This window comes from Panthera leo, chromosome C1, assembly GCF_018350215.1.
Source record: "Panthera leo isolate Ple1 chromosome C1, P.leo_Ple1_pat1.1, whole genome shotgun sequence".
NCBI lineage: Eukaryota > Metazoa > Chordata > Mammalia > Carnivora > Felidae > Panthera > Panthera leo.
Window position 1 is genome coordinate 185,408,043 of NC_056686.1, and position 1,034,957 is coordinate 186,442,999.

Here is a 1,034,957-nt window from a genome sequence, read left to right on the forward strand (position 1 = left end):
GGAATTGCTGTAGGAGTATAAAATCTCACAGAACTTACTCATAACATCGACAATGTGGTTTGAATGGAGGCCTTATTAAAGGAACGGTTTACACAGTGTTTAAGAGCTTGGCACCCGGCAGTCTTTGTTCTCTTTCATGTACTCCTATTACTTGAAGACTTTGGACCTCCTAGAGTTAGTCTCCAGTCTTCTATTTTTGTTCCTATTGTTTCTTTCTATTTTTTCTCCCTTCTATGAGACTTTTATTGCTGGTGGAATTTGGTCACAGTAAGAAACAATTCTCCTACTTCCAGATTATAAAGACATGTACCCACGGTTTCATTTTGATTTTACAGTCAAATTTCTGATCCATGTGGATTTTTTCCTGTTATATGAGATATGAATGCAGTTTCCACCTTTTTCCAAATGACTCCCCCATTAATTAGAAGGTCCATGTTTTCAGGGCACCTGGGTGGCTCGGTCGGTTCGGCATCCGACTTCGGCTCAGGTTGTGATCTCGCTGCTCGTGGGTTCGAGCCCCGCGTCGGGTTCTGTGCTGACAGCTCGGAGCCTGAAGCCTGCTTGGGATTCTGTGTCTCCCCCTCTCTCTGCCCCTCCCATGCTTGTGCTCTGTCTCTGTCTCTCAATAATAATAAATGTTAAAAAAAAAAAATTAGAAAGTCCATGTTTTCCACTACTGGTTTGAAATGCCATTCTTTTTTATGTTGTATTTTCATGTGCACTTAAATTTATTTCTCAATTTTCTGTTCTTATAGTCTGTTCTTTTGTGTCTGTTTATTCCCTGCTACCGTGGTCTGTAGACTTTAGGGGGAGTTTTGAGATTTCCCTCCTAGAGCTTTTACATATTTCTTAATAAATTTCTGTCTAGTTATTTTGTCTTTCTTTTGGTAATATAAATGGGACCTTCCCTTTGATTCTCTCTCTTCTAATTATTATTTGCATATACCTTGATTATTGATTTCTGCATGTTAATTACTAAACTCTCACTGTTTATAGTATTTTCCAGACTGAAAACTAAGCGCTTTACCTCTTTTTTTTCTCCTTCCAAATCTTATGCCTTTCCTTGGTTTAATTGCATGGCTGCTACCTTAAGTAAAATGTTAAATGGTAGTGAGAATAATTATCCTTGTCTTCTTCCTGATTTTTATGGGAATGCCTCTGATATTACCCTATTAAGTAAGATGCTGGGTTTTGAGCTTGTTATATATAATTTATAATCACATTAAAGTATTTATCAATTATTTTGTTGAGTTCTTTCTTTAAAAATCACAAATGAGTGTTGAGTCTTTTGTCAAGTGACTTTTGGAATTGATAGAAATTGTGAGTTTAGGTCCAGCCAAGAGATAGAAACCACAATCATTTTATAAATTGTTAGCCCTATACTAGAGAACTAAACAAGAACTGAAAAGGCAAAAGGGACCACTGAAGTGTCAGAGGAAGTAACTAGGGGGGAGGTACCTTTTGGGGCTGGGGGAACAAAGAGAAAAGGATAGAATTATTGAAACTTAAAGGCTTAAAGGAAGAGTTTCAGGACTCTAGGGAAGGTATGCAACAAGTTGGTGCTGTTTCCCTGAATGACTATGACAACACTGGTCTGATAGTGTGGAAAAGTTGCAGACTGAGGCCATCTGTTGCTTCTGAAGTCAATTGTTCCCCAGCCATTTCTGTGATGATGCTGATGGGAACAAGAAGCAAACAGGAAGCAGCAAACTTTTTCCTCCTCCATACTTAACAGTTTGCTTCTATCTCCTATTGCCAGAGGCTGAAAGGGAGCCTGGCAAAGGAAAAATGTGGTTTGCAAAGACCTGACCTTAACAAACTAGAGTGAGATGTGGATTTAAAGCTAAAACATAGTAGGTTAATAATTAGCACAAAAATGGGTATATGATTATTCTTCTTAGGTATATTAATATGACAAACTATATTCACTAATTTGTTGATCCTGAAACATTCTTGTTTTCATGGAATAAAACTCAATTTTTAGTATGTTCCAGCTGTCGTCTCTTACCTCCAAGCCCACCTCCTTATAACTTGCTAAGTGATGCTGGAACTGTACAAATTACGTTTTTTCTTTGCTAGCTGACTTATTTTAGCTTCTGTCAAAAAGGGGTGATAGAAACAAAATCAGAAAGAAGGAAAAAGGACTTGTTTCTTCCTCCTTATTTGCTTGTTTTTCCTCTCAGCATTACCTCAGCAATGGTGATTCATTCAGGGGCAGCAGTTTGTTTGACACCAGTTGGTTTAGCATACCAACCTCACTATACCACCTTGGAGGTACCGACACTACTTGGGCTGTGACTCTTCACAGGCCTCAGGCCTAGCTCCTCAGGGAGACTCCCTCAGGCTCGAGGTGTTCTAGCCACCTGTGCCATGAGCCATCTTTGAGATCTGAGTTCCTACTCCTAGAAGACCTTTCCTAGCTCCTGAGGTATTAAACAGTGGCTGAGCAGTACCCTCTCAGTCTCCTAGGTTCTAGATTCTAATAATTCCAGCCTCTTCCTTTTATTATTCAGCTAGTTCCTGTGGTACATTGAGGGAGGGAATGCAAAATGACACGAACTTTATAGAAAAGATTTTGACAATATCCAGCAAAATTATGTAGTTATATACAATTATACAACCAAGTAGTCTCATTTTTAGGAAACTATAGTAAAATTCTCTTGAAAAAATACAAAAATTTCACTATGGTATGGTTTGTAACAACAAAAATGGAAAAAAGAAACAACCTAAGTAACATCACTCAAAAACCAACTGAAATGAATGAAAATAACTAAAAGGTTGGTGACAGAGATACCCAATCTTACAAAAGGCATTTTGAATTTGTATCTTTATTCAGGGTACACTCTAAGAATAAAAAGAACTATAATGAAATCAAACTTTCATTTACTAGTCTCACTGCTGCTAAAATATCAATGTGGCTATTATGAAATAGATCTAAGGACAGATTAAAACAATTAGATTTCAGAATCTTTCAGAAGTTTAGAATCTTTGGTTCCAGAATCAAACTCTGCAATCTTAAATTTTAAAATTTTAAAAATTATATATTTTCTAGCTCTGTCCACTAAAAACATCTAGAAACTGATAACTGACTAACAATGAGTACTTCTAGCATCTAGATTGTGGTTTCTAAATACTATTTCCCATCAGAGAAACTAGGGGTCTTTGGAGAAATGGCTGATTCCAAGTCTGGGACAGAATATAAACAAGGTGAGCCTGGGATGTCTTGTTCCAAAAAACAAGGACATTATTAAAAATGAATGTGACCATATCAAAATGACACGAGTTCGAATTTGAAGGTGTTTCCATTGCCCTAAGATGGGACAAACTGAACATTAGTAAAAGACTATTACTGATTAAAACACATTCTACAAAAAGTCACAAATTCATAATGATAACTCAAAAAAAAAAAAAAACCATTGGATGCTCTGAAAATTTGTAAGAGAAAGTAATAAAGGTATATTTTGTGTGTGCATAGTCAATAGCCATAGTGGAGAGTGATAGTTCTTCTCTTCAAAAGAATTGCAGCTGAAGAATGTGGAAGAATGTTAGAATTAGGATGATTACTATTTTGCAACCTCCTAATAAAATAACTGCTTCAGACAGTGATCAGCAATGGATGGTGAAACCATGAGGTGAGATGTTGATGGAGAAATTCACAAAGAGAGAACACACTGAACCCACTGATCAATTTTAGCATCATTAAGAATGAGACAACCAAACATCCTAAGCCTCCTGATATGTTGCAATGTAAAGTGGATGGCACCACCTATGAAGTATTCTTATTCCCCCTCACCACCACCCCATAACTGAACTAGAATTTAATCAAGGTTCTAGATCCATAGGCACAGTATAGGTAATAAGTAGGATGGAAGAACAAATAACACCAAAAGAAGCAATCAGCCATTATAAAGTGTGGTTCATTCTATAGGACAATTGACTGGATGGACATGTTAATAACATTAAAAAGGGGGAGTGGGGCAGGGCACCTGGGTGGCTCAGTAGGTTAAGCTTCTGACATCCGCTCAGGTCATGATCTTGCAGTTAGTTTGAGCCCTGCATCAGGCTCTGCACTGACAGTGTGGAGCCTACTTTGGATTCTCTGTCTCCCTCTCTCTCTGCCCCTCCCCTGTGTTCTGTCTCTCTCTCTCTCTCTCTCTCTTTCTCAAATAAATTAACATTTTAAAAGTGGGGGAGTGGGTGAGGAGTCTGTTCTAGATTAAAACAAACTGAAGAGACAACAAATACACTGAATGGCCCTTGTTTGATTCAGAGAAAGCAAGTGTAAGAAGACACTGGGAAATTTGAGGATATTAAGGAAATAATTTGTTAGGTATAAAAATGGCAATTGGAGTAAGAAAATGTCTTTTTAAAAAATGTATACTAAAGCACATAGGGATAAAATAATGGCTTTAAAATACTCCACAAAAAGTGAATATTGCAAAATGTTGAACCCTTCTTCTATTGTTAGAGCTCAGTGAGTTATATGGGGATGCTAGTTGTACTCTTCACTTTTATGTACAAACTTTGGAAGTGTTCAGAAAATTTTGTGTTCACATAAATAAAATGACATGGGAAAGTGTTCCAGGTATATGAAATGAAAACAAGTCTGGAAAATACCTAGTTTGGTTCTGAGTTTTTAAAAGGAGTTATAGGCAGATTTCAAAACTGTAAAAATTATACTGGTAAATTCTAAATTATAGGCTTACAGGTGATTTTATGTTGACGCTTTTAGGTATTTTCCAAGTTGCATTTTTAAAAAAAGCTCCCAAGATGTTCATATTTACCAGATACACTTTGTGGTTATTTACTAGATAAACTATGAAGAGTGATAGAGCTTAAAAAAAAAAAAAAAAGCCTACCCCCAAATCAAGGGAGCTCTTAATTTTAAAAATAAACTTGAATAATTATTTCCGAAACTGAGATAAAGTTACAAAACCTTCGTTTTGTCCTTAAGTTCCTTTCCTGCAAAGCTGCATTGATATTGTTTTTTTAGAACTGCACCAGGGGCGCTGGGAGCGTGGCGGGAGCAGTGGCACAAGAAAACCGACTGTTGCGGACTTCACTTCCGGCTGGAACGCCACTTAAAATGTGTTAACAGCGAAGGACTAGCAAAGAGACGCCGCAGGAGCTGCAGCACCTGCTGAGAAGCGGAGGGCGGGCGTGGTCGCGCAGCGCCCGGGCGTGGAGGGGAGGGGCCCGCCACCGATTTCGCCCCGGGCGGAGCGCTCGCGTGGCGTCCTGGTATCCGGGCTAGTTTTCCTCGCGAGGCGCACGGAACTTTCGGTCTTCCCCGGGTCTTTCTCCCTTGGGTTCGACTGCCCCGTGGGCTCCGGCAGCCGGGCCGGCGGCCCCTCCGCGGGCCCCACCAGGCCAAATCCCGCCAGCATGGACCCCGCGGCGGAGCTGGTCGGCTACGTGAACGGCCGCGAGGTGAGCGCGCCGGACGCCGGCTTCTGGCCTGGAAGCGGCTTTGCCCGCCTCCGCCGCCACGCGCGGCAGGCCCGCGGCGTGCTTTCCAGACTGCCCTGGAGCTTCGGGCCCCACTTCCTCGTGTTCCTTTTCTCCCTCCTTGCAAGACGCCCGGGCTGACGACCGACCCCACCCCGTAAACGATAACGGAACGCCTTACGTAGACTAGGAGCGGTGTGTAGATGGCTGAGCCTCGGCTCCCCCGGGTGCGTTTGGATGGGTGAAGAGCAGGGCGGACAGATGTGGAATTGTGATATGCTCAAGTCACAGCTAGTTCCTGGCAGAGCTGAACCAAAGCCGGGCTCTGGGAACTCGAAGGTCTTCACTGCGTCCGCTGCTGGCGCGGTGTGTGTCCTCTCAGAAAGCGGACTGGCCCTCTGAGTCTCTGGGAGAGATCCAGGCTGTGCCTGACGTTTGAGGTCAGCAAAGCCCCTAGGCATCCTTTAAAACACCCCCCACCCAGACGTGGCCATGGACTCTATTCACCTTTAATGTTGTCCCAGCGTATTGACACCACTTTCTAAGGGAGAAACTGAGGCAGGAAACCAACCCAGGGTGGTGCTGCCTGCCTTTCCACAGTGCCAGCACCCTTCAACCACCTGTGATCCCTGCTTCGGGGTCCGGGATAACCCCAACGCTTTTACCTGTGCACGAGGGACACACCCAGAAGCTAGGGTCAAACATCAGGGCCTCTTGCTGGTGAGGCCTGTCTTAAGGCCCTGAGCTTATTTTTTTGCATCTGTGGTCTTGTATTATTTTTCTTAAATAGGACCCCTCCCCAAATTGTAATTTCTAGGTTCCAGAAAACCTTCCTCTGAGTTCCACACTGGATAACACGAGCTTGTTATTCCTGATATGTAATGGGAGCTGTTAGGCTCTCAGAGGACTACTATGAGAGTAAAAACTGCCAGTCGGGTTTGTTAGCATTATGCCATTTTTTTCTTTGCATAACTTAATGGCATAGCAAACAAAACTCTGGCGTGATTATTTAAACAAACAAGGATTCAGTTTCATCTCTCTTACTGAGATGCCCTGAACTCTTAGAGCCCCAGTTCCTCTGTTAAAAGGGGATAATACTACTTAGGTCACAGAGTGATAATGAGTATTTAATTTGCTTATTTGTTAAGGTCTACTCACTGAGTTCCAGTGTTCTCAGGGGATGCAGCAGAGCACAGAAATGACAAAGTCCCTGCTTGCATAGAGTTTACGTTGTGATAGGGTGGCACACAGTAAGCATATGAGTAAATGGAAATGTATAATGTCAGGCAGTGGTAAGTGCTAGGATAGAACATAAAACAAAGTGAAGGGACAGGAGCTGATATTTTAAGTGAGATGGATGTTTAGGTCTCTCTGAAAGGATGACATTTATTTGAGCAGTGACAAGTATGAAGTTAGGAGCAAACATCTGGGGGAAGAGTATCCCAGATGGAAGGAATAGGGGTGCAAAGATCCTCAGATATGGGGATTTCTGCATGCCAAGGGATAGCAAGGAGGGTGGTGGGGCTGGAGATGTGGCCAGGGGCCAGATTGCTAGGGCTTTGTAGGTGATGGTAAGTAAGAGTTTTGGTTAAATGAGGAAATAGGTTTTTGAGTCTAGCTTCTTCCCCATCCTCTCTCCCCTGCCCCTAAACAAACTAGTGGGATTTTTAACATAATGGCTAACAACAGTTTGTGTGCTATTAATTTTTAAAAATAGATAAGCTGGTTCTTATATATGGGCTCATTTTTATCTATCAAAACTCCTGTGATCATTTGGAAAGTACACTCTAAAGATGTCGATTCAATTTTTAAAAGATACCCTTTTAAAAGAAATTATGCCATTCTTTCCCTTTCTTTCTCCTCCCTTCCAAATTCTGTTAAGTGTATGTGTGTCAGTCCTGGCAGGCAAGCCTGATTGCCACGTAGATAGAAGAAAGTTTCTGGTTCAGAGGATGAGAGGCTGTTGAGAAAAGTGAGAGAAACCACTGAGGAAGAGGAGTCTTAAAGTCAAACATGACCTCTGGGATTAAAAACTTGCCTCTGAGGTCCTGTGCCTATCTTTCTTTATTTTTATTTTTTGAGAGAGAGAGAAAGAGAGGGTGGGGGAGAGGGGCAGAGGGGGAGAGAGAGAATCTTAAGCAGGCTCCACACTCAGCATGGAGTATGATGTGGGGCTTGATCCCACAATCCTGGGATCATGACTTGAGCTGAAATCAAGAGTCCGATACTGAACCAACTGAGCCACCCATGCATCCCACCGGCCCCCTTTTTTTAGTTGAATTTTTTGGGTTCTTTTGATGTTGAGTTGTATTAACTTCTTTATATATTTTGGATATCAACCCCTTATCAGATGTATCATTTGCAGATGTCTTCTCTCATTTACTCAGCTGCCTTTTTGTTTTGCTGATGGTTTCCTTTGCTGTGCAAAAGCTTTTTTTATTATGTTATAGTCTCAATAGTGTGTTTTTGCTTTTGTTTTCCTTACCTAAGGACATTCTAGAATAATGCTGCTGAGACAGATGTCCAAAAAATCACAGCCTATGTTTTCTTCTCGGAGTTTTATAGTTTCAGGTTTTGCATTTAGGTCTTTACTCCATTTTGAGTTTATTTTTGTGTATGTTATAAGAAAGTGGTCCAGTTTCATTCTTTTGCATGTAGCTGTCCAGTTTTCCCAACACCATTTGTTGAAGAGACTGTCTTTTCCCCATTGTATATTCCTGTCCACTTTCTCCTAGTTTCATTGACCATATAAGCATGAGTTTATTTCCGGGCTCTCTATCCTGTTCTGTTGATTTATGTGTCTGTTTAGTGCCAGTACCTTCCTGTTTTGATTGCTATACCTTTGTGGTATATCTTGAAATCTTGGATTATTATGCGTCCAGCTTTGTTCTTTTTTCTCAAGATTGCTTTGGTTATTTTGAAATAAGTCAGAGAAAGACAAATGCCATGTGGCATTTTTAAAAAAAAGCAAACAGGGGCGCCTGGGTGGCTCAGTCAGTTGAGCGTCCGACTTCGGCTCAGGTCACGATCTCGCGGTCCGTGAGTTCGAGCCCCGCGTCGGGCTCTGTGCTGAGTGCTCCGAGCCTGGAGCCTGTTTCACATTCTGTGTCTCCCTCTCTCTCTGACCCTCCCCCGTTCATGCTCTGTCTCTCTCTGTCTCAAAAATAAATAAACGTTAAAAAAAAAAAATTTAAAAAAAAAATTAAAAAAGCAAACAAATGGAATTGTAAATATAGAGGAGAAACTGGTGGTTGCCAGAGAGGAAGGGGTTGAAGGGATGGGCAAAATAGGTGAAGGGGATTAAGTACAGACTTCTAGTTAAAAAAATAAGTAAGTTACAGGGATGAATAAGCACAGCATAGGCAATATAGTCAATAACATTTTAATAATGTTACATAGTGACAGATGGTGACCACACTTACCTTGGTGAACATTGAGTAATGTATAGAATTGTATGGAAGCCAGTTAGGAGACTCTAGATAATGTGATTGGCCTCCAATCTGTGCTTTTTGCAAAACCCCCTCAGGTCATCAAAAGATGTCAGGCAGGGTCTAAGGCCATCCAGAGGGAAGACCAGTGCATATTGGTCAGACATCTAGTGGCAGAGAGATTTCTTAAATCTTACTCAGGGGCCCCCAGAACAGGTGACCCCCTTAACATAGAGTTTGAGGGAGGAAGAAACCATGAATAAATTATACCCCAGACACAATTCTCTAACACAGGTCAGGAACTGAAGCATGTTATTCTGTGAGGCAGTGAGACATAGGATCAAAAGTGTGGGCTTTTGGAGCAAGTCATGGTTGAGTCCTGTACTCTCTGCTCTGCTGCTTGGTAGCTCTGTGACCTCAGGTGAGTTGCTTTATATCCCTGAGCTTCAGCTTTCCCCTCTGCAAAATGGGGCTAATAACAGTAACTTCTCCCATGGAATTGAGGTGAAGATTAAATTCCACGGAGAGTGGTTAACAAGGTGATTGGCACACAGTAAATGCCCAATATGTAAAAACGATTGTTAATATCCACACCAGAAAATAACCTGCTTCACGTGCAGAGCCAGACCTGCCTGGAAATGCCAAGGGGGCTGAAAAGTAGTCATTGAGCATTACTTGCTCAACATAATGTTGAATCTTGATATTCATATGGGAATCTGGAAAGAGCTGTCCATTAGCTAGTCTTTCTTTGGGTTCTTGGTCTGCAGAGCTGAGAGAGAAACTTTCTGGGGTGGCTGTAATGATTCAGAGAAAAGTGAAGGGGTGAAGGTGACTTAGGGAGAACCAACAATTGCAATGAATTTTAAAACCACCAGAAGCTCAGGCAAAAGTGTCTGCACTACCTGTCCCTTTGGCCTCCTTCTCTGTTGTAAGGAGGTTGCTGGGGGTTATTGTTCTTCTCAACTGTGTCCAACGGCATACATCTCTTTCTTCCCTCTCCTTGTACCTCTCTTTCCCTTTCTTAGTTTCCATTCCTTCACTACTTTCTTGCCCCTCCTCATCTTTCTCTTTCTTCTTTCTGCCTCTGTCTTGGATGTGGCCAAGACCCCTCAGGCACTAGTCACTGGCCCTGCACAGAGGAACGTAATTTCTCAGTCTTTGCAATATGAACTTTAAATCTCACAAAGGGCTGCTGGAGCTACAGAAGGGCAGACTCTGCCCTTGTAATGCTCAAGGCGGTACTAAGCTGGGAACACAGAATAACCCTGATCCAAGAACTGGTATTATCTCCCCAAACCAGAGTCGGTGAGAGTAACTCTGTTGCTTGTTCCCTCTCCACCCCCTAGCCACCGGCTTGGTCCTGACCTCACTGTTTCACTCCAAGGCCTTCCATGCCATATCTCTGCTCCTATTTCCCTCCTCCAAATAGATCATCCACCAAATCAAGAAAAATAAACACATTTCAAGCCAATGGCACTTTGAGCCAGACTCCAATCTCTTGAGACATCTCTTAGAACATGTACCCAAACAAGCAAGGCCTGATTCTTCCATTGATTCCTTCCAAAAATCTACAAATATCCCTCAAGCCTAGTCTACTAAGCCACCCAGATCCTGTTTCTCCATTAAAATTGGGCTTCTGTAAAATTTATCATCATATCTATTATTTAGGATTAGTTGAAAATGGCACAAACTCAAAACTAACAGTGGTTCAAACAAGATACATGTCATTTTTACTTTACATAAAGGGATGTCTTGGGGCTGGTCCAGAAGCTTCATTATGTCATCTGAGACCCAAGCGTCTTCTCTCTTTTTCCTCTGTGGCCATTAATATGTTGCCTATGGTCTAAGGTAGCTACTGGAGTTCTAGCCATTTCATCCCTTTTCTACGCAGCAGGAAGGAAGAAAGGAAAATGCATGCTGGAATACACAACAGTTTCTACCACCATTTTTGGCACTTCTCTGTTTTTCTTTCTTTTCTTCTGTTCAGATGCCTCAAGACTGTGAGAAATCCTTCCTCTTTCCTGAGCGTTCTCATAGCAAATTGTATACATCGTGATCATTTATTAAAGTTAATTAACATTTATTACATCCCTATGATATATCCCCAACACCTAGCCCAGTGTTTGACACAAAGAAGATTAACAGAAAGTGGTGTCTCTTAGGGTCAAGAGAGGCTTATGTGTTCACAAATGATTATGATGCAGGGTACATTTCTGTCACTCAGTTCCAATGTGTGGGTAGTTGTCCCCCACACCACCAAGTAATTCCTTGACTCAGGGAATATAATATAAACTCCCTGAGTTTATAATTTGACTCAGTTCTTACACTGTCCACCCAGAGATAACATCAGGTTCCATTAAGGGCTTAGCCCCACAAGAATGCACATCCCTGTACCTCCAATGCTAATTACAAGTCCAGATTGTTACCTATACATCTGACTGACTGGGTGTAAATCAGATTTCCACAGCCCCCTCCTTGGGTTTGATCAATTTGCTAGAGTGGCTTATAGAACTCAGGTAACCAGTTTACTAGATTACTGGTTTATTACAAAGGTATTAAAGGATATGAATCAACAGCCAGATGAAGACATAGGATGAGGTCCAAAACAAAGGAGTTTCTGACCCCATGGTGGTGTAGCCTGGCACAGGTGGCATATGGATGTGTTCTGGTTCACCAACCTGGAGGCTTCCTGGAAGCTCTCTAAGCCCAGTCCTTTTGGGCTTTTAGGGAGGCTTCATTATACTGGCATGACTAATTAAATCATTGGCCATTGGAAATTGATTTAACTTGCAGCCCCTCTCCCCTTTCTGGGAGTTAGGGTACAGGACTGAAAGTTCCAACCCTTTTGATCACATGGTTGGTGTATCTGGCAACCAGCCCCCATTAAGTTCATCCCCAAGGTTACAGTATTAACAAGGACACCCTGATCTTGCTCAAGACCTAGGAAATTCCTGGGATTTTAGAGGAGTTATGTGCCAGGAACAGTGGGTGAAGACAATATGTATTCCTAATTATAAGTCACAATGTCACATGGGGTACAAAGTTCTATTACAAATATGTGGACATTGGCCGTGATAGCACAGAGGAAGCTGGTTACTTGGAGAAGAGAATGGAAAGGTATATGAGATGGCAGCACCCCATTTGAGCAGGGCTTTGAATGACATGCAAAATTCTGCCAAGTAAAGAAGACAGGACTTTTCAGGAGTCCTATATGCAAATGTAGTGTAAGGTGAAAGTCCTGATGGTGTAGCCAATTCTTGCATGTGACCAGAGTTCAAGATACATGGGTTGAATGGCAGGAGAAGATGGGCAGTTTATCAAAAAGTCTTGTAGGCTATGCCAAGGAGTTTGGATTTCTTCTTGTATTCCAGGAACTCTGATTATAAATTTCCCTAAGACCCATTCAGTGTGCTTATTTATGAAGCACATTTTCTTGTACTTTCTCCCGGAAATTCTGATTCCATAAGGATTTCATTTTAATAGGCACCCTGAGTGATTCAGAAATCCTCAGCATGGTAGTTTGGTGGCCACAAGCCAGTGTTGAATTAAAGCAGATACAGATGATGATCAGACTTGAATTAAAGCAGATAATAGATGATTATCAGACTTGGATTTTAGTGATAGAAAGGGTGGCATTGTGGATGTCAAGAATGGAAGCAGGAGACATGTTAGGCAGCTCTGATAATTGTTCAGGTAAGACTTAGTAAGTGTTGATTCTGAGGAGTGACAGTAGAAGTGAAGGGAGTTTAGAGAATCAGTTTGGAAGTGTGAGTGACAGGACCTGGTGACATTGATTGTGGTAGATTGAAAAATAAAAAGTTGAAAATAGCTCAGGTTTTTAAGCTTGAATGACTTAGCAGGTGTTGGGGCTATTAAACAAGTTAGTGAAAAGAAGGGAAAGAATAAGTTTGGGAAATAAAAAGTTTCATTTGAGGGCTTATTAAGTTGGGGATACCTGGAGGGGGTGCTTCATTTTTCTTTGTATTACAGTATGGGTATGTGTACCCAAGCCAACACACAGACAATCACACCTCTTGTTATATTGCACATTCCTCTGGGGCACAGATATGACCTTGGTATTTGGCATATGCTTCACTTTCCCTGGCATATAGCCACTTAGAATTGAAGGTGAGGAGGCATTCATTAGAATAAGCATATGTCCCCTCCTCACCTACTTTCCCAAATGGTAGCATGGTGAAAGATGATCTCTACTTCCGAGATGTGAGGGAAATCATGATGCTCTTTGTTCTGTGAATCTAAAAGAAATCCAAAGTTTTAATCAAAAAAGAGAAAACATGAACACTTTGGGAAACAATCAGTTATGACATTTCAATCATGCCATCCCTTGGGTGCTGCTGTTCTCTTGCTGAGCTGCTAGGCTACCCACACAAACTTGCTTCTTAAGTGTGTCCTTGTTTGCACATCTTTGTATTAGTTGGCATACATATTTTCTCTTGTTTCTTTGATTTGGGGTCATGGTTGATCATGTTCTCTTTCTGAAAACAGAAAGAAATCTTATTTCCCTAGAAATCAAAGTGCAGCGGTCTCTTGGTCAGTTACCCTCCATGTTGAAGGAGGTCTGTGAAACACATTCTCATGGCTGTCATGAAAAATCTTTGAACACGATAAACAAGCTTTTTTTTTTTTATAATTATATAAGATCTCAGAGGCTATTCTATTCCAGAAGCCACCCCCTGCCTCTTTTTTCCCTATTCTGTTCTACTAATATCTTTTCCCTGACCTGCCTCAGACTTTCCAGGAGAAGCTGGACAGGAGTCACTAGAGTTCCTGTTGGCAGAAACAACTACTGCCTTAGAAAACAGTGATAAGTCAGGACCAAGGACAGTGGCGAAGTGGTGGTGGGTTCCAGATTTAGGCTCCATGCTTATAAGAGATGATTTGTATATCACAGGTGTTCCATAAGCATTAAATCAAATTGAAAATATGAGTAGAAGGATTAATGTGCATTTCCATTAAATTAGCATGAGCTAGCCAATGTGAATATCATACTAGCTCTCTCAGCTTTATGTACAAAACTCTTACTTTCCTTCTGGTACAAGTGATAGAAAAAAAAACACTGATCCTGAAACAATGCTGTTACCATATCTGAGGAGGAATCACATCCTTTTCTTTGCTTTGAGTGTGTGCATGTGTGTGTATAGTGCTGATATCCTCATCAGGTGATATTTCAAATATCTTCTTAGAACCACACAGAGTCATATTTCCTACTAGTATGGTTTTATGTTCTTTAAGAAAGTCCTACATTTTAGTTTTGTAGGCAATGCACAATTGTGGCTGTCAGAAGAACCAAATTCTTTCTAATCTCTGTTTTGGCACTAAACACATTATATAAAATGAAGGAACTAGCAATGGGAATGAAAGCAAATCTTAAAAGGTCTTAACTTAGCATCCTTTAGAATTAAGAGTCACAATATTGACATTCTGTCTTCAAGAACTAATCATCATGCCCATTAGGAAAAAAGAGCACATAAATCTCCTAAAATGAAAGTAAAAGAGCCATGGAGAAATTAAACCCCAAAAATGTTACCTTAGAAAAACTTACTAAATAAAAGTCATGTAAGGAATGGATTCTTAGCCTGCTATCCATGAAGTCCAGTGGGCTTCCAGATGTCTGTAGACCCCAGTAAACTATATGCAGAATTATGTGACAATGGATATTTGTACATTTTCATTCCCCTTAGAGTGAAATTTCCCAAAGAGTACAAAACTCAAAAGGCATCAGTAACTATCTTCTAGAAATCATTCTAGATCTTTGGACGTAAAAACAGTGAACACTGATTTCCTGGTTATCCGTGGTACTAATGTGTAATATTTAAGATTTTGTTCACTTGTGGGTGACAGAAAATCTCAAATAGCAGTAAATAAGATAGAAGATAGAAGTTTATTACTTTCTCATTGTGTTAGTTTCAGTTCTCTTGGAAGGAGACACCAGAAATGGGATTAAATGTACAAGGATTTTATTAGGAGAAATACCTGAATGAAAAATAATGAGGGAGCTAGAGAAGCTCAGGGAGACAGACTGTAATGCAAGTGCCGCCTGTGAAGAGGAGAGGGCAAGGAGGCTGACTGGGAGGGTCTAAGGCTGCTGTGCAGTCTCAAGCACATTCATCAAAGCCATTGGGGGTGGTTGACAGGGACTCCCATGTCTCTCCAAAACCACTAGTGGGGAGCAACCCATGAGAGTCATGGCCTCAATGGAAACCTAGGTGATAGAAATCAAAGTGCAGCGGTCTCTTGGTCAGTTACCCTCCATGTTGAAGGAGGTCTGTGAAACACATTCTCATGGCTGTCATGCTTGTATAACAGAATCCCAAAGGTAAGTGGATCAGAGCTAGTAAAGCAGTGTCTCAACCCTATTAGGCAGCCAAGCTCCTTGTGTGTTGCTGCCTCACCCTCCCCAGCATGCAGCTTTCTCCTCATGGGCAGAGATGACTAATAGAAGTGTAGCCATTATATCTGAATTCCAGAAAATGAAGTAAGGGATGAAGAAGGGGGCACCCCCCTACTTTTGAGGACATTTCTATCCTGAAAGCCATACATAGCACTATGCTTATATCCCATTGGCCAACATTGTCATTAACCCCACCCAGCTACAGAAAAGACTGGGAAAATGTATTTTTCATTTCAGGCAACCATGTGTGGGGCTAAAAATTGGGGTTTCTTTTACCAAAAAAAAAAGAATGAGAGAACAGATATGAGGGAACAAATAGCAGTTTCTGCCACTGAGAAGCAGAGAAATACAGTCAACATGGATAATAACACACAAATATTCCAAGAAGTATTTACAATTGGGCATTTTACTTTGTATGTCATCAAAGATGCAGATAAGGGTGAAAGCAAATGTGCAATGTACTCATACTTTCAAATTTTCAGGCCTTTATATGTACAGACTCTTTTTTAGTTTGGCCTTGTTTTTGGCAATCTGATGTCCAGTTGTTTTGAAAGACTAGATATCTGTATGATTATATAAGATTTGATAGAGTGGCCCACAGCACTCGAGTAACCAGTTTACTCACTAGATTACTGGTTTATTACAAATAATAAAGGTATTAAAGGATATGCATCAATAGCCAGATGAAGACATAGGATGAGGTCCAGAACAAAAGAGTTCCAGACCCCATGGAGGTGGGGCCTGGCATGGGTGGCAATCAAGAATCTGTAAGATTCTAAATAATAGCAGCTAAGACCTCATTTGAACTTAACTCTATATTCAAGAGTCTTTGAATGGTGATGTCCTCTAAGGTCAGAGCTATACTGGAAAGAGCATTTTGGGAAACATATTATCTTTAATTATGCTTTTTCCAGGTCTACTCACAGGAACTAAGTATGGCTGTAGAGTGGGAGGCTGTGGCACCTGCACAGTGATGATATCATGCTATAACCCCTTTATCAAGAAGATAAGGTACCTTGCAGCAAAGTCCAGATATGGTTGTATTTTTAGAGTCTTAAACTTTGTTTTATTCCTTCACTTGATAATATGTATTGAGCACCTGCTGTGTGACAAGAACTGTGCTAGGCACTGGGGGTACAATGATGGACAAGATAGACATGTTCCCATGAATCTGAATCGGTTAGAAAAAAATGTACCATCAATGAGGATAACATATGGTCAAAGAATCCCCTGTTGAAAGTTGAAAGGCTGTCTGATTCCCTGTGCTGTCTGGGGAGGAAAGAAGGGTGAACTGGCAGTGAAGGATAATGCCATCATCACACTTTTATATTACTATTACAGCCTACTAACTGATATCCTTGCTCCCACCCTTGACCCTCCCCCACCCCCACCACTTGGTAAATCCCATACATCAGTCAGAGAGATCACTTTCAAGTATAAATCAGATCACCATACTTTTTCCTACATTGGTTTTCCATTACATTTAACATCTCTTTATGTTTGATATTTATCCTTCTTCATGTTTGCCAAGTTTCTTGGATCTGTGGCTTGATGTCTTCTATCAGCTTTGGAAATTTCTCAAGCCATCATCTCTTCAAATATTTATTCTTTCTCCTCTCTCCCCCCCTCCTCTCTCTCATCTCCTCTCTCTCCCCTTTCTCTCTCTCTCCTCTCTCCCCCCTCTTCTCTCTTCTTTCTCCCCTCTCTCCCACCTCCTCTCTCTCTTCTCTTCCCCCTCCTTTCTCTTGGACTCTGATTATGCCTATCTTAGATCATTTTGCATCATTATACAGATCTCAGATGAAAGCTAAGTATCTGAGCACTGCTAAGATTTCAGAGATCTGCCTGGATTTCACAGCCAAGTCACCTGCTTCCTGAACTCTGGATTATCCCTCCCTTTACAGCCTAGCAGCCCACTTTTGAGTTCACCAGGGTGTTCTCTTTGCTCTCCCATCTCACATCTATGCTTTGGGAGATCTCTTGCAGCCATGCCTCCCTGCCTTTAGCCTCCGGAGGGTGGCAGTTGCCCTGTACTCTGTGAAGCCTGAGTGACTTCAGTTTTCTCTCAATTCTCCTCCTTCCCCCCCCCCCCCCCACCTCCTGCTCCATCTTTCTCCTCTAAGAGTCCATGTGCATGAAGAGTTTTTTTCAGCTCTCTTTCCCTACCCCTAGTTTTAGGGTATTACCCTATTTTTAGGGTATTACTCTCAGCACTCAGTGAAGTTTGATGGGGAAGAGTTTGAGGAAAGTGCAGTCCAGCTTTGTATTTTAATTTGTGACATCAGCCCATATTAAATGTTTGGTGAAAGTTGGTCTTGTTTCTCCTTACTCCATCTCCGTTCATTTCAGTTAGAGATGAGAACAGCTGTTACCACGTCTCTCTTATAAAGGACTTCTACTTAATGGAGTTTAGTTCACTTAAGTTTCTTTACATACTCAGCATCTGATGAATTTTAAAAAACTATAATTATATAGCTTATATGGCCTGCTTTGGATTTTAGAATGAGAGTGAAGGTCTCTTAGAACTTTCTAGATGAAGCCTTAAAGTTACCTACCTTGCTCCTCCCTGTCTCCCAGCCTGGAATCCTACCATTCCTCCTGTGTTCATTGTGCTCCAACTTCCCTGACCTTTCTGTCCCTCTTTCTGTCCCTGAACATCCCAAGCTCATTTCTGCCACCTGTGCATGTGTTGTCCTCTGCGTGGGATGTTTATTCCCTTAACCTTTCATGTCTGACTCCTTCAAATCATTCAGGTTCCAGCAAAAATGTTATATTATCAGTCCTCTCTGATCACTTTAAAATAGCAATGCCCAAATCGCCTCTGCAACTCCTTATTCCCTTAGCCTGTATTATTTTTTTCATAGCACTTCTCACTATCTCAGTTTATGTATGCATGTATGTGTGTGTGTGTGTGTGTGTGTGTGTGTGTGTGTGTATAGTCTATGTATATTTGTATTGTCTGTCTTCCCTCAACTAAAATATATATTGTAAAAGGGGAGGAATTTTATCTGTCTTGTTCAGCAATGAATCATAGTGCCTGGAACTCTGTCTGGCACATAATAAACACTCAATAAATATATACATGTAGTTATAAATGAATAATATTCTCATAATCTTCCTTTTGTGTTTATGGGTGCAATACTGCTTAAAAACCTATACATTTTGCTTCTAAAAAATGGGCATGAGCTGAAGACAGAATGTATTTGCAAAGCCTGAAGAATTGTGTAAAACTCACCATAGTGGAGGTGCTGGGTGAATGCTCAGTTCCCTTTCCCACTGGATACAATATAATTTTTACTTTTGCATTCTGAAGATAATATGCAGCCGAGGCCTGTCAGATCCCCATATGCTCTCTGTAAGGTGCTGCTATCACCACAATAGAAAGCACAGGAAGCACCAAGACCAGGATTCATCCTGTTCAGATGAGGGTATGCTTCTTCCTCATAGGGTTTCTGTGTTTCAAAAACCATGGCTAGCCCCATAGGTTAAAGTAAGAGAACAGTATGAGCCCCACTGCTTGGTCACTGCCCATACATGAAACTGAGCTGGAAACCAGGAGTGAAGCCTGGGTTGTGTGGCTATTTTGTAACTGATTTCTCAGAAATCAGCTGAAAGAGCAGAAGACTTTTTCTTTTGGAAGAAAACTCTGACGTTGCCGAGTTTGTTTTTTTGTTCTAATTAGATGGGACCTATCCTTCTTACATCTTCCAAACTCAAAGAAACAAGAGCCATGTGCATTGAGGGTTATAATTTTGTAGTTTTTTTACAAAGTGGAAAATAATCTGATTTTAAAGCTGAATGAAAATCTCAGCTCCCAAAAAGATTTGTTAAATGTAGGATTTATTCAGAAGACATATAATAGGAGTTTTAGTAAATTTGGAGACGTTTCTCATAAGGCAGCACCTTGTTAGGACTTTACCTCAAATGAAAGGGCACCTCAGACTCCTGACTTTAAATTATTTATATGTTGCCCATAAAAATGCTGTTGTTACTTGTTTTTCTCTAGGTTAAAGAGGTTCACTTATGAGGAGAGGATACAAGAGGGAAAAGATAGGGGTGACATAGAGAGTAACCAAACATCACATTCTCTGGGCTTGAAGGAATTTCAGGTCCTGTTTATGTCCTATGAAACCTCATTACTTGGAGGGAGCGAATTCTGCCTGGATGCTCTTTTGAGACCTGGCTGTTCACAGCCATGAGATATTCTTTCTTTTAGTAGACACTGCTGAGATCCTGGTGTTGCAGTGTAGCCAGAAGACAGCTTCCAAAATGGGGTTTCACCTTTGAAGTTAGACTCCAAAGAGAAAATGCTAAGAAGGAAAAAGTTTGGTAGAGAAATAGGCAGTGTTTCCTTCTTGATTGTCTTCTGGCTTAATGGTTGCACTTTGTAAACAAATTTCTATGTGCTAAAGTGATAGGGCAGTGGTGGGCAGTCAGAAGGCACTCAGGAGGTTTTGTATTGTTTTGTTTTCTCAACTTGAGTGCAATTTGCTTCACTTCTCTGAAGGACTTAAAGGGGGTAACCTTTATTTTAGTGATTCCCATTCCAGACTACACACTGAAACCACTGGGAATCTAAAAAATATATATCTATACTCTTGGTCTGAGGTGCTTCTTGGGCCTTGGAAATTTTAAACTTCCTCTGGTGATTCCATAGGCTGAGAACCTGTAATGAAAGGTGAGGACCAGTAATCACAGCCACCCAGTCTGAGAAAAGGAGACACCTAGGATGAGAAGGATTTTCCAGGGCCTCTCCTCCAATTTTAATGTGCAAGCAAGTTGCCTGGGGATCTTGTTAGAGTGCAGGTTCTTATTCAGTGCATCTGGGGTGGGGCCCAAGATTCTGCACTTCTAACCTTTCTGTGCTTCCAGGAGAGGATTGCCAAGTGTCAGGGCACCCAGTGTGGATTCAGCACTCCTGGGATGGTAATGTCCATCTATCTACACATTGCTGAGGAACCATCCAGGGCCCTCTCTGGATCAGTTAACTGATGCCCTTGGTGGTAGGTTATATAATATATAATATTTATATATATACTTAAATATTTATTTATATTTAAATATATATTTATTTATATTTATGTATATAATATTAATTTATATATTTATATTTCTATAATGTATATAATATATATTTATATATATATTTAAATTTATATTTATATATAATTTATATATATAACTTACATAGATGTAATATGTGTGTGTGTATATATTTATTTATTTTGACATTTTAAAAAATGTTTATTTTTGAGAGAGAGAGAGTGAGCACAAGCAGGGGAGGGGCTCGAGTGCACAAACTGTCAGATCAGGACCTGAGTCAAAGCCAGAAGCCCAACCGACTGAGCCACCCAGGCACCCGTGTGTTTTTATTTTTAAATAATGGTGATGGTGAGAGCTGATATTAGACACTATGTGCCACATGCTATATTAATACTATATAAAGATTATCTCATTTAATTTTTATGATACTTTTGTAAGATAGGCATTATTACCATCCCATGTCGTAGATGGAGAAACTGAGGTTTAGAGAGTTTAATTTATTTAAAGTTATACCACCAATAAGTGGAAGAGTTACTTTGTTCAAGTCAAGATTCAAACAAGATCCACACGTTGCACTTTGCTCATATAGTTCTTGTCTTTCTTAATTTAAAAGTCTCCTCCCTTTTTTATTGTTTGCTTATTTTTACAAACAAAGCCAGTTTATTCATTTGCTCTTGGAAAGGGTCCAGTTTTCTCTACATGCCACTGTCTACCACCACTCTCTCCTTGGAGTGGGTGCTCTCAAGATCATATTAGATATCAGAGGGCTGTTGATGAATACTACATGAGATCAAAGAGATTGAGATATTCTGGTGATACTTATTTCAAATAACTTTATCCAGTCTAGAGTGATTTGATCAAGTTTAACAGCTCAGTTGTGTGTGGGGGTGGAGGAGGTCTTCATTAATAATATTCTAAACAATTTTTAAAATTAAAAATTTTTTTTTAATGTTTATTTACTTTTGAGGGAGAGAGACAGAGCACAAGCAGGGGAAGGGCAGAGAGAGAGGGGGACACAGAATCTGAAGCAGGCTCCAGGCTCTGAGCTGTGAGCAGAGTCTGACACAGGGCTCGAACTCACGAACTATGAGATCATGACCTGAGCCAAAGTCAGATGCTTAACCAAGTGAGCCACCAGGTGCCCCCCCCCCCTTTTTTAATTAAAAAAAATTTTTTTAACTAAACAATTTTTTAAAACAATAGCCTCCCAGATTCTATTTCTGGTGAAACTCTTCATGGCTCTGTCTTTTCCTCCTGACTCCTGAGGACCCTGTTTCCCTGCCAGAGAACACGAGGTTAAAGCTCATATTTCTAGTTCGTTTGCACACACGGAAGACCAGAGCAAATGGAAGTAACAAGGAGAGATACAGCACATAAACTGTCTCCTTCTTGATTTCCTTTAGATTCTATTATGCATTAGATCTCATGGATGTTTATAATGTGAACAAGTGATGAGGGAGTTTTCAAATTTTAGTGTGCTTATGACTTCCATGGGGAATGTGAAGAGTAAAAATGAAATCCTGGGATTAAACCCCAGAGAACTTGCTCCAATGGCTTTGTTTTTTCAGTGACATCATAGATTGGGGGGGTGGGGGAGAATGTGGCCTATGGACCATTTGAGAGAAACACTGGCCTAATGATTTATTGTAAATAAATTGTGTGCTCAGTTGCTTCAAAAGTTTAATAATTGCCTTTGCTGCTATGTAATGACTTTGATCGGTCAACTGAAGCTTAGTTTTTTAATGTGCCTGTAGACCAAGTTTCTAGCTTGAAATCATTGTGTTCTTTGAGCACCTAGCACAAGCAGAAGATACAAAACTGTTTACAGAGAGAAAACACAAATAGCTGAACTGTTGAACTCTACCTCAGGACTCTCAACCCAATACCCCAAGTTGCTGACAAAAAATATCTGACTTTGTAGATTATGTAGACTGAAATGTCAAATAGGGCTTTCTTCTTGGATGGGGCCCTTACTTCCATCATGATTTGGCAGACTGTGTCTCTTTCTAGGTTACTTGAGTAACACAGTTGAGTTTTTCTCCTTCAGGTAACCTATGCCATACCTCTGGATACAGGCCCATAACTGATGCATGCAAGACTTTCTATAAAGTAGAAAGGAACACATTATTGAATGTGTTTTGTTCTAATTAAACAAAATATTTATCAGATATGTTAGGGGAATAGCCATTGTTACTCATACAAGGTCCCTTCTTATCCCAAGGTCTGTAATTGCTGTTTGTTATTTGATTTTGGGTAGCTGCTTACTCTCATTTACTGAACTTGCCCTGGTAGTCACATAATGAGTACCTGAGCACTTTGATATTAGCTGTAGGTCATTGTTTCAAGGGGTCTTTCCTGATCTGTTTGTCTGTATCAGGTGCCCTGCCCCTGGTTGCTCCTGCAGCCCTCTGTGCACACCCACATCACAGCATTGGTCACACTGTAGTGTAATTCCCATTTGCTCTCCTATCTGTCCACCAGGCAGCACGCTGCTTGACAGTGGAGACTGTGTATCTCCAGGACTGGTCACCATGCACCGATTGAGTGGCCACTCTATCAGTATTTGCTACATGAATAAATGAACAAACAACCTTGATATAAGGGACATATGACTGCCCTTTGGATGTTAAACTATGAAATCAGTATGTCATAAATAAGAACGGATAAATAATCATAATAATTGTTAATATATAATTAATTATTAAATATTATTAATAGTCAACTATTATTAATATTTACTGCTGAGTGCCAGACCTTGTTATAAGATTTTTACATATTTTAAATTCTTTTTAATGTTTATTTTTCACACACACACACACACACACAGAGTGTGAGTGGAGAAGGGGCAGAGAGAGAGGGAGACACAGAATCCAAAGCAGACTCCAGGCTCTGAGCCGTTAGCACAGAGCCTGATGTGGGGCTCAAACCCATGAACCGTGAGATCATGACCTGAGCCGAAGTCGGACAGGTCAGCTAATTTTCTCATTAACTTAGATTTTTTTTTCTTTCTATAATTTATTTTTTTATAATTTACATCCAAGTTAGCACGTGGTACAACGATTTCAGGAGTAGTTTCCTTAAGCCGCTTACCCATTTAGCCCATCCCCCCTCTCACAACCACTCCAGTAACCCTCTGCTAGTTCTCCATATTTAAGAGTCTGTAATGTTTTGTTCTCCTCCCTGTTTTTATATTATTTTTGCTTCCCTTCCCTTATGTTCATCTGTTTTGTATCTTAAAGTAGCTTAGATTTTTTTATTAGAAGTTAGTATGGATATGTTTACACACACATGGTTCTTTCCAATAACATTTAGCAGTATTGATTATGTATTATGTTTCAACTAGTAGTCACACTTTTATTTAGTAGTTAGTAGAGGGGACTTTGCTTCCCGCCTGGGATTACATTTCATCTCCAGCTTCAGTAACTCACCCCAGAAGACCAACCCCTTCTGAGGCTGGACCAGCTGCTTTTCCACCTAGGTGAGGACCAAGTACCCGACTAGAATCAAGATTTAGTGCATAGAGGAGTGACATCAGTAAGATGGTGAAATGGGAGTTTTCTCCTGTCTTCTCCCCCAGAGAACACCAATTTTAACAATTATCCATGGGTAAGAGTGACTTATGGGAATCCAAGAGTCCAGTGGAGAAATCCCACCACACCATTAGAACAAAAACAACAACAAATCCAGGACTGTATGCATTGAAGAGAGTGAGAGGAACAGTTTCACTTTATCACCATCATCCTTCCCCCAAGATGGCACAGCTTAGTGCCAAGACAGACCTTCTTGACTCATGATTTATCCCATGGGGGAAGGTGAGAGTATATGAGTGGGTACTTGGCTTCCCCAGCTGTGTAGACGCTGCCATAGAGGCCTACTTCGTTCTCACCCCATACAGAATACTGAAGAATGTTGCACAATCTGGGGGCAGGGAAGGGCTGGGAGAAGCAGCCAGGGCTCTGAGGGGGCATCAGTAGGACATGGATCCTACCAACCATGAGCTACAAGAAAACACGGGATTCAACAAGATCAGGAAAACAATACTTGAACTAAATGAGAGATTTACAGAGAGATAGAGATAATAATAATTTAAAAAAGAGGCAAACAGAAATTCTGGAGCTGAAGAATATAATGAATGGAATCAGGAACAAGACAGGGATGCCCACTGTCATCACTGCTATTCAACATAGTACTAGAAGTCCTAGCCAAACAGTTAGGCAAGAAAAAGAAACAAAAGGCATCCAAACTGGAAAGAAAGAAGTAAAATTGTCCATGCATATGACATGGTCTTATGTGTAGAAAACCCTGAAGACTCTACCAAAACATTTTTAGAACTAATCAATGAATTCAGTAAAGTTGCAGGATATAAAATCAATGTACAAAAATCAGTTGTGTTGCTATATACTAACAAGCTATCAGAAAGAGAGATTAAGAAACAATCCATTTATAATAGCATTGAAAACAATAAAAAACTAAGGAATAAATTTAACCAAAGAAGCGAAGATCTAAACACTGGGGGAAAAAAAAGATATTGTTGAAAAATTGAGGAAGGCAGAAATAAATGGAAAGTTATCCCACATTCATGGATTGGAAGAATTAGTGTTGTTAAAATGTTCATGCTACCAGAGCAATCTGCAAATTCAATGCAATCCCTAACAAAATTCCATTGGCAATTTTCACAGAAATAGAAAAAAAATCTTAAAATTTGCACAAAACCAAAAAAAGACCCTGAATAGGCAATGCAATTTTGAGAAAAAACAAAGCTGGAGGTGTCACACTTCCTGATTTCAAAGTATTTACAAAGCTATAGCAATCAAAACAATATGACAGTGGCATGAAAACAGACCCACAGACCAACGGAACAGAATTGAAAGCCCAGATATAACTCATGCATATATGGTCAACTAATATTTGACGGAGTGCCAAGAGCACACAATGGAGAAAGGATAGTGTCTTCGATAAATGCTTTAGGGAAACCTGAATGAAATTTTACCTTTACACCACTCACAAAAATGAACTCAAAATGTATTAAAGACTTAAACGTAAAACTTGAATCCATAAAGCCAGAATAAAAGGGAGAAAACTCCTTGACATTGGTCTTGGCAATGATTTTTTTGGGTATGAAACAAAAAGCACAGGCAACAAAAGGAAGAATAAACAGGTGGTATTCAAACTAAGCTTCTTCACAGTGAAGGAAACAGTCAACAAAGTGAAAAGTCAAACTACAGAATGGGAGAAAATATTTGCAAACCATGCATCTAATAGGGAGTTAATATACAATTATATCAGGAATTCATGCACCTCAATAGCAAAAATAAATAAAACTCCAGTAATTTGATTAACTAATGGGCAAAGGGTCTGAATAGACATATTTTTATAAAACCTACAGATAGTCAACAGGTACTTGAAAAGGTACCCAACATCACTAGTCATCAGGGAAATGGGAATCAAAACCACAGTGAGATACCTCACACCTGTTAGGATAGCTGTTATCAAAAAGTCAAAAGTGTTGGCAAGGATATGAAGAAAAGGGTACCCTTGTACACTGTTCATGGGAATATAAATTGGTGTAGCCACTGTGGAAAACTGTAATTTCCTCAAAAAATTAAACATAGCGCCACCATAGGATCCAACAATCCTACTTCTGGGTATATATCTGAAGGTGATGAAATTAGTCCCTTGAAGAGATATCCTAACTCTCATATTCATTGCAGCATTATTCACTATAGACAGGATATGGAAATAATCTAAGTGTCCATCAACAGATGAATGTAAACACACACACACAGACAAACACACACACACAGGAATACTATTCAGCCATGAAAAAGTAGGAAATCCTGCCATTTGCAACAACACACTTGAATCTAGAAGGCATTTTGCTTAGCCAGATAAAGACAAATATTGTATGATCCTACTTATATGTAGAATGTACAAAAGAAAAAAAATTGCACTCCTAGAAACAGAGAACATAATAATGATTACCAGGGGTTGGAGGCTGGTAGAATGGGAAATGCTGGTTAAAGGGTACAGACCTTCAGTTATAAGATGAATAAGCTCTGAGGATCTAATTTACAGCATGGTGACTATAGTTAGCATTACTGAGTTGTGTAGTTGAAATTTGCTAAAAGACTAGACCTCAAGTGTTCTCACAACACACACACAGAAGCGTGGTAACTATGTGAGATGATGAATGTGTTAATTAACCTGATTGTGGTACTCATTTAACAAAACATACCTATGTAAAACAATCACATTGTACACCTTAAATATATAATTTTATTTTTCAGTTATACTTCAATAAAGCTGAAAAATAGTAAGATCAGTAATAAATTCTTGATTATTTGTTTTTTCACCCACTGGACTTCTGGCTTTTTCAAAGTAAAGAAAATGGGGTTTACTGTTAGTCGAATGAATAAGTGAATTACCAGAATTTCAGGAAGTAAATAAGGTTAGTGAAATGTAAATTTTTTATAAGGTTTTCTCAGGACATGAGCAGACACTAAAAATTCTTCTTTTTAGGAAGAATTAATGGCTGCCCAAATTAACTCATTTGAGGTATTCCAACATGTATCCTCTCCATTCTCCACCTCTAATAAAAAAAAAAAAAAACTATCCTAATAACTTTATTCTTCATTCCAGATATTGCTGTGGTTCAAGTATAGCTATCTATAGGAGAGAAAACACATTGACCCCTTAATGTCTCTTAGATGTTTGTTTTTTTTTAATTTCTGGTTGTTGTTGTTGTTATTTTAGTTTATTTATTTTTAGAGAGAGTGTGTGTGCATGCAAGTGGGGGAGGGGCAGAGAGAGAAGGAGTGAGAGAATCCCAGGCAGGCTCCATGCTGTCAGCACAGAGCCCAACTCGGGACTCTATCTCACGAATTATGAGATGACCTGAGCTGAGATCAAGAGTCAGATGCTTAACCAACTGACTCACCCAGGTTCTCCAATGTCTCTTAATTTTAAAAAAGGCTATTCAAGTCTTTTTTCAAGGGCTAGAAGCAAAGTGAAGATGTTAGGGAAATGGAAGAACAGACAATGGCAATTTAGGGAAACATTCTTATGCTCGGCTGGTGTCTGGTGCTGTTGCCTCCTCTGCTTTCCCAAACTGCAAAGAGAACGTGCAGGAAGTTGAGCTTTGGAGGCCCATTGGCATCTGCACTATGTTGCTGGTGACTAGGTCTGTGTTAGAGCCCTTGACTTAGAACCCAGAGATTATGGCTGGCCAGCTGGCTTTTTGTCTGTCTACTGTGTGTCTTTCTTCTGACCTCATTCCACAAATGATTTAAAGTAGTTAGAGTTGCCGGATGACAATAATTCCTTTTATTTTCTCTTTTTAAAGATAAGTCCAAAACTCTTCTCAGAAGATGAGTCTCTGCCGTTGGATTCAACTCAAGAACCGATATTTCCTCCAGAGCTAATGGTAAGGCAAAGTTGAGCTTGTTTTAGAGCAATTCCTTGTGAGATGTTTCGGAAGGGTATTTGCTTATGGGTCTTATCAAAAGCTGATTGACAAGTAGGTAATATCCATCTGTCATTGTTAGCCCAAAGTCTGAGTATGAGACTAAGGCAGAGATGTGTGAATGAGGGTGGAGCCATCAGGAGGGGACAGTTGACTATAAAAAGCAACAGATAGTATGTTAAGAAAATGTCATGAAATGACATCACAACATTTATAAATATAGACATGTTTTCTACTTCCAGCTTTGTTGAAGTTTAGTCTTCCATAGAATTATTTGACAAAATTAAGCATATTAAAATATTTCTTTTTTTTTATTTTAGAGAGAGAGAGAGAGAGAGAATGAGAATCCCAACCAGGCTCCACATGGAGCCTGATGCAGGGCTCATTCACACAACCCTGGGATCATAACCCAAGCTGAAAACAAGAGTTGGACACTCAACCAACTGAGCCACCCAGGTGCCCCACATGTTAAAATATTTCTAAACATTGAAGAAGAGGGAGAGAATATTCAAACCAGGAAAAAGTGAGAACCAAAGCACACCATTGCAAATGAGCATGAAACTCTGTGTTGCACCACCTGGCCAATGGGGAGGAAGGAAAATTCAGAAGGCTGCATACCCTCCACAAGCCCACAGGAGGAAGCATCCTGGGACCCTGGGAGGAACACTTATTAGAACTGAGAGAAATGGATCAGTTGGGTCTTTATATAACACTTTAAACATTACACCTAATGGTTATTTTTTTATAATTTAAAATTTTTAATGTAAAATTAAAGGCAACAAAGTGTATTTTTTTAATCTAGGAATATTGACTAGAGAAAGCTGAATGGAAGGCATAAGACTACAAAGTAGAAGCTTTAAGTGATGTCACTTGATTCACCCAAGAAATTGTATTAGTTTGCTGTTAATTGGAGGAGTCTACACTTGGCTTTATTTTTTCCTCTTTTGACTGCCTGGTGACAGTATGTCATACATGATGTTAATCTTCTATTCTCAGAAGCTGGATATAACCCCTCTGGTTCTTCGTTGACTCCATCTATTATGAGAAAACACCCTCATAAGCAATATTGAGAGAAAATTACTCTTCAGAAGCAATATTAAGAAAATTTTGTGACTCTTATTAAAGTGATCATACTAATTTCTATATCACATGAAGAATATACTTGGCTTCTAGTCTAGTGTGGTCAGCTGGTTGTAGCATGGGATTAATGAGGCCAGTATGCTTCAGGTGCCCTTCAGGTATAGAAAATTTATTCAGAGAAATCCTTTTAGTTGTATGCTCTCTAGCCAATAATCTTGTAACTGTTTGTCACAAGGGAAATCAAGAAAAAGAATGCCTGGGTGATTACCTACAATCACTAAGACGACTACAAGGCAGTCTTCCCCACGTTCCTCCAACCCACTGAGCCCTTTTCCTGTGATGACCTGTTTCACAATAATCTTGTGGAGTGGCTGCCATCATCATGTTATAGGTGAGAGAAATGAAGCTGAATCCAGAGAACAAAGTCAACTACATGAAGGTGACCCTCAACAAGTGGAAGAAATGCTCTACTGAGAGAAAATATGTTCACCTCATTATGAGCTTTCGGCACACCACCTAGTCAAACAACAGACAGAAACAAAATAACTGAGTGGTGTTAAAATCTTCTACAGCTCTGTGCTCTACTTACAATTCTTCTCCAAGCTCACAAGCCATTAACAGTCAGCCTGGGGGATGCCCAGCTAGCCTATGTGTTTTTAATTTGGGTTGTCTCCTTCTGTTCTATGGCTTTTAGGCACAGGGTTGTTGCCTCCACTCTGGCCCTTCTAAGACCCTCTGGCCTATTTTAAATATCTACAATGGTTCTACTTTTCAGGACCCTGTTCAGTGTCGTAGCCTTGGAGACAAGTATGAGAGTGCTATAGAAGATCTTCATTCTAGACATCCCTGCAGCACACTAAACTATGAGGTTAGTGGCTTTTTTTTTTTTTTTTTTAATTCAAAAGCCAGTGGCTCCTTTTCCTGGACACTCCACTTATCTCTCAGTGATTCTCAAGCTTTAGAAGCTCAAGCTTCCCTTTTGGTGAACTTAATCTTTCTTTAATAAGTTAATTAAAATTTCAAACTCAATGAAGAATCAGAACTAAAAATAAAACTAGCAATGGCAGTTTTTTAAAAATTTCTTTTTGTGTTTTGCTCTGTGTCCTTGTACCATGGACATGAATGAGCTGGCTAGCTTGCCACATGCTCTCTGCCCTTGGCATTGTGGAAGCTAGACACAACCAGAGTCACATTCCATGTCAAGGCCATGGGGCTGTTTTGATTTCATTTATAGAGGAGCAGAAAACCCAGCCCTTGGAAGCTGGTGAAAATGCAGTAACAGTTTTCTAAAAGAGCTATTGATTTGCTCTTTTTTTTTTAATAAACAGAAATGTTTGCTCCCCCAGTCTCATTTTCCAGGTGTCATTTAGAGTTGAATCAAAGTAAGTTCTAAGAGTTATTCAAGCTCTCCTAATGAAAGCTAACTATTAGAACAGAATTCCTCATGACTTTCAAATGGAATTTTCTACCACAACATCATAAAGCCAGCCTGTTAGTAAACTGGATAAGATTTGATGTGTTTTTCCTTGAAATTATTATTGAAAAACTTTTATTATCGACAAAGTTTTATTAAGTCAAGAACATGACAAGGCTTTTTAAAGCATCAGTTCATTGAATCTGTTGGGTTTAGTTGTAAAAGCTTACAGTATGTCATAACGAACATTGCAGTTGGTATATATATCTTGAGATTTTAGGTTCAATATGTTCAAAAATTCAAGGACACCAAACTCCATTGAAAGTGATGATATTGAAAGTTTAAAAAAGCTGCTATCTTTCCTGGTGTTCTGCAAAATATGGCAGTTGCAACCGTTGGCTTATAAATACCCTAACATTGCTTTGACAATGCAATAAACCTCAGAAAGGAGCAACAACAAATTAATGAGCATCCAGATCACCCAAAGAAAAGCGATAATCTTTACACAGCTGCTAATCATAAAAGGGAGCTTGTTATTATAGATTGCAAGGCCGAGTTTGGGAAGCAGTTTATCTTCCACACAGATGTGTTTTCTTCTTGTTTGCCTGTGTTTTTTCATACACTATCACACATATCTACATTGCTAGAGCAACTTCAGCACTCATAACAAGCATTTTTTCCCCCAAATCAGTTCATTTGCTTTGAAAGCATTTCGACACAGCTTTGGGAGATCACCAATTTAAAGAGACAAATCCTTTCCCCCATGGTACCTTCAGCCACATAACAAGCAGAAGCAAGGAGTCAAGTACAGCCTCTTTCACCAGTAGATTCATCCCAACTGACTGACCGCCCCCCAACCAAAAAAAGGGTTGTATCTTCAGCTAATATAATCAATTGTGTATTTGTTATAGAATAGGAGAAAAATATATTTTGTGGGATTTTTTCTTCACTCTTTCCTCAGGCCTCACACAGCAGGGTTTCAGAAGGCTTTTTTTGAATACTATGAAGTATTTCATTATTGAGAATAAAAACTATTATGTCATAGAAAACTCTCAGAACCTTTACAGATATGTAAGAATGTCTTTCCTTAATGTTGAAGCTTATAAAGTACCTGGAATTTTGCTCTTCAGGATGGAAAAAATCTCATAGGATTTAAAAAAATAATTTATTGTCATGTTACAGTGTAGTCTTGGCTTCGGGAGTAGATTCCTGTGATTCATCACTTACATACAACACCCAGTGCTCATCCCAGCAAGTGTTCTCCGGCGGGCATCTCATAGGATTTTTTTTTTTTTTAAGATGTGGGTTGGAGCACCTGTGTGACTAGGTTAGTTAAGCATCTTGACTCTTGATCTCAACTCATGTCTTGATCCCACAGTCATGATCAAGTCCCACAGTGGGCTCCACACTAGGTGTGAAGCCTACTTAAAATAAAAAAATAAAATAACATAACGTAATAAAAAAGTGTGGGTGATTTTCACTCAAGTTGAAAGCCCAGCACAGAATCACAGCATAGTACTTTGGGAGTATTTTACAGAAGGAGTTAATCCCTACCACATGGAACATGGAAAACCATATTTGATGGAGTCCCCATACATTTTTTTTTTCTCTTGATCACCTTCTCAGCTCCTCAAAGGAGAAAGACAAAAGGCCTGCTGGGAGCACTTGTTCCTAAGGACAGAGTGATGAGCTGTGTCAGTGGGGCTGGTGTGTGTTGGGGCTGCATCAGATCCCTGTTCATGCCTGAACCACCCCCCCAGTTCCTCTCAGCTTCCCTCTTTCCCTACATTTATGGCCTGACGTCAGTCTTTATTTAATGGTGTCAAGACCAAGTTCTAAATTATTTTTCTTCATAATCTTCTGCTTTCTAGTTTATAAATTCAGGATGAATGCAACCTCCCCCCAAATTAGCCAATATACCTTTTTCATGCATTGTATTATAGTAACTACAAAATTGAAGTTTACATTTAAATGAAACAATTATGGACACTAGAATAAAAAATGCGTATCAGTAAATGTATATTTTGTAGAACAGTAAATTAAAATTTTTAAAAAATTTACATCCAAGTTAATTAGCATATAGTATAATAATGATTTCAGGAGTAGAATCCAGTGATTCATTCCCTAAATATAACACCCAGTGCTCATGCCAACAGTAATGCCCCTTGCCCATTTAGTCCATCCCCCCTCCCACAATCCCTCCAGCAACCCTCAGTTTGTTCTCTATATTTAAGAGTCTCTTATGTTTTGTCTCCCTCCCTGTTTTTATATTATTTTTGCTTCCCTTACTTTATGTTCATCTGTTTTATGTCTTAAATTCCACATATGAGTGAACTCATATGATATTTGTCTTTCTCTGACTGATTTTGCATAGCATTAACATACTCTAGTTCCATCCACGTTGTTGCAAATCACAAGATTTCATTCTTTTTGATTACCAAGTAATACTCTACTGTATATGTACCACATCTTCTTTATCCATACATCTGTCGATGGACATTTTTTGGCTATTGTCAATAGCATTGCTATAAACATTGGGGTGCATATGTCCCTTTGAAACAGCATACTGTATCCTTTGGATAAATACTTAGTAGTGCAATTGCTGGGTCGTAGGGTAGTTCAATTTTTAATTTTTTGAGGAGCCTCCATATGTTTTCCAGAGTGGCTGCACCAGTTTGCATTCCCACCAGCAGTGCAAAAGGGTTCCCCTTTCTCCGCATCCTCGCCAACATCTGTTGTTGCCTGAGTTGTTCATGTTAGGCATTCTGACTGGTATGAGGTGATATCTTATTGTGGTTTTGATTTGTATTGCCCTGATGATGAGTGGTGTTGAACATTTTTTCATGTGTCTGTTAGCCATCTGGATGTCTTCTTTGGAAAAGGGTCTGTTCATGTCTTTTCTTCACTTGATTATTTGTCTTTTGGGTGTTGAGTTTGATAAGTTCTTTATAGATTTTGAATACTAACCCTTCATCTGATATGTCGTTTGCAAATATCTTCTCCCATTCCATCAATTGCCTTTTAGTTTTGCTGATTGTTTCCTTCGCTATGCAGGAGCTTTTTATTTTGATGAGGTCCCAATAGTTCATTTTTGCTTTTGTTTCCCTTGTCTCCAGAGACATGTTGAGTAAGAGTTGCTGTGGCCAAGGTCAAAGAGGTTTTTGCCTGCTTTTTCCTCTAGGATTTTGATGGCTTCCTGTCTTACGTTTAGGTCTTCATTCATTTTGAATTTTTTTTTGTATATGGTGTTAAGAATGTAGAACAGTAAATTTTGTATGAAATAAGAATAAGTTCATAGCATCCCACACATGTATCTTGTGCCAAGTTAATTTTAGGAATCTCTCTACTTCCCGCATATAATTGTCAGTCAACATTTGGCTGATATTTTACTTTTTATCAGTTATATTATAAAGACAGTAGGTTTTAATTTTTTACAAATAACCAGTAAAAATGCTGAACATGTTTTCAAATTATACTTGCCACTTTCCATTTCTCTCTTGATGTTCCAGGCCTGCCCCTGCCTGGACAGCCTCTGATCTATCTCAAGCCAAAGGTTTATTTTTTGAGTCCCTCAAATAGATTGACAGTGATCCAAGACCACTCTTCTGTAGTCCCGTGAGCATCAGAGGCTATGGGAGAAGTGTGTTTCTCAGTTATCTTTATGTGAGTTTCCTCATTGCTTCTTGAGTGACAATTTTCCTGGAATTTCCACTGCCCACACTGCTGTCACCGGTCCCCTTAGCAGCCATAGCCTTCATACTGTTCTCTGGGCTTGGCCTCTGTTCTTTCCTTTATAAACCCCTCCTTTTTCATACATCCAGTTCTTCTTCTCCCAATAACCAACCAACTGGGAAAGCTAACAACTCTCTCATATTTGAAATACTGGGGGAAATATTATGTTTCTTAATCGCCACTTTGGTTAATGATGCATATTTAAGGTATTTATAGAACCAGTATAGCAAGACAGTTTATTCCATAGGTCTCTAAGAAAGAGTAATATTAGTAAATCATTTATCAAAATGCAGGTCCCTTTGTCTTCATTCTTTTTTTTTTAATGTTTATTTATTTTTGAGAGAGAGAGACCGACCAAGCACGAGTGGGGAAGAGGTAGAGAGAGAGGAACACACAGAATCTGAAGCAGGCTCCAGGCTCTGAGCTGTCAGCACAGAGTCCAATGTGGGACTCGAACCCACAGACTACGAGATCATGACCTGAGCCAAAGTCGGATTTTAACTGACTGAGCCACCCAGGTGCCTCATTTCCTTTTAATTTTTGTTTATTTCTGAAAGAGAGAGAGAAAGAGAGAAACCGAGCACAAGCGGGAGAACAGCAGAGAGAGAGGATCCTTGTTTTCATTCTTTATCAGGACTGTCCAAGTTATGAGTTTTACCAATTATTTCTTCGCTTCCTTACTTGGCATAGGAAAAGAAGGGCCCTTTTGTTGACAGCATGCCCTCAGTATTTTATAAAACATAGTCATGATACCATCATGCTCTTCTGAAAAATATTATATATTTCATTGCTTAGATATAACAGTAAAATAATTTTGATAATAAAATTTAAAGAAGTAATGAGCATTAAAAGGATATAATTTTACATTTTCGGGAAGAAGTCTTTATATTCACTTACATAAATGGAATTTGCATTAGAGATATTTGTGTTCTGTATTCAGAAAACGTGGGCAAAAAATAACAGCATCATGACTATACATGCCAGTTTGCCTGCTGTATTTTTGAAATGGGCTTATTGTCCTGGTGTTATTATTAAGAGTGACTCTTTTCAGTTTCAAAAGTGTTCTGGTTTTGGTGTTAATTATATAGCTGCTCTCTTATGGGAGATGTGCATCATATTATAAATTATAAAAGTGATTATAAAAATGATATGTTGGGGGGGGGCACCTGGGTGGCCCAGTCAGTTAAGTGTCCAGCTCTTGATTTTGGCTCAGGTCATGATCTCACAGTTTGTGGGTTTGAGCCCTGTGTCAGGGTCTGTGCTGACAAGCATGGAGGCTGCTTGGGATTTTCTCTCTCCCTCCCTCTCTGCCCCTCCCTGCTCGTGCTGTATCTCAAAAATAAATAAACATTTAAAAAAAAATAAATAAAATGATATGTTGGTTATTGATTAAACAGAGTGTAGACTCAAAGCAGCTTCCTCAAGACCCAGTTGAGCATCGCATCATGCATCTGTCTGGTATTAAGCATGCCACAGGTTAAGCCATTTACTATGATGACATGCCTACAGTGGACCAGGAACTTTTCTTGATTTTGTAACAAGTTTAAGAGCTCATGCTAAGATTGTGTAAGTGCTAAAATTCCTAATAGGCATTAATGATTGCCTTTTTGTCTAAGTCATATTAGTGGTAAGTAATGGTACAAAGAGGATTGGCTGTTTGTTGGCGATATCCAATGCAGATTAGAGGGGAACTTAGATCAAAATGTAGGATTTACTACAATTTGTCCTTCCATATACAGTTGACCCTTGAACCACACAGGTTTGAACTGAGCAGGTCCACTTACATGCGGATTTTTTTTGTACCAGGACTATAAAAACGTTTTCTTTTCTTTATCTTACTTTATTGTAAAAATATAGTATATAATACATATTACATACAAATATGTGTTAATCCACTGTTGATGTTATCAGTCAGGCTTCTGGTCAACAGTAGGCCCTTAGTAGTTAAATTTTAGAAGAGTTGAAAGTTATATGCAAATTTTCAGTGGTGTAGGGGGTCAGTTCTCCTAACTCCTTCATTGCTCAAGGGTCAACTTCATTCAAGTTCAAGTAATAGCTTCATTATCCCAGGAATTTTTTTCCCAGTTGTCTAGTAGAGAACTATTGGAGCAGCCCCTAGATGTATCTTACCACTCGAATATCTTATTCTCCAATTAAACATGTTCTCCATGGACTTCATGCTAGGGGGCTTCTCTGAGGACCTGCTTTGTGTGTTCTCATGTAGGTCTGTTGATCTGTCAGAAGCTCACAGCCTTCCAGGCATGGTAGACATTGTGACTGAGGAACATGGTGGTGTAAACACTTTCTGCCTTTTAATTCAACATGAGAAACTTCTGATGACAGAAGAGGTACTGCATTTTGCTTTCTCTTTCAAAAATAATTTCCTCAGTTAATGGCATTGCACATTTTCTTAAAGATGGCATCAAATTTGGTACATTATAAAAGATGCCAATAATTCCTCAAAACACTGTATTCTAATGGTGAATGAATTCAAATATATTCATTTTCCATATAAGTCAAGAAGTTGACTAGTTGTATAAAAGATACTTATTGTTTTCTGTTTTCTAGTAGTAAAATAGTGTGCTAACAAATATGAAAGGGTAAATGAGGAGAGAATAACTTTTATTTGCTAATCTCTCCCTTAAAAATTCCCCACCATTGCCCTAATCTCAATGCATCCAAAATTCAAGCTCAAGTGATATGTCCACCATGAAGCCTTTTTCTTATCCTTTAATACAGTTCTGTCTCCCTCTCAGAACTCAGTGTGACTCATTCATTTATACTGACATGAATTCAACAGACATTTTTTTTCTCATTCTTTTTATTTTTTTTTATTATTTTTTTATTAATATATGAAATTTATTGTCAAACTGGTTTCCATACAACACCCAGTGCTCATCCCAAAAGGTGCCCTCCTCAATACCCATCCCCCACCCTCCCCTCCCTCCCACCCCCCATCAACCCTCAATTTGTTCTCAGTTTTTAACAGTCTCTTATGCTTTGGCTCTCTCCCACTCTAACCTCTTTTTTTTTTTTTCCTTCCCCTCCCCCATGGGTTTCTGTTAAGTTTCTCAGGATCCACATAAGAGTGAAACCATATGGTATCTGTCTTTCTCTGTATGGCTTATTTCACTTAGCATCACACTCTCCAGTTCCATCCACGTTGCTACAAAAGGCCATATTTCATTTTTTCTCATTGCCACGTAGTATTCCATTGTGTATATAAACCACAATTTCTTTATCCATTCATCAGTTGATGGACATTTCGGCTCTTTCCATAATTTGGCTATTGTTGAGAGTGCTGCTATAAACATTGGGGTACAAGTGCCCCTATGCATCAGTAGTCCTGTATCCCTTGGATAAATTCCTAGCAGTGCTATTGCTGGGTCATAGGGTAGGTCTATTTTTAATTTTCTGAGGAACCTCCACACTGCTTTCCAGAGTGGCTGCACCAATTTGCATTCCCACCAACAGTGCAAGAGGGTTCCCGTTTCTCCACATCCTCTCCAGCATCTATAGTCTCCTGATTTGTTCATTTTGGCCACTCTGACTGGCGTGAGGTGATATCTGAGTGTGGTTTTGATTTGTATTTCCCTGATAAGGAGCGACGTTGAACATCTTTTCATGTGCCTTCAACAGACATTTTTAAATGAGCACCTAATATGGCTGGCCACCATAGCTGAGCAAGACCCATATGGTCTGTAAGCTTATAGAGCTTAAAGACAAGAGGAAAAGGCAAAGTGGACCTTTAATGTGCTTCCTACTTTGTATTAAGTTTATTTATTTATTTCTTTGTCTTATGTGTTTCCCCTACCTAGTAAAAGTCCTTGAGTGAGACCCCATGTCTGATTCATCTGTATATTCCACACATTGCTTCCCATGTAGCAAGGTGGAGGGACAATGATAGCACTGTTGCCATTTGAAAGTTTCAGATGATTCAAAACGATTTGGCTGTTATATCTTAGGTTTTCAGAAAATGCAGCAAGGGCAGTGTTCAGTAGGTTTTCTGCCGAACTCAGATTTCTCAGTTTAATGTTTACCCAAAAGAGCTTCATCATTTGACATAGTCCCTACCTCTGTCTCTTGCTGGCTGATTTAGTTGATAAAAATGAAAGTTTGATGACTGTGAAGTCAAGGTTGAAATTCTCCCAAAGCAGGGCTATGTGGGACTGGCAGAAGACAATGGGAATTATGGCCTTTGCAAAATGTTAATTAAACAAGCAAAACCATTCTGAGATGCACCATAGGACTTCGTCTGTGTGGTGTGGGTATGTTGATTATGAGCATCACAAAGACATGTCTGTGTGCCAGGTCACAGAGGCAAAGCTAGGCATCTGTGCAGAGTGGAGAACATTGTGAATGCCTTTGTAAGTTTATTTTTTTTTAATTTTTTAAATGTTTACTTATTTTGAGAGAGAAAGAGACAGAGCATGAGCAGGAGAGGGGCAGAGAGAGAGAGAGAGGGAGACATAGAATCTGAAGCAGGCTCCAGGCACCGAGCTGTCAGCACAGAGCCCGACCAACCATGAGATCATGACCTGAGCCAAAGTTGGATGCTTAACCGACTGAGCCACCCAGGCGCCCCACCTTTGTTAGTTTAATTTTTTTTTAACTTTTTAAAAATGTTTATTTTTGAGAGAGAGACAGAATGCGAGTGGGTTAGGGGCAGAGAGAGAGGGAGGCACAGAAGCAGAAGCAGGCTCCAGGCTCTGAGCTGTCAGCACAGAGTCCGATGCAGGGCTCGAACCCACGAGCTGTGAGATCATGACCTGAGCCAAAGTCGGATGTGCAACCGACTGAGCCACCCAGGTGCCCCAGTTTAATTCTTTTTTTAATTATGCCTTTAAAAAAATCTTTTCATTATAGAATTTTAAACATATATAAAAATAGACAGTAGTACAATGAGTCCCCATAGACCTATCATCCAGCCTCAACAATTGTCAATATTTTGCCATTCTTGCTTCATGTATCTCCCTACTGTCCCTGCCCACCCACATCCAGCAAACACACACGTGTGTGTGTGTGTAAATGCACATGCACACTAGATTTCACTTTTTTAACTATAATTTTTTCTAAAGACAAAACTACTGTGTGCTCATTGTAGAAAAGATTTAATAGTTTAAAGTTAATTTTAAAATGAATGATTAAATTTGAATTGTGGTCATGGTATGAGGTGAGAGAGAACTGAACAGTCGTGGTGAATTCTTCTGGTTCTATTGCGCCTTTCTGGAGCCTTATTTTTTTCCCATCAACTTTCTGCCCTGATCTCTGTTTGAACCCCCCACCTGCAGGTACAATAATGAAGGGGATGCTCTGTGCTTGATTATGTCTTGACTCCTACAGGCTCAGTCTCTTCCTGACAAGCCTGTGCTACACCAAGGTTTGGGGCAGAGATTTGCTCACCAAGAGTGTTGTACTTTCATTCTCTCCCTCCCTTGTCTCTGATGAGATGGGCCGTGACCTTCTGGTCCTCCCTGTTCATGAAGGGTGGCCCTGATCATGGTGGCAGCCATAGGTCAAGGTGTGTGACTGGCTCTCCTAGGCCAGCTGGCCCTCAGCAGCCCCACACGTTGGCTTAGAGCCTGAGTCTGCTGTATGACAGCCATTGATGCCCCTCGTCAGCCCCTTCTGCCAGTGATGCAGCCCAAAAACCTGAATATGACTGGTGCCTGGGTGTTGGTTCCCAGATGGTCCCCATACAGGGCAGAAAAGAAACCAGTGGAAGAGGCAGGCCACTCCAGATTGATAGGTAGTGGTTTTAATAAGCAAGGGAACTTAATGGGCTTGTCTTGGGCAGCCACAAGTCTGGTAGATGTCTGCACCCACCTGCCATAGTCTTAAAAGTTTGTAGGTATTGATGCCTTAACTGGGTTCAGTCACATGTGCCATCCAGATGGTCTATACCACACCTCACTCTCCTAAGGCTCCATCCTTGAAACAATTCCTAGTGTGGAAACTACTTTCCAAGGACAGGGAAAGAGTGAGGAGCCTCCATTTTCCTGGGTCAAGTGCAAGGATCAACTGGTGGTCACATCCTGTCAGTGACATCCTCCAACACTGGGGTCAGCAGGCCAACTCTGACAAATGCATTTTCTTGCTGAAGCCTTTGTTAACTGCTGCACTGCACATGTGAAGGGTTATTTGTTGTGTGTCTGGCTCTGTGCTAGGCAGGAGGAGGAAAATGAACGAAAGGAGAGGACCTGGTGCCTGTGCTCCCTGTTGTAGGTGTTCTGTGTCGGTCAGCTTGTCTGTGCCGTGGTCGCAGATTCAGAAGTTCAGGCAAAGTGAGCGGCCAAGTGAGTGAAGATTGTCTACCAATATTTGGAATCACTGATCCTGACAATCGAGGTAATGAGTTCAGGGGTAGTGCCAGAAGAGCACATTTCAGTGGGGTTGGCTACAGTAACAGGAAAGAAAATCCGACTCATAGTGGTGTCCAAAACACAGGGGCTTTATTGGCTCCGGACTGAATCAGTGTCAGCAAAGAACCTGATTTTGTGCCTTTCCTCTCTGCTGCCCACAGTCCAGGCCTTATCCCTGTGGTCACAGGATGGCAGCCAGGTGCTTCCCGTCCATGTCCAGGGAGCAAGAGAGAGCACCATTGTCCCAGTGTTCCATGTACAAGTCCTGAGATCCAGCCTTATCAGGCCACTTAGGTCACATGTCCATCTCTGAATGAATGATTGGCCAGAGGAATGGAGGACCTGTTGGGTACTGCTGGGGGTTAGATTTACTTGAAGTGCAAGGGCTGCAGGGGGAGCGATGAAGATGGAAACAGAAATCTGATCCCTGAAGGGGGCAGCTGAGAGGAATGCTGCCTGGGAAGCCAGCATTCAAGACAGTGGACATGCCTTGTGGCCCTGAGTTCACCTTCACCCCAACTCTCTCAGGTGTGTGCAGGAATCAGCAAGATGCTCTGCAAAGCAAATAGTGGAGACACTATTTTTAAATTCTTTAGTGCATATCTTAAATGAGTATTGAGGAATAATAGATCCTATGATGCCTGCAGGTATTTTGGCAACTTAAACAAATTGGAGTATTGCATTTTCTATCCTGTTTTTTAGAAAGGAGTTAGAAATTTACAAAGATTGTAAGACTCACCTCCATGAAATGATAAGGTGTTCTTCTGCATCCATTTCATTGGTTCTTATAATTTACTAAATAATGAAAGCATGCAAGTAGGGAAGGCAGCATGAATAGATTAGATTCAGCTCAGACAGATGCATGGATGTGGAAATACATTATCTTTACAACAGAATGAATCAGTTATTCTCTAGGTGACTAGGATGCCCTGTGGCAGAGAAAGAGAAACTGATGTGGCTGAGATTAGTGTTTCCAGAAGAACTTGGCTTTGTGTGTGTGTTTCCTGTCATGCTGCTTTACTCCTAGGAACATACAGTCTGTTTCGGGACAATGTGTTCAGTGTTTTAAAATTAAAATAAGGGGCACTTAAGTGGCTCAGTCGGTTAAGCATCTGACTCTTGATTTCCGCTCAGGCGATGACCTCACGGTTCATGAGTTCGAGCCCCATGTTGGTGTGCTGTCAGCTCAGAGCCTGCTTGAGATATTCTCTCTCTCTCTCTCTCTCTCTGTCTCTCTCTGTCTCTCTCTCTCTCTCTGTCTGTCTCTCTCTCTCTCTCTCTCTGTCTCTCTCTCTCTCTCTCTCTCTGCCCCTCCCCCACTTTCTCTCTCTCTGCCCCCCCACTTGCTCTCTCTCTCTGCCCCTCCCCTGTGCGCTCTCACGTGCGCTCTCTCTCTCTCTCAAAATAAATAAGTAAATAAACTTAAAAAATTTTTTTTAAATAAAATCATGTCAAGAAGACAGACATACAGAAGTTAAGTTGCAGTCAAGGAGTGATAAGGCCTCCCAGATTTTCCTGGCAGTTTCAAATTGAAACATTCTCTTCCCTTCTTAGTCTGGTGTTGACTGCTGTGCTTGCCTCCTTTATATATATATATATATATATATATATATATATATATATATATATATATATATGTACGTATATACGTACGTATATATGTATATACGTATATACATATATACGTATGTATATACATATATGTGTATACACACACACACACACACAGACACACACACACACTTATTCCCCAGCACTTGGTTTAGAGTCACTTCTGAATAAGAAATTATTTCTTGGGGTGCCTGGGTGGCTCAGTTAGTTAAGTGTCCAACTTCAGCTCAGGTCATGATTTCATGGTTGGTGGGTTGGAGCCCCACGTCAGGCTCTGTGCTGACAGCTCAGAGCCTGGAGCCTCCTTCAGATTCTGTGTCTCCCTCTCTCTCTGCCCCTCCCCCACTTGCACTCTGTCTCTCTCTCTCAAAAATAAGAAAAATTAAAAAAATTTTTTAAAGAAATTACTTCTTAATTACTTCTTAATAAGAGATTATTTACATGATGTTTCATCAAAATTTTGTTGATAATCCTTTGCCCAGTTACCAGTAGCTAAATATCTTCCCTTCCCTGTCCCCACCTTCCAGCCAAATAAAGTTCCAAACAAGAAGATACCTCTCTCCCTGCCCTCCCTCACTCCAACTGGCAGATCCCCAGTTGTTTGCCAGAGAATACCAGCATCAAACACCAAACTCTGACACTGTGAAGAAGAGCTGCCTCATGTTTTTATCAGAGGTCAAGCTCTCCGAGGTCAATTAACTGGATCAGAGTGGATTTAATCAAAATATTTAGTGGGAAATATTCCCAGCTCCCTATATATCATACTTCCTTTTTATCATTTTTTTTTTGACAAGAACAATTTCTGAAATTGTCTCAAAGTTGCTCAAAGAGTAAGCAGCAAGCAAAGTGGAAAAAAATTAAACTTAAAAAAAATAGGATTTATAAAACTTCTGTTTTCAACCTGGAATATCTGAATCTTAGATAAATAAGAAAATCATATAAATTCATTATAGAAGGAAGTGTGGTATCAATCTAAATTAGATAAAAGTAAATATATCTCTGTCTCTAACACTGAGGTTTGACCAAGCTTATGCTTTTTAGAGGGTTTAATAGTTTTAATGGGAAAACTCCATCAAAACTCTTGGCTTAAGGGGTCAGGCTGATGACCATGGTGAAAAAAAATATGCTCCCACCCAGAATCTCCTATCAATCATCATGATCAACAACATGACCATAGCTAACACTTCTACAGAGTTCACTATGGGTTATACAGGTCAAAGCAGGTTTTATACATTAACTCACTAAATGCTCACCACAGTCCTATGAGGAAAAACTATTATCCTCATTCTGATGAGGAAATGAGAAGACAGGTCATACAGATGGTCACGTAGCCAGACAGTACTAGAAGCAATCAACAAACCCTCTATGGAAGAACCCGGGTCCCATGGTGGTAAAAACAAATGAACCCACTTTTGAATGGAGGAAATGACAGGATCACAGTACAGCAGCCCTCCAGGGTATGTTGCTAGGTCTAAACATCTGCTAGTGGCCAGGGAGAAACAGAGTTAGGATAATTCCCAACTGCTAGCAGGCTGGAATTTCATGGATGGACAATAATCCATGCTAGATAATGTTGGCAGGAGCTGGCATGTCACATTTGCCAGTGGACACAGGGATTACAGCAAAGTAAACTCCTGGAAAAGTAAGAAAACAAGTCTAGATTATTATAGCTACATTCCTGATTATGTGTACCCACCACCGTTCCCCTTCACTGGGCACCTAGTGGAAGCCAATGGGAGTCCATGTATAAGTGGATCGGCGGTACTTAGTCTGAGCTTGTAATGGAATCTCACTTCCAGGGCTGGAGATCCCAGGTGCTCTACTGCCCTGTGCAAATGCTGTGTTATCCCCCCAAAACAGGAGTGTGGGGCTGGCAGGCAGATCCGCCATGATCCTTATCACTGGATGTCTTCAGCTAGCACTTATTGAGCACTTATTATATGCCACGTAAGCTCTTTACATGCTTCATTTCATTTTATCCACACCACAACTGTTGGAGCTGTGTGCCCAAGTATATCTCCATTTTACAGATGAGGCTCAGAGAGAAGAAATAATAGGCCCACAGTCAAATAGGTAGTAAATGGAAGGGCCCCTGGGTGGCTCAGTTAGTTAAGTATCCAACTTCGCCTCAGGTCATGGTCTTGGCAGTTCATGAGTTTGAGCCTCATGTTGGGCTCTGTGCTGACAGCTCAGAGCCTGGAGCCTGCTAAGGATTCTGTGTCTCCCTCTCTCTCTGCGCCTCCCCTGCTCACACTCTGTCTCTCTCTCTCTCTCTTTCTCTCATTCACTCAAAAATAAACATTAAAAAATTTTTCGAAAACAGGTAGTAAATGGAGAAAATGGACGTAATTCTGACTGGGTCCAAAGTCCACTCTCTAAACCCATGTGCTGTGTGGCCCTGGATGCATAAAATGGGTTGCAGAATGAATGGTACAGTCTTTCTGGAAAATATTATTTCCATTTTGGGACCACCTTTTGTGCTGGGGTTTTTTTCTGAACATGCTCTGTTTCTTTTGTCTCGATGGGCACACTTGTATTTATTCTGTGAGCAGTCACTCTGAAGGCTGGCTCTTAACTCAGGTCACTAGGATCATACTGAGTGAAAATGCATGGGATTCCAGAGCAGGAGAAATGCTGCCCCAACTCAGGCGATGCCCCACCAGGGGTGGCTGCTGCCACAGGGCTGGATCTCTTGCCCAGGGAGCCTCACTTTTCTGCTCTTTCCAGGAACTCCAGAAAGGAAACTGGAAAAGTTGATGAAGCATTTAGAGTGGTTGATAAAATTCTAGAAGCTAAAGCTATCTGAAAAAAGTGATGAGACGGGAAGCAGCCCTGGAAGCTTTCTAAACATGGCTAGTTTCTTGCTACTTTTACCTTTTAGAAACCATATAGAAATCAGCATAGGTGGATGTTGCTCCTCAGGAACAGGCATTTCATTCACATGCGCATTTCCCTCTGTCTCGTGTGTGTGTGTGTGTGTGTGTGTGTGTGTGTGTGTGTGCGTGTGTGTGTGTGTGTGTGTGTGTGTGTAGAGCACAGCAGGGAGGCAAAGTGGGAGGCACGACCCCCTATACTGTGCACTGACTGCCTGCCTTGTCATGGCTCCAGTTGTTCCAGGATGTTGTCTCTTTTTCTGTTCACGACCACCCTGCAGATTGGAAAACTGAGGCTCAGAGTGCTTATGGAGCATGAACACAGCCATACAGCAGCTGCTAAGTGACAAAGCTGGTCATCAAATTGATGCTTTTCTTAGGATTTCCAAAGCCTGTGTTTCTTTCTCTTCCATCCTTTCTCTCTCTGACTTCTCTCCATTCCTTCCAGAATTCCTTCCTTCCTTTAGGTATATATGTAATTCAAATGAAATTTCCCTCTTACAAAATAGTTGATTTGAATTTTCCAGTAATCTATTTTGAAATAATTTAAAATTTACAGAAAGGTTGCAGAAACATTAAGAAACCCCCAGTTATTCTTTATCCAGATTTACCAGTTATTAACACTTTACTACACTTTTCTTTATCATTCTCTCTCTTTCTGTACACACACACATTTTTTCCAAGTCATTTGAGAGTAAGTTACGTGCTTGTTTATACCTAAATACCTAAAGCATGTATTTCCTAAGAGTAAGAATATATCTTACATAAACAGTTATCAAAATCAGAACATTAACATCAACACAATACTATTAGTTAATCAACAGACCTTATTCAAATTTTGCCACTTGTCTCAGTCATGTCCTTTATAGCAAAAAAATAAATGTACCATCGGTCTTAAATAACACATATTTTCCCCACTATGCTCTGCTGTCATCCATGCTAGAAAGCATCCTTAACGCCTGCCATGCAGGATTTGACTTACAGAGATGTGTTGCTGGGTAGGTATGGGCTTTCTGTGCCACATCTCAGGGCAGAGAAGAACTCATTTAGCATTGTCTGTCTTTAAGTGAATTCCCAGGATATAGGCCTCTAGTGCGTGTTTGGAACTACTATCTCATAATTTTTCTCTCCAGCCCTGATCCCAAGTTCACGAGGAGTCCTAAGACTAACCATCCCTGAGTGTATAGCCAGAGCTCTGTCAGCTGTAATCAGTCCAACCACTTGAGGTCAAAGCCCATCATGTTTCTTAATTCCATAGCTGTATTAAACCTGAACATGGTCACAGGCTGCCTGGATAATGTCACCTGGAAGCTATAGAAAAGACCCCTTGCACCATCACCCAGCCTTATTAGCTGTGTGACTCGGCAAAGCCCATCTCCTTGCTTTAAAATTATATATAAATAAAATAATACTGATCTCAAAGATCCATTGTGAAGATTCTAAGACATAACACAAGCATGCTTGGCATAGAGCTTGGCACGTAATATGAGATCCATAACTGTAAGGGGTAATTACTACTAGGTTTAGATGTTTTTATCATTCCCCAGACAGTGTTGTCTGCTACAGAACTAACACACTGGCAGGCACCCCCAGTGTTTCCCAGTATGAGACATTTATGGGACCTGCCTGGAGATTTCTGTGCCCCCTTTGTGGAATTCTGGAGTTGGAGGGTTCAGGGTAGCACAGGAATGTCTTTTGACAAGTTTTCATAGTGCTCCAGGTGATGCTTAGGGTCAGTAAAATGTGGCAAACACTTGAAGGATAGGTCTGCTTTTTGGGAGAAGAGGAGAAAGCATCTTTAGCATAAAGTGATGATGGTGTGAGCATCTTGGAAGTATCTGTGTTTAAGAGGGTTCCTCCCTTTGTGCCATTGTATGTTCTTGCCTCCATTCCTGCCATATGTGTTTTTGGGTGAATTCAATTATTGTTCTTTCCCTTGACATCTTTAACTATTTTATTCAGTTAAGTAATGTATTCAGTCCGTCTTTTACTTGAATTTTAATTTGTATCCTACCCCTTACCCTATTTATAAATATAAAAGTGATACAGGATGCTTTAAAAGGAATATTTATACTACTTTTAAGTATTCGTCTTCTTAACTCAGTAGTTAGAGGTATTTTTTTTCTTACTATGCAGTTGTCATTTGGATTAAGAATTTTTGGCCACTAGGGGCGCCTGGGTGGCTCAGTCGGGTAAGCGTGGGACTTCAGCTCAGGTCATGATCTCATGGTCTGTGGGTTTGAGTTCAAGTCCCGCATCAGGCTTTGTGCTGACAGTTCAGAGCCTGGAGCCTGCTTCAGATTCTGTGTCTCCCTCTCTCTGCCTCTCCCCCACTCATGGTCTGTCTCTCTCCATCTCTTAAAAATGAATAAAGGCTAAAAAAAAGTTAAAGAATTTTTGGCCATGTATTTCAATGAGTGGTAACTGGAGGTAATAGTTGTAACAGCACTTTTTTTTGCTCTCAAACAAATATTTAAAAGATAAAATATGTGGAACACTATATCAGGTCTTTGTTCTTGAAGGGAGTGATATTATTGTTTTTTTTCCACTGTTAAAAAATATGTCGACCCTTCCTAACCCTGATGTCACAGCACTTGAGGGGCATTAAAAACCCCCATTCATAAAGAGACAGCTGAGGCTGGGAGGCAGGTGACTGAGCAGGTATCAAACTGATCTAATTTCCCAGCTCTGAAGTTAACATCCCTCTCTACAGGATGCCACTTCTTATTTCCCTCTAAAATTCCATTAGCTGAGATGGGCTTTCCACTGGAGAGCACAGAAGACAATCTGTACAATAGGATTTGCAAGAGATCTAGGAGCTCTGAAACCTAGATTATCTTCCCCACATCCTGTCCTACTGGGCATAATACAGATAGACTCCTTCATATCCAAATGGCTTTTCAGTCTTTAAGGGCCTCTTATTAAAATGGAAATATTCCTGGAGGAATCCCTCCTAAACCCATAGTGGGATAACATTTTATGTTGGGGATTAGTTGATCAAATTAGTTGAGAAAAACACCTAGGGAGGCAGAGAGGGAGGGCACCATGGGAGGAGGGCTGCAGGGTGAGTGGTGAATGTAACAGTATTCTAAAACTTTTCTGCTTTACAGGTGTAGCAGAAACAGCTCTGTCCAATACTTTTTAGTTTTTATTTTTTTAACGTTTATTTTATTTTTGAGAGAGCGAAATGGAGAGCGCGCACATGAGAGAGAGAGTGTATGAGCACGAGTGTACAAGCGGGAGGGAGAGAGAGAGAAAGAAACAGAGGATCTGAAGCAGGCTCCATGCTGACAGCAGAGCGCGATGAGGGGCTTGAACTCTCAAACTGCAAGATCATGACCTGGGCCAAAGTCAGATGCTTAACCAAATGAACCACCCAGGCACCCCTAGCTTTTTATTTTTCAAGTGAAGTAGGTATTCAACAAAACAAATTCTGAGTGGATAGGTCAGGACTCTAATATTGCAAGAATTTGAGCCCACTGACTGGATTTTTCAATGTACAGTCTTTGATAAAATCTTTAATAAAATTGAGATTTGAGTTTTTGACATTTTAATCTTTATGTTTTATAAATAAAACATAATCTCATTTTTCTGTATTTTTTCTTTACTTAGATTTGGGGTAAAATAGGAAATCCAGACTCCAATACAAAAGATTTCCTTGGGAATCTCCCTTAAACAATTTGCAAATCACTGTTATTAGATAAATTTTTAATTTGTTAAAGTTCTGCCTTCTACCTAACATAACGGCTAGTCATTAATATATTCTGGTTTTTTCTCTGTTTAATTTTTTTCTCCCATCTTCCAATTTGATATATCTGATCTTTTTGTCTAGTTTTCTTGGTGGTAGTTCTAGGTGTAAATTTTACGTACACATATGTATATATGAAACATTATATCTGGCAGCAACATTTTATCAGTTTACATCTAAAAATCTTAACATTTCATAACATCATTTTACTCTCATTTATAATAGTCTTAAGAAATTTCCTCTTTATCCATTGAGTACCACATAAAGCAAGGTTATAATTTTGCTTCAAATGCAATTTATAAAATTCAAGAGGGGAAGAAAGCTAATTGTGTTTACCTGTATTTGTTGTCTTTCCATTGTTCTCCCTCCTTCCTGATGTTCCAAGATTCCTTAAAAAAAAAAATCACTTCTTGGGGCACCTGGGTGGCTCAGTCAGTTAAGTGTCCAACTTCAGCTCAGGTCTTATCTCACCATTTGTGAGTTCGAGCCCTACATTGGGCTCCGTGCTGACAGCTCAGAACCTGGAGCCTGCTTCAGATTCTGTGTCTCCCTCTCTCTCTGTCCCTCCCCCACTCTCACTCTGTGTGTCTCTCTCTCAAAAATAAATAAACATTAACAAATTTTTTTAAATCATTTTTGTCTGCTTCAAAAACTGTTCTTAGCCGTTATTAGGACATGTCTGTTTAAGACAAATTAATTTTCCTTCATCTAAGAATGTCTTGATTTCTTTTTCATTCTTGAACAATATTTTCACTAGGTATAGATTTCTGAGTTTACAGGTCTTTTAGCAGTTGAAGAAAGATGTACCATTTCCACTGGCCTCCATGGTCTCTAATGAGAAATCTGCCTTTTGAAGTATTTTCTCCTATAGATAAGATACTGTTTTTCTCTGTCTGCTTTCAAGATATTTTCTTGTTTTTACTTTTCAGAAGTTTGACTCTGATGTATCTCAGCATGGATTTCTTTGGATTTATCATATTTTAAAATATTCGCTCAGCTTCTTGAATCTATAGGTTTGTGCCTTTTGCCAAGTTTAGGACATTTTCAACTATTATTTCTTCAAATATTTGACGTCAGTGACCCAAATGTTCAATCTTTTATTATAGTTATATAGGTTCCTGAAGCTCTGCTCATTATAGTTTCAGTCTGTTTTCTTTCTGATGTTCAGGGTAGGCAGTTTCTTTTATTCTATATTCTTGGTCACCGATTATTTGCTCTGTTGTCTCTATTCTGTTGTTGAGCTTTTCCATTGAGCCTCTTAAATTTGGGTTGTTGTATTTCTTAGCTCTAAAATTTCCATTTGGCCCTTTTTATATCTTCTCTTTGCTGAAATTTTCCATTTTCCCATTTGTTTTAAGTGTTTATGTAAATGCTCACTGAAGCATTTTCATTACGACTGCTTTAAAATCCTTGTCAGATTATTCTAACATCTGTGTCATCTCAGTGTTGGCATCACTTGATTGTCTTTTCTCGTTCAAGTTGAGTTCTTGGTATAATAAATGATTTTCAATTGTATTCTGGACACTTGAGTATTATGTTGTAAGACTCTGGATCTTATGTGAATCTTCTGTTTTACAGAACACCTCTGACCCTGTGTTGGTAGGAAAAAGGGGGTTGCCCTGTTATTGCTGGGTGAAGGGTGGAAGTCCTGATTCCTCATATGGTCTCCACCAACACCACCACAACACAGGGTTTGGGGCATCCCATTACAGCCTGACAAGGGTGGATGTCTAGATTTTGCATTCAACTTTTTCAGATAGGGATGGGGCCACGGTTTTTTTTTTTTTTTTCTGTAGTGTTTTGCTAGAGTAGAATGGTTATTATATAAAAGTTTTCTTGCTAGGTTTCCCATCTCTTGGTCCTTTGGCTGGAGAAAGTAGGCTTTTCTTGGGGCTTTTCTTTCTGTCTTTTCATATTGAAATTTTGGGATTGCTGGCTTCTCTGGCACCAACTCTGTGATATATGAAGCAAACAACAACAACAATGAACATGAACTCACTGAACTCACCATGTGTCTTTCCTTGGGTCCCAGAGTTCCTAAGGGTCTGCCTTCTTCTCTCTACATTTTAGAGTCTTCTTCTCTATTTCTTTTATATATAAATAAAGAAGGCTGTTAGCTGTACTTAGGACAAAGAACCAAGAGAAGTGCATCTAGTCCATCTCATCTTGGACCAGAAATCTCCTTGCCATCACATTTTGACTGACTCTAGAATGTCACACACCTTTTTCTAGGGCTCTGTGACCTGCCGTATTGGCAGACCTAACAGATACCCTTATAGAACCGTACTTAAAATCTGCAGATATAATGAAGCTAAGTGTTGTTTATGACCCTTAACTGTGTAGCCTGCTGTTTCTCCATAATGGAATAACAACTGGGGAATGCTACCTGTTCTAGCTGAAAGCCTTCTTGACTGGGGTGTACTTTCCTATAACAGGTGAAATACGTATGGGACGTCAAGGACACTTTTATATGGAATCCCAAAGCATGCTTGTTGTTCCCAAAAGAGAGGATCAAGAAATTGATGTCTGTGTTTCTACAGTTTCTGAAATACATACAGGTAATAATGGGGCCGTTGTGGAAGGGATGTGGTTAAAGGTTTCTGCTGGCTAAATACACCTGAGCAATTAGAGACCCCAAAAAAGTCTTAAGGAACTGAAAGAATTTGGAATACTAACAGCCCTGTCCATTTGGGTATCAATAGCTGCATCATTTCAAAGCTTTTAAGAGAGTATTATGAAAGTCTGGGCTTTTTGTTTATGGAACTGTAACTCCAGAACCAGTTATGGAGGCAGTAGGTCTCTTGCTATACTCTTGGCATTGGTAAGAATACAAAAGAGAAAAGAGGAAGGCCTGCCCTCTAAAGCTTATAAGTACCTAACTCACATGAAGCAGTTAGGAAATGGTATTGGACAGAATGCAACTGAGTACTAAATCATCTAAGTCAGAGTTTACACAGAAGGAAGAATTAAAAGAATAGAGTGTTTGCTGAGAGCTAGAATCATCCAGAAAGTCCATGAAGATGAAGTCTTAAGTTTGGATCTGCAGTGAGAATGAGGTTTGTCTAGATGGTGAAAAAAGAGGCCAATTCTAGGCAATTCTACACCAAAATAAAATGCCACTCACTCACTCATTCCTTCTGTAAACATGTATTGCCTGTGTCTTATATATCAGGCAGCATGCATGTAAGAAAGGAGGAATGGCATAAAGACTGCCCAAGCTGGAATAAAGAATGCATTTAGGAGTGGCTGGTTTAAGTATCAGGGTAAAAGCAAGGGGAACAAAGCAAAAGGATTGACTTAGTAGGTCATACGCACCAGTGTTATTACCAGAGCAGGTGGGCATGTGGGAATGTGGGGAAAGAGGCCTTTTAGAAGCTAGAACATTAAGAAGGGTCAAGTGAGCCCCACTCCAGTCCTGTCTGCTCCTCACTCCCTGTGTGATATTGGGCCCATCACTTCATCCTTCTTGGCTCCTCATATACAAACATGAGTTGTTACTATTAAAAGACCTCCAAACGTTAGGATGGCAAGGTAGAGCAAGACCTGCATCCAGGGAAGACCCACTGGCCAACTTTAGCAATAATACAAATGGGAGTTGAGAAATGTGTCCAGTGGAGAAAGCAGAATGTGGGGAAAAGAACCAGGCTGAGAGAGGTTTGCAAGGGCATGAAATCTTGCTGCTTCAGGAAACCTATCCCATGCGTTTAGTAGGTAAAGGATACTTTGGGTATGGTTCATGGGGAAAATTTTCAAAAATTTATTGACACAATCAACAAAAGAAAGCCGGAGTAGCCATACTTATATCAGACAATCTAGACTTTAAAATAAATACTGTATCAAGAGATGTAGAAGGGCATTATGTCATAATCAAGGGGTCTAACCACCAAGAAGACCTAACAATTGTAAACATTTATGCGCCAAATGTGGCAGCACCCAAATATGTAAATCAATTAATCACAAACATAAAGAAACTCATCGATAGTAACACCATAATAGTAGGAGACTTCAATACCCCACTCACAGCAATGGACAGATCATCTAATCAAAAAATCAACAAGGAAACAATGGCTTTGAATGACACACTGGACCAGATGGACTTAACGGATATATTCAGAACATTTTATCCTAAAGCAGCAGAATATACATTCTTCTCCAGTGCACATGGAACCTTCTCCAGAATAGACCATTTACTGGGACACAAATCAGCCCTAAGTAAGTACAAAAAGATAGAGATCATACCGTGCATATTTTCAGACCACAACGCTGTGAAACTCAAAATCAACCACAAGAAAAAATTTAGAAAGGTAACAAATACTTGGAGACTGAAGAACATCCTACTAAAGAATGAATGGGCTAACCAAGAAGTTAAAGAAGAAATTAAAAAGTATATGGAAGTCAATGAAAATGATAACACCACAACCCAAAACCTCTGGGACACAGAAAAGGCAGTCATCAGAGGAAAGTATATAGCAATCCAGGCCTTCCTAAAGAAGGAAGAAAGATCTCAGATACACAACCTAACCTTACAACTTAAGGAGCTGGAAGAAGAACAGCAAATAAAACCCAAAACCAGCAGAGGACAGGAAATAACAAAGATTAGAGCAGAAATTAATGCTATCTAAACAAACAAACAAAAAAAAACCCCAAAAAACAGTAGAACAGATCAGAAGCTGGTTCTTTGAAAGAATTAACAAAATTGAGAAACCACTAGCCAGTTTGATCAAGAAGAAAAAAGAAAGGACCCAAATAAATAAAATCAAGAATGAAAGAGGAGAGATCACAACCAACACAGCAGAAATAAAAACAACAATAAGAGAATATTGAACAATTCTATGCCAATAAAATGGGTAATCTGGAAGAAATGGACAAATTCCTAGAAACATATACACTACCAAAACTGAAACATGAAGAAATAGAAAATTTGAACAGACCCATAACCAGTAAGGAAATCGAGTTAGTAATCAAAAATCTGCCAAAAAACAGGAGTCCAGGGCCAGATGGCTTTCCAGGGGAATTCGACCAAACATTTAAGGAAGAGTGAACACCTATTCTCTTGAAGGTGTTCCAAAAAATAGAAATGGAAGGAAAACTTCCAAACTCTTTCTATGAAGCCAGCATTACCTTGATTCTAAAACCAGACAGAGACCCCACTAAAAAGAACTATAGACCAATTTCCCTGATGAAAATGGATGCAAAAATCCTCAACAAGATATTAGCCAACCAGCTCCAACAATACATTAAAAAAATTATTCACCACGACCAAGTGGGATTTATACCTGGGATGCAGGGCTGGTTCAATATCCACAAAGCAATTAACGTGATTCATCACATCAATAAAAGAAAGGACAATAACCATATGATCCTCCCAATAGATGCAGAGAAAGCATTTGACAAAATACAGCATCCTTTCTTGATAAAAACCCTCAAGAAAGTAGGGATAGAAGGAGCATACCTTGAGATTATAAAAGCCATATATGAATGACCCAATGCTAATCTCATCCTCCATGGGGAAAAACTGAGAGCTTTCCCCCTAAGGTCAGGAACAAGACAGGGATGTCCACTCTCACCACTGTTATTCAACATAGTATTGGAAGTCTTAGCCTCTGCAATCAGACAACACAGAAAAATAAAAGGCATCCAAATCAGCCAGGAGGAGATCAAACTTTCACTCTTCGCATGATGACATGATACTCTATATGGAAAACCCAAAAAATTCCACCAAAAACTGCTAGAATTGATTCATGAATTCAGCTAAGTTGCAGGATTATAAAATCAATGCACAGAAATCGGTTGCATTCCTATACACCAACAATGAAGCGACAGAAAGAGAAATCAAGGAATCGATCCCATTTATAATTGCACCAAAACCCATAAAATACCTAGGAATAAATCTAACCAAAGAGGTGAAAAATCTATACACTGAAAACTATAGAAAGCTTATGAAAGAAATTGAAGACGACACAAAAAAATGGAAAAAGATTTCATGCTCCTGGATAGGAAGAACAAATATTGTTAAAATGTCAATACTCCCCAAAGCAATCCACATATTCAATGCAATCCCTATCAAAATAACACCAGCATTCTTCACAGAGCCAGAACAAATAATCCTAAAATTTGTATGGAACCAGAAAAGACCCCAAATAGCCAAAGCAATCTTGAAAAAAAACCAAAGCAGGAGGCATCACAATCCCGGATTTCAAGCTATACTACAAAACTGTAATCATCAAGACAGTATGGTACTGGCACAAAAAGAGACACTCAGATTGATGGAACAGAATAGAGAACCCAGAAATGGACCCACAAATGTATGGCCAACTAATCTTTGACAAAGCAGGAAAGAATATCCAATGAAATAAAGACAGCCTCTTCAGCAAGTGGTGCTGGGAGTACTGGACAACGACATGCAGAAGAATGAACCTGGACCACTTTCTTACACCATACACAAAAATAAACTCAAAATGGATGAAAGACCTAACTGTAAGACAGGAAGCCATTAAAATCCTTGAGGAGAAGGCAGGCAAAAGCCTCTTTGATCTTGGCCGCAGCAACTTCTTACTCAACACGTCTCTGGAGGCAAGGGAAACAAAAGCAAAAATGAACTCACCAAAATAAAAAGCTTCTGCCCAGAGAAGGAAACAATCAGCAAAACTAAAAGGCAACTGATGGAATGGGAGAAGATATTTGCAAACGACATGTCAGATAAAGGGTTAGTATCCAAAATCTATAAAGAACTTATCAAACTCAACACCCAGAAAACAATCCAGTGAAGAAATAGGCAAAAGACACGAATAGACCCTTCTCCAAAGAAGACATCCAGATGGCCAACCAACACATGAAAAATGCTCAACATCACTCATCATCAGGGCAATACAAATCAAAACCACAGTAATATACCACTTCACACCAGTCAGAATGGCCAACATTAACAAGTCAGGCAACAACAGATGTTGGTGAGGATGCGGAGAAAGGGGAACCCTTTCGCACTGCTGGTAGGAATGCAAGCTGGTGCAGCCACTCTTGAAAACAGTATGGAGGTTCCTCAAAAAATTAAAAATAGAACTACCTTATGACCCAGCAATTGCACTACTAGGCATTTATCCACGGGATAGAGGTGTGCTGTTTTGAAAGGACACGTGCACCTCCATGTTTATAGCGGCACTATCAACAATAGCCAAAGTATGGAAAGAGCCCAAATGTCCATGGATGGATGAATGGATAAAGAAGATGTGGGATATATATACAATGGAGTATTACTCGGCAATCAAAAAGAATGAAATCTTGCCATTTGCAGCTACGTGGATGGAACTGGAGGGTATTATGCTAAGTGAAATTAGTCAGAGAAGGACAAAAATCATATGACTTCACTCATATGAGGACTTTAAGAGACAAAACAGATGAACATAAGGGAAGGGAAACAAAAATAATATAAAAACAGGGAGGGGGACAAAACAGAAGAGACTCATAAATATGGAGAACAAACTGAGGGTTACAGGAGGGGTCGTGGGAGGGGGGATGGGCTAAATGGGTAAGGGGCACTAAGGAATCAACTCCTGAAATCATCGTTGCACTATATGCTAACTAATTTGGATGTAAATTTTTAAAAATTAAAAATAAAATGAAAAAAATTTATTGACACAAAAATATCACATTTCTATTGAAGGGACTGCTTAATATTAATGATAGATAAATACTACTGAGATCAGTTGTGGATGTATGCTTAGGTTATTGGAAATTATCCCGTTATTTAGTGTAACCACACAGTTTCTGTAGTGTGTACAACATTTTGGAATCAAAACATGTTAAGGCTGCCTGTCTCCCTTGCTGCAGGTGCATCAGATTAATGGGAACTGTTATCATTCACAGGACATAGTTGCTGTGACCTTGAAGCTCCCAGCTAACAAGGTCGTGTGTCATGCAAAGCGTGGTGGTGGGATGTTTGAGGGGAAGACCAATAAAACCGGCATCATGGCAGCCATCACCACATTTGCTGCCAACAAGTAAGTGGAAAAAATCTGCCAAATAGACAAAAAATAAAAGGAAGTCATGCTGTACATTCTCAATGTTGGGGTTAAGGAGGAAGAATTTGGGTCAAGATTATTTAAAATCACAAATAATACACAAATACATACGGCTGCCAGCTTATTACAACTTTTTAATCTTATATTGTCATACCAGATACTAAGAACTGAAATGAGAATCAGTTACTGAAAAGAATGAAAGCCAGAGTAAAAATACCTGAGGAATAGACAAAAACAAGTCCTAAATGGATGGTGGTTACTTGTCCTTAGCACCTGTATGTATATATAGATCAATTTAACCTTTTGAAAAAAGTTCAATCTTTTATATATGTAATATATATGCATATATATATATACATATTTATGATCTTTTACATGTATTTCTCTATAATAGTTTGTATGTTATATATGATATATATTAAATATATAAATATATGTACTTATACATATATTTTCTTGATTTAAATGAAGACTTTGCTTTTGTTATGCTTACCTTTATTTATATTACCATTTTCCTTTAAAGATCTGAAAACATTACCATAGGAAATAGTCTTTGGAGCAGGCACGTGTAGAAGTCTTAATTTCTTTGCTGAATAATAATATGAGTCAGTTCTTGTATCCCATGAAGCAAAAGGACCTTGATTCCCAACCTGTCCTTTCAGAGAGCACTTGGTAATCAGACATCACCCTAGTTCCTCCATTTGTTACCAGCCTATAATGTGGCTTGGGACCACTTGCCTATAGCAGATTTCCATTGTGATAACCACGGGAAGTACTCCCAAGCAAAACCCTAAAGTCTCTGGCACCCAAGACCCTCCCCCACATAAGTAATGAACGCCAGGCATTGTGCCCTGACCTAAGAGGAGGGGAGGCCACAGTGCATGCCTGAGATCAGGACAGCCTGGGTTCAGTAGTTCTATTGTTCTGTAATGTGTGTGGATGTCACTCCAGCTCTCACTGAGAGTTATATAATCCCCAGATGGTACCTGCTTGGTAAAAAGTTTACCACTCTTTCTTTTTTTCTGCTTTAGACATGGTCATGCCGTCGATTGCATTGTGGAGCGAGAAGACATGTTAATAACTGGAGGCCACCACCCTTACCTTGGAAAGTACAAAGTGAGTAGAAGAAAAGCGGGGATGGAAAATATTTATGTTATAAAGGTAACATGGCATAATTGCAAAGGGTAGCACTTGGCAAAGGGTAGCACTTGGTTAGTCTCAAAGGGGACTAACAATGAGCAAATCAACAAACCGTGCTTCTATTTAACTTCCCATTCCTTGTGCTGAATGATTACTAGCTGGTTCACATCTGCTTTGCTCAAAGATGTGCTTTGAGCTACATACTTTTCAGTATGTAAAAAAATACTAACTGGTATTGGCTGGTACAGAAGAGTAACTGGAAAATACGTAAGTATATATACATCTATGAAAGTAGATCTGATAACTGTACTACTTCCACATACTTTAAAATAGGATAATTCCCAATAGGGTTCTGTGAAATTGCAATTATTTGCCAACAGGTTCCTCATTTTTCAGGATATCAAGGGTATTTTTGTAAAATTGTCTCAGAAATTCTTAGAAAAATTTCTATCGCAGAAAATAATTATTCTTTTGCTTTCTAAGAAATAATTTAACTTGTTAGAGTGGGTTAACTGCCATAACAAACAACAAAAAATTTCTGGGGCTTAACCCTGTATTGTGTGATTTCTTCGTCAAGTAACAGCCCCGTATAATCAGTAGGGGTTACAGGGAAGAGAAGAGGAGAGGACTCTGCTCCGAAAAATCATTCAGGGACTTAAACGTAGCACCACCATCATCCCCTCAGACTGAATTGTCAAATATGGAGGTCACAGGGCTCATATGGCTATTTAAGTGTAAATTTAAATTAACTAAATTAAATAAAACAAAAAATTCAGTTCCACAGTGGCATTAGCTATATTTCAAGTGCTCAATAACTACATGTGGCCAGTGACTGCCGTATTGAACATGTAGATATAGAACATTGCTATCATCACAGAAAGTTCTATTTCATAGCACTCAGAGAGGATTCTAAGTCCTCCACTGGGTCTTCTGAAGAGGGCAGAACACAAGGGGAGAGGGAGAACTTGGACTGTTATGTGGGAGGTGTTTTAGGCACCTGGTGTGTAAGTGTGGACCTTGCTTCTATTCATGTTATTAGCCAGAACTTTGCCACCTAACTACAAGGGTAGCTGGGCAGTGTAGTCAGATTCTGTGTGCCCAGGATAAAAGACAATAGCATTTGTTGAACACAGCATCATCTCCACCACAACTGGTGTACCTACGTACATATTTTTAGGAGATAATGGATGTATTTATTTCAACTCACACTCACTCTCTATTTTGAATTTGGTGTAGTTTAACAACAATTTATTAGAGTGAACTTTGTTCTGACAGAGATTACATTTTGGAGGTTGAGGGGGAAATAAAACTTACATATATGAAGTCATTATGAAAACATACTAATCTCAGGTTAAAAGATGAGATACACATAGTAAAACTATGAGGAGAGATGAACATGAGTTACAGTATGTACAGGAGGCATCTTAGATAAGGTGAAACATAAATGGCCTTCAAGAATAGATGGGCAGAAGGGGTGCCTGGGTGGCTCAGTCAGTTAAGCATCCACCTTGGCTCATATCATGATGTTATGGTTTGTGAGTCTGAGCCCTACCCTGGGCTCTGTGCTGACAACATGGAGCCTGCTTGGGATTTTCTCTCTCTCCTCTCTCTGCCCCTTCCATGCTCACTCTCTCTCAAAATAAATAAATACACTTAAAAAATCTATTAAAAAATAATTAAAAAAGAATAGATGGGCAGAAATAAGGCATAAGGGTGATGGGAATAGCAAAAGCAAAAATGCAGAGGTGGGATAAACATAGCGTGATTGATACGGGTGGCCATGAGGAGAGAGGGGGAATTAGAACACACGATGATTACTGAAAAGTAGTGGAAAATAAGATTGGTTAGGTTAAGTGATGCCAGACAGAGAGGAGCCTAGAGTTTCAAGTTGAAACTTGATCTTACAAGAAGGAGTAAGACGGTGTAGATCTTTGATCAGTCGTGTCATAACCAAACATAGGTGCATTGGGGAGGGTAATAGGATAGCACTGGGCAGGATGGCCTGGGGAGGAGAGAGGATGGAGGCAGACTGACCATCAGAAGGCAGCTGATGCGTGCAGACATGAAGTAGTTGGGGTCTGAGCTGTGATAGTAAGATGTAGAAGAAGTGAGTCCAAGAGCCACTGTAGTATAAAATAAAATGGAGTTGGTGACAAACTTGGCAAAATACAGGGGAGAATAAAACCACAAACGTGACTCGGAAGTTTCTAGCAGAAAAAGCGAGGTTGGAAGGAGGAACCAATCTGGAGGAACAATGATGAGCTTGTTCATATAAATACAGAACATTTAAGTACAAATGTCTTGCACCAATATGGAACTTTATTAAATGGGCTGGTTATAGTTATAGAGGCCAAAAGCATAGTGGTGATGATAATTATGAGAAAATAATGTTTTCTAATATAGAGTGAGGACAGGAGATGATATCAATAACACCTATAATAGTAATATTAATAATTTGTATTTAGAACATTTGCTGTGTTTCAGTCACTCACCTATAATTTTTCCATGCATTACCTTATTTATTGCCATTTCACAGACAGATTCTATAGGTAGCCTAGCTAGCATCACAGGGCGAGTTAAGTGGCAGAGCCGGGACCCAAAATTAAACTGCTGGAATTCATAGACTTTGCCCTTGACTACTACTTCGGTTTGAATTTGGTTCTTTTCAACAGAAATCACAAAGTGAACTCTAATAAGTTCAGAGATATTGAAGCAGAATTCAGATAGAAAGCAGGGATATTGGACATGTAGTTTTTTTTTTTTTAATGTTTATTTATTTTTAAGAGAGAGAAAGAGAGAGCACATGGACAGGGGAGGGGCACAGAGACAGGGAGAGAGACAATCCCAAGCTGAAGGAGTGGAGCCTGACACAGGGCTCAAACTCACAAACCACGAGATCATGACCTGAACAGAAATCAAAAGTCGGACTCCCAGGCACACCTGGGTACATATTAATAGCAAAGATTTTTATGTAAAAGACCTCCAGCAGCACTAAATGCTGCTGAGAGTTTTTGTCGAATTGGGCCTTCTGAGAAACATGTGCTGAATCCATTATGAGCAGGTCACCAGATTTGGAGATTAGGTTAGGTGGCTTCAGGGGAGAAGGTTCAGGTAGAAATGTGGAGCCAGAATTCAAGGAGTTGGGGCAGGAATAGGAGGTTAAGAAGTATGCAGTTGATTCGCATTAGGAGGAAAGAAAAGGACTGGTTGAACAGTAGTCATGAATTGCATAGGAGGAGTCTTTGTTTTGCTTTTATATCTTTCTCTACCCTTCTTTTTTTCCTTTATTATTATTTTTAGTTGTAGCAAAATACATACAACATACAATTTGCTATCTTAGCCATGTTTAAGTGTACAGGTCAGTGTCATTAAGTACATTCACTTTGTTGTGCAACCATCACCGCCAGCCATCTCTGGAATTCTTTTCATCTTGTAAAACTGAAACTCCGCACCCACTAAGCAAGATGTCCCCATTTCTTCCTCCCCCAGTGGCCCCATAGAAACCACCATCCTACTTGCTAGGAATTTGACTACACTAGGTACCTGAAAGAAATGGAATCAAACAGTATTTATCCTTTTGTGACTGGCTTGTTTCACTTAACATAATGTCCTCAAAGTTCATCCATATTATAGCATGTGTTAGAATTTCCTGCCTTTTTAAGGCTGAATAATATTCTATTGTATGTGTCACATTTTATTTATCCATTCATCCATTGATGGACACTTGGATTGCTTCCACACCTTGGCTATTGTGTGTGAATAATGTTGCTATGAACATAGATGTACAAATAGCTCTTCAAGACCGGGCTTTCAAGGCACCTGGGTGGCTCAGTTAGTTAAGGGTCTGACTTCAGACCATGATCTCATGGTCCGTGAGTTCGAGCCCTGTGTTGGGCTCTGTGCTGACAGCTCAGAGCCTGCTTCGGATTATGATGCCTCCCTCTCTCTCTTCCCTTCCCCTGCTTGCGCTCTGTCTCTGTCTCTCGAAAATGAATAAACGTTAAAAATAAAAATAAAAAAATATAAAAGACTGTGCTTTCTATGCTTTTGATTAAATACCCAAAAATGGGATTGCTGCATCATATTATATTTCTATGTTTAATTATTTGAGAACTGCCATACTGTTTTCTACAGCAGCTTCACTCCTTCACATTGCCACCAGTAGTGCACAATGGTTCCAATTTCACCATATACTCAGCTACACTTACTACTTTCTGTTACTGGTTGGTTGGTTGTTGTTGGTTTTTTTTTATAGTAGCCATTCTACTGGATGTGAGGTGGTATCTTATGATTTTGATTTGCATTTCCCTAAAGACTAGTGATGTTGAGCATCATTTCATGTGCTTATTGGATATTTGAATATTTGGAGAAATGTTTCTTCAAATCCTTTATCCACTTTTTAATCAAGTTTTTTATTGTTGTTGAGTTGTAGGAATTCATATACATGCTGGATATTAATGCTTTATTAGATATATGATTTGAAAATTTTTCTCCCATTCTCTGGTCTGCCTTTTCACTCTATTGATTGTGTCCTTTGATATATGGAAGTTTTAAATTTTGATGTAGTCTAATTTATCTATTTTTTTTCTTTTGTTGCCTGTGCTTTTGGTGTCATATCCAAGAAATCATTGCCAAACCCAGTGTCATGAAATTTTTTATCTATGTAAGGATTCACAAGTGACAAAATAAAATATAGAGAAACATGGTCCCCAGCACTAGTATTAAAGGTCAGTTCTCTCTTATGGGGAGCCTGGGTGGCTCAGTCGGTTGAGCGTCCGACTTCAGCTTAGGTCATGATCTCACACTCCATGAGTTTGAGCCCTGCGTCGGGCTCTGTGCTGACAACTCAGAGCCTGGAGCCTGCTTCAGATTCTGTGTCTCCCTCTCTCTGCCCCTCCCCTGCTCGTGTTCTGTCTCTCTCTGTTTCAAAAATAAATAAAAACATTAAAGCAATTTTTTAAAAAAGTCAGTTCTCTTTTCCTAGGCTGGCTTCATGAATGTTGGCAGAATGTTGGCCCTGGATATGGAGTATTATAGCAATGGAGGTGCCTCCCTGGATGAATTATTATTTGTAAGTGCGTTAAGAAGCAAGTTTACATTCTGGAAAGTCTTAGATAAAATTATATAATTCAGAAAATGTTTAATAGTTAAGGAATATTTTAATAAATAAATAAAGACCCACATTCCAGGGATAGCCATATATTACTTACTGGCACCCCCAGAATAAGTCCAGAGTTGCTAAATCTGTGTCTGTGTATTATCTCCATCTTTCCCATACTTAGATTTCTTTTCCCAAATGCAAGCATTAGACCTCAACAACAGCTCTATTGATATTCTGGACGGGATAATTCTTTGTTGTGGGGCTGTCCTGTGCATTGTGGTATGTTAAGCAGTATTCTTGACCTCTACCCACTAGATGTCAGTGGCACAGCTACCCTCTGGTGTTAACAACCAAAAGTATCTCTAGAGGTTACCAGGGAAGAGAGAGGACAAAATTGCCTCTGGTTGAGAACCAATGCACTAGGCCAAATACCAAAACACTTTTTTCATGTTTTCCAGGATATTTTATTCATTACATTCTGTAGACCCAGTATTTAAAGCCTGTGAATGCTTCAGTGTCTTTGGCAAATGTCTGAAATCTAAAAAAAAAAAAAAAAAAAATGCATTAGCTCTAAAGCATAACCAGCCTTCCATCCAACACACTTCTGCGTGGCTTTGGCTTTCCTCAGGCACGGCTGATCAGTGAGTCCTGGATCACTGAAGTTGCAGCCAGCTGTGGTTTGGCTCCTGAGAAGGTAATGCTACCTAGTCTCTCTTCCACAAGACCTCAAGCTCCAGAGCAAGGAGAACAATTGGGTGTCATTCAGGTTGAGGAGTTTGAGATTCAGAGGGGCTAAGTGATTTGCCGGAAGTAACACAGCTAACTACTTAAGACAGAGCCAGGACTCCAAAGTTCAGTGATCCTTGTCTTTTTCAGGCTCTTTCCTAAAAATCCTGGAGACAGAGGATATTGAGGAGGGAGCTTTGGATTCCAGGTCATTCAGTGAGCAGTCTCCTTTGGTTAAGGACATTACTCCTGCCAACAAGTCCTGTCAAACCCTTCTTTTTCCTACTTCCTTTAACATCCCAGGCAGGTGTCATGAAGTTTTAGTCATTCAATTACTATTCCTTTCCGTTTTTAAAGTCTGGGTCCCAGTTTCTGTTCCCTTCCCTCTGCCTCTTCCACTCAGAATCCTGGAGCAGAGTTAGACTGGGGAGATACAGTGTGCTTTCTTTTACCCCTTCCCTGTTCTGTGCCTTCTGCTGTGCTGTTGGGGCAGAGAGGGAAGGGAGGACCAGAGGAGACAGCCTCTTCCCAGCAAGCTCTCGTCCTTTCCTTGCTTAGATGTAGCCACTTTTCAAGTATGTTTCTGAGGGTTCCATTTCTGCTAGCTCTCTCAGAAATCAATAGTTCCCTGTGAGAGTTCGTTAAATCTCCAACTGACCCTCAGCTGGCACCTTATGTGGCATTTCCTGATGCCTCTTTGCCCCATGCTGCCACAAACCTTGGAAAGCCCCATCCCCAAGTTCATCTGACTTTCTATTCAATATTAGAATCTGTGGCCATAGACAGGAGCCAGTTTTTTTATGTTTCTTGAATTTGTGGGGGTCCCTGCCCTTCCCTTCTGGCCATCTCATCACAGCCTCCCTCCCAGATGTTCTGTTGCACTGGTGGCATAGGCAGAATTAGATAATGATCTCCCTCCATCCTTGGGGAAGTTGGAGGAGAGAACAGCCACCCTTAAAAACACTGCCTTCCCCAAAATGGTACAGCTTACTAATTTCTAACATTTCTCTTATAATGATCTGGGAACTTCTTTAGGGGTGTCGGGAGAGTGTATGTCTGTAATGGCACCTGTCAGCTTGGGAGGTCACTGGCAAGAACAGCTGAGAGTTTTCTCAACTGAGAGTATGATGTACTTGGCATTTTTTGTTCTCTGCTAGGGGCATTAGTCACTGATTCTGAGAATGTAGAAAGAATTCTACTCATGGCTCAGACATCCTGAGATAGAATCTTAATTTGTTCTTCATCTTAGTTATTGGTTATGTATAAACAAGCTTTCTTACTTTCCTTTTTGGAAATGAGTGGTCTTATCTTGTGACAGCATCTGAATAATTCAAGTTGTGTAGATCATATCCTGGAAGTTAAAATCAGGATTACCTTTCAATAGATATTCACAAGTGCAACTAGAATTAGGAGTCTCCTGTGTACTTGGACTGTACTGAGTTATATAAGGAAAGGATACCTTCCTTTGAACTCACACCAGAGCAGCATAGAAGGTATGTAAGTGCTAACATATTTGAGAAAATCTCCAAGTAGAGGAGAAATTATGTGTGGGGAAGGGCTTCAGAAAGGAGTAAGAGGAACTCAGTTTGAGCCTGATGGGATGAGCAGAGCTTGACTAGGATGACAGTGAATGGAAGAGACTATGTCTGTTGCCCTATTTTAATCTCCTTTTCTTTTATAGGTCCGAATGATGAACATGTACAGGAAATTGATCAAACAAGAGATTAATGCCAAGGCCCTGATTCAGTGTTGGAAAGAATGTATGTCCGTGTCTTCCTTCTCTCTGAGGAAAGGAGCCATGGAAAAATTCAATTCAGAGACTTATTGGAAGAAAAAAGGGCTGGCTGTGGTCCCCCTGAAGTTTCCTGTCAGCTTTGGCTCAGTCGCTGCTGGTCAGGTCAGTTCTCCAAACAGACAAATCAAAAGGTGTTGGGGAAGCTTTCTATTAAGTTGGATTAGCCATGTGGTTGCAATGCCTGTTTGTTAACCTTCACCAAAGTTGTGCTTAGTCAAGCCAGCTTTTCTCCAGAGAAGATAAAGCCTCCTTTGCAGGATTCCCCAGGATTAGTAACAAGCATTCTTGTTGGGAAGTCAGGAGACCTAGTGCCTTCTTTTGGCTGTGGCATTAAGCAACTGAGTCAACTCGCTCTGAGCCCAGATCACTCTAGTATAAAGTAAGACAGTGGGTCAGATGAATGCCAAGACTCCACTACTCTATGTTTCTGTGTTTCTGGACCATGAAATAGAAACTGCAAGCCGCAAGGCATTTGGGTGCACCTTGCCTTTTAGTGGGTGGGGTAAACTAAAGTCAGAAAAGTAAATCATTTAAATAATTTTTTCAAAACACAATTTTAGAAGTTTGTTCACTTCTGGGGTGCCTGGTGGCTCAGTGAATGTCCAACTTTTGATTTCAGCTCAAGTGATGATTTCATAGTTTGTGGTATGAAGCATGGAGCCTGCTTGGGATTCCCTCTCTCTCATTCTCTCTCTCTCTCTCTCTCTCTCTCACTCTTTCTGCCCCTCCCCTGCTCACACGCACATTCTCTCTCTCTCAAAATAAACATTAAAAAAAAGTTCGTTCATTTCTTAGCTGCTAAGAGTTATGTGAAGGGGAGGATTGGATATCTGCTCTTGTAGTTTCAATTGATTAAATAAATTCCCTGTTTGTTTGCTAAATCCCTGCTTCTACCCACTCATTCTTGAATGCAACTTACCTGAATAGCTGGTGGTCTGCTCTGTTCTCGCTCACTATACAGCAGTGATTTGGGACCCCTGTTATCTGCATTCTTATATATGCATATATATGTGTGGAGAAGATGGCAGAGCCCTCAAAACTGTTGTCACTCCCCTTTGCAGAATTCACACCTTTGGCTGAGCTATGAAAACGAAATGGCAGGTGCTTTGAGTGATGACAGATTAGAGATAAGGGGGGTGGGGCTGTGAGGAACACTAGTACGTATGCTGTGTGTTAAGAGAGCAGAGGAGGTCAGAAAAAAATGGGCAAGAAAGTTCTTCCCTCATTCCTATACCCATCCTTTCACCTAACCATCCTGGCTCAGCTTTGGTATAATATTAGAATGTTTTCATGCAATTTGGTTATAGACAGGTGGTAGCTCAGGGAGAATCATAACAATACAAGCAGTGATCTTTTTGCAGCCTTCGCATTCCATGCCTTTTTATGATAGCGAAAACAACACAGAGCCATTTAGTCATCTGCACACAGTTTACCCAGTTGAGGGAGACCATCAAGAGACTGTGGTTGAGGAATAAAGGCAAAACCAAGATTATTCAGCAGGAGGGGAGAGGGGGAAACTACCATTAGAAAAGGGTTAGTGAGCAGTGGATGTTGGTTCAAGGTTTGGGAGTAAACTGATAAGCCAGCAGTTAAACAGAGGGATCAGTCTGGTCCATCTGTCCCTGAGTGGACTGGCCAGGATCACTGGGGAAACAGTCCCTATTGTTTACAGATCTTCCAGCAATCCCAGGGCAGGAAGCTGTGGTAGAAATGGCAGCCTGTTTCTACTTAACTGTTGCCATTACTTAATATCTCATATCTGCAGTAGACCAGACCTGTTCCATTTCCCTTATCGGAAATTTCTTTAAAAGTAGATAAAAAATAAAGATAGGTACTGAGCTATCATATCATAGTTACCTACTATGCTATAAGTTCTTTGAGATTTTATCTAATAACTTGCCTGAAGTCCCACATCTGGAGACACATGGGACCAGGGCTGGAAACTCAGATCTGAGAGGCTCCAGAAGCAGTGTCCTCTCAGATGTCTCTCCATGGCACCTTTTGGTGGGAACTGAGGTGGGATTCAGCTCAGCAGGGAGGAAACTAGACAACATCCAGCAAGCAGTACAAAGTCTCATTCTCGAAGTCTCCTGAGGAGCTTCCCCCAGTGCTCACACCAGTCCTACCCATCTTTTCCTAGAAACCAGTTTCCATGCTGAAAACATTTGTTTAGGGCCTAATTGAGGAGTTTGAGATCGGGCAAGCTGCTTCCTGGAAGCCATATGCTGAAAGACTGTTCTGAGAAGGGAACTAGAAATGGTATTTGAGCACCTTCTACCTATAAGGCCCAAGGCAGGGGAATTTGTATTGCCCATTTCATTTAACCCATATCTCATCTTTGTTGAGTAGGTATGATTCTATTTTATAGAAGAAGAAACTAAAGCCCATAGAAGTTCAGTCTCTTGCCCAAGGACATTTAGCTATTGAGAATAAGGATTTGACTTGAAGACTGTCTTGTCATGTGTCTTTATCATTCCATGTGTCTTCCTGAGCAGAGGCAGCCCCTGTGCTCCCAACAGCTGAGGGTGTCAAACATACCTCCCCTGTGGTATATTTAATTACTAGCCTGTGAACACGGAAGAACAGACAATATCTAATTAACCTCCACATCCCCAGTACCCCAACACAGAGTAGAAACTCAAGTGCTTGAATGACTGAGACATTTTGGGAATCTGGAACCAAAGCAAACTTCTCACCAATACCAGCAGTCATTGCTTGATGATTTAAATTTCACAGACTCAGCCCCCAATTTATATTGGAGAACCATCTGTTCTAATGCTCCAGTTGTGCCGATTTCATAGATGAAGCTTTGCAGAATTTTCCTTTGTGGCGATAACAATGAACCATCCGGTGGTGCCACTTAACTGAACCAAATTTGACATTTTAAATGACCCAAGGGGATTGCAGCAGCACATGGAACAAATTACTCAGCAGTCTCTGAAAGAAATGCTTCCCTGGACACGCAGGCAGGGTACTGTTGCCAGTAGGGTCACACAATGGAGGAAATGCACAATCCACTGTAATTGTAGCTCAATCACATGTGCCAACTACAAATTGCCATAAGCAACTTCTGAATTGCTTGCAGAGCCAAGGAGGCCAAATACAGACTTTAAAAGCTTCAGAAACAGATCAAATCACTATGCTGTTGTAAATTCATTTATCAAACTTTTATTGGGCACTTACAATGTGTGAGATACTATGTTACATCCCAAGGGATGCCTTAGGACACGGTCCTTCCTTTCAGGGGGCTCATGTTCTAGCAGACGACACTGAAGTGTCATAGAGTTCAGCCCAGGAGCAGCCCTTGCAGCTGCCATCACCTGGCATCTGATGAGCAACCAGGGCAGCCAGGACTAGGCTCTCTGCAGAGGATGCCACTCCTTAGCTTTATTATTTTGAGAACAAATGGCCAGAATGACAAGATGGTATTTCCAGGAGTGATGTGTGAACAAACAGTAAAACACGCTCTGATGTATTTTCCCAAGGCTCTTGGGCATGATTATCATGGCAACAATGCTTTCCTCAAGGTTCTGATTCTCCCTTGGGCGGAGAAAGGGTATCCCTATGTCCCTATTTGACCAAAACATTCCCAGTTTACACCTGCTGATCCAAGTAAGTAGAGCCCATTTTCACTGTCAGTATCTTACTTAGAATGATAGAACCTTCTGTTAGTCATTCACTGGAATAAATCTTTGGATATCAATAAAGAGGCAGTACTCCAAGTGTGGCTCATGGCCCACCAGTGGCAGTGAAGGTCTTTCTGGTGGTCAGAGCATCCATCTGTAGTTCATTCCTTGAGTTTATCTGGTGATTGACATGTGATTCCATTGACTTTCACTTATGACCAGGGTTGTTTATAAGTAATCTGAGTAGTGAAGGTTTATTAAAATTTTATCTTCATTCTATACAAATTAACTTGTTACCAGAATTTCCTGAAGATCCTGCCTTTATAAATCCTAGATTATTATGCCACTCTGCCTAGAAGCTTAGATATTAAGAAACCTAGCTGACAGAGCTTTAAGGCACCCCTTGCTGGCCCAGACCACGCCTGTGAGGCTGGCATCTCCCAGTTGAGCAGCTACAAAGATGTCTGGCAGGGCTTCTTAAACTACAGTGGAACCACTGGAAGCATTTCCTCTAGGACTGTGTGTGTTAATACTGCTCTTATACTAGAAACTCAAAGTAAAAAGACCAGCCTTGTTTTCTGCAACCTCGTGGGATATCTTTATACCCCTTATTTTAGCATGAACAAAATTGTAAGAAGGCACATTCTTGTTGGTTATAAAACATGTTTAGCTGGAGTCTGGATGTTTCTGATTACAGCAGCCTTTAATTCTGTGTTAGCAGTTTGGTTCTTTCTGGATCCCTGTGGGAAACTGTACAGTTAGATAAGATTACTTCCAAATTCTCTTCCAACTAAAGCTCTATAATTCTGAGCCAGAATAATTTGGAGTGGGCTTAGCTCATTTTGTGGCAAACTATGTCTGTCTATCCTATCTTATTTGGATTTTGGGTTTTGCTTCTCTATATCATACCTACAACTATGGGAACATATGTTCATATAAACAGTTCTCCCCTGCCTCAACCTATCTACACAGAACTTGGCATTTTAAAACTACCTCCCTCCCCACAAAAACCCCCAAACCTAGATTGTTGTTCCACTCTGAATTAGGGAGATCCTTAAAGGTACCAATATGCTCAAATGTCCTCATGAAGAAATAGTAGCTTAAGGAATACAGTCCTCCCCCGGCCTCAAAGCCATCCCGTGACAGTCTGCCCTCTTGTGGAGTGATCATGAGAGAGCACTTGCCACAGCATTGCCCTGGTTCTACTTAGTGCTCTCAGGGCAGGGGGAAAGTGTGCATATTTTGGCAGGATATGGAAAGGAGGGGATCATTTCCAGGGAAAATGTTTTGTTTTATTTACATATTTATTTTCATTTGGTACATTTTAATACCTTCTAGAATAGACTGACAGTGAAGCACACACTTGGTTTTTGAGGACAATTTCTATGCTAGTATTTGGTTATCATTTAACATTAAACTATTAAACTAAAGGTTGGCAAACTACAGAGTGGGTCAAATTCTGCCCATGGCCTGTTCTGTATGTCTTCGGGCTTCGAACAGTTTATTACATCTTTTTAATTTTAATTCCAGTATAGTTAACATACAGTGTTTTATTAGTTGTAGTAGTACAGTATAGTGATTCAACAATTCAATACATTATCCAGGGAAAATGTTTTAATTGACAGGAAATATGACAACGTCACTCAAAAACAACATGGAAACCATTTTCATCTCTTTTTTAGGCTGCTGCCCTGGTTCCTATTTACCTGGATGGGTCTGTGCTGATGACTCATAGTGGAATCAAAATGGGTCGGGGGTCCACACTAAAATGATTCAGGTGAGTATGCAACTAGTTGGATTAAGTTGGATGTATGAAAATATTTTGAGCCCTTCCAAACCCCAAAAAATAACTTCTGTTAGTATTTTCTAATTTGCTGGCAGATGCACAAAATATATGGAGATAAAGCACAGAGGCTGGACCAGTACAGTTCAAAGCTCTGACAGTTTGACGCTGTGATGCTGACTGTAGTTCTGGGGAAGGAGCTTGGGGCGCCACTGTCACTGCTTGGGGTACATGCTGCCTCTACCACGGCTTGCTGCAAAACAAACACTGAGCGCTATTTTTACTCTTTACCTTTTTTCGCAAAAGTGAAAATCCTCTTCAGATTTATTTCAGTTAGTGAAAACAGGTACAAATTGTAGGTGTTTCATAAAAGCCAAGTGGCATTATGCAAACTTTTACAAAGTGGGGGATACCAGTATTAACAAGTGAGTTGTCTTTCTTCAACTTTTGCTGGGCAATAAAAAGATGTGTAAATTCTCATATATTGCATTATTTCTTGCCTTTTTTATAGTAAGGACTTCGAATTTTTTTAAATATTTATTTAGTTTTGAGAGAGACATAATGCAAGCAGGGGAGGGCAGAGAGAGAGGGAGACACAGAATCTGAAGCAGGCTTTAGGCTCTGAGCTGTCAGTACAGAGCCTGACATAGGGCTCGAACTCATGATCTGTGAGATCATGACCTGAGCTGAAGTCGGATGCTTAACTGACTGAGCTACCCAGATCCCTTATAGTGAGGACTTTGAACAATTGATAATATAAATCACATCTGATATTTCTAATCAGATTTTACCCATTTTCTTTTGGCTCATTTACTTTAGATTAATTTTTAGCTATTGTTTCTATTTTGCAAACAATAGTAATGGCAAAGGTTATAAAACATTTGGAAGAGGCAAAAAAAATTTTTTAAAGACTGAACAATTTCACCATATAGCAATAAGCACTGTTTTGAGGTTTTTCCATCTTTTCTTTTTTCTTTTTCAAAAATTTCTAACATGCTGTTTGTATAATTTTTTATCCTGGTTTTTAGGTGGGTTTTTTGTTTTATGTTTTTTGTTTTATTTTTATTTAAATTCCAGTTAGTTAACATGCAGTGTTCTGTTAGTTTCAGGAGTACAATATCATGATTCTGCACTTCCATAAAGCACTCTGTGCTCATCAGAAGTGCACTCCGTAATCCCCATCATCTACTTCACCCATCCCCCCACCTACCTCCCCTCTGGTAACCATTAATTTTGCTTTCTATAGTTAAGAGCCTATTTCTTGATTTGCTTCTCTCTCTTTTTTCCCTATGCTCATTACTGGGTTTTTTTTTCACCTATCTTATATAGAATGAGCACTTCTTCCTGTGGTTAAGAATTCTTTGAAATCCTGATTTTTAATGTCTGCATGTGGATATATGTATAATTTATTTAACCATCCCCATTGTTGAATACTATAATGAATTATTTTTGTACATAAGCCTGTGGTCAAATCAATGATTATTTTCTTAAAATAGATTTCCAGAAATGGAATTACTGGGTCACAGAGTGTATCTTAAATCACTGATACTCATTACTAAATTGTTTTCTAGAAAGTATCCATTTCATTATACCACTAACCAACTTTATGTCTTATGGATTTTTTAAAAACCTTAAGTAATTTAATAGGTGAATGATAGTATCTCATTATTGCCTTAATTTGCATTTTTCTGATTATAGAGCTTTTGCTAGAATTTTGCAGAGTGAGGTGGTAGGAAAGGCTGCAGAGGTATTGAATTCATGATTATGAAGATACGAAGCATTTTCCTCCCGTGTTGGCTTTGGGCTTTGCCTCCTCTTCCTGATGCTACTGCACAGAAGAAAGCCGAAGAAAAAAAGAATGTGTGCTCAGACTTTAGAGTCCAGACTAGCTCTACAGGGATTTTAGAAAAGAACTTTTTGTGGCTGGCAGAATTCATCGTTCTGCCCGCCTGTCGCTGTTGCACGTGTGGGGCTTCACACGCAGGCTGCCGTGTGGGTGTGTGCACAGGTTTATGACCAAAGTATTTGAAAAGAAACAGGTGGCTAGTTATAAATTAAGGATGCCAGTGTCTAACAACCACCTGCATGGACCAAGCACAGAAACTGTCCCTAATACAAATGTCTCTGGGGTTCTGTGGTGGCCCGTCTCAGCGGGTTGGCAGTAAAGGTAAAAATCATTGCAGTGGTGTCCGAATCATTAACCCCACCAGGCCACATACATGGGTGGAGCTCCAGAGTTGTTGAGAATTAATCCAATCTTTATCTCCTTCTCACAGCATCCTGGTAAAAACTGTGCTTTCGCCAGTGTCAGGCTCAGTACATGGTACAATACTCAGCTGCCCTCCTGGCCTGAAAATCCATCTCCTTTTCTCCCTCACTCCTGACATCCCACTGGTCAGTGGGATTCCGTTTTACTCAAAAATATCTCTGTCTTTCAGCCTCCATGTTCTGGGAATATCACTGCTCCGATTCAGACTTGCACCTCTTGCCAGGGCCACTGCAAGGCTCTGTCCCTCCACCTGAGTTTCAGTGCCTTTCACTCTGGCTTCATGTTGACAGAGCTTTCCCACAAGATAAATCTGGCCATGCCATATTTAAAAACAATGTTTAGAGTTTGCCAACAGTTTTTCTGTTAATCCCTGACCTCTTAGCATGAATTATAAGGCCTCCACCCTAGATGGTCTGTCTTTAAGACCAGCTCACACTTCACCCCCACCCCTGGGAAACCTTTCGCATCACCTCTTACAGGGCTGGTCTCTGCCTTCTCTGGCAGAGGTCCCATGGGCCTCTTAAGCCTCTGGCACATATTTTTGGTTTTGAAATCAGTGTTTGCTGGAAATTATGATAACTTAATAAAAAATAATCCCTAGCATGCTTGTCAGACTCTTCTAAAATGCCTTGAACCAGTCATCAGCAAGAACCATCAAGGCACTCAGAAGGATTAGGTGAGAATCACTGTTACTTTGTGTTTTATGATAGAAAAAAAAAGGAGGGAGGAGGAATGAGTGAATTGAATATCAGTAGAAATGGCACTATCAAAGCTACTGCAGTTACACAGTGATAAATGGAGGCCTTTTGGCTCTCTGCATGTGGAAATTTTTATCATCATATGGTAGAGGAGCTCTTGCATCTGGGAAAATTCTCCATTAGAGAAAAAGGTGGTTTTTCTGCCCAAAACTCTTCTTTTTAAGCCAGAACTAATTAATGTTTCTTCCTATGGAATGTAGGTATCTTCCAGATAATACCTGTAAATCTATTTGTTCTCCTTCTTTGGGTTCCACTGTTCCTAAATGGGAAGACAACACTACAGTCCTTTTATAAAAGTGAAAATCATATAAGCACTCATAGGAAAATAGGAAACCAACCTGCTGGCTATGTCTTCAACCAATAGTAGGCACTAAATGCAGTGGAAATTTCAGCTGCTTCCTTCGATGTACTTACAACCTAGTTGGAAGAGAAAACACACATTCTAAAGTCAACTAGCAAACTTTCAAAGTAATAGGTTATAAAGTACCAGATGGTGTGGAATGGATGTCAATAAAAGCTGAGTATGTGTCATGCTGACTGTTCTAGAATGTCACATTAAAAACATTGGTCTCGGGGAAATAATGTTTGAGGAATCCTCCTTAGAAATGGTTCCTGGGGCGCCTGGGTGGCTCAGTCAGTTGAGCTTCTGACTTTGGCTCAGGTCATTGTCTCACAGTCTATGAATTCGAGCCCCTCATCAAGCTCTGTGCTGACAGCTCGGAGCCTGGAGCCTGCTTCACATTCTGTGTCTCCCTCTCTCTCTGACCCTCCCCCATTCATGCTCTGTCTCTGTCTCAAAAATAAATAAACATTAAAAAAAATGGTTCCTGCTATTCTACAAAACTAGGACTCCTTCTATAATTCATATTTATGAGAGCTCTCAATCCTTTTGGGGCATATTTATTTCTCCCCTCTGCCCTGTGCTTCCTGAGCCAAAGAAAGGCTGAGAGAGCCTGACTGAAGAGAGAGGTACAGTGCCAGGCAGTCAACCTTCCACCCTCATGAATTGCTGCCATTCAGCATACTTTCTTCTGTAATGGTTGCACCTCTCACCTTTTTCTTTCTTAGACTTGGGGACTTGGCCCTAACCCTCATTTTTCTGTAAGTCAGCAATGTGCACTGCAGAGTCAGGAGAACTTTTGATGTAAATGGTATAATTTACCAAAATTACGCCACTCTCCCAAGACTGATAGATACCTGATACTAAAATTAAACAACCCACCACCCATTGTCTCCTGAAATACTCGCTGTTGATAGGCTGTCTTTCCAGAAGACTGAATGAAGTTCTTCAGCAGCAGAACGTACATTGCCCGTTATAGCGCAGACCACAGGTGTAACTAAGTTGGCAGTCACGGGAGACGGTCACAGGCACTGAACAAATGCTGTTAGTACAAGATGACCACAAGTGCTTGGGAAGTTGGAGACTGTGGGAAGGATTACATTAATCTTAGCTCTTCCTGGTTATTACTACTGATAGCTTTCTTTATCATCTAGTGAAATCAGAATTAAAGTCTCAAATGATTCTTTCTTTAAACATCACTATCACATCATGTTTGCTCTTTTTCACAGGCACGAGTTGCTTTTGATGAAAGCGGTAGTCTTGCAGTTGCTGAATACTTCAGGTAAATAGTCCTTTCAATCCCATGCCATGAAAAATAGCAGTTGTAGCTTGAGGAAGAGTTTCACTTCTGTTTGAAATTTTGGAAAAAATTGACTTTGTACCTTCTATTAACCCACTGTTATAAACAACATTAGCTTCTAGTTAATCCAAGTGTCCAGAAAGTCTTCTGTTGGGAAAAATAGGAACACAAATAAAATATGGCTGAACTGATGATTTGAGTCATTCTGAGTAGTACTAGAGGGTTCTATGAGGTTGGTGCTTGGAACCCACAGCAGTGGTTGATTTTTCTGTTGAAAACTTAGTGTATCCTTAAGAAACAAAGGTAGGGAGATTGAAGAAGAAACCCATAATAAGACGAACATCATTTCACACCTTCTAGATTGGCAAGAAATAAGAAATGTGACAATAACCATGTGTTGTCAACCTGGGGAAAAATTGTTTCTCACATACTTTAGAAAATAATTATCAAATTATTTTGACGGAAAATGAAAGCCATAAGAGAACAGAGTGATGTAGAGTCTTATGTGATTTTGTCATTTTGTTAGTTCTCGTGAGAGTCCTGGGGCACTGGCTGGCTATCAGGAATAAGTGTTAGAAGCGTTTTTAATGGCCACCTCCAGACCAGGGCAAACAGAGAAGAGCAGGGTAGAAATTCCTGGCAAGCTGCTCGCCTGTGCTTCTCCTTTACCATGACTTTGGTGTCTTAAGGAAGAGTCAGGAACAGAGCAGGCCATGGGGACCAGAGAAGTAGCATAGAATGAGAGCCAAGGGCCTGGTGTTGCGAACAGAAGGCTGAATCCTGGAGCCAAAAAGGCAGACAGACAGACAAACGTGCACCTTTGAAATAGCGTTTGGTCTAAAATGCAGCTGTAATTCCCCAAATCTGATGACAGTGGGATGACATGATTCAAGATTAACTAAAAGCAATAGGCTGGATAATCGTATAGTCAGCACCTAACTTCCAGGCATAAGGAGTCATTCATTGATGAGGAGCAATTGGATGTTTTATCAGCCAAAGCAAGTGTAATAAGAAGTATATATTTATTCAATAGATTTATTGCATGTGTTACATGCTGGCACATCATTGTACAAGTGTATTCCTTTAGTTTGCTGTACATGCCAATTGAACACAGCTTCTTACTGGTCTGTTTAAATCATCGGGCCATGCAATTAGAGGACCTAATCACTTAACAGCTCTCCTCAAGAATTCTGTTTCCTCCAGGGGTTGAGTCAAACATGAACTGGGAGACAGGCGAAAGCCATCCTTTCAAATATTTTGTTTATGGAGCTGCCTGTTCCGAGGTTGAAATAGACTGCCTGACAGGTGTTCATAGGGTCAATACCAATTGGGAAAGTCTTCAGGTTGTACTTTTGATAGATCTAAATTCCATATATTCCATCTGAGCACTGTGGAAGCACCATGTATTTGGCTAAGGATAATTTCTCTGAATTACCAGAAAAAAATAGAAGCTCAGCAGTTGCCTTGGTGCTGTGGTTGCTTCCATGGAAAACAGCTGGCAACTTCTCTTATTTTTCTGGTCTTTTTAAATGGAATTGGGAAAGAAACCACTTCAAGGAAGAAACACAGCTTGAAGAGAGCTTTCATGTAGACTGTTGGTATAACGAGCAATCCTGACCTCCTATGTGAAATGCCATCATATGACATTTTTGAAGGATTTCATAAGCATCCATAATCTAACAAGCACCAAGGGCCAGCCCAGGGAAGTTAGTGGCCAGCTTTTGATATCTTTTATCTAGCTAGGTCCTGCTTTTTAGATAGTTTAAGGGCATCTTATGATTTTAAGGGATGCTGTGAAGAGATTCCCACACAGGCGCGTGCGTGCTCGCTCGCTCTCTCTCTCTCTCTCTCTCACACACACACACACACACACACACACACACACACACTCTTCTGTTTCAAGGAGAGTTTCTCCTCTTGTAGCTGGGCCCCTGTGGGTAAATGAAGCTACTTACTCGCCACTGTCAGTAATAATAAATGATTATTAATACATTAAATGGGGCTGTGATACCCTCACAACTGTCTTGTGATAATCTGTCCCAAAACCTACCCAGAAGGAGACTCTAGGTCTTGATATTTCCAAACATACTTTGTCACTATATCTTAGATTATGATCAGATTTAAGTTTTCATTTAACAGGTCTCCAGCATGTATGTTTTTTAAACTATAGTCAGCCTAATCTTTGAAATTGTATATACCTTTGAACCTGCCGAGTAAAGTATCTGGTTTGTGTGGATTTTAACTCAGACCAGCTCACTTTTGGGGAACCTTGGACTAGGAAAAAACAGTGATCATACTAAGCATGGTTTTCATGCTAGAGTAGCTGTCCTGTTTTAGTTCCATAGAAAGTTATCTCATACTAACTGATTTCTACATCCCTTCTCCCTCAAAGAAAAATTTAGGGAAAACTTAAATCACTTGGGTTTTCTTTACCTTGTATATGCCTTGGCCTTGCTAAGGTCTAAGAAAGGTAATAATTAGCCTTGGTGTGAAATTTTGAGGTGTGTTCTTATAACTTATTTGAATAATCTTAAGAGGTGTACTAAATAGTCTTTTTATCAGATGCATTCAAAGAAGCTAGGTCTGTAACTCAGGTTAGGTACACCCCTGGCAAAGGGCTGTAATGTAACATCCCACTAGGGGCCCTCCCTGGAGGCCTGTTTCTCAGTCATTCTTATGTTGTTAGAATTGTTCTTATTCTATAAAATTTCCCTCACTTTAAACCTACATTTATATATTAGTTATCTATTACTATGTAACAAATTACTCTCAAATTTGGCAGCTGAAAATAACAAATATTTATTAACTGACAGAATTTATGAGGGCCAGAAACCTGGGAGTGGCTTATCTGGATGATTCAGGCTCGGGATTTTTCACAAGGTTGCCATCAAGCTGTCAGGTAAATCTGCATTTATCCCAAAGCTGCAGTGGTGGCTGGAAATCTGATTCCAAGCTCCATCACATGCTTGTTGGCAGGAGGCCTCCGTTTCTCACTGGCTGTTGCCCAGAAGTTTCCATTCCTTACTACATGGACCTCTCTATAGGACATCTCAGTGTCCATAGGACATGCATGCTGCCTCCCGCCCCCAGAGGGACTGGTGCAAAGGAAAAAAGAGAGTATGAGCAAGTGAGAGAACATCCACAACAAAAGCCACCGTCTTTTATAACCTAACACCGGGGTGATGTACTGGCACTTCTGCAAGACAAATTAACCCTGGTGTAGAGTGCGGGAGGGGAATACATAAGGATTTGAATGCAGCACGTGGGGATCATTGCAGGCCATCTTGAAGGCTGGCTACCACAATCTAGAATCACTCTCCTTCTGCCCTAACAAAAGACAATGACAAACACTAAGTCCATGGCTTTGAAAACAGAACCCTTGCCAGCACTGCAGACTTAAGAGCATCTGCTCTCACCAATAATTGAGGCCACCAGTCTGCTGGAAGGCCAGCCTTGCTAAATGGTGTCGTTAAATAAGGGAAGTGTTTTATTATACCAAATAACTTTATATTTGTAAAGTAAATAACTTTATATTTGTAAATAACTTTACATTTCATGGTATCCTTAAATAACAGAAGTATTTTATTATAGTAAAATTTTCTGGATCCCTCTCTACTTTTCTTAAGAAAAATGTTAGATGAAAGTCCCAAATCAAACAAGAAAACTCTTGGATTGGGGCACCTGGGTGGCTCAGTCGGTGAAGCGGCCAACTCTAGATTTCGCCTCAGGTCATGATCTCACTGGGAGTTCGCTCCCTGTGTGGGGCTCTGCTCTGACAGTACGAAGCCTGCTTGGGATTCTCTCTCTCTTTCTCTCTCTCTGCCCCTCCCCTGCTTGCACTGTAAATCTCTCTCTCTTTCTCTCTCTCTCTCTCAAAATAAATAAATAAACGTTTTTTTAAAAAAAGAAAAACTCTTGGGATTTCCTTTGTTCCATTAATAATTATAAGTAGAATCTGTTTGTCATGGCAGAAGCCAGTATGTCACTGAAAGAAGGTCCAGACTTGCTGGAGAGCAAAGGTGTTACCAGTAACCTAGCTAGGCCTGCTGTATTCCTTATTTGTAACTTATCAGGAACTCTTGGTGACCAAGTTGTAGTGTTAGATTTATCTTTCCTCTGGTCTAAAATTGAAAACTCCACAATAGCAGATAATAATTGAAGACTTTTTGGCTGATGCTCCCTGAGTTCTGTGCTTCAGTAGATGTTACCCAGCCAGCTGGACTCCGGATGTTGGGTTGTATGGTAGCCACAGAGTTTTTCAACAAGGATCATGAGGGCCATAAACATTTTCTGTGTCATGGATTAATGTCTGTTGTAGTGGATTAAACTCCATAAGTTACATCACTCAGCCCGAAGAAAGTCAAATATTTTTCTCTCCTATTGTTTCTTTTCTTTAAAGATTTTTTTAAATGTTTATTTATTTGAGAGAGAGAGAGAGAGCGAGAGAGAGCGCACTCACATGTGCAAGCCTGATGTGAGGCTCGAACTCACAAACTGTGAGATCATGACCTGAGCCGAAGTCAGACACTTAACTCACTGAGCCACCCAGACGCCCCATCTCCTGTTGCTTCTGAGGGAAAAAAAATCAGTGCTTAAGCCGGTCGAGTATGTGTATAACTTTGAAATTTATACATAATAAACTGTTACACAATAAAATCTTTGTTGATTCTTTCTCCTGAAATATGTGGCCCAAAGAAAGGTTCTGTACCAGTGGTGTCCTGGCATGAAGTGTTCTCAGCCTGTCTCCTTAAGTTGTATTCATTAAGATAAACATTTTTTCTCTTTTTTATTACTAGAACATCCAAACAGACATTGGCATGGATGTTGGCTTCAGTATAAATCCACCCCTTGACATAGGCCAGGTATGTGTACCTGCTTTGCCTCAATCCCTTTTGTAAAAGCCATAACTGCTCTGGATGTCTGTAGAGAAAACATTCCATCCAGCTTATTCATCATCTTATTTTTCTGCCCCTGAAGTCAGAATCTGTCTATTCAGGCCAGCCACAGAACTCAAATCTCTTATTGTTTAAAAAAAGAGAAGGAAAAAAGGATGTTTTGAATTAGTGTTTGAAGAGACATACGGTCTGTGATTGAGGATCTTGAGTGAGGCAGGAGCGAGCCTAGAGGTGACAAAATGGGCCCGATGCCAGTGAGATCAGAAGTAGACTGTATGCTAAGTGTGAAGTCTTGGGCATATGATGGGCTGTAGCTTTGAGGAGTTTAAAGTTGGATTGGGAGCACATCAAATCATCAAATAGTTGCAGCAGTTGTTATTAATAGGTAGCCTGTTTTGCCCACAGACATTTTTTATTCAAATTTGAAATAATTGACAAGATTAAAAATTCACCAGCATCCTTACATAATTATTCAAATGTCTAGCATCTCTTGGAAACAGAAAATTTGCCAGGACTGGAGCTGCATGTGCCTAAGGAAAAGCAGTTGGCTGCCTTTTTAGAGAATCATGCACTCTGTGATTCTAGGACTCAGGACTCAACTGGAAGCTTCACTCACTTTCTTTACCAGTGGGCAATTCAGCTTATTACTACCTCCAGTTCAGAACATAATTTGAGGTACTCTCCAATCATGACATGTGTCATTGGAGAATGGGAAGAATATATGGGTTGGAGAAGTCAAAGCGGGCTTCTGGGAGGCAGTGCCTGTGGATGAAGTAGTCAAGGAATGAACAAGAGGAGAATGGAAGACATCTCCCTAAAGAAAGACATGAAATTCAGCATAGTTTGTGTTCATGGCTGGCTGGTGGCAGGGCAGGGAAGGGGGTGTGCTGATGACAGTGGAGAGTACCTGTGTCAGAGGAGTGGAATGTGAGGCCCCAAAGACAGGCACCTGCCTTCATAGGTGGAGGTGATGTGGCCTGGGGTATGGTCTAGAGTTTTAGGAAGATTCATCTAACATCATGTTAGAGAAGAATCTCCCTGCAGATAGATACATGTGAGGGTAGAGAGTGGGATAGAGAAAATATGGCCACAGCAAGGAGGTAAACAAAGAGGAGACCCAGAAATCAGAAAGATGTGTGGAAAGCAATTTTTCCCACAGGCTGACATCTAAGAATTGGAGCATTTTAAAGCTGTGTAGGAAGCTTAGCACACAACAGAGTTCATGTTACAGGCCAGGAAACAAGAGTGCAGAAATGTGAAGCCAAGCCCAATATGAGCAAGGATGGTGAGATGAGATGCAATGAGGGAATTCTCAGACCCTGAGAGCACTTTCAGTGTGCTGGAGTCTGTGGATAGGTCAGAGGGTTCCTTCTGGCTCACGGACAGAAAAAAGGAGGGCTTTTGGGCCATAGGCTCTTTGACGCCTCTTCTAAAGCTATACTTTTACTGCCAAATTGAGATTTACACTCAAGTTTTTGACTTTGAATTTAGCGCTGATTAAGATGTTGTAGAAATGCTTTGAGGCAAACTTTTAAGTAAACTCTCAGAGACATCGTCCATGACATGCTGAAAACCCTCTTATACTGTATTTTAACAATTCAAATAAACAGCATGAAGTTGAAATGCTACTGTTGATTGTATTTTCTCATATATGGAAATTCTTCCTCCCTCCCCAGATTGAAGGTGCATTTATTCAAGGCATGGGACTTTATACAATAGAGGAGCTGAATTATTCTCCTTAGGGTGTCCTATACACTCACGGTCCAAACCAATATAAAATCCCTGCCATCTGTGGCATCCCCACAGAGTTGCACGTTTCTTTATTGCTTCCATCTCAAAGCTCAAATACCCTGTAGTTGTTGAAGGTAAGCTGTGCTTGATAAATACATGCATGTTTATGTGATTTGTAGTAACTGTGCAGGGAACTAGCAGAGGTTCCTTCATTTCTTGGTTGTTTGGGGTTTCTACCAGGCTTATAGAAGAAAAAGTTCTATTAAACATTTTAATTATAAATTAATTTAACAATTTTATAGTTTTTTTAAAAACTTCAAATCTTGGAGCTTAACATGAACTATTACCATCAGGTTATATCTGATTTTTCATTTTACAGTAATCATCTTATACCTATATCTGCTTTCTCCATTTGGGATAATTTCCTTAGGATGGAATCCTAAGAATGAGAATACTAGACTAAAATGTTAAATTACTTTTTTAAAGGAAAATGTTACATATATTTTAATATTTTATATGTGCATCTATATACATATTTGCCTATAGATGCACATATATGTATATATACATATAGATGCAGAGAGAGAGAGCCCTACTCTAGTTGACTTGTTTCCTTTCAAAGGTCTAGGAGAGTCTGGGATATTCCTGGAATGATCAGTATTTTTTGCCATTCATGACACAATGCAGCGGGACAAGAGAGGGGCCTGTTTGGACCATTGAAGCTCAGTAGTCCACTGACCCCAGAGAAGATTAGAATAGTCGGTGAAGATAAATTCACAAAAATGGTATGTTATGTTCTGTTCATAAAATTATGAATTTTTGCCCCCTGTCCTTATGGTCAAGTTTTATTACCCCACCATGGCGGTTTTCCATGGGAGAAAAGGTGACAGGAATCCTGAGGGCATTTGAGCATAGGAAGAGCAGACTCGCCCTTAGATTGCAATTTTTCATCAGTCTGGTCTTACCCAGCTCACAGCAGGGCTTAGTTCTATAATGAAAATGAAGGTTCATTGATCGTTCATCAACTACATGTTCCTCCTTGGTTTTATTTCCTTCCCAGGACATGTTGGTCAGGAATGGGAGTTCAGGAACTGTGCCCTGAACCTAAGACACCCAGGCCAAGAATATGGGCCACCCCAACAGTCAGTCTCACTCTACCCAATCAGGCACTTGATTGTATGTGTATTTCCTGGTTTGAACTGTGAAGTGGGAAGGGCCCTTTCTGGCCCAACCCCAAGAGCAGAATCCCACATGCATCAACACCCCCACAGAGTAAACATCTCAGTTCTCCTTGGTCACTTTCAGTGATGAGATTTAATTATAGGGGAAAGTCATGCCATTCACAGTGACCCTTCTGACTATACACAAGGTGTTCCTTATATTGAGGGGAGAGCCCCCTCCTTCACCTCCTCTCAATACTTGCTCTGCGTGGCACCCCTTATAGCTTTTCCTAAGCCCCGTGAATCACTTCTTCACTATAGAGGAACACAGAGACTAATTGTACTGTTCATTTGCCCTTCTTCAAGTGTGAGGTGATGATTCTTGTAGCTGCCCTGCCCTGATTCTTAGTCCTGTCCTAGATTCTTCCACATTTTTCATGCTGTCATTCTGAGACCTCTCATTGTCCTGATCACCCTCTGGGTGGTTTTTATCTTGTTTTACATTATGCTATTTCTCACCTGGCACAAACATTTTCCAAGTTACAAATGTCCACATTTGTTCTTTTATTCCAGACTCCAAAAGACAAACCTGGATCCTGTGTTCCTTGGAATGTACTCATGAATCAAATACAAATTTCTGGGGAAATGGGGTGACTGTTCCAACATAGCGGTCTATCCAGTGTTTATGCTTTGAGATGCTAGGTCTGAAAGATAAATGTTCATAGTTTAGAAATCATTTCACAGAGGATTGCTTTTATATGATGCTGATTTTAAATGTTCCATTTGGATTTTGATAGATATGCTTAAGCAATTTAGAAATCATATTTTACATAGCACAAATACTAACTGGTTTCCTCTAGAATGATATTCTCTATTACTCTGTTTCTTAAATCCATCCAGCTGAATGGAATAGAAGATGATGATTTGTGTATGATTCATATTTGGCTTGTATCCACCAACAGAAATTACACTGTCTAGTGAAAGGCAATTTTCTAAATAATTTTATTAGTAGTGTGAACTGTAAAGTTGTCATTTTCTCATATGTCCCCATCTGCTATCAGCCTCCTTTTATTGTCAGAATGGATCCAGGCACTGTATACAAGAGTCTATGGGACTAAAGAAAAAAAAATGGATAAATTAGACTTCATCAAAACTGAAAACTTCTGTGCTTCAAAAGATACTATAGGAAATTGAAAGACAAACCACAGAATGGGAGAAAATATTTGTAAGTCATATATCTAATAAAGATGTTTATGTAGGATATATTTTAAAAACTCTTAAAACTCAGCAATAAAAAGATACATAATGCAAGTTAAAAATGGGCAAAGGAATTGAACAGACATTTATCCAAAGAAAATACATAAATGGCCAATAAGCACATAAAAAGATGCTCAAAGTCATTAGTCATTAAGGAAATGCAAATGAAAATCACAATGAGAAACCATTTCATTCCCAGGAGGATGGCTATAATCAAAATGATGGATAATAGTGTTGACAAGGATGTGGAGAAATTGGAACCTTTAACCATTGCTGGGAAGAATGAAGATGGTGCAGCCACTGGAAGAAAAATTGGCAGTTCTTCAAAAAGTTAAACATGGAATTACCAAAGGACTACTCTTAGGTATATACCCAAAAGAACTGAGAACATATGTACACACAAAAATATACACACATGTTCATGGCATTATTTATAATAACCAAAAGTAGAAACAGCCCAACTGTATCAACTGATAACAAAATATTATTTAAAAAATGTGGTATATCCATACAAGGGAATATTATTCAGCCATACAAAATAATGAAATACTGATATATATACTACAACATGGATGAACCTTGCAAACATTCTTTAAGTGAAAGTAGCCAGACACAAGAGGCTGCATGTTATATGATTCCTTCTATATGAAACATCCAGAATAAGCCAATTCCTGGGGACAGAAAGTCCATTAGTGGTTGCCAAAGGCTGAGGGGAGAGGGGAACGGGGAGTTGATTACTAATGGATATAGAGTTTCTTTGGGGGTGATGAAAATGTTATGGAATTAGATAGTAGTGATAATTGTACACCTGTGAATATACTAAAAACTGAACTGCACACTTTAAAAGTGAGTTTTATGGTATGTGTATTATATCTCAATTTTTATTTTATATTTTTGAGAGAGAGAGAGAGCAGGGGAGGGGAAGAGGGAGAGGAAGAGAGAATCTTAAGCAGGCTCCATGCTGGGGCCTGATCCCACAACCATGGGATTATGATCTGAGCTGAAATCAAGAGTCAGACGCTTAGCTGGCTGAGCCACCCAGGTGCCCCAACATCTCAATTCAAACAAACAAACAAACAAACAAACAAACAGAAAAGCATATGTGAAGAGAAACATAAAATGTGGGAAGACTGAGAAGTTGTGACAATCATAAGAAGTCTATCTCAGTGGTCTTCAGGGACAAGACCTCAAAGGAGGCTAAACAGCAAGACCTTATCACTAAAAATGTTTTATTTGCATTAATGACAGAAAAAAGCATCTACACTGATGTATAAAATACTAGAGACTAATGGATGGCACCTTCTCCCTGTCACATTCTCAACTCAAGGACTCTTGTACCAAGGCCAAGACCCTTGGTTCTTGAAGTGTGGCTTTTGTTGCCACACGGATGTGTCTCAAAGACACCTCCGTCCCAAAACAGATCTCCTTGTCAGTACAGCCATCTCTGAGATATTGAGCCAGAAATGAGGGATTGATCCAAGATGCTTCATTCTCTCAGTCCATGTATGTGTTCAGGCATGAAGTCCTGTCAATCCCACCTCAGAGAAATTGCCTACATCTGCCTCTCCCTCTATTTATTCCCATGGCTACTGTGTTGTTCCAAGCCACCATTATTTCCAACCTGACTATGTGGTTGTCTCCTCAGTATTGTCCTGCATTCATTTTCCTTCCCTTCCAAGCCATTCATCAGATTTAAGCCAGAGTTATATACAAATTTGTGGATACACACACACACACACATGCACACACACAGACATGATATGATCATGTTACACCCTTCTTTAAAACCCTTCAATGGCTTCCTATTCATTCAACCAGAGTACTGTCCCAAATCTGTAAGGTGGCATATGTGCCCTCTGTGATCTGGCCCCTGGCTATCTCTCCAGTGTTGTCTCAACACCCCCTTTTTTTACCATCAGAATTTCTCGTTCTGTTTCTTGCTCTGGAGCTTTGGTCCTCTGCCTAAAAGGTGCTGTCACTTCCATCCTTCCTTCCTTCTGTCTGTCTGACACTAGGTAGTGCTTCTTAAATTTTAAAATGAACACAAATAACTTCAGGATCTTGCTAAAATGCAATCAAGCAAGCCCAGAAGCAAGAAGGTATAATAGAAGTGGTCCATCTAGAATCAAGCACAAGTCAGATTGGAAGCTAACCCAGACCCCAGTTATCCACTGCTCTTGTATCAGCATCTCTCCTGCAGTTCATACCTATGGTTCCCTGGTGGAGAGTGAGAGTTCCTCATGACAAACTGAGGCAGAAAGAAAAAGTCTGAGCTTGGTTCACAAATCAGTATGTGCATACAAGCCAGATATGGTCAGTATCTGCACTCCCCACTCAGAGGTGGTAAGGGAAAATTCTCCCAATGGGCAGAATCTTAGGTAATGCACCTGGTTTTTCACTTTGTGTAGAAAACAGAGTGGCCCAAGGTTAGGGTATATACATGGACTCAAATGGTTTGGCCACCTGGGCAGAACCTGGAAGGGGAAAGATTGGAAGACTGGGGACAAGAGACTTCTGAGTGGGTATATGGGAATAGGTACAATGTGTCAAAATTTTCATATTGCACATTAGAAATGTGAACTGTTCAGGGTGACTGGCTCAGTCAGTTTGGCTCAGGTCATGATCTCACAGCTCATGAGTTTGAGCCCCGCGTCAGGCTCTGTGCTGACAGCTCAGAGCCTGGAGCCTGCTTTGGATTCTGTGTCTCCCTCCCTCTCTGCTCCTCCCCTGCTCACACTCTGTCTCTCTCTCCTTCAAAAATAAACATTAAAAAACAAAAAGAAAAAAAACGTGAACTGTTCTCTATATAAATTTAGAAAAAACTATATGGAAAACTACCTTTCTTCCATTCACAAAACAAATTCACCTGGCTCCTTAAAATGGGATATCATGCAAAATTAATTGGCTGAATGTTGTGAAGTTGCATCAAAAGCACTTGCTGCTATGTCCACCTGAGACCATGTTGGTGAAGGTGGCAGGGAAACAGACTCTCCAGCTCATGTTTTGTTGTACTAGCGCACACATTTTGGAAAGTGAGTTATTTGGGCCTAGCAGCATGCATACCCTTCAACCCAGAAATAGCAGTTCCAGTTGAAATCTCCCACCATGAAAGAGGCACTAAACAACCAAGTATGTACACAAAATGGCATTTGACATTAGTCATCTCTGCCATTGGTCACCCCACTGATGACACAGTGGGTGTGGGAAGAGTCATGACAGCGGGATGGGCACTTTGCCTCCATGCGGCTACTGCTACTGCTGAATGTCCAACCCACCGCAACACAGAACTGGCCCCCAAGTTAGTACCATCCTTCCAGGAGACCATCTGGCCACTGGAGGACAAACGGACAACTCCACCCTGGAAGGAGCAGTGATTTATTTTAACAGAAGTTGTTATGCATTCTGGGTAAAAGTTTGCCTTGCCTGGGGGAGCCTGGGTGGCTCAGTGGGTTGAGCATCAGACTTCAGCTCTGATCATGATCTCAGGGCTCATGAGTTCAAGCCTTATGTCGGGCTCTGTGCTGACAGCTCAGAACCTGGAACCTACTTCAGATTCTGTGTCTCCCACTGCTCCTCTCCCACTCACTCTCTGTCTCTCTTTATCAAAAATAAACAAACATTAAAAAAATTTAAAGAAAAAAAAAGGTTTGCCTTGCCTGCCTATAGGCGTTAGCCATCACCACTCCCTAAGGGCTTACACAGTATTAAGTGCACTCTCGTAATTTACAGCAAAGTAAATGCATCTGCTCTACAGCAGTGGGCTGAGTGCGTGACATGCGATCCACTGGTCATATTATGTCTGTACCACTCAGAAATGGCTAATCTGATAGAACAATGGAATGGCCTAGAGAAATGACAGCCAGGAGGCTGGTGAGGATGGAGCTCCTCCAGGATGCAGGATACTCAAAATCGAATGGACAGTTAACAAGCTGGCAGAAGATATCCAGACATTTATAGCAGATTATAGTTAATACCCATTGTATATAATTAAATTACTTAAATTGATAAGTAAAAAACCTGATAGGAGGAAATAAAGTACAGAAGAATAAATACAAATATTCACTAAATATATTATAAAAGGGAAAACCTCACGATAACAAGAAGTGCCAGTTATGACTGTCATTTCCCTCACATATTTGAAAAATGGCAGGAATGGATAATATGCAGTGTTGGTGAAGGCTGTGGGGAAACACTCTCATACATGATTTTCTGTACAAGTGCACACATTTTGGAAGGTGAGTGAGTTGGACCTAGCAGCATGCTTACCCTTCAACCTAGAAATTCCAGTTCTCAGAATCTGAATACTTGTTCAAATGTGCCAAGTTAAAGCCCAAGGATTTTTCATTGCAGCAGTATTTGTAGTAGTGACAAAAGGAAAACAACTTCATGTAAACTAATAGAGGACAATTTGTGGGAAAAAGAAGAAGTTAATATTTTTTGAGAACTTACTAGGTACCAGTCAGTGTTCCAAATACTTTACATGTATTAGCTGATTTAATCCTCACAACAGCCCTTCTTTGTCCATTTCATAGGTGAGGCAATTGAGGCAGAGAGCCTAAGTAACTTGGAAAAAAAAAAACGGATTTGAAATAGTATGAGTAGTTTGATTTTACTTTTAGAAACCAACAAGAACAATTCATGTATGTGTGCATGCACATGCGCACACGCATTTGCATGGGAAAATTGTGGATACGGAGGAATCTGATAATAGTTAGCTCTGGAAAGTGAAAATTGGGAAGGAGGATTTTCTCTTTCTACTTATATACTTTTGTATTACTGATATTTTTAAAGTAAGCGTTAGTTTTAGAATTTAAAAACAAATAACATTAACACCTAAAAATTCACCTGAATGCATTATGTTTACATGATTTTGTTCCATTTCACTGACTGAAGGGTTTGCTGTGGTTGTAGGAAGAAGTATTATTCCAGGGCAGGATGAAGTGTGCATTGTGTAAGAACTACATTGAGACTGAGGTTCTAGCTTGGCTTAAGGGAGGAAAAGAGTGGGGGTGGCAGAGGAAGGTGGGGAAATCAGAGGTTGGGAGCATAGACAGGATTTTATCAGAGGAAAACAGAGAGCAGACCCAAAACACCCTCAGGGCTGAAAGAGACCCCATAAGAAGTCTAAAAGCCTGCTCTCCACCCTCCTAATAGCCCTCCTAAAGGCAGACGGCCACATTCAGGGTCATAGTCAAGTTCCCTTATTCTCTCCTTGAGAGGTACAGTGAATTTTACATGCATTCAGCAGCCTGACCATTTGGGAAAATGCCTAATTATCCTTATTATTCCTCCAACCAGTATTTATTAAGCTTCCCTTATCCCAGGCACTGGGAACCAGTTACCTGCCATCAGGGAGCTTATACTCTGATACAGTTATTGAATGACCCACCTTCAAGGTGATCTTCTTTGACTGTTCCTCGTATTCTCTTTATAAGCTCACACATAATCTAGAGTTTGCTTGAAGGGTAATGAGTTAATGATTTGACGAACCATAACAATCAACAGACTGAAGAGGGCATAGGAGTAAGTCAAGATCATTTCAACATCCGAAATGCGTTTTTAAGAAGATAGTTTGGAGGAGGTAATGGCTTTCTTAATTCCAAGTAATAAAATATTTATTTTTTAGATAGCCATACTCAAACCCAAAATCATTTATGTGATGGCTAAACTTTAATATGTGCTCAACTAGTTATGTTCATGTCAAAGTAATTACTGTTATAATCATCTAAATACATTTTTTTTTCTTTTTTTGGAAACTGCCTCTGTAGTGACAACAGGTCTTTTCAGCTTCATCATCCAAACTCTGAAGGCCTTCTCCATCACCACCTGCCTGGTGCCTCATCTGCTGGTCTCTCTTTTGGGGCCACAGTTACCACCAAAGAAGGCATAGGAAGTACCCAAAACAGGATTCACCTAGTTCAAGTAAGAGTATATGTTAACAAGTTCAGGATAAATATGGATTTAGATGGCTTCTTAGTTGTCTGAGCCATGGGTTAGGGTTTTAGGCAGCTGAAGGTTTTTGTCCCTTTTATAGGAAGAAGTTACTCTTTTCTTAATTTTCTTATCCTTCTATGGATTTCCTTATTATTACTATTTGAAGTTTATTATACTCCCATAAAAATGTGAGGGCAGGTGGTACAGAGGCCGTAACACCCCATCTGTGTCACCGTGAACCATCTCATTGTCTCAGGAAGGAATCCTCCCTCCAGGAAGGCTCTGGGTCTTGTGCACACAGAAAGGGGACAATTCACACTTTAAAGTTCCTATAATAAATGAGAAAAACAAGGATGCATATTCTATGTTTGGTCTGTGTAAATAGCCATGCTGCAACCTCTACCAGAAAAAAATACTTTTGTGATTTGGATATTTGAATTGGGCATGTCGTGTAATAGTCTTTAATCAAAACTACATATGTTAAATTGCCCCCAAACTAAGTTATAAAGCTCTTGGGAGCAAGGATTATGTCTTGTTCTAAAAATACCTTTCTAGACTATAAAGAATTGATGTGTCCTAAAGGTTGCTGTTAGACCACTGTTCCAGAGGCCAGAGGGAAGAAATATCACTGGTCTGTCCTTTTGCCTTCAAGAAACTCCTCAGATCATCAGAGGTACAGAGCTGGGCACATTAATCTCAAGGCCCAGTTGTATGGGATTTTTTAACTCATGTACTTAAGATGCATTAGTAAAAATGTCCCATAGTGAATGAACATCAAATAGCCCTCCAACATCAGAACAAGAAATGAATAGTAGAAAAGCTGGAGCTCTCTTTATGAGCAGAAGACTTTACAATAAATCCCTCCAATTCAGGTGCTGTTTTTTCCCCCAAGCAGTAGCAAAATGAGGGAGAGAACAAAATAGAAGCAGATACTCTCAGTGTCTGTGGTCTTCAGATAAATCCAAACTGTGCTCTTGAAGTCATGCCCTGGGTTGACTTTGAGGGCTTCCTCTCCCAGCTACCTCCATAGAGTCTGTACCCAGAAAGCTTCTGTTGGCATCTTAAATGTGAACAATCACAGCACTTCCAGTTGATACCTGACAGGTCTGTGCCTACCTCTACCTGTACCAATCAGGAGCTTCCTACCCTTCACTTTCAGGGTGGATCCTCTGTGTTCCTTGCTTTTAGGAAAAGATTACTAAAGGCCATCCACCCAGCATGGATTCCACACCACAGGCATGATGATGAGTGTCTGTATTTGCTAAGGAACTACCTGGAGCCCTCCACAGAGCAGTCCATGGGAAGCTTGGGGTGAGTCACAAACCACTACACAATAGAATGAACATTGTCTTTACAAGAGGAGCAGAGATGCTTGAACATTTTTCTCTGAGGAAATAGGTCAAAGGGCTTGGCCTTTGATCTGTATGATCCATGCCTCTCAAGCAATGTTAGCGAGTATTATCTATCCCTATTTACCAGAAAAGGAAACTGAGGCAGCCAGCCAGAGAATAAAGTGAATTTTCCATATGACTGTTACCTTCTTGGCACTATATCAGTTGTTCCTGATCATTTTAGAGTAATGTATGTTTCACTAGCATATGCTCGTTGAATCAGTCCGCATGGGTAACTGATGCAATTGCAATGTTATTGGAATGGTGTTTGGAAATATTACGGCTTTAAAAATCTTTTAATTATGTATTTACGGCTAGCCAAAAAAAAAAAAAAAAAAAAAAAAAAGCAATGACCTTTGGGTTGTTTTTATTTCATTGTGGCTGTTACTGCTACAATTGTGATTTTAGGATTAATGCTTAGGAAATCATAGACTCTTAGGAATTAGGAAAAAATCATTTATGACTCATAAACTTACGTTCAGTTGAAATGCCTTAAGACTTTTAAGGTAGTATTTCCCCCTTTTGCCTTTTGGAAACTAAAATTCTCATTAAATTTCATATATGCATTCTGTTCTTTTAAGATATTTTTAAACTTCTATTATTTGAAAATCTGATGAATGTTGCTTTCTATGTGATATGTCCTTAATTAAAATATTGAACACAATAAGCCAAGCAAAAAAACCAGAAGAAAATTAACCAACATTGTTAACATTGAGCTGTTGTTCAGTCAAGTACAAACCCTTCTGTGGTATTGTGCATTTAGATTTCTCTATCCCCTCCAAAGACTGAGCACAGACTCTGTCAGATGCCTTGTGAAATCCCTGTGCACTGTGTCTACAGCACTGATGAGTTTCTCATTCTAGAAATCTCATCTCAAAAAGGGAATGAGGCTAGTTTTCTTGAGTACCCAGTCTCCTCTTTGGGACCACTGCTCTAGGCCCTCTCATCAATAATCCATTCCAGAAGAGCTCCAGAAAGTTGCCTGGGAGCAAAGTCAACTTCAGCGAAATCCATCTTTTTGGAAACCAGGAACAATAGTTGCCTATCTCCGGTGTTCTAGCACTGCTCTGTTTTCTGTGATGTCTCAAAAAGATTACTCACCATGGTTTCACAATCTAATTAACAAACTATGGTAAGGTCAGAGGACATAATTCACCTTGATTGATCTGACCACTTGAACAAATTTAAAGGCCAAGTGCTTTCTTAGCATCTCCACATATCCTGGGCTTCAAGTCTTTTTTTTTTTTAACTGTGCTTGTCTGATCCTTTCAGTTTACAAAGCATTCCTTTGGTGAGAAATATGGAAGAAAAAATAGGAATAAGACAGTTCTGCCTTCTGACTTCTGTAAATATTACTCTATCTTCATTGAGCAGTATATTTGGTCTCTGTTTGATACATTTTATGGTTGATAGTGTTTTCTGCAAAATATATCTCTTAGACAACTTGACACTGCTCTGCATCACACTTTAGCCTCTGTTGTCAGTTTGCCCCATTACTTCCATCATTTGTTCATGTCCTTTCTTTATCTTTGCTAGTCAGAGTGCAGTCTGGTTACAGTGCCTTCCTAATTCCTTAGTTCTTCCTCATTTACAATTACATCTTCCAAATTTCATTTCTGAGAGCTTCCTGTGTATTTTGTGCTATATTTTCTTGTTATAGTTTCTGGTAAATGGGAGAAAGTCCATCATTGTGCTGTACTTTCTGAAACTGGCTTTTTATAATATAAGCCTCCAGCCCTGAATAACAACATTTATGTTCTTCTCTTTCTCATGTTATAAACCCAAGCATGTCCTTCCCAAACATTTTGTTACAGGCTTTATGGTTAGTTTGACAGCCACCCCCCTCATTTATTCCCCTCATTTTTGAGCCAGAAGAGAACCTTTTCTATCCCCTCTTCTTTAGAAATGGTAGAATTTTTCAAACCTGGGTAATTCCCAGCTGTATCCTTCCTCTGTTCCAGTTTTTTAATTTGCTTTAGGGAAGCCCCATCCATTCTTTGGTTGGAACGAGTGGCCTGTGTTGTCCACCCTGCTGAGAACCAGATGTTGGTTCAACTGGTAAGATGGGGTCAGAGGTGTGAAGAGATCCCGTATTGGGGCTGCAGAGGATGCTTCAGACAAAGGAAGCTGGGTTCAATAAGGCAGGAGTAGAATTCTCAACATTTAGCCAAAAACTGAGGACCTGGAGACAGATCTAAAAATCCAATAAAGGCCAATAAAGGGGAGTCAGGTTAAAAAAGACACTAAGAAAAGAAGAAGTAGTGAATCTAGACAGTTACCTTCAGCAAGCACTGTGTGTAAGGCACATTTCTGTTCATTTCTCTTTAAGCTCTCACCCAAAAAGTTTCTATCCTCTTCTTTCCTTTGAGGTTCCTGGATTTCCACTCATGTTTATATTTCATGAGTATATCGTCTCTGCCTTCTTTGTTAGTTGTTTTGTTTTGTTTTTTTGTCAGATACTATTAGTGGGTCTCATCGCTCTAGGTTTTTGGTGATGTCTGTTAGACAACAGCGTCATTTTTTTAATTATTATTATTTTAATGTGTATTTATTTTTGAGAGCGGGTAAGAGGGCATGAGCAGAGAAGGGGCAGAGAGAAAGGGAGACAGAATCCAAAGCAGGCTCCAAGCTCTGAGCTGTCATCACAGAGCCCGATTCAGGGCTTAAACCCACAAGCTGTGAGATCATGACCTGAGCCGAAGTCGGACACTTAATTGACTGAGCCACCCAGGTGCACCAACAACAGTAGCATCATTGCCCCCAAATTGCAAGTCCTCTTTTCTTTATCACCCATAGTCTGTGCTTTCATATCTAGACACCACCATAAAAGCTAACTTTTACTGAGTACTTTCTGTATACCAGCCATATACTATGGCAGTTACTATGTGCCAATTGTGCCGATGACAAAACTGAAGTACAGAGTGCTTAACCTATTGCCCAAGATCACATCACTAGCAAGTGGAATAGTCAGGATTGGAACCCAGGCAATCTGGTTGTAGAATCTGTGTTCTTTTTTTGGGGGGGGGGGGAGGGAGCTGCATTTTGCTTCCTTTTTTTTTCATAAAATTTATTGTCAAATTGGTTTCCATACAACACCCAGTGCTCATCCCAACAGGTGCCTTCCTCAATGCCCATGACCCACTTTCCCCTCCCCCCCACCCCCCATCAACTGTCAGTTTGTTCTCAGTATTTAAGAGTCTCTTATGGTTTGCCTCCTTCTCTCTCTGTAACTTTCCCCACCCCTTCCCCTCCCACCTGGTCTTCGGTTGAGTTTCTCAGGATCCACATATGAGTGAAAACATTTGGTATCTGTCTTTCTCTGCCTAATTTATTTCACTTAGCGTAACACTCTCCAGTTCCATCCACATTGGTACAAATGGCCAGATTTCATTCTTTCTCATTGCCAAGTAGTCTTCCATTGTATATATAAACCACATCTTCATTATCCATTCGTCAGTTGATGGACATTTAGGCTTTTTCCATAATTTGGCTAAGTTGAAAGTGCTGCTATAAACATTGGGGTACAAGTGCCCCTATGCATCAGCACTCCTGTATCCCTTGGGTAAATTCCTAGCAGTGCTATTGCTGGGTCATAGGGTAGATCTATTTTAAATTTTTTGAGGAACCTCCACACTGTTTTCCAGAGCGGCTGCACCAGTTTGCATTCCCACCAACAGTGCAAGAGGGTTCTGTTTCTCCACATCCTCGCCAGCATCTATAGTCTCCTGATTTGTTCATTTGGCGTGAGGTGGAATCTCAGCGTGGTTTTGATTTGTACTATCCTGATGAGGAGTGACGTTGAACATCTTTTCACGTGCCTGTTGGCCATCTGGATGTCTTCTTTAGAAAAGTGTCTATTCATGTCTTCTGCCCATTTCTTCACTGGATTATTTGTTTTTCATGTGTGGCGTTTGGTGAGTTCTTTATAGATTTTGGATACTAGCCCTTTGTCCGATATGTCATTTGCAAATATCTTTTCCCATTCCGTTGGTTGCCTTTTAGTATTGTTGATTGTTTCCTTTCTGTGCAGAAGCTTTTTATCTTTATGAGGTCCCAGTAGTTCCTTTTTGCTTTTAATTGCCTTGCCTTTGGGGATGTGTCAAGTAAGAAATTGCTGCAGCTGAGGTCAGAGAGGTTTTTTCCTGCTTTCTCCTCTAGGATTTTGATGGTTTTCTGTCTCACATTCAGGTCCTTTATCCATTTTAGTTTATTTTTGTGAATGGTGCAAGAAAGTGGTCTAGTTTCATTCTTCTGCATGTTGCTGTCCAGTTCTCCCAGCACCATTTGTTAAAGAGACTGTCTTTTTTCCATTGGATATTCTTTCCTGCTTTGTCAAAGATTAGTTGGCCATACTTTTGTGGGTCCAATTCTGGAGTCTCTATTCCCTTCCATTGGTCTATGTGTCTGTTTTTGTGCCAGTACTATGGTGTCTTGATGATTACAACTTTGTAGTAGAGGCTAAAGTCTGGGATTGTGATGCCTCCCGCTTTGGTCTTCTTCTTCAATATTACTTAGGCTATTCGGGGTCTTTTGTGGTTCCATACAAATTTTAGGAGTGCTTGTTCTAGCTTCGAGAAGAATGCTAGTGCAATTTTGATTGGGATTGCATTGAATGTGTAGATTGCTTTAGGTAGTATTGACATTTTAACAATATTTATTCTTCCAATCCATGAGCATGGAATGTTTTTCCATTTCTTTGTATCTTCTTCAATTTCCTTCATAAGCTTTCTATAGTTTTCAGCATACAGGTCTTTTACATCTTTGGTTAGGTTTATTCCTAGGTATTTTATGATTCTTGGTGCAATTGTGAATGGGATCAGTTTCTTTATTTGTCTTTCTGTTGCTTCATTATTAGTGTATAAGAATGCAACTGATTTCTGTACATTAATTTTGTATCCTGCAACTTTGCTGAATTCATGTATCAGTTCTAGCAGACTTTTGATGGAGTCTCTTGGGTTTTCCATGTATAGTATCATGTCATCTGCAAAAAGTGAAAGCTTGACTTCATCTTTGCCAATTTTGATGGCTTTGATTTCCTTTTGTTGTCTGATTGCTGATGCTAGCACTTCCAACACTGTGTTAAATAACAGTGGTGAGAGTGGACATCCCTGTCGTATTCCTGATCTCAGGGGGAAAGCTCTCAGTTTTTCCCCGCTGAGGATGATATTAGCTGTGGGCTTTTTATAAATGGGTTTTATGATGTTTAAGTGTGTTCCTTCTATCCCAACTTTCTTGAGGGTTTTTATTTAGAAAGGATGCTGAATTTTGTCAAATGCTTTTTCTGCATCGATTGACAGAATCATCTGCTTCTTTTCTTTTATTAATGTGATGTTTCACATTGATTGATTTGCGAATATTGAACCAGCCCTGTATCCCAGGAATGAATCCCACTTGATCATGGTGAATAATTCTTTTTATATACTGTTGAATTCGATTTGCTAGTATCTTGTTAAGAATTTTTACATCCATAGTCATCAGGGATATTGGCCTGTAGTTCTCTTTTTTGCTGGGTCTCTGTCTGGTTTAGGAATCAAAGTAATGCTGGCTTCATAGAGTTTGGAAGTTTTCCTTCCTTTTCTATTTTTTTGGAACAGCTTGAGAAGGATAGGTATTATCTCCGCTTTAAATGTCTGGTAGAATTCCCCAGGGAAGCCTTCTGGTCCTGGACTCTTATTTGTTGGGAGATTTTTGATAACTTATTCAATTTCTTCACTGGTTATGGGTATGTTCAAATTTTTTATTTCTTCCTATTTGAGTTTTGGAAGTGTGTGGGTGCTTAGGAATTTGTCCATTTCTTCCAGGTTATCCAGTTTGTTGGCATATAATTTTTCATAGTATTCTCTGATAATTGCTTGTATTTCTGAGGGATTGGTTTTAATGATACCATTTTCATTCATGACTTTATCTATTTGGGTCCTCTCCCTTTTCTTTTTGAGAAGCCTGGCTAGAGGATTATCAATGTTTTTTATTTTTCTGAAAAACCAAGTCTTGGTTTCATTGATCTGCTCTACTGTTTTTTAGATTCTGTATTGTGTATTTCTGCTCTGATTTTTATTATTTCTCTTCTTCTGCTGGGTTTGGGGTGTCTTTGCTGTTCTGCTTCCTATTTCCTTTAGGTGTGCTGTTAGATTTTGTATTTGGGATTTTTCTTGTTCCTTGAGATAGGCCTGGATTGCAACATATTTTCCTCTCAGGACTGCCTTCACTGCATCCCAAAGCATTTGGATTGTTGTTTTTTCATTTTCATTTGTTTCCATATATTTTTTAATTTCTTCTCTAATTGCCTGGTTGACCCATTCATTCTTTAGTAGGATGTTCTTTAACCTCCATGCTTTTGGAGGTTTTCCAGACTTTTTCCTGTGGTTGATTTCAGGTTTCATAGTATTGTGGTCTGAAAGTGTGCATGGTATGATCTCAATTCTTTTATACTTATGAAGGGCTGTTTTGTGACCCAGAATGTGATCTATCTTGGAGAATGTTCCATGTGCACTCGAGAAGAAAGTATATTCTGTTGCTTTGGGATGCAGAGTTCTAAATATATCTGTCAAGTCCATCTGATCCAATATATCATTCAGGGCCCTTGTTTCTTTATTTATTCTCTGTCTAGATCTTCTATCCGTTTTTGTACATGGAGTATTAAAGTCTCCTCAAATTACCACATTCTTACCAATAAGGTTGCTTATGTTCGTGATTAATTGTTTTATATATTTGGGGGCTTTCGAATTCGGTGCATAGACATTTATAATTGTTAGCTCTTCCTGATGGATAGACCCTGTAATTATTATATAATGCCCTTCTTCATCTCTTATTACAGCCTTTAATTTAAAGTCTAGTTTGTCTAATGTAAGTATGGCTACTCCAGCTTTCTTTTGACTTCCAGTAGCATGATAGATAGTTCTCCATCCCCTCACTTTCAATCTGAAGGTGTCCTCAGGTCTAAAATGAGTCTCTTGTAGACAGAAAATAGGTGGGTCTGATTTTTTTATCCATTCTGATACCCTATGTCTTTTGGTTGGGGCATTTAGTCCATTTACATTCAGTGTTATAATTGAAAGATAGGGGTTTAGAGTCATTGTGCTATCTGTAGGTTTCATGCTTGTAGCGATGTCTCTGGTACTTTGTGGTCCTTGCAACATTTCACTCAGAGTCCCTCTTAGGATCTCTTGTAGGGCTGGTTTGGTGGTGATGAATTCCTTCAGTTTTTGTTTGCTTGGGAAAACCTTTACCTCTCCTTCTATTCTGAATGACGGACTTGCTGGGTAAAGGATTCTTGGCTGCATATTTTTTTCTGTTCATCACATTGAAGATTTCCTGCCACTCCTTTCTGGCCTGCCAAGTTTCAGTAGATAGGTCTGCTACTTCCCTTATGTGTCTACGTTTGTATGTTAAGGCCCGTTTATCCCTAGCTGCTTTCAGAATTCTCTTTATCCTTGTATTTTGCCAGTTTCACCTATGATATGTCATGCGGAAGATTGATTCAAATTATGTCTGAAGGGAGTTCTCTGTGCCTCTTGGATTTCAATGCCTTTTTCCTTCCCCAGATCAGGGAAGTTCTCAGCTATGATTTGTTCAAGTACACCTTCAGCCCCTTTCTCTCTCTTCTTCTTCTGGAATTCCTATGATATGGATATTGTTGTGTTTGATTGCATCACTTAGTTGTCTAATTCTCCCCTCATACTCCTCGATTTTTTTATCTCTCTTTTTCTCAGCTTCCTCTTTTTCCATAATTTTATCTTCTAATTTACCTATTCTCCCCTCTGCCTCTTCAATCTGCACTGTAACCACCTCCATTTTATTTTTCATCTCATTTATAGCATTTTTAAATTCATCATGACCATTTTTTAGTCCCTTAATCTCTGTAGCAATAGATTCTCTGCTGTCCTCTATGGTTTTTTCAAGACCAGTGATTAATTTTATGACTATTATTCTAAATTCTTGTTCCATTATATTGCTTAAATCGGTTTTGATTAATTCGGTAGCTGTTGCTACTTCCTGGGATTTCTTTTGAGGAGAATTCTTCTGTTTCATCATTTTGGCTAGTATTCTGTCCCCTATTCATTTTAAAAGCTTGTTGTATGCTCTGCACCTGCGAGCACTGCTATATTAAAGGAGGGTAATACACTGTACAGGGCCTGGCCCTTCAGGAGGTATTTTTTCAGGGATTGTTACTTGCTCTGTGTTGTAACTTTGGTTATTTTATTATCCTGCTTGTAGTAATATTTTGGACCCTCCACCAGATGTGCTTTGATTTGCTCCTGGAGTAGCCCTGTAAAGGAAAACAGATAGACAAACAGAACACAAAAACATGCAAACACACAAACAAATAATACAAATAAACAAAAACAAAAACCTAAAGACTAAAAACAAAAAACCCAAAAACACTGACTACAAGTAAAGAAGAGGGTGGAGGCTGTGCTGATGGTAGAGCACATACAAAGAGAGAAATGACAGGAGCGAGGGTGGGAGGGGGAGAGGAGAAAAAATAAACATTGATTAGGCAGAGAGACTAAAAGGCTTAATCCAGAGAGAGAAAGGAAAATAAAGAAGGAGGTGGGGAAAATGAAATGAAGATAAAGTTACTCATACAGAGAAACTATATGGCTTGATTATTTCAGTGAGAAAGGAGTGTAAAGAAGAAGGTGTAGAACATGTATCAAGACAATGGATTAAATATGTCTGTTTAGACAGACCAATAATCAGAGTAACCAGCCTAGTGGAGGGAAGAGATAAGGAGGAGAATTGGGGGGAGGGGGTCGTGGAATATATCTATATATCCAGAATTGACCTAGAGTTAATCCAGGCAACGCTGCATCGCTTGTAGGTAGTAGCTGTCTGAAGGGTCTGTGCTGCTCCGGTTCATGTGCTGCAAAGGGGCGTGGTTTGGCATTATCTGGACCCACCTCTACTATGGGTCCAGGAAGTGATCCCTGAGGCCCCGCCTTGGTGGGGGGGGGGGGGCGGAAATAGTGATTTCCCCCTCCCCCCCCCCCCCCCCCCCCAGTCTCTTCTCCATGGAGCCAGACCCGGTGGACTCAGTTTGAGTCATCTTCACTGTGCTGCGGGCGCAGATGGGTGGTCCTTCTCGCTCCACCAACTTCCCTGACCCTGCGCTTGGCTACGATTCAAAGTCCCACTCATGTGCTCTGGCCCTGGGGAAATGCCTCTCCCAGTGGTGATATGTGGTCCCGGCTGGCTTTGTCTGTGCCACAGCACTTCAGGGAGGACCGCCTTCTGCTGTGCACTGAGCTGCCGCCCTCGCCGCAAGCCCCTGGGGTGGCAGGCGCAGGCAACCTTTGTCTTTTCCCACGGCACTGCAGGGAAACCGTGCGGCCTTTTCCTCCTGCAGACGATGCCCTTGGCCCAGCCGCTGCGCCCAGGCGTGGCAGACACAGGCAGGTTACGTACTATTGCACAGCCCTCCAGGGAGGGAACCACTTTCTCCAGCTGTGGACTGAGCCTCTAACCTACCACTGCACCCAGGCCTGGCTCCCCTCCTCCCCAGGTGCGCGAACAGGGAGCCGGCACCAGTCCAAAGAAAGCCCCGCAGTTAGAGATTGGATCCCTGTCAGTCTCAGTCCAAGGTCTTTCTCCTCTCCAGATACAGTCTCGCACTTCCCTAGCCGCTCTTTCTCTTCCCTTTGTCTTTCCGCAGAAGATAGAATCTGTGTTCCTAACCCCCTTCTCTGAATCTATTTGTTTTCCTGGTACCATTTTCTTTGTTATTTTTCCTGGAGAATCACCAGGACCCCCTTTATTATTATTACTTCCCTTTACCCAATGTAACTAGTATCCTCTTTAGTTTCATATTTTGGAATATCACGTAGGTAAGTTTGTGTTTGCTTTTGTTTGTTTGTTTGTTTTTAAGTAGGCTTCACACCCAGCACAAAGCACAACTTGGGGCCTGAACTCACGACCTGAGATCAAGATCTGAGCTAGGATCAAGAGTCAGATGCTTAAGCAACTGAGCCACCCAGGCACCCATCATCTAGGTAAGTTTTTAGTCTACTAATTTACTTATTTCTTTCTCAGATTTATTCATGTGCCCTTCTATAAGCATTAGTTGAGTTCCTTCTGTGTTGTGAGCTGTGTGACCATGGTTCTTACCCCTAGGGAGAATCAGTCCCTGATTGGGACTGATTAATGACTGATTAATGACTGATTAATCAGGGACTGATTCAGGGACAATTAATATCTTTAAGCAGTTGATGAATACAGAAAATTTTGTGCAAAATGTGTATATATTCACATGTGACTTTGAGGACATATTCACATAACTGTTACCAGATTCTCAGGAGTCTGTGACCCCCTCCCATAAAGATGAGAATCACTCGTCTAAAGAGACACAGAAATCGTTATAATACCATGACACCCTGATTAGATCTAGGAGCTATAGTCCCAAACATGTTTTCCCAACCTTATGAGAGGTACTTCCTCTTTGATTGGGTCAGTCCTTCCAATGTTATATGATTTTTTAATATCATCTGATGACTGACAGGAACTTTAAAGGGTCTGGGATTTTACTTAAAAACTAACAAGTTAGGCTGATACAGTTTGATGATGCTAGCAGAAAACACAAGACTCCTGAGTTAGAGGCAAAAGACTATGTTCTTCACAGCAATAGCATCGCTAGAGTATTAGCATTTCCAATTAGCTTTCCAGGCCCCAATTCCCACAAAGCAATGTGGTGAGGGCCAGTTGACACCTGGAGGTGCCATGGGCTGCATATAGTAGAGGAACCCTGAGATTAAGGAACTCAAATCTTTTATAATGGGTGGTAAGCCTCCCAGAAGGTGATGTTATCTTATTATACTGAACAGTAAGCATTGCTGCTAATTCCTTCACAGGGGGACAGTTTTCCACACTGCTCACTATACCCACATCCTTGAGAAGGTAGTTTGAAACCAAAGCATGTGCCTCTGCTCATGCAATGTACTCATCTTCAGCATGTGACTTACTCCCCTCTAGGGGTTTCCTCAATCCCTTCCCTTCCTCCTCACTGATTTCCTGCTCTGCATCCTTCCACAGAGTGCACTCCAGAACTGTATCCTGAATGTCTTCTGAGGACACTAGTTCAATCTAGAAAAACTACCAGGATTTTGTATATGGTTTTTTGGAGGGAGAGGGGCTCCTAGTTATGAACAAGGGAGACACACCAAGGGCAGAGATGTGGCCTTTGGGTTGAAATATTGTGTGTTTCCTTCTACCTGGGCAATTACTGCTGCTGACCTGAACACAGACCCATTGTGGAAAGTGGGGAAGGTTTTAGTCCTGGGAGTATGAACAACTGATAGCTGCTGGGCTAGTACTTCTATGTTAAATAGCAAAGCATCACACCCATTACATGAAATTGGTCTTCAAGGAAGTACAGTATTGTGCATTAGACTCAGAGGTTTACCAGTTTGCCCATCGCAGTGAGGGTAACTAGATGTTTTTCTCAGAAATAGAGACAAGTACCACCTTAATGGCTTCTTTGAAAGTGAAGGTTATAAAATAACATATTCTAACTGAAAACGGATTAGACCATCTTCCTAATATCTAGCTTGGTGATGAGGAGAAGCAGAGAAGAGTCTATTTCTCACACTGCCATTTCAGCAGAACATTTTATGGAATCATAGCCAAAGTAAAACATTTTTGTGAAATAAATACCTGTCTTCTCTGAATCCAATTCCATCTTTGATTAGTACTAATGGCCTATGAGGAAGAGAGGACAAACCGTTTTCATCTTTCATGTTGTGTGGAATCAGTAGCCACTAAGCATACGTAACATCCATAGAGCATTAGCATCATACCCTCCTCTGCCCACTCCCTACACGCACACCCCAAAAAACCTATGGTAAGGAGCTAGTAAAGACTATATGGAATTATTAATTTAAAAAATATATTTTTCCTTCAAAAATATACCTCATAAGCTGCAGAAGTTATATAGCCAGAGATGTTTGGATTCCAAAATTGTTGAAAAAAAAAATAAAAGGATGTGGAAAAGTGAGAACAAGTTAAGATGATGCCCAAGGGTCCATGCAAGGAAATATCTAAAGAAAAGACCGAGGAATGGAGACTAGAGAACTATGTAAACAAAATTGACATGAATAATCCATGTAAAACATTCGCTACAGTACACGGCAGCTATAAATATTAGTATTACTATTTACCTGAGCTGGGGAAGCAAGACAGATTGCAGTAATATGTGTTTATTTATTTGTTCATTCATTTTTCAAGTCATTTATTCATTCATTATTTGTTTAAAATTATGTGTCCTAGAATTTAGGTACCTTCCATTGTCGCCTGCATTTCAGTTTCACTTTCTTCATGAATTTAAAGATTACTTGAATCAACTTACTTAGCTAGAACTCTGTAGTCAGATAAGCAAAGAGGAAAGACCTGTGCCAGATTCCAAGGCAGAAATAGATTCAACAGAAGGAAGAACCCCTCAGGGTAACAAGCCCCTGGGGTCAGTGGCAGCCTGGAGGGCTACTGTTCTAACTCAGGAGGCTCCAGGGCCTTTCAGTCTTCTCTTGGGAACCCTGCTCCCCATGTCTGTCTCTGAAGGGGTTGTTTTGAGCATTGCATGCCTTAATGAATGGGAAGCACTGTACTGTGGTAGACAACCAGGAAATTATAGTTGTTATTAACAATTACAGGTAATACAAAGTTAGGTTTTATTAGCATGAACTTCATTATCAGAATGCACTGCTTCAAATTCTGTTCTTTAGCTATATAATTTGATAAATTATTTGACCTTCCTAAGCCTCTGTTTCCTTATCTGTAAAAGATTATGATCATGAGGATTAAATTATATCATGTCTGTAAAGTGCAATACATGAGACTAGCACATACTGAGTGCTAAATATAACGTCTACTACAATTAATACAGCTACTATTACCACTGCTACTACTATCATCATCATTATTATTATCATTATTAACACCTCTTTTGGGGGGCACCTGGGGGGCTCAGTCAGTTGAGCATCTGACTTTGGTTTTGGTTCAGGTCGTGGTCTCCTGGTCGTGGGATCGAGTCCCATGTTGGGTTCTGCCCTGAATGTGGAGCCTGCTTAGCATCCTCTCTCTCCCTTTTACCCTCTCTCTCCCTTTCCCTGCCTTCTCAAAATAAATAAATAAACTTTTTTTTTAATACTTCTTTTGGTATTTAACAACTCTAGGATTCCTGCTTTGCCATCCTTGTTTTCTTCAATAGAGTTATATTGCTGTCAAATGAATGGGGGAGGGAAATGTTTGGGTCAAGAAGAAAAGAAACCCGAGAACAAAGTTAGTGTGTCTTTCCTTCTGTCTCCTTTAATCTGCAGCTTCCCATATTTGGTCTATCAGGATGAACCTGACCAACAGGGCTTGGGATGCTGGTGGGACCTCGTGAAAAGCACATGTTCTTCTCCCAGTCCTTCTACCCCTTCCCTTCCATTGGCCCTCAACCACCACAAACCCATCTTCCCGGGAGGAAGGAATCCTGGTGTCCCCAACTTTGAGAAGACAGGACCTCACTCAAGTCCCAGCCCTGAAACTTTCTAATTTGGATTTAACTTCCTCCATGGTATAATTGGGATAACACTTTGAGGAAGCTGTTGGGAAGACTAGATGATACACATAAATGATGTACATAAAGTCCCAAACACAGTGGCAAGCACATAACAGTTGCATAATAAATGCCAGTTTTTTCCTAATAGCTGATGTTCAGAATTGTTCTTAGAACCAATCTTGGAAGAGGTTTATTATATACTAGAGTATTTGTCACAATGTTATTTATAATAGCAAAAATTAGAAATAACTTAAATGTTCAACAGTAGGGGATAATTTCATTTTTTTAATGTTTATTTACTTCTTTATTTTTTTAATGCTTATTTATTTTCATGAATTTTAATTTATTTTTTAATTTATATCCAAGTTAGTTAGCATATAGTGCAACAAGGATTTCAGGAGTCGATTCCTTAATGCCCCTTACCCATTTAGCCCATCCCCCCTCCCCCACCCCCTCCTGTAACCCTCTGTTTATTCTCCATATTTATGAGTCTCTTCTGTTTTGTCCCCCTCCCTGTTTCTATATTATTTTTGCTTCCCTTCCCTTATGTTCATCTGTTTTGTATCTTAAATTCCACCTATGGGTGAAGTCATATGATATTTGTCTTTCTGTGACTAATTTCACTTAGCATAATACCCTCTAGTTCCATCCACATAGTCGCAAATGGCAAGATTTCATTCTTTTTGATTGCCGAGGGATACTCCATTGTGTGTGTGTGTGTGTGTGTGTGTGTGTGTGTGTGTGTATGCATTGTGTGTGTGTGTGTGTGTATATATATATATATATATATATATATATATATATATATATATATATATATATGCACACCACATCTTCTTTATCTATTCATCCACCGATGGACATTTGGGCTTTCCATACTTTGGCTGTTGTTGATAGTGCTGCTATAAACATGGGGGTGCATGTGCCCCTTCAGAACAGCACACCTATATCCCTTGGATAAATACCCAGTAGTGCAATTGCTGGGTCGTAGCTGGTTGTTCTATTTTTAATTTCTTGAGGAAACTCCATACTGTTTCCAGAGTGGCTGCACCTGTTTGCCTTCCCACCAGCAGTGTAAAAGAGATCCTCTTTCTCTGCATCCTCGCCAACGTCTGTTGTTGCCTGACTTGTTAATGTTGGCCATTCTGACAGGTGTGAGGTGGTATATTATTGTGGTTTTGATTTGTATAGCCCTGATGATGAGTGATGTTGAGCATTTTTTCATGTGTCAGTTGGCCATCTGGACGTCTTCTTTGGAGAAGGGTCTATTCATGTCTTTTGCCCATTTCTTCACTGGATTATTTATTTTTTGGGTGTTGAGTTTGAGCTCTTTATAGATTTTGGATACTCACGCTTTATCTGATATGTCATTTGCAAATATCTTCCCCCATTCCATCAGTTGCCTTTTAGTTTTGCCGATTGTTTCCTTCACTGTGCAGAAGCTTTTTATTTTGATGAGGTCCCAATAGTTCATTTACTTATTTATTTTTATTTAAATGTTTTTATTTATTTTTGAGAGAGAGAGAGAGAGAGAGCATGAGCGAAGGAGGGGCAGAGAGAGAGGGCAATACAATCTGAAGCAGGCCCCAGGCTCTGAGCTGTCAACACAAAGCCTGATGCAGGACTCGAACTCACAAGCCATGAGATCATGACCTGTGCTGAAGTCAGACACTTAACTCACTGAGGCACCCCAGCAATAGGGGATCGCATTTAAATTTAAATAAAACATTTAAATAAATGTTTAAATAAATTTTTATTTAAATAAATAAATTTAAATTTAAATAAAACATCGCATACCCACATGATTGGAACTTAAGCTATCTTAAAAAATCTTTTTTGTGTAATATTGAATTTGAAAATAAGAATGATATAAGTACAAAAAATTTTAATTGAGCACTCTGACACCAAATTTGTAAGGAGAAAATTGTTTATATATACAATATATACACAGTGAGAATAAAAATGGAAGGAAATATGTATAACATTAATAGTTCTCTTTGTATGGCTGCATTTTGAAGTTATTTTCTAGATTTTACAGCAACTGTACATGATTTTTTACATGAATGTGCATTAATTTTATAACTGCACATACAAAAAAAAAGTTTAAACAAAACCAAATTCCTATGGACTAGAAACACATTCCCTCTAAAAACCAAGTTCCTTAGTTTCTAGCATAGATTGGAAAAGGGAGAGGAAAAATTTAAAGATTGGCATGACTGCTTACCTGGTGACCACCAAATATCACTGCCGGGCTGTCAGGAAAGAGCAGACCTGCCCCTAGCATTTGCAAGACCTAAAGCAAGAGTTCCAACAGGAGGTGTCCAGTTCTCTTCTCTTCCTGCCCAGCTCTGTCCTGCACTGATGCCATCACAGACTGGATACCCAGCTCACATCTCCAAGTCCCATCCACCCCCCAAACAGACACCTCTTGGCCACCACATTGGCTTAGGGGTAAGTTCCTAGTTGCACATCTACCCTGTCTGGGAGGAGGGACCAGACCAGAGGCCAACATGGGCTCTGGAGGTGGGTTTGGGGCCTTTGAGGTAGTGTGTCCCCACAGCTTGTGGCTAGAAGATGAGTACTGGCTGAGAGTAGAATGTCCCTTTGATCCCGAGGACTCCTAGTCCCTTGAGGAAGGGGTGTGGCAAAAGAGGGACAGAGTTGGAACCCAAAGCAGAATTCCAGTGACCTGAGGCCTAAGGACAAAGTTGGGAATGGACTCCTGGAAGCCACATTTGATGTTTCTGACATGAATAGAAATATAAATAAGAATGAACTCCAGATAGCAGTTTGTATGCCTAAAAGATAACGTTACAGAAAATCTAATAAAGTGCTTAATTTAACCATTACTCATTCTTCAGCTGTAATTTTCCCTCCATCACCTTCCCGCATAGTGTCAACTAATCATGTTTAGTTCCTGTTAGAACGTAAACTTCTCAGTAGTGAACTTCCCTGGAGCTCCACCGGCCTGCAGACGGAGCTGTGTTCCACGATTCCCCGGGCCAGCTCTGTTTTAGAAAGCCATTTCCCTATTCCAACTGAGCTCTGCTTTCCTGTTATTTCCATATACAGGATGATATTGGGCAAATCTGTGTCCTCTGTGTTTCTCCCAGACGCAGCCAGCTCTCTTCCCCACTTCCCTTCCGTACTCATCCCCCTGCCTCTTGTCTCCCTTCCAGCTAAATTCTTCTCATGTACTTTCTTCACTTAATGTCTCATCCATTCCTGAGATTCCAGGGAACATCTCCATAAATGATTCCCAAATCCTTTTCTACCTCTGCTCTCTCCACCGTTACCTCACATCCCTAATCCTGAGCTCATAGTAACCAGTTTCTCCCCTTACTCCTATACCTACATGAATGGTACCACCCTTTTTTGTTTTTTCTCCCCCATAACCAAGGTGTCAGATTTTTGCAGGCACTGGTCCTCAAGCTCACCGTTTGCTTTTCCTCTGTACTTGCACTGCCTTGGTCCAGACCGTCTTCATCTGCACTGAGATTATTACAAATTCTATACTTGGTCACCTTCCTCCCAGCACTTCCCCATACAACCCATCTCATGTCAGGGTTCCCAAACTTCCCAGGATTCCTTAGGAAGCTTTTAAAAAATGTGATTGCCTGTTATGTTTTACTGGATTGGAACCTTGTGTGGTATGGGCCCATCAGTAGCTCCAAATTTTTATGAGGCTTCCCTGGTGACAGATACAAAGTCTGCAGGTCTCCTGTTGGGAACCACTGCATATCATGGTCAAATTAATCTTCCAGAAATATTGTCTTAGAAATGCTGAGTGGCTCCCACTGGCCCCCAATACTATCGCAAATCTGAATCCTGCCTTTTAAAACTTTCTGTAGCCTGCTCTGACCTGCCTCATACACCATCTCCTTCTAATCCCTCGCCTGTAGTCAAGGCCATCTACTTGATTTCTTCCTAACACCTTGTGAATAGCCTCCCAGCCTCTGGTCTGAATTCCCTCCTTGCCCCTCTTCCAGGAAGCCTCTACTTGTCTTCACTTGCTCCCTGAGTACCCGGGGAGTGTGCTCTTTGTACCACCCTTCTGACACTTGGCTTCTGCTGCCCCTAATTGCAGTTCATCTTTGTCCAGCTGGGCCCAGAGCTGGGCAGGAGCAGGTATTTAGCAGCTTCCAGTTTCCTCCCTCCCCGCCCCCTACCACTGCCCATCTAAGCCAGAGTAAAATTGAGGAGCTAATCTTTCTCACATAACCTTGTGCTCCTATCACCCAGTCCAGGGCCTTTCAAACAGGGCAAGTGCATAAAGTCAACTTTTGACTTTGTTTTTTACCAAGAGACTAAAACATTAATTGTTTTTTCTTAAGGCTTATACCAAATTGTATAAAAAAGGATTTCAGCTCTCGCACCCAATCCAGAAATGTATATTTCCACCTCAGCTAACAGTATGTTCTTTTTCTCCTGATTTATTTCTCTTTTTATGCTTACAGTGAGGGAATAAACAGTCCCATCGGCTCATCCCCAGTTGATACTTTCCAGCATCTTTTACTCCGATATCTTAACCTGAATGTCAAAACGAAAATGCGAAACACCTCCCAGGCAAAACACACTCATCCTTATAACCTGTTTCTTTAGTGTTCACCCGTTGAAAATAAAGCCAGGGCAAAAAAGAATTTAAAATCTGTCATAGCAGATCTTACTTACTTGAAATGTTAATTGACTTAATATTATTTTGTCTCCATGGTCACCTTTGCACTACTGACACTCTCAGGGACCTGTGAAAGGCATTTTTTTTTCTCCCAGGACCCACCCCTGGGTGAACCCACCTTGTCCCTGACCTCTCATCTGGTAGAACTTTCCCTCTGTGACCAAAGCAGGAAAGTCACAGAGTCTGTTCTGGTACACCAAACACCTTTATTAAAAATCCAAGGAAAATTCAGGGCACAAACCATAGGCAGGTGAGGGTAGTTACCACCTCCATATCTCACCTGAGAACTTGGCAGAGTTTTGAAGCATCTAGCTGCCTCCTTTTATTTTATTTTATTTTATTTTATTTTATTTTATTTTATTTTATTTTATTTTTACTTGTTCCTCCAGGCGTCCTTGGACCTACTTGTAATTGTTTCACAAACTTCTTTTGAGAGCCTCCCAAATGTCAGCACTAAGCTAGACACTTGGGAACAGAAATGACACACTGCCTGTCCCTCGGGAGCTCACAGTCAAATGGAGGAGTCAGACAGGTGTGCCAGTAACCATTAACAAGAGAGCATGAAGAAGGTTCATATGACCTAAGAACCAGGTTCTGGGAGTAGAGCAGAGAGCAAGAGGTGGGATAGGGAGAGAAGAGAGAGACTTCTCCAAAGAGCCAAACTTGAGCTCAAACTTGAATTGTAAATAGAAGTTATCTGGAGGTGAGAAGGGGGAATGAATGGGACACAAACAGGGAATTCTAGGTAAAATAAAAATCACACACATTGTCTTGTGGCTTTGCAGAGCTCGGAAACTTCAGGAAAAACAAGCAATTCCAAATGACTAGGGCATGGCATGTTGGAGAGTCCACTGTAACCCCATCCCTACCCTATAAGGTGAGTCTGGGAAGGGAAGAGGAGGCCAGATCCTGATAGGCTTATAATATTGACCTAAAAATATGATGTGTTTGTACATGTAATGAAGAGCCATTACAGGATATTTACAGTTTTGAAAGATCACCCTGGCTGTTGTATGGAGAAGATTGGATTATAAATGTGAATGCAGGGTGACAGGTGGGTATTGCTGCAGCTCAGGAGAGGGACAGTGGTATCTTGGATTAGGGTACTGGCGGTGGAGATGGAGAGAGGGGACAAATGGGAGAGATAATTAAGAGGCAAAATCAAAAGGGATATTGGTGGTGGATTGGATGTAAGTGGGTGAGAGAGGAGGGGGGAGGGTCAGGAGTGACTCCTAGGCTTTCAGTCTACACAACAAGTTGCTAAGTTAGGGCCACCAGAGTAGAAGCACCTTTGAGAGGACAGACCAGGAATTTGGATTTTCACCTCCTTTTACTAAATCCAAAGAGAAGTAATGAGTAGGTAGTTGGGAGCTCAGAGGAGAGGTCAGGATGGAGTGTTTACATTTGCAAGTCATTTGGGCTCAAAGCCCATATGATGAGCTGAGAGCTGGAAAGAGGCCCTGGATCTAAGTTCTCAGGGGATTCCAACAGCTAATGAATAGATGGAAAGGTGAGTGGACTCTAGAGTAAGAACAGGAGGCCAGAGGGGGCATACAAATCAGAAGACAGAAATTCCAGAAGCATTGGAAGGGTCCATTTTGAGAAGGAGAGAGTGGTCAGATGCAACAAGTATTGTTGAGAGATCAAGTAGGATAAGAACAGAAGACAGGCAAAGACAACGCTGTTCACCTTCACGAAAGCAGGAAGGAGCATGTCACAGGAAGGGTGGGAAGGAAAGAACTGGAGCCAGGGAGGCAAGAGTGCTTTACAAAACTGGCTGAGGGAGAGACAATAGCGCAGTAGCTAGAAGGGAACTGGGATGGAAGAGTTTGAGTTTTGCCTTTTTTTATTACGGAAGAAGATGTTGATGGGAAGAGTGTAGGTAAAAGGGAGACACTGAATACTTCAGAGATGGAAGGGGTCAGTCCAAAGCATTGAATGAGAAGTGCCTTTTCTATTCCTTCCAGAAAACTTTCACTGAAACATTCCTGCCAAGTTTGGGGAAGAGGCCTCCAGTGCCCCCTAGAATTTTGCTTTTTCCCGTAGGGTATTTTTTGCCCAATGCGGATTGCCTATCTACTCAGTAGACTGAACTCGAGTCAGGTCTGGGAGGGATGTGTGGTGTTCACCATGTGTCACCAGCCTGGCACAGTGACTCTCAAGTGTTTGGTCTCAGGGCTGCTTATACCCTTAAAAATTATTGAGGACCCAAAAGAGCTTTTGTTTATGTGAGTTATATCTATTGACATTTGGAGTATTTGAAATTAAAGCTGGGAAATATTTTAAACATTTATTTACTTATTTATCTTATTTATTTATTTATAAATAAATAACACAATTAAGCCCATTGTACATTAGCATAATAACATATTCATGAAAAATAACTATATTTTTCCAAAGAAAAACCATTGAGAAGAATGGCATTATTTCACAACTTTGACATATCTCTATAATGCTGGCTCAAAAGAAGCCAGCTGGATTCACATATCTGTGTTATATTCTGCTAGTCATGATACTGTACAAGGTCCAGGCTTTGGAAAGCTCCACTGTACATTTATGAGAGAATGAGAAAGAAGAAGGCACATAACATTTTTCGTTATGAAATGGTTTTGACCTTGAGACCCCTGAAAGGGTTTCAGGGACTCTCAGGGATCCTTGGACTATACTCTGAGAACCAATGATCTGACCTGTTGAGAGGACCATATGAATTATTTCATTAACCAGAGCTTTGAATACATTCCCAGGGATTTCCATCTCTCTATCATGCTTTCCAACAAAATACATAGCTCAGGGCAACAATTATAGAATCCTTATGATAAAGAACTTCTCATTTAGCCAATCTGCCTTTAATTATTGTTCCCATTTCCATCCCTTTAGTCAGTTAACAGCTTCTACCATGATTTTTGTTCAATATTGAAATTATTTGGTTGAAATGATTTATAAAAACATAGAAATTTCACCAAAAGATCTGTCCTTTTGATGGTTCCCACAATGAACAAAATAGTTTTATATAAAATATTTTTATGAGTATATTATCAAATTTAATTTCAAAAAAATTCAACTCCCTTGAGAAATGGTTCCCTTGTTTATTATTAATCAGCAGAAATTGTTTGGACCATACTTCTTCCAGGTGCATGGAACCATTTCAGTTTCAGAGGACTGGGCAGGGAGCCTGATGTTTTTAGGTTCATGGTCCTATTCACATTAACCTTCTGTGTCACCTTGACCAGGTCACTTCCCCTTTGGGCCTCATTGTTACTTTCTTCTGTAAAACTAGACCAGTGGTTCTAATACTCATGTGAAGGAGCAATCAGAAGTCAAGGGCTTTTCCTCGAATACCATATTCTTTGCTGAACACCATAAAATAGTGGCAAATTTAGTTAGACTGAGTGGAACAGGAACAGTTTTAGACTTAAAAAATATGTATTATATGATCCCTTACTGGATCAAACCAGGGGGCACAGAAGTCCATTAAAAAGAAAAGAAGAGAGGGGTACCTGGGTGGTTCAGTCAGTTGAGTGTCTGACTTCGGCTCAGGTCATGATTCTCACAGTTGGTGAGTTTGAGCCCCACATTGGGCTCGCTGCTGTCATGCAGAGTCCACTTCAGATCCTCTGTCCCCCTCTCTCTGTCCCTCCCCTACTTGTGCTCTCTCAAAAATAAATAAAACATTTGTAAAAAAAAAAAAAGAAAAGAAAAGAAGGGGAAAGAAAAGAAAAAAGTCATGCAATTAATCATGGTCAACTATTTGCAAATTATCCTCATAAATATTTATTTTCCATTTGTTTATTCCAACTTACTGTCAACCTTCATTTGCAATGCTGTGGCTTTTAGAGTAATAGATGGGAAGAAAACTTTAAAGAAATTCTGTCCATCAACTACCTATGCTAATTGAATAAAGTCCAATTTTAAACTATAGCTTTGAAACCCCTCAATTTTGCATGGGAAACAACAAACCTTCCTCATGAAAGGAAGGTTCCTATTGACTTTAAAAAGCCTAACATCCTATGCTTTTACTATAATTCTGCTGTTCAACAAACAGACTATGAGAACCAAAAGAGCTTCTAGTCAAATTCCTACTTACAGATAAAGCAAAGCCAGACCTAGAGAGATTCTGGGGTTTTCCTAAATTCAGCTAGCTAATAGGCAGCCAGGTGGACTTCCATCCCAGGTTTCTTGCTTACTGGTGTACTCAGTATTTTTCCACTCTACAAGTTTGCCTGATAATAAATAGCACATACACTCCAGTGCACATATAGTTTGTTGTCTCTTGGTATTCTATCATCATTTGTAACTTAGCCAACAATTATTTCTTCGGTTGAGAAGTTGACATTAGAAATCTCATCTCTGGCACATAAGATTCTTATTTGTTTATAAGTTAAGATTTAATTAAAATTCACTAAGTTCTTTTTAAGCTAGAAGAGATGGAAAAATATGCAAAGCAGTGAATTTAATTATGAATTGATTAGTCCACTGTTCTATAAGTGTCTGTCTTCTTTTTGTTATCCATTGTACGTGCCATTCATTCTTGTTTGGTTTGTGAGCTATAATGAAGTCTATGTGTTTGTCGTTGAGATCAGCAGTTAAGTCTGCATTTATCTATTGTAGTGGATGACAGAAGATCTCAAAAAGAAATTTCTGATTGTCCATGGGGAGAAGACTGCTCACATCACTGTTGGAACCCTAAATGACCTTCTGAGAATGAAGTACCCCAAAGCTCCTCGTGTGATGGGGAACACCTCCCTTAGTGGGCAGCAAAGAGGCCTAAGTTCCCACTTCTTATATTGAAAATCAAAGTTAGTTAGAAATCAAAGTTAGAAATCAAAGATTTCTTCCATAGGAACTCATAGAATTATGTTAAGAAGATGTGAGTTGTAGCAATTCTGTAAAGAAGATGTGAGTTGTAGCATCTAGTCACAAACAAAAATACCTACCTGGTGAGTCAAACCTACCATTTTGCCCAATGTATAGCCAACTTGTTATATACTAATGTCTCTGGCTCCTCAAAAGCAATTTGGCCTCTCATTCCTACTCTGGCATGCAGTCGGATTTTTCTGAGGTTAAAATTTCCATTTTTGAAAGCATCAATAAATAAATAGTTCTCTCAGGATCTAGAGTGAAGAAATCTGCAGATGGATTTACTGCTTAGGTCAGACTCCACTCAAATATGGAGGAGATTGCTGAGGAGAAAAGGCTTCAATTGTCACAGTTTTGTTTCACTTTGCTTATTAGGTCTAGGCACTCCTAGGTCATAGTGTTGTTTGCAACACAAAATGTAGCTGGCTTCTTTTCCACTCATGATAATTCCACTCATGATAATTCTTCTACCTTTTTAAGGCCTGATATGAAGTTTAAAGAAGTTTTCCATCCAATTATTGTCTCTCTTGCCAGGATTTTGGGATAGTTTGCAGTGACTAACACAAAAGAAGGTATGTTCCGTTTATTAGAACAAAGTCCTTATGTTGCAGATGTTTCTGCTACAGAAAGCTAAGGCTATTTGACATTAACCAAATCACAGGATCGTGCCAGTGGAGGAAATCATATTTTGTCCTGTAATGCTGAGCCACATCTGATCTTTTAAAAAGAGTATCTCCTAGATTCAGGAAATCCTGGTAGAGAGTGTACATCCTCTCTTGAGACTCCCATTTTCTGATCATAGCTGGGGCTCCACAAATGTTTGTTGATTCATCCAGAAACTCAGTCAGCTGTCTCTAACCACCTCCATTATTCAGGGAGTCCTTCCCCTGCTGGTTCCCTCCAGCAGCAGATGAGAGCAGCTACCACGTCCTCTGTTGAATTGCCTGCAGCATTTTCACCAGGTGTTTCTTGTTTTCCCTCCTCCCACTCAGCAGAACCAATTTCAGTGACTGTCCCAAAGGTATCCAACAAGGAGAGGCATGTATTTTTTTGATATTCACAATTTAGGGCTCAATTCTCTAGATCAGTATTCTTCTGTGAAAAGTACAGGTGGAATAAAATCATGTTGAAACACTCATTTGTTTATTAATGTCATAGTTATTAAGCATTTACCCTGTGCGAGGAACTGGGTTATATGCTGGTAAATCAAGCCTACTGAAAAAGACATGGTTTCTTCCATAGGAACTCATAAAATGATGTTAAGATAGACATTTTAAAACATAATTGTAGAGCGAAATAATAAGTGTGATATTTGACCTTTATATTTTCCTTTATGATTAATGGAATCTTCCCCCACAATCTAACGGATGCTTTCCAAATTGTACTGTTCGGGATTAACCCGGTTATAGCAATTTTTAGTTTTAATTATGGAGAATTTGGAGATTTTTAAGGAAGAAAAAGACAAAAATACCCATTTCAAATGCTGTATACATTAATTTTAAAGCTAGATATAAAGTTATAAGCACTAAGTAAAATAAATAACTTGTGTACTTATCCCCTTCTTGACACTTTCTCCTGTATTTTCTATTAACAAGTTGGTTTGACTTTATGAGGAAAAATAGGGTTTTTTTAAATGTTGCTTTCTATCTTATAGAAATGTACGGATTAGATATGTACAATAAGAGCATGGGTGATACTAGTGAAACTTCTATATGCCATTTTATGCCATTTTCTAATATGCCATTTTCTGTCACTGTTACAGCCTTTGGATAACTGGAAAATTGTAGTTCACATACACACACAACCCCATCTGTTAGTGTTACTGATTGACCTATGATTTCAATACTGCAGAGTCACTTCATGGTTCTCTGGCTTTTAATCTAAGAGATTTATTTTCTCAATTTTTATTTACTTTGCCTTTTAAGTTGGATCATGTATAGTAAACATCCTTCAAAGCCTAAATAAATACCTGTTTTATAATCTCAAAGAGCAGAGAGACTTCTATATGCAAGCATTCAAGTCAAATCATAGTCATGTTAAAACAAGTCACATTTATGTCCTGAGTTTACAGCACAATATAAAAAGCCATAGAAACCAGGACATGTGGATAGTTAATCATCTTTCTAGATGAATCTTGAGCTAGGATACTTGTTCTCAGTTAGCTGGTTTGGTAAGCAAAACAGAACCATTTTGAAAAACTTCTGCCCCCAAATGAATTCATCAGTCACATCTATTTATGCATATGAAAATTAAATTATCTTTAATCAAATGGTCTTTGCTCCCAGAAATACTAAAAGGAGACCTTATTTAAAATGAGAGCTGCAAAGTTTAGTTCAGGTTCTTTTTACAAGAGCTTTTGCTTTCTGTCCAACTTCCCAAAATTAAAGCATGAGCTCCCTCTGCTGAGTGAATTAACACATGTCAGTGAAACATTTGTAACATTTATAACATCTCTAACATTTGTGCATTGCCTATTATGACATTATGATCTTAGAGATGAAAACAATTATGGATTATAAAAAAATTTTCTTCTTTCAAAACTGATGACTCTGGGGACGCCTGGGTGACTCAGTCAGTTAAGCATCAGACTCTTGGTTTCGGCTGGGGTCATGATCTTGTGGTATGTGGGTTCAAGCCCAGCATTGGGCTCTGCGCTGGCTGTGCAGGGCCTGCTTGGGATTCTCTCTGTCCCTCTCTCTCTCTGCCCCTCCACTGCTCGCGTGCTCGCTCTCTCTCTCTCTCTCTCTCAAAATAAATAAATAAACTTAAAAAAAAAAAACAACCTCATGACTCTGATATGGGGTAGAATGGAAAGGTAGAGAAAAGTAATTTATGAAGTAGAGATTCATTAACTTAGATTTTTCCCCAAATGCTGACCCATGCAGGGCATGGCAACGCTTTGTAACCACCATTAATCTAGTTACCAGGAAGTGTATGCAAGACCCTGTTCTCACACCTATTAACATGGCTTTGGTTCTTCATAGCACTTGTGATATCTGAAATTACATTACTTATTTATTCATTGATCTGATTATGTCTGTCTTCCCCTACTAGAAAGTTAACTTCCTGATAGAAGAGACTATCGCTCTCAGCCCCTAGAACAGTGCCTCACACACAGTTGGTCTACAGAAATACTTGTTTAATGAATGGAAGAAAGAATGAAAGCAAACAGGCAGGTCTGTAATTACTTATTGTCACTTAGGGTTATGATTCAATTACAGAACAATGCAGTGCTAATCATATGGAAATGGACACAAATTTAGTAGGAAATGAAAGAAGGGAGAAAATTAAAGAAGGTGTGGTAAAAGAGGTATGGAATTCAAACCCAACCTTAAAGATGGGGAGGGTTCAATCAAGTTAGACAAGAAAACAAGCATTTTGCTAGGTACTGGGGATATAATAGTTTATTAAAAAAAAAAAAAAAAAAAAAAAAGACCTGGACCTTGCCCTCATGAAGCCTACAGTCTGACAGTGAAGATGGATGGCAAACAAATAATCGCTCAAATAAATGGTGGGGGGGGGGGGGTCAGTTAGGGGAGACTTTTCCTAGTGGTGATCAAAGGATAAATGGGAGCAACCAGGTAAAGAGGGTGGGTGTAGCATGTGTCAAGGGCCAGAGACAGAAAAGAGTACTGTTGCTGGAGAGTGCGAGGAGAAGGAGACCAAACTCCCAGCCTGGGAAGGGGGCACTGTCTTCGTCCCAGAAGCAAGAAGTGGTTCTAATGGTTTCCTTAATTTTTCAGGGATTCTAAGTTATTTTTACTCTTTTTACTATTTTCTGTATTTATGAGATGGTCTGTTACAAGTATGTGTTACTTGAATAATTAGAAATAATGCAATATTTATGAAAAAGAAAGGGAGTACTGTATGCCCACCATAGCATTCTTTTCCTGCTTGCCTTATGTTTTTCCAGGCTTACAGAATTAATGAAGGTAATCTCACTTTCAGGCTGACCCCAGGTGCTGGCCTGAGCCTGACCAGATGCAGGGCATCCTGGGACATGCCACCCTAATGTTCCCAGTCACAGAGACACAAACATAAATCATCTGAGGACCCTAGCTCAGGAACACAGCAGTATGTTCTCTTCACCCACCACCTGGGTGTGGGCACTTCAGTGAGAATATCTTATCATTTAATATTTGTACTGTTTCCTGCCATATCCATCTGTGTTTTTCACATGGCTGAATCAGATAGATTCCTTAATTTCAGACCTTTATTGTGTAAGCCACATAAATGACCAGGTTTTGGCTGAGGTAGGAGGTACTGCCTCCCTGGTCCCCCTACCCATGACCCACATTTGTCTGCTAAGGATCTCTCCTGTCCAGAAAGGTCTGTATTTAACAGTGCCCAAAGGGGTTCTTCATCTTGTTGTCTTATAAAGACAACTAATGGTTTCATTGACAGCAACTGACCTGGTAACAGAGGCAAAGGAGTACAACACAATTCATTCAGCATTTTAGGGTAATTTTATAACAACTCTGATGTATGACAATAACTATGAAATAGCAACTATAACATAACATACTGCACATAACTTTAAGCTATAACACATGACAGAGTTATCCTTGTTAACTACAGATCTCTCTGTATGAAAGAACTGTTGTGGCGGATGGGGGGCAGGGAATGCCTGGGTGGCTCAGTGGGTTAAGCATCCGACCTTGGCTCAGGTCATGATCTCGAGGTTCGTGAGTTCAAGCCCTGTGTTGGGCTCTGTTCTGACAGCTCAGAGCCTGGAGATTCTGTGTCTCCCTCTCTCTCTGCTCCTCCCCCACTCATGTTCTGTCTCTCAAAAATAAGCAAACATTTTTAAAAAATTAAATGGTGAAAGAAAGAAAGAAAAAGAAAGAAAGAATTAAGAATTGTTGGGTTGTGTCTGCAGCCCAGTCTAAATCCTCTTCTGGGAGAACTGTGGCCTCGTATTTCTGCTGGCATCCCCTGAATCAGGTGATGTTCACGTTCTAGCTGCCTGAGTTACAGCGCCTGCATCTCTCTGCAAAAGCCTTTAATTGGGGAGGGTAATCTCAGTCCTTGTATCTGCAATCCATTGTTCAAAGTGGATTCCTTAGAGATGGAACCCCTCATCAGCAGTCTTCCCGGGGGACAGAGATGGGAGGGCTATGACTGTGTACCCCACAGGCCATCTCTCCTCCATCCCCACTCGCATCTCACTCTCTTACCTGTCAGCTCTGAACTACCTGCATCTGTACTGCAGCCATGGGAGGGATTTTACAGTGCCTGGCTGGGAAGGTAGAAATTCTTCTTGTCCTGCATATGTCATTGCCTCAGGGATGCTGCCTGGTCCCCAGTTTCAGTCATGCACTGATTCAGCTCCTGCATTACCCCACACCTCACCATTTCCCCATGTCTCCATCCCAACCCTATCTTAATAAGTTCAGGCTGTTAGAACACCACAGACTGGAGCTTATAAACAACAGAAATGTATTTCTCACAGTTCTGGTGGCTGGAAGTCCAAGATCATGGTGCTGGCATGTCACAGTCTGGTGAAGGCCCTCTTCCTGGTTCATGGCTGATGCCTTCTCACTGTGTCATCAGATGATGGAAGGGACTAGAGCTCTCTCTGGATTAGTATCTCTTTTATAAACTGCTAATCTTATTTATGAGGGTTCCATCCTTGTGGCCTAATCACCTCCCAGAGGCTCCACTTCCTAATACCATCATCTTTGGGGGTTAGTATTTCAACATATTAATGGGAGGGGGGCAAACATTTTAGTCTCTAGCAGCTCCCCACCCCACTACCTACCCACCCTACTCTCCCTACATACCTGCTGCCAACTACAAATACCTTACTCTGCTTAATCATTTATTGTCTGTTTATGCAAGTTACACATGCATCATTTCAGAATGAATTCTTCATATATAAATCATAATCTGAGTCCCTCCAACTCAGAAATTAGAAGTGGGTGGTGTTAAAGTGATTTTCACTATTTGTCTTCATAGTTTCTGTCGTGTAAATAAGTTTTCATGATTCCTGTAAAACATTTTTAGGATTTGCAGGGAAATCTCTCATGCTGGCATTTTTTATTCTAATTACCCACAGTGAAAAGAAATGTTATTCTCTGTTTAATTCAGCATGCACAGTAAAAGCCCCAAGGTTGTTGATTAATCTTTCTTTTGGTCCTTAGGAAGCCCCTATTATGAGCAGACGTTTAACTTATAATGCCAACCCATTTTGGGTATAGGTAACTGCATCCTCAGTGTGGTTTCAAAAGGCCAGCTGCCAAACCCCCTTATAAGTGCTGATGGCAGTTTTATAAATATATTAAACACAAAACTGTGGGATAATATGAAGCCTCATTTATGTCCCTAGATACAGAACTAGCTTTTCTTTTGCTGTGGATAGAACTGAAAGCCCATATATCATGTGGATAGTGAACAGAAATGAGACACTTTAGGTAATCAGGAAGTACCAGTGAAGCATCTCAACTTGTCTTTCTTCTTATCTATTCATTATCAAGAGAGAAAACATTTACAATTGAAATAAGTTTGTGATTAGTGTTATATAGCAAGGCTATGATATGATGGAGCATAGTTTAATTTTAGCGGCAGATTGATTTTAATCTTTTTGACTTTCTGTCCTGGATTTCTATGTTTAGGTTCCTAAGAGCGCATTTACCTTTTTTTAAAGTTTATAGGTTGGAAAATTTTATGCAAAAATTTTTAATTATAGTGGAATCCCCAGAAGAAGATTCATGAGGATTACAAGACATCTTTCATGGTATCAAGAGCCAATTGGATATGAAATATCTAATTTTATACTACTGAGCTTGTCAGATAAATTAATTGGAAAGGAAAGTTCCAACAGGACCAGCCTGGGAAAGTGGCCCCTATGAGGTGAAACTGAAGACAAAACAGAACACTTTTTGGTTTACAGACTACAGAAGAAAAATCTGTCTCTTTCTCACTTGACTTTTGACCAAAAAGTATATTAGCCAGTCTGACGACTGCCTCATCCATTAGGCTGGCTCCTGAATGTCTTTTACCTCTAACCACTCAAACTCACCTTCAAAGGATAAAGATTTGTCACCATAGGGACCACAAGTGCTGCAAGCACATCTCCCAATAGAGTTCCCAAAATGTCCAAGAAGGCCAGCACTATCGAGATAAATGTGTAATCTCTCCTATGGAGACTGCTTCAAAGGAAATAACATTTATTTGCATGTCTGTGTTCCCAGATTTGGGTTGTAAATACTCACATGACTTTGTGGCCATCTTTCATGTACTAATGTCACTATTGTCATTTGTGTTTCATTTGTTGATGTCGCTGTTCTCATGAGTAATATACCCGTGTTTCCTGGTGTCCCTCCTGAGATATTTCCTCTCTTTAAGCTTCTACTCTTGCTCTTCACACAACATACCCATCTGTCTTTATTGTAATATTTACCCACTGATTCAGGCTGTTCTAGCCTATACATCACTGTATAGAACTGGAGAAGTTGTGCTCTGTTAGCCCAGGCAGAAGACTGTTTTCCCAAAGCAGGATTCCAGGGATTCTGGATGTAAACATATCATGAGAGGGTCATGATATTATGTGTGGCTATTTTTCAATTTGAAAAATACTTTAAAATTTTAGAAAGCATTTTTATAACAATACCACTAGATCTAATAAATTATAAAGTCATTTCAGTAGTATATGGTATCTTGAAATGAAATGTTTTTTTCTTCCATGAAGAGAAGGTATGCCAGCGGATTCCTTTAAATTATCATTTTCTTGATGGAGAAACAACTGAAGCCTTAAGCCAGACAAGTCCTAGTTTCTGTTTCCATTCCTGTCTCTAAAAAGGTACAAGATTATCAAGTTTATGATGTCTGTCTACTTTTATCTATTTTAATTGCTTTATTTTTATCTTGAATTAAATTTAATATAACAAAAATGGAATTTTCTGCAAATATTTTATATATGCCTCGGTGCAAACAATAATAATAGATTAAATATTAATCTGCTTCATTAGAGAGCTTTAAGACATTACATTTTCTTTTCTTCAAACACTCTGCTAATCTAGGATCACTGAAATCACAAATCATGTCGTTGTAAGAGACTAGCTAATTGTATAGGTGAGGCATTGAGGTGCAAAGAAATTTAATTATTTCAGTGAAGTTTCACAGTGAGAGGGAGGCAGAACCAAAACTCTTGTATAATAAAAATACTGCAACTTAATAGCATAATCTTTTTTTCATTATTTTTTTTAGTGCTTATTCATTTTTAAGAGACACAGAGAAGGAGGGAGAGAGAGCGTGCAAGCAAGCTTAAATGGGGGAGGGGCAGAGAGAGAGGGAGAGAGAATCTGAAGCAGGCTCCAGGCTCCAAGCTGTCAGCACAGAGCCCAATGAGGGGTTCGAACTCATGAACTGTGAGATCACGACCTGAGCAGAAGTTGGACACTCAACCGACTGAGCCACCCAGGCACCTCTGAATAGCATATTCTTAAATTTTTTAAATAAAATGTTTAGGGTTAGCAGGAGCACACCAACAGGGGGCAGCAGAGACCTCCTCTGCCTGCCTGTATTTTATTCCCAGTTTAGGAATGTAGCTTTTTCTGACAAGGTTTCAAACGTGACAAAGCCTACCAAGGAGGCAGATTTGTTATGATTTCTTGTTGTCTACTAGTGGTGGATGGCAAAGTGGTATCTCTGGGGCCTTCTCTTCATATTTTATTGTAATTAAATATGTGCATCCTATGTTGCTGGAATCTTGCTGTCCCACCCATCAGAGCCCAATGGATGACAGGGCCTCTGTTCCTAGGTTATTACTGAGTTGTGCAGCTGTCTTTTCAGGAAGCTGGCATTTAAATCACCAGCACTCACATCTGGATTTTCCACTGAGAATCCTTTCTAATAGTCAATAAATTAGGCAAAGTAGAGCAATGAAAGTAGGAAACTGCCAGGAATTCTCATTTGCATTTCCAAGCAAACACTAGCAACCATAGTCAGGTTGGCTCCATGGCTTCAAGGTTGGAAATGGGGAGCAGTTGGGAGGGGAAGATGAAAGACAAAATCTGAGTGCAAGTACAAAAGACTAGGCTGAACCAGTTTCCTTCCCTTCCTATAAGGTGCACTGGGGTCAGTGCAGGCTCCCTCTTCAGGCTCTTTCCCATGCTTCTGCCCCTTTCCTCTTATAGTCCTCTCTGCCCTCCCCTGGGTCTCTCATTTGAGACCTTCCTGTACTTCCCAGAAAAAACTTTGTTTCCACAAATAAAGGGCCAGTGCCTATTCAGGCACTTGTCTTCAGCTCCCACTAAAGAAGTCAGTCCTACACCCAGTTCAGCTATGGAAATAGGTTTCATCAACGTTAACCTGCACTTATCCAGCAACACAGATTAGTTTTCAAAGACATCTTTTCCTCTATGTCCCCTGGAGTCTGAATTCAACCTGCCAGCTTCAAAGTCACTTTTTAAAAGTCTTGGGGAGGTAGGCCCTTCATTGGGTATAGGGGCAGGGAAAGCACGGGCTGAGAAATTAATATAGAATGTGCATGTACACATATACACATACATATTTGCACTTTCTTAATATAAAAGTAAAATGTGTCCTTTAATAGATTGACATACATAAAAACAATATACAGGAGAAAATTTAAATCTGAAACTTAACCACCCATATACAGCCATTGTCAAACTATCTTTAAAATACTAAAAATTTGATTCTCATACAAATCTAAAGTAAGCACATGTCAAAGACTTCTCTAACTCATTAATGAGGGAAGCAGCAGGGTGATAAACTGAATGGAAGTGAATTTGAGAGGTTGAGGGTACAGACACTGAAAGAACAGTGACAGAAAATTGCTGGTTTAGATGAAGAACTGGTTGATATCTTACAAAGAATACAACTGTAAGCTTTGAGAGCAAAACTGATTTGATTTGCTGCTGGAAAAAATCCTATTATCATGTTACCTCACAGAGTCTAGGTTTTGCTATTTCAATAGTAAATAATAACTTAAAGGAATGTCCTAAAAGGGAATCAGATAATCAATGGGTGTGTCTGCTAGACTGTTACCATATGACATGGAAAAGATATACAGTCTTTTTTTTTTTTTTTTTTTTGCCTTTTTTCCAAGTTTTGGACAGTTTTTCTTAATACGCAATTGTTATTTTAATAAATTTCCTTTCATTCTTAAGATTTTTCGAGTGCATATAAAAAAATAAAACACATATTTATACAAAGTGAAGGTTAGCTTGTATATATAATCATATATATTTCTTCTTTCACTTAATAATGTATCAAACATTTTTCATGTCACTAAATATTTTTCAAAAACAAAATTTTGTAATGATTTTTTTCTCTGCTTAAATTTATGTGCCATCATTTCTTTAATACCCCATTGTTGAGAACATATAATATTTTAGTTAATATTTTAGTACATAAATCTTTATATACATTTCCAATTGATTCATGGAGTTTCTTTCTCAGTACTTGAGAAATAGCCTTTAGAAAGATTGTTTAATTTACACTCTCAGCAACTGGATATGATTACACTCATTCCATCACACCCTTACCAGCATTGGGTATTATGTACTTCTAAACTTTGACAGTTTAGAGAAAATGATATCTTATTTTGATTAGCATTACTTTATTAGTGCAGTTATACCTTTTTTTAGATGTTTATTGGCTCTCTGTAGCTCTATTTTTATGCCAATGAAATAAAAATGATCACTAAAGATAGGCTTAAAGAACAAGAATACAACAAAGGGAAGCTGGAAGCCTGAGGGCAATGTAGGGGAAAGGATATTGCAGCTGACCCCTGTGGCTGGAAGCAGGACTTATGGCTGTATGTGTGCATATGACATATGGTCACTTGCACGTGACCCTCAGAAGCCCAGGCTAAACCACACTGTATACCCACTACCAGGGAAGGGAAGATAGAGCATTGGTCAGATTTGTTTCCCAGATCAAAGAGCCTGGGTCTCCCACTGGCATCAGCTAATCTGCTGTAGCTGGGCTGGCTGGTTGTAGGTCCATGTAGGTTTACCGGATGGCTGAAAAGAACCTGTTATTTGGAGAACTGCCTGGTGCTCATCCCCAGGATCACTGAAAGACATTGGCAAGGAGTATTCACTGTGTAACTCTAGTTACACAGAATCACAAAATTTAAGAACTGACATTTCTGTAAGATCTTTTTTTTTAATGTTTATTATTTCTTTTTTGAGAGAGAGAGAGAGAGACAGAGTTACAGCTGCCAAAGAGCAGAGAGGGAGGGAGACACAGAATCTAAAGCAGGCTCCAGGCTCCAACTTGTCAGCACAGAACCCGATGTGGGGCTCGAACCCACAAACTGTGAGATCATGCAGGAATCAAACCCACAAACCATGAGATCATGACCTGAGCCGAAGTCGGACGCTTAACCAACTGAGCCACCCAGGTGCCTTCTTTAAGATCTTCTGTTCCATTATTACAGGTTGTCCCATTTGCCTGAATGGGACTTTATCCTCACTTGCAAATTCAGAGTCCCAGGTCAATAGAAAATTTTCTTCTCTTAGTTTATAAGTTCAAAATAGACTTTTTTTTTTTTTTTTTTTTTTTTTTTTTTAGCTGAAAAGCATGGATCTAAGCTTACACCTTTGTTCTATAGAATGAGCTTAAAACAAACAAAAACCCCAGCCCAAAATTACCTATAGCAGAGCTGGGACTAGAATTCATGTCTCCCAGTTTCCCATCTGACCCTCATTTGATCAGCACTGCCTCCCTGCCTGAGGTAGACATTACCCAGTCTGGCTACACATTTCCCAAAGTTTTAAGATAATAGTAACCAGAGCACATGGACTCCAACCAGCCAATCTTGGAAAATTTTAAAAGTGGTCTCTCACTAACATTGGTTTTATAAAACATACATGTTTTCTCAGAAAACAGTTTCCTGTATGCTAGCTATCACAGAATCAGTCTTCATTCATGGTCCAGCCCCTTTCCTGCCTCCTCTTCTTTACACCTACCCTCCTTAGCTTTACATATATTGACAATGAGGAAGAAGAAAAATCCAGTTCAAGCTAAATAGACTCACTTGGAAAGTCCTGCATCACATAGGGAAAGATCTACACTTTTCTTACCAGATGTTTCTATCTCATAAACCAGTTGGGGTCAAGTTGCTTTATTTTTTAAACATAGTGTGTAGATGCCCAGTGACATCCCCAAGACCCAGTTGGACATTTCATGATGCATCAGTCATGTGTTAAACATGGCATGGGAAAGGCTGTATTTTGTAATGACATGCCTGCCTTGACGAGAGAACTTTTCCTGGCCGTGGTAACCAGCACCAGACCACATGCTGAAATCATGTTAATAAATTAAGGGCAGTGTTGGAAAGCCATTAATACCTAGCAGGCACTTAAAGGCCTAGTTATCTATTAACAATCTTCTCAACTTAATACACTGAAGTATTTCACAAAAAAAGCAACCCCAACATTTAGCTTAGTAAAAGAAAATTAAAAAAAAAATTTTTTACATTTATTCATTTTTGAGAGACAGAGACAGAGCACAAGTGGGGGAGGGGCAGAGAGTGAGGGAGACACAGAATCCAAAGCAGGCTCCAGGCTCCGAGCTGTCAGCACAGAACCTGACTCGGGGCTCAAATCCACAAACTGCGAGATCATGACCTGAGCCGAAGTTGGACACTTAACCGACTGAGCCACCCAGGTGCCCCAGTAAAAGAAAATTTAAAAAGAAGAAATAAAACTGGGTTTGGGAATGGATAAAAATGCAATCCCCTTCCAGGATAGAAAGCTGATATCTGAAGCACCAGCTGTTTTTATCTCAGAACATAAAGGGTGAAAACAACTTCCTCAGCTCATGAGATCCCAAAGAGCTATAATTCTCTCTCCTGTTTTTCTGAATGTCCAGCTTCCAAAGAGCCTGAGTTCCTAAAAGTGCCACTGATTGAGTATCGGTTTAGGAAACCTCAGGGATACGCCTCCAGTAGAGGGTGAGAATAACAAATGCTGTCCTGACGATGCTTTTTCTTGTCATCCCTTGTATCCATCAAAGCCAATGGTTTCCACTTCCCTTTATGGACTTGCCTGGTGGTGCTTCTGTGAGTTAGGGTCGGTTCTTGGGATTCCACATAGAAGGGGGCCACATCATGCCGTGTAACACTTGGCACCTTTAGAATTTTTTTCCTTCTCAGTCCCATTGATGCCCCTGAGGCCCTGGCATTGCCTGGTCCATGTGAAAACTGCTCAGGATGTTCCCCGTGACAGTGGCGGCAAAGAAGAAAGACTATACAGTCCTTCGGCACAGGACGAGGTAGGATGATGATAGTGTCTGAGATTCTCACAGCATTGTAATAATACTGGCAGCTGCTGTTCCCTAGTACTATTTTCCAGGGGCCTTTATACACATGACCACATGTAGTCCTCCTAACAACCTTAGATTATTTATTTGTACTAAGCAGCTAATTTCAGAAAAAATTTAAGGCAGCTAAGAACCCTCTTAAGTTGATACAGATGTCTCCATTTTAAGATGAAGACACTGAGACTTAGAGAGTTCTAGTAAATTGCCAGAGGCCATATAGTTAGTTGTGACAGAGCCAATATTCAAACCCAGCCCCAGGGTCTCTCCCACAAGTAACCCCACACACATCATCCGGGGGCATGTTGTCCCTGGCCCAGGAGACCTTGCTGGTGTACATTTTTGTTACTTTCTGGCATGTTACTTGGCCTATTTTTTTTCTGCAGGTGATTTGTGCGGAGTCAGAATGTCTGTATTGTGGCTGCTGATTCATATGCTTATGCCAGACAGGTCACAAACAAAGGGAAGATTGTGTACCAAGATGTGGACCCTGTGATTATGGGCATTCAGCCAGAATTCAATCAGTCTTTGGTCATTTAACTGTGATTCTTTCCAGAAAGTTCCAAAGCATATTGTTACCGCAGCACTTGTGAAACCTCTTTATCTTGTGTGGCATTTCCCAGCTGCTGCAGAGATATAACACAGACCAGAAAGCATATTTTCTCCTAAAAATTTCATTCTGCCTTTCTTTCTCTTACTGCTACCTGGAAATGTGTCCTCTCAGCCCACAACAGATCCATAACTGTGCCTGCTGCCCGTAAGTATTCCTGGAATGTTTCTGATTTTCCTAAAGGGAAACCACTAAGGAATGCCCCAGAATCCAAATTTGACATTCAAACCTTGGAAAGTTCAAATCCTTGTCCTTTAACATTTTTAAATTTGAACTTTATTTCTCTCAGCTCCTGTCCCATATTCCACCTACCCTAGTCTCTGCCTCTGTTAAGTTTTCTCTCACTCCATATAGAGAACCAGCTTACTCACCACTGAATGTGAGAACTGTCCCCTTTTTTTCTGGGCTCTTCTGTACTTTTCGCCAGGTTCCAAGGTGAAGCTGCAATCATTCCTTTTGTGCATTCCTGATAGAGCCTCTAAAGAGGGAAATAGTCATAGGCCAATGTTTGTATTACATTGGCCAGGGTAGGAACCCTGCTAGACATCCTTGGCCCCTTTACCTAAGAACAGAAACTGAAGATTTGTTTACAAATGAATACCACAGAATCACATCTCACTTGGTGTCAGCTTTCAAGTGAAAATCAAAAATGATCAAAATTAACCATAACATCGTAACATACTGCACCACTACGCCAAGATAAACCAAGATAAAAAGGATTAAATTTTAAATATCAGAGACAAAATCCAAAGAGTAAAAGAGGAAATCATGGGAGAATTCCTTGACAGTATTTCTAACTATGATGCATACTCTAAATTCCATAAAAGAAAAGATTAATAAATTCAATTGCATACAATAACACACTTCTGCATAAAGAAAAATATAAACAAAGTTCAAAGACAAGCACCAATTGGAAAAATATTTTCAAACCACAACACAGACAAGATAATTTCCTAGATATTAATGTTTTCCCAGAAATCATGAAGAAAAAGCCAATACAGGGCTGCCTGTGTGGCTCAGTCAGTTAAGCGTCAAATTTTGGCTCAGGTCATGATCTCACAAGTTTGAGATCAAGAGTCCAAGCCCTGAGTTGGCCTCTGTGCTGACAGCTTAGAGCCTGGAGCCTGCTTCAGATTCTGTGTCTCCCTCTCTCTCTGTCCCTCCCCTGCTCATGCTCCATCTCTCTCTCTCTCTTTCAAAAATAAATAAACATTAAAAAAATTTTAAAAAGAAAAAGAGCCAATACAAAAGTGGACAAAGGATGCAAGCAGACAGATCACAGGAAGAAAATATAAATGGCCCTTTTATATATGAAGAGATGCTAGGTTTTACTACAAACAGAAGAAATTCAAATTAAAAGCTACAATGAAATGAATACCATTTTAACCTATCAGATTGGCAAAAATAGTTTGATAACATATCCAGTTGCAAGCTACGGGAAAAAAACAGGTAGTCTCTTACTTTGCTGATGGAAATGTAGACTGGAACAATCTAAGGAAGGAAATTTAGCAATATTTATTAAAATTCCAAATGCTTATGCCCCTTGACCCAGCAGCCCCATTGTGGGAATTTATCCTGCAGCATAGCTTGAACACATTCAAAATAATATACTTTCAAGGCTGTTAATTGCAGCATTGTTTGTAATAGCATATAATATTAGAAATAATTCATGTCCATCCATCTATAGAGTGAAATTTTGTGTAGTTGTATATATTTAAAAAAAAGGAATGAAGACATTCTCTATATGTAGATATAGAAAGATCTCCAACTTGTACTGGTAAGTGAAAGGAAAATGCAGAAAAATGTTTGTACAAAGGAGGGTCACAGAAATATTCATATTTGATTATATTTGCATATAAAAACTCTGGAAGAACACACAACCTAACAATGGCAGTCACCTTTGATAGTGGTAGGTAGAAACTAGATGGAGGGACAGAGATAGAAGCAAGATTCTTTATCAAATACATTTTTTTGTTTCCTTTTTAAATCATTTGAATGTGTTTTCTACTTTTTAAAAATAAAAATTTTTGAAAACATTGAAAAATACCTTAAATTGTCCATAAAGTACAGAACACAAAGTTTCATACATATGATCCTATTCCATAATGTTTATGCAGACTAAGGTTTGAGAACAACTTGACTAAAATAAGGAACAAAGTTTAAGTTGCTATGGAGGTGTTAAGTATTGAAATAATTCTCCTTTAACATGCCTGCCAAACTCCTGGCTGGGAGTGGGTGAGAATTCTAAAAAGCACCTGCTTGCCTGGAGGGATTAGACTAATCTAATACTAAGCCTCCAGAACAAACCTGTTTGTTGTGAGAATTAAAGGAAATGAAGGAGTTCCCATTTCAATGCAGGTTGAAGTTTATGGGTAAGTTAAATATGCAGATGATGGGACTCCATGATATGGTGGTGATATTTTCTAAACTGTGCCAGGCCAGGGTACATGATCTGAAAAGTGTAGCCGTACCCATTGAGACACTAGGAGGTCCTATCTAACATCTGTTCTGTCCTAGGGAATTCTAGGAGTGATGGTTAACATCATGTATGGTTTTCAGAGTGAGGGATGTGAAGGTGACCAAAGTCAGAAATCTTGAATTACACTACATTGGTAATGCCTTTTATTTATCTCCCAAGATGCAGTACAACACAAATAACTCATTGGGCCTACAAAAAAAGAAAAAAAAAAAAACTGAGAAGAAAGAAACATTGAGAATGCATTCCAATCCACTGATCAAATCATTGAAGGTGAATTAAGTACTTTTTCATCATGAGAGTTTTTAATATACTGATATAATTTTAATCAATAATGCTGATTCTATAGAACTTGGGTGCATTCAACTCATCTTAACTCTTCTCGTGGAAATTAGTAAAGGGATGGACCATCCAGAACCTCAGACTCTGAGAGGAGGGGGAGGTTTTATGAAGGACCTTGATTCCTTGGCAAAAATGGTTCCATAGACTATGGAACACATTTGAGATTTTGAATGGGAGGATGATGGGATCAAAACATCCCTTTCCTGAATCTGACAATGCATTTGGAGCCAAGAGGGAAGAGAGTATCCATGGTAAACAAGTTGAAGTTCATTATAGTATGCCAAGTGAGAGATAATGGCTGGTGCACTGGAGTGAAGAGAAGAATATAGGGACAAACCACTGATTAGGTGCGAAGAACAAAGGAGGATCAAAGAAAATCTTGAAATCAGAGATTGGTTGACTGGGGCAAAGGTGGTATCATTAATGGTGTGGGAGACATCATGATCTGTTTGGAAGTAAGTGGAAGATGAGAGTTCAAAGGGCTGGCAGGGCATTCAAGGGGCATTGTCCACAGGCAGCTAGAAGGGAATTCTCGTGCTTTGAGAGATGCTGAAGCTGGAGTTGTGGGTTTGGGAGAAGCCATGGTAGTGAATTAAGTCACCAAAGAAGAGAATACTATCTGAAAATCTAGTTTTAAAGTACTTTTAAATAAGAAGACAAGTACTTTAAGATGAAAATCTGAAGTAAAGGAAGTAGGGAGAAAAGGAATTGGTACTATGATTGAGTAATGAAAATTATAGCCACCAAACACATGACAGAAGCAGGAGGGAGAATAGAAAGAGTCAGGAGAGATGGCCTGAAGATAGAATCTTTAGCAGCACCTTCAGTTGGAGTTATTATTAATTCCCAAACTTCTGTCACCTAGAGAACTAAAACTTATGAACCTAGTAATTTCAGGATGCCAATCCTGGACATTCAGGGGTGTGAATTCAAGAGCTGCCCATATATATTTTTTGATACCAGGTAGATTTAAATTTTATATTGATGGCAGGGGTGGGGGAGCCGAATCACTAAATGCATCACCAAGTCTTTGCAATTGCCCTGATACTTTTCTGCACCATCTCCAGCTTCTGGAACACAAACTTTATTTTCTAATACCTATGATTAATTATATATTTCTGAAGTTTTTACTTCCTACTTGGGTGAAATTTATTTTTTTTTATATAATTTTTATCCTCCACTCCTTCTCCCTTCCCCCCAACTTCCCCTCACATACAACCGTATATTCTTCATAGCTGAGGTCCCTATGGGTTTTAGGGATGCCTCTTTCAGTGGGTGCTGAATTGAGGTTGGGGGTTTAATCTTTTTAGTAACTAAGTGAACAGTGTGCAACTGGCTGGGTGTCAGTGCTGAAATACAGGTCTCATTGTGCTGTGTGATGTCATCTCTGCCCCCAGGCAGTTTCACTGTGGGAGACTTTCTAATTACCCGTAACTCCTCAAGTTCTTGTGTATAATAATAGCTGCCTGCGAAAACTTTGCCAAATTATAATGAGACTTTGAAATCAAGAAGGGAAACCCAATGTTATCCCCATGAACTGGAATATTTATGTTTAGTAAAATGCGCTAGCATTCTGTTTAGAATATATTTAAATTAAGGATCTCTAAAAACAAGAGCCTCATTTGCTTGCTGTGTTTAACAGGGAAAGTGCACTTTGGAGGACAGGAACATTTTTACATGGAAACTCAAAGTGAAAGTGAAGTGGCAAAGGCAGAGGATTGAAACATGGACCTATATGTGTCATGCCAGGATGCAGCATTTACACAGGTGGGTTTCCTTTCCAGTCATGATTTTGGGGTCATAGTTGATACATTTCTAAATGCGGTGTTGTCATTTTCTTGATTTATAGCTGTAGAACCCAGGTATAAGAGATAACGCGTAATGGACGTTGAAAATCAGGATAGAGGCAAAGCCCAGCCCCAAATTGTACCAGTCTCCTCTAGTCCCCCGAACAGTACTCCTCCCCTTCTTCTCAGATGATGGCTGCCTCCTTCATCTCCATCATCATCATCACCATCATCACCATCATCATCACCATCATCACCATCATCGAGGCCCATTTCCCTTCCTCACCCCCACCACATGCACAGTCTCAGGGAGTAAGGGATCCTCCCGCTTTTGGGGGGCCAACCCTTACACCAGCACCTTTGGTTCCACTCACTGTCCACAATTACCGCTTCTATATTCTTTAACTTGCATCCCTACTGCCTTGTTCTGGTCAGTCCATAAACTCAAGTCTGTCCTATCCTTACAGGTGACCTTCTCTTGATCCTGCTTCCTCTTTTAGCTATTGCTTCTGTCTCCTTCCTTTCTGAGACAAACTTTTATACCAATTGCCTACCTTTTCTACTTCCTTGCTTCCCATTTATGCCTCAACATACTGCTTCTGCCAAGGCCACCAGTGGCTTAATAGTTCTCCAATCAAAGAGACACTTTTCTGTCCTTTCTACCTTCTGCACTAATGCCATCTACATTGCAGGCCATTTGATCCTTGCAAATGGATATCTCTCCGATATCTCCTTATGTCTCTTTGCTCTTTCTTTGATTCCTCTCTGGGCTCCTCCATTTCTACCTGGTCCTATTATTCTTTTGGGATCCCAGATCTCTTTGAGAGTTTAGAAGTATGGACCTTTCTCCCAGAGAAATAGGACATAAGCAGCACTACCAGCTACAACAAACAACCCCCAAATCTTCACGGATTAGCACAATCGTGGTTGATTTCTTGATTGGACAAAGTCTGATGTGGATGTTCTCCTAGGCACGTCTCCTCCAAGTGTGACTCAGGGATCCACCTCCTTTTATGTGACTCCACCATCTTGGCTTCTTCAGCTTCCAGCTGCACAGATGGGGAGGTCAGGGCAAATGAAAGATACATATGATCCTTCCCCCATTCCATTGGTCAGAACTTGGTAACACAATGTCACTTAGAAGCAGGAGAAGCTAAGAAATGTGGTTAGCTACATGCTGAGAAAGGAACAGAATTGGATATTGGTGAATACTGGGGGTCTCCCAGACTCCTTGAACCCTAAATTAAGAATCTGATAAGATGCTGATAGAAATGTATGAAAACTCATACTACAGCAGGAAAAAAAGCTACAGAGGAGTTTGACAAGCAGAGTTCTTGGAAGAAGAAAGGAATGGCCATTATCCCTATGAAATGCTCAGTTAGATATCCAAAGACATTTTATTATCAGGTAATTTTCAGAAATGCTTCTAAGTCTGAAAACAATTTGTTAAGGCCTTATAATAAAAGATCTTTTGGTACTAATTTTTAGAAAACTATTGATCAATTCCCAAGGTTTTGGTACTGGTTTGTCAGATTTGTTTCTATTTGCTATAGTGGCTACAGTGCTATTGGTTAATGAACAATTACTAACAACAAGAGAGATCTGCAAGGAAAACTGATACTAAAACCACCAAAATTCTAATGTACAGATAATTTTGAAGACTACCTTAAGTCACAGTCCCACTTAATATCTGTTGTCATGGCTCTTTGTAACCCTTAAGTATTACTTCTGGAAGGCTTATATAACCTACAATACCTGCTTTGCACCACCTGCTCTTGGTTTTTACCTGGTTGCAGTCACACAATGGTAAAACTGTTGCTTTCCCTTTAGGGCTCCTCATTACAAGCTATAGGCTAACTCATCTCTCTGCATAGCACAAGGCATAAATGTCTGGATGGATGGATGGATGGATGGATGGATGGACGGATGAACAGATGGATAGATGATGGATGGGTGAATAGATTATTACATAAATGAGAAGGTGAAACAACTTTTGTGGGTATTAGGTCTTCCTTTCTAATGTCTTTGAAATTGTTTTACTAGTTCTAGAAAAATAAGATCCATGTTACGGTCTTTCCTATAAAGGCATAGTGGAATCATTGGAAAATTACAGAGAAGATACCAACATTCCTGCTAGAGATTTGTGCCATTGAAATCAAGCAGGGGTGCCTGGAAAGCACAATCAAGTTAAGTGTCTGGCTCTTGATTTCCTCAGGTCATCATCTCACAGTTTGTGAGTTTGAGCCCCAAGAGCTTGCTTGGGATTCTCTCTCTCTCTCATTCTCTATCTCTAAAAATAAATAGATAGATAGATAGATAGATAGATAGATAGATAGATAGATACGAAATCAGTCAAGAAATCAAGCAAACACAGATTCCTGAAAGACAATGTTAATGAGTGGAATTTTAGAACAACTTTTAACTGAGTTTTGTGGGATTGCACTAGTTATTGGGGAAGAAAGTTGAAAATATATAAACACTGCTACATGGAATATTCACAGACTCCTTGCCAAAGAGATGAGACTCCACAAGATACCTCTCTTGCTTCTAGCAACCACTTTCCCACAGATGACCCTGGGAAAGGAAACAACTCCAGTATTTTAAATTGCCCTAAACTGGGTCATGTGTATACTTCAGCAATTTCATTTACTACTAGATGATTTGGAAACATAATCCATACTTTGTAAACATAGATTTCTTTGAAAAGTTTAATTAACCACACCCAAAATTGTGATTGTAACCATTAAGTTTAGGAAAGACCATGGCTAGCTTAGTTTTTTTCCCCCATATTTATTTACATGTCCAGTGTTGCCTGTCATCTTCCCTCTAGTTACACCTGTCTCTCAGTACTTTTGTATCTGCCCCTCACAAAATTTACCTGACTAGGATCTACTTGCTCAAGACATTCTCCCTTCTGCACTTGAGAGATACTAACCTGAAATTATAAACTAATGAATTGCACCCATCTGGTAAAATCTGTATTTTAATGAGAGATTTCTAGAATGGTGCCTAAATCTCCATGTTTCCCCAGATTAGGAAACTGTGACAACACTCAGAGCCCCCATCTAACACATGCTTGGACAACGGGATGCCAAGCATCCAAGCATCCTTTATATATACTGACCACATAGACTACATAGAAAGAAAGATACCTTCTTTCAAAGAAAAGTTGTTAAAATGTGTATTTTAGTGGCCAATGTTTTTTTCTTTTTTTTTTAAGTTTATTTATTTTGAAAGAGAGAAAAAAAAGTGTGAGCCGGGGAGGGGCAGAGGGAGAAAAAGAGAGAGAGACAGAGAATCCTAAAGAGGCTCTGTGCTCTCAGCGCAGAGCATGACGTGGGGCTCAATCCCACAAACTGTGAGATCATGACCTGAGCCAAAGTCAAGAGTCAGAAGTTCAGTGCTCAACCAACTGAGCCCCCCAGGAACCCTGGCCAGTGTTTTTTTCTGAATGAAAATAGCTTCATTGCTTTTCTTGTATAAGTAATATGCTTATTGTTATTGTAAAAATGTTCAATGATATATTAATATCCTTTTCTACACTTCTTAATATATATGTATATGTCTGTATAACTTTACATATTAGAGTTCATTTTGCACATGCTGTATGTAGTCATAGGCACATTTTAAAAAGTTTTGTCCTTTTTTGTTTTGCTTTGTTTTGGTAGTATAAGGGAATATTGCCTCTCCCCATACACACACACCTGCAGGTAACCAGTGTTAATAGTCTGGCATACATCCTTCCATTTCTCTCTCCGTGTTTGTATAATCACAAGTAAACATTCATCTACATAAATGGAGTTATGGCATACGTTATCTTAATGTCTTTATATGAGAATAATCCCTCATCCACTAGTTCCTACCATTCTTCCTCACCCAGTGATTAAGTAAATTGAAACAAACTTAGTATCAAACTGAGTGGAAAAGTAGTTGGAAGGGAACTGTAATGGGTGGGGGTAGGGCTGCTGTGGTAAGGCCTCTCTGCCTCCCTTGGAATCCATGTAATACATTCCCTCTCAAGTCACCTCTGTTACCTGCTCTTGTTATCTGCTCTCCATCAAAAAAGATGAAACCTAGAGCCAGTCCACTCTGCACACCTTTACCTGACACCTGCAGTGAGACTGATGATGTGATGGAGGCAATGGGCTGCAGCAGGGGGTTTGCTATGGGAGGTCTGAGTTTGCGCCCTGGTTCTGTGTGTTTAATGGCTGTGTGACCCTGACAGGTCTCCAGTTCTTATCTCAGTTTCCTCATCTGCAAAATGAGAATACTATAGTAAATCTCACAGGATTGTCAGGAGGATTAAATGAGATAAAACATGTGAAAGCATTACTAAGTGTGTTAGATAGTGTGGGAAATAGAAAGGAAGTGTAAATATTACCCATGTTGATGAGATTAACACAAAGGGAATTGTTTCAGTCCTGGAGCAGCTGACTGCTGAAGGGTAGGACCATATATCCTCATGACCAAGGTCAGTAACTCCCCTGGATAAGAAATGTGTGCCCACGCACACACTGCATCAGCTTTGTCCCATTGGTGGGGTGCCACCCTCCCATCCATGAAAAACTGGATCTCATGGGAGCAGTGCAGATTCAAAATACTACCTGTCAGAAGTGAGGTCCCTTTTATGGTTACCTTTCAGGAAAGCCCTTTCCAGGCCCCTATACTCAAGGGCATTCCTATAGGCAAACAATGACTACCATGACTTAAAGGCTCAAGCAAAAAAGCAGAGTAGTTCTGGTGAGGATACGGCTGAATGTGTACCATTCTAATTACAAAAAGAACTATAAACATTCTACTATATGTATCCTTGGACCTATTGCTTTCACTGCTGAGTTAATAGCTTCATTGAGATATAATTCACATACCATAAAATTCACCCTTTTATTTTTTTTAATGTTTATTTATTTATTTATTTATTTTGAGAGAGGGGGAGAGCATGTGTGTGGGCCAGGGAGGGGCAGATAGAGAGGGAGAGAGAGAACCCCAAACAGGCTCTGCACTGTCAGTGCAGAGCCCAACACAGGGATCCATCCCACAAACCATGGGATGATGACCTGAGCTGAAATCAAGCGTCAGACACTTAACTGACTGAGCCACCCAGGTGCCCCAAAATTCACCCATTTAATAAAGCCTACAATTCAGTAGTTTATAGTATATTCATAGAGTGTGCAACCATCACCACAGTCTAATTTTAAAACACTTTTATCACCCCAAAAAGAAACCCTGAGTCGACTGTCACTGTTAGGAATATAGGACATATTCACATATTTGCAAAAAATTTTTGCCAAGATGTATATGCAAAGATGTTCATTGCAGGGAGATATTCATACAAGAGTTCAAGAAAAAAAAAAACCAACAACAAAGTAAGCCTTATTTGGGACTTCTTAAATTATGGTGCATCTATATATAATGAACTACTAATCAGATAATAAAACAAATGACATAGACCTATGTATGTTTGATGAGGGAGCTTAAGGCAGGCTGACACCCCTCAAACCACCGCCCCCCCTCAGGTGGGATATGTGTGACATTTCTCAGGCACTCCTGGCTGCCCAAGAACAAAGGAAAGGGAAAAACAAATGGTTAACTGATAGAAATCACAGTCCTGAAGGACAGGAGTCTCCATCAGTTTATAAATGTCTTAGTAAATTACAAGAAAAAGGCAATCTTATCAACAGCCTTATCTCAGTTTCCTGGAGCCCCAACATTACCCTTCCCACCATAGTGATGTGGGGAACAAAGGCAAGAAGGAAATGGTAGGTAAAATTGAATTTCCTTATAACCTGCAGCCCATTGACAAATACTTGCTATAGGCAGAGTAAAACCTTCCTCCAGGAACTCCTTATTGTCTAAATGTTAATGCCTTACTAGAAGGAAAAACAACCTTAGCTTGACAATAGCTAGGCCTTCAGTATCTGGTGAGTCTTCTTTAGCATATGAAAGTCCTTTTGGAAACTCCCTTTAGCCTTTACCTCCCCCAACTCCCAGGTGTATAATCAGTCACTCCTCACAACCCTAGTGAAGTTCTTTCTGCCCATGGGTCTTGTCCCCTTGCTTTGGTAAAATCACCTTTTTGCACCAAAGATGCCTCAAGAATTCTTTCTTGTCCATTGGCTCTGGACCCCAACCACCACTCAAAAACCACATCATGTTGATATGGAAAATTATCCAAGACTTGTATTTATAATGTTGTACCTTTTAAAACATTATTTCCAAATATTTATAACATATTCATGAAAGTAAATTCTAGAAGAAATTACAAGGAACTGATGTTAGTGGTTACCTTTAGGAGGAGGAGCAGGACTGATGAGTAGGCAGGAAAGCTTTCACTCTTCATATTATGCCTTGTTTGATTCTTCTATGTACACGTACATGTTCATAATCCCTTCTATGGAACCTTGAGGCCAGATGTAGTTTGGAATTCTACGTTTTTCTGATTTAAAAAAAAATTTTAAGTTTTACTTATTAGAGAGAGAGAGCACGCACAAGCAGGGAGGGGCAGAGAGGAGAGACAGAATCCTAAGCAGGCTCCACACCATTCGCATAGAGCCCCATGTGGGGGGCTTGAACTCACGTGAGATCATGACCTGAGCCAAGAGCAAGAGTCGGACACTTAACTGTGCCACCCAGGCACCCCTTCTGATCTTAAAATATCATATCTGTATTACACATACTACATAAAATGTTCAGTGGAGTCTAAGGCAACATACCCAATTTAAGCATGTTAACATTTCCTCAGTGAAGTGTATGATTATTCACACTAAGTGGAATTTTTAAACGACTATGACTCTCATCATTGCATTATATTGAGGCAGATTTGTCACCAAATTGGTTTTCAGGGTTTTTTGGCATTCAGACTTGCAGTTAAGGGACTGTGGACTTATATTAACAGGATTTGATGTTTCTTATAATAACAGGGTGTGTGTGAGTGATGAGATGATGGACCACTTTTGTCTTTACATGTTGCTGTATTTTATTCCTTACTTCTCTTCATGATTTTTACTCCCCAGAAGCAGTTGAGAGTAGTGTGCTCAGAGGAATATGGAGAACGAACTCACTAGGACTGAATGTCAATCCCTAAATGACAACTAAAGGCAGAGAGTCTGTAATCCAACAAAGGACAATAAGGTCTAAATTCTACTGGTTGTTAACAGTTTGGGTCAATTTGTTATTGTTTCACAGAGTAAGTGAAGCAAGGTGAAGAGCTCTCCTTGAAATCAATGGCATGCTAGAAGAGACTCAGAAAGGAGAACAATGCCCAGCAGGCATTCAAACTAGTCAGCTGCTATGGAAAATGGCAAGAGGACTGTGAGATATCTCATGACTGAATTCTAACTATAAGGTATACATTTAGGCTTTTACTTTTCAGTTTTCATAGAATGGCACCTTTGCTGTTCACAGGCAGCACACATCTTTGAATGAAACCGTTGGTCCTGTACCTAATAGCATGAAATTGTAGCTTTATTTCAGGGTCTTTGAGTAACTGTATTTGTTAGTGCCTCACTGTCCAAGAATCCTGTACAGATGGCAGGAGGAACAGATTTCTCATTTTTATTTCTAGGTTGCTGTGTGGTTCACATCTACACAGATGGGTCTGTATTTGTTGCTCGTGGTAGAGTTGAATTGGGACAAGGTGTTAACACCAAAATGATAGAGGTGAGAGAGGTAGTTTCACTTTTGCCATTGGCCAAAATTAGACTTTATAAAATATTACTAGATGCTGTAATACCAGTTCCAGTATTTTACTGCATTTGGGCTTTGTGATCCAGTGACCAGAATTGCCCACAAGTATCACTAGGAGCTCATTCTAAATTACCGGGAAATGAGCCAGCTGGGACTTGGGAAGGGGGCTTCACCTGCCTTCTCTCTCACCAAAACTCCACTTCCCCAGGAACCAGTGGCTTCTTTCCCTCTGGCAGAAGGTCTGTGACTTCTCATGGACTCCTAAGTCCAAATGCTGGGCTGCCGATATGCTCAGACCACTCCTGTACCTAGATAGCACCCCAAATTCAGACCTCCTGGTGCTAGCCAACCTGTTCATTTCTCCAACTACAAGTCTACTTCTTTATGATCACCCTCCAAAAGGAGACACATGGTAGAGTGAGGGTCCTTCCTCTAGATTGTGGACTCATGTTGCATATCCAGCAGGCCTCTCCATGGGTCATGAAGGGATGGGAAATCTGAGTTTTCTCTCTGTAAGATTCCCCTTTCCACAAGAAAGCCTATTTTAAACCCACGCCATGTGGCATTCTGCAATTTGTCCTGACCCATGGCACTCGAGAGGTTTGGGATATAGAGAAACACTTCTCATTTTAAAACTTTAAAACTCTTGGGGTGCCTGGGTGGCTCAGTCAGTTAAGTGTCTGACTTCGGCTCAAGTCATGATCTCATAGTTTGTGGGTTTGAGCCCCGTGTCAGGCTCTGTGCTGACAGTTCAGAGCCTGGAGCCTGCCTCAGATTCTGTGTCTCCCTCACTCTCTGCCCCTCCCTCACTTGCACTCTGTGTCTCTCTGTCTCTCAGAAATGAATAAATGCTAAAAAATTTTTTTTTAACTTTCAAACTTTATAAAAAATTTTGGTTTCAAAATGTCTATTTGAACCATAGATTATAAATCTCCTTATTACTTTTTAAAAGAGGGAAAAAAGCTTTTCTAATAGGTTTAAATTATTGTCCCAGTTTTACTTTGGACTAGCACATTCTGTCTTGTTTTCCTGTGCAGGTGGCCAGCCATGAATTAAAGATACCAGTATCTTCCATATACCTTGGAAAGATGAATACCATGACAGTGCCCAGCACAATTCCCATGGCAGCCTCTACTAGTGCAGATGCCAATGGAAAAGCTGTGCAGGTGAGGATTTTACTGATTCCCAGCCTCAAGTGTCAAACCCTTTTCCAGAGGAGCCTTATGCTCCATTCTAGAAAATTTCTCCTGATGCTTTTCCCCATGAGCACTAGGGTCACGGATGACAACCCTGAGGCATGGAGAGTGTAAGTCATTTGGATGCTGAGAAGAAGCAGAGCTGTTCAGTCCCAGAGGTATCTGACTCCAGAACCCACGTCTCTTCACACCACACTGCCTTGCTCTGTACCTGACTTGGGGGTAGTTCTTGTGCTTGCTGCTCTGGTTTTCATGACCTTGTTAAGTATTCAGCAAATTTTAAAAGAAACCTTAACATAAGGCAAATAAAAGCATAACTGTTGAACAGGACAAATAGGGCTCACATTCTGTCTGGCTTACCTCGGCCCTCTCCCTCACCCCCTGGGTGGCCCCTTAAACCCCACCTCGGTCCCTCTTCTACAGGGAATCCCAGTCTAGTCTTACATTCTTCCTTCCTTCCTTCCCTCAACTCTCAGTTATTCTGCATCATCACTTCTTGTTTCTTCTTCCCTCCTCCCTTGTTGCAGAACCCCTTCTTCCTTCTAACACAGACCCTTCAACAGTCTTACAACACTGCCCCCTCTTGTCCCCCTCTGAGAGTTTTTTTTCATCAATCATCCTTATCTTTGAATCTTTCTTCTTGTTCATTACTTCTTCATACAAATGAAGAAGTATGAAGAACTTGCCCTGATCTATTAAAAACAAACAACTGGCTTCTGCCCTCAAAGCCCCAGTCATTGATGAACAAATAAGCTCATTTTCCCCTGGGAGCTTCAGCTGCAAGCCCTGATGTACATAATGTTGGGAGTTACATGGGAATACATTCAGAAATTCCTTTGCATAAAGTGGAGGTAAGAAGGAGAGTTTTTCCATAAAATACAGCTTAGCACCTACCAAGGGGATTCCAGAGTTTGGACAGCTCCTCTGTGGACAGTGCCCCAAGCTTTTTCTCATTAACCTGAAGAAGGAAGAGTCAGAGGTCAAGAGGAAGGAGAGAGAATGCATACTTAGCAGCCTCCTCCCTGGAGAGGAGACCCAGTGCTGCCTCTCACCTCTCCAGCCTCCCTTCGAGAACAGCACCAACCTTCTCACTCCTCTACCCCATGGACAGAAAAGCACCCCACATGGGGGCAAGAGAGCATCCTAGGTTGAACTTGCCCCTAGGAAAGGCCTTCTCATTGAAATGTCCTTACAATGAAAGCAGTAAACCAATAAAATATCTTTAGCCCTTGGCCTATTTTTGGTAGCAACACTCCTGTCTTTTAGAGGGAAATGGGGACAGGGAGAATTCTGGTTTTCCCTTAGCCTGTAGAACATTCATCCCCTCTTTGAACCTTTAGCCATCTTTACTGCAGTTTTCTTGGGCCGGCTTCCCCCCCAAGTAATTACATAATGCCTCCATGAGGATCTTGGAGCCTGAAAGATCCCACCCACTCTTGGACCACATGATGTGGTAGCCAACCTGCACTGCTAAAATCTCAAAACAAGACTCCAAGAACTTGTTTCATAGTCAGCTTGTCTGAATTATATCCTGAGCTGTTTTTAGGATTGTGGAATGTCTTCATAGCAAAACAACAGTAGAGGCCGTTCACCTTCTCTGAAAGGACAGATGAACTAGCAGATGATGGTCAATGGATTCCTTTAACCTTGTTAAGCACCTAGACCAGCAGCAAGTAGAAGGAATGTCTTCCACCCCCTCCAATATGAGAGAGACTGTATCTTATAATACCTACACACACAGTTAGGGAAGAATTTTCTATATCATCATCTCTACAATCCCTCAACCAAGAAGCAAGCTAAGTTCACAATAATATAACTTTTACTGAGGACCTTCCTTCCTGAAGCTACCCTCACCAGTGAGGGGGCAACCCCAACCTTCCAAAAGTGAAATCTATACCTGAAGGAAGCAAAGCCAGGGCACCCCTGCTAGCCAGGTTCAGGATGCTAAAGCAGAAAGCCGTACTGTATTCTTATCACCCCTGCTTCTAATTTTTCCCCAACCCCATATGATGCACAGAGGGATCCCCTGCACTTCCTCAGCCCATCCAGTGTGCAGCCACAGATCTCCTACCTTGAGCCAAACTCAGAGACATCATTGTATGTGGAGCTTAGCCCATTCTACAATAGTAATATAACCCTTTCTGTGGGTGGATAATTTGATGTGTCACCTCATCCAATTTTCTAGGGCCCCCACTCCACTCCTTCCTGTCAGGCCAGTTATACTCCCAATTTCTCAGGAAATTTTATTCATTTTTTCCTATTAAAGGCAGTTGAAAATTGTATGCAGTCATCTAAATGTCACATAAGGGGATTGAGACCTGGGATCCCATTTTAATATAAGGGGCTTCCAGTCCCTGGAGAATCTGATCTTCCATTTGATTTTTCCATAGTTTTAAAGACTGACATTCCATTTGATAAGTGGATTTATTTTCTGTCTCTGATCAAATCAAATCTATGACTGACCCCCAGATCCACTTCATCACCCCATTTTTACTGACAAAAAGTGTAGAGTTCACTACACTCTACTTCCTAGACAAAGATAGAGATTGTTTCTTTCCTTTGCCCTCTCCTTTCCCTTGGGTAAAATTTCTCAGGTAAGCTTCTGAGTAGTGTGCCTATTAGAGGATTATAAAGTTAATAGACTAGTAACAACCACCATTTTTTTTTTTTGAGAGAGAGAGAGAGGGAGAGAATTCCAAGCAGGCTCTACACTCAGCTCAGAGCCTGATGTGGGGCTCCATCTCACAAACTGTGAGATCATGACCTGAACAGAAATCAAGAGTCAGACACTCAACCAACTGAGCCACCCAGGTATAAAAAAAAATATCAAAATGCTATACAAATAGTAAGGGAAGTGATTTGTTTCTTATATATCTGTGTGTGCACATATTGCATAAGTGAGTGTACTGGTAAAAAGCAAAATGTGTATCTTACATTGAATTAGGGCCAAAAAAGTGTGAGGAAACACTGCCATGCAGTGTCCACATCCTGTATCCAGGTCAAGTGCAATCCCAATACGTTTATCTCACATAGAACGTAGTGTGATACATATCCTTCTTCTTCAGCCCTAACAAGCATCATGAACTTAAATCCATTCCAGAACAAGTTTCAGAAGGAGTAATCATTTCATGTGCATGGTTTCATAAAAGGACAGGCTACTCAGAAATTTGGGTTTGTGTTGCCACTTAAGTTTTTTCTTCTTTTAAACAGACTTTCTTAAAATAAAAATTTTAATGTCTTGATATATTTTGCCAAAACATATTTTCATATCATCAAAATAATCTGTTTCAGAAAATGCATAGTTCTATGTGGACTGGATCACAGGGGTTCTAGATAAAATTCTATGAAATTCTGTAAACATGTGACAAGGTAGGACTCCCGCTGGAACTATTCAGGCCTGTGAAGGTGACCCATGGTTCTTGCACTCTACTTCCTCCAGGGAACTTACAAGAGGAACAACTAGGTACCTATTCCAGATCCTAGAAATAGAGTGTTTTTAAGTTTTAAAGACTGACATTCCATTTGATAGGAACCTCCTTTCCAATCATTGTGACCTTTTGACATATACACAGGGAAAATGTCATAATGATGGATCACAATTTCTTTCAGTTGTTTCCTTTGTTTGTTTGTTTTTTGTTTTTTGAGGTGTGCATTTTTCAACCAAAACATGTATAGGTTACAAGAAACCTCCTAATCCAGTACAGTATACACCACTGTCTCCTACTTTCCTCTTCCCCCTATGCACCCAACCCCATACCCATCCAGGCCATAGGACAGAGGAGAATGAGGAGGACCTCACTGGACAGCTGAGATTATCAACCTGTCATCTATCCTTTCCTTCCCTTTTGCCATGGGAGGTATCTGTATCTTTTTCCTGAGCATCCTTCACCCCCTGGGACTCTTCATTCTTATGTGCAGATGGACTGGGCTTCACAACCTGTCTTAGATGTTGGACTTCTCACCTGGTGCAGTACTAAATTATATAGTTGCTACATGCCAACCAGGAGAAAGGGGGAAGCCCTTGAAATAAATAAAGAAGCTCTGTGTAATAGAGACAGGTGGATACCTGTAATATCGCTCAGAGCAGAGTGGCCAAAAAATGAGACTAGAGAAATCCCCATGTAGCCTAGAGAAATCCCCATGTAGGAGAAGCCAGGCACATCAGCATATATGACCACTCTTCAGAGGAAATAGTATTTACATATGTAAAGAAAAGTAGGTCTATGGAAGGAGTGAGTCATGACCAGCTATACCAAATGGGTCTCAGAGAGGAAAGACTAGGTAGTGTAAATGCAGCTTTGTTCAAGGAGAGCAGTGCTAAATCACATAGTACATGTGGCTTAAGGTTCGGGAATGCAACTGTTTTGGGTCCAGTCGCAGCTCCACTGCTTTCTAGCCTTGGGTAGCCAGTTACCTAACTGCTCTGAGTCCCAGTTTCCTTATCTGAAATGAGGATAATGGCAGTTTCTGCCCCACAGAATCACAAGGACGGAAGGATGCAACCCATGTAAAAGGCTTGGCGGTGCCTGCACATGGTCAACCAATAGTAGTGTTATCTGCTAATGCTACTTATGTTCTTGTTATCACTAATAAGCAAGCTCTTCCTAGACAGGTGCTTACTCATTCATTTATTCATTCAATAAAAATTTACATCAAGCACCTGTTATATGGTATTTGGGCCATAAACCTGATCCACACGGCCCACCAAACTTCTCTATGGCTAGAGTGAAATATCACTGCTATACTTCTGACTAATTCTAAGCCCACCAAGGACACTTTTGATCACAGTTTGACTTCTCCTGTAAATTTGCCTGCAGGAAAAATTCACTGGCCCAACAGTCTGGTTTCCCCTTGTAAATTAATGTAGTAGCATTATAAAGCAGTTTGTGAGGGAATGTAAGCAGTCTTCTGGGGGCCCAATCAACTCTAGAGGTCTGATCCAGTGAGGGGTCTGGTGGGTTAAAGAACAAACCTCAGGCTACAATGAATGCCCCCTCCAGGGCCCTGTTCTACCCCATGTCTCCTCACCTTGTGAAGCATCCCAGCCCTGGAAACTGCCCAGTGGGCTAGTATCTGCTTGCTCTCATATGCAGATAGTTGAGGCATGGGGCTGCAAGGCTTGAGCCTGAACCCTGAGGACTTCCACCACATGTAGCCATCTGACTATATGCAGGACACTTGGGAATGCAGGGACCTCATTTACCAGGGTGGTTGACAGAATTCAACAGAATATATATGGAGAGGGACTGGTGGCATCATGCAAAAGGCAGGTGTTAAGAATTACAATAGGATCCCTCCCACCTACCTGCAACACTCTGGCTTGCCCTGTGTGCGCGTGGGTTGCAGGAGGTGGTGGTGAGCCTGTGTACCTGCAGCTGCATAGAAGACTTGACTGCTGTTGAGGACAGGCCTGCCCCATGGTCACTGGGGACCTGATTGAGCCAGTGTAGGTAGAGTAATAAGCCACCTGTTAATGTCATTTGAAAGCCCTTGGAGGCTTTCCTGACCCAAAATAAATTCCCCACCTGCCTGCTAATTCCCAACATTAGTCACTAACTGCTCAAAGGATGTCTTAGGTGTATTATGTGAGTTAAGGCATGATTGATCCCTTAGGCAACAGATTAGCTACAGAGCACCTGAGTGAGGAGAAGGTTATGTAATTCACAGTAAAAATCCTTTGATGAGTTCCCTTGCACTGATAATAAAACACATAATTCTTAACATGGTTTGCATGTTCTGTCCTGCCAATCTTTCCCAAGGCTTCTTGTGCCATGATTACCACACTCAGGCCACACAGCCTTCTTCAGACCCATCCTCTCCTTCCCTCAAGGGCTTTGCACCTGCCACCTGCATAAGTCAGGATTCTCCGGAAAACCAGAATCAGCAGGGTACATATATGGATGTATATGTATATATATATGTATGTGAAAATATATAATATATATTATGTAATATATATTGCATATATATTATATAATCATTTATAATATATGTTCACACATATATATAATTCACACATAATATACATACATCCATGTACAAACATACATATATACACACACATGCACATATACATACATATACTTATATACACACACATAAAGATATTTATTTTAAAGAATTGGCTCACATAATTGTGGGGGCTGACAAGTCCAAAATCGGTAGGGCAGGCCAGCAGCCTAGAAAGTCAGGTAGGATTTCTATGGTACAGTTTTGCAGCAGAATAGTTCCTTCTTCTCTGGGAAACCTCAGTTTTTTCTCTTAAGGCTCTCAACTGATTTTGAGGCTCATCCACATTATCAGAGGTAATCTCCTTTACTTACAGTCAACTGATTGTAGATGTTAATCACATCTGCAAAATACCTTCACAGACTATGTTTGACCAAACTACTGTGTACCATAACCTAGGCAAGCTGATGCACAAATATAACCATTATACTGCCTCTCTGCTGGGATTTTCCCTCCCACCCCCTCCCCTCTTCCCTGACTGATGCCTTCTCACCTCTTAGATGTCAATGTAAATATCGCTTCCTCAGGAAGGCAGCTCTGTCCCCTCACCTTATGTAGGTATCATGGTTGTTCTTTCCTTCTTCCTTGTTGCCCTGCCCCAATTCTAAGCACACTTTGTGTCTGCTTATTTCCTCACTGTATCTCTCTATCCTAGATCTAAGCTCTGTCAGGGCAGGACCATGGAAGGTCTGGCCACCACAGCAGGGCTGCTATAGCCCATAGATCATCTTTGGGTACATTAGTAAAAGGCTCCCTTCCTCTAGGTGGATATGTTCCTCACAGGTCAGGGTCTGGGGAGCTGGATTTCACCCCACTGCCTGGAAGCCCTTGTTCAGGAGTCAACCTGTACAGCCAGGCAGAATGGGGAGACAGTGCTCTCAATAGAGAACAGGACAAATGAGTGTCCCTGATACAGGGACAGGGTCCTGGTTATGGGATACTTAGATAGATTTCATCTTGAGAAGAAGATTTGTAAAGAGGTAAGGAATTTGGGGATGAGGAAGCAGGATGGGGGGTAGGGCCCCGGGCAGTGGGAATGCCTTAGTCACCATGGTAGGGGGTGGACAGAGAGGAAAAGCCTACAGGGTGAGAGAGAGATGTCAAAGAAAAACACCCCTTACCAGGAAAAGGACAGGGTGGGGGCATCAGCAGTAATTGGCAATCGGAAAGGAGCTAGAAACATATATCAGAGTTAGAATAGGCCCCAGGGGACATCTAATGCAGAGACTTTCAATGGCAGGCCCCACATACCAATGGGATACATCAAATCTCCAGGAAGGAGCTTGTATATTTTGAAAAAGCATTGACTCATTATTATAGTACTCTAAGTTTATACTTTGGGAAAAGCTTTTTAAAATCTTTTATTTTCTAAATTTGAAGTACAGAAGATAAAACTCTGGCATGGGCCAGACTAGAAGTATAATCAAAAAGCAAGATATTCCTAAACCCTCCTTATCTTTTAACAGTTCAGATCCTGCTGTGGATAATCCCTAAAACTTTGGCCAGCTTTGCCAACCCCACCCACACTGTCTCCTGGGGCATTTGCACTCCAGGCCTGACAGTCTCTTGCCATTTGATGAGCTGGGCCAGCTTCTGAATTACTGCCTGGGCCTACCCTCCTCCAGAACAGAGCTCCTTCAGGGCCCAGAGAATTCTTACAAGTAGAAACCAAGCTCTGCAGCAGAACTCAAAGCTGCCTTGGAACTGGTCATGAGGGACAGTTGAAAACACCATCATCTTAAAAAAAAAGAATGAGCCCAGGCAGGCAGTGATTCAGAAGAGGCCAGAGACTGTCAGCCAGGACTTACACGTGTTGAATTAATGGTATATTTATTCAACAAACAGTCGCTAAGCTCCTGCATGGATTAGTCACGGGGCCAGGCAAGAGCAGTGAACAAGAGTTCCCACTCAGTGCCTTCCCAGTGGTCTGTCAAGGGAGAGGGACCCCTTCAGATGCTTTTCTAAATCAGGTCAGTGCCCACCCCCCATGGGCTGGGTGTGTTTATTAAAAATTCTCTCCTTAAATTTTGTCTTCTCTGCACTCAGGGCCTAGGGGAGTTAGAAGTGTTTCTGGGGTTTTCTGTGTTCTTCACCAAAACAGACACTATGACTGCAAGCTCACAGGGAGAGGGGCTTGGCCCCAACTTTAACAATAGTCTAGCCACACCAGTGCCAATTCAAATGGCCTGTGTGGATCCGTTTGCAGAGCTGGTATAGGGTCCCTCCTTGTCTTGTTAATTCTCTGCAATTCCTTCAGAGCTGCCTAATGTACATAAGGGCAGGAAACATCTATGTCAGTTTAAAAGTAAATTCACAAGTTCAATAGAACGCCTTCATTCAGAAAAACGAAAGTTATCCATGTGAATGTTCAAATAGGAAGAAAAAAAGCTTTCTGTATTTATCAAAAGGAAGTATGGATTTTATTTATTTTTTTAATGTTTATTTTTGAGAAAGAGAGTACACAAGCGTGAGCTGGGGAGGGACAGAGAGGGGGAGACAGAGGATTCAAAGCAGGGTCCCTGCTGAGAGCTGTAAGGGGGTGGTGCTCAACCCATGAACAGGAACAAGACCTGAGCTGAAGTCTAAGTAGGAGGCTTAACTGAGCCACCCAGGCGCCCCAGGAAATGTGCATTTTAAAGGTCTGAGAAATGGTGCTTCCCACCCAGGCCTTGATCTTTTGAGCTGTTCACAACCTTCAGCCACAGTCCTCCACTTACCCCAATATTGTGCTGCACAATATTATTACTTCCTAAGAGTGGCAAAACCTGAGAAAGGTTGGGAAACCCCACCTATGGCTCAGGACGAGCACTCTTCAATACCATAGATAGATATGAGCTACAGGTCACTACTGAGCCCTTGAAATGAGGCTAGTCATTAATATAAAAAGGGAGGGGGACAAAACATAACAGACTCTTAAATACAGAGAACAGAGGGTTACTAGAGGGATTGTGGAAGTGGGGATGGGCTAAACAGTAAGGGGCATTAAGGAATCTACTCCTGAAATCATTGTTGCACTATATGCTAACTAACTTGGATGTAAATTTTAAAAAATAATAAATTAAAAATACAAAAATAAATACATAAAAGAGGCTAGTCCAAACTTAAATGTGCTATTAAGTGCAGAATACACATTGCAGTTTGAAGATATGTTACCAAAAAAAAGTGTAAAATACTTCATTTATAATTTTATATTGATCAGATGTTGAAATGATAATATTGACTATATTGAGTTAAGTAAAATATTATTAAAATTAATTTCACCTGTTTCAGTTTTCTTAGTGTTGCTACTAGAACATTTTTAATTACATATGTGCCCTCCATCTGTGGCTTACATTACAGTTCTATTGGACAGCCCTGCTCTGGACAATCCTACTGCATCTTGACCTGAGAAAAAAAGATAAGAGTCAGCCTCGCTGGCAGTTAGTTAGTGGCTGTAGGAGGCCAGGAAAGGAGATCCACACTTTGGTTGCTTAAAAAAAGAGAAGAGAAGAGGGGAGAAGGGAGAGGAAGGGAGAAAAAATAGCAAAGGAAGCAGTGTCTCCATTGGTTTGGGCTGCTATAACCAAGTACCAGAGGAGACTGGGTAAGCTTAAACAACAGACATTTATTTCGCACAGTTCTAGAGGGCTGAAAACCCCAAGGTCAAGGTGCCAGCAGATCTTCTGTCAGGTGAAGGCTGCCTCCTGGTTCATGGAGAGCTGTCTTCATGCTGTCTTCACATGATGGAAGGGGTGAGGGAGCACTCTGGGTTCTCTTTTATAAAAAAGCACAAATCCCATTTATGTGGGCTCCACCCTCATGGACTATTGAGGGCCCCACCTTCCAATACTATTACCTTAAGATTTAGGATCTCAACATATAAATTTGGGGGAGACACATTCAGTCTATAACAGTCTCTAAACCTCATTCATCCCTCAATCCCTCAAGTTGCCCCCCCTCCCTGAATCCTCCTAATGACTCAGCCAGACTGACTGGCCCACATCTGCCTCCCTGTTATATTTGTGTTCTGAACAACACCATTTAATAGTTTGGTTCAGCTCCACAAACATAGTCTATGTGCCCAATCCATGTGAAGTGCTGTGCTGGGGCAAGAGAGAACCATCCAAAGGACGTAAGTCCTGGCCCCAAGGAGGCCACTGTCTGGTGGAAAAACAGAAGCAGGCAATGGCCATACAACCTTCCCAGTACCAGGGACTACATACTGAGGGAGCACCAAGGACTGAGAGATGTTTGCTCACTCAGAGTGTTTCTAATTCTGTCTTGTCCCCAGCTAGGTTACAAGCTTTAGAACCAGCAGCATATCTTATTTCTTCTTCCTCCATCACCGAGCTTCAATACTCAGAAAATGCTGACTGAATGGAAAAGGTTTGAGTGACATGGTAGCTTTAAAATCAGATGACTGGATTCAAATCCCAGCTCTGCCAGTTAAACCAGCTGTTAAGTTGGGCAAGTTTTTGACCTATCTATGCCTTAGATTCCGCATTTATCAGACAGAGAAAGTAGGGTACCTACCTAGTAGAGCCCCTATATTAAGTGAGCTTAACTGTAAAAGTGTTTAACACAGGGCAGGGGCACATGTTGACAACAAAATGAATGTTAGCAATGGTTATTATCATGACCATGATGATTACTGGCCAGCCAGTCCTTATGTCTTCTGATTCTTCTAGTCTACACCACCATCATGGAGAAGTGAGCAGGGGAAGATGTTTGAATGAGTCACAGTGGCAGAAAAAGCTGCCTGAAGTTTGGCAGGATGTTATGAACACTAACCAACCCATTATTCCAATTTAGTGTCAGCAGAAACTTCCTTTAGCTACTAGGCGTGCTCAAACCTGACCTGATTCAACAATGATCCATCTTAAGAAGCATGTGAAAAAACTTCATACAGTTCTTGATGCATAAAGGTATGTGGCAATCAATCAGTAATTGTATTGCAGTAGTTTTTGTGATTTAAACTGCTAAACTCATTCTTCAAGATCTAAGGCAAAAGAGGGGAGCAGAAAGCAGGCTGAGATGTATAAAGCATTCATGTATTTATTGAACAAAATTTTAGGGAGCAACTAAAAGTTGTGGCCAGGCATTTAAGAAATGGTGAAATTAAGTCCCAGATCCCACCTTGTGAAGCTTATAATTGAATTGAATTATATATGGTCTTATGAAAGCAACACAAGTTAAAAAGATGCAGCCCAGATGTAGTCCTGTAGAAGGTGAGGAGAAGATGACATCCCAGTTAATGGTAAGATCTAAACAAAGGGGCACAAAAGAAAAGCAATTCCAGGTGGATGAAAATGCAGAAGCTAAGGATGGAGGTCAGAAGAGATCCAGATATTTATCAGAACATAGATAATTTTGTTTGGCTGGAGGTAGACGATGGGAGAAATCTGGATAGAAAACTGGAAAACTAGCCTGGATCAGATCATAGATACTCTTAAATATGTTAACAAGTTCAAGTTTTATTCTGTCCACAGTGAAGACTTCTGATGGTTTTTATCAAGGAAATTACATAATCAGGGAGATTTACTCTGGTGGAAGGTATAGTATGAATTAACATGAGAGATAACAGTTGGAAAGCTACTGATGGGGTCCAGAGCAGGCTGCCCCAAAATGTGCCACTCTGACCCTTCTCTGTACACCTCAAAGCAGGAAATAAATTTTTCTTATGAAGGGTGCACTTTCTACACCTGGAGAGTAGAAGGCATCTTTATCACCAGAGAGAGAGAATTCAGGACTGAGAAAACTGTATAAACAAACCTTGTTACTTCTTCATTAATTTGCTACCCCAAGTCCAAACTTTTGTCTTGTTAACTCTTCATAAATTTCTTCTAAAAGGTAAAAAAAGCTGCCGACTTTGGTCACTTCTTTGAATCCAATATTTCTATGAGCTCCCATACATGCAAAATTAAAATCTTTTTCTCCTGTTAATCTGTCTTGTTTAATTATTTGACCAGCCAAAGAACCTAGCTGGAAAAAAAGGAAAGTTTTCCTCCCCTACACTGCTGTAATAGTCCAGAGGTGACAAAGGCTTGAGCACCCACAGTGCTGGCAGGAATAGAAAGAGATTCAAGCAACAGCCCCTGCCCTCTGACAGGACGGGGTAGACACGGCAGAAGTCAAAGGTAAGTCTAAGTTTGTACTCAGGTGACTGGGGGAAAGTGGTAACCTTACCAGAAACAGCAACACAGGAGGAGGAGCCTGCTTTCAAAGGAAAGGTGAATTTGATTTTAGATTTATAGCCTGGTTGTCAGCCAAGGGATTTACCCAACAGACAGTTAATTCAGGATTGGCAAGAGGTCTGGGCTGCAGACAGATTTAGGAGTCATGCGTGTAATTAGTAATCAGAGCCATGAGACTGTATAAAACTCACCAGAGTGTGAAACTGCAGAGAGGGAATTAAAAGGAAAATGTAGAAGGGGAGGAGACAGATGGAAAGAGAAGAAAATAAGAAGGAAGGAGAAAGGAAGGAATGAGTCAAGGACAGCTCAGGGAAGGAGTAGGGGCTGAGGGTAGGAGTAGGGGCAGGAAGCACTAACCACCTTGAAACTAAGGGTGGAGTGATGCGGCTCTGTGCACATAGTCATAGCAGGAGCACCCCCTCAGACACAGCCCAGCTTGCCAGAGGGAAGCGGTTACCATTAGCAAGATTCTAAAGGCCCTGAGAAGTCCCTTACTTTATGCCCCCCGACCCCACTCCCATACACACCTACTTTAAAACCCTTTCCTCTATTGGCCTGAAACCACACAACATATTAACCCTGGCTTGGATGAAGACACTCCAAACTGTACAAAGCCTCTTGTTAATGTGCCCCCAAATCTAGGGGTGCTCAGTGGCCGGATGGAGCCTGGAGCCCTCTTGGCTCTCGCTGTCCCTTGCTCTTACCACATCCGTAAGGCTACCACAATGGCAACTGGCCATTCTGACCCAGGTTCTCCTGGTGCCCAAACACCCCACCTCACCCATCGGTCGGAGCCCGCCAAGGTGGGGCGCCTAGTGCCCAGGCGGGATCAATGCGTGCCCAGAAACATTTCTGCTCAGTTCAACTGACACTTGCCGCTGCCACGAGGATCCACGAACAGTCTGCTCTTTCGGAGAAAGTCCAAGGGAATGCAGTCCGTCCCTCCCACCACACCAGCTTGGGGAGGAGGATCCTTGAGGCTAGGACACCGACCCCATGTGGGGAGGGGAGGCAACCAGGCATGTGGAGGCCCATGTGCACCCACGTGCACAGGTGCCCTACGCAGAAACCATGGCTGTTGGGCACACATGGCCGGCGCCATTGACCTGACCGGGTGGCGCCGCCTCCCCTACTTACTATGCCAGCTCTGGGCCAAGCAGTGGCCCGCTCTCAGGGACCAGACTGGGTGGCGGTGAGGCCCAGTGGCGGCTACTCCTCGGAGCTGCCCCCAGGACATCCTTGTGAAGAGCACCCCTGACCTGTCTTTGAGGTCTGTCACCGCAAGGAGAAAAGGGTGGCATTTATCCTTGTGCAAAGAGAGTTTAAGTTAAATATGTTCAGGCCATTCGGACTGTTTTCTGCAGTAGATTCAGTATCTCTTGGGAAGCATCTTGGTAGGAAACAGAAACTGAAAATTGTACATGACAGGAGCCAAAGGAATACATTGCATAAAGAAAAGTGCCTCAAATAGCTTCAGATGTTTCTTGAACCCCTTTGTGAACTTTCAGAAACTCAGAGTAAATATTATGCAATTCATTTGTGTTTTAATGATGCAAATGCCAACGAATATATATTCTGCTTTCAGGAAATGGATTTTTCTTCATCTAGTGCCTGCTCAATGCAGGTAAAAGGAGTTTAATTGAAACAGATACCCGGTTTCCCAAGTATAGGAAAGGTGTATCTCCTTCCTTGAGACTGAGCAAGGAGAAAACCTTGGCAGTGTTCATTTGAGGATCTTCTCACCAGCAGCCTGGCCTCCCTGAGAATACTGGACAAAGTATTTCACTATTGCAGAAGGGCTGTCCTAGTTTCCGGTGTATTCATTTGGTATGCTCTGTACAGAACAAGGTGGTGGGCTGGACCTAGGAAATCAATAAAGAAGAACCTGGAAGGAATAGCCTGAAGAGCTGGAGCTGCCCAGGAAGGTGAGTACAGCTGGTGTGTGCTGGTTGAGCTAATTTGTCACTTAAATGGTGAGTTTTGTTGTTGCTCAGGACTTTGAATGAACCACGTGACAGATCTGTATGCTTTCCCACCTTCAAGGGCCAGTTTCCAGATTACATCCACCCTCTTCCCATACCAACAGGTATTGAACTTAGATAACAAAATTCTGATCTTTGTATACAAAGATCACCAGAAAAGAAACCTCAAATGATTGCCACCTACAAAATGTGAAATGCAGAGAGTATCATCAGCCGGAAGTTTGCAAATTTGTTACGCCTGTTTTGTTTACATATAATGACCCCACTGAACTAAGCTAAGGTGAATAACAGTGAAAAAGGCCGTCTCTGATTGGCTTTTCTTATCACGCCCCTTTGTATGTATAAAGGTATAAAGGGAAGATTTAAAACCCAGAAAATGTCTATTAAAACTGTACTATGGAGACATCATCTTATGCTTTTGGTTTCTAATGAGCAGACAAGTACTGAAAAATTTCAGAAAATTCTATTCTGTGCAATAAATACAAATTTACTTTTTAGATAAATTTTGACCCTACCAAATATTAGTGAATTCCAATTGTCCATCTTGTAAATCTTCCCTTATTTAGATAAAAGATTGGTAAAGGAAGAATTTGATAGTCCAAATACAAATTGTTTTACTTGTGTGTTTAGCTTTTTGCTCCTAATTTCATACTGAATCCTTCAGTTTCCATATCCCTCCAGTGACTACTTGCTTTTTAAGACTACGTACGTTTTTGGTTCTTTGGAAACTAAAAAGATGAGCTTTTTTTAAACTTAAAATAACATTATGCTAATTTGACTTTGCTTTTACTCTATTTTACTTCTTAAGGGAAAAAAACTAACTGAAATTTTAAATTTGCAAACAAGCTCATATGAGAAAAGAAAAAAAATCACAAGATTTTATGAGGCCTTTCCTTTGTTTTATATACTATTTTTTAAATAGGCTCTACACATTTTTTAATAATCATCATGGGTAAATAGGATGTGCCTACAGAGTATTCTCTGCCCTTGGTAATTTTTTCCTTTGTTTCAATTTTGATAAAAGTCTACTCTTACTTAAACTCAATAATTTTTGTTTCTGAAGTGGTTGCAGTTTGCTCATGCTAATAAGAACCTCATATAACTTGATACTAATGTCAAAAGATATAAAATAGAAGATCAGGGTTGCCTGGGTGGCTCAGCTGGTTGAGCATCTGATGTGGTTCCAGCTCAGATTATGATCCCAGAGTTTGGGGTTGGCCTCCAAGCTGAGCATGGAGCCTGCTTAAATTACTCTCTCTCTCTCTGTCCCTCTGCCCCTCTCCCTCCCGCTCATGCTCTATCTAAAATAAAAAACTAAAGGGCACCTGAGTGGCTCAGTCAGTTAAGCATCTGCTTTTGACTCAGGTCATGATCTCACAGTTCATGGGTTTGAGCCCCCCATCGGGCTCTGTGGTGACAGCTCAGAGCCTGGAGCCTGCTTCAGATTCTCTCTCTCTGCCCCTTCCGCACTTGTGCTCTGTCTCTCTCTGTCTCTCAAAAATAAATAAATATTGAAAAAAAATTTTTAATAAAAAATTAAATAGAAGATAAAACATAGAAGAGAATTTTTAAATAAGTACATTTGTCATTATTTGAACATATTGATTCCCTAAGTTTACTGCTATATAATTTCTTTTTAGCTAGAGTAGGTATTGTGTACATTTAATCTCTGCTTTATAGTATGTCAAAGAATTAGGAATCCTTTTAATTTTTCCACAAAAATGATGAATCTGTTTTTAAAGAGAGAAAATAAGCTTATAGAAGTTAAATAATTTTTTAGAAATAGATGAAATGTTTAAAAGAAGAAATTTTACTGCTGATTAATTACAGTGAGTTGTTTTAAAAGTTTTTACTGCTTTTAAATCATATTCCTTGTCTTCTGAATGTTTTGCATAAATTTGGGGCTCAAGAACAAAAGTTGATTTTCTGAATGACTTAAACACTAGGCAGGTCATTAGTGTAAACATCTCTACCTCAAATGTATAAAAAATTGGGGCAACTCTTAAATATTCATATTTCATATTTGCAAAATTTTTCATATTTACGCATTTTTAAAATATCATGCAATCTCTAGTTAAATGTATTAGCAGTTATGTTCCAACAAAAAACATGGTATTTAATTCAATAAAGTCACTATAGAATTTTTTCAATTGTAGGTGGTACTTCCATGATGATTTTATAAAGAAAATGAAAGCCTACATCATAACATTTCTATTCTTAGGAAAAATGGAAGAAGGGAAAGAGTTTGTTATTTGCTTGCTATTTGTAGAGTTTCTTACTTAAGATGCTATGGCTAAAATAATTTTATTGAGCGCTTAACAATTAGTCTGTCTTAAATACTGGAGTAATCAATGATAATCCATTGTGACTAAAAAGCAAATACTTGTTTATTTTAATGTACAAGTTGACAGTTTGATGGACTTTCTAAGGCTATAAGTTATCAAAGAATCATGAATTCAGTCAGTAAAATGTTAGATAAAGCAGTCACCTCCTAAGTTGATTTTTGGAGATGAATGTGAAGAAACTATGGAAATAATTACATAAAACCTGTGGAAATGTTTGCCATCATTAGCTTCAACACACTAATGTTTAGCCTCATTCTGTTCATTGAATTTTTTTCCCTACGTGTGTGCCAATGAAGATTGGTTTGTATTTACTACTAAAATAGATACACTATGTTAAGGTGAGAATGGCCAAATAATTGGAGCCCGTATACTTATAGGTTAAGTTCAAAAGGCATTAATACATAATGTTTTTAGTATCCAAAGCATATTCAAAAACTGTCTAGTATGGAGTATTCTAACATAAATGTCCAAATACCAAACTATAAAATATAAAACTTCTTTTTATCCAATTTTTATATATACAAATAAGCTGATTTTACAAATGGTGTTGCCTTGTACCCATTCAACTCAATAAGTCCTTTTTAAATTCCCCCTCGTTCCCTTTCACCTTTGTCTTTTGGGGTGCTCTTTCTTCTACATCCATCATTTTCAACAATGGGGTAGGTCTTATGGGTTATAGGAAGGGTGAAAAGGGTGACAGGCTAAGCAAGAGTTTGAAATTAGGGAGACAGTTTACATACTATGCAGGTTGTCAGGAGTTTTTGTTGCAAGTATAATAAGGAAAACAACAACAAATATAATAATTACCAATATTTGCATGTCACTTCCTGTTTACAGAGCATTTTCATATGCTCTACTTACCTGAAGCCTCAGAGCAACCTTACAAGTTTGCTTTGAGGTACTTAATAAGATCTTGCTTTGTTGTTTTTACTGAATCATTATATGCAACTGTCAGTTTCTTGAGGGCACGAACTGTGTCTTGTATGTTTTGAACGTACACACACATTTAAACCCCTCAGAAATAAACATTCTTAAACTGACTACTGAGTTGTTAACAAGTTTCAAGTGGAAGATTTGCTGGATTTGATGATAAAAGGGCTATTAAGACTGTAAGGAGACCAAGGACACCATCAAAGAGGACAGTAAGGAAGGCAGTGGCCAAGGGTCCAAAGTAAGCAGTTGAACAGGGAAAGAAGACTCTAGGAATTCCCCTTGTCAGGGTTAATCCTGGGCCAGAGCACTTCACATCCTGTATATAGAAATCCTTTTTTTTTTTTTTTTTTTTTTAATTTGAGAGAAAGAGAGAGAGTGCAGGGGAGGGGCAGAGAGGGAGAGATACAGAGATTGAATCTTAAGCAGCCTCTACACTCAGCCCAAAGCCTGACATGGGGCTTGATCCCACAACCCTAAGATCATTACCTGAGCTGAAATCAAGAGTCCAACACTCAACCACTGAGCCAACCAGGTGTCCCAAATTCTTCATTATTTTTAATGGCTAAATTGTTCTCCGTGGTATCTAGATATCATAGACAGCTTTTTTTTTCCATTGAAGTGCCTTTGTCCTAAATTTTTAGTAGTACAAGCAATGCAAATTTATAAGCATAAAGTTGAACATAATGGTTATATCCAGGTTTTTTTTTAACTTTTTATTTTTAAGAGAGAGCATGAGAGGGGGAGGAGGGCAGAAGGAGAGAGAATCTCAAGTAGGCTCCATGGTCAGCACAGAGCCCAGCATGGGGCTCAATCCCATGACCCCGGGATCATGACCTGAGCTGAAATCAAGAGTTGGACACTCAACTGACTGAGCGACCCAGGCACCCCATATAATAGCTATATCCTAGTTCTTATTCCTAATTTTGTTTATTTGAATTTTCTCTTTTTTTAAAACAGACTTATTAGCTAGTGAAATTGTTAGATTTTCAAAAAAAAGTTTTAGTTTTATCTACTCTCTCTTTTTCTAAATTTTTTTCTGCTTTTGTTATTTTTATATACCTATGTTTACTTTCTCTTGACTTATTTTTCTTTTTCTATTTTCTTGAGTTGAAAATTTAGTTCTTTTATTTTTATTCACTCTAGGTTAAAAATAAAAACATTTGATGTTATGAAATTTCCCCCTTAATGTAGTCTTAGTTGCATCTCATAGATCTACAACCTTTTCATTGCCATTTGTTATTATAAGTCTATATTTTCTGTTTTTATTCCTTCTTTGAACCTAAATGTTTAGAATTTAAAATTTATCTGTGGCTAGATGTCTTTTATCTTTTATCATTAATTTCCATTTTGATAGCATTGTAATTAAAAAATGGTGGTTTAAAGGGAAAATAAGTAGAAAAGAAATTAGGAACAAACTTGGGGTGGGGGGAAGATAAGCATGAGACATAGCATTAATGAGCAGAGGAGAATAAAACAAAGCATAAATAAGAAGAGGAAGTATAAAAGGGCCCAAGACAAAGCAGAGGACTGAGTGTGACAGTTACTGGCATGGCAGTAGGTTTGGATTGTTGAATAGGGTACATGATGCAAGATAGTGTTAGGAGACCAGGAAGATATCGGGAGGGAGTATATGGGAAGAGATGCCCAGGAAAGACAGTCCTCCAAGAAAATCCAACTGCTCCTTGGTTGTGATAGTGCATGGAAGCCCAGCGAGAAATATCTTACCTGTTGCATTCTGATGGTTTAAGTGTTAGGATAATAACCATTTTCCAGCATCATCCCTTGATCTTTGAGCTTCTTGTGTGAATTTAATTATTTCTGTATCTGCTGTTAAAATGGAGGAATGGACTTCAACACAGAAAATGAGCCAGGAACCCAAACTGAGGATCCCATCCTGCTTGTGTTATTTTCTTCATTTGAGTCATTTTTGAGTTCCTATTATGACCACTACTGTGCCATATGATAAACACAAAAGTTCATCAGCTTCTAAACATCTGCCTTGTTTTTAGCCCATGTGTGTATACCACTTCTTTTTGCTGAACAGAAAGCAGCTGTTCCCGTTTGAGAGTGACTGACCGAGGTAGCAATTACTTCCAAGCCAGAAGAAAATTCCATATTCTCACTATCTACCTACAGTACCACAGTCACCAGGGGAGCAGGAGAGGAAATGGGTTCCCTGAGCCACTCCCTAATTATTTCTTTTGTTGAGGGGTTTCATTAATGAAGCTACCCAGAAATGTCATAGCCTTCACAAGTCCCTAGGGAGGCCCGATATTTAGTAGTGATCTGTAAATGAGGATTATAATAGTTCTTGCCTCATTAATTTGGTCTGAGGATTAAATGTGCTAATACTTAGAACAGTGCCTAACACATATTCAGCACTCAATAAAAACTCTTATTGTTATTCCAGAATGCAGGTGCCCTCACCACTGCAGTCATGGAGTGCGGTCCTGCAGAGAGAATGAAGCTACCAAAGAGAACACAGATACAAGATGCTCAAATTAAACAAAACCACAGCATCACGAAATCTTTTTCATTAGAAAGTTAAAGAGACATCCAGAAAGCTGCAAAGCAAATTGGAGAGATGCCAAGACTTCAGTAGAAATCACTGATAGAGATTTCATACTTAATGACTTTTCTTTGAGCAAGTGCAAAAGCAAAAAGCAAAAGAACTGTGATGAACACTGTGAGTTATAGTAGGACATATGGTAGGACTCATAGCAGGACAAAAACAACATAGGTCATACAGAAGAGGGTCTGGAAAAAATACAGATTATTCTCAGCCACACTGCATAGGCTTATCATTAGAAGGAAGAAAAAGAAATCAATAGCAGACCCACTCTAAAATCTTAACTATAAAGATCTCATTATAGTATGGATTTAGTCATTCATTAAAAAAAAATCTTTATAATGTCATAACTGAACAAGGCGTGGTGCTAGACATTGGAGACATATAGTTAACAAGACAAATATAGACCCTGCCCACATGGAGTTTATGATCCAATGGAAGAGTTGACATTAAGTAAACACACAAATGTCATCTCAATCTTTGATAAGTGCTCCAAAGAAATACAAAGTGGTCAGTGAAGATATTGAGGGCTTTTAGATTTGAGGGTCAGACAGCTTTCTGAGAGAGCAACAATAATGACATTCCTTAAAGGATAAGGAGGCATTACTGGGGAAAGAACAGCAGCTGATGGTGCTGGGGAATAGCACACTTGAAGGCTCTGGGGTGGAAAATGAGGGGTGTGGTCCAAGAGCTGGGATGTCTGTGCAAGGAGCATCGTCAGTGGGATGGAGAGTCTACATGGGGCAAGGCCAGACCCCCAGACTGTGTGGGCTATATTAGCATCTTGTTTTTTTCCCCCAAATACAGGGCAAGTCACTGAAGGGCTTTAGGCACACACAATTGACATTGATGTATTTATGTTTATGTTTTAATGGGTCAATCCAGTTGCATTGTGGAACACAAGTTTGAGGGACTTGAATGGAAAAGGGAAGTCCATTTGGGAAGTGTTTGACCTGGTCATTAGAGTAAAGGCTGTGGTGGGCACAACCAAATATAAAGAGTCCTGTATCAGGCCCTAGAAGTCTCATATCTCTCTAGGTGCTCTGTATGCTACAAAGTGGCCCCCAAATCATAGGAATCCATATGAAGTAGAAATCCTCAAGCAGTAAAACTTTTATTTGGATTAAATTTAGGCAAATGAAAAGATGTCAAGAATAACAAGTTTGTGAAAAGAATGGGTTTGTGAAAAGAATGGGTTTGACCCACTGAAATAAGCAGCTGGGAATGTGAGCTGTGAAATGATTGTGTTAATGTGCTGGCATTTGAAGAGTTTGCCTGGATGCAAGACAATTGAGCAATAGAGGAGTTAGATGAAGATCAAATTACTGTACAGATTTTATTAAAAGCAAAGTTGGAGATTTGGCTTAGGCCTATTGGCAAGCAGAGTTGCAAATGTTTCAGCCCTGAATTTAACCATTCCCAATAGATTGTAGTAGGCTGTGTGATTGCAGGAGGCAATACAGGATGGAGCCTGTTTTGAGGGTTTTTGCTTTTATTGGTTTCTTCCTCTGTAAATATTGGAAATTGTATTTTACAATGGTACTGGAACAAACATACGACCCAGCCTCATTAATATTCATTTTTTTCTTCTGATTTTAAAAGAAAAACATTTTCATGGACCCCTAAACTGGGAGGGATATGTCAGCAGCCCACCAGAGGTCAGAATTCAGGAATTGCAGGTAGATGGGTCCTGAGATAGAGGAGGGGGACTTAAGCTGGGAAGTGCCAATAACAGATAGTGTTACTCTCACAGGGTCCACCCAATGGAACCTGACTGTTTGTCCCTCCAACAAAGTATACTAGGATCCAAATAAATGTTCTGCTTCTGGGTGACTGGATTTGCATACTGACAGATTTCCTGATCCCATGGATCTGAGTACCAAGCAGCACTAAGAAATGCAGTCTGGTAACCAAAAGTAATGTTAATATGTCTCCCAAACTTTGTGTCTCTTGAAGAATGTTAATTGAAATCTGTGACTTGGGGAGTGGCTTCTGGGAAGATGGCGGCCTAGGAGGATGCTGAGCTCACCGCGTCCTGCGGATCACTTAGGTTCCACCCATACCTGCCTAAATAACCCAGAAAACCGCCAGAAGCCTAGGAGAACGGATTCTCCAGAGCCAAGTGGAGACAAGAGGCCCACGGAAGAGGGTAGGAAGGGCAGATAGGCCGTGCGCGCTACACGGACTGGCGGGAGGGAGCCGGGGCAGAGGGGCAGCCCACTGGCAAAGCAGAGGCTCTGAGTCTGGCTTGCAAAAGCGGAGGGGCCAGACGGAGTGTGTTCGGACAGCAAGCGGAACTTAACACCTGGAAGGTTATAAGTTAACAGCTCTGCTCAGAGAGCGGGAGGGCTGGAGGACAATGGGAGGGAGAGTTGTTGAGCCCCAGATGACAGAGCGCAGCTTGGCAGCGAACAAAGGTGCTCGCCAGCGCCATCTCCCTCGCCCATCCCCCAGCCAAAATCCCAAAGGGAACTGGTTCCTGCCAGGGAACTGGCTTGCACCGCACAAACACCGAACGCTGTACTTCTGGTGGGTCTGACTCCCTCCCGATGCCACAGGGCCCCTCCTGAAGCGGATTACCGAAGGATAAGCAAGCTGAGCTGCCCCTCCCACCCCTGTGCATCTTGCTTATCCACCCAGCTAATACGCCAGATCCCCAGCACCACAAGCCTGGCAATGTGCAAGTAGCCCAGACAGGCCACACCACCCCACAGTGAATCCCACCCCTAGGAGAGGGGAAGAGAAAGTACATACCAGTCTGACTGTGGCCCCAGCGGTGGGCTGGGGGCAGACATCAGGTCTGACTGTGGCCCCGCCCACCAACGCAAGTTATTCAAGACCGCACAGGGGAAGTGCCCCACAGTCTCGCACCACTCCAGGGACTATCCAAAATGACCAAACGGAAGAATTCCCCTCAAAAAAACCTTCAGGAAATAACGACAGCTAATGAGCTGATCAGAAACGATTTAAACAATATAAGAGAAAGCAAATTTAGAATAATAGTCATAAAATTAATTGCTGGGCTTGAAAACAGTATAGAGAACAGCAGAGAATCTATTGCTACAGAGATCAAGGGACTAAGAAACAGCCAGGAGGAGCTAAAAAATGCTATTAACGAGCTGCAAAATAAAATGGAGACGACCACAGCTCGGATTGAAGAGGCAGAGGAGAGAATAGGTGAACTAGAAGATAAAGTTATGGAAAAAGAAGAAGCTGAGAAAAACAGAGATTAAAAAATCCAGGAGTATGAGGCGAAAATTAGAGAACTAAGTGATGCACTAAAGAGAAATAATCTACGCATAATTGGTATTCCAGAGGAGGAAGAGAGAGGGAAAGATGCTGAAGGTGTACTTGAAGAAATTATAGCTGAGAACTTCCCTGATCTGGGGAAGGGAAAAGGCATTGAAATCCAAGAGGCACAGAGAACTCCCTTCAGACGTAACTTGAACCGATCTTCTGCATGACATATCATAGTGAAACTGGCAAAATACAAGGATAAAGAGAAAATTCTGAAAGCAGCTAGGGATAAACGTGCTCTAACATATAAAGGGAGACCGATAAGACTCGTGACAGATCTCTACTGAAACTTGGCAGGCCAGAAAGGAATGGCAGGAAATCTTCAATGTGATGAACAGAAAAAATATGCAGCCAAGAATCCTTTATCCAGCAAGTCTGTCATTTAGAATAGAAGGAGAGATAAAGGTCTTCCCAAACAAACAAAAACTGAAGGAATTCGTCACCACTAAACCAGCCCTACAAGAGATCCTAAGGGGGATCCTGTGAGACAAAGTACCAGAGACATCGCTACAAGCATGAAACCTACAGATATCACAATGACTCTAAACCCATATCTTTCTATAATAACACTGACCATAAATGGACTAAATGCGCCAACCAGAAGACATAGGGTATCAGAATGGATAAAAAAACAAGACCCATCTATTTTCTGTCTACAAGAGACTCATTTTAGACCTGAGGACACCTTCAGATTGAGAGTGAGGGGATGGAGAACTATTTATCATGCTACTGGAGGTCAAAAGAAAGCTGGAGTAGCCATACTTATGTCAGACAAACTAGACTTTAAATTGAAGGCTGTAACAAGATTTGAAGAAGGGCATTATATAATAATTACAGGGTCTATCCATCAAGAAGAGCTAACAATTATAAATGTCTATGTGCCGAATACGGGAGCCCCCAAATATATGAAATCTGTGACTTATCACAACACTTCTAGAAAGCCTATTTCCTCCTAATTCTCGCAAGGCCTGCAACTGGTCTCACTCCAAAACCCACCAAATTCTTGCCCTAGTTGGGCTTGTCTATTTTCCCCCAACTCTGCCTTCCTTTTGTTTCCTTTCCACCACTACCCAGCTTGTCCTTAACAAAGGAAAGCACAGAGATCAGTGGGGAGGATGAATGCCCCTCCCTAGGAGAGGTAGAGAGAGAGAAGGAAGGAGTGCTGAAGACGACACCTACTTCATCAGTCTTTGCCCTGTCACAACTGCAAAAGCTAAAAGCCTTAAAAAAGACCCATTCTGTTACAACAACAGTATGGAATGTACCAACAGAAATGCCCTTTGAGGAGACCAGCTGTCTGCAGACATGCAGGAGAGGTGGTGAGGATCGAGGTAGGTGAGGTACCAGGAGAGAGAAGCCTGATCTATTTTTCAGGTCTGACACCCCACGGAGAATTGCTGCAAGAACCTTTTTTTTTTTTTTTTTTTTTTTACTGGAAGAAGAGAAGGGCAATGTTATCCAGCCCTCCATATGAAAGTTTGTTTCATCCCCTGGAGTAGGTAACTACATGGCAGAAGAATGCTATGGAATTCTGGGCTAGCCACTTGGTGGCAGAACTGAGGGCTCCATTTTATAGATGAACCAGAATTCAAAAACAAAATCAAGAGCATATTGTAAATTCTAGACAAAAGTTCTAGGAATGTTGAAAGAAAGCAGTACCTTTTAGACAATTCTGTCCCAAGGAGCCTTTTTTTCTGTCTGGGTGTTTGATTTGTTACTGGTGCTTTCTGACTAGAAAGGGTGATTTTATGATGAGCTCTCCACACCTTCCAGGCAGCTGAGCTCTGAACATGGCCTTCATTTCTGGGGAGGATGAGACTTCCCACCCAGACAATGAGATGTCCATAGTTTTACGTCTTTGAGCAAATAAGTCCAAGCCTACTGATAATGCAAGAGCTCAAGAACTATTACTCCCAGGTATAATTGTCCGTTTTCACTTGGTAGGAGTGCCTGCATCACTGGATTGTTACTAGCTTATGTTCCTGTGGCTCTGGAACAATCTGTGTGATGTTAAATCTCTAACATCTGGTGTTCTATATATACATATTTCTACTCAGCAGAGAGAGATTGCAGCTCCATCTGCTTGAAAAAGTCAAAATAGCCTTGACCTGGAATTGCCAGCACACCTCAGGAGAGTCATACTAGATCTTCCTACCAAGCATGTCCCATGAGTGATAAAACTAAGCCAAACCAGCTGATGGATGGCTAAGAGGCACCCAGAGTCAGGCCTTACAGTTTTTGAAAACTTGATGGATAAAAGCTAGGGGAAATTGCACTGACATGTAAAAGCTGCAGTTGACTCTATTTCGTGTTCAGTGGAAACTTTATTACTCTGTTAGGGTAAAATATTCTAGCATTCCAGGGAAACAGGATTATTCTCTATCTCACCGGGGGTTGAGGAAACAAGGTAGGAACTTGATAGGGCACAGACTCAGATGTACAAAACATGTGACTGTATCTTTCTCCAGGTGTTTCAGATCCCTCATTTGTAAAATGGAAATTTTATTCCCACCTTAAAGATTATCATGAAGATTAAAAGTGCTAATACAAGGAAGCATTTTCCTTGACATATTCATGACTACCCAGTAAGGTTGGCTACTACACAAATGTAAAATATATATATAGATATATAGAAGAAATCTTTTGCATTTATATACACAAATAATGAAGCAGCAGAAAGAAAAACAAGGAATCAGTCCCATTTACAATTGCACCAAAAACCATAAGATACCTAGGAATAAACCTAACCAAAGAGGTAAAAAATTTGTACTCTGAAAACTATAGAACACTTACGAAAGAAATCAAAGAAGACCCAAAGAAATGGGAAAAACATTCCATGCTCATGGACTGGAAAAGCAAATGTTGTTAACACGTCTATACTAAAAGCAATTACACATTTAATGCAATCCCCATCAAAATACCACTAGCATTTTTCACAGAGCTAGAACAATTCTAAAATTTGTATGGAACCACAAAAGACCCGAATAGCCGAAGTAATGTTGAAAAAGAAAAGCAAAGCAGGAGGCATCACAATTCCAGACTGCAAGATGTGTTATAAAGCTATAATCATCAAGACAGTATGGTACTGGCACAAAAACAGACACATAGATTAATGGAACAGAATGGAAAACCCAGAAATAGACCCACAATATGGTTAACTAATCTTTGATGAAGCAGGAAACAATATCCAGTGGGGGAAAAAAACCAGTCTCTTCAACAAATGGTGTTGGGAAAACTGTACCACTTTCTTACACCATACACAAAAATAAATTCAAAATAGATGAGAGACCTAAGTGTGAGACATGAAACCATCAAAATCCTAGAAGTAAAACAGGCAACAAGCTCTTTTACTTTGGCTGTAGCAACTTCTAACTAGACATGTTGGCAGAGGCAAGGGAAACAAAAGCAAAAATGAACTATTGGGACATCAAGATATAACCCTGCACAGCAAAGATAACAAACTAAAAGGCAACCTATGGAATGGGAGAGGATATTTTCAAATGACATATCTGATAAAGGGTTAGTATCCAAAATCTATAAAGAACTTATCAAACTCAACACCCAAAAAAACAATCCAGTGAAGAAATGGGCAGAAGACATGACCAGATATGTCTCCAAAGAAGACATACAAATGGCTAACAGACACATGAAAAAATGTTCAACATCACTCATCATCAGGGAAATACAATCAAAACCAGTGAGATACCACCTCACACCTGTCAGAATGGCCAAAATTAACAACTTAGGAAACAACAGATATTGGTGAGGATGTAGAGAAAGGGGAACAATTTTGCACTGCTGGTGGGAATGCAAACTGGTGCAGCCACTCTGGAAAACAGTGTGGAGGTTTCTCAAAAAATTAAAAATAAAACTACTCTATGACCAGCAGTTGCACTACTAGATATTTATCCAAAGGATATATGAATGCTGATTCGAAGGGGCACATATACTCCAATGTTTATAGCAGCACTATCAATAGTAGTCAATTTATGGAAAGAGACCAAATGTCCATTGAATGGGTAAAGAATATGTGGGGTGTGTGTGTGTGTGTGTGTGTGTGTGTGTGTGTGTGTGTGTGTGTAATGGAATATCACTCAGCCATCAAAGAGAATGAAATCTTGCCATTTGCAATGACATGGATGGAACTAGAGCATATTATGCTAAGTGAAATCAGAGAAAGACAAATGCTGTATGATTTCACTCATGTGGAATTTAAGAAACAAAACAGATGAACATAGGAGAAAGGAAGGAAAAATAAAACAAGATAAAAACAGAGAGGGAGGCAAACCATAAGAGACTCTTAAATACAGAGAACAAACTGAGGGTTACTGGAGGAGAAGTGGGGGGTGGGCTAAATGGGTGATGGGTATTAAGGAGGGCACTTGTTGTGATGAGCACTGGGTGTTATATGTAAGTGATGAACTACTAAATTCTACTCCTGAAGCCAATACTACACTGTATATTAACTAACTTGAATTTAATTAAAAACTTGGAAGAAAAAAGATGTAAAGATACAGATACAGACTTAAATTCTATCTCAAGCTCCATTCCACCTGGTAGCAGAAACTCAGCCCCACTCAATTATAAGAACCCGATAGTACAAACTTCCTGTAGTAGATTCTGGACATGGGGAGAGGACACTTGCCTTTGGCATCCCTGTCCATAGCATCACCTGTCTTTGTTCCTGATGTCTCTGCCAAGAGTTTCAAGTGCCTGTTTTGAGCCCAGACTGGATTCTTTTTGCATTCTTGCCATAAGGACCCACTCTGAAGGCCAGCAGTGTGGAACACCCTAACTTACACCTGAAGAATAGGGAGAGGAATGGCCAGGGGGAAGCACATTAGCCAATATTTCCAAATATTATCTTGCCACAAGAGGTGACTTTTTTTCTGGTACTTTACAGTTCCGCAGAGATTGTGCTTGCATCATCTATGAGCTGATGACTTTTAAACTGGCTTGTTCATTCTGGACTTTATCCTCTGGATTCCTGTATCCAACTGACATGTGCACTTGGAAGTTAAATTTAAGCAACCCAAGAGAGAACTCTTGACTCCTTTGCCCCTATCCCCCATTTTACATTCCCAGTCTTCCTGTATCAGCAGAAACCCAGGACTTCTGCTGAGTCCTCTCTTCCCCTGCTTCCTATCACCCCCATCTAACCTATCAACTGATCCAGTTGGTTCTACCTCCAAAATTCATACCAATCTGTCCCCTTCTCTCCATCTCTGATGCTACCACCCTACACCCTATTTGAAGTTCCCATCAACATCGAATGGGGAGCAGAGAAATGGCTTCAGAATTGGTCTCCATGCTACCATATTACCAGCAATAACTCATTCTCTATACAGTGAAATAATACAAATCACATCATATTACATCTTTGCTTAAAACTGTCTTGTGGCATCCCTTCCCACCTAGAAACCTACAAACCCCTTGGCCTGGCCCTTGCCATCTCTCTGACCTTCATGTATTCCATCTTCCTCCTGCAGTCCACACTCAGCTACACTGGCCTTCTTTTAACATTCCAACCTCAGTTCTTTTGGGGGCCACTTGAGACTCTTCTCCCCTGCTGTCTCTTAGTGGGCTTGCATTTAGGACTCAGGTCAAATGCGCTCCGGCACTGACTACCCAAAACTAAACTATTCTCTTAAGTCACTTTGTGTTGCCTTGCCCTGTTTATAACATTGCTCACCATTTCCTGAGATTACTTTGTTTCTCTAGTTTATTATACAACACATTAGAAATACATGTCATTTTATCTAATACTTCAAGATCCCCAGAGAACTCTATCTGTCTCTCTCTGTCTCTGTCTCTCTCTCGTGTGTGCGTGCACACACACACACACACACACACACACACACACACACACCTAAACTCCATGAGAAGAGTGATCTTGTCAGGCACACAAATATTTTTGGATGAATGATCTTATTTGATAGTCATATTCCTGTCACTCATTCCCATGCAATAAGAAGAAAACTACTTGTAAATCTCTGAAACATAATATGCAATTTCAAACTTCCTTGACTTTACACAAATGATGGTTCCCTCTGCTAAACATGTCCTTTCTTTGTTCTTCTGGTAAACTCCTATTGGTCCTTCAAACTGCTATTTGGATAAGGAGCACTCAGAGAAGATGAGAATGTCCACTGTGGAGGCAGCAAGGCAGGGGAATGCATAGCCATACTGCTCAGTTGGTAAGGTCAGACTTGGAGCTTAAAGGAAAGCTGGATTGGAGTCCCTGAGGTGAAATTCTGCCCCAGAAATGGAGTCCTCCTTCTCCTCAAGATAAAAAGCATAGAAGGCAATTTTGAATATCCAACAACCTACTCACCATCTCCATTTTTATGTTCTTTAGGCTTTCCAAACTTAACATGTCCAAATAGAACTTAAGATGGAAAAAATAGTCCCATCCACCTGCTGAACCCAAGAGCTGCAGAGACATCCTTGACTCAGCCCCTCCCAACATGTCACATCCAATCCTTCAGTAAATCTGACCCCTTTTTATCCATCTTCCCACTGTCACCCTCCTCCAGGCCTCATCATCTCTTTAGTGCCACTAACTTCCAGTTATCTCTCTTCTCCCACACGTGCTCCCACCTTTCATTCTCTGCAAAGCAGACAAAGCAATCTTTTAAAAATTTAAATAAGATCCTGTCACCCCCTTCTCAAAACCCTCCAATGGCTTCCCATCATATTTAGAAGACCCAGCATAACTCTAACTATACCTATAATGCCTCCGTACATTCTCTGGAGTGCCTACTCCTCCAGCCTCTTTTCCTACCATGTTTGTATCTGGACCACAGGAAGGACGTTAGAGACACAGTCTCTGGAGCAACTCTGCCACCTATTTGCTTGCATGATACTGGGAAAGTGGCTTAATATCTCTGTTGCTTCAGTTCCTTTGTCTCTAAAGCAAAGATGATAATATTTACCAAGCTGTTGAAGTATTAAAGGAGCCTGAGAACAGATTCTGGTGCATGGCAAGCCTGTGTACATGCTTATGGTTTTAGGTAGTTTGATGTCATGAATGCTTAAATTTGAAGAAACAAGTTGATTACAAAAAAAGATTAAGGAAAGAGAATATATTTGCAGATTGTTATAAATGAGTTTTAAAGACAGGGTTTTTTAATGTTTATTTATTTTTGAGAGAGAGACAGAGACAGACCGCGAGCAGGGGAAGGTCAGAGAGAGAGGGAGACACAGAATTGGAAGCAGGCTCCAGGCTCTGAGCTGTCAGCACAGAGCCAGACGTAGGGCTTGAACTCACAAGCCTTCGAGCTGTGAGATCATGACCTGAGCGGAAGTCAGCCGCTTAACTGACTGAGCCACCTAGGGGCCCCAAGACACATTTCTATGAAGTTACATGCATGGGGAAATCTTCCCTTTGCTCTTTAACATAGGAAAAACCTAAGAAAAATTAAAGTCTTAGGAGGGCTTTTTAATGTTTATTTATTTTGAGAGATACCTGGGTGGCTCAGTCAGTTGGGCATCTGACTTTGGCTTGGGTCATGATCTCTTGGTTGGTGGGTTCGAGCCCCACATCGGCCTCTGTGCTGACTGCTCACAGCCTGGGACCTGCTTCAGATTCTGCGTCTCCCTCTCTCTCTGCCCCTACCCCACTCTCACTCTGTCTCTCTCTGTCTCTCTCTCTCTCTCTCAAAAATAAATAAACGTTTAAAACAAATTTTTTTAATGTTTACTTATTTTGAGAAAGAGCATGTTCACAAGCAGGGGAGGGGCAGATAGAGAGGGAGAGAGAGAATCCCAAGCAGTCTCTGTGCTATCAGTGCAGAGTCCAGCATGGGGCTCATTCCCATGAACTGTGAGATCATGACCTGAGCCAAAATCAAGACTTGGATGCTTAACCAACTGAGCCACCCAGGCACCTCAAGTCTTATGAGTTTTAATAGCCTTGTATTGATCAATGGTTAGATACTATTGGTTAGATAACAGCCTGTTTAAAACTCACTTTTTATCTGTCAGTCCCTGGCTTTAAACAAATTCCCCTAGAGAAAGCAGTGAGACTCCAAAAGGGACAGGCAAAGACACTGACTTGACTCTTAAAGGAGGAGACAGGGTGCTGCCAAGAGCCATTCACAGTCCCTGTGGGCAGGCTGGCAGAGAGCCCTGGTTGGTGCTCCTGGTCTGGCAGTGTGGCTATAAATCACTCCATGTCAGCCTATGCTGCAGGGTGGGCTTTCCCAAGACTGATAGGCACTCAGATTTTTGCTCTAACATATCTGCTCTTTGTAGGGGTGGGGGAGACCTCTATTCTGGTGGAGGCATTTTTCCCCCCCTGGTACTATGGCTTCTGTTCCCAATTCTGATGAGCTGATTTTGTGTATGTGTGTGTGAATGGAAGAAAGGTAAGTTTATGAGATGATTAATATGAATTTTTGTATACCAGGGACAAAAGCTAAACTAATCTTTTTCACTACAATGCCATTTGTTATGTCTTTATCCTCTCTCTTCTATCTTTTTCAAGTCATGTTTGGTAGTATGAGCTTGAACATTGATCATTAGTTCAAGGTTTGGTGCAAAGTATTAAAGCATGAGGGGCTTTGCTTTCTTCTGCAATCAGTAAGGAACTCTCATTTTATTTGTTATAATAAAACAGAAGTCAAATCTGACACAGATATGAAAAATTAAGGTCATTCCCCCTTTATTCAGATATTAGCTCTACTTGAGTTCACCAATGCTATTTTAGTAGAAGGCATATATGACATGGGGGTTGATAATAGCAAAGAATGATTTTGTTTTGTCTTAATCTCCTCAGACTAATCAGTTAACGTAGAGGCTCAAGCATCTCTGCCCCAAAAATGGAGTAAATAGACTACCTTCTCCACTTTGGAAGAGATGTGGCAACTCTGGTACTTAGCTTGTGCTAGTTGTTCGAATGAGCAAAATGAATAAATGAAAGGTTCGAGGTGCTTTGGGACAATTAGAGGAAAAAAAAAAACTAGTAAAATATTAAAATAGAAAATTATTTTGGACAATAACTTGGTGTTAATGTTTTTGCTTCTCAAGCCTCAGTTGTGTTAGATTACTGATGTTCTTCCCTAAAGAAAGAAACACAACTTTAATCAAGACAAAAGTTTTTGGGATTTTTGCCTGTCAAATAGCAGAGAAACATCATTTTTATGAAACCTATGAACTAAACAACAAAAAGTGAAAGAGAAAGAAAAGAAAAAACCTGGGTTTAGCAATAATGCTTACAAGTAGATCAGGATCTTGAATGACCTGAAGCCAACTGGAACATCAGAAAAACAATTTCTGAGTGACAGTTTGTAGTAAATCAAAAGCTAAAAATTTTTCTGAGTGTGAGGAAAATGGGCTTTTCTGCTTTTCCTTTGTTGGCAAATAAAACCATTTCTTCCTTAATATCACATTAGAATGATTATTCCCTCTCCAGGTCTCCAATCTTTTGAAATCACAGCCAATATTTTGCTGTTTTTACCCTTTTCTGTCTTACAAACTTCTAAGACAAGTTACAGATGGCCAAGGAGGAGGAAATCATAAACTTATTTGAAGAAACTGGTTATTTTTTGTGGTTATCTTTCCTTCCTTTAGACCCAGGGGCATAGAGTTGAGCAAAGTACACTCGTCTGTCCATGGCACACCATAATCACGGTCTGGACAAGGCTTCTCTTTTGTTTTATATTATTTCATTTTTTTTTTCTTCTTATGTCCTATCTTCTCTTTATTTCCTTCCCCCATAAACATCCACTTTTGTGCATTTTAAATATATATCCTTCCCATCTACTTTCCACGTGAATATTTAGAAATATAAATGTATGTTTGAAATATATAGTGTTTGACCTGTGCATTGAAGGGGCGGACCTACGCCAGCCAACCACGCCTCCTCCCCTTGAGTAACAGGACTCTGACCCTTCCCCAGCCAATTGGCCAAGGCCACGACCCTTCCCCAGCCAATTGGCTGAGGCCACAGCCATTCCCTTCCAACTGCCCCTAGACCCCAATAAAACCTTTGTGCTTTTGAAACTCGCTCTCTCTCTCCGGTATCTCACCGCTGTGTCGGTGCAGGTAGGGGATTGAGCTCGAGCTAGCTCGAATAAAGGCTCTTTTGCTTTTGCATCAGACTCGGCTCCCTGGTGGTCTTTGGGGATCACGAATTCTGGGCATAACATGCATGAGTGTGTGTGTGTATTCTTAACCTACACCAATGGTATTGTGACCTATAAATACCTTTTTATGACTCACCACTGTTCTTAAGATTTATCCATGTTGCTCTTTGAAGACCTGGCTTGTTACTTCTGCATGCTAGTTCTCCCAGGTGTGCACCTCCTTCATTCTGCTTATCCAGTGCCCTAGTGGTAGACACGTAGGATGCTTCCAGTTCCCCACTACCCCCAAGAAATGCTTCAGTGAACATCCTACGATGTGTCTCCTCACCAATACTGGCAAAAGAATCTCTAAGTGAGATTGTACCATGGTGATTTCATAGGCCCTGCCAGGTGGCTTTCCAGAATCCTGCACAAGTTACATTTCCCCACAGTTCATTGCATGACAGGTGCTGTCTCCTTGCCAATAGATGATTTGCCAATCTTTAATGTGCCAAAACTTATTATAATCAGACCTTCTAGGATTTGCTAATCTAATGGGCATGGTGTCTTGGGGGAGCTTTCTTGTATCTCTCCAGTTACTGGTTAGGTTTCTCCCCTTTTCATATACTTACTAAAAAGGAATTTATTTCCTGAGTGTTTATAAATTACTGGAGGAAACAGGATGTACCCATACAATTTTATGAGTGCAGCTAGCTATTGGTATGACCAGTATTTCTCATATGATTACTGAAATATTTATTTTAAATGTCTGGAGGTACTGTATATTTCAAATATGTCAAAATTGCAGTTGGCAGGCTTTAATTAATTTCCCAGAGTCTAATCTTGCCTTCCTTTTTCTTCATTTGGAACCTGAAGCCATGTCATGATTGAAGGAGACAGCATTAAATCAAGTGTTGTACTCATCAGGCAACTAAAGTACTTGGGGAAAGTTGTCTCAGGTATATGGATGTCTATTTACCTAGAATGTTGTCTCAGGTATATGGATGTCTTTATAGCACAGAATAGTGCCATTCGGCTGTGTCCTCTCCTTATAGTGGAGACAGGAGGAAGTTATAGTAGTTCTGGCTTGCACACCATCACTCCCTCCTCCTTTCTTGTTCCCACCTTTGGAAATAATGCTTTGTTTCTGAGATGCCACCATACTTAGCCCCCTCCTCATGCTAAGATTCTGAGTGAAGGGGTGATGAGCTCATCTCTGACTGGGTAAATCTTCTGAGGACTCAGAAAGGGTTTTGGAAATAGCAGGCAGTGTATGAAGAATAATGTGATTTGTTGCCTTTTTCTGGGGTGAGAAAAGTAAAAAACACTTTTAGTGGAATGCTGTCTTCTGTTTCTGGGTTTCTACACTTCCTGGTAAGTTTCTCTCCCCTTCTTTCTAATCTTGCCTGACTGTACCCAGCAGAATAACTGCCTTGGCCAGGGAGAGCAGACAGTTTTCCTCTCATGTGCCAGCTTTGATCTATTGGCAGTAGCAGCCAGGAGTGTGACATGAGAGGCAGAACCAGATTCATGCTCCCTTCTGCTCTTCCTTCAGATAGTGGCACCTCCACTCCACTAGGGAGCTGGAAGCAAAGTGTGGAGCAGGAGGGGCTCCCTTTATAACACACTCCTCCATGACTCTGTTAAGAAATCTCTGGCTAACTTTTTCCAGGACTTCCTATGACCACGAGTTACCTGAGTCAATTTTGGAACCTTACAGTTGTAAGAAAAAACAATCCAGAACTTATAATTGTCATATATATTGGAAAATTCACAGACATTGAAATAATGCTCCATAATTTCTTTAAAATTGGATCCAACTGTTAGAAAAGTTTCCTTTGTTATTTTCTTCCCTTGTGAAACCACCATCTGTCAAAAAAAAAACATGTCCCCAAAACAATGGATAGAATTGCCATAACATTTCTTTTCTCATTTCATAATGTAGGTCACAGAGAAGAATGCTGGTCCTGAAGTAAATCTATTCTACCCAAGGAAAGTCCATATCCTTATATTTGACTGTAATCAATCTGGATTGGGTCGCAAAAAGTGAACATGCTAATACTTCTGAAGAAAGTCACCCTGTATTTGCTCAAGGTAAATACCCTTCTGTTCGATTTGTAGAATCTAGTTGGAGCTGACAGAATACATCCAAAAAGAGAGATTTATGCTTTATTTGTTGTTGTTGTTGTTGTTGTTGTTGTTGTTCACCTGAGCAAAACCAAAAGAATCATCCAGTGAAACATGAGTATGCTAACTTTAGAAATAACTTTATGACTTTTTGAGTCCCCTGGTTAGCTGATGACAGTTTTACATTCAGGAGCATTAAAATAAAAACATCCAGTCAGTTCCTAGGGGTGCATGTCACTGACAGGAGTTTCCCATGAGGACTTCATTGATTTGTCACCTACACCTTTTCATAATTCTTATTGGGGAAAACAAGGTTCTATAAACATATTTCAAAAGTCCAACATAGAGCTAATGCACTCTCAGCTCTCTACCTCTGATCTGGACCTGTTTTCACTCCCTACTCCACTAAGACCTTCAATAGACCCGCAATAAATATTCAGAAAGAATTTCTTGGTTTTGGGGACAGCCATACAGAGGAAGAACAAGGGAATGATTGTGACAGTGATTACACAGATCTAGCTATGAGATAAAATTTCATAGAACTGTACATATATGGTGTGCACGCATGTTTAAGTGGTAAAATCTGAATAAGCTTTCTAGTCTCGTTATCAGTGTAGTACCCATATCAGCTTCCTGGATTTGATGTTGTACTATAGCTATGTGGATATCATCTTTGGGTGAAGCTAGGTGACGGGTATTGTCACTGTACCATTTTTGCAACTTCCTAGGAAACTATAAGTATCTCAAAGTAATAAGTTAAAATACATATACTTATTGAACACCTACTAAGAGCCAGGCACTGTGTTAGGCTCTGGGCCTTCAATGGTGTATAAGATGATGTTGTTGCCTCCCTCCAGGATCATCACTTCTTTCCCCACTTCTGTCTTTTTGCCTCCCAACATACACATCTAAAAACATTACTTTGTTTCTCCCTGTTAATTCCTTGCCAAACTTATCTAAGAAATTATGTGTACCTGATGCTGCATTTTTCTCTCCAGACTCGGTCTCTCACTATTTAACCCCTTGCAGTCTGGTTTCCTAACCTATCATTTTACTACTCTAGCCAGTAATATCCCCTAATGTCCTATTCCACTCACTATTCCAGCACCTGGACTTATCACTAAAAAACAAAACAAAACAAAATCAAAACAGGCTAAGTCCTCCCTCACTGGGAATGCCATCTCCCATCTACCAGCTTCTAAAATCTCAGTGTTAGTCAGCACTCCCTTTCACTTCCCTTTTATATCACTTCTAAATCCATCATGCTTTCTCTGGACATCCTAAAATGAAGAAATTCATCTATATAAGGAGCAAGCTGAAAATTCATGCACTCCCAAGTAAGCATGGCCAGAACCAGCCCTACGCATAATCACCCCCAGCCTCCCATTGGCCCATCTCCCCAGTGACCCCTCTGTCCATTCCTTTCTGGTGCTTAATATCATAAATAAGTCATTCTGAGTAAATAAGACTCACCTGATATTTCCAGGCTCCAACCTCTGATTACAGAGGCAGCATTTCTGGGATGCAGTCAGGGATTTTATTTTTAACTTGTTCCTCAAGTAGGTAATTTTCATAAATATTTGTGAATGAACAGATTTTCCACCAGAACCAGCACCCCACATGTACACATCAGCACCAGCCTATTTCACTTTTCACAGGATTTCCATGGCCCTTTCCAAAGCCTTGTGCCCAGTTTATATTCATAATCGCGTGCTTTTCCTTAAGATGGGTCTCCAATAATATAAAAACTTTATATTCCCACAAGATCCCAGTTTGCTGCTGACTTGGAGCCTGGCTTAGGTATCATTCCCAAGATGGAACACAGTGACACAAAGAACAAAATTTGTTTGTAGGCATCCCTATCTCCCTTCCATATTCTACCCCTAGTGTGCCTGTCCATCAGACACCTGCTCTTGCAAGAATGTTGATTAAAGCCTCATTTCACTGTGCTCCAAGTCTCCACCTCCGTCCTTTGATTGGGTCAGTGGGCTTATTTCTCACAGGGAGGGAAGGAAGAAATGAGGGTTGAGTAGGAGTTTGCTGAGCAAACAGAAGGCTGGAGGGGGGGGGAGGGGGGTGAAGCTATTCCAGTCAGCAGTATGAGTTAAGGTCAGATGGGTCAGAATGTAGTGCTTTTGAGGAACTAAAAGAAATTTATTCTGGTGGAAATAAAGAGCTGTGAGGGAGTGGGAGAGTGTGGTAAGAGACAGAGGACAAGTGAGGTCCTTGAGGCAAAGAACCAAGTTTGACCCCAATGGCACATTCCTTTCCTGGCATAGGATGATGCAGTTTGGGGCTGGTAGGGTGGTGGGGTTCAGAGACTACAGCCAGGAAATAATTCTTGAAGATGTCTTTGGTGCAAAACCATGATTTTATTAAAGCACAGGGACAGGACGTGTGGGCATAAAGAGCTGCACTGGGGTTGTGAAGAGTGACTGCTTATATATTGTGGAGTTTGGGGGAAGGTAAAGTCAAGAGGAAGTTTCTTAAAGGGATTTCCATATGCTAAAGAAGATTTACAGATTACTGGAGGCCTAGCTATTATCAAGCTAAGGTTGTTTTTCCCTCTAGCGAAGCATTATCGTTAAAATAGTAGGGAGTTCCTGGAGATTAGGCTACTGACAAGATTGCCCTTTTCTTGTAATATTACTAAGACATTTGTAAACATATGGAGACTCTGTCAGTTTAACCATTTGTTTTCTGTCCTTTTCTTTGCTCTTGGGCAGCCAGGAGTGCCTGAGGAATGTCACACTTATCCCAGGGGCATGTTGCGAGGTAGCAGCTTGCCTTATGCTCCCTCACCATGGGAAACAATTACTCACTAATGAAAGACTGGCTCCCGTTGGAAATTCCAGAGTCAACTGTACACTTTGGCTGCTAGTATCTAGTGTCAGGGTAGCTTCTTCTGGATATGCTTCAGGGCTGTTTATCTTGAGGACACTTTGGGCTCTTCTGCTTAAAAGGCCCTCAAAATAAACTTCTGATATATTATTGTTTGTATTTGACCTAAGTTGGGTTGCTAGCTTTAGCATATAGAAATATAGTATACCCAGTTAAATTTGAATACATGAAGCATACTTATACTAAAATATCACTTGTTACTTATCTGAGGTTCAGATTTAACTGGGCATCCTACATTTTATCTGGCAACCCCACCTAATGATGAGATTCAGAATGAGTCAGCAGAATTGTAAGTAACTGAGTCTGGTACATCTGGTGGGGGTGGAGGAAGGAGGATTCAAACTAGCTATTTGGTGACCAAAGGAGAAAACAGCTGGTTGAATCCATCTTTCACTTTTCACTCAAGGCAATGTTAAAATGTACATCACAGAGCTATCTTAAGGTCTGACAAAGTGAAAACTCAAAAGTAGCCTCTGTCTTTGAGCCAGACAACAACTAGATTCCTTTACTTGGAAACTTCAGGACACCAGAGTCACAGAGAAAGGGTTTCTTGCCTTTTCTGCCCTGTTCGATGCCCTGTTCAATGGCACTTGACTTTGAGCCCCAGCCTAAAGGTGGAAAGCTTGACCCACTTGTGCAGAAATGACTGGCTCAGACTGGGGACAAAAGAACAGAGGAGGGGGGGCTCCTCCAGACCTCTGCAGACAATCTCTGAGCTCTTTACTCCAGGGGTGTCCTGACCAGCTATTATCTCTTCATGGGCAGCAATTTCCAAGATGAAATTAGCTTAACCTCTGCCCAAGCCAATTATGACCTCCACCCGCAAAATCCTTTTTAAACCTCACTTGAAAAAGGTCCAAAGCAAATTCTAATAGATTTTTATAGAACCTAAAGCAGGAGGTTTACATATACTATTTGTCCCTTTTTATGAAAAAATGCAAACATCTTGTAGGGAAGATGTACACAGTGGTTGCTGATGTTACCAGTTCAGGAACCATGGTTATTAAATTAATATTCCCTATCCAATAAGGAGGTAAAAGCATACATTGCTGAGCAGGGAAAGTTAAGCCTCACAGAAGGATTTTCTAAGTTTTTCTGATGCACCATTTCCCACCACTTCCACAGTGACCCATTGTCCACAACTCTGAATTCAAAAGCTTTTTTTATACCTCATTTGAATATAAACCCTGATGTCTCATGAGGCTGTTGGTAGTCTTCATGTATCCCACTTAGTGTGAATATCCCTACGGTTCATTGCAGAAATATTAATGTGTTTGATTACAAGGTGCTGCCTTGTAGACCCACTGGGAATGCTACCTTATTACCTTTGTAAAATATGGAAAATTTTGCATCAGAAATGAATCTGGCCTGGAGGATTGCAGATAAGGCAGTGTGAGTCAGTGAGGATTTATTCTCATCTATAATCAGTGAACTCATTTATATGCCAAAAAAAAAAAAAGGAACAGCTCTCTAAACAAGAAAGACTCAAGAAAACATGTTACTTGTTATCAGTATCTGAGGAAGAAGAGCATGAAAAGCAGTGGCCTGGGCCCCTCTATTCCTTGACTCCTCCCTTTCCAGTCTGCCTCATAGGCACCAAGTACAACTGTGGGGGAGAAGGCTGTGGCACCTGCACTGTCATGGTGTCAAGATACAAGTCCAAGTCCAGGAAGGTCCAGTATCCTTTGTGTTGGGCCAAGCCCTGCCCTGGGCACATCTAGGAAGGACACAGAGCCTCCTACTTTTCCTGTCCACAGGCATTCCCCCTCTCTTCCACCTCCATGCCTGCTCACCCTGCAACTTCCTAAGCTCCAAATCTTTCCCATTACCTTGTTCCCATCAGAGTATATCTGTCCTGTGTGTCAGTCTCTCAGGGCCATGCTATCTATTTCTATACAAATACTTCTTTGGTTTTAAGCAAGAGATTTCAGAGTGGGGGTCAGGTAAGAATGGCTTAAACACAAAGAAGTGATACATTGTCCTGGTAGAAGATTTAGGTCTTTGACATATACTAAGAGGAGTTATTTGCCTGGAAGGGCTGAATGAAGTCTCAGATTACCTTGGCCTAAAATGTAAATTTGCTCACTATAATTGAAAGTGGTTCTGAAGCAGGAGTTGTCTGGTGTGATTCCAAGTTTTTGTCTTAAGTCACTGGGTGGTACTGTTCACAAATTAGGGAACACGGGAGAGGGGGAGCAGAGGAAGGGAAAGTAGTAAGTTTAGCTTTGAACACATCATATTGGGGTAATTACAGGATACCCAAGAGGGATTGTCCACAGGCATTTAGATAAAGAGTTCTGTCATTCAGAGAAGAGGTCTCATCTGGAGCTATAACTTACTGGAAGCTGTCAATATAAATATTAAAAATGATAATAAAAATAGCTATCATTTTTCTAATGCTTACTGTATGCCAGGCACCGTTCAAAGTAGGTTACATATATTATCATATTTAGTCTGAAGAACATCTTTGAGATAGGCATTACTATCACTCACACTGAAAAAAAAAATCAAGGCAAAGAAAGTTGAATAACTGGCTCAAGATCATATGGGCCAGCTGGTGGTGAAGGCAGGTTTTCAGACCCAGGCCATCTGGAACATAGCATACTATGAGAGCTTATACTATGCTTATAGGTACAGGACACTGTAGAACCACAGACTGGGATATGCACAAAGAAAGACACCCCCACAAAGAAGACCAAGAGGGAGTAATTAGAGTTGAAGGAGGAACATCAAGTGGAGAAAGTTCCAAGAAGACAGAAGCGATCAATAGTATGAGATACCAGGGAGTGGCCCAGTGCCATTAGATTGCTCCCGGACCAAGGGCAGCAGAGAGATGGGGCTGGAAGATGAGATAGAGATGGCACAGGAATGGCTGGAAAGCCAGGAAGTTGTGGACAATTCCTGAAGAAACTTGACTAAGGAGGGAAAGAAAGATGGACCAGTAGCTGGAGAGAGATATTGGGTTTTGTTTTGTTTGTTTTGTTTTGTGTAGCAGAGCAAACACTTGAATTTACTTTTAAATCCAAGGGAATTTAGGGAAATGAGACTCTAGAAAGGAAGAGGTTAAGAGAACTGTTGGTGATGAACCAGGTCCATGGAGAGAGAAGAATAGATGGGAGCCAGAGCACAGGGGAAGAGGAGGAAGGACTCTTGCCCTCCTGGCCAAGAACACAGGGCAATGACTGAAACTCTGGGTAAGAAGCAGTGGGCTGGGAGTGGAGGGGGCTCATGCTTCTATTTTCCAGATGAGGCATGAGGATAAAGCTGAGGAGAGCAATGAACACTGGAAGAGCAGTTGAGAGAGAAGGGAGAGGGGGATAAGATTAAGAGGAAGTAAACTTAATGGGGGAGGGGGACTTGGAGGACATAAAAAAAACAAAAATTTATCTGCTGCACACTCTTGCCCTGTACATCATGCACTCTCCCAGGGTCCCCAACCAGCCAGCTGGCTGGTTTCCAAACACCTTTGATCATTCAAAAGGCTGGTGGAGCCAAGAACAGCACTCTGTCTTTTCTTCCAGAAGAACTGCATGCTTACTGTCTTCCTGGGTGGGAGAATAGAGGAAGCATTCCATGGGAGAGAGACAATTTCCCATGACTTAAAGACAATTTCCCATTCCCACTTAGTCTGAGTGGGAATAAAAAGCTAAATTGGACTGAGGTCTGGACCCCATTTCCAAACAGTGAGATGAGAATCTTGTGCTAACCACATCCACTTTGTCATTAATACAGACTCTACTGTAGGAGAGGTGGTCAAGATAAGGGCATAAACTTGTGGCTTCCACATATGGCCGTATGTTGAAATTAGCTGACGAGCCTTAAAAAGCGATGAAGTGATCCCACCCACAGATTCTGATTTAATTGGACTAACATGCAACCAAAGTATCTGTATATTTAAAAGCTTTGCATAGTTGAAAACCAAATGGATTAAACTACCCCATTGTGGTTTATTTATAATCCACAACATATAATCCACAATATATAATCTTAAAAGTAAAAGATTTCTTCTCCCTAGAATGGGGTGGGGGGAGAGATTTCTTGGAGGTCTTATACAAAACTCTTCATTTTTCTTTCTCCATTTTTCTCTACCATTTGATGCCAGCCATATGTAAGTTCTTTCCTGGACACTTATAGGAACTTACACTTTGTTTTGTTTTGTTTTGTTATCTAGTGTTCTCTGTATTCTCAGAGAAATATAGTCCCATGACTTTCCTAGACTCCCTGAATTATGTTAGTCACTCCCTATGATTCCAATGTGTTTTCTTTACAAAATGCTATCACAGCCACTATCCAGTTACAGCGTACCTGGTGCCCATCTGCTCTCTGTATGGGGCTGCTGTTACCACAGTAGAAGGCGTAGGAAACACCAAAACCAGGTTTCATCCCATACAGGTAAGAGCGTAATGTGACTGGGTACAGATGTTAGTATAAGCATCCCATGTAGTCTACTGTACTCCAAGTCAGATTTTTTTAAATTAATTAATTAATTTTATTATTATTTTTTAAGTTTACATCCTAGTTAGTATATAGTGCAACAATGATTTCAGGAGTAGATTCCTTAATGCCCCTTATCCATTTAGCCCATTCCCCCTTCCCACAACCCATCCAACAACCTTCTGTTTGGGTTTGAGACTCTATATTTAAGAGTCTCTTATGTTTTTCCCCCTCCCTGTTTTTATATTATTTTTGCTTCCCTTCCCTTATGTTCACCTGTTTCATATCTTAAAGTCCTCATATGAGTGAAGTCATATGATATTTGACTTTCTCTGACTAATTTCACTTCGCATAATATCCTCTACTTCCATCCACATAGCTGCAAATGGCAAGATTTCATTCTTTTTTATTGCTGAGTAATACTCCATTGTATGTATATACCACATCTTCTTTATCCATTCATCCATCGATGGATATTTGAACTCCTTCCATATTTTGGCTATTGTCAATAGCACTGCTATAAACATTGGGATGCATGTGGTGCTTCGAAACAGCACACCTGTATCCCTTGGATAGATATCTAATAGTGCAATTGCTGGGTCATAGCTGGTAGTTCTATTTTTAATTTTTTGAGGAACCTCCATACTATTTTCCAGAGTAGCTGCACCAGTTTGCATTCCCACCAGCAGTGCAAAAGAGATCTTCTTTTTCCGGATCCTTGCCAACATCTCTTGTTGCCTGAGTTGTTAATGTTAGCCATTCTGACTGGTGTGAGGTGGTATCTCATTGTAGTTTTGATTTGTATTTCCCTGATGATGAGTGATGTTGAGCATTTTTTCATGTGTCGGTTGGCCATCTGGATGTCTTCTTTGGAGAAGTGTCTATTCATGTCTTTTGCCCATTTCTTCACTGGATTATTTGTTTTTTGGGTCTTGAGTTTGATAAGTTCTGTATAGATTTTGGATACTAACCCTTTATTTGATATGTCATTTGCAAATATCTTCTCCCATTCTGTCAGTTGCCTTTTAGTTTTGCTGATTGTTTTCTTTGCTGTACAGAAGGTTTTTATTTTGATGAGGTCCCAATAGTTCATTTTTGCTTTTTTCTCCCTTGCCTCTGAAGACAGGTTGAGTAAGAAGTTGCTGCAGCCGAGGTCAAAGAGGTTTTTGCCTGCTTCCTTCTCTAGGATTTTGATGTCTTCCTGTCTTATATTTAGGCCTTTCATCCATTTTGAGTTTATTTTTGTGTGTGGTGTAAGAAAGTGGTCCAGGTTCATTTTTCTGCATGTCACTATCCAGTTTTCTCAGCACCATTTGTTGAAGAAACTGTCTTTATTCCATTCCATTGGATATTCTTTCCTGCTTTGTCAAAGATTAATTGGCCATACATTTGTGGATCCATTTCTCTATTCTGTTACATTGATCTGAGTGTCTCTTCTTGTGCCAGTCCCATTCTGTCTTGATGATTACAGCTTTCTAATACAGCTTAACATCTGGGATTGTGATGTCCCCAGCTTCAGTTTTCTTTTTCAAGTTTTCTTTGGCTATTTGGGGTCTTTTCTGGTTCCATAGAGATTTTAGGATTGTTTGTTCTAGCCCTGTGAAGAATGCTGGTGTAATTTTGATAGGGATTTCTCTGAATATGTAGATTTCTTTGGGTAGTATCGACATTTTAACAATATTTGTTCTTCCAATCTAGGAGCATGGAATATTTTTCCATTTTTTGTGTCTTCAATTTCTTTCATAAGCTTTCTATAGTTTTCAGTGTATCAATTTTTCACCTCTTTGGTTAGGATTATTCCTAGGTATTTTATGGTTTTTGGTACAATTATAAATGGGATTGATTCCTTTATTTCTCTTTCTGTTGCTTCATTATTGGTGGATAGGAATACAACTGATTTCTGTGCATTGATTTTATATCCTGCCACTTTGCTGAATTCATGGATCAGTTCTAGCAGTTTTTTTGGTGAAATCTCTTATGTTTTCAATATAGAGTATCATGTCATCTTCAAAGAGTGAAAGTTGGTCTTCCTCCTGGCCAGTTTGGATGCTTTTTATTCCTTTGTGTTTTCTGATTGCTGAGGCTAAGACTTCCAATACTATGTTAAATAACAGTGGTGAGAGTGGACATCCCTGTCGTGTTCCTGACCTTAGGGAGAAAGCTCTCAGTTTTTCCCCATTGAGGATGATATTAGCATTGGGTCACTTGTATATGGCTTTTATGATCTTGAGGTATGCTCGTTCTATCCCCACTTTCTTGAGGGTTTTTATCAAGAAGGGATGCTGTATTTTGTCAAATTCTTTCTCTACATCTATTGAGAGGATCATGTGGTTCTCATCCTGTCTTTTATTGATGTGATGTGTCACATTGATTTTTTTTTACAGATATTGAACCCGCCCTGCATCCCAGGATTTAAATCCCACTTGGTTGTGGTGAATAATTTCCCTGATGAACATGGATGAAAAAATCTTCAACAAGATACTAGCCAATGGGATCCAACAATACGTAGTCTACTGTACTCCAATTAGGTCACCAACTTTGAAATCTTTTGTGCTTCTAAACTTTCATTTTGTCAGATTCAGTGCTTCATAGCAAAGGGTCTTTTTAGAGATTGGTATATCAACCAAGATTCCTTCATTGATTTTAATATATCTTAACTTCTCAACCCCATCCTTGCCCTAAATTAAAACAAGAACAGTCCAGTCTGACAAGAAAAGAAAGTGAAATAAGAAAGCAGAAGTTTATAACAGAAATTAGTTGTCCACCACATTTTGAAATTAGTGAACCCTGAGTAAGAGGCAAATTATGTGTATAAATACTTCCCAAATGTTTCTTAAGTAACTGACACCATATTACAATAAAACACAACAAAAATAACAAAGCATTCACTAGAGTTTAGAGGACTTTTTAAAGAAACAAAATGTTATTTCTATATACTGAATAAGAACTTCTACAGAGGTTAAGCTTTGAAAGCAGTGTGTGGAAAGAAAATTATGAATAGCCATAGTTTCCCTTGAAATTCCTTCTGTTAGAAGATTGTGTTTGGAACATGAAGGCTAAGACAATGTGTTACCGGACAACGTGTTACCATTGATGGGCATTGGTGATAGTGTATGTCTTTCAGCCATAAACTTTTTGGTCTTATTCAGATCTTACCCCACACTTGGATCATCACCTTAACAGTTATGGAACTAATGCTGCAGCTTATCAGATTTCTTCCTCTCAAACGTTGATAGTACAGATGCTAGATTTGTTCAGTAGTGCCCTGGACAGGTCTGTATTGGCTTGTGAGAACCAAATATTCAATTTTGAGGGATTTTGTGAGCCAGTCTTTAAACACAGCCATTATTAAAAATTAAACAGACTTTACATAAATAATATTCTTTTAAAAAGCTAATAAGTATCAACATTCATATTTTTCTAATGATTTTACTATTATCTATGCTCTTGAGGCTATGTATGTTTATTTATCTACATGGTAGAAATACCACATAGTGGTATGCTATGTGCATCTCTTCCCAGATCCACATTCAGTGACATCACATTGGAAGCATATCAGCCATGGTAAAAGTATTTTTACTCCTAAAATTAATAGAAGCTATAAGTTAGAGCTTTTTCCCCAGAGATTCAATTGCTCAACTTTTACCATCACATTTACGGCCAGGTTATATGCCACAACTGAAACAACTTGCCATCTAGCAATAAATCCAACACAGCCATATTTCCCTCTAAAACAGAACAATAGCTGCCCTTTCAGTTGGGCTACTGGTGAAGTATTTGACTTTCATCTAGGGGTTATGCTATTTGAAAAATGTTTATTTAAAAACATTTGAAGCAATTCTGTCTCCCAAAATGAAATAACTATCGTATTTATGAACAAACACAATTTTCTACACGCACACAAAAAGAACATGTTAACAAATGTAGTTTTCTATAACAAACTTATCACTTCCAAGATAACTGATCCAGTTCTTAGAAGAAAGCTGTGAAAGCAAACCTCTAAATATTGTAAGAAAGCTCTTTTCCCTTTCAGTAAACAGACCTAGACAGAAATTCAGTTTTATGATGAAAGATGTAGACTAAAACAAAGTAAAAATGCAACTTAAATGTTATGGTAACTGGTATATAAAAATTCTCTAATATTTTCCCTTGTTTCTCAACAACTTCTTCACTCAAAAATTTTTAGTTTCTTATGAAGTACTATTAAAACTCTGGCTTATGGTTGCAGTTATGTTAACCCAACCTGAATGGATAATCTTTGTCCAATGAAATAATCCACACTAGTGAGGAATTGAGAGCTTTTAAAAGCAGAGATCTTGTGATTTGTCTTTTTTTTTTTTTTATGCACAGACAGTCTTAGAGAGATGGATTATTTGTTCTCAGATTCTGTGTCTGCAATTCACATAACAACCATCAGGAGGTGGCATTGTAAAATTTGGCCAAATTGATGAAGTAGATAACCTTATGCTGAGTGTGGATAATTTGCAGATTATATTTTGGTTCACAATCCATTTGTTTGAGCTCTTTCTAGAATTATAAATGCTAGCCACACTGATAACCTTCATGTTTATATTTTAAGGAAAACAATAACATAAAATTCAAAGAAATGCAGTTAGGTATCACATATACCTTCTAAAATGGTCAACTGATATAAATCACCACTTCATTTAATTTTGTCTTTCTCTTCAAGACCGAGGAAAAACATTTTTTTGTAATTTCCATCCTTTTTCCTCTTAGAATCAGAAGAATTTCTGCAGTGGGTACTATTAGCATTCCTGTGGTGGGCCTTTCCTAGTGCTTGTAGACTTGTCACTGATTATGTGGCCAAGAACAAAAACAAAACAAAAAGTCTCATACTAGTTCTCTCTAGCCTTTAATGTTTGCTTATAGTTTATCAGAGAGAAGTTGTCCTTTGCCTCTTAAATACTTGTATTTCATGCCATGTAGTTATGTTTTAGACATTTCAGCTCCTTTCCTCTACTCCAAAGAGAGATTCTTAATTTAAATACTTCTACATTCTTCTTAGCAAACGGAAAGATAGATTATGGAGTCTGAATCCATTCTTAGTTTCTTCCTAAACTATTCTTGTTCTTAAAAAAAAAAAAAAAAAAGTATACCTGTTAACCAAGTTTCCCCATGACCCACTGGCAGCAAGCTTTTACCCTTCTGGATGTTTAAACTTATCCAATCCACACATTTATATTGCTTCTGAAATTTTTAAACTGTATTTGAACATGATAATTTTCAATTTATTTTTAGTACAAAACTAGCATGTTCTTATTATGAAAAATGCAAAACAAAATTAAAAGACAGGGAAATAAAATTCATTCATATTTCTGTCCCTAAGAAACAACCACAATCAGATACTTCTGTTCCCTTTCAGTCTTTTCTATGCATAGTTTTTGTTTTCTTATTTTAGCCAATACTGTGGCTACTGTATATATGATTTTATATTCTATATACAATTTTAACACTATAACATAAGAATTTTTTCATGTTATTAAAACCACTACATAAATATCATTTATACTAGCTGCAAATTTTGAATATACTTCATAAAAATATAATGATTTCCTTACCTTGTCCATCATACTTTAGAAGTGTTGACTGATCAACAATCAATACTTATTGAACACTGTGCTGTACTGGAAGGGTTGGTGAACATCTAAAACACTCCTTGCCTTCTTCAGGAACTTAAGATCTAATGAGGGAGGTGAAGCATATACCTAAATGACCCTACTCTAGCATAGTTGGTGATAGGCCTGCAGAAGGATCCAGACAGTGAGTGGTACAGTTCTGGCTGGGGTGTTAGAGCAGACCCCATGGAAAAGGGGGCAGGGGCCCTGACAAATGGACATATTTTCCCTAAGAAAACATGTGAGAGAGAAAAGACTATGTAAGAAAAGCTTAACAAAGGGTCACATATGAGATGTTATGGGGTTGCAGTTTACATGAATTTGGGCATGGGTGGGATATAAGGTAGGAAGAGTTGGTTGTAAAAATTATGGAGAGCTTTGTGATACTTCAGGAAGAATATGTAATCACAAGAGTTTTTTGTGATGAATATCTGTGTTCCGAAGAGCCATTTGACTGATTTGGGAAACAAGAATCCAATTACTCATAAAGCTATCTCATTGAAAAAAAATGAAGCACAAATAAGTAATATTTTTTTTTATCATTCCTTAAAATTGATCTCTTCTTTATCAGGTCACTTGTGCCACTGTACTAGATACCACCCAATTGTAGAAAGTAGAAAAACTTTCTGTGTGGTAAGTTAAATTTTAAAAATTTATTTCAGTTGATTTAGTACATGGATGAATGCTTGCATAAAATCATCTATTGCATTCAATTATTTCTAAAATACCCTTATCTTGACCTTTCTAACCAGTGAAAGTTGTTGAATGCCACTGTTGGTATTTTTTAAATAAACCTTTAACATCTATCCTGTTTATAGCCCTAAATTGGCACTTTCCTAAGAAGTAAAGTACATGGTCCATGACTTCAAGAAACGCAAACTCTATTAAAGAAAGAAAATAAAATATAGACTAAGAAATAATAAAAGAATAATTGAAAAGCAAAATATTAAAAGTTCAATATATCCCCTATACCATGTATATCAGTTTTGAAGGAACATGGACTAAAGAAAATTAATGAGTAGGAAGGGGAGACACAAAGGAAACATTGGAGAAGGGGAGTTTTGAGCTAGGTCTTAAAAGAAATGATAGGAATGAATGGGTGAAGAGGGACCAGTAGAAAATTCCATGTAAGAAAATGCATGGAAGTAGGAAAAAGAAAAATGTCCAAGATTCAGCTAATGAATTGTTGTGGCTGAAGCGTTAGAGAATAAAAATATATCATTCTTGGCTGATGAATTTACAACTAAAGCTGATAACCAATATATAGTCATTGTCTAGGAGTAATACGGGAATAGTATTTCAAAGGGAAAATTCTTGGCACCTGCCAGTAAGAAGGATAAGCCTGGAAAGACATGGTGGGGATGAGGGCATGGACTAGTGCAATCTCCCATATGTGAAGGAATGAGGACCTAGACCAGTTGGGAAGATATGGACCCAGAAAGATGACTTTCAGGAATGGGATTGCCAGAATCATAACCTCCAGACAATAAAGTATATAGTTAGGAAGAAATCCAAGTCACCCTCAAAATTAAGAGATTAAGAAACAAGATAAGATGAAGGGAATTGGAAAAGGTGATTTAGTGTGTGGTATGGGTGGGGGAGGGTATAGTTTTGAGATATATTAAGTTTTCAGAATGTTAAATATCAACAAGGTTTCCATTAAGGTGTTTTCCCATTTTTTATGGCAAAATTAATTTTATATAATTTTGGTTGACCAAAAATAATTCAAAGAACACAAATTAATTCCACATACCAAAAAGTCTTTGGGAAAAAATCTGCTTTTAGGCCAGTAATGAAGATCTGAAAAGCTTTAGAAACTACAGCCATTTGGAATCCTGGGCAAGATACTATTATGTTGAACCATATGCATGACCAGTATTGCACCATTTTGGCCCACAAAAATAGCAACTTCATATCATTTAACCTAATACTACATGATTGTTTTCCTGGAGACAAAGCCTACCTATACAAAAATAGATATTATTATCTCACTCACTTGGATCCCCACATTTAGCCATTTGTCATCTGTTCCTTTATCATGCACAGCATTGTCAGAAAATCCAAATCCCTCCTTAAGTCTGTAGAAAATTACCTTATAGGTAAAAATATCAGCCACCACCTCTGTAGCACTTCCTGTGTGTCAGATACTGTGCATACCTTTTGCATGTTTAAATCAAACAAACCTGTTTGATTTAAATGTGAGATGGGTTTTATTTTCCTAATTTAACAAACTCAACCTAGTTAGTACCTGTTAAAGCAGGAACTAGAACCGAAGTCTCCTTGACTCCATAGATGAAGTCAAACCATAGGTCTCCAAACCACCCAGACCCTTCGGTTGTGCCTACACAAGAATAGGACAAACAGGAATGAAAAGATTAAGTCACAATTGAAGTAAGTGACCGGTGAATTCAGGCCAAAAACACTACTTTTGTTCTGCATGAAGTGTCCTGAAAATTAAGATAAAATGGTTTGGGACTTGAATCATGCCAATAATTCAGAATATCTTCAACAATACCCAAATAAACTCAGATTTTCAGTTTATTTTTATTTGTGTATAGAAAGTCTTAAATGCAGTTTGCCTTCTCAGGACTTCATTAAAGATACATGCTGTATCACTCTTTATAATAGCCATCTTGTTTTTGTTTTTGTTTTTGTTTTTAATTTTTTTTTCAACGTTTTTTATTTATTTTTGGGACAGAGAGAGACAGAGCATGAACGGGGGAGGGGCAGAGAGAGGGAGACACAGAATCGGAAACAGGCTCCAGGCTCCGAGCCATCAGCCCAGAGCCTGACACGGGGCTCGAACTCACGGACCGCGAGATCGTGACCTGGCTGAAGTCGGACGCTTAACCGACTGCGCCACCCAGGCGCCCCTTGTTTTTTTTTTTAATTATCACTTTGTTAACTACTCCATTTACCTCACTCCGAGTGGAAGCCTTAGCTGGCTGACCCCACCCTCCTCTGACCTCCTTCATGATCCCCTGGGATTTGGATGACACATTAACAAGACCCTATTTATAGCATGGTTGCACATTCCCTGTAATTTTCTCTAATTGTTCAGTGATGGAATACCTTGTTCTCTGCTCCATCCCATTACAGAGCCCTTGAAGGCAAGGACCTGCTCTGTTACTTCTTCCATAGCTCCTTCCATAGTCCCCCTGCCCTTGGGGACTGTGAGTACTAGTACTAGGTTGGTGTTTTATGAATTGACCAATGAATTTGTTTTAAATTCTTGCATTACTTCCTAAGGAATCAACTGTTTGTGGAATGAAAGGATCAGGAAAGTGTTGCGTGGCTCAAGAAGAGAGATCTTTTTGAAGGGTTAGTATCCAAAATCTATAAAGAACTTATCAAACTCAACACCCAAAAACCACAAATAATACAGTGAAGAAATGGGCAAAAGACATAAACAAGCATTTTTCCAAAGAAGACATCCACATTGCTAACAGACACATGAAAAGATGCTCAACATCACTTAACATCAGAGAAATATAAATCAAAACCACAATGAGATACCATATCACACCTGTCAGGATGGCTAAAATTAACAACTCAGGAAACAGTAGATGTTGGCAAAGATGTGGAACCCTTTTGCACAGCTGGTGGGAATGTAAACTGGTGCGGCCACTCTGGAAAACAGTATAGAGGTTCCTCAAAAAATTAAAAAATAGAACTACCCTATGACCCAGCAATTCCACTATAAGGTATTTATCCAAAGGATACAAAAATGCTGATTTGAAGGGGTACATGCACCCCCGTGTTTATAGCAGCTCTATCAACAGTAGCCAAATTATGGAAAAAGCCCAATGTCCATCAACTGATGAATGAATAAAGAAGATGTGGTGTATGTATGTGTGTGTGTGTGTGTGTGTTATATATATATATATATATATATATATATATATATATATATGCAATGAAATACTACTCAGCGATCAAAATGAATGAAACCTTGCCATTTGCAACAATATGGATGGAACTAGAGTATATTATGCTAAGTGAAATAAGTCAGTCAGAGAAAGATAACATACGATTTCACTTATTGTGGAATTTAAGAAAAAACAGCAGCTGAACATAGGGGAAGGGAAGGAAGAATAAGATAAAAACAGAAAGGGAGGCAAACCATAAGAGACTTAAATACGAGAACACACTGAGGGTTGCTGTAGGGATATTGGATACAGGGCTGGGCTAAATGGGTGATGGGCATTAAGGAGGGCACTCATTGGGAAGAGCACTGGATGTTATATTAAGTGATGAATCACTGGGTTCTACTCTTGAAGCCAATAATATATATATGTTAACTAACTTGAATTTAAATAAATAAATGAAGGGGCGCCTGGGTGGCTCAGTCGGTTAAGCATCAGACTTCAGCTCAGGTCATGATCTCACAGTCCGTGAGTTTGGGCCCTGCATCAGGCTCTGTGCTGACAGCCAGAGCCTGGAGCCTGCTTCAGATTCTGTGTCTCCCTTTCTCTCTCTGCCCCTCCCCTGCTCATGCTCTGTCTCTATCTCAAAAATAAATAAAAATATTTTTAAAAATTTTAATAAATAAATGAAAAGAAGACAGATCTTTTGTGAATAGACAAGAAAAAGTAAGTATCTGGTGTTCCACTTCAGTTGGGATTGACTGAAAAATAGCCACATAAATCCAAATGCATTCATTTTCTGTTCTGTAATGTGAAAGAGTGAATTCAAGGAGTAAAGAGTCTTAAAAAGCTTCAAAAGTTAGCAGGCCCACAATTTTCATGAGGCTAATCACCACAGAAGCATTTTCCTTCAGAAGCATTACAACTTTTTGTGCCTCGATCTGGCTTTACCATCACCCCCCCACACACACACAACAAGTACTACAAGAGGTGTAAACAGTGGTGCATCTTCATGCTCATGGCAAATAAATATCTGTTAATAATACCTGAGACCCAGCGTAGAAGCTTAAAACCTAGTTCCTGATGCCAAAAGAGGGATCCCAGAGGCAGTAAACCTACCCACGAAACCATTACAGCCCTCTGAGGGAGGGAAGAATTCTAGTCAGGGCCACCCTAGGGCTCTGGCACCTCCATTTTGTGTCAGAGGTATGGCCCTGACTCTGAAATCTCCTACTTAGAAATTCATGTTCATCTTTCAGTAACTCTGAAGTTCAATTTGTATCTGGTTTTGTTTTGTTGAGGTGTGTACCAAACTGTATAATGAAGATGAATTCCATCCCTTGGCTCTATTCCAGGATCCTAGATCCCCTCCTGAACTAATAGTAAGATGCTTTACTTTTTTGTCCCATAACATGACATGGTATAAGCCTTTTTGCATTACGCTATGGAATGACTGAGTTTCAGACATTAAAGTTGGAAGTGTGTCCAATGTGATAACCCATTGTTACAAATTTGTTCAGCTCCACCATAAATAGTTTTAAGCGTGGTGCTGCCAGGACCTCCAAGATGCTTTGGTTCACCCCTTAATTTGAAGATCCTGAGCTCAGCGAGTCTAGTAACTTACTCAAGGTCACACAGCTACACCGTGAGATATGTTAAAGATATTTTGTAAAATTATACTTACAATGGAATTACATTATTCTTACTATTAGCCTCTGAGATTTCAACTCAGTGGGGAGAAATAGAGAGAAAGAATAATATAAATAGCGTGGTTAACTAATCACTCCATTCCATGACTATACTCAGAAGAGAGCATGAGGTAAGGGATATGATTCTACTAGCTTCCTAAAGTGTCACAGTCCCCACTTCCCCCTCAGAGTGTGAGAATTTGGACTCACTATTTAAAGAGTATACACACACACAATGTAAATATGTATGTATATATGAGAGACAGAGTTGTAAAAAAAAATTTATACTATAACTAGTGAATGACTTAAGAGATTCTTTCAAGGATAATTTTGCCTATAAGCAATTTTTGTCATACCAAAATGCCTAATCCCCAAAGATGAGGCCCCTTTGACTTACTGTTAGGGCAGAACTAGAACAAGAAGCCTGACCCTTTAATCAGACTATGACATTTTGCCTCCTCTTCAGAAACTCATTTCACAATATAGGTAGAGTTTGTTCCACTCTATAGTTGTTGATGATAGATACCTATTATGATGTTTTGTTCGTTTGCTTTAAAGTTTATTTATTTATTTTGAGAGAGAGAGAGAGAGCATGTGCAAGCATGTGCACCAGCAGGGGAGAGACAGAGAGAGGGAGAGAGAGAATCCCAAGTAGGCTCTGTGCTGTCAGTGCAGAGCCTGACATGAGGCTTGAACTCATGAACCGTGAGATCATGACTTGAGCTGAAATCAAGAGTCAGATGCTGGATGCTTAACCCACTGAGCCACCCAGGTACTCCTAATGATGTTTATTCAATGGTGCCCACATGGATATTAGCAATCTAGGTAGTTTCACACAAGGACACCCTTTCCTGATCACTACAAGTTAGGTCAACCCAGAAAGCTAAAATGACCATCAGGCCCTTTGGGCAACCAGGGCAGTAGATATACTCATGGCATGTAGTTCAGCAGCCTTACTTGAAAACCTGTTGGCTTTGTTTCTCTGCAGAGAATGGCAGAAGATCCAAATAAGACAAGACTGACATTCCAAGGGGAGAGGACTACCTGGATCATTCCTGTGAACCTCAGTGGGCTTCTAGAGCTGAAAGCCAATATCCCTGATGTACTCTTTATCATGGGGAACACTGCATTGGGTGGGTGGTTTTTAAGCAAGTTCCTTAGTCTAGATTAGGTAATCCAGACTTCTGTCTCTCTTTTTAAACTCTTCATAAATGCAATGCAGTTCACTTTAATTAATACATACCTCTGTCCTTTAGAATCCTTCATTGTTTTCTTTTGCAAATGTGTCATTTGTGTCACAATTTTCACTCTGGATTATCATAAACAATATCTGTTAGCCCCCATTGACTTCCTTTTCTAATTGCTTTACATGCTTTTCTCCTTAGGGACCCAGCATTAAATTTAGAGATGAATATCATCCAGTTTTCATATCTCTACTTAGGCTTCCAGAACTGTTTTATGCACAGCACAGATGATGGTATGTACCGTCTTTTTCATTGGCTGTTGGTAGGCTATTAATAATTATATGCACTGGGCTAATTTGAGCATTTAATAGAATATATGACCTCCTATATATGCCCTACTATGTGTCCTCTATGAGCTTTTTCAAACTGAATTATTCAGCTATGTCACTGAATACTGCATTGTCATAGGAGCCATACAGTGGGAAGATGTAGGTTGTTCCACATATAGAGAGAGACTGACTGAATAAGGACACTTAAGAGAGTGGCTGGCCTGTAGGAAAAGTTCTTGCCAGAGTCATAAATTTGCTTAAGGCTCATCCTATACCGACACACATTCACACACACACAAAAATTCTGGGACACAAAATTTGAAAATTTAACTGTAACAACCTTATTTCTCTTCATACTCTTTTCACAGTTTACCAAATGCTTTCACATCTTGTTTCTTTTGATCCTCATGACAGTCCTGGAAGGTAGACATAGCAGGTGGTAGCCTTGGGATCTCCGTTCTCAATTAAAGGACTGAAGTAACTTCCCCAACTTTGCACAGCTAACACACAATCAAGTCAGGACTAGATTCCATGGTTTCTTACTTTTAGTCAAGTTCTCCTTCCCACAATGCACCAAATAAGGCTATCTGAGAAACATATCCAAACTCAGCATTTGAATAGATAACAAGTAATGGGAGGTAAAAATTCTACTTTAAAGTAAAGTATTCCTTGGGGCACCTGGGTGGCTCAGTCGGTTAAGCTTCTGACTTCAGCTCAGGTCATGATCTCACTGCTCATGAGTTCGAGCCCCATGTTGGGCTCTGTGCTAACAGCTCTGAGCCTGGAGCCTGCTTCAGATTCTGTCTCCATCTCTCGGCCCCTCCGCTGCTCACTCTCTGTCTCTGTCTCTCTCTCTCTTTCCCAAATATAAAATAAAACATTAAAAAATTTTAAAAAATAAGGTTTTCCTCATTGAGTAAACAGAAAATGAGAAATTGTCTGCTTTCCCCTCTGATCTGCTAATATTAAGTCAGTCTGCCCATTCATTTTCTTTTTTATCTGTTGGAATGTCCATATCAGTTGACTCATAGGGAGAAATGGAGCAAGGGGAGGCTGGGCTGGTACAGAAGAATGTTGGAAGTAAGGTATGGATGCACTTGGTTGGGTGGGGTGGGAGTGAAGGGACTGGGGAGGAGGTAGAGCCCATAACACTATGTCAATGTTTCTCAATCTTTTCATTATTGCCTCACTAAGGAGCAAGAGGCATTTTCCCCCAATCATCCCTCCATGAATTTTTAACACCGTAGGTAGGCCATATATCTGTTTATGTACAGTATATGTATATCAGGGCTTTATCCATCAAAAGAGCAAGATTTTTTTTTTCACCCTTTTGGGGCTGGTATTACCCTCCTGGAGAATGCATGAACTGGATGACATCCCTGCTCAAAGCATTCCCTGAAAGCACACTTGCAAAAAACCTGACCCAAGGTACAGACAGGTGTCTATTCTTATTGCTTTGTTAAGGAAACAGTATGAAAAGATGGCTGTATAAGAAGAGCAAATGGGCAACACAAATGTGTAGGTCACTTTCCACTTAGACTTAATGATCTTTTAAAAGTTTTATAGAATCTGAACTGAAATTTCTATATTTGATCAATTTATTCAGGAAAACACTAATTGCACATTAACAAAGTAATGAATTTCTGATATCTGTCGCTGGTATATCCTAAAATGTATGGCATATATGACTGAGAAAAAGAATTTGGTACTTAATATTTGGGAATAAAGCATATTGCCAAAAATATCTTTATCTTTGGTTTCTCTAAGTTAATATAAAAAGAGAAGATATATTTGAAAGATTGTTTCTGTGCAGCCCATACATCTTGTTATAGTTCAACTTCAGTTTATATTCTCCTATCTTATTTTCAGGGGTGCAGAATGTGGCCTGGCTCTGTTGAATGATGGCTTACATCTTATTGTTTGGGGGCAGCAAAAGAAGACTAAGACCTACTGTGCTCTCCTGAAGCATCTGAGGATGCTTGCCAGAGCTCAGATTAAGAATATGGCAGAATGCTCTCTAGTGTGATATGAAATAAGCCACAGTTATAGACAGTCATATAGTTCTGTTCTGCTTAGAAAACATTACTCTGAAGGGGAACCCCAAGTCAATGTTGAACAAGTCTATACAATATGAGTATGAGTGGGTATATGTACTCAAAATGAGAGTCATCACGCTGCATTTATGTGTGTGTCCAAAGTGAGAAGCGGCAGGGTGCCTGGGTGGCCCAGTCAGTTGAGCATCTGACTCTTGATTTCAACTCAGGTCATGATCCCAGGATTGTGGGATCAAGCCCTCTGTCAGGCTCCACACTCAGATTCTTCCTTTCCAGGGCACCTGGGTACCTCAGTCGGTTAAGTGTCCAACTCTTTATATTTGGCTCAGGTCATGATCTCATGGTTTGTGAGATGGAGCCCCATGTCAGGATCTGCACAGTGCAGAACCTGCTTGGGATTCTCTCTCTCTCTCTCTCTCTCTCTCTGCCCCTTCCCCCCTCTCAAATAAATAAAACTTTTTAAAAAATCTCTTTCTCCCTCTGCCCCTCTCTCCTGCTCACATGCTCTCTCTTGGGGGAAAAAAAAAGTTAAAGTTCAACCAAGGGGACTGTCCAGCTCTAACAGGCTATGAAATGTTTTAGCCAAGGTATAGTAAACAAGAGCCTACATTTCCAAAATACTCTTTTATGTCTGTTCCTCCTCTTAGACCTTTGCCCCAAGGTCAGTTTCTAAGCATGTGCATCCCATATGTCTATTCTTGGATGTCCCCCAGTTGTCTAGCTTATTGAGGTTTCCTTATTATTTGAGATTTAAGAGTAATTGGTTTGAACCACTGCCCATTCCACACATGATAGGTAGTTCAGTGAGACTTTGGTGCAGGGCATTTCTCCTAATTGTCTCTGGCCCTGTTTCTGTTGATTCTCAAAATTCACTACATATTTTCACCTTCTGCATCTTCTGTCCCTTTTTCTAGACCACACTGTTCCTCTCAACATCACCTTGCCCCCTTAACTCCCTTCAAAGGTTCTCATTCAAGGCTATGTCTGAAGGAACTTTATCCACAGTTTGGAGTAACAGAGAAGAATTCTACTACACAGCACTACAGTAAGCATTTTGAATGGGAATGCTACATAGCCCAGTTCTTTAGTGTTTATTTACTCAGACTCTAGTCCTTACTTTCCCCGATGTTATTGGACACTCATGCTAGAGTCAGCTCTCAAAGAAATTTTCTTCTTCACTGCACATGGAAAAGGAACATTTTCTTCAGCAATAAGTTTGAACTGGGGTTAGGGATGGGAATCTTGCACATGTTGTCTGACTCTATTTAGCTGCCCTAAAATCATACCAGATCTTTCTTTGAAGCAAAGAAGGGAATTAAAAACTTGCACAAGATCCTTGTACACATAATTCCTTGTTTGTCAAATAACTGGCTTTAAAAATGTTATCTTTTTTATTTAGACTTTAGAAGGACATGTGGTGAACAGACCTAATTTTTCTGACCTAAATACCATTTTAGCAGCAGGAAATCCTCCCATCAATCTGATATCTAAAGGCAAGAGACAAGTTTTAGGCATTCTATTATATAATTACCACTGTCAGTTAGGTAGCTCCTTTCATAAAGCATGAACCAGGAACCCAAGTGTATCTAACTTAGATTCACCAAATATATAGGCTATATCTGTATTACCTCAAGTGTAAGGATGCAACAGAGGTCAATTATCCTGTTTTCAGATGTTCTATATCTTGCAGATCAGATAAGTTACTGCACTGGACAATTTTTCTTAACTATTTGGCCACATTTATGCACAGTCCAAATTGTAGTATCAAAGCATTTTTTTAAAAAAATGAGATGTCTGTCTGTGGTTTTAAAGCTTTATGGCACATTTAATTTCAGAGTATTATAAAGTTGGAAATTTTCCTCATAGGGACTTAACTTTCTAAAGAAAATCAAGATTGTGGGGCATGTTACTCATTACTTCTCTCTTTATTCAAAGACAGCTTGAGCTTTGCCAAGAGAGAATTATTTAAACTCAATTAAATAACAATAAATGCATATTATTCATAGAGCTATTGATGTAAGATACCCTCTTTTTTATTACAATCACATTTTTGAAAATACAGTGGCTCAAGTAAGAGAATATTGTCAATTGTCTAAGAAAAAAAAGCTGTGTAGCAGGCATTCCACTTGTACGCCTGTTCCACCATTGTCCCAGCTGTAGAACTTTGAACAAATCATTTAACCCCTCTGGACCTCTGGACCTGTTTTCCCATTTATGAACCTATGTTGTACTCAGTTGTTTCCAAATAGCTTTAAAGTTCTTCAAGGCCAAAATTTGTGAGTGTTGTGTAATGGGAGCTGAGAACCAGAAAAGACTTTTCAGATTATCTGGTCCAGTCCTGTCATTCTGCAGATGAGGAACTGGAAGCCCCTACGGTTCTGTGACTTGCCTAAGGTGACCCAGCATGGAAGCTGCAACTAGAAACCAGATCTTCTGGCTTACAGTTCACACTCTCTCTTTCCCCAGATTCATCACAACTATCCCTTGCTTCATATTCTCCAGTTCGATAAATTCATTCTGATCAAGGTCATTTTCTCTAATAGAAGGAGAACAGCAGATTCCTTTATACAGCCATTTCCTTGAGAGATCACCTAAAACCAGCCTTAAATCAGAAGAGATTATGTTATCTGTTTCTATTCCCCACTCTACTCAGGTAAAGGCTCCCTGACTCACTGCCCACCCCGAGGGAGCCCAGCTTACCCTGGGAGACTTCTGGGGCTGCTCAGAGGAAGAGGCAAATTCTCAGAGGACCATTTGATTTGCTTTCATATCAGGGCCACATTGTGACTTCTGTAGAAGCTGGCCACACAGATGCCGTCCTGCTTTGTGACTCTAATGTTTCACGCTAATAATGAGATTTAACCTAGAATGAGAGATTTAAACCTGGAAAGCACTTGGAAGACCATTTGATCCAGTGGTTTTGAAGCTTTTTTTTTTTAAGAGTAAAATTACTTGTTTGCATGAAATTTACGTAGAACACCAAACTAAACCAGTTAAAAGTGGAGGTATGGTAGTTCATCCTGAGAGGCAGCACACCTCCTGATTTTTCCCTTACCCCTCTCAGCAGCCCCGGAGGCACACAACCTTCTCATTTTAAAGAAAGTTAAGACCCAAACAGTTTAAGTCACATGCCTGAGGCCACATGTAGTGACTCAAATTTTGAAAATAGATAAACATAGACTCTGAAGCCAAACTGCTTAGATTTCAACCCCAATTCTTCCATTTCCTGTATGACCTTGTACAAGTTATGTAACCTCAGTTTCCTCATTAGTAAATTAGAAATGAGTAGAGTTGTTATGAGGATAATATATTAATACCTATAAAGCACATGGACCAGTACTCACATATACTCAATACTATAGTCAGCAACATCATTCACAGGATCATTTTCATTATAATTAATCATCAGAGTTGTTGCTATACAGCACACAATGGAGATGAACACTATTCTGAGTGTTTTTTTTTTATTTCCAGTGGCACTTTGTGCCGGGATTCTAGCTGGCCCAACATTAGGAGAATGCCTTTGCCATTGTCAATGCTGGGATAAGTGTGAAGTTTGAAGATGGCATAGGCATGATTAAGGACCTTTAAATGTTCTACGGAAATGTTGGCCCCACCATTGTCTCTGCAAGCCAAATGTGCAAGCAGCTCATTGGGAAGTATGTCACAACACATTTGGAAATGAAATTCAGGCCTTTGTATTTTAATATTTTATGAAAATGGCACTTGGAGAATTTTTTTCTGATTATATATATATTACATAATCATATAAGAAATTTAAGCACTGTGGAAGAATATAAAGAAAATAAAATCCACCCAAAAGCCAACCTTCTTCAAGATACAATTCTTTCATTGCAGTTTCTGTAATAAGATGAACACACAAATTAATCTAAGTAGATAATATATTCAAGTCTTCTTTCTTTCTCCTTCCTTCCTTCCTTCCTTCCTTCCTTCCTTCCTTCCTTCTTCCCTCTCTCCCCTTCTTTTCTTTTCTTTTTTCTTTTCTTTTCTCTTTTCTTTTCTTTTCTTTTCTTTTCTTTTCTTTTCTTTTCTTTTATTTTCTTTTCTTTCAAGTAGCCTCCATGCCCATCATGGGGCTTAAACTCATAACACTGAGATCAAAAGTCACATGGTCTACTGACTGAGCCAGCCAGGCACCCTTCACATTTTCATTTTTAATTAACCTGCAGAATAAGTAAATGTTTCCAATACTGTATCCTAAGACGTCTTAAAATGTCCCTACACTACATAAAGATGAAATATTCAAAAAGTTTAAAAGGCCTTCTTCATGTCACTCTCATTGTTTCTAGCATTTGGAAAGTAGTTTTTAAAAACTCTTCCAACAAAATTAACTAAAATTTAAAATGAAAAAAGTAATAAAATTAAAAAAACTTTCTTCTAACTAGTGCTTTTACAGTAATTTTTATCTACCCATTGTATTCATTGTCAACAATGCAATGGAACTTAATGCAATTTTTTCTCAAATACTAAAGTAAGTCAATGCTTTAGAAGCATTTATGTAGAAACTTTCATTTGTAAAAAATTTACACCTGTCATCAATAATTTAGTCGTTTACCAGTCATTACCTATGTAGTGTGTGTGCCAGGCATGGCCTATTTGCTGGAGATACCTCAGTAAGATGAGTTTCCGGATCTTGGGAAGCTCTGATTTGAGTACTTTTTTATCCAAGCTATTTGAGGTAAATCAACATTCACAGGCCATGAAGTTAAAAATAGTAATAAAGGAGGACTTGGTAAGGAAAATTTCAGAACCACTGCAGCAGATTCTAAAGAAAGCTTGTGAAATATGTGAGGGTATTTTGTTTAGACTTTAAAGATGAATACATATTTTTCTCCATCTTACCTTGCTCTGTCAGTTTACTCTGTCTTTGCCTCTTCTGTGACATGTTTACATTCTTTCCTACCATGCAATAGGATGACCAAATGCTGAATGATACTTGCTGACTGGTCCTGGACGAGATTTACATGCCACCAGTAGCTGAGGGTGGCATGATAGAATACAGGTGAACCCTCAGCATCAGCTCACTTTTCAAATTCTACATCAAAGTGAGGTGAGCAGTGAGGAAAATGATAAATGACTTCTCTGGGTCTCTGAGTGCCTTGACATTATGAGTGTGAGTCTGCATATGAAGGGCTTCCCTGCCCAGTTTCTCTACTGCACCAAGGTTAGCAGATTATCAAGGGTAAAGAGGGTGGAACTCTCAAGTGTGGTGCTTCCCAGCCTCCTTTTCCTTTCCTTCCCTCTCCCTTCTCTCCTGGGCTAAAAAGGGGACAACCTTGCTCTTCCTATAGTTTGTGTGACCATATAGTACACAATATCAAGTTGATCTACAGTAGTGAAAAGCTTTCAGTAATTAAATTATAATCTCTTCCTATTTTAAAGAAAATTTTCTTATTAAAACAATACCTTCTTTAATATTTAGAAAATGTGGATTAGCCAAAAAGGAAGAGAAAATCTTTTGTCTATCATTTGTCTATCCATCACCCATAGATAACCATTATTAATATTTTGGTATGCGTCCTTCTAAACCCTTCTTTATGAATGTGGGTATGTATATGTCACACATATATATCTGTAGAACTGTTTAGTATAACTTGTTTATTTCACTTAGTAACAAACACCTTTCCGTGTTATTGAATATTCTTCATGACATAATGACATAATGGTTGCATGATGTGTCTATGGATAGGTGTGCCATTATTTGATATGTACTTTATTTTTGGACATTTAGATTGTTTCTTGTTTTTTAACTTTTTTTTTCTTACCTACCCTAGTTTAAAATGACCTTCACAGCAGTGTTTCTCAGAATATGGCCCATGACTGTGAGTGTCCCCTTGATAAGTCATGAGCTGACCCAAAAATGGCAGATAAATGATTATGCATTTCTTTTATGGCTAAGTCTGTTAATTCAGCTAGTCTTTTTAAATAATTTTTATTAATTAGCATTTATATTTATAGCATTTACATTTATAATAATTAGCATTGTTATAATATTCTATTATTCTGTATTACATAATATATTTACAACATACATATGTCATCAATATGTATCTATTATCACTTATAATTTGTTAAATACATGTCTTTTGTTTTACATCTTTATTATCATATGTTCTCTTGCATATTACACATTATATATTCTATCATTGTAGAAAATTCAAACACAGAGAAGCAAAAATTTTAAAAATCAACTGTAAGCCAGTAGTCCTACCATAAAGACTGTTAACATTTGGAATACATACATATATATATTTTTCTTCTTTTTACAAGAAAAAGGGGTAATACTATACATAAATATTTGTAATCCATATTTTCACTTAATTGTAATGCATGAGCATTTTTTCAATCAAAATATTGTTTTTTAGGCATAGAATTTAGTGATTCATCACTTACATATAACACCCAGTTCATGAGCATTTTTCAATGTGCATAAATACAAACACACTTCTACAAAACCATTTTTAATGACTAGGAACTATTATATCTTACAATGCACATAATTTGTTTAGTCAGTTCCCTCTTATTGGATATTTAGGTTAATTCTAATATCTTTACTATGACAACTAATCTGAAACTGAACGTCCTTGCAAGTTAATCTTTTCTCCCTCAATTGCTTCTTTGAGATTCATGCCCAGAACTTTGACCTGGACTTGAAAGCACGGCCTCCATTTGGAAAAACAAATTCTTCCTGCCATTTGAGAGGAGAGCTTGTCATAAAGGAAGTCTCCACTTCCTGGAAATAGCATTCACTTTCCTGTGTGTGTAAGTAGATATAGTCATTCTTGAAACAACTGCTGCTAGCCCAGGGAGCTCGAAACTCAGGGTTCTTTCCCAGCACAACTGGTGACCAGTATCTGAGAGAATAAATAAGATAACCTATTTCTACATGTGATTTTCTAAGCAAGTGATTCAGATTGTAAAGTTAAATGGGAAATTATCTTCTTTTCAGTATCTCCAGAATTTTCTGATATCCCAGAAGAGTTCATGAGTGCTCTAGAAGATTTCCTTGTAATAACACCCCAAGGAATTCGGATGTTCCAGGTCAGCGGGTAGAGTTTTGTTTTTTGTTTTTTAAATCTGTCTATGCATTCAATGAATGCATTATACATGTATCTCCCACTTTTCAATAGCTATTTTTTTTTATTACTTGTAAGGGTAAAGTCTACTAAAGCCAGCCAACATTACCAATTTTAACTCACACACGACTTGCTTGGTTTAGCTTCTATGCTTTTACTCAAGGCTTCACAAGGAGTTAGATTCTAAATGTCTCTTCTCCACTATATCAGTTTTGTTGCTTAAAATGTTCTCCTTTTCTTAGTGAATGCCTGTCCTTTCTTCAAAACCCAACTCAACATTCACTGCTTCTAGGACCCTACTTGACACAGCCATCCTAAATCTCCCAGGAACTTGTGTATTTTCTTTGCACCATATTGTGTAAATGTGTATATTTTGTTATGTATAAACTGTTCTTTATTGCTATATTAAGTTAACCATGTTATTTTAATATGTATTTGTCTGTATTCTGATACCCTTGCAAGCTTGTAGAATCTTTAAGGAGAAGAACATCTTCCTTTTGGGGAGGTGAGGGGGTAGATTGTAACCAGAATATATCTCTTACCACACTGCCCAATGGACATTTATTAACTCTGACTCACAGATATAGATACCCAATTGCCTATAATTTTTCTTCACTTGTGAGTAAGCCAGATATATCAGACCCAATTTTCAGTGCCTGAGAATGTCTGGAAGTAAAATAACTTGCTTTATTCATTGACAGTGTGTGGATCCCTACCGACCGTCACAAGACCCCATCAACCACCCAGTCATGCACCAGTCAGCCATTAAATATGCCAGGGAAGCTGTGTTTAGTGATGGCATGTCTCCTGTTGCCCAAGAACTCTTCTTGGCTTTAGTCACAAGCTGCAGATCTCACACAAACATCATGTAAGAGAGTGAAAAATATTCCTATGTATTACTGGAATGCATTCACAATTTCACATCACAAATGAGAGGTTATTTAAGTCAACTAAGAATTCATTTCCTCAGGGCATCTGGGTGACTCAATCCATTAAGTGTCCAACTTCGGCTCAGGTCATAATTTCACAGTTTGTGAGTTCAAGCCCCACAGTTCGTGAGTTTGAGCCCCACATTGGCTCTGTGCTGACAGCTCAGAGCCTGCAGCCTGCTTCAGATTCTGTGTCTCCCTCTCTCTCTGCCCTTCCCCCGCTCATGCTCGCTCGCTCTCTCTCTCTCTTTCACAAAAATAAATAAATGTTTTAAAAAATCTTGAAAAAAATATATATTCCCTCTTCTGAATGGAAATCAGTCATTTTTTTAGCATATTTTTGAAAGAATCTAATGCCAAGAGTCCAAACATCTGCCAAATATTGACACTTTTAAACACAGAATACTGTCCCTTATTTAGTTATGAGGTCCATTGTAGTTTTTCCCTGTGTTTGAGGAATCATTTATATTGTACCATGAACTTACCCCTGTAAACTCTATGTGTACTTTCAAATTTTCCCTCCTAGATCAATTGATATTTCAGAAGCCCTGGCACTTCCAGGTATTGTCAATGTGATAACAGCAGGTATTGTCAATGTGATAACAGCAGAGGATGTTCCAGGAAATAATAAGCATCAGGGAGAAGTTCTCTATGCACCCAATGAGGTGTGAGATTTGTGTGGGGCGTATTATTCAAATGATTCACTGAAAACACCAAAATGATTATTGGTTATGACTCTACATCCATGGATTCATGTTCACATCACAAAAACTGCAGGGAACCAATGATTCCACATCAGTGATTCTCAAATTCTCTCTTGAAATGTGAACATAAGATTCTGATCATAAGCTATAAGCCCTCTCAAAGAAGGCTTCTAAAAAAGTTGTGAAAACCATAGAAGCAATATAGAACACAGGACATTAAAAGAACCGACAGAATTTCAGGATGACTGGATTAATATGTGTGATATGGGAATGATGGGGAATACAACTGAAGACAGAAGCCAGATAATCAATTTCTGCACCCAGTTTTTGAACCCCCTAAATCCCACTCATGCCACTGTTTTAAATTTATTCTCATAGGTGGAAAATAATCTTTCCTTTGGTCATAGGAACCCAGTGGGTAAATGTAAGAATGTGGGAACAGTAATTCCTTTTTAATGATTCTGTGTCTTAGCTAATGGTAACACGTGGCTTTTCTGCAGGTGATTTGCATGAGTCGGATTATCTGCACTGTGGCTGCTGATACCTATGCTCATGCAAGAGAGGCAGCTAAAAAAGTGAAGATGACTTGTGAAGACATAGAACCAAAGATTATCACAAAAGAGGTAGTCGAGCCACTTCATGCCTTCTAGAATGACTAGGTCAGTATACTTTTGGCAGAATTCAACTGGTGGAGTCACAAAATAGTATAAATTGGGCTCCATCTATACTTCATTCAGAGTTATTTATGTTTCAAAGCAAAGGCTCAAGAAATCGACACCTCGAAACATAATACTGAGAATTTCCCTGCCTGCATTTCTACTTCCTTCTTGTGACCACTTCTCCCATTCTCTTGACAAGACATGTTCTCATAATATAGATAGGTAACACCAGAGGAATGTCCTTATGACCTCTATGTAAAACTAGTCGGTGGGAAAATCCAGAGCACTGTGAAACTGAGAACAGTCATAACATTTACTGTCCTGTGTCTCCTGCCCCCTTCCTACAAGCTCTGGAGATAGAAAACTCAGATTGGTATTCTAACTCCATCTTTTAGTAGCTCTTTCTTTCTTTCTTTCTTTCTTTCTTTTTTTTTTAGTGGCCTCTTAATAGCAATGAAAGCTTTGGCATGTCACGTAAATTCCTCATACCTCAGCTTTCTCAACTATAAAATGGGAGCCATAAAGCACCTACATGAAAGTCATTAGAAGGTTTAGATGAGAAAATCCAGGTAAAATGCTTAGAACAGCACCTGAGAGATACGGAATGCATGTAGTAAATGTTTGCTATTATTTTTGTTTTAGTTGTTGTTATTAATGAGGGCAAGAACATGTTGCATAGTGCTTTATAGCCCCAGCATTTAGCAAAGCATTAACCCAAGGTCAGTCTTAATAAATGAGTGTGATGGAGGGAGAAGTGAATAGATGGGTACATGAACAACATGAAACCCAGCCATGTAGGATACTTTTTCAGTATCCTCTGATTCTCCTCTGTTCTTCCCAAGAGTCGCCAAATTCAGGTCTTTCCCAGTTATCTTTTCAATGCCTTTAAGTCTGCCCCTTTCTTTCCACTCTCAATTTCACCCCTATCCCACCCTTCAGCACATACCTTACCACTGTCAGATTTACTACAATAACCACTTAAGGAGCCTCTTGTACTCCATTTTAAACCTGTCTACCCACCACATTAACTTTTCTATGCCTCAATGTTCATTGGGTCACTTTTCTTATACAATAATGTCCCCTTGTATAAGGGTCTTAGCATAGAGCTCAAGGTCTTTCATAGTCCAACCTCAATTCACCTTTGAAGCTCATCCACATGCTCTTGACAGAAAACTTGCTCTCCAGCCAGCCTGGCCTTATTCTCTTTTTGGCCCCTCAGCTTATTTTCAACCTCAAGCTATTGCTTTCTGAGGTGGCCTTGACTTCAAATGATTTCCCCCTCTCTTCTCTAACTGTCCTAATTCCATGCAATTCAGCCTCTAATTTAGGTCACCTACACAAGGCCATTTCTGAGCATTTCCAGTTCCACCAGCCTCCTCCTTGGCCTCTCTCTACTCTTCTTATCTGCACCCCACCATAAAGTTGACACCTTAATACCCACTGCCTCAGGTCATCACTCAGCAGTCTAGAGGGTGGGACCTTCTAGATATGCTTATCTCCCCCTCAGCGCTTCCTCCAAGCCCTGAACAAAACTGAGTCACCAATACCTGTAGTCTATTGTAACACAATTTCTGCTGACTCTCTACACTCCTTAGATTGTCTGTCATGGTGTATGAATATCTGAAAGAACAGGAGCATAGCAGTTTGATGGCATATGAACGGTTTATTAAGATATGAGAAAACAAAACTTTTTATTATTTTGCCCTAGAACACAATTCATTTTTCCATTGGAAAAAAAAAATAGAGCAAGGAAATTTAGAGCAAGCCTTTAAATATGTTGATCAAATCATTGATGGTAAGTTGTCTTGGGCCAAAAAAGTGATTCCTCTAAAGTTGAAGACTATAAGTTAATTATCTGGTTTGAGAAATACTGAAACTCCAAGGCAGAGCTCTCAACCCTAGTGTGATTTTTAAATCAAAATTTTAAATGCACAAATAATAAGTTTACAATTTGATGAAATTTTATGTATAGGTATAAATCTATGTAAACACTACCCACATCAAGATCTAGAACACTTCTGGGGAGCCTGGTTGGCTCAGTTGGAAGAGCATGCAACTCTTGATCTAGAGGTCATCAGTTTGAGCCCCATGTTGGGTGCAGAGATTACTTAAAAATAAAATCTTTAAAAACATATAGAGAGAGCCCAAGGAAAGCAACAGCGGCAGATGGGGAGGAAGCAGCAGGCTTGGAAGACCCATCTGCCTTCAGTAGGTTTCCGCTCTTTGCTAGGGACAACAATTAAGTGAGGTCCCCAAGTGAAACCCAAGTTCAAACCTGGACTGTTTGGAGGAGAAGAGACCAACATGGTGGAGAAGTAGGGGGATCTGAAGTTCCCTCCTCTCTCAAACAAAGCAGTATTGAAGCTAAAGGACTTTCAACTCTAAGAGTCCAGGTGGCAAAGCGACAGAGATACTTGCAAAGACCCACCAGGACAACATGACAGGCCATAGGTGCATGATTGTGAACTGAGAGAAATAAAACAAACAAAGGGGAGGGATCCCCTTCTGTAGAGAGACAAAGGGAAGAGAAAGAAGCTGGGGAAGCATAGGACTATATCTGGGTAAAAGAAAAACCACGGACCAGGATGGTGAAAGATTCAATGTCTAACTGCAGGGCTTTCTCCAGACTAGGGCTGGCTGCCCTTTTCACACACCTGGGGAGGTGGGGAGCCAGCCCCAGGCTTGGTAACTAGTTCAGAGGTGCAGTCCGCAGTGGGAGAAAACAATCCCCTCCCTGGAGTGCTATGGGAAGAAAGTATACATCCACTCAAAGGAGTGGCACGTCACCAAAACCAAGGTGGACAGTGTGGGAACATTGAACACATGGGGGTTTAAATCCCAGCGAAGTGCCAGGAAAGCACAGGAGTTGGCAGAGTGGGACAAGCCGCCTTGTTTGCGGCCATAGCACAGTGAGGACAGCTTGAACAGAGTGATTTGGGACATCTGGTCTGTGGAGGTGAGACTGGGGGGTTGCCATTTTTCTCCCCATCACCAACAAGGTGGGGCTTCAGGGAATGGACTGTGGGTCCACAATGGAGGCAGGACCTACCTACACCAAACCAGGGCCCCTCCACGCCTGGTAACTGTGTATATACTGGAGCGGGATTAACATGATGAACCAGACAGCCCCTCCTCCAGACCAGCACTGTTGCTTTGCCTGGTTTAATTCTCGGACAATTCTTATTATATAGATATATTCTTCCTTCCTTTTCTCCTTCTTATCTCTTCCCTCCTGTAGTCTGGTTACTCTGGTTGTTGGTTTGTTTAAGCAGATTTAATCTATTCTCTTGATAGATGCTCTACACCTCATATATATATATATATATATATATATATATATATATATATATTTAATTTACATCCAAGTTAGTTAGCATATAGTGCAACAATGATTTCAGGAGTAGATCCCTTAGTGCCCCTTACCCATTTAGCCCATCCCCCCTCCCACAACCACTCCAGTAACCCTCTGTTTGTTCTCCATATTTAAGAGTCTCTTATGTTTTGTCCTCTCTCCCTGTTTTTATATTATTTTTGCTTCCCTTCCCTTGTGTTCATCTGTTCTATGTCTTAAAGTACTCATATGAGTGAAGTCGTATGATATTTGTCTTTCTCTGACTACACCTCCTTCTTTATTTTCCTTTCTCTCTCTCTGGCTTAAGCCATATAGTTTCTCTGTCCAGTCAATTTTTATTTTTTTTCTTTTTTCCTGCTCCTGTCATTTCTTCCTTTTCATGGAATAAGGCCTCGTCCATCAGCACCACCTCTACCCTGTTGTTTACTTGTAGTTGGTGTTTCTGATTTTTGTTTTTGGTGTGTGTGTGTGTGTGTGTGTGTGTGTGTTGTTTTTGTTTTCTGTTTGTTTTTTGTTTGTTTGTTTTCCTTTCCAGGGCTACTTCAGTGGAACAAATCAAAGCACACCTGGTGGAGGGTCCAAAACATGACTAGGAGTAGGGATAAAGTAACAACGGTCACAACAACAGAGAGCAAGTAACACTCCAAAAAACACCTCATGAAGGGCCAAGCCCTGGGCAGTGTATGACCCCCTCTTTAATATAGTAGTGATTGCAGGTACAGGACACATAACAAGCTTTTAAAACATGTAGGGGACAGAAAACTAGCCAAAATGATGAAATGGAGGAATTCTCCTCAAAAGAAATTCCAGGAAGAAATGACAGCTGAAGAATTGATCAAAACAGATATAAACAATATAACTGAATAACAATTTAGAATAATAGTCATAAGATTAATGGCTTGGCTTGAAAAAAAAAGCATAGAAGACAGCAGAGAATCTATTGCTACAGAGATCAAGGAACTAAATAAAAAATAGTCACAATGAATTTAAAAATGCTATAAATGAGGTGCAAAATAAACTAGAGGTGGTGACAGCAAGGACTGAAGAGGCAGAAGGGAGATTAAGTGAAATAGAAGATAAAATTATGGGAAAAGGTGAAGCTGAGAAAAAGATAAAAAATTCTGAACCACAAGGGGAGAATTAGAGAAATAAGTGAGTCAATGAAATAGAACAATATCCATGTCATAGGAGTTCCAGAAGAAGAGAGAAAGAAAGAGGCTGAAGGTATACTTGAAAAAATCATAGCTGAGAACTTCCCCAATCTGGGGAAGGAAACAAACATTGAAATCCAGGAGGCACAGAGAACTCCCTTCAGATATAACTTGAATCAATCTTCTGCATGACATATCATAGTGAAACTGGCAAAATACAAAGATAAAGAGAGAATTCTGAAAGAAGCTAGGGATAAACGGGCCTTAACCTAAAAGTGTAGACACATAAGGGTAGTAGCAGACATATCTACTGAAACTTGGCAGGCCAGAAAGGAGTGGCAGGAAATTTTCAATGTGATGAATAGAAAAAATATGCAGCCAAGAATCCTTTATCCAGCAAGCCTGTCATTCAGAATAGAAGAAGATAAAGGTTTTCCCAGACAAACAAAAACTGAAGAAATTCATCACCACTAAACCAGCCCTATAAGAGATCCTAAGGGGGACTCTGGGGAATGTTGCAAAGACCACAAAGTATCAGAGACATCACTACAAGCATGAAAACTACAGATAACACAATGACTCTAAATCCATATCTTTCACTAATAACACTGAATGTAAATGGACTGAATGCTCCAATCAAAAGACATAGAGTATCAGAATGGATTAAAACAACAACAACAACAACAACAACAACAACAAAACAAAAACAAAACAAGACCCATCTATTTGCTGTCTACAAGAGACCCATTTTAGACCTGAGGACACCTTCACATTGAAAGTGAGGGGTTGGAGGGGTGCCTGGGTGGCTCAGTCGGTTAAGCGTCCGACTTCAGCTCAGGTCACGATCTTGCAGTCCGCGAGTTCGAGCCCCGCGTCGGGCTCTGGGCTGATGGCTCAGAGCCTGGAGCTTGCTTCCGATTCTGTGTCTCCCTCTCTCTCTGCCCCTCCCCCGTTCATGCTGTGTCTCTCTCTGTCTCAAAAATAAATAAACGTTAAAAAAAAAATTTTTAAAAAAAATAAAAAAAGAAAGTGAGGGGTTGGAGAACCATCATGCTACTGGAAGTCAAAAGAAAGCTGGAGTATCCATACTTAGACAAACTAGATTTTAATTTTTTTAATGTTTATTTATTATTGAGAGACAGACACAGAGTGTGGGCAGGGGAGGGGTAGAGAGAGGGGGGAAACACAGAATCTGAAGTAGGCTCCAGGCTCTGAGCTGTCAGCACAGAGCCTGACGCACGGCTCGAACTCACAAACTGCAAGATCATGACCTGAGCAGAAGTCGGTCGCCCAACTGACTGAGCCACCCAGGCACCCCCAGACAAACTAGATTTTAAGCTAAAGGCTGTAACAAGAGATGAAGAAGGGCATTATATCATAATTATGGGGTCTATCCATCAAGGAGAGCTAACAATTATAAATGTTTATGCACTGAATTCGGAAGCACCCAAATATATAAATCACAAACATAAGCAATCTTATTGGTAAGAATGTGGTAATTGCAGGAGACTTTAATATTCCACTTAAAGGAATGGACAGATCATCTAGACAGAAAATCAATAAAGAAACAATGGCCCTGAATGATACACTGGACCAGATGGACTTGACAGATATATTTAGAACTTTTCATCCTAAAGCAGCAGAATACACATTCTTCTCAAGTGCACATGGAACATTCTCCAAGATAGATCACATACCGGGTCACAAAACAGCCCACAATAAATATAAAAGAATTGATATCATACCATGCACACTTTTGGATCACAATGCTATGAACCTTGAAATCAACCACAGGAAAAAGTTTGGAAAACCTTCAAACACATGGAGGTTAAAGAACATCCTACTAAAGAATGGATGAATCAATCAGGCAATTAAAGAAGAAATTTAAAAATATATGGAAACAAATGAAAATGAAAAAACAACAATCCAAACCCTTTGGGATGCAGCAAAGGCAGCCCTAAGAGGTAAATACATTGCAATCCAGACCTACCTCAAGAAACAAGAAAAATCCCAAATACAAAATCTAAAAGCACACCTAAAGGAACTAGAAGCAGAACAACAAAGAAACCCCAAAGCCAGCAGAAGAAGAGAAATAATAAATATCAGAGCAGAAATAAACAATATAGAATCCAAAAAAACCAGTAGAACAGATTAATGAAACTACGAGTTGGTTTTTTGAAAAAATAAACAAAATTGATAAACCCCTAGCCAGACTTCTCAAAAAGAAAAGAGAGAGGACCCAAATATATAAAATCATGAATGAAAATGGATTTATCACAACCAATCTCCCAGAAATACAAGCAATTATCAGAGAATACTATGAAAAATTATATGCCAGCAAACTGGACAACCTGGAAAAAATGGACAAATTCTTAGACACCCACACACTACCAAAACTCAAATGGGAAGAAATAGAAAATTTGAACACACCCATAATTAGTGAAGAAATTCAATCAGTTATCAAAAATCTCCCAACAAGGGGCGCCTGGGTGGTGCAGTCGGTTAAGCGTCTGACTTCAGCCAGGTCATGATCTCGCAGTCCGTGAGTTCGAGCCCCGCGTCAGGCTCTGGGCTGATGGCTCGGAGCCTGGAGCCTGTTTCCGATTCTGTGTCTCCCTCTCTCTCTGCCCCTCCCCCGTTCATGCTCTGTCTCTCTCTGTCCCAAAAATAAATAAAAAACGTTGAAAAAAAAAAAAATCTCCCAACAAATAAGAGTACTGGGCCAGATGGCTTCCCTGGGGAATTCTACCAGACATTTAAAGTGGAATTAATACATATCCTTCTCAAGGTATTCCAAAAAATAGAAACAGAAGGAAAACTTCCATACTCATTCTATGAAACCAGCATTACCTTGATTCCCAAACCAGATGTAGACCCCACAAAAAAGGAGAATTACAGGCCAATATCCCTGATGAACATGGATGTAGAAATTCTTAACAAGATACTAGCAAATCGAATTCAACAGCCTATAAAAAGAATCATTCACCATGATCAAGTGGGATTCATTCCTGGGCTGCAGGACTGGTTCAATATTTGCAAATCAATCAATGTGATACACCACATTAATAAAAGAAAGGATAAGAACCATATGCTCCTGCCAATAGATGCAGAAAAAGCATTTGACAAAATTCAGCATCCTTTCTTAATAAAAACATATTTAGAACACTTCCAGCACCCCCAGAAAGCTTCCTCTTGCTCCTTCTCAGTCAGTAACCCTTCCAAAGTTTTACCTCTTCTGAACCTCATATTAATGAAATCTTATAATATAACTTTCTTTGTGCCTACTTCTTTTATTCAACATTGAGTGTGGAAAATTCATCCATGTTGTTGCATAGATCGATAGTAGTTCTTCATTGTACAGGAGTATTCCATTATATAAATCTTCCACAATTTATTTATCCATTCTACTACCGATGCATTACTGAGCTATTTTCAACTTGAGTATGTTATTAATAAAATTTCTATAATTTATACATATCTTTTTGTGAACATAAGCACTCATTTCCAATGAAATATACCCAGGAGTAGAAATGCCAAATAATAGTGTTTTTATATGTTTACCTTTAGTAGTTAATGCCAAATATTGAAAAAAAATATATTCCAGTTATACTCTTATTAGCAATCATGAGAATTGCATTGTTCTGTTGTTATCAGTCTTTTTAGTTTTATCTAATCTGATGAAGTAGTATCTCATTGTGGATTCAATTAAATTTCTTTCATGACTGTTGATACTGAACCCTTCTCATATGTGTATTGACAATTTTTATATTCTCTTTTATGAGATATTTGTTCAAGCCTTTTGCCTGTTTTTTTAATTAACTAAAAGTGATCATTAAATTAATATTATAATTATATTGCTGTAAGTATATATAATTATTTTTAATGTAATTACTAATATAATAAGTAATTGATTTACTTACAAATTAATAGAAAGTTTCCATGTTTTTGGTGTAAGTTCTTTGTTGATTAGAAGTATCATACATATCTTCTCCCAACCTGTGGATTGCATGTTCACTGTCTTCACAATTCTTTTTCATCAACAAAAGTTCTTGATTTTAATGAAGTACAATTTATCAGTCTTTTCTTAATGGTTAATGCTGTTGTGCCCATGAAGAAATTCTTGCCTATCCAAAGGTTATGAAGATATTTTTCTGTTTTGTCCTAGAAGCTTGATAAAATGCTTTAGCCTTGATGTTTAGGTCTCTGATCCATCTCAAATTAATTTTTCTATATGGCATGATGCAGGGGTAAAGTTTCAGTTTTGTTCAAGTGTATATCCAATTGACCTAACACCATCTATTAAAACTATTTTTTCCTTTATTGAATTGCAGTGCAGCTTTTATTATTTTCCATGTGTCTACATATGTGTTGTTCTATTTCTGAACTGATATTCCATTCATCTGTTTATCTGTATTTGTAATAGACCTCACTGTCTTACTTGCTATAACTCTATAGTAAGTCTTGAAATCTGAGAGTATAATGTCATTTTCCTACTTCTTTCTCAATATGACCTTAGCTGTTTTAGATTCTTTGCATTTCCATATACATTTATCAGTTCATCAATTTTTACTAAAAAATAACTTGCTGGGATTTTGACTTGTATTGCATTGAAACAATATCAACTTGAGAGACTCAAAATCTTAACAGTATTACATTTAAATCCATGAATATGATAGATACCACCTTTTACTCAGATTTACTTTAATTTCTCTCAGTAACTTTGCAGTTTTTATATAGAGATCTTGCACATCCTTTCTAATATTTATACCTAGTATTTGGTGTTTTATAATGCTGTTTTAAATGATATTTTTATTTAATTTTCTACTTGCTTGTGTCTAATACATAAAAACACAATTAGCTTTTATACACTGACCTTATATCTAAGAACTTTACTAAATGCACTTACTGTTTTAATAGTCTTATAGATTCTCTTCAATTTTCTGTACACACAAACATATCATGACAGTTTTATTTACCTTTTCCAATCTTGATACTATAATTTATTTCTTTGTTTGTCTGCTTTGACTTACTACACTGGCAAAGACCTAGTTAGTATATATATTTTTTAAATACCAATACCAAAATCCCATCTCAGACCAATGAAATCAGAACTGGAGTACAGGATGAGAGCATCAGTATTTATCTAAACATTCCCCAGATGACTCTAATGTGTAACCAGGGTTGAGAAGCACAGTTATTTCCTAAGAGAATTACTATCGGTCTTAGGTAAAAGAAAATAGTAATTTTCACAGAACTTAGTACCCTCTTCTAAATAACTAGAATGGAGAGTTCTATAAGCTTTTAGTCTTTTGCTAAAATCTGGAAGAGTGCTTTTTTTTTTAACCATTTTGCATGACTCACATTTTGTTGCCCCAAGAAATAATTTCAAGAAATCCTTCGACTCCTGGCAAAAATAACTCTTCACTTATTTTAACAGCACAGGAATCTTTTGGCTAATTTTTGTTGTTGCTATTCTTAATTGAATTATAGTTGACATACACTGGCTAGTTTTAAAGTGAAAATACTGAAGTATTTAGTACTTTATTTCATTTTAAAGTAAAAATGCCTTCCAAGTATTTAAACTAGGGCCAAATGCCTCTTCTGGTATAACCTACAAAATGGTAAGGATAAGGATGTACTGGGCAAGCCAAAGTATCAGCTAAACCAGCAAGAGCTGGCTGGTTTTAGGGAAAGAAACAACCTCAACTTTGCCTTTTCTTTTTTAAGTTTATTTATTTATCTTGAGAGAGACAGCGAGAGGCAGGAAGGGACAGAGAGAGAGGGAGAAAGAAAGAGAGTCCCAACTGGGCTCTGCACTGTCAGCACTGAGCCTGACTCAGGCCTCAAACCCATGAACTGCAAGACCATGACCTGAGCCTGAAACCCATGACTCAGGCTTCAAACCCATGACCTGCAAGACTGACTGAGCCACCCAGGCGCCCCCTCAGCTTTGCCATTTTAAATCTTTGTGTCCTTTTACAAGCTACTTATCTTCTTTAATTCAATAATTCTAATATCACCTAACTGAGGTACATATTATTATTAACCCACCTCCACCCTGATTTTACAGAAGAGGAAATGACAGTTTAATACCTTGGCCAAAGTCACCGAACAAAGAGATGACAGTGCCTGGATATGTGGCCAGGTTTGTCTGTATGCTCAAGTCCAGCACATCATGGATCTCACCATCCCACTTGACAGATGAGGAAACTGAGGCCAAGAGAGAGGAAGGGAATGACCCAGGGTCATACAGCTGTTTGTGCACAATGAAGATTAATTAGAAAAAAGTAGTTTAAGGGCACCGGGGTGGCTCAGCTGCTTAAGCATCTGACTCTTGATATCTGCTCAGGTCATAATCTCATGGTCATGAGATTGAGCCCCGGGTCAGGCTTGGCCATGCTGAGCATGGAACCTGCTTGGGATTCTCTCTCTCTTCCTTTCTCTCTCTGCCTCTCCCTCTCTCCAAAAATAAATAAATAAACATTTTAAAAAAATAAAGAAAAAAGTGGTTTAACCAAATGATAAAAGTCCAGCTCTCCACAAACTAAAGCAACTTGCTCCCCGTAAACCAAATATCACTGAGAGCCCCCAGTCTGGGACTTTCAACTGAACATTGTCCTGTGTTTATGCCTTACAGGTAAGGTCCACATAGAAGGGCAGGAAAATTTTTACATGGAAATGCAAACTATCTTGGCTATCCCAAAAGAAGAAGATAAAGAAATGGCGTTACAGCTTGGAACCCAGTTTTCAAGCCATGTGCAAGTAACTGGATATTTTTGGAAAATGAGACTCCAGATGACGGTAGGCTGTGAGGCCCTGACAACCAGGCACTCTGCTCTAGAGGACTTTCGATTCCTTCCACTTCTATGCCTCTGAGTATGCTCTGTGTATTTCATATTAGCTACAGTCCAGAATGAAGAAAAATGGGGCAATATTTCCCTGAAAGGGAAAATATTTTGCTACCTTCCAAAATTTAGGGCAAGATTTATATTACCCTTATAACAATTGATGGTGAAAAACCTAATCTCAGGGAGGTCAAAGCCTTAGTATTATATTTAAATCTCCCTTTGTAGTTCATTTGTGTTGCTTCTTTGTCTGAATATTTTCATGTATTAGTGATGCACCAGTAAAGCTATTGCATTTCCTGTGCAGTAGCAGATGATTTCCAATCCTAGTCCAGTGGTTGAGATATAAGGCATGGCTGCACCTAGGCAAGTAAAGGATTCTCTGAAATTCCCCTCTTCTGAAATGTGGAGTTGTTGGGCCTAGAATTGTGCCTGGCACAGGAGGATATTTAAATATTTATACTGGGAGGAGGAGTAATGAAGAGCATCACTGAGGGGGAAAGCTGATGGCTTCCTGGTGGAGCAGAGTGAGTTGGTGCTGTGGGGTCCTAAAGGGATGGATAGACTCAATGTGAGGAGGAAGCTGCTATTCAAGGCAAAATGAAAGTCTGAGAGGACTGATGTTGAGCTGGGATGTGACTGGGGCCTCTGTGGTTACAAGTTTTAAAGTGGAACAGCATAGGAGTGAGGAGTTATGGTTTTGCCCCTAAAAAGCCATGTGATCTCCCACAAGCTGCCAAGCACCAATATCTTTTTCTATAAATTGAAGGAGATGATAAAGATCACCTCTGAAGTCTCTTTTGACAGAGAGTATGTAGCTCTGGGCTCCAAATGGATAACATGTATGTCCTCCCAAGTCACCATTGCTGCCTACCAACAATACCTTCTAAGGTATGATTAGTCAACTTCGTGAGGCATTTCCCAGGGGTAACTGGGGCACAGGACAGTCACAGCTCACAGCCCAGAACCTGGGTCAGTATCAAAAGCAGTCCCAATAAAGGATTTGTATAAACAGAGAAGGTCTAAGAATGACTAACAAGCACATGAAAAGATGCTCACAGCCTTAGTCACCAGAGAAATGCAAATCAAAACTATAGTGAGATACAACTTCACATGCACTAGAATGAGTATAAATCATAAGACAGTAATAACTATTGATAAAGATGTGGAGAAATTGAAATCTTCATACATTGCTGGTGGGCATGAAAAATGGCACAGCCATTTTTGGAAAATACCATGGCAGTTTCTAAGGATGTTAAAGATGGTGACTACATAACCCAACAATTCCATAACTAGGTATCTACCCAAGAGAATTAAAGGCATGTGTCCACACAAAAATTTATACACGAATAGCCAAAAGTAGAAACAACCCAAATGTCCATCAATTGATGAATGGGTAAGCAAAATATGGTATATCTCTACTTTGGAATATTATGCAGCCATAAAAAAGAATGGAGTACTATTCCATGCTACAACATGAATGAACCTTGACAACATTATGCCAAGTTAAAGAAGCCAGACCACAAAAGACCACATATTGTAAGATTACATTTATATGAAATGTTCCAAACAGGCAAATCTATGGAGACAAAAAGTAGATTAGTAGTTGTCTAGTACTAGGGGACTGGAGGAAGATAAGGAGTCACTGCTTGGTAGATCCAGGTTTCTTTGAGGATGCTTAAAATGTTCTAAAATTAGATTATGGTGATGGTTGCACAAATTTGTAAATATTCTAAGTGCTAAATAACTGAGTTTCTTTGACTAGGCAGAGGGCTAGATAATGGTACATGGGTGAGGAAATAAACTATTAAATTGCACTTATGTGGCTTTGGGGACTCAACCTCTTGCAGGAATTTGTGGCTGCAGCATTAAATGTTCCAAGGAGTAGAATCACCTGCCACATGGAAAGAACTGGAGGAGTGTTTGGAGTAACCAAGCCTGCTCTGCTAGTGATGAGGGAGCATAAGGCAAGGGTTATGTGTGACATTCCTCAGGCACTCCTGGCTGCCTAAGAACAAAGGAAAGGAGAAAACAAATAGTTAACTGATAGAGATCACAATCATGCAGGACATGAGTCTCCATCAGTTTACAAATGTCTTCGTAGATTACAAGAAAAAGGCTATCTTATCAATAGCCTAATCTCCAGAAACCTATAGACTCAGTTTCCTGGAGCCCCAACATTACCCTCCCCTCTATAGTGGTGTGGGAAACAAAGATAAGAAGGAAATGGGGGCACTTAGGTGGCTGAGTCAGTTAAGCATCCAACTTCATTTCAGGTCATGATCTCATGATCTGTGGGTTCAAGCCCAGCATCAGGCTCTGTGCTGACAGCTCAAAGCCTGGAGCCTGTTCGGATTCTGTGTCTCCCTTTCTCTTTGCCCCTCCCACACTTGTGCTCTGTCTCTCTCTCACTCTCTCAAAAGTAAATAAACATTAAAAATTTAAAAAAAATTTTTTTTAATGTTTTATTTACTTTTGAGAGAGACAGAGACAGAATGCGAGTGGGTTAGGGGCAGAAAGAGAGAGAGATACAGAATCTAAAGTAGGCTCCACGCTGTCAGCACATAGCCCGACGCGGGGCTCAAACTCACGAGCTGTGAGATCATGACCTGAGCTGAAGTTGATCACTCAACCGACTGAGCCACCCAGGCGCCCCTAAAAAAACTTTTTTTAAGTTAAGAAGGAAATGGTAGATAAAATTAAATTTTCTTATAACCTGCAGCCCATTTGTAAATACTTTAGGCAAATACAGAGCAGAACATTTCTCCAGAACTCCCTACTGTCTTAATGTTAATGCCTTACCAGAGGGAAAATAACTTTAGCTTGACAATAGCAAGGCCTCTGGTATCTTCTGAGTCCTCTTTAGCATATGAAAGTCCTTCTGGAGGCCTCTCTTTTGCCTTTACCTCCCATAACTCCATAGTATATAACCAATCATTCTTCACAACCCCAGTCCTGTCCCCATGCTTTAATAAAATCATTGCATCAAAGACGTCTAAAAAATCATTTCTTGGCCATCAGCTCCAGACCCCACCACTCCAAAACCCCATCACTAGGAGCTGTCAGTGCCTTGGTCCACCAACAAGTAAGAGTCACCATAACAGCTGTGACTGTCAGCAGTCCTGGCTGTGCCAATGCCATCATGTCCTTCTAATCCTGTACCATGGCTTGCTTTTGTCCCACTGGTCATAGACTCTCATCTCCAAAGGGTATGTTTAGCATGTGGTGAAGAACGCTGGACCTGAGCCAGAAGATCTGTGTTCAAGCCCTGCTCTTGAACTGCCACTCACTCACAAGGTCACCTTGACAAGCCCCCTCAGTTTCCTCACCCACAAATTGGTGAAAGTAATCTACCTGTCTTACAAGATTTTTGTGTAAAATAGATGTAATCACTATAAGTTTTGACTCAGATGTAACATGTATTGCTTTTTCATTGACTTTAATTCTTTAAAATGTTTATGTTTTATTTATTTATGTTTTTTAACGTTTTATTTATTTTTGAGACAGAGAGAGACAGAGCATGAACGGGGGAGGGTCAGAGAGAGGGAGACACAGAATCTGAAACAGGCTCCAGGCTCTGAGCTGTCAGCACAAAGCCCAATGCAGGGCTCGAACTCAAGGACCATGAGATCATGACCTGAGCCGAAGTCGGCCGCTTAACCGACTGAGCCACCCAGGCGCCCCAAAATGTTTATGTTTTAAATCATTAAAATAAATCAAGCTGAAATTATCTGAGTAGAGGGAGGATCAAAACCTTAACCTTACAGGGAACATGTTTTGTCATGAAATACACTAGCGTCTTCTGCTCCTGGGAATGTTCACTTAGCCTCTGCATCATGCAGAGGGAATAAACAGACACAGGAATAGCCATGACTTTTGTGAACCTTGTAACTACCAAACTTCACTAAATATTCAAGACAAACTTAACTTGTCCCAGGCTACCACTACAGAAAGAAAAACTGTGAACACCTTAGTTCATTGGCACTTTGCAACAATAGAAAAGATTGCCTTATAATTATAAGTTTGCAGGCACTGGGGGTATCCCCTCAGAAGCCAGAGGTGCCCTCAATGGGCATTCTATGAACAAGGAGCCTGAATGCAAAGGAGGCTGAGTTCAACAAATCATTGGTTCTCAACCTTTCCAGCCTCACATCCTCCTAAGGTGTTTTAATGCCCCTTTTAATATCCCAAAGTAAAGTTCATAATAATATAACCTGCTTATACACATAACTGCAAAATAATCACACAATGCCTTAATGCTGTGTAAAAAATTAAAGGAAAGTAACTTATAAAGAAATAATGTATAATTTGGATATATAAATTCTTAGATATGACTAAACCAGAATAATAATAGTAGGCATGGGGTGTTTTAGTTGTTGTTGTGAATTTTAATGTCCCCACAAACTTTTAAATTGTTGTTTAAAGCATGTGACTACCCCCATTGAAACCACTAAGCCTGATTATCTCAAGCCCCCTTCCCCCATCTCTTTGCTTCTACAATTTATGAAGCATCCAGCATATTAACAGAGTCATTTCCCCTACGGCTGGCCACCCAATTGGTATTTCCTAGAGTGTGATGATGACATGCTGATAACTGGTGGCCACCACCCATTCCTCGGAAAATACAAAGTGAGTGAGATAAAAACTTTTAGGAAACGCCTAAAACATTGTTCAGTGATAACCAACCAACAGTAAAGACAATTACTAAATTCCACACCACTTGCAAGGAGTATTTGGATGCTGCCTAAAACTGATCAAGACTTTCTGCTGGAATCCTAGTCAAATGGGGCATCAGCTTCCATGTCCCTCCAAGTAACTGTCACGTCAAATCATGTTCATAAGTTAGGTAGACTGACAACTGTGATCAGATGTGTTTGTTTAGAAGCATGGTTGTATTGAGAAGGTGATTTTACTGATATCACTTTGCAGATTGGATTCATCAACAACGGTGTGATCAAAGCTGCTGATGTGAGTATTAATAGCAGATGCACTCCTTATTAATCTGAGTCAGTAAGAAATATGCCTTTTCCATAGGTTACCAGTTGAGCTGTATGTGCCATACTTTATTCATATGAATATTTATCATATAAAGTAGATAAATTCTGTGAAGAATTCTAGTTAGAGATAAAATTTGGTTTAGTGGTTTTGAATATTTGATAGATGAGAAGTTTTGTTTTGTTTTGCTTTAATTCAGGTAACAAAGTTCATTGTGATGAAATCTGAAAATTCATATTATATTCATAATTTTCGGTGCCAGGGTAGGCCTTGCAAAACAAATTTGCCATCCAACACTGCCTTCGAGGATTTGGCTTCCCCAAGGCTCAGTGATAGTGGTAGCTTACATAACTGCTGTGGCTTCTCAGCATAACTTACCACCTGAAGAGGTAGTAAGTCAGAACCCCCTAACAAAACTTTGACATCACTGGTTCAAATATATCTTGAGTATTGACATATAGCATTATATTGGCTTCTAAACAGATTCAAAGAAATAAAGTACACTGCGTATCAGCTTTTGATATTAACAAGTCAACCACAAAATGTAATGGACTTAAAACAACAGAAAGCATTTCCTCTGGTTCTGAAGGTCAGCTGGGTAGCTCTTCTGGGCCAGCTCCACTGCAGCTTTATGGTCTAAGACAGCTTTACCTACATGTCTGGTGATCACTGGGCTGATTAGTCTAGGAGAGATCTCAGCTGGGAAGGATCATGTCAACTTCAGATTTCATCCTCCAGTAGACTAACCCAGAATAGTTCTTATGGTAGTAGTTACAGAGTTCCCAAGAGTGACAAGAATGTGGCCAGCCCTAATGCACAATCCCTTTTCAAGTGTCTGCCTGTGTTAATACGTATTGTCCCTTTGGCCCAAGCAAGTCATATGGCCAATCCCAGAGTCAGGGTGAAACCACCTAAAGGCATGAATACAGAGAATGGAATGATTGCCATTTATGCAAACATTCTACCACAGTTCAAGATTTTGTGGAGCTAATTTGAACTTGAAATGTTGTGTGTGAGTAGAATAATTTTGAGTCAAAATTTTGTCTCACCACTAACAAAACTTGTGACAGGGCTCATAATAGTTGGTACCTGCTATTTCTCAGAATTATGGTGAAGTTAACTGAGATATGGAACATATGAAGTATTCACCAGTAGTTTCTACTGTTAGTATAATTATTGTTATAATTGTATGTTTATACGTGTATACTTGCACTTGCATGTTTACAGCCATTTTTTAGAAAAACTTTCTTCATATCGGGTGTATAACAAAAATGTATGCTTTGTAATAGAATAAGCATATACCCTTAAAATCCATGTTATTGTCTCTCAGGTTAAAGAAATGAACATGTATAAAAGGATTAGCAAAACAACTTATAAGCAGACATTTAATCCAGAGCCCTTGTGAAGATGTTGGAAAGAATGTCTGGAGAAATCTTCATCCTATGGTAGGGAACTCACTGTGAAGGAATTTAACAAAAAGAACTACTGGAAGAAGAGGAGGCTTGCCATGGTCCCCAGAAAATTTACCACTGGGTCCCTGTGGCCGACTACAGTCAGGTGAGGTTGAGAGAGGTGTCTTCTTCTCACCAGAAACAGTTTTCCACATGACTGACTGTCTGAAAATGGCAACTGTATGCAACTGGGGATGGTCCCCTGTGGGGAGAAAGAAGAAACTGGGGAGGTTTCCTAAAGCAGGAAACAAAGTGGATTTAGGCAAGCATTGGGGACCACAGGTATCAGGGCAGATCTGGTGCAACACACTACCAGGGACTCGAAAATGATGAGCAGATAAAGTCCAGCTCAAGGGGTCTGACCTAGAGCAGAGCCCTAGACACGAGTATTGGGGTTTGAGGTCTAATTTCAAATCCATGAGAGAACTGGGGGAAATAAGAGGATCTCTTTCTGTCCTCCTTAAATTCTTAGCGGCAGCAGTGGGGTCATTTGAAGAAACAAAGAGAACAGACAGACCTGCCCCATTCACACAGGAATTTGAAGTTACTATATTAAAGCTCAGTGACTGCTGTGCCTTCTCTTTCGTTTCATCTTTAACAGTTTTTCATAGAGTTCTGTTTCTGATTCTTCTATTTTTTTTGCTTCCATCCCCATTGATCTCTGAAATGTCCCCTTAACCAACCCATGCCAAGGAAGGAAGATGGGAGGCCTCCTTCATGGTGTGAATGAGGTGTGGCCGAGCTGTCTCTTACCCAGTTATCTTCTGTACACAGTCTCCCCTGGGGTCCACTAACAAGGCAAAAAGCAAAATGAGAGGGAGAGAGGAGAAGGCCAGGAGGCGAAGGCTGCCCTTCTGGGAGTAGGTGCTGTTTCCCCCAGGTAGCGTTTCTCAAGTCAGAATAATATGCAGACCCCCTTTAAAGGAAAAAATTTTTGTAGATTCTCAATGACCACTTAAATTATTTACTTTAATATTATTTATCTGTGTATAAACTCAAAGCAAGGAATAAACTTCTTATAGCTCTTAGGCCCTTATGAAATACAAACAACGTTGGAAATTACCTAAAAATAGTATCATAAGTGCCAGTAAGAAAATAGTAATGTTAACTTAATGTAGTAGATGATGTTGCTTCTTTAAAACTACATCCTCACTCATAAAATGATGGTAGTTCTGGCTGCTGCTGCACAAGGCATTTTGAAGTCTTTATCCCAAATGCCTCTGTATGGTGTGATGACTCACTGTCCCACCTCTTATCATCTCTAATATACCCCATTATTAAAGTAGTCCTACTTGGTGCTTATACAGTCATCACCATAAAATCTAACATGGGCTCTGAAAGCATGTGGCAATACTCACTGGTATCTGGTTATCCATTACTCTTGTTAAATTACCATAAGGTGAAAATACAAAGTTTAAAAGTTCTTGGAGAGAACTTGACAGTTCTGAGAATACAGTTGCAGACTCAGGAAACTAGCATAGGTAAATTAGTTGATATTTTCTATGCTTCGTAGCAGGGACACAGGCATCAACACAGGGGGTAGAGGCCCCAAGGAAGCCCATGCAGGATGTTGGGCCATGTGCACCAGCATATGAAAGGGATTTCTGTAAAGGAAAATTACAGTGACTTGCAGAACCACCCAATACAGCAACATAGCCCAGCCTCCTCCCTCCTATGGCCTGGTCCCTAGACTATGGATTCTTCCACTAGAGCAGCCAGCCCCAGAGAAAGACAACAGCTGCTAGTTTGAAGGAGCCAGCCTGGCATAGGTGTGGAGGACACTGGACTCAAGCTAAGAGTTATGGGTTCCAGTCTTGACTCTATTACAAATTAGGCATGTGAGTCTGGCCATTCTCCTCCTCCCTAGGCTTCTATTGCCCCATGTGCAAAGTGAAGAATTTGGACTAAATCAATGGATCCCAAATCTGACCAAGCACCAAAGTCACCTGGGAGCTTAAAAAATGGATACTTAGGCCCTTCCTCCAATCTTCTACTGGGTTGGAATTTCCAGAATGGGACCCATACTTTTTCCCTACCCTGATCCTGAGGGTCAGCAGCATTTGGAAACCATTAAAACATCTCAATATCTTCCAACTCCTCTAGTATCCAAGACAATTTGTGCCTGGAAATTATTTATACAAGTTCTATTTGCTCTAAAATTAATTTTCATGTCCTACAAGGGAAGAATAATAGACTATTGTGCAAGTTGGGGTTTTGCAGAGGCCTAATTCAATTACACAAGGCCTCCAGTATGCAGGAGACTGGTTGGAGGGGAGATGAGCCACTATTCATACATCAACATCTATGGTTTTTAAGTGTGGGAGTTATTGAAAGGGGTTGTCTGTTGCCACCTACAATGGCTTTCTTTTCCAGTATGAACAGTGATACATTGGGTCAATAAAGCAAAACTGTTCATCTGGCAACCTCAGCTAAACTCTCAGCAACATTTGGCCATATCAGTTTCCAAACTGGTGCAGTTATTTCCCCCAGGCTGCCGCTCTAATCCACATCTGTTTTGATGACTCTGTCCTGGTGACTCATGGTGGCTGTGAAATGGGACAAGGCCATCACACCAAAATGATTCAGGTAAGATTAGTGCCCATCCTCTCCACTATAGAAAAGTGTAGCACCTTACCATCAGCCTAGCAACTGTGTTCTTTGTTGAGCAGGAGAAATACCATCATTTTAAGTGCACAGATCAATTATAAGACTCATCTTGATTTCAGCAATGCGGAACTGCAAAGCGAAGGACTGGGTGTTAGAATTGAGGAAATATGTGATATATTCTTCCTGCATACAAAAGGTCTTCTGAAAAATGTGATACCAGTTTTCAAAGAAAGAATACTTTCCAGCTTTATGGCACCTGCTCAAAGGAATGCTATGTTAATTCAGATCTTCAGTTCAAAATGTATGTGTTTAATAGGATGAGAGATTATGTTTGTAGAATTCACATTCTACTTAAGAATTCCACATGACTGGCCTCCATGTACTAATTCAAAGAAATATTTCAAATACTGTTTAAAGAGTAAGAGATTATTTGCAGTAGGAAATTTCCCCTTCTTTTTTTCTTTTAAATAAGAATGTGTTGAATATGACACTTGTATCAAAAATGTGGGAGCCATTGGTGGGGTGGCAGGGAGTGGAGAGACAAAGCTTGTCTCCCAAATGAGAAATAGGAAGAAAATACTTTCTTTAAAAAAAATATTATTTAATAGTGTGCTCAGAATTGGGAAATTACAAAAATCCACAGGGCCTTCTTTGAACATATACTGCTTCTTTACAACAAAATCCTTATGCCTGCAAAATGTCCCACAAAAGAAACATAGTCTGCTAAATTGTCTGTAAGTCACAAGAAGATGAAAGTGAAACAGTAAGATCAGGACCTCAACCTTGCCTGCATGTGTCATACTAAGCAAGATGTCCCAGAGTGACCGTAGTGCTACATGGTTCCTATGAAAGTGGTATAAAAGTACAAAAAGATTCTTTGGTTGGCCACATGTCCCTGAAAAGCAGCATATCTTTTACAGTGCCATTTAAAATCTTCAAACTCATAACCTGCATATAAAACCCAAGATGCTGTCTTAAATGCTTGTCCCAATAGGATACTCAGGTTTTATGTTCATTTCAAAAAGGAATTAAAGGTTTTTAATGGGGGGGGGGGGGGAGACTTAAAACCAATGAAATAAACAATATTTTTCTTCTACCTCTGGCAGGTGGCTGGTCAAGAACTAGACATCCCCCAGTCATAGATACATCTGTCTGAAGCAAGCACCAGCATGGTGCCCAATCCTATCTTCACAGTGACGTCCATGGGAATAGACATCAATGGGAAGGCTGTACAGGTGACTTCTCTTTCATTTATCAGTCCCTTGGTGACAGTGCTGGAAGAGACCTTGTCCCCACCCTTCTTTTATGGGAGATGAAACTGAGTCCAAGAGAAGTCATGTGGCTGGTTCCAGATCACTTAGCTAATTACCCACAGAGCCAAGACTCCAAGTCCAGTTTTCTTAGGCTCCCATTTGGTGCTTTGTCCTGGGCTGTTTTTCATAATTAACGTTCTGCTGTACCTTCAGCAACCTCCTTTTGTCTTAGGTGAGAGTGTCCCTCCCTGCTCTCACCCCAGCACACCAGAGAAGTACAGAGTAATCCCATCACTAATAGGACATCCTAATTCCAGGTAGGGCTTGGCCTGTCTTTTAACCTCTCTAAGGATCAGTTTCCTCTCTGCAAAACTTCACCCAAATACCACCCATCTCATAGAATCATTGGGTGGCTTACAAAGATCATGCAACAAAGCCGCCACCACCACCTCTCTCCTCCCCACCCTCCAATGTCCAGAAAACCACTGCTTAACCATTAGTCACCCACAAAGACAAACACCTAGATGAAAAGAGAAAATGTCAGCCTGTTGAATATGCCCATATATCATGTGAACCATGGATTCCCAAAGTATGTTCCTTGGAACAGTGATCCCATGACGTTCTCAGTGGGGGAAAAAAAAGGATTCTATAGCCAAGAAGTTTGGAAAATATTACATACTACATCCCACTCGTAGAGGCTTATGATGCATATTGGCATAATAAAGGCTCTGACAAGCCAAGCTTACTTAACCATGAAAACATTTTAATTAATAAAACCCCTCTTAATATACTATAGAATTAGCACCCAAGAGAAACACTCTGGGAAGTTCTAATTTGGTCAAAACACGTAGGTGACTGAGTCTATCTTTCATCTTTTATCCAGATTCTAGTTACCTTGCAGGCCCAGGTGCCAGAGAGACACCCAACACATGATGAGGCATAATCTCAAGCACTGATAAAGCAGGGACACACACACACACACACACACACACACACACACACACACACACACACACACAAAGAGGAAACAACATATTTTTAGAAATATTCTGATATTTTATAATGAAGAATCATCATAAGAAAAGTCGTAAATTTGTGTGACCTCTTTTATTGATCCCACAGTGACTTACATGTACTGAGGACCTGTCATATGCTAGGTCCTGCTACAAACACTTAGAGAATAGCAGTGAGTGAAACACAGAGAGCTTGACCTCATAGCAGACAATGAATAAGTGCTTGAGCCTGGCCCTGAATGCAGCAAGGAAAGAAGCCATGCAGGTATTTGTAGGCAGAAAGATCTTACTGTGCTCGAGAAGCCACAACAGGTCAGGGGAACTGGAGCAGAGAGAGCAGAAGGGAGCAAAGTAGAAGAGGTAAGAAATATAGCAGAGGGGTGAGGTTGGGGTATAAATGTTTATTGTTGAAGCTGGATAAGGGGAGCTAGTACACTATTCTCTGTACTTTTATGTATTTTGAAATGTTCTATAATGCAAAAAAAAAAAAAAAAAAAAGCTGGAAAAATTTGTATCTGGCATTTAGAGCTTTAATAGAGGAAGGTGACCCTACCAAGGAATATAAGGTGAGAGAATTCTCCATACAAAGAAAGGAGTTCAGGAGGTCACAAAAAAATGAAACTGTTCTCTGCAATATCTCACTCTCTTAAATAGGGGACACTTATCTTAGGAGACTATCAGACTGCTGACTGTAAAGTTATGCGTAGGAGTGTGAGGTCAGGACACAATAAGGAGACAAATACCTGATATTTGAGCAAGCAGAAACCCTGTAACTTCGGTTTGCCTTGGATGTGGCCCTCTTTTGGAAGGCACCCATTTGTAACAAAGTCAGTGATTGAAAGATGAATGAACCAGAAAGATAGATTTATGAAAACAAGGATCTCCCTAACACATGAGAAGTCAGAAACCATTTCCCAAAGAGTGGATAATAGAAAAGAAGGAACAGAAACTAAGAGGGAACATGAGAGGTGTTCTGAGGCTAAGATGAATAAGTAAGGGCAGACATGAACAGATTTGTATTTGAAGTAAGGGTAGAAGCCAACTTGGGGCCCACTGATATCAAGGGTCAGCAGGTATAATCTCAAGGGCCCAAGATTTCACCTCAATCCTCTTTATTTTCATTTCACTAGTAATGTTTAAAAATTTTAAAAAGAACATTTTACATCATCAGAATGACCACTTTATAAGTGGGGTATTGCCATGAGATCTCTTTGCCCACATTTGGGACCAAGAACTATCTTTTGTGTCAAGGCAACAAGAAAAGGGCAGAGGGGCACCTGGATGGCTCAGTTAGGCATCTGACTTTGGCTTGGGTCATGATCTCGCGGTTCATGGGTTCCAGCCCCGCGCCGGGGTCTGTGCTGATGGCTCAGAGACTGGAGCCTAGTTCAGATTCTGTGTTTCCCTCTCTCTCTGCCTCTTCCCTGCTCACGTTCTGTCTGTCTCTCTCTCTCCCAAAAATAAAAAAAAACATTAAAAAATTAAAAAAAAAAAAAAAGAGCAGAGATGGGCTTCATAGGTAATTGGTGTTTTTTTCTTGCCCAGTGAAGAGCAGATGATGGCAAGGTATAAAGTGTAGATGAAAATTTAGTGGCATTTTAAAGAAGAAGGATGGACAGGAAATTGATCTGTTGACTGGCACACAGTAGGCACTTAGCTTCAACATATGTGTGCTAGAACAATAAAGGCTTTTTCCACATTCCAAGCAGCATTTAGCTTCAGAGAAACAACATCATCAACCAACTAAATTAATGTTGTTATTTGAATTTTATTGGTATAAAGATTGGTTTGTCTGCTTCATCATTTTATTTTTGCTTTGGAGGTATAAAAGAGCTATAACTCTAAGGAGACGCTACCTAGCTTTATGTTAGCATATATTAAAACAACATTATAATAAAAATAATTGACATCAACACTGTGAGATCCACAGGCATATTTGTTTCCTCAAAGGGGTTCCATACATTACTCAATTTTAAGAAACCCTGCCTAGAGGATTGGGAAGCAGGTTCACAAAACTGAGAGACTACATTAGAATTGATTTAAATATTTAACATTTTCCTGTTTCCTGTGCCTTCTTCTTCTGATGTCATTTCAAATATTTACTTTTAGAATGACTGCCAAATTCTTATGGCCCGTCTTTAGCCAATCATCAGGAAAAACCCTGCAGGAAGATGGGAGGAGTGAGTGAATGTTCTCTTTATTATCCTTGCCAGGAAAAGACAGATACATGCAGATGGGTGATGGCCCTCAGTGCATGGGCTGATCAGTGGTGCCCATTCAAGAAACAAAGCATTTATTAACATTTACTTCTGCCTTTCCAAAGAGCAAAACCAATGTCTGTATTCACGGAAACTTGAGTTTATTTCAGAACATGATAACAGCAGGGGCTGTAAAGTAAAACACAACTTAGGGTTGCTGTCCCTGATCTGTCACTACTAGCTTTAGTAGACAAGTTTCCCCCACAGTCCCTCAGGACCTTGGTTTCCTCCCCAGAGCAGCAGAGATAATAGCAGTCCTACTATGAAAGGATTACTCTATTTTGGGAGCACCTAGGTGGCTCAGTTAGTTAAGCATCCAGCTTCAGCTCAGGTCATGATCTTATGGTTCATGGGTTTGAGTCCGTGTTGGGCTGTGTGCTGACAGCTCAGAGCCTGGAGCCTGCTTCAGATTCTGTGTCTCCGTCTCTCTCTGTCCCTCCCCTGCTCATTCTCTCTCTCTCTCCAAAAATAAATAAAAATATTTTTTTAAAGGATTACTCTACTTTTAATAATAATTATTATTATTTTTACAGTTAGTATTATTATTTCCAGCCCTACTCAGGTTACTCCAGTAGGAAAGCTGACACAATATACTGAGACACCCAGCCAAATAATTTGGGGGAGAAAAAGCAGAGTAAAAGTACATACATCTATATGCACACACACATATACATATAAACATGTGTGTGTATATATACTTATCTGTGTAGATACTTATGTAAAAAGTACATGAATGTGGTCTAGCCCCCTCCTTAATTTAAAAAGCTAAAAAGAGTTTTAAAATAACAAACTTTATACTGTGCAACCTAAAAAAATAGAGGGCCTCAGAGCACAGCTAGCAGCTGCCCTTAAGCATCTCTCTTGAAAAGCATGACCTATGGCTTATAAAAGGCATAAGTGAATGTGGGTAGGAAGCTTGTTCTAAACAAGAGGAGGCAAGCCCAGCATTCAAGGTATTTTTCATTATTTTCCCTAATTGTATTTCTTCATAACTAATCATGTCTTCCAGATTGCAAAAGCCTTAGAAGAATCCATCAATCTCTTGACTACTGGATATTTCAAGTAAAAGACATTTTTACTTTGGTTTAGATTACACCTGGGCAGAGATGGTGCTCACTCATAAACCTGAACAGATGCCCAGAGAGCACAGGAGCTCTGCTATGCCCACTGTTAACCTTAGTCATGGGTCATGGCAGGGAGGCCCGGGGACTCCTTGGGGCCACAGCTGTTTGCTGACCAGGAGGGACACCATAGCTATCTACACACACTCTGACCAGTTCCAGTAACCATGTGCTGGAGGGGAGGGGTCATACACCAATGGACCTTCACCCTGTGTCTGCGGTGCTACTCTTAGAACTCTGGTCACACGTCCCCCTTGCCAAAGAAGGGGAGGGAGGCCTTCAACCATGGGGTAGGTGCTCTGTCCATCTCCAGGCCCCACAGTCCAGGGGGCAATGAGACCACTCATGGGGAAAGGGCCTTTTCTTTTCACTGCTGATTTCTCTTCTCAGAGGCTACCACACAGATATGGACTGGGAGAAGGAGGAAGGTGATGTCTATCCACATTCTGTTTATGGAGCATCCTGTTCTGAAGTTGAAGCCGACTGTCTGACTGGGACTCATAAGGTAAAGAGCAACTTTTGTGTTCACCATCTGGATAGTGTAAACACAAACGTTGACATGTTTTCTATGTGTACATAATAATCAACTTGATCCTCCCAGTGAAAGAACCAGGAACACATATAAAATTTTAGTAAAGATCTATTTTAAATAAATAATATTTTTCCATTATATATTGTCTCTTGGAATAGCTCCTCAGGACTCACATTGACATGGATGCTGCTTTCAGCATAAACCCAGCCCTTGGCATTGGACAGGTGTGCGTTACCAAGACCACCCCATGACCATAGGAACTTCTGATCAGTTCCATTCAGAATATTATTTCCAAGAATCCTCCAAATATTGTTTATACCAGGTGCAAGTATTCTACAATGTAGATTATATTACATACACACACAAATAGATAAAATATTGGAAGAAAATTCAAAAAAAAAGTTAACAATCATTGTCTTTGTATGGCAGGAGTATGTGTGACTTCTCCTCCTTTATAACTCTCTGTGCCTTCTAATTTTTCTTCATGAATATTAATATGTTCATACTTAGGAAACACTATATAAGTACATATTAATAAAGTTACATTAGTATTCATATTAATATTAAATTTATACAGACTGTGCAATTTAGGGAAATATAAAAGAAAAAGAAATGCTTAAGCACAATTTTTTTGCTTCCTGTTGAATTTAACTCTGATTTTGATCTCATAAATAATAAAATTAATGCACCCAAAGTCTTTTTTTTTTTTTTAATTTTTTTTAACGTTTATTTATTTTTGAGACAGAGAGAGACAGAGCATGAACCGGGGAGGGTCAGAGAGAGGGAGACACAGAATCGGAAACAGGATCCAGGCTCCGAGCCGTCAGCACAGAGCCGTCAGCACAGAGCCCGACGCGGGGCTGGAACTCACGGACCGCGAGATCATGACCTGAGCCGAAGTCGGCCGCCCAACCGACTGAGCCACCCAGGCGCCCCCAAAGTCTTTTCTTTAATATTTGTTTACTTTTGAGACAGAGAGACAGAGCATGAGCTGGGGAGGGGCAAAGAGAGAGATGGAGACACAGAATCCGAAGCAGGCTCCAGGCTCCAAGCTGTCAACACAGAGCCTGACGTGGGGCTCAAGATCATGGACCATGAGATCATGACCCGAGCCAAAGCCAGGTGCTTAACAGACTAAGCCACCCAGGCTCCCCACTGCACCCAAGTCTTTTTAAACTTTGAGTTAAAACCTTTCCAGCTACTAATGGAGCTTTGTTTTTTTCTAGCCTTGCTACTGAAAGTGGGGCCAGTGGACCAGCCACATCAGCCCACCCTAGACCTGCCAACTGCCCCAAGGTGAGGCAAGGCAGCCAGCCCACAGTGTACACCCGAGCAGCATGCTGGAGAGGTTGAGCAGCTTGGTGTCGCACTTGACAGACACATGGTGATTTCATCTGCCAACAGCTTCCCAGCATCCTAAGTCCTGAGAGACTTGTTTACCTGGATTGGCCACTGGGCTTTATAAGGTCTAATAGTTTTATTGATCCCTTTGTGCTTCTCAAAATGTGGTCCTCAGACCCTGCAGTAGAAGTACTTATAAGTGTTTATGGGAAACATTCCTGTGCAGGAATTAAGCCCAGGCTTATACTTGTTCCATCCTAACTGGCTGAGACAGAATCTGCACATTTAACCTACACCTGAAATTCATCTGAAGTCTTTAAAGTTTGAGACCCTCGCATGGCTCATCCAGTCGTCGCCTCCCCTTCCCTTTCTTCTACCTCCTCCCAGCTCATTCTTGCCTCTTTATTGTTTAAGCAAAGGCAGAAAGGGAGATGTCATGACAGAAAAACCCTACATTTGTCCCGCTGGAAAAGGAAAGAAAACTAGAAGTGTATTAGACTGCATCTCCTGGACTTTGATATTTTCCTTTAGGGACAAACATTTGGAAATATCCAAATACAGTTTTTAAATTTGTGTGCCTTATTCCTTAATTTTACATTTCAATAAAATGCAAACAGTAACTCTCCTTCAATTTTTTAGCCTCCAGGCAGACACCCCTTAGAGCATAACAGTTTGTAAATAGAACTCAAAATGGCTTTTAATAAAAAATATTTAATTTGATAAAAGTTTTTTTCATCACGTCTTGTTTAACATTTATCTACTCTTCATAGTATTTTATAAAGAGAAGAATCCATATATTATAACTTAATAGTGTTCCATTTTTCTAGTTCATGTTCCTTTAATGTTAGCTAATTCTCATCTAATTCAACAGATATTTATTAAGATAAATATGTACCAGGCCACATGTTAATAACAGAATACAAGAAGGTCAAGGCCTCAGAATGTCTATAAATGTGAGAGAGAGCAAGAGGAGAGAGGCAAACAAGGAAAATGCCCTCTGAGAGCCACCATGATGGGGGAATGTGTTCAAGACTCAGTGAGCCTCAAGGAAGTGCTTCCTAAATCCAACCAGGAAGTGGTAGGAGGATCCACACGCTCCAAATAGGCAGGAACTTGGAGGATGAAAAGCAGTTCTCCAGGAAGACAAGCTGAGGTAAGGAGCAGTGAAGAGCATCAGGAAAAACTGCATTTACAAAGACTTGGAGCTCTGGAGGCACCTGGGTGGCCCAGTCAGTTAAGCATCTGACTTCAGCTCAAGTCATAATCTCACAGTTTGTGAACCCAAGGTCCATGTTGGACTCTGTGCTGACAGCTCAGAGCCTGGAGCCTGCTTTGGATTCTGTGTCTCTCTGCCCCTCCCCTGCTCATGCTCTGTCTCTCACTCTCTCTCTCAAAAATAAATAAACATTAAAAACAAAAACAAAAAACAAAACAAAGACTTGGCGATCTGAGTGAAATCTAGTGGGCTTGATAATTACCTGGAACTTGACAAGTGTCGGGTACCTGGAGTGTGGGGCACCTGGGCAAGAACTAGGGATGAGGCCAGGCAGGATGGCAAACACCAGACCCTGAAGAACCCTTCATAAAATCCACGCTAGGCTGTCAAGAATGACTCACTATGGTTTGGAGCTCCATTTTCAGTCACATTGAAATATATATTCAATCAGTATCATATACTTATAAACTGTGAAATTTTTGCCTATAGATTGAAAGAGAATTTATCCAAGCCATGCGATTATATACCATAGAAGAACTGAAATATTTCCAGAAGGTGTGCTTTATTCTCAGAGTCCAGATGACTACAAAATCCCTACTGTCACTGATATACCAGAAGAGCTCTGTGTCACTTTGGTGCACTTCCAAAATCCCACCGTCATTTAACCAACCAAGGTAAGAAATCAAGACCTCTATGTGAGTTTGTAGAGCTACCATAACAAACTACCACACACTGGGTGACTTTAGCAACAGAGATATATTTTCTCAGTTCTGGAGACTAGAAGTCTGAGATCAAGGTTTGATTTCTTCTCTGGCCTCTCTTTGGCTTGCAGACAGCCAGCTCACTGTGCCCTCCCATGGTCATCCCCTCTGTGTGCATATGTCTGATGTCTCTCTCTGTGTGTCCTAATTTCCTTTTCTTATAAAGACACTAGTGATATTGGATTTGGGCACACCTTAAAGACCCCTATTTAAAGACCTTATCTCCAAATATGGTCACATTCATAGGTACTAGGGGTTAGGACTTGAGGATATGAATTTTGAGAGAGCACAGTTCAGTCTATAACAACCTACTCTTTCAAGAAATAATGAAACAGCTCCCTGAATTTGCTTATTCCTTTGAATTGAAAAGAAGGGAAAAGAAAAGCCAATTCATGGCAGAGTGGTGCTCAGTCTTGAGATCATGAAACAAATGTAATCAAACAAGAAAGGTCAAGGAAGAACCAAGCATCATGGGTCATTAGGCTAAGGGCCACCACAAGATAAAACTGAAATTGTCGGCAAATTTCACCCACCCAGAACTTTCTTTTCTTCACCCTTCTCACATGTCCTCCGGACTCAATTTTTTCTTGTTTATCTGCCTCTTTCCACACTCTCCCCAAATCAGAATAGGCTTTCAAACAAGTTTCTCACTATTTGCTCTGAGCTATTAATAGCTGCTAATACAAGAGGTATTGACTCTACATTCCCTGGGCCATATGGGCTTCAACTGACCCATAAAGACTTATGGTGAGAGCTCTTGAACACAAGTGCACAAAAAACACAACTTCCCCAACTGAAGTTCTGTTTTGAGCCCACATCTGGCCAGAAAGATGGCAGATGAACGTTAGGTTTTCTAGGAAATTGCCTCTCTTTTTTGAATGTAGGTCAAGATTGGGAGGAAGGCAAGAGTTCCTGTCTGAAGGGCCTCTATCTATTCTTCTGTACTGGGAGAATCTCTAAAGACCATCCTAACATAGGGTGCAATTCTGCCTTTTAGAGTGTAGCCACCTCCCTGCCAGTTTGCTCCAAATAGGACACAAGACCTTTCTGCTCTCACCCCCTCCTCCTTACTTCTACCAGCAATCCCTTTCCCTCCACATTTGCTTCAGAGTAAAAACCAAAGCCTGAGATAGGCTTTATCTGCTTGGAACCCTTTGTCTCATCTCTCACTAAGGGCCTGGACACAAACCACAGACCACACTACTTTGAAGAAAGAAAGAAAGAAAAATAAGTACAAAGAAGCGTTGGTGAATCATTCAAAATATAATGTTACCACATGGTTAATTCAGAAACATCTAACACACACCAAGGAAGTTAGCACACATGTGGACTTCAACAGTTCACGCTTGAGGCAAGCACTTCAGTCTTTCAGGCTTAGCCATAAAGATTGTGGTTGCTTTACTTGGGTTTTGAGTTAAACATAAATGGTCTGGAGCCCAAGTTGGAATATTCTAGAGGGCACCAAGGGCTTTGGTCTTTAGGACATTACCTGGGCAGACGAACAGAGGTTTTAGCTGTCCCACTATCCTGATGTCCTGGGATATTTTCATGAGCTACTTTGAGGAGGACCCCATACACAAATCAGCGTGAGGGGAATTCAGTTCTGGCAACTCAGACATACTCTACTCTGAGGATTATAAAGCCAGAAGAGGTGAATTGAGAGATGGAGAAAGAGAGAGAGAGTGTGTGTGTGTGTGGGGGGGGGGGGGGGGTGGTGTACACAAATTAGTCCTAGGAGAACCAGACATTTCTGATAGCCTTTTGCCCTCCTTTCAGGGTTTGGGTGAGGCTGGAATGTTTTGGAACCCTCCGTGTTGTTGACCATATATGAATGCAGTCACTGCTGCCCATAAAGAAAGGGGGCTGACCAAGACCTTCACCCTGAGTGGCCCAGCAACTCCTGAGTTGGTTAGGGTAACTTGTGTGGATCAATTTACTGACATGGTAAGGGTGGTGAGGAGAGGTCCCTGTTGTAATCACCACTTTCATGGACTTCCAGGTTCTTAGTATGGATTTGGTAAACATGACAAAAGCACAGGGCAGGTTCATGTTTTCCAATAAAAATTCTCACTCTGCCTTCACCTGCTACTACCTATATGCTCCAAAGCAACTGCAGAGTGAGTGAACCTCTTCAAATGATGGCTTGTTTTAGACCTCAAAGAAAATCAGACTCAAATGAGCCAGTGCTAGTAGCAAATGGACATGGTAGCTTATTTCTTGAAACATTTTATCAAAAAGAAGTTGATAAAGGGGCGCCTGGGTGGCGCAGTCGGTTAAGCGTCCGACTTCAGCCAGGTCACGATCTCGCGGTCTGTGAGTTCGAGCCCCGCGTCAGGCTCTGGGCTGATGGCTCGGAGCCTGGAGCCTGTTTCCGATTCTGTGTCTCCCTCTCTCTCTGCCCCTCCCCTGTTCATGCTCTGTCTCTCTCTGTCCCAAAAATAAATAAAAAACGTTGAAAAAAAAAAAAAAAAAAAAAAAAAAAAAAAAAAAAAGAAGTTGATATGGTATTTTAATTACCTTAATAACCAAATTAGGTTAAATGAATATCTGATCTGGTCAGTTATTCAGAAAGTATTTGTTAAGCAAACTAATAAAAATAATTTAACTTAAAATATCAAGTCACTTGGCACTCTTCGATATGCCTTGTAATGACACACTAATGACACAGTTTCATTTTCCATCTGTTGAAATATGTCTAGAACTATCCTCAGGGACTATTCCTATATGGAAATGCTTACTGCAACCCTAAATGAGGCTCTAGTATAAAATTAGATTGCAATTACAGGGCTTCTGAATAAGACATATCTTATCCCAAACATAAGAAGTTTATAAGGATAAAAAGATTTATGTCTCAAGGATTGAAAGAAACAAAAAAACTATATAATTTTGATAATAAAATGGACATCAACTTGTTCTTTTTTTAAAAGTTTATTTATCTTGAAAGAGAGAGAGAGAGAGAAAGCAGGAGAGGGAAAGAGAGAGAAAAAGAAAATGCCAATCAGGCTCCACGCCCAGTGCAGAGCCTGGCATGGGGCTTGATCTCACAATCATAAGATCATGACCTGAGCAGAAATCAAGAGTCAGATACTCAACTGACTGAGCCACCCAGGTGCCCCTGACTTGTTCTTAAAAAAAAAAAAAAAAAACAATTCTTCTTCTTCTGTGGTGCCTGGATGGCTCAGTCAGTTGAGCATGTGACTTTGGCTCAGGTCGTGATCTCATGGTTCATGAGTTTGAGCCCTGCATTGGGCTCTCTGCTGCCAGTGCAGACCTCTGTCCCCCCTCTTCCTCTGCCCCTCTCCCAATTGTGCATATGCTCTCTCTCTCTGTCTCAAAAATAAATTAAAAAAAGAAACCTTAAATTTTTTTTCTTCTGAATTACAAGTTTTTTATATAACAGAATTTTATTATCTTCCTTCTTTTGATCTTTTTTAGATTCCTAAAGATGATCCTTCAACATTTATACCTTAGTCTATCCATGTGTCTTAATCCTATGTTGTTCTTAGAAAATGAAAGAATACATGATTGACCTTAAAATTTTCAAACCAGAGCAAAATGTAGATTGGCACCCAATTGTCAAAGATAATTTTAGTATCTTTCGGTTATTCTCTGTGGTTTAGGTCACTGCATTATTATGTTTTAGGATGCAAATTTACACCAAAAATATAAGGAAGCTTAGAATCAAAAATTCTTCTTTTCATTTGGATTATACTGAAGATCTACAGCATCATGATTTTAAAACATGGTAGGGTTTTCATTACCATGGAACAACTGAAGAAAATGCTCATGCTTTGTTCTTCAGAAATCTGCTGACTCCTAAAATCATCCACCCCAAAACTCTCAGGATTGGATCCCCAAAGCCAAAGGTTTGGTTGTAATAACCAGCTTGCCTGAAAAATGCATGGTTTATAACGTTTGCCAATCTCCATGGTGTAAGTACGCCCACCTTGGCCAACTCCAAGCCACCAACGATGAGGTCTCTGAACATGGGATTGGAAGAGATGTCTGTAATTGGCTCTTGTGATCTCCAGCACTGCAAGCCTTACCACCATCTTCGGGTTCCTGCCACTCCCATATGGCCTGTTTAGATGAGGCTTACGGATGTAAACCATCCAAAGCCTCCAGGTGGTCCTCATCTGCCATGAGCCATGCTAGTGGTATAGTGTCTTCTTCTGGAAAACCATACGGAGTAAAACGGTGATCTCAAATCACCTTGATTTGGTTTGGTGTCTAATAGATGAAATCAGCACCACATTCCTTTTGCCATTTCAGAGGAACACAAAAATACTGGGGTTTTTTTCAGTTATTTCTTCGCTACTTTACATTGCATTTTCCAAAGGAAATTCAGGGTTATGCCAGAGAAGGTGTTCAGTCCCTATGAGGTTTGAAACACAAATAAACAAACTAAATCACTTGTGATCTGTGTGCTAGATGGTAAACTCTGTGTTTATTAATAGTAATTTTGTGCTGGAAGAAGTAGCGTGCATGACTGTTTATGTGTGTTGAGACCAGATTGGAAGAAGAGAAGGCTGGCAGTGGAAAGGAAAAGCCTCTTTCCAAAGAAAAGTCTCTCAGTCAGTGTCTCTTATTCTAAGAGAAGTCTGTGTGTGTACATATATTTTTAAATGTCTGAATTTACCCAATAATCTAGTTTTCCTAGAACCCAACCCACACAGACTCATTGTGCCAGACATAACAGCAAAAATAGGGTTACTGGTATATTTTTCCATCAGTAAAGTAGGAGGACACATTTGTCACAGATGCAAATTAATTTTAAAAGTATTACATTTCATAGATTGTGTGGGCAAAGCCTCTGAAAACACTTGGGTAAGCCTCTGACTCTTGATTTCGACTCAGGTCGTGATCGCATGGTCTGTGAGATGGAGTCCCGTGTCAAGCTCTGTGCTGACAGCGTGGAGCCTGCTTGGGATTCTCTCTCTGCTCTTCCCCTTCTTGCGTGCATGTGCATTCTCTCTCTCACACTCAAAATAAAATAAACTTTAAAAAAAAAGAAATTGAATTTTTATAAAATAAGTCTGATCATTTAAGTAGTACTTAATTAACTTGAAGAATTGGGGTTGGGGAGAAAGTATTTACAAAAATAGCACATTTTATAGGATAGCAGTTTTCAAACATAGGATTAATATTGTAATGTCCTTAAAATTTGACAGTTTTTAGTATCTATCATAAAACTTAATCCATGTTATTAATTTACATAAATATCTTAAAATTTAATTATTGACTATCTAATTTTAAAGTGTTATCACAGTGAGAGTTACACAGAACTGTAAAGTATGATCTTTTTAACCAGTGGTCCATAAATGGTGAAGTGCCCTTTCAGTGATAAAAGCACATAATAATTGTTATCTTTGGGCAAAACTGCAATTTCTTGTTACTTAAAAACCTACCGGGGCTATTGCTTAATTGTGGGTTCAATAAAAGTTTGTCAGAAGAGAAATACCGTGTGGCCGGTCTACACTCCCTGTGCTCCACCTTGCTCCTTTTGACCCATGGGGCCAAGGATGTCTTACTTCTTCTGGACCAAAAGCTTATGACAGAACAGTCTTGTGCCAGATTACAAAAACACTGGGCAAATGGAGCTGAGTGAATAGTAGTGGGGAGGGACTTGATTCCTGTTCAGTGTCTTGAACCTGAAGACAATCACATATGCTCAAGTGTTAGAAATGGGAGAGGTCAAAAAGAGGGCTGGGACAGGAGGGCTGGGATATCTATGTTGTTTCTTTTTCTTTTTTTAAGTTTTATTTATTTATTTTGAAAGAGAGAGCATGAGCAGGGGAGGGGCAGAGAGAGAGAGGAGAGCGAGAATCCCAAGCAGGCTCTATGCTGACAGAGCGAAATCCTAAGTGGACTCATGAACTGTGAGATCATGACCTGAACCAAAATCAAGAGTTGAATGATTACCTGACTGAGCCAGCTACATGCCATGTTGTTTCTTTTAAGAAAAAGTCTTTAAATCCTCTGCACAATGGTGTAAAATGGCCAAATTCCTCACATTATCAGAACACATGGAACCACAGGATGAGTTTTCTGGAAGCAGATGCTGAGACAGAGTATGGGGAGCAGGATGTTTTCAGGGATCGACACCTGGCATAGGAAGGCTGAAGAAGCAGAATTGGGCAGAAGGAGAAGTCGAGCAAGACCCCCAAGGCATCAGGAACCCAGCAGGAGCCTTGGAGCAAGCACTATCTCCACAAACTGGTCCCACTTAGGCTGTAAGAGACAGGCCTGTGTACCCCCACTGTACCCCATGGCACTCAGTCACTGCAGGGCTGCCTCCATCCCCCCACCCCCCTGCAAGACCTTGAGGAAAGAGGCTCTCTGCCCCTGAGGCAGACCCTGAGGGAGCTCCCTTCCTTTGCTAGATAGGATGCTGCCCCATTCATAGAGTGTTGCATAAAGCCAATTAGATCTTTACATTTACTGGGTTGAATTTTTATTTTTTAACAGTATCATGTGTCATATACATAATATAAAGTATCTTAAACATAAGCATAATATAAAGTATACTTTAAGTGTCTTAAACTTCCTTTTCATTATTTTTGCTGGTTTGTTCAGGGACAACCAGCTGGTTCTTTTTTTTAATGTTTATTTATTTATTTTTGAGAAAGAGAGACAGAGCGACCAGGGGAAGGGCAGAGAGAGAGGGAGACACAGAAACCTAAGCAGGCTTTGAGATGTCAGCACAGAGCCCCAGGCAGGGCTCAAACACACAGACTGTGAGATCATGACCTGAGCAGAAGTCGGACGTTTAACCTAATGAACCACCCAAACACCCCTCCATTTCTTCTCTTAATTTTGAAGTTCTACTTTACCATGAGTTTACTTTTCCATTTACTCACTTTAATAAACAGACACATATTTCTCTACCACTATTTGAAAACAAGATACCAAATATTTCCCCATGAAAAATTACTCTCCTGGTCTCCTGCTCCAACTGTCCCCATATTTCCACCCTTTGCCCTAGTGAAATGACTTCAGTGGCTTCTACTTTCCCCTCTCCCCAGCAACCCCCCAACCCTTAAGCTGTTGAGGCTGTTGTGTATTTTAGTTTACACCATTAATTGAATTTCTTTCACTATATGACTCTTTCTAGCATTTATATTACACTTCCCTAAAAGCCTGCCCTAAGCTCTTAGATTTCCTCTCCTCTTTACCCTTCTTATCTGAGCTACTTTACTGTTTGATCCTTTTCCTCAGATAGGGTGGTCTTTATCCAGGCAGGAAGAGGGTATTTTGCTCCACTTACATGGTCCCCATTGCCCTTCTTCCCTCTCAGAAACCTGAAGCTGTGAGTCTCCTGTCTTCTCTGTGGCAGCCAGAAGTTTGATGCCAGGAAGCAGGTGCTCACCAGAAACAGAATTTTCAGGTGCCTTGATCTAGAGATGGGAGCTGGGAGAGTGGGGGAAAGGACTTCGTAGTCAAAACAGTTGAGAATAGAGGGTCTGGAATATAGATGTTTAATGACCAAGTCAGGAGTCCTGAAAGTGCCCCATTATCAGTCTGCTTGACTGTGTTCTACCTTTGGGTTTTAAAGAGCTCACCACAGAAGGCAGTGCCCTAGGGATACTGAAGCCATGGCCAGTACTTTTCCATTTACATCTGTGACCAGGATTTGTTGCATTTTTTTTCCCCCAGAAATAGGTTTGTTTGGATTGTTGGGGAGGGTGGTGTCACTTAGAATATTAATTCTTCCATTGGGTAACAGGGATTTTTTGATGTAACTCTTAAGTGTATTTTTATAACAAACCTCAAGCACATGAGTCAGTATATGTCAGGTTTCTTTCACTTACCAGAATAATCCATTTAAACGTGAAGACATTTAGCCTTCCCTTTTCATTAAAGGAAAACAAGAAGGAAAAAAACTGTGGTGGCTTTTTTCCCTTTGTCTTGAATAAGATCTAAGGGTCAGAAAACCTTGGCAAAGACTTCATGCTACCTTCATACTGTGGGCAACCTTTTGTTCACTCTGCAGTGAGTCATTTTCTGATGAGCTCCCCAGAGCCCTTGGGCTTTCTGAGACAGAGAAAACCAGAGGACTTCAGGCCTCACCCCCAGCCCTCTGGGCTAAGCAGTAACCTTTTTGTTTAATTTGTTTATGCTTTATAAGATTTCATTCAAACAAAAGTTTCCCTGGCTGAAACAAGTTTGAAAAATACCTCTCTGAAGCCATTCAAGGTCAGATTTCAGTTTCCCAGCAATTAATGTATTTGGTTCTATAATCCAAATTACTTTTATATCTTCTGAATCTAATACCATAATCACACTTTAGTACTCTAAAACTGTTCCTCTATGTTAAACACTTGTATTTTATGTTGATTCCGAAGGATTTATTCCTCTAAGTATTTTGAAACCCCATGATCCTTGCTTTTCATTGACAGAGTCCGTGCTCCTGTAAATGGGAATTGCGAATTCTCGGTGTTCACTAATTTCCCTCTTTTAGGGGCAGAGTGAGGTGGTGAATGGACTGTGGATCCTGAAAAACAATCCCTTCCCTTAAACGGAAAGGCCTCAGTCTCTACTTTTTCTCTCCCCAGGCTGCCTCTCCTCCGTTCCCAGCTCTCACAGAATCAGCTCCTCCTCATCTGTCAGGACTAGATGTCCCCTCCTCAGGCCTTCCTTTATCCCCCTCCCCAAATCAAAGCTAATTCCCATGTTTCTTGCTTCTTACAATGATAAATATTTAGTGATATGTCAGTACCTACTGGGTGAATGAATGAATGGATTACTAATGCCTCCCTCCTTCACTAAAAAGTGTCTTAGGTCATCAATCAAGCATACATTAGCCCCTGCAATAAACAAGTTGTCATTCATGCTGAGCACTGTGGGGGATACAACCAGCTATTCTAACTAAGAGCTTACTACCTAATTGGGAAAGTGAGATATAAACATTGAATAGACAACCATTAGTGGCAGTTAAGAGATTAGTTTCCTGGTACCTGGTGTATTAAGTGAAAGGCAAAGAAGCAGTTGGTTGGATCTGAGTTGCTTTTGGAATTAACAGAAAGAAGAGAAAGGATTTCAAATCTATTTTTTGATGGTAGATAAAGATGGAGGGAGGGAGGGCAATCTCAACAAGATAGGAATAGGGTTGCTATGATTGCAGACATGGAAGAGCCTTCTTCAGCCACTTAACAAATACTTACTGGGCATTTACTCTATGGCAATTTACTCATTCTAGGCCTGAGGATACAGTGGTGCATTGAAAGTAATATTTGTAACCTCATGGAGATGAAGTTCTAGTGGGGAAAGCAAATAGAAAGGTGAACAAGTATCCATATCGGGTAGTAACAAGTGCAATGGAGAGAATGAATCAGCGGGGTAGAAAAGAGAGTGCCAGAAGTGCTGCTGCAGACTGAGTGATCAGGGAAGAGCTCAAACCCAAATAACAAGAAGGCATCAGATATGCCAATGTCTAAGAGAAGAGAGGTTGAGGCTGAATGAATAACACGCTCCAAGGTCTTAGGACAGGAAAGACTTCCACACACTCAAGAAGCAGGGAAAGGCCAATGCACCAGGGATTACAAACAAGGGAAAAAGGGGATGAAGATGCACTTGGAGAGGTGAGCAGGTCCGGTCCTGTCCCATGGGGCCTCCGTGGAAAGCATATGGGGTTTTGCTAAGTGCTGTGGGAGGCCATAACCACCTTTGGAAGGTTTTGAGTAGAGCAATGCCACGTTTAAGCAGAAGAAGGATGATGAGAGGAGTAGTTTGGCTGGAGCATGAGACTTTTTTGAAGAGTAAGAGTCTCAAATCAGAAACAAAGACAGACAATGAAGGGCTTTGCACCGTGGGCTAAGGAGTTAGGACCTTATGTTTCAGGTCTCAGACAGCTACTGAGGGTATTTTTAGCAGGAGTGACATGATCAAAAAGACTGATCTGAAGGTCATACCTAATTCACAGCATGATCCCCAACATCTCTTCTCATGACCCTGTTGTGGGTTTATTCAACAGCTTTTTAACACATGTGAAACACCTGCATACGCACCCAAACACGTGTGGAGACACTCATCTCCACAGGTGTAGGAAGACAGATATGCCTGGAACCTTGGCATTAGAATTGTAAAGAGGGGCAACTGGGTGGCTCAGTCAGTTAAGCATCCAACTCCAACTCGGGTCATGATCTCATGGTTCATGGGTTTGAGCCCCACATCGGGCTCTGTGCTGACAGCTGAGAGCCTGGAGTCTGCTTTGGATTCTGTGTCTCCCTCTCTCTCTGCCTCTCTCCCACTTGTACTTGCTCTCTCTCTCTCTCTCTCTCTCTCTCTCTCTCTCTCTGACTCTGTCTCAAAAATAAATAAATAAGCTTAAAAAAAAAGAAGAATTGTAAACAAAATTGGAAACTTCCAACTCCATTTGATTAGGAGTGTTTCTGGACTAACTCTGTGGTGGACAGGATCATGAAGCCACATGTGAACCGAGTGGGAAAGAGGATCTTCCTCAGTTAACCAAGTCAAGAGGATGCTAGGTCTTTGCCATCTCTGGCCTGAGCCCTGTCACAAGGTAAGGTCATCTTAACACAAAGAGTTGACTCTAACAATGGTGTGCCAAGCCTCCATGCACTTGTGAAGGAAGCTTTGGGGAGCAGAGAGGTCTTGCCTCCTCTCTTGAAACCAGTCCACTTGAGCAGCTACCTGCTTTACCCATATGTGAGGCCAAGTCTGGGCATTACATTACCTGAAAGAACAAGAACTGCTTGATTTTATCCCCTAATATCTAACTGGAGATGTTCAGAAAGATCAAAAATGATATTTTTCTTTTTATTAAAGAATCTATCTATACACTTAAGGTTACTTAAGCCAGGAGATCCTGGTTTTGGTTTGTGCTTTGCCACTTGAGTTTCTATGTGACCCTGAGCTACTGATCTCACATATCTGGGTCTCATTTTATTCACCTGCAAAGTGATTGCCTTGACTATGTCACCCTTTTCCAGTGAAGCAATCCTGTGGGTGGGGAGGAAGTAAGGAGAGTATAGAGGAGCTGGGTGGTTGTGGCACCTCACACCTCCACTTTAGGACACAGAATAGATTTATCCATATGATTTCCTATGAGGACACTTCTGAGCTCAAATAAGAAAAAAGTTGGAAAAGTGCAAGCTCTCAGAAAGCCCACTTCTAGCTCTCTTTGAGAAGAAGGAAATCTGTCCAGAATATATTCCCGGGGCTGAGACAGTGTGCAGAGTAGGTTTAAGTTTAGATGGTTGCTTATGGTTCTTCACACTACAGCCCTCCAACTTATAAGAAAGCAAGAAGAGGGGTGGGTTGTGCATGGAGTGAGCTTCGAAGCCAGGATTGGTGGGAAGCAGAATAAGAGAGGCTGGGCCACACAGGTGCCCTAGACTTAAAAGGCCACAAAGCAAGGGAGTCTCCACCCCCTGCCCTGCTCTCTGGGGCTCTGAGCTGCCTGCTCTTGCACGGAGAGGGATTTCTGTTGCTTAGTGCTATATTTTCATTTCTCTGGCGCCAAAGAACATCTGCATCTAGAGTTATAAGGTGAAACTTATTTACAGGTGCAATGTCTTGCCCACCGAAATCAGATGACTTGGTTTTCTTTGTGAATGGGAGGAAGGTAAGTGTTGGGTGATACTACTGTGGCTTGCAGAGACTACTAGCTTGAGGGGAATTCTTGTCCAGTCAGGGACAAGAAGCCAGGGGTGAAGAACCCATACTAATTTGGCCTCTTCCCCACTCAGCCAAGACTCAGCTTCTGAGAATATGGGGAGGTGGTAAAGCGTTAGGGTTAATCACATATGCCTTGGCATCAAGCAGTCTTGTTCCAATCCAGCTCTTGCATTTACTGTATGTCTTTATGCAAGTTACTTCACCTCCCTGAGCCTCAGACTACCTAGCTCTAGAATCTACTTCCTAAAAAGATTAAAAGAGAAATGCTCCTTTTATTGACTAGGAACCCCCTTTTCCCTTATAAAGCACTTAGCACTGGGCTTGATATACTGGAAGCACTGTATCTAGTAACATATCTTGATCCTCAAACTCAGGATGACCAGAAGTAGAGCTTCCTTTGTTTTTATCAACTTAATTTTTCTGTTGAGACTCCATTAATCAGAATTAGTCGAAATGTAATTGCAGTCAATTTTCAATCCCTCCCCTTTCCCAGGTTGTGACTAAGTTCTAGGGGGAACATATGTGACAAGAAGAGGGGCTCTTCCAGTGTCACTTTCTCCTAGCATCCCCTCTTTGGTTCTCACCACTAGTCCACACAGGCCACTGGCTGACCCTCAGTGCCCTCTGCCAGGCCCACTCTGCTCATGAGCCTCAGTCTCTCCCTCAAAGGAACCATTATGTAGTTCCCAAGGCATATGGCTTCTTTGGCCTCTTTCCACCTCCTGTAAGGCCCCTTGGCTACCCGATCCCACAAACCTAACTGGGATTTTTCCATGTCCACCCTCCCATCCCAAGAAAGGAAATAGAACAGAGAGCATCTAAGTTCTCATCATGTCCCTTGTAACTCTGTCTCCTGTCTCCAGTCTCCACAGCCAGCAGCCACCATACATTCTTCCAAACCTGCTTTCCAGAGCTGAGTCCTAACTCATTTGTTCCACTGGCCTAGACTTTGGAGGCTTCTACCTCTATTTTCTGTTCCAAGCCCCTTCTGAGTCACGAGCCCAGAGTTATTCTTTGGGATCTACAGAAATTCATATTTTTCTTCTGGGGAGAAAGGAAGAACCTAATATGAATAGCTCACTGTTCTTCCTTTCCTCTGGTGCAACAGAATGGCTAAGGTGTTTGCAGGAAACTCAAAGGTAAAGTCAAAGGAAATATTACAAAATGAGCAAATGGGAAAGAAGCACCAGAGATGATCCCTCCAGGCTTCTGAGTGATAATCCCCCACTTGTCAAGGAAAGGGAGGTAGGAATTCTAGTGTTCCACCAGAGGCACCCTGGGTCCTAAGCTTGGACAACAAGTCTCACCATCAGCCTCTCTGCCTGAAGGGACTAGCACACTCAGAGATCCCTTGAGGATGACAGCAACTCTCCCCACCTCCCTTTTCTGCTACCAACTCTTGAGATCCCTCATGTTATCAAATGTAGTCCCTGCTGGAGGTGTTTCAGAGGTGCCAGATGAGAAACCCTTCCTATCCAGACTTCTTCCTTCTAGGACCCTTCATTGTAAACACACACACACACCATCCAAGTCTCTCCCCAATTTAAAATATTCCAAGAGTAAAAAAGACTGAGTTGGAAATTCCACAAAAACAAATGGTGGAGCAAAACATGAAGAATACAGCTCCCAGGGGTGGCTTACCCAGGGGTGGCTCCCCACTCTAATCACATATAAAAACATTGTTGTGCCACTTTCTTGGTGAGTCTCCAGCTCTGTAATGTATGTGAAATTCATTTGCCTTTACAAAAAAAAACAAAAACAAAAACAAAAAAAAAGGCAATGAAAGTATTATGCCCTGGTCCCTAAATCATTAGCAGGCCATTGCAGACATTCCACTGGGTCACCAATTTGATCCCCATAATAATCTCTTTTCTGTTTCCAATGCAGGTGATAGAGAGGAATGTGGACCCAGAAGTCACTCTGCTGAACTTTCTACGAAAGAACTGGACCCTTTTGATCAAAGTATGGGCAGTGTCTATGTTTGCCTTAAAACTCTAGGCCTGCTGTGATTGTGAAAACTAATCTACCCTCTCCATCCCCAGTCAGCCCCACTGGCCCTTCTCTCTTTGCTTTTGGCAATGGTTTTAAGGATATTAAGTTAATTGGGCTATTTGGAGAGGATGAAGTTTCCCCAGAGCTTCTTATATCTCGATTTAATAGCAATGAAATGGAAGCTAAGCTCTTTACTTCAGCACTAATTATTCTTTTAAGGGCTTTCCAAATTCCCAGGAGGGTGGTTATATAATAGAGGTTTGTGTTGCATGTACCATGCCCTGGAGGGAAACCACATTCTCCAGATTCAGGAAGAGCATGTGTCATAGGAAAGGATTGCCTTTCCCTATATCCATTTTCTTATGGCAGATGTTCCCTACCATTTTATATTCTGAAATTTAGATCTTCATAATGACAACCATTTTCATTGGTAGGTCTAATATATCTCTCAGAAAAACCAAAAAGTAACTAAAGAAATGGAAGAAATTATAAATTGGTGGAGTCAACCCATGGACAAGTTTTGTTTAAAAGCCTACATGGTTTTTAATTAGTTGTCGATGTTTGAAAATGAGGAAATCTCATATTTTAGAAAATCAACATTTCTCAGTTTCTCATGAAAAATGAGCAAATAGTCATTCGTGTGTGGGTAGCAGTCTAGCCAACTGGAATAGGGACTGTCTAGAAAGGGGCACAAGCTCTCCAGTTACACTCCAGCTTATTCCACTTATTGACATGTCCTCTCTGATAAACATCTGAGGTTATGACTTAATTTAGGTGAACAAGCCCTATGGCTTAAAAAAAAAAAAAAAAAGTCAGTGATTCTGAAATCTTTGTAGCCAGTCTAGTGAATTATATCCAATCTCATAAACTGGGTGGAAATGGACCACAGTTAGGGAGAAGGATGACTAAATAGAGAGGCGCAGAGACTGAGCCTGGATTTGAGCTTGGACTCAGAACAAGGGAGAGCAGAGGGACACTCCAGGTGGGATCTGAAGGTAAGGATGGGAGTTTTCTCCAAAGGCTCACTCATTTGTTTTCAAATGCAATACAAATGGACAAAACTAGCAATTCATTGAACTGCTAAAAATAAGATCTTCTCTTCCAGTTACATGATTGGAACCCAGAATACCTATAATGAAATAGGACTTTTCAAAGGAATTTTACAGCCATCATCCTACAAGATGTATATGATAAGCCTATGAATATAAAGTAACTATTACTTTTCTCTCTTTGCAAGTGAGAAAATGGGCAGGGAAAGGTTAATATGTTCAGTATCACACAGCTAATAAGATCTAGAGTGGCCTGAGAGCTGGAGGCAGGCAAATGACTTCTCAGACCTGTCCTTCACCCCCCAAAGACCTTCCTCACTAGCAACACCTGAGGGAGGCGGCTATAATGGGGGTAACATATCCATGTGGCATCTTTTCCTTGACCACCCCCTTCTAGTACGCCTCACAGGAACCAAGTATGCCTGTGGAAGAGGAGGCTGCGGTGCCTGTACTGTGATGGTGTCCAAGCATGACCCAGTGTCTGCGAAGATAAGGTATCCTACCCAGAAGCTCAGAGGCCAGAAGTGGCCTTTGTTTCTTTGCCAGGCTTGTATTCTCATTCCAGAGCAGAAGATCCCTAAGATCTTGTGATTCTAACCCTTTCTAGATCTTCAACCCCTCTGAAAATCTGGTAAAAGCTCTGAGCCCCCTACTCAGAAGGTACATAAACTAATTATATTTTGCACACACTTTCAGGAATATTACAGACATCCTAAAGCCCATCTATGCATCCCAGTTTAAGAAACCCCAATTTAGGCAAATCATTCATTTTACAGATGAAGAAACTGAAGCTTAAAGAGATGAAGTGACTTGTTCAAAGTCATACAAGATTGTAGATCAAGGACTTGAACCCACATTTTCTGGCTCTGAAGATAATGCCTCTTCTGCTGGGCTGGACCAACCCTGCAGAGCAGAGACCTGGCTCATGGTTGCATCCTTTAATTAAGAGCTGGATTCCAGGATTTGGGCTGCTCCCAGATCCACTAGCCCCAAAAAATCAAGAAATGGTCTCAGAACACACTCCATTCCACTGTTGAATGACCTTATCCAAAGAGTTTTAAATTAACAAGCAAAAGAAAAAAAATCTCAAATGTAGACATAAAAGACATAAGTATGCCTTTAATTTCTTATGGGGTCAATAGCCTAATGAATACTAGTTGAGGTCCAATTATACTCCTGGTAACTTGAATCCTCTCCCATTGTGTCCAGGGCCAAGTAAGTCTGTTCTGGACTTAGAAAGTTTTTCTGAGGGGCACCTGGGTGGCTTAGTCAGTTGAGTGTCTGACTCTTGATTTTGGCTCAGGTTATGATTTCATGGTTATGGGATTGAGCCCCAAGTCAGGCTCCTAGATGAGCATGGAACCTGCTTGGGATTCTCTCTCCCTCTTTCTCTCTCTGCTTTTCCCTATCTCTCTCTCTCTCTCTCTCTCTCTCTCTCTCTCTCTCTCTCTATCCTTCCCTCTCTCCCTCTCTCTCTTTCAAAATAAATAAATGTTAAAAAGTTTTTTTAAGTTTTTCTGAAGTTCAGAATGCCCAAGTTCCCTCTAAGAATCCCCAATTCTTACAGATAGTACAGGGTCAGCAGAGAGGATTCTAAACTCATCCTCCCTGTCTCCCCTTCAGTTCCCCATCCCTGAGGCTGAATGACAGGCTTGGTTTTTTGTTTTATTTTCTTTTGATTTTTTTGATGTCCTTCTTGCTTCCCAAAAGGGAAGAACTGTGTTACACTCCTTGATTTTCCTTTTATTCCTCATATGAAGACACTTCTCCATTACTGCATGTCTGGTGCCCATCTGCTCTCTGTATGGGGCTGCTGTCACCACTGTAGAAGGTATTGGAAGTGTCAACACCAGGCTTCACCCTGTGCAGGTAAGAGCACGTTGTAATTTTCTCATTCTTAACTTTTTCTTTTTAACCAACACAGTGTTGACTGTGCTGCCTGGAGCTTCTAGGTTGTGATCAGGTAAGTAGAAGCTTTGGATGCATATTGATCAAGATAATAACATCTAAGTGATTTAAAGAAAGCTGGAAATCCATCCACATTTTATTAGATGATCATCTTTTTTCTTACTTTTTCCACTTGAATGATAAGCAGGATTATCAAAACATTGATTAATAACTATGTAACTATAGGCTGGAATAAATATTGTACAAAAGATATTATTCATAGGCTAAAATGTCAGAGGCAAACAAGATAAAACTCAGGATTATTCCCTGTGGCATAGGAGGTCTTAAGAGTAAAATTAGAACCAAGGCTGACTATACCAGACCACAAACACAATCATTTTTTTAAGTTTGTTTATTTATTTTGAGAGAGAGTAAGAGCACATAGGGGAGGGGCAGAAAGAGAGGGAGAGAGAGAATCCCAAGCAGACTTGTGTCCCAATCCTGACAGGGGCTTGATCCAAATGAACCATGAGATCATGACCTGAGCTGAAATCAAGAGTTGAACACTTAACCAACTGAGACACCCAGGTGCCCCTCTCCAAATTTTACTTGAAGCTGGGACACAGAGGCTGGTTTTAAGAGAACTGTCACATGCATTGGCAGAAAACACACTGACTCCTCTGTCATTGTCACAAAGAATGGAGACAAAGAATTGGAAAATCATAGGTCCAGATCCACCAATACTACAAGTCCTTCCAGGCAGGAGGAACCCAGAGGGTCTCTGGGTTTCAAAACATGAGAATCAATTCCAGGAAAGGTCAACAAAGGCAAAGGACCCAGCAGAATTTACTAGACTATCTAGGGAGATCAGAGAGGATTACACTCTGAAATCTAGAGCAGGGCTTCCCAAATTTTAATGTGTAAAGAATCATCTGGAAACTTGTTAAAAATACAGATTCTGAGTCAGGAAGTTTGGAGCAGAGGCCTGAGGTTTTGTACTTCCTGCAAGCTCCCAGGTGGAACAAACACCACTGGTCCATAGGCTACACTTTAAATAGCAAGCATCTAGGACACAGACCAAAACCTTGGATCTTTGAAAGTAGAACTCCTTTTGAGCCAACACAAAAGAATTTAAAGAAGTAAAGTGAGGTCAACAGTAAATAGTCTCCAAATTAATCAAAAAGAGGCAGCTCCATGGTCAGAATTAAGCTGGGCAAAACGTAGAGGTGTTCAAGAAACTTGTTTTTGAAACTTAAACATACTTTCCTTGTAATTACTGATTTCTGGAGAATTCTCACTCTAGGAATAAAAGCCGCACACTGCTAATTCCCAGTTAGAAGTATCTGAGCATCTGAGCTTGAGAGATGATTGTGACGATAGAATATGGCTTCCGAGTCACTTCCACCAGAGCAGCATAGGAAAGGGGACGCTGGCCATCTCTGGGCAAGAGGAGGAGTGCACTGCTTAGGGACTGGGTTTGACCATGATAAGAGAGGTACCAGGTGTGGACCTCGGTGAGGGGTGCTGACAGCAGAAACCTGTGACCATGCATGTGTCCTTCTAGGAGAGGATCGCCAGGAGCCACGGTACCCAGTGCGGATTCTGCACCCCTGGGATGGTGATGTCCATGTACACACTGCTTAGGAACCACCTACAGCCTTCAGAGGAGCAGCTCATGGAAGCCCTGGGGGGTAGGTCTGACATGGAAAAAACCCACCACCTGCCTGAGGCCAGGTGGGAAACATGCCCCAGGCTCTTCCAGCCCTCTCACAAGTCATCCCAGCCCTGCTCAGGGAACCCCCTGGTTGTTTCTAAAGTAGCTACAACTCACCCAGGAGCAGGGAAGAATGGCAGAGCACTTGTTGGAGAGGCCTGCATGGAACATACTGTGTGTGGATCACACACCCGTATTGACACCTCAGTTCTCTTTCCAGTGACTTATTTGTCTGCCTTCATTAGGGCTGTCAAAACAAAGTACCACCAACTAGGTGCATTAAAACAACAGGAATTTATTCTTTCAAAGTTCTAGAGGCTACAAGTCTGAAAACAAGGTGTCAGCAGGATTGTGCTCCCTCTGAAAGCTCTAGGGGAAGGTTCTTCCTTGCCTCTTCTTTGCTTCTGGTGTTTGACAGCTATCCTGGTATTCCTTGACTTACAGATGCATCACAGTCTAGTCCCTGCCTCTGTCTTCTCATGGCCTTCTCCCCTGTGTGTCTGTGTCCAAATTTTCTTTTATAATGACCCCTGTCACTAGATTAGGACCCATCCTTTTTTTTTATATATATATGAAATTTATTGTCAGATTGGTTTCCATACAACACCCAGTGCTTATCCCAACAGGTGCCCTCCTCAATGCCCATCACCCACTTTCCCCTCCCTCCCACCCCCCATCAACCCTCATTTTATTCTCAGTTTTTAAGAGTCTCATGGTTTGCCTCCTTCCCTCTCTGTAACTTTTTCCCTCTCCGCCTCCCCCATGGTCTTCTGTTAAGTTTCTCAGGATCCACTAAGAGCGAAAACATATGGTATCTGTCTTTCTCTGTATGACTTATTTCACTTAGCATAACACTCTCCAGTTCCATCCATGTTGCTACAAATGGCCAGATTTCATTCTTTCTCATTGCCAAGCAGTATTCCATTGTATATATAAACCACAATTTCTTTATCCATTCATCAGTTGATGGACATTTAGGCTCTTTCCATAAATTGGCTCTATGCATCAGCACTCCTGTATCACTTGGGTAAATTCCTAGCAGTGCTATTGCTAAGTCATAGGGTAGATCTATTTTAAATTTTTTGAGGAACCTCCACACTGTTTTCCAGAGCGGCTGCACCAGTTTGCATTCCCACCAACAGTGCAAGAGGGTTCCCGTTTCTCCACATCCTTTCCAGCATCTATAGTCTCCTGATTTGTTCATTTTAGCCACTCTGACTGGCATGAGGTGGTATCTGAGTGTGGTTTTGATTTGTATTTCCCTGATGAGGAGTGACGTTGAACATCTTTTCATGTGCCTGTTGGCCATCTGGATGTCTTCTTTAGAGAAGTGTCTATTCATGTTTTGTGCCCAATTCTTCACTGGATTATTTGTTTTTGGGGTGTGGAGTTTGGTGAGTTCTTTATAGATTTTGGATACTAGCCCTTTGTCCGATATGTCATTTGCAAATATCTTTTCCCATTCCGTTGGTTGCCTTTTAGTTTTGTTGATTGTTTCCTTTGCAATGCAGAAGTTTTTTATCTTGATGCCATCCCAATAGTTCATTTTTGCTTTTAAATCCCTTGCCTTTGGAGATGTGTCAAGTAAGAAATTTCTGCAGCTGAGGTCAGAGAGGTTTTTTCCTGCTTTTTCCTCTAGGGTTTTGATGTTTTCCTGTCTCACATTCAGATCCTTCATCCATTTTGAGTTTATTTTTGTGAATGGTGCAAGAAAGTGGTCTAGTTTCATTCTTCTGCATGTTGCTGTCTAGTTCTCCCAGCACTATTTGTTGAAGAGACTGTCTTTTTTCCATTGAATATTCTTTCCTGCTTTGTCAAAGATTAGTTAGCCATACTTTTGTGGGTCCAATTCTGGAGTCTCTATTCCATTCCATTGGTCTATATGTCTGTTTTTGTGCCAATACCATGCTGTCTTGATGATTACAGCTTTGTAGTAGAGGCTAAAGTCTGGGATTGTGATGCCTCATGCTTTGGTCTTCTTCAATATTACTTTGGCTATTCGGAGTCTTTTGTGGTTCCATACAAATTTTAGGAGTGCTTGTTCTAGCTTCAAGAAGAATGTTGGTGCAATTTTGATTGGGATTGCAATGAATGTGTAGATTGCTTTGGGTAGTATTGACATTTTAACAATATTTATTCTTCCAATCCATGAGTACAGAATATTTTTCTGTTTCTTTGTATCTTCTTCAATTTCCTTCATAAGCTTGCTATAGTTTTCAGCATACAGGTCTTTTACATCTTTGGTTAGGTTTATTCCTAGGTATATTTTATGATTCTTGGTGCAATTGTGAATGGGATCAGTTTCTTTATTTGTCTTTCTGTTGCTTTGTTATTAGTGTATAAGAATGCAACTGATTTCTGTACATTAATTTTGTATCCTGTGACTTTGCTGAATTCATGTATCAGTTCTAGCAGACTTTTGGTGGAGTCTATTGGGTTTTCCATGTGTAATGTAATGTCATCTGCAAAAAGTGAAAGCTTGACTTCATCTTTACCAATTTTGATGGGCTAGAGCGCATCCTAATCCAGTATGACCTCAATTTAACTTGAGTATATCTGCAGAGGTCCTATTTCCAAATAAGGTCACATTCACATGTTCCAGATGTTAGAACTTCAACATATCTTTTTGGGGGAACACATTTCAACCCATAATAGAGCCCTTCACATATTGAAAGGATGCTTTAGAATTTGCAATGCATTTAAGTTACTAAAGAAAAGTACATATTGATCAAGAAGCATCATTTTCAGGTGTCAACAATTCCCTAAACAAGTCATCTGTTAAATGTATAGATTCTTAGATTGATACCTGAAGGGGGAGCACAGACATACTCCCTAATCTGCCATTTGCTGGCAGTTGCTTCCTTTACTCTTCCTTTACTCTTTTTGTCCCATTATAGAAAATCATATAGTACATTAGAAATGGCCTATATTTTCTTGTTTTAGGATCCCCTGTATCTTACACAGATACATGTTGAATGAATGAATAAACTAATAGATGGATGCAAGTGAGCTCACCAGACAGACGATCATCTTTAGGGCAGAGAATAAAACTAGAATTGAAGTAGTGGGAAGGTTCATATTCTAAGAAGAGAAAAAGGATTGAATAGTCTGGCAGATATTTAAACACTCTAAAAAAAAAACAACCCTAAGTCAGTTTTAACTTTCAAATGAAACTAGTTAAAATAAAGCCTACTGATAAGCATGCTTCTTCTCTGATTAGGTAATCTATGCCGCTGTACTGGGTATCGGCCAATTCTCGCAAGTGGAAGGACCTTCTGTGTGGTGAGTAGGTGACATCCTACAGAGCAAGAATGACAGGGAGAGCTGGTCAAGCCTGGGAATACAGGGGTTGAGTTGTTTAGATCATCTAAACAGACTATAAGGGAGACTAAGTGAGTTTGTCCCAACTGACTCACAAGAATTTTAGCTATTTGTTAAGGACAGGGTGAAAGTTATACCACATTTGATGTTCCACAACCCACCACCGAGGGAGGTCAGGTGATCTAGCCAGGCATCCAGATATCTTCCACGAATAGTTAAACAAGGCATCAGGCAGGACATGTAGGAGGGCTCCAGCAAACCCAAAGAGACAAGCAAAGGTATGAAATTTGCTTTGGGGAGACAAGGTTAGTTCCAAGAGTCCAGACTGGCTAGGAAAGTGTGAGCAAGTAAAGAAGCCGAATATGTAGAGTAGAATCCAAAATTCACCTCAAGTACAAGAGCACAGGAAGTTTCCTTTACAAAAGATACTTCACTGAGTATCAAGATCAAATAAGAAATCATGGGCAAAGCATGTAGCAAAGTCATAGGGGACACTTAATTGCTACTGTTATTGAGGATGCTGTTGAGGCAGGATGGAATTGGGCAGTTCTGCCCTTATACCCAAGCAAGAGGGATTCCACATTTGGGAGGGCCCCTTGCTGGTCCTCCTCCAGCCATTCTCAGGAAGCAATGGAGCTAAGGTGACTTGTTCAGTTGGACCCTTCACCCTTTTCTAGACCATGCTCCAGATACGGTCTCAACCCCATTCCTCGGCCTGACACCAGTCTCTTCCTGAACCCATCTTCCTAGAGCAGATCATAACAGCCAGCACATACACCCCTAGGTCAAAGGGTAGCCAACAACTGGTTGTTTCTGGAGGGTGTGGACAGAGCTGGGGCATTCAGGCCAGGATGCTCACACAGGTGTTTGAGTCCCCTCAGTACAGAAGGGTGGGAAGAGGAGGGCAGTAGGCCAAGGCCAGAGTGTCCATTTATACTCTTGCACTAGATCCACAAATAGTAGGGGTGGGCCTAGAAGTGGACCAGCAGGCTTGTCCCTCTTCCCAGAGCCAGGCAGGTCCATATGTGCATGTCCCAGACTTTTTTATTTCTTTAATTTAATTTATTTTTTTAATTTACATCCAAGTTAGTAAACATGTCCCAGACTTATAATGCCACATGGGGGAGCCAAAGCTGAAGAGCTGAGAAATAAATGAATGCTTATAAACCCATCAAACTGCTGGTGTAAGTGAAACACTTGTGAAATATGAATAAAGGAAGTTAAAGGAAACTGCTCTCCCTCTGGAGTATGGATGTTATTCGCTTTCCCAGGCATAGACTCTGGGGATAAAGGCAAAAATGTGGTTGGACACCCACCCTGTAGCCAAGTGGCTACAGGGTGTTTAATGGGTGAAAGAAACTGGGCCCCAGTGGGAATACCCAAGACTCCTCTCTACCAGGCCAAGAGAAGACTGACTATTTCTGTTGTCATTGATTCATAGCCCATCGTGGACACTCTCAGAGCTCTAACTAAGAGAGGAAGCTCTGGTCACTGGGCCCAGCTGGTTTTGCTTCTTAGACAGAGTTAGGAAGATGGTGGCAGCCTGAGGCATTTGGGGGAGAGAACTGGGATATCTGGAAGAAAGTATTTTCCTAGATACTGAGGAAAAATTATTTAAGGTAGAAGACACAAGAGGTAAGTTTGGAGGAAATGGGAAATGAAGGAACCAGTAAATGGAAACCTGCTTTAAAGTAAAGTTAGCAATTGTCCATTCATTCCCAGTCAGTCCCATGCAGATCCCAAAGGTATGGAAGACCTAATTCCAAAATAGTTTTTTTTTCATATTTTTTTCTTTTCTTTTTCTTTTGTTTTAAAGGTCCTTATATAAATGATAACACTCAGTATTGTTGAATCGTATATATACTAGAGAATGGATAAATCATCATTGCCCTAAAAGGCATCATATCAATTAATTCTACTACTAGGAATTCACCTATAAAAAAAATTCAGAGATGTATACATAGCTGTCCATGTAATGAACAGAAATGTTCATTATGTTATTTACAGTTATACAATGTAGGAAAAAATCTAAGTGTATAACACTTTGCTGTATAATGATACAGCAAAAGATTCACAACATAAATGAATAAATAAACATATAAATGGGGGCGCCTGGGTGGCTTAGTCAGTTGAGCATCTGATTCTTGATTTCAGCTCAGGTCATGATCCCAGGGTTGTGGCATCAAGCCCCAAGTTAGGCTCCGCACTGAACATAGCGCCTGCTTAAGATCCTCTCTCTCCCTCCCTCTGCCCCTCCCCCTGCCTCAAATTAAAAAAAAAAAAAATAATAATAATAATAATAATAATAAAAAGTTTTTCATCTCAAGGCATTTCACTGTCCTAGGAGTCAGCTGGCTGTCAAAAGAAAAGAACAGGAAAATGCTGCTTGGATCTGGGAGGAAATGATTCTTCCTCACTCAGCAGGGAAAGTGACGTGAGTCTCTGTTTGTTGTGTCCTCTCTGGGAGTATTGCTAAATATTGGCCTAGTGTTACTGTGCTTGTGAGTTTTGATGATCATTCTCTGCATCACTTTCAAATCTCCAAAGCACATGCACTAATCAATCACTTTTCATTTGGGAACCCAGTAATGAGGTGATTGAAAATCAGGCTCTGATTTTGCCCTTCAGTCTCTGAAAGAATCAAACAATAAAACATAAACCTACTCAGACAAGAGCAAACAGACCTGCCCCAACTATGATGAGTCCCATCCTTGGGTGGAAAAGGGTTTTTGTGACTGACCCGACTCAGGCAGAGCTGTCCTCTATCACTATGTCCCCCTTTGTAGAGAGAGGGCACTGCAACCTCAGCAGGAGAGCCTGTCCCAAGTCACATGGTGAGTTCATGATTAGCACAGCTGGGAAGTCCAGCCTGAAACACTGCAGTCTCTGGCTTTGCTCTCTGAGAGATACTAGTTTTCAGAAGACCCTGCTAAGTTCTTACAGGAATTACTTACAGAAGTTAGAATAAGGATAAAATAGAGTCTGCTCCCTGTAGACAAGGAAATATGAGAGAACAGAGTTATCCTTAGATGAAACTGAGCCCATCATCCCCCTGCTGTACCTATTTCTATCCTGCACACCTACCTAGTTCCCATTCTTGACCTCCCACTGCCACCTCATTTTGGTCTGAAGAAGGTGTGCAATGGAATAGAGGGTTTTTGCCAAAGAAGGCCGGCTGTACCCCCCACAACCACTTCACAGAGGACCAGTGCACCTCAGAGGGATCAATACATTTTAAAGTCTGATTCTCGATTTTGTGGCCCAGGAAGTCAATCTGGGCAATGATTGGGCTCTGGGGACCACCTGATTTACTTTAACCAAACTCGAAGAACATGATATTTAAACTGGAGTGTGCCCTAATATACATTTACAGAAACGCAATCCTAAAATGGATCTTATGGTCACTGAGCTGCATGTTTTTTCCTTTTGGGAAAACACACACAGAAAGCACATTATAATGAGGTTGCTTGGTGAGCATGGATGCAGAGCAATTGGATAATCTTAAGGGTAATATCACAGAATACCCCTCTCTTCCACCAGGGTAGACCAGCTGGATGGCAGATGTCTGTCCCATGACTCTCCCTTCTCTTAAATCTATGTTAATATCTTCCATTACTAAGTCCTGGCCTAACACCTGGTTAGAGAAACTTTAATTCCTCAGATCTGATTCATTATGTTTGTTTTACATTTTCATTCTCACACACTATCTTATTTCTAGGTTTTAGAGATGTATCACATTATTGCCCCCTCTTCAGGAATGTTTTCTAGGAATAAGTGTTTCCAAAGCTAAAGCAGATCTCTTCCAGACAACATTAGAGTTTGGGTAACTTTTCACTGTGCTTTAGGTATCCTTATTGGTAAAAATGGAAATGATAGTTTACTTTATTTCTAAAATTGTTGCAAGGACTAAACAAATTATTAAAATACATAAAAGCACTTGGAATGTAACACCCTGTAAATGTTACCTATTATTATTAAAATTAGTGGAGGCAGTGTTTATGCCTAGGCATGTATGTCTAGAGTCATTTTTATTTAAACTTCAGGACTTCTCAGAACCTTTAGCATTTTGAATCCTGACTTGACAGGTGACAGAACAATGTCTGGGGCACAGTGGAGATGAGGTCCCAAACTTATTAACCTCTGATAGTTTCTTACAGATTGCCTTGGTGTTTCACAGGGTACTCTTTAAACTACTTCAGAGAATATTCTTTGCCTTAGTATCATATCAGTGGTAGAGTATTTCTCTTACAACAAGATTTTATTTAAAACATTTATTTGGTTTGGGGCACCTGGCCGGCTCAGTTGGTATAGCATGCAACTCTTGATCTCAGGGTTGTGAGTTCAAACTCCACGTTGAGTGTAGAGATTTAAAAATAAAAATCTTTTTTTTAAATGTTTATTTTTGAGAGAGAGAGAGACAGAACATGAGCAGGGGAGGGGCAGAGAGAGAGATGGAGACACAGAATCCGAAGCAGGCTCCAGGCTCCAAGCTCTCAACAGAGTCCAATGCAGGGCTTGAACCCACAAACCACGAGATCATGACCTGAGCTGAAGTCCGATGCTCAACCAACTGAGCCACCCAGGTGCCCCTAAAAATAAAAATCTTTTTAAAAAAACCACTTTTATTTGGTTTGAACTATTTCCCATTACTCCTGCATTAGGAGAGTAGGAAAGTTATTACTATGTTCATTTTGCCTAATTATTGTAAAGAATTACAACACTGTTTCCAGTTTAGCTGTGCTGACAAGGCCATCTTCTGCCCTTTATACAGATTTGCACAGACTTATTTGTGGAAGAGGAGTTCCAGCCCTTGGACCCTACCCAGGAGCTCATATTTCCCCCAGAACTGTTGGTAAGATGAGTTGAGTGCTTTGTGCGTTTGTATAAATGTCACTGGTTATAAACTCAGTTTTATAAAACCACCCTTTCCTTCCTATGAAGTTGTCAAACTGTGGAAATATTTGATCACATCAAGAAGCCTGACCTCACCCAGCTCACCAACCCTCCCTAGCTAATGCCCTTGACACGCTCACTGAAGCCTCAGCAAAGGCTCTTTTTTTTTTTTTTTTTAATGATTCCATCATTATTGTCATCGTTGTCATCTGCAATGTCCTTGTTGACTCTTCCAAGCCATCCAGCTTTGCTCAGCTTCTAACTTGGTCTTCCAGCCACTCCAGTACATTGAATCCAAGGAGCACTTCCAGCCCTCCCTATGCCTTACCTTTCCTTCTATCAGCATCTCTCTTTCCTCTCTGGCATCCAGTGGTCCCATTCTATAAAATACTTATTTCTGAAGGGACTCTGAAAGAGGTGTCCATTCATTCATTCATTCATTCATTCAACAAACTTCAATCATCCAGCAACATGCCAGGTACTGTTGTAGGTACTGAATCGACAGACAGCAAGGAATAAAACTAACACAAAAAGCTACCTTCAAGCAGTTGTAATCTGGTAGGAGAGGCAGATAATAAGCAAGATAATAGAAAGAGATACAGTGTGTTAGCCAGTGAGAAGGGTTAAGAAGGAAAAAGATAAAGCAGAAAAGGGGGATAGGATACGGTCCAGAGAAGATTTCTCTGAAAAAGTTTCAAAACTTTGAAAAAAGTTCTAACGGAAGTGAGGGAGCAGCCTTAGTGACATGTGGGGGAAAAGCAGTCTGGGCAGTGCAGACACTAAGTGAAAGGTGCCAAGTTTAGGAGAACGCCTGCTACAATCAAGGGAGAGAGCAGGGTCCAGCCTGGCTGAAGCACAGTGAATGAGATCAGAAAGGCACTGGGAAGCAGATCATGAGGACTTAGGCTACTTGGCTTTTACCCTATGAGAAATGAGAAATGATTAGGGAGGTTGGACAGGGGAGGGGCAAGTTCCTATTAATGTAATGGGATCTGGGATCGTTCTGGCTGCTGGGATGGGAATAGCCTGCTGAGAAGCACAGGAAGTAGCAGTAAGTGGGGGAGGGATGGAGGGAGAAAAAGAGAATCCCAAGCCAACTCCACGCTCAGCACAGAGCCCAATGGAGGGCCCCATCCCACAACTGTGAGATCACAACCTGAGCCAACATCAAAGTGCCCCTCAGAAAAACAAAATAAAAAAGGACAAGATAAATGATAACAAAAAACAAAAAACAAAAAACCTCAGGGCCTGTGGGCAGTTCAGTCAGTTAAGCATCAGACTCTTGATTTAGGCTCAGGTCATGGTCCCAGGGTCATGAGATATCAAGCCCCGTGCCAGGCTCTGGGCTGACAACTCGAGCTTAGTCAAAGTGCTAATGCTATCCTGAGAGATGGAGGCCTGCATGTAGGTGGTGAGAAGAGAGTCAGTTCTGGATATAGCTTGAAGGAGAGCCAATGAGATTTGCTGCTGACTGTGATATGGTGTGTGGGAGAGAGACAGACTGTCTCTGGGGAGAAACTGACTCTGACACTTTGGGCAGCTGGAAAGGTGAGTGGCCATTTACAGAGAAGGGGAACAGCTCAGGAAGAATAGGACATTTTTTTTGGTGGGGTTCCTTTTTGGGAGCTTCAAAAAGAAGGGAATATGAGGAGCTCATTTTGGGATATGTTAAATCTGAGATGCCTATTAGACATCTGAGAGGAGACATCAAGTTCTCATTCAGATATATGAGTTTGGATTTCAGAGTAAGAGTCCGGGCTGAAAATACTAATTTAGGAGCATTAGTATAATTATGATTTTTAAGGCCATGATACTAAATTATGTTCAATTAATCTATACTGAATTGTCATTGACAGGTGCCAGCTTATATTGTCACCTGCCTACAAAGAGCTATATATCAAAAGTCTCGGGGCGCCTGGGTGGCTCGGTCGGTTAAGCGTCCGACTTCGGCTCAGGTCATGATCTCGCGGTCCGTGAGTTCGAGCCCCGCATCGGGCTCTGTGCTGACAGCTCAGAGCCTGGAGCCTGTTCCAGATTCTGTGTCTCCCTCTCTCTGACCCTTCCCCGTTCATGCTCTGTCTCTCTCTGTCTCAAAAATAAATAAACGTTAAAAAAAAAAAAAGTCTCAAGTTAAAGGAGTAAATATCTATTTATGGAAGTTCAGGCATTAGTCAGTGGGTGTAGTGAGTATCTTCTTAGTCAAGTGGACTTCAGGACTCTTGAAATCTCTCTGGAGGAATATACCTCCACTTGGATCTCACATAAGCCAGGATGGCAGGTGTGTGCATGTACATCCACATTTTCATTTGTACCTAGAGAATGGCAAAGAACCCAGAAAAACAAACCCTGACCTTCCATGGAGAGAGGGTTACCTGGATCTCCCCTGGCACCCTCAAGGATCTCCTGGAGCTGAAAGCAAAACATCCTGAGGCCCCTCTCATCTTGGGCAACACTTCACTGGGTGAGTGATTACAGCATTTCTCCTCCCACCGCCAAGCTGGTCCTCCTGTCCCCTACTTTGCTCTCAGTCTATAAAAACTACTTTTTAAGGATAAAAGCCTCAACCTTTATAATAAAAATAATATAATAGTATATTATAAAACATATATAATATACCATTGTATATCATATGATATGATTATCTAATTATATAATTTTGTACCCTGGGAGTATGCAGCATGACCCCCTGAGGTATGGGGAAAAAATATTAGAGGGTATTTTGGGTTTTTTGTTTTTGTTTTTGTTTTGGGAGAGAGAGAGAGAGAGAGAGAGAGAGAGAGAGAGAGAGTGCATGAGCCAGGGAGAGGGGCAGAGGAAGAGAGGGAGAATCTTAAGCAGGCTCCATGCTTAGTGTGGAGCCCAATGTGGGGCTCCATCCCATGACCCTGGGATCATGACCCCAGGTGAAATCAAGAGTCAGACACAATTGACTGAGCCACCCAGGCACCCTGAGGGTTTTTTTATTTTTTATCATTTAATTTATCTTGTCCTTTTTTATTTTGTTTTTGTTAAATAGTGAGTAGATATAATGGAAGTCTGTAAAATATGCATGGGTACATTAACAGTGCACACCCAGTTACCAGCTACACCCAGTTTAAGAATGAGCACTTTACCAAGAACTTTGAAGACCCGGGAGCCCTCCCAAACCACATCCCCTTCCCTTCCCTTCCTCTCAGAAGCACTCATTAGTCTGAATGTGGTAGTGGTCAGTCACTTTCTTGTATTTACAATTTTACCACATATATTTGAGCCTTTAAGCAATATGTCATTTACCTTAGCATATTTTTGAACTTCACATAGAGTGACATAGTGTTATTCTTCAATATGCTTTGTTTGTTCAACATTCCTGACCTGAGATACACTCATAGTGTTGCAGGTAACTGTTAGACTCCATTGTGTAACTACATACAATTTGCTCCTCCATTCCACTATTGAAGGACATGGAGCAATTTCCAAGTTTTGCCTATTATTAATATTCTTTTTTTATTATTGTTTTTTATTTTAATTCTAGTATGGTCAATATACAGTGTTATATTAGTTTCAGGTGTGCAATATAGTGATTCAGCAATTCTATACATTATTCAGTGCTCATCATGAGAAGTGTACTCTTTAATCCCTTTCACTTATTTCACCTCCCCCCACCCCCTCAGCCACCTCCCCTCTGGTAACCATCAGTTTGTTCTCTATAGTTAAGAGTCTGTTTCTTGGTTTGTCTCTCTTTTTCCTTTGCTCATTTGTTGTTTTTTTTCTTAAATTCCACATATGAATGAAATCTTATGGTATTTGTCTTTCTCTGACAAACTTATTTTGCTTAGTATAATGCTGTCTAGCTACCTCCATGTCATTGAAAATGGCAAGATTTCATTCTTTTTGATAGCTGAGTAATATTCCAGAGAGAGAGAGAGAGAGAGAGAGAGAGAGAGAGAGAGTGTGTGTGTGTGTGTGCACGTGTGTGCATCTCTGTGTGTGTGTCTGTGTGTCACGTCTTCTTTATCCATTCATCAATCGGTGGACACTTGGGCCGTTTCTGTAATTTGGCTATTGTAGATAATGCTGCAATAAACATAGGGGTGCATGTATCCCTTTGAATTAGTGTATTTGGGAGGTAAATTTCCAGTGGTGTGATTCCTGGATCATAGGAAAATTCTATTTTTAACTTTTTGAGGATGCTGCATACTGTTTTCTACAGTGGCTGCACCAGTTTTCATTCCCATCAGCAGTGCACAAGGGTTCCTTTTTCTACACATCCTCACCAATACTTGATATTTCTTGTGTTGTTAATTTTAGCCATGCTGACAGGTGTGAGGTGGTATCTTGCTGTAGTTTTAATTTACATTTCCTTGATGATGAATTATGCTGAACATCTTTTTGTGTGTCTGTTGGCCATCTATGTGTCTTATTTGGAGAAATGTCTGTTCATGTCTTCTGCCCACTTTTAATTGGATCATTTGGTTTTTGGCTATACAGTTGCATAAGTTCTTTATTTTGGATACTAACAATTTATTGGATATGTCATTTGCAAATATCTTCTCCCATTCAGTAGGTTGCCTTTTAGTTTTCTTGATTGTTTCTTTTGCTGTGAAGAAGGCTTTATTTTGATGTAGTCCCAATAGCTTATTTTGGCTTTTATTTCCCTTGCCTCATGAGACATCTAGAAAAATGTTGCTACAGTCAATGTCAGAGACATTACTGCTTGTGCCCTCTTCAAGGATTTTATGGTTTCAGGTCTCACATTTAGGTCTTTAATCCATATTGAGTTTGGTTTTGTGTATGGTATAAGAAAGTGGTCCAATTTCATTCTTTTGCATGTAGCTGTCCAGTTTTTCCAACACCGTTTGCTGAAGAAACTGTCTTTTTCCCATTGGATATTCTTTCCTCCTTTGTTGAAGATTAATTGACTAAACACTTGTGGGTTTATTTCTGGTTTTCTATTCTGTTCCATTGACCTATATGTCTATTTTTATGCCGGTACCATATTGTTTTGATTATTACAGTTTTGTAATATAACTTGGAGTCTAGAATTGTGATACCTCCAGATTTGTTTTTCTTCATGAAAATTGTTTTGGCTATTTTTGGGTCTTTGGTGGTTCCATACAAATTTTAGGATTGTTTGTTCCAGTTCTGTGAAAAATGGTGTTGGTATTTTGGTTTTTGGCTATTGAGTTGTATAAGTTCTTTATTTTAGATACTAACACTTTTGATAGAGATTGCATTCAATCTGTAGATTGCTTTGGGTAATGTAGAGATTTTAGCAATATTTGTTCTTCCAACCCATGAACATGGAATATCTTTCCATTTTTCTATGTTATCTTGAATTTCTTTCATTAAAATTTTATAGTTTTCAAAGTACAGGTCTTTCATCTCTTTGGTTAAGTTTATTCCTAGATATTTTATTGTTTTCGATGCAATTGTAAATGGGATTGTTTTCTTAATTTCACTTTCTGCTGCTTCATTATTAGTACATAGGAATGCAACAGATTTCTGTACATTGATTTTATATACTACTTTACTGAATTCATTTATCCATTCTATGATTTGGGGGTGGGGATTAGTTTTTAGGATTTCCTGTATATAGTATAACATCATCTGCAAATAATGAAAGCTTTACTCCTTCCTTACTAATTTGGATGCCTTTTATTTCTTTTTGTTGTCTAATTGCTATGGTTATGACTTCCAGTACTATGTTAAATAAAAGAGGTAAAAGTGGACATCCCTGTCTTATTCCTGACCTTAGGGAAAAGTTTTCAGTTTTTCTCCATTGAGTATGATATTAGCTGTGGGTTTTTCATATAAAGCCTTTATTATATTGTGGTATGTTCCCTCCAACCCTACTTTGTCAAGAATTTTTATTATGAATGGATGTTGTACTTTGTCAAATGTTTTTTCTGCATCTATTGAAATGATCCTATGGTTTTTATTTTTTCTCTTATTGATGTGATGTATCAGGTTAATTGATTTGCAAATATTGAATCACCTTGCATCCCAGGAATAAATCCCACTTGATTGTGGTGAATTATTTTTTTAATGTACTATTGGATTCAGTTTGCTAGTATGTTGTTGAGGATTATTGCGTCTATGTTCATCAGCGATATTGGCCTGTAGTTCTTTTTCTCAGTAGTGTCTTTATCTGGTTTGCTATCAGGGTGATACTGGCCTCACAGAACGAATTTGGAAGTTTTCCTTCTTCTTCTATTTTTTAGAATAGTTTGAGAAGAATAGGTATTAAATGTTTGGTAGGGATGCCTGGGTGGTTCAGTCAGTTGAGCATCTGACTCTTGATTTCAGCTCAAGTCATGATCCCAGAATGATAGGATCAAGCCCTGCATCAGGCTCTGTGCTGAGCACGAAACCTGCTTAAAATTCTCTCCCTCTGTCCCTCTCCCCTGCTCATGGATTCTCTCTCTCTCTCTCTCTCTCTCTCTTTCTTTAAAAAGAAAAAAAAACTAACTTAAAAATTTTTTTGGTAGAATTCACCCATAAGGCCATCTGGCCCTAGACTTTTGTTTATTGGGAGTTTTTTTTATCACTGATTCAATTTCATTGCTGATAATCAGTGTGTTCAAATTTTCAATTTCTTCCTGCTTCAGTTTTAGTAGATTATATGTTTCTTATGGTGAATATTCATATATGTTATATGTTTCTTATGATGAATATTCTTATATATGTCTCCTGGTGTCAATGTGCAAAAGCTTTCTAAGAACCTCCCATCCATTTTATTTTCTGGTTTTATAAACATATAATGAATGTATAAATAAGTAAATACATGTACTGGGAGAACATCCCTATAAATTTACTTTGCAGGAAATATGGCCATTGCTTTCATATTTATACACATTTATTACCAATTAAAAAATGGTATCTGAATATTTTTATGAGAAACTTTCAGTACCAAAAAAAAAAAAGGCATATTCTCTTTCCTAAATCTGTCTAATACATATATATTTATTTATTTACTTTTCAGGACCTGCAATGAAATCTCAAGGACGTGTTCACCCAATTCTCCTCTCTCCTGCTAGGATTTCTGAGCTCAGTATGGTATTTAAAACAAGTGATGGTGAGTTCCTGATGTTCTTAGTAAAGCATTAGTGAACCAATCCCTGCACTAAACTTACACTTACCAAGTAGTCTGAAACCTCCTCATACATTTGTCTTGTCTGGCCTATTTCTAGCTCTTCATCATTTTTCTGATGTGATATAATATCCCTTCCATAAAACCTTGCCATCGAAAGCTTTGCACAGAATATGAGGTATTCAGATGATATTATTCAAGACCTTCTAGTCACATGCAGGATTCTTGCCTATAAAATGTTATGTGACCAAAAGACAATAAATTTGCAGTGTAATTTTGATGGGAAGACAGTGAGAGAACTAGTGTCATCCATCGGTTGAACAGTCAGTTCCTAGGAGGGAGGATGTTTGCAGGAGAAAGTGGGAGAAATATCATCAGGCACTCAAATGCTACTTGTTTCATATGGACAATGGCAAGAGGTAAAATGAGACAAAGACCTGCCCAGGTAAACACCTCTAGTCACTTACAACATCCTTCAGGGCCCACTACCTGCCAATACTACTACATCAGGCAAGGTGGTACTCACAAAGTAGTAAGAAAGCATGCAGGACTTTGCCTTCTTTTACAAGGAACCTTATTTCACTCCTCTCCTCATCCCCCAGACCTCCTAGCATGTAAGTACATGCATATAAGTGCTCAATTCAATGACTGACAAATGAAGAGTGGGAAAAAAATGAATGAATGGGTGGGCCAGGAACTTGAGTTTGGGATGCAGTGGTAGTAATGACTTTCTTAACTTAGACAACAAGGAGTTAGAACTGAAAGTTTGAGTCAAGACTTACTGGCCATTGTGTGCTTGTGGGCATCACTGGTAAGCCGGACAGGGGACCTACCTTGGGTGTATCACTGCCATCCAGGAGTCCCGCCTTCCTGGCTTCTAACCATCATCAGCCAAACTTAGACTGTGCTGCAGACCAGCAAGCATGCCCTTCCCTGACCTCACCCCACCCGTTTGCAAGGGGAGGGACCCTTCCTGGTTTTGCCTAGCACTGCAGCCTCACAGCTTCAGGTTTGGGACAGTTCAGGTAGCACACCTAAATGTCACTCAGAAAATGAGGGGAATGTGCTTAGACTCACTCAAAATCTTGGTGAAGGCAGAAGGGAAAGAAGAGGGAGAGCAGCATGGGTGGGTTGGGAGCACAGGTGACCAGTACAAACAGATGGTTAAGACAGGAAAACCCTTCCCTGACCTTCACCCCAGGCATCATTTAACCCACCACTTTCAAACTTCTCTGTCCACAACCCTGTCCTCAAAAAAATCTGAAATAGAGTAAGTAAATGAAAATAAGATGCTCTGTTTGAAGGAAAGGGGAGACTTCTCACCATCCCTCTGTCTCTGGACCCCTGTGTCTATGCCTGAGAGAACCCTTCAGAGCACAATTCATATCCCTCAGTGTAACCGGAGTCCCTCATCTCAGGAATTCCTCATGAGGAAGCCAAGATGCAAAAGGAAAGTAAACTCGCCCAAGGTCCCTGAACTGGCTGGTGGCCAGGTCACCAAGCCACATATCTCCCATTTCCAATTCAGAACGCTTTCCATTAGCACCCTTCCTCATCCTCCAGGCCCACCCCAGGGCCTGTCCAATTGGTTGTTCAAATGGACTGCTCAGTTTGGATCTGCAAACAAAGTAGAACCAGATTCTGAAATCTGAGGAAACAGTATGCCTTCCTCAAGCCCTCTTAAAATTAAAGTGTGAGTACCCTCTAGTGGCAGAATGTTCCTTCAGGAATATTTCTCTGGATTCTTGAACTTTTCCTAAGGCCCAGAAGAATGCAGGACACTGGTGAGGGAGGGGTACATTGGAACCAGGTGTGTGTGTGTGTGTTCCCCCCTCCCAGAACCCCCTCCCACAGGAGTTAAATCTCTGTGACAGCTTATGTTTGTTTAAATTTTGCATGCTAATCCATATCACATACATGTTTGACTTAGTGTACATTTTTTTCCCTCAAAATCTTTAGTATATTAAATGCTCTAGAAAATCCCTGCATCTTTATCCCATAGGCCCATGAACTCTGAAAAGCATGAAGTTAAAACAAAACCCACATTCTCAGAATCAAAGTTAAAGCTCTTTCCAACTACTGGAATATAAGCTAGGTGTTATGACCAAAGATATAGTAAAATACTAATAGTACAGTAAATACAATTTTCTCAGTGCAGCTATGCCATGGCTCGCCCAAAGCCAGGGGGTAATGTGAGCAGTGGAATCAGAGCAGAGCAGACAGCTAGACTTTTACTCTCCCCTGGGGCTGAACTGCCCTATTTTACCTACATCCAATAAAAGATGGTTGTGCTGGTCTGTATGATGCTTCTGACCTTTAAATAAATAAATAAATAAATAAATAAATAAATAAATAATGTCTTTTTGTTTTTGACTTCTTCCCTACTAATAAGGCTCTAGGTCTATTAGGTAGGAGGAATTGTATGACAAGAATCAAGCTTGGTCTTCTCAGTGCTCCTGTGAGCAAAAGTATGGCCAGGATTTTTGCAGAAGTTAAAGACCAACCTCCAGTGGACCCTGTGGTGAGAGGAAGCAGCAGACCATCGCTGATGGGTCTGGGATGGGCTCCTATGTTGCAGAGTGCCTTTTATGAAACACTGGGCCGCAATAGGGTAAGGACTCTAGGTTGAGACATTCCAGGAAGGAGTAGCAGTTTAGTTACCTTCAGGCAAGATTTGCTTAGTCTAAGGATAATAAAGAACAGAGAGTAGTTTCCCTAATCTATTAGGTTGGCTGTGATTATTGAAGTCACAGGTATGTTATGTGTTATGTGGGTATGTTAGCAAAGGAGGGGGAAGTATTGTGCCAAGTACATTTTTAATATTGATAAAAGATAAAGCTATATGGGAGGGTAAAATATTCTCAAAGATTAATCTACAAGAGAAAACTCAAAGCATAGCCTGTGACATTATGAAAACAGACTAACTGCAATTAGAACCCAGCCCTGTGGGGCGCCTGGGTGGCGCAGTCGGTTAAGCGTCCGACTTCAGCCAGGTCACGATCTCGCGGTCCGTGAGTTCGAGCCCCGCGTCAGGCTCTGGGCTGAGGGCTCGGAGCCTGGAGCCTGTTCCCGATTCTGTGTCTCCCTCTCTCTCTGCCCCTCCCCCGTTCATGCTCTGTCTCTCTCTGTCCCAAAAATAAATAAAAAACGTTGAAAAAAAATTTAAAAAAAAAAAAAAAAAAGAAAAAAAAAAAGAACCCAGCCCTGGAAGTGATGTCCAATCAGACTCTATGTGAGAGCAACTCATTCTACAAACCTGAGGAAGTAAAGGATTAATTTCAGAAGGCCAACTAAGTGATCTCCTGATGACTTGGGTGATTGCTTCACTTCAAAGATTGGTCTGAACTTTTTTCATACCTATTGTGGGGAAACCCCAAAGCTGGTGCTAGTATCCTGTCTATAATCACAAGTATGCCTGCAACACCTGTTAATTTTTAATTACTTCCTTTTTCAGGTGGCACATAGCATTGCCCCAATGATTCTGGATGCTTTCCCATCGCTCCTGCTTTTCTGGCCCCTCCCTGGGGACTCCCAATGTCCTGAGATCCAATAATACCCAAAATAATACTTGGGGAAGCTCTTCCCAGAGGCTATGTTCATTCTGATTACCTGGTACCCCTCCTGTAAAAGATTTTGAGTCTCAAGGCTACCTGTAGAGGTGGAAATCAGCAGTCAAAGCATTATTAATTATAGACAATGATCTGGGCAATTGAAAGACCTTTGCAATTATTTTAATGCCGTCAGATTTATTCCCCTTAATCACAAAACAGCTTTGCATAGCTTCACTGTGGTTAGTTAGGAGGGGGGTCAAGGAAAGCTCTAGTAGAGTCTGCCACCTGCTACTTGTCACTGTCATTCCTTCTCTCTAGCCTCTCTTTCCTTGCATTTGTCCAAAGGAGAGTATAGACCAGCCCAGGACTCCTAATCCTGGCTGCACAGAATTACTGGGGAGACTTTGAAAGAGCCCCATCCAGAGATTCTGATTTAATTGATCTGGGAGTAGAGTATCGGTGCTGTTTTAAGTTCCCAGTGATTCTCTGTACAGCCAGTGTGGAGAGCCAATGTACCAACTGTACACTAAGGCCCAGCACCAGGATTGTAATTCAGTTGCTTCTCCAATGTCACCTAAAAAAACTTTTCTTTTCTAGGACTGACAATAGGTGCTGGCTGCAGTCTGGCCCAAGTGAAGGACATTTTGGCTGAGCAAGTTTCCGAGCTCCCAGAGGAGAAAACTCAGACATACCGAGCCCTCCTAAAGCACCTGAAGAGTCTGGCAGGACAGCAGATCCGGAATATGGCAGTATGTCCTCTGGGCCAATCATTAGGCACACTGCACGTATTTCTTTTCTTTTTTTTTTTTTAAGTTTATTTATTTTGAGAGAGAGAGAGAGGAAGGGCAGAGAGGAGAGAGATAATCCCAAGCAGGCTCTGTGCTCTCAGCGCAGAGCCCGATGTGGGGCTTGAACTCACAAACCACGAGATCATGGCCTGAGCCGAGAACAAGAGTTGGACGTTTAACCAACTGAGCCACCCAGGTGTCCCTACACCTATTTCTTAATCTCACTGAAATGTTGAAATAAGCACTGGCAGAATCATTATGCAAAAAGGTCCCAGCAGATTGAAACAACAGGCACAATAAATAAATGTTTAATATTTAACAAACATTATTAAAAATATATTTAAAAGACGACTCTAAATCAAGTTCAGTAGAATAGCCAAGTGACAATGTAGGTGGGAGAAAAGGAGATCACAGTTTTGCTCATTTCATAATAAGAATGGCAAAGAAACTAATTTAGTTTTAGGCTGTATTAACAGAAGTATAATACCTAAAATAAAGAGGGTAGCTTTCTCTACTCCATACTGTTCTGACCACAGCTAGAGAATAATGTACAGATTTGGGAGGCACACTTTGAAGTCTGGCTGGTTTTGACCTCAGAAGAAAGCAAAAGAGACATAGGTTTTCAAAATATGCATGCTCCCTCTGCTACATACCCCAAATGGTGTGTTAGAGATCCTTGGCATATGAGGAATCAGGGGAAGAGACAGTTCCTTGAAAAAGCTCTTCAAATGATTCCAAAATGTTCTCTCCTCCTGTTAAGAACTCTGACACCTTGCAGCCTGGCAAGGAGATCATGGCAGGAGAGTAAGGGCTTGGAAACCACATCAGAAAGAGGAATGGTGAGGATTGGGACAGTCAGAGAGACCATGAGAGCTGCCTTCAAATATTTTTTTAAGTTTATTCAAAGGCAGAGAGAGAGGGAGAGAGAGAATCCCAAGTAGGCTCCTCTCTGTCAGTATGGAGCCTAATGAAGGGCTCAAACTCAAAAAACCATGAGATCGTGACCTGAGCTGAAATCAAGAGTCTGATGCTTAACTGACTAAGCCACCCAGACCCCCTGCCTTCAAATACTTATAGACTCATGAAGACAGATGTGATTTATTTGATATAACCACAAAGGGTAGAGGTAGAAGTATGACTGATAGGGGAAAGTCCAGGGAGACAGAATTCAGCTCAGTGGAAACAAGAACTTTAAAATCAAGCTGTTGATAGAGAATCAGGGATTCCCTGTCTTCACCCATGTTCCAGCCCAGCCCTCAGCAACCAAGGTGGTCACTGTAGATTCCATCACTATGTGGGGAAGAGAGTATTAGGTTGAATGGCCATTTTCCTCCCAAGTTCTGAGATGTTATAGGCTCAACCAGATCTAAGAAGGGGCAACTGTCTCTCAGATGCCCAGAACCCCAACACACCTGTATGAAGTCTGGCCATTTCAGGGGCAGAGTTAGATGTGGCTGAGGTCCTGTGTACCCAAGGCAGGACGGCATCTTTGTAGCTGATACCACAGCCATCTGTGCTGTGGCCAAGGCTGAGTAGGGGGTGGTTCAGAATGGGCCATGGAGACCCACTGTTTAGGTTGGAATCCCAGTCCTGCCCCTTCCTAGCTGGGACACCGTGGTCAAATTTCATCATTTCTCTGTGCTGAGTATCTTCAGCTGAAAAATGGACACAATGGCATCAGTCTCACTGGGTTAAAAAAAAGTAAGTAAATGTGTGTAAAGAAGTAGAACATACCAAATGCTGTGTGAGTGTTGGTTACTATCAGTTCCTGTCCCATCCAAAGTAGTGGGTGAGAGGTTCCTTCCAGACCGTCTGAATGGAGTCTCTCTACCAAGAGGACCAAGATCCCTTGTGACACTTTCCACTACAAGAGGACCTTAAGCAGGTGCCTGTGGGGCCTAGGATCTGAGGAATAGAATGACCAAGGCAATAACTCTTTCTTTTTAGTCCTTAGGGGGACATGTTATAAGCCGACATTGCTATTCGGATCTGAATCCAATTTTGGTTGTGGGCAATGCTACCCTCAATCTGATATCAGAAGGTAAGCTACCCCAGAACATTCTAGATTGCACCTAAGATTTTTTGTCTTTCTTTTTAAGGAATTGGTATAAGTCAGAGTGCTGATTTCTGGCTCTTAATCCACCATGGGAAGCTCAGGCTCCTAGAGGAAGGCACACTGATACAAGGGAGTGGCTAGTGCTTCCTTCTGGCACCACTGCCCACGTACACACAACATTCACCCCACCATAGCCGTGTGACAGCCAGGGGTGGTGTGCAGAGGCTGAGGTGAAGGCTGTCTGCTGTCTGAGGACTGTTGTCTACTCTCCTTCATTCCTACTTCCCTCAGTTGCTGTGTGAGAAGCCACAAGTCTGGGGAAGACACACAACAAACACCATGGGCCCTCTAGGGACAGAAGGAAGACAATGATGAATTTTACATGCTGGCTGAAAGGATCATTCCCTGGGGCTGCTCCATGCAACACTACCCTTGTCTCCCTGGAAACACTCAGCTCTCTCCCTGCCTCCACTGCTCCAAGAATGCTGACGTACCCCTTTACTGGGCACTAACTATATGCCAGGCTGTATTGGACATCTTATACACAGCATGACTAGTCCAACCAACCACCCAGCTGTCACTTGTAGAGACAGGCACAGGATGGGAACCATCATCTGTATCAGGCTGCCTCTCCAGGGCCTCTGGCTCTACCTCCCATCACTTCTCCTGGTCCTTCACCCACAACCCATCAAATATACACTCCTTCTGTCCCTCCCACTTGGCCAGCCAGTCATTTACCCCTCCTATGGGTGGACCGGACCCAGGCACTAGGGTGCAGGGAAGCAATCACAATCTGCTCCCCACATGAACTTCAAGGGTGTATCCAACCAGGAATTATATCACAGGCAATGTAACCCTCCCAAGGGGTTTATTGGCCATAATACGATCTCATCCCTAACTGGTGGGAAGTGCTGGGAGAGCCTTTGTGCAGAGGAAAAGCTCACACACCCTTACTCAGCTTTGCATGGGGCCCGCCCAGGAGGGAGGAGAGGAAAGGCCTCACCCTGGCCTGGCCTGGCCTGGTCAGCCATTTTCCTGAGTCTTCCCCGCCTGTGGTTGAATGTGACCCCAACCTGACCCCCAAACACCAGAAAAGAAGAAGCCAAGAATCTGGGGCATCTGGATAGCAAGGATAGCCTGGCCTGCATGCAGGGCCTTCTACTACATTAGCAGTAGTGTTCTTCTACTGGGGGTTGGTGGTTACCTTTGGCTTAAGGTCTGTGCTTTTCCAGCTCTGCCAAAGCCACCTCCACCCTGAGTGCAGTGTTTCTCTGGTGCTGGTAGATGAGCTCACTGACCTAGCAGCAGGGCAGGCCAGCAAAGGTCAGCAGGGGCTCCTTCTGGGGTTCTCCTGCTTCCTTCTCAACTACCCCTATGTTCCAATCAGCATCTTGCCTCTTTTGCCACGAACAGAATCCATCTCAGATTCACTGGGCTGTAGTTTGATCTCCTCATGGCACCTGCTGCGGAGCCGCAAACCACTGTTTAAAACCGGAGGGCCCTGCTCTGACCACTAAATTATAACACTGGGCCAAACAGAGGGTTTGTGAATTGCTCACTTTGTTTGAAAGATGTAGGTCTCCAGTTTAGATGCCAACAGCAGCAGCAAGAACAAAAAGAAATGCAATGACTTGAGCTCTGTTAATAGTGGAAATAAACTCTGTCTCCACTTGCCCTTACCTTGATCACAGTAGTGAATGAGTTAGATTTAGTTAACCAGCTTCTGCCTGAAGATGAAATGGTGCAGGCATGACAGGCCTTGGAGGTGGCAGGAGACCCTGTTCACATAGCACGTATGCAGAGACGAGAAAATGTCATACTGGCCCTGCCAGTCCTGTCTGTGCAGGGGAGTGGGGGAGCCCTGGACTGCATCACTCTGTGCAGAGGGAGGTGACCTTTTCCTCCTTGCTGCTGACATTTAAGAGTACAGAATAATCCGGCATTCCTCACTGCAACTGTGCAGAAATGTCATTTTCTTCGACAGAAGGTACACGGCAGATCCCTCTAAATGACCATTTTCTTGCCGGGTTGGCAAGTGCAGACCTTAAGCCAGAGGAAATTTTGGAATCTGTGTACATCCCGCACTCTCAAAAGGTAAGAATTCTGCTGGTTGCTTTTAAGAGTTTGTTTTTCCCTTTTCATGACAGAGAGCAGTCATCTTCAGAAATCTGAAAACAGATGGAAGGAAAATGACTGTCCTGAAAATCTGTTTCCTGTCCACTGTGGACTGGCCTAGCACCAAGGCCCTCAGACACCCTCGGGCAAGCAGCTCTGGGCTGTGATTTGGGGTTGTTGTTTCAGCTGTGGGGTGGGGCCTGCTGAGGGCATGTGGTTGTGCTTCCACACCCCTTTATGTCTACAGATCGACTCTGGGAGGCGGAAATTAAAGCTCTCTGGCTGTGGATGAGCTTCTCTGCCTGACCCACAAAGAGGTGGAAGCTGGAACAGGGTCTCCCCTCTTCCCACTCTAGCTAACCCCAACAGCTCACAGGAACAAGAGGACCTCCAGATGTTTGCTAACACAGGATGTCTGGGATTGATGTGGCCACCCAGCTGGCTTTTGAGTGGGGCCTCTGTCTTCACTCAATGCTCCGTGTCTCTCCCCAAAACCATACCCGAATCCAAGAGGATGGTCTCCCCAGAGAGAGGCAATTCAACACACACACACACACACACACACACACACACACACAATGGTGAAAAGCCAGGAGTTAGCTTAGTTATGTGGGAGGTCTCATGTTAAGTCATGTTTCAGCGTGTATGATCTTCATTTATTTTTCCTTTGGAATGGAAACTTTGAAATGTGTTCTAATCCAAAGTGCATCGGGGAAGGCCCAAGACGGAAAAGCAGGCAGGCACAAACACAGCACCCTTGGTGGACGCACAGATGGAAACACACTTGAGGCACAGGCCTTCGCCATTAACCTCATGTTGCAACATCAGCAGGTCACGGTGCCAAAGACCCCAGTGGGGCAGCCATTACCCTCCCGACTCTCATTCCTGATACAAGATTCCCTAGTGCACTGTCAAAGTTCTATTCAACTCTTTTATGACCTTTGCAAAGTGGAAAAGCAGTCATTTCTACAAACCAAAAATGTAGTGGGTCTCTTTTGCACATCAAGCAAATCACATTTAAAAGCACCTGTGTTGGGGTGCCTGGGTGGCTCAGTTAAAGCTTCCAACTTCAGCTCAGGTCAAGATCTCACAGTTTGTGAGTTCGAGCCCTGCATCAGGCTCTGTGCTGACAGCTCAGAGCCTGGAGCCTGCTTCAGATTCTGTCTCCTTCTCTCTCTGCCCCTCCCCAACCTGTGCTCTGTCTCTCTCTGTCTCTCAAAAATAAATGAATGTTAAAAATGCCTGTGCTGGGAAGGTTCCTGCATCCTCATGAGGACAGAGGCATCTGAAGACTAGAGGCAAGAGCACCTAGAAATAAGAGCACCTGGAAATGATCCAGGTATCCTGGCCTCAGGAAAAGTGCACAGTGATCCCTGTTCCTTAAGGGCATTGGACATTGGGGATGGATTCCATTCTCACTATGAATGAGAAGCCAGCCAACTTGTCCTCTAATTGTGCCAAGTGTCTTTTGTGCCCCGTTAGATGGAGTCTAAGTGATTAATTAGTGGCACCAAGAAGCAGGAACCATGCTCTCACTTTTGACATGTCAAGTAACCCCAAGTGGTTCTTGTGTCCACAGTGGGAATTTGTGTCAGCCTTCCGACAGGCTCAGTGCCAGCAAAATGCCTTGGCTGATGTGAGTGCTGGCATGCGAGTCATTCTCGAAGAAGCCACAGACACCATCAAGGAGCTGAGCCTCTCCTATGGAGGGGTTGGGGAAGCCACAATTGGTGCACATAAATCCTGCCAGCAGCTCATAGGGAGGTAAGCAATGAACCCTGCACCCCAAAGGTGAAACTTGACATCAAAAACAAAGAACAAGTAGAAGTTTGGCTCTGGCAAGGGTTGTTAATGCCCTGGGAAGATGTGAACTCCTATATATAGAATCACTGCTTGTTCTTTCTGCAATTTTGCTAATAAAGCAAACCTCACTTGACTTTGACTAATTAGGGGCTGCTCCTTGGGGGAAGGCCACGACAACAATGACCCATGACTGTGCTCTGCCCCAGTTCTCATGTGCACATCAGCACTACTGCAGACCCACACCAGGCAGGGTCCAAGTGTACCTAGTGCCGCTGCTGTGCAGGGACCTTTTGTTTCTTCCTCAGTAGAGGCCAGTCCGGTTCATAATGGAATTGGCCCTCATGATCTGTTTGTGTAATATCTGGTTCCAGCATGTTCTGGCCCTTGAACATGCTTGGTTCATGTTGCAATGAAACAGGGCCCATCCTCACCCTGCCATGACCCTCAGGCCACTTGGTGCAGCTTCCCAGGCCTCGATTTTCCTAAAGGGCTTGGTTAGATGATTTCTGAGTTCCCTTCCAACTCATAAAAGGAGACTCCAGGTTCTCTAAATTGTTATTATCCAGTAGCTGGCACATGCCGTGTGATCGAGACTGCCCTTTGACTTGTCCCTTTCCCACCTCCAACCCCACCAGGCCCTGGAATGAGCCAATGCTGGAGGAAGCTTGCAGGCTGCTTCTGGAAGAGGTCTCCCTCCCAGGCTGGGCTCCAGGGGGAAGAGTGGAATTCAAGAGGACTTTGGTGGTCAGCTTCTTCTTCAAATTCTACCTAGAAGTTCTGCAGGAACTGAAGAAGCTTGTAAAAGTGTCTGTAAGTGTTCTGGCTTTTATGTGCCCCTTGCAGCCATAGCTCCCAGCTTTTCCACTACTTTTGCAAACTGTCTTGTGGGCAGCCTGTGCATGACCTGTCACCTGTTCTGAGTCAGGCCTTGTCAGTTCCTAGCCCTCCTTCCTTCAGGGATTCAGCCCTGAAGGGCTACCACATGAGGCTCAGGATACCACACTGTCTTCAGTTCACAGATGTTCACTACATGCCCTGAGCAATGAAACGTTACAGTGCCCCTGCCTCCAGTGTGCGATTTCTTTTTCTTTTAAAATCCGCTTTACTGGGGGCACCTGGGTGACTCAGTGGGTTAAGCGTCTGACTCTTGATTTTGGCTCAGGCCATGATCTCACAGTTTGTGAGATCAAGTCCCATATTGGGCTCTGTGCTGAAGGTGCGGAGCTTGCTTGGGATTCTCTGTCTCCCCCTTCTCTGCCCCTTCCCCTGCTTGTACTCTCTCTCTTTCTCTCTCTCTCAATCCCTCTCAAAATAAATAATTTAAAAAATAATAAAATCAACTTTACTGAAATATAATTACATATAATAAAATGCACCTATTTATACTCAATGAGTTTTAACAAATGTGTAAACCCATGTAGCCACCACCTCAAACAAGGTATAAGGCATTTTCATCACCCCAAAAAGTACCTTTTGGCCTCCCACCCCTGCCCCCAGGCAACCATTCATCTGCTTCATGGCAGATTAGGTTTGCCTATTCTAAAATTTAATATTCAACATAAAATGTAAAATAAAATTTTATTTTTCAAAACATACTAAAATTTTATTTGTATGCAAATATTTAAGTGGCTTCTTTCTAGATTGTTTTGTTTGTATACTTCTGGAATAAGTTAGGCAAGGCAAAACATTCTCTTTCTCTCACTCTCTATTTCCTTCCCAGACCAGGATTATAACCCTCACCCTACCTCGTACCCCCTGTTTCAAACCACACCCTACCCCAACACTCCTCAAGTCACCTCAAGTGTTCAATTTTCATTACGTGGACATAGACCCTCACCAACCACATTCACCAGGGTAATAATCACTGCCATTTAATTTCATAATCAAGACACTTGGTATGTTTCAGACACCCAGAGAGCCTTCTCAATTTTACTGATGAACTGCTGAGTTGCTGAGAAAAACAAGCAGGATGTGGGCTCTTTTGTGTACAGTGAACTCCAGCTCATTCTGGGATGGCGTCTCTGTCCCCCAGTGTTCCAGCTTGTCCTGCCTTTACCCAGCTCACTGACAGGCCTCTCCCTCCTCTGGGTGGCTAGGGGATCAGATTCAAACCAGTCCATCCAGTTCCTCAGTATGTGGAAAGGGAGGGAGGGCAAGACACCTTCATAAAAAAGGAGACCCTGGGGAGATGATGTAGATTTTGGTCTTCCAGGATACCCTGGCCTTGCAGTTTCTTGAATACCTCAACCAAGTCATTTTCACACAAGCCAAAGCCCAGTTTAATCATAGACTAATTGGTTTATCTTTATTGTTTTGAATGGTCTTTCAGGACAGTCATCATTATCCTGAAATTTCAGACCGATTCCTAAGTGCTCTAGAAGATTTCCCCGTCACAGGACCCCGGGGAGTCCAAAGGTACCAGGTCAGTGAGTATAATTTAACAGGAACCTAGAAACTAAGAGATAAGCTATAGTTATGTGAACAAAGCAAGCACTTCAGAGTTGTGATTCATAGTTCTGACTTTCTAGTTTGGGCTGGCACATTGCCCTTTGTTTAGGCCAAGTCAGGGAGACGCTGGATCTAAGATCGGGCCTGAGCTACCATGACACACACTCAAGGCTGAACCAGCCTGGAATGGTTTGACCATCTGACTAATCATTGATAGTATCCTGGAATGCATGTTCTTTGGGCATTTGTTTGAAGAGCACCCAAGCCAGGTGTGGGGGAAGGACTGCATAAGAGGGTAGCAAGTTTCAGCCTCCAGCCCTGGTTGCAAATCTCATCTCCAGTCAGCAAAACAAGGACCTTGCCAGTACCTGAACCCACCCTTCTTGAAGGACAATTTAGAAAGTATCTATTATTATCTGTTAGCACAAAGCCCCTCTCCCACCCCATCTCCACACATAACACACACACACACACACACACACACACACACACACACACACCCCAGAGCTTCCCTGAAAAGAATTCCAAAATAAACACTTTCTCCAACTTCTTATCCTCCCAGTGATGTTTTTGAGCCACTTACAGGGGCAACCAAGGCACTGTGGTCTAGATCTGGGTGGACTCCATTGACATTTGCTCCCCTCCCCTCTCCCCTGCCCCAGGCACTACTCAAGTTGACACTCAAGCTTTTAGCTTAGATTTTGGTCCCCCACCCTCTGGAATTATATCACTTTAGACTTCATCATCTTGATCACTTTCTATGTAAACAGTTTGGTCATGGAAAAGGTAAGAAAGCTGGACAAGGAGAACCTCTGAATTCCAGAAGAAAGCAGTACAGGGGCACAACTTGGGAAAAGAAAATGCCAAAAGGAGAGGCTAGGATGCCCTTTCACCTACTTCACAGTTCTGCCAAAAAGTTGGCATTGCTACATAACTGACAGGACAATTCCCCAGTCTAGTGACATCATTGAATTTTTGCACTTATCATCTGACCCACTCCAGTGTTTGTGGTCTGAGGGTGACTGATTTCTCAATCCTGAATCAAGAGTGTTGGTAATCAGCCAGGCCACTTGTGAAGATTTTAATTGTCCAGGGCAACTCTTGTCTCCCTCTGCAGAGTGTGGATTCTCACCAGTCCCTCCAAGATCCAGTTGGACGCCCCATCATGCACCTGTCAGGTCTTAAACATGCTACAGGTGAAGCCATATTTTGTGATGACATCCCTATGGTGGATAGAGAACTTTTCATGGTTTTAGTGACCAGTACAAAAGCCCATGCAAAAATCATGTAAGTAAATGGAAAGCTTTCAAAAAAAACTTTTAAAAGCACACCCGTGGATTCCCTCTGAGGAATGTACCTGTTATGCCATGTCCTAAACCCAAAGAACCTAAAATTGAAAGAAGAAAGAAAAGGGCACCATCCCCAGCAGGAGGAAGAGAGGGTATCTGGAAATGACCATTATGAAAGAGAGAACAAAAATAGCAGTTATGGGCTCCTTGCTTCTCTTCTAACCTCTACACCTCATCTCCCTGCTGTAGCCTCAGTCATGGCTCAAAGGAGTAATTCTGAGTAGGGCTGATACTCAGCTGTTGGTAAAACCCTGAAATACTGCATTTCTGAAGGTCTAATGCCTACTGTCCTAAGCTTCCTAAGAATGTCCCTTGCCACAGCCACACAGCCCCTCCCCCAGGTCCTCTCCTATAGTTAAAGTGTTACCCCTGACCCAACAGGCAGCCTTCTGGACCATATGGCAGGTTAGCTTTTATTGGTCGGGACCTATGCCGGACAGTTGTTATATATTTTTTATTTTCAACCATGTTCTATCCTTTCCTCAGGTCTGGGGCCCTCAAAGCTTGCTGATTTCTACTTCTTAAATATTTCTCTTTTTTCAGATCAATTGATTTGTCTGAGGCCCTTGAACTACCTGGAGTGGTTGATGTGATAACAGCTGAGGACATTCCAGGCACCAATGGTGCCGAGGATGACAAATTGTTGGCTGTAGATGAGGTACAGAGCATGCTTTCTCAGATGACTTTGTGCAGATAATCACAAAGGTACCACCTCCAGCTGGTTTTCAATCCCGCCCCCCACATTGCGGGACAGAAGTGCCGATTCTTCCAGCTTCTCTCTACACCTAACATCTTTATTCAGACAGACTTAAATCTTCTGGAGTCAGGAAATTACACAGTAAAAGGGAAATAATAAACATACAGAAAAACAAGTTCTAGTTTTCCCACTGTGTGCTCTTGAGTCAATTTACCCTCGTCTAAAGAATAAATGTAGGAACTGACCTGTATCAGGATAGAATATGCTAGAAAGACCTAAAAAGGAGAGTGCAAAAAATACAGCCACTCCCTGTTTTCTGTATTGAACTCTCTCCTTTCCTAAACCAACCCCATGCAGACACACCCCCACCCCACCCCTCACTTACTTTTACACATTCCATTTGTAATAAAGTTGCTTTTCCCACCTTTGACATTTTAATTCAATTCTACAAACATTCACTGAATACTTGCTTTTGGAGCCAGGCTAATTTGGTTCATGTTCCATCTCTACCACTCACTAGCCATGTGCCTTTGGGTATCATTACCTGGAAAATGGGAACAACCACTGCACCAATCCCATGGTGTTGTGGGATCTAAAAGAGTTAATGCACGTAAAATGCTTACAACGGTGTTTGGCACATGAAGGCTTTCAGTAGGTGTTAGCTATTATTGTCACTTCTCAATGAGTCACACAGACTGTTTCTCCTCCAGCCATGAAATGGCTCACTGTTCTTTTGGTTGAACTCCAGATGAAGAGGTCAGTTGTTATTTAAGAGCTATATCATCTGCTCAGGCTGCCATCACAAAATACCACAACCTGGGCCACTTTTGAAAAAGCAGAAATTCATTTTCTCACAATTCTGGTGGCCTATCACCCAAGATCAAGGTTTTGGTTTCTCCTGAGGCCTCTCTTCCTGGTTTGCAGGTGGCTGTCTCCTCACTGTGTCCTCTCATGACTTTTGTCTGAGGATGAGCCTCCCTGGTATCTCTTCCTCTTTTTATAAGGACACAGTCATATTGGATTAGAGCTCCACCCTTATGACCTCATTTAATCCTAATTACCCCACTGAAGGCCCTATCTCCAAATACAGTCACACTGGACATTAAGGCTTCAACATTTGAATTTGGGAAGAAGGAGGGGACACAGTGCAGCTCATAACAGGGATGATATTGTACAAGAAACAATTTCCTTATCTTTAAATTTTAAAATGATAAATGATACCATAAATATGATACATGTGACCCAAGCTTGACAGAGGACACAGCACATTCAGGTCACAACCAATCTCACATCCACTCTGGAGCTTACATTCATTGAGTAAAATGGTCAACGGAATCATCTGTATTCTTTAAATTATTTTTTTAATTAAAACATTTTAAGCCAAGCACATGTTGTTGAATGTGACCTCCAATGTGGCCTTATTGACAAACAATAATAACAAAGATACCAGCCACTGATAAGGGTGAAGTAAGACTATTCCTACTGATATTTTTCTACCTGCTTCATGCATGTACTTTCCGCAGGTGCTTTGCGTGGGCCAGATCATCTGTGCTGTGGTTGCAGAGACAGATGTACAGGCAAAGAGAGCAATTGAAAAGATAAAGATCACCTACAAAGATCTGGAGCCCATAATCTTCACCATCAATGTAAGCAGTGCTGGCTGGTTTCTTTCCTGTAAAGTTGTAGAATCAAAAGCACCCTTGTAAATTTCTTAATGCAAGACTAATTCTAATTTTTTCTTGCCACTGGCTTGCCCTGGAAAGATCAGCTTCCTCTGGAAGATATTATTTGTATGAATTGAAATTAGCTTTGGCTCTAAGAAATGACAGGGGTGGGGTGGGGTGGGGTGGAGAAACAAATGAAGAATTGTAGTTTCTTTCTCTTTCACATTCACAAAGTCTAGAAAAGATCAGTCCAGGGCTTATGTAGGGTTCTATGTGTCAGGGATCTTGGATCCTTCTATCTAGTCACTGCTTCAAGCATGGTTTCTACCCTCTAGGTCACACTTTGCTCCACAATGGCTGCTGAAGCTTTGGCTATTAAGTTCACATTCCAGACAGCAAAGAGAATGAGGTGATGGAGAAGGGCATATTCCATCCCTTTAAGGACACTTCCCATAATCTCACTGGTTAGCACCTAGTCAGATACCACACCTCAAGGGGAGCTGGGAAATGTAGACTTTATCCCAAGTGACTACATGACCACTAAAAATTGGGGAAGATGATGAGAATGGATATTGAGAACAATCATGTTTTCAAGGTGGGCCTCCAAAACAGTGGGACTTTCATGATGGAATTCCACAGAAATTTCAACTCTTACTTTTGGGTCTAGCTGAAGGAATGCAAATGCTATTACCAAAGCAGAAAGAATGAAGTTAGAATAGAAAATTCAGATGTGGAGTGGGATTTTCAGGTTCTAACTCAATGAAAGGCAAGTTCAGAGTAACTGAGTTGCAAAAAGCTTTCTTATTTGTGCACTTGTAATAGAAAATAAATTTTTTTCAAAGGCCCCAGTGAACCATTTGACATTTTTTAAATGTACCTAAAAGGCACAACTTGCTCAATAGTCAAAGTGTTAAAAAGGTCATGTTTCTTGATCTTTCTAAACCAAATCAATTCTGTTCCAAATTCCCATTTTGCCAAGTTTGCAAGAAGTCCAGACCATTTTTCTTGGCTCAGTATCCCTCCTGGGGTTGTACTAGGATCCTAACATCAGTTTTTGATATTTCAATCCTAATCCCATTTCCTCAAGGGGGAAATAGTACCCAGAAGAAAAACCAGGAAATATCCTGGGATTCAGAATGGTTAGAGATCTGCAGTTCTCTCAGAATAGGACTGTCCAGAGTCAGCTAAAAATTTCTTTTGTGAATAGAGTATATAACAAAATAGTTATGCATACCAATATTTGTTTACCCATCCATTCATTCATTTATTTAAATGACTGTAGGTATGAGAGGCAGTAAGGGTAGTGGCTAAAAGTACAGTTTCTAGAACCAAACTGCTAGGTTTGAATCCTGGCTGCATCACTTAGGTAAATTCATTAACCTCTTTAAACCATGGTTTCTTCATCTGTAAAATGGGGATAATACTAATAATCGCCTGTTCCCTGGAAATCCACACTGAAAATGAGAAATGAGTATTTATCATCATGGGCCATCATAGCATCCCCAGATCTCAATTCTTAACATTTCTCTACTCCTTGTTGGTTTTCCCTGCACTTTAGAAGACATCCTTCAGACACCCATCTTGTCTCTGCCATGAGCCCACTACTCCAGTACTCCCTTGCTTGATGACTCCCTTCATGTGTCCCAGTAGATGGCTATTTTGGGGAGTTTACTGGCCTTTGACTAAGAAACAAAATGTCAATGGAAGAAAAAAAACTTTAATTGGGTTATTCCTATCATTTAGGATGCCATAAAGCACAACTCATTCCTATGCCCTGAAAAAAAACTTGAACAAGGAAACATTGAGGAGGCATTTGAAAAAGTCGATCAAATTGTTGAAGGTAAGCAATTCAGGATATTTAATAGAATCTTTGCATGATTCTGTTCCAAAGCAGACACTGAGAGCATGTGATTTCCTAAGAAAGGGCATCCTCTAAAGACTCAGCACTTTGCCAAATTTCTCTTATATCTCCTCCTCTCAAATTGTGAGTGTGGGTGTGGGGGTATTATGTGTGTTGCCTTTAGAGGTGGGGGGCAGGGAGCAACAGAATAAATAGAAGAAAAATCCTTAGCACTTTGATTAGTTAAGGACAGAGGAATGGAGCCAGACCCTTCCAACTTGTTATACAAAACTATGGTATCTGAAACAGATTGCCTTTAGTTGCCACAGAACAAATGCCTGATCCATCAATTCCTTGTTCAGGACAAATCCAGACTGGTCAGTCCACATCTTACTTGCTTTGGAATTCCTCAACATGGTAGTTTCCAATCAACACACACTCTCAGGAATTTCCCTTTGCTTGCACTTAACAGGAGAGGTCCATGTTGGAGGCCAGGAACACTTCTACATGGAAACACAAAGAGTGATTGTTATTCCAAAGGCAGAGGACAAAGAACTGGACATTTATGTATCAACACAGGATCCAGCCCACGTGCAGGTGAGGTCCAGGATTGCCCTTACCTTCCCAACTTCCTAATTTCGTCATGGCCCTCTATCCCCATAGGCTCACAGTTGGTAGCCATTTTTCCTGTAGAAACTTGATGTCCAAATATTGGACATCAGTGGAACAGCTAAGATACCAGAATTCTTTATTTTTTTTCTGGTCTTGTCAAGTAAGTATAAGAACAGCTGAGGTGAAGGGGATTCAGAGCACACTTATCCTGGTGACCACTGAGTAATGTATAGAATTGTTGAAACACTATATTCTACGCCCGAAACTAACGTAACACTGTGTTAACTATATTGGAATGAAAATTAAATAAAATTAATAAAATTAAACTTAAAAAAGAAAAAGAACAACCACAGTCACTTCAGATTTAAAGAATACATTCATTTGCAGCATGCTTAAATGAGCTCTGTGATTGGATAACACTAAATTATATCTGCACTTGCTTTTTCTCTAAATAATCATTACAGATAGCCTTTGGAGTAAACACATCACTTTACAGTACATTTTCATTATCCGAGTCTCAAAGTGCTCTAGGTTTTAGCTGCAAACATCTTCTTTACTAACTTGTCAGGAGTTTGCTGATTTTCACTTTGTTGGAACATATGTCTAGGCATTTGGCTAGGATTCCAGCTCTGACAGGAATCTAGGACTCTGACAGTTTCCTTTCTGGAAAATACTATTTTTCTGCTAGAAAGGCTGTCCTGTAAGATTGATGATGTTTATGAACTCAACAGAGCTCTCTGCAACACAGATTTACATTATCTTAGTTTGGGTTTTGTTTTTGTTTTTGTGTTCTGACAGTAGGTGTGGATGAATATTGCTGTGATGTTTCAGGCAACAAAAGGCTTCTTTGTCATTTCTTGTAAAACTTTTTCATTATCTTTCACAGAAAACAGTGTCCTCTACTTTAAATATCCCCATCAACAGGATCACCTGTCATGTCAAGCGGGTGGGTGGAGGTTTTGGCGGAAAAGTAGGAAGACCAGCTGTATTTGGGGCTATTGCTGCTGTGGGTGCTATCAAGTAAGTGCACTTGGGGATACAAGAGGGTGTAAAACGTACAGAGCTAAGGGCAAATCTGTGGACTGAGAGTGACTTGACTGCTGTCATAACTACCTGAGTGTCGTTGGGCAACTCAGGCTCCTGTCTCTTTTTCTTTATAATTATAGATATAATCTCACCTTCCTAGATTGATTGGAAAAGTCAAATGCACCTAGGACTTGAAACAGGCTATAAAAAAGAAAAGTGATATTATTAGTTAAACACCTCCAAGGCTGAGGCTGCCCTGTCCCTGAGCTTCAGGAAAGGTGACCTATTTAGGGGCGGGGCAAGGGGGAGGCTCCTCCCCCACTTTCCCTTCCTACTCTAGCTGCAGTCAGGGTGGCATGAGGAAAGAAAGGCTCCCACCCTCTGCCTCTCTGCACCTGAAGTGCTGGCTAGTCAGCGTTTGCTTAATGATAGATGATATCCTCAAAGAGAGTTCCCAGGCTAACTCAACCAGAAGGCTTGCTCCTTTGCTGTTCATGTTGTTCAAGTTGCTGGCTTTTCTGTTTCTTGTTCATTTTCTATGGCTGTTTCTTGGTAGTTACAAAGTATTGTCAGAGCCCCAATCAGCCTGCAAAGTTCAAAGGTCCTGCTTCCTTTGACAAATTCTGTGTAGTTCAAAGCTAGGTCCTAAAGCACTCAGATGTGTGTCTCATTCTGCAATGAGAGACAGGAAATCACAAGATCTGAATCCCATCTCCACTTCTTTCCATAATGAACGTCTCTATTCACACCTACCAAGTACCCAGAAGGGTTAATCGGTTCATCATACTCCCAACAGGCTTTGTGCCTTTAAGACTTCTCAAGCATTACTGCACAGAAGAATCATCTGGTGAGCATTTAAGTCCCAGTGCCTAGGCTGTCCCATCCAATTCGGGCATCAGTATAGTTTAAAACTAACCCACTAGTTCCACTGTGCAGCCAAATGTGGCAACCAGTGCCTTAAGCTACAACCCCACCTTAGCACACATCTAGCATGCATTAAGTAGTCCCCAGAGTAGTGTTCCCAGACTGGTGATAATAAGAGTCTCCTAGGGATGCCTGAGTGGCTCAGTCAGTTGAACGTCCTGGGCTCATGATCTCATGGTTTGTGAGTTCAAGTCCAGCCTGCAGCTTGCTGCTGTCAGAACAGAGCTTACTTCGGATCCTCTGTCCCCCTCTCTCTCTGCCTCTCTCTCTGCCTCTCTCTCTCTCTCTCTCTCTCTCAAATAATAATAATAATAATAAATGCCTCCTATGCTTGTAGAAATTCCTGCCTCCCCACCCCAGACCCACTGAATCAGAAGCACCAGAGAGTAGACACAGAAACTTTACATTTAACTGATGCTCCAGGTATTCGTCACCATTTAAAAAAAAAAAAAAAAAAAAAAAAAAAAAAAAAAAAAAACAGGAAACCTTGTGCCAGAATTGTAGTTTTCAACATGTACCTGAAAGTACCTCATAAGAATCACTGAGAAAAATGCCAATTCTGGGGCCCCTCCCTACATGTACTGAATGAGAGTCCTAGTGCTAAGGCTCAGGAATCTGCATTTTTGTCAGCATGCCAGACTATTCTTCTACACTCCAAAGTATGGGAACTACTGCCCTGGAGATACAGAAAGGCTGAAGCTCCTAGCTACCCAAGGGCCCAACTTGTCCAGCATAAAAGCATTCCTGGGTGAAAATGAAAATGCTAACCCAGCATCCTAAAGACAAGTACTTGGCCTTGTTTTTACAGTTGTGTTAAGTGTGCATTTATCTATTCACATTCTTTCAACTTTGTAACTCATGGTGGGGATATGCAAAGTGGCTGGATCTGAGTGAGCATGAAATCTGAAGCCTTAAGAACACAAGTTAACTGGCATGTGACATTAATCACTTTAGCTAGATCTCCAACTATTGAGTTATAGGCTACAGAAACAGTAGTAGTTTAGTCATATATTAATTCAGACCAGTGCCTAGCTTATTGTATGCACTCAGGGAATATATATGGGATGGATGGATGGTTAAATGAATGGCTGGATAAATGGGTGGGAGAATGCATGCAGGGTGGATGGGCAGAAAGGTAGATAGATGGATGGTTGGGTAGATAATTAAGTGAGGGGTTGAATAAATAGGTGGGTGGGTGCTAGATGGGTAGATGGATGAATAGGGGAATGGATGAATGGGTGAGTGGAATGGGTAGAGAATCTAAGATTTGTTTTCTTTAGAACTGGTCGTCCCATTCGTCTTGTTCTTGATCGTGAAGATGATATGTTAATAACTGGGGGAAGACACCCATTATTTGGAAAATATAAAGTGAGTATTAAACTTGAAACTATTAAAATACCTCATTTTAAGAGACTCTTAAATACAGAGAACAAACTGAGGGTTGCTGGAGGGGTTTTGGGTAAGGGGATGGGCTAAATGGACAAGGGACATTAAGGAGGACACTTGTTGGGATGAACACTGATTGTTATATGTAAGTGATGAATCACTAAATTCTATTCCTGAAATCATTATTATAATATATGTTAACTAACTTTGATGTAAATTATAAATAAAATAATAAGAAGAAAAATATTTTTAAAATACCTCATTTTATTTTGGTGGTTTTTATCATTTTCTATTATTTTGATTTTGCTAAATTCTAAAAACAAACAATAATCTTATCTAAAATATTAAATGAAAAAAATAATAAAAATAAATAAAATAAAATATTAAATGAGTGGGACACCTGGGTGGCTCAGTAGGTTAAGCATCTGACTCTAGGTTTCAACTCAGGTCATGATCTCATGGTTCATGAGATAGAGTCCCACATCAGGCTCTGCTACTTGGGATTCTCTCTCTCCCTTTCTCCCTCTCTTTCTACCCCTCTCCTGCTCACACCCTCTCTCTCACTCTCTCTCAAACATTTGCATTCTCACAAATTTTATGAGGAACTTTTAATACATCTAGTATAGACTGGATGATAACAATACAATTTCAAATGATAAAAACATTAATGAAGGAATAAGATTTTTGTTAGTGGTTCCCCAAAGACAAAAAATGAAAGAAGCTACAAACATTTGTTGTACCAAAACTTCTTGACTATTAAAATATTTTGCATTTGAAATGTTTGGAAACAATTTTACCATTTTAACTACATAATCATTTTTACAAGTGTTTCGGCCAAATTGTTATGAAAGTGTTACAAAAGTTCCTTGCAAATGGGAAAAAAAGTATCCATTAACAATGAAATAATTTTAAATTGTTTCAAACCACACTCATTGCATTTTATACAACTATGGCATAAATACCATTAAAAACACTGCTGACATTTGAGGTGCCTGGGTGGCTCAGGTGGTTGAGCATTGGACTCTTGATTTTGGCTCAGGTCATGATCCCAGGGTTGCTAGATCAAGCCCCATGTAGGGCTCCACACTGAGCATGGAGCCTGCTTAAGATTCTCTCTCTGTGTCCCTCTGCCCCTTTCTTGCTCTCTCTCTCTCTCAAGAAATAAAAATAATAAAATAATAAAAAAAATTCTGTTAACATCTAGTTGACAACAATAGTACTTTCCAAATCTGTGACTGAGTTTTTAGGATAGTTCTAATGTAATGTTTCTATTCAAATGTGTTCTATCTGGGAATCATTTATAGTGTATGTATAGCTAGATTTTCTACCTGAGGTTGTCATTGCCTTAGATTACTAAATTATTATATTTCCTGGATTACAAATCCATACCACAGCACCATTTAATTTCTTCCATTGGCATTAGTAATTTTTATAATTAGAGAGAAAAGGAACACAGTTGGCCATTAAAATTTTTATTTGCCTTCAAATGCAAAGAAATGAATATTCACAACTGTTGTTATCTTCTAGTACCAAGAACAATGTCACATTCTGGGACTGAGGCAGTTTGTGTTGTTATGGTGGTTGTTGAGTTCTTTGGTTTTGGCCCATTATAAATCAGGCTTTATTTATGTTACAGTTGTGAGACTGTTTTAGTGCTAGTACTTATTTAGAAGGTTCTAGATGTTGAATATTTTGGTAATTATGGTAATATAAAACATGACTAAAATGAGGAAAATATACTTTGGAAAATCCAAGTTTTATTTTATTTTTAGACAAATATAATTTTACTTTCAATGTAGTAATATATGTGTGTGTGATGTGTGTGTATGTAGATGGATGGAAGGATGGATGGATGGATGGATGGATGGATAGATAGAGATCCTCATTCAAACCTAGCTAACACAGTTTTGCTCAGTTTTTCAGAGCTATTTATAAATTAGCATAATAGATGTTTGTGTGTGAATAAGTTCTTCCAAAATTCTTAAAAATTTTAAACAGTTTAATAGTCTAAGAGCTATTCTGCTTAGCAATTGTTTCTTCATGAAAAGTAAAAGGTAAACTTCAGCCTAGCATTTGTCAAAATTACCGTGAATTCTGAATTTGTGGATTTTCCTGCATGTGCTCAGGTTCGTTATCCAGTATTTCCATAGGTGATAGTAACCAAAAAGCTGTGCCCATTTTCAGAAAGGCAAAGGGACCAGGGCCAATCCTTTTCTGGTAGAACTACAACAGTCTTTTCAGTCTGTGCTGTGCAGACCAACTGGTCTAGGTGGGTGGGAAGAGAATGACAACTTCAGAAAAATACAGAGTGCTTCTGTGAGTCCCAAAAAGAACAGCATAACTAGTTCACATTTGTTACATCCTTAACCAATCACAAAGCACTTCCTCAGCTCCCTAAAATGGGAGCAGCCATTCTCCTATCCATTCCCCAGCATCTGCTTCTGAGATGCACTGTGATTCATTCCCACACACTCTGGAATTACAGAGACTTTTCCACAAGGGGGAGAAACCGCAGACTAAATTCGAAGGAAAACTAGTAAAAAGTGAAGGAGAATCTGCCAGAAATAAGGAAGAAGAGGGTAGCAATTATATACCAGGAGGCAAGCAAGGACTTTGGAATTCCACACTGACTGCAAAGCCGGGAAATCACATGTTGAAAGGAAAGGCTCAGCAAAATCCAGATCAGAGGAGGTCTTTATCAGCCAAGCACTGAAAATCAAGGGGATAGCCAGGTGTGGCACACCACCAAGCAAACAGGAGCAGAGTCTGTCTTCAATCCCACCCAGTAGTGGAGCTGGGCTGTGACTTGAACTTGGCATGTTAATTTTAAACAGATCATAAAATGTCCATCATCTGGTGACAGGTGGGATTCATGAACAACGGGCGAATCAAAGCTCTAGACATTGAGTGTTTCATTAATGGAGGATGCACACTGGATGACTCTGAGCAGGTATGTGCATCAGAAACTAGCACCATCCCTAATCATGAATAGAATGCAGAATTTCTAGGTGAGTCTTTATGGAGCATGTTTCTTAAGTACTTATCAAGTTCCACAAGCAGTTAGACTGTACTTGACTTTTACAAAAAAAAAAAAAAAAAAGCAATGCCTGATATATATTAATATCTCCTTTTACTTTAGGTAACAGAATTTCTTATATTAAAGCTGGAAAATGCATATAAAATCCGCAACCTTAGATTCCGGGGCCGGGCATGCATGACAAATTTACCATCCAATACGGCCTTTCGTGGATTTGGCTTCCCACAAGGAACCCTGATAACAGAATCTTGCATCACAGCTGTGGCAGCCAAATGTGGCCTTCTGCCAGAAGAGGTAAGGTTGTAATCAAGGTCGTAATCAAGGTTAGTGAAGAATCAGACGAGGTAGGGAACCATAGAAAGAAAAACCATAGAAGAACCACTCAAATTAGTCCTGGTTCAGAATTCAATATAAATTAAGTGCTACCTGAAGGAAATGACTCCACTATCTTCCTACCTCCTTATGCAAAAAGCTTTCTGGTTCTTTCTTTTTTCTAATTTGTACAAAAATAATTACTTTTTGTTTTTAAAGTTTATTTTATTTATTTTGAGGGAGAGGGAGAGAGAGAATCCCAAGCAGACTCTGCACTGTCAGCATGAGCCCAACCCGGGGTCCAAAAAGTGGGGGCACCTAGGGGTGCCTGGGTGGCTCAGTCGTTAAACATCTGACTTAAGCACAGGTCATGATCTCGTGGTTTGTGGGTCCAAGCCCCACGTCGGGCTCTGTGCTGACAGCTCAGAGCCTGGAGCCTGCTTCGGATTCTGTGTCTCCCTCTCTCTCTCACCCATCCACCACTCGTGCTCTGTCTCTCTCTCTCTCAAAAATAAATAAACATTAAAAAGATTTTTTTTTTAAATGGGGCACCTGGGTGGCACAGTTGTTGAGCATCTGACTCTTGATCTCGGCTCAGGTCATGATCTCATGGTTCGTGAATTCTAGTCCTACATTAGGCTCTGTGCTGATGGTGCCGAGCCTGCTTGGGATTCTGTCTCTCCCTCTCCCTCTCTCCCTGCCCCTCCCCTGCTTATGTTCTCTCTCTCTCAAAATAAGTAAATAAAATTTAAAAACTAAAGAAAAAAAACTTTTAAAAAAGAATAAAGTAAATAAGTAAAGTAAAAAGTGAATGTCCCCTTCTTCATTCCATCATCCCTATTAGTCAAGGACAACCATTGTTAATGGTTCTATGTTTATTTTTCCAGCCCTCTGTATTCATACACACATACATAAACAAACATAAATATTTATATATAATATATATGTACATAGACAGTTATCTACCAAAATGAGACTATGATAAACATATTATTCTGCACCTTACTTTTTCTGCTTGACAGTAGGCCATGACCATCTTCCTGTGTCAGCAGAATGACCCACTTCATTCTTTTTCATAACTGAATAGTATTATGTAACATGGACTTACCGTGATTTATTTAGGCACCCCACTATTGATATACATTTATGTTGTCACCCATTTTTGGCTATTGAAATGATGTTGCAAGAAACATCTTGGTACACATGTACCAAAATATAGATGTATTTTTGCTCCATTGTATATATCTTTAGGATAAATTTATTGAAAACTTTTAAGAGATACACTGCCAAAAGAATGTCCTCTAAAAATATTATTTTGTACAGTATCCTAGAAGGTGCACAGTATATACAGGATGCTAAGCCAGAGAGAGGCAGCCACTGGCAATTGAGATAATTATTACTAACACTTTTTTGCCCCTCACACATTTCAAGTAGACCCCAGCCTACATTTTATGCTTCTTTTTCATTTCCCCAATATAGTCCATCTGCTCCAGAAAGCACTCTCTATATAATGCTTTTTGAACCCCTTTGCCACTAAGTTCAACGGAGAGGACGACTGGGTTTGTGATTATCAGGGTACTTCTACACACAAGAGAACACCTACATATTGTACAAGGAAGACAATAGTTATCCTCAGAGAAGTCACATAAAGTGTTCTATGGGTACAAAGGAGGAAGACATCACTTTGGCTTGAGGGTAGGAGAGTCAGGAAGAACTTTCCAGAGAAGATGACATTTCAGATAGGCCTTAAAGAATAATAGGCACAGATAATGGGAAGGTAATCCAGGCAAATGCAACAACTTGAACAAGGAAAGGCAACCTCTTTGTGGTTCAGTTTCCTTATCTATACAATGAGGACAGTATGACTCACTACATAGATTTCTGCAAGAATCAAATGAGTTAGCACTTCGTTTTCATAAACTGGATAGTATTTGTTTTCATAAACTGAATAGTATTTGTTTTCATAAACTGGATAGTATTATTCTAATGTTACCGTTGATAATAATAATTCTTTTATTGTTACTAGAGTGAAATGCGGATAATGAAAATTTCCGGAGCACATCTCAGTAGGCTTCCTTCCTTGTCAAGTCTTGCAGGCTTCTAGGACATAGAACACACCCATATTCAAATACATTTTTAAAAAGATTTGACCACACCTTCCAAAGTCAATCAGAAGGCTTAGAAAAGACCTGCTATTTGTTATTAGCTACAATGCAATTCCTCTCTTTCAGAACAAATCTTCAGTTATGACAATAAATCCTTGCTTTTATATACAATCTACCAACTCTTCTTCATCCTCTGAACATTGTAGGAAAAAAAGGAATATCTGCTTTTTTTCAGCCCCTCCTTCCTACTGCCCTTCAGGGGCCAATTACTACCCCTAACCTCAGGTAGGGAGAAGCCCTGACTGGTACATTGAAGAAGAGATGATAAATAACCCCCATTAGTTTTGCAAAACCACATGCTGTTCAAAGAAAGAAGATACACCCTGTCTTCCCCCCACCAAAGTTTGTTCTTTTTAATGGGGAAGCTTTTCAAGTATCTATTTTGCAGTCAGTTTCTATCTTACCATAACTATTGACTCAGCTTCTCACCCATTTCAGATTAGGGAGAAAAACATGTACAAAACAGTTGATAAAACCATCTACAAACAAGCATTCAGCCCTGAGACCCTGATAAGATGTTGGAATGAGTGTCTGGACAAGTCTTCCTTTCATAGCAGAAGAATGCAAGTGGAAGAGTTTAACAAGAAGAATTATTGGAAGAAGAAAGGCATTGCAATTATCCCCATGAAGTTTTCAGTCGGCTTTGCTGCAACAAGCTATCATCAGGTAAAGCTTTTATATGTGGAAAATAACCCTCATGTCAGATGCACTGCTACCCCAATCAGCTCTTGCTGATTTTGGGAGAGTGTCATATGTCCCAGGCACTGAGCCCCTCCCTCCCTCAGCACCTGGGAGAAATGTACAGAACTCTCCTGAGCAGCCCCCTCTCTGCAAGCACACTCAACACAGTGCAGTAGAAAAATGTCTCAGTGGCAGAAAATGGCATCAGCAAGCCTGAGAACTGCCCCAGCATAACTGCCAAGACCATGACCATCACCTCACCCAACCCTGAATCATCCCTATTCTAAAGGGAACAAGAGCCCACAAGGCCCATTGTGTTGAGTGCTCTGAGCCCAGGGTTATGGCTTAGGCAGGAAGGAGGCCTCTCCTGGTCTGTGCCCCCAGATATCTCAGTTCTCCTCAATGCCCCCAAGTCTAGGCAGAGAAGTCACTGCATGTTGCCCTGACCAGCTGGCTGTTTTGAGCCACTTCTCCCAGGAATATGTTTCATTTCTGATGGGGAAATAGGGAAGTGTGGTCCAAAAATCCTTCCAGGTAGGTTTGCAAAAGGAAGAGGCAGGTCATTCAGAGGCCCTCTCCAGAAGGTGAGGAGGAAAGGTGGCAAATAGATGAGACCATTAAATAACACAAGACTGGTACAGACAAGTCTTCCCAGCAATCCCAATGGGTCAAATATGGGAAACTGTCTAGAAAACTGGGAAATGTTGCCTCCCATTATTTTCCACCAGAAGCAGAGACTCTGCAACTGAAGAGATCTTATATGCATTAGATCTAAATCTAAATCTAAAAATGCACTAGATCTCCCTTGTGTGTATACCATTGAAAGCATATTTCCATTTACATCCAACTACTAGCAGCCAATAGACACACACACATGCACACACCACAAAAGCTGCCCTGTCCAAGGAAATCCTTCTTAGGGAATAAAGAAGTTGCCCCCAAACCCTAATTAACTGGAGTCAGGTGGACCTGAGAAATCCTTGCCCTGCCACTTACTAGCTGAGTGATATCAAGCAAATTATTTAACCTCTTTGAGCCTCAGCTTCCTTAACTATATAATGAGAATAATAATCCTTTCTCTTAGGATTGATAAGGATTCAAAAAGCTAATAAATATAAAGCACTTGGCAGGGTTCCTGAAACACTGTGTAGTTATTCTAGGCAGCCCATGCCTCTCCCTCAGGAGATCTCAGGCACACCTCTCAGGACTGGGGCTCCTCCAGCAGGTAGGATGAGACTCCCTGGCCTCCTGAGTCACAGTCCTGTTCAGGTCCAGCATGCCCATTCTCTACAGAGGTGCAGGAAGGTTAACTGTCACACTTACGAGCTGGTACTGACTTAACAGCTGGAGCGTAAGAGATTCTAGATATCTGCCTGTGTGATTTTTTTCTCTGACACCAAATGTTGTGTTTTTTCTGCATCAATTCTCCAACACCAATCGAGCATGCAACAATTCAATTCGATTCTTACACTAACTACCCAGAGTTAGCACAGACCCCACAGATCAAGGGCTAAGTCCCATAAGACTGCCTCCACTTAAGACACCAGTGAAAGTGGGGTGCCCAAGCTACTCACACTTCTGCCCAGGCAACTACAAAATCAGGGGCTTTCCACTCCCCACCTCCCATAGGTGTGATAATTTGCTAGAACAACTACAAAACTCAGGAAAGCATTTTACTTACAATTATTACCAATTTGTTACAAAAGATACCATCCAAGGGGCGCCTGGGTGGCGCAGTCGGTTAAGCGTCCGACTTCAGCCAGGTCACGATCTCGCGGTCCGTGAGTTCGAGCCCCGCGTCAGGCTCTGGGCTGATGGCTCGGAGCCTGGAGCCTGTTTCCCATTCTGTGTCTCCCTCTCTCTGCCCCTCCCCCGTTCATGCTCTGTCTCTCTCTGTCCCAAAAATAAATTAAAAAAAAAAAAAAAAAAAAAAAAACGTTGAAAAAAAAAAAAAGATACCATCCAAGAACAGCCACATGGAAGAGATGCATAAAGCAAGGTGTGGGAGAAGAGGTGTGGGGCTTTTATGCCCTCTCACTCCAGCTTGTGGATGTGTTCACCAACCCAGAAGCTCCCCAAACCCCATTGTTTGTGAATTTTATGAAGATTTCATTACATAGGCATAACTGATTAAATCATTGGCCACTGTGATTGAACTCAATCTCTAGTCTCTCCCCCCTCCCTGAAGGTAGGGGTGGGGCTGAAGGCTGGAACCCTCTAACCACATGTTTGGTTTTTCTGGCAACAATTCTCACCGCCCCCCCCCCCCCACAAGCTGTCTAGGTTTCCCCAGAGAATCATCTGAACAGCAAACAAAAAATAATAAATTCCCAGGGTTTTAGGACCTCTGTGCCAAAAATCAGAGACAAAGACCACATGTTTATTTTTTATTATAAAACACCTCCCCACACCTCTATGGCTGCCCCTCATCTATACCACAGTCTACTCTCCACCATCAGTCATGGGAGCCAACTTCTCATCTTGCCACACACACAACAAATCCTTAAACCAAGCAATGATTTTAAAGCTCTGTTTGAAAGGTCTCCAGTTTCTTCAGAGTTCGAAATTGATGCACCAAGAATCACCAGGCTAGGTGTTGAAATGTATTATTTCAGGGCAGCTGATGACTCACAAAGTTGGAACACCTACTCTCCAAACTAGGCATTGGGAGCATTATCAAGAGGGAGTCAAAAGGCCCACGGTGATAAATACTATTATTAGCATCTATAAGCCTGGGTGCCCCAAAGCTCCTCCAAGCTATTCTGGGCCTCCAGGCATCTCCAGACAGAACAAAGTCCTAATTCCTCCCCCTTTTCCTCCTCCTCCTCCTGAAATGAAACATTTCCATTTGTCCAATTCAACAAACATTTATTTAGTGCCTCTGTGATTCAGACTTGCTCTAAGTTCTCTATGGGACACACACTTGAATGAGACCAGGTGCCCTTCCACCATGAGACTCGCACAGAAGAGCTTGTCACCCCCCTGTATTCATTTCCTGTGGCTGCCTTAAGAAAGTACCACAAACTGTGTGGCTTACAACAACAATTTTATGCTCTCACAGTTCTGGAGGCTTGGAGTTCAAAATCAAGGTGTCAGGAGGGCAATGCTCCTTCAGAAATCTCCAGAGGAAAACTCTTCTTTGCCTCCTCCAGCTTCTGGTGGCTCCTGGTGTTTCTCGGCTTGTGGCCACATCACTCTAATCTCTGTCTCCATCTTCATGAGGCCTTCTTTGCTGTGTGTCTTCACACAGCCTTATATAAGGACACTAGTCATTGAATTTAGAGCCCACCCTAATCCACTATAACCTCATCTTAACTGATTATATCTGCAAAACTATATTTTCAAATAAGGTTACATTCTGAAGTTCCAGGTGGACAGGAATTTGCAGGAGACATTAATCAACCCAGTTCACCCCATAAGAGGAAGTGCAGAGAAGCAGGTAACTGATCCTTCCAAGATGGGAATGAGAAGCATGTGGGGGAAACTTTAACAGAACCGAGACTATAGGTGTGGATCTGAAGGCTGGGGAGTGGGCCAGGAAGTGAGAAACGCATAAGCATGAGCACAGGTCAGGAAGGAGCAGCGGTAAGCCAAAGCAGGAAAAGACGACAATGGAATTGGGAAAGTACAAGAGACCAAATCCTAAAAGGCCTCATATTGTAATAAAGAGGTAGGCTTTCCCTTACAGACAATGGGGAATTTTTGCCCAACTTGCCCAGTGATGAACCTTTCTTCCCTTCATGATTCCATTCAGTTGTCTCTTTGGGGAAATCCTTCCCCAAGCTTTTCAAAAGCAGTTGGATCTGTCCTCCCAGGTCCCCAGAGCCCCTTATGCCATGCCCATTATCTCACAAATCATTCTGCATTATAATGACCTGCTTTCCAACCTGTCCCCCCATTACAGTGTGAGCTACTACACTGTTGAGGAAGAACCACATCTTTTCCATCTGTGTACATCCAGAGCTGAGCACAGGTTAGCACATAACATGTGTCAGGTACCTAACAAATGTTTAATTAGTTAGCTGAGTGGTCAGCCAGAGATTTTAATCAGGGAAGTGACTTTCAAATAGTTGGAACCTATACTCATAACTCCTGGGTATCCAAAGGGGCTTCTATTAAAACAAGTTTCCTAAATAGGAACATTCTTTACAGGTGACTTTTGCACAAAACAGAACTAAGCTTCAGAATCCCACCAGGAAAGCCTGCCTCTATGACCCTCCTCACTCTGTGAGACTGATATTTCACCACTCGTTTTTTAAATTGAACCTCACTAAACTTGCACTGAGCTGTGCCTTCTGGGTTGTTTTACTAGGCAGCTGCACTTGTTCATATCTACACAGATGGGTCTGTATTGGTCACACATGGAGGCAATGAACTGGGACAAGGTATTCACACCAAAATGCTGCAGGTAAGGTCAATAAAATTAAGTCCTTAATCTCTCTCTTTTTAAAATTGTTTTTATACTTACTACTTTGTTTTCACATTTTTATTTAAATTGCAGTTAGAGGGGTGCCTGGGTGGCTCAGTTAGTTAAGTGTCTGACTTCAGCTCAGGTCATGATCTCACCGTTTGTGAGTTCTAGCCCCACGGTGGGCTCTGTGCTGACAGCTCAGAGCCTGGAGCCTGCTTCAGATTCTGTCTCTCTCTCTCTCTCTCTCTCTCTCTCTCTCTCTCTCTGCCCCTCCCCTGCTCTCACTCTATCTCTCTGTCTCAAAAATAAATATTAAAAAAAATTTAATTGTAGTTAACATATAGTGTAGTATTGTTTTCAGAAGTAGAATTTAGTGATTCATCACTCACGTATAACACCCATGCTCAACATGACAGGTCTGTAATTCCCCCCCCTTAATATCCATCACCCATTTAGCCCACCCCCACTCTCCCCACTCCATTGACCCTCAGTTTCTTCTCTATCATAAAGAGTTCTTATAGTTTGTTTCCTTTTCTCCCTCTTTTTTTCCCATTCCCATACGATCATCTGTTTTGTTTCTTAAATTCCAAATATGAGTGAAATCATATAGTATTTGCCTTTCTCTGGCAGACTTATTTTACTTAGCATAATACATTATATATATATATATATATATATATATATATATATATACACACACACACACACACACACACACACCACATCTCATTTACCCATTCATCATCAGTCAATGGACATTTGGGCTCTTTCCATAGTTTAGCTATTGTTGATAATACTGCTATAAACATTGGGGTGCATGTACCCCTTCAAATCTGTATTTTCATATCCTTTGGATAAATACCTAGTAGTGTAATTGCTGGATCACAAGGTAGTTCTATTTTTAACTGTTTAGGAATCTCCATACTGTTTTCCAGAGTGGCTGCACCAGATTGCATTCCCACCAACAGTGCAAGAGGGATCTTCATTTTCACCAACACTTGTTGTTTCTTGTGTTGTTAATTTTAGCCATCTGCCAGGTGTGAGGTGTTATCTCATCATGGTTTTGATTTGTGTTTCCCTGATGATGACTGATGTTGAGTATCTTTTCAAGTGTCTGTTAGCCATCTGGATGTCTTCTTTGGTAAATGTCTATTCATGTCTTCATAGGATTATTTGGTTTTTTGGGGTGTTGAGTTTGGTAAGTTTTTATAAATTTTGGATACTAACCCTTTATCAGATATGTATCTGCAAATATCTTGCAAATATCTTCTCACATTCTGTAGGCTTTTAGTTTCGTGATTGTTTCCTTTGCTGTGCAGAAGCTTTTAATCTTGATGAAGTCCCAATAGTTCATTTTTGCTTTTGTTTCCCTTGCCTCTGGAGACGTGTCTAGTAAGAAGTTGCTATGGCCGAGGTCAGAGAGGTTGCTGCCTATGTTCTCCTCTAGGATTTTGATGGTTTCCTGTGTCACATTTAGGTCTTTCATCCACTTTGAATTTATTTTTGTGCATGGTATAAGAAAGTGGTCCATTTTCATTCTTCTTCATGTTGCTGTCCGGTTTCCCAACACCATTTGTTGAATAGACTATCTTTTTTTCCATTGGGTACTCTTTCCTGCTATGGCAAAGATTAGTTGAACATACAGCTGTGGGTCCATTTCTGGGTTTTCTTTTCTGTTCCATTGATCTATGTGTCTGTCTTTGTCTCAGTACCATACTGCCTTGATGACTACAGCTTTGTAATACAGTTTAAAGTCTGGAATTGTGATTGCTCCAGCTTTGCTTTTCTCTTTCAGGATTGCTTTAGTTATTTGGGGCCTTTTGTGGTTTCATACACATTTTAAGATTGTTTTTTCTAGCTCTCTGAAAATTTCTGGTGGTCTTTTGATAGGAATTGCCTTAAATGTGTAGATTGCTTTGGGTAGTTTAGACGTTTTAACAATGTTCTTCCAGTCCATGAGCATGGAATGTTCTTCCATTTCTTTGTGTCTTCCTCACTTTCTTTCATAAGTATTCTATAGTTTCCAGAGTACAGATCTTTTACCTTTGGTTAGGTTTATTCTTAGGTATCTTATTGGTTTTGGTGCGGTTGTAAACAGGATTGATTCCTTGATTTCTTTTTCTACTGCTTTATTATTGGTGTTTAGAAATGCAACAGATTTCTGTACATTAGTTTTATATCCTGTGACTTTGCTGAATTCATGTATTAGTTCTAGCAGTTTTTTGGAGGAGCCTTTTGGGTTTTCTACATAGAGTATCGTGTTGTCTACAAATAGTGAAAGTCAGTTGTTAATCTCTCTATACATTGTTGACATGAATGACATGTGGCACTAATTTTAGGATATATGATGGCTCTGTATTCAAGCCCTAAGATCTTGACTATTTGGTTGAAAAACTTTGTACATATCAAATAGAATGTCTGAGGTGGCAGAAATTCCATGCATGTGCAAATAGACCTGGAGCTTGGCCAGGTTTTGTGGGTGGGGATGGTTGTTAGTGAAAACATCACTAATGGGCCCCTGGAACACTGTGGTAGTTGTGCCATGCAGGCTTACTAGAGTAGGAATTTCTATTTTGAGGCCAGTATGTATGATTTTTAAAGTTTGGACGACAATATTAGGTTGCTAATACACTACTGGACAAGTAAGGACCAGTATTTCACCAACTGCCATCATGCAGTTGAGAAAAAAAAGAGAAATCAAGAGAAAAAAAGAATAATTCTTTAAATTAAATAAATAAATTGACAAACTTGTTAGATTATTATGTACACATCCACAGCTTTTGACTATCCAGCCCCTTAGCTCCTTTGGAATACAGGACCTACATTCCATATATTCCTAAAGGCCTCCTCAATTCTGGTACCTTTTAGCCCCATCTCCCTCTTTTCCCCAACTGCACAGATATGGGTACACGTGCCAGGTCTGGCTAGTCATGGTGCCTGAATCCACTGGCTGCAAAGATGGGTCCAGGAGGAAGGCATAATACCGAGATCCTTTCCTGGGACTGATGTGTAGGTCCTGGTAGAAAAGAACTATCATTCTCTTGTGGTTGTTTAGTTCCTATGTTAAGCCAGGGGTTGTCAGAGGCAATTTTCCTGTGCCATAGAGGAAGCATGTCTCTCTTGGAAATAACATAGCCATCATAGAAAGAAAAACAAATGTGTAAGGCAGCAAGAGAACCCTGATGAAACCATAAAGACTTAGATACAGATATACATGACACTGGCTCTGTCCTTCCCACTTATAGGATGCAATAAATTCATCACCAACAAACAATAAAATTGTCCTTTTCTTTTTTATCATATTGCCTCTTTCTGGGGAAACTCACTTTTACAACAGCATTAATCTGTAGATTGGCACTTGAGGACAAGTACATGACTGCAGACATCTGGAGAAAGTGGTTTTGTAAAAGTTAAAAGAGCACAAAAAACAAAACAATGCTTTTTCTCTTTTTCATTTATTGTGATTAAATGCCTTTCTTTCCACATGTGTCTGCTAGAGGAACTGAAAGAAAAAGAACAGAAAACAGTGAACAGCAAATACTAGAGGAGTATAGGCAGGAGGGAGCAAATAGAAGACAAGGGGGGAATCCAAAGCTAAAGTGGGGATGAGGGCTAGAGAGAAGACAGGCCCTCAGGGGCATTTCAAATTCATCTGATGCTGATATCAACAGATTTAAGACCAACATTTGAACCAGTCAATCCAATCTCTCTCTTCCTGTCACTGCAGCCATGTAAAACTAAAAAAAAAAAAAAAAATAAAGTAAAATAAAAATAATATCTAAGTGTAAGTATAAAGATGTTAATGAAATACTTAACATCTAAACACTAATTTTGGATGGAAGAACCACTACATAATATTGCCAAGAAAACATTTTAAAAATCAGCATGAGGCAGGGCACCTGGGTGGCCCAGTCAGTGGAGCATCTGACTCTTGATTTCAGCTCAGGTCATGATCCCAGGGTTATGGGATGAAGCCCTGTGTCAGGCTCCAGGCTGAGCAGAGCCTGCTTAAGATTCTCTCTCTCTCCCTCTGACCCTATCCCCCACTCACTCTCTCTCTAAAATTAAATAAATAAATAACAAGCATAAGGCTCTACTAAAAAGTGGTTTTAACTTTTATTTTAGGTTTTCAAGTATATCATGGATGTAATAAAAATGGTAGTATTTATTCATTTAAAACATGACTAAAATCTTCATAAAAGACTTTGCTGGACATGAAAATATTTCTTTTGCTCATAGGTGGCCAGCCGTGAATTAAAACTACCCATGTCTTACATGCACGTCTGTGAAACAAGTACGGCCACGGTGCCGAATACAATTGCTACAGCAGCTTCCATTGGTTCGGACGTCAATGGCAAAGCCGTGCAGGTGCTTCCTGCTGTCTGTCTTTCCCTTCAGCACTTTTTCCATATTGCTGGTTTTCTTAGCTGGATACAGACATGAGCAGTTGGCTTCAGAGAAGTCATCTGTGTCACTAAACATAGGCTTAGGATAGCCAAAATATCAGGAGAGGGTGCCAGTTAGAGTAGGCTAAACTGAGGTGACAAATAGACACATAATACAGTGATTCAAACACAACAAAAGTCAATTTTTTTACATACCTACCAGTCCAGAGAGAGAGCTTGGTCATTAGAGTACTCTGAGGTTAATGGCTGTTCTTCCACCTTCAACATGTGGCTTTCAAGGTTGCCCTGAGCATCATCATCAGGGAAAAAGCATGGAGATCAGACCTGGAAGTGATGCAAGTCACTTCCACTGATCATCCACTAGCAGAACCAGGCTCAGGCCACATCTAACTGCAGGGGAGGTTGGGGAAATGTGGAGTAGTGAATCACCACATGCCCAGCTACTATGGAAGAAGGGGAGAATAGATGTTGGTGAACAAGCAGTCTCTGTCCCTGGTAGACACAGAAAGAAGAAATCTGGGTATACCATGCGACTCAGCACTGGGCACGTTTCCTCTGACACAAACAAGTTCTTGCAGGCAGGTAAGCAGGCAGAACCCCAGCCAAGTAGATATGGTTCAATTAAAGTGTCTACATGAGTGGAATTCTACCACAGCACTCATGCTTATCCTTTGTATTTGTTTTCTAACTGATTGGGTTTTTTTTCACTACTTCAGAATAGATTATGACTTCACTATTCCTTAATTAAGATATCTGATTGCATGTACTTTTGAAGTAATATCTATTTGTCATGTTTCTGTTATAAACGTTCCACTTTTTCCATTGGGATATTGTGGGGAGGCATATTTTCAGAACACTGCACTTATGCTACCAAGAGGCATCACTTTCAAATCCATCTTATCTTTGTGGGGATACTTGTTAGGGGCTAAAATCCAGAGGCTCTTTCCCTCAGAACAAATGTGTGGGAAACTTCAAATTCATGAGACCCAATTTTGGATAGGATCAAACACAAGATAAGAATCACTCAGCGTGTATGGGAGTTGTCAACCCAAACTAAGATTAATCCATCTTCTAGAGTTTTAGGTTTAGTTAAGGATCAGAAACTTTGCAGATCTAGATTATTATAAAGACAAATTTAGTTATTTTCTCACTTCACACCCAAAGCCAAGGCCTTCACTGCAGTAGTTTGATGGTGGATGGATGAACATATGGAAAGATGGACAGAGAGTTGAATAATATTTCAGAGGGATATTGGCATGTTATTGGTGCAGATAGGAAAGCACAGAGTAGAATGAAAATAAGATGTTTTGTTCCTTTCATTTTAATGGCTGGAAAATACAAAAGAAAATGTAAGTCAAAAATGTAGAAAAAGAGAAGGAATTAAGAACACAAAAGAAATATTCTTAGAAAGAGGACCTGAAAGTAGAAATTCAGCTGAGCCCATATTTTCACAGGAAGTGAACCAGGGAAGTTTTTTAAAAACCTGCAATAACTGATACCTTCCTCAAGGTCAGAGACTGTTATTGTCTCTGTGTTCCCAATGTATCAGTATCGAGCACTCCATAAACATTCACTGACCTAATCAATTATCGATTACTGTTCTTCCACACAAATCCTAACCATTGGGCTCTTCTCTAATGAGAATTCACTTCTTTACCCTTTCAAGAATGCATGTCAGATCCTTCTGAAACGCCTCGAGCCCATCATTAAGAAAAATCCAGGAGGTACATGGGAGGACTGGGTAAGTGTTCCACTCTGTCTGTTACTACAAATGAGAAAGCAGTCCTAACCAGTGCTGAGAGCATCGTGGCAGTGTACAGCTGCACCACACAGAGTTTTTCTGGGTGTGGATTTCTGCAAAAGGGCAGGATCGCAAAAGGGTGAGACAGCTGCTCCATGCTGTATACCAGGTATGTGTGAGAGAGCACACAGGGAACAGCATCACTGAGGGGAGGAATGGAAATACATGAAGAATACCCAGCAGGCCTTACCCACTCTGCTTAAATAAGAAAAGGAAAAGACCAAGCCTTCCTAAGCCACCAAAAAAAGAAAAAGGTGTCTTAAATGGGAAGGAAGAAAACTAAAAGGCCTAATTGCTATTAAACATGTCTCAAAGGAAATGACTCACCTAATCCAACTTTACAACATCTTTTCTCTTATCTCATCGGAACACTTATCCCACACTTACACGCACACTTAACTAAAGTTCTAACATTTAGAACTTTATCCCAAAATACTTTGGGAACTAAGCCCCTACATCATGGATGTGTGGCAGGATTCTGCCTTATTTAGTTCAGACATTTCAACTCAATCAGAAGGAAATTGTTAATGTACCAGCTGAGGGGAAAAAAAAATATTACAATGTGTTCCTTTACTGGTAACAAAACACCAGCAACAATTACCAGATGTCAATTCTGATATAGGGAATACCTTCATTTTCACCTATCAGATGGTGTATTTATTTTATTCTGACTAAATATGCCCATTCTTCAGATAGAAGCTGCTTTTGAACAAAGAATCAGTCTTTCAGCCACTGGATACTTCAGGTAAAAATTACAATAATGTCTGGACTTAGCTGAGAAAATATAAGGTAACTCAATTGTTCTGAGCCTTAGTTCCCTTACTTGTAAAGTAAGTTTTTATTATGTGATCATTGAGGTCCCTTCTCAGTCTAAAATTGATATTATGTAAGCCTTTGAACTATATCCAAAGAAATATTAAATAATAAAAAATACCCTTATTGGGTAAAAAACATTTTTTAGGGGCACCTGGGTGGCTCAGTTGGTTGAGTGTCTGACTTTGGCTCAGGTCATGATCTCGCGGTCTATGAGTTCAAACCCTGCATCAGGCTCTGTGCTGACAGCTGCTAGCCTGGACCCTACTTCGGATTCTGTCTCCCTCTCTCTCTACCCCTCCCCCACTTGCGCTCTTGCGTGTGTGTGCTCTCTCTCTTCCTCTCAAAAATAAACATCTAAAATTTTTTTTAAATTTTTTAACATGACTTAGAACATCTAATCATTATTTACTATTCACTGTTGGATAGTAAAAAAATATCATTGGAAATAACTTCCAACTCAGTTTTACAAACTGTCCCTCCTTTACCATAAAAGCTTTCTGTTTGAAGCTCCTCTCTTTGTACAGTGTCTGTCAGTGGGAGGCCCTCAGTCAATTCATGTTAATTGAGTGAAACACAAAGAGCAGAACTGATGGTCAAATTCAGGAAGTGTATGACAGCAGTTTTACAATGTAGTGAAACAAACCACCAAACTAAACACACACATGCACAGAGACAGAGAACAGTCAAGAAATTTCTCATGAAAAAGGAAGGAAGGAGGCAGGTAATAGCCGAGCCCAGTGCCCTGCACGTGAGTTCTAAATTTCTGAGTTCTGTTACCCAAGAAGAGAGCAAATCAGCCATCTAGCTGGGTACATCTTCCATTGTACATTAATGCATTGAATCACATGCCCTTTTTTACCAGCTCTGAATTACCATCAATTCCCCAGTGAGTTTGGTTACCACAGTCTAGAGGGTTCCTTTGGGAATGCTGATAAAATCAGTTGAGGTTCTCAATCCACAGAGCTAAAAGCTCAAACTCAACACTGTGAATACAGACACACTGGGAGGTCGGACCAAAACAGCCTGTTGGATTCTTTCTTTTTGGCTTCCTAACTGAAACACAAAGAGTATCCTTTTTAAATGGAGACACATGACAGTGCTGCTATAATTAGCTAGGTTGCAAATACAAGTAGCAGTTTAAATGAGTTTAAAAAGCAGTTGAGTGGTACCTGGGTGGTTCAGCCGGTTAAGTGTCCAACTCTTGATTTTGGCTCAGATCGTGATCTCACAGTTTCTGGGATCAAGCCCTGTGTTGGGCTCTGCACTGACAGCACAGAACCTGCTTGGAATTCTCTCTCTGCCCCTTCCCTGCTTGTGCTCTCTCTCTTTCTCTCAAAATAAATAAATAAACTTAAAAAAAAAAAAAAACCCTTAAAAAGCAGTTGAAGTATCAGTAAGATGAAATGCTATCATAAAACTTTAATAACTTTTTTGTTTTGGTTTGGTTTTTTGTTTTGTTTTGTTTTCATTTGGAAAGTACTTCAAATTCGTAGAAGAGTTGCAAATATAGTAGAAGGAATACTATATATCCTTTCTATCCAGAAGTACCTACTGTAATTTGTCACATTTGCTTTATCATTTCCCCCCTCCCTCTCTCTCTTTGTATATTGTTATTTCTGATCCATTTGAGAGCAAGTTGCATACACTGTGACCCTTTGCCTCTAAATACTTGAGTGTAGACTCTGCACATTCTTTCTCCACTGCTGTGGCCCCTCTGGTTCCTTCTCGTCAGACATGCAGTCATTGAGTTGGACACTTTAAAGCTTAAATAACTTTTAAAATGAGTCAACATTGTTTGCAACCTCACTGCTATCACCGCCCCAAGCTGATGGGCTTTATTTCTTCCATCAGGGGATACAAGGCCTACATGGACTGGGAGAAGGGAGAAGGAGACCCTTTTCCATACTATGTCTATGGAGCAGCCTGTTCTGAGGTTGAAATTGACTGCCTGACAGGTGCTCACAAGGTAAACCAAATATAACTTTCCTCTTGGCAAATTAAACCAACAACAACAACGACAAAATTATGTTGCACATTAAATAGCCCAATTTCATTATGTACTACTTGTACAATAAGAACAGTACTTTTTTTTTAATTCCTTGGGAATATATAGAGATCCAGGCTTATTCTGAATTTTCACTTAAAAAGAAGTAGTCAAAAGGAATTGCTCCTAACAGTGGTTGGTAGTTGCCAGAGGTGGGGGGTGGGGGGAGGATGAAGAGAGAAAAGGGGGTCAAAAGGTACAAACTTCCAGTTATAAAAGAATTAAGTCATGGGGAATAAGTACAAAATGGTGACTATAGTTAATAATACTGTATTGCATATTTGAAAGTTGCTTAGAGACTAGATCTTCAAAGTCCTCATCACAAGAAAATAAAATTTAACTATGTATGGTGGTAGAAGTTAACTAGACTTATTGTGATGGTCATTTTGATATATATACAAATATCAAATCATATTGTATACCTGAAACTAATATAATGTTGTATGTCAATTATACCTCAATAAAAAATTAATTTAATTAAAAAAAAATTTAAAGCAGTAGTCAAAAAAAGAATTGTTCATGACAGCCTAAAGTGCATTGTTTTTTATCCCACTTCATACAACAAAGTTGCTTTTCAAAGTTTTTCCAAAAAAACTGGAGGTAAGATTCTGTTCCTAAAGTAAGGTCAATTTATCTAATCTGAAGGAATAGGTAATTTAATAAATTGTCTTCAGTAAATATTTGAAAGCAGATAGCACTGTGATGTTTCTCTAAAGTCAGTTATCCCAAAGGTACTACTGTCCCTAACAAAAAAGATTGGGGAGGGCTGGGGAGAGGAGGTCTGAAAATAATTGTTGTGCTTGCTACTTAATTGAGCGTCCTTCTGGAATCAGGGAGTCACATGTAATCAAAAGTTAACAACTTCCACCATAAAAGGTAAACCTATGAATATACCCCAGGTATCATTCTCGGAATAGAGAGATTACAGAAACCTTAAAGAGAATATAGTATATCCAAAGTATGGAAATTGTTAGGAAATCTACAGAATGGACCAATGACACATCTAAATTCCATACACAGATTATTCCAACATCATCTTGAACCATTTTACCTGAAACTAGAAATGGTCAGTTTATGTAAAATAAGAAGGAAATTGGAAATATTGTCTTGCAAATCTTATCAAAATGTATTTTATTGCCCCATTGCTGGTAAATTTGTCCATCACTTAGATTTTATATAAATCATACAGAAAAGATGGTAAATGAAGGGATGTCTGGAGAGCACTTGCCCTCACATTCCACTCAGGTTCCTCCTTAGGATACATTATGTCCCCATTTTCATTCTAGATCATTGTGAGGAAGTAAACTCATGAAATTAGGATCATAGATTGCTTATATAATTATTTTAAAAGTATATTTCCTAATGTCTTTCACATAATGGTACACATAGATAATGACAATATTTTCCCAGCACACTTTTGCAAACAAGGAAACCATGGTGGCAGGTGACCAACCTGAAAATCCTGGCCCAGACCCCTGCAAAAGTCCAAGTGTCAGTGTCTTGACATACCTGTAACCCATTCAAGACTCCATACTCAGTGAAAGCTGTTTTTAGAAATCAACTAGTTTTCTGATTCTCTACCCTGAAAGTGTTGTTGCCAGATTTGTTGCTAGCAAATAAAAATATAGGATGCCTGATTAAATTTGAATTTCAGATAAAAACAACAAATAAATTTCTGGTACAAATATGTTCAATGCAGAGTTGGGGACATACCTATTTTATCTGGCAATTCTATCAGAGGGCTTTGGTATAAATCCCTAAAGAAAGAAATCTCATGGGGGTCTTCCAGAATTTATGGAACCAGAACAGTGAAAATTTGGTTGTCCCTATGGCTTCCTTATTACTGGTTAAGGTCCAGTCATTTTGGTATTACTTCAGTCCCTTAAAATAGCTTATTCCTTGAAGAGGCAAAATTTCTTTTAATTAAAGGGAAATCAGAGAAATTAAATGACAGGCCTACTGCTGCCAGTTATTTGTGGTTGCTGAATCCAAACACCCGCCAATCACAGGCCCATCCTGAGGTGTGTCCAACGTCCTGCCCTAGCTGTTGAGAACGAACATAGGAAGTTGTCTGAGAGGTCAACATTTGAGTCAAAAGCGAGCTGCTGATCCAAAAAGCTAGATAGAAGGTAGCCCAGCTAGTGTGCCTCAACAGAGAATGATGATACTGTCAGAACAAGCATGGGATGTGAGAGCAGAAAGAAAGCCCAAAGATATTCCTGGATAGACCACAGGCACCTAGGGGTTTTCTGTGGCTCCTTAACAACCTGTCTACACATGCTTGTTCCAAAACATAAAGGCCAAATCATTGTGATGTTTCTCATCCAATTCTCATCCGTTCTTATCCAACGAAGTAGATAAGCGAAGTCAAAGATATTCTCAACATTTTCCCATAATACGGTCCAATATCTTTCAAATCTCTAATTTCAAACATGCCACTATGGCTACATGATTTCTTCAGTAAAATGGCAATCATCTACATCAGGGCACCTGGGTGGCTCAATCAGTTAAGCATCTGACTCTTGATTTCAGCTCAGGTCATCATCTCACTGTGAGTTCAAGCCCTGCGTTGGGCTCTGCACTGATCACATGGAGTCTTCTTGGGATTCTGTCTCCCCCTCTCTCTCTGTCTCTCAAAAATAAATAAACTTTAAAAAAAAACTATCTACATCAAATCATCATGAGGACTAGATGAGCTCATGAATTGTGTAAGGACAACAAATCCAGGGGCGCCTGGGTGGCTCAGTCGGTTGAGCGTCCGACTTCGGCTCAGATTATGATCTTGCGGTCTGTGAGTTCGAGCCCCGTGTCAGGCTCTGTGCTGACAGCTCAGAGCCTGGAGCCTATTTCAGATTCTGTGTATCCCTCTCTCTCTGCCCCTCCCCCACTCATGCTCTGTCTCTCTCTCTGTCAAAAATAAATAAACATTAAAAAAAAAAAAACAACAACAAATCCAGGTTTAGAATCAGAAGAACAACCAGGCTCAATTATTTACTAAGTGACACTCAAAGGCACTAACATACCATGGACTTTGGAGTCACTTAAGAGAAGTCAAAATCAGGGGCACCTGGGTGGCTCAGTCGGTTAAGCGTCCAACTTCAGCTCAGGTCATGATCTCACAGTCCGTGAGTTTGAGCCCTTCGTCGGGCTCTGTGCTGACCACTCAGAGCCTGGAGCCTGCTTGGGATTCTGTGTCTCCCTCTCTCTCTGCCCCTCCCCTGCTCATGCTCTGTCTCTCTCGGTCTCAAAAATAAATAAAAACATTTAAAAAAATTAAAGAAAGAAGTTTGACATAAAAAAAAGAGAAGTCAAAGTAGAAAGATCTTCTGGGGTCATTGCCAGTCATAGCACTAAAATTGAAGAATTTGGCAGATTTCTTACCACCTCTAATATTAATGAGGTTCAGTGCAGTGTTAATTAACCAATAGGAGTTCTGGATACCATTTAAATAAACCTTCATATAATATTTTTAAGTTGTTATGATGAGGTAATTTTAATTTTTGGCAGAAAATCCGAACGGACATCATCATGGATGCATGTTGCAGCCTAAATCCCGCCATTGATATTGGGCAGGTAGGTACTGGCCCACTTAGATAGCTGCCACTTCCTGAAAGCCATTGTGGGATAGGTAAAGGCCTTCTAAGAAACATAAAGTATCACAGAGCTTGACATTTTCCCCTTTCAGGTTGAAGGTTCCTTTATTCAGGGAATGGGTCTTTATACCACTGAAGAGCTAAAATATTCCCCAGAAGGTGTTCTGTACTCTCGAGGCCCAGATGAATATAAAATTCCAACCATCACTGACGTCCCAGAGGAGTTCAATGTCTCCTTGTTGCCATCATCACAAACCCCATTAACCATCTATTCATCCAAGGTAAGCACCCAAACCTACTACTATGCAATGCAAGTGGCATGGTAAATGAAGCAGGTGGAAAAAATAAAAAATACATGCCAACCTGTATCAGAACCAAATCATAATAGACTGTTAGAATTTGGAGGTGAATCATCTAGAGAAAAGTGAGATTCAGAGAGGATAAATGATCTCTGTCCAATGGCCATCCTCGGCTAGAGATTTTATTTATTAATATCCTCTTTCACTGGAAACTCTAAATTTCCAGGTGAAAAGCTCTGATTTGATGGAATAATATTTTCACTTAGGAAACTTAAGACTACTCAAGCAACAACAGATGTTGGTGAGGATACAGAGAAAGAGGATCTCTTTTGCATTGTTGGTGGGAATGTAAGGTGGTACAGCCAGTCTGGAAAACAGTATGAAGGTTCCTCAAAAAACTAAAAAGAGAACTAACCTATGACCGAGCAATTGCACTAGTAGGCACTTATCCAATGGATACAGGTGTGCTATTTTGAAGGGACACATGCACCCCCATGTTTATAGCAGCAGTATCAACAATAGCCAAAGTATGGAAAGAGCCCAAATGTCCATTGTTGGATGAATGGATAAAGAAAATGTGGTATATATATACAGTGGAGTATTACTCGGCAATCAAAAAGAATGAAATCTTGCCATTTGCAACTACATGATTGGAAATGGAGGTATTATGCTAAGTGAAATTAGAGAAAGACAAAAATCATATGACTTCACTCATATGAGGACTTTAAGAGACAAAACAGATGAGCATAAGGGAAGGGAAACAAAAATAATATAAAAACAGGGAGGAGGACAAAACAGAAGAGACTCAAAAATATGGAGAACAAACTGAGGGTTACGGGAGGGGTTGTGGGAGGGGGGATGGGCTAAATGGGTAAGGGGCACTAAGGAATCTACTCCTGAAATCATTGTTGCACTATATGCTAACTAATTTGGATGTAAATTTAAAAAAAATAAAAAATAAAACAACTTAAAATTAAAAAGAAAAGCAACCTCAACTGAAAAAAAAAAAAAAAAAGAAAAGAAAAGAAACTTAACTAAAATCTTAGGAAGCATGGCAGCATGGGAAGAATCCTGGACTGAGGTCTCAGTGGAGCTGGGTTTTCACCCCAGCCTCACCAGCTCCCTAGGATCGTAGACGAATCACTCCCCTCTTGGGTCCTCATCCATACCCAGAAATGGATATAGGACAGTGGTTTCAAATGGTCCCCAGGATACATTTGGCAATGTCTGGAGATGGACCAGCATCTGGAGGGAGAAGATGTCACTGCTCTGGGTAGAGAGGCCAGAGATGCTGCTAAACAGCCTTCAATGTACAAGACAGCCCCCACAACAAAGAATTATCTGGCCCCAAATGTCAATAGTGCCAGGAACCAAAGACACAAACCCTTAGTAACTGCTAAAGTCGTGGAACTGCAAATCAAAATAAAGGTCAGCATTTATTTGCACTGCTGTATGCAGATTACATGAAAATCAACTCAGAGTAGAAATTTCCTTCAGGTTTGAGATGTATTGACAAAATTTTCTGTCAAAATTTGCCTGGGTGGCTCAGTCTATTGAGCTACTGACTTCGGCTCAGGTCATGATCTAACAGTTCAGTTTGTGGGTTCGAGCCCTCCACTGGGCTCTATGTTAACAGCTCAGAGCCTGGAGCCTGGTTTGGATTCTGTGTCTCCCTCTCTCTGACCCTCCCCAACTCACACTCTGTCTCTCTCTCTCTCTCTCTCTCTCTCTCAAAAATAAATAAACATTAAAAAAAATTTTTTTTGAATTTTCTTTCAAGTCTTTTAGGAAACTTCTTACTAGGGGTGACAAATTGATATAAGAGAAAACGAGTCCACATATATCTGCTGGAATTTTATCATTTCCAAACTGGAGCCCATTTTCATCCCAGGAACTTCCTCTAGTGTGTGGTGATGACACTTGGTGGGGGGGGGGGGGTGCATGTTTGAAAGGAAGGGCAATCAGCAACACCTTTGGATTCTCATCAGGCTGGAAATCACTCAAAGAGGAAAAGGCAAAAGGAAGCTCAGAGCTCACAGAAAGCAGCTTTCAGGTCCTAAGAGCAATAGGACAGGCAGGACCCTTGAGTCCTGTGGTTGTGGCCAGCCACTCATACACAGACCCTCAGGAAAATCAGGGGTTTACAGGGGCCCCATGGAAGGTGCTGTGTAATAATAACAGGGACCTACCAAGTACCGCTGGGTGCTTTTGCACTTGCTGAACTTCACAGCACCCTGTAAGGTAGATACCATTGCCTGAATTTCACCAATAAAGAAACAGAGGCTGGAGAGAGAATCTCACCCAGAAAAATGGAGGGAGTAAGGGCCAGGATTCAAACTTAATATCTAGGGCTGCAGACTGGAGGGCCACTGGCTGAATCTAGGCTGCAGATGTGTTTTCTGTGACCTACAGTGCTTTTAAGTATCAGGGAATTGTACATTAAAATAAGAACATCTAAATTCTCTTGAAAAATTGGATGATCTGGTAATTTTGGCTACATTCTAAGAAGGCATAAATTAGCTAGAACTGAAAAACAGCTGCCCCTTGAGACAGGACCTGGGGGTATCTCTACTTCACCATGATTCCTGCTTTTCCTTACTGTCCTTCAACTACCCACAGTACCCCCTTTATATTACCTGACTATTCCTTGTGGATGATAGGCTTTCAACCCATTGTCTGGTACCAAAGTCTATACTCATTCTTCTAGAGTACCCTACCCTCCCTGATTCTGCAGACATAATGAGGCATTTTTTCTCTCTGCTCATGACATTGGCTATTTATTGTGCTTCCCTAAATAGGGTAACCTCCCCTTTCCTGTAGACACATTCCTTTCCTATAGAACAAATATTCAACCTAGACAGTATTACAGATATGGGAAGCTCAGGTGATACTGGGATTTTTAAGAGTATTCAAGTTTCATTCAGTCAGTAAATCAGTGAACAAACATTTATTGAGAATTATTGTGAGTGAGACACTTGCTCAGAGTTGGGGACACAATGGAGAATAAAGATCTGGGCCCTGAAATATAGTTTGTAATCTACTATAGAAGGTTCTAAAACAAATGTGCTTTCTTGCAGGGCCTGGGGGAGTCCGGGATGTTCTTGGGGTCATCTGTGTTCTTTGCCATCACTGATGCTGTGGCCGCAGCATGCAAAGAAAGAGACATAGTCGAGGACTTCATAGTGAAGAGTCCAGCAACCCCGGAACAAGTTCGAATGGCCTGTGCAGATCGGTTCACAGAGATGGTAAGGAATTATTGTTTACTTTCCTAAAAGGTGATTTTTCTATCTCTTGCTTCTTAGACCAGTAAGGTAAAAATTCATAACCTAATCTGATCAAATTATAAGGTCAAATTATAAAATATAAGATGATGGGGCACCTCGGGTGGCTCAGTAGGTCGGGCATCCCACTTCGTCTCAGGTCATGATCTCACTGCTCATGAGTTCGAGCCCCGTGTTGGGCTCTGTGCTGACACCTCAGAGCCTGAAGCCTGCTTCAGATTCTGTCTCTGTCTCTCTGCCCTACCCCTATTCGTGCTCTGTCTCTCTCTCTCTCTCTCTGTCTCTCTCTCTCTCTGTCTCTCTCTCTCTCTCTCAAATATAAATAAAAAACATTTAAAATTTTTTTAATAAAATATAAGATGATAAAAAGAAATCACACAAATACCTTTTGTGTATGTAGCAATTTAAAAATTTTAAAAAGCATTTCCCTATCTGTTATTTAATTTGATTTTCTCAGCAATCCTGAAGTAGAGTAATTTATCATGCTTTAGAAACTAATAGCTGGGTACCAGATGGCTCAGTTGGTTAAGCATCAGACTCTTGATTTTGGCTTAGGTCATAATCTCATGCTTCATGGGATCGAGCCCCACATCAGGCTCCACACTGACAGCATGAAGCCTTCTTGGGATTCTCTCTCCCTCTCTCTCTGCTTCTTCCCTGCTGTCTCTCTGTCTCAAAAATAAAATAAACATAAGAAAAGAATTATTAGAAAAAGAAAACAAAACAAAAACTAATAGCTAAGTATTAAACAACTAATGATTTCATCAAGCTGTTATATTTCCTCCCTCTATCCTATCTAATCTATCCTACTCTTCAAGAAAACTAAACATAAAAATAAGCCGTGTGTCATGTAGCTATATTTGATAACACACTCTCCATGCTCCCTATACAAACACAGGGTACACAGTCTAGCTTTCATTTAGAAATAACATGATCTTGGAGCATCTGAGTGCCAGCTGAGTGGCTCAGTTGGTTAAGCATCCAACTCTTGATTTCAGCTCAGGTTATGATCTCACAGTTTGTGAGATCAAGTCCCACATCCATGCTGGCAGCACAGAGCCTGCTTGAGATTCTCTCTCTCTCTCTCTCTCTCTCAATAAATAAATACATAAACATTAAAAGAAAATGAAAAGAAATAACAGCGGCTGCTTTTCCACTTCATTCCATTTTATAACAATGCCCCCCAGCCCAGGAGAGGGAAGACTGGGGAGCTACCTGCTAGATGCAGCCTGCTGCAAGGCCAGCCTGCTGAATGTTGCAGCTACGCAACCCCAGTGAGGTCACTGAGTCCACCTTGCCCATCTCCTCATAGCATCCTAATATAAATAGTAACAGTAGTTGGCATTGATTGGGCACCATACTAAATATTTCACATTAGTGAAATATCTCATTAGTCAAACTCTATCAGGTAACTAGTATTATTTTTTTCATTTTACTATTGAGGAAACTGAGGTATGGTCATTTGCCCAAGGTCAAGATTCAAACACAGACTGTCTGGCTCCAGCATAGTATATTGCTTCTTAGAGAGAAAAGAACTGATTCTCTACCTCTTAAAAGAAATTTGTATTTTTTCATATCTATATTAAAGGAAGCCCAAGGGCACCTGGGTGGCTCAGTCAGTTGGGCGTCGGACTTTGCCTCAGGTCATGATCTCGAGGTTCGTGAGTTTGAGCCCCACATCGGGCTCTGTGCTGACAGCTTAGGGCTTAGAGCCTGCTTCCAACTCTGTGTCTCCACCTCTCTCTGCCTCTCCCCCCCCCCCCCCCACTCTCTCTCTCTCTCTCTTTCAAAAATAAATAAAAACATTAAAAGATATATTTTTTTAAAAAAAGAAGCTCAAATACTTAACTGACCTCTTCAAAATATCCAGCCATAGAGTGAAAGAATAATATGACCCAGGACTTAGGAATATTGCTTAAAAATAAGTGTCATAGGCATGTTTGGCTGGCTCAGTCAGAAGAGCATGCAACTCTTGATCTTGGGGTCATGAGTTCAAGCCCCATATTGGGTGTAGAGATTAAACAATACAATTTAAAAGAAAAATACAAGTGTCATAATTACTCATTTCCTTCCCCTAAATGATCTATTCCTCTTCCGATCCCCAAGGCTGACTCAACATTTCTCCTATTCCAATAATACCCACCACACTGTATTTCCCTCCAAGTATCTCAGCAAGAGCTCTGCCCCTCAGGCTGCCCCTCACCTGACTGCACTGTCCACAGAAGGGTTGTAGTCACCCACCTCTGGCCAGTCCTGCTCAGAGGGTCAGGGCCAGGAAACCAGCACTCCTTCACTGCTAGGAACACCTTCTCTGGGTGGATTTGGAACTGGAGGGTCAAGTCCGCCCCTCCGGACAACAGCAGTGGTCACGTGGTAACTGCAGAATCACGTGATCTCGACACCAATCGTTCCGCTTTCAACCTTTCAAAAAAATGTTCTCAATTGTATTTTACAGTAATAAATATCCTTTCCCAAAATGAGCCATTTTAGTGAAACTAAAAACTCGGAGCAGCAATTCTACTCTTCCTTTCTTGCCCACGTTTAACATTTTTCGGTCTTCAAAATGGCCTGGCTCCCAGAAAATGAATTCCTTCATTTCCAAGGCTTTAGGCCATTTTTAATAGTTGGGTTATCTGGCAAAGTCACTCTGTCATATGCAATGATAAAGAAGTGAATGACTCTGATTTCATTCACCATTTGGGACCCCACCTGCCAGCTACCTTGTTCATGGCATGAGTCCAGATTTTTCTCCCAAGTCTGATTTTTTTGGTAACAGTAATTTAATATATATATTCGTGGATATAAATCATCGAATAATTTGTATACCCATCAATCAAATGCTCAGGGTCAATGTGAGAGTAACCTCACATTTTCTAAAATACATCTAAATAGCACCACATGTTATAATCTATGTTTGATATTATAAACCTCATTTTTAAACATGTATTATTTTTTATCTTCACAAAAGTAACACATGTCCATTATGGAAAAATAAGAAAATGTTGAAAGTGTAAGATGAAAGTTAAAATCAGCCATATAACCCCACTAATCAGAAATAACCATAAAAATTTTGGTATTTGTATATACATACACACATACTTATAACCATCTTTTAATTTGTAATTATTTGTATGTACAATTTACCTTGTTTACATACTTATTTTCCAAAATTGAGATATCCCTGACATTAATATTTGAAAAGGTTTGAACCGTATAATTGGGAGTGACTTCATAATGAGTGACTTCAAATTCTTTTTTTTTTTTAATTTTTTTTTTTCAACGTTTTTTTTTATTTATTTTTGGGACAGAGAGAGACAGAGCATGAACCGGGGAGGGGCAGAGAGAGAGGGAGACACAGAATCGGAAACAGGCTCCAGGCTCCGAGCCATCAGCCCAGAGCATGACGCGGGGCTCGAACTCACAGACCGCGAGATCGTGACCTGGCTGAAGTCGGACGCTTAACCGACTGCGCCACCCAGGCGCCCCTAAAATTCTTGACAAGACTTCAGGGATTCAAGAGTTTCTCTGTTCAGGGCACCTGGGTGGCTCAGTCAGTTAAGCGTCCAACTCTTGATTTCGGCTCAGATCATGATCTCGTAGGTTCTGAGCTCCAGCTGATAGCTCAATCGTGGGATTGAGCCCTGGGACAAGGTCTGTGCTGGCAACACGGAGCCTGCTTGGTATTCTCTCTCTCCCTCTCTCTGCCCCTCCCCCGCTCACACTGTCTCTGTCTCCCTCAAAATAAATAAATAAATAAATAAAACAAAAAAAAACCCTTTCTCCATTCTCACCTCCAGACCCCCTCCCTTCAGCACCACCAACAGAAAACCCCACCAACAGAAAAGGAATAACCAAAAGCCAGCCTTGAGTGGGGCCTCCCAAGGGAAGCAGAGAGGAGGAAGTCCTGACTCTTGGTGTAACAAAGAGGACCAGAAACACATAAAATATAGATTCATCTGCTACTTCCTGTCACAGGAAATGGCAATACTCCTCTATCTGTATTGTACCACAAAGCAGGTACCAGACATTGTTCTGGGTGCTGGGAATTCAGAAGTGAATGAAACAGAGGCAGTCTCTACATTTGTGGAGCTTACTTTCTAGAGACCCTAAGTCCACCTCACATCTCTCCAGCCTAGGTCAAAGCAGCTTCATTGCTGACTTCACAGTACCCAGTGCAGCCAAAAATTTGTGTTGTGACAAATATGATCATGTCACTCTAGCGTATACACAGGTAAAAAGGTTCCCATTGCTCTTAGGATAAAGATATAACTTTTTAACTTGCCCTGCCAAGCCTACAAACCTGCAAATTCCCCTATGGCTGGCCTCACCCACTTCTCCAGCTATGCATGGCACCCTACCCTGCCTTCTTTCTCCACACTTGCCATCTTCTGTCTGTTCCTCATATCAAGGACAGAGGCTTCCACCAAGCTCTCTCCTCTGCTTGAAACCATCTTCTTCCTTTTCCTCACCTGGCTAATCCCTACTTACCTTTCATATTTTAATCAAATTCAAGAAATTAATTCAATACTTTCCTTTTTGCATATGTTGAGGTACCAGGAGTATACTGGTGAATGAGATTCACTGGTATCTGCTCTCAAGTTGTTTATGGTGTAGCAGGGGAGGAAGACAAACAACTACTGTGAATTATAAGTACTTAGCTGACTCTGGATGATGCCTGTTCATCAATAGAACAAAACTTTACTAATTTAGCCTTAACCTTTTCTTAAAGTCAAAGAGGTCATAGATTTGGCCCCAGCTCTGATCATTCATCATGCAATCATTCATTCATTTTTCCATGCACCAGACACTGCTGGGGAACTAAAGAAACAGTGAGCCAGTCAATCTCTGCCCACATGGAGCTCACATTCACACAATACAATCTCAGGTGGTGATAAATACTCTGAAGCAAAATAGAAAAATAGGGGGCTATAATGTGATGGAGAGATTATTTTAGATTATTTTTGATGGTCTATTAGAGAAATTTTCTCTAGGACATTGACCTTTGAGCTGAGGAAGGAGCAAGCATAAAGCTGGTAATGGTATGTTCCAGACAGAGAATAGCTAGTGCAAAGGCCCTGTGGCAGTTTCATTAGATTCAAAGTAAAATGGGACCAAGTAGCCCTCAAAAATGGCCTTACCTTGGGGGCGCCTGGGTGGCTCAGTCAGTTAAGTGTACAACTCTTGATTTTGGCTCAGGTCATGATTTCACGGTTCCTGAGAAGGAGCCCTGCATCAGGCTCTGTGCTGACAGTGTGGAGATTGCTTGGGATTTTCTCTCCTGTTCTCTCTTCCCCACCCCCACTTGCGCTTGTGTTCTTTCCCTCTCTCTCTCAAAATAAATAAACATAAAAAATTTTTTTTAATCACCTTACCTTGTAAGTCTCTGATATTGGTAGAAAAAACTTGTAACTGACAGGCTGTTTGTTGTTCTTTCTGGCATAGAGATAACAAATAAAAACTTGTGGCCATACCACTTATCTTCACATCAGGAGGGTGAAACCTGAATGATCTTTGTTCCAGCTTCCCTGGCATCTAGCTTCTATCACAATCCAAGTCTCCATCTTCAGTTCTTTAGAAATTATGATTTATTCACACAATAAGCCTCCTAAAGTTCTCATAGCCTGGCTCCTCACACAGACCAGTCTCTTTAAAGCATCTTGAAACAAATCTGAGCCTGTATCAGATTTACCTTGAAACAAACTACAACATGCTATTTTAACTGAAATACAGTCAATCCTTGAACCACATAGGTTTGAACTGTGCAGATTCACTTATACCCAGATTTATTACAGTACAGCATGGTAAATGTATTTTCTCTTCCTTAAGATATTTTTTTTTTTTTAAAGTAGGCTTCCATGCCCAGTGTGGAGCCCATTGCGGGGCTCAAACTCACGACCCTAGATCAAGACCTGAGCTGAGATCAAGAGTCCAACACTTAACCAACTGAGCCACACAGGTGTCCCCTTAAGATTTTCTTATAACATTTTCTCTTCTTTATCTTACTTTATAATAAGAATACAGTATATGATACATATGTGCTAATCAGGTATGTTACAATAACATAGTTCATTTCAGTAAACAGTAGGCTAGTAGTACTTAAGTTTTTGGGAGTCAAAATTATAAGTGGATTTTCAATTTCACGGAGGGTTGCCACCCCTACCCCCATTTTGTTCAAGGATCAACTGCATAGGGGCGCCTGGGTGGTTCAGTCAGTTAAGCATTCCACTTCTGCTCAGGTCATGATCTCACAGTCCACTGAGTTTGAGCCCCACATCGGGCTCTGTGCTGACAGCTCAGAGCATGGAGCCTGCTTCGGATTCTGTGTTTCCCTCTCTTCTCTCCCCTACTCATGCTTTCTCTCTCTCTCTCTCTCTCTCGCTCTCTCTCTCTCTCTCTCTTAAAAATAAACATTAAAAAAATTTTTTAAAGGGTGAGCTGTATATAATGATTCACACTGGCATATAACACTGTAATATGCAAAAAAACAAAAACAAACATTTTTTGAAAAACAGATATTAACACCCTTAGTATTTGGCCTTTGAATACTGTTGTCAAAACACAATTTCCTCTGACAAGTCGGAAGGTGAGAGGTTCAGAATTTCTGTGTACTAGAACATGCACTGGAGAGTCTAAAACCTCCTCTTTTAATAACCTCCTTATAACTATAAGGTAAATAACAGCCTGCCTATAACTATTTCTTAAACAGAAATGATGGTCAAACCCTCAGTACTTTTCCTTTGGAATTAAATAAAATAACGCATGTAAAAATATTATGTAAATATAAGTCACTCTGTAAATATTAAAGTGAAGTTTCCACCAAATACCCGTAACTATTAATCACTTTCTTCAAAATATGCCTCTCCCAAAGGGCTTAAAAAGATTTCCACATTAAATCGAGTTGACCTGCTAAGGACAGCAAAAAACAACTCTTAAGACTACAGCCTCAGGGTGCCTGGGTGGCTCAGTCAGTTGAGTGTCCAATTCATGGTTTCAGCTCAGGTCATGATCTCATGGTTCATGGGATTGAGCCCCAAGTCTGGTTCTGCGCTGGTGGTGGGGAGCCAGCTTGGGATTCTCTCTCTCCCTCTCTCTCTCTGCCCCTTCCAGCTTTTGTGAGTGCACTCTTTGTCTCAAAATAAATAAATAAACTTAAAAAAAAAAAAAGACTAGCAGCCTCATTTTTGCAGATCATTAGTTTCAAGCTGCAACAAAAAGCAGGCAAAAAAATTCTATTTGAACAATCGTTTACTATATCAAAGGTTGTTTACATCTGTGTCTTTGGTTACTTTGATCAGAGCTGTTGATTGTGGTTTTTACCCATGTGCCCTTTCTTAGGTGGTTAACACTTGGTTAGAACGGTGTTGCTGGTGGTAGTTTCTGCTCTGAGCCCAGCAGAGCAGCCTGGCTTGGCCATACATGCCCAAAAATGTCATCTCTATGTATCTCCTTCTTGGTGATGGAAGAAAGAAAAATGTATTTCTTGGAAATGTGTTTTATACAGTCATTTAAAATTCCACAAGGGAAAAAAAAGGAAACTTCTTTTAAAGATACACAGAAAATACCTAACATTTTCAAATTAGAACTTTTCCTTAGAAACAGTGATTTCACCTAAAAAAAAAAAAAAATCTTTAGGATTCAGAGACATGAAGAGTTCCACAGTCTTAAAAATTAGAAAAATACTGCCTTGGTGGGGCACCTGGGTGGCTCAGTTGATTAAGCATCCAACTTCGGCCCAGGTCATGATCTCACAGTTCGTGAGTTTGCCCATTAGGCTCTATGCTGATAGCTTGGAGCCTGGAGTCTGCTTTGGATTCTGTGTCTCCCTCTCTTTCTGCCCTCTCCCGTTTGCTCTCTCTCTCTCTCTCTCTCTCTCTCTCTCAAAACTAAATAAACATTTAAAAAAAGAAAGAAAGAAAGAAAAATACTTCCTTGGAGAATTTGACAGTAGGGCAAATGCAAACACCTTGTTATCACTCACAGCAAAAAGTATTTATTAAAGTAACTACAAGGGGTACCTGGGTGGCTCAGTCAGTTAAGGGTCTGACTTCAGCTCAGGTCATGATCTCACGGTTTGTGGGTTTGAGCCCCACATCAGGCTGTGCACTAACAGCTCAGAACCTGGAGCCTGCTTCAGATTCTGTGTCTCCCTCTCTGTCTCTCTCTGCCACTCCCCTGCTTGTGCTCACTGTCTCTCTCTCAAAAATAAACATATATATATATATATATATATATATATATATATATATATATATAAAGTAACTACAAAAACATGGTGTGTGGGGGCTGACCTAGCAGGAGGCCACATAAAGCAAATAAGCAGATTCAGTTTCCATCTCCTGGAAGCTAAAATCAGACCTTCAGCTTAGAAACAAGTTTGCAAACAGGTTTCAGTTCACCCGGCATTTGGAAGGGGCAGCTTCATAATGCTGACTCACAAGGAACACTTGCAGCCACCACAAGTGGTTGTGTCATGTGCTGGGCTGAGGCCTGGCTCTAGAGTATCTCCTTGAGAAGCGGTCCTTTCATTCTAGACCAGCGCCCAATTCCAGTGGCGACAGGTGTCCAGTTTCTGAAGGCCTTTACCTTCCCTGCCGCGCAGACCCTAATGCAGCCTCCTCCCACCTACTCTCTTCCCTCCGCATTGCCACCGCCTTGCCACCCCCATGTTCCATTTTGCCTTCCTGCTTTGTTCACAGTTCTGGATGCCCAGACTCAGAGTTGGCAGCATTTTAATGGCACTTTTAAGTGCCACCTGTTCAGTAAAGGGAGCTGTCCCTGCCAGATGAAGGAGAGACACGTGAACGTTTCCTGTGCCGTGAAGCGGCCAGGTTTACCTACACTAGTGTGGGTTGGTTGGCCCCCAAACACTAGTCCTCAACCCCACACCCTGTGCACTGCTTTGCATTTCTCTGAGCAGAGGGAGAGGTACTGGCAGTCCTACAAGATTGCATTCTGTTTCTTTATAGTTTTGGAACCTACCCCAATAACACGTAGAAACATGCATTCTGCACCCAGTTCTGCTGGAAGCTAAGCCACAGATCCTTGGCAAGGCCTTAAAAGCCACACACACACACACACACACACACACACACACACACACACCTCAGTCCCACGGATTCTGAGATGGAGCACAGACACAAACTGCACGACTCAGGAGGTGACTCAGAGTGAAGTCTCCCATGGTGCCTTTGTCAGAATGCTGTCTATCATTCTGTCCCTGTGAGACACACAAACACACACACATACATACATGTACATGCACACACACACTCAGACTGGCACATGCTCTTTCATTCTTCATCACATTCTTCACCTCCCTGCCTCTCACGCTGTCTTGGAAGAGGTTTCACCAGCACTTAATAGGCTGTGAAACTGGTTCCATGTTGAGCATGCTTGCCCCAGGGTGCAGGGACTGAATCTGTTCCCTGCAACGTTTGGTGATACTTCACAGAGTGGCCTTTCTTACTATGAAGGGGGATTACCTGACACGGCTACTGAATGTATGTTTTTGCACCTAAAAACCCTCCTACCTGGTCTCTGGAAGGTTACTCCTTTAGTTGAGAGAAGCAGGGGAAGGGAAGAGGTAGGGACAGCACCTAAAAAGGAACAGGGCAAAGCTGTTGAAAAGAGGGAATAAGCAACGCAGAATGTAAAACAGGAAAAAAGGCAGCCACTTAACTAACAACGGAAAGGAGTCACGATGTACCCTTTTAGCTTAGTGGTTAAGACATAGGTCCTGGAGTCAGAAGGATGTGGGTTAGAAGGCCAGCTCTACTTTTGATGATTTATTTAACTTCTCTGATCACTTGGTTTCCTTATCTATAAAATTGGGGGACAGGTATGTGAAGAGAATAATTTGAATTACTTTCCAGGTTGTTGCAAGGAATGATTAAGATAACACATGAGGGGGTGCAAGGGTGGCTGAGTTGGTTACGTGTCTGACTCTTGATTTCAGGTCAGGTCATGATCTTCCAGTTGTGAGATGGAGCCCCAAGTTGGGGTCTGCTCTGGGTGTGGAGGCTGCTTAAGATTCTCTCTCTCCCTCCTCCCTCTTTCTGTCCCCCCCTTCACTCATGTGCTCTCTGTCTCTATCTCTCAAAAAAAATAAAAGATAACACATGAAAAGCATTTTGCAGTTGTCACACATAGTAAGTGGTCAATGCACACATTGATGGTGAGGATGATGATGGTGATGATAATGAAGAAGACTGAGTTAAAAGTCCACAAGACCACATTCAGATTCAATGGTTCACTAGATGCACTCACAGAATTCAGGAAAGCTGGTATACTCATGGTTATGGTTTATTATGGTGAAAAGATAGAGGTTAACATCAGCAAAGGAAAAAGGAACATAGGGCAGAGTCCAGGAGAGACGAGGCACAAGCTTCCAGTTATCTTCTCCCAGCGGAGTCACATAGACAACACCTAATTCTCCAGCAATGATGTATGAGAAGATACACAAGGTTTTTCCAACCAAAGAAGCTTACCTGAGCCTTGGTGTCAAGGGTTTTTATTAGAGATCAGTCGTGTAGGCGTAAGTTATCTGCATACTGATCTTAGTTACTCAGTGTCCAGCTCTTCCAGAGGTCAAATGATACCACATGACACAAGGCCCTGAAAGGGCGGGCCTACGCCGGCCGACTCCATCTTGTTCTGTGTTCTCCACCTTGAGTGACTATGTCCCCGACATGACCCCTTTTCCGGGAAAATCACAGAAACCTCAGACTGTGCCTCCTCCCCTTGAGTAACCTCCTGCTCACCCGTTCAAACTTCCTGATCAAAACACGCGCAGCGACCTGCTTAACAGGACTCTGACCCTTCCCCAGCCAATTGGCCGAGGCCACGACCCTTCCCCAGCCAATCGGCTGAGGCCACAGCCATTACCTCACCAACTGCCCCTAAACCCCTATAAAACTTTTGTGCTTTTGAAACTCTCTCTCTCTCCCTGGTATCTCACCGCTGCATCGGTGCAGGTAGGGGATTGAGCTCGAGCTAGCTCGAATAAAGGCTCTTTTGCTTTTGCATCGGACTCGGCTCCCTAGTGGTCTTTGGGGATCACGAATTCTGGGCAGAACAGGCCCCAGGTAAACAAAGACATCTTATCAGGTGGGATTGCTAGGGCTTTGGTGTTACCTCCCAGGAGCTGGTCAGGAGCTAAAACTTTCTTTGGAATATGCAGGGTTTGGACTACCCAGGCCTGCTGACTTAATCCTTTACTGCACAATGATGATGACGAATTCCTGAACTGATGGCAACTATCTATTGTTACTAGACCTTGGACCAAAGAGATTGGGTCAGATAGATCTCAGAAATAGAGACTTAATGAAAAGCAGAATCAGTCTTGATACTCATAGTGAAAATTGCCTTAATTATAGCTATAGAGAACCAACAGGGAGAAATAGAATAGAGAAGGAAAGGGATGAGGGCACCAAGCAAAAGAGAAGATAAAGGGAAGATCACCAAAAGCCAGGGAAGAGCAGCTTAAGTCCCATACCTGGGACCTTTGAAATAAAAGAAGAAGAAGAAGAAGAAGAAGAAGAAGAAGAAGAAGGAGGAGGAGGAGGAGGAGGAGGAGGAGAAGGAAGGAAGGAAGGAAGGAAGGAAGGAAGGAAGGAAGGAAGGAGGTTAAGTCCTCACTCCAGGACCTAGGGAGTTGGTGAGACACAAGAAGGCTGGGAATAACTACTGATCTGTGTTCCAAAGCAGAAGGGCACCCCAGAAGCCCAGGTCTGGTGAAAAGAATTGGAAGCAGGTTTTGGAAGAGACTACAAATTCCATTCCCTTTAGCAGAGGAGCTGACCTGAAATCACCTCAGACCAGACTGAGGCACTTTGTCCGATGTCTTGCCCTGCCCAGGTGCAACAGGCTGATTCTAAACAAGATAGCCAAGCAACTCCCTGAGCCCCAGTTAAGTAAAGAATGCAGGGAGGCCCTTTGAGAACAGCAAACCTAGCCCCCCATTTACATTTCAATACAGATTAAGAACAAACAGAACAGAATTTGTAAGGATAACAGGTTACAGAGTTGAGGTTTTTTGTTCATTTTTGTTCTTTGTCTTCTTTTTGTATTTTTGTGAAAGAAATATTAGAAGAAAAGCTTTTTGGAATCTTCATAACTCTTCATCATTTATGGGAAGTTTGTTTTTTCTTTTAACACCTTTGTAATAAAAGTCAACTCTTCAAACAAAAACAGGACAACAGCAGAGGGAAGGAATATCTGCTTTCTGCCAGACCTAAGGGAGTGAATTCCCAGCAGAGGAGACAGGAACTGAGGACCACAAGGAGGAAGATAAACAGGTCAAACTCTTGGGGGCTTGTAGCCAAGGATAGTAGAATGAGCCTGGGAGTTAATTAGCAAGGGCACTGAACCACACAAATCATTTGGCTAAAGGTGTAGACAGGGCTGTTCTCAAATCACTGCAGAGGAGACCAAGTCTGTAGGCTCCAGTGCAAGTAACTCAGCCTACCCACTGTTCCCTTCCCACTGTCTTCCCCCAAACATTTTCACAAGATTTGGAATTCTCTTTGGGATTCACATCTGGGAAGCAAAGAAAATAGGTAACATCGAAGTGCCCTCTTAAACAACATTTAAGTGTAGCAGAGATCACAACACCAAATCCCTGTCTCTTCAGAGTTATCACTTGAAGGGAATGGTACCGTCCCATTCCTCAGGAAAATCCTGACTCCTTCTGTCAGAAAATTTTTCAAAACCTAAGGATTTTCAAAACTTTGTTTTTCTCATGAAATATTGCAATGGCATTATGAACATTAAGTATCTAATTTGGTTTCTTTCTTAGATCCCAAGAGATGACCCTAAGACATTTAAACCTTGGTCTATCCCTATAGCGTAACACTGCTGTCATTTCCTAAAAGGTAAGATCATTAAGCTGAAATATAACTACTCAAAAAGAAAAGGAAAAAAAAAAAAAAAAAAAAAGATGAGCCAGTCCAGTAGCTTTTCCAACTGTGTTCTATGGAAATTTAGGATTGCACAAATGTATAAATCTAGTTTCATTTTTAAGCTTTATTCAACATTTTAATTTTTTAACACTAAACAATACATGGCTTTGGATGCTGACAAGGAAATTCAGGGTATTTTACCCAAGAAAAACATAGTACCAGCTTTTGTTTTCATTTTATTTATCTTTTTAAAGATTTTATTTTTAAGTAATCTCTATACACAGCATGGGGTTGAACTCACAACCCCAAGAACAAGAGTCGCATGCTCCACTGACTGAGCCAGGCACCTGCACCAGTTTTTCTTTTCATTTTAAAATAAAATTTAAAACAAGAGCGTTGTGGATTAAGATATTTTAAAGATCCTACTCCCTAATTCTTTTGAGAATCATATCTTGAGTACAAAGCACTACATTAAAATCTATTGCTTCCTGCATTTATAATTAACTAGTGCTATTTAAAAGAAGTATCTGGGGGCACCTGGGTGGCTCAGTCGGTTAAGGGTCTGACTCTTGATTTCAGCTCAGGTCATGATTTCATCATTCATGAGATTGAGCCCTGTGTCAGGCTCTGTGCTGGCAGTGTGGAGCCTGCTTGGGATTCTCTCTCTTCATTTCTCTCTGCCCCTCCCCTGCTCACTCTCTCTCTCTCTCAAAATAAATAAATAAACATTTTAAAAAGTAAAAGTAAAATAAAATAAAAGAGGTATCTAGCTGCATTTGTTGTGTTTAACTGCTACAGTTTTGTACTGCAGCTTAACACAAAACTCAGAGCACTGGAGACTTTGGAGGGTGGCCACCAAAAGTGCCTGGGAAATATCTGCTAACAAAAAGAAATTTTCATTGTTGGAAAACTAAACTGCTTTTCTGCACACTTACTGGGCAACATTAGAAAAAATGAAAGCAGAAGAGAACTACGTCATAGATTCAGAGAAAAAACATTTCATCAAACTCTAATTTTCCAATTAAATGTCTAAAACAACCCATGCGTATTAACAGATATATGTTTAATTCCATTGTTACTTGTCACATAAGAACTTGCATGGATAGGGGCGCCTGGGTGGCGCAGTCGGTTAAGCGTCCGACTTCAGCCAGGTCACGATCTCGCGGTCCGTGAGTTCGAGCCCCGCGTCAGGCTCTGGGCTGATGGGTCGGAGCCTGGAGCCTGTTTCCGATTCTGTGTCTCCCTCTCTCTCTGCCCCTCCCCCGTTCATGCTCTGTCTCTCTCTCTGTCCCAAAAATAAATAAAAAACGTTGAAAAAAAAAATTAAAAAAAAAAAAAAAAAAGAACTTGCATGGATAGTTTTGCTAAATCAGACTAAATAATTGATGATATTTTTGTTTCTCCTTTCACAATAACAAAAATCAAAACAGCTAATGTTTTAAACTATATTTTAAATTATTATAAAATAGTAATGAAAGCACATATACCCATGTATAGAAGGCAGAATGTCTATCTAGTTCTTTATTCTCTCTCTCTCTACCTCTCTCTTTTCAAGTGTTAAAATTCAATGTGGACATGATGGCAAATTCACTCTAATCCCTATATAAAACAAGGTTTATAAAGTACTCAGCATCATGCCTGACACCGTACTCACTAAAGGAAAGCTACACATACACACTCAGATGTACTAAATGCCAAATTTTATGGTTTTTTTTAAAAAAATTTTAACGTTTATTTATTTTTTGAGAGAGAGAGAGAGACAGAGCAGGGGAGTGGCAGAGAGAGAGGGAGATGCGGAATCCGAAGCAGGCTCCAGGCTCTGAGCTGTCAGCACAGAGCCCAACGTGGGGCTCGAACTCACAGACTGTGAGATCATGACCTGAGCTGAAGTCAGACGTCCAACCGACTTAGCCACCCGGGCGCCCCAGCTAAATGCCAAATTTTAACAAATTGGAGACCGCCAATGAATGAACTGGATTGTCAAGTTTTTGTACAAATTTCAAAATAAAGACCATTCTCACAGTTCTAGAAAAATTTAAAAAACAAAAATCAAAACCAAACCATAAAAATCTCTTTTGCTACTTTACCACTTACAACTATTTGTGTGTCAGAATTATCTCCATGCTATGCAATTAAAATAAAATGTAGGGGCACCTGGGTGATTCTAGGTTAAGTGTCTGACTCTTGGTTTTGGCCCAGTCATGATCTCATGGGTTCGTGGGTTCGGGACCCCCGTGGGGCTCTGCACTGACAGCATGGAGCCTGCTTGGGATTCTCTCTCTGTGTCTCTCTGCCCCTCCCCTGCTCACGTGCTCGCACACACTCTCTCTCACACTCTCTCAAAATAAATAAACTTAAAAAATAATAAAATGCAGATATAAATTGCATTCTGAGTCTTTAACTGTCAGTCTTTACCTGCCATTTCAGGTTTTTGCATTCTTTAAAGTAGCATTATCGTTTTCACATATTTGCTATATAAGCAAGTGTTAAACATTGACATTAAATTTATACCACACTAAAATCATATATGTGTGAGTGTTTTCCCATAACATTTTCAACCTTCGCTAAAAATGTGTGAAAACCTTTGAGCTCATCCAGCTTCTTATAAATGAAGACAAGGAAGAATAAGTAACTACCTAAACATACTTATTCATATCCGTAAAGCTTACCAATCCAAGTTTTCAACTACTTATTGTTTTCCTTGCATGCAAAAGCTGGGGAATTTGCACACTTTTATAATTACTCTCCTTTCTTTTTTTTTTTTCCAGGTGTTTCAGTTTTTCACAAGTGAAAAGATGGTTTGTTAATCCAAACTGATACACTGTTGTGGAAGAAAAGACAAATTTTAGAAACATTATTCAAGCCTGATTAGGCTAACAAGATAAATCATTATTTGCTTAGACATTTTAGCCTAGAGGTCACCAGATAAGCATTGCAATATCCACAGTAGCCAAGTTTAAGTTTGATTTGTTTGTGAAGACATCACGTAAATATTGCTCTAAAAGCAAATTTTTTTCTTTGTGTATCCCTCCAATCTAACTGGACTGACTAGTAATACAGGTTGTGATCCTAGAGTGGAAGACACTTCTCAGTAAATAAACATGTGATTACTTTCCTCAAGGATGTGTTTGATTGGGTGGCCACAGGTAAGGACACCAAAAGAGATCTACAATTTTGTTTTGTTCTTACTGTGGATTAGCTATGCGTCCATGTCTGGGCATTGGACAACAAAGGAGTTGTATTTTCCTCGTGTAGATCAGCTATTCAACTGGTTAACATTCTTTTGGAATTTGGAGATAAAGGGCAATGTAAAAACATTTTCAATGTATCATAAAACCCTTTCATTTTTTTGTTTATAAAAACCACCCAATCTAGTATCAGTTTCAGAAATACTTCACTGCTCAACTTCCCATATTCTGAAGTAGGTAAACACGGAGCGCAAGTTTAATTGTAATCACCCCGATGTTGTACTTTAGAATGCAGGATCCACCAAATTCCATTAATCTGAGTTTTGGAGGCCTTCAGAGGAGGAGAAACCGGAATATGAACTGGGCCTTATTTGACCAGAAAGTCTCTGTCAGCCAGAACTCATGTGATAAAGCTCTCCAAGCCATTGTCTACAGTGACTCCTGAAGTGACTGAGGTGAGGCTGACTGAGAGTGCTGGGTGGCTTGGGAGTGAAGGCCAAGATCAGGATTGTCGTACAGCCTGCAGGAGGATGTAGGTCACTGGAGGCAGTGAGTAAATCTGCTTGCAGGGACTGAGACACAACACGGCTGTCCACAGGCCTGTCCACAGGCCTCTATGCTGACTTTGGAGACTCCACTAGGCCACAGGAGCCTAAGGGAGGAAGTGGGACTGGAGCACAAAGAGAAAGGAGACAAGAACAGAAGGGTCATGGGCAGGAAAAAAAATTATGCAAGATTTTTGTGAGCAGAAGAGCTGGGGAACTTAGTGGGAGTAGCCAGGGCAAAGTGATTCAAAAGTTATTGAAAATAATAAGAAATGAGGGGCACCTTGGTGGCTAAGTCGGTTAAGAATCTGACTTCAGCTCAGGTCATGATCTCATGGCTTGTGAGTTCAAGCCCCGCATCAGGCTCTGTGCTGACAGCTCAGAGCCTGGAGCCTGCTTCAGATTCTGTGTCTCCCTCTCTCTCTGCCCCTCCCTCACTCACATGCTATCTCTTGCTCTCTCTCAAAAATAAATAAACATTTTAAAAAAATTTTTTTAAAGAAGAAAGTAATAAGAAATGAGAAATTTGTTTTATCATCTCTATCATTTTAAACAATGGTAAATATAATTCATATTTTATAAAATTTGGTCTGTCAGGACTACGGATGGTTACTAGGTATTTATTTTCTATTTGCCACAGTTGAGAACTATGAAGGAATAAACATAAAGGGGTCTGCAGAAGTTATTTATGTGAGTTGATGCACTAAAATCTTAATTGCATGGATATCAATCAAATACTTTTTCAAAAAGGCATAGTTGAAACCACATACTTGAAATCAGTTCTTTGGGCTCAGTAAGTGTTGTTAAAAGATACTAAAGGTTTTAAATTAGTAATACGTTCAAAAATATAAAAAGGTATACAGTACAAGGACTAACTCTCATACCATCCCCATCCAGCCAATTCTCACACAAGCACAAAATGTAACCACTTTTATTAGCTACTATTTTTTCCTTCAGGAATAGAAGGTCCCAGAATGCCCAGCCACTCTTGTCAAGATTAAAGTTACTCTCAGCTGGCTCCACACAGGGATGAGACATAATGACCAAACGTCAGGATGGTAGGGGAAGTCTAAGGTGTCAGGACAAGCACCTGGTTTCTACCTGGATTACACTGCTGGACCCACTGAGTAAGGTGCTAGTCCCCCATCTCTCTGTCTACCCCCTTCCCCATGTCAGCAGCACCCTAGTGTCTGTAACAGTGAGGAATATAACCCTTTACACCCACCATTGCTCCGTGGATCCTCCTGTTTCTCTCCCATGGGTCTGGGGCACAGGAAGCATTTGTACTCTGGCCTTTTTAACCTCAGTTCTCTGAGCAGGTGTTCGTTCTCTCGTGTAAAGGAAAAGCAACCTGCTCCCAGCTCTACCTCTGGAACAGTGAAAATTAATATTTGATCTGTCTCATATAATTAGGTAGACAAATAGAAGAAAGATATGATTTCTGATTCATAAGATGCAAAAAAGGAGTTTGAAAATCAGGCAGAAATAGTTGGAGACAGAAAATAAACACATTTTCTCAGTCTCCCTACACAACCTTGAATGAGCTGATACCAAGATATCATGGAGTACAAAACAAGAATGTTCTTTTCCTTGGCATAGCCACCATAGTAGGACAGATGTCTCCACACTCCTTATCTTCATATTTAGATGATGTTACCAGCTGTCTACCTGGTCTTGCTCCAAACCCTTCTGCACATAGCTTCCTGGATAATCTCTCTCAACATCTGTAACCACCTACCCTCATTGAGTAAAAGAGTACCATTCAACAGGACAGTTTCTTCTTCCAAAAAGAACTGTACTATAATTTGTGTAGCAGTCAACACTTGTTTTTATCTGCCTGGAGTCTTTTCCTTTGGGAAGTCTCTTATCTTCTACTCCATGTGTTCCAAGAAGGCTACTGGGAAAGGCATAGGATAAAGCTGGGTCTGAGTGTCTCCTGAGAGTTAGACTCTTGAGGAAGGTACACAAGGTTAAAAGGCCACTGGAACAGATTGCCTGGATGGCCAGCTATGGGGAACAAGTCCACAAGCTTGCTGCTAGGTCCTCAGAGGCACCCCTGTCCCTGTGCATCTCAAGGCCTGCTTCTTCAGTTCTGCCCTCAATTTCATCGGCTAGCCAGTATCTTGCCAGGTTTATTAGTTTCCTAGGGCTGCCATAACAAATTCCCACAAACTAGATGGCCTAAATATTTATTCTTTCACAGTTCTGGAGGCTAGAAGTCCAAAATCAAGGTATTAGCTGGGCCACGGATTTTAGGGAAGAACCCTTTCTTGCCTCTTCTGGTGATTCCTGGAGTTTCGTGGCATTTCTTGGCTTGCCGTTACATCACCCCAAACTCTGCCCCATTGTCACATGGCCTTCTTCCCTGTGTATCTGGGTCCATCTCCCTTTCTCTTTTCTCTCAGGGGAACACCAGCCATTGAATTTAGGGCCCACCCAAATCCAGTATGACGTCCTCTTAACTAATTATGTCTGTAAAGACTCTATTTTCAAACAAAGTCATATTCTGAGGTTCCAGGTAGACGTGAACTTCAGGAGAACACTATTCAGCCCACTATGCCAACAAACTTTCTTGCTAAGGCTAACAGACACAGTTTTGGGTGGAAGTGATCCTTTCTCCATCCCACCCATATTGTAACTGGTTCGTCTATCACACCATCTATCTGTCTACATGTGTATCCTCCCTTTCTAGCCTGATGGCAGGAACTATGTTTTACTCATCCTTTACCACAGGTTCTATCTCAAAGTGATACTTGCACATCTTTGACTAAGGAAAAGCAGACAGAAATGCTCTATTCAAAGTATTTATGAAACCTATACTGTGTAACCCAGAAACCCAGGAGCCAGAACTAAGAAAAGTAAAAGGAAGGAAGCTATAGTTCTTTGACAAAGAAATCACATTGTTATTGAAATTGGATTTTATTGTTATTGTTATTATTATTGGATTTTAGTCTGTTAGAGTCACTATTTATTTTACCTACATATGTTAAGAAAAACTTTCCAACACCTGGAAATGAGGGGGAAAAAATACTGTGTGACCTTTCAATGTCATACTTCAGTACTATTTAATAAGCCCATTCTAGAGTACTCTGATGCTCTAGGGATACTCTGTCTAATATGGTGGCCACTAGCCACATGTGGCTATTTAAATTTAAATTTTGATTAATTAAATAAAAAATTCATTTCCTTATTTGTCCTAGCCACCTTTCAAGTACTCACTAGCTACGTGTGGCCAGTGGGTACCATATTGAACAACACAGAAGAGACTATATCCATCATCTCAGAAAGTTATATTGGACAATATTACTCTAGGGAACTTTATATACTTACTGTTTATTAGGGTTCGAACTCCTGAAAAGCCAGGTCTTGCGGTAGGCAATCTCTAGAAGCTGGAAAAGGCAATAAAATAGGTTCTCCTCTAGAATCTCCAGAAGGAACACAGCCCTGCTCATATCTTGATTTTAATACAGTGTGACTCTTTTTGGATATCTGACCTCTAGAACTGTAAGATAAATCTGTATTGTTTTAAGCTCTCTAGTTACAGTAATTTTTTTATAGCAGCAGTAGGAAACTAATATAGGTGTTAACTTGCAGAACATTGATAAATTGCAAATGATGTCTGGTATAGTTGAAAAGATAATTCCAAAGGTTATAGTTTTTTCACTCTATAAGATATTAACCAGTTTTGTTTTAGTTTTTGGCTTTTGATTTTTGGGTTTTTGTTTGCTTGTTTTGGGTTTTGTTTTGTTTTGTTTTGTTTTTTTAGGCTGTGTAACCTTATTCTTTTTTTTTTTAATTTTTAACATTTATGTATTTTTGAGACAGAGAGAGATAGAGCATGAACAGGGGAGGGTCAGAGAGAGGGAGACACAGAATCTGAAACAGGGTCCAGGCTCTGAGCTGTCAGCACAGAGCCCAATGCGGGGCTTGAACTCAGGGACCGCGAGATCATGACCTGAGCCGAAGTCGGCCGCTTAACCGACTGAGCCACCCAGGTGCCCCTGTGCAACCTTATTCTGACATTCTTTTTTTCCATAACAGTTTCTTATTTCTTCCTCGGAACTTGCTTTATTATCCTGGCTACCTCATTGACTGTATCCTTGATACTTGCTTACCATATATTATAACAGCCATGGTTTAATAGTTTCAAAGTTAGATGCTGATACGCATCAAGAAAAAACAGACATAGAACTTTGAGATTTTTTCCAAATGTCAGAAAAGCCTACACAATTTATATAGTGGTGAATCTGATTAATATAGTTAGTTTACAATTTAAGTGAATATATTTGATATTCTACAACAAATATAATTTTTTGACTAAATGTAACCAGCAGACAATTACATTCCAGGGAGAAGATATAAAGAACTTTGTCTTGGGCGCCTCGCTGGCTCAGTCAGTAGAGCATGTGACTCTTGATCTTGGGGTCATGAGTTCAGGCCCCACATTGGGTGTAGAGTTTAGTTTAAAAAAACAACAACAACAAACTCTGTGTACTATTTTTCAAAGAGAGCAAATAAATCTTTCATGGTGAGTGGCATTTAAAACAAAACAAAACAAGACTTTGGGGCACCTGCTTGGGTCCATAAGTAGAGCATGTGACTCTTGATCTCCGAGTCATAAGTTCAAGTCCCACATTGGGTATGTAGATTACTTAAAAATAAAATCTTAAAAAAAAAAAATTTGCCTTAACTTTGAACAAACAACCCAACATAATTAACACTAAATATGTAACTAAGAACAAATATAACTAAGAACAAACTTCTTCCCTCTTTTTGCAAATATAACAAAAACAGAGCCTGTACCAATTTCAACAAGACCTTTTCTCACCTGTCTGGTCTCTTTGTTCCTTGTGCTCAAGGAATTGCTGCAATATCAATGTTCTCCAAGGCTTATAGAGACCAGTACACTGAAATAGCAAAGTACTTGACTTTTTCCTCCCCTAAGCCTTTCAAACACCATTGTGACCAATGGTTATTTATATTTTTAACCAAAAACTAGATGAATCAAAGTTTGGTAGCTTATTATTTCAAATTCCACAACCTCTTAAGTTGCTCACAATCCATAAACATTGAAGACATATTTTTGTGTACACACAAAAATAACCCCCCAACATACACACAAAAAAAAACACTAAAAACTAAAAACAAACAAACAAACAAACAAACCCTCTGTCCTCTCTCCTTAGCCCTGACATTCTTCTCCCATGCCATTAAATCCTCCCTCTGGAAGAAGCAGACATAGACATATCAGAATCAGCTAAGGAGCTTTTTTCAAAATTCCCACACCCAGCTGCCCACAACTACTCTATCCTGATACACTACCCCAAAGGGGTATTGCCAGAATCTGCATAGTTTAAAAATCTATAGGAGGAAGAGGAAGAGAAGCAAGTATACAAAACACAGGTTGTAGGTGGGTATATTAAGTTAGATAAAACAGAATCCAAAAGGTCTCACTTTCTAGCCCACTACAGCTTCCTTTAACCCAGAGTGACCTTTCTAAAATGCTGATGGTCCACTGGTGTCATACTATAATAATCTCTAGTAGTTTCCACTGCTGATCAGATTATCACAAACTGACCTGAGGCAATTAGGCAATTGACTAGCTCTTGGGTTTTGGGTTTGTTTTTTTGTTTTGCTTTTGTTTTTGGTGTGTGTGTGTGTGTGTGTGTGTGTGTGTGTGTGTTAGTTTTTTAATTTATTTTGAGAGAGACAGCATGTGCCAGCACACTACTGGGGGAGGGGCAGAGACAGAAGGAGAGAGAGAATCCCAAACAGGCTCCGTGCTGTCAGCACAGAGCCCCAACATGGGGCTCGAGCTCACAAACCATGAGATCATGACCTGAGCTGAAACCAAGAGCTGGACACTTATCTGACTGAACCACCCAGGCACCCCCTGACTGGCTCTTTAATAAATATCTATAGCCACCATGAGATAGGTCAAACGTCTTGCATGGTAGGTTCATACTGGGTGGATACAACACTCTGGTGGCACAATCTTCTAACCTTCTAGCTGAGAAAATGATAGCATCCCCTGGGAAGAAGGCACTCAGGACCAGTAGCACTCCAGACCTACAGCCTGTCCCAGCACTGCCTACTAGATTCTTCCACCTTCTTCAGATAAGGTTCACAGGATGAATATAACCTTTCTAGCCAACCATTTACCTTATTTCTAACATCCAATTATCCAAATACCAGTTAACAAAACCTTATGATGAAGTTTTAGAAAATTATTTGAAATGCTTATGGAACTAATTTTGAAGTTCAGATTCATGATTTGGATTCTTCAAATGTAAAGTTGGGGCACCTGGGTGGCTCAGTCATTTAAGTGTCTGACTTTGACTCAAGTCATGATCTTGCAGTCCATGGCTTTGAGCTGAATTGGGCTCTGTGCTGACAGCTCAGAACCTGGAGCCTGCTTCAGATTCTGTGTCTCCCTCTTTCTCTGCCCTCCCCTGCTCACACTGTCTCTCTCTCTTTCAAAAATAAATAAACATTTAAAAAAGGGTGCAAACTGACTACATCTAGGACATAGATAATAGTTAAATATGCTTAAATATATCATATCGTTTTTACTAAATATCTAAAGTATTGTAAAGTAAATCACTACACAGAAAACAACATAGATTAAGACCAAACACCCCCTTCATCTCTGCCATCCCTTCCCCAACACACACATGCATATACACACACACTCTTATGCAACACACACCAAGCTGCTCCCTGCTCTTAGAATTTGGCAGCCATCATCACTTTTCTGGCCTTTCCACATGCTGCTTCTTGCCCCTACTTCTCCATCTGACCAACCTCTTCTCTTCCTTCAAGACCCACTTTGGAGATCTCCTATTCAGAATCCTTTGGAAACCCCTTCCTTCCCAGCCCTGTGGATTTGCCCACTGCCTCATCCACCTCCTAATGGCCTCTAGTGCAAACCTCTCCATTTATACCTTCACAACTGTACTGTACTTGTCATTATCATCTGTGTCCATCATTGGACAGGGCACATGATAAGAACCGTAATTCATTGTCTTCTGACCGCCATTGACACCAGGCACATAGTAGGTATTTAGTAGATACATGTTGTAGAAAATAAAAGTGAAGGTCCTAGAGCATTTCACTTTTTTACCTCTTTTCTGCCAAAGAAGAGCAGAGAACTTCCTAACTGTTCTCAGCAAATGCCATTTCTGAGAGACAAATCTGTTGCATATATGTTGTTCTTTCTAGGAAAGTGATTCTCAAAATGTCATAAAACACCAAAGTTCTTAATGTTATTTCATAACACTTTTTACCTAGGTTCTAAAAACTCTTCATGGAATCTGTGTATATTAAAATGTGACTTACATTCAAAGTAACAGGTGTAGAGAATTGATGCAGAATTTCGTTTTAGCACTTCCTATAATGATTCACCAAAAGCTGAAAACCTCTGTTGTGGGCAAGCCTAATTGTATAAAGCCTTCTAAGGCTACCACCACCTGTACTAGTTAGGTTCTGAAAAATAAACCTATGTTTTAAAAGAAAATGATTTTTGTCCCAGAAAGACCTAGGAAATCCTCCAAGACAGTTTTAATACAACATTTTAAGAGTAGAATTGGAAATGCATGATGAGTAAAAGGGTTGTACTTTTCTCATCAGATAAATTGGCATTAGATTTCCTAAATAAGTAGTCCATGGCCTTCTTTTGGAAGAATGATCACCATCAAATATATTTAGCTTACTTTGAAAGTAAAACAGCCCTACTTACCCACAAAGTTTCTATGAAGAATTCTGAAATCCATGTGAAAATATTTTGTAAACAATAACATCCTCTCTAAATGAAGGCCTATAAAGACCATTCTATTACTACTAATTATCAGCAGTAGTTATTACTACAACTGCTGCTGCTACCACTACTAACAACAATAATAATAAAGCAGCAGCTAAGTTCTATTTAGTTTAGTTGCTTTCTCATTTTAGGCTAATAACTTTATATCACACACTGACCCTAAAATGTGAAATTTGGGTTTATAAAGAGAGCAAAGAAAGATGGCCATCTAAATATGCCAGGCAATAGTTCAACATACATTCGAGATAATTTTCTAACACAGACACATTTAGATCTGGGTCATCAGTAAGATTTCTTGTTCTTTAAATGAATTTTAATACATTAAGAGATAAGACTTGATAAGCAATAAACAGCCTTTCCTAAATAATCCTGTAACTAATGGTTATACCATATGCCATCATAGTTAACCTTGTTTGCTTTTCTTTAAATAAATGCCTTGAATGTTACATAACTTAAAATGCAGCAATTATGCTCATCCAAAATATTACTTACTTGGCAAGTTACCTCAAACTATTTTCTGAATAAGCACTTTACAGGAGCAAAGAGTTTTCACCTTAACCTACCATCATTCCTATGTGGAGAGAAAGAGAATGAATGCCAGGTTTCTTGAATGCCTAAGCCTCAAAAATCTAAATAAGAGATGTCTGTTTCAAGGGAAGAAATAAGTGTCTTAAAAGAATAACTTACTTACTGGGGTGCTTTGGTGGCTCAGTTGGTTAAGCATCTGACTTTGGCTCAGGTCATGATCTTACAGTCCATGGGTTCAAACCCTGTGTCAGGCTCTGCACAGATAGCAGAGCCTGCTTTGGACCGTCTGCCTCCCTCTCTCTTTGCCCCTCCCCCATTTGTGTGCACTGTCTCTCAAAAATAAATAAACATTTAAAAAAGAAAAGAGTAGCTTATTTACCAAATTTTATTAAAATAGGTAATTACTAATGCTTATTTTTTTATTTTTCATAATCTTGATCATAACAAATATTATTAATAGTAAATAATAGTAAATACTATTAATAGTCAAATAACTAATGAAATCATTCTATGCGGCAAATGAAAGAAATGGCATAAAAGAGGGATACCTGACTGGCTCAATCGGTAGAGCATACAACTCTTGATCTTGAGGTTGTGAGTTCAAGCCCCACATTGGGCTTGTAGAGATTACTTTTAAAAAAAAGATGTTTTGGCACAAAAACAGACACAGAGACCAATGGAATAGAATAGAAACCCCAGAACTAGACCCACAAACGTATGGCCAACTAATCTTTGACAAAGCAGGAAAGAACATCCAATGGAAAAAAGAGAGTCTCTTTAACAAATGGTGCTGGGAGAACTGGACAGCAACATGCAGAAAGTTGAAACTAGACCACTTTCTCACACCATTCACAAAAATAAACTCAAAATGGATAAAGGACCTGAATGTGAGACAGGAAACCATCAAAACCTTAGAGGAGAAAGCAGGAAAAGACCTCTCTGACCTCAGTCGTAGCAATCTCTTACTTGACACATCCCCAAAGGCAAGGGAATTAAAAGCAAAAATGAATTACTGAGACCTTATGAAGATAAAAAGCTTCTGCACAGCAAAGGAAACAACCAACAAAACTAAAAGGCAACCAACGGAATGGGAAAAGATATTTGCAAATGACATATCGGACAAAGGGCTAGTATCCAAAATCTATAAAGAGCTCACCAAACTCCACACCCGAAAAACAAATAACCCAGTGAAGAAATGGGCAGAAAACATGAATAGACACTTCTCTAAAGAAGACATCCAGATGGCCAACAGTCACATGAAAAGATGCTCAACGTCACTCCTCATCAGGGAAATACGAATCAAAACCACACTCAGATATCACCTCACGCCAGTCAGAGTGGCCAAAATGAACAAATCAGGAGACTATAGATGCTGGAGAGGATGTGGAGAAATGGGAACCCTCTTGCACTGTTGGTGGGAATGCAAATTGGTGCAGCCACTCTGGAAAGCAGTGTGGAGGTTCCTCAGAAAATTAAAAATAGACCTACCCTATGACTTAGCAACAGCACTGCTAGGAATTTATCCAAGGGATACAGGAGTACTGATGCATAGGGGCACTTGTACCCCAATGTTTATAGCAGCACTCTCAACAATAGCCAAATTTTGGAAAGAGCCTAAATGTCCATCAACTGAAGAATGGATAAAGAAATTGTGGTTTATATACACAATGGAGTACTACAGGGCAATGAGAAAGAACAAAATATGGCCCTTTGTAGCAACGTGGATGGAACTGGAGAGTGTGATGTTAAATGAAATAAGCCATACAGAGAAAGACAGATACCATATGTTTTCACTCTTATGTGGATCCTGAGAAACTTAACAGAAACCCATGGGGGAGGGGAAGGAAAAAAAAAAAAAAAAAGAGGTTAGAGTGGGAGAGAGCCAAACATAAGAGACTCTTAAAAACTGAGAACAAACTGAGGGTTGACGGGGGGTGGGAGGGAGGGGAGGGTGGGTGATAGGTATTGAGGAGGGCACCTTTTGGGATGAGCACTGGCTGTTGTATGGAAACCAATTTGACAATAAATTTCATATATTGAAAAAAATAAAGTAGGGAACCCAGGGGGGTGCCTGGGTAGCTGGTTAAGTGTCCAACTTTGGCTCAGGTCATGATCTTCGGTTCATGAGTTCAAGCCCCATGTCGGGCTCAGAGCCTGGAGCCTGCTTCAGATTCTGTGTCTCCCTCTCTCTCTGCCCTCCCCCTGCTTACGCTCTGTCTCCCTCTCTCTCTCCCTCTCTCAAAAATAAATAAACATTAAAAATAATAATATAAATTAAAAAAATTATAAAGTAGGGAACCCAAGGATGCCGGGCTGGTTCAGTCAGTAGGGCGTGTGACTCTTGGTCCTGAGTTTGAGCCCCATGTTGGGCATGGAGCTGAAAGAAACGAAGGAAGGAAGAGAGGAAGGGACAGAGAGAGAGGAAGGAAGGAAGGAAGGAAGGAAGGAAGGAAGGAAGGAAGGAAAGAAGGAAGGAAGGAAGGAAGGAAGGAAGGAAGGAAATGGAATAAAGAAAGAAGGAAGGAAGGAAGGAAGGAAGGAAGGAAGGAAGGAAAGAAGGAAGGAAAGGAGAAAGGGGTAAGTAGGGAACCGAATTTGGCCTAATAATGATGAAAAAAAGTTCCAAAATACTTCTATCGTAAGACATTGTCCTGAATGTTGCTGACATTTTACCCAAAACTTTGTTATTGACATGCTGGAGTTTGCAAGGTTAGCCATTACAGGATTCGTAACTGAGCACAGAAAGTCTGAATAACAAAGTCCTGCACAGCACTAACAAAACAAAAGGCAATTTAAGGCAGACTTGGGCCTTGTCTTATGAGGCATTTCCTCAAAGATCTGATTTATCCCTCCTCTCCTTGAGCTCATTAACCTTAAGCTCCTTAAACTTAACACTTTAAGCTCCTTAAATTTTTACACTAGTACAGCATTTATCAAGTAGGCATGCAGTACATTGTTAGGAACTACATTCAGTTTAAGGACAAATAACAAATCTACTAAATGATATGGAACTCCAGTTATGAGCATTCGAAGGGTCTTTATCATGTAAAGCATCAGTACTCACATTTTACAGAGAGGTTAAGTGACTCATGTGAAGCCTCAAAAACACCCAGGGACTAGATTCTCCTTTAAATATCTATACTCCAGGGCACTTGGGTGGCTCAGTCGGTTGAGTTGAGGGTCCAATTTTGGCTCAGGTCATAATCTCACAGTTCGTGGGTTCAAGCCCCACATCAGGCTTTCTGCTCTCAGCACAGGGCCCACTTCAGATCATCTGTCCCCGTCTCTCCCTGTCCCTCCCCCACTTGCACACACACACACACACACACACACACTCTCTCTCTCTCTCTCTCTCTCTCTCAAAAATAAATAAACATTTTAAAAAATAAAAATAAATGTCTGTATTTCAGCATCCCTAAAAGAAAACCAGCTTGAAATTCCTTCTCACCCTTCTTTCTCCTCCATGATCAGGTCTCCTCCATGAGAAATACTAGCTATATCAAACCCATCCCATACTTACTAAAGCATGATGCTTGCTATACAGTGAGGCACTACTAAAATGAGTAAGAAATTGCCATTGCCATAAAGAATTTCAGTATAGAATAAAAGACAACTGCAAATACAAAAGTAGATTGAATATCAGAAAGCACAAAGTGCAAAGTTCAGAAAAGGAATATGTTTACATCAGCTGCAGTGATTAAGAAAGGCTTAAGGGAAGGGTAGTATTTGAGATAAGCCTTGAAATAATAAATGGGATTTTGACAGTAAAGAATGAGGAAAGGACATCTCAGTCTGATTAAAGCATAGAGTTCAGGTGTTTGGAAACTTTTCTGCTCGAGATACAGGTTATAAACATTTCCCAAGGGCATAGGTAAATTAGGCTGCCTGCCATATACAATTCCAAATGACCCCCTCCCTCTCTCACTTCCAGGAACATATATCAGCATGCAAATGAGTGAGAATGATCTTATAATAGATAATCTTCCATCTGCTTTACTTTTTAAAGGAAATCACTTGCTAAATTTAATATAGTTTTTAGTCAAAAATGCTTGCTACACCCCATGATGGATGGCAATTACAGGTTAAGAACCACCAGTGTGATGGGAAGTAAAGGTGAGAAACATTGGTCAGAACTATTCCTGGGTGATCTGGAGTACAAACCACAGCATGTAAACAGTGAAGAGATATGATTCAGGCGGCATCTGGGAAGATTATTCTAGAAGGGTGGAGAAAGGGATAGCACAGTTAGGAAGTTATTGCAAAAGTCCCAGTTACTTAGAGGTAATAGAGGCCTAAATGAAGATATTACTGGAAAAAGATGATTGAGTTGAGAAATGTGACAAATATAGAAGACAAGCTTTGTGAGGTCAGAGGTCTAACTTGTTACCTCTGTGTCTCTAGTGGTCTTTAGTTCAGCAACTATTTGTTGAATGGATAAATAAGATCTTGGTGGCAAGACAGTAATGCTATAGCAGTGCAGCCAGAATGTCTGGGTTCAAATTAAGCTCTTCCATTTACTAGTTATATGACCTTGGGTAAGTTACTTGACCTCTCTATGCCTCAGTCTTCCCATCTATTAAATGGGGCTAATGATGGAGTCTAGATCATAGGGTAGGTTTTTTTTTTTTTTTTAATGTTTATTTATTTTTCTGAAAGAGAGACAGAGCATGAGCAGGGGAGGGGCAGAGAGAGAAGGAGACACAGAATCTAAAGTAGGCTCCAGGCTCTGAGCTGTCAGCACAGAGCCTGATGCAGGGCTCAAACTCATGAACCAAGAGATCATGACCTGAGCCGAAGTCAGATGCTTAATTGACTGAGCCACCCAGGTGCCCCAATCATAGGGTAGTTTTGAGGATTAAATAAGGTGGAGTGCTTAGAAGAATACATGACACATATATCTGCCACATAACAGTAGCTATTCTTATTAGTAAAACAGTGTGCCTTTAACAGAACTTCAGAAGTGAGAAAAACAGTTTAGGGGTAAGGGTACAAAGAGTGTTTAGTTTGGCATTTAGTGGAGCTACCAGATAGGCCTTGGGGAAAAGGCTTACACTGAGGAATCTGACTCTTGCCACTTCTCTGCGCTCCCCGTAGTCCTCCCATCTCCCACCAAGATCCAGTCACACTAGCCCCTTTCAGTTCCTCCAACAGGTCAGGTTTTTCCTACCTCAGGACCTTCCCACTGTCATTCCCTCAGCCTAGAAGGATAGAGAGCCTTGACAAATATGTAATGATTCAATAGCATTTGGCACTCTTTTAAAAGTTAACTCCGGGGCACCTGGGTGGCTCAGTTGGTTAAGCGTCTGACTTCGGTTCAAGTCATGAACTCACAGTTCGTGGGTTCGAGCCCCGCGTCAGGCTCTGCGCTGACAGCTCACAGCCTGGAGCCTGTTTCAGATTCTGTGTCTCCCTCTCTCTGCCCCTCCCCTGTTCATGCTCTGTCTCTGTCTCCAAAATAAACATTAAAAAAAAATTTTTTTTAAGTTAAATCCAGGGGCACCTGGGTAGCTTAGTCAGTTAAGTGTCTGACCAGCTCAGGTCATGATCTCACTGTTGGTAGGTTCTAGCCCCGTGTTGGGCTCTGTGCAGACAGCTAGGAGCCTGTAGCCTGCTTTGGATTCTGTCTCCCTCTCTCTCTGCCCCTCCCCTGCTCATGCATGCTCTCTCTCAAAAACAAACTTTTTTTTTTTAATTTAAAAAATAAAAAAATCAAAGTTAAATCCCTAGGAATGTATAAGGTAAGAAAGCAAAGTGGAATAAGATAAAAGGAATGAGCACAGAAAAGAGGAACAGCAATTGCAACGGACTATCCAGGGGGGTAACCAGGATACTTGGAACGAAGTTTTTAAGGAGATGGGTAATGTTCTAAATGCTCAGAGGAGGAAAGGAAAATGAGGATCACTGGATTTGGCAATAATTCTGAGGAAGAACTCTGAGAAAGTAATTGTCCACGATGTTGAGAGGGGAAGGCAGCAGAGGTCAGACAGTTAAATAAATCAACTAATATAAACTGATTTACCAAAAATGTTTGATAAGGGAGAGAAGCAGAGTGCAGGGAAGATGACTGTAGCAACAGACCCTGTTTTTAGGGTTTGGGTGGGATTTTTTGGTAGGAGGATAATAACAATGGAGAGGAAAACAAACTAAGATACAAACGGAATAAAAACATGAGGCTAGATCTTGGAGACATTGTGCATCTCTGCAGTTTTAATGCCCACAGTGCTTTTCACACGCGTTACCTTGTCCCTCAGCTCTCTGATGATACATCCTCTAATTCAGTGGTTCTCAAAAGTGTAGTCCCTAGACCAGCATCATCAGCATCAGAGGGAACTTGTTAGAAAAGCACATTTTTGAGTCCTACAACAGATCTACATAATTGTGCGGGTTAGACCCAGCAATCTGTGTTTTTAAAAGTCCTCCAAGGAATTCTGAGGCTCTCCAGGTCCCCGCAAGGACCACACTCAGGAGAAAACGACAAAAGACCGCTGCAAGGAGTAGCGGCCACAGTTGGAGGGCAGAATTTTCTTCTGAACCTTCCACCTGGATCTCCCAACCTCCTAAGAGAGGCAGTGCACAACCCCAGCCAGCCAGCGGCACCTCAAAGCAAAGTCGCCCCGCTTCGGACTAGCCTGAGCGAGTTCTACCAACCCCAACGGGAGCGGAGGTCAGCTAAGGACCCTTGGCCAAGCTCAGCCACCGCCCTAGAAAGGGCCCGAGTGCACCAAGTCCTCAGGCTTCGACTTCCGGCGGGGGGGGGGGGGGGGTCTGCAGGGAGGGACTCCGGGCTGCCGTATCCAAATTCTTCAGGATTGGCGGGGATGGGGGGCGGGGTATTTGTTCTTCTAACCCCTCCGTGTGCTACGAGGCCGCAAGGGGCAGAGAGGGAAGAAAGACAGGCTAGGATAGGATAAGTTTCCGCAAAACCTTGAACCCAATAAAGGAACAAAGAAGACTTAAAAACCCTTCTCCCTGTCCTTTCCTACTTTCCCACCCCGAATCCCAAGGAATGGAAAAGGCGGAGGCTCAAGGCCTCGTCTAAGGGAGACGCGGGGAGGACGCTTGAGGAAGAAATCTCGCGATAGGAGGCCGGCCGGGGCGGGGGTGACACCTCTTCCCTCCTCCTCGCGTTAGTTCCGGTCGCAGAGGAGACACCGCCGCAGTTGCCGCCACATCGGGGATTTCTGGCTCTTTTCTCTTCGCCTTAAAGTCGGTGAGGCGCGACGCTCGCCTGTCCCGGGACGAGGTTGTGGCCCTCAGTCGCCAGACAGGGCAGGGGGGTGGGGGCCGGCAGGTCTGGTGTGGCCCGGCTTGAATGGGTCTGAGCCGCCGCCTGAGGCCAGGCGGGATCCGGGGCCTGGATTGGAGGTCCACTGCCGCCACCTCAGCAGGGAGGTCGAGGGTCTGCGGCCCGGACCGGGACGTGGGGGCCCGGGGGTGCGCTGCGGCGCCAGAGACCGAGGGCCCCCCCCCCCCCCCGCAGCGGCCTTGCCTGGCCTGGGTAACAAAGCCGCTGCGGCCTCTGTTGGGTGATGTACGCGTGGGGGGTTCTGGCGGGAGGGGCGGGGGAGCAGCCACCACCTCTGCGGCCGCCTCCACCACCGCTGCTTTCGCTGGAGGGCGGGCGGATGTACGGGGCGGCGGGGCCCCCGGCGCGAAGCGCCTCGGCGCCTGTGGTCCGCTCGTTGCGGCGGCCGCCACCACCGGCGACGGGGTCAGTGGAGAAGGGGCTGCGGGCCGAGAGCTCGCCCCTGCGGCGCCCCGCAGGGGCCGAGGGGTTCTGGGTGGGGGGTGGGTTATCTCGTTCGAGCGGCAGACACAGGAAGGGTGTGGATAGGGAGACACGTGCTCGGGGAGGAGACTTGGATTGCAGGGTACGGGGCAAAGGAGGCTAGGCCGGCTCTCAGTTCATTTTGCAGGCTGGAGTGGTGCAAGCGGCCGCTGCAGTCACGGGCACAACTTCATAGGGTGGTGCTGCTCATAGGCCCATGGTAGAAAGGATTCACCCTTTGACGGTGTCTGAAAATTGACGTACACGGTTTGGATACCTCGCGGCAATGATGGCAATCTCGCTTAGACTTATGTGGTGCTTAGAAGTGCTGGAATATGCAGGCGAATTCAAAGAGGAACGAGGAGGAAACCAAACAATTATGTTTATGATGGGTGATTTGCCCCTAGTCACTATGGTGCTGCTATAAAGTCTTTTAAAAGTGTACTTCACCGTACATCTTCAGAGTTTCTTGTAGGGAGAAATGCAGGATTTGAAGTTACATTAATTCTTGGTGTCTGCCCCAGGTACTGCCAGGCTGAAAGTGTTCTATTTGATTTATATTGTGACTACTCCAAGGTTTGATGCTTTGTTTTTAGAACAAAATGTTATGGCACTGATATTTTTAAGGCTTTATTTTCCTTTTCTTAGGGTGTCTTTTATGAATAATCAAAAGCAGCAAAAGCCAACGCTATCAGGCCAGCGTTTTAAAACCAGAAAAAGAGGTAAATATGTTTTAAAGTCTCTCTCCAAACTTCCAGAATAACTTTGATATCTTGGTTTTTCTGCCAGGCAATTGCTTAATAGTAAATCTTTTGAGAGAAAATATCAGAAAGGAACTTGAATTTCTAGTTGACTGCCATTTCAGATATACCCTTAATATTTTTACTGCTTTTCTAAGCCTTTAGTTTTTAGTATCAACATATATATCTCTAAGGTTAGTGACTGGTCTTTTTATTGTGAGGATAAAGTACCTTTTTTTTTTTAAGTATGGAGTGCATTTTCACTAGCTAAATTTTATTTAAGCAGACTTGCTTGAGGGGAAAAGTTAATTTATGAAAGGGAGCTCCTAATGCAATTGCTGATTTTTCCCAAACTTTGTGAAGATTTCTAGAGAAAAACCAGACTTTACACATGGAAGCTAATTATGGAACAGAGTTCACACTGTCATGTCTTTTGAAATTAAATACTTCTCACAGACAAGTACTAGAATTCTGTTAACTGCTTCTATTAGTGGGTAGTTAGGTGAATATTCTATAGCAAAGCACTTATTAGTGATACAAAGTTAAGTGGGGTGTGGTCTCAGATATATTTTGTATTGGGCTTAATACTTTCACCAGGATTTTTCAGTGTTATTGTTCAAAAGCCATATTGACCTTATTTTACAGGAGATTTTGAGGAAATAGAACTGGGTCAGCTACTGGTTATAAATTGTTTTTTTCTACCCTGGGTAACAGACACTTTGCGATATATATTACATAATCTTTTGTAATCCCTGATCATAGACTGTCCTCTTGTAGTGGGGAGACTAAACAGTGATTTGATTCTAGTCTTTTCAGATTTCTTTAGATTTCACCTGCTAAATAAATTTTCTCAAGAGGAGGAAGGGGAGTTGGAAACTGAGCAATTCAGCAGTAATAGGGAAAAGTCTGTATCCCCTTGAGGATGTGGTGATACCAAGTCATTTTATTGTTATTAGCATCAGGAAGAGGTGTCACTTCCCCAGTTCCACATTGAGATAACTCATGCCCTCCTAGTTCCTCATGGTGGGGTCCTGGGTAGCATGAACAATCATCCCAGTTTGCCTGGGACTGAAGACAGGACCTAGGCTTTTCAGTGCTAACACAAAGTCTTGGGCAGACAGGGAGGAGTTGGTCACTCCAGGGCTGTGTGAAAATTACGGTAGCATCTAACCTAGATAGGGAAGTCAGCAAAGGCTGGGTATGTCCCTAAGGCACTGTTAAGTACCAAATGAATGATTTAAAACAAACATACAAACAAAGTGTTATGGGCATTTAAAGAAAAGAATCAAGAGCTCCAGCATTTAGACAGAATTTCACTCAAGAATAAAATTTACCTAAAGTTTAGAGGATGTCCTAAATTTCAGAAGAGCCCAGAGGCAATAGGAGAGCATTTGGAGTAGAAATTGCCTCCTGGCAGTAGGAACACACTAGCTCATTTAACTCCTCATTTATGAGACTTGTGTGAAAAAAATAGTAGGAGACAAGCCACACAATTCTTGTGACTAGGCAGTCATGCCTTGCATTTGCAGAGGATATGTGTAGTCTTATTGTGTCTGCTTGCATTGCAGGTCTTGGGTAAGCTTTGTGTTTTGTTTTTTTCAGGTGTTGAAATAAATGAGATTGTGATACATGTGGTTAACTTATTCAGTAGTTACACTTTCATAAGGTGGTGGTTTCATGGCATTTTGGTAAGCCTTTTAAAACTAAATGTTGTGGGGTTTTCCCCCCAGATGAAAAAGAGAGGTTTGACCCTACTCAGTTTCAAGACTGTATTATTCAAGGCTTAACTGAAACTGGTACTGATTTGGAAGCAGTAGCAAAGTTTCTTGATGCTTCTGGAGCAAAACTTGATTACCGCCGATATGCAGAAACACTCTTTGACATTCTGGTGGCTGGCGGAATGCTGGGTAAGTGTCTGGGTTTTGTGGGAAATGTGATGTATAGAGATGATGTGGAATCCAGAACATGGACTGTTTGACAAACCTGTCAAATTAGGGTGGCTTTGTTTTGGCTTTTTTACTTTCTTAGGATTTTTCCATTCCCCCCGCCCCCAGGTCATAGTAGTTTAGCAAATTATCTTGCTCTGTCTAGCTTTATAGTTGAAATCTGTTAGAAAATCATAACATTTGGAGATGACTTTTCTGATATGTACATCCCTACTACATCCCCAATCAGTAATTTTTCCAAACTGTGTTTGAAAACTCTCCATTAATGGAGAAATCTTAGCCTCTTATGTAGTCTTATGAAATACTACTTCTGTGTGCCTGAGGACTAATCCTACATTCTTCAGTACATTAGCCACAATCACTTAGAGTTTGGCTAATATAAATTGAGATGTCCTATAAGTGTCAAATATACGTTGAATTTTAAAGACTTGATATAAAAAAGAATGTAAGACATGTCAATAATATTTTGAATACTGAAATGTTAGAATCAATATTTTTGATATGTTGGATTAGAGTATATTAAAATTGCACCCTTTTTGGCGGGGGGGGGGGAGAGAGAAAGAGCCTGAGCCAGGGAGAGGGGCAGAGAAACTCATTTTTTTATAAGGAACAACTAAGACAGTTTACAGGTTTTCTTAATGTTTATTTATCTTAGGGGGGGGGGGGCCACAGAGTGAGAGATTCCCAAGCAGGCTCTGCACAGAACCCAGTGTGGGGCTCAAACTCATGAAGTGTGAGATCATGACCTGAGCCAAAATCAAGAGTTGGACGCTTAACTGACTGAGCCACCCTAGGCACCCTCGGAGGGACTCTTAAGTAGGCTCCACACCCAGCGAAGAGCCCTGACACACATGGGGTTCTTAAAACTGCAAGATCATGACCTGAGCCGGAATCAAAAGTTGGGCACTTAACTGAGCCACCCAGGTGCCCCTGTTTTTAATATTTTTAATGAAGTTACTAGAAGATATAAAATTACATCATGTGGCTCACATTATGTTTCTGTTGCACAGCACTGCTCTAACTTCCACCTCCACCCTCACCAGCTCAGGATGTCTTAAAAGAATGTGCCATTTAGTTAAATATCTTCAAATGATGGTGATAATTTCATTTCCATAGCTCTTTAAGACATTTCAAAATGTTTTCACAGTGATATGATATTGATCCTCAAGGCCAAGCTGATAGAATCAGAACTCTATTTGTAAGCCTGCAGAATGGAGGCTTAAAAGGCTTCAGTAACTTACATGCAGTCAAATAATTACTCAGTGGTGGAACCAAGGAACTTAACATTCATATGTTCTAATATATTCCATTATATTAGCAGTTTGTAGTAAGAAATACCTATTTTCTATTTACAATACTAACCCTAAATCTGCTTTTAAAATCCTTTTTCAAACCTTTACTAAGGAAATTTTCAAATATATCCTAAAGAGAATAGTAAAATGAACTTCTTGGCTGTTACCCTACTTAATTGTTAACAGTCTTAGTCTGGCTGTGTTCCCCCTGACTTCATCCCCCTACCCCATATTTCAAAGTGTATATCAGACTCACTTTATCCATAAATACTTACAAATGTATATGAAAGGTAAAGACTAACTTGTAAGTTTTTATGGCCCAGCCTCTTAGGAAGCTTGAAGGGTTGTTTTCTGTATGGAAAGTTATGTTATCAAAAACAACTTAAAACATCTCCACTTGAGTGACAGATTTGGTACTGTTGAATGGTTAATGCAGTGAGTTTAACTGGGTTGCTGAAGGGGGTTATTCTCTCAAGTTGTTTCACTTTGTTCACCAACCAACCATGTTGCTTTTGAGATAGTGACTTTGCTCTCAGATCATCTTTTAGAATTTGTATCATTTTATTTTATAATGAGAATCCTTCTAGAAAGTAAGATTGAAATAATTACTAATTTTAAATGAAGGTCACTGCAAATTTTTTGTAAAATATACCTTAGCCCCAGGTGGTACACTGGCAGATGACATGATGCGTACAGATGTCTGTGTGTTCGCAGCACAAGAAGACCTAGAAACCATGCAAGCATTTGCTCAGGTAAATGAAACTATATATTTATTTCAGTTAGCTATTCTCCGTCTGAATAGGAGTAGTCTGCTTTTAAGAGGTTGCAAATAGAAAGTTGAAGGAATCTGAACTGAAGATTTAGAGATACTTTTTGGTGTAATATTAACGAACTAGAAATTTCAAATGTGTTGAGGAAAACAAAGTAGAAAAGATTGAATTATTTTCCTGTTTGTCCCTTTGGAATTAATCCATTTTTAAGGAAAACCCTCAAACTGAAAAGGAAAATCATTTCCTTGTCATTTCATTCAATTAATGTTTATTTTTTTTTTGAGACAGAGAGAGACAGAGCATGAGCAGGGGAGGGGCAGAGAGAGAGGGAGACACAGAATCTGAACCAGGCTCCAGGCTCTGAGCTGTCAGCACAGAGCCCGACGTGGGGCTCGAACCCACGAACTGTGAGATCATGACCTCACAGTTAAGTCGGACGCTTAACCGACTGAGCCACCCAGGCGCCCTGCCTGTAACTTTTTAAAGATGAATGAGTTAATAGGCAGATTAGCTTACCAATCAAAATTTCATTCAAAGGTTTCATACATAGTTTGTGTTATTGTAAGCAAAGAATTCAAGTGCTCCTAACCTAGAAATTTGTTACCTGTCTTTGGGAAAGTAGAACTATATTCTCTGATCTTATTCTGTTAATAATCCTACAGATGGGTAAATGACTTGTATTTAAGCAATAAATAGTCCTTGCTTTAATATCTGGCAATAAAAATCTATCGTGGGTGGCTATTAAAGTGTTATATTGTAAGTTTTGAGAGTTGACAGATTCTTCCCAAGCGGGCTTTTTAAATAGCTTGTAAATTCTTATATCCAGTGGAAGTTTCCCTTCTTTGATGCTCTAAAGATACTGTGAGATACTCAGATCTTTTAGGAATCTGGCATCTGTAGATATCAAGTTATTAAATTCCGTTACTGTTCTTCATAGGTTTTTAACAAGTTAATCAGGCGCTACAAATACCTGGAGAAAGGTTTTGAAGATGAGGTAAAAAAGGTATGAACAACAGTATGCTTTGTGGATACAGAAGGTTGGGGTCAAAGAGGGGAACATTAAATCTTAATTTTGCCACAGATTTGAGAGGATTTTAGGTATTTAGGTAGACTGTCATTGAAATGTGATTTGGGGGTGTATCATTTAGTTTAATTTGCTACGGGGGTATATCATTTAGTTTAATTTGCTACACAGTGTTTCCTAGCTTTGTGTCCAAACAAGTGGCAAAAAAACTAAAGACCAAAATGGGGTTTGTTCAAAAGATACAGTAAGATCAGAGTTAAGCAGATTGAGAAAGAAATTTAGCATACTTGATATTGAAGTCTTAGTCTATATATAGGTAAATGAAAAAAATGTAGTAATGTTAATAGTAACATCAGGTTTCAACCTGTTCTAATTATTAACTCGTGTAATACAGAAACCCTGTGAGGCAAGTTTTATTATCCACATACATATATATGAGGAAACTGAGGCACAGAGGATAAGTAACTTGCTCAGGATCACTCAGCTAGTGTTACTGTAACTAAGACTAAAACTTGGATGGTTAGACCCCAGAGCCCACACTTTTAATCAGTACAGGTTGCTTTACTATGTCTCTTTATATAATACAGTTGCTCTTTTAACCTTTAACTATTTACTTTTATAGCTGCTGCTGTTCTTAAAGGGTTTTTCAGAGTCGGAGAGGAACAAGCTGGCTATGTTGACTGGTGTTCTTCTGGCTAATGGAACACTTAATGCATCCATTCTTAATAGCCTTTATAATGAGAATTTGGTTAAAGAAGGTAATCAGCCTTTAGTAAAGAATTGTCTTTAGTTGTGTGAAGGTGAGGATACCAAAGAGCATGAAAGATGTACTGATATAAAAACTAGGATATAACTTACATAGATTTGATTTGTGTAATAGTCTTAGTTTTTTAACTATCTTTAAATTTCATAAAATAAAACTCATTAGATATTTAATATATACCTTTGGCTGTCTTTAGGTATATAGCAGATGTGGTTATAACTTAAAAAGAGAAATGCCAGGGAAACCCAGAAAGATTAATTCCAATTGGGAGACTTGGGAAAGTCAGAGAAAGTGACTTTAGGGAGAATGTCAAGCCAAAAAGAAAATAAGTTGCCTGATGTAATTTTCATAGTTAAATAATTCTGTTAAAATAAAAACAAAACTTTTTAAAAACTAGACTACTGAGTGTTTAATGTGCCCTATTTCCCACAACAGCCCTGTCAAGTGTAAGAACTGTTACACTCATTTTACACATTAGAAAGCAGTTTAATAACTAAAAGTACCTAACTAGCAAATGAGACAATAGAGAAATTGGAGTGAAATGGTAAGCAGCTTAGTGGCAGAGGGAAGTTTGGGGATAAAGGGAGTAAGTCTGTGGTTGAAATGGGGAGATAGAATGGTTGAAATCCACTTGTTTCTGCTAAGTAAGCTCTTTTGTTCTACAGGGGTTTCAGCAGCTTTTGCTGTAAAGCTCTTTAAATCATGGATAAATGAAAAAGACATCAATGCAGTAGCTGCAAGTCTTCGGAAAGTCAGCATGGATAACAGACTGATGGTTTGTAACTTTTTTCATTCTTCCCATTCTTGCCAACACTTAAAGTGTGACAAGGGAACTTTCTCATTTCTAATCTGTGAAAAGAAGTGGTTTTTTACTGATACTATTTAAAGACCACTTGACCAGATTAAATTCTCCTTTCAGGAACTTTTTCCTGCCAATAAACAAAGTGTTGAACACTTCACGAAGTATTTTACTGAGGCAGGCTTGAAAGAACTTTCAGAATATGTTCGGAATCAACAAACCATAGGAGCTCGAAAGGAACTCCAGAAAGAACTTCAAGAACAGATGTCCCGTGGTGATCCATTTAAGGATGTAAGATATTTTTGTTTAAACCATCTTTACGAACTAACTAGAACTTAAATAAAATTTTAGAAAAAATAAGCCATCTCTATGATTTTTTATTCACTTGAGAAGCTTTAAGGTATTTCACCAGAGTGAGTTTTAATTAGTGGCTGTTGAATTATGTGCTGGGGCTTTTCATTAGCCTTCTTCACATTTAATGCTTTACTAGTGCCCAGAAATTATAGGGCTTGGGGATTTTGTAGGGTTCAAGCCAGTGAATAGATTTTATGTTTCCATCTCCATCCTTTTCCAACTGGTTTGCCTGTGTGTAAATTAAGGCTTGGACTAGAGGTCCATCCCTTCCAGTTCTAAAAGTTCTCTGATTATATGTGGTACACGTGTGGTTCCGTTGCCAGTTGTGTTTTTATGTTTTTGTAAAAGGTCTAAGATTGATGTGTAGAGTATACATATCAAAACTGATTTACTAAATTGGGATTCTTTTTGCAGATAATTTTGTATGTCAAGGAGGAGATGAAAAAAAACAACATCCCAGAACCCGTTGTCATTGGAATAGTCTGGTCCAGCGTAATGAGCACTGTGGAATGGAACAAAAAGGAGGAGCTTGTAGCGGAGCAAGCCATCAAGCACTTGAAGGTAAGTCTGACTTCACCTTTCTTTGGCTCACGGTTTAAAAACAAATACATGTTTAAAAATAGCATTGGCCTGAAATTTGTTGTTTGCTTTTGAGGGAGTATTGGAAAATATGAGCATTCCTTATTTATTCTCTAAAATACTAACATTGTATTGACAGTTGTCTGGAATCCCTGGTGCAGACAGTATTGCTTGGTTGGCTTAGTTGCTTAGAGAGCCTTCTGCTTAATTTAAGTTTCCATTACATAGAATATAATTTACAGTGATTTTGAAAGATCTGTTATGTTCTGTATTTTAGGAATTTTGAAATGGCTGGTCATTATAAGAAGTGACTACGTTTTTTTCTCTTTTCCCTTTAAAAGCAATACAGCCCTCTACTTGCTGCCTTTACTACTCAAGGTCAGTCTGAGCTGACTCTGTTACTGAAGATTCAGGAGTATTGCTATGACAACATTCATTTCATGAAAGCCTTCCAGAAAATAGTGGTGCTTTTTTATAAAGGTAATTTAAATTTTGGATTTTGTGAATACATTTAATAAAAATCCTAAACTACTCCTCTAATAATTTCAGTGAGTCTGAACATTAGCTCCATAAAATATTTTACTCTAATCATAGGACTGAATTGTCTCTAATTGAATTGGGTGCTTTTTAGTGTATTAATATCCAAACATCTTTAAACCTTATTAATAAGTTAAAATCTAAAACCTTCTTGGTGTGGCCTCAAACTTTGTCTCCTGTTCTCTACCAGTTCTCTTCCCCAGACACACTCTTCACATCTCTGTAGTCTTTGGCCCATGACAAGTTGACTTCCCTTCTTCACTCTACCCCATTAGCCATCTTGTCCTTCAAGATCAGTTCAAAATGCTCTGGTAAAACCTTCTATTTCAGTTATTATTCCCTTTTCTGTGATCCCTATTTCAGAAAACTGATCTAAAGTGGTTAATAAAGATAAGGACTTTGTTGGGAGAGAGCCCATTGCAATATATGTAGATTACTATCGTTGTTAATAATGTTTGGGTTTTTTAAACATCTGTTTTTGAGAGCATGCTCGTGAGTGGGCGAGAGGCAGAGATAGAGGAACAGAGGATCTGAAGTGGATTCTGTGCTGAAAGCAGTGAGCCAAATGCACAGCTTGAACTCAGAAACTGAAGTCATGACCTGAGCCAAAGTTGGACACTCAACAGACTGAGCCACCCAGGCACCCCTGTTTTTTTGTTTTTTGGGTTTTGGTGTTTTTTGTTTTTCTTTTTTTTTTGAAGGGAGAGAGAGAGAGTGTGCTCATGCAAGCTGGGAGGATCCCAAGCAGGCTCCACGCTATCAGCTTAAGCTCAGAACCTATGAGATCATGACCTGAGCCGAAACCAAGAGTCAGATGCTTAACCTGCTGAGTTTAATGAATTATTGATCAAGTATCACTGATTACTTAATCATAAGGTTTCTCAACCTTGGTATTCCAGATATTTTGCGCCATTTAACTCTTGTTCGTAACAATCCTGTGCCTTATAGAGTATTAAGTAGCATTTCTCCTTAGTGTAACAATCAAGAATGTCTCTAAACATTGTCAGATGTCCCAGCACGGGGGTGGGGTGTGTCAAGTTACCTTCAGTTGAGAAAGTCACTGGTTTAGTGAGTGTTTTTCCTAGCTGTAGGTTCCTATGTTGGCAAGAAGTTGACAAAACATTTCTTTATGTAGGTTTCTCATTTTATCTTTTCTATTTTTCTTTAAAAATTGAAGAAACCAGTTGAGTGTTCTGAATACAATTGTTGTTTTTACTTGACTTCAGTAGGCTATTTTTTACCATGCACACATCTGTACCTTACGTGGCATCTGACTCTGCCTGAAAAACTCCCAGATGTAATGATGACTCTCTTTCTAGCTGAAGTCCTGAGTGAAGAGCCCATTCTGAAGTGGTATAAAGATGCTCATGTTGCAAAGGGGAAAAGTGTCTTCCTTGAGCAAATGAAAAAGTTTGTAGAGTGGCTCAAAAATGCCGAAGAAGGTAAGTCTTTTACTTGGTGCAATTTGTTTGGTAAGCTGGAGAACTAATTTTAATGTGGCCATTGTATATGCCACCTTTTTTTATTCATATACCATTCTGTACCTTGAATACAGACTTTCATTCATTTCTGACAGATCTGCAAATACTCATTTACTTTAAGGCAGGGAGAGCTTGGCTTTAAATATTGAAGTATTTTGATGGCTTGGCCATTAGACATTCTGAGGAGGAAAATTGAAAAGATTGAGACTTTAATATTCATGAATTTTGAGATGTATAAATGAAGGCTTGTGAATATCCTCATAAGTGGGGGATTATTAATAATATATCTTAATTATATTAAAAAATCTTCAAAGTTATAAATGGGGACTTTTGTTTTCTTTTATTGTATAATGCTTGACTGCATCTTTTCCCCTTTTCTAGAATCTGAGTCTGAAGCTGAAGAAGGTGACTGAATTTTGAAACTACACCCTCAGTAAAGCAAACAGGAGTTGTAGATAAAATGTCATGTCTCATGTGTCCTGGTTCTTACATCTTCCTACCTCCCTATATCAAGCATGATATAAGGGCTTTCATGGCAAATTTTATTTTAAATGTTTCTATGGTTACTGGAAATGTTGGGTTTAGTTTCTAAAACCATGTTTTAAGTAGCTACAGGAGCTATAGATTTGAATCTAATGTTGCATTAGTCTTTTCAGTTATCTTCTACCTCCTGTATTTTCTACTGTAATAATGTAATTTAAGGCCTTCCACAATGAACAGTTCACTTTATTCCCTGGGTTTTCTATATAAACAGTTTTCAAGATATGATTTGGTTAAAAATAATTTGTTATAAAAATTCTGTTTGCAAATTAAACTGTAAAAGTATCCAAAGTCTCAAAAGGCAATGATTTGTGTGATAATTTAGTATGCCCAAAGCCCTGCTCATCAATGAAAATCTCATATACAGTAATTGAATTCATTAACATGAATCTTGAGTATTTGGACCGTTGCTTGCATGTTGGTATTTTCTTGCATTTTTAACCCTGGATGTCCTTGAGCTCAATTGTTTGCTCTATGGTTTTTATTCTTTAGTAAAGCCATGGAGAACAAGCTTGAAAGTGAGTTGTTTGGGAAATTGTGTATGACAGAGGTGGTGGGAAGAAGAAAGTTGAGCTTGTTCTCATTAAAAACTTTTGCATTCAGTTTGTATCTTTCCAGGCAAAACCAATGGATATTCTTTTCATACAGCCATTTTCAAATGTACCTTAGAAAAATCTTGTCATTTAAAGTATTTTACGCTTGTCATGCACTTAGATTGAAAGGAAAGGGACTCATAAAATAGTGTGCGTGCCTGCCTGGCTCAGTTAGAAGAGAGCATGTGAATCTTAATCTCACCATGGATTCGAGCCTCACATTGGGTGCAGAGATTACTTTTTTAAAAAAATAAAAATAGTATGAGTAAAGGAAGTGACTATCAAATCCCAGGAAGTTGTTAAATATTAAGTGGTCAGCATGTTCTGAGACTCTAAATGTAACTCATTTCCTCTTGCCTTAGAGTATTTGTTGTAAAGAATGAAGTGCAATGATGATACATTCCCACTTGATCATGTTGGATCAACTTCATTCTCTTGACATCCTTTTAAATAACTCAAGCATCTGGCTATTAACAATACCCTAGTTTCCATCTTTTTAAATTGCCATGAGCCAAATATCTCTTATATATAATTGATCCATTTATTTCAATGGCTGCCTTTTAATTTCCATCTTTCTTTTCTTGCTGCTACCCGTATATATATTATATATATGTGTTATATATATATATATATATATATATATATATATATATATATGTAGTCATTAGAAAACAAAAAATGACCACCACTTTGGTGGAGAGACTTCATATTAATAAAGTGAACATTTTGAAAAGGTTTTTTTTTGTTGTTGGGAAAAGAAACCAACTTAGAATGATGCCACCACACTGAATGGAAATTGCCCCTTTCAAAGGTGCCGTTCTTAGGAGCCAAGAATTCGGTGTTTAAAAGTTCATCTTGAGGGAATATGTGTAATATAATTTGAAGTAAAGGTGTAGTGACCTTATGAAGAACATAACTGATACCATTATGAATGGGGTGAAATTGTTAAAGGAATAACTTTGATAGTTTTAATGCACAGGCAAAATGTATTCACTAGGTTTCTACATAGTGATCTGCTTTTACTTTGTAATTTGTAGTCCTCAAAAGACTTTTTTTCAAAAATAATAAAGTCCATCCTTACGCCTAGGTTATAGGTCAGTCTTCTTTAGTTTTTTGTTGGTTTTTTTTTTTTGGTGTATTCCATGTTTATACCTAGGAATAGCTGTACGTTATGCGTTCAGACAACGTCTCTACTGTGCAAGCATTTAATAATCGTCCTTTTCATCCTATGATTCCCTAACTATAACACCCACACAGAATTCCAGTGTAGCGGAAACTACATTAATATTTCTATAGCCAAACCATTGCATGTTACTGTCGTACAAAGTGTACCCTATTTTATTATATACTGTGTATAGTGAAAGAGTGTGTAGTCTTCCAGAACTACATTATGATCTTTGTCTGATCATAGTTTTTTTCTTCATAATGACAAAGTAGTATTTACTTACTACAATGTTACAGTAAATGGATAAGTCACCTGTGATACTATAAAGAAAGGGAATGCTTCCTAAAGACTACAGATTTTCATTTTGAATTATAAGTGGAATTTTGGAACTTGGCTGCCAACGCCCACCTATGGCCTCAAATATTTACTGCTTAATCTAGATGTTAAAATTGTACTTGTAATTATAATTGGATAATGTTAGCTGATTTTCCTAACTTGGTGTCAGTTTCCAAGGATAAGTCGTCTTTTAAGTGCCATAATTAAATATGTTTAGAGCTGATCCTAAGTTTCTTAATTATTCTGGGAGTATTGTCCTAGAGATATTTGTTTGTTCTTACGAAAACTCCAAATACAAAAATGCCACAGGAAATTTTGACATAGCATAGTGATGGTGGGGAGAGGAAATGTGTGTGACTAAGAGATGTATCTGCGTTGTACATGAAAAAGAATAAGGGTGATTGGGGGGGAGCCCTTCTCGGGTGGTATCACCCCTATTGTGACCTAATGTATCTTTTTAAAGGGGAGGGGACCTAAAGATAAACATTTTCATTGGCAGATATATCTTTATGTATATCCATATCCTGAGGCAGTATTTTAATCATTTCCCATTGGTTTTGAAGATTTTAACAGATTGTTGATTGTAACTGTATCATAAGTAGAATCATTTGGAATTCTAATCTATAAAAATCAATTAAAACCCTGTGTAGCAGTTTATAATTAAAGTTGCTAGGCATAACGCTTAGATAATGGTATTGAAATTTTACTGATGAAACTACAGGAGATTCAGGAAATGACAGAACTGTTGGTTGGCTTTAAGTGTAACAGATGCCAAAATTTTAGTGTGCAGTATTACTTGGACTACTGAATGACCTTTGTAAAAATTTTCCTCAGATGCTATTTACAGGTGCCATGTAAAATAGGTAAAGCATTTGTGAGAGTTCTGGTAAATTGCCTTGCTATGATTTCTTTATGTAAAGTAGTAAGTAGTCCTTTAGTATTGATATAAAGTGTTTCTGTTTACCAGCTTACTGAGGCCTAAAGGTTTAAAATATAATTAAATAATAGGTTGTTCAGTGGGCTTTATTTAGGTGGACTCTAGTAGATGTGATAAGTACTTTTAAAAACGAATTGCAGTGGATATGAGCTAAACCCAATCTTTTTTTTTGTAATGTTTTATTTTTATTTATTTTGAGAGAGGGAGAGGATCTCAAGCAGGCTCCACATTGTCCACGCATTGAGCCTGACGTGGGGTTCAATCTCACAAACCGTGAGATCATGACCTGACCCGAAAAATGAAGAGTCAGCCTCTTGACCAACTGGGCCACCCAGGCACCCCTGACCTAAACCCAGTCTTACCCATACAGTTATACATAATTTCGAAACTTGGTGTGGATCAGAAAGGTTTCCCAACCCCCTTTCCTTCCCTACTTTCCCTCCCCTGTTTTAACTGGGCAATTAGCAGCCATATCAAATCCAACCTTTTTTGATTTCCATGCATTTATATTTTTTTCTTTAGAATTATAGTTTCCTCTCTCCCAATAATTGAAAAAAGGATGAGGATACTTTACAGATGCACTCAGTCACTGTCAATTTAGTAACTTTTAAAAACCTTATATAAATTAAAAGTTCAACTGTTTGTAGTGCCCTAGAGGAAACACTAGTAAAAAATCTGCCAAGTCCTTTGTTTTGTAGACTGTCTAGAGGGACCAAGACCTTGTTCAAACTATGATCAGAATGTTTATGGTTGTATTAGTGCAGGCTTGAGAACTATGCATTAAGTGTATACAGTGAATTTGGGGTGTTACAAAGTTATCAGATACAGTTGAGCTGTTCCATTTCAGGAGTTCCCGGTCTGTGTGACCATTTTACAATACTGAAGGGAAAAAAGTTTAAACCTTTTTTTTTTTTTCCTTTTTTAGTTAAAATTTCGAAGGCTGTGCTTAAACACTTGACTTAGAGGTAAACCTATTGTGTGACCCATTACAGACTGCAGCCTCTATTACTTCAAAAATCTGTTTTGTGTTCTCTGGCATCTTAAGAATATTTTCTCTGTAAATACACCTCATTTCCATTCTAGTTAGGAGTAACGGACCCCGGCATGGCAAACAGTTGAAGAGCGGAGAAAACTGGATAGCTGATACTACAGATAGTTGTTGGACCACCTCCAGTCCAGCCATCCAAACCAGTAATTCCATTGCTGCATTATTTGTGTTAACTGTGAAATTGGCTTCTTGTCTGTACCCTTGAAGTTGAATAAAATTTCATGAGATTCTTTGTTAACTTAGAGAAGCAATGACTATTGTTGCATTGGTTGTTGTATGCTAATAACCTATAAGCACTGGAGTTGCTTCTGGCTCCAGTCCTTGTCCTAGTCCTTCCAGTTTTCCCCCTGGCGTTTTGAATACCATTGAAAGGCCTATTCCTCTTTTTTTTGTCTGGACCACTTTGGCTGTTGTTTGGCTCACATGTACTTCAAACTTCTCCAAATGCTCAAAAACTGCAATCATTTCTCTTCATGAAATACTAGTGCCATCTACCCTCCCTGGAAAGTTTCAGCTCCCCTCCCTTCAGCCCTCACATCTGATGGGTCAAGTTCTGTCCATTTCAACTCCAACTCTAATTCATCCCACCAGTGTCTATTAACAGCCGGAGTAGTCTTTAATTCAAGTAAAACTACTTAAGAACTTTCTGCTGGAGGGACCTGTGTGATTGATTTTGTAGCTAAATCTTCCTTTTTCACTTATTCACCCCCCCCCCCCCCTCAGTGCCCAGCATCCGATAGTACTTGTCAAGTAGTAAGCATTAAATACTACGTAAGTGAAGAAATGAGAACAGGATGACTGTGCTTCTTGGATCTAGTCAGAATACTGAAGTTGAGGATGTGAAAAACTAGAATGGATGTTTGCATGTACAATGAAAGTTGTTCTGTGATTTTGGAATATTTATTTAGAAGCAACTTTGGTAAGGTGGAATCCAAGATACTTCTGTACTATGGCAAGGATTGCTGTGACTGATGTGACCTGGCTGGACTAAGAACCTGTCAACAATTCGTAAATGTGTGTTGTCAGGTGCTCTGCTGAGCTTTAGCACTGTGGTAACAAACAGGACTAGATGCCAAAATTCAGGCCTACAGGAGGGAGCTAATCACAAGTGAGGTGAGAGCAAAACCAAAGGCATGGTAGGTACTGGCAGGTTGGAGCGTCTGGTTTCAGGGCTTACATAGTCTGTAAACCCTTAAAACAACCATGAGAGACAAATCACACTCAAAACATGGTTTGCAAGTCCCTAACATTGAACAAATAGACCATGCATGTGAAACAGTTGGAGAAAAATACCCCTCTATTAGCTGTGTGGCTGGGCAAATAATTCAACCCTGAGCCTTGTTTTCTACATCTGTAAATAAGAATTATGACTGATGCCTATCTTGTGGAGTGATTGAGAAGTTTACAATAATCTACTTAAACGAAGGTACTTAAACAGTACTCATCAGAAGAATCTCTCCATGAACTGTGGCTGTTGTCAAGGATGTGTTCGTGGGGGAACTAAATGCCACTGACACTGCTAAAGCCCTGAATACAGGTTTCCTGTTTGATTTGAACCAGTAGAAGGTAATGAAAGTCCCAAAAACCATTGACATGATATTTTTACTTTAGCAACTGTAGAAAGAGACACAAGATTAACTGAAATCGTCATGACCTGGTAGTAACAATGGAAGTCATGTTTTGTGTGCATGTGGTCAAGTGTCTTTCCCAAACTCCATTCTAAAAATATAAAAGTTATAAGTCCACAAAGGTTAATGGCATATGATAAGTATCTTTTGTTGAGAGAAGGAAAGCAGATAGGTGACCAATTGGCGGGGTTTTAGCTTTGTCTGTTCTGCTAAGCCCCTGCGGTGCAGCAGAGAGCTAACCATAACTTAATTCAATACCGCAGGTCTAAGGGAAGACTCAGAAGTTGGGGCACTGGTTTCTTTTAAGGGTGGGAGTGAGGAGCAGGGTGGAAAGCATGAGTTTATTGGAGTCTTTAAAAGGAGTAGCCACCTTTGTCCACTCCCCTTACCTTACACTGCCACGTGACTGGACTTAAATTCAGCAGAAAACAGAAGGTTTACCATCTGCAGAAAGAAGTTGGGGCTATGGACTGGCGGATACCAGACACAGGTAATAATACTATATTTAAATGCAAAAAACAAAATGGGCAGATCCATAGCATTATACATCTGTGTGGCAGAGATTAACAATTGTCCCTGATACTATTCTCTGACTTTTTCTTAGAATCCCCACCATTTAGCTGGACATATGACTGCTCAAAAAACATCTCAAAAAAGAAGACGAAGAAGAAGAAAATACATCTCCCAGCCCAGCCTCCCTTGTAAGTGTGGCCACATGATTAAGTTCTAGATGGCGGGATGAGCTATTTCCAGTGCCTTTGAAGAGGCCATGTCTTCTTCCTTCCCTTTCTCCTTCTTATAGCTGGAAATGGGCATGATGACTAGAGATCAAACAGGGCTCTTGGACCATAAAGATGAGGGATGATTTGCTGAGCATTACAAAGCTACAAAATAGAGCCTGAGTTCTTGACACAAACTTTTTCAGTGTTCCATCTCTGACAACCTACGTCTGGACTTCTTTCAGATGATAAAGAAAATATCTTGTTTAAGTTATTTTTATTTTAGGTCTCCTGTTACATGCAGCTGAATGTAATCCTAAATAGTTGTTTAGAAATATAAAGAGAAATAGCAAAAGGGACAGACTCAAAATAGGCTCAAGATGAAAAGCTGAATAGATCAATCCTCATAGGGGAAAAAACAAGTGGTAGGTGTGCCATTTTTTAAGTTATTATCTTGTTTCAAACACTCTTGTCCTATGTGATGATGAGGCTGGAGCTCTGCAGACTACATTTCTTACATGGGATTAGAAGTAGGGAAAGGTATGGAGAAGAGTGTTCCTCAAAGAGGAAAGAGCATGTGCAAAAGGCTGGAAAAAAAAGGAATTTGGTTTATTCAGGTAAAAAATACATTAGGTCTAAAAAAAATTAAGTGTACAATGCATTGCTTTTTAATTCCTTCACAAAATTGTGCAGCCATCACCACTACTGAATTCCAGAACATTTTCATCATCCCAAAAAGAAACCCCCACAACCATTAACAGTCACTCCCCATTTCCCCTTCTCATCTCATCAGCTGTACCAACCACTAACCTACTTTCTATCTCTATGGCTTTACCTATTCTGGACATTATTTCACATAAATAGAATCATACAATATGTGGCTTTTTATACCTAGTTTCTTTCACTTAGCATAATGGCTTTAAGCTTCGTCTAGGTTGTGCCATGCATCAGTATTTCATTGCTTTTTCTAAAAGGCCAAATATTCAATTGTATGGATATATCACATTTTATTTATCCATTCTTCAGTTGATCAACATTTGGGATGGTTCTACCTTTGGACTATTATGAATAATGATGCTATGAGTATTTGTGTACAACATTTTGTGTGGATGTATGTTTTCATTTCTCTTGGGTATATACTTAGGATGGAATTGTTTGGCCACATGGCAACTCTATGCTTAACTTTTTGAAGAAGGACACAAATGTTTTTTAGAATGGATGCACAAGTTTTACATTCCCACTAGCAAATTTCTCTACATCCTCATCAACACTTATTGTTGGCTTCTTTGATTATAGCCATCCTAGTGAGTATGAAGCATTATCTCGTTTTGGTTTTTATTTGCATTTCCCTGATGAGTAATAATGTTGCAAATCTTATTGGCTGTTTGCATATATTCCTTGGAGATATGTCTATTCAAATATTTTGCCTATTTTTGAACTGTGTGACCTTTTATTATTGAGTCATAACACTTCTTTACATATTCTGCATACAGGGCATAATTCCCTTATCAGATATATGGTTTGTAAATATTTTATGTCTGTAGTTTGTCTTTTCATATTTTTAATGCTGTCTTTTGGTGTGTGTGTGTGTGTGTGTGTGTGTGTGTGTGTGTGTGTGTGTGTTTAAGTAGGCTTCAAGCCCAGTACAGAGCCCAATGTGGGGCTTGAACTCACAACCCTGAAATCAAGATCTGAGCTGAGATCAAGAGTCAAAAGCTTAACTGACTAAGCCACTCTGGCACCCCTTGATGCTGTCCTTTGATGCAAAACCAGTTTTTGAAATTGTACGAAGTCCCATTTATCTACTTTTGTCTTTTATCCCCTGTGCTTTTGTTATCATATCAAAGTAACCACCTAATCAAAGTTCATAAATATTTACTCCTGGGGCACATGGGTGGCTCAATCCATTAAGCAACCAATTTTGGTTCAGGTCATGATGTCACTGTTTGTTGGTTCAAGCCCTGCACTGGTTTGTTAGTTTGAGCCCTGCCTTGGTTTGTTAGTTCAAGCCCCACATCGGGTCATCTGCTGTCAGCACAGAGCCTGCTTCAGATCCTCTGTTTTCCTCTCTCTGCCCCTCCCCAGCTCATGCTTGTGCACTCTCACTCTCAAAAATAAACATTAAAAAAAAAGAAAATATTTACTCCTATGCTTTCTTCCAAAAGTATTACAGTTTTAGTTCTGACATTTAGGTATATGATCCATTTTGAGTTAATTTTTATATGTGGTGTGAAGTAGGGATTCAACCCCATTCTTTTGCATGTGGAAAACCAGTTGTCTTAGCAACATTTCCTGAAAATATTATTCTTCCCCTTTGAATTGTTTTGGCACCTTTTTTCAAAAATCAATTGCCCACTTTCTGGATTCTCATTTCAACTCCAGTGATCTGTCTATCCTTATGACAGTATCATACAGCCTTGATTGTCACTGTAGCTTTGTGGTAAGTTTTGAAATTGAGAAGTGTGAGTCCTCCAATTTTGTTCTCTTCTAAAATTGTCTTGGCTATTTTGGGTTCCTTAGCATTTCCATTTCTGCAGAAAAGGAAGCTGAGATTTTTGTAAGAATTATTATATCTTAGATCAGTTTATGACTATTGCCATCTTACAACCCATGAATATGAAATGTCTTTCCACTTTTTTAGGTCTTCTTTAATTTCTTTCAATGGTATTTTAGTAGTTTTCAGTGTGCAAGCTTCACACTTCTTTGGTTAACTTTATCCATAAATATTTCATTCTTCTTAGTGCTATTGTAGATGAAATTTTCTTAATTTCATTTTCAAATTATTCACTATTAGCGCATAGAGATACAATTGTTTTTTATATATTGATCTTGTATCCTACAACCTTCCTGAACTCATTTATTAGTTCTAATACTTTTTTCAGTAGATTCCTTAGGATTTTTCTTGACACATACCATGTTCATATCATTTACAGATAGAGAATTTTACTTCTTCCTTTCTGAGGAAGACTTGCCTATTTGCCTTGGATAGAATCTCCAGTGCATTATTGAATAGAAATGCCAAGATTGGACATTCTTTTCTTGTTTGTGATCTTACAGGGAAATTTTTAGTCTTTTTATCAGTAAGTACAATGTTAACTGTGGGTTTTCATAGATGCCCTTTATCAGATTGAGGAATTTTCCTTTTTTTTCAGCTTTATTGAGGTATAGTTGACCAAAAAAAAAATTGTATGTGTTTAGGGTGTACAAAGTAATTAATATATGTATACATTGTGGGCGCCTGGGTGGCTCAGTCAGTTAAGCTTCCAACTTCAGCTCAGGTCACGATCTCATGATTTGTGAGTTCAAGCCCCATGTCAGGCTCTGTGTTGACAGCTCAGAGCCTGGAGCCTGCTTCGGATTCTGTGTCTCCTTCTCTCTCTGTCCCTCCCCTGCTTGTGCTCTGTCTCTCTCTGTCTCTCAATGATAAATAAACGTTAAAAAACTTAAAAAATGTATATGTATATGTTGAGAAATGATTACCACAATCAAGTTAATTAATACATCCATCACATCGCATAATTAGCGTGTGTGTGTGTGTGTGTGTGTGTGTGTGTGTGTGTGTGTCTAGTGAGAATACTTAATATCTACTCTCTTGGCAAATTTCAAGTATTTGAAATAGTAATATTAACTATAGTCATCAAGATGCATAGCAGATCCCCAGAATTTATTCATCTTATGCCTGAAAGTTTGTATCTTTTGACCAACATCTCCTGCATCCACTATCCCTCATTCCCTGGCAACTACGATTTCTACTCTGTGGTTCTAGGAGTTCAACTTTTTTAGATTCCCCATATAAGTCAGAACATATAATATGTGTCTTTCTGTGTCTGGCTTATTTCACTTAGTGTAATGTCCTCCAAGTTCATCCATGTTGCTGCAAATAGCAGGATTTTCTTCTTTTATATGACTGAATAATATTCCAGGAATTTCCTTCTATCCCAAGTTTATTGAGTGTTTCTCTCATGAAAGGGTGTTGGATTTTATCAAATGCCTTTCCCGCATCTATTGAGATTATCAAGTATTTTTTGTCTTTTATTGTATTAATTTGGTGTATTACATTGATTTTTCATATGTTGAACCATATTTTTTGTATTCCTGGGATAAATCTCATTTGGTCACAGTGTACAATCCTTTCATATGCTGCTGTATTTGGTTTTCTAGTATTTTTTTGAGAGTTTTGCATCTGTATTCATAAAGTATATTGGTCTGTAGTCTTCTTCACCTGTGAGGTCATTGTCTGGTTTTGGTATTTGGCTAACACTGGCCTCACAGAATAAGTTGGGAAGTGGCCCTCTTCTGTGTTTGCTAAGAGTTTGCAAAGGATTGATGGTAATTTTGTAAACACTGGTAGAAGTTACCAGTGAAGCCATCTGTGCCTGAGTTTTTCTTTGTGCAAAGTGTTGTTGTTGTTGTTGTTGCTTTTAAGTTTTATTTATTTAAGTAATTTCTGTCCCCATGGGGGTTTGAACTCATGACCCAGAGATTGAGTCTCATGCCTTTCCAACTGAGACAACCAGGCACCCCTCTTTGTGCTAGGTTTTCAATTACTAATTCAATCTCTTGCTATAAATTTATTCAGTTATTTCTTCTTCTATCCTATTTTTTTAAATATTTTGTTTTAAAAAGAATTTTTTTTAATTTTATTTTTAAATAATCTCTACACCCACCATGGAGGTTGAACCCACAACCCTGAGATCAAGAGTCACATGCTCTACCAAATGGGCCAGCCAGGTACTCCTATTCTGTTTCTTCTTGAGTCAGTTATTTGTGAAAGGAAATTTGGCATTATAATAAAATTTTTAAATAAGCATATCTTTTGATTTAGCTGTTCCAATCCCAGGAATTTATTTCCATTATATATTGCTATATAATAAATCACCCCAAAATTTAGTGACATGAAATAACAACTTTTATTATGTTCACAGATTCTGTGGTTCAGGAATTAGGGCACAGTAGAGACCAATTGCCTCTATCTCATGTCTAGGATTCCTAATCCAGGAAAATTCAAACAGTTGGGAGAGGGAAGTAACTCAAATGACAGAGGTCTGGAAACATTTGGAAGATGGTCTCAGATGACTTGGATACTGGGGCTGTTGACTGGAGCACCTACATGTGTCTGGCCCTTCTCAGTGACTTTGTCTTCTCATAGCATGGTAGCTGGATTCCAAAAGGTAGTCTCTCAAGAGGGAGCTGCTGAGAGCAAGTGTTTGATGAAAACAAGATGGAAGCTGCATGACCTTTTATTGACCTCGTGTGACTTCTGCTGTTGTCTATTATTTGAAGCAGTTATCAGTTCCAAAGAACATGTGGAGTTGGAGATACTGTGGAAGACATTTTTAGAAAAAATCTGCCACACCTATCTTATAGAAAACTTGTATTTGATAAGTAAAAAAAAGCAACAGGCACAATCTTATTTGTAAAGTTTTAAAATGTGTACATATATACAGAAACAAATGCATACAGAGAGAACTGGAAGGAAATGGGATATCTATACCAGTTATCTCAGGGATGGGGGTGAGGAAGATATGTAAAGCTGGGCTTTCATATATTTTGATCTACATTATTTTATATTGCTTGAATCTTTTACAATGAGAATTATTAATCTATTATTTGCATAATAAATAAAATATCTATGTTGAAAATATCAGTTTTTAATAAATGGTGTAATACAGGGTCACCTGGATGGCTCAGTCGGTTAAGTGTCCAACTTTGGCTCAGATCATGATCTCGCAGTCCATGAGTTTGAGTCCGGCCTCGGGCTCTGTGCTGATAGCTCAGAGCCTGGAGCCTACTTCGGATTCTGTGTCTCCCTCTCTGCTCCTCTCCCACTCATACTCTTTCTCTCTCTCTTAAAAAAAATAAATGGGGAAATAAATAAATAAATAAATGGGAATGCAAGCAGGTGAAGCCACTCTGGAAAACAGTATGAAGGTTCCTCAAAAAACTAAAAATAGAACTACCCTACGACCCAGCAGTTGAACTACTAGGCATTTATCCACAGGATATAGGTGTGCTGTTTTGAAGGGACACATGCACCCCCATGTTTATAGCAGCACTATCGACAATAGCCAAAGTATGAAAAGAGCCCAAATGTCCATCGATGGATGAATGGATAAAGAAGATGTGGGATATAGATACAATGGAGTATTACTCAGCAATCAAAAAGAATGAAATTTGCCATTTGCAGCTACATGGATGGAACTGGAGGGTATTACGCTAAGTGAAATTAGAGAAAGACAAAAATCATATGACTTCACTCATATGAGGACTTTAAGAGACAAAACAGATTAACATAAGGGAAGGGAACCAAAAATAATATAAAAACAGGGAGGGGGACAAAACAGAAGAGACTCGTAAATATGGAGAACAAACTGAGGGTTACTGGAGGGGTTGTGGGAGGCAGGGTAAGGGGCACTAAGTTATCTACTCCTGAAATCATTGTTACAGTATATGCTAACTAATTTGGATGTAAATGTTAAAAAATAAAACAAGTTTAAAAAAAATATTAAATAAATTAATATATGGATGCCTTCGATTTATCAGACAAAAGAGTAATTTAAGGCAACATGTATATTGTGAAGGCTGCTTTTAACTTTATCAAGTCAAAAGGGCCCACAGTGACCACCTGGCTAAATAAAGACAGGCCCATCAGGCGACCCACCTCAAAATATCCATAGGCCCTAACTAACCAATGAGCTACTTAGAACCTGGCACACTTACCAAAAAAAAGGAAAATTCCAGATGTTCCATACCTCCTCACCTTCCCTCTTTAAAAACAGCCCCCACCTCTTGGCTGACAGTCTCCGCTTTGCTGTTCTGCCATCCTCCTGGCCACTCCTTTGCTGTGTATTCAATAAACTTCTATCGCCTTTGTTCTGCCTCAGGTGAATTCTTTTACTGCCCACACCACCGGCTCCCACCTGATCATTGCCCCACATCTGGTGGCCCCCATCTGATCAAGAGAGGCACACATATATGACATTAAATAATGCCATTGATTTGGACTCGGATTAAAAACGGGTTTTCAGAGGCATATGAGAAATATGAAAGGGAACTTTCTAGAACCTACAATTCAAAGCTCTGTAAAGGCAGAGCATTGGGAGTTATTCCATGCTTGGCACTTACCACATTTGCAAATCTAGCAGTAGAATAAATTTCACATGATGGAAGAAAACTAAGAATTTACAGTGGGCGATATAGACTTACAAATGTTTAGTTGCTTATCTATATACAAAATGAAAACCCTAAGTTTTGCTGTTTAGAAGAAAGTACCAAAGTTTCTGTTGGTTTAAACAAAGTCTGAGGATCTTCCCATGCTCATTTTTCTCTCCAATATTTTGTGGCTGTGATTTTTGCTTCTGGCAAAGGCAGGAAAACTTATTCCAAACAAACTCTCTTTCTAATAATAACTAGAAAACCTGAATAAATTGTAAAAGATGTAAGTTTGCAAACACTGGAGAGTTATCAAGGCTGTGATGATTTGAGGGGCCAACATCCTTGAGAAAAGAAGAGGGAGGGCCAAAGAAGTGACCCTTCAAATTATTAGGGAATTTACCACTAGTGGCTGAAAGATTGAGCAGAATTTTAGGTAGCTGCATGGGCTGAGAGGGAAATGGGTGGTGAAAGTCTGCCAAGGAGGACCCCAGGTCTTTCACTTGGGATCCTATAGCAGATACCATTGGTGCCCTGCCCGTTTCCTTCAGGCCTTCCCATTACAGTGAATGGAGGTTAACTTCCAACTACCAGTATCTCATTTGCATTTCTTTGTCTGAAGGCTATCAGAGCCCACTCTAGGTCTGGCAGGCTGAATGCCAAGAATTTATTCTCTCCACCCTAGCAGTCCTCAGCATTGCCCCTTTGGTAGAATAATTAGAGGCTCTTCTTCGGGAGCTCCCAGAAGTCCACAGAGGCATTAAGTTCCAGGTACTCACAATAGGAACTTCCTTGATAATGCATTCTGGTTTTGGATGCCATCCCTTTCCTGCTCACTTTACTCTCTTACTGGTGCTTTCTCGAATCACCTCCCAAATAAACTACTTGTGTTTGAAATCATGTTTCAGAGCTTCTGCTTCTGGAAAAAAACCCAAACTAAAGCATTTGGGCCAAGAAATGGTCCTACACAATGGGGTTTCCAAGAAAGGACTCTTGATTGGATCACTGACCAGATGATTAACAAGGACCATATGTAGGGTGCTGACAATCCCCGGAATGCTGTGGCACCACCACTAAGACTCTCTCACCTGTGAACTGGGATAGAATTCAGGTGTTAGGGCGGATGTGCTGGCTTATACAACATCACTGGCATTTGAGAGGTGGCAATGATAATTATAAAAACTGAGGCTTATTTTGTTGTTAAGTGCCATAGATGGCCCCGCTGCAATTTTGGGGAGCCAGGCAGGAGCTATGCTTTCCATGTGTCCAGCCCACTAGGGATTCCCTGGAGGGAGCAGTTGGCCTCAGCTGCGTACCAGGGCTCACTCATTTGCTTCTCAGGCTAGTGGCTGTGAGAGGTCAGAGTCAGCTACTCCTTGCTAGTTGACCCTGGATGGGGAGGACAGAAAGAAGTCCTTGGCAGCTGCTGAAACCTGTTGTGTTTGGAGGACTTGCTTGCTTGCCCTGAGCCGGCATTGACTGCTTTAGCAGCATTTGGTGAAGCAGAAAAACAAATTAGAATTGGCGGGCCTTAGAAATCTGACTCCTGGTAAGTTCCCCGATAATTGCACATTGGACCCCATCGGTGCTTGGTTTCCTGCTGTTGAGTTCTTTTGAACCATTTGTTCTGGGTTTTCATAATCCGTTTGTTCAGGCTAGCATAGCTTGAGTTGTGGCAGGAGCCCTTGTAATTTGTAAAGGTACCATTGGAAAGAGGAAGGAGGTGAACGAGAAGCCAGGGTCCCTTTGGGGAGATCTCTGTTGGAATTGTGTTTGTGTGCGTATGTATACACGAAATAGGGAATGCTAGTTCTATCCCCTCCCAAAGCCCCCGAGAGAGAATATCAACTGACTGGTCTACTTTTAGTTATAAACTTATGACCAAGAGGAAAATGATTTTTATTGGAACACCAGCTGGTCTATATATGTGTTAAGCTCAGAGGAAAGAATGGCCATGAATGGCTCTCTTGGATTTCTTCCTTCTATTCGCTTGCCTCCAAACAGGGGGTTTGGGTTTGGCTCTCTTAGCTTGTCTAGGAAGCTGTTTGGTTCAGTTGATAAAGGCTTCCCGACTTTTGGGGGAGAACAAATGCTAACAGCGGAAACTCTGGGCTTAGTTATAGATTTGTTTCTTTGTTCTTAACTTTTGACAAGGAAGATGGGGAATACTCCTGTCCCCAACTAAAGTCCATTAGGACATATTTTGAATAAATGGTGCAGAGGGCTGAAAAACAACCAGAGAAAAAGCCTGTTTTGCAGGAGGGAAAGATAGTAGATGGAGGTAAAGGAATGTTAGTCCAAATTTTAAATCTACCTTGGGCTCTGCTCCTGAAACCCCTGCCACCTCTGCCCCCTACTCCCGCCACTTCCTGCTCCACCCCCAGCATGCCTGGCTCTGCCCCCTCCTATACAGTCCTCAGTGTCCCCCATGCCATTAGCTCCTGCTCCTTGCCCTCACTATCAAAAAGCAAAATGCACTCCAAGCCATTGGGCCACCTCCTTATGAGGTTAAACTGTAGTTCCTCTCAAGTCAACATGAAGGGGCCCAAGAGTTCCCCAGCTTTAAACCACCCACTTGAGACTTCCCCACAGGAGTCCCAAATGAAATTGATGGTGGGGAATAATTGATTTTTAGTGGACACAGGTGCAACATATTCGGTATTAAAGGTAATTTAAGTTTGTTGGTTTACTTAAAATAGACATGTCTTTAGAGTTATCAGCATTAAAATAAAACTTTTATTCTATCAAGTTTACTAAAGGTCAAATAAACTTGTGTTACTTGTGTTGCAATTTGTCAGCAAAAAGATGACTTCAAATGATAGTTTTGTCTATCTCATAAAGTTTTCATGGACAATTGTTAAGAACAAGGAGGTTGAGTAATAAGTTTTATTTAAAGCTTTCAAAATTTGAAATTTTGGAGTTTTGCTAAGCTAAATGATGAATTGGGTTGAATTCATTGGCTAAGTCTTTCTCAAATATGATAGAATATTAAAGCATTGATTACTGAACATAGGTTTGTCTGCTTTTGGCTTCTTATTGCACAGACACTGAGGATGCTTGGGTCTGTTGGTAAACCTGCTTTGTGATTTACTGAAAGTTGTGCTATGAAAAAAAATTATAAAATGTATTCATAAATTTCTGATCTAAAGAATTGTGGTGTAACAGACAGTTTGCAATTGTTTACCACTTGGTTTTCACTTGAGGCTAAGGTTTCTTTTATTTATTTATTTAATTCCAGTATAATTAACACACACGCAGTGTTATATTAGTTTCAGGTGTACAATATAGTGATTCAACACTTCCGTACGTTACTCAGTGTTCACCATAAGTTCTTCTCTGGTAACCAGCAGTTCTCTGTAGTTGAATCTGGTTTTTTATTGTTGTTGCTTGTCTCTTTTTTTCTTTGTTTTGTTTTGTTTCTCAAATTCCACATATGAGTAAAATCATACGGTATTTGTCTTTCTCTGACTGATATTTCACTTAGCTTTATACCCTCTAGATCCATCCATGTTGTTGCAAGTGGCAAGATTTCATTATTGTTTTATGGTTGAATAATATTCCATTGTGTGTATATACCATATCTTCTTTATTCATCTATCAATGGTTACTTGGGTTGCTTTCATATTTGGCTATTGTAAATAATGTTGCAGCAAAAATAAGGGTGCATGTATCTTTTTGAATTAGCGTTTTTGTTTCCTTTGGGTAAATACCCAGTAGTGTAATTACTGGATTATATGGTAATTGTATTTTTAATTTTTTGAGGGAACTTCATATTGTTTTCCACAGTGGCTGCACCAGTTTGCATTTCTACCAATAGTGCAAAAGGATTCCTTTTTCTCTACATCCTCACTAACATTTGTTTCATGTGTTTTTGATTTTAGCCATTCTGACAGGTGTGACACAGTATCTCTGTGTGGTTTTGATTTGCATTTCCCTGATGATGAGTGATGGGCATCTTTTCATGCATTTGTTGGCGATCTGGGTGTCCTTGGAGAAATGTCGGTTCATGTCTTCTGCCCATTTTTAATTGGGTTATTTGTTTTTTTGGTGTTGAGTTATATAAGTTTTTTTTTAAATATATTTTGGATATCAACCCCTTATCAGATATAACATTTGCAAATATCTTCTCCCATTCAGTGGGTTGGTTCCCTTTGTGTTTTGTTGGTGGTTTCTTTCACTATGCAAAAGCCTTTTATTTTGGTATAGTCCTAAAAGTTTAATTTTGTTTTTGTTTCCCTTGCCAAAGGAGATAGATCTAGAAAAATATTTCTTTGGCTGATGTCAGAGATTACTGCCTATGTTTTCTTCTAGGAATTTTATGATTTCAGGTCTCACATTTAGGCCTTTAATCCATTTTTAGTTTATTTTTGTGTATGGTGTAAGAAAGTGGTCCAGTTTCATTCTTTTGCATGTAGCTGTCCACTTTTCCCATTACCATTTTTTTGAAGAAACAGTCTTTCTCCCATTGTATATTCTTGCCTCCTTTGTTGAAGATTAATTGACCATATAAATGTGGGCTTATTTCTGGGCTCTCTATTATGTTCTATTGATCTATGTGTCTATTTTTATGCCAGTACCATACTGTTTTGATTACTACACCAACGTAGTATATCTTGAAATCTGGGATTGTGATAACTCCAGTTTTGTTCTTCTGTTACAAGATTGCTTTGGCTATTTGGGGTCTTTTGTGGTTTCATATAAATTGGAGTGTGATTTGTTCTAGTTCCATGAAAAATTCTGTTGGTATTTTGAGGGAGATTGCATTAAATTTATAGATTAGTTTGGGTATATGCACATTTTATCAGTATTCTTCCAATCAATGAGCATGGAATATCTTTCCATTTGTGTCATCTTCAATTTATTTCGTCAATGTTTTATAGTTTCCAAGGTACAGGTATTTCACCTCCTTGTGTAAGTTTATTCCGAGGTATTTTATTATTTTTGGTGCAATTGTAAATGAGATTTTTAAAAAAGATTTTAAGTAATCTCTACATTGAACATGGGGCTAAAACTTATTGCCCCCAGATCAAGAGTTGGATGGCTCCGCTGGTGTCAGCCAGTGCCCCCAAAATTATTTTCTTAATTTCTGTTTCTGCTACTTCATTATTAGTGTATAGAAATGCAACAATATTCTGTATATTGATTTTTTATCCTGTGGTTTCACTGAATTCATTTATCAGTTCTAGTAGGTGTTTTTGTTGTTGTTGTTGTTGTTGTTTTTGGCGGAATCTTTAGGATTATCTTCATGTATTATCATACCATCTACAAATAGTGACAGTTTCATGTCTTCCTTACCAATTTGGATGCATTTTATTTTTTTCTTCTCTGACTGCTGACGCTATGACTTCCAGTAATATGTTGAATAAAAGTGGTGAGAGTGGACAACCTTATCTTATTCCTGATCTTAGAGGAAAATATATCTCAAATTAAGACTTCAATAGATAAAATTAACAGCAGACTGGACAAACTAAAGAGGATTAGTAAACTGGAAAACAGACCAGAAGAAAATCCCCAAATTTGAAACATGGAGATCAGAAATGTAAAGAGTATGAGAGACATTTCCAGAAAGACAGATTGAAGTACTTTGCTCCTTCCACTAAGTACAACTAAAAACCCTAAGCATTATATATAAAACAAAAGTAAGAAGACCTTATCTGGATCTTAGGAATGACATAGTTGTGAGTTTTCCCTGGCTTTTCTTTATCCTAGACTTGATGCTGGAGAAGTTGGCAACCTGGAAACATCAATAAGCACAGACAAAAATCCTCAATAAAGTCTGCTCTCTCTAGCCAAAGGGCCAGGAAAAGAGCAGCCAAGAAAAGAAAAAAAGAGAAACAAAAACAACAAATTTGAGATGGTGGAAGAACAGAGGGAGAGAGAGAAAGAAAGGAAGAGCATCTCAAGCAGGCTCCACAGTGCAGAGCCTGATGCAGGGCTTGATTGCACAACCCTGGGATCATGACCTGAGCCCAAATCAAGAGTTGTACACTCAACCTGAGCCACCCAGGTGCCCCTTGACAGAAAACTTTTTTTTTTAGTAATTGCTACAACTTATTGAGTACCAGATACTTCGCTTAAATTTTTTTAAGTTTATTTATTTATTTTCGAGAGAGAGCAAGTGGGGGAGGGACAGAGACAGAGAGGAAGACAGAGAGAATCCCAAGCAGGTTCTACACTGTCAGCACAGAGCCTAACACAGGGCTCAATCTCACAAAGTGTGAGATCATGACCTGAGTCGAAACCAAGAGTCAGAGGCTTAACCAAATGAGCCACCCAGGTGCCCCAATACTTTATTTTAGGGGGGGGGGGGGCTCAAGTGAGTGAGGGGCAGAGAGAATAGGAGACAGACAGAATCCCATGAGGGGCAGAAAGAGCGAGGGAGCTCACCCAGAGTGGTGCATGAGCTCACCCAAAGCAGCGCTTGTGCTCATCTGAAGCGGGACTTTAGCTCACTGGATGCAGTGCTTGAACTCACCAACTGTGAGATCATGACCTGAGTCGGATGCTTAACTGACTGAGCCACCCAGGCGCCCCCTTAATAGAAAACTTTTAAAAATACAATTGATTGCTCTACTCCAGCCAAACACCACAGAAAAAAACATGGTTCTACTTCCACTTTAGCTAGCAAAATTCAAGTGGGGATCTGAGATTTCCACCCTACCAAGGTTCTGACAAAATTACTCAACCTCTGACTAGGTGGTACCAGAGAAGGCTGAGTAGGGAGCTGGGGCTTTCATCTCTGCTGGGTGATAATACTCCTCCCTGTTGTATCCATCTGGAGATTTTCATCCTCATTTGTAGTAATGAGATACCCCTCCCTCTTCCTGCTAGTGTGGCATTTTGAGGCCATGTGGAGAGTCAGAACTTTCATGCTGTCCACAGACAACATGGACTGAGGCCACTCCACTCAAGGTCAGTCAGGCCATCTGAGGTAATAGGTAATGAAGCAATCCTGCCCCTCCCATGCAGGGCTGGAGGCCTGCCCCTCCCATGCAGTGCGGAGTCAGAATTGCCAACTCTGCCCAGAGGTGAGGTGGAACTCCTCTCTGACCTGGGTGTTAACATAAGCTGAGTGGAGATCCTGGACTCCTCATTCCCCTGCCTTTCCCACCAGGGTAGTATCAGAGGAGTCCTAGTGAAATAGAATATTTAAGTAAGACCCAGAGTCTTATAAATGCCCCAAATACTCAGGTTTCAATCATAATAAAAAAATTACTTGTCAGACCAAGGATCAAGAAAATATAATTTAAAAATGTCAACAGATGCCAAGATAACAGATCTTGGAATTACCCGATGATGACTTGATTTAATTTGAATTTTTTAGAGAAAAAGCGAGCTTGGGGGAGAGGGGTAGAAGGAGAGAAACTTAAGCAGGCTCCACACTGAGCGTGGGCTCAATACCATGACCCTGGGATCATGACCTGAGCCGAAATCAAGAGTTGGTCACTCAACTGACTGAACCACCCAGGTGCCCCCCTACGATGATTTTAAAGCAGTCATCAGAAAAATGCTGTAATGAGCAATTACAAAAACACTTGAAAAAAAAAAAAAGGAAAAATAGAAAGTCTCAGCAAATAAATATGAGACACGAGGAACCAGATCGAAATGTTGTAGCTGAGAAACACGACAGTTGGGGGGAAAACCCCCCACGGGATGGGCTAAACAGTAGAAAGGAAGGAATTGAGGGAAAAAATCGGTATTCTTGAATAATAGGAATTATCCAATCTAAATAACAGAAAATAGATGGGAAAAGAATGACCAGAGGATCAAGGACCTTTTGAACTATAACAAAAGATCTAGTATTCATGTCAAGAGTCCCAGAAAGAAAAAAGTGGGCAAGGCTGAAAAAGTATTCAAAGACATATGGTTGAAAACTCCCAAATTAGGCAAATGATCTAAACCTTCAGATTTGAGAAGCTGAATGCATCTCTAAAAAAGATAAACCCAAAGAATATATACATAGTCAAACACATAGTCAAAGACTATACAAAGACACATAGTCAAACATCTTTTGAAAATCCAGCCACCCACTACTTTTTGTAAAGTTTTACTAGAATGCAGTGACACCCATTCATTTACATGTTACCTACTTTCTCACTACGATAGCAAACATATACGCTTAAAACATATAGAAGAAAAAATACAGTGAACCTTCATTGATTCATCACCTAATTTCAACTATTATTATCTCACAGCCAATCTTATTTGGTCTATACTCCCTCTCTCCTCCCTTCTGCTTCTCCCAACCCCTCTGGGATTATTCTAAGGCAAAACCAAGGCATGGTAACTTTTCCAGGAATCCTTTCCTGTAACTGTTGAAAGGGAGGCAATATTCTTTCTTCCACTAGTAGAGTATAAGCCAGGACTGCAAGCAACCACTTTTGCAACCATTCAGAACGTTCTGGTGACTTCCTATCTCATCCAGAACAAAATAATCTACAAAGCAGGGGTGTCTGTCTGGCTCAGTCAGTAGAGTATGTGACTTTTGATCTTGGGGTTGAAGTTTGAGCCCCACATTGGGTGTGATTACTTAGAAATAAAATCTTAACACCCCCCCGCCCCCCCCCCCCCCCCCCCCCCCCCCATGATCTACAAAGCCCTACATAATCTAGCCCCTGGATCTCTCTCTAACCTCATTTCCTAACACTCTAACACCCATTCAGCTTCAACTATACTGGTCTTGCTGTACGATGAGCATACTAAGGATGCTTCTGCTTCTGTGGCAATTACTATCTCCTCTGCTTGCATAATCTTCCCTGGGTTATTATCTACATGGGCCTCTCCCTAATTTCCTAAGAATTTTACTCAAAAAAAAAAAAAAAAAAAAAAAAAAAAAAAGGTTACCTATTTATTCAATATTTACTGAGCATCTTCAATCTTCCTGGCACTGTTATAGGTTCTTGGGATATGCAGTGAACAAATTAAAACATCTCTGGGATCACGGAGCTTACCTCTCAAAGGTGTAAAAGTAAACTCCTAGAGAGAAACAGCAGAGAAGGGAAATATGGATGGTGTTAAGGGAGGTTGTGGCAATTTTAAGTAGTCAGGGAAGGACTCACTGAAATAAACATCTGAAGGAGAGTGAAATGTGTATACCCAGAAGAGGAAGGACTATACTTGGTATGTTTGAGGATAAGGAGGCCAGTGAGGCCACAGAACTACAGAAGAGAAAGTAGCTGGCATTGTTGTCAGAAAGATGTAGTGGCATAGAAGATATTATCTATTTAAGGTTTATTTTTTTTATTTTGGAAGGGAGATAGAGAGCAAGCAAGGGAGGGACCAAGAGGGAGACAGAATCCCAAGCAGGCTGTGTGTGGTGTGTGGAGCCTGATGCAGGGCTCAATCTCCCGAACCACGAGATCACATCCTGAGCCAAAGTCAAGAGTCAGACGCTTAACCTATTAAGCCACCCGGGCATCCCAGACAGTAGATATTGTAAAGGTGATTATAACGACTTTGGTAGACTGATATGGAAGCCTTTGGCTTTTGAGATGGGTAACTTGACATTGAGTTTTAACAGGCTCACTCTGACTTCTGTTTGTAGACTGGGAACAGTTAAGATGGATGATTGATTCCACTGATGGTCCAAATTCTCTACCACTGCTTTTGTCCCCACCTTTTGCCATGTAATCTTGTAATATCCTCCGATGCAGATGCTAGCACCCAGCCACATGCCTTTCTTTGACCAACAGGATATTAGCAAATTGGCCCTAGGACACCATTCCCGAGGGGCAGGATAAGCCTCAAAGCTTGAACTTCCTTGCTTTTAAAGGTATCTAAACCCATGTTTTTTTCTTTTAGGTTTATTTATTTTGAGAGACTGCGAGTGGGGGAGGGGCAGAGAGAGACAAAGACACAGAATCCCAAGCCGGCTATGTACTAACAGCGCAGAGCCCGATTCAGGCCTCAAACTCACGAAACCGTGAGACCATGACCTGAGCCGAAATCAAGAGTTGGACACTTAACCAAGTCACTCAGGCACCCCAAAGATCTATAGGCCCTTAAAGGTTTAGGTCATTCAATCTAATGCATCTCACTTTCAAACATGTAACCAATCCACTTTTCTTACATCTTAAAGGCTGTTAATTAGTACAACTGAATATGCAGGTCACCATCTGCAATGGCAAAATTTATGTAACTCAAAAACTAGGACTACAGTATGTAATTTGAGATTATCTAAGGTCAATTTATTTAAAATGTACTATCATTTAGAGTGTACTCTTAAGAAAAAAATTCAGAGAAATCCTCTGCACAGGCCACCTTAATGTAATTTTTGAGTGCAAATTAACCCTAAGATTATTGTATTGCAGGGGACCAAAGGAACATGCAAAATACCAGTTAATATGTGACTCCTTCCAGAGCTAATAGCTTTTGTATAATCCAGGCCACTATTCCACTTTGCTTTTCGTCTATTAAACATACCTGTAACTCTGAGATAAATACTGTAATATTCCTTAGTTTTACAAATAATATAGTCAAGAACAGACTTAGTGACATTCCAAAGTCATGCAGCTTATAGTAAGGGCTAGTTTTCAATCTAAATAGTATGGACCCGGAGTTGAGATCCTTATTCTGGCAACAAAAATTTATACTATGCCCTAAAAATCTGCTTAAAATCTCAGCGTTAATTTTATTTTTAAATTTCTAAAAAACCCCAAAACTCTTTTCAAAAAACAATGCAAGAACTGGACATCCACATGCAAAGATTAATCCTTCACAAAAATTAACTCAAATGGATTAGATTTAAATGCAAAACACAAAACTTTAAAACTCCTAGGGAGAAAAGCTAGATGATCTTGAGTATGGCGACTTTTTAGAGACAGTAATGCCATAACCCATGAAAAAAACCTGACAATCTAGACTCTCTAAACATTAACTGCTGCTCTGTGAAAGGTCAAGAGAACAAGTCAAGCCAGACTGGAAGAAAATATTTGCAAAAGACAGGTCTAATAAAGGACTTTATCCCAAATCTACAGGTAACTTTTTTTTTTATTTTTGAGAGACCACACACATATGCACACACAGGGGAGGGACAGAGAGAAAAATCCCAAGCAGGGTCCACACTGTCAGTGCAGAACTGGATGTGGGGCTCGAATGCAGTCTGACATCATGACCTGAATGGAAACCAAGAGTCAACTTGGTTGACTCAACTGACTGAGCCACCCAGGTGCCTTACAAAGAACTCTTAATGTATCTTTATCATTTAATCTAGCAATCACTTGTTTTCTACCCAAAAGAATTGCAAACTTAGGTCCAAAAAAACAAAAAAAACCCACACCCGTCCATGGGCATTTTTAGCAGCTTTATTCAAAATTGTCAAACTAGGAAGTAAGATGTTCTTTAGTAGGTGAGTGGATAACCTATACTACACCCAGACAATAGAATACTAATTCAGAACTAAAAAATGAACTATAAAGCTATGAAAAGATGGGAGGAACCTTAAATGCACATTACTTAGGTGAAAGCCGCCAATCTGAAAGGCCAAATACTGATTCCAATTATAGGACATTCTAGAAAAGGCAAAACTACAGAGTGAAAAGATTGGTGGTTGCCAGAGTATGGAAGGGGAAGAAGAGACAATAGGCAGAGCTCAGATTTTTAGAGCAATGAAAATACTCCATATTCTACAACGATGGATGGATTACACATTTGTCCAAACCCAAGAACGTATTACACAAAAGTGAACTAGAGCAATCTATGGACTTTGGGTGATTATGTCAACATAGATTCAATTAGAATACATACCCACTGGTGAGGGATGTTAACAGAGGATGCTATGTACTTGCGGGGGCAGAGGGTACATCCATCTCTGTACCTTCCTCCCAATTTTGCTGTGAACCTACTACAACTCTTAGAAGTCTCTAAAAATTTTTTTGAGAGAGCACATGTGCACAAGCAGGGGAAGGGCACAGGGAGAATCTCAAGCAGTCTCCATGCCCAGGGCAGAGCCAAACACAGGGCTTGATCTCACTCATGACCTGGGCCAAAATCAAAAGTCAGATGCTTAGGGCACCTGGGTGGCTCAGTTGTTAAGCATCTGACCTTGACTCAGGTCATGACCTTACAGTTGGTGAGTGAGTCTGACATCAAGTAAAAACATGAGCCCCAGGCGAGTCCTGCTTCTCTCGCTCTCTGCCCCTTTATCTTTTGTGCCCTCTCTTGCTCTTAAAACAAAAGTCAAATGCTTGACTGAATCACCCAGACATCCCAAAGTCTTAAAACAATAATAAAAGATAAAAACCCTGATGCAGAGTCCTAAATGGATCAAATATAAATGAAACCATCGGCAAAAGCCTGACTTTTGTCAAGTCACCTGATAACTTAAACTTGGCTGCCAAGTATTCTGGAAGTTATTTATTAAGTTTTTTTACGATTTTATATTTTTTAAGTAATATCTACACCTAACGTTGGACTCCAATTCAATACCCCAAGTTCAAGAGTTGCATGTTCTTCCAACTGAGCCAGCCAGGTACCTCTCTGGAAGCTTTTGTCATTCATTATCAGTCTTGAGCATAGGACATGAGGCCATTTGTAGTATCCTACTGGGGGGGGCGGGGGGGTGGGGGGAAGGTTAGAATAAAGAGAGGAAGAAAACTGGGGACTAATTTCTACTTCTTTGTGTCCTGTAATGTGGGCTCATTAACATTTGGTTTTAAGAAGGAAGGAAGAAGCTCCAATGCTAGCAATCCCTAAAATGCAAACAGCTAACTATTTCTGAAGACTTAAGGAAACCTCCAAGAATGGAAATCTATGCACGAAGAAAAATGGTGCTAAAACCAAGTTATAGATTCCTTTAAATTTCATAAGCGCAAAAAGTTTATTCTGAATAAATCATTTTATACAGTAATTACTGGAAAAAATGTTCATTACTTTAGCTATTTACTTAACAATTCAAATTATCCAAGCAAAATAAACATGGCAATAAAAAAAATGTAAGAAATTTACAAAAGCTATACAAAATAACTTATTTAAAAATTAAGACTGATACAGTCTATAAAATCTCTTCAAGATTTTATCAACAGCTATACTGTTACAGATCTATGTATCTTTTCTCAGGGGATGAAAGAAAGGATGCTTTAAGGCTTCTCTGAGAGTAATCCTTTTAGCTGGATCATACTGTAACATTTTCTCAATGAGGTCAAAGAGAAGTTCATGTTCAGCATCCTGAGAGAGCATAAATTCCTGAAAGGAAAAGAAATACAGTCAACAATCTTTTCTACTACCATTTATTACCATTTTATTTTCTACCATAAAAAGAAGGGAAATTCAAGGTTTTGATAATTTAAGCCCAGGCTTAAATGGGCCAGGCTCACCTTCAGAGGTTTACAGCGCCTTGAAACATATCTGCCAGCAGAACTGTGTTCATCCCAGTCTAATCGATCATGATGGAAATATTTACGTTTCCTAAAAGTAAATATCCATTCATTTATAATGCTGACAATGAAAACTTAAAAACATCTAGCAAAAGTGATTGGTTTCATCACTTATGATGATTTTATTGATCAAAGATTAACACTTTTCTAGAGACTTGGAAAATTACTTAAGTGAAGATGCATTTGTCAAACTTCACCATTTCATAAAATTCTAACCAGAATATAAAACCAAGTGGTACGAAAGATGTACCTACTCTTAAACATACCTCGTTTTCTGTATCATATGTTTTGGTAAAGGTCCAAGAATTCTTTCCATCATTGCCAAATGCTCCTTACTATCATGTGTCTAAAATAACAAACAGAACTTGTTAAGCCCATTGTGCACTTTGATCTCATTTAACACAGCTGCTACACTTCTAGTCCAGAAAGAGGTCACAAGGAAGGTGATTACTAAAAAAGGGCAAACTTTTAGCAAGTTACAGCTGATAACAAATATCAAGGCACACAGAACAAGGTCACCAATGACTTCTCTAAATCAACAGCATAATTGTTTATAAATGCTTAAAAATGTTTTTAAATAAAATAATAAATTACGAAGGGAAATACAAATACCCAATAGCATCAGAGTCACAGGACTTTCATTTCTTTATACTCATCTACAGTTAAGTCTACAAGGAGAAAAAAAGCTACCTAAATGTGCATACTTTGCATTAAAGTGCTCATTCACATAAGACTAAATAAATAAATAAATAAATAAATAAATAAATAAAGGGCTCATCCACACAAACAAGCACTTTTCTTGAGCAAAGCCATCGAAACAGATCACGGTCACTTACTGGAAATACTGTAAACCCAAGGTAGTATTCAATAAGAATACATCCTATACTCCAGACATCACACGGCTGGGACCATCCCAGGGCTGCAAAGCAAAGCAAACTGTCAGAAAAAGACTTCAATATTCCTTGAAGACCTAAAAAATGCCATAAAGATTAAGACTAGAATTCTAAATTTTAAAGTGAGCTTCAATAAAGATATATATAGAAGTTCCCAAACCATAATTAAGAAGTAACTTACCTAAAATAACTTCAGGTGCCCTATAATGCCTTGTAGATACCAATGTACTGTGATGTTCATCATCATATGTTGCACTTCCAAAGTCTACAACTTTAATATCTGGATTTATTAAGGTACGTTCATCACGTTTCTGAAAATCGTAATTCATGGGTTAAGGAGGCATAATACCTTGAGGCATAAAATATTCACTTCTAACTATGAAAATACTAATACACTGAAGACTTACCATTTTGGGATTATATGCCTCTGTGTAGTCAGACTGCACAAATAAGATGTTTTCAGGCTTTAAGTCTGTGTGAGTCAACTTATTACTGTGCAGAACTGAGAATGAAACAAACAACTACTGTAATTGGAAAATCAAAAACCTAACCAAACTCAAAGCCCTACAACAAAAAACCTCTCTGATGCCTTTTCCACAGGTCCAAAGTTGTCAACATCCAACAGCTGGCTAGAAAACCACCCACTACCTTCAGTTAGTCCACTGCCAGCTAACAGCTAACTACTCAAAAAGTAAAGAAAGAAGTATCTTTCTCTTACAAAGCCAAGATTTATCATTCTTTAACCCAGTGGTTCCGGGTTAGTATTTTTAAGAATCAAGCTAAATTACAGTCTTCTCTATGACAATGTACTATTGTACGATAGACAATATACTACTTACTGAATAAAACGCAATGAACTGACCAGCAGCTGGTTATCAACATCTTCTTCATACCTACTCTTAGGCCAGGTTTTTAAGACCTATAGGTTAGATCCCATTTTTTATTTAAAAATCCCAATCAGTCTGGCACTAGATCAGTCTCAACAAACTCAAGATTCTCATTCTCAAAGATATGCCAAGTACTCACAATTCACGGACTTGCATATCTGATATGCCATCTTCCTGATATGATCCAGACGAAATGGTAGAAAACCATTTTCCTTAATGAAGTCATAAGTACTAAGTCCTAGTAGTTCAAATACAATGCAAATATGACCATGATGCTCAAACCACTCCAACATCTGGACACAGCGGCTATAAACATATGAAAAATAACTGAGTACAGCTTCTTACAATTCAAATCTACGTGACAGAATTTTCTGAATTGTTTTTATACTTACAATGTACTGCTGGGGTCTGTTGTATTCAAGTGTTCCAGAACTTGTATTTCTGAGCGAGCAGCTTCACAGTATCTATCCACATTTTTAACTATTTTTACTGCTACATGTCTACCTCCTCTGTTAGAAAAAGTCCAAGTCAAAAAAAAAAATGTTAAAGATGATGTCCTACTCCATTTTCCTATCACTCTTTTCAAACTGTGCGACTTCTACTTTGACCCACTGTATTTATCTTCTTAAATCTGTGGTCTAACATTTGGTTTTATCAGATGTACTATATGGAAGTACTCTCTTATAACTGCAACTCAATGTAAATAATGAGAATGATGCATATTTTTTTCATCAAACCACCACTCACATGAATGTTTTGGTCCTTCTACTAAAATGTATGTTAATAGTTGTAATTTAATAAGAACATTGGGGATATCACCACTTCAGTTTGTACTCCAATTAAGACTCAAAACATGTACATACAACAGTTTCTCCTTATAGTACCTGGCAAATATTTTATCAAATTCTTCCTTTGTCTACGTTACCAGAAAACTTTAGAGATAGTAGGAGCATAGTATGGAGCTCCAGCTCTCAAAACCTTACTAACCAATAGTAGGAAGCCTTCTCTAGTCATTTGTTTAGAAAAACTCTGCCATTCAAAAGGGTGGAAAAATTCAAATAGAAGACAAAAAAGGTAAAAGGAGAGTTCTTACATTATCTCAAGAAATTTTAATTTGAAGAACATGAATAAAGCAACATGTAATACCATTTTACAAGAGTATTCAACCCTAATGGTGTAATCACAATGATAGCATCTAAAAATACAGATTCCTAGGTTAACTACTCTGATAATTGTTTCAACATGCCTTAGGTAAGCAAAATTCCAAATACCCCTAACATAAAACCAAGGCTTTGAAAAGTTCTGATTTAGATCACTGATCTGGGGCAGGGGGGGATCACAATTTCCCAGTGGGATAACAAAAGAATACTTTCTAAAACAATAAAACCTGCTCTCAGCTTAAAATTAAAGGCTACGTACACTACTAATAGCTAATACTTAAAAAATGCAAAGTGCTAGTACCTTTTACTGGGAATTTCCCACATTACAGTAAAAAAACCAAATGAAAGGATATAATAATATATCTCATTCAGACCAGTCTAAAGCTAAAAAAATTTTCTAATGCTGATGACCTCCCCAAATGCAATTACAGTAGGAAACTTACGCTTTATGATCAATGCACTCCACGACTTTTCCAAAAGCTCCTTCTCCTAAAGTATCAACAATTTCATCTAAAAGAGAGAAATAAAGCTCAGTCATACCAAGAAGTGGAAATAATTTACTTATCATAATAAATGTTATCAATGCACATTATTCTAGTTGATGCTACAAATTTCCTTATCACTAGACATTTTACTGGTCAACACTGTCAAAAAACATTTATAACTATTTTTAGGTCTAATTTCATTTTATTAACTTGATTTACTGTTTTGGAAGTTCTGCTTAACAAATATTAAATTTCTAAAGAAAGAAAAAACACAATCCCCACCCACCAAAAGAAATGGAAAACAAACAAACAAAAAACAGAGAAAGAAAAAAAGATTTCCAAATCCCTGAAATGTTTATATATAGATTATGTTATCTGAAAAGTTAATAAGTGTTGAAAAATATTCTATACATCTTGCACTTAGTACGTCTCCACTCTGACAGATCAGGTGACCCTCCTCATCATCCTCTACACTCCTGGTTCTTTTCCTTCGGTGACTCTTCTGGAAACGTCAAGTGGGCGGCACCAAGATCATCCAGCCAATCAATATACCCGAGTGAATTCAGGGCAGAATACGAAATTCATTCAGCGGGGAGATATTCAGGCATTCAGATACACGCCAGGCCACAAACGGTTGGCAGGAGCAATTTCAAATTCAGTCCCCAGAAATTCACAGGGCACATAGTTTATGTTAACAGGAGAAAAACATGGCAAGGAACAGATTTTCAGATAAGATACTCAAAGTGGCAAGGCAACAAAACATAATACAATTGTTTTTCTTAAAAAAAAAAAAATGCTTAGTTGTAGCATTCACTGAAACATAATTTTAAGTTTCTAGTGTTCTAATTTAATGTTGCAAAATTGTAGGATGTAATAGTTACTTGGTCAAAGTAGACTGTGGCCAAATTAAGACTTCCTAGCTAATCTAACAAATATTGAAGCAGTAAATAAAATTAAAGTCCTAATTTTGGGGAGAAAAAAAAAAGATTTGGCATACAAGAATAACACTATGTCATTTAAAATGTCATCTGAACTATCTTCAAATTAACCCATAACCCATAATGTTCCAATCTGTTAAGTGGTTTGCTTAATGAAAAAAGAATTAGAAAGCATGCTTTGCTAGAAAAAGGCATGCCTAAACCTTTAATCTTACAAAAATAAAATGCCTATTCTACTTTTGTGATAAACTTCAATTTATCAAAACAAATCAGATTTCTTGAAGTACCACAAAACTAAGTTAATCACCTCCACTGTTTCACTGGAATGACAATTAATTGCTAACTAGTAATAAAAAGTTACTCTATTACTTAATATGTATTGTATTCAGGAGTTTCCTATGCAATGCACAAACACAGAAAGAATCCTGCAAGTTAAATTGAGATGACTTCTTTTTAAACACAACTTTCTCAAATAATCAAATTCAAGTTTTCCTGTCCCAAGGGGGAAATAAACTTTACAGAATGTTTTAAAAGAGCTCATACCCCATGTGAACGATGGTGTGAAGTACTATGGTGAATCCTATGTTTGCTTTTATAACTACTTCTTCCACTTCTACCAGAAGACTTGCTACTATGGTTCTGGTATCTGCTTTCATGGTCTCTATGGCGATGTCCAGGTTCACATCCTTGACTGTAGTCATTTCTGTATTCATCAATGTAGCGTCGACTATGATAATCTTTCTCATTTATGGACCTGTTTTCCACATAATGGCTAAAAACAAAAAATATTGTTAATTATTTATGCTAATACTAGATATCCTCAAACCGACAGTACTCTTAATACCTTTTGCTTTCCCCACCAAAAAAAAAAAAATCCCATGCAATTTTAGAAACGTCATAAGCCATCATTGGAAACAGAAACAAATGCTATTCATGGCTACTTATTTAAGTGATGCTGTAATTTTAATCATGAAAATATACCCCCTCCACCGTTTTACTGAGGTATCACTGACATACAACATTTTGATGCAATATATGTTCCTATATATTATCATTCTTACCTATCAGATGTTTTAGAGTGATTATATTTGCAGTGCTTATTCTCCCGGGCACTGCTATGTGATCTCTTCTTTCTTTTATGACTGCTGCTGCTTCTCCATTTTCCACAGTCCCAATCTTTTTCCTCCCAATCAGGGCAATAAGTTCTCTTCAAGTGTCTCATCTACATAAAAGAGAAGTTTTAAGTAGTATCCTACCTGTCAGCACTGAACACTTCAATTAATAAAACTCTTCTTTGCTAATTCATTCTAGCTGTGATTTTTAAACTGTTCTTTTATTTTTGTTTCTTTAAATATTTATTTTTAAGTAATATCTCAACACCCAACACGGGATGGAACTCACAATGTAGAGATCAAGCGTTGCGTGTTCCACCGACTGACCCAGCCAGGTGTCCCTAAATCGTTCTTTTATTTGTATATTTATTTTTTAATGTTTGTTTGTTTTTGAAAGAGAGAGAGGGAGAGTGTGAGCTGGGAAGGGGGGGGGGGGAGGGAGTGGCTGCAGAGGATGTGAAGCAGGCTCTGTGCTGATAGCAGAGAGTCCGATGTGAGTTCGAACTCAAAAACCATGAGATTCTGACCCAGACGGAAGTCAGACGCTTAACCGACTGAGCCACCCAGGTGCCCCTAAATTGTTCTTTTAAATCAAAGTTCAAAATTCATTGTCAGCCAATCTAAAATCACCGATAAATCCGATGAGAGCATTGCGCCAAAATGTGGAGTCCAAACTATTAACAATATTCTGCATTATCTATGTTATGCTAAGATTTATTTATTTTATTTTATTTTAATTTTTTTTTTTAACGTTTATTTATTTTTGAGACAGAGAGAGACAGAGCATGAACAGGGGAGGGGCAGAGAGAGAGGGAGACACAGAATCGGAAGCAGGCTCCAGGCTCTGAGCCATCAACCCAGAGCCCGACGCGGGGCTCGAACTCACGGACCATGAGATCGTGACCTGAGCTGAAGTCGGACGCTTAACCGACTGAGCCACCCAGGCGCCCCTATGCTAAGATTTATTGAAAGTGTGTAGGAAAAGAAAAAAACGGGGAGAGGGCTGGAAAGTCCAATTCATCAACTTGGTAAAAACCTTACCCCTTTCCTGTCAGTAGCATAATTTACTATAGGTCCACATATGTAACTCTCCCCATTTAAACGTGTATCGGAAACTAGCCTCCCAACTCAAATGCAATCCGAAACGTTCTTTGCGACAGAACACTCATTATTGTGTATTTCTGTAAAGGAGATATATCCCCAAGGCCTTTTACTATACACAAATCAATGGTGGCATTAGAAAACCACAAAATACCATCTTCGATGACCATTCCCCCGGCATGTATATATATAACAAAACCTAGCTTATCTTAAAAGCAATCTTACATAATCAATTTAGAGGAGGGCAGCACCTTCCTTCCAGAAATGTTTCAAGAAGAATCCCTAACAACTTGGAAAAAAAAAAACACGCACACACAGAAATGACTTTTCATTGTCCACTATCGTTTTTACCAGTACTAACTGCTGGGGCTCCACCACGTCTCTGCACACAACTCCGAGTCAAAATATTCTGAAGGTTGCTCTCAACATGTTGGGGGATCGAGGGCGCAAAAACTCCAACGCATAAGATGTCTGATAGCCTGACTGCTCTCACACGCTCCTTCAAATATATCCTATTATTTCTCCTTTTTCTAAACCCTATTTTTGTTAACGCCACCGAGGGCAAAGACACTCGTGATTTTCACTTTATTAAATCTTTTAAGACTCGAGTAGACCTTAGGTGATGTCGCCTCGTATCAGCTCAATGCGTTTTTCTCTCTGTTTGCTAGGAACACAGTTCCTCACAGGAGGCTGACATGCACATTCCAAGAGACAAGTAAACACCACCCACAGCAAGGAAGCTTCGCCTCCTCCGCCCCGCCGCCATCTTACAGTTCCGCCGAGGTGGCCAGGGCCGCCGACGACAAAATGGCGCCTACGGGCGTCCGGCCAAACCCTCCCAGCTCAGCCAAGTCACTACGCCTCGCCAATGTCCGGGGAGTCGCGGTTCAAGGAGAAACTCGCGGCAACAGTCTCGGCAGAGAAGACAAGCGAGCCGCCTCCGTGCGACCCAAGAGGGTGAAAGAGGAAGGGAGGGGGAAGGGTCGTCGTACTAGAGGTTGTATGCCCCACAGGGCGCTCTCCGGGCACAGAAAAAGGGTCTTGACACCTAGCCCGCTTCCTCCTGAGTCTTACCTTCCTGGCCAGAGCGTCCAAGCCGAAGAAGACAAAAGATTGCAACGCGACGACAGAGTAAGCCCAGCTGGCTACCACGAGCTCCAACAACAAAATGGAGCTGACAGCCGCAGCGTCTGGACTCTCCTCGAAAATATTGGTGACGCTGCGAGCGCGTCCCCGCCGCGGGGCGGGGCGGGGCGGCACGGGCGCGTCACTGGAGCGCAGGGATGGAAGACTAACGTAGGAGCGGTGTGCGCAGGCGCCGGGTGGGGAGCTCAGCGACAGAAGGTGGAGGTGGGGAAGTTGCGGACGGTGGCTCTGTCGGCCATGTTGTCCACTGTCTAGGTCTTAGGAAATAACGTAAGTACTGTGGAAAAGTCTCGTCCATGCTCTTTAAAAATATTTGGGAACGCTGGATACAAGAAGAAGTGAGGCAAGCATGATACAAAATATCCTGCGCCCTGAATGCAACCACTAAACAATCTTTTAAATAAAAAAAAAAAAAAATAAATAAATAAATAAATAAATAAATAAAAGCACCACTTCTATCATGTAGCCCTAAATTACTAATTGTCTGGATTTCAGCATTTGCTAAGGTTCTGAGACCTATTTTAAACTAGTTAAGGCTTTAGTGGCTGGGACTCACACCCTGAAATTGGATTGGAAGAATTTTCAAGATTTTGAAAGTTTAAACGAGTGAACATTTTGGAGACAGGAAGTGGATACCCTACACAGTTAAACATTTTGGCATTAAGCCGGTCCTTTTCAGTGTTAAGGCCAGATGAACTGTAAAAAAAGGAAATGGAAGGTCGTGAGGGAAAAGCGCCAGGAAACAACCTCTGAACAACAAAATCTTCAAACTACACTTCAATGGACCAAAATGATTGCCAATCCTGACCTCGCACCCTTCCTCCCATTTTGTTTCTTGAACAAAATGATTGCTTATTCATTCCAAACAGTTGAAAATGTATAAAATCAAACATTAACGATTAAGCATAATTTTACTGCTCACACTTGCACAGGAGAGCAACGTATATTGCCCAGGCCTATGCAGATGCACAATTATGGGTAAAAAGTGATGAGGAATACATATTTCCAAAGTATCTGTGGTAGTTTGCATTTCTTAAGCCCCTTTTCTTAATGGATTTGAAGATGCTTTAAAACCATTAATACTTAAATCTTTACATTGGGGCCAAGATCACCAAATACAAGGTAAATATTTCAGAGGGAGAAATCACAATAAATTGTGAAATTTGTAGCTGTTCAGGATACAGTTAGCACACTTAAATGTTAAACAAACCTAGGGAATCCTGGTCTTTGGAGGATGATAGCTAATCATAGTGGGCTAATTATTGTGCCAAGCGCTGTACATACATTTTCACTTAATCCTAACAACCTGCAAGATAGGCATCAACTATATTCTTCTATTACAGATAAAAGTTGCAGTGCATGTGCAGAGAGCAATTTAGAATCCCTACAGTAAGATAAGGGTGAAAGAAAATGAACATTGAAAAAATCTTATATATACTACCAAAATTCGTTTCTAAAATGTGTTTTTTTCAAAATGGTTTTAAATTTAGCAAACCCTCTCACACCTAGCCAGTTACTAATGTGAGATTTACCCAAAGTTACATTTATGAAATGAACTATTTTGTGTGTTAGTGCTTATGATTGTTTGGGGCATGCTATGTCCCCCCCCCCTCCCCCCCCAATAATCTCTACTACCTCAGATTGTGACTGTATTTGTAGATAGGGCCTTTACCCAAGTACTTAAGGTTAAAATGAGGTCATTAGGATGGGCCCTAATCCAATATGACTGACGTCTTTATAAAGAGATTATGACATAATTACCCACTGAGGAGGATCTTGTGAAGATAGAAGATGGTCATCCACAAGCCAAAGTGAGAGACCTTTGTGTAAATAACCCTGCCCATGCCTTGACCTCCTAACTGCTAGTCTCTATAACAGAATTTTTTTTTTTAAATTTTTTTTTTTTTAATGTTTATTTATTTTTGAGACAGGGAGAGACAGAGCATGAACGGGGAAGGGTCAGAGAGAGGGAGACACAGAATCTGAAACAGGCTCCAGGTTCTGAGCTGTCAGCACAGAGCCGGACGCGGGGCTCGAACTCACGGACCGCGAGATCATGACCTGAGCCGAAGTCGGCCGCTCAACCGACTGAGCCACCCAGGCGCCCCTCTATAACAGAATTTTAAGCTACCCAGTTTCTGGTACTTTGTTATGGCAACCCTAACAAATTAATACAGTGCAAAGATTTTAAAATGGTATTTTGGTGAGGGGCACCTGGGTGGCGCAGTCAGTTGAGCATCTGACTCCTGATTTCAGCTCAGGTCATAGGATCAAGCCCCAAGCTGGGCTCTGAGCTGAACTTGGAGCTTGTTTGAGATTCTCTCTCTCCCTTGGCCCCTCTCTCCCACTCAGTCTCTGTCTCATAAAAAAATAAATGGTATTTTGGTGGAAACTTGTAACTTTATTCCCTAATTAGTGAAGTTGAACATTTTCTCTTTTCTCTTGTGACTTGCCCATTCATACCTCATTGCTTTTTTGAATGTACAGTTCTATCTTTTAAGCTTTTTAATTGCAATGAAGTTTTTGATTTTCATATAAACCTGTTTCATCTTTACCTTTGTCATGTTTGTGAACTGAGAAATTCCTCTTTGGAGGTGTTTCTCCCCACCCCCGCCACCCCGGAAACTTATCCATCTGGAATTTTGGTACATCATGTGAGGCAAAATTCTTTTGCTATTTTTCTGCATATAATTTACTGGTTATCCTAACACAATTTATGGAGTAACTCTTTAATGATTTTGGATATTGCTTTAATTATATATTAAACTCCTGTGTATACACTACTCTACACTCTTATACTCTACTAAAATACTACACTCTTTTAGTATTCTAGCTATATTCCCCACACCATTTTATTTATTATTACTATTCTAATGTTTATTTTTGAGGGAGAACAAGTGGGGGAGGGGCAGAGAGGGAGACAGAGGATCTGAAGTGGGCTCCGTGCTGACAGCAGAGACTGATGGTGCTTTAACTCAGGAACTGAATGATCTGACCTGAAATGAATTCGGACAATTGACTGACCCACCCAGGCGCCCCTCCCCCACACCATTTTGATGTTTGCAGCTAATAACATTTTCATTGTAATTTGTTTTTTAAAATTTCCATTATCAATTATTCTGGATGTGCTTTACAGTTATTATGTTGAGTTCCCATCTCTACCTCTACCACAATTGGTACAAACTGAATTGAAAAGAACCATCAGTTTTCTTTTAAATTCAATAGTGAAATGGTAACTAATCAACTTTTCTAAACTGATGAAAAGTTGAATCCTATGTATTAAAATTTAACTATTCGGCCGCCTGGGTGGCTAAGTTAGTTAAGCATCCAAATCTTCATTTTGGCTCAGGTCATAATCTTATAGTTTGTGAGATCAAGGCGGGCGTTGGGCTCCAAGCTAACAGTGTGGAGCCCACTTAGGATTCTCGCTCTCCTCTCTCTCTCTGCCCCTCCCCTCACTTGTGGGGTGAAGCATTCTCTCTCTCAAAATAAACATTTAAAAAATTAAAAAATAATAAAGACATTGTAAGAATGAGATCTGGGGCGCCTGGGTGGCTCAGTCGGTTAAGCATCCGACTTCACCTCAGGTCATGATCTCGCGGTCCGTGAGTTCGAGCCCCACGTCAGGCTCTGTGCTGACAGCTCAGAGCCTGGAGCCTGCTTCGGATTCTGTGTCTCCCTCTCTACCCCTCCTCTGCTCTTACTCTGCTTCTCTCTCTCTCAAAAATAAATTAAAAAAAAAAAAATGAGATCTAAGAACCAAATACTCACCATATTGGTACTTTAAAAAAAAAAAAAAAAAAAAGGACAGTTTAGAATAAAAATTGAGGGAATACCAGTCAATACAAAAACATTTTGACAGTAAAAGCCTCTTAAGAGTGAGGACAAAAAAATTCAATGACATTCAGTTGGAGAAGAAAAATATCAGGTATAAGAAATGTCAAACCAAATTCTGGCCCAAAAGAGGCTTTAATATTAATTCTTGAAACCTAAATGATTAAAATAAAAGGGTGACTCAAAATGTGAGGGCATTAGGGGTACCTGGCTGGCTCACAGCTACAGCATGTGACTCTTAAAATTTTTTTTAATGTTTATTTTTGAGAGAGAGAGAGAGAGAGAGCATGAACAGGGAAGGGGGAGAGAGAGAGGGAGACACAGAATCTGAAGCAAGCTCCATGCTTTGAGCTGTCAGCACAGAGACCTATGCGGGGCTCAAACTTAGGAACCATGAGATCATGACTTGAGCTGAAGTCGGACACTTAACTGACTGAGCCACCCAGGTGCTCCTACAGTGTGTGACTCTTGATTGCAGGGTCAGCCCATGTTGGGTGTAGAGCTTACTTTAAAAAGTGAGGGTTATTAGTATAATTGGCACATCAGTTTAGTAGAAGGTATAAATGGTAATAAGAGGGTATTGCAAGCTAACTTCTAAACTGTAGTTAAGAAAGAAAATATGGGGGCACCTGGGTGGCTCAGTCGGTTAAGCAGCCGACTTTGGCTCAGGTCATGATCTCGCGGTCCTTGAGTTGAGCCCCGCGTCGGGCTCTGTGCTGACAGCTCAGAACCTGGAGCCTGTTTCAGATTCTGTGTCTCCCTCTCTCTGACCCTCCCCTGTTCATGCTCTGTCTCCCCCTGTCTCAAAAATAAATAAAACGTTACAAAAAAAATTAAAAAAAAGAAAGAAAGAAAATATTATTTAGATCAACTATTTGCAGAAATGATACAAACAAATAAATACCTGGCATCAGTTTTAGAATACCCAAAACCTAATCAAGGTGTGGAATATGGTTCTTGATGAAACCAATGGGATAGCCTGATAAATGATAAGGCCTGATTCAGTGAAAGCCCTATGGTCGAGATAAATGTTAGGAGAGAAGCTTCCATTTACTCTACAGAACACTTACCGCATGCCAGAAGTTTTATACACATTATCTCATTTAATCCTTGCAATAGTTTTATGAGGGAATATTATTTAGGGATGAGAAAACTTGGAGATGTTAACCTGCCTAAAGTTACTAGTAGGGGGCACAGCTGTGATTCAAACAGTCCAGGACTCCACAACTGGTGCTTATAACCAACTAATCGCATTTTCAAAATGATCACCTGTAGAATTCTGTCCTACAGTACTGTAAATGATAGGCCTTAAAAAAAATGTTCCATGGGCAAATTGGGAAATTGAGTGTTTGCTGTACTATAGGACTTCTCTGTGCCTTTACTGTAATTCTAAAGACCAGAAAATAGCAAATGGATTGGCTGGTTTTTCTAGACCATCTCTGTATCTTGTCCTTTCTAACTATGCAAAGTGAATAATTAATGGACAAGGATACTTCCAGGATATGGACTAGATATGGCAGGAATATGTAACTAGGGTGCTCAAAAATACTTGAATTTAAGGCTCAGAATTTGTTTGTTTTTTGCTCAGTGTCTTTTTAAATTATTTTTAAATGTTTCTTTATGAGAGAGTGTGTGAGTGGGGGAGGGGCAGAGAGAAAGGGACAGAGGTTCCAAGTGGGTTCCGACCTGACAGCAGTAAACCTGATGTGGGGCTCAGACTCACAACCACGAGATCATGACCTAAGCATAAGTGGGACGCTCAACTGAGCCACTCAGGTGCCCCGAGGCTCAGCATTTAAGAATGAATGTTTATATGTAATAATTAAACAAAAGGGCTTAAAAAAAATTAAACTTAAATACATTAGATGCTAGTTTTAGTAAGGAATATGCTCTAATAACGGGATTAAAAGCTGTGTAGGGCCCTTTGATACCACCAACTCATAGAAAATCTTATTTGTAAACAAGCAGAAGGATGATGCAGTCTCTTGACATAATTTAAAACTGGGTAAACCACAATAGGTGTGTTCCTCTGAATAGTCTGCCAAATATTCTTCCAGATCTATTATAGCTACTGTGCAAATGGATTGGCATGAATAGTTATGTCCTTAATGTGTACATCATTAAGAGGTCGGTATGTCTTCTCATTTACTGGTAACTTCTCCAATTCATCTAGAGTCTCTAGACCATCTATTACCCTGAAAGAGAAACCATATAAATGTATGAAACATACTATCGAAATACCTATAGCATTAGTTTCCTTAAAAGAAAAGGATAATATCTCAAAGTTCTTTGAATTTCCTAGTTGAGTGTACAATAAAATATTGATTTGATTTTCTACCACAGATATGAGCCAAAATTCAAGAATTCATTTTTATGCCTTTAGATAATAGCAATGAATAGGAATATTACCACTAAAATATTCCCACAGCATAGCTACAAATGGGTCTAATATAACCATTCACAGATTTTCTTTACTATGGGAAATACCCAGAGAAACTATGTAAGGGTGACACTGTTGTTAATCAGTACTGCCCTATACTGAAGGTGCTGAAGTGGGTGGCCACTTTGCACTTTATTGTGTAAATATGGTATTTTTATACTTTTTTACATCTGGGCAACAACAAAAAACAGTAGTAATAAAATAAGAGGAGGGGAGATGGGACACTTAAACCCATTTACAGCAAACCCACTTCATGTTTTCACCAAGAAAAAAAAATATTGACAGCTATCCTTCTGGCAAGTTAGTCTAAAACATTTGCTAAGAAAAGGTGGCTTTAGATTATACCTCCTAGTTCAACTCAAATCAATTCTGGACACTTGTAGTATTACTCAAAAAAAAAAAAGATAACATTGGGGCGCCTGGGTGGCTCAGGTGGTTAAGCATCCGACTTCAGCTTAGGTCATGATCTCCCGATTCCTGGGTTTGAGCCCTGCGTAGGGCTGTGTGCTGACAGCTCAGAGCCTGGAGCCTGTTTTGGATTCTGTGTCTTCCTTTCTCTCTCTGCCTCTCCCCTGTTCACACTCTTGTTTCTCTCTCTCTCAAGAATAAACATTTAAAAAAATGTTTAAAAAAAAGATAACACATTTACATTTTATTTTGCATTTCTTCTTTAAAATTTTTTTATTTACTTATTTTGAGAGAGAGAGAGAGAGAAAATCCCAAGCAGACTACACACTGACAGCACAGAGTCCAATGTGGGGCTTGAGCCCACAAACCCTGAGATCATGACCTGAGCAGAAACCAAGAGTCAGATGCTTAACCAACTGAGCCACCCAGGTGCCCCCTATTTTGCCTTTTTTTTTAAATGTTTGTTTATTTTTGAGAGAGAAATAATGTGAGTGGAGGAGGGGCAGAGAGAGACGGAGACACAGAATGTGAAGCAGGCTCCAGGCTCTGTCTGGGCTGTCAGCACAGAGCCTAATGTGGGGCTGGAATTCAAGACCCCCCGCACGAGATCAAGACCTGAGCACAAGTCAGGCGCTTAACCGACTGAGCCACCCAGGCACCCCTACATTTCTAATAACCTTTTGAATTTACTTCCAAATGTAGAACCATTAAAGTCTTTAAATTTTAAGTTTCAAAAGCTGTCTCTCCTCCTGGGTCAATAAGAGAAACAGAGGATATGGGAAACAGATCTCAGGCAAAAAAGGGCATGTACAATTGAGGCCAGTAGGTCAAGTATTTTGGGACACGGGCCCCTTTGAGAATCAAAGGAAAGCTATGTACCGTATTCCCAGAAATAAATGTGTTGTATATATATAAAACACAGTTGCAAGGAATTAAGGGACCTAAGGTTAAGAATTTTTTTTTTAACTTTTTTTCAATGTTTTTACTTGTTTTTGAGAGAGAGAGAGAGAGAGAGCGCGCGAGAGGGAGCATGAGCTGGGGAGGGGCAGAGAGAGAGGAAGACACAGAAGCTGAAGCAGGCTCTAGGCTCTGAGCTGTCAGCACAGAGCTCAGCTCTGGGCTCGAAATCACGAACTGTGAGATCATGACCTGAGCGGAAGTCAGGCGCTTAACCAACTGAGCCACCCAGGTGCCCCTTTTTAAACTTTTTTTTTTAAGTTTATTTATTTATTTTTAAAGAGAGAGAGGGAGACAGTGGGGAGTGGAGGGGCAGATAGGGAAAGAGAGAGGATTCCAAGCAGGCTCCAAACTGTCAGTGCAGAACCCAATGCAGGGCTGAAACTTACACACTGAGATTATGACTTGAGCTGAAACCATAAGTCAGATGCTTAACCAACTGAGCCACCCAGGGGCCCCAAGAAGCTTTGTTTTTAACTCTAGTTTTATCACAAATCTAGTAACATAAACCCTAGTAATTAATGATTAATAATTCTGAATGGTGACTTAAAGGAGAAAATAAAAGGAAGAGAACCTGAATTATTTACGTCCAGGCAAATACTACTAAAGGATGTAATATTTCATTAATTTCACTGGTTATTAATCTATAAATTAGACATATGTATATGGAATGAAATATAAGAGTTGCTGAGTCTTCTATTTTTCATTAACCTAACTTGGAATTCAAACTGTTAAATAAAAGAAACTATAACTGTACCTTGGTTTATTGAGCATGTAAATATTTGTTGAATAAACAGACAAGTTGACTTCTTGCTGATTTATGAAAGCAATTCCCAGGCATAGTGCTTATAGTGAATATTCTGGCAGAGCCTGCTAAATGCCTCCCTAGGAGTCAGGCACCCTCTCTTCTTGCAGAAACCTCATTTTACTAAGAATGGCAATGTGTCTAGCCAAAAAACATTTCCTACCCTCCCTTGTAGGTAAGAGGAGGCCTCATTGCTAAGTTCTGGGTCTTCTAGGGAAGGTCTTTAAAAAGGGGCTTACTTGGGGTGCCTGGGTGGCTCAGGTGGTTAAGCATCCGACATTGGTTCAGGTCATGATCTCACAGTTTGTGAGTTCAAGTCCTGTGTCGGGCTCTGTGCTGACAGTTCAGAACCTGGAGCCTGCTTTAGAATCTGTGACTCCGTCTCTCTCTGCCCCTCCCCCACTCACGCTCTGTCTCTCAAAAAATAAATAAATGTTAAATAAATAAATAAAAATAAAAAGGGGTTTACTCAGCTGACAAGCAACTAGTAAACTTTTGCTCTTCCTCCTTCCTTCTGCCTGGAACTCACGTTGTGACTGGAGCTGTGCTGCTTACATTATGACCATGAGCTGAGCTTGGGGATGGACAATAAAGATGGTTGAGGAAGAAGAGGCACCACTTAGAATATTGGTGACAAAAATGAACCATCTTTCTTCATAAGAAGAAATCCATTATATAACTGATACTTTGCATAATGATCCTGAAAAAAGTATTGGCTCCTATTTTGCAAAATAAAGGAATTAAGGCTTGAAGAGGTTATAAATTCCCAAGGTCACAGGGCTGGTAAGTGGAGGGCTTACCAGGTATATTTAGCTTTCTTTTTTTTTTTAAGCGTTATTTTAAAAAATAAATTCCAAAAGGAATTTCCAAAGGAAACCATAACCAGAATACTCACTTTCCAAATACTGTGTATTTCATATCCAAATGTGGCTGCTTGCCATAGGTGATGAAGAACTGAGATCCATTGGTGTTTGGGCCATTATTAGCCATAGATACAACACCTCTAACATTGTGCTGTAAAAGACAGGCCAAAATATTGATTTAACTGTGTTTTTATATAAATGTTCCAAATAATAGGACTGAAACAAGACCTGAACTCTTTCAGGGACCAAGAAAACACTTAATCAGTTTCTATTAGGGCTAATCTAAATGATCAGTTTCTGGATTATCTATATTTCTGAAACCTTGTATGTAAATTATTTATATCAAATCATGTGCCCCAATTAATTTCATTTTCACTTTAGAGAAGTACAGTCACAAACACTTAGCAATACCAATATATGATAGGAATCCTTACATTTACATTAAGGAACAGTGTGCTGGCATGAAACAATCAGGCAGACAATAAAACCAAAATCCCCATAACCTCTTCACATATACACTGGACTCTGGCTAGTTTCTTTATCTGTAAAACAAGGGAGGGAGGTTGGACTAGTTTAGGGGTTTATTCAGAATTGAAATGCTCACAAGGGTAAGCAAATAATAAATTAACTGAACAGAATGTAAACATTACAGAGGCTGGCAAAAGGAATGGTGTTATCTCTTGCCTAATGGCCCTAATTTTTTTTTTTTAAACCAATGGCCATAGATAATACATCTGTGGATCTTCCACCCAAGGGCAGTCAGTTCACAACCCAGGACTAGATGATCTAAGGAAGGTCTCCTATAGCTTTAATATTTATGATACTATTTGTTATAAAAGGGACTTGTGTAAAAGAATTAAAAAGACTTTACTGATAAGATTGAAGACATGACAGAACTGTGTTACAAGGAGGTGCAATATAAAAGATCATAAATAACTCTAATGATTATTCTCTCTTTAGCTATTCATCAGGGGACACTAATGACACAAGCAATGGAGATACAACTGCATCAAGATATTAATGCTTTATTGACTTCCTAAAGGTGACTACCAGTCAAATGTTATATTTGATACATGCACCAGAATGTATGTACCACTTATAACTTAATAAAATACTTAATAACCTATTTCTAAGATTTAAGAATTCAAATTTGCCAAACTGTTGCATATGCCTACTACTCCTCTCATCTATTACCCCAGCCTCTCCAAAAGTGAACCATTATCCTACTATCTTTATATATGCCTAAACAATATATTGTTTCCTTTTTCTTGTTTCTGAGCTCTCTAAAGTAGTATCTTACTATTTGTAGTCTTCTGGGAAGTGCTTTTTACACTATCATTTTCTTTCTAAGATTTACACACATACGTGTGTAGTTCTGATTTTTACTGCTTTATATTATTCCACAACTGAATATACTACAGTGTACATTTTATGATCAATGGACATTTGGGTTGTTTTTAGATTTTTGCTGTTAAAAAAACACTCTAGGAATACTCTTGTACTGTTTCCTGATGCATTTGTACAAGAGTTTTCTAGGGTAAACATTTGGGAATGGAATTGCTGGATCAGGGTATGTGAATATTCAATACACACCCTCAACTCTGCATATCAAGATAATGGTTCTTTTCAAAAAAATTTTTTTTGTAACATTTATTCATTTTTGAGACAAGAGACAGAGCACAAACAGGTGATGGGCAGGGAAAGGGAGACACAGGATCTGAAGCAGTCTCCAGGCTCTGAGCTGTCAGCACAGAGCCTGATACCGGGCTGGAATTCATGAAGTGTGAGATCATGACCTGAGCTGAAGTTGGACGCTTGACCGACTGAGCCACCCAGGTGCCCCTAAAGGTAATGATTCTTAATCTTGACTGTAGGTATCACCAGGAAACCTGAAAATATAATCTAGGTCCTAATCAGTCCTCCTATTTTTCTCTACATTTAGGGGGTTGTAAGACCTTAATATTTTATATTTTTACAACTACACGTGAGTCTGTAATACCCAGTGTTGAAAATCACTGGTATAGGATGGTGGATTAGTGTTGAGGAGGCAGTTAGTTATTAATTAATGCCTAAAAAGTTCTTGTTTGTAATTCATGAAAAGAATGACTTATAATTTATCACCTCCCAACCCCAACTCCTATAACCAAAGTAATGTTTCCTTATGATAGAAAAACAAAATGAAGAAAAAAAAATTACTCCTAGTACCACCATCCAGACATAAACACTGCAATGAATTTTTTTCAGAGTTTTCTTGGGCATATTTTAATGTAACTGAAATACAATACTAAGTTATATATTCTTTAAAAAAATTTTTTTTTATGTTTATTTATTTTTGAGAGAGAGAGAGAGAGAGAGAGAGACAGAGTGTGAGCAAGAGAAGGGCAGAGAGAGAGAGACACACACAGAATCTGAAGCAGGCTCCAGGCTCTGAGCTGTCAGCACAGAGCCTGATGCGGAGCTCAAACTCACAAGCCATGAGATCATGACCTGAGCCAAAGCTGGACGATTGACTGACTGAGCCACCCAGGCACCCCCTAAGTTACATATTCTTACTGAGCAGAATTTATCTTTTTCTAATTTCTAAAGTTATCATTCTATGCAGATACAAAGCTTAAAAGACCATATGATAAACTGTTAGCAGATGTCACCTCTGGGAAATGACACTTATTTATTTTAATTTTTTAAATTTAATTTAAAATAAGATTTTTAAAAAATAGGCATGCATTAGTTTTTTAGTAAAAAAAAAAAAAAAAAAGTTCTTGGGGTGCCTGGCTGGCTAAGTTGGTAAAGCATGCCCTCTTAATTTTCGGGTTGTAAGTTTGAGCTCCATGTTGGATACACAGATTACTTAAAAATAAAATCTTAAAAAAAAAAAGGAAATAAAAGTTTGAAAAACACAGAAAAATATGACAAAGGAAATAAAAACCTCTAATTTTACCATGCTATGCATTTCTCTTTAACGTAGTTGGGATCTACCACAGGTATTAAGTTAATACAGGAATATTCAAAGATCTAACAGAAAATGTTGAAAGTTGGACATTGATAATGGGCAGTATTGCAACCAGGAAGTCTTTCCTCCCTACTACCAAAAAAAGCCCAATGATTCAGGTCATTCAACATAAATTTTATAGTGAGACATTAGGCCCTTTTGGTACATTACTGATTAAAACATTTCAGGTTGGGCATACAGATAAGCTCACTTAATATCAAGATTCATGGGATTGTGAGATTCTAGAATATATTTTAGGCAACAACTGCCATTTATAATTTCTCCCTGGCATTTATCAAGTGTACTACTAGAAAAAAAGTATGTTTGTATACTAATAACATTAACTTGTGTTACTACAACATATGTATTAAAGGTTTCAAGTGTAAACAAGGCATTAGAAACCAGATGTTGATACATTGGAGATATACCTTAAGATATTCACTATATTCATCCTCAAATTTCTTGCCCCAGATACTGTTACCTCCTCTTCCGGTACCTATATTACAAGACAAGCAAATCAAAAGAAGTATCTAATTAAAGTTGAGAAAGGGTTCAATTTCTAAAACAAAAGGGCTATTTTATAACTTGTTAAATACAAATAAAATTTGACATGTCCTCTCCTCAAAATTTCACTTTACAGACTGGAAAAATAAAGTATCTCTACAAAAAACCCAATCCCCTCCCTATCAATATTGTTCATATTTTACTTTAAATCTAAGTGCTGGTAGCTTCGACTAAAAATTTCTTGCTAGGGTAAGGGGCCTGGTTATAAAAACTCTATGTAGGGGCTCCTGAGTGGCTCAGTTGGTTAAGCGTTTGACTCTTGATGTCAGCACAGGTCATGATCCCAGGGTCAAGGGATCAAGTTCTGCGTCCATGCTCAGCATGGAGCCTGCTTAAGATTCTCTCTCATTCTCTCTCTCTCTCTCTCTCTCTCTCTCTCTCTCCCTCCCTCCCTCCCTCTCTCTCTCTCTCTCTCCCTCCCTCCCTCCTCCCTCCGCCCCTCTCCCCCCACTTTCACTCTCTCTCAAAAAAACAAAAAAAAACCCCAACACAACAATCCACATGCTTATATTTTATCTATTTTATAAAAATTAAATAAATTTTATTTAAAAAATATTTTGAGTATAGTTGACACACAATATTACATTATATATTTTTCTATTCTTTGTCTACCCTCTTTTTCACACTATATACCCAATTCTCTAGATATTAATAGAATAACTTACCTGTTGGATCTCCTGTTTGAACCATAAAACCCTTGATATTTCTATGAAATATACATCCATTGTAGTAATTACTGGCACAAAGAGCCAAGAAATTCTGAAAAGAGTAAAAATAATAACTGGGAAATGATATAGCAGAAACATTTAAAGAACAAACTGTATTTACTGAAAACACTATAACAATGTATTTATGTCTTTTAGGCGTTACATTGGATAATGTCACTTCTCTGCCTAAAACACTTTGCTTCCTTCTGTTTTTGGAATAAAACACACAATCTTCAGTAGGGCCTAATAGGCCCTTCATGACCTGGCCTACCTCTGCATCTCATGTGATAATAACTTCTTTCTGTTACTTACTGTGTTAACCCCATCATCCTTCTGAAAATTCATCCACAAGAGGTAAGCATTCCTACCTTGAGGCCTTTGTACTGCTATCTCTATACCTGGCATATTCTTTTTATGTGTCTTTCTATGGAGATGCCTTCATTATTTTTCTGCATGTGATTTAAGTATCACTTTCTTGGTTAGGCCTGCCCTCACCTTCTTTTAAATAATTATTTTCTGTTAGTCCCTACATCAACACTTTATTTCTTTCAAGACATTATCACGTTCTAGAATCACTTTTTTTTTCTAGAATGAATCCCTCCCTGTCCCCACTCCCTCCTCCAATGCTTATCTTCTCAGCTAGAATATCAGTTTCACGAAGGCAAGGAATGTCTCTTGGTCATTACAGTACTCCCAGACCCTGGCAAGATAGCCTTTCATAAATAATTGTAGATTTTTTTTAAGTTTGAGAGAGAGAGAGTGCACGCGTGAACGAATGCCCATGTGCATGAGGGGCAGAGAGAGAATCCCAAGCAGACTCTGCACTGACAGCAGCAGAGCCTGACTTGGGGTTTGATCCTACAAACCATAAGATCATGACCTGAGCCAAAATTACAAGTCGGTGCCTAACCAACTGAGCCACCAGGTGTCCCCATAAATAAATGTTGAATGAATATATAGAGAGCCAGTTCTTTCCTTCTTTGTCATTTAAATATGTAAAATAACATAAGAAACAGTTATCTTACCTAACATGGTAATGATTACTTATATTTCCAGAGGAAAATAAGTCAAAAGAAAAAGATACCAGCCACTCTATGGTTAGAGAAAAATTATCTACTCTTTCTTTGATCCTCAAAGGTGAAGTGGAAACCAGGCCAATAATTCTAATGGATAGTTTTTCCTGACAATGGTTTTGTATTTTTAAATTTTATGTTTATTTATTTTTGAGAGAGATCATGTATGCATGTGTGTGCAGGGGAGGGGCAAAGTGAGGGAGGGGTAGAGGGCTGCCATGCTGGCAGCAGAGAGCCTGTTGTAGGGCTGGAACTCAAGAATCTGAACCATGAGATCAGGACCTGAGCTGAAGTCAGACACTTAACCAAATAAGCCACCTAGCCGCCCCATGACAATGGTTTTATACACAAGTTTTTTTTTAATTTTTATATTTTTAGGTTAGATAATTTGATTTCAAAATGGTTATCCTGTTGCATTAACTCATTTTTAATATGTACATAATGGTACTTACCTCACATGTTTTGGGTGTCCTTTCACAGAAGACTTCTATTTTAATATCACCTACATCTGTATGCAGTGTCACTGACTAAAAAGGAGAGAGAATGTGAGAACAATTAAGATTTCTTCGGATGACTTTATGCATTGTATTATTTCCCAAACTAGATTAAAGATGACAATCTGAATGAAAACACAGAAAGAAATACCATTTCAGAGATGACCTATCCACATAGCTGAAAAGCTGTACTTCTTCAAAATTTATTTCAGCAGTAGAAAAAAAACTCCAGATGATAAATATATGTTAATGTAAAATAGTATCCACCCTAAAAACTTGACAGTAAATACTGTGATGGAAATACTTAAAGTTTGAATTTTTCATCAATAAAAATGAAAACAATGGTTAGTTAGTATTACTGATTTAAATAGCAACTCCCCAACATCATTAATATATATTGAAAAATAGTAAGAAAATGACTTTTCAAAACATAGTCTGCACCATTTCCCTTAATGTAATTAAATTGAGAGACAGTGTTAAAAACAATTCCTTTCTTCACTAAAGACAACAATTCTCAGTTTTTCTAGATTCTAAATGTGCAGAGATAACCATATTACTCTTGCTTGCTTGTTTTTTGTTTATCTGATGTTGAGTAACATTCCTTTTGTTACCCATTGTGGGGTGGGATTCTGAGAGGTTATTATTTTTTTAATGTTTATTTTTGAGGGGGGAGGGGCAGAGAGAGAGAAGGAGACAGAATTTGAAGCAGGCTCCAGGCTCTGAGCTGTCAGCACAGAGCCTGACACCGGGCTCAAACTCAGGAACCTCAAGATCATGACCTGAGTGAAGTCAGAAGCTTAACCAACTGAGTCACCCAGGCGCCCCTGGCGGGGTTATTCTGAGGCTTCCTTTTTCATTTCTCTTCTTCCAGTAGTATCCAGCAGTCAGAGAGTATGTTCAGGTTGATAGAGGGCAGGAGTGTGTGTGAGGTGGGGTTGGGGGGTGGGGGGGAGACAGCATGATTCTCATTGCTTTTCTTCTGCTTCAAGCTCTAGTTGCCCACCTTAGAACAAACAAAAGGATCCAATTAAAATGATCACACCTGGCTATACGCTTCAACTCCCTCTTTCCATCTATATGTTGTAATCAGTCTTTTTCTGTAAAAAGTAAATTCTATGCATTTTAAGTGAAAACACTGAAGAATTTAAAAGTAGTTTTGTTTCTGGCTTTGTTTAGAGGCATCATACATTTTATGCTTCTACAGTTTATCATTTCTGTCTTGCCATTGAAAGTTCATGCAATTTTATTTCCCTTCAATGAATTTCTAAAAATTATTTATAATGAAACGCATTCATAAGAATTGTGTAAAACTTACCATTTTTCTTCCTGATGGTTTCGGGAAGTATTATTGCTTAATTTCTCAGTCTCCCCGAGAGAAGTTAGAAAACGAATCTTTATTCCCAAAAGAGAAAAGAATTAAGTTCATTTTCCTCTCTTAATTCACACGTGCTCATTTTTAATGCATATTTAAAATGCCTACAATAGCACCCTCTAAGTAATAAAAATTTGGTTATGGAAATGATGAGATCCTATCCGACTCAAGCCCCTCAATCTCTTACTTCCCCTGCTCACTCTTCTTCAAAAGCCTCCTCGCAAACTCCGCAACTAGCCAGGTACATTTCCGCCTTGGGATCTAGGCACTGGGTGTTCCCTTTGTCTGGAACACTTATACTTAGACATCTGGACAGCTATTTTCCTCACGTCCAAGTCTCTGCTCAAAAGTCAGGTCTCACTGGCCTGATAACTCTATTTAAAACTGCCTTGACTCTAGTGCCTGCCCAATTTCCTTTTTTCATAGCACTTATCGCTAATACAGTACATATTTTTCTAATTAAATCTGTTCCAACACCACCCTCCCCGCCCAGAATGCTGACGCAAGCCCAAGAACTAAAACACGGAGCTTGACAAGTGTCTCAATAAGTGAATGAAAAAGTGTGTGATATTACTTACCACTTCAGTTAGCACAGCTCTAATTGAAACGACAGATGCCCTTCCTTGCAGATGCCCATGTTTCGAAACAAGTGTCTTAGGGCTACCGGAAGTCGAGCGCGGGACCCATTAGCGAGAACGCCCCTCTCCTGCTCGCCTCCTTTTCCCTTCCAGCCTCATTGCTATCTCAAACCAAAATGACTAGAACTAGGAAGACAGTGTCATTTATCTTCACCTGGTACGCTTTTGACAGTGAACGGGAGCTCTTTTAATAATAATACAAAGACACAAAACGTAAACCGGAACTATTCTGGGCAACCTCCAGAAGTGCCTTGGGTTCAGACGTAAAATGGGAAGGACCACTTCCGCCCAGCTCCTTTCCCCCGCCCCATCTTGCAATGCCAAGAGTCCCTGCGCAGGACCGGAAGTGGTGCTAGAGGAGAATTGGTGAGTCCTGGGCTATTTATTCCCGCTTGGCCAGGCCCAGGTTAGCGTAAATTGTAGGAGTTGTGAGATTGCGTCTGTGAAAGGAGGCAGAGGAGGAGACAGGGGCAGGAAACTGCCTTGTGGCATAAGAGCATAGGGCGCCAGGGGAGCAGGGGTCCTAACTCAGGAGTTTCTGCCAGTGTCTGGTCTCGTCACTGTCCTGGAAAAGGTCTGAAGTGGGACTGAAATGTCAGGTAGATAAAGTAACGTAAGAGGGTGCAGTTCGCAGGCTGTAAAGTGGTCCCTACTAATGTATTTTAAAAACAGTGCTTACTCTAGGCCAGGCATTGTTCCCAGCTGTACGGTTAAATCTTGTGACAACACTATAAGCAGGGCACTTTTATTCTCATTCTAAAGAAGGTGAGACAGCAGAGGTTGAGACATTTGTTACACAGCTGTGGTTCTGGGAGTTCGTTGCGTTTCAGAATGGGTCCTCCAACCCACAATGCTATGCCGTCTCCCATTGTTAATTGTTGCGTCAAGCTTCTCGGTTTTCTAAAAATGGAGGGTGTTCTATGTTATTTACAAGGGTTCTTTCAAATTTAGCAGTAAATAACTCAAAAGTGGTATGGTGGCCCACTAGGGCTTCACTTTCAAGGCCTGCCAGATTTAGAAGAGTCTGGAAAGTGGGGCAGTATCAGAACTTGGAAATTCGAGAGTGGAAGTGGTATAAGGACCTTTAGAAGGTCTTCCGAGACCTTAGGCTCCAGTGGATTTTGTAGGCTCTGCATCATTTCTTTGTTTTTGTTTTTAAGAAAAAGCGTGCGGGGCGAGGGGCAGAGGGAGAGAGAGAATTCCATGCAGGCGCCGTGGGGCCTGACACGGGGCTTAATCGCAGGACCCTGGGATCATGACCTGAGTCAAAATCAAGAAGAATTGGGTACTCAACCAACTGAGCCCCCCCCCCCCCCCCCCCCGCCCCGGGCGCCCCATTCAAATCAGATACTGAACAAGTACTCACATCTCTTAGTAAACATTTCTGCTGAAAAAAATAGTTTTTTTCAACAAATTTGTTAAACATTTTTGTTGAAAGAATTTGTTTTTGAAATTACTGGGTTATGACTAATTTGGTAAAATTTACAATTGGCCATGCTTTTCTTGTTAATTATTGTGCATACAATGAATGCTTTTCTTCAAAAACAGAAATGTTCCTAGAATCTTAATGGAATTAACAGTGTTTTGTATAGGGGCTAGACACTGAAGATGTTTATTAAGAAAAACTTTATTTGAGGCACCTGGGTGGCTCAATTGGTTAAGTGTCCAACTTCAGCTCAGGTCATGATCTCACAGTTCCTGAGTTCAAGCCCTGCATCAGGCTCTCTGCTGTGAGCACAGATCTGGCTTCAGATTCTTCCTCTCTGTCTCTGCCCCTCCCCTGCTCACACTGTCTCTCTCAAAAATAAATGTTAAAAAAAAGAAAAAAAGCTTTATTTAAGAAGTTAAAGGATGGGGCACCTGGGTGACTCAGCTGGTTAGTGTCTGACTCGATTTCAGCTCAGGTCATGATCTCCCAGTTTGTGAGAGCCCCGAGTTGGGCTCTGTGCTGACAGCATGGGATATTCTCTCTCTCTCCCCCACCATTCCTCTCCCCACCCCTCCCCCACTTGCACTCTCTCTGACTCTCTCAAAATAAATAAAAAGTTGAAGGAAACTTGTAAGGAAAGATAGTATTTAGAGTAATGGAAAAGGGATGAGGGTGGTTGAAGCAAGGATGGGGAGAAAAAGAACTTTGTGTTGGGGGCTGAGGAAGTGGGGATGAATGCGTACTATGTACCAGGCTTGTGCTAGGTGATTTACACATCTTAATTGATTTGCTTCTATGGATGGCCTTTGATTTTGGTTATAGTAGCTCCCATTTGGTAAATGAGAAAACAGCCTCAGAGAAGCTAAGTGACTTACCTAAGGTATCATGTGCTGGTAAGTGGCAGAATCAGTATTTGAACCCAGGGATATGTGACTATAGTCACATAGTTCTTTTGCTCATATGCTTTGCTACCTCAAAGGTCCAGGCTTAAAGTGTACATGTGTACCATTTCCTGTGTATTGACTTCAGATACTCAATTTTACCTGATTTCTTCTCTCCCTTTTGTTTTGTTTTGTTTTGTTTTGTTTTGTTTTGTTTTGTTGTTGTTAGTGTGCAAGCAGGAGAGAGGGGCAGAGAGAGAGACTCTTAAGCAGGCTTCATGCTCAGTGGGGAGCTCAGTGCAGAACTCGATCCCACAACTTTGGGATCGTGACCTGAGCTGAAATCAAGAGTCAGACGCTCAACCGACTGAGCCACCCAAGCATCCCAGTTTTACCTGATTTCTGTATGTTATCTCGTGTACTCCTCACTCCCACAACAATCCGGCTTGTTCATTCCCTGATCTGCAGTTCTTCCCGTTCCTTCATGGATTTGAAGGTTCTCCTTTCCTCCTTGAATGACTTTGCATCCCTCTCACTTGCTGAGAGTTGGGACAATGTTGGATTACTGGTGGAACCAAGCCCACCACACACTGTAAACACACTCTTCCTTACCAATGACTTGACCGAGGAAGTGATGGAGGAGGCGCTGCAAAAGAAGTCGGATCTTATTCTCTCCTACCATCCGCCTATTTTCCGACCTTTGACGCACATAACCTGGAAAACCTGGAAGGAGCGCCTGGTGATTCAGGCTCTGGAAAACAGAGTTGGTATTTACTCTCCTCACACAGCCTATGATGCTGCACCCCAGGGAGTCAATAGCTGGTTGGCTAAAGGGCTTGGTGAGAAGCCTCTTCTTTCATGTTTAATATTTTCCCTACGAATGCTTTGAAATTTTAGAATGTCTTTCTAGTAGAATTTTAACTGCTTTAGATGTGGGTACCATTCTATTTTTATATATTTAAAAATAATGTTGTGAAATCTGGCCATTAAATTGCATTTGAGAAATTAAATTTTCATCCTTAATAAGGAAAGCATAGGAAATCTTTATTGCTGGACTGAGCTTTGTGAGTCCTCACTCACGTGACACAGTGCCTAGCACCCAGAAATTCAAGAAGTGCTTGTTAAATTGAGCTCTGAAATCTCAGATCTCTCCAGGATATTCTTTGTATGTCAGTTAGATAGAAATCAGATTTTCACTGAATGCTTACTCATGCCCAGCACAATGACAGAATTCAGCCTATGTGTTTTAGCTTTATTTTTAGTTAGTTATTTTCATTTACTCATTTGGGGTTGAAACTTTTATGATGACATAATCTGAATTAATGTGGTCAAGTAGGTTATGAGCATTTGCAACCTGAATGATGATTTACCTGAATAAATTTAGTAAGCAGTCACAATTCTATGTATCATCTAAAACTTCATGAGTCCAGTTTTTGTGGTATTTAACAGTCTTCTGGAAAATAATTCTGAAAATAAATTTGATTTTATGTCAATACTAAATCACTAGATTATGGGGACTTTTGGATGTATATGTAAGGGATATATATATGTGTGCATATTATATAAACATCAGTTTCTAAAAGCTTATTTCTTAAAATTTTGTCCATAATAGTTTATCTTTTTAATTAAAAAAAAAAAAACACAATTTTATTCCTAGGAGTTTGCACCTCCAGGCCCATACATCCTTCCAAAGCTGCCAACTACCCAACGGGGGGAACCCACAGAGTAGAATTCAGTGTTAACTCCACCCAACACCTGGACAAAGTCATTTCTGCAGTGAAAGAAATTGCAAATATTTCTATCACTTCTTTTTCTACTAGGTATGATATATTTTTCTTCTTTTTTGTGTGTACTTATCTGCAAGGATCTTCTTTATAAATTCTATAACTCTAGTATTGTGAACTGAAACAAATTGTTTCCCCCCAGGGTGGGTTTACGAGGCAGTATACTTCTCATTTGCATGTAGGTGCTCCAGAAGAACCATGGGTTTTTTTTTTCCTGAAACAATAAAAATGACAAGTAACACTATTTTCTAGGTGGGAGGGACTATACTATGCCTTTTATTTACAACGTTTCTAATTCCCCTGATAATGTTGAAAGGTGGTTTTTACTTTATAGTATATAGATAAACCCTACTGACTCACTGATTACATAGGTTTACTCTTACCAGTTTCAAGCAAATCAGTGATTCTCAAACACTTTAACGGAAGAAGACATTCAGGTGCCTCTTAAAAGGCCAATCATTTATTTAGGGCAGAGATATCAAAATGGTGCCTTTAGTGGATTTTCTTTGAAGCTAATTTATCCGAACATCTTTTGAAGCAAGTTAGGAGACAAGTTACACAAAGCTGGAACTTAATAATTGTTTAAAAAAACAAAGATGAATATAATAACTTTAAGAAGATGGAGATCTGTTCCAGGCTACAACAAAAAGGGACTCTTGTGAGTGGTTTTTAGGTGTAGATACCTTGTAATAAAATTATTGCAAATGCTTTCTAATAGTGTTGAGGGATTTAAAAAACCTCAAGAAAAATTGTTTCCAGGACTTTGTATAGATTCCAGTTATGGATGTCTTTTACCATATTGAAATACTGTGTAAGTACTGAAATTAAAAAGATACACATGAAAATTTCAAACAATGTAAAAGTCCTCCTTGTTCCCTCTACTCAATTCCAGTATCTTCAATTCATGTTACCTTTTCCTTTGTTTTCAGAGAAGTGGGTATCTTTCTAAACACATACAGGAACATGGAGAAATGCAGATTTTTGTGGGTTTTTTTTTTTTTTTATTGTTAATTAAATGGCATGCTGCATTTGCCCCTTTTACTGAACAAGAGGTCTTAGAGATCTTTCTATGTAGGTATAGAAGATCTCTTTAACTGCTATGTAGTGTTTCTTATGGATCTACTGGACTTTCTTTAAGCATTTCTCTTCCTAACTAATGAACTTTTTCCTTTTTTAAAAAGTTTATTTATTTTGAGAGAAACAGAGACAGTGTGAGCTGGGGAGGGGCAAAGAGAAAGGGAGAGAGAGAATCCCAAGGAGGCAGTGCAGAGCCCAATGTGGGGCTCCTAATTCATTAAACCAAGAGATCATGACCTGAGCCGAAATCAAGAGTCAGACACTCGACCGAGTCACCTAGGTGCCTTCCTCCCTTTTTTAAAACTGATGCACATTTAGTTTGGTTTTAGTTTTTCCTTATTACGGGTGATACCTGGGTTTTGTGATTAGATTGGGGTCCAGGCACTTTTTCCTTTTTTCTTGTCAAAGCTCTACAGATGATTCCAGTGTTGACAACTACTCTTCCAGATTCTTTTAAGGTGTCTTTTAGCTCTAGAATTCTATGATTATATTTTTAGAGTTTATGGTTAAATACAAAACTTTTCTGATGCCAATGTTTTTGGAGACACTTCAGGGCATTGCTTCTCAGGGTCATTCAAGACCCCCTACAGAACGTTGGCTTCATCCTAAAGCTATGTAATTAGAATGGGGTTTGCCTGAAAAATCTGTCCAGGAGATTCTTGTTTCAGTGGTTTGAAAAATTAACTTCTTTGGGCCTTAAAAAATTCAGTTTGAGGGCACCTGGGTGGCTCGGTTGAGTGTCCAACTTTGGCTCAGGTCATGATCTCATGGATTGTGACTTTGAGCCCCACATCGGTCTTACTGCTGTCAGCTTGGAGTCTGCTTTGGATCCTCTATCTCCCTTTCTCTCTGCCCTTGCCCTGAGCGCGTGCGTGCGTGTGTGTGTGCGCGCGCGTGTTTTCTCTCTGTCTCAAAAATAAAAAGCCCTTCATTTGGGAAAAAAATTCGATTTGCTTTGGCAAATCATAGAAGTTCATAGAAGTTCTATTTCACTGGATCTGTAGAAGGGTCCAGTAGCTATCATTTTAAGAAGGTAGCAGATTTCTGATGCATACCTGGGATTAGGAACAATTCTAGAATAGTAGTTTCAAAGTGAGGTCCCTGAACCAGCAATATCAGCATCACCTGGAACTTGTTAGGTAAATTCTAAGACCCCACCTAGATCTACTGAATCTGAAACTGGGGAGGTGGGGTGGAGCTCAACATTCTATTTTAATAAGTCTACAAGGAGATTTGGATGCATGCTGAAGTTTGAAAAATATTTTTATTTATTTATTTAATTTTATTTTTTTAAGTTTACTTATTTTGAGAGAGCGAGAAAGAACACGAGAAGGGGAAGGGCACAGAGAGAGAATCCCAAGCAGGCTCCGCACTGTCAGCACAGAGCCTGACAGGGGTCTGGAACTCACAAACTGAAAGATCATGTCCTGAGCAGAAGTCAAGAATCTTGACACTTAACCGACTGAGCCACCCAGGTGTCCCTTGAGAAATACTATTCTTGGGGCACCTGGGTGGCTCAGTCGGTTGAGCGACTAACTTCGGCTCAGGTCATGATCTCGCAGTTTGTGAGTTTGAGCCCCACGTCGGGCCCTGTGCTGACAGATCAGAGCCTGAAGCCTGCTTCAGATTTTGTGTCTCCCTCTCTCTCTGCCCCTCCCCTGCTCATGCTTTGTCTCTCTCTGTCTCAGAAATAAATAAACATAAAAAAATTAAAAAAAAAAGTATTCTTGAAAATGGTTTGGTTTGGGATTGCAACCTAAATTTCATGTAAATTTTTTTTTAAGTTTATTTTGAGAGAGAGTGAGTGCAAGTGGGGGAGGGGCAGAGAGAGAGGGAGAGAGAGAATCCCAAACAGACTCTGACTGTCAGCAAGGATCCTGATGCAGGGCTTGAACCCACAAACTGAGATCATGACCTGAGCTGAAACCAAGTGTCAGAGGCTTAACTGACTGGGTCACCCAGGCGTCCCCTAAATTTCATGTAAATCTAATCTTAATTATAGGAGGTTGTAAAGTGTGGATTGTTTATAATATGTTTTACTTACATTCATCCTAGAACAGCAAGTGATTTTTTTTTTTTTTTTAATAGGACTGATGATGAAGAACAAACACGGATTAGTCTGAATTGTAGTCAGGAGGCTTTGTTACAGGTGATGGCTTTTCTTTCCCAGAACAGACAATTCTATCAGAAGACTGAAATTCTGTTACTGGAGAAGGTAATAAAAATATATACTGTGCATTTTTGTTTGGCAAATTCATTTGTAAGTTGTTATATCAACACGCTGTTAACTGTTACCTAAAGAAGCACAAGGTAGTGTTGAGGACATAAAATACCCTGGAAAATATACTGTACTGAGAAAGGGAGACATTCCAGGAATGGAAAAGTGTTGGTAGAGGTTTTAGTTCATTCAGGCTGCTATAACAAAATACCCTGGACTGGATAGCTTATGAGCAACAGAAATTTATGTCTCACAATTCTGGAGCCTGGGAATTCCCAAGATCATGGTGCTGACAGATTTGGAGTGGTATCTGGAGAGGGTCCACTTCCTGATTCATCATCGGTACCTTCCCTCTGTGTCCTCACGTAATGGGAAGCACTAAGGATCTCTCTTGGAATCTGTTTTATAAACTAATTCCAGTCACGTGGGCTCCCCTCTCATGACTTAAGTACCCCCTAAGGGCTCCACCTGCTAATACCATCATCTTTGGGGGTTAGGATTTCAACATAGGAATTTGTGCAGGGGCAGACACATTCAGGTTATAGAAGTGTAGTATTGTGTGTTTTTTTTGTGTGTATTTTTTTAAATGTTTATTTTTTTTTAGAGAGTGACAGAGTGTGAGTGGGAGAGGGGCAGAGACAGAGGGAGACACAGAATCCAAAGCAGGTTCCAGGCACTGAGCTGTCAGCACAGAGCCTGATGTGGGGCTCGAACCCCCCCATGAGATCATGACCTGAGCGGAAGTTGGACGTTTAACCAGCTGAGCCACTCAGGTGCCCCAGTGTGGTAGTTTTTTTTTTTTTTAATGTTTTTTTATTGAAGTATGGTTGAAACCCAGTATCATATAGTACTTTTTAGGGTTAGAGACTCGGTTACAGGTTCTATCACTTTTATACCCTCTGCCTGGACCATTCTATTTGCTCCTTTAACTTGACAGCTATTCATATGGTGATTTCTGCATCTTTACTTTCTGGCTCAGAATGCTTTCTTAAGGTAAAAACTTAAAAAAATGACCCATATTTCCTGGAACTCTCTGTTCCACTTAATGGATCCCACATATAATTTAGTATATACAAATATTGACCTTATTCCCACATCTCCCCTTTGAATATTACTTTTTTCTATTTCATTGGTGGCATCATCTTCTGCCTGATTTTCTAAGTTTACAGAGCTCTCCCTTGCCTCTCATAAATCCATGCCTGCTGATTCTGTCCCCAAATCTATAGAATGTTTCTCTTCTCTATGTCACCACAGTAGTTGAAAAGTTGTGCTTTGTCACCACAGTAGTTGAAACTCTCCTATCCCAGGTGACAAAAGAAGAGTAGTCTCCCTAGTGGGCACCGGAAGGGCGACAGTCCATGCTTTTTCTCATAGTGTACTGGCCATGGCCTCTGTCTCCATCCCTTGCTCTGCACATCAGCTGTAGCGTCTGCTCTTGGAACCGCTCTGAGCTCGTACCTTTCCACATCTCACCCTATCCCTTTCCTACCACACTATACTTGACATCACCCCCTTTATTATTATTATACATTTTTTTTTACTTTTTTCTGGTCTGGGAGGCCTACGTTTTTGCAAAACCTTTGGTTCCACTTCCTCCAAGTATCCCCACCCCAAGTCCCAGCTCATTTATTTTGTCATTTCTTTGTGCTCCCATAAAATGGTTCCTGTCTTGTATTTAAACACTTTTATTGTGATTAGTTATCTAAACATTTGCCTCTCAGGAGACTGAGCTCCTAGAAGTCAGAGAATGTTTTTGTCAGGCTTGCATCCTTGAACTTCAACCGGGACCTGGCTGTAGTAAGCTCACAGTGTGCATGTTTTATTGATCTCAGTATTTGCTGTATGTTTTCTAGGACTGAGATGGACAGTTTTTCTAACTTGTGTTTCTCTTCAGCCTCCACTTCCACAAACTGGGATGGGACGGTTGTGCACACTGGATGAGCCTGCTTCCTTGGCAACCATGATTGAGCGAATCAAAAGGCACCTTAAACTAGCTCATGTTCGTCTTGCTCTTGGGGTAGGAAGGACCTTAGGTAAATATGATCCATTTATTTGTCCCGTGTACCTACTAATAATGTAGTATTACATAGTATTTGGGCAAAAGTTGATGGTTTGGGTTGTAGTAATGTGACAGGAAACATGTTAGTTCACGGGGGGCTGACTGATTTATTTTATCAATCCAGGTGGGCTAGGTTATGCTGTGGTGTACATCTTATTTGGCTCAAGCAAGATTTGTCTCATTCCTACTCCATGTTCATTTCAAGTCAGCAGAAGAAGTCTACTCATCGTACACTGATTGCTGTTGCAGAGGGGGAGTTTTGGATGGTCTTGGACCATCAGTTAAACATTAACCCAGAAATGATACATTTTCTGTTCAAATCATTGTCTAGAATGAATCACATTTTGAGCACAAGTCAGGGCATGAAGCACAGTCCTACCATGGGCCAGGAAGGGCGCCGGAAGTTTTTATTATTCCAATTACAATGCAAGTATTCTATTTTATAATACTGATGGCATTTTACAGCAAGATGCCAAGTGATCCACTGCAGTTTCCGAGTCTTGTAGTCTTGGTTTTTGGCTTTTAAATACTGCAGTAAACATAGGGGTGCATATATCTTTTCAAGTTAGTGTTTTTATTTTCTGTGTGTAAATATCCAGTAGTGGAATTACTGGGTCATATGTATTCCTATTTTTAATTTTTTGAGGAACCTCCATACTGTTTTCCACGGTGGTTGCACTTAGTAATGTTCCCACTAGCAGTGCATGAGGGTTCCTTTTTCTCCACATCCTTGCCAACACTTGGTATTTCTTGTCTTTTTGTTTTCAGCCAGTCTGAGAAGTGTGGGTGATCTCTCATTGTGGTTTTGGTATGCATTTCCCTGATGATTAGCGATGTTGAGCATCTCTTCATGTGTCTTTTGGCCATCTGTATGTCTTTGGAAAAATGTCTTTTCAGGTCTTCTGCCCATTTTTAAATTGGATTATTTGCTTTTTTATAGTGTTGAGTTGTAGAAGTTCTTTATATATTTTGGATGTAAGCCTGTCATTGGATATATCATTGCAAATATCTTTTCCCGTTGAGCAAATTGCCTTCTCATTTTGTTGATGGTTTCCTTTGCTGTTCAAAAGCTTTTTATTGTGGTGTAGTCCCAATAGTTTATTTTTGCTTTTGTGTACCTTCCCTGAGGAGACCTATCTAGAAAAGTATTTCTAAGCCGGTGTCAGAGAAATTACTGCTTATGTGTTCTTGTAGGAGTTTTATGGTTTCAGGGCTCACATTTAGGTTTTTAAACTGTCTTGGGTTTATTTTTGTGTATGGTATAAGAAAGCTGTCCATTTTCATTTTTTTGAATGTAGCTGTCCACTTTACCCAACACCATTTGTTTTTTTGTTTGTTTTTTCTATTGATAACCAACTTTATTGTTTTTCTTTAATTAATTTATTTATTTTTAAAATATAATTTATTGTCAAGTTAGCTAACATACAGTGTATACAGTGTGCTCTTGGCTTCGGGAGTAGATTCCCATGATTCATTCCTTACATACAACACCAGTGCTCATCCCAATAAGTGCCCTCCTCAATGCCCATCACCCATTTTCCCCTCTCCCCATCAACCCTCAGTATGTTCTCTATTTAAGTGTCTCTTATGGTTTGCCTCCCTCTCTGTTTGAAACTATTTTTCCCCCTGCCCTTCCCCCATGGTCTTCTGTTAAGTTTCTCAAATTCCACATATGAGGGAAAACATATGTATCTGTCTTTCTCTGACTGACTTATTGCACTTAGCATAATACCCTCCAGTTCCGTCCATGTTGTTGCAAATGACAAGATTTCATTCTTTCTCATTGCCAAGTAGTCATTCCATTGTGTATATAAAACACATCTTCTTTATCTTTTCATCACTTGATGGACATTTGGGCTCTTTCCATAATTTGGCTATTGTTGATAGCGCTGCTGTAAACGTTGGGGTACATATGCCCCTGTGATTCAGCAGTCCTATATCCTTTGGATAAATTCCTAGTGGTGCTATTGCTGGGTTGTAGGGTAATTCTATTTTTAATTTTTTGAGGAACCTCTGCACTGTTTTCCAGAGTGTGGCTGTACCAGTTTACATTCCCACCAACAGCGTGAGAGGGTTCCCGTTTCTCCATATCCTTGCCAACATCTGTTGTTTCCTGCGTTAATTTTAGCCACTCTGACTGGTGTGAGGTGGTATCTCAGTGTGGTTTTGATTTGTATTTCCCTGATGATGAATGATGTTGAACATCTTTTCATGTGTCTGTTGGCCATCTGGATATCTTCTTTGGAAAAGTGTCTGTTCATGTCTTCTGCCCGTTTCTTCGCTGGATTATTTGTTTTTTGGGTTGGGAGTTTGGCAAGTTCTTTATAGATTTTGGATACTGACCCTTTATTTGATATGTTATTTTCAAATATCTTCTCTCATTCTGTTGGTTGCCTTTTAGTTTTGTTGATTGTTTCCTTCACTGTGTAGAAGCTTTTTATCTTGATGAGGTCCTAATTGTTCATTTTTGCTTTTATTTCCCTTGCCTTCGGAGACATACCAAGTAAGAAGTTACTGGGACTGAAGTCAAAGAGGTTGTTGCCTGTTTTCTTCTCTAGGGTTTTGATGGTATCCTGTCTCATATTTAGGTCTTTTGTCCATTTGAGTTTATTTTTGTGTATCATGTAAGAAAGTGGTCCAGTTTCATTCTTCTGCATGTTGCTGTCCAGTTCTCCCATCACCATTTTCTAAAGAGACTGTCTTTTCCACAGGATACTCTTTCCTGCTTTGTCAAAGATTAGTTGGCCATATGTGGGTCCAATTCTGGGTTCTCTATTCTATTCCATTGGTCTGTGTGTCTGTTTTTGTGCCAATACCAGACTGTCTTGATCATTACAGCTTTGTACTAGAGGCTAAAGTCTGTGATGGTGATGCCTCCTGCTTTGGTTTTCTTCTTCAGCATTACTTTGGCTATTCGGGTCTTTTGTGGTTCCATACAAATTTTAGGATTGTTCCAACACCATATGTTGAAGAGACTTTTTCCCATTGGATATTCTTGCCTCCTTTGTTGAAGATTAACTGACCATATATAAATGGGGGTATATTTCTCAGCTGTTTCATTGATCTATGTGTCTATTTTTATGCCAGCACAATACTTTTTTGATTATTAAACCTTTGTAGTATGTCTTATTTTTAACGTATGTTTATTTTGAGAGAGAGAGACAGAGAATGAGCAGGGGAGAGGGGCAGAGGGAGAAAGAGAATCCCAAGCAGGCTCTGTGCTTTTGGCACAGAGTTTGATGTGAGGCTCAATCCCATGAACTGTGTAATCATGACCTGAGCCGAAATCAAGAGTTGGACCCTTAACCGACTGAGCCACCCGGGTGTCCCTGTAGTGTATCTTGAAATTGGGTAGTATGATGATGCCTCCTGCTTTGTTCTTTCTCAAGATTGCTTTCAATGTCTTTTGTGCTGCCATACAAATTTTAGTATTATTTGTTCCAGTTCTGTGAAAACTACTGTTAGTATTTTGATAGGGATTGCACTGAATCTGTAGATTGCTTCAGTAGTATGGACATTTTCACAATATTCATCACATCCATGATAGAGGAATATCTTTGCATTTCTTTATGTTACCTTCAATTTCTTCCATCAGTGTTTTATAGTTTTCAGAGTAGAGGACATTGACCTCATTGGTTAAGTTTATTCCTATTTTATTCTTTTTGGTGCAGTTATAAATGGAGTTGTTTTCTTAATTTCTCTTTCTGCTATTTCATTATTAGTGTATAGAAATGCAACAGATTCCTGTGTATTAATTTGTATTTTGCAACATTATTGAATTCATTTATTATTACTTTTGGTGGAGTCTTGGGGTTTTCTGGTGTATACTATTATGTTGTCTGCAAATAGTGAGAGTTTCACTTCTTCCTTAACAATTTGGATGCCTTTTATTCTTGTCTGATTGCTATGACTAGGACTTCCAGTGGCAAGAGTGGGCATCCTTGTCTTGTTCCTGATCTTAGAAGATAATCTCTGTTTTTCACCACTGAGTATGATGTTAGCTCTGGGCTTTTCATATATACCCTTTATATATTGAGGTATGTTTCCTTTAAACCCACTTTGAGGTTTTTATCATGAACAGATGTTGAATTTTATCCTGTTCTGCCCCTATTGAGATGGTCATATGATTTTTATCCTTTGCTTTGTTAATGTGTTTTACATTGATATTCTGAATATTGAAGCATCATCCTTGCGTCCTTGGAATTAATTCAGTTTGGTTGTGGTGGATGTATTGGTGAATGTGGTTTGCTAGTATTTTGTTGAGGATTTTTGCATCTATATTCACCAGGGATATTGGCCTGTAGGTTGGGAGTGTCTTTGTCTCGTTTTGGTATCAGGGTAATGTTGACCTTGTAGAATGTATTTGAAGCTTTCCTTCCTCTTCTATTTTTTGGAATAGTTGAAGGAGAATACCTATCAAATCTTCCTTGTTTGGTAAATTCATCTATATATCTAGACTTGTATTTGTTGCGAGTTTTTTGATTACCCATTAAATCTCATTGAATTGGTCTGTTCAGATTTTATTTGTTTTTACTTTAGAGAGAGAGTGTGTGCATCAGTGGGGAGAGGGGCAGAGGAAGGGAGAGAATCTTAAGCAGGTTCCACTCTCAGTCCATCATGGGACTTGATCCTACATCCCTGGGATCATGACCTGAGCTGAAATCAAGAAGCGGACACTCAACCAACTGAGCCACAGTGTGTTTAGATTTTCTATTAATCCCTGATTCAATTTTGGAAGTGTGTTTAGATTTTCTATTAATCCCTGATTCAATTTTGGAAGATTGTGTTTTTCCAAGAGTTTATCTATTTCTTCTAGGTTGTTCAGTTTGTTGGCATATAATTTTTCATAGTAGTCTCTTTGGATTTCTGTTTTGTCAGTTGTTACTTCATTCATTTCTGATTTTTTTAAATTTGGGTCCTCTATTTTTCTTGATAAGTCTGGCTAAAGGTTTATCAATTTTTGTTTATCTATTCAAAGAAACAGCTCTTGGTTTCCTTGATCTTTTCTATTGTTTTTTTATTTTAGTCTGTATTTCATTTATTTCTGTCCTGATCTTTTATTTCCTTCCACTAACCTTGGGTTTTGTTGTTCTCATTCTGTTAGATATAAGGTTAGATTGTTCAGATATTTCTTGTTTCTTGAGGTAGGCCTGTATCACTGTAAATTTTCCTTTCACTGCTTTTGCTGTGTCCCAAAGATTTTGGACCATCGTGTTTTCATTTTCATTTGTCTCTGTATTTTTTGATTTCTTTGTTGACACATTGGTTGTTTAGCTCCCACATGTTTGTGTTTTTTTTCCAGTTTTTTTCTTGTGATTGATTTCTAGTTTCCTACCATTGTGGTTGGAAAAGATGCATGATATGATTTTAGTCTTCATAAATTTATTGAGACTTATTTTTTTTTAATTCTTTTTAAATGTTTTATTTATTTTTGAGAGAGACAGAGACAGAATGCAAGTGGGTTAGGGGCAGAGAGAGAGACACACACACAGAATCCACAGCAGGCTCCAGGCTCCAAGCTGTCAGCCCGATGCGGGGCTTGAACTCACACGCCGTGAGATCATGACCCGAGCCGAAGTTGGACGCTCAACAGACTGAGCCACCCCGGCGCCCCAATTGAGACTTCTTTTTTGGCCTAACATGTTTTATCCTGGAGAATCTTCCATGTACGTTTGAAAAGAAGGTATATTCTGTTGTTTTGGGATGGAATGTTCTGTATATATCTGCTAACACTAATGTGTTGTCCAAAGACACTGTTTCTTTATGGATTTTCTGCCTGGATGATTTATCCATCAATATAAGTAGGTTGTTAAAGTCTCCTACTGTTACGATAGTATGGTCAAACTTTCTCTTTATATCTGTTAATAGTTGTTTTATGTATTTAGGTGCTCCAATGTTGGGTGCAGAGATATTTATAATTGTTATATCCTTTTTTGCATTGATTCCTTTACCATTATGTAATGCCTTCTTTCTCTCTTGTTACATCTTTGTTTTAAAGTCTATTTTGTATTGCTACCTTTGTTTTGTTTTGTTTTGTTTTGCTTCCATTTGCATGGAATCTTCTTCCATCCCTTTTCCTTCAGTTTGTATGTATCTTTAGGTCTGAAGTGATAAAATACAGACCCTTCTATATGCTGCCTACAGGAGACTCACTTCACCCTATATTTTTTGATTGTTGCATTTACACCATTTACATTTAAAGTAATTACTGATAGGTATGTGCTTATTTTTATTTTGTTAATTGTTTTCTGGTTATTTATGTAGTTCTTTTCTGTTCCTTTTTTCTTCTCTTGTTCCCTTTCGTTGTCACTGGTAATTTTCTTTAGTGTTATGCTTGGCTTGCTTTCTTTTCAGTTTTTGTGGATCTGTTACAGATTTTTGTGTTTGTGGTTACCAGAAAGTTTCTCTATAGGACCCTAAATATATAGCCATCTATAATTGATGGTTACTTAAGTTCGAACACCTTTTTTTTTTTTTAATGTTTGTTTATTTTTGAGAGAGAGAGCGCGCACATGCAGTGGAGGGGCCAAGAGAGAGGGAGACAGTGCATCTGAAGCGGGCTCTGTGCTGACAGCAGAGACCCTGATGTGGGGCTTGAACTCACAAACCATGAGACCATGACCTGGGCTGAAGTCAGATGCTCAACTGACTGAGCTGCCCAGGCACCCCAAGTTGGAACACCTTTTAAAAGGACTTGTTTTTTATTCCTGCATGTTGTGTGTGGCATCATATTTGACATCTTTTTCTTCATAACTATTTCCTAATTATGGCTTTTTCTTTTCTCCTTAAAAGAAGTTCTTTAACATTTGTTGTAAGTCTGGTGTAGTGGTGATGAACTCCTTTAACTTTTGCTTGTCTGGGAAACTCATTTTATCTCTCCTTCAAATCTGAATGATAATCTGGCTAGGTAGATTATTCTTTTTTTTTTTTTTTTTTTTTTTGAGAGAGACAGAGCACATGAGCAGGGGAGGGGCAGAGAGAGGGAGACAGAATCTCAATCAGGCTCCGCAGTGTCAGCATGGAGCCTAATGTGGGGCTTGAACCCATGAAACCATGAGATCATGACTTGAGCTGAAGTCAAGAGCTGGACGCTTAGCCAACTGAGCCACCCAGGTACCCCCTGGGTAGATTATTCTTGATGGTGGGTTTTTTTCCTTTTAGCATTTTGAATATATCATGATACATTCCCTTTTGGCCTGCAAACTTTCTGCTGAAAATCAGCTGATAGCCTTCCAGAGTTTTCCATATAAATAACTTTTTGCTTCTCAGTTACTTCTTTTAAAATTCTCTTTATCTTTAGTCTTGGACATTTCAGTTATTATGTGTCATGGTGTGGATCTCCTTGGGTGTGTCTTGTTTGGACTCTCTGTGTTTCCTTCTCCAGGTCAGGGAAGTTTTCAGCTATTCTTTCTTTTTTTCTTAAATTTATTTTTATTTTTTATTAAAATTTTTTTTAATGTTTATTTTTGAGAGAGAGCAAGCATGAGTGGGAGAGAGGCAGAGAGAGGGAGGGAGGGAGGGAGGGAGGGAGGGAGACAGGATCTAAAGTTGACTCCGTGCTGTCAGTGCAAAGCCAACATGGGGCTCGAACTCACAAACTGTGAGATCATGATCTGGGCTGACATTGGACGCTCAACTGACTGAGCCACCCAGGCTTCCCAACTGTTATTTCTTCAAATAAATTGTCTGCCTTTTTCTTTATTCTCCTTCTGAGACCGATACATGCTATGATTGTTCACTTGATGTTGAAGAGATCCCTTAACCTATCCTCATTAAATTTTTTTTTTTTTCCTGTTCAGGTTGGCTGTGTTCCATTATCAGTTTTTCAGATCACTGATCTGTTCTTCTGCATTTGTTAATTCCCTCTAATGTATTTTTCATTGCAGTTATATTCTCCATTTCTGGTAGGGTTTTTTTTAATGTTTTGTTTATTTTTGAGAGAGCACAAGTGGGGGATGGGCAGAGAGAGAGGGACACAGAGGATCTGAAGCAGGCTCTGCACTGAGAGCAGTGAGCCCATTGTGGGGCTTGAACTCACAAACCGCGAGATCATGACCTGAACCAAAGTTGATGCTCAGCCAACTGAGCTACCCAGGTGCCCTGATAGGTTTTTTTTAAAAAAATATTTTCTGTCTCTATGTTGAAGTTCTCACTGAGTTCTTCCACTCTTCTCTCCAGTCTGGTGAGCATCTTTATGACCATTACCTTAAACTCTTTACCTGGAGTATTACTTCTCCCTGTTTCATTTAGTTCTTTCTCTGAAGTTTCATTTTATTCTTTCATGTGGAACATATTCCTCTGTCTTCTCATTTTGCTTGACTTTCTGTGTTCACTTCCATGAATTATGCGGAACAGCTGCTTCTCCCCAACTTGAAGGAATGGTCTTATGTATGGTCATCCCTGAGTAGACTGTGTGCCTGCTGACTTTGGTTGGCTGGAATGGTGTTGGGCATGGGCAGACTCCCAGGGCACTCAGTGCTGGAGCTGCCCTGGTGGGATGGTTGGAGCTAAAGTGGGCATGGACTGGGGTGGTCCTAAGGCTCTCAGAGAATGCCTTGGCAGGATAACTGAAGCTGAAGTGGATGTAAGCCAAGTGTTCCAGGGTGCTCTGTGAGCTCTGTGGAGCTGAGGTGAGGCTTGGACTGGTGGGGGGGAACCTGAGTGCTTTGCACAGGGGGCACCCTGGCAGCACAGCTGTACCTGAAATAGGTATAGGCCAGAGGGTCCCAGAGCTCTCCATGCAGAGGGCACCCTCAGCCTCTCTCTTAAAATACCACTGATGGAATGACCAGTAATGAAGTGTCCATTCTAGAAGCCTTAAGTGCTAAATACTTGTTGGATTTGGGCTTCAAAGTTTCTGTTATTTTACTCTACAGCAACTCCTCAGAGGTTGTTCTTTTGACTAAATATGATATTTAAAAATACATGTCAAATGAGTTTGTAGCATTCCTATAACTAGCCCTTTTAGTCCCTCACCTGAGAAGGAGCTGGTACCTGCCTATCTCTCACTGTTGCCTGGAAAACCAGGATGGTCACTTTACCAGCCTTATGTGGGCTTGTGCACAGCTATGTCTGTTTTAAGGAATTAATAGCCCTGCATTGGGTTATTTTTGCAATACCAAAGAATCATCTGTCTATATGAAGATGTGTTTTATTATTTTTTTAAATTCAGTAAGCAAAGTTCATTTACTGGTAATGAGACCAGGAGTAAAGTCTGCATTATGTGAAAGATTATTAATACAAATTATAATATTAAAATGAAGGGGAATTATAATGTGTTGGTCTCTTGTTTCCTTTATTTTGAAGAGTCTCCAGTCAGAGTCGTGGCCCTGTGTGCTGGTTCTGGGAGCACCGTGCTGCAGGGGGTAGAGGCCGACCTTTACCTCACAGGTATGATAGCCTCTGGGTCTCCTTTTCTTTTTTGTGTGTATCATTCCCAGCTTTATTTTTTATAAGAAAAAAAAAACACAACAGGTTTTTAAGCCAGCACCTGGCATATAGATGGATCTAATACCTGTTGTTAGAACCTGAACTAAATAGGAACTGCACTGAAATTGGAGATAGACCATATTCTTTAATTTTTTTTATTATTTTTTTTTTACTAGTAAATTTAGACCATATTCTTTTAGAGGGAAAAAAAAATCATTAAACAATTTACTGTTAGATTATCTTAACTTGTGTTCAGTATTTATTTAACCTGTGTTCTTCCTAAACATTCTCATAGATTTCATGTCTGTTAACGGGACACTGTCTACCTTTCCACCTTAGCTAAAGCCACTAAAGCCAATCATTAGTTCCTATCAGTTCTAGCTCCAGAATCTTTTTTTTAAGGTTTATTTATTTTTGAACCCATGAACCATGAGATAATGACCTGAGCCGAAATCAAGAGTTGGATGCTCAACCAATTAGGCCACACAGGCACCCCATCCAGAATCTTTATAGAGCCTTTCCTCTTATCTCTATTCAGGCATCATCTTCTACGTGAAATACTTAAATCTAATCTTAAGTCTTCCACATACAACCCTCAAGTTAACTTTTTTTTCAAAAGTACAAATTTGATGGTATATAATATTATCCTAGCTAAAAAGTCTTTAGTGGTTTCCTTCACGTGTCCTGGTCAGGCCTGAACATTCATCCTCTTTCATGCAGCCTTCTGCTGTTTTCTCTGGCTAGAATGCCTTCCTTGCCCATTTCTTTATACTTGTAGTGATAAGCTCAAGATACTTCCTCTGAGAAGCTTTTTCTGGAACTGTCTGGCTCCTGCCCTGATGGTCATGCCTTCCTCTCCAATTACTATTGCTTTATCCTTTTTTTTTTTTTTTTAATTCTTCATTTTTTAATTTTAGAGCGAGAATGAGCAGGGGAGAGGGGCAGAGGGGCAAAGGGGGAGAGAGAGAGAGAATATCTTAAGCAGGCTTCACAGTCAGCACAGAGCCTGACGTGGGGCTCATTTCCAAGACCCTGGGATCCTGATCTGAGCTGGAATCAAGAGTCGGACACTCAGCTGCCTGAGCCACCCAGGTGCCCCTCCTGTTGCTTTCTCCTTAACCTCCAGTATGCATTTCTATCAGATGGTAATTGTTCAGCTTTATACTCTGTCCTTGAGGGTAACATCTAATAGGTACAAGGCCCATCATTCAGAAGATTTGGAGGCACTTTGTACACTAATGGTTGTATTTTGCTACATTTGCATATTCTGTGTTACATACATATTCTGTGTGTGTATGTGTATAAATATATATCTATGGGTGTGCATATAAATATATTTCTATTTATGTGTTTCCCTCGAAACCATTTTGTAATAAATTTCATACATGACCTTTTATCCCAGAAGCATCAGCATATATCTCCTAAGAACTAAGGACATTTTCTTTTATTTTTTTTTTATTTTATTATTATTATTTTTTTAACGTTTATTTATTTTTGAGACAGAGAGGGACAGAGCATGAACGGGGGAGGGTCAGAGAGAGGGAGACACAGAATCCGAAACAGGCTCCAGGCTCTGAGCTGTCAGCACAGAGCCCGACGCGGGGCTCGAACTCACGGACCGCTAGATCGTGACCTGAACTGAAGTCGGACGCTTAACCCACTGAGCCACCCAGGCGCCCCCCCCTTTTTTTTTTTTTTTTTTAACGTTAGGACATTTTCTTTTATGACCAATGATCAAATACAGGAATTTAGGATTGTTAAGACACTTACTTAATATGTAGTCTATATTTAAATTTTGCCAAATGATTAGAATTGCATTTCTTTTTCTGATTGATACCTAATCTGTGAGCACACATTGCATCTAGAAGAGTTTCTCGGCTCTGTCCAGAGCATTGACATTTTTGAAGAGTATAGGCCATTTGTTTTGTGGTATATCTCTAAATTTGGGGGATGTGATTATTTCCTTATAAATAATGACTTTCTTAAAACTAGTTCTTTTTTTTTTAAACGGCTTGAAAGAGACTTTTAAAATGTTTTTGTTTTTATTCTTTGTTTTTAGAGAGTGCACAAGTGGGAGAGAGGGGCAGAGGAAGAGAAAGAGAATCTTAAGCAGGCTCTATACTTTGCATGTAGCCTGATGTGGGACTCCATCCCATGACCCTGGGATCATGACCTGAGCCAAAATCAAGAGACACTCAACTCACTGAGCCACCCAGGCACCCCTAGTTTTCTTTGTTTACACTTCTAAGCAATATGTGCATAAGATAAATTCATGCAGTTCAAAATTGTTAAAATAGCCTTCCTATCTGTTTACTTGGGGAAATAGAAAGTATCTTCTTATCTGGCTGACCTTAGATGTCTATGATCTGTGAGGTGTCGCTTTGAGTATAACTTTAGGGATGAAAAGCACCAGGTCAAAGGCGCATATAGGCCCTCTCCTGATGTTCATCACCCTTACTCTGAGTGTAACATGGTAGTATCAGGGTGTTAAGGGTAGTATCCTAGAAAGACCAGCAGATTCGCTCCTTGTAAATATAAATTCTCATTTGCTTCTTTCCCACAGCTACCCTCCTAAGCTAGGCTTTTCTTCCCTTTGTCTTCAGCTAGTACAGAGTCTTTGCAGATCCCCCTGTCCGCGCCTTGCCTTTCATGCCTTCTCCTCACAGCATTTATAATTGTCCAGGTCACCAGACTTGTCTCTCCTGAAGCATGGCTTCTAACTGGGCCCCTTAGTGTCTTTCTTCTTTTTACTTTCCTATTTACCTTTACTATTACCTTTACTATTTACTATTACCTTTACTATTACAGATTAAGATATTTTAAAAGATTATTGAATAAAAAAATATCCCATATATGAAATTGACATGTATTGGGGAGCAGGAAAGTGTGGAGGATTAAACCTTTCCCTAAGAACCTTTTTCCCTTATTTTTTGATGTTTTCAGGGCTCTAAACATATTTCAAAATTAGACTTGTTATGAACAAGCTAAATTGTGTATTTTTGCTGTAAAATCAGAAGTCCTCAAATTCACAAATAGTGTTTTTAAAAAATTCAAGACACTTGAGGGGGCACCTGGGTGGCTCAGTGAGTTGAACATCTGGCTCTTGATTTTGCCTCAGTCATGATCCCAGGGTCATGGGATCAAGCCCTGTTGGACTCTGCAATGAGCATGGAGCCTGCTTGGGATCCCCTATCCTGCCCCTCCCTTGCGTACACACACACACACTCTCTAAAATAGGAAAAAGCAACTATTGGGGCACCTGGGTGGCTCAGTCAGTTAAACATCTTGGCTATTAATTTCGGCTCAGGTCAAGATCTCATGAACAGCGAGATTGTACTGTGGGGCTCTGCGCTGACAGCACAGAGCCTGCTTGAGATTCTCTCTGCACCACCCATGCATGTGCTTGTGCTCCTTCTCTAAATAAACATTACAAAAAATACAGGACACTGGAGTTTTTTTAAACCTTTTTACAAAAGAGGAGCTCCTCTTCTACCAGTAACTTCAGAATTTCTAGGAATTTTGCCTAAGTTAAAAGAAAATAAATACCCTGTATGTATGTATGTATGTATTTATTTACCTTGTCTTTAATTTAGAAGTAACCTTAAGCTGGTTTTATCCTTATTAGAGTAGAGCCGATACTGAAGATTTTGGTGTTCACAAAGCAAAGAAGTGTTTGGGAACTATACCTAGGATTTTCTGGAGATATTTTGTTATTTGATATTGATATAGATGAGAAATTTTCTGAAAGCCCCAGTTGACTTAGCAGTACTCGTTTATCTTCTTATGGAAACATTTTGAATGGGTGTTCTTGTAGATCTGGTTCTGGTGGTATTAGATGCTATTGCATACGGGAGTTTAGATTCTTGTCTCGAGTCTGCCAAGGAGAAAGAATTTGGAATTCTCATTGGGATGATCTGTCTCTTTCTAAATGGGAAGACACCTAATAAACCTGTACATTGCTTTCTAGATTTATGTGTAAAGTTCTGCTTTTTACACGATGAAGACTTGGGTGTTTCTGCAGTTATGGTTCAGCATTCCACAGACTCTGTGTCTAATATTTAAGTATTTGCTCTTTCCTTTGTTGGCAGGTGAGATGTCCCATCATGATGTTCTGGATGCTGCATCCCAAGGAATAAATGTCATCCTCTGTGAACACAGCAACACTGAACGAGGTTTTCTTTCTGATCTTCAAGATATGCTGGGTGCTCACTTGGAAAATAAGATTAATATTATCCTGTCAGAAAGAGACAGGGACCCTCTTCATGTGATTTAAAGCATACAGGGACAACAAGATGACAGAGTCTACAAATTGATTTGCTCCCAACTTGAATGCGTAACAGGAATCAGCAGACTTAGTATCCATCTGGAAGAATGTCATAGAATGTACACTATTTCTGGTTTGTAAATCTGCTTCACCAAATAGTCTGTAGCTTGTATGGTAAAAACCATAATGTATTAAACACTTAACAATTAAACGTATTAAACAAACTACTATTAACAAATATTTATTATAAGATGAATTAAGATTATGATACAATGTGAAGTACATATTTATCAACTCCAGGAAGATTACTTAACATTCTTGGTAAGTACCTTCTTCTTAGCTTAATTATAGATGAGATCTGTCATTTGAGATCTCTCTGCTCTTGGTTAGTTTAAAAAACTTGAGATTAGAATACTGATTTCTAGGTAGCAGCCTCTAGGGGGTGAGAAGGTATGTCTGTATGTTCCTGTTCATAGATCACTAATGTCTCACATAAATTTCAGAATCAGGATGAGGTTTTGTTTTTGTGTTTTTTTTCTTAATATACATGACCATTATTCATAACTATTGTTTTATTGCTTTTGGGTAACTTACCTGTAATTTTATTAGTAATACATAAAAGATGGTTAGCTTTCAAAATACCAGTTATCATACAGTATTAATTTTGTGCTAGGCCCTCTCAAGTATGTTATAAACAGTTTCAATCCCTATAAATAAGAATACAGGTATTATTATTATTTCCATTTTATAGATGAGTGAACTGAAACAGAGGTTAAGGAGTTTGTCCAAAGCCACGTAGATAGGGAGTGAAGGAGTTAGGACACAAAATGTGGTAGCCTTGCTTCACAGTCTGTGTTCTTTACTTCTTAACACTGACGGTAAAACTGATATAGGAGTTATATAAGGAATTCTGAAGGAAAAGAAATCCATTTTCACTGGGATTTTCTCTGGCTGGTATGGGAGGTTTTTCGTTTGAATACTTATATTTGCAGTTTCTCTGCTGAGCTTTTTACTTTGGTAATAATAAAAGCAAATCTTGTAAAATGCTGAGAAAGGATTTTACATTTCTTTTGTAGGACCCTTTTCCTACCAATCATCGCCCAGAGGATTTGGGATCCTGACTCACAAATTATTCTTGGTGGTTTGCTGTAATATTGATTCACTGCAGAAGTAACCCGATAGGACTGAGCCTTAAGAAATGTCCCCAGTTAGAGTCAGAGGAGGAGCCAAGAGAGGAGGTGGGAGGAGAATCAGAAAAGATTCAGAAGCCCAAGTAGAAAGCTTGGATGAGGGATGGTGACACCAAAGTAGAGAGAATGAGATAGCAGACAGCTTTGAGAGACCATCTTACTGGCATTTGCCTCAGTCATTGTGTTCTATGTGCTGGGCCCATAGAGAAGTGGGGAGAATAGGACAGAAATTTGGATGATATTTTAGAGTATATTGTAATTAACTATGCTAAGGATATGCAGAGGGCTTACAGGGAAAGTTATCTGAGGAATGGGGGATAGATTTCAGTCAAGAGGTACAGCGTGAACAAACACCAAGTAAAGAGGAACCACACAATGCATTGAAAAAGCCCAAGTAATTAATTCACTTGTCAGGGCAGAAAGCAGGAGGCATGAAAGGTATGGTCAGAGATGGTACTTAAGAAATTGCTTGGGGCCAGTAATTTCTCAAACTGTTTTTTTCTCTTTATGGCACACTTAACAGTTACTCATGCTGAAGGTTGTGGATTAATTCCTTTGGATAGAGTTCCAGAGGGGATTTAATGGATCGAAGAATTCATTCATGATTGGACATACTTATTGCTAGTTTTTTTTTTTTTTTTTTTTTTTTTTTTCAAAGAATGACATTATTGGGGTGCCCAGGTGGCCCAGTTGGTTAAGTGTCCGACTCTTGATTTTGCTGGGGTCAAGATGACCTAGCCGTTTAGGAGTCTGAGCCCCGCATCAGGTCTGTGCTGATAGTGTGGAGCCTGCTTGGCAATCTCCCCGCTCCCCACCCCCACCCTCTCAACTTGTCATGTCTCTTTGTCTCAAAATAAGCTTTAAAAATTGTAGTAGTAATGTCACTTTTTTTTTAAGTTTCTTTACTGGCATGCTAACATTTTTAAGTAACTAAAAGTACTCCCAAATATATCCTCTGTAGTTTTTAAAACATAAAGTACTACTGAAGATGAATTCTTTATTTTCGCTTGTCAAATTTTCTGAACTGTTAACTTTAAGGTGTTATCATTGCTTTTCAAACTTGAATGTGCACAAGAACATCTGGAGATGTAGTTTAAAAATGCATTACAGGGGCGCCTGGGTGGCTCAGTCGGTTGGGCGGCTGACTCCGGCTCAGGTCATGATCTCACGGTCCGTGAGTTCGAGCCCCGCGTCGGGCTCTGTGCTGACAGCTCAGAGCCTGGAGCCTGCTTCGGATTCTGTGTCTCCCTCTCTCTCTGACCCTCCCCCGTTCATGCTCTGTCTCTCTCTGTCTCAAAAATAAATAAACGTAAAAATGCATTACAAAAGGGGCGCCTGGGTGGCTCAGTCGGTTAAGCGTCTGTCTTCGGCTCAGGTCATGATCTCATGGTTTATGAGTTCGAGCCCTGCGTCAGGCTCTGTGCTGACAGTTTGGAGCCTGCTTTGGATTCAGTGTCTGTCTCTCTCTGCCCCTCCCCAACTTGTGCTCTGTCTCTCAAAAATGAATAAATGTAAAAAAAAAAAATGCATTACAAAAAATGCAGATTGATTTGTAATGCAAAAGATGCATTACAAAAGATGCAGATGCTTGAGTAGGGCCCAGGCATTTGAGTTCCCAAGAGATACTGCTGCTGCCATCTTGAGGACTACACTTGAGGTAGCAAAAGTAACAATGGTGACATGAATACTTGGGAGGGCTTGAGGCGAAAGTGTGCTACATGCCAAAATTATGAAAATTTTGTAGTTTTCTTTTATTATACTCACATTTATTTATTTTTTTTATTTATTTATTTTTTTAAAACTTAGTGCTTCGCTGTTTTTTTTTTGTTTTTTTTTTTCCAACGTTTTTTATTTATTTTTGGGACAGAGAGAGACAGAGCATGAACGGGGGAGGGGCAGAGAGAGAGGGAGACACAGAATCGGAAACAGGCTCCAGGCTCTGAGCCATCAGCCCAGAGCCTGACGCGGGGCTCGAACTCAGGGACCGCAAGATCGTGACCCGGCTGAAGTCGGACGCTTAACCGACTGCGCCACCCAGGCGCCCCTATTATACTCACATTTAATGTCACATTGTCTACAGCATCAGTTATTTCAAGTTTATTTTATTCAGCATAGTAAGGATACTATTAATGCTATTAAAACCTCATAATAGATATTTTGTACTTGACCTTCATGTCCTTAAAACTCCTGTCTAGCATAGAGCCTTCTGTGTAATGAGCGTTCAACAAACATGGATTAAAAATGTTTTAGCAGCAATTTGAAAAAATGTAGGACACTCTCCTAAGGGAGAAGTAATTGTAGAAAGCCTAGAACAAAGTCATTTGCGTAACACTTTTTTTATCCCTTAGTTTTAGAGGCCATACAGCCTGTGATAAGGCAGACCCTCATGACTTTGTCATCTGTTGGCTACTCAGGACTAGGCTGGAAGAGTCTTCTCACCTAGAATGTAGGAAAATACATTCTGAACAATGTTACTGGCTCCACATTTGAATCAGGGGGACAACAAAGACTTCTAAAGTAAGTAACTTTTTTAAAAGATAAAAAAATCTATTAGCTGTCTCCTAAACTGATTTTATATGAATGAAATGTTCATGTATTAAAATGACAAACATGCTAAGAAGGTCAGTTTTTAGAGCATCACAAGAGCTGATTTAGTGCACTCTGCATCAGGGATTCAGTGTTGTATCAACTTTTGTGGAGTGTAAGAATGCCTGTTCCACATCCCTTGTGCCTTTTTTGGGCCTGTATTATTTGGCCATTTTATTAAGACCAGCCAGAAAAAATCAAGTTTTTCAGGTCTGTTATTTCTTGTCAGAAGCAAGTAACAACAGAAGTTGGAGCCTTAGCAGTCAAGCTCTTCACTGACAGTATAAGGAACATCGATACTGAAACAAGTAAATGAAGAGTGTAGAATAATTCTGCTAAGATCTTCATCAGATCTGTAAGATGCACTTATAAAATATTTGAAGGACTTCTAATTATTTTTAGTAAAAAATCAGTACTAAAAAAAATGATTCTATCCAAATTGGCTTTTTATTTATTAATAGACTATTGACACATAACTGCTTGCAAGTAGTATGGACACAAAAACTATAAAAATAAACCAGTAGATATTTAAGGGCAAATGCAAAACTTGCATATTAGGTCATTAAAGATTTTATATACTTTATAATACTATAAGTTATAAACTAGACATTAAGCAAAAACAAGGTGCAAACCAGTACGAATCATATGCTACCATTTGTGTTTTTAAAAGGAGATATAGACATATTCTTCCATGTGCATAGAATACCTCTGGAGGAATAAACTCCTATCACTGGTTGGCATAGGGACTGGAAGGAAAACTCACTTTTCATTGAATATCCTTCGGTGACAAAAATTTTTAGAATCAAATTCATGTACAGATTTGTTTAAATATTTTGATTATATTTAAGACTAAACTCATATGTGGATTTAACAAAATTAATTATATGGCACAAATAAATGACTTCCAACTCTGAGCATTTAGGGAAATATTTTCATGAAAGGGGTTTACAAGTTAAAGTATGTACTGCATCAGCATTTTTCACTCCTATCTTATTACAGTGGTATTTCAATGAAGAATTTTTTTCCAAGTATGAAATAATTTTAAGGGAGTATGTGAAGACTACAAGCCGACCAGTGGCCAAGGTTAGCCTTTTTCTCTTTCCTAAGGAAAAAGACTTGTGTAAATATTTCGAAGGCTTGAAATTATTACTTTAAGAAAAAAACTGAAACGTCTTACAGTGAGTTTTAGGTCTACTTGATAGAGAAATCAAGATTAAAGCAGCCATTTATATGCTACTCACTTGCATGTTACTGAAGAAAAAATGTCAATAGAAGAATAACTGAATTTTTATTTTCTGTTTTCTTGAAAACAATGACTAAAATGTAATTCAGGATTGTGTTTCTGTAGCCTGGCTTCTCACTCGTGTCATGAGGATGATGGCACAGATATTAATTTTTCCAAGTACCATAATTATTGTTCATGTGCTTTCTAAGGTGGGTACACATCTTATATACTCATTATGCTTTTCCCACTGTCCCAAAGAAATAGTGTCATGCCCTCTTCCTCCCTACCCCCACCAGCATGTAATCTAAATCCAAAAGGAGAAAGCTACATCACCTACTCTTCCCCAGTCTTACACACCTTTTGTTAAGCCTTTCAAGAGCAGGAAGATGATCTGCCTTCTCCTTTATACTCATCAGCTCTGACAGAACAGCAAATAAAGTAGATTTATGTGATGCCAATGTTTTTGTACTTCCATACTCTAGATGTACTTCCATACTCTAGAATAAACACATTTGCAAACAGCTCTGGGGGGTGTTTAAAAGGCCCTCAAAAAATTAGGAATAGTATCATCTCTAGTATAAAAGAATTCAAAAACAACCAGCTCCAAATAGTCCCTGAGCACACTGTTCATTCCAGCATGAAGTCTCCAGAGAGGTAATGAATGAAAGGCACGTTTTCTCCTACTTGAGGACCACTGCATAGTACTAGAGATGGTACACCAGCCAGGCTAATCAAGGTTCTAATCGATGACATTCCCCCTCCTAACTTTAAGTCTTATACACTGGAAAAAAGAGTCTAATGTTAGATGTAAACACAACACTTTAGAGGAGTGGCAGCTGGGGTCCAACAACCCTTCTACAGAAGAAGAGTAAAGGGCAGCTTCAAGACTCTTCTTCTTCCTTTTCCAGGAAATCAGTCAATGTTCCATTGTCCACAGGAATTAACAAATATTCTACTCCATCAGTTCCCTAAAAGATGTGAGAATACCCTGGATGTTAGTCATTTGTAAAGATATATGTGAATCTTGTTGTAGGTTAAACAGAAAAATAGATTTAATATTTTACATAAATATGGAAATGTAAAGATTAAGGCAAAAGGGCAGGCATATATATTTAAATACACTGAATTCATAGTTAAACCACTTCATCGTGGAAAAGACTGGAGAGTAAGTAGATTTCTTTACCCTCCTGGTCTTTCTAGAATTTTACATACTGATTTCTTGGTTCTTTTATCCAGGTATCTCCCCTAATCCCCTTTTTAAAAAAGTAATCTCTACACCCAACGTGGAGCTTGAACTCATGACTCTGAGATCAAGAGTTCCATGCTCTACTGACTGTGCCAGCCAGGTGTCCCCCAGGTATCTCACCTTTTTAAAATAACCCTCACTAGACTCTCATTTCTATCACCCAACCTCTGTACCTTTCCAGAAGAGTCATCAATATTTGGTGGTCTCCACTTCTTCACCTTTCACTCAACCCAGTCCAACCTAGCTACTACCACCATTATATGTCATCAAAAGAACTTTTGCTTGGACCACCAAGGAATTCCTTATTCCTAAGTCCAATACAGATTGTCGGTTTTCATCTTTTTGGCCTGTCTGCAGAACCTGGCACTGCTGACTGTTCTTTCTTAAAACATGCCTCTCTTGGCTTCTGTGACATCATATCCTGTTTTTCTTCCTGGCTGTCTGGCTATTATTCCCACCTCTACAAGCTTATCTTCTACTTAGCCATTAAATGTCGCACTTCTGGGCTTAGTTCCTGGCCTCCTAATCTCACTGTATGTCCTCTTTCATGATAGTCCTACCAATGGCTGGTTTCCATTACAACCTAAATATGCAAGGATCAGTCTTCTATCTCTAGCCCAATCTTTGCTCTGGTTTCTTGTCCCAGGATATCCAGTTGCCTAGCTGACATCTCCATTTGCAAATCTCGAAAGAATCTCAAAGAGTAAGTTCAGATGTTCTGCAATCACAAACTTATGATCTGTCTACCCAAAAATGTTTCTCATCCAGTGATCTTACCATCTCTCTGGTTATGCACGCCAGGTACCAGAAATCATTCTTTACACTTTACCTTGGCTCTCACATCCAACCTATTATCAATTCTTGTCAGTTCTACCTCCTAAGTATATCTGGATTCCAACCCCTTTTCTCTCTTCATCCTAGTCAAGTTACCATCATCTCACCCAGACTACTAACAGTTTCCTAACTGGTCTCTGGGAATTGACTTTTAGCAATTCCCACCTCACCCTGCCCCATTCCACTTTGCATAACCAGAGTCAGAACAATTTTTTTTAATGACTTCCCTTAATCTTCAAATGAAGATTAGAATCTTTTCCGTGGCCTAAAAGCAGTATACCATTGTCTTTTCAGCCTCTCATTCTGTGCCATGCTGGCCTTGTTTTTCTCTGACCAGTTATCTCCCAATATTCCTTGAGATCTCAGCTCAGTGGTCTGATAACCATAATTAGGTCGGATTCACATATTACGCTCTTTCAGAACCATGTACCCTTCTGATCATAGGACTTAACCACAATTAAAAATTGACATGTGTGTGATTATTTGACAAATGCCCATCTCCTCCATTAGACTTTAAGCTCCATCAGAAAAGAAATTCGGTTTTTGCTTACTATTGTATCCTAATACTTAGCGCAATATCTGATATGTAGTTAGTGCTCCATGTAGACTCAATTGGTGATGTGGTAGAAGAAAAAGAGGGAAAAGGGAATACAATTATTTGACTTATATTTCTAATGGTCTGTTACCCTGGCTAAGTTTTCTGCTCTGAAGCTGAGTACTTCTTTCTATAGAACTTAATCTATAGAACTTAAATGGTACATGGCCTAAATGGATCCTTGGGACCCGTCATGGAACCTCTACTTGTTTCCTAAAGTCGACTCAAAGGCATACTTGTCCTTAACTAAACAAGAGATAAGGTATTCCTGGCATATAATCTGTAACAGCAGTCTCACCTTCTTTGTTCTTATAAGCTTGTGGTCCCTAAATTCAGTTAGCTGGGCCCGAAGTGTCAGATCACTATTGACCAGGAATGCCTCTCGACACTGTTGGTAAAAATCTTGAAAAGAAAGTCCTAGAGAGTTCAAAAGGAGATGTGAACATAAGTTAGCATTTAAGACATCACCCCATATATGGTTACCCATTCCAAAGAACACAGAAAAAAAGTGCTATTGCCACAGTATACCAAAGTAGTCAGTTTTAAGTACCTCTGGAAGAAACAAACTAGAGAAAACTTAATTATTATACACCATGACTTAGATATATCTATTTTAAAAAAAAATTTTTTTTTTAATGTTTTATTTTTTGAGAGAGAGAGACAGAGTGTGAGTGGGGGAGGGGCAGAGAGAGAGAGAGGGAGACACAGAATCCGAAGCAGGCTCCAGGCTCTGAGCTGTCAGCACAGAGCCCGACGCGGGGCTCGAACCCACAAGCTGTGAGATCATGACCTGAGCCGAAGTCAGACGCTTAACTGACTGAGCCACCGAGGCACCCCTAGATATATCTATTTTTAAAGGGAACTGATTGGTTGAAAGTAGTCAACTGACCAAGTAAAACCTAACTCTGTGGGCAGCTTTAAACAGCATGAATAACGCTGACTTTTAAAGAAGGAACTAGTAAGTCAGGAGAGCTGAACGGTTATTAAAATATTTATCTAAGTTAATGGTTTTACCCAAGGGGAAGAAAATCTGCTAAGATGCCCAGCATATGAAATATGTTATCTGTAGACACATGTCCACAGTTACTACCATAGGAAATTTAAAAATAGGCCGGAAATGGGGCACCTGGGTGGCTCAGTTGGTTAAGTGCCCAAATTTGGCTCAGGTCACGATCTCAGAGTTTGTGAGTTTGAGGCTCGTGGGCTCTGCACTGACGGGGAGTATGAAGCTCGCTTGGGATTCTCTGTCTTCCTCTCTCTGCCCCTCCCCTGCTCTCTCTCTCTTTCAAAAATAAATAAAACATTAAAAAGAAAAAAAAAAAGGCGGCCAGATGGGGTCTTTCAATGTGCATTGGCAAACAGTGCGTTAAGCAGTGTTATCTGTGGGGCTTCTTGAAAATGTGCTATGTGGCAGACAAACTGATCACAGACCAAACCATTTATTTGCTCCTTTGAAACACTGCAGTGCTATTATTAGATTCCAGAAAAAGGAATTTATGGGGTGAAACAAACTCAAACAATTTAATATTATAATTATTGGATACCAATGTAAGAAGGGTTATCCTGGTTATCCAGTTGATACTTTATTAGTAGCCTGAAGATCCCCCTAAGGAAAAAAAAAAAAAATCAAATCCAGAACGTTAACATCAAAAGGTAACAGTAAAATACACAAAGATAATTTGAAATACTTGGCTTATACATACTCTCTTCTGTTCTTTTCTCCAAGGAACCTGGCCTACTTAAAAAAGAGAAGCTTTTTTATAGACTTTTAAGGAAAATCTAGGAGTTTTCTTTAAGGCTACAGGTTGGTTCAGGTTAGAAAATTTTGAATATATAATAAAATGTAAAGAGAATATTAATCCCATAACCCTAAAATAACAACCACAAACATTTGATGTGGAAATCATATTTATGTATGCTGCCTTCTCAAATCTTTGTGGAATAAAGCAGGGTGGAAACACAAATTCATGCATTTATATATAGTATATACCATTTTATATCTCACCTTTTCACTTAACTGATTTTCCCATATCATTAAAAAGTCTTCCTAAATTTTTAATGGCTTCTCAGCTGTCATATCGTGTACCACACAGTTACCATTGCCCTACCTGTTTTGGATGTTTACTTCCAATTTTATTAAAAATAACTCCACATTAAGTTGTACATATTCTTTCATCTCAATTTCTATAGGAGACTGCACAAAGTCGAATTATGGGGCTGGAAGCATGTTACACACCCTGAGATTTTCAGGAGTCCTTGGGTGTGGCAAAAATTTTAAATCTTTACATTTTAATTTTTAAGATGATCTAGAAAATAATCACATAAGTGTTTCTGGATCATCTGACCATGTTAGAACTAGATACTGCCACTGACTACACAGCTAAATGTTGATTAAGATTTTTTTATCACATTCACACCAAGTAAACACTAAATGATATAGGAGTTTGCAGAATGAAACAAAATTTCATAGTTACAAAAAAAAAGCATCGGGGACACCTGGGTGGCTCAGTCGGTTAAGCGTCCGACTTTGGCTCAGGTCATGATCTCACGGCTCATGGGTTTGAGCCCCATATTGGACTCTGTGCTGACAGCTTGGAGCCTGGAGCCTGCTTCGGATTCTGTGTCTCCCTCCCTCTCTCTCTGTTCCTCCCCCACTCGCACTCTCTCTCTCTCAAAAAAAAAAAAAAAAGCGTTGGAGGCTAATACATAGACATTTAAGTATGCCAAACTAAAAACTGCTTGCATTAGAGCAGAGTCCTATTTAACGTTGTACTTATATTGTATGGATTCCCACCTTCATACACAGCAACTTGCAATAGTCCATTAACAGTAAACATAAGAAGATTGAAACCTTTTTCTATTGCAATTTAATAGAAATTTTGATTAGATACCGATTTAATGCATATTTCAATACTAATACAATACTAATCTTCAGGTCTACAAAGCAGCTTTACAGAGTAACAAAATTAATTAAAATCAGTAATTGAGGGCTAACATGAGGGAGTCTTGTGGTACCAATACAGCTGAGTATCTTGACTGTGGTGGTTATAGGGATGTAAGGCTCCGCATGTGACTAAACTGCAAGGGCTATGAGCATACACTTGCACACACACAAATGAGTGCACATGTCCACGGTGAAATCTGAATAAGCTCTATGGATTGTACCAATGTCTGGTTTTGGTTTAATACTGCACTGTGATGGGAGGTATTTGGGAAAGGGGTACTCAGGACTTTCCTGGACATTTCTTTATAGCCTTCTGTGAATACTCCAAAAGTTTTTAAAAAAGCAAACACATAAAAGAAAAATAAATGGGAAAAATTTTTCTAGAATGAAAAGATTTGAAAGTTTTTGCCTATCCCATCCCCTAGTTATTCCCCTCCCTTCTTTTATACAGTGTGTACTATCCTGAATTAGGTATTTTTCATTTCTGTGCACATTTTGAAATTTAACCATAATGACATATGCATAGAGTATTACAATACTACATAATACATAAAGTATTACAGTGCTATAAAGTATTGTTTTACATGCTTTTTTTCATATCTACCATCCTGTCTGGTTTAGCATTTGTCCTCAACAGAAATGTCTGGGTTTGGACAGTATGTGGTATTGTCCTACTACTGTTACCCCACATAAGTCAGACTCCCAACTGCCTTTGCTGCTCTTACATCCAGAACACAGCTGGGCTGTGGCTTCCATTCTCTCACTGCTCTATGATTGCTTCATTGAGATGTTCATATTTTCAGTCAGGCTATAATCTTTTTGTTTTTCCTTTGGTCCTTTTATATTTTATCTATTAATGCTATGTGTTTGGAACAAAAGGGGATGAATTAAAAGTGTGAAAACTATTGTACCATCCTGACTAGATGTGTCCATTGCTCTTGGGAGAAAAAAAAGACCTTGCTAGTCTCATCTGCTTTAAGAAACTTTGCATTTTTGTGTCAAATTTAAAACACAAGAAAAATCGATGTTTGGATTAATTTATAGGTCCAATACATTCTCACTTGCTACCTCTATAATGTTCAGTCCACTCATCCAAGAACACACTATTTTTCATCTTTTCAAATCTTAATTATTTTTAACAGGGTTTATTGTTTTCAAACACTTCATCTTGTTAAAAATTGCTCTAGAATTCTATTCTTTTGGGGGGGGGGGGGACCTGGTACTAAAAGCCTTTTTCAGTAAGTTATCATGCCCTTTATGTTTTGCCAGTTTATGCCATATCCAGCTTTTCTTAGCATTTCTTAATTCAGATACACCTCTTGGTGGGGCTGCTGAAAGGGCTCCACTAGAGACATTATACAAAGATCTTTAAGGGCAAGAGCTTTGGAGCCCAGCAGATGTGGATCAAAATCTCTGCCCATTGCTATCTACCTTAGAGTAGCTGTGAGGATCAAATGAGTTATTTCATGTGAAGGGCCCCATGTTTGAATCAGAATGTTCAGTATATAATTAAAAATAACCCTCAGATTTAAGTAAAATCAAAATTCTTTTTCCTCCAGTGACCACTATCTTGAGATATAATAATTAATGGGGTGCCTGGGTGGCTCAGGTCATGATCTCACGGTTCATGAGTTCTAGCCACACTTTGGGTGAGCCCTGCTTCTCTATCCCCCTCTCTCTCACTTTCTCTCTGCCCCTCGCTGACTTGTGCCCTCTCTGTCTCTCAAAAAAAAATTTAGAAATTTAAAAATTCAGAAAAAGAAATATTGACACTACTGTTTGAGGAGTCCGCCTATTGCATAACCCAGTACTGCCAACTAGTTTTTACTATTTCTCTTAATCCTTCAAACTAAGTAGAGACTTTATTATTACCATTAAAACCTACTACTGCATGTCTTAAAACGTATGGAGTTTTTAAAAAGAAACTGCAGGGGCGCCTGAGTGGCTCAGTTGGTTAGGCATCTGACTTTGGCTCAGGTTATGATCTCGTGGTTTGTGAGTTCAAGCCCCACATCAGGCTCTGTGCTGACAGCTCAGAGCCTGGAGCCTACTTCAGACTCTATGTCTCTCTCTCTCTGCCCCTCCCCTGCTCACGCTCTTTCAATAATAAATAAATAAAAAAAAAAAAAGAAAGAAACTGTAGTTTTCATTCTTACCTTGCATTAGGGGTAAGGCTTCGTAAGACATGAGTTAGAGAACTCAGTGGTAATGATCCAGATTGTTTAACCAGAAGAGAATTCTCATAGGAAGTTTCTTCAGTATAAGGACTATATGTAGTAGTTTCATACCAGAGCCAGTTATAAAGACTCTGCTTTGCATGATCCCACACTACGGCATATAATTAAAGAAAACAAGAGTTATTAATTATTGTCATACTGTCATGTTACTAGATTCCACTCTAGGAAGTGGAAAGAATGAGAAAGCATTGAAATAAATGAATCCTAAAAATTTTCATTTTTGCCATTTTTCCATCCAAATCAGTACCTCACAATCTAATTTCATTGTCAGTCAACATCTATATCTGAATCTTTATTTGTATGCTGAATACAAGTAAAATATATTAGTGCTACACCAAGGCATTCTTTTGAAAAAATTTAATAACACTGTTCTTTTTGTGTTTTAAACATTTTTTTTTCTATAGGATCATCACAAAGTCTCTGAATTAAATGCATAAAATCAATGTTGCAATACTTACAAAGAGTAGAAAAAGACCAATATAATAGTTGGGCCTCTCCCCCTTCATGAAATGAATACCCCCTTTAGAATCTGAATTTTATCTCCAAGAATTATGCTTTAAATCAGATTGAGGACACTTTTATTTTTAGCAACCCATGTCTTTAAGCATGCAACAAAAAAAGTGTACTAAAAAAACAATAAAAATGTTGACTTACAATAGTAAAAAATTTTTTAAGACTGGTATCTCAAGAAAGAGAAGGGAAGACTTACTGAGAGGAGCATTGAGGTGATCAATAGATGCTATAAGGTATATATTATGTAAAGATGACAACTGTCCAATAATTTGCTGGCTTTTGTCTCCTCTCAACATTTGGCTATCCAAATTGTGGATGAGAAGGAAGAGTTCTAAAGAAGAATCTAAAAGGAAAGACAACTCAATTATTATTTACAAGGAGTATTTGTAAAGTCCTTACAACACAAAATGCCTGTGAATTAAAAAGTATCAAAGTAGTATAGGACAAGGGTAACTACTGCATAGCAGTATGTAATATATTTGAGAAGACAGCAGTCTCTCAAAAATAGGCAACATATTATTAAAGTTTTAAGGAAATTGGTTGAAAATCAGTGGGGACTGGGTGGTTAGACACTTAACTGGAAGGGTTAGTGCTCAAATCACATCATAAAGAAAGGAGTTTTAATAAGGTACAGGAAATAGTGCAAGATGCATATTGGGTTGGAGGTAAATCTGTGCATGTTGCATTGCAAGGTAGAAGTAGAGCTGGCGCGCGCGCGCGCGCACACACACACACACACACACACACACACACACACACACACACACACACACACAGTTCTTACCAGGCATTAAGAGGCAAGATAGAAAACCCTGATTATCGTAAAAGGCAAAGAAGACAAAAAAAGGGGAGGGAGTGAAATTTAGGATATTGCTCAAGGCATCAGGAAAGTCAGAGAAGTAAATAGTATCATAAAGGTTAATGAAGGAAGAATTTGGAGGATGGAGCTGTCAACACCATTAATTACTGCAGAGATCAAGATAAAGAATGAGCCAAGGTCAACTCTGTTTAGTAAGAAAATTACACAGGTAATCAAGCATATAGTTCATGTAGCACAGAAGCAAGAAATTGAGGAAATAGGTAAAAAGGCATGACATGTCTTCAAAAACTCTGAAATCTCTGAAACAAGAAAATAAAACAGTGTGGAAGGGCAGCAGAATCAGGTAAACCTTTTCTTATGATGGAAGAAGTCCTATATATGTTTAAAAGCCACTGGTAAGTCTCTCAGGAGTTGGTAAGAAATGAGACATTTAGCATTTATAATGGACAATAAGCCTACTAGAGTAAGTAAATTTCTCCCACTGGGGCTAGAGGGACAAGAGAGACTATAGCAACAAAGATTCTGAGAACATTTTGAAAGTCCAAGGTTCCTTAAATTCTAGAAGCCACCATAATCAATAGTGTTTAAATTCTATATAGACATAGAATTCTATTTTATAACTATATAAAATTATACTTATATGTTTACATCATATGCATTACACTATATGAACTATGTAATTATTTATTTATGAACTATGTAATTAGTTACATATATTCAAATTATATACCCATATGTGAAAACTTTTTTTTAATTATAGTTTATATAATTACAAATATATTTTATATAAATAACCAAATATGCATTACATAAATGAATATATACATGTAAAATGACTCAGGCACTTATTTTAAACAATTTATAACCATACCAAAATTCTCTATCAGATTAAGTTACTCCTTTTTATTAAGTAGTAACTAAGTGACAATTGTTGGACCCTAAATAATTTTTTTTTTTAGTTTTCTGAAATGCTCACATAGCCAAAACACTCACACCAAAAGAATAACAAAAAAATGCTTTTAGGGGTGCATTGGTAGCTCAGTCAGTTAAGTGTCCGGCTCTTGATCTCAGCTCAGGTCTTGGTTTCACTGTCGTGAGTACAAGCCCCACACTGAGCTCTGTGTTGGCCATGTAGCCTATTTAAAAAAAAAAAAAATGCTTTTTTTCCATTCTGCAGATTTTAGTATATGAAATTATTCAAATGCAGTAATATTTACTGAGAATAAAGAAGAGAAGTGTTTTCTAAAAATATTAAACAATATAAAAATACCAAAGATGCACGTATCAACTGGGGGCACTTCACACAGGCCAAGTAAAACCTGAAAACTATTCTGAAATAATAGGCTTTTGGTTATACAAATTCAAGGTGTTTGGGGTAATTCTTTCCTGTTAGGTAAATGAAGTTCACAAAAAAGTTGATGGAAAAAGAAAGGGCAAATTACTTCTGAGAAATCTAAATCATCATTGAGAGAAGTGTTATTGAAATAATCCCCTGTACAGAATAATACAGAGCTTCCTCAGTCTCAGATGGGCATACATCCCGATAAACCCATCCTAAATTGAAGTAAGTCAAAAATACTTTTAATACACTCAACTGAACATCATAGCTTAGCCTAGCCCACCTTTTTAGTTTTTTTAATTTAAATTTTAGTTAACATACAGTACAGTGTTGGTTTCAGGAGAATTCAGTGATTCATCATCACTTACATACAACACCTAGTGCTCATCACAAGTGCCCTCCTTAATATCCATCACCCATCTAGACCGTTCCCCACCCACCTCCCTCCATCAACCCTCAGTTTGTTCTCTGTTGTTAAGAGTCTCTTGTGGTTTGTTTTCCTCTCTTCTCTTCCCCCCACCACCTTCCCATATGTTCATCTGTTTTGTTTCTTAAATTCCACATAGGAAGGAAATCGTATGGTATTTGTCTTTCTCTGATTGACTTATTTTGCTTAGCAAAATATTTTGCTTAGCTGGCTCCATCCATGTCAATGAAAATGGTAAGATTTCATTCTTGTTGATTAGCCTAGCCCACCTTAAATGTGCTCAGAACAGCCTATAGTTGGGTAAAATCATCTAACACAAAGTCTATTTTATAATAAAGTGTTGAATATCCTATGTAATTTATTGAATACTGTACCGAAAGTGAAAAACAATGGTTGTACGGGTACAGAATGGTTATATCAGTTATTTACTTTCATGGCCATGTGGCTGACGGGGAGCTGTGGCTTGCTGCCACTGCCCAGCATCACAACGGAGTGTAGCACCACATACCCCTAGCCCAGGAAAAGATTAAAAATGCAAACTTTCAAGTATGGTTTTCTACTGAATGTGTATTGGTTTTGCACCATCATAACATCAAAAGTGGTAAGTCAATCCATTTTAAATTGGGGACCTCCTATCTGTACGTGAATAAGTATAAGTGTATGCTTAGCTTTACCCTAAAACTAGAGCATCTACTTCATGTTACCTTCTTTAAATTTGTTTACTATCCAGTCTAGCTGATCCAGTACACTGCGGAAAGTACCCATATGATCGAGGACTTCTTCTGTTATAGAATTCAGGATCTATATCATAAAAGTGCAAGAGGTACATCAATTACTACTTATTCTATCATATAGGATAAATACAACTAGCAAATCAATCTTTTCTTATAAGTTAAAAATGAATTTAGATTTCCTATCAAGTCTAAAAAAACCACTTAAAAAATCCTTCTGGTTCTTAAGTATATCAAATTCATTTTTGGCATTAAGTTATGGCAAAAATGAAACATGGAAAAATACCAAAGACATAAAGATAAGAGGGTAGCAAAAATAACCCCCCTCCAACAAAACGGGAAACATTAGAAAACTATATATTTATCAAAGGAAATGGGATACACACATTAAAGACACTTTTCAGAAGGAATACTGCATTATTAATATCTAGCACCAAAAGGTTTTTGTTTTCAAACGATGAGAGGACACAAGCATTTGCACTAAAACTGACCTATGATACATTATAAAACTACAAACTATTACTTATTAGAGTACCAAAGTGACATAAAAGCAATAATAAAATCAAAGTCTTCCATAATCCTGTCCTTCACAAAAGTACTGTTGTTGGTATTTGGTAAACAAAACCAACATTTCTCTAAGATTTACTATATTTATCAGTTACAAAGTAGGAAATTCAGAGATGAGGTTTCAAAGCTAGAACCCTGAGTCCCAACACATGATCTTAAGCATTATGCAATCCTACTAGTGTCAAGGCTAAAAAAATTTGAATGTTCCAGAATGTAAATGGTATGGGTATCAAATGGCAGGGAATATAATGTTGCTCCTTTTAACATTTTTGAAACTTACTGATTTCACACTTATTCCAGGAAAGAAGCCATTGATGACAACATGAATGGAATCTTGCAGCACAGTGGTTCGAAACCTTTCTAGTAAATCTCTTTTAGAACCCAAACCAAAAAGCACAATGTTGAACCCCAGGCTGTTAGGAAAGATAGCATTCATGAAATTAAAGTTCAGTACCTCTTACTTAATTTTTTAGAATTAACTAGTTTAAGTTTATAAAAAATACAGAAAGAACTAGGATGACTAAAGAACTATATTGATTCTCAACTTATACAAGGTAATAAAAGCGCAATTTTATTATTATCTGTACACCAAACTTACAGGTCCAGCATCAGTCACTTTCTCTCCAGCTCTTAATACCTTTCAGGTGATGGATGGCTGGAGGCAAGGGAGAACAACAGGAGGCACAAGGCACTTAACAGTTGTACAAGCTGAAGCTGAGTTTTAATAGATTAAATAGGAAAAGTAAGCAGAGGCCAAATCACAAAGGTCTTGTTAAGTCAACTAAGACATTAGATTTTATTTAAAGGACAATGACCATTTAACAGTAACTAGTCAGGTGTTAACTGAAAAGTTTTAAGTAGGAAAGTAGCATGATATTTTCACCCTGGCTGAATAGGGCGGATGGACAGAAGAAGGGGAAAACTGCCAAAGATGATGAGCTTGAATTAGGTGTTATGGAGAAAAATAGAAGTTATCAAGAGCTTTACATGTCAAATCAATAGGATTTGAAGAGTGATTAGATGTGGAAGGTGAGAGAAAGGGAATATTTCAAAATAACTTGGTTTTTTTTGGCCTAGGCAACTATGTGGATGAAGTGACTTTCACTGTGCCAGGCTGCAGGGGCAGGTGGCAATGAGGGGTCTAAGAGGAGTTAAATTTTATATATATTGAATTATTTACAGGACATCAACATGGAAACCCTCCAGTATACACTGATGTACCTGTATATGCTGCTGAGGAGTGAGATCTGGGCTGGCCTGGAGAAATCATGGGAGTTATTCACATGCAAAAAGCAACCAAAGCCCAGAGAGTGAATGAGAAGATTAGAACACCAAGCACCTAGGGGTCAAGCTAAAACTCAACTCCATGATTGTTTATAGAAGTCTATCAGAAACAGTATTTATGTGATGCTTTGTAGCAATGCAGGGGAGCCTAGGAATAGAAGAAAGGCAATAACCCCCAAAGTAGAGATAGATGGTGCAACGTAGCAGCACCAGAAAAAAAAGTAAGGAAATTCAGAGAGTCGACAATTCTGTTAAGTAGCTGAATGAGGTATAGGCTGGGAAGCAAAGTCAAACAAGTTATCAGAGTTGACATACTGGAAGGAGGAACTGGTGGATGCTGTGGGATGGGATCAGAGTGAAGAGCTACTTTACAAATTTATAATGAACAGATCTACAAAAAGTTATTAGGAGAAACTGAGGTCCTAGCAATGAAGATAGGCATAACCCTTTGATGTATTACTGGCAAAAGAAAGCCAGGATCAATTGAGGAAAATTGTGTCAATTTCTAGTTTTACTGCTTGGTGGACCTGACTTCTTATTTATCCCTGTGACTATGTAACTGTGAGTATACATGTACAATACCATACATTTTAAGCACTTCCTTATACTAAGATCCTTTTTAATAAAAGTGTAAAAGTAATTATAGTAAAAAAAAAAAGTTTTCATTTTAACCATTGTTCTAATTGTTTTAATGGGAATTTGAAATTTAACCTGAGGTATCTGAAAAATGGTAAAATTCAAAAAATATTCAAAGAAATAATTTTTAAATGGTAAAATGGTATTTATAGGACAGATAAAAACCTGAAGATCTATAGCACATGAATACAGAATAAGATTAAAATATATATATATTCTTTTTAGAAACTTTGCTGTGGAAAACTGGATTATAATCTAACTGAGGGGCACCTGCGTGGCTCAGGTGGTTAAGTGTCTGAATCTTGATTTCAGTTCAGGTCATGATCCCAGGGATATGGGACTGAGCCCCACATGGGGGCTTCACATGGAACGTGGAGCCTGCTTAAGATTCTCTCTTTCTCTCTGTAACCCTCCCCTGCGCTCTCTCTTAAAAACAAAGAAAAAAATCTAATTGATGTATCTTATCAGTCTTGACAGATTAGATTTTTCAATATTTTTACAAGTAATAACAATTCTAATAAAGGCTATTTTACCAATGGCTTTCATATATGATAAACTTAGACACATTTCTTGAAAACTAGATTTTCTGAGATGAGTCATACAATATGACATTTCTACATCTGAGTCATCAAATTAGGAAAACACCTATTTTTTTCACAATTTTATATGTAAAAATGTATCAAGTTGATTGCAAAAAGAAAATTAAATGTTAGATTGCTTTGATTTTAACACACAGACATGTAAATAATAGTACTTACCGTAACTGCAACATCCATTTATGAAATAATTGTTCATACTGTTGATTTAGTTGTTTAAGTTCAGCAGAAAAGGAAGGAGAAACCTTGCTCAGTAAGTTACGCAAAGTTTGCTTTAAAAAAAAAAAGGGAAGAAGATCACTTTCAAACCACATACATCAAAATCAACAGAAACTAAAAATACTTCCTTAGAGGTAGACATTAGAAGAGGCCATTAGTGGAAATATTACTTTAACCAGGCTTGGTAATGAGTGCATCAAATGAATACACATACTATTTATGGTTTAAGTATTTGTTTTCTTAAAACTTTTTGTCTAGAACTGTATCTATGATTATAAATTCCAAATATAAGGCTTTAATTTCTAAAAAGATCATTACCATAAGGAGATGATTAAACCTGCCTCCCAGCTTTGACAACAAATCCAGACAGACTTTTTAAAACCTATGAATTTGAAGAAATGTGAAAGCTTAAGGTAACAATATGAATTCTCAGAAAACATTAAAGTTTCTTTATAATTTACCATTATCACTAATAAAATAAACTTGTATCACTGCTCCTCTAAGAATCAAAGCTACTTCTAACAAATCCATCTTTGATAAGTATGGCAAAGTTCTTTTTTGTTTTTTTTTTTTTAAGATTTTATTTTTGGGGCGCCTGGGTGGCTCAGTCGGTTAAGCGTCCGACTTCGGCTCAGGTCATGATCTCGCGGTCCGTGAGTTCGAGCCCCACGTCAGGCTCTGTGCTGACAGCTCAGAGCCTGGAGCCTGCTTCGGATTCTGTGTCTCCCTCTCTCTCTGCCCCTCCCCCATTCATGCTCTGTCTCTCTCTGTCTCAAAAATAAATAAAAACTTAAAAAAAAAAGATTTTATTTATTATTTACAAAAAAAATTTTTTTTTAATGTTTGTTTATTTTTGAGACAGAGAGAGAGCATGAACAGGGGAGGGGCAGAGAGAGAGGGAGACACAGAATCTGAAGCAGGCTCCAGGCTCTGAGCTGTCAGCACAGAGCCCCACGCAGGGCTCGAACTCTCAAGCTGTGAGATCACAACCTGAGCCAAAGTCAGATGCTTAGCTGACTGAGTCATCCAGGTGTCCCTAAAATATCCTTTTAATACTAAAGGCTAGAATTGCAGTTAACATCCCAGGCACTCAGGTCTATTTAGGTCTTAACTTATCCACACACTTAAAGAGAAACAGGACAAGTTCTAAGTAACTGGTAAGTGGGTAGTTTTAAAAATTTTCTCTCATTCCTTCTGAAGTTTAGAGCTCTGAAAAAGCAGATGAAGCATTTCCAGAGGTCAATTATAGCAAATTATCAGAGCATACTCACACTTGAATGTGAACTCCGGAAAGTTATCTATAAACTTTAATTTCAAACTTTAGTGTCTGCGGAGAATCACGCTATTGGCCCCAATACTTCCCATTTCCCTATATATCCACACCCTCTGCCATGTGACTTTGCCTCCCACTAAAGAGGTGGAGCCTAGTTCCCTGCTCTTTGACTTTTTTTGCAGCCACATGATTTGCTGTGACCACTAGGACAAGGCAGAAGTGACACTGGGTCAGTTTTGAGCCCAGGCTATAACAGGTCTTGTGTTTTTCCACTTCTTACATCTCTGGCATCATCATGAGAAGAACATGGCTCAGGTGGCCTGCTGGTCCAATGAGGAAGAGAGACATATGGAGCAAATCCTTGATCGGCCAACCCCCACCTGACCCACAGACATGAGAAAGAAAACATAAATGCTGAATGATACATGCTGAGACTATATTGGTTAGCTATGTCCACAATCACTGAAAGACCTTCCCCTCCCTCATTATTGGTAACAGGTGTTTAATAGAGGTCTTTCTGCCTCTCAGTCCTATGAAGTCCTGTTCTGACTCTAGACCCATTTATCCTTCTCCCATGTTGCTTATACAGAAATCTATGCACTAAGTAGATGTCAGTGCCATCTCCTCCCTAGGACAACTTGGCTTCTTGACATGTTTTCATCAGTCTCTGATCTGAGGCCCAATACCAATACACCAGGTGACAAAGACAAAAACAACCACATAGTATCATGTCTTCCAGGTCATGGCAGCTTACTCTATATTCTCCTCTTTTCTGTATCTTGCAAACTCTTGTGAAAAGCCCTGTATACCTTCAAAAATTGCAAAAAGTCTCAATATTCTTTTTTTTTTTTTTAAGATAGCATTTTTTATTATTTTTTAAAATGTTTTTATTTATTTTCGAGACAGAGAGAGACACAGCATGAGCAGGGGAGGGGCAGAGAGAGAGGGAGACACAGAATCTGAAGCAGGCTCCAGGCTCTGAGCTGTCAGCACAGAGCCCCACACGGGGCTCAAACTCTCAGACCGTGAGATCATGATCTGAGCTTAAGTCGGATGCCCAACCGACTGAGCCACCCAGGCGCCCCAGAAGTCTCAATATTCTTTGAGCCAATGACAATCATCTCTTCTTGATTCAGATTATCAACCCCACTTTCTACTCAAAGACTTTCTCAGATGGGTTCTGTCTTCTCTGTTAGGGACATACCAGTCAAAACCCTCAGTCAAAATACCTCAAAAACTGGTATTTTTTATTAAATGAGATACCAGAACCATAGTATATAGTAACTTTATCTTACTGTACCGAACAGGTTTTCTGTAATATCAAGAAGCAGCTTCCCTCTGTTCTTTGTAACTAAAGGTCTGTAACTAAAAGAGTCCGGTCAAGGTCTTTATTTTGTGACCAGTGTGAAGTTCAATGAATATGAGTTAAAGAATAACAGAGATTAATGCTAATGGATAACAAAAAAACTATGGCCCTGATGATTATCATAAATCCTGAAGAAATGATAAAGTAGAGAAAAAAATGTAATTATAGTATATCAAACAGAATTCAAATCTATTGAACCATTTACATATAATGAAACATATAATAGTTATGTTACATTAATTTGTGTTTCATTTTATCAGGATAATAATTCTGCTTGTGTAAACTCACTCTTCACATTTGCTGCTTATGCAGTATATTTTTTAGCTCACAATAAAAAAAAAAAAAATGTAGAAGTAACGTTTCTTGCAACATACCTGATCCAGTTTAGCTCGCTTTAGTTTCTGTAGTGTTCTGTCAGAGGTTAAAACTTTTGAACTGCTATGAGCTTCAAAATATTCTTCTACTAAATCACTCTGAAAGTGGATAGAGCAAAATCAATTCTTAGTTTCAGATATTTATTTTATATCAAAACTAGACAGTAATATCAGAATAAGATATGTGAAATATTTGGCAGCATTTTCTTTTTGCAGCGATAATACAGATTAAGGACCAAGCAAATTTAATTCTATTTAATTCTAGTAGTAAAACTGAGTAACTCTTAGGATCATAAAAGTTAAAAGAAATGACTACATTGAAGTAGTCTTCAAAAAAATGATTCCTAAGTTCCAACATAAAATTTCTACTTAGACTTAAAAAGGGGGGGGGGGAGGTGGCTAATGATCAGGACCTTCATTTTGCCTCACACAGTCCTAGCAAATCTGTTAATATTAGTACAGCTAAGGAACTGAAAATGAGGAAGAAATCAACAGCAGAGTAAAAAAAAAAAAAAAAAAAAAAAAAAAAGAGCTGCCTACCATTCCAGTAAAATGGCTTACTACTTCTTCATGAACTTGGGGCTAGACTAACCTCCATGGTGGTAAGAAGGGATGGAAAACTTTTCAGGCAGTAGGCTTCCTACATTGCTCTGATTCTTTACACCAAACACCAGATAATTAGCCTTTTCTCAGGTCATGGTGCTTACAGTGTTCCTCCAAATAACTCAACATGGACCCACAACCACTTCACTTACTACTTAAACTGACTTGACCATATCAACAATGTTACAAAAACAAAACTATATAAAAAGGTATACACTGAGAAGTCTTGCTTCCAGTTATCCAATCAAAATGTATTTAAAAGCTCATTTTTTATACAACTAAATTGAGATGTCAGCTTTAGCACATGGCATTGATACATGAATGTGGATGCAGACAGGCCAGAACAGAAAGTTCAGAAATAGACACAAATATATACGGGCACTTATGTGAAAGACTGAGAAAATATAGAAAAGTAAAGGAAAAAAATATATTAATCCCCCATTTGGATCTCTTTTCTTAGGGTAGCTTATCTTTAAGATACTGCACAATTTTTCTTTAAGATTAAAGTCTCCACTTACTGTTTTATCTCTTTTCATTTTCTTAGAAGGTGTTCCTTTACAAACAGGAGCTGAAACTACTCTATTCTGAGATGGAATCTTTTGGCTCAATATGACTTCGTTAGTGTCCTCTTCATATTCTTGTGCAACTCCTTCATCATCTTCTGAGTTGGAAGCAGAATATTCACTTTCACTGTCAGAATGAGACCTTGGAACTGTGGGGCAAAAAAGCAATCAGGAAAATTTGACAGTCTGACAAGAGAGGCATTGAAGGGTAATGGAAAGAGCATGGACTTTGAAATAAGAGAATTTTACTTCTGGTTTTGTCCTTATTTGCTGACGATTTCACCAGAGCTAGTTATATAAAGTTTTCTGAGCACTAGTTCCCTCATTTATCAAATGAGGCTCAAAGTGCCTAATTTAATGAACCACTGTGAAGACTACATTGAAATGTATATAAAGCAACTAACAATGCCTGACACCCAGGAACTGTGGCAGAAAATGCCAATCATACCTAGTATTATTCTCTTTCCTTCTTCCTTGCTAACAGAACAGTTTTGTAATATGTGGCAATGTGTCTCACCCTAAGGGATAAATAATCATGGTAATTATCTTTTCCTTTGCCAGATACTTGTTTTCCCACCTCTTTTGCATCTAGGATTGGCTATGTAACCCTCTGACCAATGAAACTTGAGGGAAAATTTGCTAGAAGCTTCTGGGAAAGATTTCCCTCACTTATGGAAGCCATTTATTTATACCAATAGCTTAAAGCTATAGAAGCCATTGTGCAATATGAAGCATTCAAACCAAAAGGTGAAAAATGCTGGTAGCAAAGCAAGAAGACAGGCAGAACCTGGGTCTTTTACGACACTGTTGAGTTAACTCAACCATGGAACTGTGTATCCCTAGGCTTCTCATGATGTGAGATAATTAAATGTCTATGGCTTAAGCCATTATTGTAGAATTTTCTGTTGCTGCCTATACTGGAAACGCCATCCTGACTCAATAAATGGTAGCTACTATAAAAACTATCAATACATAGGCACATTCCATCCCAGAGTTGATACAGTAATTTTGCTTTTTCTTAAGTTTATTTATTCTGAGAGAGAGAGAGAGAGAGAGAGAGAAAGGGAGGGAGGGAGGGAGGGAGGGAGGGAGGGAGGGAGACAGGGAGGGAGGGAGAGAGAATTCCCAGCAAGCTCTCCACTGTCTGCGCAGAGCCCAATGAAGGGCTCAATCCCACGAACTGTGAGATCATGACCTGAACCGAAATCAAGAGTTGGACGCTTACTTGACTGAGCCACCTAAGCACCCTTAAAATAACTTTTAATTTCCTAGAAGGCAGGACCATGTCTATTTACTTGGCTTCGTACAGCATTCAGTACAACTATGAATATTTAAACTGGTTTCATTATAAAATTTCTAAGTACATCAATAAAACCACTTACAAAACTGTCTCAAAAAAACCCTAAAAGGCGTGTAATTTTACTGGAGAGACATTTTAACTAACCTTAATATCTACTGACTATAATGTAAAAGACATAAGTGTTAAGTGTTGGAGTTAAAAATATAAGAGAGAGTTCTTGGCCTGAAGGAATCTACAGTTTAATTGAAGAAATGAACATATCTTTTCATGAAAAGAAGTTAAGTAGTGACAATAACAGATACTAATAGGAGGGTGCCTGGCTGGCTCAGTTAGTAGAGCATGCGACTCTTGATCTTGGGGTGTTCAAGTCCCATGTTGGGTGCAGAGCTTACTTAAAAAAAAAAAAAAGACAGTAATAGCTAACACCTGTTAAGCACATATTAAAGTCAAGCACTATACTAAGTACTTTTGACATCTTTTATTCCCATTACTCTCAGAACTATGGGGCTGGTACCATTATTGTCCTTGTTTTGCAAATGAAAAAAACAAGCATAGAGAGGTCTCTAAGTGGCAGACTGAAGATAAAAAGCAAGCAGTCTAAGACTAGAACCTATATACTTAACTATTACTGCTCCTTGTTTAGGTGCTTCTTTTTATAAAAACTCAGTTTTGTTTTGTTTTTTTTAAGTTTATTTGAGAGACTGTGTCCACACAAGCAAGTGGGGGAGGGAGAGAGAAAGAGGGGGAGGGGAGGAGAGAGAAAGAGGGGGAGAGAGAGAGACAGAGAGAGAGGGAGGGAGAAAATGAGAATCCCAAGCAGGCTCTGCACTAATAGCTCAAATTTGAGATTGTGAAATATTTAACTTTAGTGCAGAGACCAATACGGGGCTTGAACTCACAAACCGTGAGATCATGACCTGAGCCAAAATCAAGAGCTGGATGTTTAGCTGACTGAGCTAGCCAGGTGCCCCAAAAAACTCTTGTTTAAAAAGAAATACATACCTATTAATCTTTTCCTTATACCACTAGGTGCTGTTGATAGAAATTCACTTTTATCGTTGTTCTGTTTAAAAATAAAGCAACATAGTTTCAATTATCAAATAATAATGACATAGAAATTAATGATGGATGAGTGGAAGAGGCTAGAAAAGAAGAAAAATATTTTCTTTTCATTAGACTCCCTTTGAATTAGATGAGCCTAGTTCCTAGAAGTAGAAAACAATGACAAATTAATCTGTCAGGAAAAAACGGTACGGCAACAAAACAATACAACAAATTCCAAAGGATTCTTTAAAGTGATTCTACAAGTTGAATTCCAGACATCTATAAAGTATGTAAAGAAAAAATGTATATGAGCCTTTTGAACCATTTTCACCCATCAGATGAGCAGAATATTTTTTTTTAAGTGGATAATATCCAGTGATAATGAGTAAGCAGGAAATAGGCACACCTATGCATATGGACCTTTTAATGTGTTAGCAATTTACTGGTGGTAAAGTATTACCTTCTTTGAGGAGGAGAGAAACAGAGATCTATACATTTTATGCCATTATTTTAAAAGTTTTAAATTCTTCACAGAAGTATAAAGTCTATTTTTCTTTTCCTCACAGAATATAATACTTAAAAACCAGTAAACTGCTAGCACATTAAAATGCCCACTGTTGTATATAAGTTAATTTTTAACAATACTGATAAAAAGATAAAGTACCCCGTGTTATTTTGGCAATATGAAATTGGGACAAAAAACTTAAGTCTGTTGTCTTGTGATAGGTTCTTGGTGCTAGTTTCAAATGTTAATGAATTCTGATTTGGGAATACGAAGAACAGTATTATAATAAATGAACTGAGCCCAATGAGTATATAACATAAACTTTTTTGATCCAGATCCTTAAAAAATATTTTTACATTTTGCCATCTTGATCCAGTACACATGTGCACAGTCATATAACTGAAATAAATTATAATGAAGTAATACTTACAAAATAGAAATTTTCAATTTTACAGTCTCTTACTTTTTAAACTGTAGGTCATGTCCTACTAAGCTCATCTCAAGACCGTGAGTTGAGACAGCCTGCCTCCATATAGCTTAATTATCAGGTCTGAGAACACCAATGTCAAAATAACCGTTTCAGAAAATTCTTGCTCAAAAAGGTAAGGCTATAACTTACTTCAGTGTTTGCTACAGAAATTTCTGCAAACTGATTTACCTAGACAATTTGGGTAAACTGTTCTCCAATCAAGATAATAGATTACTCAGCAGGGCAAACAGCTTATCACAAAATAGTTCATTCATCAAGATGCAGTTCAAGACCCTCTTCTTACTGTGTCCACCAATCCTCAAATACATGTAATGAATTTTGTCTAATACAGATCAATTCCCCATCTTGATAGTCATGCCTTAAACCTTTTAAGCCCAGATCCTCAAGCCCTATACATACTCTCTCCTGAACTCTCCCTTCTAAGACAGTGCATTAAATCTGTTACAGAGGTTGTCTCTCATTGTGGTAGGTTTTGTGATGGTTTCTTAGGGAAGTGACAAGATCCACTAATGTGATGTGATCCACACCTTGAAAAAGAATGCATTAATATATCTAAATTCTTTTTTTTTTCTTAATTTTTTTTAACGTTTATTTATTATCAAGAGAGAGAGAGACAGAGCATGAGCGTGGGAGGGGCAGAGAGAGGGGGAGATGCAGAATCCAAAGCAGGCTCCAGGCTCCGAGCTGTCAGCACAAAGCCTGATGCAGGGCTCGAACTCAAACTGTGAGACCATGGCCTGAGCCGAAGTCGGACGCTTAACCGACTGAGCCACCCAGATGCCCTAATATATCTGAATTCTTGACTGGATTAGGGGAATAGGTTTTATTCTTTTATAGTGATACAGTATACAAGATATAATACAGGAAAAAAGCATTGTTAAAGACAAAGGAGGCTCTGACATGTCTAATCTCACATCTAGACTTGCCTAAACAAGACATTCACATGTCACAGGCCATAACCATGGCCCTGAATGTCTACACTCACATTCTTACAAGGGGTTCCCCAAACTTAGCCTATACATAAGTCCAGGCATGTCTAAATTTATAGGCACCCAGGCCTGGACACACTCCACACTCACATACTCACTGCCCTGGATTCATTCATGCCCATCTGGGTTTGCTCATATCCAGGCAGGCCACTTGACAAGGCATAATGAAAAAACAAAATCACACAAACACAAAAGAGAGAGGATAAAAATTGTCATTTCATTTCAAACCCTGGAGAGAGTTTACCAAAACCAACTTTGTTTTCAAATGTAAATTATGGGGGCTTCTGGGTGGCTCAGTTGGTTAAGTGTCCGATTTCAGCTCAGGTCATGATCTCACAGTCCATGAGTTCGAGCCCCATGTCAGGCTCTGTGTCTCCCTCTCTCTCTGCCCCTCCCCTGCTCATGCTCTGTCTCTCTCTGTCTCAAAAAAAAAAAAATAAATAAATAAATAAATTATGAAAGGATAAATAATCCACCTTATGAAAGGTGGATTTAATGGATCTTGCTATTAGTCCCTCAAGAAACAAGAGAACATTATGTATATAAGCAGAACAAAACAAAACCCATAAAATTTCCAGGCCAGCTCCACTAACTTGACATAGGGATAGTTCTGACATAGAAATAGCACAACAGTTGTGTCTAGAAGACCTGGCTTCATTTTCCAGCTTTCCTCCTTCCCAGTTAGACGAACTTAGACCAGTCACTTCACCTCTCTGAACCTCAGATTCTTCATCTAATGTAAGGTGTGTAATTGGCAAATACTGTGTATTATAAAGTGCTATATAATTTAAGAGATGAAGTGGATATTCTTCATGTCTTTGAAACACAAAGGTTTTTGCTTGTTTCAGTCAAATGCTTACCTTCACCTGAACTTTGTCTGAAGCAGAATGTCCTAAAAAATAAAACAAAAAGACATTACTTACCATGATACTTCACTTTTCATCATAGTCTAGTTTCATTCAACTGCCCCACAACTGTCCACAAACTGTAAGACTTCCAAATCCCTAAAGCCTTATTTCAAATAGAATGTGGCAAAGCAAATCTTCCATGAACATTTGGGTAACTCAAGCAAATGATAATAGGATTTTAACGGTGTTTCTAATTGGCCCTATCAATCAACTTCAATCAGCAGATATTTCCCCCTTTTACCGATAGCTAAATATGGGTATGTGAAGGCACAAATTGGGGGTATTAACTGCATTTGGTTGAATAAATTTTCAGAACAGAAAAGAAGAAAATATATACAAACACACTTAGACAAGTAAAAAATATATAACTTGAAGCAACTATGAAAACTATCAAAGAACCAAGGTAAAATCTTACCCTTGCTACATTGAGGAATGTTTATCATAATTTCAGGATCATTCTTCAAATTAACTGAAACATTTTTTCTTGGTGTTTTTGCTAGTTCTGAAGCTGTAAGCAGACAAAAGAAATGTAGAAAGCAATCTTTAACAGATGATTAAGGGGTGGATTAAGATTAAGCAGATGAAGGGGGGAAATCGCTTTATTTCACTTATATAAATTCTTAGGGGGGGGAAACCCTGCCTGCTACTATTACCAGGAATATAAATAAACCTATCTATATTAAGAGTACTGCCTCTTTTACCTTAAATCTTCTTTCAAATATCTACAAATTGTCTAAATAAATAAATAAATAAATAAATAAGGCTTTGACCTTACTGCTTTCTAAACTGTCATTCTCTCTCCCTGTCCTTTCCATCAATAATTTTACACTCCTTCAATTTCTTTATCATATATACTTGAGGCATATCTTTGTCAGAGGGTAAGAAAGAATGGCCAGAAAATGGGATTTAAATCAAGTGGAAGCTGTGTATATTTAAAACTGTACTTTAAAAACTCTTAATTGGGGCGCCTGGGTGGCGCAGTCGGTTAAGCGTCCGACTTCAGCCAGGTCACGATCTCGCGGTCCGTGAGTTCGAGCCCCGCGTCAGGCTCTGGGCTGATGGCTCGGAGCCTGGAGCCTGTTTCCCATTCTGTGTCTCCCTCTCTCTCTGCCCCTCCCCCGTTCATGCTCTGTCTCTCTCTGTCCCAAAAATAAATAAAAAATGTTGAAAAAAAAAAAAATTAAAAAAAAAAAAAACTCTTAAATCTCCCATAACATGTGGTATATTTTGTGTCTAAAACTATAATACATGTGAATAATGTATAAAATATAGCATTGAGCGGATAGCTGTTTCTGTAATGGAGCATCAGATTAAAAAGTTGGCTTCTAAACACAAAAGGCCATTTTATATGAAAAATATAATCTTTACCTTTAAAAATACTTTCTCGAGGCATCTGGGTGGCTCAGTCGGGTAAGCATCTGATTCTTGATTTCGGCTCAGGTCATGATCTCATGATTTGTGAATTCGAGCCCCATGTTGGGCTCTATGCTGACAGCACAGAGCCTGCTTGGGATTCTCTTCCTCTGTCTCTGCCCCTCCCCTGCTCTCTCTCTCTCTCTCTCTCAAAATAAATAAACATATTAAAAAAGGTAGTACATTTGTGGGGACTGTCATATTTTGGATCAATATCAAGTCTGGAGGATAAATTGTGTGAAACAGGTTAGAAAGAGCTTGAGTCAGTAAAGTGGCTTTAACTTACATGAATTCAACTATACTTTTTATTAAAAAAGAGGGATATAATTTGAATAGCATATATATTCAAAAATATACCTTTTTTCTCAGTGAACAATGTTCCAGTGTGTGTTAAGCTGGGAAATGTAAATCTATTCCTTAGTTAGGCTCCATTCCACGTGCCTCTCACACTACTGAGAAAGTAACTACAGTACAATATATTTTTTTTATTTTTTTAAAAAGGTTTTTAAAATTCATTTTGAGAGAGAATGAGTGAGGGAGGGGCAGAGAGAGAGGGAGACAGAGAATCCAAACAGGCTCCGTGCTGTCAGCGCAGAACCTGATGTGGAGCTTGATCCCATGAACTGTGACATCATGACCTGAGCCAAAATCAAGAGTCAGAGGCTTAACCAACTGAGCCACCCAGGTGCCCCCATATTGGAAATTTTAAAACAAAATTTTAAAATCCTCTTTGCCTAATGATAGCTTCTCATTAGGCTATTATTTGATCCTATCAACCAATCTATTTTCAATTTCCCTAAAGTCATCTTTCTCCAAGCTGCTGAACTCCTTACTGTCCTCTCTACTTGGTATTTCTACCTTTGCTCTTTTGTTTGCATTTATTAACTCATCACAGATATGCATTTTACAAAGATTCCCAATCTAACTCCTAGTGTATTTCTAGTCCTGTATCTTGGTTAGACCAATTTTTTGAATCATTTATACATAACAACATGTGATTTTCTGGCAGGTTATAATTATTTTAAAAATACTAAGGCCTTCTACTTCATTGATACAATTAGATGTAAACACAATTAACAACAATAAATAAGTCAAAGAAACTTTTTTTTTTTTTTAATTTTAGGAACGTACAAGCAGGGGAGAGGCAGGAGGTGGGGGGGAAGAGAGAGAGAGAGAGAGAGAGAGAGAGAGACAGAGAGAGAAAGAATCTTAAGCAGGCTCCACGTTCAATACAGAGCCCAGTGTAGGGCTTGATCCCATGACCCTGGGATCATGACCTGAGCCGAAATCAAGAGTTGGATGCTCAACCGAATCACCCAGGTGCCCAAAGATACACTTTAAAGAAAATCACAACTAAACACAAGTCCAAACTAAATACAGATTTTGGAAAGTACCATCAGTCTCAAATTATCCAGAAAGCCATCTTTTTGACTGTGAATTTCTTTCATTTGTGATGACAGAAATGCCTAATATAAGAGTACTGAAGTTTCTTGCAGCCCATACAATATAAGACATATATTATGGTTATTATGTGCATGTGGATTATCTACTTGAAGAACTTCTACTTGATTACTCCTCTGGGGCTCCTCTCTTCACTATTAGTTCTCTTTCTCCAATGTTCTTTGTCCTGTTTCATTGTTTTGGGGTTTCAGGTTAGTCTTGGTGTCTATCTGATCCTTTCTCTAATAATTACTTTAGCATTTCTTCTCTGGTTTCTCAAAGATCCTATAAAGAATGCAGTCATTTTTACAGACTGAAAAACTGTTAATTTCTTAATGTGCATTATGAACATTAAGAAACAGATCAATTCATGTAAATTATTGTATGTACCATGTTAGGTTCAGAATTAATAATGAATTTCATATTATACTTTTCAGAAAAGCTGAATACTGCAAATGATTAAATATTATAATGTTTAATATTCAGTAACACAGATGTTATAATTCTTATATATCCCTCATCAATGTAAACACTTAAGTTTTTCACTTGATCTTGAATGTTTACCTGGTTACTGGCCAGGATGACTGCATATATCGGTGTTCTGTAATTATAGATTATAAGCCCTATTATACAACTTGACATTTTACTGGATAGTTAATTATTGTTCCCTTGCTCTTGACTTCTTGCCGTTCCCAGACCTTCATATACTTATGGATCTAATTTTCAAACTACTTTCATATGTTATTTCCTTTCCTCAAAGCTTTCAAAAATGACCCCTCATACCACAGGACCCAAATAAAGTGCAATCTGAATTTTTTAAAAGAATTGAATTGATAGTTTAATTTTAATGTTGTATGTAATTTATTTTAGTCTAGTTTTCTGAAAATTAGTAATCCATGTAAAATTAGTATAAGTGGTAACTTGAGTAAGAAAAAATATCACAACAGCCCATTTGTAACAATTTTATACAGTTTTCTACAATACATTTTTCTATATATAGTATAAAATTCTTAGTCATTAAATTCAGATTATCTGTGACTTAAGACGCTCATTTACTTAAAACTTTGTTCAGGACCTATGGCTAGATGTGGGAAGAAAAGAAACACAGGATTCCTCCTGTGAGAAGCTTAAAATCTAGCTGAGAACAGAAGACATCTGAGCAGGAGCATCTGGGTGGCTCAGTGGGTTAAGCATCCAACTTCGGCTCAGGTCATGATCTCCAGTATGTGAGTTCGAGCTCCACGTCAGGCTCTGTGCTGACAGCTTCAAGCCTGGAGCCTGCTTCAGATTCTGTCTCTGTCTCTCTTTCTCTGCCCCTTCCCCACTTGCACTCTGTCTCTCTCTCTCAAAAGTAAACAAACATTACAAAGAAAAAACATCTGAGTATGAAAAATAATTGGTTTTACATATGCTTGAAAATATGATACAAAACGATATCCCTCATTCTTTTAGGGAATGCATTAGGATGATAACTGTGGGGAATGTAGTTAAATACACCTTCTTAGAAAAACAACATACCTAATTTAGCCATCTTTTCAGAGTGTTTTCTATTCTGAAAAGAATAAACTTTATTCCCACCATCTGCAGCAGAGCCATTTTTCAAAGATTCTGAAAGAGAAAAAGCAATATGCATTTTGGGAAAATAGGCAAAATTAACAGAAAAAATAAAATTTTAACTAAAAATTTAAGATCTGTACCGTCTTGCATGAAGGTTTAACAATACATATTTATACATAAAATATTTAAAAATAGATGACAGACTATGTTTATATAAATCTGAAACACAGAAAACACATTATTCTTCACAAGTACACAAAAATAAACATATAAACACACACACACACACACACGCACGCACGACCCCCCCTCCTCCCCAAACCCTCCAGACTAGAGGTATATGCATTCAATTCATGATACTGCTGCCCCTGAGGGAAAACAGAAGGGGCTCTATTAGTTGTTTTCTTCTTGAAGTAAACACTGCCAAGTACAATTCAGTTAATTGACACTGAGACAGGTAACAGCTGCTACATGGTGGAAGCTCTCTTACTATCAAGACTATGACCTAATTTTCATTCTTCAATCATCCCTTTTAATAACAACAGCTACCTACAACATACCGGATACTCATCGCTAGTAGCCTACTCTCTGGCATAGTAATTCTCAAAGTGTGATGGGGGACTGGGGGCCAAAACTATTTCATAACAACACTAAGATATTATTCGATTTTTTCGCAATCAAGAGTAGATCATAGGTATTCCAGAGACTACGTGATGTGTGATGACAACACCATCCTGTGGGCTAATGGAATGTGTGAAGCAGATATGAAAATTCAGCTGTCTTCTATTAAGCCAGACATTAAAGAGATTTGCAAAAATGTAAAACAAGGACTTCTTCACTAATTTTCTTTTTGGAAATAGTTGTTTTTCAAATCTATGTAATTCAGGTTAACATCTAATGTATTTTATTATTGTTATTATAAAACAGTGCCAGACTGTTCTGAAGTTGATGTTTACTATCCTTACTATTTAAGAGTCCCCACTGTCTATGCCCTAATACTTGGCATTATCTTAACTCCTTAATCTTTGCCAATTGAGTGGGTATAAAATGAATCATATGGGGACAGTTGTTTTAATTTCCCTTTCCCTAATTGCTAATGAGGTTGAACGTCTTTTCACATGTTTCTTATTTCTAAAGAGGAAATATCTTTTTCTCTATCCTATGACTTGCATATATGCATATATGACACTTCTTTAGGGTGTCATTTGATGAAGAGAAGTACTGAATACTTTTTCAAATAGACTTTATGTTTTAGAGCAGTTTTAGGTCTAGAGCCAACCTGAATACAAGGTACAGAGATTTCCTATATACCTCCTGTCCTCACAAACGCACAGCCTCCCCCACTATCAACATCTCACCCAGAGTGGTAGATTTGTTACAATCTTGAACCTACACTGACACTTCATTATCACCTCAAGTCCACAGCTTATATTAAGGTTCATTCTTGATGTGGTACATTCTATAGACTTTGATAAAAGTATGATGACATGTATCCACCACTGTAATATAATATACAGAATAGTTTCAATGCCCTAAAAATCCTCTGTACTCAACCAATTCAGATCTCCCATCCTCTAACCACTGGCAAGCAGTGATCTCTTCACTGTCTCCACAGTTTTGCCTTTCCCATAATGTCACACAGTTGGAATCATAGCTATTGGCTTCTTTTCAGATTGGCTTCTTTCACTCAGTAATATGCATTTAAGGTTCCTCCACATCTTTTCATGCCTTGATATGTTTTTTTTTAAATGCTGAATAATATTCCACTGTATGGATATATCAATTTATTCTTGGTTAATTTTTTGGTTGTTTCCAAGCCACGGCAGTTATGAACAAAGCTTCTGTAAACATCTGTGTGCAGAGAGTGTGTGTGTGTGCATGCATGCGCGTAGGTTTCTGAATGGATATAAGTTTTCAACTCATATGAGTAAATACAAAGAAGGAAAATTGCTAGATCATATTGTAAGAATATGTTTAATTTGTAAGAAACTGCCAAACTGTCATTCAAAGAGCAGTACCATTGTGTAATAAATGAGAACTCCTCTTGTTCCACAGCTTTGCTAGCATTTGGTGCTGTCAGTGTTTTGAATTTTGGCCATTCTAATAGGTGTGTAAGTGGCAATCTCATCGTTGTTTAAAGCTGCAATTTTTAAATGACATATAATGTTGAGGGGGCGCCTGGGTGGCGCAGTCGGTTAAGCATCCGACTTCAGCCAGGTCACGATCTCGCGGTCCGTGAGTTCGAGCCCCGCGTCAGGCTCTGGGCTGATGGCTCGGAGCCTGGAGCCTGTTTCCGATTCTGTGTCTCCCTCTCTCTCTGCCCCTCCCCCGTTCATGCTCTGTCTCTCTCTGTCCCAAAAATAAATAAAAAACGTTGAAAAAAAAATTTTTTAAATGACATATAATGTTGAGTATATTTTGAGTTGAGTAAATACAAATCACTAGTTGCCATCTGTGTATCTTCTTAGGTGAGACGTCCTGTTCAGAGCCTCTGCTCATTTTTAAATCAGGCTATCCATTTTCTCACTGTTGAGTTTTAAGAGCTCTTTGTGTATTCTGGGTAACACTTCTTCAACAGATGTCTTTTGCAAATATTTTCTCCTAATCTGTAGTTTGTCTTCCTGAGAAGTGCTGAATTTTAATAAGGTGAATGTGTCAACCTTTTTTAATTACATTAAAAGAAATTCATCTATAATCAAGTCAAAACCATATTCTTATATTTTCTTGTAAAAGCATTTACAATTTGCTTTTCATACGTAAATCTTAAATTAAGGTAATTAACTTGTTTAAGATGGGAGGTAGAGATCAAATTCTTTTTTTCATTATGATACCCCATTGTCCCAACACTGTTTACTGACCAGTTCATCCTTAGCAGAGTGATCTGCAATGCTGCCTCTCTCTTATATCTACTTTTCACATACATTTAAGTCTGTTTATGGCAAACCTGTACTTATGTACCTTAAGTGTCTGGCGCAGAGACAAAATATGAATTTAAAGATACTGAGTAGTTTCTATGTAAACTAAATTAAATGCTTTAGAAATATTTGATTAAAGTTATTAGTAAACGCAGTTAGTTTCAAATCAGATATAGGTGAGAAATCATAAAAGATTTAAGAAAAAATTTGAAAAAACACAAAAGCACACTACACTGATACTGCATCAAAAGTGTCTTTAAATGTACAATCTAATGGAGGGAAATGAAACCTGAAATCCCAAATGGTGCATTATGGATATGCTGTCTAAAAAAACCCAACACCAAAATCAAAAGGTGATGATGTTCTTCAACCAGCTGACTCCTAGCAAACTTCTATTGAAAGAAAAGACTCTGGTGGGTATGTGTTTGTGTATGTGTGTGTATATGTGTGTATATATATGCTTATATATAAAACAAAATGTTTAAAGTATTTTTATGATTTTCTGGTTCTGATATTTTGATTGACTAACAATGATTCTAATCATATTGTCCAAAAAGGTTTTTACTACATATAGAATTTTTCTTTTTTTAAAGGACACTATTTTCTTAATGTTTATTTATTTTTGAGAGACAGAGAGAGAGAGAGAGAGAGAGAGAGCGTGCTTATGTGAAAAGAGTGTGAGTGGGGGAGGTGCAGAGAGAGGGGGACAGAAGATCTGAGCAGGCTCGGCGCTGACAACAGCAAGCCTGACACAGGGCTTGAAACCATGAACCACAAGAGTGCGACCTGAGCTCAAGCCGGACACTCAACTGACTGAATCACCCAAGTCTCCCACATATAAAACTTTTTAATAAGTTTTAAATGACTCAAAATGCACAAAACTGAAAAAACTATGAATATACAAATCACAAAAGAAATTAAAGTGGGTAATAAATGTAACAAAAAATATTTAATTCTGATGAGGGATCCTAATACTAGTTGATACAATCCTTCTAAAAAGCAATTTGGCAACATGTATGCTTTATAAAGTTCATACACTTTCACCAGTAATTCTACTTCTAGGACTCTCTTATGAAGAAATAAGAGATCTAAACAAAGATTTATGTCCCAGGGTAATCACTACTGTATTAGTTAAAATAAAAAGTCAGACAATCCAAAAGTCTAATAAAGGCCAACTATGTTGTTTATATATCAGAATGCAATGTTATTTCTGTAATACACCATTTCACACCCATTAGGATGGCTATTAAAAAAGAAAAACAGGGGCGCCTGGGTGGCTTAGTCAATTAAGTGTCCGACTTTGGCTCAGGTCATGATCTTGTAGTTCGTGGATTTGAGCCCTGCATTGGGCTCTGTGCTGATAGCTCGGAGCCTGGAGCCTGCTTTGGATTCTGTGTCTCCCTCTCTCTCTGCTTCTCCCCTGCTCACGCTCTCTTTCTCTCTCTCAAAAATAAATAAACATTAAAAAACAATTTAAAAAGAAAAACAAGTGTTGGTATGCATACAGAGAAACTAGAACACTTGTGTTGTGTCCTGTTAGTAGAAAAGTAAATTGGTGTAGCTGCTGTGGAAAATAGTATGGAGATTCTTCAAAAAATTAAAAATAGAATTACCATATGATCCAGCAATTCCACTTCTGGGAATATATCCAAAAGAATTCAAATCAGGGCCTCAAAAAGATATTTGTACACCCATGTTCATAGCAGCATTATTCACAGTAGCCAAAAGGTCGAAGCCACCCAAAAGTCCACTGACAGACGAATGGAAAAATAAAATATGGTATATGCATACAATGCAATATTATTCAGCCTCAAAAAGGATGAAAATTCTGACACTACAACATGGATGAACCTTGAGAACATTATGCTAAGTGAAATAAGCCAGTTACACACGCAAAAATACTGTATGATTCCACTTAACGTGAGGTACCTGGAGTAGTCAAATTCATAGAAAGTATAATGGTGTTTGTCAGGGGCTATAAGGAGAAGGGACTGGGGAATTGTTTAATGGGTAGAATTTCAGTTTTGTAAAATGCAAAGAGTTCTGGAGATTGACTGCAAAACAATGTGAATGTACTTAATACTAAACTATACACTTTAAGATCATAAATTTTATATTACATGTATTTTACCACAATTTTTATTTTTTTCTCACATTTCTAAAAAGAGGTTTTCCAAGAATTTTCTAGTAGTCAACTAACAAAGAATCAATTATAGAGTTACACTGTTCCTAAGACTAAAAAACAAACCAATTGTTCAGGAGAAGCATCAATAAGACAAATTGCTCTTGAGGACACCTAATTGCTTTGAGAGATCTTTGGGAAAAATCTTCTATTTAAGGCTGAGATCACCTAGCACCTCTATGCAGTGACTATTCTACAGACTAGATGTGATTAACAGAATAAGAATGATGCCAGGTATGTCAAGATGTGTGCTTTTTATAAGAAGCAGTTTACACTTTGATAGTAAGTAAAGGGATTAATAAAATATTTAGAGGTCATTGTTGAAAGGTTGTTTTCTTTTAACTATTCCTAAGGATTCTTTGCCAAATGTCCTTCTATGTTTTAAAAATAATGCATATGGGGGCACCTGGGTGACACAGTCAGTCAAGCATTGGACTTTTTTTGTTTTTAATGTTTATTTTTGAGAGAGAGAGAGAGACAAAGACAGAATCTGAAGCAGGCTCCAGGCTCTGAGCTGTCAGCACAGAGCCTGATGAGGGGCTTGAACTCATGAACCAGGAGATCATGATCTGAGCTGAAGTCGGATGCTTAACCAACTGAGCCACCCAGGCACCCCAAGCATTAGACTCTTGATCTAGGCTCAGGTCATGATCTCATGGTTGGTGGGTTCAAGTCCCGCATCGGGCTCTGCACTGATGGTGTGGAGCCTACTTGGGATTGTCTCTCCTCTCTGCCCCTCCACTGCTTGTGCTCTCTCTCTCTCTCAAAATAAATAAACTAACTTAAAAAAAAATGCACATTTGTTTTCTATTATAATAAAAGATTAGAAAGAAGCTTATTGTTCATTATCTCAAAGGAGGCTAAAGAAGACTGTAAGAGATGTCACCATTTCCACTCTGAAGAAAACATTAAAAAACTCTCCTTCCTAGGGGCGCCTGGGTGGCTCAGTTGGTTAAGCGTCTGACTTTGGCTCAGGTCATGATCTCGTGGCCTGTGAGTTTGAGCCCCGCATCGGGCTCTGTGCTGACAGCTCAGAGCCTGGAGCCTGTTTCAGATTCTGTGTCTCCCACCCTCTCTGACCCTCCCCCGTTCATGTTCTGTGTCTCTCTGTCTCAAAAATAAATAACTGTTAAAAAAAAAATTAAAAAAAACAAAACAAAACCAAAAAACTCTCCTTCCTATACCATAACTGGAACACTATTCTCCCCAATACACATTTTGGCAAACAAGAAAAAAATCAAAACAGAAAGAGTCACGTCTGTGAGACTTAATCGTTAAGTTATAGACTTGTCTATTGTACATACCCACAGCCTAATGAAAAGCTCCATTTCCTGGACACAGAGACCGTCAACACAAGCTTATGTGTGTGCATGCACATACAGACAGAAAATACACAGCCAACTATTAACAGTTCTATGTTCTCTAAAGCATGCATTCTCAACAGGAATATATTGCTCCAGATGGATTAAAAATTGGCTCTCGGTGGGAGGAAGAATGTGAAAATGTGAAAAACATCTTAGATATTACAATGGTCTGTGGTCCTCCAAAGAGCCACAGATATGCAAACAGATATATAAACAGATATATATCATAGATATAGTATCAAAAATTCATGGGTGGGGGCAATTAGGAGAAAATGTCTAAAAGAAGGCTCTTTTGGGGATGATAGTAAAAAATAGGCTGAGAAACACTGCTCTAAGGCAAAGATTCCCATTAAGTGTGCAAAATTAAAGGCATAGGTTATAGGTAGGCTGAGTAATGATCCTCTCAGGCCTCTGTGGATGCCAGTCAGGGCTTGCAGAAAGAGCAGGAATAAGGGTTAGAAGCCCGAGAGCATTTGTCCTGGTCTGGGGCATTCTCCTCCATTTATTCCAGTGTGCTTCCAAATATCATTTGCTGTGAGCGCTATTAAGTGAAAAAGCTTGGAAGCACTGAGTTTCTACTACAAATATGTATTTTTTTTTAAGATTTTATTTATTTTTTTAATGTAATTTCTGCACTCAACGTAGGGCTCAAACTTACAACCCCAAGATCAAGAGTCACAGCCAGGTGCCCCACAAATATGTATTACTTTTACAACAAGAAATAAAACAAAAACACTTTCAATCTCTTCTTAGGTCTAGCGTAATAGGAGTCAAGAATTCAAAGTTCTATTCAGAACATGCCCTAAAAATGTCAACTATCCCATTGGGGAAACTTTTAAAAGAATCCACTCTGTCCACTTAGTCTATTGAGGAACAACGGTCATTTTTTGTATCATGCCATTTAACAGTGGGAACTAAACCAGAGGCGTTATTACTCAAGAAGTGACAAAAAGGTCAGGAGTAGTGATGATGACCATTTATAAGCCAAGTATGAGAGAGTAAAAAACACATACATGAGAGAGACAGGTGGCATACAAAGAGAACAGATGCACAGAGATGACATGAGAGAGACTGGGAGATCCATGAAAGCAAAGTCCCTAGGTTTTTAATGTTGTCTCAGTTCCAATGCCCCTAGTGCCCAACAATACTGATTTTGTTCCTTAGTCTTTATTTACTAAGCCAACTTAAGTAGATCTGTGTTCCTTGAGCCCTAACTATAAGATAATAAGCCTAGAATTTTTTAAATATAATCTGGCAGGAATCTGGTTTAGATGTAAAAAACAAAAAACAAAAAGCAAAAAAAACTCAGAACATCAGCATGCCTACATTCAAACATTACTTCTTGGAATGTCCCCTCTATTTCTATAAAGAAGGCCAAATTGGGCACTTGGGTGGTTCAGTCAGTTAAGTGTCCCACTTCAGCTCAGGTCATGATCTCATGGTCTGTGAGTCTGAGCCCCACATCAGGCTCTGTGCTGAGAGCTTGGAGCCTGGAGCCTGTTTTGGATTCTGTGTCTCCTTCTCTCTCTGCCCTCCCCCACTTGTGCTCTGTCTCTCTCTCTCAAAAATAAATAAACATAAAAAAAAAAAAAAAGACCAAAGTAATAATGAAGTGACTTGCTTTATGAAATTATTTCAAATTAATTAAAAATATATAGGTATCTTAAAAAATAACTTTAGATTGGCCTGTAGAATTTTTCTAAAAATAATTAAATGAAGGACTGGTTGCTTGTGGGGGAAAAAAACTAAAGAAAAAAATGTAATGGAAACTCAGTGCTTCCAACTTTTCCAACTGTACATAAAAAACTGAAGCAAGTGCTTTTCTGATGAGAAATAAATATAGCATGCGTGACGAAAAAGTTCTGGAGATGGATGGTGGTGATAGTAGCACAACGTTATGAATGTATTTAATACAACTGTGCTATACACTTAAAAATGTTACAGATGGTAAAGTTTTTATTATATGTAGTTTACAATTAGAAAATAATAATATGGTACACCACTGCCTAACCTACCAGACTATTTTTATGTATCCTGCAAAGCAATTTTAGCTACTAGCAGAAATTTGAGTGTACATTCCCTTTCCCCAGTCCCCAAAATACCTTGAATATCTTGTCCTAAAACTTCCACATAGTTCTGATCTTTTAAGACTTCCTGGTCATCTTCTTCCAAATCATATTCTGGCTTCTTTATTATTTTTTTTGTGTTGACCAAAAGCTGAGCTCGCTCCTTTTTTAATTTAGCTCCTACAAGAACATCCAAAGAATTAGAACATTACAGGTATAAATTCTTTCTAAATATTACATTTAAATAAGTAAACTGTACTACTTATATTGTCATTATTTAAAATCTGGAAGAAAATTCACTGTTTTCTCTTTGATGAAAGTATATACCACTCTTCACTACAGTTTATATAATTTTTAAAAAAACCCTGAAAGTGTATTATTTTGGGGGGGGTCAAAATAACTACACATTTTAATTACAATGGGTAGTTATCATTTATCCCTATTATTAAGCATTTCATATCAGATAAAGCTTTATTATTTTTAATTGTCAAAATTTTGGAGTAAACTAAAAAAGTGGTTTTTATTTAGTCTTACTAGATCAAATACTTTGTGCTATATATTCAAAATAGAAGGTTAAAATATTTTAAAAAGTGAAATAATCCATAACCATCACATAAGCATCTCTTCAATTGTATAATCACTCTGTACCTCCTTCTCTATCAAGAATGTGATTAAGAACATCATCATCTCCCACAAATTGAACCTCCAGCATCTTGTCTTCTTTTAATTCCAGTTTACTCATCATTGCCAACCTAAACAAAAGCAATAAAGCACTAAAAAGTGATGAAAAATTCATTATCAACAGCCAAATAAACATTCGCATAACAAACACACGTATTTGTACAAAACACTTAAAGTCTTAAGTATGAAAAATATATTATACATTGTTGTATTAATACTGTTTTTTTGATAATAGGTAACTCAGTTCTTTACCTGAAAATGGAAAAGACAGGAAGAGGCAATTGACAGTTGGAAAAAAAACAAATTCAATCCAAACAAGGCAACTAAAGTATAATAACAGGGAACCAATTCTTCCTGTAAAGAAAGCTCTAACCAATCTACAGAATGATAACATTATCAGAAAGGGGGTGGTTAATACATGACAGTTTAGAAAAGGGACAGCCAGGCAAAGAATAATGGTTTGGTAGATTTTAGTATCTATTCATTGGAGATAAATAGTCCACTGGCGAAAGTCTATGTACTTCACTGGTATACCAAACCTGGATCAAACAATCCTCAAGCACCTCCCTGTACTATTATTGCATGCTTACCAAACTTTACAATTATGAACGTGGCTTTCTGGGTATCATGGCAACTAAACAGTAAACATGAATCTTTCTCTTTTTTTAAAAAAAAATTTTTTTTTTTTTTAACGTTTACTTTTTTTTGAGACAGAGAGAGACAGAGCACGAACGGGGGAGGGTCAGAGAGAGGGAGACACAGAATCTGAAACAGGCTCCAGGCTCTGAGCTGTCAGCACAGAGCCCGACGCGGGGCTCGAACTCACAGACCGTGAGATCATCATGACCTGAGCCGAAGTCGGCCGCTTAACCGACTGAGCCACCCAGGCGCCCCTAAACATGAATCTTTCTAATACTTTATAGTCACTTCTTCACTGATCAAACTTCAGAGTTTGGCAAGCAAAACCTTGATCAACTCTGCCTACTTTGAAAAAACTTAATTTCAGAACTTATAATACTAATGGCCTGAAACCAACTGTGATTCTAACTAGCTGCTAGCTCACTGGTTTACCCAAAAAGTGAATTTTTTTCTCTCCTCCTTCTTCTATAAATCCTATTTTTGTCTTTTCTCCTAATAAGAGGCTGACTACATCACTCATGAGTCAGTTACTTGCGTGCAGATAACTTACTAAATGCTGCAAAATTTTCTTCTGCACACTTAAATGACTTGTCTCTATTTTCTTTTTTTTGACTTGTCTCTATTTTCATTTACCTTTAAAGGTATTACACATTCTGCAGCTGGAAAATTCAGGTAGAGTCCCCTGCAATTGGAAAAAAAAGAACTTGGTCAAGGTCAGCTAATAGGAAATAAAAGAAACAAACAAGTTCATGAGTTTTAACAAACAAGATGAATACATAAATACAGTTCTTACAAAGTCAAACGTTATTATGAAGGCATAGGAAAGGGCAAAACAGCCATCAGTATTTTGGCCAGGAAGTACTAGATGAGAAGATCTGGACCATGGGGGCAGGTGGCTGGAGAGAGGAGGCCAAAATTTGAGCACTTACTATATGCTGGACACAGTTTTGAATATTCTATACATATTCTCATTTAACCCTCACCAACTCTATTAGGTTTTTGTGTATAAAGATAATACTTCATCTATAATTTACATGACCACTGCCAGCAGACCATATCGTTTTGGGCCATTTTTCTAGTCATGATACTGCTTTCTACCATGGGGAATTTGGACATATTACAGAAAAAGTTTAATGCATCTACATGACATATTAAAAAAAAAAATTTTTTTAAGGTTTATTCATTTTTCAGAGACAGAGACAAAGCGTGAGTGGGGGACGGGGAGAGAGAGAGACATAGAATCTGAAGCAGGCTCCAGGCTCTGAGCTGTCAGCACAGAGCCCGACTCAGGGCTTGAACTCACAGACCACAAGATCATGACCTGAGCCGAAGCTGGATGCTTAACCGACTGAGCCACCCAGGTACCCCCATCTACATGACATTTGTATATAATAAACTTATGATTTCTTTATATATGTATAAAATAAAGTTTTTCTGAGGGGCTGTTTGTCAGGCACTCTATTAGGTACTTTCATGTATAGTAGACCATTAAATCCTCTTACTCATCCAAATTCATGCAACTAGAAAGTGTCATAAGGGCTAAAACCCAAGTTTGATTCCAAAGTCCTTGATCATGCTACTACACACTCTTCCTGCCATTAAATACAAATCTGTTATCCTGAATGCTTGTTCTGACCTCTGGAAACTATTCATCATATATCTAATCATTTTCCCATCTGGCAGTTCAAACATCCAAAGATTTCTACGTTCCTCCAGGTTTCCAGTTCATTAAGTTAAACACCCCTAGTTCTATCGAGCATACATGTTTTTAATCACTTTTTTAAAATGTTTGTTTAATTTTAAGAGAGAACGGGAGTGGGTGCACAAGCGTAGAGAAGGGGCAGAGAGACAGAGGATCCATAGCAGGCTCTGTGCTGTCAGCACAGAACCTGACATGGAGCTTGAACTCATGAACCGTGAGAACCATGAGACCATGACCTGAGCCGAAGTCAGATGCTTAACCGAATGAGCCACCCGGACGCCCCTATCAAGCATATTTTTAGGAGCATGGCCAGATTCAGTCTAATGTATATTGTTTTAAAATATAAACAGCTATGTTTAAACATAATATAAACAGCTGTTTAAAATATAAACAGCTATGTTCTACAAAGGATTTGAAGTACTGACAATAAGCAAATGCAATAAAACAAACGACAAACTGTAATAGTAATAGGAGTCTGGATCCAGGAAAAAACAAAGAAAGCAGAAAATACATCATACAAAGAACAGTGGCTCGGAGCTAACTGGCAGCCAAAGTGAAAAAGGAATAAAGGTCAGTTGCATAATTCTCATTCACAAAAGTTTAGTAGTTCCTTTGGGGAAAGATTTTCAAGGAAAATTTAAAAACAAAAATTTTAGACAACTGAATATCGTCTTTTGCAATTTCCCTATGTTATTTTACATAAGAATTGCCTGGACAGAGGCGTCCTAACTTAATATTGTTTGTGGCTGAAAGCATTTCCTTTTCTAGATTTTAAGCCATCTTATTACACAGTACTGAATCACCAAACTGAAGAAACTTCTATAAAGACTTTGAAAGAAATCTTTCCTTCTTTCTCCAAAGATTTCTGAAAACAACAAAACAACAAACAAACAAAATCCACTACTTGACAACCACACAATAAAATGCAAATTTTTAGTGACCATTTACTCTTCAAGGCACTGTCTTTGGGTGCTGAATTTTAAGTGGACTCCTTATAAGGAGTTAACCAGTCAGGTAATACAGCAGCACCAATGGCGTATTAATGGCAAAACACTCCCCTCTAAGAGCAAATAAAGGATTTGCTACAATTTTTAAAAACATAATCCTTAAAAAAAAGGTGGCATAGATTAGCACTAATTTTGATATCAGATAAGCCTAGGTTCTTTTTTTTTTTTTTTTTTTTCAACGTTTTTTATTTATTTTTGGGACAGAGAGAGACAGAGCATGAACGGGGGAGGGGCAGAGAGAGAGGGAGACACAGAATCGGAAACAGGCTCCGAGCCATCAGCCCAGAGCCCGACGCGGGGCTCGAACTCACGGACCGCGAGATCGTGACCTGGCTGAAGTCGGACGCTTAACCGACTGCGCCACCCAGGCGCCCCAGATAAGCCTAGGTTCTGATCTTAACTCCACACTCACAACTGTGGACAAAACGATTAAATGAGCTCATGTGCGTGGCATATGAAAATACTAATTGAATGTTCCTTATCACTGTTTTTTTTTTAACTTCAACTTAACCATGTAGATTTCTTGACATCCCTACTTCTCGTCTAATAGAAAAGGTGCTCAGTAAATGACAAATAAATGATACCTATTTAACGTGCAGTGCCAATACCCAACGGTGTAGTAGAGCCATGCTATTTTTCCTTCAGACTGCCATTTAACTAGGGTGTAGGTATGATGGTTTTGTTAGGATTTCAGTTGTAAGACGAAAACCAATGCATCAACATCCTTTTAATGTAAAAAGCTCTACCAGAAGAGCCTGGTTCATCAACATTTTACAACCAGGCATGGTGCCAGGGTGACCGACCAGGCAGCAGGATTCATTTGGGGGCATCCGGGCTGGGATGCCATCAAAGGTTCTCACTCCTGTGGCAGTTCTGGGACGAAATCTGTTCCTCGTTGTGCCTGCTCCTCTCTGGTCACTTTACACTTTTGTTACTGATTTTCACAGTTCTCTCTTTACGAGTACAAGGCTCTTTAAGCCGAGAAACTGATACGTTGACAATGCGCCCCTTGCACAGAAGGCCTATCACTGCTGGAGAGACCGACCAACGGTACTTCCAGAAAGAGGCTGTCACCCCAACAAGTATTTATGGACTTTGGCCCGGGCCTCGAGCCACTTACCAGCTGGCCGCGCCGGGGGTCCTCGGGGGCTTCGGGCTGCGTGGGGAGGGCAACGACCCAGCCCGGAGAGCCGAGGGGGAGCCCTCTTCGAGACGAGTACCGCAGCTCGACTGCGGAGCTGGACGCCACCGGACTCACCTCACAAACCCCGAGTTAAGCGGGAGAGGGAAGCGGGCTGCCCAGTCGTCCCACCACTCACCGCTAGGTCTCCGCCAGGCGCCGCTCGGGCCGCCCAGCACCTGCCGGCGGTACCCCGCTGACTGGGCACTCTAGGGGAGGTGGCTACGGGCCCAGCAGGAAAAGCCAGATGCCTGTTAAGCACAGCCGGAGCAGGGTCGCAGGGTCTCAGACTCGCAGAGACGAGGAGGGAAGCCGGGAGGCCGACTGGGGGATGGGGGTCCTGCCTGGGCACACCGAATCTCCCGCCCTGTCCATTGGGCGGAGTCCAGGAAAGCCAATAGAAAGCGTAGTCAGCCGAGAGCGACGTCTCTGCCCGCCAGTCGGTTTCAGCCTGCCGGCCCCGCCCAGCAAGAAACCTGAGGAAAACGAATCCCTAAACTCGGGTTCTGGGCCTTTCCTAGTCTCTTTCCGTTTCCGGGGAAAGGAGAAGGAAGTGTCGCTTACACCTGGAGGAATTTGTAGAGGTGTAGCAGGTTGAGCGGTCTGCCCTGAGGCAATCTTAAAAGTCTTCATTGGTTTCTCTAGACACCTTCTTTTGAGCAAAAAGATAATGGGAATGAGTTTGCGGTTTTTTTTTTAAATATTTTTTCTTAACGTTTATTTATTTTTGAGATAGAGAGAGACAGAGCATGAACTGGGGAGGGTCAGAGAAAGAGGGAGACACAGAATCCGAAACAGGCTCCAGGCTCTGAGCTGTCAGCACAGAGCCCGAAGCGGGGCTCGAACTCAGGGACCATGAGATGATGACCTGAGCCGAAGTCGGAGCTCAACCGACTGAGCCACCCAGGCGTCCCTATGTCGTTTTTAAACATGTATTTCGTTTGGGGTGAAAGGTAGGATTGCGTACATCTTAAGGTTTTGGGGTAGGGAAGAGGGAGACAGCCTTCTCTGTAAACAAGAGAATTAGGGCCGGGGCACTGAATATGGAGATGATCCGGATCGGACTCCTAATGGGATAGAGATACTGGTAAAATAGAATGAGTATATACAAAGAGATACTGAAGAAGAAAAGGATTGGACCTACTAAGTAAGATACGGTATTACCCACTAACAGAATATATTTCGTTTAGATGCATTTATTCAAAACAAAAACACTACAGAATACCCTGCATACTAGATAACGATATACTATTGAGACAAACACGATCTCTGCTGTCACAGTAAATACTATAGGAGAAGATAATGAAGGGACAATGAGAAAAATGCTACCATATGAGAAGTTAAATGTTTATTGAATCACGTGGCGGAAGTATCTAAAGGACAGAAGTCCGGAACAATTTCCTTGGAGGAAGAGATGTTTAGACTGAGGGTTAAGTAGTTTTAGGCCAGGGAAAGAGGAGGGGCAAAATTTTCCAGCTAGAAAGCCCAAGTCAATATAGCAGGTACCTAAAGGGTAAGAGGCAAGCACCAAAGTTGGGTTTGTTGTTTTGCGCGCTAGTTTGGCTCTTGGTACACTAGTCAGAGTTGTACTGAAAGATCACTGGATAAGGAGTAAGAGTGGGAGCAGAAAGAAGGGATGGAGTCATACCTTTTGGAAGCTGTTTAAGAAATCCATGTGAGAAAGAAATGATGGTAGCCTGGATACCTTAATATTCCATTTTGGTCGGCAAAGTTTAAGAAAACAAAGGATAAAGGCAATTTTCTCTATATTGGAAATTATATGGGGAAGGGTGAGTAGGGAGAAGAGAAAAGAACATAGCTGACAATTAATGAAATGATTGAAAAATTCATAAAAATATGAGGAATACTAAGTAGACATTCAATGTTCTAATATGTTCTTTATGTTTCTATGATGTAAACTCTCTTCCATCTCTTCTTCAAATCTACACTAAAGTCTAGACTCAGAGGCCTTGGTTTGAGTGGTGGGTTTTGATTGTTTTTGTGGTGTATTTGTGGAAAAGAGGGAAGGAGCTGAGTGTCCTTCATTTCTCTCAGTCTTTTTCTTTGAATAGTTCAGTTTGTTCAGTTAACTTTGAGCACCTACCTATACCAGGGACACAGTGCCCAGATATGTCCCTTACCATTAAGGAACTTAAGATTCTTATTGGGTAGAAAGAATCAGGTAATTTCAATGCAATAATGTGTAAGTGCAAGGATAGAATTTGCTGAGAACTACCAGGACAACTACCACTTAGCTTAGGTAAACAGAGGAAAAGTAGCAGAGGAAAGGCCTATCCAACTACAGATGATAGAGAATCAGGATGGAAAAGGGATTTCAGGAGGAGCGTATGCTATTAAAAAATGGGTGTGGTAGGGGCGTTTAGGTAGTGCAGTCGGTTAAGCGTCTGACTCTTGGTTTCAACTCAGGTCATGATCTCACAGTTTGTGAGTTCGAGCCCCACACTGGGGTCTGCACTGACAGCACAAAGCCTGCTTGGGATTCTCTCTCCCTCTCTCTCTGCCCTTCCCCCACTCGCACTGTCTCTCTCTCAAAAATAAATAAACTTAAAAAATGGGTGTCGTAGTACAAAGCAGTTTGGTGTTAAACCTTAAGTAAAAGTATGAATGATAGGAGATGGAGTGGGAGAAATCTCAGGCTAAAGAACAGAATTTATCCTCTATGATGGAACCATTGAATAACTGTAACCAGGGGACTGATAGGTGTTTTTTATTAATCACTAATGAAGTTAAATTTGAGAGAGGCAGGGGACTAGTTAAGAGGTTATCAAAGCAGTCTAGATATGAAGATGAACACAGAAGTTTGAACTGTAGTAGTAAAACTGGAAAGGAAAGAATGAATTTGAAAAAAAAAAAAAAGGCAAAGTCAGCAGGATTTGGAAACTGGATATAGAAGTGAGGGAGAAGGAAGACATAATTCTCAGGTTTCTGGCATTGTTGCCTGGGTATTAGTTCCCAGTGTGCTGTGCAAGATTACAGGTAAGAGGGAAAGAGTTTAGCTTGAGGCATCTTGACTGTGAAACTACTTTGAAAGACGGATATCCAATTATCCTGCAAACAGGGGATATAAGAGTTTGAAAATCGGTCAAGAGATCAAGAGAGAGATCTAGGGGTCATCAGTGTATAGATTAGAGCCAAAGGGAGAAAAAAAGAATTGCCTTAGGATGCTGAGTAAAATAAATGAAGTGAGATACCTCATCTGAGACAGGCAGCATGGAGATGAGGATAGCTGTAGATAGAATTGTTCTTTGAAGTGGTGGCCTCCATTTGAAGAAGAGTTGAGGCTCCTGAGAAAGTGGTACTTCAAAGTGATGAAGCTTTGGAACATAAATTGAAGGGCATGAAAAAGTGGGCAGGCCCAAGAAGTACAAGAACCTCAAAGTGTCAGGGGCTTAAGGTTAGGGCCAATGAAATTGTATTCATGCCTATAGCGTCCAGTGGTCTGAGTAAAGGAAGAGGAAAGGCAGAGTGTCGCATTGATGAGTCTACACACACACACACACAGTGGATTAATCTCTTAAATTGGCATTTACTGTTTTATATATTTCTCTAGGAAAAAAAAATCTTGAGTCAGTGGTTCTGGGTGAAAGAAGGAAAGCTTAGCTATGAATGCCAAAGATTGTTATAGGATTAAAGAGAGTTTTCAATGTTAATTGCACATGAGAATTACCTGGGAAGCTGTTAAAATTACTAATGCTAGATCCCAATCCCAGAGAGTCTGAATGTGGCCTGGTAATCAAAATTTAAGAAAAATTTTCCCCAGATGATTTTAACATGCAGCTGGTGTTGAGAACCACGGAGTTAGGGAGTATGAAAATTTTTATCATATGAAATGATCTAGATGCTATGCATTAAACACACACTTTCTAAGGGTATAATAGGACTAGAGTGTCAGTGACAGATGCCTCAGCACATAATTTCTACCCAGTTTTTAAATTATTTTTAACGTTTATTTTTGACAGACAGAGACAGAGCGTGAGTGGGGTGGGACAGAGAGAGAGGTAGACACGGAATCTGAAGCAGGCTCCAGGCTCTGAGCTGTCAGCACAGAGCCTGATGCAGGGCTCAAACCCACAAACCATGAGATCATGACCTCAGCTGAAGTTGGACGCTTAACTGACTGAGCCACTTACTCAACTTTAAAAAAAATTTTTTTAAACGTTTATTTATTATTGAGAGACAGAGAGAGGCAGAGCGTGAGCATGGGACGGACAGAGAGGAGGAGACACAGAATCTGAAGCAGGCTCCAGGCTCCGAGCGGTCAGCACAGAGCCCGATGCGGGGCTCAAACTCACAAACTGAGAGATCATGACATGAGCCAAGTCGGATGCTCAACTGACTGAGCCACCCAGGCGCCTCTCAAGACTTTTTTTTTTTTTTTTTAAGATATCAGTTTGATTTCAGTCCTGCTCAGGAGAAAGTCATTACTTCTATCTGAACATCTAGGAATAAAAAAATTCTCACTAGGAATACAGTAGTGAGATCCTATTTTGTCTCCAGGATTTTTTTTTTAATTTTTAAAAATTAAAAAAAAATTTTTTTTAATGTTTATTTTTGAGAGAGAGAGAGCATGAGGAGGGAAGGGGCGGGGCAGAGAGAGAGGGAGACCCAGAATCTGAAGCAGGCTCCAGGCTCTGAGTTGGCAACACAAAGCCCAACCTGGGGCTTGAACCCACAAACCATGAAATCATGACCTGGGCCCAAGTGGGATGCTCAACCAACTGAGCCACCCAAGCACCCCTATCTCCAAGATTTTTTTACACCAGGGATGATAAAACCCTCATAAAGCACAAATTAGTAATGAAAGATTTGGCAGATTAATCCTTAAAAAATATGCACATAATTATTCAGACTCTGGGAAATGAGTTTTAGAAGTTTTACAGTGTACATAACATAGAGTTTTATAATGTGCATAAAGCCATTATTTATAAGTTTTTTATAAGTATCTATAGAATTTAAAATTCTGATTATTTTCTTTGAGGAAATGGGGATATTTCCCACTGAGTGTTGATTGGAGAGAATAAAAAATATTTTTGAAAAAAAAAAAATTTTTGAATTGTGTTTAAATTATACAATGACTCAGATTTTAAGTTTGTATTGGTCAGCATGACCTGGCCAGAAAAAAATGTTTTCATTCCTATGCATTAAACATTGTTCCCTAAGTGCCAAAAGTGACTGGTCCTTCAAATGAGTTTTAGAAGCAGTCAGTCCCACCCGTTTCTGATATAACATCTTGAGGAAAACCAGAGTTGTTATTACGGATTATATTGATCCTATTTGGATGAGGACCCAGGGGCCAGATTTAGAGCTTTAGAAACTCTAAACATAAAACTTTATTTGTACCCTTTCTGATGGTGTTTAAAACATTAAATCCTAAAATAATTGTAAGTCAGCCCAAAAAAGTTCTAATTTCTTCCTAAGCTACCTGGCAGGTTTTTTTGTTGTTGTTGTTTTGTTTTGTTTTTTTTTGCAGGGGAGGGATGAGGATAAAAACAGATAAAATATTTCTAAGTTTTTTGAGAGCTTCCTCTGCTTCCTTATACTCTAAGTCAGCTTTTCTCAACTTAGGCCCCTCACACAAACCACACAAAGACTATTTTCTCCTCTCTAGAATGGTACACAATTATGGATGGTACATAATTGGAACCACACATAGGAGAGAATTTATAATTATGTATGCCTAGGGTTTTAGGGCTTGATTCTTTCCTGGACTTAGTTTGCCTATTAGTAATCTAGCTCTACTAAGATCCAATCTCCCCCTCGCCTCCCCCCCCCCCCCCCCCCCCCCCCCCCCCCGCTTAGGGGTCTTGACTTTGTGGGGGATAGGACAAGTATACTAATAACTGAGAATAATCAATACTGTATGAAGCAGCATCTTATGTTAAGTGCTCAAGTCCATGAGCCTGAGTGTCTAGTTCAATTCCAGCTGTACCACTTACTAGCTCTGTGACCTTGGACAGATGAACGTTCCTTTTCTTACAAAAGGAGAATAACAGTACTTATCAGACACTGTTGTATTATTGAATTTTTAAAGTTGTTAAAGTCGTTAGAATGGTGCTTGGGATGTCCTAGAGCCCAATGAATGTTGTTATTGTTTAATTCACGTGGGAAGGATCTCTGGAATGTAAATTATTGTGATGTGGACCACAGTTGTATATGTATTAGGGCAGTGTTGCTGCTATCTTGTTAATATTCACTATTTTATTACAGTAACTTAGTTTTTCCCTTTGTATTTTCTCTGTATTTTCTAAAGTTTTCAACATGAGCAAATATGACATTTTTAATAAAAGGAAAAAATTGAAACTGTCAAACTGGTGAATCTCACCCACCCTAACTACTGCAGATGCAGAATCAAGGCAAAAACAACAAACCAGACTTTGTGAGTTGCCTTAAACCATTCTCTTCTGAAACTGATCATCTATATCAGCAAATTTGAATTAAGGCATAATAAAGTATTTTTAAAAAGTATTTTATATTGCTTGGATCTGAAGTAAAAGAATAAAGCCTTGGTCCATAAGCAAGGAACAGTAGCTATGAGGAAAGAGGGGGTTGGAAAAAAAGGTCCGAGACTTTTCTAGAAAATGCATATATAAAAAAAGGAAAAGAGGGCCTGGAGCTCAGCTCTTCATTCAACCCATGTTCCAAGAGAAGGCTAAAGTGTATCTTTAGAAAACACAATGTGGGAAAGACCAAAAAGTTGAGTGACTAGAAAACTAATTACTGGTAAGTGTACAGGGAAACAGGCACTTTCATACCTTGCTGAAGAGAATGTAAATGACTGTAGTAATGCTGGATCTTCTTTATAAGGACCTTAGGAGAAAATTTTCAGTTTTTTCATCTCAGTTCTAGAAACAATTGTGCTTTACCTAAGAAACTGATTTGTCTTATCTTAAGGATCTCTAAAATTCATATAATTAATCTCTCTTTACATTGGCTGTTTTAAAGTTCAGATAGATAAATTTGTATCTCAACAATAACATAAATATACGGCATGTATTTTATGTATTAAGTTCATTCCTGCCTTCATGTTATTTATTTTATGGTGCTGTATGTAACTTTATTTATTGCTTTAGTTTTATAAACTGCCTTAATAGTGTGTCATATAAATAAAAAGTTCAGACATACATGAATAAAATGGCATGCTTTGAAAAAAATACAATGAAGGACCATTTTAGGGTATAAAATTTAGGTAAGATATAAAATTAACTCAGGGGAATCCAGTCAAAAGCCAAATAAAGCTGTATTTTTATACTGTACAAAAGAAAATTTACAGTCTTAATGTAACTAGATACATCTAGGGGAAAATTACACATCTCTCAAGAAACACAATATTTAACATCTTAGATATGTTTCTGCATTGCAGACTGATAATGAATTTTATACATCTTTATTTACAATAACTTAAAATATTTTTTCATCTCTGGCAGATATTTACAAGGTCAACAGTGACTATGTTTCACATTTCAACAATCAACAGCATTAACCAATTCAGTAAGACAGTTAAGATAATGGCTTACATGCACCAATAAATGATTTTAAATGTGCGTTTTTTTTCTTCAGCTCTAAAAAATGAAAGTTTTCACTAGTCCTAGGTTGAAAGGACATCAGTCAATAGAAATCATATTTTCTTCATGCCTATCCTATTTAAATTTTCACCGGCACGAGTCTCTGAATACTTGGGAAATTTATACCAAGCTGTAGGTTGATGCTGGTTTAAAAAAAAACAAGAAGAGCTGATCTATACATTCCATATCATTTTATGAAGCAAACATGTGGGATATCTCCTGTTTACTTGTCCATTGTGACAGAGACCAGACTATATATTACTAGAATAAAACTCTTGAGAAATTGTAGCTCAGGAGAGCTCAGGAGACAAAATAGTGCGAAAATAATTTTTGCACCATAAAAACGGTTTATCTTAACCAGTTAAAATGAATGTAAAGTCAGCATAATTTTTAGAATGAGAATCAAAAAGATTCACTGGAAAGCAGTTAAGCTTATTACAAATATTTATTTATCCATTTTTTTCATAGACTTTAATAACCTGTATACCCAACGTGGGGCTTGAACTTACAACCTTGAGATCAAGAGTCACATGCTCGACTGAGCCAACCAGGCACCCCACAAATATTTTAAAACAATACATGGAGCATTGAACTTATCTCTCAATTCATTGTGGATGATAAAGCTTAAAAAAAAAAATCCAAAACCTACATTAGGAATTATTGGAAAGCCAATCTTCTGTTTCCAAGATAGCCTACCAATACGTTACTTTTAAACTACCACCTGATATGAAAAAAAAACACATATATAGGATCTGTTTGCAACATTAGTTAATATATAATTACATTTTGTGTCCCGCCCCCCCGAAAATCATTACTTAATAGTTTAAATCCATTAGTTCTTATTGGTCCATGCATTTAAAAAATGAGTATTTTAGCTTTTATTAATGATGTTTTCTGCAAAGAAAAAAAAAAAAACACCCAGAGTGATCATGTACATAAATTATGTAAAAACATACCATTTTGGCCAGTATCATACTTACTGGAAATAACTGCCATTACCCATTTTAAAAGATGCATTTCCATAACTCCCCCCTCAATTTTATTTTTAAAAAGCCATCATATCATACAATATACCAATTTTAGGAATTTCAATACTGATGAGCAGAATCCTTAATTTAAGGAGACATGAAAATGTGCCATAATGAATAATATTTGGACTTCTTAACTGGTACTTTTGCTGGAAGTGTAAAACGTTGACATAAGAAAGCCTGAAATGGAATCTTGTAGGTACTGTATACCTATGTTGCAGATCAAAGAATCATTTAGTATTTATTTCCCCCAGGGCTAGAGAGTAATCCTTTATGTTAAAGGGGCCTCATTCCTTAACAGTTAGGTACTTTAAAAAAATTATATTTGGTTGATACATTTTCTTTGGTAAATTTTGTAATCAATGAAGAATTTCCTCTGATACAATTAACACTGAGCTGTTGACACATAAATACAGCAAACCAGTTTGATACCAATTCTGCAGTTGGGGATGGATGGTCCAATTAAGTTCCTTTCTCTTTGAAAATAAAAGAATTTCCTTATTGAGCCTACCTCCAAATACACAAAGACTCATATATACTGTAAGCTATACTTAATTCTGATTTTTGTAAAATCTATATTGAGCCTAGTATCATAAAATCAGTCATCTGAAAGTGCCTTAATTTGTAAACATTTTCTCAAAATCCAAAGTAAAACATAGAACCTACATTTCTGTACTGTGCTGCCAGTTATTTCACATCAATTCCAGCTTTCGGCTAACTTCTATTCTGAACTGTTTGCTCTCGTGTATATTACTCATGTGACTAATAGTTAAGAGTACAAAAATACTGAAGCAATTGAAGTTACCAAAAGTTTATGATTGTGTGGTCAGGTTTAGAAGGAATGTGTCTATGGAATAGGGAAAGGCTGGGTGATGAGGACTCCTCTAATTCTAATGGCAGGATCACCATACAAATTTCTGGCAATGCCAAAAACCTAATATAATTTAAGTGCACATTGGTTGACTTTATGAATATTATTTCCTATGTATATTCAGTGCCAATATGATATACCCATTAGGTACACAATGCAGGTAATACTAAAATTTATGCCTTATATTATCAACATGACCACCCTGGAAATGGAAAATTGTACCAATCTGGTGACTCATGATTTTATTAGCACTGTTTACAATTTCACACTGCATTCTATCTTATAATCTGGCAAATATTCTAATTTTTGAGAATTTAAGTTTTCAATCATTTCTAGTTGGTTTTCAAATAACTTGTTTCTAGAAAGCACTTTAAAAAAATTAAAGTATTACAAATAAGTGTCTCAACCGACTTAGTGGTTTGAAACATGACAATAATCATTCAACTTGAAAGGTAAAAAGTCTTATATTCAGACTGTTTAACATAGCCATAGTATAGAAAAGTTGCTCTAAAATTCTTACAGATTTTTTGACCACTGGCATGACCTATTAAACATTTTTAACCTGAAAAACAAATACATAACTGAAATACTGATTTAAAAAAAAACCAAAAACTTAGTTTGTAATCCAAGATTAGAAATGGAGAGCTCTTCCTTGCCAGTGTTTATATAAATAGCATACTACCCCCTAAAGACAGATACTAGTTTTTTAAATTTATAAATGAACATGCAGAGAATTAAATGAGACAACTGATTGTTATTAACTAAAGTATTCAAAAATGGACCCATACAAACCTCACAAAGTGAGGTAGCAGAAACACCCCACTTCATTAAAATATTCACAAAAATAGTGCAAACAAAAAAATCTGAAAAGTTATTCTCAGTATTCCAGTGTCTAATAAATAGTTTAATTTAAAGCTACTAAGTGGAATTTGAGAATATACATTGGAAATATTGAGCTTATATAGCTGAGACTACTGCATTTAAGACATTTTATATGGTATATACATTTTAAATGACATTATGGTCACCATTCCATTATGGAATCATAAACTTCACACTATAAACCTTTTTCAATTACATAAGGAAATATTGCTTGTATCTATTCTAAAGCACATGTAAGGTTCTATTTTCTCAACATTAGAAATTAATGGAATGAAATTTATTTAATCTTTTCTTTGCAATACTCCATTGTGCAATACAATTAATTTGCCACGTAGGTGACTGTGAAAGCTGGCTGGCTGATTCAAAAGTTATTTTAAAATAGCTAGAAACACTGATCAAAGCCATTTCTTTGGGTTTATTTTTGCATTTAAATAAATCCCCAGAAATATAATCAACTATAAAATGGCAGCATACAACTGGCATGGGGCAGAAAATAGTAAGGCATAAATTAGAATTAAAAAAATGTATCTATCCTTACATCTGTGGTATAGATACCTACATTTCCAACACTTCCCATCTAGGTTTATTACTCTGCATATTTTCTGGATTTCATACTTTTCTTAATGTGCTACATTCACTAACTACTAGACCAGAAATATAAAGAAACTGCAAAAATGGAGACAGTTACATACCACGTTTACCATAGTAGGAGTACAGGGAGGCAGTGGGTGTTAATATGCATTTGATGGGAGACAGGAGTTATATTCTGGCTCTGCTTCTTAGTTATGTGAACTTAATCATGTCACAACCGTTTTGAGTCTCAGTTTCCTGAGGATGATATTTGGGGAGCTGGGCTACTAGCTAGATATTTCTAGGGTCTCGTCTAGCACAAAAATTCTGACTATAATAAACAGGCACAGAAGAGTAACTGGGAGCATAAGAGTGGTGGTAGGGGTCAGTACTTCAAACTATAACCATTTTCCCCCTTCCAGCTTCTCTAACCTGACACAGATGGCATCAATCAGATTGTTTTATTATAGAAAACAAGTATTTTCTCTGTAATGAGCTTTTCCATAGAGAGAAGGACTTTTTCTTATGAAAGGTAAGAAGTATAAAACAACAGGCTGTTAAATAATAAAGTATGCATATTGCTGGTATATATTTGTAACAGCTGTTGTATATCTGAAAACTATTTTGAATTAAATGCCAATAAATAATGCAAATGAATATAAAAAATCTCTTAGAAAATTTGACTTATGGTTTATTAAAACTCATTCCATTTTAATTATATCTTGCACAGGAAATCTGTTCTAAGACCCTGAATGCACAGTTTGAACTAAATGAAATGTTTCTTCATTAAAGCCAAATCACATAACTTAAAAGAATGGAAAAAATGTTACAGGGTCATGAAACATTAATGGGTATATATACATACAAAATACGCATGTATATACATACAGATAAATGAATTCTTAGAAGTTGAAAGTTTTTCAAAACCAACTTTTCAAGTATAAGATTTTTAACAAAATAAAAGCGAGATTTATATGTATTACAGCTTTTGCTGTAATTTGGTATTGTTTTGTGTGTGTGTGTGTGTGTGTGTGTGTGTGTGTGTGTGTGTGCGCGCGCGCGCGCACATGCGCTTTAACCAAACCATGCTAGATTTAGATGCCAACATCTGTACAACTTGTTGAAATCAAAACAACCCATCAGCCTCCTAAATCAACCGCTGATGGCCAAGATCTTACCCCTTGGTAAGAACAATGCTCTTTTCCTTTCATACCTGAAACTTTGCTTTCCTCAGTATGTTACAGATCTTTACACCTCATTTTTTTTGGCTGCTTTCAAACTCACTTATCTGACATCCCTTAAATTAAAAAAGAGGGACATCTAAAATATGTCTTTGTGATACACACACACACACACACACACTCACTCACACACACATCAATACATTTCTATTTATAAACTTTTAACTTTATCCCAGACTTTGGCAATGTTGTAGTAGTAGTATTGGTTGTGTTAGTTCAGTTCAGGTTCTAGGTTTCCATTTTCATATGAGCTGAAAAATGTTACAGACCACCAAATTCAAACAAGCATCTCATCGTTCTTATAAAGATTCTAACAAAGTCCCCTATAAAACAAAACAAACCCTCTTAAAATAAGAAGAGGAGAGGGGAGATTTTCAGATGTGGAAAAAAACAAGAGGCATTTTTCCGATTATTTTATCAAAATCTACTGTAATTTTAATTGGTAGAGATAAAAATTTAAACTTTGTTAATTAAATACTTGCTTTCTATAAATTCAGTATATTTTTCTTTCACAATAAAATAAAAATGTCTAAATGTATAAAGCACTAATAGCTCTGATGTATTTTGTGGAAGGATAATGTATATCAGTTCAAGTCACAATACACTGATTTTTAAAAAGCCAATATATTCTCTTCTTTTTCAATCAAGCATTAGAGCCTGAGACCGAAAAGAACTTATACTGAAATCTTACCCAACCAAATCAGAACTAAAAAAAAATTTTTTTCACTAATAATGTTTTTTGTAGCCTCTTAGCACAATTACCAAAATGATACTTACATACATTCAACATCTAGCTTACTGGCATGATTTCCAAGTTTTATAAAAATGAGAAACTTTTGCAGATATATGATCAGAAGGTACACAAATTGCATTACACTAAACACAAAGGCAGTGTGGTCCTTGTCGGAGAAATCAAGTCAGTACCCCCTGGTAGAAATGTTCTATAAAAATGTGTCACGTTGAAGCATCAGTGTTTTCAGCCAATTATCTGTCCCTGATGTATTTCCTTAAAGTATATGATCTATCAGGACTTCAGGTTTCTTAATCCAAAATATCTGACTGAATTTAGGTACATCTAGAAAGCAGCTGAAAGGGCTTCTCCAATAGTCTGACATCACAGAAAGCAAGTTGAGAAATCCCTCTCTTTACCTGAAGACGTACTTGTTCTACTTCAGTCATCATCAGCTCACAAAGGAAAAGAAAAAAACCTATCAAAACTTCCCCTCGCACACACAGTCCCACACGAGCTAAACAAAAACCACCCCCTCCCCCTCCCCCAACAAACCCCAGCACCAAAGTGTCAATCATTCCTGGGAAATAGAACATGCCCCTTGGATTCTCTGATTTCTTAGTTGTTCAAACTTTAAGGACAGAAATGACCTATGTCCTTGTGGGGAGGAGGGAAGACATGTTAATAATGACTATAGAGCCATTGAGAAAGTGCATTATCAATTAAACAAACAATTTTGAGCCCTGCCCTCCAAAGGAGGGGGCCCTAACTTGATTTAAATGCCTCAGTAACTGAACATTGTGTCCTGGAGATAAAGGAGATGGGGGGAAAAAGAGCCACCCACATTTTAATGAAAAAGTGCAGCAGTCTACCACCTTTCCCCATGCTTCTCAAGAAAATGATTGCACAGACTCAGAGAAGTCCAAAGTCATAGCAGAATCTCTGAGGCACTCCTGGTTAAAAGAGAAAAAAATATGATCCAGTAATCTCCACAGTTCTATAAATTATGAGAACAAACCCGTTTTGTTTTTTTAAACAAAAGCCAAAGAATCAATTCATAGGGATCATATACACCATTTCCTCTAACGTATCCTCAGTCTCACAGTGCTGAAATGGGACCGATCAGCCTACGATGGATTGCACATCACCCACAGAGAAAGGAAGGTATGGAAGATGCATACATTTTATACTGCTTCACAAACACATTTACAAGGAATAAGGTGAAGAGAAGATATAGGAAGGAGGAAAAAAGAAAACCTTATTGCTGTTTCCATACAAAATACAGTATGAAGATACCTAAACTAAATCAAATCTGATTACGATGACCAATTTTTTCACAATGTGGGATGAAGTGTCTTCATGTACAATGAAATGTTCAGTTTAAAAGGTAAGCAAAAAGATGAGAGAGGATGTCAGAACTACACCTGGGATATTAGCTGCATATTGAAACTTGGGGATCGAGACTGCTTGGTTAAGGGAGCTCCTGGGCTAAGGAGCTCTTTACCTTCTCCAGCTTGACCTAGCCGGTCTTCCTGTAGACTGATAGTTGAGTATCGATTAACATTGTTAGCTGCTAGATTAGTAACTCCCTCAGTGCCAACCCCAATGCTGGTACTTGCTTGACTGCCATTTACATAGTCAAATGATTTACTTGAGGAAGCACTGGCTGTCCGGATTAGACTTAAACTATTGGCTTTTGGCACCACCTGGCCAGCAGGCAGGCTCAGGTGTTTCTTCATCGGTGTCAGCTCGATTGAATCTACACTAAGATCAGTTGGTTGCTGTACATACTGCCTGCGAATGACTGAATCTCGAGGGCTCTCACTGGATTTGATGACAGAAGCTGTTTCTTTATCCTTAGCTGAACGCCCAGCTGCTACTTTCCTTAAGCTTCCCCTCTGAGAAGAGGAGGATGGTTTGGTCCCAAATGGCTGACTGCTGAGGGAGGCCCCTGATGAAAAGCCTTCATCTGCATCATTTAGGTTTACCGACTCTTCTCCTCCATTTACACCCTCAGCACCTAAAAAACAAATCAGACAGACTCAGCAATAGCTAAGTTAAAAAAGAAGGAATTGTGAATAAAAACTCAACTGACCTTATCTCTTGGGTAATGTTTGCTATAGGTTGGCAATGACCCTGTTATCAAATCAACACTTACCCTAAATAATTTAGGGGAAGAAATCTTAATCTGCACAGAATTCTAATATGCTATCCATTGTGTTTATTCAGTTTGAATTAGTCCAGCTTTTGTAAGACTATCCACAAACAAACTTAGTATCTCAGTATTTAGGCATATAAAACAACTTCAGGTGAAATACATTTTGTTACTAATCTTTATAATACACCCTTGTCAATTTGAGGTGATGATATCTATCTGGTTTAAAAAAATCAAAAGGTTTTCCTCATATCTTCCTTAACCCACCATAAAACAGACCATTCAAGAGTCACCCTTCTAATTTCAGTCACCCAGAATAATGTCAAACTCATTATTCCTACAGGCAAACCCTTTTTAAAAAGGGCAGTAAGATTTTACATTTACTCAACAGCTAAGTGCTTCTACATGGCTTTAAAGCTTTTAACATGGAACTAGTAGATTTTCTAACTCTAAAAAACTGTATATTGTTTCCAGTAACATCGTAATTATATTTTGTCTTATGGGCATATCTACTCACTGGTTTCCATATTTTCTTGACAAATTAATGTGAAGGAAATATTTGATTATCAGTAACTAGCAGAGATAGCTATAAGGATTTTTACTTTCTATAGTATGTACATCTGTAATAATTTAGATTTTTAGTCTTGAGATGTATTATTGTTATAATCATAAGATAATGTATGTCCCATTATGTTTCGTGCAGAAACTGCAGTTAACAAAAGAATCCTTACCTTGGGATTTTGTTAGAAGGGAAGAAGCGTATCTAATGTATTTAATTTGGGTTTTCCAGAAAGCCCAATTCTCTTACTGAAAGTATGATCAACAATCTCTTAACGGATAGCAGTTTGCTACATCATTACATATGTTTGCCAGACTGCAAGAAAGGTTTAATCTGAATCCACATATAGATATAAATATTACAGTTAAGGTATTAGGAAAAAATTCTAAACAAATATTACTTTGAGATATAGGTTATCTAAGTAAAATACACATAAAATATTTAAACACAATCTTTATTTAACATAGTACCTGGAAAAATAAAAAATAGTTTCTTAAATATATTTTCTTATATGGATTAGTTATTTCCTTCCTTCAAAAGAAGAACAAAATAGACTATCCTTAAAGCAGAAGGCATGTTGTTATTATATCCAGCAGTTTAATAATTAACCATCATGCAAAGCCATATGAAAATGCAGCTGACACCACTTCTCTCAACCCCTTCTTCAAAAGAGTATATAACGTACCTCAAAGTGAAACTTTATATTATATTCACATGGTATCATCTTAACAATTTACTTACAGTTAGTATAAAGAAATCCAAAATACCCAAGAAAAGGTATTTACTGGTTCACAATTGATATCAGTAACATAAAACTGTAGTGAACAAAAATGTATCATCAGATATATATCTATTTATACTGAGGAAAGGAGACTGAGAGACTTAGTGGTAGCATCTAAATTTTGCCTCATGCAGATCTGATGCCCAAGCAATATGGCCATAAAAGAGATGATGATAACATAAAAGCCAGCATGCAAGAGAATCTACAGATATTGCATATACCAAGAAATGCTGTTCCAATACAATTGAATACTAATATACTTTAATTATAGGCATTGTCCTCAGTTTAGTAAGAATTTTAAATCCAACTTTAATTTTTTATTAATGTTTACTTGTTTTTGAGAGAGATAGAGCACAAGCAGGGCAGGGGCAGAGAGAGGGGGACAGAGGATCCAAAGTGGGCTGTGCGCTGACAGCAGAGAGCTCAATGTGGGAATGGAACTCACAAACTGTGAGATCATGACCTAAGCCAAAGTTGGATGCTGAACCGACTAAGCCACCCAGGCGCCCCTAAATCCAACTTTAAAAGTCACAAATAAAATGTTACTTGACAATCAGGGTAAGGGAAGGCGATGGGTTTATAGTCTCCCTTCAATTTCAATACATAACAAATATAATTTTAATTGTAAAATGATTTAAAACCATCATACTAGAAAATTCTTTTAAAAGGCCAAATATTGATGTTAATACAAAAGCTCCAGCAGACTTCAGAATTACCAACACTTTACATAGGTTTTAGTAATTTCCTTCCTTCTATTTAAAAAACCTCAAGGAATAAAAAGGCAGTTATGTCTCACAACTTTTTTTCCTTTCTATTTTTTTCCCTGGATGATGATATAACTCTACTCATGATCTGCAGGGAAGATAACCAAAAAGGATCTTTAATGAAATTTTCCATTCATGTCTGCCTTTTCTTATAAATTTAGCTCCTTCCGAAATTGATGTAAAGATATAATTAATCTAGATTAAAAGGCAAAATAATTTTTGAGAAATTTCAAACACATTGAAGGAACTTATTCCTCTTTCCTTGTGGCAATACCCCACTCTCACAAACTGAAATTTTACCAGTGATAGTAAATATTAAAAGAGGCCATTTTAAAAGAACTACTATTTCGGTTCCTTTTTCAAAGTATATGACTTTTCATGAACTGGAAGAAATGTTCCAACCTAATCCCACACTCTCTAGAATTTCATCAAGCATTAATTAACATAGTACTACATTTAGCACAAATAATCAACATTCTAAGAATGGTAGTATATATATCAAGTGGCTCATTTAGTCATCAGGAATGTTGAGAAACAGGCTGTTGTTCAATTTAGGCCTACTATGGGTTCAACATCAATTCATATACTTATTTTTATGCCTTTTTGACTATCTCAGGGATAACAAAGAGATACAGAGAAACTGAAAAGGGAAGGCTGCATCTTTCACAGGATCTCTGTGAAACAGCACCAACTTTTTGGGGTCCTTAGATCATGCACATGCAACACTGTTAAATGAAGTCAGGTCAATGTGGGCAAATGGGCAAGGGAACAGAGGACAGATTTAAATTCTTACTGAGCATGCTCAAACGCTAATGCACCAAAGAGCAAGAGACTTCCCTAAGGTGGAAGGTAACTGCTCCATATATGTTTGGTCTTAAGTAAAAATATATAACTTATTTTAAAACTATTTGCTATATTTTATTAATTAGTGTTAAGGTTCCAGAGTAGCAACACATTAAATAATGAAAAACTTAGGCTACAGTTCCCTCTTTCACAAAGCCAACTCCTATGAGCATCACATGACGGCAAATAAATAGTTTCCTATTGGAGAAAAGTGTTCTTTTACAGATGGTGGTGGTGGTGGTGGTGGTGGTGGTGGTGGTGGTGGGTGGTGGTGGGTGGTGGTGATGGTGGTGGTGGTGGTGGTGGTGGTGGTGGTGGTGGTGGCGGTGATTTGGGGGTAAAAATAAATTCTCATTTTGAGATACCGACATTGTGGAAACAAGATCTACCAGGACACCTGAACTCTAAATAACACATTTCAATTCTGTTTGGAAGCTATGTAAGACAACCGTCAATATTTACAATAAATGATAAAATGCAGTGTCCACCAGGATAGCACATTTATAGAGGAAAGAGGCCAGTAGTTTACTAGTTAGACCCAGGTGACTTGACCCACAGACTGTAAAAAGTGATCAATACTGGTTTACTCTATCAAAGAGATAAGAAATTCTTGTTAACTGACCAACCTGGACTTAGAGATAAATAGGCCAGCTCCACTTTAGTCCAATTTCCCAAAGATAATGTATGAATGTTTTAAAACTCTCTTCATATATTAAGGAATAAATTATTATATATAAGAAATCAATTCATATTGTCATGTCCATTGGGTGCATTTTTCCTTTCCCAATGTTAGAATAAACATGCTCAGTAATAAAAAAATCCCAAGCATTTTGGAGATAGGCCTCTGCCTTGTTAGTAGCCATGCCAAGCTGTTCTTTGATTACACAGAATGCAGATTCCAGGCCAGCACAAATGGTAACTAAAGATTGTACCTGACCTGGTGCTAGGCATATGGGGAGGTGTGCTTTGCAAGGAGGAGCTAATACACCCTGGGATAGTGGAAACACACACTAGAATGGAAAGATGTTCTGCTTGGGGATAGAGAGCCAGGATCCTTCTCCAGCAACTGCCTCACTGACTTCTGCCTCCTCATCTCTGTCCTACCCTCTGTTGTGGCTGCTGCTGAGTTGGGCTCCGGTGAGCCGTGCTCAGGGGTCCTGCGCACCAGCACCTCCCCCTCTTGCACACGTTTGATCCCTAGGTCAGTGGAGCCGTGTTGGACCGGGGAGCCAGGAATACTCGAGTCAGCCTCGTTTGAGAAGTCAAAGCCATCTGGGATTCAACATATAAAATTTTAGTGCTTTTGTGCTGTTCTATTCTTTTCTGAGCATTTTGCCCCAGGCAGATAAGAGAATGTATATATGGATATGATAAAAACACAAACGCTATTTATATAGTTACATGTGTGTGCACAGCATGCACACACATAAGGAGGAAGATGAACAATATGAGGTTTGCAAATGAATAGGACAGGAAAATAGGGATCATTAAAATGGCAATTAATATCTCTTAGGCAAGACAGCTGGACCATTTAAGTACCATATGCCTATGAAATATTGCTGGATTCAGCACTTACAAAACAAGGAAAAGCAAAGATAAAAATCTAAAATACAATAACCAACTCTCTATAGATAGCTTGTATTTCACCATTGGTTTGGTCAGTTACACAATTTTCTCCCACAATGCTCATACATGCACCTTTTTTCCCATTATAACAGGTTTAAAGAAACTTCTTTCCAATTGTTATTACTAGTTCAAAAATAAGACAAAAATTAACTTGATCTTATTTTCTGTTTTAATGTTCATAGAGCAGTCTAATAACATCTTTCTACATTATAAAAAATATATATCTATATCAAAATAAATTCAGGCACTTAAACTGCGTTTCCAGCGCTATACTAAAAAATAAAACAATTTTACTTTAATTATATACAGTACTATAATATCATGTGTTAACCTAGTCTATAAAAACAGTGATAAATTTGCTAGAATCCATGAATGGGCTACAGGAATTTTGTACTCACCTTCTCTTCTCCATCTATGACGACGGATTGAAGCTGTTGTAATCGCAGTCCGAGAAATCCTCGGCACTGTTGGAGTGACTTCCACTTTAAGTACTTTCTGGCCTTCTTGTGAAGAATCAGGAGCATCAAATGGTAATGAGTTTTTCATGGCATTGGCAACCTAAAATGATAATATAAAGCCTATGTATATTTACACTCAATATATAATTTATGATTATTTTTTACTTCATGTTTCCATAATTTTATTATGTTTCCATAATTTTTTAAAATTTATTTTATTTAGGGGTGCCTAGGTGGCTCAGTCGGTTGAGTGTCCAACTTTGACTCAGGTCATGATCTCGCAGTTCGTGAGTTCGAGCCCCACATCGGACTCTGTGCTGACAGCTCAGAGCCTGGAGCCTGCTTCAGATTCTGTGTCCTCTTCTCTCTCCGCCCCACCCCTGCTTGTGCTCTGTCTCTCTCTGTCTTTCAAAAATTAATAAAATTTATTTTATTTAAAAAATGTTTTTAAGTAGGCTCCATGCCCAGCGTGGAGCTCAATGCAGGGCTTGAACTCAATAACCCTGAGATTAAGACATTAGCTGAGATCTAGAGTTGGAAACTTAACCAACTGAGCCACACAGGCACCCCTCTATAATTTTTTGAGTATGTATTTTAAACTGGTACTATAAAATATAAAAGTACAATATGTCAAAAGAGTTTGTACCTCCATTGTTCTGTATTGTTTTAGGGAAGCTTTTAAAATGAGAATTTATTTTTAAAAATGTGAGTCATACACTCCACAGACTCCTTAAAGTTGTTCACTTGCAAAGAGAAAAGGCATTCCAAAGAAAGAAAATTGTTTAACATTTGAACCCTGATAAAGAAAATTTAGAGTAGGTTTTTGATTATTCAGATGATAAATAACATGAAAAATTTAATCTCTGATAAAAAAAATTAGCCTTTTCTCCACTCTGTTTCCATAAGGAGAAATTTTGCCTAAACATGGCTGGCATTTTGTTTCACCACTGTGTGTGTGTGTGTGTGTGTGTGTGTGTGAGAGAGAGAGAGAGAGAGAGAGAGAGAGAGAGAGAGAGAGACAGAGAGACAGAGAGAGACAGAGAGGGAGAGGGACAAAGGAGCGAAAGCAAGTGCAAGCAAGAGGAGGGGCAGAGAGAGAGGAGACAGAGAATGACAGCGCGGAGCCTGACACACGTGGCTTGAACCCACGAACCACTGTAACATCATGCCCTGAGCCAAAATCAAGAGTCAGGTGATTAACCAAATGAGCCCCCAGGCTGCCCCAACTGGTGCATGTTTCTTAACTGGGAAGTACTAATTTAGCAAAGATCTTGAGCTAGAAAATTGTTTTTCTCCCTTCCTCTATACTTGGAAAGGACAAGTAAAATGCAGTCTCCTGGACAAGTGTGCCAGTTCTGCCAATTCAAACTTCTCCAGGAGGCTATTCCAACATCCAGACTGAGGGGTGGGGAGTTAAGTCTTTAAATTTAGCTTTTATCAGGAATAAAGATGAGGCTTGTTTCTCTGCCAACTATTTTACCTATCATCTGGCTCTAAATTTTAATAGAGAAAAGGAGTGCTGTTTGTTGGGTCCCTCAAAGGTCCCCCACAACAAAGGATTGCTCTAAGATTAGAGATTACTAATCTCTTTACTTATATTGCCTTGGAAATGCCACCTCTACTTAATTTATAAGACTGCTACAAGGAGAAAAGTATGAATTTAAAGAGTATCACAAATGCAGGGTATTATTATTATGAAGTAATTATTTTATCTTCTTATCCATTTATTTTAATGTGACCCTTAGGATAAAATTAGGCATGTTGACCTGAGAGAAAAAAAAGAAATTCAAATAGTAAATAATTATTATAAATGCTACCTCAATAAATTTATATTTGTATTAAGATATTAAAAAATGGTACAAAGAAAACAGCTTTAGAAATTGTGCTCTTGGGGCACCTGGGTGGCTCAGTCGGTTAAGCGTCCGACTTTGGTTTAGGTCATGATCTGTGAGTCAATCCCCGCGTCAGGCTCTGTGCTGACAGCTCAGAGCCTGGAGCCAGTTTCAGATTCTGTGTCTCCCTCTCTCTCTGACCCTACCCCGCTCGTGCTCTGTCTCTCTTGCTCTCAAAAATAAATAAAACATAAAAAAAAATTTTTAATTGTGCTCTTAAAGTGTTACAAGTAAAAAACCACAAATAATACTTTTTAAAAAAATTTTTTTAACATTTATTTTATTTTTGAGAGACAGAGAGAGAGCATGAGCATGGGAGAAGCAGAGAGAGAGGAAGATACAGAATCCCAAGCAGGCTTCAGGCCCTGAGCTGTCAGCACAGACGCAGGGCTCAAACTCATGAACCACAAGACGATGACCTGAGCCAAAGTCGGACGCTTAACTGACTGAGCCACCAAGGCGCCTCCACAAGTAATATTCTTAAAATACCATCATAATACTACAAAAAGCCCAGAAAACACAGAAATTTGCAAAGAAAAACCATCCACAGTTGAATCACCTGATGACCATTAGATCTGTATGTTGCCTCTGTCCTGTCTAGATTTAAAAAATAGTTGTACACTGCTTGACTGACCACTTACACAAGCTAGCATTTTCTTTAGCATAAATCTTTGAATATAAAATTTTTTTTTCAGTGTTTATTTTTGAGAGAGGGGAAACAGCACGAGCAGGGGAGGGGCAGAGAGAGAGGGAGACAGAAAATCCCAAGCAGGCTCTGTGCTATCAGTGCAAAGCCCGATGCTGGGCTCGAACCTATGAAATGTGAGATCAAGACCTGAGCCAAAGTCGGATGCTCAACCGACTGAGCCACCCAGGTGCCCCTTGCATATATAAAAACTTAATCATACTCTGCTGTGAAACATCTTTTTTAATTAAGAATTTTTTAAGTTTATTTAATTTGAAAGAGAGAGCAAGCATGCACACACATGTACATGTACAAGCAGGGAGTGGCAGAGAGACAGAGAACCCCAAGCAGCCTCCGCATTTTCAGCACAGAGTCCAAAGCAGGGCTCGATCTCACAACCATGAGATCATGACCTGAGCCGAAATCAAGAATCAGACGCTTATTAACCGACTGAGCCACCCAGGTGTCCCAAAACATTTATTGTTTTGATTCCTCTGAGATTAAAAATAACACTAATGTTTGGATATTATACATTTTATAATACATTAAAAAAATTCAAAGTAGTTCTGGGATGTTTTGCTAGATATGAGGTAGTGGGTTAAAGAAAACACACATGACTGAACTACTTCTATAAAGGGAGGTTCGGAATTGCGTTATACTGCTACTGGTAAAGGAAAGAATGCCTTCCTTACTCCACTACTACATGTTCGCATTTGCTTTTTGATCGACCATTTACCTTTTGGAAATATATTTATTTTGTGGGAGAGTATGAAATCTTTTTATAGAGAACAAAATACTAATTGGCTTTCTTGTCATGCTTGTTGAGAATCTTTTTCTCAGTTTGTACAATACATATTAACTTTGTTTTTAAAAAACTGGTGGTTTAGAATTTAGATGCTTATGTGGTCAAAAACTAAAACAAAACCCAACCTATTTTGTGACTTGTCCCATCTCTTAAGCTTAGAAAATCCTTCCAATTCTAGAAATTTTAGTATTTCTAACCTTTTCCTCTTTCTTTTCTTAAAGGATTTCAAAACATTTGATTCTTAATTTATCTGAACTTTATTTTGATATGTGGTAGAAGAGGATCCAAATAAATTTTGTTTTCTCTCCAAAAGTTAACCAAATGTTACAGAATAAACCTTTTCCCCTCTATGATTTAGATTGCCTCATATCTTATATAGTGAATATCTTTATTCACTAGTGCCCCTTTCAGGCATAGGTATGTTTAATAAAAAGTAAATATAATAACTTACCAATAGTGGTTGAGAAAAAAGTTCTAGCTGAGCTCTATAAATGATGTCATCAAGGACTTCTTGGCCAAGGTCCCACTGCCCATTATACCTGTGGAGAAGCAGATTGTTTACTATCTTTAGCAAATATCTCTAATCTTCAACAACATTTTTATTGTTCCAAGTCCTACTATTGTGGTTCTAAAACAAGTTTTCACATTAACATTTGTATCATCTCATTTCCAAACTGTCTTACTTTTGGTTACAAGTACAAAATGAAGATTTTTGAAATCCAATGTTTATCTACTAATGTTTAAAATAGTTTACAGATGTCTTTTCACATAATTGGCTTTTATCATGTGTTGATATTTAGGGTAATCTACTGAAATGCATTTATGAAAACTTAGGTTATGAACTATGTAGATAGACATAGTTTTCCAGAAAGAAAGCCTGACCTACTTCCAGACTCTAATTTAATGACTAGTTATATTTTGGCTATTTAAAAAGTAATAAAAGGACTACTATGAACAATTATACACCAACAAACTGGACAACCTAGAAGAAGGATAAATTCCTAAAAACACACAGACTACAAGGACTGAATCATGAAGAAACAGAAAATTTGAACAGACCAATTACTGGTAAGGAAATCGAAGCACTAATCAAAACCCTGCTAACAAACAGAAGTCCAGGACCAGGTGGCTTCACAGGTGAATTCTACCAAACATTTAAAGAAACATTAATACCAATTCTTCTCAAACTCTTCTGAACAACAGGAGAGAATACTTCCATATTCATTTTAGAAGGCCAGCATTACTCTGATACCAAAACCAGACAAGAACACTACCAGAAAAGAAAATTACAGGCCAATATCCCTGATGAACATAGATGAACAAAAAAATTCTCAACAAAATATTAGCAAACCAAATTCAACAATATATTAAAAGGATCATATATCATGATCAAGTGGGATTCATCCCTTGGTGCAAATATGGCTCAAAATCTGCAATTCAATCAATATGATATACCATATTAACAAAATGAAGGATAAAAATCATATGATCATTTCAATAGGTGCAAAAAAAACCCATTTGACAAAATTCAACATCCATTCATGATAAAAACTCAACAACGTGAGTGTACAGGGGACACACCTTGACAATAACAAAAGGCATATATGACAAGCCTACAGCTAACATCATACTCAATGGTGAAAAACTCAAAGCTTTTTCTCTAAGATCAGGAACAAGACAAGGATCCTACTCTTGCCACTTTTATTCAACATAGTACTAGAAATTCTAGCCATAGCAATTGGGCAAGAAAAAGAAATTAAAGGATCCAAAATCAGAAAAGAGTAAAACTGTCTCTATTTGCAGATAACATGGTATTTATAGAAAACTCTAACAATGTCACTAAAAACATTATTAGAATAAGTAAATTCAATAAAGTTGTAGGATACAAAAATCAGTATTTAAAATCTGTTGCACTTATATTCACTAATAATGGACTATCAGAACGTGAAATTGAGAAAAAATTCCATTTATAATTGCATTAAAATAGTACCTAGGAATAAATTTAACAAGAAAATTAAAGACCTATATACTGTACACTTAAATTTTTATATAAGACACAGATGAAATAGAAACACACAAATGGAAAGATATTGTATGCTCATGGATTAGAAGAATATTGTTAAAATGTCCATACAATCCAAAGCAATCTACAGATTCAGGGTAATCCCCATCAAAACTTCAATGATATTTTTCACAGAAATAGAAATAATCCTAAAATTTGTATGGAAACACAAAAGACCCCGAATAGCCAAAACAATCTTGAAAAAAAAAAAGACCACAGCTGGAGGCATCACACTTCCTGATTTCTTTTTTTTTTTTTCTGTTTATCTTTTTTATTTTTATTTTTTTCCCAATATATGAAATTTATTGTCAAATTGGTTTTCATACAATACCCAGTGCTCATCCCAAAAGGTGCCCTCAATACCCATCCCCCACCCTCCCCTCCCTCCCACCCCCCATCAACCCTCAGTTTTTAACAGTCTCTTATGCTTTGGCTCTCTCCCACTCTAACCTCTTTTTTTTTTTTTTTTCCTTCCCCTCCCCCATGGGTTTCTGTTAAGTTTCTCAGGATCCACATAAGAGTGAAACCATATGGTATCTGTCTTTCTCTGTATGGCTTATTTCACTTAGCATCACACTCTCCAGTTCCATCCACGTTGCTACAAAAGGCCATATTTCATTCTTTCTCATTGCCACGTAGTATTCCATTGTGTATATAAACCACAATTTCTTTACCCATTCATCAGTTGATGGACATTTAGGCTCTTTCCATAATTTGGCTATTGTTGAGAGTGCTGCTATAAACATTGGGGTACAAGTGCCCCTATGCATCAGTACTCCTGTATCCCTTGGGTAAATTCCTAGCAGTGCTATTGCTGGGTCATAGGGTAGGTCTATTTTTAATTTTCTGAGGAACCTCCACACTGTTTTCCAGAGTGGCTGCACCAGTTTGCATTCCCACCAACAGTGCAAGAGGGTTCCCGTTTCTCCACATCCTCTCCAGCATCTATAGTCTCCTGATTTGTTCATTTTGGCCACTCTGACTGGCGTGAGGTGATATCTGAGTGTGGTTTTGATTTGTATTTCCCTGATGAGGAGCGACGTTGAGCATCTTTTCATGTGCCTGTTGGCCATCCGGATGTCTTCTTTAGAGAAATGTCTATTCATGTTTTCTGCCCATTTCTTCACTGGGTTATTTGTTTTTCGGGTGTGGAGTTTGGTGAGCTCTTTATAGATTTTGGATACTAGCCCTTTGTCCGATATGTCATTTGCAAATATCTTTTCCCATTCCGTTGGTTGCCTTTTAGTTTTGTTGGTTGTTTCCTTTGCTACACACTTCCTGATTTCTAACTAGACTGCAAAACTACAGTAATTAAAACAGTGTGGGTACTGGCATATATAACATACATAGATCAATGGAAACAGAAGAGAGCCACGAAATAAACTCGGGCATGTGTTGTCAATTAATTTATAACAAAGAGCCAAGATTATACAACAGGGAAAGGAAAGTCTCTTCAATAAATGGTGTTGGCAAAACTGGGCAATGACATGCAAAACAATGAAACTGGACCCCCATCTTACATCAACACAAAAATCAAATCAAAATGGATTAAAACCTAAATGTGAGACCTGAAACCATAAAAACTCCTAGAAGAAAACATAGGCAGCAATTTCTTTGACATCTGCCTTGGCAACATTTTTTTTTTTAATTTATATATGTCCTCATAGGCAAGGGAGACAAAAGCAAAAATAAACTATTGAAACTACACCAAAATAAAAAGCTTTTGCAAAGGAAACCACCAAGAAAATGAAAAGGCAATCTACTAAATGGGAAAAGGTATTTGCAATGATATATCCAATAATGGGTTAATATCCAAAATATATAAAGAACTTAACAATTCACCATTAAAAAAAACAAATAATCTGGTTAAAAAATGGGCAGAGGAAGCAGTCAGTTAAGCATCTGACTTCAGCTCCGGTCATGATCTTGCAGTCTGTGAGTTCGAGCCCCATGTCGGGCTCTGTGCTGACAGCTAAGTGCCTGGAACCTGCCTGCTTTGGATTCTTTGTCTCCCTCTCTCTCCACCCACCCCCCATTCATGCTTTGTCCCTCCCTCTATGAAAAATGAATAAACCTTAAAAAAAAAAATTTTTTTTTAAATGGGCAGAGGACCTGAATAGATATTTTTCCAAAGAACACATACAGATGGCCAACAGGTACATGAAAAGTACTTAACATCACCAATCATCAGGGAAATGCAAACCAAAACCATTAGATATCACCTTGTACCTGCAAGAATGGCTATTACCAAAAAGACAATATTGAAGTAAGTGTTGCCAAGGATGTGGAGAGAGGAAATCCTGTGCATTATTGATGAAAATGTAAACTGGTGCAGCAACAGTATGGCAATCAGTATGGAGGTTCATCAAAAAATTAAAAATAAAACTACCATATGATCTAGCAATTCCACTTCTGGTACATATCTAAAGGAAACAAAATCACTGAACTCGAAAAGACATCTCCACTCCCATTCACTGCAGCATTATTTACAAAAGCAAGACATGGAAACAATCTAGTGTTCACTGACAGATGAGTGGGTAAAGAAAATAGAAAATATGGTGTACACACACTCACACATGGGGTGGGGGCAACAAATATTATTCAACCATAAAAAAGCAAAAAAATCCTGCTATTTGCAACAACATGGACAGATCTTGAGGGCAAATCTGTAACTAGGTGTAGTGACGGATGTTAACTAAACTTACTGAGGTAATCATTTCACAATATAAAATATATTGAATCATTGGGTTGTGCATCTAAAATTAATAAAATCTTATATTTAAATTGCATCTCAATTAAAAATTGTCTTTGATCATTATTATTAATCATTGTTATTTAAATAACAAGTGTACAATTCATTTTTAAAAAGTACTATAAGGAATTCATATTAGAAAGAGAAGATAATGGGTCCTTCATGGAATAAGAGTCAGTGTTGTGCAACTGATAAGGACAAAAGAGAAATATTAAGCTTCCAAACATTAGGAACAATTCACTGAGTTTTATAGTCTATCTACTTACATGGCATAATAAACCCCTGTGAGGAGTTGCACCATGAATTCGGGATCCAATACTATTCGACCACAGAGTTCTTTCCAGTGTTTTTCATGTTGCCGTGGAAACCCACTCACACAAACCCTAGGAAAAGATGGAATTTGCCATGTATGATTGATTTCCTGATTCATTAAACATTTTTCCTTCCATAAATTCACTTATTCAATTATTCATCCCTCTTATATTTACTGAGTACCTGCTATGTGCCAGTCACTGTCCTGGGCCTAGGCATACAGTTATGAATAGACAAAAAGATAAAAATAAAATCTTTACCCTCATGAAGCATACATTCTAGAGAACCTTCTCAATAAAAGCAACAAGTTTTCTCAAATAGCTAACTATCTCTGTCGTCCTTCTCCTTCTTTACAAAACAAATGTATAATTCTTACATGTCCCAAATTGTATCAGGATGAATTAGTGGGAGATACAGAAATTTCAAAACAAATTAAGGGACATTTCAAAATACTGATGTTTGTGAGGGCTTTTTATTTTCTTTTATTTTTACGTAGTCTCTACACCCAACATGGGGCTAGAACTCACAACCCTGAGATCAAGAGTCACACACTGTACCCACTAAGTCAGCCAGGTGCTCTATGAGGCCATTTTTTAATTAAAGTGCCATAAATAAGCTTCTGTCTTCATCTCATTAAGAAATGCTTCCAGAAAAGTTATGCTGAATAATTATCAAAGTTGTAATGTACTTGTATTATTTTAATCAATTAGTTTGTTAGAATAATTGTAATGGTGAGTCCAGAAGAAATTTTTCAGTATTTAGTGCATTATAGTCTCGGGAAATTTTTTTTAAATCTCAATTTACACATATATTTTTGTAGCAGAGATATACAATTAAGAGATCAATTAAAGACTTGTAAGCATAGGGATGCCTGGCTGGCTCAGCTGGTGGAGCATGTGACTCTTGATCTTAAGTGTTCTGAGTTCAAACCCCATGCTGGGTGTGGAGCCTGCTTGAAAAAAAAAAAGTACAAAACAAAACCTACAATGGTTAAATTAAAAACAAAAAGACTTGTAAACATAGTATGGCATTATATTAGTATAAAATTATGTGGGCAAAGTAGTAGGGAAGATCAATTTCAAGGAGGAAAAGAAATAATATTAGATTATTAAAAGCTTGTTCATCTATTCCTCAAATGGATTATGGTGGGTATTTACATTATAAACATTTAAAATACTGACCTAACAATTATTTGGTTTATTTTGTCAATATGTACATGCCAGAAATCATACCATTTGCAACTATTTAAGATAAAATGAAAAATTTTAATGTTAACTTAAGACGTGTGACAGCTACACAGGGTGTCAAAATTTTTTAGGGGATATATGAACAAAAGTGTGAGGACCACTAAATTCTGCCATCATTTTTGCTCTTAAGAAACTCTGTTAATAAAGTGCCACAAAAATTACAGATTTGGCAGAATTGTTTTCATGAATCAATGACAGTCGCTTATAAATATTTTAAAAAATGTTTTTTTAATGTTTATTTATTTTTGAGAGAGAGAGACAGAGAGACAGAGCATGAGTGGGGGAGAGGAAGACAGAGAGGGAGACACAGGATCCAAAGCAGGCTCCAGGCTCTGAGCTGTCAGCACAGAGCCCGACGTGAGGCTCCAGCCCACAAACCACAAAATCATGACCAGAGCCAAAGTCAGATGCTTAACCAACTGAGCCACATAGGCACCCCTATAAATAAATTTATCTGTAGATAGGCAATAAGTACTTAAACAGTATACTCTCTTGATAACAGTATCTAGGTTAGAGACAAGAATTTTGTTAGTCATTAATCATATTACAGGCAAGTGAAAATAATACAGCTATTTTAAGAGAATCTATAAAATCAAACTTGTAGCTAATTAGATTGACTTTTCCCCAATTAGCAAAACAATTTTGTTGTAAATAGGACCACACTCTCTTCCCACTAACACAACAGTATGAACTTGAGCAAAACATTTGGGAGTGGACAGTCTCTTGTAGGGCCATGAATCCCTGTATGATCCCTCCCTTCCTGGTATTCACACCCTATATATCACCTACTATTGAGTGTGGGTGGGATCTGTGATTTGCTTCCAACCAATAGGATATGGCAAAGGTGATGGGATTTCTGTGACTACATGTATGTGATTATTTTATATAACAAGGCTGCAGTGCAGGTCTCGCTGGAGTCTCTCTCCGCTTTGAAGAAGCAAGCTACCGTTTTGTAGGCTGCCTATGTAGAGAAGACTACGTGGCAAAGAACTAGGCTGGCCTTTAGCAGTCAGCCAACAAGAAGCTGAAGCCCTCAGTCCTACAACTATAAGAACAGAATTCTGCCAATAAAAGTGTACAATACCTCAGTTGAGCCTCAGATAAAACTGTAACTTCCAGTGACATATTAAACACAGCTTCCTAAGACCCTAAGCAGAGGACCCAGCTAATGCATGCCTAGACTCCTGACTTACAGAAACTGTGAAATAATAAATGTGTGCTATTTTAGCTGTTACGTTCATAGTACATGGCAATTTGTTACGAGGCAATAGAAAACTAATAGAGTAAAACCTTGGATTGCGAGTAACATGTTCTGCAAGTGTTCCACAAGACAAGCAAACATTTCTAATAAAATCTTAACTTGATAAATGAGTGATGTCTTGCAATACGAGTAGTATGTGATACCAGATGTCACATGATCACAACTGAGCCAAGGGTTCTTCTCTCTCTCTTGCTGTGGAATCGTGGGCAGGTGACTGTCTTGATGCTCAGATGCTTGGTCTCAGGCTGCAGTGTTTGGCAGAAATTAGTGATTTTTCAGAACGCTGGAAGGTGCCCACAACTGGCACTAGTGTGTTTTTTGTCACTTCAAAACACCTGTGGACAGTCCTTTGCTTTTCCACACAAGAGTAAGCTTACGAATGCTTTGCTTCCTTCTAGGTCAGGCCGTCTACAGATATAGACCCTCTCCTCTGCTGCCCTATTGCCAGTTACATTAAATACAGTATATGACAAGAGTTTATTAATACTGTACTATAGTCAACATGTATACAACACAACATGTATACAATGGGCCCCATGCAGAAAAAGATTCCACTGAGTCAATAGACAGCAGCGATTCCATTAGTGATAGTGAAAGTCATCCTCTCCTCTCTCGTCTCACTCACACCAGCCACAAAGGTTTTCAAAGGTAAGTGCAGGTTAATTTACTTTTCTTTATATTTTGTATTTTCTTTATTATTTTGTATTATATTACAGTACTGTAATCACTTTTATCTGAATATTTTTGGGTTGTGGAATGAATCATCTGAGTTTTCATTATTTCTCATGGGGAAATTTGCTTTGATATGCAAGTGCTTTGGATTATAAGCATGTTTCTGGAATGAATTATGCTCCCAAACCAAGGTTTTACTGTACAGCATTTAACCTTTTTCAGGGGACTCAGTTTCCTCAAGTAAAAATCAGTTGGACAGAGACATACCTGGGTGGCTCAGTTGGCTGAGTGTCTGACTTCAGCTCAGGTCATGATCTCACGGTTTGTGGGTTCAGGCCCCACATGAGGCTCTGTGCTGACAGCTCAGAGCCTGGAGGCTACCTTGGATTCTGCGTCTCCCTCCCCTATTCTCTGCCCTACCCTATTCTCTGCCCCTCCCCTATTCACGTTCTCTCAAAAATAAATAAACATTTTTTAAAAATTTAAAAAATCAGTTGGATAGAATGAACTCAGGGTTCTTTTTATAACTGAAATTCTGTGACTCAAAAGGTACTCTGACTCCAAACTAACTTATATTAAATTTTTTTTCTATACTGGACATTTAAATTTCAGCTCAGCTGAACTCAAATTATTAGAAATTCTGAATTAGTGAAGACTGGAACACACAAATACAAATGAGACATATAAATGATTAATGCTATTGCTAATTTTATTCAAAGCACAGTTATTGTGAAATATATAAATGAAAAACTTCACATTCCTTCAGACTTTCTCCACATATAGGACTATTTATTCAAAGCTCTCAAAGGGATTTATAAAACTGGGCATCCAGGCAGTGATTAGGTGTATTACTAAGCCAAACTAAATTTAAGACATCTTGGCTTGACTTGATGTTCAGCTAGAAACTACTTCTTTAATGCTAAAATACTTTTAAGAAGTCATGATACGTGAGGGATGATAAGAATTCCTACAGGAATGTAAGCTCCTTGAGTTTTGTTTACTGCTATATTACCAAAAATTAGAACAGCACCTATTACAGAAAATGCGCTCAATAAATATTTGTCAAATAAATGAATATGAAGGCTAATGATAATTATTCTTCTCACCTGGAGCCCATCCGACAAAGAGACTGGTAAGATGAAGCAGGCATATACACAATAGCAGAATTATAACACAACATGAGAAAACTCAGGACTTCAAACCTAGAAAAAATAAACAAAGGAAAAGGATTACAAACAATTATTTCTACCAGAGACTACAGTAAGTCATTTCTTTGGTGGGTGTATATAACAAGAATGTGTTAATATTGACCGTCATGATTTTTCAATCAGATTGCTGTGATATCCTCTTCAATGATTTCCCTGTTTTCATCTTCCTTATTAATTGCTACCATCTATATTTTCCTCCTCCAAAAATAAGCCATCATGCTTAAACAGATGACTCCCCTATTACATTAACCCACTGTTCCTATTGACTGCATGATAAAATCCAAACCAATCATGACATAAAAGGCCTTTAAAATCCACCCTTAAAACCTCTCTCTCCAACCTTACTTCCCTCCACTGCTTACCTCATATACCACACTACATCAATGTTCTTACCACTCCATGAATACATCATAACTTTTTGTAACTCCTTGCTTTTATAGAGGCTACTCTTTCCTACTAGAACATACTTTTTCACTTGGGTAATTACTGCTTAAGTTTCAAATGTTGGTTCATATTTTTACCTTAGATATAAAGCCATTCTTAATTCTCCCAGCTAAAGGAAACAGTTCCCTTTGTTTTGTAGCTCTAATACAGCACAGTGAATCTTAATTGCTGGTGTTTACCTACGTCGTACCTATTTACTAATAAGCAACTTTAGTTTACTCATTTAGTTTATCATTCCTAGGTCTAGCATCCAACATCGTCTAATATGTTATAATTGCTCAAAAACGTTTATTTTAAATTTATAAAAAATTTTATTGAATGAATAAATATTTCTTAATTTTTAAAGTCTCTAAGAAAGTGGCTCCTTAATCTGGATGCACACTACTGTTATTTAAGGACATTCTGGAATGATATATTCTGGTGCCTCAACCCAGACTGACCCAATTAGAATCTATGAGGGCATGATCCAAGAAAGTTGTACTTCTAAAAAGCTTCTTATAGGTGGTAAAGAGTATGTAAAAACTCTTTGTACTATTTTTGAGACATTTTCTGTAAAAAAAAAAAAAAAAAAAAGTGAAATTATTTCAAAAGAAAAAGTTAAAAACTGAGTTGAAAGTCTGACTTGGAAGCAGTCTTATCTTCAGATTCCTTCTCCATCTCAATACTGTTAGGTTTATTGAAGACTTACTTTTTTAAAGGATTACAGAAAATTCTATGTGGGCGCCACATGGGTGGTTCAGTGGGTTAAGCATCTCACTCTTGATTTCAGCTCAAGTCATGACCTCACGGATGGGATTGAGCCCTGCATCGGGCTCTATGCTGACAGTGCAGAGCCTGCTTGGGATTCTCTTTCTCCCTCTCTCTCTCAAAATAAATAAATAAACTTAAAAAAAAAAAAGAAAAGAAAAGAAAAAAAGAAGAGAAGGAAGGAAAAGAAAGAAAGAAAGAAAGAAAGAAAGGAAGAAAAAGAAATTTCTACCTGGGAACCACCAAGCAATTAATAATTGTGGTTTGGAGTGGGCATTGGAGTGGGGCAGATACCATACTGAAAAAAGGAAAATAAAATATTTCATACTGGATACTGAAACCTCAAGTTCTCCTTCCCTCCTTGGTCACTAGAATGCTAGCAACCAGCCCTCTAGTGAAGAGACTGAAAGAGTTTCTCTAGGGAATTAGACCATTCTAAGAGGAAAGACATAGAGGTATATAGACTTGGGAAGTTATCCAACTAAATGGCTCAGTGAAGTTCACAGTCAACTAGCCCTATTCACAAAGTCAGAGCTGCTCATTTTTTATTTCCTTTCCTTAGTCTTCCATAGTATAAGGAGTGGGGAGGATTACCAGACATCTGAAGAACTCCACTAACATGAAATGAAATCAAAATAAAGAAATACAAAAAGGATAGGGGCATAATTTGGAGGAAACATAGAATATACAAGGAGAAAAAAAAAAAAACTTTGAATAAATACATTATCATTAATATTCCCCCAAATTAAGAGAAGATGTTGTTTCTAGGAAAAATTAAGGATCTCTTTAAAAAGACTACTTAGAAAACTAACTGCAGAAATTAAGAACTCAAGAAAAAGACTGGTGGATGAAGTTGAGGAAATATCACAGAAAGTAAAGCTAAAGGAAAAAGATATGGCAGATGGCAGGGAAAAGAGGACCATTCCAATAGTTCCAACATCCAAATAATAAAACCACCATTAGAAAGTAAAAGACCAAATAAATAAAAGAAAAACAATAAAAGGCCAGAAAAAATGGAGAAGCCAAACTAATTAACAAAAATAATTCAAGAAAATTTTCCAGTCTAAATAAAGGACATAAGTTTCCAAATCAAAAAGGTCCACCCAGTGCTCAGCACAATGGAGGGAATAAACCTACACCAAGAAATATCATAGTGGAATTTCAGAATACTAGGAAAAAAGAATGAGGATATAGGTACAGTAAACAGATCCACAAAGGAAAAAGACAAAGGGAATTCCCAGAATTAGGGTGAAGGGAGGAAAAAAGACAGTCTCTTCCAACAAATGGTGTTGGGAAAACTGGACAAACATGCAAAAGAATGAACCTGAACCACTTTCTTACATCATACACAAAAATAAACTCAAAATGGATGAAAGACCTAAATGGGCATAGGAAACCATCAAAATCCTAGAGGAGAACACAGGCAGCAACCTCTTTGACCTCGGCCACAGCAACTTCTTACTAGATACGTCGCCAAAGGCAACGGAAACAAAAGCAAACATACACTATTGAGAATTCAACAAGATAAAAAGTTTCTGCCCAGCAGAGGAAACAATCAATAAAACTAAAAGGCAACCTTCGCAATGGAAAAGATATTTTCAAATGACATATCTGATAAAGGGTTAGTATGTAAAATCAATAAAGAACTTATCAAATTCAACACCCAAAAAACAAATAATCCACTGAAGAAATGAATAGACAGAGTTTATGAATAGACACTTTTCCAAAGACATCCATCCAGATGGCTAACAGATACGTGAAAAGATGCTCAATATCACTCATCATCAAGGGAAATAGAAATCAAAATCACAACAAGGTATCAACTCACACCTGTCAGAAGGGCTAAAATTAACAACACAAGAAACAACAGGTGTTGGTGAGGATGCAGAGTAAGGGAACCCTCTTGCACTGTTGGTGGGAATGCAAACTTGCGCAGCCACTCAGGAGAACAGTATAAGGGTTCCTCAAAAAACTAAAAACAGAACTACCCTGTGATCCAGCAATTGCACTATTAGGTATTTACCCAAACGATACAAAAATGCAGATTCAAAGGGGTACATGCACCCTCATGTTTATAGCAACATTATCAACAATAGTCCAACTATGGAGAAAGCCTAAATGTCCACTGACTAATGAATGGCTAAGAAGATGTGGTATACATATATATAATTGAATATTAACTCAGCCATCAAAAAGAATGGAATTTTGCCATTTGCAACCATGTGGATGGAGCTAAGCAAAATAAGTAAATCAGAGAAAGAAAAATACCATATGATTTCACTCCTATACGGAATCTAAGAAATAAAACAGATAAACACATGGGAAGGGGAGGGGGAGAGAGAAGAGAGGAAAACAAACCACAAGAGACTCTTTTTTTTTTTTTAATATTTATTTTTGAGAGAGACAGAGACAGGATGCAAGTGGGTTAGGGGCAGAGAGAGAGGGAGACACAGAATCTGAAGCAGGCTCCAGGCTCCGAGCTGTCAGCACAGAACCTGACGCGGGGCTCCAACTCATGAGCTGTGAGATCATGACCTGAGCCGAAGTTGGATGCTCAACCAACTGAGCCACCCAGACGCCCCCACAAGAGATTCTTGGTGACAAAGAACAAACTGAGGGTTGATGGAGGGAGGTGGGTGGGAGATGGGCTAGATGGGTGATGGGTATTAAAAAGGGAACTTGTGATGAGCAGTGTTATATGTAAGTGATGAATCACTGAATTCTACTCCAGAAATCAATATTGTACTGTATGTTAACTAAAATTAAAAAAAAAAAAAAAAAAAAAGAGTGAAGGGAGATCCCAAGATAATAAATGTATACCAGGCAGAGAGGGCAACACAGCCCAGATTAAAGTAAGTGAAAGGCTCCAGGAACCCCTTTCGTAGGAAAATGAAATTGGGAGAATAATTGATATGAATGAAAATTTAAAAGGAGATTTAGACAACTGATAGAGAATTTATAGGAGCTGAATTATAAAGCAGATAATAAAGAAAAAAAGGACAATTATGAACTCCAAGTAAAACAAAAAGGTACACAGGAAAGGAAAAGTAATTAATTACAAACCTCAGTCATACAAAGCAAGGAAGCTTAAAATGAACCGTGGTCACTGATAATAATAAATTTGAAAAATGAGTTCCCCACAGTTAAACAGAACTATATCAAGAGGACAGGAGGAAGAGAGAGAAAATGAGCTAAATCTTTATCTTTCATAGAGATAGTTGTTAGATAATATCCCAAACTCAAAAACTAAGAAGCAGCAAGTTACTTAAAGAGTAAATATTAAGAAAGTCAGTTAAAAGCAAGATTTCTCAAGCTTTGCACCACTGGCATTTTGGGCTAGATAAGCGTTTGTTGTGGGAGGCTGGCCCAAGCATCACAGGATAGTTGAGCAGCAACATCTACACATCAGATGCCTACAGCAGCCCTCCCTCCTACCTAGCTGTGACAATCAAACAAATATCCAGGTATTACCGTATGTTTGCTGGGAGGCAGAAATGCTCTGGTTGAGAACCACTGGTTAAAAGTTGTTATAATACCTCGGAAAGGAGAAGTGGAAGAGGGGGTAGGGAGGAACTGGAGACTGTAGTTTTTCTTCATAAACTGTATAGAGTGAATGCATGTTTAAATATGAAAAAAATACGTATCTGCATGTGTATATGTGAGTATTCTTGATATAGTAGACTGTACAAAAACTAAATAACAAAAAACTAAAACTACAGCAAAAAACAAAGAAACAGTAGCACAAGTGAGATAACAGATTTCATAACCACTTCAATGGCTACACTTCAAGAGATGGATGCTTGCTTGTGGGAATGTAAAATGGTACACTTACTCTAGAAAACATCATGAGAGTTTCTTAAAAAGTTAAGCATTAAATTATCATATGACCTAACCATCTGCTCTTAGGTATATACCCAAAAGAAATGAAAATGTATGTTCATATAAAAACTTATAAACAAATGTTCATAGCAGTATTATTCAGAAATAGCCCCAAAGTGGAAATAACCCAAATGTCCATCAACTGATGAATGGATAAATAAAATGTATATCTAAATGATGGAAAATTATGCAGTTACACAAAGGAAGGTAGTACTAAATACACAATACCACATAAATGAATCTTAAAAACATGCTACAAAGTCAGACACAAAAGGCCACATATTGCATAATTCCATTTACACTAAATGTCTAGAACAGACAGAAATCTACAGATAGAAAAGTAAGTTTTGTGGTGGCCAGGGAATGGAGGGAAGGAAAGAGGAATTTCTTTTTGGTGTGATAAAAATGTCCTGGAATTATTAATTTATTTCTTTTTAAATATTTTATTATTTATTTTTGAGAGAGAGACAAAGCATGAGCAGGGGAGGGGCAGAGAGAGAGGGAGACACAGAATCCAAAGCAGGCTCCAGGCTCTGAGGTATCAGCACAGAGCCTGACGTGGGGCTCGAACTCACAAACTGTGAGATAATGACCTAAGCCGAAGTCGGATGCCCAACAGACTGAGCCACCCAGGTGCCCCAAAATGTCCTGGAATTAAACAGTGTTAGCAGTTGCACAATCTTGTAAATGTACTAAAAATCAATGAATTGTACACTTTAAAGGGGGTGAATTTAATGTATATGAAGTATACCTCAATTAAAAATAATGTAAAAATTAATAATTAACTGAAAATGTGCAAGGTGTAAAACAGTGCAGTTTTCTCAATATTTAAAAAACTCTTTCAAATCACTAGGGGAAAAAATATCCAGTTCAATATGAAAAATGGAGACAGGACATGAATAGGCATTTCATAAGTCAGGAAAAATAATTGATGAATATATTAAAAGTGTTTACGCCCAGTCATAATTAAGGGAATGACAAATAAAACAATGTAACATCAATTTTTAATGATCAATTGGCAAAGATTAAAAATTTTTTAAATGCCTACTATTGGGGGTCAGTATGAGGAAATAGGCCTTCTCAAACTACTGGTAGGATATTGCTGGTGTAGTTGTTCAGGGGGAGGGTAATTTGGAAATACCTACTCAAAGTGAAAAAGGAGACAATCTTTAGCTTAGCAATTTCACCACTAGGAATTTATCTTACAGATAACTTTGGTGCTCCTATGCACCAAATATATATATATATATACAAAAACAAAACAAAACTAGGTTCCCTGCAATATTGTTTACAGTAGCAAAAAAGTAAAACAACCTAAATTTTAGTCAATGTAAGACTGGCTAAAAAACTGACAGGGTATGTACATATGTGTGTATGTATGTATGTGTGTGTGTGTGTGTGTGTATGTATATATGTATGTGTATATATATATGTGTGTGTATATATATATATGAATGTATATACATATATATATATATATAATGAAATACTAAGTAGTCATTAAAAAAGAATATGGAGATCTCTATATGCTGTTATAGAAGTCTAAGATTTATTCCCCCCTGCCCCCAACCTTTTTTTAAAGTAGGCTCCATGCACAGCACGGAGCCCAATTCAGGGCTTGAACTCACGACCCTGAGATCAAGACCTGAGCTGAGATCAAGAGTTGAACACTTAACCGACTTAGCTACCCAGGCACCCCTAAGATTTATTCTTATGGAAAAAAGTTGCAGAACAATATGTATAATGGAGCCCAGTGTGTATGGGCCTGCATGTGTTTAAAGTTGAATATATGCTTTTGCATGCATTAAAATATTCTGAAAGGACACACAACAAAATGACTAACATTTTAACTACTGAGGGTAGAAATGGAGGTAAGAGGGAAGAGGACACATACTATTCTCTTTGTATTCCCATTTATTCTCATCTATTTATATTCTCTTCTATTTAAAATTTACCACAAGTATATAATGTTATACTTTTAAAAATTAGAGTTAGAAAACAAAAAAGGAACCAGGTAACCAGATGATTTTAATGCAAATCAATCTGCAGACTACACTATGAACCACTCTTTTAATGTAAATTTAATATTGTGAAATTATTTAAGTAAACCAATATAACTAGAAAAAAAAAATTAAGCTGTTACTTTAAGTTGGGATAAAGCCTTCCCCAAGTGTTATACAGCACTCTGCTGGCTAATAAAGGATGATCACTAAAGCTGAATTCCAAAACAATGTGTTAGGATGCAAGGAAAGCCAACGCATTTTCTATCATATATGTAATATCGGAAAGACCCAAAGGAAGAACCAGAATTCCAGACTGAAGCACCAATCAGAGGTAAATGACTGTGGAAATTTGTCTAATTTTACATTCCTTCCATAACTCAAATGTTATAACCAACAAGAGTACTATTTTACTAGAAACATAAAATATTATACAACAAATGACAGTATGACTAACATTCACTATGTGCCAGGCACATGTGGTAAGCATGACAGGCACTATGCCAAGCATCAGCTCACTTATTCCTCACAACAATCATGTATGTTAATATGAGGTTAAGGATGTGGAAAGCAGTGGGTAGGATAATGTTGGTAAGACTACATACTTCTTCAGAACATGGTGGTATAACTATACTTCTTTCTTCCCCACATCACTTCAACTTTTCTTTTTCTACCTAAAGCATTGGTCTAGGAGCAGGGCTGCAAGTGCAGGTGCCAGAAGCAGAGGATTTCTAAGCAAGAAACTATAACTGTATCTTCAAAATTCCCAAGAGCCTGATGGGGTGGGTTGTGCCATCATCTCATCTGGCAAAACTGGGCTGACACTGAGTACAGATGTATCACCTAGTGTCAAGAGCCCACTAGGTCTGTACCTAGGTAAATCTACCTATAGGGATGGGAGTGGACTGAGGGGAGGCACACGCTAGGCTAATATTGCTGCCAGCAATCTGGACCAGCACAGTGGCCAAACTTAACATCCTTTCTAAAGTAGAAAAGTTTGGGTACAAATGGAGACAGGTCAGAGTGTTTAGTTGAGATAAAGGAATTAATAAATGGATTATGCAATGAGAGAAATTCAATATTACACTGCCACCATGAGAGGTTAAAAGCAAGAGACGACACTGTCTCTTGGTACATCAGATTCTTGAAACGGTGAAACCATATGTTGGTGAGACCACTCCTGATTTTAGAACCTGATAAAGTCAAACAGAAGCCTGCAAATCTAAGTGGCATTGTTCTGGGAGACATCTTGGTAATATATGAGGATGAACTGCAGTAATAGTTAACTAAGACTCTAGTAATATGCCAGTATCTCTGCCTCTTACTTTTCAGGTCACACCTACTGTCATTCTGTGATATGGTGTAACACTGGCATGGTTGGTAAGGTTATAATACTAATATTGATGTATTGGTAAATTGAGTTAAAGCCTCTTTAGGATGAATGTAAAAAATGACTGGCCTGAGGGAAAAACTGGACTTAGCTAATCATCAACTAATTTCTATGATCAATATTTCTGCTCAAGTTTATCATAAGGTACAAATAGCAGCAGATAGAGTAGAGCAGGATAGAAAATATTCAAACTGGTACAAAAATATGAGTATGTATGTAGTGGCTTTACAGAATAAATCAGTTGTTTCTTCAAATCTATCCCTAATTTATACTGGCTTCTCAAATGTTGGGCTTATTCATAATGATCGCATTGCTATGTGTCTGTCCTATAAATGTGTCTGTCATATTTATGCCCAGATAAACATGATTGTTTTTGTTTAAAAGACTTGGCCGATGGCCAAGGCATAGTCTGTATAGTAAAGAATTTGGCCTTGCCCAAAGAAGTCTAGCCTCCCCGCTAGGAAGCAACCTATGTCATACCTGACAGGAGTGTTTTTGTTTAAAGTGGGGACTGGCCACACTAGAAACAACCACCACCATGTGATTTAGGGTGGGGCTTTGGGTCACACAGCCTCAACCAACCTTGAGGCGGAGATCAACCATGTGAGCAAATAAATCTAATGAGTCATATCTACAATAATGGAGCCCAGTGAAAAGTCTGGACATTGAACTTGACTCTATCCTGTCACACATTGATGCTGGGAGAGGAGGAATGCATCCTTTTTTTTTTTTCTTTTTAGAAGGAAGCATCTTGACTCCATGGATGAGGACAATAGAAACTTTGCATTTGGAACCCTCCTGATTCTATTTTATGCATCTTTCCCTTTGGCTGATTTTCATCTGTTTCCTTTTCTTGTAATAAACCTTAACTGTGAATAAAACAGCTTTCATTCAGTGAGCTCTGAGTCCTTCTAGTGAGTTATCAAACCTAAGAGAGGTTATGGGAACCCTCCCAAACTTGCAGTTAGTGTCAGAAGTAAGGGAAGTCTTGGGGACTATGCATTCAGTTTGCCTAACTTCAGGAAGGTAGGTACTCTATTAACCCATTCTGCATTGAAGAAAGCAAGGTATAGAGAATAAATAGACTGCGTGAGAGGGAGACCTTTTAACATATAGTGCTAGAACACAAACCTTGGTTTGGCTGACTTTATGCCCACACTTTTAGTTTTTATTTTGCTTTACACAAGATGACTACACACAGTACCATGCATTAGATGGATAGGTATTTCACTACTATAATGTATTTCACTAGTATGACATTTTAAACCTTTTGCTTCTTCTCTCATCAAACTTGAACCAAAGTAATTAGAGTTAACTATTAAGCATAAATTAATAATTATTACTATCTACAGTTTTGACCATTACCGGTTTTGTGCAGTGAATGTTTCCCTCTGAGGATGAAGATCACTATAAACAACCCTGATGAGATCATGCTGACACAATGCCCCTTCTGTCAAAGCCATGGATCCAATTGTTGAGGGCTACAAAAATAAGGTAAAGTATGAGACTGTGTCTTTAAAATGAAGTAAAAATCTGTATCATATAAGGACATTTAGCTTTGTTTTAGCAGAAGGCAGTTTAAGACCATTTCTCTTATTTAAAACCTTTTGCATCTTTCAATTGCATACATTCTACAGCTCTTTTTGGAAATTATATATAATACATAAAACTAAAAATATACTGCTTTGTTTTTGGAAGATTATGGAATGAATCTACATTTAGAACACAGAATAAGAAAAGTTGCCAGAGGGGTGCCTGGAGCTCAGTCAGTTAAGTGCCTGACTCTGCTCATGCTCGCCCTCTCGCTCTCTCTCTCTCTCCCAAAAGAAAAAAAAAAGTTGCTGGAAAGACTAAAGGTTATAAAAACATCAATTTTATTTTTAAAATTAAAAAATTTTTTTTTCAGATTCATCAATTTTAATTTATTTGTATTCCAGAACACAAAGCAGGCTTGAGACTTCACTGTACATTTAAATTCTGCAGTTTGTCTAATTTCAGGTAGGTAGATACTTTCACTAATCCCATTCTACAATGAAGAAAACAAGGTGCATGGGTTAAATAGGTGATGAGGATCAAGGAGTACACTTGTCATGATGAGCACTAGATGAAGTAATGGAATTGTTGAAATCACTATAGTGTATACCTGAAACTAATATAACACTATATGTTAACTGTAATTAAAATAAAAACTTAAAGGTACAGAGAGTTATAAACAATATTTAAGACTATAATCAAATGTCTCTTTACTAGTGACACGATTGATTAGATGTTCCTAAAGTTAGAAGCATCCATTCATAAATGTTTCACTATCCTCTATTTTATTTTGTAACATGATACACAGAACTTAATTAAAATCTAATTAAGATTATATTCTCAGAAATATTTTATGCTAAAACAAGTCTTGGCTAAATAAGAGGCATTCTATTTCCAATACACAATGAAGTCCCACGGGAATTAATTAAGAAAATAAATAGCAGCATGGAGTTGTGAAACAAGAGGATACTGTTTACTGATAAGAAAATGGAAAATAATTTTTGGACTACTGGTAAAGTTTCTTTAAGTGCTTTCCTTATAACTTTATACACCAAAGGCCACTATAGACCTGAAGCTTGATTCATAGAATATATCCTTAAATAAAGCAGGCAGAAGGATTTCAGCTTAACAGCAGCCTTCTACCTATTATGATTATCAGGGTTCTCACATTGTTCAAATAAATATAAGCAAAACTCAAAAGTGTGCTGTTAATGAATAGACACAGTGCATCAGTTATAGACTCCTTTAAATGGAAATAATTGGTATTAATATCCTTTTAAGTAGACAGTTTCCTAAAAAATAATAAAAAAATCAATCTAACACAGATTTCTAATGAATATGGAAGACTTCAAAAAATTAAAGAATATTTTTAAAAATTCATAAAAGACTAATAAAAAAGTGAAAATGATAGTGGTATAAGAATGAAAAAGAAATAAATAAGAACTAGAGGAAATTTTCCATTAATTACTTTCTGCCTCTCTTGATAACAGCATAGCTTTACACCACTAACAGGCACCTACTGTTAAGAAGTAAATCAATAAAGATGTGTTAGTGTTTATCTCTGGTGAAAAATTGACTTTGATCTCTTATTCAATATAATTTTTTATAAAAATTTTTTTCATGTTTATTTTGAGAGGAAGAGAAAGAGAAAGTGTGAGCGGGAGAGGGGCAGAGAGGAGAGAGAGAATCCCCAGCAGGCTCTGTGCAGTGCAGAGCCTGACGAGGGGCTCTATCTCAAGACCATGAGATCATGATCTGAGCAAAAATCAAGAGTTGGACACTTAACTGACTGAGCCATCCAGGCACCCCATCTTACTCAGAGTAATTTTAAATAATTCTACCTTTCCAATCTTACTTACCTCATGGTATATTGAAGGCTTGGATAAGGAAGGGATAGTAAAAGACAGAACTTTATTGTTTCCATCTTTATCAGCAATTTCCTATAGTTAAAAAATACATACAAAGATAAATAATCACAGGGCTATAAGAAAAAAATTCTTAATTTACCAATATATCATTGACAACTGAGGAAGAGTTTTAGAAATAGCAATATACAAAAAATATTACTATCCTAGTGTATCTTTTCTAACCTATTAGCAAATTACACAGTTTAGTAGTTGAGTTACCCTCTGAGAGATATGCAGCACAATACTGCAACTAAATCAAATGCAATGTGACAGCAAAGACATAAAGCAGGCACACAAATCATCTTTCATGTTAAATTTACAGATAGGACAGGGAGATTATAAGCAATTAGAGCTGAGTCAAACAGATTATATGTTTTAGCCAAGAAATACTTATTAAATAAGAAAAAACACATTATTCTAACACAGAATGAATCCTGACTAAAAAAACCTGTTACAATTATTCAGCAAAAGACTAATGACCCAATTTAAGCTACATATTAACATAATGAATATTAGTCCAAGTGATTAAAAATAGATTCATATTTAAGTAATTTTTACTGAATTGCAAGAAAATTGTTTTCTTTTAAAAGCACTTTATCTTTCAATGAAAAGGACAATGGTGTCCTTCATTTCTAGTCTCTGGTACCTCTGGTGGTCTACAGGTATCAATAAAAATCTGCCTATAGACACTAGCATATAGAGGGGTGAAATGCTCCTCCATTACCACTCCTTTCCTCTACTGCCTCATTTGGTCTATGTTTCTTTTACATATCAATTAATTTTAATTAATTAATTTTACATATTAATCCACATTAATATATTCATAATTAGCATAAAATCCAGAGAGAGAAGGCTGCCCCCTTAGTAGACCTAGAAGAAAGGTCGGAGACAGACTGAGAGTTACACAGCACAAATGGAAGAAACAACAACAATAACTATCATCAACAAAACAAAAACCCAAAAGAACTTCTCTGTAGGGCTCATTTCTGAGTTTAATATGTCACAGGAGAGTACCAATTATATGTGAACATTGGCCTTACCTCTAATTTTGGCAGGAAAATGGGTTTAAAAATTCCTTGGAGAGACCATTTAACTATTTTGTAGTCAAACTAGTTATTACCACATTCAGGCCAGTATGCCTCAGAGAAAGTCTACGGTAAGACGGATGGACCTAATTTAAGTTAGGCAATACGAGTTTAATTTTTATTCCTAAATTTCAAATTAAGCCAAATAACTTTTATTTATATTTGTGTGTTCTTGAAGAAGGATGTTCTACAGTTTGTTTAAGCTGAGGGCAATATAAAACTCCCTCTGAGGCTATGTGAAACAAGAGAGAAGTTCTCGAGAGGGAAAGTGAAAAAAAGAAAATAAATATATAAAAGAAACCCTAGGTGGTAAGAAAAATTGAGAGCCACAGAGAAGAAAGAACACAGACAGTAAATGAATTAGAAGAAGACAGAAGCATGGGTTACATTCTGATATATAACTGACCATTTACTTTGTAAGTACACTATTTTTAAGATGCTAAAAGATAATTAAACCATAGCACCAATAAGCACTGTTAAGAACTTGTCAGCATCCTGCTTAAAAATACTTTGCTTCATTTGTCCCACTACTGAATTTTATTACGTTAAAAAAATGAGTAAAAAGATAGCTTAATTTTCAACATAATTGAAAATACCAAATTCAATTATTTTTTTTTAATTTTTTTTTAACGTTTATTTATTTTTGAGACAGAGAGAGACAAAGCATGAACGGGGGAGGGGCAGAGAGAGAGGGAGACACAGAATCGGAAGCAGGCTCCAGGCTCTGAGCCATCAGCCCTGAGCCCGACGCGGGGCTCGAACTCACGGACCACGAGATCGTGACCTGAGCTGAAGTCGGATGCTCAACCGACTGAGCCACCCAGGCGCCCCACCAAATTCAATTATTAAATCAACATACATCTACTAAGTGCCTGTGCTAAGTACTAGAGGAGAGAGTAATATATGAAACAAATTTCCTGCTTTAAAAGAAAAAACAATCAGGCAAGTTGGCAAATTAGAGAATTTTATACCTAGACCAGCTTTTCATATAAAAAAACCTCTCCCTTAATACTACTTGATACTGCTACTACTATTAATGACATTTATTAAACACCTCAGGTAGTATGTGGATTCTCCTAATTGTTTTTTTGTTTTTAAGATTTTATTTTTAAGCAATCTCTAAACCCAATGTGGGGCTCAAACTCACAACCCCAAGATCAAGAGTTGTATGCTCTACCAACTGAAACAGCCAGGCACGCCTCTCCTAATTGTTTTTAACCCTGTTAACAATGTTTTATTTTTGTTTTACAGATGAAGCAACTGAAGTCAAGATATTAAGTAACCTGACCAAATTTAAAACAGCAAACAAATGGCAGGGCCTAGTTTTAAATAAAATACAAATGATTCCAAAGGCCATACTCCTTTCTTCAGATATATGTTCCAGGGATAGAAATGTTTTCTAATGATCTTTTAAGGGATAATACTTTGAGGGTTGAACATTGGTATAGAAAAATATTTATTTACAGTGAAACTCAATGTTTTGTGAGGTACTTTACCCTTGTTGGGATGACCACTGGGTGTTATATGTAAGTGATGAATCACTAAAGCCTACTCCTGATATCATTATTACACTATATATTAACTAACTTGGATTTAAATTTGAAAAATTAATATGGAAAAAAAAATTTATTATGTGGAGTGCTTGTTTACAATGAATACTAAATACAAAGGATATCTTCAAAGAGCAGGAATTTCAATACCAAAGTCCTAACTGGACACTGTGGGGAAAAAAACCCCAGAATAATGTTTAAGATACTTAAGAATTTCTTAGAAGAATTTCTAACAATACAGTGTCAAGTATATATTTTATCAAATGATTATTCAAAATAAATTTCAAAAATTTTAAATGGAGCACATTCATAAACATTGGTCAAATAAAGTAATTTAAAGATAAGTCACAAAATATTAACAATGCTATCAATTATAATATTTTCACCTATTTTATAAAATGCATTATTGGCAATTACTTATTAAGCCTCTCATAAATTCAAATAAATTACTCAGTAGACCTTTCAATTTATTTTTTTAATAAATATTCTTTAAGTATTACTTCAGAAAATTTTTACAAAATACTTAAAGTTTCCCAAACTATCTTTTTCAACTTACCAAATTGTAAATTCCTAACAGAAGTGCTTCAATGCAACCATTACTCTGTCTGTCTCGGCTAACTGTAAGCCGTAAATAAACCCACATTAATTCCGGCAAGAACTGCAGTGTGAACCTCTTAAGTCGAACTTCAGAGCTACGATAGAGCTCAAACAGCTGGTGGCAGACAGGCTCCAGAAGCTAAAAGGAAAATAAAGTACATTAGCTATTTCTATTCATTTGCTGTAACTGTGTTTTTTTTAAAGCACATATACTTGTGTAATATTTAAAAAATAAATTTTCAGTATTAATTTTTGCATATTTTGAATCAATGTGTCCCAAACCTTAATCTCTACTTATGCACAGAGACTATATATTAAACTGACCAATTTACTAACTATAAGTATTTTGTGCCCATATAATATCAACTTATTTTTCAATACACTGATCCGTTAAATTTGTTAGATAATTATTTAACCAATGTACTACATTTATATTAAGTTTCCTTTTCTATTATTATCAGCCCTTACTATCCTCCACTTTAAAAAGTTTCTATTGAAAGAAAATAACTTCAAATGCTCTTGTTGGAAATAAACTTTAAATCTCAACTTAGATTATGATTTAAATAAAATTATATACTACTCAGTAGACAAAGGGATTTTGCAATATATAATAATTGGATATCCAAAATGTTAGCTAATATTTTACATACATACAAGTAAAACAAATGAATTACTTTTATGTTTTAAGACTGACCTAAATTCTACTAATTATATTTAAAGATTTTGAAAATATAGGAATAGCTTTTTTAGTGTTAAATTTTTCATATGATATCACACAATAGGACTTATGAAGATCTTTTTCACCTTGAAAACTAAAGGAAATGAGCAGGTTAAATAAATCTCTCCCTTTTTCCTAATCATGTACTGCCAATCTAAAACGGTTTTGTTCAAATAACTATAGACTACACAAAACTGGGTATGATTTTAAAATGCAAATAACACATTGACAAGAAACTATAAAAAATGTCTAAATTAAAATTTAATACTAGCTTTAAAATGAATCATTCAGTATTTATATGCTACCTTCTTTTCTGAATGATTAAATAATGCATATACATTTGGAAATCTGTTTGAATGAAGTTATATAGGTCTGTAATAACCTAACCGTCTAGAATAAGTCACTACTTTCAAGATTGCAAATCAAAAATCAACAAACCCAATGTTAACTGTACAGTTAATATATTTAGATGAGCTAAGCTTAGCTCTTAGGGAATGACTTTAAAGCTAAAAAAGTTCACACACATGTACACCCTCGTGTCTAGTAACTACTAGGCCCATTATGTGAAATCACTGTCATAATATTTACAATCTTCAAAAAATTTCAATTCTCCCCTTAAACAGAAGTCTAGACTAGTCAGACAATTTGCTCAAAGTCACAGAAGTTAGTGGTGGAGGAAGACACTTAAAATTCAGGTCTTCGAACACCAAGTTGATGCTTCCACTATCCCACATTTCTTATACTAGAATGAAGGTTGAGAGTAGGAGGTGAGGATTATTTAACTACAAATAGTATATTCCGTGTAGTGTCAATAATGAAGTAATAAATTTCTGAAAATAGTCAACTGCTGGTATCTTTTTAAAGTACTGACAAAAAAGCTCTTTTGGGGAATTAAAGATTGCTGCTCTCATAAGTGTATTTATTAAAAATATATATCTATGTTTTAAATCTATTTTTCTCTTTAGTCAAAGACTCCAGAATTGCTGTCTCTCAATTTTATTTGCCATGGTACAATTATGATTCGTTTCTGTTATAAAGACCTTAACTTCCCTTCCTCAGTAGCAAGAACCACAAAGGCATGTAAAAGACTACATTTTAACTAAGCATAGCAAAGAAATACAGAGTTGTCAAAATTTTTACTCTGCTTTTTTTAAAAATGGGGAGGAGGAGGAGTTTGGTCAGAAATCAATGATGAAGGAATGAGGAGGGATAACTGCAGGAGCAATCTTTGAGGTGGCCAGAGAAGATGTGATCCAGGCCTAAGTACAAGAGACACTTTGATACCACCTGAGACACTTCATCCACTGAACAGCAGAAAAGGCAAAAGAATGTAGGTGGAAAAGCTGGTAGAGTGGTAGATAGGAAGGGGAAAATATGAGAGTTCCCAATTATCTTCTTCTTTTTTAAGGACACAGAAAGCAAGCTGGAGATGAGGAAAAGGAGGGTAAGAGTATGAGGAAAGAGAAGGTGTAAAATGCAGTGGGACAGTGTACCAAGAAAGTAAAGCAAGAATGCAAGGCAGTATTATGTGACCTTGAGCCTTTTAGTCCTGCATTTAAAGTGGAGAAAGTCAACAAAACTGTGTTCTGCAAGTATGTTCTGCTGCTCAGGTACAGGCCTGAAGAAGATGGATGGCTGGATTTTTTCCAGTGTTGAGATTTTCCCCCAAAGAAAAAGAACTAATGAATGGAATGAGAAGCAAAGGAGCTAAGAATGTTTGCAAGGAAATGACCTATGAAAATTTAGCTGGGTAAAGAGAGAAGTGAGCCATGTGAAGGAAGAAGGAAAGGGAATCAAATCATGAAAAAGTGATAGGGTTAACATAACGATTAGATGGAGGTCTTCCTGAAGGGGAAGAACTGCAAGAGTGACTAGAGGATCTGGAACAAAGGCAATGAGGAAAATTAAGCAATATGTTTGGTGTGGAAACCTCTAGAACAAAGGAAATGAGGAAAATTAAGCAATAAGTTTGGTGTAGAGATTAAAATTTCAGCTGCAGTACAGGTTGGCCATGATATGTAATACTAAACTAGGAAATACACTTTCTTAAGAACTTTTAAGGTCTTTAAAGCAAAACTGTAAGATCACCATAAGCTTCAATTAATATTATATGTGGCATGTGACGATTTTCTGAAATAATTTCCTGTTAACTAAGTAAAACAGTTACGTTTCAGAATACAATAAAATCAGGACTAAAAGGGGCCTCCTTCTATAACTGAAATCCAGAATTAGTTTGAGATTCTATAGAGCTCTACATTCTGCTTTTCTGAAATATGACCACATGGTTAGAACCTTATAACCTGACAGGAGAAAAGATGGAAAGACAGCTCTCCTCTGGCAACTGGTTGATTATAATGACTACTGTTGAGCTTTTATCTCTCAAGCTGTAATTTTCCAATTCTACCCATGATAAGGTCTCATACATTATTATGAAGTATTACAATATAAAGTAATGTGAATAACTTTTTTTAATGTCAGAGCTTCTAAAGTATAAAAAAGGAAACCAATCCTTTTTATATACTTGTGAGTGTTAATGAAAATGATAGCATTTTAGAATCTCATTTTGTTTCACTATTCTTCTAATCAATATTTACTAAGTGTTCATTATGTACATGATAATATAGTAGATTCTAGGGAAGTAACAAATACAGACTATATGACCACTGCTCATGAAGAGCTTACAATGTAAAGAGAAAGCATAAAACAAATTTTAATAAGCAAAGCTTAAATGTTAAGACAGTGCAAAACAAGGGGTAGGAAATAACACACATTCATTATTCAAACAGAATTTTGAAAACTCCTAACCAAAAAGGATATGAATATATATACATTACTACACCTAAAGTTATAAAACATAAATACACAGCAAGAGAAAAAGAAGCAAATGAATCCTGCAATTGCTGCTATAAACAGCAACAGATGCAAGCCTAACTGAGAGCCAATCCAAGTTTAGGAGATAGTAAAGAAAGAGGTCAATAAAGCAAGCTTTTAGTGGTAGGACAAAAATTAAGATGCACTTTAAATTAAGCTGCTGGTTAGGAGATGATTACCTGAACTTCTTCAAACTCACTCCAGTACACAGCAGAGGCACTCTTGGAGGCTGTATCTGGGAAGATAAGAAGCTACTTTCCTGTGTGTTCCTTTCATTTTCATTTTAAAGCATACATGAATCCAGTGGTGATAAAACTATATGTCATACTATTGTGTTAATGGAAAGATAATGTGTGTATTTTGCATAAATTAACATATAGATTCAACAGCTGAATTTTTTTTTCCTTCTTCTATCACAAAGCTGAATAACAGGAAACTCTTACTCTAAGTTTATTGATCTTAACTATTTAGGCTAAATAGTGCTTTCTCCAATCATTTTCAAGCTAAATTTACTAGCAGCATCATTTCATGTTACCAGTTTGAGTTCACTGATCAGAGTAATATATACACTTCCACACTGTCAATAAAATAACAGCAAACATACTTAAAATTAAAAAAAGCTGAATCAGTGTAAGGCTAACATTTGGATTCTAGAAAAGGAAACATCCCAAACAGAAACAGAGAAAAGTTTCAAATAAATAAGTAATCTATTGAGATGATGGTCACTCAGATCAAGACTCAAAACATACAGTCCTCAACAGGAACAAATCTGTCAAAACATTTAAAAATATAAAGAGGGAAGGGAAAGGGAAAGGGAAAGCCAAAGCAACTATCAGAATGAAAAACAGTAGAAAGTTTTCCAGTTCCATAAGAAGGATTTTAAAAAAGAGGAGGGAAAACTACAAAACTTACATATGTGTTTCAGTACACATATTTCACTTTACTATGTTGAAATTATTTTTCTTATAAGCTTTCCTACCTCATTATTCGAATCTTGAATAACTTTATAGAGGGCTGGGACCAGTGTTTTTTTCCGGTGTAAAGTTGCTGCATAATTGGTGATCTGAGTGTCAGGTAACGCCTAAAAGAAACATCAAAGGAAATCAAAAGCAAACTTAATATTTGGGAAGTCAGGAAATATATTTTACCTCAGTTTCTCTTGAAAAGATTTATGATAGAGTCAATTAAGAAAAGTAAAGATAATTAATACAAGAAATATCATTAGAGTTAATAAGACAAATTGTTAGGATGTTATAGTGTACAGTTCTTCTAACTAGTCAACCATGAAAAATTATTAGAAATCACACGTACCAAGATTTGCTGAAAAGGGTCACTTTAAACTAACCTACTCTAGGGGTGCTTGGGTGGCTCAGTCAGTTAAGCATCCGACTTCAGCTCAGATCATGATCTCACAGTCTGGGAGTTCGAGCCCCACGTCGGGCTCTGTGCTGACAGCTCAGAGACTGAAGCCTGCTTTGGATTCTGTGTCTCCCTCTCTCTCTGCCCCTCCCCTACTCATGCTCTGTCTCTCTCTGTCTCAAAAATAAATAAAAACACTAAAACAACAACAACAACAACAAAAAAACTAACCTAGTCTAAAAAAAAAATAAGTATAGAATACACACACACACACACACACATAATAAGTTTTATTTATTTTGGGGGAGGGAAAGAGGGCAGGGAGAGGGGGAGAGAGAATCCCGAGCAGGCTCTGCGCCCTCAGTGCAGAGCCTGATGTGGGGCTCAAACTCACAAACTGTGAGATCATGACCTGAGCTGAAATAAAGAGTTGGATGCTTAACCGACTGAACCACACAGGCGCCCCTAGAATATATTTTTATTCTTGCGTTTTATACTTATGAAACATTTATTTCTATTAGTGTTCAGAAGTTATATAGTTTTAAATAAAATCAATGAATGATTTTTAATTACAGGAAATAAAAATATAAGACACAAATCCTATGTCTGTGCCTTATTAAAGCTTGGAAGCTTCCCCTTTTTTATTAAATATATTTAAAAATGGATATATCCCCTCATCAATCCTAACAACTATTTTTATTTTTCCATATTACCTTCTAGCCATTATTCACCTTAGTGCCTTTTTAAAGAGTTACAATTACAGAAACACATTATTTCATATTTTGCCATTTCCACTTCATATCATAACATTTGTTTCGGTTTCTCCAGAGCACATATTCACTGTTTGAATTATGGACATATAGAATCATATGATACATTCCTATCACCAATCCAATTTACCTTGAATTCTGATAACCATTCTTCCACAACACCACGTTCAGATCCCAGCATCTTCTTCTAACTTCTAGTCCTTTTTTTTATCTCTGAAAGAAAAAAAGCACCAAACTTGAAGATGGCATCATGTACTTAAAGAAACTACCAAAGGTAAAGGATGTGCACCTTTCACTAACAGAAAAACTAACCTTGTATATATTTTAGATAAGAAGGCTTACTTCTAGACTAGAGCTCAATTAAAACAAAACTTATTTTTAAGAAATAAATTCTATTTTCAGGGATATATTTGAAACTTCTTTTCCTAATACTTTTATATTTTCCCCAAGAAATATATTTCAAAGTGGCAAAAACAAGTTTATACTTCCTCACAAGAACATGCCCCTTGTGAAGGACCTCCTCCACCTGTCCTGGAAGAGAAGAGGAAGTACAAGAAGAAACACCTGGTGCAGAGCCCCAACTCCTACTTCATGGACGTGAAGTGCCCAGGATGCTACAAAATCAACACCATCTTTAGCCATGCACAAATGGTTGTTTTGTGTGTTGGCTGTTCCACTGTCCTCTGCCAGCCTACAGGAGGAAAAGCAAGGCTTATAGAAGGATGCTCCTTCAGACGGAAGCCCTTAAAGCACCCAGACTCAAGATGAGTAAGAAACTATTCCAATAAACAGATTTGGGATAAAACAAAACCAAAACCAAAAAACAAGTTTACTGAGTAAAATCAAACTGCACATTACCCAAGACAAATGAATAGTCTATGCTTAGAGCTTCTGCCAAATATACAATTGGAATTAAGTTACATTTCATACAACAAACCATGTGACAGATTATAAATGACAAATATAGAAAAGCTAGAAATCAAGGGTCATATATTCAGCACACTGATTATAAATGTTTATACAAATAAGGGCTTTAAAGAAGGTAGATTTATATTTTTTCTATAATGGAAAAATATCCAAGTAGAAAAAGCAAGTTGTACAATTATGTGAACTATAATTCCATTAAAAAACTAAATAAAATGTGAAAAAAGCCTGGACGAATATATCCACTAAACTTTTAAGTGTTTACCTCTGAGGTAAGGAATACTGAGGATATTCTAATTATGTGTAACTCTTGAGTTACAGAAAAAAATTAAAACAGCCTATATTATTTTTAAAGTGAGAAAGACAATGAAAAGGTCTTGGATTTTAATTTAATTTAAAGGCTCAAAAAGTAAGAGCTAGGGGCACCTCGGTGGCTTAGTAGGTTAAGCGTCCAACTTCGGGAGAGGTCATGATCTCACAGTTTGTTAGTTCAAGCCCTGCATAGGGCTCTTTGCTGTCTGCCCAGAGCCTGCTTTGGATCTTCTGTCTCTGCCTCTCTGCCCCTTCCCTGCTCACACTCTGTCTCTCTTTCAAAAATAAATAAGCACTGAAAAAAAGAAAAAAGTTAAGAACTGGAAAAAATAAAGAACTTCTCTGAGGGGAGAATAATGTCTTCAAAGCAACTGAAATAAGTTTCTTTTTTTTTTTTTTAACGTTTATTTATTTTTGAGACAGAGAGAGACAAAGCATGAACGGGAGAGGGTCAGAGAGAGGGAGACACAGAATCTGAAACAGGCTCCAGGCTCTGAGCTGTCAGCACAGAGCCCGACGCGGGGCTCGAACTCACGGACCGCGAGATCATGACCTGAGCCGAAGTTGGCCGCTTAACCGACTGAGCCACCCAGGCGCCCCTGAAATAAGTTTCTTTATTAAAAGATAGTATTTCCTAAAAGTGTGTCAAATTTCACACTAAATTTGTCCCTGTAAAAAGGAATCAGATTTTCTAATTCTCCCCCTTCAATTCCAAAAGGACTTTTTAATGTCTCTCTATATTGCACTATATCAAGTACGATGTAAGGAAGGAGTATGAAGAGGAGTAAGACATTCCCCTTATTTTCAAATAGCAAATGCTGTTAGGAGTAAGACATTTCCTTTATTTTCAAATAGCAAATGCTGTTAAGATAGACTGATGAATTTAGTCAAATAAATTTCTAGAGAAAAAAGATAGTAGGAAAACCTAACAGATTAAAAAAATCAATAACCAACATATGAATCTTTCTTGGACTCCGATTCAAACAATTAAAAAGTGTATGATACAACTGGAGAAAGCAGAACACGACTGGTTATTTGATGATATAAAATTAAGGAATTATCATAGGTTATTTTTATATTTGATAACTATTATAGTTAGGTTGGGTTTTTTTTGTTTTTTGTTTTAATACTGCTTGTTTCTTAAAGTTACATACTGAAATATTTACTGGTGAAATGTGTCAGAGACTTGCTTTAAAATAATCAGGGCAGGGGCACCTGGGTGGCTCAGTCAGTTGAGTGCCCAACTCTTGATTTCAGCTCAGTCATGGTCCCAGGGTCGTGGGATTGAGCGCCACATCAGGCTCGGTGCTGAGTATGGAGTCCACTTGGGATCTTTCTCTCTCCCTCTGCCCCTCTCCCCCTGCTTGCGCTAGCACTCTCTCTCTCTCTCTCTCAAAAATAAAAATAAATAAATAAATAGTCAATCAATCAATCAATCAGGACAGGAGCAGGAGCAGTCAAAGAAGGAAAACTAATTAGGTATAGATGAAATATGACTGGCTATGAATTAATAACCATTCAAGCTGAATAACTGGTATATATGTTTTATTACACTAATGTCATTACTTTATTATAAGTTTGAAATGTTCCATAATAAAATTTCAGAAAAAAAGGATTAATAAACACTACATAAAAAGATAAACACAATACCCATACATACACAATTCTGCAAATAATTTCTGGGAGTTCAGATCAACTAAAGCTCATTAATAGACATGGACACTCAAGTTACAAACTCTTGCTGAAGAAATAAGACTCTTAAAACATAACTTCACAGGGGAGCCTGGGTGGCTCAGTCGGCTAAGCATCCGACTCTTGGTTTCAGCTCAGGTCATGATCGCCAGTCTGTGAGCTTGAGCCTCACAGTGGGATCTGTGCTGCTTGGAATTCTTGGTCTCTCGCTCTCTGTCCGTCCCCCATTTTTGCTGCCCCCCCTCCTCGCTTGCTCTTTCTCAAAATAAATAAAAATTACACTATCAACAATAGCCAAAGTATGGAAAGAGCCCAAATGTCCATCGATGGATGAATGGATAAAGAAGATGTGGTGTATATATATAATGGAGTATTACTCGACAATCAAAAAGAATGAAATCTTGCCATTTGCAACTACATGGATGGAACTGGAGGGTATTTTGCTAAGTGAAATTAGTCAGAGAAAGACAAAAATCATACGACTTCACTCATATGAGGACTTTAAGAGACAAAACAGATGAACATAAGGGAAGGGGAACAAAATAATATAAAAACAGGGAGGGGGACAAAACCGAAGAGACTCATAAATATGGAAAACAAAATGAGGGTTACTGGAGGGGTTGTAGGAGAGGGATGGGCTAAATGGGTAAGGGGCACTAAGGAATCTACTCCTGAAATCATCATTGCACTATAAGCTAATTTGGATGTAAATTAAAAAAAATAAAAAACTAAAATAAATGAGGTCTAAAATAATTAATTTAAAAAAAAACCTTCATAAAATATAGCACAGCCATACATCCAAATGACAATGGCCTTCAAAGAAGTAATTTTGTGAGGTTCCCACATTTATTATGATGATTGTTCAAATCAATGTCAGAATTCCCTTCTTTCCTTTTAAACAACAGTTAAATGGTACTACCTTTTGAAACCTCGTTCTTCACCTAAAAATGGATTCCATGACAGGGCTATGATTAATGTACCTCTGACTCTACATAAATTATACCTCAATAAAAAATGTTTATGAACAATTGTCTAAATACCCTAAGGTAGTTGCCTCTGAAAGCTGCTCAGAACTCCAGGAGACGACTTTAAAGCAAAGGCAGGATTTAGTCAGAAATTCATTGATCCATTCCATAAGTATTTCTTAAACACAAATGACAGCCATTATGCTAGGAGCTGGTAAGACAATGATAAAACCAGATGGAAAGTCACTATAATGAAGCATTTATCTAGTACAGAAAACTAAATGCATTTTTGCAAAGAGATGAAGAATAAGAAGTCATGACACACAAAAGCATAATAAAAGGAACCTAACATTGATGAGGGAATCAAAGAAGACTTCTCTAAGGCAACAGTTAAGGTGAGATAACAAAGATCAGTAGAATTAAAGAATTAGGAAAAGAGCATTCTCGAAAGAGGGAACAGCTTATATAATGGCCCTGTGGCAAGAAGAAAACACAGGAAATCTGAAAGAAGATCCAAGTGACCAAAAAGCAAGGGACAAACGTTGAGGGTGTAGAAAGGTAGGCATGGCCCAGATGGTATAAATAGGAATTTACAGTCTGCCTTAAGTGTAGAAAGTGACTAAGGATTTTAGGCAGATGTATTATAAGATTCAAGGTTTGAAAAGCTCACCTGGCTACAATGCAGAGAGAGGACTGTATCCTTTTCACATCTAGCTACAAATTTCCCAATAGTATGAAGACTAAAGAAATTTCAGTCTTACCACAGCATTTGCTCTGAGAATTCCTACCAAGTCTCTGGAAACTAAAATACCTGAACAGCTACTGAGAATAAAAATGTTTTGGGGGAGCCTGGGTGGCTCAGTCAGTTGAGTGACCAACTTCAGCTCAGGCCATGATCTCATGGTTTGTGAGTTCGAGCCCCACGTCGGGCTCTGTGCTGACAGGTCAGAGCCTGGAGCCTGCTTCTGATTCTGTGTCTCCCTCTCTCTCTGCCCCTCCCCCACTCATGCTCTGTCTCTCTCTGTCTCAGAAATAAATAAACATTAAAAAAAAATTTTAAAGAAATGTTTTTGACTTACAAAGTACCTGAAAAATAAGTAAGCTAGGTTACATTTTTTTTTTTTTTTTTTAAATAGGCTTCACGCCCAGCCTGGAGCCCAACACAGGGCTTGAGCTCACAATCCTGAAATCAAGACCTGAACTGAGATTAAGTCAGACGCTTAACCAACTGAGCCACCCAGGTGGCCCAGGTTACATTTTTATTAAGCTTCAAATAAAGTATATTAAAACAAAACCTACATTAGTTTCTTAGGAAATAATTTAAGTATAAATTCTAACATCTTCATCTCCCTTTAGTATTTCCTTTCCTCAAGTCTCTTATGAAGATATAAACAAAAGGGGCTGCTTTGTTAATATAATTTATAGCATCTTCTTCCTACCACTTTATCATTTCTAATGAGCTCAATGGAGCACAAGATTAAGAAGAAAAACAGAATTTTACATCCTCTTTGAAGAGTACTCCAGAAAAGAAGGTAAATACTTCTGATATATTTATTACCACGTAAGGAAGAAAAGCATAATTTCATTGTAGTGGTGACACCAAGGACTGATTTCCAATAAACAAATTGTAACTTAAAAAAACTCCTGTATCTCTATTGCCGGATTCCAACTGATTTTAATTTTTTATTTCCTGGAAAATTAAAAAGCGATTTCTGCCCTGCATATCAACTGCTATCTTTATAATTTTACAAACATATTTAGCTACAAATATGAATTAATGGTTGATAGTCAATTATTAAATAATGTTCAAATATTATAAATAGTATATGTATGTAAAAAAAAAAAAAAAAAAGGAAATCCCAACTATCCCACCCATGAAGATTAAACAGAGTCAACCATCTGGTATTTATTTTTCTTTCAAATATATATTTATGTATATGCATGTTTATATATAAGTGCATGTATATAGTTTATAGTCACATGTTCATCAGATGTAGTTTTCTACAATATGCTTTTTTCAGTTGCTAAAAATACAGAAGACCTATAGATCTCATTCTTTTTAACAGCCATAGAGCAATTAAGCCCAAAACTTACCATTTAATAGTTTACTGATAAACACATAGGTTGTTTTCAATTTTCCTATATTACAAAAAAAAAAAAAAATGCTGCAATGAACATCTTCATACTTATTTATGTATTTTCTGTTCTTTTCTGTAGTATCACTTGTAAAAACTGGATTTGAAATTTTAAGGTCACAGGATATAAATATTATTGATAGTATATCCAAATATAAACTCTCAAAACCATACTCCATCTTTTTTTTTTAATGTTTATTTTTGAGAAAGAGAGAGAAAGAGACAGGGCTCAAGGAGGAGAAGGGCAGAGAGAGGGAGATACAGAATCCAAAGCAGGTTCCAGGCTCTGAGCTGTCAGAGCAGAGCCCAATGCAGGGCTCGAACTCACATATTGTGAGATCATGACCTGAGCCAAAGTCAGACGTTTAACCAACTGAACCACCCAGGTGCCCCCAATCATGTATTTTTAAAGCACATGACTGTCACATGTACAGAATAATTTCTCCCTACTCTACTTATAAAGCTAATACCTCAGCATGAAAATATCTAAATAAATCTAAATATAAAGGCTTTAACTGTCCTGCATTTATTAATATGATATACATGACTTTTAAAACTAAGATAATAAAAATTAGTATCAACATTCATACCTATTGCCAAAACATTAAAGATTTTATACACAAAATGCTGTGATGTATAAGATACCACGATATATGTTATTATATTTTAAAAATTGCTCTGCTTGTTTAGTTAAGTGTGAATCTTCTAAAATTAGAAATGACATTTATAGTTTAAACAATCTGGAAGTTACTTTAGAATGTGATATGAGATTAAGATCTAACAAATGTTTTTCTCCTGACATCTCTAAATTGTTCTAATATATTTTATGTCCAGTTTTTCCTCAGTTACTTGAAATGCTATTTTTGTCACATACAAAAAGTCTTACATACATTTGGAACTATTTCTGAGCTACTTTCCCATTAATTTTGCACCAGGACTATAATGTTTTAATTACTGTAGCTTAGTAAAAAATATTCCAAGTCCCTTCTTGTATAGAGATTCTTTTTCCTAAAAATGTGTTTATTATTGCCTGCTTCCTTCTTCCAGAGGAATATTAGAATTATATTGATAAGTTTCTTTCCTACACTCCATTCTCATAGGAGTTTACAAATTAATTCCAAATCACATCTCCACAACATTGAGTTAACCCATACAGAAGCATGGCATTGCTCTTTATTAAAAATCCTCTTCTATACATCTTAATATAAATTTTATTTTTTCTCCATGTAGGTCAACACATTTCCAATTAAGTTGATTCCTGTATGGTTTATATTATCTTGTGACGCTGGTTCTTTTTCATTATTATTTTTTTAAGTTTATTTATTTAGAGAGAGCTAGGGATGGGCAGAGAGAGAGAGAGAGAGAGAGAGAGAGAGAGAATCCCAAGCAGTCTCCGCAATGTCAGCGCAGAACCCAATGCAGGGCTCAATCCTAAAAACCATGAGATTGCGATCTGCACCGAAATCAAGACTTGGATCCTTGACTGACTGAGTCACCCAGCAGCCCCTTCACTGTGTTTTCTAACTAGCTATTGTTACACAAAAATAAACTTTAAAAAGTCAAAATGAGCAACTTAAAAAAATTTTTTTTAATGTTTATTCATTTTTGAGAGGCAGAGAGAGACACGGCATGAGCCGGGAAGGGGCAGAGAGAGAGGGAGACACAGAATCTGAAGCAGCCTCCAGGCTCTGAGTTGTCAACACAGATCCTGATATGGGGCTCAAAACCACGAACCTTGAGATCATAACCTGAGCTGAAGTCAGACACTCAACCGACTGACCACTCAGGTGCCCCAAAAATGAAGAAGTTTTTAACATAAATATTTAAAATATAAAAATGGTTTAAATCCAGGTTTTATGTTTTAGGAAAAATTTATAAACTAGTAAGTTATGTTTTTGCTAACTACAAGGGATTAGAAGATTTTTTAAATGTATGCTACTGCTTTATAGAAAAGGGCAAGGACAAGCAACTAAAATTAATATTTTTTTCCAATTCTCTACAAAGAACATCAACTGCTTTTAAAATAAAAAAGAAACCCAAATATTATTTTCAAAAAAATCCCACAAATCTTTTTATCTGTATATATTGCATCAGAATCCCTATTTGATATAGAGCCTGGAATACTTATTTTAAAAAGCTCCCCAAGTAATCCTTCAGAAAAAAAAAGAGAAAGTCTCACATTCAGGTTAAATTCATTATTTTAAATTCCTATCTAATCTCTTCTATAACAACAAATTTGTTTATCAAATCACTTTAGTTTCTACCAATACTATTTTTTTTTCTACCAATACTATTTTTAAAATGACTGCAAGGTAATACTTTTTTTCTTTAACATTTTTTTTTCTTAGTGTTTATTTATTTTTGAGACAGAGAGAGACAGAGCATGAATGGGGGAGGGGCAGAGAGAGAGGGAGACATAGAATAAGAAGCAGGCTCCAGGCTCTGAGCTGTCAGCACAGAACCCGACATGGGGCTTGAACTCACGAACCCGCAAAATCATGACCTGAGCCAAAGTCGGACGCCTAACCCATTGAGCCACCCAAGAGTCCACGTAATACTTTTAAATACAGAAATACAGTGGTGTTAATAATTAAAACCAAATACCACCACATTTCTTCAACTCTACAATACTACTAATTTTAAGACTGTAATTTGTTCAGTAACAAATTTAAGTAGAAAATAAGAAACAAACCTTTATTAAAATGAAAAAATGTTTAACTAAAGGACAAAAACATAAGCTTATCCATATAATCACATATGACTTTTTAAATTATCCTTTATGCTGGGGTGCCTGGGTGGCTCAGTCAGTTGAGCATCTGACTTCGGCTCAGGTCATGATCTCTTAGTTGATGAGTTCGAGCCCTGCATCAGGCTCTGTGCTGACAGCTCAGAGTCTGGACCCGGCTTCAGATTCTATGTCTCCCTCTCTCTCTGCCCCTCCCCTGCTCATTCTCTGTCTCAAAAATAAATAAACATTAAAAAAAAATTTTAATTATGCTTTATGCTTCTGGACATCTTTGTTCTACTAGCCATAAGGCACACTCTCCCAGCCCTCTCTTTATGTCTGGATTAGACTCAGTTCAAATGTCACTTCCTCAGAGAAGCTCCCTCTACTTAAATTGGCTCCCCAAGTTCCTCTTCCTTCCATCCCCTATCATTCTGTCCGTTTCCTTCATAGCAGTTAGCAAAATCATAATTATCTTATTTGTTTACTTATTATTGTCTGTCTTTCCCACTAGAATCCGTACTTCACAGAGACGTGTGAGGCACATAACAGGTACTCAAACATCTATTGATTTAGTTACTTATCTCATGAACTCAATTATTTAGCACCTGCAGTAATGACAGTTTTATTTTTGGCCATAATAAAACCTGAGATTTCTGCCTGCTTTTTCCATGTGATTAAGCTTAATAATTTTATTTTTCCAAATTAAATATGGTTGGAAGTTGATAGCTTCTTTAAAAAGCACCCAGAAACGTTTGACAGGTAGATATTCTCTCAAATGCATCAAACAGGAATATCAACCTTGTCCAGGTTTGAAATTAGAGACCGAGGGATCTGGCAAATTTTCTCTGAATTAATTGGCACATGTCAGGCAATCTTCGGCTGAGACCATTATTCATTGCAAAGCTATATTATACTGTGATATTTTATAGACATTTTAAGCAACAATTTACAGATGGAAACTCAATTAAAAACGTAACACAAAAATAACAAACATTAAAAAAATTTTTAATAAAAAAATTTAACTCAATATGGTGCTACTAGTATTAATTGAAATGATAAATGAATAAATGAATTCACAAAGCCAAATTCTCAAAATACCAAATAAGGATGACTGTTGCTATTTCACAATTTACTTGCCTGGTAGCTGAAGTTTATTCAGTCAAGACACATCCTGATTTCAAAAATGTTAAAATGTAAAGAAAATTATCTTAAAAGTAAGGAAAAAGTAGGGGCGCCTGGGTGGCTCAGTCAAATGTCTGACTTCGGCTCAGGTCATGATCTCGCGGTTCATGGGTTCAAGCCCCGCTTTGGGCTCTGTGCTGACAGCATAGAGCCTGGGGCCTGCTTTAGATTCTGTGTCTCCCTCTCTCTCTCTGCCCCTTCCCCGCTCATGCTCTTTCTCTCTCTTTCTCAAAAATAAGTAAACATTAAAACAAATTTAAAAAAAAAAAAGAAAAAGTAAATTACTAGTGAGCCTATCAAGTATGAACATTGTATCAGTTGTTTTCTATAATTTATCTGATTAATAAAGCAGTAGAATCTAGTGGGTTAGAGCAGCAAATCAACTTTTTGCCTCAGAACCCCCTTTCACTCCTACATTTAAAAAGTTTATTAACTCATTTAAAAAAATAAGCCCATTACATGTTAACACAGTGGGGTTTTTTTGACATGTTTTAAAGTGAAATTTTATTTTTCCCGAACAAAAGCAAATTTGGTGAGAAGAGTAGTATTTGTTGTTTTACTTTTTTTTTTTTTTTTTTGCAAATCTCATAATTACTTCTGCATTCAATCTGTTGCTGAAAAACTTCACTGTGTATTCATCAGAGAATGACAATGAAGGCAGCAAATACTGTCTTAGTATTAATATAAAAAACAATTTTGACCTCACAAACCCACTTAAGGGATTACCAGGACCCACTCTGAGCATGGACTCTGGAGCCAGATTGTCTAAGTTTAAGGGTACTCACTTGCTACAGTTACCCCCTTACTAGCTATACTTAAACCCTCTGTGCCTCATTTCTCTGGTTTCAAAAAGAAGGATAACAGCAGCACAGTACTTATTTCATATAATTATTGTGTACTTAGAATAGTTCTTATCAGGGCACCTGGTGGCTTGATCTCATGGTTCATGAGTTTGAGCTCCACTTTGGGCTCTGCACTAACAGTGTGGAGCCTGCTTGGGATTTCCTCTCTCTCCCCTCTCTCATCCCCTCCTTCACTTGCTCTCTATCTCTCTCTCAGAATAAATAAAGATAAACTTAAAAAAAAAAAGAATAATTCTTATCACAAGTAAACACTATAAATGTTTGCTACAAGTATTATATACTTAATTTTCCTGACACTATATATGGTACTATAAAATAATCTGTTATTCCCAATAGATAAGAAAATTAATGTGTAAATTAGGTCAAATGACCCACACAAGGTAACACAGTTGAACTGGTAAAACTAGGATTTTAACTTAATGCCTATTCCAAAACCTACGGTTGAAAAATGTACCTTGTCCCCTTTCTTGTAGCTCATACTACTCCCCACAGCTTTCTATGTCCTGGCCATACTCTTAAGTTTTTCTATAACTTCATGCACCCCTTCACCCCAGGGATTCTTTCCAGACTAGAATGCTGTCTTACTACTGCTATACAAATAGCTGCCTTCTTCCAATCCTGTTAGTCTCAGCAAGCCTTTCTTGACCACTTCATCTAAATAGCATCCCTTTCTCCCTACTCTACTACTTTCCATTCCAACAAATATGGTTCATTTCCTTCCTAGAGCTTTGGATTTTATACCTGGCTTCTTAGATCTTATTATCGATCTTCCCTATAAGATTATTAAGTTATATGAAAACGGTCCCTTTCTGTTTTGGTCACATTTGGGTATTCACTATATACTCAAAGCTAACAAACATACTATGGTATCTGGACTTAATGGTAGGTACTTATGTGTATTTGTTGAATCAATGAACCACACTGCTTATATGACCTTGGACAAATCAATTAAATCTTTTGGGCTTTAGTTTTACTTACTATATCTAAAATCCTAAAAATATTCAAGTACCTTCATTTGAAAAACAGAATAGTGCTGGTTACAGAGAAATTGTGTAATATGGATTTCCTAACTATTCTCAGTACCTTAGTATCTGGAGGTAGCTGTGAACGTAGTTATAAATGTACTAAAAGTTTCCCTTTTATTTAACCAGACAATGTATAATTCTGTAGATTTTTTCCACTGTATATTATACCCATTCCATTATCTGGTATATAGAAAGCATATTTAAAAGCAAAAATCAAGGGATGCCTGCCTGGCTCAGTAGGTAGAGCAGGAGACTCTTGATCTCGAGACCATGAGTTCAAGCCCCACGTGGGGTCTAGAGATTACTTAAAAAAAATTAAAGTCTTAAAAGCAAAAATCAAGCTGATATTCCAGCATGCAGCTCAATTTGGGCCCATACTGCCTTACTTTCAGACTATCTAACAAAGTAAAAAGACATCACAGGAAACAATTATCTTTTTGATGGCCATGGTAATGGCAACCTTTATTAGCAAGCCCTGAATACAACATAATGAACAAAATAAGAAACTGCTGGAACATGATCTGAAGGTCAATAACTACTTGCCAGGAAGCAAACTCACTATACTGATCCAAGTACAATAAGCTTTCCATGGCCTACACAGGCAGAAATTGTGTCTTAGCTGACAGCATGTATCTTTTTTGGAAATTGTCAATTTATAAAGAATCAGATTATAAGAGGCAGTACAGCCTAATGGTTAGAGTATGGGGGTCTGGTTCTAGACTGCCTGAGTTCAAATTCCAGTTCCATGACCTACCAGCTATGCATCTGTGGAAAAATTACTCCAAATTAATTTATGGCCTCAAATTCCTCATTTATAAATGGGAGATAATATAAGTACCTATGTCAAAGTTTTTTTTGTTTTTTTAAGATTAAATAAGTTAACACATCAGTGAGAAAAACTAATTATGGTAACTGCTCTCTGGGGTTTACTGGATAAACAAAGCTATACAATTATCAGGGAAACATATGAAATCATAAAAAATGGTTTTTGCTACTGCAAATTTTCAAACTAGGCCAACAACTATAACAATATTTCAAGGTATAAATCTGAAATTTGAGTACTCAAGATGTGCATTTATTGTAAATATCAACTTCTCTAAAAAAAACCCTAAAGCTGCACCATTCAATATAGTAGCCACTAGCTACATATAGCTATTTAAAATAAAATAAAATAAAATAAAATAAAATAAAATAAAATAAAATAAAATAAAATAAAATAAAACAAAATAAAATTTAAAGACTCAATTCCTTAGTTGCACTAGCTACATTTCAAGTGCTCAGTAGCTACATGCAGCCATACTGGAGAACACAGATAAAGAACACAGACATCATCACAGAAATTCTATTGGACAGCACTGATCTCAATGTAGTTACATAATACAATTATGATGAGTAAATTCAATTATTCAGTAACTGTAAAGATTTAGGCAACAAGAAGGTTAAAAGACACAACTACTAAAAATTATTAAAAAGTATTTCAAAAGTAAAACTCAAAGGCAGTAATTAAGATGTGATTATTTCAAGTCTCTTAGGTAAAATTGCTAAATAAATAGAAGCTACCCACCAAAGATGACCAAAAATTCCAACATGTCTAATTGTATGGAAAAATTCTTTAACTTTTAAGAACTTAAATTTCATAATTTTACCTCTGTTCTAAGATCAGTTTTCTAAAGGAGGAGGTGGCATAGGAATGCGGCAGAATTCAAGTGTGGAATTCATTTGTTGAGACTTCAATATTTTCCAGCTCTATAAAAATAAAAATTAAAAAACTGAAATATTAAGATAATATTCTCATGAAATAAAAAACAATTTTGATAAAACATTTATAATACAATTTATCTATTTTTAAAAATAATTAGGGATTAAAAAGCTTTCTATAATGACCAGCATACACTTGTATACCATCATTAAACCAAATTTAAAAAATAGCAGGGGCGCCTGAGTGTCTCAGTCGGTTAAGCACCCGACTTCGGCTCAGGTCATGATCTCGCGGTCCGTGAGTTCGAGCCCCGTGTCGGGCTCTGTGCTGACAGCTCAGAGCCTGGAGCCTGTTTTGGATTCTGTGTCTCCCTCTCTCTGACCCTCCCCCATTCATGCTCTGTCTCTCTCTGTCTCCAAAATAAATAAACGTTAAAAAAAAAATTTTTTTTTTTAAATAGCAGATTTAGAGAAATGAAGTTTGAATTTTAGTTTCAAATTTCCCATTAATTACCTGTAAGACCTTGAGGAGCTGACTTAAATATTAGGGAGTTTCACTTGAATAATCTACAAAATTCAGTCCTTTTCAGTCAAAAATTCCATTAATCCAACTTTTGGAACACATTACAGTGATATCTCTCTCTCTCTCTCTCTCTCTCTCTCTCTCACACACACACACACACACACACACACACACACACACACACAATCATTAAAATTTCAATATGCAGTGTAACATCAACCTTAAATAATAAGTATCAATGGCTATATCATCATTTTGGATGAGTTTCACAGAACTGAAAATTTTATCATTTTTAAAAAGAACACAGGAAATGCTATTACTTGAAGTTTTGGTACAAAAACATATTAAAAATTATTTTGATCAGTGAGAAAACTTTTCAAATTGCTAAAAGTATACTTTCCTCTGAAAGCAGAAGCTATTTTTAAGTAGCTGCTGACCACATTATACTCTACCACTTTGATTCAAAATCGTATCACAACTTTAAAATCTAAAACACCAAAAAAACTTAACATTTTAAAATATGTTCATTAACAAAATATGATTTAAAAAATACAAATAAGAGCACAATAAAATTCTCTTGGAGTAAAGTTATATGATCATTGCAAAGTCTCTGATGTTTCTCAAACTAAAGATGTGTCAGAGCCTCCCAATCCAACCATAGCAGCTGACTTTTTATCTCTTATGTATTGACTATCATGTAAGATTTTCATTTCATGAGTTCTGCAGTGGGTGAAAAACCTTGAAGAGGACTAAGAGAAAACCTCTGGAAAGATACGCAAGAAATGGTCATACTTTGGGAAGGGTCATTTGATGTCAAGGAAACTCTTTGTACCTTGGGAATTTTGAGCCACCAAGACAATTGCCAGATTTTGAAGCAGTATAAGCAGGCTGACTTGAGAGCTATACTGGGAATCTCTGTAGAGATGACTCTCCAACAATCTTTCAGGGTTAAGGATACAGGTACTCACTAGGTTCTCAATTTAAGGGGCAAAAACAAACAAACAAACAAACAAACAAACAAACAAACCAACAAGGCGACGGATAGGAAACCTGAGGTTTATTAAACTTTAGCACAGCTTTAGAACAATTCAACTCCTGGGTGCCTGGGTGGCTTGGTCGGTTGAGTGTCTGACTTCGGCTCGTCGGCTCTGTGCTGACAGCTCAGAGCCTGGAGCCTGTTTCAGATTCTGTGTCTCCCTCTCTCTCTGCCCCTCCCCTGTTGATGCTCTGTCTCTCTCTGTCTCAAAAATAAATAAACGTTAAAAAAAAAAATTTAGAACAATTCAACTCTGATAGATAAATTGAAGTAATAAGCCCTTCAGCCACTTGAGCAACAGAAAAAAAAAAAAAGGGTGGGGGACCCTGTCAGGGAGGTAACACTGTTTGAAGCCTCTATGGTTCTTTCATATACAAGGTCTAGCACACAATCAAAAATTACTAAATATACTAAGTGACAAAAACATGACCAATAATTAAGAGAAAACTAGATCCACAGATGATCCAACAATAAAGTTCACACACAAGGACAACTATTTAAAATAATTGTGGGGGTGCCTGGGTGGCTTAGTCAGTTGAGCATCTGGCTCTTGGTTTTGGCTCAGGTCATGATCTCCTGGTTCATGGATTCAGGCTCATGTTGGGCTCCATGATGACAGTACAGAGTCTGCTTGGGATTCTCTCTCTCTCTCTGCCCCTTCCCCTCTCGCGCGTGCTCTCTCTCTCTCTCAAAATAAATAAACTTAAAAAAGGTAGTGTTATAGCAAAATACTATTAAAGAATAAAATAATTCTGAATAAGGTACTAGAGCAAAAAATCGACAAAACTGATGAGGTGGAAAATTTCACCAATGAATTAGGATATAAAAAAAATGTAAATTCTAAAACTGAAAAATACAATATATATGAAATTAATAACTCAATATATTAGTTTTATAGTAAACTGGACACAGCAGACCATAGGATTAGAAGGTAAGTCAGTAAAAAATACCAAACTATAACATGAGAAAGAAAGTAGGAAAGAAGAAAGAAGACTAGAAGAGAGGGGAAAAGTTGGAGGAAAGGCTTAAGATAAATGGAAGATATGCTCAAAATGTCAATATACATACAATCAAGGTTCCAGACAAGAGCAGAAACAGATATAAGCAATATTCAAAGAATAACAGTTTTACAAAACTGATGAAAGAAATCAATTCAGGGATTCAAGACACTTTGCCAACTCCAAGCAGAATATACTCAAAGAACACCATACCCAGGAAATCATCATCAAACTATAAAAGGAATGAGTGAAAAAAGAAAAAATTCATATAAAAAGCATAGAAAAAAATTCAGCTAACCTTCAAAGAAACAGTAAGATTGACAGCAAATTTCTCAACAGAAACAAAAGAAACCAGTATATAACAGAATGATAGTTAAAAGGACAAAAGAAAATAACTGCCAATCTAGAATATAGTAAATATCCTTTACATAACCAGCAAAAATATCCTTTAAAAATTAAGGTAGAGGCACCTAGGTGGCTCAGTCAGTTAAAGCATCCGACTTTGGCTCAGGTCATGATCTCGCAGTTTCATGAGTTCAAGCCCCCTGACTGGCCTCTGTGCTGACAGTATGGAACTTGCCTGGGATTCTCTGTCTTCCTCTCTCTCTGCTCCTCCCCCACTCATGCTGTCTCTGTCTCTCTCAAAATAAATATATAAACTTAAAAAAAAAATCAAGCATGATGCTTGTTTTAAAAACTAAGGTGGAGGAGGAACACCTGGGTGGTCAGTTGGGTTAAGCATTCGAGTCTTGGTTTCAGCTCAGATCATGAGCTCTCGGTTCATGTGTTCGATGGAGCCCCATGTTGGGTTCTGGGCTGACAATCCAGAGCCTGCTTGGGGTTTTTTTTGTCCCTTTCCCTCTCTCTCTGCCTGCCCCTCCCCGGTACACACGCACATGCACATGGACTCTCTCTCAAAATAAACAAACATTAAAAAAAAAAAAAAAAAAACTTTAAAGTATTAAGGTGGAGGAGAGGACTCTGGGAAGATGACAGAGTTAAGAGCACCAGGAGTCTATCAGCATCTAGACAACAATCATACCTGCAGAATCTGCTTTGGAACTCTGAAGTCTACTGAATGCTTAAAACTTCCATGGAAAGACCTGTGGTTTTTATTTTAATTGTGATTAATTTTGGTCAATTTCAGCTCTCAGCACAGCAATAGCTACCCATCCCCCACCCTGAGCCACATAGCAAGGAGCAAAGCACATGTTTCTATAGCAGCTTGCAGGAGCCAGGATGGGAAAATAGGACTCTGTCCAACAAATATCAAATATTTGTGCTCTGATTGCTGACTGCTGCTTCTGATCATGGAGGTACAGAAAAAGAGCTGGGCAACCATTGTTGTCCCATCTCCCTTCATTGTTGTAAGCCTCACTCCTCCCACTAAAGTGACTTCCAGGGGACTTAATTGCCTGTTCCCATATTCCAACCCCACCTCCATTTTTCTCTTTTTCCCCTTTTGGGAGCCAGACATTGGAGACCAAGACAAAAACAACTGCATATGAAGGGAAAAATAGAAAGTGATCATGCATGCCCAGAATGTGCACAGAAAAGACATTAAGTTTACATCTTAGGCTGACCCTTGGCACGGAGATAGCTTATAACAAACAACAAAATAAAAACAAAAACAAGGTGGGAGGGACAAAAAAGGATGGAAAACCCTAAGGAAGGACAAAAATCTGATTTCCAGAGTTTCACATTGTTATATTAAGATGTCTAGCATTCAACAACAACAACAAAAACCACATAAGGTATGTGAAGAAACAGGGAAGAGTAGCCCATTCAAAGAAAAACTGTTCCTGAAGAAGACCTGATGGCAGATATATTAGACAAAGGCTTTAAAACAACTGTCTTAAAGGTATTTAAGGAACTAAGGAATATGTGGAGAAAGTTAAGAAAATGAAATATGAATAAAATGGAAATATAAAGAGACAGAAAAACTAAAACAAAACCAAAAAAAATTCTGCAGCTGAAAAATACAATAACTGAAACGAAAATTTCACTTCTGGGATACACAGGCACATGTGAGTAGGCAGAAGAAAGAAAGTAAACCTCAAGATAGGACAATGAAAATTATCCTGTCTGAAAAACACAAAAAGACTGAAGAAAATAAACAGAGGTCAAAGGGACCTATCTACCAACAAGTAGATCAAGATATGCATTGTGTAAGTCCTATAAGGAGAAGAGAGGGAAAGAGGTAGAGAAAATATTTATGTATGTATGTATGTATGTATGTATGTATTCATTCATTCATTGTTTAAAAAAACTTTTAATTTGAGAGAGAGAGAACAGGAACAAGGGAGAGGGGAGAGGAGGGAGAGAGAGATGGAGGGGGAGAGGGGGGCAGGGAGAGAATCTTAAGCAGGACCAATGTGGGGCTCAATCCCATGACCCTGGGATTGTGACCTGAGCCAAAATCAAGAGTTAGATGCTCAACTGACTGAGCCACCCAGGCACCCCAGTAAAGAAAATATTTAAAGAAATAATGGCTGAAAACATCCCAAATTTGATGAAAGACATGAATATAAACATCCAGGAAGTCCAGTGAACTCCAAGTAAGAGGAACTCAAAGAGACCCACACTGAGACACATTATAATCAAGCTGTTGAAAGACAAAGAGGATCTTGAAAACAGTAAGACAGAAGTGAGCTCAGATACAAAGGAACCCTCAATAAGACTATAAGCAGATTTCTCATAAGAAATTTTAAAGCCCAGAAGCAGTGGGCTGATATATTCTAACTGCTAAAAGAAAAAAAACTGGCAACCAAGAATCCTACATCTGACAAAACTATTCTTCAAAAGTGAGACAAGAAATAAGACATTCCCAGATTAAAAAAAAAAAAAAAAAAAAAAAAAAAAAGCTAAGGGAGAGTTCACTACCACTAGACATGTCTTACAAGAGATGCTCAAGGGAATCCTACAAAATGAAATAAAAAGACACTAGACAATAAACTCAAAGCTGTGTGAAGGAATAAAAATCTCAGCAAAGGCAAATACATGGGCCATTGTAAGTTAATATTATTGTAACAATGATTTATAACCATTTTCTAAAAATGTTTATTTACTTATTTTTGAGAGAGACAGAGACAGAGACAGAGATAGAGGGAGACACAGAATCCAAAACAGGCTCCAGGCTCTGAGCTGTCAGTACAGAGCCCGATGTGGGGCTCGAACTCACAAACTGTGAGATCATGACCTGAGCTGAAGTTGGATGTTTAACCAACTGAGACATGCAGGTGTCCCTATAACCATTTTTTTATACGATTTAGGAGACTAATACATTAAAAAGAACCAACTATTGGTCTAAAAGCTAGTATTATTGTAACCGGCATATAGTCCACATTTTGTTTTCTACATAACTTAAACTAATACATTTATTTATTTGCAAACACTTCTTAATTTGTAAAAGATGTTTAGGAGGAAAGCTGCATCTGCTCAAGGTACGGGTTTTACATGACTATTTTGTTTAGGTCCCATGCACTTAAGAGGCACTGAGGTTAATTTAATTATGACTGTCCCATGCTGAGTATCATAAAAAGACTGTCACGACTGCACAGTGAGGTAATGTATAGTTACCAACCTTGACATTTATTTTGCTGTCAACTGGATCAAGACAAATGCTTTTAAAAGAATTATTTATGTTTTGGAGCATACAATGTACAAAGATGCAATCAACAACTGAAAGGGGTGGGAAGGGATCTGTAAAGAAGTAGAGATTTATTATGTTATTGAAGTTAAATTAGTGCAAATTCAAATTACAGTGTTATAACTTTAGGATATTAAATTCAATCTCCACAGTAACCACATATACACACAAAAACAGCTATAGAATATACACAAAAGGAAATGAGAAATAAATTTAAACATTTCACTAAAACAATCAACTAAATGCAAAAGCAATGCAGAAATATGGAACAAAAAAAGATAAAATATGTAGAAAACAAATAGCAAAACTACAGAATTGTTTATCAGTAATTACTATAAATGTGAATGGATTAAACTCTTCAAAAGAGTTTGGCAAAACAGATAAAAAGACATGATCCAAATATATGCTATCTATAAGAGACTCACTTGAAATCCAAAGACACAGAGACTAAAAGAATGGAAAAAGATAGTCCATGCAAATGGTAACTTAAAAGAGATTAAAGATGGCTATACTAATATCTGAAAAATAAACTTTAATTCAAAAAAGAGACAAAGGACATTATATGTAATAAAAGGTTCAATACAGCAAGAAGACGTAACAATTATAAACATTTATGCACCTAATGACAGACCATCAAAATATCTGAAGCAAAACTGACAGAACTGAAGGGAGAAACAGTTTTATAACATTTGGAGACTTCAATACCCCATCACAATAATGGATAGAACAAGCAGACAAAAGGAAATTAGAGAAACAGAGGATGTAAACAGCACAATAATCCAACCAGATCTAACACACATATACAGAACACTCTACCCAACAAAAGCTGATATAGTCTTCAAGTACAACTGGGCCACTTTCCAACATAGATCATATGTTAGGACACAAATTAAATATCAACAGATTTAAGAAAAACAGATATCACACATAGTGTCTTCTGGGATCATAACAGGAGTAAGTCAGAAGTGAACAGAAGAAAAATGGGAATATCCATAAAATTGTAAAAATTAAACAAAAGATTTTAAAATAACCAAAAGGCCAAAGAAGAAATCACAAAATAAATTACAAAATACTTAAGAGACAAAGGAAAGTAAACACACAATATACCAAAACTTATGAGATGTAGCAATAGTGATGCTAAGGAGGAAATTTAGAATTATAAATGCTTATATTAAAAAACAAAAAAAGCTCTCAAATCAAAACAACCTAACTTTACAACTTAAAGAACTAGAAAAGGGGGCGCCTGAGTGGCTCAGTAGGTTGAGCATCAGACATAAGATTGAGCCCGTTGAGCTTATACCACGGAGCCTTGCTTAGGACTTTCCCCCTCTCTCTCTGCTCCTCCCCCACACGTGCATGCGTGCAAGTTCGGGCTCCCTCTGTCTCCAATAAATAAGAAAACTTAAAAAAAGAAAGAAAGAAACTAGAAAAAGGAGGAAAAAATAAGCCCAAAGCTAGCAGAAGGATGAAAATAACAAAAACTGGGGTGCATGGGTGGCTCAGTTGGTTAAGCGTCTGACTTCAGGTCAGGTCAGGATTTCACAGTTTGTGGATTCGAGCCCTGTGTCAGGCTCTGTGCTGACAGCTTAGACCCTGGAGCCTGCTTTGGATTCTCTCTCTCTCTCTCTCTCTCTCTCTCTTTTACTCTCTCTCTCTCTCTCTCTCTCTCTCTCAAAAATGAATAAACATTTTAAAAAATTAACATCTTAAATAAATAAATAAAAATCCATTGATGATAGAAGTCTGAGTTTACTTAAAAAAAAGAAAATAAAGATTAACAGAGATAAATGAAATAAAGAACAGAAAAACAATAGAGAAAAGCAATAAAACCAAAAGTTGGTCCTTTGAAAAGATTGAGAAAATTGACAAGGTTTAGTGAGATGGACTAAGAAAAAAAGAGAGAACACAAAATACTAAAATTGGAAATGAAAAGGGGAAGATTACTACTGATTCTATAGAAATAAAAAGAGTTATAGGAGAATTCTATGAAATATTGTACACCAACAAATTGGAGAACCAAATTTCTGGGAATAAAAAAACTACCAGGTCTAAATCATGAGAAACAGAAAATATGAATAGATCTATAACTAGTAAAGTGATTTAATCAGCAGTTAAATATCTTCTGATAAAGAAAAGCCCTGGACCTGATGGCTTCACTGATGAATTCCACCAAACATTTAAAGAACTAATACCAATCCTCCCAAACTTCTGAAAAAACAGAAGTGGGAATACTTCATAATTCATTCTATGAGGCCAATATTACCCTGATACCAAAGCCAGACAAAGACACAACAAAACAAGAGATCCGTAGATCTTTTATAAACATCAATGCAAAAATCCTCAACAAAATACTTGCAAACAGAATTCAGCAGCATATTAAAAGGATTATATACTATAACCAAGTAGAACTTTTTTTCTGGAATGCAAGGATGAGTCAAACATAAAAAAATGTAATATGCCCAATTACTAGAATGAAGGGAAAATGCCACATGATAATCTCAATTCATGCAAGAAAATCATGTAACAAAATTCAACACCTTTTTCAATAAAAAATGTAAAAAAAAAAAAAATAGAAACTATCCTAACAAAATCAAGGCCGTACATGAAAATCCCAGAAAACATCATACACAAGGTTGAAAGACTGAAAGTTTTTTCTCTAAGATCAGGAACAAGGCAAAGATGTCTGTTTTCACCACTTTTATTCAACATAGTACTGGAAGTTCTAGCCAGGGTAAATATACAAGAAAAAGAAATAAGAGGCGTCCAAATTGGAAAGGAAAAAGCAAAAACCATGTTTGTATATATAATGTATAAAACCCTAAAGACTCCACCAAAAGAACTATAAACATATCCAAAAGTAGCAGAATCAAAGTTAACTCACAAATATCAGTTGCATTTCTGTACACTAAGAATGGACAATCTGAAAAGGAAAAATTCTATTTACTAAAAAATTCTATTACAATAGTATCCAGAGGAATAAAATACTTATAAATTAACTTAACCAATGAGGCTAAAGACTTGTACAATGAAAGCTACAAGACATTGGTTAAAGAAACTAAAAACATAAATAAAGGAAAACTCATCCCATGGTCATGGAAGGCTTAATATTGTTAAGACGTCAATACCGTTGACTCCTGAGCTACATGGATTTGAAATGCACAGGTCTACTTCCATACAGATTTTGTGGATAAATACTGTAAAATGTATTTTCTATTCCTTGTTTTCTCAAAATTTTCTTTTCTCTAGCTTACTTTACTATAATACAGTATATAATACCTATAATGTACAAAATCTATGTTAATCAACTATATTATTGGTTAGGCTCCTGGTCAACAGGAGACTATTAGTAAAGTTTTGGGGAATTCACAAGTTATACACAAATTTTTGAATGTGCAGGGTGTCAGTGCCCCTAACCCCAAATTGTCAATTATATATCTATGTCTGTCTGTATCTATATCTATATCATATCTATATCTATATCCATATCCATATGTGTATCTATACCTATCTATCTATCTACCTCATGTTCTTTATCCATGCATCCATTGACAAGTAGGTTGTTTCCATATCTTGGTATTATAAATAAAGTTGTAATGAACATGGGGGTGCAGGTATCTTTTTAGGTTCTTGTTGTGTTTTCTTTGGATAAGTACCCAGAAGTAGAATTGTTGGATCATATGGTAGTTCAATTTTTTTATTTTTTGAGGAAACTCCATACCTGTTTCCATAGTGGTTGTGCCAATTTACATTCCCACCAACAGTGCAGAGAGTTCCCTTTTCTCCAAATCCTTGCCAACACTTGTTACTTCTTATCTTTCTGATAACAGCCAAACAGGTGTGAGAATACCTCACTGTAGTTTTGATTTGCATTGCCCTGATAACTAGTGAAGGTGGGCATCTTTGCATGTACCCACTGGCTGTCTGTAAGTAAGTCTTCTTTGGGAAAATGTCTATTCAGATCCTCTGCCCCAAAAGACAGTCTTTTAAATAAAAGATGCTAGGTCAACTGGATATCACATCACTATGGAAAATAATGTACCATGATCTCTAAACTTACACAATTCACAAAATTACGTCCCAAGTAGAACACAGATCTAAATGTATACGAAGTATACGAAACAAAACAAACAAACAAAAAACCATAGCAAACCATCTTTGTGTCTTTGAAGCAGCCAAACTAGCAATTAAAAAAGGCACTATAACAACAATGAAAAATACATTAATTGTACTGTATTAAATCTGTCATGAAAAGACAGAATGAGTGACAAGTCAAGCCAAAGGCTAGAAAAAGATATCAGCAATACATATGCCCAATACCTAGGGACAGGTCTATGACTGTTTGGGGGTAAGGGTTGGGGCAAGAAAACTGTGAGTTCCTAAACAAAAGGCAAGCCTAAGACTGAGGTTAGACTAGGATGAGAGACAATATACTTACCCTCAGTCATGATCCTCGTAATGAGGGAAAAAAGAAAAGTGAAGAGAGAAAGGCTATTTCTAGAGAAGACAGTGATAGGAACTTAATTTACTCTCTTGCCTGACATAATCAAAAGGTGGGGAGGATTATAAACATCATTTTTCAAGGCACTGGGCACACATAATGAAGAACAATGAAGTTGTCCATTTTCCTTCCTTGGAAGAGTTTCCAGGCTGCATTGTAAGGAAGGAAAAAGCCAGGTGGAACCTGGCTGACTTCCTGAGTTAAGGAAGTAGAGCTGAGAGTCCAGGCTGATCAAGGTATTAGAGTTTGTAGGATAGAGTAAGGAAAGAGCAGCACAGAGAAAGAACTCTAGCTATCTGTAGAAGGTTCTCTTCTCGTAGTCAGATGAGAATTGATCGGCACATAAGTGTGTGAGCCAGGAAAAGGGAAGAAGTCAGGGAAAGAAACGCCTAAAGAATTAGAAGTAGCAATGCCCAGAATTCATGCAGAGCCAGCAATAGAACCTACTCTCACCAACCAGGTTGAAAATCAGGTAAAGTACATGAGAGTCCTTTGTAAATAATGGAGAATAATTAGCTTTTTACTGAACAAAGCTCTAGTAGTGCTTAATAAATCTTATTATCAAAACCTGGAAGAATCACTGTTTGCCAATACTTATAGCAATACAAAAATATCCAGAACACCCCAAGGTAAAACTCACAGTCTCAAACATCCAATAAAAAAAAACTACCAAGAATGCAAAGAATCAGAAAAACGAGATCCAAAATGAAGAGAAAAACTGATCAAAACTCACCCAAAATTAAGTAATGTTACAATAAGCAAAAACTTTAAAACAATAAATATTCAAACCATTAAGTAGAGTCATAGATTTTTTTTAAAAGGCCTAACTCAAAGTTCTAAAAATAAAAGCCATAACAAGGTAAAAATTACACTGAATAGGGAAAAATGGCACAGTAGACATTGCAGAAAAAAAAAAATTAGTGAACTTGAAGACACAGCAACAGAAACTAGTCAAAATGAAACAGAGAGAAAAGAGAATTAAAGCACTAGTGAGCTGTGGGACAATTTTCAAGCAGCCTACAATACTTGTAACTGGATTCCCCAAAGGAGAAAAGAGAGAAGAAAAGGGATTAAAAAAACTTATTTTTGAAAGGAGCAATGATGAAAAAATTTTCTAAATTTTTCTAAATTGGATAAAAACTATTAACCTACAGTTCCAAGAAGTTCAATGAAACCCAAGACAAGACATATGAAGAAAACCACACCAAAGCACATTATAATTAAATTGCTCAAAACTAGTGATAAAGAGAACATCTTAAAACAACTGAAGGGGGGAAAGAGACACATGCACAGAGACTCAAAGATAAGCATGACAGAAAAGATGCAAGACAGAAGACAATGAAGCATTATCTTTAAAATACCAAAAGAAAAAAAAAATCTGTCAACCAAGAATTCTATAAACCAAAAATATCTCTCAAAAACAAAGGCAAAAAAAAAATACTTTTTCAGTCTTATAAAAGCACTATGCCCTTTGCACTAAGAAATGCACTATGAAAAGCACTATGCCTAAGCACTAAGAAATGCCCTTTGAAGAGAAGGAAAGAAAACCAGATAGAAATAGGGATTTATACAAAGGATTGAAGAATATCATAAATGGCAATTACAAAGATAAATACGTGATTGTTTTCTCATTAATTTCTTATTGTTATTTTCTACAGATATTAAGAAAAAATAAAAGAATCCTTATAAACTTTATGCCAATACACTGAACAACTTAGTTGACATGGACAAATTTCTTGCAAGAAACATATCACCAAAACTCACTGAAGAAAGAGATAATATGAATACTCCTGTATCCATTTTAAAAATAGAATTTGCAGTTAAAAAAATCTCCCTATCACCCAAATGTGAAAGACCAGCCCCCTCTGTGTTACAGGTGGATGGGCATGGCTGAAAGTTGAGGGGGAAGTATGAATACTGAAGAAAACCCTCTAAGAACTAAGTCCACACCTTAACACAAACCAATACCAACATACCATCAGAAAACTTTGAAGCACTGAAGGTAATGACGGTAGCAACAGACCCAAACCCAGCTCAACTCCTGAGCAGGTTGACTAAACCTACCCACACACACTAATGACCATATAGAAAAGTGCTCATTTTGGGGCCATAAATACAAGTTAACTGTCTCTACTATTCTACACAAAGTATCTGGAATTCAAGAAAAAATTTCAAGACACAAAAACAACCACTTATATTCAAGATAGAAAGCAATCAACAGGACCAGGCTAAGAAATAACCCACAGTTTAGAACTACCAGACAGGCACTCCAGCATGACTAGAATATATTAAGAGGTCTATTAAAAAGTTGGACAATAAGCATGAGTAGATAGGTAATTACAATAGAGTAATGGGAACTATAAGAAAAAATCAAATGGAAATGGTAGGGGGAGAAAAAACCAACAACAATGATTCAAAGATAAAGAATTCCTTTTCCAGGCTTATCAGGAGATTCCAATACAGTTTAGGAAGGAATTAATAAACTTAAAAATAAGTCCAAAAAATTATTAAACATGAAACACAAAAAGAAATAACAGTAAAGAAAAATTTACAGGTCATCCAAGAACTGTGGGACAGTATCAAATTGCCTAACATAGTTTTATTTGAAGTCCCAGAAAGAGAAAAGAGAGAATAAGATAAAAGAAACATGAGGGAATATGGCTGGGAATTTTCTAAAATACAATGAAAAACATCAAACCACAGATCCAAGAAGCTCAGAGAATCCTAAGCAGGATGAATATCCTCCCATCAAAACAAATGGTTTTGATATTCACCACCTAGATACATTATAATAAAACTTCTAAAAACTAAAGATGAGGGGTTGTGAGAGAATCAATGTGGTGTTTGCAAGGGAGAGGATTTCAATCCATTTCCACACATCTTAATCCTTAAGCCAAAATACGAAAGTTTTTAGAAGTTCCTGGAGAACTATACTGGAGAGTACTTTTTGGAAAGGTTACTGAAATGCCATGTGTCTCATCCTTCCCCAAGGAGTAGATACCAATAGTATTACCTCTTGAACCCATGTCCAAAAAGAAGGAACTTCAGGGCTATTACTCAGAGATCCTGACGTATATGACCAGCAGCTTGAAGAATACGTTAGACTGGTGTGATTCACATTTAAGAAACCTAAAGGGCAAGAGATGGGCTGGCTAATGACTCCAGGATGTCAGAGTGAAAAAGGCTTATTGATATGTTGGAATGAGCACTTCGATACTGTGTCAGTGAAGATCATGCAAATGCTCACTATGGATCAGAGATGCATCACATGGAAGAGAGAGAGAACACTGTCAGAGACACTGACCACAGAAAGAAGCTGGAGGTTCCTTTGAATACACAGGAGCCAAGAAAAGAGTAAGCAAGCATCAACTGAAGAAGAGATATATTTGCTTCCCACAAGGAAGCTACAGGACAGAGAACTCTAGCAATCAGGAAGAATTTCTGAATTATCAACAAAATTACTTATATAAGAAGTGTGGATCCTGCTTGGGATTCTCTCTCCCTCTCTCTCTGCCTCGCCCCCCTCTCAAAATAAACAAACATTTAAAAAAAATGGAAAAGCCATGTGGAAAAAAAGCAGTAAATAGAACTATCCTTGAGGAAGCTCAAATGTTAGACTTACTAAACAAAAACTTTAAATCACTTCTTTCAAATACGTTCAAAGACAAAAGAACCACATGTAAAGAACTAAATGAGAATAAGAGAATGATATCTCTCAAATTAGAGAATATAGAGATAAGTTTTTGAAGTACCAGAAATTTGGAGTTGAAAAGTATAATAGCTGAAATAAATAACCCTCGAGAGAGGCACATCATATTTGAGCTTGCAGAAGGAAGAATCAGTAAACTTGAAGATAAATCAATTGGGATTACCTAGTTTGAGGAACATAATGAAAAAAGAATGGAGAAAAACGAACAGAGTCTTAGACTTGTGGGATAGCATTAAACATATCAACATGAGCACAAGGGGACCCAAATGGAGGAGAAAGAAAGGCGAAAATAGTATTTAAAGAATTAATGGCCTACGATTTCCCAAATTTAATGAAGAGCATTATCTACACATCCAAGAATCTCAACAAACTCCAGCTTGGATGAACTCAAGAATATTCATACCTAGACACACAATAAATGGCTGAAAACCATTTAAGTATGTGATGTGTAACTTGAATGCATCGTTGAAGATCTTAAAAAAAATTTTTTTTTAATCTTTATTTTTGAGAGACAGAGACAGAGTGCAAGCGGGGGAGTAACAGAGAGAGGAGACACAGGATCTGAAGCAGGCTCCAGGCTCTGAGCCGTCAGCACAGAGCCTGACGCAGGGCTGGAACTCATGATCCGTGAGTTCACGACCTGAGCCAAAGTCGGACGCTCAACTGACTGAGCCACCCAGGTGCCCCACCCCCATTTTTAAAAATGTTTATTTATTTTTGAGAGAGAGATAGAGCACAAGCAGGGGCAGAGAGAGAGGGAGACACAGAATCTGAAGCAGGCTTTAGGCTCTGAGCTGTCAGCACAGAGCCCGACGCATGGCTCAAACCCACAAACTGAGATCATGACCTGAGTCGAAGTCGGATGCTTAACTGACTGAGCCACCCAGGTGCCCCAATGATTTTTTAGATTATATCTTACTGAATGGCTCCAGGAAACAACTTCAAATTTCATGAAAAGAGATGTTTTTCTTGAGATTAATTAAATGAGATCTGGTCTCAAAAATGAGAGGCAAAAGTGCACAGAATATAGCAGAGAAAGAATATGAAAACTGAAATTGATAACTATATTCTGGGGGTTATTTGGGCAAAGCATTATCAAGATAACGTACAGGTAACTACTCTATTCACCTCAAACCTCTTTCCCAGGCTCATTACTTTTCCACTCCCAGAAAACGGCAAGTAACTTATTCCAAAGGAGAATGAACAAATCATTAAATCCTTCAGAAAAATACAGTTTGATGTAATTTCATCACCTAGGAATTTTCCCTGTTTTTCTATTGACTTCTCAACTATAGCAGCTTGGGAATATGTCCCTTTTTAATTAATAGAGAAAATTTTAAACATATGCATAAGTAGGGAAATTAGCATAATGAACCCCCAGGTAGCCATTATTGAGCTTCAATAATTATGAAGTCATGGCCAATCTTTTTTCATTACACTCCCCCAGTGTCTCCTCCACTTATTTTGAAGCAAATTCAGGCTATCATTTTAACTGTAAATATTTTAGTATATATTGCTAAAAGAAAAGAGCTTTTTAAAACACATAACCACAATATCATAACATCTAAGAAATTTTAAATTCCTAAATGTAATCAAATATCCGGTTGGTATTCAAATTTACAATTATGTCAATTTTTTGAAACACTGAATCAGTATCCAAATGAAGTTTACATACCAGGATTGGATAATGTGTCTCTTAAATCTCTTTTAAGCTATAGGGGTGTGTGTATCTTGTAATTTATCTGTTGAAGAAACAGTTATTTATCATTTTCCACATGCCTGGATTTTGCTGATTGTACCCTAATAATATAATATATTCCTCTATCTTCTGTAGTTCTTATAAAATTGTGGTTGGATATAGCAGTTTGACCAGAGTAGATTCATTTTTGCTGGGGGAAGACTGTTGATGCTGTGTTCTCTTGCCTAAAGGTTCATAATGTCTGATTGTCATGTTCTGTGATGTTAGCAGCTGTTGGTGATTAACGCTTAGGGATCTTTAGGGGTTACCCAATGGTTATAATTACCTAATCCTATTATTCTTTCTTCATTTAATTAGAATATTTCTATAAAGAGAAACTTCTCTTTATCTAGTATTTGGTTACTTTGTAGTAGCATTTTTCTAAGATAAGATAAATGCTTAACTTTTTTCCCTTTAGTTACCAGTTTCCAAAATGAGTTGGTTAACTAGCATCATCTACTGGTAGCTAATTAGTTTTGCTTTAAATATCATTATAAACTCATGGGCTCAATATACTGGATATGTTTCAACCCACAATAGTTATTATTCTAATACTCAAATTGTTCCATCTTTGCCCTGTGGAAGCTTTTTCATGCTTGGCTCCTGTGAACACATCAGTTAACTCAGCAAGCCTGGGTTGGTCAAACACTGCACATTCTCAAGAAGGGCCGGTTTTTGTGGCCACTGGCTAGATTATTACTTTCCTAGGGCTGCCATAACAAATTACCACAAACTACATGGCTTAAAACAGTAGAAATTTATTGTCTCCCAATCCTGATGGAGGCCAGAAATGTAAAACCAAGATGTGGCAGGGCCATACTTCCTCTGAAATGGGGAGAATCTTTTCTTGCCTTTTCAGGTTCTGGAGTTGCCAGCAATCCTTGGTTTTTCTTGGCTTGTAGATATAGCACTCCAACCACTGCCTCTGTTGTCACATGGCTATCTTCTTACTGTGTCTGTGTCTCTTATAAGGACACCAGTCATACTAGATTAAAGGTCAACCCTCCTTCAGTATTACTTCATCTTAACTGATTACATTTGCAATGACCCTATTTCCAAATAAGGTCAAATACTGAAGTAATGGGGGTTAGGACTTCAACATAACTTTTTGATCGATAGGACTCAACCTGTAACAGCTGGCTCCTGGAAAATGAACTCTTGAAATGCACTGATTAAAAAAATAAAAAGTTCTGGGGTGCCTGGGTGGCTCAGTCGGTTGAGTGTCTGACTTTGGCTCAGGCCATGATCTCATGGTTTGTGAGTTCAAGCCCCACGTCGGGCTCTGTGCTGACAGCATAGAGCCTGGAGCCTGCTTTGAATTCTGTGTCTCCCTCTCTCACTGCTCCTCCCCCGCTCATGCTCTCTCTCTCTCTCTCCTTCAAAAATAAAAAAAAAAATTAAAAAAAGTTCTGATAAAAGTGTTTTGCATGCTTGGAGTTTTGAATCCAACTGTACTGGTTTGTCTAGGTAGTTTGTACAAACAAACGTGATTATGGTAAAATCAACTTTCCTTTAGGAGATCTGAAACTTCAGTAACTATAGCCTGTATGATTGACCCCCCAATAAAAACCCTGAACATCTAGGCTCAAGATATCTTCCCTAGTAGATAACATGCTGCACATGTTGTCACAACTCATTACTGGATGGATTAGCACATCCTGTTCAACTCCAATGGGAGGACTCTTGCAAGCTTGCACCTGGTATCCTCCAGATTTCACCTTATGTGCCTTTTGTTTTGCTGATTTTTATCACTGAACTGTAATAAAGTATAACTGAATAGAATGACTTGTGAGTCATTCTAACAAATCATGAAATTTGGGAGTGGTCATAGGAACCCCAACACTGCTCCAAAGCCCTTTTGACATAAACCTAGTAAATGATGATAGTCTTCTAACTTCCTAAAGGGACAAGAAGTTCCAGGGTGATCAAACATTTCTCCAAGGAATCCTGGCTCCTTTCAATGGGAAATAATAACTCAAAGACTGTATTCTGTATGCTAAAGATGGGCATACCTTGGGGTACCTGGGTGGCTCACTTGGTTAAGCATCTGACTTTGGCTCAGGTCATGATCTCATGGTTTGTGGGTTCGAGCCCTGCATCAAGCTCTGCGCTGACAGCTCACAGCCTGGATCCTACTTCAGATTCTGTGTCTCCCTCTCTCTCTGCCCCTTCTGCACTCATTCTCTCTCTCTCAAAAATAAATAAAACATTACAAAAAAATTTAAGGATGGGCATACCTTAAATACAACTTATTCCAGGAAATTACACTGAATTTTAGAATAAACTTTCAAATGCCAAATAAATGTTTAAAGTAGTTGGTATTTAAAGACTCAAGGAAGGCAGAAGTATCTGGATTTGATGACATTCTTACCTCTAAACAATTCTCTTCCTTACCTAGTTAACTGACAAAGTTCAGGAAAAGCTCTTCTGAAGGCAAAAAATATTTGAGTTAATCATTTTAAACTATAATCCAGAACTACAATCAGTAAAAAGCAAAAACAGAAAATTGGATAAAGGGGAATAGAGCAGGGGCAGGCATCTAAGTGCCTAAATATTTCTTCCTTTCTAATCATGACCAATATTCCTTTTTGAATAGTACTAGAAAACAGATGTACTGTTTCTAATTTTAATTACAATTAAAGGTATACAAAGGAGGTTATCCTTAAAATTTTTTTAATGTTTATTTGTTTATTTTGAGACAGATGGAGAATGTAAGCAGGGGAGGGGCAGAGAGAGGGAGAGAGAATCCCAAGCAGCCTCCCCAGTGTCAGTGCAGAGGCTGACATGGGGCTCAAAACCATGAACCTTGATATCATGACCTGAGCCAAAACCAAGAGTCGGACACTTAACTGACTGAGCCACCCAGGCACCCCACTTATCTTTACAATATATATTTAAAAATCAAGAAAACAGCTAGTCCTATCTGTCACTCTTCTTTTCTTTATAGTATTATGCTTTTTGTTTTTTTAATAAACTCCTTCCCTATGCTAAAGTTAAAAACATAGCCAATCTATATTTTCTCCATAAGGATTTTGTATTACCAGTATTATTTTTTTTAGCTCATACTTATATAGAATTCATTATATGCCAGGCACTATTCTAAGCATTTTTATTTTAAGATTTTGTTTTATATCTTATTTTAAGAGAAAGAGAGGGGGAGAGGGGCAGAGGGAGAGAGAGAGAGAGAGAGAGAAAGAGAGAGAGAGAGAGAGAGAGAGAGAAAGAAAGAGAGAGAGAGAGAGAAAGAAAGAGAGAGAGAGAGAGAGAGAGAGAGAGAGAGAGAGAGAGAGAGAGAGAGAGAATCTCAAGCAGGCTCCATGGTCGGCACAGAGCCTGATGCAGGGCACGACCCCACAACCCTGGGATCATGACCTGAGCTGAAACCAAGAGTAGACTGAGCCACCCAGATGCGCCCAAATTTTATTTTTAAGTAATTTCTACACCCAACATGAGGCTCAAACTCACAACCCCAAGATCAAGAGTCACATGCCCTGCCAACTGAACCAGTTAGGCATCCCTTAAGCATTTAAAAAAATTCATCTACTATTTATAAAAACCCTATGTGGTCAGTGCTGTTCTTATCACCATCTCATAGATGAAGAAGCAGTCACTGACAGGTTACATCACTTGGTCACAAGGTCACATGGCTAGTAAGTGGTAAAGCCATGTCTCATCAATCTAGACTACAAGAACTTTGAACACCTCACCAACCCACAGGATTTCACTTGTTCATTACACTGAGAACATCGTGCTTATTTTACCTGGTAAGATACCTTGCAAAAATACAGGCATGCCAGAGAGTGGAAGAATCACACAAAAATTTAGGAACCTGAGACCTTGATGAAGTCCCTAGAGGTGTAGTACTAGAGTATGCCAAGATATTCTCTTCAAAATGAAGGACAGGCTGCCATGGATCAGCCCACCACCACCACTTAGAAAGAAACATGGTCCTATATGGACCTCTTTAAAGTCTGGAAACAAAATAAACCATATTTTAAAGTGCTGTTTTGCCCCATTTCCTGAATAGCCCATAAAGCTGCCAGTTTTAAATGGGGTCCAGGACAGAAAAGGCAGTGTAGCAGGCCAGTGTGGCAGTGCAAGATACTTTGTTATTTGGATAGTAAGATCTAGCAAACTCAGTGGCATTTGAAGTATCGGTGGTGGATGATAAAGCAGCTGTATAAAGTTACCAGTAGGCTTTGATAAGATAATCACACTACAACTAGAGCCCCACACAGAGCAGGGTTTTTCAACCTCAGCACAATTAGCACGTTGGTCACTCCTAATGCCGCAAGGAGCTGTCTTGTACATGGTAGGATGTTTAGCAGTATCCCTGGCCTCTCCCCACTAGATACCAGTAGCACTCCCCTCCAAATTATGATAAACAAAATGTCTTCAAACATTGCCAAATATCCCCTAGGAAGCAATACTGCCCCGGGTTGAGAATCACTGCTTTAGAATAAAGCTATGTCCTCTGCTGTAGATGATTATGCTACTTTTGAGAAACAGCTCCTTGCTTGGTTTTTGGGTCCTGCTTAAAGAATGACCATGGGGCACAAGTGACCATGTGACCTGATCTACCCTTAAGAACTGGGTGTTCTAACCCACCAGTTGAATGTACTAGCAGCAATCCATCATTGAGTGGAAGTGATACTGTATCAGACAGCTATTCCTAACCTTCAGTGCACAAGATGATAGTTCTCTACCTTATTTAAGTCAAATGTGACCTCATGACTTGCTTTGAACAACAAGCAGAAATGACTCCTCTGGAAGCATTTAATTGCCAATATGCACTCTCCAACGTGTTCTTCCCTTGCCACTATGATTACAGAGCAGAAATAAATATAAAGATGCAATGGTGATCTATCATATAGATAATAGCTGCCCTATAGTCACCCAGGCTCTCAGAATTTTACATGAGAATAAACAAATCTTTTTTTTTTTTAAATTTCAAGCCATTATTTGAAGACTGGTTATTACCACTACATAAGAAGCTGATCCTGACTTTAAAAAAAAAAAGAAAGAAAAAAAAAAAAAAAAAGAAACTGATCCTATGACCTACGATGAGGTTAGCACAGGCCCCCAAAGCACAAATAAGCCTTAAAAACAAATGGCTCAAACACCCATGGCATACACTTCACTAAATCTATGAACCTGCAGAGTTCCCTATGATAAAAAAAGAAAGAAGTCAGGCCTGGTTTAAACATGGTTCCATATGACATTGGCATTACCCCTAACAGAGGTGGCCTTGAAACATAGCAGAAAAGGGAAATCCTCCCAGGAGGCAGATATACAAGTAGTTGTATCACAAGGTGGTTGTTCCCTATGCCTGAAGAGAGAGATGACCAGAGGTACATATCTAAGGTTTGGCTACATGGGCTCTGTCATCAGTACTTGCTCAATATGCTCATGAACAAAATGGCCTTGTCAGCAGGAATAGAAATTACCTTGGCTCAACACAGATGCCCCTCACCAATGTTTACCTGCAACTCCATGACATGCCAGGCTACCTTACACTTCCATGTATTTACTGGCTACCCTCCTCCTCTCTTGAATGCCTTTCAACTACCCTCTAGCATAACCACCTTACTCTTTCAAGACTCAGATCAGCAGTCACTTCCTCTTTATTCTTTTTTTTTAATTCCTAATGTTTATTTATTTTTGAGAGAGAGTGAGAATGAGTGGGGGAAGCGGCAGAGAGAGAGGGAGACACAGAATCAGAAACAGGCTCCAGGCTCTGAGCCGTCAGCACAGACAGAGCCTAATGTGGGCCCGAACTCACGAACCCGTGAGATTATGACCTGAGCCAACTGCTCAACCGACTGAGCCACTAAGGCGCCCCAGTCACTTCTTTAAAGTCCTTCTTAGCATACAACCCTGTATCCATTCAGAGCCCCTTCTTTCCCCCTCACTCACAAATCCTCAATCTAGAGTCCACAGACTGCCAGGAATCTGTAAACAAAACTCATAAACTTTGACAGGAAAAGAATTATATCATTCTTTTTATTAATCTCTACCTAACTTTTATCATTTCATTTGATTATAAATGTAGGCAAAACAAAAACAAAACAAAAAAAATCCATAGTATTTTCTGTGTCTTGGTCACCAACAGATATCACAGGTAGTTTCATATCAAATTACAGTTATTGCAGACATCAAAATATCATTTATACTCATCATTACTTCATGCCATGTTTTTCTGGTTAAAGAGCTTCTGCTCTACACTGGGGGGAAAAAAGCTATTTGCAACAACAGTCTCTCTTCTTAAAAGCACACAAAACATCAAGAGTGATTCTTTTAGGACCTCTTTCTCTAGCCTTTAGGGAAGGGAAACGGCCTTCAATCCTTCTTCTTAGGAAGCAGAGAACAACTGATTTCTTCCCATTAATATTGCTCTTTGAAAGGAGTCATCTCTCCCTCTCCATCTTAAGGCTCTTGGAAATTGATATGGTACATAGAATGACGGTGGTAACTAGTCCTAATAGCACACAGTACTTAATACTTTCCATTCCCAGAAACCTGTATACAAGTTTATTAGTCCTATTATTAAACTCTTGGCTTCTCTAGGACAGGGAACATTCCTCAGCTGTGTTTGTATTTCCAGTTCTAACAAGGCCAGAGCACAGTTAGTACTTAATTCACGTCTAGTGGATGGATGACTTGACAGCAACAAATGGGCAGTCAGCAGCAGAATCAGCAGAGAAGACAGGAAGCAAATATGGCAGAGACTATTAGTTCCCACCCAATATAGATGCCTACCCCTATCCCCATTGATTTGGTCTACATGTTCAGCTAAAAGCCATTTCAGAACCTCACTTATAGCCAAATGACTAAGTTCTGGTAAATGAGATCAGAAGAAATAGTGTGTGGGTAATTCTAGAAAGATTTCTTTCTTTTTTTTTTTTTCAATATTTATTTTGGGGAGAGAAAGCATGAGTGGGGGGGGAGGCAGAGACAGAGGGAGAGAGAGAATCTGAAGCAGGCTCCATGCTGTCAGCACAGAGCCCAATGTGACCTGAGCCAAAGTCGGATGCTCAACTGACTGAGCCACTCAGATACCCCTAGAAAGATTTCTTAGAAGATGAGAAGTGTGCCCTCTTTGTTCTCCGCCTTTCTTTCTTCAAGTTTCTGATTTTTTTCCACAAGACAAAGAGATGAACTACTATCCCGTTTAAGCAATGGTTATTTCTTGTTTCTAGCAGCCAAACACAATTGCTTACTGATAAGGTAAAAAAGAGACTCCAAGCAACAAATCTGTGATCTAAGATGCCAACAGCCATCTTAGCTATGCTTCAATTTAATGATGATAAAACATAAAATATTTCCACTGAAATAGGCGGTAGAGTAGGAAGGAAGACTAAACAAAGAGCCTGTAGTCTGCAAAGGTACAGCACTATTATAGTTCAGCTGGAGGGGTGTTTATAGTAGTGTGATACAGTGACAAGATTTCATAATACTGTACTATAACTTCTTGCCAACATTTGGAAGTTATGTTCTAGAACAGTACTGTGGCTTATAAAACTGTGACTGGCAAGACCAAATTATATGAAAATAAGAAGTTAGAAAAAATAAACATTTTGATGAAAGATGTTAAATCAGCTGTTTAAAAGCTGTTTGAATAGGGGTGCCTGGGTGGCTCAGTCAGTTAAGCATCCGACTTTGGCTCAGGTCATGATCTCACAGTTGGTGAATTCAAGCCCCACATCATGCTCTCTGCTGTCAGTGCGGAGCCTGCTTTGGATCCTATCTCCCTCCTCTGTCTGCCCCCCCTCTGTTGGTTTTCTCCTTCTCTCACTCTCTCAAAATAAACAAACTTTAAAAGACAATAATAAGGGGCGCCTGGGTGGCTCAGTCGGTTAAGCATCTGACTTCGGCTCAGGTCATGATCTCACGGTCCGTGAGTTCGAGCCCCGCATTGGGCTGTGTGCTGACAGCTCAGAGCCTGGAGCCTCTTTCAGATTCTGTGTCTCCCTCTCTCTCTGACCCTCCCCTGTTCATGCTCTGTCTCTCTCTGTCTCAAAAATAAATAAACATTAAAAAAAAATTTTTTTTAATTAAAAAAAAAAGACAATAATAAAAGCTGTTCGTATAAAAAAAATATCAGTGACCTTTCTACAGATTAACCTCCTTCAAGTTCCCAAGCAATGCTGTTGTTGTAAGCAATAAGGTTGATTTCCTCACATATTATGCAAACTATTCTATTTCACAAAGATTTTGAACCTGCCTTACCTGGATTGCCATTTAACATCTTTTGTACTTGTATTTTTATTTTTACTTGTTAAGTCTCAGCAAAATTTTTCACAGTTCTTAGCAAATATATCATTTTGGGGGAGTGTTTTTTATCCTTACATTAAGAAAATGGAAAATAATCTGATCTCTCTGTAGATTACTGTTAATAGACTGAATATGTCTCCCCAAAATTCATATAATGAAATAATAACCCCTAATGTAACAGTATCAGAAGGTGGGGCCTTTGGGAAGTGATTAAGTCATGAAGGTAGAGCCCTCATAAGTGGGATAAATACACTTATACAAGAGAGCCCAGACAGCTCTCTCCCACTTTTGCCATGTGATAACACAATAAGAGGACAGCCATTTCTGAACCAGGAAGTGTGCTGTCAGTAGAAACACAACTTGCTGGTACATTGACCTTGTACTTCCCAGCTTCCAGAATTGGGAGAAATAAATGTTTGTTGTTTAGGCCACCTAGTTTATGGTATTTGGTTATAGCAGCTCAAACTGACTGTGACAGAGGTCTTCTTCTATTTCTCCATTCCCCTGAATTTAGGCTAGCCTGGTGAGTTGCTTTTGGAAGGAACATTATGAAAGTTGTGAGGCCTAAGCCCCAAAGAGGGCTTGCAGCCCTGCAGCTTCCACCTTCACTTTTTTAGAATGCTGCCCTGAAAATGCCATGTAAGGATGCCAGACTAGCCTACTAGAGAATGAGAAGCCATACTGAGAAGACTGAAGGACTTTAATGGACAGCCAGCACCAAGTGCAAACATGCGAGTGAGGACACCTTGGACCTTCCAACTCAGTCAATTCTTCAGGCAGTTTCAACTACATGAGAGTCCAGTGAAACCAACAGAGGTACTGCTCAGTAAACCTACAGAAGGATGAAAAATTATCAATCTCTTTGCCCTCAGTCATTAGGTTTTGGCATAGTGTGTTAGGCACCAATATAAAAACAAAACTTTAAAGTAACAATACTTAAAATAGTACCTTAAAGATGAGAAAAATCACTCAAGATTTTTGTTTTTATCTTTAATTCACCGATTGTAGTATTCTGAAGGTCATGCTGACTCCAATGCTTCATTCCACTATGATTTAAAAAAAATAAAATTATGGTGCCTGGACGGCTCAGTCTGTTAAGCATCCAACTTCGGCTCAGGTCATGATCTTGTGGTTCACAAGTTCGAGCCCCACGTCAGACTATGCTGACAGCTCAGAGCCTGAAGCCTGCTTCAGATTCTGTCTCCCCCTCTCTCTCTGCCCCTCCCCCGCTCATGCTCGATCTCTCAAAAATAAATAAACATTAAAAAAAATGAAATTAATGTATGAAAGTGCAACAGGGAACCATTAAAGGACTATGCATGTGGTAAGTAATATGTGATAGGCACTTCAGAAAGAGTACTCTGGTTGCACTGTAGAATGGACTGGAGCGAGAAAAGACTGAAGCCAGGGTGACCTATAAGACTGTTGGAATAGTCGTAGTGAAAGAGGTGAGAGGCCTGAACTATCATTACTGCTGCTGCTACTACTATTATATTTATTGTGTATTTATGATGCACCAAGTACTGTAATAAGAAACTTACTTATATTTTCTCATTTAATCTTTGTAATTACCCTTCAAAATTTTTTTATTTTGAAATAGACTCACAGGAAGTTCCCAAAATATGTGCCAGGAGGTCCCAGGTACCCTTGGTCTACTTTCCCCCAATGGTAACATCTTGCATAACTATGATAAAATATCAAGACCAGGAAATTCACATTGGTACAGTCTACAGAGGTTATTCAGGTTATCACCAGTTATATAAGCACTCATTTGTGTGTATAGTTTTGTACAATTTTATAACATATGTATATTTGTGTAACGACTGCCACAATCAAGATACAGAACTGTTCTATCAAGAGGCTCCCCTCTCCCTGGTTCCTAACCCCTGGTAATGATTAATCTGCCCTTCATCACTACAATTTTGTTATTTAAAGAACATTATATACATGGAATCATACAGTATGTAACCTTTTGAGAGTGGCTTTTTTCACTTGAGAGTCTTCCAGGATGTTGTATGTATCAGTAGCTCGTTCTTTTTTATTGCTCGCTCTAGTGGTCCATGGTATAAATGTGCCAGTTTGTGTAACCATTCACTTGTTGAAGAACATTTGAATTGTTTCCAGTTTGGAGCTATTTGTAATAAAGTTGCTATGAACATTTATGTACAGGTTTTGTATGAATATAAGTTTCAATTTCTCTGGAATAAATGCCTAAGAATGCAATTGGACAGTTGTACAACTCTGTTTTTAAACAAAGAAATTGAGGCTACAAATGTAGATCTCAAATTCTAATCTAGATAGTACACCTCTAAGTCCTAACTCTTCATACTTTTTTTAAAGGTTATAGAAATTGAGAGAAGTAAATGGGATTTAAAAAGTAATAAGAAGGTAGAGTCCACAGAACCTAACATTATTGACATGAGGGGTATATGAATAAAAAGTGTCAAAGATAATACAAGGTTCCAGCTTTAACCACATAGATGATAAAAGAATAAAACATGAATTCACTTTTAGACATACTTTATTTGAGGGACCTGCAGGTCATTCTCATCTAGAATGCAATTAGGTTTATAGGATAGGAACCAGAAATCAAGAAAAAGCTCTGGATTAAGGACTCAGATTTAAGAATCATCACATTTAGATGCTAACTGAGCAAACAAAATCAAAAGAACAAGGTACAGAATGACAAGAGATCTGACCACAGAACTCTGAACAGAAACATTCACTCCTAGTGTTTTTCCACAAACAATAAAGCAGTAGGTACTATGATAGACTGCAAATTCATATTAACTTTAGATTTTACAATTATCAAGTAGAAAGAACCACAGTATACTCTCCACTCCCATTTTCATTTAGACAGAAGTAACTACAAAAGGAATACATTCTGATTAAAAAGCTTTATTACTACTGTTTAATACCATAATGGTAGATAAATGTCATTTTGCATTTGTCCAATGTACAATACCAAGACTGAACCCTAATGTAAGGTATGGACTTTGGTCCAATTCTAGTTTGGTTCTAAAACTAGATAGCTTTCAGAGACATTAAAAGAACAAGACATGACTAAATATCTGTGCAAATCAGCACAGGTCTGAATCGTGGAAGAAATTAGCTTGGTTTATGGAAAGCAGCTAACTGCCAAGTAAAAACTAATCCAAATCAAAACATTCAACACAATTTTTATTTCTGGAAATTTTAGCTCCTGGCTAGAAAATCTACCCCAAATATGACATTAAATGGTGAAATTTTATTGAGCTATAAAAATATTGGTTGATTTGGCAGCCCTTTCTTTTCAAGTGAAAACTACTATTGCTATTTTACACAAGTATGAGAGCCGTGAATTAGATGAATAATTCTAAAGTGGAAGCCAGTGATGAACCATATCATCTAGGAGGGTCTTTTTTTCTTCAAAATATATCTACCTCCCTTCATATTCCCCCTATTTGAAGCGAAGTGGAGGTGATATAATGGATATGTGCGTATGATTTTTTTTTTTTTTTTAGCTCCTAGATTATTCTGATACATATGTAACTCGCCACCTTCATGGAGAATTTCTGAATTAGGTCCAACTCTATTTTTAAACACTGTATCAACAGCAGGCAAAGGACCAGAGCTACAAAGAGAAAAGAGCTCAGTAGAAGGCTCAGCAGGTAAGGGCTGTACTCACGCCAGTTGTAAGCCACCTTCAGAGCTTTCTATGCCTGCTCCCTCCAGAATTCATTATGTTACATTTCAGACAATGACAAATACTCCGGTCATCATCCTGAGAAAGCACATAGTCTACTAGCAGGATAAAAATATAAAAAGAAGCTATTTTAAACATGAGAAAAACTAAGAAGCCACAAAAAATGAAAGACAGAAATTCTTCCGTTCTTGCATTAAAAGAACAACAACAAAGTACTTTTTTGTGTGCAGCTAGTAACTTGTTTGGAGACTTTCTGTCCACATTTTATTATTTTAGTGTTTTATTATGTAGCATTGGTTTTTCTATTATAAAGCTCAGTCAAGCTGAAAATCTTAATCATTATAGAACTTAATAAAACACTATTAAATGCCAGAACTGTGAATTAAAAACATTCAAACAAACCCAAATCCATATTGCATATCAAGATGGCTTAACAGTTGGGTTAAAAAAGCTTTGAAGGTCTATTTTAGAGCAAAAAATGTTATTTCTTTACACCCAGTGTTTCAAATTCCTTATAAACAGCTCCAATACTGAAATGTGTCAGAAAACTGGGCTTCTAATGATGTGGAAATAATAAGCCAATTATTATTATATTCTAATTCTGACTAGTGTTTTTTAAATCACTTGGTAATTTCCTACCCAATGTTCAACTCTGTTGCATTCTACAATGACACCTACTGGCCATTCAACATCAGCCATTAGTTCTCTAAGACAGCTCTAGCAGGCTGGTTACATAAGAAGAAGAAACACATACATACACACAGAAACACACAGACACGCACACCATCCTGCAAAAAAGCAGAGATTTGTTCACAGGTACTCACACTACAGAAATGCACCCAAAATAGAAGCAGAAGTATTCTTTATGACTGAGATAGAATTACTCTTGCAAAAAGGTAAAAAGACAATGAGTGAAACACCAAGTATCCAAATTTTTATCTGAAGGACTGATAAATATCTCAGTACTCTAAACATTTCAGAACAAACTCCAATGATCCACCTCTCTTTACCAAATGATATTCAGAGAAAAAAAGCAAGTCTTTTAATTTAGGTTCTGGGATATACTAATATAAATTATCATTAATACAAAAAGGAAAATTATACACTTGCTCATACTACATTAGTCTTTATCTTCTCAACTATAGGCTACATTTCAATCAGCTTAAATTTTAGCAATTTATAATGCTTCTTTTAAAACACCTCTCCAGTGGGCTATAAAATCAAATTTTATAGCAAAATGTAGCTCGACCTTTGGTAACACCTACGGAATGGAATTCCTATTTTATTCTACATTCCACTGTGCAAACAATTATAAAAACTCAAAAAATGTTAATTTACAGTTAATTATGTCTGTAAATACATTTTACTTCACTAGGAAAGGTTCAAAGAGCATACTTATTAAACCTAAGAAACAATTCATAACTAGTTCATCAGACTTAAAAAGCAAATTACTTAAAAGATGACTTCCCCGCCCTACCTCCTTCAAACCACCACCTTATTTTCATAGTCCCTAACATTCACAATTCGGGGGGGGGGGGGGGGCGGAAATCTAGCAACTAATTTTCTAGTCATTTTCCAACTCGCACTTACCTCCTACTATAGATTTTTGCGGCTCTCCACTTTCCTGAAGATTAAAAAAAAAAAAAAGTATTTGTAATCAACCTTGACCCTCAAAACAAATAAATTCATGAACTATACAAACACGAACCTAGTCGCTCGTCTCAAACTAACATTATCTCTCAACCCAAATCCGTATTTGGGATAAGCTCTTCCTGATTACTCTATCCTTCATGCTTCTTCACCTACAGAGACTGCCAAGGTAGAAACCACTCAAACCAACGAAAAAAACTATTCTGACACATCAATAGGTTGCAAGACCTCTTCCAAGAGCGACAACCTAGTTATTTGGGTAAATGATAGCCAACGATTACATAATGTATAGCTATAAACAGTTTGAAGGATCTGACCGCCAGTAAATGTTTCTTCTCCACACACCCTTCCCACCCCGGGAAATGGCCATAAGAAGCAATTCCTAGGATTTCTCTCAGGTGCCTGCAATGCCGCGTCCTTTTCTCTCTTGGAGCTTCATGCAAGGAAGTCGTCCAGCCCTCATGATATCGTCTTGCTTCTGCCTCTCTCCTCTCTCTGCCAGCGCCACCGCAGCCCCCCACGCCCTAGGCCCCCTTGTCGCCCCGCAAGGTTCAGCCTCCACCCGCCTCAGCTGCCTTCTCCTCACGACCCTCCCAAGCTACCTTGTCTACGCGAGGTTCCGGAACCACCAACACTCCAGCTGCCCCCTCCCCAGACCCCCCTCGTCAGTTCCTGCAGCCGAGAGAAGAAAAACCGTCCTGACCTGGCACTCTGCGTCCCCCAAAGACAGCGCCGCCGCCTACCTGTCACCCCGCTGCCTCCGGCTTCTTACCGCCACCGCCTCCCGCAGCAGCCTGCCAACTGCAGCGCAACAACCAGCCTTCCCATTGGGTGAATCCGCGCTCAACAACTGCCTCACTTATTGGCTGGAGTATGTCTGCGGTCCTCCCCTCTGTGCAGTGTCTAAGGATTCCGGTCTCCAAGCAAGGAAAACATCACTCTTTCCCTGCCATTCTGTCCTCTACAATTACTCTTACCTCAGTCAGACCACTGATGCACAGGTGTGCGGAAAAAAATGTCGGCTTCCAGCATTCTCCATGTACCCTCCACTGAGTCCAGGAATCCGTGACCCAGTGCGGAACGTTAAATGGCCTCTCTGCTTTCCTGCGGTAAGTCACTCAGGCGACAATTTCCGTTTCCGCTTGGCTCCGGCTGGAGGGTTAATTGAGTGTCGTGAGAGGTCAGATTGCTGTCAGGTAAATTAGAGTTGGTGGGAGACTTCTTGATCAGGAATAAGAGTGAGACTGTATTCTGGGGATTGTACAAAAGGGAGAGACTAAACGGGGAAAGAGCCTGAGAGTATGTACCTCGAGGGAAGAAGATCGAAGAACTAGCAAGAGAGAACAATGAAGTCCTGGGGTAATTAGGGGTAGTTTGTAGAAGAAAGTGGTGAGAGTTACTGTGCTTATACTTTTTTCCTCCTTTCCCACCCGCAAACCCCCGCCGCATGTTTTCTGGTTTACCTTTGAACTGAATAAAATCAGAACAGCCTCAAATCTAGAAATTGTAAAATAAGAATAATTGGAATATCTGCCTCACAACAAGCATGTATGGTTTTAGGCAAGGCTTTTTTTCTGGTGTGAATGTTTATGCAGAAAGCAGTGTACGAAAATCACATTCAGTTTTATAGAGTGGTTACTATTTTTAAATTACACATAAGTAGGCGCAGGGACTGGAGAGGACACTAAAAGTTCACTTGTCTTTTATTTTCTAATGTTCTTATTCACAAGTTTAAAAATGAGGGGTAGTTGGGATATGTACTTGAAAGTCGTTGGAAAACCATAAAATTACATGTACTGTAAGTGGCATTATCCTCATTTTTTAAATTGTTTTTTAAGCTTTCGTTTTTTAATGTTTATTTATTTTAGAGAGAGCATGAGTGGAGTAGGGGCAGAGAGAGAGAGAAAGAGTAGGAGACACAGAATCCGAAGCAGGTTCCAGGCTGTGAGCTGTCAGCACAGAGCCCGATGGGGGTCTCAAACTCAGGAGCTGTGAGATCATGACCTGAGCTGAATGAAGCTGGATGCTCAACCAACTGAGCCACCCAGGCGCCCCTATTATCCTCTTATTTCATAGTCAGGGAAAATATGCCAGGCCAGGTTAGTGGAGGTTGGTCACCAAATTACAGGTTCACTCCAAACACAAGAAGATAGCTTTTTTAAAATTTCATGATCACATGTTCTTTCTTTGTAGCACTAATGACCTTGCTGGATTTTTTTGTCTGAACGGTTCTGAAACTGAAATAATTATCCGTTGTTGAGTCCTTGGCATAATTTGTTATTTTATCTAATTTTAGTTTTTATTGTGAAGTTTACATAACAGAAGGGTGTATAAAACATAAATACATTTAAATAATTATAATTAAGCAAACCCTGTGTAACCACCCTTCAGGTTAGAAAATAAAGCATTGCCAATAACTTAGAACTTGCATTTTCAGCAGAGGTGATTGCCCTTCAAGGAGGTGAAAGTTTGTTCTTGGAGGAGAGGTGAAAAAAAATCTTAAAGACAAAACAAATAACAAAGACTACAATGGTTTGTGGCCCTCCAAAGAGCCATGGTATGTAAGCAGATATACAGTATATCTGTGGTATTAAAATTTCATTGGAGGGGGAGGAATGAAAACATCATAAGGGAAAAAAAATATCCAAAAATGCTCCTTTGGGGTGCAAGAATTAAAAACTAGATTGAAAAACACTGCCTTAGAAGCTCCCTGTCTGAGCTTCTATGATTCTATCTCCTTCACCAAGATGTACTACTGTCCTGACTTGTCATAAACATTCACTTTTTTTACTTTACTTTTTTTTTTTTTACTTTAATTTTTCCATCTATGATGCATTTCTAAAAAATGAATTGTTTGGCTTTTCAATTTATATAAATGGGATCAAAGTGTATTTATCTTTTTTTTTACTCTCCCTTCTTTATTTGTGAGATTTGTTCATACTTTTGCATGTAGTTTTTCATTAGGTATTCTGTAATGTGTCTATTCCATAATTCATTAATGTGGGATGTTAGGGTCATTTACAGTTTGGGGCTAGCCACATAAACAATGTGGCTAAAAAGATTTTTATAAAATACATATATTGTTAAAAATATATGTATATTTCTATTGTTACATATAAAAAAACATGAGTTTTTTTAATAACAGTGCTATCCAAATATAAGGCAAGAGCTCATATAATTTACAGTTTTCTAGTTACCATATTAAAAAGGTAAAAAGAAACAATTAATTATATATTTTATCTAACCCAGTATATTCAAATATTATTTTAGGATGTAATCCGTATTAAAAGTTATTAATGAAATATTTTACATTTTCTTTATACCATCTCAAAACCAATGTATTTTACACTTGCAGAATATTTTTGTTTTGTAAGTTTTCATAAATATAAACACTTGATCCAGTGTTTATATTTTGTAAAGTTTACAGTTGAAAAAACAGATTTGTTCACCTGAATTGTTCCAAACACACTTTAAAAATTTTTCAGTAACTGTGGCATCTGGGTTGCTCTGTTGGTTGAGCCATCGGCTTTGGCTCAGATCATGATCTCACGGTGCATGCATTTGAGCCCTGCATCAGGCCTGCTGCTGTCAGCACAGAACCTGCTTCGGATTGTCTGTCCCCCCCCTTCTCTGCCCCTTCCCCCTTGCACACTTTCTCTCAAAAATAAATAAACCTTAAAAACAAATTTTGTAGGGCACCTGGGTAGCTCCGGCAGTTAAGTATGTGTCTGACTTCAGCTCAGATCATGATCTTGTGGTTTGTGGGTTCGAGCCCTGTGTTGGGTTCTGTGCTGACAGCTCAGAGCTTGGAGCCTGCTTCAGATTCTGTCTCTCTCTCTCTCTCTCTCTCTCTCTGCCCCGCTCATTCTCCTCTCTCTCTCTCAAAAATAGTAAACATAAAAAAAAATTTCCAATAACTGACTTGAGGATCCGATTTTAAATTTAAATTAAAATGACATAAAAATTCTAGCCACACTTTAAGTCCTAGTGGCTATGATACTGAATAGTGCAGGTCTAGACCTTAAGGTATTCAGATGCTCAACATTTCTAGGTCAGGCCAGTTTTTCACAATGGTTGTGCTAAGTCACATTTTTACCACCTGGGTACGAAAGTGGAAAGCACATCACAATGTGTTTTCCTCAAATCTCACAATCTTGCAAGGTAGGTTTTATGCTCATGTTATATGAGGAAACAAGTTCAGAGAGATTAAATGATAGGCCCAGGAGTTTATAGCTATTAATGGTGCATCCAGGACTTGATGTCAGATCTATATAGCACTAAAGTCTGCACTTAAGTAGAATTCTGAACTTCCTTCAAGTGATCAGGATATCATTGTTTGATTTATGACTATTGGAAGTGGAAATAATTTTTTTTCCTGTGTTTGTATTCTTTTTTTTAATTATATTTTTAATTTTTTTTAATTTACATCCAAATTAGTTAGCATATAGTGAAACAATGATTTCAGGAGTAGATTCCTTGGTGCCCCTTACCCATTTAGCCCATCCCCCCTCCCACACCCCTCCAGCAACCCTCAGTTTGTTCTCCATATTTATGAGTCTTTTCTGTTTTGTCCCCCTCCCTGTTTTTATATTATTTTTGTTTCCTTTCCCGTATGTTCATCTGTTTTGTCTCTTAAAGTCCTCATATGAGTGAAGTCATTTCTTTCTCTGACTAATTTCACTTAGCATAATACCCTCCAGTTCCATCCACATAGCTGCAAATGGCAAGATTTCATTCTTTCTGATTATCGAGTAATACTCCATTGTATGAATATAAGTGGAAATAATTTTTAAAAGAAAACAAAAGTTTCCCTAGAAATTGTGTTCAACTTTTTGAAAAGTCATTGAAATATTCGATTTAGTAAGGGACTCTTTCTGAAATATTTTAATGAGGTAAAAGAGAAAACATATTGAATTTATTAAAAGAAATTAGGAGAAATGAGTGTATGTATACTTTCATGTTTTCTTTCAAAGATTTATCTCCCACATTACTTAGTATTTTGAACATAGTAATATTGTAACTTTGAAATAGCCTTCATGCATGGTAATGCTTCCATTTTCATTTTCCCAGGTCAAGCTATTTTATCAAAAAATGTTGATGTTTTGTGTTCTTTTCCAAGTATATCGATGGTCAATTAGAGTTAATATTCTAGAATTGATACTTGCCAAAATGAGGGTTTGTCTTGTAATCTCTTTAAAGATTTTTGAATGAAACATTAAACAAAAAAAGTTTTTTAAAACATGGTTTGAAGAAGCCAAGACATCATTCTAATTAAATACTTCTAAAATTATTTCTTTTATAATAATGTATTGAATCTCAAAAGTTAGCCTGAAATCTGAAACTGTAATTTTTTTCCCTTTATATTATTGAATCCACCAAATAATAATAATAAGGAAATAATGGATCAGATGTTTTCACTTGAAATTGTGAATGTTGTTCTAGCTTGTGTTTGGTAGCTTGGTTTTTATTCTTTTTTAAATGTAAAAATCATCAAAATAATGTTTTGTGATTATCTTAATATGTCTAAATATAAAGGGTTGGTTAATTTGTCAGAATTACTATGTATAATTCCCACCCTCCCCCCATATTCTGAGAACTATTGTTTAATGGTATGAGCATTTCACATAATGTGTCTTTAGTATACACTATGTAATAATTACCTCTGTCTTCTAAAATGCAGTGTAAGAGCCCTGCCTTATTATTGGGCCTGTTCATAGTTATAAATGCAGAAATAATGGTAGTGATTATTTGGTTTGGTTTTATTTCTGGAGAGTGGTGATTATAGAATTGCTACTGGTAACCTTAAAGAAAAGGGGGTATTAATTCATACCCCCTTAATTTGAAATTCATAACAATTTAACTGGGGACTGACCTGAAGTTTATTTTTACATTATCTATAACAGTAACACTAGTGGGTGGGGCTCCTGCCTGGCTCAGTCAGTAGAGCATGTGACTCTTGATCTGGGGTTGTCAAGCCCCACCTTGAGTGTAGAGATTATAAATAAATAAACAAACAAAAAACACTAGTAAATTTGGTCTTTATTATAACCATTACAGGCATATTTTATTTAAGGAGCCTTTGGAGTCCTAAGGTCTCCATTGATCTAATTCAGTAGTCAGCGAACCAAAGCCTGCTGGGCAAATCCAGCCCATTGCCTGTTTGTGTACTGCCCGTGAGCTAAGACTGGTTTTTACAGATGAACGTTTGGAATGAATTTGATAACTAAGGAACACTAACTTTATGCCCCAGTTAAGCAAAATACTATCCCTAAAAAAAGGGAATTTAATTTTTTTCATCAGACCTGTTTTACAAAAAATTGTACTCAGTTATTCTTATATTTTGAAAAAAAATTTTTCTCTCATTATGTAACTACTTACAAAACACCCTTTTTAAAAAATGTTTATTTATTTATTGTTTGAGAGAGAGAGAGAGAGCAAGCCAGGGAGGAGCAAAGAGAGACAGGGAGAGAGAAATTCTAAGCAGACTCTGCACTGAAGGTGGGGCTCCAGCTCACAAACAGATCATGACTTGAGCTGAAACCAAGATTCAGACGCTTAACTGACTGAGCCACCCAGGCGCCCCACCTACAAAATATCCTTGATTTTACCTTTTGTTTCACAAAGGCCAAGATATTTACTATCTGGCTCTTTACAGAAAAAGTGCATATGATCTTAAATACTTAAACACAGTAACACTGCATTTTAAAAGAATCATCTAAACAAAGCAGGTAACAAAACAGTATGTACAACATTGTCGCTATGCATATTTACACATTATAAAAGGACTAGAAAGAAGGAACAGTATTATTGCTTGGAAGTTAGGGGAAAGGGCTGTGAAACCAAACTGCAAGGTTCAAAACCAGTTGGACCATTTACGACTTTTGTTACCTTCAGAAAGTTGCCTTATTGGAGCTTCGTTGTCTCCATCTGTAAAATGGTGACAGTTACTGGAATTTAAGTTCAAAGAGTTGTTTTAGGAGTAATGGAGTTAATACATGTTAAAGCACTTTGGTGCTCCTGGCAGAGAGCACAATAAATGTTTGCTGTTCTTAAAATGAAAGGAACAAAAGTAAATGGGTATCTCTGAATGGTGGGAATATTGACTTTTTCCTTTTAAAATTTGTACATGTGTATTTCCTAAGTGAACGTAAACTAGTTATGTAATAAGATGCTGTTTGTAAAACCTATTAACTCAGAATTTTCAAATATTTATTTGACTCTTCTTTTAAAATATTAACAAATGTTTAGGTATTTTATATCTACAATCTGCATAGTAAACTTGGGTGCTTGATATCTACCATCTGCATATTTCTCTTTTATGTTAATCTTATCGTTTAGACATGGCCCATGGACATGGACATGAACATGGTCATGGTAAACTAAAACTTCCAGATTATAAACAATGGAAGATAGAAGGGACACCATTAGAAACTGTCCAGGAGAAGCTGGCTGCACGAGGGCTAAGGGATCCATGGGGCCGGTAAGAATAATTAAATAATTCAGATAGAATTTATTCTAGAGGATCAGTATCTAAGTTCCTTTTCTTTCTTTTTTTTTAATTGTTTTAGCTATTCTAGGTTCTTTGTATTTACATTTAAATTTTAAAACGAGCTTTTCAGTTTCTACTAAGGCTGCTTGAATTTTAATTGAGATCACATTAACTCATAGCTCAATTAGGGATAATTGATGTCTTAACAAGTTGAATCACTATATAGTATACCTGAAACTAATACTACACTGTCTGTTAACTAACTGGAATTTAAATAAAAACTAAAAAAAAGAAACTTGGTGTCTTAACACTATTGAGTCTTGTAGTCTATGGACAGTTTAGATTCTGTTTAATTTTCTCAGCAGTGTTTTATTTTATATACAAGTCTTATGTAGATTTTGTTAATTTTATCTTGAATTCCATATTTTTGTGCTATTGTAAATGGTATTGTTAAACATAAATTTTCAATTTTCTTTGCTAATATGTGGAAACACAATTGAGTTTTATAGATTGACTTTGTATCTTGTTACTTTGCTAAATTCACATTTTTCTTCTAACAGATTTTTTTTACAGATTTCTTAGAATTTACTTAATGATCCTTTTGTCTAAAATCAGTGTTACTTCCTCCTTTTCAATTTGTAAACTTTTTATTTCTTGTATTATTACTCTGGCTAACACTGCTAGTATAATGTTGAATAAAAGTGGTGTAAGCAGACATCCTTGCCTTGTTGCTAATTGGGGGAAAGCATTCAGTCTTTCACCACTAAATATATTAGTTGGAGGGTGGTCATAGATGCCCTTCATCAAGTTGTGGAGTTCTCTTTAGTGGTAAATGCTTTTTCTGCAGCTACTGAGATGCTCACATTGTTTTTTTGTTCTGTTAATATGATGAATTACTCTTACTGATTTTAAAATCTCAAACCAAATCTTGCATTCCTGAACTATAAACCTTTCATCATGATGTTAGTATCCTTTCATATATTACTGGATTCAGTTTTCCAAAATTCTGTGGAGAATATTTGCATCTATGTTCATGATGGATATTATTCTATAGTTTTCTTCTGATATCTTTGTCTGGTTTTGGTATCTGAATTAGATGTGATTAGCTGTCATGTATTCTAGTAAGTCAGATTTTTTAGAGTTTAAGTGTATTTTGTTTTTTATAACATGATTTTTTCCACTTACTCATCCCTATCTGTGAGAGACTTTTTTTCACTAGAGGTCTTTGACTTCTGTTTACTTCTCTGTTCAGGATACTCTGAAGAATGATTGCCAGGGCAGGAAGTCAGTCTTCTAAAGCTCAGTCTGCTATGACAGGGAAAAGCTGTGAGCCTCTGGAATAGTAATAATAATGTTGAGTGTTACATACCCTCTGTGCCAGAATATATCATACTTTACCCTGTTTAATCTTTATAATAACACTATAAGGTAGATAGTAATCATCATTGAGTAAAAGTGGAAGCGAGCCCTGACAGGTTAAGTAACTTGTGCAGCCTAAGAGGCTGTGAAGAATCTAAGTGGCAGAGCAAAGTTTAATACCCAAGTTTCTAACTTCTCTTTATATGATGCTGTAATGACTGTTGTGGGCAAAGCCACACAGCTGACCGGTAATGAATAGGCTGAAGTGAGTCTTACATTTGGGAATTCTATAAAATCCTGATTATTAATGGCTGTGAAGTGTGAAATCATCAAGTCTTTTTTCTTCTGTTTTATATGTGAAACGTGGGCATATAGACCTAATTATCTTATGTCACAAAAGACTCCTATTGTGATCCACTTAGATAATCTTATATAGGGTTGCATTTAAGTCTGTTAGATGAAAATTAAGTCTGTTTTACTCAGTGAATGTACATAAGTTATGTGTGATTATAATTTTCCCTTTTTTTTCCTCTAGCAATGAAGCTTGGAGATACATGGGTGGCTTTGCAAACAATGTTTCCTTTGTTGGTGCATTATTAAAAGGATTCAAATGGGGATTTGCTGCATTTGTGGTAGCTGTAGGGGCTGAATATTACCTGGAGTCCCAGAAAAAAGAGAAGAAGCATCATTGAAGATAATACCTGAAAGTATCTTAAAGGCTTCTTAACTCTCCTATAAAAATAAGATTTCTTCAATGTACCCTACTCATCTGTGTGTTTTTCCCTAAAAATACTATTAAGATTTAATAAAGTATGAATACATTTGCTGGTCTTTTTTGTCATTAAAAAAAAAAAATGTCTTGCGGCATGTGGGTGGCTCAGTTGGTAGAGCATGGGACTCTAGATCTTGGGGTCATGGGTTCAAGCCCCACATTTGGTGTAGAGATTATTTAAAGTCTCAAGCCATATCAGATTTGGTTTGAAATATGTGGGGGATTGAGTACCAGCAGTTGTGCATTCTGCACAATCAGAACACTAGCATATATCTGACCAAATGGATATGTTTTAACAGGTTTTGTTTTCTGTTTTTTCAGGTTTTTTTAGTTGTTATAATGTTTGCCATCTAACTACTTTTAAGTGTGCAGTCTGTAGTACTAAATACATTCAAAATGTGTAACCATAACCACCATCCATCCCCATAACTTTTCGTCTTTTAAAATGAAAGTCTACACCTATTAAATAAGTCCCCATTTCCCCATCTCCCAACTATTGGTAACCACTGTTCCACTTTCTGTCTCTATAATTTTGACTACTCAAAAGTACCTCCTAAATGGAACCATAAAGTATTTGTCCCTTTGTAACTGGCTTATTTCACTTAGCATAATGTCCTCAAGTTTCATCCATATTGTAGCATGGGTCAGAATTTCCTTTCTTATTAAATCTGAATAGTATTCTATTGTATGTGTATGCTAAATTTTGCTTATCCATTCAACCATTGATGGACACATGGTTTGCTTCTACATTTTATCTATTGTGAATAATGCTACTATGAACATGAGTGCACTCCAGTATGTTTTTAGATGGGAATTGGCCTTGCTGTTTTTACCATCCTCCGCAGGTGGTATAGATTATACTATAAAACAATTTACAGCCCAGTTCTGGTTGACATATCCATGTACTGTGTTCATTTTTCTTTATTGTGATGTTATCTACTCTTGCCTTAGTTCTCATTATCCTCATGATGTGAAAAGTTTGACATTTTTCCCCTGTATTTCTAACAATAAACCACATTTTTCCTACATTGAATTTTTAAATTTTAATTAAATTTCTAAGTAAAGTTAAGACTTAAAACTGAGCTTGTTGAAGAGAGGTAATATTTTTTCTTGAATAACAAAGTTAATATAAAACTCCAGGATATTTTTTTTCCTTTGTTAATTTCTTCTTTATAAACCTAAACTTGAGAAATCAGTAAATACATGAGGTAAGAATTCCCAATAAGCTGATAGTAGTAAATGGAATGTGGTTAAATGAAATAATAAAAAAAGACTGCAAAAGATAAGGAAAGTTTTTAAAAAGGAACAAAGAACAAGAGGAAAAATAAAAATAGCAAGATGGTAGATTTAAACTTAATCATATGAATAATTACATTAAATGTAAGTGGTCTAAAATTGAAACTCTAAAACTTTCCAATTAAAACACAGGTTGTTAGGGGCACCTGACTGCCTCAGTTGGTGGAGCATATGACTCTTGATCTTGGGGGTGTGAGTTTGAGCCCCACATTGGGTGTAGAGATTAAAATGGGTACCCTCTGTCTCGCTCTCGCTCTCTCTCAAAAATAAATAAACATAAAAAGACAAAACTATCAAAGCTCACTTAAGAAGTAGGTAACCTGGGGTGCCTGGCTTGCTCAATCAATATAGTGTGTGACTCTTGATCTCAGGGTCATAAGTTCAAGCCCCACGTTGGGTGTAGAACTTACTTTAAAAAAAAAAAAAAAAAAAAGTAGATACCCCGAATAGCTATGAGTAAACTCATTTGCTGGGTTAGGTGCAGAAAAGATGGAAAGTGCAGTGCTTGACACATTTATGATAGAGAAAAACAATAATTTTTTTCTCCTATTTTTGAGTTTTTCTTATCTATCACAATTTTTTCTGGAAGCAAGGAGTGAAGTTTTCCTTACATTCTATTACTTTGAAAACTATTGCTTTAATTCCTTGGGAGCTGCAAAGCACACAAATCACTGTCATCTTAGCTACTGCCATTGCTTGGACTAGAACCAGTTAAATGTGATACTCATTCTTAAAATGTATGATCAAAGGACAATTGGAAATAATGTTAATTAAGTATTAGCCTCATAAATAAGCACTGTAGATGATTATATGTAAAAGTATTATTAGCCCCATTTTGTATGTAAGGCAAGTCCATAGTAAAGTAACAAAGCCTATGATGGCACAGCTAGTAAGTTCCAGAGTTAAATTTTCAACCCAGGTCTGACTCCATAGTAACCACTATATTACATTAGCTATCATGTTGGTATGTGATAAGTACTATAAGATGCCATAGAATTATTCTTTTGGATCTTTTCTCAGAACTATCTAATTATGCTTGAAGTAAACTGTAAGGATTTTTAAAAATCTAAATTATGGCATGTAATATTTAATGAAAAACAACAAATAGTGAATATAGTAATTTTTCTGTATTCCTGTACTTTGTTTTGCTTTTAAAGTTTATTTAATTTAGAGAGCTAGAGAGAGAACACACACGTGCACATGGGGCAGAGAGATAGGGAGACAGAGAATCCCAGGCAGACTCTGTGCTGTCAGACTGTCAGCATGGAGCCTGACACGGGGGCTCAACGTGAGACTCAAGTTGGGGCTCATGGTTGGGAACCATGAGATCATGACGTGAGTTGAAATCAAGGGTCAGATGCTCAACTGACAGAGCCACCCAGGTGCCCCTGTATCCCTGTACTTTGAAGGAAACTCTATTTTGATACACCTAATGAAAGAGGTTCACACATTTTTAAAAAAGTAACATGAGAGAGCACTTCAGGGGACAAGGTGGTATAGAGAATATATGTAAAGACAAAAACATGGAAAGAATAGGAACTTAACCGTGTGAGTGGTTAATATGATAGAAGAAAAAATTAGAAGAAAATGAAAAAGGAAAAGAAGGGTTTGCAGGATATTGGCATGATGGAAGCAGTAGAAACAAGCAGAACTTAGTGTTCAATATATATTTACAGCCATGGGGTGTATTTACAGTCATCCACTTGCTGCTTCCATCAAATGTAGATTTTAATGATACTGTGGAAATGAAGATGCTATGTATTGGGTTTTAAAGGAAATGCAGTCTGATATTAATGTAAATTTGTTTAACTTCATAGAGAGAGGACATTGGCAAGGCCTGCTTAATTAGGAGCTAGAGAGAAGTATTCCGGTAAAAATAATTTCAGTGCTATCCTTGATTCTTCTCCTTTTCTTCCCTATTTCTGATATTTACCATTTTCTTTTAAAAAGTTGGTTATCAGATTATAGATTCATTTTCTAACATGATGGTCCCCCAAATGGAATATACATAACTCAGGGAATGTGCAAGACCATCTACTGGGGAGATAAGAGAAAACATTTAAGCTTACATACGTATTTTTTTCTTTTTTTTTTTTAAAGGTATATGCAGCTTTATGTTTATTGCAGCATCATTTAAGCTTACATATATTTTTTTCATATTTAATAAAAATGAATTCAATTTTACTAATGTTTATTGTACAGATTGACAGTGGGATTTCCTCTCATTTTGTGGATTCCAAGTGGAATCCAATGTTCCATTGTTCCAAGCTAACATGCAGTGTAGACACTGTGCCCTTGGTTTCAGGAGTAGATTCCCATGATTCATCACTTACATACAATACCCAGCGCTCATCCAACAAGTGCCCTCCTCAATGCCCATCACCCATTTTCTCCTCCTCCCTCACCCCCCCTTTCAACCCTCAGGTTGTTCTCTGTATTTAACAGTCTCTTATGATTTGCTTCCTTCTCTGTTTGAAACTATTTTCCCCCTTCTCTTCCCCTATGGTCTGTTAAGTCTCTCAAATTCCACATATGAGTGAAAACATATGATATCTGTCTTCCTCTGACTGACTTATTTCACTTAGCTTAATTCTCTCCAGTTCTATCCATGTTGCTGCAAATGGCAAGATTTCATTCTTATTCATCGCCAAGTAGTATTCCATTGTATATACATACCACATCTTTATCCATTCATCAGTTGCTGGACATTAGGACTTTTCCCATAATTTGGTAATTGTTGATAGCGCTGCTATAAACACTGAGGTACATGTGCCCCTATGAATCAGCATTCCTGTATCCTTTGGATAAATTCCTAGTAGTGCTATTGCTGGGTCATAGGGTAATTCTATTTTTAATTTTTTTGAGGAACCTCTACACTGTTTCTGCACCAGTTTGCATTCTCACCAACAGTGCAAGAGGGTTCTTGTTTCTTCACATCCTCACCAACATCTGTTGTTGCTACTCTAGCTGGTGTGAGGTGGTATCTCAATGTGGTTTTGATTTGTATTTCCCTGATGATGACTGATCTTTTCATGTGTCTGTTGGCCATCGGGATGTCTTCTTTGGAAAAGTGTCTATCCATGTCTTCTGCCCATTTCTTCACTGGATTATTTGTTTTTTGGGTGTTGACTTTGATATTTTCTGTATAGATTTTGGATACTAACGCTTTATCTGATATGTCATTTGCAAATTCTTCTCTCATTCCATTGGTTACCTTTGAGTTTTGTTGATTGTTTCCTTTTCTGTGCAGAAGCTTTTTATCTTGATGAGGTCCCAATAGTTCATTTTTGCTTTTATTTTCCCTGCCTTTGTAGATGTGTTGAGTAAGAAGTTGCTGCAGCTGAGGTCAAAGAGGTTGTTGCCTATTTTCTACTCTAGGGTTTTGATGGTTTCCTGTCTCATATTTAGGTCTTTCATCTATTTTGAGTTTATTTTTGTGTATGGTGTAAGAAGGTGGTCCAGTTTCATTCTTCTTTACGTTGCTGTCTAGTTCTCCCAGCACCACTTGCTAAAGAGACTGGTTTTTTTCCATTGGATACTCTTTCCTGCTTTGTCAAAGATTAGTTGGCCATACATTTGTGGGTCCATTTCTGGATTCTCTATTCTATTCCATCAGTCTGTGTATCTGTTGTTGTGCCAATACCACACTGCCTTGATGATTATAGTTTCATAGTAGAGGTTAAAGTCCAGGATTGTGATGCCTTCTGCCTTGTTTTTCTTTTTCAACATTACTTTGGCTATTCAGGGTCTTTAGTGGCTCCATACAAATTTTAGGATTTTTTGTTCCAGCTCTGAGAAGAATGCCAGTGCAATTTTGATTAGGATTGCATTGAATATTTAGATTGCATTGGGTAGTATTGACATTTTAACAATATTTGTTCTTCCAATCCATGAGCATGGAATGTTTTTTTCCATTTCTTTTTGTCTTCGTCAATTCCTTTCATAAGTCAGGATAGAAGGAACATACTGCAACGTCATAAAAGCCATGTATGAAAGGCCCACAGCTAATATCATCCTCACTGGGGAAAAACTGAGAGCTTTTCCCCTGAGATCAGGAACATGACAGGGATGTCCACTCTCACCATTGTTTTTTTTTAATTTTTTTTTTTTAACGTTTATTTATTTTTGAGACAGAGAGAGAGCATGAACGGGGGAGGAGCAGAGAAAGAGGGAGACACAGAATCGGAAGCAGGCTCCAGGCTCTGGGCCATCAGCCCAGAGCCCGACGCGGGGCTCGAACTCACGGACCATGAGATTGTGACCTGAGCTGAAGTCAGACGCTTAACCAACTGAGCCACCCAGGCGCCCCTCTCACCATTGTTTTTAACATAGTGTTGGAAGTCCTAGCCTCAGCAATCACAAAACAAAATGAAATAAAAGGAATCCAAATTGGCAAAGAAGCAGTCGAACTTACACTTTTTGCAGATGACATACATGATAGTCTACATGGAAAACCTGAGAGACTCCACCAAAAAGCTGCTAGAACTGATATATGAATTCAGCAAAGTCACAGGATATAAAATCAGTGTATAGAAATCGGTTGCATTTCTATACACCAATAATGAAGCAATAGAAAGAGAAATCAAGAAAACGATCCCATTTACAATTGCACCAAGAACCATAAAATACCTAGGAACAAACCTCACCAAAGATGTAAAAGATCTGTATGCTGAAAAGTAAATAAGCTGTCTTAAAGGGGAAGTGGGAGTTCTACCCTTCAAAGCAGACAATAAAGGAACTTTTCAGCAAATTGTTACAGACTGTACTTTGTATGTGCTTGGCTTGTGGAATTTGTTATCAATTAATTAGTTTTAACTAAACTAATCTTCAAGAAGTAGCTAAGTGGCTTAGAAAGATTTTCACAAAGACATTGCTGATTGAAGCTAATACCAATAATGCAAAAACAAGCAAACAAAAAGAAAATAACAGAGCTATGAACCCTGTCAGCATCATTACTAGGTGAATACAATGATCTAGTCATGAAAAAAGTCAACCAAAAAAAAAAAAAAAATCAAGAAGACCAAAATATGAACTTGGACCCACTATCAGTACAATGAACCCTGCCCTAAGAGCACATTGATCTGAAAAAGAGAGAGACAGAGAGAGAGAGAGAGAGAGAGAGAGAGAGAGAGAGAAGGAGGCAAACCATAAAAGACTCTTAACTCTAGAGAACAAAATGAGGGTTGCTGGAGGGGACGTGAGTGGGGAGTGGGCTAATATTACACTATATGTTAACTAAGTAGAATTTAAATAAAAACTTGAAACATAAAAAAAAGGAAAACAGAGTACATTGATCTGCTATATTAACTCATGATAGCATGTAGTCATCATGATAAGCAAATATTTTGAAATATGTTTAATCTTTGTCTTACCTTTAACTTCCATGTTTGTGTATTTTTTTAATATTTATGATATTTTTGACAGAGAGAGAGAAAGCGTGCTTGAGAGTGAGTAGGAGAGGGGCATAGAAGGGGGGGAAAGAGAATCTGAAGCAGGTTCTGCTCTGATGGCAGGGAGCCTGACATGGGGATCCAACTCATGAACCATGAGATCACTACCTGAGTCTGACACCCAACTGAACCACACAGGCACCCCTGTTTGTGTATGTTGAATGCACATAGATGATAATATTTACATATTACATATAAAATGCTAAGACAAAGATTGGAATTTAATGTGATTTCTCCTCATAAGAGTGTTGTTATTAAAAAATAGCATTCAGGGGCTCCTGGGTGGTTCAGTAGGTTGAGCATCTGACTTTGGCTGAGGTCATGATTTTATGGTTCATGGGGTTGAGCCTCTGTGCTGACAGCTCAGAGTGTGGAGCCTGCTTTGGATTCTGTGTCTCCTTCTGCTCCTCCCCCAATCATGCTCTGTCTCTTTATCTCTCAGAAAATAAACAATAAGGAAAATTGTTTTAATAGCATTCAAAAAACTCACTAAAATTTTTAAAGCATTTTTTTCAATTTATAGTTTATAACATAAAACCCAGGTAGTATACAACAAAAATTAAATGTTATTCATGGTACCTGTCATTCAGTTGGCAACAGGAGTTTCAAAATTTGATATAATCCTTGTGGGTCCTCAAAATCCCCAAAGTTGCCAGGTATTCAAATTCAAATGCTATGCTAATAAGAGTGGAATCCTCAGTGAGTTCTGGTTTACCTCCAACAACAATTTGTGAGGTAGTGGGGAGAGGGTTTGGAAATTTGTTTGTGTTTTGGGTTTTTTGGCTTCAAAAAGATTTTTGTGAAAAAAAATAAATAATTAAAAAAAAAGATTTTTGTGGGATGCTTGGGTGGCTCAGGTAGTTAAGTGTATGACTCTTGGTTTTGGCTCAGGTCATGATCTCCCGGTTCATGGGTTCCAGCCCCGCATGGGGATTGGATTCTCTCTCTTCCTCTCTCTCTACCCCTCCCCTCTCTGCTCTCTCTCTCTCAAAATTTATAGATAAACATAAAAACAATTTTTTGTTGTTTTAGGTTGGAAAATCAGCTTCAGAAACTAAAAGACTAGAACACCTAATGGAAATTGCATTTACTTGCCAATGACTCTATCAGAAAGGATCTACTTCAAAGAGAAGTTTTACCTTAATTTTATATATTATGTTATATATAAAAGTACATATTAATATTTTGTTATGTTGTATTATATTATTAAATATTATAAATATTATACATATAATAAACTATATTCAAAATGCAAACTCAGATAAAGATTAAATTGGTAAATGCGATATATTGTCTTAGATTGAATTATCTTTCATACACATAATTTAAAACATAGCTTTATAGCTATTTTTTAAAAAGACAAAAACCCTTGTCTTAAGTCTGTGTATTTTTCTGTTTAATTTCACATGCAAAAAAAAAAAAAAAATGAAGTAACTTTTGAAATGTGGCCTCAAATTACAAAACTGAAAAGAATTTTGGTCATTGCTAAAGTCTTATGTTTCTGGGAATCTATTACAAAATAAGAACACTATGTACACTTAAAAAGTAAATCAGAAAAAAAAAAAAGTAAATCAGGTTTTGTGCCATTTGGAAAAGTCATACATTTTCATTCTGTGTTTTAAAGCTAAAAGAGTACTTTTTTTTTTTTTTAAAGCAAACTCTATCCCCAACATAGGGTTCCAACAACCCTAAGATCAAGAGTTCATGCTCTACCGACTGAGCCAGCCAGGCACTCTAAGAATTAGTTTTAATAATGTTCCAAACAATGCTCTTCAAAGCAAGTTATAGTTAAAAAGAAATATTTTGTCTGGAGGCTTGTAGTGCCTGGCTGGCTAAGAATTAAGAGAGGAATGTTTGCAGCCTGGGAAACGGCTGGTTGAGAAGCAGCAAAGCAGACCAGGAAAACCGGGTCTCCTTTGAAATGTCAAGGCTGAAAACAGCCAGACCTTGCTTGTGGATCAGCATGTTTTCTTTCCCACTCTGTAAATGCTTAATCTAAAATAGTAAAACAATTCCCTTCCTCTGACTATACACTGCCCCCTCACGTTCGGCTCGGCTCACCAGCCTGTAAGTCACTACCCTGATTGTACTTATCGCCCGATAATTTGTGATTATGCTTTGCTCCTGCTTTGAAACTACACGTTCCTTTCCCCTGCACCCTTTAAGAAGTACTAATAAGATTGTCAATAAAAACCGGAGACTGAGCTTTGCTTGGGACCATGGCCACTAGAACGATTGGTCTCCTCATTTTCTCCTTTCACGGATTCAGGAGTCTGGAGTAATGTCATTTGTCGCCCCAGGGTTTACTGGTCAAATCCAGCATTTGGTGACCCCGACCAGGTTCGTGGCAGCGACGATTTGACGGCGGAACCCTTGAAGAAGGCAAACTGAAACTACTGAGCAGTAAGTCATCCAAGCGTGCTTAGGTTATCTGATTTCCAGGGCATTGTTCGGGCTTGGGTTTCTTAAGATGGAACAGAACTCTGCTGAACAAAAACATTACATCAAAGTTCTCTGACAGCTGTTAAAAGCTAGCAGAGCAACGGTTACTGAGGCTCAACTTCAGAGCCTTTTAAAAAGTGTTACTGAAAACAATCCTTGGTTTCCTGATAGAGGAACTCTAGACCTTGAAGTAAGGGAGAGAGTTGGTAAAAATTTTAAAAGATGTCATGAACAAGGTAATCTTCCCTTTACGATGTGGGGAGTAATTAGAGCAGCCTTAGTCCCTTTACATACTGAACAATCTACTGATCCTACAATTGCTTTCTCTAAGGAAGCTCCTCCTAAAGTTCCTATGGACGGGGACAATCTCCTACCTCCTCCTATTTGATTGGGAGCCATACCGCACCCCACCACCCCCACCCTTGTCCACTACTAACAATGCAAACATTCCTTTCTTAAATCTTAACTAGCCAGGCTTTATGAGCCTCCACAATTTTGCTTTTGGATTTTTACCAATTAGAGTATTTGTAAATTAATTAAATCTCATTATAAATAAAGCATTTAGTACCATATGTTCCACCTATGCTAATTTTAATTACTCAGTTCCCAAACTGAATTTGGAAATAATAAGAGCATTAAACCTACATTTTCCTGCTGAGTTGGTAATAAGCCAAACATCCTTCTAAATTTAGTTATTTAAAATGTTAACTAATAGAATTTAAATTAAAATTTAGGGGAAAAATTAAATTAGTCAGACATTTTTACCTTATTGTAAAAGAGCAAAGAGATTGGAAAAAAATTTGCACTATACATGTTTTAAAAACTTTTATATTTGTTTTATTTATTTAAGTAATCTCTACACCCACCGTGGGGCTTGAACTCACAACTCAGAGATCAAGTGTACACATCTCCAACTGAGCTAGCTAGGTGCCCCTGCATTATACATTTAAATGAATACAACAATTAAGTGAATGTTGTGTGGTTATAGCTATTCTTGTGCTGTATGTATGATATATTTTATTTCATTTATTCTCTTGCTACAAAATTTCCATGGGAAATACTGACTATTCAGGAACATAGTACTGAAGGCCAACTTTGTGGTTCATAATAACCATAGCAATAACTGTCCTAAAAATAAAGAATGCCTGTGTCAGTGCAGGTGGCATCATTTTACTGAGAAAGAATCAGGTTCACAGGTGGTGGTAGCATCTGGACCTGGGAATCCCATGTCATAGTAACATAATACTAAAGCATGAGGGTTTAACACAGATATACAGTCTTAGAATTATATCTTATATGCAGACCAGACTTTCTAATGAAACATATAATTAAAACTGAAACTGTATCTGTAGATGCTAGATAAGTTCTAACAAGGAAACATGTCACAATTCATATATTTACAATACAGGGATTAAACTCAAGGTATTAATTCCTTAATTCATTATCTGTAAATGCTTCCTTATATTTGATTTGGGTTAATCAGCAATTATAAGTCTAATCTATCAATTTCTACATTTATAAGAAAATGAATGAAATCTTTTATAGCCTAAACCCTGTACATACTTTTATTATAGCACTTATAATGCATCATAATTATTCATTTCCTTGTCCGACTCCCTTATTAAACTATGGCCTCCTTGAAGACAGGGACTATACCTATGTGATAGGTGTTTAGGAAGTGTCTGTTGAATGAATAAACTCATTAGATGTCTAAAAATATAAGTGAGGTGACAGAAATGATTTGTCACAGATAAACACTTCATTTATGAATCTATAAATGTTTAGGGAATGAAGAATTGGGGAGACTCCTATATTTTCCAATGTCTAAGAGGCTTCCAGGATTCCAACTGCCTATCAGAAAACTGACCTTATTTACAAAAAAGTTGTGACGGTGACCTGGGCATGTATTCTGGGATTGGATGGCCCTTCCCCAAACCCATGGCAAGGATATTAGAACTGAGTTAGGCCTAAGCTTTTTGACACATGCTGTATAACCTTTTCTTATTTGTTGAGTTGGTGATACAAATACCATCAGAGGTTGTGACCAATTTCTGCTGAATGCAACCAATTATTCTATGGCCATTGCACACAATAAACATTACTCCTTCAACACATTGGTCATTTGTTTTGTTTTGTCAAAATTACAAGGAAAAGAACTCCTGAGTGCAAATAATGGGGCATTCTTGCCCAACCTTTCTCCAAGCTCCAAGTCAAGGAGGTCCATGGAGTTGCAACAACAAAAGAGGCAGACATTTCAGTTTCTTTTCTTTGTATTCTATTCATTCACTTAAATATTTAGTGAATTATTTAATTACTTAAGTACACACACACACACACACACACACACACCACATCTTCTTTAACCATTTACCTGCTAATGGACACTTAGTTTGTTTCCACATCTTGGCTATTGTAAATAATGCTGCAATGAACATGGGGGTGCAGATATCTTTTCAAGTTGTGTTTTCATTTTCTTTGGATAAATACAAGGAGAATTGCTGGATTATATGGTAGTTCTACTTGTAGTTTTTTGAGGAAATCTCCATACTGTTTTCCATAGTGGCTGCACCAATTTATATTCCCACCAACAGTGTAAATGGGTTCCCTTTTCTCCACACCTCACCAACACTTATTACCTTTAGTCTTTTTGATAATAGTCTGACAGATATGAGGTGACATATCATTGTGGTTTTTATTTGCATTTCCCTGATGATTTAGCAATGTTGGGCATCTTTTCATGTACCTATATGTTTTCTTTAAAAAATGTCTATTTGGGGCGCCTGGGTGGCTCAGTCGGTTAAGTGTCCGACTTCGGCTCAGGTCACGATCTCGCAGTCCGTGAGTTCGAGCCCCGCGTCGGGCTCTGTGCTGACTGCTCAGAGCCTGGAGCCTGTTTCAGATTCTGTTTCCCTCTCTCTCTGAGCCTCCCCCGTTCATGCTCTGTCTCTGTCTCAAAAATAAATAAACGTTAAAAAAAAAAATTTAAAAAAATGTCTATTCATCAATTTTGCTTTTTAAATGAAGAGTATAAATTCTCATTGAAACTTCTTTTTTTTTTGATGGAAAGAGAGAGAGAGAGAGAGAGAGAGAGAGAGAGAGAGAGAGAGAGTAAGCTGGGGAGGGGCAGTGTGAGAGGGAGAGAGAGAGAATCGTAAGCAGGCTCCACACCCAGCACAGAGCCCCACACGGCGCTTGGTCTTAACGATCATGAGATCATGACCTGAGTTGAAATCAAGAGTCAGGACACTTAGGGGCACCTGGGTGGCTCAGTAAATTGAGCATCTGACTTCAGCTCAAGTCATAATCTCGTGGTTCATGGGTTCGAACCCCACATGGGGCTTTGTACTGACAGCTCAGAGCTTGCAGCCCACTTCAGATTCTGTGTCACCCTCTCTCTCTGCCCCTCCCCCACTTGCGCTCTGTCTCTCTCTCAAAAATAAACATTAAAAAAATTAAAAAAAAATTAGTCGGGACATTTAACCAAATGAGCCATCCAGGCACCCATTTAAACTTCTTATACATAGTTTTATCTATTCGCTAAGCCACAAATCACATAGGTTTAGCTGCAGTGCCATAAGAGTTCCAAAGCTCACCATCTAGCAACTTGTTGCAGCCCCAGGCTATAGTCTATATTCTCTGATTTCCCACATTCCTTTTCACTCCTTGTCTTACTGGAACCAAATGTCTACCAAAATAAAAATAAAGTTGTGTTCCAGAACTTCTTTTATCTTAGCCTTCTTTGGGACTACTAAAGCTGCACTACCCATTCTGGTTTATTTTAGGGTTATACATATAAGCCACATATGACTCTATATAGATACTTAAGCATTGTTTATATAGCAGAAGCATGACCAAGTGTTTTTAACAAAGAGCAATATGATCAGAAATCCATGTATCTAGGTTAATTTTTTAATGACAGCTATTAAAGCAAACAATCCAACAAAAATTAGTTTTTGCAGTAATACAGAAGATGTCCAAAAATACTTTATTGAACTTTATTTATATAAAGCATCTTATAGAGTTAGCATTTGTGTCAATAGCACTAGTAATTATTGCTTAATTTTGATTGAGGCAGTAAGAATATGAACTATTTCTCATAAAGCATAGTTGATGTGAAGGCACATTTCAATTAAGGCTCCAGATTTAATAACAAATATGATTGAAATTCTCAGCTTTCAACTTGATAAAACTTTCATAATACCCAGATAGATGCCAACATTACCTAGAGTTTGGCCACATAGTCAGAAAGTTTAAATTATATTTGGAAAAATTAAAAAGAATTTTTTAATGTTTATTTATTTTTGAGAGAGAGAGGGCATGTGTGAACAAGGAAGGGGCAGAGAGAAAGGGAGACAGAGAATCCAAAGCAGGCTCCATGCTGTCAGCACAGAGCCCGATGTGGGGCTTGAACTTATGAACCGTGAGATCATGACCTGAGCCAAAACTGAGAGTTGGGCGCATAACCAACTGAGCCACCCAGGTGCCCCAGAAATTTTTTTCAATTGAGATATAATTGATATACAACATCATATTTATTTTAAGTGTATAATATAATGATTTAATATATGTATACATTGCAAAATGATTACCAGAAAAATTTTGTTAACATCCATTACCTTACACAGTTTTTTTTCTTGTGATGAGAAATTTTAAGATATGTTTTTTCAAATTTCCTGGAAAATTTTCATTTTCCTGATAGGAATGGTGGTTAGCCTATCTGGTCCTGAGGGGCAGAGGACATTTACCAAATCAGGTCTGGAAGAGTGTTGAAAGCCAAAGCCAAAAAATCCTGTCCAAATGAATTGTGCAAGTTAAAAGGATGTGAGCATAGATTAAAATTCAAGGGGACCACCAATCCAGGCAGGCAAAGAAAATAAATGGAAGAATTCTGAGCAGTAAAATGGAAGCTGTCTAGATGAAAGCTGGTGACAGCTGGTATTATCTGAGGCTGGATCTCACATTTTAGGGCCGATCTGATTCATTTAAGGTCTAGAATGGAGGAGACACTAAATTTCATATTCTGGCAATGTTCTAGAAATATTATGTTGTTAGCTCAGTCAGGTCCTGTCCTAAGGGAAAGTTATGGGACAAATTGACAGGTTAGTCATATCCACAGGCATCTCACTGGTTGTAAGAAATTTATCATGTTATTTTGTGTAGTTTTATCATATTTCTTGTAGTTGGGATTCATTGATTCTATTAATTGATGGCTGTCCTCATTATGGGTTGTATTTTCCTGGTTCTTTGCATTTTTGTAATTTTTAAATTAAATGTCAGGCATTGTGAACTTTAGCTTGTTGGGTGCTAGATATTTTTGTATTCTTATAAGTAAATTTGAGCTTTGTCCTGAGATGCAAATTATTTATAAACAGTTGAATCTTTTTCAGTCTTGCTCTTAAGTTATATGAATCTAGAGTAGCTTTGAGTGTAGGGCTGATTTTCCTCCACTACTCAGTGATCCATGAATTATAAGATTTTCCACTGTCTGGTGCAAACTTGAATCATTCTTGGCCCTGGATGAACTTTGAGAATTGTTTCCTCTGCTTCTTTTGGGTAGTTTCCCCCCACACTTGGATGGTTTCTTCCCTCATGCACACTGATTAATAGTTAGCTGGATATTTAAGGGGGACCCCGTGAAGATCCTTAGAGCTGTCTCTCTGTTCATTACTCTCACCTCTGATACTATGCTCTGCAAACTCTAGCCACTTAGCCTCCTAGGACTGTGTCTCCTCAATTTAAGGAGATGACTAGGTGTTACCTGAGTTCTCTGTCCCTGTGCCACAACCTGGAAAATCTTTCCAGGCAGGAATCTAGGAGAATCATAGGGCTCACCTCTCTCAAAGATCACTGTCCTGCACTGTTTGATGTTCAATGTCTGAAAACTGTTGTTTCATATATTTTGTTGATCTGGTTTTTAAGTTGTTTCAGACAAGGGGGTACTGTAGGCCTTGTTACTACATCTTGCCAAAGAAGAATTTATAAAGTGAACAGAACCACCAGTGGTTGTTATGAACTGCATCTGAACTTCTCCCCATCTTAAGATTTACAAGATATTATATTTGCAAAGAATAAGGCAGTCTCAGAAACATTATTCATCCATTCAACAAACATTTGAACACTATGATAGAGATGGCTAACAGTCTACCAAAATTCACTGTCTTTCCATATTATAGACTTGTCCTTGGGAAGTGGCTGCCAGCTCAGGGACAAGGGTTTTCCAGACACCCCTACCCTCTACCCATACACATACACATATTGCTTCTCAGTATGGCCATATGTTTAGTTTTCACTAATGGAATGTATGTGAAAATGAGATGTGTCATTTCTATGACAGGATTTTAAGAAGCAGGTATGCCTTCTTCACACTCTTTCCCCTTCTGCTGACTGAATGCTGAGGATAACAAATCTCTTGGGAATGATGAAGCCAAAACATGAAGCGTTTCATTCCCTGAAATCACTGTTAGCTGCCTGCCAGGAATACCTGCATTGTTTAGGTAGGTGATGACAAAAGAAATTTCTATTATATTAAACTACTACTATTTTTGGGCTACTTTGTTAACACAGTGAGTGTTACCCAGCTAATACAGGGACCTACTATGAGCCAAGCACTGTACTAAGTGCTGGATGTACAGTGAGAAACAAGAGTCTTGGTCCCTGGTTCATGGATCTTAAAGGTTAGTCACAAAGGATGATAATAAATAAGAAAAGAAATAAATATATACAGTGACACCCTGCAAAACACCTCACTGGTTCCTGTCTTCCCAGTAGAATGTATCTTGCTTTTTAATATCCAAACTTCAGAAGAATATATTTTTCCCTTGATATGGTGTTTTGTGACTAATATTTGTGTAGGAAATGTTTATATTTATATTCTCCCCCAAACTCAATACAACATTTTAAAACAAAATGATGTGTATGAAATATCTTGTATTGCATTCCAAATACAATTGGTAGAATATCAGAATCTCATACAGATATTTTCCCAACTTTTAATTTTCAAATATTTCAAGTCTGAAAAACAGAAAAGTTTAAAGAATACACACACGTGCACATGCGCGCGTGCGCGCGCACACACACACACACACACACACACACTTCATCTAGAGTCCCCAGTGGTAACATTAGCCACATTTGTTATTTCTGTCTTTCTAAACCTTCAGACACATGGGCGTCTGTGCACACACACACACTTTGCTAACCCATTTGAAAGTAACTTGCAGGCACAATACTTTATCCCTAAATTCTTCAGTATTTATCTCCTATGAACAAGAACATTTTCCTACATGATTGTAATACCACCATCACACCCAAGAAATTTAATGGAAATATATTATATCATCTAATATACAGCCTGTGTTAAAATCCCTCCATTTATTTGTCTGTAGCTGATTATTACTAACTTATTTATTATCTCTATATCTCCACAATAATTCTTCTGCCTCCTGTCCCCCAATATTTATAAATCCTCTCCAAAACTAAACCAATCCTAACTTGATCCACAGACTCAGTGCAATTTCAAGCAAAATCCCAGCAAATTACTTTATGGATATTGACAAGCTGATTCTAAAGTTCATATGGAGAGGCAAAAGACCCAGAATAGCCAACATAATATTGAAGAAGAACAGAGTTGGGGGACTGATGTTATGACTCCAAGACTTACTATAAAGCCACAGTAATCAATATAATATGGTATTGGCAATAGACAAATAGATCAGCATAACAGAATGGAGGGCACAGAAATAGACCCTCATAAATATAGTCAACTGATTTTTGACAAAGGACCAAGCATAATGCAATAGAGCAAAGACAGTCTCTTCAACAGATGGTGCTGGAACAATTGGACATACATATGCAAAAAAAATTTAATCTAAACACAGATTTTACACCGTTCACAAAATTAACTCAAGATGGACCAGGGACTTAAATTTAAAATGCAAAATTATAAAACTCCTAGAAGATAACATCAGATAAAACCTAAGCACACCTGGGTTTGGCAATCATTTTTAGATATGAGACCACAGGCAAAATTTATGAAATAAATAAATGATAAGATGAACTTCATTTAAATGAAAAGTTTCTGCTCTGTGACAGACAATATCAAGAGAGAAGTCACAGACTGTGAGAAAATATTTGCAAAGATATATCTGATAAAGGACTGTTATATACAAAATAGAAAAAGAGGGGCGACTGGGTGGCTCATTCAGTTAAGTGTCTGATTTAGGCTCAGGTCATGATCTTGCCATTCCCAGTTTGAGCCCCATGTCAGGCTCTGAGCTATCAGCACAGGAGTCTGCTTCAGATTCTGTGTGTGTGTCTCTCTCTGCCCCTCTCCTGCTCATTCTCTGTCTCTCTGTCTCTCTCTCTCAAAAATGAATAAATGTTAAAAAATTTTTAAAAATTCAAAATATAAAAAGAAATCTTAAAACTCAATAAGAAAACAATCTCATTTAAAAATGGGTGTGGTCCTGAGAGGGGTGGGGCCAAGATGGCAGAGCAGCATGGAAGTTCTCAGTTTCCCTCCTTCCTGAAATGCAGCTAGATTGGTACCAAACCATTGTGCACACCTAGGAAATTGATCTGAGGATTAACACAATAATCTACATAACCTGAGCTGCAGAACTCAGCAGGTACATGGTGTGAAGAAGTGAGCTGGGGGAGAGAGAAGCTGTGGAGGGTAGGGAGCTGTTTTTGCAGAGAGAGGACAGAGAAAGGGGGAAGAATGCAGCACAATGGGAGAATACAGGGAAAGCACTCCCCCTGAAAGTAGCTGGAGGTAAAGAGAAAAAGGGGAAACCCTTACAAGGGACTGAACAAGAAATCTGCTCCCCAAAAACATTGACAGGGAGAAAGGAGAGGGTTTCAATACCATTAAGATTCTATAAACATGGGAGTGCAGAGTTAGAAATTCCAGAGCTCACTACCTGGCAGTGCTCTGGTGGGGAGGAAGGGAGAATCCCCAGGAGCAGGCAGTGAGGACCGACGGGTCTGTAGATCACATGGGGAGAAGCTTCCCCACAAACAAAGGTCCCAGCGGACATGGGGAACAGCCCATGTCTCAGGACCCCAGAGAACAGCCATGTTTGTTGGTATTGGAACAAAGATGCCAGAGTGAGGTGAAACCTGGTGCCATCTGTGTGTTGTGAATTGCCATAATCTCTGAACCTCTGCCACTACACAATTGCATGAACATTCTCTGGGGCAAGCCAGCACCTGGCCATTGCTCAACAAGACCCTGCCTCAGAGGGTTGGACTGGATCCAAGCCACAGGGTTCTCAGAAGTGAGGGGTTTGGAAACACAGCCCCATCTGAGATAAAATTCAGGATGGAGGTGCTGCCTGACAGGTGGACATGGACAGTGAAGAAGTAGGGAGTAGATGGAAGCCTGAGACAAAGGAGAGGTGCATGATTGCAGGCCGGTGAGAGCACAGAGTTCCTGTGACAGAAATAGGAAGCTGGGTGATGCCATTTTCAGCTATCCCACTCAGGTGCATAAACATGCACGCTCACCACACTGATCCACTCCAGTAAGCTAAGCAATGCCACCCAGTGGAGAACAGAGCTGTTACACAAAGCCCCACCCAAATGCACCTTCCAAGTGCATGCTGTAGAGGACGACCACAAGTCTCTCCTGTACAGAGTATAGAGTGCTTCATAGTTTCAGTTATAGGGAAAACAGGATGTAACTCAGTTTTCAGTCTGTTTTCAGTCTGTTTGCTGGTTCATCTATTTGTCATTTTGCTCTGTTTTGTTTTGTTTGCTTTTGTTTACATTGTTTTGTTTTTCTCTTTTTCTCCTTTCTTTTCCTTTTCTTGGATACAGAAAGAGAAAAATTTATTTTTATTTTCCTGTAAAAATTTTTAAAAAATTCTTTTTACTATATTTTTTATTTTGTGTAAAATTTTAAAATTCTTTTTCAGTTTCTTCATTTCATTTTATTCTATTGTATACATTTTTTAAAGTCTTTTTTAAATTTTTAAACTTTTTCTCACTTTTTTCCTTTTTTTTTCTTTCCCTTTTTTCTCTATCCTATTAAGCTTCCTTCAACAACCAGACCAAAACACACCTAGGATCTAGTTTTCTTTATTTGATTTTTTATGTTGTTTTAGGCTTTACTTTTTTTAATGTTTGTTTATTTTTGAGAGAGAGAGAGAGAGACAGAGTGCAAACAGGAGGGGCAGAGAGAGAGGAAGACACAGAATCTGAAGCAGGGCTGCTTTGGTGGTCACAAACTCCTTTAGGTTTTGTTTATCTGGGAAACTCTTTATCTCTCCTTCTGTTTTGAATGACAGCCTTGCTGGATAAAGAATTCTTGGCTGCATATTTTTCCAATTCAGCTCATTGAATATATTCTGCCACTCCTTTTTCTGTGCACAGATAATGATGTGAGGCTTGAACCCACAAACTGTGAGATCATGACTTGAGCCGAAGTCAGATGATTAACTGACTGAGCCATCCAGGTGCCCCTATTTTATTTTATTATTTTATTTTATTTTATTTTATTTTATTTTATTTTATTTTATTTTATTTTATTTTATTATTTTTTTATTAGTTATTTTTCTTCCTCCAAAATGACAAAATGAAGGAATTCACCCCAAAAGAAAGAACAGGAAGAATTGACAGCCAGGGGCTTAATCAACGCAGATATAAGCAAGATGTCTGAAATAAAATTTAGAATCACGATAATAAGAATGCTAGATGGGGTTGAAAAAAGCATAGAGTACCTTTCTATGGAGATAAAAGAAGTAAAATCGGGTCAGGATGAAATTAAAAACGCTATAACCAAGATGCAATCTTGAATGGATGCAACAGGGGCAATGATGGACGAAGCAGAGCAGTGAATCAGTGATATAGAAGACAAAATTATGGAGAATAATGAAGCAGAAAAAAGAGGGAAACTAAGGCGAAAGAGCATGATACAAGAATTAGAGAAGAACTCAGTGACTTATTAGAAAGGAATAACATCCGAATTATAGGAGTCCTGGAAGATAAAGAGAGAGGAAAAGGGGTAGAAGATTTTATGAGCAAGTAATAGCAGAAAACTTTCCTAATCTGGGGAAAAACAGACATCAAAATCCAAGTAGCACAGAGAACTCCCATTAGATTCAACAAAAACTGACACTCAACAAGGCATATCGTAGTCAAATTCATCAAATACACAGACAAGGAAAGAATTATGAAAGCAGCAAGGGAAAAGAGTCCTTAACCTATAGGGGAAGAGAGATCAGGTTTGCAGCAGACCTATCCACAGAAACTAGGCAGCCCAGAAAGGAGTGGCAGGATATATTCAATGTGCTGAATCAGAAAAAATATGCAGCCAAGAATTCTTTATCCAGCAAGGCTGTCATTCAAAATAGAAGGAGAGTTAAAGAGTTTCCCAGAAAAACAAAAACTAAAGGAGTTCATGACCACTAAACCAGCCTGGCAAGAAATTTTAAGGGGGACTCTCTGAGGGGAGAAAAGATGAAACAAAATAAAATAGACCAGAAGCAAACAAGACTAGAAAGGACTAGAGAACACCACCAGAAACTCCAACACTACAGGCAACACAATGACACGAAATTCATATCTTTCAGTGCTCTCTCTAAATGTCAATGGACTAAACCCTCCAATCAAAACACATAGGGTAACAGAATGGATAAGAAAGCAAACATTTATCTGCTGTTTACAAGAGACCCATTTAGGACCTAAAGTCACCTTCAGATTGAAAATAAGGGGATGGAGAACCATCTATCATGCTAATGGTCACCAAAAGAAAGCTGGAGTAGCCATACTCATATCAGACAAACTAGATTTTAAAGTAAAGACTGTAATAAGAGATGAAGAAGGGCATTACATCATAATAATGGGTCTATACACCAAGAAGACCTAACAGTGGTAAACATTTATGCCCCCAGTGTGAAACACTCAAATATATAAATCGATTAATCACAAACAGAAAGAAACTCATTGATAATAATGCCATGATAGTAGAGGACTTCAACAACCCACTTATAGCTATGGACAGATCATCTAAGCAGAAAATCAATAGGGAAACAATGGCTTTGAAATGACACACTGGACTGGATGGACTTAACAGCTATACTCAGAACATTTCATCTGAAAGCAGCAGAATACACATTCTTCTCGAGTGCACATAGAACATTCTCCAGAATAGATCACATACTGGGACACAAATCAGCCCTCAACAAGTACAAAAAGATTGAGATCATACCACACATATTTTCAGACCATAAGGCTATGAAACTCAAAATCAACCACAAGAAAAATTTGGAAAGACCATGAATACTTGGAGATTAAAGAACATCTTACTAAGAATGAATGGGTTAACCAAGAAATTGAAGAGGAAATTAAAAAATACATGGAAGTCAATAAAAATGATAACACGACAGCCCCAAAACTCTGGTATGCAACAAAGGCAGTCATAAGAGGAAAGTATACAGCAATCAGGCCTTCCTAAAGAAGGAAGAAAGGTCTCAGATACACAACCTATCCTGACACCTTAAAGAGCTGGGAGGTAAAAAACAGCAAATAAAGCCCCAAACCAGCAGACGATGGGAAATAATAAAGATTAGAGCAGAAATCAATGATATCAAAAAAAAAAAACAACAAAAAAAACCAAAAACCAAAACACAATAGAACAGATCAATGAAGCCAGGAGATGGTTCTTTGAAAGAATTAACAAAATTGATAACCCCCTAGCCAGACTGATCAAAAAGAAAAAGGAAAGGACCCAAATAAATAAAATCAAGAACGAAAGAGGAGAGATCACAACCAACACAGCAGAAATAAAAACAGTAATAAGAGAATATTATGAGCAGTTATATACCAATAAATTGGGCAACCTGGAGGAAATGAACAAATTCCTAGAAACATATAAACTACTAAAACTGAAACAGAAAAAAATAGGAAACTTGAACAGACCCATAACCAGTAAAGAAATTGAATTAGTAATAAAAAAAATCTCCCCAAAAACAAGAGTACAGGGTCGGATGGCTTTCCAGGGGAATTCTACCAGAAATTTAAAGAAGAGTTAACACCTAATCTTTTGAAGTAGTTCCATAAAATATAAATAGAAGGAAAACTTCCAAACTCATTCTACAAGGCCAGCATTACCTTGTTCCAAAGCCAGACAGAGACCCTCATAAAAAGGAGAACTACAGACCAATTTCCCTGATGAATATGGATGCAAACATTCTCAACTAGACAACTGGATCCAACAATACATTAAATGAATTATTCACCATGATCAAGTGGGATTTATACCTGGGATGCAGAGCTGGTTCAATATCCGCAAATGTGATACATCACATTAATAAAAGAATAAGAATCACATGATCCTCTCAATAGATTCAGAGAAAGCATTTGACAAAATACAGCATCCTTCCTTGATAAAAACCCTCAAGAAAGTAGGGATAGAAAGACCATACCCCAAGATCATAAAAGCCACATACAAAGGACCCACCGGTAATATCCTCAATGGGGAAAAACTGAGAGCTTTCCCCTAAGGTCAGGATCACAACAAGGATGTCCACTCTCACCACTGTTACTTAATGTAGTATTGGAAATCTTAGCCTCAGCAATCAGAAAACACAAAGAAATAATAGGCATCCAAATCAGCAAGGAGGAAGTCAAACTTTCAGTCTTTGCAGATGACATGATACTCTATGTAGAAAACCCATGAAATTCCACCAAAAAACTGCTAGATACATGAATCCATGATACATGGATTCCACAAAGTTGCAGGATATAAAAATCAATGCACAGAAATCAGTTGCATTTCTATTCACCAATGATGAAGTGGCAGAAAGAGAAATCAAAGAATCAATCACATTTACAATTGCACCAAAATACCTAGGAATAAACCTAACCAAAGACATGAAAAATCTATACACTGAAAATTATAGAAAGAAATTGAATAAGACTCAAAAAAATGGGAAAATGTTCCATGTCCATGGATTGGAAGAGCAAATATTATTAAAATTTCGATACTACTCAAAGCAATCTACATATTCAAAGCAATCCCTATCAAAATAACACCAACATTATTCACAGAGCTAGAACAAACAATCCTAAAATTTCTATGGAACCAGAAAAGACCCCGAATAGGCAAAGCAATCCTGAAAAAGGAAACCAAGCCTGGAGGCATCACAATACCAGACTTCAAGATCTATTACAAAGCTGTAGTCATCAAGACAGTATGGGACTGGCACAAAAACAGACACACAGATCAATGGAACAGAAAAGAAAGCCCAGAGATGGACTCACAAATGTATAGCCAACTAATCTTTGACAAAGCAGGAAAGAATATCCAATGGAATAAAGACAGTCTCTTCAGCAAGTGGTGCTGGGAGAACTGGACAGCGACATGCAGAAGAATGAACCATACACAAAAATAAACTCAAAATGGATGAAAGACCTCAATGTAAGACAGGAAGCCATCAGAATCCTTGAGGAAAAAGCAGGCAAAAACCTCTTTGATCTTGGCTGCAGCAATTTCTTACTCAACATGTCTCTGGAGGCAAGGGAAACAAAAGCAAAAATGAACTATTGGGACCTCATCAAGATAAAATATTCTGGGGGCGCCTGGGTGGCGCAGTCGGTTAAGCATCCAACTTCAGCCAGGTCACGATCTCGCGGTCCGTGAGTTCGAGCCCCGCGTCAGGCTCTGGGCTGATGGCTCGGAGTCTGGAGCCTGTTTCCGATTCTGTGTCTCCCTCTCTCTCTGCCCCTCCCCCGTTCATGCTCTGTCTCTCTCTGTCCCAAAAATAAATAAAAAACGTTGAAACAAAATTAAAAAAAAAAAAAGATAAAATATTCTGCATGGTGAAGGAAATAATCAGCAAAACTAAAAGGCAACCAACAGAATGGGAGAAGATATTTGCAAATGATATATCAGATAAAGAGTTAGTATCCAAAATCTATAAAGAACTTAACAAACTCAACACCCAAAAATCAAATAATCCAGTGAAGAAATGGGCAGAAGACATGAATAGACACTTTTCCAAAGAAGACATCCAGATAGCTAACAGACATGTAGAAAAATGCTCAACATCTCTCATCATTAGGGAAAAACAAATCAAAACCATAATGAGATACCACTTCACACCTGTCAGAATGGCTAAAATAACAACTCAGGCAACAATAGATGTTGGCGAGGATGCAGAGAAAGAGGAACCCTTTTGCACTGCTGGTGAGAATGCAAACTGCTGCAGCCACTCTGGAAAAAAATGTGGAGGTTCCTCAAAAACTTAAAAATAGAACTACACCATGACCCAGCAATTGCACTACTAGGTATTTATCCAGAGGATACCGGTGTGTTTTGAAAGGACACACGGACCCCAATGTTTATAGCAGTGTTATTGACAATAGCCAAGGTATGGAAAGAGCCCAAATGTCCATCAACTGATGAATGGATAAAGAATGGAATATTACTTGGTGATCAAGAATGAAATCTTGGCATTTGCAATAACGTGGATGGAACTAGAGTGTATTATGTTAAGTGAAATTAGTCAGAGAAAGACAAATATCAAATGACTTCACTCATAGGTGGAATTTAAAATACAAAACTGATGTACATAAGGGAAGGGAAGCAAAAATAATATAAAAACAGGGAGGGAGACAAAACATAAGAGACTCTTAAATACAGAGAACTAAACTGAGGGTTGCTGGAGATGTTTTGGGTGGGGGGATGGGCTAAATGGGGAAGAGGCATGAAGGAGGACCCTTGCTGGGATGAGCACTGGGTGTTATATGTAGGTGATGAATCACTGGATTCTACTCCTTAAATCATTATTGCACTACATGCTAACTGAGTTGGATGTAATTATAAAAAACTAAATTTTAAAAAAATGGGCCAAAGACCTTCATGGACATCTCACCGAAGAAGACATACAGATGGCAAATAAGTATATGAAAAGATGTTCCACAACATATGTCATCAGGGAAATGCAAATTAAAATAACAATGAGATATCACTACACTCTCTTTACACCAAATGTTGGCAAGGATGTGGAGCAACAGAAACTCTCATACATTGCTGATGGGAATACAAAATACCAGCACTTTGGGAAAAGTTTGGTAGTTTCTTGTTGGAGAACAAGAAGCTGGAGGCACCATAAGAATGTCCTGAAGGAAAGGGACAGAGCAGCAAGAAACTGAAAGCAGTTTCATTCCCAGGATGGAAGGCTGCCCAGACTGCTCGTTCTCTCCAGAAGGACATCATACAGGTGCTAGGCCTGGGGATAAGAATGTTTTTTTCTGGTGCCAGATGTACTCATGACCCAGTATGGAATACACTGCAGGTGCATGACTTGTCAAAATGCCATATACTATGTTGTATGTGCTTGCTGTCATCAGACAGTTTGCAAAAATAAAAGAGGATTGAGCCAGGGGACCGATGGCTTCGGCTCCTGGAGAGTCTTAGCCCCCTGCTTTCTAATTCTCTCGTCACTGCACCTTTAGGACCTGTCTCTCTACAGTTTCTTATAAAACCAAGCATATTCTTGCCATACAATCCATAAATCCTTCTTCTTGGTATTTACTCAAAGGAGTTGAAAATTTACATCCACATGAAAACCTGCACATAGATGTCTAAACAGCTTTATTCATAATTGCTAAAACTTGGAAGCAACAAAGTGTTCTTCAGTAGACATATGGGTAAATAAACTGTGGTCATGAAAAGACATGGAGGAACCTTAAATGCATATTACTAAGTTAAGGAACCCCATCTGAAAAGGCTACATATGATTCCAACTCTCTGACATTCTAGAAAAGACAAAACTATAGAGACAATAAAATGATCAGTAGTAGCAGTATCTCTATATGGAGTGGGAGTGAGGGGCATTCTATTCTCAATATAGCTACTTCTAGTTAACACTAGTCAACAGGTCTCTCTGATAGGGCTCTAGAGTTGGACTCCCTGCTTTTGAACCCAAGCTCTTCCAATTATTACCTACATGACTTTAACCTCTGGTTACTTAATTATTCTGCCTCTATAACCCTCAGTTTTTTTCAGTAATAAAATGAGGATAATGGTTCTGCAGAGAATAACATGAATTGATCTGTATAAACAGCATATTAATATTCCCATGATAAAATAGTAGCTACCATGTACTGCATGCCTATTTTCAAATGGTAGCTCCCCTTGTCAAAATATCTTTGCAGGCTCTAGGAGGGGATATGTGCGTGATAGCTTCTCCACTGGAGTCTGCCCTGAGCCATGGGGAAACAGCCCTATTTCTAAATTCAGTGTTACGTACTAAAGCAGTATGTACTCTTCAATGTCTGACTTCTTGCCATTAGCACAATGATTTCTTTCCTAACATTTTATTTTTAATGTTCAGTCAAAAAGAAAGGAAAACCAGAGTGTCTGAACATTTGCTTTGTGTTGCAAAAGGGCTCCTTGCTGTGGGGCAACAGCATGGAAATAGGTCATCTCAAGTAAGGAACAGCAGCAGTATGACTCGGAAATGCCACATCTGTGTCAGCGTCTCCCTCCAGGCCTGGGACATCACTGAACCAGTTGGTGGCATTAGGCTCTGATTATTTTTCTCTCCTCTGACCTTGACTCTCTCTGTCATACTCTGTACTCAACACATTTCCTTTAGTGCTTCATGAAGGCAGATGACAGATAGAACTCTAACAGACCATAAGAGAAATCAGATGGACAAGGAAACTAAAGAAATACAGTAGAGGGATGTGTGATCACTAAAACAAAAGATAATTGAATCCTGGCTGACAAAAAGAAGGGGGTCAAGGACAGAGTCAATATTTAAGGGGCAAACAAAGCAAAGGAACTCTATCTATAAAGAGACTGAGATGGAATGACCAGAAATGTGGGAGGTTCATCTGGAGAGAGTGGGCTCCTTTAAGCAAAGGAAGAAAGGGTTTCAATAAGTGGGGAAGGGGGCAGGTCAAATATGTCCAACTAAGATGAGGTATGCCTGTTGGATTAGGAAACTTCAACAATCTTTTCCCTCTCCACTTTGGAAGCTCTGGCAGCCAGGCCTTTCCTTTGCAGGTGAGAGGTTAAAAAATTCCTCTTGCTAAATCTGAACAATCTAAAGGAAAAATATGAAAATACTGACAATGGAAGTTCCCCAAGGAAATAGCACAACCAGATTATCCAGTGAGATGATCAGAATGGATTAGACCCATTTAGAAGCTCAGAGCTTCCCATCCACTTTTGTTTGCTTGTTTGTTTTACTTATTTATTTTTAAAATTTTATTATTTATTTTTATTAAAGTGTTTTATTTATTTTTGAGAGACAGAGAGAGTAAAAGCAGGAGTGGGGGAAGGGCAGAAAGAGGGGGAGACACAGAATCCAAAGTAGGCCCCAGGCTCTGAGCTGTCAGCACAGAGCCCAACACAGGGCTTGAACCAAGGAACTGTGAAATCATGATCTGAGTCGAAGTTGGAAGCTTAACCGAATGAGCCACCGAAGTGCCCCAAAAGTTTATTTACTTTTGAGAGAGAGCATACAAGTGTGCGTGCACACATACACACACATGGAAGGGGCAGAGAGAGAGAGGGGGGGAAAGAGAGAATCCCAAGCAGGCTCAGCACTATCCGTGCACAGCCCAACAAGGGGCTCGCTCTCAGGAACCATGATACCATGACCTGAGCTGAAATCAAGAGTCAGTTACTTAAATGACTGAGCCACCCAGGTGCCCCTGCCTGTTTGTTTTAAAATCAACTTTATCAACGTGTAGTTTACATAAATAAATACATTTATTTAAGGTGTACAGTTTAATGACTTTTGACAAATATATACTCCCATGTAACTACCATCCAGTGTACAGAATATTTCCATCACCCCAGGATTTTTCTTATCCCCCTTTATAATCAACACTTTCAGGCAAACACTGATTTACTTTCTGTCACTAGAGATTTGTTTTTTTCTGTTCTAGAATGTCATATAAATAGTATATATATACTATATAGTACTTTATGTACTGTAAAAGAAATCATACTTGTACGTTTTGTGTGTCTGGATTCTTTCACTCAGCACAATATTTTCTTCCCAAACCTTTCGTTTAAAAAATGTTCAATCATTTTACAGTAAACACCCATATACCTACTACTAGATTATACTACAATTCACTCTTGAACAATGCGGGGGATTAGAGGTACCAATCACCCATGCAGTCAGAAATCTGCATAAATTTTGACTCATCAAAAACTTAACTACTAATAGTTAAGTTTTTGACTCATCAAAAACTTAACTACCGTTGACCAGAAGCCTTACCAATAACATAAACTGTTGATTTCTTTCAATAAAGTAAGCTAAAGAAAATGTTATGAAGAAAATCATAGGGAAAAGAAAATACATTTATAGTAGTATGCTAAAAAAATCTGCATATGTGAACCTTCACAGTTCAAAGGTCAAATGTTTTAGATTCTACTATACTTGTTTTAACACATTCTTTTGTTCATTTTTCAATCCATCTTATTTTTTGATGTATTTTAATTTTTAATTTTTTTATTTTTTCAGTATATGAAATTTATTGTCAAATTGGTTTCCATACAACACCCAGTGCTCATCCCAAAAGGTGCCCTCCTCAATACCCATCACCCACCCTCCCCTCCCTCCCACCCCCCCATCAACCCTCAGTTTGTTCTCAGTTTTTAACAGTCTCTTATGCTTTGGCTCTCTCCCACTCTAACCTCTTTTTTTTTTTTTTCCTTCCCCTCCCCCATGGGTTTCTGTTAAGTTTCTCAGGATCCATATAAGAGTGGAAACATATGGTATCTGTCTTTCTCTGTATGGCTTATTTCACTTAGCATCACACTCTCCAGTTCCATCCACGTTGCTACAAAGGGCCATATTTCATTCTTTCTCATTGCCACGTAGTACTCCATTGTGTATATAAACCACAATTTCTTTATCCATTCATCAGTTGATGGACATTTAGGCTCTTTCCAAAATTTAGCTATTGTTGAGAGTGCTGCTATAAACATTGGGGTACAAGTGCCCCTATGCATCAGTACTCCTGTATCCCTTGGGTCAATTCCTAGCAGCGCTATTGCTGGGTCATAGGGTAGGTCTACTTTTAATTTTCTGAGGAACCTCCACACTGTTTTCCAGAGTGGCTGCACCAGTTTGCATTCCCACCAACAGTGCAAGAGGGTTCCCGTTTCTCCACATCCTCTCCAGCATCTATAGTCTCCTGATTTGTTCATTTTGCCCACTCTGACTGGCATGAGGTGATATCTGAGTGTGGTTTTGATTTGTATTTCCCTGATGAGGAGAGACGTTGAGCATCTTTTCATGTGCCTGTTGGCCATCCGGATGTCTTCTTTAGAGAAGTGTCTATTCATGTTTTCTGCCCATTTATTCACTGGGTTATTTGTTTTTCGGGTGTGGAGTTTGATGAGCTCTTTATAGATTTTGGATACTAGCCCTTTGTCCGATATGTCATTTGCAAATATCTTTTCCCATTCCATTGGTTGCCTTTTAGTTTTGTTTGTTGTTTCCTTTGCTGTGCAGAAGCTTTTTATCTTCATAAGGTCCCAGTAATTCATTTTTGCTTTTAATTCCCTTGCCTTTGGGGATGTGTCGAGTAAGAGATTGCTACGGCTGAGGTCAGAGAGGTCTTTTCCTGCTTTCTCCTCTAGGGTTTTGATGGTTTCCTGTCTCACATTCAGGTCCTTTATCCATTTTGAGTTTATTTTTGTGAATGGTGTCAGAAAGTGGTCTTTCTGACAGGTTTCAACCTTCTGCATGTTGCTGTCCAGTTCTCCCAGCACCATTTGTTAAAGAGACTCTCTTTTTTCCATTGAATGTTCTTTCCTGATTTGTCAAAGATGAGTTGGCCATATGTTTGTGGGTCTAGTTCTGGGGTTTCTATTCTATTCCATTGGTCTATGTGTCTGTTTTTGTGCCAATACCATGCTGTCTTGATGATTACAGCTTTGTAGTAGAGGCTAAAGTCTGGGATTGTGATGCCTCCTGCTTTGGTCTTCTTCAAAATTACTTTGGCTATTCGGGGCATTTTGTGTTTCCATATGAATTTTAGAATTGCTTGTTCTAGCTTTGAGAAGAATGCTGGTGCAATTTTGATTGGGATTGCATTGAATGTGTAGATAGCTTTGGGTAGTATTGACATTTTGACAATATTTATTCTTCCAATCCATGAGCAGGGAATGTCTTTCCATTTCCTTATATCTGCTTCAATTACCTTCATAAGCTTTCTATAGTTTTCAGCATACAGATCTTTTACATCTTTGGTTAGATTTATTCCTAGGTATTTTATGCTTCTTGGTGCAATTGTGAATGGGATCAGTTTCTTTATTTGTCTTTCTGTTGCTTCATTGTTAGTGTATAAGAATGCAACTGATTTCTGTACATTGATTTTGTATCCTGCAACTTTGCTAAATTCATGTATCAGTTCTAGCAGACTTTTTGTGGAGTCTATCGGATTTTCCATGTATAATATCATGTCATCTGCAAAAAGCGAAAGCTTGACTTCATCTTTACCAATTTGGATGCCTTTGATTTCCTTTTGTTGTCTGATTGCTGACACTAGAACTTCCAACACTATGTTAAACAACAGCGGTGAGAGTGGGCATCCCTGTCGTGTTCCTGATCTCAGGGGAAAAGCTCTCAATTTTTCCCCATTGAGGATGATGTTAGCTGTGGGCTTTTCATAAATGGCTTTTATGATGTTTAAGTATGTTCCTTCTATCCCGACTTGCTCAAGGGTTTTTATTAAGAAAGGGTGCTGGATTTTGTCAAAGGCCTTTTCTGCATCGATTGACAGGATCCTATGGTTCTTATCTTTTCTTTTATTAATGTGATGTATCACGTTGATTGATTTGCGAATGTTGAACCAGCCCTGCATCCCAGGAATGAATCCCACTTGATCACGGTGAATAATTCTTTTTATATGCTGTTGAATTCGATTTGCTAGTGTCTTATTGAGAATTTTTGCATCCATATTCATCAGGGATATTGGCCTGTAGTTCTCTTTTTTTACTGGGTCTCTGCCTGGTTTAGGAATCAAAGTAATGCTGGCTTCATAGAATGAGTCTGGAAGTTTTCCTTCCCTTTCTATTTCTTGGAATAGCTTGAGAAGGATAGGTGTCAGCGCAGAGCCCAACGAGGGGCTCAAACTCATAAACCTGCATCAAAATCAAGAATCGGATGCTTAACCGATTGAACCACCTAGGTGCCCCCTTTTCCATTTAATATTATTATTTACACAGTTGGATTTGCATGTGCCATTTTACTTTTACTTTTTGTTTTCTATATGTCTCATGCCTTTTCTGTCCCTTTATATCTCTTTTACTGCTTCCTTTTGCATTAAGCGTATATTTTTTAATGTAGTATCTTAATTTCTTTAATGATTTTTCAACATATTTTTTAAAGTTATTTTTTAGTGATTTCTCTATGGTTTACCATTTACATCTTAACTTACCAGAGGCAGCTGGGATTTATACTAGCTAGTTCCAATGAAATATAGAAATCTTGCTCCTACATAGCTCTATTCCCTCTTTCCTCCCTTTGTGGTATTTTGTTATATATCACATCAATTAATGTTATACATTCAAAAATACATTGGTACAATTATTACTTTACCATCTGTAGTCATTTCCTTATCCCAGTATAGCTTTGCTCCTACCCACCTCCTTTGTGCTATTATTGGCAAATATATTTCACATATATTAATTTCTCTGTTATAGGCACAATGATCCATTACATTACTTTACACAATTGCTTTTTAAACCAATTAAGAGGAAGAGAAGAAATTTTAATTTATACTATTTTCTATATTTTCATTTTTTTGTTTTTAATTGAATTATAGTTGACATACAATATTTGTTTCAGGTGTACAACATAATGAGTTGACAATTACATTATGAAATGCTCACCATAAGTATATTTACCTTTTGTCACCATACAAAGTTATTGCAATAATTTTCCTTATGCTGTACTTAGTCCAGACTTATTTCTTTTATAACTGGAAGTTTGTACTCCTTAATCCTCTTCCCTTATTTTTCCTATCAACCCACCCACTCCCCTCCTCTGGCAGTCACCAGTTTGTTTTCTGTATTTATGAGTCTGTTTCTATTTTTTTGTTTGCTCATTTGTTATGTGTGTTAGTGTTTTAGATTCCACATATAAGTGAAATCAAATCATTTGTCTTTGTCTGACTTATTTCAGCATAATACCCTCTAGATCCATCTATGTTGTCACAAATGTTAAGATTTCATTCTTTTTTTTATGACTAATATTCTATTGTGTGTATATATATATATATATATATATATACATATATGTATAAACATCTTTTTCCATTCATATATTGGTGGACACTTAAGTTGACTATTGTAAATAATGCTGCAGTAAATATAGGGGTGCATATATTTTCTTGAATTAGTGTTTTCATTTTCTTTAATACCCAGTAGTGGAATTACTGGATATTATGGTATTTCTATTTTTAATTTCTGAGGAACCTCCATACTGTTTTTATTTATACTGCCTTTTATAATTTTGTAACTACTTTTTTTGGTGCTCTTTGTTTTTTGTGTGTGAGTATTTGAATTACTGTCTGGAGTTATTTGCTTTTAGCCTAAAGAACTTCCTTTAGTAATTCTTGAAAGGCAGGTGTGCTAGCACAATTTTTTTGTTTTTGTTTGAGTATTTCACCTTATTTCCCCAATCTTATTTTCATAAGGTTGTTTTGCTGGATATAGGATTCTTAGTTGAAAGTTTTTTTTCTTTCAGCACTTTGAATATGTTTTCTCATTGCCTTTAGCCTTTATTTAGTTTTTGGTGAGAAGTCAACTATTAACCTTACTGGTATATACTTGTAAGCAAGAGTTGTTATTCCTTTGTTGCTTTCAGGGTTTATTCCTTGTCTTTGACTTTCAGCATTGTTACTGTAATATATCTGCTTGTAGAGCTCTTTGCATTTATCTTATTTGGAATTTTTGGAGCTTCCTGGATGTGTAGGTTACAGTTTTTGAATACATTTGGGAAGCTTTTAGCTCTTATTTCTTTGTATATTTTTTCTGCTTCTTTTCATTCTCTTCTTCTGGTATTCCCATTATGCATGTGTTTGGTGTGCTCCATGGTGTTGCGCATTTCTCTGAGGCTCTCTTCATTTCTCTCTGTTCTTTGGCTTGTATAATCTCCATTTCTTAGTTAGCTTATTCTTTCTTCTGCCAGTTCAAATCTACTGTTGAGCCCATAATAAAGTTATTTCCACTCCAGAGTTTCTATTTGGTTCATTTCTATAATTTCTGAGTTATGTCCCTGCTCTAGGGGCTGAATATCTCTTTATTGGTATTCTTTCTTTGATATGACATTATCATACTGATGAAGGAGTGTGGGCCAAGCTGAGGGCAAAATACAGGCTAACAGCACGCTTCTTTCCCACCCACCCCTCCCCACCCCAGGTGGGATATGTGTGACATAATATGTAATATGTGGCTTAATGATGTGTGATATGTGGCTTATGGCCCCCTGATATATATCTGAAGGGTCTCATGACTGAGGTTTTATTAAATGGTAATAAATGGTTGCCTAGCAACATCTAGCCCCTCTAGCAAGGTCCTGGAAACCTTGCTCCCAAAATACCTTAGAGACTTACTCTATCCCTGACCCCCTCCCAACCTGAGGGTATATAATGAGTTACCCATCATGACCCCTGTGCCGCTCTTCTGCCCACGGGTCCTGTTCCCATGCTTTAATAAAATCACGTTTTTGCACCAAAAATGTCTTCAAGAATTCTTTCTTGGCCATTGGCTCCGGACCACTGCATGCATCACCCCCAAACTTCATCAGTACCTTTCTTCTTTGATCCTGCTTTTCTTTAGCTCTGGGAAAATATTTATAATGGCTACTTTGAATTTTTTTCTGATAAATCTGACATCAAGTTGCTCTCACAGGCAGTTTTTATTGCCTATTTTTCCAGTGTATGAGTCATACCTTCCTGTTTCCTTGCATACTTCCTTGTTTTTTCTTTGGAAACTGGGCATTTATTACAAGTACCAACTCTGGGTGCTTATTTTTCCTCCCTCGTCCTCCTCACTTTGTTATTATTATTTGCTTGTTTATTTGTTTAGTGACTGGCTGGATTATTTTAGTAAAGTTTACTCCCCCCCTCTTAAATTTCTGATGTTTTTATCCTAGTATTATGGTAATTTGGCTACAGCTCTCTTTGTCTTATTTCCTGACCACACCCAGCTGTTAAACTTCAACAGTTCACTGCCTGATTGCTCTATTATTTTCAATGCTGTCCTGAGACATAAATTTCTCTATAAATGGATCCAATCAACTTCTGGGTCCTTTGAAGCAATATTTTATGAGGTCAGTGTTATTATCTGTTCTCACCCAAGGAGGGCTTCCCTCAACTGTCTTTATCTTTGGTTCTCTCTGGCAAACTAGCCAATTTACAATTTAGCCCATATCTTGAATCTCCTCACAATTGCCTAACACTAAAACCCCCAGGTTTTTGAGAGCACAGCTTGGCTTACATTTCTCCATGTTTTTGGCACATGAAATCACTTCCTTTGGGAAGAGATTTAAGCTATGTGTTTCATGGACTGCCCCCCCCCCCCCCCCCCTTCAATTAGAAAGCCAGGGCTTTGGGGAAGAGGAAGAACAGTGGCAAACTGAGTCACATCTCTGCTCTTAGGGGCTGAACTCTAGGTAGAGGAGGGGGTAGTAGCCCGAGGTCCTCTGGCTTATCTCTCTGGTCCCAACTACCACTTCTGAGGTGAGGGTGATTAGGTCCCTAGTATTCGCAGCACTCCAGCCCAAGGTAGATCCTCTATTCCATGAGTGGACTGGATGGGAGAAAAGATCCTCCATCTCTCAACCACACCTACCCAGGATTTAGCTTTAGCGTCAGGTACTAGGGCCTGGTGAGAATTGCTGACATTCTGCTCCACCCCCTGGAATTATGGGGAGAGGAGAACCTGTGTTCTTGATTGCAGCAGAGTGGGGTCTCTGCTGAGTAGAGAGGGTGAAGCGGTCCTGGTTGAAATACTACAGATTCTCACTCGCCTTTCTTATCACATTTTCATGGATTTTCTTGAATAGATATTTTTTTCATTTGCTGTTTTTCTCTTAGGACTATTTCCAAGGGTTTAAGTGATTATTTGTTGTTCGCTTGTTTTAAAATAATTTTCATCAGTATCACTGGGGAGTGGGTCATCTGAGCTCCTCATGCTATCAGGCCAGTAGTTAATCTCTTGGTGCTGTTATTCTTGCAACTTTCCTGTAAGCTTAAATTGATTTCAAGAAAAGTTAAGAAATAAAAAAAAGACACAGAAGAAAGTGGTTTTTAGGAATAAACATTAAAATATAAAGTGCTTTTGCACTTGCGATTATTCATTCCCATGCATTGGTATCCAAACACTAGCAGTGTTTGCTTGCTCTTAATGACAACTAGAACTACCTTAAACAAACACCCTGGGTTCATAGCATATCCAGATATTGAGGAAGAAGACAATTTTACTTTACCTTTCAACGTTCTTTTGTCTGGTCTAAGAATTAAATTGGCATATGACAGATTAACAGACTACAAAATTTAACTACCTACCTATCAGGCAGTCAGGCAAGTGAGGCTTCTGTGTCATTCAGAGATAAGGAGAAGGGAGGGGTCAGGGGCCTGGGACCTCAAAGGGAAGGAAGACAATTCACAGGAAGATGAAAGAGAGTAAATGTTCGGTAAACAAATGTTTGCTGGGCCAGACGGAAACAATGGGACAGAGAGAGGAATTTTAACAGACTTTGCTAAATTCTTCCCTGCCTAAAACACCTAGTTCATATTATACTATAGTTAACTATGTTGATAGGTCCCTTCCTAGAGCACATCCAAATTCGTCTACACAGTTAGAGGGAGGGTCAAAGGTTCTTTCCGAGTTTGTTTCTTGAAAATAATCACCAGAACAATCCACATGCCAAAGACACATTTTGGGGTGATATTTTTTTTTCTCCCCTGCTCAGTAATAGAGGGTAGTAACAGCTGGTTGACTGTGGCACAGGAGTGTTTTAATTCAAAAGGACTCAGGGACTGGTGAGTGGGGGGGCGGAGGGGGGTCTCTGGGTTTAACACAGTGAACGTCAGGCCATCAAGCTTTCTTAGCGGCTTTTCCTGGGTGAGCAAGGCCAATGGAGGCGTGACTGGGCAGGAAGGCGCCACGTCCGCTTCCAGGCTTAGGCTTTCAGTTTCCTTTCTCCATCTTGCCTACGATTTTCTGCGTCAGTGTCAGCGAAGCCTGACAGGGCAGCCTAAGAAGAGCCCCGCGGTGTGCAGGACGGTAAGTGCCCAGGGCTTGCTCTCCCCGCTCCCCACCCTCCCCAGGTCCAAGACTCGAGGCTGGTGGGGGCAGGGGGGGGCCTCCCCAGCCGCCCCTCCCGCCCCTCCCGCCCCTTGCAGCTACTCGCGGACTAGCTCTTCCCGGAACTGGTCTGGGGCGGGAGAAGCCAGGCAGGGGTTACGGGAAGAGGGGGCCTTCTGGCAGGTGACTCAGTCCTGTGGGGTCCTTACCTCCCGTTGGACTGGCAGGCGCCCTCCCGGGGCGGCTGGGGGCGGTGGCAGGGGGCGGTGGCAGCGGGACAAACCGCCTAACAAACCCGCTCCCTCGCCCTCCCCCACCCCACTTCTCAGCAGGGCCGCGGGTGGCTGCCAGGGTCCCGGGTGCTGTCCCCGAGAGCCCCTACCTCCAGCCCACGTAACCCTTGCCTAACACTGAAGCTCCAGAGGACGAGTAAACGTTGCTTAAAATTGAGAGTTGCTCAATTCCTGGGGTAAACTGTTCAAAAGACTTGGCTTTTTTTCTTTCGAAAAGTTGATGAGAAAGAAGACTTTTCCTGCAGCAGTATGTATGTGTCTCCGCCGGAGTAGCTGGTCTGGCAGGAATTTTTACTTTCTCCCCATAGCCTGGTGAAGTAGGTCAGGACTGTTGTTTTTCACAGCAGTGCAATATGTATTTTGGCAAATTGCAAGGAAACTTTGCGAAAGTTTGGAATGATTGGTAAGATTTTGGTAAAGCCTTAGCTTAAACTTGTTCTCCGCTCCCCGCCTCCCCCCAAAGAACTGGGAGACGTTGAGTTCAAGGTGTTATTTCTTGACTGTGTCCTGATTGGGACAGAAGGACATGTTCTTTCTAAACATTAACAGTGGAATGCAATAGAACAGAGGCCACTGAAGTACGTTTTTGGTTCAAGGGAACAGGAAATGAGTAAGGGCGTAGGTTAGTAAGGACGCTAAATTGCCTCGAATTATTTTCATTTGTTGACACTTGAAATTTTTTACGCAATGAGACTGTAGTGCCAATAGAGAGAATATGTCAAGCATTTGGACACCGACAGACCTGGGTAATCTAAAATTTAAACTGGGCTCTGGTGGGCTTGACCTACTTTAGTTAAGATATTTCAGATAAGAGGAACAGAATTTTTGGTATTTTCCCTCTGGTGGTGCCCCTAAATAATCTTACGATAAAGTTCATTAGGAAAAAACTTGGCTTAACTCCAAAATTGAAAAGAAAAGACTCAAATTTGGAAAGGAATTTTGAATGTTTGCCATACAGAAGTTTTCCCTTTTCATGTTACCTTGTGTTTTACTTACAGCTTCTGGGATGAAGGTCCTGATTAAAATGGCCTTTTCTAACGACTTTATGTTTTAGATTTCTGTTTGTTACTGACCTTGGTACTTCTCTTTAACACTATATTACTTACTAGCTTGCACCTGCTTTAAGAAGGAGACTGAATCCGCCTGCAGGTGTGAAGTGCACCTTGCCCTCCTGGAAATGGGCGTGGGTGGGTGGGAGTGTAGTAAAGGGCAGTTTTTTCAGGGTAGCAGGGGGCCTAGCGCAAATTGAAACGGAAGCAGGTTTCGTCTCTGGGGCGCCCGCGAGTCAGACCTTCACTCTCAGTGGGGAGGTGGGGCGCAGCCGCAGCACCCACCCACTGGGTCTCCCCCAGCAGCACGTTAATTCCCCGGAGCGCCACGTGGGCCCTTTGCTTACACAACGGAGAGTTTCGGGACAGCAGCGCATGTGCTCTCGTGGAGTTTCTTAGGTGTGGGGGGCTGAGGGTTCTCGAGCCTTAAGTCTCTTGTGGGCGGCCTGGAAGAGGCGCACAGGGGCTCAGCTGGAAGAGGCTCGCGGAAAGCCCAATGGGGAGTGCACCTGTTGATGCGTGCAACGCTCTCCTCCAGTTCCCGGAGTACTCCCGACGCGGTTTCCCCTAACGGCAGGTCCCGCACTGGTGGGTCCCCTTCCCGCCTGAGATCCAGCGGGAAGAGCCGGCCTACCCGGGCGTGAGTAGAATTAAGAATCCTGTCCGTCTCTCCTCTCTCGACCTGCGCCCCCTTGCGGGAGTCGCCCTGGGCTCCGGGGCTGTAACTGTCCCGGATCCTGGCAGAAAAGGATTGAGCCCCTCTTGGCCCTTCCGGCCGGTTCTGGAGCCTCCTGGGGATTCATCTTACAGCAGTAGAAGTCACGAGGCGTGTCACTTTTTTAAATCTGAGGAACGGACTCCGTTTGGTTATTTCTTCTTTTGTAGGGCCGCAAAAGTTAATTAAAGTCGTGTTTTTGGACTCAACTGACTCCTTTCCTTTGATTCAGTGTAATCCTACAAACATTTATTGAGCTCCTATGGGCCAGGCTGAGTTCTGGGTGCTGGGGACATAGAGACGGAACTGAACTTGGTTCCTTCCCCCAGAAGCTCTCAGAGTGGTTGGGGGAGACGGAGCAGTTATCCACACGGGTAACTTGGGCTTAAGGGGCCTGGAGGGGGGCCACTGACAGGGGAGGAATGGGAGGAAGATGGTGGGGCCAGTTGGAGAAGTAATGACAGGTAACAGAGGGCAACATGTACTCAACGCTCATTCCTGTTTTCCGTATTATGCATCATTGAGGTAAGAAACACTATTTCTCCTTTATGTTCAGCTTCTGTCACCTCCTCTCCCAAGACTTCATAACCCACCCACGAATGTTCCCTTCCTCTACATTTTCATACACTCTGTGGCTGTCTTTACACTTACCATGAATTGCACTTAACACTCTGTATCCTAATACTTTTCTTTAAAAACTTTTCAGTTAAGTTGTATTATAATTTTCTGTGTTAAAATTCATGCAGAGTAAATAGAGAAAGCTCTCAGGAGTCTGTTCCCTAAGATAACCAAAGGTTGCAGTTTAGTGTCTTTTTCAGACATTTACACACTCAAATACAGCCTTTTAAGTGTTTTTAAATATATAATTTTTTGCTCTTTTGTTTTCTTATTTTGTATGATGCTGTTCAACTGCATTTCAGAACTGTTTTTTTTTTTTTTTTCTTTTCTATTAACATCTCTGTTTTTCTCAGATGTAATTTCACTCTCCTCTGGCATCAGTGTTTCTAATGATTTTTTCCCCCCTAATGACCACCTTTCTTGTTTCTGAGAATATGTGTATCCACAATTTACATTTAATTCATCTGCTTGCTCATATGCCCCCAGTGTTTTTTCTCCCTCAATTCTGGGTTTAGAGAAGTAATTTCTTCTTTGACTCCATGTACATTTGAATGAATGAATGATGAATATGTATATATTTTAATATTTTCTTTCCAGATAAAACTGCTTTTTTCTCTGATGGTCTCTGCTTTTAGCCATATTGTCTTTATTTGGCCATTTAAGTTTTTGTGCAAAACAAACAGCTTTCTCATTGTTTTTTTCTTATTCTATATATTGGGTTGTCATCTTTGGTGATTCAGTACTTGTGAAAGATGTGATATAATGTTCATGTATATATTCAAGATGGTTTGTGTCTTCTACATGGAACCTTTCTACTGGAGAAATTAACCCATTTTATTTACATTAATATCTATATGCTTCAGTTTTTCAATATAATTGAAAAATCCTCTTGTAGTTCCGTGCTCCAAGGTTTAAAATGTTCCCCAGGGTAATGGTTTCCTTTTATCATCTGATAAGCTTTCTTATCTACTTGTCAAGTTCTTGAGTTGTTGTTTTTGTTGTTTTTTTTTAAACTTCTTTCAGATCTTCACTTTAGCTTACTATATTTTGTTTGTTTGGTTTTGGTTTTGGACTTGAAACTTTCAAAAAGTATAGTTTTTAAAATCAGTGATATTTGTTTTAAAGAATAAACACATGAAAATCTTGCGTGGATACTATCTGGTGAATGAATCAAATTCCTTGCAAGAATTGAATAAAATAAATAATAAGTTAATTATTCCCTACATTCAGCATTTACTGAGCACCTGCATTTACTGAGTCTATCTTTTTCACCTGGGTTGTCAACAGGAATGCCACGGAAAGTAGAAAGAGGAACCAGGTAGGAAATAAGAAGCTGGAAACAGGTACCAGAGATAATGATGGGGCTGAAGCAAATGAGGAATTTTAGTTTTCTTCTTCACTTTTCTTCATTTTCCAGATTTTCCTATAGCATCCAAGTAGTGCTTTTTATAATTAAAAGAAAGAATGCTATAAAAATAAGTTTAAGAGCTTTGTATCTCCTGTATTATGCACAACTTGTGATTTTGAACACGACTGTTTCCTGATGGGCTAACCTTGTCCCTTTAGCTACTAAGAATCTGTTGTATAAACTGAGAAAATATACCTATTAGGTTGAATTTGTTTAAGTTTATTTATTTATTTTGAGACAGAGAGTGCAAGCAAGGGAGGAGCAGAGAGAGGGAGCGAAAGAGAGAATCCCAATGTGGGGCTCAAGCTCCCAGACCATAAGATGGGTTCTTGGAGCGCCTAGGTGGCTCAGTTGGTTAAGCATCTGACTTCAGCTCAGGTCAGGATCTCATGGTGTGTGAGTTCGAGCCCTGCATCAGAGTCTGTGCTGACAGCTCGGAGCCTGGAACCTTCTTTGGATTCTCTGTCTCTCTCTCTCTCTCTCTTTCTCTCTGCCCCTCCCCAGTTTGTGTGCTCTCTCTCTCTCTCTCAAAAATACATAAATTAAAAAAAAAAAAAAGATTTGGACTCTCGACCAACTGAGGCACCCCAGGCACCCCTAGGTTGAATTTTTAATTCAAGCTAGTCTTGTATAGATGGGCCTCAGAGAATATTTGCTAAACATTTTATTTTACTGTAGCATAACTGATACCTTGGTTGTTTCTTGACCCCCTTTTGAGTCCTTTGATGAAAACCTTGAGAAGAGGGAATGTGTATCTTCCTGATAGCAGTTGTATGGTGATAAAGAAGACACCAAACAGCCATATGATAGTGTGAGGCATTTACTACATTCATCAATTTACTCTGAGGCTTCAATTTCCTCAACAACAGCAACAGCAACAAAAACCAACAGGCAAAACTGAGTTTAAGCAGGATTCCAAATTTTAATGATTCAGCAAAGTCTGAGTTCAGAGACCAGATCTTAGTTCCAAGTAGTGCAAAGAAGGGCTGTGACCTAGCCTTAATTCTTTGTACGTATCTGAGCCATACAAGGTATTAGTAATTTTTTAAAAGTTTATTTATTTTGAGAGAGACAGAGACAGTGTAAGTGGGGGAGGGGCAGAGAGAGAGAGAGAGGAGAGAGAGAGAATCCCAAGCAGGCTCCGTGCTGTCAGTGCAGAGCCCGACGTGGGGCTCCAACCCATGAAGCCATGAGACCAAGAGTTGGACATTTAGCTGACTGAGGCACCCAGGTGCCCCAAAGTATTAGTAATTTTGTTGATGTCCTATTTGAGGAAAGAATTCTTTAAATTTAGGCATCTTTGAGTCCATCCTTTGAGAATTATACCACACACAGAGGACCTGCCTAGAGACTTGGCAAAAATGAAAATCCTGACACATAAATCTTAGGGTTTTAGAAATTGTGATAAATGCAAAAGGTAAAATTTTAGCTAAAGGTACAGGGAGATGTACCTTTTGTTAACACATCTTGGCTAGAGATGTTGTATTCCGCCTGTTTAAGGTGAGGTCCTGCCAGGTCCTAGGAAGCCCTGCATAGGGGCTCACCCAGCCTCTTACAAATCACATTTGAGCCACTGTTACTTAACCAATAGCATTGTTACCCCTTATATTTGCAAAAGCTACCTTTCACAATCTGTTTCCTGGATCTAACAGCCAGGTTCCAAGTATGATATCTGCTCCAACACCAGCTCCCATCTTGCTTCATTGTACATTGTGAAAGGATGAGTAAGCTTTACACATGTTCAGGCCTGCTGGAGCTGTGTAATGATGACCAGTCTGTTTTTGGCAGGCCTGGCCAGGGCTCACCACAGCCTAATGAAGGTGAATGAGAACCTACCAATCCTCAAGGACCTCACCACATATGACAGGTACCCAACTAGAATAAGATAAATGCCAGACGAAAGTAAAAACAGTGCTACGATGGGGCGCCTGGGTGGCTCAGTCAGTTAAGCGCCTGACTTCGGTTCAGGTCATGATCTCACAGTTAGTGAGTTCTGGCCCTGCGTCAGGCTCTGTGCTGACCGCTCAGAGCCTGGAGCCTGCTTTGGATTCTGTGTCTCCTTCCCTCCCTGTTCCTCTCCTGCTTGTGCTCTCTCTCTCAAAAATAAAGACAATAAATAAATAAATAAATAAATAAATAAATAAATAAATAAAAAAAACAAACAGTGCTACTAAGCAGCAGGAGATGACTTGATTTGGGGATCAAGACAAGCTTATGGAAGTGAAGTCTTGAAAGGTGGGGTAGAATTTCAATAGGTAGAGACTGGGAAGAGGGGAGGAGCTTTCCAAATGGAGGCAAATGCTTGAGCAAAGAGGTTGGGACAGAAAAGCACTGGCCAGAGAACATGGAGATATCTATTTGCAGTGAGTTTAATTACAGGTTGGGCAGAACTATTAGGTATTCTTGGGGAGATACTCTTAGGTGCTTGGGCTATGTAGGAGAAGTTTGATCTTGTGGAAATTTAACTTTGGTTAAGATGGAGTGGGCCATTGCAGTAAAAGGATTTGCTTTTATTGCCCCTGGTGATTCTGTTTATGTTTTTGTGTCTGATTAGATGATTTATAATCTCCTTCTATCTAGATCCTTTCTTATTCTGTGGTTCTTTAATTCCCTCATTTTCTGCAGCTTCTATGCAACTGTTATAAAACAGGGAGGTGATTGGTGGTAATGTTATGTTGGCATTTGTGGGAGCTTCCCTGAGAGTCATGGGCCTGAACTTCATTAAAGAACTTCATAAAAATATCTTCTAGGGGAGCACCTGGCTGGCTCAGTCTGTCGAATATGCAACTTTTGATCTTAGGATTGTGGGTTCAAGCCCCATGTTGGGTGTGGAGCCTACTTAAAAAAAGAAAAAAAAGTTTTTAACATGAAATTTATTGTCAGATTGGTTTCCATACAACACCCAGTGCTCACACCAAGAGGTGCCCTCCTCAATGCCCATGACCCACCCTCCCCTCCCTCCCACCCCCCATCAACCCTCAGTTTATTCTCAGTTTTTAAGAGTCTCTTATGGTTTGGCTCTCTCCCTTTCTAAGAAAAAATGTTTTAAAAAAATCTTCTAATTTTATGTCTTTTTATAATTGAGATTATCTATTGTTTGTGGGAAATTTGCTATAATTGAAGCACATGGCTTGTGAAGCCAAATCATGTTTTAATATATAATTTTAGCTACTAATGCATAATAGTGGTCAGTAACATCTCAACTTGGAGTGTTTATGGCTCAGCTTCAGTATATGGTCATCTAGACTATGTTTGAGTATGTATCTGTAGCATTCCAGAAATCAGGAACCACATAATGATCTGTTATTTATAGACCTCATTTTAAATATCTCTGTGTGGGGGAGGGGAGGTTGTGCAAAATGGCATTTCATGTGCTCTCTGAGGTTTAAAATGCCTCAGGTGGAGGAGGAAAGAGGGTTCATTATATTAGCTGCTTGAATTGTTACACAAACTTCCCACCTCTACAGATTCTGTACACAAACGGGAGGAAGGGGGGTTCTGTTAGGTTCTAGAACTCCCATTAGATGGCTACTTCTCTTTTGCCCAGGATCATGTAACCCCTTCTCCTTGATCCTTTCAGAATCCTCTGGGTGACTCTCTCGGGGACTTTATGTTCATATCTCAGTGGGGATTTCCAGACACATGAAAGTTCCAGCTTTGCATGCTGCTTTCTGCAGCTGGCAAAGCTGGCTTTTCTCCATCACTGTTCAGTTTTGTGGTGTTTCAGGGAAATTACATTTGCTTTCATACTGTGACCATGTCTGTTTGTTTTCATGCCATGCTATGACCTTGCTTCAGATACAGAAGCACTACAAAGAATGGAATATTCAGTATGTCTTTGGACAGGTCGAGGTATAATGGGAACCAGTTATGCTGGTGGCTGTGCTGCTGATTACAGAGAATGTTATGTGCTTTAGATACCAGATAGTTTGGAGGCAAAACTGACATCCTGTGAGAAAGATTGAGAAGCCTGACTTAAGTTAACCACACTTTACTGTCGCCTATTGGGACTAATGCTGGATACCAAGGAGGTATGTTCATAGTACTGTGATAATACAAAAAAGTTACTGGCTAAGTCTGTGTGTGCTTTTCCCAGGAAAGCTTTACACAGTAGGAGATGCTTCAGCTGGCCCTGAAAACTGAGAAGGGTTTTGTTTTGTTTTGTTTTTGCTAGACATGTAAGTAGAAGAGGTAGTCCAAGCAAAGGCATAGAGGCATGGGAAAGAACTCTGTGTTGAAGTTAGGTTGAAGCCAAATGTGCGAAGTCTGTGTTAATAAGAGATGAAGGCAGATGCTGGACTACAAGGAGCCTTGAATGCAAAGAAAATTGGAACCTGCAATGGGAGATGAGGAATCATTGGAAGGTTTAAAACAGGAAAATGACTTAGTTCAAGCATGAATGTTATAAAGTTCATTCTGAAAGGAGATCAATTTGGAGGGGTTGAGACCATAGGCAGGGAGAACAGAAAGACCAGGGGAAAAGTCTGGGTGAGAGATAGTTGCTAAAAGATAGTTGCTAGGAGAAGTTGCTGAAAGAGGGTACTGAGGAGTCAGAGAAGGTTAGGGAGGTATTGCATAAGCTATAGTGGTCTGAGGTGAGCCAAAGAAGACTTTCCAGGAGGGATTAATCGGCAGCATCAGACGGAGTAGTGTGCCCAGGTAAAAGAGGGCTTCCAAGTGACTTTGGATGTAGCTACTAGGACGTCACCAAGTTCCCTGCTTAATGGGAAGTAGACCACTGTCAGCAGGACTGGAATACTAGAGTGAGCCAAGTAAGACACTTACTTCAGGCACAACGTTTAAGAGGGTGCTCACAAACTCAGCAATCAAGATAAATAATCTTGAGGCGCCTGTGTGGCTCAGTCAGTTAAGCGTCCGACTTCAGCTCAGGTCATGATCTCACGGTCCGTGAGTTCAAGCCCCGCACCGGGCTCTGTGCTGACAGCTCAGAGCCTGGAGCCTCTTTCGGATTCTGTGTCTCCCTCTCTCTCTGACCCTCCCCCGTTCATGCTCTGTCTCTCTCTGTCTCAAAAATAAATAAATGTTAAAAAAATTAAAAAAAAGATAAATCTTGAAGTGTAATATTTTGAAAAAAATTGACATTAATGCAAAAAAGTCACAATGAACAAAATATCAGAATTTAAAATAGAGACAGCGTCAGTATTACTGATTTTTCTTTTGCCTCAGGTTCCAGTATGGCTTGGCACAGAGTGTCATTATGTAAGGGATATGGTGGGAGGGAGGATGCAGATAAGGGGCATACTAAGGAGTGAATTGAAGTTGTGGGAGTTGAAGCACTGAGTGCAGACTCTTCCTTCATAAGGTTCCATTAATGTGAAGGGAAATAAAGTGAAAGGGTGGTTGGCCTTGGGATCTCAGGCTTAAGGTCTTTTTTGTTTTATTTCTTTTTTTAATATTGGAGAGACTTGAACATGTTTATAAGCTGGAGGTAGAGAGAGGTTGATGAAAGAGTGTTTGTAGGGGCTCACAGAGACAGAGGGCATGGGGGGTACGGGGTGGATGGCCCTGGCAAGGTGAAGGGCAGCAGGTGATGGCCCCACAATGGGAAGGTGGAAGGTTGTGGAAACTTATTCCTGATAAATGGCAAGGTCAACTGATGAGGGATGGCACTAGTAGGTGGTGAAAGTTAGAGCTGTTAGGCAGCTGTGGAGATGGAGCTGACCAAGGTCCTGTAAAAGTAGTTGCTGAGTGACAGTAAGGACCAGGTCAGGTTGAAAGCCACAAGGGTTTGGTGTGATCTTTCCCTCTCTCCTTGGCATGACTTGCTACTCTAAATGTATGAGTGGAGGAGGCTTACCATCCAAAGATGGGATGCTGGGGTGGCCAACTATCCTGGTTTTCCCAGGACTGAGGAGTTTCCTGATGATACAGACAGGACTTTTAGTGCTAAAACTGGAAAGTTCTGGCAAATCAGGACGAGTCATATACCGAAGAGCTGGTGGTCAGGAGGCAAAAGGGCAAGATAATTGCAGGTATTGGTCAGAGAGAGTTAGCATGTGCTCTAGGATCAGTCCAGGGAGAAAAGGAAGTGAGGCCATTACCTGGTAGCAACTTGTGAAGACTCCAGTTATTCACTGATTCATTCAGCAAATACTAAATGAGTGCCTACTATGAGTCAGGCACTGGGGTCCTTGCCCAGGATTTAACCACAAAGAAGATAAAAATGTCCTCATAGATTATCCTTCTGTGGTGGCTAAGGTCAGTTGGTGCTCAGGACCCATTCCCATCTCTGCCTAGAGGATGGAACATTACAAACTGCATTTCCTAGACTCCTTTACAACTGGGATGTAAACTAAGTTCTGCCAACTAGGTGCATTCAGGCAAGATTTGTAAACAGAAGCGAGGTAAAGCCTAACAGCTGGCTGCTCTTGTTAGTTTCTCTGTTGGCAAGCATGGTGGTGGTGAGGTAGGGATTTGGGCAGCAGCAGTTACCATGTCTACTCACCAGATTTAGAGGTGTTGGAAGCAGGTGGTGTGGTCGGCTGCTTTCTGATTTCTGGGTCACTCCCATGCAGGTGAGCCCAGCACTCCCAGGGACAGCCTCCTGATTCCCCACTGCCCTGGCTGAACCAAGATCTTTCTGGGTATAGAGGAGGTTTTTTCAGAAGCCCAGGCGAGAGCCATTTCCTCCAGCCCTTACAACAGTTTTGGAAGCACCTGTATTACATGTATTTCTACTGAAAATACCTGGAGTGTTTTTTGTTTCTAGAACCTGATACCACCCCTTCTATTAGTCAGTGTTGTGGATTTTAACTCTGGTGACATCAGCTTTGTTTAGTTTTTTTAAATGGCAACGGTCCCATGACCTCCATGTGAGAAATGAAACTGGAACCGGTCTTGTTGCTTTGGTTGTGAAGATTGGGGACAGTTTGAAGCACTGTGGAGACTTTGTGTAGGTGTGGAAAAGAAGAATTAAACTAGAATTTGCCAGTAAAGGGAGAAAAAGAAAAGGGGGATTTCTTACAAATTTTAGAAAACATACCCAGATGCCAGTTTTGTCTGGCTAGAGAAGGTGAACTGCTTAAAACAGTAGCGTGAAACCAAACTGACAGAATATTAACCGATCAGGAGGACTGGGTATTTGAAAACAAGAAAGAAAAAGAGTTGGATTTGGATCCCCCCTTTGTCTCTCAGCAGCTGCAAGTGAACATCTAAGGAGGTGAGTGGAGTGCTGAGCTAGGCAGCTCAGGCAGTGGTAGTTGCGGTGGGGGTGGGGGGGGGCTGGCAAGTGGTGAGCACTGTCCTTACATGGAACTTTAAAGAACTCATTCGAACTGCCACCCACTCCCAACCCCCTCTTCTCCATCTTTGAACCATGCTAAATAAAATCTGACCTGTTCTTTTGGAGGATAACTTTGGGATGCCTCCAGGCTTTCTTGTTCTAATATTTATCTATATATACACCACGGAAGCTCTAAAAGCATTTTGAATGCTGTGAGTTGGTTTCTATACAGTATGCTTTGCTTCTCCCTTTCCTCCTCCCCTACACCTGTATTTTCTTTATACAGTGCTTGTGAACTAGTAAAGGCTGGGTGTGGAAGAGAAAAAACTAATTTTTTACTTTGAAAATGTGTAGGGTTTCCCTTTGGCTTATTATAGTTTTCTAATTTTGTTGTACTGTGGTCAGAGAATGTGGTTTGAGGCACATTTATTTTGATATCTGTATACCTATTTCTCTGCTTATAAAGTAAAACGTTACAAATTCAGTCATTTCCCCTGTACATTTTTAGCTAGTCACATTCTGTTCATCCTGTAATGGAAACTACTTTTCTGAATTCAGTATTTATTATTACTATGTATGTTTTAATATTTTCACTACACACACACACATACACACATTGCTAAACAATATATGGTATTATTTTTAACAGTTAGGATCTTAATGTGAATTAATCATATGGTATGTATGCTTTAGCAACTTGCTTTTTGCTTCAGCAAAAATATTTGTTGTGTTGTTTTGTGTTTTGTTTGTGAGATTCATGTAGTTCTGGTTCATTCCTTTTCCAGGCTGTATAGTGTGTATACCTGTCTGAGAGTTTTTAAGGGATATTTACTTAGAAATTAAATTTTCATGTCATAGAGTAATGTATATTTTTTATCTTTACCAAATATTGTCAAATTGTTCTTCAAAGTGGCTGTACTAATTTGTGATTCTTCTAGTAATGTTGGCAATTTTATATTTCTGTGACAATTGGTAACAGATACTAGCATTTAACTGATGGGAAGTAATATCTCATTGTAGCTTAAATTTGCATTTTGCTGACCACTATTATGGCTCAAGCATCTTCTCATATGGTTAGTGGCTATTTGGTTTTTTCTTCTGGGAAGTGCCTATTGCCTATTTTCCCTTTGGGTTGCTTGTCTTATACTTATTGATTTGCAGGATTTCTTTCTTTCTTTCTTTCTTTTTTAATTTTTTTTTCTTTTTTAAAATTTACATCCAAATTAGTTAGCATATAGTGAAACAATGATTTCAGGAGTAGATTCCTTAATGCCCCTTACCCATTTAGCCCATCCTCCCTCCCTCTTTCTTTCTTTCTTTCTTTCTTTCTCTCTTTCTTTCTTTCTTTCTCAAAGATTTTAATTTTAAGTAATCTCTGTACCCATTGTGGGGCTTGAACCAACAACCCCGAGATCAAGAGCCACATGCTCTACTACTGACTGAGGCAGCTAGGTGCCCCTGTGGAAATGCTTTCTATATTCTGGATACTAATTCTTTGTTAATTAAATATGATGCATTTGCCTTCTCTGTGCTTTATCATTTTTTAATCTTTTTCATTTTTAAAAGGATGTGTACTTTTTATGTCTTATAAAATCCTTTTGTAATCAGAGGTTATAGATTTTCATTTAGAATTTTATATCCAGGACTTGAGTACATGTGGAATTGACTTGTAAATGATATGAGGACAGGATCTCAATTTCCCCCTATATGTATTGAATAACCAGTTATCCCAGCCCCATTTCTGGATATGAATGTCCTTTCTCTATTGATTTTCAGGACCACCTCAGTCATCTGTGTATGGATTGATTTCTGAGTCCTCACCTGTGTATTGGTTGCTTTATTATATATCCCCTGTACCATATTACATTTGTATAAAACCTTGATATCTGGTAAGGCAACTTCTAACTGGTTGTTCTTAAAACTTATATTGGCTATTTTTAGACTTTCTCCTCCTTAACATACAATTAAAATCAGCTTGCCACAGTCCATGGAAATTTTTTTAAAAATTTTATTGGACTTATATTGTATTTATAAATTCATTTGAGTGTCTATGATAGCCAGTTTTTTTTCAATTATCTAATGTAGAGTTTCTCAATCTTAGCACTATTGGTATTTGCGGTTGGATAATTCCTTTTTGTGGGGAATGTACATCCGGGGATGTTGAGCAGCATCCCTGGCCTCTGTTTTCTACAGCCAGTAGCACCACCTGGTAATGATGATGAAAATGTCTCAAGACATTGTCAAATGTCCCCCGAGGGACAAAATTGCCACTGATTCAGAACCATTCATTTGGCCTATTATACTGCAGAAAATTTCCTCATTTTTTGGGAATTATTTTCATACTTATTTAAATTCTTTCAGATGTAGGTTCTTCAGATGTGAATTTTATTTGTGTTGTCTACTGTCATGGTGATTTTTATTTTTGTACATGGTAATTTTTAAGCATGAACTTGCCTCTAGCATAATGGATGTCTCATATGCCCTGGGTTGTGAAGGTAGCTTTATGGGATGGTTTTGAGTTTGCCTCTGAAGATCTTATAGGCTTCCTTAGTCTGAGAGAACTTTTTATGTTAATTTCTTGGTTTGGGCTTAAAAGAAACCCCAACAAAGTAGTGATTATCTGGACCCTAGCCCTAGGTCTCCCTTCCATGCTCCCCTTTCTCAAGTGCCTGTCACCTTTAGCTGCACTTAACTGCCTGTTAACTGTTAAGTGTTTAGCTACACTTAACCCTAACATATACACACTGGCATTTTGCTGAGTGTTGGCTTGACTCAGCATGAGATCTGTAGTTTTCCTTTTGATATTTTTTCTGAATATGCCAGATGCTACCACTGAGTAATTTGGATTTTGCTGCCAAACTTTACCTCCATTAGTACAGAGGGAAGACAGCATGCCAGTTCGCTTGCTGGGTGTGCGTGACTGGCAGAAAACAGTCCTGGTATAATGGTTGGATGGAACAAACTGAGCAGATAATATTTTTAAAAGCGATTATCTAATTTTGTTAACAATTTACAAAATTATTACATCATTGATAACTATGAACTCCAAAAGTTGGCTACTGTTTTTAAAAACAGGGAATTGTAATACAAATCAAAACCACACTCAGATATCACCTCACGCCAGTCAGAGTGGCCAAAATGAACAAATCAGGAGACTACAGATGCTGGAGAGGATGTGGAGAAACGGGAACCCTCTTGCACTGTTGGTGGGAATGCAAACTGGTGCAGCCACTCTGGAAAACAGTGTGGAGGTTCCTCAGAAAATTAAAAGTAGACCTACCCTATGACCCAGCAATAGCGCTGCTAGGAATTGACCCAAGGGATACAGGAGTACTGATGCATAGGGGCACTTGTACCCCAATGTTTATAGCAGCACTCTCAACAATAGCCAAATTTTGGAAAGAGCCTAAATGTCCATCAACTGATGAATGGATAAAGAAATTGTGGTTTATATACACAATGGAGTACTACGTGGCAATGAGAAAGAATGAAATATGGCCCTTTGTAGCAACGTGGATGGAACTGGAGAGTGTGATGCTAAGTGAAATAAGCCATACAGAGAAAGACAGATACCATATGTTTTCACTCTTATGTGGATCCTGAGAAACTTAACAGAAACCCATGGGGGAGGGGAAGGAAAAAAAAAAAAAAAGGTTAGAGTGGGAGAGAGCCAAAGCATAAGAGACTCTTAAAAACTGAGAACAAACTGAGGGTTGGTGGGGGGTGGGAGGGAGGGGAGGGTGGGTGATGGGTATTGAGGAGGGCACCTTTTGGGATGAGCACTGGGTGTTGTATGGAAACCAATTTGACAATAAATTTCATATATTGAAAAAAAATAAAATAAAATAAAAATAAAAACAGGGAATTGTACATTTGATTTCTAGAGTTCTCTTTGGCTTTTTTTTTTTCCAGATATGTCTTGTGAATTTGGATAACATCTCATTTGTTCCTCTTGTGTTTAATGACCTCATCCTTATTTTATATTTTCTAGTGTGTACGAATATTTTATAGGTTAAAATATAACAACTACTAACAAAATTGTGACTTTTAGTCAATAGAAAAAGAAGTACTTGACTACCTTTCATGGAAACTAGAAGTTATGTTAAAGTATTGTTAGCCCCTGAATAAAGTATAGATTTAGGGTCTCTGAAACACATAAAATTGTTATTAAGCTTTCAGATTAAAAAAAGTAAAGTAGGGGTGCCTGGATAGCTCAGTTGGTTAAGCATCTGACTCTTGATTTTGGCTTACGTCATGATTCCAGGGTTGTGCAATCTAGCCTTGTGTTGGGCTCTGCAATGAGCATGGAGCCTGCTTTGGATTCTCTCTCTTTCCCTCCTTCTGTACCTCTCCCCCACTCTCTCTCTCTCTCTAAAAAAATTTTAAAAAAAGTCTGAGGGGCGCCTGGGTGGCTCAGTCGGTTAAGCGTCCGACTTCAGCTCAGGTCACAATCTCGCGGTCCATGAGTTCAAGCCCTGCATCGGGCTCTGTGCTGACTGCTCAGAGCCTGGAGCCTGTTTCAGATTCTGTGTCTCCCTCTCTCTCTGGCCCTCCCCCGTTCGTGCTCTGTCTCTCTTTGTCTCAAAAATAAGTGAACGTTAAAAAAAAAAGTCTGAGTGCCAGCTTTTCCACTTTCATTGAGCAATCGTTTAGTAAATTCTATTTCCTCAGTCATTCACAATGGCTAGATTTAAGTGAAGTTTTGATGAATGAGTATGAGATTGGCATAGACATAAGAATACCTATTAGCAAGTATGCATTAAGTAAAATGTCTATTTTTATTAAGAACTCACCTGTTTAGCCTGGTTGTGGGAAGCCCAGTGTGAAAGATATAAATGGTCTACTTTAAAACAAAATATTTTAGATTTTTGAAAAATAAAACGAAAATTAAAGTAAATTTGATTTTGTTACTTTCAGACACTAAAGAACTTATCAATATTTTCATTGATGGGGGACTCTGGATCTCTAGGAAAGTTATGCTTACTCTAAGAAGGTATTTTGTCTTTGACAGCAAGAACAAAAAAATGTCCCATATATCATTTTTTGCTTTGACTGCCAGAAAACTCAGGGACGAATTCACAGTCTACTAAAAACTGTTTAGGCCTTTCTGGTCTGCATATTTGCTTTGTATTCTCTATCCTTCCACCCCAGCTCAACTTTCTAAACTAATATTTTTTAACCTAATTCCCCCTGCCTTGTTCTCATATAAAATATTTCTTGTACTTAGTGTTGTTATTATAAGATGCTTTAAATCTATTATGGACTGAAATTGTACATAAATAAATAAAATACCTTCAGTGTTATTTTCACTAAATATAGCTCGATAAATAACATAAAAATGCAAGTGGGGCACCTGGGTGGGTCACTCAGTTGAGCATCCTACTCTTGATTTCAGCTCAGGTCATGATCCCAGGGTCGTGGGTTTAAGCCTCATGTGGGGCTGTGTGCTGAACATGGAGCCTGCTTAAGATTCTTTCTCTCTCTCTCTCTCTCTCTCCCTCCCCCTCTCCCTCCCCGTCCCTCTCCCTCCCTCCCTCCCTCCCCCCTTTCCCCTTCTCCCCCTCCCTCTCCTTCTGCCACTCTCTCCCACTTGCACTATCTGTCTCTCTCCTAAAGAAAAAAGAAAAAAGAAAAAGAAAAAAATATAAATATACTTGTACACAAATACATAGTAATAGTTAGCAACTTATAGTTGGGTTGTATTTCCAATTATTTTTTTAATGTTCTCTGATAGAAATAGACAAGATACTCTTTCAGAACACAAGAGTTTATTTAACATAAAATATAGCTGTGAAACTTTAGAATAGACAGTGACTGCCATTTGCACCTTAGACTTTGAAAGAGAATAGGTTGAGTTTCAATGGAAAAAAATTAAGAAGTCATCCATGGCATGACCTCCCGTTGCTCCCACCCAAGTCCAGCCCTGGGACCAAGATTTTTCTCCAGATTTTCTGTTCTACTTCCTTCCTTCCACTGATACCGTCAGGAACTCTTGTGACAATTGCTGACCTGAGTAATGTGTTGAGAGTAAGGGGCCTCTGGCACTTCCATGGGCTCAGGGTCTGAAGCAGTGATCAAAGCTTGACAAGGCCTTTGTTCAGATAAAGTGGGAGGTCCTATGAGTATTCATGATGAAGTTGTGAAAATGACCTGAGACTTTGGGAGGATGCCAGGGAGGGTTTCTACTTATAGGTGTAAATGAGGGATTTTATAGTAGGAGACAACTGGGAAAAATGGGTGGAGTAGTTCTGACACCCTGCCAAAGGTCTCTTATCAAGACCCATGTTTGTTTAAACTTACCTGGTTGGGGTCACTGAAAGTGGGAGTTAACCCTGTGACACCAGTTTTTCCGGTCCAGTTAGCTTCTTCATCATTGGGCTTTTTCTTCTTCCTCCCACCAAGGTTATTCATATGCCATTTCGTCATTTATGATTTTCTTCTTACTGTATTTTACATTCTTACAAATTCTGATAAGGCCTGTGGGATTTTTGGGAGATAATTTGTTTCTGGTTTCATTTCCTTTAAAATGTAGGTTACCTTCTTTGTGTGTCTTGATTTTTCAATCAGTTGCTTTGTCTACTGAAGATCACTTTCTATAGGGTTAACAATACAAGTTTAATCTTCTAAGTTAGACCAAGAAAGGAAGAACCTATACCATGAATGTTAGGCATAAGTTATTTTGATAAGAGGATTTAAAAAGATTCCCTTTTAATCACAGAACTCCTCCATTGGAAAGGGGATTTTGAAAGAAATGAAGAAAACCATCAGAAATGATGTCAGCAGCCTCATGGCCTTTTGTTGACTGGAGTGGAGTTTTATTATTGCATTTCCTTGGAAAGACACTGCGCAGGATGTCTGCTGAAGTCATCTATCAGGTTGAAGAGGCACTTGATGAAGACGAGAAGGAAACGATTCTTTTTTTGTGCCGGGACATTGCTGCAGATGTTGTTCCCCTTAATGTCAGGGACCTTCTGGATATTTTAAGTGAGAGAGGAAAGCTGTCTGCCATGGGCTTGGCTGAGCTACTGTACAGAGTGAGGCGGTTTGACTTGCTCAAGCGGATTTTGAAGATGGACAAAAGGGCGGTGGAGACGCACCTGCTCAGGCACCCTCAGCTTGTTTCAGACTATAGGTAATTCATTATCTATTCCCAAGGCTGGACCTGGTGGGAGGGAGTGAGGTGGTCTGGACTTATGAACAATAGACATGAAGACAGTAAAAAAAAGCAAACACATTACTTTCTGTGCCCACAGATTCGACTGCCTTATGATGTTACTTCATTCCTTTGAAGTCTTTGAATTCTTAGAACATGTTCACTTAAAGTAACTGGGTAGAAGATCATAAAGAAAGTGGAAGGGCTGGGTAGTATGTGTTTGCCGAATGGATAGAATGAGAGAGATAAGAACAACTAAGAACTAGTAATTCTTGCCATCCTCTATCTGTGGGATCTGTTGTGGTCTGTGATGTCAGACTGGCAAATTCCGGTACTGAGAAAGGAAATAACAAGTCTGACAGTGATTTTCCTGACCTTTGTAGAACTCTGTGTTCCCTCCTGAGTCCCCACTGGTCTTTCCCCTGCTAAGGAGCTTATGAAGTGGACTCCCTTTCTGTGAGTTTCTTTGGGGTCCTTGCCCCTAGAGGCTTGGTAGGGCAGGGGTGCTGAATGAACATTTCATCAATTAAACAGCCATAGGCCCCCTCCAGTTCAGAGAGGGATGGTCACTGGAGTCCCCTTTAGTTGAGACCATCTGAGTTTTTCCTTCCTCCTGTTAACAAACTACTCTCTTGGAGACTGAGAGGAGCACACAAACCATAAGAAAGGCTGCATTTCTGCAGAAAGGAAGATAGCTTGTGACCTTAAATTAATGGTTCCTTTTTCTTCAGACCACCAGCCTTTAAGTTATATCAATGGTGTATATTTGGAGAATATGTGTATTATTGAGAACTGTATTAAAGAGAGTTGAAAGCAGCTCTGCCCTTGAAAAGTGTCAGAGACCTGAGGTCTGGAGGCCTGTTTCAAGTCCCAGAAATACCAGTTATAGGCCACCTAGGCTGAGCCAGCCACTAACACCAGTTGGGACTTTGTTTTCTTACTTGTAAAGCTAAAAATAATAATACCTGATTTCCCAAGTTTGTTGGTGAAGATCAATTATGATAATTTAGTATGTGAAGTACTTTTAAAACTGTGAATCCCTCTACAATCGCAAGAGTTTATTATTGGGGTGCCTGAGTGGCTCAGTTGGTTAAGCATCCAACTCTTAGTCTTAGCTCAGGTCTTGATCTCAGGGTCATAAGTTCAAGCCCCATGATGGCCTCCATGCTGGGCATGGAGCCTACTTAAAAACAAACACACAAACAAGTGAAAGAGTTTATTTTTATTGTTGTTGTTCTTGATCATCTTCTACCTCTTCAACCATCATAAAATGTCAATATGTTCTTAAAACTTTTTCAGAGGTGCTGGGTTTCAGTGAATAAGTTGGGGCACTCTCTATTTCCTGTCTCCTTGCTAATGTGAATGTAGGTAGTTCCAGAGGGTGGAAAGGGTGGGTAGAGGGAGGGGATGCTAGATTCATTGATTCATCTGTTCAGTGGGCTTTTTATGGGAGGGCGGTCAATATATGCTAGGTGTATAGTAAGCATTAGAACAAAATGAAAGAAGCATCTTCTGTCCTCAAGAATTTGAGAGCCTAATTGGGAAAACAGCCCTCTAAAGCAGAGATGACAATGTCAAGGCAATAATGCCAACCACAGGGTGTCCTGAGAGCCCAGGTAAACTGTGATGGTGGCTCCAACTGGAGCAGAGGTGACTGAGTCAGGTGAGGCTTTGTAGACAAAAATATCTATGGTCATAATCCCCAGGATCTAGATGCCTTTTACCCTTTGAGTTTAGGAGTGGGCCACGATATCCCAGGTATAAGCTTGCTTTAGAAGCTTGTGATTCAAAGTGTAGGCCCTGGATCTGCAGCATCCTCATCACCTGGAGGCTTGTAAGATGGGGAAGACAGGATGACTTCAAATTCTATTTCTATCTTTCATCTTAGTCATATATGTTCTTCGCTTATTTCATCATAACATCTGGGGGAACTAGGGGATTCTTTAGGGAAGTTTTTATTCTCTGAGTTGTTTGTAGATCAGTTAGTTGGAAAGAGAGGTACTATCTCTTATTGAAAGTAGGAGAAAGGATGAATTTCCTTTTTGAATTCCCTTAAGATCTCTTCCTAGGGTGGTCTAGGCTTTCTGTTTTATGGGGGTGCACATCCAAATGGGGGCCTGAATTAGTCTTTTAAGCAATTATTGGCATAGCAGAAGCATAGGCTTTTGGTGTTTTCATTAGGATTAGTATCTGAATTTACTTAAAAAAAATCTTGTTTGGTTGCAGGGTGTTGATGACAGAGATTGGTGAAGATTTGGACAAATCTGATGTGTCCTCATTAATTTTCCTCATGAGGGATCATATGGGCCGAAGCAAGGTAGCCAAGGATAAGGTGAGTATTCTTTTTCTTGGTTCATGTTTCCAAGGGCATATCAGAAGGAGAGGGTTGCTCTGTAGTGTGTGGGAAGAGGGAAGTGGGCACTTGAATATGGAGACCCAAGCTGGGAGTGAAGGTAGGAAGTGAGAAAAGTAAATCTTTTTACTTCAAATTCACTTTCATCTTGCTCTCCCATGGCCATCTATTTTCCCTCAACTAGCTTGAGATCAGTGTGGAGTCATTAGGCTGCATGTGGAGGTCGGGAGGGAGAAGGTACTTATGACTTGTGTATCCAGGGAATGGCAAAATTAGAGATTTGGGATTGGAAACTAGGTAGGAAACAAGATCTCAGGGATATTGCAATTGCTGGAAAAGTATTTAAATTGTCTGACCTTATGTGGTACTGCTGGCCTAAGGACGGGCCAGGAAAAACTCCGGTCTCTAGAATATGAAAATATGTTCTTAAAGGACCTGTCTTTAAGGACTCTGGTAAATTGTTGCTTGAGAATTTTCTCATGTTCCATAATAATTGTAGTTTTGTTTCTGAAATCTATAAATATAGGGTGACTGTATGCCCCCACCATCAAATGCGTCAAATGGGAAGGAAAAGGAAAAAATAGAACTTCTTTTTGGTATCCTCAAGTCAACTTATTGCCAATCACTTATATCAATTTCATGATGATTATTATTAAAAATAAATAAATATAGCACCTCAGTAACTAAATGTTAGAGGAAATAAAACCCAAAGCAATGCCTATTTCTGAAATATAGTTCTTTCATAATCTCTGTGGTCTAGGGCAAGTAAGTAGCAATATACCCTAACTTTTTAATTTTGCCTCATACTCCCAGAGTCAGAATGAGTTGGAATGTCTAGCAGTGATTAAGATATTTTAGAAATTTCTGGGGTGCCTGGGTGGCACAGTCAGTAAAGCGTCCGACTTTGGCTCAGGTCATGATCTCATGCTTGTGGGATCTCACTGGGTTCTGTGCTGACAGCTCAGAGCCTGGAGCCTGCTTCAGATTCTGTGTCTCCCTTTCTCTCTGCTCCTCCCCCACTAGCTCCCAGTCTGTCTCTCTAAAAAATAAATAAACATTGAAAAAATTTTACATATTTTAGGAACTTCAAAACTGCATCATGGGGATTTTTCTTTCCCCCAGCTATCTTCTCTCTTCCCTTTTTAGGAAAGCCATTAGAGTTTTTCAGTATAATACCAGAGTAGCCTTTTGGAACAGAATGAACTCAGGCAGATTTTATTTTTAGGCCTGCTCTCCCACAGTACTTTTTTGTTGTTGTTGTTTTTGTTAAGTAGGCTCCATGCCCAATGTGGAGCTTGATCTCATAACCCTGAGATCAAGAGTTGTGTGCTTTACTGACTGAGCCAGCCAGGTGCCTCATCTCACAGTACTTCTTGATGACGTAAAATGACTCATGTGTCCCCAACCTAGGTACAGGTTGTCCGCCAAAAGACTTACCACCACCTCTTTCTCTGTAAAATCCAGGAGTGTAATTTGCTTCTGGCCCTGGAGGGACTATGAAACAGAGAGGTCTGGTTTAAGATCACTGCAGATCATGGAATGGGTTCTTCTTCTCACATTTGCTTGCTGTTACAAATCACACAGCTTGGGGTTTGCATTTAGGGCTTAACAGTTCACCTTACTGAAATTTGTTTCCTCTTGGTGGCTCTCTTAGAGTTTCCTAGATCTTGTGATTGAATTGGAGAAGCTAAATCTGATTGCTCCAGATCGATTGGATTTATTAGAAAAATGCTTAAAGAACATCCACAGAATAGACCTGAAGACAAAAGTCCAGAAATACAAGCAGTCTGGTAAGTAGAATTTTGGCCTCTCAGTGGCCCAAGGAAAGTACCCTGGGCATACTAGGTTTGATTGGTAAAGATTCATTTGTTGGATGGGTGGAGGGAACAGAACCTGAGTGTCCACAGCCCCCACTAGCCTGTGGCTCGAGGTCACATCCCCTCTAACTTTCATATCTCAGATCTGCTGACTTTATCACCCACACCCATGATCACAGAGTCTCAGCTCTCTGCAAAATGCTGCTGAGAAGTTCCTAACATCCTGGCCTTCATGAAATAGTCTGCACCCCCATTTTCTGCATAGGTTGGCAGCACAGTGGACACTCAGAGCTTTTGAGGATATGCCAGGCCCTGCTGCACTGCTCCAATGTTTGGCCTGACCACTATCCAATTCTGGGTCTCATCCTGTCACTGGGATCCCATAACTGCCCTGCATGTGTCCTGAGTTTCCAAAACCCCATGGAAAAGGGTGCATTTGCCCCCTTCTTAAAGGTGACCAGTCTCACATTGGCCTTCTTCCTCATGCCACCCTCCCCCATTGTCTTTTAGATTCAGGCTCAGCATGGACTCTGTTGCTCTGTTAGCAGTCCACTGCCACCATAGAGTTACAGCCTAATGGGGATAGCTGAGACCCAATGATCTACAGGTCACCCCATGACCAACAAAAAAATCAAGGATGGGTGTAGCATTTTTAGCACATTCTTAATGATAGTGGGAGATATTTTGACCTTAGTAGGGTGGTTAGAAAGTTTAGGATATTTTGAAAGATGATTGACCCTGAACTGAGCCATTGTTGAATATGCATTTGATAGTAACTTATAAATCTTAACTCCATACCTCTCTCCTGCTTATAGCTCAAGGAGGTGAAACAAGTTATATAAGTGCACTCCAGGCATCTCTCCCAAATTTGAGTCTTAAGGATCCTTCATATAACTTAAGGGTGAGTCTGGAGCACATGTATGGAATTCCAGCATGAAACAGTTTCAGAACTTTGATAAAAATACAGACATTTGCACAGCATGGACTTCATTTAATATCTGAAAAAATGTGATAGTCATGTGCATTTGTTTTTGAAATGTGTGTAACTTCTTATGGTCACAAAATTGGCATGTGTTCATTGAGATAATTTGGAAAATATAGAGAAATATAAAAGAAGAGCAATAAATCACTTCTATCCTACCATCTAAAGGTATGTTGGCAAATTTCCTTCTAGTCTTTTTTCTATGCATGTTTGTGTATCTACATATCCAATTGAACATTTTTTTTCATAGTTCATTTGTTCTTTAGAAAATTTAGGTGTTTTTGTTTTTGTTTTTGTTTTTGTTTTGAGAGAAAGAGTGCACATACATGGGGTAGGGGCAGAGAGAGAGGGAGACAGAAAATCCCAAGCAGGCTCCTTGCTGTCACTGCAGAGCTGGATGCAGGACTTGATCTCACAAACTGTGAGATCATGACCTGAGCCGAAATCAAGAATTGGACACTTCGCTGACTGAGCCACCCAGGCGTCCCTAGAAGATTTAGCTTTTTAAATATAAATAGATAGTGCATCCTCATGGACAAAAATTTCAAAATATACTAAAAGAATTTTTTAAAGTATGTTTTATCTTACTCCACTTCCTTTCCCCAGAGGCAGCTGTTGTTAACCATTTTCTTCTATACACATTCAGAGACAGTCTATATACATACCATATCTCATTTTTGGTTTTTCCTTTCTGTGCAAATGGTAGAACACTATGCCCATTGAGCTGAGAATTCTTGGAAATTGTTCCATATGAATCATATGTGACAACCTCTATTTTGTCATTGCTTTTAATGGGTGCATATGGTTCTACTTTCTGGAACTTTAATATCTGAAAAAATGTGATAGTCATGTGGATTTGTTTTTGAAATATGTGTAACTTCTTATGGTCACAAAATTGGCATGTGTTCATTGAGATAATTTGGAAAATATAGAGAAATATAAAAGAAGAGCAATAAATCACTTCTATCCTACGATTAATCCTGGGTGTATTACAATGTGTATAGCCCTTTCTTGTGTGTATTTAGATTGTTTCCAGTCTTTTTTTTTAATACAGTGATTCAAAATAAATATACTTGTATTTACCTCTCTGTGCATTTGCTTGTTATTGGGCGTATTTAATGATTTCAACAAAAGTGTTTTTGTTATTGAGTGATATTATTGAGTAATTGAGTTGTGACCCTAAATATCACATAGTCACTTCTGGTTGTTGTTTTAGTAAATGGTGCAAGGTATTATCAGAATTCTTCTTGGCTAATTTTTTATCTTGAAGAGTTAATCCTAGTATATGTGGAATTTGTAGTCAGGCCTCAGGCCACAGTGCAATTTCATGATTAAATTATAAACACTTTAAAAGCATCTGAAGAAAACATTAACTACCCTGTAATATAGTTTCATGAAAAATGTGAGATGTGAGGATATCTCTGAGCAATAGAATTTCAGAGCTAAAATGGGTATTAAGGATTATACTGTTCACCCCCCTCATTGAACAAATAAGGAAATTTAGGCCTAAAGTGCATTAAGTGATTGCCCACCTCTACCTATCACCAGAACTGGGCCCAGTCCATGTTCCTTCCTCTGTGACATGGCATATTTAATAAACTATATACCAGTCATGACATAGCTTAAATATATCTGTCACTTTTTTTCAAGAATAAAATATACTTTCTTTTGTCCTTCTGAATCTCTATGATACCAAATTATGAAACCAAATTGATTTAGGATTCACATCCAGGTTTTCTGAGTATTCTCTGCTATTGTATATCTAATATAAATTATACTGTCACTCTTAGTTAAAACCTTGCCATATTTTTACTATTGTCTTTCTATTTTGTTGATGAGAATAACTGTATTTACTGTATATGTAAATAGACATTTGATTTTCTGTCATTTAATTTTCTGTATATCTGTGACCCTGATCATTCATTTAGTAAACAGACCCTGTGGCATATGGATTCAGCATATTTCTCATAAAATTAGGAGGTGAATACCTGGATGTTAACTCATACAAGAGTGCAAAGTGCTTTAAAAATCATAGTGACACTAAATGACACATGATACCAACATTTTATAGAATAAAAAAGTTGTGTCACTCTGCAATATGATGCTTTTTAAATCCAGCTTTGTTTTGATGTTGTATCTCCTTAATAGCTATGTAAATGTGAATGCACATCCATGTGGGGTTCCAAATTCTATGTAGTATTGTAGTATTATCAGCTTCTGGCTAAGTCTCTTATTATTAGTGATAAAAGCAACTTACATGTTTTTCTTTAATTTAGACACACAGACTTAGCTACAGACACAGCTTAATGAATAGTATACTTCTCTCTTTTGGCTAGGATAGCTTCAGAGGAGAACTGTCATTTGAAAGCTGAACCTATCAGATGGTTGGGAGTATGTGGTATATGTACCTTACAAAGGACCTGTCATCTGAGAAGAGAAAGGGTCGGTTCAATCTTTCATTCTCTGATTAATTTCATTCTAGCCCTCAGAATTGGTAGTTGATTTTTTTTTTTTTGGTAGCTGACTTTTAAGAACCAAGCCCATATGTGACTTCTGTGTAGCTAAGCATTATAGAAACACAGTAACTAGACATTTATTAAGCTCTTCCATAAGCTAGCACTGTGCTAAATGCTTGTGTACATTTAGTCTTCACAAAAATGTATAAGGTGGCTATTGCTATTATCCTCATTTGAAGATAAAGAAACAGACATAGAGGTAAAATAACTTGCTCAAGCTTACATAGCTAGTAAGTGACAGAATCAGGATTCATAGCCAGGTTTGTCTGGGCTAGAACTCCCACTATTTTTTTTTTTTTTTTTTTTTTTTTTTTTTTTTTGAGTATCGTTGCCACAAAATGTTACATTAGTTTCAGGTATACAGCATAGTGATTTGACAAGTTTATACATTATGTTATGTTGTTATGTTTACCACAAGTGTAGCTATCTTCTGTCACCATACAAGCTAATATCATTGATTATATTTCTTAGGCTGTGACTTATTCACTCCATAACTGGAAGCCGTCACCCATTTGGCCCATCCTCCCACCCCTCTCTCCTCTGGCAACCATCAGTTTGTCCTATTTATAGGTCTGATTCTGCTTTTTGTTTGTTTATTCATATTTTTAAAAATTTTTAATTTATTTTTATTTTAGAGAGAGAGTGTGAGCGGGGGAGAGGAGCAGAGGGAGAGAGAGAAAGAGACTCTTAAGCAGGCTCCACACTGAGTGCAGAGCCCGATGTGGGGCTTGATTCCATGATTCTGGGATCATGACCTGAGCTGAAATCAAGAGTCGGATGCTCAATTGACTGAGCCACCCAGGTGTCCCCATATATATATTTTTTAAGATTCCACATATGAGTGGTATTTGTCTTTCTCAGTCTGACTTACTCCACTTAGCATGATACCTTCTACGTCAATCCATGTTGTTACAAATGGCACAATCTCATCCTTTTTTGTGCCTGTGTAATATTCCATTTTATACATATACCATATCTTTTTTATCCATATCTGTTCTTTATCAATACATACTTAGGTTGCTTCTATATCTTGGCTTTTTAAAATAATGCTGTAGTAAACATAGGGGTACATATATCTTTTTGAATTAATATTTTCGTATTCTTTGGGTAAATACCCAGTAGTGGAACTACCAGAATATGTAGTATTTCTATTTTTCATTTTTTGAGGAACCTCCTCCATACTGTTTTCCACAGTGGCTGAACAAATATACATTCCCACCAACAGTGCATGAGGGTTCCTTTTTCTCCACATCCTCACCAGTACTTTAGAACTCTCATTCTTTCTTTCTTTCTTTTTTTTTTTTAAGTTTTTAAAACTTATTTTTGACAGAGAGAGTGAGTGTGAGCTGGGGAGGGGCAGAGAGAAAGGGAGATACAGAATCTGAAGCAGGCTCCAGGCTCTGAGCTGTCAGCACAGAGCCCGACGCGGGGCTCGAGCTCACAAACTGAGATTCATGACCTGGGCTGAAGTTGGATGCTTAACCGACTGAGCCCCCCAGGCACCCCTAGAACTCTCATCCTTAACCATAACGTACATTGCCTCTGTGTTAAAGGATCAGGTAGAATGTCAATCTGATGTTCCAACAGCTTGTTCTAACTTGCAGCTATTATAGCAACTCTACAATACCGTAACATCTGACTTCATTGAGCTGTTTTGGAATATTCTAATAAGCTAATTTAGCATATTTACATGTTCATTGTATTTTTACTTTTTAAAAAGAAGAGTTGCCTTGTTCTTTGGCTATAGAAATGGGACTTACGGAGTTAACCGCTCTTGCTATTCTCCTTTAGATAATTTAACTGTGAATGTGATACTTTAATTTTTTTCCTGGGTAAGAATTCTCTTGAGATATTTAAAGAGGTGTGATATAAAGTGCCTCTGAAAAAACTAACAGGGGGTATGACCTTATTCTTTATATTTGAAGCTCCAGAATGGGAGAAGTAATGAACAAAGACTCAATGTGGGACAACCTGATACTCAGAGTAAGGCCAATTTTTCTTTCTTTCTTTTTTTGTAATGTTTATTCACTTTTGAGAGCGAGGGAGAGCGGGTATGTGAGCAGGGGAGGGTGAGAGAGAGACACACACAGAATCCGAAGCAGGCTCCAGGCTCTGAGCTGTCAGCACAGAGCCTGATGCTGGGCTGAAACCCCCAAGCCGTGAGATCATGACCTGAGCTGAAGTCGGATGCTTAACTGACTGAGCCACCCAGGTGCCCCTACATTCATTCTTTATAAATGCTTGATAATTCAAGTACAAATCATTGCATTTTTGGAGTTTCCCATTTCCTTTATCTACCTATTCTGATTAAGTTCTCAAAATAAATAGCAGTTAAGTTCTTAAAATGTAGTCATTGGCATTTCTAATTATGTAATGAATTAGCTTATTTGAACTTAAATACCTCTTACTCAGTTTCATCATCTTGGCGATGTTTTTAAGAAGTTTCAGGTTTTATACCTGAAATGGAACTATAATCAGGCTATGTGAAACATTAATCTAGCCATGATAATAAATTGAGTTAAATTGAATATCTAGCAGCAGGAAGAAGAAAGGTTACTAGGATCTTGTTTTATAGCTTATTTAATACATCTAGATACTCTACAGATGACATCTCTGTACTCCTAAAAAGAAGGAAAAAATACAATTAAAAACTAGGCATTTCAACCCATACGATTTCTCTCTTCTCTCTTAAAACATCAGCACTTGATCCTATAACATCATTTAAAAAATGAATTTCTTTTGCTTGTCTTGAGTCCTCCTTCAAGTGAAGGCTGAGACTTGGTCTCACACTGCATTGTAGATGATTGTGTTTCAGAACTCAAGGAGGCAGGGGATTGATAGGCAGGTAAGGAGGGCTCAGTCTTCCCTGAGGGGCTTGGAGTTTGTCCTGGGTGCAGTGCTGAGAGCCGATGGAAGCCTTCTTTATGTGGCAGGCCCCTTGCCAAAATCTTAGACTCAGCCTACATGCTGTCTGCCTGCACCTAGAAACTGAGAAGGATTTCTCCCAGATTAGCCAGATGGCATAGCTCATGCCTGTCATTCCTCACCTAGTATTCTGCTCTCCAGCAAAAGCTATTGAGAAGTGAATTTATTCCTGAAGTGACAGCATGTTTCTCAAAACATTGACGAGGTGGTGAGAATTTGCATTTTGAAAGCTGTTTAAAAGGAAAATAGGAGAGCTGGCAGATTTGGATAGGAATGAAGAACAATCAGTCTTCTTTCCACAGCACACCCTGACGGCAGGTTTATCCTTCACTGTAGTTATACAGGAGAGATAAGTGAGGCACCTAACACCTCTGGTGATTCTTAGGAGAGCTAGGTACCTGCTTTCACCTGGATGCTTTATTTGCTAATAAAAGGAAAAGTCTTCATATTAATTTTGACTTCCAAATAGATTTCAATTGGATGATGATGATGATCACTGTAATTTATTAAGCTCTTACTAAATGCCTTAATCTGAGATAAGCATATTAAAATAAGTTATTTTGTATTTTTTATTCTGTTAATCCATGATTGCTTAAATGCAAAATGATAAAGAGAAATTTCCTTTTAATCCCAAGTATCAGATAACCACTGTTAATATTTGATTTATATACCGCCGGACTGTTATTTTTAGGCATATCTATGTGTAAGCATATGCACACAAATACATATATTTAAGTATGTTGGATTAATAATATTCATGTTGTAAAATAATCCATTTCACTTACTATGTCTTATGTATCTTTTCATGTCAAATACAAAAATATCTTTCTTATCCTTTTTAACATGTATAGTATCCATTATATGTATCATGATTAATTTAGCCAGTTTCATTTTTAAGTATTTTTCTAGTTTGAGGCCATTATAAATTTTTTTTTTTTACTGTTTATTTATTTTTGGAAGGAAGAGAGAGAGACAGAGTGTGAGTAGGAGAGGGGCAGAGAGAGAGGGAGACACAGAATCTGAAGCGGGCTCCAGGCTCTGAGCTGTCAGCACAAAGCCCAACACAGGGCTCGAACTCATGAACTGCAATATCATGACCTGAGCTGAAGTCAGATGCTTAACCAACTAAGCCACCCAGGTGCCCCAGTTTGAGGCCATTATAAACAGTTATGCAGTACATATTTTTGCATACTTGCTCTATTATTTCCTTAGGATAAACTTCTAGAAGCAAAATGTTGTTTTAAAGGATATCACCAGTTGTTCTTTAAAAAGATTGTTTTCTTTTTAAGATTTTATTTTGTTTTAAGTATTCTCTACACCTGACGTGGGGCTTGAACTTACAACCCTGAGATCAAGAGTCACACACTCCACTGACTGAGCCAACCAGATGCCCCTTAAAACACTGTTTCAACTTACACACTTGAAAGGCCTCATTTCCCTCAAACCTTAAAAATACTGGCATTTTCTTTGCTTGTCTTTGACATTCTCATTTTTGCAACAATCTTCTAAGGTAGATGTTGGTTTGTTCACCTTAGGGATTTAAAACCAAAACAAAAGAGCCTGAGACTTCAGCAGTAAACTTGCCTAAGATCACAGAACTCATCAGTGATGGTGCTAGGGTTTGAGCTAGCCCTTTACGGCTTCAAAACTGGTGGTTTCTCCACCTCTCTGGGCTAATAAAGTCATTTTTACCTAATGATATTGACTTTAGGCTCATCTACATTTGCCAGCCTCACTGTCCTTATCTTGCAACTGCCATTTTATTTTATGATCTCTCAATATCACTGGACTAAGAAAACATGGCCATCTATTGTACAAGTGGCTAATACAAGTACATTTTCCCTTCTCTGCAGTCTCTAAGGCTCTCCCCCTCTAGGCCTTATCCACCTTGTCCACATGGAAAAAAGCTATTGATATTGCTAGGTGGTGAGGTTATTGGATTCTCCCTATCAGTTTAAAAATTCATCAGTCACCTGGTCCTCACCTGGAGAAAGACAAGGGAGAGCCTTTTTTCCCCCTTTGCTATTTAAGCAGTTTTTCTATATAACCCCTGCCTGGCATGCAGACTTGTGTTTTCTTATCAGTTAGGTTCTTCAGTGTGAGGCTGAAACCTTGGGGCCAAGTAGAGCTGAGGAAAGAGGACACAGTAAGGGGAAGAAAATAGGGGAAGAAGACAGCTGAGATATAAAGAAACCCAGTCAGCATGGGAGTGTGCTTAGTTCTCCTTCAGCTTTGTAAATGGTTTCTCTCTCTCACCCCCCCACCCCCCCAGGAGAATCAGTGAAGACATCCATTCAGGAATCAGGAACATCTCTACCTCAGGTATGGAATAAATGATCTAATTTGGTATTGTATTGTTTGCACAGTATCTGTGGGGAACACTGGCTTCTTTAAAATATCTATTAAGAATTCTCTGTGACAAGAATAGGATGCTGACAGTGTGAGAGTGCCTTTTTCTTGAGAGATCTCCTAAGGGGGAACCTTGGATAGAGCAAAGAAGTTGTTGTGGAAGTGGATTGCATTAGTGAACTTTGGAATGCAGGAAAATTCCAAAGTAGCACTTCTCTTCCCAGCTGAGTGATTGGTGAATATATAAGTAAGCAATGACACTGAACCTTGACTTGCTCTGGCTTTTTTTTTTTTTTTTTTTAAAGGCTGAAACCTTTTCACCATAAGGAGGCAATAGAAAGCTTCCTTTTTTACTGGTTTGGAAAGATATCACTTGTGTAACCTTAGGTTACTGTGGAAACAGATCCATCCTTTCAGCTTTAAATTGTCTTTATCCTGTGGCTCTAAGACGTGTGTAAAGGGACTGTGATTTTCATTAAAATTAAATAAAAACTGAAACAGCTCGTCTTAAACATATTACCCAAATAGAGGAAAAATATGAAATTAATGGGAAATGTCAGCTGTGGTGACTTCAGGCTGTATCTATTGAATGGCTCACCTGGCAACAGGAAGTTTGAGGAAATCCAAAAGAAAATATGGTTTATGGGTGGGACCTATAGGAAGCAGAGCAATGTCTAGCGTTTTCAACAATTGCTGTTTTCCTTTCCAGCACATACAAGAGAGATATAGGATGCAGAGCAAGCCCCTGGGAATCTGCCTGATAATTGACTGCATTGGCAATGATACAGGTAGGTATGCATGCTGCAGATTAACTGATACCCCACAGTGAGGTCATGGCCCAGAAAAGCTGTATTCATCAGTGATCATCACAAGCTGTTATAACAAACCACCGCCAAAATCTGTGGTTTCACATAGCAAGGGAAACTTTCTCACTCATGGCACAGCCTAGTATGAATTGGGCTGGAGCCAGCTTTGTTCCATGTGTCATTCAGTGGCTTCATCATCTGAAGCCTTGGGGTTTTCCACAGGATCCTCTGTATCTGGCTGGTGGATTGTGGGAAATCAAATAGCTATGTTCCGGTTAAGGAGATTATAGGGAATGCATTATACTACTTTCTGGCCCTGCTGAAAACAGCTGACCAGTATCTAATTAATGCATGTTTAGGGATTGGGTCCTGCCTGTGCTTGTGAATTCCTTAGACCATGTTATCTATGGAATATCTTATCTTGTTCTCCACCCTGCTTTCAGCATCTGCTCTTTTGTAGTCTTAGGAGCACCTTGTTTTTTTGCATGCTTTCTATATGTTCTCACTGGCAGTAGCCGCTGACATATTGCACAATGTTTTCCCTATAATGTAGGCCCAATAAATACAGGAACTTGAGAGCAGCTCGGGGAAACTTCTCTTAGCCTCCCTTTTACCTGTCTTGACTTGTGGCGTCTTGAGTAATCCTTTCTGCCGTCCTTGGCTTTGCTGGACAAAACTGAAAGCTGAACCCACAATTGGTGACCCCGATGTGATGAGCTGAACCCACAACTGGGGACCCTGACATGATCCCACAGTGGATGAATGAAATTCATGGACGATCTCACAAGAGATTTTAGGGGCCAGTCCTGAGAAAGTGAAATGCATCATTTCCATCCACATTCCATTGGTCAAATGCACTCATGTGGCCCCACTTAACTGCAGTGGATAAGGAACTCAGTCTGGCTGCATGCCAGGAGGAAACTGGAAGGAGACCTGGGGAGCACATAGCATTGTCTCTGGCATAAAGGTGTAATTGGTGAAAGTTGGTGAGCTTCAGTCTGGCTTTTTCATGCTGGGTGCTGTGGCAGAGAGGAGGCTGGGGATCCAGAGTGGGGTTTAAAATGGAAGGCTTGCTGGCTTCAGTGTTAGCAGATACCCCATCATTTCATATAGATAGACTATGAAAGCTCTTCTGGGGGACACTAAAAATGTCATAATGTGTGTTCACTTAGAGGCAGTGTGTCACTTGATTCTGGCACCCGGTACTTTGGTTGTTGGCCTGAGTCTGTACTACTTGTGTGTTCCTTGTTGTTCAATCTGAATTGATTCTCTTGCTCAATTGTTGCTGGATGTCTTACTCAAACTGAATCAATCACTGGTGATGCATCAAAGAATGTAAGAAGAATCTCATTGCGAAACAATGTGCTTAATTATTTACCTCTTCCTTAGTTGATCATTACATTCCCACAGTTTTCCTGCTTTTCAAAATTCTTAGAATGAGTCAGATCTGTCTTTCAGGCTCACTTAAATGTTACCAGGGTGAGTTTTACAGAAAGAGACTCTAAGAGAAGGTCAAATAATCAAATATTAGGTTGAATTTCCCAGAATTTTAAGATACGATCTCATTTTCTCATGTTCTATTTTTGGTTTAATGTGAGAAATACCATCTCCTCAGCTATAGATGCGTGTCCTTTCCTTTTTAGCCATTAGTATCCATATAAGAATGAGAAAATATTTTCTCAATGAGTAACTTCCTGCTTTAAAAGAGTAATCATCTTCTACTTTCTATTATAGTCAGTTCTGTTTCATTCACTGGCAGAACGTGCCCAGCTGCACGATGTATGTTTGTTGTATGAAGATAATCATAAAGCTATCACCTGCTATGAATTTGTGGCTAAAACCCAGTGTATATTTGCTTCCCTTGCTGAGTTATGGGCCTCTTGTGGGCAGGGACTGAATGTATATTTATGTTTTCCTGCGTTATAGGAGCATGGTCAGAGTTGGGCCCTGGAATATGACTGCATGGGTTTGAATCATGGCTCTGCCATGTCCTAAATTATAACCTTGGGCAATTTTCCTAGACTCTCCATGCCTCAGTTTCCCTTCTATAAAATGGATTAATAACAGGACTTCTCTCTTGGGGAAGTTGGGAGAAGTGAGTGAGTTCATACTTGTCAAGAGCTTAGAGCAGTGCCTGGCACCCTGTGAGCATATACAAAATGCTAGCTAACCTTATTTTTTCATTTTGTTTGTTTCATTTTTGTTGCAAACCACTAAGCTAGAACTTTCTGTGGCTTTGTACATGGAGTCTAAGCCCAGACAAATGAGGAAACAGAGGACTGGGGGTCTGACACCTGCACTGGGGCTCAGGGACGAGTGGGGCAGGTTCCCATAGGCTGGGGCTAACTGGAATGGAGGGGAAATACCCAGGTGGGCAGTCCACTCCCACTAGTTATCAGTATGAATGGGCTTGACAGAGACAGAGAGTCTGAGTACAAAGGTTGGGGCCAGGGAGGGTAGGGGGTGGCAAGACTATAGGAGAGAAAGATGGGAGTGAGGATAGCATTGGAGGTGGCTCCTGGGACAGTATCTCTGGCCTGAGGCATGTGCAGGTATTGACATAGGTGTGTTTGAACATTTGCTCCCTTGACTCAAGCTCTCCCTGCTTCTGGGGACAAAGCAAATAACTGATCTTGAGGCTACTAATACAAGCCCCTGGTGGCCGGGTGGCCAGTTGATAGTTAAGAAACAGGGCACTTTTACTCCCATTGTGTGGTGGCTTTTATCATCCGAAGGGTCCTGAATCCATTTATATGCCAGCACCAGCAGAGACTCAGAATAGCAGGAGAGTATCAATTGACTTGAAGTGGAAGGCAGTCTCCTCTCTCACACCCTCTCTCTAGGGCTCCAGCTCCTCATTTTCCAATTCTCTCCTGGCACTTGTTCACTGAGGCCTGTAGGCCTGAAATCCTGCTTCAGTTGACAGTAATCCTAAATCCACGCAGCACACTTCATTTCTTCACCTCCATCTTGACAGCATGGGAGGGGGGTGCTTCATCTGGAGAGATTAGGTGGGGTTTCCTTTGTCTCTTGCCTAGTTAACTTAATCATTTGGTTAATGTTGATTATTTGGGAAGAGTGCAGGAGTCTGGGAATAGACATTATTGCCAATTGAAACAAGGGCTCTGAGAGAAACTAACAGTGATACTGTGAGACTAACAGGGGTGGTGATGATGAGAGTGTAAAGTTTATTAAAAATCTGCTCTGTGCCAGGTATTTTGCTAATTCTCACTCAATCTTCATAAATAATACTGTAAGATGGGTACTATTATCCCCATTTTCAAGGTGAGCAAACAGAACACAGTGAACTGCCTTCCTTAACTCCCTAGTAAATGATAGAGCTGACATTTGAAAGCTTTACTCCAAAGCCTCTGATTTTAGCTACTTTGTTATAATGTAAGTTTCGTGAGGGTGGGGAGCTTGTCCATCTCTTTTGCTATGTGTCTGATATCTGGAACAGTGCCTGGCACATAGGAGCTCAATAAATATTTGTTGGCTAGATGAATGGAGGAATAAGGTCTGTTAGCTTCTGTGTTTCTAAAACCATTCCTTTGTATCTGTAGAATTTAGTAGACTCTGCCCTGTCTTCCGAAAAAAAAAAAAAAAAATCAGACTTTTATCCAAAGAGTATGAATGTCTTCTAAACATCTATAGGTTTATTTTTCCTTTATCCCATAAATGTTTATTGAGCACTTTGTGCAAAACGCCATGCTTGGCCCTGCGTGAGACAAAGATGGAGTCCGGTGTTAGATCGGTCAGTCCAGTGTCAACATTGTTTAACAAGGATAAAGTTATTTTTTGGTGGCTTGTCCTTGAGAAGAAACCTGATAGAGGTCAATTATCTCTTCTTGAAGAGAAAGCTAGGCCTCTGCTAGGTCCTGATTCTCAGTGCCCTGATGTAGCACCAGAATTCTGATCTTGTTGGGAATGGAGAGTTGAATGTCTCAAAATGCAGACGGATGGATCTGAGCTTTGACTTAAAGCTCTGGCTGGCTTTTAGGCTCCTGAATGGAAGGTGGTGTTTGCAGATTTTAAGAGGAAGGGTTTATTCCTCTGTCTTCTCCTTTGCTCTCTCTGAAAATCTTTATAAATCTTGTGTAAGTAAACTTCCTCTTCAAACAGAGCAACAGGAGTCATGAAAGCCAGACGTTAATAGTGGAAACGCTTTGTAGGTGGTGTTGATTTGAGCTTTGCTGTCCTTGGGGTTGCCCAGTCCCCTTACCCCCTTTGCCCTCAATGGAATGAGTAACAACTCAGATCAGTAGCATTTTCCTGTACTAACAAATGTAGGAACATCTCAGCAAGGGGAAGTGGAGCAGTCACTGTGACCTCTGCTTCTGAGCTATGAAGGCAAGTGGTAAATGGCAGTGGAGACGGCTCAGAGGGAGCAGCCACCACATGCTGCCTGCCAGCTTGAGTGCCAAGGAAGTGGGGCTTCCCCTCCTTGCTATCATGGGATTAATATATTATTAAAGATAGCCTCCTCCTAGAGGCAAGAGACCAGGAAGTCTGTGGTGGCGTCCTTTTTCTTCTGGACATTCTTACCTCTGAGAGCAGAGGTAAGCAGACCTTCATTTGGAAACCTAGTATCACAAATAAAATTCCCCTTTAAACCTAGGATATAAATAAGAATTACAGGTCCACAATCCCTTATTGGAGACCTTTGTATTTCAGGATTTGGAAGATCCAAGAGTTTAGAAAGATGACAAAGTATAGATGCTGTAATTCATAGAACACTCCAGGGGGGTCCAGGGAAGTACCCCATAATTGTATACGTTAGTATTTCTACAGCAAAATGAATGGATATTCACACTAAGGGGAATAAAGACTCTCAATAGCCTCTCATCAGTTCAGGAAAGGTTTTGCCACAAAATGAATCAAGGAAAAGAACTGAAGGTTTTCAGAGCTTTTGGGGCTTTGGCATTGTGGATAAGGAGTTGCAAATATGTGGAAGAGTAGAGTACTTTGAGGCTGCCTGAGGTGCCACAGAAGCTTCTTTGACATGCAATACACAGGCTTATTATTGATATTGTTTTCTGCTACGAAAAGCTAGTCCAGAAGGAATTACTAGTAATCATTTGTACTTAAAAAGAAGACATTTAACAAGTAGTTTATAATTTTGAGTGAATATAGATTGTCCAGCGAAACCCCTTGATTGGTCTATGGAAACAAATGAAAAGTCAGATTTATCCAAGGCTGCCTCTGCCACTCACTTCCTCACTCACTCACTCATTCTGTCTTTGTTCGTCATCATCCCCTATCTGGGGGACCTCCTATTTCACTTGTTCTTCCAGCTTAAATTGTACTTTTACCACAATCTCATCTCCAGGTGTCTCAGACTGCACCGACAGTCCCTTCTCTGACCGTGTGTTTTACCTAAAATCCCACTGTACATGTGACATGTCAACCATTGTTTTGTGCATATTTATAAGCTTTGCTTCCCCAACTAGATTATAGGCTTCTTGAAGGACAGGTGCTTCATCTGTATTTCACAATGTATTTCTGCCACATAGGGAAGAGAAACTGTGTAAAACATGACTTTTGGGGTCAAAAGAATTTGAGAAATGGTGAATAATTTGTTCCTCCTTTGGGGATTTGCATATTGGCCTTAAAGTCTCTGAGCAGTCCTCCTGTAAAGAAACTTATTTAAGTCTTAACCAATGTTGCATCTCACATTTGTAGTTGATCTCAGAACTCCCCTTCTCACTAAGAATAGCCTGCCCAACTTGTATTCCATTTGTGAGTAATTAGAACTGGGCTGGGATGCCTGGGTGGCTCAGTTAAGAGTCTGACTTCGGCTCAGGTCATGAACTCGCGGTTTGTGAGTTCAAGTCCCACATCAGGCTCTGTGCTGACAGCTCGGAGCCTGGAGCCTGCTTCGGATTCTGTGTCTCCCTCTCTCTCTGCCCCTCCCCTGCTCATGCTCTGTCTCTCTCTGTCTCTCAAAAATAAATAAATGTTAAAAAGAAATTAAGAAAAGAAAGAACTGGGCTTATTCAAGGTGCTCACTACATAATGGTAAATAGACTGATGAAGGAAGTGCTCCCTCTTTCTTAGTTATTCCATACGTTTATTTAATGGACTTCTTTTCATAGGTTGTGTCAAGATTAATGTGAACTCATTTTGTTTTATATATTTTTAATATTTTGTCTTATAGTATATATTTTTAAGATTTTATTTTTAAGTAATCTCTACACCCCAGATGGGGCTTAAATTCATGGCCCTAGATTAAGAGTTGCATGTGCTACCAACTGAACCAGCCAGGTGCCCAATGTGAACTCGTTTTTGATGAAAACAAATTATAAATGAATGGGGTCATGACTTTCGACTGTATTTCATTTTTTGAATTTTATCTCAATAGCCCCCAAACATGTGAGTGGTGCTGACCCCTACCCTTGTCTGCTCACCATTTGGGGCAGTTGATTTCTCAAGAACAGTGGAAGTGTTACAGATATAGGGTTGGGTCAGTACTGGGGTTTCCAGGGTGGGTGGAAGGAGAAGTGGGACTTCTGCCGTCATTAAGGTTGTATTTCCCAAACTCAGCACCCAAGTTTTTCTTCCCCTATTTGAGGGACATGACAAGGCAGCTACTGTGAAAAATGGGACTAACCCAGTAGGTGGAGGAGCCAGAACTTAAACTCACATCTTGTGATTCCAAGACTGCTTCCTCTTTCCCTGTTCCCATGCAGCTGCCTGCTCACTGCTATGTGACAGCCACTGCTCTAGCCAGAGCCTACAGGAAGCTCAGAAAAAGGAAAGAGATCTAAGGCACGGGACAGCCCTTGCTCTGTCCCTGACCCCTGCACACCAGCATGGAAAAAGAGACTATGGCTTTCTTTCTTTCTTTTTTTTTTTTTATTATGACATTTATTGTCAAATTGGTTTCCTTATAACACCCAGTGCTCATCCCAACAGGTGCCCTCCTCAATACCCATCACCCACTTTCCCCTCCCTCCCACCCCCCATCAACCCTCAGTTTATTCTCAGTTTTTAAGAGTCTCTTATGGTTTGGCTCTCTCCGTCTCTAACTTTTTTTTTTTTCCTTCCCCTCCCCCATGGTCTTCTGTTAAGTCTCTCAGGATCCATCTATATAAGAGTGAAAACATATGGTATCTGTCTTTCTCTGTATGGCTTATTTCACTTAGCATCACACTCTCCAGTTCCATCCATGTCGCTACAAAAGGCCATATTTCATTCTTTCTCATTGCCACATAGTATTCCATTGTGTATATAAACCACAATTTCTTTATCCATTCATCAGTTGATGAACATTTAGGCTCTTTCCATCATTTGGCTATTGTTGAGAGTGCTGCTATAAACATTGGGGTACAAGTGCCCCTATGCATCAGGACTCCTGTATCCCTTGGGTAAATTCCTAGCAGTGTTATTGGTGGGTCATAGGGTAGATCTATTTTAAATTTTTTGAGGAACCTCCACACTGTTTTCCAGAGCAGCTGCACCAGTTTGCATTCCCACCAACAGTGCAAGAGGGTTCCCGTTTCTCCACATCCTCTCCAGCATCTATGAGACTATGGCTTTCTTTCAAGGACTTTGATAAGGGGGGAAATCTTTACAGTGAAGATTGGGTTTTGAGGGAAGTGAGTCAGTCTAAGTAAACAAGAGCTTTGAGTCTGGTTTTCCCTGTTTGCTTCTGCCCCCTGGAGGAAAGAATACTCCATGACCTGTGAGTCCTCAATAGACGACTGGAATAAAACAGTAGTCATGGAACTGGGTTCCTAGTCTGGATTCTCACATTGTTCAGTCCTGTGTTCCAACCTGAGCGCAGTACTGGGTATGGAAAGCTTGCCTACATCTGCTGAGGTGAAGGCCAGGGGGCAGTGCTGGTGGACTTTTTCTACCACAGTGAGATCCTGTGGGGATGAGTGAGCTATTTCATAGGTTATCGGCAACCTGTGTATCATGTTCTTCATTTCCACCACAATATTTATTTATCATAGGGTTTTAAGGAGATTAGCACCTCCCTTATATCTCTCCATTATAGTTTTGTTTTTTTTACCCTTATCTGTGGGCCAGACATACAAGTACATAGCCTAACTACATCTTTAATTAATGGTTATTATGATTTCCTGACTTACCTGGTGAATTATTTATCAAATAATGTATTATTATCAAATAATAATCACTCCAAATTTAGTGGCTTAAAACAACAATATTCATTTATTTATATATCTCTCACAGTTTTTGTGGAGCAGGAGTTTAGGGGTAGCTTAGCTGGGTTGCTCGGGCCCAGAGTCTCTTGGTAGATGGTGGTCAGATTTCAGCTGGGGTCATCCCAAGGCTTGATTGGGATTGGAGAATCCTCTCAGGTGGCTCCCTCATGTGGCTGGGAAGTTGGTGCAGCCCTTATTTCTTCATGTGGGCTTCTGCACGGAACTGCTTGAGTGTTCTAATGACAGGTTAGTTGGCTTCCTCCAGAGTGAGCTGTTCAAAAGAGGGAAAGAGCCAGGTAGAAATTGCATTTTTTTATGATCTAGGTTTGGAAGTCATATAGTATCCCTTCAGCCACAGTCATTAGAAATAAGTTACCAAGTGTGGCCCACATTCAAGGGGAGGGTAATTACACTCTTTTTAAGGAAGGAGTGTCAAAAAATTTGTGGACACATTTAAAACTGCCATATCTGGTAGATGTGGGGCCACAATTAAACCCAGCTCTCCTGAGTGGAAAGTTCCACTAGACCCAATGTGAACATATCCAGGTACTGCCCACAGGCTGGGTGAATTACACTCAGAGCACCCAAGCCAGCTTTTATTTGCCCGGTGGCTAGTTATTCCAGTTTTTTGTTTACTCAAGGTTTCTTTTCCTACCTTTCTCTCCCTATTTCCTGCTGAGAAGCCAGAAGACAAAATGTGATAGCTAACTTTCACTTTTGTAGTTTATTAGTGTTGGTAAAATTTGCAGGGCAAGAAGGTTGAAACTATTGGTTGAAGCTGTGAGTCTCTGAATTATTTGTGACTATTCAGACTTCATATTGTTCCCATTTAGTGTAGAGAGTTGAGAATTTGTGGAGAACTGTTATGTGGTGATTTCAGGGGAATGACTTACATCCCCTTTCTGTGATGCCTACACTGGTATGAGATGGGGGCTTTTTGTTCCTTGGTAGAAGTTTTATCTGTTCTAATTACTGTTATGTTGTTTGGTTTGGGGTGAATGCAGTGGTAGACTTCTGGAAGACCACACCCCAGGGGACGAAGAGAGGTGGGTACACAGTCATGAGACATGGAAAGAAATCCCAAAAAGTTGGCTAAGAGTAAAGGTAACTATCTGAATTGGGAGACGTCTGTTTAGCTTAGGGCAGAACAGTTTTTCTGCTCTGCAGATGAACTAAGAAGTGGAGGCATCCTTCAGACAAGGAACAGAAACTTAATGGGTGGCTCAAAAGGATGTGGCATTTCTTAATGAGGAAGAGAAAGATGTCTCTCTTCACTGTTAGAAAGATATAAAAAATCAAGAGACTGTATTTATTTTTCTGATGAGGGCAAACTGAGCAGATGGGAAAGAAATGGACTGGGGACGATTTCTACAGTTCCAAGGCTATGGAAACTTCAAAAAGATGGATAAAATATATATATATTTTAAAGGTAATAGGAACTCATTTCTCTTGAGCACCAGGAGCTTTATATGTATTACCTCATTTAATCCTCATAGCATGCTCACAGGATAGGTATCATCACTTCCATTTAAAGCTAAGGAGACCCACTTCTTTAAGGTCATGCTACCATCATGTGGTAAGGTCAGTGTTAGAAGGCAGCCTTGTCTGACATAAAGTCTGACTTTTCCACTGCCTTACACTGCTTCTTCAGGCAAAGTCAATCCAGGATTCCCGGAAACTGGGAGAAGAATCTTTTCTTTTTTAATATGAAATTTATTGTCAAATTGGTTTCCATACAATACTCAGTGCTCATCCCAACAGGTGCCCACCTCACTACCCATCCCCACTTTCCGCTCCCTACCACCCCCCATCAACCCTCAGTTTATTCTCAGTTTTTAAGAGTCTCTTATGGTTTGGCTCCCTCCCTAACTTTTTTTTTCCTTCCCCTCCCCCATGGTCTTCTGTTAAGTCTCTCAGGATCCATCTATATAAGAGTGAAAACATATGGTATCTGTCTTTCTCTGTATGGCTTATTCCACTTAGCATCACACTCTCCAGTTCCATCCATGTTGCTACAAAAGGCCATATTTCATTCTTTCTCATTGCCACATAGTATTCCATTGTGTATATAAACCATAATTTCTTTGTCCATTTCAGTTGATGAACATTTAGGCTCTTTCCATCATTTGGCTATTGTTGAAAGTGCTGCTATAAACATTGGAGTACAAGTGCCCCTATGCATCAGGACTCCTGTATCCCTTGGGTAAATTCCTAGCAGTGTTATTGGTGGGTCATAGGGTAGATCTATTTTAAATTTTTTGAGGAACCTCCACACTGTTTTCCAGAGTGGCTGCACCAGTTTGCATTCCCACCAACAATGCAAGAGGGTTCCCGTTTCTCCACATCCTCTCCAGCATCTATAGTCTCCTGATTTGTTCATTTTAGCCACTCTGACTGACATGAGGTGGTATCTGAGTGTGGTTTTGATTTGTATTTCCCTGATGAGGAGCGATGTTGAGCATCTTTTCATGTGCCTGTTGGCCATCCGGATGTCTTCTTTAGAGAAGTGTCTATTCATGTTTTGTGCCCAATTCTTCACTGGATTATTTGTTTTTCGGGTGTGGAGTTTGGTGAGTTCTTTATAGGTTTTGGATACTAGCCCTTTGTCCGATATGTCATTTGCAAATATCTTTTCCCATTCTGTTGGTTGCCTTTTAGTTTTGTTGATTGTTTCCTTTGCAGTGCAGAAACTTTTTATCTTGATGAGGTCCCAATAGTTCATTTTTGCTTTTAATTCCCTTGCCTTTGGAGATGTGTCAAGTAAGAAATTGCTGCGGCTGAGGTCAGAGAGGTCTTTTCCTGCTTTCTCCTCTAGGGTTTTGATGGTTTCCTGTCTCACATTCAGATCCTTTATCCATTTTGAGTTTATTTTTGTGAATGGTGTCAGAAAGTGGTCTAGTTTCAACCTTCTGCATGTTGCTGTCCAGTTCTCCCAGCACCATTTGTTAAAGAGACTGTCTTTTTTCCATTGGATGTTCTTTCCTGCTTTGTTAAAGATTAGTTGGCCATACTTTTGTGGGTCCAATTCTGGAGTCTCTATTCTATTCCATTGGTCTTCGTGTCTGTTTTTGTGCCAATACCATGCTGTCTTAATGATTATAGCTTTGTAGTAGAGGCTAAAGTCTGGGATTGTGATGCCTCCTGCTTTGGTCTTCTTCTTCAAAATTACTTTGGCTATTCAGGGCCTTTTGTGGTTCCATACAAATTTTAGGAGCGCTTGTTCTAGCTTCAAGAAAAATGTTGGTACAATTTTGATTGGGATTGCATTGAATGTGTAGATTGCTTTGGGTAGAATTGACATTTTAACAATATTTATTCTTCCAATCCATGAGGACGGAATGTTTTTCCATTTCTTTGTATCTTCTTCAATTTCCTTCATAAGCTTTCTATAGTTTTCAGCATACAGGTCTTTTACATCTTTGGTTAGGTTTATTCCTAGGTATTTTATGCTTCTTGGTGCAATTGTGAATGGGATCAGTTTCTTTATTTGTCTTTCTGTTGCTTCATTATTAGTGTATAAGAATGTAATTGATTTCTGTACATTGATTTTGTATCCTGCGACTTTGCTGAATTCATGTATCAGTTCTAGCAGACTTTTTGTGGAGTCTGTCGGGTTTTCCATGTACAGTATTATGTCATCTGCAAAAAGTGAAAGCTTGACTTCATCTTTGCCAATTTTGATGCCTTTGATTTCCTTTTGTTGTCTGATTGCTGATGCTAGAACTTTCAACACGATAGTAAACAACAGCGGTGAGAGGGGACCTCCCTGTCATGTTCCTGATCTCAGGGGGAAAGCTCTCAGTTTTTCCCCATTGAAGATGATATTAGCTGTGGGCTTTTCATAAATGGCTTTTATGCTGTTTAAGTATGTTCCTTCTATCCCGACTTTCTTCAGGGTTTTTATTTAGAAAGGATGCTGAATTTTGTCAAATGCTTTTTCTGTGTCGATTGACAGGATCATATGGTTCTTATCTTTTTCTTATTAATGTGATGTATCACGTTGATTGATTTGCGAATGTTGAACCAGCCCTGCAGCCCAGGAATGAATCCCACTTGATCATGGTGAATAATTCTTTTTATATGCTGTTGAATTCGATTTGCTAGTATCTTGTTGAGAATTTTTGCATCCATAGTCATCAGGTATATTGGCCTGTAGTTCTCTTTTTTTACTGGGTCTCTGTATGGTTTAGGAATCAAAGTAATGCTGGCTTCATAGAATGAGTCTGGAAGTTTTCCTTCCCTTTCTATTTTTTGGAACAGCTTGAGAAGGATAGGTATTATCTCTGCTTTAAATGTCTGGTAGAATTCCCCAGGGAAGCCATCTGGTCCTGGACTCTTATTTTTTGGGAGATTTTTGATAACTGATTCAATTTCTTCACTGGTTATGGGTCTGTTCAAGTTTTCTATTTCTTCCTGTTTGAGTTTTGGAAGTGTGTGGTTGCTTAGGAATTTGTCCATTTCTTCCAGCTTGTCCAGTTTGTTGGTATATAATTTTTAAATAATATTCCCTGATAATTGCTTGTATTTCTGAGGGATTGGTTGTAATAATTCCATTTTCATTCATTATTTTGTCTATTTGGGTCATCTCCCTTTTCTTTTTGAGAAGCCTGGCTAGAGGTTTATCAACTTTGTTTATTTTTTAAAAAAACCAGCTCTTTGTTTCATTGATCTGCTCTACAGTTTTTTTTAGAATCTATATTGTTTATTTCTGCTCTGATCTTTATTATTTCTCTTCTTCTGCTGGGTTTGGGGTGTCTTTGCTGTTCTGCTTCTATTTCCTTTAGGTGTGCTGTTAGATTTTGTATTTGGGATTCTTCTTGTTTCTTGAGATTGGGAGAAGAATCTTTGAGGGCACTGAAGGGAATCTTGGCTAAGGACTCCCACTGCTCAGTTAGAGGTTACACTGGGAGGCAGGTCTAAGAGGAACTGGGGAGTCTGGAAATGGTCACAACTTAGATGTAGTTGTGGGCCTCTGTATCAGCCCACAGCCCACGGGAAGGTGGGAACTCGTGTCTCGTGCCATCATTTTTGATCTAGATTTGGGTCTGTGCTCTGCAAATGCATCCATTCCTACACACTTGGGTGTTATTTTAAGAAAGAGCCTTTTGAAAAATCCCCAACTTTGTTTTGAAGAGAAAAAGTTTTGTACCCCGCCTTGGTTGCATCAGACTAGAAGTGGGCCCAGTCTGTGCCTGTGACCAGATGTGATAGTAGCTTCAGGCAGGGGACAGATCATAATAGGGGACAGATTGTAAGTGAGAATCGGGGACATGAATGTCACGTGTTTCAGGTTGATTCTCTCCTGACCCATGCTCAGGTCCTTCACAACCTCAAAATATGGCATAAGAGCAGAAATGGAGAAGTAGCGGAGATCAGACTGTGCTTAGGACTGCTACCCAGTACCTCTTAAACTTTTCTAACCTTAGTGTTGTTTTCCATGTGTGTTTATTTTATCCAGAGTTTCTTCGGGACACTTTTACTTCCTTGGGCTATGAAGTCCAGTATTTTTTGTACCTGCGTGTGGACAGTATAATCCAGATTCTTCGCCAAGTTGCCTGCATGCCCCAACACCAAGACTATGACAGCTTTGTGTGTGTCCTGGTGAGCCGAGGTGGCTCCCACAGCGTGTTTGGCGTGGATCAGACACAGCCAGGGTTCCCTTTGGATCAGATCAGGAGGATGTTCATGGGAGATGCATGCCCTTCTCTCTTAGGGAAGCCAAAGCTCTTTTTTATTCAGAACTATGTGGTGTCAGAGGGCCAACTGGACAGCAGCAGCTTCCTGGAGGTGGATGGGCCAGCAGTGAACAATGTGGAGTCCAAGGCCAGGCAGCCTGTGCCCTGTACCATCCACCGAGAAGCTGACTTCCTCTGGAGCCTGTGCACAGCAGACGTTTCCCTGTTGGAACGGTCCTCCAGCTCACCATCGTTGTACCTGAAGTGCCTTTCCCAGAAACTGTGGCAAGAAAGGTGAGCCACTCACGCCGTGGCCCATGCCCAGACCACTTGTTTGTTTTCTTGCTGCCAAGATGGAGAGATGGAGATTACCATTGTGCCATATTTGATGCCCTTCTCTTCAGGGAGAAAAGGATTTTTCATTCCTTGTTGGGGTTGCCTTGGGAAGGATTCACATTTTATGACCTGCCTTTGTGCTTCAGGAGGTCACTTGTTAGTCAGCTTGTAGTTTGGATATTGTTCTTCAAAATAAATAAATTTTTAATTTTTTTTAAATTACAAAAGCAGTACATACTCCTTATTAAAAAAAAAAAACAATGAAATATAAATGCTTAAAGCAGAACATAACCAATAGTTATAATCCTGCTTATTAAAGCCAATCTCTGTTAGCCAAATCTTGGTGTATTGTCTTCCAGATCTTTTTCGATACCCACACAATCGTATATAAATATGTTTTTTAAACCAAAATGAAATCGCTATCTGCTATTACTTTGTAACCTGCTTCTACTTGGTGTAACACTATATCACATACAGTTTTACATGTCACTAGTTACATTTCTAAGCATCATTTTAAACTTTAAAAAAATATTTATTTTTGAGAGAGAGACAGAGAGAGAGAGAGAGAGAGAGCGAGCACGAGCAGGGGAGGGACAGAGAGAGAGGGAGACGCAGAATCTGAAGCAGGTTCCAGGCTCTGAGCTGTCAGAACAGAGCCCGACACAGGGCTTGAAGTCACAAACCATGAGATCATGACCTGAGCCGAATTCAGACACTTAACTGAGTCACCCAGGTGCCCCTGTAAGCATCATTTTAATGTCTGTGGAACCATCCACAATATGATTATGGCATAAGTTACTTGACCAATTTTCAGGCGTTGGAAGGTGTTTCGCTTTCATAAAAAAAAGTTTTCGATATCTTTGTAGTTCAGTGTTTGTGCTTATATTTACTGTTTTCTTGAGGAAAATACCCAGAAGAAGAATTACTATGTCCAACAACATTTATTTATTTATTTATTTATTTATTTATTTATTTATTTATTAAAAAAATTTTTTTTAACGTTTATTTATTTTTGAGACAGAGAGAGACAGAGCATGAACGGGGGAGGGTCAGAGAGAGGGAGACACAGAATCTGAAACAGGCTCCAGGCTCTGAGCTGTCAGCACAGAGCCCGACGCGGGGCTTGAACTCACGGACCACGAGATCATGACCTGAGCCGAAGTCGGCCGCTTAACCTACTGAGCCACCCAGGCGCCCCTATTTATTTATTTTTAACGTTTATTTATTTTTGAGACAGAGAGAGATAGAGCATGAACAGGGGAGGGTCAGAGAGAGAGGGAGACACAGAATCTGAAACAGGCTCCAGGCTCTGAGCTGTCAGCACAGAGCCCGACGTGGGGCTCGAACCCACGAACTGTGAGATTGTGACCTGAGCTGAAGTCGGACGCTTAGCCAACTGAGCCACCCAGGCACCCCAACAACATGCATTTTTAAAGGTTTGGATGCATTTTATCAGATTGTCATCTCGGACAGTTAAACCTGCTTTGCATGAGAGCGCCCATGTCCCCGAGCTCTGCCCGACACTGCATTTTTTTTTATTTCCCCATTTTGACAGTTTGATAGGTGAAAAATGGTACCTGACTCTTCAGGTTTGCAAGTCTTTGTTACACAGACGTTTCTGATGTTTATTGGAAAGAATACTTTTCTAAGGGAAACCTTGGTGATCTGGTTTTCATTTAAGCTGAATGAAGCCCCACTATACTTCCATGTAAAATTAACAGTCCTTTTTCAGCTGTTCCCTCCTTACAGTTTAGAATCATGTTCCTGAGCCATGTGTGAAATGCATTCTGTTGTATCTCTGGGGACCTCAGGAATACATCTCATCGCCTGTGACTCCCCAGCCCCCTCAGTAGTGGCTCAGCAGCAAGGAGTAGGCGGTAGTAGGGATGACTCAGCCTTCCAAGGTAGACACTTCATGGACCAGCAGTATCCATGGTCTTTTATATCTGTCCTCCATTTGCATAGATGGTCCAGCTAGGTTATCATCTGACTGGAGTGTCCCCAGAATATGACTCGGTTGCCTCTTGGGTGAGGGTCATTGGGCCAGAGTGTTGCAGGCTGGTTTGGATCACTCACTAAGCAGCTTGTAGAGCATTTAGAAAGGAACAATTTCAAGCACTTTCACATCTGTTGCCTCATTTCACCCAAATGACAATCTGTCTCCTCTTTGATATTTGCATGGCATTAATTTTTGCCTTTCTCATTCCCTCCAGAAGACGCCCACTCTTGGAACTCCACATTGAACTCAACAGCAGTGTGTATGATTGGAACAGCAAAGTGTCTGCTAAGGAGAGGTACTACGTCTGGCTGCAGCACACTCTGAGAAAGAAACTCATCCTCTCTTGCAAATGAAAAGCCAAAAGACTTTCTTAGCTCTGCAGTCTCCATCACTAGCCCCAAGTAGTTTTCAAGCAAATGTATGTGTCACGTGGGTAAGATGGGGTCCTGTTATGGCAGAAATGACCGTCTGTGAGGAATGTTATCAGGAAGGGGTGTTTGAGCTAAAGCTTCTGGGTTGAAGGTTTTGGCCTCTGTTGCTGAAAGCTTGTCAAAACAGTGTTAGAAAGGAAATAGCTTTGAAACTTTATTATTATTTTTTTTAATGTTTATTTATATTTGAGAGAGAGAGAGAGAGAGACAGTGTGTGAATGGGGGAGGGGTACAGAGAAACAGAGACAGAATCTGAAGCAGGCTCTAGGCTCTGAGCTGTCACCACAGAGCCTGATGCAGTGCTCGAACTCACACGCCGTGAGAGAGATCATGACCTGAGCTGAAGTTGAATGCTTAACCAACTGAGCCACCCAGGCACCCTGGCTTTGAAACTTTAAAAAGCAAGTACTGGTTGAATTGGGTGACTCATGATTGTGTTGCCTTCCCTCGTGCAATCAAGTAAACCGGAGCCATGGAGATAAGGTTGCAGTAACACAGTTAATTAGCCTGTGTGTATCCATGCTCCAAGAAGAAAAGTAAAATAAAAAACCAAAACAATGAGGGACACCTGGATGGCTCAATTGGTTGAGCATCCAACTCTTGATTTTGGCCCAGGTCATGATCCAGGGTTGTGGGATCAAGCCCTGCAACACGCGCTGAGTGTGGAGCCTTCTTAAGATTCTCTCTTTCTAAAAAAAAAAAATAAATAAATTAAAAAAAAAAAAAAGATTCTCTCTTTCTGACGGGCGCCTTGTTGGCTCAGTCGGTTAAGTATCCGACTTCTGCTCAGGTCATGGTATCACTGTTCATGGGTTTGAGCCCTGTGTCAGGCTCTGTGCTAACAGTTCAGAGCCTGGAGCCTCCTTCAGATTCTGTGTCTCCCTCTTTCTCTGCCCATCCCACGTTCATGCTCTGTCTCTCAAAAATGAATAAATGTTAAAAAAAAAAAAAAGATTCTCTCTTTCTGAGTATCCAATGGAAAAAAGACTGTCTTTAGCAAACGGTGCTGGGAGAACTGGACAGCAATATGCAGAAGAATGAAGATGGACCACTTTCTTACACCATACACAAAAATAAATTCAAAATGGATGAAAGACCTAAATGTGATGCAGGAAACCATCAAAATTCTAGAGGAGAAAACAGCCAACAACCTCTATGACCTCGGCCCCAGCAACTTCTTACACAACACGTCTCTGAAGGCAAGGGAAATAAAGGCAAAAATGAACAATTGGGACCTCATCATGATAAAAAGCTTCTACACAGCAAAGGAAACAACAAAACTAAAAGGCAGCCAATGGAATGGGAGAAGATATTTGCAAATGACATATCAGAGAAAGGGCTAGTATCCAAAATATAAAAAGAACTTAACAAACTCAGCACCCAAAAAACAAATATTCCAGTGAAGAAATGGGCAGAAGACATGAATAGATATTTTTCCAAAGAAGACATCCAGATGTTTAACAGATACATGAAGAGATGCTCAAAATCACTCATCATCAGGGAAATACAAATCAAAACCACACTGAGATACCATCTCACACAGGTCAGAGTGGCTAAAATTAGTATCAACAGATGTTGGCGAGGATGTAGAGAAAGGGGAGCCCTCTTGTACTGTCGGTGGGAATGCAAACTGGTGCAGCCACTCTGGAAAACAGTGTGGAGTTTCCTCAAAAAATTAAAAATAGAATTACCCTACGACCCAACAATAGTACTACTAGGAATTTATCCAAAGGATACGGGAGTGCTGTTTCATAGGGACACATGTACCCCAATGTTTATAGCAACAGTATCAACAATAGCCAAATTATGGAAAGAGCCCAAATATCCCTCAACTGATGAATGGATAAGGAAGATGTGGATGGATGGATATATGGATAATGGAATTATGTGTAATGGAATACTACTTGGTGATGAAAAAAATGAAATCTTGCCATTTGCAGCAGCATGGATGAAACTGGAGGGTATTATGCTAAGTGAAATAAGTCAGTCAGAGAAAGTCAGATATGTGATTTCACTCATATGTGGAATTTGAGAAACTTAACAGAAGACCATAGGGGAAGGGAAGGAAAAATAAGTTACAAACAGAGAGGGATGCAAACCATAAGAGACTCTTAAATACAGAGAACAAACTGAAAGTTGAAGGGGGTAGGAAGTTGAGAGGGCAGGGAAAATGGGAGATGGGCATTGAGGACAGATCTTGTTGGGATGAGCACTGGCTGTTGTATGTTCTTACATTAGATTAGGAATCTAATCTTGAATACACTGTATGTTAGCTAACTTGACAATAAATTATTAAAATAAAAAAATTAAAATAAAATAATTCTCCAAAAAAAAAAGATTCTCTCTTTCTCTCCCTCTCCCCTCTCTCCTGCTTATGTACTCTCTCTCTCTCTCTCTCACTCTCTTTCTCTCTGTCAAACAAAAACAAAAACAATGAAACGTTACAAACACTTACAATCTTACCTACCACATATAACCACAGTTAATTTGCAAATTTATTTTCTGTGTACAAGATTCGGATGTTAAGTCAGGGGGACTGTCTTTCTCTGTTCAGGCTACTATGACAAAGTGCCAGAGACTGGGTGGCTTAAAGAAACACTTATTTCTTGCAGTTCTAGAGACTGGGAAGTCCAAGATCAAGGTGCTGACACATCTGGTGTCTGGTGAGAACCTGCTTCTGTGTCTGCTAATGACCATCTTCTCATGGTGCCCTCACATGTCAAAGAGCAGAGACAGGAAGCAAACTGTCTGTGATAGCTCTACCTTCATGACCTAGTCACCCCAAACACCCTGCCTCCTAATATCATCACACTGAGGCTTAGGGTTTCAACCTATGAATTTGGTGAGGGACACAAACATTCAGACAATAGCAGCGACTTTATAATTTGAGATTACTTGTCTGTCTAGAACTCAAGTGACACTTTACAGCAAATAATTTTCTCTCGCAGATTTGATGACATGACCTAAAAAGAGATCATTATTTAAAAATATCATTTAAGGGGTGCCTGGGTGGCTTAGTCAGTTAAGTGTTTGACTTCGGCTCAGGTCATGATTTTGCGGTTCATGAGTTTGAGCCCCACCTTGGGCTCTGTGCTGACAGCTCACAGCCTGGAGTCTGCTTCAGATTCTGTGTCTCCCTCTCTCTCTGCCCTTCCCCTATGCATTCTCTCTCTCTCTCTCTCAAAAATAAACATTAAAAAATTTAAAATATTTAAAGTATTTATTTATTTATTTATTTTTAAGTTTATTTATTCTGAGAGAGAGAGAGAGAGAGAGAGAGAGAGAGAGCGAGAGAGCGCAAAAGCTGGGGAGGGTAAGAGAGAGAGGGAGACAAAGAGAATCCCAAGCAGGTTCCACACTGTCAGAGAGGGAGCCCACACAGGGCTCGAACTCATGAAATGTGAGATCATGACCTGAGCTGAAATCAAGAGTCAGATGCTTAACCAACTGAGCTACACAGGCACCCCTCATTTAAAATTAAAAAAATATATATATATTTATTTTTATATTTTTTGACTTGGTTTTAAATGGTGTGTATTTCTTATGTGCATATTTGTGTGTGTTTTGCTGTGACCAATCAGCAAGACTGAAAAGCATGAAAGGAGTATTCAGACCATTCATAAGCAGTTATTTTTGCTTTTTGTTTTAATGAGTGTGGGACACCTGAGGATATTTTTGAATGTAACATTGTTGAGGGGCACCTGCAAGAATAATGTATATGCCTGTCCTCATGAACCAGAACCTTGTGTTAATTATTACAGAAAGAAACCGGGAGAGATCTTAGAGACCTGACAGCTTTGGCATCCTTTTCTGTTCCATCCAGACCAGGTCATAAGCATTTTCCATTTATTCTGTTTCTTATCTTATGCTGGAATAGCACATGTTTTTTACCTTTTTTTCCTCTTTACTTTTGAGGTGGGATCATCCCCACTCTTGCAAGTAACTTGCCTCAAAATACCATGTATAGGATCTTTGGCTCACAAAAAAATTGCAGACCAAACCCAGAAACAAAGTATTTATTTATATTGCTTTTTAGTTTTATGCATTTTTGTATATTATTAAGATAACTTGCATTTGCAATAACAGAGATGGACTTTGAATACATTAGGCAAGCGAAATAAATCAGACACAAAAAGAAAAATACTGTATAATTTTACATATGTGTGGAATCTTGAAAACAAAAAACAAACAAAGGACTCATAGAAAAAGACATCACACTTGTGGTTACCAGAGGTAACCACAGAGGTTGGGGGAGAGGGAATTGGAAGAAGGTAGTCAAAAGGTACAAACTTCCAGCTATGAGATAAGTAAGTACTAGGGATGTAATGTACAACAGTGGCTAATACTGCTGTATGATATACGGGACAGTTGTTAAGAAATTAAATCCCAAGAGTCCTCATCACGAAGAAAAAAATTTTCCTTTGTCCTTTCCTTTCTTTTCTTTTTATTGCATCTATATAAGAAGATGGATGTTAGTTAAATTGATCATGGTAATCATTTCATAGTATATGTAAATCAAACCATCACACTGTATGCCTTAAAATTTAGACAGTGATGTATGTTAATTATTTCTCAATAAAACTAGAAAAAACATTTGAAAAGGACAATAAATCTAAATGAATTTAAAAGGTAACCTATAAATGAAAACTTGATACATTTAATGAATTAAATTTCTGTATATAAATATGATGGTAAACTTAATCAAGCATTCATTCAACTGAAACCACAAGTCTAATACATTAGATTTTCTTAAATGTTTTAAACACACTAAAAAATAGACAATTTACAATGATTACAAAATGGATCAGTACATTCGGTTACAAAAGTATGTGTATGATGTACTTAGGCTTATTTCTTCATTGTGTTTACATTCCTTTTTTTTTTTTTTTTTTACCTTTCAAATTTTCTAAGATTATGGCAAAAATGGATAGTCTATGATTCAGGACTTGAAGTTTAAGATTTAGTGTGCCATTCAGGGTGTTTTACCTGAGTCTGTCATCCAATTGGATTAGCTGTTTTTATAGTTAGACTTTATTCATTGGTTGAGATTTACCAATTGCTGGAATTATTGACTTTGGCATCAGATATGTTTTGATTTTTTGTAACCTCGTTTCTTCGATGTATTCTTGTTATAGTCTAATTTCTATTTCTATTTTAAAATAAAAAGTAGTAATATGATATCTTGTATTCTATTGAGGACTGAATTTTGAAAATCTTTCACATTAACGTGAACCTTCTTGATTAACTATTTTATCATTCAAAATGATAGTAAGTAACGGATGCAAGATGCAAGTAATGGAAGACGTAACTCACAACAAAAATACCAGTTTTGTTTGTTTGTTTGTTTATGCTTGTTAAGCATAGGGTCCAGAGGTAGGGGTATAGATGCTGGCTTGGTTAAGTCACTGATCGAATGATGTCATCAAGGATTTGGTGCTTTCTATCTTTCCGCTCTGTACTTTCTTTGTTTTGGCTTTTATTTTCAGAATTGTCATCTAATGACTACAAGATGGCCACAGGTCCAAGTATCACACCCAAATGACAGAAAGGAAAACACCTCTTCTTTGTGTTCCTTCTTAAGATCAAAGGAAAATTTCCCTAGAAGCCTTCCTCCCCAAGTGTTTCTTTTCCGTATTTCTCATTGGCTAGAATTGAATGACATGCCCATTCTTAAACCAGCATTTGGCAGAGGGAATAGGATCACCATGGTTGGTTTATACCAGCCCAGCTTCAGTCTCCTGGGCTGGAGAGGGGTTCAGCTCCTCTGAGGCACATGGTGTCCAAAATTAAAAAGTGGGGCATGGAATGACCCTGTGGATAGCCAACCATAATGCATACCAAAAGAATGAGAACATCCATTTTATGATCAAAAAAACTGAGGCACACAGCTTTTAAGTGACTTGTTCCCAAATCTCAGGAAAAAAAAAAATCAGTGATAGTGCTAGATCTAGAATGTCGACCATCAGCCTATCATCTAGTGTTCTTTAGAAATTAAACAAACATTGGAAATGTGTAGCATCATTTCAGAGAAGGCATCATACTCCTCTCTGCTGTTTATGAGAGTCATTATTTTACCTTTCCAGCCTCTATCCTCTCCCCACAGATAGGTGGCATGGCCACATATCTCCCCTTATCCCACCTTCCTGGCATGGTGAAAATATAGAGCTTGGCAAATCAGCATCTTTTCTTTCCTTCTCTTTCCCTTCCCTCTTTTTAAATAATACTTTATTAAATTATACTCTGTCGTCTGTTTACTTTTATCACTTTTCTTTTCTTTCTTTCTTTTTTTTTTTGTATTACGTTATTCTTAATACAACCAATCCCTAGGCTCCAAAGAGAAGAGTGTTAAGTGTTTGCTTAGGTGTTTTGCTCACTGGCAAGTAGTTTGGGGTGGAGTAAAGAGGGATTATGATTTCAGGCCTAGGCTGACGAAATGGGAGGAATAATGCCTTGCCTTCCCTTGCTTACTTAAATGAAAGAGCTTTTATGAGCATACCCATTGGGGGAGCTTGTCTTTCCCCTCCCAGACAAACCCTTTATAGGTACATACAGGGCAGATCCAGCCATGGGAAATATTCAGTCATCAGGGAGGATGTCTAGTCATGGGGGAGGGGAGATGTCCAGCCATGACTGTGAATGCCCAGCCCAGTCATGGGGGATAGAATACACAATCATAGATGGAAATTTCCAGCTGTTGGTAATTGCTAGGATGTTCTGACATGGATGGAGATGTCTAGCCACGGGGATATATCTATATGTTGGCAGAATGTCTAGCCATTGGTGGGGATGTCTAGCTATGGATGGAAACATTCAGCCATAATTAGGATGTTCAGTCATGGATGGGGTGTCCAGTAATGGAAAGAAGTCCAACCATGGGTTGATGCATAGCTATGACTGGAGATTCCAGCCATGAATAAAGGTGTCTGTCAGAAGCTCAGCTAAGCTGGAAATAGTTGAGCTGACAGGTGTCAGTGTAGATTTCCTGGCTGTCACCTTGAAGCCCTTAGGGGAAGAGGAAGACAGGAGAGTGCTTGGGGCCACTTGAGCCTGATACGGCGCCCTCCCAATAAAGGAGATTTTGTAACTGCTTTGGTGATGCCATGTGAACATTACTATTATCATTATACCACCCTGTGGGGAAGTTATTTTGGAAATATTGAACCAAACCTTGTAAAGTTTGTAGGATTTTGAGGTGGAGAGGAGAATATGCTGTAGGTGAGGAGACAACGCAAGTGAAGAGACAGGGGAAATGCAAGACATGTTTTAGAAAATTTGAGTGTAACTTTTACCTGGCATAGAGAGAATGTGAGCAATGGTGAGTGGTAAGCTAGGAGGTGCCTATTTGTTAGAGCGTGGAGAGCCTTCAAGGCCCTCATCTTGGTCCACTAGTTTCCATGGAAGTTATTTTTCTCACTTGAATAGTAGAGTCTATGACTTCTCCTTTGATACTTTTTCATATGAGTATTTGATTACTAGATGCATTTCTTATTCTTTTTGAGTATGGTTTTTAGTGAAATATTTTAGACATGCTAAAAGAGAGTTATATTAGATAACAATATAATGAATACCCATGGTACCTACCACCTAGCTTAAATAAAATGTTCTAAAATATATGTGAAGATTCTTAAGATATTACTTTAAGTAATAATCCTAAATATAAAAGAGATAAATGCAATAAAATGTTTCAAACCTTATAATAGCCCCAAACTGAGAATTAGCCAAGTGTTCAGTAATAAGGGTATGCTTATGATGATAGGTCCACTGGTTGATACTTTATGTAACCATTAAAATTATCTTTGTAAATAATAAGAGCTTACATCAAACTGTTATTATCTCTTTTTAAAAGAATTTTTTAAATGTTTATTAATTTTTGAGAGAGAGAGAGAGAGAGAGAGTGCAAGCAGGGGGAGAGGCAGAGAAAGAGGGAGACACAGAATCTGAAGCAGGCTTCAGGCTCTGAGCTGTCAGCATAGAGCTGACTTGGGGCTCAAACCCACAAACCGTGAGATCATGATCTGAGCCGAAGTCGGACACTTAACCGCCTGAGCCACCCAGGCGCCCCTATTATTAGCTCTTTACACAAATAGATAATTACACAAATAGATAAACACAAATAAACGAATTATCTCATTTAATCCTCAAAACAGCTGTATGAGGTAGGTATTATTGTTCTCATTATTTTTTCTTCCCATCCTATAGATAAGGAAAATGAGCAAAGTGATGTTAAGTAGCTTATCCGTGATCACCCCATACTAGGATATAAACTCAAGCCATGAAGAGAGCTACTTTGGGGCCCAAATGCTTAACCAGTTCACAATATGGCTTTGACAGAATATCATAATGAGAAAAATGCTCATATATTCATGTTACCCGGAAAAGAGTACAAAATAGTATGTTTATGTTAACTATGCTTAAAATAAAACAGAAAATACCTCCCATAGGAAAACAAAGGGCCAGAAAGAAATACTTACAAAGTGGCGTATGGATGACAGAACTGTGGCTGATATTATCTCTTCTTTCTGTTTTCCAAATTCTCATCTCCATCTGTCTATATATTTGAGAATATTGACTTTGCCCTAGAGCCTAGGTGGTTCCTTTCAACTTTCAAGTAGTTGATTCTTCATCACTAACAAAACTACCTTCTCTTCTTACTTTTATCCTTATTTCTCTGTCTCATCTCTAGCCCCTCTTTTCAGAAGCAGAACTCCTGGTCTCAGGGCTGCTTTTCTGAGCCATTGGTTAGGAAGACTGACTAGTAAACCCCTAGTTGACCAATACTTCTATCCCTGTTGTTTCTCCCAACCTTAACCCTGTTCTATGCCGTTCCCCAACCTCTTCAATCCTCTTCCATGAATAGGCCATAGTGGGAGTCACTTGACACCTTTATCTGCAGTGTTTGATATGAGAATCTCTTCTTCTCCTCTGAGATTTTAGAAGCAAGTTTTCAGGATTAAGGATGTTATTTATACCATCAAGAGGTCAGAATTTGAGGTCAGCCTTGTCAATTTGGCTGTGGACAGACCCCGCTTGCTGTCCTCATATATTCATTTTCTTTTTCCCTCGTAATAGAAGCCTTGATTTGGAACTGGGCACAAAGCCTCACAGAATATAGTCTACTTGTCCAAGCTTCAATTTGTAGCTAGATGTGGTCATGTGTTTAGGTCCTGGCCAATAAGATGTTAGCATCAGAATCATTTGGCAGTTGCTGAGAACTTCCCTTAAAAGACAGTTGTTTTTTCAGTATGATACTGGCACAAATCAATGAAACAGAATAAAGGGCCCAGAAATAAACCTATGATTATATGGTCAATTAGTTTAAGACAAAGGAGGTGAGACTATGCAAAGGGAAAAAGACAATTTCCTCTACAGATAGTATTGGGAAAACCGGACAGCTACATGCAAAAGAATGAAACTGAACTACTTTACCATACACAAAAACAAAGTTAAAGTGGATTAAGGACCTAAATGTGAGACCTGAAACTATAAAAATCCTTGAAGAGAAAACAGGAAGTAATTTCTCTGACATCAGCTGTAGCAACATTTTTCTAGACATGCCTTCTGAGACAAGGGAAACAAAAGCAAAAATAAACTATTGGGACTACATCAAAACAAAAAGCTTCTGCACAGTGAAGGAAACAATTAACAAAACTAAAAGGCTACCTGAAGAATGGGAGAAGATATTTGCAAATAACATATCCAATAAATGGTTAGTATCCAAAATATATAAAGAACTTACACAACTCAACAGCTAAACACAATCTGATTAAAAATGAGCTGACATTTCTCCAAAGATGACATACAGAGGGCCAACAGATATATGAAAAGATGCTCAACATCACGGATCATCAGGGAAATGCAAATCAAAACCACAATGAGATATCACCTCATACCTATCAGAATGGCTGAAATAAAAAAGAGAAGAAATAACAAATGTTGAAGAGGATGTAGAGAAAAAGGAACCCTTTTCTGTTCCTTCATTCCCATCATGTACTGTTGATGGGAATGCAAACTGGTGCAGCTGCTGTGGAAAACAGTATGGAGGTTCTTCAAAAAATTAAAAATAGAATTATCATATGATCTAGTAATTCCACTACTAGGTATTTACCTAAAGATTACAAGAACACTAATTCAAAAAGATATATGCACCCCCATGTTCATTGCAGCATTATTTACAATAGCTAAATTACGGAAGCAATCCAAGTGTTGAGTGACAAATGAATGGATAAAGAAGATGTGGTATATAAACAATGGAATATTTATTACTCATTCATAAAGAGAATGAAATATTGCCATTTGCAACAGCATAGATTGATTTAGAGAGTATAATGCTAAATGAAATAAGTCAGAGAAAGACAAATACCATCTGATTTCACTCATATGTGGAATTTAAGAAACAAAACAAACCAAGAAAAAAAAGAGACAACTCAAAAAACAGACTCTTTAAAAACTTTTTTAAAACGTTTATTTATTTTTGAGAGACAGAGAGAGACAGAGAAAAAGGGAGACACAGAATCCAAAGCAGGCTCCAGGCTCTGAGCTGTCAGCACAGAGTCCGACACAGGGCTTGAATTCAGAAACTGCGAGATCACGACCTGAGCTGAAGTCAGACGCTTAACTGACTGAGCCACCCAGGCGCCCCCCGCCCCCCCAAAACAGACTCTTAAATATAGAAAACAAACTGATGGTTACCAGTGGGGAGGGAAGTGAGGGGAAGGGTGAAATAGGTGAAGGGAATTAAGAGTATACTTATGATGAACACTGAGTAATATATAGAATTACTGAATCACTATATTGTACGCCTGAAACCAATGTAACTCTGTATGTTAACTATATTGGAATTAGAAATTTAAGAAAGGCAGTTATTTTTTGCCCTTCACCTTTTTATCCCTTCTTCCATCTTGCTGACTAGGATGTGGATGTGATGGCTGGAGCCTTAACTTCCATATGGAACTATGAGGATAATGGCCACACTATAGGGACAGCTGAGTGGTGAGCAGAAAGGAGCCTTCTTGGATGAGGACAGAATCACTATACCAGCTGTAGACTACCTACTTCTGGACTTTCATGTGAGAGAAAAAATGTGGGGTTTATATTTATATTTTTTAAACCTAACACAGTCCAACTGATGCATTATCATTTGATTAAAATGTTTAGGATATTATAAGTTTAAAAGAAAAATTTATCTGGATGATTATTTTAATTTTCTAATTATTTTTTAATGTTTATTTATTTTTGAGAAAGAGAGTGTGGGTGGGGAGGGGGCAGAAAAAGAGAGGGGCAGGGGATCCAAAGCAGGCTCCGTGCTGACAGCAGAGAGCCTGATGTAGGGCTCGAACTCATGAACCGTGAGATCATGACCTGAGCCGAAGTTGGACGCTTAGCTGACTGAGCCACCCAGGAGTCCCTCTAATTATTGTTTAAAAATATATGTGCACTTAAAATATGAGCTACCTACATGTTTAACACCCAGCTTGGTTGCTTCCAAGTTTTGGCATTGTGAATAAAGGTGCTATAAACATTTTTATGCTGATTTTTGTGTGGACATAAATGTTCAACTCATTTGGGTAAATACCTAGGAGAACAATTGTTGAAGTGTATGGTAAGCCTATGTTCAACTTTGGAAGAAATGTAAGACTGTATTTCAAGTGGCTATATATACCATTTTGCAGAGTTCCTGTATCTCCACATTCTTGCCAGTATTTGGTGGCATTAATGTTTTGGATTTTAGCCATTTTAATAGATGTATAATGATAACACGTATTAATTTATGATTACCTAATGGCACGATGGTGAGTACCTTTTTATATCCTTATTTAAAATATGTATATCTTCTTTGTTGAGATGTCTGTTCAAATCTTTTGCCCATTTTTTATTAAAAAATTTTTTTAATGTTTATTTTTGAGACAGAGAGAGAGGCAGAGACAGAGCATGAGCGGGGGAGGGGCAGAGAGAGAGGGAGACACAGAATCCGAAGCAGGCTCCAGGCTCTGAGCTGTCAGCACAGAACCTGATGTGGGGCTCGAACTCACTATCTGTGAGATCGTGACCTGAGCCAAAGTCAGACACTCAACTGACTGAGCCACCCAGGTGCCCCTCTTTTGCCTATTTTTAAAAGTTTTTATTTATTTTGAGAGAGAGAGAGAGCTAGAGAGTATGTGTAGGGTAGGGGCAGAGAGAGAGGGAGAAAGAGAATCCCAGGCAGGTTCCACACTGTCAGTGCACACAGCCTGATGTGGGGCTCAAACACCTGAACCATGAGATCATGACCTGAGCCCAAGTCAGATGCTTAACTGATGTACAGAGGCACCCCTCTTTTGCCCATTTTTAAACTGAGTTGTTTGGTTTTTTTACTGGTCAGTTTTAAGAGTTTTTTGTATATTTCGGATAGAAGTCCTTTATCAGATATGTTTTACAAATATTTTCTCTCAGTCTGTGGTAGAAGTTTTTAATTTTAATGCAGTTCAATTAATCCATTCCCCCCACCCCGCCCGGATTGTGCTTTTGTGCTCTAAGAAATCATCAGTAAACTCAAGATCACCTAAATATTCTCCTCTGTTATTAGCCAGAAGTTGTAGTTTTGCATTTTATATTTAAGTTTATGATCATTTTGAGTTACTTTTTGTGAAAGGTACAAGGTCTGTGTCTATATTCTTTTTTTCTGTATGTCCAGTTGTTCTGGCACTATTTGTTGCATTCCATTGATTTTTCTGTCTGTTCTTTTACTAATATGACACTGTTTTGATCCTTAAGCTTTATATTGAGTCTCGCAATACCTAACGTTGGTAGCATACTGGGAGTTTTAAATAAATGCAGTTGTATTATTTGTTTCATTTTATGCAAAGCACATATTCTAACTTCAAAAAATTAACTAAAATGGGGCGCCTGGGTCGCTGAGTCGGTTAAGTATCCAACTTCGGCTCAGGTCATGATCTCACGGTTCATGAGTTCAAGCCCTGCATTGGGCTCTGTGCTGACATCTTCGAACCTGAGGCCTGCTTCAGATTCTGTCTCCCTTTCTCTTTCTCTTTCTCTCTTTCTGCCCCTCCCCTGCTCGTGCGCTCTCTCTCTCTCTCTCAAAAGTAAATAAACATTAAAAAAATGAAAATGAAAATAAAATAAAAATTATGTATTGTAAAAGGTCCAGTTTCTTTAATACATAAACACATTTGATGCATTTATTTTAAACATAAATGGCATAATTGTTTTTAATAAATGTTTTTATTTATTTCTGAAAGAGAGAACGAGCAGGGGAGAGGCAGAGAGAGAGGGAGCCACAGGATCCGAAGCAGGCTCCAGACTCTGCACTGTCAGCACAGAATCTGACGTGGGGCTTGAACTCAGAAACTGCAATATCATGACCTGAGCTGAAGTTGGACGCTTAACCCACCGAGCTACCAGGCACCCCCATAAATGGCATAATATTTAACACTGTTCTTTCTTTTCATTCAAGTAGTCATGTCTATATATGTTTTGTATCATATTTAAGTTATTCACTATTTTATTTTTCACTATTTAAATGATGATACAAGAAACATCTTTTCTTCCTTATTTGGTAAGAACTTCCTGCCCGAAACCTGGGATTTGCATCCTCTTCTTAGTGCTTCCTTTGGCATAGGTCAGTCTTCTGTCAAGACTGAATGTTATTTCTTTTTTTTTTTTTTTTTATTTTTTATTTATTTATTTTTTAATATATGAAATTTACTGTCAAATTGGTTTCCATACAACACCCAGTGCTCAACCCAAAAGGTGCCCTCCTCAATACCCACCCCCCACCCTCCCCTCCCTCCCACCCCCCATCAACTCAGTTTGTTCTCAGTTTTTAACAGTCTCTTATGCTTTGGCTCTCTCCCACTCTAACCTCTTTTTTTTTTTTTTTCCTTCCCCTCCCCCATGGGTTTCTGTTACGTTTCTCAGGATCCACATAAGAGTGAAACCATATGGTATCTGTCTTTCTCTGTATGGCTTATTTCACTTAGCATCACACTCTCCAGTTCCATCCACGACTGAACGTTATTTCAACTGTCTTGTATCATTAATCTCTCTTTCTGTCTTTGAACCTTTGGTCTAAAAACAAGTTCTGACTCCTCCATCAAATAAAGCCTGTCTCCCTTAAAAAAAAATGTTTATTCGTTTATTTTGAGTGAGAAAAAGAGAGATAGAGAGCAAGCAAGGGAGGGGCAGAAAGAGAGAATCCCAAGCAGGCTCCTCACTGTCAGTGTGGAGCCCAACTCCAGGCTCAATCCCACAAACTGTGAAATCATGACCTGAGCCAAAATCAAGAGTTGGACCCTTAACTAACTGAGCCACCCCAGCGCCCCATGCCCCTCTCTTTCAAGCTACTGTCTTAGGTATGTTTTAGACTATACCCTCTCCTCTTCTACCCATTTACTCCATACTTCCCTGATATCTGGATTTCACCTTAATCATTCTGCCACATCTATAAGATCCAAGAGCAACATTGAGCTTACTTACCAAACTTGTAGTCCTTAGATTCTATGGGGTCATTGTCCCCTTCCTACTTCCCCACTGTATTTCACCCTAGAAGTTCTGTCAAGCACAGACTTCTGACCAAGTCTTCTTTGTATCTTTCTCCTCCAGATCCATAAATGTGGATATTCACAAGGATCACTCCTTTGTTTCTCTTTTTATATGTTCTCTTTTAACAATCTTGTAACTTCAGTTACTACTCCTGTGCTGCTAACAAGTTGGATATTTCTAGTGCAGACTCTTCAAGTTCAAATCTTGCCCTGCAGCTTCCTGGCCAGTGTTTCCACTTCATTTCCTTTTCGCGCCTCAAACTCAATATATTCCAAATATTAAAAACAAAAACAAAAACACCTCCATTCCAAATCTGCTTTTCTGCCTGTGTCTTCAATTTCAGTTAACAGCACCTCCAGAATATCATTTTCACTCTGACCCACCCTCTCCTATGTTTCTTCATCCAGCTAGTTTCCAAATTAGTTGGTTCTGTACCTATAATGCCTTTTCCATCTATCTCTATTATTACATTTCTTCTGCCTCCATCATTTCTCCACTGAACTATGATCATAGCTTTCTCACTGATCCTGCCACCACCCTCTTAATTCTATGATAACTTTATACATAGAACCTGAAGAATCTCCCTAATTGCAGCTCTGTCACTTTCCTTAGAAACCTTTAAGATTCTCTATTGTTTACACCGTAAGGGTGTGGCTGGAGAGTGGGGAGCAGGGAAGGCTGCTGTTGTAAGTCCTAGAGTCTAAAGACCCAGAAAACCAAGAGTATTTTAATGTCCAAAGGTAGAAGAAGTTGACCATCCTAGTTCAAAAAGAGAGAAAATTTGCCCCTCCTCCTTTTTATTGGACCAATCCTTAATGGATTGGAGGTTGCCCACCCACATTGATGAGGGCAGATTTTCTTTACTCAGTCTACAGATTTAAATACTAACCCTTCCAGAAACATCCTTACAGACATACCCAGAAATAATGTTTAATGGCTATCTAGGCATCCTTTAACTGTCAAGTTGACACCATACAATTAACAATCACAAGGTAGTTTGTGACATATGATTGTGACATATTCCAGACATCCCTTTCTTTTTTCATTGAGATATAATTCACATTTTATAAAATTCATCCTTTTGAACTATACAAGTCACTGGTTTTTAGTATATTCATAGTTGTGCACATGCACAATCTAATTTCAAAACATTTTCATCTACCTTAAAAGAATTTCCATACCTGGTAGCCATCATTTCCTATTTTCCCCTTCACTCCAGCCCCTGAGCAAACACTAATCCACTTTATATTTCTACATATTTGTCCATTCTGGATATTTCCTATGAACAAATCATTCAGTATGTTTCCTTTTGTATATGACTTATTCTACGTAGCGTGTTTTCAAGGTTCATCCACATTGAAGAATACATTAGTACTTCATTTCATTTAATGGCTAAATAATATTCCATTGAATTGACAGAGCACATTTTGTTTATCTATTCATCAACTGATGGAAATTTGGATTGTTTCCATGTTTTTGGCCTTTATGAATGATGCTGCAATGAGTATTCATGTGTAAGTTTTTGTGTGGATTCATGCTTTTAGTTCTCTTGGGTATATACATGGGAATGGACTTACTGGATCATATAGTAAGTATATGTTCAACTTTTTGAGGACTGCTAAACTGTTTTAGTAAAGTGGCTGCACCACTTTACATTCCCACCAGCAATGTCCCAATTTCTCCACATCCTTGGCAACACTTGTTATTGTCTATTTTTTCCTTCCTTCCTTCCTTCCTTCCTTCCTTCCTTCCTTCCTTCCTCTCCTTCTCTTTCTTTTTTTTATTCCTTCTTTCTTTCTTTCTTTCTTTCTTTCTTTCTTTCTTTCTTTCTCTTTTTTTATTATATATGAAGTGATACCTCATTGTAGTTTTGATTACATTGCCTAATAACTAATTCTGTTGAAGATCTTTTCATGTGCATATTGGCCATTTGTATATGTTCTCTGTAGAAACATCTATTCATATCCTTTCCCATTTTTTTTTAATTTTATTTTTTATTTTTTAAAGTTTACATCCAAATGAGTTAGCATATAGTGAAACAGTGATTTCAGGAGTAAATTCCTTAATGCCCCTTACCCATTTAGCCCATCCCCCTCCCACAACCCCTCCAGAAACCCTCAGTTTGTTCTCCATATTTATGAGTCTCTTGTGTTTTGTCCCCCTCTCTGTATTTATATTATTTTTGTTTCCCTTCCCTTATGTTCATCTGTTTTGTCTCTTAAAGTCCTCATATGAGTGAAGTCATATGATTTTTGTCTTTCTCTGACTGACTTCACTTAGCATAATACTCTCCAGTTCCATCCACATAGTTGCAAATGGCAAGATTTCATTCTTTTTGATTGCCAAGTAATACTCCATTGTATGTGTGTGTGTGTGTGTGTGTATATGTATATATACCACTTCTTCTTTATCTGTTCATCTGTCGATGGACATTTGGGCTCTTTCCATACTTTGGCTATTGTCCATAGCGCTGCTATAAACATGGGAGCATATATATCCTTTCAACACAGCACACCTGTATCCCATGGATAAATGCCTAGTAGTGCAATTGCTGGTTCGTAGGGTAGTTCTATTATTAGTTTTTTGAGGAACCTCCATACTGTTTTCCAGAGTGGCTGCACAAGCTTGCATTGCCACCAACAATGCAAAAGAGATCCTCTTTCTCTGCATCCTCGCCAACATCTGTTATTGCCTGAGTTGTTCATGTTAGTCATTCTGACAGGTGTAAGGTGGTATCTCATTGTGGTTTTGATTTGTATTTCCCTGATGAGGAGTGATGTTGAGCATTTTTTCATGTGTCAGTTGGCCATCTGGATGTCTTCCTTGGAGAAGTGTCTATTCATGCCTTTTGCCCATTTCTTCACTGGATTATTTGTTTTTTGGGTGTTGAGTTTGATAAGTTCTTTGTAGATTTTGGATACTAACCCTTTATCTGATATGTCATTTGCAAATATCTTCTCCCATTCTGTCCGTTGCCTTTTAGTTTTGCTGATTATTTCCTTCGCTGTGTAAAAGCTTTTTATTTTGATGAGGTGCCAGTAGTTCATTTTTGCTTTGGTTTCCCTTGCCTCTGGAGATGTATTGAGTAAGAAGTTGCTACGGCCACGGTCAAAGAGGTTTTTGCTTGCTTTCTCCTCAAGGATTTTGATGGCTTCCTGTCTTACATTGAGGTCTTTCATCCATTTTGAGTTTATTTTTGTGTATGGTGTAAGAAAGTGGTCCAGGTTCATTCTTCTGCATGTCGCTGTCCAGTTTTCCCAGCACCACTTGCTGAAGAGACTCTCTTTATTCCATTGGATATTCTTTCCTGCTTTGTCAAAGATTAGTTGGCCATACTTTTGTGGGTCCATTTCTGGGTTCTCTATTCTGTTCCATTGATCTGAGTGTCTGTTCTTGTGCCAGTATCATACTGTCTTGATGATTATAACTTTGTAGTATAGCTTGAAGTCTGGGATTGTGATGCCTCCTGCTTTGGTTTTCTTTTTCAAGATCGCTTTGGCTATTCAGGGTCTTTTCTGGTTCCATACAAATTTTAGGATTATTTGTTCTAGCTCTGTGAAGAATGCTGATGTTACTTTGATAGGGATCGCATTGAATATGTAGATTGCTTTGTGTAGTATCGACATTTTAACAATATTTGTTCTTCCTATCCAGGAACGTAGAATCTTTTTCCATTTCTTTGTGTCTTCTTCAATTTCTTTCATCAGCTTTCTATAGTTTTCAGTGTATAGATTTTTCACCTCTGTGGTTAGATTTATTCCTAGGTATTTTATGGTTTTTGGTGCAACTGTAAACGGAATCAATTCCTTGATTTCTCTTTCTGTTGCTTCATTGTTGGTGTATAGGAATGCAACCGATTTCTGTGCATTGATTTTATATCCTGCCACTTTGCTGAATTCATGGATCAGTTCTAGCAGTTTTTTGGTGGAATCTTTTGGATTTTCCACATAGAGTATCATGCCATCTGCAAAGAGTGAAAGTTTGACCTCCTCCTGGCTGATTTGGATGCCTTCTATTTCTTTGTGTTGTCTGATTGCAGAGGCTAAGACTTCTAATACTTTGTTGAATAACAGTGGTGAGAGTGGACATCCCTGTCTTGTTCCTGACCTTAGGGGAAAAGCTCTCAGTTTTTCCCCATTGAAGATGATATTAGCGTTGGGTCGTTCATATATGGCTTTTATCATCTCGAAGTATGCTCCTTCTATCCCTACTTTCTTGAGGGTTTTTATCAAGAAAGGATGCTGTATTTTGTCAAATGTTTTCTCTGCATCTATTGAGAGGATCATATGGTTCTTGTCCTTTCTCTTATTGATGTGATGAATCACGTTAATTGTTTTGTGGATATTGAACCAGCCTTGCATCCCAGGTATAAATCCCACTTGATCATGGTGAATAATTTTTTTTAAGGTATTGTTGGATCCAGTTGACTAATATCTTGTTGAGGATTTTTGTATCCATGTTCATCAGGGAAATTGGTCTATAGTTCTCCTTTTTAGTGGGGTCTCTGGTTTTGGAATCAAGGTAATGCTGGCTTCATAGAAAGAGTTTGGAGGTTTCCCTTCCGTTTCTATTTTTTGGAATAGTTTCAAGAGAATAGGTGTTAACTCTTTCTTAAATGTTTGATAGAGTTCTTCTGGGAAGGCATCTGGCCCTGGACTCTTGTTTTTGGGGGAGATTTTTGATTACTAATTCGATTTCCTTACTGGTTATGGGTCTGTTCAAATTTTCCATTTCTTCCTGTTTCAGTTTTGGTAGTGTATGTGTTTCTGGGAATTTGTCGATATCTTCCAGATTGCCCATTTTATTGGCATACAATTGCTCATAATATTCTCTTATTATTGTTTTTATTTCTGCTGTGTTGGTTGTGATCTCTCCTCTTTCATTCTTGATTTTATTTTCGGGTCCTTTCCTTTTTCTTCTTGATCAAACTGGCTAGTGGTTTATCAATTTTGTTAATTCTTTCAAAGAACCAGCTTCTGGTTTCATTGATCTGTTCTACTGCTTTTTTTTTTTTTTTTTTTTTGGTTTCGATAGCATTAATTTCTGCTCTAATCTTTATTTTTTCCTGTCTTCTTCTGGTTTTGGGTTTTATTTGCTGTTCTTTTCCCAACTCATTAAAGCATAAGGTTAGGTTGTGTATCTGAGATCTTTCTTCCTTCTTTAGGAAGGCCTGGATTGCTATATACTTTCCTCTTATGACTGCCTTTGCTGTGTCCCAGAGGTTTTGGGTTGTGGTGCTATCATTTTCATTGACTTCCATATACTTTTTAACTTCCTCTTTAACTGCTTGTTTAGCCCATTCATTCTTTAGTAGGATGTTCTTCAGTCTCCAAGTATTTGTTACCTTTCCAAATTTTTTCTTGTGGTTGATTTTGAGTTTCATAGCATTGTGGTCTGAAAATATGCATGGTATGATCTCGATCTTTTTGTACTTACTTAGGGCTGATTTGTGTCCCAGTATATGGTCTATTCTGGAGAATGTTCCATGTGCACTGGAGAAGAATGTATACTCTGCTGCTTTAGGATGAAATGTTCTGAATATATCTGTTAAGTCCATCCGGTCCAATCTGTCATTCAAAGCCCTTGTTTCCTTGTTGATTTTTTGATTAGATGATCTGTTCTTTGCTGTGAGTGGGGTGTTGAAGTCTCCTACTATTATGGTAACTTGATGAGTTTCTTTATGTTTATGATTAATTGATTTATATATTTGGGTGTTTTCACATTTGGCACATAAATGTTTACAATTGTTAGGTCTTCTTGGTCTATAGACCCCTTGATTATGATGTAATACCCTTCTGCATCTCTTGATACAGTCTTTATTTAACGTCTAAATTGTCTGATATAAGTATGGCTACTCCAGCTTTCTTTTGTTGACCATTAGCGTGATAGATGGTTCTCTATCCCCTTATTTTCAATCTGAAAGTGTCTTTAGCTCTAAAATGAGTCTCTTGTAAACAACATATAGATGGATCCTGTTTTCTTATCCATTCTGTTACTCTGTCTTTTGATTGGAGCATTGAGTCCATTGACGTTTAGAGTGACACTGAAAGATATGAATTTATTGCCATTATGTTGCTTGTAGAGTTGGAGTTTCTGGTGGTGTTCTCTTGTCCTTTCTAATCTTGTTGCTTTTGCTATTTATTTATTTATCTATTTATTTATTTATTCATTCATCTTTTCTCCTCTCAGAGAATCCCCCTTAAAATTTCTTGCAGGGCTGGTTTAGCGGTCACAAACTCCTTTAATTTCTGTTTGTCTGGGGAACTTTTTACCTCTCCTTCTAGTTTTAATGATAGCCTTGCTGGATAAAGAATTCTTGGCTGCATATTTTTCTGATTCAGCACATTGAATATATCCTGCCACTCCTTTCTGGCCTGCCAAGTTTCTGTGGATAGGTCTGCTGCAAACTGATCTGTCTTCCCTTGTAGTTAAGGACTTTTTTCCTTTGCTGCTTTCATGATTCTCTCCTTGCCTGAGTATTTTGGGAATTTGACTATGATATGCCTTGTTGATGGTTGGTTTTTATGGAATCTAGTGGGAGTCCTCTGTGCTTCCTGGATTTCGATGTCTGTGTCTTTCCCCAGGTTAGGGAAGTTTTCCACTATGATTTGCTCACATAACCCTTTTACCCCCATTTCTCTGTCTTCCTCTTCTAGGATCCCTATGATTCTGATGTTGTTCCTTTTTTAATGAGTCACTGGTTTCTCAAATTCTTAAATCGTGCTCTTTTGCCTTAATCTCCCTCTTTTTTTATGCTTCGTTATGCTCTATAAGTTTGTCCTCTATATGGCTGATTCTCTGTTCTGCCTCGTCCATCCTTGCTGCCGCTGCATCCATCCATGATTGCAGCTCAGTTATAGCATTTTTAATTTCATGCTGGCTATTTTTTACTTGTTTTATCTCTGCAGAAAGGGATTCTAATCTATTTTTGACTCCAGCTAGTATTGTTATTATCATGATTCTGAATTCTGGTTCAGACATCCCGCTTGTATCTGTGTTGGTTAAATCCCTGGCTGTCATTTCTTCATGCTCTTTCTTTTGGGGTGACTTCTTTTGTTTCGTCATTTTGAAGGGAGAAAAGGAATTAATGAGGTAGAAAAATTGAAATTAAAAAAATTAAAATTAAAAAAATATTAAAATTAAAACTTAAAACACACACACACACACAAATAGAATAGACGATTCTAGATCCTAGGTGTGTTTTGGTCTGGATGTTGAAAGTGGTTTGACAGATTAGAGAAAAAAAGGGGGGGAGAAAAAAAAAGGAAATCGTTTGAGAATTTGAAAAAATGAGTACATTGAAGTAGACTAAAATGAGATGATGGAGGTAAAATATAATTTGAAATAATATACACAAAAGGAAAGAATATAGTAGAAAAAAATTTAAAGAAAAATATTTTTAATAAAAATTAAAAGTAAATATGAATTTTTTCATTTTCTGTATTTAAGAAAAAAGAAAAGAAATGAAAAATAGAAAAAAGAGAAAAAAGAAAAAGAGAAAAAGAGAAAAGAAAAAAAAGAAATCATTTGAAAATTTGAAAAAGTGAATACACTGTAGTAGAATAAAATAAAATGATGGGAGTAAGATAGAATTTGAACGAATTTACATAAAAGCAAAAAACATAGTATACAAAATTAAATAAATATATTTTTAAAAGAAATTGAATGTAAAAATGAAGTTTTTCTCTTTCTGCATTCAAGAAAATGAAAAGAAATGAGAAAGAGAAAAAAGAGAAAGAAAAAAAGGAAATTGTTTGAAAATTTGAAAAGGTGAGTACACTGAAGTAGACCAATATAAAATGATGGAAGTAAAGTAGAATTTGAAAAAAATTACACAAAAGTAAAAAATATAGTAATAAAAATTGAAGACAGACATTTTTAATAAAAATTGAAAATAAAAATGAATTTTTTCTCTTTCTGTATTCAAGAAAAAGAGAAGAATTGTAAAAGAAGAAAATGAAAAAGAAAAAAAAGATTAAAAAAGAAAAAAAATTGAATAGATGAACCTGCTAACAGATTGAAGTAGGACTGAAATTGCCTCATTTTCCCCTACAGGTCAGTCTATGTAGCTCTTTATAGTCCATAAATTAAGCCCGGCGGTGAGGCTTGTGTTCTTGAAGAGCAATGTTGGCCCAGTTGGGCGGGGCTCAGTGTAACAGCTCTGCTCTCCACTAGATGGTGCTGCTAGCCTACTGGGGTGGATTGTTGCGGTGCTCGTAGGTGCGTATGCACATTTGCGGGAGCAGTGAAAATGGTGCCACCCAGCTACCCAGTCTGTTCTCCTGGATCAGCAATTGCACACCGGTCCTCTGTCTTTAGCTCTCGTCCACTCCCGCTTTTTCACTCTCTGTGACCAGGCCTGAGGCAGTACTGCTCTCCCAAGTTTTGTGTCAGATGTGGCTGTTTTCCCCGGCCCCTTACTTCTGAAGGACTGTGGCTTTGACCCGTTCCGCCCCTCTGTGGGAGGGTCTCACCGAGCAATGGCTGAATGAGCAATGGTCAAATGTTGGCTGCACCCAGGAACGCCTGCTGGGCCATGCTGTTGCCGGTGCTCTGAGACTGTGGCCAGGTGCCAGCCTGCCCCCAAAAAAGTTCGTGAGACAGTGTAGCAGCAGCATTTCAGGGATTATGGAAAATCACAACACAATCTGGTACCAGGCTTCACCCTCAACGACCTTGTCCCAGCACCAGCAAATGTGGCTGCCTTCCAGGGTCTGCTGGGACCAGGTGGCTTCAATAGTCTCTACCAAATGCCCCCCAGCAGTGGAACTGCTTTTCCCTGTGTGGCCCGAGAACCTCCCAGACCCCACTCTGTTCCTGGGGATTCGCCCTTCCCACCAGAGCATCGCCAGGTATCAAGCTGCAGAGTTGCAGCCTTTGCGCTCCCCTTGTTTACAGTCTTAATGGAATTTAAACCCTCTCCTTTCTCCTTTCTCCCTTTTTAGTTTAGTCCTGTGGCTGTTTCCAGTTTTCCACTTTCTCTCCAGCTACTTTTGGGGAGGGGTGCTTTTCCCATATGCTCCCCCCCTCCCCAGTCTCCATCCTCTCTCTGCCCGCAAAAGGGGTTCCCTACCTTTAGTGGCTTCTTGCTCCCCAAGTTCAGCTCTCTGTGCCACGTACCCGCTGAATTCTGTGGTTCAGGTTGTGCAGATTGTTGTGTTAATCCTCCAATCAGTTTTCTAGGTGTGTAGGATGGTTTAGTGTTGGTCTGGCTGTATTTCATGGACGCAAGACACACAAAAAGCTTCCACGCTGTTCCGCCATCTTGGCTCCTCCAAATCCTTTCCCATTTTTAATTGATTATCTTTTTACTGTTCTGGTATAAGTATTGCTTATATATTCTGGATACTAGTCTCTTATCAGATAGAAGATTTGCAAATAGTTTCTTCCATTCTGGGGATTGTCTTTTCACTTTCTAAATAGGGTCTCTTCTAGTACAAAATTTGTATATTTTGATGATGTCTAATTGATGTATTTTTTCTTTTGTTGCTTAAAAGTTTTGGCATTATATGTCCAAAACTATTGCCATTAGGCAAGGTCATGAAGAGTTACTCTTATATTTTCTTGTAAGAGTTTTATGATTTTAGTTCTTACATTTAGGTCTCTGACCCATTTTGAGTTATCTTTTGATTCTTTTTTTTTTAGCAGCATTAAAAATATTTTACTCTTTTAACCACATCCACCTAGTTCCCTAGCGAATCCAATGTTAATCTGTTAAAATCTTTTAGTAAACATCATTATCTTGTGGAACTTTGAGGTTTTTGTCACCTCAGAATTACCGAGCTTCTTGTCCCAAGCTCACTTAATTTTTTTTTGAGGGGGAGGGGCAGAGAGAGACTCTCAAGGAGGCTCCATGATAAATGCTGAGCCTGATGCAGGGCTCTATCCCACGGCCCTGCGATCATGACCTGACCTGAAATCAAGAGTCAGATGCTCAACTGACTGAGCCACCCAGGCACCGCCCCCCTGCCCCCAGCTCACTTAAAAGTAAGATGGACTGGGGTAGGGTGAATTTAAAGATTAGCTTACTAATTCTACATTTGGGTTCATCCAAAGAAAATAATTTTAAAATGTTTTAAATAATTTAATTTAATTTATTTTAAATAATAAAAAATGTGCCAAGATTTGTCTGTAAGTATCTTCTTTTTTTAATGTTAATTAATTTATTTTTTGGGGGGGAGAGGCAGAGAAGGGAGAGACAGAGTCTCAAGCAGGGTCCACACTGTGAACGCAGAGCCTGACACGGGGCTCCATTGCATGGAACTGCAAGATCCTGACCTGAGCGGAGCTCAAGAGTCTGATGCTTAACGGACTGAGTCACCCAGGCACCCCTCTATAAGTATCTTCTATGCAGCATTGTTCACAATAGCAAAAACTTGGAAACAAATTGGATGTCTGATAATTAGAAATTGGTTAAATACATATGGAACATCCATGGAAGGGAATATCATGTAGCCACTATACATCATGTTTTCAAAGATTATGTAATGATATGGGAAAAAATGTGTGTTATTAAGTGAAAAAAGAAAATTATACAGCATAATTAAATTTTTGGCAAATAATATACACATAAAAATGTGAAAGAATATATACTAAAATTTTAAGGTAGTTATAGACTACAAGTGACTGCATGTTTCTCCATTTTCCAGCTTTTCTACATTAAATACTGGAAGTTAACCTCTCTTTTTTAATTACCACTTTTGTAATAAGAAAAGGGACATATTAATACAGGTCAGTCTGTAATATAGTGAATCCAAAATGGGCCACATTTTACTTGTCTCCTGCCAGTTCACTAGTTAGAGATCTCTGCTGGGATCCTTGCCAGAGAAAGTCTTCTACTTTGGTACTTGGCTTCACCATGCTCCCATGAATAAAATTGTTTCTGGCAAGGTCTGGAGTGTGTGGATAAGGTGTGGAGGTCCTGGAAGTTTGGGATGGGATGGCTAATCAAAATAACCTGCTACCTCAGGACCAGGGTTGAAGTGCAAGTTTTAGGGCACAGAGCTCTTCTCCAGTTCATACACCTACCTTCCCCATCACCTGTGTCCATTTTTTAGTTCAGGAGTCTTTACACTTATAAAGTTTCCTTTTATAAATTTTGAGGGTGGAAAACCTGGACCAAAGCCTGGTTGTAAAGAAAAACCTTCTATTGCCACCACCAGCCACTCTCAAGGCAGAACTAAAAAGAAATAATCCAGTATTTCCTCTTTGTCACCAGGGTAGTAGCAGACTCCCATCGCTATAAAAGGCTATGTAGGTTTTGACTAGCTCTTCATGTAGACCCAGCTGACTGCGACCAATCAGGAAAGATCCTGTAAGAAATGTTTATTCTTTCCACTACTATCAACTTGCCATCAGCACGCCCTCAGTAACTGTGTTCCAAATTGGAAGAAGTATGAAATATTCAATACAAATGACATGGCACACGGTCTCACCTCTGTAAACTTGGTTTGAGTGTAAACTTTGGTTGAGTACTAGGATAAAAGTTTAAGTTTTACTTCATTTGTCTCTATTCTACTTCTACTTTCCAGGCTTAGCTCAATACCTCCTCCTCCAAGGCATCTTCATCAGGATCCATCCTTTGTTCCTTGGGGCTTTTGTGGCATTTAGGTGAAGCCCCGTGGCAGCGTCACCATGCCCTGCCCAATGTTTACAGACATTATGTACATGGAGTTACAGGCGGCAGTAGCCTTGGGATCAACAGCTTTGGGATGATAGCAAGATACTTAGCATCTCTGAACTTTGATTTCATCATCTACTGAATGGACTAATAATCTTGACTTTATACAGTTAATCAGAAAAGAAGAGGTGAAGAAATGGTAGTAGTCATAATTATTTGAAGGCAGACATTGCATTGTATTCACTTTCTTCCTAACTGTGCCCAGTTCAGTGCTTTGCACTTAGGAAGAGGTTACTAAATATTTGATATTGTTGAACAAAAGTTGAAACGGCTTATGTACTTTATTGTGTCATACACAATCATTTCCTCAAGCCACATTCAGGTTTTTCACACTTGCTTCCAGTTTTCACACTTGCAGAGCAATTTAATCTCTCTTTCCCCCTCCCTCCTTCTCCCCTCTCTTTTCTTTCCTTCCTTCCTTCTTTTCTTACATCCTTCCTTCCTTCCTTCCTTCCTTCCTTCCTCTAGACTTCAAGTTATAGGCTTATTTTATTTTTTTTAAGTTTATTTATTTATTTTGAGGGGGGGAGAGGCAGAGAGAGGGAGAGCAAGAGAATCCCAAAAAGCTCCACACTGCCAGTGTGGAGCCAACTCGGGGTTCCAACCCACAAACCGTGAGATCATGACCTGAGCCAAAACCAAGAGTCTGCCACTTAACCGACTGAACTACCCAGGCACCCCTCAAGTTGTAAGCTTTTTAAAAATTGAACTACAGGGGTGCCTGGGTGGCTCAGTCGGTTGAGCGCCGACTTCGGCTCAGGTCACGATCTCGCGGTCCGTGAGTTCGAGCCCCGCATCGGGCCCCTGTGCTGACAGCTCAGAGCCCGGAGCCTGTTTCAATTCTGTGTCTCCCTCTCTCTGACCCTCCCCCATTCATGCTCTGTCTCTCTCTGTCTCAAAAATAAATAAAAACGTTAAAAAAAATTTTTAAAAATTGAACTACAATTGACATAGAATATCCTATTAGTTTCAAGTATACCTAATAGTGATTCTATATTTTTATACATTATGAAATGATCCCCATGTTAAGTATAGTTACCATCTGTCACCACACAGAGTGGTTACAAAATTACTGACTATATTTCCTATGCTCTATGTTACATTCCCATCACTTACTTATTTTATAATTGAAAGTTTCTACCTCTTAATCTCCTTCACGTATTTTGGTTGCCCCCCAAACCTCACTCTAGTAACCAACAGTTTCCTGTATCTATGAGTCTGTTACTGTTTTGTTTGTTTGTTCATTTGTTTTGTTTTTTAGATTCTGCATGTAAGTAAAATCACATGGTATTTGTCTTTCTCTGATTGGCTTATTTCACTTAGCATAATACACTCGAGGTCTATCCACGTTGCAAATGGCAAGATTTCATTCATTTTTATAGTTGAGTAATAGGGCTCGTCTTTCTTAAACACAGAAATTCTCTGGATGACGCCAAGGATATGAGAATGGCACTTTAATATATTTGTTAATAAAGCATCATAAATCTTACTTCTTTTTCAGAGATAAAATACCTTTCTAAGATTCTGTGCTTCTTCCCAGAGCTCTGCACGTTTGAATTAGTTGAATTATAGTATAGTGAATTAGAGTCAGGTTTGCTGGTTTAAATTATGGCTTTCCCACTAGTTCACTGTGTCAAATTACTTAACCTTTCTGTGTCTTAGTTTTTGCACCTTAAAAGAGCGTTCATACTAGTAGTATTTATCTTAGAGACTTGAGATGATTGAATGAAAAATAGTACCTGGCACATGGTAGTTGCCATATAAGTATTAGGTATTGTTTTTATTCTTAGAAATAATGTCTCCAAAGTCTCTTTCCTGCTGCATTGAATGTGCTATGAGGCCAAAGATTTCATCGACTTTGTCTGCTGTTAATTGAGTTCCCTGAAAATACCTCCAAATGGGCTTATAGTCTAGCTCTCCCTCTTTTTTTGTCTTAATAATGTTTTTATTTGCACATGCAATTTTTTGAGAAAGAGTTAATATGGCTGACCACCCTTTCTTGAGCTTTTTGGGTTTTATTTTAAAGGTTAAATGAGTTTGGGGGAGTAGATGGTGAGGAAAATATTCCTCCTTCCTTCCTTCTTTCCTTCCTTTTCTTTCTTTCTTTCTTTCTTTCTTTCTTTCTTTCTTTCTCCTTCCATCCTTCCCTCCTTCCTCTCTCCTCCTCCTTCCCTGCTTCCTCTTTCTCTCTCTTTTCTTTTTTACCTTTCTTTCTTTCTCTTTCTTTCTTTCTTTCTTTCTTTCTTTCTTTCTCCTTCCATCCTTCCCTCCTTCCTCTCCCCTCCTCCTTCCCTGCTTCTTCTTTCTCTCTCTTTTCTTTTTTACTTTTCTTTCTTTCTTTCTTTCTTTCTTTCTTTCTTTCTTTCTTTCTTTCTTCTTTTTCTGTTTCCCTCCTTCTCTCATCTCCTCTCCTTCTCTCCTTTTCCAATTCTCTCTCTTTCTTTTTTGATTCTCCAATCTTAGTGATCCAAGGGAAAGGCTAAAAACACTTAGTGCCTTCCAAGAATTCATTTGCAGCAGTCTTTGGTTTAACCTGGGAAAATCCCTAGCTGTCCGGCAGGAAAGTTGTAACTCTTGCCTTTAGGAGGCGCTGTTTGTCAGAGTTATCCTAAACCTGGAAAAGGGAGGGGGAGAGGCCGTCAAGGGAGCTATGACGTGAGCAGGAAGTTAATTATCAAGTTACCCGAACCGGGACATCCAGTTTTCACTTGCATAGGCAGAAAGTCTTGAGTTCTCTTCCCGCGCAAATGGGAGCTTCCCTGGAACGTGGATTACACAGAGAATTTTAATTTCTTAAAAACTTGTTTTCAGGCAATTTCCCCCGGAACCATTTACCTCCAGAGGACAAGCGGAATTTGATCTGAAGGTATGTGATTAGCACCTTTCCCCTGCTGAGGTCTTACACGCTAGCCTTGTTCCTTCCTTCAGTTTTAGAAACTTGCAAAAGCTCTCGTTGTCAGCAATGGCACTGTTTCTGCCGGGATTTATTAGCCATGCCAGGGAAAATGAAGGTTTAAAAAGTCCCAGGAAAGCTCCAACACAGACTTTTACTGGCAGAAATATGCTAGTCCACAAATGGAGACAAAGCCTGTTAGACTCACTAAAGTTATAGATTGGAATCTTCGGGAAACTGCAAGGCAAACGTATGCTACCTTGGAATAGGAAGACATCTCCAAAAAGCCATTCATTTGGTTTCTGGTATCACAGGCTGCTACCAGAAGGAAAGACCCCATGGATGATCACATTAAAAATAACATTTTCTATTTTCTTGCTCTCTCTTTCTAAAAATAAGCTCTATGCCCAATGTGGGGTTTGTTCTCACAGCCCTTAGATGAAGAGTTGCATGCTCTTCTGACTGAACCAGACAGGCACCTCTCTGTTTTCTTTTTCTAACAACAAAAGTAATGTGTGTTTGTTGCAGAAAATCTGAGAAACTCAGAGAGGAGCCTGGAAGAAAAGTTATTTGTAATTATACCACCTAGGTATAACCATTTTTTGTTATCGATATTGTGTTTTGTTATGTTCTTCCTTTAGAAAGTGGTTTCTTGTTTCTAAATAGCTCAGTTTCGAAAAGAGAGTATATACCTTGAGGTCTTATAGTACGAATTATATTACACTGAAAAATTTTATCACTTCATTGCTCCTTTGATTCGAATGGAATTTGGTATAGAAAATACCATATGAACTTTATGAACTAATCCGGTAGAAATATTGATTTAGATTATTTGTGACTTCCTTCACTGATCTGAGCAACTCTTGTTTAAAACCACCCTTTGGAGTCTAGGATTATGGCTTCTCTTTTTTGTGAGATACAAACCTGTCCCATTATGGTTAGCAGTGTTACCTCATCCTTAAATTGGTAGACACTTATGAAATATAAAACCCGAGACTGCTTTATTTCTAAAATGAAAGGCATAAATCTGAGCACTATTTCTGCCATTTGGTGGAAGTGAATTAAGAGCTCTAACAGGGAGAAATTGTGCTTTGTCATTCTCTCTTTTGACTAGCGCCCACCAGGGACATTTTGATTTGGGAGAAAGAAAAGTAGGTTGAGTTCCAAAAAGAGCTCCTTCCAGACCTCCAGAAGGGTTAACATAGAAGTGCTGTGGTTGAAGGTTGGTTTTTTTTGTTTTTTGGTTTTTGTTTTTTTTTTTTTGCCTATTGGTTTTTGAAATAATTTCACAGGAATTTTTATTTTTCAGCACTTCCAGGAAATTCTAATGCCTGACATGGAGGAGGCTGGGGAAGTGGGGTTCTGTGGATCCTTTTTCTCTTATGTGCTGCCCCACCTCTCTGTCTCTTTCAGGCTGGCCATGACATCTCAAGGTCAAAGTTTGAGGTTCCGTTCAGATGATAATTGTCAAGTGAACTTCCGTGAGAAGCTTCTGATTATTGATTCAAACCTGGAGGCCCAAGATGTGGAGGGCTTGAAGTTTCTCTGCCGAGACTGGATCTCCCACAAGAAGCTGGAGAAGTCCAGCTCAGCCTCGGATATTTTTGGTCATCTGTTGGCAGGGGAGCTGCTGAGTGAGGAAGACCCCTTCTTCCTAGCAGAACTCCTCTATATACTCAAACAGAATTCGCTGCTGCGGTACCTCCGCCAAAGCAGAGAGCAAGTGGAGAGTTTGCTGCCCACCCGAAGGAGGGTCTCTCTGTTCAGGTGAGGAGGGGTCTGTGATCAAGACAGGGGGGTTTTTCCATCTAGCTAGTGTTCATTCGGGCCACTGGGCTTTGAAAGGAGGTTGGGATTAAGATCTTTTTCTTATCTACCTCCTTGGATGCTTCCAAACCAGGAGATCTCTCAGCTTCCAGCACTAATGAGATGAAAAGTTGGGAGGTCAGCAAAGCTCTGGGCCTGGTAGTGGCTTCCCTTGGTTTGCTTCTCACCGCCAAATGAAGCCTGCCTCAGCATAGCAGGGCCCGCGCTTTCCTTTTACCCTCTGTACTCCCAGACAGCCCTTCCTCCTGTGAGTCATTGCGGGGATTTGAGAGGAGATAATGCATGCGTGGGGCCAAGTAAGCAAAATGAAAAGGGGGATGTGTCTCTGAGGTAGGGAAGGACACCATTTATGCCATGTCCGGTTTTAAATGTTCATACCCTTTTGTATGAAACCCAGAAGGGTAAAATATAGACGTTTTACACAAGGGGTGAAATATAGGGATTAGGTCTATAATGGGTCAGACCTTAGATAACACTATTTTTTTTATTTAATTAAATTTTTTAATTGAGATATAATTGACCTATAACATTGTAATAGTTTTAGGTGTACCACATAATGATGGGATATATTTATATATTGTGAAATGATCACCACAGTAAGTTTGACATCCATCACCACACATAGTTACAAAGTTTTTTTGCTTGTGGTGAGAACTTTTAGACTCTTCTTTTTTAGCAACTTTTAAATATGTAACACAGTACAGTGACCCTTGAACAATGTGGGGGTTAAGGTGCTGATCCCCACACAGCCAAAAATCCAGCAAAACTTTTGAGTCCCCTCCAATTTCACTACTACTGTTGACCAGAAGCCCCATAGATAACATAAACAGTTAACACATATTGTGTATGTCACATGTATTATATATTGCATTCTTAAAATAGAATAAGCTAGAGTAAAGGAAATGTTATTAAGAAAATCATAAGGAAGAGTAAATACATCTATAGTACTGTACTGTATTTGTCCAAGTTCAAGTGGACCCATGCAGTTAAAACCTGTGTTGTTCAAGGGTCACCTGTGTTGTTTAACTGTAGTCACCATGTTGTACAATACATCACCAGGACTTAGTCAATACGGTTTTTAATTGTCCACTGACGTATCTACATTAGAGAACTTCCCAAGGAAGAGTTGAAGTGTTATTTTATGGCTGGGGTGACTAGAATCCTTCAGGTCTCCCTCCTTGAAGTGGCTCCCAGAATCTGAGCTATACTTGAGTCAGTGAGGGAATTCTGGAAGTCATTATTTCCACTCCGCTGGTTAAGATCTCCAGCATACAGAGGTGTTAGTGTGTGAATGGAATGTTCAGCTTTTCTGGTGGTCAGTTACATGACTCTCCAGAAGCTGGGATAGTTTCCTTTTTTTTCAACAGTGGACTTTCTATAGAATGGTATCAAGTCCTCTCTGACGAGGGCCTATAGAGTAAGCCTGAATTCCTAGAATGCGGTCAGGAGATGGGAAGGCATGCCAACATTGAGTTTTACATCTTCCTAGTGGGATGGAAAGTAGCACTGGACTTGGAATCAGAAGGACTGCCTCTACTGCTTATTATGTTATCTTTATGTAATAGGCCACTTAAAGCTTAGAGTTTTAGTTTTGAATCTATACACTGGGATTTGAAATTATCTGCTCACAGGGTGTGATCATTCAAATGAGAGAAAATGTATATAAAAAAGCACTCAATTTACTGTGCTGTCCTTTGCAAGTGTGAGGCTTTACTTGTCTCTCTGGATGTATGTCTTAGAAACCTGCTGTACGAACTGTCAGAGGGAATCGGCTCAGAGAACTTAAAGGACATGGTCTTCCTTATGAGGGAATCGATTCCCAAAATCCAGATGGTAAGTGGGTCATAAAGAGTGGGGTATTTGTCAGCACTGCCTTTTAAAAAAAATGTTTATTTATTTTTGAGAGAGAGAGAGAGAGATTGTGAATAGGAGAAGGTCAGAGAGAGAGAGAGGAAGACTGAGAATCCCAAGCAGGTTCCATGCTGTCAGCACAGAGCCTGAGTTGGGGATTGAACTCAACAAACTTTGAGATCATGGCCTGAGCCAAAATCAAAAGTCAGACGCTTTCCTGACAGACCCATCCATGTGCCCCTGTGAGCACTGCCTTAATCAGTGTTGGGAATATGCTGGAAAGGGTCTTCAAGAAGGGTTTATATTTGTAGGAGATGATACCATACAGTGCTTAGGAACATTGACTTTGGTGTTGGATGGGCCTGGATTCTAGTCCTGGTTCTGTGACTAATGCCTCGATGTGGGGCAAGTGATTGAACCTTTCTGAGTCTCCATTTTCTCATGTGTCATATTGTAGACAATTACACTACTTCCTTCCAGGACTGTTGGGAGAATTGGATGAAATAATGTGGGTAAAACTTTAGGGGCCTGTATTTGGCACATAGTAATCAGGTAGTAAATTGTTAACTTCTATTGGCACCCACTGTGTTTTACCATATAGAAATGTGTCGGGCACAGTAAGGAAATGAGGAGGTGGGTGGGTGGGGTAGGTCAAATGAGGACTATGTAAGGAATTCATTAAATATATTTCCTGGTGTTAGACCTGTAGACCCGAACAGGTTCATTTTGTTTAGGCTACAGTTTTTTAAGATCTTTTTTTTCCCTCTTTCATACCCCTCAGGGATTTTACCCTCTGTGTCTTTTGATTAGTCACTTATGGAGGCTTCCTCCTGTCTTCTAAAAGTTGGGTGTGGGTTCCTTGGAGTTGGTGACCAAGTCTTACTCATTGTTATAGCTCCGGAACCTTGTAGAATCTGTTACAAAATGGTGCTCTGAATGAAAGCATGAATGAATGGGATGATACAATCTTTCCCTTCTCTTTCTGAGAAAATGGCCTGGACCCTTGCTTTTATGTGATTTTATGATGAATGACTGGAGAGATTAGCAGGACGAACTAAGCCACCCTAATGGGGTTGTGCAAAGATACACTAATAACATTCTTATACTTGTTGCCCCTTGTCACAATCTACTAATTTTTTCCCTTAGATACTCTCTGGAAGTTCTGATATCTTTCTTTCTTTCTTTTTTTTTTTTTTACACTTTTTTCTTTTATCTTTTTATTCTTAAAAAAAACCCCAACAAAACACAAGTGTAGAAAAATGAATAAAATACACATACAGACTAAAGAATTGTTATAAGGCTAATCCTCTTGAAACCACTACCCAGGTCAAGAATTTGAATTTTGCCAGCTGTTCTAGAAACCCCTCCACTTGTCCCATTCCAATCACAGCCCCTTACTTACCACCCGCTAGAAGAAACCACTGTTTTGGCTTTTATGGTAACAATGTTCTTATGTGTCTTTACGACTTTATCATTTACCTGTGCATCCCTAGATGTCAAGTTTAGTCTTGGCCAGTTTATTTCTTTTGAGTGTCTTTTAATCTGTAGGTTAAACCATCTTCCCCCCAATCCCTTTCTTTTTCTTAAAATGTGTCTGTTGAAGAACCCCAGGACACCTGGCCAGTAGAATTTCCCTCAGTCTGAGTTTTGCTGATTGCGTGTGCTTGGTACAGTTCAATGTGCTCCTCTTTCCCCTGTGTTTCCTGCAAATCGGCAGCTGGATTCAGAGTGTGAATGTCTCCACATTGATTTCCTGTAGTTTGAAAGTGCTCCAGATTATTCTGATAATATTTTCTCCTAGCTTGGAACATCCTCTTGTGATTTCTCTAGTGTCTGGGTTTATAAATAAAATGAACCCACTCTCTGTGGTTACACTTCTCTCTGCGTCATGGACAGAAGTCCATACTCCCCACAGCAGGATGAGGGATGAGGAGATGGGCAGGAATCCCTGATATGCTCCACACCAAGCCGTGATTTTCTACTAGGAAAAACTGGGGGATGTATTTCTTCCTGTACTTCCTCATGGGTCTTAGACCTTAGCTTGCAGCCATCTGTGGTTGGTTGCCAGAAGTATTCCAAACATTTTGCCCCCTGCTAAATTAGCTTTTAAGTCATTTAAGGCCCATGGTCAGGCAGCCAAATGATTTTATGCTTTTCTCATTCAGTACAGGAGTAAAGGGAGAAATCACTGTATTTCGCTGTGGCATAGAACTATGGAAATACCCGGTCAGATTCAGGAAAAGCACACTTCCTTCTTGGGTTCCAAATGATCTCAGCTTTATTTCGAAGGAGATCTATTTTGTCATGTGAGAATTGTGGGTGAGTTATATACCTGAGATAATCCAGGTTGATCTCAACTGGACTTTGAGATCAGGCTAGCCTTCTGAAGTATGTAAAGGACAGTCTCTAAGCAGCTAGATGAGTTTCTATATGGGGGCTTAATAAGACTCCATTATCTGCAGTTGCAATTGCAAAGACTTTTGTTACTGAAATAAATTATTTAGCAGCTGGGTGGGGAGGGCCTGAACTTCCCTCAGTCAAAAAGGAAATGTTCTAAATTCACACAGTCTCTCCAGAGTTAGAGAAATGACCTTTGTAGGGTGTTCTAGGGCTCCTTTTTGATAACTTTCTACAGGTTCATAGCAGAATAGCTGTCTTTACACATGCTGAAAGACTCAAACAACAGTCCGGAAATCCGTTCTCAGAGTAGCAATCAACTTAGGACGTTGGATGTAAAGGAAACCACACCCAAATCTACTAGCTTAGCAAAGGAGCACAACAAAAGAGTTTCAGACACTTCCTGCTAGTATTAACCAGAGTGGTGTTCTTAAAGTACAGACTCCATTTAAATTGCGTGGTGTGTGTGTGTGTGTGTGTGCGCGTATAGAAGGTGTCATTTACCAAACATCCAATGAACTTTCCACGAAGTTATAATGAATTTCTATCATTGCTTCTGGAATCGTGTCTTAGTCCCTTTTCTTCACCCTTAGTAGGATGCTGTCAAAAATGGGGTTTTGGGGTGCCTGTGTGGCTCAGTCGGTTAAGCATCCAACTTCAGCTTGGGTCATGATCTCACAGTTCATGAGTTTAAGTCCACATTGGGCTCCAAACTGATGTTGCGGAGCCTGCATGGGATTCCCTCTCCCTCTCTCTCTGCCCCTTCTGTGCTCTCTCTCTCTTAAAAAGAGGTAAACTTAAAAAAAAAGAAAGTTTAAAAAAATGGGGTTTCTGTTTTGAGGTTCAGAGAGAGCTCATCTGCCTGTGACCTACCACAGACCCTTGTGTGGTAGATTCCCTCTGACCCCTTTGCCCAGCTGATCAGCTCTGGATGAATCTTCCTGCACATGCTCCTCTCTCCTGCTTTATTCCTGGGCCAAGCTATTGGTGTGCTAGGGCTGCACGTGGGGGCACACACACTTCTTTTATTTATTTATTTGTTTTTGAGAGAGAGGGTGCAAGTGAGCAAGGGGCAGAGAGGGAGAGAGAGATAATCCCAAGCAGGCTCCACACTGTCAGTGCAGAGCCTGGTATAGGGCTCGAACTCATGAACTGTGAGATTATGACCTGAGCTGAAATCAAGAGTCAGATGCTTAACTGACTGAGCCACCCAGGAGCCCTGTCTCTGGAATGTCTTAAAAAATTATAATCTCTCTTTGATCAGATGAGAACAGAAATCAAGTAATCAATTCTGTTCTTTTCCTTGGTTGTTGACATCTTGAGTGCCTTATTTGAAAACACACACACACATACACACACACTCAGTAACCCTTCCTCATCCTTCTGTTATTGCTCTTTCTCCCTCCCTCCCTCTACTGCCAAGCTTCTTTAAAGAATAGTTTGTATGCGCTCTTTCTCCACTAAGTCAACTCTGGGTCACATATCAATGCATTTCAATATGACTTCAACTTCATCACTCCAATGAAACTGCTCGTACTGAAGCCAACATGAACCTCCTCATAACCAGATTTGTAGTTTCACATCACTTTTCCCATGTGGTTTTCTTTGCCTGGAATGTCCTTTTCCACGCTGGCAGTGAAGACATAGTCATCCTTCAAGAATCCCCTCCCAGTGGTGCCTGGGTGGCTCAGTCATTTAAGCATGTAACTTTGGCTCAGGTCCTGATCTCACAGTTTGTGAGTTTGAGCCCCGCATTGGGCTCTGAGCTGAGAGCTCAGTGCCTGGAGCCTGCTTCAGATTCTGTGTCTCCCCTTCTCTCTGCCCCTTCCCTGCTCATGCTCTATCTCTCTCTCTCAAAAATAAACATAAAAAAAAATAAATGAAAAAAAAGAGTTCTCTCCCATGTGCAGCTTTTGTGAAGCCTGCTATGTGGAATAGACGAATGATGAATAAATGAGTGATACCACCATTTTAAGTCATCTTTTTCACCCATTCCCAATTGATCTCCACAACTCACCAAATTCTATTTCAGAAATGTTTCTCAGGTCCAGTACCTCTTGCCAATATTTTCTCTCTAATCCACTTCCTTCTCCAACCTATTTCAAAACTTCTGCTAAAAATAAATGTATTCATGTTACTGTCCTCCTTAAAAACTACTTCTGCCACTCCTTGACGCGTGGGACACTTGGCCCAAACTCCTCATATACTGTATGTTCCTGCGTGGTCTGATACCAGCCCGCAGTTCTAGCCATGATCTAGCTCTCGCTCAGTGTTTGCACTCAAGCTTCCTTCTCAGTGTTCCTGAACACACTGTCCCTTTTTAACCGTTCAACTGTTCCATATATCTGGAGACTTCTCCCAGTTCCCACTCTGCTGATGCTTCATGTATGCAGTGGGATAGTGTCCAGAGGTTCCTTTCTAAGCAGCTATTCTTTTCTGTGGGTTCTAATGTAATTTTGTCCCTGTATATTTTTTCATAACCAGCTTAATACATTGAGAAGCCTTATTTACTGAAAAGAATATGATACCTTCCACCCCACATGTATTTCAATATTAAAATAATACTAGCTGATTTGTGTTTTTTTCCCAGCAGTATTTAAGAAATTTTTTTTTTCTTTTCAAATACCAAATATTTGCCTCTTGTTTCTTTGGTGCTTCTGTTTTGCTGCTGCCCTAATCTAATTATATCATTTACAGCTGTAAGTGACAGGCAGTCTAGTTCAATGGTTAGTTAATAAGAGAGACTTTGACATCAGACTGCCAGGTACAGATACCAGCTCTGCCACTTATTGGCTCTGTGACCTTGGACAAGTGATTGAACCTCAGTTATTTCATCTTTAAAATGTGGATTATAATAGGATCTAGCCTCATTGGCTTGTTTTTGAGGTTAATGTACAGCAAGCACTGCCTGGTATGTAGTGAGTTACATATATTTGGTATTTGGTATTAATATAGATTGTATATTTTACTTGGTAATCCACCTTCCCCCATATGATTGAACCCCTCAGGGGCAAACACTCTGCCTTATTCATCATTGCAAAATCTAGTGACTAGAGGCCATGCAGGTAATGTTTAAAGAATGAATGGATCCTCAGAGGGCAAGTAAATGTGACTCCATTGATTCTCTTGCAGACCTCTCTAAGTTTCCTGGCATATCTGGAGAAACAAGCTCTAATAGATGAAGATAATCTGATGTTACTGGAGGATCTCTGCAGAAAAGTTGTACCTAACCTTATGAGAAAGATAGAAAAATATAAGAGAGAGAAAGGTAACTAGCTTACTTACACTTGCTTCTTTGCACAAGACCATGGGAATTCTTAAACTAACTGGTCATTAATGATGTTTACTCATCACTCTGATGATATTGTCTTAGAAAAGCCAGAACTCTCTCCCCATCTGCTCATTTAAGACATATTTATTGAATGCGAACTCTGTACTAGGCAGAGTTTTAGAAGTTGGAGACACAGTAGTGTATACAGCAAAGCTTCTGCTGTCTTGGATCTTATATTCTAATGAAGAAAAGGTTTAGGTAAATGTCTTTTTCTCATTCATCCGTGGGGCGAGAGTAGAGAAAATAATTTTGAATGAAATAACAAAAAAGAAGGAGGCAGAATAGCATAAGGATGAAGAATGAGGTCTGTGGAGTCAGATTGCCAGGACTCCACTTATTAATGATTCAGTGGTTCTTTTATTAGCCTTTCTGTGTTTCACTTTCCCCATCTGTAAACTGGGGATAATAATACTATCTACCTCATGAGTGTTTTGAGAACTGAATGAAGTAATTCCTGTAAAATGCATGTCTGGCATAGCGTAAAACATGTTGCTATGAATATGTTTGTCAGAAAGTCATGAAAACGTTCATATTCTCAGAAATTACTAACAGAGAAGAATTTTATTTCCTTGTTTTTTTCTTTAATCCTGTCTTGTAAAGGTTGTATTGCTGTCGTATTATATGGAGGTAATAGCACAGCGTGGAAGTCAAAGCTGGTTGGTAAATATTTGTGTTTTTCCAGGTCTGTTTCTCCAGTGTTAAACAAGAGCTGAAATAAAAATGCATGAGTAGCTTTAATGCCACACCCATATTTTAGTTCAGTGAGTTAATCTGGTGTGCAAATGTCTTTGGTTGAAAACGAAACTAGCTAAAAGGAAACTTCTAAGAATTCTGTAAATACGCAATGAGTTGAGAGACAAAATATACTGTTGTTAAATTGATAAAATCTCAAACAATAATAAGGCAATGAATAAATGTATAATTTAAGTAAAAGTTATGAAAAATAAAAATGATTCTTCTAACCAAAGTTATCAAGTGAGAAATAAAAAGCAGAGAGTTGATATCAAAAATACATTTGGAATCATTACTGAATTCTGAATGCAGAGATTTTTTTAAAATTACATTGCCATTTTCCTGTAGCTAGTACCCCACACAAAATGAGCAGGGTAGGTGGTCAAATTATTTTTGATATTTGAACTCTGGAGAAGGCACTCTAGTGTTTATGTAGTAAATGCCTCAGTGAATCTTGAACCCTGAGCTTTATATCAGAAGAAGAATTCTAATTTTGACTTTTCTTTTCTACAACCTACCTGCTGTGTGATCTCTTTTGGGTGTCAAAATAAAAAAAAAGTTTTCCTCTACTATTATCACACCAACACTTCTGGAACACTTCTGACCTAGATGGGTAGGATTTTTTTATACCAACCAATTCTCTAATTCTCTGTAGACACCAACTTGGTGTCCTATGATTTAATTCAATTCTGACACTAACCAGAGTTAGTACACACCTTAACTAAATTAGGCTAAAGGCTCAGTGCCCTAAGACTGCCCCCTATTTCTGATGCCAGTCACAAGTTAGCGAGTCCCCAGAATACTCACGGCTTGTATCCAACTTGGCTACAAACTGATGGTTCCCATGAGCCCCTCCTCAGGTTCAGTAATTGGCTAGAAAAGCTCACAGAACTCAGGAAAACAGTTTACTAGATTACTTATATATTATAAAAATATTTGACTCAGGAACAGCCAAGTGTAGGAGGAAACGGATAGGGCAAGGTATGGGGGAAGGGAGATAAAGCTTCCAGGCCCTCTCCAGGCAACTCACTCTCTCAGCATCTCCACGTATTTGCCAACCTGGAAGCTCTCCAAGCTCCTTCAGTTAGAGATTTTTATGGAGGCTTCATATGTAGGCATGGTTGATTGAATCATTGGCCGTTATGATTTATTCAACCTCTAGGCCTTCTCCCTTTCTCAGAGGTCTGAGTGTGGGGTTGAAAGTTCTAACCCTTTGACCACTGGCAAGTAGCCCCCCTCTAGAGGCTGTCCAGGAGCCCCCAATCACCAGTCATCTTATTAGCATCTTATAGCAAAAGATGCTTAGCACTTCAGAGATTCCAAGGGTTTTAGGAGCTGCGTGCCAGGAAAAGGAGGGCAGAGACCAAATACATATTTATTATTATATCATAAATATCAATTAATATTTCAGTGTTGACTTTCTGTAGCCCTAAGAGTTTGGGCTTAATTCTGCCATTTAGGATTAAGGACTAAAGGACTGAAAAAATAGTAGGTATGCAGATTTTAGACTTTTCTGTAAATGAATGTGATCCAAAGGCAAAGTCCACTTTTTAAAAATGTTTATTCATTTTTTGAGAGAGAGAGAGAGAGAGAGAGAGAGAGAGAGCGTGAGTGGGGGAGGGGCAGAGAGAGAGAGAGGGAGAAACAGAATCTGAAGCAGGCTTCATGCTCTGAGCTGTCAGCACAGAGCCCAATGCAGGGCTTGAACTCATGAACACGAGATCATGACCTGGCCAAAATCGGACATTGAACTGACTGAGCTACCCAGACGCCCACGTCAAAGTCCATTGTATCTGATTAGAACACAAGCTCTATTTAAGGACTGCCTGGATACTTTTCTAAGTTTTCTTGAGTCTTGGTGTTTGCTTTAGTATTTTAAATTTCTTATTAAAAGTAATGTATCATAATTATAATAAAATTAAATAAAAATTCAAATAATGACAATAGAGTTTATCTACTGCTGGCCAGTCCCCAGACCTAATCACTGGAGTATATTTTTGTAGCCTTTCTTCTATATGGAGACAGTTTGTGAGTGTGTGTGTGTGTGTGTGTGTAGATAGATAAATACATATATATTTAAATAAAATCATGCTAATCATATATAACTTTCTTTATTCCCACCTAATATAGCTGATATTTTCCTATGAACATAATACAGACATAGCTCATTCTTAGTAATGGTTCCATAGAAATAACTTTATATACATAACATGTTTATTATTAAAAAAAACCCATATTTATTTAATTACCACTTTTGAGTGTTTTTTCTTGATTTTTTTCTTTTCCTCCCTTCCTTTTTTTCTTCTTTATCTTTTTTACTATGGTCTTAGTTCTGCTTTTATTTTTTGAGGTAATGCCTTTGTTATCTCTTGGCCATTATCTGACACATTAAGTACCATACATTCTGAAATAGCATTTAGTACAGTATATGGTAATTTTAAGGAACTAGTAACATTATAAAAAGAATAAAAACACAAACATAATAAGAAATGAAATATAATAATACAAGGAATGAAAATACAATGATAAAGAAAAACAATTTATAAATTCACATTTTTTTTCCTAGGTATATATGTAGGCCTCTTTAAGTAAATGGCACTACAAATCTACAGGTCCCTATAAAATAATATCTTGTGATGATTGGTTACCTTGGATTACTACTAGTCAGAAGATGATTTTTGTTTTACTGTCTGTGATTCTATTTCCAGCCTCCCAGGTAGTGACACCTCCTGTTGACCAGGAAACTGAGTCATTGCATAAAGGAGAGGAAGAACTATTTTCTCGTTCAGATGTTAACCAATTCTTTGGAGCCTTACAGGTAGGTTCAATGATGTGTTGGCAAATGTTTAATGACCAGCTCTACTCTCCACCCTCAATTCCCTATTCCAAAAAGAAAGAACAAAAAAGAGAGAGAGGAGAGAGACTCTGATTTGTAGTGTTTGGGGTAAGTGTTCCCATTATGGCTGATTTCAGGTTTTTGCAGAATTTCTGAAAATCTGACAAATGGCTCTCACTAGCTGGTTTGAGTTGACTCCAGTACACCACTGGATTGCTTTGAAATGGATTGTTTTATCTGTGCAATTTGATCAAGGCCAGCTTCCTGAATGTACAGCCTGTGCAGTCCCACATTGCCCATGCTTTTCTAATGCTCAGCTGTCACTGTTTTAAAATTCTTAATAATGAGAGCTCCTGGGTGGCTCAGTCATTTGAGCATCTGACTCTTGATTCCAGCTCAGGTCATGATCCCAGAGTCTTGGGATAGAAGCCCCATATCGGGCTCCTTGCTGAGCGTGGAGCCTGCTTGGGATTCTCTCTCTCTCTCTCTCTCTCTCTCTCTCTCTCTCTCTCTCTCTCCTTCTCTCTTTGCCCCTCACATCTGCTCTCTCTTTCCATAAAATAAAAAAAAAATTTAAACATTTCTTTATGTATGAACAAAGGGCCTCACATTTTATCTTGCATGGAGCCCTACAAATTATGTAGCCTGTCCTTTCCAGAGAACAAGAACTGGGTTCCTTTAGTGCCCAGCAATAGAAGGGTGGATAGAGGGAAAACATTGGGAAATTTGCAATCTGTTTCATTTTCTTTTTTTTTCCTTTTTTTCTCCTCCTCCTCCTCTTTCTCCTCCTCCCCTTCCTCCCTCCCCTCCTCCTCCTCCTCCTCCTCCTTCTTCTTCTTCTTCTTCTTCTTCTTCTTCTTCTTCTTCGTGCTGAAACCTAGGAGCAGTGTGTTTCTTATAACATGATCATGATCCTTGGAAGACACATATGACATTCTTCCCTGGAATTAATGTTTCTTACCAGCTGACTTGGGCAGTTTTATTTTGCTAACATCTATCAGTATCAATGCAGTTATCTTGGCCTTGGAACTTTTTTTAATTGTGATAAAAGACAACATAAAATTTACTATCTTCATCATTTTTAAGTGTACAGTTCAGTTCTGTTAAGTACATTTATATTGTTGTATAACCAATCTCCAGAACTCTTTTTATCTTGCAAAACTCAAACTCAATATCTATTAAACAGTAACTCCCCATTCCTCCCTCCCACCAGCCCCTGGCAAACACCATTCTACTTTCTATCTTTGTGAATTTGACTACTCTAGGTACCTCATATAAGTGGATTCATATAGTATTTGTTTTTTGTGACTGGCTTATTTCACTTTATATAATGTCCTCAAGGTTCAACCATGTCAGAATTTTCTTCCTTTTGAAAGCTGAATAATATTTCATTGTGTGTATGTACCATATTTTGTTTATCCATTCATAAATGAATGCACATATGTTTGATGGACATATGGATTGTGTCCACCTTTTGGCTATTGTGAATTAATACTGCTATGAACATGGGTATACAAATATCTCTTTGAAATCATGGTTTCAGTTCCTGTATTTACCCAGAAGATCATGCTTTCAGTTCTGGGTATTTACCCAGAAGGGGAAATGCTGGATCATATGGTAATTCTGTATTTCATTTATTGAGGAACCTTCCTACTGTTTTCCATGACAGCTGTATCATTTTTCATTTCCACCAATAAAGCATAAGGGTTCCAATTTTTCCACAACCTTGCTAACACTTTTTATTTTCTCGTTTTTTGATAGTAGTCATCCTAATGGGTATGAGGTGGTATCTCATTGTAGTTTTGATTTTCATTTCCCTAATGATTACTGATGTTGAGCATCTTTACATGTGCTTGTTAGCGATTTGTGTTATCCTTCTTGGAGAAATGTCTATTCAAGTCCTTTTGCCCATTTTTTAATTGGATTGTTTGTGGAAGTTTTATTTTTTATTCTTAAAAATTCATTCATAGCTTCTTTACTACTTTCATGGTTTCATATTTTTACAGTTACAATTTTTTATTTTTAAATTTGGAAATAATTTCAATCTTATGGAAAAGTTGACAGAATGCGAGTAATACTAAGAACACTGTGTACTATTTTACCAGATTCACTTACCTGTTGTTGACTTTTACACCATTTGTGTTAGCCTTTGCTTTCTTTCTCTGTCTTTATCTACCTACCTATCTATTTACCTATATATCATCTATCTATTTAAACACACATAATTTTTTTCCAAACTTTTTGAGAGTAGCTTGCACACATCATGACTCTTTACCCCTGAATATTTACTATGTATTTCCTAAGAATAAGGATATTCTTTTAAAACTATAGTACAGTTATTGATGCCAGTAAAGTTTACTTAATACAATACTTTCACCAAATTGAAGTTCCACATTTCAGTTTTTTCTGTTGATCAAATAATATCCTTTATAGTTTTTTCCCCCTCCAACACATAATTTATCTGGGATCATTATTGTATTTAGGTGTCATGTGTCTGTAGTCTCCCTTAATCTTGAACAACTTTTCTTTATGACATTGACATTTTTGAAGAATATTGTCACCCTCACTACCACCTTTTATTAAAAAAATAGAATTGTCCTCATTTTTGGTGTGCGTTGTATTGCCTGTGATTTGTTTCAAGCTTAAATATTCTGGCAGGAATATTACCTAAATGATGTACTCTTCTCAGGGCATCACACCTGGAAGCAGTGGTGTCCGTCTGCTCCCTATTTGTGATGGTAATTTTGATTGTTTGGTCAAGGTGTTGTCTGATTTCTTCACTATACAGTTAATTTTGTATAGTTACTATTTCTCCCCTGCAACTAGTAAGCAAGTGGTAGAGAGACATTTTGAGACTTTACAAATATCCCACTCTGCATCAAGAATTTCCCCTAGATTTAGTATCCATTAATGATCCTAGTGTGATTCAATTTTTATTATGTTGGTTGAAAAGCAATGATTTTCAAACTCCAGTATTTTCTCTACCTTTATAAGTCAGCACTCAGCATTCTGCTATATGCGAGAGCCCTCTTTTCTTCTCTAAAAGTTTTTTTGCCCGCTAAACTTAATCCTTCTCTGCACCTACTTTTTCAACTAATTTTGTGTGTGCTCAGATACTTCTGTGCATGTAGAAAACACACACACACACACACACACACACACACACACACACACACGACTTTGCTCTTTGCCTCTTAGAAATTCAGTAGTTTCTAAGGGGAGTAGCTCAGCCTTGGCATGTAGAGCGCTGCTATTTTGCTGACCTCAGAGGATTCTGGCTATGGCCAGATGAAGATGGGAGGAGTTGTCGTGGTGCTGAGAGTATAGGAGGCTTTGGGAGGGAGCACCTCATATTACATGCCTTCTCCTAGACTTTCAGGGTCAGAAGGTGTCTTAAAAGTTACTTATGCAAGAAACCATCAGAATCCTAGAGGAGAACACAGGCAGCAACCTCTCTGGCCTTGGCTGTAGCAACTTCTTACTAGACATGTCTCCAGAGGCAAGGAAAACAGAAGCAAAAGTGAACTCTTTGGCTTCGTCAAGATAAAATGCTTCTGTACAGTGAAGGAAACAATCAACAGAACTGAAAGGCAACCTGTGGAATGGGAGAAGATATTTGCAAAAGACATATTGGATAAGTTCTATGAAGAACTTATAAAACTCAGTACCCCAAAAATAAATAATCCAGTTAAGAAATGAACAGAAGATGTTAACAGACATTTCTCCAAAGAAGACAAGCAAATGGCTAACAGACACAAGAAAAGATGCTCAACATCACTGATCATCAGGGAAATACAAATCAAAACCATGATGAGATACCACTTCACACTTATCAGAATGGCTAAAATGAACAACTCAGGAAACAATAGTTGTTGGCAAAGATGCAAAGAAAGGGGAACCCTCTTACACTGTTGGTGGGAATGCGAACGGGTGCAGCAATTCTGGAAAACAGTATGGAGGTTCCTCAAAGTTAAAAATAGAATTATCTTACAACCCAGCAATTGCACTACTAGGTATTTATCTGGAGAACACAAAAATACTGATTCAAAGGGGTACCTGCACCCCAATATTTATAGCACCACTATCAGCAATAGCCAAACTATGGCAAGAACCCATATGTTCATCAACTGATGAATTTCTAAAGAAGATGTGATACACACATACCAAAAAGAATGAAATCTTGCCATTTGCAATGATGTGGATGGAGCTAGAGTATATTATGCTAAGGGAAATAAGTCAGAGAAGGAAAAATACTCTATGATTTCACTTATGTTTGGAGTTTAAGAAATAAAAAAACAGATGAACATAGGGGAGGGGAAGGAAAAATAAGATAAAAACAGAGAGGGAGGCAAACCATAAGAGACTCTTAAATACAGAGAACAAACTGAGGACTACTGGAGGGGGTGGGTAGGGGGATGGGCTAAATGGGTGATGGGGATTAAGGAGAGCACTTGTTGTAATGAGCACTGGGGGTTAGATGTAGTGATGAATCACTAAATTCTACTCCTGAAACTAATACTACACTATATGCTAACAAACTTGAATTTAAATAAAATCTTGGAAGAAAAAATAAAAAAATAAAATAAAGTTTGAGTATTTGGGATGTTAAAAAAAAGTTATCTAGGCAATCCTGGCCCTGGATAAAATGAAAGTTGGTAAATCATATCATGTTTCATTAGCACCTTAGAGGTTTTCTTACATAAAAGAGCACTACCAACCATTGCATTTAATGAGAAGAAACTGTATTTCAAGTAACACCCCTAATTATTTAAATTGATTTACATTAAAAACCAAATCAATATATTTGAAAGTGGAATATGATTTCTTAATGCTTTTCTGTTATCTTAATGCTTTCTGTTATTCTGCATTTTCTCTTCATGCTCTTCTGTTGAAGAGATGTAATATCAGCTTCTTTTTAAGGACTTATTGGACCCTTATTATTTGAAAACAGTGGAAAGAAGACTGAGCATGTCCAGGCAGTGGGTCAGTTATCTATTCGTTCATTCATTCCTTCCTTCCTTCATTCATTCATTCCTCTCTGACACAGAGTTTGGGAGGGTGTCAACAGAAGATGCAGCATTTTCAGAGAAAGAGCCAGGCTGACGTTAAAGCTTATTTCTAGTCCCTGTTCTGGCTGATTTTATCAGCACAAGGAAGGAGACAAATTAAGGAAACCTGGGTCCTGGGGATGCTGGGCAGAGCCTGCTGCTGTATCTGTGTTGCCCTTAATTCCAGAAAATTCACTCAACTGCTTTCAAAACCAGCTGGATAAACCCAGAAAACAGCCTGCTTGGTCCTTGGATGTCGCTGAGAGAAATTAGCATTTTGCAGGAAGGAAAATACGGCTTGCAAAAAGAAAGGCCGGAAGTGTTTTAGAGAGTGAAACTAAAGTTCTTTTTTTCATTTGTTCATCAAAGTTGGGAAATTCTGGTATTGTGCAGCCTGGGAGTGAGGCTGTGTGGCTTTGGTCTGGCTTGAAGATAAGTCCCTCTCTTGCAGCCGGAAGCTTGGTGGGCTCCAGCAGGGAGGCACCTCCAGGAACTTGGGGATGACTTGCCGGTCACCTCAAACAGGTCTGGTGCTGCGCCCCATGTGGCCAAGTGGCAGTGTTAACCCCTCCCCAGAACCGCTTTGAGACTTTCTGCTGCAGGCTGAGGGCAAGGGGTTTGGGAGTGGAGTGAATGTGGTAGAGCATGCACAAAAGGTGAGGACCCTAGGCTATGTTTCAGTCTTACATTTAATAATATAAAATGTTTCTGTAGGCCCAAAGTAAAAACTGTCAAGAGAGTATACTCAGAGGAGGCTCCATTGCATTCTTGCCCCTCTTCCCTTTCCTCCGTAGATTACCTTTTTTTATTAGTTTATTTTCTATTTATCCTGTTGTTACTTTTGAAAAAAACCCAGCCATCTGTCCCCTTTATTATAAATGAGGTGCCCCATTAAAATACTGTTTTTCGCTTGACTTCCTTCATGTAACGGGATCTCCTGTACAGAAATTATCTTCTGCATCCTGCTCCACAGCTCTTTCGCCCACTTCCTAGTGGTGGACATTAGAGTTATTTCTGGTCTTTCGTTATTTCAAATAATGCTGCAATGAATAAATATCTTTGTGCATATGTCATATTGTATTTTTGCCACTGTGTCTTTGTGAGCCTCCTCCTCTGAAAGGAGAGAGATGATTCTCTTTTTTGTCACTTGCTGCTGAACTTGCTGGGGATTAAGTGTCTGTTCTTTGCATCAAGTCCAGCTTTTTGACCCTCATCCTAACTGTGTGGATTTCCTGCATTTCATTCATTTCCTGTTTCCTCAACAGAGGGTTTCTGGGCAAGATCAGCCCATGAGGAATTATGGTAGATGTTTCTAATACACTTTATATAACTTGGATCAGTATGGCAGGAATAGAAACATATGACAGTTACCAAGCAATTTGAGATGTTTTGAGGGAGAAAGGTAACAAATTAGTGGAGAATTCATTTCTTATCTCATTTCAGGCATGGATTCTACCAGGCTTTTCTGTGGGAGAATGGAGAGAAATGGGTGGTTTGTACTCTGAAACCCTTGCACCACAGCATCTGGGGAATGCTGGCATCTGCTCTCCCTCTACCCTTCAGAATTAGATCACCCTCTGTAAGGAGGGAAGGAACACTTGGTAGGGCTGAAACCCACAGGCCAGCATGACAGAGCAGAATGTTGACTCTGGGAACATCTGGTGTAGTGTGGCTCCAGATACTGCTTGTATTTTTCAGAGTGAGAGATGACAGAGGGAGGGACTTGGCAATGATGTATTTAGTGCCTTGGATCTTTGCCCCAAAATCATAACCTTAGGAAAATATTACAGAATCTGCTACAGAGCTAAACGGCTTATGAACACGCTTTTGGTGTAGTCTCCCTGTGATATGTAAAGTTTATCAGAAGAGATTCCTTTTTTTTTTTTTTTTCTGGAAATTTAAACTTCAGAGTCCAAACACTTCACATTCCCAGGAATCTCTGCTTTCTGCCTAAGCAGGAAAGTGCGTGATACAATGTTGATTAGAGTTACCATTACTGAGCACTTGTTATGTGCCAGGCAGGCACTGTCCTAAGAGCTTTCTAGGGCTTATCTCATTGAATCCTCCAATCCAGAGGTAGGTACTGCTGTTATTCTCACTTAATGACAAGGAAGTGGAGACTCAATGAATGGATATAGTACTTCCTAAATGGACCCACTAGTGAAGCTGGGATCTGAACCCAGGAGTCTGACTCCAGAGCTCACCCTCTGAAGACCTGGCTCTAACACAGTGTGGCTTCAGGCACTCAGGCGATTGCTTCATTTCTTTGAAAAATAAGGGAGTTTCTTTCAGTTTTGCAATTCTGTGGTTTGGAAGTTTGAACATGGCTTTCTTGCAGTATTACCTTCTCCCAAGGTGAGGAGGAATTTATAGGTGCTGTGTACAGCTGAAGTTTGGCCCCTTTTGGCTGTGTTCTATGGTCTGGGGATGCTGGATTCACTCAGCCTGAGCTGTGCACCCAGGAGTGACCCTTAACTATAGTTAATAACTAACTCAAGCCTTAGAGACAAGGGCAGAGCTTGCTGGATTCTACTGAAAACTTGCTGGATGTGGGAGAAGAAAAGTTTCAAGTTTCATTTTCCTGTATTGCTACGTGACAACGCATCACTGGCTTCATCTGTGGTGGATTCATATTTAGAGGAACCAAGAAATTTGCAGGAACACTTCAGAGGAATGCGATCTTTAGCCGATGCCAAAGACATGGCTAAATGAATTCTGGGCTGTGGTCTGATTTTTGCCCTACCCAGACTGGGTTCTCTGGGCTTTCTGTTTTTCCCCCTCCTCTTCCTGGTGTCCGTCCAGCCTGTCTATATCCAGTAACAGATAGATACTGTCTCAACCCAGCCAAGCTTTCTGCCAGAAATACTTTAGCTGATTCACATGATCTTGACTCTTAACCCATCCTCTGTAAGGAAATCTAAATGTTTGGGGAAAGATATTTGAAGAATCTGAGAACTTCTCTTTCAAGGCGACAGAGAAACCCTGGTCTCCATAGAGATCTTGGGAGCATCTGTTGAGACTTTAACTTCTGAAACCAGCACAAAGGTCTTCTCCAGCTAGGGTCCATCCCTTAATGACTTTGAGGGCTCAGAGATGTTTGTTTCTGTCATTGTTCTTGTTTCTGTCTCTGTGATTATCCCACCTTTTTCTGAAACAATCAGAAGTGTGTTCACCTTTGCCTATGGAGGCAATGCTGTTGCCATTACAGCCACACACAGCCTTTGAATTATTTCCAGGTAGGGGAGTTTCTTTTCTATTGACTGAAGCCACTTCTTTTCTGCTTGGATCAAAGATATGCCATGTTTTTAGGAGATCACTTCAGCCACACACAGGTCCCACTGGAGCCAACTCAGCTCACTTGTAATTACATGCTGTTTACAATAACCTTCAGAAATAATGGCACGTATTTTAAAATTCTCACTGTGATCTCTGTGATCTCTACAAAAGAGACTTTTCTGTTTTCAGGGGAGTCAGATCACTCCAGAATCTTACCATCTGAAAAAGAAATAAACATTTGATATCTTTATTGTCTTGTTAGATCCTTACTTATGCTTCCTTCACTTTGCTAATCCAAAAGGGAAGATGTGGGGTGCCTGGGTGGCTCAGTCAATTGAGAGTCTGACTCTTGATTTTGGCTCAGGTCATGATCCCAGGGTTGTGACATCGAGCCCTGCGTTGGGTTCTGTGCTGAGCGTGGAGCCCACTTGAGATTCTCTCTCTTTCTTTCTCTCTCTCTCTCTCCCTCCCTCCTTCTGCCCCTCTACCTGGCTTATGAGATTCTCTCTCTTTCTCTCTCTTCCTCCCTCCCTCTGCCCCTCTACCTGGCTTGTGCTAGCTCTCTCTCTCTAAAAAAACACAGAAACAAAAAAGAAAACAGAAAGGAAGATGCTTTTGCATAAGCTCTTGATTTGCTGAAGTTAAATTACATATTCTGTTATTTAACACTGCTAATTGACATTCTGCAGTCAAACCAAATGAAGTCTGAATTTTAATCAATACCTGGCATTTCACCTTGGACTTAATTGAGTAATTCTAGACCAGGACCATAGCCTTGAGAACTCTCAGCCTTTGGTACTGATAAATGAAGTGATTGGTTAGAAACATTAAACCCTTAAAATGAGGATTCCCTAATAAGTCATTCTATTTCTTCTTCTTTCAAGGAAGCAGCTGTGTACAGAATGGATCGGAAGCACAGAGGCCACTGTGTTGTTGTTAATAACCACAGCTTTACCTCACTCTCAGATCGACCAGGGACTCATAGAGATGCTGGTAAGAAAGTCTGAATAGTCTATAAGATGCAAGTTGGGGATCTTAAAATCATTTTTTTTTTAGTTTTCATATTTTCTTTCTGTAATTTTTTATCTTCCATTTATTTTATTTTTTTTAGTGTTTATTTATTTTTGAGACAGAGACAGAGCATGAACGGGGGAGGGGCAGAGAGAGAGGGAGACACAGAATCGGAAGCAGGCTCCAGGCTCTGAGCCATCAGCCCAGAGCCCGATGCAGGGCTCAAACTCACGGACCGCAAGACTGTGACCTGAGCTGAAGTCGGATGCTTAACCAACTGAGCCACCCAGGTGCCCCTATCTTCCATTTAAATGTAAGGATGATATGGGGCACCTGGATGACTCAGTTGGTTAAGCATCTGACTACAGCTCAGGTCATGATCTCAGGGTTTGTGGGTTGGAGTCCTGTATCTGGCTCTGTGCTGACAGCTCAGAGCCTGGAGCCTTCCTAGATTCTGTGTCTCCCTCTCTCGCTGCCACTCCCCCACTCATGCTCTGTCTCTCTATCCCTCTCTCTCTCTGTCTCAAAAATAAATAAACATTAAAAAAATTTAAATGTAAGGATAATATAAATGTTCTAAGCCTCTTGTATATCCCAGGTGTCTTAGCCTACCTGGGCTGCTGTAATGAAATACTATAAACTAGATGGCTTATAAATGACACACATTTATTTCTAACAGTTCTGGAGGCTGGGAAGTCCAAGATCAAGGCTCTGACATTTTGATGCCTGGTGAAAGCCCGCTTCCTAGGTGGCAGTCTTTGTGCTGTGTCCTCACATGGCAGAAGAGCTTTCTGGAGTCTCTTTTTTTTTTCTGGGGTCTCTTTATGGGCTCTCCCCTCATGACCTAATCACCTCCCAAAGGCCCCACTTCCTCATACCCTCACCTCGGGGGTTAGGATTTCAACATATGAATTTTAGGGGGACACAAACATGAAGACCATAGCACTTGGGGTATTACCAATCTGCTGAAAGAGCAAAAGGAGTCCCTGACCATGTACAGCTCTGTGGGTTGGGGGAAAGTATGGTGCATCAGCAACAAAAAAACTGGGTTTGAGCTGTGGCTCCACCACAAACTAGTTTGTGACTGTGGGTGAGTCCTGGGCCTTGGCTTCCTCATCTGTGAAGTAGGATGAAACTGTGGCCTCTGCTGACTCTCAGGACCATTGTGATAGTGCTGTGGGTACTATAAGAAGGTAGGTAAATAATAAAATTTTATTGTTATGAAAGTAAAATAAAAACCCAAGCTTCAGGCTACTTGCTGTGCAAGTTTTATAACTATTAACATTGTTCCACCCCTTAATTTTGTTTCATTTTACTCTATCTCATTTTATTATTTCCCCTTTCTTTCCTTTTTTTTTTTTTTTTTTTTTTTTTTTAACAGAGTGCTTGGAGCGTGTGTTTCAGTGGCTGGGGTTCAGCGTACATATATATAATAATGTGACCAAAGGACGTCTAGATGAGGTTCTGAAGGAATATAAGAGTCATCCAGGCCATGCTGATGGAGATTGCTTTGTGTTCTGTGTTCTGACCCATGGGAAATTTGGAGCTGTCTACTCCTCAGATGAGGCCCTTGTTCCCATTCGGGAGATCATGTCTCATTTCACAGCCCAGCAGTGCCCTGGCCTGGCTCATAAACCCAAACTCTTTTTTATCCAGGCCTGTCAGGGTGAAGAGATACAACCTTCTGTATCCATTGAAGCAGATGCTATAAATTCCGAGCATTCACCTCCTACCCCTTCCCTTCTGGCCAGTGTTCCCAGTGATGCAGATTTCCTTCTTGGCCTGGCCACTGTCCCTGGCTATGTATCCTTTCGGCATGTAGAGGAAGGCAGCTGGTATATTCAGTCTCTGTATAATAATCTGAAGAACTTGGTCCCAAGGTGAGATGTTTGAGTTGTACTATATACCTACCGGTTTGTCCATCCATCTATCTACCTACCTGTTCGTCTGTCTCTTCACATACCCATCTGTGCATCTGTCTGTCCATCCATCCATCAGTCTACTCATCCATCTGTCCCATCTATCCATCCATTCATCCGTCATCCATCTACCCATTCATCCAAACATCTGTCCATCCATCCAAACATTTATCCATCCAATAAACCTATGTTGAGCACTAGCATATAACTGGAAAGGAAGATACAGAATTGAAAAAAAACAAAACAGTCCCTGCCTTCAAGTTGCTCACAGTCTAGAGAGATAGAAAGAATAGATGGGGGAAGAGCATTCCCTGTGGCAACTACACATTATACAGCATAGGTGTTATGGAAACACATAGAACTAGTACCTCACCCAGATTTGAAGGATCAGGGAAAGCTTCTAGAGATGACAAATAGATGTTAGGTAAATAATTGAAATGAAAGAAATGCTGGGCAGAAGGAAACAGTATAAATAAAGGTAAGAGGGCCTTTTATTTGTTCCTTCATTTATTTATCAGTCACTCATGTTTACTGAGTGCCTATGTATTGCCTTTGGCATTATACGTTTGATCTCCTGCCACTGCTCTGACAACTTTCCATCTGTATCTACCATGTGCTCCTTACCTGGTACCCTGGAAATGGGTCTTCATTGCAGTTCTGCCCTGTACCCCATTCTATGTTCTTTATAGCTCTGGGCAGCTTCAGCTATACCCTGGAGGCCGCTTGACCTCCATGAAAATGTCTCCAAAGTTGCCATCTCTGGTCCATTAATCTCTGAGTTTTTGGAGAGCAGAGTTATTTCATTCAACTTTATGTCCTTAGCACTTGACACAGTAGCTGATATATTGTTGAGCTTGATAAATATTTGCTGGACCAATGAGTGACTGAGTGAATCTCATTCTTAGGGTCGGTCCAATACATTTCTTGCAGCCTACCAGACATCCCACCTCCTTGTTGCCCTTGGAGCTCATATTCAGTATGCATAGTCCTCAATTCATCTTCCAGCCCTCTCTATCTGCCTTCTTCTCCTGAATTCACATTTTAAGGAATGGTCAAAGTGTTCTGGGAATTCGAAACTAGGAATTCAGGATTGGAACCTTGAGTCAACCTTAGCTTTTCCATCTTCTTCATTAATCCCTCCATCCCCACCATAGCCATCAAAAACCAATGTCCTATGACTTTGAGGACAAGGCAGATTTATCAAGGACTTACTGTGTGCGTACTGTCCTGGGTACCGAGCTAGGGGCTAAGGGTAAGTTATGAACAAGGGAGACAGAATGTCTTCTCCATGGAGCTTATAGACCAGTGGGTAAGTGAAGGTAAGAAGGTAAATATTTAAATTAATAAGATAATTTCAGGAAGTGATACCTGCTGTGAAGAAAGCAAACAAGATATTATAGAGAATGGGGCAGGGAGCTACCTGAGAAGGCTTCTTGGTAGAGGTGATATTTCAAGTGAGACTGAGTGGTGATGAGTCAACCACAGGATGATCCAGAGGCAGAGAGAACAGCTGGTGTGAGACAGGGTGTAAGAACTAAGAACCAGGCAGGGCCTGCTGTCCCTTGAACATAGCAATGATGATGAGGATAAGTAGTGGCAATATTAATAATAATAAAAATGATGGTCAGTGGAATATTATAGCCAGTTTTCTATGTGCTTTACACAAATTTACTTCATTTACTTCTCATGGCAGTCCCTAAAATGGGTATTCTTATGGTCCTTATTTTAGACCTGAGAAAACAGAGGCATATTTAGTGTGAAATAAGTGACTGTGCCTAAGACCACACGGGTCCACGAGTGATGGAACCATGCTTCAAACCTGAGTTCTATTTCCAGAGCCTTGCTTTTTTTTTTCCCCCAGTGGTATGAATTGCCCATCCTTGGAACATTTTGGTAAATGTTAAATATCCTGCAAGCCCAGGCTCACAAGCTACCTCCTGTATGGAATCCAGGAAGTGCTCTTTTTCGTCTGAACTTGCAGTGGAACTTTGTCCACTTTTCATATAGTATTGATCACATTCTGCCTTATAGTATGCATTTTGTGTATATACCATATTTGGTACATGCTTCATGTCTGCATTTGAAGTGCCTAGAAATTTGTGTCATGTTTATCTTTGTATCCTCCTCAAACCAAGAATAGAGAGGGCATTATTAATAGTAGGGTCCCTTGGGGCACCTGGGTGGCTCAATCGGTTAAGCGTCCAACTCTTGACTTCAGCTCAGGTCATGATCTCATGGTTTGTGGGTTTGGGCCCTGTGTCAGGGTTTCTGTGCTGAGAGGGCAGAGCCTGCTTGGGATTCTCTCTTTCTATTCCTAACTTGTGCACATGTGCACTCTCTCTCAAAATAAACTTAAAAAAAAATAGTAGAGTCCTTCTCTATCTTTATCACCTACCTATCTATTCTATCTATATCTATCTATCTATCTATCTATCTATCTATCTATCTATCTATCATCTGTCTGTGTGTCTGTCTATATCTATCCACCAGCTTGGAGGAGAAACATGGAAAAATAATTATGTGCAACCTTCCTTTGTGGACCAATGACCTTAAAATGTAAGTTGTGGAGCACCCGTCTGGCTCAGTCAGAAAAGTGTGACACTCTTAATCTCAGGGTCAGGTTCAAACCCCATGTTGGGTGTAGATTGCTTAAAAGAAAAAAGAGGGCCACCTGGCTGGCTCAATCGGTTAAGCATCCAACTCTTGGTTTTGGCTCAGGTCATGATCTCATGGTTTGTGGGTATGAGCCCTACACCAGGCTCCACATTCTCAGCACAGGGTCTGCTTCGGATTCTGTCTCTCAATTTCTTTCCCACCACACCCTCCCCAAGATAAATAATAAACTAAAAAAAGTTAAAATGCAAGATGTGTCTATTATAGTGTTCTCAAACATTAAATGTAATATTGAAAACTTTTGTATAATTTAGCATTTCTTTTTTTAATTTCAAAATAAGAATTTCTTTATATTTGACAGGATTCCAGTTAGAATTTTGCCCTGTTAGACTAGGAAGAAGCCACATGTTTTAGGGTTTCTTTGTATGACCTGGTATGTGATTTCTGTCTCCTGATTGAAAATATTTTTTCTTATCTGCCTGCAGACATGAAGATATTTTATCCATCCTCACTGCTGTCAACAATGATGTGAGTCAACAAGCAAACAAAGAAGGAACAAAGAGACAGATGCCCCAACCTGCTTATACACTACGGAAAAAACTAGTATTCCCTGTGCCACAGGAAAAACTTTTATTGTAGTAGAGAGTTCTCAATGACTCTTTGACTTGAAAGGAACCTTTGGTCATCTCTTCCAATCTCCCACCCACCATAGGAATCATTGATAGATGGTGAGCCTGTCATTCCAATAATAGGAAATGCCCTATTTTCTGATTCAACAAATTCTTTAAAAAAAACTTTTTTTTTGACAAGTCTAATTGTTAGAACACTTTCTTTATTGAAGCCTTGGGTTGTAGTCTTGGCATTAGTTTTGTGCCCTGAGAAAAAGCAATTGGCCTTGGTTTGTGTATCTGTGAGGTAAAAGGTAGTACCAGATACATTTTAAGATTCCTTTGAGCTCTAAAGAACCACTATTCTTAACCTCAACTGAGCTTTGATTTCCTCTCTGTATGACCACCCCTTGTGAACATTCTGTGTCCCTTCTGCGTGGCCTTGTTTTGGACATTGGATAATGATGAGATCCCACATGGTTCATTGACCCTTTCTCTGCTCTCCACTTCCTAAGGCTTCTCATCTCCACATCTGCTGGGGTGAAATTTTTGTCTATATGATGCCCATTTCCAGCTTTAGTATAACGAAGGTGTTCCCACAGGAACTCTTTATCTTGGGTTGGGAACAGGTTTGGCTCTAGGAAGATGATAGTTCAGTATGAAGAGAGACAACTCAGCCACTCTGGGACCAGAGTGAGGTTACAGCCTGAGGTTAAATTCTGTGTTGATCAGAACTTTTCAGGTGCTGATGACAGAACACCCACATCACACCAACCAAAGCAAAGAAAGGAATTTATTGCCTCATTCATCTGAAAACACACAATTGGGTAGTGCTGGCTTCAGGTGAAGCTTGAATCAGGACTCAGTCTGCACTATAGCGTCTCTCTCTTGGCCAGAGCTTCTTTTGGTGGCTGCACTGTGCTGACTAAAGCCAACAGCCCCTGCCTTGTCTCCAACATGCTCTGTTTCTCTGGCCCAAAGAATTGAGGAGAGAGACAGCCTTAGGGATGAAGCTATTCACAGAAGTTGTTGTTCTCTCCTTAGAGAGTTGTCTGGCTGTGCCTTGGTGGGGGGTGTGGTTCTGTATGGAAGCCTTGCTACTTTTTACATTAAGGTTTTGAATATCTTTATGTATGTAAACTTTTTTTTTCAATTTCAAGAGGAATTTTTCTTTTTTATTTTCTAAGGGAGGGAGATTGAAAGTCCTGTACCTAAGGCCTCTATTTATTGATGAAGAGGTTGAGGCCCAAGGAGGCAGAGTGATTTGCTACAGTCCCCCAGCCAGTTATTGTTTACAGGGTTTTATTTCCCACTTGAGTGAACTGGAATGTCATGGGACATAACAGGGCTTTTTAGGAACATTTCCTTGGATATGTAGACACCCATGAAAGATATCCAGGAATGAAGAAGAATAACTCTCAGTGATGCCTGATTTTGTAATTATTAATGTGTAAGTCCAATGATCTTCCAGAACCTTTGTATATACAAGTCAAAGCGAACAGCTGGTGATTACAGTCCTTCCCCAGTTGAATATACACAGCTTTTGGCCACTTCATAGTCCTTCTCTGCAAGTGAAAGATGGTGTGGTACAAAGCAAAGAGCAAAGAATCTGGAGATAGAAGCCTTTGGTTTCTGTTTTGCCTTGTGACTTTCTGGCTCTGAGACACTAAGTCAAGCTAGTTTTCGAGCCTTATCTATAAAGTAGAGAAAAATTACCTATTTAAGATAAGGATAGGTTAATATATAAATCCATTTAAATCTAGTTGTTGTGAGGTATATACAAGACCTTTACGTAGCAGATACCTCTGGCAGTCACCTAACGGAAATAGAGTTTGAGTTCTTTTGTGTCTAATTCCAGCTGAATTTTAGCCACAAATCAATACTAATACCCACCGATGTCCTCTTAGGGAAATGTTGGTTTTCCCCTGACTGATTCACAATGTCCCCGGCAGCAGCAGGCTAGCTCTTGGCTCTGAATCCAGCTGGACAAAACACTGCTAATGAACTCTCCTTCCTCAGCAACATTTGGGGTTTTATGTATAAGTCCTGGTCCTGTGGTCTATTTTGTATTTTTGTTTTGCTGGAACTTAGTGGTTGTGCAAGGTTAAGTTCTAGGATCAGGAAACTTTCCCATGAATTTTCTTTTCAGAGTTCTCCAGCAGGCACTTTAGGGGTCACTAGACATTTATAACTGTAAGTCACACGCCTATGCAGACAGTAGGAGTACAATCATCCTTCAGTCATTTCTCCTAAATGGAGCATCTACACACTTTTCCCTTGTCTGTGTGTGTGTGTGTGTGTGCGCCCACGTGTGTGATAATTTAGAGTGGAGCACAGCAAGTGATTTGGTCACAGCTGTTCAGCAGAGACTACCGCCATTGTCTGTGCAGACATTTATGAAAGAAATGTGCAGACCCAGTGAGGTTTCTGTATATTTTGCCTAGTTTTGCTCAACCTACAAGAGCTGTAGTTAGATTTTTTTCTTTGTTTTCTATTTTTTTCTCAAAAGTTGGGCTTATACCAAACAAAATGAAGGACGTGGAAAATTTTAATAGAATATTATACAAATGTTAGTTATTTAATAATGATACTCTTGGAGTTGATTATTATTAGAGATATTAGTCACCACAGCATCCTAGTGGCCTCTGCTACAAGGTCTCACCATGGCAGTGGGCAGTTGTGATATCACCAGGGTTTCCCTTAGCCAGTGCTCAGGTAATTCAAACATACAAGCAGCTGGTACAATATGGTTACTGACCAATCAAAACACATTGACCAGTATGTATAACACTATGGTGAATGCTGCTGAATAGCAGCCCCTTATCAATCAATGATCAAGTCTCCACTGAGGTAGACCAAATTAGAAGTTTACTTCATTTTGTAGATAACTTTTGTGCCATATTTGATTCACAAAATCTTCTAGGTCAGATACTTTATGAGTGATTTAGTGAAGTTGTTCTCAACCTTGGAATTCTTGGGTCCTTAGATGTTTGTGGAGTTATTCTCAGGGTCTATGAGTTCTCCACCTTCACTTTGAAATGTTGTAATTCCTTTTTGGTGATAATCTTAAAAATTAATAGAGATGCATCCTGGCTCTTCTGCATAATCATATTTGAGCAACTTTTGTGCTCACATCCTGGTGCCCATAGAAAGTGATGAACTTTGCATTGAGCTTTTTAATGTAGCATGGATTGGGGTCCATGGCCAGAGGTCCTCAGATTTACTGTCAGGCACCAGTGGTTAATCTATTTGAAACCTGCTCCAGTTCATCCTCTTAAGCCATGATAGACTCCTAGACCATCATCCCTCAACCACTGCTTAACTCTCAACAGAGAGAACTCACACTACACACAAAGCCATGGACTGGGGAGCTTGGAAGGACCCTAGAGAACCCATGGTCCAGCCTTCAGGGTGTAAAAAGGCTTACTAAAGTCTTACAGCTGTTAGTGGAACATTTGCAATCCTGTGTATTTCCTGATTTGCAATCTTGCCGCCTGGTTTTACTTTTGGACAGCTTTCATTGTTCTTTTCCCTGTGGTGACTTGAATCTACCTGCTTAGAACATACTTAAATCCATTGCCTCTCATTCTAAACTCTGGAGCCATACCAAAGACATGTAGCTCTCTTCTGGTGAAGTACATGTTTCATGTGACAAGTTATTTAGCTTTCTTTCTGGTAGGATCTGGCTCTCCTCAGAAGTCTGCAGGGGCACCTGGGTGACTCAGTCAGTTGAGCGTCTGACTCTTGATTTCAACTCAGGTCACGATCCCAGGGTTGTGGAATCCAGCCCCTCATTGGGCTCTGCACTGAGCGTGGAGCCTACTTGAGATTCTCTCTGTCTCTGTCTCTGTCTCTGTCTCTGTCTCTCTTTCTCCCCCTTTCCACTGCTCGCATTAAAATTAAAAAGGGAAAAAAAAAGTCTGCAGTTTGCTTTTAAGGATGTGAATATCACATTTGTATCTTTGAACAGTAGCTGAATTCCTAAAAATGGAAAGCTTTTAAAAAGTACTAGGGGAAATTCTTTGTTTAAAGAAAGACTGATTTGCTAATACAAAGAAGCATTTTATAACATAACTTTAGCATATATGAATTTTTAAAAGAGGATTTTTCTATTAAAATTTTTAAATTGTATTAATTTTTACTTTTTAAATCTATTTTTGAATAGGTATTATCTTTACATTGTTCAACGATAAGAAAATACAAAGAGGTATTCAAGATAAGTGTTGCCTGCATTTCTGTCCACTAAATGCCCAGTCCTCCCACCTTTGCATCCCAGAGATAATTTCAGGATTTCTTAATGCAAATGCAAATATAGCAAGTACAAATATATATGTATTTTAAAGTAGGCTTTTTTTGAAACAGAGTACGTACACTGTGAAACTCTTATCTGTCATTTGGTCTCATTTTAAATGATTCTGTTAGATGCTTGGAAGTACTGGTACAACTCTAGAACGGGAATAACTTTATGAGCTTTGTGGACTGGGTACTTGTACATAGTAGTAATTGACTCACCAATAAAATAAAGGGATTTTTTTCCTTTTTATCTTTGTGTAATATCTTTGATTTTACCTGATAGCTTTTTTTCTGCTTATATAGTAATATACGCACATTGTGGAATATTTGGGAAATAGAATAACACACAAAGAAAAAGAGTTAATTCATTTATAATTCCATTTTGGCATTCACTTTCCCATTTTTTCACTCTGCATTTGCCCCTGAGCTTCCCAACCACCTTTAAATCAGCTTAACCACAATATCCTCCTAGTCATGCATCCAGTAAACTCTGTCTTTGCCAATATTTCCACCCAAGTCTCAATTGCAAACACTTCTCTCTATGACAGCCACCTCCTACCATTCCATCTCATTTTCTCTAGGCCCCTGCCTCCCAACAGTCTGCAGTGCCACTGGGGCCTCTGGTTAGTCCATTGACCCTATCTGCCATCTTTCCAATGCCAACACCACCCTTGACTTCTTCCCTCCTTCTTTACCTAGCTGGAGTCCACATGTCATCATTGAACTCACTTTCTTGCACCCACCCTCGATACCCTTGCCTTTCCCTTGGTCCTAATCACAGGGCAGAATCTAAACTGTGGTTAATCACACATGCCTGCTTACTGCAGGTTTGTACTAGAATTCCTGGTTGTGGTGGTTTGGCTCAGTCGGTTAAGCATCTTGGTTTCAGCTCCAATCATAATCTCACAGTTTGTGGGTTTGAACCCTGCATCAGGCTCTGTGCTAGCAGTGTGGAGCCTGCTTGGGATTTCTCCCTTTCTCTCTGCCCCTCTCCTGCTCTCTCTCTCTGTCTCTCTCATATTAAATATATAAAAGCTTAATACACACACACAATGTTGCAGACTTGTCTCATTCAAAACCAATGACCACAGGGGCGCCTGGGTGGCGCAGTCGGTTAAGCGTCCGACTTCAGCCAGGTCACGATCTCGCGGTCCGTGAGTTCGAGCCCCGCGTCAGGCTCTGTGCTGACGGCTCGGAGCCTGGAGCCTGTTTCCGATTCTGTGTCTCCCTCTCTCTCTGCCCCTCCCCCGTTCATGCTCTGTCTCTCTCTGTCCCAAAAATAAATAAAAAAACGTTGAAAAAAAAAATTAAAAAAAAAAAAAAAAAACAAAACAAAACCAATGACCACAAACCTCAAGCAGGCTTTTAGTGATTCTCAGGAATCCTGTAACGTTTCCCTCGTTATGTCACCCTTTGCTTTCTCAGCCGGTGTTACACCTTCTTTTGTCTTTTCAGACCTCTATCATCCTCCATTCTCCTCACTTTCATTTGATAGTCTCACTTCACTAAGGGAGGTAATCAGAAAAGATTTCCACCATCCACCACCGAGTCCCCTGATCCACCTGCACCCTAACCCTATTGGCTGCTTCCTCTCCTGTCAACAATGGGTGCACCTTCCTGTCTGTGCTTCTCCCAAGAGTCAGTGCCTCCTCTTGGGCAGGGATTAGCTCATCCTGCTCACTCGAGGACACCACTCTCATAGCCCTTCCTCCCTCTCCTGCTTGATTAACTGTCCCCTCTCTCCCAGATCATTCCCCTGAGCACAAAAACATGCTGTAATTTCTCTTCCTTCCAAAACAGAACTGAAACACCTAAATGTGGATCTTCTGTCACGTGCTCAGAATCAGACCCTGAGTGTATGCAAGTGATTTGTTCAGGAATCGCTCTCCAGAGAATCCTGCTGGGGGTGGGAGGTGGGACAGAGAAGGGGAGAAGGCAGGCCAGGCCACACATTTTATCTCAGTGTGGCCAGGACGGAGCACTTTAAAGTGAAAATTATGCCTCAGAGTTCCCTACCCAACGGGAAGCAAGAGAACTGGTTTTGCATCCTCCCTTAATCCTTAGTCCCTCCATCCTCTGCTAAGAGCTGCCCCTGGTGGGAGAACTTAAACATCCAAGCACTTCCTGTGGTCTGAGGGCATAGTCTCCTCACACAAGGTGTGAGTCTTTAGAAGCAAAAACCCCTACAATCTGGCAAGCCAGCTAAACTGGCTGGAAGGTGGGGATGGGGGGTGGTGGTAGGCAGAGGGGGATTAAAATGATTCAGAAAAGACCTACCTTCACCCCTCTCCCATCCTAAGCCTGATCCAACATTTGCAGGGCCCAGGCAACAGTAAATCTAAGACCCGTAACCCATACGTAGAAATGTAAATACCGACAAACTGTTCTATTCTCCTGTTGCTGAGGATTTATCATTTTTATGGTGTGCAGGGTGTCTGCCTCTGGCACAGCCTGTGCCTTTCTCTCCCCATTCCTAGCTCCTTCTAGCTTACCTGAAGCCCTAATGTATGCAAAGCAACATGAAAAATGTCACATACAGTCGGATCAGTGTACCTTTAAGCTCAGGGTTTTGTGAAAGAATTTTCTGTGATCTCAAGCTAAAAGGTTGGAGCTGTATCTTAGATAACCCACTTTTTTATTTACTACCTCCCTGTAAATCTATTATTTGTAAATTTGTCTAAGCAGAAACTCCCTTTCTCCTCTTAACAATTTAAAATAAACATCAAAAACAACACTGAAAGGGGCGCCTGGTGGCTCGGTAGGTTAAGCGTCCAACTTCAGCTCAGGTCATGATCTCACAGTCCGTGAGTTCAAGCCCCACATCGCGCTCTGTGCTGGCAGCTCAGAGCCTGGAGCCTGCTTCCGATTCTGTGTCTCCCTCTCTCTCTGCCCCTCCCCTGCTCATGCTCTGTCTCTCTCTGTCTCAAAAATAAATAAAAACATTAAAAAAATAAAAAAAAACAATATTGAAAACTAAAATATTAGCCACAAACTGGGAAATGTTATGTGCCACATATACAACTGATGAGGGATATATAAATATATATAAATGTATATAAAATATATATTCTACAATTCTATAAAATAATTAAACAGTCCAGTTAGATGGGCAAAATATATGAAATGAAAAAGGAAAAGAAAAAAACCCCTATCTGTAGCAAGTATGGGTGAGGATATGGAGCAAAGGGAATTCTATTAACACTGCTTAGAGAAATGTAAATGGACACAATCACTTTAGAGAACACTTTGACAATATCTGTAAACGTTGAATATGTCCATACACTGTGAGCGAGCATTTCCATTTCTGGGTCTAGGCCCCAAAAGAAATCTTGCACATGCACCAGGAGACGTGGAGGAGAACTTTCAGAGCATTATTGCTTGTAAGAAGGGGGAAAAAAAAGGTCAGAAACAAATATGGCAATTTCGATTGGTTCAGTCATATATGCTACAACACCATGCTTTCCGGAACAGGGTAATGGTGAATGGGAACATTGTGAATGTACTAAATGCCACAGAACTATTCACTTTATTTTTTATTTTTTTTCTTGTTTCTCGTTTTTATTTTTTTAAATATAACTTATTGTCAAATTGGCTAACACTTTAAATTGTTAAGATGGTAAATGAAATTAAAAGTCTATTAAAAAAGAAAGAAATGTTGAGCAAATAAGTGAATATATGCAATATGGTGTAATTTATGCAATGTTAAAAACCCAAGGTGCCTCTGGATGGCTCAGTCAGTTGAGTTTCTGACTCTTGATTTCAACTCAGGTCTTGATCCCAGGGTCATGGGATCAAGCCATGTGTTGGGCTCTGCACTGACCATGGAGCCTACTTGGGATTCTCTCTCCCTCTGCCTCTGCCCCTCCCTTACTTATGGATTCTCTCTCTCTCTCACGCTCTCTGTCTCAAGAAAACAAAAACAAAAAACAAATACCACCCACATAACAGTTCTGTATGTTGCTTGTGCACTCATTTCCATGTTGTACAAATATAACAATCTACATGGGGTGATCAACAAATTTTAGAATGGAGGTTACCTGGGGTGGGGCTGGGATTTGGAGAAAGAGGGAGGAATGATGCAGGGGTTCATTCTGCCATCCAGTTGGATGCTGGATCTGTGGGTATTCTCTTTTTTCTAAAATCTTTTTGCATGTCAATGCTGATTAATGTAATTTGGTCACCAGACAGGGTGATTTCTCAGCCTGCTGCACTGTGAATATTGGCCAGGTAAGGTACACAGGATGGTTTTGCCCTCTTGGTTGGGGAAGACTAAGTTTCTTAGTCTGTACCTGTCAGTATTTTTGGTGGTGGTGATTTCTGTGGTGGTGATATAACCAGTGTTGCCAAGACGGGGAGAAGGGGCAATGACTCACTTTTTATTGCCCTGAGCCATTGTTCTGTGTTTCTAGTCTGGAACAGGAAGCAAGCCTGAAGACGAGAGCCCTCTTGTGATGCCTCTGAGCTCCCCAAACCTGTTCTCATAAATCAGGTTCAAATGCAGACTCAACTTTCCTCATCTGTGACCACCACTTGCACACCACTGCTGCTGACAGTTTTCCATTCCCAGAATGCACAATCAGAAGCCCCGTACTGCATCTGATCATCCTACATTTCAGCTTATTTTGCCACTTGCAAGCATCCTCGCCCCTCTACTCATGTCGTCTTGGATCTCCAGCTCTCGCCACCCTGCAAGGAGACAGTGAGCCAGTTTTGGCTAGATGCTTCTTGCTATGGCCAAATTAGCAACGTTAGCCTTTGGTTCTAGTCACTTGCTGATGCCAAAAATGATGACTCTGTGAGAGTGACAGAGAGGTGTTACTGTGCCCATTTTATGGATCAGAAAATCAAGGCTCAGAGAAGCTAAATAATAAACAAGGTCATACTGCTAGAAATTGGGAAGAACCAGACTTGAACTCTATCTGGCTGACCTCCAAGTACAGGGACATGTCCTTCCTGTCTTTACCATGCTGCTCTTGTGAAAATATTTTCTAAGAGACAGAGGGCAGGCTAATACAGAGCAGTTAGCACCCCATCTTGGGTCTTGGAGATGGGAACCTGGCCTCTCTGCTGGAGGTATCAACCTGAAATATCAAGGAGAAGACAATTTTATCAACAGTTTCAGCCCTGTAAGAAATGGGCTTGGCCTAAGTTAAATATTGTGATAAAATATTAAAACAGGAAGTTCTATTACTTATAAGAAAGATGGTTCATTCTGCCAGTAATCGAAACCACTGCTGTTTGTGGAAGTTTGGCAAGTCCAACTTCCTCAGGTCCCTGAAACTGAACCCTTAGGTCTGGGACCTCTATATGTGACAAATCTACTCAGCCAGGCTTCCCCCTTTTTGCTCTGTGTTCAGTAGGAGGTTATAATTTCTAGGAAGGACAATGAAGCAAATTCAGTGGCAGGCAGAGAATACATGGGGGCCTGAACAGACAGATCTTAACAACTTCCTTTCCTAGGTTTGCCTTTGCTCAGACACCTCACAGGGCAGTGATTGATAGTCTTTTCCAGAGTCTTGCTCCTCTATCCACCCACCAGCTGCGTTATCTCCTAGAGCAAGACTTAAACCCAGCTGCTTTCCAGCACCATCCTTCCATTTTCGAGCCATGGGGTTTAGAATTCTGAACTCATCACTCTTACCTCTTAGTGCTCACACTTTTGTTTCATGTGTCTATGTGTCTATCTCATTTCATCTTTTAAAAATTCCTTTATTTATTTGGGAATATAATATAAGCAGCTGGTAAAACATTTAAACAGTACAGAAGGAGACATAGGGAAAAGTAAATTTCACACTGATCCCCACCCCCAAGTCCCCAGTTCTTCCACAGAGATAATTATTGTTTCTTCTTTTTGTTATTTATTTAAGTCATCTCTACACCCAACGTGGGTCTTGAGCTCACGACCCCAAGACCAAGAGTTGTATGCTCTTTCTACTGAGCCAGCCAGGTGCCCCCAGAGGTAATTATTGTTTCCAATATTTTGAATATCCCTTCAGAGATATGTTATTCTTATATAAACATATATATATATCTGTGTCTTTCTCTGATTTTCCCCTTCCCAAATGCTGGCAGACCATTCTGCACTTGGGTTTTTTAATTGAACATATCTCAGAGCTTATCCTGTATCAGAACATCTAGGTCTCCCTGATCTTCTTTATGGCTGCCAATATTCCATTATATACATGTGTCACCAGTGATCCAACTAGCCCCCCACTGATGGGCATTTAGGGATTGCAGGGTTCATATGGGTAGAAACCAGATCTTACCCATCCTTTGTTTCCTATGTTTCAATCTAAAACAGTGCTCTGCCAGAATTGTTTAGAAATTAAAAGACAAATACAAACCACAAACACATTCGTTCATGAAAATTGGGGAAAGGCTCTTATTTATTCTCAGCTCTGAGCTTTATATCTGCTGCTTTGCTGAAGTAAGAATGTGCTAGTTCTCATGCAGCTTTCTCATCAGCCACAGGTACTCAGCTCTACCAGGTATCAAGTGGTTAGAAAACTTATGGATGCAAAAATGTCCCTGCCTTCTAGGAAATTATAATCTGGTTGGAGAGAGAAGAAAAGTGTTTGTTGGCAAAAACAAAATAATCAAGAAAGGATGGATAAATTTTAAAAATGGTGTTAGGACAATTGGTTCTCTATCTGCAAGAAATTAAAGTTAGATTCCTATCTCAGACCATGCACACATACACAAAAACTCCAAAAATATAAATGTTAAAACAAAACTATAAAGGCATTAAAAGAAATATAGGAAATGAACGACCAGAGAAAGTCTCCCTAAGCAACACGTAGAAGCCAGAAGTCACAAAGAAAAAGCCAGGTGCATTTGTCCACATAAAAATGTAAATTTTCTGTGTAATTGAAGACACAAAAAATGCATTAAAAGACAGGCAATGACGTTTGGGAAGATGAAAAGATGCCCATTATATCTTGTTAACTAAACAGAAAGTAAGCTGTAAACCATATATATATACTTATATAAATTGATATATTCAGTCAGAGTGCAGTCAGAGGTGGAAACCACACCTGTCCTTCAAAATGGAAAATTTAATAGGAAGAATTATTCACTAGTAAAAGAAAATTACTGAAAGTAAAATGCCTTTAGGGCTGAGGGAGGTACCCATGGAAGGAAGAGATTTGGAAGACTCCTCCCCACCCCACAAATGTTGGTACCAGTTGAAGAAGCTGTGACTGTGCCCACTGAAGGTAGAGAAGTTCACGGGAGTGTCATAGGCTCACCTGCAGTCTGCAAGTGGAGGCTGGTGAGCAGGAGGCTTCCTGTGGGCATGCTGACAAAGTTCCTGGAGTGTGAGCACCACTAGGTCTCCTGCAAGCTGCTGGCAGCCTGCCGTAGAAGCAGGAAGAAAAGCCCGCTGAACTAGGAAGAGAAGCCCTTCCTCTGCTTGGCCTTGTGCTGTCTCTCCAGTGTCCTCTAGGATCAAAACCTAAAATTGTGCCAGCTGGTGGAGGAGCCATTTTCATAGGATGTAGCTACAGTGTCATCAAGCAGGCAGTAGGAGAGTGGATTTGGTGCTCAGAGGCAGTACATGGATTGATACAAGATGGCTTATATGATATATGTGCACATTCACACTTATTATGTGTTTACTCAGTACACCAGGAGGTGTTGTAATTCTTTTACATGTATTAACTCATTTGATTTTCACACTAAGTCTCCAACTCTTCAAAAGAGTTATTAATATCTGTATTCTGTGAATGAGGAAATCGAAGCACGCAGCTCTTAAGTAACTTGCCCAAGGTCACACAACTAGTAAATGGCAGAGCAAGAATCATAATGGCTTTATAAGCATAAAAATAGACGGAAAGAATCAAAATAACAGTGTTACCTCTCAAGACAGGATTAAAGAGGTCATGGAAGTGGATTTTATTTATTTATTTATTTATTTATTTATTTATTTAATTTTTTTTTAACGTTTATTTATTTTTGAGACAGAGAGAGACAGAGCATGAACAGGTGAGGAGCAAAGAGAGAGGGAGACACAGAATCTGAAACAGGCTCCAGACTCTGAGCTGTCAGCACAGAGCCCGACACGGGGCTCGAACTCACGGACCGTGAGATCATGACCTGAGCTGAAGTCGGACGCTTAACCGACCAAGCCACCCAGGCGCCCCTATTTATTTATTTTTAACAGTGCTTCAATAAATACAGTAATAAACTGTTTTTTATTTCGTTTTTGTATATGCGGGAGGGCTCCTTTGGGGAGGGGGTTATTTTCCAAAGAAACTGAAATAACTGAAAAATGACAACTGTCTGTGCCAGGCGGTAAGAATCAAGTGTTCCATGGGCACCAGGTGAGAACTCTCAGCAGGAGGAAGTCATATCTGGAGGGTGTGTCAGGGGCCTGAGGGAAGGTTTAGAAGAGGGTGAGTCACACAGTCCCTGAGGTTGGTTTCTGGCTCACGTTGTGTCAGGTCTGATCAGTGGCTGGTTACCTACCCTGAGCCGCCTGCCCTCCTCTGTCTCAACAGCTTCCAAGAAAAGGTGGCTAGTGGCTGCCTGAGGGATGCAGGTGGGGGAGGGGGAATTAGCACGTGGGCAGCACCTTCTCTCTGTGAGATAACACATGCAAGCACCACAGATACTGCTTTGTTCAGCCCTCCAAAGCACCCTCATCAAGCAAGTCATTATTATTGCCATTTCCCATACGGAAAACCAAGGCTGAGTGAAGCAAAGGAAGGTATCTGGATCTCAGCAAGAGGAGGAGCTAGGGTTTGAATCCAGATCTGTCCGATTCCAAAGTCCAAGCTCAGCCTACCACACCCATCTGCTTTCCAGATGGTGAAAGATTAGGTCACTTTCCCTAAAGGCCTACTTCAGGAACGCTTAACCAACTGAGCCACCCAGGCGCCCCTTGTGGCTCATCAGCAACTTTAGATCCTTCCCTGAGATAAAGGGGTGCAGGTCAAAGTGTCAGTAGAGGGAGAGCTGAGCGGGGGTGCTGACACTGGTTTTCAACTCATGGTCATCTCTCCTTCCTTTTAGGAGTGGCCCCTGGGCTACATCTATTTTCAGACTGTGAGGCTGGGTCTGGACAGCCTAAGCATAGTTGGCACTTGAATTTTGGGAACACTGAGGTGAGCCTGGAATTTCCAAGATGGGCACAAGAGAAGTGATGAACACTGGTGCCCAATGGGCTGGCTTTAAGTTTTTTTGTTTTTTGTTTTTTTTTATTTATTTTTGAGACAGAGAGTGACAGAGCATGAATGGGGGAGGGTCAGAGAGAGGGAGACACAGAATCTGAAACAGGCTCCAGGCTCTGAGCTCTCAGCACAGAGCCCAACGCGGGGCTCGAACTCACGGACAGCGAGATCGTGACCTGAGCCTAAGTCAGCTGCTCAACCGACTGAGCCACCCAGGCGCCCCCCAATGGGCTGGCTTTAAAAGTGTGTCAGTTGGGACCTACCCACCCTCTCTTTCATTATTAGTCCACTATTTTTACCTGCAGTCTGGGTATGCATGGAGGCAGCAGTATAGATACCTGTGCTAACGAGCTAATGCAATGTTCCCTTATAGCATGGGGCCCACTGGCAATACTGGGCAGTGCATGGTCATTATGCACTAAACAACAGAGGATCATATAGTGAAAAGTTATTCTCTTTATACTTCTCTAACATCAGGGCAAAAAATCCACTGTCAACGCTAATATATCTTTAATACATCTCAAAACATGCTAACTTCCCGTTTTGACAAAAGAGACATCTTCTTTAGTCATTCATCAGTTGATGGATATTTGGGCTTTTCCCATAGTTTGGCTATTGTTGATAATGCTACTATAAACACTGGGGTCCAGGTACCCCTTCAAATCTGTATTTTTGTATCCTTTAGGTAAATACCTAGTAGTGCAATTGCTGGATTATAGGGTAGTTCCATTTTTAACTTTTTGAGGAACCTTCATACTGTTCTCCAGAGTGGCTGCACCAGTTTGCATTCCCACCAACAGTGCAAGAGGGTTTCCCTTTCTTGGCATCCTCGCCAACACCTGTTGTTTCTTGTGCTGTTAACTTTAGCCATTTTGACAGAATGAGGTGGATCTCATCATGGTTTGATTTGTATTTTCATAATAATAAGTGATGTTGAGAATCTTTTCATGTGTCTGTTAGCCATCTGGATGTCTTCTTTGGAAAAATGACTATTCATGTCTTCTGTCCATTTCTTCAGTGGATTATTTGTATTTTGGGTGTTGAGTTTAAGTTCTTTATGGATTTTAGATACTAACCCTTTATCGGATATGTCATTTGAGAATAGCTTCTCCCATTGCGAAGGTTGCCTTTAAGTTGTGTTATTTCCTTCACTGTGCAGAAGCTTATTATCTTGAAGTCCCAACCATTCATGTTTGCTTTTGTTTCCTTTGCCTCCAGAGACATGTCTAGTAAGAAGTTGCTATGGCTGAGGTCAAAGAGGTTGCTCCCTGTGTTCTCCTCTAGAATTTTGATGGTTTCCTGTCTCACATTTAGGTCCTTCATCCAGTTTGAACTTATTTTTGTGTATGGTGTAAGAAAGTGGTTCAGTTTCATTCTTCTGCATGTTGCTGTCCAATTTTCCCACCACCATTTGTTGAAGAGACTCTTTTTTCCATTGGATATTCTTTCCTGCTTTGTCAAAGATTATTTGGCCATATAGTTGTGGGTCCATTTCTGGGTTCTCTATTCTGTTCCGTTGATCTATGTATCTGTTTTTGTGCCAGTATCATACTGTGTTGATGACTACAGCTTTGTAATATAGCCTAATGTCCAGAATTGTGAAGCTTCCAGCCTTGCTATTCTTTTTCAAGATTGCTTTGGCTATTCAGGGTCTTTTCTGGTGCCATACACATTTTAGTATTGTTTGTTCTAGCTCTGAAAAATGTTGGTGGTAATTTGATTGGGATTGCCTTAAATGTGTAGATTGCTTTGGGTAGTATAGACATTTAACAATGTTTGTTCTTCCAATCCATGAGCATAGAATGCTTATCCATTTCTTTGTGTCCTCTTTAATTTCTTTCATAGGGGTTGTATAGTTTTCAGAGTATATAGATCTTTTACTTCCTTGATTAGGTTTATTCCTGAGTATCTTATGGTTTTTGATGCAATTGTAAATGGGATTGATTCATTGATTTCTCTTTCTACTGCTTCGTTATTGGTATATAGAAATGCAATAGATTTTTGTATTTTGATTTTATGTCCTGTGACTTTGCTGAATTTATGTATTAGTTTTGGTGGAGTCTTTCAGGTTTTCTTTTTCTTTTTCTTTTTCTTTCCTTTCCTTTTCTTTTCTTTTTTCCTTTTTCTTTTTCTTTTTCTTTTTTTTTTTTTGAGGGAAGAGGGTGTAAGTGTGCAAAGGGCAGACACAGAGTGGGAGAGAGAGAGAGAATCCCGTGAGGGGCGAAGAAAGAGGGAGGGAGGGAGAGAGACAGAGAGAGAGAGAGAGAGAGAAGTGGGGCTCACCCAAAGGTGGGCTTGTGCTCACCCAAAGCAAGGCTCATGCTCACTCTTTCGAGTTTTCTACATAGAGTATCATGTTGTCTGCAAATAGTGAAAGTTTGACTTCTTCCTTTCTGATTTCAATGCCTTTTATTTTTTCTTGTTGTCTAATTAGTGAGGCTAAGACTTCGAGTACTATGTTAAATAATAATGATGAGAATGGACATCCTTGTCTTCTTCCTGACTGTAGGGGAAAGGCTATTAGTTTTTCCCCATTAAGGATGATATTAGCTGTGGATCTTATGTATATGGCCTTTATGATGTTGAGGTATGTTCCCTCTATCCCTACTTTGTTGAGGGTTTATATCAAGAATGGAGGCTGTATTTTGTCAAATGCTTTTTCTGCCTCTATTGAGAGGATCACATGGTTTCTATCCTTTCTTTTCTTTTTTTTAATTTAAATTTATTTTTTATTTTTTAAAATTTACATCCAAATTAGTATATAGTGAAGCAATGATTTCAGTAGATTCCTTAATGCCCCTTACCCATTTAGCCCATCCCCCTCCCACAACCCCTCCAGAAACCCTCAGTTTGTTCTCCATATTTATGAGTCTCTTGTGTTTTGTCCCCCTCTCTGTATTTATATTATTTTTGTTTCCCTTCCCTTATGTTCATCTGTTTGGTCTCTTAAAGTCCTCATATGAGTGAAGTCATATGATTTTTGTCTTTCTCTGACTGACTAATTTCACTTAGCATAATACCCTCCAGTTCCATCCATGTGGTTGCAAATGGCAAGATTTCATTCTTTTTGATTGCTGGGTAATACTCCATTGTATATATACACCACTTCTTCTTTATCCATTCATCCGTCGATGGACATTTGGGCTCTTTCCATACTTTGGCTATTGTAGATAGTGCTGCTATAAACATGGGGATGCATGTGTCCCTTTGAAACAACACACCTGTATCCCTTGGATAAATGCCTAGTAGTGCAATTCCTGGGTTGTAAGGTAGTTCTATTTTCAGTTTTTTGAGGAACCTTCATACTGTTTTCCAGAGTGGCTACAGCTGCTTGAATTCCCACCAACAATGCAAAAGAGATCCTTTTTCTCTGCACCCTTGCCAACATCTGTTGTTGCCTGAGCTGTTAATGTTAGCCATTCTGACAGGTGTAAGGTGGTATCTCATTGTGGTTTTGATTTGTATTTCCCTGACGAGGAGTGATGTTGAGCATTTTTTCATGTGTCGGTTGGCCATCTGGATGTCTTCTTTGGATAAGTGTCTATTCATGTCTTTTGCCCATTTCTTCACTGGATTATTTATTTTTTGGGTGTTGAGTTTGATAAGTTCTTTGTAGATTTTGGATACTAACCCTTTATCTGATATGTCATTTGCAAATATCTTCTCCCATTCTGTTGGTTGCCTTTTAGTTTTGCTGATTGTTTCCTTCTCTGTGCAGAAGATTTTTATTTTGATGAGGTGCCAGTAGTTCATTTTTGCTTTGGTTTCCCTTCTCTCTGGAGACGTGTTGAGTAAGAAATTGCTACAGGCAAGATCAAAGAGGTTTTTACCTGCTTTCTCTTCGAGGATTTTGATGGCTTCCTGTCTTACATTGAGGTCTTTCATCCATTTTGAGTTTATTTTTGTGTATGGTGTAAGAAAGTGGTCCAGGTTCATTCTTCTGCATGTCGCTGTCCAGTTTTCCCAGCACCACTTGCTGAAGAGACTCTCTTTATTCCATTGGATATTCTTTCCTGTTTTGTCAAGATTAGTTGCCCATACGTTTGTGGGTCCATTTCTGGGTTCTCTATTCTGTTCCATTGACCTGAGTGTCTGTTCTTGTGCCAGTATCATACTGTCTTGATGATTATAACTTTGTAGTATAGCTTGAAGTCTGGGATTGTGATGCCTCCTGCTTTGGTTTTCTTTTTCAAGATCGCTTTGGCTATTCAGGGTCTTTTCTGGTTCCATACAAATTTTAGGATTATTTGTTCTAGCTCTGTGAAGAATGCTGGTGTTACTTTGATAGGGATCGCATTGAATATGTAGATTGCTTTGGGTAGTATCGACATTTTAACAATATTTGTTCTTCCTATCCAGGAATGTAGAATCTTTTTCCATTTCTTTGTGTCTTCTTCAATTTCTTTCATCAGCTTTCTATAGTTTTCAGTGTATAGATTTTTCACCTCTGTGGTTAGATTTATTCCTAGGTATTTTATGGTTTTTGGTGCAACTGTAAACGGGATCAATTCCTTGATTTCTCTTTCTGTTGCTTCATTGTTGATGTATAGGAATGCAACCGATTTCTGTGCATTGATTTTATATCCTGCCACTTTGCTGAATTCATGGATCAGTTCTAGCAGTTTTTTGGTGGAATCTTTTGGATTTTCCATATAGAGTATCATGCCATCTGCAAAGAGTGAAAGTTTGACCTCCTCCTGGCTGATTTGGATGCCTTTTATTTCTTTGTGTTGTCTGATTGCAGAGGCTAAGACTTCCAATACTATGTTGAATAACAGTGGCGAGAGTGGACATCCCTGTCTTGTTCCTGACCTTAGGGGGAAAGCTCTCAGTTTTTCCCCATTGAGGATGATATTAGCGTTGGGTCATTCATATATGGCTTTCATCATCTCGAGGTATGCTCCTTTTATCCCTACTTTCTTGAGGGTTTTTTATCAAGAAACGATGCTGTATTTTGTCAAATGCCTTCTCTGCATCTATTGAAAGGATCATATGGTTCTTGTCCTTTCTTTTATTAATGTGATGAATCATGTTAATTGTTTTACAGATACTGAACCAGCCCTGCATCCCAGGTATAAATCCTACTTGGTCGTGGTGAATAATTTTTTTAATATATTGTTGATCTGGTTGGCTAATATCTTGTTGAGGATTTTTGTGTCCATGTTCATCAGGGAAATTGGTCTATAGTTCTCCTTTTTAGTGGGGTCTCTGTCTAGTTTTGGAATCAAGGTAATGCTGGCTTCATAGAAAGAGTTTGGAAGTTTTCCTTCCATTTCTATTTTTTGGAATAGTTTCAAGAGAATAGGTGTTCACTATTCCTTAAATATTTGATAGAATTCCCCTGGGAAGCCATCTGGCCCTGGACTCTTGTTTTTTGGCATATTTTTTATTACTAATTCAATTTCCTTACTGGTTATGGGTCTGTTCAAATTTTCCCATTTCTTCCTGTTTCAGTTTTGGTAGTGTATGTGTTTCTGGTAATTTGTCGATATCTTCCAGATTGCCCATTTTATTGGCATATAATTGCTTATAATATTCTCTTATTATTGTTTTTATTTCTGTTGTGTTGGTTGTGATTTCTTCTCTTTCATTCTTGATCTTACTTATTTGGGTCCTTTCCTTTTTCTTCTTGATCAAACTGGCTAGTGGTTTATCAATTTTGTTAATTCTTTCAAAGAATCAGCTTCTGGTTTCATTGATTTGTTCTACTGTTTTTTTGGTTTCGATAGCATTCATTTGTGCTCTAATCTTTATTATTTCCTGTCTTCTTCTTATTTTGGGTTTTATTTGCTGTTCTTTTCCCAGCTCATTAAGGCATAAGGTTAGGTTGTGTATCTGAGATCTTTCTTCCTTCTTTAGGAAGGCCTGGATTGCTATATACTTTCCTCTTATGATCGCCTTTGCTGTGTCCCAGAGGTTTTGGGTTGTGGTGCTATCATTTTCATTGACTTCCATATACTTTTTAATTTCCCCTTTAACTGCTTGTTTAGCCCATTCATTCTTTAGTAGGATGTTCTTCAGTCTCCAAGTATTTGTTACCTTTCCAAAATTTTTCTTGTGGTTGATTTTGAGTTTCATAGCGTTGTGGTCTGAAAATATGCACGGTATGATCTTGATCTTTTTGTACTTACTTAGGGCTGATTTGTGTCCCAGTATATGGTCTATTCTGGAGAACGTTCCATGTGCACTGGAGAAGAATGTATACTCTGCTGCTTTAGGATGAAATGTTCTGAATATATCTGTTAAGTCCATCCGGTCTGATGTGTCATTCAAAGCCCTTGTTTTCTTGTTGATTTTTTGATTAGATGATCTGTCCATTGCTGTGAGTGGGGTGTTGAAGTCTCTTACTATTATGGTATTACTATGGATAAGTTTCTTTATGTTTGTGATTAATTGATTTATATATTTGGGTGTTTTCACATTTGGCACATAAATGTTTACAATTGTTAGGTCTTCTTGGTGGATAGACCCTTTAATTATGATATAATACCCTTCTGCATCTCTTGATACAGTCTTTATTTTAAAGTCTAGATTTGAAGTCTGATACAAGTATGGCTACTCCGGCTTTCTTTGTTGACCATTAGCATGATAGATGGTTCTCTATCCCCTTAATTTCCATCTGAAGGTGTCTTTAGGTCTAATGTGGGTCTCTTGTAAACAGCGTATAGATGGATCTTGTTTTCTTATCCATTCTGTTACCCTATGTCTTTTGATTGGAGCATTGAGTCCATTGACATTTAGAGTGACTACTAAAAGATAGGAATTTATTGCCATTATGTTGCTTGTAGAGTTGGAGTTTCTGGTGGTGTTCTCTGGTCCTTTCTAATCTTTGTTGCTTTTGCTATTTATTTATTTATTTATTTATTTATTTATTTATTATCTTTTCTCCCCTCAGAGAATCCCCCTTAAAATTTCTTGCAGGGCTGGTTTAGTAATCACAAAGTCCTTTAATTTTGTTTGTCTGGGAAACTTTTCATCTTTCCTTCTAGTTTGAATGATAGCCTTACTGGATAAAGAATTCTTGGCTGCATATTTTTTCTTATTCAGCACATTGAATATATCCTGCCACTCTTTTCTGGCCTGCCAAGTTTCTGTGGATAGGTCTGCTGCAAACCTGATCTGTCTTCCCTTGTAGTTAAGGACTTTTTTCCTTTGCTGCTTTCATGATTCTCTCCTTGCCTGAGTGTTTTGGGAATTTGACTATGATATGCCTTGTTGATGGTTGGTGTTTGTTGAATCCCATTGGGGTCCTCTGTGCTTCCTGGATTTTGATGTCTGTGTCTTTCCCCAGGTTAGGGAAGTTTTCCACTATGATTTGCTCACATAACCCTTTTGCCCCTATTTCTCTGCCTTCCTCTTCTGGGACCCCTATGATTATGATGTTGTTCCCTTTTTAATGAGTCACTGATTTCTCTAATTTTTAAATCGTGCTCTTTTGCCTTAATCCCCCTCTTTTTTTATGCTTTGTTATTCTCCATAAATTTGTCCTCTATATCACTGATTCTCTGTTCTGCCTCATCCATCCTTGCTGCCACGGCATCCATTTGAGATTGCAGCTCAGTTATAGCATTTTTTATTTCATCCCGACTAGCTTTTACTTCTTTTATCTGCGCAGAAAGGGATTCTAATCTATTTTCGACTCCAGCTAGTATTCTTATTATCTTGATTCTAAATTCTGGTTCAGACATTTTGATTGTATCTGTTTTGGTTAAGTCCCTGGCTGTTGTTTCTTCTGCTCTTTCTTTTGGGGTAAATTCCTTTGTTTCATCATTTTGAAGGGAGAAAAGGAATTAATGAGGTAAAAAAATTACAATTAAAAATATTAAAATTTAAAAATTAAATACACACACACAGACACACACACAAAATCGAATAAATGATGCTAGATCTTAGGTGTCTTTTGGTCTGGGTGTTGAAAGGGGCTTGATAGATTAGAGAAAAAGGTGTAAAGAAGAAAACAAGGAAATATTTTGAAAATTTGATAAAATGAATACACTGAAGTACACTAAAATGAAATTATGAAAGTAAAAAAGAATTTGAAAAAATTTACACAAAATTAAAAAATATAGTACAAAAAATTAAAGAAAAAATTTTTAATAAGGATTCAAAATAAAAATGGATTTTTTCTCTTTCTGTTCACGAAAAAGAAAAGAAATAAAAAAGAAAAAATGAAAAAGGAAACAGAAAGAAAGAAAATTGAATAGATGGACCGGTGAACATACTGAAATATGACTGAAATTACTTTGTTTTCCCCTAGAAGTCAAACTATGAAGCGCTTTATAGTCCATAAACTAAGCAGGCGGAGAGACTTGTGTTCCTGAAGAGCGAGGTTGGCCCAATTGGGCAGGGCTTAGTGTAACGGCTCTGTTCTCCACTAGATGGCGCTGCTTGGCTTACTGGGTGGATTGTTGTGGCGCTTGTAGGTCCATACGCGCATGCGCAGGAGCAGTGAAAATGGCATCACCCAGGTATGGAGTCTCTAGTATCAGAACTCTGTTCTCCCTGATCAGCAATCATGCACCTGTCCTTTGTCTTCAGCTTCCGTCCACTCCCCGCTTTTACACAGTCCGTGACCAAGTCCCAGGCAGCACCTCCATCCTGAGTTTTGTCTCAGATGTGGCTGTTTTTCCTGACCCCTTACCTCTGAGGGACTGTGGCTTTGACCTGTTCTGCCCCTCTGCAGGAGGGTCTCACAGAGCAATGGCTGGGTGCCGGCCGCACCCAGGAATGTTTGTGGGACCACGTTGCTGCCAATGCCCAGAGACTGCCGCTGGGTGCCAGCCTGTCCCAGAAAAAGATCGGGAGATAGTGTAGCAGCAGCGTTTCAGGGATTATGGAAAATTACAACCCACATCTGGCACCAGGCTTCACCCTTAATGACCTTGTTCCAGCACCAGCAAATATGGTTGTTCTCCCAGGTCCACTGGGGCCTTGCTTTTGGGGGACCCACACAGACTTTACCAAGTATCCTCCTAGCAGGGGAACCGCCTCTCCCCGTGTGGCCTGAAGAACTCTGGACTCCACTCTGCTCCTGGGGATCACCCTTCCCACCAGAGCACCACCAGGTATTGAGCTGTGGAGTTTCAGTCTCTGCCTTCTCACTGTTTATAGTCTTTATGGAATTTAAACCATCTCCTTTCTCCCTTTTTAGTTCAGTCCCTGCGGCTGTTTCCACTTTTCCACTTTCTCTCCAGCTGCTTTTGCGGTGGGAGGGGGGGGGAGCTTTTCCCATATTCCACCCCCCCCCCCGCCCCCGTCTCCATCCTCTCTCTGCATGCAAAAGCGGCTCCCTGCCCTCCGTGGCTGCTCTGTTCCCCAGTTCACCTCTCCGCACTGTATACCTGCTGAATTCTGTGGTTCAGGTTGTGCAGATTGTTGTGTTAATCCTCAGATCACTTTTCTAGGTGTGCAGGATGGTTTAGTGTTGGTCTGGCTGTATTTCATGGACGTGAGATGCACAAAAAACTTCTATGCTGTTCTGCCATCTTGGCTCCTTCCCCCTCAGCTAGTATCTTTATAATTGTAGTTTTAAATTCTAGTTCAGACATCTTATTTATGTATTTAAAATTTTTTTTAAATGTTTATTCATTTTTGGGAGAGAGAAAAAGAGTGCAAGTGAGGGAGGGGGAGAGAGAGAGGGAGACACAGAATCCAAAGCAGGCTCCAGGCTCTGAGCTGTCACCATAGACAGCTCAAATTGACAGAACCACGAGATCACGACTTGAGCTGACGTGGGACATTTAACCAACTGAGCCACCCAGGCACTCCTTACTTATGAATGTATTGATTAAAGCTCTGGCCATACTTCATTCTGTTCTTTCTTTTGGGGTGAATTCCTCCATCTTGTCATTTGTCAAGAGAAAGAAAAAAAAAGGAAGCTAGGCCCTAGGTGTGTTTTTGTCTGCTTGTTAAAAGAAACTAGATCAAATATATATAATTTAAAAAATATTAAAAATAAATAAATTTTTAAAAATTGCTTTTTCTGCATCCCAAGAGGGAAAAAAAGAAACACAAAAGAAGCTACATCCTATTTACCCTAGAGCTGAAGCTGTGTAGCACTCTATGATCAATAGAGTTGGTGTGTGCAAGAGGTTTGTGGTGGTCTTCTGGAGGTGAGGTCTGCTGTGCTGATTCTTGGGTGGACTTGCCCTAATGGAGATGAACCTGTAGGGTGCATGGGGGTGGGCAGAGCTTGGTGTAAGTGGCTCCAGCTTCCACTTGGTGGCACTGTTTTGCTCACAAAGTCTGTCAGTGCTGATGAGCGTGGTGAAAATTGTGTTGTCCTGCTCTCTCCTCCTGGAGTAGGGAGCTTGCACCTGCAACTCTTCAGGAAGCCCTGGCAGAAGAGCATATAATCACCTCTCTTGTGTCCCCAGCATCTGCCAGATCCCTGCCTTCACCCTTCTGCATCTCAGTTCTGTCTGCCAAGTTGCACAGTACTCCTGTGTTTTGTCTCAGGCATGTGACTAGGTTTCAAAAGTCCAAATTTTAGAGATTTGCGCAACTCAGAGCCGAGCAGATCCTCTGGGGGAGCGACTTGCTGTACTGTGGCTGGTTTTGGCTTGTCCCAGAAATTGGTTGTGTGACTGCACAGAGCTTTAGAGTTTATGGTAAAGCACTGCAGAATGCTGGCACCAAGGCTCGCTGCCCCCAGCCAACATCCCCATTCCTATGTTAGTGACTGAGGCAGCTCATTGGTGCCCACTGGGTCTTTTGCTCCCAGAGAGGCCATTTTACATCTCCCAAATGCAGCCCAAGCAGGGAAACTGCTTCTCCCGGTACAACCTAGGGGATCCTCAGACCATGCTGCCTGATCCTGGGTCTCCCTCAGCTCTTCTTCCCCAATGGAGCATTGCTAAGACCACCAGGTGTAACTCTGGTGATGGTGCAGACCTCCAAAACTTCAGGGTTTGTACTCCGCTGTTCATAAAAACTTGCAGTATCCAACCCTTCTCCTTCTCCCAGTCAGTGGTTTTGGGGAAGAGTTTTTCTTGTGCAATTCCCTGTATGCACTTTCACTCTTTCTCTCTCTCTCTTTCCCTCTTGCTCCTCTCTCTGTGATTAGGGCTCCCTCCACATTGCAGTATCCACTGCTCTTCTCTCCCCCAAATCAACTCTCCACATCTCCTACCTTCCACAATGTGGCAGTTTTTTCACCTCTAGTTGTGCATTTTTGCTCTCTCAGTCCTCATATTGATTTCTTGAGTGTTCAAAATGATTTGATATTTATCTGTGTTTGAAGGATGAGGCAAACCTAGGGTCTCTGTATTCCTCTGCCATCTTAATTCTTCTCCATGTTGGTTTTTTTTTAAATGTAAAGTTTTCTTTTCTTTACTTTTTTCTTTCTTTTCCTTTCCTTTCCTTTCCTTGTCTTCTTTCTTTCTTTCTTTCTTAAGTGGGCTTCACCCCCAATGTGGCTCTTGAAGTCATGACCCTGAGATCGAGAGTCACGTGCTCTACCGACTGAGCCAGTCAGGTGTCCCTAAAAGTAAACTTTTCATTGAAATATTACATAAATACTGAAGATGCACAAGAGTCATAAATGTATAGTTTAAATCATTTTGATTTTTAAGCGTATTTTTTTTCACTTTCTTTTCTTCTCCAAATCTAGAGTTCACTTTTTCCACCAAGTACATTGTTCCCTGTTTTAGTTTGGGGACAAATTAATATCAGAGACTGAGATTATCTTTGCCAATAGTTTATTTAACACAGGTTCACTATGGGAATTTCACAAGCCAATAATAGCATACAGGATAATATCTCTTAATAAGCCAATAAAGAAATAACATACTCCAAATTAATGATGGTTTAGTCACATTATTGCTTCAGGCAAGGGAGATGAAAGGGAGAGACTTCAAATGTAGTTGAGGTGTACCTTTATTCAAGTTGGTACTAGGGAGGGACAGAGTAGCCAACTGAAAGCTGACATCTACCTGCCATGGCAAAGTTAAAATCCCTATTGGTAGAACATGTTCCTAGGGAACATTGGCATTGGTATTGGTGGATAAGATCACTGCTTGGTTTTCACCACTGCTGGTAAGAGTTGCCTTTATTGCAGCAGGAACTAATGCCCCAAGGTCTTTGAAGCACTTTTTATTTATTTATTTATTTATTTATTTATTTATATTTTTTATTTTTTTATTATATGAAATTTATTGTCAAATTAGTTTCCATACAACACCCAGTGAAGCACTTTTTAGATTAGCAGAATCACCTTGCCCAGAATGAACCATCTCAGTCCTCACAAACTCTCAGTATTTAAAGTTTAAATGTCCTCTTGCCATAGTTGCTTCCTCAAATGTTTTAGTCCCCAGAAACACTCCTCAGGAGCTGAGTTACTGAGTGCTCAGTACCACAGATAAGATAAGATAAGGATATCCTGATACAGCTTACTTCAGTTTTATTTTTTTTGTCTTCGCCATAAATAAATGGATTTGAAATCATATCAAACCAATCCACAACATCCCCTAAGAAAGTATGCTAGTTGGTAAAGTCTTTAGCTTATTCGTGCATCAGTGGGTGGTTCTGTCATCTGGCTTCATCCTGGCTTAGAAAGACAGAAGTTAGAGTTGAAAATAATACTCTTTGGTTCTGTGCCAAAGCCACCTGTGGGCCAGCTCTTTTTGATGATGAAGCAACAGCGTTAGATGTCAAGCATGACAAGAGTTAAAAGGTTAGCCTGGGAACAATGGAAAGAGGCATTTTGCATTTTCATTGAACAACTTTGGGAGCAGCCTGTGGGGTCCTGAATAAACATGTAAGAAGAACTTGGACAATAAAGATCTAGGCTGGAGTTGTCAGAGCTGGCTTCCTGGAGGAAGTGGATAGTGTTGTCTGGATTCACACTTTATTTTTCTTTTCTTTTCTTTTTCTTTTTCTTTTCTTTTCTAAGATGTTATTTAAATTCTAGTTAACATACAAGTGCAATATTGGTTTCAGGGGTAGAATTCAGTGATTCATCACTTACGTGCAACACCTAGTGCTCATCATAGCAAGTGCCTTCCTTAATGCCTATCACCCATCCTGCCCATCCTCCACCCACCTCTCTCAATCAATTCTGTTTGTTCTCTATCTTTAAGAGTGTCTTATGGTTTGTTTCACCTCTCTTTCTTTTTCCCCTTCCCATATGTTCAACTGTTTTGTTTCTTAAATTCCACATATGAGTGAAATCATACGGTGTTTGTCTTTTTCTGCTTGACTTATTTCACTTAGCATAATACACTCCAGCTCCATCCACATCATTGCAAATAGCAAGATTTCATGCTTTTTTTATGGCTGAGTAATATTTCAGTGTGTGTGTGTGTGTGTATCACATCTTCTTTTTTGAGAGAGAGAGAGAGGGAGAATGGGAGAGAGGCAGAGGGAGAGAGAGAGAGAGACAGGGAGAGAGAGAGAGAGAAAGACAATCCCAAGCAGGCCTTACACCCAGCGTGGAGTCTGACATGGGGCTTGATCCCATGACCATAAGATCATGACCCGAGCTGAAATCAAGAGTTGGACACTCAACTGATTGAGCCACCCAGATGCCCCCATATCTTCTTTTTCCATTCATCAGTTGATGGACATTTGGGCTCTCTCCAAAGTCTGGCTATTGATAATGCTGCTGTGAACATTGGGATGCATGTACTCCTTTGTGGATTCACACTTTGGAGTATCAGATGGAGAGTGTTCCAAGATGGGACAACAAATAACAGGGGGGCAAAAATGAGAAAGGAGGGTGGAATAGCATGATATTATCAAGGACCCAATGCTGAGCTGGACTTGAGATACTGTAAAAAAGAGCCTTGAGAGGGCTTGTGGTGTCTTTTGGGAAAAGCAGAGAACTTGTTCTGTTTGAAAAAGGCCCCTTGAATGTGTGGACTATCACTTAAGTATCCAAAGGTTATTTATGAGGTAATTTCAGGGAATAGTCACTCCCATTCCCACACAGGGGCACTTGAACTTTTATTCTCTTTTCTCTTCTGAAATGCATTTCTCCTCAACTATTAGGTGTCTTCATCTAATTTTTTTATTTTGTTGCCTGATTTGCTTTTCACTTTTTGGTTAATAACATACCTTTTTTAGGAGTTCATAGATTCCCATCAGCTTACTTTTCTATGATGTTTCCTCCTTGAATCTCTGGTATCTTGGGCTGATTGTGCTTTGGTCTTATTTGCTTTCCCTTAGTGATCAGATGTTTCTGTTTTCCTTCCATCCTGGCTTGGCAATTTTCACCCTTTTTAAGCAAGAGAATCCTCCCAGTTCAAATGTCACCAGTAATGGGCAGTGGCAGTCATTGCCCCATTGTCTGTGAGCTTACTCTTATGAAGCTCCCACTGCAGCAAGAATTGTGAAGCTTTTGACATTTCCCTGGTGGCTTCAGATAGAATCTGGTACAGCATTTGCCTATTGATAATTGAACCCAAACACATGAAACTGGGCTTTCTTCTGCTTTTCTTTCCAATACCAGCTAGCCCCTACTCTCAGAGCAGTGGGGAGACTTTTGATCCCTTTTAGTCTATTTACTTGTCTCTCTTGCCTTTCTGAGAAGTGAGTCTATAAATTTTTGCATAGATATTCCTGAGGTCCCCATATTACTGAAGCCAGGTCTGTTTCTAGCATGTGGGAGGTAAGGCTTAGACCTGCAATGTTTCATAAGCCAAACAGACCCATTCCCACTATATAAAGAATTCATATACCTAACAAAGCCAATACTTCACATTCATTTAATAAGGGACAAAATAGATGAACAGTCAATTTATATACAAGAAAATTTCTGTTGTTGAAGCAATTACAGGATATAGAAAAAGAAATTTTTTCCAACTCATTTTGCAAGGCTCAATTAGCCCTAAATCTACAACCACCATGTAAGCAACTTTTTAGGAAACTTAGATAAGAAAATCTTATAATCAACACCAAAATTTTTTTCCTTGATAATTTAATACCCCTTCCTGATTAAAAAAATACTAGGGAGCTTAAGTTGAAAAGAAGAATCTCTAACTTGATAAAAATAATTGTCAGATCCAGATGGCCAACAGACACATGAAAAGATGCTCAACATCATTCATCATCAGGGAAATGCAAAAGAAAATGACAATGAGATATCACCCCACACCTGTCAGAATGGCTAAAATAAAAAACACAAGAAAAAACAAGTGTTGGTGAAGATGTGGGAAATAAAGAACCCTCTTGCACTATTGCTGGGAATGCAAACTGGTACAGCCAATTTGGAAAACAGTATGGAAGTTCCTCAAAAAGTTAAAAATAGAACTACCTTATGATCCAGTAATTGTACTACTGGGTGTTTATCCAAAAGATACAAAAACATTAATTCAAAGGGATACATGCATCTCAATGTTTATAGCAACATTATTTACAATAGCTAAATTATGGAAGGAGCCCAAGTGTCCATTGATTGATTAGTGGCTAAAGATGATGTGGCATATATATATATATATATATATATATATATATACACACAATAGACTATTAGTCAGCCATCAAAAAGAATGAAATATTGCCATTTGCAATGACATGGATAGAGCTAGAGAGTATTATGCTAAACAAAATAAGAGAAAGACAAATACCATATGATTTCACTCATATGTGGAATTTAAGAAACAAAAAAAAATGAGCAAAGGAAAAAAGAGAGAGAGAGAGACAAACCAAGAAACAGATTCATAACTATAGAGAACAAACTGATGGTTACCAGAGGGGAGGGAGGTGAGTGGATGGGTTAAATAGGAGATGGGGATTAAGGAATGTACTTGTCATGATGAGCACTGGGTGATGTATGGAATTGTTGAATCAGCATATTGTATAACTGAAACTAACATAACACTGTCAACTATACTGGCATTAACATTAAAAAAAATAACTGTCAGAAACCTAAGTAAAAAATCATACTAGGAAAACTTTGTAGGCATTCTCATTAAACTCAAGAACATGATAAAGTTTTCCACACTGTTCTGGAGGACCTTGACAATTTAATGATCTAGACAACTTAACAAGTTAATTTAGCATGTATATCCAGTGTAGGGAGGGCAGCTTACCTGTGCTCTTGAAGAGGAAAAGGCTTTGTAATTGCATATGGCCAGGCCTGAAAGATCACACATAGGATTTTGGCCTCAACTCTATCTTTTGATTTTTTACAGCCCAAGGAATAAACATATACTATCCCATCATGGGCCTGAATGAGTCAGATTTTGAGGGACTGTGTTAAGAACCAGGTAATTAGTCTGAGGTCAGAATCAATACCACTCAAAGGAGGATGATTGCACTTGCCTAGAGGATTAAATGTAATCATGAACCTCGATCATTGCCAAGCTAGGAAAAGATGTCCCATATTCCATTTGGGCTTACTGTAGAGATCCTGGAGATTTTTTTTCCTAAGGCTGGTGATGGATTGTTCTATTCTGCCAGTCTCATTGATCCAGGTACAACACAAAGTGCCAGCAGTTGCACAGATCTCATCTTGGCTGGCTATAAGGAGTCAAGGGCTATGTAGTTATCCAACACTACTTGGGCCAAGGAACTGAGACTGATCTGTTGTGCTTTGAAAGCTGAAGTAGTGCTGTTGATGACCTCAGGTGGTACCTGACCCTTTCTGATTGAAGGACTCTGACAGTAGAAATAATCACCTGGAGTTGGTAATGCCTCCTGGTAAATCTCCTGAGTAACCAGAGTCTGCCTGGTTTTGGAGTTTCCATCCTAGTTGGTGTAGTATGATATGTCTAGCCTGGGTTGGGGGGAGGCTGTTTTGACTATTTATAAGTTTCTTATTATGAAATGCATGCTTCATTGCTAGGAGGAAGGCAGATGAAGGCCTGATATTCACTAAAGAAATAACATTCCAAAGGGGTGCACAAAGTGCTGTGAGTGGGCAGAGTCCTTGAATGGAATTGAAAATTCTGTGTAAGTTGGGGCAAGTGTAGGGGAGAAGGCCTTCACTACTGAGGTCAAAAATAGTCCCAGTGGTGGATCCCAGGTCTCTTTGCCAAGATGTTCCTAATGTCCCATTTCTGACAAGTTGACACCTAGGGAGGCATTTTGAGCTTTCAGTGTCAGATTCAATCGCAGCAATACTTTGGGTTCAGAGTAATATGGTAGGAGTACCTGACGTAACAGAAAGGTCCATATTTAGAGAAATGCCCATTTGTAGTATTTAGCAGCATAGCAGTCAGATGCTTATCTATGTGGTCAGGTGGTGGGTGACATATCCAGCAATTTGTCAAATGTAGGGCAGGGAAAACTTCCTGGGATGAGCGTGGCAATAAATTTGGTGATGTGGAAGTCACACAAGCTACTCTGTGGCAGAGGAGAGAGGTTAGATTTTCATCTCTCCCTTCTGCATAACCAAGCTCATAGGTCCAAAGGGGCTCACATCCTATCAGTTGGAGGGACTTCTCACTGACTATGAAGCAGGCAGTCTGTTCTGTACCATGAGCAAAGATGACACCATTTACCCATCCCCCAAATGAATCCCAAATCTTCTGGTTTGGATCCTCTTGTGACTCAACAAAAATTTCTATTCTATATACAATACTCATCCCATGGGGCTACTGGGGGCAAAGTGGCAGGGCCAACTTAAGGAAAATGTTGGGTTAAAAATGATAGGTTAATGGCAATTCTCTTCAAAGACCTTGTAGACAAAGACCCATGCTTTGTACCCTGGAGGGTAAATGAAGAAGGGGCTACTGACTCCCACTCCTTGTTTAATTTCTTGTATAACTGAAACTAACCAAATTCCCATCTATGTGAGTCTTCAGAAAGGGGTTGAAGGGAATAGAAGGACCTTGCACTGTTCCTCACAGAGACCAAAAGTGTAAAATTAGAGGAAAGGGCTAAACAGTCTGATCAAACATATGGTGCAAATAACAAGTGCCCTTTTAGGAAATTGCTGCCCTGAGGCCCAGACTTCTCCCCTGCTCACCCCTCACCATAGTACAGCCTGGGGTTATCTTACCCCCTCCTACCAGCTGCTTAAGCCTGTCCTTTAATTGTCCATTAAAATGCTCAATCAGCCCTGTCACTTGGAGATGATATGGGGGCATGGAAGCTCCATTATATGCCACATGATATGTGGCTTTGGGCTGTTATTAGATTCAGTGTGCTCAGGAAGCCTGAGGAAGAAATAAATGTGGGCTTGTAGGTCCTGGATAGTGTGGCTTGAGTCAATGGAATACATGGGAATGTCTAGGCCAAATCCAGAGAGTATCAACTGCAGTCAGGATCCAGCAAAACCCTCTGGATGAGATGAGAGGTTCAATATGATTTACCTGCAACATCTGACCCATTGGCTCAGGAATGTGTCTCTGGGCAGGGTTTTTTGCCTTGTCTGTGATATGGCAGTCAGGACAGCTTTTCTATGCAGTTTCAAAGTCTTCTGAAGACAGTCCATGTGTGTAGTCTTAGTCTAGTGTGAATTCCCATGGGCCACCCTCTCATGGATCCAGAATCCACAACATCTGCTTGTTCTGGAGTAAAGGACATTTTAGTTCCTGTGTTTAGTTGACAAGCATGGTTTGCCCATGCTTGGTTTATGTTTCTCCTTGTCGGGTTAGGAGGTGCTCTGGTGAACATCTATGTGGGTAACAAAAAGCATATTAAGAGCAAATTGATCTTTATCCAAATGTTTTGTTTCTACAATGGGGCTTATTTTATATACTAGTTTGAGGCTTGCCAGTGGCCTGAACAAATAGCCAGGCTGTTAGCACAGCCCATAAATCAATGAAATATAGTAGGACTCTTTCACCGAAGAGGACTAGAGAGCCATCCATACTGCATGAGGCTCTTCCCATTGTGCTGAACATTCCTTCTGCACTTGCTAAGGGACAAAGCCTTTCAGGTTGGAAGTCAGGTGCACTGTCTTCTAGCCAGAGAGAAGCTAACTGTAAAGGACCATCAGTGAACTAAGTCCATGCAGTTCTGAGAGGTTGGTTTTTTTTTTCCCCATAATTAAAACTTTATTGAAAAACTGACACCAAAATAGGAGATGACTATTGTATACCTTACAAAATTAAACGTAATTACATTATCTAGGTAGATTAACTGGAGTTATTGAACTGATAAGGCTTTCTGCAATATAACACAAATTCAAGAGGTTGTGTGATCATTAGTGTTGCTTTCTTCTAAATGAACACCCTTCTGTGAGTCTGGCCTTTCCTTCCATTGGTTGGCACAACACTGTTGAACAGCCTACACAAAGAACCACCATCTGAGCATGGCTTAAAACCATGGTAATCTTGTAGCAACCTGGGCATTTTACATCCATAAAATAGGAATTTGAGCTTTGAACTAGCTGTTTCTTTTTATGTTTTTTCTTTTCCTCTTCCAAGGACGGGTGGAGTAAATCTCTAGCCAAAGTCATGTTGATCCTTTCGCCACCCCAGCCAGTGCCGATCTCTAAGGAGACACCCCTCCTGAGAGGTCTTTATATCTGGGCCAGTGGCTCCTCTACCAATATGCCTGGTGGGCAGAGGGGGATTCTTGAGACCATTTTATGTAGTTGTGAGGCCCCAAGTGGCCCCAAGTGGTTTTGTCCACACATGTATATACAATTTCTACTTTACTATGGATGATCCTGAGCCACCCATACCCAGCAGTTTGAGACCTCTGCTCAGACTCACAACATGATTTGGATTTCTGGTCTTAAGATTATTTCACAGATATGGATCATATACTTAGTATCCACCAATATCCAACAACAGGCCAACAATTATCTCTCGAAGGGTGTGTAATTTTTGGCCAAATCCAGGAGCTCATGGGTCCAAAAGCCCAACAAGAGCTTATGACTTGTAGCAGTGTCCTTTTGCTATAGGCTCCAATTCACAAGTGGGGAGGTTGCTGAGATCTGTAACTCAAATGGAATATGTGGTTCTGTGTGGCCCAGATTACACCTGAGAATTTCAGTGGGGTATTAGGACTTTGTATTTATCTGAGTTAATAGCCTAACTGTGTTGCCCCATGAAGGTCAACAGGATGTTCAGTCCTTGCTGTGTGGTGTCCTTGTTTGGGTCCACCAGGAAGAGGCATTAAGAAAGCCTCCAGGTGCAGGGCTTTTTCCAAATCATGGCCTACCAGTTGATGGTAGATAGCTGGGGAGTTTAGGTGGCCTTGTGCAATGACATTAAAGATATGTTGTAACTCATTTCACATGAAGGAAAAATAATCCTGATAATCAGATGGAAGGATGCTGAAAAAGGCATTTGCAATGTCAACTGTCACAAACTAAATTCCCTCAGCCTAGTCAGTAGCCTCTGTAGCAGTCACAATGTCAGGTATCATCAGTGTAAGGGCAGTGCTATGGCATTGAGTCACCTATAATCAATGGTAAGTTTCCAGGCATCCCAAGTTTTACACAAAGACAGAGTATTGAATGAAGAGTCTCACAGAGCACTTTGGCTTCCTTAAGCTCAGGCAGCCAATATTGTTTTGGGGAGACAAGAGCACTAAGTGCTGGTAGTTGGGCAGATTCATGGTCTTCTACATGCCCCAGTAAGATAGATGGCTCTAACAGTAGCAGTTCCTATCCGGATAGAGGGTGAAGATGATTGGGGATACACAGAGACAATACATCAATACCATTAATGTATTTAGTAGTGAAGGTGTAACAATGGAGGTTGGTATGGGATCAAAAGGACCATCCATAGTTGGGCTTGGACCGAGGTCCTGATGGTAGTGGCTTCAGTTCCAAATCCAGAGCACATTGTCTGTTTGGTGGTCAAATTGGTGTCAGGGGTTGGGAGACCATAGTCACCAGTGCATCAGTATCTAAAAGACCCCTGAAGTGAAATTCTTGCCCATTTTCTCATCAAACTAACCTTGCATATGGCCTCTAGTATCCCCTGAGGACAGAAAGACTCATCTAAGCCCTAATCTTGTTTACTTTTGAAAAGGGAGAGGTTTGGGTAAAAGCTTCTGGGACTCTATGATTCATCTAGGTCATCAGGAGGGATAGAATAGTCTGTATTTGTCATAGATTGGTCAGCATGAGATCCTCGTGGTCTGTCAAGCCCCGTATGGCTTGCTGCCTGCTCATAAGTTCCTTGGTGCCTATCCATCAATTTCTTCTTTTGAGACCTACTTATTGAGTAACCCAACTCAGAGATCTCTTAGGGAAGACCCTCACCTGATTGTCCAGATCATTTTTGCCTTTCTTTCTGTTGATCAAGTTGTGCTATTTTGGTAGTAGCTGCTCTTTCCATGCCTGAGAATTTGTCAGTTATGATCTGAATTGTGTCTCAGATCAATTCACCTGACCTCATGAGGAGGTTTAATTGGGTTTGGAAACCAGCAGGAGAGGCACTAACAAACCCAGAATTCTGAGTATGGTTAACAGTGTTGTCATCTGCTATTCAAAATTCCTCATTGTACATCCAGGGAACCATCAGGATAGGAACCACTGCTTGGGTTTGGAGTGAGGCATGGGCCTCCAGCTGCCACAGCAGCTGCCACAGATGTTGGGCAGGGATCTCCTCTGACACTGCCACTATGGCAAATAAGCTGTCACTGCTGGTGTGTGAATTGGGCTATGTCCCTGCTAGTTTTCTGGTTGGTTGCTCCTTTCTCAGACCTTTGGCCAAACAGAGCAGGTTTTTCTTTTTGCTGTTATTGTTTCTCTTTATTTTGTTCTATATAAAAAATGTTCACTGATTGTTCTATATTTGTAGCCCTGTCCAGTTCTCAGTCGGGCATATATGGGAGATAAAAGAAAACTTACGGGACAAAGCACAGAGTGTCCTTCTTCAAACCTTGAGACCTCTCCCTAGTCTGCTACTTTTTTTGTACCTCTGAGAGTCATTGTGTAATTGCTGAATTATCCTCAGGGTATTTGGCTACACTTAGAGGGGGAAGAGCAGGGAAGAGTGAACCTATGCAATTGTGTCTCAGAACTCAAAGTTCCTCCTCATTTTAACCAAGAAAAAGTTCAAACTGAATCACATTACAAGGGCTAGGATTTTTTTCTGTGTCCATCTCTGCTTTATACCAGAACAGTATCTGGTTTATAATAAAACCTTCTTCCCCCACATAATAACAAATTATATATATATATATATATATATATATATATATAGTTCCCCCACCCAATGAATGAATGTTTTAACTGGAACCTTGGAAGAAAAATAAGACACTGAATGAAAAAAAAAGCATATTGTCACATACTCATTAAATATTTGGACTGCAGGTATTTTATTTTATTTTAGAGAGAGAGAGAGAGAGAGAGTGCACGAGTGGGGGGGGGGGCAAGAGAGAGAGAGAGAGAGAGAAAGAGAGAGAGAGAGAAAGAGAGAATTAAACAGGCTCCATGCTCTGTGAGAGCCCGACACAGGGCTCGATCCTACAATCCTGGGATCATGACCTGAACTGAAGTCAGGTGTCAGACACTCAACCTTCTGAGCCACCCAGGTGCCCCTGGACTGAAAGTATTCATAATGATTGCCTAGTCTAACTCCCTAACTCCCTTATTTGGGAATGTAGACATTGGACTGAGAACTGAATTGTGCAACACAGACTCAAGATGGGGTACCTCACTTTCTGGCCTGTGCTCTCTCCACTTTGCATCATGGCCTATTCTGCTGCCACGGCATAGAAAAAGGTGTGTCTCATTTACTTCTTGGGTCCTCACTTTCTTCACATTGATTTGCTGGGTTTGCTCTGGTTGTGGAAATTTCGGAGGATGTGTTCATAGGGTATGCTAGCCAAATGTTCTTTATTTGACTTTCATTATATTTTTGGAGGAGTTTCTTGGCAAGAACACATCCCAGAAAGAAACACCTGCATTTGCCCTCTGGTAAGGTTTATTTAGGATTGTAAGAAGGAACTGATTTATTCTAGAATTTCCTAGGCTGGTAGCCCCTGGGACATCCAGAAGATACTTTTCCTTGAACTGAATATGTATAAATTACACGTTGCTCTTGATATCAACTGAGAATCCAGTTGAGTTCTTGTAGTTTTCAGGTTGAAGGTCCTTCCTTCTGGCTCTGTCCTTTGCCCTCAGCTCCACTTTCCCCAGGGGTTGCTGGATTTCTCAGAATTCCCTTGCACAATAAATTAATGAATAACTGCCTCAATTTTTAAGGTCTAGATACCCTACTTTCGTAGTCATGGTAATTACTTTTCTCTTTTTTCCCACTATTTAAATAATTAACAAGATAAAGACAAATATCCAGAACAATGGGTTCAATTAATTTGTTAGAGTGGCTCACAGAACTTAGGGAAACACCTATTTATGTTTACCAGTTTATTAAAGAATATGATAAAGAATACATATGAACAGCCAGATGAAGAGATATATAGGGTGAGGTCTGGGAGGGTCCCAAGCACAAGAGCTTCTGTCTCCATGACATTGGGATGCATCACCCTCCTGGTGTGGATGTGTTTGCCAGCCTGGAAGTTCCCAGAACCCCACTACTGGGATTTTATGGAGTCTTCCTCATGGCATGATCAATTGTTAACTCCATTTCCAGCCCCTCTCCCCTTTCTGGAGGATGGGGGAGGGGGTGAGACTAAAAACTCCAAGCTTCTAATCATGGCTTGGTCTTTCTGGGGATAAGCCCCCACCCAGCAGCCCACCCAGAGTCACCTCATCAGAACAAAAGATGCTCCTAGTGTTCATAGCACTTAGGGATCTCTAAGGTTTTAGGACCTCTGTGCCAGGAACCGGGGCAGAGACCAACATATATGTTTTCTAGTACCTCACAGATGGGGACATGGCTGACTGAGGTGGCTGTGACAATGATCACAAGTGGCAACATTATCAGTTTAGGTTTTCAGCTTGAGTGAATCTGTCCGTTAATAGTCACCTCAAGGAAAGATGCAAATTTTCCCTCAGAAGATCATTTGAAGGTTTTTCACTTTAGAGCTATGGCATCAAATGGGGCTGGGCTGCAGAGGAGATGCCAGCCTGTTTTCTGGTGACTGCTCTGTGTGTAACACCCCTTCCTGTTATCAACGCATCTTGGAGATTGCTCCACATCCTAACATTTCTTCTCCTGTTCGGTGGCCTGCCTTCATGCTGCTGAGCAGACGCTCTTAATTCTTTTTTTTTTAAGTTTGTTTATTTATTTATTTAGTGCAAGTGGAGGAGGGGCAGAGAGAGAGGGAGAGAGAATCCCAGGCAGGCTCTGCACTGGCAGTTCAGGGCCCAATGCAAGGCTCGAACTCACGAACCATGAGACCATGACCCACACTGAAGTCAGACACTTAACTGACTGAGCCACCCAGGTGCCCCTGGAAGCTCTTAATTCTAAAACATCCCAGCCTATCAGGTTTTGCCTTGTGGTCAGTACTTTTAGGTCCTATAAGAGCCTTGGTTTACTTCAGTATCAGGAAGATATTCTCTTAGGGTTTCTTATAAAAGCTTTATTGCTTTCCCTTTCATATTTAGATTTATGATCCATGTGGGTGTGAGTTTTCTGTAGGTAAGAGATAAAGGCTCATTTTATTTTTATACAGCTGGATCTAGTTGATCTGTCATTATTTAATATAAAGATTATCCTTTTTTCAATTTACTGCAGTGTCATCTTTATCCATTAATTAGGGATCATAAATCTGTGAGAACTTTTTTTTTTAAGTAATAGACTTTTTTTTTAAGGAACAGTTTTAGGTTTATAGAAAAATTGAGCAGAAAGTACAGAGTGTCTATATATCTCCCCCCAGCCTTTCTCTCTCCACACACTTTCCTCTATTACTAACATCTTGTATTAGTGTGGTACATTTGTTTACAATTGATGAACCAATATTGACATATTAATTTTTTTTGATTGTTTAAATTTATTTTTAATGTTTATTTCTGAGAAAGAGAGAGAGAAAGAGCATGAGTGGGGGAGCAGCAGAGACAGAGGGAGACACAGAATCCAAAGCAGGCTCCAGGCTCTGAGCTAGAGAGTCAGATGCAGGGTTGGAACTCAGAACTGTGAGACCATGACCTGAGCTGAAGTTGGATGCTTAACTGACTGAGTCACCCAGGTGCCCCTATTATTATTATTAACTAATGTCCATACTTTACATTAGGATTTAGTCTTTGCAGTTATTGTGCACTTCTATTGGTTTTGTCAAATACAAAATGTCACGCATCCACTATCACAGTATCATATAGAATAGTTTCACTGCCATAAAAATCCCCTGTGCTCCACCTACTACTCATCCTCCTTTCCTCAAGTTCTAGCAAACACTGATCTTTTTACACCACCCCACCACCCCAAAAACTAGTGTTTATTTTACTGATTGGCCTGAACTCACTGGCCTACCGATAGGAACTGCCTTTATTTTTCTTGTATCACTTTATTTATTTATTTATTTAGAGAGCATGTGAGTGGGGGGAGGGATAGAGAGGGAGAGACAGAATCCCAAGCAGGCCCTGTGCTGCCTGTGCAGAGCCCAATGTGGGGCTTGAACCCACGAACTGTGAGATCATGACCTGAGTCAAAGTCAAGAGCTGGATGCTTAACCGACTGAACCACCCAGGCACCCCAATTTATTTATTTATTTTTAATTGAAGTATAGTTGACACACAATGTTACCATCTTCTCTTCTACCATTACTTTCAGTGATGGTATGAGACATCTCCTGTGACAACCCTTACTAAACATTGGGCAGATCCCACAGTTTTTGGTTCTCTTTTGGTTAGAAGAAAGATATTATTTAATAATTATGACCCATTTGCACCTACTAAAAATTTAGTTCAGATATTCTAAAATTTCCATCTCAACGGAAGTCAAAGGATCTCCATTACCTTTAGCTCAAGGGTGAGTCCTGGCTAGGGGACCTTCAATAGGGGAAGGGACTTTTTTCTTTGTCATTTCAGTCTCCACCCACTCCATAGTTTCTGGCACCCCCAGAGTGGTGCAGGGGGACAAGGGAAAGAGGCAAAAGTCATTCTACTTAACTGTAGATCTCTCTTGGCAGTTGATATCTACTGTCATAACAGGTATCCAGGTTCTGACACATCACACACAGATGTGTGGGGGAATTCCAACTTTCCACAGTTACAGTGGAGTTTTTGAGTTAATACAGAATCCTGCTCATCACAATCAAGCTCCTAGCCATAGGGATGGTCTCCACAATATCAAGGATCTGGCAACCAGTTATTCTGGGTGGGATCCAACCAGAGATTTTGAGCCAGGCAACTTTTGTCCAATAAGAAAATCCTGAATTGTACCTTATTTCCTTCCTAGCTTCCCTCTGCTGAATAGTGGTAACATCAATAATTTTCTTACCTTCTTCATGTTCCAAGTCAGATGCAGGCAGCACTCTACATGTTCCTACTGCTCCCAAATACCAGGGATTGCAAGTGAGACTCTTTCAAGAACTTCCTAAAGCATTCCACTTCAATGGGCTTACTGTAATGGTCCTCTGAGCGTCTGTGGTTCATCAAGCCTTCTGTTAGGAAGTACAGTGCAAGTCTTATCTTCTTTCAAGCACCCTGATCAATTTAAGTATCTAATAAAAAATTGAACTTTGCCCCAAAAGAGGGCTGACTTTTGCCTTTGGCCTCTGGGAGGTAATCTCTGTGACTTGGAATGTCCTTTTCTTCCCTGGGGGAGTTGGACTATGCCAGAAAGTTTAAAGATGTGATTTTTGGTGGGGGCTTTGGGTATCAGCTCAATCTCCCAGAAGGACTAGAGAGGCAGGCAGGCTGATCGCCACAGATCCCCAGTAAAGACTCTGGACACCAAGGCTCAGATTAATTTCCCTCAATGGCAGTATCCAGTGCATATTGTCACATCTCATCTCAGAGAGGAGTTAATGTTCTCCATGACTCCATGGGGAGGAGACAACTAAAAAGTCAGCTTTTGGAATCCTTCTGGACTCTGCCCCATCTGTCTCTTCCCTTGGCTAATTTTAATCTGTATCCTTTATAAGATACACACAATCACAACCATGTAATAATACCACAACCATGAATATAACAGCTTTCAATGATCAAACCTGAGGGCATTTTGGGGAACCCCCCTAAAGGTACAATTGCATCAGAAGTGAGGGTGGTTTGTGGACAGTTCCCTAACTCTGTTGTGGTCCCCCCACTCCCCACACCACCAAGCCATTGACTCCACTTTCTGTGGATACTGATTGGATGTTCCATAAATTTAACTCAATTCTGACACTACTTACCTGAAGATAGGGTCAGATCCCACAGGTTAAGGGCTCAGTTCCACAAGACTGCTCCTCCCACCTTCTACTTCAGTTGCCAGTAGCAAGTTCAAGTTGTTACCTGTACTTCTGACTGACTGGTTATAAACTGGAGGTTCTCACAATCCCTTCTTTAGGTCCAACTGACTTGTTAGAGGAGCTTACAAAACTCAGAGAAACATTTTACTTACTAGATTGCCAGTTTATTACAGAGGATATTAAAGGAAATAAATGAACACCAAATAAAGAGATACACAAGGTGAGGTCCAGAAGGATCTTAAACACCAGGACTTCTGTGTCCATGGAATTTAGGGCCTGACATATGGATGCATCTTCACTAACCTGGCAGTTCTTCAAACCCCTTCTTTTTCGGGTTTTTATGGAAGCTCCATTATATAGGTATGAATGATTAGATTATTGGCCTTTGGTGATTGATTCAAAATTCAACCTCTCCCTCCTCCCCAGAGGTCAAGAGGTGGGACTCCAACTCCAACTCTGCATTCATGGTTGGTTCCCCTGTCAACCAGCTCCCCCATTCTTAGGGGATTTCCAAAAGTCATCTCATTAACTAAACTCAGTTGTGGTTGAAAGGGGTTTGTTATGAATAACAAGACATCCATTTCACCATTATGGCTCTGAAGCAATTTCAGAACAAATGAAAAAAGACCAAATATTATAACAAAAGAAGCTCTAATAATTGTTATCAGAACTTCCAAATGTTTTGGGTGCTGTGAGCCAGGAAGAGTGAATGAAGACCAAACTATATATTTATTATAAATCATAACATCATACTAACTTTACACTAAGTATTTTTCCCCATCTCCCTCCTTACTAGGACACTGTTGACAAATGCAAGTCCTTTCTCTCCCACTGGACCCCCTCTTACCCATGCTTCAGTTGTCCTTTGTTAACCTTAAAAACAAAACTGTTATTTTACCAGCAAAAGATGGGTTTATTCAAGAATAGAGAAGTGCAATCCAGAAAAAGCAAGCTATAACAAAACCATAGGCAAGTCTGCAGAACAAAGGAGAGAAACACTCTTTTATGGAGGAAAGGGGGAAGTTGGGAGGGTCTTTATAAACAAAGAGCCTATTGCAGTAAATTGGGAGTTAGGAGTACAGTGGCTTCTCATTGGTTGAATTGTGACAGTCTCTCATTGACTGGGCTGTTGCTGGGGAAGGAGGAAATCCTTCCTTTCTCCTGCTGTGGTGGTAAAGTAATATCCATGTACAAGATCTTTCTCTACTTGTTGGATTTGCAATTAACAATGTGTAGTAGGGGGTGAGAGCTCTCCCAACCTGCTGACTCCATTCTTTTTTTTTTTTTAAGATTCCTAAGTTTCATGAGATTAAAAAAAATTTTTTTTTAACATTTACTCATTTTTTTGAGAAATAGAGCATGAGCAGGGGAGGGGCAGAGAAAGGGGGAGACACAGAATCTGAAGCAGGCTCCAGGCTCTGAGCTGTCAGCACAGAACCGAACTTGGGGCTTGAACCCATGAACCATGAGATCATGAACTGAGCCAAAGCTGAACGCTTAACCTACTGATCCACCCAGGCGCCCCCTGACTCCATTCAGAATGAGGTTCCCTTTTGTTAATTTTCACACCTTCTGCTCTGATTCTCTCTCAAGGAACTTCATCTTCTGCTCCTGTAGACTATGCAGAATGGGATTGAAAATGTCAGAAAAGCAGTGTGGCTGTTTTAAGGGTAACTGCAATTTGTTTTAATAAGGTATGGTAAGACATGCAGATATGGAAATGACTGTCTTGAGGAGAGAGTTTATATTCATGGATCCCAAGAGGAGTGGCACACTATTTGGGTCCACATGGAAAAGCACCAGCTTGGTCAGGAGGCAGAGGGAGTGAGGGGGAAATGCAGGCATATTGTGATTTCTTAGACAAGGAGTGGGTGAGATAGGGTAATCAGGCTTAGGATGAATTTGTTTCCATAATTTCAGTGAGCCCTGGGATATAAGGGGCTGTCCCTAGTCATTTGGTACCTGGCCTAGAGTATTAGGGCAGGGGAATAGTGGCCTGGAGTAAGAGATCTCATAAAAGAGGTGGTTGGGGATATGGACTCCGGATTAATTGATTTGCATATGAAAGACTTGCTCACAGGCAGCTCGTTTGCTCTCTCTAGGAATTAACTAGCTCTGGGAGTGGCAGTCTTTCCAGGATAAGCAAGGCTTCAAAATGTCAAAGCATCAAAAGTACAAAATAAAAGACATGACTAATATGTTGTCTTTTCTTATTACTATGAGGATGTGTTTAGCATATTCTCTATTATTTGGAGATACAACTGTCCTGACTTGTGGATATTTTGCTGAAAGTCTGAACTATCAGGAAAATTTCATTTACTGCCCTTGCACAAAGAGGAAACAACAGGCCTGGCCATGATACTTTGCATCTCCTCTGATCTGTCCTTGGGGTCTTTCTTGACACTGTAGAGAAGGAAAAACTTTTCCCCTTTACCCCCCTACCTTCTCTGAGTACTTGAAAACTAGACCAATAAAAGACAGATGAAAAAGAGGAAAAACAGTTTATTAATGCATCAGAGCACACCAAGTGGGAGAAATCTCTGTGATGGGTAACTCAAAAAGGTTAAAACTTGGCCTTTTATAGCATCTCAGCACAGAATATTATGTACAGAAGTGATAAGACAAAGGCGAAGGCTTTTAGGCTTCTAAGAGCAGCAAACTGGGAAGGTAACTCTATGGAGAAAACTAAGTTGGTGCCAACTTTCCTTCTTTTTCTTGGTCATAAAAATTCCCTGGGAGAGGGGATTGTGGCCGTCTTCATTTCTCAAAAGTTTCTACTTTTAATCAGATAAGGGATGCTCCAGAAGGCTTCTTTATTCATCTGTTGATTCTCATTTGTCTCTAACGCAAAATAATCCTTACGCCAAACGGGCATATTTTGGGGGGGCATGTTCTGATCTCCTATATGTTGTGTCAGATGAGAAGTGACTCATTTTCTCAGAAACCAGAAGTTTGTAAAACACTATGGTAAATTACAAAAGAATTAATTTTATAACCTAGCTTCTATGTCTACTCATGACATTTTCTTTTTATTTTCTAACACAGTGAACTGTCACTGGGTGTTTAGCCAATGTTTGTTTAATAATGAGTGAATATGAATGTTACCAACACCTCTAATATGTTATGTAGAATGAATATTATCAGGACTCTTTCATTTAATCTCCTTCTGAATACCTTTAGAGAAAAGAAAAAGTCTAAAAGAAAAAATAACATGCCAAACCCTAGTGGCAGAAGACCCATTTCTAAAATCTAGCCCTTTTGCTCACAAACTGCCACTGATTGTGAGTGAATCAAACAGCCACAGCTCCCAGGGTCAGCCTCAGGGTCAACATGGCATTTTTACTCTTCAGCATTGTTGTTCTAAGAAGCCAAAATGGGCTTCAGAGTTCTTAAGAACTCTGACTTAAATGCATTGTCCCAAGCGGTATTAAACTTTAGCCTAGATGCATAGAGTGGTAATAGAGGATTGAGGTGATTCATAAAGTACTGATGTGAAGAGAGCTACAAGATGGGTTTAGGTGAAAAAATTGTAGAACACATAAACGTTTATACAAATATGCAAATCATTTGTGCACAAATTAAAGTTAAGGTAAATATATGTTTACTTTTGGTTTTGTATAGAATATCCCAAGAAAGATAAATAAGAACTACATTAACCCTCCTAACACAGCAGTGAGTTATCATTCTGGTTGAATGTCTGTTGAGAGCAGGATTTGGTAGGAACAGACTATGGACTCTGAGCCTGAGACAATACCTCTGGGGGAAGAAAGAGTGTCCTATGTGGGGGAAGATACCAAACACACACTTTGCCTTCTTGACAGTCTCACCTGGGGCTTGCCTATGCCTGCACGGTAGCTGTCCTACTGAGGATGTGTATATTTTTATTATTTTTACTAATAGTTTTGAGGGAAAAAAAATCATTGCCCATTTAGAAAAAATGAATGCTTTGCAGTTGTTACTATTACAGATGTTCTTGAAATCCTTCTATATTGGGAACAAATAAAATGAATGTCCTTTGTGGAAAGTGAGAAATGACTTCTTTTAAAATAGAGAAAATATATGTTTTGGAGAACAATTCACCCATCTATTTTAAGAAGCAGTCGCTAGGGCTGTATGTAGATGCAGGAGCTGTGTAGGCCCAGCTCAGTCACTGCATCTTTCTGAGAGCTTCAGTTTCCTAAATGTTTTTGTAACACCTGCTCTGCCTGCCTTGGACCAAAAAATGTGGTTACCGACAAGGATCAAATGAGATAAAGTAAGAAAAATGCCTTAAATTAAAGAAATTTAAATTTAAATTTAAGGAAACTGCATTGTGCCTAAAGAATATATTGTTATGTCATTAAAAGTGGCTCTTGGATTGTGGTGATGGTTGTACAGCTATGTGAATGTACTTAATGCCACTGAACTGTACACTTAAAAATGGTTAGGATGGGGGGCGCCTGGGTGGCTCAGTAAGTTAAGCGTCCGACTTTGGCTCAGGTCATGATCTCGCGGTCTGTGAGTTTGAGCCCCGCGTCGGGCTCTGTGCTGACAGCTCGGAGCCTGGAGCCTGTTTCAGATTCTGTGTCTCCCTCTCTCTGACCCTCCCCTGTTCATGCTCTGTCTCTCTCTGTCTCAAAAATAAATAAACGTTAAAAAAAAAATTAAAAAAAAATGGTTAGGGTGGTAAATTTTATGTTACACATATTTTACCATAATAATTTTTTTTTAATTTTTTAATGTTTATTTATTTTTGAGACAGAGGGAGACAGAGCATGAGTGGGGGAGGGAGACTGGGAGAGAGAGAGGGAGACACAGAATCTGAAACAGGCTCCAGGATCTGAGCTGTCAACACAGAGCCTGATGCAGGGCTTGAACCCACGAACCGCGAGATCGTGACCTGAGCCGAAGTCGGCCGCTTAACCGACTGAGCCACCCAGGTGCCCCACCATAGTAATTTTTTTTAAATGGCTCTTGACATTTGTCTGTAGGGCTTGAGGTGCTCCATTTCTTGGGAAGCAAGACAAGGACCCTCACCTTGTCTAGGCTCAGGCTTTCAAGAAAATATAGAAAAAGTTAGGCTGATGACATAAATATTGGCCCAACATTGACCTCAGTTTCCTCCTTTCTAGATCAGTGGTACGTATTCCTCTCTGCAGTAGTTTCTTTTAGAAAGTAGAGGGGGCAGGTATTGGTAACCAGCAAGTTGCAGAATATACATATTGAAATCAGTGACTATAAACTCTTCCATCTGCCCATGACTGTCTAATCATCTCAATATTGAAACAAAAATCAAAAGACTTAAAATCCCAACTGTTAAAAACTTTTAGATAGCTAGTTTTAGTTTTAGATAGCTCGTTGAAGGGAATGAAATAATGATTGGAATGCAATCTCTTTTCCTTTCTCTTACCACTCCCTAAAAGGAGTCTAGGGCCAGAGCCAAGGCTGGCTGCCAGAGCCAAAAAGGGCTAAGAGGTGGGGTGCCTGGGTAGCTCAGTTGGTTAAGCCTCAGACTTCGGCTCAAGTCATGATCTCACAGGTTAGTGGGTTTGGGCCCACGTTGTGCTCTGTGCTGACAGACGGCTCAGAGCCTGGAGCCTGCTTCAGATTCTGTCTCCGTCTCTCTCTGCTCCTCCCCTGGTCTCACTCTGTCTCTCTGTCTCTCAAAAATAAATAAAATGTAAAAAAAAAAAAAAAAGGCTAAGAGGGGTCCACAAACCAGACCGCCTGGACTGTGGGTCAGTTATATACAACTTTTTAATAAAGAAGCAACAAAAGAATATGCACATTCCAGGGATTTTTGTTTCGTGGTTAGTATTTGTCTTTGACTAATGTCCTCTAGTTCAAGTCCGGATCAATGGCAAGGGTGTGCTTCAGTTACTTGAAAGGAAAGGAGGTTAATCCTTCTAGCCTTTCTTAGGAAGAGTTATAGATCCAAATTTGCTTTTAGCAGATTAGTAGACATGAGTAGGCCTTCAGGTGGGAGCTGAGATTCAGGAAGGTGGAAAGCACTAAGGCAAGCTAGGCTGTCCTTACCCTGCACTGGATGGGGACCAGCTCCCCCAAGCCCTGCTGCAGCTGCAACATTTTCAGGTCTCCCAGCTTCCCTGGGACAAAGGACCATGCACATTACTCATTTTGATACAAATAATCACACACACACACACACACACACACACACACACATCTCAAGACTGAAGTGAGAAACTGGGTAAAGCATGTGACTTAATAATGATCCTTATAGATCACAGTAAGAGTTTAACCATCTTGAGGTTCACATTTCACTTGTTAGTTATTCATCTTTGTTTTTAGCAAAAGCTAAGACTGGGAGACCCTAAGATCAATACTTTACAAATGACAATGAGACCTCTTCAGTCATTCTCAGCATAGCCCCCTGGATATTTCCAGTAACTCATCCATTTCTAACAGGCGGGGCCTGATTGCAGACAGGGGGTGGGGGGAGGAAGATGAGCCCAAACTCTCAAGTGAGACATTCCTGAGTTTGTGTTCTGGCCCTGGCATTTGTCAGCTGATTGACACAGAATTCTTTCCTTATCTGTACTATATGTCTAATAATTCATACCCATTATACAGATGTTGTGAACTTAAGTAACAATGGTAGGAGATGTTTGTTGACAACTGTTGAACTCTTAAATGCTTGATCTGTTTTATCCCTTGTGATTCTGCTCAGTTAGGAATTCCAAAGCTCGGATCTGAAGATTGGTATATTTTTAAACCTCCCCAGTTAATTCTCAGATCAGTTGAGAACCATGGTTGCGTATTAATATTTAGACAATGATTAACTGCTCAGGGTCTGAGAGATTAACAGACCTCATTCCATCACCCACTAGCTATATGCACTTGGCCAAGTCTCTCAACCCATCCAAGCCTCAGTTTCCTCATCCATAAAATGGGAGCAAAATATAGCATTCACTTTTGAGAATTGTTCAGAAGGTAAAATAAGTTAGGTGACTTATTTTAGGTTAAGTGACTAACCTAAAGTTAGGTGACTATGCCTGGCATGCACAAAATGTTTGATAAATGTTAGCTTGTGCCATTAGGCCAACTCACTTTTCTTAGGTGACTGAGAACTCAAAGACCTTTTGACCTTTGTGCATAAGTGACTCTGTTTTAGTTTAAATTTATTGCTCTTCCATCTACATTGTTCATTTCAAATTCTAAGTGTTAGGGAAGGCAGACTAGTATGTTACAGTGGAAAAATCCTTGTGTTTGGTCCAACAAGATTGAGTTTGAATCTATGTATCCATTTGAGCCTCATGGGAGAACAATCCCCTCCATTGTGGTGAGAATTGGAGATAATTCGTATAAAGGGTACAATATATAGGTATTGCATTATTGCCAGCGTTTTGGTTCTAAAATGCACAAGATTTTGCAAAAAGGAAGAAAGCCCTTAAAAAATTTCAAACAGGAAACAGAGGGTGGGAAGGAGATAGAGGATGAGGAAACCCCTCATGGGGTTTGAAGCTGCGAGTCCTGGGGGACAAATCTCCATGTTACCACCACTCTGGGCTTAGGGATGGAGGAGGCACTGGTTATTACTAAACCTAAGAGCATGGCCAAGGAGCAAATAGTGTTGTTATCCCTACTCAGGACTGGGCCAGACCCACCTGTTTCCTTGTGCAGGATTTCCCATTTCAGCTAGAGGCTGGCTTTGACCCTAGAAGAGCCCCTGCCATATGAACTCATGGGTGGTCTATGGTTTCAGCATTGAGATTGGAGAACAGAGGGACAATTCCTCTCCCTGGACTTCTTGAGAAGGAGAGTGACATTTTACTTGATACAGGCAGTCTTAGACCTATCTTTGGAAATTACAGGCGTTATTAATACTAAATGTAGTCAATGTAAATGCTTCCCAATAAAACATGCCCAACTTCTAGGTGCAGCAGCAGGGAAATTTTTCCCTTCTTCCCTTCTAGGTTCTTTGGCTAGTCTAATAATTAAATTGACACAGATGGATTAACAAGAGAAGAACAAATTTAATTTCATACCTATGGGAGCTCATAGAAATATCAGACTCAAAGAAATGACCAAAGCAGGCAGCTTTTATAACTTGTAGGCAAACAATAAATTTGTGAAAAATTGACAAGAGAAAGAAGTTTGGGATTGGAGTAGTAAATTGGTGAGGAAATAATAAGGTTTGCTTATTCAAACTTCTCAGCTTTAAATTCTCTGTCCCTTGTAAGGATAAGGATACCTTTCTACCTCCTGGTACAGGGAGGGTACCTTTCACATGGCAGATTTATATCCTGCTTTCAGGGGGAAAAGGAGGGTCAAAGAGTCTTTCTTGCATTGATTATTTCTTAAGAAAGTCTAATTAAAAATAATCCATATGCAAAGTGGTATATTTTGGGGTGGCATATTCTGCCCGCCCCCCTCACTAACCAGTTAGTTTAAATGGTGACACATTGTCTCTGTCCCTCTTCTGAATGGCTGGAAATGGGGCATCTGTTCCTTTAAGAAACATTTCTTCTTAGAGTGAGTCATCTCTGTCCTCTTGCTTTAGGAATCAAGTTTATTTTCTAATTCTTTCTGTTGAGGAATTTTCTTTTTGGCTTGCCGAATACCAGATGCGGCTCTTGTCCCTTGTGATTTTTTTCAAGCCTTGCTGAATTTGCTAATAAGTTCTGAATGTCGAGAACAGGAAGTGAATCCCCTGGGGAGGCAGAAAGTGGAGTTATCGAAAGTAAAAGAAAACTTCTTCCTGGAGGTGTTTCCATCCCCACCCCACCCCCATCCCCACCCTGTTTCATGGGAATTTTCTCTGGTTGTGTGGAAAAGCCTTAGGAATTTGTATGAAATTAGGCAGTTCAGGGGTCCTGGCATCGGCACTTGGTGACTGTGATGTCGCTGGGACAGGGTGGAGCAGGTGAGTGCCTGGTACAGAGGTGGCTTCTGAATACCATGTTTCCGGGACTCACTCAGGGGGCAGAGTGGGCACACCTCAGGGTCCTGCCAGGGCCCCAGACCTCTGAGCAGGGTTTCCCTCTGAACCATAGCCTGTGGCCTTGCTACTTTTTATCCCTGAAGGATCTCCAATTCCTCTGCTACATTTCTGTTCTCAGTGTCTCTCCCCCTCTCCCCCAGCCCTGAATACAGATACAATGTCTCTTTCCTGCTGGGTCAGTTTGGAGATTCATTTTTTACCTACTTAATTTGTTTTCTTTTCCATTTGGGCAGAGGGTCGAGTTAATTGTCAGATTCTCCCCTGCCCTGTTCTAGGTATTCTCTTCCCATTCCTCTCCCACCCCACTTCCTACCCTCCCTACTGCCTCCCAAAGGCTGCTCTAAATCTTTTGATGATATCCCTGAATTGATCTATATCTTTGCAAAACATATCATTGTTTTGTGTATATACCCAATTTCTTAACTATGAACTGGAACTAGTACATAAGTTTCCTCATCATTAAATGGGATTCATACTACCTCATGAGGATTCAAGGAAATAATACAAGTTAACTACTTACAACAGTGACTGGTACTACTAAATTCCCAGGAAGTATTAGCAATTATTACTAAGTATTAGTATTATTTAAATTGTATTTTGCTCGTTCTGTTTCTTTTTTTAAAGAGCAAGCACTCTGGGGCACCTGGGTGGCTTAGTCGGTTAAGCATCCGACTTCAGCTTAGGTAATGATCTCACAGTTTGTGGGTTCAAGCCCTGCATCAGGCTCTTTGCTGACAGCTCAGAGCCTGGAGCCTGCTTCAGATTCTGTATCTCCCTCTCTCTCTGTCCCTCCCCCGCTCGCACTCTCTCAAAAATGAATAAATGTTAAAAAAATATTTTTAATTAAAAAAATTAAAAAAATAATAAAATAAAAAGCAAGCAGTCTGACACTTGAAGTTCTAGGTTTTGCCAGGTCCCACTTTCTAACTCCTACATAGTATTACATGATGGATAGTGTTCACAGTCCTATAGAAGGACTACATAAATTGCCCACCAATCCTCCGGCTGATCCAACCGGCAAACCTTGGCCAATATCTGATAGGTACAAAGTGGGTATCATGTTGCTTTATTTTGCATTTCTCGGGTCATTAAAACTTTTGAGCATCACCTTGTACACTTTGGCTGTTTAAGCATCCCTGTCAAGGAACTCCATGTTCATAGCCATTGTCCCTTTATGGGGTTTCTTCTTCTCCTTGATTTGCAGGAAATATTTGTAGGTTATAGATATTGCTACTCCTGTGGCAGGTTCTGGGAACACAGACACGAAAGATATGGTCCCTGCCCTTCTGAAGCTCACAGCCTAGCACAGGGACTGGTCACAAAACAGTGGAACAAATGCTGGGGTGGATGCTCAGAAAGCATCAAGAATCAGGGAATACCTCCTAGGCTATGATTGAGCTACTAATAGGATTTCCTTCTGTTGCTATGTTCTCACTCAGACTTTATGGGCAGAATCAAATGGTAGTGAAGGGCATCGATATTACCACGGCAACTTTACCTAGCCCTCTACAGGTGAGAAGGAACTTTCAGATACTTTGTGTAATCCGCTCAGCCCTAAGGTGAGTCTCTGCCTTCTGAAAGCTTATATTCTATTTGGGGAAAGAAAAAAGGAAGGGAAATGTTTGATTTTTTTTCTTCTTTTAACCTCAAAAAACATTTCAACTGACTCACAGCAAAAAGGCTGGGCTAATGTTGTGTTTTGTTCAGTTATATCTCCAGGGCCCAGACTATGGTAAGGACCCCAGAATTCTTCTCTTTGGTAAGGTCATCTGGGCCTTTCAGGTGAAGGGCCTTTGATTCTAGAGTTTTCTAGGCTACTGAGGGTGGGGTCTGGTGGCCTCCTGGCCCATGAAGGTGATCTTTGTATTCTATGTAGATGGGAAACCAGGAGAGTTAGCTGTGGGGGTTAGCAGACCCTCTCAGAGCCATGATGAGGGCTTTGCAGTTATCAGATCTCGCAGAAGGGCTCAACTGATATTTATTGAGTGAAAACATTAAAATCTTCATAATGAACCCTGAAAAATCTGTGAATTCCTGAAATATGGAAAGAAAGTGTTCGTAGTTACCATTCAGTCCAAACTTTCTCATTTTGGAAGGTGGTAATGAGGTCCCAAAGGCAAAATGACCCGTCCAAAATCTCGCAGACAGAGTCAAAGCTCAGGGGGCCAGGTTCCCTACCCAGCCCCCTGTCCCATGTTCCTCTAGGACTCTTTTGAGCTCTGGGAGGAGGTGCTACTGGGAGGCGAGTTGGCCTCAGTCAGCCTATATGACTCAGATATTTCAAAACAGGAAGTAGAGCGAGCTGTGCCTCGTTCTTCCTCAGTTCTTCTGAAGCTCTTTCTTTAGAAACATCAGGAAACAGGGGTCTGTGAAGAAGCTGCTGCCACTGTGAGGGTCCCAGGATTCGCTTCTTTGCTAAGGTTGGTTGGGCCTGCAGGGAGAAAGGGCCTTTGATTCTGGAGTTTTCTAGGCTGCAGAGGGTGGGGAAACCGCAAGAATTAGCAAGCAGTCCTTTTGAGACCCACGGTGAGGGCCCTACAGATTCTAGATCTCAAGGCCCCCTCCAGCTTAGGTTTGGTTTTTCTGGAATGATCCAGGTATAACTATACAGGGAACCTCATCCTTAATCAAATTGTGACATAAACAGTAGTAGGGTTGGGACTCTGGAATGAGATCACACCATCTAAATCCGCGTTCTAGCACATACAGTTTTGATTTATAAGGTTCTGATCCGTTCTGTGCCAAAGTGGATTTATTAAGAATTCCTGGTTTTGTGTTTTGGGAGGGTTTTTTTGCCTTAAATTTTTTTTTTATTATTTTAATCTTTAAACATATTATGATTACATGCCTTTTTTGGTTACATTCCTTCACTGGCTTCCATCTGCAAGTAGAATAAAATCTAAATCTTTGCACGGCTTGTCATGGAAGCCCTCAAGTGAGATGTTCAAATCTGAGCTTGCCACCTCTCTTACTAGCTTCTTTCTAAACTTTTTTTTTTTTACGATAGTAACATGAAGATGATAATACCAATTTCTTCAGAGGCTTGTAGTACAACGAGTCAAAAAATATTTTTATGTTTATATGCATATGTTATAAGCGCCTGTATATCATAATAAACATTTATATCAAATACTCTGGGGCATAAATTTATCATTAAAAATATTAAAGATACTTATATGTTGTATAATACAAATATACTTATGTGGATTTATTATTTAACAGATATTATATAATCAAAAGTAAAAGAAAACTTCCTGGAGGCCATTCCTTTCTTCTGGCTTATATATATTATTCATGAAAATATTCAAATTTATGTATTTCATGTATGTATATAAATACACTACATATATGCATTTATACACACACACACACACACACACACACACACGTGAATATAGTTGGAAGGAAACCAAATGTAACCAAAGAGTTATCTAAATGGTGAGTTTCTAAGTAATTTTTCTTTTTCTTTTTATACTTTTTGGTACTTTCTCTAAGGGGTAAGTGTGACTTTTACTATTTTAAGATCAGAAAAATACAATGATAAAAGTTCTTTTAAAAATATTACTATAACAAAGTTTCTAGCTCCTGATCTTATGTGGTAAACCTAGGTCCCATAAAACAAGGACCATCCCCCAGTCCCTGTATCTACCGATCTCAGTGTCTAGAGGTGGCTCCTTGGCCAGTAGTGTAAAATTCTGTTGCAGCTGATTCTTTTCCAGGCACTATGACTAGAGACATGTATGACCTAAACAAAGACTGAATATTATGCCATAGTGTGTCCTGTAAAACCTTGGCCAGAAAAGAAGCCTCTCTAGCATTTTTCCAATGAACTCTCCATTTTGATGTGATGCAAAAATCATTTAGAAAGCATTGTCTAATTATTGCAAAGATAAGAAAATGAATGCGATGAGGCAGCTACAGAGGACAGGAGCCAAGGGCCAATCATATTATAATCAACCTCAGGTCATCCTGGCCTTGTATTGTATGATTATTATTATTTATATACTGTCAGAAAATGCTATTAAATATGTAACAGACGCCTTAAGAAGGCTTCAATAGTTAGTACTTCTAGGAAATTATTGTAAGAAAATAATCAGAGTTGTATATGGAGACAGACATTTCAAGATCTTATTCTAAATGCAAGCAGAGGCTGTTATATAAATTATGGCCCAATCATATGATTACATACTTGACAAATTTTAAAATCCGTGCAGTAGAAGAAAAAATGAAGATATCAAGATGTACTTACAATATTACCATTGGAAATATCCACTTATACCTCAGAAATATGGTATGATAAAATACAAGGGAAAATATAAATACGTAAAATATTTGGTAGGAAAGATAGTAAAATATTAGATAAAATATCGATTATTTCGATATTAAAATATTATTATCTTTGGATGGTGAATTATAGACAGTTTTTATTTTCTTTTTTATCTTTTCCGTATTTTCTAAAATGAATACAATGAGCATTGTTATCAAAAAATTTGTAGAGGGAAGAAAAGAGATTCTACTTTCATTTGATTCTTTGGTTCATTTGACTGTGTAAAATGAGATTTTAACAGTGGTTAGACCTGATAAAATTTTTAAGGACATTGGAGCTAATGGTGCTAAACAGGGCTGGACCTAGTTTAGATCCTTTCCAACTTATGAATGAAAATGGGCCTTTAAGAGGTGATTTTAATTTAAATATAAGTCCTTGTAGAATAAGTAATGCATGCACCTAGTAAAATCCAAACTGTAAGCCTTATTTTCTGCCTACCCCCTGGCCTTGTTGTCCACTCCACCCCTGGGCTTCTAGTTCGTCTCCTCTGAGGCAAACCACTGAAGCAGCTTCTTGTGTATTCTATTCAAAGATCTGTGAATACACAAATCCATGCACCACTTGATAATACATTGTATAGATCTTCCCATTCTTTAAAAATATCTGAGTAGAGTTTCATTGAACTTCTGATATTGATAAACAGTTGTTTCTGCCCTTTTGTTCTTTCAAGCAGGACAGACATGAATAGCTTTGTACATGTTTTTAAGTACATGACGTTTAAGCTAATGTAGGAAAAACTCCTAGAAGTTAAATTGTGAAGTCATTTTATATTTTTACCGATATGACCAAATTACCTACCTACCTGTTTTTATTTCTACCATCTCGCAACATTGTGTATTGCAAGTTTTGTACCTCACCAATTTGGCAGTTGAAAAATGGTCTTTTGTAATTTCAACTTGCTTTTTTTTTTTTTCTTGGTGAATGAGGTTGAATATGTTTTCAAATGTTTGAAAGCCATTGGTTTAAAAAAATAAAGCCACTGGTACTTACTTTTCTCTGAACTCTGTGCTTACGATGCTTATGAACTGTGTGCTTACCTGTTTATGCATTGGATTGGATCTCTTTATCTCTTTTATCTCTTTTTCAAAAAAAATGGACTTACGGGAGCCTTATTTTAAGAAAGTAGGTCCTTTTTCTACTTTTTCCCCTAAGTGCAAGATTTATTAATTTTTAAATTTTGCTTGGCTTATTTTTGTAGAATATTTTGGTTATTATTTAAGGACATTTATCAACCTTTATTTGTTGGTTTCCAGGTTTTCTGTTGTACTTACAAAGGTTCTTCACCACAGCATGATTATTTTAAAAAATTGTCCTGTATTTCTTTCCTGAGTATTTAATTTTGGGGTTTGAATCTCTGGTCCATCTGCAGCTTATTTTAATGTAAGGAGTTCAGTTATGGTCCATTTGTTTGTTCTAGAAGCCTGCCCAATTGTTTTAACACCATGTGTTGAAAAAGCCACCTAAACGTGGATAGCCCTTTCTGTAGTATGTTTGGCTTGGCCATTTTTCATTGTTAACTTCTAATTAACACATTAATTTCTAATTTCATTGCTAACTTCTAAAAGAGAATATGGACTGCACTATTTCTGCTCTTTGGAAATCTCACATTAAGATTTTCTTTGTGGACAATCTTCGTGACTATTTGATACGTGTTTGAAAGGACGTGCATTTGCTACTGGGAGGAAATACTGTTACAGTTTGTCATTTGTACCACCTGGATATTCCAGTCTTCTACTTAGTCTATTAGACTTTTTATTTTCTAAGAAAGGTGTGTGTGGAAGTTTCCTTCTCCTTTGGGGGCAAATAAGGTCTCTGAGTTCTCTTAAAGTTCTTTTTTAACGTTCAAGTTCTTCTAATACGTTCTTTTCTTTCAAGAACACACATGTGGTAGTGCCGCTCCTCTCCCTGGTCTCCTTTCCTGGTTAATCTGCCCTTGGCATCCCAGACAGCCTCGTTTCCTGCTCGTCCTTCACTTACTCTCTTACAGTACCTTAAACCCAAGAACACACCCAAGTGTTTTTACAGTAGTTTCATTTTCACAGACACTATCTGCATACATTCTTCATAACGTATTACAGGAAAAGGGCAATTCTCCTTCCTCACGTCTTCACCCCCAAGTCCTAGTTTTCTCCTTCATTTCACAGAAGAAACTTTTGAATTTGGTCTGTCTCTTCCCAGAACCTCCTTACCTTTTTCTTTTCCGCTTTTGTATGTGTATCTGTAACCACTGAAAGTGTAATAGTACTGTTTTGAGTATTTTTTAAAAAGTGGATGTATGATTTTTAAACATTTTTTTAATGTTTATTTATTTATTTTGAGAGAGAGGGAGGGAGAGAGAGAGAGAGCGAGGGCTAGCACAAGCACCAGAGAGAGGCAGAGAGAAAGAGGGAGATAGAGAATCCCAAAACGGCTCCATACTCTGAACTGTGAGATCATGACCTGAGCCGAAATCCAGAGTTGTCTGCTTAACCGACTGAGCCGCCCAGGTGCCCTGATGTATGATTTTTTTTTTAAATATTGCAATTTCTTTTTCTGTTTTTTTTGTACTGTCATAATAACACATCTTGGATAGCTATTGTTTTTTATTTCAGAAGATGGAGTACACTTTCTTAACTGCTGCATAATATTCTGTAGTATGACCATACCTTGTTTTATTTAGCCATTTCTTTATTGATGGACATTTGGGGTGTTTCCAGTTGTTCAGGGTTACACATTGTGTGGTGGTGACACTCCATGCACATATCCTGTTTAGCACACGTGTGTTTCTATGGAGTGTGGTTTAAGGAATGAGCTTGCTAGTTTGTTCCCTTATATGTCCAGTGAAGTTTGCTGCATTAAAAAAAATTTTTTTTAACGTTTTATTTTTTGAGAGAGAGAGACACACACACAGAAAGTGAGCAGGGAGGGGCAGAGAGAGGGAGACACAGAATCCAAAGTAGGCTCCAGGCTCCAAGCTGTCAGCACAGAGCTCAACACGAGGCTCGAACCCATGAACCCTGAGATCATAACCCGAGCTGAAGTTGGACACCCAACTGACCGAGCCACTCAGGTGCCTCTGCTGCATTTCTAACATATGCTGTTAGATGGTGGGTATATATTTAAGATATCTTTTCTAAATAAAATAATTTTCATGATAATTGATTGCTTTTGAAAGATGTAGGCTCTGGAGCCTTTGTGAATCCAGTGCAAAGTGTATCTTCCTAAGAGATTTCTAGTTTCCTGAATCAAGAAAACTTGTCTAAACAAGGATGTAAGCCCTGGGGCACCTGAGTGGCTCAGTCCGTTGAGTGTCTGACTTCAGCTCAGGTCATGATCTCACAGTTTGTGGGTTTGAGCCCCGCGTGGGGCTCTGTGCTGACAGCTCCGAACCTGAAGCCTACTAAGGATTCTGTGTCTCCCTCCCTCTCTGCCCCTCCCCCACTCATGCCCTGTCTCTCTCTCAAAAATTAACATTAAAAAATAAGTTATAAACAATAATGTAAGCTCTAGGTTAAAAGGGAGAAAAAAGGTTTTGCCCCATAATTCCAATTCTAAGAGTGAGGTAATCAGAATTATGCACAGGATATATAAAAAAGCTTCTCAATACAATATTATTTTTAAGAGTAAAGAAATTGAAAATTCTTTAAAATAAATTTCGAGACATCTGGATGGCCAACAGGCACATGAAAAGATGCTCAACGTCGCTCCTCATCAGGGAAATACAAATCAAAACCACACTCAGATATCACCTCACGCCAGTTAGAGTGGCCAAAATGAAGAAATCAGGAGACTATAGATGCTGGAGAGGATGTGGAGAAACGGGAACCCTCTTGCACTGTTGGTGGGAATGCAAATTGGTGCAGCCACTCTGGAAAACAGTGTGGAGGTTCCTCAAAAAATTAAAGATAGACCTACCCTATGACCCAGCAATAGCACTGCTAGGAATTTACCCAAGGGATACAGGAGTACTGATGCATAGGGGTACTTGTACCCCAATGTTTATAGCAGCACTCTCAACAATAGCCAAATGATGGAAAGAGCCTAAATGTCCATCAACTGATGAATGGATAAAAAATTGTGGTTTATATACACAATGGAGTACTACGTGGCAATGAGAAAGAATGAAATATGGCCCTTTGTAGCAACATGGATGGAACTGGAGAGTGTGATGCTAAGTGAAATAAGCCATACAGAGAAAGACAGATACCATATGTTTTCACTCTTAGGTGGATCCTGAGAAACTTAACAGAAACCCATGGGGGAGGGGAAGGAAAAAAAAAAAAGAGGTTAGAGTGGGAGAGAGCCAAAGCATAAGAGACTGTTAAAAACTGAGAACAAACTGAGGGTTGATGGGGGGGTGGGAGGGAGGGGAGGGTGGGGGATGGGTATTGAGGAGGGCACCTTTTGGGGTGAGCACTGGGTGTTGTATGGAAACCAATTTGACAATAAATTTCATATATTGAAAATAAAATAAAATAAAATAAATTTCGATGTATCTGCATGCAAGAGATCAAGAAATAAATAAAAATATGCCCAAGAAGAATATTTAGGGGCACCTGGGTGACTCAGTTTGTTAAGCATCTGACTTTGGCTCAGCTCAAGATCTCGTGGTTCATGGGTATGGGCCCTGCATCCAGCTCTGCACTGACAGCTCAGAGCCTGGAGCCTGCCTTGGATTCTGTATCTCCCTCTCTCTGTGCCCTGTCCCCTGCTTGTGTTCTCTCTCTGTCAAAAAATAAATAAATAAACATAAAAAAAAAGAATATTTAATGGTTGGGGTAAATGTTTATTCTAAATATTAAGTGGGGGAAAATAGATGTATACACCTAGATATGCAACCTGATTTTAATTTTTATATAAATATTTCTGTGTGTGTGTGGTGTGTGAATTATCATAACTCTGAGCATGTTATAATTCACCGTGTTTTCAATTTTCACACATACAAAAACCACTGATTTAGAAACTGAATTGAAAGGCTGACAGAGTTGACTTGGTTCATTTCCAGTCATGGGTTCTTGATCAGCTGTGGCTGCCGGTCCTGAGGTCTTTGGGGCACAACAGTACATCATGTCTTCCTAGCACTATTATTTCAGTCAGACCTCATCACTTCTCTGGAAGCAGCCCTTCCCATCTATTCTTCACACTTTTATTGTTAGTCCCAGACTGGATGACATTACAGTCTTTTCTTAGTTCCCTGTCACCTCTAGGACAAAGCCTGAGACGTTGCCCCACAGTGTGAGGCCCTTTGTAACAGTCCCTGTTCACAGCTTCATCCCTTTTCCCACCACCCCCACCCTCAAATACTTCATGCTTTACTTTATTGAGCTCCTTGTGCCAGCCTGAATTGACTTGAACATCCTTGCCTCCATCTTTCGCATAAATTACTTCTTGCCAAGAATTGTCCTTTCTTACCTCCTTCCTGAAAGTGTCTTCCCTTTAGGAAGCCCTTCCCCTGGGCTGAGTTGGGGCTCTTTCCTCTGTATTCCTACTGTACCCTGGTCACAGCTCTCTGACCATTGGCTAATTTGTTTTTTTTTTTTTTTCTCTCATTTTTTTTTTATTTTTTAATATATGAAATTTACTGTCAAATTGGTTTCCATACAACACCCAGTGCTCATCCCAAAAGGTGCCCTCCTCAATACCCATCACCCACCCTGCCCTCCCTCCCACCCCCCATCAACCCTCAGTTTGTTCTCAGCTTTTAACAGTCTCTAATGCTTTGGCTCTTTCCCACTCTAACCTCTTTTTTTTTTTTTTTTTTTTTCCTTCCCCTCCCCCATGGGTTTCTGTTATGTTTCTCAGGATCCACATAAAAGTGAAACCATTGACCATTGGCTAATTTGTATATCTACTTTACAAAGTAGTGAGCTACTTGAGAACAGAAACTTGTCCCTGTGTTTTGTTTTTTGCTTTTTTGTTTTTTGCCTTCTGTCCACAGTAGAATATCTGGTGTGTGGTAGAAATAATAGTTTTGATGAAGTTTTCTTCCTCATCTGAATGTACTATTGTATTTTGTCCTAGGCTGCAATTAACATTCTCCTGACACTTGACCAACATGGATTTCAGTAAATGTCTGTATAATATTGGGGAACAGCTGGGCAGTGATGAGCTGGCCTCCCTCAAATTCCTGAGCCTGGACTACATCCCACAAAAGAAGCAAGAACCCATCAAAGATGCCTTGATGTTATTCCAGAGACTCCAGGAAAAGAGAATGTTGGAGGAAAGCAACCTGTCCTTCTTGAAGGAGCTGCTTTTCCGAATTAATAGACTGGACCTGCTGTTCAACTACCTGAACACCAGCAAGGAAGCAATGGAGCAGGAGCTTCAGATACCAGGCAGAGCCCAGATCCCTCCCTACAGGTGGGGAGAACCTTCACAATTCAGACACTGGGAGGTGTGGGTGCAGTGGACATATCTTTGTGGGCAGGGCTGATGGCAGATGTCTGTGTGGTATGACTTTGGAAGTTCCTTGAAGATGTCCCACCAGGGTCAGATTAAGACATTTAGAGACCCTATATATAATTCAGGAAAAAAAGTTAAACCATAAAATAAAAACACTTTTGTTTCCAAAGTGAAATATTACCTATAGGTATGCTGAAATTAAAACAGACATCTTCTGAATGTTGTCTCTCTCTGTTCTGTCTCCTCTTTTGTTGCCTCTGCTCTGCCTCTGTCCATAGCATGTGCTTACTTTGCCTATTATTGGATAAAGCGTCACTACTTCTTACATGAAATCCCCCTCCTGCCTGCTTGTGGATGACTATGGATATTCTCAGTGGGGTGTTAGGCTTTTATTCCACACTGAAAGACTTGTATCACAAAGTTCTCCAATGAGGGGTGTATGCTGCCATTCTGGACAGGTCAGGCTGGACCCCACAAAAACTGGCCCCTGTGTGCTTAGCTTCTGCCAGGAGAACAGCTGTGACTTTGGTCGTCTGTCCTGCCAAATGCCTCACAGCTAGGCCTCTCCCCACCTGTGGGAGAGTGGGTACCCAGGGTTGATAACAAGCCATGTTCTCTTACCTCTTGATGAGTTGGTAACAGACTTTTAAAATAGAAACACATTACCAACTTTTCTATTTCAATACCCCCTTTGTAAAGTTCTTTTTAGCTTTCCTTCTGGAAACTTCTACTCAAGCCTTAGCTGTGGCCCATTTCTCAGTCTGTTCTTTCTTGTCATTAACAATGGCATGTGTGACAGTAAGTCCTCACAGCCAGGGCTGAAAGCCACTATCTTCTACTGGCCTGTCTATTTATGAACACCCTGGTCCTTAATCTCAGAGATCTGAGATTCTGGCATGTTCCTTATCATACGTTTCTCTACTCGAAGCTTGAGCATTTTGAAAGAGAGATATTCTGGGTATACTAGTTTCCTAGGGATGCTGTAACAAACTACCACAGACTGAGTGCCTTAGTGTAGTAGAGACATTTATACACTCATAGTTCTGGGGGTTAAAAGTTTGAAGTCAAGGTGTCAACAGGCTTGGATCCTTTCAGAGCTCTAGGGAGAATCTGTTTCATGTTTCTTTCTCCCCTAGCTTCTGGCACTGGCAGGCAATCCTTGGTGTTCCTTGTCTTTTAGATGAATCGCTCTAAGCTCTGTCTCCTTTCTGTGCCTGTTTGTTGGAATTTCCCTCTTCTTGTAAAGACACCAGTCATTGGGTTAGGGCATACCCTAATTTAGTGTGACCTCATCTTAACAAGATTACATCAGCAAAGACCCTTTTTCCAAATAAAGTTGCATTCCCACATCCAGGATGGACATGAATTTAGGAGAAGCATTGGGGGAGGACATTATTTAATACTGGATAACTTTGGCTTAATGGAATTGTGACATCTCTATAACAATTTTTTCCATTAAGGCACAAATTAGTCCTAAAAACAACAACCCTAGAATGAGGAAAGCTAGAGAGTCTCATCTTAGGCCCACCATCTTGGTCTTCTGAAAGTTGCACTCCTTCTGCCACATAAGCAAAGTTGAAGCGTATTATCAATGCCACACAATGAGCTGTAACTCTGTTGGAGGGCTAAGAGTCCCTACAAGGGAGGATCTATCTGTTAAACTCTTTAACATGTTAGCTTGGGAACAAAAGGTCAGCACAAGTTCTACAGTTAATCATTGTTGGATGTTAGCCAGGAAATAAAAAGTATGCTAGTGTGGCCACTTTCCACTTATAAGAAAGCCCTAGACATTTTTATTTTCAAATTATAATTGCTACCTATAAAATAAGTATCTTATGAACTACCCAGATTTGTTTCTAGACGGTGATGGAAGCTAGTAAGTTTTAGTAATGAGGAAAGTAAAAGGGAAAATACTTTGTAATAAAGTTAAAAGGGACAGTAGCTTTTGATTGGACCTAATCTCAGCCAAACTTGGAAAGCTTTGGAGAAATACTGCTAGGGTAGAATCCATGAGAGGGAGGATGAAGCAGATGATAATACTGAGTAACTTCCAGTTCCACACTAAATTTATTTTCAGAATTTTCATTTTCTTTTTTTTTAATTTTTTTTTAACCTTTATTTTTGAGACAGTGAGAGACAGAGCATGAATGGGGGAGGGTCAGAGAGAGGGAGACACAGAATCTGAAACAGGCTCCAGGCTCTGAGCTGTCAGCACAGAGCCTGACGCGAGGCTCGAACTCACGGACTGCGAGATCACCACCTGAGCCGAAGTCGGACGCTAACCGACTGAGCCACCCAGGCGCCCCAGAATTTTCATTTTCTAATTTGAAGTTAGCATGTTTTTGTGTTAACGTTATTTTCCTTTACACCATAATAGTGAAAGGTTTTCTGAATTATTAAACATTCCTTTGTTCGTTCAGTAAACATATCCTGAGAACCTATCATGGATTAAGAAATAATAATGCCTGGGGCACCTGGGTGACTCAGTTGGTTGAGCCTTTGACTCTTGATTTCAGCTTGGGTCCTGATCTCACTGTTGGTGGTGTGGAGCCCTGCAATGGGCTCCGCCCTGACAGCACAGAGACTGGTTGGGATTTTCTCTCTCTCCCTCTTTCTTTGCCCCTCCCTGGCTCTCTCTCTCTCTCTCTCTCTCTCTCGCTGTCTTCCAAAATAAATAAACTTAAAAAAAGAAAAAAGAAACAATAAGGGTGTCTGGGTGCCTCAATCATTTGAGCGTCCAACTTCAGCTCAGGCCATGATCCCACCATACATGAGTTCAAGCCCCAAGTCAGGCTCTGTGCTGACAGCTCAGAGCTTGAAAACTGCTTCAGATTCTGTGTGTGTGTGTGTGTGTGTGTGTGTGTCTCTCTCTGCCCCTCCCCCATTCACACTCGGTCTCTCAAGAATGAATAAATGTTAAAAAAAAGTTAAAAAAAAAATAATGCCTATTATGTATTGAATACTTAGTATGTTGCCAAAGATTGGTTTAAGCACTTCAGATAAATATAGTCATGTCATTCTCAATATATCCCAGTGGTATATAGAATTATCTACAAGTTTATAGGTGAGGGAAAAAGTACACAACATGTCTATAGTCACACAGCTCTGAGATGGTGGAACCAAGCTTCCAATACCTCAGTAGTCTGGGGCCTCTGCACTTACTGTACCTCATGACTCACTGGGCTTATGGAAACAAAAAGGACATGGACTCTGCTCTCAGGGGACTCAGAGAGCTTCATAAACAATTATAACATTGTGTGTAAACCTTCTGCTGTGGCAAAGGCACAGTGGGTTGAATGCAGCTCTGAAGACACTCAGATGGTCCCTGAGCTGTTAGTGGATGAGTGGTTGGCTGTCTGCAGATGGACAAGGGAATGTGGGTGTGGGGAGCAACGCATAAGGGGTGAGGAGCAGGGCAGCCAGGTGTGTTTAAAGAGGAGATGAGGGTGGGTGGTGAGGAGCGGCCTGAGAAGCTGAAGGGTAGGCTGGGCTTCATAAAGGTCCGTATTCCAGAACCATGTGTTTCCCCTTCGTATGGGAGAGCACTGGCAAGTTTTAATTAAGGAAGTGACGATCCAGTTTGCATTAAAAAAAAATTTTTTTTTAATGTTTATTTATTTTTGAGACAGAGAGAGACAGAGCATGAATGGGGGAGGGTCAGAGAGAGGGAGACACAGAATCTGAAACAGGCTCCAGGCTCTGAGCTGTCAGCACAGAGCCTGATGCGGGACTCAAACTCACGGACCGCGAGATCATGACCTGAGCCGAAGTCAGCTGCTTAATCGACTGAGCCACCCAGGCGCCCCATCCAGTTTGCATTTTGAAAAGCATAATTTCCTAAGTAAAAACTTTTTTCTACTGAAACAAACTCTTGATTTTATAGTGAGGGACCAAGGAAAAACACACTTCACTTAACTGAAATGAACTGAATGACAAAATTAGTGTAACTTTAAATTATGTTAAGGGGAGAATAGTTGGGCATGAGTCAATAGCCTTCTGTGCCATCACAGCAGCCTCTTTGCAAGAACTCCACTCATAAATTATGTCATTAGCTATCTTTGTTTTAAGGGGAAGTGAACAGAATCAAGTCTCCACTGTGACTCCTTTTATCAAATTGGAAATTATTTATGAAAACATTTCTTTTCTTTGATGTCTGTTTGTTTGTGTATATATGGATGTATGTATGTATTTAAAGAGCCCATGCACAAGCCGAGAAGAGGCAGAGAGAGAAGAGAGAGAATCCCAAGCAGGCTCTGTGCTGTCAGTGCAGACCCCCATATGGGGCTCGAACTCACGAACCGTGAGATCATGACCTGAGCCAAAATCAAGAGCTGAATGCTTAACTTACTGACCCTAAGAAACCATTTCTAAAGTGTCTCCATTTTCCACCACAGGGTCATGCTTTTTCAGATTTCAGAAGATGTAAACAAATTGGAATTGAGGTCGTTTAAGTTTCTTTTGAGCCAGGAGATCTCCAGATGTAAAGTGGATGATGATATGGTAAGACCGGTGTTTCACCAAGATTTGGTCCTGAGGTTGAGTCAGCCAGTGAGAACTGCTGAGACTGGAGAGAGGGCTAGTCTAGTAAAAACAACTTGGACTCTCACTTTTCAACTGGGGGAGAAGAAAATAGTTGTCAGGCAGCAGTGTTGTAGATAGGATTCCTTTGTATACTGGGAAATGCTTCTCACATTAATTATCAGGAGCATGACAGAGTCAGGAGCTACAGAGGAAGATTGATTGTGGAGGTACAGCCTGGTGTGGGACCTTACAGAGCCAGGAAAGACAGTGGTGAGCTGGAGACACCTTCCCACTTGTGTAGTCTCTGAAATCAACTGGGATCTGGAACTCTATGCGTGTGTATGCATGTGTGCGTGTGTGTGAACGCGGGACTGGAGGTGAATCAGGTACCAGAGGCAGTGTTGGGACAGAGACAGTCCCCAGGGCTGTCACCATGGAGACCAGGGTACTGTGTCTTAGCCATGCATCTCAGGCTGTTTCACAGACTTCACACAAAGGTGCCCACAGGTAGTTTCAGCATAGGGCTTGGGGCCTAGGGCCCAGGGCCTGGATGCCATCTGATGTCATTTCTCTATCTTCTCACTTCTATCTGACTGATCCAGAAAACACAGAATTGCTTTTCTAGTGCTATATGGGTTTCATAAGACCAGGCAGGATGTCCTCTCAGGAGGGTCAGCTTGGGAAGCTAGGGTGGGCTCTCTGTTTGGAGAGAATGGAATTAAAAAAAGAAAATCTAATCTAAAAGCCAGTATGTATCAATCCAGTCTTCCAACTTCATTTCTTTTCCTTTTAGAACTTGCTTGATATTTTCATAGAGATGGAAAAGAGGGTCATCCTAGGGGAAAGAAATTTGGACACTCTGAAAAGAATCTGTGACCAAATCAACAAGAGCCTGCTGAAGAAAATCACTGATTATGAAGAATTAAGCAGAGGTAGAAATAACTTGACAGCTGTGAATTAGCAAAATGTATTCTTAAATTGGCAAGTCCCTCTATGTCACGATTGTTTCTAATCAAATATGTGTTTGTTTATTTTTTAATTCAGAGGGAAGAATGAGCCTTCAAAGAAGTCCAGATGAATTGTCAAATGGTAATATTGGAAATACAGTTTTAAGACTTACTTAATTTACTATCTGACACCCTTATTGCCTCCTTTCCACACCTTTCTACCACATCTACATCTTAATGGTCTTGCTCTCCTAGTATCAAGAAGTAGGCTCAGTGCCTGCTTGTCACCTCTACACATTGAAAAACATAAAAAAAGTTGTCAAAAGACATAGACCTTGCAGCCCCAGTGTGGCAAGTTTGAAATAGATGAAGAGTTAGTCAGTAAAAAGATTTTTACTTATTCTGTGGACTGCAAGGATATTACATTCAAGGCAGTCTGTGAATTTTCATTTTAAAGGGGACCTTACGATGTCCTGGGTGCTTTGTGTTTCTTTACCAAAGTATCGTCCCTGCCATGTCTCATTCTCCGTTGCTTGTAGGGGAGGAATCCCTGGCAATGATGGCATTATCGGACTCTCTAGAAGAACAGGACAGTGAGTCACAGGTATGGAGAAATCCCGGTTCCTTTTTTCTCTTCACATTGCAGATTCTAGTTCTTATATTCCTTAGCTTTTAAGCTTCTTAGATAAACTACTAAGGGGCAGACACTTGTGGGAAATTTTGAGAACTATAGAAAATTTTCACAAAAGGACAAATTTTAAAATGTTATTTTTTAAGTTTTAATGTTAAAAAGTGTTGAAATTTTATTTCAAAACCAAAGACAAAGGCATTGGAATAGTTGGTGGGCAGAGCAAGTGAGAACCCTCCTATGCAATTCTTTCAGCAGCTGCCTCAGCCCGAGTGGGAGAAAGCTTTGGGGGGAAAAGTCTAGCAGGACTGGGAAAAGCAAGCTTTTCTTTTAGCTTGATATTTCAAAAACTGTTTCTAGTTAGTGATTTAGGTGTAAGCAGCAAATGCTCATGATCTTGCCGGCTCTATATTTTTGTCTCAAGGAGCCAGTGCATGAATTGCCTTTCTAGACATAATTGCTTCGATTTATTAACCTTCAAAAACTCACCAGCTACATTCTGTTTCATTAGCCTGTTCCCTACTTTCTTTGGCGGGAAGCAAAGGAAACCCTGAAGGTTATCAGTCTAGTGGGAGACTTGAAAGTAAGCTGAGAGAGACCAGTTAAAAGTGGGCTCCTGAGCAGATTACCAGATCTAAGTCTGAAAATCAAAGAGTAACCAAAGTCATGTGGCACTTTGCAAATAGCAAAGTGCTCTGTAAGTGTGGTCCCTATTGAACTGCTAAACGTATTAAGTGCAAGAGAGCTCTGGTAACTTGCACAAAGTCTTAAGGTTATTAAGTAGTAGAGCCAGGAGCTTGAGCCCTTAGTGTGGAGCCCTTTTCTCTACCTCGAGGAGCTGCATAGATTTCCCAATACGTGCTGAATATCTCAGCACTGAGACAGCCCTGGGAGAGTCAGAACACAGGGCCATCTCTGACTGATGCTGTCAGGTACTAGAATCTGGATCCTGTAACCTGCAGCATAGCCAAGACCTGCCTGACTAGTGCATCTCTCTCCTCCAATCACTGTGGTCCTGAGAGCCAAACTAAGTCATCGGCTTTCAAAATCCAGGAACCACGCTATGTCATGTGTGAAGGGCAGACCCTCAACTGTTAGCCCAGAAACACAGATGAGTTGAATGGCTAGCCAAGGGAATCACAAGGTGACAGACAGGCAACCCAAAGACAGCATTAGGATGTTCATTCATTCATCAACTCCTGACAGAGCTTTCACAAATTAATAAATTCTAGGGTGGGAGGGAGGGGAAAGTGGGTGATGTGCATTGAGGAAGGCACCTGTTGGGATGAGCGCTGGGTGTTGTATGGAAACCAATTTGACAATAAATTTCACATTAAAAAATTTAATAAGTTCTAGTTCCTTGTGCAGATGTTAGCCACCTTGAGCGTAAACTAAAACAAATAATGAAAATATGCTCTGATGACAACCATATTAATATATGTGCAAAGTGCTCAGGAGGCCCAAGTACTGGGACACTGATTTTACACACTAACTGTGGGGCAGAAGTCTGGGGAATCATGTGTCCGGAGAACAGGTGGAAACCAGTTCACCAGAGAAACAATGTCAAGTTGGGGTAGGGACATTGTAAGTACACTTGGGTCCCAGTTTGGCTAAGGGGACAGACTGGCTTCTTACTAGGGAGTCATCTGTTCAATTCTCAAGTGTTTGACCCACAAAGTCAGCTCCTGGGTTGGATTTTTGTTTTCCAGACATCGGACAAAGTTTACCGAATGAAAAGCAAACCTCGCGGATATTGTTTGATCTTTAACAATTATGATTTTAGCAGAGCACGGAAGGATGTGCCCAAACTTCAGAACATTAAGGATAGGAATGGAACAAACTTCGATGCAGGTACAGTAGGACCCTGAAAAGAAATGAAATATTTCTAATGCCTATGTTTTTATCAAAAGGAAAGAACAATGCCTATGTTTTTATCAAAAGGAAAGTACCAACAGGGCCACATGTTTCAGAAAAAAAAAATAGATATATTTCCTGGTGGAAGTGAAGAACATTCTTATGTATTCGTTAGTTTTCTGCGTTTGGTTTTTAATTTCTTAATTTCATTTTTTGAAGTGTTTATTTATTTTTGAGAGAGAGAGAGAGAGAGAGCATGAGCAGGGGAGAGAGGGGAGTACAGAGGATCTGAAGCAGGCTCTGTGCTGACAGCCGAGAGAGCCCGATGTGGGGCTCGAACTCACAAACCATGAGATCATGACCTGAGCCGAAGTTGGATGTTCAACTGACTAAGCCACCCAGGTGACCCTGCTTTTGTTTTTTTTAAATTAATTTTTAATCAAAGTAATGTATCTAGGGTAAAATATTGAGTCTTAATAAAAGACTAATAATAAAAAGCAACAACAAGCTTTGCTTTTTTTTTTTTTTTTAATTTTTTTTTTCAACTTTTTTTTATTTATTTTTGGGGCAGAGAGAGACAGAGCATGAACGGGGGAGGGGCAGAGAGAGAGGGAGACACAGAATCGGAAACAGGCTCCAGGCTCCGAGCCATCAGCCCAGAGCCTGACGCGGGGCTCGAACTCACGGACCGCGAGATCGTGACCTGGCTTAAGTCGGACGCTTAACCGACTGCGCCACCCAGGCGCCCCAACAAGCTTTGCTTTTAATTCAACTAAACTAATACTGCTTCTGTAGAATGTATTAATTATTAGGTGTAAACATTGCTTTGGGATCAAGACCATATATAGGAGTTGCATTTATAGGGGCATCTGGGTGGTTCATTTGGTCAAGCGTCCAACTTTTGGTTTCTGGTCAGGTTGTGATCTCCCAGTTTTGTGGGTTTGAGCCCCGCATCAGGCTGTGCACAACAGTGCAGAGCCTGCTTTGGATTCTCTTTCTCTCTCCCTCTCTCTCTGCCACTCCCCTACTCATGCTGTCTCTTTTAGCTTGATATTTCAAAAACTGTTTCTAGTTAGTGATTTAGGTGTAAGCAGCAAATGCTCATGATCTTGCTGGCTCTATATTTTTGTCTCAAGGAGCCAGTGCATGAATTGCCTTTCTAGACATAATTGCTTCGATTTATTAACCTTCAAAGACTCATCAGCTACATTGTTTCATTAGCCTGTTCCCTACTCTCTTTGGCGGGAAGCAAAGGAAACCCTGAAGGTTATCAGTCTAGTTAGCTGTTAACTGTTAGCTGTCTCTGTCTCTCTCAAAATAATAAACTTAAAAAAAAATTTAGGGGCGCCTGGGTGGCTCAGTTGGTTAAGCATCTGACTTTGGCTCAGGTCATGATCTTATAGTTCATGACTTTTAGTCTGCATCGGGCTCTATGCTGACAGCTCAGAGCCTGGAGCCTGCTTCAGAGTCTGTGTCTCCCTCTCTCTCTGCTCCTCCCCTGCTCGTGCTCTTTCTCAAAAACAAACATTAAAAAAAAAATTAAAAATATTTTTAGAAGTTGCATTTATAAAAGTTGGGCTATAAGCGTAGATGAAATTGTCAGTCTTTAATAGAAATGGTCTTTTCAAATATTAAACTAGCCAGAAATTCTTTTGCTCAGCCTATTTAGGATAAGATTGAGAACTTATAGGTTAAATGAAAAAAAAATTGGCAGCATGTGAAAATAGAAATGGTTACTACTAAAAGTGATAATAGAAACAATCCAACCCAACAACTGTATTTTTGAAAATGCCCTTAGCAGGGCCCTTAGTGTGGCTCAACTGGTTGATGTTATGAGTCATAATGTCAGGTAATGATATATATTTTTTTAACTGAATAAAGTTTGGAAAATTAATGTAGGTTGATTTTAATCATCAAGATTCTGCTAATGGTCTCTGTTAACAGTTGTTTATTCAAGCAAATCTGTTCTAAGATTTCAAAAGCCACAGAGCTGAAGCCCACTGACTGTATCACTCATCATCATATACCTTGGTATTGGAGAAACAGGCCTTTGATTTTCATTAATTTTGTTAAAACACTTTTATTAAAATAATATTTGATTGTATTTCTGGGTTTTTGGTCAAAGGGTAGGTATAAATTTGCAGATCTCTAGGATGAAAAAGTCTAGAGATCTAATGTATGACATAATGACTATAGTTAATAAGACTGTATTGAATACTAGTATTTCAGGTGAACTCATCACACACACACTCACACACAGTAATTAAGTATGTGAGGAGATATGTTATCAGCTTGACTGTGGTAATAACTTCATGCTGTACACCTTAAATATATAGAATTTTTAGTTTTAAAAAAAGAATCAAGCAGCCTGAAAACGTTGACTTTTACTAGATCTTAGAGCACTAGGGGGAAAAATAATGTTATGCATATAGAAAACAAAGCAATGAAAAAATAATGCAATTACTAATTCCAGGAAAGAAAAAATTTAATAAGAAAAGCATAATTAAGGTATATTTTCATCTTACTATTGATTCAACTAAAAGTTGTAAACAACTGGGGCACCTGGGTGGCTCAGTCAGTTAAGCGTCTGACTTCAGCTCAGGTCCTGATATTGTGGTCTGCAGTCCATGGGTTCAAGCCCCATGTCAGGTTCTGTGCTGACCCTCAGAGCCTGCTTCGGATTCTGTGTCTCCCTCTCTCTGCCCCTTCCCCACTACTCTCTCTCTCTCTCTGTCAAAATAATAAATAAACATCAAAAATTTTAAAAGTTGTAAACAACTGAATAAGAGTTCATATGCTCATCCTGTGGGGTGCCTGGCTGGCTCAGTTGGTTGAGTGGACTCGATTTTGGCTTCAGTCATGATCTCATGGTTAGTGAGTTTGAGCACTGACAGTGCAGAACCTGCTTGGGATTCTCTCTCGCTTTCTCTGCCCCTTCTCTGCATGTGCATGCACTCTCTTAAAATAAATAAACTTAAAAAAATGCTCATCTTCCATAATAGGAACTCAATACATAAGTTACATAAGGCTAAAATTTATAAAATAGTAAATAGCAAAGTGCCCAAATTCGTTACAAGATGGAGGCTAATACCAAAAAAAAAAAGTAGTTAAAAGTTGAAAGTGGTTGCATTCATGGAACATGATTGGGTAAAAGGGAGAAGTAGAAAAGGGATAGCTTTTTTGTAATAGGACTTTCAGTTCTACTTGACTTTTGAAAGGTTCATATCTTGCATTTTGGTAAACAATTTTTGAGAGTGCTTGAGATAAAATAAATATGGATCTTTTATTAAAAAGTGTTTTGGGGTGCTCCTGTGTGGCTCAATTTGTTGAGCATCTGACTCTTGATTTTGGCTCAGGTTATGATCCCAAAGTCATGGGATTGGGCCCTGCTTAAATTCTCTTTCTCTCTCAAAAAAAATAAACATTTTAAAAAGTAAAATAAATTAAAAAATTTTAAAAATGTTTTTGCTTTTTGTTCTATGTAAGTAATACATTATTATTTAGATTGGTTTGGTACTAAGCCTATATAATAGCTTACCCATCTTATAGCCTAGTTGAGAAAAGACAAAAGGCCAACAATAGCACTCTCCCCTTTCTCATTTGCCTCAGGACTAGAAATGTTTTCTGCTAAGGGCAATAAATATTAGAAAACTATGGAATTCAGCCAGGTGATATAAATGGCCTTGCTCTTCAGTTCTGTTTCACATTCTTTATCTGATCAATGTTCTCTCTATTGGGCTGTGGTCTGGGAATTACTGTGGTGTAATATGACTTTTCTTATTTCACTTTTCAGAAGCTTTGAGTAAGACCTTTAGTGAGCTTCATTTTGAGATTGTGAATTTCAAAGACTCTACAGCAAAGACAATCTGTGAAGTTCTGAAATCCTACCAAAGAATGGACCATAATAACAAAGATTGCTTCATCTGCTGTATCCTCTCCCATGGAGACAAAGGCATTATTTATGGCTCTGATGGGCAGGAAGCCCCCATCTATGAGCTGACTTCTTACTTCACTGGTTCAAAGTGCCCTTCCCTTGCAGGCAAGCCCAAAATCTTTTTTATTCAGGCTTGTCAAGGGGATAACTACCAGAGAGGTATAGCTGTTGAGACTGACTCTGAACAGAAGGAAGACTACTTAGAAATGGACTCATCATTTCAGAAGAGATATATCCCAGATGAGGCTGATTTTCTGCTGGGGATGGCCACTGTGAACAACTGTGTTTCCTACCGAAACCCTACGGAGGGGACCTGGTATATCCAGTCACTTTGCCAGAGCCTAAGAGAAAGATGTCCTAGGTAATTTTTGCTTGCTCTGCCTTTCATTCATTTCTAAATTTCTAGCTATCAATTACATAGTTGTACTTTCCAGGTCAGTTGCAAAATGGGAGAGGGGGCAAGTGTTAATATCTTCAGTTCACAGATGGAAAAAAACTGAGGTACTTACTGCAGAGTTTCTTTTATCTAGCATCTGAAATGATAGGGTATCATAGAGCAGGGAATGATGGTAAAGTCAGCTCAGCTTTGTTTTTAGGTAGAACATGACTGAGCCAACTTAACTGGTTTTGGGAGTCTTCCAAGAAGGTACAATAACCCATTTCAATTTTTAACATCCTCCAACTCTGTCAAAGTTGTATAATAGCTAACCAACCTTAAACCCTCTTGGTGTGTTGTGGGAGATAAGTACCAAAGAGTAGAAACCCTTTATATTCCCACTAATTTGGCTTAATTTGAAGCCACAAAATGTGGGAAAATATTCTTCTTTCATTTATTATACCCTAAATGATGGTTTTGTAGTCACAGTCCACACAAATGCACATGCAATGGGTGAATAGCAAGAAATCTTCTAGCTCTATATCTCACCATGCTTTAAGTGTATGAAGAGTGGGAATTTCCCATGGTAGACAAAGGAGTGAATCATAACATCAACACCATGTTTTTCTTTTGTAACCTTGACTACGAATGAGCAGGTTGCCCAGCTAACCTGAGAAGAGAGGCTGGTGAGAAAGGGGTGGGGCAGCTGTAGGAGACATTGGGTTTTCCCTTGCCCCAAAGTGATCATTAGATGATCACAGAAGCAATGTTGATCTGAGGCAGAGGATGTTTGGGGGGCACTGAAGCAATTATGGTGGCAAGTGACATAGTACATAGAAGAGTAAGGAACAAACAGATCAGGAGGGAAAGAACTCAAATCTGATGTTGACACCGAGGTTTCTGATGGTCAGTAGAGATCTTGAGTAAACCAAAGATAAGTTATTAAGCTCTGAGGCAACTCCTTTACCTGGAAAGCTTTGATACAAATCAGTTTAGCAACTTATGATTTCCAATGCCTGATGTTTTGAGGGAAAGAACTGTCCCTGAGTACAGCAGATGAGAAGGGTTTGCCAGTGTTGTTTCCCCACAGATGGTCACAATGTTGTTGTTTTTCAGGGGCGAAGATATCCTCACCATCCTTACTGAGGTGAACTTTGAAGTGAGCAATAAGGATGACAAGAAAAACATGGGGAAACAAATGCCACAACCTACTTTCACACTGAGGAAAAAACTCTTCTTCCCTCTTAATTGATGCTGTTTAGTTGCATAACACTATGCTTAATTTATTTGTTAGTAAAATGCTGCTATCAGCTTATTTTTTTTTTTTCTTTTGGATGGCAGGAAGGGGAGAGAATGGAAGTCAGGACAACTTAATTCCTATGCAAATTCAAGCCTAAATCTCTGGCTTTGCAATAATAGCTACTGGAGATTGATAGCCACAGGCATGGTTTTAATTTTATTTTTGATTCAATGAAAAAGTTCCTAAAAAACTTACAGTAGATAAAAAATACAATAAGCATAAATGAAATGTAACATCATAAAGTTCAAAAGCAGTGGCAGAATGTTCTTTGTACATCTCTCATCTGCTTTCAACCTAGAATCATTTTTCTAAATGTTTGTGAGAGACACAGAGCATGAGTGTGGGGGTGAGGGTGGGCAGAGAGAGAGACACACACACAGAATCTGAAGCAGGCTCCAGGCTCTGAGCTGTCAGCCCAGAGCCCCACACAGGGCTTGAACTCATGAACTGTGAGGTGATGACCTGGGCCAAAGTTGGGCACTTAGCCGGCAGAGCCACCCAGGCACCTCTCAACCTAGAGTCATTGATTCCCTTCAAATTGTTAAGCATTAAATAAATAAAAAATAAAATAAAATAAAAGGATGTTATTCCAAAGCTTTAACCTGGGACACAGAGTTAATGGTGGTGCAGAGATTTCATAAGGCATAAGAAGACTGGAAGTGGAGAAAGCAATTTCCCACTTGAGGACTCAGAATTAAGTGAATGTTGTTCAAGTATTGGGAGAGGATGTTAAGAAAACCATAATTCTCCTCCTTTCCGTGAAAGAACTAATTCCTCATTCTTGGTTCCTATGAGAATTTGTCAGGCTTACATTCCTGCTAACTGGATGCTATTCTATGGGGCAGAATGTGAGGTACAACTGTAAAAGGTGTCGTTAAAAAGGAGACAGTAGGCCCCAAATGGAGTCCCTTGTGCTAAACTTCATGTCAGCAAATTAAGACTTAATACCTAACCAAAATGCAATTCCCCAGGAATATAATCTTTAGTCAGTCAACATGGAATCACCTGATTAGCACTGGTGAAATAATCCTCCTGATTAACTCCTTCCATTCCCCTTAGGAAAGTGACCTAATTCAATTTGATCTTTAAATTTACTCAGTTGAATTTCTGTTGTTTAACAGTATGCAGGGGGATGCCAGTGACCTCCTCTCAAAGGTCACTGAGGGAGATTTTGTGATCTGACCTAGCTAAGAAAACAAACAAACAAAAACCTACCTCGTGTGTAATGCTCCCACATCCAACCTGAGCTCTTCTGGCATGTGTGCTGGGCAATCTCAGAAACATGTGAGCCTCCTCTCCTGAGTTATGAGGAAACCCTGATTTCAGACACCATGACTCTGTCTAGATTTAGATTATACAAAACTGAGGAATGATTTTCCTTGTTCTTATTATTTATAAGTACAATTAACCTCACTTTTGAAGGAACTGATGTTAATGGCATATGAATTTTATTTTTTGTACTTCCAGTCTCTCCCTTTCCAAGCCATCCTCTACACTAATTTATAAGTTTTTAAAAAAATTTTTTTAACGTTTATTCATTTTTTGATAGAAACAGAGTGTGAATGGGGGAGGGGAAGAGAGAGAGGGAGACATAGAATCCCTAGCAGGCTTCAGGCTCTGAACTGACAGCACAGAACCTGATGCAGGGCTCGAACTCACGGACCTTGAGATCATGACCTGAGCTGAAGTCGGACGCTTAACCGACTGAGCCACCCTGGCGCCCCTGTAAGTTTTTTTAAATATAAATTTGAAGATGTAATTTCTTATGTTAAAAGCTTTTTTACCAATTGATTTGCTTTTGTTCTAACAATATTGTGTCCCTTTCATGTATTTGCATTTGCTCTTTCTTTATGTGTTAATTCTACATCTTTATAAACTTAAAAAAAACTGTTTCTTTAAAGAATGTTTTTTGAATAGTATTTCTTTTCAATAATGTTTTTAACATTATAAAATAGAATTTTAACTTACTGTTGGTTGGAGATTGTTTTGTTCATTTTGTTTTTGTTTTTTGTCATTGACCTCTCACAGGTGGAAAATATTTGGATCATAGATATGTTTTACTTTAGTTCCCCAGTGTTGGCTCATACAGTTGTAAATTTTAAAAATTTATTGCCCATCTTTTCATGTGTCTGTTGGCCATCTGGATGTTTTCTTTGGAAAAGTGTCTATTTATGCCTTCTGCTCATTTCTTCACTGGATTCTTTGTTTTTCAGGTGTTGAGTTTGGTAAGTTCTTTATAGATTTTGGGTCTGAGTGGCTAAAATTAACAACTCAGAAATAACAGATGTTGGTGAGGATGTGAAGAAATGGGAGCCCTCTTGCACTGCTGGTGGGAATGCAAACTGGTGCAGCTGCTCTGGAAAACAGTGTGGAGGTTCCTCAAAAAATTAAAAATAGAATTACCCTACAACCCAGCAATAGCACTACTAGGAATTTATCTAAAAGATACAGGAGTGCTGATGCATAGGGGCACTCGTACCCCAATGTTTATAGCAGTGTTTTCAACAATAGCCAAATTATGCAAAGAGCCCATATGTCCATCAACTGATGAAAGGATAAAGAAGATGTGGTTTATATATACAATGGAATACTACTTGGCAATGAGAAAGAATGAAATCCTGCCATTTGCAGCAATGTGGATAGAACTGGAGGGTATTATGCTAAGTGAAATAAGTCAGAGAAAGACAGATATCATATGTTTTCACTCATATGTGGAACTTAAGAAAGTTAACAGAAGACCAGGGGGGAAGGGAAGGAGAAAAATAGTTTCAAATAGAGAGGGAGGCAAACCATAAGAGATTCTTAAATACAGAGAACAAACTGAGGGTTGATGGGGATTGGCGGGGGGGGGGGGGGGCGGGGAGAGGGGAAAATGGGTGATGGGCATTGAGGAGGGCACTTGTTGGGATGAGCACTGGTGTTGTATGTAAGCGATGAATCATGGGAATCTACCCCCAAAACCAGTTGCCTGCCCTGTGGGGATTTGAATTCTGATGATTGTTTAGAGAAGGTGGCAAGGATCATCAGACACTTTTTCCAAAATCATAGTATAGGGAACACGATTGAGAAGTGGAGCAGTGGGGACACATGTAAGAGAGAAAGGATTTTTGGAATTGAATCAACAAATTACATTTTTGCTAGGTAAATGCCCCAGGGGGACAAAAGGTGTATTTCAAAATATAGTCAACATTTAATAGGAACAAGTTCTTCGGATCAGTGTTTTCATAATGAAATGTGTAAATGTGGAAGAGAAAATAGTATAATACCCAGAGAAAGTTTAGATCCAGGTATAGGGAACATCACTTTACAATGAAGAGTCTTGAAAGCCTGTATAACTGAGATGAGAATTCAAACATTCCCAACCACTTAGAAGAAAGGAAATTTTGAAAAGGCAAAAGTAGAACCCAGGCAGCCCAAGAACTAAACTCATAATATACATTTCTCAAGAAACTCTCACGGAAGTTGTCTAAGCCTATGGAGATGGTGTTCCTAACATCTTTTGTATTGGAGAACAACTTTTCTGCTCATAGTTCTTGTTTTTCATTGCTATCATCTAAATTATCAGAATCATTCTCATACATAGAGAGAAACCTCCCAGATCGTTCCTTATAAATTTCTTCATTCTTCACAATTATTTTTTGCCTATAGAGAAAAAGAACATGTATCACTATAGACTCAAGGATAGAAGGGGATGTAGGATATCTGAGGGGAGAGAAATGTGGTTTCATTCCTTCACTGGGGGCAGCTGCACACATTACTTATAGGTTTTTTTTTAATGTTTATTTATTTTGAGAGAGAGAGTCCCAAGCAGGCTCCATGCTGTCAGAACAGAGCCTGAAGTGGGGCTTGATCCCATGAACCATGAGATGATGACCTGAACTGAAATCGAGTCAGACGCTCAACCAACCGAGCCACCAAGGCACCCCATACTTGCAGTGGTTTTGAATTTAATGAGAAATGATATTTAGGTTACCAAATTCTCGAATGAGGAATATTCTGCTGAGGGGAAACAGAGTATGCCATCCCAATATACCTTGCATATTGATTACTTGAGTTAAAGTTACTTAAGCAACAGCCAGTGCAAGAAAGGCATTCTGACCCTCTTTGTTCCCCTGAAAGTAGGAAATAGATTTTTCATATGAATATACCTTCCCTATACCAGAAGGTAAAGAGATATCCCTATCAGCAGAAATAGGGAATTTAAAGCTAAGAAGTCTGTATAAAAAAAACCTGGGTGGCTTAGTTGGTTGAGTGTCTGACTTGGGCTCAGGTCATGATCTTGCGGTTTGTGAGTTCAAGGCTCACATTGGGCTTACTGCTGTCAGCACAGAGCCCATTTCAGATCCTCTCTTCCCCTCCCCTGCCTGTGCTCTCTCTCAAAAATAAATAAACCATTAAAAAAAAAGCCCCAACAACTCTGTTACTTACTTACTAATTTAGTACCCCAACCCCAAACTTCTTTGTCAATTCTTTACAAATTTATTGTTACTTTGTCTAAAAGGTATAACTGCCTGATTTGTTCACTTCTTTGAGTCTCATATTTTACTGAGCTCCTATACATACAAAATTAAATTTGTTTTTTCCTGTTAATCTGTTTTATGCCAATTTAACTATTAGATCAAAGAACCTAGACAAGAAGGGATAAGTTTTACTACCAAATCAATACAATGAATAACTTCCCTTTATTGAAGTATCCACCAAAAATTTATCCCAATGATTTAAAATGCATTTCCAGTTAACAGTATTATTTCTGACCTCAAGTTGACTTCCACAGGGGCTAAACGCAGCTGTATCTAAGTGTAAACCACTGACACCTAAACCCATAACCCCTCAGGGGACATGGTAAAAACTCAGAACTCAGATGGGTTGTTACAACAGCTTCCAATCGTTCATTCATTAAATATTTATTAAATATCTCTTAAAGATTACAACTGTATGACATTCTGGAAAAGGCAAAACTACAGAGACTGTGAAAAGATCAGTAATTTCCAGGAGTTGGGAGGGGAAGCAAAAAATGAATAGGTGGAGGGCAGAGGACTTTAGGGATTTAAAATTTATTCACAGAACTGAATAAACTCAAAGACCCTCAGATAGGGGCATCTGGGTGGCTTAGTCAGTTGAGTGTCTGACTTTGGCTCACACCATGATCTCGCAGTTCACGAGTTGGAGCCCTGCATTGGGTACTGTCGGTGTGGAGCCTGCTACAGATCCTCTGCTTCTCTCTCTCTCTCTCTCTCTCTCTCTCTCTCTCTCTCTCTCTCTCTCCTCCCCTGCTTACTCTCTCTGTCTCTCTCAAAATAAATTAATTAATTAAAAAATAAAGATCCACAGGTAAATTTCATGTGCTGTTTTGAATAAAAACTAAGATGTAATAAGGGAGAGGAGTCTAGACACATGCCCAGCACCACTTCAGATGAACTGTCTGTCCTTAGCAGGTGACTTCTGTGGCCAGGCTTTGAATGACTATTTCCCTCCTGGAAGTGCCTGTGCCTTGACTTTATTAAGAAATACCTGGGTTCATCTTCATATCTATTCCTCACCCAAACTCCCTTCCACTTTCTAAAGATAACTCAGCCATGTCTTTTTGAGCAGCATCATGCACACCTTAGATGAATATTTTCTTCTGTCAGAAGCTGTATGGTGTATTTAAACTTTTCTTCAGTCTCGGCAAGCTTGGTCTGGAGTGTTTTCTCCAGATTTCCCACTGTAGCTTTCTGAAAGACATGTAAATTTTAATTGCTCTCTTTCCCAAGCCAGAGTCATCCAGAGCAAAGCTAGATGGCAGAACTGTACAGAGACCTGGATTCCTCTGCACAACCCTATCCCCACTCCAGCCAGGACTCACCTCTCTCTGGAGTTCCATCTGGGTTTGGTAGAGGGATGTGTTAAGTGATTCTAAGATAACAGATTGTGCCTTCAACTCTTCCTCCATGACCTGTTTAAGAAGACAACAATGTCTATCTATTCTCTTCTGCAGGGTGCCTGCAGAATGTGAAACGTCAACTTTAGCTACTCCTTCTCCTTCACTGTTCAGTCACTGTGCCCTCTTACTTCTATCTCTTTTATGTCTTGCCCATCTATATCCTCATATGCAGACTCACTATCACTGTCCCAGAGCCAGCCCTCACCAGAGCTCCCGTGGTTGTCACAATAGCCACCAATCATTCATTTATTAAACAAATATTTATCAAATATCTACTCCAGATTCCAACTATATGACATTGGGGAAAATGCAAAACTATAGAGACAGTAAAAAGATCAGTTGTTGCCAGGGATTGGGAAGGGAAGCAGGGATAAATAGGTGGAGGACAGAGGAGTTTTAGGTAAAGAAAATATTCTGTATGATATTGCAGTGGTGGGTACATGGCATGATGCATTTGATAAAACCTATAGAATGCATAACACAAAGAGTGAGCCCTAATGTAAACTATGGACTTTAATTAAAAATGATGTATCAATATTGGTTCATCAGATGTAACAAATGTACCTCACTAATGCAAGATGTTAATAATAGAGTATATTGTATGTTTGTGTTGGGGGAGGATATGGGCACTCTCTGCACTTTAATTTTTCAGTAAACCTAACATTGCTCTAAAAAATAGCCTTTAAGAAAAGTTGGTTTGAGAGAGAGAGAGAGCACACTAGTAGGGAAAAGGGGCAAAAGAGACAGAATCTTAAGCAGGTGCTATACTCAACACAGAGGTCATGACCTGAGCAGAAATCAAGAGTCAGATGCTCAACCGACTGATCTACCCAGGCACTCCTTAAAAATAGTCTTTTAATTAGGAAAAACACCTACTATTATAGGCACTAGGAATATTATGATGAATAAGAAAAATATAATTTCTACTCTTATGGAGATACACCCTAGTGAAGGGGATGAAAAAAATTAAATAAAAGTCAATAAAATAATTACAATAATAAATTAAAAACAAACCAAGGATGAAGATAGAACATGCAGTGTTAGTGTGGGGAAGGGATAAATCTACTACATTAGATAAATGCTGAAGAGACAATAAAAATGATCCAGATGGCTCTGTGCTTTCAGATGTCAGCCTCATTTAACTCCTACATGTCTTCAGAGCTCTTCCATGGAATAAGCATCTTCTCAAGATGTATAAACTAGAGAGGTACCATCTCTCACTGTATTTGCATTGTACAAAGCACTGTACTAGGTCATTTAGCATTCTTTTGTTTGCTTATTCATTCAAAAAAAATCAGCTGGTATTTACTAAATGTCTGTGATGTGCCAGGTACTGTTCTAGAAACTGGAGATTAGTGGTAGAAAAAAACAGACAAAAATCTCTGTTTTCATTCATTGAGTTTATCAGGTTAGACAGTTATAAATCTGTATAGAGGAGTGCCTGGGTGGCTCAGTCAGTTGAGCATCCAACTCTTGATTTCAGCTCGGGTCTTGATCTCACAGTTTGGAGAACCCCTCATCAGGCTCTGTACTGAGTATGAAACCTGCTTAAGATTCTCTCTCTTCTTTCTGCCCCTCTCCCCTACTCATGTGCTTGCTCTCTCTCTTAAAATAAATAAATAAATAAATGTAAAAAATCTGTATAGAAAAATAAAACAAGGAAATGGAAGTGTTGGGGAGGGTGTTAAGCCTTTAAATAGAGTGGCCCTTCAGAAATGGCATTTGAACAAAACCAGAAAGAGGTAAGGAAGTTAGTTGTGTGGATATTTAGGAAAGAGCTTCCCAAGAAGAGTGAATGTCAAGTGCAAAGACCCCAAGTAAAGGATCCTTGACTGTTAAAAATACAGCAAGGAGTCCAGTGCCATTGCAGTTGTGTAATGAAGGGGAAGAAATAGAAGGAGATAAGGTTAGGGGAAAGAATCATGAGCACAGAGCAGGTAGAATAATCCCCAGCCTCAACACAGGACTGGGAATAGTTACATTCCCACCAACCAGAGTACACAGAGTATTGGGTAGACTACTCAGAAGGGTATTATCTCTGTAGGGGGGAAAATTAGCCTTAAACTAAAGACTGCTTTAACTTAACTGCATCCCAGAACAAAGTCCAACAATATTTAAAGAAATACAAAAATATTCAGCACCCAACAAGGTAGTTTGCAATCCACCTTTTTGGTTTGTTTGTTTTGATTACGCTTATGCTCAAGGTGGGGGTTGAACTCACAACCCAGAGATCAAGAGTCGCATGCTCTATGGACTGAGCCAGCCAGGCACCCCCTGCACCCAACAAGGTAAACTTCACAATGGCAGGCGTCCAAAAAAAAAAAAAAAATTACCAGGCATGCAAACAAGTGAGAAAATATGACCACAAATGAGGAGCAAAATCAATTAACAGAACCAGAAAGGAATGATAGAATTAGTAGACAAGCTCATTAAAGCAGCTATTACAATGCACTGGGTTTTCCTTGCTCCAAAGCCTATCCGTCTACCATGCAGAACATTGAGGCTTGTTGACCCAACAATGCTGAAGCCTTGCCTAAGCTCTAAGATATAATTCCATGATTTTATAATGGCTAGTCTTTTCCCAAACATGTCCATTCTGGATCCTAGTATAAGAAGAATCAGAAGGCAGTTCATGGGTTTGAACAGTTTCCCTTCAGGTATCTCCCACATGGAAGTGTCATAATTTGTCCCAGAAGAACAGAATTCTTTGAGGAAGGTGTTGGGGTTGAGGCACATTTGGAATATCAAGGAGAGGCTTGGAATTAGAGTTGCCAGGGTCAGTATTGTACTTTTTAGAGCTTAAGGGAAGAATTTGGTATTTTACAAATCAAGACTCTTTTGTGGTTTGAGCCTTACTAGAAATGGAATGCATTTGACACTGAAGATCACACAGCATATTGCTCATATATTTGCTCAAATTGCTCTAAAAAGACACAAAGGCTCTGTTTTATAAATGACTTTGTATTATAGTTATAAAGTTCTATTTGACTTGTTGAATCCAGCAAACTCAGCTTTGGGTCTTCCTTTTGTTTTATTTTGTTTTGGAAAATTATAATAGATTCTATTTTATTGAGGGTATATAATTTTACTGGTGCATTTGTAAGATGCTAATTCCACAAGAAAAATGAAAGAGCTTACCTGTTTGGTCTTTCTCAGCTCCTCTAATTGCAAGGTGTCCTTTTCATGTTGTTTCAGTAGCTCCTAAAAACAATTTTATTCGGAAAAGGTCAGCACTGGGGTTTCTGGCACTTCTTTCAGAGACTTGAGAAAGCCAGAATAGGATTCCAGAATGTAGTATTCACCAAAGTTTAGATATTGGTGTAATGAAGCACACATTTAATTTGTTGAAGGTAAATTTTGAAAATCTTAACTTATGTGCAATATATATATATATATATGTTTAAATATATAATATATATAAATATATAATATATAAATATATATAAATGAATATATAATATATAAATATAATATATAAATATATAATATATAAATATATAATATATACATATAAAAAATATAAATATATAATATATACATATATAATATATAAATATATAATATATAAATATATATATACATTTTTTAAAACTCAAGTTAGTTAATATACAGTGTAGTCTTGGCTTCAGCAGTAGAACCCAGTGATCAATCTCTTACATAGAACACCCAGTGCTCATCCCAACAAGTGCTCTCCTTAATGCCCATCCCCCATTTAACCCATCCCCACACCTATGTCCCCTCCAGCAACCCTCAATTTGTTCTCTGTATTTAAGAGTCTCTTATGGTTTGCCTCCCTCTCTGTTTTTTATCTTATTTTTCTTTCCCTTCCCCTATGTACACCATACACACACAAAAAATCAAAATGGATGAAAGACTTAAATGTGAGCAGGAAACCATCAAAATCCTACAGGAGAAAGCAGGCAGCACCCTTTTTGACCTCAGCTGCAGCAACTTCTTATGTGACATGTCTCCAGAGGCAAGGGAAATAAAAGCAAAAATGAACTATTGGGATCTCATCAAGATAAAAAGCTTCTGCACAGCAAAGGAAACAATCAACAAAACCAAAAAGGCAACCGATGGAATGGGAGAAGATGTTTGTAAATGACATATCGGATAAAGGGTTAGTATCCAAAATCTATAAAGAACTCACCAAACTCAACACTCAAAAAAACAAGTAACCCAGTGAAGATCACAATTTCAGACTTTAAGCTACATTACAAAACTGTAATCATTAAGACAATATGGTATTGGCACAAAAACAGACACATAGATCAATGGAAAATAATAGAAAACCCAGAAATAGACCCACAAATATATGGCCATCTAATCTTTGACAAAGCAGGAAAGAGCATCCAATGGAAAAAAGACACATCTTCTTTATCCATTCATCTGTCAATGGACATTTGTGCTCTTTCCATACTTTGGCTGTTGTTGATAGCATTGCTATAAACATTAGGGTTCATGTGCCCCTTCAAAACAATGCTTTTGCTAAGTGGAAACTATGCTTCATGAGAGAGACAGAGAGAGTACCATTTACAGATTCATAGTCAGCATCATTGGAGAAAAAATAGAAGAGAGGAAAGGATGCATGCAGATGATCAACTCTCTCCCCACTAGAGGAATTGTTACTTCTTATTCAGATGTCTGAGCTCTCTATACCCCAGAAGAACTGGACACACTGCACAGCATGTCCGACACCCACATTACTGTTTTGCTCAGTTATAGTGAATGTCAGAAATGGGCTTTTATTGGTGAAATCAGTGGTTTTTTAATTAGCATGATAGTTGGAAATGGACTCTTAAAAATGGAATATTGAAGGTAGATACTATTTAAAAATTTTTTTTACATTTTTATTTATTTTTGAGAGACAGAGACAGAGCACAGTGGGGGAGGGGCAGAGAGAGAATGAGACACAGAATCCGAAGCAGGCTGCAGGCTCTGAGCTGTCAGCACAGAGCCCGATGTGGGGCTCGAACTCACAAACTGTGAGATTGTGACCTGAGCCAAAGTCAGACACTTAACCGACTGAGCCACCCAGGCACCCTGAAGGTAGATACTATTTTAGAGACACTGTCCACTTTGCAGGAAAAAAGTATAGGAATCTAACAAAGCCTACAGCCTACACACTCAGGAATGGTGTCTAAGGTTTGATCCCTAAATGGTCCTGTGTCTGCTTAGGAGGAGCTCCAGCTGCCAGATGCTGACTACAGTGGTTACAGAATCCTACCTCTGTACTACCCTTGCATACACCTCTGATGAGTCTTTCATATACCTAAAAGTTCAGAGAGCTGGTGGTATAACCACTCGGGGCCTGCTTACTAGTAATGCATGTTTATTTAGTAAATGTCTGTATGTCTGAGACCTGTTTTCACTATGATCTGGCATCAGTATCAAGGTTGTAGGGGAGTGATTAACAAGAGTAGCTACATTTTAACCCCTCTAACTTTTGTTTTTCTTTCAATGTTTATTTATTTTTGAGAGACAGAGACAGAGAGTGAGTGGGGGAGGGGCAGAGAGAGAGGGAGAAACAGAATCCAAAGCAGGCTCCAGGCTCTGAGCTGTCAGCACACAGCCCAACTTGGGGCTCAAACTCACAAACCGTGAGATCATGACCTGAGCCTAAGTCAGATGCTTAACCGACTGAGCCACTCAGGCGCCCTTACCCCCTCTAACTTTTAGGTAGATCCTCTTAATTACTAAGAGCTATACATGACCAACTTGCTTAGTTTAGTTTGCTACACTGCCCTTTCTCTTCAGCTACAGTCAAGAATGAGGAGGACATTCAGAGACTGGGAAAATTTGGCAAAATAGGGAATTTCACGTTTTGTATGTGTTTAGCATTCTATTATTTCCCACTAATTTCAGTTTTCATTCCACAGTGACCCTGTGGTAAGACCATGTAGATAAAGGACAGCAAGACTGCCAGTCTACTTGCATATATTTCCAAGGAAGCTGGGAAAGGAAGAATATGCCCATAAAGGCAAAATTGTGCCTAATTACAGAGGCACACCTAGGAACCGGATGTCCCACCTAGGCTTCATGCTCAACCACTCATGTGCTTTGGGCTAAGTTACCTCCTTCTCTCGATTGAAGTTCTCAAAGACGGTACTGTAGGAGTCATTTATTTTCTTCTTTTCTTCTTCTGACTCTAACTCAAACTTTTTTGTCATATTATGTTCTGGGGGTGAGAAGAAATTACGTATATGAGTAAATGTGGGGAAAGCACATGCAGAGAGAAACTGAGAATATCTGAAGGTAATAAAAATTCCAGACTGGGTCAAACTCAAGTTCCTTTCAGCCTGTCATTCAGCCTCTGATGCTCACCTAGAAATGCTTGGGAATCAGGTGAACATGGTGGCAGTTTCCAGTGATATCAGCCATATGGTTTTACTCCTAATGTCTCTGATTTTTGTGTGTGTGTAGTTTGTTTTAGATCTGTTGCTTATTATTTTGTCCATTCCCTCTGCTGAAGTAAATACGTTTTCTTGGATATTCTTACCTTAAAATATAGCTCTTGACTAATGTGACTTTTCCAGCAATAAAATTTATTCTGTACTTAACCCTGGGGTAGAGGTAGGCTTAAACTGTTTCTGGTGCAGGAGAACTTGCCAACCGAGCCCCAAAACCAAAGAGGAGAAAGGAGGGGTGAGGGGCTGACACAGATTTCTTCTTCAGCTTCATGGTGCTGGGAATTATAGGGAGGCAACCCCTAGGCTCATCCTGTGAATAAGCTGGGAATGATAGGAAGCTACCTATCAGCTCTAGAGGGCTGAGCTACACTATGCACAGCTGAAGTCTGCTCTTTCAAAATTGGGTGTAACATCTTAACTTAGATTTTGACAACATGGGATGAGTGTGGTATGGGTGGCCAGAAGTCTGGAAGAAGACCTGGGTTATGTTACACCAGGCTTCTGAGTAAAGCCTCAGATAGGTGCAGCTCCTCATTCCTTTCCTCACCCTTAGTTCCAGGGTCTTCATGCTGCCTTCCTGCAGTCAAGAGTCCCCACCAGGGTGGGAATAGCCTTGAGGATTAACTTACCCAGGGAGTTTCTGCATTTAAATGAGTAATTTGTTGAAAACAACCAAGTCTGATATGAACTGGGGTGAGGTAGGATGTGGTATAGGTTTGTAGAGGCTCCACTCCTACCTCAACCAGTCCTCTAGGTCAGGGAGCAAAGTCTCCATAAATTCCTTTCTTCTTTTTCCACTTAGGAAGATGCTTGCTGGGGGTAGGAGGCTCATCCATAACACACTTTTTTTTAAAGTGGGCTCTACTCCCAGTGTGGAGTCCAACATGGGGCTTGAACTCACAACCCTGAGATCAAGACCTGAGCTGAGATCAAGGGTCGGACACTTAACTGACTGAACCATCCAGGGCCTCCATAAAACACTTTCTATGATCCAAACTCTGTGCTAGGTGTTGGAAATACTAAAAATATATAGTAATATATAAATGTATCAAATCAACATGTTGTACTCTTTAAACATATGCAGTGTTATATGTCAATTGTACCTGAAAAATGGAGATCCTCTGGGGGGGATATGGGAATACAGAGGCTCTCAGTATGATTGTGTTGTCACTCTCCCAACAAGTGAATATTTGAAACTCTAATTCCAGAACATTTTTCTGGAAATTCGGGGTCACTTGTATCCAGGTAACAAGTCAATGCTCCTACAGATGTCCCAGAGCTTGTTCCAGACCATGATGGCTAAACTTGGAATTGGAGAGCTTTGGAAGGTACGGGCTTATACCCTCAAATAGCTGAGTTTTATAAAAGACTCCATCCTTGTTGTCACTTGTTGAAAACTCCATGTACTCTTGATTCAGGAATCCAGCCCTCTGGCCATCACCTTTAGTGAATCTAAGGCTGATGTTCTCAAGCTAAGACCAAACTTAATGGCAGGTTTTTTTTTGGTACACGTGCCATCAAAAAGAGAAGTTCTTGTACTCACTTTGCTGTAGCAGGATCTTTTCCCGCTCCAACTTCTCATCCTTCTCCCATTCTGCCTTCTTCTTCAACCACTTATCTTCCATTTCATCATAAATGCTGTCCTGCAGAGGTACAAAGGCACTATGAAAAGAATCCTGGAAAAGACTGCACACTGGCTCCAGGCACAGCATTGGGCCCTTTAAAGCTTCCCTCACTAGAATGCTTGCTGGGAGTCCCTCTGTGGGTGGTTGGTGGGAGTGAATTCTAGCCCAGCCCATCCAAGGGCCTGTAGAACCCTAAAGTCAAAGGCAAGTTCTGCATGGTGTTTGTCCCACTGAAACTGGGTTTCCTTTGAAGACAGGTAGGACTCCCCTGCTGCAGATTCACATGTCAGCTCCTTCTGAATCATGAATCACTTATCAACAGCTCATGAAGAAACAAGGGAAATGCCTAGTAGTTAATTTGAACACTTAGAAAACAATGGTATGTTTTTCAGACAGTGTCTATTTTTAACTCAGCAAATCTAACTTCCTTTGTGGGTGAGGTTAAATAAGCCTAACCTGATGCCAATCCTGTTGGTTGGTTCAGACTTCATGGGGGTGGGACTCCAGGAGGAGGAAGGCCTAGGACCTGGATGCTGCTAGTAACGTCTCAGTACCCTGACCTCCTTTTTTCCCCCAGGTTAGCAGCATAACTCACACTGGGGCCAGACATCAGAGCTCATTTGTAATTGTTTATGGCCATTTAGATAAAGGTTCTCGTTTATCATTTTCAAGACTGGTGGGCAGCTCAGTTTCCATAGAGGTCAAACTCTCTGGAGAGGTACAGACTGAAGCAAACATAAGGGGAAGCTTACCCACACATCAGTCTGATGCTTCTCCTAGGCTTTGCTCTAAGATGTTTTCCCTCACTGTATCAAGATACATCTTGAAAAACAAGTTTTAGATACAAGCTCGAAACTGAAACTGTGGATGGCAAATAGAATTTCAGAGGTGGTGCTGGTGCTTGACTTGGTTTCCTCCTTTAAGAGGGTGGTCAACTGTCTTTGTTTGAGACTGAGTTGTGTCCCAGGACCCTGAACTTTTGATGCTAAAACCTGGAAAGTCCTGCGCAAACACAACTAGCTGCTCACCAATAGGATGGGGGTTTGCTGCCTCAGCCTGTTCATTCCTCATCTCCTACTCTCTCATCCCACTAAGAAGAAATCATGGCCTGTTTCCCCAGGCCTCCCTCAAATTAGCTGATTCAATGAATGAGTTACATTCTGAGATGGCTAGAGCATCCCATGCCCAGCTGGTGGGGGTGCAGTGAGAGAGTCTTTTTTGGACGGCAATTTGGCCAAATGTATCAAAGGACTTTAAAATGTTTATCCCTTTTGGCCCTGCACTCTACTAAAATCAAAGATGTTACAAAGTACAAATGTTAACAGCAGATTGTCTTGCGGTGGTAATTCTCTTTTGTTGCTGTTGTAGTTGGTTTTTGTATTTCCATTTTTTAGAAACCATGAGCAGGTATTACTTTTGTAATTACAAACATATTTGTCAGTGGGCTTCTTTAGGGACTGGGTGACTGATTCACACATGGAAGCCACCACGGTCTGAAGGTCACTCTTCTCCCTGGGTGTACTTAGTGCCACCTAGAACCAAGGATGCTGGGAATCTGAGGAAATTATTTTCTGGGCAAGTGCTGTAGATTCAGCCTGATGTCATCAGCCAGGAATGAGCCTTGCCTCTTACTTTCATAATCCAAGGAGCTCTGAATCTCACCTGATACATATGAAACATATTCTTCAAATACTTATACTCCTTTCCCATTTCATCTGGACAAAAGGAAAACAACAGGGTCATCATTATTCCTCCGAAATGAATGTTTTCACACTCAAGTGTGAGCTCTCCTGTACTCTTCCTCCATCTCCAACTCATCCTCTAGGTGTTAAAACCATGTTGCACCTCAAGAATAACCCTGGAGGCTTATTAGAAATCTAGACGCCTGTCTTCTTCTCCTACCCCCCACCTCCACCCAGCCAAACCCACTGAATTCAGGTCTCAGAGGAGAGAGGCCTAGTGTCTGTGGATAATATGCTTCTCAAGTGATTCTGATGCATACCAAATGTGAGAACTAATCCCTGGGGGTACACCTACATCTGTGGGGAAAAGAGGAGCAAAACCTTGTAGTATGCGCCTGCTTCCCTCTTTTTAAAGCAGTTTTATTTATTTTTTAATGTTTACTTTTGAAAGAGAGAGAGACAGAGTGCAAGCAGGGTGAGGGGGCAGAGAGAGAGGGAGAGAAAGGATCCAAATCAGGCTCCGTGCTGTCAGTACAGAGCCCGATGTGGGGCTCAAACCCACGAACTGTGAGATCATGACCTGAGCCAAAGTTGGACGTTTAACCACCTAGGTGCCCCTGCTTCTCTCTTTTTAAAGTGATGTTTCTAGTGTACGCTGATTTTGAAAATGATACATGTTTTCTTTAGAAAATTGGAAATTCAGCAAGCTATAAATACCCTCTTTTTAAAAAGTAAGGCAAAATAAAGGGAGAAGATTATAGAATTTCTCCTTCTCCCTATGGAGATTAGTCTATAATCTCAGAATTCTGAAGGATACACATTTTGCCCTTCCTGAGGACAGTGTAAATAATGGGATAAATGGCCAACACAACTCTTATGCATTATAAGGCCATATAAATCATAGTGTGCTATTATAATATAATGAAACACCACCATTTTACAGATGACGTAACTTGCTGGATTACAATAATATTATATTTGTAGAGTTAAAAATATATTTTAAGAAGGTGCTTTCACATTCTTATCTCTCTGATAAAGGCAGGTATTATAGTCCTCAATTCTTAGACAGAATAAATGAGACTCAAGGAGATTAAGGACTTGCTCAGATCCTAACACTTGGTTGCAGGCCAGTCTATCACCTGGGCATAGGAGGGACACTGATGACATGGTTTCCCTCTTTTCAGTTCCATTCTCAGTCACTCCCTGTCTCTGAGCTTTAGGAGGACATCTGGAGAGCATAGTCCCAGCCCATCCATGACCAAGGGAGTTCTTTGGTCCTAGACCCCCGTGGTCAGCCTCTCACCCTTCCCCAGGGTCATTCTCCCCAGTCCAGACCATACCTAGTTTTTCTTGGGCAGCCAGCTTCTCTGCCTTCAGTGTGGCTTTGTAGTTGTTCTCCAACTGACTGAGCTCTGCTGCGTGAGCCTCTTTGAGCTCTCTGTGTGACCCCGGGAGAAGGCCACAATCAGTGAAAACAAGTCCAGAGCTGAGCTGTTACACTCAGTTGATCCCACCTTTCCCCATCACACAGGCAGTTGTGGGCAGCCTGCAGGGCCTTCACTTCCTGACTCATTCTCCTGGCATCCACCCAGAAGAAGGTGAGAAGACCCATTTTTACCAACTATTATTTTGAATGGAGCTGGTGGAGACCATAGACTCCTGTGCTAATAGCACAGTATTTGTTTATGGCTGTCTTGGGAAACTGTAGGCTGTATTAGCATCCAGGATAATTTTAGAGCCCAGGGTCTCTTCAGCCTCCATTCCAGGGGGCAGAAGCTGGCAGTGTTCAAGATGAATGTCAAAAAGAAAGGTCATATGAGCTGTCAAGCCAAGAGAAGACATGGAGGAACATTAAATGCATAATAGTAAGTGACCAAAGTCAATACATAAAGCCTACACACTATATGATTCCAACTATATGATATTCTGGAAAATGCACAGCTATGGAGACAGTAAAAAGATCAATGTTTGCCAGAGGTTAGTGGGGAGGGAGGGATGAATGAGCAGAGCACAGAGGATTTTTCAGGGCGGTGAAACTACTCTGTATGATACAATAATGGTGGACACATGTCATTATACATTTGTCAAAACCCATAGGATGTACAACACCAAGAGTGAACCCTAATGTAAACTATGCACTTAGGGTGATGGTAATTTATCAATGTAGATTCATCAATTGTAACAAATGCATCACAATGGTGCAGGAGTTAATGATTACTTGGGGTGTGCAGGTGTGGGGTCAGGCTGTCTGTACTTTATGCTCTATTTTACTATGAACCTAAAACCGCTCTAAAAATAATGAAAGCTATTATATAACAAATATGTTACTTATTTATTATAATTTTTTGGAAGCAAGTCTATGACTCAGTGAGGTATATTTCTCTCTGCTGGGACTTCTGAGGCTGCTCTGGTGCCCAGCAGGTAGCCTGGAAGGAGGTTTTGAAGGTTTCCTCACCCACATAGGCAACACACTTCCTTTTACTTCCCCTTGGCTTGTCTTTGTGGCTCTGGCTCCTGCTCCTCCCATACCTTCTTCCCATTCTGCCCAGGTCACGGGACTAGCCAGGAGAGTAGAAATGACAGGACAAAAATGAGGAAGAGAAAGAGGGGGGAGGAAGTGAAGAGGCAGGGGAAATAGGAGGAGGCTGGGCTGAGAACAATAGTTGTCTGTCACAGAAATCTCATAGAGAATGAAAACTGGCTCTCCTCAGCAATCAACAGAAAGGGAGATTATACTTGAAACAAAGTAATTGGATCAGAAAGTGCAAAACTAGGAATTACCTTCTCTGTGCTACATTTTGGTGGCTTCACATCAAACCATCTTGCCCATTTCCCCAATCCCCACCTACCCAACTCCATTTGGCACTATCTGAAATCCCAGTGAAACGAAATCTTGCAAGGAAGCAAGAGTCTTAGGGCCTTCAGCACACAGGAGCTTGTGCTAGCAAGCTTACCTGTTTTTGTTTTCGAAGTTCTGCTGCATCTCAGCACAGCGGAGAGCCATTTCATCCGAGAGCTGGGAGCAACATGGCATTAACGATGTAGCATCAAGGATCCCACTCCCACTGCAGTCTGCAATTTCTGAGAAGCCTTCACGTTCATAGGGTGTGCTCTACTCCCCACACTCTCTTCTTTGTGTTCTCCAATCCCAGAGAGCACATCACTACTCAGGGAATGGAGCAATCCTTGCCTTGGTCTATTGCTGTTTGGTATGTAATCAGTTCATAATGTTGGTGCACAGAAACCATCTCTTTCACTAACTGGTTTTATAGGCAGGTCTGGTCTTTTTGCTGGACAGCAATCTCTAAGATCTTGGTCTTTGGATTTCTTTGATACATAATTCAATTAAGTTATCATCTATTGAGCAAAGAGCTTGCCCTGGAAGAGCCAAAGAGGCCCAAGATTCAAACTCCACACTTTCAATGAACTTAAAATCTGGTGTTAATAAAGCCTCTTTGTCAGAAAAGTATGTTACCACAGGCAAAATTTGCTCATTTCCAGGTGACCTTCTATTTTAACCATCAGATTCTCTGGTTAGTGTCTCAGGAGGAAAGGACACTTCCAGAACAGTCAGCACCCACTGCAAACTGAGACAAAAGGGTTCAGGGCTCTCCCTGTCCCTCTCTGTCTACACACTGGCAGCCAGAACTATAGCCTTCCACAGGGTCACACAACAATTTGGGATGTTCACAGGTGGGAGAATTTTAAGTATCACAGTATGAGGTCCCTGCACGAAAATAATCTCTAAATAGGTCTTTAGCAGGGCCAATGATTCAGTGAGTGAAAATGTGCATTTTGCAACAATAATCCACCATTGATGACTGATCTCATAGAACTTATTTAACTTCCTGAGCCTTAATTTCCTATCTGTAGAAGCAGACCACAAACCTGGCAGGGTTTTCAGATAAATATAGTAATGAACCAACAGTAGGGGAGGTCTCAGTGTGAGTCACAAGCCAGGTCACTGTAGGATTCAGACACACCTGGGGCATGTCAGAGGGTGAGGGGTGGGACTGGTGGGAAGTCGACCTTCACAAGTGGGTTTCAATAACAACAGGCAAGTGGGGTGTGGGGGAGGCTGTTTCTGAGCATTGCTCTGGTTTATCACTCCAGCCCAGGCCAGCAGGCACCCCTGCTTGAGGTGGGGAAGAAGAGACTATGATAAAGCAGATGGTAAAATCTAAAGGAGTCGTCACCAAAATCCCCAGGAAACACAGAGTGCAGACTGATCTCAGCAAATTCTGAAGTGGGCTTTGGCAATTTTAACAGCAACAGGAAGTGGGTACTGAAGGGTTCTGGGTAGCTTTTGAACCACACTGAGTGCATTAACCACACTATTGCCATTAGGAAGAGACTCGGCACCCTCTGAAGTTTAACTCTCCACAGTAAGCCTGACGTGAGATGGCTGGCACCCCTTGGTGTGGTGAGTTCAGTAGCAATGTACACACTGCAGGCACATAAAGAACTCCTGGAAATTGACTTAGGCTTTGAGGAAAGATTTAAGTTCTTGCAGTTATGGATAAGGATGGAGTCAGAGAAATCCTACTGTGTAGCCACAGTCCTATCTTCAGAGCTGTCACCTAGACAACATGGCTCCCGCGAGTAAAGCACTTGGCATCTTGCCTGGAACATAGCAGGTGATCTGAAAAAACCGGTATTTCCCCTACCCATAGAGATGTCAGCTAACTCAAGGATCACTCACCAATTTCTGGGCAGACTGATGGTCTCTGTTCATTTGCTCAATGATCACTGTCAATTCTGAGATCTGCTCTTGCAGGTCAGTAATGATATCAGTCCTATGGGACAAGGAATCCTTCTATCATCCACAGAGCTTCCATTCTGTGCCAGTCAGGCACCTCCCTGTACGTGACTATCTCTGGCTTGGTGAGAGTCAGGCCATGTTCTGCATCTGCTCCATCATTATGGGGGTCATGGGAGGGGTGGAAGAGTAGTCTGGGAGAAGGAATTAGGCAGCAGGGTGGTTGAGCCTCAGATCAGACCTTTTGGGTAAGCTAGCCTGCAGTGGGGGGTGTGAGAAGGTGGAGGAGTGGATTCGTTACCTGTTGGATAGAAGGGGAAGAGGAATATGTCAGAGATCTATCAGGGTTTGACCTTGATTCAGTAATGACAGTTGAAATGGAGGAGGAAAAATTCAGAGGATTAGGAAATGGGAAGGTGGGAGATGGATTGATGCTGACAGTGAATCATAGGCAAGGAATGGCCCAGACACAGGAAAAAGAGGGGACTTCAGAGCATGGCTTGCAGAATAGATAACAATTTTCTGTGTTTCTGGGTTTGGAGCCTCCATGATGTCCATAAGTTATTTAGCTCTATTTGGTTGAGCTGGAGTAGACAGGGTGGCAGGTAGTGACGTGTGCAGTGCAACAGAGATGGTGTTCCATTCAACAAGGTGAGGGAACAAGAGAGAGGATGTAGGAGGAGACAGGGAGAGAGAGACATGAATGAGAGATCTAGGAAGTAGAATGGATAAGATGTGGGAGCTGACTTTATATGGCATCGGAGGATAGAGTGGGTAGGGCCTGAATGACAGAGAGGATGCACTGTGCTCAACTGGGGTAGACTCAGCCAGAATCTTCCATGCTATGCCTCCCAGAGGCATGAACTGAGTGACATCTTTGGGCAAAATGAGAAAGAGATGCATACTCAGCTCCCCAAAAACCCTGACTTTACTCTTACTTTACACCCCCAAATTCAGACTATTTTATGAATATTTCATCTGTTCATCACCTCTAAGAATAATTGCTTTCCTTTAGTACAAATTATACTATACCCAGTCACTTTTCAGGTCAGCTGCCTGACCTGTCCTTTGTCCTGTTTCAAATGGGATCAGGGCAGAGAGATGGGTGTGGAGAGGAGCAGCACAGGGATGAGGAGTGAAGTGACATTATAGCACCTTCAGAACAGAGACCCTGTGCATTGGGCATAGAAGTTAGGAGCTTCTCCTTGAGGCCAGGCCAAGCCCAATAGGGATAGCTCTGAGGAGCTGGATATAGGTCCAAGGGCATTACCTGGAAATCTGGACTCTGTCCATGATCTCTGATTGCGACCGCTTTCTCTTATCAAACATTTCATCTCCCAAGGTGACGGAAATCTGCTCCCTATTTCGAATGAGGTGATAACCAGGTGACACGTTTATCACTTCCTGGGCATCAAGGTGGAAGGTAAGATAATATTGCAGACTTGGAGTGCAGAGATTCGTCCAAATCTTCCACTAGAGTGCTACTCACATCTTAGACACAGAGACATGAGGTGGGATCCCAGAGCCCAAGTCCCTCCTGTGCATTCCCCAGTTACCACTCACCCTCATACTCCAGCCCAGATTTCTCTCCTGAGATCTGGTCTCAAGACAAATGGTTCCTGGATGTTCCCAAAGACCTCTCAAGCTCAACCCTAAATGCTGACACTTCACTCGGCACTCAGCCCCAAGCCCTGCACCTCATCTGCATTCTCCACACAGCCAGAAGCCAGAAGGCAGTCAGACACCATGGAAATTGCTAAGTTCTGGGAATTAGACAGGCCTGAGTTCAAATGCTGGCTCTGCCACCAACTATAGTTATTCAATATCTGTGTGCCTCAGTTTCCTCATTAGAAAATTAGGATAACTCTTCCTCAAAGGGCTTTTATGGGGAAAGCCAAAATAACAGAAGAAAGTGTCTATCTAGCACGGTTATGAAAACAAACACATCTATTTTAGTCAGTTCTTCCTCTATTCCCCACTAGATCCAAGTCAGAAATCTGGCAGGGCTACCAGCCTGCATAGACCAGGATAAGATTGTGCCTTCTAGAGTTGTGTAGGACACCCCTAAGGCAACACAAGTCCTGTCATTGTTATTGCCTAATTGTACCCCAGCTTCGTCTTCTCCTCCCCACACTCCTGCCCCTGGAACAGCCTAAGGCCATCTTCCTTTTTCTCTTCGGCTTTGGCCATACCTGCCCAGCTGGCCTCCCTGCCTTCATTCTGGCTCCCCTAAAGTTCATCATCCTCTCTGTCTGGAGGGCAATAACATTTTTGTTTTTTTTCCCTGACTGTTATGGAAATGCATGATCCTTGTTTAAGGGGAAAAAAAAGAAAATAGATAAAAATCCCATAGTAAAAAGCACCAGTATTATCCCATCAGACAATGTTTTTTCTAGAATGTAAATCTTACCTGGTACTGTGCCTGTGTCAGACCCATGAAGGTTCCCAGACACCAGAATGATTAGGCCCAAACTCCTAGGCAGCTACTGAGATCTTCCTGGGTTTAGTTCCCATCTCTTTCTCCAGTGTGGTCCTGGCCCAGCTCCCTTCCTCTGTTGTCCCTGCCCTAGCATTTGTGGGTTCCCCAGTGTGACAGTGGGGGGTTTCTGGCACATGGGCATGAGCTGTACCCTAGCCTGGACTGGTGGTCAGTGTCTGGTTTCCTTGGCACAGTCTTCTTGCCATGCACAAGGCAGTAGAGAGTGGCAATTACATGCCCTCTCTGAGGTCTGGCTCAGCTGAGTTAAAGTCCTTTTTCTGCCACTTACCAGTTACGCTATGTGCAACGATAGCCCCTCCTCATAGGATTGCAAAGATCCAATGAGGTACATACATGTAAAAGGCCTGTGCTTGCACAAAGTAGGCACTCAGTAAATGTTAGTCCCGCTGCCCCCTTCATGTTTTTACTCACATAAGGTGGTTTATTGCTCTCCTCTTGTTTTCCTAAATGGAGTTTCCCTCTGCAAGAGAAAGACGTGCTCAGAAAGCAACCAGGGAGCAAAGAGAAGTTCAAAGCTTAGAAGCTGCTCCCTGATCCCCATTGCTCATCTGTAAAAAGTGACATTACCGGGATGATCTCTGAGGCCCCTTTCAGCTCTGAAATATTCTACTCAGGAACTAAGGAATGTTCAATGGTCCCGAGATCATTGGTATACAGATTGTGATAAAAAGGCAGGAAGTAAAAAAGTGGGGAGTTGACTATCATGCCTATTAGAACCACTCCTAAAATAAGGGTCAAGAGACTTGGCCTGAGAATCCAAAGGGCTCTCCTATGGTGCATAATCTCAAATGAACACACTAGTGACATTTACGTTGTCTGCACAAAATCCTTTCTTATTTGCACCAGAAATTAGTGATATGGGACCTGAAATGGTCAGTATCATAAATTCAGGATAAGTAAATGGTTAATCTTGGTCATAATTAGTTGTTGTTTTCAGGTGTAGAAATGTGAACATATCAGGTATCCAAATACCAAGCGTATTTGTAAGGGACCTCACCTGGAAAGTTGAAAGATTGGAATAAGAGTAACCAGTTTCTGATGTGCTGACAACAAGACTAGTTAGGCTTAGGTATATGAAGCTAGGGCATTTTCCCTCTGCTTCAGCAAACACTCACACCCATATACATACAATCAGGCCAACTGCTGTGAAGAGAAACAACCAAAACTGATCTAGGAGTTCCATTTTCCCTATGATCAAAATAACCACAATATCTTTAGGGGTGGTGGAGTGGTTACCAGGGTGAGACTGTTCCAAAGTCAGCTGGGTATGGGCGTGTGGGGTTGAGAGGATTTTTCTTGGTGGAGGCAGTTCTACCTTGGCTAATAAAGTCTGGTTTTGATCCCACATCTCCCACCCCCCAAATGAGGCCTCCAGAGAGGCACTGAAGACTCCCTTGAGAAAACTAGCCCAAGGATTTGGCTACTGTAGATACTATTATTTTAACTGGTGAAAACATGACTCCGTGTGTTAAAAAACAGACATGAGTGCACCGTATACTTTGATAATACAATGGGACTCATATGTAATTGAAAAGATTTAAAACCACTTAAAATACAACTCAGTTCATAGCAACCATATGCTCCCATTCATAAACCAGGAACTCTTTACAATGCTAATTTTGTTTACTTTCTCTGAATTTAGGAAAGCCTTGGGGTGGCGGTGGTGGGGAAATCACTGAGTAGCCTGGATCTCTTTAAAAAGCTGGCCATGGAGACAGAGAGGAAGATGGAGGCATAGGAGGACGCTGGGCTCACCGTGCGTCCTGCTGATCACTTAGATTCCACCTACACCTGCCTAAATAACCCAGAAAACCGCCAGAGGATTAGCAGAACGGAGTCTCCAGAGCCAAGCGCAGATGAGAGGCCCACGGAAGAGGGTAGGAAGGGTGGTGAGGCGGTGCGCTCCACGGACTGGCGGGAGGGAGCCGGGGCGGAGGGGCGGCCAGCCGGACAAGCAGAGCCCCCAAGTCTGGCTTGCAAAAGCAGAGGGGCCGGATGGAGTGTGTTCCGACAGCAAGCGGGACTTAGCATCTGGGAGGTCATAAGTTAACAGCTCTGCTCGGAAAGCGGGAAGGCTGGAGGACAACGGGAGGGAGAGTTGCTGAGCCCCCGGAGGACAGAGCTCAGTTTGGCAGGGAACAAAGGCGCTCGCCAGCGCCATCTCCCTCACCCATCCCCCAGCCAAAATCCCAAAGGGAATTAGTTCCTGCCAGGGAACTTGCTTGCTCCGCGCAAACACCCAACATGGTGCTTCTGTGGAGCCACCCCTCCGGCAGCGGGTCTGACTCCCTCCCACTGCCACAGGGCCCCTCCTGAAGTGGATCACCTAAGGAGAAGCTAGCTAAGCCTTCCCCTCCTGCCCCCGTGCACCTTGCCTACCTACCCCAGCTAATACACCAGATCCCCAGCACCACAAGCCTGGCAGTGTGCAAGTAGCCCAGACGGGCCACGCCACCCCACAGTGAATCCCGCCCCTAGGAGAGGGGAAGAGAAGGCACACACCAGTCTGACTGTGGCCCCAGCAGTGGGCTGGGGGCAGACATCAGGTCTGACTGCGGCCCCACCCACCAACTCCAGTTATACACCACAGCACAGGGGAAGTGCCCTGCAGGTCCCCACCACTCCAGGGACTATCCAAAATGACCAAACGGAAGAATTCCCCTCGAAAGAATCTCCAGGAAATAACAACAGCTAATGAACTGATCAAAAAGGATTAAATAATATAACAGAAAGTGAATTTAGAATAATAGTCATAAAATTAATCGCTGGGCTTGAAAATAGTATAGAGGACAGCAGAGAATCTCTTGCTACAGAGATCAAGGGACTAAGGAATAGTCAGGAGGAGCTGAAAAACTCTTTAAACGAGATGCAAAATAAAATGGAAACGTCCACGGCTCGGATTGAAGAGGCAGAGGAGAGAATAGGTGAACTAGAAGATAAAATTATGGAAAAAGAGGAAGCTGAGGAAAAGAAGGATAAAAAAATCCAGGAGTATGAGGGGAAAATTAGAGAACTAAGTGATACACTAAAAAGAAATAATATACGCATAATTGGTATCCCAGAGGAGGAAGAGAGAGGGAAAGGTGCTGAAGGTGTACTTGAAGAAATCAGAGCTGAGAACTTCCCTGAACGGGGGAAGGAAAAAGGCATTGAAATCCAAGAGGCACAGAGAACCCCCTTCAGACATAACTTGAATCGATCTTCTGCATGACATATCATAGTGAAACTGGCAAAATACAAGGATAAAGAGAAAATTCTGAAAGCAGCAAGGGATAAATGTGCCCTAACTTATAAAGGGAGACCTATAAGACTTGTGACTGATCTCTCTTTTGAAACTTGGCAGGCCAGAAAGTCATGGTAGGAGATCTTCAATGTGATGACCAGAAAAAATATGCAGCCGAGAATCCTTTATCCAGCAAGTCTGTCATTTAGAATAGAAGGAGAGATAAAGGTCTTCCCAAACAAACAAAAACTGAAGGAACTCATCACCACTAAACCAGCCCTACAAGAGATCCTAAGGGGAATCCTGTGAGACAAAGTACCAGAGACATCGCTACAAGCATAAAACATACAGACATCACAATGACTCTAAACCCGTATCTTTCTATAATAACACTGAATGTAAATGGACTAAATGTACCAACCAAAAGACATAGGGTATCAGAATGGATAAAAAAACAAGACCCATCTATTTGCTGTCTACAAGAGACTCATTTTAGACCTAAGGACACCTTTAGATTGAGAGTGAGGGGATGGAGAACTATTTATCATGCTACTGGAAGCCAAAAGAAAGCTGGAGTAGCCATACTTATATCAGACAAACTAGACTTTAAATTAAAGGCTGTAACAAGAGATGAAGAAGGGCATTATATAATAATTACAGGGTCTATCCATCAGGAAGAGCTAACAGTTATAAATGTCTATGCGCCGAATACGGGAGCCCCCAAATATATAAAACAATTACTCATAAACATAAGCAACCTTATTGATAAGAATGTGGTCATTGCAGGGGACTTTAACACCCCACTTACAGAAATGGATAGATCATCTAGACACAGGATCAATAAAGAAACAAGGGCCCTGAATGATACATGGGATCAGATGGACTTGACAGATATATTTAGAACTCTGCATCCCAAAGCAACAGAATATATTTTCTTCTCGAGTGTACATGGAACATTCTCCAAGATAGATCACATACTGGGTCACAAAACAGCCCTTCATAAGTATACAAGAATTGAGATCACACCATGCATACTTTCAGACCACAATGCTATGAAGCTTGAAATCAACCACAGGAAAAAGTCTGGAAAACCTTCAAAAGCATGGAGGTTAAAGAACACCCTACTAAAGAATGAGTGGGTCAACCAGGCAATTAGAGAAGAAATTAAAAAATATATGGAAACAAACGAAAATGAAAATACAACAATCCAAATGCTTTGGGACACAGCGAAGGCAGTCCTGAGAGGAAAATACATTGCAATCCAGGCCTATCTCAAGAAATAAGAAAAATCCCAAATACAAAATCTAACAGCACACCTAAAGGAAATAGAAGCAGAACAGCAAAGGTAGCCTAAACCCAGCAGAAGAAGAGAAATAATAAAGATCAGAGCAGAAATAAACAATATAGAATCTAAAAAAACTGTAGAGCAGATCAACGAAACCAAGAGTTGGTTTTTTGAAAAAATAAACAAAGTTGACAAACCTCTAGCCAGGCTTCTCAAAAAGAAAAGGGAGATGACCCAAATAGATAAAATCATGAATGAAAATGGAATTATTACAACCAATCCCTCGGAGATACAAACAATTATCAGGGAATACTATGAAAAATTATATGCCAACAAATTGGACAAGCTGGAAGAAATGGACAAATTCCTAAACACCCACACTCTTCCAAAACTCGATCAGGAGGAAATAGAAAGCTTGAACAGACCCATAACCAGCAAAGAAATTGAATCGGTTATCAAAAGTCTCCCAACAAATGAGAGTCCAGGACCAGATGGCTTCCCAGGGGAGTTCTACCAGACGTTTAAAGCAGAGATAATACCTATCCTTCTCAAGCCGTTCCAAAAAATAGAAAGGGAAGGAAAACTTCCAGACTCATTCTATGAAGCCAGCATTACTTTGATTCCCAAGCCAGACAGAGACCCAGTAAAAAAAGAGAACTACAGGCCAATATCCATGATGAATATGGATGCAAAAATTCTCAATAAGATACTAGCAAATCGAATTCAACAGCATATAAAAAGAATTATTCACCATGATCAAGTGGGATTCATTCCTGGGATGCAGGGCTGGTTCAACATTCGCAAATCAATCAACGTGATACATCACATTAATAAAAGAAAAGATAAGAACCATAGGATCCTGTCAATCGATGCAGAAAAGGCCTTTGACAAAATCCAGCACCCTTTCTTAATAAAAACCCTTGAGAAAGTCGGGATAGAAGGAACGTACTTAAAGATCATAAAAGCCATTTATGAAAAGCCCAGAGCTAACATCATCCTCAATGGGGAAAAACTGAGAGCTTTTTCCCTGAGATCAGGAACACGACAGGGATGCCCACTCTCACCGCTGTTGTTTAACATAGGGTTGGAAGTTCTAGCATCAGCCATCAGACAACAAAAGGAAATCAAAGGCATCAAAATTGGCAAAGATGAAGTCAAGCTTTCACTTTTTGCAGATGACATGATATTATACATGGAAAATCCGATAGACTCCACCAAAAGTCTGCTAGAACTGACACATGAATTTAGCAAAGTTGCAGGATACAAAATCAATGTACAGAAATCAGTTGCATTCTTATACACTAACAATGAAGCAACAGAAAGACAAATAAAGAAACTGATCCCATTCACAATTGCACCAAGAGGCATAAAACACCTAGGGATAAATCTAACCAAAGATGTAAAAGATCTGTATGCTGAAAACTATAGAAAGCTTATGCAGGTAATTGAAGAAGATATAAAGAAATGGAAAGACATTCCCTGCTCATGGATTGGAAGAATAAATATTGTCAAAATGTCAATACTACCCAAAGCTATCTACACATTCAATGCAATCCCAATCAAAATTGCACCAGCATTCTTCTCGAAACTGGAACAAGCAATCCTAAAATTCATATGGAACCACAAAAGGCCCCGAATAGCCAAAGTAATTTTGAAGAAGAAGACCAAAGCAGGAGGCATCACAATCCCAGACTTTAGCCTCTACCACAAAGCTGTCATCATCAAGACAGCATGGTATTGGCACAAAAACAGACACATAGACCAATGGAATAGAATAGAAACCCCAGAACTAGACCCACAAACGTATGGCCAACTCATCTTTGACAAAGCAGGAAAGAACATCCAATGGAAAAAAGACAGTCTCTTTAACAAATGGTGCTGGGAGAACTGGACAGCAACATGCAGAAGGTTGAAACTAGACCACTTTCTGACACCATTCACAAAAATAAACTCAAAATGGATAAAGGACCTGAATGTGAGACAGGAAACCATCAAAACCCTAGAGGAGAAAGCAGGAAAAGACCTCTCTGACCTCAGTCGTAGCAATCTCTTACTTGACACATCTCCAAAGGCAAGGGAATTAAAAGCAAAAATGAATTACTGGGACCTTATGAAGATAAAAAGCTTCTGCACAGCAAAGGAAACAACAAACAAAACTAAAAGGCAATCAACGGAATGGGAAAAGATATTTGCAAATGACATATCGGACAAAGGGCTAGTATCCAAAATCTATAAAGAGCTCACCAAACTCCACACCCGAAAAACAAATAACCCAGTGAAGAAATGGGCAGAAAACGTGAATAGACACTTCTCTAAAGAAGACATCCGGATGGCCAGCATGCACATGAAAAGATGCTCAACGTCGCTCCTTATCAGGGAAATACAAATCAAAACCACACTCAGATATCACCTCAAGCCAGTCAGAGTGGCCAAAATGAACAAATCAGGAGACTATAGATGCTGGAGAGGATGTGGAGAAATGGGAACCCTCTTGCACTGTTGGTGGGAATGCAAATTGGTGCAGCCACTCTGGGAAACAGTGTGGAGGTTCCTCAGAAAATTAAAAATAGACCTACCCTATGACCCAGCAATAGCACTGCTAGGAATTTACCCAAGGGATACAGGAGTACTGATGCATAGGGGCACTTGTACCCCAATGTTTATAGAAGCACTCTCAACAATAGCCAAATGATGGAAAGAGCCTATATGTCCATCAACTGATGAATCGATAAAGAAATTGTGGTTTATATACACAATGGAGTACTACAGGGCAATGAGAAAGAATGAAATATGGCCCTTTGTAGCAACGTGGATGGAACTGGAGAGTGTAATACTAAGTGAAATAAGCCATACAGAGAAAGACAGATACCATATGGTTTCACTCTTATGTGGATCCTGAGAAACTTAACAGAAACCCATGGGGGAGGGGAAGGAAAAAAAAAAGAGGTAGAGTGGGAGAGAGCCAAACCATGAGAGACTCTTAAAAACTGAGAACAAACTGAGGGTTGATGGGGGGTGGGAGGGAGGGGAGGGTGGGTGATGGGTATTGAGGAGGGCACCTTTTGGGATGAGCACTGGGTGTTGTATGGAAACCATTTTGACAATAAATTTCATATATTGAAAAAAAAAAAAGCTGGCCATGGATTTAAGCTTATGTCTTTTTTTGTTCTTCGTAGATCTCCTTGAGCAAACGGAGACCTTCCACAGTACTGCATTCACCTCTGAACTGCTCCAAGGGTCAGAGTGCAGCTCCCCTGGGTACTAGTTTTGTTGGAATTGTATTTCTCTCTCTGAAAAGTAAAAGGTATGGTTGATCCAGGATGATTCTCCTTGACTCTTTTTTCCCTTGTCAACCTACTCAGATTACTCTGATTACACTAACCAAAGTTTGATACTTCATTGACATCAGTCAAAGCACTTCACATTTTCTCATTTAATGAATTCAATGAGTGGTTAATGGATGCAAACCACAGTGCTCCATACTAAGAGAAATGGAATGAGATGTGATGTTTTTTATTTGAGAAAAATAGAGGCACATAAATACTGAAATTAGAAGAAGAAAAAGTTAAGTGCTACAAAGAATTGCAGATAAAGCAATTTGCCAACCGTGTCTCCCAGGAGTTGAGAGCACTGGGCCTACTGCCATTTTTCAAGGCTTCTGAGAAATTAAAAAAAAAAAAAGTTACCCAAACATGGCTAAAACAGTTATGTTGTAGTTCATATTTAAGAATTAAGACTTTCGAAATAACAAAAAGTACATTGTATGTTTGCAAAAGAATAAGAGGATTCACAAAAAGGATGTAATTCACAGAGGCCGTATGTTTGTGACTGGAGGCCCAAGTTAACAGTTGGCTGGTGAACAGATTCTTCACGTCCCCATTTGTGGGTCGTATCAGTATCTACCCGATACCCTTCCTGATGGTGAGGCCATCCCAGCTGCTCCGTTTCCCAGCCTCAGTCAGTGCTGACTCAATAGGACATAGAGACTGGGTGATGTGGAGTCCCAGTAGGGTCTCACTGGAAAGTTATAAATACAATGAACAGGTCTTTGAATTGTAGGGGCCCCAGGTGGCTCAGTAGGTTGAGCCTCCGACTTTGGCTCAGGTCATGATTTCATGGTTCGTGAGTTCAAGCCCTGCATCAGGCTGTGTGCTAACAGCTCAGAGCCTGGAGCCTAATTCAGATTCTGTCTCTGTTTGTCTCTCTCTCTCTGACCCTTTCCTGCTAGCGCTTTCTCAAAAATAAATAAACATTAAAAAAAATAAAAATAAAAAAAATAATAAAAGTACCCACAAAGTGTTCCTCACCATATTGCAAAAGACTAGGACAGTGTTAGCAGGGGCTAATTGTCGGGCAGAGGGGAGCTGTGGTGTGAGTGATGTTGCTCCCAATAAGAGGTACTGGGAGACTGAGACCTTGAGCTTGACCATTAATATGGGTCAGATAAGACCCACAGGTGTGATCATGCCAGCAGTGTGCTGTCATACAGAAGGCAGGCACTAAGGAACTGTTTCACCTACACAGCCATTCAACAGATCCCTTGTTATGAATGGATCCCACTCCAATCAGGCTTTATCACCACTACCATTGACACAATGCTCTTCATGTCACTGATGACCCACAGGCCACTTAAACTCAACAGTATTTCTCAGCCCTCATCTAATTACTTATCAGCAGTGGTTGACACAGATAATCAGAATCCTCCTTCTTGGAACATTTTTGTCATTTTCCTTCCAGGATACCAGGTAGATGATTTGTCATCTACCTCACTGACCACTCCCTGTCAATCTCCTTTTCGGGGTTTCTCCAACCTCTCAACATTGGAGTGCTCTGGGTCTCTGTTCTCCTGCCTCTTCCTACCTCTGGCTCTACTCCCTGTCTTGGAGATCTCATCTGATCTGAGGGCTCTAAGTATCATGTATATGCCAACGACTGTCAAATGTATATCTGCAGCCCAGAGCTGTCTCTCAGACCCACTTATCCAACTGCTTACTTGACATTGCCACTTGATAGTAAGAAGCATCTTGGACTTCCTATGCTCAGCTCCCGAGAAATGTGTACCTCCCCCCACAGTCTGCCCCAATCGCAGAAAATGGAAATTCCATCCTTCCTGTTGCTCAGCTCCAAATCTTGAAGCCATCCTTGACCCCTCTTTTGTTTTGTTCTCATACTTAACACCCAACCCATTAGCAGATCCTACCGGTTTCTACCTTCAGAATATATCCCAAATGGGACCACTCCTCACCACCTCTGCTATTTCTACCAGGTCAAAGCACCATCTTCTCTTGCTTGGGTCCTTACTATTACATCTTAACTAGACTCTGCTTCTACCCTTGGTCACTGTAGTCCATTCTCAATGCAGTAGCCAGATTCATCCTTTTGGAGTGTCAGGTGGCTCAGTTGGTTAAGCATCTGACTCTTGATTTTGGCTCAGGTCATGATCTCACAGTTTGTGGGATTGAGCCCAGCACAGGGCTCTGTGCTGACAGCGTGAAACCTACTTGGGTTCTCTCTCTCTTCTTTCTCTGTCCCTCCCCTGCTCATGCTCTCTCTCTCTCTCAAAATAAGTAAATAAACATTAAAAAATAAAAAAAAAAAAAAGATTAGTCATTTCCAAATGCAGTTGGATCATGTCACTCTTCTCAGAACACTCTGATGGCTTCCAATCTCTTATGGGCTAAATTATGTCCCCCCAACATTTATATGTTGAAGCCCTAACTCCCAGTACCTCAGAATGTGACAGTATTGAAGACAGAGCCTTATAGGGGGATTAAGTTAAAATGAGGCCATTATAGTGGGCACTAATCCAACCTTACTAGTGTCCTTATAAGAGAGAGAGGACACACAGAGAGACACCAGGGATGTGCATACACAAAGAAAAGACCATGTGAAGGAGCAGAAAGTAGGTGGCCATCTGCAAGCCAGGGAGAGTCCTGAGAGGAAACCAACACTGTGGGCACCTTGGTCTTGAATTTTAGTCTCTAGAACTGTGAGAAAATAAATTTCTGTTGCTTAAGCCACAGCGTCTGTGTTTTTTTCTGTTTTTTTTTTTTTGTTGTTGTTGTTGTTTGTTTGTTTGTTTTGTTATGGCAGCCCTATAGGCTGTCTCTTTCAAAGTAAAAGCCAAAGTCCTTATACTGGTAGCAAGCTTTACTATATGAGTTTCCTATTGCTGCTGTAACGAATTACTACAAGCTCAGTGGCTTAACACAAAACCAACTCATTATCTTACAGTTCTAAAGGTCAAAGTCTGAAATGGGTCTCACTGAGCTAAAAAATTAAGGTGTTGGCAGGGTGATATTTCTCCTGGAGGCTCCACAGGAATATCTGTTTTCTTGACTTTCCTGCTCCTAGAAGCTTCCTGTGTTTGTAGCGGCATTTTTTTCTCCATCAAAGCCAACAACTGTATCACTCAGCTTCAATTGTCACATCTCTTCTTTCATGAATAAAGACCTTTGTGATTACACTGGGCCCATCCAATAATTCAGGATGATCTGTCCATATCAACGTCCCCTGATTAGCAAGCATAATTCTATCTACAACCTTAATTCCCCCTTGATGAGTAATAGAACAGAATCATAGTTTCCAGAGATTAGGATGTATCTTTGGGGGGCCATTATTCTGCCAACTACATTCATCATCTCTGCTACTTCTCTGACCTCACCTCTCCCCATTCTCTGCTCACATCCTCCACTCCTGCCACGTGGGTCTCTTTGCTTTCCTGGAAAAGACCAAATGTGCCAAGCAGGTTCCCACTCAGGGGGAATTTGTATTTGCTGTTCCTTCTGCCAGGAGTGCTAGTCTCAGATATTAGCAGGCTCCTGCTGTCCCCTTTACATAAGGATTTTCCCTGAAATACCCATAGAAAATAACAACCCTGCCTTCACTATCCCCTCCTCCCTTTGCCTGTGTTATATTCTACATAGCACTGGGATGCACTGGGATGTATTAACTTCTTTATGGTCATTTCCCCCCTAGAATGTAAGCTCTAGGAGCAGGGACTCTTCTATGTTCACTGCTGTCTCCTGGCACCTGAAATAATGCCAAACAAATAGTAGGGGCTCAATAAATATTTTCCAAATAAGTTGAATACAAAGATACATGCACATGCCTAAACTAAGTTATACTTCTAAGCTTAATATGGATAAAAATTTAATTTATGAATAAAAATAGAGCTGCCATCTACCAAAAACCTTAGACATAGAACAGTAATCAGTAAAAAGGTAAGCCACCACCATAAATGCCTGGGAGTTTCCCCAAGGCTCTTTGCCTATGACATGCATCATGTATTGTTCCCTTTTAGGGCAGGAAATAGTGGCTGTCAGGGGCACCCCTAATTGAGAACTTATTTGTTGTGACTTTGAAAGTGGGTGCAGAGCACCACACAATTTGCATGCAGGATCTGAGGTTTGGGGGAAATCATTGTAGGTTCTGGTAATTCCTTCCCCATGAACATAAAAATACTTACTTTGGGGCAACAACAGGTTTTGCTGTGGGTTGGACACAATTTTGTTTTTTTGCAGCTGAAGGAAGAGGAGTTAGCCTGAAAGTGCAAAATAATAACAAAAAAGAGAAAATTAGAAATTCAGAAACCTGTTTTAGCATTCCCAGATTAGGTAGATGCCCATCATGACCCCAAAATGGGAATACATGCTCTGACTGCTGAAATCTTTAAAGCCAGGAAGGTCTTGGGGAGTCTCTAGAAGAAGACTTGAGAAGGTTCATTTCCCAGGGGACCCTGGGTTGGCAGCTTGTCCCCCAGAGCCCAAAGCTCTTTTTCTCCCGAGGGGGGCTATCAGGTCCTCTCTTTGGAAGCTGACCTTTCCCTGCTGCACAAACTCTGAGATATTCTCATTTATTTTTATTATTCATTCACTTCTTTTATTCTTTCTTTCTTTCTTTCTTTCTTTCTTTCTTTCTTTCTTTCTTTCTTTCGAGAGAGGTGCAGGAAGGGGCAGAGAGAGATGGAGAGACAGAGAATTCCAAGCAGGCTCCATACTGTCAGCACAGAGTCTGATGTGGGGCTCAAAACCACAAACTGTGAGATCATGACCTGAGCCAAAATCAAGAGTTGGATGCTTAAACAAGTGAGCCACCCAGGCACCCCTGAGACTTCCTCATTTAAAATGACACTGAGTCTAAGCAGGACTGGCAAGAGCAATGTGCTGCCAACAGGCTGGCTGGGAAAGCTGCGTAAAGCTAGGCTTTCTGGCCTTCTTGGGATTTTGTTGCCTAGTTGACTATTTGGATATATTGAAGAGAAAGAAGGCTGCAAATGGAATTCAAGGGCCCATGTTCTACTCCATCCATATAATCCTTACTTGGGCTTCCCTGTGGAGGTCTTGCTTGGTGGCTGAGGGGTCTTGATTAGCTTCCGTGGTCCCAAGTTCCAAGGGTCCCAGCAGGTACAGTAGATGAGAGGGTTGGGGTACATGGCAGGAGCTGCTAGATCAGGAGGTCCTGGTTGAAGTGGGAAAGTAACATCAGAGAGTTACACCATTCAGAGTCAAAGCAATGATACTTAAGAGACAAATTAGGAAGGACCAGCAAAAGCCCAAAGCACACATGGTAAATTCTGGGAGCTGTTGATCTGGTGCAGGGTCTTGACTATAGAATAACATCTCACTCCTTGGCACCCAGTGGACTTGACTTGAAAGCGATTTAAAATTTGTCACCACTGAGTGCATACTGTGATCCAAGCACACAATAAGTGATCAATTATTGTTATCTCAATTTTACAGATGAGGATACTGAGGTTCAGAAAGATCACAGGGGTAGCAAAAATCTCCTAGGCCCTTCTTCCATCAGGCCACATTAGCTCTCACTGAAATGAGGAGAAATCCCTACAGTAGATCTTGCACAGAACTTCCTGGAAAATTAACTCTGTTACTCAAATTACAGTGCAAGTGAATGTCTCAATTTCATCCCTGTTCACCTGCCCGAATTATAGATCAAAATCCTTCCTTCTTAGCTCCATGAAAACAAAACCAAAAAATCCCTATTACAAAGGTCTGCGTGAAAGACAACAACTATCAGATAAACATGGAAACTTGACCACATTTGTTTCTTTATTTTCCAGAACCCCACAAAAATGATAGTACAGGATTGTGAGATAGTGGAAAAAATATATTGGTCTCTGCCCCCAGTTCCTGACACAGGGCTCCTGAAAACCTTGTGAATCCCTAAGTGATAAGAGCACTAGGAACATCTGCTGTTCTAATGAGGCAACTGTGGGTGGGCTCTGGGATGGAGGCTGGTCACCAGAAAAACCAAGACATGTTTAAAAACTTGGAGATATCAGCCTCAGCCCCTGTCCCTATCTTCCCAGGAGGGGAGAGGGGCTGGAAATGGAGTTAATAACTGATCATACCATGAGGAAGCCTCCATAAAACTCCCAGCAGTATGGGATTCAGTGAATTTGGGGTTGGCAAAGACATCCACACTCAGGGGGATGACACACCCTGACTCCATGAGGACAGAAGCTCCTATGCTCAGGACCCTCCTAGACCTCACCATATGTATTGCTTCATCTGGCTGCTCATCTGTATCCTTTATCATATCTTTTAATAAACTGGTAAATGCAAGTAACTGTTTTCCTGAGTTCTGTGAGCTGTTCTGGTAAGTTAATTAACCCAAGGAAGGGTCACAGAAACCTCTGATTTCTAGCTTATGGGTCAGACACACAGATGACAACCTGAATTTGCGATTGGCATCTCTGGTGGGGGTGGTGAGTGCAGTCAGGTGGGACTGAGTACTTACCTGTGGTATCTGGTGCTATCTCCAGGTAGAGGGGGTCAGAATTGAGGTAAATTGTAGGATACCCAGTTGGTGTTACAGAGAATTGCTTGGTGGGGGGAAAGCCCACACACATCTGGTGTCACAAATGCTATGGGTATGGTAGTCATGAGAGAGCAAAGGAGACACACAGGAGGAAGGACTGGCTTTTTTCCTAATTCAAGGATTAAAAGAGGTTTAATTTGACAAGAACAGGGAGAGTGGGAAAGGAGATGGAATTGCACAAGGGCTGTCCATGCAAGTTTGACACACTAACTCCCCCTATCAGCACACCATAGGAAGATGCGGCCTACACACCTGCAAAATGGGTATGAACCAGAAGGGGACAATTCCTACAGTGAAGGCCCCCAAAGACTCAGGACATGGAACTGATGGATTACTGGACAACACTGACAGACCTCTGGCAGATCTGTTGGAGCACACAGTAGGCAGATAATGCACCCTCCCCCCAGACATGTCCATGTCCCCATCCCTGGAACCTATAAATATGTGCAATAACAGGACTTGCAGCTGTGATTAAGTTAATGGTTTTGAGAAGGGAGATTATCCCAGATTATCTATGTGGGCCCAAGGTAATCATAAACCTTATAAGAGGGAAGGTAAGAGTCAGAGAAGAGAATATGATGGTGGAAAAGGAGGTAGGAGTGGTCGTGGAAAGGCCACAAGCCAAGGAATGTGGGCACCTCTAGAAGCTGGAAAAGGCAAGGAAATGATTCTCTGCTAGAGCCTCCAGAAGGAACCAAGTCTTGCCAACACCTTGATTTTATCCCAGTAAGAGCTATTTCAGACATCTGACTTCAGAACTAGTAAGAGAATAAATTGCTATTGTTTTAAGCCACTAAATTTGTTACAGAGCAGTTGTAATAGGAAACAGAGCAATTGAGGTGATATTACTAATAGAAACATAGAAACCTGGGGTGCCTGGGTGGCTCAGTCAGTTAAGTGTTCAACTCTTGATTTCAGCTCAGGTCATGATCTCACAGTTTGTGAGATGGAGCCTGGAGTCAGGCTCTGCACTCAGCATGGAGCCTGCTTGGGATTCTCTGTCTCCCACTCTCTCTGCCCCTCCCCTGCTCATGTTCTCACCCGCTCTCTCAAAATAAATAAATGAACACTAAAAAAAAAGAAAGAAACGTAGAAGCCTAAGAAAATAAAAATTATATAATGACTCCGGGTTAAAAAATATTATGTGAGAAAGTAAACATAGTTATAGTAAGGTACACTCTCATATATATTAATATAAACACTTGATAATTACTTTTAAAAAAGTTAATTGTGACTAAATTGGAAGAGCAGAGGAGGGAATGGAGGAAGGATATATAAGTGCTAAAACCTCATCTACCACACCTGGAAGTCAACAAATGTCTAAAGCTGAAAAATTAACAAATGGGGTGAAGGCAATTATTCAGACATTAAATTCCAAAAGAAATAGTTACAAGAGCTGAAAATAGTTGCCACTAAGGAGCATGCTGAAGAGTAGAACTGAGAAGTGAGGGGCAGGGGGGTGGTGGTAGAAACTCTAACTTTTCATTAATAAACTTGGAACACAATTTAAATTTTAAATGTTATCAGTGGATTATTTGATAAAAAATAAAAACCAATGACAAAAAATGTTAGGAGAACCAAGAGACCAATGGAAGGATTACAATGACAGCAGAGTTCACTCAAATTTCCAAGTCAGTGACTGGTTTCCAATAGTATACTAGAATAAATTTGGTTAAGAATCAACTGAAAAATGAAACAAATGTTTTTCTGTAACATGACTGATACTTGAGAAACCCGGTTATATGGCCTAATGATTTTAGAGCTAAAGGGAATCATAACTTGAGTCCATTTTACAGATGAGGAAATTGAAACTCAAAGAGGTGAAGTGATTCCTGGGCCACCTGTAAATGCTCATTTAACAACAAAAATACTTACAGACGCTTGCTGTGAGCACTGTGCTAGATGCTGGGGAATATGGAACACTTGCACTGTGCCCTTAGGGAACTTGTGGTCAGGAGGGTAGCCATCAGAAAGGGAGCTGAGTTGGGAATGTAAGCTGGTGCAGCCACTCTGGAAAACAGTATGGAGGTTCCTCAAAAAACTAAAAATAGAACTCCCCTATGACCCAGCAATTGCACTACTAGGCATTTATCCAATGGATACAGGTGTGCTGTTTTGAAGGGACACATGCACCCCCATGTTTATAGCAGCACTATCAACAATAGCCAAAGTATGGAAAGAGCCCAAATGTCCATTGAGGGATGAATAGATAAAGAAGATGTGGTATATATATGCAATGGAATATTACTCGGCAATCAAAAAGAATGAAATCTTGCCATTTGCAACTACGTGGATGGAACTGGAGGGTATTACACTAAGTGAAATTAGTCAGTCAGAGAAAGACAAAAATCATATGACTTCACTCAACAGATGAACATAAGGGAAGGGAAACAAAAATAATATAAAAACAGGGAGGGGGACAAAACATAAGAGACTCATAAATATGGAGAACAAACTGAGGGTTACTGGAGGGGTTGTGGGAGGGGAAGTGGGCTAAATGGGTAAGGGGGACTAAGGTATCTACTCCTGAAATCATTGTTGCACTATATGCTAACTAATTTGGGTGTAAATTAAAAAAAATAAAATAAAATAAAACAAGTTAAAAAAAAAAAAGAAAGGGAGCTGAGTGAGCTGTGCAGAGACTCCGCCTTGGAAGAAAGACAGGATGTGCAGGTGGAGGCAGGTACAGGATGGACTGGGTCCTGGTGCCTGGTGGCATTAAGGTCAGGGCTAGAAAGGAGGCCTCCTAGAAAGGAGGCCAAGAGACTGGGTAAAGAGCGAAGGCCTAAAGACCAGATGACAAGGCTACCATATGTCACTGTCTGCATTCTGCTGTGCATGGGGACCTAGTCAGGAGATCTCAGGGAGACAGGGTCAGGGAAGCAGTTGGGGTGGAGCGCCCTAGCCAAGAAGATGATGCCACAGGGGCTAGGATTCAGGGGAGAGTCTGAAAGGAGGATGCAGTGAGAGCAAGAGGTGTTTTGGACCTTGTATCTGCTTTCTGCGAGGACAGGGGCCAATCGTGAACTTGGAGGACTTAGCGGGAGTTCCTGGCACAGGAAGTGAGAGTCTGAGGAGGCCAGCTCCCAGCAACTGCCTTCTTTATTCAATTTCTTTCCTGCCCAACCGGACTGTATGGTTCTTGAAGGGCAGGACTCCACTATGTCATTCTCTGTGTCCCCATGGAGCCTGGCAAAGTGACTTGTCCACAATGGGTACTTGATAAATATTTGTTGCCTAATAAAGTGAGTGGCTGTAACCACAGGGACCGAGTCAACAAGGAGAAAGGAGATCCACAGATAAACTGCAAAAATGTAACCACTGTTACAATGTTATGGATAATATCAAAAATTAGAATTAAAAAACAAAATGATTGGTAAATTATTGAAGAGTAATGGAGTTTTACACAGATTTTAACTGATTAAAGCCCGTGAGAACGTGAAGAAATGCTTAAGAACAAAGATATTAAGTGGTATATATGCAATGGATACAAGTATGTACCTATATGTACAAAAGCTAGAAAATAATAAAAAGTGAAAATTGGGCTAGAATATCAGGATTATGTTTTTTTTCTCCCTTCCCAATTTTGTTAATTTGTTTTTTATTTTAAAGTTTATTCATTTTGAGAGAGAGAGAGAGAGAGAGAGAGAGCAAATGGGGGAAGGAAAGAGGGAGAGAAAGAATTCCAAACAGGCTCCGACATGGGGCTCAAATTCACAAACCGTGAGATCCTGACCTGAGCCAAAATCAAGAGTTGGATGCTTAACCAACTGAGCCACCCAAGCGCCCCCCTCAACATCCTTTACTAAAATTTTCCTTGTGTTTTTGAGTCAGGTGGGCCTGATTTTGCATAACAGCTCCTCTGCTCCACTGCTTGTGGGACCTCAAGACATTTACTTTTACTTTTCTGAGTCTCAGTCTCATTTGCAAAATGGGGACATGGAAGTTCATGCCTCACTGGGCTGTCATGCACAAGAAATGAGGCCATGTCAGAAAAGCTCTTAGCACACTGCCTTGTACACATTAGGTTCTCAAAACCTGGTAACTGAGTTTAGGAATATTATAAACCCTAGTGATTTTTTGTATACTGAAGCTTTTATCCCTAATATTTGGAGATAATAGTTTATTTGTGTGTGTGTGTGTTAAATTGAAATGGGCTTACTGTAAAGAAAATAATAATACAGGAAAGCCTAAGGGAGCAAAAATTATCTGAAGTACTAACACCCAGAGATGACCATTGAAAATATTTTGGTTAATAACTTCTAAAATTCTCTCTAAAGAAACAGACTTAAATAATGGGAAAAACTATACATGCATTCTATATATGCATGAACTTCTTTTAATGTCAATAACTGTAGAGATATCTTTTTTTATAGATTTAAAAAAATGTTTATTTTTGTGTGTGAGAGAGAGAAAGCAGGGGAGGGAGAGAGAGCAAAAAAAAAAAAAAAAAAAAGAGAGAATCTCAAGCAGGCTCCACACTGCCAGCACAGAGCCTGGTGGGGAGCTTGAACTCACAAACTGTGAGATCATGACCTGAACCAAAACCAAGAGTTGGACTCTTAACTGATTGAGTCACACAGGCACCCTGACATATTGTCATTTTTTTAAACTGAAGTTTACTGTGGAGAAATTTTTTAAATGCACAAAAGTAGAGAAAACAGTATAATGAACTTACCCATCACCCATCATAAATTAGCAGTTTATGGCTAATCTCACTCATCTATACTCAGCCCATTCCTCTAATAACATTATTTTTAAACAAATTTAAAACAAATCCATAATTCAAATTATACTTAAGGCAAATCTATAAAACAAGTCTAAGATGTATTTCTATATCATTATGGTTGTGTGAATTTCTATCCTACAAACATATCCATTTATATTTTTAGCCAGGTTTGTATTGATGAGCATTTGGGTATTGCCTTTTTTTTTCCTATCGTAAACAATACCTTGGTGTATATTCTTTTGCTTTTAAAAAGTACAGGCCTCTCCTTCCAAACACTTATAGGGATAAATATTCGAAATATTTAACAACTAGTATAGACATGGCTATTGAACAATCAAAAAAGGCATGGCTATAGGGCTGGAACAGGGTCCTGCAGGACTCCACTCCTACCCTTGTGCCAGGCATTAACCTTTAGTTGCCTAATCATGAGGAGGTCTGGGGGTACCAGAGGAGGAGCTGGAGCAACCAAGGTGGCAAGGAGGACATTTGAATGGCTTGGAAAATGTATATAGTCGATCCTTGAATAAAAACAGTTTGAACTGTGCAGGTCCACTTATATGCTGATTTTTTTCAATAAATATATTGGAAAATCTTTTGGAGATTTGTGACAATTTGAAAAAACTTGCAGCTGAACCATGTAGCCTAGGATACCGAAACAAATTAAGAGAAAGGTATTAAAGTGAGACTACAGTATATAATACATATAAGATAAAAATATATCTTAATTGACCGTATGTTATGGGTAAAGCTTCTGGTCAACAGTAGGCTGTTAGTAATGTTTTTGAGGAATCAAAAGTTATACCAGGATTTTTGACTGCATGGGGGGTCAGTGCCCCTATCCCCTGGCGTTGTTCAAGGCTCAACTGTATATATAACCAGTATGGCAGTATTTTAATATTTCAATGACTACATACCAGCTAAACATCAGCCCTCTACTTCCAGTACTCTCCCACGAGGAAACCACTGTTAACAGGCTTTTTTGAGGCGTATACTTGCAGAAAAGTTCTATGAATATGAATATATATGTACATACATATATTATACATAAAATCTCAAAAAATTTTTACATAAACCAGAGGTATACTTTACATACTACACCATGTATTTGCTCTTTTTACATAACAGGATATCTAATAGCTATTTCTGTATCAGCATACATAGGTCTACTGTATCCACAAGTGGCTTGATGTTGCATTGTAAGGCTTTAAGACTATAGAGGGGTGTGTGTGCGTGCGTGTGTGTGTGTGTGTGTGTGTGTGTGTATCTATGCAGGCACACCCATGTGTGATGTAGGATTCTTTCTCCCTATTCTTTTCCTTTCCTGTATTTCTCCTTGATGATTTTACCTAAGGCTCAGGGGACTGAATGTGTCAATTGGTGACACTGTAGTCACCAGTGAGCCAGCTGAGCTTTCAGAAAGGTCACTGGTTAGTGCTAATAACCAGACACAGAAAGTACATAAAACTTTTCCAAAGAGCTTACCTGGAACTTCTCAAAGATTTGTTTCTCCCATGTGGTCCTTTTCCAAGTCAAGAGTCTTAAAGACATCACAATTTTATAGAGAAACTGTTTCTCATCGCCATAAAATTAGCATTCATTTTAGATGAAATCCAGAAGTTCCAGAACTTGAGACTTTGGTTGTTCCAAGTGATTGAAATGCCAAAACAAAATCCACAGTACGTGTAGGGCAGAGAGACAGACTTGCAGTGAATTCAGTCAAAGGCTTTTACAAAGGCTGAATGGGCGTCAGCACAAATTTTCCTTCTAAAGACAGTCCGGTTTGAATCTTTCAGTATTGCCATGAAAGTCAAACTAGAGGAGAAAGTCAACCTTTCATTCAGACTCTCTTGACTTGGGCCTTGAGTTGTGAGATTTGGTTGGGAGATGGCAGGTGAAGGTTTGTTTCTTTTATTGCTATGGAAACAGAATGGCAGCACCTCATTGGCTCAAGCACTCAGCTCTTAAAAAGAAGGCTGGAGAAGCAGCCAGCTAACAAATTCTCTAAGACACAAGACAAAATATGCTTCAGATATACTTTCAGAGGGGGGCAACTGGGTGGCTCAGTCAGTTAAGCGTCTGACTCAGGCTCAGGTCATGATCTCGCGGTTTGTGAGTTCAAGCCCCATGTCGGGATATATGCTGACAGCTCAGAGCGTGGAGCCTGCTTCAGATTCTGTGTCTCACCTTCTCTCTGCCCCTCCCATGCTCATGCTCTGTCCCTCTCTGTTTCTCAATAAACGTTAAAAAAAGAAAAAAAAAAGTAGGACGCTTAACCTATTAAAAAAAAAAAGATATACTTTCAGAGGAAATAGAATTAAACTGCACTCCTAAACTTAATTGGCCTATGGCAGTAGTTGCCAGACAGGAGGAGGATTTTATGTTCTTCTGTCATTTGCTTACAGAAACCTAAAACTCTGAAGTAGGCAGTTTCTTCTTTGAATTTCAGGCTTTGAAATCTGTGAAAGTATAAATCCCCTAGGGCAGGAATCCTTTTCAGTTGCCAAGGAGTTCGAAATTTTTTCCCCCTAAGTTTTCCTAAGCAGAAAAGCTGCTTTTTCTCATTATAAGAAAGAAATATGCCTGCTTATGATAGACCAGGGGCTTTCATTTTTATTCTACTGCAATTCACTATAAGAAATATATTTTACATTTTACGATAAAAAGTTGCATGAAATAGTACCTTTATTACATGCTATTCTCATCTATTTTTTTCTTCAATTTAAAATGAAAGCTCATTATAAATCCATTTGATTGATTTCATGATCCACTGTTAGGTCACAACCCATAGTTTACAAAACATTGTTATACATTCATCCATTCATTTGACTTCACATTTATTATCTACTGTGTGCCAGGTACTGTTGTAAGGTGTGGGGATATATTCAGTTTGTGTGCCCACAGAGCTTAGAGACTAATGGGAAAGCAGATAATAAATTCAATAAAAGCACAATGAAACTTAAGGGCCTCACCAGATGCAGTGGAAGTGTATAGCAGGGACTTCTAATGAGTCAGACAACAATTTTAGTCACAGAAGGGATTTGATTAGTGTTGCATATTAGAAAGATCAATTTGACTGCAATGTTGAGAAACAATTGGAGAGGCCAAGTCAGGAGGCAGGGAAACCAGTTAGGAGTCTGTGGCAGTGGTCAAATGAGAACAATGGTGGCCTTGGCTGAGGGAGCTGCAGTAGGGATGGAGGAGGGAGGACACAGTAAGACTTGGTGATTGATCAAATGTCACAGGAAAAAGGAGGAGGCAGTAATGGTTCATGCATTTCTAGCTCAAGCAATTGAGTAGATGGCAGTGCCAGTTTATTGAGATGAGAAAGTCTCGGGGATAAACAGGCTCAAGGGAACAGATCATGACTTTGGGCTTGGATATGTTGAGTTTGAGGTGCCAGGGAGAAACTCAAGTGGTGATGTCCATTACAGAGTTTGTTCCATGATTTGGGAGTTCAAAAGAAGAGTCTGGGCCAGAAACACTTTAGGAGTCTTCGGGGTAGATTTAAAGGGAAGGGATGGATGAGATCACACAGATAAAGGGTGTAAGAAGAGAATAGGTTCTAGAACAGAGCCCTGAGAAATATCACCAACACTTACGACAGTATTTCTTAAAGCTATGTTATAGTTCAAATGTGTATAACCATCATTTGAATGAAAGAAAAAGTTTCATTAGTTTCATGAAACATGAAGTGTGTAAGTAGTGCTACCAAATTGATGCATACTCAGCAATGTCATTGGAGAATTGGGCATTTTTCATCTTTCTGTCATGCCAATCTCAGTGTGTCAAGCACCATGGGCAGACTAGATGGAGACAAACTTCAAAAACAAAGAGGGAGGGAAAGAAGTTACAAAGAAAACAATGAGTAGATTTGACTCATCTGGTCAAATCCATCTCCATCTAGAGACTGGATATTACTTCAAGTCTGTTTGTGTGAAATTTTATATTCAAATGCTTTCCTACAATAAAAAAAAAAAAAGCAGGATTTGGGTCTTGTGTAGAGAGTGGCTAACAGCAAAGATACAAAGGAAGCAGGCACAGAAGGAAGTCACTTGACTAGGCCAAGGCTTAGCACTAATTACCACTACTTTAGGATTTTTGTTTCCTCCTTTCTTCTCTTTAGACATGAGTACAATTTTGTCAGATTCAAAATAGCAGAAGGGAAGGAAATGAAGGCTTTTAGGGACTAAGTGTTAAGTGCTCTTTTCTTTGACTGAATTTAGGGAAACTGTGGCATTGCAAAAAAAGCTCTTTCCAAAGACCCAGGAAGGGGACTGATGCTAACAACATTCTCAGTAACTTTCCCCAAGCAATGCTCCTTATTATTTGGAATGGAGGTGTAGGAGGCCAGAATATCAACAGTATAAGAAAGTAGAGGTTGAATAAATGAATGAGAGAAACTGTGACTTAAGAATCCAAGTATATCATCAAAATTAGCTTGCACACTGGGTTGGGAAATGGGCCTTGCGTGATGCTGTAGCCCTAATGAAGTGACAAAAGTGGTCAGCCAGTGTGTACTTAGAGGCTTTCCATTTGGGTAGCCCTATTTGTGGCTTTCTGAGAATACTCCCAGTGTGGAAAAGTCAGTGTTCTTTTAGGAAGCTTATCATTATCTCCAAGTTGCTCAATTTCCTTTGATCATTTCTTGTCTATCAAGATCTCATTTTGGGGTGCTAAGTTCCACTGACTCATTCAGCTTTTTCCAAGTGGCCCCTCACCAGGGAGCCACAGGAATTATATCAGCACCTGCAGTGCCACTCTCACATCTAGAAAGAGGGGCCACCGCCCTGAGCCCTGGGCTTTAGAGAGTTCTGCATATCACAGGTATACCCAAAAACCTGAGTTTATTAAAGAACACATAGGCACTTGATCTGCAGCTCAGCGCTGGAACAGCAGGACCCACAACCCAAACATCTGTTGTTCTCATCAGTAACATCATTCAGGATCCAGGGAAATGCTTCTCCACACCTCTTGTCCTTTCTCTTCCAAACAAAAGATGACTGTGTCAAAATGCTATTTGTCTTTCTTTGTCTGCCTTATTTCCCTTAGCATAATACCCTCTAGGTCCATCTATGTTGTCCTAAATGGTAAGATTTCATTCTTTTTTTTTTTTTAATGGCTAATATTTCATTGCATTCTTTACCCTTTCATCTATGGATGGACACTTGGGTTGCTTCCATATCTTGGCAATTGTAAACAAAGCTGCAATAAGCATAGGATGCATATATATTTTCAAATTGGTGTTTTCATTTTCTTTGGGTAGGTACTCAGTAGAATTACTGGATCATATGGCATTTCTAATTTGTTGAGGAGCCTCTATACTGTTTTCCACAATGGCTGCACCAATTTATACTCCAACCCACAAGACATGAGGGTTCCCTTTACTCCACATCCTTGCCAACACTTACTTCTTTTTTATAACAGTCGTTCTGACAGGTGTGAGGTGATATCTCATTGTGATTTTGACTTTCATTTCCCTAATGACCAGTGAGGCTGACAATCTTTTCAGAGAAAGGCAAATACTATATGATTTCACTTATATGTGGAATCTAAAAAACAAAAGAAACATACAAAAACAGAAACAGACTCATAAATACAGAAAACAAGCTGGTGGTTGCCAGAGGGGTGGGGATGTGGAATGGGTGAAATAGAGGAAGGGGATTAAGAGGTACAAACTTCTAGATATAAAATAATCATGGAGATATAAAGTACAGTATAGGGCATATAGCCATTAATATTGTGATAACATTGTATGGTGACAGATGGTGACTACACTTCTGGTGAGCATTGTATAATGTATAGGATTGTCAGATCCCTGTGCTATATGCCTAAAACTAATATAATACTGTATGTCAACTACACTTTGATAATAAAAAAATTTTTTAAATGCTAGGAAAGTTTCTGGTTTATGCTGTTGCTAAGGTCAGAGACAGACACTGCTTTGGAATTCAGGAGGGATGAGGGCAGTAGTAGTGATGTGAGAGGAAAGGTAACTTGTAGAAAGTTCTCAGCAGGGATGCATAGATTCATGCATAATGAAATACTATTTTCCAGTGGTGCTGAGCACCCATTTTTCACTTCTTTTAATGTTTTAATGTATAATTCCACAGGTACTTATTTATTAAAGCAATACTTGGAAGACTTGCATGTTGTGACTGAAGAATATTTTATAATATGAAGTCTGATTACCTTAAAATGTATGTATATGTATGTATAGGCCTAGATATAACACAAAAAAGGTAGGGTGCTAATTCTTCACATTATTGTGTGGAATTGTGTGGATCTAGAGATTCCCTTGAAAGATGGTGAAATAGCTTTTTAAGTGGTAGCGAATTACCTAACATTATTTTGTAAAACTTCCTGGCCCTTTGTTGTAATGCTTAAATGTAATGCAAAAATCTTACTTTTAAACAACTTTGTGATTTTTCTAAGAAGGCAAGAAAAATAAATTTTATGGAATACTCTTTAAATTATTTGACTTTTGTATTTTTCTCTAATCTCACATTACATTTGGTGTGCTTTACTTACATTTTCTTAAAGAATAAAACTCTTCATGCCTGCCAGCAGCTGTATTTTGTCATATTTGCCAAAAATGCACAGCAACATTTGTTCCTTTGAAAATTCTATGGCATTTGGGGCCTTATTTTATAAAAACTAATGAAAAACAAAACTCACTACTAGCATATAACTCCAACTTAATATAGTAAAAACAGAGATGGAAGTCAACAGAACACCCTCAATTGTTGCCCTCATCGGAAGGTTTTGGGACTTAAACGCATCTACTGCTCATCATTTGTGAAAGAAAACACAATTAAAGATATTGGGAGGGATGCCTGGGTGGCTTAGTTGGCTAAGCGACCAACTTTTGATGTCAGCTAAGGTCATGATCTCACAGTTCATGGGATCAAGCCCCATGTTAGGCTCTGTGCTGACAGCGTGGACCCTGCTTGGGATTCTCTCTCTCTCCTCTCTCTCTCTCTGCCTCTCCCCTGCTCACTCTCTCTCTCTCTCAAAATAAATAAACTTAAATAAAAAAGATGCTGGGGATATCACTAAATTTCATATCAAAGAAAAACAAACAGAAAAAATGTATCAAGGAATTAGAGATTCATACTTCATTTACTTATCATAAAATGCTCAGAATTCTAAATGGATATAAAATGCATTTTTCAAAAAAAAAAAAAAAACCCAAAAGAGAACATTAAAGAACTTTTCTATCAGAGTCCAACAATTTTCAAATTTAGTTTTTTGGAAATAGCTTTTCTTTTTTCTCTTTTCTTCTTCTCTTTTTTTTTTTTTTTTTTTTAAATTTTTTTTTTCAACGTTTTTTATTTTAGTTTTGGGACAGAGAGAGACAGAGCATGAACGGGGGAGGGGCAGAGAGAGAGGGAGACACAGAATCGGAAACAGGCTCCAGGCTCCGAGCCATCAGCTCAGAGCCTGACGCGGGGCTCGAACTCACAGACCGCGAGATCGTGACCTGGCTGAAGTCGGACGCTTAACCGACTGCGCCACCCAGGCGCCCCGCTTCTTCTCTTTTTTAAAGTAGACTCCACACCCAGTGCAGGTCTTGAACTCACAACCCTGAGATCAAGACCTGAGATTGAGTCAAATGGTCCACCGACGGAGCCACCCAGGTGCCTTTTTTCTTCCTTCTTTCCTTCCTTCCTTTCCTTTTTCTTTTTTCCTTTTTTCTTTCTTTCTTTCTTTCTTTCTTTCTTTCTTTCTTTCTTTCTTTCTTTCTTTCTTTCTTTCTTTCTTTCTTTCTCTTTCTTCTTTCAAGAGATAGAAGTTTATTGAATATACTGCAAAGGAGTGTTGGGCACGACATCAAAGGAGAGACTGTCTGCAGTGAGGCAGTGGTGAGGAGTCACAGTTATAGGGTGAAGTGAGGGAGTATGGGAACATACGGAATTTTCCCTTTTTTTTGCTAATCTCAGGGACCAGTGCCTGGTAATTGATCAGTTAGGGCCTATGGCTATTTCAAGGTGGGATGCTTAATGAGACTCTTTGCATTCAGCTTGGTGCTTGCTGTGAGCCCTTTTGCCTTGCTCAAGCTGTTCCTAAAAGGGGCCTCTGTATTCCTCCCTGATAGACTGACAATAACAAATCTTTGGCATTTGGGTGGTCTTATCTTTAGTGGCTTCTTTCTGCTAAATGAGGGGCACCGAGATGTCTCTACCTATGGGTCAACATTGGTGAGCTGGGAATTTATATGTAGGAATTATGAAAGGCAGAGGCAGCTGAATCCAAGGTAGACAACATACATGAATTTCTGAGTAGAAAGGGTCATTTGTTGGCTTAAAGTTAAGGCAGTGAAGGAATCTTGGCATCAGGTGGAGAGACATCAGAAAAAACAATGAAATAAGATTATTATTATTATGAGAAAGGAAGCCTGAATAAAAGGCCTTTGATAGTTGACCAAAATATTCCTCCAGTCCAGGAGTTTAACCAATTAAAGAAGAGACAGATTGATCTTTTAAAGTGCCACTTTGAGTATTCATGTCTTCTAGTAATCCTGTCACATTAATGTGGTAATCTGGAGCAGCATAACATTCTGTTTTAATAAGGCAGAATAATAGAAATAATAGGATAATAGAATAGAGGGATAGTAGATTCTTCCATGAGATACAGTCAGGATATCAAGGGCCATTTGGTTTTGGAGGGCTACCTTTTGAATTTATTGGTGACGGCATGTTGGGCTTAGTTAAATGTGGCTGCCGTATGTTTGGCTAAAGCCTCTTTTTGCAATTTTATATCAATAGAGGCAGCTCTTGGGACAAATAAGGCTAAGGGAGCCCTCTTTATTTGATGTCTAACCTTAACAATATCCCAATTATGAGGCATCACTGGCAAGTGGGAGAAGACCTGTCTGGGGGTATGGGCATCCCCAAGTACATCATCCAATCCAATCACAAGGGAAGTGGGGCCATCAATTATTTCCATAAGTCCATATTTAACCCCATGGAGTGGAGTCCATTCTGGCTCTTAAGGAGCAATTTTGTCATCCCAGACATACAGAATTTGTTAAGGTGATGGTTGGGTTAAACAATTCTTAGGGAGTCCATCCCATTTTCCAGTTCAAATAACCATATGCCCATTATTCTGTTATTATCCCCACAGAATAACAAGCATGAAGACTGTCTATCCATGAGCTATTGTGACACTTTCTCTGAAGTTTATCTCAAGTTGTCTAGCTTAGGTAAACAACAAACATTTAAAGACAATCAGAACTAGAATTCAACATCTGCAGAAGTGTGTTATTAAAATATAATTTCTCTCTAAATTCACACTTATTTCTAGAAGTAGTCAAATCAAGACTAATTCATTTAAGAAACAAGTCCAATTTTAATGAACTTGGCCTAATTATTTACATAAGCTCAGCAAGAACAGAGATTGATCATATAGACCTTTTTAAAATTTGCTTTGCTGGAACTTTTCTATTTTTCTTTTTTAAAAAAATGTTTATTTATTTAGAGAGACAGAGAGTATACACGTCAGCAGGGTAAGGGTAGAGAGAGACAGAGAGAGAGAATCCCAAGCAGTCTCTGTGCTGTCAGCACAGAGCTGGACGTGGGGTTTCGATCTCACGAGCCATGAGATCAAGACCTGAGCTGGAATCAAGAGTTGATTGCTTAACCAACTGAGCCACCCAAGTGCCCCTGCTGGAACTTTTCATAAGGAATCTTGAGATTCAACTTTTAATGCACTTTTTTTTTCACTATTTTTCAAAATTTATTTTTTAAATTTACATCCAACTTAGCATATAATGCAACAATTTCAGGAGTAGATTCCTTAATGTCCCTTACCCATTTAGCCTATCCCCCCTCCCACAACCCCTCCAGTAACCCTGTTTGTTGTCCATATTTAAGAGTCTCTTGTTTTGTCTCCCTCCCTGTTTTTATATTATTTTTGCTTCCCTTTCCTTATGTTCATCTGTTCTGTGTCTTAAAGTCCTCATATGAGTTAAGTCATATATTTGTCATTCTCTGACTAATTTTGCTTAGCATAATACCCTCCAATTCCATCCACGTAGTTGCAAATGGCAAGATTTTATTCTTTCTGATTGCCGAGTAATACTCCATTGTATATATATATATACGACTTCTTCTTTATCCATTCATCCATTGATGGACATTTGGGCTCTTTCCATATTTTGGCTATTGTTGATAGTGCTGCTATAAACATTGGGGTGCATGTGCCCCTTTGAAACAGCATACCTGTATCCCTTGGATAAATACCTAGTAGTGCAATTGCTGGGTTGTAGGGTAGTTCGTTTCAGTTTTTTGAGGAACGTCCATACCGTTTTCCAGAGGGGCTGCACCAGCTTGCATTCCCACCAACAATGCAAAAGGGATCCTCTTTCTCCTTATCCTCACCAACATCTGTTGTGGCCTGAGTTGTTAATGTTAGCCATTCTGACAGGTGTGAGGTAGTATCTCATTGTGGTTTTGATTTGTATTTCCCTGATGAGGAGTGATGTTGAGCATTTTTTCATGTGTCGGTTGGCCATCTGGATGTCTTCCTTGGAGAAGTGTCTATTCATGTCTTTTACCCATTCCTTCACTGGATTATTTTTTTGGAGGGGTGTTGAGTTTGATAAGTTCTTTATAGATTTTGGATACTCACCCTTTATCTGTTATGTTGTTTGCAAATATCTTCTCCCATTCTATTGGTTGCCTTTTAGTTTTGCTGATTTGAACTTTTAATACACTCTTGAAGCCAGAAGCCAAGCCAAATACTTGCCATCAGACATGCCTGCAATACCTGTAGATTTGGGCAAATTCCTCTTCTTGAGATCCCCAAAATATCCTGAGGCTCCTGCCCTTGCCAGGAAGTGATGTTCCTTACTTACTTGATAAGGCTGCTGAGAACTCTGGAAGCAAGGTATCAGGCCAACATTCCCATGGGACTCTACTGGCTTCATAAAGTCAACCTTAATTCCTTATAGCAGTCTGGTTATATCTGAGTCTATGCATGTCTCTTGCAAATATGACATTCCAGTGAAAGCCTTGGTAATATAACCAGTGTTTCCAATGGTGTCTTGTTGCAAGGAGAATAGATTCTCATTGAACTTATGCAACTAATTATAATTGCCATGGAACAAAGAATACTAAGAGTTTCTGAATTTCAGAGGGTTCAGGTAGGGAGAAGAGTTAAATGTTTCGATTTGTCCTTAAAGGACTACTTTATCACATTTCTGTAAGTCATAGATATTTTAAGAGAAAACTTTCTCAATCTGGAAGAGCAAACATTAGAGAACTAGCAATGCTTCAAACAAAAATCACAAAAACTATAATCTTCCATAATTCGTTCAGTCCCATGTTATTAATTCTAGTTATTTGGATGCAGCTTTTTTTGTTAGTTCTGGAAATTCTTACCCAGTTCAGTTTTACAATCTTAAAGATATCAAATACCTGTACTTGTCCCCTGCAAAAGTCCTTTTCATGAATTTCTTTACAGAAAAAACTCATTTTGCAAGAGCATCAGAACAATAACTATAAATGACAAAAAAAAAAAAAAACCCTTAGAAATGGACATGGTTAAAGATCTGAGAGTTCATTATAATGTAACTGACAAGGAAATCCAGTTATTTCTGTGGCACAGAACATTTCAATACTTCAAGTAATGACCTTATGAGAGAACATATTAAAACTTTAGGGATTTTATGTAGTTTCTAAGACAGTTATAGCATTTACCCATACAATACAACCTAAGGCTTAACATCATTTATTTGACAGTGCTTCCCAAGTAACTTAACATACCAAATAAACAAGCCTAATTAGTAAAAAACAAAAACAAAATAAACCCACTTCATTTACAACTTAAACCTATGGGAAGTTTATTAAAACCCTTAGAAAGTTTTAAAGCACATACCAAACAGAATTATAGATCATTAAAGAACTGATAAAGATACAACATAAAAACTTTGGTTTTCTGGGCAGCTAAAGAAAAGAAAAAAACAACTTTGTTTCATTTTCTTATCAAGAGCAGACCAACAATCTGAGGAAACTTTGTCTTCTAACAGAAAAGGAGAATTTTAATCGCATACCAGTGTACTTTCAAAACCTATTCATTTCAACCTTAGTTTGTCCTGACCACACATAAAATTCTTTTCTAGAGCTTTGACTTCACAGATCTTCTACAACTTTTTTGCATTCAGATTTTTGTTCTAAGTCTTTTCTCTCCAAACAAGTAGTCTCATTTTAGGACAAAATTACCTTCTTTTTCCCCTAAACAAAAACATGTTCTCATTCCTTATACCTTTCTTACACGTCTCCTACTTTCCTACACAGAGTTGCTTTCCTTATCATTTCCATTAGTCTTAATTACATACAGCAGAATTCTAACTCTTAGAACTTTAGTCTCCAGTGATAATTAAATAGTAACCAGTTGTGAACTATTACATTAGAATTCTTTAGACTGGCAAATTTATAAATATATTTCATGATTTTTAGGAACATGCATTTTTCATAGTACAATCTTTCTTTTTTTAAAAGTTTATTTTTATTTATTTTGAGAGAGAGAGATGGAGAGCAAGCATGGGGGAGGAGTCAGAGAGAGAGAGAGAGAGAGAGAGAGAGAGAGAGAATGAATGAATCCTAAGCAGGTTCCATGCCACCAGTGCAGAGCCCAATGTGGGGCTCAAACTCATGAACCTTGAGATCATGATCTGAGCTGAAGAGTTGGATGCTTAACCAACTGAGTCACTCAGGTGCCCCCATAGAACTTTCAGTAAGAAACAAAACATGTTTTCCAACAGACCCAAATATCTTTAGTTTCTCTGTAAGAAGAAATCAAAAGCAGATAAACCTAAATTTAATAACCATTGCTTTAGTATTTTACCTTATTTGGAAAAGACTTAGATATCCAATGAATTCAATTCAACTTATCATTTAACTTAGCATACCTCAAAGTTTCAGGTTTGATAGCCTTCCACAGGGTCAGATGGCCATGAAACCAAGCAAGACACATTCTACAGTTATTGAAGAGATTGGGATTTGGGGACAATGCCATGAAGTCTTGAATACATGGGACTTTTGGCCATTTGGAGGAATTCCAGCAAAAGAGGTCAAGCTGGAAAGTAGTATTATATGAAAGGATGCCATGAACAGGTCATACCTTTTGATCTGGGAGTTTTTATTAAGGCCAGGAAATATTACATTAAAAAAGATGAGACATTTTTCTCAGGATTTGGGTGTCAAATTTATTCCAGTTCTTAAGAATATAGCCCAAGGGTGAGTCCAAAGGGATAGAGGGGGGTTTGTCTCACAGTCAAAAAGACTGACTGTTGATTCCCAAAGGGGTGCTCCACCACAGGGAATGGAGCTCCAATTCGTGGTCACGATTTCAGTTAGGGCATCCCAATGAACTGAAAAAGGACTGGACCTTAAATGGGGCAACCGACTCTACTGGGGTGTTCCACCAAGGAGAGGGTTGCAGCAAGTGGCAACAGCAATCCCTGCTGGGGTGTCCCTGTAACAGAGAAAGCTGGACATGAGGTGGCCAGTCAGGGTCAGAAAAAAGGAGAGGGAAGGACTCACCATTCAGATGCACAGGAGTATGTTTTGCTATAGATCAAGATGGCAGCTGGATCTGTGGGAACAAAAAAGGGAGGGGGGAATTCCAAAATAAGCAAGTTGGGAATAGAGACCTAAGAAGAGACAGAGTTGGGGGAGAAGAAAGGGGTCCATGCCCTCACAGGCACCAGCAGTCTGACTTGTTCATCCTCACACCTTTAGACCATACCGGGGAGTTGCCCTGGCCAGAGATCTTCAGTTGTCTGAGGAGTACTAGGGTTAGACGACCAAAGGGCTAAAAAGAGAAAGGAGAGGGAGGGAAGGGTCCTTATGAAGGACAAGAGGGAAAATCCATCACTCTTTTGGGCAAGGACAGTCCAGTGGGCTCCCCGTGGGTCTTCTGATCCTCACTGAGGAGTAACCTCTGCCAGAGGTTGTCAGTTTCCCAAGGGGTACTAGAATTGGTCCACTGAGGAGGGAAAGTCCCGAGGATTCCTAAGGAATCCACTAAGAGTCCTGGGCCAGCAGAGGCTCACCAAATATGGGGTGCTACAATTGGGTGGGGCCAGTGGCATGGGCAGTGAAAGCATTCACCCAAGGCAGAACAAAAGAGAAAGAAGTTAACTGAATACATCACAAGGGAGCGCAGGCAGGACAGCAAAGGAGAGACTGTCTGCTGGAAACAGTTTCTAAATAGCTAAGAGTATCAACAGTAAATTGTGGACTATAGGAAAAGAATTGCTTTGGTCTTTTTCAAATTAAAGATCTGCAATGATGTTTTGTTGCTGTTACTTTGCTAAGGAAACAATATGGCATATATAACACTCCCTTTATTCTTTTTAAACATATCTCAGAAAATAAGACCTGTTTACTACATATGACTTATAATTGGTTTGTCTTGTATTGCTTTGGCAAACAGAGGTTGTCTTCTGTACCAAAACCAACATAATGGAAAGGAAAGCCTCAATGCAGGATAATCTGTGAAGAGCACTGGGACAAAAACACCGAAAGACAAAAATTTAAGAAGATATTCATGTTTATTATCTGATTTACATTTGACAAAGCAAAGGTAGGTGCACAAAGAGCTGTTTGACAAAGTCAAGCCCTAGATATCAAACAATAGAATTTCCCTGGCTGCCCCAGAGGGCACTTCCAACACCACTCCTGGGCAGCTATGCTCCACAATGCAACCACTCAGCTGTAGACACTGTGGTGTTGCACTTGGGACTGCAGGCCTGTGGGCATCTGACATCAAAGGGGTGGGCCATTAACCACTTGAGAGCTCTAGTTCCAGATATCAAAAGTCAATATTAGTAACCAAGTATCAGAACGGTCAAAAAAAAAAAAAAATAGCAGACTTTGAATGAATACTGTACAAAATACACCTTTTATAGAGAATAGGCTCTTGTTGTGAGCTGCCTCTTATTTCCTCCCTTTGCCAAAGTCTGTTCATTCGTGTCAAATCAAGAACACAGAGTATAAAACTTAAAAAAAAAACCAACAGCTACTTTAACGATGGTCATGAAGTTCTCCCTAAGACCAACGCCTAAGGCTATTACGTAAGATTTGAGATCATCATAATTCAGGGAAACTTTTCATTCTGAGCCCACGAAGGTATCCCTCCTATAGAGAGTAGGATACTTAGAAATACCTGAGGTATAATCACTGAGAATCTTCCTAAAGGAGAAAAAAAAGATTGGAGTTTCTTATATTGGCATAAAAGTACATACACAGTTGATACAGAAAAACTAAAATGTGAACAGTACTCAAGTGTAACAGATAAAGTGAGGAGAAACTTACTACAAGGCTCCAGGTCTTCTTCCTATAATTTGCACACTTTTGTTAGAATAGAGATTCTCAGGCTGTACCAAAAATGATTTTAGATGGAATCTTTAAAAACAGTAAAACCCAATTTCAAAACATTCATTTTTAGAGACAAGCATGCGCCAGTATACAAATCATTATGTTTCTGGTGAAACAGTAACATCAATCTAGTTTTCAAAAACTGAAACTTCAATTAGATGTGCTTATTTGGCTGTGAATATGCCCTCACCCTGCCTCCAAAATGATCATTTTAGCATCAGTTATTAAAAAAGTATACTAATTATACAGAACACTCCAAAATCTAGCTTAGTTTACAGCTACTTATATAGTATACATAAATCTGATAATTTCATAACTTTGTACTACTCTCTGGCTGTACATTTACCCATTTCCCGATGTTTCTTGGAAACTGGCAACAGCAAGATTATTTTCTTAGAGAATAAATAAAAAGCTTTAAGACTTTGCTAAAATAAGGACCCCAGAGTTATTTTATGAAGTAGAACTCAAATACTATTTTTTAGAAGTGAATTGGAATATTCTGGAAATTTAAACATCTTTAAACATGGAATTCTTCTGGTTAATGCCTACCACATTCAGGGACACTTATGTTCACTTATGGGAGACCTGCTAGAATCCTTTCTGAACATGTTAATGTAAGGTCTGCTGATCTCAGCATGACTGACAAAAGCGGAGAGAAGGTGGAGAGGGCACTTTCACTTTCTGTTTTTAAGAAATTTAGAAAAGTTTTATTAAGCTTCTAAAAAGTATGGTAAACTCACACATTCTTACCATGCACACATGTGGGTTTTTCTACCCTTTTGAACACACAGCTCTTTATGTAGGAGAGGCACCACAAGAGGAGAAAGGAAGGATCCTCTGCAGGCATGAGAATAGGTGTATCGATGGGAATCAGAGCAAGACTCTCATCAAGAATGCTTCACAAAACTGCCTTCCGGTTAAGTCAGAAGTAAGGAGCAAAGCATTTGCAAATTAACCACCAAAAAGATCACGTAATATGCCTCCCATTTTTAATAACAAAATAATTAGCCTCCACCCTCATCTCTTCTCTATCATGCCTTTCATATAATGTTTTTTTGTTTTTTTTTTTCTGAACTGTACTGCCTAGAGAAAGCCATGTCATGATGAGGAATAGGCCTTGATTAGCGACAGTTTGTAAAACAGATCTGTTTCTTCCCAATTCACAGCCTTGTGTCACACTGATGAATGCTGAAACCGAATTCCCGAGTTTCACTTTGCCATTTCATAGAATCTGTACCAAAAAAAAAAAAAAAAAAAAAAGATTCCCAGAAAAAAGCAAAAACTTTGACTTCCCCATTAAAAAGTTCATTCTCTAATTCTACAGATACCAAGAAAAAGACGATGTATTTTAATTTTACAATTAAAAAAAACCACAATCTCAAAGCAAGCACCTGGGTTTTACTTCAGCTTATAATAATTTAATATGCCTGAGAAATTTTGTGCAAATACATGTCATCTTTAATGAAAAATATGCATAGCACTTTGGAAAAAGTTTAGTTGCAACTAACTTTACTTACAAAAAAACGTACAGACATAAATACACAACATTCCCTAATTCCTATTGATTGCACTTCTGGTTTAACCCCTTCCAGTCTCCAAGGAAATTTGAAAGCCATGTAATTATGTTCATATTTCTTGGCCACTGTACTTATCTAAATAAAATATTTTGAAAACAAGTTTCCTTGGTTCCAACTTACCCATATTTTCCTTCTTAAAGGACATCCTTATCCCCCAATTCATGTTGTTTTTTGGGAGGTGTTGTATAAAAATACAAATTTAAAAATGAATTTTTATTAATCACAAATACAAAAGGAATTTGGGTGGTTTGGGCTCCCAGTGGCTCAAAGCTTGAAAACGGAAAGCAAAAAGAGAGTCTCCACTATTCTGATTTTATGAAAAAGATAAAATTCCTTGCTTGCTAATGCTGTGTACATACCATTTGATGGATATGTAATTTATCCAGACATTAACAGGGTAAAACATAAAAGCATCTTCCTTGTCTCAGTAACAGACAGGGCTTACCTCAACAACCCTGCAGTACAGCTTTTTATAGGCAATGGTCAAGGCTGCTCCCTTTTTCTTCCCATCTCCTAACCTGGGTTCTTCCTGCTTTTGTTTACTAGGAATAAATGTTCTAGCAAGTTTAGTATCTCTGGCATATTTCGGTATTACTGAATTTATTGTCTAGTCACTTTTTATTTTCAAGATAGGAACATTCAACTGAAGGAGTATATTAAACCTTTCTTCCTTTTCTGCCTCCAAACACTCATGACTCATTCATCTATACTTGCAATTTATTAGACCTCATTCATTAGGGGCTCATCTCAATTTTGTTTCCATTCTTCCACTTCCCCTTTCCACATTCACAATCCATCTGCAACATTCCTTGTCTCTCAGTCAGACCAGACTACATGTATCAGTGCAAATCTATCCTTCATGTGCTAATTTGTTTAAGAGATCAGTTAATTGCTGAACTTCAGTCTTCCTTCAGGACATCCATTTTTGGCGAGGATGTGCATACAGGCGTGCCAAAGCTACCCATCATGACTGGAAGACTCTGATTCCTCCTCAGTCCACTCAATAAATTGCTACCTGAATTTAAATAAATAGCAGAGTCTGGTCTTTGAAGACCAATTTCTGCCTCTTGGCTTCTTCCGTTTTCCTGTGCATTAGGGGTTTTGATTACTCTGGCTATCCCCAGTCTCTTTAGCCTGTCCACTAAGTTCATCTTCAACTGACCAACATCAGGAGGGTTCCGGGAAGGTCTCAAACCATACATCTCCTGGAGGAATGTTTCAGCTGGTCGGGAGGCCAAAAAATTTTCAGAGAGATGCACTCGAGGCTCAAAGGGTAAAGGAGAAGGGCAGGGTGAGTGAGATGGTGAATTTGGTGGTGTGGAAGGAATAGCCAGGGATTTAGGGACAGGCTGGAAGAGGGCGTTCTCTGAAATTGGGCTGTGATACACTTTAGCAGAAATGCCTCGTTCCTGTAGAAGTTTGGCCAAGCTCATGGTGCTGCTGAATGTTATAGTAGAATCTCGTCTGTTGGTAATAGATTCACCAATGCTGAGTCTATAGGACATAGCAGGAGAATTCACCGCTGTGTTTGATGAACTGCTACCAGCACTTCCACAGGATAATGAAGGGAACCCAGAACTTTGAAAAGAAAAAAAAAAAGAAAGAAAGAAAGAGAGAGAAAGAAAAGAGAGGTTTAAAAATAAAAGTAATTTCTAAACAGTATTTAAAGTAATCACATTAGTTATCCACAGTAAATATAGAGGCACAGGCAATGTATCAATAACTAAACTCTGTGGAAAGATCTGAAGAGTAAGACTTTTGATGTTACTTCAATGACTGGTTAATTAGTTGTAATTTGTAACAATGAAACATACTTCTTTTCATAGGTTATGAAAAAGTTTACTGTACTCTAACTTTATTCTTAAATTTTAACTCAAAATATATATTTTTGGGAATATGACTAAATTTTATGATAGAAATAAAAGAAATTAGGGGCACCTGGGTGGCTCAGTCAGTTAAGTGTCTAACTTGGCTCAGGTCATGATCTCACGGTTCGTGGGTCTGAGCCCTGCGTCAGGCTCTGTGCTGACAGCTCAGAGCCTGGAGCCTGCTTCGGATTCTGTGTCACCCTCTCTCTCTGCTCCTCCCCTACTCACTCTCTCTCTCAAATAAATAAACATTAAAAAAAAGTTTAAAAAAAAGAAATAAAAGAAATTAAAATATTAGTCATTCATTGGTTGATGAACATTTGGGCTCTTTCCATAATTTGCCTATTGTTGAAAGCACTGTTATAAACATTGGGGTACATGTGCCCTTATGAATCAGCACTCCTGTATCCTTTGGATAAATTCCTAGTTGTGCTATTGCTGGGTCGTAGGGTGATTCTATTTTTAATTTTTTGAGGAACCTCCACACTGTTTTCCAGAGTGGCTGCACCATTTTGCATTCCCACCAGCAGTGCAAGAGGGTTCCTGTTTCTCCACATCCTCACCAGCATCTGTTGTTTCCTGAGTTGTTAATTTTAGCCACTCTAACCAATGTGAGGTGGTATCTCAATGTGGTTTTGATTTGTATTTCCCTGATGAGCATCTTTTCATGTGTGTGTTAGCTAATTGACAATAAATTATATTTAAAAAAATAATTCATAGAATTCACCTGTGAAGCTGAAAATAAAATAAAATAAAATTGAAAGCAAAAAAACTTTAAAATATTAAAGGAAGTAAACTTCAGAAATTTTTACTACTATATACATTCTATAAAGTGAAAGACACCAGAGACAACAATCCATAAGTAAATAATTCTCCAACCTTTTAGAAAATATAATCTTTTATATTAAACCTAAGATGCTCTTCTAAAGAGAAATTTATTTCCTTTTAATCTTTCAATTTTATATTACTAAGAACTAATAAAAGTTGAAATGATTAAACTTCCATTTTTGGGGCACCTGGGTGGCTTAGTCGGTTAAGCGTCCGACTTCAGCTCAAGTCATGATCTCACGGTTCATGAGTTCTAGCCCGTGTTGGGTTTTGTGCTAACAGCTCGGAGCCTGGGGCCTGCTTCAGATTCTGTGTCCCCCTCCCTCTCTGCCCCTCCCCTGCTCATGCTCTGGCTCTCTCTCTCAAAAATAAATAAACTTTAAAAAAATATTTTTTTAAATGTCCATTTTCAAGAATGTTAATTCCAAACAAAAGTAGTATAAGGATACCCATGGAACAAATACTTCTTAACCTTGACTTAGAACATACGTTTCTTGGAAAATAAAAATAATTAAAAGCTTTAACAACTATTAGAAACTTTCTTATTTTATATTTTGTTAGAAAGGAAGAAAAAAACTAAGAAATCATGTACTCGAGGAAATGGTGATAGAATGGAGAAGTGACTTCTGTAGACAATTTTCCTCCCTTAAGCAAATGTTACCAGTATTTAATAGACAAACTTTCACTTAACATAAAATACTCAGTATATCAAGATAACAAAATTCTAATGATTATGAACAAAATTATTAAAATTCATAATTTATTACTGAACTTTCTAAAGTACCAACTACTATAAAAGAAATAAACTAAAAACATATTTGGCTTCTTGATTAAACAAGTCCAACTAAGAATCTCTAATCCGATGCCATCTACAGACTATTCCTAGTTTCCCACCTCCCTGTCCCTACTTTACTGTAGAACTGCCAGTCCTTTCCCAAACTGTATACTTCATATGATGGTATCAACTTGTATTGAGAGTCTTCCCAGGAACCAATTCTATAAACTTGTTATCTTGTTGACTATAAGAACAAAGTAGAAAAATTGCACATAAGCCTGTTCATTACAGACTTATACTGAGATTTTTATTGGATGAAAGCCAAATGCTTTGCGAAATAATTGATTTGCTCTTACATACCTTGTAAATCATAATCTTATTTCCCTCTACAATGGCAGCTAGAAAGTTAAGACTCAGATACATGGTTCACACTAGCAAGTATATAAGACTTTATGTTACAACTTGTATACTAATTTTATTCTATCCATTTTATATCCTTACCTTTGATTCCTCTTTGCTTCATTTTTCTCCTCTACTTCTAGTTAACATTATCCCTGCAATGTTCTCTATACCTTTGAAAAGTACCTTCAATTCTTTTGGGAATTGGTGGGCCAGAAATAGCAGCAATATGGCTGAATAAGATCCCTCAATTATGTGTTAGAATATTCATGTTCTAGCCTATGTAGTAAATAATTTGGCCTTGCCCAAAGGGTTCTGGCTTTTGTCCTCAAGCTTCTGGAAAGTAATCTATGCCATGTCTGATAGAAGTGTCTTTGCTCAGGATGAAAGCTGGCCACACTAGATCTTGGGGTGAGCCTGGCCACACCCAATAGTTTCAGGGAGGGGACTAGCCATGCCAGAGAGAACAACCATGTGGTTTAAGGTGGGGACTTTAGGTCACTGGATCTGGAAGTGAGCTCAATGGGTAATCAATCAATGGGTAATCAATCAATCAACCAATAGACTATGCACTAAAGCCTCAATAAAAAATTTGGACACTGAGGCTTGGGTAAGCTTCCCTAGTTGGCAATATTCTGCATGTACTATCACACATCGATGCTAGAAAGTAATAAATCCTAAGGACAAGGGAAACTTTTCATGTGGAACCCTCCCAGACTCTGACCTATTATATCTCTTCTTTTGGCTAATTTTAACCTATATCCATTCCCAGTAATAAATAGCAGCCATGGACATCATGTTTTCAGAAAGTTCTGTGAGTCCTTCTAGCAAATTATGAAACCCGAGAATGGTTCTGGGAACCCTGTGAACTTGCAAGTGGTGTCAGAAGTGAGGCGAGTCTTGTGCTGAGGACTAGTCCCTCAAATCTTAGAGCTTGGCTTACTCTGGGCTGCAGTTGGGTCATTTGCTACCTCTCCGACTTGGACCAGTTACCTAGACTTTCTCTGTCTCAGTTTTTCACTTACACAATACATACTCACTTGCCCTGCCACTTTGAAGAGTTACAATGATCAAAGGAGAAGATACAATGTGAAAATATCCTAAAGACAAATGATCATAGAACATTAATTAAAAATCTGGGATTTACATGAAAGTAATTTTAAAGGTAAATTCATGAAAACAAAGTTTTCAAAAGGAAAGAAATTTTAGGCCCCAAATTGCCCTGACCCCTTACCTGGGGGTAACCTGAGTGATATCAGAAGGATGCAATATCCTACAGGTAGTGAAGGTGAATGTCGAGTTTGTGCATGACAGACACTTTCCTGGGTTTGAAGTTGCAACTGAAGTAGAGATTTTTGTGGAATCAAACAAAATTGAAAGACTAGGTTAATAATGTAAGACGTTCATCACTATTAATAATATAGCATTAATCAAGGGTATTTTGTACAAAAACCACTAAATTTGGAAATGAAATATACATAAATATTGTATTAGTATCACCTGGCTAGTACATAGTTGAATCCTTCAATACTTTAAAACTGTAATTTAAAGGGATTAAAAATAGCTTGGAAATAAGAAAAAAACACATTCTGAAAAAGTACATTAACTCCCCCGCCCCCAACATCCCAAACAAGATGTAGTCAGTTCAATCTTTCTAGTCAAACTACTCCAGCAGTTCTCAAAGTGTGGTTTGCAGATCCTTACGGGAATCCACAGGTCAAAACTACTTTCATAGCAACCCTAAGATGCTATTTGCCTTTTTGACTGGGTTGGCATTTGCATGGTTGGTACAAAAGCAATGGTGAGCAAATGTGCTGGCACCTTAGCACAAATCAAGGCAATGGCACCAAGCTATGTGAATATTTTTCACTGTTGTTCACCCACCATAGCAAAAAAAAAAAAAAAAAAAAAAAAAAAAGCAGCCAGATTCACACAAGAACGTCTTTGATGAAGCAGTAAAAACTACTTATTAAATCTTGACCCTTGTATCTTAAATTCTGTGTGATTAAATGGGAAGTTAGTATTAAGCACTCTGCTGCATACCAAGATACAATGGTCATCTAGAGGAAAAAGCACATGGGCAATTGAGTTGAAATTTTCTCATGGAACACCATTTTTAACTGAAAGAACAACTAACAAACTAGTTATTCAGACTTGGCTATCTGGCAGAAATTTTCTTGGAAATGAAGGTAGCGAGCCTGTCTCTTCAATAAATAAAAATGGCTTATAGGATTTGCTGTCACTTGCACTTTCAAGTGAAAATTCAAGTTTTGCAGAATTTATATCCACCCCTGGGAGCTTTAAAGCTTCATAATAGTAAAAGACTTATCTGATGACATAGGTGGTGATAGTAATGTAATTTTAATATATTATATAATGAAATAGGTTAACATTTAGAGGTGTGCATAACTCAGAGAACCAATATTTTCCAAATGACTAGTGCATGAAGTTATAAAATCATGCATGGATAAAAGATGCATTCAAAGTGTAGGATAGACCAACAGACTTTAATGTAACAAAGTATGATAGGTTTTTGGATTCCATATTGCTACAAAGAAACTGCTACTTATCAAGTTTTGGTGTAATATCAAAAAAATATTCACAAATACCTGAAGGGGTTATTAAAATACTCTTTCCTTTCATACCTACACCTCTGTGTGAGCCTGCATTTTCTTTATATTCTTCAAGCAAAGCAACATACTATAATAGACTGAATGTAGAAGCTGTATGAAAATCCAGATATCTTCTTTCAAGCCATAAATTAGAGGCTTACAAAATTGTAAAACAAAACCTTCTCACTATGTAAAGGAAACAGCTATTTTTCATAAAACATACTATTTGTGTTAGCATGTAATTATTATTTTTAAATGAGTTAATAAATATTTTTATAATTTCTCAGTTTTGATTTCTAACATGGTAAATATCAATAGATACAACTCACAAAGACAAACTCTCTGGAATTCTCAATTTTTTTTAAGGATGTAAAGAGATCCTGAGCTCAAAAGGTTTATGAACCACTGACTGAATTGATCTTTCTCTCTACCCAATCTACTTATGCAGGCTGGTTAAGAAGTAGAATGAGAAGGGCCACTATTGCTATAGATTTTTATTTTCTTATGTTAAAGACTGAGTACATTCCAGTTAGATTTAAATCAAGGTAGTCACGTGACCATACTGTTAATTCAGAATGCAAAATTATTGCACTACATTCACCAAGCACTATTCTTACCTGTAACTGGACCACTAGCTGAAGTAATGGGTGGAAGGAAGATTCCTGTTACTGGCTTGGATATTGAAGGGTTCTGTTCCACTTGAAAAGTGATACCTTCCTCTTCATCCTCTTCTAAATCTGAGAGGTGATAGATGGCATCCTTGGGCAACTGGGTAAAGCCTTTAGTGATGACACCTGGTCGTGGGTCAAGAATGGTTCCTAAATTTGGTTGAGCAAGCTGCTGCCAGTGGTGCAAAGTTTGTGATCCTGAACGTGCAAGACCAACAAACAAACAAACAAACAAACAAACAAACAAAACAACAAGGCATGTTTTAAATTTCCCAACAAGTATTCAATCTTGACACAGAAGCTAAAATTATAATGTGTGAAATATTAAGGCTAACAATAAAACTACTTATTCAGTCTTAATGTTTTGGTAAAATTTGTATGAAGTTCTCTGTGGAAGACTGACAAGATGCTAAAGGTATGAACAATAATCTTTCAATTTCAAAAGTTAACTTTAAAAAGGACACCTAAAGCAGGGGTGAAAAAGTCAAGGCAGCACCCTTGATAGGAACTAGGATGCTGAGGTAGTGATGAGAAATAAGATATGCACCTCAGAGGTGGGGCTGTATTTTCCCAGGTGAACAAAAATCAATACTTTCTTGGCTTGAAACTACGCTTATGAACTTTGAAGTCAAAAGCCAGGCTCCTAATTAAAAGACACCTGAATTTCAGTGTTTTGTTTTATTTTTTGTATTCTTCCCCATCCTGCTCATAACTCTCCTTTCCCCAGGCTCCTCAGGCAGAGTAGGAAAGTGAAGGAGATGCTAAAAGGAAGATATATCCCTATGGTTCTTATCTATGAACTCTGGCAAATGACCACCCCAAGCACCTGCACGAGATGCAATGTCTAATTATGTCACTACAGACATTTCATCCTAAGGGGGCAACTCTGACAAATACCTGAACTGATCATTAATGAATAAAACTAACTTATAGAACCTTTGAGTTTGAGGGTTCCTTACAGATTACCAACTCAAAATTTTGTCTAATGCAGACTCTTTTATGATAATAACAGAATCATTTGAAGGTAATCAATATTCCATAAAACAAATTTACTTTGAATTCAAATTCTATTTTAGGAGAGAACAAAAACTGAAAAGAAATTAGCAAAAACTGGAAAAACAAAACCATCCAACCCAGACACACACATCTCTAAGTAAATGACACTTCCTGGGTAAGGAACTCTTTTTTTGAATAGAAAGGTAGAGATAAAGTATTACACCTATATTATTTTCATTTATTTATTATATCCCATTTGTTTTACCATGAAAACTGCCGTCAATGATATTTCTTAGCTAAGGACAAAAGAAAAGACTGCTCTTTCTCCATCACATTTATATTAAAAAAATACTGATGGCTGATGATGGGAGAATGCAGATCTCTGCACACACTTTTTCCACAAAGTACTATAATACACTGTCACACAAATGAGGTTTAGGGATAATAAAAGTATCTCCTGTACATAGTCCTCTTATAATTACAATACAAAGTTTAATTCCAGGAAAAGGAAAGGCCAATAACCAACAGAGCTTACAAATGGCCCTTATTGATTTATTACCTTCAAGTGGCTTGACAATTTGTAATTTCTCAGGCATAAAACCTCGAAGGCAACTGGCACTGCTGAGGTCTGTGATCTCTGACTGGTCGGTGTACAGAGAGGCAAGGCTCTCTGTGGGGGTGCCACAGCCACTAACCCCTTCTTTCTGGTCAGCCAGAACCTGGATCTTCCGTTCCCATTCTTCAGCAAAGAACTGCTTCTCACTTAAGTAGTTCTGTCGCCGCAGACTAAGGCGATGCAGTGCTGTAGCCAAATCACTATCTTCAGAGGGTCCTGGTTGACCCAGCTTCTGAATGTTCCTGTGGGAAAATCATTCACTGACTAGATCTGTAAGGGTAAGGTTGAGAAGCACAACCTAGACTTCTCTTTTCTACAATAGTGAATGTTTAAGAAACTGATTAAATTCAAAGCGTTTTTTTCTTAGATATCAAAGTGTTTTTTCTTAGGTGTCAATAATACAGAAATAATAACAATAAACCAAAATCACTAATACTACATGTCATTTTTTATGGATCATTTCAAGCAACTTCAGATAAATAAAAACATACTGGTTATTATGTGGTGTTTACTAATTTTTCTATTTCACTTAAAATTTTTTTGGAGTACAATTAACATACAATGTTACAGTAGTTTCAGGTGTATAATATATTGATTTGAGAACTATAAACATTACTCAATGCTCACCATAAGTATAGTCACTTAACTTATAAAACTACGGATATGACTATGTAAATTCAGTTCAGGTAGCCAGAAAAATAAACATTATCATATTCCATTGAATCTATAAAACCATTGATTGCAAGAGGTATCATTATTTTATGTACTACTAAGAAAGAAAAAATGCAACCCATTAAACTATGACATGCCATTAACTGCAAAACAAACAATTTCAAAATATAAAATGTGAAAAAATTTGCTTTAGGCCATGTAATCCTCCACGAATATTGTAGAACATTTAAAAAACCCCCAAGATTTGTAAATACTATATTTTCATAGTTCTGTAAACACATTTGTTCCTTTTCCATATTTTTGAAATCGGAGGTATCTAACAATTGATATCAAAAGAAAGAGTAGCAAGCCAAACTGTAGTTGCTCCTGGCTACTCTATGTGAATTCACAGAGATCTGATTGTTGATCTCTTCCTAAGATAACTATGATCAACGACACAGTATTGACATACAAAGCTACTGTAGGTACAAACTGAAATACAATAGAAAACCCAGGATGAGAAATCTTTCTTTATTTCCTTCTTTTGAAACACAAATATTTTTATTTTTGAACCAAAGTGTATCCATGGACCAAATCTGTAGTTTACAGAAATGTGACCCTACAACAGTGTGATGTGACCAATACCTTCATGTGGAGTGACCCTGGGCAACCTACATAGTGAGTTGAGCCTCACTTCCCTCAACTGTAAATTAAAAAGGTATAGTACCTACACTACAGGGTTGTTGACAGTATTAAATAAGATTTAGCTCCTAGTCCACAATGAGGATTCAATAATGGTAAAAACACCACCACTACCACCACCACCACTACTACTACTGAGAGCAGCTAATACTTGTTGGGTATTTGGTATGTCCTAGGATAGATTTCTGCATTAGGAAGATTTCTCTCAGGTACAAAAAACCTATCTTTCGAAAGCCTTCAGGTGACTTTCCAGTAATGCTGTTTAATTTCTAGTTATTTATAATTCAATAAGATGAATTAATGAAAGCTGGAAAAAGTCTAAGCTTAAACAAATAGGAAGTTAAGAGCAACCTACTTTTCCTCAATAGGTATTCAAGTTTATTGTTTATCCTAAAGGCACCAAAGCAGTTGAGATTATGAGCATGGGTTATGAGAAAGTGTCACTGATGCTATGCATAAACTGCCAATGACCAAACAGATTCAAAAAAATCTGACTTAGAACATGAAGATTTAGATTCAAACTTTGCCACACTGAAGAAGAAAGTAGTAAAGAATTTTACACTTCAATGCAACTTCTGTTTTGAATATACTTAATTAAATGTAGCCTTTTTACTCCAAAAACTTTTAGGAAGTCAATGATCTGTCTTACAAATAATGCTATTGGGCATCATTACTGAATGAAAACTGACAGTTCCAGAAATTCCTTGGAATAGCACAGAACAATGCTGGAATATAAGTATGGGCATCTGGTATGTCAATGCCATAAGAAATACACGATAACTGCCATGATCTATATTTCTTACTCTGAAACCTCTTCTGAGTTGCCCCCCTGGTTCAGGAGGGTTTTGTCCTCTGTTTGTTGCAAACCAGACTCAAAAGGTTTTGCTGTCATGATGACACTTGAACGGTTGGACCCTGGAATGGGCAGCAGAGCTGGGAATGGGATAGAGCGGCCCCGTGTGTCATTGGCAACCTTGACAGTATCAAATACCCGTTTCTGTTGGGCTCTGTCAAAAAAGAAGTAGTATTCATTATTGCCACTGTCTACCACTGGAGTGCTTTAGAAAAGAGACACGTGTGTACAATTCATTGAAAATAAAACTACCCCGACTAGCCTCTAAATTTTAAGAGAAATTATTGGAAAATAAGCTTCAGAACAAGAGAACACTCTCACAAATGTGAGCACTATTGAGCCTTGGGGCTCAATTGGTTAAATGTCTGACTCTTCATTTCAGCTCAGGTCATGATCTCATGTTCGTGAGATTGAGCCCCACATCGGACTCTGCACTGGCAGTACAAAGCCTGCTTGGGATTCTCTCTCCCTCTCTCTCTCTCTCTCTCTGCCTCTCCCCTGCTTGCCTGCTCTCTCTCTAATAAATAAACATTTAAAAAATATGTAAAAAAAACCCAAATGTCAGCACTATGAGAAAAAAACTGAATACTAAGCAGATTTACAACTGAATTCTCAAAATACCTATCACTTTGGATTGTGGCTTCTTTTTAATTCCATCCCAGTGCCTGGGTAACAATACATGTGATTGTACTTACTTTTGTTTGAAGAGAGAAGATTCCTCATCCAAACTCAACTTTTTACGCATGGTCCCCTCAATCTCAGCTGCCAGGGATTCCTAAGAAAAAGAGTGTGAGATTCCTATACTGATTATGTAAGAAGACGGTTAGGAGAAATGGGTTATCCTTACATGAATTAACAGAGTCTCCAGGGTCCAATACTTTTGGTGTTACAATAAAAGAAAACACAAGAAAATAGGCACAGGCCAAAATGCAAAAAAAAAAAAGAGAGGCACTTTGGAAATGTAACTTTTAAACAAGAACCAACTTCTTTTTCATGATATCTTTTTACAGGCGAGCAGTGGGAAAAACCAATATGATAAACAAAATATATTACCTATGTAGACACAAAAAACCAAAAGATCTGAACGGCTATAAACCGAGATGCCAATAATAATTCTCTGGAAGTCAGGATTCGACAGTATTTCACAATTTCTTTTTGCTTTTCTGTAATCTCTAACTTTTCTATAATAAACATGTATGGCTTTTATAATGTAGAAAAATCATTAAGGAAAAATAAGCAAGTTTTCCTTTTCCCTGGTCAGAAATGAGGATTCAACTAGCATGAGTGCCATGCTCGGTGAGGCTGGGCTGACAATGGCTAGAATTGGAGATACTGGTGTGAACTCATGTTTTTAAATACATGTAGACAGATGAACATAAATATGGATTGGAACATAGATATGGATGTGTTTCAGTGGGTGTATGCATGAACATACATATATTTTCTAGCTCTATCTGCTGAGAGGGACTAGAAGTAATGATACTCTAGTGGCAATGGACACACAGGACCCAGATCTTGAATTCTAAATATCATTCCTCATTAAAACTAACCAGACCTCCTTGGAGAAATGGTTGACTCCAGGACTGGGACAGGAAAAGGGCAAGATGAACTTAAAGGAGATCACGCTGGCCATATCTGTGACAATTTAAGTATCAAAATAAAAATTAGTAATAATGGACTGTAATCCATTGACTAAAATAGGAAGAGTCCATACGAACATAACTAAATGAACAAATGAATAAATAAATGAGACAGAAAGGTTCTGACAAAAAAATGTTGATTAATAAATGTTGAAAAAATGATGGAATTAGAAAATCACCATTTGGCAATCGTCTTAGTAAAAACTGAGTCAGATATGAACCATCCCTAGGTGTTAAAATTAGCAGATAAAAGTTTGCTGAGAAAAACAGGGTATTTAAATAGGTCTTAAAGTATCTTCCCACAAAATAGTAACTTTGATCACTTGGCTAAGGTAGCATCTGCCAATTTTCATCATTGTAAAGTTAATTAGCAACACTAATTTAATTAGTTATCAATTAACATTAACTTTAGAATAGAAAAAGTTGGCAGATACTACCTTAACTTAGTAAAGTTAATTTAACATCATCAGTAATGGGATAAATAGACAACGTGAGCCTCCTATTACAGTGTACTGAGAAGAACATGGCATTATTTCTGCCAAAAATAAATTGCCTGAATCTAATCATGAGGAAACATTAGACAAACCCAAACTGAGGACATTCTACAAAGGTAATGAAAGGCATGTAAAACAGGCCTTTTGAAACAACCAAATGCAACATATCCTTCAAAGGATATTGTTGGGACAACTGGTAAAATTTAAACTTAGGGCTCTATGGATGAGATGATAGTATTGTATATCAATGACAGTTTTCTGACTTCGACGGCTGTAGCATAGTTATATAGGAGTGTCCTTGTTTATGGTAGATACACACTGAAGTATTAGGAGTTAATAGGGTGTCTCTGTAACTTACTGTTAAATGGTCCAGAAAAAATATAACAGAATGATATGGCAAATGTAGTAAAATGTTAAAAATTGGGGAATCTAGATGAATGATATATGAGAGTTTTTGTACTATTTTTGTAATATTAGTCTAAGTTTAAAATTATTTCAAAATAAAAAGTTAAAAACCAAAGTCTTGCTCCCATATTCTTCAAAAAGTTACTATAATTTATAGTTTCAGTTTTTTAAAATATTTCACAGAATTGCTTATAAGTATTTACAAACTAGGCTGTTAAAATAATTCTTTGAACCAATATTATAAATTCTGGCATAAACTCACAAGTTTTCATTAATCTCTTTAATTCAAATAATACTATATATTGATGAATTAAACAAACATGAATCCTGCCCTCATGGGGCTTACACTCTAACTAGCATGAAATATACCAAGAGACTTAAGATCTGTTGAAATAGGTTTTAGATGTTCAGAGTACTATTTGAATAAGTGGCATGTGGTGGGCCTACGGTAAGGATGACCCAAGTTTAAGTAGCTCTATGGTACACAGACCTAAACCTAATTTCCTTAGGGTTCATCTCATATATTATAATAAACCCGGAAGGTCATCTATTAGAAGAAAGGCTACCATAAGTAAGAGTATTAAGGTAGATGTAAATATACAAATTAAAGCCTAAATGAATAAATGACTTCCAGAAACAAGGACAAACCATGTTCTCTCTTCTCAAGATACTTTATACCACCAGAAACCACATCACTCTCAGGACAATCTAATCTTAAGAAGTTTCCTTAAATATGTAACATCTTTCCCAGAAAAACTCACCCCAGAAAAAGCTCCATATGACTGTGAAAAGTAAAGATGAGCAGCAGGGCCAGATCTACTACGAAGTTCCTTTATTTCCTCTTGGGACTCATGTAACATTCCCAGACACTCCATATTCCTGTCTTGTAACTCATGCAGCTGAAAAAAAGGATGGTAATTAGTGTACTTCATTTCATTCTCAAAATGACAACAGGAAAATAAACCCCATTGGGATAAGTATTAATTTTATCCAGAGGGCTAGATAACCTCATGAAACAATTTCAATACAAAGACTCCAAAACAAACTAAGCAAGGAGAGTGTATACATATATATTTCAAGTCACCAGAATTAGGGATGTCTTGGCCAGAATTATACATAAATATGATTTCTGAAAAATCTGAAATGTAGCTGAAGTAACCATAATTATTGTCAGTTCAATATTTAATGCTTCAATCCCTTAAAAAAACTTATAGAGGAAGAATAATAGCTATGGTCAACTTAGGTTTAGTATAATGTTAGCTATGCATATTTTTAAATGTCACTCTGAAGTCTGTAAATGACAAGATCAAGCCTACAAAGTATTGTATATGATGCCAGGGTGGTCAATTATCCTAAACAAGTAGTTTCTTCTCCCTTATTTCAGAATCTTCTTTATAGTTAGATACATAAGCATGGTAAAAGAGTACATGATTTTCAGAGTATTTCTTCAAGCGTGGTGTGTGGCCTGGATCATGTAGATTCTAGACCCTTATTCTAAACCTACTCAATTGGAAACTTTTGGGGCTGGTGCCTGGGAGTCTCTATTTAGGACTCATTCTGCCAGGTGATTCTTAACGTATGCCAGGGAACCACCAAATTGTATCTAATACATAGAATTTTTATTTGGATTGAAAGCAAAAGATTTTTGGTGTTTCTTCTGACATATTTGCAAAAACACTTATTAGAAATTATTTTAAAAACTGTTGGGTTAAGGTAAACTGGTAAAAGGGTCACATATTCCTACAGAATCTTACATCTGTTAATCAAGAAAGATGTCATGTTATTAGTTTTAGGGACAGAATTTTTAAATTGCTTTACTTCTTAGATCTCATAATTTAATCTCTTGCTATTTAAAATCCAGTAATTACCTTTAATCATTCTTACTCATGAAGATGAAACAAACTCTTCATTCTTCTCCCCACCATATTACACAAGATAAAGGAAGATTTGATTACCTCCATTGTCAGTTGTCTTTGGGCATCTTTGGAAGCTTGTAGGTGAAGTCTCAGTTCCTCCTTCTCAATCACATGCTAACAACATTTTAAAAGAGACAAGTGAAGCCTTTCCATATAAAGTACAGGCTACTCTCTTTTTTTTAAAGACATCTTTTTTTTTTTTTTTTAACATTTATTTATTATTGAGACAGCAAGAGACAGACCATGAGCAGGGGAGGGGCAGAGGGAGAGGGAGACACAGAATCTGAAGTAAGCTCCACGCTCTGAGCTGTCAGCACAGAGCCCGACGTGGGGCTCGAACTCATGAACCGCGAGATCACAACCTGAGATGACGTCGGACGCTTAACCGACTGAGCTACCCAGGCGCCCCTTTTAAAGACATCTTAAGAGTGTCTGTCAGGGGTATGGTCTAGAGACCTATAAAAAGCTAACCCTTCAAAAGCCAAATGAGAGCAATAAAATGGGCAGAATACAAAATCTATTAAGGTATTCAGAGGACAATGATCATTTGTCAATAATTCACATCACAACTTTCTAAGGAAAATCTAACCCCACCTGGCCACGAGAAATAGTAAGTTGAAAGTAGTTATTCATATTTCACGACACAGAAAGACTAGAACAGTAATCAGACTAAAGCACTGTAAAGGGGTAGGGAGTGTGTTTATTTTGCTTAATGTATCTAGCACTTAGCAGAGTGCACGGTATGAGGCCAATGCTTAACAAACATCTATTGAATGAATGAATGAACCTACTTCTTTAACTTTATGCTGAAGATCGACAATTTGAGACAAGAGAGAGGAGATCTCTTCTTGGTACCGAATCAGTTCATCACTCTTCCCAGATAATTCTTCAGTCATTCTGGACATTTGAGCATTTGTTTCACCTGGGAAACAAAACAAAAACTTAAAAATTAATATAAATGTAAGGTAGGTGTTGGCAAACTATGGCTTGTAGGCTAAATCCTACTTTGTAACAAACACTGGACAATATTATGAATGGATTTTTCTTTAACATTAATTTAAAAAATAAACCCAGATAACCAAGTAGAGGAAAATAAAGGTCCTTCTGAAATAGGCTAATACTGAGACCTGAATAGGAGGCAATGAAGCTAAAAGAGGTGACTTGTAAAGGCAAGCAAGCTAAAAGTTTTGCCTCAATCTTTTTCTTTATGAGGGACAAGAAGGCTGAAAAGAGATAGGTGAATTATATATGTTTGCAAGTACCAAGGCATAATCTCATTTATGTCTTTCAGAACTCTTCAGGGACATGAATAAAATCTCATAAACAAAATTAAACTTAACAAATTTAACAAAGGAACATTCCAAATGCAACAGTCACAATCTGTTAAAGCTATGGAGATGTTTCTGTACAAGGGAGACTTTCTGGGATACCTAGCAAACTGCGTAAAGCCTCTGAAAATCTTTCTAGCCTAGCATTCTGACAGGCACATGAAATAGAACCTTTAGAATTCCATGCAGGAAGGAAATTTTGCATATAAAAATTCTGACATCAAACTCAAGTGGCAAAACTATTTCTCAGTGTTATATACAACTATTTTAAAATTGACAGAAGCTCTATAACAGTTCAAAGGATACTATAAGGAGGCAGGAGATTGGGATCTAAGCTCTTGGGAAAGTCATTTCCTTTTTGTTTTTTAAAGTATAAAATGTGAATAATGGAAGTGCTGATGGAGAAGATTCAACTGAAATTCTTTGTGGTTCTCAAAAATTCTGTTACTCTAAGGTATTACATTCTGACACCAACAGCCCAGATGAATTGGTATCATGTATCATATCTTCTCTTTCAACATAAAATGTTATAGATTTACAGAGAAATTATGTATCTTTCTCTAGTAAAGCCTACCTTTTTCTGATTTATTTTTAAAAATTATTTTAATTAATAATACATCAAACCAAAGTATGTTCCTTCATAGACACATAGTTGGCACTCGATAAATACTCATTGAAGGTAAAGTTTTATGCCATCATTTAAGCCCTGGCTCTCCCACTTACAAGTTTTCTAACTTTGGCAAATCATGTTCTTTATAGGACTATTTCCCCATTGACAAAATAAAAGCTTTGGCTATTTTCACTCTACTATGCTATAACTGATAGAAATATAGGCCTTTCTTTAACAGTGATGGCAATGTGAAATAAAACTATTTCTTAAAAGTACATATGGTATTTTGCTTAGAGTTGTGGGCTCAACATGATATTCCAAGACTGTCAGTAATTATTTAAAATTGTTTCTTGAGATGCCTCTACTGAAATCATTGATTTAACTTCTGAGTTGGTGAAATGCCATCAAAGAATTGCCCAAAAACTATGAAAGAAAACGCATTAATACATACGAAGTTCTTTAACACAGTCATTGACAAGTTGTTGTTCCTTCTCTTCATAGGTAATAGTTTCTGTCTTTATGTGACAAGCCTTCAATAAAGAAAAAAATCAGTGTGTGATAATATCTTCCAATACTTTACAGTATTAACTTAAAAAACCTTTAATTCTCATCTGAAGATAAAAGTTCACCAGCTGAAAAGGAAAAATAAAACCCAAAAAGCTTTATCTAAAATAAAGATATGGGGGGGCACCTGGGTGGCTCAGTCAGTTAAGTGTCGGACTCTTGATTTCGGCTCAGGTCATGATCTCACAATCGTGAGACTGAGCCCCGTGTTGGGCTCTGCACTGAGAATGGAGCCTGCTTGAGATTCTCTCTCTCTCTCTCTCTCTCTCTCTGTCTCTCTTCCTTACTGTCCCTTCCCCACTCATGTGTGCTCTCTCTTCCTCTCTCTAAAATAAAAAAATAAAAATAAAGATATGGGACAGGATATGACAAACATCTCCCCCTCATTCCTCTCAGGATCTTTGCACATGCCTACTCATTCTCTCTGATGCCTCCCCTCCACCATACTTTTCTGCTTGGCTAATCCCTAGTTTCAGCTAAAATGTCATTTAAGTAGGACTTCGATTCTCCCCCATTACACAAGTTCAGGAAACCCTGTAATCTTCCAACATAGTTCTTATCACAGTTATAATTATTTAGTTATTTGTGTAAACTACCTAACATATATATTCTGTGCTGTGGCTTTCTGTATTTCATCTATCAGTTTGCTATTATCCAGCTGTCAATGAATGGGATCTAAGTGACAATGAAAGGCAAATACACATGCCTTTGCTATCACGTCCTAATTGGAATGTCAACAACAAATCCTTAGTTATGCCATATTTTACCTCAATACATGGACCTAAATCTTACAGCCTTTAAGGTACAGGAAAGTGGGAATTCGGTTGAATGTACCTTGGATCGAAGAACCATATTCTCCTCTTCCAGTTCCTTGAGTTTTTCTTGTAGCATGTCCAACTGCAACAAACCTTGAGATAAGCTAAAGGACTCATTGAGCCGAAGAGGTGTAGAACAGCTGGAATCAGTTTCACTCTCTTCAGAAGCAATAGAGACAATTCGAAGTAATTCATCTTTCTTGGACAGCTCATGCTGCAGTTGATTAACCTGCACATCAAAAGGCTTGATTTACAAGATGTTCTTTATTTTGCATTATTTACATGTAATATAGCTTTTAATTCATGGAGCAATTGTTTCTCACCATAAAATAAAATTATAAAATCAGCTTCTAGATTTTATTGACTAAGGTAACAAGTGCTAAAAAGAGAATAACGAACCTCAGATACTTCCTAAGATATAATGTTAGAGCATTAACTCCACAAAGACAGCTTTTTCTGTACTAGGTGAAAAGCCAATTTTTATATTCTATATAAATAGGAATGTAGGAGGAAATTTTCACATAAGATAATGATATATTCACAGTTAAAAACAAAACTGAAGAAGCTTTCAAGTGTCAGAATAGACCCCTCCTTCAAATTCTCATCCTAAAGACTTACACTTTAAAGCTTTTAAGTATAAATCTGCGTGACTTCTAGAAATAGTTCTAGAAACTATTTTTAACACAAAGGCTCAAATGTTATTAAACATAATGGCATTTATAAAATATTAATGAAACCAGATAGTAACAAATTAAAGGAAATTTGAAAAGTAACCATTCAAGTTAATAATAAATTGGTTCTCACTAAAAAATATTTACTGCATGAAATAAATATATTTTCAAAATTTCCTTTTCTTCTTTTTTGGGTTTCTGAATAAAGATGCTTCATTTGGGTATCTATTATTTAGGGTTATTTTTTCAAAATAAATTTAAGATAAGATCACACAGAAAGTCTACACAAAGGGATGAGGAAAAAGTGTTAGAATCTTAGCAGGGTGACACATGTATGATAGGTACTGAACACAGTACCTACCATATTTTTTTTATACTGACTAAGGTAGAGTCACTTGAGCACTTCTCTGTACAATAACATTTAATTTCTCTACTGGTTAGTTCAATGGCTGACAACAAAGTTAACATATACTGGTGTTATTTATCTACCTATTGTTATCACTTCAGGGGCACCCAGAAAAATAAACTTTTCTATTGTCCAGTAACTAATTATTTCATGCTATAAATACTTGATCAAAGACTTACTTGATCAAAGGCTTGTCCCAGTTGCTCCTCCAGAGCTTCATTCTGCTCAGACAAGACATGGTTCCGTTTTAAGAGAGCTTGTCCAATTCGAGCAGCTAGTTCCAGATCACGATCCCTCTGTTAAAATACCAATACATCTTTTGAGTACAAAAAAAATTTAAATGGCAGTTTAGAAATTCTGCAATTTTGTTCACTCACAAGGAATGTCCCAGAAAGCATCAAGATTCATTTTAATGTCCAGATACCACAAATAAACAGAGGGCTTGACACACATATAGTGTTTAATACACACTGGTCAAATGGATGACGGCCATAGTAATAAATGCAAGAGGGCATTTTTCTTCTTGATATCAAGTGAGATTTATTTTATTTTTTAGAGGGAGCAAGCAGGGGAGAGGGGAAGAGGGAGAGAGAGAATCCCAAGCAGATTCCACACCCAGTAGGGAGCCCGATGTGGGGTTTGATCCCACGACCCTGGGATCAGGACCTGAACTGAAATCAAGAGTCAGATGCTCAACTGACTGAACCCCCCAGGCACCCCTAAATCAAGTGAGATTTACTGATCACCCTATTAATTACTCAAGAAATGCAACCTTTAAATTTATGATTTTGGGGAATTAAAAAATCAATAGTCTTTAGAAAATGAGGATAGGGCCTGGCACACAGTGAAAGCCCAACAAATATTTGTTGAGCATTTGTCTATTAAACATGGTAATGATACAGTACATATGTTGAAAAAAGTTCCAATTATGGGAAAGCTTCTATGCATTCAGAGCCAGAGGCTTAGAGGAAAGCATAATCAAGAGCCTACTGTCAACTGTTGCAAGAATGATAATGTGAGATAAAAGAGGGGATAGCAGACTAGAAATTTTGAGGTTACAGGTTCTGCTAAAACATAAAGAAGGGAGTCTAAAGAAGTTGGTGGTAATGATGCAGGGAGGCCTATAGAATAGCCAAGCAAACCAAGAGTTACTTGTCCTAAGCAGATGGTGATACTTAGCAAGGGTATAGGAATCCCATCTATGTGTTGGTGGTGAGGACTGTATCCTGTAGGATGAAAACTGTCAATATACATCTAGCTACCTTATATACGAGCATGGGTTCCACTTACATTAATCACTGTATACAGATAGAATTAAGCCTCTATCCTTTTGCTCTATAATACATGAAAAGAGGTAGATGAATTATCTCCAAATTTTCAAGGCCCAATGTATCTCATTTTCAATATAGGCTAAATGGCATACACAAAATCATTCTAGGGAGCTGGGGGGGAGAGGGGAGAAGGGTACTTTAAAGAGAAAGACAGTTTCAAGACCAACTGAAGTTGCAGTATAAGGAGATACCTCTAAGAACACCATTTGGAAGAGATACACTATATATTAAAAATGTCATGGACAAAGTGAGCTCAAATAATAGTCCAAACTGAAAGTAAAAAAGGGAAGATGATGCAAACTGCTGGTATTGATTTGCAATGGAGCTGCTTCTTGAATGGGCTGCTCTGCTCCAGGGTAACAGCAGGAATTTACTAAAATAACAAAAAACAAAAAACAAACAAAAAAACCAAAACACCATCAACTTTTTTTTTTTTGATAGCTTTTCTAGAATAAGAAAGCCAGCATCATTATAATAGCAAGAACAAAAATTAAACCCTCTGCAACATCATAATAATAAACCTTAGGAACCATTCTACTTTGGAATGGCAGCTGTTCCATCTGTAACAACCTTATACAAAACAACCCAGAACAAAGACATCCTCCTTTTTCATTTGATGTGCAAACTTGATAGATGTTAAATGATCTTCAAGTTTTAGCTTTTTGTACTGGAGAAAGAAAAGATATATTCTTACCTCTGCCAGGAGGTGTGTAACCATGTCGATGTCATTGTAAGTTTTGGTCATCTGCTCCACCCTGTCTGTGCCTAGAACTGAGACAGTTTAAAACAACTGTTTATAGGATTTAGAAACAACAGAGAATTTTAAATATTCATAATAGTTGAAAGATCACAACGACCACCACCACCACACCAGGCCTTTACAAAAGTGCCATTCAGGAGATTAAAAATATATGTGAAAATAGAAAATAGACACTCAGAAAACAGACCAATTATTACAAACAAAATATATATCATACAATGAATTAAAAAAGTATCAAATGATCATCAGGCAACCACTTCCTATCTCTTCCTCCCTCAATAAGATTAGAACTTTGGTCCACTCACATTAGGGACTGTGGCCCTGAAGAATGGATTAAATCACCAATTATTTTATACCCTAATCTAAATTAAAGTTCCTGAGGGGTGACTTAGTGAGGGGTTATGCTATTACAAATGAATTTAATTAGAATTCTGATGTGATTATCTTCAATATCTATGATCATCTATCATGTGAGCTAAAATCAATAAACAAGGAATAGGACTTGTAGGACTTTTTATAGTTCTGTTATGAGGCATAATCCTTTTTAGTTTAATTAATGATAATCTCTATCATATCTAGGCCTTTGCTATAAGATAAACTGTATAATACACTATTACTTGCATAATTTAAGTCCAGTAATTCTGCATTAAATTCAGGAACTGTCGATACATTGCATATTATAGCTCCAAAGAGAATGACAAATATGACCCCAATGATTCCACAGTCACAATAAGCAATACCTTTAAAAAAAACTATTTTTTTAAATGTATATTTTATTCTTGAGAGAGACAGAGCACAAGCAGGAGAGGGGCAAAGAGAAAGGGAGACACAGAATCTGGAGCAGGCTTCAGGCTCTGAGCTGTCAGCACAGAGCCCAATGCGAGGCTCGAACCCACAAACTGTGAGATCGTGACCTGAGCCGAAGTGGGATGGTTAACTGAGCCACCCAGGCACCCCAATAAGCGATACTTTTTTAAGCTAATGATGCTTAATAATAATAAAAAGAGATCTTATAATAAAAGAGAGATCTTCTCATTCTGGAGTGCATTACATGAAACAGATCTGTGTTTGATTTAGACTGATTTTACAATTAGTTTGCCTTGAAGTGTGAAAAAATAAGAGGCTTTAAAGAAGAAGTGCTGAATTTATGGATCTGAGTGAACTTGAATAAGTCACTTAACTCTTCCAAAATTCATATTCTGTATTTATAATATAGAGGTAATAACACTCATCTCACAAGGTCACTAGGAGAATGAAATACGATAATGTAATGAGCAGTATTAAAATACTATTAAGTGTTATACTACTGTTTACAGTTACTGCTCTTAAACACATCTGGTATGTGTGAAATAGCCTTGATTGAAAATTTTCTGTAAATAATGCACTGTATTGGCAGCAGATACTATGATTTAAGTCACTTGTAGTTCCTTAGTCCATCTTAACCTTGAGGTTGCCCAAAAGACACCATTAGACATGTTTTACTTTTATTTTAGCTTTTTATTTTTCTTCCTGGCAAAACTGCTTAAAATGAATCTGAGAACTACCTAGAGCTTAATTATTAATGACAGTTTTATTCTTAGGTAAAAGTAAAACAAAGTGCTAGATTGATAGTGATATGAGATAGAAAACTAAAAAGATCTGGATAGAAACATTTTCACCCCACAAGGATTTATATTTACAAGCAGAAAAACTGGCTCTGTAATTTAACCACTGGGATACGGGAACAGGCCCACGGAATCTTCATAATTTACTTACAGTGTGAGGTCTCCTCTACTTCTGGCCTCAATAATAAGCTAAGGGAAAAAAATCAAACCATATCTATGCTCTAAATTATTAACAGAAAACTAGCCAATGATTGCAAACCCAAATGTAATCCAGGGTGATAGGTCTATCTCTAGACTCTAATTTAATTGATTTAGAGGAGCCCCACAGCACACACAGTAAGTAAAAGATGCCCAGGTGTTCTGATGTGGAGTTAGCAATAAAAACTACCAATTCAGGAGTAACACTCCAAGCAAGAACTAGGAATCCTAGAGACTCAGTTAAAAAAGTTTTTATAAAACTAATTTAAACAATATATGACATAGTTTATGTTATATGATTGACGAGAGTTGAAGATAAAGTGGTAATTTTATTCTGAAGTAAAACCAGTCAGTTAAGGATGTAATAAAGAGCTATGAGCTACAAGTCACACATGAAGAACAGGAAGAGAAAACGAAGGACACATAATACAGAAAAGAAATGTATAGAATAAAACATATTTTACTGAGGAGAAACTAATAATAGTGAGGATAATAATGGGGTGATAACAACTCCCATCTCACAAGGTTATAAGAAAAAAATTGGGTCTGCTCATTCTCAGTAATGGGCTCTGCACCATGCTGCTGTTTCTACCACAGTCCTACCAAGATCAGAAGGCCTTTATCTGATGAAATACTGAGTATCCATCTGTGAATGCAAGTTACAAAACAACACAGATCCCAATTTTGTTTTTAAATCGTGAGCATATCTTATACACATTGATATAGAAGACAGGCTGGAAGGATACACATTAGTGGTTATCTCTGGGTAGGGATTATGGTTGATCTCTTGTTTTCCTTCTTTTACTAATTTTCCAAGAAGATAAATGTTATCTTTGCAATAAAAAAATAGCAGCTCTTATTCAGAGGTTTCAAAAAGCAAAAATGAATTTTCAAATGCCTAAATATTTATTATGGCGATGAAGTTAGATAATACAACCAGGATTCTACAATTTTTGTTTTATTTTTATTTTTTTGGATTTTTAAAAAGTTTTTATTTATTCATTTTTGAGAGAGAGAGAGAGTGAGCGCGCAAGCAGGGGAGGGGCAGAGACAGAGGGAGACAGAGGATCCGAAGTGGGCTCTGCACCGCTGCACAGACAGCAGAGAGCCAGATGCAGGACTCAAACTCACGAACCATGAGATCATGACACGAACCAAAGGCAGACGCTTAGCTGACTGAGCCACCCAGGCGCCCCGCCAATTTTTGTTTTATGTGAAACAGTCTATATACACTACCGAGCCCCAAAGGCTGGGCCACCTCAATTACACAGAGCAGCTCAACTGATGTCAGTCACAAAGCATACAGAAACACAATGAATTCCTCTCTGCGGCCTTATCAGTTTTGTCTTGTCTTCTTTAACACAGTACTCCTGGTAGCTATGCCACTTGGAAAGATTCCAAAAGTAGGGCAAAGCTCTTAAGTTTACTCTTGGCATTTAGGCAATGCAACTAAATGTTTCCAAAGTGATAGACTAAATCTTCACTGCAATTCTTCGACTGAAAATGCAGAGCCAAGATGACTGATTTTATTATAATCAATCCTATTAAATCTTATTTTCCCTTCAGTTCTCAGCTGTTAAAATAAAAATGTTATGTGGTACAAAAATTAGCAATGTTCCTTTTTTCCAGACATGAAATTCCTAACTCTCTAAAAAAAAAATTATACATTAGTGGGGATGATAAACATTTTTACTGAACAGTCTTGCAACTTGGTTTTATAAAAGTTAATTAACATTCAACATTTTTGGTATAATATTTGGAGAATTTAACATTCCTGAAAAAAATACTGGAGGGGGAATATACATAAGTCCTTTACCAATCCTTACTTTAAGTTCTAATTCTGCATAATTTCACATCAACCACCCAATCTCACATTTTTCAGGATGAGAAGGGCCAATGTTAATCTATTTCGATATCTCTGTAATTTATATGAGATGGTGCTTGATATTTCTGTCAATGTTCCTTTTCAAGGTCTAAAGTTTTTACCACAATTACTGAAATTCAAAAAGACTCCTAGGGGTCCCTTGGTGGCTCAGTCAGTTGAGCATTCGACTCTTGATTTCGGCTCAGGTCATGATCCGAGTGTTGTGGGATTGAGCCCTGCATTAGGCTCCGTGCTGAACGTAGAGCCTGCTTGGGATTCTCTCTCTGTCCCTCTACCCTTTTCCTCTGTTCATGTTCTCTCTCTCCCATAACTAACTAACTAACTAACTAACTAACTAACTAACTAACTAACTAGACTTCTAATCTCTCCAACCCTCTCACAGCACAAACCCTAAAACAAAACAACAAAAAGCAAAAATGAAATACACACCTCCCACATGGCATAGTAAAAGCCACAGAGCTCCTGATAAGTACAGACAGGTCTTACAGTTTTAACCCCAAATAAACAACTGCTGCTCTTGGTGTATACTACAGATAATATTTCTGCAATACAAAAAACTGCCTTCAAAAGAACTGAGGACAAAAAGAAGGCATCTGATGATATGTACCACCTACGACAGCCTTTCTCAACAGGGTTCCAGGTGAGAATTAAGCCCTACTGATAATGATTTGAGTGAGACAATTTTCTCAATTCTTCCATGGATAATACTCGATGTCTTGAGGCATATGAGTTAATTATTTTGTGGAACTGGTTGAGAGTAAATATAAATCTGCTAACTTCCATTATCTGACTTATGGTTAATGCTTCCTGAACATTATCAGTTATATTTCATTTCCTGACAGTATAGTCATTTTTTTTTAAGTTCTGTACTTTATTTTTTTTTAAGTTTTATTTATTTAAGTAATCTCTACAGCCCAAATGGGGCTCGAACTCATGACCCTGAGATCAAGAGTCTCATGCTCCTCCAACTGAGCTAGCTAGGCGCCCCAGATTAATAATTTTTGAGGGCAGACCTTGAGGAAAAGTATAACTTGCCAGCCAGAAGTAATTATTTCTACAACCTTCTTTCTCTACAAAATTGTACAACCTCCCTAATTCCTTAAATCCTCCAATTAACATCACTGTGAAATGGCCACATAGCTTTGGTTGACAATGCTTTATACTGGTGGCTCTCAAATCTGCGTGTGCATCAGCACTACCAGGACTTTTAAAACACAGACTGCCATGCCCAGTCCTAGAATTTCTGGTTCTGTAGATATGGGGTAGGAGCCCAAGAATTTGCATTTCTAACAAGTTCCCAAGTGATGTTGATCTCTTAAATAAAACTTATAAAGCTAATCATTTCCGCCAACCCTTTTTCTTACACATTAGAAAGTGGTACAGATGATCCCTTATTCCCAAATAAAAAATACTCTGAAAGGCAGATCAGGTTTCTATTTTTAGCCTTAACATGAACAAATGGTACTTTCTGTTATGATGTGCTCTGACTTCACTGCTTGCTCCACAGCTCACTCTGGGTCTCTCTCTTAATAAAGTTAAGAAAATCCTGAAATGACCTGTTCTGCATGCAAAATATTCTGTATCTTAAACTTTATATATGGCAGGGAGTAGGATGGAATCATTTCTTGGACCCACCCATTGCTCCCAAGTGTTCTATTTTAAAAGTAAACAATCTCTTCCTGGTTTGGTGGGGGCTTCAGAGAACAACCAGTATCCTTTCATCCACGTGAGGTAGGCTCACAACCCCAAATCCTGCTCATGTTTCCCTCTGAATTTATTTTTCTTCTCACAGCTCTTTCAATTTCTTTGTGTTACGGAAGTTTCTCTGCCTGGGCCACCTCTTTTTTATTAGTTGTTAAAATTCATTTTAATGAACACAAGTATCTACTGGCATGTGAGGGAAGTATGGATTAGAAGGGGCTGGAGTAGCACCAAGGAGCTAAACCCTAGAATGGCCTGTCAGGGTACATAACAATTATTCAGAGCCATGGATCTTGATATCTTAAAGGGACAGAAAACTGCTAGAAAGGGTCAGAGAATGTTTTATATCTTGCTTTTTAAAACATTGGTCAATTTGCTAAATGAAGTAAATCACTTATCTTTTATATTCATAACATACAAATTCATAATGAAGTTTATTTATATTTGAACGAACTATTAACCCAAATAATTGATACTTTTAAAATAACAGTGAAATTACAGTACAGAGATAAAGTATTAGTGGACCAATTATAATCATAGCTTATTTGCTTCATGACCTTAAGTATATCATATAGTCCAATTTTCAAATTGCTGAAGTGAAAATAGTACATTTAGAATAAGGGAATCTGTACCATCCTATTAATCTCAAGTTTTAAACTGCTCCCTTGAACACTATGGTTTGCTTTGTATAAAGTCCTGAAAACCCAAGTATTTTAGAATTTGATTATCATTTATTTTCCAAAATTTATTTTTATTTAACATTCTCTCTAAAAGTAACTCCGTTAAATCGTGATTTAAGACAGCTTTCTAGCTACAGTTCCATCCTCTTGTGGCATATATGACAAAGAAAAAGTAAACAAAGGGGCACTTTCTGTGCCACTTTATCAAAATAGTGACAAAAACTAAATTTATCCTGATGAAATTCCAGTTTGAAATTTTCTCACAAATCTAAAAATGTATGGAACAAAGAGAAATGGAAATAAAAAATAAGTACTTTTCAGAAATTCGCAAACAACTTCTCAAACTTGAAAGTTAAGAAAACCCTAAGAACTTTAATAGTCAGCTACTTATAAGAATTGTTGAGGAAGAAATAGTTTTGAGTTTCTTGATATTCCATTTCAAGTTTAAACAATGTTTATAATTTTTTTCCTGAGTGGTACGTAACCTGGTTCTAGGAAAACTACTAAAAGCAAGTTAATGATTACTATAAAAATGATTACTAAAAAAATTATTATGAAAAATGAGCATTTCACAACAATCATTAAAAACACTGAAGCACTCACTGGGAAAATGTGTAGGAACTGATGCAATGTCATATGTAACTCAAATGAAAACAATTTTATCAATTTATATCAATATAATTTATCAATTATATCAATGTTGAACTTATAGACTTTTCTTATATATCCAACAGCTACTATGCATATATTTTTATAGTGAATGAATAAAAAAAAGTCAGCTCAACCTGAAAGCAGATGTTTGGAATGAAGTCAAAAGCAAAAAGGTCTTCATACTTTAATTATTAAAACTACTTATGTATCCAAAAACTATGCTTCTTAATGACTGACACAGTTTCTATGACTGTGTTTAACAGGAAATATAAAGTCAAAAAGCTGATGGCTCAGTATATCAAACTACTGATATAATAAATGCTTTGAGATATAAAGGAATTTTAAAATTTTAAATTAAAATTTCAACTACTTTTTTTAAGTTCCTTTTTCTACTCAGTCTGAGAACAGTATCAAATAAAAGAAAGAAGAAATGGAAATATCTGAGTATGCTTGCAACCACAGACACTCAGAGTTGTAAAGAATGACAAACCTACATTCAGACATAACACAGAATCATCTCTTTGTGTTGTTAAATCAGTTTGAGTTCAAGTAGGTACACAATGAACAATGGCTAGGAATGCTTTTAAATGCTTTTTAAATGCTTTTAAATGACTTTTTAAATGCTTTTAAATGACTTTTAAAACTTTTTAAAAGTCAACACCAAGATACTTATCATCTTTATTTCAATGGACAAAGTCTAAAAGGCTAAAAAATACTCACTCATATAATGGAAAGTCTCTTCAGCAAGGACTGGAGACAGGGCATCAGATGCATGCTGCTGCTGGTGTGGGGACCGAGTCCAGTCTTCATTTTCATATAGAAATAGAGAGTCCACTCTTAGCTTATACTGGGGTAGCTGTTCTTCTAGCAGACTTACCAGCTCAACTTCAGGGAGATCCTCATTGGAGCAGACATCTAAAGAGGAGATTCCATGTAAATGAATCCAAAATATTCCAATTTACTAGTTATAGAGAAAATATCAGTGAAATTAGTTTCCAAAAGTAGGATAACCACAGAAACACTAGTCGGGATAATTTCTCCAATGATTTTTACTAATATATGCTGGTACTATATAGTTGGTCATTCTCTAGCTTTTTTTAATATGAAAACTTCTATAGCAAAAATAATACCATGAATTTTAATTATAGTCTATTTAAAAATATACTGCCTGGGTTGCTGGAGGGGAGCTGGGTAGGGGGATGGGCATTAGTGAGGGTACTTGTAATGAGCACTGAGTGTTACATGTAAGTGATGAATCACTGGGTTCTACTCCTGAAACCTCTACTACATTGTATGTTAACTAACTTAAATTTAAATAGATCAATTAAAAAAAAACCCAGACAGTTCAAGAAAGATACATATATATATATATTGCTTGGTGAATATAACTATGTTTTTAAAATTTTAAATGAGTTTGGACACATTTCATATTTCCTCCTTATCAGTCTATTCAGTGTTGCTTAAAAGAGATCTGACCTCAAATAAATTATATACTTGGGAGAAAAAGGCAACACAAAACAACCACCAGAAAATAGCTAGTTCAAAAGGAATAAAATGACATGTTCTTTAATAACAGAATTTAAACTCTGTGGGAGTATTCTTTAAACTTTAGAAAAACTATATTTCAGTATATTCTCACAGCAGTTAGACATAAAAAATAAACATTTATTGGCTAAATGTTAACCAGTAATATTAACATTTCAGCAGTGTTCTAGCACTAGTACTGGAATAAGTACTTTACCATTTTTATTTTAAAGATGTACTACATTTGAAGTCCTGAATACCTTTCACATCACTACTCTCTCACCCACACACCTCTAGCTACTTCCTGCATATACATCTCTGAACACACTTGGCTTCTCTGCCTTTATTCTGTGTTTGCTCCTGGCTTCCTGTTCCAAATACGGCCCATCATTTAACACTTGCCAAATTTAGCAGTTTACCAAAAAAGTAAACTCATCCCTTTTAACATGCTTAAAATAGAGAAAACACAGGATGTCATATCAACCCTCACACTTTATAAAGAGATCTGATATTTCCTTTGTGGGTAGTATAAAGAAACATATTCTAACTCTGGCAAAAAACAACAAAGTTCGTTTTAAGAAAACATCTTAAAAGAGTAAATTTCTACAACTTGACCTTAACAATAACAGTTTAATAAATCAAATATGAGGAAGTTAACAATATCACATACCCCATTCACATACCGCTCTTTACCCAGGACAAGCAGTGACTTCATAATCACAAAGATGAGATATATTATCACATAGATGAGGTACATTTAACTTTAAATATGGTTCTAAAGAAGCTCTCAACCCTTAGCATATCTCTTTAAAAGCCTTAAAAATACAACCAAATTTTATTACTACAAATTCCATGCGATTATCCAATTTTTTCCTGCCATAAATATATCACATACAGATAGTGTAATACTCACAGGAAGAGAAGTTGACTATAAATACATGCAGACCTAAAAACGGCTTGTAGGCAATTCAGGGGTATAATGGAAATGAAGAACAAAATTTAGCATTCATTAATAGAGCCATTATTTCCTAGAAATTGTCTTTTAATATGTACTAATGAAATTCTAATGAATTATTTATGAATTCTAATTATTATTGAATTCTAATGAAAATTTAAGGTTACCAATTCCCTACTTGCAAGAGGTAATTTTAAAAATGAGTACACATGGGTCACCTGGGTGGCTCAGTCAGTTAAGCATCCGACTCGATTTTAGCTCAGGTCAAGATCCCACGGTCATGTGACTGAACCCCGCATGGGGCTCCATGCTGAGCATGGAGCTTAAGATTCTCTTTCTCTCTGTGTCCCTCTCCCCTCCCCTCTAAAATAAAATGAGTATACAATCAAGGTTTAGTAGGCTAAATATCCTTGACTAGCTCCCCCTATTTGCTTCTGTGTTTCTAATAATGTGCTATTTACTACTCTCCTGCTTATCCTCTTTTCTTTTTCTGATTTAACATACAGTGTTAGTCTTGGCTTCAGGAGTAGATTCCAGTGATTCATCACATATAACACCCGAGCTCATCCCAATAAGTGCCCTCCTTAATGCCCATCATCCATTTTCCCTACCCTCATAAACCCTCAGTTTGTTTGCTGTATTTAAGAGTCTCTTAAGGTTTGCCTCCCTCTCAGTTTTTATTTTCTTTTTCCTACCCTTCCCCTATGATCATCTGTTAAGTTTCTCAAATTCCACATATGAGTGAAATCATGTGATATCTTTCTCTGATTATCCAGTCTTAACAATTCCCTTGCTAACATTTTATCTTTCAAATGTCCCTTCCATATGCCCAATTTTTTGTAGCCACATTGTGCTATTGTCCATATCAAGGACTCCTCTTGTTCCTCTTGAAGAGCCTCAAAACTGGTTTGCTCGCATACACTCAAATTTTCATCTACATCTTCATATCTGCATTGTGTCACTCTCCTACACAAGGCGAAAAGAGGTCAGAATTTCATCTAGCCATTGTAGAAAACCCTTATGAACAGGTGGGATAATCAGTAAAGATCTTAGGCCATACCTACTGGTAGTAGGATTAAATTAATGCTAGAACAAAGCATATTACAGTATGATCTAAAGTGTGATCTAGAGACCCACATAACAAAGATTAAAAACAAGCCTCAACAAACCACAAGAGACTCTTAAATACAGAGAACAAATTAAGGGTGGATGGGGGGGTGGGGGAGAGGGAAAATGGGTGATGGGCATGGTGGAGGGCACTTGTTGGGATGAGCACTGGGTGTTGTATGTAAGTGATTTGACAATAAATTATATTCATAAAAAAAAAAAAAAAAAAAAGGCCAGGTCTCAAAAGGATCAACTTTATCAGCATGTAACTTTAAGGACATGCCAGAACAAATTTTAACACTCTTCCAAGGAAGACAACAAAATCTAAACACCTAACAATGTAACATTCAAAATATTCAGTATTTGGTCAAAAATTACTAGATATGCAAAGAATAAGCAAACTGTAATCCATTACCAGTTGGAAAATGAATCAATAGAAATAGGCTCAGTAATGACAAAGATGATAAAAATAGTAAACAACAATTTAAAAACAGCAATTATTAATATGCTCAAAGATTTAAATTTTTTTTTAAGGTCTATTCATTTTTCAGAGACAGACAGAGCATGGGCTGGGGAGGGGCAGAAAGAGAGGGAGACCTAGAATCCGAAACAGGCTCCAGGCTCTGGCTGTCAGCACAGAGCCTGACGCGGGGCCTGAACTCACGGACGGAGAGATCATGAGCTGAGCTGAAGTCGGACGCTCAACCAACTGAGCCACCCAGGCGCCCCTAATATGCTCAAAGATTTAAAAGGAAAACATAAACCTGATGAAAAGAAACAGAAGTTATATCGATCTTTATAAAACCCGAGTAGAACTAGAGTACAATGTCTAAATTGAAAAACTCACTGGGTAACATTAACAGATTAGACATTCCCCAAATGAAAAGGACAGAGGTAGACTTGAAGGCATAGTAATGGAAACAATCGAAAATGAAGCATTAAGAAAAAAAAAAAAACTGGGGGGAAAATGAACAGATCATCAGTGATTTGTGTCACAGTATCAAGCAGTCTAACATACATGCAATTGGAGTTACAGAAGAGGGGAGATATCACAATAAAACTGAATAAAAATTTGAAAAAAACTTTGGGTTTGGATGGACTTCAGAATTTTTTGGAGTTTTAGAAAGGTAGTGCTAAGCATCTACTATACGATATATAACATCACCAACTGGTTTTGTAGCAGCACCCCATATTTAAATACATTAATACACATTCAGCAAGCAAATATTCACGCTAAGTGAGATAAATCTAGAAACAGCTACACAAGACAAGCTTTGTGGACCAATGAATTTAAGAACCAAAGTCTAGAAAAAACTTTGAGTATTCAGAGTTGTTTTGATTTGGTCTTACAGGTAAGGGCTTATGGGCCCATACCCATGTTTGAATAACCTTTATGTCCTGAGAGCTTCTTAAGTGCCTAAATGTTGTCACGTGCTTGCAAGGTATATAAATGCAAGCAACTCTTTCCTTGTAGGGATAGGAAGATATGAATAGAAAGGCAAGATGGGAAGAGAGTAAGTATGATGCAGTTCCTTCTGACCAGGGCTCACATGGTACAGAAGAATCCAACACAGATGACACAGAAGACACAAGGCAGATTTTGATAATTCAGTAAGGGCCTAGGAGAAGGAAATATTAATTCAGTGGATCTCTCAGGAGATCAGGCTGGAAAGCGAAGCCAGGGTTCCATCATGGTAGATCTTATATACTAGACTGAGGCATCTGCATTTTATCCTGTAAGGAACAGCACTTCAATATTTATTAAACTGGACTCACCAGTGATACTCTCTGAGTCTCTGTGATTGCTATTCATGAGGTTTTCTTCACCTGTTGGTGATGTAAAAATGGCATTCTGTGATTGACTCATGCAGGATCCTTTCTTGCTTTGGTTGATAAGGACAGCTTTGGTGTGAATCAGAGTAAAGGAAATCCATCAAGCCATTCAAAAATGAAATGGATCTGGTCGCATAGATATTTTCTTTTAAACAGATTTTTTCTGATGAGTCAAATGACATCTGCAGCAATGAGTGCTCTCATGTGATTATCATACTCTGGCGAGTCATGACCTAAAACAAAGAACACATCAAATGACTTTAGAATTCAGCATGCTCTTTAATAACAGTTCAATTACCTGGAATCTGTGTCATTAAAAATGTTTTCCTAGTGATACATACAACATGGATAAACATCAAAATAATTATGCCAGATGAAAGTCAGACAAAAACAAAATATATTGTTTATGATTTCATTAACAGAAAATTCTAAAAATGTGAGCCTATCTATAGCAACAGAAAACAGATCGGTGGCTGCCTGGGGTTGGGGGACAGATTTCCAAGGGCAGGAGAAAAGTTTTGGGGATGATGAATATGTTCATTATTGTGACATTTGGTGTTGGTTTCACAATTATATACACATGCCAAAAGTTATCAAATTATTAACCTGAAATATGTGCAATCTAATAATAAATTATAATAACGTTTAAAAAATTTAATGATACTCAACTGTTTAAAATAATACTAATACTACTACTAATAATAATTATAATTATTTTTGTGAAGTCTATAGCATATGTAGAAGTAAAATGTATTATAGTATTACAGGCCAGGAGGAGAAAAATGAAAATATACTGTTATAAGGCTTTTATATTGTACGTGAAATGGTAAAACATTATTGAAGGTAATCTGTGATAAGTTAAAGCTATATACTATAAACCTGAAAGTAACCAATAAAATAACTCAAGAATTACAGATAATAAACCAACAAAAGAGATGAAGTGGAATAATATAAAATAGTTTCTCAACTCTGGCACTACTGGTATCTGGGGATAATGCTTTGTCATGTGCATTGCAGGATGTTTAGCAGTATGCCAGCAGAATTCTCTCCCCAGACCTTCTCTCAGTTGTAACAACCAAAAATGTCTGCAAACATTGCCAAATGTCCCCTGGTAGGCAAAAACATTCCCAGTTGAGAACCAATAATATAAAATATGCTCAACCTCACTATAACTAAAATAAATAAAAATGTAAACATTTTTCACCCATTAGATAAGCAAACATTAAGTTTTATTATATTCATTGTTGGAGAGGGCATGGAAAAAGCAGCACTCATACTGTTGATAAAAGTGCAAACTGGTACAAACTTTTAGAAAGGCTATTTGGCAATGTATACCAAACTTTTAAGTGCACATACACTACAATTCAACAATTCTACCACTATGAATTTATAATGTGGTTATATTCACAAAGTGTGTCAAGACGTAGGCACAAGAATGCACATGTGGTTATTTTTTTAAAAGCATATGCACACAAATGGAAAGAAAATATCCATAAAGAAATGGTTAAGGGGCACCTGGGTGGCTCAGTAAGTTAAGCATCCAAGTCTTGATTTTGGCTCAGGTCATGATCTCACGGTTTGTGAGTTCGAGCCCCGCATTGAGCTCTGCACTGACAGCTCAGATCTGGCCTGCTTGAGATTCTCTCTCTCTTTCTGCCCCTCCCCGCTCTCTCTCTGTCTCTCTCAAAAATAAATAAATAAATAAATAAATATTAAAAAAAATTTTTAAGTCCAATAAAAAAGAAGTGGTTTAATAAAGATACATACCAAGGAATGCAATGCATTAAACATATGTGTGTACTTGAAAAAAACAACTGTTATCAGTTAGGGAAACTATTTAATACTGATTATAAGCCTAGCTTTCTGTCAAAAGACAGTCTTTACTAAATAGTCTCTACTTAGCAACTTGCAGCTTCTATTTATGGCTAATTCATTCTCATGCATACCATTTACAGGCATTGTAAACAAGAGTCACAACAGGAACAAAATAAAGGCATTAAAAGAAACTGAAAAATGGTCATTGAGGTAGATACAGAAGCGTTCTCAGTAAATGCTAGGCAAAAGAGTTTCAATGATGAAATAGGCAACAGAATTAAACATTACAGAAAAGGCAAAGGGGAAATTTGGTTTAAAAAGAGGGTGCTGAGACCATAGAATCAATGTTAACCTTCTAGAAACCAGTTCAGCCACAAAGTTAGGCCCAGAGCCAGGCTGCTAGGAGTCAGGAAGTGAGGTAGTAAGAATGGAGTTTACTGAGTACAGACCAAGATTTCCAACACCCAGACTTTAAGGTTTACCTGGACCAGTAAAATTTGGAAAACTTCTGTGATTATTGGCATAGGGTTGCCTTTTTTTTGAAGAATACATTGTGTAAGGAAAAAAAGACATAATGGAATAAACAACTCCTTCCCAAAAAAGGAGTTATAATTTTTTGTTGACATAATAAAAATTTAATTTTTCTATTTGAATTCAGAAAATTTTAATAAATACAAATTTAAAAATTCTATACTAAAAGGCAACCTACAGAATGGGTGAAGATATTCGCAAAGAACATATCTAATAAAGGATTAGTATCCAAAATATACAAAGAACTTATACAATTCAACACCCAAAATACAAATAATCCAATAAAAAAATGGGCAGAAGACATGAATAGACATTTTTTCAAAGAAGACACACAGATGGCTAACAGACACATGAAAAGATGCTCAACATCACTCATCATCAGGGAAATACAAATCAAAACTACAATGAGATATCACCTCACACTTATCAGAATGGCTAAAATATAAAACACAAAAAACAACACGTGTTGGCGAGGATGTGGAGAAAAATGAACACTTGTGCACCGTTAGTGGGAATGCAAACTGGTGCAGCCAGTATGGAAAACAATATGGATTCTCCTCAAAAAATTAAAATTAGAACTACACTATGATTTAGCAACTACTAGGTATCTACCCAAAGAATACAAAAAGACTAATTCAAATGGATACATGCATCCTGATGTTTACAGCAACATTATTTATAATAGCCAAATTACGGTAACAGCCTGTGTCCATCAACTGATGAATGGATAAAGAAGATGCGGTATGTACACACACACACACACACACACACACACACACACACACACACACTGGAATATTACTCAGCCATAAAAAAGAATGAAATCTTGCCATTTGCAACATGGATGGAACTACAAAGTATTATGCTAAGTGAAATAAGTCAGAGAAAGACAAATACCGTATGGTTTCATTCATATGTGGAATTTAATAAACAAAACAAACGAGCAAAGGAAAAAAGGGAGAGACAAACCAAGAAACAGACTCTTAACTACAGAGAACAAACTGATGGTTACCAGACTGGAGGTGGGTGGGGGGGATGTGTTAAATAGGTAATGGGAGTAAGGAGTACACTAGTGATGAGCATTGGGTGTTTTATGGAAATGCTGAATCCCTATATTATACACCTGAAACTAATATTACACTGTATGTTAACTGGAATATAAATAAAAACTTAATTCCCACCAACAGTGTAAAAGTGTTTCCTTTTCTCCGCATCCTCGTCAACATCTATTGTTTCCAGATTTGTTCATTTTAGCTATTCTGACAGGTGTGAGATGGTACTTCATTGTGGTTTTGATTTGTATTTCCCTGATGATGAGTGATGTTGAGCATCTTTTAATGTGTCTGTTAGCCATCTGGATGTCTTCTTTGGAAAAATGTCTATTCATGTCTTCTGGCCATTTCTTCACTGGATTATTTGTTTTCTGGGTGTTGAGTTTGGATAAGTTCTTTATAGATTTTAGATACTAACCCTTTATCTGATATGTCATTTGCAAATATCCTCTCCCAGTCCATTGGTTGCCTTTTAGTTTTGTTGTTTCCTTCGCTGTGCAGAAGCTTTTTATCTTGATGAGGTCCCAATAGCTCATTTTTTGCTTTTGTTTCCCTTGTCTCCAACAGGTGCAGTCACTCTGGAGAACAGTATGAAGGTTCCCCCAAAAGTTAAAAATATAACTACCTTACGACCCAGCAATTGCACTACTAGGTTATTTATACAAAGGATACAAAAATGATGATTTGAAGGGGCACATGCACCCTAATGTTTATAGCAGTGCTATCCCCAAAGCCAAATTATGTAAAGAGCCCAAATGTCCATTGACTGATGAATGGATAAAGAAAATATGGTTGGGGTACCTGGGTGGCTCAGTCAGTCAAGCCTCTGACTTCAACTCAGGTCATGACTCGTGGTCTGTGAGTTTGAGCCTCGCATCAGGCTCTGTGTTGACAGCTCAGAGCCTGGAGCCTGCTTCAGATTCTGTGTCTCCCTCTCTCTCTCTCTACCCACCCCCTCACTTGTGCTCTCTCTCTCCCTCAAAAACAAGTAAACATTAAAAAAATTTTTAAAGAAGATGTGGTATACATATATAATGGAATATTATTCAGTGATCAAAAAGAATGAAGTCTTGCCACTTGCAACAACATGGATGGAACTGGAGGCAATTATGATAAGTGAAAGAAGTCAGAGAATGACAAATATCAGAAGATCACTCATATGTGGAATTTAAGAAACACAACAGATGAACACAGGGGAAAGGAAGGACAAATAAGATAAAAACAGAGAGGGAGGCAAACCATAATAGACTCTTAAATATAGAGAATGAACCGAGGGTTGCTGAAGGGGAGGTGGGCAGGGGGATGGGCCGAAGGGGTGAAGGGCATTAAGGAGGACACTTGTTGGGATGAGCACTGAGTGTTACATGAAAGTCATGAATCAATGGGTTCTACTCCTGAAACCAATACTACACTGTATGTTAACTAACTTGACTTAAAAAAATCAAAAACAAAAAAATAAAAAAACTTAAGACAGCAATCTGCAGTGGCCAGTGCAAAATGAAGTAAAATTCAAAAGTATTTCTTTAGGTATTTTGATTTCAACTCCAGCTGTCAAAAATTCATTTTCATATGCAAGATCAGTCTATTGTATGCAATTGAATTCTTCCCCATGTACCTTATTGTCCAAATTGCCATTCCTAAATCAATCACCACAAAGGAAAAGGAATGAAAATTGGATCAAACCAATAAAGATTTGCCCACTCCCATACCCTGAAACTGGGAGGAAGAAGAAAGCAAACTCTGAAATATATGACCATCAGGTATTTGAACAAAATCTTAATTAGGGGTTCTGCCAACAAAGAAGTGGGGGAGGGGATAATGATTCGTCAGTAGGCAAACAAAAACTTTAAGTCTTTATGTTACATATAATCTTTACCAAGGTCTTTTAAATTATAATACTCCAGAGACCCAAATTTATAGATTATTAACCCGGCAATGTATTTTTAAAAATAGAATGGTAATGCAAATATAAGAATAAGCATGCTAGTGTATAATAGGCTATCTAGTGCAGGGTAAGCAAACTATTGCCTGAAAGATGAATTTGGCCTGCCCCTGAGATAAGAATAGTTTTTACATTTTTGGGACGCCTGGGTGGCTCAGTTGATTGGGCGACCGACTTCGGCTCAGGTCATGATCTCACAGTTTGTGAGTTTGAGCCCCATGTCGGGCTCTGTGCTGACAGCTCAGAGCCTGGAGCCTACTTCGGATTCTGTGTCTCCCCCTCTCTCTACCCCTCCCCTGCTCACACTCTGTGTCTGTCTCTCAATAATAAATAAACCTTAAAAAAATTTTTTTTAAAGAATAGTTTTTGCATTTTTAAATAGTTGAAAAAAATCAAAGTTAAAATGATTCAAAATGTGTGACAATTATATGTAATTCAAATTTCAGTGTCATAAATGAAGTTTTACTGGAACACAGCCACACTCACTTAATGATAAGTGATTGGGCTTTCATGCCTCAGTGGGAGAGCTTAGTAATTGTGACAGAGACCTTATAAGTCACCCTTTACAGAAAAAGTTTGCCAACTCCCAGTCTAGTAGTAAAATAATTCAGGTATTAAATAATCATCTGTCTAAATCAATGATTTCCTAGATCAACTTCTTAAACAGGGTTCCACCCTACATTTAGATACTTATAATTAGATCACTACTTCCTGAAGAATTTCAGTAAAGAATAGACTTTTATTTCCTACACTTACAAGTGTATTTAAAGTTATTTCAATATATAAGAAAGCATTTTTTAAAAAGTAGTAAGTTATAAATTTGCATGTGAAGAAAGAAGTAGAGAGGAAAGGAAGATAAAAAAGGAAGAAAGAGAGGGAGCAGGAGGGAGATGAAAAAGGAGAGAATAGAAGCCAAGTGCCTCTCATACTGGGCCAAATTGGTTTTTAAACAGAACTATGGTTCTTAAACATATTTTAATCAAAGACCATTGTGAAAATCTAATGATAACCTTGGGACCTTCTGCCTGCCACTCTTACCTACTAGGTAGTTTACTCTTATTATAGCATTCTTACTTTTTCTGTTTTTTATATTTACATGTATCACATAGAAACACAGTCACAAAAAAACTGTGTATAAAGTTCAACTATGGACTCCAGATCTTTGCTCTGGAGGATTGCTTTTTAATTAGTTTTGGAGGTGGTGTTAATTGTTTAGCCTTAACTCTTCTATATAAGAATAAAGAATACCAAGTTGAATACAGAACTAAGTCCATCTTCAGAGTCGTGCAGGAAGAATCTAGACTTCCAGGGCAATCCAGGAACCTGCCTAACCAGAAGACTGTGTACCAGGTCAGAGATGATCTGGAAATGATATGTTCTTTCCGATGACTCTTTAGAGCTAAGTAAATAAACCCTTTGGATGTGCCCTAGTCTAGATCTGAGTGCCTCAGTAGGATTAGTTTGGAGTAGCAATGCTGAGCATAAAACAATGTATGCACCTTGGCATCAGACAAACCTGAATTTTTATCTTATTTACTGGTCTTCTGACCCTGAGCACATTATTCAACAGTTCCTCATTGTCAAGGTTTTATAGGGAGGGTCAGGTATGAGAACTACATAAAAAATAGAAATTCCTAGTTTGGTACCTGACATACAGTAGACACTAAAATGCTCATTCCCTTCAGCTTCTTTTGTTTGGGCCTAAAGAAAAGATGATGTCTTCTGCCTAGTATTTCTTAAATTTCTGGCTCAACAGCCAACTCTGAGCTCAGAATAGCTACCCTGTTTAGACTACTCTATAGTCTAACGATTGAATAATCTTCATATATAAAGAGAAAAGGACTGAGCAATAAAGTGACGGGTGCCTTATAAAGCAGGACAACTGAAGAAGATTTTTACTGAAGTTCATTCCTTCAAGGATTCTGGGGAAGGGATGTTACAATAAAAGTCTTAACTATAACTAGTACCTTTATTCATAGCATAGAAGCTATATTGGTTTCCTACTGCTGCTGCAACAAATTACCAAAAATTTAGTGGCTTGAAACGACACCAGTTTGTTATCTTACAGTTCTGGACATCAAAGGATGAAGTGGTTTCAATGGGCCAAAACCAAGGTATTGGAAGGTCTGTGCTTCTTCTGAGGGCTCTAGGGAAGAATCCATTTCCTTGTCTTTTCTAGCTTCTAAGTCTGCATTCCTTGGCTCAGGACACTTTCCTCCACCTTCAGAGCCAGTAGTAGCAAAGCATCTTCAAATCTCTCTGCTTCTACTGCTACAAAACCTTCATCAAATCACTCTCTACCTCCCTTGTATAAATATGGACACCTATGATTACATTTAGGACCCAACTAGAAAATCCAGGATAACCTCCCCATCTCAAAATCTTTAATTTAGTCCCTTCTGCAAAATCCCTTATGCCATATAAGGTAATATTCACAGGTTCCAGAGTATTAGGATCTGGGTCTCTTTGACAGCCATTATCCAGCCTACTGACAGTGGTTAAGAACATGGATTCTGGACCTAGGCTGCTTATATTTGAACACCAGTTCCACCACTTACTAGTTGTACGACCTTGGACAAATTACTTCATCTCATTTTTTTCATCTAAAAATGGACCTAATAACAGGCTCTATTTATTTGGTGGCTATGGGGATTAAGTGAGTTAGGAGAGGATAGTATTAACACCCACCTCAGAGAATCGGTTGAGGGAATTACACAAGTTAATACATGTAATAGAACAATGCTTTAGAATAGAGTAAATTCTATGCAAATATTAGTTACTATTTCTATCATTACTAAATGGTATTACTTTAGTATCATTAATAATATTATTGTTATTGTGCCTTACACAAAGTTGGGAACAATGTAAACTGTACTTGTGACACTTTATGGCATTTTTCTCTTAACATAAGAAATCCCATTTACTGCCTGCCCTCTAACAAGTGATGTCAGTTTAGTGACATTTATCATTTTCCTTTCTAAGAAAGACTGCAGAATCAGAGTTCTAAATGTAGTAGAAACTGCTGGCAAACTCTGGCAAGCACAAACAACACATTTTCAGTGCCCTTCCTCGTTCGTACAACATATTCTTAGTATCTCCTTGAGCACAAACTATTTTTTATGCTCCATTTTTATTCACTCTTTTCAGGAACAACTTCAATGCTTTTCTCTGATCAACCAAACATGCATTATTTAACAAGAATCCAACCTTTATAAATCATGCACATCTAGGAGAAAATAAAGTAAAATAGCCAAGTGACTTACTTAAACAAGAATACGACTTAAGAAGAACAACCAAAACATGTCATTGATAGAGATATTATTGGAAGAACACATCATGGCTAATGACTTAGTTTAGCCTAGCCATGGAAACTAAATGGTCAACAGTCTGTGCCTAAATATAGGTTCTGTGCCTTAAAAAAAATCTTGCTACTTCCTTAAAACAGGATATGCTGGTCAAAATAGGCTTACAGAAAAGACTAAAACAATTCAGAGAAACCTCATCTCAACAAAAGCACAGAGCCTACAATTAAAGTAAACAAAAGATTTAACAAACACATAGGGGCTATTGGGTGGCTTAGTCAGTTAAGCATCCGACTCTTGAATTTGGCTCAGGTCATGATCTCAGGAACTGTGATATCAAGCCCTAAATCAGGCTCCATGCTGACAGTGAGGAGCCTGCATGGGATTCTTTCTCTCCCTTTCTCTCTGCTCCTTCCCACCCTCAAACTAAACATTAAAAAAAAAAAAAAAAAGATTTAACAAATACTTAAATTAGAAATACACTTTAAAACTTTACTATACAAATAATACTTCGGGGATTAATTTAGAGTACATGTCGTCTGCTTATTTGCATGGAGAAATGGGAAGAGTGCCAATCACCATCAGCAGGAGCTCTTTTAGGCAGCAACAACCCTAATCCAGTCTAAAGATAACCTGTATAATTTAAAAAATAAAATAAATTTACTATATTTATACATTAAATAGATTTTTGATGCAGATATGCACTAATTTTAATGTTGTCCAGCTACATCAAAGGTAAGATTTACCAAAAAACCCATTAATTTTAAAACCTGGTATTAAACCACAAAAAAGACAGTATGATTGCTTTAGTATAACAGTTGAAAAAAGGGGTGGGGTGTCACCACCACAATCCAACCTGAAGAGTGAGTAGCAGACCTCACAAAGGCAGAGACCACACGTCAACATCACGTCTAGCTGGACTGATGTGCCCCAGTATATTACAATCGGCTATATTCAGCATAGCTATTCTACCAGCAGTTGTAAAGTTCACCCTCAGGAAACCGGAATTGTGCCCAGCAAATATTTTGTATCCCCCCTTTTTTGGTATCATCTCTTTTTTTTTGTATCCCCCCCCCCCTTTTTAGAGATCTTTCTTAGATTTAAAGATCAGTAGGATTTTCAGAATATGAAATATACAGAGGCAGCTCTACTTACAAACAGGTTGGATTCCAAAGGCTGTTAAATCCATTGGTTTAAAGTCCAAAACCATGAGTGAGATTCAGGTTTATGGGCTCTGCATTCCTTTCTACCTGATATGATACATTTTGGGCATTTTTAAAAAAGTTCTCTGTTTTGTTTACAATAAATATTTGCTGAGGCAGACAAACCCCCGCCACAATCTCTACCAACAGCAGAAGGGAGGGAACTTCTGGCAGCTAAGGAATCTGCACCAGAGCTTCACCTGCAGATAAGGAAAAACCCATGGTGCCATCTGTGGTTTCTGATAAGTTTCCACAGAAGCACTTGCATTCACCATGCTTAGCCTTTAAATTCTTAAATTCCTAACTTTAAATGAATTAATCTTTGAATAAATAACTAAAAAGGTATCCCACTTTAACAATCATCCTCTGCCAAAACAATTTCTAATTTTTTTTAATGTTTATTTTTAAAAGAGAGAGAGAGAGAGAGAGAGAGAGAGAGCATGAGCAGGGGAGGGGCAGAGAGAGAGGGAGACACAGAATCCAAAGCAGGCTCCAGGCTCTGAGCTGTCAGCACAGAGCCTGATGCAGGGCTTGAACCCACAAACCATGAGGTCATGACCTGAGCTGAAGTCAGATGCTTAACTGACTGAGCCACCCAGGCACCCCATTTCAAAAAAAAAAAAATTTTTTTTAATGCAAAACCATTTCAAACATTCACATTTCTTCATCTTTTGCTGTCAATAGCACAGGTCCATCTTTTTTCATGGAATTGTCTTTCGGAATCATTCTTATTGTCTAATCATATGTTTAATATGTGTAATTTTTGCACTTTCAATTTTTTTTACACCATTTCTACTTTTGTGTCCATCAATCTACCACTAGCACTGCTTTTAGGGACAAAATGGAGTTTGTATCTACTTTTGAGATACCTCAAAAGTATCTATATAAAACAAACATGCTAAAAATAACAATAATGGCTGAGTTGAAATGACCATCTGTTGGTGATCAGCAGAACTGAATCTGCTCTGGGGCATACTCTGTCTCTAGCCAGAAAGTTCTTGAATTATACATTTTAAACAGATGAGTTTGTGTCTAAAAAATGTAGAAGAAAGTAAATCTACCATGCAAGAACAGGGTTTTCTGTCCTGTACATTTAGACATGTAATTTGAGATGTTACTCATGCTTGGCATTTCATTTCAAGCCAAATATTAAAGGTGTGAAGGAAACTTGAGCCTGATATCTTGTTTGCAAAAGATAATGAATTTACATTCTTTGAAGTAAGCTAGCCCAAACTACTGAAGTGGAAAGGAATACTATTTCTCTGTACTTTCCTCAACAAATAGTGAATAGTGAATAATGAATAGTGAATGGGTAACTGCTCATAAGTATCTGTGATTCATCAAGGTCTTTAAATCACTAAGAGCTAAAACCACCACAGCAACACTGAAGGTTTCCTAGACAAGGAACCACTTGTGAGTCAATGATCAATTTTACAGAAGAGCAGCCACACTATACAACTGTGGTTGCACACTGCATACTTTACCTTTTATAAAGTTAGGCAAATGATCCAAAAGCAAAAAAATAGTAGGGGCTTTTTCAAGAAAGCAAGGTCTAGTCATTATCAGAGCCATTTTGTTTCATATTTCACATCTATATCCTCATCCTCATAGCTAATCACAATAGCTCATCAAAGTACAATGACAGTCATCAAAATATGAAACCAATCATGAGGAAAATGTTAAATCATGCTTCCAAACATACTCTTTAACAAGTCATAAAAACAGGATTTAAAAGAAAGCATTAAAAGATAATATTTTATGATGCTTAAATAATTAAAGTTTACCCATCTGGAAAATTCACACATCCAATGTGTTGGAGTACCAATTATGGCATCTAATAAATGTTATTGCTATCGTCAGATATTATTTTCAAATTCTGAGAAGTATAATATTAAACATGTTAGTAGACGTGTTTCCCTTTCCTAATTGGCCTTAGGATGAATTACATACGTTGGTATTCAAAAGTTAAACAGCACCTTTATATTTCTAACGGACTATGAAATAACATATACTACATAACCCATTTATTTTTATAGATTCTTATTAAAACTGAATCTATACTTAGATAACTTAATTCCTCTATGCCTCAGTTTCCTCATTTATAAAACTGGGACAATAACAGTACCTATCTTATTGAGTTGTTATGTGGATTAAATGAGTTAATATTTATTAAAGCATATGTTAACAAACTTGGGTTTGCAAGCATAATTGGTTCCAGAAACATGCTTGTAATCCAAAGCACTCAAAAATCAAAGTGAATTTCAAGAACCATTGGTTCAGTTGTGATCATGTGATGTTCAGCATCACATACTTCTCATATTGCAAGACATTGCTTGTTTATCAAGTTAAAATTTATTAGAAATGTTTGCTAGTCTTATGGAACATTAGTAGAACAAGTTACTCACAATCCAATGTTATATTGTACTTGATACACACTAAGAATTATTTATATGTTAAATATAATTTAGAAGTTAAATTGATGGGGAGGTAGAATTATAAAATACAAACAATACCATTTCATGATACCTGGTCATCTGGATGTAGAAGATATAGAATTCAGATCAATTCCTACCCTTCTACATTGTTGACAGCTCTATTCTCAAAAAGTACATGCTCTTATAAAAAGCATGGCTATGTATCTCACCTGGAACTGCCACCTAGCAAAACTTCAGGAGTTCTAACAATTACTCTTACCTAAGGTAATCCTTTCTTGTTACTAACTACTAGTGTTAGGGAAACTCTTATAAAAATTTCCCTGAATAAAATGCTCATGGTGGGAATGCACGGTGGGAGTACAGCCATTCAAAGAAACCAACAGAAACTATGTAGTCAAATTAAATACATACATACTCTACCATCCAGCAATTTTGTTCCTGGTAATTACCTGCCTCAAAGAAATTCTCATATCAGCCTATAAAGAGACACATACAAGATTGTCTTCCATTTTGCTGTTAGTGAAAGTAAGGCGAAGGCCTACTCCATGGACAGTACATAGGTAAAATATGGGCGATACACACATGGAGCAACATAGCACTAGAAATATAGTGCCGAGTGAATAAAGCAAGCCCGGGGTGCCTGGGTTGCTCAGTCCATTAAGCGACCAACTCTTGGTTTCAGCTCAGGTCATAATCTCATGGTTCGTGAGATTGAGCCCCACACTGGGCTCTGTACTGACAATGCAGAGCCTGCTTTGGATTCTCTCTCCCTCTCTCTCTGCCCTTCTCCTGCTTGCATTCTCTCTCTAAAATATAAATTACATTTAAAAAAAAAAAAAGAAAGAAACAAAATTAGAGATATACCATAATGACATTTACACAATAAATTAATTTTTTTCTGCATTAAACTTATAAACACATTAAAATGCTTGCCTGTGGGTTAGAAAGTGAGGGAAACTTGGAGCAAGGTAGGAGATAAAAGGGAAAAAATTTAAAACCCAAGGAAGCCCTACTGTTCTTTCAGAAGGCAGACTACTTCTCATATAATTATAATCATGTCTCTTCAAACTCTATCTGAAATCCTATGTCCTTTCAAGAGAGCACTATTTTCTCTGTCTGATCTGGCAAAGAGCTACACAATGTTAGACAATATATCCAATTCCAATATTGCAAAAGCTTTTTCAAGACAGGGTTTTCTTATAATTTCTAAGGTGTGGAGACTGAGTTTAGTATGAATTAGTTAAATATTTAAAAGTTTGGGACCCCTGGGTGGCTCCATTGGTTAAGTGTCTGACTCACAATTTCAGCTCAGGTCATGATCTCGTGGTTCATGGGATTGGGCCCTGCATCAGGCTCTGCACTGACAGTGTAGAGCCTGCTTGGGATTCTCTCCCTCTCTCTGCCCCTCCCCTGTTCGCTCTCTCTCTCTCTCTCTCTCTCTCAAAAATAAACTTATATTTAAAAAAATAATTATTTAAAAGTTTGATAAATGGAGAAAATAAGATTTACTAAAAGGGTTATTATTATCACATTACACCTAATAAGGTACACATTTCATCATCTTACCATATGATAGCAGAGCTCCTCTTAGGAAACAAATGGCTTTTGTTTGGGAAAAATACATGGAAAAGCCACTTGTGGAAGGTGAGGCCTTGCAACATCAAAAGAAAGGCTAAGATGCTCTACATAAGATTAGGGAAATAACTGTTTTTTCTTCCTCTGGAGAGGGAGACAGAAGCCAGATGGCAGTAGCTCAGAGGCCACAAGAACACCAGGAATTTGCAGATATCTTAGGGAGGGTTTTGCTTCCCCATAACATGAAATTGAAGGTTCAAGACAACTATTTAGCTTTTAAAGGGTCTGTCTGGACACTCAGCTGACATTTGGGTTATAGATACATTAAAATATTTGTTCACAACACAAGAAACAACAGGGGTTTGCAAGGGTGAGGGGAAAAGGGAAACCTCTTACACTCCTGGTGGGAATCTAAACTGGTGCAGCTACTCTGGTGAACAGTATGGAGGGCCCTCAAAAAGTTAAAAATAGAACTACCCTAGGATCCAGCAATTACATTAGGTATTTACCCAAAGGATACAAAAATACAGATTCAAAGGGGTACATGAACCCTGATGTTTACAGCAGCATAATCAACAATGGCCAAGCTATGGAGAGAGCTCAAATGTCCATCGAATGATGAATGGCTAAAGAAGAGGTGGTGTGTGTGTGTGTGTGTGTGTGTGTGTGTGTGTGTGTGTAATGGAACATTACTCAAACATCAAAAAAATGAAACCTTGCCATTTGCAACAATGTGGATGGAGCTAGAGTGTATTATGCTACAGTCAGAGAGGCAAATACCATAATTTTATTCATGTGTGGAATTTAAGAAACAAAACAGATGAACATATGGGAGGGGAGATAAAAAGAGAGAGGGAAACAAACCATGAGAGACTCTTAAAGACAGAGAACAAACTGAAGGTTGATGGAGCAGGGTGGGTAGGGTATGGCAAGATGGGTGATGGATATTAAGGAGGACACTTGGTATGATGAGCACTGGGTGTTGTATGTAAGTGATGAATCACTGAATTTTACTCCTGAAACCAATATTGTACTGCATGTTAGCTAACTAGAATTTAAATAAAAATTTGAAAAAGAAAAAAAGGAAATACATGTTCCTGAAATAAACTTTTATAGCCCCCCAAAATAATAAATAAAATAAAATAAAATAAAATAAAATAAAATAAAATAAAATAAAGTAAAATATTTATTTACAAGAGCAGTTGGTGTCAAGAATTTATATTCTGGGATTTTAATAAAATCATCATACCTATAATATTTTAAAGTCTTTTTTTAACAGAAATTTGTGTCCTTTTGATTCAAATCGTGATTCAAATCATGATTTTTGATTCAAAAATGAGTAATGCAGAGTAAATGGCATAGAATTTGGGATTTCTGTTCTCTTAACCAAAAATGGGGGAAACACCTCGAGCAGAGACATTTTATACAACAGGTTCCAGATTCCATTGGTACTATACCACAAAAGTATATATACTATATTTCTAGAACCAAATACATCCTTACCCAACAAATCAGAAAGTATTTTCTTTCAATGTTGATTGGCAATATTTAAGCTATAGATTAAATCAAGAGATATCATCACCTGAAAACCTACAAACAGTTCACAGAAGATTAAGAAATGAACTGAACAGATGTAATCATGCTGGCAGACTTAAGAGTATTATTGTATAATCTGCTCTTCAGGACTTATCTTCAAAAAAAAATAGCTAAGAAGACCCCTTAAACACCACTTTAGCATAGCAGTAAGGTAAATACAAATTTTAAAAACAGAATTAATTCAATAAGAGGTAGAAACCTGTGTCTTCATTTCTCTTTGTCTCCTCTAACAATCAAATGTAAACTTGCTCTTGGTGACTTAAGATGATCCTAAATCCTTCAGTTATTTTAAACTTATAATAAGGTAGCCGTTTCCAAAAGATGCCAAAAGAAAAAACTGTAGGTACTACAGTTCTTCAGATCAACAAAGTAATCAGTGGCACCAGGACATGCAATCTTATATGACCAGGAACAGGGTGTAACTTAAAATGGGAGTGGTCAGAACAGAATATTATAAACATATTTATAAACATATATATTTCTAGAATGATTTCTAGAATTCTACATATCTAAGACATATAACTTTTTCAGTAATGTAATTCTGCTAAGCAAGGAGATGTTCAAATTACATTGTGGTTTAGATATTAGTCATTATTTTCCAAACCAGTTGCCACAATTAACTCTAGGACTTCAAAATAAGGTTATCTTTTGAGGGAGAACTGACACGCAATGGATGACTCTGGTTTGCCAATGAAGTTCAGGTAAATTTTTTGAGCTATGGCTATTATCTGCCACTCAGGAGACAATGAGATTCTGAGCCTGACAGGCACAGTAAGTAGGCAGCTGAGAAAATTTCAGAACCGTCTTTCGCTACATGCCTTACTAATAGCTAGTAGCCCCTGTTCTTTAGGATTTTATCAAGCCCCTCTCCTTTCTCTCCTAAGGAATCTCATCTACTTCAAAGGCCTTAATTTCTAATTATATTATAATTACTTCCCAAGTCTCTATCTTTAGCCCAAATTGGCATAGGACTTTAAACCACAACTCTAAACATCAACTTGTAATCAATACCATAAATTCATCACATTCCAAAATGAACTTATATCCTTCTCCCATGAAACCTGTTTTTTCCTGCTTTACTAATTAGTTAATATTATCAGTTTAACTGACCAGCAGAGCCAAAAATCTAAGAGTCATCTTTCTTCTTTTCAATTCCTTCTTTTCATGTAGTCACCTGTTCCTGTCTACTTATTCTCCAAGCCTGTTGCCATGGCCTTAGTTCAAGCCCTTCTCTCTCTCTGGCTACTGCAATAGCTTCCCACCTGGTCCTCCAGCCTCAGCCCCTTCTACTGTGAGCTAGTGTGGCCTACTGCTACTCAGCCCACCCCTCCCCATTCCCTAAGCAGATTGTTCCGTATGCTTCAGATGTCCTCCATGTCTAAAAGCACACAAAAACACAAAACTTGTGTTAACTTGGCTTCTCCTACAAATTTTCCTATAAGAGAAAAATACAGTTTGTAAACCAAAACATACAGTTCACTTGATAGTTCTACTGTACATTAATGGCAGACATTCTGGCTTGTTTATTCTTCTTGAGTGAGTTTGCTTAGTGTGTCTTTTCCTCCAGATCTATCAACTCAGAGTACACTGAGAAAACTTCAGTTTCTAGACTTGAACAATTGAATAGGAGACATCACTGCCCTGTGAGACTTTTCCTGAGCAGATACTATCTTCTTTTGACAGTGAAAACAAACCAACTTCTATGTTAAATTCATGAATTTGCTGTAGAAAATAACAAGTGAAACTAGCACTATAAAAGTTTTCTAAGATCAGCTGATAATATTAAACAATTGATAATAAAGACACAAGAACCTTCTGTGTTTCAAATGAGAAACACATGATAAAGAAATATATTCTCAATTTTGATCCACATTCAGTCTTTCCTAATAATAATAGATAATACTGATGGAGTACTTACTATGTGCTAAGCATTGGAATAAAGGCTTTATGCACATGATCCCTTTTAATCCTCAGAACCCCAAGATGTGAACATTATTATTGTCACCATTTCATAAGCAAGAAAACTGAAGCTTAGAGGTTAATTAACTTGCCCAAGCTAGGATAATGTCAGAATCAAACCCAAGACTATGTTTTCCAAAGCTGGGTCATCCAAACTCTTGAGCTCTACTATCAAGAGACTGGGAGTGTGGGGGACAGTGAGCATGTGTAGTTTGAGAAATTCTCCTTTTCCACTCCACTAAAATTAGTGGAATATAGACCAAAATAAATCCTTATTCCAATAAATTAAGTCTACCTATATCTTGATATCTTGCATATGCCAGGCATTCAATAAATATTTATTGAAATGAATGAATCAATCTCTAGTCAAGTTATATCCTTGCCTTCTGTAGTAGGGGCAAAAACGAAACTACATGAGAAACCTAAGACTGTCAGAGCATTTGAAAACTGACAGCTTTCTTAGTACAATTTACAAAGTCTATAAAGGTTTCTCATGAGTTTCAGTAAGAGATGTTAGCTATGGACAGGACTCTATCAATTAAGCCCACCAGTTACAGTGAAGTTGCAAAGTCCCTAGAGATGAGTTTGACAACACTGTGGCAAAACCCACAAAACATTTAATAATGACCCTCTCCCCAAGCTTTCTTATTTTAAAAACATTGGTAGTAAAATATTTTTCCCCTAAAGTTAAGGCATGGTAATGAGAAAGTCCAACTGCTATGGGAGTGGGGGAAAAAAGTCCTTAGAACAGACTAAAAAGAATTTGATGACTCAGGGTCATTACTATGTCTAGCAATCACTATATTATAATATAATGACTACAGCTGTACCCTCCAGGATTATAAGCTTTTAAAAAGCTCTTTCTTCCTACAATAAATCGTCAGAAAATGCTAATTTTTTGGAGATTGTAAGTCCACTTCTCATTTTCTTTTCCCCCTGTGAGGCTATTACACTTTGCCATCGCAGGGTGCCTCTCTGCTTTCTAACTGGCTGTTGGCTGAGAAACCAGACAACCAGGTTATTAGAGAACCCAGAAGGTGTCTCCTTGAGACTGAACCCTAGGACCTGTTTTTCTGCCCTTGGCTAGCTCCTCAATTACCTCTTTCTTTCATCCCTCCAGCACTGGGATTTAGTTGGCCTGTTTCTCTTCCTTTAGCACTATTGTCAAGTGCTTTTCTCATCTTGGTGTCCTTTTTTCTTTTCTATAGGCTGGCTATGAATACACTCTGTCCCTTCTTTATTGAACCCCAAGAAAAATATAGGTTCTTCTCTCTTTTGTGAGAATTTTACTGTTAATTGCTATTGAGAAATACATAGTGGATTACAAACATGGAAAAAATGGTTTAAGAATTCTTAAAATTTTTCATGATTATTTTACTTTTTTAAAAAAAATTTTTTCTAATGTTTTTATTTATTTTTGAGACGAGAGAAACAGAGCATGAGTAGGGAAGGAGCAGAGAGAGAGGGAGACACAGAATCCAAAGCAGGCTGAGCTGTCAGCACAGAGCCCGATGCGGGGCTTGAACTCACGGACTGTGAGATCATGACCTGAGCCAAAGTTGGATGTCCAACCGACTGAGCCACCCAGGTGCCCCAATTATTATTCTACTCTTTAATCAGTATTTATTGACTGCTCTTCTTGGATGTTACCAGACTATGTGCTCACTATCTTCCTCACTATAACACTGTGAGCTTTTTGAATGACAGTATTTTATTTTTGTATGCCCCAAAGCTAAAAGCAACAGACACATAATAGGCTCACAATACATACCTAGCTATAAGCTTAAAGATTAAAAATGTCAACACACTGAATTACAGAAGTAATTTAGCGAATAAAACTGATTAATACATTTCAGTCCAACGTCAATTAAATGAACTGCCTTGAAAAATTAAGCAAAGATTGAACATTTGAAAGAAAACACTGTATTTGCTTTATGAAAAACTCTATATGAGGGGTGCTTGGGTGGCTCAGTAGGTTAAGAGACTATTGATTTCAGCTCAGATCATGATCTCAGTGTCATGTGATTGAGCCCCTGCTTCAGCTCCACACTAGGCTTGGAGCCTGCTTAAGATGCTCTCTCTCCCTCTTCCTCTGCCACTCCCCCTACTCCTCCCTCTCTCAAAAACAAAACAAGACAAAACAAAACAACAACAAAAAACACCTCTATATAAGAGTTTGCTGTTAAAAGGGTGATTTATCATTTTTATAGCAACAATGCAGTACCCACTTTTCTTGTAATAACGAAAAAGAACTAGTTGTCAGTTTCAAGGGAAGCTAAAATGGAATCTTTGGCTTCTTGCTTAGATTTATTATGTTTTCCACTAATAACATTTGCAGCTGTTTATGGATACATTTAAAATAAGCCCCACATCAAATGAAAATGATCAAATATCTTCTTAAACGCACAACTGCTAATCTAAGTCTTGTTTGTAGTCTTGAATTTGTGACTAAAAATAAAACAAAGGAAGTTAGTGGTTTAGCCTAGTACTAGCTAAAGAGCTAAAAATGATTGAAAAGAAAAATTTTTTAAGTTGTTATGTGCTTTAGAAACAGTAGTACCATCTCAGAGACAGTTTAGTTGGTTTCTAGTCTCCATCTCTTCTTTTCTTCCTTCAGACAGAGAATGCTCTTTCTTAACCAACAAACTTGTCTTTGTTTTGATTTATATCACTGGCCTGAATAACCTCAAAGCACCAGACACAACATGCCTAGACTGAAAGCAGTAAGAGTAGAAAGCAGAGCTTTGGCACTTGGGACACCAAACATGCATTTACTTAAGTGATGAATTTTGGAGAAGTCCATTTTCTAAGTTGACATGCATTTTAAACATAAAGAAGTAGTTAAATTCTCCTGGAAAATTCACAAAACCACGTGGAATGGGGCTGCTGTAAATTTAGTCATCAACCATGGATCTCACATCATAGGCATGCCCTCCATTATCCTCTTAAATGTCCTTTTCTGAGACAGCTCCATACCACATCTTTGACATTCATCTCTGAACCCGTCTGTTCTCCATCCTTCTTACTTTTATTCCTGCCACCAATAAATCTATATCATCTATCGCTAGATTTCTCTCCAAACTCTGAGAATTAAACACAAGCATAACCTCAATCATCCACTTGCACACTTGTTAATCAGAGTATAAATTAGCAATTCTCTTAGAAGAACTGGGTGGCTGGAAGACAGAAGTGGGAGAGAAACTTATTTTACAATTACCTTACAATTTGTCTACCATATGTATATGCTCACCCAGGTATAAAATATTGAAACATATGTTACTTAAAAGTCTCTACTCCTGCCTTCTCTAAACTTTGCTCCACTAGTTATCCCTATTCAATAGCAACCTCCTCCTTGGTCAATTATCATGCTCAAAACCTTCCACTTTGTTCAAAACCTTTAAAAAAAAAAACAGATAAAATTTAAAATTTAAAATTTCTCTTCTTCAAGACTCTGGGTTCCCCTCTAGCTACTGCTCTCTGTTCTCAGTCAAGTTTCTTCAAAGAGTATTTACTCTCTTCCTTTTATTCACACCTCAACCCCACTATAATCTGATTTTTCCTAAAACTGCATTCTCTTCAGTTACCAATAGGCCCTGTTTACCCATCCAGTCATGATTTCTTAGTTATCTTAGTATCTCTTGTTCAGTAGTGTTGACCACTCCCTAAACTTTCCTATGACTTTCCTGAAGTCTACATCTTAAAATGAATGCACTTTCTCAAATCCCTTCATTGGATCACCCATCTCCCTCCCCTTGATCCTTAAATGCTGGTGTTCCCCAAAGTTCCAAATGTGACTGCATTCTTTATTGCTGCTCTTGTTCATTTACCTTTGTGCAAACCAACCACTACCTCTGCAGTGTTAATAACTCCCAATCTGGCTCTTCAGACGAGACTTCCTCAGCTCCACTCAAATTTCTCACAGGCTGATTATATTCCCTTGAATTGATCCTGAACAGTAGTAGATGCCTTCTTTCTCTCATCTTCCACATCCAATCCATTACCAAATCCTATACAGTCTAATACCAATATATGCCTCAAATTTGCCCACTTTTCTTCATCCCCTCTTCTGTTATCCTAATTCTACCCATCATTAGCTCTTAGTCTATGAACCAGCCTCTTATAACAGGACTCCATGCTCAACTTCTTGCTCTTTGTCTCTGTAAGGCAACAAGAAAAATGTGTTAAAAACTAAACTCCTTTGGGGTGCCTGGGTGGCTCAGTCAGTTAAGCATCTGACTTTAGCCCAGGTCATGATCTCACGGCTTGTGGGTTCGAGCCCTGTGCTGACAGCTCAGAGCCTGGACCTTGCTTTGGATTCTGTCTCTGTCTGTCTCAAATATAAATAAACATTAAAAAAAAAAAAAAACCCACCCTAAACTCCTTTAAAAAAAAACAAAACCTAGGATAAGATCCATACATCAAATCACAGTCTACAGGGTCTGGCCTAGTCTGGCCCCCTGACTACTTCTCTTCACTCATCTTGCACCACTCTCCTTGCTTATACTCAGCCACAGAGACACAACCTTGTCATTTTTTTTTTTTTTTTTTTTTTAATTTCCTCATCACATTCTCTCCTATCTCTGGGCCTTTGTAACTGTTCACTGTACCTGTAATACCCTTTCCTCTTATTGTTTATATGGTAACTACTTCTCACTCTTCCAGAAAAATCATCCTCAGGGAGAAGTTGCCAGTCTACCTCATCTAAAGTAGCCAGCCTCCCCTGCCATCTTTATTTTCTAATTCAGCATCTAATTTGTTTCTTTCACAACATATATTACAATTTACTTTCAGGAAGTAGTCTTCCAGGAAGGAAGGGGGAGGAGCTACCTTCTCCCTTTCTTCTCTCTTGATGATCAGAATGATTAGTAGATAATGGTAGGAGCTTAAGCAACTCAATACTAATTTGTAGTTGAAATGAACTATTAACTGAACTAGTGGGTGAATTCTTTCACCATGAACACACATATCAATTTTTTTGTTACACACATAGTGTAACACTCTTAAATTAGACCCTTAACTATTCCTTCCTTATTGTCAGAAAGCTTTCTAAAGAGAAAGAACTTGAAGTTTGGCAAACGCTAATGGATATAGACATGGATAAGCTTCAAAGACCTCAATGATCCTTACAACATGAATTAGTTCCACTTCTATACCACGAGTTAACTTTGTATGCTCATTTTCTAGCACAAATAAATCATAATCCAGGGTGTTTAAACAGGATATCCCAAGGTTATATGAATCAGTAACAAAGCCAGGAACATTACATATTAAGAAGCTAGTTATAGAAGAAATTTCAGTAAAATGACCCGAACTAACAACTGGTCAATCAGCTGCTTATTGGACAGTTTTCAACAAATGCCTCTTGAATTAAACTAAAAGACAAGAGAAAAAAAGTGGTATATGACAGCCTCTGACCTAAGGGAGTTTAAAGATCTAAAGAAATCTAAGATCTATCAGGGAGAGCTCTAATGAGCTCCATGATCTAGATTAAATCTAAGATTTCATGATCTAAGCTAGCTAAGAAAAGAAGATAACACCACCAGATAATAAATATCTAATGAGTTTTAGAACAGAACTGTTCTACATATGAGTCAGTGGGGGGAAAGCTCTTTTTGGCTGAAGTGATCTGGTTTCACACAGGAGTAAGATTTAAGTAGGTTCCTCAAAGATGGAAGGATTTGAACGGTGAGAAGGGGAGTGTCCAGTGGGTAAAAGACAAAGAAAAAAAAAGAAGAAGAAGCCCCAAAGCAAACAGAAGACGGAGCCAGTTGGGCAGCAGTGTATAGACCAATTTAAGTAAGACTGATTATGGGGAAAGTACTTGGAACCTTAAATTTGGCAAGTTCAGATTAAGAAGTCTGAACTTGATCCTATAAGGAACAAGTTTCTAAATGAAAGTGACGACTGAGGGGTGCTTGGTTGGCTCAGTCGGTACAGCATGCAACTCTTGATCTCAGAGTTGTGATTTTGAGCTCCATGCTGGGTGTAGAGATTACCGAAAAATAAAATCTTAAATAAAAAAAAATGACATTTAAGAAATCTGGAATCAGAATACAGAATAAATTTCAAGGATAGAAAAATTTGAGATAAAAATCATTTTAAATGTTATCAAATTATGCCTGGATTATTGTAATAAAGGCATAAATGAGGTGAATGGGAACAGTAAGAGGGATTTGTGAGACACTGAAGACAGGATTTAACTTACGAGTTGGGACTAGATGAGCTTTATCCTCTCCTAAAAAATAATTACATCTAGCATATACCTCAATCATTTGACTTCAAACCTCACAATTTTCATTGCCCCTCATTCCCTAAGAGCTCTCCTTCCCAGGCAGTTGGTGTCCCCCCAACCCCAGACTGGATTCTCCACCAACATAATATAGCCCAGACAAAACAAAGGATTCTTTACCAGCTCCCTAGACACACCAAGAAACCCTCAATCCTGTAACTTTGTTCATGCAATTTCTTCTACCTTTAATATCTCTTCTCCTTCTACATATTCAAAGTCTAGCCATTCTTCATACCCCAGTTCAAATGCCACTTTTTCCCAGTGCCAGTTTTCCCAGAAGCCTCAACTTGAAATAAGATTACTTCTGAATACTCTCCACTTTTCTCTAAAACATTTTAACCATATAATTATTCCTTATCTCCTCTGATAAACTATATACTTCCTACAGCACACATAACCCAATTTATTTTTTTTATTACTCCCTCCTTTCATAGGTACTTGAAGATCTTGATAAATAACATATGGTAACATGTAGTATAATGGCTAGGAGCACAGACTGTGAAGACAGGCTGAGTTTGATTCTAACACTTACTATGTGATGATGGGTAAGTTACTCTTTTGTGCTTCAATATCTTTACGTATAAAACGGAGATAATAATGGTAGATATTTTATAAGGTCATCAGAGGAGTTGGCTTAAAACAGTGTAAGCCCCATAAAACTGTCTATTAAATGCAGTGGGCAAATACTGAACATTCTGTGGTATAAAGCTTTATATATTTACGGAAAGCAAAATGTCAAAAGTAAAGCTGGTCTCTAGATACAAATTCTTCCTAAATCCTCCCATGTTTGCCCTAAGGGTTAGCTGTGGCCTTTAAAATCTTCCTTAACAACAGTTCTGCTTTAGTTTGACACTTCAATACTGCAAGAAAATATTTAGTTCAGCTTCCACCTAATTGATCTCCTTGCTTCCAGTCTTATCCTCTTTAATCCATCCTCCACAAAGTTCAGAGTAGTCTTTCTAAAATGCAGATCTAATGTTTTTCCTCTGCTACAAACCCTCTCCATTCCATCCTCCTTAGGATAAAGTTCAGCTCCTTAGCATTTCATACAAAATCGTCTTAATATGGCCCCAGCCTAATCTCCAGCTTCATCTCTCAACACTTCTTACCATGAAATCTAATCACCTGGCACACCTCAAAGGCTTTTTGTATGTCATTCCTTTTGCTAGAACATCCCTGCAGTAGTTTGCTAGGACTGCCATAACAAAATACCATAGACCGGGTAGCTTAAATGAGAGAAATTTATTTCCTCACAGTTCTGGAGGCTAGAAGTCGAATATCAAAGTATTGGCAGGCTTGCTTTCTCCTGACACTTGCAGATGCCTGCCTTGTGAATGTGTTCTCATATATTTTTTTTTTTCCTCTGTGCACACATCCTTGGTGTCTCTTTTTGTTTCCAAAGTTCTTCTTCTTATAGACACCAGTCAGAATGAAATATGACCCACCCTAAAGGCTCCATTTAACTCAATCACCTCCTTAAAGGCCCTATCTCCAAATACAGTCACATTCTGAGGTTTTGGAGGTTAAGACTTTAACATATAAATTTTGGTGGGGCACCATTCAGCCCACAACAACCCCTTCTCCTTTTCTTTGTCCAGGCTTATTCCCATTTGTTTTTCCAAGACTGGCCCAAGCCTTCCCACCCCAGGTAGATTTCACTCCCTTTCTCTCTGTTCCTATAGGACCTCTGCATGTTGCCTTCTGTATACTGCTATCCTATTAATACACTATCACAATTGTGTCTTTCCCTCTTCAGACTGTGTTTATTAAGAGCAGGGGCTAAATCCCTAGCACAGTGTCTGGCCCACTGAAGATATTTAATAAAGATTAGATTATTGAGAGAAAGTAGAAGAAAGAATAAGGACTTTGAAGAAAGGCAAGAGTGGGTTCAAATCTCAACTGAACCATTTATTCTTATATCTTTGGGCAAGTCACTAAATGCTGAACTTACATTCTATCTAAGGTAGTTGTACAGATAAATGATCTAATTGTAATAAAAACACCCAGTTGTGGGGTTGGTTCACAGAAGGTGCTCAGTAAATGTTAAAGATTTCTGAGCATGCCTGGGTTTGATATCCAGTTCTATCACTTAGTAGATGAATGGCCTTGGGTATGTTAACTTATCCTCTGCTTCAATTGCCTATCTACAAGAACACCGCATAATGCTATTGTGAGGATAATATAGGTAAAATGTTGACCGATATCTAACACACAGTATTATAAAAATGTTTCCTATTATTACATGAGCACTGCAGATCTGAAAAAACATGACTGGAAACCATGAATAATTTAGTCCCTTCATTCACTAAGTCATTTTAAATGTATTATTTTAATGCCTCAGATTTCTTAACTCAAGAGGATGGTAACTAAAGAGGGTAGAAAACTGGTACAGATGATATAAAGAGCTCAAAATAATAAAAAAAATACATATTACTATCTGTTTCATTTCTTATATTGATGTTTAACATTTTCAGTATTGATGTGAAATTTTTAGGAAACTAGTTTTTCTATTCTTTGTGGCTACTGATGTTAACGATGATTTTCAGTACAGAATAACGCTCTGGCTCATATTTTCAATTGTAGAATCACTAAACCTTTGAACTGGAAAAAACCCCTGAGATGAAAATCCAGTCCTATCATGCCTTACACAAGTAAACTGCGCTAGATTTGGAATGGGTTTTTAGGGTCTTAATGAACACCTCTTCGGGGGGACAGGAATGGTAAACAGAGAGAACACTTTGTTCAAAACTAGTAAAGCAGGGGTTCAGAACCTATTCTAGATATTCCAGGTATGTAAGGAACCAGTATTAGGAAATAATGCTGGAAAATAGTTTTTAATCATCCAACCTTTAAGGCGAGTAATTTCTGAAGTAGGTACAACTTACCCGACCTGTAACTTTGAAGCAAGGCAGATTCAGGTTTGAATCTTCGCTTGTTACATAAGCAAAATCTTTGAGCCTCAGAGTAGCACAATAAGGTTATTATAGATTAAGTGAGTGAATGTATGTAGAACTTATGACTGGTGTGCCTGGCTGATTGAAAGGACAGCTGACTCAAACACAGGTTTTAACTGCAAGGGTCCACTTATATACAGATTTTTTTTTTAATACAGCACAGTAAATGTATTTTCTTTTCCTTGTGATTTTTAAAAACATTTTCTTTTTGCTTTTTAATGTTTATATTTGAGAGAGAGAGAGAGAGAGAGAGCAAGCGCGCAGGCGGAGGAGGGGCAGAGAGAGGGAGACACGGAATCTGAAGCAGGCTCCAGGCTCTGAGCTGTCAGCACAGAACCCAACTCGGGGTCTAACCCACTAACCATGAGAGCATGACTTGAGCCGGATGCTCAACCAACTGGGCAACCCAGGCGCCCCAACATTTTCTTTTTTCTAGCTTACTTTATCGTAAGAATACAGCATGTAGGGGCGCCAGGGTGGCTCAGTCAGTTGAGCGTCCGACTTCGGCTCAGGTCATGATCTCACAGTCTGTGAGTTCGAGCCCCATATCGAGCTCTGTGCTGATGGCTCAGAGCCTGGAGCCTGCTTCAGATTCTGTGTCTCCCTCTCTCTCTGCCCCTTCCCTGCTCATGCTCTGTCTCTCTCTGTCTCAAAAATAAATAAAAACATTAAGAAAAAAAAAATTAAAAAAAAAAAGAATACAGCATGTAATACATATAACACAAAACATGCTAATCAACTGTTTATGTTATGTTCTGGTCAACAGGCTGTTAGTAATTAGGTTTTCGGGGAGTCAAAAGTTATACCTGGATTTCTGACTGTGCAGGGGATAGGCACTCCTATCCTCCATGTTGTTCAAGGGTCAACTATACTCAAATGTTTGTTCTTTTTTATGGCTCCTTCAACAATGAATAAAAATCTGTAAAAAAAAAAAAACAACAACAACACTGTCTTTCATGCATGTGATTGCTGAATGTCTGAGACTTGTTGAACATTAATTTTAAAAATAGAAAGCTGGAAAAACTGCTGAGATGATAAAGTGTCTTTATCCCTGCCCTTTCTCACCACCAAATGTCCTTCACAATTTGTTCTGTTTGTTCTGAGGTGTCACGTCAAGGCTATTAACAGGCTATTTGGAGATCACTGTAACTCAGACTTCCAATTCTATGGCAAAGATCTGAAGGTCAGGACAATTTTTGCTGAAATATCTATTTTTTAAAAAAAACTGGAAGAGTCCATATCATTTTATTCCTATGATCCATTCTAGCTTGGTGAATTTCCAGTGAAAAGTTACTGCTTTTTTTTTTCCCCCTCGGCTCAGAAACTGCAGGTTTTAATAAAAGGTTCGTGGGCAGTTAACTGAGATCACCATTATTATTATGACCCAGAACTCTTTTAACTGTTTAGATTATGCTGGTACTAAAAACGACATCTGCCAATATCTATTATCTATGCTTGAAACTAAAGCTAACCATTTCTTTTCAAAGATATGTGGTATCTGGCTCAAAATCAATCTGAAGAAAAGCCCAAATCAACACAGAAAAGAGCTCTTTGCAATATCGTCTCCTTTCGCTCACATCACAGATGGTGACCGAGGCTTAAGGTTTAACGTCCAGGCACTAAAGCCGCTCATCACTCAGGGATGGGGCTCCAGCTGGATGCTCTCCGACAGAGAATGATAGATGCTGCCAATCCTCAAGAGGTGCAGCTGGGGTGAACCCAGAGACCAGAGCCCAGCGCCCATCACTTCGCACCCACACTTAGGAAACAAACCACTTCCCACCGCGGGGCGGGGACCCGGCGAAGACCCAGGCCTCTGATATCCAGCCTCCTGTTCTGTCCGCGCGTGACCTCAGAGGACCGAGAGGAGCTCGGGGCTGGGAGGCTCCTGCGTTTTCAGGGGAAGTTGGCAAGGGCAAGTTCGAGTCATGCGCGGGAATGTTACTCACAGGAATGCCCCGACGTCCTCCGTCCTCCGTCCTCCGCCTGCGCTCCCTCAGGGAAAGGATCTAAACCGGTAGCAGCCTGAGAGCTGCAGCCGAAGCGGCCGCCGCTGCCAGTAACCGCCCGGGCGTGGCAGAGACAGGCGAGCGACTTCACAACATCATCACTCGGCGACTTCGGTTTTGCAGCGACGCCCGGGTCCCTAACTGCCCCACACAATTGGGGAAGAGCGAAGGAGACCCATTCTCCCAGCAGCCTCCACGGCTCCAGCGCACGACCTGTCGGGAATTGTGGTTTCGTGTCCGCCCGCCCTGCACCCTTCCAAGTTGTTGCGCTGCGGCCCCGCCCTCAAGCTACAAGACCCCGCCCCCTGGCTGCCCAGCCCTGGGGCGGGAGGCGGGGCCGCGACCCTGGGGCGAGTCCAGTCCGGGCGGACTGCCGGGGACTGGGGCAGAGTTCCAGGCCCGCAGCCCCAGTCCGGGTCGCGCCGCCTTGCTGCACCCCGCCGCCCGCGCTGGGAGCGGGTCTTGTGCGCTCGCCGTGCCCCTCGGCCAGCTGGGCTCCCGGGGCCAGCAGGCCTCGCACCGCTGGCCGCCTGAGGAGAATCGCTGGTTGTGGTCGCCGCCAGGGTAATAAGGGGAGGCTGGGCCGGGGAGGGGAGGCTGTAAGGCCCGGTCGGGGACGTGAGGGAGCGCGGCTTGGTCCGCGCACGCCTTGGGAAGCCGGAGGCTAGAACTCGCCGCCCCGCTTCGAATCGAAGCCCGGGCAGCCGGCGGAGCCGTGGCAGGATCCGGCTTGCGCGAGCGGCCCCTGAGCCCCCGGCCGCCCGATGGCGGAGGCACCTGCGTGCGCGGTAGGCGGTGCTTGCCGGATTTGGCCGCGCCAGGTGCGCAGTGCGCGAGCTGCGCGAAGTGCACTCTTCCAACCTCCGCCTCCGCCCCCGCCTCTCACCTTTGGCCGCGCTCAGGAGCCTGGAGGAGTTTCCAAAGTGTAGATACCCTTTGGCCCGGGTTTGTGCACCACCTTCTACGAGTTCTCTGTCAAGATCCCCAAAGCAGGACTCGGAAGGAACCTCTTGGAAAATTAAATGCTCAAGCTTCGTTTGGGTCTCAGAATTTAAATCCAACGTTGTATTTTTCCCTCGTCGGTTTGTTGTGTCAAATACCTTTTTCCTCAAAACTTGGTCAGGATTTGTGACACAGCGTCTCCCTGGTACAGAGTCTGTCTGGCGCACAGTAGGCGCTCAGTAAATATTTTTTGAAAGCATGAGTCACGATACTAAGTTTGGAAAATTTTACGGAGTTGTGTGTGCGTCGCTATAATTTTTAAGATTTTATGGGTTCTCAAGATCCCTCTGGAAATTACAGTAATTTTAAGGCTCAGAGTTAAATCTGTTTTTTTTTTTTTTGCATCCCCTGTAACAATGGCCTCTGTTGGATGCCTAAATTAACTCAAAATCCAAGTTCTGTAAATAAATGTGACCTATGATTCTAACAGAAATTGTTAACCTTTGATATGAAAGCCTTCAAATGATTTTATAATGGAGCAGGTTTAAATTACTTATAAAATGTTCCCCTGATTAGCTTGTTAGATACAAATGCAAAGGACCACATTGATGTACTTGTAATACATTTGGAAATACAGGTCTCAAATATTTCTTTAAGAAGGATTTATATTCATATCTAGTGAAAGAGCATGCAGGGGAAAATTATGACAGCAAATCTATTCCCCACTCCCCTTTACTAGGTGCAGCTGCTGCCTTGACCTCAAAATGTCTTGTAAAATTATCTCTTAATCGTCTGCATATCTAAAGCAGAAGCCAGTGAGATTAAACCACCCCAAAGGGCAACTCCTTTAGTACTAACTGTTCTCTTAGATTGTGTCAGTTTCTTCTGTGTTTTTCTGAAATATAGATAATGTAATGGATTTAAAATTTTTTTTATTATTTAGAACTTACTGACATGAAGTGGAAAAAGCAAGAAACAGAATCCTGATAACCAGAAAATTCAGTTAATCACGACATCCTTAATCTTCCTGCTAGTGGGAATGTAAACTGCAAGTGGTCAGGACCTTGTCTGCCCTGATCACTAGTGAGTGTCCCCGGTGCCTGACCCATGGCAGCTATTCATTAAACACTTGTGGAATGAATACTTGTCTACAGTGTAATGACTTCCTACATGTGTATGGTTTCTTCATTTATTTGGATGTTTCCTTAGAGTTGATTACTAGAAGTGAGAATTTTATTGGATCAAAAGGTATGAGTATTATCATGGTTATTGAAACATTGCCAACTTGCTTTGCAAATAAGCCTTTTTGAACCACCACCAGTAATATTTGATTGTACTTTTTGGAGCATCCATTCAAGCTCTTATATTGGTAGTGTTTGGTAGTTAGGAGCCCTTTCAGTCATTTGATCTCCATCACCCTGGAAATTGGGCAGGGTAGATACTGCTTTCCCCCTTTTGTAATACAGCAAATGCCACTGCCTTAAATTGATGATAATGAGTGGCAGGTGACAAAATAATCCTACCCTTTCAGGTTTTTCTTCCTCCTGTTCTCTGCTTTTGGTTTGTAGTGAATATCCTGAATAAATTCATATCTTTCCTTAGCAATTAAATTGGATACTGCTCCACTATATCTATTGTTTATAAAATCTTATTTTTTTTTTTAATTTTGTTCAGATAGTTGCAGATACCCTGAGTAAACTTGGGGACTTTATTGAAATGAAGTAACGAACCATGATTTAGAAAAAAGAGGTGATATTAGTTAGGTGTAAAGAACACCTAGCACTAGGAAGTTTAGAACATTGCCGCCCTTTCTATTCGGAAAAATCTGGAAAGTTTTGGTGGTTTCTTTAAAGCTCCTTGAATCCAAAGAAGTTACTATTTTAAACTTCTGAATCTGTTGTAGAGTCTTCATGAACTATTGAGATTAATACTCTACTAAAGAAAGTGGACAGGAATTATTTGTGTAATAATCTGCATATCATATCTGTCAAATTCCAGGAAAAATAGAATTGAAAACTAAGAATCATAAGGTAAAAAATATTCAACCTAAAGAAAATATTATTTTTACCTGAAAATTGAAATTTCTTTTTTAAAGACATGGCAATGAAAAAATGTTACTGATTCGTAGTGTATTACTAATCCACATCCTTTCCCAAATTTGGTTGTCATAGACCCCAAATGATTTAATAGGTAATTAATCCAATCAGGAAGCTTTGGAACTGTCAACATTTACTTTTAAGTGGAACCATTGGAAATTCTTGGGGTGTATTTGTAAGTGGCACCATTTATGTCAAATGTGGGTCCAACATTGACTTTCCATATTGCTTTCACATTTGCTTCGGGTTCTTAAACAAGAAAGTAGTACAGAAAAGATAGGGAAGGAGAGATGCAGGTATATTGGTCAATGGAAATATTCAGAATTTCCCTTCAACTTCACTCTGCCTTTCTGTTGTGATGTCAGATCCCAAATAGTGTTCTGTAAACAGAAATGCTCTTTAAAGACACTTTTCAGGAATGTCTGTAGTCCTTGTGTCAAAGAATAGCTGCCTTTCATGTGGGATTACAACAACTAGTTCTTAAGGATCTTTCATGTACATCTAAATTATTTTGCTTTTGTTTTTATAATAGGATATCTCTTCACCTTGAAGATAAAGCAAAAATCTTTTTCTGAAATAGATGGATTTTTGTCACTTCCTGTGAACTAAAACGATTCAATGTCTCTTTTGGTAAGTTTGTATTAATGTAGCTCTAATTTTGTGCTATCAGAGTAGTTAGATGCACAGCCATAACAGAAGGCATGTTCTAATGGGATATTGGATATTATTATGCCCTGAGATGTTATTTTGACCAGAATGGCTTCTGGTCTTAAGAAATGAGTTAAATTCCCATTGAGTTTTTGTTGCTAATACTTTGCTTATATATTCATTATTCTTTTCCTTTGTCTCATACCCATTTTTCTCATGTACTTTTTTACTGTACTTTGCTTATACTTTACTAATACTTTGCTTATATACTTTGCTAATATATTATTCTTTTCCTTTGTCTCATACCCACTTTTTTCATGTACTTTTTTACTGTACTTAGATATGCCTCTCCCATCCACTTAGCTATGCCTTATCCTTTAAATATTTCAAAAATCCCTTTTATAAATTTCCATTAGACCAAAGGCAAGCAAAATAGTAATTAAAATAAGCCTCTTAACAAGACAAAAAAAACCATTTGGATCAATGTATGTGATGTATATAGATTCCAACTTGTTTTTGTTTATAGTAGATCCATGGTATCTAGATTGAAAACCAAGAATCATAAGGTAAAAAATATTCAACCTACAGAAAATATTATTTGGATTATTTGGATTAGTTTTAGGTCTTTCATCACGTCTTATATAGAACATAATACAGTATTTGATTATATTAAAGCAGTGATCTTTTTAAAAAGTGATGGATGCATTTGTATGATTACTTATAGTATATAAATACTTTCATATATTATATCTCTTTCACTCTTCAAAATTGTGAGTGATTGGCAGGGCAGGTGGTATAATCCTCATTTTGAGTCTGGCCCAAGATTGTATAGAATTAGAGCCAAGGCTCAAACTCATATCTGCTAATCCACTCCATCATTTGCCAAGTCTGAGAGGCAGAACTATGAGGAAATACAGAATGCATTTGTTGAATTTATTGTATGATTTTTTTGTTATATGGAAAATACGGAATGCATTTACTTTATTTTTAAAGTTAAGCTTTTCTACTTAACAGGGAACTTTATCTAGGAAGTACATGGGGTTAAATACCTAACCTCATTTTCTAACGCAGGGATTGGCAAAGTTTTTCTGTAAAGGGCCAGATAGTATTTGTATGCTATAAGGTCTCTGTTACAAATTACTTTTCTGTTATAGTGTGAAAGCAGTCATAGGCAATATGTAGATGAATAAAAATGAATGAGTCAGTGTTTCAGTAAAACCTTATTCACTAAAATAGGTGGTGGGTCAGATTGACTTGTAGACCATAGTTTGCAGACCCCTGCTCTAAAGGATTACGTAAGGTTAACAGTTTTATATTGATTTGTAAATTGGATGAGATGTGAAAGGGTATTTGATAGATGAAGATCCTGAGATTTAGAGGGCTGTGTCCCAGGGCTTCTATATTTTGGAATAGGAATATCTTAGTTATTCCATTATTCCATAATTATGGGTTTTGTGAAAACTAATATAATTTAATAATGGGTGGTTTAAATTTGTTCAATTGGTTAATAATTTTACATTTATTCTTCCTGTAATGATGAAATATTTAGAATCCTTTGAATCAAAATATTCATGTTATTTTCCTAAGTGAGATATTTGTGCGGCTGAGATAAAGTTGATGTTTTTACTTATGAAGGATTCCTCCCCATTCAAGTTTTACCCTCTGTTTGAGAGCTAAGAAACAGTGTTTTCAAAGGAGCAGCATAATTAAAATATTTTCCTTTAGTTTCTCTTTTAGGTATAACTGCTTTTCACTACTATTATGGTAGTGGGTTAGAAATACATTAAATTTTACATTAAAAATATTTTGGGGCAGCTTCTGGATGGTTTTCAATCATTTTTCCTGCCTAAAAGACCTTAATATGTAGAGTTTTCATGAGCTATTATATTCACTAGCATTCATTTGAGTCAATGTGGATATAAAAAATGTTTTGAAGGATAAGCTATGAGTGGTTTATGATTTTTATAACCTGGGCAGCTAATGAACATGCTAATATTTTTTAGGAGAGGTCAGCAAAAACATTTTGCCTTGTAATGTTGGCTGGTTTTAGCTATTTTCACATTTATAGTGATCATTTTCTTGTGCTGTGAAAATTCTATATAAAGAAAATTAAATGGAGGTCTACCATATTATTTTATAAAATGTTTTCTATATATAAACCAAAAAGACAGATCATGACTCTTATTTTGAAAATAAATTAGGGTCAATATAAGTTTTAAAAAAATATGCCCAGTATGTCCTAAATTAGCTTCCATCAAAAAAAAAAAGTGACGGAGGTTTTTTAGAGAGACTTTTTTATGTTTGAATATATTTTGATAACTGTGTTAGATGTGCTCTGAAGACTACCTCCAGGTCTGGTGATTTGCTAGAAGGAATTGGAAAACCTGGTCATGTAGTCATACTTATAATTAAGATTTATCACAGCTAAAGGATACCAAGCAAAGTCAGCAAAGGAAAAAGGTACAAGGAGTAAAGTTCAAAGGAAACCAGGCTCAGGCTTCTAGGAATCCTCTCCCAGTGGAGTCACGTAGGATGTGCTTAATTCTCCCAGAGTAATGTCAACATGTGTGAAGTGTTGCCTACCAAGGAAGCTCATTAGAGACTTATTCTCAGGCTTTTTATTGGGGGTTGGTCATGTAGGTACCTTGTGCTAGCAGGTTAACAAAATTCCAGACTTCCAGGGAAAAAAAGCAGATATTCAGCATAAACCATACTGTTTATATGGTTTAAGCACATGATCCGTTCTTATCAAGGAATGGCAGGAACCCTCCTTGTTCCCAGATACTAGCCAAGGATCAACTTTGCAAACAAGCCTTTTCTAAAGATAGCAGTTTTAGGTCTCCTATGTTAACTCTTTTCTTCACAATGGTGTTAATGATTATTGTGAACAATTCAGAGTAAATGTTATAAAATATATGTAAATACCAAATACATTATGTATATGGCCTAACTGGTAATAACTATCTTCAAAAACTTTTATTGTCCATTGTATTCACTCTAGACAATCCAGTAGAAAATTTTTAAAGGAAATGTTTCTATAGTTAAAATTGACATTGTTAGCTCCTGTTCTCCAGGGGCAAATTTTACCTAAGACTGGAGATTTAGATCAAATTATTGTGATAAAATTGATAAGGTATACAAACTTCAGGAATTTGTCTTAAAATAATCAGTAAACTGAGAAAACTGAGAAAATGACTAGTTTGATTAGTGAGAAATTCTGGTGTATTTTAAAGGAAGTTTGATTATTTTTAAGTGACTACGAAAAAAAAAGTAACTGCAAAGTGTTAGGTAGACATGGGAGAGCTTATCTTGAAGACTCATTTGGTATTAGTACTTTACTGTTCATGTACAAATAAATGTTAATGAGATGCTAGAAAATAATTTATTGTAAAGTCTCTTTCATATAATTTGTTTATATTTTTCTTTTGACATATCTTTTCTTCCTAAATAAAATAAGGCCAGCTTTGTGCCACCAACTGATGATAAATCATATAGAGGTGTTACATTTCTTTATTGGCAGGATGTGATGGTAGGACCATGGGTTAAAATAAAAGAAAAGGTAAATTGTGATAATGGAACTAGAACTAAGTCTCCTACTTTTTTTTTTTTTTTTTTTTTTTAGAAGGAGAGAGAGCTTGCATGCATGCACAAGCTGGGGAGGAGCAGAGGGAGAGAGAGAATCTTAAGCAGGATTCATGTTCAGCATGGAGCGTGACACAAGGCTCCATCCCATGACCCTGGGATCATGACCTGAACCAAAATCCAGAGTCCAACAGACTCAACCGACCAAGCCACCCAGGCTCTAAGTCTTCTACTTTTAATTTGCTTTCAGTTGAAGTAAGATGTTTATCACCTTGAGAAACAAAATTGGTTTCAAATACATTACTTGTATAGTTTAATGTGGATAAACATGGTACTTACATTTAAGAAAGAATCTGAGGATTAAAATAAAATTGATTATAATGAGTATAGCAGTATAACCTTTAGCTAAATGCTCAAAACTGCAAAGATGATGAAAGGGTTAAAAATTAATAGCAGCAGTAAAAATGAATTGATATTATGACCCCCAGAGGTAGCACCAAGTAAAATTATAACTTGTCTTCTGCATACCCAGCTGCTTTCCCATCTCTCCCATACTGAGGACCTCCATGGTATAGATCTTGACTTCAATTCCAGGTTCTTGCATGCTGCCCTTTGTCTCTGCTCCTCGCCCTAGTCATCAGACCTTTATATTCACATGTCACCCCTATTGATCTTATGACTTATTTTTCACTTATTTAATGCATTTCTAAATTTCCAGGATTGTTTCTGCACTTCACGAACACAAGTTGAATCACTCAGACCTGAAAAACAGTCTGAGACCAGTATCCATCAACACTTGGTAAGAAAATAGTTAAGTACAATTAATATTCCTCCTTTGCTTTCTGTAATATCATATTACAGAATGTAATTCCTGTTTTCCAATTCTCTTTTTCTTCACGGTATCTTTTACTGTTTCTTCTTCCTCTACTTCTGTTATTCTCCAGAAGTCTGCAGTTGGCCTCTTCCCTAAATAGGCTCCCCCTAAGCAGTCTCACCTATTCATAGGCTTCAGTTGCTACCTCAGATTTTTCTTCAGGTCACCAAGGGACTCTGGCATCAAGCAGGGCTGGTGATTCTCAAATTTTTACCTAAACCCCACACTCTTTCCTGGCCACTAGATGTGTCTATAGAATGCCTCCAATTAGACTTTTCATAGGCATTCTCTATGCAGTTTGAGTAAACCCTTAGAATATCAAACTTCTCTGATGCATTGGATTTCTTTCTTTGGCTAATGAAAACCTTTCTACTAAGTCGCCCTAACTAGAAACTGAGGTTATCCTGACACTTACCTCTTCCTCACATCTAGTTATACAGGCAGTCTCTTCTGTCTGTCTCTGAAATGCCCTTGAGTCCATCTCCTCCTTCACCTCATCACTGCTACTACCTGAATCTCATCGTCTCTTACCTGGACAGTTGCAGGTAGATGCATTGCCCCTAGTTTTCTAGATAAACCTCCTCTCACACTCAGATCAGTATTCAACACTGTGACCAGTAAGGGGCCTGCTTGTATGTGTCACTTTACAACTTTAAAACTTTCATTGGTTTCCTGAAACCTATGGGATAAAGCCTAAACTTTTTAGCATGGTTTAAGGACTCTTAATGGTGTGGAATATATCTAATTTTTGAGTTTCATTTCTTGCTACTGAATCTTAGTGCATACTCTTTTTTTCTGATTGAAATACTTTCCTTTTTTTTCCTCCAAAATTCCTCCTCATTTGTGCAGGTGGACGCAAGTATCACATCTTTGAAGCCTATCCTCTTGTACTTTTTATTCCATTATGCTTCTACAAACCTTAGACATTCCCAGAAAATGATATTTATTACATTGTCTCACAATGATTGATATATATGTCTAAGTATAACATGATTCCCATAAAACAGGCATCCTGTCTTTTTCCTCTGTATCTCCCCAGGGCAATGCCTGATATATTAAATAATATTTTTAAAAACATGCTTGGGAATAAATATTTCTCTGGGGTCCTTTCCTCCTTAATCCTTACTTTATTCTGCAGTTCTTACTATAAAATGGAACGGGCCTTGCAAATGCCATGTTTCCTACAAAATCAAGCTATCCCAGTTATTCTTGTTTATATATGTATCTTGATCCTATTTCAGTTCTCTTCATTTTCCTCATTTCACTTTTTAGTCACTAATATTCTAAAGTCTTTTAGTCTGCCTTTTTATAAAATAGGATATAGTATCCAATCCTAATTTTCATTTAAGTATTATCCTTCAGATTGAGTAGTGTTCAGAGTGCAGTGTCTGCTGTTATCCCCTTGCTGTTACCAAGAGAGAGGTCTTACACTCAGGATATTTCCACAGGTGCTGTTGCCCTTTTTCTTTTTTTCTTTTTTTTTTTTTTTTTTTGGCCTGGTGCTATAATACGTATTACATAAAATTTATCATCTTAGCTATTTGTAAGTGTATAGTTCAGTGGTATCAAATACATTCATAGTGTTGCACAGCCATTGCCACCATCCATCTCTATAACTCTTTTAATCTTATAAAATTGAAACTGTGTATCCATTAAACAATAACTCCCAATTTCCCCTCTCCCCAGCTCCCATCAACCACCATTCTGCTTTGTTTCTATGATTTTTGACTACACTGAGTACCTAATATAAGTGGAATCATACTGTATTTGCCTTTTTGTGACTGAATTATATTTCATTTAATGTCCTCAAGGTTCATTTGTGTGGCAACAAATTGTAGAATTTCCTTATTTTTTAAGGCTGAAAATGTTGCATTGTGTGTATATACTACATTTTGCTTATCCACTCATTTGTTGATGGACACTTGGGTTGCTTTCACTTTGTGGCTATTGTGAATAATGCTGCTATGAACACGGATATGCAGATATCTCTTTAAGACCCTAATTTCAGTTCTGTTTGGTATATACCCGGAAGTGGAACTACTGCATCATACATATGGTATTCCATTTTAATTTGGAATTTAATTTGGAAACCATACTGTTTTCATCGCTGGTTCTACCATTTTACATTCTCACCAACAGTGCATAAGAGTTCCAATTTCTTTACATTCTAACCAACACCTCTTTATTTTCTGTTTCTTGATAGTAGCCAATGTAATGGGTGTGAGGTGGTATCTCATAGTTTTGATTTACATTTCCCTAATGATTAGTGATGTTGAGCACCTTTTCATCTTATTGGCCACATGTGTGTCTTCTGTGAAGAAATCTCTATTCAAGTCCTCTGCCCTTTTTTAAATTGGGTTGTTTGCTTTTTTGTTGTTGAATTTTAGGAGTTCTATATATATTCTGGATATTAACACCTTAAAAGATGTTTACAAATGTTTTCTCCCACACTATGGGTTGCCTTTTAACTTTGTTGATGTATGTTTTTTGATGCACAGAATTTAAAAATTTACACAAAGTCCGCTTGGTCTGCTTTTCTTTTTTTACTTAAACCTTATATCTTTGCTCTCATATCCAAGGAATCATCTCCAAATCCAGTGTCATAAAGCTTTTGTCCTATGTCTTCTAAGAGTTTTATTGTTTTAGGTATTAAATTTAAGTCCTTGATTGATTTTGAGTTAATTTTTGTGTATGGTGTTAGATAAGGGTCCAACTTCATTCTTCTGCATGTGGATATACACTTTTTCTAGCCGATTTGCTGAAAATACCATCCTTGCTTTATTGAATGGTGTTGGCAACCCTTGCCGAATGCCATTTGACCATAGATGTGAGGGATTATTTCTGGGCTCTCTATTTCTTCCATTGGCTTATAGTTCTGTCTTTATTTCAGTACCATGCTGTTTTGGTTACTATTGCTTTATAATAAGTTTCAAAATCAGGAAGAGTTGGTCCTCCGATTTTATTCTTCTTTTCAAGATTATTTGAATCATTCAGGGTCCCTGAAGTTTTAATAATATTAAGTCTTCCAGTCAATGAACATGAAATGTGTTCCCATTTATTTATTTATTTATGTCTTCCTTAATTTCTTTTAGCAATGTTTTGTAGTTTTCATTGTACAACTTTCACTTCTTGATTAAGTTAATTTTTAAGTATTTTATTGAAATTGATTTCATGATTTCCTTTGCAGATTAGTCATTAAGCAGGTCCTCTGAATTTTTAGGAAGTTACTAAAAAATTTAACATGAACAAGAACCTGCCATGATTTTTTTTTAATTCCAGTGTACTTAAAATACAGTGTTATGTTACTTTTGAGTGTAAAATATAGTGCTCCAGCAATTCTATACGTTACTCAGTGTTCATCATGATAAATGTGCTCTTAATCCCCTTTACCTATTTCACCAGTCCCCTGACCCACCCCCCTCTGGTAAACATGTTTGTTCTCTATATTTGAGAGTTTGGTTTTTTGTTTGTCTCTTTTTTTTCTTTGTTCATTTCTTTTGTTTCTTAAATTCCACATTTCAGTGAAATAATATGGTATTTGTCTTTCTCTGACTGATTTATTTTACTTTGCAGTATACCCTCTAGATCCAACCATGTTGTTAGAAATGACAAGATTTCATTCTTTCTTATGGCTGAGTAATATTCTGTGGTGTATATATAGCACATCTTCTTTATCCATTCATCTATTAGTGGACACTTGGGTGTCTTTCATATTTTGTCTATCGTAAATAATGTTGCAGTAAACATAAGGATGCATATACCTTTTTGAATTAGTGTTTTCATATTCTTTGGGTAAATACCCAGTAGTGGCATTACTGGATCATATGGTAATTCTTTTTTTAATTTCTTGAGGAACCTCCATAGTGCTTTCCACAGTGGCTGTACCAGTTTGTATTCCTACCAAGAGTGCAAGGGGTTCCTTTTTCTCCACAACCTTGCTAACACTTGTTTCTTGTGTTTTTGATTTTAGCCATTCTGACAGGTATGAGGTGATATCTCTTAGTGGTTTTAAATTGCAGTTCCCTGATTAGTGCTGTTGAGCATCTTTACATGTGTTTGTTGACCATCTGTATGTCTTCTTTGGAGAAATGACTCTTCCTGTCCTCTGCCCATTTTTAAATAGGATTATTTGTGTTTTGAATGTTGAGTTATATAAATTCTTTATATATTTGGAGATGAACCCTTTGATGGATATATCTTTTGCATAATATATATTTTTTATATATATTTTGCATAATATATATATATTTTGCATATATATATCTATTTTCCCATTCAGTAGATTGCTTTTTAATTTTGCTGATTGTTACCTTTGCTATGCAGAAGCTTTTTATTTGGATACAGTCTCAGTTTATTTTTGCTTTTGCTTCTCTTGCCTTGGGAGACATATCCAGGAAAATGTTTCTATGGGTTAATATCAGGTAAATACAGTGTTACATTAGTGCACTACCTGTGCACTCTTCTAGGATTTTTACAGTTTCAGGTCTCACATTTAGGTCCTTAATCCATTTTGAATTCATTTTTGTGTATGGTGTAAGAAAGTGGTCCAGTTTCATTATTTTGCATGTAGCTGTCCAATTTTTCCAACACTGTTGAAGAGACTGTATTTATCCCATTGCATATTCTTGCCTCCTTTGTCATAGATTAACTGACTAATCATGAGTTTATTTCTGGGCTCTCTATTCTGTTCCACTGATCTATGTGTCTGTTATTCTACTAGTACCATACTGTTTTAATTACTATAGCTGAGAGTGTGATACTTCCAGTTTTGTTTTTCCTTTTCAAGATTGCTTTAGCTATTTGAGGTCTTTTGTGTTTCCACACAAATTTTAGGGTTATTTGTTCTAGTTCTATGGAAAATGCTGTTAGAATTTTGGTAGTAATTGAATTAAATCTGTAGATTGCTTTTGGTAGTATGGACATTTTAACAGTATTGGTTTTCCCAGTCCATTAGTGTGGAATATCTTTCCATTTTGTCATCTTTAATTTCTTTCATCAGTTTTTTTATAGTTTTCAGAGTACACGTCTTTCACCTCTTTGGTTAAGTTTATTTCTAGATATTTTTTAATGTTTATTTATTTTGAGAGAGCACATAGACGTGAGCAGATGAGAGACAGAGAGAGAGGGAGAGAGAGAATCCCAAGCAGTCTCCATGCTGTCGGCACAGAGCCCGAGTCAGGGCTCTGTTTCACAAACCATGAGATCATGACCTGAGTCGAAACCAAGAGTCAGGTGCTTAACCAACTGAGCCACCCAAGCACCCCTATATATTTTATTATTTTTGGTACAACTGTAAGTGGGATTGTTTTTTAAATTTCTGTTTCTGCTATATCATTTTAGTGTAGAGAAATGCAACAGATTTCTGTCTGTTGATTTTGTGTTCTGTAACCTTCCTGAATTCTTTCATCATTTCTAGTAGTTTTTTGGAGTCTTTAGGGTTTCCTGTATGTAGTATTATGTCATCTGCAAATAGTGAAAGTTTATCTTTTTCCTTACCGATTTGGATGCCTTTTATTTCTTTTTGTTGTCTGATTGTTGTGGCTAGGACTTCCAGTAGTATGTTGAATAAAAGTAATGGAAATGGATATGCTTATCTTGCTCCTGATCTTACAGGAAAAGTTCCCAGTTTGTCACCATTGAGCATGATGTTAGCTGTGGGTTTTTAACATATGGCTTTTACTATGTTGAGATGTGTTTCTCTAAACCTACTTTGTTGAGGGTTTTTATCATTATTGTTGTATTTTGTCAAATGCTTTACTGCATCTGTTGAAGTTACATGGTTTTTAATCTTGCTCTTTCTTATTGATGCTATGTATCACATTGATTTGTGAATATTGAACTCCCCTGGCATCCCAGGAATAAATCCCATTTGATTGTACTGAGTGATTTTTTAAAAAATTTTTTTTTTCAACGTTTTTTAATTTATTTTTGGGACAGAGAGAGACAGAGCATGAACGGGGGAGGGGCAGAGAGAGAGGGAGACACAGAATCGGAAACAGGCTCCAGGCTCCGAGCCATCAGCCCAGAGCCCGACGTGGGGCTCGAACTCACGGACCGCGAGATCGTGACCTGGCTGAAGTCGGACGCTTAACCGACTGCACCACCCAGGCGCCCCCTGAGTGATTTTTTTTAAGGTATTGGTGGATTCTGTTGCTGTTATTTTGTTGAGAATTTTTGCAACTATGTTCATTGGAGATAGTGGTCAGTAGTTCTCTTTTTTTGTGGTGTCTTTATCTGGTTTTGGTATGAGGGTAATGCCGGCCTTATAGAATGAATTTGGAAGTTTTCCTTGCTCTTCTTTTTGTGGAACAGTTTGAGAGGATAGGTATCAACTCTTATTTAAATGTTTGCTAGAATTTGCCTGTGAAGCCGTCTGGCCCTGGACTTTGGTTGAGAGGTTTTTGATTACTGATTCAGTTGCTTTGCTGGTAATCGATCTGTTCAAATTTTCTGTTTCTTCCTGATTTCAATTTTGGTAATTTATTTGTTTCTAGGAATTTATCCATTTCTTCTAGGTTGTTCAATTTGTTGTCATATAGCTTTTCATAATATCCTCCTATAATTGTATTTCTTTGATGTTGGTTGTCATGTCTACTCTCTCATTTGTGATTTTATTATTTTGGACCTTTCTCTTTTCTTTTTGATAAATCTGACTAAAGGTTTATTTTTGTTGACTTTTCAAAGAACCAGCTCCTGGTTTCATTGTTCTATAGTTTTTGTTTCTATATCATTTATTTCTATACTAATCTTTCCTTCCTTCTGTTAGGTTTGGGTTCTTCTTCTTCTTCTTCTTCTTCTTTTTCTTTTAGCTCCTTTAAGGGTAAGGTTACATTATTTCAGAATTATTTTTGCTTCTTGAGGCAGACCTGTATTGCTATAAACTTCCCTCTTAGACCACTGTTGATGTATCCCCAAGATTTTTATGTTTGCATTTTCATTTGTCTCTATATTTTTATTTCCTCCTTGATTTCTTTATTGAAAGAATTCAATAAAGAATTCATTGTTTAGTACCACTCATTGTTTAGTACCATGTTATTTAACCTCCATATATTTGTGTTCTTTCTTATACTTCTTGTTTCATACAATTGTCGTTAGAAAAGGTGCATGATGTGTCTTTGATATTATTGAATTTGTTGACACTTATTTTGTGGCCTATTATGTGATGTCTTCTGGAGAATGTTCCATGTACACTTGAAAAGAATGCATATTCTGCTGTCTGAGAATGGATTGTTCTGAATATATCTGGTAAATCCCTCTGTCCAGCGTGTCAAAGTCATTGTTTCCTTATTTATTTTCTGTTAGATGATCTGTCCACTGATGTTAATGGGGAATTAAAGTCCTCTGTTACTGTATTATTATCGATTAGTTCCTTTATGTTTGTTAATCATTGTTTTATGTATTTGGGTGCTTCCATATGGGTGCATAAATATTTACAATTGTTATATTTTCTTGTTGGAGTATCCCTTATGTTATTATGTAGAATCCTTCTTTGTCCCCTTAGAGTCTTTGTTTTAAAGTCTACTTTGTCTAATACATGTATTGGTACTCTGGCTTTCTTTTGATGGCCATTTGCGTAATAAATGTTTCTCCAACCCCTCACTTTCACTCTGCATGTGACTCTAGGTCTAAAATTCTTCTCTAACAGGCAGCAAGATGGGTCTTGTTTTCTTCTCCCTCCTGACACCCTATATTTTTTGATTGGAATGTTTAGTCCATTTACATTCAAAGTAATTATTGATAGATATAAATTTATTGCTATTTTGTTACTTGTTTTGTGGTTGTTTCTGGAGCTTTCCTCTGATCCTTACTTGTCTTTTTCATGTTTGCTGATTTTCTGTAGTGATATATTAGAAGTCTTTTCTTTATTCTTTGCTTATTTATTTGTGGGTTTTTTTTAAATGTTTATTTTGGGGGGCACCTTGGTGGCTCAGTCGGTTGGACGTCTGACTTTGGCTCAGGTCATGATCTCATACTTCATGAGTTCAAGCCCCAAGTCTGGTTCTGCATTGACAGCTCAGAGCCTGGAGCCTGCTTCAGATTCTGTGTCTCCCTCTCTCTGTCCCTCCCTCACTCACTCTCTGTCTCTCTCTCCTTCAAAACTAAATAAACATTAAAAAAAATAATATCTAAATAAATGCTTATTTTTGAGAGAGTGAGAGAGAGAGAAGTAGAGATAGGAGGAGAGAGAGAATCCCAAGCAGGCTCCATGTTGTCAATGTGGAGCCCTGCATGGGGCTCAAACCCATGAACCGTTGGACCATAATCTGAGCTGAAATCAAGTCAGATACTCAAGTAACTGAGCCACCCAAATGCCCATACATGTGGTTTTTGATTTATGGTTACCATTAGGTTTGTTTATAACCTCTTCTTCATATAGCATGTATATTAAGTTGCTGGTCATTTAAGTGTGAACCCATTCTTTTCTCCTCTCCTCCCCTCATTTTAGGTATGTGTTATTTTATATTCTGTGTGTGTGTGTGTGTGTGTGTGTGTGTGTGTGTGTGAGTTCTTTGATTTTTTTCCAGAGATACGTATTTTTACTTCTTTTGTGTTTCTTACCTTTATACCATCACTTTTGGTCTCCCCTCAACTCCACTCAAAGAGTCCCCTTTAATACTTCTGGCAGGGCTGGTTTAGTAGTCACAAACCCCTTTATTTTTTTCTGGAGGTTGTATTTTACTTTATTTTTTATTTATTTTTTTAATATAATTTATTGTCAAATTGGCTAACATACAGTGTGTACAGTGTGCTCTTGGTTTTAGGGGGTAGATTCCCATGGTTCATCGCTTATATACAACACCCAGTGCTCATCCAAAAAACTGCCTTCCTCAGTGCCCATCACCCATTTTCCCCTCTCCCTCACCTCTCCATCAACCCTCAATTTGTTCTATGTATTTAAGAGTGTCTTATGGTTTGCCTCCCCCCCTTCTGTCTGTAACTATTTTTTTCCCTTCCTGTCCCCCATGGTCTTCTGTTAAGTTTCTCAAATTCCACACATGAGTGAAAATATATATCTATCTTTCTCTGACTTATTTCACTTAGTATAATACCTTCCAGTTCCATCCACATTGCTGCAAATTGCATGATTTCATTCTTTCTCATTGCCAAATAGTATTATATATATAAACCACGTCTTCTACATCCGGATGGCCAACAGGCACATGAAAAGATGCTCAACATCGCTCCTTATCCGGGAAATACAAATCAAAACCACACTCAGATATCACCTCACGCCAGTCAGAGTGGCCAGAGTCAGTGATGAACAAATCAGGAGACTATAGATGCTGGAGAGGATGTGGAGAAACGGGAACCCTCTTGCACTGTTGGTGGGAATGCAAATTGGTGCAGCCACTCTGGAAAACAGTGTGGAGGATCCTCAAAAAATTAAAAATAGATCTACCCTATGACCCAGCAATAGCACTGCTAGGAATTTACCCAAGGGATACAGGAGTACTGATGCATAGGGGCACTTGTAACCCAATGTTTATAGCAGCACTCTCAACAATAGCCAAATGATGGAAAGAGCCTAAATGTCCATCAACTGATGGATGGATAAAGAAATTGTGGTTTATATACACAATGGAGTACTACATGGCAATGAGAAAGAACGAAATATGGCCCTTTGTAGCAACGTGGATGGAACTGGAGAGTGTGATGCTAAGTGAAATAAGCCATACAGAGAAAGACAGATACCATATGTTTTCACTGTTATGTGGATCCTGAGAAACTTAACAGAAACCCATGGGGGAGGGGAAGGAAAAAAAAAAAAAAGAGGTTAGAGTGGGAGAGAGCCAAAGCATAAGAGACTGTTAAAAACTGAGAACAAACTGAGGGTTGATGGGGGGTGGGAGGGAGGGGAGGGTGTGTGATGGGTATTGAGGAGGGCACCTTTTGTGATGAGCACTGGGTGTTGTATGGAAACCAATTTGACAATAAATTTCATATATTGAAAAAAAAATAAAATGAAGGGGGGTCTGCAAAAAAAAAAAAAAAAAAAAAAAAAACCCACATCTTCTTTATCCATCAGTTGATGGACATTTAGGCTCTTTCCATAATTTGGCTCTTTTGAAAGTGCTGCTGTAAACACTGGGGTACATATGCCCCTGTGAATCAGTACTCCTGTATCCTTTGGACAGATCCCAGTAGTGCTCTTACTGGGTTGTAGGGTAGTTGTATTTTTAATTTTTTGAGGAACCTCCACACTGTTTTCCAGAGCGGCTACACCAGTTTGCATTCCCACCAACAGTGCAAGAGGGTGGTTGCGAACCTCTTTAGTCTTTGTCTGGGAAACTCTATCTCTCCTTCTGTTGTGAATTATAGCTTTGCTGGATACAGTATTTTTGGCTGCACATTTTTCCCATTTAGCACTTTGAATATATCATGCCACTCCCTTCTGGCCTGAAAAGTTTCTGTTGAAAAATCTCCTGCTAGCCTTATGAGTGTTCCCTTGTAAGTTACTGACTTCCTTTGTCTTGCTGCTTTTAAGATTTTTTTCTTAATCACTGTATTTTGCTAAGTTAATTACAATGTGTTGGTGTTGGCCAACTTTTGTTGATTTTGATGGGAATTCTCTGCTTTCTGGATCTGGATGTCCATTTCCCTTCCCAGATTAGGAAAGTTTTCAGCTATTATTTTTTCAAATAAATTTCATGCCCATTTCTATATCTCCTTCTTCTGGGATTCTTATAATATAAATGTTAGTCCATTTGATGGAGTCACTGAGTTCCCTAAGTCTATTCTCATATTACATAATTCTTTCTCTCTTTTGTTTAGCTTCATTGTTTTCCATTACTTTGTCTTCTGTGTCGTTAATTTGTTTCTCTGCTTCTTCTAGCTTCGTGTTCATTGTGCATCAAGCATGTTTCTAATCTTGATGATTATACTCTTCATCTCTGATGTCTCACTCTTGTATTCCACTCTTTCCTCAAGCCTAGTGAATATCCTTATGAGAGTTGCTTTAAATTTTCCATCAGTCATGTTACTTATATCAGTTTTGCCTAGGTTTCTGGCTGTGGCCTTACCTTGTTCTTTCATTTGGAAAAAATTCCACTGTCATTTTGTCTAAATCTCTGCCTGCTCATGTGTGTTAGAAAAGCAAGTTATGTCTCCTGCTCCTAAAGTAATGGCCATGAACAAGAGGTCACGTAGTGCTGAGGGCCTGCCACTTCAGGAAATGTCTCTAGTATGTGCTTCATGCGCTCTGCTGTTGTGTTCTGGCTGCTCTATTCTTCAAGACAGTCATCTGCAGAGGTTCTCCTTGCCTAGTATGGGCAGTGTTTGGTCTCTGGCCTGAATGTGGCAACTTTTAACTCGGTGTACTCTGGTCTGCTTGTGAAATGATACCTGTCACCACCTCCGCTGGAACTGAGGCCCTGCAAAACTCTCCTGTCTACCCTATGTCTCTTGACTGTAGTGTTAACCCATTTACATTCAAAGTAATTACTGATAAGTATGTACTTTTTGCCATTTTGTTACTTGTTTCACTGTTGATTTTGTGGTTCTCTGGTCTTGTGCTTTTTTTCATGGTTTGATGGCTCTTTTTATATGGTTAGATTATTTTTTGCTTATTTATTATAGGTTTTTGATTTGTGGTTACTGTTAGGTTTATATATAGCAGTCTATATTAAGTTGATGCTCGCTTAAATTTGAATCCTTCCTAAAAGCAGTAAATTTTCACTCTTCTCACCCCTACCTTTTATGTATTTGGTCATATAATTTGCATCTTTTTTATTTTGTGAGTCCTTTGACTAATTTTTATAGATATAGTTAATTTTACTGCATTTGTGCCTCCTTTTTTTTTTTTTTTACTCCTGCTTATGGTCCTTCCTTTCCACTGAAAGAATACCCTTTAACATTTCTTGTAATGCTGGTTTAGTGGTGATAAATTCCTTTATCTTTTGTTTGGGAAACTCTTTATCTCTTCTATTCTGAAGAAATAGCCTTCCTGGATAGAGTATTCTTGGTTTCAGTTTTTGTTTTTGTTTTTTTCCTTTAGGACTTGGAATATATCATGCCCCTTGCTTCTGGCTTGAAAAGTTTCTGCTGAAAAATCAGTTGATGGTCTTATGGAGTTTCTCTTTTATGTAACTGTTTTCTTGCTCCTTATAAAATTTTCTTATTATCACTGCCTTTTGCCATTTTAATTATATGTCTTGGTGTGGACCTCCTTGGATTGATTTTGTTGGGGAGCTCTCTGTGCCTGCCTGGATTTCTGTTTCCTTCCCCAGATTTGGGACATTTTCATCTATTATTTCTTCAAATAAATTTTCTGCCCCCTTTTTCTTCTCTTTCTGGGATCCCTGTAATGCAAATGTTATTGGGCTTGATGGTATCACTGAGTTCCCTTAATCTATTCTCATCTTTTTGCTGTTCAGCTTGATTATTTTTTATTACTCTGTCTTATAGGTCACTGATCTGTTCTGCCTTCTCTAGTCTACTGTTTATTCTTTATAGTGTATTTTTAATTTGAATTATTATGTTCTTCATCTCTGTTTGGTTCTTTTTTATATTTTCTATCTCTTTGTTGAGGGTCTCACTGATATCCTCCTCTCTTTTCTCAAGTCGAGTGAGTATCTTTATGGCCATTACTTTAAATTATTTATCAGGCATATAACTTATCCCCGCTTTGTTTAGCTCTTTTGCTGTGACTTTGTCCTGCCTTTTCATTTGGAACATATTTCTCTGTCTTCTCATTTTTTCTAACTCTCTCTCTCTGTGTTAGAAAAGTTAGCTGTGTCTCCTGCTCTTGAAAGTAGTGGCCATCTGAAGAAGAGGTTCTATAGTGCTATGCAGTGCAGTGTCCCCTATTCACTAGAAACAGGTGCTTTAGGGATGTCTCCTATATGTGTTTTGTGCTCCCTCTTGTGGGTAAGCTGTGTTTGCCTTTAGTCCAGTGATCTGCAGTGGTTCTCTTTTCCTGTTGTTGGCAGGTTTTAGTCCTTGTATTTTGAATGGTGAGTTTGAGGATGCCTTGGACTTAAGGTGGGTCAGGGCTATGGTCGTACCAGACTGCAGGGTGCTATCCCGGTGTTGTCCCTTGAGAAGCTTTTGTGGGTGGGTGGGGCCTGCAGTCAGACCAGATGTTTGCCCCCACCCACTGCTAGGGTCAGAATCAGAGTGGTATGTGTGGTTATCTTCCCCTCTCCCTACAGCAGGAGTCACTTTGGAGTGGTACTGGCTACTGTCTGGGCTGCTTGCTCAATGCCATGCCTGTGACACTGCCTTGGATGGACTCCTGCTGAACTCAGGTCTACAGGAGAACATGGGGGTGGGGCACGCTGTTAGTGAGCTCATAGGAGAGTGTTCATGTGGGTGTCCCATGTCTTTAGTTTGGGGGTTGGGGAGAGAAATGGCACCTCCAGCTCTTTTGTTCTTGGGTAAGTCTCCTAAAATTCCTGCCCCTCTAGAACATCTTCAGAAATTAGAAAATAAATCTTTCTATATACCACAGGTGTTTTTCAAACTACTACTTTAGTGCCTTATCTCAGTGTGATTGTTATGCTCTGGCTCTCCCAGAGCTGAGCCTGCTGATTTTGAAATTATCAGGTGTCAAGCTCCACTGATTGACAAAACTCATGAAGTTAAGCCTCTCTGGTTTTCAAAGTCATATAATGTGGGGATTCATTTTCCCAGTGCTGGTCACCCATGCCTGGTGTGGGGTCTGCTTCTCTCCTTTTTTTTATTAAAAATAATTTAACATTTATTTATTTTTGAGAGACACAGAGAGACCAGAGTGCAAGCAGGGGAGGAGCAGAGAGAGAGGGAGACAGAGAATTTGAAGCAGGCTCCAGGCTCTGAGCTGTCAGCCCAGAGCCCAATGCAGGACTGAAACCCATGAATTTCGAGATCATAACCTGAGCTGAAGTTGGATGCTTAACCAACTGAGCCACCCATGTGCCTCTCTCCTTTCTCTGTGCTTGTGGTGTCTTTCCCTCCTGCAGATAGTCTTGTGGGTCAGTTTGGTTCCAGACCATATGTCTGCACGTCCTACCATTTTTTTTTTTTTTTTGATGTGGTCTCTTCTGTACAATTAGCTGTGGAAGGTCCGTTCTGCCAGTCTTTAGGTCATTTTCTGGGTTATTTACACTGATACGGGTTATTTAGCTGTGTCTGTGGGATGAAGTGAGCTTAGGATCTTCCTACTCTTATCATCTTCCCTTGAACACTGACCATGCCATGATTTTTGCTTTCTAATTTTCTAGTCATCAGATCAAAAAGAGAAGTGAGCTTAGTTTAGGATGATTTACTCGTAGTAAACCTATACTGTCTTCTTATGATTACCATGTTGTTTTCTTAAGTGTCTATAATTCATCTATGTAGTAATTTGATTTTAGACTTTACTGGGCAACTGCATCAAGGCTTATTACCCCTTTGTAGTTTTCACGCTTTTTTTGAAAATTGAGTCAATGTTTTACTATTTTCATTCTTCTCAGTTTTACTACATCTGCACACTTAATATCCTAGATGTAATTATGTCTGGCCTGTAGCTTTGAACTTATTTAAAACAGTTTTAGAATTCAGCTACTTATTTATAACACATGTGCCCCTTCTATTTTAAAGAAGTCTATTTCCTTAATCAATGAGATGGAAGCAAAGAAAAGGTTGATTAGCCTGATTTTAGTCCATTATCTGGTAACCTATTGCCATTTTTTTTCAAGCAGTGAACTGTAAGCTTCAGTTTATTCTGTGCTCTAGCCTTCCTGACAGGCTTACAGGTTATTACTTTAAAATTAAGAAAAATTGTTGTATGTTTTTCTATCTCTTATTTGTGTTCTTTAAATCTGAGTTTATTTGAAGGTTACCTGTTACAATGAAATAAAATTGATTTATTTAGATTTTTTCCTTTATTAGGATTAATTCTAATTTTAGTCTTTCACTCCTCTTGAACAGTATTCACCTTTATTCATCTTTAGCTGTGAGCTTATAATTATATTTTTTGTGCTCTTTTAGAAGTTTAGGGAACATGTAGAATCAAGGATGTAAAAAGTGGTCAGTACAATTCCTAACACACAGTAATATCATTTCTAATCCCACATTTCCTTATCTCTATCTTGGAGGCAGTAATAAAATTGTTGCCACCTACCAATGCCTGTAAATCCTTCCAAGTGTCTTTTGGAGTACTGTGTCTTTTGGGAGGTCCTCTTTGCTATCATATGACACGAGTGGTATTGGCCTCTTCTCTCTTCTGTGTGCATGTCATTTTCACTGCCACTGGGATCTGGTGCAAACCTAGAACTCTGACCCTAAAGCACCCCCATGAGACCTCATATTGGTATTCGGGAAGTCTGTACCCTATTCTTCCAACTCTTGGGGTTTATTTTTCTTTCTGATCTCCCTTATGATTTATTCAATCTTGTGAAAAACTTCAGCAATTTTAATAGGCTGCAATGTGGAAATTTTTCCTTGAATTGTTAATACCTCCACTAGCTGAGTCAGGTACCTGTATGTGTAATAGATACAACTGGCAACCACTTGAAGCAAGAGTAAAAGTATAGAATATTCTGGACAGGTCCCTGCATTTCTACTCTTGATGTGTTTATTAGATAACCTCAGGAATTAACAGCCATTTCTAGCAATTCCTAAAAGTGCTTACTGGAAATTGTGCAGGAAACTATTCTTTGCTACCTATAAATCTGCTTTTCCCACCCTGTCCCCCTTTACCTGCTGATGGCTTTTTAACTAACCACTTATTAGCAATTGTAAACTCTTCTTAGATTTTGAAACAGTGTCTTAAGCCACCCTCTAGTGCTTTCCTAATGAGCATTGTGTTTGAAACTAAAATATCAGTATTTTATATTAGGGTAGGGGACTAAAATGAGGAACCAAAAAAGTTTATTTTGTTTTCCTCTTTTTAAAACAATGCAGGTTGATGAGCTACCCTTTTCCCAGTTGCCTTCATCCACTAGAGCCAAGGATGTGATCTGTTCCACCAATGTTTCTCACTATGAACTCCAAGTGGAAATTGGTAATTATCCTGAATTGATCCTTCATTGTTAGAAATGAAATTGATGACACAAAGATTATTTTGTGAGTGGGTCTTTTTCTGTTGTCACCTATGTTAATAAGGCTACATGTTAATTGTGTCAGTCAGATGGATCTATTAATTTTATGTCTTCCCTAAAATAGCAGCCCCAATTTTCAAGATTACTTTCTAGAATTTTTACTTTTTCACTCAAGTATTTTTAGAGAAGGAAGACACTAAGTAATCTAAATATTATTTGTGTCTTTATTGTAGGAATCTTCTGATTTTATGTCTATAATTTATACTCGGTATGAAAAATCATGTAAATCTTTTTAGTGACAGTCTTTTAACCAAGTTTCTTTTGACTTAAAAACTTACCTAGGGTCACCTTAGTGGCTCAGATTTCAGCTCAGGTCATGATCTCACAGTTCATGAGATTGAGCCCCAGGTTGGGCTCCACACTGGGCATGGAGTCTGCTTAAGATTCTCTCTCTCCCCCTCTGCTGATACCCCTACTCTAGTCACACCTGCATGCACTATCTTTCAAAAACAAAACAAGACAAAACAAAAACTTACCTAAAACCCCATTTATAGTAAACACCTTTCTCAGTTAAGTTTGGAACAAGATGAATTATTGTTTATAGCCATATACATGTGAAATTTTTGCGGTGAATATTCAGAAACATCTATTAAACATTGCAAACAGATACTCTGTTAGATGCTAGGGATATAAAACCATGTAAAACACTTGAGGAATCCATATTCTTTCTGGGAAGTTGAACACATAAGATAGCCTTGTTTATGTACTAGAGAGTACTGAAGTAGAGATGTGTTAAGTATTACAGGAACAGAAAAGATGAAACATCTGACCATCCATCTTGACTACTGTGAAAGTCAAGAAAGATCGCAAAAATGAGCTGGATTCTGAAAAATGAGGAAAAGTTTGCTGAATGTTCTAGTCAGGGTTTTTGTTACAAACAACAGAAAACAATCCTGACTAACTTAAGAGAGGAATTTTTTGAACAATATTGCTAACTGACAGAATTATTGGCTAGAGAGATAGACTTGGAAGAAGCTAAGCGAAGCTGCATAACTAGAACCAGAGCCAGGGCCATGGCCTAGGAACAGCCTAGTTAGTGTATTACCTGTTAGAGTACTTATATCCCAGACAGTGGAACCCACTGCAGGAAGTTCTGACTGCCTCTGCTTCTGTTTGTCACTAACTCCATCCTTCAGGTAGCTAAGCATAGGTCATTGATGTTCACATGGCAGGGTCAAGGAAGCCAAGAGCAAATAAGGATCTGACCTTTCCTAAAATAGCACTAGTGGAAAATGCCCCCAAATTAGAATGGACATTCAGATGATGTCAATTCAAAAAAGGTAAAAACAGAATTACTTCAGTAGATGACTGAGGAAGAATGGTTAGAGGGGAACCTAAACAACCCCCCACTTGTTGCCTACAAGAGTAGGCAGTGGTCGGAGACAAATCTAGAAAGGGAGGTTTGGAACACCTGTGAAAGACCTCATATGGTGTATTTACAAGTTCAGACTCTCATCCCTCACAACTTACCCACTTCATTGCTCAAAGCATTTAAGCCACAAGTTTGGAATTTATTCCCTCTGTGCTTGAGATACATTGTGGAACAGTGACAATGGTAATAATACCATCTAACAGGCACTGAGCTGAACATTTCATGTGTAGTTTTTCATGTCAGCCTTTACCACTCCTATTTGGCTGATGAAGATACTGAGGCTCTGAGAATTCAAGTAGCAATCCTACAACTAGTGATTTTAAAGCAAACCTTTCTGACTGGAGGGTCTAAGGTCTCAGGTGCTGCACGGTAGTACTCTTCTAGTGATAAAATGCTGAGTTCTAGAGGGAAAACTGGCAGCAATTCCAGGCAGCAGTCTGGAAGATGTAGATAGTGATTTACAACTGGAAGTATCATCCATATCACCTGAGTCTTTAAAAATTGCAATGCCTATATCCCATCACAGACCTAACGAATCAAAATTTCTGGTGAATTGGACCTAGGTATAGACTTTTGAAGTAGATCCCCCAGTAATTTGGGAGCATGTCTTAGTTGAGAATGTAGAACATGATAAGGAAGTCACCACATTTGACCAGCAAAGGAGGACAGGACTTGAACTAAGGCAGTCATGCTGACACTGGAGTGAAAGGGATGAATTTGTGGTTAACTTCATTTCAAAGATAAGTGGCAGAATTTGGTGACTGTGGAAAGAGAGAGGAACTAACATTTATTAGATGCCTATTGATAGGTGCCACTCCAGGTGTTTTATATTTTAAAAACTGATGATACCAAATGCTGTTGAGTATGTCAAGCAGCTATAGCTCTTATAGATTGTTTGTGGGATTAAAAATGGTTCATCCACTTTTAAAACCAGTTTTGCAACTTCTTATAAGGTTAAATACACATGACCCAGCAATCCCACTTGCGAGGATCTGCCAAAGAGAAATGAAAGCATATGTCTACTTAAAGAATGTTTTCGCAGCTTAATAGTCACCAAAAACTGAAAACAACCCAAATATTTATCAACTTATGAGTGGATAAATAGTGACTTGTCCATAGTAATGGATTATTACTCAGCAATGAAAGAAGCTATTAAAACAACATGGAACAAACTCAAAAGCATTATGCTAAGTAAAAGAAGCTAGACACAAAAGACTGTACTCTTTATGATACCATTTATGTGACAGAAATGACATCAGTGGTGTAGGAATTGCTGATTGTATCCTGTTGTTTGAATTTGTCATAATTTGTTTATCAGGTCACAATTTTAGCCATTATAACAGATATGTAATGGTGTATCATTGTGGTTTTTTATTTGCATTTCTCTATCTTGAGCATCTTTTCATGTGTTTATTGGACATTCCTATATCTTTTTTTGTGGATTGCCTATTTAATCATCTGAATATTTTTATTTCTTTAAGATTTTTTTTAAGTTTATTTTGAGAGAGTGTGTGCTCACGAGGGGGAGGGGACAGAGAGAGAGAGAGAGAGAGAGAGAGAGAGAGAATCCCAAGTAGACTCCACTCCACACTGTGAGCACGGAGGCCAACACGGGGCTCGAACCCACAAACCATGAGATTGTGACCTGAGCTGAAATCAAGAGTCAGATGCTTAACCAACTGAGCCACCCAGGCACCTCTGCATATTTGTTGAAATTAAAATACAATTTTTGAAAGAGCAAGCGAGTGAGCACAGAGAAGGGGCAGGTGAAGAGAATCTTAAGCAGGCTCCACACTCAGTGCAGAGCCCGACATAAGGCTCAGTCTCAAGACTGTGAGATCGTAGGGTGCCTGGGTGGCTCAGTCGGTTGAGCATCCAACTTCGGCTCAGGTCACGATCTTGCAGCTCGTGAGTTTGAACCCTGCGTTGGGCTCTGTGCTGACAGCTCGGAGCCTGGAGTCTGCTTTGGATTCTATGTCTCCCTCTCTCTCTGCCCCTAACCCACTCGCATTCTGTCTCCATCTCTCTCAAAAATAAATAAACATTAAAAAAAAATTTTTTTAAAAAGACCGTGAGATCATAACCTGAGCTGAAATCAAGAGTCTGACACTTAACCGAGCCACCCAGACACCCCAAATCTTATGCATATTTTAAAATTTAGTATAAGTTTGTATAGAATTGTAAGAATTCTGTTGGTATAGAGTTGTAAGAATTTTTTATATATACTGGATGTAAGCATAGTTAATACTTTCAGCCAGTGGCTTATCTTTTCGTTTTCTTAACAGTATTTTCTTGAAGAGCAGTTTTAAATTTTGATGTTGTCCAAATTGTCAGTTTTTTTCTTCTTTGGTTACTAACATGAGTTTTACATCTGAATGTAGGAAGAGGATTTGACAACTTGACTTCTATTCATCTTGCCCGGCATACTCCTACAGGAACACTGGTGACTATAAAAATTACAAATCTGGAAAACTGCACTGATGAACGCCTGAAAGCTTTACAGGTAACAAAATTAAAAAAATGATTTATTTAATGTCTATTTGAGGAGATTACATCTGTAAGAATTTTTTTTACCAAATTAATATTTCTTTCTGTTAGAGGAAGTTAGATTTCTTTCTTCTAATGAATATGCAAGTACAGAATTGGAAGGAATACTTGGAATCCAGATCCACAGAAAAACAAATATATTCAAACTTTGGTAATTACTGTAAATTCCTTCAAATGAATATCATATTCAAAATGTTGGTCTGGAGATTTACAATAATCTTAGTCCAATCACAAATAGTCAAATGAGGAAATAGAAAAAACAAAAGCATACAGTTTCCTTTTCATCCAGCTAAGTAAAATTAACTTCTGAATGAATAAATTTTAACAGAATTGCATTTTAGGAATATTATAATACCATTTTCATTGTCACTAATTTTTTTTCAATTTCAAATTAAAAAAATTTTTTCAAATTTATTTGAATTCAAGTTAGTTAACATACAGTGTAGTACTGGTTTCAGGAGTAGAACCCAGTGATTCATCACTTACATATAACATCCAGTGCTCATCCCAATAAGTGCCCTCCTTAAAGCTCATCACCCATTTGGCCCATTTCCACCTACCTCCCCTTCAGCAACCCTCAGTTCTCTATATTTAAGAGTCTCTTATGGTTTGCCTCCCTCTCTGTTTTTATCTTATTTGTCCTTCCCTTCCCCTATGTTCATTTGTTGTGTTTCTTAAATTCCACATATGAATGAAATCATATATTTGTCTTTTTCTGACTGATTTCTTTCACTTATCATAATTCTCTCCAGTTCCATCCACATTGTTGCAAATGACAAGATTTCATTCTTTTTGACTGCCAAGTAGTATTCCATTGTGTGTGTGTGTGTGTACCCAGGCACCTCTGCATATTTATTGAAATTAGAATTTTTGAAAGAGCAAGTGTGTGTGTGTGTGTGTGTGTGTGTATTTATGTATGTATGTTGTGTATATATACATATAAATGTATATATATATACACACACACACCACATCTTCTTTATTCATCAGTCAGACATTTGGGCTCTTTCCATAATTTGGCTATTGTTGAAAGCTCTGCTATAAGCATTGAGGTGCATGTGCCCCTTCAAATCAGCATTTTTGTATCCTTTGGATAAATAGTAGTGCAATTGCTGGGTCGTAGGGTAGTTCTATTTTTAGTTTTTTGAGGAACTGCCATACTGTTTTCCAGAGTGGCACTAATTTCAAGTTTTTATTTAAATTCTAGTTAGTTAACTAGGGCGCCTGGGCAGCTCAGTCGGTTAAGCATCTGACTTCAGCTCAGGTCATGATCTCACGGTTTGTGGGTTTGAGCCCCGTTCTGGGCTCTGTGCTGACACCTTGGAGCCTGGAGCCTGCTTCAGATTCTGTGTCTCCCTCTCTCTCTTCCTCTCCCCTGCTCGTGCTCTTTCTCTCAAAAATAAATAAGCATTAAAGAACATAAATTCTAGTTAACATATGGTGTCATATTGGTTTCAGGTGTAGAATTTAGTGGTTCATCACTTATATATAACAGCCAGTGCTCATCACAAGTGTCCTCCTTAATGCCCATTGCCCATTTAGCCCACCCCTCCCCTCCATCAACCCTCAGTTCTCTATAGTTAAGAGTCTCTATAGTTGAGAGTTTGTCTCCCTCTTTTTCTTACCCCTTCCCCTATGTTAATGTGCTTTGTTTCTTTAATTCTACATATGAGTGAAATCATATGGTATTTGTCTTTCACTGACTTATTTCACTTAAAATAATACACTTAAGCTCCATCTATGCTGTGTCACTAATCATTTTTGATATAAAGAGGGAAAGCATTTTTTAATATTGTCCTTATTTTTAAAGTATTTACATGTGCACATGTGTATTGCACAGAAAAAAAGATTGAAAGAAATTATGCTGAAATGTTAACAGTGGTTCTCTCTGAGATTTAGTGTTAGAAGTGATTATCTTCACAGTTTTATGTATTTTTAAATGTTTCTGTTTTAAGAACATAGTATAGATGTTGAGAGTATGACCTCAGAAGTCAGACTGAGATCACAACTCACTTCTATTTCTTTTGTTGATTATATGCTCTCGGACAAGTTTTCTAACTTATTTCTATGTTTCTTATTTCCTATTTCTCTCTTGTAAAATAGGAATGATCATATGACATACTTAATGTCTTGTTGGTGAGATTTAAAGAAATGGCAGCACCAAGAACAATGCTTGGTATCAATAAATTCTGCTGAGTGTTAGCTGCCACCTCTACTGTTATTTTCATCACAAGGCAAAAACAAGTTGTTTTAAATGTCTTGTCTCTTGTGTGTTTATCCTAGAAAGCAGTGATTTTGTCCCACTTTTTCCGGCACCCCAATATTACAACCTATTGGACTGTTTTCACTGTTGGCAGCTGGCTTTGGGTTATTTCTCCATTTATGGCCTATGGTAAGAAAACTTGTCTTACATAAAATAACTCAGAGTTTAGCGTGGAAGCCATACTTATAAGGATGAGTGGGATCTTAGATTTATGATTTACTACTTTTAATTTATAAATCTGGTGGCCAATTCTAGATTTCATGATAAATTCCATATCTGGTTCATGTTGACCTGATGATCAATGAAACTACTACTGCTTCTCCAAGAAGTGTGTGCCTTTGAACAAGCTCTCTCTTCCCTTCAGTTCCCTGCCCTTCTGTCAATGGAGAGCCACTATAAGTCTTTAAGCAGAATGTTTTTTCACCTGTGCACACCATCTCTGTCCCTATTTCTCTCATTGTAAACTTACTTTATTATAGTATAAACATCTGTGTGTGTACCTGTCTCCTTTCACTGTACTTCAGCTTCTTGAGGGCAGGATCATGTATGTATTTTTCATTTTGGTGCTCATACAGTTCCTTGCACGAAGTGTTCAATAATTATATTGCACAAATAAACAAATGGATTCTAGAGCTTTTATTTTTATTTTTTATTTTTTAAAATATAATTTATTGTCAAGTTGGCTAACATACAGTGTATACAGTGTGCTCTTGTTTTTGGGGGTAGATTCCCGTGATTCATCGCTCACATAAAACACCTAGTGCTCATCCCAACAAGTGCCGTCCTCAATGCCCATCACCCATTTTCCCCTCTTCCACCCCCCCATCAACCCTCAGTTCTCTGTATTTAAGAGTTAGAGCTTTGATCTTTAGGATAACTTTGATGAATTGCCTCTGGGTCTAAAAATATATAAATACAGTATTTTTTTAAGTAATACTGAAAATTGCTAATTCTCTTTTCTAATCTCTAGAGTATCATTAGAAAAGTCTTTTTAAAGATTCTTGAAGGAAAACTACCTTTGCATAGGAAAGTAGGTAGACTCTAAAACAGGTGTGTGTGTGTGTGTGTGTGTGTGTATTTATAGTTGAAAAGAACATTTAAAACATAGCTAGAAGCAAAATCAATGTTCAGTTAAAGATTTCAGGTGTTTCTTTCAGGTTCAGCAAGTCAGCTCTTGAAGACTTACTTTCCTGAAGGAATGAGTGAAACTTTAATAAGAAACATTCTCTTTGGAGCAGTGAGAGGGTTGAGCTATCTGCACCAAAATGGCTGCATTCACAGGTATTTATTTATTTGTATTTTACAGAATGAAATCATTTAAGGAGCTTTTAGGAAGGAGCAGTTGAGTGTTAGGAGAGATAGGAAACTCATAAGTGAAAATTGAGAGAGGAAGGGGCCAGTAGTAGTAAATGCTTATTACATTTTATGGTCACTCACCAAAAATGTTCAGACCACATCCTCTTTGCCAAATGCTGTGCTTAGTGTTCTGGTGGAGAGCCTTTCCTCGTGGAGTATAAACTCTATGTAATGGGATCCTTGTTGTCTCTTTTGTTTTTCTTAAGCATATAAAGAGCTGCTTTATCTGCTTTATAGCTCTATGTCATATTTACAAATTTATGTACAAATTGGAACTAAACCTTTCGTTAATTTCTTAAATATGTTGTAGCACTTTAAGATTATCATACTAAGTATCAATTCTCTTGTTTTTAAACTATAGATGCAGAACTAATTGACTGAACATTAAAAACAATGCTGTTTTAAGATATACTGGGACGTTTTTCTTTTTAAATTATTTTTAAAGTTCGTTTCAGTCTCTTTAAAGCTTGTTTTCTTACTATTCATTTTTAGGAACATTCTGGTTAACTATGAGTTCTAACAGACCGTATTCTAATTAATCAAGGTTTTACTACACTTAACCAGACTCCCTTAGTTTCCAAATTCAGTATTTTACTGAACAAGGCTCTTTTATAATTTATTTGAAAAAAGAAATTTTTATGTTAAGACATATATTTATAAATGATGTTAATACCAGGGGAGGCTGCCTTTTATTGGATAATGCTGCATTTAACTTTATATTCTAACTCTATGCTTCAAATATTACTTGATTTTTTTAGACTTCTCCTTGGGTATTTTACAGCAGTATCCTAAAATAGTGAAATTAGTAATGTGATTCCATTCCAAGTTTGAAAAAAAATATTATCACTTCCAAACATGTAGCTGTCAGTTGTATTTTCCCTTGTCCTAATGCTATATTAAATAGTTGAAAGGATTCCTAATTCCCTGAATATTTTATATGTGTGTATGTATATATGTATATGTGTGTGTATAAGCACACTTACATATAAGCGTGCTGTTTTATAAAGAGTATTTAATTTCCAAGAGAATACATGGATTTGTTCTGACCAGATTTTTATTCTTCATTGGCCAATTTCCTAGTATTTAGGATTGTTTCTTTTTGTTCTAGGAGTATTAAAGCCAGCCATATCCTCATTTCTGGTGATGGCCTAGTGACCCTCTCTGGCCTGTCCCACCTGCATAGTTTGGTTAAGCATGGACAGAGGCATAGGGCTGTGTATGATTTCCCACAGTTCAGCACATCAGTGCAGCCGTGGCTGAGCCCAGAACTACTGAGACAGGTCAGGTGTGGCCTTTGCATTGGGTTGTCTGTGCATCTTGAGTGTCTTCTGAGCTTGACTAAAGGACAATTGTGCCCTTAGATTTGTCTTGGTGAATGGCCTACTGCAAGACTTTTCCTCTTTCTTGTCAAAATTATTGTTAGGGATTTTAAAATGTATATACCATATATTAGGTATATCTTGATTTCTCACCTAATGAGTTTTTTTCATTGTTCAACATCCTTTCTCAAAGAAACACAGATATATAACTTTTTATTTTATTTTCACTAAAGGACTTCAAATTAATTGTTCTACAGGATTTACATGGATATAATGTAAAGTCAGATATTTACAGTGTTGGGATTACAGCATGTGAATTGGCCAGTGGGAAGGTACCTTTCCAGGACATGCATAGGACTCAGGTAAATGCTACTAAAATCCCAAACTAATTTCTCTTCATAAGATCCCTTATATTCTAGATAATTTCTCTTAAAATGTCTGTTAGAATCTTTATTATTATTTTAACATTTTCCCTGAAAAGGGTGAAAGAAACTTTTCTTTCTTTTAGATGTTGTTACAGAAGCTGAAAGGTCCTCCTTACAGCCCATTGGATGTCAGTATCTTCCCTCAATCAGAATCCAGAATGAAGAATTCCCGATCAGGTGTAGACTCTGGGATTGGAGAAAGTGTACTTGTCTCCAGTGGAACTCAAACAGTAAATAGTGACAGATTGCAAACTCCATCCTCAAAAACTTTCTCTCCTGCCTTCTTTAGCTTGGTACAGCTCTGTTTGCAACAAGATCCTGAGAAAAGGTAATATTGGCCACTTCTAAATAGCATCAAACTTACATGTTTTATTTTTTATAGAAGCTTTTCAAGTCTCTTTTCTCAATCTTTTGATCAAAAAACTATAATCTAGAAAATATCAAAACTAAAAACAAATAGAGGCAATGAGCAAATGGGAATAATACTGAAGTCAGAAGACTTGGGCTCCAATCTCAGCTGTATCATTTCCTAAGTCACCTTGTAAAAATCAGTTCATCTTTCCGGACATTAATTACTGTATTTATGTTAATACATTTTAGAAAGCTCCAAGCAGTACAAAAATGTTGTTTCTGTGTAACAATAGTGTAAATTATTACATAACTATACATTAATGTTAGTACTTTAAGATGTGTCTTATCTTTTTTAGCCCCGTAATGCCTAGCACACTTCCTTATAACTAGTAAGTGCCCCATAAATGTTCTCTCTCATTTCTTTCCATTAGTCAAGGTTAAAGTTAAGAATTGGGCTTCCTGATATTTCTTTTTCTTTTTTTAGTATTGAGTTTTATAGCTCTGAATCTAATTTCTAATACTTTTTTACACCTAAAAATACACAGTCTAATACGACGTTCTATTTTTTTTTATAACATTAAAAAAAATATCAGACCATCTGCAAGCAGTTTATTGTCCCATGTGTTCTTCAAACAGGTAAGCTGATATATCTTCTGTTGTCTAGATATTTTTAGTTACTATTAAAAATTCATTTAATCTTGTTAGCTTAAGGGGACAATTTGGTAACCAAGATTCTTAATAATGACTTTCTTACCAAAGTAAAGTTAAAAATACGAAAACTTTTGTAGTAGTTCAATTATAGGCTTTCTAAAATATTTCCATTTTGCAAAACAAAATGAATAAAAACCAGAATGTCATTAAATGTTACTATACCCTCAGCTTATATTTTGATTAATTTAGAGACAGTTTTTTATACTGGCTAGAAATGATGAAGGGGAAAAATAATTCTGATAAAGATCAGTTTATTTGGTTATTACTTCTTCCTGTTTTCAGATGATCAAAGGCATTATTAGTGAAAATACCTAAAAAATATTTTAAACACTTAACATGACTTTTTAAAAAATCATTTATTGCTGACATATGTACCAATAGCTTTGAGTTTCTTTAACAGATGAAAGAAGAAAGCCAGGACTCAATACTTACACTGTTGCCTCCTAAGCCATCAATAGCACTGTCTCCAGTGTCACGTTGGACTGAGCCGGAATGTGATTTTCCTGATGAAAAAGACTCAAACTGGGAATTCTAGGGCTGCCACATCCTGTATGTCCTAGATACTTGACACTTTCTCTCTGCTACTTTTCTTCTGTATTGCTAGGTACAAATACTAGAATTATACTTGAAAATACCATTGTTGCACTGGAGAATCTATTGTTTAAAACCACTCTGTTCAAAGAAGCATGAGTTTATATCCTTTTTGGTTAACTCACAGTTCTATTACAACTCCAGAAAAACTTCAGAATTATGAATCTAGTTACATTTAGTGTCCTCTGTTCTCATTTTTTTCCCCAAGCTGTGACTAATTCCTCTTCTTGATCTTTGAATTTAAGTTTTGAGCCATTTAATTTTTTCAGCATTTTGTTGCCCTCAGGGGAATGAGCCCTCAGAGGACAGTGCTTCCAAGTACACTTTTTACTTCCAGATTCTCTAGCCTTTTTGATCAGCTATTGTTAGACCAACAGGCTAGTTTATCCTGGCATCAAAACCCTTTTTTGGTAGAAGGGAAAATGTTTATACTTCCCATATTATCTGTTAAATATCAAACTGAGCCTCACTCACATTAAATGATAAAGAAGTTGTAATTTGTGCTGTTTTTTTTCATTTTTAAGAGGCTAAAGTGACACTTTTCTACTTATGTAAGTTATAGATCCTAAATTCATGCACCCTGTGGGAGCTCAATAAAGATTTATTAAATTGAGTTTATGGTTTTATTTTTCTTTGTGATTTGACAAAGCTAAAACACAGATTCTAATTTGTGTTGCCAAGGGAAGCCCCTAGATTATTTACATAATGTAAAGAATTGGAGACGACCTCGTATTTATTCAATGAGGCAGAAGATGTTCTGACCCTTTATAGGACTATTCTTGCTGCAGTAGGGGATACAACATTTAAGGGCATAGAGATCTTAATTAATGGTTTTACCTTATTAGCAAAAAAGAGATGTATCTCAAGGAGTATTTGGTACTCCTTGTGGTAAATTGGGACCTACCTTAGTTAATGGATTTTCTTAAAATAATTTTTACTGTAATGCTAAATAAGATTAAGATGATTGTCTTAAGACTAAAGAATTAAAACAATGAGACAAATAATGTAAAAATGAATAGACAATTTGAAACACAAACCTTTTTAGGTTTATTGGCCAGATCACCTCAAGAATGTTTAGGTTACTCCATCAAGTAAGCCATGAAGACCTGCCAAGGTAGAGGAGGGAAAGGAGATGAGTACCAGTTGAGGCCCTGAGATCACCGGTAGTTGTGGGGGCTATAGGTTATTCCACTAACCTCCTCCTGTTTCCTCTAGGTAAGAGAGGCTCACAGGAACTATAGAGGAGGTTCTGAATCTGGGTGGAGAGTTGATGTTAGTGCAAGAGATGGAATCTGGAAGCCCTGAAGCAGTGCCTCTCAGATCTCCTGTGAGTGTATCAGAGTTCTCCAAGAAACAAAAACTAATAGGATATTTATTATAAGGAATTGGTTACACTATCATGGAGACTAACAAGTCCCAAGATCTGCAAGGTGAATGGGCAACCTAGAGACCCAGAAAAATTAATGATGCAGTTCCAGTTCAAAGACTGGTTGGCTGAAGACCCAGGAAGAGCTGATGTTTCAGAGTCCACAGGCAGGAAAAAGCTGATGCCCTGTTTGAAGGCAGTTAGGCAGAAGGAATGATCTCTTATTCAGGGTAGGGTCAGCCTAGTCAACCTTTTTGTTCTGTTCAGGTCTTCAACTGATGAGGCCCACCCACATCAAGAGGGCAATCTTCTTTATTCAGTCTACAGATTTAGATGCCAATTTCATCAAAAAAACTCCCTCACAGAAATACCCAGAGTAGTGTTTGACCAAATAAATGGGCACCCTGTGGCCCAGTCAAATTGACAGATAAAATTAGTCATCATAATAGATATTGATAGCATCACCCTGAGATCACTTGCCTTAAATTTTGCACCATAGACTCCTTGCTGTATTAATTTTCTATCTCTGATATAACAAATTACCACAAACTTAGTGGCATAAAATATTATAAACTTATTATCTTACAGTTCTAGAAGTCAGAAATGTCAAATGGGTTGGCAGGGCTACATTCCTTTTAGGGGCCATAGGGAGAAATCTGCCTTTTCCAACTTCTAGCAACTACCTACCTGCCTGCCTTTGCCTCACGAACCAGCATTATTTGGCTTCTGTTCAGTGATCACCTCTGACTGACCCTTCTGCCTGTCTCTTTTGAGGGCTCTTGTGATTGTATTGGGCCTACTCAGAAAATCCAAGATAATCTCCCCCCATCTCAAGATTCTTAATCACAGCTTCAAAGTCCCTTTTGCCATGTAAGGTAAAATACAGGTTCCTGAGATTAAGATGTTGATATGTTTAGGATGGGGACAGGGGAGTCATCATTCTACCTTGGTGTCTAATGTCTTACATGTCTAATCTCATCTTGGTGTCTGCTTTCTGAAGAACCAAACTAGTACAGTCACCTTAGTTAAAATGCCTTCCTATGATCTTCTATAGTACTTTCCCCAAACAGCACTTACACAACTCTGTATTTGTATATTTATGTCCCCAGTAGACTGTGGACTCCTTGAGAATATGGTCTTATTCACTAGTATATTCCTAGTGTTTAGCCAAGTGTTTGGCATATTGTAGACATTTAATATTTAAGGAATTCTTCCTTGAATAAAGGATAAGAGGGTTTTTTGTTTTTAAAAAAGACTTGAAAAAATTTGAGAGATGTCTATAATTTTGATTTCTATTGAAATTTTTGACTCTTGGTATGTTACAGTATTGCCATTATAAGTTCAATGAGGTAAAGGGATTTCAGTTTCATTTAGTAAATAGTTCCTTTATTACAGGCCAGGTCAGTACTATTGGTCAATTGTCAGCTCTCAAATCCATTTATTCACTCTTCCCCTGCTATGCTTCATTGGGAATAATATTTCCTCACACTCGTACTCTCTGGTTTCCAAGGAGGCAGGAGTGGCAGATCAGAGCATAAGAGGAGACAGAAGAAATGTGGTATTTCTCACCTTTTGTCCCACTTCTCTGTTTCTTGTGGTGTCTCTGGTAGCAGGTGTATCTTCTTTGTCTTTTGGCTTTAGGACTCTGGTAACACCACTTCTTGCTGTCAATTCCATCTGATGGTATCATTTCCTGCTCTTGCTAATCTTTGGATTGCTTCACCATCTCTTTTGGTTTCTTAGCCTTGGTTCCATCACCCATGAAACCAGTTCCCTGTGTTCCTTCTACTTGAAAGATCCAGAGTTACTTTCCCAGTTGCATGCTGATTGATACACATACTAACAGCCTTGAGGATAACTAGAAATTCTTGGTCTCACCCCCCCCCCCGCCCAAAATTACTAACTTGATTATACCATTGAGTGATCAAGAATCTATTTTCTATTAGCCAATTCTATTTAAGCCCCATAGCCTTTATGATTTGTTAGAAAAAATTGAAACTGACAAAAATTCTATAAATTGAAGTTTTTCTCAAGAGTGAACCAAAGTTTGACAAGATCCAAATATTGTATTGGAGCCTGGGAAGATGGTTGAGTACGAAGAGCCTAAATTCAGCTTGTCCCATGGATACATATGGATAATAGCCACATCAGTATAACCCAGAAAACAACCCAAAGACTGGTAGAACAAGCTTTCCACAGTTAATTGCATAGAGGAGGCCACAAGGAAAAATGTAGGAGGGGCAGAGATGGGGTCATTACCCAAACTCTTGGTGAGACTAACCACAAAAGAAAGGGACTCCACAAGCACGGAGAAAGGAGAGGACCAACCACACAGCAGGCCCCCCAGACAGTGATGAATCACCTCAACATCTGACTTTGAAAACCAATGGGGCTTAACTTCACAAGTTTTTACAATCAGCAGGGCTTACCTCCTGGTACTTTGGAGATCTTAGGGCTTAGCTCTAGAAGAGCCAGGGAGCAATAGGGACACCTTAGCAAAAAGCCCTGCCGAGAAACAGCATAGAAGTAGCAGTTTGAAAAGTACCTGGGTACACAGCAAAAAGATTTGTTTACTAATCTCAGAACATGTGCTGAAGGGTTAGGGATCTTTAGGAGAGTTGTTCAAGAACAAAAGAGCTGACAGGAGCCATTTCTCTACTGCCCCCCAGCTTAGATCACTGGACACTTGCAGGAAACAGCATGACCAATCTCCACCTAGCTTGCTAACACACCACACTCTACCTGTGCTTTCTCCTGTGGCTCCACCCCATCCAATCTGTCCCACTTACCAAGAGTCCCTTCAAAGTGGCTCCTGTGATTTCACATCCTGCAAGCAGCCCCCACAGTGACCAGTGCCACTCCAAAGTAATGACAGAGAATTTTAAAGCAGCAAGAGAAAAGAAAACAGCTACATACAAGGGAAACTTCATAAGGGTATCTACTGATTTATCAGCAGAAACTTTGAATATATAATATGCCACTCCTGGTCTGCTAAGTGCTGAAAGGAAAAAAAACCTGCAACCAAAAATACTCTACCCAGCAAGATTATCACTCAGAATAGGAGAGATCAGGAATTTCCCAAACAAAAGTTAAAGGAATTGTCACCACTAAGCCAGCCTTGTAAGAAATGTTAAAGGGAATTAATCTTTCAGTGGAAAGAAAAACTATAAACATGAGTAAGAAAATTAGAAAAGGAAAAAATTCCACAGGCACATACAAACATAATAAAGGTAGATAAATCACATAAATCACTTATAAGACCAGTAGGGAGGACTTTTGGCAAAGATGGCAGAGTAGAAGGGCCCTAAACTCACCTGTGCTGTGTATATAACCAGATAACACATCAGTGTAACCCAGAAAATGACTCAAAGACTGGAAGAATAAACTCCAGAACTAAATGTAGAGAAGAGGCCACATTGAAGAAGGTAGAAAGGGTAGAGACATGGAGGGGAGCTAAACCCTGCAGATCTGGCTGCCAGAAGGAGAGATATACAGGTGCAGACAAGGGCACAAAACAAACTATCAAATCAGGGAGGCTGCACAGCAAAGACAAATCACCGTAGAATTTGGCTTTGAAGACTAGAGGGCCAAATTTTGTGAATTCTTACAACCAGCAAGACTTAAAACCTGCAACTTTAAGAATCAGCAAACTTGGCAGAGGCAGTAAGATGGCAGAGTAGTAAGGGGACCCTGAGTTTGTCTCATTCCTGAAACACAGCTATATCAGCATCAAACCATTTTGAACACACAGGTAATTGACCTGAGGATTAATGCAACAACCTGTATAATTTGAGAGATCTTGGCAGATGAAGCAATTACCCCTAGAGAAAGAACAGGAATAAATGGCCAGGGATTTAATCAACAAAGATGTAAGTAAGATGTATAAACTAGAATTGAAAACCACAATTATAAGAATACCAGCTGGGGTTGAAAAAAAGCATAGAAGACACCAGAGAATCCTTTTCTGCAGAGATAAATGAACTAAAATCTAGTCAGGCCAAAATGTAAAATGCTGTAACTGAGATACAGTCTCAAATGGATTCCATGATGGCTTGGATAGACAAAGCAGACCAGCAAATCAGTGATATAGAAGATAAAATTATGGAAAATAATGAAGCTGAAAAAAAGAGGGGATACAATGGCAAAAGGTAATGATACAAGACTTAGATAAATCAGTGACTATTAAAGAGGAACCATTCATGTAACAGAGTTCCAGAAGATGAAAAGAGAAAGGGACAGAAGGTTTTTATAGCTGAAAACTTCCCTAAACTGGAGGACACAGACACCAAAATTCAAAAAGTACAGGGAACTCCTGTTAATTTCAACAAAAAACCAACAATTACCAAGGCATATCATAGTCAAATTCACAAAATACACAGACAAGGAAAGTATCCTGAAAGCAACAAGGGAAAAAAAGTCTTTAACCTCCAAAGGAAGACAGATCAGGTTCACAACAAATCCGTCCACAGAAGCCTGGCAGGCCAAAAAGGAGTGGTAGGATAGGGGCGCCTGTGTGACTCGGTTGGTTAAGTATCTGATTCTTGACTTTGGCTTGGGTCATCTCAGAGCTCGTGGGTTTGAGTCCCACATTGGGCTCTATACTGGCAGCGTGGAACCTGTTTGGGATTCTCTCTCTCTCTGCCCCTCCCCAGGTCTCATGCTCATACTTTCTCTCTCTTAACATAAACTTAAAAAAAAAAAAAAAGAATGGAGTGGCAGGATATATTTAATGTGGTGAACGGGAAAAATATACAGCCAAGAATTCTTTATCCAGCAAGGCCACTATTCAGAAGAGAAGGAGAAATAAAGAGCTTCTCAGACAAAATCTAAAGGAGTTCATGACCACTAAACCAGCCCTGCAAGAAATTTTAAGGGGGAGTCTTTGGAGAAAAAACAAGACCAAAAGGCCAAAAGCAACAAAGACTAGAAAGGATCAGAGAACATCACCAGAAACACCAACTCTACAGGCAACACAATGGCACTAAATTCATATCTTTCAATAATCACTCTGAATGTAAATGGACTGATTGCTCCAATAAAAAGACATAGGGTATCAGAATGGATAAAAAAGAAAGATCCATCTATATGTTGCCTACAAGAGACTCATTTTAGACCTAAAGACATCTGCAGATTGAAAGTGAGGAAATGGAGAACCAACATTCATGCTAATATATGTCAAAAGAAAGCTAGGGTAGCCATACTTAGGCAAACTAGAATTTAAAACAAAGAGTGTAACAACAGATGAAGGGCATTATATCATAATTAAGGGGTCTATCCACCAAGATCTAACAACTGTAAATATTTATGCCCCCAAGACAGAGGCACCCAAATATATAAACCAATTAATCACAAATATAAAAAACTTATTCATAACAATACAATAATAGTAGGGGACTTTAACACCCCAATTACAACAATGAACAGATTAAGCATAAAATCAAAAACAATGGCTCTGAATGACACACCAGACTTGACGGACTTCACAGATATATTCAGAACATTTCATCCTAAAGCAGCAGAATACACATTCTTCTCTAGTGCACAAGAAATATTATCCAGAATAGATCACATACTGGGTCACAAATCAGCCCTCAACAAATACAAAAACATTGGATCATACTGTGCGTATTTTCAGACCACAATGCTATGAAACTTGAAATCAATCACAAGAAAAAATTTGCAAAGACCACAAATATTTGGAGGATAAAGAACATCCTACTAAAAAAAAAAAGAAAAAGAGGGAGAGTGCCAAACCATAAGAGACTCTTAAAAACTGAGAATAAACTGAGGGTTGATGGGGGGTGGGAGGGAGGAGAAGGTGGGTGATGGGCATTGAAGAGGGCACCTGTTAGGATGAGCACTGGGTGTTGTATGAAAACCAATTTGACAATAAATTTCATATTAAAAAAATTAATGGGTTAACCAAAAATTTAAAAGAGGAAATTAAAAAGTACATGGAAGCCAATGAAAATGAAAACATGACAGTCCAAAACCTTTGGGATGCAGCAAAGGTGGTCATGAGAGGGAGGCATATAGCAATCCAGGCCTTCCTAAAGAAGGAAGAAATGTCTCAAATACACAACCTAGCCTTACACCTAAAGGAGCTGGAAAAAGAACAGCAAATAAAGCCTGAAGCTAGCAGAAGAAGAGAAACAATAAAGATTAGAGGAGAAATCAATGATACTGAAATTAAAAAAAAAAAAAAAAGAACAATGAAACTAGGAGCTGGATCTTTGAAAGAATTAACAAAATTGATAAACCTCTAGCCAGATTTATCAAAAAGAAAAAGGAAAGGACCCAAATAAATAAAATCATGAATGAAAGAGGAGAGATCACAACACCACAGAAATACAAGCAATAATAAGAGAATATTGTGAGCAATTACATGTGAACAACATGGGCAATCTGGAAGAAATGGATAAATACCTAGAACATATAAACTACCAAAACTGAAACAGGAAGAAATAGAAAATTTTAACAGACCCATAACCTGTAAAGAAATTGAATCAGTGATCAAAAATCTCCCAACAAACAAGTGTCCAGGGCCAGATAGAATTCTACCAAACATTTAAAGAAGAGTTAATAACTATTCTTTTGCAGCTGTTCCAAAAAATAGAAATGAAAGGAAAACTTATAAAATCATTATATGAGGCTAGCATTACCTTGATGTCAAAATGAGACAGACCCCACTAAAAAGGAGCATTACAGACCAATTTCCCTGATGAACATGGATGCAAAAATTCTCCACAAATTATTAGCAAATCAAATCCAACAATACATTAAAAAAAATTTTCACCATGATCAAGTGGGATTTATTCCTGGGCTTCAGGGTTGGTTCAATATCCACAAATAAATCAGTGTGATACATCACATTAATAAAAGAAAGGATAAGGACCACATGATCCTCTCAATAGATGCAGGAAAAGCACTTGACAAAATACAGCATCCTTTCTTGATAAAAACCCTCAAGAAAGTAGGGGTAGGAGGAACATATCTCAACATCATAAAGACCATATATGGAAGACAAACAGCTAATATCATCCTTAATGGGGAAGAACTGAGAGCTTTCCTCCTTAGATCAGGCACATGACAGGGATGTCCACTGTCACCACAGTTGTTCAACACAGTACTGGAAGTCCTAGCTCCAGCAATCAGACAACAAAGAGAAATAAGAAATAAGAAAAAAGACATACAAACTGGCAAGGAAGAAGTCAAACTTTTACTCTTTTTTTTTTCCAATATATGAAATTTATTGTCAAACTGGTTTCCATACAACACCCAGTGCTCATCCCAAAAGGTGCCCTCCTCAATACCCATCCCCCACCCTCCCCTCCCTCCCACCCCCCATCAACCCTCAGCTTGTTCTCAGTTTTTAACAGTCTCTTATGCTTTGGCTCTCTCCCACTCTAACCTCTTTTTTTTTTTTTTTCTTCCCCTCCCCCATGGGTTTCTGTTAAGTTTCTCAGGATCCACATAAGAGTGAAACTTTTACTCTTCAGAGAAGACATCATAATCTACATGGAAAACCTGAAAGACTCCACTGAAAAACTGCTAGAGCTGATACATGAATTCAGCAAAGTGTCAGGATATAAAATCAATGTACAGAAATATATTGCATTTCTATACACAAATACTGAAGCAGCAGAAAGAGCAATCAAGAAATCGATCCCATTTACAATTGCACCAAAGCCCATAAGATACCCAGGAATCAACTTAATAAAAGAGGTAAAAGATCTGCTTGCTGCAAACTATGGAAAGCTTATGAAAGAAATTGAAGAAGAAACAAAGACAAACATTCCACGCTCATGGATTGGAAGAACAAGTATTGTTAAAACGTCCATGCTACACAAAGAAATCTACATATTCAATGGAATCCCTATCAAAATAACACCACCGTTCTTCACAGAGCTAGAACAAACAATTCTAAGCTTTGTATGAAACCAGAAAAGACCCCAATAGCCAAAGCCACCTTGAAAAAGGAAACCAAAGCTGGAGGCATAATTCTGGACTTCAAGGTATATTACAAAGCTGTAATCATTAAGACAGTATGGTATTGGCACAAAGATAGACACATAGATCAATGGAAAAGAATAGAGAACCCATAAATGAACTCACAACTTATGGTCAATTAATCTTTGACAAAGCCAGAAAGAATATCCAATGGAAAAAAGATAATCCCTTTAGAAAATTATGCTGGGAAAACTGGACAGCAACATGCAAAAGAATGAAACTGGACCACTTTCTTACACCATACATAAAAATAAATCTAAATGGATGAAAGACCTAAATGTAAGACAGAAACTCATCAAAATCCTAGAGAACACAGGTAGCAACCTCTTTGACCTTGGGCACCACAACTTCTTACTAGGCATGTCTCCAGAGGCAAGGGAAACAAAAGCAAAAATAAACTATTGGGACTTCATCAAGATCAAAAGCTTCTGCACAGCAAAGGAAACAATCAACAAAAATAAACGCAACAAATGGATTGGGAAAAGATATTTGCAAATGACTTATCTGATAAAGGGTTAGTATCCAAAGTCTATAAAGAACTTACCAAACTCAACACCCAAAAAACAAATAATCCAGTGAAGAAATGGGCAGAAGACACAAATAGACATTTTTTTGAAAGAAGACATCCAGATGGCTGACACATGAAAAGATGCTCAACATTACTCATCATCAGAGAAATACAAATCAAAACCACAATGGGATACCACCTCACACCTGTCAGAATGGTGAAAATGAACAACTCATGAAACAACAGATGTTGGAAAGAATGTGCAGAAAGGGGAACACTTTAGCACTGTTGGTGGGAATGCAAACTGGTGCAGCCACTCTGGAAAACAGTTTGGAGTTTCCTCAAAAAATTAAAAATAGAAATAACCTACAACCAGCAATTGCAAGACTAGGTATTTACCCAAAGGATACAAAATGCTGATTCAAAGGGAGCACATGCCAATGTTTATTAGTGGCATTGTCAATAATAACCCAATTATGGAAAGAGCCCAAATGACTATCAACTGATGAATAAAGAAGATGTATATGTCTACAGTAGAGTATTATTCAGAAAAAAAAAAAAAAATCTTGCCATTTCCAACAATGTGAATGGAACTAGAGTGTATTACTATTATACTTAGTGAAATAAGTTAAAGACAAATATATGATTTCACTTATATGTGGAGTTTAAGAAACAAAAATGATGAAGATAGGGGAAGGGAAGGAAAAAAAAAATAAGATCAAAACAGAGAAGGAAGCAAACCATAGGAGACTCTTAAATACGGAGAACAAACAGGTTTCCTGTAGGGGAATGGGTAGGGGGATGGGCTAAATGAATGATGGGCATTAAGGAGGGCACTTGTTGGGATGAGCACTGGGTGTTAAATGTTAAGTGATGAGTCCCTAAATTCTACTCCTGAAACCAACACTACACTATATGTTCATTGACATGAATTTAAGTTAAAAATTTTTTTTAATATAAGAAACAAAAATCAGAGAGCAAACTGTGGGGGAGCCCTGAGGGTGACAGAAAGTTGAGTCCCCATACATAAAGAGACTGCATGACAAACAGCTTGTAGAGACACAGATTAGAAGCAATAGTTTGAAAAATGTCTGGGGCATACAGGAAGGAAAGTTATTGACTAATGTCAGAGTACAGCAAGGAACTTTTCCAGGAACAAAGAAAGGAGATGGTAGGCACCATTTCCCTCCCCCATCCTCCAGCATAAATATGGGAACCAGCATGGCACCAGCATTCACTGCCTAACTTGCTTATACCGTACCCTGCCACCCTCCTGCCCCAGTGCTTCCACGGGTCCTGCCTCTTCTAGCCAAGCCTTCCTCAGTCCTGGTGCTACAGCTGCCCTCCCCCAGAAGACCAGCATGCAAACCTTGCCAACATTGTGTCTCTCGACTCTGCACTCTGTGGCACCTTGGTCTCAGTGGCAACAGCTGGTCACCTCCTGAGGAAGATTCCTGTACCTTGTTAAAACTGCATTTTCCCTCCCCAAGCATGCTTTACAGAGGTGCCTTGTGTGCCCCAACTTCCGCAGCAGTGCATTTCTCCTGTGGAAGAAGACCAGTGCCACCTTGTTAAAAGTGACACCCAACCCACTACTCTGAAGAACAGGAGACGTAGCCAATTTTTCTACCACACAAAAACACACAGAGTTAGACAAAAGGAGGAGACAGAGGAGTAGTCCCAAATGAAATAATAGAGGGCAAAATCACAGCAAGAGACCTAAGTGAAACAGATATAAGTAATATGCTTCATAGATAATTTAAAGTAATGATCATAAAGATACTCATGGGACTTAAGAGTGGAGGGCATCAATTAGACAACACCTAGATTAAAATACAGAGATGAAGAGCATAATAATTGAAATTAAAAATACACTAGATGAAATAGCAGGCTAAAAGAGGCAGAAGAACAAGTGAGTGACCCAGAGGACAGAATAATGGAAAGAAATCAAGCTGAGCAGGTGAGAAAAAATTATGTAACATAAGAACAGACTTAATGAACTCAGAGACTCCCTCATGCATAATAACATTGGCATTATAGGGATCCCAGAAGAAGAAGAAAGAGAAAAAGGGACAGAAAGTTTATTTGAAGAAATAATAACTGAAAACTTACCTAATTTCAAGAAGGAAACAGAAATTCAGATCCAGGAAACACAGAACCCCCCCCCCAACAAAATCAACCCAAAGAGGTCCACACCAAAACACATAGTAATTAAGATGGCAAAAGGCAATGATAAAGAATTTTAAAAGCAGAAGAAAACAGTTACATACAAGGGAAACCCCATACAGCTATCACTATTTTTTTCAACAAAAACTTTGCAGGCCAGAAGGGAGTGGCATGATGTATTCAAAGGTCTGAAAGGAGAAAAGTCTGCAGGCAAGAATACTCTATCCAGCAAGGCTATAATTCAGAATATAAAAAGAGTTCATGGTCACTAAACTAGCCCTGCAAGAAATGTTAAAGGGTACCCTTTTGGGTGGAAAGGAAAGACCATAAGTAAGGGTAAGAAAAGAAGGAAGCAAAAAAGCAGTAAAAAATAAGTATTTCTGTAAAAATCAGTGAAGGGACTCACAAAATAAAAGGAAGCACTATACCATATACCTAAAATGTGGGGAGGAGAGGAGTAAAGAATGGGTTCAAAGTTAAGCAACCATCTGCTTAATATAGACTGCTATATGCAGATGTTATTTACAAGCCTAATGGTAACCACAAATAAAGGAGTAACAGATATGCAAAAAATAAAGAGAAAGGAATCCAAGTATATCACTTATAAAAAGCCAACTTATGTTTAAAGAAAAGAGCGAGAAGGGGCACCTGTGTGGTTCAGTCAGTTAAGCATCTGACTTCAGCTCAGGTCATGATCTCACAGGTTGTGAGTTTGAGCCCCACATCAGGCTCTGTGCTGACAGCTGAGAGCCTGGAGCCTGCTTCAAATTATGTCTCCATCTCTCTCTGCTCCTCTCCCCACCCTCTCAAAATATAAATAAACATTTTTAAAAAATTTTAAAAAGAAGAAAGCAAGGGAAGAAAGGAAGAGAAGATCCACAAAAATAAACATAAAACAAATAACAACAATAAATACATACCTGTCAATAATGACTTTGAATGTAAATGGACTAAACACTCCAATAAAAAGATATATGGAGTGCTGGAATGGATAATAACACAAGACTCATCTATATATCCATACCTAAAGACACGTGCAGATTGGAAGTGAGAGGATGGAGAAATATTTATCATGTAAATGGATATGAAAAGAAAGCTGGAGTAGCAATATAAGTATTGAAAACAAAATTGACTGCAAAACAAGACTGTAACAAGAGACATAGGACACTATATTATCATTAAAGGAAAATCCAACACGACATACAATTGTAAATATTTATTCAAACAAAATGGGAACACCCAAATACATAAAACAGTAACAAATATAAAGGAACTGACAGTGATACAATAATAGTAGGGGATTTTAACACCCACTTACATCAATGGACAGATCATCTTAACAGAAAATCAACAAGGAAAGAGTGGCTTTGAATAATCCACTGGACCAGATAAATTTAATAGATATATTCAGAACATTTCATCTTAAAACAGCATGCTACATATTCTTTCCAAGCACACGTGAAATATTCTCTGAATAGATCACATGTTAGGCCACAAAACAAGTCTCAACAATTTCAAAAAGATCAAAGTTATACTATGCATCTTTTCTGACAACACACAATGAAATTGGAAATCAACCACAAGAAAAATTTTGGAAAGAGCAAAAATATATGGAGGTTAAACATGCTACTAAACAATGGATGGGCCAACAAAGAAATCACACAGGGCATAAAAAAATGTATGGAGACAAATGCAAAGGAAAACACAATGTTCCCAATTCTTTGGGATGCAGCAACAGCAGTCGAACAGGGAGGTTTATAACAATACAGGCCTACCTCAAGAAACAAGAAAAACCTCAAATAATCTAACCTAACAAAAACAATAGAACAGATCAACAAAATGAGGAGCTGGTTCTTTGAAAAGATTAACAGAATTGATAAGACTCTAGTCAGACTCATCCAAAAAGAAAGAGAAAGAGAGAGAGATAACACAAAATCAGAAAGGAAAGAAGAAATAACACCACCACCACCACAGAAATACAAAGGATGGTAAGATAACATTATGAAAAAATATATGCAAACCAACTGGACAACCTAGAAGAAATGGATAAATTCCTGGAAATATCTAGCCTACCAAAATGGAAACAAGAAGAAATAGAAAATTTGAACAGTGGGATTACCAGCAATGAAATTGAATCAGTAATCAAAAAATTCCCAACAAACAAAAGTCCAGGACCAGATGGCTTTGCAGGGGAATTTTACCTTTTAAACATTTAAAGAATTTAAAGAAGAGGTAACACCTATTTTTATCAAACTATTCCACAAGAAGAAGAGCAAGAAAAACTTCCAAATTCATTCATTGAAGCCAGTATTACTCTGATACCAAAATCAGATAAGGATACCACAAAAAAAGGATAATTGTAGGCCAATATCACTGATGAACATAGATGCAAAAATCCTCAACAAGTATTAGCAAACCAAATGCAACAATACATTTAAAAAATGATTCACCACAGTCAAGTGGGATTTATTCCTGGGATGCCAGGGTGGTTCAATATTTGCAAATCAATTAACATGATATATCACATCAATAAGAACAAGGATAAAAACCATTTGATTATTTCAATAGCAGAAAAGCACTTGACAAAGTACAACATCCATTCATGATAAATACCCTCAATAAAGTAGGCTTAGAAGGAACATACCTCAATACAATAAAGGCCATCTATGAAAAACCCACAGCTGACATTAAACATGATACTCAATAGTGGGAAACTGACAGCTGTTCCTTTAAGGTCAGAAACAAGACAAAGATGTCCACTCTCACCACTTTTATTCAACACAATACTAGAAGTTCTAGCCATAGCAATTGACAACAAAAAGAAATAAAAGGTATCCAAATCGGTAAAGAAGAAATAAAACTTTCACTATTTTCAGATGACATGATACTTTATATAGAAAACCCTAAAAATTCCACCAAAAAACTAGAACTGACAAATGAATTCAGTAAGGTCAAAGGATACAAAATCCATGAACAGAAACCTGTTGCATCTCTATACACTAACAATGAAACAGCAGAAAGAGAAATTAATAAAACAGTCCCATTGACAATTGCACCAAAAATAAACTTAGATATCTAGAAATAAACTTAACCAAAGAGGTGAAAGGATCTGTACTCTGAAAACTATAAAAGACTGATGAAAGAAATTGAAGATAACATAAAGAAATGAAAGACATTCCATATTCATGGATTGAAAGAACAAATATTGTTGAAATGTCCATGTTATCCCCAGAAATCTACAGATGTAATGAAATCCCTATCAAAATACCACCAGCATTTTTCACAGAGCTAGAACAAACAATCCTCAAATTTGTATGGAACCATCAAAGACTCTAATTGCCAACAAAATCTTGGGAAAAAAACAAAACAAAACAAAACTGGAGATATCATAATTCCAAATTTTAAGTTTTACTACAAAGCTGTAATAATCAAAACAGTGTGGTACTGGCACACAAATAGATCATAGATCAATACACACAAATAGAACATAGATCAATGGAACAGAATAGAGAGTGCAAAAATAAACTCATGATTATATAGTCAATTAGTCTTTGACAAAGGAGGCAAGAATAAGCAATGGGAAAATGACAGTCTCTATGACAAATGGTGCTGGGAAAACTGGACAGCTACATGCAAAAGAATGAAACTTCACCACTTTATTACACCATACACACAAAAATAAACTCAAATTAGATTAAACACCTAAATGTGAGACCTGAAAACATTAAAATTTTAGAGGGGAACATAGGCAGTGATCTCTCTGACAGTGCAGTAACAGCATGTTTCTAGATATGTCTCTTGAGGCAAGGAAAATAAAAGCAAAATAAACTATTTGGACTACATCAAAATAAAAAGCTTCTGCACAGCAATGAAAAAAAAAAAAACTTAAAGACAATATAATGAATGGGAGAAGATATTTGCAAATGACATATCCAATAAAGAGTTAGCATCTAAAATGTATAAAGAACTGATACAACACAACACTCCAACACCAAACAATCTAATTAAAAACAGGTAGAAGATATGAATAGACATTTCTTCAAGGAAGACATACAGAGGGCCAAAAGATACATGAAATGATATTCAACATCACTTATCCTCAGGGAAATGCAAATCAAAACCATAGTAAAATATTATCTCACATTTGTCAGAATGGCTAAAATAAAAAACACAAATAAGTGTTGACGAGGACATGGAGAAATAGGCATACCTGGGCACTGTTGGTGGGAATGCAAACTGCTGCAGCTGCTATGGAAGACAATATGGAGATTTCTCAAAAAATTAAAAAAAGAACTACCCTATGATCAAGCAGTCTCTGTACTGGGTATTTACCCAAAGAATACAAAAACACTAATTCAAAGGGATACATGCACTCCTATGTTTATTCCAGCATTATTTATAATAGCCAAATGATGAAAACAGCCCAACTGTCTATTGATAGATGAATAGATAAAAAAGATAAGGTACATATATACAATTAAACAGTATTTAGCCATAAAAAAGAATGAAATCTTGCCATTTGCAATAACATAGATGGAGCCAGAGAATACAATGCTAAGCAGAATAAGTCAGTCAGAGAAAGACAAACACCATATGATTTCACTCATATGTGGCATTTAAGAAACAAAACAGACGGGGATAAAGAGACTAAATAACAGAATCTTTTTAAAAAAAATTTTTTTTTCTAACGTTTATTTATTTTTGAGACAGAGAGAGACAGAGCATGAATGGGGGAGGGTCAGAGAGAGAGGGAGACACAGAATCTGAAGCAGGCTCCAGGCTCTGAGCAGTCAGCACAGAGCCCGATGCAGGGCTCGAACTCCCGGACCGCGAGATTGTGACCTGAGCCGAAGTCGGACGCTTAACCGACTGAGCCACCCAGGCGCCCCTAAATAACAGAATCTTAACTATAGAGAACAAACAAACGGATATCAGAGGGGAGGTGTGTGGTGGTGGTGGGAGTGAAATAGGTGAAGGGGATTAAGAGTACACTGATTTTGATGAGCACTGAGTAATATATGGAATTGTTGAATCACTATATTATACACCTGAAATGAATATAATACTGTATGTTAACTACACTGGAATGTAAATTTTAAAAAACAGAGGTTAAAGCACAAAAGCAGTAATATCAGTTACATCCATAAGAATCAGTCAAGGGATTCACAAAATAAAAGGATATAATGTATGATACCGTATACATAAAACATGCATGGGGGTAGTAAGCATTTAGTGCTTTTAGTATCAGTTCAAAGTTAAGCGACCATCAACTTTACATAGATTGGTATATGCTTAGGATATTATATATAAACCTAACAGTAACCACAAATCAAAAATCTATAACAGATAAAAAATAAACAGAAAGGAATCCAAGCATATTACAAAAAAAAACCCATCAAACCACAAAAGAAGAGAGCAAGAGAAGAAAGTAACAAAGAACTAAAAAAAACAACCCTAAAACAAGTAACAAAATGGCAGTAAGTACATATCTATCAATAATTACTTTCAATGTAAATGGACCAAAAGCTGCAATCAAAGACATAGGGTGACTGTATGGATGAAAAAGCAAGACCCATCTATATACTGCCTATAAGAGACTCATTTCAGATCTAAAGACACATGCAAATTGAAAATGAAAGGATGGAAAAACTTTTATCATGCAAATGGAAGTGAAAAGAAAGCTGGGGTAACAATATTATATCAGACAAAATAGACCTTAGGAAAAAAAAAAAGACAAAGAAGGACAATACATAACCATAAAGGGAACAATCCAACAAGAAGATATAATGACTGTAAATGTTTATACACCCAACACAAAAGCACCAAAATACATAAAGCAACTATTAAGGAACATAAAAGAAGAAACGTATATAGCAATAGAATAATAGTAAGCAACCTAAACATCCTACTTAAGCAATGGAGACATCATCCACATAGAAAATCAACAAGAAACAGTGACTTTTAATGACACATTGGACCAGATGCAGCTAACAGATATATACAGAACATTTTATCCTAAAACATCCTTTGCAAGTGCACATGGAACATTTTCCAGAATAGATCACATTAGGCCACAGTCTCAACATATTTGAAGAGATTGAAATCATATCATACATCTTTCTGACCACATGTTATGAAACTAGAAATCAACCACAAGAAAAAATATGGAAAGAACACAAATACATGGACATTAATTAACACGCTACAAAGCAATGAATGAGTCAACAAAGAAATCAAAGAGGAAATCAAAATATACATCAAGGCAAATGAAAATGAGAACACAATGGTCCAAAATCTTTGGGATGCAGAAGAAGCTGTTCTAAAAGGGAAGATAGTAGCAATACAGGCCTACCTGGAGAAGTAAGAAAAATCTCAAACAACCTAACTTTACACCTAAAGGACCTAGAAAAAGAAGAACAAACAAAACCCAAAGTCAATGTTAGGAAATAATGAAGATTAGAAGAGAAATAAATGAAATCAAAACTAAAAAACAACAGATCAATGAAACCAGGAGCTGGTTCTTTGAAATGTCAACAAAAGTGATAAATCTTTAGCCAGACTCATCAAAATTAAGAGAGACAGAGAGACAGAGAGAACTCAAAACTAAAACTGAAAGAGGAGAAATAACACCACCACAGAAATACAAAGGATTGTAAGACAATATTGTGAAAAAGTATATGCCAACAAATTGGACAACCTAGAAGAAATAAATAAAGTCTTAGAACAATATAAACTTCCAAAACTGAGTCAGGGAGAAATAGAAAATTTGAACACAGAAATTACTAACAATGATATTGTTAGTAATCAAAAAACTTTTCAACAAACATAAGTCCAGGACCAGACGGCTTCACAGGGGAATTCTACCAAACATTTAATGAAGAGGTAATATCTATTCTTCTCAAATTCCAAAAATAGAAGAGGAAGGAAAGCTTCCAAATTCATTCCAGGAAGTCAGTATTACCCTGATACCAAAACCAGATAATGACAGTATGGGAAAAAAGCCTAAAACTACAGGCCAATTTCTCTGATGAACATAGATGCAAAAATTCTGAACAAAATATTAACAAATGGAATACAATAATACATTTAAATAATCACTCACCACAATAAAGTGGAATTTATTCCTGGGATGCAAGATGGTTCAATATTTGCAAATCAATTGACACTACACATCACATTAATAAGAAAAAGGATAAAAACCATATGATCAACACATGCAGAAAAAGCATTTGATAAAGTACAATATCCATTCATGATAAAAAAAACTGTCAACAAATTAAGTTTAGAGAAACATATTTCAACATAATAAAGGCCATATATGAAAAACCCATAGCTAACATCATACTCAATGGTGAAATGCTGAGAACTTTCCCTCTAAATTCAGGAACTAGACAAGGATGTCCACACTCACCACTTTTATTCAACAAAGTACTAGTAGTCCTAGCCACAGCAATCAGACAACAAAAATAAATAAAAGGTATCTAAATCAGTAAAGAAGAAGTCAAACATTCACTATTTGCAGATGACATGATACTATGTATAGAAAATGCTAAAGATACCACCAAAAAACTACCAGAACTGATAAATTAATTCAATAAAGTCACAGGATACAATGTTAATATCATAAATCAGTTGCATTTCTACACACTAATAATGAAGTAGCAGAAAGAGAAATTAAGAAAACTATCCCATTTACAATTACACCAAAACAATACCTGGAAATAAACTTAACCAAGGAGGTGAAAGATCTGTACTCTGAAAACTGTAAAACATTGATGAAAGAAATTGAAGATGACATAAGAACCAATATTGTTAAAATGTCCCTACTACCCAGTAACCAAGGCCATCTGCAGATTAATGCAATCCCTATCAAACTACCAAGAGCATTTTTCACAAAACTAGAACAAATAATCCAAAAATTTGTATGGAACCAAAGAAGACCTTGAATAGCCAAAGCAATCTTGAGAAACAAAGACAAAACTAGAGGTATCACAATCCTAGATTTCAAGGTAGTAATCAAAACAGTATGACTGGCACAAAAATGAACATATAGATCAGTAGAACAGAGTAGAAGGCCCAGAAATAAACCCACACTTTTAAGATCAATTCATCTACAACAAAGGAAGTAAGAATATCCAATGGGAGAAAGGCAGTCTCTTCAACAAATGAGGTTGGGAAAACTGGACAACTACATGCAAAAGAATGAAACAGGACCACTTTCTTATACCATATACAAAAACTCAATATAGATTAAATACCTAAATATAAGACCTGAAACCATGAAATTACTGGAAGAAAACATAGGCAGTAATTTCTTTGATATCAGCCATAGAAATAAAATAAAAAGATTTTGCACAGCAACAGAAACCATCAACAAAACAAAAGCACAACCTACTGAATGTGAGAAAATAATTACAAATGATATATCTGATAAAGCATTAGTATCCAAACCATATAAAGAATTTATACAACTCAACCCCAAAAGAAACAAATAATCCAATTTAAAAATGGGCAGAGGAGATGAAGAGAAGTTTTTCCAAAGAAGATATACACATAGCCAACAGACACATGAAAAGATGCTCAACATTACTCACCATCAGAAAACTGCAAATCAAAACCACAAGGGAAATCATGGCTTTCAGAATGGCTAACATAAAAAACAGAAAAAAATAACAAGTGTTGGTAAGGATGTGAAGAAAACAAATCCTGCTGCACTGGTGGTAGGAATGCAAACTGGTACAGCTACTGTGGAAACCAGTTTGGAGGTTTTACAAAAAATTAGAAATAGAATTCTTACATGAAACAGTAATTCCACTAGTGGGTATTTACCTAAAGAATATAAAAACACTAATTTGAAAAGATATGCACCCTTATGTTTCTTGCATTATTTACAATAGCCAAGATATGGAAGCAACTCAAGTACACACTGATAGAAAAATGGATAGAGAAGATATGATACACACACCCCATTGGAATGTTACTCAGCCATAAAAAAGAATGAAATTTTATCATTTGCAACAATATGAAGAGATCTAGAGGGTATAATGCTAAGGGAAATAAGTCAGTCAGAGAAAGACAAATACCATATGATTTCACTCATGTATTTTTAAGAAACAAATGAACAACAAAAAAAGACAGAAACAACAACAAAAACAGACTCTTAAGAACAAACTGAAGACTACCAGAGGGGAGGGTATGAGGGGATGGGTGAAATTGGGGAAGGAGATTAAGAGTACACTTGCCTATAGGGCACCTGGGTGGCTCAGTCGGTTAAGGGTCCAACTTCAGCTCGGGTCATGATCTCATGGTTCGTGGGTTCAAGCCCCGCATTGGGCTCTGTGCAGACAGCTTGGAGCCTGGAGCCTGCTTCAGATTCTGCGACTCCCTATCTCTCTGCCCCTCCCCCATTCATGCTCTGTCTCACTTTCTCAAAAATAAATAAACATTAAAACCTAGTCTTAAAAAAAAAAAAGAGTACACTTGCCTAGATGGGCACTGAGTAATATATAAAATTGTTGAATATAACACTGTATGTTAATTATACTTGAATTTTAAAAAAGAACAGAACCAATTCTTGTAAGTCTCTGATTTAAATCTGATGTCAATTTTGCTATTTTTGCAGTTTCTACAGTTTTATGTGGTTTCCTAACTTTCATGCTACTAAAGAGGCCCTTATATAGTTTTTTGAGTAAGTTAGAAAGGTAAGTAAGTTAGGAGGTGCCTCGGGAATTAGTATGAAATCTGTTATTATCTTTATTTATAGTGTAACCATAAAAATAAATAAATAAGCAGTTATCAGATGATATTAAAATTAATAGATGTTCTATAAGCCCAGAGAATCACATACTGTGGAATCTGAAAATATTAGAATTGAAAAATAAGAGTATATTAATAACAAAAGGCTAAACATAAATAACTGTAAAGACCCTGAAAACTGGGTGGACAGGAATAATTTAGAGAATAACAAAGATTTGGGAAATCAGAGAACTATCAACTGGTGATATTGTTATCTAGTGAAAAGGGGGAAAAGCTGGAAAATAAAACTTAGCAAATATGAACTGAATATGTGTTTTTTGGTTTTTTCTTAAGGTTCATAAACAAAAACACATTTACATCAAAAGTGCTTCTTTTTCATTTTAATTAAAACAAAATGGTTCTAACAAGATGAAATTTGGTTGCTGACTTCTATCACATAAAAGGACAGATCTCCAAACCATTTTGTTAACTGGAGAAATGATATTATGAGTGTTGATCTTACATATCATTCTGGACTTTTAACATTTGGATAATATCACAAATGAGTGAACACTTTTCAATATTTTCTTTTAATTTCTTTTTTTGCCGCATTCTATGGATTTCATAATCTGGGATTGCATCATTTATATGAACTAAGTCTGCTGAAACCATTCGAGGACTTGTAAATTTTCCATTGTAGTTTTCTCGTCGTTTGTTAACCTCTGGAGCAGTATTCAGTCTTGCAAAGTGTTTTAACTGATTATGGCTATCATTTGGGCTCTTTCCTAAAAGCGTTGCTCTTGATTTTGCTTGTTCAACATGCTTAAATGAGCTCACAGGTATATCCTCAAATCTATCCGAACAATCCTAAATATTAAAATAAAAGATCAGGTTGGTGAGTTAGTTTTCTTAAAAGAACATTTTAAATTTATAAGAACTAGAGTTTGTAACATCAACAGTTAAAGACAAAGAATGAGAGCACCAAATATTTTATAGGCAGCCCCCAAAATCAGATCCTACACCCAATGCCTCCTATTAAATACTATCATAGAAAACATGCTTTAAAAAATAAGTGTCATTATTTCAAAGGATCTGTTTTTCTTTTTTCTTTTTTAAGAGAGAGAGAAAGAGAGTACACACATGCAGGTTGGGGAGGGGCAGAGAGATAGAGAGAATCTTAAACAGACTCCATACTCCGTACACTCAGCACAGAGACCCATGCGGGACTTGATCTCATGGCCCTGGGATCATGGCCTGAGCCAAAGTCAAGAGTTAGATGTTTAACTGACTGAGCCACCCAGTCTAAAACTGGCTTTTAGACAAAAGTCTAAAACTGACTTTTAGACAAAGCCAGTCAGCCAGAAGAACTCTATTATTCTTCTCCAAAACAAAATTTCCCCAATCCCAAATATAAGTCATGAACTCGTACTTTATATTATCCAGGGTTTCATTCTTTTTTAAAAAGTAATAAACATCTTCTTTAATATACTTTCACACATACATAAAGAGCCTGGGATATAAAGATACAGTCATACCATTTATATTAAAGTAAAAAAATTATGTACATTCTGAAAGTAAACAAGTAAAACATTTAGGAAAATAACTGGAAGAATACACACCAACTTTTTAAAATGATGGTTAAGGTGGTGGGATTATGGGCTTTGTTTTCCTTTTATCTTTTTTCAAATGTATATACTATGGCTATATTTTATAATAAACATGTAATAACCTACAATTATCCCTAAGAGGGAATGGAACTATTAGTCATTCCTAAACTAGTATAAACTAGTTTCCTCTGCAGTTTGAACATCTTGTCCCTTAACGCTTTGCAGAGATGGCCACACCAAAGGAATAAGATACTCTGATTTGGAGACAAGGTGGGAATGAATTAATAGAATTGGAGGGTGAGAAGAGGTTGTGCAGGACTGAGAAGAATTGAGGCAGTAAGAAAGAGATTTACAGAAAAGGAGGTATAAAGAGTATAAAGACAAATTCTATCTACTTTACAATTTTGCCTGGGTTTGAAGAAGGCAAGGAAACATTCTTCCTCTCCCCTCTTATGTTAAGGGGAGCAATTAGGTAAGCCACATTATTAAGGGAATTTCTGCTACTTTGGTGAGTAATATATAATTCTTGCTTCACAGATTAGATAACTGATACTAGAATACCAGTGGAAGGGCATGGACACCCACACAACTGGTTATTTTCTGGATGCTCCTACAACTCAATTTCTCTGTCTTCCATTTTGATTCCTTTGAGAGATTCTCAGATTTTAGAAAAGAATCAGATGAGCAAGTCTTTCTGATGATCTGATAACGCCCTCCTACCATTCAATTCTCTTTCTCTGTTGTCAACTTCACTAGAGAGAAAACTTTAGGTACTTTGGTTTAACAGAGGAAAGTAAAGATAACTCTACCTCTCTTGCCCACTCTTAGGATAAAGTTTCTGAGACCCTGTATGATCTCATATGATATAATAAAAACACAATTTCTTCTGTTTGGAAAAGTGACATTAAAGATTCCATTTGTCCACAGGAACTTCAGAAAGTCTTTACTTTCCCCAAATTATGGACGCATCTTCTACTTCCTTTTTCCAGTAGGCACATATGCTCACTCAATGCTAAATTACCAACTTTAGACAGAAAAGAGAAATCCAAAGTTGGTATACGCTAAATTGATAATATATTCCCAGCTACTAGTTTTACTATTTACTAAAGGTAAATATTTGCTTTGCTATGGAAAGCAAATTCAAAGCAACTGTTATAAATCTATTTTCTCATTCAAAGGATTATGCACATCAAATTATGTAATATCATTTTGGGATTTATGGGTTCTCCCAATTGTGTGTCATGCCTGTCTATATATACTAACAGAGAAGAGCAGCAGTCCAGAAAATTAAAGTCCCTTCTATTTCTAGATTTTAACTTTGCTTCAGAATGGTTTGTATGAAGTCTGGTAGCAGTTTTACCTTCCTAACTGTTTTATGTTAATATTATAAATAGATTTGAATTCTCAAATTTCTCAGCACATAAGATAAAAGAAGGGCAGTGGTAATAGAAGAGAGTAGAAGTTAAATTAAAAATTTTCCACTCATAATCCAATAGATTGTAAATTTTGCATATCCTAATGCTTATCACAATAACTGACACATAATATCTTTGTTTACTGAAACAAAGATAATTCAGTAATCTGAAAAATACTTATATTTGCATGAAAACAAAATCCCAGCTATGTTTTCATAGTATACAGCCACTGCCAATAATTGTATAGGTTGTGCCTGTACTGCAGCCCCTGGCTGAGGCGTTGAGTCACGGCTGAAATCCAGCCAGTTTTCCATAGACAGGGCTATGTGCTTTGGCTCTAGATACTCAGTCTACAGTCTTCCCTGAGGAAAGGGTGCCTTTCTAATTCATGCTCCAGAGGGAGTACCCTTTATCTATTTTATACTAAGGCACTGAGTCCCCTGATTTTGTGACTGCATTTTTAATTGGGTAAGGTGAAATCTGAATGTCGGAAGAAATTTTTTTTTTTTTTAATTTGAAGGTCTGTATATCTTGGGGGTTATCTATGAAGGTTATATACACACTTGCATAGAGATATATATGCCCTAAAATAGATTATTTACAATTCTTGCCAAATACAAAAGTAGTAGACTTAGAAAAACAGTATTACATGTATAGTTCTTCTTGCAGTCCAATGAAGCAATGTCCTTGGAACAGATTTCCTTAGAATTCTCGCGGTGGGCAGTGTGGTTGGTAGTATCCTAACTAGTTTGCTAAATGACTTCTTTTGTTTGTTGACATGGTCTCTTTCTTTTCGGACCTTGGGCTTTACATTTTCTCTCTTTAATACTGCTGGGAAGAGGGATGGTTTTGAGTTTTTCTCAGCTTCCACAACTTTATATTTAAACGACTGTAATTCAGGGAATTTGGCACATTTTTCATTGCAAATTCCATTTGTCTTTAGAGAAAGAGTTTGTATTTTTTTGTATTGTGCAAATGTTACTAAATGTTTTTTATTATTATTATTATTTCCTTTCAATCTCTGAAAATACTGGTCTTCTAACTTTGATTTCTCCCCAGCCTCTAAATTGAAATGAGTTAAAGTGTTAGTCTGCCTGGAAGGAAAGGTGTATCTGTATATATATTCTTCATTTTCATCTCGCATTTTGCAATTAGGAATTCTTGGATATGGTGACAGTACTGTTTCAAGTTTTTCTTGTGCCATCAATTTATAGATGTTATTATGCTCTTTTTTTTCAAGAGACTTCGTTTTTAGTGTCTTTTCAAAGCAAGCATTTGACTGAGCTGTTTTTGATTTACCACTCCAACTATGCGGGTCTTGAACTTCTGTTTTAAAGTCACAATTTTCTGCTCGAAGAAGCTGCATAAAACTATGTTCACTCCTTTGTTTCTTAAGTACTGTATCTGTAAGTCTTTCTGATGACTTATTTAATGGAATTGCTTGGGTATTTTTGTTGAAAGAAGGTTGTGCTTTAATTAATTTCAGTGTTTTGGCTCCTTCTTTAGGACAGTATCTTTGCTGTTCCTCAATTATTGATGGATTTTCCTTAATATTCTGTAAGGAAAAATATTCTTTTTCTTTCTCTTTGGTCAGTTCTGTTGCTATAAGTCTATCCTCAGGAACTTTTTGTAAAGTGGTTTTTTGAACAATTTTTGAATATTTATTTTGCCTTTCTGAAATCTCCTCCATAAATTGATTTTCTTTTCTAAAAGATAATTCTGGTGATACACATTTTAATGGTATGGATCTAGTATTGATCAAATTTATATGCTGGTTGATCCCCTCTAATTGACTTTCAGTTATTAGTCCTGATTTTGAAAGTTTTTCTATAAAAAGACTCTGGAGGTGTTTGCTTAAATCAGCTCTTAGATTTAATACTTCATTTTCTGATAAACCTATAAGATAGTTTTGTAGAGATTTACTTAAAGGATATTTCATGTGTATGTCAAGTCTTTCACCAAAACTCCCCCTTGAAGTGTCTTGTCCTAACTCATGAAAAGATATTGAGGCACTTCTAGATCTTAGAGAAGACATGTTTGAGTGTATAGTCTCAGATTCTGTCTCTTTAAATAAACTGCTTTCTGAAAGGTTTTTTAGGAAATAGTTTTGGAGAATTTCATTTAAAAAAGATCTTAGCTTTATTTCCAAATGTTTATCTATGAAATGATGATTAAAATTACTTACAAAAGACATGATTTCTTTCACAGTTTCTGAATATTTTTCTAGAAAAATATTCTGCCCTTTTGGTTCTGCTTTCTCATTCATCAAATATAGATTGTGATAGATTTTTGGTAAGTCTTCTTCAGTGATGTGTCCAGATTCTGAAAGTCTTTCTACAAGGTAATGTTGGATATGTTTACTTAGTTCAGATTTTAAATTTTTTATTTCTGACTCTGAGAGTTCTTCTAGAAATACACGCAGCTTTGGATTCAAAATAGGCTTACTGTCTAATTTATCTGCTTTATCAAAATTCTCTTTGATTTCTTCAAGGTCTTCTGTATTATTTGGAAAAGGATGCTGGATTAATCTTTCTAATTCTTTTTCTAGTTGTCTTCTTTCAGACTGATTATATTTGAAAAAAATATTAAACATATGTTTTAAAAAGGATTTTAACATTATTACATCTGAATCATTAAGTTTACCCATTAATGAGTTACTTAAATTTTCTAAAGTAGAATTCAGATCATTTTCTTCTCTATCAAACCTCTGACTGTTATTTAGCGTATCTGTTTTTTTATCTGGTGTTAACTGATATTTTGGATCTTGTAGGGGTATGTTTTGGCTTTCATCCACATATCCGACTCTATTAAAAGAAGTAGTTTCTTTGGGAATGATGAGTATATTCTGCTCTGAAAGAGGTACTGTTTTACTTTGGGTTTCTGAACAATCCTCTGTGGAATACTTTGGCTCTTCTTCAGCAAATGCTGTCTCTGTATCCAGCATGGAACTCTTTTGATATTCTTTATTTAATTCTATCACTTTGATTACCCCAGATTCTAAAAGACTATCTACAGGAAATGCTTGTATTATCTGGCTTATAACAGATTTGGCCTGTGGCAATTCTATTTCATCATCATTTTCTTCATAGCGAAGTAGAATGTTTGAAGATAAACTCTCCCAAGCAGTGGGTAATTGATTCTGCAAATTTATTGGTATCTCACTCGATTCTTTCACTCCCATTTCCAACTCTGAGAAGATAGGTGCAGTGAATATTTGCTTTATAACATAATCATGTGCAATGCTACTTACACCTGGTTGGGAACTAGACACTTCAATTTTTGAATTTTTCTTTTTGAAATTATTTTTTTTAATTGGAAAATCAATCTCACCAGACTCCAAGTGTTTTTCAGAGACAAATTCCCTTTCTACCTCTGGAGAATTTCTTGGTTCACCTACTGAAAGTGAATCTGCAGGAATATCTTTAATTTTTTGTCTTAAAAGAGACTTTGAACTTACAATGTATTTTTCTGAAAGCAAGCTATTTAAACCTTGAACTTTTTCAAATACTTTGTTTTCCACACTAGTTGGTGGTTCATCATGAACATGTAAAAGTGGAGAACTACGACTTTTCTTTCTTGTTTCAGTGTCCATAGGAACCTTTGGTTTAGAAAATAATTCATCTGATAGGTCTTGCAGATTTTTACCTAAAATTGACTTGAGCATCACTGATTGTTTTAAATTTTCTAGGTGGGAAGTAAGACTTAATGATTTTGAGAGGCGACATGTATTTACATTTCCAGTCATTGATGATTCTCCTTCAAAGTTTGGTAGAGATACATTTGGTAGTCTTTCTTTTAATTTATTCTTACTATCTAAAGTCGTTAGTGTGGTCATAGTGGGATCACGGGCGAAATTACTCTTAGTGTCTAAAGTCTTTATTGTAATGAAATCAGGATCACAGGCTAACTTAGTCTTAGTGTCTAAAGTCTTTACTGTGGTGTTACCAGGATCACATGGCCAGGTTTTATGAGTAGGTCTTGCAGTTTTTGAATATGTTGGGTAAGGAGGATCTTGGTCTTCATGCTCTATAACCTCTGTACTTAAAATGTTTCTGCATCTGGACATATCTTGGTCTTTCCTTTTTCTGACTGACATTTTGTTGTTTATATTCCTTATAAAAGGATCAAAACCATTCTTAAAGTTGAATTTCTGGAGCTGTAATATTAAAAATAAAAGGTAAGAAATTCTATAGTATTTATTTGAATTTATAATAAATTTTCTAGTTAAATTCTCTTTAAGAAATCTGTCAAGTTATCTACTCATCCACCTACCTTCTATAAAGAGAAAACTATTTTAAAATATTTGAAATTGGAATGATGAAAATTTTAATGCAAATTTTAAAAGTCATAATTCTGATACTATTTTGTGTCCAAGAGCTTTTCTGCTACCTAGAATATTTTAAAATACTTAAACAGCATTCATACATAGTTTTTTAAAAAACTTAATTTCCAGTGTTACCTGCACTTATTTAGACAATGGCTAACATCAGGATCTAAGTCCTATCCATAGAAATACTTACCATTTTAGTAGCAATATAGAACATTTTTATAATGCAAAGCAAGTAGTAGATATCCCATTAAAAGTATCATAAATATTTTACAAAGACTAACTTGGGAGCATATATCATCTGCTTTTAGGTCTGAGAATTTCAACAATGATGATGAGTTCTACCCACTCCTTAGCATGTCACAGTAGAGTTTTGCTTTTTGATGAAAGGTATTTCAGAAATGGTTAAGAGAGAGCAGTACAAAAAAATTCTGGATTACAGTGAAATTTCAGTGTAATATCCATGAGCAGTTTTGTAGCTCTGGGAATCAAGTTAGTCTATCATGAAATAGTCTTTGGAATGCAGTCTCTTATTCCAATTTTGCCAAACATATTCTTGTGTTTGTTAATATAACATATATTATCCAGTTGAAAAAGGCAAAATATGAAATAATCAGCCTAATATTTTAGTTTATTTCAACTTAGTAGTTTAAGCTTTATTGTAATGGATACAATTTATTATATCTATTTTTCAAAAGTTAGTTGATATCCAGGTGATAGCATAAGAATCCCCTGGGTCTTTCTGAGAAATATAGATTCCCAGACTCCATTCCAAGATTTAGTTTCATCAGGTCAGAGGTAGGACCTGAGAACATGTATTTTTTCAAAGATAGCCAGATGCTTCTAATGGGTAGTCTGGTTTAGGAACCATTGAATTATATAAAGTATTAGAGAAAACTAGTATTTAAATATAATTGTTATTGGGATAGGATAATTTGGGACTCACCTGATATTTTGGTTTGAATTCTATATATTCTGGTCTGAAAGATGGTGAAATATATTCCTTTGGTGAAACAATCACCTTATAAAAAGAGAAATTTTAATTTTAGAATGCTTGTTATGCAAGGATATTTCCCAAGATAATTTTATTCTTTCAATAGTTATTAAAGATATAACAATTTAAAACCTAAATAAGTATTTTTCTCATAACTACTATAATTTACTTTGCCAATTATCAAAGAAATCTATACATATATAATACATTTGCATATATAATCTTAGCTTCCTTGATAGTATATTCAGCCTAGTGAATTTATAAAATCAAAACAATACAGAGCAACGTCAAGCAGAAACCAAAATAGAAAAGAAATAGAATTATCAGAGCAAATGTAATCTCATTTTAAAAGGTTGTAAAATGCTTTAAATAATAAATGGCATTTGATATGATATTGGGATATATAGCACTTTCAATGATTCTTTAAACTGTAATTGCTAAATAGGTTACTTAACGCTGACTAAGGAAACACTTGGTGCTAGATCAGGGTGTATAGGAGCAGGTATAGAATCACAGAACCACTGAATTTTTGTAGATGAAAGGTGCTTTAGAGATATTCCAGTCCTCCTCGTTTTATACAAGATCTGAAGTTGAAGTTGGTTGCCCCAAGTTACCCAGATGATTAGTAGCCTAAATCTTAGGTGTCCTAAATTTTCCATCACACAATCAAGACTGCAGTAATGTGCATCCATACTGACAACTCATCTAGAGAAAACTTGACACCATCACTCTGAGAGTACATAGTACTACAAGCCACTTGCTGATAAACTATCTCCTTTAGACAGAATGTTCATATATACCAAGTTAATTAAAATAACATTTCAATGAATGATGTTTCCATCTGTAACACTTTTGGTTTATATGTTAATATTAAGCAGTTAATAACACAACTTTATTCCTAAATTTTCAGCACCTTACCACTTTTGCTATTTTTAATTGCCTTAACACATTGACTAAATTATTTCTACAAGTTTCTCAATATTCCCCATTATGGTTTCTCCCTTTCAGACAAATGTGTCTAACTCTGAGTTCTTGAAATATATCTCAGACTTTCCCACACCTGTTCTTTTGCTTTTTTCTTTGCTTGAATTTCCCTTAAAAAGTTTAAATTCTAACATTTAAAATCTCATTATTTTAAATAAATTTAGTAGAAAAATTAAAAATAAATGAAATATGACAAGGAAATGGAAGAATAGTGATTATGTATGTATGTGTGTGTATGTATGTATGTATATGGGTGTGTATGTACATATATATATGTAAAATCTCCTTTTTGTAAAAGACACAAAAAGTCCTCCCTAATGTAAGCATGAAAGGATGTATGAAAGGATATAAAATGCTAACATCTCTGGAGGAGAGGAAATAGGAAACTATTAACTTTTATTCTGTTTAACTCTGTATTATTATTTAGATGAACATGGAACACTACTGAATATAAAAACTCCAATACATTTATACTGGGGAGACATGCTTTAGGCATTCATCTCAGGAAGCTAGAAAAGGGCAATAAAACAAACCAATATAGGAGCTTTAAGATGATGGACTGAACATGTGGTTCTATTCTCTCCTACCTCCCAAGGTTCCAGTAAATTAACAGAAAATAATATTTCAAAAAGAAAAGTCTCATGGAAATACTGGAAATCAATAAGGTGAGACACAAGGATTTAGAAAGTTGAGAAAATTTAGAAAATATGAAAGAAAATGAAATTAATTGAATGAAAATCCCCATCAAGAAAGTTAGAGCCTTAAACAACAGAACTCAGGTGGGCCTGAGAAGCAATAAATTCAAGGTCAGCATATACAAAGAGAATCAGATAATGGTGTAATTGTCATAGTTATTAATTAAAGAGCTGTATTCAGAACAGCTGGATCTTCTCTATCTCAGTGAATACAGAGCATATATTGCTGGGAGCATTGTCTTTCCCAGTCACTCACCCAAAACATCAAGAAAAGAAAAAAAAAACATCTTTCTAAAGAAAGTGAGCCATCTGTGTAGGTGGAGATCCTATGAGTTTTGAGCCTTGATGGGGAAGCAGAGTAGAGCTTGCTGTCACTTATATTTCCACATCAGGTAATAGAAAGGGTATAAAAAGAAAGAAAAGGAAGTTCCATCTAGGAGATTAAACACATGGGTTCTCTGGAAATGTTGTTGGGTCCCCAGCCATCCTGCCTACCCTCTTCCATCCCCATATACCCTCCAGGGAAGCCTGCCTGTCACACAGAGCATACCTATACAATTAACATATTACTTCATTTGCAAATATAAAATGAGCCAACAAAGTTTACCAGATATATGAGGAAAATCAATACATGGAAGTGAAGAATTAATATGAACAGAACAAACCCTGGAGTAAATAGAGATATTTCTGAGGAATGTGAGGGGAGGGTGATCCTTGGAAAAAAATTCTAAATGGTATCTTGAGATAATCAAAAAGGTATTGATATCCACTTAGCTGTATAATAAGCATCTCAAATACAGCATATACAAAAAAGAATTCTGGATTACTAAGACTGCTCCCCTCCCTCCCCTCCAAAACCCCCACAAAACCTTGACCTTTCTCTGTCTTTTCTCACTTCAGTTAATGGTGCTACCATCTACTGAATTATTAGGCTAGTAACTTAAGTATAACTCTTTAATTTATCTCCTTCTCCATCCATATCTAATCCAGTATTAAGTCCTGTGGTTGCTGCCTTCAAAATATATCAAGTGTTCAATCACATCTCACCATCAACCCTACCACTGTAGCACAAGCCACTATCATCTCTTTGCCAAACATTACTCTTCTAACTTGTTTCTTGTTCTCTGTGACAAAGACTAATAATTGCCTTACCACAATATATATGATCTCACGAACATAATTTTTTTTTAGCATTTAGGCAGAAATGTCCCCTGCGTAAAAAAAAAAAAAAAAGCTACATTTTCCAGTGTCCTTTGAAGACAAGGGTAACTATGTGACAAGTTTCTGGCAAACTACACATAACTGGAAGTTGTTGGGAGAATCTTCTGAGAAAGTATCTTAAAATAGAGGCAGACTCATTTGACAGGGACCTAACTGACCAGCCTGCATTCCAAGTTATATGAGATAGACCTGAACTAGTCAGGCCTTCATGTATCCACCCAGCAAGGTTAAAACATCCACACACAATGATTTGCACAAAAGGTCTTCCTATGCTCTATCTAGTTCAATGAAGTTAACTGGGAACTGGGCTGACACTGCTCAAGACCAAGAGTGCTGCCATAACATAGGGGATAGAGCAAGAGTGAGTAAAAATGCCATGAAATTTCCCAATATTTTGAAGATGGCTTTTTCTTCATTGGATATTTGTTTGGTTTCCATAAACTTTGTTTTCCAGAGCTCCTATGAAGCTTGTTCAGATAGCTTCTGAATGCTTTTTCAATGTTCTTCAAGGGAACAAGAACTTGGAGCTTCTTATTCCAACATTTTGTTGCTGTAACTTTCCTTTAACATTTCTTGTGGTGTTGGTCTTCTTGCAATAAATTCTCTCAGACTTTGCTTGCTGAAAGGGTTTCTTAACTTCTATTTTGAAAAATGCCATCACTCTTTAAAGAATTCTAGATTGGTGAGGTTTTTCCTTCCATTACTTTAAAAATGACATTCCATAGCCTTCTGCCTTGCATAGTCTCCAACATGAAGTCTGTTGTTATTTGTATATTTCTCCCCCTATAATAAATGTGCTTTCCTCTCCCATCCCCTTAAGGTTTTCTCTTTACCACTGATTCTCAGCAATGTGATTATGATATGTCTGAGAATTTTTTTAGATCTATTCTCTTTGAGGTTCACTGAGCTTCTTGGGTCTGTGGGTTTACACCTTTCATCAAATTTGAAAAACTTTTAGACATTATTTCTTCAAATACATTTTTTAAGTTTCTCCTATGAGTCTCCAATTACACGTACATTTTACCATTGTATGTATTTATTATTTTCTTACTGGATGCTAAGACTGAGAAATTTTACATTTTTGGTTGCTAGATTTTGCTTTCTTCGTTAATCTAATATTTTACTTTATTTTGATGTACATTAATATACATAGAAACAGTTGGACTCTTTTGAAGTTTGCTTTTAAGCTTTATTGGTGTTGGCATTGTCCAAACGCCTTTAAGGTAAGGATGACTTAGTCTCTCTACTAAGATGATAGCCTTCTATTTTCTGTCACATGTGTTATGAGTCTTTCCTCTTTGGCATATAGGAAAATGGTTTATTTCTAGCTATACGAGCTCCTAGAATGTTCTACCTAACATTTTCAATGGTTCTTTTTCTTGCCTCCAGTATTTCACTCGTCAGTGAATGAGTACTCAGTCTAGTACTCAATGACTGAAGGGGACCTCCTTCAGTTATCTGGAGATTTCTTGCTCTACATTTCCTTCCTCTCTGGTACTCTACTCCACAAATTCTGCCTCTGCCTGCCAAAGTCCAATATCCATCTCTTCAACTCAGTGAGACTTCCAAGCTCTGTTTTGGTTCTGTCTCCTTGTGCTGCTATGTAGTAAACTGGTATGACTGTATGGCTCACTTTGTCCTTTTCTCTAAGTAATCACAGTCCCATGCTGCCATCTTCCCATTGTCTGAAACTGCCTTTCCATATTTTTTTCCTGTTTTTTTTATTGTTTAAGGCAGAAAGATAAATCATGTCCCTGTAAACTCCATCTTCACTAGAAGCAGAAATGTGACATTTACTTTTCATGGATCTACCATATACATTATTTGGTTCAGCAGAGATTAACATTTATATAATAATAATATATTATATATAACATATATATATTTTAATATTGTAATGTCATAAATATTGTAACAATTATAAATTAATTTTTCTTAGATTTAAAATAGACTCTATATGCTCTATAAACAAAGCATAGGAGATTTAACTAGAGCAAAACAATAGAATGTACTAGAAACCTTGACAAAGAAATGACAATATGTGAATAACAACAGCAAAAAGAAAATGGAAGGGACAGGAAAATTAAGCTATTTAAAAACATTTTTTTAATGTTTTTATTTATTTTTGAGAGAGAGAAAGCATGAGTGGGGGGGGGGCGGGGAGTGACGGGGAAACATAGAATCTGAAGCAGTCTCCAGGCTCTGAGCTGTCAGCACAGAGCCTGATGCAGGGCTTGAACTCTTGAACCATGAGATCATGACCTGAGCTGAATTCAGACACTTAACTGACTGAGCCACCCAGTCACCCCAGAAAATGAAATTTAAAACAAATATATTTACATTGGGGCACCTGGGTGGTTCAATTGGTTGAGCATCTGACTTGGTTTCAGCTCAGGTCATGATCTCACAATTTGTGGGTTCAAGCCCCACATCAGGCTCTGTGTTGACAGTGTGGAGACTGCTTGGGATTCTCTCAGTCTCTCTCTGTCCCTCCCCCACTCTCTCTCTCTCAAAATCAATAAATAAACATTAAAAAAACTTTTATCTTTCATAATAGGAAATTGATAAATAATGCCTATAGTAACAAGAATTTTTCAAAAAATATTAATCAGAGCATTATAATCATTAGAAAAATTTAAAAAATAATGTCTAATAAAACTGAGAAGAAACATTGTAGAAGGAAGGTTTGAAACATTATAAATGCTCTAAATCATCTTTCAGGGTGTGATATCAACACATTCTACCTGAAGTTGATTAGCTGATAAATAATATAGAATTTGAACTACATAAGTTATAATAAAACTCACTGGAAGAATTACAAAGCAAAATGTTAAAAGTAGTTGTCTGGAGGAAGTGTGACTGATAGTGTGGTTATAGGTGGAGAAGAATGACTTTTACTTTTCGTTTATACTGTTCTATGCAGACTGATTTTGGGGGGACTGTCTGGGTGTAGTTTGAATTTAAAAAAAAAAAGCTGAGGGGTGCCTGGGTGGCTGAGTTGGTTAACCATCTGACTTCAGCTCAGGTCATGATCTCATGGCTGGTGGGTTCAAGCCCTAGGTCAGGCTCTGTGCTGACAGTTCAGAGACTGGAGCCTGCTTCGGATTCTGTGTCCACCTCCCTCTCTCTGCCCCTCCCCCACTCATGCTTTCTTTCTCTTTCAAAAATAAGTAAACATTAAAAAAAAAGCTGAGGGGTAGGAGAACATAAAAGCTTAAACCTTATAAAAAAACTACAAAGATCATTCTTTTTAATTTTTTTTGAGAGTGCAAGTGAGCAAGTGAGTGAGGGGCAGAGCAAGAAGGAGAGAGAGACAGAGAAGCAGCACTCACCCAAGGGTCATGTTTTACCTGAAGCTGGGCTTGAGCTCACTCAAAGTGAGGCTTGTGCTCACCTGAAGCAGGGCTCAGTCTGACCTGAAGCAGGGCTTGTACTCACGTTTTTGTTTTGTTTTGTTTTGTTTTTGAGAGAGAGAGAGAAAGTTACATAGGACATTTTTCATAGGAAATTGATTAAATAATTTTTGTATAGGCTCACAATGAGAGACAATAGAATCTACTAGTTTACAGCAGATTTCAAACTCAGTCTGCCTCAGCTCAAAACCCAGGCTTACCACTTGATTTCTAGATGTTCTCAGACTAATCAGTTAGCTGCTCCATGACTTACCTTTCCCACATATATAATAAAGTAAAAATATCTACTTCACAGTATTGTTATGAGGATTAAATGAGTTAATGTATTAGGATACTAATACAGTAACTTGTGATAAAAGTATTGGCTATTATTATAAAAAAGAATGAGATCTTGCCATTTGACAATATGGATGGACCTAGAGGGTATCATGCTAAGTGAAATAAGTCAGACAGAAAAAGACAAATACTATATGATTTCACTTACATGTGGAATCTGAAAAACAAAACAAAAAAAGAAAACTAGACTCTTAAATACAGAGAAAAAACGGGTGGTTGTCAGGAGGGAGGCAGGTAGGGGGGATGGGCAAAATAGATTAAGGGAATTAAGAGGAACAATTTTCCAGTTGTAAAATACATAAGTCATTTTGTATGGGGCTGCAGCATGGAAATATAGTTAAAGGTACTACAGCAGCATTATGTGGTGATAGATGATGACCACACATCATAATGAGCATTGAATAATGTATTGAATTGTTGAATCAATATGTTGTCCACCTGAAACTAATATAACACTGTGTGTTAATTATACTTTAAATAAAAACTATTGGCTATTATTAAGATAAAAATATTTTAGCCATTTAAAGTAATGAATTTGATATACAGGTTGTACAAGCAATGTGATAACACATGAAAATTTAAGGTACAGAACAATATGGCTAGTTGATCATAATAAGCAGTCTGGAAAAGTGCCAGTCGCATATAAGGATGTCTTTGCAAAACTGACTCAAGTGGGATAGGACAAATTCAATAGACAATAATTTAAAAATTTTTTTTAATAATTAAAATATATGATTATGCATTTGCCAAAATCCATTGATCTTTACTTCACAAAGAATGAACATTAATGCACATAAACTACAACCAAAACAATAAAAAAAAAGAATGTTAGTAGTCAAGAAATAATGCAGACATTGATAAATGAATCTAATTGTATTATAAATGTAATTACACTGAAAGGGGTAGGAGAAAAAAGGAACTGGCCATAGTAACTTTGGAAAATAATGTTTTGAGTGGAAACTCTAAGGCTAAAGACAAAGTAAACTGTACATAAACACTGTGCACTAGAAGGTAAATTTGTTCTTCATGAGTATGGTATAATTTAGTAATTCTGACACTGCTTTGCATTCATATTGGGGCTGAATAAATAAATAAATGAATTGTGGATGATGACAGCAGGTTTCTCACTGTGGGAGAGAGAAGTTACTTTAGATACAAGCAAGAAAAGTGGGTTAGAATAACTCAGTGATACTGGAGTAAGTTCAGAGACATCAGTAGAAACTTAGAAAAATATATAGAGAGTTGGATACATACAGAAACAAGTATAAATATATCTAAATATTTGGGTTTGCATACATACATATATTAACTGTCCTCTGAGAAAGCCTAGACACAACAGCAACAAACACACCCAGTTCCCAGAGCCTGGTTTCAAGTATCATTCTCCAGTAAAAATAACCAGGGATCCTTGCAAAAATGGTTGATTCTAGGACTGGGGCAAGAGATATACAAGATACACCTGGAACATCTTATAGTACAAAAAGTAGGAAAGTGCTCAAAAAACAAAAGGATGGGGGCATGTCAAAGGGACACAGGACATACTGAAAGAGTTCCTAATGGCCACCCACCCACCCACACACACACAATAACATCGTATTGGATTATAACCCAAAATATAAAATATATTTATTTAGCAATAAAATACCTGAAAGAAAGAAAGAAAGAAAGAAAGAAAGAAAAGAGAGAAGAAAAGAAAAAAGAAAGTAAGAAATTGGCTGATATAACTAGGGAGGATCTGGTTCCAGGGACTCAAGTGAGCAAGTCACTATCTCTTCATATCTTTCTTGCTCTGTGTTGTTTTTTTTTTTTTTTTTTAATGCATTCTTTCTTAGATCACAGCTAGCTCTTGCTATAAAAGAATAAAGATTTCTCTTAATATTCTTATATCAAATTATATGGTTATCCTGGTAGCCACAGAGACAGTATCAAGTTTGTCAACTACACCAAGGATCAGAGTTGAGGCAGGGATGATATACTCAGGAAGGGATACTGACAGACAAAAATATGTTAACTATATGGACAACTAATATGTACACTCATGCCTCATTTTATCATGTGTTGTTTTATTGTACTTCCCAAATATTGCTTTTTTAAAATAAATTGAAGATTTGTGGAAACCTGGTGTCAAGCAAGTGTATCAGTGCCATTTTTCCAAGAGCATTTGCTCATTTTGTGTCTCTGTGTTACATTTTGGTAATTCACACAATGGTTCAAACTTTTTCATTATTATTCTACTTGTTGTGCTGATTTTGTGATCATTTATTACAACACTGAAAGCTCAGATGATGGTTAGCATTTTTTAGCAATAAAGTACTTTTAAATTACGGTATGTGCATTTTTTAGACATAATGCTATTGCACGCTTAATAGACTACAGTACAATGTAGGCATAACTTTTATATGCACTGGGAAACCAAAAAATGCATTTGACTTGCTTTACTGTGATATTCACTTTATGTGGTGGTCTGGAACCAAACCTGCAATATCTCTGAGGGTGCTTGCTGTGTTGAAATAACTGCCTATCTATTTCAACAAAAATATCAGATTTTTACCTCATACCAGAAAAAAAAGTATAAGTGAATTAAACCCATGTAAACATAAAAAACCTGTACTAGAAAGACATCTAAGAAAATACTGACATAATCTTGGGAAGGGGAAATACCTTCTAAGAAAAATTATAAACTAACTGCCACAAAGGAAAAGTTGCCAGATTCGACAATATAAAAATTTAAAATTGCTGTAAGGACTCCAAAGAAGTCTAAAAACATAGATAACAAACAGTATTGATAACAAAGCATTGTTATTTGAAATACATAAAACGTTCTCACATATAAACACACACCCAATTTGCATATACAGGCTGAGTCAACAGAAATACAAATGGATAATAAACAGGTGAAATTTGTTCACTCATTAATAATCAGAAAAATGTAAATTAAAATAACAATGGAATATCATTTTTGTGTGAACAACTAACAAAAACTAAAATGAACAGGGTATGGAATAGTGAATATTTTCTTACATTTTGGGTGCAAATACAAATTAGTAAATATGGTTTAAAGGATAATCTTGCAGGATTTATGTCAAAATTAAAAACACTCATATATTTTGATCCAACAAGTCTACTTTTCATATTTATCCTATGGTATACTTGTACAGGTGAATAAAGATAATACTTACCATTTAGTAAGTGACTAAATTCATTATGTTCCAAGCCCTTTAAAATTCTTTGAAATAGATGATAGTATAATCATTTTGCAGATGACAAAACTGAAACTCAGATGTAAATTGCCCAAAGTTATATGACCATGAAAGTGGAAGAATCTGCATTTGAACCTAGATATTTTTGCCTGTAAAATCCAAGGTCTTTTTACTATATCATACTAGTTCTCTTACCATCACCAAACACTGCCTTTAATTGGTAGGTAAAATCAAATTCCCCATTCCTCCCCACCTTTCTTGCATCTTGACCTTTGGGGAAATGATTTAGCATCCTGTCATTGTCAAGGTTTAAATAGAAACAAACTAAGCTATATCTTGAAAGTCTTAATTTATGAAGGGGATCTAAAAATGTGAAGGAATTATTGAAAGACTGTCACCTGAATGAGCTATGAGTTGAAAGAGATGTTTGTTAGTCCTTTCCAATTCAGATTAGCACTCCAGAAGTTTGTCTCAAAATACTGCATTTCTTTAACACACTGTCTACCTTGGTTCATAAAAAAGCCTTCTTTTAACTTCAAACAACTTCAAAGTTTATTTCCCCACAGAATTCTGAAGATTTTGTGACTTTGTGAAGCAATTACCTTAGACTTTTATGAATTTGTTCTAGAATACTGATGTCTTCAATTTACAAGCTTATTGCCCTAGGCGATAGATTCTTTCAAACTTCTAAATCTGTTATTCATACATAACCTGTTTTATGGCTTACCAACTGAATTTATCTTGTTCAGTTTATCTGTTGTATATACAGGTTTGACTACCATCCTTAAGGACAATATTTAAGGTAAGTTTTCCTTTTCTTTACTTTATAAAAATTCAACTCTTTATTTTGAAATACTGTAGATTCCCATGAGTTGTAAGAAATAATAGAACTCAAACCCTTTATTTAGTTTCTCTCAATAGTAACATCTTACAAAACTGTAGTAGAATATCATAACCAGGATATTGACATTATACAGTCAAGATGTAGAACATTTCCACAAGAATCCCTAAAGTCCTTTTATAGTCAGTCACATCCATTTCTTTCCTGCCCCCACTCCCTATTTAATGCCTAGGAACCACTAATCTGTTCATTTGTATGGTTTTGTAATTTCAAAAATATTATATAAATGGAGTCATACAGTGTATAACATTTTGGAATTGGCTGTTTTCAGTCAGAATAATTCTCTGGAGATTCATCCAAGTTGTATATATCAATACTTTGTTCCTTTTAATTACTGTTATTCCATGGTATGGATGTACCACAGTTTATTTAGCCATTCACTAATTGAAGGACAATCTGGGTTGTTTCACTTTTTGGCTATTATGAATAAGGCTTCTATGAATATTTGTGTTTATATTTTTCTGTGAATATAAGAATTTCTCTGGGATAAATGCTCAAGAGTGCAATTCTTGGGTTTCATGGCAGTTGCATAGTTTTTTGACAAACTGCCAAACTATTTTCAGGTGTGGCTGTAAAATGCTTAATTCCCATGAGCAATTTCTCAACATTTCACCAGTATTTGATTTTATTATTGTTTCTTATTTTAGGCATGAGACTTAGGTCAGAGTTTGGTTTTGTTTCTCAACAGATGTCCAGTTGCTCCAACACCACTTGTTGAAAGGCTATCTTTCCTCCATTGAATTGCTTTTGCATAACTGTCAAAAATCAGACATGTTTTTGTGGGTCCATTTCTGGCATATTTATTCTGTTTCATTGATATTTGTGTCTCTCTCAGCTCTAATAGCACACTGTCTTAATTTGTGGTTATTGTAGCTCTATAGTAGGACTTAGCATCAGTTAAAAAGATACCCCTTACTTTAACCTTCTTTTTAAAGATAACTTTAGCTATGCTAGCCCTGTGCCTTTCTACATATATTTTAGAATGACCTTGTCTATGTTTACAAAGAGCTGGAGTTCAGATAGAAATTGTATTAAATCAGGAGAGGTGTAGAAGATGGTAGCAGAGTAGGAAGACCCTAGGCTCATCTCGTCATGTGAACACAACTAGATAACTATCAAAACATCCTAATTAGGGGTGTCTTCATGTGACTCTTGATCCTGGGGCTGTGAATTGGAGACCCATGTTTGGTGTCGAAATTACTTAAAAAATAAAATTTTTTAAAAATCATCCTAAATACCTCAGAAAATCACCCTGAAGACTGACAGAACAAACTATACAACTAAAGGGAGATAAGAGGCCACATTGAAGAAGGCAGGAAGTGTGGAGACATGGTTTAGAGGAGAAATGGATCATGGGTACTGCAGAGGGGAGGGAGCCATAGTTGCAGAGAAGGCTGAGAGAGAGTATGACACATAGGGGATCACACAAGGAGAACATTTCCTCAAAGCCACTGGCTGGGAAAAAGAGAGGGGCTGATTTTTGTGAGTCTGCCACCAGCGTGGCTTAAAGCTTAGAGTTTTAAAGGTCAGTCAGCTTGGCTGGGATAGAGCACTGAGGGCACTGCCCATCTCCTGGAGAGAAGGGCCCAAATAACCTGGGGGCAGACAGCATGGAAGCAAAGATTTGAAGAACACCTCGGGCACACAAGGGGGGAGATTATTTGCTCTTCTTGGAGTCAGTCCCTGAGAGGTAGCATGCGGGAGGATCTCTCTCCATGGACAAAGAAGCTGGCTGGAGCCATTTCTCTCCCCACCTCTCAGCATAATCACAGTCACCTGGGAGAAGCAATCCAGCATTGACACAGGCTGCCTAACTTGCTTACACCAAGTTCTACACCTCTGCTCTCTGGCAGAACTTCCCTTCTCAGTCAAGCTTGCCTCAGTCCCAGTGCAGTGAGCCCCACCCCGGAAACCAGCAAAACCCCTACCCACACCACATTCCCAAACAAAGAGTTCTGTAGGGCTTCAGTTCTAGTGAAAGAACTATCAGGTCTCATTTAACAAGTAGAACAGAGAACACCTAGTTTAAACTCACCACATTCTGGGCAAGGACCAAACACTGTCCACTGCAAGCAAGGAGAACCTCCACAGATGACCAGCCTAAAAGATACAGCAGCCAAAACGCAACAGCAGAGCGCACACAGTACACATTAGAGACACTCCCTGATGCACCAGGCCCTGGAAACCACATGGCCACTTCTCATACAGCTATTACTCTCTGGTGCAGAAAATATAACTGGCATTTCTAACACAGAGAAAAAGGCAGAGCCTTAGACAAAACCAAGACAGAGGAATTCATCCCAAATGAAAGAACAAGATAAGGTCACAGCCAGAGATCCAAGCGAAAAAGATATAACAACTAACATGATTGATGGAGAATTTAAAGCACCAATCATAAGGTTACTCACTGGGCTTGACAAAAGGATGAAAGACATCAGGGAGACCCTTATCACAGAGATAAAAGTTTTGAAAGAATCAGAAATAAAGAATGCAATAACTGAGATTGGAAAAAGGTTTCAGGCAATGAAAAGCAGGCTGGAATCAGCAGAAAAATGAATTGGTGATATAGAAGACAAAATAATGTGAAACAAGCTGAACAAAAGAGAGAAGGAAGAATTATAGAACATGAGAATAGACTTAGAGCACTCAATGACTCTATCAAACATTAAAACATTTGTATCATAGGAGTACCAAAAGAATAAAAGAGAGAAAAGGAAGCAAAAGCCTTATTTGAGGAAATAACTCAAAACTTCCCTAATCTGGAGTAGCAAACAGACATCCAAATCCAGGAGGCAGAGAGAACTCCATCAAAATCGACAAAAACAGGCCAATACCAAGACAGGTTGTAGTTAAATTTGCAAAATATAATGATAGAGAAAAAAATCCTAAAAGCAGCAAGAAAAAAGAAATCCCTAACCTACAAGGGAAGACCCATAAGGCTAGCTGCAGATCTCTCCACAGTACCTTACAGGCTTGAAGGGAATGGCACAGTATATTCAAAAGTATATTCAAAGTATATTCAAAGCTCAGAGCCTGGAGCCTGTTTCTGATTCTGTGTCTCCCTCCCTCTTTGCTCCTCCCCTACCTGTGCTCCATCTCTCTCTGTCCCTCAAAAATATATAAACATTAAAAACAATGGGTAGAAGGCATGAATAAACATTTTTCCAAAGATGACATACAGACGGCCAACAGACACATGAAAAGATGCTCAACATCACTCATCATCAGGGAAATACAAATCAAAACTACAATAGGATACTACTTGACACCTATAAGATATTTGAATTACTATTTTTGGATTATTTGGGTAAATACATAGTATTTACTTTATTGAATCTTTACCATATTGAGTCTTCCAATCTCTGAACATGGTATGTTCCACCATTTATTTAGGCCTTCGATTCTTTCTGTCAACATTTTGTAATTTTTATCATACAGATTGTTTACATGCTTTGTTCGATTTGTAAGTATGTAATTTTCTTTGGAGTTATTGTAAATGTTGTTTTTTAAATTTTTGTTTCCACATTTTCATTGTTAGTATATAGAAATGCTACTGATTTTTTCATTTTGAATTTGTATCCTCCAACCTTACAGATCTCACTTATTATTTCTCATATTGTGTTATTGTTATTGTTTTTAGAATCTATTTTATACACAACCATTCCATCTGAAAATATAGTTTTATTTCTTTTTTTCTAATTTATGTGACTTTTATTTCCTTTTCTTTTTTGTTACAATGGATAAAATTTCTAGTACCATATTAAAAAAGAGCATATATCATTGCCTTATTCCTTATCTTTGAAGAAGAGCATTCAGGCATTCACCATTGAGTTAATGTAAACTGTAGATTTTTGCAGATGCACTTTATCAAGTTGAGAAAGTTACCTTATAATAGTTTGTTGAGAGTTATGTCATGATTGTATGTTGAATTTTGTGAAAAAATCTTTGTGTCAACTGATATCATATTTTTCTCCTTTAGTCTGTTGATATGATGAATTACATGACTGATTTTCAAATGTTGAACATGTCTTGCACATCTGGATATGATGAATTACATGGACTCATTTTCAAACGTGGAACCAGCGTTGCATGGCATATAATTTTTTTATACTTGCTGTATAAGTGTGCTATTATTCTGTTGAGGATTTATGCATCTAAATTCATGAGCAATACTGTTTGTAGTTTTTTCTTCCTTCCTTCCCTCCCTCTTCTTTTTCTTTTCCCTTTCCTTTCCTCTTTCCTTCTTTATCCCTTTTTTCTTCCCCCTTCCCTTTTCTTTCTTTTCTTTTTTCTTCCTTCCTTCCTTCCCCCTTCCCTTTTCTCTTTCTTTCCTCCCTTCCTTTCCTCCTTTCCTTCCTTCCCCCTTCCTCTTCCTTTTTTCTTTCTTTCTTTCTTTCTTTCTTTCTTTCTTTCTTTCTTTCTTTCTTTCTTTCTTTCTTCCTTCCTTCCTTCCTTCCTTCCTTCCTTCCTTCCTTCCTTCCTTCCTTGTCTTTATCTGGTTTAGGTAATAGCCACATAAAATTAGTTGGGAAGTACTCTTTAGTCTTCTGTTTTTTGAAATAGATTGGGTAAAATTAGTGTTAATTCTTTCTTGACTGCTTGGTAAAATCCTCCAGTGAAACCATCTGTGCCTGGACACTTCTTTTCCAGGAGCTTTTAATTACCAATTCAATTTTTTTTTAATGGCTGTAAGACTATTCAGGCTGATTAATTCATCTTAATTGACATGGATAGTGTGTGGTTTTCCAGGACTTGGTCCACTTCTTCTAAGTTGTCAAATATATGAGCCTAAATTTCTGGGCAGCATTTCCTTCTTATCTGTTTAATTCTACAATGATATACTCTATTTCATTCCTGATGTTGGTGATTTGCATCTTTTCTCTTTTTATTTTTGCCATTCTTATTAGAGGTTTATTCATTTTGTTGATTTTGAAGAGCCACCTTCATTTGTTTCAACTGATTTTCTCTATTATTTTCTAGTTTTCAAATTCATTAATATTTGCTCTTATCTTTATTATTTCCTTCGTCCTCCTTGCTTTGGGTTTAGTTTGCCCTTCTTTCTCTAAGCTCTTGAGATGAGAGCTTAGATTATTTATTTGACAGTCTTCATCTTCCAGTGTATGCATCTAGTGCTATACATTCCTTTCAATGGCTGTGTTAACTATGTCTTATCAGTTTTGATATGTTATATTTTCTTTTGTACTCAGTTCTATGTATTTTTTATTCCATTTGAGACTTCTTTTACCTGAAGATTATACAGAAGTGTGTTGTTTAATTTATAAGCATTTGGAGGCTTTTCTGTTGTCTTTCTGTTGTTGATTTCTAGTTTGATTCCATGCTATGTAAATGACCCAAAGATGGCTTCTATATACTTCCACCCTCCAGGTTGTTTACCTCTTCAAAACAGGCTGAGACCCATTAGCTCAAAAGCCTGCCAGCGCCAAACTAAAACTTGTGTACATCCAATGGTTTTAACAATAACCCAAATAGGGGTGCCTGGGCTGCTTAGTCAGTTAAGCATCTAAATCTTGATTTCAGCTCAGGTCATGATCTCATGGTTCATGGGATCAAGCCCCATGTCACGCTCTGCCCTGATAGCATGGAGCCTACTTGGGATTCTCTCTCTCCTCTCTCCCTCCTCCTCCCCCTGCATGTGCTCTCTCAAAATAAACATTTAAAAATAATAAAATAATAAAAATAACCCAAATTAGCTATTTAAAGCCCACCTGCTTTGCATACCATATGAAACTGTGCCTAACATATGCTAGCCATAGATAAGATAAACCCTGGGTATATAAAGACCTCTAGTCCCTGCTGCCCTTTAGACTTCTCTGACCCTGAGACTCCCTGCTGAGTGAAATGACCTAGATATGTAACCACCTCTCCAATAACCCTGTCACCCAGGAATTTCCATGCTATGTGGAAGTGGTGGCCTCTGTTCTATAGCCTCTGGATGGTCTCATGCTGTGAGGGACTTCCCCCCACATTCAAACCTATTAAAGTGTCACTCAAATAAGGCATGTGTGTGCTAAAGCCACCTTATGGTCATCTTTTTCCTTGATCAGCCCCCAAGTTCCTTCAGCCCTCTATATTCCAATGTGGTCAGAGAATAAAAGTTCATATGGTTTCAATTATATTAAATTTGCTGAAGTTGATTTTATGATCCATGATGTGGTCCATAAAATCTAAATGTTGCATGAGCACTTGAAAACAATGTGTATTCTGTTGTTGGGCAGAGTGCCAGGTCTTGTTGGCTTTTTTTGTTCAGGTCTTTTACTAGCTGATTTTTTTCTGTCTAGTAATTATAAATTACTGAGACTGGGCTGTTGACATACCCAATTAACTATGGATTTTATTTCCTCTTTCAGCTTTATCAAATTTTGTCTTATATATTTTTAGGCCCTGTTACTTTAGGGTTACTATGTCTTCCTGGTGGACTGATACTTTTATTTTTATATAGCATCCTTTTTTGTCTCTAGTAATTTTCTAATGTCTATCTAGTTTATCCAATATTAATACAGCCATTGCTGTTTTTTATGATTAATGTTTGCATGTCATATCTTTTCCCATTCTTTTGCTTTTGTTAAAAACAAATATGTAAGTTTTATGTTATTTCCTATACAATACATAATGTTGGGTCACATTTTTTATTCACACTGCCAACTCTTTTAAATAGTGTATTTAGACCACTTATATTTGAAGTAATTACTGACATATTTGGGCTTAAGGCTGCCATTTTATTATTTATTTGTTTTCTGTTTGTTTCCTCTATTTCTCATTCCTCTGTTTCTCTTTTTTATTGTTTTTTTATGGGTTGATTAATATTTCTTAGAATCCCACATTGATTTATTTATGCTGTTTTTGAGTATATTGCTTTTTATAGTTTCATTAGTCGTGGTATTATATTTACATAACATCACAATTTACTGCTATTGATATTTTACCTGTTCAAGTGAAGTATAGAAATCTTACTCCTGTTTAGGCCCCTTCACTTTTAGAATATTATTGTCTTAATTATTTCCTCTGCTTACAACGTGCATCAAGTAGATGGTGTTATAATCTTTGCTTTGACCATAACATCTTAAAACTCATGAGAAGGAGGATAGTCTGTAATATTTGCCTACTCATGTTCTTTTAATTCTGAAGTTCCAAGCCTTCTCTATTTTCTTTCTTTTCTTTTTTCATTTCTTTTTCTTTTCTTCCTTCCTTCCTAGAGACTTTCCTTTAGCCATTCATTAAGGATCTGTTTGCTACCAGCAAGTTCTCTTCGTTTTCCTTTATCTGAGAATGTATTCATTTCTCTGTCACTTCTGAAGGATATTTTTCCCAGGTGTAGAATTGCCTGTTCTTCTCTTTCAGTACTTGAAAAAATGTTGTGCCACCTCCTTCTGATCTCCATAACTTTAGATGAGAAAATCACTGTCATTCAAATAGGTATTCCCCTGTAGATAATGCATTGTTTCTCTATGACGGCTTTCAAGGTGGTTTTTTTTTTCTTTAGTTTTCAAATGTGCAATGATGATGTGACCTGGTGTAGATTTCTTAGGATTTATCCTCTTTGAGACTTGCTCAGCTTCTTGAATCTATTAGGTTTATGTCTTCCACCACATTTGAGAAGTTTTCAGTCATTATCTCCTTTAAATACTCTTGCTCTTTCATTTCTTTTTCTGCTTCTCCTCTCCCCCTCCTCCTCCACTTCCTCCTCCCTTTTTTCCTCCTTCTCCCTCTCTCCCTGTCCCTCTCCCCTCTCCAATCCTTCTGGAACTCCAATAATATGAATGTTAACTCTTTTGCTATTGATCAAGAGGTCCCTAAAACTCTGTTAATTTTTTTCAGTTTGTTTTCTTTCTATTGCTTAGACTGTGTAAATTCTGTTGGTATTTTCTTAAATTCACTGCTTCTATCCTCTGTCATCTCCAATCTACTATTAAGCCCTTTAAGTGAGATTATTATTTTGGTTAGCCTTTTTCAGTTCTATACTTTCCACTGATCTTTTCTACAACCTCTATGTCTGTGCTGATAATTTTTGTTTCAAGAGAACTTCTGATTGCTTGGTGAAGCATTTTTATGGTGATTGCTTAAACTCCTTGTCAGTTATTTTAACATGATTCATCTTGGTGTTTGCATCTTTTGATTATCTTTTCTCATTTATGTTGTGATTTTCCTGGTTCCTGGTATGAAAAATGATGTTCAAGTATATCCTGGATACATAGGATCTTATATTATGAGAACCTGGATTCTTTAAAAAATGTATTTTTAAGTTTATTTATTTTGAGAGAGAGAGAAATCGAGCAGGGGAGGGGCAAGGAAAGGGAGAGAGAGAATCCCAAACAAGTTCTGCACTGTCAGCACAGAGCCTGATGTGGGGCTCAAACTCATGAAACCGTGAGATCATGACTTGAGCAGAAATCAAGAGTTGTATGCTTAACTGACTGAGCCACCCAGGTGCCCCCCAGAACAATTTTTAGCAGGAAGTCACCCTGTTGGGATGTAGCATGGGGCCAGCCAGGTGGATGTACATGTTCAGCTTCCTACCAGGTATCCCTGACACCACCCAGCAAAAGTGGGGCAATGACTCATACTGTCTTATTGAAGACAAATAGAATGAACATTAAGCATCCTCCCTGACTCTGATAACATCTTCTCAATGAAAGTGAGGCAGCCACTTGAACCACATTTTACCTCCAATGTGGGTGTTTACCTCCAATGTGGGTATAATATCATCTCTCCACTAAGCCCCCTGACACCAGGGATTGGGGAAGGAGAAACAGAGTGCCAAGTAGCCTGTCTCCCCACTGCTTAGTTTTGCCTCATTGATGTCAGGTGGGGATGGAGGCTCAATTCCCTACTGGATCCTACTGACATAGGGGGCAAGGGAAAAACTAGTGCTAGCCAAGACTCCATTACACAGCCTCATTAAATTTTGTTGCTACTAAGTGTGGATGGAGGCTCAGTTGGCTATTGGACCCAACTGATACCGCCCTGGTGCTAGAATCAGAGTATTGGTTACTTTCACAAGCCAGGGGATGAGAAGATCAGCTTCTAGCTTAGCCCCACCAACACTATCCTATCAAGGGATATCGGAGTATTGCCTTGTTCTGCTGGGTGGAGATAGCAGAACAGCTGCCTGCTCAGTCTTACTTCCACCTAATGGGGAAACCACAGTGTGCCACCTGTTTACCAGGGGTAAGGGTGGAGTATGAGATAAAAGATCAACTTCCTACTTGTATCCACTGAAACCATGTGCTGGGAGAGGAGTGTAATTTTTTCATTGGAGTTTGGCTGGAGTAGGGCAGGCATTGCTAAAACAGTTTACTGCTGTTAGCCTACCCCTTTCTGGGTTTCTTGGTTAGAGGGAACAGGCTTTCCTTGGAGCTTTAGTCTGTGCCTATTGGCAGCTTCTAGTTGCAGGCTTCTGCAGTGTCCTGTTCAGAATATATTAGGAACAAATAAGGAAACTTAGAAAACTCACACCATGTCCTCAGATCCCCAGGAAGCCTACCTCCTTCTTTCTTTGTTTCAGAGATTTCTTATGCTTGTTTGTTAAAGGTATATATATTTTTAGTTGTGATGGGAAGAATCTAGGAGGAATGGGGTTATTCCATCTTGTCCAAACTGAAGTCTCTTCATTTTAATATAAAGCTTTTGAATGTTTGTAGGTTCCTTTAGCACTACTATTTAATTTCTCAATGCTTTTATAGTAACACTTTTTTTACTTTATTTTTAATTTTTTTATTTTTTAGAATATTTTTTAATGTTTATTTATTTTTGAGAGAGAGAGAAACAGAGTGCAAGCAGAGTGAGGGGCAGAGAGAGGGAGACACAGAATAGAAGCAGGTTCCAGGGTCCAAGCTGTCAGCACAGAGCCTGATGCAAGCTCAAACTCATGGACCATGAGATCATGCCCTGAGCTGAAGTCGGATGCTTAACCAACTGAGCCACCCAAGCACCCCTATTTTTTTTTTTACTTTAAACAGTAGTATTACCAGATTACAGATTTGTGAAGATAATCTGGGATGTCCTTACCCTAGGATTTACAGGATAATCTCATCTTGATTCCTACTTTAATGGTATAAATGAAGGCTGTTCTTTCTCCTCCACCATGCCTCTTCCTAATGCCATGATAATTCTTTTTCCTTTATCCTTTATCTTTTTTTATACAGTGATGAGCTTTTGCATATAAATTATATAAATATTGTGTGTATGTGTTTGTGTTTCTAACAGAGAAATTACAGGGTTTTAGCTGAGTTGAATACACCAGTCCCCACATGGGCCTTGACTGCCTCCAATCTAGAGTCTTGGGAAGTTGTGGCATGCAGTTCTTCACATCCACAGGTGGCCTTTGGCCTTGGCTGCAAGTGATCTACAGGGGATCAGGAGTATAGGATATCTGGGAATAAAAACTATAGAGTGTCATTTACCTAACACTACCAATACTTTTAGGGGGCTGTCACAAAGCAGTTGGTAGAAAGAAACTATTAGTGATAACAGCAAAAAGACAAAATCTATGTGGCAGACAAAATATAACATCTATTGGGTGACTACTTTGTACTACTGTTCCAGGTGTGAGAAGATAAAAAGATAAGTAAGATAAATACCTTACTCCAATGTAGAAAAGACTATGGTCAAATATCGTATAAAAGATAGGATATTGCTTTGGTGGTAATATGCTAAATCACCTAAAGTGCCATAGCTAATATGTAGTCAGGCTCAATCTGAAGCTAGTTGTCAAATCATCTTTAACTGTCAATGCTACTTTGCCTATGCCTGCTGTACTTTGTAAACTTATCTCACTTAGAACAATTATGTTACTGTATATATAATGGTTTACTCCAAATGAGTCTTTCTGCTACCTCACTGTAAGGTCTTTTAAGTTCAAGATATTCATATACCAAATCCTACTATCTACAAAAAATATTAGTAGGGGGTTCCAATGTCTTGGATTAAGGAGTCAGTTAGTCATTAAAAATTACAAGGAAAAGCACTTTGATTCTTTCCCCTTGTGAGAGATGATTCTTACCTACTGAATGTAAAATAGGAAGTAGACCAAAATTTTATTTCTCTTCTCACCTTCCATGTCAGTATTTCTTTCTTGCCTGGTTGTTCTAAGTCACACATCCCCTGTTCCATTTCTGCAATACTTACTGCTATTTTCAAGACGCAGAAGAGGAATCCATTATAATTAATTTCAAGTATTAATGGACAAAAGAGATGAGAATGGCTTCTTTAAAACTATTTATATCAAAACAGATGGGCAGAGGTGGTCTATGCTTCCCTAGTGCTATTGTGAGTTGCCCACTAAGCAATAGATATATGGGGGGAAGCAGAAGTAAAGAATTCAGAAGTGTAGCCTGCTAAAGTTAATGTTGTTTATAGTGCTTTATAATAATTTATAGATTTTTATATGATAAATATATAGGATAAATATATAATAAATTTTATTTATAACAGATTCATAATAATGCATATGCTTGCTTGATGACAGAATAATATCAGTAATTAATTCAAAACAATGTAAAATATTAATGATTTTTAAATGATCTATCAATCTACTTACTGATTTGCCCTTTTTATTTGAATTTTTTTGTCCATGGAACTTATCTTGCATTAACCTATCTGAAAAAGAATTAAAAAAAAGATTATATAAATAAGTTAGCACTTGTGGCATTTGACAAACACGATCTATAGGCATGTCTCTAACTAATGATGGTGCAGCATAGCAATTAAGAGCACAGGTTCTGGGACCAGACCGCTTGGACTCAAACAGTCTCTGTAAATAACCATCTAACTTTGGACAAGTTATTTTGGCTCTCTCTGTCTCAATTTCCTCCATCTGTCAAAAGATAAAGATCCCCTGCCATAAGGCATGTGATTTTAAGGGCTAAAGCATCTAACACTGGTCTGGAACATAATAAGCACAAAAAGAATGCAACTTTTGTTATTTTTGTTACTACTACTCCCTTTGCTCTGACTCCTGATATACTGTAACCTTGGGTCTGTCATCTAATAAGTCCAATTACTATTTTCAATAGTATTGTTAAAATGCATGCATTAAGTTATTAAAATTAAATGTCACAATGGTCTATATTTTTATGTCTTTTAGTCAGATGACAGTATATATTTGTATGGAGTACTTCTATTTTTCTGGTTCCTAATGTTAGTTCAAAAAATAAAAACTAAATTACGAACAAACAAAACCTTATCATTGCACTCTACGTGGTTCTGAATGTTTTTTGTGGGTGTTAAATTTTATGCACGTTATTCAAAGTTGTGTTTGACTAGATATTTAAAAGATTGCTTTTACTCATCCTTCTTGGAATCTCATTTTAGCATATCCTCTAGGAGTCATTTGGGTAATCTTCCATTATACATTTACTATTCATACCCAAATCTATAAAGCTGTGTAAACAATCTACATCTTAGATACTTTTCATTAATAATTCTGTATTTCCTCAATAATTCATGACCGTAGGAGGAATCTCATGAAATAAACTAAAATAATTTATAAAGTATAGAATGGAACAATTATAGTCTTTAATTATTGGTAGTCCTAGGCTGAGATAAATGTGCATAAATATATACATTTATATAAGGGAGTGAGAGGTATCAATGAAAGTAGTTCCAAAGTAATGGAGCTAGGCAAATCCTCTAAATTTTTTACAAATAATAATAAATCAAGGAATTCAACAAGAGTGAATCAACTCTAAGTATACTGCATTTCATTTATTTATTTTTATAAAAGTAAAACTAACTTATGCTTTTTTTTTCAAGTTTTTATTTAAATTCCAGTTAGTAAACATACACGGTAGTATTAGTTTCAAATGTAAAATTTAATGATTCATTACTTACATACGACACCCAGTGCTCATCACTATTAGTGCCTTCCTTAACCCATCACCCATTTAACCTAGACTCTCACCCACCTCCCCTCCAGTAATCCTCACCTGTTCTCTACAGTTAAGAGTCTGTTTCCTGGTTTGCCTTTTTTTTTCCTTCACATTTTCATCTGTTTTGGTCCTTAAATTCCACATATGATTGTAATCATTTGGTATTGGTCTTTCTCTAACAGTTCACTTAGCATGATACATTCTAGTTCCATCCATGTTGTTGCAAATGGCAAGATTTCATTCTTTTTGATCATCAAGTAATATTCTGTGTGTATGTGTGTGTGCATTTGTGTGTGTGTGTGTGTGTGTGTGTGTGTGTGTGTGTGTGTGTGTATGGACATGGGCTCTTTCCATAGTTTGGTTATTGTTGATAATGCCGCTACAAACATTGTGGTGCATGTGTCCATTCAAATCAGTATTTTTTATTTCTTTGGGTAAATACATAGTGGTGCCATTGCTGGACTGTAGGGTAGTCCTATTTTCAACTTTTTGAGGAACCTCCATACTGGTTTCCAGAGGGGCTGCACCAGTTTTCATTCCCACCAACAGTGTAAGAGGATTCCCCTTTATATACATCCTTGCCAACACCTGTTGTTTCTTGCATTGTTCATTTTAGCCATTCTGATAGGTATCAGGTGGTATCTCATTGTACTTTTGATTTGTATTTCCCTGATGATGAGTGATGTTGAGCATCTTTTCATGTGTCTGTTGGCCATCTGGATGTCTTCTTTGGTAAAATGTTTATTTATGCCTTCTACCCATTTTTTTAATGTTTATTTTTGAGAGAGAGAGAGCACAGGTGGGGGAGGAACAGAGAGAAAGGGAGACACAGAATCGGAGCTATCAGCACAGAGCCCAACATGGGGCTCGAACCTACGAACGGTGAGATCATGACCTGACCCAAAGTCAGATGTTTAACCAACGGAGCCACTCGGGTGCCTCTCTTTCACCCATTTTTAATTGGATCATTTGGTTTTGGGGTGTTGGGTTGTATAAGTTCTTTATATATTTTGGATACTAACCTTTTATCAGATATGGTATTTGCAAATATCTTCTCCCATTCCATAGGTTGCCTTTCAGTTTTGTTGATTGTTTCCTTCACTGTGCAGAAGGTTTTTATTTTGAGGAAGTCCTAATAGTTCATTTTTGCTTTTGTTTCCCTTGCCTCAGGAGACATATCTAGTAAGAAGCCACTACAGCTGATGTCAAAGAAGTTACTCCCTCTGTTATCTAGGATTTTAATGGTTTTCTATCTCATATTTAGGTTTTTAATCCATTTAGAATTCATTTTTGTGTGTGGTGGTAAAAAAGTGATCCAGTTTCATCTTTTGCATGTTGCTATCCAGTTTTCCCAACACCATCCATTGAAGAGACTATCTTTTTCCCATTGGATATTCTTTCTTGCTTTGTTGAAAACTAATTGACCATATAGTTGTGGGTTCATTTCTGGGTTTTCTATTCTGTTCCATTGATCTATGTGTCTGTTTTTGTGCCAGTACCATACTTACTGTCCTGGTGATTACAAGTTTGTAATATAACGTGAAGTCTGGAATTGTGATGTCTCCAGTTTTGCTTTTCTTTTTCAAGGTGGCTTTGGCTATTGGGGTCTTTTGTGGTTCCATACAAATTTTAGGATTGTTTGTTCTAGCTCTGTGAAGATCGTTGGTGGTATTTTGATAGGGATTGCATTAAATGTGTAGATTGCTTTGGGTAGCGTGGACATTTTAACAATATTTGCTCTTCCAATCCAGGAGCATGGAGTGATTTTCCACTTGTTTGTGTCATCTTCAATTTCTTTCATCAGTGTTTTATAGTTTTCAGAGTACAGGTCTTTCACCTGTACTTTGGTTAGGTTTATTCTTAGGTATCTCATGGTTTTTGGTGTAATTGTAAATGGGATTGATTCCTTGATTTCTCTTTCTGCTATTTCATTATTGGTGTATAGAAATGCAACAGATTTCTGTATGCTGATGTTGTATCCTGTGACTTTAGTGAATTTGTATATCAGTTCTAGCAACTTTTGGGGGGAGTTTTTGGGTTTTCTATGTAAAGCATCCTGTCATCTGCAAATAGTGAAAGTTTGACTTTGGATGCTGTTTTATTTCTTTTTGGTGTCTGATTGCTGAGGCTAGAACTTCCAGCAGTTTGTTAAAAAAAACAAAAAACAAAAAACAAAAAAAAACCATGATGAGAATGGACATCCCTGTCTTTTTCCTGACCTTAGAGAAAAGTTCTCAGTTTTTCCCCATTGAGGATGATATTAGCTGTGGACTTTTCATACATGGCCTTTATTATGTTGAGGTATGTTCCCTCTAAACCAACTTTGTTGAGGGTTTTTATCATGAATTGGATGTTGTACTTTGTCAAATGCTTTTTCTGTTTCTATTAAGAGGATCGTACGGTATTTACCCTTTTTTTTATTGATGTGGTGTATCACATTGATTGATTTGCAAATATTTTTTTAAAGGTTTATTGGGGTGCCTGGGTGGCTCAGTCGGTTAAGCGGCCGACTTCGGCTCAGGTCACGATCTCGCGGTCTGTGAGTTCGAGCCCCGCGTCAGGCTCTGGGCTGATGGCTCGGAGCCTGGAGCCTGCTTCCGATTCTGTGTCTCCCTCTCTCTCTGCCCCTCCCCCATTCATGCTCTGTCTCTCTCTGTCTCAAAAATAAATAAAACGTTAAAAAAATTTTTTTTAAAAATAAAGGTTTATTTATTTTGATATTCACAGAGATCAGGGGAGGTAAACAGGGAGAGGAAGAGAGAGGGAATCCAAGCAGGCTCCACTGCTTGTAATGGAGAGCCCAATGAAGGGCTCAAACTCACGAATTGTGAGATCATGACCTGAGCCTACATCAAGAGTTGGATGTTTGACTGAGCCACCCAGGTGCCCCTGATTTGTGAAAATTGAGCCACACTTTCAACCCGGGAATAAATCCCACTTGACCATGGTGAATGATACTTTTAATGTACTGTTGAATCCGATTTGCTAGTACTTGCTTGAGAATTTTTACATTCATGTTCACCAGGGATATTGGCCTGTAGTTCTCTTTTTTAGTGGGGTCTTTGTCTGAATTTGGTATCAGGGTATTGCTGGCCTCATAGAATGAATTAAGTTTTCCTTCCTTTTGTATTTCTTGGAATAGTTTGAGAAGAATGGGTATTAACTATTTTTTTTTAATTTTTTTTAACATTTTATTTATTTTTGAGACAGAGACAGAGCATGAACGGGGGAGGGGCAGAGAGAGAGGGAGACACAGAATCGGAAGCAGGCTCCAGGCTCCGAGCCATCAGCCCAGAGCCCGACGTGGGGCTCGAACTCACGGACCGCGAGATCGTGACCTGAGCTGAAGTCAGACGTTTAACCGACTGAGCCACCCAGGCACCCCGGGTATTAACTCTTTAAATGTTTAGTAGAATTTGCCTGTGAAGACATCTATCCCTGGACTTTTGTTTGTTGGGAGATTTTTGATTACTGATTCAACTTCATTGCTGGTTATTGATCTGTTCAAGTTTTCTATTTCTTCCTGTTTCAGTTTTGGTAGTTTATATGTTTCTAGGAATGTATCCATTTCTTCTAGATTGTCCAATTTGTTGGCATATACACTTCCATTACATACTTTTATAATTGTATTTCTGTATTGTTGGTTGTTATTTCTCCTCTCTCCTTTCTGATTTTATTTGGGTCTTTTCTTTTTTCTCTTTGATGAGTCCAGCCAGGGGTTTATCAGTTTTATTAATTTTTTCAATGAACCAGCTCCTGGTTTCATTGATCTGTTCTATTGTATTGTTTTTATTTTTTATATCATTTATTTCTACCCCAATCTTTATCATTTCCTTCCTTCTGCTGGGTTTAGGCTTCATTTATTGTTCTTTTTCTCGCTCCTTTAGGTGAAAGGTTAGGTTGTTTATTTGAGATTTTTCTTGCTTCTTGAGGTAGATTTGTATTGCTGTATAGCTCCCTCTTAGGATCAATTTGCTGCATCCCAAAGGTTTTGGACCATTGTGTTTTCATTTTCATTTGTTTCCATTTATTTTTAATTTCTTCTTTGATTTCCTCATTGATTCATTGATTCTTTAGTAGCAAGTTCTTTAACCTCCATGTATTTTTGCTCTTTCAAATTTTTTCTTCTGGTTGACTTCAAGTTTCATAGCGTCGTGGTGAGAAAAGTGGCATGGTATGATCTCAATCTTGTTGTATTTGTTGAGGCCTGATTTGCAACCTAGTAAGTGATCTATTCCGGAGAATGTCCCATGTGCACCTGAAAAGAATGTGTATTCTACTGCTTTAGGATAGAATGTTCTGGTCCAGTGTGTCATTCAAAGCCATTGTTTCCTTGTTGATTTTCTGTTTAGATGATCTGTCCATTGATGTAAGTGGGGTATTAAAGTCCCTTACTATTACTGTATTATTACCAATGAACTCCTTTATGTTTGTTATGAATTGTTTTATTGTTTATTTTTACAAAATGTTTATTTTGAGAGAGAGAGAGAGGGAGAGGGACAAAGAGAGAGAGGCAGAGAGAGAGAGAATCTCAAGCAGGCTCCATGCTGTCAGTGCAGAGCCTGATGTGGGACCCAATCTCACAAACTATAAGCTCACAACCTGAGCTGAAATCAAGAGTCAGACACTTAAGCGACTCAACCACCCAGGCACCCCATGAATTTTATATATTTGGGTGTTCCCATTTTGGGTGCATAAACATTTATGATTGTTATATATTCTTGGTGGATAGACCCCTTTATTATGATGTAGTACTCTTCTTCATCTCTTGTTACACTCTTTGTTTTAAAGTCTAGTTTGATATAGATATCAATGAATATTGATATCTCTAGCTTATTGCTACTCTGGCTTTCTTTTGATATCCATTTGCATGATAAATGCTTCTTCATCCCTCATTTTCAACCTGCAGGTGTCTTTAGGTCTAAAATGAGTCTCCGGTAGGCAGCATATTGATAGCCCCTATTGTTTTTTTATCCATTCTGACACCCTATGTCTTATGATTGGAGTGTATAGTCCATTTACATTCAGAGTAATTACTGATAGATATGTATTTAGTGCCATTTTATTACTTGGTTTTGTTGTTGTTTCTGGAGATTTTCTCTGATTCTTTCTTGTCTTTGTCACTTTTGGTCCTTCCTTTCCACTCAAAGAGTCCCCTTTAATATTTCTTGTAGGGCTGGTTTAGTGGTCATGAACCGCTTTAGTTTTTGTTATCTGGGAAACTATCTCTCCTCCTATTCTGAATGATAGGCTTGTTGGACAGAATATACTTGGCTGCAGATTTTTCCCATTATGCACTTTGAATATACCATGCCACTCCCTTCAAGCTTGCCAAGGTACTGTGGAGAGATCTGCAGCTAGCCTTATGGGTCTTCCCTTATAGGTTAGGGACTTCTTTTTTCTTGCTGATTTTAGGATTTTTTATCACTGTATTTTGCAAATTTAACTACAACATGTATTGGTATTGGCCTGTTTTTGTAGATTTTGATGGAGTTCTCTCTGCCTCCTGGATTTGGATGTCTGTTTGCTACTCCAGATTATGGAAGTTTTGAGTGATTTTCTCAAATAAACCTTTTGCCTCCTTTTCTCTCTTTCTTTGGGACTCCTATGATACAAATGTTTTTGTTTGATGGAGTCATTGAATTCTCTAAGTCTATTCTCATGTTCCATAATTCGCCTTTCTTTTGTTCAGCTTCTTTTGTCCAGTATTCTATCTTCATTTTTTTTTTTAAGTAGGCTTCACGCTCAGTGTGGAGCCCAATGTGGGGCTTGAATTTATAGCACTGAGATCAAGACTTGAACTGAGGTCAAGAGTTGGATGCTAAAAAGACTGAGCCGCCCCCTAGATGCCCATTATTCTATCTTCTATATCACTTACTCCTCTGCTTCTTTCATCCTTGTGGTCATTATATCCAATCTGTTTTAAATCTCAGTCACTGCATTTCTCATTTCTGTCTGTTTTTTTTTCAATATATGAAATTTATTGTCAGATTGGTTTCCATACAACACCCAGTGCTCATCACAAAAGGTGCCTTCATCAATACCCATCACCCACCCTCCCTTCCCTCCCACCCCTCATCAACCCTCAGTTTGTTCTCAGTTTTTAACAGTCTCTTATGCTTTGGCTCTCTCCCACTCTAACCTCTTTTTTTTTCTTCCCCTCCCCCATGGTCTTCTGTTAAGTTTCTCAGGATCCACATAAGAGTGAAAACATATGGTATCTGTCTTTCTCTGTATGGCTTATTTCACTTAGCATCACACTCTCCAGTTCCATCCATGTTGCTGCTACAAAGGGCCATATTTCATTCTTTCTCATTGCCACATAGTACTCCATTGTGTATATAAACCACAATTTCTTTATCCATTCATCAGTTGATGGATATTTAGGCTCTTTCCATCATTTGGCTATTGTTGAGAGTGCTGCTATAAACATTGGGGCACAAGCACCCATATGCATCAGTACTCCTGTATCCCTTGGGTAAATTCCTAGCAGTGCTACTGCTGGGTTATAGGGTAGGTCTATTTTTAATTTTTTGAGGAACCTCCACACTGTTTTCCAGAGTGGCTGCACCAATTTGCATTCCAATTTGCAAGAGGGTTCCTGCTTCTCCACATCCTCTCCAGCATCTATAGTCTCCTGATTTGTTCATTTTGGCCACTATGACTGGCATGAGGTGATATCTGAGTGTAGTTTTGGTTTGTATCTCCCTGATGAGGAGCGACGTTGAGCATCTTTTCATGTGCCTGTTGGCCATCCGGATGTCTTCTTTAGAGAAGTGTCTATTTATGTTTTCTGCCCACTTCTTCACTGGGTTATTTGTTTTTTGGGTGTGGAGTTTGGTGAGCTCTTTATAGATTTTGGATACTAGCCCTTTGTCCGATAAGTCATTTGCAAATATCTTTTCCCATTCCGTTGGTTGCCTTTTAGTTTTGTTGATTGTTTCCTTTGCTGTGCAGAAGCTTTTTATCTTCATAAGGTCCCAGTAGTTCATTTTTGCTTTTAATTCCCTTGCCTTTGGGGATATGTCAAGTAAGAAATTGGTATGACTGAGGTCAGAGAGGTCTTTTCCTGCTTTCTCCTCTAGGGTTTTGATGGTTTCCTGTCTCACATTCAGGTCCTTTATCCATTTTCAGTTTATTTTTGTGAATGGTGTGAGAAAGTGGTCTAGTTTCATTCCTCTGCATGTTGCTGTCCAGTTCTCCCAGCACCATTTGTTAAAGAGACTGTCTTTTTTCCATTGGATATTCTTTCCTGCTTTGTTAAAGATTAGTTGGCCATACTTTTGTGGGTCCAATTCTGGAGTCTCTATTCTATTCCATTGGTCTATGTGTCTGTTTTTGTGCCAATACCATGCTGTCTTGATGATTACAGCTTTGTAGTAGAGGCTAAAGTCTGGGATTGTGATGCCTCCTGCTTTGGTCTTCTTCTTCAAAATTACTTTGGCTATTCGGGGCCCTTTGTGGTTCCATATGAATTTTAGGATTGCTTGTTCTAGCTTCAAAAAGAATGCTGGTGCAATTTTGATTGGGATTGCATTGAATGTGTAGATAGCTTTGGGTAGTATTGACATTTTGACAATATTTATTCTTCCAACCCATGAGCACAGAATATTTTTCCACTTCTTTATATCTTCTTCAATTTCCTTCATAAGCTTTCTATAGTTTTCAGCATACAGATCTTTTACATCTTTGGTTAGATTTATCCCTAGGTATTTTATGCTTCTTGGTGCAATTGTGAATGGGATCAGTTTCTTTGTCTTTCTGTTGCTTCATTATTAGTGTATAAGAATTCAACTGATTTCTGTACATTGATTTTGTATCCTGCGACTTTCCTAAATTCATGTATCAGTTCTAGCAGACTTTTGGTGGAGTCTATCAGATTTTCCATGTATAACATCATGTCATCTGCAAAAAGTGAAAGCTTAACTTCATCTTTGCCAATTTTGATGCCTTTGATTTCTCATCTGTGCTTGGCTCCAGAGAATCTGTTCTGCTAGTCTTCTGGCAGTTTTCTGGGTTATTTAGGCAGGTGTAGGTGGAATCTAAGTGATCAGCAGGATGCGGTGAGCCCAGCATCCTCCTAGGCCGCTATCTTCCGAGACCAGCTTCCTCTGATTGTTTTATTACTCTTATCTCTGTGGCACGAGTCTTCCTGATGTTTTCTATGCTTTTGTCAAACCCAACAAGTATCTTTACAATTGTTTTAAATTCTCCATCAGGGATATCACCTATATCTGTTTCAATTATATCTCTGGTTCTTTCTTGTTCTTTCTTTGGAATGAATTCCTCCATCTTGGCGTTTTGTCTAAGTCTCTGTATTTTTCCATGTGGTAGAAAATCCAGTTTTGTTCCTGCTCCTTAGAGTAATGGCTTTATGAAGAAGAAGTCATATTGTGTCCAGGGCCTGGTGCTTCAGGTAGTGTCTGTGGTGTGTGCTTCATGCTCTCTTCTGCTGTGTTTTCGCTGCTCTATCCCACAAGTCATTCACCTGCAGAGGTTCTCCTTGCCTGCAGTGGGTAGTGTTTGGACCTTGGCCAGAGTATGATGAGTTTTAACTAGGTGTGCTCTGATCTGCTTGTTAAATGAGACCTGATGCTACTTCCATTATAACAGAAGACTAGCAGATCTGTATGGTTGGTAGACATGGTGCATGCAAGTGTTTCTTCTAGTCTTCTGGGGAAGGGGCCCACTGCACTGGTCCTTAGGGACACTTGCCCAAGGAAAGCAGTACCAACAGAGTGCAGGGGGGTGTGACTTGATGTAATCAGGTTATTCAGCCAGTCTTGGTGTGGTGCTGTTTACTGAAGTTGGTTTATGCCAAGGTGGGGAAGAGGGGAATGACACCAGCCAGCTCCTTTGTCCCTAGAGTTGGAACATCGTTCTTGCTGTTCTCAGGGAAGCACTCCTAGAAGAGTGAATGATTTCCCCCTCACATGTCCCAGGTGTTTTTCAGATTGCTGTTTTCATGTTGTCATCACTGTGTTGCTTGTCTGCCTGGAGCATCACAGTACACTTTGGGCTCTATCTCAGCCAAGCCTGCTAACTTTTAAAACTCCAAACTTTAGGGACCAGTAGGGACGTGCGCTGGTCTTCTGGGAGTGGGTCTTGCTGTGCTGGGACTGGTGCATGTTTGACCAAGAAGGCTGTCACACCAGAGTACAATGGTATGGGAATTGGAATAAGCAGGCTCAACAGCCTATGTCCAGGTTGCTGCCTTCAGCAGGTGTCTCTGTGCCTATGCTAAGGCATGGGGGAGAAAAATGCACCCACTGGTTCTCTTATCTTTGGAGAGGCAACTCTGTGAATGCCACCTCTCACAGTTGTGCTCCAAGTAGAGCAACCAGTCTCTCCTCATGTGCCTTAGGTGATCCTCAGATCACATCATTTGCCCTGGAGTTGCTTGCCTGCCTTCTCTCCAGGAGTAGGAGGGTAGCACCCTCAGGTCTCTATCTCAGCCAAGCCCACTGACCTCCAAAACTCCAGTCTTTGAGCCCTGCTGGTTGCAAAGTCATGAAAATCAGCCCCTCTCATTTTCCCAACCAATGGCAATGGGGAAGGGTGCTCTACTCTCTCTCACCTTTCTCCACAACCAGGGCTCCCTCCCTTCCTCAGCACCTATGATCCATTTCTCCCCCAAACTATATCTCTGCACTTCCTAACTTCCTCAGTGTGGCCTCTCCTGTCCCTTTAGTTGTACAGTTTAGTCTGTCAGTCCTCAGGTGGATTTCTGGGTATTCAAAATGATTTGGGGGCGCCTGGGTGGCTCAACCAGTTAAGCATCTGACTTTGGCTCAGGTCATGATCTCACAACCCATGGGTTCAAGCCCACATTGGGCTCTGTGCTGACAGCTCAGAGCCCAGAGCCCACTTAAGGTTCTGTGTCTCCCTCTCTCTCTGCACCTCCCCAGCTCACGCCCTGTCTGTCTCCTTCAAAAATAAATAAACATTTAAACAAATGTAGGGGTACCTGGGTGGCTCAGTCAGTTAAGTGCCTGACTTCAGGTCATGATTTCACAGCTTGTGAGTTCGAGACCCACATTGGGCTCTGTGCTGACAGCTTGGAGCCTGGAGCTTGCTTCAGATTCTTTGTCTCCCTCTCTCTCTCTCTCTGCCCCTCCCCCACTAACACTCTGTCTCTCTCTCTCTCAAAAGATAAAAACATTAAAAAAATATATAAAAATGTAAAAAACCAAAATGATTTGATAGTTATCTAGCTGTGTTCAAGGGATTAGGCAAGCCTAGCATCCTCCTGCTATGACACCATCTTAGCTCCCTCCCTCATATAAAGTATTTATAATAGATTGGGTTAATTAGATAAGACTGGTCTGCATGAGTAAACTGATTGTCAGTTTGCAAAATATAACATAACCATTTTTTCTTATGTATGTATTTTTAAATTCCAATATAATTAACATCAATATTAGTTTCAGGTGTACAATTTAGTGATTCAACAATTCTATATATTATTCAGTGCTCATCACAGTAAGTATACTGTCAATCCCCTTTACCTATTTTACCCATTCCCCCACCCACCTCCCTCCTGGTAACCACCAGTTTGTTCTCTATGTTTAAGAGTCTGGTTTTTGTTTTGTTTTGGTCTTTTTTTCCTTGTTTGTTTTTAAAGTATAACAAAACCATTTAAAATATGTATTTAGGAATCTTAATTTTTTAAAGCTCTATTCAGATATAAATTTAGGAATATAGACTTAGAAATAGGAGACCCAGTCATCTTAAAATCATTTTTCCCATTGTAAAAATGAGAAAGCCCAAGAGCAAGATAGAAGTGAGCAAGAAGGAACTAAGTCCTGTTTTCTCTCTAAGCATTTATTTATTTTTAAAAAGGTATGCTATAGATGTTCTTTCCAATCCCATATTTGATTTGATGCTGCTTATAAAGGTTCTTCACCTTTCAGAGGTGACTGGATCAGTGTGAACCATACAGTGCTGTATGAAGATCAAATAAATGTATGGGAAGTGTTTACAAAACTATGATGATTGAATAAGGCAATGTCAGGCAATGACAAGGAAAGTTCTGAAAACTTTATTCTTAGTATCTAGTTCTATGCTTTCATTTTGAAAATGGGAAAATTAAGGCTTTTGCAAGACAAATGATTACCTAAGGTCACAGAACTAGTAGCAAGGCAGGGGTGAGATACAGTTTATCCCCTCAGAAATATTTTCTATTACTTGATAAAAATTTTTCTGACATTTATTTTAAAAAATATTTTTAAATATCTATTTTTGAGAGAGACAGAAAGAGAGAGAGAGAGAGAGAGAGAGAGTGAATTGGGGAGGGGCAGACAGAGAGGGAGACACATAATCCAAAGCAGGCTCCAGGCTCTGAGCTGTAAGCACAAAGCCTGATACAGAGCTTGAACCTGTGAACCAGGAGATCATGACCCAAGCCAAAGTCGGATGCTCAACCAACTGAGCCACCCAGGCACCCCAAACTTTCCTGACATTTAAAGTATTAATTCCTGAAACTGACATCCTATATTACAAAATAGCTTCTTGTACCCCCATATATGTTTTTAGAATTGGTATTAATGTATAGAACAAGTGTATAAATACATATACATATGTATACATATATAAATACAAAACATATATGCCTAAGGCACTAATTTCTAATTATATTTATTTCACTATATTCATCTATTCAAATAAGCAAAATTTCCCTTTTGGGGGCTTTGTTCTAAAAACATACTTCTCAAGTACACTGTCATCTGATATTCCATAAGTTGGGTGTTGGAGAACTTTTTCCATGTTACAAAAAAGTGTGCTTGTTTGCTCATCATTCCTGTCAAGTGTTCTAGTTATCTTATTTTCTCTTCATTTTAATTAGATTACTGCCATCTCCTCTGGATGGCTATTCAATCACTACACAATTATGACTGTTACAATTGTTAAATATTAAAACATTTCTGTATTAATTTATAAAAATTTTGCCTCAAGATGTTCAAATGTCCACCTTACATTCATTGCCCTAGTTGTCTGATTCCCTTAGAAATCTCCATTTCCTTTCATCCCAATAAAGTATAGTAGGGTTCACCAGAACTCTGACCCAATGGTATTGTCTAATTTGCTTGTTCCATGCTTATGCATGTACTAGTTGTTAAATATTTTGATTATCTCCTTTGGGTTTACTGATATGTCAAACGTGTCTTCATAATGATATCAGTGAACATCTTTTTGGATCAGAAAAATCTCTTCAGTAGGTAGATTTACAGGGTAGACAAAACGTTTGTAAACAAACATAAACATAATAGATGGTTTAGTAATAATATAATCATGTAAAATAAATATTATAAAGGATTTTAATTTGCTTTGCTTAATTTCCCATTAATATTAAAATTCCATACATTTTTTGTGCCAATAGTTACAAAACATCATAGTATAATTTATATTTTGAAGGAAAGTCTTGATCATAATTATTTTAGGTGAGTTCTTATTCTCAATTTCACTGAATATTTGAAAATCAAAACAGTACATATACAAATAACTTACCCTCAGCATCAGTAAGATTTACAGTTTCATTCCTTGTGCTAACTGAATGACGGTGACTCTGAAATTAAAAAAAAGGAATAGAAAAATTGATTAAATATCAATATGACTTTTAAATAACATATTGATGGCTTTAAGTAATGAAATGAGATCCAATGTTACCACTTGGCTTTATCATATTAAGGAAAGTAATTCATTTACAATGTAATCAGTGCAACTGGAGGTGGTGAGATAACTTGCATAGCTTAAACATTGTATTAGTAGGTTGTTAAGGTAGGAAATGAAAATCATTTTTAAAAGTGGCATTATTTTTCTATATCATTGACCTATTCTTGCTCTTTCCAAGCCACAGGAAACAAAAATATTTTGTAACTTAAAAGGATAAAATAAAAATAAGATTAATATCAGAGAAAGTATATAGCAAATGAGAAGGGAGAAGTGACATTAAGGAAAATGGTGGAGTAGAGTACTTACAGAACTGTTCTCTCCATTGAAATAAATATAAACTGTCAAAGTTGGAGATCAACTATTTCTTTTTTTCCTCCTTTCACAGAAAATTTTTATTTTTTAATTTTATTTAAATCCAAGTTAGTTAATATATAGTGTAATAATGGTTTCAGGGGTAGAATGTAGTGATTCATCACTTGCAACATCAACTATTTCAAACTCTAAATCTAATGCAAAACTTATAGCATCCAGGGGACTGGTCAATAAAGAAAAGGACAACTAAATTTTTGTGTTTAAGAAAATCTGTGAAGTCATTAGCTGGCCACTGAGATAATGGAACAGAAACGACAATGACTGACTACAAATGACGAGGAATACAGTCTTTGCAAAAAGAAAAAAAAAGCTTGAATAGGTCGCTAAAGAAACTGATGACTGCAGCCCTCAAAAAATCAACAGCAATAACCCTTGATGAAGGAGGAAAATCTAATTCCCAGAATTGCATTATAATATTTAAAATTCCCAATTTCCAGAAAAAAATTAAAAGGCATACAAAGAAACAGGAAATATGGACATTCATAAAAATAAATTGATAGGAATAACCCCTGAGAAAAAAACAGAAATTGGACTTACTAGACAAATATTTTTAAACAACTTTCTTAGATGTGCTCAAAGAGCTAAAAGGACCCATGGACAAAGAATAAAGGAAACTAAGAAAATGATGTATAAACAAAATGAGAATATAGAGACAGAAATTATAAAAAGGAACCAAAGAGAAATTCTGAATCAGAAAGAATTTTGGCATCTTCAAGTGCACCAATATACACATTATGGGAATCACAGAGGAATGAAAAGATTGGAAAGAATATTTGAAGAAATAATTTCCAAACATTTCCCAAATATGATGAAAGGCATGAATCTACACATCCAAATGCTTAACAAGCTCCAAGAAGGATAAACTCAAAAGAGATAAACACCAAAGCATATTATAAATCAAACTGCCAAAAGAAAAAGACAAAGCAAGAACTCAAATGGAACACGAAAAGACTCATCATATACAAAAGTTCTTCAGTAAGATTAGCAGTCAGTTTCGCAT

At 38.9% G+C, this 1,034,957-nt stretch overlaps 16 protein-coding genes, 4 long non-coding RNA genes and 3 pseudogenes across 76 annotated transcripts in view; 14 read left to right on the plus strand and 9 right to left on the minus strand.

The window, feature by feature from the left end:
* The first annotated feature begins 10,041 nt into the window (after positions 1 to 10,041).
* On the plus strand, positions 10,042 to 91,742 carry LOC122226066 (annotated as a pseudogene).
* Positions 91,743 to 128,033: 36,291 nt separating this feature from the next.
* On the plus strand, positions 128,034 to 140,749 carry LOC122226469. 2 transcript variants are annotated; one of them, XR_006205643.1, is made up of 5 exons: positions 128,034 to 128,148; positions 128,580 to 128,950; positions 131,442 to 131,552; positions 133,264 to 133,388; positions 140,594 to 140,749. It is a non-coding gene; the product is annotated as an uncharacterized LOC122226469 (long non-coding RNA). The 2 variants fall into 2 exon arrangements; XR_006205642.1 differs by having other exon boundaries at positions 128,918 to 128,950.
* Positions 140,750 to 140,984: 235 nt separating this feature from the next.
* Positions 140,985 to 156,383, plus strand: LOC122226470. Its single transcript, XR_006205644.1, has 5 exons — positions 140,985 to 141,067; positions 142,132 to 142,260; positions 153,091 to 153,203; positions 154,248 to 154,415; positions 156,058 to 156,383. It is a non-coding gene; the product is annotated as an uncharacterized LOC122226470 (long non-coding RNA).
* Positions 156,384 to 173,905: 17,522 nt separating this feature from the next.
* LOC122226067 lies at positions 173,906 to 242,658 on the plus strand (annotated as a pseudogene).
* Positions 242,659 to 250,690: 8,032 nt separating this feature from the next.
* On the plus strand, positions 250,691 to 337,858 carry LOC122226472 (aldehyde oxidase 2). The gene is made up of 36 exons (XM_042949657.1): positions 250,691 to 250,756; positions 252,697 to 252,754; positions 254,248 to 254,344; positions 255,611 to 255,719; positions 257,302 to 257,428; positions 260,672 to 260,733; positions 263,117 to 263,206; positions 265,544 to 265,624; positions 267,982 to 268,126; positions 272,627 to 272,719; positions 276,883 to 277,034; positions 279,021 to 279,114; positions 281,114 to 281,223; positions 282,824 to 283,008; positions 283,683 to 283,857; positions 285,377 to 285,469; positions 286,613 to 286,782; positions 287,388 to 287,502; positions 289,065 to 289,187; positions 290,949 to 291,045; positions 291,518 to 291,642; positions 292,544 to 292,677; positions 294,888 to 294,975; positions 297,857 to 297,943; positions 298,133 to 298,324; positions 300,946 to 301,173; positions 305,501 to 305,596; positions 309,839 to 309,967; positions 311,672 to 311,746; positions 312,499 to 312,551; positions 314,474 to 314,588; positions 318,174 to 318,239; positions 318,352 to 318,540; positions 321,636 to 321,803; positions 334,636 to 334,711; positions 337,507 to 337,858. The coding sequence occupies exons 1-35, from the start codon at positions 250,703 to 250,705 to the stop codon at positions 334,687 to 334,689; spliced, it is 4,029 nt and encodes a 1,342-aa protein (XP_042805591.1). The 5' UTR covers positions 250,691 to 250,702; the 3' UTR covers positions 334,690 to 334,711; positions 337,507 to 337,858.
* Positions 337,414 to 354,012, minus strand: LOC122226473. Its single transcript, XR_006205645.1, has 4 exons — positions 353,927 to 354,012; positions 341,802 to 341,860; positions 339,697 to 339,840; positions 337,414 to 337,559 (listed from the first exon to the last, which is right to left on the minus strand). It is a non-coding gene; the product is annotated as an uncharacterized LOC122226473 (long non-coding RNA).
* Positions 353,940 to 373,106, plus strand: BZW1 (basic leucine zipper and W2 domains 1). Of its 6 annotated transcripts, none has more exons than XM_042949653.1 (13): positions 353,940 to 354,028; positions 355,235 to 355,308; positions 357,057 to 357,233; positions 359,222 to 359,316; positions 360,272 to 360,337; positions 360,981 to 361,116; positions 361,787 to 361,896; positions 362,041 to 362,211; positions 362,689 to 362,835; positions 363,195 to 363,333; positions 364,710 to 364,832; positions 365,253 to 365,276; positions 369,526 to 369,728. In XM_042949653.1, the coding sequence occupies exons 2-13, from the start codon at positions 355,245 to 355,247 to the stop codon at positions 369,693 to 369,695; spliced, it is 1,422 nt and encodes a 473-aa protein (XP_042805587.1). In that variant the 5' UTR covers positions 353,940 to 354,028; positions 355,235 to 355,244; the 3' UTR covers positions 369,696 to 369,728. The 6 variants fall into 6 exon arrangements, with proteins under 6 accessions (XP_042805587.1, XP_042805589.1, XP_042805588.1 ...); XM_042949655.1 differs by having other exon boundaries at positions 353,951 to 354,024; XM_042949654.1 differs by lacking the exon at positions 353,940 to 354,028 and adding an exon at positions 354,042 to 354,061.
* An 18,907-nt stretch (positions 373,107 to 392,013) lies between these two features.
* On the minus strand, positions 392,014 to 400,090 carry CLK1 (CDC like kinase 1). The gene is made up of 13 exons (XM_042949659.1): positions 400,013 to 400,090; positions 397,787 to 397,947; positions 397,269 to 397,497; positions 396,199 to 396,289; positions 395,746 to 395,812; positions 394,535 to 394,651; positions 394,282 to 394,448; positions 393,663 to 393,757; positions 393,437 to 393,566; positions 393,199 to 393,281; positions 392,629 to 392,708; positions 392,303 to 392,393; positions 392,014 to 392,171 (listed from the first exon to the last, which is right to left on the minus strand). Exons 2-13 carry the CDS (start codon positions 397,945 to 397,947, stop codon positions 392,028 to 392,030), a joined length of 1,455 nt encoding a protein of 484 aa, XP_042805593.1. The 5' UTR covers positions 400,013 to 400,090; the 3' UTR covers positions 392,014 to 392,027.
* Positions 400,091 to 405,706: 5,616 nt separating this feature from the next.
* On the minus strand, positions 405,707 to 417,529 carry PPIL3 (peptidylprolyl isomerase like 3). Its single transcript, XM_042949664.1, has 7 exons — positions 417,169 to 417,529; positions 416,534 to 416,610; positions 415,177 to 415,251; positions 413,610 to 413,703; positions 412,809 to 412,876; positions 409,424 to 409,542; positions 405,707 to 406,113 (listed from the first exon to the last, which is right to left on the minus strand). Exons 2-7 carry the CDS (start codon positions 416,534 to 416,536, stop codon positions 405,987 to 405,989), a joined length of 486 nt encoding a protein of 161 aa, XP_042805598.1. The 5' UTR covers positions 416,537 to 416,610; positions 417,169 to 417,529; the 3' UTR covers positions 405,707 to 405,986.
* Positions 417,519 to 440,596, plus strand: NIF3L1 (NGG1 interacting factor 3 like 1). 4 transcript variants are annotated; one of them, XM_042949660.1, is made up of 7 exons: positions 417,520 to 417,594; positions 420,007 to 420,377; positions 421,196 to 421,358; positions 424,488 to 424,614; positions 426,512 to 426,650; positions 435,983 to 436,066; positions 440,194 to 440,596. In XM_042949660.1, the coding sequence occupies exons 2-7, from the start codon at positions 420,023 to 420,025 to the stop codon at positions 440,376 to 440,378; spliced, it is 1,053 nt and encodes a 350-aa protein (XP_042805594.1). In that variant the 5' UTR covers positions 417,520 to 417,594; positions 420,007 to 420,022; the 3' UTR covers positions 440,379 to 440,596. The 4 variants fall into 4 exon arrangements, with proteins under 4 accessions (XP_042805597.1, XP_042805594.1, XP_042805595.1 ...); XM_042949661.1 differs by having other exon boundaries at positions 417,527 to 417,594; positions 419,768 to 420,377; XM_042949662.1 differs by lacking the exon at positions 417,520 to 417,594 and adding an exon at positions 417,620 to 417,802 and having other exon boundaries at positions 419,768 to 420,377.
* Positions 440,597 to 445,414: 4,818 nt separating this feature from the next.
* Positions 445,415 to 488,267, minus strand: ORC2 (origin recognition complex subunit 2). 4 transcript variants are annotated; one of them, XM_042949677.1, is made up of 18 exons: positions 488,059 to 488,267; positions 484,664 to 484,712; positions 483,359 to 483,462; positions 482,747 to 482,890; positions 474,145 to 474,234; positions 470,189 to 470,281; positions 469,726 to 469,757; positions 466,840 to 466,900; positions 464,493 to 464,686; positions 463,372 to 463,470; positions 460,302 to 460,411; positions 457,904 to 458,036; positions 457,030 to 457,126; positions 453,936 to 454,082; positions 453,146 to 453,317; positions 449,590 to 449,651; positions 448,344 to 448,462; positions 445,415 to 446,338 (listed from the first exon to the last, which is right to left on the minus strand). In XM_042949677.1, exons 3-18 carry the CDS (start codon positions 483,453 to 483,455, stop codon positions 446,252 to 446,254), a joined length of 1,737 nt encoding a protein of 578 aa, XP_042805611.1. In that variant the 5' UTR covers positions 483,456 to 483,462; positions 484,664 to 484,712; positions 488,059 to 488,267; the 3' UTR covers positions 445,415 to 446,251. The 4 variants fall into 4 exon arrangements, with proteins under 4 accessions (XP_042805611.1, XP_042805610.1, XP_042805613.1 ...); XM_042949676.1 differs by lacking the exon at positions 488,059 to 488,267 and adding an exon at positions 487,860 to 488,052; XM_042949679.1 differs by lacking the exon at positions 488,059 to 488,267 and adding an exon at positions 487,324 to 487,461.
* Positions 456,688 to 459,573, plus strand: LOC122226480. The gene is made up of 3 exons (XR_006205646.1): positions 456,688 to 456,926; positions 457,056 to 457,148; positions 458,806 to 459,573. It is a non-coding gene; the product is annotated as an uncharacterized LOC122226480 (long non-coding RNA).
* A 7,738-nt stretch (positions 488,268 to 496,005) lies between the features above and the next one.
* Positions 496,006 to 586,099, minus strand: FAM126B (family with sequence similarity 126 member B). Of its 10 annotated transcripts, XM_042949666.1 has the most exons (16): positions 585,784 to 585,835; positions 584,981 to 585,014; positions 555,229 to 555,328; positions 547,744 to 547,788; positions 542,321 to 542,447; positions 541,887 to 541,969; positions 540,607 to 540,708; positions 535,998 to 536,177; positions 532,759 to 532,839; positions 530,732 to 530,847; positions 520,805 to 520,900; positions 516,473 to 516,589; positions 511,844 to 511,931; positions 507,951 to 508,110; positions 507,031 to 507,198; positions 496,006 to 502,844 (listed from the first exon to the last, which is right to left on the minus strand). In XM_042949666.1, the coding sequence occupies exons 6-16, from the start codon at positions 541,935 to 541,937 to the stop codon at positions 502,243 to 502,245; spliced, it is 1,761 nt and encodes a 586-aa protein (XP_042805600.1). In that variant the 5' UTR covers positions 541,938 to 541,969; positions 542,321 to 542,447; positions 547,744 to 547,788; positions 555,229 to 555,328; positions 584,981 to 585,014; positions 585,784 to 585,835; the 3' UTR covers positions 496,006 to 502,242. The 10 variants fall into 10 exon arrangements, with proteins under 10 accessions (XP_042805600.1, XP_042805604.1, XP_042805605.1 ...); XM_042949670.1 differs by lacking the exon at positions 547,744 to 547,788; XM_042949671.1 differs by lacking the exon at positions 542,321 to 542,447.
* LOC122226068 lies at positions 542,256 to 542,524 on the plus strand (annotated as a pseudogene).
* NDUFB3 (NADH:ubiquinone oxidoreductase subunit B3) lies at positions 585,904 to 594,712 on the plus strand. Of its 4 annotated transcripts, none has more exons than XM_042949682.1 (3): positions 585,904 to 586,149; positions 592,379 to 592,520; positions 594,424 to 594,712. In XM_042949682.1, the coding sequence occupies exons 1-3, from the start codon at positions 586,128 to 586,130 to the stop codon at positions 594,578 to 594,580; spliced, it is 321 nt and encodes a 106-aa protein (XP_042805616.1). In that variant the 5' UTR covers positions 585,904 to 586,127; the 3' UTR covers positions 594,581 to 594,712. The 4 variants fall into 4 exon arrangements, with proteins under 4 accessions (XP_042805616.1, XP_042805618.1, XP_042805617.1 ...); XM_042949684.1 differs by lacking the exon at positions 585,904 to 586,149 and adding an exon at positions 586,167 to 586,236; XM_042949683.1 differs by lacking the exon at positions 585,904 to 586,149 and adding an exon at positions 586,243 to 586,399.
* An 8,772-nt stretch (positions 594,713 to 603,484) lies between these two features.
* CFLAR (CASP8 and FADD like apoptosis regulator) lies at positions 603,485 to 709,043 on the plus strand. Of its 11 annotated transcripts, none has more exons than XR_006205648.1 (12): positions 630,872 to 631,122; positions 649,188 to 649,601; positions 651,849 to 651,954; positions 653,630 to 653,765; positions 654,608 to 654,693; positions 659,216 to 659,273; positions 662,488 to 662,537; positions 663,274 to 663,352; positions 677,000 to 677,510; positions 679,766 to 679,969; positions 690,892 to 691,048; positions 709,012 to 709,043. XR_006205648.1 is itself a non-coding variant. In XM_042949689.1 (10 exons), exons 2-10 carry the CDS (start codon positions 649,240 to 649,242, stop codon positions 679,902 to 679,904), a joined length of 1,527 nt encoding a protein of 508 aa, XP_042805623.1. In that variant the 5' UTR covers positions 603,485 to 603,809; positions 649,188 to 649,239; the 3' UTR covers positions 679,905 to 680,199. The 11 variants fall into 11 exon arrangements, 9 of the variants coding, with proteins under 9 accessions (XP_042805623.1, XP_042805625.1, XP_042805624.1 ...); XR_006205647.1 differs by lacking the exon at positions 709,012 to 709,043 and adding an exon at positions 693,218 to 693,240; XM_042949689.1 differs by lacking the exons at positions 630,872 to 631,122; positions 690,892 to 691,048; positions 709,012 to 709,043 and adding an exon at positions 603,485 to 603,809 and having other exon boundaries at positions 679,766 to 680,199.
* Positions 702,541 to 738,739, plus strand: CASP10 (caspase 10). Its single transcript, XM_042949694.1, has 9 exons — positions 702,541 to 702,575; positions 709,012 to 709,066; positions 710,507 to 710,860; positions 712,660 to 712,753; positions 718,301 to 718,436; positions 721,940 to 722,049; positions 731,276 to 731,384; positions 732,784 to 733,282; positions 736,420 to 738,739. The coding sequence occupies exons 3-9, from the start codon at positions 710,514 to 710,516 to the stop codon at positions 736,571 to 736,573; spliced, it is 1,449 nt and encodes a 482-aa protein (XP_042805628.1). The 5' UTR covers positions 702,541 to 702,575; positions 709,012 to 709,066; positions 710,507 to 710,513; the 3' UTR covers positions 736,574 to 738,739.
* Positions 736,581 to 810,734, plus strand: CASP8 (caspase 8). 4 transcript variants are annotated; one of them, XM_042949696.1, is made up of 10 exons: positions 785,902 to 786,021; positions 787,539 to 787,658; positions 796,427 to 796,765; positions 801,202 to 801,307; positions 802,122 to 802,260; positions 802,373 to 802,417; positions 802,815 to 802,879; positions 804,613 to 804,754; positions 808,551 to 809,052; positions 810,184 to 810,734. In XM_042949696.1, exons 3-10 carry the CDS (start codon positions 796,461 to 796,463, stop codon positions 810,317 to 810,319), a joined length of 1,440 nt encoding a protein of 479 aa, XP_042805630.1. In that variant the 5' UTR covers positions 785,902 to 786,021; positions 787,539 to 787,658; positions 796,427 to 796,460; the 3' UTR covers positions 810,320 to 810,734. The 4 variants fall into 4 exon arrangements, with proteins under 4 accessions (XP_042805631.1, XP_042805630.1, XP_042805629.1 ...); XM_042949697.1 differs by lacking the exons at positions 785,902 to 786,021; positions 787,539 to 787,658 and adding an exon at positions 736,581 to 736,662; XM_042949695.1 differs by lacking the exons at positions 785,902 to 786,021; positions 787,539 to 787,658 and adding an exon at positions 788,131 to 788,519.
* LOC122226485 (40S ribosomal protein S27-like) lies at positions 769,043 to 769,353 on the minus strand. The gene has a single exon (XM_042949699.1). The coding sequence runs from the start codon at positions 769,351 to 769,353 to the stop codon at positions 769,099 to 769,101; it is 255 nt and encodes an 84-aa protein (XP_042805633.1). The 3' UTR covers positions 769,043 to 769,098.
* A 2,532-nt stretch (positions 810,735 to 813,266) lies between the features above and the next one.
* FLACC1 (flagellum associated containing coiled-coil domains 1) lies at positions 813,267 to 865,918 on the minus strand. Of its 4 annotated transcripts, XM_042949714.1 has the most exons (16): positions 853,826 to 854,278; positions 849,490 to 849,624; positions 846,096 to 846,234; positions 845,243 to 845,317; positions 833,678 to 833,726; positions 832,037 to 832,170; positions 830,710 to 830,803; positions 828,962 to 829,023; positions 827,348 to 827,445; positions 825,988 to 826,040; positions 824,244 to 824,343; positions 822,365 to 822,468; positions 819,429 to 819,491; positions 816,213 to 816,302; positions 815,972 to 816,081; positions 813,267 to 814,009 (listed from the first exon to the last, which is right to left on the minus strand). In XM_042949714.1, the coding sequence occupies exons 3-16, from the start codon at positions 846,206 to 846,208 to the stop codon at positions 813,892 to 813,894; spliced, it is 1,263 nt and encodes a 420-aa protein (XP_042805648.1). In that variant the 5' UTR covers positions 846,209 to 846,234; positions 849,490 to 849,624; positions 853,826 to 854,278; the 3' UTR covers positions 813,267 to 813,891. The 4 variants fall into 4 exon arrangements, with proteins under 4 accessions (XP_042805648.1, XP_042805649.1, XP_042805647.1 ...); XM_042949715.1 differs by lacking the exons at positions 849,490 to 849,624; positions 853,826 to 854,278 and adding an exon at positions 865,888 to 865,918; XM_042949713.1 differs by lacking the exon at positions 849,490 to 849,624 and having other exon boundaries at positions 853,826 to 854,277.
* A 963-nt stretch (positions 865,919 to 866,881) lies between these two features.
* TRAK2 (trafficking kinesin protein 2) lies at positions 866,882 to 932,230 on the minus strand. 7 transcript variants are annotated; one of them, XM_042949703.1, is made up of 17 exons: positions 931,951 to 932,230; positions 903,293 to 903,582; positions 900,368 to 900,400; positions 898,651 to 898,845; positions 891,146 to 891,222; positions 889,300 to 889,416; positions 888,063 to 888,272; positions 887,116 to 887,194; positions 885,518 to 885,648; positions 884,766 to 884,840; positions 883,572 to 883,709; positions 880,967 to 881,046; positions 880,222 to 880,425; positions 878,009 to 878,307; positions 876,403 to 876,651; positions 874,408 to 874,513; positions 866,882 to 870,881 (listed from the first exon to the last, which is right to left on the minus strand). In XM_042949703.1, exons 2-17 carry the CDS (start codon positions 903,381 to 903,383, stop codon positions 870,203 to 870,205), a joined length of 2,763 nt encoding a protein of 920 aa, XP_042805637.1. In that variant the 5' UTR covers positions 903,384 to 903,582; positions 931,951 to 932,230; the 3' UTR covers positions 866,882 to 870,202. The 7 variants fall into 7 exon arrangements, with proteins under 7 accessions (XP_042805637.1, XP_042805636.1, XP_042805635.1 ...); XM_042949702.1 differs by lacking the exon at positions 931,951 to 932,230 and adding an exon at positions 930,808 to 930,920; XM_042949701.1 differs by lacking the exon at positions 931,951 to 932,230 and adding an exon at positions 913,147 to 913,242.
* Positions 932,231 to 932,346: 116 nt separating this feature from the next.
* STRADB (STE20 related adaptor beta) lies at positions 932,347 to 967,761 on the plus strand. Of its 5 annotated transcripts, XM_042949710.1 has the most exons (14): positions 932,347 to 932,574; positions 933,896 to 934,200; positions 934,856 to 934,982; positions 935,581 to 935,678; positions 939,997 to 940,077; positions 956,017 to 956,116; positions 959,967 to 960,088; positions 962,416 to 962,524; positions 963,553 to 963,676; positions 964,860 to 965,031; positions 965,304 to 965,432; positions 965,579 to 965,823; positions 966,440 to 966,482; positions 966,958 to 967,761. In XM_042949710.1, the coding sequence occupies exons 4-14, from the start codon at positions 935,667 to 935,669 to the stop codon at positions 967,090 to 967,092; spliced, it is 1,272 nt and encodes a 423-aa protein (XP_042805644.1). In that variant the 5' UTR covers positions 932,347 to 932,574; positions 933,896 to 934,200; positions 934,856 to 934,982; positions 935,581 to 935,666; the 3' UTR covers positions 967,093 to 967,761. The 5 variants fall into 5 exon arrangements, with proteins under 5 accessions (XP_042805644.1, XP_042805645.1, XP_042805642.1 ...); XM_042949711.1 differs by lacking the exon at positions 934,856 to 934,982; XM_042949708.1 differs by lacking the exon at positions 934,856 to 934,982 and having other exon boundaries at positions 933,896 to 934,035.
* A 21,558-nt stretch (positions 967,762 to 989,319) lies between these two features.
* Positions 989,320 to 1,034,957, minus strand: part of C2CD6 (C2 calcium dependent domain containing 6) — a 160,229-nt gene continuing 114,591 nt past the window's right edge. For 5 of the 7 annotated variants that reach the window (XM_042949720.1, XM_042949719.1, XM_042949722.1 and 2 more), the window contains 5 exons: positions 1,033,421 to 1,033,478; positions 1,019,584 to 1,019,642; positions 997,229 to 997,303; positions 992,605 to 996,111; positions 989,320 to 989,800 (listed from right to left, as the gene is read on the minus strand). In XM_042949720.1, the coding sequence (XP_042805654.1) occupies positions 989,453 to 989,800; positions 992,605 to 996,111; positions 997,229 to 997,303; positions 1,019,584 to 1,019,642; positions 1,033,421 to 1,033,478 (4,047 nt within the window). In that variant the 3' untranslated portion in view covers positions 989,320 to 989,452. The remainder of the gene's footprint in view (positions 989,801 to 992,604; positions 996,112 to 997,228; positions 997,304 to 1,019,583; positions 1,019,643 to 1,033,420; positions 1,033,479 to 1,034,957) is intronic. The other 2 variants (XM_042949723.1, XM_042949724.1) reach the window with 2 other exon arrangements.

Coding starts and splice junctions, on each gene's coding strand:
- LOC122226472 (XM_042949657.1), top strand. CDS start 250,703: ATGTCTTGCCCACCGAAATCAGATGACTTGGTTTTCTTTGTGAATGGG. Junction 263,207..265,543: donor CACTCAGCAGGGAAAGTGAC/GTGAGTCTCTGT, acceptor CCCTTTATACAG/ATTTGCACAGACTTATTTGT. Junction 291,643..292,543: donor AGGATCCAGCCCACGTGCAG/GTGAGGTCCAGG, acceptor TATCTTTCACAG/AAAACAGTGTCCTCTACTTT.
- BZW1 (XM_042949651.1), top strand. CDS start 354,444: ATGTACGGGGCGGCGGGGCCCCCGGCGCGAAGCGCCTCGGCGCCTGTG. Junction 360,338..360,980: donor TTGAAGATGAGGTAAAAAAG/GTATGAACAACA, acceptor TTACTTTTATAG/CTGCTGCTGTTCTTAAAGGG. Junction 363,334..364,709: donor AGTGGTGCTTTTTTATAAAG/GTAATTTAAATT, acceptor CTCTCTTTCTAG/CTGAAGTCCTGAGTGAAGAG.
- CLK1 (XM_042949659.1), bottom strand. CDS start 397,947: ATGAGACACTTGAAGAGAACTTATTGCCCTGATTGGGAGGAAAAAGAT. Junction 394,652..395,745: donor GAGTGCATTGATCATAAAGC/GTAAGTTTCCTA, acceptor TTTTTCTAACAG/AGGAGGTAGACATGTAGCAG. Junction 393,758..394,281: donor GATATGCAAGTCCGTGAATT/GTGAGTACTTGG, acceptor TTTCATTCTCAG/TTCTGCACAGTAATAAGTTG.
- PPIL3 (XM_042949664.1), bottom strand. Junction 409,543..412,808: donor AATATAGTGAATATCTTAAG/GTATATCTCCAA, acceptor TGTCTTTTACAG/CACAATGTTAGAGGTGTTGT. Junction 406,114..409,423: donor AAATACACAGTATTTGGAAA/GTGAGTATTCTG, acceptor TTTCTCTTTCAG/GGTAATAGATGGTCTAGAGA.
- NIF3L1 (XM_042949661.1), top strand. CDS start 419,945: ATGTTATCTCGTGTACTCCTCACTCCCACAACAATCCGGCTTGTTCAT. Junction 424,615..426,511: donor AAATTCTGTTACTGGAGAAG/GTAATAAAAATA, acceptor GTTTCTCTTCAG/CCTCCACTTCCACAAACTGG. Junction 426,651..435,982: donor TGGGGTAGGAAGGACCTTAG/GTAAATATGATC, acceptor TTTATTTTGAAG/AGTCTCCAGTCAGAGTCGTG.
- ORC2 (XM_042949677.1), bottom strand. CDS start 483,455: ATGATGAGTAAACTGGAATTAAAAGAAGACAAGATGCTGGAGGTTCAA. Junction 482,891..483,358: donor CATTCTTGATAGAGAAGGAG/GTACAGAGTGAT, acceptor ATGTTCTTGTAG/GAGCTAAATTAAAAAAGGAG. Junction 448,463..449,589: donor GGATAACCCTTCTTACATTG/GTATCCAATAAT, acceptor TGAACTCTCTAG/GACTTTCTTTTCAAGATTTT.
- FAM126B (XM_042949668.1), bottom strand. CDS start 541,937: ATGCTGGGATCTGAACGTGGTGTTGTGGAAGAATGGTTATCAGAATTC. Junction 536,178..540,606: donor TTCAAGATTCGAATAATGAG/GTAGGAAAGCTT, acceptor TTTTCCTTTTAG/CTTCTGGAGCCTGTCTGCCA. Junction 502,845..507,030: donor AGCAGCAGCCACAACAGAGG/GTAGGACAGAGA, acceptor TTTGTTTTTTAG/GTGCTGAGGGTGTAAATGGA.
- NDUFB3 (XM_042949681.1), top strand. CDS start 587,570: ATGGTTTGTGGCCCTCCAAAGAGCCATG. Junction 587,598..592,378: donor TGGCCCTCCAAAGAGCCATG/GTATGTAAGCAG, acceptor CTTATCGTTTAG/ACATGGCCCATGGACATGGA. Junction 592,521..594,423: donor CTAAGGGATCCATGGGGCCG/GTAAGAATAATT, acceptor TTTTTCCTCTAG/CAATGAAGCTTGGAGATACA.
- CFLAR (XM_042949689.1), top strand. CDS start 649,240: ATGATGTCAGCAGCCTCATGGCCTTTTGTTGACTGGAGTGGAGTTTTA. Junction 649,602..651,848: donor CAGCTTGTTTCAGACTATAG/GTAATTCATTAT, acceptor GTTTGGTTGCAG/GGTGTTGATGACAGAGATTG. Junction 659,274..662,487: donor GGGACAACCTGATACTCAGA/GTAAGGCCAATT, acceptor CCACCCCCCCAG/GAGAATCAGTGAAGACATCC.
- CASP10 (XM_042949694.1), top strand. CDS start 710,514: ATGACATCTCAAGGTCAAAGTTTGAGGTTCCGTTCAGATGATAATTGT. Junction 722,050..731,275: donor AATTCTTTGGAGCCTTACAG/GTAGGTTCAATG, acceptor TCTTCTTTCAAG/GAAGCAGCTGTGTACAGAAT. Junction 731,385..732,783: donor AGGGACTCATAGAGATGCTG/GTAAGAAAGTCT, acceptor TTTTTTTAACAG/AGTGCTTGGAGCGTGTGTTT.
- LOC122226485 (XM_042949699.1), bottom strand. CDS start 769,353: ATGACTTTGGCTAGAGATTTACTCCACCCGTCCTTGGAAGAGGAAAAG.
- CASP8 (XM_042949697.1), top strand. CDS start 796,461: ATGGATTTCAGTAAATGTCTGTATAATATTGGGGAACAGCTGGGCAGT. Junction 796,766..801,201: donor GCCCAGATCCCTCCCTACAG/GTGGGGAGAACC, acceptor TTTCCACCACAG/GGTCATGCTTTTTCAGATTT. Junction 802,880..804,612: donor AACAGGACAGTGAGTCACAG/GTATGGAGAAAT, acceptor TTTGTTTTCCAG/ACATCGGACAAAGTTTACCG.
- FLACC1 (XM_042949715.1), bottom strand. CDS start 846,208: ATGTACCCCAACCCTCTCATCTACTGTACCTGCTGGGACCCTTGGAAC. Junction 832,171..833,677: donor AGAGCAATAAACCACCTTAT/GTGAGTAAAAAC, acceptor CTTGATGCCCAG/GAAGTGATAAACGTGTCACC. Junction 824,344..825,987: donor ATATGTTTCATATGTATCAG/GTGAGATTCAGA, acceptor GTACCTCTGCAG/GACAGCATTTATGATGAAAT.
- TRAK2 (XM_042949703.1), bottom strand. CDS start 903,383: ATGAGTCAATCACAGAATGCCATTTTTACATCACCAACAGGTGAAGAA. Junction 883,710..884,765: donor AAAGACAACTGACAATGGAG/GTAATCAAATCT, acceptor CCTTTTTTTCAG/CTGCATGAGTTACAAGACAG. Junction 880,426..880,966: donor TCTTCTCTCTTCAAACAAAA/GTAAGTACAATC, acceptor CTTTTTTGACAG/AGCCCAACAGAAACGGGTAT.
- STRADB (XM_042949710.1), top strand. Junction 960,089..962,415: donor AACGCCTGAAAGCTTTACAG/GTAACAAAATTA, acceptor TGTTTATCCTAG/AAAGCAGTGATTTTGTCCCA. Junction 962,525..963,552: donor TTCTCCATTTATGGCCTATG/GTAAGAAAACTT, acceptor TGTTTCTTTCAG/GTTCAGCAAGTCAGCTCTTG.